The sequence below is a fragment of the Heptranchias perlo genome, chromosome 7 (genome assembly GCF_035084215.1).
Source record: "Heptranchias perlo isolate sHepPer1 chromosome 7, sHepPer1.hap1, whole genome shotgun sequence".
Classification (NCBI taxonomy): domain Eukaryota; kingdom Metazoa; phylum Chordata; class Chondrichthyes; order Hexanchiformes; family Hexanchidae; genus Heptranchias; species Heptranchias perlo.
The window spans coordinates 25,292,904-26,446,336 of record NC_090331.1 but is presented as its reverse complement, the minus strand read 5'-3'; the positions used below and the strand labels follow the sequence as shown (position 1 = coordinate 26,446,336).

General features: G+C 42.2%; 2 protein-coding genes and 1 long non-coding RNA gene across 3 annotated transcripts; 2 read left to right on the top strand and 1 right to left on the bottom strand.

Annotated features, from left to right (window-relative positions):
* Positions 1-57,629: 57,629 nt before the first annotated feature.
* kynu (kynureninase) lies at positions 57,630-234,367 on the top strand. The gene is made up of 14 exons (XM_067987195.1): positions 57,630-57,690; positions 101,917-102,106; positions 115,686-115,806; positions 123,432-123,514; positions 147,439-147,500; positions 152,288-152,359; positions 152,676-152,750; positions 156,705-156,851; positions 193,861-193,959; positions 194,135-194,208; positions 198,248-198,300; positions 206,463-206,548; positions 214,655-214,885; positions 228,767-234,367. Exons 2-14 carry the CDS (start codon positions 101,938-101,940, stop codon positions 228,902-228,904), a joined length of 1,410 nt encoding a protein of 469 aa, XP_067843296.1. The 5' UTR covers positions 57,630-57,690; positions 101,917-101,937; the 3' UTR covers positions 228,905-234,367.
* Positions 234,368-531,133: 296,766 nt separating this feature from the next.
* On the top strand, positions 531,134-1,107,500 carry arhgap15 (Rho GTPase activating protein 15). Its single transcript, XM_067987193.1, has 15 exons — positions 531,134-531,219; positions 572,125-572,359; positions 598,253-598,435; positions 636,595-636,663; positions 641,227-641,297; positions 669,307-669,394; positions 683,947-684,036; positions 849,116-849,211; positions 851,605-851,740; positions 891,187-891,309; positions 925,658-925,756; positions 967,207-967,284; positions 1,024,618-1,024,752; positions 1,064,663-1,064,768; positions 1,103,740-1,107,500. The coding sequence occupies exons 2-15, from the start codon at positions 572,240-572,242 to the stop codon at positions 1,103,921-1,103,923; spliced, it is 1,578 nt and encodes a 525-aa protein (XP_067843294.1). The 5' UTR covers positions 531,134-531,219; positions 572,125-572,239; the 3' UTR covers positions 1,103,924-1,107,500.
* On the bottom strand, positions 796,348-812,356 carry LOC137323574 (uncharacterized). Its single transcript, XR_010963399.1, has 3 exons — positions 811,795-812,356; positions 811,567-811,653; positions 796,348-796,545 (listed from the first exon to the last, which is right to left on the bottom strand). It is a non-coding gene; the product is annotated as an uncharacterized lncRNA (long non-coding RNA).
* Positions 1,107,501-1,153,433: the final 45,933 nt, after the last annotated feature.

Genomic DNA, 1,153,433 nt, shown 5'->3' with positions numbered 1-1,153,433 from the left:
TTTTCAGATATCACGTGATCAGATGTCACATGATCAAACCCCCAGACATACCTCCAGCCAGAGGCTGCAAGATTAGGGCGTCATCAGCGTACACGTGGAAGCTGACCCCATGTCACCAGGAGCAGCATGTCGATGAGGAAGGATAGAATTGAGGAACTCTGGTGTTAACAGTGCAGGGCAGAAGTGTGAAGGGAAGCTATTGTTAGAGATGTTTTGGCTATGATTGGATAGTTAAGAGTGGAGCCAAGTGAAGGCATTCCCACTGAGCTGGACAATGGAGGTGGAGCGTTGGAGGAGAATGGCGTCGTCAACCATGCCAAATTCTATTGGGAAGTTAAGGAGAAAGAGGATGAGTACTGCACCAAGGTCACAGTAACACAGGATATAATTTATGACTTTGGTTAGGGTCATTTCGGTGCTGTGACTGGGGTGGAAATCTGATTGGAGAGATTCAAATAGGACGCGTGGGAAAAATGGCCACAGATTTGGGAGGTGACAACATTGTCAAGGGCTTTGGAGAGGAAAGGAAGGATGGAGATATGGTGGAGGTTTGCGAGGATAGAGGGGACAAGGGTGGGTATTTTGAGAAGGATGATGATGAAGATTTTCAAAAGGGGCACCATTTAGCATGTTAGCTAACAAGGGGATAAGGAAAGGAAGTTGGGCAGTTAGCAGTTTAGTGGGAATCGGGTCAAGGGAGCTGGAAGTGGGTGCCATGGACAAGATGAGCTCAGAATTGGGCATAAGATGATATCTCGGAATACTACAGAAAGAAATACAGAGAGAGACATAAGTTCTAGGTTAGGGCAAGGAGGACCCTGGGGACATGCATGGTGGGCATAAGGGGGCAAGTAACAGAGGCAGATGAATGGATGGAAGTCCATGAGGCTTCTCGCACTAATTGTCGAAGGTAAGGGTGGTGGATGTAGGGGAGAGGGATTTAAGAAGCCTTTTAGTGGTAGAGAAAAGAAGCTGGGAATTATCTTTGCTCTCCAGGATTATCCTGAAGTAGTATATGGTTTTTGCAGAGGTGATTGAAGCCCAGTAGTGCTTGATATGATCCAGCCAGATCTGGTGATGGATGACTAAACCAGTTGTGCACCAAATACAGTCAAGTACTTGAGGGAACGAAAGTGGGAGCCATACCAGGGGAATGACCAAGATGGGAGAGAGTAAAGGTTTTGCTGGAAACAAGTCCATCAAAGGTGGAGGTGAGGGAGTGGTTGAGCAAAGCAATGGCTACAGAAGTATCGTGAAGAAAGGAGAGACGAAAGGTTAGGCAGTTGCAAGTGCAGTTGTAAATGACTTGGGGGAGAATTTTTTCTAAGGGCAGATGCAAAATCAAGTTGGTTAGAAGAGGGTGGGAGATGTGGGTAATGAGGGATAAAAGGAAGTGGGTGGAGATGGTCTTGCCAGTGATCGAGACCATACGGGTAGAGAAGACATGGGAGATGGTAATGTTGACGAGGTAGCAATGAATAAGGCTAGGAGAGTTTATTTGGAGCAAGGGGTTTAGGGACGATTGGAGGATTGAGTATTCAGAGAAGAGGGTGGGTGAGATGGAGATTAAAATTAATAAGAATGAGGTGTCGCTCAGTGCAGAGTCTGAAGGAGGAAAGGAGGGAGGATATCTTGGGAAGAAACTTATAGTGGGGTTTGGGGGGGGGGGGAAGTGCGAGCCAATTAAGATTTTAAAGGAGAGGCAAGAGGGTTGCTCAAAGGAGGAGAAATTATCAGAGGAATACAGGAGAGGCCAAGATGTGATTTGTTTAGTAGGGCCACACCACCACCACTGCAGTTTGAGCAGGGCAGGTGGTGCAAAATATGGCCAGGTGAGCATGCTTCAGTGCAAGGTGTCACCACCCATGAGCCAAGTTTCAGTCAAAGCCAGGATGTCAATGCAATCATCCACAATAAGATTATGGATGGCTAAGACCTTGTTCACCAGTGAACGAACATTCTGCAGCAAAATGCAGACAAGGGCAGACTCGAAGGGGCAGTGGTCGGTGCAGCCCATATTTCCAAGTGGATAGTTTCACAGATACCTTCATCTTTGCGCTGAAAAATTATGAATTCCTCTTTAATGGCAAGCAATAACACTTTAAGAACTGCAAACTCTCCCAATTTTCTCATTCTCAGTCAACCAAAATGCAGACCTACCTTTCCTGCACACATTTTCCATATGCAGGGGCCATATTGAAAGTTACCCTGAGCTTCGCTCTAAAATTCGGCTCGGCCAGCCTTCCCTGCTGCCGGTCTGGGTTTGCCTGCACCACAGAAAGTGCATACCCTGATTTGCTGTTCTCCCAAAGTCAGGGCTAATATGTGAGAAAAATTCAAAAAATTTACAAAGGTTTTATTGTGGTGTACAATCTGTCTATGAAGACAAAAGTATCACAATCCTGAGAATGTCAACAGTCCTTATTGCATGGTGCACCAGAATGTTGTTTTTACCCGCAGGAGTCTGAGAATGAAGTGGCTATTAGCCAGGAGTTGATTTCTGACCAATTATCTACTGTTTAAAAAGTGAAACGGAAATCACTTTAGGAAAATCGCTGCCCGCAAACATGTGGGAACGCATGAATCCACTTCAAAATGAACACGTTCACCTAACTGGCAGCCGAGGAAGCTGCCATCCGTATCAAAACCCTTGGGAAGGGACAACCGGGACAGAATTAGTGAGTCAGGCTAAGACCGAGAAAAATTAGTACATATGTGATGACGTGCGCATCAACTAGTTGCAAAAGAAAGCACTTTCTGATTGTTGAATAGAATTGCATTTTTTAGATTTGTAAGTATTTCAACATACCGATTATTATGAAAATTTTGGGAAAGACTTGAATGGCATAGCAATTTAACAGAGATTTATTTTGAACTGAGAAAACAGAGGTAAGAAGCTGCCACTGTGAGTAAAAGCCGCTGTTACCTGCTTTATCCAATTTGATGCTGTCGACTAAGATCTCCCGTGTTACCTCCAGGGACCTGAAAGGTATCAGAAATATAGAAAGCTGCTTACCTTGATTGCCATTGGCAAGGCTTTGTTCACTGCAGAATCTCTTTCTTTATCAGCCTTCAGCACAGATAAAGACCAAGAATTGTTTGCTTAGAAAAATGAAATCTCTAGATTTTTTTGTCAGGCCAAGAAGTGGCACATGGAAATATTGGTTTCTAATCGCAAGTGACATGGGTAAAAGCATCTTCCATTTCAATTTCATAAGTGATAACCACATATTTTGATTCTATTTTTGGATTTTATAAGTATAATATGGGTTATATACTGCTTGTAACACCTACTGCTTCATTACCCAAGAATGAACTTTAATTCCATCCTCAGCAAAACATTCAGTAGTTCATCATTGTAGTCATGCTGTTTTCCACAACAGATAACCTTGAGAATATAAGAAAATATGAAATGAGATGAAGCCATTTGGCTGAACACAGCTTTTCCTTGCATGAAACTGTAAGGAAAGGGTTAATCAGACCATTTTGCAGTCTGCTAATGTTAGACTGTGATTGATTTCTCTTTATATTGTTGCAATTGTAATCTTTAGTCACCTGTTAAGTGACAAAGTATAAGCCAGCTTCGATGCAGTGACCATTGAACTGTTGAATTAAGGCTGACCTTCAAGCAGTGGTCAATTTAGTGCATACTGCAGAGAACTTTAATTAGTTGATATCAAGTTCTGCAGAAGGGAACATATGCATCTACATCACCTTTTCAGACACAGGAGATTGGAATAGAATAGTACATTTTTATAATTACAAATTTCACTTGATAGAATAGTAATGAGTGCAACTATCGATAAGATAACAAAGTAGGGAAGTATCATCATAGAATCATAGAAAGTTATGGCACAGAAGGAGGCCATTCAGCCCATCATGTCCGTGCCATCCAAAAAAGAGCTATCCAGCTTAATCCCACTTTCCAGCACTTGTTCCCTAGCCCTGTAGGTTACAGCACTTCAAGTGCACATCCAAGTACTTTTTAAATGAGTTAAGGGTTTCCGCCTCTATCACCCTTTCAGGTAATGAGTTCCAGACCCCCACTGCCCTCCGGGTGAAAAAAATTCTCCTCAGCTTTCCTCTAATCCCTCTACCAATTACTTTCAATCTATGCCCCCTGGTCACTGACCCCTCTGCTAAGGGAAATAGGTCCTCCCTATCCACTCTGTCCAGTCCCGTCATAATTTTAAATACCTCAATTAAATCTCCCCTCAGCCTCCTTTGTTCCAAAGAAAATAACCCCAGCCTATCCAATCTTTTCTCAAAGCTAAAATTCTCCAGCCCTGGCAACATCCTCGTAAATCTCCTCTGTACCCTCTCTAGTGCAATCACATCTTTCCTGTAATGTGGTGACTAGAACTGTACACAGTACTCAAGCTGTGGCCTAACCAATGTTTTATACAGTTCTTTCATAACCTCCTTGCTCTTATATTCTATGCCTTGTCTAATAAAGGAAAGTATCCCCTATGCCTTTTTATCTACCTGTCCTGCTACCTTCAGGGATCTGTGGACATGCACTCCAAGGTCTCTTTGTTCCTCTGCACCTCTCAGTATCCTCCCATTTATTGTGTACTCCCTGGCCTTGTTTGCCCTCCCCATATGCATTACCTCACACTTCTCTGGATTGAATTCCATTTGCCACTTTTCTGCCCAACTGTCCAGTCCATTGATATCTTCCTGCAGTGTCAGGCTTCCCTCCTCACCATCAACCGCACAGCCAATTTTTGTATCATCTGCAAACTTCTTGATCAAGCCCCCCACATTCAAGTCCAAATCATTAATATATACCACAAAAAGCAAGGGACCTAGTACTGAGGCTTGGGGGACCCCACTGGAAACAACCTTCCAGTCACAAAAACACCTGTTAACCAGTACCCTTTGCTTCCTGCCACTGAGCCAATTTCCCTTGGATCCGATGGGCTTTTATTTTTTGACCCGTCTGCCATGTGGGACCTTGTCAAAAGCCTTGCTAAAATCCATGTACACTACTCAAACACTTTACCCTCATCGACCCTCCTTGTTACCTGCTCAAAAAATTCAATCTAGTTAGTAAGACACGACCTTCCCTTAACAAATCCATGCTGACTGTGTGATTCTTAAATTATAATATCTTAAAATGGTTAGAAATCACAGACAAAAAAATTCCCTTTGTTTATTCATCAGAAAGGAGACATTGAAGAAAGCACCTGCCTGAGAAAGACCGCAGATGTGGAAAGTTAGGACGTGTCGTCAAGTTAGGGAGTTCTGGATCTATGGATGCACAGACAGAACATGATCAAATCAGTGTTGAATGATAACTATGTATTTTCACTTAGAAGGGGTGAGGAAAAGATATGAAAGGTTGGTCTTGGAACAGATACATTAGAATTCGATTAAGCTCTGATCAACTTGTATACCAAGCTCGGAACTGTAATGCTTTTGAATTCTCTAGTTAAAACTCGCAAGGTTTTGTCGTAAGTATTGGTTGTTATGTGTATGTTTAATTATTGTATGCTTAATAAATCTGTGACATCTGACATTCAATGCTGCGAATCCTATTAATTTGAGGAGTAAATTATACCCAATATCTAACAAAACCATTTATAATTTAGAGTATAAGAGACTCCATTCAATTTATTTACTTATAGTCCACTCTTCTATTCTGACCAATTGGTTTGCACTTTCCTTTGGTCCCAGCAGCAAAGAGTCATTTTGCTCCATCTGGACATAGCCAGCAAATTTAAAATGGTGCACACTTATTCCAAATACTGCCCTGCCCCTCCACCAATCGTGCACATATTTCTGGGAGAGATCGTCAGGAGCCCCACCAGATTCTTAACTTTAAAAAGGTGGATTCTGTTTCATTTTAAACACTTTTATTTATTTCACAATTGATAGATTTTTAATCTTAAAAAAAAAATAGGAAACATAAGCAGCAGCTCCTTGCTGCCAGTCCTGTCGACAGCTCTCACCCGATAGAGTCATAGAGTTATACAGCACGGATAGAGGCCCTTCGGCCCATCGTGTCCGCGCCGGCCATCAAGCCCAGTCTAATCTAATCCCATATTCCAGCATTTGGTCCGTAGCCTTGTATGCTATGGCATTTCAAGTGCTCATCCAAATGCTTCTTGAATGTTGTGAGGGTTCCTGCCTCCACAGCCCTCTCAGGCAGTGAGTTCCAGACTCCAACCACCCTCTGGGTGAAAAAGTTCTTTCTCAAATCCCCTCTAAACCTCCCGCCTTTTACCTTGAATCTATGCCCCCTTGTTATAGAACCCTCAACGAAGGGAAAAAGCTCCTCAGTATCCATCCTACCTATGCCCCTCATAATTTTGTACACCTCAATCATGTCCCCCCTCAGCCTCCTCTGCTCCAAGGAAAACAAACCCAATCTTCCCAGTCTCTCTTCATAGCTGAAGCGCTCCAGCCCTGGTAACATCCTGGTGAATCTCCTCTGCACCCTCTCCAAAGCGATCACATCCTTCCTGTAGTGCAGCGACCAGAACTGCACACAGTACTCCAGCTGTGGCCTAACCAGTGTTTTATACAGCTCCATCATAACCTCCTTGCTCTTATATTCTATGCCTCGGCTAATAAAGGCAAGTATCCCATATGCCTTCTTTACCACCTTATCTACCTGTTCCGCCACCTTCAGGGATCTGTGAACTTGCACACCAAGATCTCTCTGACCCTCTGTCTTGCCTAGGGTCCTCCCATTCATTGTGTATTCCCTTGCCTTGTTAGTCCCTCCAAAGTGCATCACCTCGCACTTTTCCGGGTTAAATTCCATTTGCCACTGTTCCGCCCATCTGACCATCCCATCTATATCGTCCTGCAGACTGAGGCTATCCTCCTCGCTATTTACCACCCTACCAATTTTTGTATCATCAGCGAACTTACTGATCATACCTTTTACATTCATATCCAAGTCATTAATGTAGACCACAAACAGCAAGGGACCCAGCACCGATCCCTGTGGTACCCCACTGGCCACAGGCTTCCAGTCACAAAAACAACCTTCGACCATCACCCTCTGCCTTCTGCCACTAAGCCAGTTTTGTATCCAAAGTGCCAAGGCACCCTGGATTCCATGGGCTCGTACCTTCTTGACCAGTCTTCTGTGGGGGACTTTATCGAAGGCCTTACTGAAATCCATGTATACCACATCCACTGCGTTACCCTCATCCACACGCCTAGTCACCCCCTCAAAAAATTCAATCAAATTAGTCAGACATGATCTTCCCTTGACAAAGCCATGTTGACTATCCCTGATTAATCCTTGCTTCTCCAAGTGGAGACTAATTTTGTCCTTCAGAATTTTTTCCAATAATTTTCCTACCACTGATGTTAGGCTCACTGGCCTGTAGTTCCCCGGTTTTTCCCTACTCCCCTTCTTGATGTTGCTGCTTCATTCTAAGATTGGACCCTGTTGCTTTTGAGAATTGCTGCTTTATTGTGAGAGCAGAATTTCCCACTTGCAGCACAGTGTGAGGCTCCTGGGTGAAGCAGCAGTGTCAGGTATGACCCACAGCAAGGCAAGCAGTATACATGCCAATCCAGAAAGCTGGCAAAATCTGACTAATAGTTTCAAAAAAGGTAACACCTGCCTCAAAAAAGTTCATGCAGGTACTCCTCTCCTCATCCTCTCAATTCATGCTGGCAGTCATCTCCCCTCACCAGCTCCCCACCCCCCACCCCACTTCCACCAGACCCACCTCAGTTCATACTGGCATTTTCTTCCCTGTTCCCTCCTTCAATTCATGCTAGCATTTTCCACCCCTCCCCCATCAGGTCATGCTGTCTCCTTCCTAATTCCTGTCCATCCTCTCTCAGTTCATGCCAAAAGGTTTAACCCCCCTCTAATGTCAGCTCCTGCTGGTGTTGTCCCACCTCCCCCCACCCCTCAGCATCACATCCAGCTCCTACCTGCTGCTTCAGGGGATGATACTGTGGGCAGAAATTCTCATGCAAGTTTTGCAACATCGGGAATACCAATATCACAAAACAATCACCCCTGGACAAACAGCAAGGGATAGGCATGGGTGCAGCGTGTATTTTCATTGCCTCAGTAGTTTAAAAAGTGTACATCATTGCATTACCCCTGGTTATATGCCTGTGCTCTACAGAGAATTTGATTATCCTATGTATGGGTGTCATTATACTCAGATATCAGTCTCAGTATCTGTAGAGTATGGCATGCATTCAGATGACTCAAGTTATACTACTGACTGTGCATCACACTGAGTTTGGTGACAAAGAAAAGCACGCATAAAATTGCTCTGCTCCCCAGCAACTTAATTTTTAATGTTGTGAGAGCACATAAGAGAGCAGTGACTCCCTCCTAACATTAAAAAGATTCTACTATATGATTCAAGGAGATTAACATCGCCAGATATAAAATATGGTTTTGCACTAAACTGAAGTTATAATACATAATATGAACCCCCAGCAGTGTGACACAAGCTAATAAAGAGAGAAGTCTGATACCTAATGGCTTCAGTGCAACAGGGAATCAAGGCAAGATCTCAGTTACATTGCTGCTTTCATGTCAATGCATACTGAAAAATGCTTCACGTAGACAGTGATAATATAATGACACAGTTAAATTACCCTTATAATCTGGAATCTAGTTATGATCATCAAATGATATTGTTAAATTATCCCAATAACCTACAATCTCATATTAATTGCACACTTTTTTGAACAGAGTTAAACAACATGACATTAATTTCTTTTAATGGAATTCTATTCCAGAAATGTACTACTCTATGGGGAAAAGCCTGTAGTCTTGCTTGAGGTTTTTAAATTTTGTACCTATAACTGTTTAAAGTGGAACCGCACAAACATGACCACCTAACGGTGTGGTTAAAAATAGTTGACATTGAGGAGTGCTTGGGTTTGAATGGTGAAAATGAAAGGAATATTATTTGTGTCAACTTGATTCAGTTGGTAGCACACAAGTATAAACTGGCATGACACTCCAATGCAGCACTAAAGGAGTGTTACATTGTTCAAGGGTCTCCTTCAGGTGAAATGTTAAACTTCTTCAGGTGGAAGTTAAAGATTTTAGTTCAGAGAAGAGCAGGGATTTCTCCAAATGTCCTCATTAAAATTCCTCCTTAAACAGTTACTGCAAAAAAAAACGGATTAACTTTTCCTTTATCTCATTACCACTTGTGAAACAATGGAGCAGGATGGCTGCCTTGTTTTGCTTATGCAACAATAATCACGGTATTCTAAAGATTAATTTAATGTGTGAATTGTTTTGAAATGTTTCAACATAATACGGCAATATATAAATGGAAGTATTTCTTTTTTCTTGATATTATGTATTACACCAACTATAAAATAACAAATACAATATAAAATGTAAAATCATAATTAAGATCATGATCAAAGTTACACATATGATACTAAATCTCTGAAGAGTTGATTGCTAGCTCCCTTGTTTTGCTTCTCCTGTATCCGGTCCTCAAAAATGAGCTAAATCCATTCATAAGTCATCACTGTGCTCGAAACAGCAGTCCTCCAGTTGATTTGTTTGGCAAGGTATAAATCAGAAGGCCAGATTCATCTATATTCCATATATCTTTAGATGAGAATGCAATGAAGATGCTGTAAAGTTGGTGCTTGCTCCAATCATCATCAACAGCAGCATCCACAGTATCACTCTCATCACACATAGTAGAAAACAAAATGTTGTGCCTTTTCTTGAACCATGAAAGCCAACCATTGCAGTCCTTGAAGTTACCCTTCTGATGTAGTTTGGCAAACACCCTAACCTTTTCATGCAACTAATACCCACTGACTGGCACACTTGTCATTCAGGCTTATCAAACACGCTGCCAGCACAACTTGACAATATCATCAAAACTAGCCATATAAAAGTATTAAATCCAGGTTATATGCACTATCCTTTGTAAGCTTATCTCATTTAGTAGCACTCTCACTTCTGAATCAGAAGTGATGTGGAGATGCCGGTGATGGACTGGGGTTGACAATTGTAAACAATTTTACAACACCAAGTTATAGTCCAACAAATTTATTTAAAATTCCACAAGCTTTCAGAGGCTTCCTCCTTCCTCAGGTGGTGTGGAAATGAAATTTCCGAATCCTTCGCATTTGAAAATCACAGAACAATGCCCGGTGATTACTGCCCGTTGCCAAGGCAATCACAGTGAGCAGACAGAAAGGTGTCACCTAAAAGGCCACCGAATATACAAACCCCCCCAAAAAAAAGAGAGAGAAGGAAGACAGTCAATGACCCATTATATTAAAAACAGATAACATTTGTTCACTGGTGGGGTTACGTGTAGTGTGACATGAACCCAAAATCCCGGTTGAGGCCGTCCTCATGGGTGCGGAACTTGGCTATCAATTTCTGCTCGACGATTTTGCGTTGTCGTGTGTCTCGAAGGCCGCCTTGGAGTATGCTTACCCGAAGGTCGGTGGCTGAACGTCCATGACTGCTGAATCAGAAGGTTATGAGTTCAAGCTCCATTATGACCTTGAGCACAGAATCTATGCTGATACTTCAGTACAGCAGTGAGGAAGTCCTTTATTGTTTGATGTGCTGTCTTTTAGATGAGATACTAAACTTAGACCCTGGGGGCGAATGTTAACCCCCACGACAGGTGGGAGAAGGTCGGGGGTGGGGGGGATTAAATTGTTATAAATGTGAAACCCGACCACAAACCACCGCGGACGCGCCTACTTCTGGTTTAGTGGGTTGGGGGGCGGGTTGGGGGGCAGCCGAGTAACCCACTCTGGAGGGGCGGGTCAGTCATTATAATATGTTAATGAGGCTGCATTCCTCAGATTTAGACAACCATTTGAATTTAATGGCTGCGGACCGGGTTTCTCAGGGCTTGGAAAAACGGCAGCTGAAGTGAGGTGAGAACTGCTGGATCCAGCAGGTAAGTGCTTTTCCAGCATTGCGTGTGGGCCTGGAGGAGCAGGAGTGCTTCTCCCAGCCTCTCAAGCAAATCATCTGTCACGATCTGTCCCCCCCGCAACCAGCCAACCCTCCCATTATCGATCCCACCCCCCCACAACGATCTGCTGACCCCCTCGCGATCTGCTGAGCCCCCCATGATCTTCCGAGCTCCCGCAATCCCTATCTCACCCCCTGAAATCTCACCCCCCACCCCACGATCTCTCCCTCCCTCGCTCTTCATTGCTATACTCTGAGCCCTCCCTCCCTCCACCATCCCCCAATCAACTCGATTGCCGGGGACCGTGCGCAGCGATCCCCAGCTGCTGCCTTCTACAGCAGGCTTTCGCAGTCTGCCAACCTTCAATCCTTCAAAAAAAAATTCTCATAGCAGGACCTCCGCCTTCCCGGCATTTCTGAGTTTCCCGGCCGCTGACACGCACCCTCGCTCCCTCCCCATAAATATCAGGTTCCCCGTCTCTCAACATAGGTTTGCAAAAGAGATCCCATGGAGATATTTGAAGAAGAGAAGGGAGTTCTCCTGATGTCCTGGATAACATTATTCTCTCAAATACCATTACCAAACACAGATTATGAGGTAATTTATTCGTTTACTGTGGGACCAAGCTGTGCATAATTTGCCTGCAGCATTTGCCTGCTTAACAACTACACTTCAAAAAAGAATTAATTGGCTGTAAAGCATTTTGGGAGGACCTGAGAATGTGATAATGCACACTATTAATGCAAGATCTTTTTTTCTTCCTTATATTCTGCCATGCACTCTGCTTTGTGTTTCATTCTAGCTTGAAAAGCTGATTTACTGATTTTGAAGTCTTTAGCTAATTATCTCTGACTTTTGCCAGCACTACTCTTTATCATTTCAATCTAAGCAATAATTTCAGTTCGTTTGATTGTTTTATGGATTTAGGAGACATCTTGTCTTTTTGTTGTTGAGAATGAAGTAAATTTCCCCAAATTCCCAGAAGTATTGACACGAGAGAATACAAGTGCAGCTGCAATTGAGCATTTAACTGATGGATTGTTTGTAGCAATCAAGCAATCAATGAGTCATCGTTGAACAAGAGGAGGTGAGGGTCAATTAAGTTTGAAGCAGTTGATACGTCGGGGTACAAAAATGTTAGTGTGGGACCAAAATAAGGGGTCAACTTCCTGAGTTGGGTGGTAATTGGGTTAACAAAATAAAACCTATAGAATAACATTGATTTTTAAATGGACCTTTAAAAATATGGCTAACTGTGGCAGCCATGGCTCAATGGTAGCATTCTCACCCCTGAGTCGAGGAGAAGCGAGATAAACACATGAGGGATAAAGGAATAGAAGGATATGCTGAATCAAAAGCAAAATAACAGAGGTGCTGGAAATCTGAAATAGAAACAGAAAATGCTGGAAATACTCAGCAAGTCAGACAGCATCTGTGGAGAAAGAAACAGAGTTAACGTTTCAGGTGGAGGACCTTTCGTCAGAACTGGAAGAAGTTGAAGATTAAACCGTTTTTAAGCAAGTACAAAGCCAGGGAAAGAGGTGGAGGAAGGGAAGGGGAGGAAAGAACAAAAGGGAAAGTCTCTGATAGGGTGGAGGGCAGGAGTGATTAAATAACAAAAGGGATGATGGTGCAAGGCAAGGAGGGTGGTAATGGGACAAGTAAAGAAACAAAAGATGGGTCTAGAGGAGCTGTAAATGGCAACATCAGAAACATTACCAGCACCTGCTGTCTGGAAAAAATGAGAGCAGTAGTTATGATCTGAAGTAATTGAAATCAATGTTGGGTCCAGAAGGTTGTAAAGTGCCTAATTGAAAGCTGAGATGCTGTTCCTAGAGCTTCCAATTCTTCCCTCCCCTTCCTCAACTTCTCTATCTCCATTTCTGGGGATAGGCTGTCAACCAATATCTACTATAAGCCCACTGACTCCCACAACTACCTCGATTACATTTCCCACCACCCCGCCTTCTGTAAGGGCTCTATTCTCCCAGTTTCTCCGTCTCCATCACATCTGTTCAGACGATGCCACCTTCCACACCAGTGCTTCCGATATGTCTTCCTTTTACCTCAACCGAGCATTCTCCTCCACTGTAGTTGACAGGGCCCTCGACCGTGTCCGTCCCATTTCCCGCACTTCTGTCCTCACCCCTTCCACTCCCTCCCAGAACCATGATAGGTTCCCCCATTGTCCTCACCTTCCACCCCACCAGCCTCCACATTCAATGTATCATTCTCCGCCATTTCCACCTCTGACAGCATGATGCCACCGCAAAACGCACCTTCTCCTCTCCCCTTTCAGCATTCTGAAGGGACCGCTCCCTCCATGACACCCTCGTCCAATCTTCCATCACCCCCAACACCCGTTATCCTCCCCACAGCACCTTCCAGCGAGAGCAGGAGATGCAATACCTGCCTTTCCACATCCTCCCTTCCCACCATCCAGGGCCCCAAACACTCCTTCCAGGTGAAACAGTGATTTACTTGTCCTTCTTTCAATTTAGTGTACTGTATTCGCTGCTCACGATGTGGTCTCCTCTACATTGGGGAGACCAAACGCAGACTGGGTGATCACTTTGCTGAACACCTCCACTCAGTCCTCAAGCGTGACCCTGACCTGCCGGTCGCTTGCCATTTTAATTTTCTGTCCCTCTCCCACTCTGACCTCTCTGTCCTTGGCCTCTAACATTATTCCACTGAAGCTCAATGGAAGCTTGAGGAACAGCACCTCATCTTTCGATTAGGCATTTTACAACTTTCTGGATTCAACACAATAACTTCAGGTCATAACCACTGCTCCCATTTTTTCGGACAGCAGGTGCTGGTCATGGTTCTGCTGTTGCCATTTACAACTCCTCTAGACCCATCTTTTGTTTCTTTACTTGTCCCATTTCCACCCTCCATGCCTTGCACCATCATCCCTTTTGTCATTTAATCACTCCTGCCCTCGACCCTATCAGAGACCTTCCCTTTTGTTCTTTCCTCCCCTCCCCTCCCCCCTTTCTCTGGCTTTGTACTTGCTTAAAAACTGTTTTAATCTTCAACTTCTTCCAGTTCTGACGAAAGGTCATCGACCTGAAACGTTAACTTTGTTTCTTTCTCCACAGATGCTGTCTGACTTTTTGAGTATTCCAGCATTTTCTGTTTATATTATAGAAGGATATGTCGATAGGATTAGATGAAGAGGGGTGGAAGGAGGCTTGTGTGGAGCATAAATGCCAGCATGGACCAGTTTGGCCAAATACCCTGTTTCTGTACTATAGACTCCATGAAACTCTATGGGCGTGATTTTAACATGGAACCAGGGAGAGAGCGAGTGGGTAGATTTTCGAATGGGAAACCCGGAAGTGAAATGAGCGTGTCTGAATCTGCAATCACAACTCAATTAGAATCATAGATTGAAGGCAATTATTTTTGCTTCCGGCTTTCATGTCTCCAAGCTGTGCAGCGGACCTACTGCACACCCGCAAGATGCGATCTGAAGTCCACGGTTTAAAGGGCCAATTCAAAAATTGATTTTGGAGGAGAAAGGAGGAAATAAAGGTATAGATTCCAAGAGAGCAAAGGCAGCACCCAGGTTCAAGGATGCTTCATTTGAAGTACTGCTGGGTGCAGTGAGAACGAGGAGGGAGGTAATCTCCCAAAGTGATGTGAGGAAGAAACCTGGTTCGGCTATCAAGAAGGTGTGGTTGGAGGTGGCAGAAGAAGTGATCAGAAGGAGCAAGGTCCCCAGGTCTCAGCTGCAGTGCAGGAAGCGGTTTAATGATCTATCCAGGTCAGGAAAAGTGAGTACAATTACTGATTCACCCACATCCTGTGGTGTACAACACCCCTCCTCTCACTCTGTGTTGGCAAACCTAATCCATCACATCACTCCTCACACCCGCTTAATTTTCAGCAGCAACCATCCTTCACTTTCTATGCACTTGCTCACCTCCCCATTTATGCACCTACCACTGACAGTCATCCCAATACTTATGAAATGTGAAGCATCTCTCTGATAGTCACCCTCTGATGTATCTGCATGATAGTCAGCCGCACCCAATGCAATGCATCCATCGGGTGAATACGCCACCTTCAGTCTAAATAGTTAACAGTTAACTTTTGCTTTTGGTCTACGATCTCTGGGTTTTGCAGCCTGTGAGGGCCTCGCCAAAGACAGGTCCACCTGCACCTGGAGCAGACTCGGCCATTGGGAGAGGAGGCATAATTTCGGGCATTGGTTGAGGGTGGGCAACTGGTGAAACATGGGAGCACTTTGAGGGGAGCTCCAACTTCCATGTCCTCTTTCATCATCATCCCTCTCCTGGGCCAGCATCACATCACTCCCACTACAATGTAAATTTATAATTTACCTATTAACAACAAATAAAATAAGCTAGCAGAGTATACATTTTAATACATATGGGTGTATTTTTTTTAAATCTCAGGCGGTCTGAGTATCTCAATGTCTCCCTTTTGCCACTGTTATTAAGAGAACCTTTGAGAGATGAGGGCATCCCTGGCACCTGGCAGCAATGTGCGTGGCTAGTCTGATGCTGGGTGCCCCTTCTTCATTTTCCTCCTCCTCCTTCTTGTCCTCCTCATCCTCTTCATCAGATGATGATTGATGAGCCACTTCAACCTCCTCCAATGCTAAACTTCTTTGCTGCGCTCACTACGTCTTCCCTCAGCTGATGATTCAGTCGTCCTCCATGTTGAACACCACTTGGAGGAAACACTGAGGGTTGCAAGAGCACAGAATGTACTCTGGGTGGGGGAATTCAATGTCCATCACCAAGAGTGGCTTGGTAGCAGCACTACTGACCGAGCTGGCCGAGTCCTGAAGGACATAACTGCCAGACTGGGCCTGCGGCAGGTGGTGAGCGAACCAACACATGGGAAAAACTTACTTGACCTCGTCCTCACCAATCTACCTGTCGCAAATGCATCTGTCCATGACAGTATTGGTAGGAGTGACCATCGCACAGTCCTCGTGGAGACGAAGTCCCGTCTTCGAACTGAGGATACCATCCAATGTGTTGTGTGGCACTACCACTGTGCTAAATGGGATAGATTCAGAACAGATCTAGCAGCTCAAAACTGGGCATCCATGAGGTGCTGTGGGCCATCAGCACAGCAGAATTGTATTCCAGCACAATCTGTAACCTCATGGCCCGGCATATTCCTCACTCTACCATTACCAACAAGCCAGGGGATCAACCCTGGTTCAATGAGGATTGTAGAAGAACATGCCAGGAGCAGCACCAGGCGTACCTAAAAATGAGGTGCCAACCTGGTGAAGCTACAACTCAGGACTACATGTATGCTAAACAGCGGAAGCAACATGCTACAGACAGAGCTAAGTGATTCCACAACCAACGGATCAGATCAAAGCTTTGCAGTCCTGCCACATCCAGTCGTGAATGGTGGTGGATAATTAAACAACTAATGGGAGGAGGAGGCTCTATAAACATCCCCATCCTCAATGATGGGGGAGTCCAGCACTTGAGTGCAAAAGACAAGGCTGAAGTACCTCCACCTCGGCCTCCTCCCGATATCCCCACCATCACAGAAGCCAGTCTTCAGCCAATTCGATTCACTCCACATGATATCAAGAAATGGCTGAGTGCACTGGATACAGCAAAGGCTATGGGCCCTGACAACATCCTGGCTGTAGTGCTGAAGACTTGAGCTCCAGAACTAGCTGCGCCTCTAGCCAAGCTGTTCCAGTACAGCTACAACACTGGCATTTACCCGACAATGTGGAAAATTGCCCAGGTATGTCCTGTCCACAAAAAGCAGGACAAATCCAATCCCGCCAATTACCGCCCCATCAGTCTACTCTCAATCATCAGCAAAGTGATGGAAGGTGTCGTCGACAGTGTTATCAAGCGGCACTTACTCACCAATAACCTGCTCACCGATGCTCAGTTTGGGTTCCGCCAGGACCACTCAGCTCCAGATCTCATTACAGCCTTGGTCCAAACGTGGACAAAAGAGCTGAATTCCAGAGATGAGGTGAGAGTGACTGCCCTTGACATCACGGCAGCATTGGACTGAGTGTGGCACCAAGGAGCCCTCGTAAATTTGAAGTCAATGGGAATCAGAGGGAAAACTCTCCAGTGGCTGGAGTCATACCTAGCGCAAAGGAAGATGGTAGTGGTTGTTGGAGGCCAATCATCTCAGCCCCAGGACATTTCTGCAGGAGTTCCTCAGGGCAGTGTCTGAGGCCCAACCATCTTCAGCTGCTTCATCAATGACCTTCCGTCCATCATAAGGTCAGAAAAGGGGATGTTCGCTGATGATTGCACAGTGTTCAGTTCCATTTGCAACCCCTCAGATAAAGAAGCAGTGCGAGCCCGCATGCAGCAAGACCTGGACAACATCCAGGATTAGGCTGATAAGTGGCAAGTAACATTCGCTCCAGAAAAGTGCGAGGCAATGACCATCTCCAATAAGAGAGAGTTTAACCACCTCCCCTTGACATTCAATGGCATTACCATCGCTGAATTCCCCACCATCAACATCCTGGGGGTCACCATTGACCAGAAACATAACTAGACCAGCCATATAAATACTGTGGCTACGAGAGCAGGTCAGAAGCTGGGTATTCTGCGGCGAATGACTCACGCCCTGACTCCCCAAAGCCTTTCCACCATCTACAAGGCACAAGTCAGGAGGGAGATGGAATACTCTCCACTTGCCTGGATGAGTGCAGCTCCAACAACACTCAAGAAGCTCAACACCATCCAGGACAAAGCAGCCCGCTTGATTGGCACCCCATCCACCACCCTAAACATTCACTCCCTCCACCACCGGCGCACTGTGGCTGCAGTGTGTACCATCCAAAGGATACACTGCAGCAACTTGCCAAGGCTTCTTCGACAGCACCTCCCAAACCCACGACCTCTACCACCTAGAAGGACAAGATCAGCAGGCACATGGGAACAACACCACCTGCACGTTCCCCTCCAAGTCACACGCCATCCCGACTTGGAAATATATCGCCGTTCCTTCATTGTCGCTGGGTCAAAATCCTGGAACTCCCTTCCTAACAGCACTGTGGGAGAACCTTCACCACACGGACTGCAGTGGTTCAACAAGGCGGCTCACCACCACCTTCTCAAGGGCAATTAGGGATGGGCAATAAATACTGGCCTTGCCAGCGATGCCCACATCCCATGAATGAATAAAAACAAAAGGTTGTGCAGGAATCAGCATGTCACGAGTACTGAACAGTGCCTCCAGACCCATCCAGGCACCTGAAGCGTATCTTCAACATGCCTGTGGCTTGTTCAGTGACACATCTGGTGGTCATATGGCTCTGATTGTATCACTCATTGGTGAGGTTCCTCATATGTTTCATGAGCCAAGTTTGTCGGGGGTATTCCTTATCCCTTGTCTCCAAAGCCAGCCTTTAAATTTGTCTCTTGTTTGTAAGAGGTCTGGAATGCTGGATTGGCACAAAATGAATGCATCATGACAGCTGCCAGGGAATCTGCCACACACCTACATAAATCTGTTCTTGTGAATGCATACTAGCTGGGCATTGATAGACTGAAATCCCTTTCGGTCTATGAAGACTCCTGACTCATGTGGTGGTCCTCGGATTGCCATGTGTGTGCAGTCGATTGCGCTCTGCACCCATGGGAAGCGAGCCAGAGGGGCAAAACTCACTGCCCACTCATCTGGCTGTTGTCGTCATGGAGGAAGTTCTTATAATCGGACGCCCTGACAAACAACCCATCCATTACCTGCTATGTACATTGATGTGCAGACGATTGACACACCCTGGATATGTCACCGGTGGTGCCCTGGAAGGATCCAGAGACAAAGAAACTGAGGGCAGTGGTTACTTTTACTACGACAGGCAATGCATGGCCACCAGGTCCAGCACGGAGCTTCTCTTCTTGAAGGAGGCTGCAGATATCTGCAACCACCTGCTGACTCAATCTGAGCCAGCATAGGCATTGTTCCTCAGCGAGGTCCAAGAAGCTTGTCCTCTGCCTGTACACACTCTCACGTGGGTAGTGCCACCTGCGACCTCATACCCTCTGTTGCTCCCCTCTCTGCTGTTCTCCACTCAGCTCATCTCTCTGCAGTTCTCCAGATCTTTGTTGTGTCCCTCTTTCTTGTTCATGATGTGGCTGTCGTGGATGGTCATTTTCCTCCTCCTCTGGAATACATCCATTGCACCCCATCTGATCTTGTCAGTTTGAGAGGCTCTAAAGTTTTGCTAAAGATGTCTCAACACAAGAACTCTCAGTCTCAACACAAGAAGTCTCAGCCAAATGTTTGCCTGAGAGAACTGAGAGACCAGCTGCAATACCTGAACTTTTATTGAGACGTGTAAATCACAGGTTTTAAAGCCCAAATCAACTTCGGCTGAATCTTGCCTCTGTTTCAATGGCGAGATTCAGAAGCCCCGGGAAAACCGTGCAGGAGACGTTAATTTGTTTCTGTGTAAGAATCAATTAAAAAATAACTATCTCACCGATTTTAATTGATGCGCTAAGTACCCGCCTGCCAGCAGTAATTGGGGACATGACTTTTGGGTTTTGGCTCTGCGCGTGCATTCACACACGCCCACTTTTGGCCGGGTTGCGGTCGCGTTACAAAAATCAAGGCTTTTCACTACCCACCCACCTCTATCCCTCCAGTTCTTGGGGGTTAAAATTCCCCCTATGAGTCAGAACACTGCGGGTTCAAATCCCACTCCAGAGACTTGAGCGTGAAATCTAGGCTGGCACTTCAGTGCAGGACTATGGTAGTACTGTCTTTCGGATGAGTCGTTAAACCCAGGACCCATCTGCCCTCTAAGGTGGATGTAGAAGATCCCATGGCACTATTTTGAAGAAAAGCTGGGGAGTTATACCCACTGTCCTGGGCAATATTTATCCCTCAATCCAGCATCATTAAAATAACATATGATCTGGACATTATTACATTTCTGTTTGTGGGACCTTGTGCACAAATTGGCTGCCATGTTTCCAAAGTACTTCAGTGGCTGTAAAGTGTTCTGTGATATCCTGAGGTTGTAAAATACCCCAATCCTTTTCCTTTTCCACCCTTGCTAATGGACACCATTTCAATGTTAGCAATCTTCATATTTATCCACTTTAAATGAGCACATCCAGTTAATTTAGTCCAATATCTTTGAGTACAATCAATTTCCTCTACACAGGTCACTTGACATCATCAGCACATTTTATAATCTCTCCTCTTTCCTGCTGTCTTTTTTTAAGGTTGGCCAATCCCTCTGGATTTTTAAGGTCAGCCCTCGTTAAATATGCAAGTGAGATCCGGGCTCATATTGAGCCTGCAAAATGAGACCCCATCAAAGAGGGAGTGGAGTAAATCACAGGCTGGTGGTGGGCAATTTTGTGATACGCCCTCCTGACAGGTGGCAGGAGCAGTACTGTGAAATTTTTATCCCTTCACAAGCGCCAAATATATTGAATAATGTAATAATGCATCCTGACTCCAAATGAATTCTAAAATTGCAAGCCTCTACTCCCAGAGTGGAATCTCACTTACCTGCAAAATGGGTTGGAGGATTGGGGATGGAAGTCAGCAGTTGCAAATTGGCTCACACCCGATTGTCTGACCATTGAAATAAATGGCCGGAATATTGGGAGTACCGTGAATATGGCCTGCTGATCTCTGTGCTCAATTCTCTGATTTATGCTCTGGGTGAGTGAGATTCTGCACTAGAACAACGGGCCAGCAGTTTCAGGACTATCGAATATTATATGACTGAGACGTCTGTAAAATTCAAATAGTGTCTTTGATCTTAGATAAGATTGGTACATTCCTTTAATTAGCATATCGTTCCTTTGATGTCGGGAACTGTTCTATTGTAGAACCTTGTATATTCAACGGAGATGTGCAGAGTATTTTGAAGAAAGAAAGATGAAAGAACTTGCATTTATACAGCGCCTTTCACATCCTCAAGATGTCCCAAAGCCCTTCACAGCCAATGAAGTGCTTTTGAAGTGTAGTTGCTGTTGGAATGTAGGCAAAGGAGTCTGTTTATTTTTAATTGGAATTATACATTAAGTAATTTTTTGATTTGTTCTAGCAATGCTATATTTGGATCAAAAAGTTGTAAAACCTGGGAAAGAGAACACCAGAGATTTGCCGAAGTGTTGCTTTTGACACACGCGGAGTTAAAAGCAGGAGTTTTGAAACACCAAAGGAGTTCTTCATTACCTGAATCTGTTGTGGATTTTTCAGCTTTAAACTATGTTTAGGAGAGAAATAGATTCATGAGAAGCAAGAGCAAAGGTTGAACTCACCTTTTTACCTCAGGGCAAACCAATCTTGCAGTGGGGGCTGGAGCTGCGGGTGGACTCACTGTGGAGCATCCGCGATGCAGAGAAACTCGTGGATAGCACGTTTAGCGAGTTGGTCACACCGCAGGTAAAGGGTATACAGGCAGGAAGTGAATGGGTGACCACCAGGAAGAGTAAGAGATGCAGGCAGGTAGTGCAGGGGTCCCCTGTGTCCATCCCCCTCTCAAACAGATATGCCACTTTGGATGCTGTTGGGGGGGATGACTTATCAGGGGAAGGCAGCAGCAGCCAACTTCCTGGCACCACGGGTAGCTCTGCTGCACAGGCTGGGAGGAAAAAGAGTGGCAGAGCTATAGTGATAGGGGACTCAATTGTAAGGGGAATAGACAGGCGTTTCTGCGGCCGCAACCGAGACTCCAGGATGGTGTGTTGCCTCCCTGGTGCAAGGATCAAGGATGTCTCGGAGCGGCTACAGAACATTTTGGAGGGGGAGGGCGAACAGCCAGCTGTCGTGGTGCACATAGGCACCAACGATATAGGTAAAAAAGGGGATGAGGTCCTAAAAGCAGAATATAGGGAGTTAGGAGGTAAATTAAAAAATAGGACCTCAAAGGTAGTAATCTCAGGATTGCTGCCAGTGCCACGTGCTAGTCAGAGTAGAAATAGGAGGATATTTCAAATGAATACGTGGCTAGAGGAATGGTGCAAGGGGGAGGGATTCAAATTCCTGGGACACTGGAAACGGTTCTGGGGGAGGTGGGACCAGTACAAACCGGACGGTCTGCACCTGGGCAGGGCCGGGACCGCTGTCCTAGGAGGAGTGTTTGCTAGTGCTGTTGGGGAGGGTTTAAACTAAAGTGGCAGGGGGTTGGGAACCTGAGCAGGGAGAGAGAGGAAAGCGTAACAGGAAGGGACAGAAGGTATGGAGTAATAGGTAAAGTGTTAAAAAAGGAAAAAGCAGGAACTAAGCATCACAAAACAGATTTGAAAGTTCTTTATCTGAATGCACGTAGCATTCGTAATAAAATGGACGAGTTAACGGCACAAATAACTACGTATGGGTATGATCTTGTGGCCATTACAGAAACATGGCTGCAGGGTGACAACGACTGGGAATTAAATATGCCAGGGTATTTAACAATCAGGAAGGACAGGCAGGAAGGAAGGGGAGGTGGGGTGGCTATGTTAATAAAGGAAGGAATCACTGTAATACAGAGAAATGATATTGGGACAAAGCATCAAGATAATGAAACAGTTTGGGTGGAGATAAGGAATAATAAGGGAAAAAAAACATTAGTGGGCGTAGTATATAGGCCTCCTAATAGTTGCAACTCTGCTGGAAGAAGTATTAATCAGGAGATAGTCGGGGCATGTAATAAGGAACAGCCATAATTATGGGGGATTTTAATTATCATATTAACTGGACAAATCAAATTGGGCAGAGCAGCCTTGAGGACGAGTTCATTGAGTGCATCAGGGATGGATTTCTTGAGCAGTATGTAACTGATCCTACAAGGGGGCAGGCAACCTTGGACCTGGTCCTGTGTAATGAGTCAGGATTAATTAATAATGTCCTAGTTAAGGATCCCCTTGGAACGAGCGACCACAACATGGTTGAATTCCATATCCAATTAGAGGGTGAGAAGGTTGATTCTCAAACAAGCGTACTGAGCTTGAATAAAGGAGACTATGATGGTATGAGAGCGGAATTGATTAAAGTGGACTGGGAAAATAGATTAAAGGGTAAGACGGTACATGAGCAGTGGTGTTCATTTAGGGAGTTATTTTACAACTTTCAAAATAAATATATTCCACTGAGGAAAAAAGGGTGTAAAAGAAATGACAGCCACCCGTGGCTAAGTAAAGAAATCAAGGATAGTATCCGACTAAAAACAAGGACATATAAGGTAGCCAAACTTAGTGGGAGGACAGAAGATTGGGAATTCTTCAAAAGACAGCAAAAAGTAACTAAAGGATTGATTAAGAAAGGGAAGTTAGATTATGAAAAGAAATTAGCAAAAAATATAAAAACAGATAGCAAGAGTTTCTATAGTTATATAAAAAGAAAAAGGGTGGCTAAGGCAAACATAGGTCCCTTAGAGGATGAGACCGGGAAATTAATGGTGGGAAACATGGAGATGGCAAAAATGCTGAACAAATATTTTGTTTCAGTCTTTACAGTAGAGGACACTAAGAATATCCCAACACTGGACAAACAGGGGACTCTCGGGGGGGGGGGGGAGCTAAATACGATTAAAATCACTCAAGAGATGGTACTCAGTAAAATAATGGGACTCAAGGCGGATAAATCCCCTGGACCTGATGGCTTCCATCCTAGGGTCTTGAGGGAAGTGGCAGTAGGGATTGTGGATGCTTTGGTGATAGTTTTCCAAAATTCCCTGGACTCAGGAGAGGTCCCGGCAGATTGGAAAACTGCTAATGTAACACCGTTATTTAAAAAGGGTAGTAGGCAGAAGGCTGGAAATTATAGGCCAGTTAGCTTAACATCTGTGGTGGGTAAAATTTTGGAGTCTATTATTAAGGAGACAGTAACGGAACATTTAGATAAGCATAATTTAATAGGACAAAGTCAGCATGGCTTTATGAAGGGGAAGTCATGTCTGACAAATTTGCTTGAGTTCTTCGAGGATATAACGTATAGGGTGGATAAAGGGGAACCAGTGGACGTGGTGTATTTAGACTTCCAGAAGGCATTCGACAAGGTGCCACATAAAAGATTATTACTTAAGATAAAAAATCACGGGATTGGGGGTAATATTCTGGCATGGGTGGAGGATTGGTTATCGAACAGGAAGCAGAGAGTTGGGATAAATGGTTCATTTTCGGACTGGCAACCAGTAACCAGTGGTGTTCCACAGGGGTCGGTGCTGGGTCCCCAACTCTTTACAATCTATATTAACGATTTGGAGGAGGGGACCGAGTGCAACATATCAAAATTTGCAGATGATACAAAGATGGGAGGGAAAGTAGAGAGTGAGGAGGACATAAAAAACCTGCAAGGGGATATAGACAGGCTGGGTGAGTGGGCGGAGATTTGGCAGATGCAATATAATATTGGAAAATGTGAGGTTATGCACTTTGGCAGGAAAAATCAGAGAGCAAGTTATTTTCTTAATGGCGAGAGACTGGAAAGTACTGCAGTACAAAGGGATCTGGGGGTCCTAGTGCAAGAAAATCAAAAAGTTGGTATGCAGGTGCAGCAGGTGATCAAGAAAGCCAACGGAATGTTGGCTTTTATTGCTAGGGGGATAGAATATAAAAACAAGGAGGTATTGCTGCAGTTATATAAGGTATTGGTGAGACCGCACCTGGAATACTGCATACAGTTTTGGTCTCCATACTTAAGAAAAGACATACTTGCTCTCGAGGCAGTACAAAGAAGGTTCACTCGGTTAATCCCGGGGATGAGGGGGCGGACATATGAGGAGAGGTTGAGTAGATTGGGACTCTACTCATTGGAGTTCAGAAGAATGAGAGGCGATCTTATTGAAACATATAAGATTGTGAAGGGTCTTGATCGGGTGGATGCGGTAAGGATGTTCCCAAAGATGGGTGAAACTAGAACTAGGGGGCATAATCTTAGAATAAGGGGCTGCTCTTTCAAAACTGAGATGAGGAGAAACTTCTTCACTCAGAGGGTGGTAGGTCTGTGGAATTTGCTGCCCCAGGAAGCTGTGGAAGCTACATCATTAGATAAATTTAAAACAGAAATAGACAGTTTCCTAGAAGTAAAGGGAATTAGGGGTTATGGGGAGCGGGCAGGAAATTGGACATGAAGCTGAGTTCGGATCGGTCAATGCCCTGTGGGTGGCGGAGAGGGCCCAGGGGCTATGTGGCCGGGTCCTGCTCCGACTTCTTGTGTTCTTTAGATTTGTGGTTGGGATCAGATCAGCCATGATCTTATTGAATGGCGGAGCAGGCACGAGGGGCCGATTGGCCTACTCCTGCTCCAATTTCTTATGTTCTTATGTTCTTATGTAACAAGCATACGCAAAGGGGCTAACACCTGTTTCAGTCATGAGCACTGCAAAAAGATTTTTTTTGTCCTTTCCCAATATGTCTGATCGTGCACTTCCGGCCGGAAATTTGCCTGCGCTTCCTGCCCACCATATTGGAGGCTTAGTAGGCCGGTTACGAAAAGTGGGTGCTGGACAGCCGAATTTATAGACCAGTGACTCCCACATATGGTTCCCCAACTACCAGGCCAGAGTTAAAGTCAATGATTGCCCCTGCTTCCCTTTTCATGCGGTATTAAATGCCGGTTTTACACACTTGCTGTCTTTTCCTGCATGAGGAATGCACTGCATTCACTGGCTGCTGGTGTGTCCAGGTCCTGAAGTCACAATCTGTCATGATTGATGGACTGGATAATGCTAATAGCGGGTGTACAGGAGCAAGGACCTAGGATGAGAGACTTCAATGTGTTAGCATGCATAACAGGTTGTGAGACAATTGGCAGGAGTGCTACCAAGTGACTTTGCTTCTGGGACAAGACTCATGGTGCCATGTCATACCCCAAGGGGCAATGCTTGACGACTGTGTCAGGGAATTCATTTCCATCCTTCTCTGAAATTCAGTTATTGCTACTTACCTGAAAACACTCTTGCCTTTGCTGACCTTGTGAGGTTATTAAACTTTTTCCGACACTGTAAGGGGGTCCTTGGGGTTACGGAGGTGCTACTCAGAACCACAGCCACCTCCTTCCACAAGCCCATGCTGCTACATCTGATGGTTTCTTCCCTGATATTCCAACAGCGACTTCCCTTTGTTCTTTAATTTGGGACAGCAGCACTTCCACATTAGCCTCAGAAAAGTTAGATGCTTGAGTTTCCCTTCTGTTGCAGTAGCCATTTCAGTCGCACTTGCAAGAGCCTGTTCAGCCCTTCAACTACACGTAGTCCTTTAAATAAGGAAGTTGTGCCGTTGTTCTGCCTCTTTCCCAAATTTTCTGCCCAGCTGGTGTATTTGTCCACCTGCTGGTGGGGCTCTCACCCTTGTTCTGTCAGCATTATGGAATTTACCTGACCCGAGATTTCTGATTGGGTCAACCTCCTCGGATTTCAATGGGCAGAAGTCCTCCCCATCCACACTTATGCTGCTGCATTGAGGACCCATGAATTTCCAGGCCTATATCAGAATCAAATGTTTAACAAGGGGAATTAACCCCTGATGGACATTCTCTTTGTACTTGTATCCTCATTTTGTACTTTTGGGATTTTTAATTTGATATGCTCCCTGATACTAGGGATCAATATTGCAATCCCAGCTGAGCAGTACCAGGACTGGCTGCCCATGACTACATCTAAATGAACAAAGCTTGCCCCATAATGTAACCTCAGCTCATGTGCATCATTTTAAGGTGTCCCAAGAATGCTGTGCAGGACATGCTGAGGGTATATCAAGTTGGGTCGTGGGATTTCCTATGCCAGCAGCTCTTACCAGGCTGTCCTTAAAGATGCTATCTGATTTTTTTGCTGGAAAAATGGTTGGGGCAAAAGGGCCTTATTATCAAACAGTTCTGGAGGTCCTGCTGCAGGAAGTCTTTCAGTGAATGGTGTTGGGCAAGCGGGCTATTCTGTAATTAAAACTATAGCCACAGCAGCGTGGATGGTGGTGACACAGTGCGTCAACACAGTGTTGCCTGGGAGCTGAACCTAGGAGTGGATGAAGAAGAAATCTTTGGGCTTACACAAGCCTGCCAAGGTAAGTGTGCAGACAAGTGCCAATATCTTTAATAGCTTATTTTTGCCAAGGTTCTTTCTTGCTCCCCGCTGTAAACTTAATGCACTATCACAGGGAGGGAGAAGAGTGTAGGGAACTTTGTCAACAGCTGATCTTTGCCAATTAACATAACATGCTCATTTCTTTCCCTTCCACTACAGCATGTTGCCAAATCACTGTGTGCACCATTAAATGGGACAACTATCAAGCACTAAGTACAGTGTCATGACAAGGTTGTTTACGTCTGGATGTTTACACACTCACATAAGTTGGCTGCTATTCTGGGCTCTTGGGTGCAACTTATCCTCTCTCACAGTCATTTATCCAACAGGCGTCCCTTTTGTATCTGTCTGCGGAAGAAAACCGCACATTACAGGAGGCAAGTGCTTGCAGACAGGAGAGGGGAGGGGCATTAAATCTATGACCCTTGATTCCTTGTGAGGAAAGGGTCAGCAAGATTATGGGCATGGAAGCAAAGAATTGGGGAAGGGTGAAGCCAGAGACCTCCCCGAAGATCACGGCTAATATTCTTTGCTTTTAATTCCTCATTTCATTGACTCACTGCTTCATTCCCTCACACTAGTCCCAAATTGCAGCATTTCCATGTGACACAATCTCTTGCTGTGTGCAGCTATATGTCAAAGGGTGTCTTACTGCTAACACTGTAAAGCATGCTCTCTTCTATTCTTCCAGGCAAAAGGAAAAGGTGGCCAGGCCAAAAGTACAGCCTTAACCTACCAACATACAACATCCCGCATCACCCTCTGCCACAATGGCAAGCACCAGCACAAATATATCTACTCTGGTGGGATGGAGGGTGAAGTTAACCAGATGCAGGAGGGTGCAATTGGTGAAGATCACAGCATGAGTATGAGAGATGAAGAGAAAGTGCAGTTAGAACTTCAAGATATGCAATCTGTTGGATAGAGGCTTCAGCAGGTTCTGATCCAAGGAGTCAGGCCTCACAGGGCTTGTCTACAAATGCAGCTTGGTAGTTCATTATCAGAACTTCATTGAATCATTTCACAATATGCTATGCGGCTTGTACAATTTGGGAGCAACCCTGATGAGTCCAAAACTTGCATCTGCACAGTACTGCATTAAAGGAAAGGACTTTCATTTATATAGCACCTCTCACGACCTCAAGACATCCCAAAGCACTTTACAGTCAATTAAGTACTTTTGAAGTGTAGTCACTGTTGTAACGTAGAGAAACATGGAAACCAGTTTGTGCACAGCAAGGTCCCACAAACAGCAATGAGATAATGAATAGAGGATCTGTTTTAGTGATGTTGGTTGAGGGATAAATATTGACCAGGACGCCGAGGAAAACTTTCCTGCTCTTCTTTGAATTCTGACAGTTTCGCTATAGATCAGTTTCCTGAGACTGGCCTTTTTTAATTTTTAAATTCCTCCTTGATGCCTTTAGCAACTCTTGTCTCCAGTGATGTACCGATGTCTCTTGTGCCCAGCACTCCTAAAGGCTAAGGGCTCAAATTAGCAAAATATATCATATGATGTATTTCTCTAATTAGCATAATATGCCTATCCATGTGTGGGTGTGTGCATTATGTGCCTGTCCCCAAATCAAAAGAAAATTCTGGCATACACAAAAAGGGTCAGTGACCCAGCTCAGCTGGGTTTGCCCAATTTCAGCTACCATTCAAACAGATTATATAACAGTTTCACACTGATTTCTTGGAGGAAATTTGAAGCTATTTTGTCTGGTCAGATGTTCGAGGGAGGAACTAAGCCATTCAATTCAAATATAAAGCTGGTCGTGGGATTCATTTGAATATGTTTTTGATTTGCAGATCTTTTTGAATAAAAATAAAAGTTTCTTTGTCCTGGTCATTTTTTGAAAAATATCTCTCAGCTTGTGTTCTTGAAATTGAGATGGAACCAGTCCGGGTATATATAGAACAATTTGCTTAACACCGGTGGGAAGAAAGATACTGGAACCCTTACTCAAGGATGTAATAGAAAAACATCTAGAAGCCGAAAATCTAATAAAGAATAGTCAGCACAGATTTCAAAAAGGAAGGTCAGGCTTGACCAACCTTTTGAATTCTTTGAAGAAGTAACAGAAAGTATAGACAAGGGTAATGTAGTAGATGTAATATATTTGGATTTTCAAAAGGCCTTCGATAAGGTACTACATAGTAGACTCATTACTAAGGTTTGAGCATGTGGAGTCAGGGGCCAAGTAGCAGAATGGATAGTAAGCTGGATACAAAACAGAAAACAGAGAGTAGAGGTTAAAGGTAGTTACTCAGATTGGCAAAAGGTGGGAAGTGGAGTTCCAGAAGGATTGGTGCTGGGACCACTGTTGTTCACCATTCACATAAATGCTTTCAACTTGGGAATCGGAAGTACAATTTCAAAATTTGCCAATGACACCAAATTGGGGGGTATAGTTAATAACGAGGAGAACGGCTACAAAATACAGGAGCAACGACAAAATACAGGAGCAACGACAAAAACAAGTTGCATTTATATAGCGCCTTTAACATAGTAAAATGTCCCAAGGTACTTCACAGGAGTGATTATCAAACAAAATTTGACACCGAGCCACATAAGGAGATATTAGGACAGGTGACCAAAAGCTTGGTCAAAGAGGTAGGTTTTAAGGAGCATCTTAAAGGAGGAGTAGAGGTAGAGGCGGAGAGTTTTAGGGAGAGAATTCCAGAACATAGGGTCTCGGCAGCTGAAGGCACAGCCACCAATGGCGGAGCTATTAAAATCAGGGATTCGCAAGAGACAAGAATTGGAGGAGCGCAGAGATCTCGGAGGGTTGTAGGGCTGGAGGAGGTTACAGAGATAGAGAGGGGCGAGGCCATGGAGGGATTTGAAAATAAGAATGAGAATTTTTAATCGAGGCGTTCCTGAACCGGGACCCAATGTAGGTCAGTGAGCATAGGGGTGATGGGTGTACAGGACTTGGTGCGAATTAGGATGCAGACAGCAAAGTTTTGGATGAGCTCAAGTTTCTGGAGGATGGAAGATGGGAAGCTGGCCAGGTGAGCATTGGAACAGTCAAGTCTAGAGGTAACAAAGGCATGGAGGAGGGATTCAGTAGCAGATGAGCTGAGGCACGATGTTACGGAGGTGGAAGTAGGCGGTCTTAGTGATGGAGCGGATATGTGGTCAGAAGCTCATCTCAAGGTCAAACAGGACACCAAGGTTGCAAACGGTCTGGTTCAACCTCAGACATTGGTCCGAGAGAGGGATAGAGTCGATGGCTAGGGAACGGAGATATTAATAAACTTGCAGAATGGGCATGTAATTCGCAAATGAATTTCAATATAGGTAAGTGTGAGGTATTACATTTTGGTAGGAAGAATAAGGGGACCGCATCCTGTTTGGATAATAAGAGTTTAAATGGGGTAGAGGAGCAGAAGGATCTGGGGGTACAGATACACAAATCACTAAAAGTAGCGATGCAGGTTAATAAGGCCATAAAAAAGCAAACAAAGCACTCGGGTTCATTTCTAGGGGGATGGAATGCAAAAGCAGAGATGTTTTGTTAACCTTGAATAGAACCTTGGTTAGACCACACTTGGATTACTGTGAACAGTTCTGGTCTCCATATTATAAAAAGGATATAGAGGCACTGTAGAAGGTGGAAAAAAGATTTACTAGGATGACACCAGACTGAGAGGTTATACCTATCAGGAAAGATTGAGCAGGCTGAGGCTCTTTTCTCTAGAAAAGAGAAGACTGGGGTGGGGTGGGGGGGGCCCGATGGAGGTCTTTAAGATTATTAAAAGGTTTGATAGGGTAGACGTAGAGAAGATGTTTCTTCTTGCGGAGGAAACTAGAAAAAGAGGCCATACATATGAGATAGTCAGCAGTAAATCCAATAGGGAATTCAGGAGAAACTTTTTTACCCAGAGCGTGGTTAGAATGTGGAACTCGTTACCATAAGGGGTAACTGAGGCGACTAGCATAGATGCATTTAAGGAGAAGCTAGATAAACACGTGAGAGAGAAAGGAATAGAAGGATATGCTGATAGGGTTGGATGAAGTAGGGAGGGAGGAGGCTCATGTGGAGCATAAACACCAGCATGGACCCTGTTGGGATGAATATCCTATTTCTGTGCTGTATATTCTTTGTAATCTATGTAATCTATGTAGTCTCCCCAAATCCATTGCATAGATGCAGATGGAACAGAGAGGCTTTGTGGATGGTCAGCAACAATCTGTCACTTGAGAGTTAATATCCACGGAGTCACGGAAGCAGTAGAGGTGCAATGTTTGACCAAAGCACCCCTGTGTTAGGGAGGGGAAAAGGCAGCCTGTGATCCCACTTCTAATTGCTACCCTGAAAGAAAGTACATGTATGTTGGTATCTGCTGGTGACAGGATTGAGCTTACTTGTAATTGAATAGTCCTGCACTCACACATGAAAAACGGTTGCTTGGGTGAAATATCAATGGACTGCATGCACGGATCGGACCAGACTGCAACGAGTCAAAAGAGAAGAAATAATTGGGGGAAAAGTACTACATAAACATCCTGTGAGTGTATAATGGGATGAAAGCGTGCCTCTGGAGTCAACATCACATATTTAATTTTTGTACCTGACATAACCCTCTCTCAGGGTTTGGATGGAGAGCGGTCTGCACCCTTCTCGCATGCGTCAACTCTTTTCACATCTTCAAGTTCTGACAAAAGGTCTTCGACCTGGAACTTAACTCGATTTCTTTCTCCACAGATGCTGCCTCACTTGCTGAGCTTCTCCAGCATTTTCTGTTTTTATTTCAAAGCAGTTTATTGAACACAAGCACATGGTTTAGTAGGTAATTTACTGTGTGCACAGAATACACATCAAACCTGCTGGACACTTACTTCTTTACACGACACAGTATAACAGGATATCAATAGAGTTGCCAACCAAGCCTGAGGCATTATGTTTATCCTCAGCAGTGCTACTGTCAGGCCATATTAATGACTGTTTAGAGTTAGTATTATAGCATTTGAAAACTCGGCTCTGAGATACTATGTTTGCAGACCACTAGTGAGGAATTTGTGTTGACAACTCTAATTTACTTAATGGTAGCAGCAGGTGATGGGCAAAGTGCCACTCTTTCATTCTTCCAGGAAAATCTGCTGTCATTTCAGGCTGTTGGTTACCATAGGAATTAAACCACCACTTTGGTGAATTTTGATTTACAGTCTCTCTGGGGAGCAGTTGCCTTTACCTTCACACAATGCCTGTTGGGAAAACAAGATTGTTTTATTCAACTACAGTTCGACATATAAATGTACATATTTGCGTACATCCTTTTCTCTCTTTGCTGTTTTCAATGACCTGGTTGGAATGACTTTATTTTCATTTTCTGTTTCTCGCTTTCTCTTTATAGCAGCACATGGAGTATTAGCTGAGCTTAATGAAGCCAGGTCTGAGGCTCAGGCCTTTGGCATAGCCTGTGACTGTGTAAACAAAAAAAAAGAATTGCATTTATATTTGGTCACCTGTCCTAATATCGCCTTCTTTGGCTCGGTGTCAATTTGTACCTGATTACACTCCTGTGAATCGCCTTGGAACATTTTACCACATTATATAAATGCAAGTAAAGCATCCCAAGGCTGTTCACAGGAACATAACCAGACAAAATTTGACACTGAGCCACATAAGGGCAGGAGACCAAAACCTTGGTCAAAGAGGTAGGTTTTAAGGAGTGACTTAAAGGAGGAGAGGTAGCGAGGCGGAGAGGTTTAGGGAGAGAATTCCAGCGCTCAGGGCCTAGTCAGCTGAAGGCACGGCTGCCAATGGTGGAGCGAAGGAAATCAAGGGTTCATAAGAAGCCAGAATTGGAGAAGAGCAGAGATCTTGGAGGTTTTTGGGCTGGAGGAGGTTACAGAGATAGGGAGGGGCGAGGCCATGGATGGATTTGAACACAAGGACGAGAATTTTAAAACTGAGGCATTGCCGGACCGGGAGCCACTGCAAGTCAGCAAGCGCAGGGGTGATGGGTGAGCAGGACTTGGTGCGAGTTAGGATACGGCAGCAGAGTTTTGGATAAGCGAAAGTTTACAGAGGGTGGGAGGTGGGAGGCCAGCCAGAAGAGCTTTGGAATAGTCGAGTCTAGAGGTAACAAAGGCATGGATGAGGGTTTCAGCAGCAGATGGGCTGAGGCAGGGATGGAGATGGGCGATGTTACAGAGGTGGAAGTAGGTGGTCTTGGTGATGGACCAAATATTTGGTTGGAAGGTCATCTCAGGGTCAAATAGGACGCCAAGGCTGCGAACAGTCCGGTTCAGCCTCAGACAGCAGCCAGGGAGAGGGATGGAGTCGGTGGCTAAGGAATAGAGTTTGTGGCAGGATCCGAAGACAATGGCTTCGGTTCTCCCAATATTTAATTGGAGAAAATTGCTGCTCACCCATTACTGGATGTCGGACAAGCAGCATAACAAATCAAAGGCAGTGGTGAGATCGAGAGATGTGGTGGTGAGGTAGAGCTGGGTATCGCCAGGGATGATGTCGCTGAGGGGCAGCATACAGATGAGAAATAGGAGTGAGCCAAAGGAAAGATCATCCAGACAGGACCTTGATTCATGGTATCTGAAACCTCACAGTAGTTCTGCAGTTTGACCCCACGGAAATGGCAAAATATTCATCTGATGAATCAGTCCACCGCCATGTTGAACACCACTTGGAGGAAGCACTGAGGGTAGCAAGGGCACAGAATGTACTCTGGGTGGGGAACTTTAATGTCCATCAACAAGAGTGGCTCAGTAGCACCACGACTGACCGAGCCCTGAAGGACATAGCTGCCAGACTGGGCCTGCGGCAGGTGGTGAGCGAACCAACACAAGGGAAAAACCTACTTGACCTCGTCCTCACCAATCTACCAGTTGCAAATGCATCTGTCCATCACAGTATTGGTAGCAGAGACCATCGCACAGTCCTCATGGAGACAAAGTCCCGTCTTTGCACTGTGGATACCATGTGTTGTGTGGCACTACCACCGTGCTAAATGGGATAGATTCAGAACAGATCTAGCAGCTCAAAACTGGGCATCCATGAGGTACTGTGGGCCATCAGCAGCAGCAGAATTGTATTCCAGCACAATCTGTAACCTCATGGCCCGGCATATTCCTCACTCTACCATTACCAACAAGCCAGGGGATCAACCCTGGTTCAATGAGGAGTACAGAAGAGCATCCCAGGAGCAGCACCAGGTGTACCTAAAAATGAGGTGCCAAACTGGTGAAGCTACAACTCAGGACTACATGCATGCTAAACAGCGGAACCAACATGCTACAGACAGAGCTAAGCGATTCCACAACCAACGGATCAGATCAAAGCTCTGCAGTCAGGTCACATCCAGTCATGAATGGTGGTGGACAATTAAACAACTAACGGGAGGAGGAGGCTCTGTAAACATCCCCATCCTCAATGATGGCGGAGTCCAGCACGCGAGTGCAAAAGACAAGGCTGAAGCATTTGCAACCATCTTCAGCCAGAAGTGCCGAGTGGATGATCTATCTCGGCCTCCTCCCGATATCCCCACTATCACAGAAGCCAGTCTTCAGCCAATTCGATTCACTCCACGTGATATCAAGAAACGGCTGACTGCACTGGATACAACAAAGGCTATGGGCCCCGACAACATCCCAGCTGTAGTGCTGAAGACTTGTGCCCCAGATCTACCTGCGCCTCTAGCCAAGCTGTTCCAGTACAGCTACAACACTGGCATCTACCCGACAATGTGGAAAATTGCCCAGGTATGTCCTGTCCACAAAAAGCAGGACAAATCCAATCCCGCCAATTACCGCCCCATCAGTCTATACTCAATCATCAGCAAAGTGATGGAAGGTGTCGTCGACAGTGCTATCAAGCGGCACTTACTCACCAATAACCTGCTCACCAATGCTCAGTTTGGGTTCGGCCAGGACCACTCGGCTCCAGACCTCATTGCAGCCTTGGTCCAAACACGGACAGAAGAGCTGAATTCCAGAGGTGAGGTGAGAGTGACTGCCCTTGACATCAAGGCAGCATTTGACCGAGTGTGGCACCAAGGAGCCCGAGTAAAATTGAAGTCAATGGGAATCAGGGGGAAAATTCTGCAGTGGCTGGAGTCATACCTAGCACAAAAGAAGATGGTAGTGGTTGTTGGAGGCCAACCATCTCAGCCCCAGAACATAGCTGCAGGAGTTCCTCAGGGCAGTGTCCTAGGCCCAACCATCTTCAGCTGCTTCATCAATGACCTTCCCTCCATCATAAGGTCAGAAATGGGGATGTTCGCTGATGATTGCACAGTGTTCAGTTCTATTCACAACCCCTCAAATAATGAAGCAGTCCGAGCCCGCATGCAGCAAGACCTGGACAACTTCCAGGCTTGGGCTTATGAGTGGCAAGTAACATTCGCGCCGGACAAGTGCCAGGCAATGACCATCTCCAACAAGAGTGAGTATAACCACCTCCACTTGACATTCAATGCCATTACCATCGCCGAATCCCTCACCATCAACATCCTGGGGGTCACCATTGACCAGAAACTTAACTGGACCAGCCATATAAATAGTGTGGCTGCAAGAGCAGGTCAGAGGCTGGGTATTCTGTGGCAAGTTACTCACCTCCTAACTCCCCAAAGCTTTTTCACCATCTACAAGGCACAAGTCAGGAGTGTGATGGAATATTCTCCAATTGCCTGGATGAGAGCAGCTCCAACAACACTCAAGAAGCTCGACACCATCCAGGACAAAGCAGCCCGCTTAATTGGCATCCCATCCACCACCCGAAACATTCACTTCCTTCACCACCGGCGCACAGTGGCTGCAGTGTGTACCATCCACAGGATGCACTGCAGCAACTCACCTTGGCTTCTTCAATAGCACCTCCAAAACCCGTGACCTCTACCACCTGGAAGGACAAGAGCAGCAGGCACATGGGAACAACACCACCTGCACGTTCCCCTCGAAGTCACACACCACCCCGACTTGGAAATATATCGCCGTTCCTTCATCGTCGCTGGGTCAAAATCCTGGAATTCCCTTCCTAACAGCACTGTGGGAGAACCTTCACCACACGGACTGCAGCGGTTCAAGAAGGCGGCTCACCATCACCTTCTCAATGGCAATTAGGGATGGGCAAAAGATGCTGGCCTTCCGTGAACGAATAAAAAAAATCAATGTGGCCAACATTTTCATTCCTTTCACACTGAGTAACACAACATGGCTGTCCCTGCATTGCACCCATTTTCCAAACTGCAAGGATACATTGATGGTAGCGCTCTGTTATCATCCAGACATGTTCTTGCTGCTCTTCTAGGGTCACCACTTGTTCTTCCTTATCTGTACTCTCTGCCTAATTCAGTGTTACCTTCTGAAGCTCACTATCTGCACCTTTATGATTTTGGTGAGAGGCATTCAGGATGCTGTGTGATCATGTCTGCTTCTGATCACTGGCAATTATGACTGGCTGCTTTTCCATGTCTACAATAACATAAAAAGCACAAAGGGACAAAGCTTAGTATACTCGCTCCCACAATATGTGTGTGTATGCCTGTACAGCAGTGAGTAAGAAGGAACATAAAACGTAAGAGCCACATGGGAGTTGGCCTGTATTTGAGGAAGGCTTACTGCTTCATTCTTCCTTATACCTTTTATACTCTGATGTGCCAGGCTATTGAAAGGGAGTCAAGCACCTGCGATTTGTGCTTGTTTCTCCATTTGAACCCATTCCCTTGAATTTTGTGCCCTCTTGCCGAGTCAGCAGAAAAGTAGTCTTGCGACACTGAAAGTTGAGCAAGCACATGCACAGTGACAGACATGTACACAACCTGCAGCTTACCTTGTATGTCAGTAGGTGACCATGTGTCATGCAAAAAGGTTGTGTTTTGATTTGATGTGTACAGCAAGTGGAAAATAAGAGTGTGCCAAGGTTGCCAATTGTACATTGCACCTTGACCTTGCACCCTGTTTAAGTACGGTTATGCGTGAGATGCAATGGAAGAGCATTAAAGTTGTTTGAGAGCTTGCCATGCTGAGCAGCAAACATCTGAACCTCTGGTTAATATGCTGATCATGACTTCACCAATTATTGTGAAGGCATGTGCCTTATATCAGATGCTTAGACTAATGTGGTGCCCCGCAGTTTAACCAAGGTCTCCAAAATCATGCTATTGTGTTGCATCTAGTTACAAAAATGGCTTACTATGCAGCAGGAAGATGAGGGGGCTCAGCTACTACAATTGGCAAAGGAAAACAGTAAAGAACAGGCTTCAGAAATAGGAAATGAATCTGAGTTACAGCCAGGAGAATGAGTATGACAGTCTCTCATTTCAGCACATTTACTTGAGTGCCGAAGTAGGCCAATGCACAAACTGTCCTGTCAAATTATTCACAATGCATTGGCGTTCTGTTCATGGCTGTCTCAAGGGGTCATCAGCCAGGGAATGCTTAGTCTCCAAGAAGCCATCCGTCCAGTCTCCCATCTCTTTCAAATAATGGTGGCATGGTAAATTGGTGTAAAGTGAAGACATTTGAAGGATTTATGGACTTTTGATACTTGTTTTAAAGAAGACTAAAATAATGGACTTGGAATGAAACCCTCGGTTTCTTGGTGAAGGAAACAGCTGTCAGCTTGACTGAAATCAAGATATTATAGTCCAGCAATTTTATTTTAAATTCACAAGCTTTCGGAGGCTTCCTCCTTCCTCAGGTGAACGTTGTTGGAAATGAAATCCTTGAAGGAGGAAGCCTCCGAAAGCTTGTGAATTTAAAATAAAATTGCTGGACTATAACTTGGTGTTGTAAAATTGTTTACAATTGTCAACTCCAGTCCATCACCAGCATCTCCACATCATGAAATCAGGATGCATATTGACCAGGCTGCTGAGAGAGAGAAACGTCTGTGTCAGCCAGACGAAATGGAGCCTTCGTAAGATTAGACCTGAAGTAACTGATGAGAAGAAACCATGTGAACAGTTGCAGAGATAAGGAAGCAAGGCCTTCAAACTGTTAAGAGATTCTTTGATGTTTGATTATTAAACAGCAGATTTTGGGGAGGAAACAAAATAAAGCAGCTCATTCTACAAGGGTTTTCATGAAAAGAACAGATGACATCAGAACAAGACGTCGTAGGAAAGGAACCTTTGTTTTCTCCCCAAGACAAAGGATCTGATCAGTTCTTTGCCTTGAGTTGCACTCGCTAGAAAGAAAAAGATTGTATGAAAAGTTGTTACTTTCTTTCGGGTACAAACTGTCACGTTGTATGTCAAATTAATTCTTTAAAATTAGAAAATAACTACAGTATCTCACTTGATTTCCTAGCCTTTTGCATTCTGAACAAGAGAGAAAATAAATCTTACATATTGTGAATGCTGTGTGAGTATCTACCATTGACTTGCATTATTTGGTGCTTTGGTTACAGACCATATGAACATTAATTAAATGAAATATCTTTTTGTTCAAACACAATACTGAGTTGTGATGGAGGTCTCGATGGCCACATGTATGCCATCCATGATGTTCTGAACTTTTGTAAAATCTGCCACCTGATGATAGTTATGTAAAGTCTGATGCTGGGGGTAAGTGATGATAGAATTCAACTTGGCAAACAATGGGCCCGATAATAACGCAAAGGCCAGTTCTGAGCAGGAAACGATAGCGGGTGCGAAACCCGGAAGATGTTTGGGCATGTGGGACTGTCCGATTTCAACATGGATACCTCAATATCATTTTGCTTCTGGGTTTCACGTCTCCAATGCACCTGAGCGGGCGTGATGCAAACCCGCATGACGTGATCTCAACCCGATTATTTAAAGGGGCAATTCAAAGATGGAATTTGAAGGAGTTGGGAGCACTTGAAAGACACGGAAAAGTTAAAAGATGGAGTCAGGATGTTCCATTTCAATAATGCCTCACTTGATGTCGTGCTGGATACATTAAGGAGCAAAAAGGAGGTATTGTTCCCCTGCATTGGCAAGAAGTAACTTGCTGGGGTCACCAAGAAGGCATGGTTAGAGTTGGCTGAGAAGGTCAGCAGCAGGAGTATAGTGCTCCAGACCTGGATCCAGTGCAGGAAGAGCTTTAATGACCTAACCAGGTCAGGAAAAGTGAGTCCAATTACAGATTCACCGACATCCTGTAGTGCAACACTCCCCCTCACTCTGTGTTGTCAAGTCTACTTTATCAAATCACCCCTTACAGCCATTTAAGTTTCAAGAACACCTTTCATCCATTTTCTATGCATTTCCTCACGTCCCCATTTATTCATCCATCACTGCTACTCACCCCAATCCTTATGTAATGTGATGTCACCTCAGTCAACTCACCGGATTGTAAACACACATCCTCAAATGCATGCAAGTGGCAATTGTAATGTATCTGCCTGATAAGTCACCCTCACCAAATGCACTGCATCCATCGGGTGAACACATGCCTTATCGACATTCATAGGTCTGTCGTTCCCCCTTGCAGAAGAAAAGTGTACAAAATACAAGGGAGAGGGAGAGGACCAGAGGTGACCCACCACAGGTAGTGCAGCTGACATCTTAAGAGGAAGAGGCCATGGAGATCAGTGGCATATCTGTGTCCCTGACAATCAAATATGGAGAGACTGGGACTTCGCAGCTGTCTGTGACAACATTAAATATCTCCGATCCACATCTCATTCAAGATTCAGTCAGATTGACTTGATTTCAGCACCAAATTAAATATGATCATTTTAATTTTTCTAAGTAGCAAAAATTTTTACATTACCATTACTAATTCATCGCCATCTCTTCTCCCTTCCAGGGCCATCATACGAAGAACAGCAGTCCGTGGACCTTCTGGGCGACGATTCCTCAGAGGAGCTGATTCCTAGGCACCAGCGCAGATACGAGCACTTCAGTGGGTCCTGTTAGACAGTTAGGTGGGTTCTCACCTAGTGACTCACAGTTCACAAGTGAGCACGAGCAAAGAGTGGTGGTAGGGACAGCTGTGTAGAGTCCACATCTGAGGGCGCATTCCTCTCCAAGCTCTGCTCAGCTAGACACAGGTGCTGAAGCCGGGGGGCTGTTGATGAAAAGGATAATCATAGTAGCCATGCAGTCAATGAAAAACATGGGTAGCGCTGGTTGCACACCTGACTCATGATAATGAGCTTGCAGCTTGAATATTTTGTGGTGTGTAAGACAACGCTAACAGGCGCTTGTGAATTTCTAGGCCACTACCTTTCAATCAGATATACCATGAGTAAATACAGCAATCAGGTGGGCTAAAGTTGGAGTATAGGGCATGTGGGCCATAGGGCTGTTTCCAGATGTGGCAGATACTGCTTTCTGAAATTTAAGTTTTAACAATCAAATATCTTAGGAGTGTGAGGAGTTACAATAGGATCTCGAGTGACATCATGACATGAATTATGCCCTGCATGTGCCAGGTAAAATGACATTTTATGCTCATAGCACCTTTCAGAACCCAACTAGTGCAATCATAAGCATCCGTTAAAAATATCCAAAGTAATTTCTCATGTCACTGATGCTTTGCTTAGTACTTCATATTGTTTCAGTGTAGTGACATGATCAGAGCAACAGCAAATAGCTAAGAAGGGATTCTTTGTCACTGTTGACTTGCTCTTGGGTTTTGATAGATTGATTCCACACGCCCATCTGTGCACCTGTAGAGAGTTCATATATTAATGTTACAGGCAAATCTTCAATTCTAATAATGTGCAGGTGGTATGTGAAACAGGGATTATCACAGATGTATGTGTCATCTACCCTGGCAGTCCTGTGACTCATTTAACCTTCCCGATTCTGGACAAATTGAGGGACTAAGTAAACAGATCTGTCTAGCACTGATTCAGTCCTGGAAACAATAATGCTCGCTGCTCCTCTGGGGGAGTGTGTCTAACCCCATCACTCACAACTGCCTTTTTCTTGATGCAGTGCAGTTTCTTTGTTTCTCTACTTCAGATCATTTTATATTCTCTGGATAGCTTTAAATTCCCTTTTAATTGTCAGTTCGCATTTTCAGCCTGTGTATTATGCCAGGGCACAATTTTGTGGTCAAATTTGATTTTGACCTGTTCTTCACAGTTTCTTTATGTTTAGAACTATTACATAGAATTACATAGAATGTACAGCACAGAAACAGGCCATTCGGCCTAACAGGTCCATGTCAGTGCTTATGCTCCACACAAGCCTCCATGGCTTGCCATCCATTCTACCACCTATTTTCTATTTATGAATTACCCTGGAATATTTTTTACATTAAAGGCGCTATGTAAGTAGACGTTGTTGTTGTTTTTATACAGGTCATAGGTTGAGATTAGGAACCTTGATGCCCACCCGTGTGCCATTTATGACACAATGCATTCAAGGGAAATCTAACACCCCGTGCAAGCTCTGTCCAGCTTTTAAAATTCTCATCCTTGTGTTCAAATCCCTCCATGGCCTCGCCCCTCTCTATCTCTGTAACCTCCTCCAGCCCTACAACCCTCTGAGATCTCTGCACTCCTTCAATTCTGGCTCTTGCGCATTCCCGATTTTTTATTGCTCCACCATTGGCCGCTGTGCCTTCAGCTGCCTAGGCCCTAAGCTCTGGAATTCCCTCCCTAAACCCCTCTGTCTCTCTACATCTCTCTCCTCCTTTAAGTTGCTCCTTAAAACCTAACTCTTATGTGGCTCGGTCTCACATTCTGCCTGATAATGCTGCATTGAAGCACCTTGGGACAGTTTACTACGTTAAAGGTGCTGTGTAAATGCAAGTTGTTGTTGCTCTTATCCACGGGAAAAGGGATGAACGTGTTGTCCCTTGTAAACACAACGGGACCCTTTTGGTACAATCCCATCATAACTTCAGAGGAAGGGCTGCAAATTAGGCCAAGACCCGAAAGCACCTGTCCTGGCCTTTTGTCACAGTTCCCACTTGAATTTGTGGGGTCAGAGCCTCTGTTCGACCCAAACAAGGACAGCTACTTAATCCTGGTTTGTGATCTGGAGCCCCGAAGGCAACAGGTAATTTTGTATTGGTATTTACCCCCTTATAAAAGGGGCCAAGGGAGCTCTGGTAGCTACTTTTCAAGGGAACCATTCCCAACACCCCCTGGCCCAGCACAGTTTGCAGCCTCTCTGATCAGGCAGGCGCCCAAGATATGCCCCTAGTGGTGCAGGTGCCCATCTGAGGTATCTAAATTAAGAGATCTTCCCTCTGATCCCATGAGCTATGGCAAGATCTTCAGCAGAAGTCCAGCTTTGGCTGTCGATTTTTAGTCCTAGCATCTTTCACTTGCTTGATACAGGTGTGCACATAAAGGATCCAGTAGCGTAATAGCTTCATGCTGCAGTGCCCTTCAGTTCTACAGGAAGAGCAGTCCTTACTTCAGATGTTTATCGCAGATTATCTGGCAGCAGATGGTACAACTGTGTGGCAGTCTGTCTTGTGAAGTGAAGCTGACGAAGACAGCACTCCAAGACATGTACACGTCCATGTGAAGGGACTGATAATCGTGGGCATCAGGCTCATGACAGGTATGGACAGAATGCCTTAGGTTTTTTTTCACCTCCATTCGGTGGTCCCTCGTGAACTTGTCTTCCTCATCTGCAGCATCCAGGTCGTTTGCTAACTGCCAAGGAATATCCATGATCACCACTTTGTGCCACACCATTTAAATGCCCACAGCAAACATGAATACTGAAGGAAAACATAGACGGTTACAAAAAAATACAAAAGCAAAAATGGCAGAGATCCCAGCAAAAGTGACCAATTCATGAAAGAAAAAAAGAAAGAATTGTATTTATATGGCGCCTTTCATGACCTCAGGATGTCCCAAACAGCTTTACAGCCATTGAAGTGCATTTGAAATGTAGTCACTTTTGTAATGTAGGAAATGAGGCAGCAAATTTGCCCACAGCAAGGTCCTACAAAAAGGAATGAGATAATGACCATATAATCTGTTTTAGTGAACATAGTTGAAGGATAAATGTTGGCCTTTAAATATTCTTCCTTGAGTAGTGCCATGGGATCCAAATCTCTGGAGTTGGACTTGAACCCACAGCTATCTGACTCAGAAGTGAGAGTGCTCCCACTGAGCCAAGACTGACACCTCCTGAGGTAAAATGGAACAACTTTAGTCTGGGATGTTAATGTACAGACCATGCAGAAACAAATTTTGGCTTGTTAAAAGCTTGTTGTGCACAAATTAAAACCAAAATGTACGTTTGCTTCCTTTCCAGCAATAAATTTCATCTGTCAAGTATCCGCCCATTTCACGAGCCTGTCTATGTCCTCTTGAAGTCTATCACTACTGTTCCAAGTTTTGTGTCATCTGCAAATTTCGAAATTGTGCCCTGTATACCCAGGCCAAGTCATTAATATGTATCAAGAAAAGCAATGGTCCTCGTACTGACTCCTGGGGAACACCACTGTACACTTCCCTCAGTCTGAAAAACAAACCTTGACTCTCTTTTTCATTTGTAAACAATTTTACAACACCAAGTTATAGTCCAACAATTTTATTTGATAATCACAAGCTTTCGGAGGCTTCCTCCTTCCTCATTCACCTTCCTCCACATTCACCTGAGGAAGGAGGAAGCCTCCGAAAGCTTGTGATTTTCAAATAAAATTGTTGGACTATAACTTGGTGTTATAAAATTGTTTACAATTGTCAACCCCAGTCCATCACCAGCATCTCCACATCATCTCTTTTTCATGTTACTGAGCCAATTTCGTATCCATGCTGCCACTGCCCCTTTTATTCCATGGGCTTCAACTTTGATGACAAGCCTATTATGCGGCACTTTATCAAACGTCTTTTTAAAGTCCATATACACCACATCAACTGCATTACCCTCATCGAACCTCTCTGTTATCTCATCCAAAAACTCAATCAAGTTAGTTAAACACGATTTGCCTTTAACAAATCCGTGCTAGCTTTCCTTAATTCATCCAAGTGACTGTTAATTTTGTCCCGGATAATTGTAATTGCTGGGTTTATCCTTACAAAATTTTTGAACAACGGTGTAACATTTGCAATTCTCCAGTCCTCTGGCACCATCCTCGTATCTAAGGATGATTGGAAAATTACAGCCAGTACCTCTGCAATTTCCACCCTTACTTCCCTCAGCAACCGAGAATGCATCCTATCCGGACTGGGTGACTTATCTACTTTAAATACAGCTAGCCTTTCTAGTACCTTCTCTTTATCAATTTTTAGCCTATCCAGTATCTCAACTACCTCCTCTTTTACGCTGACTTTGGCAGCATCTTCTTCCTTAGTAAAGACAGTTGCAAAATACTCATTTAGTACCACAGCAATGCTCACTGCCTCCAAGCATAGATCTTTTTGGGGCCTAATCGGTCCACCCCGCCTCTTACTAACCGTTTGCTGTTTATACGCCTATGGAAGACTTTTGGATTCCCTTCTCTGTTAGCCACCAGTCTATTCTCATACTCTCTCTTTGCCCCTCTTATTTGCTTTATCATTTCCCTCTGAACTTTCTATATTCAGCTTGCTTCTCACTTGTATTATTAACCTGACATCTGTCATACGCCCCTTTATTCTGCTTCATCTTACTCTCTATCTCTTTTGTCATCCAGGGAGCTCTGACTTTAGTTGCCCTGCCTTTCTCCCTCGTGGGAATGTACCTAGACTGTTCCCCGAACCATCTCCTCTTCAAAGGCCGCCCATTGTTCAATTACAGTTTTGCCTGCCATGAGGAACAAGTCGACACTTTCAATCCACACAGTGCCATGTGTGCATCAGGGTGCCTCACTACGCTGAATACATTGGAGATGGAGGAGCAGGAAGAACAGAGGACAATCATGGAAGTCTGACATTACAGAAGGAGGATCATCAGAATCTGCCAGTACCCAAGGCAGCAGAGAAATTTCAGCCTCACTGAGCAGCAAAGTGTGAAGAGACTATTTCTCACCAAGAAAACCATTGATGAATGATAGCACAGACGGAGCTGTCCAGGCAGATGACCGTGGCTGGAGATCCTCGTGCAGAAACTAGCACAGCTCCCCTGCAGCCTCTTTAGTGAAGCATGTTTTTCTAATACAGATTTCCTCACTGAGGTCTTCATAGGACCTGTGTTGCCTGTATATTTTTTGGGGAGGGGGGTAAATGTTATGTGGCGCGTCCTCCTTAAATGTTGCCTCTAACTTCTCCTCCTGCTCCTCCTCTTCCATGATAATGACATACAAAGGTATGCCCATACGGAATGCCATACCTGCTTCTGCTCTCATGGGAGAAGGGGGAACGTCCAAAAGCAAGTCCAAATTTGTGTCAGCTCATAGCAAAAAATAAAATTCTCCAAAAAGTAATTCCCAGCTGCAGTAATTGCTGCCCATACTTTCAGCAGTATTCAGTCTCAAAAAGTCCTCACTTCTGCCAGTCTCAGCTGATCCTGACAACAGCTGAACCTTCTACGTTTCATTCCAACTTACTCCTAGTGCATTGCAAATGTAAATATTACAGTGCCACTTGCTCTCATTTTAATATATGTTAATTAGGTGCACAGTGACTTGCGGACGAATTGTGAAAAGGGCCAATTTGCATATGGAAATTCATGTGTTTTGTTTTTGGGTCGTAAACCAGCAGGAACAGTTCTGCCCAAATTTGCTGACCAGTCAGATGAGTTGCTTTGATATTAAACCCCAGAAATGCCATAAATAAGTGTGGAATTTTGGGGACTATAGCTTTGGGGAGTACTGAAATCATTTTGATTTTTGGTTTTAATTTGTGAAGTATAGGTACTGCTGAATCATTGGGACTTCTGAGAAGGCTGTTTGAAGAAAGCTTGAATTTTGAGACTGCATATAAATTATTTTTGTGAAAATAAAATGGAAGCTGCAACCATATTTTCTTCTGCAAAAGCTATACCTAGCTTAATTGAGATCGAGGATCAGCCATGATCATATTGAATAGCGCAGCAGACTCGAAGGGCCGAATGGCCTACTGCTGCTCCTATTTTTTATGTTTCTACATTTCTTAATGGTACTCCTTGATGCTGTTGAAGTTGAAGAGATCACCGTTGATATTAATTTTGTCCTAGCAACCTGCAAGTGTTGTGGTGATACAGAAATAGAGGAACCCACAGGTAGAAGATGTGCTGTGGAATTGTATGAATTAAAAGCATCTTTACACAAATGAGTCTGCCCTTGTGTTGTTTGTCAAGGATTAGGTAATTGTTATAAATGATTTATGCCAATCATAGCCTACATGTAATGCACAGAATACCTTATGATGATATCGTTCTAGATCTATAAGTGATTTTATGCAGTAAATTTCCAAGCTCGCGTCAGTGGCGAGTACCTTGTTTGCCGCTCGCGCAAACTGGAAAATAGTGCACTACCCATGATACACGCTGGTGGTGGTCAAAGTACCTCGACGCTGGCATGGACTTGGAAAATTTAGGGTTATTTGATCCCCTAATCCAGCCTGTCCTGCATCCCTATATAGTATCTGCAGGTTCTGCTGAAATGACAGCTGCAATAATCAATCCACAATGTTAATCTGTTCCAGGTGCTGCCTGACAAATGGAGCAGACAGCAGGTGGGCAGGAACGCACAGCTGCAATCTGGTCAGCAAGATCACAATATAAATGACAGCCCTGGTGGAGTAGTATGAACATTATTCTGCTCCCAATTAATTACATTTTAAATTTAAAAATTCCGTAAGATATTGTTATTTGTCAGCTTGGTGGTAAAATTATTTTATTGTCAAGTCTAGCAATAATAATGCCAAATTAAAGCAAGGCAGTTTCTTCCATCTTATAAGCAGTTTATAACCTTATTATTAAAAACAGAATGCATTGTATACTGTAACTTTACTGAGATTTGAGGTCATTTGGACAGAATCAATCCTGCAACTAAATAAGTAAAGGTAAACAGTTGCTTAACTTGTTTGCTGAATTATTGACCTTGTAATGCAAAACATTTGCTAAGCAAATTGTATTGATTTTCTGTCCTGTTAATGTTTGAATCAATAGGAATGGTAGCAATCATGTGGATTTTAATAAGGTTGTGAAACCAGTCAACTGTTACTTTTCCTTTCTGCAAAGTGATAACGGGGAATTCAAATTCGTGTTTCTATTTTGTTCATTTTTTTAAACATGTATTTAATAACTGTCAGCATAGAATTGGAAAATACAAAAGACTCTACTTAACAATGGACAGCATTTCATAAAATTCACAGGCCATTTCACCAATCATTTCACACGATAGGGCCGAGTTTCCTGCCTTTACTGTGCCATATGTGTCAGTTTATGAGAGACTTGTAATGCAAGACCACCACCTTGGGCCTATCCTCTCTGGAGTTTAGAAGAATGAGAGCTGATCTCATTGAAACATATCAGATTCTGAGAGGCCTTGACAGGGTAGATGCTGAGAGGCTATTTCCCATGGCTAGAGAGTCTAGAACTAGGGGCATAGTCGCAGGATAAGGGGTCAGCCATTTAAGACTGAGATGAGGAGCGATTTCTTCACTCAGAGGGTTGTGAATCTTTGGAATTCTCTACCCCAGAGGGCTGTGGATGCTGAGTCGTTGAATATATTCAAGTAAGGAATCTTACAACACCATGTTATAGTCCAACAGTTGGACTATAACCTGGTGTTGTAAGATTCCTTACATGTGTACATCCCAGTCCATCACCGGCATCTCCACATCATGAATATATTCAAGGCTGAGCTAGATAGATTTTTGGACTTTAGGGGAATCCAAGGATATGGGGATTGGGCAGGAAAGTGGAGTTGAGGTCGAAGATCAGCCATGATCTGATTGAATCGCGGAGCAGGCTCGAGAGGCCGTATGGCCTACTCCTGCTCCTATTTCTAATGTTATTATGTTCTTAAGTTCTGCATATGATGCACATTTGCTGCGAGCAAATGGATGGAGCTTTCAAATTACAAGGAAGTCTAGCAGAAGTGATGCAACAGTGCCTTTCAAGTTGCTTCCTAGCCTTTGTGTTGGGTACATCACTTCTCATTACTACCCCTATAAATATAAATCCAGGGCTAGACTATCAAAAAGTCAGATGCAGAGCTATTGTATCTGCTGTCAGGACACCTGCTGCTTCCATGCACCAGAGTGCACAATCAGTGGCAGTACTGCTTAGCTGCAGCCACAAGCCTTTTTCCACCTATTTCCAAGCATGTGTAATGCACATGAATGGAGACTGTGCCATGGGGTTGTGCAAAATCTTCACAACCATCTTATGGAGCATCACCTCCACTTCAGCAGCCTTTAAGTAGGGATTGTGTGCTGGGCTACACTATTACTTGCCTGGAGACACATACCTTTTCCTTTCATTTTTGTCTGTCACTTGTTAATTCCCTATGTCTTAAAGAATTGGCAAAGACTGATCATGAGTTAAGGTGCCTTTGGAACTTTTCTTCAGGCTTTCAGGAGTTTGCCACCCTGCTGTGACAATTCTCTTTAATTGTCCCCATTCCTTTAAACTTCACTAACATACAATTTTGTCCTGACCCAGAGTGTTAATTGTAAACAATTTTACAACACCAAGTTATAGTCCAGCAATGTTATTTTAAATTCACAAGCTTTCGGAGGCTTCCTCCTTCCTCAGAGTGTTAATAGCATTTTACCATTCAGGTGGGATTATCATAAATTGGTAGCCATTTAGAACTGATTCACACCAGTAGATGAAACTCAGCCCCATATATCCAGAATGAAACTTAGTTCAGTGGGTTCCATTTCTCTTTTCTATTTTTCTTTTTTCATCGGTTCATTGTTTACTGCAGTTATACAGGGCCTTGGTGAGACCACATCTGGAGTATTGTGTGCAGTTTTGGTCTCCTTATCTGAGGAAGGATGTCCTTGCCATGGAGGGAGCGCAACAAAGGTTTACCAGACTGATTCCTGGGATGGCAGGACTGACGTATGAGGAGAGATTGGGTTGACTAGGCCGATATCCACTAGAGTTTAGAAGAATGAGAGGTGATCTCATCGAAACATATAAAATTCTAACAGGACGAGACAGACTAGATGCAGGGAGGATGTTCCCGATGGCTGGGGAATCCAGAACCAGGGGTCACAGTCTCAGGATACAGGGTACGCCACTTAGAACCAAGATGAGGAGAAATTTTTTCACTCAGAGGGTGGTGAACCTATGGAATTCTCTACTATAGAAGGCAGTGGAGGCCAAGTCATTAGATTTATTCAAGAAGGAGTTAGATATATTTCTTAATGCTAAAGGGATCAAGGGATATGAGGAAAAAGCGGGAACAGGGTACTGAGTTAGACGATCAGCCATGATCATTTTGAATGGCGGAGCAGGCTCGAAGGGCCGAATGGCCTGTTCTTGCTCCTATTTTCTATGTTTCTATGTTTCTATGTTTCAAGCTGAGAGTTCATCGCAGAACGAGTTGGTAATGGAGTGAGGTTGGGAACCAGGTGAAAAATAATGCTTGCATAACAGGAATTTGACTAGAGTGGGAATTCAGAGCAATCGGGGAAAGAGAAGCTGAGTAGTTTAGTTGAAATTTAAGTAGATAAGAATGTAAACTTAATTAACATTTATAGAAAGAATGGCAGCACAGGGAGGACAGTGATGTGCAGCTTCTGCAGAATGTGGGAGTTTCAAGTAGCAGATGTTAACTCAGTCAAACATATCTGGGGGAAGAGTCTTCAACTGAGATTGCTTAAGCTCAGACTTGGAGTGGAGTTGGAGACAATACACCAACGAGGGAGCAAAGTTTCTGGAGCAAGGGTTTCAGAGGGTTGTCACCCCACTGAGAGATAGAGAGCTGGCCGTGGCAGAGGAAGGACTGGCGATTGGAAGAAGGACAGGTCAGGGAAAGTGAGGAGGGACGGGCTAGATCAAGAATCCCTGGAACAATTTCCCTCCATAACAAGTTTAAAGCATTGGCTTCTTGTGGGCAAGATGAGGACTCTGGGCAGGATCATCAAATGGATTGCATTGGCACCAAAAAACATGAGATTGCTCGGAGAGGAGAAGATTAGATAGGAATGCAGTAGTAAGAGACTCGATAGAGTCTAGGGTTGATGCGATAGTGCAGTTGGTTATGTGTATATGAACTTTCAAATGGCGTTTGATAAAGTGCCACATAATAGACATGTTAGCAAAATTGAAGCCCATGGGATTAAAGGGGCAGTGGCAGCGTGGATACAAAATTGGCTGTGAGATAGAAAGCAGAGAGTTGTAGTGAACGGTTGTTTATCGGACTGGAGGGAAGTATACAGTAGTGTTCCCCACGGGTCGGTATTAGGACCACTGCTCTTTTTGATATTTTAATGATCTGCACTTCGGTATGAGGGCATAATTTCAAAGTTTGTAGATAACATAAAGCTTGGAAATGTAGTAAACAGTGAGGAGGATAGTAGCAGATTTCAGGAGGACATTGACAGACTGGTGAAATGGGCAGACACATGGCAGATGAAATTTTATGCAGAGAAGTATAAAGTGATACATTTCAGAAGGAAAAATGATGAGGGGCAATATAAACTAAATGGTACAATTTTAAAGAAGGTGCAGGAACAGAGAAACCTGGGAGTTCACATACACAAATCTTTGAAGGTGGCAGGACAAGTTGATGATGCTGTTAAAAAAGCATATGGGATCCTTGGCTTTATAAATATATGGTAGCCATGATGTGGAGATGCCGGTGATGGACTGGGGTTGACAATTGTAAACAATTTTACAACACCAAGTTATAGTCCAACAATTTTATTTGAAATTCACAAGCTTTCGGAGGCTTCCTCCTTCCTCAGGTGAATGTTGTGGAAATTCACCTGAGGATGCGTCCAATTGGAGTAATGCGTCCAATTCTGGGCACAACACTTTAGGAAGGACGTCAAGGCCTTGGAAAGGATACGGAGGAGATTTACTAAAATGGTACCGGGAACGAAGGGTTTCAGTAGCTGGAGAGATCCGAGAATCTGTGATTGTTCTCCTTAAAGCAGAGAAAGTTAAGAGGAGATTTAATAGAGGTGTTCAAAATTACAAGGGGTTTTGATAGAGTAGATAGGGAGAAACTCTTTCCGCTGGCAGGAGGGCCAGTAACCAAAGGGCATAGATTTAAGATATTTGGCAAAAAAGCCAGAAGAGATGAGGAGAAATGTTTTTACTCACGGCATTGTTATGATCTGAAATGTATTGGTTGAAAGGGTGTTGGAAGCAGATTCAATAGTAACTTTCAAAAGGAAATTAGACTCTACTTAAAATGGAAAGATTTGCCGGGCGAAAGGAAAGAAGCAGGGGAGTGGGACTAAATGGTAGATCTTTCAGAGAACCTCCTTCTATGCTGTATGATTCTATGATGCTGACAGTGGTGGACACTAACGTTTGCAGTCCAGAGTGAGAGTCTCAGATGCTTTGCTGCCTCCCATGTGCTAGGGTGAGAGACATTTTGTTTTATGGGGCATCTGTACCAGTTCTGGGGAAGCTGGGAGCTATTCTGCAAGATGGGCTACATCTGAATAGGAAGGGAGCTAATGAACTGGCAAAACAGATAAATAGGGAGGTGAAGAGTTATTTAAACTTAGAAGGAAGGGGAGCAGGAAAATAAAAACAATCAGAAAGAGCAAGTAGAGAAGGTAGAAATAGATGAGATAAATATACAGAATAGTTTAGATGTGGTCGAAGGAAAGGGGAATAAAGGGATACCAGAACAGAGCAGGCACATGGGATTACTACTGTTCATATGGAGGATAAACACCAACGTGGACTGGTTGGACAAAATGGCCTGTTTTCTTAGTATAATTTATATGTAATTCTTATTTAATTTCTGTCCTCTTTATTTCTGCTTATTTTAATTTCTCTGTCACAATCAATCCATGTAAACTTTGCCCTCATCACTCTTTTTTCCTTTTTACAACTCCCGATCTACTTTAGACTTAATATTCTGTCCCTTCTCATCGCCTAACTGTATCGCTATGGTCTCCTACTTATGTGCTCTTGCCATTGCCATGCACATCATTGTTAATACTGTCACACTACAACAATAACTGCTCCTATACTTAACAGTGATGCAATATTATTTACACGTTTTTAAATTGTTACTGATTTTTTTAACTGCTTTAGAAATGGCTGAGAAATACCAAAATCAATGGCAATTTGCATTATCATCAAATGTCTAATTCTTAAACTAATTTTTTAATTAAATCCGTGATCTGTTAAATTGTGGCAAGAACAGAGATGCACAGATGATTATGAGCAGTATACTGTTAAGTAATTTTAGGCTTCACCGACAAAATTAGTGGTAGGTACCGTTAAACAGTTAAAAAATACACCTTTGTATAATTTGAAATATGGTTTAAAACCAAAGGTGATGAACTCCACTACAGCTTAGGATTCTCAAGCAGTATTGATGTCACTTTCCATTATTATTCATCAATGTACCTGACTGTGACGAATTTATACAAATTACGTTTAATGGAAGACGGAAACATTTGTCAGTTTGAATCATGACATAAATATCCTCTAATTACTTAAAGTCAATTACTGTTATATACATTTCTTTTTGTTAATGGTCTAAATGAGAAAAGGAACTAAATCTGAGGACGCTGCATATCGGTACTATAGAAATCATGATAAACTAAATTGAAAGCCATTCAGTGGAACAGCTTTCAATTCAGAGTGCAACTCAAGAATGTGTGGCACTGAAATAAATGATTGCAATCAACGTGGACAGTCCCAAGGCTCCAAAACCTATGCCTAGAAGCCAGCCCATCATATATATGATTAGATGTTCCCATTTTAAAAAATAGCAGTGAAAAAAACACATGCAAATGAAGTAACTGAAAATACTGCAAATCATAGAATCATGGAATGGGTACAGCACTGAAAGAAGCCATTTGGCCCATCAAGCCCGTGCCGGCTCTTTGTAAGAGCAATCGAGTTAGTCCCATTCCCCTACTCTTTCCCCGTAGCGCTGCAAATTTTTTCGTTGAAGTATTTATCCAATTCATTTTAGAAAGCCATGATTGAATCTGCTTCCACCACCCTTTCAGGCAGCGCATTCCAGATCATAACTACTTGCTGCGTAAAAAAGTTTTTCCTCATGCCGCCTTTGGCTCTTTTGCCAATCACTTTAAATCTGTATCCTTTGGTTCTCGACCCTTCCGCCAATAGGAACAGTTTCTCTTTATTTACTTTATCTGAACCCTTCATGGTTTTGAACACTTCTATCAAATCTCCTCTCAACCTGCTCTGCTCTAAGGATAATAACCCCAGTTTGTCCAGTCTATCCACGTAACTGAAGTCCCTCATCCCTGGAACCATTCTAGTAAACACACAGGAGGTCAGTTTGCATCTGTGGAAAGAACAGGAAAGTTAATGTTTCAAGCATACAGCTCTTCATCAGAGCTGAAAGGAATGAAAGATGAAGTATCATTTTAATAGAATAAGAACAAAGGGGAGCAGTAGGGTGAACAAAGAGAAGGCGAGTCAGTGGAATGGTCTGCTGCTTAACAGATAAAACAGGAGATGGATCGATGATTGAAATGATCCTTACATCACACATGGAAAAAAAATAAAGATATTAGAGAAACAAAGAATGTGTGACTAACTAAGGCAGTGGGAGGGAATATAAAGTGGAACATTAAGTGACAGGAGAGGTTCACATCTAAAATGTCCCACTGACAAGTTTTTGAATTTCGTCAGACTGATCAACAGGAGTCTCTAAATAAAGACCAGTGTTTCTCCACAGGTAGGGGAAATCAGACAACGAACTGCAAATGCAAATTTGAAATAAAAATGGGAAATGCTGGAAGCACTCAGCAGGTCAGTCAGTATCTGTGGAGAGAATAATTAACATTTCAGGTTTAACCCTTCATCAGAGAACAACTACAGGCCAGTCAGTTTAACATCGGTGGTGGGGAAACTTTTAGAAACAATAATCCAGGACAAAATTAATAATCACTTGGACAAGTGTGAATTAATAAAGGAAAGCCAGCACAGATTTGTTAAAGGCAAATCGTGTTTGACTAACTTGATTGAGTTTTTTGATGAGGTAACAGAGAGGGTTGATGAGGGCAATGCGGTTGATGTTGTCTATATGGACTTCCAAAAGGCATTTGACAAAGCGCCACATAATAGGCTTGTCAATAAAATTGAAGCCCACAGAATAAAAGGGGCAGTGGCAGCATGGATACGAAATTGGCTAAGTAACAGGAAACAGAGGGTAGTAGTGAATGGCTGTTTTTCAGAATGGAGGGAGGTGTATAGTAGTGTTCCCCAGGGGTCTGTACTGGGGCCACTGCTTTTCTTGATATATATGTTAATGACTTGGACTTGGGTGTTCAGGGCACAATTTCAAAATTTGTAGATGACACAAAACTTGGAAGTGTAGTAAACAGTGAGGAAGATAGTGATAGACTTCAAGAGGACATAGAAAGGCTGGTGGAATGGGCAGACACGTGGCAGATGAAATTTAATGCTGAGAAGTGTGAGGTGATACATTTTGGTGGGGAGAATAAGGAGTGGCAGTTTAAACTAAAGGGTACAACTCTAAAAGGGGTGCAGGAACAGAGAGACCTGGGGGTAAATGTACACAGGTCATTGAAGGTGGCAGGACAGGATGAGAAAATGGTTAAAAAAGCATACAGGATCCTGGGCTTTATTAATAGAGGGTAGAGTGCAAAAGCGAGGATGTTATGTTGAATCTTTATAAAACACTGGTTCAGCCACAACTGGAGTATTGTGTCCAATTCTGGGCACCGCACTTTAGGAAGGATGTGAAGGCCTTAGAGAGGGTGCAGAAAAGATTTACTAGAATGGTTCCAGGGATAAGGGACCTCAGTTATGTGGATAGACTGGAAAAGCTGGGATTGTTCTTCTTAGAGCAGAGAAGGTTGAGAGGAGATTTGATAGAGGTGTTCAAAGTCATGAAGGGTCTGAACAAAGCAAATAAAGAAAAACTGTTCCCACTGGCGAAAGGATCGCGTACCCCAGAGGACACAGGTTAAGGTGATTGGCAAAAGAACCAAAGGCCTCATGAAGAAAAACTTTTTTACGCAGTGAGTGGTTAGGATCTGGAATGCACTGCCTGAAAGGGTGGTGGAAGCAGGGTCAATTGTGGCTTTCAAAAAGGAATTAAATAAGTACCTGAAGGAGAAAAATTTGCAGGGCTTCGGGGAAAGAACGGGGGACTGAGACTCGCTAGATTGCTATTGCAGAGAGCCGGCGCAGGCTCTCTGGGCTGAATGGCCTCCTTCTGTGCCGTAACCATTCTATGATTCTATGATTCTCTGTGTCACCTGGGCTTTCTCACATACCACCCAGTAGACAGTTAACGCACAATGGGGTGGATTTTGATTTTGTGCGATAGTGTAAAACGGGTAATAGCGAGTCGGCAGCCCGTTTTATATCTCTCCAGATTTTTATTTCCATTGAAGTAAATTTTAAACTATCGCACAAAGTCAAGATCTACCCCAATATTTGTAGAGATCTGCAGGCAAGGATACATTTGGGAATGTTGCTTGATACAACCTAAAAGAGAGGAAAATAAATTAAAAATGGGAGGGAAAAATAACTCTGGGGATATATTTTCACTGTCTGTGAAGCTAAAGAAAAACTTTTTTGCTAAACTGTCGTTGGTTTACAGTGATATTTTAATAAAAGGACTTTAATTTTACACACAAAGGAAAGACACTTGTACGTCTATACTCATTAAAATGAAGTACATCAATCACATAACTTTTGCTATCATGTCAATGAAAACACATGGCCTTCCATTAAATATTTTATGTTTTTTTTTGATATGCACAATGAACTTTTTAAAAGCACTCCAAGGATTTCTGATCCATAGATAGATCAAAATAATCTATATATTGTTATGGTTTCAGGAGAAGATTCTTTACCCTGCATTCTTCTAAACCACTTAGTTAAAGATCTCCAAGAAGATTTATTCCTGTCTAGAAAGTGGCATTGAGCAGCAGTTATCTGCAAGTGCTTTAAATCATGTGCTGCTGTGTTGTGTTGTGGTGTGCAAATATCTGGCATGCATTTATTGGAAAGCATTTTTACAGCATATCTTATTAAATCCAAACACTTTGTTGCAGCAGGTTGTTGCCTGAAGGAAGTAGAGTGAAAAAGGTTATTAAAAATGCATAGCTATCATGAGTGTTTGACTTCAGAGTTTTGTTTTTCTTTGGCTGGAATGCCACAAAGCTGTGCAACCATCTATTTAAATACTACCAGATTGAAAACTGCTGGAAGATTGTTGAGTTGTATAACGTTGTACCAGTGTACATATAAAAAGTGTACAGCATACAATCAGTATTAAGATTTCCGCTGACATTACTCCTAGGTAATCAATATGAGCATCTTTCAGAGGCTGAACTTTCTGTATCCTTGTCTCATTTTTAATAAATATAAGATTGCAGATTTGAACGCAACTCCAGGACTTGACCAAATAACCTATGCTGATACTTCAGTGCAGTAATGGTGTGGTGCATTTACAGAGTTGCTGCTCTTTGATTAAGATTTTGAAATGAGTCCCTATCTGTTAAAGCCCCATGGCACTATCTGGAGAAGAGCAGGGAGTTCTCCTGATGTCCTGGCCATCCTTTGCTCCTAATCAGTCATCCCATTGCTGTCTGTGGGATCTTGCTTTCCAAAGATGGCTGCTGCATTCACTTATTTTAAATGTTTGACATTAAATATTTGACTTAATATGATTTAATTAAGGAGATAAATCTTGCATTTGAGTCCCGGGACCACAGTTAACAACAACAACAAGAACTTGCATTTATACAATGCTTTTGATATAGAACAGAGGTATAATCAGATAAAAATGAACGCTGAATCAAAGGTAATATTAGGAGGGGTGAGCAAAAACTTGTTCAAAGAGGTGAGTTTTAAGGACGGCCTTAAAAGAGGAGGGAGGTGGACATGTGCAGGGCTATGGGCACTAGAGTTTTGGACGAGCTGAAGTTTATGGTGTGTGAAGGATTGAAGGCCGCCCAAGAGTGCATTGGAATAGTCGAGTCTGGAGGTGATAAAGGCATGGATGAGGTTTTCAGCAGTGGATGGGCTTAGGCAGACAATGTTACAAAGTTTGAAGTGGGTGGTCTTTGTGATGGAGAAAATATGGATTCAGAAGCTCACCCAGAAGTCGAATAGGACGCTAAGATTATGAACAGTTGGTTCAACCTGAGACAGTGGCCAGGGAGGAGAACAGTGGCCAGGGAGGAGAATGGTATCAGTAACAAACATACAGAATTTGTGGTGGAGGTGAATATTATGGATCTGGTCTTTTCAATTTTTAACAGGAGGAAATTGCCACTTATCCAACATAGATGTCACACAAGCATTCTGACAACACAGAGGTGGAGGGGTACATGATCGTGGTTCTCTCCATCATTCCCTCAGATGAGATCAGCTAATCTGCAGCCTTCGTGAGCTCTGTGGCATACCATGCAGTGCATTTAACCTTCAGGGGAGCCCAAAAGGATCTCAAATATAGTCAGAAACGCGACAGTACATGGGATCCGTCACAGGACTACACACAAATTTACAAAGCCGAACCATTCTAAAAATCTAATCCGTTGGGGTTGAATTGTTTGCAGACCTTTCCACCTGTAATCTTTCAGACACAAGCTCTTTCCTAGCCAGCTCTTTCTATTGAAAAAAAATAATCTTTTTGGACTTTTCCAGCTTCAACTGATATTTAAAATTCCACTGGCAATGGATTGATTGATTTTGTAAATAGAGCGGTCGGGGCGTACGCGACAGTATTCAACTGGGGATTGGCTGTACTAAACTGTGATCTGTATGATTGACAATGCCAGCTAATGCTAAGTTCCGGAAGGTTGAGGACTGCACGTTTCACAAGTGAGTGTCTCATTTCTCACCCTTCAGTGCTAGATGTCTATGGACTTGGTTTATGTTGTTGGGGGTAAATTGTGTTGTGGACGGACAACTTTTTTTTTCTTAGTGGAGAGCGGTAACACGTTTTGGGAAGTTAGAAGTTAATCCCGATTTCAGTATTGCAAGGGCCCGCGGTAAAGGGTTTGAAGGGATTCCTGAGTTGCGTGTTCCCTGTTTTATATTCCTATTGGGAATAGGGCCGATTGGGCCACAGCTGTGTTTTATATTGTGAAAGTGTTGAGACATCCACTTGTAAAAACTTTTATATTTTACACTCGTGAAATAGTTTCATACCACCTGGATAGGCAAAATAAGAAATCTGAGAACGCACTCCTTTGAGTTAACTGTTGCCATACATTGCAGTTATCAATATGGAGTGGACGAAATGGTCAGCGAGATTTCGGAACCATTTAAACATTTCTTCATGTTTATTTTTTCAGATTGGGAAATAACAAAGTAGGTCGCATTTTCAAGCCACAATGAGTCGTTTCTAAAGCTGGAGATTTTCAACATCTGCAGTATTTTGCTTTTTGTTGTATTTTCTTGTTTTCTTTCATTTGTTTAAAATGTGTAGCATTTATGATTGTTGAATTGTAACTTAGAAATAGGGTGGAGGGAGCAGGAGGTAGGTCTCATGGTCAAGGTGAGCTCGGCGAGGGCATGAGGGGAGATAGGAGAGAAACTAGAGAAAGATACAAGTTCAGGCAGGGCTAGGGCACTGGGGAACAGTAGGGGATGTTTGGGCGAGGGGAAAGAAGGGAAGCGGCAGAGGCAGCTGAACGGATGGTCTTAATCTTAGTGATAAAGTCGTCCATGAGCTCCTCACATTTGTTGTTGGAGGTGAGGGTGGAGGAGACAGGGGAAAGGGGTTTAAGAAGACGGTTTGTAGTGAAGAGAAGCCGGGGGTTATCTTTGCATTCCAGGATGATCCTGGAATAGTGAGCAGTTTTGGCAGAGGAGAGCAGGACCCGATAATGCTTTATGTGGTCCAGCCAGATCTGGCGATGAATGGCTAAACCTGTTGTCCGCCATAAACGTTCAAGTCTGCGTCCTTTGGAACTAAGGGAGCGGAGATGAGGGCTGTATCATGGAGAACAACCAGGGTGAGAGAGAGTAATTATTTTAATGGGGACAAGATTGAGTTTTTTGATGAGGCAACAGAAAGGGTTGAGGAGGGCAATGCGGTTGATGTAGTGTATATAGACTTCCAAAAGGCGTTTGATAAAGTGCCACATAATAGGCTTGTCATCACAGTTGAAGCCCATGGAATAAAAGGGGCAGTGGCAGTATGGATACGAAATTGGCTAAGTAACAGGAAACGGAAAGCAGTGGTGAATGGTTGATTTTCAGACTGGAGGGAGGTATACAGTGATATTCCCCAAGGGACAGTACGAGGACCACTGCTTTTCTTGATATATATTAATGACTTGGACATGGGTGTACAGGGCACAATTTCAAAATCTGCAGATGACACAAAACTTGGAAGTGTAGTGAACAGTGAGGAGGATTGTGATGGACTTCAAGAGGACATAGTCAGGCAGGTGGAATGGGCGGACAGGTAGCAGATGAAATTTAACGCTGAGAAGTGCCAAGTGATACATTTTGATAGGAAGAATGAGGAGAGACAATATAAATTAAAGGGTTCAATTCTAAAAGGGGTGCAGGAACAGAGAGATCTGGGGGTATATGTGCACAAATCATTGAAGGTGGCAGGGCAGGTTGAGAAAGCGGTTAACAAAGCATACGGGATCCTGGGCTTTATAAATAGAGGCACAGAGTACAAAATCAAGGAAGTTATGATGAACCTTTATGAAACACTGGGGTTGTTTGCCTTAAAGCAGAGAAGGTTGAGAGGAGATTTGATCGAGGTATTCAATATCATGAAGGGTCTAGACAGAGTAGATAGAGAGAAACTATTCCCATTGGCAGAAGGGTTAAGAGCCAGAGGACATAGATTTAAGGTGATTGGCAAAAGACCAAAGGTGACATGAGGAAAAACTTTTTTACACAGCGAGTGGTTATGATCTGGAATGCACTGCTCGAGGGGGTGGTGGCGGTAGATTCATTCGTGGCTTTCAAAAGGGAATTGGCTAAGTCCTTGAAAGGAAAAGATTTGCAGGGCTACGGGGAAAGGGCGGGAGAGTGGGACTAGCTGAATTGCTCTTGCAAGGAGCTGGCACAGACTCGATGGGACGAATGGCCTCCTTCCTAACTGCTGTAACTACTCTATGATTCTATAATTCTAAGAGCATCAAAGGTGGAGATTGGTAGCTGCACAAATGTCATGGTGAATGGAGAACTATAGGCTAGACTGTTGGGAATTTGAAAGTGCTGTTGTAAGTGACTTGGGAGAGTTTTTTCCAGGGGCGAACACAGAAGGAAGTGGGGTTGGGATAGGAAGGGGGATGTGGGTGGAGAGGGATATAAGGAAGTGATCAGAGATGGCTTTATCCGTGATTGACACGATGGGAGCAGAGAGGCCACGTGAGATGGCAAGGCTGAGGGGGTGGCCATGAATATGGGTAGGGGAGTTTAATTGAAGGCAGAGATTAAGGGAGGACTGGAGGGCAATCAGAGGAGAGAGGGCATGATAAGTTGAGATGGAGGTTGAAATCATTGAGGATGAGAAGTCGTTCGTTGCAGAGACTGTGGGAGGAAAACAATGAAGATATTTTGGTGATAAACTTGGCTTGGTACTTGGGTGGGCAGTAGAGAACGAGAATTTTAAGGGAGAGGTGAGAGGGGTGGAACAAGGTGAGATGCTCAAAGGAGGAGAAGGTACCAGAGGTGTAGGGGGACAGACCAAGGTGTGATTTGGTGATAAGGTCCACACAGTCACTGCGGCGATCTGGGAATGGCAAGCGGTGGAAGATATAGCCAGGCGGGGAGGTTTTATTAAGGGGGTATCTTCGCCCATCAGCCACGTTTCTGTGAAGGCCATGAGGCTGATGCAACATCCACAATAAGGTCATGGATGGCAACGGTCTTATTCACAAGTGAACGGATATTCTGGAGGGAGATGCGGAGAGGGGTGGTGATAGCTGATCCGCAGGTAGAGTCCACAGGGTCAATGCTGGGTCGGGTGAGTGGGGCAGGAAAAAGATAGGCAAGATTAGCCCCTATTGGGTGAATTGGGCGGGAAGGTTGGTGAGAGTAGAAGGGGCAGTTGGGGTTGCTACTTGTAAGGAGGCAGTGACGAGTGCCTCGACGGGCTCTTCGGAGGATGCCAAGAGAGGCACAGAGGGAAGCTGTAGCCTTATCTAAGAGGAGTTAAGCCTGGGACAGCAGCAGGAGAGTAGGAAGGTGGAGGAGTGCTGAAGGGTTGGGGTAGGGATTTGGGGGGGCAGAGTACTCGAGAGGGGAGAAATGAAAGGCAGCGTAACGACAGGAGCGAGGGGCCTTGTCAGGGTAAAGAGAAAAGAAGAAAAAAGGGGAAATAGAAGCGATGGGCTCGGGTGCGGAGCTGCAAGGTTGGTTTAGTGAGGGCGCATTTCATTCAACAAGAATGGGTGAGAGTGACGTCATTGTAAATTAAGTCACCAGCGGAGCCGTAGCTTTTTAGCATGCGTTGAGAGTGATGTCATCGGGTGGCCTGGCGCATGCGCAGAAAGATGAGGTCGTGCGGCGATTGAAAACCGGAAGTACCCACACTGTCACTCATCACTCCTGTCAAACTAAACACTGTGGGAGAGAGTTGCGGGGACTGATGGGGCATTGTGTGCGGGCTATGGATTGTTTTCAGGTTTATTGGGTAGAAAGTGGGGGCGGTTTGGGAGGGGGGGTCACCTTTTACATTACAAAGTTAATAGTGACACTGCATTCGATGACGCCACTTGTCGCACATGTGCAGGGCTTTCCGAGAAATCAACTCTCAGCCGTTCATGCTCAAGTGTGTGATCCAGATCTAACGAGGGGGAGGAGGAGAACGTGATCCATCTGGACCATGTTCTCCCTCTTACCCCGCCTTAGACCTGGATCACATTCTCTCCTCTTTCCCCCCCCCCCCCCCCCCCCCCCGTGCTCTGCTTCCTCCGGGCTCCCCCGTTCCCTCCGTTGCTTCTGCTCTCCCCTTCTTGCACTGCTTCTGCTCCTCCTCCTCCCCCTGCTTCTCCCCTTCTGCCCTTCTTCTGCTTCCCCCCACTTCTCCCCTTCTTCTGCTCTCCCCCCTTCCCCCCTGCTCCTTCCATTCCCCTCTGCTTCTGCTTCCCTCACGGTTTCATAGAAACAACGAAAATAGGAGCAGGAGCAGGCCATTCGGCCTTTCGCGCTTGCTCCGCCATTCAATATGATATGGCTGATCCTCTATTTCAATACCATATTCCCGCTCTCTCCCCATACCCCTTGATGCCTTCTGTGTCTAGAAATCTATCCATCTGCTTCTTAAATATATTCAGTGACTTGGCCTCCACAGCCTTCTATGGTAGAGAATTCCACAGGTTCACCACCCTCCGAGTGAAGAAATTTCTCCTCATCTCAGTTCTAAATGTCCTACCCCGTATCCTGAGACTGTGACTCCTTCTCCCCTTCCCCTGTGTTTCTGCTTCGCCCGCTTCTTCTCCCCTTCCCCTGCTTCTGCTTCCCCTTCTCACCTGCTTCTTCCCTTCCCCCCAGCTTCCCCTTCCTGCGTTGTTTCTGCTCCTCCTCTTTCCCCCTTCTCCCCTTCCAGTGCTGTTTCTGCTTCCCCCCTTCTCCCTTTCTGCTCCGCTTCGCCCTGCTTCTCCCCATCGTCTGGGCTCTGCTCTCCTCCCCTCTTATGGCTACCTGCATCGGCTGCATTTTTGGTGCTCGGCCACAGGTCCCCGCTTTCAGTGAACAGCAGCGAGGGCAGTTGGTGACCTACAATGCGCATGTGCGGCCCAACATGCTCTGGGCCCGAGTGCGCATGTGCTGGTCCCTGATGCTAGTCATAGCTTGTTTCTTTTTACTTTGCTTGATTATTTTTCGTGATTGCTTTAGGTAGGAATTTTCCAGAGGTTTTTTTATCCCTGACATTAGCCATTTTTTTTCTTTTTTCACCTCCCCAACTAGCGGTTGACGAGGTTGTTGCACGAGGGAGGTGGGGGTGAGCCTTCTTGAACTGCTGCAGCCCATGTGGTGAAGCCACACTGCTGTTAAGTGGAAAGTTTAAGGATTTTGACCTGGCAACGGGGAAGGAACAGCGATATATGTCCAAGTCAGAGTGGTGTGTGACTGGAGGGGAACTTGGAAGTGATGGTGTTCCCATACACCTGCTGCCCTTGTCCTTCTAGGTGGTGGAGGTCGCGGGTTTGGGAGGTGCTGCCGACGTAGCCTTGGCGACTTGCTGTCGTGCATCCTGTAGATAGTACGCACTGCAGCCACAGTGTGCCGGTGGTGGAGGGAGTGGATATTTAAGCTGGTGGAGGGGCTGCCGATCAAGTGGACTGCTTTCTCCTGGACGGTGTCGAGCTTCTTGAGTGCTGCAGCTGCACCCATCCAGGCAAGTGTTTTGTATCCATAACAAAGTGTGAAATGTTGAAGAGTATTCCATCACACTCCTGACTCGTGCCTTGGAGGTGATGGCCTACATTTGGTCTTCCTCATTTATGCTGTTTGTTTTAATAGAGTGCTCTCTGATGTGATGCAAAATCAGAATTCAGAGTGGATATGTCTGTGCTCATGCTTGCTGTAGGTATAATTAGGGGTGGAGTAATGCATGGGCCTTTGGGGCCCATGTCCAGGGACCCCAGCCAAATACGGGGCCCCTGATAAAGCTCACTATGATGCAGAAAAACTGCATACAACTGCTGGATCATTTCATTTAATAGCAGTGTATTGTAATATGATTTATTGAATTATTAATGCAGGGTGTAAACATTCCGCGGACCTAATTCTTCATGCATTTTACTGTGCATTTGCGTTTTAATGGATTGGGAGGGGATTGTGCAGAGGGCCCGATTTTCTTTGAAGAAAACTGGGCGAAGTGTAAAACAGTTGGCTAATTTGCTGTTGCCTGTTTTTTGCCTGGCGATAAAAGTTAAAATGACTCCCTCTGTTATTTCAAACCACTGTTTAAAATCCTCCCACCCCATCAGTTGTGGCATGATTTTTTTTTAATCGTATCTACCTTGCGTGTGTCTGTGATGCTTCAGACTTCAACATGTCAGACTTTGTTACGGATGTAAAAGAAAGCATTAATGAAAGAGAAGGAAAGCTAGTCATCTGCTGCAGACTCTTCTGACGCTGGGGAGGAGCCAGAGATTTACAAGCAGTGACTATCGACAGAGAAACAATTACCCTGTGTTTAACCTCAGGATGTGACTGACAGCAATTAGATTCATATCCATTGAACCATGTGGTTTTAAAGTGGAAAGTAAGATGCATTTGACCTACCTTAGCAGAAAAGTAACGAATTATGTATCACATGGTGGAATGCTCCTGCCCTTATAAAACAGTGTATCCTCTGACTTATCTCGACCGATGCTGCAGAAGAGCTGCTTTTATTTTTTTTAAATCTTACCATTTCCTATAATAATGATGGTGAGATGTACATTCTAATGGCAAAAACTAAACAGCACTGTGCAGCAATAGGGAAGATGAAAGCTTGCTTCATAGTTTCCAATCATCTGCACTCTTCATGTAATTCAGAGTAAACCCTTGTTTTATATTGTTGTATAATATTTTTGTTCTCTGCTGGCTCAACTTCTAGAATGAAATTGTTTGTTCGTTATTTCACATAAAACAGTTGCAACCCTTAATATAAATTATAGGCGCTGCTAAGCTTTTACACTTGCAATTTATAATTAAACTGTAGTACGCCTTGCTTTAAAATTAGTTTAGTCATTAGATTATTTCATTATGGATCAATAGTTTCCTCTGAAGGAAAAGAAATTCTTCATTAGGGCAAGCAGCCAAGGGTGATCTGACCATAATCATTCATGGGCAGAGATGTCATGGTTTTTGACATTGATATGTGAACTCTCCAGAATATCACAACTTCAATCGGTTGCTAGCAGCTGAAATGACAGAAGTGATAGAAAAGGCCAATCCTACTTTCCCCTAATGTGGGCCACTGCCACCATTATGGATCAGATGTGCAATCATGATGTCAAAAAAATAACTCAGTTGAATTTGAATGAAAGGGAGTTGGCTCTTTCTCAGGGGCACACATAATTTTAGTGCAGTATAATTCTTTAAGGCCTGGAGCAAAGATAAATTTGAAAAAACCATTTGCTGCTGAAACCCTCATCCATGCTTCATGTCACCTCCAGACTTGACTATTCAAATGCTGTCCTGGCTGGCAACTGGCTTCGTCTCCACGCTCCATAAACTTCAGCTCATCCAAAACTCTGCTGCCTGTAATCTATCCACTCACCCAACACCCCTGTCCTTACTGACCTACTACATTGGTTCCTGATCCCTCAATTCATCAAATTTAAAATTCTCATCCTTGTGTTTAAATCCCTTCATGTCCTTACCCCTCCCTGTCTCTGTAAACTTCTCCAGCTATACAACCCTTTGTGAGCTCTGCATTCCTTCAACTCAGAGTTCTTCTGCATCCCCAATTCCCTTGGTGGCCGTGCCTTCAGCCACCTAGGCCCTAAGTTCTGGAATTCCCTCTCTACATCATATCTGATTGTTACTCTCTGAAGCATCTTGGAATTTTTTCTATGTTAAAGGCACAACATAAATGTAAGTTGTTCTTGTTGATGAAAAAATACGACGTGATGCAATGACTGTAATACTTTGAGAAAGCACATGAAGCTGAAACTAATTATGATGACCCTTGCCCAGCCATCTCCTACAGTTTGCTTCATGTTGCCCTCTCCTGCAGGCAGTCCTTTGCATCCGCCGATTAAGTTTAACACCTCTTCTTCCCATGGACGTGGGGGTTTCAGTGATAGTGGTCCTCTCCTTGTTGTCATTTTGTGGCAACGACTGTATGGCATTTTTGCCTTTGGCGGGAAAGAAGACAATGTTACAGGCCTGTGAATGTCATGGCGACTTCCTCCAAATAAGGTCATGTGTGCAATGATGATGAGAGGCGATGGTGCATTGTTCCCTTCAATGAAGTATCCTTGAAAACTAACAGAAGCCCTTGTGGCAAGCAAAGTGAGTTGATGGAGTGGTTTTGAAGTGTAGAATTATTATTAATTTGACCCTATGTTTAGGGAAGTAACCCTATTACTAGTTCTAGAAAACAAAAATATAATAAAGAGTAGTCAACATGGATTTCAGAAGGGAAAGTCATACTTGTCCAACTTTATTGAATTCTTTGAAGACGTAACAGAAAGAGTAGACAAGGGTAATGTAGTAGATGTAATATATTTGAATTTTCAAAAGGCCTTCGATAAGGTTCCATATTGTAGACTCATCACTAAGGTCAGGGGACAGGTAGCAGAATGGATAGCAAGCCGACTACAAAACAAAAAACAGAGAGTATGGGTCAAGGGTAGCTATTCAGACTGACAAAGAGTGGGCAGTGGTATTCCACAGTGCTGGGACCACTGTTGTTCACAATTTACATTGACAATTTGGACTCAGGAATCGGAAGTACAATTTTAAAAATTTGAGGACGATACCAAATTGGGGGGTGTGGTTAATACAAAGGAAGAATGGTTTGAAATGCAAGAAGACATTAATAAACTTGCAGGATGGGCGTGTAATTGGCAAATGAATTTCAATATAGACAAGTGTGAGGTGGTGCATTTTGGTAGGAAGAATAAGGAGGCCACATATTGCTTGGATAATGAGAGTTTAAATGGGGTAGAGGAGCAGAGGAATCTGGGGGTACAGACATACAAATCACTAAAAGTAGCGACGGAGATTAATAAGGCCATAAAAAAAGGCAAACCAAGCATTACGGTTCATTTCTAGAGGGATAGATTTGAAGAGCAGAGAAGTTATGTTAAACTTGTATTGGATCTTGGTTAGACCACACTTGGAGTACTGTGCACAGTTCTGGTCTCCATATTATAGAAAGGATATAGTGGCATGGATAAGGTGCAAAAAAGATTCACAAGGATGATACCAGAATTGAAAGGATGTATTTATCAGGAAAGGCCGAACAGGCTCTAGGCTGAGGAGTGACCTGATTGATGTCTTTAAGATAATGAAAGGGTTTGATAGGGTAGACGTAGAGAAAATGTTTCCACTTGTGAGGGAATCCAAAACTAAAGGCCATAAATATAAAATAATCACTAATAAATCTAATAGGGAATTCAGGAGGAACATCTTTACCCAAAGAGTGGTAAGAATGTGGAGCGAGCTACCACAGGGAGCAGTTGAGGCAAATAGCATAGATGCATTTAAAGGGAAGCTAGTTCGCACACGAGGGATAAAGGAATAGAAAGATATGCTGATAGGGTCAGATGAAGTCGGGAGCGAGGAGGCTCATGTGGAGCATAAATGCCAGCATAGACCAGTTGGGCCGAATGGCCTGTTTCCGTGCTGTAGACTCGATGTAACCCGATGTAACCTTGAGCGGAGACAACACCACAGAAACTGGTAGTAAGATTACTACGCACTTCATTCCATAAGTTGAGAGTATTATTTAGAGCAGTTGCTTAAGCAACAGCTCTAAATAATACTCGCAACTTATGGAACATGATTCAAAACACGGATTGACCAGGCCGTTGTTCTGGGGAGGGCCAGGAGTGTCTGCCGAAGCTATTCTTCCTTGTCTTCTTCATGTTGCCTCTCCTCCTGATAGCACAGTTCATTCTCTTTCTATACAATTTTGAGGTTTTGTCTTCTGGTTTCCGGCACCCATAAAAGGGGCCTCTCTATCACCGTTAGCTTTTTTGCAGTGTTCAAAGTTGAGATTTTCCTGTTCTGTGTCTGTGTTCTGTTGTTTTCCTTAGCAGTAGACAAAAGTCTGTGGTTTGTTGCTGTTACAGTATACCTCTTCGTGTTTTCTGTCTTTTTTAGCAGTAGATAAAAGTTTGTTGTTTGTGGTTAACTTAGGCTGGGTTTTCCATTGTGCAAAAATTGTCCCAAAACAATCCTGTACTGTACAGAAGGTGCTTGCATGTTTGGAGAGGTTGTCCTTTATCGTAGGTGGTTTTCTTGACATCCAAGTGCTGAGAGGGAACAAATATGACAGGTAAGGAGGTGAGTGATAGAGGAAAGTGCATTGACACCAGTACCATGAATTATCTTTGTGAAGTCATTGAACCCCTTTCTGCACTGTAGCAGTTCTTGGGTGGTGGAGGTTGCACTAACAGCCTCTGGCACCCCCTCTAGAAGCTTGCACCGCTCTCGTATGGGGTCTCCTGCCCTGCCTTCTGCCAGCATCAGAAAATCTGTGGCCCTTCCAGCTGTTGTCACCCTCGCGGCTGCTGTTTCTTCTGCCATCTTGTAAAATGTGATGTTGCCGTTTAACTGGCTGCACCAGAACTGTTTTACCCTCCTTCCCAGACATGGTAAGCCAATGAAGGATGGTTTTCTGGCCTCCAACCCAATGGACATAGCTAATTAGGGTTTCAGAAGGAAATAGCAGCGGACTCGTGGCAGTTTTACCTTGAAGGGCATTAGGACCAATCCGCCGCAAACCCACCAACCAGAGGAGAATCCAGGCACGAGTGTCAATTACAGAAACTGAATTCTGAAGGTTGACACTGAATGGAACCTAGTGAGAGTCTACAACATGTACTCTAGTCCAAAATGTCTCACAATAAAAACTGTTAATCATTCAAAGACACAGCATTCCGTACATAGAATCACTCAATCTGTTCACACTTTGTCTAGCCCTTGTGTAGCCGTTAATGCTTTGACCAAATATAATTAGATCAATACCTAGAAGCTGCATCCTTGCTTATTTACAGATCAAAGAGCCTTCCTGCATTCTCATACAGTTTGGGGATGATTTTGAACTGCGGCGGACAATTGAAAAATCAGAGGGCATCTCAGCTCCCCTATTGATGATGCCCAAGGCCATCCTGGTGCAATTTTTAAACATTTCTGTAAATGGACGAGCAGCTGGCCACCTAAAATAGGTGGGATGCTGCTTAGATATGCAAATTGGTGTCCTCTGTTGGTTACACAATCTTAATTGCAATATTGAGGAACAAATGGGTGGAGTGTGCATCGTGTGTGCTCCATCTAGTTGTACCAGGCATCGAGTAGCCTAACCAATGGACCTTAAAGGGGTTCCTAGAGGCCGCTCAAAAAAACAGGCCAGAAATTTTAAATTTTTTTTTGGTGGGGCCAGCAGGAGCAGGACTGCCCCTCCCAGGCCCACAAAAAAATTCCGGCCTGCTGCCGACCCCTTTGAGGCCCCCCTACCCCCTGGGATCAGTCTCCCTCCTCCCTGACCAGACCTACTGGCCGGCTCAATGTCAGAGCCGGCTGATTTCCCCATCTCCCACGACCGTTGAGCTGCAGTTGGCCACTTCCCTGACTTTGCGTCCATTTTAGGTGGTAGCTGAAGATCGGCCCTTGTCTCTCATGGATGCTGTGTTTATTCTTGGGATAGTTTTGCGTATTGGACAAAATAAACCACTTAAACATGCAGCTGGTGAAAAGCCAATTTTTAAAAAAGGTCTAACAAGAAACTTTCCCTATTTAGTGTTTGACAAAGCTCTGCTTTCATCACATGCTTAGTATTTGGCTTCTTTATTGACGAGAATAAAGGTGGTTGTTACTGGCAACACATTTATTTTATATAAGAAGGGAAAACCATATGTTTCTCGAAGACTTCAGGGTTCCAGCTCTGAGTACCATAGCTGGCTTGAATGTGAAGTCGTAAAAGCCTTCATTTGAAGAATGAATACTGTACCTAAAAGGGAGAAGCAACATTTTGGTTTGTAACCAAATGGAAGGGCTAATGCTTTAAAGGTCTGTTTCCTAAAATGGGACCACGCTGAAATTTTTTAGAATGGGGTTAGTCTTTCTACCTTATTGACGACTGAGAAAAATTATGCCAGTTCTGCATTTTTAATGATTCTGTAATTATTGGCAACCTTTGCTTCCTTGAATTGTTTAACTGCTGAGCTGTGAGAAATACCTTTGGACTCCAGTGATGTATGAAAGATATTGGAAAGTAAGCAGATGCTGGATTCTTTTTTGTGACCCCCTAGAGCTATTACTGTGATCATAGTGCAATTTTCTTGAACTGTAGTGTGCAGTCCATGAAGTTTTGTGGAGCTGAATTGCAACTGAAGGTCTTTTTTTAACTGTAAATCTCCAATTCAATTTGACTGATGGTTATATCACTGAGGATGTGATCTTGACCTCCGTAAACTATATTAAAATGTTATAATTTATTTTGCTTTTAACATCAGATGGTGCAAGCTTCCGTGTACTTGACACACAACTGGCTTAGCCATTCATCTCCAAATCTAGTTCAATCGCATCAAGCTCCATTTGGCATTGCCCTTGTTTGCCAAAATGACCTACTAATTTGGGACATCTAGAAAGGCAAAGGTATCCTCAGGCTCCTATTCTCCATTACCTTCTATCTCCTTAAATCCTTCGTCCTTTCCCCTCGACCCTCACCTCTAATGCTAATTGCAAGGTGTTCATGGATTTCTTTATCATCGGGATGGAGATCATCCATTAAGCTGCCTTTGATACTTTCCCCCTTCCCCTTGCCCATTAAACCAAATATCTCCCCAGTTCCCCACCTACCGTAGCTCTGAATCCATGTCTTTCTGCCTCTCTCTAGTTTATACCCTACCTCTTCCTCCATGGCCTCTCCAAGCTTAGGTCTCTCCACTCGCCACTTGCTCCCTCGACCCTATTCCCAAAGGAGGGTAAATGGAATTGAGGTACATATCAGCCATGATCTGATTGAATGGCGGAACAGACTCGAGGGGCTGAATGATCTACTCCTGTTCCTATGTTCCAGAGCGGGACACTTCCTAGTGTGTCTACTCCTGGGCCTGCCAAATTCTTCCATGCACAAGTCTAGGTTGCATGAAATTGCCAGGAAGGGTTCCAGTAACTGCTTCCCTATGTTTCAGGCCCAGGCTCATACTTGGGTGATTCTGGAACACCAAAATGCAATGTCCACTAGCTCACTGGTGGCCTCCATGACCAGTGGGCACTGTATGGTAACTTTGTTTTGATATCCCCTGATTGTATCATTTGACTTTAACTTTTTTTTGTCACTGACAAGTTTGGTGTGCCAAACTCTCTCTCAATTTTTAGAGGTCCTCTTTAAGCCTATCTTAAAATAGGCATCTGGATTCATTTAAGAAACATTTAAAAAGCAGTTGAATGCTGTGATGGGAGCAGGATCTTTCTGGATGGGTGGGCTGAATGGTTTCCTCAACTTGTGATTATAGAAAATATCTTTCCTCCGCCTTACTTCCCACAGTGCATTTGTAGTTCTTGCTGATGCTGCACTCGGGAGGTTTTTCCATTGTTGAATCTCCAATGACTAGAACCTTGAACAGCTAGTGAAGGTCAATGGAAATAGAAATCAGGAGAGATGTAAAATGGATTGCCGACTCGCTATCACCCGTTCAACACTATTTCACAAAGTCAAGATCTACTCTCTTGTCCTTATGAATGATGTGATGTGGTTAAGTTAATCTCCCTCCTTTTCTGGGATGCAAGAGCGTTGAATCAATGAGCCCCCTTTTAGCAATGGGGTTATCCATTCCACTTGGGCTTTCGGTTCAGGCTGAACCTACCTTATGAGTGACAATATCTCAGCTAGCTTCACTCTCACTTTTCTTGGTCACAGACACATGTACAGTTGGTGAAATACTTATCCTTGACTGACATAGCCTTATAATATAACTTTTTCCTTTTTGCCTTGATATATTTTGTACTTGTAAAAATCTTTCCATTACATCGAGTTGTATTGAAATTACAGCAATGAACAGGCCATTTGGCCAACTGGTCTATGCCGACGTTTATGCTCCGCACAAACCTCCTCCCTCCCTACTTCTTCTGACCCTATCAGCATACCCTTTTATTCCTTCTTCATGTGCTTCCCTTTAAATATATCTAAGCTATTTGCTTCAACTACTCCTTGTGGTAGCGTGTTCCACATTCTTACCACTCTCTGGGTAAAGAAGTTTCTCCTGAATTCCCTATTGGATTTATTAGCGACTATTTTATATTTATGACCTCTAGTTTTGGACTCCCCAACAAGTGAGGGATGAGGAGAAATTTCTTCACTCAGAGGGTGGTGAACTAGTGGAATTCTCCACCACAGAAGGCTGTGGAGGCCAAGTCACTGAATATATTTAAGAAAGAGCTAGATAAATTCCTACACACAAAAGGCATCAAGAGGTATGGGGAGAGAGCGGGAATATGGTATTGAGCTAGAGGATCAGCCATGATCATATTGAACGGCGGAGCAGGTTCGAAGGGCTGAATGGCCTACTCCTGCTCCTATTTTCTTTGTTTCTATGTTTTAACTACTCCTTGTGGTTGCGCGTTCCACATTCTTACCACTGTTTAGGTAAAGAAGTTTCTCCTGAATTCCCTATTGGATTTATTAGCGACTATTTTATATTTATGACCTCTAGTTTTGGACTCCCCCACAAGTCAATCCTGTCATTATCTTAAAGAACTCTGTCAGGTCCCCTCAGCCTTCTCTTTTCTATAAAAAAGAACCCCAACCTGTTCAGCCTTTCCTGATAAGGATATCCTCTCAGCTCTGGTATCATCGTTGTGAATCTTTTGCGCACCTTCTCCATGCCTCTATATCCTTTCTATAATATGGAGACAAGTCCTGTGCACAGTACTCCAAGTGTGGTCTAACCAAGGTTCTATGCAAATTTAACATACTTCTCTGCTTTTCAATTCTATCCCCCTGGGGAGAGAGCAGGAATATGGTATTGAGATCGAGGATCAGCCATGATCATATTGAACGGCAGAGCCGATTCGCCTTTTTTATGGCCTTATTAAGCTGAATCGCTACTTTTAGTGATTTGTGTATCTGTACCCCTAGATCCCTTTGCTCCTCTATCCCATTTAGTCTCTTAGGCCCCTCTTAGCCTATTGGGCACGTGGGTAACCCGCCCAATAGAATCTGTCCGTTCCCCACATGATCGCGGGTAAATTGGAGCCACTTAACGTGGCTTCCGGGTTTGCCGTCCGAAAGCTGCGCAGCGGGCGGACTGCGCACCCGCATCACAGGCTGTCAGCTGGAGGAGCTCTATTTAAAGGGGCAGTCCTCCAATGGCTGACCCTGGAGCAAAATTCCAAACAGCACAATGGAGCAGCAGAGGGGAAAGGCTACTTCTAGATTTAGCGATAGCTCACTCCAGGTGCTACTGGATGGGGTGAGGAGGAGGAGGGATGTCTTCTACCCGGCAGACGGAAGGAAGTGGCCTGTCTCTGCCACCAAGAAGACCTGGCTCGAGGTGGCAGAGGAAGTCTCCCGCACCTGGATCCAGTGCAGGAAGCGCTTCAATGACCTAACTAGATCAGCCAAAGTGAGTACACTTACTCGTTCTCCTACATTCCGTCTTCCACATCACCGCCCCCATCCCCAACTCATTCTGCACTGCCAACACTACCCTTTCACATCACTCCTCAAACCCACTCAAACCTCATCCTCAACTTACCTGCACTCACACAGCACTTCCTCACCTCCCCATTACTCACCTCACCACTACCATTCAACCCAATCCTCATACAACGTCATGGCTCTGTCTCATACTCACCCTCTGATGCATCCCTTTCATGGTCAGCCGCACCCAAACCAAAGCATTGATCGGTTGGCCACGTCACCATCACTCACTCACACGTCTGTACTTTCTCCTCTTATAGGAGAAGAGAGCCCAGAATGCACGGGAGAGGGCGAGGACTCGGAGGGGGTCCGCAACAGATAGTTGCCCTCACAGACGCTGGAGCTGAGCCGCACCCTCGAGTGCCTGTCCGTTGGGGACGTCGACAAACAGCTGGTGACGGAACTTTAACATTCAGCACACACAATATGAATTGATATTAACATGCCTTGCCATCTTCAGTACCTCAGTATGCTCATCGCAACATGACACATCTGTGATCATGCTTAATATTGCCTTCTGTTCTCTTATAGGGCCTTCAGCGACCATTGTGACGGCGGAGGGCGATTCCTCAGAGGACCTGCCGGCCTCTGAGGATGCACTATTATATCAGAGCGAGCGAGCCATCCACCAGCGCACCTACACACACATTGGTGGGTCCCAGTCTGCAGTTAGTTGGGGTCGCACATGGTGAGTTACCACACACACGTGAGCACGAGCAGACACTGATGGCAGGGGCAGCTGTGGAGAGTCTGCGCCGGTGGGAGCACTCCTCTCCAGGTTCTGCTCAGCTGGACACAAGAATGATCGAGCGGCAGCAGCACATTTGCGAGGTGCTGGAACAGATGCCACGCGCACAATTGCACAGAGATGGAGGAGTCCAACTCCTGCATGATTGGAATGGTGGCATAGGTACGGGGAGGGAATCTGTGAGATATTGTCACAGGGACGTGAGGGCATCTCTAAGATAGTGTCGCGGGTAAGTGCGGGAATGTCTGCGATGGAGGGAAGGCTAGCCTCCATGGAGCTTCAAGCATGGCTCACAAATGAGTCCATTCAGGCCCTGACGACGACCGTTCGGACTCAGGGTGAACAACATTCTGCTGTCTTAAACAGGCAGGCAGATACACTGGCATTGGCCTTACAAGGCTTCACACATGTCCTCCAAACTTTAGGAAGGATGTGAAGGTCTTAGAGAGGGTGCAGAGGAGATTTACCAGAATGATTCTCGGGATGAGGGACTTAAATTATGTGGATAGACTGGAGAGGCTGGGATTGTTCTTCTAGGAACAGAGAAGGTTGAGAGGAGATTTGATAGACGTATTCAAAATCATGAAGGGTCTAGACAGAGTGGATAGAGAGAAACTGTTCCCATTGGCGGAAGGGTCAAGAACCAGAGAGCATAGATTTAAGGTGATTGGCAAAAGAACCAAAGGTGATATGAGGAAAATCTTTTTTACACAGCGAGTGGTTAGTATCTGGAATGCACTGCCTGAGGGAGTGGTGGAGGCAGATTCAATCATGGCCTTCAAAAGGGAACTGGATCAGTACTTGAAATGAAAAAATGTGCAGGGCTATGGGGATAGGGCAGGGCAGTGGGACTAGCTGGATTGCTCATGCATGGAGCCGATGCAGACTCGATGGGCCAAATGGCCTGCTTCTGTGCTGTAACCTTCTATGATTCTATGAAACTGTCGTCCAGCAGAGTGGTAGGAGTGATGTGGGTAAAAGGGGACATGGCCACTCGAAGCGCCCCCACATCTCACCCCTTGCCCCATCTCAACCAGTACCCACAATGCTGACTCCTCTCCAGGTGACTGAGTCTACCCCTGCACAGGTGCAGGTGCAGCAGTCTTTGGAGGGGCCCTCACGGGCACCAAAACCCAGAGGGCGTAGACCCAAAGCATCTAATCGGTCAGGGCATGAAGAAGAGCAACCTGCCACGACCTCTGCTGCAGTCACAGTGATGCACCACGTAGAAGTAGTCGGAAGCGAAAGGCGAAGGTTTTGTTAGCACAAAGGGGATGCACAAGGGTGTTTGACGGTCGTTCATGTTTTTTATTTATGTTTGCTTTTTGTTAAACTCACATTAAATATTATTATTGTCACCACCTCTGCCACGTCTTGGCCATGCTTGACTGGCTTCTGCAGTAAGGCCCTTTTGTGAGGTTCACCATGAACTCCCACACTTGATGCCACCCATTGGGTCACTACAGTGGCCGTAATGTGTAGTTGCAGGACTGTTTTGTGCAGGGAGGAGGGAGGGGGGCAGGCTGGTTTTTGGCACTGCTCTATCCAAGCGGTGAGGACTGGATTCTTCACACTGTCTGATGTTAGAAAAGCCATTCACATATCAGTGACTCCTGGTCTCATGAGCAGCAAGGTGAGCCGCTGTTCTGCCCATGGGTTGTTCCTGCTCCTCCTTCTCCTCCTCCGCCTCTTTCTCCTCCTCCTCCTCCCCCTCCTCCTCCTCAATGTGGGTGGCAGATGTGGATGGGGCCTCCTCAAGCGTTGTGCCATGTTGTGCACACGAATATAATGCGTCCCACTCTGTCTGGTGCGTATTGAAGCGCTCCCCCAGAACGATCAAGGCACCTGAAGCGCATCTTGAGCAGCCCTATAACATGCTCAGTTGTAGACCTGGTAGCGATGTGGCTGTTGTTATATCAGTACTGTTGGTCGGTGGTGGGGTTCCTCAGAGATGTCATGAGCCACGTGTGCAGGGGGTATCCCTTGTCCCCGAGGAACCAGCCCTTACGCGTGTTGGGTGCGTGGAAGAGGGGCGGGATGTTGGATTCCCGCAGGATGAAGGAATCGTGGCAGCTGCCTGGGTATCTGCTGCACAAGTGAAGGAATCTCTTGTGGTGGTCACAAACTAGCTGAGTGTTGATGAAGTGATAGCCCTTCCTGTTGATGAACAGTCCTGGCTCGTGTGGAGGTGCTCGTATTGCTATATGGGTGCAATCGATTACACCCTTCACCCTTGGGAAGCCAGCCACAGCGTGGAATCCCACTGCCCTCTCCGTCTGGCTGAGGTCATCCATGGGGAAGTTGGTGTCGTGCAAGGCCCTGCGAAACAAGCCGTCGGTGACCTGCCTTATGCACTTGTGTGCAGACGACTGAGAGACCCCGGCGATGTCCCTGGTGGCACCCTGGAAGGATCCGGAGGCGAAGAAGTTGAGGGCAGTGGCGACTTTGACAGCGACAGGTAATGAGATGCTGCTCGGCCCAACTGGGAGCAGCTCGGCATGAAGGAGGTTGCAGATGTTTGGGACTACCTGGCAACTGACTCTGAGCCTCCGTGTGCACTGCTCCTCAGAGAGGTCCAGGAAGCTGAGCCTCGGTCTGTAGACCCAGTTGCGAGGGTAGTGCCTCCTGCGACATCGCTCTCTCTGTTTTTGCCCTCCGTGCTCTTATGCAGGTGCCTGTGGCGCAGCACTGTGTTGTGGAGCTCCACGTGGTAGAGGTGGACGCCATGCCTGGCGAGGCTGGTGATTTTGCTCGTCCTCGGATGAAGTGATGAATGCAGCCATGGCACCCCCCCACCCTGACGGTATGAGTTTGAGGGGGTCCACAAAGTAGGTAAATATGTTTGCACAGCAGAATTTTGGGTGGAAAGTAAGAATTTTGAGTGAAAGCTTTGTCTGAAGTGACAAAGTGCCCTGCTGCAATAAATGAGGATTTCTCCCCACCTGTCAAATAATTATTTGCATCTCCCACTGGCTGCTGGCTGAAACACATCTGTTGCAGCAGGGAGTGTTTACCACAGCACGGGAAACACGCTGAGGATACTTCAAAATTGCACCCCTGCCAAAATGTCTAGTCAATCAATTAGTTCAAGTACTTCAACTATCTGACAGACTATGCAACTTATCATCCCGCCGGCTTTAATTGCCAGTGGGATTCCCGCATTCTGGAGGCGCCCGCGCACCCGGACGCGTCACTGGGGAACCCGGAAGTCAGCGGGCTGGAGCCGGGCTCTGAACCCGCTCCGGATTTCTACGATTTTAGGAACCCCCCCGCTCCCAATGCACCCGCTCCGTCACCTGAAAATCGGCCCTTATTATCCGAGCAGTATTTGGCCTCCTTATTCTTTCTACCAAAATGCACCACCTCTCACTTGTCTACATTGAAATTCATTTGCCAATTAAACTCCCACTCTGCAAGTTTATTAATCTCCTCTTGCATTTTGACACATTCTTCCTTTGTAATAAATACACCCCCAGACTCCAAATTGATAATTGTGAACAACGGTGGTCCCAGCACGGATCTCTGTGGAATACCACTTCCCACTTTACATCTGCTATGTGCACGTTACAGAAGAAAACAAAAAGAATCTCCTTCTAACTAACACAGAGGAGCTAAGAGAGTTTGAGAAAGACCGCGTCTCATACTGCTTCCACAAGAGACAAATAGATGCATTACTCCTGATTGTGTGGAGGGGTGAAAAGCTCTCTTTTTATATCTTAATTTCAAAGGGAAATCTCCTACATTCCCTGGACCAATCTGAAGGGTTGCTCGAAGGGTTCACCCCTTCTCCTGTCAATTACCTTTGATAAATGTGGAGACCTGTGAATATCATTGAACTATTGAAGCATGGCATTGCCCGGAGCGTGAAAGACTTTGTGTTTCATTTCCAGCTTATCTATTAAGGTTTCTCAAGAGTTTTTTCCACACAAATGGAGAGACATGACATCTTTATGTCCCATTAGATGTTAGTCTAATGGTTTGAGTATTCCAAATGGTTTTATGACACCATTATGGAATCCCTTGCATATACATAAATCTTCCTGGTGTAATTAACTTAGAGGTTTTATGGCTTGATTACCTGGGAATTGCTGTGGTTTGAACTTGCTTCAATTTGCAGCCGCTTCCCAGCATTCAGTTAGTTCCACTACCTTCTTCCATTTTGTGGAGATGCCGGTGATGGACTGGGGTTGACAATTGTAAACAATTTTACAACACCAAGTTATAGTCCAGCAATTTTATTTTAAATTCACAAGCTTTTGGAGATTTTCTCCTTCCTGAGGAAGGAGAAAATCTCCGAAAGCTTGTGAATTTAAAATAAAATTGCTGGACTATAACTTGGTGTTGTAAAATTGTTTACAATTCTTCCATTTTGTGTGTGCAGCTTTCAAGCTAAACGCCATTTCAGGCAGCTAAGGGGGCATTTCCCCAACGAATTTCAGAGACATCCTCTTGGCAATTTCCAGGACACTGTTCCTACAAAGTCCTAGGACCTGTAAAGGTAGAACTGCGGGAAAACTTCTTGCTAGAATTTCCAAAGCTAAATAATTTAATGTGCATGTTTAAAAATTGTCATTAAATTACGTTTTAATGTGTTATCTCAATACTGTGGGGGTTAAATTGGACAAGGCCAATAATCGGGCGCAGGTAGGGCGATCCGCTGCTAACCTGCGCCCGGTGATTCCTGCGCAGCCGTGAACTTTGTGCTGCCTGCGAATTAGAATGTTTCCTCCGTGCAGCCTCTCAGCAGCGCGGGTAACGCTGGAGAATCAGGAAGCCTGAAATGGGGTGTGGCCAGCGCACGTCACAGGCAGCCTGCACCTCTTAAAGGTGCAGTTGCACATTTTAAATGGCAGGTGCACAGTCCACTAGGAGGAGGGAAAGATGGCGGGAAGGATCCCGAGACCGGTATGAGACGCGCCCCACACTTCTCCGACGATGCACTGGAGGCCCTGGTGGAGGGGGTGGACAAAAGGAGGACCAACCTGTACCCGCAAAGTGGCAGGAGACCCTCCGGACTCCAGTTCCACAGGCATTGGAAGGCTGTGGCCTAAGAAGTTAACACCAGGAGCATGGCACCTCGCATGTGGATGCAGCACCGAAAGAATTTCAACGATTTGACATGAGTGGTCAAAGTGAGTGAATGCAAGTGTCAAGTGGCACATCTGACCAACGGCACCATGCTCCACGCATCACCCCCCTCCGTCACCCACCCACCAACAAACACTGCCCATCCATAGGCAATGCTGCACTCGGCATGCTGCATCTCACCCGCACATAGTACCACACTTGCAGGCCACACAACCACCACTCATAGGTCACATTGGCACTTATTCAATCATGACAGGCACATCACCCAGGCACCTTGCAGGAGACTCACTGAGACACTGCCCTCTGTCTTGCAGGAGAAGGTGGCGCATAACAGCTGGCAGCAGGAGAGACCTGAGGGAGGACAGGCACGCCTACGTCCTCACCCCCTTCGAGGAGAATGTGCTTCAGATCATTGGGCGGGCCGTCGCTGAACCCGTGACCACTTGCCGCACTGGAGGTCCCGATGAAGGGAGTCTCTGCATATCTAATGCACCTTCTCGTTTCCTATATCCCCCTCCTTCCACAATCTTTTCTGAATCACGTGCTGCAGATGCTGTCGACACGCACGTCTTACTTGCTCCTCTCCCCACTCCACAACTCAAACTGTTTCCCTTTGTCATTGCGGATACCCAAGAAAAGGTGCCGCACCGTCCGAGGAGGTGGAGGAGGAGGACACCGAAGCCACACCGTCACTCGATCTGACATTCACATCCACCAGCTCAGAGTGTGACACTGCACGTCCTTTAGAGACTAGGTTAGAGGAAGGATCTGCATGTGGTGAGACACCGGGCACAAGTGCGCAGGAGCCGGGGCAGGGGCAACGGGATACCACAGGTTCCAGCTCGCCGGAGGGTGAGGTCACTTACTAGTTCTGCTGCAGAGGAGTCAGATGAGGACTTCAATAGGCCAGGCTACAGAAGACGGCTGATGGGCGTACACCACCAAATGCTTGGTGCACTGGAAAGCCCGCCAGAAAGCCTGTGCACAATGACATGGGGCACGGAGGAGTCCATCTCGAACTGGACACAGGGCTTTGCACAGAGCTTGGAGCCCATCCTTACCCACATGGAATGGGTGGTCACCTCCATCAGCACACCTGTGGAACCCACCATGACGCAGCGCCTGATGGCCGATGTCGCGGCTTCCATTGCAGCACAAACAGCTGCCATTGCAGCACAAACCGATGTCACCAAAGGTCTGCCAGCTACGGTTGAAGCTCAGGCTGCTGCAATGGCAGCTCAGACTGCTGCTATCGTGGCTCTGGGGACCACTGTGGAACGGGGCTTCCAGGGTGTCTCAGCAATCCAGATCACCAGGATTACTGAGACGCCGCCCCAGGAGTGGCAGTGGCGCCATGGCAGTCGGATCTGCTGTCCTCTCTCCAGACGACAGCATTCCTGCACCCACCCCTGCCACTCCTCCAGTGCCCTTGTTGTTGCCTTTCAGCCGGTCAGGCCAGACTGCTGCAGCCCATGCTGAGATGGTGCAGTCTGAAGCCGGGCCCTCCCAGCCGAGAGCTGCTCAAGGTTGTCCTCTGAGGCCATCTGCACACTTGAAGGCCAGCAGCCTCCCCCATCCATGCTCTAGTCACTGAGGATGCACCTCGTAGGAGCACCAGGATAGGTAAAGTCACTAAGGGAATGCACAAGGATGAATAGTACCATTTTGTTTGCATAATTTAATTTGTTAATTGATAAATGTGACTTTGAATTTGCATTTGGTGGTGGTTTTTATTTGTCGGATGAGCTGAGGGGGAAAGCAATATGTAATGAGATGGAGGGTGATTTGATGGTCATGTGGAGGAGATAGGTGGGGAGTGTAAGACTGTTGGTGAATTGGGGGATGTCGTTCACATTTTGATACCGGGCATGGATCAGGCGAGCACGCAGAGGCCTTACAGACAAGGCGTGTGTTCCTTGTTGCCCCTTGCGTCTTCCTCCACTTCCTCCTCCGGTTCCTCCTCACCCTCTGGCTCAGGGTCTTGTCGGATCGTCAGTGGCAAGGGCTGGTCCCTCATGATGGCGAGGTTGTGCAGCATGCAGCATACCACCACGAATCTTCCCACCCGTTCAGTGGAGTACTGCAGGGCTCCTCCAGAACGGCCCACATAGCAGAAGTGTTGCTTCAGGAGGCCTATGGTGTGCTTCACGATGTTGCATGTGGCAGCCTGGCTCTCATTGTAGGCCTGCAGTGCACGTGTGCGTGAGTTCCTGACTGGAGTCATGAGCCACCGCATGAGGGGATAGCCCTTGTTGCCCAGTAGCCAGCCTTTGACTTGCCAAGCCGAGTGAAAGATAGCTGGCACGTTGGACTGCCGCATAACGAAGGCGTCGTGACTGCTCCCAGGGTAGTGGGCATCGACCTCCATGATTCACACACCAGTTGCACGTTCAGGGAGTGGAAGCCCTTTTGGTTCACGAAGATGGCCGAGTTGATATGTGGAGCACGCAAGGCAATGTGCATGCATTCAGTGGCGCCCTGCACCATCAGGAAGCTGGCAATGTGAGCAAACCCTAGTGCTCGCTCATTCTGCTTGTCGCTATCAAGAGGGAAAGTGATGAACCTGTTCCTCATCTCGTACAGTGAGTCTGTGACCTCCCTTATGCAGCAGTCCACTGCATACTGCGAGATGTTGCACCTATTGCCAGCAGAGGCCTGAAATGATCCTGAGCCGTAGAAGTTCAGCGCCACGGTTACCTTCGCAGCCACAGGCAATGCTGTCCTTGCCCTGCTCTGAGGCTGTAGTTGTGGTTGCAGCAATTGACAGATCTCCGCCACGATCTTCTCGGTGAACCTCAGATGCAATGCTTTTTGTTCATGTTGAGGTAAGAGAATTGGTCCCTGAAGGCCCTCATTGGATATGGCCTCCTGCTCAGTACCCTGCGCCTCCTCCTCCTCCCTCTCTTCACAGCTTGACCTGCTCTACGCGGCCTTTCTGCATGCTCCCAGTCGTGTTCAATGCCCAACAGGAGCCCTAGCAGACCACCCATGGTTGCCAGGAAGTTACAACCACAGTTGTAACTTTCCGAACCTTAAGGCAGTACCTGCCAAACCACTCTCAAATGTACTCTAGCAACTCTCAGTAAGTATAGGAAGCTTCAAAAAACACTTCCTATTGCACCAGCAGCCAGAAGCAATAATCCAGCAACTAACCTGCAACAGCTGCGTGGTCCCCTTAAATAGCGGTGTAAGGGGGTCCTCCAGGCACTCTAAGATATGTTCAGGTGTGCATGATCAAGACTGTGCGTTGAGTTGAGCATTAAGTTCCAAAATGTTGTCTATCACTTTAAATCAGCGTTGCACGCTAATTGTATGCATTTTCTCCCTACTTTACACACTGCCGGCGTTCGCTATCTACGGATGCGCTAATACCTATACCAAGATGGTGTCGGGTGCATGTCATGCTAGAACTGTGCGTGCACATCCGAGACACCATCTTGGCACTCTGGGAGGCCGCTTAGCACCGAAACAACGGGCACTAGATGGCCCAATTTCTCGCCCTATATATACTCTACTTGCTGAGAAAGCAAGATGGCGGCTGAAAGCATTTTCATAAAATATTTTGAATAATTTCATGGTTCCCCTTTCTTCTCCTTGGTAGTTGTTTATTGGTAGCTGCTTGCTAATTCTTCATTGGTCGTTTTTCTACCTGATTGTTCATAGGTAGACTTCCTACCTGTTCAGTAATATTTAAGACAATCTGCATTGTTCAGTTAACACTGACTTGATGGGATTTGTTCCATTTTTATAAATAGTATTTCAATCAACCAAGCAATTGTGACATAAACTTTGTATGTTCTGAGATGTGCAGATCCACACTACATGTAAGACTTTTTGCTGGAGTGTCTCAGACTATTACATGTTAGAATTTGTAATGCACCATATTGTATTTCCTATTAATGTTTATCCTAGTTCTTATACTTATTTGATACAGTATCTCTGGTACATGCCATGTCGCAGTTGGCTGGCCAAGAGAATCTGACGATGCCAGAAAGAGGCAGAATCGTGCAATGCTTGAACACCTAGCCTGCTAAAAGGAAGTGGTTGTATGTTTTGTGTTTGTATTTCAGAGGAATAACAGCATGGTGAAAAGATGTCAATGACACATTGAATATAAATTGTTAACTGAGCCTTGCTAACCTGTACTGCAATCTTTAACATTGAATATTAACAATGTCATTAAGCAATACCAGCTAAGGTTCAGATCTTGTGATACACTTAAGGTATAGTTGTGCTTTGATGATCTAGTCTGTTGCAATTGATAAAATAGGACCAAATACTTACTGTAATTCTCCATGCTTAACTTTATGATGGTATTCGTGTGATCATAAGTGCTGTTAAATAAAGTAATGTTAGTTACTGCATCTATCACCATTAATTTCCACAGGGGTTCCCCCCAAAACCATGAAGAAATGGCGTAAGTGGCTATTTACGCTGCTTCTCCAGGGTTTCTGCTGATCTACCAACAAAGTTACAGCAGTCGATCGGGAGGGCCCCCAAGGAAATTCTACCTCTACAAGTTGGACTTCATCTGTGCCGACTGGCAAGTAGTAATTTGTTCAGTATTGCCCGGCATTTCAGTTATTATAGGGTTGGCTTGTTACAATTAATAAAATTTAAGATTGGGTCGTGTAGGTGGTCAACAAGCCAGTCAATAAACTTAGGCTTCTTACAAATCTGAGTCATGAATGGGAGACTCTAGTCCAGTTTTACCATACGTAAGTATTAAAAAAGGAGAAAAGATTAGTCTGATACCCTTTAATGTACACAGACAAAATAATGTCCACCTTGACCACTAGGCAAATGGTTTAATGTCTCACCTGAAGGACGACATCTCCAATAATGCAGCACTCTCTCAATACTGCACTGGAATGCCAACTGAGATTAGTTCCTTGCAGGCTACCAGTATGTTATTTCTTCATGTTCACTTGTGATGGTTCTTTAAAGTTTATCATTTGTATTACTTTTTGGAGTTGAAAAAATATAGTGGGAGACAGAAAACAGCAGGAAAATTTAATCAACTATGGGACAGTAGAAATGCTGCTTTCTACTTAGGAACTATATTTTAAACAATCAACTAACCTTGCACTCTCATCATTTTTAATTAAATGTAATTTTTTGTAGTCACGATCTGAACTTTCTCAGTTTTTCCAAACAATTGCCATGGATCTCCATCTAAATTATATGAGCATAATTGGAGTAAGTAGGTTGAGATTACTGTATTAACAACTATTCAAATCCAGATGCTATGGTTAACAGAATTCCTGAAGTGTAAATTGGGTGCAAGTAAAATAAGACGAGGTAGCACCTGAGGGAGTGTGCGGACTGAATATAACTTCTGTAAAAAAATATAAATTCCAAGTTGAAATATGGTGGGATAGTTATATGATATACTTCAGGATCTGTGTGCTGCACCACAATTGATATGATTTGGGTTTTATCGCCCATTTGATCCCTGTGTGTGCAGGAGGGCACGATGTAGAGTAGAAGCAAGATTTCCCCCATGGAGAGGGAGGGAGACTCGTGCACATTCCAGTGGTCAATTACATAGCAAAATTGATAGATCTCGAACAGGATATTGAGCTGTATGCTTGCTATGTGTGAGGAGATGTGTTTCCTAAATATTTCCTAAATATATTGCCCAGTTAGAGTGGTTAGAATTTGGAACTTGCTACCACAAAGAGTAGTTGAGGCGAATAGCTTGGATGCATTTAAGGGGAAGCTGGATAAACACATGAGGGAGAAAGGAATAGAAGGTGGGGTGGGAGGAGGCTCGTGTGGAGCATAAACACAGGCTTGAACCAATTGGGCCAAATGGCCTGTTTCTGTGCTGTGCATGCTATGTAATTCTATGTATTATGCTAGTATCAATGCTATGTACAATAAGGTTGGTGTGTTTATTTTTAACTTCAGTTCAGAATAGTGCCGAATATTTTTAAATTGTTGACTGTTCTAGAATTCGAATTCAGAAGCATAAAGGTTGCTGATCTGTATTACCAACAAGCAGCTGCTTGTTGATGGATGTGCCGCATGCACCAGTGAAGCATTTGTCTTGTTGCTCTGAGACCTGTAGTGGCAGGACTCCAACAGGCTGCTGGAAAGTAAAAGAAATGAGTAGTTTCTCTTCACTGGAAACAGGACTATTTAAGCAGAACCATCAACATCCTGGGGGTCATCAGTGACCAGAAACTGAACTGGACCAGCCACATAAATGCTGTGGCTACGAGAGCAGGTCAGAGGCTGGGTGTTCTGTGGCGAATACAGAAAAAAGCCTAGGCCAATTTCGGGTAAAAAAAACTCTGGGAGATTCCTCTCCAGGCACTAAAGACAATCAGACAAATTCCAGGAGACCACAGCCACTGAGAGACACATCTCCCAATACCCCACCTACCTTTTATACAAAGTAATGTCAGCCAGTTAGGAACTCGTCCAACTCCTTTTGGCAAACCCGTAATCAGTGCACGAGCCAGAAACTTGTTCTGTAGGTCGATGACTCTGTGAAAAGAAATAGCTGCTGATCTGTAACCTCGTTCTACGTGTAAAATATTTTGTTTTAACTCTCCTAAGTCTTCAGGGTAATCAGAGGTGAGATCAACCAAGACTTTAACCTTTTCTAACTAATTGGTTTTATTAATATTAAAATACAACGGGCGCTAAATTGGGCCTTGCAGCTCCCATTATTTCGGTGTTACACGGCCTCTCCGAGATCCAAGATGGCATCTTGGATGCGCACACACGTTTCCTGCATGACGTGAGCCAGACGCCATCTTGGTATAGGAGTTAGCGCAGGTGCAGATAACGAAAGCTGGAATCATGTAAAGTAGGGAGAAAACGGCTTCAATCAGTTTGCAATGCTGATTTAAAGTGATAGATACCATTTTGGGACTTAACGCTGAACTCAACGCACAGTCTTAACCCCGACCATCTGAATGTGTCTTAGAGTGCCTGGAGAACCCCCCACCAGTGCTATTTAAAGGGACCATGCAGGATTTACAGGTTAGTGGCTGGATTATTGCTTCTGGCTGCCGAAACATTTGTAACTGTTCTTGGAGGTCTCCTAGACTTGAATACTGGGATGCGGGGACATAGCCTAACATTTAGAGCCAGGACGTTCAGGAGTGAAGTTATGAAATGCTTCTACACGCAAAGGATGGGAGACGTTTGGAATGCTCTTCTGCAGATGGCAGTTGATGCTAGCTCACTTGTGAATGTTAAATCTGAGATTGATAGATTCCTGTGAACCAAGGGTATTAAGGGATATGGGGTTAAGATGGGTACATGGAGTTAGGTCACAGGTCCACCATGATCTCATTGAATGGCGGAACAGGCACGACGGGCTAAATGCCACTGCCACTTGCTGCCTCTTGATATGCGCTACCTTCTCCGCCAAGGAAGCGGGACGTGTGTCTGGGTGATGTGCCTGTCGTGGTTGAATAGCTGCCAGTGTGTGTGGCCTGTGAGTTGTGGGTGGGCGGCTTGAAACAGTGGTAATGTTTAAGGGTGAGAGGAAGCATCTGATTGGAAGAGTTGAGTACTGATGGAAAGAGTTTATTGGTATGTGGGTGATGGGGGGTGTAGCGCGCGGTGCAGTTGGTAGGAGACGCCACTTGACAGTTGACCTCACTCACCTTGACCACTCATGTCAAAGCATTGAACTTCTTCCTGCACGGCATCCATGTTCATGATGCTGTGCACCTGGCATTGACTTCGTTCCTCGCTGCCTCTCACTGCCTTTTGAGTATATGTCTGGAGGGCCTCTTGCACCACCCCCCCTCCCACCCCCCCCACCCCGTCCCTGCAGATATAGGATGTCCCTCTTTTTGTCCACCTCTTGCACCCAAGGTCTCGATTGCATCAGCAGAGAACTTTGGTGCATGCACTCTCGCAAGTCTGGTACTAACTCAGATCGGCAGATTAGTGAGGTCTGGTGTGCAGATTGGAGGATGTGGGATTTAGTCGTGCACAACCTTTATTCAATGTTTTAACATAACTCATCAGTGTGTAAACATAGGGATGGGACCTGCATCTGTGTTTTACATGTGCGATATCCGATCTCTGTTCCGACTCCGTGCAGACAATAGACTGTTATTTTCAGCAAATAACAGGTACCAGCTACTTTTAAGCGATTTCTAAGAAACATCCTCCCTTTAAGAGATTGAGCTCCGTCTGGTGGTGGAAAGTGCAATTTGCATTGATTCCACGTGCAAGGCCTGGAAAGGAAGGCTGATTGCAGGTGAGTCCTTGGGTGGGTCCAAACTTGCGTCCTGCCTGCGTAAGGTCCATCGGTGCGGGGTACTAGAGCATCGCGCTACCCCCGCCCGAAACAGACCCTTATTCAATTTCTCCCCCAACAAGTTTTACCGTTGGAGATTCATGCAACCTTTAAGTCAGTAGTACAAATCGAAACTCAATGACCAATTCTGCTGCTTTGGGAGACTGAGGGGTTAATAATCCCATCGATATCCTGCATGGTGTTCTTCTGGACTGTCTCGTGGACTGTCTCCTGGTCGGTCTCGTGGACTTGTCTCCTGGTCGGTCTCGTGGACTTGTCTCCTGGTCGGTCTCGTGGACTTGTCTCCTGGTCGGTCTCGTGGACTTGTCTCCTGGTCGGTCTCGTGGACTTGTCTCCTGGTCGGTCTCGTGGACTGTCTCCTGGACTGTCTCGTGCACTGACTCTGGACTTTCTCCTGCACTGTCTCCTGATCTGTCTCCTGGTTGGTCCCCTGGACTGTCTCTGGTTGGTCCCCTGGACTGTCTCTGAATTGTCTCCTGATCTGTGTCGTGGACTGTCTCTGGTTGATCTCCTGGACTGTCTCTGAACTGTCTCCTGATCTGTGTCGTGGAATGTCTCTGGTTGGTCTCCTGGGCTGTCTCTGGACTGTCTCTGGTTGGTCTCCTGGACTGTCTCTGGTTGGTCTCCTGGATTGTCTCTGGTTGGTCTCCTGGTCAGTCTCTGGACTGTCTCCTGGTCAGTCTCTGGACTGTCTCTGGTCAGTCTCTGGACTGTCTCTGGTCGGTCTTGTGGACTGTGTCTGGACTGTCTCCTGGTCAGTCTCTGGACTTTCTTTGGTCGGTCTTATGGACTATCTCTTCTTTCACTTTAGAATGGCTGCTCTGATACCATTCTCACTGACAAAACAACCTTTATCAGTAACTTTCCACTCTCTCCCTCCCATGGTGACACAGACTGATGCGACCAAACGGCACCTGGCGTTTATGATGGTTTCCCACAGTCTCTCAAGTCCTTCTTATCTGTAGCCTTCTGGACAGTCTGCACATGAGGTTCCCAACCCTCCCGGAATAACCGGGAGTTTCCCGGAAACAAGGATAGCTCCCCGAGCGCAGTCTGGGACATTAGCGATTTAAATTTCCCACCGTAGTGCGCTCGCCCCCACTTTGTGGCATCACTGGCTTTTGGAGAAGCCTCTGGTTTGGTGACGTCACCCGCAGAGCCGGGACTACGTGGAGTGCAGTCGGTGAGGGGGCTGAAGGGTCGGGAATGGACTGAAATGCGGGGAGGTGGGGCTCTGAAATATGGGGGGGCTCAAGAGTGGAGGGGAAGAGAGGGAGACTGGAGGATCAGGGGGAGAGTTGGAGACTCAGGATGGGGGATTAGGGGATGGGAGGGGAGAGAAGTGGACTAGGGGTCGGGGAATTGGGGCTCAAGCTGGGGGCGGGGATGGACGTGAAGACCAGCATTTCCCTCAGAGCCAGGAGCAGGAGCAGCAGCAGCAAGGTGGTGAATAGGAGCGGCAGTGAGAGTGATGCAGCCAGTAAAGGGGTGAGTGTAATCTGGCGATCTTACTGTGAGTAAATAGTGAAAGATTATTTCCACTGGTGGGCAAGTGGGGAACGAGGAAACGGAAACCAAGGATTCTTACTGGAAAAAACAAGGAGGAAAGGAGGAGGAAAGAGCTTGAACTGAGGACTATTAGACCATGTGATACTTCACCAGATGTGGCTATTCAGAAAGCGAGTAGAACTTTATTTCAAAGGGAATGGGATAAATATTTGAAAAGGAGGAACATAAAAAGATCTTTGAGGGGTAATGGGTTACAGGAGAGAGGGCCTGAACCAGAACCTGAGTGGCCACCTCCTGTGCTGTAATTTCTATAATTCTATGAAAACTTTTCTTTATTGAGTCCAAGCTCAGGGAGTGGTTTGGTGCTGAGCTGAGTTTAGGACAATGTGCCCAATGAGAAGTGCCCCAAACACTGAGCCCATTGCCCTTTGTGAGATCTCTTGGTTTGGTTCAGGTAGGTCTGCGTCACCCGGTTTTGATATGTGAAGTCTGAGTACAGATCAGCTCTGACTGAGGTTCCCGGTTCCCGGTTGTCACCTTCACATGGAACCAGAGACCAAACCAGAGATAGGGAGAGAGATCGGGCCAGTTAAAAGTGGCATCGACTGAGGAGCCTGACCGCACCTTGTGCAGTGCAGGGGGATTCTGGCTATGGTTTCAGGGTGAATATCACTGGGATTACTATTAGTTACAGGTAGGATATCGGGTCATTACACCTATTACTATCGATGAGTTATTGGGGCAGAAACTACTCACCTGACTATGGAGTACCTCAGTGGTGCCCTCTGTCTCTGATGGCGAATCGAAGGAGCAAGTTCCCGCATTTGCACACTAAAACCTGGAAATCGTGAACTTGCTCCTATTGGTTCGCCGGCGATTTGACAGCTACGAATTAAAGGGGCATCGCACACTGCAATCAGAGAAATCAATGAAAAATCACAAACTTGCTCATCTGCTCAGCTGGAATCATAGAATCATAGACAGGTTACAGCATGGAAGGAGGCCATTCGGCCCTTTGAGTCCGTGCCGGCTCAATGCAACAGCAATCCAGTTGGTCCCACTCCCCCACCTTATCCCCGTAGCCGTGCAAATGTTTTCCTTTCAAGTACTTATCCAGTTCCCTTTTGAAGGCCATGATTGAATCTGCCTCCGCTATCTCCTTGGGCAGTGCATTCCAGATCCTAACCACTCGCTGCGTAAAAATGTTTTTCCTCATGTCTCCTTTGGTTCTTTTGTCAATCACCTTAAATCTATGTCCTCTGGTTCTTGAACCTTCCGCCAATGGGAATGGTTTCTCTCCATCTATTCTGTCTGGACCCTTCCTGATTTTAAATACCTCTATCAAATCTCCTCTCAACCTTCTGTTCCAAGGAGAACAACCCGAGCTTCTCCAGTCTTTCCACGGAATTAAAGTCCCTCATACCTGGAATCATTCTAGTAAATCTTTTCTGCACCCTCTTGAAGGTCTTCACATCTTTCCTAAAGTGCGGCGCCCAGAACTGGACACAATACTCCAGTTGTGGTCGAACCAGTGTTTTATAAAGGTCCATCATGACTTCCTTGCTTTTGTACTCTATGCCTCTATTTATAAAGCCCAGAATCCCGTATGCTTTTTTAACTGCTTTCTCAACCTGCCCTGCTACTTTCAACGATTTGTGCACATATACCCCCAGATCTCTCTGTACCTGTACCCCTTTTAGAATTGTGCCCTCTAATTGATACTGCCTTTCCTCGTTCTTCCTACCGAAATGTATCACTTTGCACTTCTCTGTGATAATTTCATCTGCCACATGTCCGCCGACTTCACCAGCCTGTTTATATCCTCTTGAAGTCTATCACTATCCTCCTCACTGTTCACTACACTTCCAAGTATTGTGTCATCTGCAAATTTAGAAATTGTGCCCTGTACACCTAAGTCCAAGTCATTAATATATATCAAGAAAAGCAGTGGTCCTAGTACCGACCCCTGGGGAACACCACTGTACACCTCCCTCCGAAAAACAACCGTTCACCACTACTCTCTGTTTCCTGTTACTTAGCCAATTTTGTATCCCTGCTGCTAATACCCACTTTATTCCATGGGCTTCAATCTTGATGGCAAGCCTATTATGCGGCACTTTATCAAACGCCTTTTGAAAGTCCATATACACCACATCATTCGCATTGGCTTCATCGTCCCTCTCTGTCACCTCATCAAAAAACTCTTATCAAGTTAGTTAAACACAATTTGCCTTTAACAAATCCCTGCTGGCTTTCCCTAATCCACATTTGTCCAAGTGACTGGTAATTCTGTCCTGGATTAATGTTTCTCAAAGTTTTTCCACTACCGAGGTTAAACTGACTGGCCTGTAGTTGTTAGGTTTATCCTCACACCCTTTTTTAAACAAGGGTGTAACATTTGCAATTCTCCAGTCCTTTGGCATCACCCCTGTATTTAAAGATGTTTGGAAGATTTTTTTTATTCGTTCATGGGATGTGGGCGTTGCTGGCAAGGCCAGCATTTATTGCCCATCCCTAATATGTCCCTAATACCTCCGCAATTTCCACCCTTACTTCCCTCAGCAACCTAGGATGCATTCCATCCGGACCGAGTTACTTATTAAGTAGACCTAGCCTTTCTAATACCTCCTCTTTGTCAATTTTTAGTCCATTCAGTATCTCAACTACATCTTCCTTTACTGAGACTCTGGCAGCACCTTCTTCCTTGGTAAAGACAGATGCAAAGTACTCATTTAGTACCTCGGCCATACCCTCTGCCTCCATGCGTAGATCACATTTTTGGTCCATAATCGACCCCACCCCTCTTACTACCTGTTTACTATTTATGTGCCTAGAGAACACCTTTGGATTCCCTTTTATGTTGGCCGCCAGTCTATTCTCAAACTCCCTTTTTGCTCCTCGTATTTCCTTTTTCACTTTTCCTCAGTGCTTTCTATGTTCAGCCTGGTTCTCACTTGTGTTATCAATCTGACATCTGTCATATGAACATACGAACATACAAATTAAAAGCAGGAGTAGGCCATTCGGCCCCTTGAGCCTGCTCTGCCATTTGATAAGATCATGGCTGATCTGATTGTGACCTCAACCCTACTTTCCCGTCTACCTACTATAACCTTTGACTTCCTTGTTAATCAGGAATCTATCTAACTCAGCCTTAAAAATATTCACTGACCCTGCCTCCCCGCTCTCTGGGGAAGGGAGTTCCACAGACTCATGACCCTCTGAGAGAAAATTTTTTTTCTCATCTCTGTCTTAAATGGGAGACCCCTTGTTTTCAAATTGTGTCGCCTAGTTCTAGTCTCTCCCATGAGGGGAAACATTCTCTCAGCATTTACCCCTTCACGTCCCCTCAGGATCTTATATGTTTCAGTAAGATCTCATTCTTTTAAACTCCAGGCCCAACTTGTCCAACCTTTCCTCATAAGATAACCCCCTCATCCCAGGAATCAGTCGAATGAACCTTCTCTGAACTGCCTCTAAAGCAATTATGTCCTTTCTTAAATAAGGAGACCAAAACGGCACACAGTATTCCAGATGTGGTCTCACCAATGCCCTGTACAACTGTAGCAAAACATCTTTGCTTTTATATTCCATTCCCCTTGCAATAAATGACAACATTCAATTTGCCTTCCTGATCACTTGCTGTACCTGCATACTAATTTTTTGTGATACATGTACTAGGACACCCAGATCCCTCTGTACTCAGAGTTCTGCAATCTCTCTCCATTTAAATATACTGCTTTTCTATTCCTCCTGCCAAAGTGAACAAGTTCACATTTTCCCACATTATACTCCATCTGCCAAATTTTTGCCCACTCACTTAATCTATCTATATCCCTTTGCAGACTCCTTATGTCCTCTTCACAACTTACTTTCCTACCTACCTTTATGTCATCAGCAAATTTAGCAACCTTACATTCGGTCCCTTCATCCAAGTCATTGATTAGATTGTAAATAATTGAGGCCCAAGCATTGATCCCTGTGGCACTCCACTCATTACATCTTGCCAAACTGAAAATGACCCATTTATGCCTACTCTCTTTCCTGTTAGGTAACCAATCCTTTATCCATGCGAATATGTTACCCACTACACCATGAGCTCTTATTTTGTGCAGTAGCCTTTCATGTGGCACCTTCTCAAATGCTTTCTGGAAATCCAAGTACACCACATCCACAGGATCCCCTTTATCCACATTGCTTGTTACTGCCTCAAAGAACTCTAATAAATTAGTCAAACACGATTTCCCTTTCACAAAGCCGTGTTGACTCTGCCTGATTGCATTGAGATTTTCTAAGTGCCCTGCTATAACCTCCTTACTAACAGATTCTATCATTTTCCCTATGATAGATGATAAGCTAACTGGCCTGTAGTTTCCTGCTTTCTGTCTCCTTTCTTGAATAGAGGAGTTACATTCGCTATTTTTCTGCGCTGCTTCTATCCCCGCTGTGGTCCAGCTCTTCCCCGCCGCTCGCCGACTGAGCTCTCTCTTTCTCCGCCTTGTTTCTTGTCTCGCTCTGGTCCAGCTCTTCCCCGCCGCTCGCCGACTGAGCTCTCTCTCCGCCCTGTTTCTATCCTCGCTCTGGTCTCGCTCTTTCTCGCCGCTCGCCGATTGAGCTCTCTCTCCGCCCTGTTTCTATCCTCGCTCTGGTCTCGGGCTTTCCCTCCGCTCGCTGACTGATCTCTCGCTTTCTCCACGCTGTTTATATATCCCCCCTTTTCTGTTTCATCTTACTCTCTATCTCTTTCGTCATCCAGGGAGCTCTAGCTTTAGTTGCCCTACCTTTCCCCCTCGTGGGAATGTATCTAGTCTGTACCCAAAACATTTCCTCTTTAAAGGCCGCCCATTGTTCATTTACAGTTTTGCCTGCCAATCTTTGATTCGAGTTTACCCGGGCCAGATCCGTTCTCAACCCTTTGAAATTGGCCCTCCTCCAATTAAGTATTTTTACTCCAGACTGCTCCTTGTTCTTTTCCATAAATAATCTAAACCTTATGATACTATGATCACTGTTCCCTAAATATTCCTCCACTGATAAACCTGATTGCATTTTTTGAAGAGGTGACTAAAGTAGTGGACAGGGGAATGTCAATGGATGTTATTTATATGGACTTCCAGAAGGCATTTGTTATGGTCCCACATAAGAGACTGTTAGCTAAGATAGAAGCCCATGGAATCGAGGGAAAAGTACGGACTTGGTTAGGAAGTTGGCTGAGCGAAAGGCGTCAGAGAGTAGGGATAATGGGAAGGTACTCACATTGGCAGGATGTGACTCGTGGAGTCCCGCAGGGATCTGTCTTGGGGCCTCAATTATTCACACTATTTATTGACGACTTAGATGAAGGCATAGAAAGTCTCATATCTAAGTTTGCCGAAGACACAAAGATTGGTGGCATTGTAAGCAGTGTAGATGAAAACATAAAATTACAAAGCGATATTGATAGATTAGGTGAATGGGCAAAACTGTGGCAAATGGAATTCAATGTAGAGAAATGTGAGGTCATCCACTTTGGATCAAAAAAGGATAGAACAGGGTACTTTCTAAATGGTAAAAAGTTAAAAACAGTGGATGTGCAAAGGGACTTAGGGGTTCAGGTACATAGATCATTGAAGTGTCATGAACAGGTGCAGAAAATAATCAAGAAGGCAAATGGAATGTTGGCCTTTATATCTGGAGGACTGGAGTACAAGGGGGCAGATGTTATGCTGCAGCTATACAAAACCCTGGTTAGACCGCACCTGGAGTACTGTGAGCAGTTCTGGGCACCGCACCTTCGGAAGGGGGTGCAGCGTAGGTTTACTAGAATGATACCCGGACTTCAAGGGTTAAGTTACGAGGAGAGATTACACAAATTGGGGTTGTATTCTCTGGAGTTTCGAAGGTTAACGGATGATCTGATCGAAGTTTATAAGATATTAAGGGGAACAGATAAGGTGGATAGAGAGAAACTATTTCCGCTGGTTGGGGATTCTAGGAGTAGGGGGCACAGTCTAAAAATTAGAGCCAGACCTTTCAGGAGCGAGATTAGAAAACATTTCTACACACAAAGGGTTGTAGAAGTTTGGAACTCTCTTCCGTAAATGGCAAATGATACCAGCTCAATTGCTAAATTTAAATGTGAGATAGATAGCTTTTTGGCAACCAAAGGTATTAAGGGATATGGGCCAAAGGCAGGTATATGGAGTTAGATCACAGATCAGCCATGATCTTATCAAATGGCGGAGCAGGCACGAGGGGCTGAATGGCCTACTCCTGTTCCTATGTTCCTATGACACTTGCTCCACTTGACCCACCTCATTCCCCAGAACCAGATCCAGCAATGTCTCCTTCCTTGTTGGGTCAGAAACATACTGGTCAAAAAATTTCTCCTGAACACACTTCAGAAATTCCTCCCCCTCTTTGCCCTTTACTCTATTACTATCCCAGTCTGTATTCGGATAGTTGAAGTCCCCCATTATTACTATGCTGTAGTTCTTGCACCTCTCTGTAATTTTCCTGCAAATTTGCTCCTCTATCCTTCCCACCAGTTGGCGGCCTATAGAATGCACCCAGTAGTGTAATGGCGCCTCTATTGTTTCTTAACTCCAACCAAATAGATTCTGTCTTTGACCCCTTGAGGACATCCTCTCTCTCAAGCATCGCAATATTCTCCTTAATCAATACTGCCATCCCCCCGTCGTTTTTTCCCTTCCCTATCCTTCCTGAACATTTTTATTCAGTTAAATATGGCATGACCTCCGCATTACCCGCATTTCCGAGTTTTCCGGCTGCAACGAAGCCCGCCCTCCCCTCCACCTCAGGATTTCTGTGCCACTGTATTTTTGCATGCCAAATGGGGAATTAATGACAAGTCTCGCATGGATGAGGACATTTTTGGACAGCAATTTGCTCAGCAGCGTGACATGCAAAACGTTCAATTCAGACGTATTATTCCACAAAAGTACTTTGTGACTTCTTGCTGCTTAGGTGTTGTTCTCTTCAATTTGCTCAGCTTGATTGAAGCAAATTGACAAGGTATGAGATGTCTCCATACTTTAATACTTTCAAAGATGTTGATGATCCACCTGGACTAACTTTATGTCAGTAAGCAGTCAGTTTCCAATTGGATGTCCTGATATCAGCCAGCAAAAAATGTTGTGTGTTTGAGGTTGTGCCAGCCCGCAGATAATCTACACCAGTTTTGAAACACTGTACATTTCAAAGCATAAGAAGTGACTTTTGTTTTGAAGTCTATGAACTGGAAAGTGAGTGCCATCATTATTATTTTTATGCATCGAGGAGAATAGAGAAGTGTTTGGTTCACCAATGTCCTTTAGGGAAGGAAACCTGCCGTCCTTACCCGGTCTGGCCAAATGTGACTCCAGACCCACAGCAATGTGGTTGATTCTTAATCGCCCTCTGAAGCCACTCAGTTGTAAAATCTCAGTATGAAAAGTCATAATAAGAATAAAACCGGACTGATCACCTGGCATCGGACAACTAGGCACCGGACACGCCAAAGGCAATCCAAGCCCAGTTGACTCTGCAAAGTCCTCCTCACTAACATCTGGGGACTTGTGCCAAAATTGGGAGAGCTGTTCCACAGATCAGTCAAGCAACAGCCTGACAGAGCCATACTCACAGAATCATACCTTTCAGCCAACTTCCCAGACTCTTCCATCACCATCCTTGGGTATGTCCTGTCCCACCGGCATGCCGGACCTATCATAGGTGGCAGTACAGTGCTATACAGTCAGGAGGGAGTGGCCCTGGGAGTCCTCAACATTGACTGTGGACCCCATGAAATCTCATGGAATCAGATCAAACAAGGAAACCTCCTGCTGATTATCACCTGCCGCCCTCCCTAAGCTGATGAATCAGTCCTCCTGCATGTTGAGCACCACTTGGAGGAAGCACTGAGGGTGGTGAGGGCACAGAATCTACTCTGGGTGGGGAACGTCAATGTCCATCAGCAAGAGTGGCTCAGTAGCACTACTACTGACCGAGCTGGCCAACTCCTGAAGGATATAGCTGCCAGACTGGGCCTGCGGCAGGTGGTGAGCGAACCAATACGAAGGAAAAACCTACTTGACCTCGTCCTCACCAATCTACCTGTCGCAGATGCATCTGTCCATGTCAGTATTGGTAGGAGTGACCACCGCACAGTCCTCGTGGAGACGAAGTCCCGTCTTCGCACTGAGAACAGCATCCAACGTGTCGTGTGGCACTACCACCGTGCTAAATGGGATATATTCAGAACAGATCGAGCAGCTCAAAACTGGGCATCCATGAGGCGCTGTGGGCCATCAGCAGCAGCAGATTTGTATTCCAGCACAATCTGTAACCTCATGGCCCCGCATATTCCTCACTCTACCATTACCAACAAGCCAGGGGATCAACCCTGGTTCAATGAGGAGTGTAGAAGAGCATGCCAGGAGCAGCACCAGGCGTACCTAAAAATGAGGTGCCAACCTGGTGAAGCTACAACACAGGACTACATGCATGCTAAACAACGGAAGCAACGTGCTATAGACAGAGCTAAGCGATTCCACAACCAACGGATCAGATCAAAGCTCTGCAGTCCTGCCCTATCCAGTTGTTAATGGTGGTGGACAATTAAACAACTAACAGGAGGAGGGGGCTCTGTAAACATACCCATCCTCAATGATGGCAGAGTCCAGGACGTGAGTGCAAAAGACAAGTCTGAAGCGTTTGCAACCATCTTCAGCCAGAAGTGCCGAGTGGATGATCCATCTCGGCCTGTGGGAGAACTTTTACCACACGGACTGCAGTGGTTCAAGAAGGCGGCTCATCACCACCTTCTCAAGGACAATTAGGGATGGGCAATAAATGCTGGCCTTGCCAGCGACGCCCACATCCCATGAACGAATATAAAAAAAAAATTTATAGTGTGTAAAGTTCATTTTACTTGTTTTATTGAGATAAGATTGAAGGAGAGGGCCAACCATCACTTTCTCGGGGCAGCAAACAACAACTAATTGCATTTAAATAGCGCCTTTAATTTAGTAAAGCATCCCAAGACGCTTCACGGGAGCGATTGTCAAACAAATTGTGACACTGAGCCGCATAACGAAATATTTAGACAGGTGCCCAAAAGCTTGGTCAAAGAGGTAGGTTTCAAGAAGCGTCTTAAAGGAGGAGGGAGAGGTCGAGAGGTGAAGAGGTTTTGGGAGGGAATACCAGAGCTTTGGGCCTAGGCAGCAGAAGGCACGGCCGCCAATGGTGGAACGATTAAACTAAGGATTTGAAATAAATGTTACTTTGCCAGCATTGCCCACATTGCAAGAACAAATGAAAAAAAGCCTGTGTCGTGGTCTGATTCTGATAAGAGTATATATTGGGGTCAAAATTAAAACCTGCAGGGTTCGACCTCTGCCCTGGAACAAGTGGGCCTGAGACCTTGATCAAAATCAAGGCCTCGGGCCTCATTTAATTTAGACCGGCTTGCTGCGCATTCCCAAGTCGCTCGCCGGCAAAGCGGATATCAATGTCGGCCCACTTAGACGTCAGCAGCGGCCCTCAAGTTGGTCCTGAGAGGGGAGAAGATGATTGGCAGACGAGTGATCAGGAGCAGAAGGGAGGCGATCAGGAAGGGGAAGGTGCATTCGGGAAGGGGGCCGAGCGCGGTCAGCAACGATCACTGGGGATTGCTGTGGAGCCGGAAGGAGCGCTCCTGTTGGCTCCCCAGGAAGGGTTTCTTCTGAGAAAAAAATGTTAATAACTTACCTCCTGTTGGTGGCCGCGGACGCTGCTGAAGAATCCTGAACTGGGCAACACCTGCTCCGTTCATTTCTGAGGAATTATCAAAAGAGATCCTTTAACAGGTGTTTGGCTCTTAGTTTACATATTTAAGGGGCCTAATGCAGATTGGGCATCGGCTGTCCCACTGCTAAATTGGTATGTTTTGCCCTTTTTAATGCCCATAAATGCAACATGTACCAATTTCTATCCCATTCACTCCACTTTTTGAAGAGAAAAGTTACATGGCAGCATGTGATGCTGTCATTTGCTGGTCTACAGAGGAATGATTCTCTGTTGCAATACCAGAGCCTTGCTACAATTTGCCTTGACTTTTGGGCAGTTTAAAGCCTGCTCTGTATTGTACGGGATGCAAGGTCTGCTGATGGGAGCAGTGACGCTGAACCAGAAAAATGTAGCAAAAACACTAAAACGTGATATTAAGATAAAGTGGGGCTGAAGGACACTGGATCTATCCTGTGAACTTACTGCCTACTTCTCTCCCATTCTCTAAATCTTTCGGTGCCTCGTTCTCTATCTTTCTGTTCAGGTTTTACTCTTTTTATCTCTGTCTCTATTTGTAGCTCTCACACACTTGTTGTAGTCTGTTTGTTCCTCACTCTCTTTGCAGACTGCATCCTTCCAAAAAATCCATGTTCCTCCAACTCTGGCCTCTTGTGCATTCCGAAATCCCTTCGCCCCACCATTGGAGGTTGTGCCTTCAGCCATCTCGGCCCTCAGCTCTGGAATTCGATCCTTACACTTTTCCACCTCTCCACTTATATCTCCTCCTTAAAGACAACTCCTTAAAACCCGCCGCTTTGACCAAGCTTCTAGTCACCTGTCCTAATATCTCCTTCTTTGGTTTGGTGCCAATTTTATGTCCGTTACTCTTCTGTGAAGCATTATGGGAGGTTTTTTCTATGTTGAAAGCACTATATAAATGCAAGTTGTTGTTGTTGCAATGCAGTTAGGATTGACTGCAGTTAGGTTTTCAGGCCTACTCTTGCATGCTTTATTAAGATTTGAGTTTTGGTGACAATTCTTGTCATTGGAAAAATACAGCTATGGGGAGGGCATTTTATTACAATCTCTCATAGCAAAAGCATAGTTGAGCAAAAGACTACAATTGCAAGTATCAATTTGTTCAAGGAACACTCTCAGAAACCTATCATCAGGCACCTGCAAATGATTATTTTTTAACAGTAGCATGCTATTTACATGCTTCAAAAGCAAGTATCAATGGATAGCCAGAGGAACAAAATTATGACCACAGTTTTTACTTAGCATTGAATATAATATATTAATTGTGTTTTAACTAAATTTTCTGAAGCACATTATTGTTTGTTTCCACAAACTAGGTTGTCAAATGGTTGATTGTCGATCCGATCCTGCGAGTCTCATTCGTCATAATTTCCTTCCACTGTAAAGATTTACCCTTATTTCAAAAATGATATTTTCCCGGAGTGGGCTGGGGAATTGGAACAGCAGCAGCAGTAGGATGGGATCAGGCAACAGGAGGATTGGATCAAAGTCTGCAACAAAGACTTGGTACTCCTGATGTGGAGCTACTTATATATATACTCTGCAGTGCGTCTTTGGTGTTAGTGTTGTGATAAAGTAACTGCTATAATTCAGGGCAGAGGTTCCCAAACTTTTTTTGCTGAGCACCGCCCCCCTCCATGGAGATTCATGTCCCATATGCACCCCCCTCTTTCTGAGAAACAGTGAGGGTGAAATTGATCTTAGCCAGCAGTGGCAGCCCGTTTTGAAGTCAATGGTAAAGAAATCGGGCGAGGTGTAAAATGGGCTGTCAATTCACTATTGCCTGTTTTGCGCGATCGCCCGAGATCAATTTTACCCGCGGTATTTTTACAAAGAGCAATTGAGTTAAACATAACATATTGCTTAAGACAGAAAACAACATAAATGCACAGTGCCACTGCTATATTACTGAATAAAGTTGAACACACAAGAACTTAACAGAGAGTTTACCAATAATAGTGCATCAGCAAATAATGTCAAAGCAGGAAAAATGGTAAAAAGTCAAAATTAAAGGCTCTTTATCCGAATGCACGGAGCACTCGTAACAAGATAGACAAATTAGTTGCACAAGTAGAGATAAATGAGTTTGATCTCATAGCCATTACAGAGACATGGTTGTAAAGTGACCAAGGTTGGGAACTAAATATTCCAGGGTACATGACGTTTAGAAAAGACAGGCAGAATGGAAACTCTGACTCATTCACCTGACGAAGGAGATAATCTCCGAAAGCTTGTGATTTTAAAATAAAATTGTTGGACTATAACCTGGTGTTGTAAGATTCCTTACATAAAAGGTTGTTATACAAGATAAGGGCTCATGGGGTTGGAGGTAACCAATTAGCATGGATCGAGGATTGGTTCACGGACAGAAAACAGAGAGTAGGGATAAACGGGTCATTTTCAGGCTGGCAGGCTGTAACTAGTGGGGTGCCGCAAGGATCGGTGCTTGGGCCTCAGCTATTTACAATCTATGTTAATGACTTAGCTGAAGGGACCGAGTGTAATGCTGACGTTACAAAGTAAGCTGTGAGGAAGACACAAAGAGTCTGCAAAGGGATATGGACAGACTAAGTGAGTGGGCAAGAAGGTGGCAGATGGAGTATAATGTGGAGAAATGTGAGGTTATTCACTTTGGTAGGAAGAATAGAAAAACAGAATATTTTTTAAATGGTGAGAAACTATTAAATGTTGGTGTTCAGAGAAACTTGGGTGTCCTCGTACTAGAAACACAAAAAGTTAGCATGCAAATACAGCAAGCAATTAGGTAAGCAAATGGAATGTTGGCCTTTATTGCAAGGGGGTTGGAGTACAAAAGTAAGGACGTCAAATATTATCTTCCAGCAAGCTCTCCATGGAAGTAAGCTGAATACTAGGAAGGTTAATAGGCTTAAGCCACTAATCTCCTTATTGGTTTAAGTTTATATTTAAAGCAAAATGCACAACATAGATTTAGCAAACAGGAAATTCTACCCACAACATCTTATGCAGAAGTTTTGATGCTGATAAAGTTGTTTATCTTTGAACAGGGCCAGCTCCTGTGTTACGGTGGCGTTGGCTGTGGGCTGCTCACAGCATCGATAAAGGAAGCGTCCTGGGGATGTGCTGCTGGAGAAGGCGGAGCGGATGGACTTTGATGCTTTGATTTTATCCCAGCCTGTCCTTCTCACACTTAACCCCGCCCGCCCCCTCCTCCACCCCCACCCCCACCCCGCCGGCTCTGTTTGAGAACCTCTGCTTTAGGACTATTTGAGAGGACTTCTTTTAGTTACAAAGAGCATTTTATTTTAAATTACTGCTTACTTTGTATTAGTAACCAATTTACTCTTCACTTTTTAGATTGATTGCAGTTTAACAGCCATGGATGGGCATGCTGGCAATTCCCCAGGACAGATTTTGGAACATACTGCCTCCATTTTAGGGTGCAGCATTACAGATGAGAAGCTTGCAATTTATTTAGATCAACAAGATGAACTGCAACATCTTAGAGACCAATTCCATATTCCCAAAATCAAAGACCTCCCTTCCAGTAAGTTTGTAACTGTTCTGATAGCTTGCATTGCAGCATAACTCCGAGCCTTCATATCAGGTCAAAGAACATAGAATTTTAGAGTGTTAAGAAATATTACTGCATTAGGTAATGATTTCAAATAAAAGGATATTGGTTTATAAAATATTATAGTGCCTTGGGTTAGTGCCATTCATTTTTCCTTTACAGCACTTTCCTCATAGAGAGGTACTTTAATCAGTTTTAGCAAACTCATTTAAAGACATGTTGGTATTAAAAAAAGCTTTGTAGGTAGTTTTCAATAAAAATGTACGATGATGGAATTGATTTTAAATCATAAATTTAGGTTTAATTACCCAATTACAATGAACTTTCCAGAATTTTTTGAGGGAATTAACACTCAAACATCATCCAGAGTTAGATCTAGTGTCAAGCATACAATCTAGTATAATCGCTCAGTGGTATATTTTTATTGAGAACTGTTTTAAAACTGTATTAAAATGTAGAAGTATTGCACTGAGCTTATTCTACTTTAAGTGTGTAGTGTCTATCCTTTAAAATTGAATATTGACACAGCAAACTGACAGTAGGTGCTAGTGCACATGCAGACCCCAAACCAGCACAGACTGATGTAAACAGGAGGCATTTTTGGTTTTTAACAAAGCAAGCAACTTACTAAAATAAATAAGTTGGGAAATATATATGGCCATTTTATGGCAGCCATTTCCGAACTTATTTATTTTAGTAAGTTGCTTGCTTTGTTAAAAACCAAAAATGCCTCCTGCTTATGTCACAGTCTGTGCTCCGTGAGTCTATCTGCAAAGCTATAAATGCAGCAATACTGAGCAGGAGAAAAACAATCATGAATGTGAGTGTACAGGCATAATGATTTAAGGCTGTGCCACTGATGCTGGAACAGAGGACATGCATTTGGATCAGAAAAGCTTAATGTGCAAGTTGGGACCCTTGAGACTGCAGAATTCGGGTAAATAATGAGGATTTTGACAACAGCATTGGAGAATAGGGAGCTACAGGAGGTCAGTGAGGACAGAGATAATAGATGAGCTGGACTTAGTACAAGATGTGCAGGCAGGGGTTAGAGAATGATTGATCTGTATTTTTTTAAAACAGGCTTTTCTATTATTAAATACTTTCCTTTACACTTTTGGCACCAATTTTCTTTCCTCTCCTTCTCTCCTTTCCTGCATGTGTTAGTTTCTTGATGGGGTATCGTTTCACAGGTGCCTGTCCCTCTCCATTACTTTGCCCAAGTGACTATTACTCATATGTGACCTAGATTATATGAATAGGTTATTTGAAAGTGGTGGTTATATGCCTCACCTTCTCACTTCTGAAGAATCCTTGGAAATGACATTTGCAAATTTTTATTGGTCTAATCAACTCCTTTTTTGGAATATAGAGAGGTACTCAATAAGAGATTGGAAGTACTCAAAGTAGAAAAGTCACCCAGTCCAGATGGGATGCATCCTAGGGAAGTAAGGGTGAAAATTGCAGAAGCTCTGACTGCAGTCTTCCAATCCTCCTTAGATATGGGGTTGGTGCCAGAGGACTGGAGGATTGCAAATGTCACACCCCTGTTCAAGAAAGGAAAGAGGGATAAATCCAGCAATTACAGGCCAATCAGCCTGTGGTGAGGAAACTTTTGTGGACAATTCCCCAAGAAAAGATTAATTGGCACTTGGAAAAGTATGGGCTAATAAATGAAAGTCAGCATGGATTTGTTAAAATTGTTAAGATTAAGTTCTTTGATGAAGTAACGGAGAGGGTTGATTATTAAGATTGAGTTCTTTGATGAACTAACGGAGAGGGTTGATGAGGGTAGTGCGGTTGATGTTGTGTATATGGGCTTTCAAAAGGCATTTGATAAAGTACTACATACTTGTTAGCAAAATTAAAGTCCATTGGATTAAAGGGACACTGGCTGCGTGGATTCAAAATTGGCTAGGGGACAGAAAGCAGAGAGTAGTGGTAAACGGTTGTTTTTCAGACTGGAGGGAAGTATGCATTGGTGTTCCCCAGAGGTCGGTATTAGGACCACCATTTTTGATATATATTAATGACCTGGACATGGGTATGGAGGGTATAATTTCGAAGTGTGCAGATGACACGAAACTTGGAAATGTAGTGAACAATGTGGAAGGTAGTAACAGACCTCAGGAGGACATAGACAGATTGGTGAAATGGGCAGACACATGGCAGATGAAATTTAACCCAGAGAAGTGTGAAGTGATGCATTTTAGTAGGAGGAATGAGGAGAGTCAATATAAACGAAATGGTACAATTTTAAAGGAAGGGCAGGAACAGAGAGACCTGGGGATGCACATACACAAATCTTTGAAGGTGGCAGGACAAGTTGAGAAAGGCTGTTAAAAAAGCATATAGGATCCTGGGCATTATTAATAGGGGCATAGAGAACAAAAGCAAAGATGTTATGCTAAACCTTTAGAAAACACTGGTTAGGTTTCAGCTGGAGTATTGTGTTCAATTCTGGGCACCACACTTTAGGAAGGATGTTAAGGCCTTGGGCAGGGTGCAGAAGAGGTTTACTAGAATGGTGCCAGGAATGAGGGACTTCAGTTATGAGAGACTGGAGAAGCTGGGGTTGTTCTCCTTAGAACAGAGAAGGTTAAGGGGAGATTTAATAGACGTGTTCAAAAGCATGAATGGTTTTGACAGAGTAAATAAGGAGAAATTGTTTTCAGAGGCAGAAGGATTGGTAAGCAGAGGACACAGATTTCAGGTGATCGGCAAAAGAGCCAGAGGCGACATGAGGAAACATTTTTTTGCACAGCGAGTTGTAATGATCCGGAATGCACTGCCTGAAAGGGTGGTGGAAGCAGTAAATTTCAAAAGGGAATTGGATAAATACTTAAAGGGAAAACATTTACAGGGCTCTGGGGAAAAAGCAGGGGATGCAACTAATTGGATAGCTCTTTCAAAGAGCTGGCACAGACACAATGGGCTGAATGACCTCCTCCTGTGCTGTACCCACTATGATACTCTGATATTATGTTTATTGTGCTGAAAAGGAAGTACATAATCAGAGAATACAAGTCCTAAGTTAGACTTAAATAGACTTTACGATTCAGCTTAAGGATTGTGAATGCATGTTTATTCAAGAAAATGGTTAGCATTATGTTGTCGTGTGGATTGAATACTTTTCACTAGTGGTGTTTGAAAAAGGCTGCTCTATCTGAGAAATGTTGAGCAATGTTTTACATTATGGGTAGCCAAGCAATCTCTCGTAGGCCACATGCAGCTTTTCAAGATCATCCCTGGACATCGTGGAATGCATTTGAGACTGTTTCCTCGAACAATACGTCGTGGAACCAACCACGGAACAGACTATTTTAGATCTTGTCTCGTGTGATGAGACAAGGTTAATTAATAATCTCATAATAAGGGGTGCTTTGGGGCAGAGTGATCATAATATGATAGATTTTCACATTGAGTGTGAGAGTGACGTACTGAAGTCCGAAACTAGAGTGTTCATCTTAAACAAAGCCAATTACATTGATATGAGGGGTGAGCTGGCTATGATTGATTGGGAAATTAGATTTAAAAATATGACGGTAGATAAGCAATGGCGAACATTTAAAGAAATATCTCATAATTCTCAACGAATGTACATTCCATTGAGGAATAAAATCGCCACGGAAAAAGTGGTCCATCCATGGCTAACTAAAGAAGTTAAGGATAGTATTAGATTAAAAGAAGAGGCTTATAATGTTGTCAAGAAGGGTAGTAAGCCTGAGGATTGGGAGAGTTTTATAAACCGGCAAAGGATGACCAAAAAATTGATAAAGAAGGAGAAAATAGAATATGAGAGCAAACTAGCAGGAAATATAAAAACAGATTATAAGAGCTTCTAGAAGTAGGTAAAAAGGAGGAGAGTAGTGAAAGTAAACGTGGATCCCTTAGAAGCTGAGACAGGAGAAATTGTAATGGGGAATAAGGAAATGGCAGAGACTTTAAACAAATATTTTGTATCTGTCTTCACAGTAGAAGACACAAAACAATACCAGAAATAGTGGAGAACCAAGGGTCTAATTAGAGTGAGGAACTTAAAGTAGCTAATATTAGTCAACAAAAAGTACTGGAGATATTAATGGGACCAAAAACTGACAAATGCCCTGGACCTGATGGCCGACATCCTAGGGTTCTAAAAGAGGTGGCTGCAGAAATAGTGGATGCATTGGTTACGGTCTTTCAAAATTCCCTAGATTCTAGAACGGTCCCAGTGGATTGGAAGGTGACCCCGCTATTCAAGAAAGGAGGGAGAGAGAAAACAGGGAACTATAGGCCAGTTAGCCTGATATCAGTAATCGGGAAAATGCTGGAATTCATTATTAAGGATGTGGTAACGGGGCACTTAGAAAATCATTAGGCAGAGGATGTAACTTGCGGTGTAGATAAAGGGGAACCAGTAGACGTATGTTTTGATTTTCAAAAGACATTCGATAAGGTGCCACACAAAAGGTTGTTACACAAGATAAGGGCTCATGGGGTTGGGGGTAATATATTTGCATGGATAGAGCATTGATTAATGGACAGAAAACAGAGGAATAAATGGGTTATTTTCGGGTTGGCAGGCCTAGTGGGGTACCACAAGTATCAATGGTTGGGCCTCAGCTATTTATATTAATGACTTAGATGAAGGGATCGAGTGTAATGTATCCAACTTTGCTGACGATACAAAGCTAGGTGGGGAAAGTAAGCTGTGAGGAGGACATAGAGGTTATTCACTTTGGTAGGAAGAATAGAAAAACAGAATTTTCTTTAAATGGTGAGAAACTATTAAATGTTGATGTTCAGAGGGATTTGGGTGTCCTTGTACATGAAACACAAAAAGTAAACATGCAGGTACAGCAAGCAATTAGTAAGGCAAATGGTATGGCCTTTATTGCAAGGGGATTGGAGTACAAGAGTAAGGAAGTCTTGCTACAGTTGTGCAGGGCTTTGGTGAGACCACACCTGGAGTACCATGTACAGTTTTGGTCTCCTTACCTAAGGATGGATATACTTGCCTTCGAGGCGGTGCAACGATGGTTCACTAGATTGTTTCCTGGGATGAGAGGGTTGTCCTATGAGGATAGATTGAGTAGAATGGGCCTATACTCTCTGGAGTTTAGAAGAATGAGAGGTGATCTCATTGAAACATATAAGATTCTGAGAGGGGCTTGACAGGGTAAATGCTGAGTGACTGTTTCCCCTGGCTGGAGAGTCTAGAACTAGGGGGGCTAGTCTCAGGATAAGGGGTCGGCCATTTAGGACTGAGAAGAGGAGAAATTTCTTCACTCACAGGATTGTGAATCTTTGGAATTCTCCACCCCAGAGGGCTATGGATGCTCAGTCATTGAATATATTCAAGACTGAGATAGATGGATTTTTGGACTCTAGTGGAATCAAGGGATATGGGGATCGGGCAGAAGAGTGGAGTTGAGGTTGAAGATCTGCCATGATCTGATTGAATGGCGGAGCAGGCACAAGGGGCTGTATGGCCTACTTCTGCTCCTATTTTATGTTCTTAAAATAGATTGCCTGGCCTTGGGCACATGCACACAATTGTCTGTCCTTATGGTAGCTGATGGAAATGGCTTTGCATCCCCCCCCTCCCCCAGGGTATGGCATTCCATCGCATTGGAGGTATGAGAACAATTGGCTGTGAGCGGAGGCATCGTGTAGGCTGGGAGAATTCATTTATTGGCTCTCTGAGCAGATAGGCAAATGTGATTGCCTGTTAAGAAGCTCAGTAACCAATAGAATCCTTTCACACTGCACCATGCAAGCGAGCTTGCTGAACTGTTTCATGAACAAACAAATGAACTCTCCTACACTGTGCCCTGTGTTTCATCTCCATTCCGCTGCCACGAGGACATTGCGGGATGACAATTACAGAATATTGAACAGTGATTTGCCTCGATCCTCTCTGAATAAATTTGTTTGCCTCCTTCATAATTTGCTTAACAGGTTGCCAAAAAATTAAACTTGTTCATTCAGTATTCAGTTCAACATTGCAATTTGGTTTAGAGACTAGTTTCGTAGGCTTTGGATAGATTAATCGTGCTGAATATTGTCTTGTTTTCGTACTTAAAGTGCTCAATCAGGGGAATAGATTCTTATCCTTTTGACTTCTGTTATTAATAGTGGATTTGAAATAGGTATCCTTGGTGAGGTTAAGTGACTCAGAGTTTTGTGATTCATGTACAGCACACTTGGGTATTAAAGAAATGTAATTGTTATGTTCCCTGAGCTTGAATTTCATCCTAATTTTTTTCAGAAGATGCAAAAGCCAGATATTTATTCAGCATCATTTGATACAGGTTTCAAAATACTATCAATTGGCAGGATACCGATGCATATGGGGAAATTGGACCACCTTTGGTGTGACTACAATCTTCTGGTTGTTTATTCCAATATGATTGCAAAACTTAAGAACCAGAAAAACATTGGCCACCTCTGCTTTAGATGGAAAGGCCTAAAGAGACTGATTAGAAATTGCATTTGAAAATAAGGAATAGATAAAAAGGGACAGATTTGCTCGCTTATACTTACATTATTATTTCAGCGATTATTGTTCAGTTTAACATTGAATTTGAGAAGGGTCCATAGGTTTAAGAAAGTTGAACATAACTGTTTCATTCGGGTCATTTTTAATTCCCAGAGGGTTTCCTGCAGTAAATTGTGGGAGTCAGTTTGTTTCTAAACTGCCCAGCGACAGCATGAGACCAAGGTGGAATGGGTGGGAAGGGGCAGAATGTGGGCAGGCAGCCATTGGCTGGCCTCTGGAAAATCGGGTAGCCCATGGCTGCTCGCTGGCACTTAGTTAAATGTGGGGAAGGGGGTTTTGAGAAGGTCAACGTGGGATGGTAGGTGGGGGAGGAGAATCCAGGGCAGGAGAGGCCTAAACTTTCCTTGTAGGGTGGGGAGGAGTCCCCCTGCTCCTCCTTGCCCCACAAAGAAAAGTAAAAAAAACTTACCTTAAAAGCCCAGATCACGTCCAGAACCTCTTCCGATCTGGTTCAGCCTGACGGGTGACATATTAGCACGGATAGAAGATTGGTTAATGGACATAAAACAGACAGTAGAGATTAACTGATCATTTTCAGTTTGGTGGGCTGTAACTAGTGGGGTACTGCAAGGATCAGTGCTTGGGCCTCAGCTATTTACAATCTATATTAATGATTTGGATGAAGGGACTGAGTGAAATGTATCCAAGTTTGCTGACAATACAAAGCTAGTTGGGAAAGTAAGCTGTGAGGAGGACACAAAGAGTCTGCAAAGGGATATAGACAGAGTCAGTGAGTGGGCAAGAAGGTGTCAGATGGAGTATAATGTGGGGAAATGTGAGGTTATTGGTAGGAAGAATAGAAAAACAGAATATTTTTTAAATGGTGAGAAACTATTAAATGTTGGTGTCCAGAGAGATTTGGGTGTCCTGGTACAAGCAACACAAAAAGTTAGCATTCAGGTACAGCAAGCAATTTGGAAGGCAAATGGCAGGTTGGACTTTATTGCAAGGGGGTTGGCGTACAAGAGTATGGAAGTCTTACTACAATTGTACAGGGCTTTGGTGAGACCTCACCTGGACTACTGCGTACAGTTTTGGTCTCCTGATCTAAGGAAGGATATACTTGCATTAGAGGCGGTGTAACAAAGATTCGTTAGATTAATTCCTGGGATGAGAAGGTTGTCCTATGAGGAGAGGTTGAGTAGAATAGGCCTATACTCTGTGGAGTTCAGAAGAATGAGAAATGATCTCATTGAAACATATAAGATTCTGAGAGGGTTTGACAGGGTAGAGGCTAAGAGGTTGTTTCCACTGGCTGGAGAGTCTAGAACTAGAGGGCATAATCGCAGGATAAGGGGTCAACCATTTACAATTGAGATGAGGAGGCATTTCTTCACTCAGAGGCTTGTGAATCTTTGGAATTCTCTACCCCAAAGGGCTGTGGAGGCTGAGCCATTGAGTATATTCAAGGCTGAGATAGATAAAGGGATATGGGGATCGGGCAGGACATGGGGAACGGGCAAGAAAGTGGAGTTGAGGTTGAAGATCAGCCACGATCTTATTGAATGTTGAAGCAGGCTTGAGGGGCCGTATGGCCTACTCCTGCTCCTATTTCTTATGTTCTTATGATGGGAGAGCCACAGTGGCTCCACTGCTCAAGCATGAGTTAAAATCGCAGTCGGGGCCCGATGATGTCGTCAGACCCTGATCTGCATATTTAAAGAAGGACCCCATTGGCTTCAGGCGGGTGCCTTTAGCGCCTGCTCAGATGAGCAGGTTAAAATCAAGATCATTGGGATCCAGGTGGGAAATTGTAGGGTATGTCACCCGGTTAAAGTCCCTCCCATCATTTTGAATTTAAGGAGATAACATAATCCAGACCCAAAAACCGCAACCATGTTTCCACTGCTGTAACTGTGGTGGAGCAGGAGTCCTCACTTGTTGTATTGATGTGTTCCAAGCCATGAATCTGGCCTGGAACTCTCTCGTGGGCCCCACTTCCACAGTTCCATGTAAAGTATGTTGGAGGCACAGAGATGGAACTGCTTGATTCTGATACAGCAGGCTGCAAGGGGATACTTGGAACTATTGGCTGCTCACAGAGGAAATCAGTGCGGCCATTTCTTCGGGGCAGAAACCAGGTGTTAATCTGTCCCGATCCATTTCCCATCCCTGCCCGTCTTTGCTTGCCTTTTTTACTTCAGCATTCCCCCCCAGGCCTTGAACGAATTTAGAGCCTACATGACTTTGACCCTTATTATGCAACTACTGTTTTGTTTGTAATATCTCCATGTTAAGGCATCTATAGTTTTTCAGTTCACTTGATTGCAAACAAAAATTATGTCAATAAATCTGCTGCTCATTTTTGCCTCACGATGCTTCATCTTAATGAGCAAATGTTAGCCATTTGCTTTGAACATGCTTCAACACTGAGGTGTTACTTAGCTTTACCTTTCTCTTACTTTGGTGCTGTAACCCCTGACAACAGCAACTTGAATTCCTAAAGTGCTCCTTACGCATAGATAGATGTCTTAAAGTGCTTTACATTAAGGAGGAGAAAAGAGTGCCACTGCTTATGCTGTGCATAATAAATGGAGAGGAAGTATTATAAAGAGTAGCTGCAGCTAAGTGTACCTTTGCTTTGCTGATCATAAATTGCCCTGTGGCAATTATGTTTAGTTTTCATTTGTGTGAATCTGTGATGTCGGCACGAAGGAAAGGTTCGGGATGGATGTTGATGATTGTTTTTACGGATCTTGTACAGGCGTAAATTCAGACAAAACTGAAACGTAGAAGCAAAGGGAAGAAGCAGAAAGCAACTCACATGGTCACAAAGCAATGGAAACGGAGTGGGGTAGAAATGAGTCGTAGGCAGTAGCGCAAGACGAGTGGCTCTTCCACGCTCCGCCCGATATTCAGTCCATAGATGTCAGGCCGGCCATATAACAAGTGGCCGTTGTGGTACTGCTCGTCTTGCGCTGTCGTCCAGGATGCATTTCTACCTATTGGGTCTATTGGAAGCTAAGCTCTGGCAACTCAGTGTAACCAAATTGATAAAGGGGAAAGAACCAGAATTTGGAAGGAGCAGATTGCTAAGAAAGAACAGAAACAAATGAGCAGAGAGTAAGTGGCTAGATTTTGTGCATTTGTGTTTGCTTGACTATGTGGGTGGAAATGAAAGGCAAAGTCACTTCTGCTATATCCGTGTCACTCATCATGATGACTGAACGGTTGGTATGTTTTATTAATTATTGGGGGATACAGTCTGCTGTTGTAAATTATCTATATAAAAAAACTGAAAGGCATCTTTAACCAGGCAATAATGAATGACACAGATTGGGGATTCTGGTAGTCAGCTTTTCTGAGCACCATAAACCACTGATGTTAAAAGAACAATATGGATGCTGCAGCCTTTATTCGTGCAACTGGATACTAGTAGCCTGTAAAATTATTTTGTAAGAATTTTGTCTGATCCTCAAATTACAGAGCTGAACAGTGTTCAAAGAGAGTTTGAACATATTCACACAGCGGCAGGCAGAATCCTCCCGCAGAGCACACGAAAGACTCAAATAAATATCTAAAATTAACATCCTCAGCAAGTCCACCCAGGGTTTTAGAATGCTGTGATAGCTAATACATGGTGGGGACATTGATTCCGCAGTGTTCTGATGCCTATTCACTGTTGGATCAAAGGAGCTGCGTGCCTTAAATGCCATTGGTGGTAGATTCTAGCAGCATCAATCTGGGAATTAATTTCACAAGAGGTTTTTAATTACCAGTGCTATTTAATATGTTCTGATGGAGGATCATCGACCTGAAACATTAACTCTGATTCTTCCTCCATGGATGCAGCCTGACTTGCTGAGTATTTCCAGCATTTTTTGTTTTTATTTCAGATTTCCAACACCTGCAGTATTTTGCATTTGTTCTATTTAGTATGTTGTTGGATTTAGCAGGCTAGCTGCATGTTGCTGGCCAGCTACAGGATGTCTGCATTTTGTGGGAAGTGCATGGTGGGCTCACTATTGCATCTGTGCACACGTGTCCTGCCCACCAACTTGGGGCTTTAGGTGCTTTGTAGCACCTGAAAAATGGGCACTACATGGCCCAATTTAACTCCCAAAGTTTTTACAAATCAACGATTATTAATAAAAGACTTTCCTGCGCTTCAGTGATTTTAACACCACTGTTTTTGGCGGCAGATGAGGTGCCTGCATAAATCAGATAGGAGTCTCAATCATGTATGCAAATCAGGGTGCCATTATGTCAGTAGACATAATGACCTTTTAACAGCGTCTGTGTAGGATGCCTGCTGCGACTGCCTCGCTTCTCTGAAGACTGATGAGACCATAAAAGGTAAGTGTTAAACTTTCCTTTGTGAGGCCAGGAGGAGCAGCTCTGGGTTCCCCCTTGCCTTCGCACCCACAAGACCCTGCTGAAACTGAAACATAAGCCATCAAGCAGGATAGTCCATGGGAGGTTTATTAACGTCTTCCACACATGAGCAAAACCTCCAAGTCAGGATTCCCCAATTGATCAGCAAGTGAATTCACTGAATACAGTCATACAGATCAAGAAGATCTCATGTTGGATTTCTGCTGTGGGTTGTTAACTGATCTCCACCGGGGATATAGAAGGGATAATAAAGTTTGGCCTCAGCTTTTTCAGGCAGGCAGTGAACACTGGGGAGCGGAAAAATTCTGTTTGTTAACCAGTGACCACTGCTGGAAAGTTGTGGATAAGGACACAAAGTGAGGACTAAGGTCAGGCTCAATTGTCATACCCTTGGGGTTGAATAGAACTAGCTATCTAGACTGATGAATGAAGAATAGCCACTTGGATGAGGTTACCAGCGGCTTCTGATGTGATGTCACATTTACTAGATTGTTAGAGTTCCTAATAATTCAGCATTCAGTGGGATTAGGCTGGGAGGCTCATTTTTGGCCAGCGTGGACACGATGGGCTGAATGGCCTCCTGTGCCGTAAATTTACTATGATTCTATGATTGAATAATAAACTAGATTTATAATGATTGAAAATAACTTTACATTCAGCAACTCAAGCTGACTTAAACCTCTCATCTTACAGACTGACTTACTTCCCCTGATCATTTCTAACTTGTGCTTTATTGAAACACTGGGGAAACAACTTGAAGTCCTCATACTCAAACCAATGAATCATTACAGCTGGCATCCATGGAATAGTACACCCGAATGAGATTCTTCCTTCGGGGAAAAGATGAGAGAATATCTGTGTAATTCACCTGTAACTAGTTTTTTTCTCACTAGTTGTTGGGTCTCCTTCATTTGTGCAATAGTCATTGGAGGGTAACTTTGACTTTGGGTTATAGTGTAAAATGGCCGATATCGGGTCAACCACCCATTATACATTGCTCCTGATTTTCATTGCCTGAAGTCAAAATGTCCCTCATTATGTTTAGGTACTTCTTATGCAATATCAGACTTTTGCTCAGTGTTACAGAAAAGTACTTCCACCCTTTACAAGGGTATACAGGTCACTGGTTAACAAGCTTTGTGACTTTTGGTCAGGGTTTATCGTACTCAAAGAATTCCACGTCTATCTTTCGCCATATATTTGCTATTTCTAAGTAGATTAAAGATAAGGGACGAGGATCATAATCTGAACGTTCTTACTTGGAGAAGAAAGATCAAATCCTAACCCAATCAGCATGATTTATCACACCTCTTTTAATGTGGGAGAGGTATGAGTAAAATGATTATGGCAGTACTTTCAGCAATATCAGAATAATTGATATATACAGAAATATTGAAGCAAATGTCATAACACTGCATCCGAAAACCCTTTTAATGATATTGATTTCACTGTGATATCGATTCAGCTGACATAATGATTTATAATTGAGAAAACAATGAAAGATTGAATAAGGCAGTGATATTAAATATGCAGGCCATACGCAAGTGTAATGTGAAATTTCGAAAACATTTGGTTTCAATCCTGTTGTAGCCATATCTGATAAGAGTGTTTAATATCCTTATTGTCTTTGAAAGAAAATGAAACTTTTTTAATATAATAGAAATGTGAGAACTGAAGGATGCAAAATAAACATCTTGTCATTTGACCGAGAGGGGTCGAATTTAACTTGGGGCGTGTTTGGGGCGGGCGGGGGTGTGAGGCGGGAGGAATTCCCCCGATGGGGAGCTCAACGTGATGCCTGGGCCATTTTAACTCCTGGGCCTCATTATGACACTATGAGGCCTCATCTTTTAAATGTAAAGTAGATTAAAATCTAACCCATAACTTCTTAATAATGTTGAGCAGGACCAAAATAAGTACAAAATAATGGAGACTTGGAGCACATCTCTAATTGTACAGGAATAGAGTAAAATATTCTCCATTTGTACTTGTGAAGATTGTGCAAAAACCTTGCCATCTTTAAAGGGTTAACTGTAGTATGTGATCAGAAAAAGTGGCCATTCTCAAAATAGTTTCCTGTTTAAACAACTATCCTTTAGCTCCCTTGACGGCCTCTTGGCTAGTGCAGCAAGAGCCGAACATGTATATTGCTGCTCTGGCACTGTGAAACTAGAGGAAAATGACCTCTTTACGTCTTCAAGTATGTTGTATGTCTTCTGAGACAGTACCACCTGCTCACTTACCCTTACAGTGCAGTTGACGAACTTGGAGCTGCCATTGCTGGCAGCAATGTCGAGTAAATGGAGCAGTAATTACACTTTCAAATAATTATGAAAAGAGCTTTGGGGAGTATGGTTAACAGAACAGTAGACATTCTTGTCAAATCATCTTTATGTTGATATCTACGCAAACAGTGATAATTATTGGGTTAGAGTGATGTGTACAGAAAAAAATTGTGACATTTTCTTTTGTGACTCTCATGAATTAACTGCAGGAACTGCAGCAGAGAAATTGGCAAATATGTATTGTTCACATGTCTCTTGTGTTCCACAAAATAAGCATTCTTTTACTTCATAAATTGCAGTTTGTTCTTACTAAATGTAAGGCAGTGTATTTGGCAACAAATGCATAAATGTTGCCTGGTTAATGATATATTTTTTTCATATTTTGAAGTTGACCCAACTTTGGTAAAGGCAGAAGACGACTGTGTTTACTTTTGTGGAAATTCCCTTGGTTTGCAACCAAAGAAAACTAAGGCTTATATAGATGAAGAACTTGACAAATGGGCCAAAATGTAAGTAAAGTGAACTTTGACAAATATTTGTGTTGCTTTCTGTGAAAACTCTCTTCGGTGGTGCCCTCCTAGAATATGCAAATTAGGAAGGTCAAAGTTTAGAGAACTCAGGTTCCAAATATTCGTGAATCAATTACTCACATTGAGCAATCTCTATGTTACAGTCAGTTAACCTCTCTAACGTAATCTTTGGGGTCACAAATGTACGAAAATCTGTCAGTTACCCCAAACATGTAACGTATGAACCAATGCTTACTCTGCACCTACCCAAGTACAATCATGTTGTGTGACATATGGCTTTAACCATCCACCTATTCCCTGAGTTAAGAATCCTATTATCCAAAAATATCTGTTCACTCAATAGAAAGAAAGAGATAAAACTCTAATTTTTTAGTTGTCTCTACTTCTGTAATGGTTCTTGCTCACAGGGAGAATCTCAGCTCACTTACAAAAGGGTGGAACTCCACTTCTAAGATAGCCGAGTACATTCATTCTTGTGAGATCATGAAATCCTGTATACGATCAAAGAAAGAAAGGACTTGCATTTGTATAGCGCCTTTCACGACCTCAGGACGTCCCAATGAAATACTTTTGAAGTGTAGTCACTCTTATAATATAGGAAACACAGTAGCCAATTTACGCACAGCAAAGTCCCACAAACAGCAATGTGATAATGACCAGATTATTTATTTAATGGTGTTGGTTGAGGGATAAATATTGTCCAGGACACCAGGGAGAACTCCCCTGCTCTTCTTCGAAATATTGCCAATGGATCTTTAACATCCACCTGAGAGGGCAAACGGGACCTCAGTTTAATGTCTCATCCAAAAGGCAGCACCTCCAACAATGCAGCACTCCCTCAGTAATTCACTGGCGTGTCAGCCTAAATTATGTGCTCATGTCTCATAAAGAGTGGGGAGAAAGAAAGGACATGATACGATTCTTTGTGATGGAGACTGGCCAGTGTGTCAAGTCCACATAATTTTGTAAATTCTGAGAAATGATTGGTAAATTCTAAGGAGTAGTTGATTGTGCCTCTCCTCACCCCTCCTCACCTGCCCCCAAATGCACAGCATATGATTTTAACCATACCTGTCCAGTGGAAACCCCCATTGGAAACTGGGTGGGTGGGCAGTTAAAATCCTCCAAGTTACTCACCTGCCCCGAAAGTTTCAATTTTAACCTGCTCTCCTCATTAGGTGGCAAGGACACCCACCTAAACCATGAATGAGAGGGAAGAGAAAGATATGAGCTGGAATGTAACTGAATTGGGTCCAACTTTTCTAATAGAGACTAATCAACTTCCTCACTGCAAACAAATGATCTCCATGACCACTATTCATTGCACTATGAATTAAATGGTAGCAGAATAAAGCTCTAAATTAACATCATGTACTCCCACGTGCAGTGGTAGAGATTGGATCGTTTAGGCTGTTAGGGTCTTCAGGGTTGTTGTCAATGGTACATAGTATTGGCCAAGAAAAGGAATAAATGGTTTGCAGATCAGAGTAGATCACTTTTGTATAGTTACAGAGCTTTCAAAGCAACCACAGATTAAATACGCTTTGCCAGTTGAAGAGGCAGTTTGTATTGTTGGTGAGCATTGTATCCTTTAGCTTAATTTTACAAGCTGGGAAGGAAAACTTTGAACTCTGTCTTAAAAGTTCATTTCAAACACATGCATTGTGGAATTAAAATATAAAACTACAGTAGACTGCCATGTGTCTACTGGTAACTACAATCAGATGCACACTAGAATGCAGGTGCACACCGAAATGCAGGTACATATTGGAATGCAGGTATGCACCAAAATGCAGGTACGTACTGGAATGCAGGTACATACTGGAATGTAGCTACACACTGGAATGCAGGTACATACTGGAATGTAGATACACACTGGAATGCAGGTCCATACTGGAATGTAGATACACACTGGAATGCAGGTCCATACTGGAATGTAGATACACACTGGAATGCAGGTCCATACTGGAATGTAGATACACACTGGAATGCAAATTCGCACCAGAATGCAGATGCACACTGGAATGCTGGTACACACCAAAATGTAGGTACACACTGAAATGCAGGTGCACACTGGAATACAGGTACACACCAGAATGCAGGTACACGCTGGAACGCATGCACATACTATTCTCGGTGTTGCCACAAAATCTAACATAGACCTTGTCAACGAAAGGGTGAAGGAGATAGGTTGACAGAAGAAAGATCATTATAGATTTATTACTATATTCAGAATAAATGTCGACACTCAGTAACAAGGATCAAGCAGGCACATTTTTCTCCAGTGAAAGCCTAATGTCCAGCTCCTTTCTCGAAACAGCTACTATGTAATCCCGACTTCAACGCCGTAGTTAACTTGAGATCTCAATTCTCTAAGACCTCAGTTCTTCACTCACCGCTGGCCCCGGGATAGATCTCTTTAGATTTGAATGCTCTTGCACCGCTTGAAGTTTCCCTTCCGCAGCACTTAACAGAACAAATACAGAACACAGTTGCTATGGTAACCTATCGTTAAAATCTACCACAGATCAGCTTGTTGACATAGAATCATAGAATCATAGAATCATAGAAGTTACAACATGGAAACAGGCCCTTCGGCCCAACATGTCCATGTCGCCCAGTTTATACCACTAAGCTAGTCCCAATTGCCTGCACTTGGCCCATATCCCTCGATACCCATCTTCCCCATGTAACTGTCCAAATGCTTTTTAAAAGACAAAATTGTACCCGCCTCTACTACTGCCTCTGGCAGCTCGTTCCAGACACTCACCACCCTTTGAGTGAAAAAATTGCCCCTCTGGATCCTTTTGTATCTCTCCCCTCTCACCTTAAATCTGTGCCCCCTCGTTATAGACTCCCCTACCTTTGGGAAAAGATTTTGACTATCGACCTTATCTATGCCCCTCATTATTTTATAGACTTCTATAAGATCACCCCTTAACCTCCTACTCTCCAGGGAATAAAGTCCCAGTCTGTCTAACCTCTCCCTGTAAGTCAAACCATCAAGTCCCGGTAGCATCCTAGTAAATCTTTTCTGCACTCTTTCTAGTTTAATAATATCCTTTCTATAATAGGGTGACCAGAACTGTACACAGTACTCCAAGTGTGGCCTCACCAATGCCCTGTACAACTTCAACAAGACATCCCAACTCCTGCATTCAATGTTCTGACCAATGAAACCAAGCATGCTGAATGCCTTCTTCACCACCCTATCCACCTGTGACTCCACTTTCAAGGAGCTATGAATCTGTACTCCTAGATCTCTTTGTTCTATAACTCTCCCCAACGCCCTACCATTAACGGAGTAGGTCCTGGCCCGATTCGATCTACCAAAATGCATCACCTCACATTTATCTAAATTAAACTCCATCTGCCATTCATCGGCCCACTGGCCCAATTTATCAAGATCCCGTTGCAATCCTAGATAACCTTCTTCACTGTCCACAATGCCACCAATCTTGGTGTCATCTGCAAACTTACTAACCATGCCTCCTAAATTCTCATCCAAATCATTAATATAAATAACAAATAACAGCGGACCCAGCACCGATCCCTGAGGCACACCGCTGGACACAGGCATCCAGTTTGAAAAACAACCCTCGACAACCACCCTCTGTCTTCTGTCGTCAAGCCAATTTTGTATCCAATTGGCTACCTCACCTTGGATCCCATGAGATTTAACCTTATGTAACAACCTACCATGCGGTACCTTGTCAAATGCTTTGCTGAAGTCCATGTAGACCACGTCTACTGCACAGCCCTCATCTATCTTCTTGGTTACCCCTTCAAAAAACTCAATCAAATTCGTGAGACATGATTTTCCTCTCACAAAACCATGCGGACTGTTCCTAATTAGTCCCTGCCTCTCCAAATGCCTGTAGATTCTGTCCCTCAGAATACCCTCTAACAACTTACCCACTACAGATGTCAGGCTCACTGGTCTGTAGTTCCCAGGCTTTTCCCTGCCGCCCTTCTTAAACAAAGGCACAACATTTGCTACCCTCCAATCTTCAGGCACCTCACCTGTAGCGGTGGATGATTCAAATATCTCTGCTAGGGGACCCGCAATTTCCTCCCTAACCTCCCATAACGTCCTGGGATACATTTCATCAGGTCCCGGAGATTTATCTACCTTGATGCGCGTTAAGACTTCCAGCACCTCCCTCTCTGTAATATGTACACTCCTCAAGACATCAGAAGGGAGGATTTTAACTGCAGTGGTGTTCTGTCGAAACTTAACACTATACCAATGCACTAACACACTCAGACCAGTATCACAAAGGGAAAAGTTTTACTTTAATTGACTTGTATACAAGTCAATTAGTATTCTGAACAATGGTCAGAATAACCTCTTCACTGAACAAATGAAAACAGTTCACATTTATACAGTTTAATTAATAACACCTACCTGTGTAGAATATGGGCGTACATGTACATTCTTAATTGGTTCAGGTAGTTGGTCAATCAAGCAGTGAGCCTGCCCCCTCTGGACATCCATAGCTTATTCCTGTTTTGGCACGTAGGCCTCATAGGCCTGAGAACACTACCCTCCCTAAATTCTAAAGCTGGCTTATCAGTAGGGCTGAAGTCAGTCTCAAGGCCACATGGCCTCTCAAGAAACTGTATTCTCATTATATTTTATAGTCAGCAATACCCTTATCTGCTCGGGGTGGGGGGGTGGGGGGCAGACAGTACCAAGCACCTGGACAGCCAACTTAATTATCAACATACCAAGGCTTAAACGTAATTACACAATTGTGTCTTTCTGTGTGCGTGTGCTGTAGCTACCCCATTATGGGAGTCAAGGAGTTAACATTGGTCAAATATCCATCATGCTTTTCTTCTTTACTATGGTCAAGTAACTGTTCATGCATTTCTACATTAACATGGTCAAGTAACTCTTTATGCATTTCTACAGTTCCCCAGGGGTCGATGCTGGGTCCACTGCTTTTTTTGATATATATTAATGACTTGGACTTGGGTGTACAGGGCACAATTTCAAAATTTGTGGATGAAACAAAAGTTGGAAGGGTAGTGAACAATGAGGAGGATAGTAATCGACTTCAAGAGGATATGGACATAATGGTGGCATGGGCAGAAACGTGGCTACAAGAGCAGATCAGAGGCTGGGTATTCTGCGGCGAGTGACTCACCTCCTGACTCCCCAAAGCCTTTCCACCATCTACAAGGCACAAGTCAGGAGTGTGATGGAATACTCTCCACTTGCCTGGATGAGTGCAGCTCCAACAACTCTCAAGAAGCTCGACACCATCCAGGACAAAGCAGCCCGCTTGATTGGCACCCCATCCACCATCCTAAACATTCACTCCCTTCACCACCGGTGCACAGTGGCTGCAGTGTGTACCATCCACAGGATGCACTGCAGCAACTCGCCAAGGCTTCTTCGACAGCACCTCCCAAACCCGCGACCTCTACCACCTAGAAGGACAAGAACAGCAGGTACATGGGAACAACACCACCTACACGTTCCCCTTCAAGTCACACACCATCCCGACTTGGAAATATATCGCCGTTCCTTCATCGTCACTGGGTCAAAATCCTGGAACTCCCTTCCAAACAGCACTGTGGGAGAACCTTCACCACACTGACTGCAGCGGTTCAAAAAGGCGGCTCACCACCACTTTCTCAAGGGCAATTAGGGATGGGCAATAAATGCCTGCCTCGCCAGCGACAACCACATCCCATGAACGAATAAACAATAAACGTGACAGATGAAGTTTAATGCGGAAAAATGCGAGGTGATGCATTTCAGTAGGAAAAATGAGGAGAGGCAATATAAACTAGAGGGCACAATTCTGAAAGGGGTAGAGGAACAGAGGGATCTGGGGGTATATGTGCACAAATTGTTGAAGGTGTCAGGGCAGGTTGAGAAAGTGGTTAACAAAACATACGGGGCCCTGTGCTTTATAAATAGAGGCATAGAGTACAAAAGCAAGGAAGTCATGATGAACCTTTATAAAGCACGGATTCAACCGCAACAGGAGTATTGTGTCCAGTTCTGGGCACTGCACTTTAGGAAGAATGTGAAGGCCTTAGAGAGGGTGCAGAGATTTACTAGAATGATTCAAGGGATGAGGGACTTAAATTATGTGGATAGACTGGAGAAGCTGGGATTGTTCTCCTTGGAACAGAGAAGGTTGCGAGGAGATTTGATAGAGGTATTCAAAATCATGAAGGGTCTAGATAGAGAGAAACTATTCCCATTGGCGGAAGGGTCAAGAACCAGAGGGCATAGATTTAAGATGATTGGCAAAAGAACCAAAGGTGAAAAACTTCTTTACTCAGCGAGTGTTTGGGATCTGGAATGCACTGCCCAAGGGTGCGGTAGAGGCAGATTCAATCATGGCCTTCAAAAGGGAACTGGATAAGTACTTGAAACGAAAAAATGTGCATGGGGATAGGGCGAGGGAGTGGGACTAGCTGGATTGCTCGTGCATAGAGCCGGCGCGGACTCGATGGGCCGAATTGCCTCCATCCGTGCTGTAACCTTTCTATGTTTCTATGACTCAAAACAAGCAGAGGCCTAATTTAAAGGACAAACTTGCCGATAGCTATTTTAACCGCAGGCCCGACAAAGGGCAGCACAGTCTCGGACCCACCAGCAAAAGCTGATGTTAATGAGCATCCAGGTCACAGGAAGCCCAGGAATGCTCCTCCTGGCCTTGAGCATATCCTGCCTGTGAGTCCCCGGAATCTAGTGCTGCAAGGGCCATGAAGGGGGGATTTAAAGGTCAATTTTGCAGTAACATTGACTGTTGAAACTACCAGAAGGCAGAAGCACTTTAAAAAAAAATTTTCAGAATAGTTCTGTGATCACCGGCACCGTTTCAAGATGACGCGGCAAAATTCTTCCCTCCCTCTGGTAAAGTGGATGCCCCAATTGCACCGGAAACAGTGTAAGCAGCCATCCAAAATATTTAAAGCAGCCTGACCCTAGGATTCCTGCACCTCAACGGTTAGGCCCAAGGCACACCCGAAATTGCGCCTCAGGCCTCATTTAAAGGAGACCGACGAGCTGCGGACATCTCCTGTGTATCATCAGGCAGCTGGCCGGTGAAGAGGCTTGTAATTTCAGGCTGGCGGCCCTCAGTTAAGTGCTTAAAGGGGAAGTGAAGGCGGTTGGGGGGGTGAGACTGGGAGAGGAGGGCGATCGGGAAGAGGCGAGCGATGGCCAGCAGCGGCCCGTGATTTTAATGTGGAGCCGGGAGGCGCACTCCTGTACCTCCCAGCTCCATATTCAGCTAAGTACTTTTTTAAATACTTACCTTTTTGATGATGGCCTGCAGCGGTCGATTTAGGCTGAATGTAGACTTGATTTTCCTGAACACAGCGGGCCCGGCGCCAGACGCGTTCAGGGCAACCGAATTTTAGACATAGGGTGTCAAACAAACGTTCATCGCATCGCTGTTTGTTGGACTTTGCTGTGTGTAAATTGGCTGCTGCGCTTGCCTACAAAAACAACAGTGACTGCACTTCAAAAGTAATTTATTGGCTACTAAGTGCATTGGGACATCTTGATATTATGAAAGGTGCTACTTAAATGCAAGTTAATTGTTTCTTCTTTCTATGTGTTTATCTTGCAGAGGTGTTCATGGGCATTTTGGTGGTTCCTTACCTTGGGCTTTTGCAGATGAATGCATTGTTGACCTAATGGCGAATGTAGTTGGTAAGGTACAATTCTTCCTAGTGACACTAACACTGGCACTAATCATTTTTACCGAGTTGCTGTTTGATTTGATCACTAAAGGTTACCTGATTAATAAGTGAAATCCATTTTAAAGTCCATTTTGAACTGAATTGAAAAAACTCCACTGATTTTCCGTCACTTAGCTGTTAATGTGAAGATTTGCCTTTTGGTATATGTCATTTATTTTCAGGTGCTGCAGATAAATTATGCGATATTGGAGTAGTAACATCGAATTGGTGTAGTATTTAACTTGGACTATAAACTAATGCAGAAGACTGAACACAAATACTTTATAAATGAAACCCAGCAGTGAATGAACTGTTTCCACTATAGTCAATGTTACGAATTTCCTTTAAATGAGTAAATTCTCTCTAAATCCAACTCGTATTAACTGTGGCGATTCTGCTCTGTTTATTGATAAAGTGTTGTAATGCGTTTGGAAATCACATTTCTTCTCAAGCCCCAAGAAAACCTTCCAAAAAATTGAAAAGTTGGGATTGTTTCCATTGTCCCAGTCGAAGTGGGGGGGGGAGGCTGGGGTGGGAGGGGATCAATTTTCAGCCGCTGGCTGTCCATTTCTGCCCTGAAAGACAGATGGCCGGCAGGCTGTTGAAAATCAGAAGGGGGGAACGCCATTGACGCCCAAGTCCTACCTGATGAAATTTTCAGGTGGGCCTGCAAATTGCCAAGCAGCACCTGAAGAGACTGCAAGATACAAGAGTGAAGAGCCTTGAAAATGGCTGGAGCTGCAGCTTTGCAGGCCTCGGCAGAGATTGAGGCCTACAAAGATAAGTGCCTGGGTGACAAATTGGAGGGAATGAAGGTCCCTACTAGGCCCTCTCACTCCATTTGTGGAGATTGGGGTCGTTACATATGCAAATTAAGGCCCTACACTAATTGCAGGACCCCGATTGCAATTTTCAGTGACAAATAGATAGAGGTTGCTTTTGTACCATACGGCGAGCGACCAAGACAGCTGGTGATTGCTCCAGAAAAGACTCAAAAATGTTTTGGGAGAATTTTTTGTGGGGCCAGGAGGAGCAAGAGTAGTCCCCCTGGCTCTACAAAAGTACTACGGCCCACTGCTGACCCGTGCTCAACCCACTCCGGGATCGGCTGCTCTTCACCCCCGCCCCCCAGCCGCCCTAAGCCCGACCTGCCGGCAGCTCGATGAGGGAGCGGCCCATTTCCCGTCTTCCCATAACCGGCAAGCTGCAGTGGATCGCCTGTTTAGCACCTGGAGCTCGCCGGCGACATTCAAATCAGACCCGAAACTGAAAATGGATCGAGCTTTCCGACACTAGCTTCGGGTGGGCGATGCCGCAGCCGCACCACCAACTTCACCCCCTGTTTCGTGCGAATGTGGAAAATCTCCGCTGTGTTGCCTTACAAATACATAATTTGGGGAAGTCTGTAGCCTGCAATTCCTGTTCATTGCATCCTGTTTTCCAACAGCCTGATATCCTGACTACTGCTCAATGTCATGGCTCTCCTGCTATCTGTGGCTCATAGAAATATTAAGACTATGACCCCTAAAGGACCAATGGCATCGCAAACCCAGATTTTCATTGGTCTTGCAAGATGCCATCAGACCAGTTATCTCCTGTAGCGACTGCCAAAACCAGAGAGCCTATTCCACATGTCTGTATACTTGCATCATGGTGCTATTTTGAAGAATAGAGTAAATACTCAGACTGTGTCAATGAGCTACTCGGCTATAATTCAATTTACCTCGAGACTGAGGGAGCAATAGAGGATTTTTCATTGAATCAGTAAACACCAAAGTTTATATATGGCCAGAACATCTGGAGGCTATCGATCCGGCAGAGGTTCTGGGATCTGGCTGCTGGGAACATTCGCTGCAGCCCTAGACACAAGGTAAGTCCCTCGCAGGAGGGGTGGGTGAGGGGGGCGAAGGTCGAGTAGGCCTGGCCCAAGTCCTCCTTGTGGGGCCTGGAGGAGCACTCCTGCTTCTCCTGACCCACAATGAAATGTAGAAAAACATAAAAAGCTTGGAAGGTTTGGCCTGGTAGGGAACCCGCCACTGCTCAGACCTCAGGTTAAAATGGCAGATCGGGTCCTAATGACATAATTGGAGCCCAACCTGCATATTTAAAGATGACCCAGTCGGCTTGGAGCGGGTATACTTTTGCCACCTGCAATTTACAATTGGAGTTGGCCAGATCGGGACGGGAAGGGAGTGAGTCGGTCCCCCACTCCATTTCAACTACCCCCTCCACTCCTGCCCCATCCCCCGCCTAGTTTTCACCACGCGGGGGGAGTTAAAATCGAGGCTAATCTAAGCTGAATTCAGTAATCCAGAGAGAGGCAGTAAAGCTGAGTGATTTTCCACAGAGATGAACAGCGAGAACATTGAATAAGAAATCATCTCCTAAATCATGCAAGGGTGGGCAGTTCAGAATGTTAAGGCAAAGCTTGGGAGCAGGACACCTACTTGGCATCTCAATAACAGATAGTATGTGGCCTGAAGAGATGAAAAATAAAGCGATAAATACCCTCATAAAATACATTTTGCCGCACAGCACTAAAAAATGTTTTAAATTGGGTGTCAAGTAGGCTTTCAGTTTTTTTGAAATTGGGTAACTTTGCTTTCACTAACCAAAAGCTTATTGAATTCTAACCAGAGGAAATTGATAACAAGAAGAATAATTTTGTTAGAGTTAAAGCACTAGGTGCTAAAGTAAAATAGAAAAAAAATTGAAACATTAACATTGTAGGGATTAACCTAACAGTGTACACAGAAGTGACTTGGTTGTTTTTTCAGCTGGTCACAATTGAAAATTCACCTGTTTCTGGAATTTTCCTGCTCTTGTAATCTATTGCAGTAGTGACATTTATTGTAAACGAGTACATATTTTATGAATTACAAGTTACACTGCAGAAATGTGAAGCATTGTGCACTATTTACCATTCAATTCACTGTTTAACTTCTCCCATCAGACAAGATGGTACAGCTCATTGTGTAGACTGAGAACACAATGAAAAGTGAAATATAAATTTTCATTCTGCGGTTTAAAAAGTAATGTCTTAGCCTTCGTTACTTATTCTGTTTAATACTGTACTTGCATATTGACATTTTAAATTGACTTTATAAAAACTTACTTTTGATTGATTCATTATAAAAGGTTAACATAAAGTGTAAGCTTATTTTCCTGAGTCATTAAATGCTACTCAGATGCTTGCTTAATGTGCAAACTGACACTTTCACTGAACTGAAATATTTTTCGGTGTAAGATCTAGATCTTACTAATATAATGTTCACATCTATGTAGTGTAGTAAGATGCTGTTATCGATTAGACTGCAGTGAAGTGTCCGTGGTTCAATTAAATCGATTTCCATTATGGTGCAATAGCAATCCTTCTTTCTGACTGTGATGTCGGTGTTCTTTGTGACACACAGAAGTAGAAAATATCATGTTTCCTGAAGGTGATTCCAGAGTGGAAGGTCAAATTGTGCTGCTGGCTCATACTAGTGGTGACGAAAATGCCGATTACAGCCACATGTTAACTGAAATCCTGTAATTGCTAACTCAAACAACCGGGGCGATTTCCGTCTTCCTATCGCCCATTTACGCTGGAAATCAGGGCGGTAGGCAGGCGGAAATTTACCTACCGCCCGGGCCCCACTCGTCTCAATTTTCGAGAGGGGCTCAAAAGGGGCAGCCAGTGGTCCCGCCCAAAATAGGCTGGAGCCTTTTTAAAATACTTGTAGCAGGGTCCTACACTAGTTGGAGGGCCCCAATTAAATTCTCATGTTCCACTGGGTAGCCCGCTGTGCACTCCCCCCCAACTCCCCCCCCCCCCCCCCCCCCCGCTACGAAATTGTCTCCTCCCCCTCAAGCTGAACATCAGGAAGAGCGAAGCCATCGGTCCCGGTGGCTACTACAAAGTGCGAAACCTTGCTGTCCTGTTAACCCTGAGCTGAGCTGCAACCTGCACACCCTTTCCATCACCATGACTGCTTATTTCCATCTCTGCGTCATTGTTTGCCTCCATCCTTATGACAACCCCTCTGCCGTTGAAACCTTTATCTTTGCTTTTGTCACATCCAGACTCGGTTATTCCAGTAGTCTCTCCTTGCTGGCCTTCCTTTGTCCACATTGCATAAACTCCAACTTATCCAGAATGCAACTTTCCATACTCTGTCCCGCTCACCTTCAATCCTGTCCTCGTGGACTGACAGTGGTTCCTTGTCCCTCTAGACTGTCGCCATTGATTCAGAAAGTTGCGGGTTGAAGCCCCACCCCAAACCTTAATGCATAATCTAGTCTGATATTTCAGTGCAGCACTGAGGGAGTACTGCATTGTTGGAGGTACCGTCTGCCTGTTTAATTGGATGCAAAACAGATTAACTGGTCATTCACCTCATTGTTTGTGGAACCTCGCTGTGTGCAATTTAGCTGTTATGTTTGGATAAAAAACAACAGTAAGTACATTTCTAAAGCTTTGGAACATCCTGTGAAAGTGAAAAGCACTATATAAATCCAGGTTCTATCTTCTTTTCTTTTGCATTCTTTATATTTCTCATAGTTTTCTTCTGTATTCTAGAATCATAGAATGGTTACAGCACAGAAGGAGGCAATTTGGCCCATCGAGCCCTTGCCGGCTCTCTGCAAGAGCAGTCCAGTTAGTCTCATTCCCCTGCCCTTTCCCCATAGTCCTGCAAATTTTTTCCCTTCAGGTACTTATCCAATTCCCTTTTAAAGCCACGATTGAATCTGTCTCCACCACCCTTTCAGGCAGTGTATCCCAGATCATAACCACTCACTGCGTAAAAAATTTTTCCTCCTGTTGCCTTTGGTTCTTTTGCCAATCACCTTAAATCTGTGCCCTCTGGTTCTCAACCCTTATGCCAATGGAAAGAGTTTGTCTCTATCTACTCTGTCGAGACCCCACATTATTTTGTACACCTCTATCAAATCTCCTCTGAACCTTTTCTGCTCTAAGCTTCTCCAGTCTCTCCACGTAGCTGAAGTCCCTCTTCCCTGGAACCATTCGAGTAAATCTTTTCTGCACACTCTCTAAGGCCTTCACATCCTTCCTAAAGTGCAGTGCCTAGAATTGGACACAATACTCCAGTTGCGGCTGAAACAGTATTTTATAAAGGTTCACCATAACCTCCTTGCTTTTATACTTTATACTGTACTGTATTTCAGGGAATTATGTAGAATGTTCAGCACAGAAATAGGCCATTCGGCCCAACAGGTCCATGCCAGTGTTTATGCTCCACACGAGATTTCTCCCTCCCTACTTCATCTAACCCTATCAGCATTCCTTTCTTCCTCATGTGTTTATCTAGCTACCCCTTAAATGCATCTTTGCTAGTTGCCTCAACTAATCCTTGTGGTAGCGAGTTCCACATTCTTACCACTTCCTGGGTAAAGAAGTTTCTCCCGAATTCCCAATTGGTTTTATTAGCGACTGTCTTATATTTATGGCCCCTAGTTCTTGTCTCCCCTACAAATGGAAACATCTCCTCTACGTCTACCTTATCAAACCCTTTCATAATATTGAAGACCTCTATCAGGTCACCCCTCAGCCCGTTCTTTTCTCGAGAAAAGAGCCCTGGCCTGCTCAATCTTTCCTGATAGGTATAACCTCTCAGTTCTGGTATCATCCAAGTAAATCTTTTTTGCACCTTCTCCAGTGCCTCTTTGTCTTATAATTTGGAGACCAGAACTGTTCACAGTACTCCAAGTGTGGTCCAACCAAGGTTCTATACAAATTTAACATAACTTCTGTGCTTTTCAATTCTATCCCTCGAGAAATGAACCCCAGCGCTTGATTTGCTTATTTATGGCCTATTAACCTGCGTTGCTACTTTTAGTGATTTGTGTATCTATACCCTTGACCCCTCTGCTCCTCTACCTCATTTAGACTCTTACTATCCAAGCAGTTTGTGGCCCTTATTCTTCCTACCAAAATGTAATACCTCACACTTATCTATATTGAAATTCATTTGCCAATTACATGCCCATTCTGCAAGTTTATTAATGACTTCCTGTATTTTGTCACAATGCTCCTCGGTATTAGTGATACCGCCCAATTTGGTGTCGTCTGCAAATTTTGAAATTGAACCTTGATTCCCGAGGCCAAATCATTTATGTAAATAGTGTACAGCAGTGGTCCCAGCACCGATCCTTGTGGAACACCACTTTCCACCTTTTGCCAGTCTGAGTAACTACGTTTAACCCCTACTCTCTGTTTTCTGTTTTATATCCAGCTTGCTATCCATTCTGCTACTTGTCCCCTGGCTCCACATGCTCTGACCTTAGTTACGTGTCTACAACGCAGTACGTTATCGAAGGCTTTTTGAAAATCTAAATATATTACATCTAGTGCATTACACTTGTCTACTCTTTCTGTTACTTCTTCAAAGAATTCAATAAGGTTGGTCAAGCCTGACCTTCCCTTTTGAAATCCGTGCTGACTACTCTTTATTATATTTTCAGTTTCTAGATGTTTTTCTATTACATCTTTGAGTAAGGATTCAATTATTTTTCCTACCACCAATGTTAAACTAATTGGTCCATAGTTCCCTGGACTGGTTCTATCACCCTTTTAAAATATAGGAATCACATTAGCTGTCCGCCGGTCCTCTGGCACTATTCCCTTTTCTAATGAATTTTTATATATATGTAATAGTGCCTCTGCTATCTCTTCCCTAACTTCGTCTAATATGCGCGAATGCAATCCACCCAGTCGAGGGGTTTTATCCTCTCTCGGTTTGATGAGTTTACCAATTATCTCCCCCTTTCTATCTTAAATGTCTTTATATCTTTTTGATCTCTTCTTCTAATGTCCTGCCCACCATGTTAGTCTCCCTGGTAAATACTAAGGCAAAGTAATTATTTAATATTTCTGCCATTTCGCTGTCATTACCTGTGAGTTTATCGTGCGTATCCCTTAGTTGCCCTCTCCTGATTTTTCTTTTGTTATTTATGTGTCTGTAGAATACTTCACTATTTCTTTTTATATTCCTTCATAATTTAAGTTTGTAGTTTCTCTTTGCCTTCTTAATTGTTTTTTTGTCTTTTTTCCTAACCTTTTCATATTCCCTTTTGTCATCCTCTCCTTTGTTGTCTATGTCCTTGGTGTATGCCTTTATCTTTAGTTTCAGTTTTGCCCTTATTTTTTTATTCATCCACGGTGTATCAGTATTGGCTAGTTCTTGATTTTTAGTGGGATATATTTCTCCTGGGTTCTATTGATCACCGTTTTAAATGTTTCCCACTGCTATTCTAATTCATTGTTTATCTGTAAATTTTTCCAGTTTATTTTCTCTAGTTCCATTTTCATCCCCTGAAAATCAGTTTTTTTCTGATTTATTACTTTAGTCTTTGTCTTACTTATGCCCTTCTCAATCTTTATCGTAAACTTTAGAATGTTGTGATCACTATAGACAAGATGTTCCCCTATGCTTTAATTCTCTTATCTGTTCTGGTTCATTTCCCATTTCTAGATCCAGCAGTGCTTCCTGTCTTGTTGAGCTTTTTACATAGTGGGTAAGAAAGGAGTCCTGCACACATTGTAAAAACTCCATTCCCTGTACCCCTTTACCTACCTCTTCTTGCCATTTTATTTGGGGATAGTTTAAATCTCCCATGATTATTATTCTATGTCCTTTACTCATTTCACATATTTGCTTATATATTTCTTCCGCCACTTCCTTTCCACTATAAGGTGGTCGATTCCTTATCTTTTATTTCAATCTATCCTTCTGTCAGTTATGTCTCTTTTTCTACTGCCATTATGTTATCTCTAATTCGTACAGCTACTCCACCTCCCGCCTCCTTCTTTCCCTACCCTTTCTGATTATTTTATAGCCTACAATATTTTGTTGCCAGTCCTGTTCTTTATGTAGCCAGTATTTAGTTGCCAGTCCTTCCTTTATTGATCATATATATCTTTTTAAAACCTTATTTTTATTCTGCCCTCTATATTTATCCAAGGAGCCGTTGATGCTGCCATATTCTTCCAGTTGGAATGTATTTAATCTGTACCTTATCCATCTTGTATTTAAATATCTCTACAGCTGATTTGCTGTTTGCTCTGCTAATTTTCTAAGCAATTAATCTGAGCTAGGTGCCCTTTCTTCCCTCTGAAATCAGCTCATTTCTGGTTCAACACCTTTATTTTTGACTTTTTTGGAAAAAAAACGGTTATCAATGTGAACCAGTTTAGCTGACAGTCTCTATTTCCTAACTAGTCTACCTGTAGCTTGATTATTTCTCCAAGCACCTTTGGTGGAATTTACTAACTTTAGAACAAAGCAAGCAGCCTGTCTTCACAGAGTCCACTGGAGGGCTTTCTTTTTCAGTAACAAGTATCGAAAGGTTACTGGGGCTATATTTTGGACAGGGTTAAATTTGGATTCTGTTTGCAATAAATATATCAAAGTGAGCAAAGCAGTATACTTCTCCAAGGCTTGAATCAGTGATTCCAAGAAAGGGAAAACCAGGGGGAGAAAGCAACAAGACAAAGGAAAAAAAGAGTATTGATATTACCAATGGGAAATCAGTCTCTAAAGTGAGCCTAATACATCATAAGTAAATGACCGCATTTTTATTTGCATCTGTGTAAGTGCTAAATCTAGCCGAATTTGCTATGAAACTGTGTTGGGAGAGATCAGTGTAGGACCATGCCGTTCACTGCTGTTTGCACCTACAGTGCTAAGTGGCACAAAATAATGGCTAATTCTGATAATATGATAATGTTTTGGTTGCATTTGTGTGAACATAGGCTCACCCTGGATTATTTCCCTTCCTAGTCATAGCGCTGACATGTACAGGAGAAATAGAACATGGGTTCATGACTACTTTTTGAAACATTTCCTTTCTGCAAGGATTGCTCAAGACAGTGGAATGAAAGTGACTCCTTAAAGTATTTGCTCTGTATGAAACCGTTCCTCACACCTGTTCTGGCAACATCTTAGAGAGAAATTGAAGAGAGGATTTTATAATAACTTCCAAATATTTTATCTTTTTAATCAAAATCATCCTTTATTTTCCTTTTTTTCTTAATTTACTTTGAGGGGAGATGGGAAAAGAATGAAAATGCCAGGAAAAAAAAAATGAAGGGCAAAGGGCACCAACGGATATAGAAAAACAGATGCTGAAACTGGTAGCATATAGAGAGATCTGCAATGAAACCATCCTCGCACCAATCAATTTTGGCACTTTAAGTGCTTTCCAGTGCAATGGTTTCCCAGTTGCTCAGTGGGGGTTCTATCTTTTGCACTTTACGACAAACCTAGTGGAGCAAAGCTGCCTTCGTCCTATCACTTTCAGTACCTCGGTTGTAACATCTTGAATTCTAATGTCTTTTCATTTTTTTCGTACAATACTGTTTCAGTTTCAAAGGTTAATAGATAGTCCAGCGTGAATTCAATGAAATATGCATATGGATAAGAAGTTAACGGAAAGAAAGACAGCAGCAGATACTTGTTACAGGAATGAATTGAAGTGGCGGGGGAGGCGGTGAACTGAAGTACTACTGCAGTGCCTTCAGGATCAATACTGGGGCCCCTTACAGTTTCTAATTTACATTGAAAGCAAAATACTGCGGATGCTGGAAATCTGAAATAAAAACAGAAAATGCTGGAAAGACTCAGCAAGTCAGGTAGCATCTGTGGAGAAAGAAACAGAGTTAACGTTTCAGGTCGATGACCCTTCGTCAGAACTGGAAGAAGTTGAAGATTACACAGTTTTTAAGCAAGTACAGAGCCAGGGAAAGGGTGGAGGGAGGAAAGGGAGGGCAGGAAAGAACAAAAAGGAAGGTCTCTGATAGGATGGAGGGCAGGAGTGATTAAATGACAAAAGAGATGATGGTGCAAGGCAAGGAGGGTGGTAATGGGACAAGATAAGAAACAGAAGATGGGTCTAGAGGAGCTGTAAATGGCAACATCAGAGCCATCACACCAGTGCTTCCGATATGTCTTCCTTTTTCCTCAACCGAGGATTCCCCTCCATTGTAGTTGACAGGACCCTCAACAGTGTCCGTCCTATTTCCCGTACTTCTGCCCTCACCCCTTTCCCTCCCTCCCGGAACCATGATAGGGTCCCCCATGTTTTCACCTTCCACCCCAACAGCCTCCAGATTCAACGTATCATCCTCCACCATTTCTGCTACCTCCAGCATGATACCACCACCAAACACATCTTCCCTTCCCCATCTCTTTCAGCATTCCAAAGGGACCGCTCCCTCCGTGACACCCTTGTCCACTTTTCCATCACCCACAACGCCCGCTCCTCTCCACGTCACCTTCCCATGCGAGCGCAGGAGTTACAATACCTGCCCTTTCACCTCCTCCCTTCTCACCGTCCAGAGCCCCAAACATTCCTTCCAGGTGAAACAGTGATTTACTTGTACTTCTTTCAACTTAGTATACTGTATTCACTGCTCACAATGCGGTCTGCTCGACATTGAGGAGACCAAACGCAGTTTGGATGATCACTTTGCTGAACACCTCTGCTCAGTCCGCAAGCATGACCCTGACCTGCCAGTCACTTGCCATTTTAATTCCCCATCCCACTCCCACTCTGACCTTCCTGTCCTCGGCCTCTTACACTGTTCCAATGAAACTCAACGTAAGCTCGAGGAACAGCACCTCATCTTTCGATTAGGCACTTTATAACCTTCCAGACTCAACGTTGATTTCAGTAACTTCAGATAATAACCACTGCTCCCATTTTTTCAGACGGCACAAGTGCTGGCAATGATTTTGCTGTTGCCATTTACAGCTCCTCTTGACCCAACTTTTGTTTCTTTACTTGTCCCATTACCACCCTTCATGCCTTGCACCATCGTCCCTTTTGTCAATTAATCACTTCTGCCCTCCACCCTATCAGAGACCTTCTCTTATGTTCTTTCCTCCCCTCCCCTTCCTCCCCCCCACCTTTCTCTGCCTCTGTACTTGCTTAAAAACTGTTTTAATCTTCAACTTCTTCCAGTTCATCGATCTGAAACATTAACTCTGTTTCTTTCTCCGTAGATGCTGCCTAACTTGCTGAGTATTTCTAACATTTTCTGTTTTTATTTCTAATTTAGATTAATGGCTTGGAATCAGAAACTCAATGCTGAAATTGACAATGAAATTATTTAGGGCAGGAGGAGGTTGGTGGCTGCGGTAGCAGCAGTTAAGTCTGATGACGCTTTGGATAACCCAGAAAGAGAACCAGATAAAATCTGTAATTGGGCAGCAAAATGGCAGATGAAATTCAATATTGATAATTGTCAGCTACTTCACATTAGAAGAAAAAAAATGAATGACATGTGTGCTCCATAAATGGTGTTGAACTAGCTAGGGATGAATTTGAAAGGGATCTTAGAGTGTCAGTACACTCGCATGTAACATGTCGAGTCACTGTAGTGCACCAATCAACAAAGTTGCATTATATTGATACATCAGTAGAATACAAGTCGGAGGACATTTTACTGAAACTGTACAGTGCAGGGTGTATTGGGGTTGTTCTCACCCAATTGATCGGTGCAGATATCTGGTCCCCGGTCCAGCCAAGGAACACTTATACCTCACGGATCGGGGGTTCAGGAAAACGGGACTTATGCTAACGCACCCGCTGATGGATCACGTAGCCTAATAGCACAGAGAACACACAAACTCGGTGTTTGAATTGAATTGGAATGCTGGTTTTATTATACCGTCAACACAAAGAAAATAACGATAAAAACGGCCCTACACAGTACATTGAGTTACACACACCCACTACAGTACTTTATCCCGCTAAACTAAGAGGTTGGTGGGGACCCTGGAGACACCTATCACACACACACACGTATGTTCGAGGCTCACCAATCCTTTGCACTTGCAGGTCTGGCTGACCGGTTCTCTCACGTAGGGTTTGTTGGTTTCGCTGGAAGCTGTTCTCCTCCTTGGAGAGTTCGGGTGAAAAAAAGAAACGAGCAGGAACTAAGAGGAAGAAAGAGAGAGAGGGAGAGAGAGAGCTGGAAAAGAGATAAGAGCTAAGAAGCAAGAGAGCAAGAACCAGAGACAGCAAACGAGCAAAAAAACAAGAGACCAAAAGCAAGAGAGCAAACAAGAGAAAGAGGGGTTTCGAGCTTCTACTTATATACCCCTCTCTGACAATAGTTTTTGTCGTTAAATGAGGCACTTCCATGTCTGTTCAAACAGTTCTTACAAAGTCCTTAAGAGTCCTTGATGGCTTTTGATGGCCTCTCATCATGTTGCAATTGCTTCTCTCGATGGGCCTTTGTTCTTCGAATTCATTCTGATCGTCGAGCACTTGCCACACATCCCACGTCCTGGGTGTCGATTGGTTTTGCATCAGAACCGAGGCATGTCTGGAGCAGTCGCCTCTCTCAATGGCCGACTGCCTCTCGAATTAGTGCTGATCATTGACCATTTGCTGTAGGTTTTGCATTAAAACAGAGACATGCCTGAAGCAGTAATTCTCCCACCTTCCACTGTGTATGTTGTTGATTCGTCTGGTGACCTCTCACCTATCCTTCCATCTTAGGATTTTGGTTAATGGCCAAAGTTTTGCATACTCAGGGAAAAGGTGGAATTCCCAGAATTCTTACAACAGTTCGATGGTTAGCCCACATCTTGAATAAAATGTGCAGTTTTACTGATTGAGTTACAGCAGAAACATTCAGACCAGAAGACAGTATAGTGAAGAGCCATGAAGTTGATCCCTGAGATTGGGGGAATAAATTATATGAAAGACTAGAGAAATTTAGGCTCTTCAACCTTGAAAAAAGCAACTAGGAAGAATCTGTGTTGGAATATACAAAACAATAAATGACAGAAAGGTAAACATGGAACAAACGGTTGGACTTGAAAATCCAGAGTCATTTCAGAGACAGTTAAGTAATGTGATAGGGAGCACTATGGGCGTTTCTTAATGGATAAGCTAAAGTGGGTGCAATGATTTTCCTCATCATATTTATCTTTGTGATTTTGTGCTTCCCAACTGGAGATTATTATCTGATTCTTCAATATTAGTTGATGGTGGAAGGGAGACTGTTCAGTTTGATACCTCTGAGAAACATTTTGCTCATTTGGTTTCCCACCTCAACTACTGCATCTGATTTTATACTTTGAACGTGAGTTCTTTCAGATTATCCTTTCTGAATATTCCCTTTAGGTCAGGACTGTTCCATTCCATCCATTTCTTTCCATTGTCATTGAATGTCATCATGACAATGTTTTTTATGCTATACTGCAATGCCACCTTCTTTGACTTAATTTTCTTTGATTTCACCCCTTTTTACATCTGCTGCTATGTTTGCTAAGGTGTCAAAATGCCCTGTTATTTTTGCATTAAATTTTCAATATATGCTATAGCCTGTTTTTGAAAGTGATTTCTACCCAATTTCAGTTTTGCTGTGAGCTCCCATTTACTTACATCATTGTGATAGATTCTTAAATCTAGCACAGAATATGGCCATTTTTCACTAATTACTGTGCGATGAACTTATTTTGGTGGCCGCGTATAACTAGGGGTTATCCACTGGATGTGCTATGTCTCATTTGTGGACAGTCAGTCAACCAGATTCTGTAATTCTCATTTTGAGTCATAGCTCCCTCACCGTTACCTCTGGAGTCCCCGAAGGGTCTATCCTTGGCCCACTCCTATTTCTCATATACATGCTACCCCTTGGCTACATCATCTGAAAAAACAGTGTCAGATTCCACATGTATGCTGACAACACCCAGCCTTACCTCACCACCACCTCCCTAGACACCCCCACTGTCACTGATTTGCCATGCTACTTGTCCGACATCCAGTATTGGATGAGCAGAAATTTCCTCCAATTATATATTGGGAAAACTGAAGCCATTGTCTTCGGTCCCCGCCACAAACTGCGTTCCCTAGCCACCGACTCCATCCCTGTCCCTGGTCACAGTCTGAGGTTGAACCAGACTGTTCGCAACCTTGGCGTCTTATTTCACCCTGAGATGATCTTCCGACCCCATACCCTCTCCATCACTGTCTCTGCCCCTGCCTCAGCTCATCTGCTGCTGAAACCCTCATCCATGACTTTGTTACCTCCAGACTCGACTATTCCAATGCTCCTTGCTGGCCTCTCACCTTACATGCTCTGTAAACTTGGGCTCATCCAAAACTCTGCTGCCTGTATCCTAACTTGCACCAAATCCTGTTCACCCATCACCCCTGTGCTCACTGACCTACATTGGCTCCCGGTCCGGCAACGCCTCGATTTTAAAATTCTCATCCTTTTTTGCCAATCCCTCCATTGCCTCGCTCTTCCCTATCTCTGTAATGTCCTCCAGCTCTACAACCCTCCGAGATCTCTGAGCTCCTTCAATTCTTGCCTCTTGCGCATCCCCGATTTTAATCGCTCCATCGTTGGCGGCCGTGCCTTCAGCTACCTAGCCGCTAAGCTCTGGAATTTCTTCCCTAAATTCCTCTGCCTTTCTACCACTCTCTCCTCCTTTAAAGAAAGTCCTTAAAACCTACCACTGTAACCAAGCTTTTGGTCACCAGTCCTACTTTCTCCTTATGTGGCTCGGTGTCAAATGTTGTTTGGTAATGCTCCTGTGATGCTCCTTGGGACATTTTACTATGTAAAATGTGCTGTTTAAATGCAAGTGGTTGTTGTTGTTATGATACCATTTTTGTTTAGTTTTACAGGGTGTGCTGATATTCACATCTTTGATTGGGAAGAATAAAACTTGCTGATGGCGCCACTCTGACATTGCGACTACTACAGTAAAAAGATTTCACTCCTCATGATCTCTCAGCCAAAGCTTTTTCTTCATTCTATTTCTATACAGATACAGCTTGTGCGGCTGTTTGTAATCTTCTTGACTTCACAGTACCTGCAGAGAATTAACTTGTGCTGCCAGCAGACTAGCTGATCTATAAGCCGTTTCATTGGGACATATTTTATGTGGCTTAAAAACACATTCTGGTATGGAGGAGAGATGACAGCAGCTATGCGAACCTGCTGCTACAAATTCAAATGTGGTGCTTGCTAGCATCACTGGTAGCAATCCAAATTATTTGAAATTCAGAACAAACCAAATGGATAATATCTAATACAGCAAATACTATAACCATCACACGATGGAGTACTAAGATATCAGTAGAAAATATATGCTAGATGGAGTTCACCCATTGTGGCAGGGTGTCAGTCTTCTACCACATTGTGGCCTAGAAATTTATTTTACAGGCATAAAACGGGCACCTAAGTGTCAAAGATGGTGGGTGGCTTGCGGGCACAAATTTTGTGCGCAGCCCACCATATCGGTAAAGGCTCCAGTATACGGGTCTAGGTAGGGCCCGTGCCTGATACAGGCTTTAGGCCCTTCGCATTTGCAAATAAGAACATAGGCATATAGAAACAGGAGGAGGCCATTTAGCCCATTGAGCCTGGTCCGCCATTCAATGAGATCGTGATTCATCTGTGACCTATACCCACCTTAGCCCCATATCCCTTAATACCTTTGGTAAACAAAAATCTATCAATCTCATATTTAAAAATTAACAATTGAGCTAGCATCAACTGATGTTTGCGAAAGAGAGTTCCAAACTTATACCATCCTTTGCTTGTAGAAGTGTTTCCTAACTTCACTCCTGAAAGTCCTGGCTCTAATTTGTAGGCTATGTCCCCTAGTCCTCGACTCGCCAACCAGCGGAAATAGTTTCTCTCTATCTACCCTATCAATTCCCCTTAATATCTTAGTTTGTGTAATCACTCCTCGTAATTTAATCCTTGGAGTACAGGTATCATTCTAGAAAATCTATGCTGCGCTTCCTCCAAGGCCCACATATCCTTCCTATGCTGTGGCCCCCAGAACTGAACCAGTACTCCAGGTGTGGTCTAACCAGATCTTTGTATAGCTTTGTATTCTCGTCCTCCAGCTATAAAGGCCAGCATTCCATGAGCCTTTTTGATTATTGTGTACCTGTCCATGACATTTTAATGATCCATGAACTTAAGTCTCTTTGGACCTCCACTGTTTTGAGCTTTTAATCATTTAGAAAGTACCCGAATCTATCTTTTTAGGTCCAAAGTGGATGACCTCACACTTGCCTACATTGAAATCCACATGCCTCAGTTTTGTCCATTCAAGTAATCTATTAATACCTCTCTGTAATTTTATGCTTCCATCCACACTGCTTATAATGCTGCCTATCTTTATGTCATTAGCAAATTTGGATATGGGGCTTTCTATCCCATCATCTAAGTCGTTAATAAATACAGTGAGTAGTTGAGGCCCCAACACAGATCCCTGTGGGACACCACTAGTCACATCCTGCCAATTCGAGTACCTGCTCATTATCCCTAATCTTTGTCTCCTGCTGCTCAACCAAATTCCGAACCAGGTTAATAAAATTTGCCCTCAATTCTATGAGCTTCAACTTTAGCTAACAGTCTCTTATAAACAACATAGACGTTCCCCTGTCCACTACTTTAGTCACCTCTTCAAAAAATTCAATCAGGTTTGCCAGGCATGATCTACCCTTTATAAACTCATGCCGGCTCTCTCTGATCAAAAAGGGGGCCTAACGCCTGTTTGAGGCTACTTCCAGAAATTGGGCTCCCATCAATGCAGCCGGCGCCAGGCCTGCAGCGTTTAGCATAACCACTTCTACATGCAGCCTAACCAGCCATCCTTAACTGGACCGTTGGAGGCTGCCACCAAAAAGTTAGATTTAAAAAACAATACTTACCTGAATGTGGAGCAAGTGTGCTCCTCCCGATTTCACAGCCATCCCAAGGACTGTTGCCAACCCCAGCTTGGCCCCAACAAAGGAACATAGAAATTGCTAGACAAAGAAAGACCAAAGTCCATCTAGTTCACCTTCTACCATCCTTGGAGCCGCTTGATACAACGATAACGGAGTTGTGGACTAATCATAGCAATCAATCTCAATCAATTAGTCGACAACATGACTATTTAACGGCAGGATCTGATTTAAATATTTTGACTCCCGTTTTCCGGCCGGCAGCCAGCCAGATTGAGAGGTGGGCTGGCGAGCTGGTGGGAAGGCTTGCGGCACCAGGTCGCAGCTAGGGAGCTTAGAGGAGGGAGGGAGGGAGAGATCGTGGGCCTGGTGGACATCCGGGGTGGGGGGGGGTGGCGTTTTTTTTTATTCGTTCACGGGATGTGGGCGTCGCTGGTGAGGCCAGCATTTATTGCCCATCCCTAGTTGCCCTCGAGAAGGTGGTGGTGAGCCGCCTTCTTGAACCGCTGCAGTCCGTGTGGTGACGGTTCTCCAACAGTGCTGTTAGGAAGGGAGTTCCAGGATTTTGACCCAGCGACAATGAAGGAACGGCGATATATTTCCAAGTCGGGATGGTGTGTGACTTGGAGGGGAACGTGCAGGTGGTGTTGCTCCCATGTGCCTGCTGCTCTTGTCCTTCTAGGTGGTAGAGGTCGTGGGTTTGGGAGGTGCTATCAAAGAAGCCTTGGCGAGTTGCTGCAGTGCATCCTGTGGATGGTACACACTGCAGCCACAGTGTGCCGGTGGTGAAGGGAGTGAATGTTTAGGGTGGTGGATGGGGTGCCAATCAAGCGGGCTGCTTTATCTTGGATGGTGTCGAGCTTCTTGAGTGTTGTTGGAGCTGCACTCATCCAGGCAAGTGGAGAGTATTCCATCACACTCCTGACTTGTGCCTTGTAGATGGTGGAAAGGCTTTGGGGAGTCAGGAGGTGAGTCACTTGCCGCAGAATACCCAGCCTCTGACCTGCTCTCGTAGCCACAGTATTTATATGGCTGGTCCAGTTAAGTTTCTGGTCAATGGTGACCCCCAGGATGTTGATGGTGGGGGATTCGGTGATGGTAATGCCGTTGAATGTCATGGGGAGGTGGTTAGACTCTCTCTTGTTGGGGATGGTCATTGCCTGGCACTTATCTGGCGCGAATGTTACTTGCCACTTATGAGCCCAAGCCTGGATGTTGTCCAGGTCTTGCTGCATGCGGGCTCGGACTGCTTCATTATTTGAGGGGTTGCGAATGGAACTGAACACTGTGCAGTCATCAGCGAACATCCCCATTTCTGACCTTATGATGGAGGGAAGGTCATTGATGAAGCAGCTGAAGATGGTTGGGCCTAAGACACTGCCCTGAGGAATTCCTGCAGCAATGTCCTGGGGCTGAGATGATTGGCCTCCAACAACCACTACCATCTTCCTTTGTGCAAGGTATGACTCCAGCCACTGGAGAGTTTTCCCCCTGATTCCCATTGACTTCAATTTTACTAGGGCTCCTTGGTGCCACACTCGGTCAAATGCTGCCTTGATGTCAAGGGCAGTCACTCTCACCTCACCTCTGGAATTCAGCTCTTTTGTCCATGTTTGGACCAAGGCTGTAATGAGGTCTGGAGCCGTGTGGTCCTGGCGGAACCCAAAGTGAGCATCGGTGAGCAGGTTATTGATGAGTAAGTGCCGTTTGATAGCACTGTCGACGACACCTTCCATCACTTTGCTGATGATTGAGAGTAGACTGATGGGGCGGTAATTGGCCGGATTGGATTTGTCCTGCTTGGATAGATCGGAGGGGGCCAGAGCGATTGGGGGAGAAGCAGAGAGTTCGGGGTGGGGGGGCCAGAGAAATCAGAGGAGGGGGTGTGGATAGATCGGCGGGAGCCGTGGATAGATCAAGGCAGGGCATGAAGAGATTGGGGGGCCCTGAGAGATTGGGGGGATGGGGAGAAGATCACGGGCCATGGATAGATCGTAGTGGGGGTAGTAGGTGATCGGGTGGGAGAGTCCGATCATCGGGGGGTCCAATCGCAGGGAGGGAAACAGGTTTGCTTGGGGGCCCGGGGGGACCCACTCCTGCTTCTCCTGGCTCTTAAGCGGTGCTGTAAAGGCACTTATCTGCTGGATCCGGTCTTTCTTGCCTCCCTTCAGTTGCTGGGTTTCCTGAGCCCTGGGAAATCGGGCTGCAGCTGTTAAACCTGAAAGTCTACAAAAATCTGAGGCGCGCAGCCTCATTATAATATTTAAATGATGGGCCTGCTTCAGGAGAGCAGGTTAGTCGCACGCCCCCCAACCCGCCTCCGTTAAAACCAGAAGTGGGCGCGTTGGATTTTCAGTTCTTTTGATATTAACCCCCCCACTGCCCCACTCCCGCTCATCCTGGGGGGTTAAAATTCCCCCCCATAGGTCCAACGTCCACATTTTTTCTCCCAAGCATGCTACACTTACCACAAGTCATGTCTCAAATTACTCATGTACTGCATCCCAAAATGTTATTTTCTGAATGAAATCTATCTCATTTGCATTTGAATGAATCAATTCTACCTGCTTCCGCCATCTCCCATGGAGCTTGTTTCAACATTTTGTATCAATCCTAAAGGTATTATTCTATAATTATGAAGACTAACACTTATATTCGTAGTCATACAATAGTAGTTAAAAGAACAGATTGTCAAAGAGATCATCTCATTGCTCGTCTTATCTCCTCTCCACTTATAAGATATATTTTTGAAGGGGTAACCAAGAAGATAGATGAGGGCTGTGCAGTAGACGTGGTCTACATGGACTTCAGCAAAGCATTTGACAAGGTACCGCATGGTAGGTTGTTACATAAGGTTAAATCTCATGGGATCCAAGGTGAGGTAGCCAATTGGATACAAAATTGGCTTGACGACAGAAGACAGAGGGTGGTTGTAGAGGGTTGTTTTTCAAACTGGATGCCTGTGTCCAGCGGTGTGCCTCAGGGATCGGTGCTGGGTCCGCTGTTATTTGTTATTTATATTAATGATTTGGATGAGAATTTAGGAGGCATGGTTAGTAAGTTTGCAGATGACACCAAGATTGGTGGCATTGTGGACAGTGAAGAAGGTTATCTGGGATTGCAACGGGATCTTGATCAATTGGGCCAGTGGGCCGATGAATGGCAGATGGAGTTTAATTTAGATAAATGTGAGGTGATGCATTTTGGTAGATCGAATCGGGCCAGGACCTACTCCGTTAATGGTAGGGCGTTGGGGAGAGTTATAGAACAAAGAGATCTAGGAGTACAGGTTCATAGCTCCTTGAAAGTGGAGTCACAGGTGGATAGGGTGGTGAAGAAGGCATTCGGCATGCTTGGTTTCATTGGTCAGAACATTGAATGCAGGAGTTGGGATGTCTTGTTGAAGTTGTACAGGGCATTGGTGAGGCCACACTTGGAGTACTGTGTACAGTTCTGGTCACCCTATTATAGAAAGGATATTATTAAACTAGAAAGAGTGCAGAAAAGATTTACTAGGATGCTACCGGGACTTGATGGTTTGACTTACAGGGAGAGGTTAGACAGACTGGGACTTTTTTCCCTGGAGAGTAGGAGGTTAAGGGGTGATCTTATAGAAGTCTATAAAATAATGAGGGGCATAGATAAGGTAGATAGTCAAAATCTTTTCCCAAAGGTAGGGGAGTCTATAACGAGGGGGCATAGATTTATGGTGAGAGGGGAGAGATACAAAAGGGTCCAGAGGGGCAATTTTTTCACTCAAAGGGTGGTGAGTGTCTGGAACGAGCTGCCAGAGGCAGTAGTGGAGGCGGGTACAATTTTGTCTTTTAAAAAGCATTTGGACAGTTACATGGGTAAGATGGGTATAGAGGGATATGGGCCAAGTGCAGGCAATTGGGACTAGCTTAGTGGTATAAACTGAGCGACATGGACATGTTGGGCCGAAGGGCCTGTTTCCATGTTGTAACTTCTATGATTCTATTCTATGATTCCCAAAGGAAGGATATACTTGCTTTCGAGGCTATGCAATGAAGGTTCACTAGATTGATTCCTGGGATGAGAGGGTCGTCTAATGAGGAGAGATTGAGTAGAATGGGCCTATGTTTTCTGGAGCTTAGAAGAATGAGAGGTGATCTCATTGAAATGTATAAAATTCTTAGAGGGCTTGGCAGGGTAGATGCTGAAAGGCTTTTTTCCCTGGCTGGAGAGTCTAGAACTAAGGGTCATAATCTCAAGATAAGGGGTCGGCTATTTACGACCAATGGCTGAGCAGGCTGGAGGAGCCGTTTGGCCTACTTTGGCTCCTATTTCTAAAAAAAAAGTGCTGTAGGTGTGGAAATAGGGTGCTGCATGCTCTAGAAAGTGTTGTACTTTCAGACTTCCAGAACTTTTTGTTTTCCAGAACTGCCGACTCTTGTATCTCAAGGCTTACTATTTTAATTTATATTACTAATTCCATCAATGTTCTTTAATGCAACCTTATTCATCCAATGGCATCATTTAGCTACAGTACACATCAGTAGAAGCTGACTATTCACTCACTTATGGTGCTTTGTGGCACAAATTATAGGACAACATTGCTGGTATGGAACTTCACCAAATACAGAGTGCAAGTTGCAGAATCAGGACGACAGAGTTGTAGCCTTATCTCTAACCCACAGTCACATCAACAGCAAAGGCTTGCACTTTCTGCCCTTATTTCTTATAGAACCAGAGAATCTCATAGTATAGAAGGAGGCCATTCAGCCCGTGGTGCCTATGCCGGCTCTTTGAAAGAGCTGTCCAATTTAGTCCCACACCCTAGCTCCTAGCTTTTTCCCCATAACCCTGCGAATTCGTACTCTTCAAGTACATGTCCAATTGCCTTTTGAAAGTTCCTACGGAATCTGCTTCCACCACCCTTTCAGCATAATCCTTGTACACGGATAACAATAACTAGCTTATGCTGAGCAGATAACTTTCCAAGCAACTGATGTTTGCCAGCTGTGTTGAATTCAGTATTTAATGTCTATATGTTGAATGTAGTAGCCAAGATAAATGTGTTCAAGCAAAACATACTAGATACACAATGTCAGTGGTATGGTATGATATGAAAGAACAAATAAATTCCCTCAAAGAAAAAGGGTGGAACTCCCAAATCTAGAGCCCCCTGGATGTCAAGGAGCATACAGGGTAGGATAAGGTAAAAAAAGGGAAGCTTATGTGAGATACCGAGAGCTTAATACTGCAGAAAGCCTAGAGGAGCATAGAAAGTGCAGGGGTGAAATTAAGAAGGAAATTAGGAAAGCAAAGAGACGGCATGAAAAAATATTGGCAAGTAAAATCAAGGAAAACCCAAATAGATGTTTAATAAATACATAAAGAGCAAGAGGATAACTAAGGAAAGAGTAAGGCCTATTAGAGACCAAAAAGGTCATCTGTGTATGGAGGTGGAAGATGTGGGTATGGTTCTTAATGAATACTTTGCATCTGTCTTCACAAAAGAGGGGGACAATGCAGACTTTGTAGTTAAGGAGGAGGAGTGCAAAATATTGGATTTAATAAACATAGTGAGAGAGGAAATATTAAGGGGTTTAGCATCTTTGAAAGTAGATAAATCGCCAGGCCCAGATGAAATGTATCCCAGACTGTTAAGAGAAGTAAAGGATGAAATAGCGGAGGCTCTGACCATCATTTTCTAATCCGCTGTAGCTACAAGCGTGGTACTGGAGGACTGCTAACATTGTACAGTTGTTTAAAAAGGGAGAAAGGGATAGAGTGAGTAATTACAAGCCAGTCAGCCTAACCTTGGTGGTGGGAAAATTATTGGGAACAATTCTGAGGGACAGTATAAATTGTCATTTAGAAAGGCACGGATTAATCAAGGACAGTCAGTCGGTATTTGTTAAGGGAAGGTCATGTCTGACTAACTTGCTTGAATTTTTTGAGGAGGGTTGATGAGGATAATGTGTTTGATGTAGTCTACATGGATTTTAGCAAGGCTTTTGACAAGGTCCTACGTGGTAGATTGGTCAAAAAAGTAAAAGCCCATGGGTTCCAAGGGAAAGTGGCAAGTTGGATCCAAAATTGGCTCAGTGGTAAGAAGCAAAGGGTAATGGTCGATGGGTGTTTTTGTGACTAGAAGGCTGTTTCCAATGGGGTTCCGCAGGGCTCAATACTAGGTCCCTTGCTTTTCAAGGTATATCTCAAAGATTTAGACTTAAGTGTAGGGGGCATGATTAAGAAGTTTGCAAATGACACAAAAATCGGCCTTGTGGTTAATAGTGAGGAAGATATCAATGGACTGGTCAGGTGAGCAGAAAAGTGGCAAATGGAATTCAGTCCAGATAAATGTGAGGTAATACATTTGGGAAGGGCAAATAAGGCCAGGGAATACACAATAAATGGTAGGATACTGAGAAGTGTAGAGGAACAGAGGGACATTGGCATGCATGTCCACAGATCCCTGAAGGTAGCAGGACGGGTAGATAAGGTGGTTAAAAAGGCATACGAGATACTTTCCTTTATTAGCTGAGGCAAAGAATATAAGAGCAGGGAGTTTATGCTAGAACTGTATAAAACACTAGTTAGGCCACAGCTAGAGTACTGCATACATTTCTGATCACCACATTACAGGAAAGATATGATTGCACCAGAGAGGGTACAGAGGAGATTTACGAGGATGTTGCCAGGACTGGAGAATTTTAGCTATGAGGAAAGATTGGATAGGCCGGGGTTGTTTTCTTTGGAACAGAGGAGGCTGAGGGGAGATTTAATTGAGGTATATAACATTATGAGGGGCTTAGATAGAGTGGATAGGAAGGACCTATTTCCCTTAGCAGAGAGGGCAATAACCAGGGAGCATAGATTTAAAGTAATTGGTAGAAAGATTAGAGAGCAGTTGAGGGGAGATTTTTTCACCCAGAGAATGGTGGGAGTCTGGAACTCACTGCCTGAAAGGGTGGTATAGGCAGAAACCCTCGTCATATTTAAAATGTATTTGGATGTGCACTTGAAGTACTGTAACCTACAGGGCTACGGACCAAGAGCTGGAAAGTGGGATAATGCTGGATTGCTCTTTTCCGGCTGGCACAGACACGATGGGCCGAAAGGCCTCCTTCTGTGCCGTAAATTTCTATGATTTTATGAAAGCAGAAGTCAGGTTTTACATGGTACATACAATACTAACAGCTTCCTATTTTACAGGTGCTAAAAAGGAAGAAACTGCATTGATGAATGGACTGACTGTGAACTTGCATCTCCTGCTGGTGAGAAGTCATTTTTACTGCACTTCATTTTGAAAAATCATGCAATTAAACTCCAATACTTTGAAAAACTGGTACACCGTAACTACTTGCATTACAATCATTTTGCCTTCTTTTGTTACACTGTGCATCATGTGGAGGTCACCTACCCAATTGGGAAAAATTACTCGAGTGCTTGTCTCAGTTACCTTTTTGTAATTCAATTTTGGTAAGATTAAAAACAGTCCAATGAAAATATGAACGATACAGAAAGACTACTGTTTCATTGTGCCATAGCAGTATGTACCCCGTTCACAGTTAAAGTCCAGATATGACCTGCTGTTACCTGTTGCATGGGTACATATCCATCAGAACTAAAAATAACCACAAAGACCACCCTCCCAAAAAAAATTATCTTCTAAAAGCAATTTAGTTCTTTTTTTAACCAATGTTCTCCTCCTCTTACACTTTTTATTATTCTTTTCCTTCCTTTGTTGTGCTGTTTTCCTCTCTCTTTCTTTCTCTTTTTCTCCCTATTACAATTATGGTAACTGTACAACAGCAAGGATAACCAGGCAATGGAAGCAATGCAGAAAAGGGCAACCAAACTTACATGTAGCTTAAGGCATCGGAGCTGTGAGGAGATGCTGAAGAGCCCGGGATTGTTTATTCTGGAAAGGCTCATGGGAGATATTATTTAAGAATGCAAGATCCTTATGGGAATAGATATATTGAACCAAGTAATATGTTTGAGATTGCCACAAACTGTAGAATCAAGTCACATCGGCTCAAGCTTGGAAGAGGGAAGGTTCGTAGATGATCCAGTTAACTACTTTACACGGAGGGTAGTGAACCTGTGGAACAGACTGCCTCGAGAGGCAGTGAAGAATGATAGTGTAGAGAAATATAAAAGCAGAATTTGATAAATAATTAAGGAAATAGGCATTTGAAGGTTAATAGTTTTTGTGATCATTTAGGTGGACCACTGTCTTTTCGAGTCCTGTGTTTTCTCTCCTTTCATTCTTTCTTTTCCTCTCTCGTTTTCTCTGCCCTTAGGACACAGGTGCTGGTTGCCTTCTGGTACCTCATCCAAATGGTCAATCTTAGACAATGGGGTAGATCGTGACTTTGAGCGATAGTGTAAAACTTTCCTCCAACTAAATATTGGGAAGACCGAAGCCATTGTCTTTGGTCCCTGCTGCAAACTCTGATCCCTAGCCACTGGCTCCATCCCTCTCCGTGGCCACTGTCTGAGGTTGAACCAGACCGTTCGCAACCTTGGCTTTCTATTAGACCCTGAGATGAGCTTCCAACCACATATCTGCTCCATCACGAAGACTGCCTACTTCTACCTCTAACGTCGCCCATCTCAGCCCCTGCCTCAGCTCATCTGCTGCTGAAACCCTCATCCATGCCTTTGTTACCTCTAGATGCGACTATTCCAATGCTCTCCTGGCTGGCCTCCCACCTCCATAAACTTGAGCTCATGCAAAACTCTACTGCCTCTGTATCCTAACTTGCACCAAGTCCCTTTTTCCCATCATCCCTGTGCTCGCTGACCTACATTGGCTCCTGATCCAGGGATGCCTCGATTTTTAAAATTTTCATCCTTGTTTGCAAATCCTTCCATGGCCTCGCCCCTCCCTATCTCTGTAACCTCCTCCAGCCCTACAACCCTCCGAGATCTTTGCGATCCTCCAATTCTTGCCTCTTGCGCATCCCTGATTTTAATTGCACCACCATTGCTGGCCATGCCTTCAGCTGCCTAGGCCCTAAGCACTGGAATTCCCTCCCTAAACCTCTCCACCTCTTGACCTGTCTCACCTCCTTTATGATGCTCCTTAAAACCTATCTCTTTGACCAAGCTTTTGGTCACCTGTCCTAATACCTCCTTATGTGGCTCGGTGTCAAATTTTGTTTGATAGCTCTCAAGTGAAGCGCCTTGGGACGTTTTACTATGTTAAAGACGCTATATAAATGCAAGTTGTTGTTATTGTTGAGATGTAAAATGGACTGCTGATTCGTTATCACCCATTTTACACTATCGCACAAAGTCAAGATCTACCCCATTGTCTAAGTTCTATGAAGATTGGCCATTTGGATGAGGTACCTGAAGACAACCAGCATCTGTGCCCTAAGGACAAAGAAAAAGAGAAAGAAAGAAATGAGTTGAAGCAAATGTTCAAGAGGCAACAAATCTTTCTTGAGAGAGAATGGATTCAGGGATATGGTGAGAAGAGAGGTAGGTGGAGCTGAGATCAATCAAAAGGGGACAATTGTGTTGGGCCTTTTGGCTTTTTTCTATTCTTAAGATGTCTCGGAGGTGGAGAATTCTATTTTTAATGAAAATGGGAGAATGCTTTTTTTTTCTTAATTACAACCTGCTAATAGAATAGTAGAAATTTCAACGCAGAAGGACATCATTCAGCATAATATTCCTGTACTGCTGATCGCTTGCCCTACTGAAGCTATCCATGTTCATCCCATTTCTCTGTTCATTCACCATATCCTTCAATGTCCTTTTCAAGTAATTTCCCTCATAAATGTTATGATTGACTTTGCTTTAACATCCATGGGCAATATGGCTTTCAATAATCTAACAACACTTTTAATGAAAAAATATCCTTTGTTCTCACCCTTTATGCTTTTAGTACTGATACCAAATGTATACCCCCTTGTTACTGATTCACTGATCAGTGGAAATAACCTTTCACTAACTTACCCTCTCTAACCTTTTCAAAATTTGGATCACTTCTACTAGGTCTTACTTTAACCTCATTTGCTCCAGTGAATGCAACTCGTTTTTCAAATCTCTCATCATCATATTCTCAAATGATGATGAGAGACTTGAAAAACAGATTTTACTCACTGGAACAAATCATATCCTTGGTGTCACCTTGATGAATCTACATGATGCCTTTTCTGTAGCTCCAATATCCATCTTATAATGAGGTGCCCTACTCCGACTGTGGATAGCAAGTGTCTTGTACTGAATTCTGAAAATCTCTTTGCATTTGTATTTAGTGCCCCCATTCGTAAAACCGATGTGGCATTTTCATGGCTTTTTCCACTTGTTATTCTGCTTTTAAAGATCTTTGTATCTACAAACTCTGTGCCTTCACAAAAATTCCTTTCTCTGTTCTATTTTCTCATATCCATTCTCATGTCATTTTTCCTATGTTCATACTACAAGGCCAGAATAAGTTCTAAACAAACTTATCCTTCAAACATCCTTATCCTTCATTTAATACAGGGCTATTTTTCAGCTATTGGCAGGAAGCCTGGCCTGCAGATCTCGCATGTTGGGAGCTTGCGAGCACGCTGTCCACAATTTTCTATTTATTAAAATGAATATACAGAAAATTATGGGCAGCCCGCCCTTATAAACACAGCCAGCAGGCCAAGCACCCTGTTGGTAACATACATTTGTAAAATAGGCCCAACTGAATCAATTAGTGTTTAGAAAGTCGAGCTGCAAGAGAAGTGCTAGATTCCATTGGAGCTATGTTGTTTTTTCCTAAACTGTATTCGTGACAGGGATGGTGTATTTTATCTAGGTGTTGATTTGATGGCTATGCCTTTAAAACTCAGTCGTTGTGCATGGCAGGTTTAACAACCAACTAAAGGTAAAATCTTGTCCCCAGCATATTCAGGTACAATGTTATAAAGTTTGTTGTTATCGTCTCCTTAGTAACAGCCTACAGAGGAGGTGAAACACACAGGCCCAGAAATTTGGCTGTGCAGCGCCCGTGTTTCAGGCACTAAACTGCTATAAATTGGATAGCCAAGTGCTGGAGGATAAAATACTAGAGCCTGGTCTCCAGTTGTTTCCAAGCCTTTATTCACAGTGATCCTCCTTACACACACACCACACCCTCAATAAGCTCTCATATAAAAAGAATACAAGAGAATCCCCAAATGATAAACACCACCTGAACACAATTAATACTAATTGATATAAATCACATGATACAATTAACATAAATGACCTCCAATATGGCGGGCAGGAAGTGCAAGCTCATTACGAGCTGGGAGTGCACCACCCGCCATATTGTTAAAGGCCAAAAAAATCAGTATCAGACCTTTTGCATTTGCAAATAAGGGGCCTAACGCCTGTCTGAGACCCCCACTGCAAGGTAAGTTTGCCCTGATGTAGCCAGCACCGGCAGCACTCAGGATAACTAGGCCTACGCCCCACCTAACAGGTGGTCCTCAAAGGGACTGCCTGTTAGGCCGTAACCAACAAGGTAAGTTTTTAAAATATATTTACCTGAATGTGGAGCCGGAAGGTGCAGGAATGCCCCTCTCGACCCCACATTAGAATAAGGGCTTCTACCGCTGCTCCCCCCCCCCACCTCCGATGGACATCAATCCCCACCCCCGATCGGTGCTGATCCCCCCCACCCGTCCGATCGTTGCCGATCTCCCCTGCCCGATTTCGGGCAAGACAGCTGGCTAGTGGCACGTAAATGAGTACCAGGAGTTAAAGTAGCCCAGGCCTCAAATTGATGCCATCAAGCGAGAGGGGTGTTGATGCTTGTTACCCCCCCACCCCGGCCCTAAACCTGATCCCAGTTAAAATCCCTCCCGTATGTTTCAACGTCATGCATTCAGACAATTTTTTAATCATGATTATGCAGAAAAACAGGCATGCTTCCATTTTTCATCAACAAGAGATGTCACTTGTCTTTTACTTCAAAAGTGTTTGTTTCCTTGGTTGGATAACAAAACTACTCATGGTGCATGTAATACAGCTTTATTTAAATATTGAGTGTTCAGCTCTTATATGTGGTAACCTTTTTGTTTTACAGCTCTCCTTCTACAAACCAACATCAGATAGACATAAGATTCTCATGGAAGCAAAAGCATTTCCTTCTGATCATGTAAGAACTACTTTTACAGCATTAGAATTAATCAAGCCCTTGTATAGGTTATACAGTGATTTATTCATTGTCACTACGTTATGTTGGTGAAATATTTACTACTTGGGTCTCTGCCAATATCTCAGCAAGCTTTATTACAAGATCACCGAGTATGCATCTCATTACCAATGCTGTTTTTTGGGAAGAACATGCACTATGATTGATATAACGGTTCAGTAAGAGACTATGGAAGTAGCTGAAAACTGGCATTATTGATTTTTATGTAGTAAAAGTTAAAGTCTGCAAATCATTCATTGTAACCTTCATTTTTTTAAAGTATGCAGTGGAGTCTCAAATCCGGCTTCATGGTCTGGATCCTAAAGAAAGCATGCTTTTGCTGTCTCCAAGAGAGGTTTGTGTCAGTTTTGTATTGATAAGATAATATACCAGTTATCTTTTTATGGTACATCATTAGAGTTGATCATTCTAACAACACTCCCAAGGCATGTATATTTATAATACCATTATCGAGTTATTTCTTTTCCTTTGTTTAAATTGTTATCAGAAAGAGTTATTTGGGTCAATCTGGATTCTGTCTATAATATGTCGATCTTGTGAAAGTTCCAGAATATTAAATCTTAACCTAGGCGAGCTGGCTAGGTTATTGTGGATATCGAGAAAATAAAGATAAAATGTGACCTTATTGATATTGTTGTATTGCTGAGTGAATAAATCACACTGCTTGACTGAGGGTTGTAAAACCGAGGTCTGCAGGCCATTAAATGGTACTCAAGCTGTAATATTTAAGCAGCACAAAGGAAAGAGAAATCTCCCCCCAACAAGAGTGGTGCACACACAGCGACCTCCCCTGTCAAGCACTGAGTTAGACAGCTTCCAAGGATCTGCCCACAATTTCCATTAGTTACATTTCCAGGAATGACTAATACAGTTCCCCAGTGCATAGGCAAACTACGCTCCAGAAGATTCTGTGTACTTATTCATTTGGAACATCTTACAAGTAACAGTTCACACTAAAATTGAGATGAAGTTTGACAGACAACGATATGATTCAGTGTAACAAAATGCAGTACATTGTTTCTATGTAAAAGGATAATTACTAAGTATATAGATATATTGAATTGTATATCTGTCTGCATAAATAAAGGTTGTGATTGAATTGAAAATTAAACCAAGTTTCTACTTGTCTGTCCTGTTCTGTAAGAGCTGCTTTGATAACCTGTCTGTTCTTGCAAGTGATAGATGCCATGATACAATTTTCAAAAGATCAAAAGGGAGTTAACCCTAATATGGCAATGTTCTGACAAGAAAGCTCTCCCTGTACCTTGCTTCCCTCGTACAAATGAGTTGGGCAACTTTATTGGGCTAACCTAGTAAAAATAATTTTCTCTTGCTACTGTTACTGGTTCAAACCCCACTACAGGATTTGAGCATATAATCTAGCCTGATACTTCAGTGCAGTACTGAGTGCGTGCTGCATTGTCAGTGGTGCCATCTTTCAGATGAAGTGTTAAACCAAAGCCCCATTTGCTTGTTCAGGTGGTTGTAAAAGTTCCCAGGGCACTATTCGAAAACAAGCAGGAGAGTTTTTCTAGTCAACATTTAACCTTCAACAACACTACCAAAACAGATCAACTGTTTTTTTGTCTCATTGCTTTTTGTGCTACCTTGTTCTGCAAAAATTAGCTGCTATGTTTGCCTACATAACGACAGTGACTACACTTCAAAAGTAATTGGCTGCTGTAAAGGGATCATGGTGTGTGTTTGGAATGAGAATTAGAAATGGTTTAATGTGTAATTGTGATGTGTGTTGAAGAATATGATTTACGGGAGGGAATAGTTCAGAGTACTGGGGGATGGGGGTGGGAATGACTATTGCCACGTGTTATTGAGGGAGATGGAGAAATGAAGAGCTATACTCACCCTCGCTACTCTTGTGAGGTCATTGAAGCATTTCCTTCATTGAATCCAGGCCCTGGAGGTGATGGTCTAGGAGCTGACGATCTCAGCCACCTTTCTGCAGGTCTGGTGGGTGTCACGCTCATGAATCTTCCTCTCACTAGTCGTAAAGAGAACTTTCCTCCTAGCCTTCACCTCTTAGGCCAGTGCCTTCAGGGAGGCTTCAGAGAACATAGGAGCTTGCTTTTGACTCATTTGTCTATAAATAAACCTTCTTGCAGCAATCTTTCAGAAGGGAATGCAGCCCTTAAGAGTGTATTCCAACTTTAAATAGGCCTCTGGAGGCCCACTGGAAATTACGCACTACAAGTAGGGGGGATTCCTGTCCCTGACAGGATTTGGTGGGAAACCCTGCAATCAAATTTAAATGACGTCCAGGTATTAAAATACCCCGGGCTTGTAATAGAGGCCAGTGAGTGCATTTCACACTGGCTCCGCACCCCACCCACCCAAACCCTGCTCCAGATTAAATCATGGTGATAATAGCATCAGCAGCATTCATGTGAGGAAAATGATGCAAATTTTTTCCCACTTCTGAAACAAATGAAAATTTGTCAAACATGCTTTCATGATGATAATGCATCTCCCTCTCCCCCAAAAATATCAACCGTCACATTTGGCAAGGCCTGATGGGAATAGGGCTACCACAAACAAAACTCCCTTGCCTCTGATTAATCTTCCTCCCTGGCCATTCCCTCGGCCTGAAGCAGACTGTTGACAGCCTCAGAGGAATTTTCAACCTTGAACTTTAGGCCCGATCTCTTCTACATCACAAAGACCGTATACTTCCACCTATGCAATGTTGCCCACCTCTGCCCCTACCTTAGCCCCTCTGCCACTGAAACCCTCAAACACACTTTTTCACTTCCAATCTTGACTACTCCAACACTATCCTTGCTTGCCTCCCATCCAGTATCTTCCATAAACTCCAACCTGTCCGAACTCTGCTGCACGTATTCTGTCCTGTAATATTCCTGCTCGCCCATCATTCTTGTCCTCATTATCCTCCAATAACTTCCAGTTCCCCAACACCTCAAATTTAAAATTGTGTTCCTTGTTCCCAAATCCACACCCTATCTTATCTCCATAACCTCCCCCCACCCCCCATACTCTCTGTTTTTCTGACTCTGCGCATTACTATTGGCAGTAGTGCCTTCAGAGGCCTACGTCCTACTCTCTGAAATTCACCTCTTAATCCTCCTTGCCTTTCCAGCCCTCTCCCCACCTTTAAAAAAATCTTTTCAAAACCCACCTTTTTCAACAAGCTTTTGATTACCCTCAATCTCTCCTTCCCTGGCTCATCCATCTTCCAGACGCTTCTCTGTGAAGTGTCTTGGTACGTTATTCATGGGTTGCTGCTAAAGATTTTCCTTTCAGTGTTAAAATGAGCAAGGTGGTCATATAAAATATAGGAACAATAGTTTTGTTTAACATTTCAAATGCAGTGTGAAAATAAACAGCATTATGTTAGATTACAGTAGAAATTTGTATAGCATTATGTTGAATCTACTGATATATATCCAATCTGGTGCCGCCAACTGATGCTGTTATTTGTATTCTATTGTACATCAAATTTCTTTCTGGTAATCTGCTCATTGTAAGTTCACAGTGATTATTACCCTTTAGACGGTTGGGCTCCTAATAAATTCAGGAAAACTGTTGCCTCCCTGGTCTGATCAATTCTGTTCAACTCTTAGCTCTTGCATTGTGATACTGAAGCGAAACACCAATGTTACAGTCATAAAACTATTCAAACAACTGTATAATTTTGCTCAATAACACAATTTTACAAGAAAATTAAACTTCATCAGTGTTGGTACAGTAACCCATGGACGACATGAGCTTGGTAAGGGCATGGGAGGAGATGGGGCATATGATGTTGAAACACATTTTTCATGGTACCTTTTTACAATATGGGAAGGAAAAATCACATGATTGTCCTGTCATTCTTGACATCAAACATTAAAATCTCCACTGTCTTCCTGTTGATATCTTCTCTTTGTCAAACTGGTCTCACTCCTTTTATTTGGATTTTTTTTTAACATAAGACTGTATAACCTTTTTGTGAAATACTTTTTTTTAAGAGTTAAGTGAGATGTAGTATGTTTTATTCTGACTGGTGTGAAATGTTTCTCTCAAACACAGCATAAATGCCAGCAATGTATTTAGAGTAGATAGATATTTCATTCAAAAGCCAAAGACTAATTTAAAAATCATGAAAGGTGTGAGATTTTTTAAGTGCTTGGGAGTTTTACAAGTACCATCATTTTTGAAATCTGATCAGATTGAACTGTAAAATATTCTGTTCACAAATGTTCCCTAATCGTATTAACTATAATTCTGTTTATTATATTTTGTATCAAAAACATGATCAACTGTTTGTTTCTAGGGAGAAGAGACCCTGAGAACAGAAGACATTTTAGCTATAATAGAAAAGGAAGGTGACTGTATTGCTGTGATTATGTTCAGCGGAGTACAGTATTACACTGGGCAGCTGTTTGACATGGCTTCGATAACAAAGGCAGGACATGCTAAGGTGAGTTGAACGGATCAACACAAGTTTGAAATTGAAAATACACAATAGGTTCATCAGCATCTGAACAGAGATAAGGTAGGGTAATGTTTTGGGTGGAAACTGGAACGTCGTCAAGTACAAAAAGCGGGAAGAAGGTCGCAGACAAACACTAAGATCAGGCATGCTGACTCCTAACACAGAAAGTCAGCTAATGGGTTTAACAGACTGCAAACAAGTTTTTTGAAAAGCTGGATAGAAGTGTAAGACTGGTGGATGATACACAAAGGAAATCTCAGTAAGTCAGTGAAAAGTCTTTAAAAGGAGAAAAGGGCATGAAAATAGCCAATTAAGACATCGTAAAGGCACTTGGATAAGTACCTGCATTCACAAAATAACTAAATATCTTGAAGCTTTGTACTTGGAAAACATAGGGAGCGATTTTCAATTGCAGCCTCCTGTTTCTCATCTGAAAAACGGACAGGCATGAATTGAACCTCGGCCGCTCCCTTGCAAATCAAGGCTCACTTGATGCAATTTTCAGGCAGGCCTGTAAATGGGCGAGCAGCCTGGACGCCTGTAACAGGCAGGAGGCTGCTTAAATATGCAAATTTGGGCTCCTATGCCAGTTGTACAGTTACAAATGGATGGAGTGTGTGCCGTGCGCGTTCCACCTAGTTGGAATAGGCGTTGAACGGCCTAAGCAGTGATTCTTAAAGGGATCGCTGCAGGCTGTTCAAAAAACGACACAGGAAATTTATAATTTTTTTAAACTCTGGCTGGAAGCTGACCCATTCGAGGCCCCCCCAAGATCTAACTTGCTGGCCCGCTTAACGTGGGAGCCAGCCGGTATCCTGCCCTCCCACAACTGAGAAGCTGCAGTCGGGTGCTTGTTTGAAAATGAAGCCCAAAACAAAAATGCCACTGATTCCATGCCCATTTGGAGCAGAAGTTGAAGATTGGCCCCATAATTTCAATAATTAATTTCAAAAGACCTACATTGGCTCCCGGTCTGGGAACACCTCGATTTTAAAATTCTCATCCTTGTGTTCAAATCCCTCCATGGCCTTGCCCCTCCCTATCTCTGTAACCTCCTCCAGCCCTACAACCCTCCGAGATCTCTGCGCTCCTCCAATTCTGGCCTCTTGCGCATTCCCAATTTTAATTGCTGTACCATTGGTGCCGTGCCTTCAGCTGCCTAGGCCCGAAGCTCTGGAATTACCCCCCTAAACCTCTCTGCCTCTCTACCTCTCTCTCCTCCTTTAAGACGTTCCTTAAAACTTACCTCTTTGACCAAGCTTTTGGTCATCTGACCTAATACCTCGTTATGTGGCTTGGTGTGAAATTTTGTTTGATAATCGCTCCTGTGAAGCGCCTTGGGACGTTTTACTACGTTAAAGTCCCTATATAAATGCAAGTTGTTGTAAATACACAGCATAATGCTAGAATTTGGATTATCTTTCTCACCGGCTATGTTTTTTGAACCTTTTCAACATCTTTTGCTATTCTTTTCACTGCACAAAAAATATCTTAGTTATCTTAGGAGCCAACATTCATTTTAGGAAGAGATGTTTCATTTAACCCTATAGGATATAAGATGCAATTCATACACAAATTACATATTCTGCTGAAATTAATCTAATATCTTGCAAGAATGGAGTAGTCAAAGTAATGATTGTCTGAGATTTTTGCCCCATGCAACAAATACTTCATTCTCATAGCTTTCTTGTTCTTTTGCTTAATGAAGACCTTCTTCTCATTCAAGATGTTTGTGTAATCCATCAACTTCATTTTCAGGGTCCTGCTTTCATTGAGTGTCATTGCTAACTGTTTGGGAGTAATTTTAACCCCAAAGAACAGGTGGGTTGGGGCGGGTGGGAGGTAAAAATTACAGTTTTTTGAAATGGGACTGCAACCCAGCTCCAATGCACCCACTTCTGGGTTTAACCCAGGCGTGTTTGGATGTGCGGTGCATTGGAAAGTCGGAAGTTCCGTCCCCATTTAATGACGGCGAGCAGATTGTTAAAGGGGCAATGTCCCCCATTGCAATAGTTGGGGCACTTAATTTTTTGTGTATTACAAAGGTGAAACAAATTTAACCTTGCCTGCTTGGGTCTCCCATCGTTTCTGATTCTTGTCAGCTGAAAGCAGGCTAGAAACATGTAAAAATAGAAAATAGGAGCAGGAGTAGGCCATTCGGCCCTTTGAGCCTGCTCCGCCATTCAATATGATCATGGCTGATCGCCTATCTCAATATCATATTCCCACTCTCTCCCCATATCCCTTGATGTCTTTTGTGTCTAGAAATCTATCTAGCTCCTTCTTAAATATATTCAGTGACTTGGTCTCCACAGCCTTCTGTGGTAGAGAATTCCACAAGTTCACCACCCTCTGGGTGAAGAAATTTCTCCTCATCTCAGTCCTAAATGTCCTACCCGTATCCTGGGACTGTGACCCCTCGTTCTGGACCCCCCCCCCAGCCAGGGGAAACATCCTCCCTGCATCCAATCCGTCTAGCCCTGTCAGAATTTTATACATTTCAATGAGATCCCCTCTCATTCTTCTAAACGCTAGTGAATACAGGCCAAGTCGACCCAATCTCTCTTCATACAACAGTCCTGCCATCCCAGGAATCAGTCTGGTGAACCTTCGCTGCACTCCCTCTATGGCAGGAATATCCTTTCTTAGGCAGGGAGACCAAAACTGCACACAATTCTCCAGGTGTGGTCTCACCAAGGCCCTGTGTAACTGCAGTAAGACATCCTTGCTCCTGTACTCAAATCCTCTTGGAAGGGCTGGATCATTGAGGTGAGTGCCATTATTGCACTAGTTGTGGGCGCGGAGGAGCAGGAGTGCTTCGTCTATAGCCAACAAGCTTACCTGGCGCGGTTGGACCCCGCATGCAGCAGCCCCACCGACCCCCCACCACCAATGGCGGACCCCCCTCCCCACCGTTGGTAGATCCCATCCCCACCTCCGACGCTTCACCCACCTCCAGTCTCTTCTCCTGAACTGCCACCTCCTCACCTGACCTCTGATCTCTTCACTCAACCTGCGACCTCCGATCTCATCTCCCGCACCGTGACCTCTTCGCCTGCCCACCGATCTCTTCTGAACTGCTAGCTCCAACTCTTCTGAAGATTTGGCAGCAGGTTTGACTGGGAGGATTTGTATTGATTATGGGATGGAACTATCATATAGGAAGATGTCATTTGATAGCCGCTCTGGAGAGAGCTAGACAAATATCTTCGTCAGGTCTCAAGAGGCCTTATAGTAGTTGCTCTTCATCTGCCTTTGATCTCCTCCCGACATCAGCTCCCCACCCCCACCCTGATCTCCACCTCTGGCATCAGACCGCCCCCCCCTCACCCAAAGCCCTCCATGGCCCACGATCCCTCTGTCCCTCTTCTCCGATCCTCGGCCCTCCCGCCTGACTGCCAGCCAGCCTGTCAATCTGTCTGGCTGCTCCGCACAAAAACCGGAAGCAAAGATGATTGACTGCAGTCGAGATCCGATTGCAGATTTAAACGGACTCACTTTGCTTCCGGGTTCCCCATGCTCAAATCCACCCACCCGCTGAGTTCCCATTTCAGTGTTAAAATCCAGTTGGTTATGTGCTCTGAAAGGGCGTTGCAGCTGAAGGTGACTAGCCTGCAATTTTGTCAGTGTTTTTTAAAATTAGACCTAACAAATATCTATCCTGATTTGTAATAATGCCACAAAAGGATAGAGAGCACTTTGAGCTGTGCCACTAAAATAACATTTTCAAAAAATTAAATGGTTCCTATTCGGTACGAACAATACCACAAACTAAAATGTTTATTGATTTTTGAAAAAGTAAGATGGTCCCTTAACCGCTGAAATGAGGAAATACTTTAACCTAAATCAACACCATCAAAAATAGATTAACTGATCGTTTATCTAAAGTGCTGTTTGAGGAATCTTGCTGTGTTCAACTTGACTGTCATGTTTGTCTACATAATAACAATGATTACACTTTAAAAGTGATTCATTGGGTGTGAAGTGTTTGGGACTCCGGAGGGCATTGGAAGGTGCTGAAGAAATGAAAGTATGTTGTTTTATTAAAGGCAACAATAGAATGCTCCAGAAAAAAAGTCAAGTCATATTTACATATCATTTAAATGTAATGCAGTCACAACTTTTTGCCCTACACATACAAGATAGGTCCAATGTGCAGAAAAGGATAGGATTACTCAATGTTATTACTGAATGTCATGATGTGGAAATGCCGGTGATGGACTGGGGTAGACAAATGTAAGGAATCTTACAACACCAGGTTATAGTCCAACAGTTTTATTTAAAAATCACAAGCTTTCGGAGCTTACCTCCTTCGTGAGTGAAAGGTTCTAAAATCGCATAACATATATTAGGCTGGGAGACGATCACACCAATCAAAGGTGTCGTTGGTATTCAGACAGGTTAGCCACGGAAAAAATTACATCCCAGTATACTGAATACACAATGGGTCAGATTAAAAAGCCAGAGAGAGAAAGAGACCCGAAAGGCAGAGAGAGAATATCCAGTTGCATTAAAAACAGATAACTTTTTTTTCCTGCTGGTGGGGTTACGTGTAGCGTGACATGAACCCAAGATCCCAGTTGAGGCCATCCTCATGGGTGCGGAACTTGGCTATCAATTTCTGCTCGACGATTTTGCGTTGTCGTGTGTCTCGAGGGCCGCCTTGGAGAACGCTTACCCGAAGATCGGTGGCTGAATGTCCTTGACTGCTAAAGTGTTCCCCGACTGGGAGGGAACACTTCTGTCTGGCGATTGTTGCGCGGTGTCCGTTCATCCGTTGTCGCAGTGCCTGCACGGTCTCGCCAATGTACCATGCTCTGGGGCATCCTTTCCTGCAACATATGAGGTAGACAACGTTGGCCGAGTCACAGGAGTATGAACCATGTACCTGGTGGGTGGTGTCCTCTCGTGTGATGGTGGTATCTGTGTCGATGATCTGGCATGTCTTGCAGAGGTTGCCGTGGCAGGGTTGTGTGGTGTCGTGGACGCTGTTCTCCTGAAAGTTGGGTAATTTGCTGCAAACGATGGTCTGTTTGAGGTTGGGTGGCTGTTTGAAGGCAAGTAGTGGAGGCGTGGGGATGGCCTTAGTGAGGTGCTCGTCGTCATCGATGACATGTTGAAGGCTGCGGAGAACATGGCGTAGTTTCTCCGCTCCAGGGAAGTACTGGACGACGAAGGGTACTCTGTTGGTTGCGTCCCGTGTTTGTCTTCTGAGGAGGTCTATGCGATTCTTCGCTGTGGCCCGTCGGAACTGTCGATCGACAAGTCAAGTGTCATATCCCGTTCTTACGAGGGCGCCTTTCAGTGTCTGTCTGTGTCCATCGCGTTCCTCCTTGTCTGAGCAGATCCTGTGTATTCGCAGGGCCTGTCCATAGGGGATGGCCTCTTTGACGTGGTTAGGGTGGAAGCTGGACAAGTGGAGCATCGTGAGGTTGTCCGTGGGCTTGCGGTAGAGTGAGGTGCTGAGGTGCCCGTCTTTGATGGAGATTCGTGTGTCCAAGAAAGAAACCGATTCTGAGGAGTAGTCCATGGTGAGTTTGATGGTGGGATGGAACTTGTTGATGATATCGTGTAGTCTCTTCAGTGATTCTTCGCCGTGGGTCCATAGGAAGAAAATATCGTCTATGTATCTGGTGTATAGCGTTGGTTGGAGGTCCTGTGCAGTGAAGAAGTCATGCTCGAACTTGTGCATGAAAATGTTGGCGTATTGGGGTGAGAATTTGGTTCCCATGGCTGTTCCGTGTGTTTGGGTAAAGAACTGGTTATCGAAGGTGAAGACATTGTGAACCAGGATGTCAGCCTCGGTTCAGTGGTAGCATTCTCACCTCTGAATTGGAAGGTCATGGGTTCAAGCCCCACTCTGGAGATTTGAGCACACAATCTAAGCTGCCACTTCAGTGCACCACTGAGGAAGTGCTGCACTGTTGGAGGTGCTGTCTTTTGGATGATATGTTAAACTGAGGTCCCATCTGCCCTCTCAGGTGGATGTAAAACATCCCATGGCACTCTTTGAATAAGAGCAGCGGAGTTCTCCTAGTGTCCTGGCCCTCAACTACCACCAAAACAGATCAGCTGGTCATTTATCTCATTACTGCTTATGGAACCTATGTTCCAGCAACATTTTTTCACTCCTGCCAGAACTGCAAAATGTAATCACTGATAGATAAAGGCTTTTAGAGCACAAGTTGTTCTTACACAGGGGCCAATTTTTCTTGAGTGTTCCACACTTCAGTTAGCTCTGGCAACCATCTTGTTTGATCCAACTCAATGAGCAGCCAGCCCTGGTGCTGAATAATTATAACTAAGGAGAACTTAGAACCTTTAAAAGCACATGATTGAATGGGTAACATCATGACTTTTTCAGTGCCATCTTACATCTTAGAAATGTACCAAATACTTCACACACAATGAGTTATTTTGAGATGGAGTCACTGTTGTTATGTAAGTAAATGCAGCAGCATGCTATGCACAGCAAGATCCCACAAACCACAATGAGACGAACATCCAGTTCTGATGAAGGGCCCTACCTTCCTCTCTCCACGGATGCTGCCTGACCTGCTGAGAATTTCTATAATTTTCTGTTCTTATTTCAGATTTCCAGCATCTGCAGTATTTTGCTCTTTTTACAGTATTCTATAGGCCTTATACAGAGACAGTATAGTATCTTTTTGTATTGTATTTAATCATCCTGCCAATGCATCCTAGCACTCTATTTGCTTTTGTAATAGCCTTGTAGCACTGGTTGAGAACTTCAGAGACTCACATACTATAACACCTAGATGTTGAACATGGAGCAGACGTGTGTTCTCCCATTCTGCAGTGTTATGCATGTGGGCAGGGCCAATAACAAGCATGTGTGCACCATGCAGGGTTGCATGTTCAAGTGTGTTGAGTGGGAGAAAGACCTCGGTCTCCTCGGTGCGTTCTCACATGCTTTGTTGATATTAAATAAAATTACTATTCTGAGCATGGAAGTGGCAACTTTCAGGCATTTACCATTTTTGAAATAAAAACAGAAAATGCTGGAGAAGCTCAGCAAGTCAGGCAGCATCTGTGGAGAAAGAAACAGAGTTAAAATTTCAGGTCAAAGACCTTTTGTCAGAACTGGAAGATGTTAAAAGCTATTGTTGATTTATTATTTTTGAACTGGTTTCAAATGAAGTGCGAGAACAGCGTAGGTAGGGTGATTCATTTCCTCCTTCTCAAAGTGCCCATCATTTTCTTGGCATGGCTATTAATCCAGTCTGACTGAGGCCAGCATCTTGCAACGTGAGGACTCATGGAGGATACATGGCTTCTCCCATTCTGTGATGGATAACAAATGCACGAGCAAATTTGATGCAAGGTCAGTGCTTCCTTCAATAAATACTCTTGAGACTACTTGCGTTCAATGAAAAGTACTGTTCTAATTTGAGTTTAGTATTTCGATAGAGCAGGAAGGTCATTGGAAATAAAAGCAAGTATTAGAGGCCTAGTTAACAAATGGGGCTGCTTAACTATTCATGGGGAACGTTACAGGTACCATATTATAGGCTTACATTTGATAGCATATAAGTTTTGTGAAAAGAGTGAGAACAATTTGACACAATTTAAAAAGAAATGGAATTGTGCTGCAAATTACATTGAAAGGAGACTACGGAGGGGTTGATTCAACTCTTCGGGGTGAAGTTTCGATGGGGCGGGACTTCTGTCCGCCCCTCTGTATCTTCTGCAGCCCTGATCATTTCCCTGGGTTGGAGCTCATTAAGTATACACAATGGACTTCATGTGGGATTCCTGCTGTCAAAAGAGAGTCCGTAATTGTAAAGGAGAAAACCTCCTGCAGTGGCTGGAGCAGAAACCAGAATCCAGAATAGCCAACAAGAGACTTTTTAGGGGCAGAAGCACCTCGAAGATCTGAAATGAAACCCAGTGAAGGCTTTGGCAGAGATGGGGGCCGACAACAGGTAAGTCATTGGAGACAAAGTGAAGGGAGAAGAGGCTGCTACAAGACCATTTCCCTCCATGGGGACACATCAGGGCAGTTACTGCCACTTCCCAGGGCCGACAGCCACCTTCCCCATGGCAACCCTGGGAAAGACGGAAAATCCACCAGGACCTAGGTTTCACCCACCTGCCACTACTTGTGGGAAGGAGCGAGCAGTGAGGGGTGGGACGTTCCGGCTGGGAAGGTGATAAGTCTCACTGGTGCATGTGCCATGAACCTGCCTAATTTTGGACAGGATCGTGGAGGAAAATCCCCTCTACAATTCTATATGTTGACAGTGTGCTAACTTTAATAATGTTCTTTCAGTTCCAAGTTGCACATCAATGTTGATAAATTCTACTTGCATCTCTCCAATGTGGGATGTAAGGGCAAATTCCTCAATTGGATGCCCCCAGTAAGAAGTGGTGCTTACCAGGAGCATTGCTCGGGAAATTATGGGTCCACAGTCTCTGATTTTCATCCTTTTCAATTAATAGATGGAAAATCGGGGCCTATGGGCCCAAGATTTCTCAACCAGCACCCGCTGTAAGTACCGCTCCTCACTGGGAGCACCTGATGGGGAAATCAGCTCTACAAGGAATACAAGTCGGGGATGTCCAGGGCTAATTGAGTGCAATATCTATCTCTTGAGTGAATTTGATTGTTGTATCCTGAAGTCTAATTGTTGGATAAATAAAATATCCAGCAGATAGATGCTTGACATATTCTCTTTAGGTTTCAAAGTAAACAATATTTTTTTTAAATCAGCAAATCAGAAAAAATGAGGTTACCATAGCATCTGTGAAAGTGAAAAAATACTTTGTTACAATATAGCTTGGAAGACGTGACATCATTTAAAATCAGCACAAACATTGCTGAATTGTTTAATTATGTTTAGACAAGTCAAGTTATGATCTACTTTTCAGATAATTTCCAGCAAGACTATAAAGTATGCAAAGTGTTTAAAAAGTGGTGTTGCAGAGTTCCCAGTCATGTTCCTTAAAGTTCTTTGTTTTATTTAAAGAAAAAAATGTTTAAAAGAAAAAAATTTTTAAATTCCATTCATAAGATTCAGAAAATCACAATTTTGTTTTACCGGCTTACTTGGGGGCGATTTTAGCCTTACTTACCCGGTGGGAAACTGACACGATCAGATGGGCCACCCATTTTGCCCTTGGCCTGTTCTTACTTTCCAGTGTGGACAAATTGGGTTAAAACATCTCCATACTATGCTGCTGCTGTTTGTCCCTCATTCAGTGTCATTTCTGCGGCCATGAACAGTTAGCATGATCTACTAGGTGCCAAAAATAATTCTGCGAATCACTTATTCCATTGAACAATGCAACCCGTGGTAGAAAGTAATTTGTGAAGGTTTTCCTCTCAAATACATGATTATGATTCCCTAACTCATGGCATAAATTGGTGTTCCACATTGTGTAAACTCATTATCAAGTTTCTTGAGGCAAGATTTGACATTGAGGTTTCAGAAGATATATTCTAATCTGTATACATTAACTTTGCACAGAATCCACCCTTGCATCTTTCGTAAAATCCAGCATATAGATTGCACTTGGTCATAGGTAACCTATGTATTTTGCAGTTGCCATTTTGGTATAAAAGCAAAACTAATTCAATCTGTGCATAAGTTACCACTTATAATAGAGAACCTTAAAATGTGTAAGTAATTTTTGGTGACTTTTAGCTGTGTATTTTAAAATAAAACTCTCTTTCACTTCTGGGAAACTTGATCAGCTATAAACTTGAGGCGATCCAGTAACCTTAAATACCAATTTCAAAAACCTGAAGGAAAAGTACTCAACAGTATTGCTCTCAGTAGGTTTAAGTGAAAAAGGTACCACAGAGAGCAGTAAATACTTGAGACACTCAGGCAAGTGAATAGGGGTTTCTGTGTAACAACAAAAATAGCTATTTTTAAAAAAAAGCTCTATATGGCACTTAGTACCTGAGTATAGTCTTTTGGCCCCAAATTCAATATAAAAACATAGATGAGTTCCTTGGACACTGATTCTTACAAAGAGAGTTAATGAAGAGAGCACAGTACTTTGTCTAAATTCCTGGGTGCAGAAACAACCATCCCTCGAATGCCTTACTGGCCACAGCTTACAAGTTCTACAGGACCTGCCCTCGTAGATGGAGATGATATACAATTTTTATCAAGATTCTTTGGAACCCTCAGATTACATTTTAGTGGCAGATTCCACAATCATTTTCCATAATTTATTTCTGTACAGGAAGCTCTGTACTCAAGATTTCCGTGAAGTGCTTGAAGTGTCGTCATCATCATCAAATCCTCAGCAGCAGAACTAGTGTGTGACCTTGCCCTCCAGCGAGCTGGCACCTATGGTTTCCTTTCCCCCCGCCCTGGCTCTTGCGCTCTTGTGCCCGGTGTCTCACCACATGCAAATCCCTCCTTTATCCTAGCCTCTAAACTACGTGCAGTATCAGTCTCCGAGCTGGTGGCTGCGATTGTAAAATCGAGTGATGGTTTGCCTTCATCATCACTATCATCTTCCTCTGCTTCCTCTTACGGTGCAGGTTCCAGTTCTTGCATATCTGAAATGACAAAGGGACGCAGGTTGAGTTAGGGTGAAGGGAGAGGAGAAAGTAAGACGTGTGTGCTTACACCATCTGCAGCACGTGAGTCAGAAAAGATGATGGGTTGAGGGAGAAGTGGGAAGCAAGAAGGAGGTTTTGGTATGCAGAGACCCTCATCATCGATACCTCCAGCACCGCCAGTGGCCATGGCTGCAGTGATGACCCTTCCAATGATGGCCAACACTCTCTTCCATAAGGGTGAGGACGTGCAGACGCGCCTGTCCTCCTCTAATTCTTTCTTGCTGCCTCTTGATATGTGCCACCTTCTCCTGCAAGAAAGAGGGAGGTTTGTTAGTGAGTGTCCCACAACATGTTTGGGAGCTGTGGCTGTCATGATTGAATAGCCGCCAGTGTGTGTGACCTGCGAGTTGTGGGTGTGCGGCTTGCAATAGTGGTAATGTGTGAGGGTGAGATGTAGCATCTGATTTGAAGAGTTGCTTATTGATTGAAAGAGTTTGTTGGTAGGTGGGTGATGTGGGGTGTAGTGCATGGAGCAGTGGATGAGGCTAGTGGTGCAGTTGGTAGGATATGCCACTTGACAGTTGAACTCGCACACCTTGCCCACTCGTGTCAAATCATTGAACTTCTTCCTGCACTGCATCCATGTTCTTGGCGCAAAGCTCTAGGCATTGATCTCGTCCATTACTTCCTCCCACTGCCTTTTGAGCATATGTCTGGAGGGCCTCTTGCCCCCCCCTCCCCCCCCACAGATATAGGATGCCCGTCCTCTGTTCACCTCTTCCACTAAGGCCTCTAGTCCATTATCCTTGGTGCATGCTCTCTTGCAGGCGCAGCCATTCTTCAATATATACCAGCACAGATTTAGTTCCCAATGGATTTCAAGCACTTCCTGCAGCCACAGTGCACCTCCCCTTTAAGAGATGTAAACAATTTTACAACACCAACGATTTTATTTGAAATCTACAAGCTTTCGGAGGCTTCCTCCTTCCTCAGGTAAATGTCAGGAACTCCTCGAAGCCTACGCAATATAAACAATACATGGTGATTACAGACTGCCTTTGCAACTGCCCGTTGCCAAGGCAATCACCGTGTTCAGACAGAGAGGTGTCACCTACAGAACCCCCTACAGAAACCTACAGAACAACGCAAAATCGTCGAGCAGAAATTGATAGCCAAGTTCCGCACCCATGAGGACGGCCTCAACCGGGATCTTGGGTTCATGTCACGCTACACGTAAGCCCACCAGCGAACAAAAGCTATCTGTTTTTAATATAACGGGTCATTTGCTGGCTTTCTCTGCCTTCCGGATGTTTCTGCCTCTTTTTTTTTTCCTGTTTGTTTTTTTTGTTGAATGTATATTCGGGGGTTCTGTAGGTAACACCTCTCTGTCTGAACACGGTGATTGCCTTGGCAACGGGCAGTTGCAAAGGCAGTCTGTAATCACCATGTATTGTTTATATTGCGTAGGCTTCGAGGAGTTCCTGACATTTACCTGAGGAAGGAGGAAGCCTCCGAAAGCTTGTAGATTTCAAATAAAATCGTTGGACTATAACTTGGTGTTGTAAAATTGTTTACAATTGTCAACCCCAGTCCATCACCGGCATCTCCACATCATTAAGAGATGTAGGCTGCCTTTAAGTAGCGCTAGCCACTCCCGATATCGGAGCCCCCTGCTGATGCGTGCAGCCAATCTACAGCGCAGGTAGTGCTGGCTGCATGCAGCAATCACTGAAATCATCAGGCAGCATGAAAATTAAGATCCCAGCATTGTAACCCCCATCATTTAAATGTAAGGAGTCTTACAACACTAGGTTATAGTCCAACAGCTTTATTTGAAATCACAAGCTTTCGGAGCTTTCCTCCTTCGTCAGGTGAGTGTAGGGTTATTGCACTCACCTAACGAAGGAGGAAAGCTCCGAAAGCTTGTGATTTCGAATAAAGCTGTTGGACTATAACCTGGTGTTGTAAGACTCCTTACATTTGTCCACCCCAGTTCATTACCGGCATCTCCAGATCATCATTTAAATGGTATTCTGCTCCACTGCATGTCATCACTGATCTATTACAGCAGGAACTACCGCTTCTCCATTTGCCTGTTAAGGGGAAGCCAGGTGTTGGAGATCTCAAGCCATTTAAAAAGTAAGTCACATGATGTGCATGCACCATATTGTGCGTCAATCCTTGGGCAATATTTATCCATTGACAAAATCTAATACAACAACCCATCCAGAGTACCTTAGGGCTTCAAATGCTGTTCACTGGTTTCAGAGGACTGCAGTAAGCATTGTTTCCAGAGGGATACACCACAGATATTCCTTGGGCGATAGTTCGAAATGGGCCGTATCGAATTAGCCACCCATGATGCTCCCCGTCCGATATTTTATTTTTATTCGTTCATGGGATGTGGGCGTCGCTGGCGAGGCCAGCATTTATTGCCCATCCCTAATTGCCCTTGAGAAGGTGGTGGTGAGCCAGTTCAGTTGACTTCAACGGTACTGACTGTCAAGCAGGCTGTATAACGGGCGGTAGATACAATACCGCCCCTTTAGCGCAGGCGCCAAAGTTGAATTTCTACCACTCTATCTGTTTACAGTCAGCCATTGTAGATATTAGACTTCTGTGGTGATTTAAATTTGGCAGCCAAATAGTGTCCAGCAGTGTGAAATTACAGTTTTACTCAGTGACAAAAATATGATAAAATACTGAAAATTTGCAATGGCACTGCATTTTTGTGGAAGCTTGTGTGCAGTTTCTATTTAGAGGGCTCTGCAAACACCTGCATCTGATTAATGTCAGATTAATCTATTTGTACAGAATTTTGTTAAGACAAGAGTAGAGAATTCATGCTGTCAGATTTAATTGTCAATTGCAAAAAAAACCCAAAAATCTGCAGAATGTGATTGGTACTTGAACTGACAGAAAGGTAATCTGAAATGTATGTGAAGTAATTTTCATTGCAAACAGAATATGTGCACTGCATTGCAGAAGAACTAATATTGGAGAGGCAAACTGAGCAGTGGGGATCACAAGGTACGAGCTGACTTGTTGTCTGATTTTGGTGTTCCCAGTCTTCTAAATGGAAATTTCTATAAATAATAAAGTGATCTATATAGACTTTGGTTCACATCCTTTTTTTAAGTACTTAAGCAACTGATGTGGAAGACTAAAATGCAGAGGCAACCACTGGACAAAATGCACAAATATTGCTTACTGAAATTAATGTCTTGGAAATTCCTGGTTACATAGTTGCTTGATGCAGTAAAGCCTGAAAACTATTAAGGCCCCGATTTTAACCCAACCACTTGGCAGCAATGGGGTAGGTGATTGGTTCAAATGGGGAAACTCCCCGGTCGCGAATTGAGCTGCTACTGACCGAGGACAGAAACGCACCCACCGGTAACGTACGGGCGTCCGATGAATATATTCAAATTGGGGTCCGATGGCGTCATTTGGACCCTGACGTGGACCCAGCAGCCAACCCACTCAGTAAAATTTAGCGGCACTGACCTCACAAAGAGGCATCATCAGCCGAGAAAGAATTGGATGAAGGCGAGGGGAACCACAAGAAGGAGGGCCAGAAAAAAAACCTTGCAGCTCGAGAGGCCAGGGAGCAGTTGATAGAGTAGTACTTTCGGTGACCTCCTCAATCCCCTTGCTGGAAAAGTCAGAAAAAGCCTCTGAACATTAACTGTCTTGTTACACCTTCACCACTCCCTTGATTCTGCATTAAAGAACTTTGGAACCATTCAGCCAACCTCTATGTCAATGACATTATGGCAGTGCAGACTAACAAGCTGCAATGAGAAGAAACTATGGACCAAAGTGCCAAATGGATAAAGGTGATGATTTTAATTTCAAACACAAGATTATAGTAAATTCTTTTGTTGCCCAAGTGTTCAACCCATAGTGCCTTTCGTATGAGAATTCTACTACTCCTACAAGGTGCTGCCCCAGTGGCTTCAACAGAGCTGATGGATGGCTGTTGTCGCTCATGTGAGAACCCCGGAGATGCTCATGGCGGATGACTTCTGGGAGCCTGAACATCTGAGGACCCGGCTGCACACTACAGCACTTCAGCTGCTGTGTGGGCAGTCTGGCCCAGCTGGCTTTCTGGAACCGTGGTTGGAACTGGTTGAGGGAGTGGCCAGAAAGCAGATGTGGTGACATCTTGGAAGAGTGCAACACGTGCCCTCCTGCTGCGTCACTGCAACTCCGTTGGGGCTGGGGCTCAGTCCTTCTAGTCATCTGCAGGAGAGCAGACTGCAGAAGATAAGTGACCGTCTCGAAAGTCCCTATCCATTTGCTCCATCAGTCTGTCCAAGATGGATGTCTGCCTCTCCAAGGTGGACGTCTATCTCTCCAAAGTGGATGGCAGCCATTTAGGCTTCCACCAAAGCTGCAAAGTCTGTGAACATTGACTCCTGTTGTAAGACTCTCCAAGGTAGACTGCTGAATGTGGATACCATGGGAAATGGCAGCATTGGAAGGAAACTCCTACACACTTTCCACCATGGTGGTGAAACTTCTTGGCAAGTCTTCCAATACATGATATAACTACCTGTGTAAAGCAAACAGTTTTTTTTTCTCATTGCTGGGCCCCTGAAGTACGCATCTCTGCATTCCTCAGCAGAGCTAGGAGAGCACCCGCCCCCGGCGAGCTGTTCATTGGGCTGTCCCTGCCACTAAACCTACTGCTGCTCACTCGTGCTGCTTGTTCCACCACATGCACAACCTCTACCTCACTCTTCAACCCAGCTGGGGTGTCAATATCTGTGCTGTGCTTGTGGATGGAGCATGTGATGGTGCCTTAATAATGAAGGATGACATAAGGACAGTGGTGAGAAAGGATCTTGGCTCAGAGGATCAGAAAGTAGAATCACTATGGGTGGAAATAAGAAATTACAAGGGGCAGAAAACACTTGTGGGAGTAGTTTATAGGCCCCCTAATAGTAGCTACACCATTGGACAGAGTATAATCATGAAATAATAGGAGCTTGTAACAAAGGTTAAGCAGTAATCATGGGGGACTTTAATCTGCATATAGACTGGGCAAATCAAATTGGCAAAGATAGTTTGGAAGACGAGTTTATGGAATGTATTAGAGACGGTTTCCATAGCAATATCTGATGGAATCAAACAGGGAACAGGCTATTTTAGATCTTGTAATGTTTAATGAGATAGGGTCAATTAGTAATCTCACAGTAAAAGAACCTCTGGGGAAGAATGATCATAATATGATAGAATTTCACATTGGACTCGAAAGTAATGTACTTAGTCAGAAACGAGAGTCTTAAACTTAAATAAAGCCAATTACATAGGTATGAGGGGCGAGTTATCAAAGGTGGATTGGGAAATTAAATTAAAGGGTTTGACAGTTGAAAAGCAATGGCAAACATTTAAAGAAATATTTCAATATTCTCAACAAATATACATTCCATTGTGAAATAAAAACTCCACAGGAAGAGCGATCCACCCGTGGCTAACTAAAGAAGTTAAGGAGAGTATTAAATTGAAAGAAGAGACCTATAATGTTGCCAAGAACAGTAATAAGCCTGGGGATTGGGAGAGTTTTAGAAACCAACAAAGGACGACCAAAAAATTGATATAAAGGGAGAAAATAGAATATGAAAGTAAACTAACAAGAAATATAAAAATGGATTCTAAGAGCTTCTACAAGTATGTCAAAAGGAAGAGAGTAGCATTAGTAAACGTTAGTCCCTTAGAGGCTGAGACAGAAGAAATTATAATTGGGAATCAGGAAATTGCAGATGTGTTAAACAAATATTTTGTATCTGTCTTCACAGTAGAAGACACAAAAAGCATACCAGAAATAGCGGGGAACCAAGGAGTAAATGAGAAGGAGAAACTTAAAACAATTAATATCACTGGAGAAAAAGTAGTGAACAAACTAATGGGACTGAAAACCAACAAATCCCTTGGACCTGATGGCCTACATCTGAGAGTTCTAAAAGAGGTGGCTGCAGAGATAGTGAATGCATTGGTTATGATGTTCCAAATTCTCTAGATTCTGGAACGGTCCCAGCGAATTGGAAGATAGCAAATGTTACCCCGCTATTAAAGAAGGGAGGGAGAGAGAAAATAGGGAACTACAGGCCAGTTAGCCTGACATCTGTCATTGGGAAAATGTTGGAATCCATTATAATGGAAGTGGTAACAGGGCACTTAGAAAATGATAATATGATTAGGCAGAGTCAACATAGTTTTATGAAAGGGAAATGGTGTTTGACAATTTTATTAGAGTTTTTTGAGAATATAACTAGCAGGGTAGATAAAGGAGAACCAGTGGATGTAGTATATTTGGATTTTCAAAAGGCATTCGATAAGGTGCCACATAAAAGGCTGTTACACCAGGTAAGGGCTCATGGGGTTGGGGGTAATATATTAGCATGGATAGAGGATTGGTTAAAGGGCAGAAAACAGAGAATAGGGATAAATGGGTTATCCTCGAGTTGGTGGGCTGTAACTAGTGGGGTGCCGCAAGGTTCGGTGTTTGGGCCTCAGCTATTTACAATCTATATTAATGACTTAGTCGAAGGGACCAAGTGTAATGTATTCAAGATTGCTGATGATACAAAGCTAAGCGGGAAAGCAAGCTGTGAGGAGGACACAAAGAGTCTGCAAAGGGATATAGACAGGTTAAGTGAGTGGGCAAGAAGGTGGCAGATGGAGTATAATGTGGGGAAATATGAGGTTATTCACTTTGGTAGGAAGAACAAAAAAACAGAATATTTTTTAAATGGTGAGAAACTATTAAATGTTGGTGTTCAGAGAGACCTAGCCGTCCTCGACAAGAAACACAAAAAGTTAGGATGCAGTTACAGCAAGCAATTAGGAAGGCAGATGGCATGTTGGCCTTTATTGCAAGGGGGTTGGAGTACAAGAGAAAGGAAGTCTTACTACAGGCTTGGTGAGACCTCACCTGGAATACTGTGTACAGTTTTGGTCTTCTTAGAGGCAGTGCAATGAACGTTCACTAGATTAATTCCTGGGATGAGAGGGTTGTCCTATGAAGAGAGATTGAGTAGAATGGGCCTATACTCTCTGGAGTTTAGAAGAATGAGAGGTGATCTCATTGAAACATATAAGATTCTGAGGGGGCTTGAGCAGGTAGATGCTGAGAGATTGTTTCCCCTGGCTAGAGAGTCTAGAAGTAGGTGGCATAATCGCAGGATAAGGGGTCGACCATTCAAGAGTAAGATGAGGAAGAATTTCTTCATGCAGAGGGTTGAGAATCTTTGGAATTCTCCAAACCAGAGGGCTGTGGATGCTGAGTCATTGAATATATTCAAGACTGAGATGGATAGATTTTTTTACTCAAGGGGAATCAAGGGATATGGGGATCGGGCGGGAAAGTGGAATTGAGGTCGAAGATCAGCCATGATCTGATTGAATGGCGGAACAGGCTCAAGGGGCCGTATATCCTACTGCTCCTATTTCTTATGTTCTTATGTTCTCAGAAGAATTCTCCTCTTCTGAGGTGTCTTCTGCAGGGGGTAGGGTGCTCTAGACCTAGAGGAGAAGAAAAAAGGGCCAAGTGTTCGGATGGCACTGAGAGGCTGGATAGTAGCAGATGGCAGGCATCACAATGCAGCTTGATGTCATGAATCTGCGTGCTTATGTGTTTCTCAGAGGTTTATGAAGGGGGCTAAGTAATAGTCAGGTACCCTGTTCACAGAAGACCCTAGCCTTAAAATCCTGGCAGCTCTTGCAGGGCCACTGATATCAAGTGCTTGCTGCTCCAGCTCCGAGTGCACCTTGATGTTGGGTGTTTCTTCTCTGGTCTTAGTCTTGTTGTGCGACGCCTTATCCTGCAGCGAGAGAGGGTGAGAGTTAGTGAATGCCTTCTAAAAGGGTGAGTGCATACGTGTGGGGCTTGTGCTTGTTGTGCAGCTACGAAAGTTGGGGGGGGGTGCGGTGGTGTTGAATTGAAAGCAGGTGCGCACATGTGTGAAGTGAGGAATGTGCCATGTGAGAAGGTGATTGTGCAAAGGTAAGCAAGCTTGAAGAGAATGGTGCTAGTGGGTGTTGTGAAAGGAGAAAGGAAGAGGTGAGTGGGTGTTTGTGATGAGAATGAGAAGTGGTATAGAAAGAAGAACTTGCATTTATATAGCGCCTTTCGTGACCTCAGAACATTCCAATGTGCTTTCCAGCCAATGAAGCACTTTTTGCAGTGTAGTCACTAATATAGGAAATGCAGCAGCCAATTTGCACAGCAAGGTCCCACAACCAACAATGTGATAATGACCATATAATGGTTTTTTTTCGTGATGGTGGTTAAGGAATAAATATTGGCCAGAGAATATTGAGATCTCCCTACTCTTCTTCAAATAATGCCATGGGAACCTTTACAAACACCTGAGAGGTCAGATGGGGCCTCGGTTTAGTGTTGCATCTGAGAGACAGCACTTCTGACAATGCAGTATTCCCTCAGTATTGTACTAGCCTGGATTTTGTGCTTCAATGTCTTTATAGTGGGACTTGAACCCACAACCTTCTGATTTAGAGTCAAGAGTGCTACCAACTGAGCAACAGCTGACACTAGTGTGGCCTTGTGCTGGGTGATGAAGGATGTGATGGAGAGAAAATGAAGTGAATTAGTGAAACAGTTGTATATCATCTTGGTTCTTCTAGCTACAGGAAGGGAGAAAGAGATAAATATCACCGTTTTCTCACAATCATATCTCTGGTTAGTGTAGAAAGTAAGAAAGACTTGCATTTATATCGCTCTTTTCACAACCTCAGGACATCCCAAAGCACTTTACAACCAGTGAAGCATTTTTGAAGTGCAGTCATTGTTGTAATGTAGGAAACAGGGCAGCCGGTTTGCCCACCGCAAGGTCTCACAAACGTCAATTTGATAATGACCTGATAATCTGTTTTAATGATGTTGGTTGAGGGATAAATATTAGCCAGGACACGAGTGATGCATTTCATAGTCATGAGTTTTATACACTGGGCCCCTTGAAAAGGCATTGGCCAAAATTTTGCTGTGAAAATAACAGCGCTCACCATTACTTCTGTGCAAGTTGGACAGTGAGCAGAGATGGGCGGTTAAACACAAAAATCCGGAAGTTGCTGTCTGAGATGCACCGCTCCTCCTTAAGCTGCGCTAAGATGTCATCTGGCTCCCCATTCAAATGTATTAAACAACATGAAGTTCCTGTACTGATGCCGTAGATACAGACTAAACTCGCCACAAAAAGTTTGAGCTTGTCCATTCCAGTGTAAGCACCCTGAAAAGGCGTGATAGGTCTTAATTACTGCCAAACATCACCTCTGGCACTGAAAATTAACTTTTACAAGTGTGGAGTCTCATTCCTTCAGCTTTTAATTGTTGTTGGAGGTATTTTTTAAATTTAAATAGTTTTTTTTTTACTTTTTCTTTCTGTCCCTTTTATCTCTCTCAATCCAATCTTTCTTTCCCTCTCTTTATTTCGCTTTCTGTACCTGATTTGACACTATTCTAACTGTGCGGCTCATTAACGACTCTTCAATTTTATTGGTTAAGGAGATACACAGTTGCTTGCCCTGTTCACACAGGTCCCAGGTGCCCTGTGGATGGTGCCATGCTGTTTGCATCTCCCACTGCCAGTAACTTGCTGTGCAAAACCCCATGGAAAGTCTATGGGCAGGTGCAAGTCTACCGAATGACTGGCGCCATTTGTTTGCCGTCACAGAAAAATCTGGCCCACCAAATACATCACTGCTGTGATATCTCTGTGGAAGATAATGATTTCCATGGCAATGGTAAATCAAAGCAGGGTCTCTGGCCATTGAAATAGTGGCTCATGAATCAGAAAATTCTGTTAAATTGTACTTATTGAACATATGTGATTGCTGGTAGTTAGTGAAAGGTCAAACTTTGAGGATCTGAAAATTTTCCATGAGTGAATATGCTTCAAGGCACAAAACCATAAGGTATAATTTAAATTAAAGACACTTCATACTACACAGTCCAATACCAAGGAACAGTATTTATAATGGAGCTTGTTTTAAAGTGAACATCAAAAATCACCTATGGCACTGGTGGTTTTACATTACATGGGCTCTTAAGACACACGGATCAAATGGAAAAATATGCATAGGAAGAGAGAACAGATCATTAAAACACACAATTTGAATGTATTACTAAGATAGACATTATTATGGTCATTTGTGAAATATATTCTCCAAATGTGAATTGGAATTAATGAGATTTCATTACACTTGTCACTACGTGAGATCAGCTTCTTCTATGTAAAATTAATGGAAATGAGACTATCATTTCAGTAAGGTTTTGGTTAAAAGTTGGAGATTTAGAATATTATGATTTAAACCTCAATTTGTGGAGGGTTTTTTTTTGCTTAAAAGACCATTAGTTGACTTGCTGGAATATATCCATTTCAAATTCAAAGGAGGAATGAGGCAGTTATGGAACTTATTTTGTACTCTGAAAATGTTTTTATATTATTGATATATTAAGAAATATTCCACAAGAATTGCTGATTGCTTTGGAAATTCTGAATCCCATGGGTGATTTTGGTTGTTTGATAAAAAAAATCAGCAGGAGGCAGTCAACTGACTTATATTGACAGAGGTGTTTGACTTCTTCCACAATTCTATCCAACTGAAAGAATTGAAAATGTTGGCGTATTGGGGTGCGAATTTCATTCTAAATCTCCAACTTTTAACCAAAACCTTACTGAAATGATAGTCTCATTTCCATTAATTTTACATAGAAGAAGCTGATCTCACGTAGTGACAAGTGTAATGAAATCTCATTAATTCCAATTCACATAGACTTCCTACAAAAACTCAGCACCCACGGACCAGTTGAACCAGGAACACTTCTCACCACGATGGACGTCTCGGCACTATACACCAGTATCCCCCACGATGACGGCATCGCTGCGACAGCATCAATACTCAACACCAACAACAGCCAATCTCCGGAAGCCATCCTACAACTCATCCGCTTCATCCTGGATCACAATGTCTTCACCTTCGATAACCAGTTCTTTACCCAAACACACGGAACAGCCATGGGGACCAAATTCGCACCCCAATACGCCAACATTTTCATGCACAAGTTCGAGCATGACTTCTTCACTGCACAAGACCTCCAACCAACACTATACACCAGATACATCGATGACATTTTCTTTCTATGGACCCACGGCAAGGAATCACTAAAGAGACTACACGATAACATCAACAAGTTCCATCCCACCATCAAGCTCACCATGGACTACTCCTCAGAATCAGTTTCTTTCTTGGACACACGAATCTCCATCAAAGACGGGCACCTCAGCACCTCACTCTACCGCAAACCCACGGACAACCTCACGATGCTCCACTTTTCCAGCTTCCACCCTAACCACGTCAAAGAGGCCATCCCCTATGGACAGGCCCTGTGAATACACAGGGTCTGCTCAGACGAGGAGGAACGCGATGGACACCTACAGACGCTGAAAGACGCCCTAGTAAGAACGGGATATGACGCTCGACTCATCGATCGACAGTTCCGACGGGCCACAGCAAAAAATCGCATAGACCTCCTCAGGAGACTAACACGGGACGCAACCAACAGAGTACCCTTTGTCGTCCAGTACTTCCCCGGAGCGGAGAAACTACGCCATGTTCTCCGCAGCCTTCAACATGTCATCAATGAGGACAAACACCTCGCTATGGCCATCCCCACGCCTCCACTACTCGCCTTTAAACAGCCACCCAACCTCAAACAGACCATCGTTCGCAGCAAATTACCTAGCTTTCAAGAGAACAGCGTCCACGACACCACACAACCCTGCCACGGTAACCTCTGCAAGACATGCCAGATCATCGACACAGATACCACCATCACACGAGAGGACACCACCCACCAGGTGCATGGTTCATACTCCTGTGACTCGGCCAACGTTGTCTACCTCATACGTTGCAGGAAAGGATGCCCCAGAGCATGGTACATTGGCGAGACCATGCAGACGCTGCGACAACGGATGAACGGACACCGCGCAACAATCGCCAAACAGGAGGGTTCCCTCCCAGTCGGGGAACACTTCAGCAGTCATGGACATTCATCCACCGACCTTCGGGTAAGCGTACTCCAAGGCGGCCTTCGAGACACACGACAACGCAAAATCGTCGAGCAGAAATTGATAGCCAAGTTCCGCACCCATGAGGACGGCCTCAACCGGGATCTTGGGTTCATGTCACGCTACACGTTACCCCACCAGCGAACAAATGTTATCTGTTTTTAATATAATGGGTCATTTGCTGGCTTTCTCTGCCTTCCGGATGTTTCTGCCTCTCTCTGTTTTTTTCCCTGTTTGTTTTTTTGTTGAATGTGTATTCGGGGGTTCTGCAGGTGACACCTCTCTGTCTGAACACGGTGATTGCCTTGGCAACGGGCAGTTGGAGGGGCATTCTGTAAACACCATGTATTGTTCTATATGTATAAATGCGTAGGCTTCAAGGAGCTCCTGAACATTTACCTGAGGAAGGAGGAAGCCTCCGAAAGCTTGTGAATTTAAAATAAAATTGCTGGACTATAACTTGGTGTTGTAAAATTGTTTACAATTGTAAACTGAAAGTAAGCATGGCCCTTTAATGGTGGAGCAGCACATCGGCCATATTTCGTTGTAGCAGAGTTGCAGCTAGAAAGTGAGGTGAACTGTGTGTGCACCTTCTTATGAAAGAAAGAAACAACCAATAGGTTTAATAATGGCCATAATAATAGCAAGTGAAGTTAATGGGAAATCTCCATCTCCACAGATCACACTCCTGTTGTGTAACTAAGGGTATGAGGAGCCTTTCATCATCGCTCCCTTTTCAACACTGCGGGATATAAACCCTGGACTTAATTAGCTAAACTGAGTTTAAATTGAAGTCTTATTAATTTCCTAGAATAATTTTAAGTTAAAGCGGCTGTGTTCAGAATGTATAAATGATTTTAATTTTATTTTACTGCCTTGAAATCAATTACAACCTATAACAAATAACAATTAGTTGCTTGTCGCTATGTGATTGTTCTTTGACTAAAGTATTAATTGCACATTAGAAATTGTTTACAAGAAGAATATAATTTAGATAACTCAGGGTTCTGTAATATGGTTGACTGCTGAAGGTCTGAGACATGCTCTCGATTGGCCTCATTTGCTAAACACCTGTCTCTGAAACAGACCAGCTGCTCAGCTACCTCTGTAAGTAAAGGTAGTTGTTTTATGCTGATTGCTACAAACCTTTTGTGCTGCTTTCAAAACATCTTTTGTACTTCTCTTTTTACCATATCTCAACTGTTCTACACTGACAACCTCACTTTATGCAAATTTGTGTACAATCGCATTCCAATAATAGTAGACCTGCGGCTACAACAGATGGTTTATGATTCCAGTAACAGTAAAATATTATTTATTTCCAGAATGTGCAGCAGTGTCTGAGGGGTAAGCAGGCAATCTCCTTCCAGTACTGTGACAACAACATTTGAGTAGTCTGTTGGGAACTACATAAAAACAGTACATGTTTTTATAAGAGAAATACTTTGCATGATACTTCAGCAAGATGGCCTGACGGTATTACTGTAATAATGGAGTCAAGCCTTATGCTCTTTGCAGAAAGTTGACGCATTAAATGTCATTACCCACTAAACAAGCAAATCTTTTCAAGGGCCACTTCCAATCACAAAAGATATCTTGCGTCAGCTATTTTGAAGTGTTATTGATATCACTATGATGAGGTCAGGCTCAGATACTCAAATGCTCTGTCTACGTAGCTAACCCTTCCAGACCCCAAATAAACCATAATTTGAAAAAATACACAGTACACATGGGCATTTTCCCACATCCCCATGGAAATTATGCCTAATTATACATTGTATGCTCTATTGTTTACCCATAGCGAGTGGATAAGGACCTGTTGTATTGAAATATTTAATAGAGACTACTGCAAGGATGATTGACACAATATCGTTAAAGTAAGGAATTAACTGCCTCTATGACATCCAATATTCATTATAAAGAAGGGAACAGAAGACCTCTGATCTCTGTTTCAGGTCTATCTCTGTATTCTATAAAAGGTGACCCCAATGAATTAACATTGTTCATCCAGTATATAATGTATAATAATACTGATGTATTTAATGCAAAGAATTGTAGAAATTGCATTTGTGCCTGCCCACTCATCTACTTCCTGCTCTTTCCTGGCATTCTTTAATATTTTCCTCATCAATTGCTTAACTCTCTCAAACATTGTGATTGATTCGGTTTCAAATGCCACTTTTGGTATTGTATTCCATATTTAATAACACGATGAGTGAAAAAAAATCTTCTAACCTCCCTCTTTATGCTTCTAGTACTAATTCAAATCTTTTCCCCCCTTTGTTGCCAAATCATAGGCACTGGTAGGGATAGGCTGTTCAGTCTGAAGATCTGCTCTGGACCCTATTTGACCCAGAGCTGAACATCGGCATCTGCTTGAAATAGGCACCAAGTCGCTGGCGCAGCCGCACTGCCCGCCCAATGGTACCGGCGTGAGACCGAGCCGTTCTGAGGCCCGAACCTTATTAGCATGCCATCAGTGAGCTGCGTGTGCCAAGCTCGCCAGTTCCGGGAGAGTGATAAATCAGCCTGCTCCTCAGCTAAGCCAGTTGGCAGTTCAGGTCCGGGGGAGGAGGCCTTGAATGAGCCGGCAGTACCGGCGTTTTTTGTTCCTCCTCCTCCTGGCCCACCAAAACAAATTAAAATTTAAAATTTCCTGGTCCCTTCACTAAGCTGATTCCACCATTCAATACCTGGTACAAATGGCATGGCATGTGCTCCGTCCATTGAAATTGGGGTCCCACGACCAGCGTAGCTCCCCAATTTGCATATTTAAGCGGCCTGTTTCAGGCAGATGGGCTGCTTGCCCATCCATAGGCCAGGCTGAAAATTGCATTGATTTTTTAATTGCTGGCTGCCTGTGTTTCAGGTGAAGATGGGTGGTTGGCAGTTGAAAATCGTCCCCCAAAGCTCACATGCTATCCCTCAGCAAAACCATTTACTTTTACTTTCAGCTTGGCAGCAATACTGACCTCAGCTCCACTACTGTTGAAATCCTTTCCCACACAACTTCTCCAATGCTCTCCTTGCCTGTTTCCCTTCCTCCACCCTCCATAAACTCCAACTGTACAAAATGCAGTGTTACAGATTTTGGGTCTGCCTTAGACATTCTCTCAGGTTCAATGGTGCCAGTCACTCCATGCACTTTATGTTTAGAAATTTGCCTGTATTGCCCAATATGTATTCATGTGATAGCATAACCCGAGGGGACGGGGTGCAACAGGAGGATAACCTTGTGATGTGAACTGGATATTGTTTCTTTCATATGTGTCCTTGTGTGCACTTCTCCAATCTTTCAGTGGAGAGATTGAAAACACTTCTGTGAGACAAGGTCAGATACAAATCGTTAAGCTGCTTTATTTTGCAGAAAACAAGTGAATGTACAGGGTAACAGTTGTAATGAAAACTTATTTATTTCACTAAACTTCAAACCTCTCCACGTGGATAAGAAAAATAATAGACCATGCTGCCTTACTCTGGGTTAATGGGCTGACTAATACTTGCTTTAGTCACTCTAACATTCAAATAGGTAAGGCTTACATTGGCTTGGTTGGCAGTCTTCTTACAATAAATTGCCTAAGTCTTCCTTGCCTTTCAATAGGCCATCCTGACTTACTGACTTTTATTATGGAGTTTTCTCTTTTTTGGGTTACTCCTGGAAGTAGGTGGGCTTTCCCTCCAACTTCTTTCCCTTTCAGTAATTTGGCAGTGGGCCAGTAATTAAGACCGGCTGCTTCCCCCTCACCCCACACAAGAGTTGATTCTCATCAGACACCCCATGTTGGCCTCAATGGAATAGGTCTTTACAACAATAATTGAGGTGGATGTTTGTAAGAAACCTGAAATAAGATAAATGAATTATTAGCCTCAGTCATTGTGTAAACATATTTTCAAAGCCTGAATTGTTAGCTTATTGTAGTGTAGTAGTTTAAGTATTAATTTAAAACACACTACCTAAATGTAACTCATTTCCAAATCCTCTGTGTGGAAAAATAGTCAAAATAATCCCAAAACTTGACGTACAGTCGCTTGTAGCCTCTCTTGCATTAACTCCCACTTATCTATCAAAAGACCATAAGAGATAGGAGCAGGAGTAGGCCACTCGGCCCCTCGACCCTGCTCCGCCATTTAATGAGATCATGGCTGATCTGATTTTTACCTCAACTCCACTTTCCCGCCTTTTCCCCCATATCCTTTGACTCCCTTGCTGATCAAAAATTTGTCCAACTCAGCCTTGAATGTATTCAATGACTCAGCTTCCACAGTTTTTTGGGGTAAAGAATTCCAAAGATTCACGTCCCTCTGGGAGAAGAAATTCCTCCTAATTTCCATCTTAAACGGGTGACCCCTTATTCTGAGACTATGCCCCCTAATTTTATATTCCCCCATGAGGGGTAACATCCTCTCAGCATCTACCCTATCGAGTCCCCTCAGAATCTTGATTGTTTCAATAAGGTCTCCTCTCATTCTTCTAAACTCCAATGAGTATAGACCCAACCTGTTCAATCTTTCCTCATAAAACAAGCCTTCCATATCCAGAATCAACCTAGTGAATCTTCTCTGAACTGTCTCCAATGCAAGTATATCCTTCCTTAGATAAGGGCACCAGAACTGTACGCAGTACTCTAGGTGTGTAGTCTCACCAGCACCCTGTACAGTTGTAGCGTGACTTCCCTGCTTTTCTAACATTGAAATAGGTAAGGCTTACATTGGCTTGGTTGACACTCTTCTTACAATAAATTGCCTAAGTCTTCCTTGCCTTTCAGTAGGCTTTTATTATGGGGTTTTCTCCTCTTTTGGTTACTCCTGGAAGTAGGTGGGCTTTCCCTCCAACTTCTTTCCCTTTCAGTAATTTGGCAGTAGGCCAGTAATTAAGACCGGCTGCTTCCCCCTCACCCCACACAAGAGTTGATTCTCGCCTTGTCTTACCTTGTGCAGTAACCTTTTATGTGGCACCCTATCAAATGCCTTTCGGAAATCCAAATATACTGCATCCGTTGGTTCCCCTTTATCCACCCTGCACCTTACTTCCTCAAAGGACTCTAATAAATTTGTCAGACATGATTTCCCCTTCATAAAACCATGTTGACTCTCCTTGATTGTATTATGAGTCTTCAAATGTCTTGCTACCACTTACTTAATAATGGGTTCTAGCATTTTCCCAATGACGGATGTTAACTTTTTGTGTTTCATGTATGATGACACCCAGATCCCTCTGCACAGCAGCATTTTGTAGCATTTCTCCATTCAAATAATATTTTGCTTTCTTATTTTTCCTCCCAAAGTGGATAACTTCACATTTTCCCACATTATATTCCATCTGCCAAATTTTTGTCCATTCGCTTAACCTGTCAATATCCCTTTGCAGACACTTTGTGTCCTCATTGCAACTTGCTTTTCCATCTATCTTTGTATCATCAACAAATTTGGCCACAGTACACTCTGTTCCTTCATCCAAGGCATTGCTATAGATTGTAAATAGTTGAGGCCCCAGCATTGATACCTGTGGAACCCCACTACTTACAGATTGCATTTTGAAAATGACCCTTTTATCACGACTTTTTTTTCTGTTAGTTAGCCAATCCTCTATCCATGCCAGTATATTACCCCCAACACCATGAGCTCTTACCTTGTGCAGTCACCTTTTATGTGGCACCTTGTCAATTGCCTTTTGGAAATCCAAATATACTGCATCCATTGGTTCCCCTTTATCCACCCTGCCCGTTACTTCCTCAAAGGACTCTAATAAATTTGTCAGACACAATTTCCCCTTCATAAAACCATGTTGACTCTCGTTGATTGTATTATGAGTCTCCAAATGACCTGCTACTACTTCCTTAATAATGGATTCTAACATTTTCCCAATGACAGATGTTAGACTAACTGGTCTATAGTTACCTGCTTTCTGTCTCACTCCCTTCTTGAATAGGGGTGTTACGTTTGCAGTTTTCCAATCTGCTGGGATCTTTCCAGAATCTAGTGAAGATTACAACCTATTCTGGAAGATTAGAACCACTCACCCCTGTTCTTGCTGATGTACAATGGCTCCCTGCCCTCCACTGCATTGAATTTAAAATCCTTGTCCTACATTCCCTCTATAGCCTTGCCCTAGCCTACCTCTGCAACCTCCTCCAGCCTTGTATCACTTCCCGCATCCTTTGTCCTCTGAAATTGCCTTTTCCGCATTCTCCATCCCTCCACTTCATCATTGGTGGACAGAACCTTCAGCTGTCTTAGACCTAGTCTCTGGAGTTCCCTCCCTCGATCCTTCACCTCTCTATTTCTCTTTCCACCTTTAAATAACCTTCTCAAAACCCATCTTTTTGACCAAGCTTTTCGCCATCTGACCTAACTATGCCTATTTGTTTTCTCTTATTATCTCCTCTTCCTTTCCATCGGTTCACCCTGAATAGGGCGGGCCTTTTCCTTATTTCCCCTCCCCCTCTGTTGAGTACATTGGGAAGTTTTCTACTTTAAAGGCACTTTATAAATGGAAATTTGTGTTGGCTCACTGATCAGCAAGAGTAGTGATATATATTTACGCTCTCAAACCATTTCAAAATGTTGAACGCTTGTATTAGATTTCCATTATTCTTCTCTGCTGCAGTGAATACATCCATGATTTTTAAAGTCTGTCATCATAACTGTATCTTTTCATCCCTGGTTTCATTCTGGTACATCTATGTTGCACCTTTTCCATGGTTGTAATATCCTTTTTGCAATGGGGTGCCTGTTCCGCCATTCAGCTAGTTCATGGCTGATCTGCATCTTAACTCCATTTACCCACCTCGCTTACATATCCCTTAATACAATCGCAGTTTTGAAATTTTCAACTGACCCAGCCTCAGCAGCTTTTTGGAGGGAGAGCCTATTTAAAGGGAAGTTCTTTCTGTAGACCATTAAAATATGCTCGCAAAAAAAAACTATTACCAGCTTTGGGGAGTTAAAATTAGTTATTCCTGCCATCTAGAGGCCATCAGGATATGTACTTTACAAAGCATTCCACGGACAACAAAAGCTTTAATTGTTACTTAGTTTTTCTGAAATACCCCGAATTCATAAAATGTATAACAGCTATGACGTCCTTCAGTTATTTTAAAATATGTTTAATACCAATTCAAAATAAATGCGTCAAAATAGAGTTTTCCCTTAATTTGAATTATCTATTAATTTGAATTAAAATCATGCAAAAAAAAAGCTTCCTTGTGCTGTTTTACTTAAATTCTTCAATTCACTGAATGGAAATTCTTTTTTTTTGCAAAAGGACAAAAAACCAGTTTGAATTAAGAGGAGTAAACTGCAAAACCTACTGCATTGTACTGTACCATAACCTATCACTGAACCATTTTCACAGTAAAAGGTTCTTTTTATTTGAGGCCATGTGTTTTTTGTTCTATCCATGGTTATTGAGGATACTTTTTTCTTGTGTGGCAATTCAAAAAGATCAATTCTAAAAGCAAATTAAAGTTTGTTACAGAGAGAGGGGAACAAAAGAATAAAAAATCAAACTGAAGAAATATATTAATTAGAAATGTGTTCTCAGAACAGATCAAAGTGAACTTGATAACCTTCAAATTAAAAGAATTGTTTATATTTTTAGAACTTTTATTGGATACCCCACTGACTCTCGACATGTTTTTACTGACTACAAAGTAAATGAAACAAATCAAAAATCATTGCCTGACTCTTGTAAAGTGTTTCATGTCAAAAGCTGTAGCATTTTTTTCTGCATTCAAACAATGTGTTTTATGAGACTGATTTTTGTAAAATTAGTTCCATCTTCTATACAGTGCTCATTGAGTGGAAGCATGACATTGCTTCAACTTTGCATGAGCGACAGTGTGATGTTCTCTGTGCCAGGCTTGGTTTCAGCATAATTCTGATGAACCCTACTGATTGATTTTATCCTTCTTCAATACATAATCCCTATGCACCATAGGAGTTTGTCTCTCTTACAATTGGTTAATGATGAAAATGTGTTTGTCACACATAGGGGTAGCAATTGGACATCGTTGCAACCGTTTTACAGCCGTAAAATGGGCACAACGAGGCACAATTTAAGGTAAGGAACCAACATCCTTTGCCCCAAGGACACCTGAAAACGTCCAACCCAAAATTTAGTCAGGCCATCTCTGGCGGATGCCTAAAACAAGCATTAGATCCCATACGTATGTAAATGAGGGGCCTAGTTCCTGCCTTAAATCCCTTCAGAATGAGCAAGGCAGGCATCGGGCTTGCCCCACTCAGGATTCTTCAGCAGCTACTGCAGCCAACTAAAGGTAAGTTTATTTAAAAACAAAAATTTGAATAATCCTTCCTGTGGAGCCAGGAGGAGCAAGATTTTCTTTCAGGCACATTCCACTTAACAGCTTCATTAGGAGTGTCTACTTGTACAAGAGGGCCTTCCATCCTAGGTGGTGAATACCTTATTACATCCACTATCAAAGTGTATACTACAAAACGGAGGATGCTTGTGTGTTGTTCTATGGGGCCTGATTTTAAAAGGGAAAAACGGGTGGGTTGGAGGCGGGAGGGTCAATCAAAATCGCTGTTTTTGGGAGCAGGCAGACATCCCGACTGGAACCTGCATATTTTTGAATGAGACTCAGGCAAATCTGTGTGCATGCGTACAGCAGTCACCAGGAAGTCCTGCCCACAATTAAATCCGAAGGACTGATAGTTAAAGGAGAAAATGTACCTAATTGAGGTATTTAAGGTAGTTTGTTTTTTGTGTATTGGATAGTTAAAAAGATTTTAACGTTACCTGGGCAGCTTTCCCACGGCCTCCCATTCATGCCTGGTGGGAAGGTTGAGATTAGTGAAAAATCAACTAAAAATAAATTAAATAAAATTACATTTCCCATTGCAAACAAATTAAATAAACATACCTTAAAAACGATGTAGCATGGACTACCCCCCCCCAACCCCCGACTCTGATCCCAATGTCCGTTGTCTGTCCTCTGATCCCGATGTCCAATGTCTCCACTCTAATCTTTGTTCCCTCCCCCCCACCCCATCTCTATCCTAACTGCTGATAAGGTCTCTCTCTCTCCGCAGCCCCCCCGCCTTTGGATGTGCAGCTCCTGTCCACAGCCAGCCTGTCAATCAGCCGGAAGAGGTTTTGGTTGGCCTCATTAGGGTTGAGATCAAACCCGCCTACTTCCCTTCCGGGTTTGGCACCCGCAAATCACCCCCCCCCCCCCGCAACCGGACTCTTCCCGCCGGCATATTAAAATTGTGCTCGTGGAATCTGCCAACCCAGTGCAACATTCTTTACATTTTAGGGAACTTCCAACATTTGACTGAAGTTGGTTTAAAACCCAAGCTCTATTCAGGTCCATAATGTAACCATTTCAGCCTTTTTTGACCCATTGGTGTCATCTGGGCCTAGTTGCTACCATTTCACCTCTGGGTTTAAGCCCCAGACCAGGAATTTGAGCTCATAATCTAGGCTTACACTCCAGTTCAGTACTGAGGAAATACTGCATTGTCATAGGTGATGTGCTTCAGATGAAGAAATTAAACCAAGGCTGTATCTGCGTGTTCTGATGTTAAAGTAGACATTAAAGATTTCATGGCACTATTCAAAGAAGAACAGGGAGTTCTTGCAGTGTCTCTCAACCAGTGCTAACAAAAAACAGATTAACTGGCCATTCATCTCATGGGAACTTGCTGTTCAAAAAATGGTTTACATAATAGCCTCTGCACTTTAGATTCATTCAATGCATGTGAAGTGCTTTGTGACAATTTTTGATAGACCAGATAAGGTACTAAATAAATGCAAGTCTTTCTTTCTTTGGTGCCTCGCTTCAGCAGTCATCATAATTTGATGCCCCATAATTTAATACTGCTCCATTTGAGCCTATGCTAATGTACAATTTCAATTTTCTTTCATAGAAACCACTACATTAGTAGCCTTGTTCTCAGCACATTGTGTTGAGTTGCAGGCTCTTAATGTGGATTGACTATATTTTGTTCGCTTCTCATCCAAGGATTGCTTAGAACTCATCTGAAATTCCTCCGTGAAGTTGCTTCCCAATTACAGCTGGCAGAAGAGATTGCTGTCTCATCATTTTGTTTGCCATCCCACTGGTCACAATTGGAGCACCAATTTAATAGTGTTGTAACTTGCAGAGCTCTGAGAGTAAAATTTCCTCAAAGGTCTCACAATCTCCTGCCATAACATCAGCATAAACAGCCACTTGGTCATTTCTCTGGGGTTTTCATCAAAGTTACAGTGGGGGTTTGGGAGAATCCCTATGAAAATTCCAGGCGCTGTTATTTTATGTTAACTGTACAGAATAGAGTTGCTCGTCCAGTTTGTTTGCAGTGGTTTTCATATTGGGGGTCTACAAGGTATTTTTGGAATCCAAGAGGTAATCAGTGCTGGGATCACTGATATGAATTCAACATGAATTGAAAATGTTGGCCAGGCTCACTACTACCTGCAGGTTAGGGCTTTAGCTTGAAATGAAAACACAAAGGGTACAGTGGTGGCATATGCATGCTCTCAATGATTGCTTCACTAGGGCAGGCTTTTGCTTATCGTGTCCTGACCTCAAGGTCATCATGACAGAGCCCACTTTTGCAATGTCTGCTGATTGCAATCACTAGGAGTGTTTTGTTTATATTTTGTCTCACGAACATGTAATATAATATTTTCATGGCCACATTTCTGGAGATTGTGATCAGCCACCCTCCCATGACTCAAGGGGCTCCATTTTAGCATCCGCTATCGGGTGCGTTCGTGGTGGGGGGGGGGCTCCGAAAATCGGGGAATCCCGGAGCGGGTCCGGAGCCCGGCTCCAACCCGCCCACTTCCGGGTTCCCCACAGACGCGCCGGCGTGCGCGCGCAGCCCCCGCAGGTGGGAATCCCGCAGGCAATTAAAGCCAACGGGATGCCACTTCTCCTCTGCATCCTTCCAGGGTGCCACCGGGGACATCGCCGACATCTCCACAAAAGAGCCCTGCAAATACACCTACACCACTCTGCAGTGACACAATGGGTGTCATCAGTTGTTGGTCTTCATTGTGATCCTCAGGAAAGGGCATTATTGCACAAACCAGACAAGATTCGCAAAGACGTGGCAGTAGTGGTGCCAATATAATATGTAATGTGAGTTGGTCAGAAATTCAATATAAGTAAAAACCATGACAAACCCTCAGACACCCTTCTGCATCCCCTTCATGCTCACGACACGTTTGCCTTACGCTGCCTACTGCACATATGCGATGCATGCCCTGTGGCTGCAGCACAGGTAGTGGCAGGTTGAGTGAGGCTGACTGTGAAAGAGATGCATGAGAGGGTGAGTATGAGATAGAGCCATGAGATTGTATGAGGATTGGGTTGAGTGGTAGTGGCGGGATGAGTACTGGCGAGGTGAGTAAGTGCAGGTAAGATGAGGATGAGCTTTGAGTGGGTATGACGGGTGATGTGACAGAGTAGTGTTGGCAGTGCAGAAGGAGATGTGGGGTGGGGGCAGTGATGTGGCAGATGGAGTGTAGGGGAATGAGTAAGTGTACTCACTTTGGCTGACCTACTTAGGTCATTGGAGCACCTCCTGCACTGTATGCAGGTGGGCGATATGTTGGTGGTGCAGGTGACCTCCTCTGCCACCTCGAGCCAGGCCTTCCTGGTGGCAGAGGCAGGCCGCTTCCTCCCGCCCGCCGGGGGGAAGATCTCTGTCCTCCCTCTCCTCCTCACCCCATCTAATGATACCTGGAGTGAGGCATCATTAAACTGGGAGCAGCCTTCCCCCTGGGCTGCTCCATGCTGTAATTTTTTCTGTTTGTTGCAGCATCTGTCAGTGGAGGACTGCCCCTTTAAATAGAGCTCCTCCAGCTGACAGAGTTTACTGCGCATGCGCAGCCCGACCGACGCGCAGATCAGCAGTGGGGAACCCGGAAGACAAGGTAAGTGGATCCAATTAGGCTGCGATCGAGCGGGGGGCAGACTAATTTCACTGGGCGCGTTACCCTGCGCCCAATAGCCCCCCCCCCCGCCACGAACCCGCAGCCCTGGTAATATCGAGCCCAAGGTCTCCAATTAAGTAGGGTGTAGATTTGTACTGTGCAGAGCAGCAGAGTAAAGGCACCACTTGTTATAGGTTGCCCCATGGGTGAACTCTTTTTTTGCATATGCGCATGATGATTTTGCCCGCTGGGTGCTTGTCCACATAACAGTCTTTCTGGTGGTTGCAGCACCTGCGAGTGTGCTAGGCCGAGCTGGTCCTGAGCATCGTTTTGTCTGTGGAAAGGCAAGAGTATGAAGGTGCCTTCACAAGAAAATTTGAAAACCATTGCTTTAACTAAACCAGTAACCAAACAAAGTATTTCCAAATGGATGGTCGAGTGCATTTTACATTGTCATCATCTTGCAAGCCAGGGGCCAGGTGAACTATCATTCTGCTTGTTCCACAGCTGCTGCCTGGGTATTTCTGTCAGGTTTCAATTAATAACATTTGTAAGGCTGCAATATTGAGTTATCTTCACATGTTCACTGAACATTGTTCATTCAATCTACCAACTGTACAGATAAATATCCTTTTTCGAGCTGTCCTGTCAGCTTCTGTTATAACTCCATTTCAGGGACCTCTCTCCTGAGTTGTACTGCTTTGGTACACTTCAACAGTGGAGAATGTGGACTGAAGAAAGAAAGATTGCCTTCCTTGATGGTTTTCTTCATTCATCAAATAGAAATATTTTGCGTACACCAATGATACCACCCATCACTCCTCACTGGCCCTGCTGAGTGTTTAAATCATCAACGTTAGGGAAATATCAAATAGTTAGTTGTTGCCGTCTAAGTCAAATGTGATCCCTGCCTTCACAGGGAACGGGAACAACAGATCCTGTCAACATCATTTTAGGTGATGTGATATTTTCTGTTTGCTCAGCTTAAGTTCCCAAGGGACCAATTTGAAGACATGCTCCTATGGTGCATGGGCAATACCTTCACTTGAAGAGTGAAAAAAACCCAACTAATATATCGTTTCAGTCAAAAGGGCAAAGATAGGAGAATCAGATGGCAAACTTGGAGCAGCTTTGCACTGTGAGCTGATTCACTAAAAGCTGTACTTCACTGACTAGATGTCATATTGTTCTCCTCAAATAACCAGCATACTCACAGGAAGGCATTTTAAGTGCAAAGCACATCCACCTTTTATAGTTCTATATAATTAATGAGAATCTCCTCATTGTTAAAAATCTAGCTTCACAGACACAAGCTGCACTGCCTCCTCATAAAGTCATAAAGACCCAATATTTCACGCCAGGTGTATAACCTTTCATCACTTCAGCTGACATTTGTTGCAGACTCTGTCAGTGAGTGCTTCAATTATCTCAGCAAAGCTCAGTGTGCCTTTCATTCCTGGGTACTATTCTGAAATGAACAGTTATTAAAGTAAAATACTAGCTGAGTAGTGCTTCATACTTTTTCAGTACTGAGCTGTTAAATGACTGTCTGCTTCAGATAGGCATTTCAGAATGAAAAAGATGCCAACCCCTGCTGAATTAATAACATTCATTTCCAACATCCATGGTTGACATAAGCTAACCTTGTGTGAAATACCAAGGGTATTAAGGGATATGGAGCCATGGCAGGTGGATGGAGTTAGGATACAGATCAGCCACAATCTCATTGAATGGCGGAACAGGCTTGAGGGGCTGAATGGCCTTCACCTGTTCCTATGAGATCTGCCATCCAACCTTAACTACCTGGTTCCTTTGCAGATAGAATGCAGGGCAGCATCAAGGAAGGAAGATTTCTACCAAAAGGAGATTTTTCATCAATTATGTTGCTGAAACATAAAAGAAGAAAGTACATAGCCATAGATTATCCTTTTCCTTCACTGAGGTATTAGCAACCTAGTAGTAAATTAGTATCCTAAGTCCCGAGAGCTGAAGTGCATTTTTAAAAACTATATAATTAAGAGGCAGCCACGTACCTTGGCCTGATGGTGCTTTAGAACATTGTCATTGAAAGAAACAACCTAATATGGGACATCCTAATAGCCATCTCAAGGACAGTATTCTTACACACCTGAGAGCAGACCTCTTGCCCATCTGCTTGGCATGGCTGAGGACAAATTTTTCAAAAATGTTGTACTTCAGCACTTTTCGTTAAGTGCCTTCTCCATTTGCTGGTTTAAATATTTTACTTCTCCACAGTATTAAATAAAGCAATTTAAGAAAGGCATTTTAATGGTAGCAACTTTTTATAAAATGTACACATAATTCAAAATAGGAAGTTAGCATGTATAACCACTTTTAACAGTCTGATCACTCCTGTTTGTTTTAATTCATGTTTTGTTTGTGTACTTTCAACTGAAATGGCATGCAACTTGTTTTGTACAGGGGTGTTTTGTTGGTTTTGACCTTGCCCACGCTGTTGGGAATGTAGAACTGTATCTGCATGACTGGGAAGTGGACTTTGCCTGCTGGTGTAATTACAAGGTAAAATTGTTTCTTCAGTTGTACTCCATTGATTACAATTGTTGGTGAATCTTTTCATCCATTCATTTTAAAGTGAATGTCATGAAAGTTTTTTCCAGTTTCATAAAGGAATTGAGAAAATCTGTGAAATGAATATCAAACTGTAGAAATGACCATATTTTTATTTATATTACAGTATTTGAATTCTGGTGCTGGAGCCATAGCAGGGGCATATATACATGAAAAACACACATTTACAATAAAACCAACGTAAGTATCAACTGCAGTCATGCAGAAGCACAAACAGAATTTAGCCGGTAGCATTTTGGGTTTTATAGATAGGAGCATAGAGGACAAGATAAAGAAGGTAATGATAGTAACAGTACTATGTGCAATTTTGGAGGTCTCATTATAAAGCCTTTCTGCCATAAGCTCAAGTTAAAAGTGTTGGGAGAAAGCTCAAACTGGAACTCAAATCCTAACTCAGATCAAGTCCCATTCACCCATTGCCTCTGTGCTCACTGACTGACCTACATTGGCTCCCGATCCGACAACGCCTCGATTTTAAAATTCTCATCCTTGTTTTCAAATCCATCCGTGGCCTCGCCCCTCCCTATCTCTGTAACCTCTGCTAGCTCTACAACCCTCCGAAATCTCTGCGCTTCTCCAATTCTGGCCTCTTGCACATCCCTGATTTTCATCATCCCACCATTGGCGGCCATGCCTTCAGCTGCATAGGTCCTAAGCTTTGCAGTTCCCTCCTTAAAACTCTCTGCATCGCTACGCTCCTTTAAGACGCTCATTAAAACTATCTTTTTGATCACCTGTCCTAATATCTCCTTATGTGGCTCAGTGTCAAATTTTGGTTGGTAACGCTCCTGTGAACATAAAAACATAAGAAATAGGAGCGGGAGTTGGCCATACGGCCCCTCGAGCCTGCTCCACCATTCAATAAGATCATGGCTAATCTTTGACCTCAACTCCACTTACCTGCCCGATCCCCATATCGCTTGATTCCCCTAGAGTCCAAAAATCTATCGCTCTCAGCGTTGAACATACTCAATGACTCAGCATCCATAGCCCTCTGGGGTAGAGAATTCCAAAGTTCTGAGTGAAGAAATTCCTCTTCAATTCAGTCTTAAATGGCCGACCCCTTATCCTGAGACTATGCCCCCTAGTTCTAGACTCTTCAGCCAGGGAAACAACCCCTCAGCATCTACCCTGTCAAGCCCCCTCAGAATATTGTTTGTTTCAATGAGATCACCTCTCATTCTTCTAAACTCCAGAGAGGATTGGCCCATTCTACTCAATCTCCCCTCATAGGACAACCCTCTAATCCCAGGAATCAATCTAGTGAATCTTCGTCGCACCACTTCAGAGGCAAGTATATCCTTCCTTAGAAAAGAAGATCAAAACTGTACACAGTACTCCAGATGAGGTCTCACCAAAGCCCCGTACAATTGTAGTAAGACTTCCTTACTCTTCTACTCCAACCACCTTGCAATAAATGCTAACATGCCATTTGCCTCCTTAATTGCTTGCTGTACCTGCATGCTAACTTTTTCTGTTTCTTGTACGAGGAGACCCAGATCTCCCTGAACACCAACATTTAATAGTTTCTCACCATTTAAAAATGTGAAGTAAGGTGCCTTGGGACGTTTTACTACATCAAAAATTTGACACTGAGCCACATAAGGAGATATTAGGACAGGTGGTCAAAGAGATAGTTTTAATGAGCGTCTTAAAGGAGGGTAGCTATGCTACATAAATGCAAGATGTTGTTTTTGAGCCAAAAGCAAAAATTACCCTTTCTGGGATGCTTGCAACTCTTCCTTCTCTTTGATGTCACCAGAGGAGCATAGAAGGAAGACCCAAAATCGTGGATCTCTGTTAGAGGAAGAAATCTGACATTTCTGAAAAGAATATTGAGGAATATTTTTTATAAAAGCATATTTACAAACTTATTAGGGAAGTAAATTGAACAAAAACTACTCCCTGTTGGCCTAAAGAATTGTATTACAATACCAGAAGAGACACTGTCTATCCAGTAATAGTTTGATACTCTGTTAGACATAATCCATATGGATAAAATACAACACAAAATGAATGAAAGAGGAAAGTGAAATGTAGAGGTAGGTTGTAAAATGAAATAGCTATCAACAAGCACTTGAATGCTAAGCATGACAATAAGGTTGACGTTGAAAAGGAAGCATAAAGTGTTTGTTGAGCAGGATCTACAGTCTTTTTGTAATTCAAATTATCTGTTAATTTAAATTGGAATCATGCACAAACATTCCTGCTTTATTAATTTTCTTTTCAATTGAAAAATAACTTTAACAGGTGTGGACCATGTCGGGACATGGGGATGGTGGGGGGGCGGGAGGGTGAACTGCTTTATAGAAGCTTTGTGAAAGCTCGGGTCTGATGGAATTCAAATAGCAGCTGCTCTTGCTCTGTGGTGTCTTCCTTGCAGCTTCCCCTCCTCCCGCAGCCCTGTTCCTTTTTTATTGTGAATCAAAATCACGTCACAAAAGTTAGCTGTAAATGGTCACAATAATGAAGAATGTAAACTGAAATTGGAAAGCTTGTCAATGGAAAAAAATGAACACTGAATATTTATATCAGAAAAATTGAAGAACATTAAGAATATCTTATAGGCTGTAGCACAATTCCATCTAACTATTTTGGCCTCCATTAACATTTTACAGTTGAGTACAAATGTCTTGCCATATTTGAAACCTGTAATTGCAAGCACTTCTAATCTCGCTTGTATTGTGGCATCAAGAATCAATTAAAACACAGCTGTACGACTGCTGATATATCTCTGAATATTTGCCTGAAAGATATAATCTGGCCAGTATCTGATGCAGAAGTTTGTTATAAAAGTGAAAGTTAAAATCCTTTAATGTAGTTGGAGTCTTGCATTGCTAAATTGAGCTTAGCTCTCATCCTTCATTTATCCATCCACTCTGCATTTTGGCAAGACAGTAGACAGACATGCCTATTACCTAAATATTCTACTCGCCAGGTCTGTTAGCACTTGAACCTTTTTAACACCAAATTATCTTGAAATTGGCCTCCTGAAAAATGGCAGTAAAAATTGATTGTGACTGTGTTAATACTAATAAACATCTGTTTCAGCATCAAAAAAAAATTCTTCATAAATTGTTACACATCTTACATTTCAATAAACTACTGTTTGATGTTTGAAGACTGTATGAAATAGCTGTGAACTACAGCAGTCGCTGGCTAAACAACAACCATTCATTCATACTGGGTATTAAATGTATGCCTGTCAACAGCATTATAGATAAGGTGTATGTTAGTAACCACCAAAGGACAGAAATAGGATCCATGGAGAGGGCAGAAAGCTGCTCCATCTCTGCCCAATGGAAAATGACAGGAATTTGGGGTGGAACTCAGTTATGCCAGAAATCTGCCCCATTTGTGCTGGACCTTTAAATTCCAGTGGGGGTAGGCTGTGAGCGAATAATGTCGCCCCCTCCCACATCAAAAACAGTTTCTGGCGGAGTTCCCGGGCTACCCCAGATATTCCACCCTGTTCACCCTCTATAGGCCTCACTGAAATTCATGTCAGCTAAAAGCTGGTGTGAGTCCTGCTCAGGGCCTTAAGAGGCGCCAAACCTTTGCTAGAGAAAGGTACTCAATTCCAGAGGGGATCGATTACCTTCCCAAAGAAGCCCACGTGCCCCATGGAGAGCAGGAGATCTGAGTTTTCTTCAGGAACTCGCTACGCCTTTTCTCTGCCAGCAGAGCAGCATGGCACCACTCTGACATTCCGGGTGGCAGTTCAGAGTAGGTGCTGCTTATGCACCCTTGCATGTGCAATTCACCTGTCATGGCCATGCAAATGATTCTCTGTAATTTGAGATGGGGTCTTCTACTTGGGGCTAATATGGATGGGGAGTCCACTCCACAGTTCTTATGCCAGCAGAGCTGACCCTGAGGAATTACAGGGCCTAGGTGTTTAAAAGCAGTTTGAACTGTTGTTGAATGGACTGGTATTCATTTTGCCAACTTCTCAGAGAATGGAACAAAGAAAGGAATAAAGAACTTGTATTTATATAGTGCCTTACATTATCTCAGTACATCCCAATGCATTTTACAACAAATGAAGTACTTTTGAAATGTAGTCACTATTGTAATGTACAGAAAAGCAAATTTGCATATAATAATGTTTCACAAAAAGAGATAATGAACAGATAATCTGTTTTTTGTGATGTTGATTAAATATTGACCAGCGCACCGTATAATATTCCTAAAGAGTCTTGTATTACTTAACTTTCAGATTACTTGGTTGGTGGAGCCATGATATCAAATCCAGATTTCAGATGGACAATCGTAAGTACCAATATACTGAACTTGATTTATTATTTGTATTTTATAGGAATGATGTACACAGATTGATACCAGAAGTGTGAGAATAATGTCAGCAAGGTATATCTTTATTGTCTCACGTTCTGGACTGAAAGAAAGTTACTTCATTTGCATATGGTCAGAATCTATAATAATGATGAGCATGTGCTTGCCTGTGGTGAAGCTGTTTGTAGAACCAAAAATGTTTTACCTTTCAAATTATATTTTCCGCACCATTAATTGTACAATATAATGATCAGTTTTTAAATATGAAACTTTTTTTTAATGTTGTACTCAGGCGACACTGGTAAGGCTGCATATATTGCCCATCGTTAGTTGCCCTGAGAAAATGGTGGGCCTTCTTCTTGAACTGCTGCAGTCCTTGTGATAATGGTGCTCCCACAATGGTATTAAGTAGGGAATTCCAAAATATTGATTCAACAACGATGATGGAATGGCGATATATGTCCCAGCCGGGATAATAAGTGACTTGGAGGGGAACTTGGAGATGATGGTGCTCCCACAAGTGAAAGAACACATAACTCTCAATTTTGTTTCTTCTTTTTTGAAATGTTAAAGAAATCATCTGCAAATCTACTTTTTCAAAATATTATTATTGTGGGATATCACAGAAAAAATGTAGACGAGGACACAGCAAAATATAAGTCAGATTATTGTAACTATGATTGTATACACCTATGGAGGTTGGAGAAAGCAAAGACGAGGGCTCTTGCCTTCCTGTGTACAATAATTTGGGCTACACTTTACAATCTTATTTTTTATTTCCAACAAACCAACATTGTAAATGAACTGTTTCGAGCTCAATCTAACTAGTTGTTGTAAAGATATTGGGATAGAATATCTGTGGAGGTGATACCAATCTCCCACTGTAACTTCGGCAGAAACTCCAGAGAAATGGCATAAAAGAAAGACAGAAAGAGTTTATATAGCGCCTTTCATGACCTCAAGACATCCCAAAGCAATTTACAGTCAATGAAGTACTTTTGAGGTGTAGTCACTGTTGTAATGTAGGAAACACGGCTGCCAATTTGCACACAGCAAAGTTCCACAAACAGCAATGTGATAGTGACCCAATAAACTGTATTAGTGATGTTGGTTGAGGGATAAATATTGGCCAGGACACCAACCGGGAGAACTCCCTTGCTCTTCTTTGAATAGTGCCTTGGGATCTTTTACATCTACCTGAGAGAGCAGATGGGGTCTCGGTTTAATATCTCATCCGAAAGATGGCACCGCTGACAGTGCAGTGCTCCCTCAGTTCTGCAGTGGAGTGTCAGCCTGCATTTTGTGCTCAAGTCTCCGTTGTGGGACTTGAACCCACAACCTGCTGACTCAGAGACGCGGGTACTACCACTGAGCCATGGCTGATAAAAGGCCATTTACACAGTTTCTCTGGGGTTTCCACCAATCTCTCAAAGTTACAGTAGGAGATTGAAAGAACCCTCACAGAAATTCTACCCCTTTAAGTACACAAAAAAGTTAATCTCTATGAAGTTCCTTTTTTCTACACTTGGGAGCAGATTTACTTATTTCAGCAAAGTATGTGATCCATATGGTTTTATATCCTAACAGAGAATTCACTTTGATGTTCTTTCCCCTGTCCTTGAATATTCAATTTCAGCAAATTTGCTGACATAAATATTTTTTACAAAACCTTTAGTTAATATAGCTACTGTTCAGCAAATTTCTCACAATGTGCTTTGTTTTTTGGGGACTTCTTAAAAAACAGTAAATATTAGTAAATAGAGTCCACTGTCTGGTTTTCCACATTGAATTCAACATTGTTATCACATCTAAAGTAATTTTTAATAAGTAATGTACTTACTCCCAACTTCCCAGGTCTTTTCCCTCCCCCCACCCCCCCTCGATAGCTGGAACTTATCAACATGCACTCCCCCAAAAGACTGTGGATGCTGCGTCAATTGAAAGTTTCCTGACTGAGATCAATAGGTTATTGTTCGGTAAGGGTATCAAGAGACATGGAACAAAGGCGGGTAAATGGAGTTGAGATACAGATTAGCCATGATCTAATTGAACAGCAGAAAAGGCTCGAGGGGCTGAATCACCTACTCCTGTTCTTATGTTCCCATTCGCCTTTAACTGGGAGGGTGAGATCATTTTGGTCAGACTTCTTCATAGTCACCATCAATGCTTTTCCATAGTCAAAAGTTCTCCAATGGAGTTCAAGAAAGGCCAAGCCACATTGTGCCAGCTTTCTTTGTCTATGGGGTGCTAAAACTTAGTGGCACGCAGCATTTGGGTTCAGAGGCCAAGTATTAGCAAAGGTTGCACAGCAAATCTTAGTGAGATTCATGTGACTGGAATCCTGAGGACTTGTCAAATGCTCAGTTTCTGGAACAAAAATTCTAACAATACAATGCTACTATCCAACAGTGAAAATTTCTTTCTTCAGCCTGGAGATCATAATGTGACTGCCTTCAGTGCAGCTTACGGTCAGCTAACAAGAGATCGAATTATATGTAGTTTAAAAAATTAAAGAAAATGCACTTTCAAAGGATTTTCTTCACCGTCATGATTCAACGTGGTATATTTTAACGTATGAGTGAAATTTCGATTTTTGGATGAGCTAAGCCCAAATGTCAGCCAACATTGATATTCAGATCCAGAATCCAGTGTTAATTACTTCAGTAAACAGAAAAGCAAAAGAACATGGCGAAATGGACTGTTTGATTCTTGCTTCATTTTAAGTTTGTCATCCTGGGCTTAAATCAAGTTTCCATTTTCTGATATGCACCCAGAGAACCAGTGGAATTTAGATCAATTTGATTAAATTAAGGGTCAGTCAGCAGGATTCTTCTTGTGCACTTTTACCCATACATCTTGTGAATTAATGTTAGATATTGCTATAAAGTTTAAATTCAGCTTATAAAGAGTTAATTCCCAGATGTGCCATTTAGAACATTGATTATGATGGTTCCTGGATGGGGACACCAGGCATCATACTATTTATTTCTGCATTTTAGCTTGGCCTCCAAACACTCGGAAGTTCCACAGGGGTCAATCCGCAAATGGTCATACCATTAAGGAAATGTCTCCAGCCATAAATATAGATGGTCTCCTTTATTATCAGTTGATAGATGCGGAATATCTATTGTTGATTAATTAAATCAACTTAGGCTTTTTGTAGACTTCTCTTCCCAGTCAGTCTAAGTCTGTTGGTGACACACAAAGGATGGCACATTGGACACACTGGTTGTAACCTAGACGTAGGATCAGTTACCTTAGGAATGCTCAGCTTGTGAGTTTTGTTTGAACCAGTCCTACTGGCTTCACCTTCAAGTGGCTGGCAAATGCCTCGTTTTGCTGCCTCTTCTCCCTCTACACCCTCCCCAGCAGATGCCTAAGGTGCACTGATACACTGACACTGGCCAGGCATCTGCCTGTTTTATGCAAATGGCCTGACCCCAGGACGTCTTGTGGGGGTCAATCCTGAGTTTTTTTTATTCGTTCATGTGGGCGTGGCTGGCAAGGCCAGCATTTATTGCCCATCCCTAATTGCCCTTGAGAAGGTGGTGGTGAGCCGCCTTCATGAACCGCTGCAGTCCATGTGGTGAAGGTTCTCCCACAGTGCTGTTGGGTAGGGAGTTCCAGAATTTTGACCCAGCGAAGATGAAGGAACGGCGATATATTTCCAAGTCGGGATGGTGTGTGACTTGGAGGGGAACATGCAGGTGGTGTTGTTCCCATGTGCCTGCTGCCATTGTCCTTCTAGGTGGTAGAGGTCGCGGGTTTGGGAGGTGCTGTCGAAGAAGCCTTGGCGAGTTGCTGCAGTGCATCCTGTAGATGGTAAACACTGCAGCCATGGTGTGCCGGTGGTGAAGGTAGTGAATGGTTAGGGTGGTGGATGGGGTGCCAATCAAGCGGGCTGCCTTGTCCTGGATGGTGTTGAGCTTCTTGAGTGTTGTTGGAGCTGCACTCATCCAGGCAAGTGGAGAGTATTCCATCACACCCCTGACTTGTGCCTTGGATATGGTGGAAAGGCTTTGGGGAGTCAGGAGGTGAGTCAGTCGCCGTAAAATACCCAGCCTCTGACCTGCTCTTGTAGCCGCAGTATTTATGTGGCTGGTCCAGTTAAGTTTCTGGTCAATGGTCAGCCCCAGGATGTTGATGATGGGGGATTCAGCGATGGTAATGCCGTTGAATGTCATGGGGAGGTAGTTAGATTTCCTCTTGTTGGAGATGGTCATTGCCTGGCACTTGTCTGGCGCAAATGTTACTTGCCACTTATGAGCCCAAGCCTGGATATTGTCCAGGTCTTACTGCATGCGGCACGGACTGCTTCATTATCTGAGGGGTTGCGAATGGAACTGAACACTGTGCAATCATCAGCGAACATCCCCATTTCTGACCTTGTGATGGAGCAGCTGAAGATGGTTGGGCCTAGGACACTGCCTGAGGAACTCCTGCAGCAATGTCCTGGGGCTGAGATGATTGGCCTCCAACAACCACAACCATCTTCCTTTGTGCTGGGTATGACTCCAGCCACTGAAGAGATTTTCCCCTGATTCCCATTGACTTCAATTTTACTGGGGCTCCCTGGTGCCACACTTGGTCAAAGGCTGCCTTGATGTCAAGGGCAGTTACTCTCATCTCACCTCTGGAATTCAGCTCTTTTGTCCATGTTTGGACCAAGGCAGTAATGAGGTCTGATGCCAAGTGGTCCTGGCGGAACCCAAACTGATCATCGGTGAGCAGGTTATTGGTCATGATGTGGAGATGGTTATTGGTGAGTAAGTGCCGCTTGATAGCGCTGTCGATGACACCTTCCATCACTTTGCTGATGATTGAGAGTAGACTGTTGGGGTGGTAATTGGCCGGATTGGATTTGTCCTGCTTTTTGTGGACAGGACATACCTTGGCAATTTTCCACATTGTCGGGTAGAGGCCACTGTTGTAGCTGTACTGGAACAGGTTGGCTAGAGGCACAGCTAGTTCTGGAGCACAAGTCTTCAGCACTATAGCCTGGATGTTGTCGGGGCCCATAGCCTTTGCTGTATCCAGTGCACTCAGCCATTTCTTGATGTCACATGAAGTGAATCGAATTGGCTGAAGACTGGCTTCTGTGATGGTGGGGATATCGGGAGGAGGCTGAGATGGATTATTTACTTGGCAATTCTGGCTGAAGATGTTTGCAAACACTTCAGCCTTGTCTTTTGCACCCACATTCTGGACTTTGCCATCATTGAGGATGGGGATGTTCACGGAGCCTCTTTGCACCTGTTAGTTGTTTAATTGTCCACCACCATTCATGACTGGATGTGGCAGGACTGCAGTGCTTGGATCTGATCCGTTGGTTGTGGAATCACTTAGCTCTGTCTATAGCAAGTTGCTTCTGCTGTTTAGCGTGCATGTAGTCCTGTGTTGTAGCTTCATCGGGTTGGCACCTCATTTTTAGGTACACCTGGTGCTGCTCCTGCCATGCTCTTCTACACTCCTCATTGAACCAGGGTTGATCCCCTGGCTTGTTGCTAATGGTGGAATGAGGAATATGCCAGGCCATGAAGTTACAGATTGTGGTGGAATACAATTCTGCTGCTGCTGATGGCCCACAGCACCTCATGGATGCCCAGTTTTGAGCTGCTAGATCTGTTCTGAATCTATCCCATTTAGCACGGTGGTAGTGCCACACAACACGTTGGACGGTGTCCTCAGTGTGAAGACAGGACTTCGTCTCCACAAGGACTGTGCGGTGGTCACTCCTACCAATACTGTCAAGGACAGATGCGTCTGCGACAGGTAGATTGGTGAGGACATGGTGAAGTAGGTTTTTCCGTCGTGTTGGTTAGCTCACCTCCTGCCGCAGGCCCAGTCTGGTAGATATGTCCTTCAGGTCTTGGCCAGCAGTGGTGCTACCCGGCCACTCTTGGTGATGGACGTTGAAGTCCCCCACCTAGATGTACATTCTGTGCCCTTGCTATCCTCAGTGCTTCCTCCAAGGGGTGCTCAACATGGAGGAGGATTGATTCATGAGCTGAGGGAGGGCGGTAGGTGGTAATCAGCAGGAGGTTTCCTTGCTCATGGTTTGACCTGATGCCATAGATTTCATGGGGTTCGGAGTCAATGTTGAGGACTCCCAGGGCCACTCTCTCCTGACTGTATGCCACCACCTCAGGTGGGTCTGTCTTGCCGGTGGGATAGGATGGTGATGGAAGAGTCTGGGATGTTGGCTGAAAGGTATGATTCTGTGAGTATGGCTATATAAGGCTGTTGCTTAACTAGTTTGTGGGATAGCTGTCCCAATTTTGGCACAACTCCCCAGATGTTAGTGAGGAGGACTTTGCAGGGTCGACTGGGCTTGGTTTGCCTTTGTTGTGTCCAGTGGTCCATCCGGTTTTATTCTTATTGTGACTTTCTGTGTTGAGATTGTATAACTGAGTGGCTTGCTCAGCTATTTGAGAGAGCAATTAAGAATCAACCACATTGCTGTGGGTTTGGAGTCACGTATAGGCCAGACCTGGTCAAGACAGCAGGTTTCCTTCCCTAAAGGATATTAATGAACCAGATGGGTTTTAATGAGAATCCGGTAGGCCACCATTACTAATACTAGTTTTTCTTTTATTCTAAATTTATATTTGATGGAATTTAAATTCCCCAGCTGCTGTGGCAGGATTTGAACTCATGACTCCTGAATTATTCATCCGAGCCTCTGGACTATTAATCCAGTAACATAACCACTATGTCATTGCTACCTAAGCATAAAGTATAGAAGAAAAGTGGGATGGTATCTGTTATGAGTGCGATCCGCCCTGCCTGATTTTTCTCTCTGTGTACCCCCAAATCAATACTTCACACTCAGACACTATAGACAAAATTCTATTCAATCACTCACTGTTTGCCTTCTCAAAACCTTTTTTAATTTTGAAAACTTCTTATATGCCACCTGGAAGAAACCCCAGATTTTCAAGCCTTTTTTTTATATCTTTAACCTCTCATTCTCGGTGTCACTCGAGTGGATATATTTCCATGGCTCTAACATCCTTCCTATAATGGAGTGCCCAGAATTACAAGCAGTATACCAACTGTGGCCAAATCAATGTCACTTCCTTGTTTCTTTATTCAATAGCCCCATGTATAGAATTCAAAATTCAGCTGCCTTTTTATGTCCTTTTCTTCCTGCACTCCAACCTTTGAATCTGTCAGCTCTGTTTCTCAACTCCATTAAGGGTCTTACCAGCTAAAGTAGACTTTCACTGTTATTTTTCCCAAAAATACTGCTTCACATTTTTCCACATAGAAGTGCAGCTGCCAATGATCTGCACATTCCACTATAATGTCTATATCCTCCTGCCATTCTTCATCAGATTTTGCCATGTTCCTAATTTGGTACCATCAGTGAACTTTGATATCTTTCCTTTTGTATCTATGCCCAAATAATTTGTATAAATGGAAAACAAAATAGGGTCCCAGCACAGATCCTTGAGGCACACAACAACACACTTTCTGTCAATCAAAAACATCCATTTACCCTTTTATTTTATGTCCCACAGCCATCCCTCTCCATGTGGCACATTCTCTTCAATTCCTTGTCCTTCATTTTTGTAACAAGTCTGTTATGTGGCCCTTACTAAACGCTCTCTGAAAATCTTTCTACGCTCTGCGATTTCCTCAAAAAAGTCAATTAAATCCATCAAGCACAACCTGCCCTTTACAAATCCATTATGAACCCTGGTTAACTTATGCCTTTCTATCACTAATTTTATCCGGGACTGTGGACTCTAGAAATGTTCTCAAATCAACGCAAGACTAATTGGCCTTTTCCGTTTTTTTGAAGAAGGTTATGAAATTTGCTATTCACCAGCCCTTCGGCAGAATTCCCATTTTCAAAGATTTTTAGAAAATTATGTGGTGAGTGCCTTCACTATTTTTCCTCAGTATCTGGAATCACCTTGACTCCATAGAGAACCTGGATGTCTTCTACTGCCACCTCCCAGGAGGATAGTCACCAATTGGTCAATAGACAACTAACAAGTGAGGGTTTGAATAATCCTGAGATGGATAGGTGTGAGAAGATTCTCACAAGCAGCTCTTTGTAAGAAACATAGCTCACCATAAAATCATTGCAAATAAACTAAAATCCACATATTCTTTTTTTCTCTGTTTATTAGAAATTGATCTAAGTCCTGGGGTGAATGGATTTCGAATATCAAATCCACCCATATTATTGATTTGTTCACTACAGGCTAGCTTAGAGGTAAGTGCATTGATCTGGCTTGGAGATTTTACTTTTCAATAAAACTGTAAACAATTCTATGCGTAGGAATAATAGAATAGAATTTAACTTAAGTTTTTATTTGCGATGCCTTACTTGGCATAAGTTATACTGCATAAACTGACCCAATTAAAAAGATTTGGCCACCAACAAGAAATAAGTATGATGCTGGTTAAAAACTATTTAACATTTAGCCCATCTCAAAAATATCAAGGATTGAACAAGACACAATTTGACGTGTTACCACCAACTGCTTCCTTTCACTAATACATAGTCAAGGATGACATGATTAATATAACATCACAAACTGAGCAATAATATTGTTTCAAAATTGCACACAACACATTATCTGAATTCATCTTAACATTGCAAACTGTATCATTCAATTTTGAAAGCTACAGTATATGCTTGTAAAGTTATTCTTTGTCAGTTTATATGGTATAAAGATGGCCTTTGTGCACTCCCTGTTTGTCTATATCTTGGACAGTGTTAAATAGAAACAGATGGAAGGTGAAATTAGTCTTCGGCGGCAGTGCGAAATGGGTGATAGCGAATCAGCAGCCCATTTTACACCCGGCCCGATTTTCTTTTCCAATGGCCTCTTTGATCTGGTTGCAGTTAATTCCTAAATCAAAACTGTTCTTTCATCCGTTGTAATTTTCTGGTTCTGGAGTTCAGGATATGGCTACAGCAAGTTATCTAGTCTTTTTTCCTGGTTTTTTAATAGTCTTTTTTCCCTAACTTCCAGCATAAGTACATAAGAAATAGGAGCAGGAGTAGGCCATTCAGCCCCTCGAGCCTGCTCTACCATTCAATCAGATCATGGCTGATCTTCAGCCTCAACTCCACTTTCCTGCCTGATCCCCATATTCCTTGATTCCCCTGGAGTCCAAAAATGTATCTGTCTGAGCCTTGAATATACTCAATAACTCAGCATCCACAGCCCCCTGGGGTAGAGAATTCCAAAAATTAATAACCCTCTGAGTGAAGAAATGCCTCCTCATCTCAGTTTTAAATGGCCGACCCCATATCCTGCCCTCTAGTTGTTGACTCTCCAGCCAGGGAAACAACCTCTCAGCCTCTACCCAGTTAAGCCCCCACAGAATCTTAGATGTTTCAATGAGATCACCACTCATTCTTCTGAACTCCAGAGAATATAGGCCCATTCTACTCAACCTCTCCTCATAGGACAACCCTCTCATCCCAGGAATTAATCTAGTGAACCTTCATTGCAACACCTCTAAGGCAAGTATATCCTCCCTTAGATAAGGGGACCAATTGTGGTAAGACTTCCTTACTCTTGTACTCCAACCCTCTTGCAATAAAGGCCAACATGCCATTTGCCTTCCTAATTGCTTGCCGTACCTGCACGCTAACTTCTTGTGTTTCTTGTACCAGGACACCCAAGTCTCTCTGGACACCAACATTTAATAGTTTCTCACCATTTAAAAAATATTCTGTTTTTCTGTTCTTCCTACCAAAGTGAATAACCTCACATTTCCCCACATTATACTCCATCTGCCACTTTCTTGCCCACTCACTTAACCTGTCTTTATCTCTTTGCTGGGTCTTTGTGTCCTCTTCACAGCTTACTTTCCCACCTAGCTTTGTATCATCAGCAAACTTGGATACACTACACTCGGTCCCTTCATCCAAGTTGTTAATATGGATTGTAAATAGCTGAGGCCCAAGCACCAATCCATGCGGTGCCACATTAGTTACAGCCTGTCAACCTGAAAATGAATCCATTTATCTCTACTCTCTGTCCTTTAACCAATCCTCTATCCATGCTAATATGTTACCCCCAACCCCATGAGCCCTTATCTTGTGTAACAACCTTTTATGTGGCACCTTATCGAATGTCTTTTGAAAATCCAAATATACTACTTCCAATGGTTCCCCTTTATCTACGCTACTAGTTACATCCTCAAAAAACTCTGATAAAATTGTCAAACACGATTTCCCTTCATCAAACCATGTTGACTCTGCCTAATCATATTATGATATTCTAAGTGCCCTGTTACCACTTCCTTCATAATGGATTCCAGCATTTTCCCGACGAGAATCCAAAGGGCTTCTACAAATACGTAAAGGGCAAAAGAGTAACTAGGGAGAGAGTAGGGCCTCTTAAGGATCAACAAGGTCATCTATGTGCGGAACCACAAGAGATGGGTGAGATCCTGAATGAATATTTCACATCGGTATTTATGGTTGAGAAAGGCATGGATGTTAGGGAACTTGGGGAAATAAATAGTGATGTCTTGAGGAGTGTACATATTACAGAAAGGGAGGTGCTGGACGTCTTAACGCGCATCAAGGTAGATAAATCTCCGGGACCTGATGAAATGTATCCCAGGACGTTATGGGAGGTTAGGGAGGAAATTGCGGGTCCCCTAGCAAAGATTTTTGAATCATCGACAGCTACAGGTGAGGTGCCTGAAGATTGGAGGATAGCAAATGTTGTGCCTTTGTTTAAGAAGGGCGGCAGGGAAAAGCCTGGGAACGACAGACCGGTGAGCCTGACATCTGTAGTGGGTAAGTTGTTAGAGGGTATTCTGAGAGACAGGATCGACAGGCATTTGGAGAGGCAGGGACTGATTAGGAACAGTCAGCATGGTTTTGTGAGAGGAAAATCATGTCTCACGAATTTGATTGAGTTTTTTGAAGGGATAACCAAGAAGATAGATGAGGGCTGTGCAGTAGACGTGGTCTACATGGACTTTAGCAAAGCCTTTGACAAGGTACCGCATGGCAGGTTGTTACATAAGGTTAAATCTCATGGGATCCAAGGTGAGGTAGCCAATTGGATACAAAATTGGCTTGACGACAGAAGACAGAGGGTGGTTGTAGAGGGTTGTTTTTCAAACTGGAGGCCTGTGACCAGCGGTGTGCCTCAGGGATCGGTGCTGGGTCCGCTGTTGTTTGTTATTTATATTAATGATTTGGATGAGAATTTAGGAGGCATGGTGAGTAAGTTTGCAGATGACACCAAGATTGGTGGCATTGTGGACAGTGAAGAAGGTTATCTAGGATTGCAACGGGATCTTGATAAATTGGGCCAGTGGACCGATGAATGGCAGATGGAGTTTAATTTAGATAAATGTGAGGTGATGCATTTTGGTAGATCGAATCGGGCCAGAACCTACTCCGTTAATGGTAGGGCGTTGGGGAGAGTTATAGAACAAAGAAATCTAGGAGTACAGGTTCATAGCTCCTTGAAAGTGGAGTCACAGGTGGATAGGGTGGTGAAGAAGGCATTCGGCATGCTTGGGTTCATTGGTCAGAACATTGAATACAGGAGTTGGGAGGTTTTGTTGAAGTTGTACAAGACATTAGTAAGGCCACACTTGGAATACTGTGTACAGTTCTGGTCACCCTATTATAGAAAGGATATTATTAAACTAGAAAGAGTGCAGAAAAGATTTACTAGGATGCGACCGGGACTTGATGGTTTGACTTACAGGGAGAGGTTGGATAGACTGGGACTTTTTTCCCTGGAGAGTAGGAGGTTAAGGGGTGATCTTATAGAAGTCTATAAAATAATGAGGGACATAGATAAGGTAGATAGTCAAAATCTTTTCCCAAAGGTAGGGGTGTCTATAACGAGGGGACATAGATTTAAGGTGAGAGGGGAGAGATACAAAAGGGTCCAGAGGGGCAATTTTTTCACTCAAAGGGTGGTGAGTGTCTGGAACGAGCTGCCAGAGGCAGTAGTAGAGGCGGGTACAATTTTGTCTTTTAAAAAGCATTTGGACAGTTACATGGGTAAGATGGGTATAGAGGGATATGGGCCAAGTGCAGGCAATTAGGACTAGCTTATTGGTATAAACTGGGCGACATGGACATGTTGGGCCGAAGGGCCTGTTTCCATGTTGTAAACCTCTATGACTCTATGACTCTAAGACTGAAGTCAGGCTAACTAGCCTATAGTTCCCTGTTTTCTCTCTCCCTCCTTTCTTGAATAGCGGGGTTACATTTGCTACCTTCCAATCCACTGGGACCATTCTAGAATATATGGAATTTTGGAAGATCATAACCAATGCATCCGCTATCTCTGCAGCCACCTCTTTTAGAACCCTTGGATGTAGGCCATCAGGCCCAGGGGATTTATCAGCTTTTAGTCCCATTAGTTTCTCAAGTACTTTTTCTCCACTGATAATAATTACTTTCAGTTCCTCACTCTTATTAGCCCCTTGGTTCCCTACTATTTCTGGTATGCTTTTTGTGTCTTCTGCTGTGAAGACAGATACAAAATATTTGTTTAACGCATCTGCAATTTCCTGATTCCCCATTATAATTTCTTATGTCTCAGCCTCGAGGGGACCAATACTTACTTTTTCTACTCTCTTCCTTTTTACATACTTGTAGAAGCTCTTACAATCTGTTTTTATATTTCTTGCTAGTTTACTTTCATGTTCTATTTTCTCCCTTTTTATCAATTTTTTGGTCGTCCTTTGCTGATTTCTCAAATTCTCCCAATCCTCAGCCTTACTATTTTCTCAGCAACATTGCAGGCCTCTTCTTTTAATCTAATACTATCCTTAACTTCTTTAGTTAGCCACAGGTGGAGCACTTTCCCCATAGAGTTTTAATTTCTCAATGAAATGTATATTTGTTGAGAATATTGAAATATTCCTTTAAATGTTTGCCATTGCTTTTCAACCGTCATACCCTTTAATTTAATTTCCCAATCTACCTTTGCCAACTCGCCCCACATACCTATATAAATTGCTTTATTTAAGTTTAAGACTCTAGTTTCGGACTTAAGTACGTCACACTCAAACTCAATGTGAAATTCTATCATATTATGATCGCTCTTCCCCAGAGGATCCTCTACTGTGAGATTATTAATTAACCCTGTCTCATTATGCAATACAAGATCTAAAATAGCCTGTTCCCTGGTTGGTTCCATTACCTGTTGTTCTAGGAAACAGTCTCAAATGCATTCCCTGAACTCGCCCTCCAAACTACCTTTGCCAATTTGATTTGCCCAGTCTATACGAAGATTAAAGCCCCCCATGATTACTGCATTACCTTTGTTAGAAGCAACTATTATTTCATGATTACTACTCAGTCCAACAGTACAGCTACTATTAGGGGGTCTATAAACTACTCCTACTGTTTTCTACCCCGTATTATTTCTTATTTCCATCCATACTGATTCTACTTCCTGATCTTCCGAGCTAAGATCCTTTCTCACCACTGTCCTTATGTCATCCTATATAATTAGGGCTACACCCCTTTTCCATTCTGCCTGTCAGCAAAAATCTTGCACATACTTACACCATTAAACTATATTATATTGCTGCATTAACTACGAGAATATACTATTTCAAACTCAACCATGAGATTTCACAATTATTGTTGGCCTGATCTCTGAAATATAATTGAATGCATTCTAACACTTCAGCCTACAAAATTTCACTTCCTTTTTTCAGACTTCCTCCTGTTCAAGCTTCTAAAAGCTAAAATAAAAACTTGCCCTGAAAATGTTTTAGCTGATCAAGATTGAACTGTTCCTATAGGGCCATATCTGCAATTTAGTCAGAACTTTTCGACATTTTCTAAAATGATGTAATTTGATTTTGTTTCGTTGAGAGGGTGAAGTGTCTGTTAGAATGTTAACAATGCCGTTCCAAGTTTCATCACCAGAGACAAATATTTTGCCTTGCTAGTTTACAGTATTGCTGATTTCACTGCTCATTTTACTAAGAAAAGCTTTGATCGCTTGACAGAGAACCTCTGATGATTCTCTTGACGCTGAGATCATACATTTAGGAACGCCGTCAAGAAAGTCAAATCTCAAGGAATTTAAGTTTGCAGTCAAGCCCTTGGCAAAATTTATTGTCCAAGAAAATAGTCACAAAAGTGAGACTAATCTGGGTATAAAGGATTACCTACTGTGTACAGTCCTGGAATGTCCATTAGTTAAGTCGGGTCAGATAACATGTAATCTGACTCTGTTGACCTCCTGTCAAATCCTTGGTGCAGAGAGTTATGGCACACAACTTCACTTTCACACTAACTACTGATAACAACACCACCTGCACGTTCCCCTCCAAGTCACACACCATCCCGACTTGGAAATATATCACCGTTCCTTCATCGTCACTGGGTCAAAATCCTGGAACTCCCTAACAGCACTGTGGGAGAACCTTCACCACACAGACTGCAGCAGTTCAAGAAGGCGGCTCATCACCACTTTCTCAAGGGCAATTAATGCTGGCCTTGCCAGCGACGCCCACATCCCATGAACGAATAAAATAAAAAGAAATTGTGGACACTTCAACATCAAAGATGTAAAAATTAATGCTTTGCTGATATCATTTGTTCTTAATCAACAGCTTCCTTGGAATTTTGCTCCAGATTGTCCTTCAGAGCAGAATGTTCTCCAGGACAAATGGAACTATCATATCTGTAATCTACTAAATGTTAAAAATAGAAGGTCTCTGTTAGCAATGTAACTTAATGTATGCAAAGAGAAGGTGGCTGACTTTTGACAGGGTAATTCATCAAAATAGCTGGGTAGACTGCAGTTACCATTTTGTAGTATTACTGTCCTTTTAAATAAACTACAAATGCATTCTGCTTGGCTAATGCAAAAATCATACATTGCTTAAAACGTTTGTATTCATCTGAATTTCAAAAAGAATGTTCCCTACATCAAAGGGTCACGGTGTAGAAGGTAATGGAAGTTGAAGGAGTATTTTACCCTTTCCTCTTCCAGATAAGGGCCTCGAAAGGCCCATTTTTCAGGCGCTAAATGGCCCCATAAGCCTCCTGTATGGTGGGCAGGAAGCAAGCACACATTTCTGGCTGGAAGTGTGCTGCCTGCCATATTGGATAAGGTAGTTCCGCTGGTGTCAGGAACGCACATCAGGAACATTCAAAGGTAGAAATGATTTATTGCAGGATCTGTTTTCGATTTTTGAATGTCCCAGTGCTTCCTTCACTCGCCATGTGCAAACGTCACAGCGGGTAAATGGAGTTGAGATACAGATCAGCCATGATCTAATTGAATGGTGGAATCGAGTGGCTGAATGACCTCCTCCTGTTTCTATGTAACTGGGAGGGATTCGGGATCTGGTACTCCAAGGACTTCATTGACCTGCAATGCATCCTCTCTAAACCTGGAGTATTTCCTTCAGTATAAAAATTGTAAATAATTTACTTATTGTCTGGATGTAAGGGTGGAATGGATGGGGAGGAGATTGTATAAAAGTATATCAGAGTGGTAATAAATCTGACCCTGACATCTTATGAGTGGTGAAGAGTTCTTTATCGAGGTGATCAAACCAAGCACAAACTAAAACAATTACAACGCTCAAGCCATAATTATAGGAACAGAACAAAATTATCCCATTCTCTACTGACTAGAGATGCTCGACTTGCTCGGGTGTTTCCTTCTTCTTTGTGGCTTCTTCCTCTCCTACTGACCTCTTTCAATCGCCGGTACTTATACTGATCTTGTAATCGGTACAAGCCCGACACTTTTACCTGGAGCCTCAAAATGTGACATTTTTCCAACATAACAAGGTGAGGGAAGGTAAGGTTCATTGGTTATTGTCGGCTTGATGAGTTTAGACTGGAGGGAGATGAGGCCGTCAAGCCATGAGCAGCTTATCTCAACAGGCTAATTTCTTTAAGAGACAAGTGTTGTCCAGAGCCACAGTGATTAAGTTAAGACTGGTCGACCATCTCAACAAAGCATTCCTACTAAACTCTTCCAAAGACACTACCCAAGACCACAGTAGCCACGCCAAGCACAGGCCACTTCAGTATTTTAGTTTTAACTTTCATTGTCAGGCAGCATAATTAAAATTATATGTACACCATACCTTCATGGGCTCTTACTCGAATCTTTCTTGACCTGTCCATCCTTACAGATTTTATTGAGATTCTCTTCCAGTGGTGAACGTTATAGCTTGTTCCTCTTCGATTGTTGTATTGCAAGAAAACAAGGAAAGTTGATCACTGTAGTATTTTTATATAGACAAAATTGATGTTTAATCCAAAAATGTTGGCATGGTTGTATTACTGCAAAATGTGATGTATTTGTTGTGTGACATTACATTACAATTTTTTCAGATCTTCAATCAAACTGACAAGCAAGCACTGCGGAGAAAATCTATTTTACTTACTGGTTACTTGGAGTGCCTGATCAAGCATTACCATTCAAAGGTTCCAGATAATCCACAGAAACCATATGTCAATATCATTACTCCCTCTAATATTGAAGAGCGAGGCTGCCAGCTCTCATTGGATTTTTCAGACCCTATCAACTTGATTTTCATGGAACTAATGAAAAGAGGAATTGTAGTAAGTAGATCTTAGGCATGTGTTGTTTACTGCTGTTACCAATTCAGGTCTGCCAAAGATACTTTCTCAAGTTCAAAAGCAGTCTGAGGGCCTTACTTTTGGGGGAGTTGACTTGTACCATCCTATACATAGGAACAGGAGTAGGCCATTCAGCCCCTCAAGCCTGTTCCGCCATTCACCCTTCACCCCAGCATTTGCAGTTTTTTTTGTTTTTAAAAAGCCTGACCATTAGTCAAACTATGACCCCCTCCCCCCCCCCCCAAATGGAATCCACTAACCGAACTTAACAATGATCCCCGCGGAGTTTAAATGAATAGACTTGATGCACTCGCAATGACTGTGAACTAGAATGTCAAACCACCGCTCATTATCTCCAGCATGCTGGTTCAGATGCCCCATCTGAAATCTAATTTACACCTGCCAGCCCTGCTGTCCTGTCAATTTGAGAGAGAGGTTTAGCTCAGTAGTAGCATTTTTAACATATATTCTGGGATATGTTATGTAATTTTATGGCAGTAATTGACCTGTTTTATGTTCAGTATGAAGGATTCTGTGGATTTTATCAAGTTATACTATTCCAGTAATAGTAGTGCACAGTAAAAGTGATCATAACTAAGGAGATTGAGGCCATGAATTTCTTCAGAGCATAAGTTGCCAGAGTGTAGTGGGAACGCATGAAAATGTGGCTTCCACCACACATCTGGCAAAGTTATGGCAGTGGAATTGGAGCAACTCTGAGGAAATTCCTGATCTGAATCTTTATTATGGACAGATGATTGTGATGTAATTTGTTGGTATGAATTGAGAAGTGAATTTTAGTATGATTAAACTGTATAGTTATCATAGTTAATGCAGATCGGTACAGTCAATAGGTACGTACTTGGTTTTTCTTCAAGATATTTTTAGAAGTAAAGGATATTTTTGTGAAATTATGGCCCTGATTTGAACCTAACCTGCCCGGCAAGAAATTGACACATTCCGATCAACCGACCCTCTGGAGGAGATCATCTCAGATCATTTTGGTTTGACATCACATAGAGTATCAGCAACTTCAGTGCAATGTCAAGTCTAATTTAAGAAGTGCTTATTTAAGTGTTTTGCACATGAATGCTCCTACCCACATCTCAATTCACTTAAATGATTATTATTATTAATTCATCATTATATAATAATTATCAATCATTATTAATTCATTTAAAGCCCCCTGGATGTCAAGGAGCATACAGGGTAAAATAAGGCAAAAAAGGGAAGCTTATGTCAGACACTGAAAACTCAATATTACAGAAAGCCTAGAGGAGTATAGAAAGTGCAGGGGTGAAATTAAAGAGAAAATTAGGAAACCAAAGAGAGGGCATAAAAAAATATTGGCAAGAAAAATCAAGGAAAACCCAAAGATGTTTTATAAATACATTAAGAGCTAGAGGATAACTAAGGAAAGAGTTGTGCCAATTAGACTCCAAAAAGGTAACCTGTGTGTGGAGGTGGAAGATGTTGGTATGGCTCTTAATGAATGCTTTGCGTCTGTCTTTACAAAAGAGAGAGATGATGCAGACATTGTAATTCGGGAGAAGGAGTGTGAAATATTGGATGGGATAAACATAGTGAGAGAGGAAGTATTAAGAGAATTAGCATCTTTGAAAGTAGATAATTCACCAGGCCCAGATTAAATGTATCCCAGACTGTTAAAAGAAGCAAGGGAGGAAATAGCAGAGGCTCTGACCATCATTTTCCAATCCTCCCTGGATACAGACATGGTGCTAGAGGATTGGAGGACTGCTAACATTGTACCATTGTTTAAAAAGGGAGCGAGAGATAGACTGAGTAATTACAGGCCAGTCAGTCTAACCTCGGTGGTGGGCATATTATTGGAATCAATTCTGAGGGACAGGATAAACCATCACTTACAAAGGCACGGATTGATGAAGGACAGTCAGCATGGTTTTGTTAAGGGAAGGTCGTGTCTGACTAACTTGATTGAATTTTTTGAGGCGATAACAAGGAGGGTCGATGAGAGTAGTGCGTTCGATGTGGTCTACATGGATTTTAGAAAGACTTTTAACAAGGTCCCACATGGCAGACTGGTCAAAATAAGTACAAGCCCATGGGATCCAATGGAAAGTGGCAAGCTGGATCCAGTGGCAGGAAGCAAAGGGTAATGGTTGACGGGTGTTTTTGTGACTGGAAGGCTGTTTCCAGTGGGGTTCCGCAGGGCTCAGTAATAGGTCCCTTGCTTTTTGTGGTATATATTAATGAATTGGACTTAAATGCAGGGGCATGATTAAGAAGTTTGCAGATGATACAAAAATTGATAGAGAGGAGGAAAGCTGTAGACTGCAGGAAGATATTAATGGACTGGTCAGGTGGGCAGGAAAGTGGCAAATGGAATTCAATCGGGAGAAGTGTGAGTTAATGCATTTGGGCAGGGCAAACAAGGCAAGGCAGTACACAATAAATGGGAGGATACTGAGAGGTGTAGAGGAACAGAGGGACCTTGGAATGCATGTCCACAGATCCTTGAAGGTAGCAGGACAGGTAGATAAGATGGTTAAAAAGGCATACGGGATACTTTCCTTTATTAGCTGAGGCATAGAATATAAGAGCAGGGAGGTTCTGCTACAACTGTATAAAACATTGGTTTGGCCACAGCTTGAGTACTGCGTACAGTTCTGGGTCACCACATTACAGAAAGGATGTAATTGCACCAGAGAGGGTACAGAGGAGATCATAGAGTCATAGAGTTATACAGCACGGATAGAGGCCCTTCGGCCCATCGTGTCCGCGCCGGCCATCAAGCCCTGTCTACTCTAATCCCATATTCCAGCATTTGGTCGTAGCCTTGTATGCTATGGCGTTTCAAGTGCTCATCCAAATGCTTCTTGAATGTTGTGAGGGTTCCTGCCTCCACAACCCTTTCAGGCAGTGAGTTCCAGACTCCAACCACCCTCTGGGTGAAAAAGTTCTTTCTCAAATCCCCTCTAAACCTCCCGCCTTTTACCTTGAATCTATGTCCCCTTGTTATAGAACCCTCAACGAAGGGAAAAAGCTCCATAGTATCCATCCTATCTGTGCCCCTCATAATTTTGTACACCTCAATCATGTCCCCCCTCAGCCTCCTCTGCTCCAAGGAAAACAAACCCAATCTTCCCAGTCTCTCTTCATAGCTGAAGCGCTCCAGCCCTGGTAACATCCTGGTGAATCTCCTCTGCACCCTCTCCAAAGCGATCACATCCTTCCTGTAGTGTGGCGACCAGAACTGCACACAGTACTCCAGCTGTGGCCTAACCAGTGTTTTATACAGCTCCATCATAACCTCCTTGCTCTTATATTCTATGCCTCGGCTAATAAAGGCAAGTATCCGAGATTGACGAGGGTGTTGCCAGGAATGGAGAATTTTAGCTGTGAGGAAAGATTGGATAGGCTGGGGTTGTTTTATTTAGAATAGAGGAGGCTGAGGGGTGATTTAATTGTGGTGTATAAAATGATGAGGGGCCTAGTGAGAGTGGATAGGAAGGACCTATTTCCCTTAGCAGAGAGCTCAATAACCAGGGGGCATAGATTTGAAGTGATTGGAAGTAAGATTAGAGGGGAGCTGAGGAATAAATTTTTCACCCAGAGGGTGGTGGGGGTCTGGAATTCACTGCCTGAAAGGGTGGTAGAGGCAGAAACCCTCATATTTAAAAAGTAGAATCACAGAATCATAGAAGTTTACAACATGGAAACAGGCCCTTCGGCCCAACATGTCCATGTCGCCCAGTTTATACCACTAAGCTAGTCCCAATTGCCTGCACTTGGCCCATATCCCTCTATACCCATCTTACCCATGTAACTGTCCAAATGCTTTTTAAAAGACAAAATTGTACCCGCCTCTACTACTGCCACTGGCAGCTCGTTCCAGACTCACCACCCTTTGAGTGAAAAAATTGCCGCTCTGGACCCTTTTGTATCTCTCCCCTCTCACCTTAAATCTATGCCCCCTCGTTATAGACTCCCCTACCTTTGGGAAAAGATTTTGACTATCTACCTTATCTATGCCCCTCATTATTTTATAGACTTCTATAAGATCACCCCTTAACCTCCTACTCTCCAGGGAAAAAAGTCTTGGATATGGACTTGAAGTGCCATAACCTACAAGGCTACAGACCAAGTGTTGGAAAGTGGGATTAGGCTGGGTGGCACATTTTCGGCCAGCACAGACACGATGGGCTGAATGGCCTCCTTCTGTTCCCTAAATTTTCCGTGATTCTATGATTCTAAATGTGCCATCCAGAGAGCTCGTTTTGCACTAACTGCCTCAGCCTTAAAGGAATTTTCCAAGATAAGACTTGATGAAGTTCTTACCCTAGAGTTTTTGTTCCAAAACACAAGCTTTCATTTTTTTAAAAATAATTTGTCAATTTTTCTGCCTAAAACTAGAGTTTGAAAATCTGTATGCATGTGGCTACCTCCGAACCAAATCAAACATTCTTGTTTTTTCTCAGATCTAGGTTGGTTGAGAGAATGAAAGCAAAACATTTCAGTACTTGGTCTGCACTCACAGCATACTAAAACACAAAAACACAGTTTGCAACATAATTTTCAAGACATCCCAATCTGTGATTCCCTTCATAATTACTGTTATTAAAAAAATTCACCTAGTAATTTAAAAATCTTAAATTGACCTAGCTGTGAATCAGCATTAAAAATGGGTCAGTTTATTTGTTAATTCATTATGCTCTGTACCTTGGATCTATTCTCCATCTAAACAAACTTACAGAGACCACACGGTATTGTCCTTTTTTGAGACTTATAAGTTAGAACAATGCGGTTTTCCCAATTCCACGTTAGATAAAAATTCAATTAGTTGGCCAAACCAACACCTAAAACACATGATCTGATCATTTATTTTGTTGCTGCTTTGTGAGACCTCGCTGTGCGTAAATTGGCTGTTGTGTTTCCTACATTACAAAACTTCAAAAAAAAGTACTTCATTGGCTGTAAAGCACTTTGGGGCATCCTAAGGCTGTGAAAAGCACTATATAAATGCAAGTTCTCTCTTTCTTTCAATCTGCAGATGATGTTCTTTTGCTGTTATCATTAATTATATTGCAGGTGCAAGAGAATGCTCATCTAACAAAGTAGTGCAGTTTTGCTTTTTTTAGACTCATTTTATTTTTCTGAAAGATTTAAATAAGTGTATATAGGATTTTAATTTTGCAACATAGATATCATACCATCATCGTTATTGGGTCAAAATCCTAGAATCCCCTACCGAATACCATAGGGGGAATACCATCACAACTGCGGCAGTTCAAGAAAGCTTGCCACCGCCACCTTTTCAGGCAACTAGGGGCTGGCAATAAATGCGGCCTTGCCATTATCACTCACATTTTGGGAACAAAAGACATAAAAATAAGTAACAGCCATATAATAGTTAAATATTTACAGTAGAAATTCGATTACCTAACTCCTCAAATGGACAAAATAATAAAAAGATTGCAATTCTAAGAACTTAAAGCTAATCACTTGCAAATGACTTTCAAATACACACCATGTTTCTTTTTATAAATTTGTTGTCATTGTGAGAGCTTATATTAACTTAAACTGCTTCTTAGCAATTTCAAAATGATTTTTCTTGTAGACATTTCAACATGAGGACGTGAGGAAAAACTATTTTTACGCAGTGAGTGGTCATGATCTGGAATGCACTGCCTGAAAGGGTAGTGGAGGCAGATTCAACTGTGGCTTTCAAAAGGGAATTGGATAAGTACTTGAAGGGAAAAATTCTGCAGGGCGACAGGGAAAGGGCGGGGGAGTGGGACTAACTGGATTGCTCTCGCAGAGAGCCGGCACGGAATCGATGGGCCGAATGGCCTCCTTCTGTGCTGTAACCATTCTATGATTCTAAACAGTCTTCAAATTGACTCTTCATTTCAACAGGACACCCTTTTTTTTAATATCCCACAAAAGAATTACCAGGACTTCTTGGATTTTGACCATTTAAAAAGGAATTGTCATTCATATATAAACTGAACCAATCATGCAGCATTTTTAAAGTTTGAATTATTCCTCTCTCCAGCCTGTATGTGATGAAACTTGCAACACATATCAAAATAAGCTTGGTACAGGGATTTGAATTGCAGTCAGTTTGTAAACTGCTTGTGCACTGTGACTGGGCTTTAAGGAACAGCCACCGATTCAAAACAAGGGTAAAATATCTCATTTTTGGCACAGTGAACACTGATGCATCTGCACAAGGGTACACATTTATAGACTCAGGAATATGGGGCATCATTTTAGCACCCGCTATCGGGTGCGTTCCTGGCGGGGGGGCTCCGAAAATCGGAGAATCCCGGAGCGGGTCCGGAGCCCGGCTCCAACCCGCCCACTTCCGGGTTCCCCACTGACGTGCCGACGTGCGCGCGCAGCCCCCGCATATAGGAATCCCGCAAGCAATTAAAGCCAGCGGGATGCCACTTGAAAGTATTTATTGTGCTGACCTGATTAAGGAGGGGTGGGATTTTATAGACAACTGGGACTGTTTCCCATACTGGGGGAAACACTCCCAGTTGAAATGGACGTGTTGCAGCTGTCAGCCTGTGGCAGCTGCAAAGGTCCATTTGACAGGTGGTGGGGGGAGACCCTCACTCATTGCAGGAGGCCACTCTGTCACTTGGGACAAAGTTTGGCCTCCACCACCCTCCTCCTGACAAGAAAATTCACCAACTTGCACACTTACCCCGGGGTCCAGAGACATGTACCTACCTTGCGGACCCCCGCAGACGTACATCTTCCGGATGGGGGCCGCCGTAGCTGCAGTCATGACCTCCTCGGAAGGCGAACAGCATCACCAGCCTCGCTGGCCACGCCGTCCACCTCTGACACGTGGAGCTCCACAACAGAGTGCTGTGACACATCCACCTGCACAGCAGGAGGGAGGGCAACCGCAGAGAGAGATGCGTCGCAGAGGGCACTACCCTCGCCACAGGGTCCACAGACCGAGGCTCAGCTTCATGGACCTTTCTGAGCAGCAGTGCACACGGAGGCTCAGAGTCACTCGACATGTAGTCGTGGACATCTGCAGCCTCCTTCATGCCGAGCTGCTCCCGGCTGGCCCGAGCACCATCTTCTTACCTGTCACTGTCAAAGTCACCACTGCCCTCAACAACTTCTCCTCCACATCCTTCCAGGGTGCCACCGGGGACATCGCCGACGTCTCTCAGTCGTCTGCACAAAAGAGCCCTGCAAATACACCTACACCACTCTGCAGTGACACAATGGGTGGCATCAGTTGTAGGTCCTCATAGTGATCCTCAGGAGAGGGCATTATTGCACAAACCAGACAGGATTCACAAAGACATGGCAGTAGTGGTGCCAATATAATATGTGATGTGAGTTGGTCAGAAATTCAATATAAGTAAAAACCATGACAAACCCTCAAACACCCTTGTGCATCCCCTTCATGCTCACGACACGTTTGCCTTACGCTGCCGACTGCACATATGTGATGCATGCCCTGTGGCAGGTTGAGTGAGGCTGACTCTGCAAAAGATGCACGAGAGGGTGAGTATGAGATAGAGCCATGAGATTGTATGAGGATTGGGTTGAGTGGTAGTGGCGGGATGAGTACTGGCGAGGTGAGTAAGTGCAGGTAAGATGAGGATGAGCTTTGAGTGGGTGTGAGGAGTGATGTGACAGAGGAGTGTTGGCAGTGCAGAAGGAGATGTGGGGTGGGGGCGGTGATGTGGCAGACGGAGTGTAGGGGAATGAGTAAGTGTACTCATTTTGGCTGACCTACTTAGGTCATTGGAGCACCTCCTGCACTGTATGCAGGTGGGCGATATGTTGGTGGTGCAGGTGACCTCCTCTGCCACCTTGAGCCAGGCCTTCCTGGTGGCAGAGGCAGGCCGCTTCCTCCCGCCCGCCGAGGGGAAGATCTCTGTCCTCCCCCTCCTCCTCACCCCATGTATTGATACCTGGAGTGAGGCATCATTAAACTGGGAGCAGCCTTCCCCCTGGGCTGCTCCATGCTGTAATTTTTTCTATTTGTTGCAGCATCTGTCAGTGGAGGACTGCCCCTTTAAATAGAGCTCCTCCAGCTGACAGAGCTTACTGCGCATGCCCGACGCGCAGATCAGCAGTGGGGAACCCGAAGGAGAAGGTAAGTGAATCCAATTATGCTACGATCGCGCGGGGGAAGCTGACTAATTTCACCGGACGCGTTACCCACACGCCCAATAGCCCCCCCCCCCACCGCGAACCCGCAGCCCTGCTAACATCGAGCCCATGAAGTCAAATACTCTCTGTGGCACATAAACAGGTTCCAACCTTGTGGGGATTCTGATTTGCTCTACTATTCTTTCAAGAGCAAATTTAAATTCTCAAAATTCAGTGAGAGTTTGGATAGACAACACAATTAAATGGGCCAGTGCCATTACTGCTTTTTAAAATTTGAAATATGACAAACGTGGCATTGGGACTGAAAGTTTTGAATGGCACTATCTGTTCGGAGCTGTGCAGGAATGCAGAATGTTGTAGCTGACACCCTCAGCATGGCCAGGGGCCAATGTCCCAGTGATCTTTCTACATGAAAAAATAGGCAGAAAATCCAGCACAGAGTATCTTCAACAAATGGGGTACCCATATACTGATTTCATGGCCTTCTTTCAGAACAGAAGGTTTTATTGCAGGATCCAGGACAACAAGTCTCTTAATTCCTGGGATAAGAATCCCTTTTTGTTCCTTCCTTTTGTTTCCACTCATTTCCCATCCCTTACAGCTTCTCTAATGATTTCCTATTTTGTGAGGAAACTCTAGTTCTGAGGCCTTCAGATCCCAAACAAATGGGACCTCTCATTGTAATAGAAGGCAACATAAGACACAACAACCAGCAGAACCTCCATTTAATGACATGGCTCTTAAGAGTCTATGCCTGACTGAACATAGTTTCCTTGCTTCTGTCATAGAATCCTTTTAGCAACTTGAAAAATATCACCTTGAAGTACTACGTTATTTAGTGAAAAAACATGGGGCTATAAATCGGGTCGTCGTGTAGCGCTCGTTTCTTTGGTGCTACGTGACCTCCTAAGGTCCCAACATGGCATCCGGAATGCGTGCATATGCTTCTAGCATGACGTGCGCCGGACACCATCTTGGTAAAGGCATTTGCACACGCGCAGATAACAAACAACAGTACCATTGTAAGGAGAATATGCATTAGATCAGTGTGCAACACTGATTTAAAGGGATAGATACCATTTTGGCACTCAACACTCCAGCCAATGCACTGTCTTAACCACAAACAGCTGAACATGTCATAGATGGCCTGGAGGACCCCCTGCTAGCGCTATTTAAAGGGATCATGCAGGATTTACTGGTTAGTTGCTGGATTATTGTTTCTGGCTGCTGATGCATTTGTACCTGTTTTTGGAGATATCCTATACTTGAATACCAGGACTAGGGGACATAGCCTAAAATTTAGGCTTAGGAAATGTTACTACATGATAGTAGTTTGGAACACTCTTCTGCAAACGACAATTGATGCTAGCTCAATTGTGAATTTTAAATCTGAGGTTGATAGATTTTTGTTAACCAAGGGTATTAAGGAATATGGGGCTAAGGCGGGTATTTGGAGTTAGGCACAGATCAGCCATGATCTCACTGAATGATGGAACAGGCTCGAGGGTCTAAATGCCATTATCATTTGCTGCCTCCTGTTATGCACTACTTTCCCCTGCAAGAAAGCGGGACGTGTGTCAGTGAGTGTCCTGCAGGATGTTTGGGTGATGTGTCAATCATGGTTGAATAGTTGCCAGTGTGTGTGACCTTTGAGTTGTGGGTGTGCGGCTTGCAACAGTGATAATGTGTGAGGGTGAGAGGAAGCATCTGATTGAGTACTGATTGAGTTTGTTTGTAGGTGGGTGATGGGGGCTGTAGTGCATGGAGCAGTGAATGCGGCTAGTGGTGCAGTTGATAGGAGATGCTACTTGACAATTGACCTCACTCACCTTGACCACTCATATCAAAGCATTGAACGTCTTCCTGCATTGCATCCATGTTCGTGGTGCTATGCGCCTGGCATTGACTTTGTTCCCTACTGCCTCCCACTGCCTCGGGAGCACATGTCTGGAGGCCCTCTTGCCCCCTGCGGATATAGGATGCCTCTCCTTCTGTCCACCTCTTGCACCAAGGTCTCTAGTGCATCATCAGAGAACCTTGCTGCATGCTCCCTCGCAGGCCCGGTACAAACTCAGATCGGCAAATTGGTGAGGTCTGGCGTGCAGATTGGAGGATGTGGGATTTAGTAGTGCGCAACCTTTATTCAATGTTTTAAGGTAACTTAGCAGTTTGTAAACATAGGGACGGGACCTGCATCTGTGTTTTACGTGTGTGATGTCTGATCTCCGTTCAGACTCCATGCGGACCCGTTTCTTATTTTTTGCATATAAGAGGTGCAGGCCGCCTTGAAGAGGTGCAGGCTGCTTTAAACAGGTGCGAGCAACTCACGATATCGGGGTCCCCATGCCCCATGCTGGTGAGAAGTCACTGAACAACGCAACTAGGCCTGGCTGCTCAAGCTGGAATCAGCTAAGCGTGCAGGCAGCACGAATCTCAAGTGCTGCCTGCATCAGAATGACCGGTAGCGGGTTGATCGCGCACCGAGACCCCCGTGCCCGGATTCGGGGATTATCGAAATTAACCCCCATGGTGCCTTATCCATGATTACAACCTCCTGCAATGTGACATTTTGGTTATCTTGTCATGTTGACAGATCTTACTTAAATCACGATCTGTCTCTAACTCATTGAAAGTCCCTGTTATAGTTTACCATCTGCCTTTGGCAGGAAATTCACTTTGTGAGAAACTAATTGTCTTCAAATTCATTAAGGATGACTGGCAAAGTCAAACCAATTATGTGACAGCTCCTGCCCTCCTGAGATTAGAATTTTGTTTTTAATCAAGCTTATGTATATTTGAAACTTTTATTTTCATTTTTGGTATTTGTTCCCAGGATGTGGGCAACACTGGAAAGGTTCCCATGACCTTAAATGTTTAGCTTAAAACTCATTCCTTGCTTGCAACTATTTTGGTGTGCAAGGTTAATCAACTCCAAGGATTGGTTGATCCATGTTTTTTGACACTCAGGTAGAACAGTATGATGACCACATCTGTCCTTTTGCCTAAAATTGTGTGAGTTTCAGCAAATCTTGATCTTGACATTTTACCAACTCACTCTTGTTTCCTCTCATGAAAAGAAGAATCACTTCCATTAATGTGCATAGTTTTCACATTCTATATTGGTGAAACAGGGATATTTGTCAGTCTATGCAACTGTTTGTTTCTGAGGAAAGCAACACTTCTTGTAGATACACCACCGAACTGAAGTTAGCAAATCTGTGTTATGTCGCTCATGACTGATGTAGGGAATTCCTTATTGTGTGCAATTCTTGGACATTGGACAAATAGTCAAGCAAAGAAAGTCACCCTCACTCACGGTGGTTTCACTGCTCAAAAGTAATTATTTAATGATGTTATCATACATACGAGCATTCATGAAGCAAAATCAAACCATACATATGACTTTCCTCTATAAAATCCCGTTATACACTTAATAATTCGCAACGTTAATATGTAATGACTTAACAATTCATACACACATCATGCAAATCATTAATACACATACACCCTTTAAACCAAGGATTTTGCTCATCGGGCCTGAAGGTTGATCAGCTCTTCAGAACTCGAGGTCCTCTTCTTCTTGCATGATGTTCAACTGCAGTGTGCATTCCTTGTGACTGCCGGGTGGTGAAGAAGAGAACAGCCTGTTCTTCTCTCAAAGTCTTTTTATATTGTTTTTTACCAATAAGACTTGGACTGGGGAGGGTCATTCTTTTTGTCCAATCGCTCCCTGTTGCTATGCCTCAATCATTAACGTACTTCAATGATTGACAGTTTAGGCTTTGATCATGTGACTGGAGACCCTTTGATGCAGAAAAGACCATGTGCTCGAACGATGGGTTGTAAAAGGCCCCTTTACTGTCTGTTTATGGCCTTTCATGTACATTTCTACACCTCGATATTCTTGATGGTCCTTACGTCTCCAATGTTTTACAAATCCCAGTTCTTTTGAACAGATGACCAGCTAGGAATGAGAGGCCTATGCTTTTTTCACGCCTATCATTGCTTTCCTGATCCGAAGCCTTTGATGTCTTTCCTTGTTGCCATTTCTTACATTACCCCCTTCTGTGTTGAAAAGCTTGTGCTCCCCAAAGCTTATGTGTTTTGAAAGCCTGACAACACTTTAAGCTCAATATTATCCATCTGGCTTATTTATTTCTAATCCAGATATCAATCCCGAAATTCATACTTCTCCAATGTCATCAGCATCAGTGAGGGAAAAACAGGATTTGCGAGAACACAGTTTACCACATTACTGTGTTTGCAGGTTTTCAAATGTCTTTGTTTAAAAGGGGTACAGTTAACCCTTTCCTTCAAATATCTTTTGTTAAAGGGGTTTTGAACCCCACACTGGTCATCAAGAAAAGTGAAAGCCAATTCTTCCTGTGCCAATTCATGGGACAATATATGAAGTATTTCTCTTGATGGAATTTGTAAAGCATTCATAATGTAGCTTGCATTCATTAATTGACCATGTTGTCTTGGTATGGTGGGTCAAGATGGTAAGTGCTTTACTGAAACCGAAGGGGTCGATTTGAACCCTACTCACCTGGCAGAAACCGGGCAGGTGGGCAGCTAAAAACGAGCAGGTTACTAACTCCCATGGGCACTGACCATTTCCGATATTAACCTGCAGGGTTTTGCAGGTGGATGAGAAGCTCGTCTAAAGCAGACGGGAGCTTCATAAATTAATGCAAATTTGGCGTTCCACTATGCCAAGAACCCCAGTGCAGCTTTAACTGAGGCCTGAGCCGGGAAGCTGGAGTCGCTTTCACGTTAGGCACAAGCTGGTCTTGTAACCTGTCTGAAGACAAAAGAGGCCCTACAGGTAAGTGTAAAACATTTCTTTATGGGGCCTGGAGGAGCAGGAGTGCTCCTCTGGGCTTCACAAGGAAAGCTGTGGCTTCTCTGCCCTGGACTCCCACCACCGCCCCCCTGCCCCCCAACCCTTCCCTCTCACAAGGACCTCCCAAAACCCTCTCCCTGCCACTTCCTTGGAAGCTGGCGGGCGACCAAGGACCACCCAATCTTTGCCTGCTAGCAGCCGTTCCAGACGGAAATTGGACCGGTGGCATTTAATTGAGGTCTGGCAGTTGAAATCGCTGGGGCCTCCCGCTGTCTCTGCCGGGTGGGAAATGATCTCGCCGGAGTGATTTACCACCTGCTCTGAGTTAAAATCGGCCCTCTGGTCTTAATATTTAAGTCAGGGAGAATGACCTCATTATTTTGTACTATTCAATTGTTTAACCAATAAGGAAAATTTTTAATTGCCTGTGTGGTATTTCTCATTCGTCGACATCCGCGCATTATGGTTCCTCTCTCCCCTAATTTTTGTTTTCTTTTTGACTTGTGGAACTTGGAGTTTTCTGTAAAAATGATCTGAGAAATCTTATGTGAAATACATTGTAATGCATTCTGTAACTTCCCTCGTGGTCTCTGCTATGCCCTTCAGCAAGACGCTAAGGTATGGCTCAAGATGAGATATACAACCAAGAAAGGGAAAAGTATCTTGCTAACATAGTGACGTGTCACAAAGTTCCCAATTGACACTTTTCCCTGGATGTTTTTATTTGTATACATTGGGCAAAGGAGTGTACAGTCATGTCTGGAAGTTGAATGACAATCAATGATAATATCTAACAATTTTGTGAACTATTCATTCCTTTTAACTCATCAGCTTTATTTATTCATGTAATATAATGTATTGTATTTCCCCCTTTCCCACAGTCTGACAAGCGGGACCCAAAAATTCTACGAGTCGCTCCTGTACCTCTTTACAACTCCTTTTATGATGTGTATAAATTCATCAAAATGTTGAATGAATCATTCACAGCTGTAAGTCACCAAGTCAAGGATGTGATGTAGGACAGGCTGGGACGGATTCCTTAATGCAATCAATACTACACCGTTACAAAATATATATTTCACATTGGATGGTGATATGTCTAAATTCTTTCTGCTGCTTACTGTCCATGTAACCTTTTTGGGATGATTTTCCTGGTGTCAGAAATTAGGTTTTTAATGAAGAAATTATTTGTGGAAAATAAACAATTTACAAATGTAGAAACACTGCAGGGTTCTCTTAGCAGTCCCATGATAGCAATGATTAGTTTATCATGCTAAACAAACAGGAAGAAAAGTTTTTGGATCCTGATCAGAAACAAACCAGCTATCAATCCATATCTGTAGCTGGTCTGAAGACAAAAGAGGCCCTTCAGGTAAGTCTAAAACTTTCCTTTGTGGGGCCTGGAGGAGCAGGAGTCTTCCTCCAAGCTTCACAAGATGTGACTTCCCTGCCCTGGACTCCCACCCCACCCCCCTCCCTCTCGCGAGACCCTCCCAAACCCTTCTCTCTGCCGCTTACTTGGAAGCTGGTGGGGGCAACCAAGGACCACCCAACTTTTGCCTGCCAGTAGCTGTTCCAGATGGGAAGTGGACCGGTGGCATTTAAATCAAGAAATTTCAGAGCTTTGGCTCAGAAACCAACCGGAAAAGTGCATTTCACTGCCGCTGAGGTGCCAATCATTGTGAAAGAAATTGTAGTCAGGAAGGCAGCAATATTTGACGCAGATATACGTCTCTCTAGTCTACATGGCAGATAACAAACCAAGGACGACATCAACAACAGGATCAACACTACATTCACCACTCATAGAATTTGACTGGAAATTTAAAACAATTCTATTGTGAAAAGAAAACTAATTAGAACCTACTTTTTATTGCCAAGTATCCAAAGCCATGGTTGAACTTTGTTGAGTACACATGATAGATCCATAAAACTGATACTGATACAATGCAAAAAATACATGGATGAAACAATCACCTTTCCCTTCATCCCCTCTGTTATCTGTACTTCTGATTAGGCAAAGGGCAACAGCAAGTTTAGATAACAGGAATAAAAAGTAAAAAAATGGGAATACTGCATTTGAAAAGAGAAAAGCAGGTTAAAATTTCAGGGTGAGATCCTTCATTAGAGCGTTCATCTTTTCAGATGTCGGCAGACCTACTGTCCAAATTCAGCATTTATTTTAAATTTTAGGTAGAATGAATTGTTACTGGTCCAAGAGAAGAGCTAAAGCAAGCTTTTGTGTTGTAGATAATTTATTGTGTCTAGCAATTCCACTGGGCATAAGGTTGGCCTGATGAGTTGAAAATGTCTGTATGTATGTGTGTGGTCTCAGCCAGAGAGATGAATAAAACACTGGATTGATCCCTAAGTGAAATGTGTGGCAATGAGTCTGACCCTAAACTCTTGTAGTAATACAAATTCATGTTCTACTGGTGCCAGCAGTTGGGAGTTCTTTATCTTTTATGACCATGGCACTGGTACATTCTTCATTCAGTTCAACATTTAGCTCCTTCTCATTGACAAAATTATACATCAAACCACATTTTTGTGCAGTAATTTCATTTAACCCCACCATGAGCTGCCAAGGCAGCAGAAAAGAATGCTTGATCATAGAGCATGTTCTTTATTGTGCCGAGTTGCCCTTTATTCTACCAAAATTTGTTGATTCTGTACTGGGATCATGAACTACATTTTCAGGGTTTAATGTATATCCCCCAACCACTGACTATGCAATCAGTCATCATATTCAAATGTCACAGCCTAAAATAACTGGCTGAGAATGAAAGAGTTATGTGCTGATCCCTAATACACTGCATTCATATGCAAGATCCTTCATTGTGTAGGATGCCTCTAGCATATTGATTTTAACAAAAGTAGTTGCAGTTAATCATAATGAGATTGACCTCATGTGCTCTTATCTCCATGTGAGATGATCAAATATTCAATGGAACATGATGGTTTCTGTGTGGTTGGGGTCAGAGGTTGAAGTGCATGGGGTGGGGCATTATCAGGGTAGAAATTGGTTCGCACCCAACTATAGGCACGAAACAGGTGGCACGACTGAAGAGATCAACCCGGGACTATCTGATATCCTGAGGCTGCTCGTCACTTTGTTTCATGCCAATTTGGGCTGGTTGCCTCACCGACAGCGGCCATCAGGTAAGCCCTGGGTGGGGATGGGGAGGAGAATGGGAAGGGGGCTCACACAGGCAAACAGCAACTCTCAGGAGTGCTGTGGTGCTGGGAGGAGCACTCCTGTTCCCCCCAGTTCCACATAAAGGTCAGTTTAAAAAGATTGACTTACCTATTAGTTGGCAGCCTCCAGTGGACCCTTTAAGGACCACTGGTTAGGCCGCATTACAATCCAAAAAATTGAGCAAAGCAGGCCCAGCGCCAGCTCCGCTCGGTGTCCACCAATATAATTGTGAGGTCTCCAAGCATACGTTAGGCATCTCATTAACATATTCAGCGGGCCTACCACCTGTTTTAGATGGCTGCCAGGGATGCCTGAACATCACCCGACCAAACATGGCATCAGACGTATTTCAGGCACCATTGGAGATCAGGATGATTCACCCCAAATTGGTGCTCTTTGATCCTGTTTTCTGCTTCAAAAATGGGTGCAATGAGGACTAATTTCTTCCCCATTGTCTGTTAAAGTCAGCAAGTGGGGTTGAAGTTTGAGGTGGATAAATATTCTGGAATTTTGCTCAATTACTTTTAGAGATCAGACAGAACTTTACCTTCAAGTTTAATAGAGTATCAACCATGTTACAGTAGATTGCATGTGGCCTCTTAAGCAACAGGCTTGGTAGTTTAATAAACTTTTCCGATTCCATGCTATATGTTCATGCATTCAATGATACGGAATATCTTGAGAAAAGGCAACAATTGCATAGAAGTGTTGCTGTCTCTCCAAAATTGCTTCCCACCGCTGTAAATGATGAGTCCATGACCCCGCGAACAGCACATCAGTCACATCTTTACTGCAAGGTGGGCATTATTAGCTGCCTCAGAACTTAACATCTACAACAGCTGCTACCATTTGACATTATTCAGTAAATGCCCCTGAGAGAGTCTTAACCTAATTATGTTGACATTAGTCCCAGTTATGAGTTTATGGTCTTTCTCACAAAAGTAGTCTTCTGAGACTTCTATAAAATCATCTGAAAGGATGTTGGCAGCCATGTTAGGAGTAAAAGCCATCTTGCTGTTCTCCAGTCCATCTAGATAGTATTGCCATCTGAGCTGAACTAATGGCAAGATTTGCACAGGCTCGTTAAGTAGCTAAGCACTGCAGTGTGGTGCACTTCAATTGGATTTATGCACACACACAAAATTTCATTCGTATTTTCTCAGAAATTCAAAAATCCTGTTTCCAGCATTGTAAACTGGCTCAACAGTGAACAACTTACTGGGGGTAATTTTTAGAATTCACACTGTCAGCAGTGGTTCTTGCCGACTGGCAGCAAATATTGGAACATCATGGGCAGAATGCCACCGGTGGGCGAGGTGCCCCTCTGATGACATGAACCTGGGAATTACCCTCAGTCAGTCTGCGCAGCACAGAGATCAGTAGATTCAAAAATGTTATCAACACCTGGAAAATCATTCTGATTTTTGGAAGTGTCTGTGTTTCAGTATATTTTTAGCAATCTGACAATGAATTGTCACATAGAAAACTGTTTTAAAGCAACATTTGTAATGTCCTGATTCATGAAATAATAGAATTCTTTAATCTGTAACATCTTTTTAATTACAATTTCTTGTGCTTGTTTTCTCCCTTGTGATGTAATTGCTTATCTTTGAGTAACTTGTAACTCTCTTTTAATTCTGTTTGTGTTGTAAAACTAACTTGATAGGATATGATTACCCTACAACTCAATCATCTTTATTTTTTCAATAATACCTATGTGTTTTAGGAATTTTCATTACAGGAAACATGTCATTAGCAGTCTCATCAACCTGAAAGTTTCTTGCCAGACCACAGATTGCATGGGATGAAACATTTTGGAAAATACAAGCAGAAGAACAGATTGTTATAGCATGTGGATACACACAACATGTTTTTTAATCTTTGTGTTTTTGCATTTTGATTGGAAAATAATTTCTTGCATTCTTGCTCCAAATGTGGGCTTTACTGGAATATATTCCAACTTAATATTGTAATAAATATTATGTTACTACATATGGTACAAATCAAGTATGTGTGAATATGGCACTTTTTATAGTGCATGGGGAAATCCAGTGATAGTATTTTGCCAAAATTGTTTCAGTGATGTTTTGTTTACTACTATTCTCCAGTGTCCACAGAAATTGTGCTGGGCTTTGGTAACTTTCCAAATTACTTTTATTGTTATTATGCAATAACTAGCTAGAAATTATGAAATTGGTCTATTTTCTGTACAGAAATTATTTAAAACAACTCCCATTTCTATCCATCACTGAGATACAGTTCTGTAATGTGAAGTTCTTTACATCTCATCACTTATAGCAAACCATTTCAAAACAAACACATAGAATGGACACAATTCTCATTTGTGATAGACCCAAAAGCATTCCACAATATGAAGAGCACAGCAGCATCTCTACAGTGCAAACACCCCAGTCCTCAAAGGAAAACGACTTTGCATTCCAGTAGCTTTACAAATCCCTTTTTTCCCCTTCCCCCTACCCCTCCCCTCACATTGAGGCCCAGTGCCCATTTTAACTGGCTGAGTATGCAGTGATGTCCCCGGTGTGTTTCATCACTAAACTGGCAGTCATGATGTTGAAATATATATGAATATTTATATATCCATCTGGCAGTCTGCTGAACAGAATTACATTTTATGCCATGACTTACCATCTGCACCAACACTGATAATAATTGACTAACTGCAGTCAACATGTTTTGCATCAGACAGGTGCTAATTTTATATTTCCATTTTTCCCTCCAATTTGTATTTGATTTTCTCTCATCTCTCTTACTGTTCTGGGGTACAGTTTCATGATAGCATGTAGGCTGCAGCCCTCTGGTACTATGCCCAACTGACCTTTCTTCATATACAAGCATAAGTTGTCGTTGGTCTGTTTGACTATTTGGAGGGTATTACAGCCACATTCCATTCTATTCTTGCGTGATGTCTGCACTTTCTAGCAGGATTCACTGGTTAGTGATCAGGAGACCTTCCACCCCAAAAGCCCTGGGGCACCCAGCAAAGAGCAAGCATTCAAACAGGGGCCTTCCAGTTCTGCATAGCTCGGTAATTTACATATTCAGCCAGGGAGGGGGCCTGGAATTCCACTTTTTAGCCAGTAAGCATAATTACTTTATGATGTACTGAAACCAAATAAAGTCTAAATATCAAAGATAAAGTCATCCAGCAGGCTCAATGTGCATCATTCCTGTGTATAATTCATTGACATAAGAAATTTGAGTATGAAGAATGAAAAAAAAATCAAATCCTCTTAAATAAATATTTTCTTAATTAAATTTATTTCCTGCAAAGGTTTCTTATGTAATTCATTATTCAATTTATAAAGCTATGTAATGCTTTTTTAAAAATACTTAACCTCCATCTTCTGGCTGACATGCAAGAGCACTTATGTCGAAATGACTGCTTTATCTGCAAGGAAATTCTGTAGCTGTACAAGGATACTTGCATATTTTTCAGCAGTTTTAACTTTAAAATACTCTCACTCTATTTTATTTAAGCATTGTAGATAATGTGTCATGTGCATGTTAATTCCAATACTCAGCCAAAGTTTCAGAAGTAATATGAAGAAACTAAATATCAAATTATGGGTAGTTTGTATATTCCTAAAGTTATGTATAAAAACATGGAAGCACAAAGAGATGAAAAAATGTAATTTTTCATTCACTGAAAATAATTCCAGCTTATCTTTGATCTAAAATGGAAATTTGCCATCAAAACCCTTTTATTTGATTGTAATACTGAGATTATCCTGATATGTGTAATGCTTTGGAGCAGGTGCCTCTCTATGTTATGCACTATAAAATAGGGTTGCAATAGATGCTGAGGACCAATGAAGATATTTTTGCGGGGTGTGGGGGGGAAATAATAACTTGGTTAGGAATATGGGATGAATTTCTGTGCAGTCATTTCAAAAATCTCAAATTTAGCCACTGCCTGTAATTATTTTGTTGCCCACTACGTTCAACGTCAAATTGTTCATTAAAGAGGTGATGACTGATTTGAATAGCCTTGTGAGAAATGTGGATGGATTTCTCTGCAGGCAGAGGGTTAAAGTAAATAAACTTACTTTAAAGGAAAGGAAAGTAAAATAGATGTTTTTTAAAAAAAATGTAAATAATTTCTTACAAAACCCATCTCATTGCAAAACACTGATTAGCATTTTGTTAAATATTTAGTTTTTTGGGGGGACTAATTACAAATGACTAATTTGTCCGTAGCTATCTTGAAACTGACTGACTTCCTGTTGTTTCTTTTTACTTTGAGCTGAAATAAATTTGGGTCCAATAATGACTATTCTGACTTCAAGCAGCATGCAAATTTCCACCTTCCATTACTCAACATGCTCTTGATGTTTTCAGTAGGTGCCAAGGACATTTTGTTCTTCTTCTCAAACACATGTTCTACTGCCCAAAGGGATATCCAATATTATTGCATCTGTTTCTAATCATCCCTGCAGTTTCAAACAGAAAATCCCAAAGTTCATTGGAACAAAATGATAAGTTCTACAAATCTTCAGGCACCCAACAAAAACAGTTCAGGTATCCAATAAAGGAATATCCTTCAGGCAAGATCCCAAGGATACTTATTGACATTCCACTCATCGACCAGACTCAGAGTAAGATGCCCGCTTCTGTTTCTGAACTATCATAACTTTGTATTGTTGAATGGAAATGTAAGATGCTTACCATTTTTCAGATCCTGTTCAACCTCCCCCAATGCCGTTTACTTAAAAAGTTTATCCAATATGTGGATCAGCCAAACAGACCAAGGAAGTCCTAGATTTTAATCCTGGTATGTACTGAGTTAGCTGATTGCTGTCAAGGATGGCAATCGGGTTATTGCAATTGGCTTTACTGCCCCTGGGATAGAGGGGCAAGAATCAGGTCTGGACATCTGCTCCTAATCACGAAGCAGTGACCCCCTACTGGAAATGTGTGATGAAGTCACATGAGGATAAAATTGGACTTTACTGTGATGCTTAATGGACTTGCGAACACATACATGAATGATGGCCAGTTGTGTGAGATACCAGATACCCATGGAACCATACTCTAGCTAAGACTTAAGGCATGTGGGAGGACAGGAGAACAATTGGTGGGGGAAAAAACTCCATTTTGTTTGAGGAAGGTCCCAATCAGAGGAATTGAATGATGCTGCATCAATGTCAGGTTTCCCATACTATTACACTCTCAGACAAATCAGTTTATTTCATTGGTGGAATTTTCAAAGGCTTGCCATGCTCTCATCCAGAACATTCTAAATTCTCTCCCCACTCTGATCCAGTGAAACAGCCAAACTTATATTGAGTTCTCGGATATCACAGGATAATATTCGTTTCTTCCTTTTTTCCCCCATTTAACCTCACAAATTCCTTACCTATCAATTTCTTCTTTGAAAAGTGTGCATTTTCCTCAGGATCTTTCAAGATTCTTGAGACTTGCAAGGATTTGGGTTTTTCAGGATTTCCCGTTGATCATTCTCTCTGAAAAGGGCTACATGATACAGAAGATGATTGCAACAAGAATTTATTGCCAAAATTATGTTGGATTTTTACATCTCTCAAAATTTTATGTTTTCTCCTTTCCGATACTGCATACTTGAACTTTCAAATAACACTGCACCATGTTTAGTTCCAGAGGCCTTTATGTTGCCGCCAACTTTACTTACATTGCTCAGGTTCATTAGGGAAGCCAGTATCGTGACTTGCTTCCTCTCTGGATGGTGAATTACTTTATAAATTTACTTTATATTATTTACAATCTCATTGTGGAAGTAGGATTATTTCATCTTGGTTCTTCTTTTCTGACATCTTTATTGCAATAATATGACAGGATATCCAAAAATAAGTTTTAACCAGTATTGTGTCTATTTGGCGATCACATTATGATATTCTGCTCTCGCTAGGATCTCAGGATAGCATACGACTTAGTTCATTTAGAATCAGAGAATGATTACAACACAGGTGGAGGCCATTCGGCCCGTCGAGTCTGTGCCGGCTCTCTGCAAGAGCAATCCAGTTAGTCCCACTTCCCTGCCCTTTCCCCGTAGCCCTGCAAATTCTTTTCTTTCAAGTATTTATCCAATTCCCTTTTGAAAGCCACAATCGAATCTGCCTCCACCACCATTCTATATCATAACCACTCGCTGCGTAAAAAAGTTTTTCCTCATGTCACCTTTGGTTCTTCTGCCAATCATCTTAAATCTGTGTCTTCTGGTTCTCGACCCTTCCGCCAAATCTCCTCACAACCGTCTCTGCTCGAAGGAGAACACCCCAGCTTCTCCAGTCTATCCACATAACTGAAGTCCCTCATCACTGGAACAATTCTAGTAAATCTTTACTGCACCCTCGCCAAAGCTTTCACATCCTTCCTAAAGTGTGGTGCCCAGAATTGGACATAATACTCCAGTTGTCGCCAAACCAGTGTTTTATAAAGGTTCATCATAACCCCCTTGTTTTGGTACTCTATGCCTCTATTTATAAAGCCCAGGATCCCGTATGCTTTATTAACTGTTCTCAACCTGTCCTGCCACCTTCAAGAATTTGTGCACAGATACCCCCAGGTCTGTCTGCCCCTGAACGCCCTTTAGAATTGTACCCTTTAGTTTATACTGCCTCTTGACATTCATCCTCCCAAAATGTATCAGTTTGCATATCTCTGCGTTAAATTTCTTTTTTTTATTCATTCATGGGATGTGGGCGTCGCTGGCGAGGCCGGCACTTATTACCCCATCCCTAATTGCCCTTGAGGAGGTGGTGGTGAGCTGCCTTCTTGAACCGCTACAGTCCGTGTGGTGAAGGTTCTCGCACAGTGCTGTTAGGAAGGGAGTTCCAGGATTTTGACCCAGTGACAATGAAGGAACAGCGATGTATTTCCAAGTCAGGATAGTGTGTGACTTGGAAGGGAATGTGCAGGTGGTGTTCTTCCCATGTGCCTGCTGCTCTTGTCCTTCTAGGTGGTAGAGGTCGCAGGTTTGGGAGGTGCTGTCGAAGAAGCCTTGGCGAGTTACTGCAGTGCATCCTGTGGATGGTACACACTGCAGCTACTGTGCTCCGGTGGTGAAGGGAGTGAATGTTTAGGGTGGTGGATGGGGTGCCAATCAAGCGGGCTGCTTTGTCCTGGATGGTGTCGAGCTTCTTGAGTGTTGTTGGAGCTGCACTCATCCAGGCAAGTGGAGAGTATTCCATCACACTCCTGACTTGTGCCTTGTAAATGGTGGAAAGGCTTTGGGGAGTCAGGAGGTGAGTCACTCACTGCAGAATACCCAGCCTCTGACCTGCTCTTGTAGCCACAGTATTTATATGGCTGGTCCAGTTCAGTTTCTGGTCAATGGTGACCCCCAGGATGTTGATGGTGGGGGATTTGGCGATGGTAATGCTGTTGAATGCCAAGGGGAGGTGGTTAGACTTTTTTTTTGGAGATGGTCATTGCCTGGCATTTGTCTGGTAAGAATATTACTTGCCACTTACGACCCAAGCTTGGATGTTGTCCAGGTCTTGCTGCATGTGGGTTCAGACTGCTTCATTATTTGAGGGGTTGCGAATGGAACTGAACACTGTGCAATCATCAGCGAACATCCCCATTTCTGACCTTATGATGGAGGGAAGGTCATTGATGAAGCAGCTGAAGATGGTTGGGCCCAGGACACTGCCCTGAGGAACTCCTGCAGCAATGTCCTGGGGCTGAGATGATTGGCCTCCAACAACCACTAGCACCTTCCTTTGCGCTAGGTATGACTCCAGCCACTGGAAAGTTTTCTCTCCAATTCCCATCGACTTCAATTTTACTTGGGCTCCTTGGTGCCACACTCGGTCAAATGCTGCCTTGATGTCAAGGGCAGTCACTCTCACCTCACCTTTAGAATTCAGCTCTTTTGTCCATGTTTGGACCAAGGCTATAATGAGGTCTGGAGCCGAGAGGTCCTGGCGGAACCCAAACTGAGCATCGGTGAGCAGGTTATTGGTGAGTAAGTGCTGTTTGATAGCACTGTTGACAACACCTTCCATCACTTTGCTGATGATTGAGAGTTGACTAATGGGGCGGTAATTGGCCAGATTGGATTTGTCCTGCTTTTTGTGGACAGGACATACCTGGGCAATTTTCCACATTGCCGGGTAGATGCCAGTGTTGTAGCTGTACTGGAACAGTTTGGCTGGAGGCGCAGCTAGTTCTGGAGCACAAGTCTTCAGCACTGCAGCCAAGATGTTGTCGGGGCCCATAGCCTTTGCTGTATCCAGTGCATTCAGCCATTTCTTGATATCACGTGGAGTGAATCGAATTGACTGAAGACTGGCTTCTATGAAGGTGGGGATATTGGGAGGAGGCCGAGGTGGATCATCCACTCGGCACTTCTGGCTGAAGATGGTTGCAAACGCTTCAGCCTTGTCTTTTGCACTCACGTGCTGGACTCCGCGATCATTGAGGATGGGGATATTAACAGAGCCTCCTCCTCCCATTAGTTGTTTAATTGTCCACCACCATTCACGACTGGATGTGGCAGGACTGCAGAGCTTTGATCTGATCCGTTGGTTGTGGAATCGCTTAGCTCTGTCTATAGCATGTTGATTCCGCTGTTTAGCATGCATGTAGTCCTGAGTTGTAGCTTCACCAGGTTGGCACCTCATTTTTAGGTACACCTGGTGCTGCTCCTGGAATGCAATTCTGCTGTTGCTGATGGCCCACAGCACCTCATGGATGCCCAGTTTTGAGCTGCTAGATCTGTTCTGAATCTATCCCATTTAGCACTGTGGTAGTGCCACACAACACGTTGGATGGTATCCTCAGTGCGAAGACAGGACTTCTTCACCATGAGGACTATGCGATGGTCAATCCTACCAATACTGTCAAGGACAGATGCATTTACGACAGGTAGATTGGTGAGGACGAGGTCAAGGAAGTTTTTCCCTCATGTTGGTTTGCTCACCACCTGCCGCAGGCCCAATCTGGCAGCTATGTCCTTCAGGACTCGGCCAGCTCGGTCAGTAGTGGTGCTACCGAGCCAGTCTTGGTGATGGACATTGAAGTCCCCCACCCAGAATACATTCTGTGCCCTTGCTACCCTCACTGCTTCCTCCAAGTGGTGTTCAACATGGAGGAGGACTGATTCATCAGCTGAGGGAGGGCGATAGGTGGTAATCAGTAGGAGGTATACTTGCCCATGTTTGACCTGATGCCATGAGATTTCATGGGGTCCAGAGTCAATGTTGAGGACTCCCAGGGCCACTCCCTCCTGACTGTATATCACTGTACCGCCTCCTCTGGTCGGTCTGTCCTGCCGGTGGGACAGGACATACCCAGGGATGGTGATGGAAGCGTCTGGGACTTTGGCTGAAAGGTATGTTTCTGTGAGTATGGCTATGTCAGGCTGTTGCTTGACTAGTCTGGAGGACAGCTCTCCCAATTTTGGCACATGTCCCCAGATGTTAGTGAGGAGGACTTTGCAGAGTCAACTGGGCTTGGTTTAGCCTTTGTCGTGTCCAGTGCCTAGTGGTCCAATGCCGAATGGTCCATCCGGTTTTATTCTTATTACTTTTTTTAAGTGAGATTTTACAACTGACTGACTTGCTGGGCAATTTCAGAGGGCAATTAAGAATCAACCACATTGCTGTGGGTCTGGAGTCAAATATAGGCCAGACCGGGTAAGGACGTTAGTGAAATTTCATCTGCCACGTGCCCGCCCATTCCACCAGCCTGTCTCTGTCCTCTTGAAGTCTATTACTATCCTCCTCACTGTTCACCACACTTCCAAGTTTTGTGACATCTCCAAATTTTGAAATTGTGCCCTGTGCACCCAAGTCAAATTCATTAATATATATCAAGAAAAGCAGTGGTCTGAGTACCTAGGGTACACCCCTGAATGCCTTCCTCCAGTCCGAAAAACAACTGTTCACCACTTCTCTCTTTTTCCTGTTACTTAGCCAATTTTGTATCCATACTGCCACTACCCCTTTTATTCCATGGGCTTCAACTTTGCTGACAAGCCTATTACGTGGCACTTTATCAAATGCCTTCTTGAAGTCCATATACATCACATCAACCACATTGCCCTCATCAATCCTCTCTGTTCACTCATCAAAAACTCAAATTGGGTTCGTTAAACACGATTTGCCTTTAACAAATCCGTGCTGGCTTTCCTTAATTAATCCACACTTGTCCAAGTGAATGTTAATTAGGTCCCAGATTATTGTTTCTAAAAGCTTCCCCACCACCGAGGTTAAACTGACTGGCCGATAGTTGCTTGGTTTATCCTTACTCCCTTTTTTGAACAAGGGTGCAACATTGGCAATTCTCCAGTTCTCTGGCACCACTCCTGTAAGGATGATTGGAAGATTATGGCCAGTACCTCTGCAATTTACACCCTTACTTCCCTTAGCAACCTAGGATGCATCCCATCCAGACCGGGTGACTTATCTAATTTAAGAACAGCCAGCCTTTCTAGGACCTCCTCTTTATCAATTTTTAGCCCATCCAGTATCTCAACTGACTCCTCTTTTACTGTGACATTGGTAGCATCTTCTTTCTTGGTAAAGATAGATGCAAAGTACTTATTTAGTACCTCAGCCGTGCCCTCTGCCTCCATGAGTAGGTCTCCATTTTGGTCCCTAATTGGCCCCACCCCTCCTGTTACTACCCGTTTACTATTTATATGCCAATCGAAGACTTTTGGTTTCCCTTTTATGTTCGTTGCCAGTCTATTCTCATATTCTCTTATTTCCTTTTTCACTTCCCCTCTGAACTTTCTGTATTCTGCCTCATTCTCACTTGTATTATCAACCTGACATCTGTCACATACCCTCTTACACAGAAACATGGAAAATAGGAGCAGGAGTCAGCCATTCGGCCCTTCGGGCCCGCTCTGCCATTCAATATGATCATGGCTGATCCTCAATCTCAATACCATATTCCCGCTCTCGCCCCATACACCTTGATGCCTTTTATGTCTAGAAACTATCTAGCTCCTTCTTAAATATATTCTTTTTCTGCTTCATCTTATCTCTTTCATAAGACCATAAGAGATAGGAGCAGGAGTAGGCCACTCGGCCCCTCGAGCCTGCTCCGCCATTCAATGAGATCATGGCTGATCTGATTTTTCCTCAACTCCACTTTCCCACCCTTTCCCCATATCCTTTGACTCCCTTGCTAATCAAAAATTTGTCTAACTCAGCCTTGAATGTATTCAATGACTCAGCCTCCACAGTTTTTTGGGGTAAAAAATTCCAAAGATTCACGACCCTCTGGGAGAAGAAATTCCTCCTCATTTCCATCTTAAATGGGCGACCCCTTATTCTGAGACTATGCTCCCTAGTTTTAGATTCCCCCATGAGGGGTAACATCCTCTCAGCATCTACCCTACCCTATGTTTCAATAAGATCTCCTCTCATTCTTCTAAACTCCAATGAGTATAGACCCAACCTGTTCAATCTTTCCTCATAAGAAAATGCTTCCATACCCAGAATCAACCTAGTGAACCTTGTCTGAACTGCCTCCAATGCAAGTATGTCCTTCATTAAATAAGGGCACCAGAAATGTACGCAGTACTCCAGGTGTGGTCTCACCAGCACCCTGTACAGTTGTAGCATGACTTCCCTGCTTTTATACTCGATCCCCCGGGAAATAAAGGCCAATATTCCATTTGCCTTCCGGATTACCTGCTGCACCTGTATGCTGACATTTTGTGTTTCATGTACGAGGACACCCAGATCCCTCTGTACCGCAGCATTTTGTAGTATTTCTCCATTCAAATAATATTTTGCTTTTTTATTTTTCCTCCCAAAGTGGATGACTTCACATTTTTCCACATTATATTCCATCTGCCAAATTTTTGCCCATTTACTTAACCTGTCAATATCCCTTTGCAGACACTTTGTGTCCTCATCGCAACTTGCTTTTCCACCTATCTTTGTATCATCAGTAAATTTGGCCACAAGACTCTCTGTTCCTTCATCCAAGTCATTGATATATATTGTAAATAGTTGAGGCCCCAGCACTGAGCCCTGCGGCACCCCACTAATTAAAGATTGCCATTTTGAAAATGACCCTTTTATCCCACCTCTTTGTTTTCTGTTAGTTATCCAATCCTCTATCCATGCCAGTATATTACCCCCAACACCATGAGCTCTTATCTTGTGCAGTAATCTTTTATGTGGCACCTTATCGAATACCTTTTGGAAATCCAAATATACTGTATCCATTGGTTCCCCTTTATCCACCCTGCCCGTACTTCCTCAAAGGACTCTAATAAATGTGTCAGACATTATTTCCCCTCCATAAACCATGTTGACTCTCGTTGATTGTATTATGAGTCTCCAAATGCCCTGCTACTACTTCCTTAATAATACATTCTAACATTTTCCCAATGGTCTATTTAACTGGTCTATAGTTACCTGCTTTCTGTCTCACTCCCTTCTTGAATAGGGGTGTTACGTTTGCAGTTTTCCAATCCGCTGGGACCTAGTGAATTCTGGAAGATTACAACCAATGCATCCACTATCTCTGTAGCCACTTCCTTTAAGACCCTCGGATGCAAGCCATCAGGACCAGAGAACTTGTCAGCCTTTAGACCCATTAGTTTACCTAATACTTTTTCCTCTAGTGATCGTGATTGTTTTTAGTTCCTCCCTCCCCTTTGCCCCTTGATTTTCCACTATTATTGGTATATTATTCGTGTCTTCTCCTGTGAAGACAGATACAAAATATCTGTTCAATTCCTCTGCCATTTCCTTGTTTTCCATTATTATTTCCCCAGTTTCATCCTCTAAGGGACCAATGTTTACTTTAGCTACCCTTTTCCTTTTTATATACTTGTAGAAGCTTTTACTGTCAGTTTTTATATTTCTTGCTAGTTTACTCTCATAATTTATTTTCTCCCTCTTTATTATTCTTTTAGTCATCCTTTGCTGGTTTTTAAAGTTTTCCCAATCTTCGGGCTTACCAGTAATCTTTGCCATGTTGTATGCTTTTTCTTTTGACCTGATACCATCCTTGACTTCCTTAGTTCGCCATGGTTGGTTCACTCTTTTTGTGGAGTCTTTCCTCCTCACAGGGATATATTTTTGTTGCGAGTCATAAAATATCTTTTTAAATGTTTGCCACTGCTTATCCACCATCATATCATCTAATCTGTTTATCCAGCCCACTTTAGCCAATTCCGCCCTCATTCCTTTATAATTGCCCTTATTTAAGTTAAATACAATAGTTTCAGACCCAAAATCCTCGCTCTCAAACTGGATGTGAAATTCTATCATGTTATGATCACTACTTCCCAAGGGATACTTTACTTTGAGATCATTAATTAATCCTGTTTCATTACCCATTACCAGATCCAAAATGGCCTGTTCCCTGGTTGGTTCCCCGATGTATTGGTCGAAGAAACAGTCCCTAATACACTCTATGAACTCCTCCTCAGGGCTATTTTTGCCAATTTGATTTGTCCAATCAATGTGAAAATTAAAATTGCCCATGATTATTGCATTAAATTTTTGACAAGCCCCCCTTATTTCCTGATTAATATTTTGCCCTACGGTGTAGCTACTGTTCGGGGGCCTATATATTACTCCCACCAGTGATTTCTTTCCTTTGTTATTTCTTACTTCCACCCAAATTGATTCGACATCTTGATCTTCTGAGTCAAGATCATTTCTCACTATTATACCAATTTAATCCTTTATTAACAGAGCTACCCCACCACCTTTACCTTTTTTCCTATCCTTCCGAAATGTTAAATACCCCTGAATATTTAGCTCCCAACCTTGGTCACCTTGCAACCATGTCTCTGTAATGGCCATGAGATCATACCCATTTGTTTCTATTTGTGCCGTCAATTCATCTATCTTATTACGAATGCTGCGCACATTCGGATAAAGAACCTTTAATTTTGTCTTTTTACCATTCTTTCTTATCCCAGCCCCATTTGCTAGTGCACTCTTATGTTTGTACGCTCCGTCCCTTCCTGACACACTCTGTTTATCATTACGCCCATCACTTTCCTGTACTACTTCCTTCTCTTTTCTATTTATCAATCTAAATTTCGCCCCATCTGAGCCTCCCCCCCTCTATTTTGTTTAAAGCCTTCTCTACCGCCCTAGTTATTCGGTTTGCCAGAACACTGGTCCCAGCATGGTTCAAGTGAAGCCCATCCAACTGGACCAGCTCTTTCTTTCCCCAGTACTGGTGCCAGTGCCCCATGAATCGAAACCCACTTCTCCCACACCAATCTTTGAGCCACGCATTCATCTCTCTGATCTGATTTACCCTGTGCCAATTTGCTCGTGGCTCAGGAAATAATCGGGAGATTATCACCTTTGAGGTTCTGCTTTTTAATTTAGTCCCTAGCTGCTCAAACTCCCTCAGCAGAACCTCTTTCTTAGTCCTACCTATGTCGTTGATACCTACGTGGACCACGTCAACTGGATCCTTCCCCTCCCACTCCAGGTTTCTCTCCAGCCCTGAGGAGATGTCCTTAACCCTGGCACCAGGTAGGCAACACAGCCTTCAGGACTCTCGCTCTTGGCTGCAGAGAACAGTATCTATTCCTCAAACTATACTGTCGCCTACTACAAACACATTCCTTTTTACTCCCCCCACTTGAATGGCCCCCTGAACCACGGTGCCGTGGCCAGTTTGCTCATCCTCCCTGCAGTCCCTGCACTCGTCCACAAGGGCTGCAAGAACCTCATATCTATTGGACAAGTGCAGAGGCTGAGGCTCCTGCAATGCTACCTCCTGGATCCCTGTACCTGCCTCACTTGCAGTCACACCCTCCTGTCCCTGACCACGTGCCAATTTTACAGTATTTAGTCTAAGGGGTGTGACTGCCTCCTGGATCAAAGTGTCCAGGTAACTTTCTCCCTCCCTGATGCCTCGCAATGTCTGCAGCTCGGACTCCAGCTCCTCAACTCAGAGCCGAAGTTCTCGAGCTGCAGACACTTACCACAGATGTCGTCGCCCTGGACAAAACTGTCCAGTAGCTCCCATATATTGCAGCTGCAACTCATCTCCTGCCCTGTCATAACTATTTTATTTATTTAATTGATTACTACAATGCCAATCAAATTATTTTTAGGTTGAACCAAGTACTGACCTTGTTTAATTTATTAAATTAAGTTTAGTTTTTTTCAAAAATAATTTAGTTTTATTCTGTAAGTTACTTAGCCCACAGTCCTAAGAAAGAAGAAAACAGAAGAGATACTCACCGCCAACCATCGACCTGCCTTACCTGTGACGTCACACTGCAATTTTGTTTTGTTGTTGCTGTGACCCGCTCCCCCCCGGTCTGCTGACTAATCAAATGCACCTCACCACTTACTGCACTGAATCCCCTCATTCACCAAATTCCCAATTATAGACTCTGTCGAAACCAGACACCGTCGATAGCTGCTACTCCGTGCTCCCTCACTTCATCACCCAGGGAGCTCTGGCTTTGGTTGCCCTACCTTTCCCCCTCATGGGAATGTCCCTACACTGTACCTGAACCATCTCCTCTTTAAAGGCCACCCATTGTTCGATTACAGTTTTGCCTGTCAATCTTTTATTCCAACTTACCTGGGCCAGATCCGTCCTCAAACCCATTGAAATTGGCCATCCTCCAATGAAGTATTTTTACTCTTGATTGCTCTTTGTCCTTTTCCATAGCTAATCTAAACCTTATGATACTATGATCACTGTTCCCTAAATGTTCCTCTTCCGACACTTGCTCCACTTGACCCACTTCATTCCCCTGAACCAGATCCATCAATGCCTCCTTCCTCATTAAGCCAGAAACATACTGATCAAGAAAGTTCTCTTGAAGACACTTCAGAGATTCTTCCACCTCTCTGCCCTTTATACTATTACTATCCCAGTTTATATTATGTATAGCTTAGCTTTATTGATCATCAGTATCACTTTCCATGTGAAAGGGTTAGGATAAGGTTTAAAAGTTAGATTGGTTACCTGTAATCATTATTGTGAATAATGTCTTAGTCTGAGGTTAACTGATGATGTACATCATTTTATGTTTGACCAGACAGCTGAAATCACTTCAGAATTGAATTTAGGAAGTAAAGTATATTTAAATTGCTGAAGAAATATTTTTTCCCATGAGTAAGAAGATAGTGAATATCATGACATGATCAGTGAGCAGTGAGTCCCTTAATACTGGAATTCTAGTGATCCTCCCAGAATTTCCTCGATCCTATTTATGCCAAATTGATGCCAAAATTTATGCTGGTTTCTATCTTGCCAACAGGAACTTACTCCCAATTATCCTATGGAGAGAATTTACCTATGCTGGAACATAAAAATCAGCGTAAATATTCGCCAAAAATCTCCAGGAAATTCTGGGCCATTATCTTATAATTTTCTAATGTTTACCTTCCTGTCAAGAACTAAGCTAAATTTGCATTAAGCTGGATTTTCTTTGTATTTGTTAGAATATGCATCAAATCATAGAATGTTACAGCACAGAAGCAGGCCATTCACCATAACAAGTCTTTGCTGGTGCTTTTCCCCCATGAGCTTTTAGCCTCATACTCCTACTCCCTGTATCTTTTAATATTCCTTTTTTTAAAGCATTTATTTAATTCCCTTTTAAAAGAGTTGATTGACTCTGCTTCAACAATGGTTTGAAGCAGAGAATTCTTCATTCCAATCACCCTCTTTTTAAAGAAATGTTTTCTAATCTTCCCTTTAATTATTTTGGTAATTACCTTAAATCTTGGGAGGTAGATTTTTCTGTTCCTGTGCTTGGGCATATTGGATGCCTAGGAGTTGCGAATAGAGAAAAATTGAGCAGGAAGGATCACACACCCATAATGAAGCCCATCTAATTTTCCATCCAAAATATATGCATACATTATCTATATCCTCCCACCAACCCATCCCTCACCCCCCACCTCCCCCCACAGGCTTTAATTTTACATCTCCTGATTACCACATCATCCAAATAATAGCTGCATCCAATTCCCCACAGAAACTTAAACAACACAAACATAGTTGAAATACTACCCACCCCCCAAATTCTTCACCAGATCTCTCCCACTATCCTCCCTCCAACTACTAACTATTCCCTCTCCAAATGCTTTCCACAATTACCAACCCAAATTCTCACTACTCCACACTCATCATCGCACAATTATTTGCTACCTCAGTCTTCCAAATATTCACTACACATATAACTCCCTACCCCCTCAACTGCTCACTACACTTTCCTACTCCTTCATTCCTCTATACTCTTCTTCAACTTTTCATCATCCCACCAAATCTTCACAGCTTTTCTTCCAAACTATTCACCACTCTCTCCAAGCTACTCAGTGTCCCCCACTACTCATGTCCTTTAAACTACTTGAACACCACTTCCCAAATCTTCCCAAACCAAACACAACTTTTCCCAAATACCGTAACAATGCCATACCAGTTCCTCCAACTTGATACAAGCAATGTCTCAGAAGATCAATTAGTAATCTATTAAAAACACTGACCCCAAAAATTCCAGTGGGATGGGAGTAGAAAAGCAGGGTCGATCGATTGCAGCTTGATCTGCCCATTTTGTACTAGATGAGTTTTTCTGTCAGAAATGGTGATGGAATAAAACGTGCCCGCCTTCGGCCTTCTAATAAGTACAGCCATGCAAATGACTAGATTAAGACAAGATGATGTCAATCACCCCAAATTCCTAGAGTCCATCCCTGTACTGAATACCTGGTGCTGATGATGCAGATGGAAGTAATCTATTAAAGGGGAACTGCAATGGCTAAGGTCACCCAAAAGTTCTTGTTGCTATAACCTCTTTTTTTTAGTCTTTATAATTTTTTTTACACACTGACCAATTTTTGGGAAACATCATCCAAGGCTTCAATATGGGATCCCCTATGAGCATTGTAAGGGGTTTTGTTTCCGGGGCTTATTGTAGGTCAGCCCGTTATGTTTTCCTGAGCTGCCCTGCCCACTGTGCAGTTTTGAATCGCTTTCCCCTTCCTGATTCTAAGCTCAGGACTTATCGAGCGGTAATAAGGACAGACAAACAGACCAGTGGATTGGTGCAAGGAAAACCAATGATAATTAATAAGAAAACTAAAACTACAAGGTAAACAGTATTATACAGAAGATAAAAGGAATCGCTAGGGATGCAATACAGTCTTACACTTAACGGGGTGGAAGAAACGGACACATTGAGGGAAAATTCTAAAATCACAATTTTAGCAATACCCCTTTAACTCCCACCCTTACACCTAGCCAGGTTGTCTTGTGACGGCCAGAAAAAAAATAATGCTCACCGGTGAAACAGATGAAAAGGCCTGGCCCCTGTGTCCTGCTGCTGCCGTCGACATGTGGTTGCGATGTTTACTGGACGGCCTTCCTTCTTGGTTGCTCGCAGACAAGCAGGACACCGGGCTGAAAGAGAAAGAGAAAGAGAGAGAGAGGTTCTGGGACGCCCCAGTTATACCCTCCCGGTAATAGGTTATTTTCGCGCCTCATCAGTTTGCTCCATTGTCTGATTTGGGCGTGAAAACGTAAGACAAGAGGGGCCCGATCTTGGCCCATTGACATTAATGGCCGGTACCTGTACTGGTCTGTTCTATAACTGCTTTCCATTGTTCCGAATGTTCCTTAATGGGTTACCTTTAGTCCTGGGATTATTCCTGCTCGAATTTTGATGTGTTGGCCGGCAACGTTGATGGCTTGCCTCAGAGCGTGAATGCAACTTCATTGTTCAAAGAGCCCTGTCTGAAACACGGAGCCTGCCAACCTGTCAGAGAATCCAATTTCAAATGCTGCAGGCCCTTGGCCATGTGTCTGACGGCAGCCATTTTTAGAGGCCCTGGATTTTTTAAAACACAGTCACATCAGGGTTTCTTTAATAACTCCAATAAATCTTCGGGGGGGGGGGGACATGTGAAATTTTGCGAATCCCTTCAGCATTCCTTTATATTTGTTTTATAGAAGGAAGAAGAAGATGTCATAGAAGCCAGGTGAGTCAGGAGGCACCAGAAAGACAGACCTTCATGGAGATACTCTGCAAGCAGAGTTTACAGGCCACAACTCTTTTCCACGAGTTGCTGCATAACGGAGGTAACAAATGCCTTGTATGCCAGAACAACTCAGATTATCTCATTTGACAAAGGTGCCAGGTAGATGGGCTATCAATTTTATAAAATGGCAGATTTCTCTTGGCCATTTGATTGCACACATGTGGGGATACTTACCCCCACAGTCAACCCTCCCCATTTCATTAACTGTAAGGGACTTAATTCATTGAATGTGTAACTGGTGTGTAACGACAGGAACAGCTTCCTTCACGTTGATGCCAATTATGCAGGAAGCTGCCATGATGCTTTTATCCTGAGGCAGTCTAGTGTCCCTGCTCTCCTGATTAAGGACAAGTCACAGGATGGCTACTCAATGACAAGCCTTACCCAGCACGGCCACGGTTCATAGTCTCATTACAGTAGACCACCATGCAGCAGATGAGCTTTACAGTGAAGGTCATATCCGAACTAGAATTGGAATAGAGCAAGCTATTGGTATGCAAAAAGGAAGATTAAGGTGCCTGGATAGGTCAAGAGGCTCTTTGCAGTATGGTCCAGAATTGTCATAGCTTGCTGTCTGCTCCACAATTATGCTTTGCCAAATGGCTTGTCAATAGACATCCCGAGGAGGAAGTAGAGGCAGAGGCTAAAACTATAGAGGTAGAAGAGGCATGACATGAAGAAGTTGCAGCAGCATCATAATCAGCTGTAGATCGAGTGCAAAATTGACTTGTTAGAGAAAACTTCAGTCTTGTGTAATCCATGTTTTGCCATTACACCTCAGCAAACATCAAGGTCACCATTATCCAAACCTCGGAATCCCTCTTTAGTCGGTCCATTTATATTGACATGTATGAATGTCTGAAAGAATGAATCCCAAAAATCCTTGTCAGCAATAGCACTTCCAGTTTGTATTGCAGTGATAAAATGCAGATAAAATAATGGTGCCCAACACATCATTATGCATTTCTGGTGGGCGAGGCTCTATGCCCAAAGCGCACAATCAGAAAATTCACCATATTATCCCTTTCAGAACTGCAGAAAGACATTGGGCTGGATTTTTAAATGGCAGCGTGATGGCAGCGGGGGAGAGGGGGTCAATGGGAGCGCGGGTAATCTGCCTAATAAAATCCTGTTTCCCACATGTTCGCAAGATTCCATGTTTGCTGTCTGAAAGCTGCGCAGTGGGCAGACTGCGCACGCGCATGATAGGCTGTCAGCTGGAGCGGCTCTATTTAAAGGGCCATTGCTCCAAAGGCTTTTCCTGCAGCAAACACCAGAAAACACACAATATGGAGCAGCACAGGGGCAAGGCTGCTCCGAGATTTAGTGATGCCTCACTGCAGCAGCTACTGGATAAGGCGAGGAGGAGAGGGAAGTCTTCTACCCCGCAGACGGGAGCAAGTGCCCTGCCTCTGCCACCAAGAAGTCCTGGCTCGAGGTGGCAGAGGAGGTCACCAGCAGCAGCAACATATCCCGCACCTGGGTTCAGTGCAGGAAGCGCATCAATGACCTAATGAGGTCAGCCAAAGTGAGCACAATTACTGATTCGCCTGCATCCCGTGTTCCACATCACCGCACCCCCCTGCACCACCCAACTCATTCTGCACTGCCAAGACTGCTCCATCACATCATTCCTCACACCCACTTAAGGCTCATCCTCATCTTACCTGCACTTCCTCAGCACTTCCTCACTTCCCCATTAGTCACCCCACCACTACCACTCACCCCAATCCTCATCCAATGTGATGTCTCTGTCTCATACTCACGCTCTGATGCATTTCTTTCACTGTCAGCCTCACCCAAACCAATGCATTCATCAGTTGGCTTCTTCACCATCACTCACTCACACGTCTGTTCTTTCTCCCCTTCTTGGAGAAGAGAGCGCAAAATGCACGCGAGAGGGCGAGGACTGGAGGGGGGCCACAACAAGCAGTGGTCCTCACAGACCCGGAGCAGGAGGCGCTGGAGATCAGCCTCACCCTCGAGTGCCTGTCTGTCAGGGACGGCGAGACTGGCACCCCACAAACGTCTGGTGACACAACTTTAACACTCAACAGACACAATATGAATTGATATTAACAATGATTGGCATGTTGAACACCTCGGTATGCTCATTGCAGCAGGACACACCTGAGATGATGCTTAATATTGCCTTCTGTTCTCTTACAGGTCCTTCAATGACCACAGTGACAGCAGAGGGCGATTCCTCAGAGGACCTCCCGGCCTCTGAGGGCACACCGTCACATCTTAGCGAGCCATCCACCAGAGCAAATACTCAGACGGTGGATCTTAGTAGTGAGTTAGTTGGGTTGGCACCTGGTGAGTCACCACAGACAAGTGAGCACGAGCAGACATTAGTGGCTGGGGCAGCTGTGGAGAGTCCACGTAGGTGGGTGCACTCCACTCCAGGCTTTTCTCAGCTGGACACATATGCTGAACCCTGGGGGCCATCCTTTAAAAGGAGAATGATCGAGGGACAGCAACACATTTGTGAGGTACTGGAACAGGTGCCACACGCACTCTCCACAATAGCACAGAGGTTGGAGGAGTCCAACTCCTGCATCAGTAGAATGGTGGCACAGGTACGGGAGGGAATCTCTAAGACAGTGTCGCAGGGATGCAAGGAACTGTCTGAGATAGTGTCGCACATAACTGCTGAAATGTCTGAGATAGTGTCGCAACTAAGTGCAGGAATGTCTGCGATGGAGAGAAGGCTAGCCCCCGTTGAGCTTCAAGCAAGGCTCACAAATGAGTCCATTCAGGCCCGAACACTGGTCGTTCGGACTCAGGGTGAACAACATTCTGCAGCCTTAAACAGGCAGACAGAGACACTAGCACTGGCCTTACAAGACATCACACATGTCCACCAAACTGTTGTCCAGCAGAGTGATAGGAGTGGTTTGGGCCTGGTCCAGGGAAGGGATGATGGCGAAAGGGGACACAGAAATGGGGACGCCACTCAAAGTGCTCCCACGGCTCACCCGTTGCCCCCCTCTCAACCAGTACCCGCAATGCTGCCTCCTCTCCAGGTGGCCAAGTCTGCCCCTGCACAGGTGCAGGTGGAGCAGTCTTTGGATGGGCCCACACGGGGTCCAAAACCAAGAGGGCGTAGGTCCAAAGCAACTAAGCAGTCAGGGCATGAACAAGAGCAATCTGCCACTACCTCTGCTGCGGCCACAGGGGTTGCACCACCTAGAAGCAGTAGGAAGAGGAAGGCTAAGGATTTGTGATCACGAAGGGTATGCACAAGAGTGTCTGCAGACTGTCATATTTTTCATTTATATTGCATTTTTGTTAAAGTCTCATTAAATGTTATCGTTCTCGCCACTACTGCCATGTCTTGCCCATTCTTGACTGGCTTTTGTGATAGCGCCCTTTCACCAGGAACGGCAACACTTGATGCCACACATAGGGTCACTTTAAAATGGGTGTATGTGTAGTTGCAGGACTGATTTGTGTAGGGGCGGAGGGGGCTGCTGGTGTGGGCGCTGCTCTTTCCAGGTGGTCTGAGGACTGGACTCTTCACACTTTCTGATGTTAGGAGAACCGCTCACATTTATCAGTGACTCCCTGGCCTCACGAGCAACCAGGTGGGTCGCTGCTCTGCCCATGGGTTCCTCTTCCTCCTCGTCCTCCACCTCTTCAATGTGGATGGCAGATGTGGATGGGGCCTCCTCAAGCGGCACCCCTCTCTGTTGTGGCTTGAGGGGTGCCGCTCAACAAACAAACTACCATAATGCATCCCACTTTGTCTGGTGTGCATTGAAGCGCTCCCCCAGAATGATCAAAACGTCTAAATCGCATCTTGGGCAATCCGATAGCACGCTGAGCTGTAGACCTGGTGGCGATGTGGCTATCGTTATATTGATGCTGTTGCTCGGTGATGTGGTTCCTCAGAGGTGTCATGAGCCATGTGCAGGGGTATCCCTTGTCCCTGAGGAGCCAGCCCTTAAGGGTATTAAGTGCATGGAAGAGGGGCGGGATGTTAGATTCCCTCAGAATGGAGGAATCGTGGCAGCTGCCAGGGAATCCAGTGCAAAAATGAAGGAATCTTTTGCGGTGGTCATAAATGAGCTGAGTGTTGATGAAGAAGTGAATCAAGATCCCTAGTGTAGTTAACATTCTCTAAATTAAAAGTAATTTAAATGAGGAAAGCTCCTTAAAGGGAGTAAATAACAAGCTTAATCGAAGGGATAGGGCAGGTAGAGATAGGACAAATTCAGACTAGGAAACGGCAAGTAGAAAAGCAGTTCGTGACGTAGTTAGTGACTCAGAAAGGCAAAAGAAGCAAAGGTTAAATAGTGTTCATCACAGGAATTTGACGGGATTAAAGGGTATATACTTCAATGCAAGGAGTATTACAAACAAAGCAGATGAGCTAAGGGCACAGATAGACACATGGCAGCATGATATCATTGCTGTAATGGAAACCTGGCTTAAAGAGGGGGATAATTGGCAGCTCAATATCCCTGGATATAGAGTTTTCAGGCAGCTTAGAGTGGGTGATAAAAAAGGAGGGGGGATAACATTATTGGTTAAAGAATCAATTACAGTTGTGAGAAGGGTGAAATGCTAAATGGATCATCAATCGAGGCCATATGGGTTGAGCTAAGAAATAAAAAAGGGGCAGTTACACTACTAGGAGTGTACTATAGACCTCCGAATAGCAAAAGGGAGATAGAAGAACAAATATGTAGGCAAATTTCTGAGTGCAAAAATAAGGGGGCAATAATAGCAGGGGACTTCAACTACCCTAACATCAACTGGGATTCAAACAGTATGAGGGGCACAGAGGGCGCAAAATTCTTGATCGGTGTCCAGGAGAACTTTTTTAGCCAGTACGTGACAAGCCCAACAAGAGGGGATGCAATTCTAGATTTAGTCCTGGGAAATGAAGATGGGCAAGTGGGTGAAATGACAGTGGGTGACCATATTGGGGATTGTGGCCACAATTCAGTTAGTTTTAGCATCATTATGGAAAAGGACAGAATTAAATCAAGAGTAAACGTTTTAAATGGGGTAATTTGGCAGAAGTGGACTGGACACAACAACTTGAGGAGAAAGCAGTGGCAAGCCAGTGGGAGGCACTAAAAAGTGAAATTCTACGGGTACAATGCAGACACGTCCCCTCAAAGAAAAAGGGTGGCACTGCCAAATTTAGAGCCCGCTGGTTGTCCAGAAGTATACAGGGCAAGATAAGGCAGAAAAAGAAAGCTTATGACTGTCACAGAAAACTAAATACTGCAGAAAGCCTAGAGGAGTATAGAAAGTACAGGGATGACATAGAAAGGAAATATGGAAAGCAAAGAGAGGGCATGAAAAAATATTAGCTAGTAAGGTTAAAGAAAACCCAAAGATGTTTTATCAGTACATTAAGAACAAAAGGATAGCTAAGGAAAAGATGGGACCTATCAGGGATGATAAGGGTAACTTGTGTGTAGAAACAGAGGATGTGGGTAGGGTTTTAAATGAATATTTTGTCTCGGTATTCACAAAGGAAAGGGATGATCCGGACATAATAGTTAAAGAGGAGAGGTGTGAAATATTGGATAAGGTAAACATAACGAGAGAGGAAGTACTAGACGGATTTGGAATCTTTGATAGTTGATAAGTTACCAGGGTCGGATGGATTGTTTCCTAGGCTATTGAAGGAAGCCAGGGAGGAAATAGCGGATGCTCTGAGGATCATTTTCCAATCCTCATTAGATACAGGGGAGGTACTGGAAGACTGCAAATGAAGTACCATTGTTAAAAAGGGTACGAGGGAAAGGCCGCACAATTATAGGCCTGTCAGTTTTACCTCGGTGGTGGGCAAACTATTAGAATCAATACTGAGAGATAGGTTAAACTGTCACTTGGAAAGACATGGTTTAATCAGGGATAGTCAGCATGGATTTCTTCAGGGAAGGTCATGCCTTACATATCTGATTGAATTATTTGAGAAAGTGACAAGGAGGATTGATGAGGGTAGTGCAGTGGATGTTGTCTACATGGATTTTAGTAAGGCATTTGACAAGGTCCCACATGGCAGACTGGTCAGAAAGGTAAAAGCCCATGGGATACAGGGAAATGTGGCGAATTGGATCCAAAATTGGCTCAGTAACAGGAAACAAAGGGTAAAAGTCGATGGATGTCTTTGTGAATGGAAATCCATTTCCAGGGCTCAGTGTTGGGTCCCTTGCTGTTTTTGGTATATATTAATGGTTTGGACTTGAATGTAGGGGGCATGATTGGCAAATTTGCAGACGACTCAAAAATTGGCCGTGTAGTTGATAGTGAAGAGGATAGCTGTAGACTCCGAGAAGATATCAATGGGTTGGTGGAGTAGGCAGAAAAGTGGCAAATGGAGTTCAACCCGGAGAAGTGTGAGGTAATGCATTTAGGGAGGCCAAACAGTAAAAGGGAATATGCAGTAAATGGGAATATATTGAGAGGGGTAGAAGAAGTGAGAGGCCTTGGAGTGCATGTGCACAGGTCCCTGAAGGTGGCAGTACGGGTAGATAAGGTTGTGAAGAAGGCACACGGAACGCTCTCCGTTATTAGCCGAGGTATAAAATACAAAAGCAGGGATGTAATGATGGAACTGTATAAAACACTGGTAAGGCTACAGCAGGAGTATTGTGCACAGTTCTGGTCACCACATTACAGGAAGGATGTAATTGCTCTGGAGATTGTGCAGAGAAGATTTACAAGAATGTTGCCAGGGCTTGAAAATTGCAGCTACGAGGAGAGATTGGATAGGCTGGGGTTGTTTTCCTTGGAGCAGAGAAGGCTGAAGGGAGACTTGATTGAGGTATACAAAATTATGAGGGGCCCAGATAGAGTAGACAGGGAGTACCTGCTCCCCTAGCGGAGAGTTCAAGAACTAGAGGACATAGATTTAAGCTGATTGGCGGAAGGATTAGAGGGGACATGAGGAAAAACTTTATTACCCAGAGGATGGTGGGTGTATAGAATTCCCTGCCCGAATTGGTGGTAGAGGCAGGGACCCTCAACTCTTTTAAAAAGTACCTGGACCTGTACCTAAAGTGCTGTAAGCTGCAGGGCTACGGACCAGGTGCTGGAAGGTGGGATTAGAATGGGCACCCGGGTTGTTCTTCGAGCCGGCGCGGACACGATGGGCCGAATGGCCCACTTCTGTGCTGTTTCTTTTCTATGCTTCTATAGTTCTAAGTGATACCCCTTTCTGTTGATAAGCAGTCCTGGCTCGTGTGGAGGTGCTCGGATTGCTGTATGGGTGCAATTGATTGCACCCTGCACCCGTGGGAAGCCAGCCACAGTGGAATCCCACTGCCCTCTCCGTCTGGCTGAGGTCGTCCATGGGGAAGTTGATGTACTGCGAGGCTCTGTGAAACAAGCCGTCAGTGACCTGCCTTATGCATTTGTGTGCAGATGACTGAACGACCCCGGCAATGTCCCCGGTGGCACCCTGGAATGATCCGGAGGCAAAGAAGTTGATGGCAGTGGTCACTTTAACTGCAACGGGTCATAAGATGCTGCTCGGCCCAGCCGGGAGCAGCTCGGCATGAAGGAGGCTGCAGATGCCTGCGACCACCTGGCGACTCACTCTCAGCCTCCGTATGCGCTGCTCCTCAGAGAGGTCCAGGAAGTTGAGCCTTGGTCTGTAGACCCTATGGCGAGGGTAGTGCTTCCTGCGACTTCGCTCTCTCCGTTGTTGCCCTCTGTACTCTTGTGCAGGTGCCTGTGGCGCAGCACTGTGTTGTGGAGCTCCAAGTGGCGGAAGTGCAGACCATGCCTGGCGAGGCTGGTGATGTTTCTCGTCCTCGGATACAGTGGTGAATGCAGCCATGGTGCCCCCTATCCTGATGGTGTCAGTTTGAGTGGGTCCGAAAAGTTGGTAAATATGTGTGAACAGAACAATTCTGAGTGGAAACTAAGAATTTTCAATGTAAACACAAAAATCTCCCAGCCAAATGTTTATCTGAGAGAACTGAGTGCCCTGGTGCAATAACTCACATTTTATCCCCATCTATCAAACAAGGATTTGAATGTCCAACTGGCTGCTGGCTGAAACCCATCTCCTGCAACATGGAGTATTTCCCACAGCACGGGAAACACGCTGAAGCTGAATGAAAATCGGTCCCCTGCCTCAATGACCATGAAATTAATTAGTTCAAATACTTCAAGCATTTAACCAACTGTCTTAACTGTCATCTCGCCAGCTTTAATTTCCAGTGATAATTACGCATTCGTGAGGCACGCGCGCACACAGACGCGTCTGTGGGGAACCCGGAAGTCGGCGGGTTGGAGCTGGCTTCCGAACCCGCTTGGGATTTCCCCGATTTTTGATGCCCCCAACGCACCCGCACTTGGATTCGAAAATTGGGGCCATTATTTTACTACACGGTTTTACAGCTTGTTAAGTTCCAAGTATTGCATGTAAAACATCAAACTGTTTTTTCAAGGTAAAACTCTTCATACGCTGGGCACGTTCATTGTCCTTGAACATTTTCTTTAGTAAGGAATCACTGGCAGGTAATTGATAATGGTAATTGGGTCTATCTTTAATGTTAGCAAGTTGTAATTAAGACAAATTACATGAATGTTACTGATCAACAAAACCTGTTCTGACATGATCAAGGTCTGGAAAGATTGGGTCGGGGTGACATAAGCCTTAAAACCCTTGATCAAGTTACAATTCATCATATGTGGCTCATTGCGCATAACATATCAATTCAGTGGACAGTACAATATGTTTGCGGACAGTATGTAGCATTACATGAATATTCATTAATTCTGACAGATTACTGATTGCTTTTAATTTTACAATTACAAACCCAAACTAATTATCACTTCCAATAAGTTTGCAATTGCATACGTGGTTAATCAGGAAAATTAATTTCTTTATTAATTTCCAACTCCCTCCCCAAGCAAGAATTTCTGATTTTATGTAATTTAACACTTTGGTGCTAGATTGGATTAGGGACTACATGCAGAAAGGTAGTAGACGCAGTTTGATGTAAAAAAATGTCAAGTAATATATTTTGGGACGAAACAGAAGTAAACCCTAAACAGCTAGAAGAAGGGATATAGGCCAACAATTATCATGAAGGGTTAAGTTTGAAGAAATATTTTCACACGGAGAACATGGAATGCTTTTCCACAAATGATTGTTGAGGCAGAGATAATAACATCATTTAGCATGGAATTGGATAAATATTGGATAAGGGAGAATATAAAAGGATCTGGGCAGAAGGCAGAGAAATGGGAGTGGAGTAGGCAGCTCCAGTTGAAGAGCTAACACTGGCTCAGGTTCATCATCCCAAGTGACCACCGTTTACCATCATTTCTATGATTCTATGGATTGATACCGTTTTGCATTATTATTAAATGTATTTGCAAAGCGTGGCAGCTTTGACTTTCCTCCGAACAACATTGGGATAGAATGTACCTCGGGGGAGTTCTCCCAATCGCTCACTGTAACTTCAGCAGTAGGTCCACCGACACCCCAGCCGTTTCCGCCATTTCTCCGGGGTTCCTGCCAATTTTCCGCCAATGTTCTGGTGGATATTCAGGCGAGTCCCTGCAGAAACTATTGGTGATTGTTTTCAAACTTAATTTTAATTACTTATAATAATAAGGGGCAAGCTCACTGAGAGCACATAAAGCAATATCATGGCTAGATGAGTAAACATTGGGATTAAAACATTGGGACTAAAAGTAATTTTATTAAATATCTTCTGAAAAGCCAAGTAATTTGTTGCATCTCATCCACTGGTTCATTTACTTTCTCAAAGAAAGGAGTTACTGGCAATAATAAATGATGATCCGTTCAAATCAACACATTAAAGAGCTATTTAGATAAATAAAAGCGACTGCAGAAAATTATATTGTGGTAATCATGAGGATTTCAATATCTCAGAAATAAAGTGATCAGATCAAGGTCAACCAGGAGGTTGGAATGAAGATACATGTGATTACAGGGGCAATCAAGAACTGCACATGTAAATCAGGGCATAGGAAATATACCACATGCAACGGAGCACAGAGTGAACAGCTGCGAGTTTGGTGAGTATGGGAGTTCGGTGAAGTGGGGGAAGGAGGTGCTGCTTTGCCTTGCTTTTCCTAACTTTTTCCGCAGAGGGGCGGCAGACCTGAGCGGCAGAAGACTGAGAGTGGGGAATAAAAGCAGCAGCAGACCTGCAACAAGAGAAAACTACTGTGCGACGTCACAGGTGAGGCAGGAGAGTCCGAGAGGTGAGCACAGTATAAAAGGAGAGACCAAGAGCGGGAGGAGAGTCTGAGAGATGAACGCAGGGTAAATCTAAGGCAAGTCATGGCAGCACAGCTTGCACCCGTGATATGCTCCTCCTGCACTATGTGGGAAGTCATGGACACTGCCAGTGTCCCTGGCGACCATGTGTGTCCAGCTGCAGGAAGTGTGTCCAGCTGCAGCTACTGGCTAATCGCATTTCAGAGCTGGAGCTACGGGTGGATTCAATGTGGAGCATCCGTGATGCTGAGACTATCATGGATAGCACGTTCAGTGAGGTGGTCACACCGCAGGTAAAGATTACACAGGCAGAAAGGAAATGGGTGACCGCCAGACAGAGTAAAAGGACTAGGCAGGTAGAGCAGGAGTCCCCTGGGGCCATCTCCCTCTCAAACAGATATAATACTTTGGATACTGTTGGGGGAGATGGCTTATCAGGGGAAAGCAGCAAGAGCCAAGTTTGTGGCACCACGGGTGACTCAGCTGCACAGGAGGGGAGGAAGAAGAGTGGCAGGGCTATAGTGATAGGGGATTCAATTGTAACGGGAACAGATAGGTGTTTCTGTGGCCGCAAACGTGACTCCAGGCTGGTATGTTGCCTCCCTGGTGCTAGGGTCAAGGATGTTGCGGAGTGGCTGCAGGACATTCTGGAGGGGGAGGGTGAACAGCCAGTAGTCGTGGTCCATATCGGTACCAATGTCATAGGTAAAAAAAGGGATGAGGTCCTGCAAGGTGAATTTAAAGAGTTAGGAGATAAATTAAAAAGCAGGATCTCAAAGGTAGTGATCTCAGGATTACGACCAGTGCCATGTGCTAGTGAGTATAGGAACAGGAAAATAGACCGGATGAATGCGTGGCTGTAGGGATGGTTAGGAGGGAGGGATTTAGATTCCTGGGACATTGGGACCAGTTCTGGGGAAGGTGGGACCTGTACAAGCGGGACGGGTTACACCCGAGCAGGACCGGGACCAATGGCCTCACGGGGGTGTTTGATAGTGCTGTTGGGGAAGGTTTAAACGAGAGTGGCAGGGGGATGGGAACCTGAGAGGGGAGTCAGAAGGGAATAAAGTTGAGAGCAGCAAGAGAGGGGAGGACCCAGGGGAAATTTACAGTACAAACAGTTGTTCAAGAACAAGTGAAAGGGAAAAGCATATAGCAGCAGAAAGAAAGTGTACTTCAGACACTACAGATAAAGTGAAAACTAGAAGGCGTAAGGCGATTAACCCAGCATCAAAGCTGAAGGTCAGGCTAGGGTGTGTGGCCCAACTAAGAGTTCTATATACAAATGCACAGAGTATAAGGAATAAATTAAATGAAATACAGGTTCAAATTCAAATTGGAGGTTATGACATGATAGCTATCACTGAGACATGGCTGCAGGATGGTCAGGATTGGGAACTAAATATACTGGGTTCTTAGGTCTACAGGAGAGTCAGTGAAAATGGAAGAGGGGGAGGAGTAGCCTCAATGATTAGAGATGAAATCACTTCAATGATAAAGGAGGATATAACGAGAGGTAAGCAGCCAACAGAGACCTTATGGAATGAATTGAGAAATAGGAAAGGATCTAAGACTATAGTGGGAGTTGATCTTTGTATCTTTCCCTGGCAGCAGCTCTGAAGTGCTGGATTGTTTAAATGCAGAGATTAGACAAGAGTGTAAGAAAGGCATAGTTGTCTTAATGGGGGACTTTAACCTTCACATAGATTGGGAAAAGCAGACTAGCAACTGTCAGAAAGGTAGTGAATTTCTTGAGTGTGTTCAGGATAGTTTTCTACAGCAATATGTCCAAGAGGCAACAAGGGGGCAAGCCATACTAGTTTTAGTAATGAGTAATGAACCTGATTTAGTTAACGGCTTAACTGTACGTGAACATCTATCCAATGATCATAACATGATCGAGTTCAATGTAGTGTTTGAAAGGGAAAAAAGTGAGACAGCTGCTAAGATTCTAGACTTGGGTAAGGCCGACTTCAATGGGATGAGACAGAGACTGTCCACAGTAAACTGGGCAAATCTGTTAATGGGTAAAACGACTGATGATCAGTGGGAAATGTTTAAAGAAACATTTAACGTGATACAGAATCGGTTTATATCCCTGAGGGGCAAGAACTCTACTTGCCAAAAAAAGCAGCCATGGACAATTAAAGAGGTAAGGGACAGTATAAGACATAAGGAAAGGGCACACAAAAAGGCAAAAAATGGCACAGATCCTGGCGAATGGGAAAGATACAAAGATCAACAAAGGGTCACAAAACAGGTAGTAAGAGCTACAAAAAGAGAGTATGAAAAGAAACTTGCAAGGGATATCAAAACCAATACGAAGAACTTTTATAGTTATATTAGGAAAAAGAGGGTTGTCAGGAGCAGTTTTGGCCCCTTAAAAACTGAAAGTGGGGATATTGTCATTGACATTGGGGAAATGGCGGACATGTTGAACGATTACATTGCGTCAGTATTTACAGTAGAAAAAGAGGATAGCATGCCGGAAATCCCAAGAAAACTAATATTGAATTGGGGACAGGGACTTGATAAAATTAACATAAGTAAAGCAACAGTAATGAAGAAAATAATAGCACTAACGAGTGACAAATCCCCAGGACCAGATGGTTTCCATCCCAGGGTTTTAAAGCAAGTAGGTGAGCACATTGCAGATGCCCTAACTATAATCTTTCAAAGTTCTCTAGATTCAGGAATTGTCCCTCTGGATTGGAAAATTGCACATGTCACTCCGCTTTTTAAGAAAGGAGAGAGAGGGAAACCAGGGAATTATCGACCAGTTAGCCTCACATCTGTTGTGGGGAAAATGCTGGAGTCTATAATTAAGGATAGGGTGACTGAACACCTCGAGAATTTTCAGTTAATCCGAGAGAGCCAGCATGGATTTGTGAAAGGTAGGTCGTGCCTGACAAACCTGATTGAATTTTTTGAAGAGATGACGAAAGAAGTGGACAGGGGAATGTCAATGGATGTTATTTATATGGACTTCCAGAAGGCATTTGATAAGGTCCCACATTAGAGACAATTAGCTAAGATAGAAGCCCATGGAATCGAGGGAAAAGTACGAACTTGGTTAGGAAGTTGGCTGACCAAAAGGCGACAGAGAGTAGGGATAATAGGTAGGTACTCACATTGGCAGGATGTGACTAGTGGAGTCCCGCAGGGATCTGCCTTGGGGTCTCAATTATTCACAATATTTATTGACGACTTAGATGAAGGCATAGAAAGTCTCATATCTAAGTTTGCCGATGACACAAAGATTGGTGGCATTGTAAGCAGTGTAGATGAAAACATAAAATTACAAAGGGATATTGATAGATTAGGTGAATGGACAAAACTGTGGCAAATGGAATTCAATGTAGACAAATGTGAGGTCATCCACTTTGGATCAAAAAAGGATAGAACAGGGTACTTTCTAAATGGTAAAAAGTTAAAAACAGTGGATGTCCAAAGGGACTTCGGGGTTCAGGTACATAGATCATTGAAGTGTCATGAACAGGTGCAGAAAATAATCAATAAGGCTAATGGAATGCTGACCTTTATATCTAGAGGACAAGAGTACAAGGGGGCAGAAGTTATGCTGCAGCTATACAAAACCCTGGTTAGACCGCACCTGGAGTACTGTGAGCAGTTCTGGGCACTGCACCGTCGGAAGGACATATTGGCTTTGGAGGGAGTGCAGCGTAGGTTTACTAGAATGATACCCGGACTTCAAGGGTTAAGTTACGAGGAGAGATTACACAAATTGGGGTTGTATTCTCTGGAGTTTCGAAGGTTAAGGGGTGATCTGATCGAAGTTTATAAGATATTAAGGGGAACGGATAGGGTGGATAGAGAGAAACTATTTCCTCTGGTTGGGGATTCTCGGAGTCGGGGACACAATCTAAAAATTAGAGCCAGACCTTTCAGGAGCGAGATTAGAAAACATTTCTACACACAAAGGGTGATAGAAGTTTGGAACTCTCTTCCGCAAAAGGCAATTGATACTCGCTCAATTGCTAAATTTAAATGTGAGATAGATAGCTTTTTGGCAATCAAAGGTATTAAGGGATATGGGCCAAAGGCAGGTATATGGATTTAGATCACAGATCAGCCATGATCTTATCAAATGGCAGAGCAAGCACGAGGGGCTAAATGGCCTACTTCTGTTCCTATGTTCCTCTGTCCCTATATTGTGCCTAGCAGTCCTGAAACTGAAGTTTTAGGGATGGAATTTCCTGTGCATTTGCGCCCATAGTCACATGTAATCTGGGTGCATAGCAAATACGGACGTAAAGGATAGCGGAAAATTGGGCTTAAGTGTGTCGAATGTAATTATGATACGCACAACTCTCCTTCATCTTTTACACTCATCTATTGATCCCTCCACCAAACGCATCTTGGCTTATAATAATGTTTCCACACTCAAGCTACAGAGCCTTTACGTCAATATCCTGCAATTGCACTGGTTCACAAGCTCTTTTAGAGTTACAGCCAGATTTACAGATGCGCAGGCAACCATAGTCATATGGACCAGGTGCAAATCAGAGTACTAGGAATTTAGGAACCATTGAAGTCATTCTCAACCTGTAACTCCTGACAGCCATATTCCGGTCATTTTGAGAAATAAAAATGGCTCTTTTGCTGGCTGTACGCTTGTTTGTCATTATCATAGAGGAGGAACAGCTGGAGGAAACCCAGAGACGGGAGGCCTGAAGAGTGCAGCACCACCAGCGAAGGCTGCACCATGCTCACAATTACCCACCCCGGAGAGTGTATAGACTTGACTGAGATTTGAGGAGATGTCCGAGGAGCTGACTGTGTAACGGCTACGCTTTGGAAAGGACACCATTGACCAACTCTGTGACTTGCTCTGTGATGACTTAAAGCCCCAGTCCACATGCAACGGAGCCTTAACCGCTTAAAGAAAAGAAAGAAAACTTGCATTTACATCGGGCCTTTCACAACCTCAGGATGTCCCGAAGCACTTTACAGCTAATTAAGTACTTTCTGATGTGTAGTCATGGTTGTAATGTGGGAAACACGGCAGCCAATTTGTGCACAACAAGACCCCACAAACAGATCATCTGTTTCAGTGATGTTGGTTGTGGGATAAATATTGGCCTTCACCATGGTGTACTCCCCTGCTCTTCTTCAAAATAGTGCTATGAGATCATTTACGTCCACCTGAGAGGGCGGATGTTTCACCTGAAAGGCAGCAACTCTGACAGTGTTGACTGACTCCATCACAACAGCACTGTAGTGTTCGCATGGATTTTGAGCTCAAATCTCTGGAGTGGGACTTGAACCCATAACTTTGTGACTCAGAGGCAGGTGCACTACCACTGAGCCACAGCCCTCAACTTTACAGGCCTGGATCCTTCCAGGCATTCCAGGGAGAGCTGTGCAGGATTAACCAAGGGGCAGTGAGGGCCTGCATTCGGCAGATACCTAATGCCCTTTTCCTTAGGGCTGAGGAATTCATCAGATTTGGAATGTCCTCGATAATGCAAAGGCAGAGGGCTTAAGTTTCTATAGGATTTCTGGCTTTGCCAGTGTTGGGTGGGGGGTGGGGGGAATGCAATTGATGGAACACACGTCACACTGAAGGATTCCCATCAGAACCCATAAAGCTACATGAACAGAAAGGGCTACCACTCCCTCACTGTCCATATAATCTGTGATGCCTGGCCGCATATCTTGCACGTGAACATAAAGCATGCGGGGGCCTATCACGATGCATTCATTGTGCACAAATTGGTTATTGCATACATGCTCGGAAGCAGGGAGCAGGTGGAAGGATGGATCCTAGGTGATAAGGTTTACTCCTTGCTGCTGTGGGCAATGACACCTTTTCACGTCCCACAGACTGAAGCTGAGGAGAAATAAAGCCAAATACATGCGTCCATCAGACAGGTGGTTGAGAGGACCATTGGGGTGCTTCAGGTGTTTGGATCGGTCTGGGAGTGTCCCCTAATACTCCCCAGAGAGAGTAGTGAGGATAGTCATCGTGTACTGTGCCCTGCATAACTATGTCATGATAGAATGCCTGGACCTTGACATACCAGGAGAGAAGCTGTAATTTATACTTTCCCTGTGTAAAGATGTTCAGTATTATATATATATCATTCTATTAAAATATAGAAGTATTGTTTGGAATTACCGTAACTACATTAACTGCATAAATTAATCAATGGTGTTCTACAAAACATGAGTGTGTAACATTGAAAATTAGCCAAGTGTCAGTGAAAACCTGTTTTGCTCATTGGAAAAGAATGTTTTGCTCCCCTACTGGCTAATTGATAAATGCATGGTGTGGCACTGAGCCACACAGACAAGAAAAGCTCCAATTGATCTAATGTTGATTGTATTTAGTTAACCCATCTTTCACTGAAATTGCTACAATTGGCCTCATCATCCTATGACTAGGAAGGGTAAAAAAGGGTAAAAAAAAAAGCCAAGATTCCCAATTCTGATTCATAACTCTAGCTTGGCCAGAATTGAGTCTGTTTGGTCCTGAACAAATTTTGAAAAGTATGTCTCGGCTTGTCTTTTTCCAGTTGAGAAGTTCTGAAGCCATCGCGAAGATAGGCCAGAAGAACTCCAGTTAGCAACAGCCATCATGTAAAGATTAATACTCTGGGACTTTGCGTCTGGTCTAATTTACACTGCAGTTTATCACAGCAAAGTCGATAATCTAAAGAGGGATAGATAAGCTTGTAACTATTGAAAATTCTACAGTTTGTCATTCCTTCTGTTCACTTGTCCATTTACCGTTTAATAGATCTGTGTAATAGTTTACAGCCTATGCCTATGGTCTAGTGTAATGTTTCTTTTACTGTCTTCTGAAGTTGAGGAAGTTGATGGAGGGGTGCATGACATATCCAGTAACTGAAATACAGTAACAAGGGTTTCAGTTCAATCCCTGGGCTCATTATAAATTATCTAAATACTGAGCGGATAAAAGTATACTCCAGAGAGCGGGGGCTTGTCTATGAGTGTGGCCTGAGATGCTGAACCTGAGAAAATTATCCAGACTAAATATCCCAAAACATAACAGTGATGGCAGCAATGGGATTAAGATATTACTCACAAATGAACAGTTGACCCAAACTTTTCAAATTTAAAATAAGCAACAAACAGCAGTCATTAAAAATGTCTACAGTGGTGAAGAAAGATATAGAGATCTAGAATTAAGCTGTTTAGCTGTAGAGGAAAAAGCAAAGGAAAATGAATACTATCTAGAAGTATTGAAACTGGAGGCTGCAAAGGAACAATGTGAGGAGGAGATCATAGGATGTAGGTGAGTAATTTGCTCCGGGTTTAGAGTAGTTATGGAAAGGGACAAGGAACAATTAACTAAAAGAGGGCTAATTTCAGTGATCTGAAAAGGGATCTGGCCCAGGTGGATTGGAAACAAAGATTAGAAGGTAAAACAGTAAATTAGCAATGATAGGCCTTCAAAGAGGAAATAGTTCAGGTACAGACTGGACACATTCCCATGAGGGAGAAAGAAAGGGCATCTCAAGCTAGAGCTCCCTGGATGACGAAAGATATTGGGCTCAATTTTGAAATGGTGGCGGGTTGGCAGCAGGGGGGCTGAAGGGCCTTCACCAGGCGTGAATCAGAAGCCATGGGAAAGCCGCCCAGGTAAGTTAAAAATCATAGAATCATAGAATCATAGAAGTTTACAACATGGAAACAGGCCCTTCGGCCCAACATGTCCATGTCGCCCAGTTTATACCAATAAGCTAGTCCCAATTGCCTGCACTTGGCCCATATCCCTCTATACCCATCTTACCCATGTAACTGTCCAAATGCTTTTTAAAAGACAAAATTGTACCCGCCTCTACTACTGCCTCTGGCAGCTCGTTCCAGACACTCACCACCCTTCGAGTGAAAAAATTGCCCCTCTGGACCCTTTTGTATCTCTCCCCTCTCACCTTAAATCTATGCCCCCTCGTTATAGACTCCCCTACCTTTGGGAAAAGATTTTGACTATCGACCTTATCTATGTCCCTCATTATTTTATAGACTTCTATAAGATCACCCCTTAACCTCCTACTCTCCAGGGAAAAAAGTCCCAGTCTGTCTAACCTCTCCCTATAAGTCAAACCATCAAGTCCCGGTAGCATCCTAGTAAATCTTTTCTGCACTCTTTCTAGTTTAATAATATCCTTTCTATAATAGGGTGACCAGAACTGTACACAGTACTCCAAGTGTGGCCTCACCAATGCCCTGTACAACTTCAACAAGACATCCCAACTCCTGCATTCAATGTTCTGACCAATGAAACCAAGCATGCCGAATGCCTTCTTCACCACCCTATCCACCTGTGACTCCACTTTCAAGGAGCTATGAATCTGTACTCCTAGATCTCTTTGTTCTATAACTCTCCCCAATGCCCTACCATTAACGGAGTAGGTCCTGGCCCGATTCGATCTACCAAAATGCATCACCTCACATTTATCTAAATTAAACTCCATCTGCCATTCATCGGCCCACTGGCCCAATTGATCAAGATCCCGTTGCAATCCTAGATAACCTTCTTCACTGTCCACAATGCCACCAATCTTGGTGTCATCTGCAAACTTACTAACCATGCCTCCTAAATTCTCATCCAAATCATTAATATAAATAACAAATAACAGCGGACCCAGCACCGATCCCTGAGGCACACCGCTGGACACAGGCATCCAGTTTGAAAAACAACCCTCTACAACCACCCTCTGTCTTCTGTCGTCAAGCCAATTTTGTATCCAATTGGCTACCTCACCTTGGATCCCATGAGATTTAACCTTATGTAACAACCTACCATGCGCTACCTTGTCAAATGCTTTGCTGAAGTCCATGTAGACCACGTCTACTGCACAGCCCTCATCTATCTTCTTGGTTACCCCTTCAAAAAACTCAATCAAATTCGTGAGACATGATTTTCCTCTCACAAAACCATGCTGACTGTTCCTAATTAGTCCCTGCCTCTCCAAATGCCTGTAGATCCTGTCCCTCAGAATACCCTCAAACAACTTACCCACTACAGATGTCAGGCTCACTGGTCTGTAGTTCCCAGGCTTTTCCCTGCCGCCCTTCTTAAACAAGGGCACAACATTTGCTACCCTCCAATCTTCAGGCACCTCACCTGTAGCGGTGGATGATTCAAATATCTCTGCTAGGGGACCCGCAATTTCCTCCCTAACCTCCCATAACGTCCTGGGATACATTTCATCAGGTCCCGGAGATTTATCTACCTTGATGCGCGTTAAGACTTCCAGCACCTCCCTCTCTGTAATATGTACACTCCTCAAGACATCACTATTTATTTCCCCAAGTTCCCTAACATCCATGCCTTTCTCAACCGTAAATACCGATGTGAAATATTCATTCAGGATCTCACCCATTTCTTGTGGTTCCGCACATAGATGACCTTGTTGATCCTTAAGAGGCCCTACTCTCTCCCTAGTTACCCTTTTGCCCTTTATGTATTTGTAGAAGCTCTTTGGATTCACCTTTGCCTGATCTGCCAAAGCAATCTCATATCCCCTTTTTGCCCTCCTGATTTCTCTCTTAACTCTACTCCGGCAATCTCTATACTCTTCAAGGGATCCACTTGATCCCAGCTGCCTATGCATGTCATATGCCTCCTTCTTCTTTTTGACTAGTGCCTCAATCTCCCGAGTCATCCAAGTTTCCCTACTTCTACCAGCCTTGCCCTTCACTTTATAAGGAATGTGCTTACCCTGAACCCTGGTTAACACACTTTTGAAAGCCTCCCACTTACCAGACGTCCCTTTGCCTGCCAACAGACTCTCCCAATCAACTTCTGAAAGTTCCTGTCTAATACCAGCAAAATTGGCCTTTCCCCAATTTAGAATTTTAACTTTTGGGCCAGACCTATCCTTCTCCATAGCTATCTTAAAACTAATGGAATTATGATCACTGGTCCCAAAGTGATCCCTCACTAACACTTCTGTCACCTGCCCTTCCTTATTTCCCAAGAGGAGGTCAAGTTTTGCCCCCTCTCTAGTCGGGCCATCCACATACTGAATGAGAAATTCCTCCTGAATACACTCAACAAATTTCTCTCCATCCAAGCCCCTAATGCTGTGGCTGTCCCAGTCAATGTTGGGAAAGTTAAAGTCCCCGACTATTACCACCCTATTTTTCTTGCAGCTGTCTGTAATCTCCTTACATATTTGCTCCTCAATTTCCCGTTGACTATTTGGGGGTCTGTAGTACAATCCTATCAAAGTGATCTCTCCCTTCTTATTTTTCAGTTCTACCCATATAGACTCAGTGGGCGAACCCTCGGATATATCCCCTCTCACTACTGCCGTGATGTTCTCCCTAATCAAGAACGCAACTCCCCCTCCTCTCTTACCTCCTGCTCTATCTTTCCTATAGCATCTGTACCCTGGAACATTGAGCTGCCAGTCCTGCCCCTCCCTTATCCATGTTTCAGTAATAGCTGTAACATCCCAGTCCCATGTACCCATCCATGCCCTGAGTTCATCTGCCTTGCCCATCAGACTTCTTGCATTGAAATAAATGCAGTTTAATCTAGACTTCCCTTGGTCTTTGCCCTGCTTTCTCAGACCATCTGTCCGGTCATGTTCTGTACACTCTCCCTTACTGCCTTTTGTTTCTGTCACCATTTTATTTCCCACTGACTTCCTGCATCGGTTCCCATCCCCCTGCCACATTAGTTTAAACCCTCCCCAACAGCACTGGCAAACACTCCCCCTAGGACATTGGTTCCAGTCCTGCCCAGATGCAGACCGTCCAATTTGTACTGGTCCCACCTCCCCCAGAACCGGTTCCAATGGCCCAGGAATTTGAATCCCTCCCTCTTGCACCATCTCTCAAGCCACGTATTCATCTTAGCTATCCTGTCATTCCTACTCTGACTTGCCCGTGGCACTGGTAGCAATCCTGAGATTACTACCTTTGAGGTCCTACTCTTTAGTTTAACTCCTAACTCCCTAAATTCAGCTTGTAGGACCTCATCCTGTTTTTTACCTATATCGTTGGTGCCTATATGCACCACGACAACTGGCTGTTCACCCTCCCCCTCCAGAATGTCCTGCAGCCTAATATGTCACAAGTAAAGTGCCTTAAGTATCTCAATGAGGTACATTTGGTTCTTTAACTATCATCCCGCCGGCTTTAATTGTCGGCGGGACTTCTGGATTCGGACGCCCGCGCGCACAGAGGCATGTCTGTGGGGAACTCGGACGTCAGCGGGTTGGAGCCGGCTTCCGAACCCGCTGTGTATTTTTGCAATTTTCGCAGCACCCTGCCCCCAATGCACCCGCAAGTCAAGTTTAAAACTGAGCCCATAGAGATAAAATTAAATGGAAAATGGAGGCTTACGATAAATGTCAAAATCGTAATACAGTAGAGAGTCAAGCAGAATACAGAAAGTGCAGGGGAGAACTGAAATGGAAATAAGAGGGACAAAGTGAGTGTATGAGAAAAAAATAGTGGGTAACATAAAAGGGAACATTAAAATCTTTTATAAACACATGAATAGTAAAAGGATAGTCAAAGGAAGGGTGGGAAAATTAGGGACCAAAAAGGAGATCTTCTTGTGGAGGCAGAGGGCATGGCTGAGGTACTAAATGAGTACTTTGCATCTGTCTTCACAAAACAAGAGGATGCTGCCAATGTCACAGTAAAGGAGGAGCTAGTAGAGAAATTGGATCGGATAAAAATAGATGAAGATGAGAAACCTAAAAGGTTTGTCGTACTCAAAAAGTAGAAAAGTCACCCGATCCGGATGGTTTGCATCCTAGGTTGTTGAGGGAAGTAAGGGTGGAAATAGTGGAGGCTCTAGCCACAATCTTTCAATGCCCTTAGATATGGGAGTGGTGCCAGAGGACTGGAAGGTTGCAAATGTTGCAACCCTGTTCAAAAAAGGGGAGAGGAATAAATCTGGTAACTACAGGCCAGTCAGCCTAACATCGGTGGTGGGTAAACTTTTAGAGACAGCAGTCAGGACAAAATTAGTTGTCACTTGGAAAGATATGGGCTGATAAATGACAGCCAGCACAGATTTGTTAAAGGTAAATCCTGTCTGATGAACTGGATTGAGTTTTTTGATGAAGTTACAGAGGGTTGATGAGGGTAGTGATGTTGATGTTGTGCATCTGGACTTTCAAAAGGCGTTTGATAAAGTACCACGTAATAGACTTGTTAGCAAAATTAAAGCCCAGGGGATTAAACGATAGTGGCAGCGTGGATACAAAATTGGCTAAAGAACAGAAAGCAGAGAGTAGTGGTGAACAGTTGGTACAGTGGTGTCCCCCAGGGGTCGGGATTAGGACTACTCTTCTGCAGGGCATAATTTCAAAGTTTGCAGATGATGTGAAACTCGGAAATGTAGTTAACAGTGAGGAGGATAGTAATAGACTTCAGGAGGACATAGACAGACTGGTGAAATGGGTAGACACTTGGCAGATGAAATTTAATGCAGAGAAGTGTGAAGTGATGCATTTTGGAAGGAAAATTGAGGACAGGCAATATAAACTAAATGGTACAATTTTAAAGGGGGTGCAGGAACAGAGAGACCTGGGAGTTTACGTTTACAAATCTTAGAAGGTGGCAGGATAAGTTGAGAAGGCTGTTAACAAAGCATACGTGATCCTTGGCTTCATAGACAGAAACATAGAAAATAGGAGCAAGAGTAGGCCATTTGGCCCTTCGGGCCTGCGCTGCCATTCAAAATGATCATGGCTGATCGTCTAACTCAGTACCATGTTCCCGCTTTTTCCCCATATCCCTTGATCCCTTTAGCATTAAGAAATATATCTATCTCCTTCTTGAATACATCAAATGACTTGGCCTCCACTGCCTTCTGTGGTAGAGAATTCCACAGGTTCACCACCCTCTGAGTGAAGAAATTTCTCCTCATCTCGCTTCTAAATGGTATACCCTGTATCCTGAGACTGTGGCCCCTGGTTCTGGACTCCCCAGCCATCGGGAAAATCCTCTCTGCATCTAGTCTGTCTAGTCCTGTTAGAATTTTATATGTTTCGATGAGATCACCTCTCATTCTTCTAAACTCTAGTGAATATAGGCCTAGTCGACCCAATCTCTCCTCATACGTCAGTCCTGCCATCCCAGGAATCAGTCTGGTAAACCTTCGTTGTCCATTCCCTCCATGGCAAGGACATCCTTCCTCAGATAAGGAGACCAAAACTGCACACAATACTCCAGATGTGGTCTCACCAAGGCCCTGTATAACTGCAGTAAGACATCCCTGTTCCTGTACTCAAATCCTCTTGCAATGAAGGCCAACATACTATTCGCCTTCCTAACTGCTTGCTGCACCTGAATGCTCGCATTCAGCGACTGGTGTACAAGGACACCCAGGTCTCATTGCACCTCCCCTTTTCCCAATCTATCGCCATTCAGATAATAATCTGTCTTTCTGTTTTTACAACCAAAGTGGATAATCTTACATTTATCCACGTTATACTGCATCTGCCATGTTCTTGCCCACTCACCCAACTTGTCTAAATCAAAATGGAGCCTCTTTGCATCCTCCTCACAGCTCACATTCCACCCTAGCTTTGTGTCATCTGCAAACTTCGAAATGTTACATTCTGTTCCCTCATCCAAATCATTGATATATATTGTGAATAGCTGGGACCCAAGCACTGATCCCTGCGGTACCCCACTAGTCACTGCCTGCCACCCGGAAAAAGATCCGTTTATTCCTACTCTCTGTTTCCTGTCTGTCAACCAATTCTCAATCCATGCCAGTATATTCCCCCCAATCCCATGTGCTTTAAATTTGCACACTAACTTCTTGTGAGGGACCTTATCAAAAGCCTTCTGAACATCCAAGTACACCACATCCACTGGTTCTCCCCTATCTATTCTACTAGTTACCTCCTCAAAAAACTCCAGTAGATTTGTTAAGCATGATTTTCCTTTCATAAACCCATGCTAACATTGTCCAATCCCGTTAATGCCCTCTAAGTGTTCTGTTATCACATCCTTTATAATAGACTCGAGCATTTTCCCCACTACTGGCTAACTGGTCTGTAATTCTCTGGGTTTTTTTCTCCCTCCTTTTTTAAATAGTGGGGTTACATTTGCCACCCTCAAATCTGTCGGAACTGTTCCAGAGTTTATAGAATTTTGGAAGATGATCACCAATGCATCCACTATTTCCAGGGCCACTTCCTTTAGTACTCTGGGATGTAGATTATCAGGCCCTGGGCATTTGTCAGCCTTTAGCCCCATTAATTTTCCTAGCACTATTTTGTTACTAATACTGATTTCCTTCAGTTCCTCCCTCTCACTAGATCCTCGGTTCCCAAACATTAGAGGCATAGAGTACAAAAGCAAGGAAATTATGCTAAACCTTTATAAATCGCTGGGCTTTTGCACGGCATGTTCCTCTCATCGGGCACTCAATCCATTGTGGCGCCCTCTACAGGGCATCTGAGACCTGTGAGAATTGGGCAAGCATCTGTGTGTCCCCTTAACTAATCAGATTGAAACATGTTAATAAGCAACGCAGTCAGAACCAGGAAGTGCAAGTTAGAATAGTGAATTCAATGTCAAATCAGGTACAGGAAGCGAAATAAAGAGAGGGTAAGACATATTGAACTAAAGGACTGAGATGAAAGAGACAGAAAGAAAAAGTTAAAAAATAAATTGTTTTCTTTCTTTAAATGTCCAACAACAATTAAAATCTGAAGGAATGATGCTCCAACTTGTAAAAGTTAATTTTCAGAGCCAGTGAGGTTGTTTGGCAGTAATTAAGATTTACCATGCTGTTAAAAGTGTGCTTAGAATTGAAATAATTTGATGTACCTTTTTTTGGTGAGATTAGTTCATGTTCATCAGGTCACGCCATTCCATTAATTTGACTGGTGAGTCAGCCATTGACATGTCGTTCTTGCAGAGTTTATGGAGTAGCAGGGCATCTAGTAGAGCAATTTCCAGATTTCCGCATTTGACTGCACATGTGAGGTACCAGATGCACAGAAATAACGGTGAGCCCTGTTAACTTTGCTGTTATTCTCACAGGAAAATCCAGCCCATCTGCTTTTCTTACTGCTTATGACTTAACACCTGAATTGCACAAGCAAAAGTTAAGAAGTTGTGGAAAACGCCACATTGTGATTACAGAGAATTTATCATCAGATTTTGAAATTCTACACAATAAATTGGTTTGTACTAAATTATCACCAAATTATCAACCAATAAAGTGCACAATGCACTTTTCAGCATGCACAATTGAAAAATACTATTGTTTTAAAATAGAAGTAATGACTTTTGGTTTTGGGATTTGGCAAAAATCTGTTGTGTCATAATTGCCATGTGTTAAACATAAACAGCAATATAATAGTGCTGCCATTGTTTTTATTAATTCTGATGATATTTGTGGCAATCCTAAGCCTAGTAAACCTAAACACTGTTACCGATTTACCTCACCTTCTCTCCTTTTTTGTTGCCCATCTTGACCCTAGGCCTAAGTTTAACAATTTTAAAAAGTTTTAAGGAATGTGGTAGTAGGCTTGGAAAGAGTATCAACAGCATCAGAAAGCATTTGGCAGCTTGATGACTTGGGAAGTGTAAAAGTGGGAAGTGTAATAGTGGATGCCTTTAGGATAGCAATAGTAATATTGGATATCTGGTGTATCTCCAATTTTGACTTATCTAGGATAACACTCTAGTGCAGTTCTGAGGGAGTGCTGCACTGTTGGAGGTGCCATCTTTTGGATGAGAGGTTAAACTGAGGCCCCTTTGAAGAAGAGCAGGGAGTTATCCTTGTAATAAACTGGATAGCCAGGCAGTGAAGGATAGAATACTAGAGCCTGGTCTTCAGTTGCTTCCAAGCCTTTATTCACAGAGATCCGCATTACACCCACACCACACCCTAGGTAAGCTCTCTTATAAATGGATACAAGAGAGTTCCCAATTGAGACGCACCATCTGAATACAATTAACACTAATTGATATAAATCACATGGATACAATTAACAATCCCCGCTATCCTGGCCAATATTTATCTCTCAATCAACACTACTAAAATCAGATTGTTTGGTCATTATCACATTGCATTTTGTGGGGCCTTGCTGCGCCCAAAATAGTTGCCACATTTCATAAATTACAACAGTGCCCACATTTCAAAAGTACTTAATTGGCTGTAAAGCGCTTTGGGACATTCTGAGGTTGCGAAAGGCATTATATAAATGTAAGTCTTTCTTTCTTTCTTTCTTTCATGCCCTCTCTGAGCTCATCTTATCCATGAGACTAACCTTCTGTTCCTTTCACCCCATTCCCAATATACTGCTGACCACGCAACTTCCCTTCTTGGCCCCTTTGCTAGCTGACATTATAAATAGTTCCCTCTCCTCAGGTACTGTCCCTCTCCATTTCAAAATCACCACCATCATTCCCTTCCTCAAAAAAAACCCCAAGCATCCCCATTCCCTTCACTCCACTATTGGCGGCAGTGCCTTCAGCCATCTTGGCCTACAATATGTAACTCCCTCCCTCAACCTCTCCACCTCTCAATCCCTCTGTCCTCCTTTAAGACTCTCCTCAAAACCCACCTCTTTGACCAAGCTTTTGGTCACACCCAAATATCTCTTTCTTAAGCTTAGTATCTTTTTTTATCTGCTTACGCTTCTGTGAGGCGCCTTGGGACATTTTTCTATGTTAAAGGTGCTATATAAATGCAAGTTATTGTTGTACTGGATATAGTTCAGGTGGCTTGTGGGCTGGCAGTAGTGGCGAAGAGGGTATTAGTAGCTAGGAGAAGGTAAACATAGTGATGTTAAGATGCATGTGACAGCCTCAGTGAAGGTGGATAGGACTGGTATTGAGCAAATATGTTGAAAGTCTCTATGATTTGCTCAAATTAGAATTTGTTCCTTTTTCTTGTTTTGTTAAGTTCCAGGTAATGTTAAAACTCTACATTGTCCAATCATATTCACATCACGTACGTCTGGTAACTTTAAGCAGTCCAAGTATAGCATTGTATGAATATTTTTTTTTTAATTCAGTTTTTTAAAAATAGACATTTACATTGAAATGGGAAAAAACTACTTACTGCTTTTATTAGGCGATCAATCACTACTTAACAAATCAGAAAATTTATAAGGCAAGTAAGGGGAAATATCTGAATCTTTATGCTTTTTTTGGACAGCTCCATGGTTAAATAAGTGGACTATCCCATAAAGTGCTCATGTAGATACCACCACCACAACATCAGCAACAACTTGCATTTATATGGTGCCTTTAATGTAGTAAAACATTCCAACGTGCTTCTCAGTGGCATAATCAGACAAAAATGGACACTGAGCCTAAGAAGGAGATATTGGGGGAATGACTAAATGCCCCCTGCTGCATCCCCACCCACATTTGCCCAATTTTAATTTTTGGGCCTAACAGACATACGCGGCAAGAAGTATCCACCACTTTGCAACTTCAAAAATTTAAATGAGGGTGTAATGATGGATTGATGTCATATGTCTTAATTTCCAGCGTTACGTGCTTTGATGCGACTAACCTAATGTCCACCTATATAAAACAGGCACAGAGCAGTGCTGGAGGCTTTCATCAAAGCTGAAGTGACTTCCATTTGTCACAGTAATTGCTGCAAATAGATATTCAATTCCATTACTTTTTCTCCTTTTCTTTTTTCCTATTCAGTGATTCTTATAGATCATTTAACAGCTATAAAAGATTTACATTGCTGACTATCTTGACATCTGCAAGTCCCCCCACCCATGCTCCAACTCCCACTCCACTCTATCTGAATGCCACTGAGGATGAAGCCTGAGACAATGCAGAGGAAACACGATTCATGCCAGACAGATCAAAAGGAGTCTCATCAAGGACAGCTTCTGCTGAAGAGCATTTATCAGGCCCTGAAGCACAACATGAACTTTTCACCATCCAAAAAACCCAATTGATCTTTATCAGGGTCACTTCATAATAAAAATCTGACACAGACATTCTGTGCTCAAACTCTGTTAAAGGCATGTTTGCAGCAGCATTTTTTTAAAGACACCAAAGTGTCAACACGGTTAGCATGCAAAGGCGCCATCACACTTTATAAGGGGAAGCAAACAGGGCTGTTTGTCAAATGATGGCTATGTCATGGAGAACTGTAAGAGTGATTATGTTGCAGGCATATATGACAAGCACTGTGGCATTGTAGGACGGGATGCTAAGGTTATGGGCAAGCGGTGCCATATAGGCTTTTGGGGAGCTTCAAGTGAGTTTTCATACTTTACTCATTCTCATGAGGTTACTGTACATTTTCCTATATTGCACTGAAGTACATATGATCATGGATCTGGCACTTACAACCAAAGCCACCTCCCTCCACTTGGCTGCTGCTGCTCCTTGGAATGGATGTCTTCCTGCAGAACCAAACATTCCATCACTCCTTCTGATTTCTTGCAAAAACACCTCTCAGTTCGCCCTCAGAGAATATTTGCTGATCTTTTTCCCTCAACGGATCCTGGTTGCCATAATAACTTTCTATCTGTCTTTAGATGCTACGCCCCTTTAAACTGCTGCAGGACTTTAAATTCAGTTGCAGCATGGAAATTTCTGCGCCCCCTTCCGTGGAAGAGTGCAAAAGCAACACCTGGAAAACGAGTACAATCAGGATCAATTTCAACCCGTTCAAAGCTTAACTCTGAAAGGTGTTTATGAACTATAGAAAATTTAAGTTTAAAGCAAACAAATCTGTTTTCTCCCATGTCTCAATTCACGGTTATAAATTATTTTTGTGCTGGAGCTAACCTGACATATCAGGTCCACGTGCAACTCTGGTGACCATATTTGAATAATAATGCTTATAGAATTATTCTTATCATAGAATCATAAAATCATAGAATCATAGAAAATTTACAGCACAGAAGGAGGCCATTCAGCCCATCGTGTCTGCGCCGGCCGAAAATGAGCCACCCAGCCGAATCCCACTTTCTAGCACTTGGTCCGTAGCCATGTAGGTCACGGCACTTCAGGTGCACATCCAGGTACTTTTTAATTGAGTCGAGGGTTTCTGCCTCTACCACCCTTTCAGGCAGTGAGTTCCAGACCCCCACCACCCTCTGGGTGAAAAGATTTCTCCTTAGCTCCCCTCTAATCCTTCTAACAATCACTTTAAATCTATGCACCCTGGTTATTGACCTCTCTGCTAAGGGAAATAGGTCCTTCCTATCCACTCTATCTAGGCCCCTCATAATTTTATACACCTCAATTAAATCACCTCTCAGCCTCCTCTGTTCCAAGGAAAACAACCCCAGCCTATCCAATCTTTTCTCAGAACCAAAATTCTCCAGTCCTGGCAACAGCCTCGTCAATCTCCTCTGTACCCTCTCTCGTGCAATCACATCTTTCCTGTAATGTGGTGACCAGTACACAGTACTCAAGCTGTGGCCTAACCAGTGTTTATACAGTTCTGTCATAACCTCCCTGCTCTCATATTCTATGCTTCAACTAATAAAGGAAAGTATTCCACATATCTTCACAACCACCTTATCTACCTGTCCTGCTACTTTCAGGGATCTGTGGATATGTACTCCAAGGTCCCTCACTTCCTCTACACCTCTCAGTATCCTCCCATTTATTGTGTATTCCCTTGAATTGTTTGACGTCCCCAAATGCTTTACCTCACATTTCATAGGAACATAGGAACAGGAGTAGACCATTCAGCCCCTCGTGCCCGCTCCGCCATTTGATAAGATCATGGCTGATCTGTGATCTAACTCTATATACCTGCCTTTGGCCCATATCCCTTAATACCTTTGGGTGCCAAAAAGCTATCTATCTCAGATTTAAATTTAGCAATTGGGCTAGTATCAATTGCCGTTTGCGGAAGAGAGTTCCAAACTTCTACCACTCTTTGTGCGTAGAAATGTCTTCTAATCTTGTTCCTGAAAGGTCTGGCTCTAATTTTTAGACTGTGCCCCCTACTCCTAGAATCCCCAACCAGCGGAAATAGTTTCTCTCTATTCACCCTATCCATTCCCCTTAATATCTTATAAACTTCGATCAGATCACCCCTTAACCTTCCAAACTCCAGAGAATACAACCCCAATTTGTGTCATCTCTCCTTGTAACTTAACCCTTGAAGTCCGGGTATCATTCTAGTAAACCTACGCTGCACTCCCTCCAAAGCCAATATGTCCTTCTGAAGGTGCGGTGCCCAGAACTGCTCACAGTACTCCAGGTGCGGTCTAACCAGGGTTTTGTATAGCTGCAGCATAACTTCTGCCCCCTTGTACTCTAGTTCACTAGATATAAAGGCCAGCATTCCATTAGCCTTCTTGATTATTTTCTGCACCTGTTCATGACACTTCAATGATCTATGTACCTGAACCCCTAGGTCCCTTTGGACATCCACTGTTTTCAGGTAGTGCATTTTAAATCATAACAATCGCTGTGTAAAAAAAAAATGTTTTCCTCACATCGCCACTGGCTCTTTTGCTAATTACCTTCTGCATTAATTCATCAAAGAACTTATAGTGAAATCACTTATAGTGAATGTTTGAATGATGATGGTTCAACATCACTGTACTTCCACGTAAAGAGAACAGTGAAGAAACTCCTCATCACAGTTCTTGAAACAGACAATAAGCTATAACTTAGAATTATCTGGGAATTCTAAAAAAATATTTTAGTATTGTGTGGCATTATAACAGGGTGTAGCATAAGACAATGTTATCAAGGGCCGATGCCTCACATGATTGATCTCCTTGGTGGCTGGGAGCACAGAAATTTTACGTGGGTACCAACAGGAGAGCCACAGATCTTCCATAGCCAGATTCAACCCTGCTTCAGCAAGTGCATACATGAGGGAGAAGGGAATATAGGGATAAGGGGTTGGGTGGGAATAGCTAATTAGAGTGGGAGTAGGCTTGTGTGGAATATAAACCACTTAGGCTGAATGAACCGTTTCTGTAATTCTATGTAAGTTGATGGTTAGTTCTGCATTTAGATTTTCGTATACAAAGAACAGATCTCCAAATGACAACACTGTTTTGAGAGAAACTTGCACAGACAGTAGAAGCAGTGTGGGCACTTTGCTAGTATTCTGTAAAGAGTTTAGATATGTTTCTGTGACAAGCTGTGAAATTGAAAAATATATGAAATGTAATACATATTAAAAAGCAATATTGGGCCAGAATTTGCTGGCAATATAATGGTGAGTTTAATGCGCATGCCGTTATTAATGTGTAAATCATTCAGCAACTTGTGGTGAGGAAGAGATACCCCGTGAACTGTGAATTACCATTGGTTGCTGGATGATTTGTGCCGTTCTGCCGTTAGCCTTGCAAAAATGGCAGCTCACCCTCAACCTCTCCATGGGTTTCAAGGAATTGCCAATTAAACTTGCTGCAGAAAATGGGACTAGTACTGAACAGCGTAATTACCTTTCTAATTACAAGATTTACGTTCATACAATGTCATTCAACCTCTCTGTCCCAGAAAGGGAACAATTGAAACTGTGGAGTCTCACTGTAGGTTGTAAATTGTTGTTAGAGACTTTTTAAATTTAAAATTAAAAAAAAAATGTTTTACTTTTCCTTTCAGACTCTTTTTTCTCCCTCTTTTAATCAATCATTCTTTCCCTCCCTTTATTTCTCTTTCTGTACCTAATTTGACTTGAATTCACCCTATTGCCTTCTCGGTCATTCCTGTTTCTTTCTCAATCCTTGAATCACATTCGTTAAGGAGATAGACTGTTGGTCCCATCATTCACCAAGATCCCAGATGCCCTGTTTCCCTCGCTGTATCGTTATCAGCTTGCACTTCCAGCAACTTGCAGAGCAAAAGATTTTTGAGCTGAAGGGTGAGGGAAAAAGTCTAACTAATGGGTCACAGATACCCCGCCGCAGCAAATCTGGGCTGTTATGTTTATGTGAAGTCTTACCTTTGCTGCTAATGTATAGAGACCTCACATCGATTATGTCACACATTTTACGATTTTGTTCAAAGTAACCTATTTCCCCAGGACTGGATGGAAAGTAAGACATGGCTACAGATATCAAAACATTTTATTAATGCTAAAACATAGCCATCTGTAGCCAATTTATTGTTTACACAATGGAACACATATCTTGATAAGTTATAAGTTCACATTATGTGAGAATGGATATGCAGTCCATCTTTAAGTAGGTTACTTCTTAATACTTACAAGAGGTGATTCTGCATGCTTGAAGCTAGTGCATGTCAGAGATAGGGCAACAACACCGTAACCACTGTTCCCTGACCCATACATCCATTTCACATTATATTAAAAACATTCTATATTCAGTTTATGAAGTACATGTGGAGACCAATGAATTGCCTGGGCACTTTTAAAAAATGCCTTCACCTTGGGCTGGAATTATGCTACAACCAGTGTGAAGTCCAAGCAGTGTGAACCTAGCTATTTGAGGTAGTGGCATTTCTCAGCTTCAGCACACGTCCTGTCTCCCTTCTTGTTAAGGGAAAGTCACGTCTGACTAACTTGATTGAATTTTTTGAGGAGGTAACAAGGAGGGTTGATGAGAGTAGCGCTTTTGATGTAGTGTACATGTATTTTAGCAAGGCTTTTGACAAAGTCCCACATGGCAGACTGGTCAAAAAAGTAAAAGCCCATGGGATCCTAGGGGAAGTGGCTACTTGGATCCAAAATTGGCTCAGTGGCAGGAAGCAAAGGGTAATGGTTGACGGGTGTTTTTGTGACTGGAAGGCTGTTTCCAGTGCGGTTCCGCAAGGCTCAGTACTAGGTCCCTTGCTTTTTGTGGTATATATTAATGATTTGGATTTGAATGTGGGGGTTTGATCAAGAAGTTTGCAGATGATACAAAAATTGGCCATGTGGTTGATAGTAAGGAGGAAAGCTATACACTGCAGGAAGATGTCAATGGACTGGTCAGGTGGGCAGAAAAGTGGCAAATGGAATTCAGTCTGGAGAAGTGTGAGGTAATGCATTTGGGGAGGGCAAACAAGGCAAGGGAGTACACAATAAATGGGAGGATACTGAGAGGTATAGAGGAACAAAGGGACCTTGGAGTGCATGTCCACAGATCCCTGAAGGTAGCAGGAGAGGTAGATAAGGTGGTTAAGAAGGCATACGGAATACTTTCCTTTATTAGCCGATGCATAGAATATAAGAGCAGGGAGGTTATGCTCGAACTGAATAAAACATTGGTTTGGCCACAGCTTGAGTACTGTGTACAGTTCTGGTCACTACATTACAGGAAAGATGTGATTGCACTAGAGAGGTACAGAGGAGATTTACAAGGATGTTGCCAGGGCTGGAGAATTTTAGCTATGAGAAAAGATTGGATAGGCTGGGGTTGTTTTCTTTGGAACAAAGAAGGCTGAGGGCAGATTTAATTGAGATATATAAAATTGTGAGGGGCTTAGATGGAGTGAATAGGGAGGACCTATTTCTCTTCGCAGAGGGGTCAGTGACCAGGGGGCATAGATTGAAAGTAATTGGTAGAAGGATTAGAGAGGAGCTGAGGAGAATTTTTTTCACCCAGAGGGTAGTGGGCATCTAGAACTCACTGCCTGAAAGGGTGGTAGAGGCAGAAACCCTCAACTCATTTAAAAAGTACTTGGATGAGCATTTGAAGTGCCGTAACCTACAGGGCTAGGGACCAAGTGCTTGAAAGTGGGATTAAGGCGGATAGCTCTTTTTCGGCCGGCACGGACACAATGGGCCAAATGGCCTCCTTCCATGCCGTAACTTTCTATGATTCTATGATTTTTATACTGCTGCTCTTGCTTCGTGCACATCAGAAACCACATTGCATTGATAAAAAATAGGAGTATAAAGGTAGAGAAAAATCAATTTACTGAACATGTTGTCGATTTTGTTCCAAGGTATGGATATATATGCAATTAAAGTATTCTTAATATGGATCAGATTTTATCAATAGTCAATTAATCTAATATTAAAAATTATTTACAGATTTAATTTAAGTAATTCTCAGAGATAACCCGAAGCAATCTTCTGTGCACACAGTAGCACTAAATTCACACTTGTTATCGGGAACACGTAAGCAAGTTAAAGTTTCTAAAAGTATGAATAACAATGTGTTCTTTGATGCAGTTCGCAGGTTGGTAGTAATCAGCATATTTAAATATTCATAATTTCAAATTTCAGCAGATTTCCATTCATAACTTTGCTCTAGATTTGACAGACTACCGTCCCTCAGCAACTGAAAACTTTCTGTTCTCATTAGCTTTTCCACAGTGAAGATGATCTCAAAGGATGACTCAGGTTTTGCTTGACTCTACATTCACACATCACTTCTTGAGAGTGGAGTTGACTCTCCGTTTAGAATTCTGATCATATGCAATTGTGAAGCTGTCCTTCAGAACTTATTTTGCTTTTTGAATATTTCAGGAACCATAACCACATTTTGAGCAGTGTGTCTGATGAAGTTGTTGGCTAATTGATTTCGATCAGTTGTCAGTCAATTAATTTACATACAATTCATATAACCTGTACATCACTAGCTTTTTAAAACATCGGTGTAATTAATGGCGCTCCAATGCAGTTAAACTACAATCTAAAGTTTTAATGGAAAAGTGTTAATTCCTCCAGACATAAATAATCAGTTTTTATTTAAGTTAATATATTGCCTGGAAGGTTAGCTGAAGCAGATTCAGTAGTAACTTTTAAAAGGGAATTAGATAAATTCCTGAAGAGGAGAATATTGCAGGGTATGGGGAAAGAGCAGGAAATTGGGACTAATTGGATAGCTCTTTCAAAGAGCCGGCACAGGCATAGGCATGATAGGCCGAATGGCCCCCTTTTGTGCTGTTAGATGCAATGGTCTGGATTTTAACATGGAACCAGGAATAGAACGGAGGTGGGAGCGGGGGGGGGGGAAAGTTTATCAGACACGACACCCGGAAATAAAGTTGGCGGGTCAGAATCTAGGATCGCAACTTAATTGAAGGATAAAAATTTTACTTCCTGGTTTCGTGCCCAGTAGCCAGCCTGTTTGAAAGCCTGTTGAGAGCCTGTTTGACAGGCTGGCTGCCTGTTGGGGGGGAAATCAGTCGGGGAGAGACCAGAGTCTTCAGGGTTTGTATGGGGGAGGTCAGGGAGAGATTGGGACCTTTGGGGTTGGAGGGGGTTTAGGGAGAGATCAGGATCTTTGGGAGTTGGATGGAGAGGGTCAGGGATAGATTGGGACCTATGGGGGTTGGATGGGGGTTGGGCGATCGCAGAGGGTGGAGGAGAGAAGTCAGAGATCGTTGGGGAGGTGAGTAGTCGGCCATCGTTAGCGAGGTGAGTAGTCAGAGATCGGGGGGGTCATGGACATCGCACTAGGGGTCTCGGACATCGCACTGGGGGTCTCGGACATCGGGGTGTTCTCGGATATCGGGGGGAGGGTCGGACGATTGCGGGGGTCCTGCTTCTCCTGACCCACAAGCAGTGCAATAAAGGCACTTAACTCATGGTCCTGCCCTTCTTGCCTCCTTTTCACTGACGAGATTCACGAGCCCCAGGAAATCCATGCTGGATGCGTTAAATTTAAAGATTGGTGAAAATCAATTTTAAAAGACCTAATTAACGTCTCATAAGGACGTTGATTGCTGCAATAACTACCCACCCATCTGAATTAAGGTCCCAACTGCGGTGAGTAGGTTACTCACACGCATCCAAACGTGCCTGGGTTAAACCCGGAAGTGGGCGCCTTGGAGCTGGCTTGCGGTCGTGCTCCAAATGTCAAATATTTTAACTACTCACCCGCCCCCAACCCACCCGTTCTTGGGGGGTTAAAATTCCCTCCTATGATTCTATGAAAATAAACAATGTAAACAGAAGAATATTAAAGTATTAAAATAGGGGGAAAACTGCAAATGCCGGAAATCTGAAATAAGAATAGAAATTGCTGAAAAAGCACAGAGGGTCAGTGAACATTTGTAAAAAGAAAAGTTAAGTTTGTGGTTCAGTTAGCTTTCATTAGAACTGAAAACTTAAAGCAAGCGGAAACCAATGATGGCGAATAGCATGCAAGAGATAAATGAAAATCACAATGAAGAGGCAAACAAAACTTTTTTAAGGCTGGCATTCCTGGAAGGAAATATTAAAAGATACAAGGAAAGGGCAGGGAGATGATGAGGGCAATGCAGTTGATGTTGTGTATATGTACTTTCAAAAGGCATTTGATAAAGTGCCATATAATTGACTTGTCAGCAAAAGTGAAACCTATGGAATATAAGGGGCATTGGCAGCATGGATACGAAATTGGCTAAGCAACATGAAACAGAGAGTAGTGGTGAACGGTTGTTTTTCAGACTGGAGGAAGGAATATTGTGTTCCCCAGGGGTCGGTGTGGGGACCACTGCTTTTTTTGATATATATTAATGACTTGGACTTGGGTGTACAGGGCACAATTTCAAAATTTGCAGATAACACAAAACTTGGAAGTGTAGTAAACAGTGAGGAGGATAGTAATAGACTTCAAGAGGACATAGACAGGCTGGTGGATTGGGCGGATACATGGCAGATGAAATTTAATGCAGAGAAGTGTGAAGTGATACATTTTGGCAGGAAGAACGAGGAGAGGCAATATAAACTAAAATGGTACAATTCTAAAGTGGGTGCAGGAAGGGATATATGGGTATATGTGCACAAATCTTTGAAGGAGGCAGGACAGGTTGAGAAAGCAGTTAAAAAAGCATATGGGATCCTGAGCTTTATAAATAGAGGCATGGGGGAAAAATTCGATAAGGACCATTTTCAGGTGGAGGTAGCGTGATGCGCTCGTACCCCCGTGCCTGATGGCCCCTACGCAGGCAGCATGTGAACTTCGTGCTGCCTGCTACTTACCATGATATCTCCGTGCAGCCAGCGCTACCTGCACTGCTGAGAGGCTGCACGGAGAATGAGGAAGTTGGAAATGGGGCGTGCGCAGCGCATGTCATCAGCAGTCTGCACCTCTTAAAGATGCAGGTGCACATTTCAAATGGCAGGTACACAGCTTAATGGGAGAAGGGAAAAATGGCCACGAGGATAGCAGGACCGGCACAGGACAGGGCTCCACGCTTCTCCAATGATGCACTGGAGGCCCCGGTGGAAGGAGTGGACGAAAGGAGGGTCAACATGTACCCGCAGGGTGGCAGAAGACCCCCCAGACTGCAGTTCCACAAGCATTGGCAAGCTGTGGCACAGGAAGTCAATACCAGGACCATTGCACCACACACGCGAGTACAGTGCCGAAAGAAGTTCAATGATTTGACATGAGTGGTCAAGATAACTGAATGCAAGTGTCAAGTGGCACATCCTACCAACCGCAACACTGCTCCATGCATCACATTCCCCATCATCCACCCACCAACAAACACTGCCAATCCATACGCAATGCTGCACTCGGCATGCTGCATCTCACCCGCACATAGTACCACATTTGCAGGCCACAGAACCACCACTCACAGATCACACAAACTGGTAGTTATTCTACCACAACAGGCACATTACCCACACACCTTTCAGGAGGTGCAAAACACCCGGCAGCAGGAGAGATCTGAGGGTGGACGGGCACATTTACACCTCCTCACCCCCCTAGAGGAGACAGTGCTTCGGATCATTGGGCGGGCCGTCGCTGCAGCCATGACAACATGTCGCGCTGGAGGTCCCGATGAAGGGGGTCTCTGCATATCTAATGCTCCTTCTCCTTTCCCATATCTCCCTCCTCCCATAACCTTTTCTGACTCATGTGCTGCAGATGTTGTCAGCACGTCTTACTTGCTCCTCTCCCCACTCCACAACTCAACCTGTTTCCCTTTGTCATTGCAGATACCAAAGAATACGTGGCGGCACCGTCCGAGGAGGAGGAGGAAGAGGAGGGGGACACTGAAGCCACACCGTCACTCGATCTGACACTCAAATCCACCAGCTCAGAGACTGACACTGCACGTCCTTTAGAGGTTAAGTTAGAGGAGGGATCTGCACGTGGTGAGACACCGAGCACAAGAGCGCAGGAGCCGGGGGTGGGGGTGGGAACGGTTACCCCAGGTGCCAACTCACCGGAGGGCGAGATCACTCACTAGTTCTGCTACAGAGGAGTCAGATGAGGACTTCGAGGGGCCAGGCTACAGAAGACAGCTGATGGGCGTACACCAATAAATGCTTGCGGCACTGGAAGACCTGCCAGAAAGCCTGTGCACAATGACAAGGGGCATGGAGGAGTCCAGCTTCAACTTGGCACAAGGCTTTATACAGAGCTTGGAGCCCATCCTTTCCCACATGGAATGTGTGGTCACCTCCATTAGTGCACCTGTGGAACCCACCATGATGCAGCGTCTGATGACTGATGTCACAGCTTCCATTGCGGCACAAACATCTGCCATCCAAAGTTCGACTGCTGCATTTGGAGCTCAGACTGCTGCCTTGGAAGCTCAGACTGCTGCTATCGTGGGTCTGGGGACCACTGTGGAATGGGGCTTCCAGGGCGTCACAGTACTCCAGCAATCCGTTTTCCAGCTGACCACCAGGATTGGGAGCAGGGGGGGAGCAGGATGACAGCATTCCTGCTCCCCCCCCCTGCACTCCACCAGTACCCTTGTTGTTGTCTATCGGCCAGCCAGGCCAGACTGCTGCAGCCCATGCTGAGATGGTGCAGTCCGAAGCCGGGCCCTCCCGGCCCAGAGCTGCTCGAGGTCGTCCTCCAAGGTCATCTGCACGCTCCTCCATTAAAGGCCAGCAGCCTTCCATCACCCATGCTCCAGCCACTGGGGAAGCACCTCGTAGGAGCACCAGGATAGGTAAAGGCACACGAACAGAAGGCACTAAGGGAATGCACAAGGGTGAATAGTTCTGTTATGTGTGCATAATTTCATTTATTCATTGATAAATGAGACTTTGATTTTGCATTTGGTGATGGTTTTTATTCATGCAATGAGCTGAGAGGGAAACCAATGTATAATTAGATGGAAGGCGATTTGATTGTCTTGTAGGAGCAGAAAGGTGGGGAGTGTAGAACTGTTGGTGAGTTGGGGGATGTAGTTCACATTATTGATAGTGGGCACGGATCAGGCGAGCACGCGGAGCCCTTGCAGACAAGGCGTGTGGTTCCTGTTGCACCTTTGCGTTTTCCTCCACTTCCTCTTCCGGCTCCACCACCTCCTCTTCCTCCTCCTTCTCAGCCTCTTCCTCCTCGTCCTCTTCAGACTCTTCCTCCTCAGCCTCCTCCTCCTCCACCTTTGGCTCAGGGTCTTCTCCAATCATTGGTGGCAAAGGCTGGTCCCTCATGATGGCGAGGTTGTGCAGCATGCAGCATACCACCACGAATCTGCCCACCCGCTCAGGGGAGTATATGCGTACAGGAGGGATCTGCTATGCGTGGCCTCTATGCATGCTCCCAGTCATGCTCAATGCCCAGCGGACCGCCCATGTTTGCCAGGAATGTTGTTCAACCACGGTTGTAACTTTCCGAACTGTAAGGCAGTACCTGCCAAACCACTCTCAAATGTAGTCTAGGAACTCTCAGTAAGAATAGGGAGCTTCAAAAAACACTTCCTACTCAACCAGCAGCCAGAAGCAATAATCCAACATCTCACCTGCAACACCTGCATGGCCCCTTTAAATAGCACTGGTGGGGGGTCCTTCAGGCACTGTAAGACACGTTCAGTAGGTCGGAGTTAAGACTGTGCGTTGAGCTGCAGCTATACAAAACCCTGGTTAGACCGCACCTGGAGTACTGTGAACAGTTGTGGGCACTGCACCTTCAGAAGGACATATTGGCCTTGGAGGGAGTGCAGCGTAGGTTTACTAGAATGATACCCGGACTTCAAGGGTTAAGTTACGAGGAGAGATTACGCAAATTGGGGTTGTATTCTCTGGAGTTTCGAAGGTTAAGGGGTGATCTGATCGAAATTTATAAGATATTAAGGGGAACAGATCGAGTGGATGGAGAGAAACTATTTCCGCTGGTTGGGAATTTTAGGAGTAGGGGGCACAGTCTAAAAGTTAGAGCCAGACCTTTCAGGAGCGAGATTAGAAAACATTTCTACACACAAAGGGTGGTAGAAGTTTGGAACTCTCTTCCGCAAACGGCAATTGATACTAGCTCAATTGCTAAATTTAAATGTGAGATAGATAGCTTTTTGGCAACCAAAGGTATTAAGGGATATGGGCCTCAGGCAGGTATATGGAGTTAGATCACAGATCAGCCATGATCTTATCAAATGGCGGAGCAGGCACGAGGGGCTGAATGGCATACTCCTGTTCCTATGTTCCTATGAGTTGATCGTTAATGTGCAATATGGTGTCTATCACTTTAAATCAACGTTGCACACTGATTGCATGCATTTTCTCTCTACTTTACATGCTTCCAGCGTTCGGTATTTGCGCATGTGCTAACTCCTATACCAAGGTGGCGTCCGGCGCACATCACACTGGAAACATACGTGCCCTTCCAAGATTCCATCTTGGATGTCAGAGAGGCTGTGTAGCGCCGAAACAATGGGCGATACACAACCCAATTTAACGTCCATAGAGTACAAAAGCAAGGAAGTTATGTTGAACCTTTATAAAACATTGGTTTGACCACAACTAGAGTATTGTGTCCCATTCTGGGCACCACACTTTCGGAAGGATGTGAAGGCCTTAGAGAGGATGCAGAAAAGATTTACTAGAATGGTTCGAGGGATGAGGAACTTCAGTTATCAGGTGGATAGACTGGAAAAGTTGGGGTTGATCTCCTTAGAGCAGATCAGGTTGAGCGGAGATTTGATAGAAGTGTTTGAAATCATGAAGGGTTTAGATAATGTAAATAATGAGAAACTGTCCCCATTGGCTGAAGGGTCGAGAACCAGAAGACACAGATTTAATGTGATTGGCAAAAGAACCAAAGGCGACGTGAGGAAAAACTTTTTTACACAGTGAGTAGTAATGATCTGGAATGCGCTGCCTGAAAGGGTGGTGGAAGCAGATTCAATCATAGCTTTCAAAAAGGAATTGGATAAATACTTGAAGGGAAAAAATTGAAGGGCTAGGGGAAAGAGCGGGGGAACAGGACTAACTGGATTGCTCTTGGCCGAATGGCCTCCTTCTGTGCTGTAACCATTCTATGATCCTAAAATGGGATTACTGCAAATAGCTCCAGTTGAAGAGCTCGAGCCAGCAAAGACAAGGTGCTGTCATTTCTATGATTTCAGAATAGGTCTCCAACTGAAACATTCATTTATGTTGTGTCTTTAGATATACGGATGGTGTTCACAGTATTCCCAGTATTTTCATAGAATCATAGAACCATAACAGCACAGGAGGCCATTCCAACAGCAAGAGGACATGAAAGACAACCCTATAAAATAAACATAGTGATGCCAATACTATCGGAAGTACCAAGATATCAATGAGAAGATATTTTTCCTTCAACTGCTGGGTTGCTAACAAATATCAAATATAAAATGTAGCTGTTGGCATCACCAAAGTCATCAGTCATTTTTGGGCTGACCATAGGTGAGCCAGCAATGCATGATGGGCAATGTTGGTCTGTCCAGATTTTCATCTGGCGCTTAGCAAGTCCTAGCCAGACTGGCAGCTCCTGGATGCCCACTGAAGCCTCAAAACACAGTTGCCTGGGAGCAGAAAATGCTCAGAAGTCTTGCCCTGCCTAAAGCTGCGGCCTCACACAATTGCTGTAGGTACAGCCAATGGCAGAGAAAGTGCTGTCTTAAACAAGCAAGGATTTCATTTAGAAATTAATTTGAGGGCATGTTGGATGCACTCCGTTTCCACGGAGTTGCTCCCACTCTGTCACGGTAACTTCACTGGAATTGCAGCGGAAACCCGTTTTCAAGTGTAAACAGATTTTCTGTTGCATTTCTGGCAACATTAGAGTGGCGAAGCAGGAGCAGCTCCGAGGAAATTCCAGGCCTTAGGTCCTCATGAGCCTTTGTGCCAATTATTGGAAAAAAGTGGATGACCTACAAAGGGTTTTCCCAACAAGTCAAACTGCATGAGTGATGCTCAGTACCCACCTGAGGCGAGCTGCCTCTGGAGGCGTGGCAGGCGCCAGCAGCTTGCCTCTATTATTAAAATGAGGCCCAATCTCGGGTGAGCCTCGGGCTTCCAGCTTCTGGTGCACGCTTGGAATGTGTTGGCTATTTTGGGCCCAGAAATGGGCCCAAACAAATTTCTACCCCAAAGTGCTTGGAATAATCCAGTAAGCAGCATAACCGGGGCACATTTAATACATAGTTCAATGCTATAATGGAAGAATTAGTGCAGTGGAAGTGTTAGTTCCAGTAAACTGATGCTGTTTTCTCTTATGTGAGATTGGCAGCACACAGGCTACAACGGAAACTGGAATGTGTATTTTTTATAAAATTGAGCTCACGTAGCTCATTATTGTTTTCCGTGAACCCAGAAATGCTTGAGCACTCCCAGAATCAGTGCAATATAGTTGAGGATATTAGATGCATATGTTTCATTTGGTTGGGGGGGAAAATACATACAGTTGAAAATCTTGCATTTATATAATCAAAATCTTGGAATTCCGTAAGACTTTTGCGAAGGGATCCATAAACATTTTTCTGTCTCACGGGGGTAAAATCAACCGCCAGACTCCAAATAACTCTTGTGTCCAGAATACAAAATCGGTAGCATTTTGCAATAAACCTGTGAGTGTGTGCAGTGATCTCTAAGAGCCTGTCCAAAATGACACCAAGGAGTAGATTTTCCAACTGGCAGAATTTGAATGTGCGGGGGCTGAGAAATAGCACAGTGACATATTTCGCCAGCTGCCCATTCTACTTGCAGCAGGTTTTATGTGGGCAGACAGTGCTTTTGTGCAAATGGTGTGAGAGCTTCATTTCCATAATCAATAAGATGCTAATGAACGTCCATAAAATTTTGAGATGTGCCTCATACGCAGTGTACTTACCCCACTCGTACGACATAGTTATTAAAGACCAGCCACATTCTGTCATTGCAGGAGGTCTTGTCTTAAAGGGGAACTCCTATAATTTTGATTACTACACCCAAAACTGTGAACATGGGTGTATCTTTCAGTCCTTCTCTATTGCTGAGTTTTTCAGAGGTACGTGAGGAGGATAAACAAAGGAATGCATTTATATAGGGCCTTTCACGACCTGAGGACATCCCAAAATACTTTACAGCCAATTAAGTACTTTTGAAGTGTAGTCACTATTGTAATATAGGAAATGCGGCAATCAATTTGCGCAGAGCAAGATCCCACAAACTGCAATGAGGTAATGACCAGATAATCTGTTGTTAGTGATTTTGGTTGAGGGATAAATATTGGCCAGGACACCAGGGAAAACACCACTGCTCTTTTTCAAAATAGTGCCATAGGATCATTTATGTCCACCTAAGAGGGCAGACGGGGTCTCGCTTTAATATTTTATCCAAAAGATGGCACCTCTGACAGTGCAGCGCTCCCTCAGTATGACACTGGAGTCTAGATTTTGTGCAGGACAAAGAAATTGATATGCACCAAAAGAGACCTGTCCAAACTCATCTTTATTCCTATCTGGGACCAAAGAGAACTGTCTTCCCAGGCTAAGGTTCACCACGGAGGCAATCGTGGAGCTGTGCCATCTGCTGCAAACTGACCTGTAGAGCCTCAGTTACAAGCACAGCACTGCCGGTGGCAGTCAAGATCACCACTGCTCTCAATACCATGTATCCAGCTTCTTCCAGGTTCCTTTAGCGGACACACATAAAATCAGTCTGCCAGCAGTGCATAAATGTGTCAAGCAGGTCACTGATTTATTTAACAGGACAAACATCTTTATCAGTTACCCCATGGATAAGTGATCGCAGATAGAAATGGCAGTAGAATTTTAGTCCTATAGCTTACAAGATTCTTAAATATCCCGGTGGTAATTGATAAGCCCAGAAACAATGCCACACCATTCACGAACCGTAAGGCTTTGACTCTATCAATGTATAATTGAGAAATGACCAGCAGCGCAGAATCATGCTGGTGAATGTTAGCTTCCCAAGCAGCAGTCTACAATTCTTTCATTACAAATCTATCCTCTGTACCCTATTTGAAAGTGATGCAAAACTGATAGATGTCTGTAGGAGACCAAGGTTACACTCTGCAGCTCTGGCTAATGACACCACTTCAATTATTACTTATATGACAACGCACTGTGTGCCACAATGTTGCTCTTGAGTGTATGAGTGAGTGACAGTGAGTGAATGAAATGAAAAGAGGACATGGTACTATGAGCTTCGGGAGTACTTTGGCTTCACGCTCCCCAGTCCCCCTGTGCTGCCAGGTGAATAATTTTCATGGCAGCCTTCTCAACGGGGCATTACAGTCTTCCTCTGGTGTGTGACTGCTCCCTTTTGTTATGCCCAGCCTTGTCCTACAGGCAGAGAAATAGTGTTGAGGTGTTGGAATTGTCAGGTGCCATGAAGTGACACCCAAGTGCCCATCCTGCAACCCTAGTGGGTGCAAATACATGAACATGCATGATGTAGCTAGGTTTCACTGCAAGTAATTCTGTGTGTTGCCCTAAGAAGGCAATAGTAAGTCAAGAGTGCCAGTTATAAATTGCAGCTGCAATTTGTGCCCCGCTGCTGTCTGGCCACTCATGGCAACCATCCAAAGGGCTGTAAGGTCGTCGGAATGCTTAATATGTGGCTGCAGTGAATGTGTGCAAGAAACACTTTGTGCAATTCTTTGGCATTCATTTGGTATAAGATTCTAAGAGCTGGCTGTAGCTTGATTAATTTCTTCAGGTTGATAAAAGCTGCCAGTTCCTCTGAGTGCTTAATACAGTATTTACCCATTGTGCCACCTTCTCCCAGGCACTCTGCGCTCCTATGAAAAGGGTAGCATGGAATGCCAAACAGGACATCTCTCCTGTGACAAAAATGAAGCACGTTTGTCTAAGATTCAGCTTGGCTTTGCCCACTTTAATTCTGTCACAGTATATAAGGAACCATCTTCACTCATATAAGAATGTCCCAGCTCATTTTGGTGCAATAATTCGTTGGTTTGTCTGAAAACGGGTCGGCGGGAGGGATCAAGCCATTCAGAGAATATACAAACATTCTATGTAATTTGTTCAAAGATGTGATTAATTGGTACCTTCTTTTAAAATTAACAGACACCTTTTTCAATTCAGAGGTCATGGCAATTCTTTTGAAGGTATTCAAATTAGTGAGTCTACCTTTAACCTTCAAAGAGAGTTAGCTAAGTCAGATAACTACATTGTTGGCGAGAAAAGAAGGACCATCCATGTATGAAAATTAATTATAACACAATTTAGCATAGAAGTTGCAAACTCGTTAATATTTTCTATTACAACAAAAAGTTAGCTGAGCTTAGCAATTACTGCAAAAATACATTGCTATTTGTTTGTTCTATTACTGTCGAATAAACTTGTTTGGCAATTAAAGTCTAAAAGAAGGTCCAGTCAATGTTATTTTCTGTCACTTTCCAGAGACAAGAAGCATCTCATGAAGGCATAGAGTAGGACCAGAGACTGAAATAATCTGGAAAAGAGTTCTCTGTTCATAACTTTTGAATTTGAAGTAATACTTGAAGAGCTATGGAGATAGTCAGTATGTATTTATCTATGTCAATTAATTGAGGAGTTACCTGCCAAATGTGACAAACCATTGTACCCCATAGTGTTATGACCCTACACAGCCTGCCTCAACAAAGATATTAATTTGAAAACCAAACTCTAGATGCAATCTTTCCGAAGTGAGAGGAATAGTAACTCTGGAAAATGCCAAAAGAGGGGGAAGACACACCCTCTAGTTCCATAATAAGAGAACTGATGGGTGGACAACTGGAGAAAATGAGCCTGTAATGGGAAAGAAAGACCATAAAATGTGAACTTATCAGATAAAAAGTAGATCTCCAGACCTGAACTAAGAAAAGCTTGATAACATCATTTCACAAACTCTAATTGTTTTAGAATCAAACATGGTCAAAATACATATCTTCTGAAATCATTCTGTGATAAATCCAACCATTCAACCAGACTGATACAAACATAATGCTTTGCACATTATTCCTATTTAACATGTAACCTTAATACAGAATAATATTCCCAAAAGCAATATTACAAATTATTGCATTAACATACTTTAAAGAGCAGTAATTGTCTGCACAGAGCAGAACAGGGAAATGCTGCCTATCTGGTACTAAAAATCTAATCATGTTTTAATGGCAGGCTATTTAAGTTGTTTCTGAGGAGCCTGTGGCTGTACCACCCTCCAATGATTGTATTTTTCTCCTGAAGATTCACATTGTTATATCACATAGCTACAGGTCACTCAATCAAAAATGTCTTCATCATGTGAAGTAATTTAAGAATTACCTCCATTTTCATTTTATCAGAATATAATAAGGTAAAAAACTATCCACATTCCTTTAGACATTATTTTGTGCCATTATACTTGCCCCTCTGGACTGGAATTGGAATATATGGGAAGAAAAACATAGAATTCTCTACCCATTTTATTGGGCTTTTACAAAGATCGGCTTCAAACATAGCAGTCAGGTATCTCAGATACTTAAATTTGAGTACCTGAGGTCTCTTCCCAAGAGACTGAATGGAAACTAATAGTTGATTTGATAATTCAATCTCAGTCTCCATGTTTAGGCACAAAGTAGTTGCAATAACCATTTTGACTTGGTGTACAGGTTTGCCCTTCTCATGTTCTTCAGGTATACCAATTAACTTGTCAAAACCATCTACTTTGTTTTACAGTGTGAAATTGTCAGCTCAGGGTTTGCAGTCCCTTGAAAAAGGTCCAACATTTATTCTTTAGAGTTTGCTTGCTGACACACCAGGGCTCACAAATTACATATTATGTTGTCCAACCATATGTTAATTTTATATAGTGAAGTATAAATTAACTCAAGTTTTATTATGCATTTTGTTTGAGCATTCTGATCTATAGGGAAAACTTGGTCATCATAACACTGGATTTTTTTTCTCCATTCCAAAGGAGGGTGAAAATGATATACACATCTTCACCTCTCCATTGCAATTCACTTGTCTTTTGTGAAATTGACAACTGTTAAAATGGGGGTCATCCTAATTCCATTCCTAATTCTCCAAAAGTAGCCTTGCCAGCCCTGACTCTCAATGCCATTTGCTTTATTGAAAACAGAGTTGCAAGCTGTACATGACATTTCCTTTATAAAGCTCTTCTTTGTAAAGCACAGACTTGATTAATAAGACAACTCTCTTTCATCGGGAAGGGAAGATATGACATTTAGTCCTATCCTAATTCTGTCAACAGCAGAAATTGAAATTAGGCTGTGTGAGAAGAGGTAAAGGATATAATCAAAGCATTAAGAAAAACTGCAACAGATACCATTTGCAAAGGTAAGTGGGCTTACTCTTTGAACCAAGGCCCCATTACATCCATTATATCTATATCCTGATTCTCAATTATCCAGCAGATGTTTTTGAAGTCAAGTTTTAAGTCACATTTTATCAATATTAATATAGTTGCTGTGTTAGCTTTTCATTCATGGGATATCTTTAGCAGAGGACATTTCTTAAGGTTTCAAAGTTAATGGATAGAAAATTATAGGGTGCAGGCACATACACTTCCAGCATGCTCTCCTGGTGGGCAAGGCACCTCACTGAGTGCATGACTTTGTAAAATTAGGGGGGACTTTAGCTACCAACAGGTTTCCATCAGAAAGTTATATTCCTGCCCGTGGCAGAATGAGACACAGTGATTTTAACCGCCGGGTTCATTAACATACCGCCGGCCAACTTCCCGCCTGCTCCTCCGGACCCCACAAAGGAAAGTAAAAACTTACCTTGAATGGCATCTTCTGCTTTCGATTCTCTTCTGACCTGTGTTCACTTGGCGGGAAAGCCACAGCAGCTTCCCTGCCCAGGATCGGAGTTAAAATAGCGATTGGGTCCCAATGACATCATCGGACCCTGATCTGCATGTTTAAAGGCGGTGCCTTTGCCACCTGCTCAGATGAGCAGTATAAAATGGAAGACAGAAGGATTCAGGCCAGACATTGTCGGGTAAATCATCCCGTCGATTTTAATTGTCAACCAGTCCAGTTTCTGCCAGACCCTACTATCTCTCATAAGTCATGAAAAGTATCTGGCATTTAGGTTTCCTTGTCATGCCGTAGTTTTCCAATCATAGAAAAAAAAGCAAATTACTTTATAAATGTTTCTTAAAGAAAAAGCATTGCTGTTAACCACAGATCATATTATTCATAATTGTGCAAAAATGCATGCTATCTCAGTTAAATTTTAAAATTCACCACAATTTTCTGAAAACCAAAAGATATTAGTGACTGCTGTGTATGTTTTGCTACAGTGACATGGAGAAGCAAAGGCTTCAATATATAGAATGTACATCTCAGGTGAGGTACCATGCTGTTGGGAGTGGGGCTGTTGCAAAAGGTTTACAAAAACTCATGTTTTATACAGTAATAAGAGTAACATGATTGGATTATTCCCATCACAATTCCCAATATTAGCTCAACTGAATGTTTGTAGGAAAGGCACAGGAGCAGCACAGTCAAATAACAAACATATGAACATATCAAAATGACAGACAGGAAAAGACTTACTGGTCCATCTAGCCTGTCCCATTCATAAATACTTTCCCTACCCAGCCAGAGCCATGTAATTTCCTGGGAGAGGCAAAAAAACAGATTAAAAAAACCCGGGCCAATTAGAGGGGAAAAAAATGGAAATTCCCTCCCTGACTACTTTAGGTGATTGAATCTAGTCCAGGAGATCACATTTGCCCTGCTTTACATTACAGAATACCTACCTTTTGTACGAGGTGACCTCTGCCCCAGCCAGAAACAGGTCCAACTCACCCTTGAAGAAATATAGCGAATCAGCATTCACTGGAAGAGCCGGCAACCTGTTCTACTGGTCCACTATTCTCTGGCAAAGCCTGGAAAACCTTTGTCTAAACCTCCCTCGCAGAGCTGTTAAGAACCTAAAACAACAGAAAACCCAATTTTTCACGAACTTTCCTTTCAAGGTACCTTCAACCTAACTAGTTGTGCTTAAGAAAACTAAACCGCAGCCTTTCCTAAATGATTCAAAATATAGCATTAAAGATAAAATGACAATACATAAATGGTAAATCTGTTTGGAGCAATAATGTCATAATTTACACTATAACAAGTAACTTATATAAATGAGTGCACTCCCTTAAACGTTATACTATATTAATCAGAATAACATGCTTATTCAAATACAGATGACATGATATCTGTTACATTTGAAGCAAAGTAGATTTAATAGGCACAAGAAAGATGTTTTGCTAAGATACTGGAGGCAATAGAATGCATAAATATTTAGATCTGACAGCCTGCACCCAGTGATTCCAAAGAAATTTGGCAAGCTGTGCCAATTGCATTAGTGGGTTGTTAAGATTAGGAAGATGGCTCATGTCCTTTAATTTTTCAAGAGAGTCAGAACTGCCTACATTGATGTTTAGTTTCACCGAAAATTATTCAGATGGTAGGAGAGAAACTGATAAGCTAAACATGAAGGCATTCAATGCATCCCTTTTAGAATTAGTTACTGAAGGTTGATGATACTTTTGTATCCTACACTAAAATTGGTACATCTGGACCAGCCACAAAAAAAGTTACTTGCTGAATGCACAGCAGTGTCCAGCTGCTACTACCTTTCTTAATCCGATTACCTCCAGATTGATATCTGGCTTAGTCAATGGAGTTGTTTTAGATGTATCCATAGTCTATAACAAAGTGGCCCCATAGTCGAGAGGAAAACTGAAATAATTTGACTTGGATGTTTCCAAAAGTACCCATCAAAGTTACCTTGGAATTCCATTAGTTACTAATCCTGAAACAAATCTGTTATAACTAGTCTCTGATTCCTGTTATCTAGTCAATATTCAAATTAATTCTGTTGAATGAATCTATTTTTACCACTAGTTTTCCATAAGGTACTTTATCAAATGACTTTTGGAAATCGGTGCATTACTGCAGATTGGATTGCATCATCTACCAGTTTATTCAAATCCTCCAAATATATGGTAAACCTGCTCTGCCATTCATAAATTCATGCTAAATAATCTTGTACTGTGTCCTTTAGAATGCTCTGGATATTTAAGGTTCAGTTCATGTCCAGCTAGTCTACAAATACCAAGTCATACCTCATAAACATATCATACTTCTCAGTGTAGCGGACCAAACCAATTGTGAATCTGCAATTGTGTAAAGTTCAGCTTATCTCATAGCCCATTGTTTGAATTTTACAATGGGGATAACTGTATGGGGATGTTTAGTGACCTCACTTGTACCATAGGAATTAGAAGTGTTCAACTGGTGAAAATAAAGTCATCATAAAGCCCAGTTACTTTGAATAAAGATAGGAGTCAAAATAATGTATAATTTATTCATTTCTATGCTTGTACGTTTTTTCCAAGATGTCATATGGGGGAGAGAAATGCAATCACAGATGGTCTTGACACTTGTCAGGCCTGGCTGCAATATGAGAACATTCCTTTCAGCAACCCCTTCTTGACATTGACAGTGTTGAATTAATTTTTGCAAGGGTGAAATTCCTATTTTTATGCAGAAAATGTGCTGAAGTTTTTATTTGCTTAGAGATGTAACGCATTATTTTGCAAAGTAGAATTCCTGTAGATCGATGTTGCAGGAACACATACTAAGCTGATAAGACAGAATGTACCTGCAATAAAAATGCTGATCCACTCATTAAACATCAAATGAGCCATTTGACCTGTATGAAATATACATAGTTTAGTGTCAACCCTGGCTTAGTTGTTTCTTCCTGTTTCTAAGTGAGAAGGTCATAAGTTCAAGACACACTCCAGGACATGTGTGCGTAATATAAGCTAACACTTCAGTGCAGTGAGGAGTATTGCATTGATGAAGGTGCTGTTAGGAAATCATCTGAGGAGAGTGATGGAGCAATGGGTGGGTGGCAGGATTCCAACAAAGTGGAAAATCCTGTCTATAGACCATACCACTCCCTATTATGCTGGAGTGCTGAAGGTCCTACTCTCGGAGGACTCCAACATCCAAAGTAGGATGGCCCTATTTGGCACAGCTGCCAGCTGAATGGAGGATAGTTACAGGCTAAGTCAATATAGACACCTAGCTGCAAATGAGGAAAAAGTGTTTCAAAGAAAGGACTTGCATTTATATAGCACCTTACTTTTGAACTGTAGCCACTGTTTTGTAGGCAGCCAAATTACGCTCAGTTAGGTCCCAGAAACAGCAATGAGATAATCAGCTTTTGGTAGCGTTGGATGAGGGATAAATGTTGGACAGAACACCAGGAGAACTTCCTGTTCTTTCTTCAAATACTGCCATATGATCTTTTACACCCACTTGCACAGGCAGATGGAGCCTTGATTTAACATCTCATCTGAAAGATGGTACCTCTGACAATGCAACACTGTCTCAGTACAGCACTGAAAGTGTCCGCCTAGATTGTTGACATCAGGAGCAAGATGAATGTTCGCTTGCTGCTCACTTTTTCACACGTTTCTTGTTGGGCCCATCAACCATGGCACAAATCTAAGTTTCAAACTTCCACACCCTCTAGGAGGTACCATTTCACGTATTATGCACAGCTATTGGTCTTTTGGGCACACACTTTCATTGTCCCTAACCTCCATCGCACACATTTCTTAAAAAGTGGAGGTGGCAGCGAAGGAATGGTGAACCAATGCCGAGGCATCGAGGCTGAAGTGCTCCTCAGTGGGCTGACAAAAGTGGATGGGAGACACAAATGATACTCATATATTTGGAGGAGGAAGAGCAGTTCTTGATTGGACAAGGAAGGAAGTTGCGCCTATACCTCACACATTATGTAGTGATCTGCATTACTATCCCAGACAATCCTTCCTGGGCGTCTCAGAAGATACCTGACTTAAGTGTCTTCATTTCACAAAGGAAGCTAGCATTTGCTATACCATCTTCTGCAGATTGACCTGCAGAGAACCTGTACCATAGGGATTGCTCTTCCTGTAGACATGAAGATCACAACTTTATTAAATTTTAAGCCACTAGATCCTTCTAAGCCACCCTCTGGCGACATGCCAAATCAGTCAGTTGGAGATCCACAGAAGCGTCAAGCAAGTAATAAGTGGTCTTGTTTGGAACGAACAATATGTTCATCACTTTTCCTGTGGAAAGAAGGCATCACTTTGATAGGGCACAGAACTTTTTTCTGGGTGGCAGGATTCCTAAGAACACAGAACTTCATAGATTGCACCCATGTACTATATGGACCAATGAGCCTGGCTGCCACCTCCTAACAGGCAAAGTGCACTACTGTCCTCAGGGGAGGGTGACCTGGAGTGACAATTAGGGCAACCTTTCTTGTACCCACCTCATGCCGCAGCCCGTCCATTTTGCCAGCCATCAAGCAGGGGTTTGGGTGCTCTATACATTGTTACATGACCACAGACTCATTAAAGCTCATTTTTGAGATATTTGAGTTCTAAGAGCCGCACTAAGCACAGATGAATAATCCGTTAACAATTTGCAGTGGCATTACACCGGTTCTTACTCACCTCTGTCTTTTTGCTAAAATTATTGAACATACGAAAACATAACCCTTTTTTAAGTATATATTTCTAACAGACTATCACACTTAGATTCCTAGATTGCCAACCTTATTTCTACTCCTTGGAGGAATTTAGAAATTCACATAATGGGGTAGAAATTGGACCTTGTTGCAACAAGCACAACAAGGCCCAAGCTCAGGGACCAATGTCCTGCACCCCAAGGATGCCTGAAAAATGTTCAACTCGAAATTGAGTCAGGCCATTTTTTAGGTGTCTGGACAGCTGCCTAAAACAGGTGTTAGGCCCCTTCCATATGCTGATGAGGGGCCTAATTCCTCTACCCAATTGGACTGCCCTGAGCAGGGAAGACCAGGTGTTGGGCCTGCTCTGCTGGGGTTTTCCAGGCATGGATGCAGCCTAGCCAGTGGCCACCTCCGAAAAGGTAAGAACATCTTTAAAAAAAATTCATGTGGAGATGGGAGAACTGCCTGTCGAGACACGACAGGTACCGGCTGCTCGACCAAACTATAGAAATAAGGCTCGCGGCCCAATTTCATGCCAGCCTCGGGCTTCCCGGTTCTGGGCCCAGATAAATTTTTCCCCCAGTAAGTACAAACGTTACCTTGATTTATTTTTGATAAAGTTTTGCCCCCTGTAATTGTACGTGTTGTAAGTTTGTTGAAATGCAGTTAACAGGTTAAATTCTACTCTCCTATGCCCTCAGCAGGGAAGCTGCACTCAAAGAGAGGTGCAGGTTACAGATAGGGTTATAACACTGTGGCCCTGATTCTCCTTGGGAGTGCAGCTCCCAATGAGTGTGGGATCATGGAATTTACCCTTTAGGTTCTTTGGAAATGGGAAAAACAATAACACAATTAGAGCAATATGGGTGAGATTTTTCAGAGCCAATGGTTGGAGAATCATGTAAATTATGGGTGAATCACAAAGTGAATCCTCGTAATTTAACTTTGATAAATTGTAGAATAAGCCCACAGAGCTAATGAATATATCTAAGATAAATTCACTATCACTGCTTAAATATTGCAGAACCTTTTCTGTGAAATCCATTTCAGTGAGAAAACGGCAGAGGATTCCCCACTGATAATAAGGTGAATAATTTCAAAATTATAATTACACACCAATGTCACCCTTATCATATGATCTGGAAAACTCATATTGTATTTCAGAGCTGCAATTCAAATGAAAGAAATGTCTGCTGATTGAGGAAATTATTGTGTTATGACCTTGGACCTATTGATCCTTCTGTTTGTTGTAAACAAGTGCTAAGTATCTGAAAACTCTTGCCATCGTTACATTTTCCTGGATATAATGTACCTTATAACACTTTTTGGCTGACCTTTAAAATGCATTTATAAAGTAAATTGTATAAACAAACCCTTCAATTATGCTCATTTAAACTTTAAAGTTAATAATTGGCAGGGGATACCGGCAGTTTACTGCAACAAAGAGGAAATATGTTACATTGAAACTACGGCACAGAAACAGGCCATTTGGCCCAACTGGTCTATGAGCATTTATGCTCCACATGAGCCTCCTCCCTCCCTACTTCATCTAACCCTATCAGGATACCCTTCTATTCCTTTTTCCCTCTTGTGCTTATCTAGCTTCCCCTTAAATGTAACAATGCTATTTGCCTCAACTACTCCTTGTTCCACATTCTTACCACTCTTTGGGTAAAGAAGTTTCTCCTGAACTCACTATTGGATTTATTAGAGACTATTTTATATTTATGACCTCTAGTATTGGATTCCCCCACAATTGGAAACATTTTCTCTTCATCTATCCTATCAAACTCTTTCATTATCTTAAAGACCTCTTCCAGTTTACCCCTTAGCTTTCTCTTCTGGAGAAATGAGTCCCAGCCTGTTCAGCCTTTCCTGATGTGGATATCCTCTCAGTTCTGGTATCATCCTTGTGAATCTTTAGTGCACCCCCTTCAATACTTCTATATCCTTTCTAGAATATGGAGACCAGAACTGTGCACAATAGTCCAAGTGTGGTCTGACTAAGGTTCTATACAAGTTTAACATAACGTCTCTGCTTTTCAATTCTATCCCTCTAGAAATAACCCCAGTGATTGGTTTACTTTTTTTATGGCCTTCTGAAACTGCGTTGTTACTTCTAGTGATTTGTGTATCTGTACCCCGAGATCCCTCTGCTGCTCAGCCCCATTTACACTCTTATAATCCAAACATTATGTAGCCCCCTTATTCTTCCTACCAAAATGTAATACCTCATACTTTTCTATATTGAAATTCATTTGCCAATTACACGCCCATTCTGCAAGTTTATTAATGTCTTCCTGTATTTTGTCGCAGTCCTCCTCGGTATTAACGATACCCCCAATTTGTTGTCGTCTGCAAATTTTGAAATTGTACTTCCGATTCCCGAATCCAAATCGTTAATGTAAATTGTGAACAACATTGGTCCCAGCACTAATCACCACTTCCCACCTTTTGTCAGTCTGAATAGCTACTCTTAACCCCTACTCTCTGTTTTCGGTTTTGTAGCGAATTTGCTATCCATTCTACTACCTGTCCCCTGACTCCACATGCTCTGACCTTAGCCATGAGTCTGTGATGCAGTACCTTATCGAAGGCCTTTTGAAAATCCAAATATATTACATCTGCTATATTACCCTTGTCGACTCTTTCTGTTACTTCTTCAAGAATTCAATAAGGTTGGTCAAGCATGAATTTCCCTTCTGAAATCCGTGTTGACTATTCTTTATTATATTTTCGTTCTCTAGATGTCTTTCTATTATATCTTTGAATAAGGATTCCATTGTCTTGCCTATCATCGACGTTAAGCTAACTGGTCTATTGTTCCTTACTAACTGATCTATAGTTCCCTGTTCTTTGTTTTTTTTCTGATAGGCACAAGTATGTTGATCAGCCTTCTCTCCCACAAGTACCAACACATTTGCACCATGTGGTATGGTCTAAATGCAGTCATATATTACTTTGTTATTTAGAGACAATTTAAGGTTGTCATATTTGGGGATTTTTAATCTTTCTTTCTTAACAGAATGTTTTTTGGGATTGAGTTATTTTTCCGGCTTGTGTTTTAAAACAAAGTGAATTTGCACAGGTTTAATAAAAAAAGGTAACAGGCTGGAGATTGTGCAGTGAAGCCAAACATGGCAGTTTGGAGGATGTCACAACTCTGTCTATTTCAAATTGATGCAACAAAGATCTATTGCTTCATTCCAAGCCCAATAGCCAGGATGACAGGAGACAGTAAGCAATTCATCATCTTGTCTCGGATGGGCAACAAATGTTCCCACCATTGTGGTGTGGATATTTCTACTCGTGAGCATGCTGTGAGGTATCTGCAGAGAATCTACTCATGGGAGTAAAGGTTGTTTGGTTTGGATGGTAGGCCTACTGGTGAATCCCTGCATGAGAAGGGGTTTGATTTTAAAACAAAAATCCGGGTGCATTGGGGGCAGGGGGGCAAAGAGAATTGGCTTTTCAAGGAGCTGGCAGGAATCCCAGCTCAACACGCCGAAGAACACGCACGACCCAGAGTCATCTGGGTGCGCGCGCCATTCCCAAACCCAGAGGTCTTGCAGCAATTAAAGCCAGCGGGACAATATTTAAAGCACTAAATCAACTAGTTAAAGTCGTTAAAAAATTAATAAATATAACTTAGAATGAAGGCAAGCAATTTTAACGCTGCCTCAACGTGTTTCCCGTGCTGTGTGAAACACGACGTAGGGAAGTCGTCAGGTTTCAGCCGGCAGCCATTTGGACATTTAAATCCCTGTTTGACAGATGGGGATAAAAGGTCAGTTATTGCAGCAGGGCACTCAGTTCTCTCAGACAAATTTTGGCTGGGTGATCTTTGTGTTTAGACTGAAAATTCTTGGTTTCCACTCAATTGTTCTGTTTACACATATTTACCAACTTTTTGGTCCCCCTCAAACTGACACCATCAGGATTGGGGGGCACGATGGCTGCATTCACCACTACATCCGAGGACGAGGATCATCACCATCCTCACCAGGCAAGGCCTGCACTTCCGCCACTTTTAGCTTCACAGAATGCTGCACCACAGGCACCCGCACAAGAGCACAGAGGGGAACAACAGAGGGACCGACGTTGCAGGAGGCATTATCCTCATCAGAGGGCCTACAGACCGAGGCTCAGCCTCCTGGATTTCTCTGAGCAGCAGTGCATACGGAGGCTGAGAGTGAGTCGCCAGGTGGTCGCAGACATCTGCAGCCTCCTTGATGCTGAGCTGCTCCCGGCTGGGCCTGGCGGCATCTCATTACCCATCGCTGTTAAAGTCACCACTGCCCTCAACTTCTTCGCCTCCGGATCATTCCAGGGTGCAACAGGTGACATCGCCGAGGTCTGTCAATCATCTGCACACAAGTGCATAAGACAGGTCATCGACGGTTTTGTTTTGCAGGGTCTCACAATACGTCAACTTCCCCATGGACGACTGCAGCCAGATGGAAAGGGCAGTGGAATTCCACGCTGTGGCTGGCTTCTCACGTGTAGAGGGTGCAATTGATTGCACGCGTATAGCAATCCGAACACCTCCACACGAGCCAGGACTGTTCATCAACAGAAAGGGGTATCACTCCATCAACTCGTTTGTGACCATTGGAAAAGATTTCTTCACGTGTGCACTAGATTCCCTGGCAGCTGCCACGATTCCTTCATTCTGAGGGAATCCAACATCCCGAACCTCTTCAATGCACCAAACAGCCTTAAGTGCTAGCTCCTCAGGGACAAGGGATGCCCCCTGCACATGTGGATCATGACACCTCTGAGGAACCCCATCAGCGAGCAACAGGGTCGATACAACGACAGCCACATCGTCACCAAGTCTGCAATTGAACATATGATAGGATTGCTGAAGATGCGATTTCAGTGCCTCCATTATCCTGGGGGAGCGCTTCAATACCCACCAGCAAGAGTGGGTCGCATTATTGTAGTGTGTTGTGTCCTGCACAACATGACGCAACAGAGAGGGGTACCGGTTGATGAGGCCCCATGCCATCATCCAGTATCCACATCTGCAATCAACATTGAGGAGCAGCAGGAGGAGGATGAGGAGGATGAACCTATGGGCAGAGCAGCGTCTCACCTGGCTGCTCATGAGGCCAGGGAGTCACTTATATGTGACTGGTTCTCATAAGATCACAAAGTGAGAATCGTCCAGTCCTCACACCAGCTGGAAAGAGCAGCGCCAACACCAGACCCCCCCCCCCCCCACCGCCCACCCCCCACCTACTGTGCATAAAACGGTCCTGCAACTACACATACACGCACTGGCATCAAATGTCACCTTTCATAGTGCCCTTTCATGTGCTTCATTATCACAAAAGCAAGTCAAGAATGGGCAAGACGTGGCAGTAGTGGTGAGAATGATAACATTTAATGTGACCAAATATAAATGAAACCAAATATAAATGAAAAACATGACAGTCTGTCAGTCACCCTTGTGCATACCCTTCGTGATCACAAAACCTTAGCCTTTCTCTTCCTACCGCTTCTCCGTGGTGCATCCCCTGTGGCTGCAGCAGCAGTTTGCTCATGTCCATGGCCGGACTGCTTAGATGCTTTCGGCCTATGCTTTCTGGGTTTTGGAGGCCGTAAGGGCCCCTCCAAAGGCTGCTCCACCTGCACCTGTGAGGAGGCAGCATTGCAGGTACTGATTGAGAGGGGGGCAATGGGTGAGACGTGGGAGCGCTTTGATTGGTGTCCCCACTTCCATGTCCCTTTCCGCCATCATCCCTTCCCTGGACCAGGCCCACATCACTCCTACCAACCTGCTGGAGAACAGTTTGGAGGACATGTATGATGCCTAGGAAGCCCAGTTGTAAAGTTTCTGTCTGCCTGTTTAAGGCGGCAGAATGTTGTTCACCGTGAGTCCGAACAGCTGTTGTCAGGCCTTGAAAGGCGACACTTGATGCCAGTGCGTGTATGTGTAGTTGCAGGACCGTTTTGTGCACGGTAGGTGTGGGAGGCTGGGGCGGGGGGGTGCGGGGCTGGTGTTGGCGCTGCTCTTTCCAGCAGGTGTGAGGACTCATTTGTGAGCCATGCTTGAAGCTGAATGGAGGCTGGCCTTCTTTCCATCGCAGACATTCCCACACTTACCTGCGACTCTATCTCAGACATTTCCGCAGTTATGTGCGACACTATCTCAGACAGTTCGTCACATCCCTGTGACACTATCTCAGAGATTCCCTCCCGTACCTGTGCCACCATTCCACTAATGCAGGAATTGGACTTCTCCATCCTCCGCACTATTGTGGAGAGTGTGTGTGGCACCCGTTCCAGCACTTTGCAAATGTGCTGCTGTCCCTCAATCATTCTCCTTTTAAAGGGGCCCCCGGGGTTCAGCATCTGCATCCAGCTGAGCAGAGCCTGGAGAGGAGTACACCCACCAACACGGACTCTGTACAGCTGCCCCTGCCAACAGTGTCTGTTCGTGCTCACGTGTGTGGTGACTCACCAGATGCCAACCCAACTAACTGACTACTAGGACCCACCGAGGTGTGAGTATCTGCGTTGGTGGATGGCTCACTAAGATGTGACGGTGCGCACTCAGAGGCTGGGAGATCTTCTGAGGAGTCACTCTCTCCCATCACTGCAGTCATTGAAGGGCCTGCAAGAGAACAGAAGGCAATATTAAGCATCATCACAGGTGTGTCATGCTGCGATGAGTATACTGAGGTGTTCAACATGCCAAGCATTGTTAACATCAATTCATGTTGTGTGTGATGAATGTTAAAGTTGTGTCACCAGATGTTTGTGGGGTGCCAGTCTCGGGATCCCCGACGGACAGGCACTCGAGGGTGCGACTGATCTCTAGGGCCTCCTCCTCCGCATCTGTGACGACCACTATTTGTTGTGGCCCCCCTCCGGTCCTCGCCCTCTCGCGTGCATTTTGCGCTTTCTTCTCCTAGAAGGGGAGAAAGTACAGACATGTGAGTGAGTGATGGTGAAATGGTCAGCCAATGAATGCATTGGTTTGGGTGAGGCTGACCTTGAAAGAGATGCATCAGAGGGTGAGTATGAGACAGAGATATCACATTGGATCAGGATTGGGGTGAGTAGTAGTGGTGGGGTCACAAATGGGGAGGTGAGGAAGTGCAGGTAAGTTGAGGATGAGCCTTAAGTGGGTGTGAGGAGTGATGTGATGGAGTCGTCTTGGCAGTTCAGAATGAGTCTGGTGGGGTTGGGGGGACGGTGATGTGTGCCATGGGATGCAGGAGAATCAGTAAGTGTACTCACTTTTGCTGACCTAGTTAGGTCATTGAAACACTTCCTGCACAGGACCCAGATGCGGAATATGTTGCTTCTCCTCGTGACCTCCTCTGCCACCTCGAGCCAGGCCTCCTTGGTGGCAGAGGCAGGGCGCTTCCTCCTGTCGGCCAGGTAAAATAGCTCCCTCCTCCTCCTCACCCCGGCCAGTAGCACCTGAAGTGAGGCATCGTTGAATCTTGGAGCAGCCTTGCCCCTATGCTGCTCCTTTGAGTCTTCTTGCTCTTTGTTCCAGCAAAATCCATTGGAGCAATGGCCCTTTAACTCTAGACATTCCAGCTGACATCCTGTCATGTGGGTGCGCAGTCTGTGCACTGCGCAGCTTTCGGACGGCAAACCCAGAAACAAGATTAATGGCCAATAATTAAGTCGCGATCGCGTGGGGAAGGGGAAGCTTTTATTATTTACATTTGCCGCGTGCCCGTTGACCCCCCACCCCCAGCCCCCACTGCCATCCCGCCACCTTATTAAAATCATGCCCAAGGAGTCAGAGAAATTGTCCCTCTACTTCCTGGGGTCAGAATTAACAGAAAAGAAGGGACAACATCTGTTTGGAAGCAGTCATGTTTTAGCTCTGAACTAAAAATGCCGGGGATCAGGTTTCAAGTTGGAAGTTGGCTAGAAAGAAAGGTATGCCAAAAACAAATAAATTAGCTCATGAAAGGATAGGACACATGGTTTATTATTTTTTCTATCCCTATAAAAGGGGGTCTTTACTACAGAAACAACCCAAAGGGTGACCTACTGACTAAAAAGCAGTGGATGAAGTCGGTTGCCTCATGTGCGAATAGGCACGCAAGAAAAAGTAGAAAAGGAATTTGGTGAGTAGGCCATTCAGCCCCTCGAATCTGTTCAGCCATTCAATTTGATTGTAGCTGATCTATACCTCAACTTCATTTACCTGCCTTTGTTCCATATCCTTTGATACCCTTGTCTAACAAAAATTTATCAATCTCAGTCTTGAAAATTTCAATTGACTCAACATCCACAGCCTTTTGGGGGAGGGAGTTCAAGGTTTCCACTGCCTTTTGTGTGGAAAAAGTGATTTCACCCCTAAATGACCTAGCTGTTATTTTAAGATTATGCCCTCTTTTTCTGGATTCTTGACCAGAGGAAATAGTTTTTCTGTACCTATGCTATCAAATCCTTAATAATTTTAAATACCTTGATTAGATCACTCCTCAACCTTCTAAACTCAAGGGAATACAAGCCAAGTTTATGCCACCTCAATTTCACGAGCCTTTTGTTGAGCAGGAGGAGCTAACCACTTCCTGCTGTCCTCATCCTCAGGTGGCACTTAGAGCACTAGAATAGGCATTAGAAAGGTACATGTAGGCACCCAGGGGAAGCACACTGTTAGGAAAGAGTAGGAGGCTTATTTGTTGGCACTTTGTAATTATAGACTGTGCACTGATGTGGTGTTTTATGATTCATGGAGGTTATAGTCATACAGAAAAGGGTGCATTTATTTGGTGCTGAATTATTCACTCAGGTGTTGTTCACTGGCATGGTCATGTCAAGGCAACGAGAACTGATGTGTTGCTAAGTGGCAACAACCCCATAAAACTGTATGCCCTTTCTCTCTGCTGCCTTGCTGAAATTCCAAAGTTTATGAATTGGCTGGTCTGCTGTAAAGGGTGTCAGTGACCCATACTTCTCCCTGGCTGATGTTGCAGAGATCCTCTTGGCTGCCTAAAATAACCCGTAGAAGTTGAAGGTGATAGTAACCTTCATAGCCACTGAGAGAGGAGTACGAGCAGTTGAGCATGGCATCAGATCTTCCTGTGGCAGGTCTCAGAGATGTCCTAGTGCATCTTTGGCGAAGCACACTCTTTTTGTAGGGAGCTCCTCAGCGAGATCCTGATATGACCTGTGCTGCCTGGAAATTCTTTGGGGCTGGGGTAATATTGGGTAGGCTGCATTCTCCTTGAAAGGTGCCTGACCCTTCTTCCCTTCATTGTGTCCTGCTCCTCTTGCTCCGTTATAATGGCAAATAGTTGTCAAAGAATGATCCCATAGGGAAAGGCATTCCTTTTCCTGAAGATGCCTGCTTGTAGGTCGGAGGAGTCTGAAAATCTTAAGTGTGGGCTGACCCTGTGAGAGGCAGTCAGAATCAGGTCCTTGCAGAAAAAAATGCAAACAAAAAGGGTTCAAAGAGCATTTCCAAGCTGCATAAATCATGAGACAGATTTTTCTGTACTCTTCAACCTCATAAACTCCTCACTTCTGCCTGTTTCAGGTGACCCTGGCACCTGCAGTGCCTCATTTATCTCTGTCTGATTTACCCAGAGTACAAAAGCAGTTCAAACCCAGGAAATTCAGAGCTGCTACACCATAAACTCTCACTTTGACATATGCAAATTAGGCTCGTGGGGACTTGGTGGGTGCATCGTGGGAAGGCTCTAAAAGTGTGAGGAAACTCAAGGAAAGCATTTAATAGGCACACAAATAGCGGGAAAGCCTTCTACCTAAATTTCCTCGCTAAAAAAATTGCTGCAGTATTCCTGTAGAGTGAATACATCAAACAGCAAGGAAAATCACTCCCGTAGTCTGTGTATTTTTAACCAAATTTAGACCACTTTTTATTCACATCTATTTTTTTACTAAACAAAGAAAGTAAAATATTGCCTGTAATATTTTCTGTAAGCATTATATAATATGGAACCTTAGTCAGCTTATGTAAAATTATGTTTTCAGAGTGCCATCTATTGGAAGTCTCAAAGAAAAAAATAAATATTGAAGATGAAGGGGTGTAGGAACAGAGAGACCTGGGGATACAGGTGCGCAAATCTTTGAAGGTGGCAGGACAGGTTGAGAAAGCAAATAAAAAAGCATATGGGATCCTGGGCTTTATAAATAGAGGCATAGAGTACAAAAGCATGGAAGTTTTGTTGAACCTTAAAAAACATTGGTTCGGCCACAGCTGGAGTATTGTGTCCAGTTCTGGGTACCGCACTTTAGGAAGGATGTGAAGGCCGTAGAGAGGATGCAGAAGAGATTTACTGGAATGGTTCCAGGGATGAGGGACTTCAATTACGTGGAAGTTAAGTGGATAGATTGGAAAAGCTGAGGTTCTCCTCCTTGGAGCAGAGAAGGTTAAGAGGAGATCTGATAGCAATGTTCAAATCATGAAGGGTTTAGATAAAGTAAATAAAGAGAAACTGTTCCCATTGGCCGAAGGGTTGAGAACCAGAGATTTAAGGTGATTGGCAAAAGAACCAAAGGCGACATGAGGAAAAACTTTTTTATGCAGCGAGTAGTTATGATCTGGAATGCGCCGCCTGAAAGGGTGGTGGAAAAAGATTCAATCATGGCTTTCAAAAAGGAATTGGATAAATACTTGAAGAGAAAGAATTTGCAGGGCTAGAGGCAAAGAGTGGGGGAATGGGACTAACTGGATTGCTCATACAAAAACCTGGCACGGGCTCAATGGGCTAAATGGCTTCCTTCTGTGCTGTAACCATTCTATGAATGCAACTATGTGCGTGTATGTGTATTTTATATACAAGTGAATGCTGATTACTTTAAAACCAGAAGTTAACGTGAAAGCTTGGATAGTAGATTCTTTTCTCAATGCGCTATTGATTTGTCCACCCCTTTATTGGCTGAACAATCATGGTATAATTACTTTTGCCACACTCATTCAGATCACAGGCAATGCGACGAGAGGATGACTATTGATTAATTTTGAGAAAATTCTGCCAACCACACTATACTGTATCATCCAAAATGATGACAATAAAAGTTCTGCTTGAAGATCAAGGGGGAGAGTTTCCATGAGGTTCTCCTGACCTTCCACCATCCTAGAGAAACAGCATAAACACCCATTTTGGCCATTTCTCTGAGGGTTCAGCTGATCTACCGTCCAAGAACCCCTGCGAAAGATTAAAGACAGAACAAACAAGTCATTCAGTCAGATGAAGTTACAATTAATGAATACACCACGCTGGAAAAAGCAGCTCATTCCTCCAGTTACCCCTATCAAGATGGGTTAGGATATACTTCAATTAGCAGACACTACAATGGAAATCAAAATTGGGAGAGATTTTTCCAAAAGCTGATTCATCGTGCACATTTTACACTATCACCCAAAGTCAAAATTACCCCCATTGATCATTGCCATTGTTCAACCAACTGAAATATTTTGTTTAGCTCATTCTGCCATTTCTGAGCTGACTCTTTTAATTTCACTGTCTCTCCAAGTTTGCTATCATTTGCAAATTTGATCAATTTTCATTGAGTTTCAGAATACAAGTCATTGATCTAAATTAGGAACAGAAGTTAAAACATTTTAATCTATTCTACAGGCCCCCACCGCCCACATAAACTAACTTCAAAATCATTTATGTGTTCTATTCTTCTTCCACTTTTCAAGTAGAAACAACTTAGAAGATGTGGGCACCAAAGGCCATTTTTTTCTCAGCTAGTCAAAAGTCTGAACAATGACATGGCCACATCCTGGATAATGGCAGTAAACTGGGCAGTAACCAGCACAGCCCAATTGTGCTCAGACAAGTAAACTCACCTGTGGTACAGTTAGAGTTTAGAGATGAAGGTCAAGGCAAGCAGGAGATAGATAGCAAAACCCCATAGTGTTATCAGCAACAGAGGAAGAGGGAAACTCCTCGACAGAATTAAAGTTTATGGCCTTCTATATGCAATCATTACAGCACAGACAAAAGTATTACTTTGTGTAAATTATTACTTGTTCAGAAATAAAAGAAAAAGACGTGTAAATGGTCAATTGCATGCATCAACAAAGAGAAAGATAATAAAAGCTTAAAGATTTCTTCCCAACTACATATTTTCTGACCACACAGTGGTAACACTTGGAAATTATGGCTTCCGAATGAGTTAAAATCCATTTCCATTGTTAAAATTCATCCTTCATCAGCGCTGGGTCAAAATCCTAGAACTCCCTACCGAACAGCATTGTGAGAGCACCTTCACCACATGGAATGCAACAGTTCAACAAGAAGGCCCACCACCATCTTTTCAAGGGCAACTAGGGATGGGCAATAAATGCCGGCCTTGCAAATAACGCCCGCATCCCGAGAATGAATTTTTAAAAATAATAATTTGGATTAATAATTCTTAGGATCAAATACACTTTTGATACATTGAGCCTTGTGGTATTCTTTGTCTCCTGTTGTGAGGAGGTGGGTGAAAGGCAAATCTTGATACTCTGGCCTTGATAATGTGTCCTTTCAAGTTTTTAAAGTGCATTAAAGGACAGTCATATACTTTTATGAGGTGTCCCTTTAGAAGTTCTTGGCTAGCTACATTATGTCCATAAAACTCTTGTGATTACATCAAAATTATCATTGATTAATTCTGATAATTCTGCAAATCACATCAATTTAATATGCAGTGGAATAGATATTGAAGATCTGTGATCAAGCAAGTAACCGTCGAATAGGAAATGTATTAAACCTATGTCAAACGCACTTTAATTGCATCCAAAAATGATCAGAAATGATATTGAACCATTACTGGCTTATTTTAGTGATTCTGATCCTTATGCATTCGTTTGGATGATGATTCACTATTTGAGCGTAAAGCTTAATGGCGGTGGTTAACTAATGATGCTAAATGCAGTTTATTGATAATAATGTCATACGTAGTTTTAACAGCTAGAGTCATAGAGTCATAGCAGTTTACAACATGGAAACAGGCCCTTCGGCCCAACATGTCCATGTCGCCCAGTTTATACCACTAAGCTAGTCCCAGTTGCCTGCATTTGGCCCATATCTCTCCAAACCCATCTTACCCATGTAACTGTCCAAATGCTTTTTAAAAGACAAAATTGTACCCGCCTCTACTACTGCCTCTGGCAGCTCGTTCCAGACACTCACCACCCTTTGAGTGAAAAAATTGCCCCTCTGGACCCTTTTGTATCTCTCCCCTCTCACCTTAAATCTATGCCCCCTCGTTATAGACTCCCCTACCTTTGGGAAAAGATTTTGACTATCTACCGTATCTATGCCCCTCATTATTTTATAGACTTCTATAAGATCACCCCTTAACCTCCTACTCTCCAGGGAAAAAAGTCTCAGTCTATCCAACCTCTCCCTATAAGTCAAACCATCAAGTCCCGGTAGCATCCCAGTAAATCTTTTCTGCACTCTTTCTAGTTTAATAATATCCTTTCTACAAATACATAAAGGGCAAAAGGGTAACTAGGGAGAGAGTAGGGCCTCTTAAGGATCAACAAGGTCATCTATGTGCGGAACCACAAGAGATGGGTGAGATCCTGAATGAATATTTCACATCGGTATTTACGGTTGAGAAAGGCATGGATGTTAGGGAACTTGGGGAAATAAATAGTGATATCTTGAGGAGTGTACATATTACAGAGAGGGAGGTGCTGGAAGTCTTAACACGCATCTAGGTAGATAAATCTCCGGGACCTGATGAAATGTATTCCAGGACATGATGGGAGGAAATTGCGGGTCCCCTAGCAGAGATATTTGAATCATCCACCGCTACAGGTGAGGTGCCTGAAGATTGGAGGGTAGCAAATGTTGTGCCTTTGTTTAAGAAGGGCGGCAGGGAAAAGCCTGGGAACTACAGACCGGTGAGCCTGACATCTGTAGTGGGTAAGTTGTTAGAGGGTATTCTGAGGGACAGGATCTACAGGCATTTGGAGAGGCAGGGACTAATTAGGAGCAGTCAGCATGGTTTTGTGAGAGGAAAATCATGTCTCACGAATTTGATTGAGTTTTTTGAAGGGGTAACCAAAAAGATAGATGAGGGCTGTGCAGTAGACGTGGTCTACATGGACTTTAGCAAAGCCTTTGACAAGGTACCGCATGGTAGGTTGTTACATAAGGTTAGATCTCACGGGATCCAAGGTGAGGTAGCCAATTGGATACAAAATTGGATTGATGACAGAAGACAGAGGGTGGTTGCAGAGGGTTGTTTTTCAAACTGGATGCCTGTGTCCAGCGGTGTGCCTCAGGGATCGGTGCTGGGTCCGCTGTTATTTGTTATTTATATTAATGATTTGGATGAGAATTTAGGAGGCATGGTGAGTAAGTTTGCAGATGACACCAAGATTGGTGGCATTGTGGACAGTGAAGAAGGTTATCTAGGATTGCAACAGGATCTTGATAAATTGGGCCAGTGGGCCGATGAATGGCAGATGGAGTTTAATTTAGATAAATGTGAGGTGATGCATTTTGGTAGATCGAATCGGGCCAGGACCTACTCCGTTAATGGTAGGGCGTTGGGGAGAGTTATAGAACAAAGAGATCTAGGAGTACAGGTTCATAGCTCCTTGAAAGTGGAGTCACAGGTGGATAGGGTGGTGACGAAGGCATTTGGCATGCTTGGTTTCATTGGTCAGAACATTGAATGCAGGAGTTGGGATGTCTTGTTGAAGTTGTACAGGGCATTGGTGAGGCCACACTTGGAGTACTGTGTACAGTTCTGGTCACCCTATTATAGAAAGGATATTATTAAACTAGAAAGAGTGCAGAAAAGATTTACTAGGATGCTACCGGGACTTGATGGTTTGACTTATAGGGAGAGGTTAGACAGACTGGGACTTTTTTCCCTGGAGAGTAGGAGGTTTAGGGGTGATCTTATAGAAGTCTATAAAATAATGAGGGGCATAAATAAGGTAGATAGTCAAAATCTTTTCCCAAAGGTAGGGGAGTCTATAACGAGGGGGCACAGATTTAAGGTGAGAGGGGAGAGATACAAAAGGGTCCAGAGGGGCAATTGTTTCACTCAAAGGGTGGTGAGTGTCTGGAACGAGCTGCCAGAGGCAGTAGTAGAGGCGGGTACAATTTTGTCTTTTAAAAAGCATTTGGACAGTTACATGGGTAAGATGGGTATAGAGGGATATGGGCCAAGTGCAGGCAATTGGAACTAGCTTAGTGGTATAAACTGGGCGACATGGACATGTTGGGCCGAAGGGCCTGTTTCCATGTTGTAACTTCTATAAATCTATGATTCTTTCTATAATCGGGTGACCAGAACTGTACACAGTATTCCAAGTGTGGACTTACTAATGTCTTGTACAACTTCAACAAGACATCCCAACTCCTGTATTCAATGTTCTGACCAATGAAACCAAGCATGCTGAATGCTTTCTTCACCACCCTATCCACCTGTGACTCCACTTTCAAGGAGCTATGAACCTGTACTCCTCGATCACTTTGCTCTATAACTCTCCCCAATGCCCTACCATTAACGGAGTAGGTCCTGGCCCGATTCGATCTGCCAAAATGCATCATCTCACATTTATCTAAATTAAACTCCATCTGCCATTCATCGGCCCACTGGCCCAATTTATCAAGATCCTGTTGCAATCCTAGATAACCTTCTTCACTGTCCACAATGCCACCAATCTTGGTGTCATCTGCAAACTTACTAACCATGCCTCCTAAATTCTCATCCAAATCATTAATATAAATAACAAATAACGGCGGACCCAGCACCGATCCGTGAGGCACACCGCTGGTCACGGGCCTCCAGTTTGAAAAACAACCCTCTACAACCACCCTCTGTCTTCTGCCGTCAATCCAAATTTGTATCCAATTGGCTACCTCACCTTGGATCCCGTGAGATCTAACGTAATGTAACAACCTACCATGCGGTACCTTGTCAAAGGCTTTGCTAAAGTCCATGTAGACCACGTCTACTGCACAGCCCTCATCTATCTTTTTGGTTACCCCTTCAAAAAACTCAATCAAATTTGTGAGACATGATTTTCCTCTCACAAAACCATGCTGACTGTTCCTAATCAGTCCCCACCTCTCCAAATGCCTGTCGATCCTGTCTCTCAGAATACCCTCTTACAACTTACCCACTACAGATGTCAGGCTCACCGGTCTGTAGTTCCCAGGCTTTTCCCTGCCGCCCTTCTTAAACAAAGGCACAACATTTGCTACCCTCCAATCTTCAGGCACCTTACCTGTAGCTGTCGATGATTCAAATATCTCTGCTAGGGGACCCGAAATTTCCTCCCTAACCTCCCATAACATTTCATCCGGTCCCGGAGATTTATCTACCTTGATGCGCATTAAGACTTCCAACACCTCCCTCTCTGTAATATGTACACTCCTCAAAACATCACTATTTATTTCCCCAAGTTCCCTAACATCCATGCCTTTCTCAACCGTAAATACCGATGCGAAATATTCATTTAGGATCTCACCCATCTCTTGTGGTTCCGCACATAGATGACCTTGTTGATCCTTAAGAGGCCCTATTCTCTCCCTAGTTACTCTTTTGCCCTTTATGTATTTGTAGAAGCTCTTTGGATTCTCCTTTGCCTTATCTGCCAAAGCAATCTCATGTCCCCTTTTTGCCCTCCTGATTTCTCTCTTAACTCTACTCCGGCAATCTCTATACTCTTCAAGGGATCCACTTGATCCCAGCTGTCTATGCATGTCATATGCCTCCTTCTTCTTTTTGACTAGGGCCTCAATCTCCCGAGTCATCCAAGTTTCCCTCCTTCTACCAGCCTTGCCCTTCACTTTATAAGGAATGTGCTTACCCTGAACCCTGGTTAACACACTTTTGAAGGCCTCCCACTTACCAGACGTCCCTTTGCCTGCCAACAGACTCTCCCAATCAACTTCTGAAAGTTCCTGTCTAATACCATCAAAATTGGCCTTTCCCCAATTTAGAATTTTAACTTTTGGGCCAGACCTATCATTCTCCATAGCTATCTTAAAACTAATGGAATTATGATCACTTGTCCCAAAGTGATCCCTCACTAACACTTCTGTCATCTGCCCTTCCTTATTTCCCAAGAGGAGGTCAAGTTTTGCCCCCTCTCTAGTCGGGCCATCCACATACTGAATGAGAAATTCCTCCTGAATACATTCAACAAATTTCTCTCCATCCAAGCCCCTAATGCTATGGCTGTCCCAGTCAATGTTGGGAAAGTTAAAGTCCCCTTGTATTACCACCGTATTTTTCTTGCAGCTGTCTGTAATCTCCTTACATATTTGCTCCTCAATTTCCCGTTGACTATTTGGGAGTCTGTAGTACAATCCTATCAAGGTGATCTCTCCCTTCTTATTTTTCAGTTCTACCCATATAGACTCCGTGGGCGAACCCTCGGATATATCCCCTCTCGCTACTGCCGTGATGTTCTCCCTAATCAAGAACGCAACTCCCCCTCCTCTCTTACCTCCTGCTCTATCTTTCCTATAGCATCTGTACCCTGGAACATTGAGCTGCCAGTCCTGCCCCTCCCTTAGCCATGTTTCAGTAATAGCTATAACATCCCAGTCCCATGTACCTATTCATGCCCTGAGTTCATCTACCTTGTCCATCAGACTTCTTGCATTGAAGTAAATGCAATTTAATCTAGACTTCCCTTGGTCTTTGCCCTGCTTTCTCAGACCATCTGTCCGGTCATGTTTTGTACACTCTCCCTTACTGCCTTTTGTTTCTGTCACCACTTTACTTCCCACTGACTTCCTGCATCGGTTCCCATCCCCCTGCCACATTAGTTTAAACCCTCCCCAACAGCACTAGCAAACACTTCCCCTAGGACATTGGTTCCAGTCCTTCCCAGATGCAGACCATCCAATTTGTACTGGTCCCACCTCCCCCAGAACCGGTTCCAATGTCCCAGGAATTTGAATCCCTCCCTCTTGCACCATCTCTCAAGCCACGTATTCATCCTCGCTATCCTGTCGTTCCTACTCTGACTAGCCTGTGGCACTGGTAGCAATCCTGAGATTACTACCTTTGAGGTCCTACTTTTTAGTTTAACTCCTAACTCCCTAAATTCAGCTTGTAAGACCTCATCCCGTTTTTTACCTATATCGTTGGTACCTATATGCACCACGACAACTGGCTGTTCACCCTCCCCCTCCAGAATGTCCTGCGGCCGCTCCGAGACATCCCTGACCTTTGCACCAGGGAGGCAACATACCATCCTGGAGTCTCGGTTGCGTCCGCAGAAACGCCTGTCTATTCCCCTTACAATCGAGTCCCCTATCACTATAGCTCTGCCACTCTTTTTCCTGCCCTCCTGTGCAGCAGAGCCAGCCACGGTGCCATGAACCTGGCCGCTGCCACCTTCCCCTGGTGAGCCATCACCCCCAACAGTATCCAAAACGGTATACCTGTTTGAGAGGGGGATGGCCACAGGGGACCCCTGCACTACCTGCCTGCACCTCTTACTCTGCCTGGTGGTCACCCATTCACTTCCTGCCTGTACTCCCTTTACCTGCGGTGTGACCAACTCGCTAAACGTGCTATCCACGAGTTTCTCTGCATCGCGGATGCTCCACAGTGAGTCCACCCGCAGCTCCAGCTCCGAGACACGATCGGTCAGTCGTTGCAGGTGGACACACTTCCTGCACACATGGTCGGCAGGGACACTGGTAGTGTCCATGACTTCCCACATCTTGCAGCAGGGGCAAATCACGGGTGCGAGGTCTGCTGCCATGACTTGCCTTAGCTTAGTTACCCCTTTTAAATTACGTTGAAATTAGAAAATGTTAACGATACTAGGGACCTCGGTTCACTCAAAAAAACACTACCTGCTATAAAACCTGCAGACATTCCCTTTCTTATTACTTTACTTACAGTAAAATGGTAGAAATACTCACCTGAACCTACTCACCAATCAGCTGCCTCCCCTGTGCCGCATCACTTTCTGACTGGTGACGTCACCCCGAACTCTGCTGCTGGTCTCAGAGTGTCGGTCCCGCTCTTTATCTGCTCCTCTCAGCCGCTTCTCCCGCTCTTTATCTGCTCCTCTCAGCCGCTTCTCCCGCTCTTTATCTGCTCCTCTCAGCCGCTTCTCCCGCTCTTTATCTGCTCCTCTCAGCCGCTTCTCCCGCTCTTTATCTGCTCCTCTCAGCCGCTTCTCCCGCTCTTTATCTGCTCCTCTCAGCCGCTTCTCCCGCTCTTTATCTGCTCCTCTCAGCCGCTTCTCCTGCTCTTTATCTGCTCCTCTCAGCCGCTTCTCCCGCTCTTTATCTGCTCCTCTCAGCCGCTTCTCCCGCTCTTTATCTGCTCCTCTCAGCCGCTTCTCCCGCTCTTTATCTGCTCCTCTCAGCCGCTTCTCCCGCTCTTTATGTGCTCCTCTCAGCCGCTTCTCCCGCTCTTTATCTGCTCCTCTCAGCCGCTTCTCCCGCTCTTTAGCTAAAAGAAGTAATATTACACTGAGTACTCAGTGTTAAAGGCTTTCTTTTCAGTCAGCACTGCTTTACTCTCAGTCTTCATGTAAAGTAATAGATATTCATGTAGAGTAATAAATATGAAAAACTCACTACCATTTTTAGGTAATGCTGGTGGCATAGGAAGGGTTAAGCCATTCGTGGGAGCAGCATCACCATAAGTGGATCATATCGAAGACCCACCACCAGCAACTAGGAATGGTCAATAAATGTAGCCTGATCAGTGTCATCTACGTCACAAGAATATATATATTTTTTAATTACTGCCGCAAACAAGTATTATTGTTTCCAGGCATTTGTAACTGAGCACCATGTCAGAATAAGGCTATGTTTACGTGTGTGTATGCGCTTGCATTGTTGCGTGTATGGGTGTATGTGCGCATATCTGCATTAAATGTGTGTGCATGCATCTGTGTGCTCGTGCGTGTGTGTATATGTATTCATGTACAGCCAAACTATCAGCCATTGTTTCACTTTTCCTGCTTTTTTCAAACATGGTTTTGATTTGATGTGAGAGGACAGTGCAGATTCTTAAGGAGCATTTTAAGGGTTATTATTGCAGAAACTGGTGCAAACATATGATTCAAACATTCACAAACATTTGAGAAGAGTGAGAACAATTATCTGAAAGCTGTGGAGTCATGAATCAATTGTTTTTTCCTAAACCACACAGAAAACACAAAACATATTCTGGAGATTACCAGATGATTCACATCAGAAATACTTGAGAAAGCAGGAACGGAACACAAATGAAACAAAGGGGTCTGTAGACAGTGATAATCAGCAGCAAAGTCTATGTATTAATGCCCTATTCTATTTAAGACAACCAGAATGAGTAAACATTTCCTTAATTTGAGCTGTTAGCAATCAATTGGAGTTTTGTCAACCTGTCCCAGAAATCCATTAGCAGCTGCCTTCATTTATCAAAGAGATTCATACAGTTAACAACAACAATTTGCATTTCTGTATAAAGTGACAATATATATAATTGACTTCAATGGAAATAAAAATTGAGAGAGATGTAAAACAGGCTGTCGACTCGCTATCACCTGTTTTACACTATCGCACAAAGTCAAGATCTACCCTCAAGTATTTCTGGTAAGGAAGATGTTTTCTTATCTCAAAGTCTTCCAAATTATATAAAAATTTAACAGCAAAATCTCAGTAAACTTCATCCAACAACATCATCTGCACCACAGTTCACCTGCTGGATTTTGCTGATGGGGGGAGGGGTGTGGAAACAATTAGATTTCCCTGTGTATTATCGTTTTTATATAAGTTCCTTGTTCCTAGAGTCCTAACATAGCTGAGACCATCACGATGATGAGTTTAGCATTACTATTCAGCAGATACGCTATTAGAAAATGTGCTGTGATTTTTAACTGAGAATAATGTTATTTCTCTTCATGAGAAGTTCAATTGAACACTGTTATAATTTCAACTTGTAAAATATACACACTGTAACTCTAAGGTGAAGTCAACCCACTTTCAGCGCTGATAGTGACAATGAGTGTTTTAACAAGTTTGATTGTGAGTGAGAATAGAGATACCAAAATCTCATAAAAGATTGATAGAAATGGAGAGATATCAGCACAATATTAAATTGATTCTAAAATCATCATATTGCAGACAGTGAGCTGCTGTGCTGCAGGCATGTACATTTCAATTTTAATGAATAATAAATACAGTATCCTTTTGTACCTGGAACAAATGCTAATTTAATATTGTCTTGTGAATTTTATACATTTAGAATCTCATTTGCAGTGTTCTAAGGATCTCGTGACATTTAAAATTCAATAACGTAACCTTTGTCCCTTCGTTATTTGGCAGCCGACAAATTACACAAATCCTGTTCATGCAAAACTGTACTTGGATGCAACAAACTGCTGAAATTCCTTAGCCAGCACAGAGGAAAAGAAAGTGCTTCTTCCAAAAAAATTAGAAAATGACCTAAGACAGGCTGTTGCTTATATTTGTTCTTGTATCTTTTTTAAAAAAACACTGTATAAACGTATAAAGAAAGGATTAATTTTTCTATGTTAATGACAGTGTTCTGATTATAATTTCCTCACCCATGCTTTTGTGTTGAGGCTTTTGATTGACTCCTTGTCCAACATTTCTGTTGTTTAATGGGAAGGGAAAGCTACCTACATTGAGCCATGTCACAAGACCACAAGATAAGTATGGATGAGGGAAGGCACTTAACTCATCCATACAAAAAAACCTTACAGTTCTCATCATGGGGTAGAATTTCCATGGAGTTTTCCTGATCTCTCACCGTAACTTTGGCAGACGATTGGCAGAAACCCTGGAAAAAATTGTGCAAATGGTTGTTAATGCCATTTCTCCAAGGTTTCTGCCAAAGTTACCAAAGAAGATTAGGGGAACGCCCATGGAAATTCCAGCTGTAGAACATTTAACTAGCCCTCGAATGAATCCAAGGTAATACCTTTACTACCTTGCCTGGAAGACCATTCTAAATGATGATTGGTCTTTGCATGAAAACATTTTCCTGACATCTGTTTAAATTGTACTTTCACCAGTTTTAGCCCATGTCTCTTTGCTCTAGTGTCTTGGTTTGCTTTGAAGTAGTGCTGTAGGTTTCTCTTATCTATGCTATTTAGTAACTTGTAATCTCTATAAGGTCTCCTCTCAGTTAACAACAACAATAACTTAAATTTATATAACACCTTTAACATAGTAAAACATACCAAGGTGCTCAGTCACCACCATCCAAGACTAAATAGCCTCAGATTTCCCTCATAGCTCATTTCCTTTAGCCAGGAGTCAATTGAGTGGTCTTTCTCTGCATTGCCTGCACAGCTTGAATGTTTATCTCTTGTTGATTAAACCAAGCACGGTATTTAAGGGGAGTCTGAAAAGGGCACTTTACAGTTTTAGAATGACATCCTTCCACTTTTACTCTACTGATCGAGGAATATAATTCAAAGTTTTATTTAAGTGCAAATCTACTTCTTGCATCCCTTTCGACTTCATCTTCAGCTATTTCTACACCATCCAAAGTTAACGTATGACACCTCGATTTTTCGAGGCAGATTTTTTGAATCAACATACAATACAAACTTATCATGGACGTGCAGACTAAGTGTACTGCATAGCACTGATTTTCTTTTACAGTGATTACACAACCACTCAGAGAACAGGAATCATATCCGTTCATCCTGCTAAACCACCCATGACATAGTTTGTTTAGAAGTTATGTTGCTTTATTGTAAAAATAACTTTTAACTGCTTGAACCAGTGTCATTTACACAATAGATATAAATGGCATAACATTATATTCAATGTAATTATTAATATGACAACTTTAATAAAGCAATTGAAATTCAGAACATGTTACTTAAGGATGCAGTGTCACACATTGTAGAGCATTTGAGTAGCACTAATCAACACACTTGTTACAGTTTTCTGTTTTCCTTAAATTGATATAATGCAAAATTATGGATGATATTTAAAGAATAGGTGTTCTTTTTTAAGTGGTAATGAGTCTGACATTGAGATCTACTGTATTGTTTTCTTGAGACTACAATACATTTTATCAAAGCAGTTTCCTGCAATGCATATATATTGGCCCCGATATTTCAAGAGAGGTGTCGGCCTCGAGATTAGGGGGGGCTTTGGATCGCAGGTCAGCCTGGGTCACGGGAGAGGGGAGTCGGCGGAACACGGTGGAGGGGAGTCGGCAGATCATAGGGAGGGAGAGGACGATCATGGCAGGTTAGCTTGAGGCTCCGAGGGAAGCACACCTGCTCCTCCTGACCCACAAGCAGTGCTGGAAAGGCACTTACCTACTGGATCTGTCCTGAGCCCTGGGAAACCCGGCCCACAACCGTTAAATGTAAAAGTCCACGAAAATTTGAAGCACGCAGCCTCATTAACATATTTAAATAACCAACCTCCCTCTCGACAGCAGGTTACTCGCCGGCCCCCCAACCTGCCTCCGCTAAAACCAGAAATGGACGCATTCGAGGCGGATTGGGGTCGGGTTTCAGATTTTTGAAATTTTAACCTATCCCCACCCGTCACTGTCTGCCCATCGTGGGGACTTAAAGTTCCCCCCATCTCTGGATTGGTCCATTAAATAGTCGAATGAGATTGCGTTATGCAGGTGCTCATCACGACTGATGTCGTGCATTAGAGATGCGAAACCCGGAAGTAAAATTCTGATAAGGCAGCCATGTTGAAATCGGACATTCTGACGCGCCAAAACGTCTTCTGGTTTCACACCTGCTATCGCCCTCCCCCACCCACCATCCTCACCTCCCCCCTCCGTTCAGAACCCACCTCTGTGTTATTATCGGGCCCATTGTGTCCATCATTCATTTTGTTGTAGCTTTGAATTAAAATCTAGAACATTCTAAAAAGTAAACATAAATATGTTCCATTATGTTGTGAGTCTTTTTAAATATCCAACTGCAAATCTTATTATAATTGCTAAATAAGATTCCTCTTGCTTGAAATCCTTCAAACATGACTGAATTTATTACATGATGCCATTAAATTTAAGTTATTAAAGGACTGTATTTTGAACTGTGGTATGATTTATAAAACTGGACTTTATTTTGAATTTAAACATACAATGAAATCAAAATCAGGATTAAAAGAATAATGACAGTCTCATTTCTGCAGATTATAAACTCTTTTTAACCAAATGAATCTGGACAGCCTTAATCCAGTTCTCAGTAGATATGACTGTTTTAAATAACCGTAGTATTCTGCGGGGAATGCTAGCACCAATTAGGAACTATTATAGCTCAGGACTAATTTGTAAGGAGCCAGTTGAAGATTCATATTAGTGCTAAGGCTTTTTGATGAATACAGCCTCTGGCCAATGTTCCTAATCATATCTTCAAGTTAACTGAGCAGTGCAAAGGCAGATAAATCCAAAGCTGCTTTCACTGTGAACTTCAACATACAATGAAGTCAAATTCAGGCATTTAGATTAAAAGAATAATGACAGTCTCATTTCTGCGGATTGTAAACTTTTCTAAATCAAATGAGTCTGGATAGCCTTAATCCAGTTCTCAGTAGATATGGATAAATAGCAGAAAACTGTCCATATCTTGGCAGCAAGAATAGTCCTAATCACAAAATATTCAGTAGCCTCTTTGTTACCTGGTGAGTTCTTTATTTCTGTATTTCAAAACATATCACCTCTACGCTGTCTGAAAACTGGTTCAATCCATTTATATATTTCACTAATATATGCAGTGCTCTTGAACACCACCAGCTACACAGAACATAATGATCCAAAGTAATAACCAGAAAATGCTGGAAATATTCAGCAAGTCAGGCAGCATCTATGGAGAAAGAAACAGAGTTAATGTTTCAGATCTATGTCATCGCTCTGAAACGTTAACTCTGTTTCTTTCTCCATAGATGCTGCCTGACTTGCTGAGTATTTCCAGCATTTTCTGGTTTTATTTCAGATTTCCAGCATCTGCAGTATTTTGCTCTTGATGTAATGATCCAAAGCATTGGCCTGAGATGAGCATTGTGCGGATATTATCACCGACTGGATGAGGGTTTGGATAATCTGATAGTCATTTATTTTTGGATAAGGAGCTCTTCCCTCCATGTCAGAGCAAGAAATTCACACACCAATCTGACTGATGCCAGGTAAACAGCAAGATCAGTGTGGATAAATTGAATGGGACATTTTAACTGTCCGCCTAACTAACTAACCAGCCTTCGGAATGCAGATGATGAGTGAATCTCCATTAGTTTCTAATGGGATGAGCATTACACCATCTCAGAGGATGAGAAAACTGAACATAATACTCTTGCATGACTTATGGTGTGATGTGTGTAAACATGCTGTCGTAATATAATCATTTGTGTCAAGTGTCTCTTTCATGATAGCCCAAAACGCTACACTCTGTTTTCTGCAGGTAATCATTAAAAATATTAAAACAATTGAATCTAAGAAACAAATTACAATTAAGGCTAGATATGCCACCATCCCCTAAAAAAAATTAATTGCTTGGAATCAATGCATTGATAATGTACATCGGTGTCTATTTCAAAAGATTTCCCATATTACAAGGCTAATTGCAGCTGGCAAATTAGGTGCAAAGCAGCCTTATGAGGCTATCTGGACTGCATTTGAAGGGCTTACTAATGGATGACAAATGCTTAGTGGCATTATAGATTTTTTTGTGGGGGGGTGGTGGAGGGTGGGAGGGTGATAATACATCGAATTCCACAATATTCAGTATCATGAAAGCCTCTAAACAAATGACAATGCAACAAGTTCCCCAGAAACCAGTCCCAAGAACCTTTTTAGAAGACAGAACAAACTTGCATTTATTTAGCACCTTATCATGTCCTCAGGCTCAAAGCATTTCACAATCAATGGACATGGCAGCTGACTTGTTCAGAGTAAGGTCCCACAAACAGCCGAGGAGGGTATGTAGGATAGAAATTAGGTGGCTGACATGGAGTACTGAAGAAATCAACCATAGAGGTGATGAAGGCATGGATGGTGCAGGTGAGTAAGAGATTTAGGCAGGAAATGTTACAAATGTGGAAGTAGGCAATCTTAAATGACAGAACAAATGTGGACTTTGAAGCTCAGCTCAGGCTGAACGAGGCAACCAGACTGTACGCTTTAGGTTCAGCCCGAGCAAGCAGCTGGGAAGGGGGAGTTAGCACCTGAGACACAAAATGTGCAGCGTCTGAACAGGATGGTTTCAGCCTTTCTGATGTTGAACTGGAGAAAGTTCGGACTCAACCAGAACTTGATATCCAATAGGCATTCGTACAGCGCAATAGCAGTGGTGGAGTAAGATAGAATAGCGTAGCCATAAAATCATTGGCATACATATGGAAACTATCCCAGTGTTTAGAGATGATCTCACTGAGGGACAGCACATACATAAGGAAATGGTAGGGGCTGAGGTTGGAGCCTCTCATGCGAAAGATGACTGTGTCGGATTGGGAGAAGAATCCTTTGGAGGAGATGCACTGGTTACATTAGAACAGGTAGGAATAGAACTGAGATAGGAATCGACAATAAAAACAGAAAATGCTGGAAACACTCAGTAGGTCAGGCAGCATCTGAGAAACAGAGTTAACGTTTCAGGTCGATGACCTATCGTCAGAACTGGAAGAAGTAAAGATTTAACAGTTTTTAAGCAAGTACAGAGCCAGGGGATGGGGCCGGGGGGAAAAAAAGCTGGGGGGTGGAAAGAACAAAAAGGAAGGTCTGTGATTGGGTGGAGGGCAGGAGTGATTAAATGACAAAAGGGATGATGATGCAAGGTAAGGAGGGTGGTAATGGGACAAGTAAAGAAGCAGAAGATAGAACTAGAGGAGCTGCAAATGGCAACAGCAGAACCATTACCAGCACCTGCTGTCTGAAAAAACATTTTCCACACCGCCTGAGGAAGGGGAAAGCCCCCGAAAGCTTGTGGGATTAAAAATAAAATTGTTGGACTATAACTTGGTGTTGTAAAATTGTTTACAATTGTCAACCCCAGTCCATCACCGGCATCTCCACATCATGAAAAAATAGGAGCAGTGGTTATGATCTGAAGTTATTGAAATCAATGTTGAGCCCAGAAGTTTGTAAAGTGCCGAATCGAAATATGAGGCGCTGTTCCTCGAAAACGTAGAAAGCCCTGGAAAGGTGAAGAAGGATGAGGAGAGATGATGCGAGAGAGTCGTTGAGTATATTCAAAGTTGAGATCGATAGATTTTTGGACTCTTGGGGTATCAAGGGATATGGGGATCAGGCAGGAAAGTGAAGTTGAGGTTGAAGATTCGCCACAATCTGATTGAATGCAGGAGCAGGCTCGAGGGGCCGTATGGCCAACTCCTGCTCCTATTCCTTATGTTCTTATGTATTGTAGTCGCAGTCACATCGGAAATCACTGATGAGTTTGACCAAAGTGGTCAACGAATGAGATCAATTCTCATTCTTCTAAACTCCAGAGAGTATAGGCTCAATCTGCTCAATCTTTCCTCAGAGGACAACCCTCTCATCGCAAGAATCTATTTAGTGAACCTTTGTCACACCCCCTCGAAGGCAAGTATATCCTTCCTTAGGTAAGGAGACCAAAACTGTACACAGTACCCCAAGTGTTGACTCACCAAAGCCCTGTACAGTTGAAGCAAGACTTCCTCACTCTTGTACTCAAACCCCCTTGCAATAAAGGCCAACATACCATTTGCCTTCCTAATTGCTTGCAGTACCTGCATGTTAACTTTCTGTGTTTCATGTACAAGGACACCCAAATCCCTCTGAGCACCAACATTTAATAGTTTCTCACCATTTAAGAAATAGTCTGTTTTTCTATTCTTCCTACCAAAGTGAATAACCTCATATTTCTCCACATTATACTCCATCTTGCCCACTCACTTAACCTGTCGATATCCCTTTGCAGATTCTTTGCATCCTCCTCACTGCTTACTTTCCCACCTAGCTTTGTATCATTTGCAAATTTGGATACATTACACTCGGTCCCTTCATCTAATTCATTAATATAGATCATAAAGAGCTGAGGCCCAAGCACTGATCCTTGCGGATCAGTGTAACCCCACTAGTTACAACCTGCCAACCCGAAAATGACCTGTTTATTCCTACTCTCTGTTTTCTGACCGTTAACCAATCCTCAATCTATGTTAATATATTACCCCCAATCCCATGAGCCCTAATCTTGTGTAACAACCTCTTGTGTGGCACCTTATTGAATGCCTTTTCAAAATCCAAATATACTACAGCCACTGGTTCCACCTTATCTACCCTGCTAGTTATACCTTCAAAAAATTCTAATAGATTTGTCAAACATGATTTCCCTTTCATAAAATCGTGTTGACTCTGCCTAATCATATTATGATTTTCTAAGTATCCTGTTACTATGTCCTTAATAATAGATTTTAGCATTTTCCCCTACTATTGAAGTCAAGCTAACTGGCCCATATTTCCCTGTTTTCTCTCTCCCTCCTTTCGTGATAGCGGGGTTGCATTTGCTACCTTCCAATCCACAGAGGCCGATCTAGGATCCAGGGAATTCTGGAAGATCAAAACCAATGCATCCACTATCTCTGCAGCCACCTCTTTTAAAACCATAGGATGTAGGCCATCAGGTCCAAGGGATTTGTCGGCTTTTAGTCCCATTAATTTTTCTAAAACTTTTTCTTTGCTAATCTTAATTACTTTAAGATCCTCCCTCTCATTAGACCCTTAGTTCTCCACTATTTCCAGTATGTTTTTTGTGTCTTCTACTGTGAAGACAGATATAAAATATTTGTTTAACGTCTCTGCCATTTCCTTATTCTCCATTATAATTTCTTCTGCTCTGCCTCTAGGGGACCCACGTTTACTTTCGCTAATCTCTTCCTTTTTACATACTTGTAGATGCTCTTACAATCTATTTTTATATTTCTTGCTAGTTTACTCTCCTATTCAATTTTCTTTGAAAACTGTAAGTTATAATTATGAAGAAGAGAAAACAAAATCAACCTTGTGTAATGCTTTGATTCCCATGTTTGAAGAAAATGATGACTTGATGAATTAAGCCTGGGAGGAAAACATTGAAGGCAAATATAGATGACAAATGAAAGGATATGTGGGAGGCAGATTACATTTCTTTGACCTGCAATACATTGAATGAAGGACAATTTAAAAACTCCCACACATCCTTACACTTAAGCTACATACTCTCAAAGATCCCAAAGGCATGTTGGTAAAACTGTGATGCTTCATATATTTTGACATTGCAGCAGAATATGCAGTCAATGAGATTCAATCAGGTTTGAAATTAAATAATTGTCAGCGTAGATATGCCAGATGACCAAGGCATTTGTGTGCTAAGCCTCCCAGCAACCAAATTGATTAGCTTTGCTGATGCAAAGTATAATGTGGAGATGCACAAATCCCCCAGCACAAATCAGTGGACTCTGTTCCTTGGGGATTTGGTCTTTTAGCAAAATATATGTGCTAGCTGTCTTAAGTTAGTAAAAAAAAAATACTCATATTGTATGTACAAGAGTGTTACAACTCTGCAAAAGAATATTGTTTCTCAGTGATGTCTGCCTCTGCTCCTTGTCAGCTGAAAAAGAGAAAATGGTGTTAAACATGTATACTTAATTATTAGCTCATCAATTTAGTTCTTATATGAAATAAAAATAGAAAATGCTGGAAACACTCAGCCGGTCAGACAGCATCTGTAGAGAAAAAGAGAGAGAGAATTCCAGCATCCGCAGTATTTTGCTTTAACTTCATTCTTATTCTTGGTATAGTGTCAAAATTCTAAACCACGGCCCTCAGATGACTCCTGGGAGGGGGCGGCAAATGGGAGTTGGCTGGCAGCGGCCCATAGTATTACTGTGGAGGCAGGAGGAACACAGCTGCACTTCCTGGCTCCAAATTAAATTAAGTAAGACAATCTTTAGTTATGATCTCTTAGGCAGTCTCCAGTAGTCCCTTTTAAAACTCCGACTCGTCTTCACAAATTTAAAAAACGGGTCCAGAAACGGGCGCAGGACCCTCATTTCAATGTTGACTTCGAATCATAGAATCATAGAATGGTTGCAGCATAGAAGGAGGTCTTTTGGCCCATTGAGTCCATGCCGGCTCTCTGCAAGAGCAATCCAGATAGTTCCACTCCCCCTCCCTTTCCCCGTAGCCCTGCAGATTTTTTTCTCGTCAAGTACTTATCCAATTCCCTTTTTGAAAGCCATGATTGAATCTGCCTCCATCACCCTTTCAGGCAGTGCATTCCAGGTCATAACCACTTGCTGGGTAAAAAAGTATTTCCTCATGTTGCCTTTGCATCTTTTGACAATTACCTTAAATCTGTGTCCTCTGGTTCTCAATGCTTCTGCCAATGGGAGCAGCTTCTCTCTATCTATTCTGTCCAGACCCCTCTTGATTTTGAACACCTCTATCAAATCTCCTCTCAACTTTGTGTGCTGCAAGGAGAACAACCCTTGCTTCTCCAGTCTATCCACGTAACCAAAGTCCCTCATCCCTGGAACCATTCTAGGAAATCTTTTCTGTACCCTCTCTAAGGCCTTCACATCCTTCCTAAAGTGCGGAGCCCAGAATTGGACACAATACTCTAGTTGTGGCCGAACCAGTGTTTCATAAAGTTTCATCATAACTTCCTTGCTTTTGAACTCAATGCCCAGGATCCCGTATGCTTTTTTAACTGCTTTCTCAACCTGCCCTGCCCCCTTCAGCGATTTGTGCACATACACCCCCAGGTCTCTCTGTTCTTTTACCCCGTCTAGAATTGTACCATTTAGTTTATATTGCCTCTCCTTGTTCTTCCAACAAAAATGTATCACTTTGCACTTCTCTGCATTAAATTTCATCTGCCGCGTGTCCGCCCATTCCACCAGTCTGTCCATGTCCTCTTGCTGTCTATTACTATCCTCCTCACTGTTCACTACACTTCCGAGTTTTGTGTCATCTGCAAATTTTGAAATTGTGCCCTCTTAATATATATTTGATATATATTTTCTTAATATATATCAAGAAAAGCAGTGGTCCTAGTACCGACCACTGGGGAACACCACTGTATACCTTCCTCCAGTCCAAAAAACAACCGTTCACCACTACTCTCTGTTTCCTGTCACTTAGCCAATTTTGTATCCATGCTGCCACTGTCCATTTTATTCCATGGGCTTGAACTTTGATGACAGGCCTATTATGTGGCACTTTATCAAAAGCCTTAAGGAAGTCCATATACACTACATCAACCGCATTGCCCTCATCAACCCTCTCTGTTACCTCATCAAAAAACTCAATCAAGTTAGTTAAACACGATTTGCCTTTAACAAATCTGTGCTGGTTTTCCTTAATTAAACCACAATTGTCCAAGTGACTGTTAATTTTGTCCCGGATTATCGTTTCTAAAAGTTTCCCCACCACCGAGGTTAAACTAACTGGCCTATAGTTGCTGGGTTTATCCTTACACCCTTTTTTGAACAAGGGTGTAACATTTGCAATTCTCCAGTTCTCTGGCACAACCCCCATACCTCAGGATGATTGGAAGATTATGGTCGGTACCCCCGCAATTTTCACCCTTATTTCCCTCAGCAACCTTGGATGCATCCCATCCGGACCTGGTGACTTATCTACTTTCAGTACAGCCAGCCTTTCTAGTACCTCCTCTTTATCAATTTTTAGCCCATCGAGTATCTCAACTACCTTCTCTTTTACTCCTCTGTGACTTTGGCAGCATCTTCTTTCTTGGTAAAGACAGATGCAAAGTACTCATTTTTAGTACCTCAGCAATGCCCTCTGCCTCCATGCGTACGTCTCTTTTTTGGTCCTTAATCGGCCCCACCCCTCCTCTTACTACCCGTTTACTATTTATGTGCCTATTGAAGACTTATGGATTCCCTTTTATGTTAGTTGCCAGTCCAGTCTCATACTCTCTTTGCCCCTTTTATTTCCTTTTTCACTTTCCCTCTGAACTTTCTATATTCAGCCTGGTTCTCACTTGTGTTATTAACCTGACATCTGTCATACGTCCCCTTTTTCTGCTTCACCTTACTCTCTATCTCTTTCGTCATCCAGGGAGTTCTGGCCTCGGATGCCTCATCTTTTCCCCTCATGGGAATGTACCAAGACTGCACCCAAACCTTCTTCTCTTTAAAGGCCGCCCACTGTTCATTTACTGTTTTGCCTGCCAATCTTTGATTCCAATTTACCCGGGCCAGATCCATTCTTAACCCACTGAAATTGGCCCTCCTCCAATTAAGTATTTTTACTCTAGATTGCTCCTTTTCCTTTTCCATAGCTAATCAAAACCTTATGATATTATGATCACTGTTCCCTAAGTGTTCCTCTACTGATACTTGCTCCATTTGACCCACTTCATTCCTCAGAATCAGATCCAGCAATGCCCCCTTCCTCGTTGGGCCGGAAATGCACTGATCAAGAAAGTTTTCCTGAACACACTTCAGAAATTCTTCCCCCTCTCTGCCTTTTACATTATTACTATCCCAGTCTATATTAGGATAATTGAAGTCTCCCATTATCACTATTCTGGCTCTTGCATCTCTCTGTAATTTCCCTGCAAATTTGCTCCTCTCTATCCTTCCCACTAGAATCATAGAAATCATAGAAAATTTACGGCACAGAAGGAGGCCAATTGTCCCATCGTGTCTGCGCCGGCAGAAAATAAGCTACCCTTCCCAATCCCACTTTCCAGCACTTGGTTCGTACTAGTTGGTGGTCTAAAGAATACACCCAGTGCTCTACCGACACTTGCTCCAATAGAGGTAATAGCACCTCTATTGTTTCTTAACTCTAACCAAATAGATTCTGTCCTTGACCCCTCCAGGACATCCTCTCTCTTCAGCACTGCAATATTCTCCTTCATCAATCTGCCACCACCCACCCCCCCCCAACTCCTTTCTTTCCTACCCTATCCTTCCTGAACACCTTGTATCCAGCAATATTTAGTACCCAATCATGCCCTTTTTTGAGCCAGGTCTCTGTTATCGCCACAACACCATATTCCCATGTGACTATTTGCGCCAGCAGCTCACCAACCTTATTTACCATGCTTTGTGCGTTTACACACATGCACTGGAAACCTCTTAGACCTTCTTGTATTCTCTCTTAGTCTGATCCCACCTATTATTGTACTATTACTTACTCTAGTGCTATCTGTCTCTCCCAATCCTCTCTGCACCTTGTTTCTCCTCTCCAATGCTACATCCTGGTGCCCATCCCCCTGCCACCTCCCCCAGAACTGGTCCCAATGCCCCAGAAATCTAAAGCCCTCCCTCCTGCATCATCTCTCCAGCCACGCATTTATCTGCTCTATCCTCCTATTTCTATACTCACTAGCGCATGGTACCGAGAGTAATCCGGAGATTACTACCTTTGAGGTCCTGCTTGTTAATCTCTTTCCTAGCTCCCCAAAATCTGCCTGCCGGACCTCATCCCTCTTTCTACCTATGTCGTTGGTATCGATGTGGACCACGACCTCTGGCTGTTCACCCTCCCCCTTCAGAATGTTCTGCAGCCGCTCAGTGACCCTGGCACCAGGAAGGCAACATACCATCTTGGAGTCATGTCTGCAGCTGAAGAAACACCTGTCAGTTCCCCTAACTATTGAATCCCCTATCACTATTGCTTTCCAGGTCTTCCTGCTCCCCCTCCTGTGCAGCTGAGTCACCCGCAGTGCCATGGACTTGACACTTGCTGTACCCCCCCCCCAGAGGAACCATCGCCCTCACCAGACCGGTTAGATAGCGAGATGCACTCAGGGGAATCCTGCACTACCTGCCTGATCCTCCTTGTCTGTCTGGCAGACACCCAATCACTCTCTGCCTGCATTCTCTTAAGCTGTGGGGTGACCACCTCCTGTAACGTGCTATCCACGCAGCTCTCAGCCTCGCGGATGCACTGCAGTGATGCCAGCTGCTGCTCAAGCTCTGAAACCCGGAGCTCGAGCTCCTCCAGCTGACGACACTTCCTGCAACTGTGGTTGTCCAAGACATGGGAAGCGTCCTGGAGTTCCGACATGGCACAAGATGTGCATTCGAAGGGACTGAGGTGCCATGTCATGCCTCTATTTATTAGATTATTAACTCACTTAACAGAAATAAACTAAAGACTTATAAGAAACACTCACCAGCTACTCACCAATTAGCTCCTTCCCTTCTGCTGCTCTGCCCCCGAACTCCAGCCAATCACCTACCTGTTGTCCTCTGACATCACTCCTTGGTTTTCTTTCATTCCCGCCACCTCCGCTGCTCCGGGTGAGTTTAGGCCTTCGAGCCTCTACCTTTATTTGCTTCCCTCTGCCGCTCTGGTTCTCCACTATGTCCGTTCCCGCAGCCTCCGCTGCTCTTGGGGACATGTTTTGGGCACCTGCCAAAGCTGCCTAAAACAAGGCTCTGATGAATTTAGCAGTGGCCTGAATGCACGTGCAGATCAGGCGTGGGCCATTACACTGCAAAATTCATCATCGTTGTGACCATTTTACAACTGTAAATCAGGCACAACAATCTTGAATTTATGTTGAACTGCTTTCTTCTTCCTCAATCTAGGCTGCACCAACCAAGCTCCCACTGACATCTCTGCCCCAGCAGTCACCCTAACTGCCCTATTTCCTTTCCTCAGTGTCTCTCCCTCCTGTCTCATTTCCCTGGAACCAATCTCATCAACCTCGTCCTTACCGTCTTACTGCTCCCCACTCACTCCCTCCCTCACTAACACAGTGGGGGTAATTTTAACTTTTATCGCTGAGCAAAATATAGATTCAATGGAAAAGAAAATTTGGAAGGTGAAAATGGGCTTCCGATTTGCTATCACTGGTTTGTCGCTCTGCGATAAAAGTTAAAATGACCCCAAGAAAGCTTCCCCTATTTCTCCCATGGGCCCCGACCAACTATCCATTTGCACTGCTCTTCAATGTGTCTGATTTATTTTGAATAGGGTCTATCCCATCCATGCCCTCATCCTTGGACAACGTCTCGACATATTAGGCATAACAAAAATCTGGCTCTTAGCAACTCTTTCCCCCTCTCAAAAGTTGCCTCACCTGACTTCATGTTCACCATGTCTGCTCCCTTTACTCATATCCAATTCCTACCTTGAGTACTTTCCCACTCCTCTGCCTTCTTCTTCACATTTAAACATTTCACTCTCCTCCCTCTTTCCCATCTCTTCATCAAAATCCTCATCATCTACTGTGTCCCCGGAACCCTAGCTGTCTTACTCAACAAACTCTCCTCCCTCCTGTCTGCTCAGTCTCTCCACCAAAAAACTTCACATCCCAGGTGATTTCAACCTCCACTTGAATTTACTCTCTAGCACCACAGCTGAATTTCTTACCTCCTTGCCTCCTTTAACCTCACTTTCCAAATTAACTTTGCCACTTATACACATGGCCACCCCTTGACCTTGTCATAACATATGACCTCAAACCTCTGTGATCCCTATTACCAACATGGCTCTCTCCAATAACTTCCTCCCCACCTTTAACCTTTGTATCCCCTGGCCTGTCCCTAGTCCTTTGATCATTACCTTAGAAAAAGTCACCCTTTTTCTTGCACAAGCTCTTTCAAGGTTTTGTTGGTCTCAAGAGTTGCTTCATCCTCCTTTGAGACCCTTGTCCCCATCTAATCCGTGACACTCACCCTTCACTACTGCTTCTCCGATACGATAACCACCACTGTGGCTTCAAATCTGTAAAATGGAGCCTATCGTAAGAGCAAACAGACTAAATAAGCCATGGCCTATGTTCTCACCCGCAATAAGACCTGCTTATCACCTTTGTCCTCATCAAGCTCTTCTGGCTATCTGTGTCCCAGAGAATCAGATTCTCATCTTAACCTTCAATTCCCTCCATGCTTTTGCACCTCACTACTTCTGTAATCCCCTCCAATCCTATATCCTTGGGCGCAACCTCCAGTCATCCAACGACAACCCCTCAGTCTTCTCTTTTCTAGAGGAAAGAACCCCAGCCTGTTCAGTTCTGGTATCATCATTGTGAAACTTTTTTGCACCTTCTCCAGTGCTTCTATATCCTTTTTTATAATATGGAAACTAGAATTGTTCACACGACTCCAAATGTGGTCTAACCAAGTTTCTGTACAAGTTTAACGTAACTTCCCTGCTTTTCATAGGAATCATAAGGAAATTTATGGCACAGAAGGAGGCCATTCGGCCCATCGTGTCTGCGCTTTCAATTCTATCCCTCTCGAAATGAATCCCAGTGCTTGGTTTACTTTTTTATGGCCTTATTAACATGCATCACTACTTTTTAGTGATTTGTTTTATCTGTACCCTCAGATTTCTCTGATCCTCTACCCCATTTAGACTCTTATTTTCCAAGGATGTGTTGCCTCCTTATTCTTCCTACCAAAATGTACCACCTCACACTTACCTATGTTAAAATTTATTTGCCAATTACACGCCCATTCTGCAAGTTTATTCATGTGTTCCCGTATTTTGTCACAGTCCTCCTCAGTAATGAAGATACCCTCCAATTTGGAGTCGTCCGCAAATTTTGAAATTGTATTCTGATTCCCAAGGTCAAAAATCGTTTATGTAAATGGTGAACAATAGTGGTCCCAGCACCAATCCTTGTGGAACATCACTTCCCACCTTTTGTCAGTCTGAGTAACTACCTTTAACCCTTACTCACTGTATTCTGTTTTGTAGCCAGCTTGCTATCCAATCTGCTACTTATACCCTGACTCCACATGCATTGACCTTAGTCATGAGTCTACTATGTGGTACTTTATTGAAGGCCTTTTGAAAATCCAAATATACATCGATTACATTACCCTTGTCCAACCTTTTTGTTACTTCTTCAAAGAATTCAATAAGGTTTGCTAAGCCTGACCTTCTCTTTTGAAATCTGTGCTGACTATTCTTTATTATATTTTCAGTTTCTAGATATTTTTCTATTACATCTTTGAGTAAAGATTCCATTACCTTTCCTACTACCGACATTCAGCTAATTGGTCTATAGTTCCCTGAACTTGTTCTATCACCCTTTTTAAATATAGGAATCACATAAGCTGTCCGCCAGTCCTCTGGCACTATCCCCTTTCCTAATGAATTTTTATATATATGTAATAGTGCCTCTGCTATCTCTTCCCTAACTTCATCTAATATGCATGGAAGCAATCCATCGGACCAGGGATTTTATCCCCTCTAATTTGATTAGTTTATTAATTATCTCCCCCCTTTCTATCTTAAATGTCTTCATATCTTTTTTGATCTCTTCTTCTAATGTCATGCCCACCATATTCATCTCCCTGTTAGATACTGAGGCAAAGTAATTATTTAATATTTTTGCCATTTAGCTGTTGTTACCTGTGAGTTTATCAAGTGCATCCCTTAGTGGCCCTACCCATATCCTGATTTATTTTTTTGTTATTGATGTGTCTGTAGAATACTTTACTATTTCTTTTTATATTCCTTCATAATTTAGTTTTATAGTTTCTCTTTGCCTTCCTAATTGTTTTCTTTGACTTCTGTCCTAACCTTTTCATTTTTGCACTTATTTCTTTTTTCATCCATGGTGTGTCATTACTGGCAAACTTGGTCTTGCTTTTTAGTGAGATATATTTCTCCTGGACTCTATTGATCACCGTTTTAAATGTTTCCCACTGCTGTTCTATTTCTTTGTTTGTCAGTAAATTTTTCCAATTTATTTTCCCTAGTTCCATTCTCATCCCATTAAAATCAGCTTTTTTCCAATTTATTACTTTGGTCTTTTTCTTACTTATGTCCTTCTCAATCTTTTCCTTAGAACATAAGAACATAAGAAACATTCACTAAACATTCACTCCCTTCACCACCAGTGCACGGTGGCTGCAGTGTGTACCATCCACAGGATGCACTGCAGCAACTCGCCAAGGTTTCTTCGACAGCACCTCCCAAACCCGTGACCTCTACCACCTAGAAGGACAAGAGCAGCAGGCACATGGGAACAACACCACCTGCATGTTCCCCTCCAAGTCACACACCATCCCGGCTTGGAAATATATTGCCTTTCCTTCATCGTCGCTGGGTCAAGATCCTGGAACTCTGTTCCTAGCAGCATCGTGGGAGAACCTTTACCACACGGACTGCAGCGGTTCAAGAAGGCAGCTCACCGCCACCTTCTCAAAGGCAATTAGGGATGGGCAATAAGTGCTGGCCTTGCCAGTGATGCCCACAACCCATGAATGAATAAAAAAGAATAGGAGCAGGAGTCGGCCATCCGGCCCTTCGAGCCTGCTCAACCATTCAACAAGATCATAGCTGATCTTCTACCTCAACACCATTTTCCTGCACTATATCCGTTGATGCCTTTAATATCTAGAAATCTATCGATCTTTGTTTTGAATGTACTCAGTGACTGAGCCTACACAGCCCTCTGGGGTAGAGAATTCCAAAGATTCACCACCCTCTGAGTGAAGAAATTTTTCCTCATCTCAGTCTAAATGGTCTACCCCTTATTCTGAGACTGTGACCCCTGGTTCTAGACCCTCCAGCCAGGGGAAACATCCACCCTGCATCTATCCTGTCGAGCCCTGTAAGAATTTTGTATGTTTCAATGAGATTACCTTTCATTCGTCTAAACTCTGGAGAATATAGGCCTAGTCTACTCAATCTCTACTCATACGACAATCCTGCCATTCCAGGAATCAGTCTGGTGAACCTCTAGGGCAAGTATATCCTTTCTTAGGTAAGGAGACCAAAATTGTACACAATACTCCAGGTGCGGTCTCACCAAGGCCCTATATAATTGCACTAAGACATCTTTACTCCTGCACTCAAATCCTCTTGTAATAAAGGCCAACATACCATTTGCCTTCCTAATTGCTTGCTGCACCTGCATGTTAGCTTTCAGTGACTCATGTAGAAGGACACCCAGGTCCGTTTGAACATCAACATTTCCCAATCTCTCACCATTTAAAAAAATACTCTGCATTTCTGTTTTTCCTACCAAAATGGATAACTTCACATTTTTCCACATTATATTCCATCTGCCATGTTCTTGTCCACTCAGTTAGCCTGTCCATATCCCCTTGAAGCCTCTTTGCATCCTCCTCACAACTCACATTCCCATCTAGTTTTGCGTCATCAGCAAACTTGGAAATTGATACAGATTGTGACTAGCTGGGGCCCAAGCACCGATCCCTGCAGTACCCCACTAGTCACAGTCTGCCAACCTGAAAAAGACCCGTTTATTCCTACTCTCTGTTTTCTGTCCGTTAACCAATTCTCAATCCATGCCAGTATATTACCCCAATTCCATGTACTCTAACTTTGTTCAACAACCTCCTGTGTGGGACCTTATTGAAAGCCTTCTGAAAATCCAAATACACCACATCCACTGGTTCCCCCTTATCTATTCTACTAGTTACATCCTCAAAGAGCTCCAATAGGTTTGTCAAACATGATTTCCCTTTCATAAATCCATGTTGACTCTGCCAAAACCTATTATTATTTTCTAAGTGTCCTGTTATCACTTCCTTTATAATAGATTCTATCATTTTCCCTACTACTGATGTCAGGCTAACAGGTCTGTAGTTCCCTGTTTTCTCTCTCCCTCCTATCTTAAATAGTGGGGTTACATTTGCTACCCTCCAATCTGCAGGAACCATTCCAGAATCTATAGAATTTTGGAAGATGACAACCAATGTATCCACTATCTCTATAGCCACCTCTTTCAAAACCCTGGGATGTAGATCATCGGGTCCTTGGGATCTTTTTAAACCTTATTATATTGTGATCGCTATTGCCTAGATGTTCCCTTATGCTTACTTCTCTTATCTGTTCTGGTTCATTTCCCATTACTAGATCCAGCAGTACTTCCTCTCTTATTGGATGTTTTACATACTGGGTAAGGAAAGAGTCCTGCGCACATTGTAAAAACTCCATTCACTGTACCCCTTTATCTGCCTCTTCTTGCTAATTTATTTGGTGGCAGTTCAAATCTCCCATGATTATTATTCTATGTCCTTTGCCAATGCCTTCCAGAACTCTCTCCCTCAGCATTTCGGCTTTGCCATCTCCCTCCATGCATTCAAAAACCTTCTTAGGACCCTCCTCTTCGACTATGCTTTTCACGTTATTCCCTCCTCTACCCCCCACCCCCACAGTATCCACTTATTATTCATTTCCCTGTAAAATTCTCTGAGAGACCTTTCTGTACTTAATGAACACTATCGAAATGTATGGAGTAGGTGGAACAAATTCTTGAGTTTGGACAATTGCTCTCAAAGTTTACATCTTCACTAAATCCCACTCTCTGTGTTACTGCCTTGTTAAACACTCCCAGTTCCCACCATCATTTATTTTACACAAACATATCCATAGAGTATCATATATGCTTTTCTGTCATAAATGTCCTTTATTTTAAATACACTTTCTGTGTTATCTGACATATTACTCGATTCTAACATAACTGGACACTGGGGAATCTTCTGGAATTTCATTCCCCATGGTATAAATGACAATTTGACATTTTGAAAATGTTTTTTTTTTACTTGTCATTTTAAAACACTTGATAGACACTTTTCGGAATTTCAGCTGAAAAAGTATTTGTTGGGATCATGAAATCAAAAATTTAGGGCACTGTGAAAGAGCTTAGTGTTTTACTGTGAGCCACTGAAAAAACAAAGTTACAGATGCAAGAACTTAACGTACAGAATGTAATCTCTGGTGCTTCTGTGCTATGGTGAATGTTTGCTGAAATAATGAATGCTAAAGATATCATTAGTGAAAATTGGCACAGAGAAGTTTCTGTGTTTGATCATACAGGAATGCAATTAACATCAGCAGAGCCACACTCATTAACTTAGATTGCTTCATCTTTAGCTCTGCACATTAATTCAGTTGCTTCATAGTGTCAGGCTTAGTAACACGTCCAAGCCAGCTCTCCTGATGATATCATTAACACGTGTTTAAAATTGAAAGACAGAAATAAACAAAATATTAATGGTAATTCTTTGGTTGTTGAATAGGCTCGGTGATAATACTCTTTCCTTTAATGTTACATTTTCCAGTCAGCAATTAACACTGAAAGTAAAGCTTTACTCCAACTAAATTAATAAGTCAGTGTCTAATGAGCCAGTGATCCTTCTACTGTGCATAACCTTGTTCTTTTTTACTATTGTGTTCAAGGTGACACACTGCACATTAAATGGTAGGACACAAGTTTGTACTTGCAATTTCCATCTGAATGAGTTCCCAATTATCAACCATCCATCTGGGAGAGTGCCTGGCTGGATGCAAGGTGCTTCACCACAGTGAATGGGATTGTGGGGGGGGGGGTGCACAGGGGGGTGGTGAGGGCTGGTAGTTGAAGGGGACGGATACCTCTTACTCTACTACTAAGTAACAGAAAGTGGCCACATCAGTCAATGGGGCAGAAATTGCTTGCAAAATAACCGTGAGCTCAACAGCGCTCCCCATTGTTAATGGTGAAATGGAAGAGCAAGTTCCGGAGCTCGCGCATGCGCAGTGAAAGGTGGAAATCTGGAATTTGCTCCTGCTGCTTCGCTGGCAGTATGACAGCTTCAAATTAAAAGAATATCACCTGCTCCAATCAGGAAAATCATTGAAAAAGCGGCAACTTGCTTATCTGCCCAGCTGGAAAGTAACTAATTACGCCACAAAACAGGCACGTTTAAAAATACCAGGTCTGACCAGAAACTTAACTGGACGAGCCACATAAATACTATGGCTACAAGAGTGGGTCAGAGGGTGGGTATTCTGCGGCGAGTGACTCACCTCCTCATCTCCCCAAAGCCTTTCCACCAACTACAAGATACAAGTCAGGAGTGCGATGGAATACTCTCCACTTGCCTGGATGAGTGCAGCTCCAACAACACTCAAAGCTCGACACCATCCAGGACAAAGCAACCCGCTTGATTGGCACCCCATCCGCCACACTAAACATTCACTCCCTTCACCACCGGCGCACCGTGACTGCAGTGTGTACCATCCACAGGATGCAATGCAGCAACTCGCCCAGGCTTCTTCGACAGCACCTCCCAAACCCACGACCTCTACCACCTAGAAGGACAAGGGCAGCAGGCACATGGGAATAACATCACCTACATGTTGCCCTTCAGTCACACACCATCCCAACTTGGAAATATATCGCCATTCCTTCATCGTCGCTGGGTCAAAATCCTGGAATTCCCTACCTAACAGCACTGTGGGAGAACTTTCACCACATGGACTGCAGCGGTTCAAGAAGGCGGCTCACCAGCACCTTCTCAAGGGCAATTAGGGATGGGCAATAAATGCTGGCCTTGCCAGTGACACCTACATCCCATGAACAAATAAAAAAAATACCAGGTCTAATCTAAGTTTTAACAGTGCGATCGGTCTTAATGACTGCCAAACAATTAAAAATTAACTTTCAGTCTCATTAGCATCCTTTAGGGTTCCCATCTCTTTTTTGTCTTCCTTCTATTATAATGAAAGAATTATTTTACCACTATATTTTTCATTGCCTGACTCCTCTTCACCCCTCTGACCACCATTTTATTGTATTTCTAAACATGCAAACATAGTAGAGGGTTAAAGATGGCAAAGGTACTAAAACAATTCTTCATAAATGAAGATTGTGGACAAATTCTAAAATTATGATATTAACTCTGGAGCAATAACCGCCAACTTGGTAGCACTCCCACCTCTGAGTCAGATGGTTGTGAATTGAACACCCACTGTAGGACTTGAGGCCACAATCTAAGCCAACACCTCAGTGCAGTGGGGTACTCATTTTTGCAGATGCCATCTTTTGGATGAGTCATTAAATCAAGGCCCTGTTCAGCTGCTTAGGTGGGTGTAAAAGATCCCAGAGTACGATTGGAAGAAGGGCATGGGAGTTCTACTGATAAACTGGACATCATTTCTCCCTCAACTAACACCACCAAAACAGATTAACTGGTTTCGTTGATGTTTGTGGGCATTGCTGTGTGCAAATTGGCTGCTGAGGATTACCTACAAAACAGCAGTGACTACACTTCAAAAGTAATTCATTGGCTGTGAAGTGCTTTGGGATGTCCTGTGAATGTATTAAGTGCTTTATGAATACAAATTCCTTCCTTCCTAATAGATTTTTTTTTGTCAAACAGTATTTCCAAAATATCACAACTCTGATTTGATTATTAATAAAATATGTTCTTCGAAAAATTCATCTGCAGTTTGTACACCTTAAAGCCTTCCACTTTTAAGATGCAAATACAACACAAAATGCAGTAAATAACTTTCCTTCCAATGCAGACATCAGTGGAAATATGAAGTCAAATGCATGCTGTTCTTCTCAGTAAGTTGCTGTATAACACTGGTGCCTCAATTTTCAAATACTGTAGAGGTTGAAATCCCAGCAGTTATCAGTCCTACAGTTCAATACAAGAAATAAAGAAAATACTTGCATTTAAATAGTGCCCTTCATGACCTCAGGATGTCCCAAAGCGCTTTACAGCCGATGAAGTATTTTTGAAGTGTTGTCACTGTCGTAATGTAGGAAAAGCAATGTTAATGTAAAATAGATCCAACTGTGTGTGTGTGTATTATTATCTTGATATATCCGATTGCTTCTGCCAGTTCTAAATAATGCTGCATTTAAGTATGTGCCCGTTGGCAGCCTGAGTAATACAATGGGTTAGCACCCCACCTACATCTAGAACCTGGATTGAATCCAGTGGAGTCTGGACTGAAGAGGTGAAAGAAGAGACTGGAAAAACTGGAGCTCTTTTTATCAAAGTAGAAGAAGTTAAAAGGGAATCTGATAGAAATATTCAAAATTCTGAAGGGTTTTGATAAAGTAAATAGGGAAAAATTATGTCCATTGATTGGTGTGTCATAACTGGTAGGCATAAATTTAAGATCATCACCAAAAGAATAAAAGAAAAGGTTTGTTACAATATAGAATGCCTGATCAAAAATAGTGTTGGAAGCAGAATCCATAATAACTTTTTTTAAAAGTGAAGTTAATAAATATTTGGAAAAGAAAAAAATAAAAAGGTGCGGGGAAAGGACAGGGGAATGGGACTAAGTGTGTTCCTCATTCAGAGAGTAGATGGGCCAAATCACCTCCTTCTGTGCTGCAAAATTCAATGGGGTAGTTTTTTGTCTGTACTGTCTTGGCAGAGCACAGAAAGGAAAATTGGCCAGGGAGAATTACACATCCATAACAGGGCCCCTCCAATTTGTCTTCCTTTTAAATTAGATCAATTCCATCTTGGTGCATTAAAAGGTGCTCTTCTGAGATTGGTGTTAAGATATGTTTGTTGGCACAGATTAGAAGGATCTTAATCTATGTAATTTATAAGTGAGGTAGGATGCTGACACTGAATGACCATAACGGAAAAGTGTTTTGTTCTTGACCACTCACATATTAGCTGGATGAGCACAATATATAACTTTGTTAAAGTTCTCTTTTCTTTGCTTTACAGTTCCGTAATTTTGAAATATCCCTCTCTCAATCTCGCTTGTTATTTAACAGTCCAAAGTATCACTACATTGTATTGAACATGGTCTTATATATATGTTACCTGGGATATCTTTAAAGACCATATTCGTTAACCCAGCAAAAACACTAAAATATTATGCAAATGACTGGCAATTTGTAACGTTCGCATATAATGAATGCGTTGTTCAGAGCTGCACAGCAAAGCGAAAATAGACCACTCATTCAGCAACTTTTAAATCATAAAATGCTTTGGTTCTGAATCTGCTGATTGGTAAAGTTTGAACCTTATTATTTCCATGCACAAAAAATGGCTTTTCTCTTTTATAATGCAGTTCAGTAGTCAGAGCCTGAGGCAGACTGCATAATAATATTTTTCAACACTTTGAAACTATACAGTTGATACATTTTATCTGGAGGGTATATATATCTAAACTGCTTTTGTAACTTCCAAATCTGGCAATGCAAATAATGGATTTTGAGAGTACAATTTGAAATTAATTTGCATTACATAACGTGAGACAGATTGTTTCTTTCCCTCTCTTTCCACTTTTTTTAAAATTCATTCTTGAGATGTGGGTATCACTGGCAAGGCTGGCATTTATTGCCCATGGGAAGATAATGGTGGGTCTTCTTCTTAAACTACAGCAGTCTGTGAGGTGAAAGTGATCCCACAATGCTGTTAAGAAGGGAGTTCAAGAATTTTGACCCAGCGACAATGAAGGAACGGCGATATAGGTCCAAGTCAGGATGATGTGTGACTTAGAAGGATCTTAATCTATGTAATTAATAAGTGACCTCGGATACTGAGACTGAATGATCATAATGAAAAAATGTTTTGTTTTTGAGCACTCACATATTAGCTGAATGAGCACAAAATATAACTTCTTAAAAGTTTCCTTTTCTTTGGTATTCAGTTCTGTGATTTTGTAATATCCCTCTCTCAATCTCACTTGTTATTTAACAGTCTTAAGTATCACTACATAGAGTCGGATTTTGCTCTGAGCGCCACCTGCCATTTGTTAGATTTAGACTTGCCCATAGACTTTTTATGGGCTTTTGCTCTGCAAGTTCCTCTCAAGGGATCCACAATCCAGCTCAGCGCCCTCTCCCGGGCATCTAGGACCTGTGTGAATGGGGCAAGCAACAGTGTATCCCCTTAACCAATCAAATTGAAGCATGTTAATAAGCAGCGCAGACACAGATCCTCCTTTTCTTTCTTTCTTTCTTTCTTTCTTTCTTTCTTTCTGTCATTGGTGAAGTAGCTGAAGATAGTTGGACTTGGGATGCTCCTGCAGCAATGTCTTAGGGCTGAGATGATTGTTCTCCAACAACTGCAAGCATTTTCCTTTGAATCAGGTATGACTTCAGACACTGTAAAGTCTTACCTCTGATCCCCATTGACTTCAGTTTTACTAAGGCTCATTGGTGCCACACTTCATTGAATGCTGCCTTCATGGACAGTCACACTCAACTTAACTCTGAAATTCAGGTCTTGTGTCCATATTTGGACCAAGACTGTAATGAGGTCTGGAGCTGAATGGTCCTGGCGGAACTTTTCTCCTCTACTCTTCTTCTGTTATTCATGTGTGAGCCTTGAGCACAAATGTTGGCAGGATATTCAAATATGAGGAACATCGTAGTCATCATCAATCCTGTCCGTACCTGCAGAGGTCACTGGAAAGCACTCAAGAGCAGAAACCTTGTCTAGTTGATTTTTCAACTGCATTTTGAGTTATTGGTCAATCATGTAGGCTTGGAACAGACCACAATGCAATTAGACTGCAGGAATCTGCAGTTTTAATGCAGAACAGAAATATAGAGGGCCAGGATGAAGACATATATAACTTGGCTGAGAGATAAGAAAACTGCACTTCTTGTAATAAGTATTACTAATTACATTGCCCTCATCCCTCTGTGGCATCACAAGAATTGGGAATGAAATAGATTTAATAGATGTTATTTCATATTGCTGAAGTGTTCTTCTATTATGCATTGTGCCACACTTTTGTTTACCACTAACTCAGAAAGAATAGACTTCTTCCTGAAGCTTGAAGATTTTCATATAGAGATGTTAGGAACAAATTCTACAATTTGAATTCAATTTCTATCTTAAGTCCTTTCATATCAACATCTAAAATTCAATTTTACTCTTCTGCAGGTGCATTCGATTTGTCACATAAAACACATCACAAACCCTTCTGTCAGAAAGGGTAATGGCAATCCAATAAGCAGATGTTATAACTGATTGCTTTCCTATCAAAGAGTATCTAAGTTTCTCCCATTAGCATAGCATTGGTAAATAATCTCCTGGGGTAGTTTGTAATACATGTCTCATTAGTAGGACTGTGAAGGAAATTTTTGATCATATATCAATACATGTATTGATCCCATGTAAAGGAAGACCACTTCAGAAAGAAGCTTTTATTGATAATGTGGGAGAGAAAAAAACTTTTCATGTTATGTTGGAATGCAATAGCTATAAATGTTTGCTTATGTCACTCCATTTTATATTTTTGAAGCATGCTTGCTGAGTATGGGTCTTAAATTTGATTAGAAATGTTATCAGCTCTCAGGGCTACAGCTAAGAGTTTGATTAGTTTATGATAACTGAGAAACACTAAATCAACATCTCTGCCTGAAAATTTAAAATCAATGTTGCTACGGAATGACCACAACACACAATAAATTACAAATGATAGGCTGTCAGTGTGCGGGATGCTTAGTGATCACTCATACGTTCCCTGAGAACTCAGTTGTGTGACACTGATTGAGGATGTTCAGGCTAATTCTGCCATTCTGCACACCCAGTGGGGAGCTTCACTCGCAGGGAGCGAGGGCCAGAGAATTGAGCTACAGTACTTTTGTACTGTTTCCGATCCAGGCACCCCTCAAGGGTGGCTTCTCATTGGGAATCCGTGACCCCGGAAGTAACCCTATTAGCAACAAAACAAGTGGCCTTCTACATACAGTTTAATTTCTTTAACAAATATCTTCACCCAATTGACTATTGTAATGCACTAAGTATTTTTTTAAAAATTGATATGAAATCTAGAATCCAAGAGGGAAAATAATGGAAAATGAAATTGGGTGGTGTGTAAAACGGGTGGCAGATCTGATTCTATCAGTTTCCCACCAGGCAGGTTAAAATTACCCCCCAAGTTTATTCCTGACATATATTTTGTTGCTGCTATATTTGGGGCATCTTGCACAATGTGTAGACATTGAGCAGGATAAGAATAGTGACTGTTACATTTGAGCTTGGAGATTGCATATTCCTGTTCTTTTTATTGCCTTACACACCCTGAATAAGCGCTCACAGCTTATCATGGGTGTCATTGCTGCGACATTGTTTTGGACGGAGGTAGAAAGAAAGAACTTACATTTATATAGTGCCTTTCATGACCTCAGGGCATCCAAAAGTGCTTCACAGCCAATGAAGTACTTTTGAAGTGCAGTCACTGTTGTAATGTAGGGAAACACGGCAGCCAATTTGTGCATAGCAAGGTCCCACAAACAGCAATGAGATAATGACCAGATAATGATGTTGGTTGAGGGACAAATTGTGGCAAGGACACTGGGGAGGAGGAGGAGGAAGAGGAGCAATAACAGCAACCAGAAGGAGCAGCAGGTGAGCCTGTTAAAAGGTAGCAGGTGAGGAGGGAGCTGCTCATGGAAGGCTATACTCTGCCCACAAGGTCTATATATATAGGGAACCAAGGGACTAGTGAGGAGGAGGAATTAAAGTAAATTAGTGTTGGTAAAAAAAATAGTGCTGGAAAAATTAATGGGACTGAAAGCCAATGAAAAAAGTTTTTCCTCATGTTGCCTTTGGTTCTTTTGCCAATCAACTTAGATCTATGTCCTCTAGTTCTCAATCCTTCCGCCAATGGGAACAGTTTCTCTCGATCTACTCTGTCTAGACCTTTCATGATTTTAAATATCTCTATCAAATCTCCACGCAACCTTCTCTGCTCTGAGGAGAACAACCCCAGTTTCTCCAGTCTATTCATGTACCTGAAGTCCTTCATCCCTGGAACCATTCTAGTAAATCTTTTCCTTCACATCCTTCCTAAAGAGTGTTGCCCAGAACTGGACACAATAATCCCATTGTGGCCGAACCAATGTTTTATAAAGGTTCATCATAACTTCCTTGCTTTTGTACTCTATGCCTCTATTTATAAAGCCTCTTGAAGTTTATCACTATCCTCCTCATCATTCACCATACTTCCAAATTTTGTGTCATCTGCAAATTTTAAAATTGTGCCCTGTACACCCAAGTCCAAGTCATTAACATATATCAAAAAAAGCAGTGGTCGTAGTACCGACCACTGGGGAACAATACTGTATACCTCCCTCCAGTCTGAAAAGCAAGCATTCACCACTATTCTCTGTTTCCTGTTACTTAGCCAATTTCGTATCCATGCTGCCACTCCCTCTTTTATTCCAAGGATGTACCACTTGCAATTCTCCAGTCCTCTGGCACCACTCCTATATCTAAGGAAGATTGGAAGATTATGGCCAGCACTTCTGCAATTTCCACCCTTGCTTCCCTCGGATGCATCCCATCCAGACCGGGTGACATATCTACTTTAACTACAGCCAGCATTCCTAGTACCTCCTCTTCATCAACTTTTAGCCCATCCAGTATCTCAACTATCTCCTCTTTTACTGTTTTTCAGACTGGAGGGAGGTATATATATCAAAAAAACCACTGGTCGTAGTACCGACCACTGGGGAACACCAGAAACATTTGAGTATGGCTGCTTGGGGGTAAGGGCGACCCCCTTCACTCATGGCTGATGACACCCCTCCACGTCCCCACCATGCCCGGATAGCTCAGGTACAAGCACAACCATGGGACCACCAGGAACATCATTGAGCACACTATAGGGCTCTTTAAGCAAAGGTGCAGGTGCCTGGATAGGTATGGGGGCTCCCTACCACGTGCCCCAGATAAAGTCTTCCGCATCATTATTGTGTGCCGCATGTTGCACAACATGGCAATCCAGAGAGGATTGTATTTCGAGGAGGCAAAGGAACAGCGAGACTCATCATCTGATGAGGAAGACTTGAGCGAAGGCAAGAAAGAAGCAGAGGAAGGAGGGTCATCTGATGCTTTGCAGTCAGAGATGACAGGGATGAGTTAATAGCACAGCACTTTAGCTGACCTGCTCGTTCTCCTCCCTTGACAATTTGCACAAAACCCCTCTGCATTAGCAATCCTTGTTACCTCAATCACCACTCCCTTAATCCTGCATTAAAGCACATTGAAACCATTCAGCCAACTTTTATGTGAATGACATGCTGACAAAGCAGACTCAGAAGATGCCATGAAAAGGTATTTGGGACCAAAGTGTTAAAAGTGATAAAGGTGATTAATTTGATGACAAACACAATAATTGCCTTAAATTCATCTCTCACCCAATTGTCAATCCTTGGTGACTTCCCTAAAAGAAGGTTTGTTAACTTGAATACTCCCATGAGATGCTCCCCCAATGGTTTCAGCAAAGCTAGTGGAAGGTTGCTGTTGTTCACGCTTGGGCCATTGAGATGGTCATGGCCAGCAGCTTTTGGGAGCTCGAGTCTGTGAGGGTCCAAATGTAGGCTGTAGTACTTCAGCTGCTGTTGGGGAGGCTGGTCCAGCTAGCTTTCTGACACCATGCGGGTATTGGTTAAGGGACGACAAGGGAGTAGATATACTCACATCCTGAGAGAGTGCAATGTATGGTACTCCCATTGCACCACTGCCACTCCCCTACGGTGGCAGCTCATTACTGCCACTGATCTGGGTGAGAACAGACTCTGGGGGATAAGTGAGGACTTGAAAGTTCCTATCCATGTGGTCTACCAGTTGCTCTAAGGTGGAACATATGTTGGAGCCCAGAGTCTGGATGCCAGCCGTTTGAGCTTCCATCAATGCTACAAAGGCTGGTAACACAAACTCCTGGCGTGAGCGCCTGGTTGTAGCATTCCTGGAGGTGACCAGATGCTCCAAGGTAGACTGCATACTGCTGATGCCATGAGACAGAACACCTCACATGCTGGAAGCGTGCGTACTCCATACTTTCAGCCTGGAAACTCCTTGGCAGGCCTTCCAATAGCTTGCAGGTTCTAAATCCTACTGTGTCTGATTGCATTGCTCCTCGTTGTTTTGGTATCTTCTGTAAATGGAGATTTTGTTTACTCTACCATCGTCCAAGCCACCTATTTATATTCAAAATAGCAAGGCTTCCAAGACAGAAAATCCTAGTACATAATATCAACAGCATTTCTCTGTCCATGGTAATCACAATATTCAAAAAGCAGCAGTGGTTATTTAAACAGAATCTACAGTGCTAAACATATTGTTCTATATGTATAAATGCGTAGGCTTCAAGGAGCTCCTGAAACATTTACCTGAGGAAGGAGGAAGTCTCCGAAAGCTTGTGAATTTAAAATAAAATTGCTGGACTATAACTTGGTGTTGTAAAATTGTTTACAATTGTCAACCCCAGTCCATCACCGGCATCTCCACATCATGACTACCATCGACACCACAAACTGCCGGCTCACAGTGGAAAGGATATCCAAGAAGATCGCGCATTTAGACACAGACATCAAGTTTTTACAGAGCTGCAAGAAAGCAGACAAGATCCCGAAAGGACTCCAGATCACGAACCCACTCAAGTCCACATACAACTCGGATTACGCTGAGAGACTCTGCCGCCGTACCTCTCGCACACTCCGCAACCATCTCATACACCAACTCTACAGCAGACGCCACAACCTCGAAACCAAGATAGAGTCCATACTCTCAACCTGTACTCAGGACACAGCAGACCGGCTACGTTATACCGCCAAACAGACGAGGCAACGGAACTACGCTGCCTACATGAAAACCAAGAGCAGGAAGCTTGAGAAACTCGGCATCACCACCAGCAACGACCAAGCTTCCCCTGGTACCACGGTTGCAACCACAGGGAAGTCTATTGTCAATTTATCCGACCACACCCTTCAACCAGACGAAATCGAAGTTCTCAGCCGAGGGCTCAATTTCTGCCCCACTACCAAAATGGACCCCACTAGTCTCGCGGCGGACACAGAGGAATTCATCAGGAGAATGAGGCTCCGGGAATTCTACCACAAACCCCAAGATTTCAGCAGCGAACCCAATGAGACAATCGACGATCCGGAACAGCAGACAGAGGGATCCGCGGTACAGCAACCGAAGAGGAAAGAGTCAAACTTGACTCCTCCGGAGGGTCGCTGCCCTCAGCTGGACATGTATGCTCAAGCTGTCAGGAAATGCGTCAATGCCAGATTCATCAGCCGCACTCAGAAGACAGTCCAGAATGTCACCCGAGCACAACGCAACGCCATCAACGCTCTCAAGACCAACCGCAACATCGTCATCAAACCAGCGGACAAAGGAGGAGCCATAGTCATACAGAACAGAACAGACTATTGCAAAGAAGCATACCGACAACTGGACAACCAGGAACACTACAGACGGTTGCCCGCAGATCCGACCAAAGAACACACCCACCAGCTCAACAAACTGATCAAGACCTTCGATCCAGACCTTCAAAGCATCCTACGCACTCTCATCCCACGTAATCCCCGCGTGGGAGACTTCTACTGCCTCCCAAAGATACACAAAGCCAACACACCCGGACGTCCCATCGTATCAGGCAACGGAACCCTGTGTGAGAACCTCTCTGGATACATCGAGGGCATCCTGAAACCCATCGTACAGGGAACCCCCAGCTTCTGTCGCGACACTACAGACTTCCTACAAAAACTCAGTACCCACGGACCAGTTGAACCAGGAACACTTCTCACCACGATGGACGTCTCGGCACTATACACCAGTATCCCCCACGATGACGGCATCGCTGCGACAGCATCAATACTCAACACCAACAACAGCCAATCTCCGGAAGCCATCCTACAACTCATCCGCTTCATCCTGGATCACAATGTCTTCACCTTCGATAACCAGTTCTTTACCCAAACACACGGAACAGCCATGGGGACCAAATTCGCACCCCAATACGCCAACATTTTCATGCACAAGTTCGAGCAGGACTTCTTCACTGCACAAGACCTCCAACCAACACTATACACCAGATACATCGACGACATTTTCTTTCTATGGACCCACGGCAAGGAATCACTAAAGAGACTACACGATAACATCAACAAGTTCCATCCCACCATCAAGCTCACCATGGACTACTCCTCAGAATCAGTTTTTTCTTGGACACACGAATCTCCATCAAAGACGGGCACCTCAGCACCTCACTCTACCGCAAGCCCACGGACAACCTCACGATGCTCCACTTTTCCAGCTTCCACCCTAACCACGTCAAAGAGGCCATCCCCTATGGACAGGCCCTGCGAATACACAGGGTCTGCTCAGACGAGGAGGAACGCGATGGACACCTACAGACGCTGAAAGACGCCCTAGTAAGAACGGGATATGACGCTCGACTCATCGATCGACAGTTCCGACGGGCCACAGCAAAAAATCGCATAGACCTCCTCAGGAGACTAACACGGGACGCAACCAACAGAGTACCCTTTGTCGTCCAGTACTTCCCCGGAGCGGAGAAACTACGCCATGTTCTCCGCAGCCTTCAACATGTCATCAATGAGGACAAACACCTCGCTATGGCCATCCCCACACCTCCACTACTCGCCTTTAAACAGCCACCCAACCTCAAATAGACCATCGTTCGCAGCAAATTACCTAGCTTTCAAGAGAACAGCGTCCACGACGCCACACAACCCTGCCACGGTAACCTCTGCAAGACATGCCAGATCATCGACACAGATACCACCATCACACGAGAGGACACCACCCACCAGGTGCATGGTTCATACTCCTGTGACTCGGCCAACGTTGTCTACCTCATACGTTGCAGGAAAGGATGCCCCAGAGCATGGTACATTGGCGAGACCATGCAGACGCTGCGACAACGGATGAACGGACACCGCGCAACAATCGCCAAACAGGAGGGTTCCCTCCCAGTCGGGGAACACTTCAGCAGTCATGGACATTCATCTACCGACCTTCGGGTAAGCGTACTCCAAGGCGGCCTTCGAGACACACGACAACGCAAAATCGTCGAGCAGAAATTGATAGCCAAGTTCCGCACCCATGAGGACGGCCTCAACCGGGATCTTGGGTTCATGTCACGCTACACGTTACCCCACCAGCGAACAAATGTTATCTGTTTTTAATATAATGGGTCATTTGCTGGCTCTCTCTGCCTTCCGGATGTTTCTGCCTCTCTCTGTTTTTTTTTCTCTGTTTTTTTTCCCTGTTTGTTTTTTTGTTGAATGTGTATTCGGGGGTTCTGCAGGTGACACCTCTCTGTCTGAACACGGTGATTGCCTTGGCAACGGGCAGTTGCAGGGGCAGTCTGTAAACACCATGTATTGTTCTATATGTATAAATGCGTAGGCTTCAAGGAGCTCCTGAAACATTTACCTGAGGAAGGAGGAAGTCTCCGAAAGCTTGTGAATTTAAAATAAAATTGCTGGACTATAACTTGGTGTTGTAAAATAGTTTACAAACTTCAAAGAGTAAGTTTTGTTTTTATTTTCATTTTATTGCCAATTTTCTTCCTTACTTCTCCCCCCCCCCACCCCCCCCCCACTCCTAAAGATGTAGATTCTTTCTGGGGTATGGGCCCAAGAGCCCATTATTCATGTGTATTTTTTAACAGTGAGTGCCTGCCAGATATTCTACTGAGGAGTGAATTATAACTGAGCCCGATTCTGTTCTCGCACAATGTTTACATGTGCAACTTTCCAGAAGAACAGATTTCTTCTGGAGGGGGGAATAAGCTCTTTTCTTCATTTGGCGTTGCCTTTATACGTAATATAAAATAGGTAGGAATGTTTTTACAGAGCACATAGGAGCAACAAATCTGTATGGCATAGAAAATAAATCAAGCACTGGCTTCTGAAGTTCCCCCACTCATTATGAAGCCCAAACCATATTAATGAGCATAATAACTGTATGCTGATTATAAGATTAAGTGGTAAAGTGAGATACTTGGCTTTTAGTACAAAAACAAGAAAATCATGCTAAAGCTTTAATATATCTCTGGTTAGGCCTCAGCTGGAGTATTGTGTACAATTCTGGGCACCACACTTTAGGAAGGATGTCAAAGCCTTGGAGAGGGTACAGAGGAAGTTTACCAGGATAATGCAGGGATAAGGGACTTCAGTTATGTGGAGAGATTGGAGAAGCTGGGATTGTTCTCCTTAGAGTAAAGAAGGTTAAGGGGAGACCTAATAGAAGTATTCAAAGTTATGAGGGGTTTTGTTCGAACAAATAGGGAGAATCTGGTTCCTCTGGCAAGTGGGTCGGTAACCAAAGGTCATAGATTTAAAATCATTGGCAAAAGAACTAGAGGAGAAATGAAGATAATTTTTTTTTCACACAGAGTATTGTTAAGATCTGGAATGCACTACCTAAAAGGGTGGTGGAAGCAGATTCCATTGGAACTTTCAAAAGGCAATTGGACATGTTCTTGAAGAGGACTAATTTGCAGGGTTATGGGGAAAAAGCTGGGGTGTGGGACTAAATTGGACTGCTCTTTCAAACAGCCAGCACAGGCACGACGGGCCGAACGGACTCCTTCTGCATTGTAAGATTTTATGATTCTATGATTCCAAGTGCCCATTATTCATAAGTTATTTGTTCCTTGCCAGATGCAGATGTATTTTTTAAAGTAAGCTCATCATCAGTCCTCCTCATTTAAAATCAAACAAAACTCCAATTGCCTTCATACCCTTTTATTTATTTCTGTCCTTCTGTTGATTTTCATTTTGAGTAATTGTGGTTAGACAATAAGTGCACATGGCATCAGTATGAAGCTGGTTTGGAAGACTAACTACGCCTGACAGTTTGAAGGAACTGAATTAATGGGCCAAGTTTTGCTGCAGCAGGGCATCGAACAGCATCTGGCATTCGTTCGACTTGCCTCTTCACTCTTCAGCTCAAAACATTTTTGCCCACTACATTGCTGAAAATGTGAGCTGATAATGGTGCAGTGAGGGAAACAGGGCATCTGGGACCTGAGCAAACAGGGCATCTGGGACCTTAGTGAACAGGGCAACCAACTGTGCATCTACTTAAATAATCAGATTGAAGGATTGAGAAATAAATAGCGGAAGGGCTGAGAAGGAAGTGTAAATTAGAGTGGGTGAATTCAATGTTAAATCAAGTACAGAAAGAGAAATGAAGGGAGAGAAAGAAAGATTAGAGTAAGAGAGCCTGAAAAAAGAGGCAAAGGAAAAGAAAAAGATTTTTTATAAATTTAAAAATTGAAAGAGGTTGATTAGCAGTAATTAAGGGTACATACATTTGTAATGACTAGAATTAACTTTCTGCGGTGTGTTTAGTTCATTTCTACCGCGTAAATACAGCAGCTTCATGACATTCAATGCATGTCAATGGTGAGGCAGCCAGTGAAATGCTATTTTTGCGAAGCTAATGGCGGAGTAGCGCAACTCGGACAGCAACTTCTGGATATTGGCATTGAACTGCGGAATGGCCCCTTGTCTGAAGTTGCTGCAGCATTTGCACATAAATAAAGGCGAGTGCCATTAACCTCACCGTTATTTTGACAGTAAAACCTGGCCCCATGTAAATAATTGAAGCCTAATCAACCCAAGTTCATGACTCTATTTTTTCTTTTCTTAATTCAGAACCCTTATTCTGTTAGCTAAAATCCTCCAAGGCAGTTCACCCCATTATATGAATAAAAGGTAAGCTGCAAATTTGAAAACATGCTGGGAATATAGAGCAGGTCTGTCAGTATCTGAAAAGAGGAAAAACAACTTAATAGGATAAATTTTCTGAAATCATGCTCCTGGCTTCAGCCACTGGAAGTCCATCCTGGGAATTCTGGCATGGAGATTAGCAGGTCCTGCAGGAAGTTAATGGACAGGAATTCCTGCTGGACATACTAACTTTGGTGCCCAAATTCCCAGAGGTGGGGGCAGGGTTATCCAAACTTATATGCACAATTTTCAACAGCTATCAGAGAATGATACTGCACTGATGCCCCCCCAGCTCTTGGAGGAGAATTTGAATTTGCAGAAGTGGGGCCTTGTCCCAAATAGCTTGGGGCATTATGAGAGTCACGCCAACTGTCCAACCCCAACTGTTCACTGTAACAGGGAGATGATACATTCAGGCCAGCTGAAGGTGAAAACTGTGTTTAATCATCTTAATCATATAATGTCTTTACTATGTGTACATTACTTATGTTGCAGATTGTCATCAGGTTTTTTTAAGTTATTCTTTTGGTGCAGGAAGTATTTCAGCAAATAGGGCGCGATGAGAGAAGAGCAAGGATGTGTCTAATGGAAAATAAGAAAGGATGGTTATGCGGTTTTTATATATGCGGTAAAAAGTTAAAAACAGTGGATGTCCAAAGGGACTTAGGGGTTCAGGTACATCGATCATTGAAGTGTCATGAACAGGTGCAGAAAATAATCAAGAAGGCTAATGAATGCTGGCCTTTATATCTAGAGGACTGGAGTACAAGGGGGCAGAAGTTATGCTGCAGCTATACAAAATCCTGGTTAGACCGCACCTGGAGTACTGTGAGCAGTTCTGGGCACCGCACCTTCGGAAGGACATATTGGCCTTGGAGGGAGTGCAGCATAGGTTTACTTGAATGACACCCGGACTTCAAGGGTTAAGTTACGAGGCGAGATTACACAAATTGGGGCTGTATTCTCCAGAGTTTAGAAGGTTAAAGGGTGATCTGATCGAAGTTTAAACTAACTTGGCAGGGGGATGGGATACAGAGTGGAGCTACAATAGGGGGTGATGTGCAGCCAAATATAGAGAAAAAAACAAGTCAGCTTGGAAGACAGGGCAAATATGTGAGGGCAAGGCTGGATGGCATCTATTTTAATGCAAGGAGTCTTGCGAATAAGGTGGATGAACTGAAGGTGTTGATAAACACATGGGAGTATGATATTGTTGCTGTCACAGAGACATGGTTGAGGGAGGGGCAAGACTGGCAGCTCAATATTCTGGGGTACAGAATCTTCAGGCGAGACAGAGGGGGAGGTATAAGAGGAGGGGGGGTCGCAATATTAATTAAAGAATCAATTACTGCCATAGGGAGTGATGATATATTAGCAGGTTCCTCTAATGAGGCCATATGGGTGGAGCTTAAAAACAAAAAGGGGGCAAGCACTTTGATGGGAGTGTACGAAAGGCCCCCAAACAGTCAGGGGGAGATGGAGGAACAGATATGTAGGCAAATCTCAGAAAATTGTGCAAATAATAGGGTAATAATAGTGGGGGATTTCAACTTCCCCAATATTAACTGGGATACTCAGAGTGTAAAAGGCTTAGAGGGTACAAAATTCTTAACGTGCATCCAGGAGAGCTTTTTGAGCCAGCATGTAGAAAGTCCTACAAGAGAGGGGGCGGTACTGGACCTAATTCTAGGGAATGTGGCCGGCCAAGTGGAAGAAGTGCTCGTAGGTGAGCACTTTGGTGACAGTGACCATAATTCGGTGAGATTTAAGGTGGTCATGGAAAAGGACAGGGAGGGGCCGGAAATAAAGGTTCTAAATTGGGGGAAGGCCGATTTTAATAGGATAAGGCAGGATCTGGCCAAAATGGACTGGGATCAGCTGCTTGTAGGAAAATCCGCATCGGAGCAATGGGAGTCTTTCAGAAGGGAGATTGAGACCATACAATGGCAACATGTTCCCGTAAAGGTCAAGGGTGGTTCCAAGAACTCCAGGGAACCTTGGATGTCAGGGGATATACGAGAATGGATTAGGAAAAAAAGGAGGGCTTTTGGCAGATACAAAAGGCTAAAGACGGAGGAAGCCCTAGAGGAGTACAAAAAGTGCAGGGGGATACTTAAAAAAGAAATTAGGAGATCAAGGAGGGGCCATGAAATAACACTGGCGAGCAAAATAAAGGAAAATCCTAAGATGTTTTATAAGTATATTAAGGGTAAGAGGATGACTAGGGAAAAAATAGGGCCCATTAGGGACAAAAATGGCAATCTATGTGTGGAGCCGGCAGATGTAGGAGGGGTTCTAAATGAATTTTTTGCATCTGTTTTCACTATGGAGAAGGACGACGTAGACATAGAAATACGGCAGGGGGACTGTGATATACTCGAACATATTAACATCGAGCGGGAGGAGGTATTGGCGGTTTTAGCAGGCCTAAAAATGGATAAAGCCCCAGGCCCGGACGAAATGTATCCCAGGCTACTGTGTGAGGCAAAGGAGGAGATTGCGGGGGCTCTGACACATATATTCAGAACCTCTCTGGCCACAGGGGATGTGCCAGAGGACTGGAGAACCGCTAATGTAATACCATTATTCAAGAAGGGGAGTAGGGAAAAACCGGGGAACTACAGGCCAGTGAGCCTAACATCAGTGGTAGGAAAATTATTGGAAAAAATTCTGAAGGACAAAATTAGTCTCCACTTGGAGAAGCAAGGATTAATCAGGGATAGTCAACATGGCTTTGTCAAGGGAAGATCATGTCTGACTAATTTGATTGAATTTTTTGAGGGGGTGACTAGGCGTGTGGATGAGAGTAACGCAGTGGATGTGGTATACATGGATTTCAGTAAGGCCTTCGATAAAGTCCCCCACAGGAGACTGGTCAAGAAGGTACGAGCCCATGGAATCCAGGGTGCCTTGGCACTTTGGATACAAAACTGGCTTAGTGGCAGAAGGCAGAGGGTGATGGTCGAAGGTTGTTTTTGTGACTGGAAGCCTGTGGCCAGTGGGGTACCACAGGGATCGATGCTGGGTCCCTTGCTGTTTGTGGTCTACATTAATGACTTGGATATGAATGTAAAAGGTATGATCAGTAAGTTCGCTGATGATACAAAGATTGGTAGGGTGGTAAATAGCGAGGAGGATAGCCTCAGTCTGCAGGACGATATAGATGGGTTGGTCAGATGGGCGGAACAGTGGCAAATGGAATTTAACCCGGAAAAGTGCGAGGTGATGCACTTTGGAGGGACTAACAAGGCAAGGGAATACACAATGAATGGGAGGACCCTAGGCAAGACAGAGGGTCAGAGGGATCTTGGTGTGCAAGTTCACAGATCCCTGAAGGCGGCGGAACAGGTAGATAAGGTGGTAAAGAAGGCATATGGGATACTTGCCTTTATTAGCCGAGGCATAGAATATAAGAGCAAGGAGGTTATGATGGAGCTGTATAAAACACTGGTTAGGCCACAGCTGGAGTACTGTGTGCAGTTCTGGTCGCCACACTACAGGAAGGATGTGATCGCTTTGGAGAGGGTGCAGAGGAGATTCACCAGGATGTTACCAGGGCTGGAGCGCTTCAGCTATGAAGAGAGACTGGGAAGATTGGGTTTGTTTTCCTTGGAGCAGAGGAGGCTGAGGGGGGACATGATTGAGGTGTACAAAATTATGAGGGGCACAGATAGGATGGATACTAAGGAGCTTTTTCCCTTCGTTGAGGGTACTATAACAAGGGGACATAGATTCAAGGTAAAAGGCGGGAGGTTTAGAGGGGATTTGAGAAAGAACTTTTTCACCCAGAGGGTGGTTGGAGTCTGGAACTCACTGTCTGAAAGGGTTGTGGAGGCAGGAACCCTCACAACATTCAAGAAGCATTTGGATGAGCACTTGAAATGCCATAGCATACAAGGCTACGAACCAAATGCTGGAATATGGGATTAGAGTAGACAGGGCTGATGGCCGGCGCGGACACGATGGGCCGAAGGGCCTCTATCCGTGCTGTATAACTCTATGACTCTATATTAAGGGGAACGGATAGGGTGGATAGAGAGAAATTATTTCCTCTGGTTGGGGATTTTAGGAGTAGGGGGCACAGTCTAAAAATTAGAGCCAGACCTTTCAGGAGTGAGATTAGAGAACATTTCTACACACAAAGGGTGGTAGAAGTTTGGAACTCTCTTCTGCAAATGGCAATTGATACTAGCTCAATTGCTAAATTTAAATCTGAGATAGATAGCTTTTTGGCAAACAAAGGTATTAAGGGATATGGGCCAAAGGCAGGTATATGGAGTTCCATCACAGATCAGCCATGATCTTATCAAATGGCGGAGCAGGCACGAGGGGCTGAATGGCCTACTCCTGTTCCTATGTTCCTATACTAGAAATCAGGTACATCATGGGGGACCGGGGGAGAGGGTGAGAAGCCCAATGAAATGGAAATAAGCATGGAACAGAGGCATGGAGATCTCTTTCCCCATGCCCTCCGAGAAACAGTACCATTGAATATTAGGTTGACTAATCATTCACCTCATTGCAACCTGTGGACTTGTGCGCAAAATGGCTGACGTGTTTACCTATATAACAGTGGCGGCACTTCAAAGTAATTCGTTGTCTGTGAAGTATTTTGAGACATTTCTGAGAGATGCGATAAGGTGCTTTACAAATGCAGTCTTTCTTTTGTCCTTAGTCTTTTAATCTCTGCAATGGTCAGTTTTGGTTTCATTCACTTATGAGTGCTGCAGATGAAAGTGAGTTTCCATTGTTTCTCACATGAGTAACTGGTTCTTTTGATTTGTGAAGGAGCATTGATGACATACTGTTGTTGGTGAGGCCTCCATTAATATATTAAGGATGTTAGTTTTTTATACTCCAGTCTTGTAGGATCATGTTGCTTCCCTCAAATTACACCTATCTCAGCTAAGATCAGCTAGCTAAACACTGACTGGCATTGAATCTTGGATCTTCTTGGTCTATAATAGTTCAGCCAAAATTGGGAGAACTGTCCCACAGACTTAGTCAAGCAACAGCCTGACGTAGCCATACTCATAGAATCATACCTTTCAGCCAATGTCCCAGACTCTTCCATCACCATCCTGGGTATGTCCTGTCCCACCGGCAGGACAGAACCACCAGAGGTGGCGGTACAGTGATATACAGTCAGGAGGGAGTGGCCCTGGGAGTCCTCAACATTGACTCTGGACCCCATGAAATCTCATGGCATCAGGTCAAACATGGGCAAGGAAACCTCCTGCTGATTAGCACATACCACCCTCCCTCAGCTGACGAATCAGTCCTCCTCCATGTTGAACACCACTTGGAGGAAGCACTGAGAGTGGCAAGGGCACAGAATGTACTCTGGATGGGGGACTTCAATGTCCATCACCAAGAGTGGCTCGGTAGCACCACTACTGACCGAGCTGGCCGAGTCCTAAAGGACATAGCTGCCAGACTGGGCCTGCGGCAGGTGGTGAGCAAACCAACAGGAGAGAAAAACTTACTTGACCTCGTCCTCACCAATCTACCTGTCGCAAATGCATCTGTCCATGACAGTATTGGGAGGAGTCACCACCGCACAGTCCTCGTGAAGACGAAGTCCCGTCTTCGCACTGAGGACACCATCCAACGTGTTGTGTGGCACTACCACTGTGCTAAATGAGATAGATTCAGAACAGATCTAGCAGCTCAAAACTGGGCATCCATGAGGCACCGTGGGCCATCAGCAGCAGCAGAATTGTATTCCAGCACAATCTGTAACCTCATGGCCCCGCATATTCCTCACTCTACCATTACCAACAAGCCAGGGGATCAACTCTGGTTCAATGAGGAGTGTAGAAGAGCATGCCCGGAGCAGCACCAGGCATACCTAAAAATGAGGTGCCAACCTGGTGAAGCTACAACTCAGGACTACATGCATGCTAAACAGCGGAAGCAACATGCTATAGACAGAGCTAAGTGATTCCACAACCAACGGATCAGATCAAAGCTCTGAAGTCCTGCCACATCCAGTCGTGAATGGTGGTGGACAATTAAACAACTAACGGGAGGAGGAGGCTCTGTAAACATCCCTATCCTCAACAAGGGTGGAGTCCAGCATGTGAGTGCAAAAGACAAGGCTAAAGCATTTGCAAACATCTTCAGCCAGAAGTGCCGAGTGGATGATCCATCTCGGCCGCCTCCCGATATCCCCACCATCACAGAAGCCAGTCTTCAGCAATTCGATTCACTCCACGTGATATCAAGAAACAGCTGAGTGCACTGGACACAGCAAAGGCTATGGGCCCCGACAACATCCCAGCTGTAGTGCTGACGACTTGTGCTCCAGAACTAGCTGCGCCACGAGCCAAGCTGTTCCAGTACAGCTACACTGGCATCTACCCGACAATGTGGAAAATTGCCCAGGTATGTCCTGTCCACAAAAAGCAGGACAAATCCAATCCGGCCAATTACCGCCCCATCAGTCTACTCTCGATTATCAGAAAAGTGATGGAAGGTATCGTCGACAGCGCTATCAAGCGGCACTTACTCACCAATAACCTGCTCACTGATGCTCGGTTTGGGTTCCGCCAGGACCACTCGGCTCCAGTCCTCATTACAGCCTTGGTCCAAACATGGACAATGGAGCTGAATTCCAGAGGTGAGGTGAGAGTGACTGCCCTTGACGTCAAGGCAGCATTTGACCGAGTGTGGCACCAAGGAGCCCTAGTAAAATTGAAGTCAATGGGAATCGGGGAAAAACTCTCCAGTGGCTGGAGTCATACCTAGCACAAAGGAAGATGGTAGTGGTTGTCGGTGGCCAATCATCTCAGCCCCAGGACATTGCTGCAGGAGTTCCTCAGGGCAGTGTCCTTGGCCCAACCATCTTCAGCTGCTTCATCAATGACCTTCCCTCCATCATAAGGTCAGAAATGGGGATGTTCACTGATGATTGCACAGTGTTCAGTTCCATTCGCAACCCCTCAGATAATGAAGCAGTCCGAGCCCGTATGCAGCAAGACCTGTACAACATCCAGGCTTGGGCTGATAAGTGGCAAGTAACATTTGCGCCAGAAAAGTGCCAGGCAATGACCATCTCCAACAAGAGAGAGTCTAACCACCTCCCCTTGACATTCAACGGCATTACCATCACCGAATCCCCCACCATCAACATCCTGGGGGTCACCATTGACCAGAAACTTAACTGGACCAGCCATATAAATACTGTAACCACAAGAGCAGGCCAGAGGCTGGGTATTCTGCAGTGAGTGACTCACCTCCTGACTCCCCAAAGCCTTTCCACCATCTACAAGGCACAAGTCAGGAGTGTGATGGAATACTCTCCACTTGCCTGGATGAGTGCAGCTCCAACAACACTCAAGAAGCTCAACACCATCCAGGACAAAGCAGCCCGCTTGATTGGCACCCCATCCACCACCCTAAACATTCACCCCTTCATCACGGGCGCACAGTGGCTGCAGTGTGTACTATCCACAGGATGCACTGCAGCAACTCGCCAAGGCTTCTTCGACAGCACCTCCCAAACCCGCGACCTCTACCACCTAGAAGGACAAGAGCAGCAGGCACATGGGAACAACGCCACCTGCACGTTCCCCTCCAAGTCACACACCATCCCGACTTGGAAATATATCGCCGTTCCTTCATCGTCGCTGGATCAAAATCCTGGAACTCCCTTCCTAACAGCACTGTGGGAGAACCTTCACCACACGGACTGCGGCGGTTCAAGAAGGCGGCTCACCACCACCTTCTCAAGGGCAATTAGGGATGGGCAATAAATGCCGGCCTCGCTGGTGACGCCCACACCCCATGAACGAATAAAAAACAAGTGGGCAATGGAGGATGGGATTTTAGGAAGTATTCATGGAATCAGCTTGTACAACAACTTTATGTTAGTATGGCGTCTTTAATGTACAAATGTCTCAGGACATTTCACAGAGGTGCAACAGACTACCTTGGGTCCCGATATTTACAGGAACAGTACGGGGGAGACACAGAGGTCCTGCCGAACTTAACGGTGTGCCAATTTCAGCAATTTACCCTGATGACCGTCAATGCAGTTTCCAGGGAATACTGAATGTTATCATTCAATGTAAACCCAATGAGTTACGGAGTAAGCAATGAGTATGTTCTTAATGATCAACAAGAATTCCAGTGGCAGTACAGAAGGGAAAAGAAACTGTGCAGCCGCAGGTGGTGGTGAAGTGTAGTCATACTGCATTTTCTCTTGCAAACAGCAGGGTACAAGAGTTAGGAAGTGTGTCTACTTTTTTTCTCTGTCTCTGAAGCAGCTATAAGTTAAAGACATGAATATTTCCAGTTGTTCCATAATTGGAATATTTTTCTTTTCCAAAGGATATTTCATTTTTTTTCTGATAGGCTTTATTTTCAAGATGTGTCACCCTGGAGGCTACTTACCGTTCTTGTTTGTTCTGCAGGTGGTTCCTGTGGAGTTCTTGAAATTGGCCCTTTTAATATTTGGGTATATTTTCTTCCTTTAGAAATAAGTATTAAAGGTCACCCCTTTCGATTTGTGAGTGGGGTCTGTCCATCAAATGGATGGATGCAAATGGGTTTCCTTCAGTCAAATTTGTGCCTCACAGATTCAATAATGTTGCCTACTGGAAATCGACCAATCAGAACATACTTGCACAAATGCTTATTCTCACACTTCTCTCGCAATTAACAACCTGCTTAATCACCAAAACCTCCAAACAAGCTTTAACCATAGCTGTGGAAGAAGGAAATTTGAATTGTTTGACTAGAATATCATCGTCCTTATTGGTGGCATATCTGAGAAATGACGTGACCTTATTGGAAGCAGAGAATCACAGAATTATAGAATGGTTACAGCACAGAAGGAGGCCATTCGGCCCGTCAAGCCCGTGCCGAATGGTCTCCAATCAAAATTGGGTTCAGTTTGCTTGGACGTAGATTACTGAGTGTATCAAAACTGACCGAGAAACCCAAAAGGGTGTGTAATGGTGTGAGAAAGTAGGCTAGCAAGCAAGATAATGCCACCAATCCCTGCCAAATGACTTCCATGAAGCAGCAACTCAAGAACAGAAGTCTCTTGGCACTAAGGGGTGATCACAAGTCTGGTCTTTGAGACAAGATGTTAAACTAAGGCTCTGTCTACCAACTCAGATGGACGTGAAAGATCCTGAGATAGAATTTCCATGGGGTTTCCTGATCTTCGGCTTTTTATGCCATTTCTCTGAGGTTTCCACTGACTTTCCGTTGAAGCTACAGCAGGAGGTCAGGAAGACCCCTGCAAAAATTACTGTCACCTAGGTGTTATTTGAAGAAGAGAGGGAGTTCGTCTGCGTTTTTTGCAAAATTCTTCCCTCAACCAAAAAAAATAGTATCGAGTCATTTACCGTTTGTGGGGCCTTGCTGTTCACAAATTGACTGCCAAATTTGCCTACATAATATTCGTGACTGCACTTTGAAATAATTCATTGGCTGTAAAGCATTTTGTAACAGTCAAAGGATGCACAATATAAATGCAAGTGCTTTCCTTCTTTAGTCAACTTAAGCACAGATACACGACACAATATTAGTGTACTTGGGGATGCAAGCATTCAGACTCTATTCATAAAAAGATCAATAAAAATATGTCCTTTCATTAAATGCTGCATCCTGTGGTTTTATTACAAAGAAATGAAGCTGACCTTAACTATTCCAAAAGGGGAAAAAATGCTGCTGTTAAGAAACAAAAGAAGATATTTGGTTTGAAACAAAAAAAACCTACCTGAAAAGAAGCAGCTCTGATGCTCCCCTGCTCCTCACTGTCAGCCTGCAGTGGCTAGTATTATGTTGTTGACTCTTTGCCATATTCTTTGTCCTTTCTTTCTGCTGTCCCTCATGGCGCTGCAATGTCAGGCCTCTCTCAATGATAGGATATGGCATGCTGCACAACATTAACAATTTCTCCAAGTTCCACAAGGGACTATGACAAGGCTTCAGCTGAGCACCCTGAAAGTTTCCTCAGTGAGATCCTCGGTTCTTGCATGGGTATCACTCCATCTTTACTGTGGTTAAGTATTATGCATATCTCAATTTGAAATATGGCTTGCAAATCACAGTCATAGGAAAAATGGAAATTTATTTTCAGATTATTTTAACAGATATAAAAAAATGAGAAAGATTACAAGAATGAAATGGCAGTGGATGGATAAGAATGTTTAAATAATCTAAAATTTAAGAAAGTATAGTTTTTTTTATTCGTTCATGGGATGTGGGCGTCGCTGGCGAGGCCGGCATTTTTTGCTCATCCCTAATTGCCCTTGAGAAGGTGGTGGTGAGCCGCCTTCTTGAACCGCTGCAGTCTGTGTGGTGACGGTTCTCCGACTGTTCTGTTAGGAAGGGAGTTCCAGGATTTTGACCCAGCGACGATGAAGGAACTGCGATATATTTCCAAGTCAGGATGGTGTGTGACTTGGAGGGGAACGTGCAGGTGGTGTTGTTCCCATGTGCCTGCTGCTCTTGTCCTTCTAGGTGATAGAGGTCGCGGGTTTGGGAGGTGCTGTCGAAGAAGCCTTGGCGAGTTGCTGCAGTGCATCCTGTGGATGGTACACACTGCATCCACTGTGCGCCGGTGTGAAGGGAGTGAATGTTTCGGGTGGTGGATGGGGTGCCAATCAAGCGGGCTGCTTTATCTTGGATGGTGTCGAACTTCTTGAGTGTTATTGGAGCTGCACTCATCCAAGCAAGTGGAGAGTATTCCATCACACTCCTGACTTGTGCATTGTAGATGGTGGAAAGGCTTTGGGGAGTCAGGAGGTGAGTCACTCGCTGCAGAATACCCAACCTCTGACCTGCTCTCATAGCCATAGTATTTATATGGCTGGTCCAGTTAAGTTTCTGGTCAATGGTGACCCCCAGGATGCTGATGGTGGGGGATTCAGTGATGGTAATGCCGTTGAATGTCAAGGGGAGGTGGTTAGACTCTCTCTTGTTGGAGATGGTCATTGCCTGGCACTTATCTGGTGCGAATGTGACTTGCCACTTATGAGCCCAAGCCTGGATGTTGTCCAGGTCTTGCTGCATGCAGGCTCGGACTGCTTCATTATTTGAGGGGTTGCGAATGGAACTGAACACTGTGCAATCATCAGCAAACATCTCCATTTCTGACCTTATGATGGAGGGAAGGTCATTGATGAGGCAGCTGAAGATGGTTGGGCCGAGGACACTGCCCTGAGGAACTCCTGCAGCAATGTCCTGGGGCTGAGACGATTGGCCTCCAACAACCACTACCATCTTCCTTTGTGCCAGGTATGACTCCAGCCACTGGAGAGTTTTCCCCCTGATTCCCATTGACTTCAATTTTACTAGGGCTCCTTGGTGCCACACTTGGTCAAATGCTGCCTTGATGTCAAGGGCAGTCACTCTCACCTCACCTCTGGAATTCAGCTCTTTTGTCCATGTTCGGACCAAGGCTGTAATGAGATCTGGAGCCGAGTGGTCCTGGCGGAACCCAAATTGAGCATCAGTGAGCAGGTTATTGGTAAGTAAGTGCTGCTTGATAGCACTGTCGACGACACCTTCCATCACTTTGCTGATGATTGAGAGTAGACTGATGGGGCGGTAATTGGTGGGATTGGATTTGTCCTGCTTTTTGTGGACAGGACATACCTGGGCAATTTTCCATGTTGTAGGGTAGATGCCAGTGTTGTAGCTGTACTGGAACAGCTTGGCTCGAGGCGCAGCTAGTTCTGGAGCACAAGTCTTCAGCACTACAGCTGGTATGTTGTCGGGGCCCATAGTCGTTGCTGTTTTCAGTGCACTCAGCCGTTTCTTGATATCACGTGGAGTGAATTGAATTGGCTTCTGTGATGGTGGGGATATTGGGAGGAGGCCGAGATGGATCATCCACTCGGCACTTCTGGCTGAAGATGTTTGCAAACGCTTCAGCCTTGTCTTTTGCACTCACGTGCTGGACTCCGCCATCATTGAGGATGGGGATGTTTGCAGAGCCTCCTCCTTCCATTAGTTGTTTACTTGTCCACCGCCATTCACGACTGGATGTGGCAGGACTGCAGAGCTTTGATCTGATCCGTTGGGTTGTGGAATCGCTTAGCTCTGTCTATAGCGTGTTGCTTCTGCTGTTTAGCATGCATGTAGTCCTGAGTTGTAGCTTCACCAGGTTGGCACCTCATTTTTAGGTATGCCTGGTGCTGCTCCGGGCATGCTCTTCTACACTCCTCATTGAACCAGGGTTGATCCCCTGGCTTGTTGGTAATGGTAGAGTGAGGAATATGCGGGGCCATGAGGTTACAGATTGTGCTGGAATACAATTCTGCTGCTGCTGATGGCCCACAGTGCCTCGTGGATGCCCAGTTTTGAGCTGCTAGATCTGTTCTGAATCTATCCCATTTCGCACGGTGGTAGTGCCACACAACACGTTGGATGGTGTCCTCAGTGCGAAGACGGGACTTCGTCTCCACGAGGACTGTGCGGTGGTCACTCCTACCAATACTGTCATGGACAGATGCATTTGCGACAGGTAGATTGGTGAGGACAAGGTCAAGTAAGTTTTTCCCTCGTGTTGGTTCGCTCACCAGCTGCCACAGGCCCAGTCTGGCAGCTGCTTCCTTCAGGACTCGGCCAGCTCGGTCAGTAGTGGTGCTACCGAGCCACTCTTGGTGATGGACATTGAAGTCCCCCACCCAGAGTACATTTTGTGCCCTTGCTACCCTCAGTGCTTCCTCCAAGTTGTGTTCAACATGGAGGAGGACTGATTCATCAGCTGAGGGAGGACGGTAGTTTAAAAGATAAAATGAATCAGGAGGTATTGAGGACTGAGTGCCATATAAAATTAAGCTGAGGAGTAGCAAACAAGTTACAGAAGGAGAATAGAAAGATGGATTGTTGACAGCATGTGCCGTTTTTTTTCTTTTATTTATTCTTCCATATTATTTTGATCTAAATTTAACCTATGGAGAACTTGACCGCCCTCTTAACATGGTTATTTATAGTTGCATGGAAATTAATTTAATGTAGCAGCAAAAGGATTAAAATTCCATTGTTCATCAAAGATCTACAATTTACATATGTATTCTTTAACTCTTGTTTGGCCAGAAGCTTCAAAAATGTATTATTACAGTTTGAGATGGTGCTTTGTCTGAGTTTGACCTCTGTTACATAAGACATAGTAAATATTTCAATGCAGACTTGATGGGTATTTTTTAAATCAGTCCTCCAGAGATAACAGTTTCCAGACTTTTGAATGCTGCAAATTCAAATTTATCATCAATCTACCACTGTAGCTTTCTATTTTGAACAATCTAAGTTGCTTTTATGCTATGCACTCTGTGTTTGAAATATAAATGTCTCACAGACTCATCAAAAATTTACAATCCTTGAGTTTAGAGCTTTTGAGGTTAGTGAAACGTACTAGCTGACCTATAAAAAAAAATGCCATCTGATGACCGAGCTGAGAATGGCAACCCAGCATGTGAGGGACTGTGAGTTAGCTTCACTCTGAGACTGTCCCAATGGCATGCCAAAGTATCAAGCCTTTCTGCAGTAGATTAGTTCAATTATTTTTAAGTCACTGATTTTGTTTTTAATTTTACATTACCTGTGAGTCACATATTTGTAATTAATTTTAGTTAAAAAAATACTCCAATTTAAATGCCCGTGGCATTTTGGAAATAAGCAGATTTACATACTGCATTTAGAAATGCAGACCTTGCATTAATGCAATGATGAAAATTAATTTAAGCCGCATTCTACCTCTTGTTTTTACTTTTCTATAGAAATATTGCAGTGAATAAACACACTTTATACTGCATCTAAAAAGTCTTTTAATAGCACTGATTTTGCTGTGTTATTGATTCAGCTGACATAATGATTTATAATTTAGGAAAGCAATGAAAAATTGAATAAGGCAGTTGTATCAAATATGCAGACCATACACAAGCATGTTGCATTGCAAGCTTAATGTTTCTGGCATCTAAAGTTTATAACATTCAGGTTCAAGTTTGGTACAGCCACATTTGTTAACAGAAGTGCTTCATATTCAGTGACTTAAATTAATATTAAACCTCTTTTAATATAATAAAAATGCGAGCCAAAGAAGATGCTGCTATTATTTAATCGTCATCTGTAATAGTGTTCAGTAGTTCAAACACAATAGACTCAAATAATGTCGATGTGAAACAAATCTTTCAGAGGTTTAATTAGCCTTTAACAGATAAACTGCCATGCTTGGAAAGAACTGTGGAAAAAGGTGTCTGATTAGATGCAAAACACTAAGGTAAGCAAGGAGTACTGTTCATCATGTTGCATTGCTGCATATACTATGACTGTCAATTACTTTATATTGCTATATATGGGTGAGTGCCAATTATGTTACATTGGTAGAAATGTCTATTACCAGAGGTTGTATGTATTAATAATGTTTGTTTGAAAAGTTTCATGGAAGAGTGATGTATTGACTTAAAATTAACTGCTACCTTAGTATGTTTCCTACATTCCAACAATGACTACCCTTCAAAAGTACTTCATTGGATGTAAAACGCTTTGGGGAATCCTGAGGTCGTGGAAGGTGCTATATAAATAAGTTCTTTCTTTTCTTTCTATAAGTTGAACACAAAAGAGAGTTGAGCATACTGTATTTCAGAAGCGTTACAAATGGCAGACCTGCTTATTAGTAATTCAGAAAGATTGTTCACTTAAAATGTTCATGCATAGCTGGAACTGACCAGAAAAGTACTCATTCTACTTTTTATATTCAGTTAGCAAAATACTTTGCAAATCTTTCTATTAGAATAGATGATAGGCCATTGTTGTGCAGCCTTTACATCTCTCTTAAAAATTACATGCTAAGCAATAAATTCTATTCTTTTCTTTGCAGTAGAAGATAGCCTTCAACAGGTGCCACTGTACTAGGACTGGCAATGGTACCAAAAACTTAAAACCACTTGCTCACTACAAGACCAGTATGGTTGACTTGGGTTGGGACCAGTATGGATGTCATAGGTTTGGTGAACATTCGGGGTAGAAATTGATATGCACATGCCTGATTTCTGAGCACAAAATCAGGGTTGGGGAACCAATTTCAGGCGGCAGCATCCCACTCCTGAACCTCTGCAGAAGGTGCCAGGGTAAGCAGCATAATGGAGCAGATGCAGAGCTCTCGGAAATAGAGGAGGATCATCCAGAAGTTATGGTTCATGATGGTACCAATGACTTAGGGAAGAATATGATTCAGATGCTTTCAAGAAAGTTCCAGGAGTTAGGAAGTAGTTAAAGATCTCAAAAGTAGCAATCTCAGGATTTCTATTAGTGCCAGTATAAGAACATAAGAAATAGGAGCAGGAGTAAGAACAGATTAAGGAGGAAAATGTGTAGTTAAAAGCTTGATGTCGGAGGGAAAGATTCATATTCTTGGGGCATTGGAAACAGAGCTGGAACCAATATCCTCATGAGGAGGTTAACCTGAGCTGTGGGGAATGGTTTAAACTAATATAATTAGAGGAAGAGGGATAAAATAAGAGATGCTGTTTTAAAGGAAAACTAAGCTTTACATATACAGAAAATAAGTTACGTGGAAAACTAAATAGGACAAGACACTGGGAAAAAAATATCAGGATAAAAAGGAACAATTACAAAATCAATGGAATCCAAACTAAAATGTATCTTTATTAATGTGCTGAGCATAAGAAACAAGATTGAGTACCTCCAGTCATTGATTAAAATAGAAAATCATGACATAATAGCAATAACTGAAATGTAGGATTGCCAATTAAATATTCTTGGATATAACATTTTCAGGATGGAAAGGGAAGAAATGTAGGAAGGGTATCAGTGTTAGTTCGTGACAAAATCATAGCACTAGTGTGTAAGGATTTAAATAGAGAAAGAGTCCAAACAATGTCCCTTTAGATTGAGCTGAGGAATAACAAGGTGTTGGTCACACTAGGAGGAGCATATTGTAGACTGTTGATCTGTGGAAAGGAAATCAAGGAGTAGTTTTGTAGACAGAGAAGCATGTAGTAAAAATAGAGTTATAATTATAGTAGATCTTAGTCATCCAAAAATAGACTGAGATAAGTGATTTGTTTCTATTGAAATATTTTGCAATGTGTTCAGGACAGTTTTCTCTATTACAATAGGTGAATTAGAGTCAAATCAGGCACAGAAAGAGAAATAAAGAGAGGGAAAGAACGTTTGGATTAAGAGAGAGAGAAAAAAGACAGAAAGGAAAAGTAAGAAAAAAAATTTAAAATGCAATATTTGACATTTTTTAAAATCTCCCAACAATTCATTACCTAAAGGAATGAGACTCCACCATTTAAATTGTTTACTTTCTGGGTCAGAGAGGTTGATTGGCAGTCATTAACAACTTTTACATCATTAAAAAGGAATTTAACGCTATTAATTACTAGACTTAACTTTCTGTGGCAAATCTAATGGGCAATTAACCTACAAATCCAGCTAGTTCTTAAAAATGACTGGGAGGCTCTGGGCGAGTGGCCTAAATCAACCAGAAAGTTTTGGAGATTCACAACTCATGGCATATCACTTAATCCCCTACATTTGCTGGCCAATTTACACATTAATAACGGTGTGTGTCGTTCACACACCATTATTTTTTCAGGAAGTTCTGGCCCATTATCACCCTACTCCATTAGGCTGAACTTATTTTCATTCTGAACAGCTTCTCTTAACTGCACTCATGTTCTCTAGATAAAAGATGTCACTATGTGAACCGACATGAATCCCTGTAGTGCTGTCTTTTTTTAAATGCTTCTTGCTCTAAAGCTATTCTGATCCCCTCCCTGACCACTCCCTCCATTACGTTGATGGTTGTGTAAGTGCTGCTTCTTGCACTCTCTCTAATTTCCATTTTGACCTATTCTCATACCTTTATATGGTTTATCTCTGACTTTTTTCCTTCCCTTCCTGGGTTTCTCTCTCAATCTCTGGCAATGGGATTTTCACTTATATTTATTACAAGCTCAGCACTCGCACAGCTACACGGCTACCCTTCTTCCTACAAAGATTCCATCCTTTTCTCTCAGCTTCTCTAGTGTATCTTCTCTGATGACTGAATTTTTTGCACCAAGCTTTTGAAATGTCTTCCTTCCTTCCGAGCTAAGCTTTTCCCTTAACAGTGGTCGACAGGACCCTTGCAATAAGGGTTGCCACGCCTAAGGGACCATGAAGAGTTAAGAGGAGAAAATTAGGAAGAAAAGAGACTCCACTTCTATCAGAAATTGTCTTCCTTGATGAGATTAGAGTGTAATCTACAATACTGATGCATAAAACGAAAGGGGTCAGCTAAGCCATTCTTTTCATGAGCACCAGGGCAACAGATTACACTGCCTTCCCAGAAAAGTATTTCAGCACAAGTTAAGATTATAAAATCCTATTGATCGGACGATTTTCCATTTGCTTGCCATTTTGAAGATTAATACCGAGTCCATTCATCATAAATCCAATGAATGAATGTAACCACAAGTTCCACATTTTCCATTCTTCAAAAGAAAAATATTTTGTATTGAGATTGATTTACTGTTTTATAAGTAAGGTGCATGAATTTTGTAATTGTCAGTGCCATAATGAATGTCATAAGATGCATTATTGTAAGTTTTTTAATTGGAATTGTTTTCAACTTGTTACAAAGGTACCTTTTGGGAAATGTAAGGTATACTTTCTGTTCCTAGTGCTAAAGTGTCAGCATTTTCTGGGTCAGCACTATGAATTATTCACGATGAGCTCTCAATCCACATAGCCAAACATTGGGAGGGATGGAAGGAAATTATGCGTCCAACAGTCCTCAAAACCCAAAGGTATGTGGCCAAAAACGGGGATAAATTATGGCTGTAAATATTTGAAAAGTACATTTCAGTCTTCACAAAGACTGAATAGGGCAAGAAAAGTGGCTGGCAAAATAACCATGATGGTAGGAAACAGAGTCTGTGGGAAAGTGATGTAGGAGAAGCCAAACCCCATGTTTGAAGACTGGTGCATGAGGCGTGTGAGAGGACGGATGCCCTGCTTCACACTCCAGAACACTCTTCCCCAAAGGACAGCAGTGCAGTATGCCTGGCAGGAACTGGTGGCCAGGTTGAGTGCTCTATTCGATATCCCCACGACCTATAAACAGATGCAAGAGTTGATGGCACACCTTAATGAAGCAAGCTATCTCCACAACATAACTTTATTTACGTGTTTTCCAGGGCCCTTTAGTTTCCAGATAGGCTTGGAAAACTCTGCAACTGCACAGCACCCTGGATTATCCCCACTTTCTCTATTATCACAGTTACTCAGCACTCCATCACTGTTCTTTATTTACACTGAATATATGTAACTTAGTACTAAATCCTACACCACCCCGTCTAAGAAATATTTCATATAATTCAGATTCTCTGTCATAAACTTTAAAGGAAATAGTACCTTCTGGGTTTAATTGATGTTGGTACATTTGCCTGAATCAATTCAAACAGCTGTATTCCCATAAATGTTCACCCTCTAAGAACTACAATTCTAAGTCCTTTTTTTTGGAGGGATGGATGTTCTCTCAGATCTTGTCCTGGTAACTTGTCTTCCTGTTCCTTAGGATTATGCAGTAGCCTGTGATCCAGCTCCAGAACATTTTGTCTCCTTTGCTTCAGTTTTTCATATCCTCCAGAATGCTAGGTTGAGGCTCTCAGGTGGGTCCTTTTCTATTGGTTTGGGATATGCAACCACTTGGTGTTGATACAACGTGTATTCGAGGTATTGAGGCTTTTTGATGGACTATTCCCCCGGTCTTTGAATCTTTCACCCATACTTGGTCATCTCTACTCAATAACACTCTGACACTGTGTCTGAAATTATAGTTTCCCACCTGGCAGGACTTAGACTCCTGCATCTTTTTCTGGTAGTTGGCAAAACATAGCCTCTGAGGAATGAGATCACTGCCCATACTGACAATGTTGTTGTCAGTTTTCTTCCCATTAATATTTCCACTAGATAATAACCATTTGTTGATGGTGTAGCATAGAAAAATGGAAACTATGGGTCTGTTGATTTCTTCAGCAGGTCCTTTGAGTTTGTAAACTGCATTTATGGTAAAGTTACAACATTGGTAAAAATGTGGGAACAATATAGGTAACAACGCTAGAAATGTTATGAACTTTGTCTCCACCATACCCACAGAGCTATCCAGTATTTTGTTTTTGTCGGTTAGACATTAAACTGGTACTTTCACCTTACCTTGTGAATGGATACATGCATGGCAACCATCAGCATTTAATTGGTGCTCTAAGTGTTTGAGATGAGGGGCAAAATGGCAATTATCTTGGTGAACTTCCTTTTGAGCTGCCCTTTCGAAACTGTTGAATCGAATTCTGTTTGAGTTGCAATGATGGTCCAAACTGCAACTGTCAGTTCTGCTACAATAAGGAGAATCTCAGTGATTCAAAAAACTATTAAGGAATCTTGCTGATATTAGTGGCTATTAAGGTAACTATTTGGCTTATAATGGCACCTCATAGGCCTTTGGAGTAATTACTAAGGAAGTGGCAGGATTTTGGTTTCATCTACAAATGTGTAAAGTATGTTTTGGTTTTATATGAGAGCATGAAGTGTCATAAGGTTCAAGGCAAGCCCTTGCTGTTAACAATTTTGAACTAGTGTCTCACGTAGCCCTTGTGAAGAAATACAACAAAGTTACAACACGGAAACTGGCCATTCGGCCTAACTAGTCCATGTCGGGGTTTACCCTCCACATGAGCGATTAGTTTTAATCACATTTACCCCGCACTGTTCCCATATCCCTTCAACCCTTTTTTCTATGTCCAACTATCCAATGTAATCTTGAATGTTGACAAAGTTTCTGCCTTGGCCACTGACCCTTGAAATGAATACCACAGTCTCCCAAATCTGTGTAAAGAATCTGGAAATTTTAGGAACTTATGGTCAAATCTTGTGATATGTACTCTGGCTCCATGATTTGTGTAACGATAGATGGGAAACTCTGAACTGGCCTCAAATCAGAATGAGACAATATTATCAATGATTACACATCCTATTGAATGCCTTAATGATGAACTGGATGCAAACGCATGATGGGTGTTTGGGCATTTTGCAAAGAATTACACTGATCTTTTTCACAGAGGGAGCATTATGCCCTGGGCCATATAGAATGTTACTTGGTTCCATTTGATTTTCTATATAATAGGAGCTAATTCTTACCAGAGACATTTACCCTGTGTCAATGGGACTTTGATGAAGGAATAGGTTTACAATCCATGGGTTTTCTCCCTATCTTTTTATCATTTGTTCTGGGCCATATTTGAAGTACCAGCAACTGCTTTTTCTTTCCAGTACACAGCCTGAAAATGTCCATTTTGGTGATAATTACAGCACTTTGCTTTTCTAGCCAGACAAGTCCTGAGAATCTGTAGCATCAATCACTGGATCTCTATTCTTCTGGGTCCTTCACTTTCTATAATGCTATCTGTGAGTATACTTTTAAGCTGTATTTCTCGAGTCAGCTGTGGTCTTCCCCATTTTTCTAACTTGTTGATATTTGTTCAGCCTCATGGCCTGATTACTACTTGTTATCATTAATAGCGTCACTCTGTCTTGCTTGAGTTTTGAAGTGTTAACCCAGGTGCTAACCAAAATCTCTGAGCAAGTCTCTCACCTCATAGTCCCATTATAACATGGTCACGAATCATTTTGTCATGCAGAACATGGGAACAGTGTTTGGCCAGACAGTATCAGATTGTTATAGTTTATTCTTGTCTCCTTTGATTAAATGTAGCTCTTTCAAAAACCGGGTTTCTGCAGACTAAATGTTTTTTTGAAGCAATCTCAACCTGTTTCGTGAATACCCCCTGTTATTCTCAAACAGTTGAAAGAGCACCAAATATCTTTTGCTTCCTCTCCTGAGTATATCTGTATTTTAATCTGATTCAGTTCATCTTTCTTTTCTAAGCCTGAAGCAATTTTATTTTCAAATCACTTTATCCATCTTGCCCATTCTGTTGGCTTACTGAAGTCAAACCCATTTGGTGTGCTAATGTGGAAAGAAGCTGTTACTTAGTGCTTTTAAACCTCTTCGATTAATTGGCATTATCTTTCCAAAACCTTTCTCCTGTCTGGTATCTGGCAGCTTATTCTGTTTTTCAGTTTCCAGATGATTCTTTTAAGAACAACAACATTGGTTTCTTTTCAAATAGACACAGACACTTAAGATCTCCAGGAAATAACTTTATTTACATATTTTCCAGGAGCTTTCTGGCTTTCAGCTAGGATCGGAAAACTCTATAACTACACAGCGCTCCATATCTGACTATACCCACTTTATTTTTACAATGATTCAGTACTCCCTCTGCTGGTCTTTATTTACATTGCACATGCATAACACAGTGGGCTGGAACTTGCTCCAACTAGAGTGGCAAGGCTGTCCGCACAACCTGCGGACGAAGACTACGAAAATACTTACCTCGTGGTCTCCGGCATCCACTTGCTCCATTTTAAATTTTTTCTCAGTTCTGCGCTGTGATATCAACGCACCTTTCTTCATATCGATAGACTCTGTGGAAGTGGAAGCCCACCGAATCTGTCAAGAAGAGAAGTCACGCCCACAAGCAGGCAAGTAAAACTCATTCATTTAAAGTGAACTTGTCTATGTTAGCGTAAATAAAAATTTAACATAGCTTATTATAAAAAGCCAAGCAAATGATTTAATTTAATTAAACTTACAGAAGTTAAAAGTTTAAAAAAATTTACATTTTTAATTTTTAAAGTTTTTTTTAATGATCAAAAAATATTAAAGTAAGAGTAAGTTGACATTCCACATTTTTAAAGTTTTTTTTTTGTTGTTTCACAGTCATTAACAGTCGCCACACTTTTATAAAGTTGAGTAGGGCTGGTATTTTCCAGCATACCTTTTGGTGACGTATCTTCATTCCAGCTGGTCAGATGGATAAATATACGAATGTTTCCTGATTTTATTGATTGTAGTGTAGGTGGCCCTTTAATTCGTAACTGTCAATCCGCTGGAAAACCAATGGGAGCAAGTTTGCGATTTCGGGGTTTTACTGTGCATGTGTGCATTCGCGAACTTGCATAATCGATTTGCCGGCGGTTGGAGAGGACGCCATTATGGAGCGGCATCCTCGGGTGAGTAATTTCTGGCCCGCTCTCTATCCTTATCACCTCACACAAATTAAAAGGAGTTTTCTTAACTGTAATTTGATATGGTGAAAGTGAAACTGAAAATGAATTGAAATATGCGCCTCTCAGTAAGTTGAATTCTGGTGCTCAAAACTATTTCAGATCACCTAAGGTGAAGATAATGTATTTATTAATACACAAAAAATAAACGTCAAAAAATGTAATAAACAATTTAAAAAGTCATTTCACAGTTTTATCAGCTCTGCAAGTGACTTCAAGGCAACCTTCACCTGCAGCATTTTAAGGACACCCGCTATTCAAACTCTATCCATACCTCCACAGCTAACTTCACATCTCACTTCTATCCTTTTGCAGCATTTCCCTTGTGTCACTTTTCAGTCACTGCCAGACCCTGCTCTATTTACTTCAGATCTTACTGCTACAGGAGCACTGAAGATCTTCCTTCTTCTGCATTCATGAGTTCTAGTTCCACTTCAATCAAAGGAATACGGGGCTGTGAACTATGTCTTATCATGCCCGTGTCTTATACTCTTATATATAGCAATATTCCCCTAAAATCTTGCACAGAAACATTTGCTAAGGGTGAATCCAATGAAACTGAACTGCTCACAGTTTATCAGGGAATGCTTCAGGCATAAGTCTAATTCCTGTTAACCATTTCCTATTTGGACAGAATTAAAGTAAAGAATACAGAGAAATGATAAATAAGGGAAAGATCACTTGATTCAGATAAAAGCTTATCTAAACCTGCTAATGTAAAAGAATATTACTCAGTTCGCTGTAAATTATTAAAAGCAGTGAAGCATACTTTCTGGAAGAATAGAATATTGGGTGTGGAAAAGGCAGTGAGGTCTTAGCTGAGCCAATGTGAGCTGACACGTTTATCACCAGTAGGAGTCAAGAACTTTGAAATTCAACCGAACTGCCTTGTTCTATAATCGAGCCTTTGCAGTTTACAAATGAATATCAAATTGAAAAATATCTTTATCCACCTTTTAAAATATAAGCATTTGTTAAACATTTCTCAAAAAATACAAATCAACGATCATTATCATTATCAACACTCACTATCTTATACTGAGCACATGTTATCAGAAGCCCATTAAGGGAAGATTAGTACTCTGAAGTTGAGAAATATTCTATGAAGTGCAACTTAGTGCTGCATTTTTGGTGCTGTCTAACCTCATTTTAAATATCCCCTTGACAGGCATTAGATAGAAAAGATTTTAATGTTTCATATATCTGTGTACACTGTAGTCCCAGAGGTGAAGGGATAATATTCTAGTCCAATGTACGACCCAGTGCCTTGTGTGAAGTAATCGAGACAATCTAATAATAGCAGCTGTCTATTATTTCACAGAGAACTGGGCAGTACAGTGAGTTTGAATACTATCCATTCACCTCTGGGAACAGAGTTTAAATTCAGCCCAGACGGAGGAGATTAAAGTCTCTTCTCTTTGATGGCTGTTAAGAGCTTTAAGTAGAATAAGTTTGGACAACCTCAATCTAATTTAATGCAAATTCAATAACCATGCTGAACAAGGCCATTAAGTATGGATTTTGTGGGAAATGTAAGTGTCACAGTGATTTTCAAAAGAAAAATATTTGTGCAGCTCTTTTCTCAAAAACTCACAAGTGCTGAGCTCATCAATTGAAACCAGAAAGATATGAACTCATTTATTTAAATGTTAAAATATAATTGAATAAAGAATCAAATCTGAATGAGGTTGGATCCACTAAACCAATATGGATAGATAAAGGGGAACCCGTGGATGTAGTATATTTGAATTTTCAAAAGGCATTTGATAAGGTGCCACATTAAAGGTTGTTATGCAAGATAAGGGCTCATGGAATTGGGGGTAATATATTAGCATGGATAGAGGATTGGTTATTGAACAGAAAATGGAGAGGAGGGATAAACTGGTCATTTTCAGGTTGGTGGGCTGTAACTAGTGGGGTACCGCAAGGATCAGTGCTTGGGCCTCAGCTATTTACAATCTATATTAATGACTTAGGTGAAGGGACCGAGTGTAATGTATGCAAGTTTGCAAACAATAAAAAGCTAGGTGGGAAAGTAAGCTGTGAGGAGGACACAGAGTCTGCAAAGGGATATAGACATAGTAAGTGAGTGGGCAAGAAGGTGGCAGATGGAGTGTAATGTGGGGAAATGTGAGGTTATTCACTTTGGTAGGAAGAATAGAAAAACAGAATATTTTTTAAATGGTGAGAAACTATTAAATGTTGGTGTCCAGAGAGACTTGGGTGTCCTGGTACAAGAAACACAAAAGGTTAGCATGCAGGTACAGCAGGCAGTTAAGAAAGCAAATGGTATGTTGGCCTTTATTTCAAGGGGGTTGGACTACAAGAGTAAGTAAGTCTTATTACAATTGTACAGGGCTTTGTTGAGACCTCACCTGGAGAACTGCGGACAGTTTTGGTCTCCTCATCTAAGGAAGGATATACTTGCCTTAGAAGCGGTGGAATGAAGATTCACTGGATTAATTCCTGGGATGAGAGGGTTGTCCTGTGAGTAGAGGTTGAGTAGAATGGGCCTATACATGGACTCGATGGGCCAAATGGCCTCCTTCCATGCTGTAACACTTCTATGATTCTATGAGAGATGGAGTAAAATGGACCTATAGTCTCTGGAGTTCAGAAGAATGAGAGGTGATCTCATTGAAACATATAAAATTCTTAGAGGGCTTGTCAAGGTAGATGCTGAGAGGCTTTTTCCCCTGGCTGGAGAGTCTAGAACTAGGGAGCATAGCCTCAGGATAAGGGATCGACCATTTAGGACTGAGATGAGGTGGAATTTCTTCACTCAGAGGGTTGTGAAGATTTGGAATTCTCTATCCCAGAGGGCTGTGGATGTTCAGTCATTGAGTACATTCAAGACTGAGATCGATAGATTCTAAGGGAATCAAGGGATATGGGGATAGGACGGGAAAGTGGGGCTGTGGGCAAAGATCAGCTATGATCTTACTAAATGGCAGAGCAGGCTCGATAAGAACATAAGAACATAAGATGTTGCTTAAGAAGACTAAATGAGTACTTCAGGATATAGTGTATCTGTGTGATAGTTTACTGGTGGAGATGTATACCTTCAATCTGAATATTTAGTAATATTTTTTATAAAAGAAGAGTTCATGGTTATTTTGCAGGTTGCATGACCTTGAACTTTAGGAGCTGACTGCATTGTTGATGTTTTAATTAATGTGACTGGCACATAAATTTTTTAAGTGACCTAAAACAAGTTTTAATCATTTTTACCTGCTCGTTCCTGATTGATTTAATCCCTTAAAGACATCTGAGTAATATATGTGAAGTCTGTACTGCAATATTTGAAACCCCATTTTACCTGAATTGGATTGACTCCACTGATGCTCAAAGCCATTTAGCAGTTAATACAAAGATTTGACTTTTGGTACACGTAGTCATTTATTCTCAGCAATTCTTGCCGATAAATTATTACATATTCGAATAGTAACACTAAATTGCTGTAGAACAATCACTTCTGCTATAAATCAACTTCCAGGATTCAACAGGAGTATTTCATGAGTCAATAAATGAAAACTGCTACTGTTAGAATAGTGTTTCACTGTAGTGACATTTCTTTTAAAGGAACAATCCCATCTAAATCACAACGATTCACGCAGAGGAGGGAAGCCAGTTGACTCATCTCAAGCATCCCTCCATAAAAACCTAGAATTCAAACCGCCCACACCCATCACAGCATCTAAATGTCTCTTTAGTGACTCGAGTGTTTTACAGGCTCAGTACTGATCATCTCCATTCATCACAAAGCAGCAAATTGACAAAGCAAATAGAATGTTGCCAATTTGTGATGGCTGGAGATGGTCAATAATGAGCCTATCATTTCTCCCAGATCACTTTCAGTCCCTTGACACCATTCATTAAATAAATATGTCTCTCATTTTTTTCTTTCAATGGTTAAGACCTTGCACTTATATCTATATTGAATTTCATCTGCCATAATTCTGCCCAATTGCAAATATTGCTCAGGTTATAGAATCATAGAAGCATAGAATGATACTGCACAGAAGGTGCTCATTCGGCCCATTGTGCGTGTGCTGGCTCTTTGAAACATAGAAACATAAAAAATTGGAGCAGGAGTAGGCCATTCAGCCCTTCGGGCCTGCTCTGCCATTCAAATTGATCATGGCTGATCGTCAAACTCAGTACCCTGTTCCCGCTTTTTCCCCATATCCCTTGAGCCCTTTAGCATTAAGAAATATATCTATCTCCTTCTTGAATACATCAAATGACTTGGCCTCCACTGCCTTCTGTGGTATAAAGAATTCCACAGGTTCACTACCCTCTGAGTGAAGAAATTTCTTCTCAGCTCGGTTCCAAATGGCATATCCCATATCCTGAGACTGTGACCCCTGGTTCTGGACTCCCCAGCCATCAGGAACATCCCCCTGCATCTAGTCTGTCTAGTCCTGTTAGAATTTTATTTTCGATGAGATCACCTCTCATTCTTCTAAACTCGAGTGAATATAGGTCTAGTCGATCCAATCTCTCCTTATACGTCAGTCCTACCATCCCAGGAATCAGTCTGGTAAACCTTCGTTGCACTCCCTCAATGGCAAGGACATCCTTCCTCAGATAAGGAGACCAAAACTGCACGCAATACTCCAGATGTGGTCTCACCAAGGCCCTGTATAACTGCAGTAAGAAATCCCTGCTTCTGTCCTCAAATCCTCTTGCAATGAACGCCAACATACCATTCGCCTTCCTAACTGCTTGCTGCACCTGAATGCTCGCTTTCAGCGACTGGTGTACAAGGACACCCAGGTCTCATTGCATCTCCCCTTTTCACAATCTATCACCATTCAATTAATAATCTGCCTTTCTGTTTTTACAACCAAAGTGGATAACCTCACATTTATCCACATTATACTGCATCTGCCATGTTCTTGCCCACTCACCCAACTTGTCTAAATCACATTGGAGCCTTTTTGCATCCTCCTCACAGCTCACATTCCACCCTAGCTTTGTGTTGTCTGCAAACTTTTAAATGTTACATTTAGTTCCCTCATCCAAATCATTGATATATATTGTGAATAACTGGGGCCCAAGCACTGATCCCTGCGGTACCCCACTAGTCACTGCCTGCCATCCGGAAAAAGACCCGTTTATTCCTACTCTCTGTTTCTTGTCTGTCAACCAATTCTCAATCCATGCCAGTACTTTTCCCCCAATCCCATGTGCTTTAATTTTGCACACTAACCTCTTCAGTGGGACCTTATCAAAAGCCTTCCGAAAATCCAAATACACCACATCCACTGGTTCTCCCCTATCTATTCTACTGGTTACATCCTCAAAAAAACTCCAGTAGATTTGTTAAGCATGATTTCCCTTTCATAAACCCATGCTGACTTTGTCCAATCCCATTAATGCCCTCCAAGTGTTCTGTTATCACATCCTTTATAATAGACTCTAGCATTTTGACCACTACTCATGTTAGGCTAACTGGTCTGTAATTTCCTGTTTTTTCTCTCCCTCCTTTTTTAAATAGTGGGGTTACATTTGCCACCCTCCAATCTGTAGGAACTGTTCCAGAGTCTATAGGATTTTGGAAGATGACCACCAATGCATCCACTATTTCCAGGGCTACTTCCTTTAGTACTCTGGGATGTAGATTATCAGGCCCTGGGGATTTGTCAGCCTTTAGCCCCATTAATTTCCCGAGCACTATTTTTCTACTAATACTGGTTTCCTTCAGTTCCTCCCTCTCACAAAACCCTTGGTTCCCTAACATTTCTGGGAGGTTATTTGTGTCCTCCTTTGTGAAGACAGAACCAAAGTATGTGTTTAATTGTTCTGCCATTTCTTTGTTCCCCATTATAATTTCCCCCATTTCTGACTGTAAGGGACCTACATTTGTCTTCACTAATCTTTTTCTCTTGACTTATTTATAGAAGCTTTTACAGTCAGTTTTTATGTTCCCTGCTAGTTTACTCTCATACTCCTATTTTCCCCCTCTTAATCAATCTCTTTGTCCTCCTTTGCTGAATTCTGAACTGTTTCCAATCCTAAGGTTTGCCGCTTTTTCTGGCAATTTTATATGCCTCCTCTTTGGATCGAATACTATCCCTAATTTATTTTGTATGCCACGGTTGAGCCACCTTTCTTGTTTTATTTTTGCACCAGACAGGAATGAATAATTGTTGTAATTCCTGCACAGGTTCTTTAAATATTAGCCATTGCCGATCCACCGTCATCCCTTTTAGTAAAGTTCCCCAATCTATCATAACCAACTCGCACCTCATACTTTCGTAATTTCCTTTATTTAGATTCAGGACCCTAGTTTTGGATTCAACTACTTCACTCTCCATCTTAATGAGGAATTCTATCATGTTATGGTTAATCTTCCCTAAGGGACCCCGCAAAACAAAATAGTTAATTAATCCTTTCTCATTGCACAATACCCAGTCTAGGATCGCCTGTTCTCTAGTTGGTTCCTCAACGTACTGGTCTCGAAAACCATCACGTACACACTCCAGGAATTCCTCCCCCACTATATTATTGCTAATTTGGTTTGACCAATCTGTATGTAGATTAAAGTCACCCATGATTATAGTTGTACCCTTCTTGCATGTGTCTCTAATTTCCTGTTGAATGTCCTCCCCGACATCTCCACTACTGTTTGGGGGCCTATAGACAACCCCCACCAATGTTTTCTGCCGCTTGGTGTTTCTTAGCTCCACCCATATAGATTCCACATCGTGATTTCCTGAGCCAATATCCTTCCTCACTATTGCATTGATTTCCTCCTTTACTAACAACGCTATACATTTCACCAGTCTGTCTTTGTCTTCCTGAAGTCTCTTACTACCCTCCTCACTGTTTACTACATTTCTGAGTTTCATATCATCTGCAAACTTTGAAATTATGTCCCGTATTCCGATGTCAAGCTCATTAATATATCAAAAAGAGCAGTGGTCCCAACACCTGGGGGGCACCATTTTAGACATGCCTCCGATCTGAAAAACAACTGTTCACCACTACTTTCTGCTTTCTGTCCCTTAGCCAATTTCGTATCCTCTCAGCAACTGCCCCTTTAATCCTTATAACTTCTTGCTGCTTCATCAGATGTTACTGCCCACCCCCCAGGTTCACTATGATCTGAAAATTGGAACAACTTACATTGTGTTTCTGAATCCAAGTAGGTTGAAATTATTTGAAAACAGTAGATGCCCCAGCATTGATCCCTTCACTCTACATTTTCCCCGCCCAATATCACTCCCGTAACTAGTACAGATGCATCTGTTCATGGCTGATATTACAGTTGTATGCTGAGAACTGGGGCCCGATGTTAGCAGGGCTGCGGGTTCTCGGCGGGGGGGCTATCGGGCGCGTGGGTAACGCGCCCGGTGAAATTAGTCAGTTTCCCGCGCGATTGTAGGATCCAATCCACTAATTGGATCCACTTACCTGCTCCTCCGGGTTCCCCACTGCTGACCTGTGCGTCGGGCGGGCTGTGCATGCGCAGTAAGATCTGTCAGCTGGAGGCGCTCTATTTAAAGGGGCAGTCCTCCACTGACAGATGCTGCAACAAATAGCAAAAATTACAGCATGGAGCAGCCCAGGGGGAAGGCTGCTCCCAGTTTAATGATGCCTCACTCCAGGTACCAATACATGGGGTGAGGAGGAGGGGGAGGACAGAGATCTTCCTCCCGGCGGGCGGGAGGAAGCGGCCTGCCTCTGCCACGAGGAAGGCCTGGCTCGAGGTGGCAGAGGAGGTCACCAGCGCAACCAACATATCGCCCACCTGCATACAGTGCAGGAGGCGCTCCAACGACCTCAGTAGGTCAGCCAAAGTGAGTACACGTAGTCTTTCCCCTACACTCCATCTGCCACATCACTGCCCCCACCCCACATCTCCTTCAGCACTGCCAACACAACTCTGTCACATCACCCCTCATACCCACTCAAACCTCATCCTCATCTTACCTGCACCTACTCACCTCGCCAGTACTCATCCCGCCACTACCACTCAACCCAATCCTCATACAATCTCATGGCTTTCTCTCATACTCACCCTCTCGTGCATCTCTTTCACGGCCAGCCTCACTCAACCTGCCACTACCTGTGCTGCAGCCACAGGGCATGCATCACATATGTGCAGTAGGCAGCATAAGGCAAACGTGTCGTGAGCATGAAGGGGATGCACAAGGGTGTCTGAGGGTTTGTCATGGGTGTTACTTATATTTAATTTCTGACCAACTCACATTACATATTATATTATCACCACTATTGCCATGTCTTCGCGAATCCTGTCTGGTTTGTGCAATAATGCCCTCTCCTGAGGATCACTATGAGGACCCACAACTGATGCCACCCATTGTGTCACTGCAGAGTGGGTGTAGGTGTATTTGCAGGGCTCTTTTGTGCAGACAACTGAGAGACGTCGGCGATGACCCCGGTGGCACCCTGGAAGGATGCGGAGGAGAAGTTGTTGAGGGCAGTGGTAACTTTGACAGCGACAGGTAAGAAGATGGTGCTCGGGCCAGCCAGGAGCAGCTCGGCATGAAAGAGGCTGCAGATGTCCACGACTACATGTCGAGTGACTCTGAGCCTCCGTGTGCACTGCTGCTCAGAGAGGTCCAGGTAGCTGAGCCTCAGTCTGTGGACCCTGTGGTGAGGGTAGTGCCCTCTGCGACGCATCTCTCTCTGCGGTACCCCTCCCTCCTGCTGTACAGGTGGATGTGTCACAGCACTCTGTTGTGGAGCTCCACGTGTCAGAGATGGACGGCGAGGCTGGTGAGGCTGGTGATGCTGTTTCCCCTCCGAGGAGGTCATGACTGCAGCTACGGCGGCCCCCATCCGCAAGATGTACATCTGAGGGGGTCAGCAAGGTTGGTACATGTCTCCGGACCCTGGAGTAAGTGTGCAAGTTGGTGACTTTGACTGTCAGGAGGAGGGTGGTGGAGGCCAAACTTTGTCCCAAGTGACAGAGTGGCCTCCTGCAATGGGTGAGGGTCTCCCCCCCACCCCCCCCCCCCCCAACCTGTCAAATGGACCTTTGCAGCTGCCACAGGCTGACAGCTGCAACATGTCCATTTGACCTGGGAGTGTTTCGGTCCCAGGTTGCTCTAAAATCCCACATAATCCTTTAATCACGTCAGTTAATGACCTGAACAAGCAAAATAAATACCTTCAAGTGGAACCCCGCTGGCTTTAATTGCCTGCGGGATTCCCACCAGCGGGGGCTGCGCGCGCACGCCGGCGCGTCAGCGGGGAACCCGGAAGTGCGCGGGTTCGGGGCGGGCTCCGGTACCGCGCCGGGATTCTCCGATTTTCGGAGCCCCCCCTGCCAGGAACACACCCGATAGCGGGTGCTAAAATAGAGCCCCTGGTAAAACAGCCAATAAAAATATACACCTTTCCTCCAAAAATGTAGTCTGCCCTTATAGAATCACACTACAATTTTCTTTCGCTACATCTTCCTTCCAATACCACAGGGACGATTTTAACTCTGCCTGCCTGGCAGAAACCGGGCGAGAGGACAGTTAAAATCGCACATATGACTCACCCGTCGATGTCCCGCACCAATTCTATAGGCTACAATTTTAACCTGCTGCTCTGCGTAGGAAAGTTTAAGCCTCCTTTGCACTGGGCTCTCCCATCCCACCCCTCACCGATCACTGAGACATCACAAAACTACATCCTGCAGTTCACCTTTAGTACCGGGGACTGTTCCTCCGCTTCTTCGGCAGTGGACCCTGACCGCCCGACATTGCACTCCCTCCCACCGCTCAGCTGCTGCTAAGTTCAAATCCCCCGGAGCCTCATGTTGCCGAGGTCAGGATGGTTTGCCGCCCAACTGGCCAACAGGCTGCATGCCTGATTCCCGTCCCTGGTTAAAATCAGGACTCGTGTTAAATTTCCTGACTCCGTTCAATGCAGTGACAAACCTGAAATCCTCTCCCTTGCATTTGTTGCTGTATCTCACTCAGGATTATATGAAAGGACTGATCAGCTTTTAGTGTACGTGCCCTTAACAGACACACAAAATAAGGTCACAAACAAAAGAAAAGGAGAACTCAGTGATAAAGCAGAAAGTGAGCTTTTATTAAGTATACAGTGCATGTGGGCTGAGCTGAGCGGTGGTTCTGTGGGATAGTGTGGGCGTCTGACCTCCCACCCATGTGACAGTCTACCACAGCGGACAATGCCGTAAAATTATCGTCAGGAAAGTCACAACGGCTTCCCTAATCAGACCACCAGTAAAAATTAAAATGCCTAATCACATCATCGGATCTCGATCTGTATATTTAAAGAACCACCCCATTGGCATCAGAGGCGGGTGTCCTTGCTGCAGATTAAAATAGAAGACGGCGGAAACGGTGTGGTACATCAGTCGGTGCGTCTCCCAGGCGATTTTAACTGCCTAGCTTCCAATGGACAGATAGCATTAAAATTGTACCCAATGTTTCAACTGGGAATTGTGCTCAACAGCAAATATTACAGGGATAATAAAGAAATACACTGAGCAGTGCACCAACGCTGGCACTTTATGACTAGAGAGAGACCTGCAACTCTGAACATGCTTCATTTTAAGGCCTTGATGAAGCTTTGCTGAAAAAATCACAAGCAGGACATTGATGATCAGTAGATGATTCTGCATGAATTCTGAGGAATATAGAGTGAAGATATGTACAAATAGATAGAGAAATGATAGCCTGGTAATTTCCCATTTTAATGAGGACCCTGCCTACCTGGGGCGGGCAGTCTCCATGCCGCCAGAATCCTGGTAGTTCAAATAGCGTGGGGCGGGAATGCAGCACAAACTCCCCACCCCGTCCACTACTGCCATTTTAACTACTCCCACTGGATGAGCTGGGTTAAAATCAGTGCTGCAGTCTCACCACCAAGTAGCCGGCTGAGAGCCACCTGAAGACATCAGGGGATAATTGTTGCTTTTTGGACTAACATTAGAAAAGTAGCTCTCCGGCATTGAGTAGCCCACACACCTTCTCAGTAAGCATCACTACCTAACCTTAAATGTAAAAAAAGTGTCCCTCAGGTCTTAGTTTGAAATATTTCTACTTCAACCACAATTGCAAATATTTTAACTTTCCTGCTGACTTTGATCTTCAGTCCTACTGTGTATAATAAGCTATTGAATCATAGAATCATAGAAAATTATGGCACAGAAGGAGGCCATTCAGCCCATCGTGTACATTCCAGCCGAAAAAGAGCTATCCAGCTTAATTCAGCACTTGGTCCGTAGCCCTGTAGGTTACGGCACTTCAAGTGCTCATCCAAGTACTTTTTAAATGAGCCGAGGGTTTCTGCCTCCACCACCCTTTCAGGCAGTGAGTTCCAGACCCCCACCACCCTCTGGGTGAAAAAATTTCTCCTCAGCTCCTGTCTAATCCTTCTATCAATTACTTTAAATCTATGCCCCCTGGTTTTTGACCCCTTTCCTGAGGGAAATAGGTCCTCCCTATCCACTCTGTCTAGTCCCGTCATAATTTTATATACCTTAATTAAATCTCCCCTCAGCCTCCTTTGTTCCAAAGAAATAAACCCCAACCTATCCAATCTTTTCTCATAGCTAAAATTCTCCAGCCTGGCAACATCCTCGTAAATCTCCTCTGTTCCCTCTCTAGTGCAATCACATCGTTCCTGTAATGTGGTGACTAGAACTGTACACAGTACTCGAGCAGTGGCCTAACCAATGTTTTATACAGTTCTATCATAACCTCCCTTTTCTTATATTCTATGCCTTGGCTAATAAAGGAAAGTATCCCATATACCTTTTTAACCATCTTATCTACCTGTCCTGCTACCTTCAGGGATCTGTGGACATGCACTCCAAGGTCCCTTTGTTCAACCAAACCCCTCAGTATCCTCCCATTTATTGTGTATTCCCTTGCCTTGTTTGCCCTCCCCAAATGCATTACCTCACACTTCTCTGGATTGAATTCCATTTGCCACTTTTCTCCCCTCCTATCTTCCTGCAGTCTCCAGCTTTCCTCCTCACTATCAACCACACGGCCAATTTTTGTATCATCTGCAAACTTCTTGATCAAGCCCCCCACATTCAAGTCTAAATCATTAATATATACCACAAAAAGCAAGGGACCTAGTACTGAGCCTTGCGGAACCGCACTGGAAACAGTCTTCCAGTCGCAAAAACACCCGTCAACCATTACCCTCTGCTTCCTGCCACTGAGCCAATTTTGGATCCAACTAGCCACTTTCCCTTGTATCCCATGGGCTTTTACTTTTTTGACCAGTCTGCCATGTGGGACCTTGTCAAAAGCCTTGCTAAAGTCCATGTACGCGACATCAAACGCGTTGCCCTCATCGACCCTGCTTGTTTCCTGCTCAAAAAATTCAATCAAGTTAGTCAGACACGATCTTCCCTTAACACATCAATGCTGACTGTCTTTGATTAACCCATGCCTTTCTAAGTGATTGTTTATGCTGTCCCTCGGAATCGATTCCAATAATATGCCCACCATCGAGGTTAGACTGACTGACCTGTAATTACTCAGTCTATCTCTTTCTCCCTTTTTAAACAACGGTACAATGTTAGCAGTCCTCCAATCCTCCGGCACCATGCCTATAGCCAGAGAGGATTGGAAAATGATGGTCAGAGCCTCCGCTATTTCCTCCCTTGCTTCTCTTAATAGCCTGGGATACATTTCATCTGGGCCTGGTGATTTATCTATTTATCTACTTTCAAAGATGCTAATTCCCTTAATACTTCCTCTCTCACTATGTTTATCCCATTCAATATTTCACAATCCTCCTCCTTAATTACAATCTCTGGATCGTCCCCCTCTTTTGTGAAGACAGATTCAAGTATTCATTAAGAACCATACCCACATCTTCTGCCTCCAGACATATGTTACCTTTTTGGTCTCTAATAGGCCCTACTCTTTCCTTAGTTATCCTCTTGCTCTTAATGTATTTCTAAAGCATTTTGGGTTTTCCTTAATTTTATTTACCAATATTTTTTCATGCCCTCTCTTTGCTTTCCTAATTTCCTTTCTAATTTCACCCCTGCACTTTCTATACTCCTCTAGGTTTTCTGCAGTATTGAGCTCTTGTTGTCTGACATAAGCGTTCCTTTTTTGCCTTATCTTATCCTGTATGCTCCTTGTCATCCAGGGAGCTCTAGATTTAGCTGTCTCACCCTTTTTCTCTGTGGGAACATGTTTACTCTGAATCCCTTGAATCTTCCCCTTGAATGCTTCCACTGCTCTGACACTGATTTACCTTCTTTTGCTAAATCACTTCTCATCTTAGTAAAATTGGCCTTTCCCCAATTTAGAACTTTTACTCCTGTTCTATCTTTGTCCTTTTCCATAACTATGCTAAATCTAACTGAATTATGATCACTACCAGCAAACTGCTCTCCCAATGATACTCCTTCCACCTGCCCATCTTCATTCCCTATAACTAAATCTAGAACTGCCATCCCCCCTCTTTTTGGGCTTGCTACGTACTAGCTAAAAAAGTTCTCCTGAATGCAATTTAAGAATTCTGCGCCCTCTATACCTTTTTTGTTCTTTAGCTCAATCCATTTGGCCCCATTTGATGATCCTTCTGACATATCATCCCTCCTCACAGCCGTAATTGTTTCTTTAACCAATAAATGAGTAGAATTTTTTTCTCAGCTCGGTTAAATTTTGTTTGAGGCTGCTGCAAGTCTTGTAATTTATCAGCAGATGCTCTTCAGGGGGTGTTAGAGTAGCTGCCCTTCCTTTATCCACGATTGAGTAGTATACTACCTTTGTTCGTAAAACTTAAAAGCCTAAAAATTATAGTTCCTGGGTGCTCATTTTAACAGTGCAGGGGCCATACATGATAATGTCGTTTATCAGTTTAAACTGATAAAAATTCAGGTAAACTCAGGAACAGATGCAACATTTTTCCTGCCCTCTGTTGCTTGCGGCAGCCTGATTATTTGCAAATTATTCTTGCATGAGAGATTTTCAAGGTCATTCCACTTCTCAACATTTGTCAGTGTGGTTTCCAGGGAAACAATTTTTTTAAGTGTCATCCCAAGGCTCTCTTCTGTTTCTACTTGGCAGGCATTAAGCTCTGGGAGATGGTTTTAGTTTTTTTTAACAAAGCTGGCCAATATCCTCCTTTGCTTCACCTACTCTTTTATTAATACTGAGCTTCATATTTGTGAGCTCCTGAATTCAGACTCCCTAGTGAAGCATCATTTTTGTTGTAGGACAAATAGCTTTCCTCCCTTCAGGCTATTTTTTTTTCAATTAATTTTTTTTCTATGTGAAGTTACAATTTCAAAACTTGAAGCAGGTAAATGTCCAGGAATGCCACTGTAATCTGCATTAATTTAGAATGCTGTAAAAGTGATGTTTTTTACACTAATGCTAATGGATAGATGCCCACATCCTGGAACCTTTGCATCATCTTGGAGTAACCCGCACAATTATTCGGTAAGCGTTACTACCTGGACTTAAATGTAAAGAAAGTGTGTCTCAAGTATTAAGTTTGAACTATTTATGCTTGAGCCACTGAAGAGATAAGGCCATATCTTGATCCGATAGGCCATGAGAGTCCCACTGCTTGGCTGTTTGATAATGTTATCAAGATCATTATATGTACTTCAACAAATAATGCCCAATTGGTATCTCTGTCTTACTAAGCCAGTAATGTCATAAAAGCTTTTAATGTTGACGATTGCAGTAGAGACTTCACTGGGATGAAATTGTGCCATGCAATATTAGTAATGAGCACATTAACATGACATTCCCTTGTCTGGTATTTTAACAAACGTATGAACTTGTACTTTAAATGACTTAACAGCTTAATTAAAATAACATACAAAGGAATTTCATATGAATGCGCTAACATGTTTGTTTCTAATTTTGCACAGCATAATTTCAAATAATGGACTAAAAACCAATGCAAGTATATGCAAACTGTCTTAGCATGTTATAGAATCAGAATTATCTGAATTAAGCTTTTTTAATACTTTAATAAAGTTTCTGATGATGTATTATCATATTACAAATGTAATTTCTCATTATTACTGTCAGGACCAAGTTAGCGGTGAGTTATTTTAGATATCACTTTGAAAGCCAAAGAGATTAATTGTTTCGATAGCAGCTCTTTGAACATCAGACTGTCACCCACTGTGATGTTCTCATTCTATCACCTCTGATGGGCTGGGAATCAAAGGAATTTAGATTATTGTACAAGGACCAAGCTGTTAGGTCATATTTCATGTGTGTAATGTGATCTTGATAGTGATATGAGACATCACTGACAGGGACAATAAAAAAATGCAAACAATGTTTATGGAAAAAGCATGTGAAGTTTGTTAAATTGTATAAAAAAGAATTGAAAACTCATGGGTCTATTGATGTTTTTAAGATAATAATGTTTCCTCAAAATGGTCAGTCTGTTAGAAGTTTGATGCAGTTGAAAAGGGAGCTGCTTATCCAATAACAGTAAAAGGGGGAGAAATTGTAATGTGTTTCTCACTTTTTGGGGCCTGAAAGGGGCTATTGGATGACAAATTTTGCAGTATGACATCCTGCACTGGAACGGCACTGAAAGTGCGCTCAACGCCATAATGGCATTTCATCAAAAATATACAGAATCCCAATTTTTGTCAAATAGTAAGTTAGTAAATGTAATTGTTTCTGACAGTCCATTCATTTCTGCTCATCTTAATTGCTGGTTTGCAAACATGGTAACAATTTCCAATCAAAACTGGATAGTTAAGCAGAGAAATGTTTAGGCTGCATTTACACTGCATCTACTGGTCTGGGATTGGATTCAGCCAGGCAGTAAAGTGTTCACAATGTTTGGATTTTATCTGCCTGGAACTCCAACTATCCTGCCCAGGAGAAAGCTCTGTGCATGTCTGCAAGGGATAATCTCTACTCTATAAACATTTAAATTGAGGTTTTTTAGGTTTAAAAATTGGCCAGAAAGTCCAATGGATTCCCACGCATTTTGTTAGCCAGATTAAACACTGCACAGGATTTTAAACAAAGAAAAAACTTTCATTTCTTTAATCCCTACATTGGCCTCAAGTCCTTCAGAGCCAATTAATGACTTTTGGTGTGTAAGCACTGTTGTTACATAGGCAAACCTGACAGTCAATTTTGCACACAGCAAGGTCCTTCAAACTGCAATGAGAAGACAAATTAATCTGTTTTTGTTGGTGCTGGTTCATAGCATCATAGTAGGTACAGCACAGGAGGAGGCCATTTGGCCCATCTTGCCTGTGCTGGCTCTTTGAAATTAGTCCCATTCCCCTGCTCTTTCCCCATAGCCCTGTAAATTTTTTCCCTTCAAGTATTTATCCAATTCCCTTTTGAAAGTTACTATTGAATCTGCTCCCACCACCCTTTCAGGCAGTGCATTCCAGATCATTACAACTCGCTGCGTAAAAAATGTTTCCTCATGTCGCATTTGGCTTTTTCGCCAATCACCTTAAATCTGTCCTTTGGTTACCAACCCATCTGCCGTTGGAAATAGTTTCTCCTTATTTACCCTATAAAAACCGTTCATGATTTTGAACACCTATATCAAATATCCCCTTAACCTTCTCTGTTCTAAAGAGAACAGCCCCAGCTTCTCCAATCTTTCCACATAACTGAAGTCCATCATCCCTGGTACCATTCTAGTAAATCGCTTTTGCACCCTCTCTAAGGCCTTGACATCCTTCCTAAATTGTGGTGCCCAGAATTGAACACAATACTCCAGCTGAGGCCTAACCAGTGTTTGATAAAGGTTTGGCATAACATCCTTGCTTTTGTATTCTATGCCTCTAATAATAAAGCTCAGGATCCCATATGCCTTTTTAACAGCCTTCTCAACTTGTCCTGCCACCTTCAAAGATTTGTGTGTGCGCACCCCATGTCTCTCTGTTCTTGCACACCCTTTAGAATTGTACCATTTAGTTTATATTGCCTCTCCTCATTCTTCCTACCAAAATGTATCACCGCACTTCTCTGCCTTAAATTTCATCTGCCATGTGTCTGCCCATTTCACCAGTCTGTCTATGTCCTCCTGAAGTCTGTTACTAGCCTCCACATTGTTCACTACATTTCCGAGTTTTGCGTCATCTGCAAACTTTGAAATTATACCCTCTATACACAAGCCAAGTCATTAATATATATCAAAAAAAGCAGTGGTCCTAATACTGACCCCTGGGGAACACCACTGTATACTTCCCTCCAGTCTGAAAACAAACCATTCACCACTACTCTCTGCTTTGTGTCCCTTAGCCAATTTTGTATCCATGCTGCCACTGTTTCTTTAATCCCATGGGCTTTAATTTTGCTAACAAGTCCATTATGTGGTACTTTATCAAATGCCTTTTGAAAGTCCATACCAACCACATTACCCTCATCGACCCTCTCTGTTACTTTATCAAAGAACTCAATCAAGTTAGTCAAATACCATTTTCCTTTTACAAATCTGTGATGATTTTCATTTATTAGCCCATACTTTTCCAAATGCCAATTAATTTTGTCCTGGATTATTGTCTCTAAAAGTTTCCCCACCACCGACGTTAGGCTGACTGGCCTGTAATTATTTATCCCTCTCCCCTTTTTGAACAGGGGTGTGGCATTTGCAATCTTCCAGTCCTCTGGCACCGTCCCCATATCTAAGGAGGATTGGAAGATTGGGGCCAGATCCTCCACAATTTCCACCCTTACTTCTCTCATTAACCGAGGATGCAACCCATCTGGACTGGGTGACTTTTCTACTTTGAGTACTGCCAATCTATTAAATGCCTCCTATTTATCTATTTTTATCCAGTGCAATATTACTACAACCTCCTCCTTTACTGCTGCAATGTCAGCACTCTCTTCTCTAGTGAAAACGGATGCAAAGTTTTCATTTAGTACCTCAGCCATGCCCTCTGCCTCCACAAGAGATCCCCTTTTTTGTCCCTAATTGGTCCCACCCTTCCCTTGAAGACCTTTTTAATATTTATATGAGCCTTACATTCGTCATAAGCCTTCTTTTTCTGTTTCATTTTAATCTCTATATCTTTAGTCATCCAGTGAACTATAGCTTTGGATGCCCTTCCTTTCCCCCTTGTAGGAGTGTGTCTACTCTGTACCTGAACCAACTCCTCCTTGAAGGCCTCCCAATGTTCAATTACTGTTTTGTCTGTCAATTTTTGATTCCAATCCACCTGGGCAAGATCCTTTTTTAACTCACTGAAATTGGCCCTTCTCTAGTTAAGTATTTTCACATTTGTTTGTTCCTTGTCCTTTTCCATAACTAGTCTAAATATTATGATCACTGTTCCCCAAATGCTCCCCCACTGAAACATGCTCCACCTGCTCCACTTCATTCCCCAGAACTAGGTCCAGCACTGTTTCCTTCCTCGTTAGGCTGGAAACACACTGTTCCAGAAAGTTCTCTTGTACACATTTCAGGAATTCGACCCCTCTTTGCCCTTTACACTGTCACTGTCCCAGTCTATATTGGGATAATTAAAGTCCCTCATTATCACTACTCAATAGTTCTTTTATCTTTCTGTAGTTTACCGGCAAATTTGCTCCTCTATCTCCTTCCCACTATTTGGTGGCCTATAGTATACACCCGATAGCATAATAGCTCCTCTATTGTTCCTTAATCCTGACCAAATAGATTCTGTCTTTGACCCCTCAATGGAAGAATATTGGTCAGGACACATAGAGAATTTCCTGCTTTACCTCAAATAGGGTCATGGAATCTTTTATATTCAGCTGAACAGGCAGATGGGGCCAGGCGGAAAATGAGTGTAAGCAGGTCCAACTTAGGTGCCAACCTCCCGTGCCTGAACAGTATCAGAAACACTTGAAAGGCTAGCTGTACTTAAAGTAGATAAGTCACCCAGTCCGAATGGGATGCATCCTAGGTTGCTGAGGGAAGTGAGGGTGGACATTACGGAGATACTGGTCATAATCTTCCAAACATCTGATGATACGGGGGTGGTGCCAGAGGACTGGAGAATTGCAAATGTTATATCCTTGTTCAAAAAAAGATGTAAGGATAAACCCAGTAATTATAGGCCAGTCAGTTTAACCTCAATGGTTGGGAAACTTTTAGAAACGATAATCTGGGACAGAATTAAGAGTCACTTGGACGAGGGTGAATTGGTTAGGAAAAGCCAGCACGTGTTTGTTGAAGGCAAATCGCGTTTAACTAACCTGATAGAGTTTTTTGATGAGGTAACAACGAGGGTAGATGAGAGCAATGCAGTTGATGTGGTGTATATGGACTTTCAAAAGCCATTTGATAAAGTGCCCCACGGTAGGCTTATCATCAAGATTGCGGCCCATGGAATAAAGGCGGCAGTAGCAACATGGATACAGAATTGGCTAAGGGACAGGAAACAGAGAGTAGTAGTAAACGGTTGTTTTTCGGACTGGAGGGAGGTGTACAGTGGTGTTCCCCAGGGGTCAGTGCTGGGGCCACTGCTTTTCTTGATATGTATTAATGACTTGGACTTGGGTGTACAGGGCACAATTTCAAAATTTGCAGATGACACAAAACATGGAAGGGTAGTAAACAATGAGGAGGATCGTGATAGACTTCAAGAGGATAGAGACAGGCTGGTGGCATGGGTGGACACATGGCAGATGAAATTTAACGCAGAAAAATGCGAAGTGATACATTTCAGTAGGAAGAACAAGGAGAGGCAATATAAACTGGAGGGCACAACTCTAAAAGTTGTACAGGAACGGAGAGATCTGGGGGTATATGTGCACAAATCATTGAAGGTGGCAGGGCAGGTTGAGAAAGCGGTTATAAAAGAATACGGAATCCTTGGTTTTATAAATAGGGGCATAGAGTACAAAGGTATGGAAATCATAATGAACCTTTACAAAACACTGGTTCGGCCACAACTGGAGTATTGTGTCCAGTTCTGGGCACTGCATTTCAGGAAAGATGTGAAGGTCTTGGAGAGGGTGTAGAAGAGATTTACTAGAATGATTCCAGGGATGAGGGATTTTAGTTACGTGGATAGACTGGAGAAGCTGAGGTTGTTCTCCTTGCAACAGAGATGGTTGTGAGGGGATTTGATGGAGGTATTCAAAATCATGAAGGGTCTAGACAGAGTAGATAGAGAGAAACTGTTCCCATTGGCAGAAGGGTCAAAAACCAGAGGACATAGATTTAAGGTGATTGGCAAAAGAACCAAAGGTGACATGAGGAAAAACTTTTTTTCACAGCGAGTGGTTAGGATCTGGAAGGCACTGCTCGAGGGAGCAGTGGAGGCAGATTCAATCATGGCTTTCAAAAGGGAATTGGATAAGTACTTGAAAGGAATAAATTTGTAGGGCTACGGGGAAAGGGCGGAGGGGTGGGACTAGCTGGATTGCTCTTGCATTGAGTCGGCATGGACTCGATGGGCCAAATGACCTCCTTCCATGCTGTAACCTTTCTACGATTCTGAGTCTAACTTTTCCAATGCCATATTGGTTCGAACGCTGCAGATGCTTCCCTAGCAGCTGCCTAAAACAGGCGTTAAGCCCCTTGAATATGCAAATAAGAGGCCTAATGCCTGTTTTTGGGACCAGTCTGGAAATTGGTTTATCCGGAATGCTGCAGGCGTTGGGACTGCTGTGATCAGGATCACCAGGTCTACACGCAGATTAATTAGCAGTCCTTAAAGGGATCACTGGAGGCCTCACGAAAAAGGTAGTTTAAAAAAAAAGTACCCATGTGAATGTGGAGCGGGGAGGTGCAGGAGTGCTCCTCCCAGGTCCGCATTAAAACCATGGGCTGCTCGCCTTCCTCCCAATTGCCTCCCTCACCAGACTCACCCTATTGCCCATCTCTAGTTGCCCTTGCCTTCTTCTTGAACTCTGTACTTTGTAGCAGTTTGCTAGGCCACTTCAGAGGGTAGTTAAGAGTCAATCACTGGAGTCACATGTAGGCCAGACTGAGTAAGGACGGAAGGTTTCCTTCCCTAACGGACATTAGTGAACCAGTTGGGTTTTTACAACAATCTGACAACTTCATGGTTATTTTATTTCCAGCTTTTTAACAAAATTGGAATCACATTCTCAAACTGCCATGGACTTGAACTCACTCTACTGATACTGAGAATTTGAACTCACTCTACTGATACTGAGAATTTGAACTCACTATACTCATACTGAGAAGTGTAGAGAAAGAGAGGGATCTTTGAGTGCATGTCCACAGATCCCTGAAGGTAGCAGGACAGATAGATGAGGTGGATAAAAAGGCATACGGGATACTTTCCTTTATTAGCTGAGGCACAGAATATAAGAGCAGGGAGATTATGCTAGAACTGCATAAAACACTAGTTAGGCCACAGCATACAGTTCTGGTCACCACATTACAGGAAAGATGTGATTGCACTAGAGAGGGTACAAAGGAGATTTACGAGAATGTTGCCAGGACTGAAGAATTTTAGCTATGAGGAAAGATTGGATAGGCTGGGGTTATTTTCTTTGGAACAGAGGAAGCTGAGGATTTAATTGAGGTTTATAATATTATGAGGGACCTAGATAGAGTGGATAGGAAGGACCTATTTCCTTTAGCAGAGAGATCAATAACCAGGGGGCATTAGATTTAAAGTGATTGATAGAAGGATTAGAGGGGAGTTGAGGAGAAATTTTTTCACCCAGAGGGTGGTGGGGGTCTGGAACTCACCGCCTGAAAGGCGGTAGAGGCAGAAACCCTCATCGCATTTAAAGGGTACTTGAGGTGCCGTAACCTACAAGGCTATGGACCAAGAGCTGGAAAGTAAAATTAAGCTGGATAGCTCTTTCTCGGCTGTCACAGACACGATGGGCCGAATGGCCTCCTTCTGTGCTGTAAATTTCTATGATTCTACTGTATTATTAGTTGAGGCCACTGGATTACTAGTCCAGTAACATAACAACTAAACTACTGTATCCTGTGGGTTCCTTTGTGAAATAAGTCTGGGCAGCCTCAATCACTGCCTCTAAATTGGTACTATGCAAGCAATCTCACTCGGAGGAGCCATAAGATAAACTATATGGGAAGGTGAACAACTGGTGAATGAGTGGGTGCTCCACCAAGCTATGGACTGGGGCAGAATAGAGGTAGCTTTGCTCAGCATCTAACTGCATTCTACCTGACCTGGAAGTTCTTGCTGCTAACACTGAGTGCCTGAAATGAAAATGTTCTATTCCCTAGCACCAATCTCATTGAGCACATAAACTCACACAAGTCCGTTAAAGAATAGTTAGTAATGTTTTACAGGCTGTAATAACTGCCCTAATCTTTTGTTCTCCCATAAAACTGTGTGACAGGCAGTTAAATTTGTTATAATTCTTTCTATTTTGTCTATATTACAGATAACACATCTGCACACTGATTATGGCTGTCAAGGTGTCCAAATAATTGCCCAAAAGTTCAAACAAATATGGAATTTAAATTTAAAAGTCCTTAATTTACTTTTGTGTTTATTGCTTTGCTAAATTGAGACACTCAAGCTTAGTCCTGCCTTTTACTTGTCAACCTGAATGTCAGTTGGCAAAACAGAGGGTACGTAATTATTACTATTGAAATATTTCAATCATACTCCAGGTCTGTCAATCACTCTATGTTTTTGAGCACAAGTTGTCCTGGAGAGTTGTCTTCACAACATTGGCATTGCAACTGAGAATTGATCGCAGCTGTGTTAATACTAATGAACATCTGTTTCCACTTCAGTAAATAATTCTTCATCAATTGTTACACATCTCGCACATCAATAAACAACCATGAGAAGTTATTTGAAGGCTCTTCTGCATGAATGAAAGATAACCATTAACTCAGATCCGATATCTGATGGCAAGTGTATGCCTCTGATCTTTTACCTTTACAGTATGTGCATCAAAACAGAGGAGCAAATATTTGATGGTAGGTCAAGATGCATTAGTGGGTCCAAATGGGTCCAACAATTCATATAAATGGTGTACGTTCATCATACGAATGGTGCATATTTCCTGGCCAAATTCCATATGGTATGCTTGCAGCATATATAGTAGGACATGTGTTTATGCTATGCAACCTGTCCAGTTTGACACGTCTTTCTCTATTCTTAACATCAACACAATTTTGTGTAATTGTGAACAGAAAGGGGGTTGGAGTATAAGAGTAAGGAAGTCTTGCTGCAATTGTGCATGGTTTTGGTGAGACCATACCTGGAGTACTGTGTACAGTTTTGGTCTCCTTATCTAAGAAAAGATATACTTGCCTTGGAGGCAGTGCAACGAAGGTTCACTAGATTGATTCCTGGGATGAGAGGGTTGTCCTATGAGGAGAGATTGAGTAGATTGGGCCTATACTCTCTGGAGTTTAGAAGAATGAGAGGTGATCTCATTGAAACATATAAGATTCTGACATGGCTTGATAGGGTAGATGCTGAGAGGATGTTTCCCCTGGCTGGAGAGTCTAGAACTAGGGGACATAGTCTCAGGATAAGGGGTGGGACATTTAGGACTGAGATGAGGAGGAATTTCTTCACTCAGAGGTTCATGAATCTTTGGAATTCTCTCCCCCAGAGGGGTGTGGATGCTCAGTTGATGAGTATATTCAAGACTGAGATCAATAGATTTTTGGACACTAAGGGAATCAAGGGATATGGGGACCAGGCAGGAAAGTGGAGTTGAGGTAAAAGATCAGCCATGATCTTATTGAATGGTGGAACAGGCTCAAGGGGCCGTATGGCCTATTCCTGCTCCTATTTCTTATGTTCTTATATTCTTAAAGCTGAGAGAAAGATTCATTCCCTGAGGGAAAAAAAATATAGCTTCGAAAATACTGGGCAATGCTGCCACTAAAGTCCACAAGGAATTCTGAAATACATTTGAATTTTGATTACTGTACAATATTTCTCAGTTAGAGTTAAAGCTCTGCTAGGTTTTCGTCTTCATGCAGCACGAATTTGCAATGTACCGCCTGCAGGCAGTTAACAGGCCAATTTTGTCTTGTGGTGGTTCCGTGTTTGATCCAGCCAAAACACAGTCGCCCCAATTTTAAACCTACCCACCCAGCACGAATGGGGTTGGTGGGTAGTTAAAATGGGGGTCAGGGTGCCTGCACCACATTGCAGACGTATTCCCGCCCTCTGCTCCCTCACCACCCCGATTTTAACTCTCTGGTTTTGGGGAATATGGAGGTTGTCTGCCACAGGCAGACATGGGTCTCATAAATATTGAAATGTCTGGGTATAATGATGTACTATGGGCCCCCATGTCATTTTAATCTTGAAAGGCACGAATTGAGCAGTCTCGGATCCTCCTGCAAAAGCTGGCGGCAAGCAGCATCAGGCCAGGAAATGCCCAGTTAAGTGTTTAATTTTAAATTTTTTGAAAGCTTTGAAACCTTGGATCTTCTCTGTCCCGGGCTTTTCCCCCCAACCTTCTCTGACCACGATCGGCCTGGACCCCCCTCCCCCCACCCCACCCACCTCACCATCACTATTTGACTTACCTTGATGGGCACTGTTTCCTTCGGTCTCCGGCAGCATCTAGCTCCCACCTCAATTACTGCTCCCACCACCGGCCGTGACGTCATTCCCACCAGTTTTGGGCGGGAGACAGAGATGGACTATTTCAATGAGGCCCAGCAGTTAAAGTAGCCCGATCCTCATGCCTAGGAGTCCATGGGGGTTTTCCTATCTGCCCCGCACCCTGCCTGCCCTGTATGTACCCTGTGTTAAAAATGGGGCTAGTCCTCCAAGGAGAACAAGTTGCCAATGACCAACATCCTCAGGCCTTAGAAATCACCGCTTATAGAGCTACTAACCTGAAAACCCCAAGTTCGGACAGTCTGGGAATTTTCGCAAGATATCCCAATGTTATAGCAAGAATAAGAGCTGTTGCCTCATAGTGATTACTTGTTGTAGTTCTAAGTGATTGTCTTCATATGCAGCCACTTTAAATGTTGCTGATAACTTGCTGGCATTCTTAGTTTTAATGCGTCAGCATCACAATAAAACATTTATGGATCGTACTTTCTAATGTTACTTAAAATGGCAAACAGATCCTGGTAGGTGATTAGGAACTGATTGAAACACTGATTGTCAAGTGAATTAAGATTTAGGTAGGGTGTGATCTATGCAAGGAAACTATTAAATATTGAGCAGCTATCTCTAATTCTGACCATAATTTTATTAAGGATCTAATTTGGTTATGTAAATTTCAAGGCATTTAGCATTGTCTTGTTATATACGTATCTTATTTTTATTTAGCTCATAAGTTCTCAGAAATAATGATGTCTTCATAAGTAGGGTGCAGTCTTGTCAGATCTTCCAGTTATCGGAGCAGTAAATAATCTGTATTTGAGACACCTGTCAAAGTTACAGAATATGATGATGAATAATCTCTTATAATTCACTCAAAAGTGTACTGTATGACATTAAAGCTACAACATTATAAATCAGGGCCAAATTATAAATTCTAGGTTACCTTGATTTAGGTTAATGAGCTGCTTAACTTTCCATGGATTCTACGTATATCTTGTGAACTGACGAATTAAAGCAAGAGATTAACAATCACTCAACCTGCTGTAATTTAATGTAGTCTCAGGCCACTCTACTGTGAAATGGCAGATATTACCACACAGCCCTTGAAGTTTACAGACTAAAGCAACTAATAGCTATATCTATATCTACAGAAGACTTTTAATATATTATAGATGGATAGAAACAGATGGAATGTTATAAATATTAATTGCTAATCTCAAGCTTTCATTTGTCAATTCACAAGATATAAGTATAACGCTTACTTCCATCACACTTTTCCAACATATTACTGTATACCTATTGTTTATCTTTGCCTCCACATTTGGTCTCCAAGGTTGGTAGTGCTTGTTGTCTATTTACATCTGAGACCTCCAAGGTCCATCTCCAACTTAAGTGGTGCAAAGCACACCTGCCTGAAAGTTTTACAGCTTTCAGGTCAGTTTTTGAGCTTAGATCTCAAGTTTTAAATATTGTAATTTTTTTGATGGCCCCAGCCTATTGCAGGCACTGTTGGGGACCTCCCATCTTTTCCCACTTCCGCGATCTGTTCCACCTATGCTCTTAATTCCCAAACATTCCCATTGTCTTCCATCCACTGCCCCTCCCGCAACTTCCATCTCCGAGCCTGCTGCCATCTTTTTTGCTAGTTTTCCAGCACCGAGAAAATTGGCTGTTTATATTTTAAATTACTCGGCACCAGGCATCAGTAAGCAGCACAAAAGGACAATAGCAGGAGGTCCAGTGGTGAATGGGATGGTTGGGAGATCAAATTGGGAGAGGTGGAGAGAATCTGGGGTCTGGCTGCATGCAATGGGTTACGAAGGTCCACTGGGTGAGTAAATGAGATTGGGATTGGAACACTACTATCCCTCTCAGGATTTTAAATCTCTCAGTGCTGCGAAAATCTATTCACCTCCACCACCAAACCCCTCCCCCACCCATACTATGAACCTGCAAGATTCCACCCTGTGCTCCTAAATGCCAGGTAGCCATGTATCTATCTCTCACATGGTAACATCTTGAATACCATCTTGCCGCATGTCCTGAGCTTCAAAAAAGAATAAAAATTGAGCACATAGGCAAAGTAACAAGCATATCCCCTGACACATGGTGATTCACGCAACACCATTCAAAAACCACTAGTGATCTATTTATTATATATTAAAATTAGTATGTGGGGTATGCATTTCATTGAAGACTCGAAATAAGTACTCGCTGTACCTGTTGCTCGTGTAGGTGCAATGTAATAGGTATTTCAAGGTACTCTCATAGCTTCTATTGTGTGACACACAATAGAAGCTATGAGAGTACCTTACCCTGTCATTGCACAATTTGGCCACCTGTTTCCTGCAAATCACTCAAAAACGATTTTTGAAAATTGTTCTCACCTGCTATTTTATCTCAGCAACTGAAATTTCTAATGAACTAAATAAGGGTTTAAACAAATCAACATAATTCAAAAAATTACATATTTCACAATAACACGATTAAAGTTATGTATTGAATTGCCTTTCAATGTCTTTTCATTAACATTTTTACTTGAAGGCCTCAGCCTCTCCCAAAAGCCTTGGCTTTGACTGGATATTTTTTATCTCACAACAGTTAAGACAGAGCTTTCAACCACATGTGCTTTCTGAGCATGTGCAAATTTCAGAAATTCTCAGAATGCAATCTGTACATCAAAAAGAGTTGAAACGTAGAAGGATGTGTCCTCTTATCCTATGATGATTTGAGAGTTCCTTTGCATTTCCCAAAGACTTTAAAAGAAACTGGAGATCGAATTCTGAAAGCATTTATTTTCAACCAAGTGATGAATTTATATATTATACATGATACATGACATATTGTGCCATTCCAGTTCACATAAATGGGGTCAAAGGTGCATTGCTAACCCCTCCGACCCATTTTCCTACAAAGCTGCCCCAAACCCAGCCCAAATAATTATCACCACTATATAAGTGGAGCTACGGAAAGCTATCACTGATGTGGATATCACTTTGAGGAGACCATTTTGTGTGATGCTAATAAAGGTTGTTGTCACTTTGCCTGTATATAGTTCTCTTTAGTATTTTGGAGGTTCAGTCAGAACTTCTGCTGCTCGTTTTACTCAGTTCTGCTCAAAGTACTGCTTTGCACTGGGGATATGCATTCCCAAATGAGAATCTCTCTATTCTTATGCCGAAGAGAAGGCGGATGACGATATGATTCCTTAGATATGAGGGTGGTGCCAGAGGGCCGGAGAATTAGTTTCGAAGGTTAAGGGGTGATCTGATCGAAGTTTATAAGATATTAAGGGGAACAGATAGGGTGGATAGAGAGAAACTATTTCAGCTGGTTGGGGATTTTAGGAGTGGGGGGAACAGTCTAAAAATTAGAGCCAGACCTTTCAGGAGCGAGATTAGAAAACATTTCTACACACAAAGGGTTGTAGAAGTTTGGAACTCTCTTCCGCAAACGACAGTTGATACTAGCTCAAGTGCTAAATTTAAATGTGAGATAGATAGCTTTTTGGCAATCAAAGGTATTAAGGGATAAGGGCCAAAGGCAGGTATATGGAGTTAGATCACAGATCAGCCATGATCTTATCAAATGGCAGAGCAGGCACGAGGGGCTGAATGGCCTACTCCTGTTCCTATGTTCCTATAATTGCAAATGTTACACCCTTGTTCAAAAAACGGTGTAAGGATAAACCCAGCAATGCAGGCCAGTCAGTTTAACCTCAGCAGTGGGGAAACTTCTAGAAATGATAATCGGGGACAAAATTAACAGTCACTTGGACAAGTGTGGATTAATAAAGGAAAACTAGCACGGATTTGTTAAAGGCAAATCGTGTTTAACCAACTTGATTGAGTTTTTTGACGAGGTAACAGAGAGAGTCCATGAGGGCAATGCGGTTGAAGTGATGTATATGGGCTTACAAAAGGTGTTTGATAAGGTGTTGCATAATTGGCTTGTCATCAAAGTTGAAGCCCATGGAATAAAGGGGGCAGTGGCAGCATGGATACAAAATTGGCCAAGTAATGGGAAACAGATAGTAGCGGTGAACGGTTGTTTTTCAGACTGGAGGGAGGTATACAGTGGTGTTCCCCGGGGTCAGTACTGGGACCATTGCTTTTTTTTGGTATATATTAATAACTTGGACTTGGGTGTACAGGACACAATTTCTAAATTTGCAGATGACACAAAACTTGGATGGGTAGTGAACAGTGAGGAGGATAGTGGTAGACTTCAATAGGATATAGACAGGCTAGTGGAATGGGCGGACACATGGCAGATGAAATTCAACGCAGAAAAGTGTGAAGTGATAGATTGTGAAGTGATAGAAGTGAGGAGAGGCAATATAAACTGAAGGGTACAATTCTAAAAGGGGTGCAGGAAGAGAGAGATCTGGGGGTATATGTGCACAAAAAGGTTGAAGGTGGCAGGGCAGGTTAAGAAAGCAGTTAAGAAAGTATACGGTATCCTGGGCTTTATAAATGAACGGACACCACGCAACAATCGCCAGACAGGAGGGTTCCCTCCCAGTCGGGGAACACTTCAGCAGTCAAGGACATTCAGCCACCGACCTTCGGGTAAGCATACTCCAAGGCGGCCTTCGAGACACACGACAACGCAAAATCGTCGAGCAGAAACTGATAGCCAAGTTCCGCACCCATGAAGACGGCCTCAACCGGGATCTTGGGTTCATGTCACGCTACACGTAACCCCACCAGCGAACAAATGTTCTCTGTTTTTAATATAACGGGTCATTTGCTGTCTTTCTTTTCCTTCCGGATGTTTCTATGTTTCTGCCTCTCTCTCTCTCTTTTTTTTTTGGTTGTTTGTATATTCGGTGGCCTTGTAGGTAACACCTCTCTGTCTGCACACTGTGATTGCCTTGGCAACGGGCAGTTGGAAAGACTATCTGTAATCACCAGGTATTGTTCTGTGATTTATAAATGCGAAGGGTTCGAGGATTTCATTTCCACAACATTCACCTGAGGAAGGAGGAAGCCTCCGAAAGCTTGTGACTTTCAAATAAAATTGTTGGACTATAACTTGGTGTTGTAAAATTGTTTACAATTGTCAACCCCAGTCCATCACCGGCATCTCCACATCATTTATAAATAGAGGCATAGAGTACAAAAGCAAGGAGGTTATGATGAACCTTTATAAAACACTGGTTTGGCCACAACTGGAGTATTGTGTCCAGTTCGGGGCACCGTACTTTAGGAAGGATGTGAAGGTTTTAGAGACGGTGCAGAAGAGATTTACTGGAACGATTCCAGGGATGAGGGACTTCAGTTGCATGGATAGACTGGAGAAGCTGGGCTCGTTCTCCTTGGAGCAGAGAAAGTTGAGAGGAAATTTGATAGAGGTATTCAAAATCATGAAGGGTCTAGACAGAGTAGATAGAGAGAAACTGTTCCCTTTGGCGGAAGGGTCAAGAACCAGAGGACATAAATTTAAAGTGATTGGCAAAAGAACCAAAGGTGCCATGAGAAATAACTTTTTTACACAGCGAGTGGTTATGATCTGGAATGCACTCCTGAAGGGGTGATGTAGGCAGGTTCAATCGTGGATTTCAAAAGGGAATTGGATAAGTACATGAAGGGAAAAAATTTGCAGTGCTATGGGGATAGGGCAGGGGGGTGGGACTAGCTGGATTGCTCTTGCAGAAGCTAGCACAGACTCGACGGGCCAAATGGCCTCCTTCTGTGCTGTAACCTTTCTATGATTCAATGATTCTATGATAGAGGGTATATTAGAGGGTCTTAGAGTCATGCATTATAGAAATTGTTTCATCCCTACAAACTTATTCCCACTCACTAGGGTCTATAGAGCAAGAGGTCTTGATGAATATTTTTTTGCTGGCTTTTCTGAATATCAGTGTCTCAGAAGGCTGCGCTTTCCCTTGAAGGTTATTGGAGAAATTTGTAAACTAATGGCTGTGGACCTAAATCCCACTTCCACCAGGTGATAGCATCATCTGTACCGTCAAGGTCACCACTGTCTTGAATTTCTTTGTGTCTTTGATTCTTCCAGGCAGCACCAGTTACTTAAAATGCTCACAAATGCACCAAGAAGGTCAATGATGCTCTATTCAGGAGGGCTGAGCAATTCATAGACTTCTGAATGGAACTATACAAAGCAAGCTGTCCAATTCTACAGACTGGCAGGATTCCCATTGGTCTCAAAGCCCCATATGACAACTCTCACAATTTTATGAACAAGAAAGGCTTTTATTTTATTAATGTCAAGCTAGTATGCGATGCCAATCACCTTATCCTAATCTTATCAATTTCAGATCCCTGGAAACTGCCATAACATTTTCAAAAATGTTATAACCCACCATTGAACCGTAAGGACCTGAAGCCATATAGCTAGATGATTGATTGGTGAACAAGGCTATGCTTTGCAGTCATGGCTAATGATTCCAATAAGGCTTCTCCAGACAGATGGGGACAATAGATACAATGAAGCCCATGCCACTACAAGAAGTGTCATAGAGCAGACTATAGGATTTCTCAAGTCCCATTTTAGTTTTTTTTTATTCGTTCATGGGATGTGGGCATCGCTGGCAAGGCCAGCATTTATTGCCCATCCCTAATTGCCCTTGAGAAGGTGGTGGTGAGCCGCCTTCTTGAACCTCTGCAGTCCATGTGGTGAAGGTTCTCCCACAGTGCTGTTAGGAAGGGAGTTCCAGGATTTGACCCAGCGATAACGAAGGAACAACAATATATTTCCAGTCGGGATGGTGTGTGACTTGGAGGGGAATGTGCAGGTGGTGGTGTTCCCATGTGCCTGCTGCCCTTGTCCAGTTGCCTGGATAAATCTGGTGGAGGCATAGAATATAGCCCAGCAAGAGTCTCAAGAATCATTGTAGCTTCTCTCCATGCCTTTGTCACCTCCAAACTTAACTAATGCTCTCCTGCTAGGCTTCCCATAGCCCAGCCCTATAACCCACCAACCACGCCCCCTCCCAACCCCCAACTCTCTGTTCCTTTGTCTTTCGCCTTTTGTGCATCCTCACCTCTCTATGCCCCAATACTGGTGGCTGTGTCTTCAGCCGCCTAGGCCTCAAACTCTGGAAAATCCCTCCCTAACATCCTCTGCCTCTCCATCTCCCTCTCCCCCTTTAAGGCCCTTGTCAAAACCCACCTCTTCAACCAAGCTTTTGGTCATCCATTCTAATATAACCTTTTTTGGTTTGGCGTTCAATTTCTCCTTATGCTACTGTGAAGTATCTTGGAATGGTTTTCTACATTAAAGGTGCTATATAAATGCAAGTTGTTTTGTGACTAGCTTTAATTTCTGTCTTCTTGTTACTGCCTTGCCAATCAGTGGAAATAATCTATCGCCACTTACCTAATCATAGCCCTTACTAATGTTGAATACTTCTATCAGGTCACCTCTTAACCTTATTAGCACTCATGCCCAGTTGCCCCATGGCGATGTCATTACATGGGGAAGGAGCATAGCAGATTCTGGTGTCCTTAACTTCTACAGTCACTGGAATTACTGGAAGAAAGGTTGTACAGTCAGGACACACAGCCAGGGAAACATTACCACTTTTAAAAGATTGTCTTAGCCAGTTTTCATTAAAAATGCATTTTAATATGGTTTTCTGGGTCTTTTGCCCTGTAGCTCTACTGCTTTGCTGCATCACTATTAAAATGGCTCTCTGTTACCTGATGGCTGTTACCTTTTGCCTAGTAATGGTACTCTAAGCCTTTTTCAGTTGAATACACTATGGTTTTAAATAGGCCTTTTGATAGTTCCCTTTAATCTGCGACCACACTGTAAAAATGGCATGTGCTTGCTATTGCCATTATCCATTAATGGCTCCCTCAGCTTCTTTTTATTTCAGTGTACCACTATTTTAAATAACTCCCTGAGGTATTTTGGCCAACTGGCACCCCTTGCTTTGCTGATCCACGATTACAAATGGAGCCCTGAAGCCCCGCAGACCATTACCATTGCCCAATAATGGCTCCCACTGTGCTATAGCGGATGGAACTTTTGTCCTCTGCTGACTTAAGGAAAGATGGCATGATATTATTAAGTAGTATCCAGATCATACATTTTAAACCAGTACAACTCTTGGAATCAGAGAAGATATTCAAGTATTTAATAGTTCAACTCCAAAAATATGATCAAAATTTCTGCGAACTCCAGAAGCAAGGGAGATGGTTAGAAGAAGGAAAATGCACAAGTAGCTTAGAATACTTTATGCAGAGGTTGTTGAACGTATGGATTGGACTGCCCATAGAACAAACGAAGGCAGATAGTGTGGAAAAATTTAAGGGAAAATTAGATAGACATTTGAGGTAATGAAAAACTGAAAGGTAGTGGTTTTTGGGATCGGTCAGATGAACTGCAGAGTCTTTTCCAGTCCTATATTATATGTACCAGGGGTTAAGCAGGTCTCAAACTTCAGGGTCCATAATCCAGGGTATTGATGCTTGATGTACAGCAACTCTTGCACTGCTTCCCCCTTTATCGAAATCAGTTTGCCACCTACTCCCCTTCTTCTTACTAACCCTTGCACACATTTTCAATTCATCTGCAAACTTAACTGTCTATTTATGCACTGCTCAAGATCACCGATTAAAAAAAACATTAACAGTGAAGGAGCCAGCACAGAACTCTGGGGTATGCCACTTTTCATTGGTTCCCACTTTGTTTCATTGAGAGATTACAATTGTCTTGCTTGCAAATTTCTCAGCAGCTATTATCAACATTACATCATAACCTGCCAATTTAATCTGCTAATTTGCCAATTTAAAGTTCTGGCATATTTTTCTCCATGAGGTGCGGCACCTCTCTTCCTTTGTGCACGTGCTGCCACTTTAATTGTTGTTGATAACGTGCTGGCACTCAGTTTTAATCTGACAGCTTCACAATAAAGCATTTATGGATCATGTTTTCTAAGGTTGCCTAGAATGGAAAACAAATTCAGATAGGTGATTAGGAATTGATTAAAACACTGATTGTCAAGTGAATTGAGGTTCAATTAGGGAGTGATTCTGTGTGATTTGTGCAATAAACCATCATTTAATGTGCTGCTGTCTCTAACTTTGTCCATAATTTTAGGAGGAATCAAATGTGGCTATGCATAGTAAATTGTATTTAGCATTATCTTATAAGTACCTTTATCTTTATTTAGGTCGTTGGTGCTTATAAATAATCATGTCCTCATGAATAGGGTGCCATCTTGTGAGAGTTATGTGTAATTTTCAATCTTTTGTGGCTTGAAGACACAGAGCAGCAAGTTATGAATAATATTCTCATCATTCACTCAAAAAATATCAGTTTTACATACTTTCAGGGCATAAAATTGTAAATGAGAGGTAACAGAACTATTCTAATGCCAGATCAAAACAAAATTAAAAATCCAGTAATTGATAAAAACTAAGAAAGTCATTCCTTAAGTCAGCAGAGAACTAAAGTTTCATTTGATATAATCAACATCACTAAAAAAACAGCTTATCTGGTCATTAGCACATTCCTGTTTGTGGGGCCTTGCTGTGTGCAACTTGACTGCTGTGTTTCCTACATTGCAACAGTGACTACACTTCAAAGGTACTTCATTGTCTGTAAAGCGCTTTGTGACGTCCTGAGGTTGTAAAAGGCTCTATACAATGCAAGCCTTTATTTTTATATAATTTCTCTTCATGAAATACTCTATTTTATATTACTTTCTTTATTTTAACCAATATTGCTTTTATTCCCAACAAACCTAAACTAAACCAGCACAATAATATATTTTTCATTACACGATATAATCCTCTCCTTATCAAACAATACATTATATGCAAATATCACTCAAACCTAGAATGTGAAGATGAAAATACAATTACAATATCCCACAATACATTCCATATAAAAATATATTTCAACTCATTCAATCAGCAAAATCAGTTGACCTTATAATATATTGTGAGTTACATGGGATAAAAGAGCATGTTCTCTTCACTTACCATAAGCAACGCCACATATATTAGCTCTGCTACATATATTGGGGTAAAGTTTTCACTTTGGGCGCAATCGGGAAATTGTGCCCAAAATGCGCCTAAAATTGAGCTGGTTAGGTTACAGTTCAAGTTTCTTCGCTAAAATGTATTTACATAATCACAAACGTAAAATCGTCCATGAACCAGTGCAATCAGCCAGCGTAATAGAACAGAATTATTTTTTTCTCTTTGCATTAAAAAATATTCATTGATGCATTCAAGAGTGGTAACCTGTTGCAGTTTTATTAATACAGCTGAAAATGGGTTTATCACAAAAAAATAAGTATTTTTAATGAGTGTCTAGTTCTCTATCTGTGAGTAACCTGATTTTAAATCACTGAAAATGACTTTAAAAAATGATATTGAACCATTTACTAGTTTCATTGGTGTACACTAGTCAGTTTCTTTGTAAATTAAATATTTTTTAATATGTATAAGCTTTTAAAAGGTGCCCACTACTGTCTGTGCACCTAAGAAAATTAATGCAATTCAAAGAGCTTTCCCTAACTAGCGCAATCAACAGAAACTCGCAATGTTGACCTGGGGACTTGGCCAGTTTTGTGGGCGGTGCCTGATCCGGGCGAATTGAATCTTAAACCAACGTAAAAGATCGTGGAAAATTCAGAAGTAAGTGGTTTTGAGCATAACTCACTTGCGTTTAAAATTCCCTGATCTTTTGCGCTGGTTTGGCCGATTGTGTTGGAATCTGGGCACAAAACTAGTGGAAACAAGCGGAAACACCCGACCCCATTATACATATAGACACACACAAGTGTGAGTACAATGGGTGAGTACTCTTCTGTGTTTATTAACACATCTTTCTTCATTCTTAGCATCCACAGAACTTTATACTTTTTTCACTAGAAAGCTTTGAAAAAGTTTCGGGTGCAATACAAAAGTCTTGATAGGTGCAATAAACAAATTTTGGGTTCTGCCACGAGGAACTCAGATGATTTTGTCTTCTCATAACACAACATATGCCCTATTTATCATCATATCATAACCCTCATCCAGGGAAAGGAATGGGACCATCATTCACCAGGTCTGCCAATCTCTACTTTTTTGATCAAAAGTTGTCCTGGAAATTTGATTCCAACAGATTGGCATTGCAGCTAAGTAACAATTGAACACAGCTGTGTTAACGCTAATGAACATCTGTTTCAGCTTCAGTAAATAATTATTTAATTGTTACACATCTTGCACATCAATAAACAACCGTTAGATGTTACTTGAAGTTTCTGCAGCCTGGATGGAAGGTAACAATTAACTGAGATCTGATATTTGATGGCAAGTGTGTGCCTCTGTTCTAATACCTTTACATGTGTGCTGCAAGCAGGGCAAGTTGCATATCCATCAAAGCAGAGGAGTAAGTATTTGATAGTAGGTCAAGATGTGTCGGTGATGGAGGAGGTTTTTTTTTCTAGCAGCTCAAATGGGTGTAGCAAATCCTATAAATAGTGTACATTCATCATATGAATGCTTCCTGCCCAAATTCCATATGGTATGCACGTGATACGTATATTAGAGCACAGTTAATGCTGTGCAACCTGTACACTTTGACACTTTCTTTTTTCTGTTAACATCAACACAACTTTTATGTAATTTTGAGCAGAAAGCTGAGAAAAAGGGCCACTCCTCAAGGGAAAAAATATAGCTTAGAATATACTGGACAATGCTACTATTACATTCTGTAAGAAAATTCCAAGATCTATTTTAATTTTGATTTTTTAAAATAATATTTCTGACTGTTTATTGTGTTGTTAACATGCTTAAATTGTTTCATCTTGGAAGACGAAATATGGCCACTAACAAAGTATTCTAACAGCCATAGGATGGTACGTCTAGGGTTACACCTCAAATCTGTGTGCATAGCCAAAAGGACACAATTTTGTTATTCAGTATCTATATTGGATAAAATTGATATTACAGTTCATTATTTTCATATTATTCTGTATTCAACAACCATGAGTTATCTGTAGTTGCTTAATGTGCAAATGCTTCTAATAGCTAAAATAAAAACATTTTAGACAAAATTAATTAGTGAAAGGATGCCCAAGTGTTCAATTACTGAATATGGAATTTTGATCACGTGGCTTAATCTGCACAATGTTCCAACGTTGCCATTTATGAGTGTACTTTCCCCTCAGAACAAATGAATTCTTGATAAGAAAAATCATCGGAATAAAGCAAGCTTTTTCTTGGCTGTCTCAGTGCACTGGAACGCTAACACGTGGCATGATGGAGTGCTGGGACACAAGTTCAGCCCCTAACTCTAATGAGTTTCTGATTACAGCAATGCTGCTGTGGGGAAGCATTGAGCAGAGGCCAGCTGCTTCCCCACAGGGAGGGAGGAAGGATATTAAATGATGATTGACCCAATTTATCTCATAAGAGATGCAGTAATAAGAAAACAAGAAAATATTAAAAATGTATGTACCCTCTGCTGTCTTTGAAATGGCAGATGTTATTATTAAATGGTAATATAAAACACAAAATTGGTATCATATTTATAAATAATACTAGTCATGGCCTTGCACATGAGGAGTTAAGACCCAGTGCAACCTTCAAGTCAAGGAAGATTAGATGGTGGAAAATAATTAGAGTAGTGCTGAGGTAGGTCTGTGAAGATAGGGGATGAGAATGGGGCAGAAGGGGAAGGTAGAGTGGGAGAAGTGGGTTAGAGGCTGAAAGGAAGGTAGAGCAGAGTTTGAGGGTGAGGAAGGGAGAGAATAGAGTATAATGAGAGGCTAGAGAAGGAGATTTAGAGGTCTGTAGGGGTGTGGTGGGGGGGCGGGTGAAACAGAAGAAATGAAGGTCGCCAGAGTACGCCAGGGAGGGATTGGAGGCTAAAGGAAGCGGTTGCATTGTTGAAACCAGTGACATAATACCTTAAGGAAGGGGATGGAGGGGTAGGGGAAAGGAGAAGAGATGGAAGGAACATCAAGGAAAAGGTGGGGAAGAAGAGGGGGGAAGAGAATGGGGAGGGGAAAGAGTTCAGGAGAGGCGGAAGAGGTCAGGGAGAAGTGGAAGAAAGTGGGGAAGAGGTCCTTTTTCTCCTTTACCTAAATGTCCGTCAATCTCTGGGAAATGCACTGCTATAGTGCCACCATGTATTACACTTAGAACTGACATAAAGGGCTTCAGTTGAGTTGATTGATGGTCACATAACATTAAGTGGCATATGCTTTGCTCACAGCACCACCAACAAACTTACTACCATTAAAATGTTGCCAGCATTCAATATTTTTAATATATAACAGATATACACCTATAATGGGTCAATTTCTCATTATAAGACATTTCTTTGGATGCAATGTAAAGTTTTGGTAACTGCAATTAACAAAGTTCTGGTATCTGACCTGGTGAGCTTAGCCAGTAAGTCTTCTCTTAACAGTTTTGTGTTATTTTATTGTCTTGTATACCGGCACTTTTTGTAACCCTCAAGCAAGGAGAGAAATGAAGCTTTATGTCTGATGAAACAATAGCATTTGAAAAAAACTTCAGTCCAGTTTCAAACTCCGGCTTACAACCTCTTGGGTGTCAAATTCGACACTTCTGCTAATCCCTTCAAAGTAAAGAATCTCAAATGAATTTAATCAAATTTTAGACACACGCACACATGCACACGCATACATAAAATATCAATTACAATGAAGAACAGATATCCCAAATATAATAATTCCTAAAGATATGAACATTTTGCATGAAAGCATCACATACAAAAGAACAATCCATTTCGTCTACATTGAAATGAAGGAATTAACCTTTTTGATCTTTTGATGAAACAAAATTCGAATCTTACATGCATGTACTTATGTAGTGGCTAAGGAAGCTGAGTTCTACATTGTGTTTATGCCTATTCCTATATAATAGCATTTTTAAAAGTCTTGCATTGTGCTGAAGCAGCTTGCAGAGCTGACCTTGTATCATTTCATGAGGTCAGTTCCTTATTCTCATTTTGAATATATTCTAACTTGTTTGAAGAGGACTTTGGAAGGAAAAAAATATACAATCTCTCAGAGCAGCTGGGAATGGGAGGTTTTGCTTAATATCATCGCCAAAACTGGACTAAAACCATATGATAAGGAATAGTGACAGGATGGGCCTGGCCTCACTTCTCAGTTGTGAACTCCACTAAAAAGAGAGAATGGCTCCAGTGCAGTGACTGTGGTATGTATACCTTTAAAGTTCCATGAGTTGGTTGAAAGGACATATTTTAGTCTCTTTGTTTAAAAATTGCCTCCCCAGTAATCTTTGCTAAACTTTGTAAGGAGGTGGAAGACCTAAAATATTTGGTTGCCTTCTATACTTTCCTTGCAGGTCTGTGGCTATTTCGCTGCCTCCTGCAGCTATATCGAAATCACACAATATTTCTGTTATTACAAATAACTGCTCTCCTGATTTGAGCCAGATTGACTGCTTTCAGGTTCCTGAGGCTAATTCTTAACTTCTCAACAGTTCACCTGACATCTCTACCTCTACCAGTCAAAAAACCATTCACAAAACCAAAAAGGAATGGAAGGACAGAGTTACAACAAGTACAACCTCAAACAGACTAAGGTAAATCCAAAGTTAAATAACGGAGCCTTGGTAGCTGGAGACTCTATTGTGAGACATGTAAGATGTTCAGAGGGAAATCTTTCAATAGGGCAGTTTTGTAATTTCTGGCAGTGACTGGTTAAGGAGATAGATGTTAGGGTGAATGGTTTGGTGAAGGGGAAGTAAGGGATTGGTAATTCCCTTACACTTGGTACAAGTAATATAATGGATAGGAAATCCGACCTCTAAAAGGATAATTACAGGAGAATGGTAAGCAAATTTAAGAATAGAGGAACTAAGCTAGTGGCCCATGGATTGTTGCCAGCCATGGAAAAGGAAAGGAGGACCATTGACTTAAATGATTGATTTGAGGTTTAGGAACGATTTTCAAGTGACCAATTCCTTCAAGTGGGAGGCGGGTGGTGTGAGCCAGCTGCCTGCCCAATGGAATTGGTCCAAGACCTGACCAATTAGCATAGTTGAACCTCATTTCCATATCATCAGTGAGCTGTTCTTGCATTTCGAGCAGCTCGCTAGCTGCAATGGGATGAAAATCTGACAGCTCAAACGTGGAGCCCAGCCAGTGCTGGTAGGTTAAAGGGAAGAGGGGAGGTGATCCAAGGGTTGGGCCGCAGAGGGTCGATTTTACCCCTTGTGTGCATTAAGCAAGAAACAGGCCTGAAACTTGCTTATCTGATAATATACCCCCACTCACCCAAAGGGTACAGTCAATCCCATCACACTCAATCACGAATGTGTTTTATGTGTCAGTGGTAATTACATAGAATTACGAATGCTAATTGCCTCTACTACTCCTTGTGGCAGTGAGTTCCACATTCTAACCACTCTGGGTAAAGAAGTTTCTCCTGAATTCCTTATTGGATTTATTAGTGACTATATTATATTTATGGCCCCTAGTTCGGGTCTCCCCTGTAAGTGGAAACATCTTCTCTGCATCTACCCGATCAAAACCTTCCATAATCTTAAAGACCTCTATCAGGTCACCCCTCAGTCTTCTCTTTTCTAAAGAAAGGAGCCCTAGCCTGCCCAATTTTTTCCTGATAGGTATAACCTCTCAGTTCTGGTATCATCCAAGTAAATCTTTTTTGCACCTTCTCCAGTGCCTCTATATCCTTTTTATAATATGGAGACGAGAACTGTTCACAGTACTCCAAGTGTGGTCTTAACAAGGTTCTGTACAAGTTTAACATAACTTCTCCGCTTTTCAATTCTGTCCCTCCAGAAAGGAACCCAAGTGCTTGGTTTGCTTTTTTGTCATGGCCTCATTAACCTGTGCTGCTACTTTTAGTGATTTGTGTATCTGTACCCCCGGATCCCTCTGCTCCTCTATCCCATTTAGACCCTTATAATCCAAGCAGAATGTGGCCCCCTTATTCTTCCTACCAAAATGTAATACCTCATCTATAACTAGAGGGCATAGTCACAGGATAAGCGGTCGGCCATTTAAAACTGAGATGAGGAGGAATTTCTTCACTCAGAGGGTTGTGAACCTTTGGAATTCTCTACCCCAGAGGGCTGTGGATGCTGAGTCATTGAGTATATTCAAGGCTGAGATAGATAGATTTTTGGACTCTAGGGGAATCAAGGGTTATGGAGATCAGGCAGGAAGGTGAAGTTGAGGTTGAAGATCAGCCATGATCAGATTGAATGGCGGAGCAGGCTCGAGGGGGCTACTCCTGCTCCTATTTCTTATGTTTTCACACTTACCTATATTGAAACTCATTTGCCAATTACACACCCATTCTGCAAGTTTATTAATGTCGTCTTGTATTTTGTCACAGTCCTCCTCTGTATAAACTATACCCCCCAATTTGGTGTCATCAGCAAATTTTGAAATTGTACTTCCGATTCCTGAGTCCAAATCGTTTACATAAACGGTGAACAACAGTGGTCCCAGCACCGATCCTTGTGGAGCACCATTTCCCTTTTGCCAGTAACTATCTTTAACCCCTACTCTCTGTTTTCTATTTTGTAGCCAGCTTGCTATCCATTCTGCTACTTATACCCTGACTCAACATACTCTGACCTTAGTCATGAGTCTACCATGTGGTACTTTATTGAAGATCTTTTGAAAATCCAAATATATAATATCTACTGCATTACCCATGTCTACTCTTTCTGTTACTTCTTCAAAGAATTCAATAAGGTTGGTCAAGCATGACCTTCCCTTTTGAAATCCGTGCTGACAATTCTTCATTATATTTTCAGTTTCTAGATGTTTTTCTATTACATTTTTGAGTAAGGATTCCATTATCTTTCCTACTACCGATATTAAGCTAATTGGTCCATAGTTCCCTTGACTGATTCTATCTCCCTTTTTAAATATAGGAATCACATTAGCTGTCCACCAGTCCTCTGGCACTATTCCCTTTTCTAATTAATTTTTATATATATGTAATCATGCCTCTGCTATCTCTCCTCTAACTTCTTTTAACATACGCGGATGCAATCCATTCGGACCAGGGGTTTTATCCTCTCCAAGTTTGATTAGTTTATCAATTAGCTCCCCTCTTTCTATCTTAAATGTCTTTATATCTTTTTTGATCTCTTCTTCTAATGTCATGCCCACCATGTTAGTCTCCCTGGTAAATACTGAGGCAAAGTAATTATTTAATATTTCTGCCATTTCGCTGTCATTGCCTGAGTTTATCATGCGTATCCTTTAGTTTCCCTATCCTTATCCTGATTTTTCTTTTTTTATTTTGTTCTTTTGTGTCTGTAGAATACTTAACTATTTCTTTTTATATTCCTTGAAAATTTAATTTTGTAGTTTCTCTTTGCCTTCCAAATTGTTTTTTAACCGTCTTTCCTAACATTTTCGTATTCCCTTTTTCCCTTTATATTAATTATATTAATGTCGATTTACCTTTTTAGGTGTCAGCCATGGTTCAGTGGTAGCTCTCTCACCTCTGAGTCAGAAGGTTTTGGGTTCAAATCACACTCCAGAGACGTAAACACATAACCTATGGTAACACTTCAGAGGGTGCACTGCACTGTCAGAGGTTCTGTCTTTCAGGTGAGACATTAAACTGAGGCCCCATCTGCCCTCTCAGGTGGACATAAAACGTCCCATGGCACCATTTCAAAGAAGAGCAGAAGAGTTCTCCCCGATGTCCTGGCCAATATTTATCCCTCGATCGACATTCACTAAAATTGATTATCTAGTCATTATTTCATTGCTGTTTGTGAGGCCTTGCCATGTGCAATTTGGCTGCTGTTCTTTCCTAATTTACAACAGTGACTACACTTGAATCGTACTTCATTGGCTGCAAAGTGCTTTGGAATGTTCTGAGGTTGTGAAAGTTGCTATATAAATGCAAGTTCTTTCTTTTTTTTATATTTCAAGAGAGATCAAAAGTTACTGAGAAAGGTATATGGCCAACTTGCTGATGACTTGCAACATCTGATTTAGCGTCCTATTCAAACCTGGCAGATTAATCCACAGAAGGCAAATGTAACTATAATCACTATCTCCAAATTGGAAGGGTGGGAATGCTATTCCTTGGCAACTTCTTCCGTGCTGTTAAGTTTGTCTTCAGTGAGTTGGAGAGAACAATGCTAGTGAGTTGATCATTGAGATTTTGCTGCTGTTAAGGGTATACTAGCTTAATAACATGAAAGTACCTGTGTGATATGTATTTAGTGAAGGTTATTTGAAGGAAGATTACATATTTTTTCAGGTCAATCTACATTTATTTTCCTTAGTTAATAATAAGTCCAAGTTAGAATGGTGTTAGGTAAGAAAGCTAAATCGGCATATATAAACAGATAATTAGGAGTTAGCTTGTAAATGTGAATGGACAGATTAGTCTGGGTATGATTGAACTATACATTTACCATTTCCAATTGTGTGCCAGGCAATATGGATGTGTTTTGAATAGCCTGGATAAATATCACTGTGCTAAGGTTTAAAGATTTTTCGTGTAGGAATTGATAAAAAATGGAGATGAGGATTTTTATTTGAAATGCTATTCCTCTTTAATTTAGATTAGATACATTTATTGATTAATTAAAATTCAGTTTCACTCTAAAGTAAATAATGATTGAGGGTCAGAGGCCATACCCTTAACTTAAATAAATTAATCTCATTGCATTATTCAGTTGCACCTTCATCAATTTTTGGAGGGGAAGTGCTATGTCAGTATGAATTAAACAGATTAATGCTTAGCAATAGAGGATAATGAATGAAGTTTAGAAGGTAAAATTTATACAGCACTTTAGGAGCAATGTGATTTCTGTCTGTACGAATGTGAATTTGGCCAAGCTCAACTCATTTTCTAGTGGATGGGCATCACAAATTAGCAATCTCACTCAGAAGACATGCAGAAAAGCTAATGTGAGAAAGGGTAAAATTCATACCATTACAGTGGAGGTACTCTTCTGAAGTTGGGGAATTCCAATTTGGGAGTTGTGTGTCAAAGAAATCCTTATCTAGATGATAGATGGGTTGGAAAAAATAAGCACAAGACAAGGTAATAGTTGCATTTGAATCATTCCAACATTGGAAACTAAGACCAAATACTTGAATGATACAAAGCTAAGAATGGTAGTTAGGTGTCAGTTTTGATATTATACTTGAAATTACAGAATCAGCACTTCTATAACCTACAAAAACTTGCTTGAGATAACAACAACTTGAAGAAGTAGGTTTTGCTTTTCTAGCATAAGTAAAATAAACAATTGATGACAACCAACTGGCCCCTTAGTTTGTGTTGATAGCATCAGAGAATTTTACAGTATAGAAGAAGTGATTTGACTTACTGTACAAGCTCCATGAAGGAGCTATCCACATAGTTCAATTTTTTAATACCCATTTATGTTTTGCTTTTTCATATATTTATTTGCTTTCCTTTTACAGCTAATATGGATTTTTCTTCCACCACTGTTTCTGGTATGTCATTCTCTACGTTTTAAGAATGTTCTGTGTAAAATAAAAACATCTTAACCATTCCTTTCATTCTTTTGGTGATGATCTTAAATATTTGCCTCCTACTTACTGACTCACTGACCAGTTGACATAAGTTTTCCCCATTTACCTTTATCAAAACCCCTGTATCAGATTTCCTCTTAACCGTCTCTGTTCTAGTGAAGAATCACAGTTTCTCTAATCTCTAAAGTCTCTAAGCATTGGTGTCATCTTAGCAAATCTATTCTGTACCCTTTCCATACCCATACTATCCTTCCCAAAGTAAGTCATTCAGAACTGGACACAATATTCTAAGTATGCCCTAACCAAATTGTAACAAAGCTTTAAAAATAGATATGGAACCATAGACTGTTAAGCAACATCTCAGGTTATTTCTGAAACCCATTCTATCATATATTGATGTCACTACAGGAGTTTGGTTTCGAAGAACATCTTGAGTGCAGACTGGGAATACAAGCGTGGAAATAACATTTTGATGTCTCTTTGAAGTTCCATTTGAAGTCTGATATCAAGTTATTCCAAAGTTTGATTTATGAAGCTACAATTGAATAAACATCTATCTTCCCCCCAACCTTGTGATCATGGATAAGGGGAGAAAAACAAATTCAGTAAGCCAAAGGAAAAACTAAAGACTCTTAGTTGTACCATGTCTATCACCTGCATAGATTGATCTATGCTATAAGAAGACAGAAAAGAAATTGAATCAGCATGAATTTGGATGGCAAATCAGTCCATCATTGCTGCAAAAGTATTGCCAGAATATCACTTCAAAGTAAAACATCTTAGTAAGACCAGAGTACATAAATTTAAATTAGTGAAAAAGAAATTTAGAACAGACATTAGCAAAAACTTTATTTAAAGGGTAATATTTGTTTGGAGCAGGTCAGATAGTTGAGGAAAAATTGTTTGGATGTATTAGGAGAACTAAGGTACTAGAGGGAAGTGCTTCAGTGGCCTTGATAGTTCTTATTTTCTATATAGAGCTTCATTGAATTATTCTACACTGTCTTTAACACCAATCATATTAAAAAGGTTGTATGATTTGGTGTAACACAATTTAACCACCTTGGCTGATTTCTCCGATAGACAGAGAAACATTAAACTGACAGACCACACATTTCAGGCTAATCCATGAATTGTAATTTCAAGAAGGAAGTAAAGAAAGAACTTCCATTTATGTAGCGCCTTTCACAACCTTAGGACGTTCTAAAGCACATTACAGCCAATAAAGTACTTTTGAGGTGTAGTTACTGCTGTAATGTAGGAAATGCAGCAGTCAATTTGCACAAAGCAAGGTGCCACAAGCAGCAATGAAAAAAAAATGACCAGATCATCTGTTTTAGATGTTGGTTGAGGGATAGATGTTAGCCAGGACACATGGGAGAACTCCCCTGCTCTTCTTCAAATGGTGCCGTCAGATCTTTTACATCCACCTGAAAGGACAGACACCTTCGCTTCACATCTCTTCTGACAGTATAGCACTCCCTCAGTACTGCACTGAAGGGTCAGCTTAGATTATGTGCTCAAGTCTCTGGCGTGTGCCTTGAATCCATGATCTTTTGACTCAGAGGCGAGAGTATACAAAGTTAAATCAACAGATAAAAGTAGCAATATGGTACTTAACTTTCATGTACGAACAAATAGTGGAAAAAATTCTCCCAGAAAGACGATTCAAATTTCGAACTGGTTGTGTAACATCCAACATGATTTTCTCAGCCTGCCAAATCCAGGAAAATTGTTGAGAAGAGCACCAGAACCTCTACATGTTATTTGTTGACTTGACAAAGTAATTTGATTCCGTGAAGGGTGACGTACTGTGGGAGATTCTTCTAAAGTGGATCTGCTATCACTGTCACATCAAGTGACTTGACCATTTCCACTTGCGCTGTCTATGACGTATTGTTGGCATCAAATGGCAGGACAGGGTGCCTGACACTGATGTCCTCTAGCGTTGCATCATAATTGGAATTGAGGCCATGATCATTAAGGTCCAGTTGCCTTCGTCTGGACACAATCTTCATTCACATGCCCAATTGTAGAATTCCCAAAGCCGTCTTCTATGGCAAGCTGCACTCCAGATATTGTAACAAAAGTGGGCAGGTGAAACACTATAAAGACACATCAAAGGCCCTCTTAAAATCTTGCAATATTAACACTGGCATCTGGGAAGACACAGTGTGTCTGCCAGGTCGGTTTGAATGAATTTGCAGCTGCAAGATTGCGAGTGCTTTTAGATGCCAGCAGTCCAGTGTCATGACAAACCTCATCTCATTTGATAAAGTACATTGGATAACATCAATATTTGCTCTACCGCAGCTGGTTGAAACAGTCATGTTGCAAGATAAATTACTTAATTTTAGAATAATCTCTACTCAGTACCTATTTCTGATCTCTGCACAGCAGTAATGTGGTGAAATATATAGGGGGCGAAATTGGACCGCATAGTGCCTGTTTTGTAGGCGTTACATACGAACATACGAATTAAGAGCAGGAGTAGGCCATTCGGCCCCTCGAGCCTGCTCTGCCGTTTGATAAGATTAAGGCTGATCTGATTGTGACTTCAACTCGACTTTCCCTTGTACCTACTATAACCTTTGACTCCCTTGTTAATCAGGAATCTACCTAACTCAGCCTTAAAAAATATTCAATGCTCTCCGGGGAAGGGAGTTCCACAGACCCACGACCCTCTGAGAGAAAAAAATTTCTCCTCATCTCCGTCTTAAAAGGGAGGCCACTTGTTTTAAAACTGTGTCCCCTAGTTCTACTAGTCTCTCCCACAAGGGGAAACATCCTCTCAGCATTGACCCCTTCAAGTCCCCTCAGGATCTTATATGTTTCAATAAAATCACCTCTCATTCTTCTAAACTCCAGTGTATACAGGCCCAACTTGTCCAACCTTTCCTCATAAGATAACCCCCTCATCCCAGGAATCAGTCGAGTAAACCTTCTCTGAACCGCCTCTAAAGCAATTATGTCCTTTCTTAAATAAGGAGACCAAAACTGCACACAGTATTCTAGATGTGGTCTCACCAATGCCCTGTACAACTGTAGCAAAAATTTCTACTTTTATATTCCATTCCCCTTGCAATAAATGACAACATTCCATTTGCCTTCCTAATCACTTGCTGCACCTGCATACTAACCTTTTGTGATTCATGTACTCGGACACCCAGTTCCCTCTGTAACTCAGAGTTCTGCAATCTCTCTCCATTTAAATAATATACTGCTTTTCTATTCCTCCTGCCAAAGTGGACAAGTTCACATTTTCCCACATTATACTCCATCTGCCAAATTTTTGCCCACTGACTTAACCTATCTATATCCCTTTGCAGAGTTACATGGACATCAACGCCCCAAAAATAGCGTGAAGTTCGCAGGACACCATCTTTGTAAAGGCATTTGCGCACACGCACCTAACGACCGCTGGCAGCATGTAGAGTAGTGACATTTTGGAACTCCACACTCCTGGACCTCCACGCTCCATTGTCTTAACCTCACATAGATGAACAGGACTTAAACGGCATGAAGGACCTCCCACCAGCGATATTTAAAGGGATCATGCAGGAGTTACAGGTTATTTGCTGGATTATTTATTCTGGCTGCTGGTGCAATTGTACGTGTTTTTGGAAGTTTCCAATACTTGGCTAAAGTTGCAATATTCTATAGAGAGTAGTCTGGCTGTTCTTGTAGTACTGTTAGTGGCATTTAAAATAGTGTGCTGAAAAAAATTGCTTTCAGACATGCGTGGCCTGCTAAGGCTTCCCTTGGGAATTGAGCATAACTGGGAGAATGAAGAGAGGCCATGTAGAGCAGGACAAGCTGCTGGAAGAGGGAGGAGGAGCATATCCAAGGACCAATTCAGGGACTAATTCTCTTACCGCAACTTCAGCAACGACCAGTTTATCAGATGACGACGGTTCACTAAAGAGGTTGTGACTGAAGCTTTTCAGCTGCTGCAGCCACAATTGCGGCCTCAGAGCAGGGCAAGGACAGCATTGCCTGTGGCTGTCAAAGTATCCGCGGCGGTTAATTTTTACGGATCTGTTTCCTTTCAGGCTGCTGCTGGCGATAAAAACAACATTTCACAGTTATCAGTGCTCTGCTGTATAAGGGAGGTCACCCAGACTCTGTACGCACCCAGAAACAGATACATCTCATTGCCAGAGACAAGCAGTCGGAGTGATCACCAGGGTTTGCTCACCTTGCAGGCTTCCTTATGGTGTAGGGTGCCATTGACTGCACGTATATTGCCATGCGTGCTCCACATTTCAACTCGGCCATGTTCATGAACAGAAAGGGGTTCCACTCCCTCAATGTGCAGCTGATGTGCGACTACACGCAGCGCATCATGCAGGTCAAAGCCCGATATTCTGGCAGCAGTCATCACTCCTTCATTCTGCGGCAGTCCTACCTGCCACCTATATTTCAACCAGAACGGGCAAGTCAAAGGCTGGCTACTGGGCGACAAGGGTTATCCCATCATGAAATAGCTCATGACTCTGGTCCGGAATGCACGCACCCATTGCACAGCAGGCCTATAATGGGAGCCATGCTGCCACAGGGAACTTCATAGAGCACACCATAGGCATCCTCAAGCAATCATTCTGGAGGAGCCCTGCAGTACTCAGCTGAGCGGGTATCACGATTTGTCATTGTATACTGCATGCTGCACAACATCGCCATTATGAGGGAACTGCCCTTGCCACCGCCTATCAGGCGAGAACCTGAGTCAGAGGTATTGGAGGAGGAGGAAAAGATGGAGGAGACAGTGGAGGAAGAGGAGGAGGAGGAGGATGAAGTGCAGCTGGAAGTGGAGGAAGAGGCAGGAAGGCTGCAAGATAGACAGGCCCTGTCTGCCAGGGCCCTGCATTATCAGATTATTAATGATCGATTCCAATAACCTCAACGACAACCCTCCATTCACCAACAGTCCCACACTCCTTACCTCTACTCTCTCACATGACCATCAAATCGTCCTCCTTATTGCTTCCTCCCTCAGCTCATCGCTGAAATAAAAGCCACCCCAAATAAAAATTCAAATCCAAATTTATAAATTAAGACATGAAATTATGCAAACAAACTGATACTATTCACCCTTGTGCAGTCCCTTTGTGCCTGTCGTTCGTATGCCTTTACCATTCCTAGTGCTCCTATGAGATGCTAGAATATGGGTGGTGGAAGGCTGGTAACCTTCAATTGAGGAGACTGTAGATGGTCTTGGAGGACGACCTCACGCAACTCTGGGCCTGGAGGGCCCAGCTTCAGGCTGCACCATCTCGGCCTGGGCTGCAGCAGTCTGGCCTGGCTGGTTGACAGGCAACAGCAAGAGCACTGGCAGAGTGGCAGGGGTGGGAGCAGGAATGCTGTCATCCTGAGAGAGGATGGCAGGTTTGTCTTCCATGGAGCCATTGCCACTCACCTGGGGCAGCACCTCAGCAATCCTGGTGATCTGCTGGAGAACAGATTGCTGGACTGCTGTGACGCCCTGGAATCCCATTTCAACAGTAGTACCTAGAGCTGCGCTAGAAGAGCTTGTAAAGCAGCAGTCTGAGCTTCCAAGGCAGCAGTCTGAGCTTCCAAGGCAGCAGTCTGAGCTCCAAATGCAGCAGTCGGACCTCTGATGGAAGCTGTTTGTGCTGCAATGGAAGCTGAGACAGCGGTCATCAGACGCTGCATCATGATGGATTCCACAGGTGTGCTGATGGAGGTGACCACCCGTTCCATGTGAGAAAGGTTGGGCTCCAAGCTCTGTGCAAAACCCTGTGCCAAGTTGGAGATGGACTCCTCCATGCCCCTTGACATTGTGCACAAGCTTTCTAGCAGGCTTTCCAGTGCACCAAGCATTTGGTTGTCTATGCCCTTCAGCCTTCTTCTGTAGCCTGGCTCATCGAAGTCATCATCTGAGTCCTCGGCAGCAAAACTAGTGTGTGACCTCGCCCTCCAGCGAGCTGGCACCTGTATTATCCGTCCACCCCACCCTGGCTCCTGCGCACTTGTGCCCAGTGTCTCACCATGTGCAGATCCCTCCTCTATCCTAGTCTCTAAACTATGCTCAGTGTCAGTCTCTAAACTGGTGGCTGTGAGTGTAAGATTGAGTGATGGTGTATCTGCATCATCACTGTCATCTGCCTCTGCCTCCTCTGACTGGGGAGGTTCCAGTTCTTGGGTATCTGAAATGACAAAGGCACATGGGTTGAGTTGTGGTGAGGGGAGAGGAGACAGTAAGACGTGTGTGCTCACACCATCTGCAGCACATAAGTCAGAAAAGGTGATAGGATGACGGAGAAGTGGGAAGCAAGAAGTAGGATTCGGTATGCAAAGGCCCTCATCATTGATACCTCCAACATTAGAAGGGCCTCAATGATGGCCCTTCTAATGTTGACCAGCACTGTCTCCTCCATGGGAGTTGGGATGTGTAGGCGCGCCTGTCCTCCTCCAGTTCTTTATTGCTGCCTACTGTTATGGTGCCACCTTCTCCTGCAAGAAAGAGGAAAATGTGTTAGTGAGTGTCCTGCAAGATGTTTGGGTCATGTGGCTGTCATGGTTGAATAGCTGCCAGTGTGTGTGACCTGTGAGCTGTGGGTGTGCGGCTTGCAACAGTGGTAATGTGTGAGGGTGAGATGAAGCATCTGATTTGAAGAGTTAAATACTGATTGAAAGAGTTTGTTGGTAGGTGGGTGATGGGGGATGTAGTGCTTGCAGCAGTGGATGAGTTAGTGGTGCAGTTGGTAGGATATGCCACTTGACAGTTGAACTCACACACCTTGACCATTCGTATCAAATCATTGAACTTCTTCCTGCACTACATCCATGTTCTTGGCACTATGCTCCTGAAATTGACCTTGTCCGCTACTTCCTCCCACTGCTTCTTGAGTATAATTCTGGAGGGCCTTCTGCCACACCTGCGGATATAGGATGCCCCTCCTTCTGTCCGCCTCTTTCACCAAGGCCTCTAGTGCATCATCAGAGAACCTTGGTGCACGCACTCTCGCCGGTGCAGCCATTCTTCAATATATTGCAGCACAGATTCACTTCCCAATTGACCTCCATCACTTCCTGCAGCAAAAGTGCACCTCCCCTTCAAGAGGTGCAGGCTGCCTTTAAGTAGCGCTAGCCACTCCTTATATCTTAGCCCTGATGATGCGTGCAGCCAATCAACAGTCCAAATAGCGCTGACTGCGCACAGCAATCATTTAAATCATTAGGCAGCACCAATGTTACGCGCTGCCTGCAGCTGTGGGGGTTCAAAACCCCTTTAACAAAAGACATTTGAAGGAAAGGGTTAACTGTACCCCTTTTAAACAAAGACATTTGAAAATCTGGAAACACAGTAATGTGGTAAACTGTGTTCTCGAAAATCCTGTTTTTCTCTCACTGACGCTGATGACGTTGGAGAAGTATGAGTTTCGGGATCGAGGACATTGTACTGTGGATAGATATCTAGATTATTAAATAAATAAGCTAGATGGATAATATGGAGCTTAAAGCATTGTCAGGTTTTCAAAACACATCGGCTTTTGGAAGCAGAAGCTTTTCAACACAGAAGGGGGTAATGTAAGAAAAGGCAACAGGACATACATCAAAGGCTTCGGATCAGGAAGGCAATGATAGGTGTGAAAAAAACATAGGCCTCTCATTCGTATCTGGTAATCTGTTCAAAAGACCTGTGATTTGTAAACATCAAACAGTGGTGCACCCAGCATATGGTCAAATGGTATAAGGAATGGAACTGAAGCCAATGAAGCAATCAAAATTGGAGATGTAAGGACCATTAAGAATGTTTGTGCGTAGAAATGTGAGGGTTCTATCTCTACATGAATGTCCATAAACAGAGACAGTAAAAGGCTCTTTAAAACCCATCGTTCGAGCACATGGTCTTTTCTACATCAAAGGGAATCCAGTCACATGATCAAAGCCTAAACTGTCAATCATTTAAGTATGTTAATGATTGAGTCATAGCAACAGGGAGCGATTCGTTAAAAAAATGATCCTCCCCAATCCTACGTCCTATTGGTAAAAAAACATAAAAAGACAACTTTGAGAGAAGAACCCGGCAGTTACAAGGAACACACACTGCAGTTGAACATCACGCAAGAAGAAGAGGACCTCGGGTTCTGTAGAGCTGATTAAACTTCAGGCCTGTTGAGCAAAATCCTTGGTATAAAGGTTGTATATGTATTAATGATTTACCTGATGTGTGTATGAAGTAAGGCATTACATAATAACGTTGCAAATAATTCAGTGTATAACAGGATTTTATAGAGGAAATGCCTATGTATGGTTTGATTTTGCTTCATGAATGCTTGTATGAATATCATTAAATAATTACTTTTGATTAACAAAACTACTGTGAAGGTGCCTTTCTTTGCTTGACTATTTGTCCAGTGTCCAAGAATCACACAAAATAAGGAATTCCCTACACATCGCAATGAACGGGCACGGGTTAATCGCACACCGCCGTCCCTGCGTCCATTTTCGGGGGTTATCCAATATAACCCCTATGCTTTCTTTCCTGGATTAGTTTGGCCATTACATCACAGTAAGGCAGAGTGCTTATTATCTTCTGCATGACTGCCAGGACACTTCCAAGATCAAGGTAGTTTATTATTTTCTGTCATTACCAATTTATTAAGGCTACTTTGCCATACTTTCCAAGTGGTATTTTAAGGGTAAGCCAAGAAATTTGAATTGATTATCCATTATTCTCATTTATGTGACTGACGACTACTCAGTGCATAACTCATATCTTTGCTCTCGTATTTGTCATTAGTGAAGGTTGAATTGGGATTACCTGATCATTAGATCATTTTATATACGATTGGATATCATATGATGATTTCAGAATGAGATTTGGGAATTATTTAAAGAATGAATGCCAAAATCAATACTCCTTAAAAAAATACAAAAAATAAATTAGCATTAATATTCTAACTTTACTTTTGTGAATCTATTTTTCTTGAATTTCTGAACTTTGGTGATGTGACATTAAAATGCATGGATGAAGCTTAAGCTTAATGAGCTTATCTCTGCCGATGTGAATTCTGTTGCTTGACATTGTCAGATTTAATGGCCCCAATATTTACTCGGAGCTAGGAAGAGAGCAGGGTGGAGGGGTGATGGGTGGAGGAGGAATTTTGGACAGGAAACCCGAAACTAAAGGTTTCCTGCACATCCTGTTGAATTTAATGGCAGGACGACTTTTAAATTTTTTCAACAGGTTTCGCGCCCGACAGCTAGCCAGACTGCCTGTTGGGTGGGAAAGCAGCCGGGGAGCGATTCGGGTTTTTGGGGTTTTGTTGGGGGGCGGGGGGCAAGGGGGTTGGGGAGAGATCAAGGCCTTTGGGGTTTTGATGGGAGGGGGGTTTGGGGAGAGATCTGGGTCTTTGGAGTTTTGATGGGAGGGGGGTTTGGGGAGAGATCTGGGTCTTTGGGGTTTGATAGGGTGGTTCGGGGAGAGATCGGGGTCTTCGGGGTTTTGATGGAGGGGTCGGGGTGAGGTCGAGTTCTTTGGCGATTAGATTGGGTGGGTGATCGCAGGGAAAGTTGTGAGGAATCAGACATCGTGTGAGGGAGTCGGACATCGCGGGGGGAGTCGGACATCGCGGGGGGAGTCGGACACTACGGGAGGGAGTCGGACACTATGGGAGGATTGAGGCACATGGAGGTTAGCTAGGTGGGCTGGGGCGAAGCGTTCCTGCTCCTCCTGGCAACAAATAGTGCAATAAATGGGTTTGGCCTTTCTTGCCTCCTTTTACCAGCCGGGATTCCTGCAGCCTGGGAATCTCGGCCTCCGCGTGTTAAAAATTAAAATTGAGTTGAAATGGAGGCATATAGACTTCTTAAAGATTTTAATAACCAACCCGCCTCCTGAGAGCGGATTGTTTGCCCTCCGCCCCCCCGCCCCGCCTACCCCTACCCGCCTCCGCTAAAATTGGAAGTGGGCGGGTTGGGATCGGGTTTGAGAATTTTAAGACTTTTACCTTCCCACCCGCCCGCATCCCACCCATCCTTGGGGGCTAAAATTCCCCCCCCCCCCCATTACTTCTCCGACCCATTTCCTCTGACATAATCAACATTCATTGTTTAAATGGGGATATTGAAAAAGCAGAAGAAATAAATCTAAAGAAACAAAGGCCTGCTTCTATTTTTTTTTTGGAATTGGTTTTCAAAAGCTTTTTAAGGCATCTTCAAACTGTGATAAGATTATCTTCTGCGTGTAAGGAGAACATAAGAATTCTGAGGCTACGTGCAGAGAAGGGAACATTCAGTAGAACGACAATTGAAAGTAACCAATCTGTTCTTTTTGAAATAGCAGTGTAGTGCAACGCTGGGAAATGATCTCCACATTTCTGCTTTTCGATTTATTTTTAATAAACTAATTTACGTTTCTATTAAGCTGAATTTTCTTTGTAGCTTTCATAATAGACATAAGGGTAAAATTTAATTGGCATATCGGCCAGCTTTCGGGCGCTAAATGGGCGGTCAGCGTACCAATTTCTCAGTCGGACGTCCCGCGCCAGATGTGTGCATGAAAAGTGGCCACCGCCATTTTGGTTAAGGCACTCCTTAGGCGTCCGTGGCGGCTGCCTGAAATGAATGCCGGGCTCATTTAAATACAAGCCTCTCAAACAGCCGGACAGCAGATTTCAACAGAAACATATGGAGCGGGGTTTTAAAACAAACATGGGGCGTGGGAATTTAAAAAGGACATGGGAAGCAGGAACTTGACAATGTGGGTTGAGACTATCCTGACAGTCCAGCGTTTCAGTCGTGTTGCTTGACAAGAGCTCGAAAACATTCTTGTTATTCCCATGTATTTTCTGAAACGACCACTAGAGGGAAGGAAAAGTAAAAAAGAGCATGATGGATACGAGCAGTGACACTTCTCCCTCAACAATGAAAGTCGACACTGGGAACAGAATCAGCAGATCTGTGTCCTCAATAGAAATGCTACAATTAGCTTCACCAGAGTAGGGAAGGAAATATCAGCCAGGATTCCAACTCCTGATCGCAGTCCAGGGACCCCTGATAGCAAGTGCGCATGAGGAGCAAACAGGTCAGGTGTTGGCCTTTGATGTCCCCTAAAATAGTGTAGCCTGTTGACATTTACTGGAGCAGATTTGAAACTCGCTGCCCAGGCGTAACAAAATGAAAATTGGCGCTTTTTACAACAGGCAGTCAATCGGCAATGCCAGTGTTAAGCCAGGGCGGAAAGTTGAAGATCTGCTCCGCTGTATTGGTTCACAGGTGAAGAATGGCCATTTGAGCAGGATTCCAAGAGGATGCCAGTGCTTGCTGAACTATGTCTCAGTGAGGATCAGCATCTTCAGGGCAGAGCAGAGAAAACTGAGAGGAAGAAAATATTTAAAAAGAGAATCATCAGGAAACCTCAGCCTATGTGTTTAACCATTTGTGAAATTAGTCTTTGTGTTGCATAACAAGTGGATACCATGGGTAAAATAGTTTGTTCCAGCTATGGAATTTCGTATGTCAGATGAGTAATTCATTAACTGCTTTCAGAAACATATGTTGCTTCAATTTTCTGGTAGAACAATTGTTTTTGGAACTCTGAAATGAAAGGATATGAAAATAGTTTGGCACAGTGGCGTAGAACTGGCAGCAAGCCTGACTGATAATGAGCAGGTGGCACGGATATTACGTGCTGCCTGGGACAACACTTTGGGGTGTTCAGCGCGCACCCTGCCTCCTGTGCACCCATATGCAGGCGCGATTGAGTTTCTAAGCCAGTTAGTCAGACAGCAAAGTGCAACTGGAATTTGACACAGGTAGAAAGCTTTCTTAGAAAAGGAGGGCCTTCCTCAAATGTCTGAGCAGTGTGTAATGCATACACCAATAACAAATGTGGAATGGACCAAAGCAAACAACAAAAGCCCCTTCTGTGGCTAAATTTTCCATCAGTCTAAATATGAAATTATAGGAAACAAAAAACTAATATGTACTGCTTAGTTCGATCTTTGTAACATTAGCATCCCCTGCCTCATCCATGCTTTTTACAGCTCCAGATGCAACTATTCCAATGCTCTGCTGGCCAGCCACCCATCCTCCACCCTCCATAAACTTCAGCTCATCCAAATCTCTGCTGCCTCACCCACATCAAATCCTGCTCAGCCATCAGCCCTGTGCTCGCTGACCTGCATTGGCTCATAGGTCCACCAAGGCCTCAAATTTAAAATTCTCATCCTCATGTTCAAATCCCTCCATGGCCTTGCTCCTCCCTATCTCTGTAACCTCCCCCAGCCCTACAACCCATGAGAACCCTGCGTTCCTCCATCTCTGGCATCCTCCACTCCCTTTACCCCACTACTTCTGTAATAGTATAATAGAATGAATTGTCAGGAGAAAACTCGAGGGTTATCTGTACAACAACAACCTATTAAACAGCAGTCAACACAGCTTTAGACAGGGAAGATCTTGAGGGAGTGCTAACTCAAGTTGACTGATAAACCCTATGATGTTTTGTACTTAGACTTCCAAAAGGAATTTGATAAAGTTCCACACAAAAGGTCACCATTGAAGCTCAAAGCTGTGGGGATTCAGGGCAAAACTTGGATACAGATAAGACATAACCTGAAGGTTAGAAAACAAAAGGCAATGGTTAGAAGAGTAATGTCATTATGAGGGGAAGGACTGAGTGAGGTGAAAAGCAAATACTGCGTATGCTGGAAATCTGAAATAAAAACAGAAAATGCTGGAAATACTCAGCAAGTCAGGCAGCACGTCAGTGAAAAATTGCCCAGGTATGTCCTGTCCAAAAGAAGCAGGACAAGTCTAATCTGGCCAATTATCGCCCCATCAGTCGACTCTCAATCATAAGCAAAATGGTAGAAGGTGTCGTCGACAGTGCTATCAAGCGGCACTTACTCACCAATAACCTGCTCACCGATGCTTAGTTTGGGTTCTGCCAGGACCAGTCGGCTCCAGATCTCATTACAACCTTGGTCCAAACATGGACAAAAGAGCTGAATTCCAGCGGTGAGGTGAGAATGACTGCTCTTGACATCATGTCGGCATTTGACCGAGTGTGGCACCAAGGAGCCCTAGTCAAATTGAAGTTAATGGAAATCAGGGGGAAAACTCTCCAGTGACTTGTGTCATACCTAGCACAAAGGGAGATGGTAGTGGTTGTTGGAGGCCAATCATCTCAGCCCCAGGACATCGCTACAGGAGTTCCTCAGGGCAGTGTCCTAGGCCCCACCTTCTTCAGCTGCTTCATCACTGACCTTCCCTCCATCATAAGGTCAGAAGTAGGGATGTTTGCTTATGATTGCACTGTGTTCAGTTCCATTCGCATCCCCTCAGGTAATGAAGCAGTCCATGCCCGCATGCAGCAAGACCTGGACAACATCCATGCTTGGGCTGATAAGTGGCAAGTTACATTCGTGCCAGACAAGTGCCAGGCAATGACCATCTCCAACAAGAGAGTCTAACCACCTCCCCTTGACATTCAATAGCATTACCATCGCCGAATCCCCCATCATCAACATCCTGGGGGTCACCATTGACCAGAAACTTAACTGGACCAGCCACATAAATACTGTGGCTACAAGAGAAGGTCAGAGGCTGAGTATTCCATGGAGAGTGACTCACCTCCTGACTCCCCAAAGCCTTTCCGCCATCTACAAGGCACAAGTCAGGAGTGTGATGGAATACTCTCCACTTGCCTGGATGGGTGCAGCTCCAACAACACTCAAGAAGCTCGACACCATCCAGGACAAAGCAACCGGCTTGATTGGCACCCTATCCACCAACTTAAACATTCAAACCCTTCACCACCGGCGCACTGTGGCTGCAGTGTGTACCATCTACAGGATGCACTGCAGCAACTCACCAAGGCTTCTTCGACAGCACCTCCCAAACCCACATTCTCCACCATCTAGAAGGACAAGGGCAGCAGGCACATGGGAACAACACGACCTGCACGTTCCCCTCCAAGTCACACACCATCCCAACTTGGAAATATATCGCCATTCCTTCATCGTCGCTGGGTCAAAATCCTGTGTCAAAATCCCTACCTAACAGCACTGTGGGAGAACCTTCACCACAAGGACTGCAACAGTTCAAGAAGGCGGCTCACCACCACCTTCTCAAGGGCAATTAGGGATGGGCAACAAATGCTGGCCTTGCCAGCGACGCCCACATCCCATGAATTAATTAATTTTAAAAAAAGCATCCATGGAGAAAGAAAAAGAGCTAATGCTTCAGGTCGATGACCTTTCGTCAGAACTGGAAGAAGTTAAATATTTAACAGTTTTTAAAGAAGTACAGAGCGAGGCAAATGGGGGAGGAAGGGGAGGGGAGGAAAGAACAAAAAGGCAGGTCTCTGATAGGGTGGAGGGCAGGAGTGATTAAATGACAAAAGGGATGATGGTGCAAGGGAAGGAGAGTGATCATGGGACAAGTATAGAAACAAAAGATGGGTCTAGAGGAGCTGTAAATGGGCAACAGTAGAACCATTACCAGCATCTGCTGTCCAAAAAACAAAAAAAAAATGGGACCAGTGGTTATGATCTGAAGTTATTGAAATCGACGTTGAGTCCGTAAGGTTGTAAAGTGCCTAATCGAAAGATGAGGTGCTGTTCCTCAAGTTTCCATTGAGCATCATTGGAACAGTGTAGGAGGCCAAGGTCAGAGTGGGAGCGGGATGGAGAATTAAAATGTCAAGCGACCGGAAGGTCAGAGTCACGCTTGCGGACTGAGTGGAGACCCATCTTTTGTTTCTTTATAATTGCTGCCATGCCACCAAATTTTATTATGAGATTCTTGTACAGGTTTTGTGACACATTAAGAAGTGGACTTAGCATGATTTTTCTGGAATGACTGTTAAGAATCTTACTTGCTGTTATAGAAGTAACTTTTCAGCTCAGCAATTCATGGTCAGGTAGAATTTCAGAACTTGCACCCTCAACAGAAGAAGTCAGAGTAACCTTGGATGTTTTGGAATTCTGTTGCCATAATGTATATTTTACAAATTTGTTGATTCCATGAAGTGTGGGATTTGGATGCCACAATGAATTCCTCAGTAATTTCTTGCAAAAGGCAATCTCCACAACCTTTCGAGAATAGTTTACAGTTAGGCTGTCACTGTTAAGGATTGGTTGTAACAGATAATAGCATTATTAAGTAGCTGACAAACTTACCAGGTAATGTAATGGTCTTAATGCTTTTAAAATAAAATAATGTTTTTTCCTTTTCCCTGGGTCATGCACCAATTGTAGCCAAGAAGGCGACTTGCTCGTAGGCCTGTATCAATGGCATTCCGAATTGATTGCCACATTGACTTTTTCTCCTGATTTTTTTTCTGTTTCCCTTCAGCTGGTAAAGCACCTTCCTTCATCTAAGTGCTTCCCACAGCAGCAAAACTTAAGTAAAAAATTCTGTGCTGTAGGGGATGAAACGTGCATCATAATGCTCTATAGGTCAATGCATTGGTGTTCCAGTGCACTGAGCCACCATGATGTTTGATGTTTAAATCTCCTTCCCCTGCAACCATCTCCTTCCCCAGAATCCATCATTCTGAATTTTGAACGGATTAACTTTTGTTTCTTAAAGTAATATATTACACCTCGTGTCCCCTTAAGATAAAAGTATTACAGTTGTAATACATTCAGCTCTGTGTTTACACACTGGAGTTAAGATTACAATCTGAAATTATGAACAGTCTGTCAGCTCTAACCACTTACTTGAAGGAAAGGTGGCAGTGGAGTTCAGTACATGCTTTTGTAGTGGATAGTAAGTGCCTGCTGTTCACCAATCCATGGGTTACCCTCAGGGGAAATTGGAATTGTGCAGCCTGCTACCCTTGTAAGGGAAAATCGGTATGAATGTTCAGTTGTTTGAAATGTCACAATATTGAGAGCTGACTAGATGGTGACCTTAAAAAAAGTGGTACATGGTGACATTCACATCAGGAGCTAGTATGTCCTAATTTTTTTTTTAAATCTTTAAAGCCATTTTTAGATGATTTCAGTACATGGAGCTTGTGCTTTTCCATTTAAATTATTTTATGGACACCATGGAGTAGATCTTAACTATCGAGCAGGATTTTGAAGGCCAGGCCTTATTATCATGCCAGCAGCGAGCAGTAAGCACGAAATGCCCCACTGCGCTCTGGGCCGGCGGAATATCGGGAGGCCCAAAGGCTGACCCAGCCAGCAGAAAGGTAAGTGTTGGGATGTTCCTCTCTCAGAGGAGGGAGCCTGGGACATCAGCAGCCCACATTATTCTTGTGGAGCTTGGAGGAGCACTCCTGCTTTTCCTGGTCCCTCCTCCCAAAAATTTAATTTTAAACTTACTTTTTTTGTGCTATTTGGCTGTACCGCCGGCTAAAGCTTGGCGGAGAGTGTGTGGTACATGTTCCACCCAGTTGGTCTCCCAGAATGGAAATCAGGATCCTATCAATGTCATAGGACCCCAATTTGCATGTTAAAAGGGCCTACCACCTAAAGCAAGCAGGCACTCGAGCTACCCAGCAATAGGCCCCTTTCAGGATGTTGTCGGCCAGTTTGGGAACGGGAACAGGGCAATACGTTTCGCCCTCACAGTTTTCAGGGCGCACTGTGCCATTTCTGCCCGATGGAGCCACTGAAGATCACTCCCTACATTTCAATACAACAATTTGTTGATCATTTCAATTAACTTTCTGGTTAAAATATTTAGCAACAACAGATAAAATGAATCATAAACAGTACTTCAGTGGTTCCTATTAGCTTGTTCTATCTATATAAGTAATCCTTAGGTGCATGTAGGTAGAATCATTCTTCACACCACCTGTTCACTGATGGGCTCAAATAACTTTTGGAAAGTGGGTGGAAACAAAGGGAAGTCCCAGTGCCCCATAGGCGGGAAGAGGTCGGGAAAGTGAAAGGTCACACAGGAGTGCAAAAATGTGCCTCACTCTCTTGGCTGGGAGTCACTTCCAAGACTTAGAAGCAGCAATGGCACTTTGTAAAACTTGCTGAGATTTTAAAGACAGCCGTCAAGTCTCTCACACCACACGAGAAGATGGCACTCCCTCCGTTCCGGAGGCCATTGGTGACACTGAGTTTGGAGGCATGACGCCATGATTCAGCAAGTATTATTTTTTGGACATCCTCTTCATTCTCCCTGTCTTTCTCCTCCCTTGAGCCTACGCTTACTAAACAGCTGTATCACTCACAAAGTGTCTCATGTTCTTACCTCTCTTTGAAGGCATTATCTTGGGGATACATTATAACAGGCTGTCCTTTTCTCTCAGAACCCCGGTGGAACTAGGTTCTGCCCATTTTTTGGTCCTCATTCTAGAAATTCATCAGGCTTCTGCCTTGGCCTGGACCAGAATTTCAGGCCTTTGTCATTTGTTTGGAAAGAATACTGATGGTGGTTTTACCCACACTGGAGACACCCTACATTACAATAATGACTATACTTCAAAGGTGCTTAATTGACTGTGAAGTGCTTTGGGATGTCCTGAAGTCATGAAAGATGACATATAAATGCAAGTTCTTCTTCTTCATAAGCTGTGGACTATCCTCAAGCAGTCCCCCTCCATCTACTTTGCCCAGTACCAGTGATGTGGCTGTAGAAAGGGTGGTTAGAGAGAAACTATTTCCTCTGGTGAGGGAGTCCAGAACAAGGGGTCATAGCCTTAAAATTAGAGCTAGGCCATTCTAGGATGATGTCCGAAAGCACTTCTTCACACAAAGGGTAGTGGAATGGAACTCTCTTCCCAAAAAGCAGTTGAGGCTAGGTCAATTGAAAATGTCAAAACTGAGGTTGATAGATTTTTGTTACTTAAGGAACCAAGGTGGGTAGATGGAGTTAAGATACTGATCAGCCATGATCTAAATGAATGGCAGAACAGACTCAAGGGGCAGAATGGCTACTCCTGTTCCTATGTTCCCATATTCCCACAGCCAATTAAGTACTTTTGAAATGATGTAATGTAGGAAACACGGCCACCAATTTGCGCACAGCAAGTTCCCACAAACAGCAATGAAATAATGACCAGGTAATTTGTTTTAGTGATGTTGGTTGAGGGATAAATATTGGCCAGGAGACCGGGGAGAACTTCCCAACTCTTCTTCGAATAGTGCCACGAGATCTTTTACCCAAGAGGGCAAATGGGATCTTGGTTGAACATCTCATCCAAAAGGGGACACCTCCAACAGTGCAGCACTACTTCACTACTGCACTAAAGTGTCAGCCTATATTATGTGCTCAAGTCTCTGGAGTGGGACTTGAACCTGCAACCTTCTGACCCAGAGGTGAGAGTCCTACTGCTGAGCCATAACGGGCACATCATGACCAACTTTTGATTCTCTGCTAATATTGAGTTTTCTTCTGCTCATTTGATTTTTTGACAAGCTGCTGATTGTGCTTCTCTGCCAACAATGCATTGCAGACATAAAACATTATAGTTGGATTTTTAAAGGCTTGACATCCTGTGAAGGCCTATTTGAATCTCCTGACAGGAAGTGATGCTGCATTGTGGAATATTGATAGGCAGCTTTCCTCTCAGTTGTAGACCTGGATGGAAAGTAAACTTAGCACGCAGCCACTGGAAATGAGAATGTCAACAGTTATTGGACTACAAGGCAAGGTTCAATTTTTGCCCAACTCAATATCATGAGAATCAATCTGCAAAGGTGAAAATTGCTGATCTGGACCTGACCATACTGAACTGGACATCTTCTGTGATGAAGATCTTCACCTTGGTTAGATGACAGAAATTTAGAAGTTAAGGTACGAACCTAATTGCTGATAAAATTGTATCCTTAGTGTTCTCAAGTTCAACTTGGGGGAGGATGTAGGTGCATGGCAACATGCAACTTTAATGGATTAACCAACCATCGGTAAATCACTGGGCTGTTATATGTTCTTGAAGAAGCATTGTAGCTTGGGTTTGACTGTAGACAAGTGTGTAGTAAAGAATTCTATACACTTGACAAAGCATATCTCTTCTCGAGAACATAATGATAGTCCTTGGAGACCAACCAAACAGCAGGCTAGAAATTGGGCCGTGTATTGCTCATTGTTTTGGCGGTACACGGTTGCCCAAAGTTCCAAAATGGCATCCGGAATGCGCGTGCGCGCTTCTAGCGTTACGTGCACCGGACGCCATCTTGGTAAAGGGTATTGCGCACGCGCAGATAATGAACGCCGACAGCTTGTAAAGTAAGGAGAATATGCATTAGATCAGTGTGCAACACTGATAGACACCATTTTGGCACTTCACGCTGCACTCGACACATTGCCTCAACCACGAACACCTGTACATGCCTTAGTGTGCCTGGAGGACCCCCTCGCCAATGCCATTTAAAAAGATCATGCAGGTGTTGCAGGTTAGTTGCTGGATTATTGATTCTGGCTGCTGGTAGAATAGGACATGTTTGTTGAAGCTCCCTATCCTTACAGAGTGTTGCTATAGTATATTTGAGAGTGGTTTGGCAGGTACTGCCTTATGGTTGGTGTAATTTACAACAGTGTTTGAACAAGATTCCTGGCAACCATGGATGGTCTCCTAGGGCTCTTGTTGGGTATAGAACATGACTGGGAGCATGCAGAGAGGCCACACAGAGCAGGTCAAGCTGTGAGGAGAGGGAGGAGGAGGAGGCGCAGGGCACTGAGCAGGAGGCCATATCACATGAGGGCCTTCAGGCCTCCAGATGAGCGAGGATCAGTGCATCCGATGGCTGTGGTTACTGATTCACCGACCGCTAATCTTGCATAATTTTGAATATTTCTATTACATCTCCCTTAACCTTTTCAAGTGTGGGGTTCAAAACCCCTTGAACAAAAGATAGTTGAAGGAAAGGGTTAACTGTACCCCTTTTAGACAAAGAATTGGAAACCCATCCACATCTGCCACCCATATTGAGGACGAGGAGGAGGACGAGGAGGAGGAGGGGGGCGAGGAGGGGGCCGAGGAGGAACGACCCATGGGCAGAACAGTGGCTCACCTGGCTGCTTGTGAGGCCAGGGAGGCACTGATATGTGAACGGTTCTCCTAACATCAGACTGTCTGAAGAGTCCAGTCCTCATCACCTGGACAGAGGAGCGGCCATACCAGCCCCCTCCCCTGCCTCCTGCACAGAACAGTGGTGCAACTACACCTGCACCCACTGTAGTATGACCCAATGGGTGGGACCAGGTGTTCGTCTTCATGGTGAGCCCCACGAAAGGGACCTATTGCACAAGCCAGTTAAGAATGGGCAAGACGTGGCAGTAGTGGTGACAACAATGGGGTTTATTGTGGATGTGAACTAAACAAATATAAATAAAAAACATGACAAATCGTCATACACCCTCGTGCATTCCCTTTGTGCTCACAACACCTTCACCTTGTGCTTCCGGGAACCCCTACTTGGTGCTACCCCTGTGGCTTCAGCAGAGGTAGTGGCAGGTTGCTCTTGTCCATGCCCTGACCGATTAGATGCTTTGGGCCGACGCCCTCTGGGTTTCGGTGCCCGTGAGTGCCCCTCCAAAGACTACTCCTCCTGCACCTGTGCAGGGGCAGACTTGGCCACCTGGAGAGGGAGCAGCATTGCGGGTACTGGTTGAGAGGGGGGCAATGGGTGAGACGTGGGAGCACTTTGAGTGGCGTCCCCACTTCCATGTCCCCTTTCACCATCATCCCTCTCGTGGCCCAGGCCCACATCACTCCTTCCACCCTGCTGGATGGCAGTTTGGAGGACCTGTGTGAGGCCTTGGAAGGCCACCTGTAATGTATCTGTCAGCCTGTTTAAGGCGGCAGAATGTTGCTCACCCTGAGTCCGAACGGCCGTTGTCAGGGCGTGGATAGACTCATTGATGAGCCATGCTTGACGCTCGAGGGAGGCTAGCCTTTCCTCCATCGCAGACATTCCCGCACCTACCCGCGACACTATCTCGCAGATACCCTCCTGTACCTGTGCCATCATTCCCCTCATGCAGGAGTTGGACTCCTCCATCACCTGCGCGATTGTGGAGAGTGCGCGTGGCACCTGTTCCAGCACCTCGGCAATGTGCTGCTGCCCCTCGACGACTCTCCTTTTCACGGCTGGCCCCCAGGGTTCAGCATCTGGGTCCAGCTGAGTAGAGCCTAGAGGAGAGTGCTCCCACCGACACGGACTCTCCACGTCTGCTCGTGCTCACATGTGCATGGTGACTCACCATATGCAAGCCCAACTAAGTGAGGTCGGGGACTCACCGAGGTGTGTTTATCTGCGCTGGCTCGGATGTGACGATGGACCCTCAGAGACCGGCAGGTCCTCTGAGAAATCGCCCTCCACGGTCACGGCGCTCACAGACGGCCCTGCAAGAGAACAGAAAGCAATATTAGGCATGTGGACAGATGTTGAGGTGTGGCAGATGCCAAGTGATGCTAAGATCATTCGCTATCATGTGTGCTGAGTGTTAGCTTTCTGTCACCAGCTGTTTGTGCAGTCCCAGCCTCGGCATCAGCCACGGACAGGCACTCCAGCGTGCGGCTTATCTCTAATGCCTGCTGCTCCGCGTCCGTTAGCACCACCTGGTGTGGCGGGCCCCTTCCGGTCCGTGCCCTCTCCCAGGCCTTCTGGCATCTCTTCTCCTATCAAGGCAGAACACAGAGGCATGATTGAGTGACGGTTGCATGGTGAGACGCTGCATGCATTGGTGTGGGTGGGTTAAGCGTGAGGGAGATGGATGGGAGGGTGCGTTGCAACATGGCCATGACATTGTATGAGGATTGGGTTGCATAGTAGTGCGCCTCTAGCCAAGCTGTTCCAGTACAGCTACAACACTGGCATCCACCCGACAATGTGGAAAATTGCCCAGGTATGTCCTGTCCACAAAAAGCAGGACAAATCCAATCCGGTCAATTACCGCCCCATCAGTCTACTCTCAATCATCAGCAAAGTGATGGAAGGTGTCGTCGACAGTGCTATCAAGCGGCACTTACTCACCAATAACCTGCTCACCGATGCTCAGTTTGGGTTCCGCCAGGACCACTCGGCTCCAGACCTCATTACAGCCTTGGTCCAAACATGGACAAAAGAGCTGAATTCCAGAGGTGAGGTGAGAGTGACTGCCCTTGACATCAAGGCAGCATTTGACCGAGTGTGGCACCAAGGAGCCCGAGTAAAATTGAAGTCAATGGGAATCAGGGGGAAAACTCTCCAGTGGCTGGAGTCATACCTAGCACAAAGGAAGATGGTAGTGGTTGTTGGAGGCCAAGCATCTCAGCCCCAGGGCATTGCTGCAGGAGTTCCTCAGGGCAGTGTCCTAGGCCCAACCATCTTCAGCTGCTTCATCAATGACCTTCCCTCCATCATAAGGTCAGAAATGGGGATGTTCGCTGATGACTGCACAGTGTTCAGTTCCATTCGCAACCCCTCAGATAATGAAGCAGTCCGAGCCCGCATGCAGCAAGACCTGGACAACATCCAGGCTTGGGCTGATAAGTGGCAAGTAACATTCGCGCCAGATAAGTGCCAGGCAATGACCATCTCCAACAAGAGAGAGTCTAACCACCTCCCCTTGACATTCAACGGCATTACCATCGCCGTATCCCCCACCATCAACATCCTGGGGGTCACCATTGACCAGAAACTTAACTGGACCAGCCATATAAATACTGTGGCTACGAGAGCAGGTCAGAGGCTGGGTATTCTGCGGCGAGTGACTCACCTCCTGACTCCCCAAAGCCTTTCCACCATCTACAAGGCACAAGTCAGGAGTGTGATGGAATACTCTCCACTTGCCTGGATTAGTGCAGCTCCAACAACACTCAAGAAGCTCGACACCATCCAAGATAAAGCAGCCCGCTTGATTGGCACCCCATCCACCACCCTAAACATTCACTCCCTTCAGCACCGGCGCACCGTGGCTGCAGTGTGTACCATCCACAGGATGCACTGCAGCAACTCGCCAAGGCTTCTTCGACAGCACCTCCCAAACCCGCGACCTCTACCACCTAGAAGGACAAGGGCAGCAGGCGCATGGGGACAACACCACCTGCACGTTCCCCTCCAAGTCACACACCATCCCGACTTGGAAATATATCGCCGTTCCTTCATTGTCGCTGGGTCAAAATCCTGGAACTCCCTTCCTAACAGCACTGTGGGAGAACCGTCACCACACGGACTGCAGCGGTTCAAGAAGGCGGCTCACCACCACCTTCTCAAGGGCAATTATGGATGGGCAATAAATGCCGGCCTTGCCAGCGACGCCCACATCCCGTGAACGAATAAAAAAAAAGAATGGGGACAGGGGCGGTGAGTACGTGCAGGCACAGTGAGGATGATAGTTGAGTGGATGTGAGGAGTGATGCGAGAGCGTTGTGGTGGCAGTGCAGAAGGGGTTGTGTGGTGGTGGAGGTGATGTGGAAGACGGAGTGTGGGAGAATGTGTAAGTATACTCACTTTGCCTGACCTGGTTAGATCATTAAATCTCTTGCGGCACTGGACCCAGGTTCGTGCAACGTTGCCGCAGTTGCTAACCTCCTCTGCCACCTCCAACCATGCCTTCCTCGTGGTGGAGGGAGGGCACTTCCTCCCATCCGATGGGAACAATGTTTCCCTCCTCCTCCTCACCCCAACCTGCAGCAGCTGGAGTGAGGAGTCTGAGAATCTTGGGGCAGCCTTCCCCCTGGAGTGCTCCATGATGTCACATTCATTGTTTGCAGCAGGAGGAGCATTGGTGGACTGCCCCTTTAAATAGAGCTCCTCCAGCTGTCAGACGTTACTGCGCATGCGCAGTCCGCCCGATGCGCAGCTCAGCAGCGGGAAACCCGGAACCAAAGGTAAGTGGCTCCAATTATCCTGTAATTGCGCGCGGAGCTGACTGATTTCACCGGGCGCGTTACGCACGCGCCCGATAGATCCCCCAGCTGCCATGGTAATATCGGGCCCATTGTTCTGCGGATAGATATCTGGATTATTAAATACATAAGCTAGATGGATAATATTGAGCATTGTCAGGTTTTCAAAACACATAGGCGTTTGGAAGCACAAGCTTTTCAACACAGAAGGGGGTAATGTAAGAAAAGGCAACAAGGACATACATCAAAGGCTTCAGATCAGGAAGGCAATGATAGGTGTGAAAAAAGCAGGGGCCTCTCATTCCTATCTCGTAATCTGTTCAAAACAACTGGGATTTGTAAAACATCAAACAGTGTTGCACCCGCATATGGTCAAATGGTATAAGGAATGGATTTGACGCCATTGAAGCAATCAAAATTGGAGACACAAGGACCATTAAGAATGTCTGGGCATAGAAATGATGTGGAGATGCCGGTGATGGACTGGGGTTGACAAATGTAAAGAATCTTACAACACCAGGTTATAGTCCAACAATTTAATTTGAAAATCACAAGCTTTCGGAGGCTTTCTCCTTCGTTGTTCACCTGACGAAGGAGAAAGCCTCCGAAAGCTTGTGATTTTCAAATAAAATTGTTGGACTATAACCTGGTGTTGTATGATTCTGGGCATAGAAATGTAAGGAGCCTTTTACAACCCATCATTCGAACACATGTGCCCCGATTTTCAAAGGTAATTGCAGGTGCGTTGGGGGCGGGATGATAGTTAAAGAACTAAATGTACCTCATCGAGGTACTTAAGGTATTTTATTTCTGACATAGTAGATAGTTAAAATGATTTTAAACTTACCTGGGCGGCTTTACCACGGCTTCCGATTCACACCTGGTGAAACCAGGAGCGAAGGACCAAGTCAGGTAAAAATAAATAAATAAAATTAAAAAACCATTGCACAAAGATAAAAAAATAAACCTACCTTTCCACCCTGCTCCGATGTCTGATGTCCCCCTCTCCCCTCGATGACTCCCTCTCCCACCGGTGTCTCCCTCTCCTATCTCCCCCTCTCCTCCCCTCGATGACTCCCTCTCCCCCCCGATGTCTCCCTCTCCTATGCCCCCCTCTCCTCCCCCGATGTCCCAATCTGATCTCCCCCTCTCCTCCCGATGTCTTCCTCTCTGTTCTCCCCCCCCCCGATGTCCCACACCGATCTTCAGCAGCCTCCACTCTCTGTTCCTGTGCCGGACGACGTTTCTCTCTCTCTTTGTCTCCCCCCAACCCCCACCTCAGCGTTGCAGCTCCTGTCGGCAGCCAACCTGTCAACCAAGCTGGCTGCCGGACGCACCATCACCCCACCACTGCCAACCCGCCATCATTTCAAAATTGAGCCCCTGGCCTTTTCTACATCAAAGGGTCTCCAGTCATTTGCTCAAAGCCTAAACTGTCAATCACTGAAGTATGTTAATAATTGAGGCATAGCAACAGGGACCGATTGGACAAAAAGAATGACCCTCCCCAATCCTACATCCTATTGGTAAAAAACAATATAAAAAGAAGACTTTGAGAGACGAACAGGAGGTCTCTTCTCTTCTTCACCACCCGGCAGTCACAAGGAATGCACACTGCAGTTGAACATTGAGTTCTGTAGAGAGCTGATCAACCCTTAGGACCCGATGAGCAAAATCCTTGGTTTAAAGGTTGTACATGTATTAATGATTTGCCTGATGTGTGTATGAATTGTTAAGTCATTACATAATAATGTTGCGAATTATTAAGTATATAGCAGGAATTTATAGAGGAAAGTCATTTGTATGGTTTGATTTTGCTTCAGGAATGCTCATATGAATGATAACATCATTAAATAATTACTTTTGATTAATGAAACTATCGTCAGTGAGGGTGACTTTCTTTGCTTGACTCTTCGTCCAGTGTCTAAGAATCACACAAAATAAGGAATTCCCTACATCAGTCTCATAATAATTGTACACTTCCCACACTAGTGAATCTATGTTGCACCTCTTTCCATGGCCCCAATATCCTTTCTATAATGTGGGGCCCAACTGTGGCCAAGCCATCATCACTTCCTTGTTTTTATATTCGATGCTTTTATATAAAATCCAGAATCTCAGTCACCCCTTTTATAACATTTTTAACTGCAAGCCAGCTTTTAAACATCTGTATATCTAGATTGCTCTGCTCTTCCATTCCATTAGGGTATATTTCTCTTTATTCTATTCCTGAAAATATGTCACTTTTCTTTGTTGCACTGGATTTGCCACCTATGTCTTCAGCAGGGAATACTCCAATAGATTCAGCCAATATCAATGCCATGAAAACATGATGTCAGTATTTGCAGCCCTGCATGATATCCTTTATGGTGGCAGACAAATCAACTGCTATAATTTTGCTTTCAATACCACTGGCCAAGCACTTATGCTTGAGTATCTGTGAAAATAGTCCCTATATTTAACGAAAGCTATTTAAAATGCATCATATTGCTGGCCATCTTGCTGTCAGATTTGAGGCTAGCCAAGAAATGAGGGGAGTGTCGGGAGTACAGGATAGGGCACGCAACTTAACTTCTGCACCACGTAATTGGGGAGCACTGCACATAAACAACTAAATAGTCCGATTATTGCTGGAGGCCATGTGATACTCTTTATACACAGCCAGCAAAAAAAGGGAAGCACTCTTTGTACCAACCTTCAATTCTTTGTTTATGCAAGGACCTGATTATTGTTCAGTGGCTCCTGCTGAAAAGTGTGTTTGTGTGAACGTCAAGGTGAGGACAAGTTCAGGCTTTGCTGTGATGCCACAGTCAAATAATCTGCTGACACTCTGATCTTTCATGACAGGAGGGGAGAAAATCGGGGATGAGAAAATAAATAGGCAGAAAAAAACCTCTAGGTTGCTAATAGTTAAAGAGCCTGGAACCTACAATGTTCTGTGTACCTGGAAATAGTACATTGTAGAGAGTGAAATGTTAGACTATAAACAGTTTCATGTGGAAATAAATATTATAGGCTTCTTTTAAATTGCTTTTTATACTGAGGTATGACAAGTGTGAAATAACAAATACCTTTGAGGTTACTTCACTTACAAAAAAAATGTTAGAGGTCATTTAATTTTACTTCATATGAGTGCATTAGTTATGAACGTTCCTTTTCGACTTACAGGGGGTGAATTTCCTTGGGGCATCTCCCACTCCATCACAGTAACTACAGCGAAACTCCCTTTACAAGCGTAAACAGGGTTTCTGCTATACTTCTGCTGAAGTTACGGCAGTGGAGAGGGAGAAACCTTGAGGGAATTCGCCCCAATAATTTCATTTGGGAACTCTCAAAAATAGTTTCATGGCAACTCTGAAAATCATAAAATAGGCTGAATGAAATGAAAGGGGGCAAGAGACTCTGAAGAGGACCAGGTTAACTTGCTTCCATACTTCAGAGATGTAAAACAACATTTGCTTTCTCCACCTCTAGCTGAAAACCAGCAAACAGATTAGAGGGTAGATTTTCCTCTTTTTTTACGCCCGGGAAACACTCAGTTCCGAGACTCAGCAAAGAGGAAATGGGGCCGGAGACCCATTACATCAGGTCTCTGCCCGTATTATGCTGTCCCATGATTTCTGGGAATTATCAGAATGGGTGTAAGTGGGCCTGCACCTGTAGGGGTGGGTGGGGGGCGCTGGGTGGCATTACCAGAACTCCTGTCTCATTTTTCTGAGTGCGCCCATGGGGCACCCAAATGAGGGGCATCTTAAAAGCTGGCGGTGGGACTTGTACTGGGTCTCCCTGCAGTCCGGCGGATCTGTGGGGGTCCCTCAAGCATCCTGCAGGTCCATGGAGGCAGAAGGTATTTCAATTATTTCCTCCTTTGCACCATCTTTGGACCTTGGAATCTTCTGGCTGCTGATTACCAGCAGCACCTGGAAGGCTCCGTTGACATGGGCAGGAACACAGCTGCAGGCCTCCCTTGCTTCCATCTCCCTGACGTTGACCTCAGCACACAGCCCTGCTAGGGGTAGGATAGAGCCAGGAGGGCACTGAAGCCATGCAAGTGCAGTACATCTCTGGTATGCTGCACCTATCTGGCAGCTAGGGGTGGGGGCAGCAAAAGGAAAATTGGCCCATAAATATCCACACATATTAATCTTCACATATTAATCCACACATATTACTTCTGTTTATTATTGTTACTGTAAAAGAATAAAGATACAAATTTCATATGTTGAATGTTGCTTCAGTGACTGAAAATTATAAAAGAACGAACTTGGTTTATAGAGTGCCTTTCATACCTTAAGGACACACTCAAGTGCTTTACAGCCAATTGAAGTTTTGTCACAATTTGTTATTGTGAAAATGGCACCGGATTTTCATGCTGAGTGACTATGAGCAAAACCATTCACGTCCTTCGCTGTGGGGTTCTAAACCCCTTTAACAGAAGATATTTGAAGGAAAGGGTTAACTGTACCCCTTTTAAACAAAAACATTTGAAAACCTGCAAACACAGTAATGTGGTAAACTGTGTTCTCACAAATCCTGTTTTTCCCTCACTGACGCTGATGGTATTGGAGAAGTATGAGTTTTGGGATCGAGGACATTGTACTGCGGCTAGATATCTAGAGTATTAAATAAATAAGCTAGATGGATAATATGGAGCTTAAAGCATTATCAGGCTTTCAAAACACATAGGCTTTTAGAAGCACAAGCTTTTCAAGACAGCAGGGGGTAAGAAAAGGCAGCAAGGACATACATCAAAGGCTTCAGATCAGGAAGGCAATGATTGGTGTGAAAAAAACATGGGCCCCTCATTCCTATCTGGTAATCTGTTCAAAAGAACTGGGATTTGTAAAACATCAAATAGTGTTACAACCAGCATATGGTATGAGGAATGGATTTGAAGCCAATGAAGCAATCAAAATTGGAGATGTAAGGACCATTAAGAATGTTTGTGCATAGAAATGTGAGGGTTCTATCTCTACATGAAAGGCCATAAACAGAGACATGGGGCTCGAATTTAGCAGGCCTGCGGGTTCCCAGCGGGTGGTCCTCCGGGAGCGTGGAAAACGCGGACGGCTAATCGTGTGCGTCCCCCACGCGATCGCGGGATAATTGGACCCATTAAGCCCAGCTTCCGGGTTCTGCGCTCCCCAGCTGCGTGCCGGCCGGCTGCGCATGCGCAGTACCGTCGACGCGATGTAGGAGCTCCAGTTAAAGGGGCAGTCTCCCAAAGCCCCTCCTGCTGCAAGCAAGAGGTCTGAGAGAATGGCTCAACAAAGGGGAAAGGCTGCGCCCCGTTTTTCAGATCTGGCACTGCAGCTGATGCTGGAGGGCGTGAGGAGGAGGAGGGAAACACTCTTCCCAGAAGATGGGCGCAAGTTCCCTGCCGCCGCAACCAGGAAGGCATGGGCAGAGGTGGCGGCGGAGGTGAGCAGCAGGGGCAACACCCCAAGGACTTGGGAGCAGTGCCGCAAGCGCTTCAATGACCTGACTAGGTCTGGCAAGGTGAGTACACCAACGCACCCTCCCACATCCCGTCCCCACCATCACGCCAAGCAGATCACAACCCCCTCCTGCACAGCCACCACTGCGCTCCATCAGCAATCCTCACAGCCACTCATTCACCATCCTCGCCGTGCACGCAAGTACCCACCGTCCCTGACCCCACCCGAACACTACCACACACCCCAATCCCCATGCAATGGGATGGCCACGTGGCCCACGCTTCCCCCCATCCGTTCCGCGCCACGCTCAACCCAACCACACCGATGCTCGATGCGTCTCACGATGCAATACGCACCCACTCACACATCTGTGTTTTGCCTTCACAGGAGAAGAGAAGCAAGAACAATAGGGAAAGGGCACGCACCGGAGGTGGGCCGCCGCAAGTGGTGGAGCTCACCGACGCAGAGGTGGAGGCGCTCGACCTCGCCCGCACGCGACATTGCCTGTCGGTGGCCGATGGCGAGTGTGTCGCTGCCGAAACGGCCGGTAAGGGAAAGCTGACACTCAACACCCATGATCGCGAGTTACCGTCTCATCACCTGCCATCAGGCGCACTGTCAAGTTGGTCCACATGCCTCAAAGTGCCCTCTGTTCTCTTGCAGGTCCGTCTTTGGGTCAAGCGAGCGTGGAGGGCGATTCCTCAGAGGACATGGCGGTCTCTGAGGGTGCATCGTCACATCAGAGCCAACCATCCACCAGCGCAGAGACACGCACCGCGGTGGGTCCCCCTCGCCAACTAGTTGGGGTAGCACTTGGTGAGTCACTGCGCACGAGTGAGCATGAGCAGACCCTGGTGGCAGGGGCAGCCGCGGAGGGTCCGCGACGGAGGGAGCACTCATCTCCAGGCTCTGCTCAGCCGGACCCAGATGCTGAACCCAGGGGGCCACCAGTGAAAAGGAGAGTCGTCGAGGGCCACCAGCTAATTGCTGAGGTATTGGCAGAGGTGCCGCGCGCATTGTCCACAATAGCGCAGGCGATGGAGGAGTCCACCTCCTGCATGTGGGCATTGGTGGCGCAGGCACAGGAGGGTACCGGCGACACAGTGTCGCGTGTAGGTGCGGGACTGTTTGCGGTGGAGGACAGGCTGGCCTCCCTCGAGCGTCACGCACAGCTCCACTTCGAGTCCTTGCAGGCCCTGACAACGTCTGTACGGATTCAGGGTGAGCAACATTCCGACGCCACCAACAGGCTGAGGGATACACGAGGGGTGGCCTTGCAAGGCCTCACACATGCCATCCAAACTGCCGTCCAGCAGGGTGGAAGGGGTGATGTGGGCCGAGGCCAAGAGAGGGATGATGGTGACCGGGGACATGGAAGCGGGGACGCCTCTCAAGGCGTCCCCACGTCCCACCCGTCGCCCACCTCTCAACCAGTACCCGCAATGGTGCCTCCTCTCCAGGTGGCCGAGTCTGCCCCTGCCCCGGTGCAGGAGGAGCAGTCTGTGGAGGTGCCCTCACGGGCACCGAGACCCAGGGGCCGTCCGCCAAAAGCATCTACCCGGTCAAGGCAAGAAGACGAGCAACCTGCCACTACCTCTGCTGGAGCCACAGGGGTAGCACCACGTAGGGGTTCCCGGAGAAGAATTGCAAAGGCCTTATAATCACAAAGGGAATACACCAGGGTGTTTATTATTTTGTACTTTGTTTCTTATATAATGTCCCATTCCAGATATTAAATAGTCTATTCTCACCACTCCTGCCACCTCTCGTCCATTCTTCCGCAGCTTGTGCAATAGTTGCGTTCCGTGGAGGCCATTATGACGGCGAACACCTGCTGCCACCCATTGGGCACACTGCTGTGGGTGCAGGATTACTGGCAGCACTCTTCAGTGGAGGGGGCTGGTATGGCCGCTCGCATATGCAGGTGAGGAGATGCGAGCGCCTCGCAGTGTCTGACTCTAGGAGAACCGTTGACGTATGAATGGGTCCCTGGCCCGGCGACCATCCCGGTGAGTCGCGGCTCGGCGCATGGGTCGTCCAACATCCTCTGGCGCGTCCTCCTCCTCCGCCTCCTCCTCCTCCGCCTCCTCCTCCTCCTCCTCCTCCTCGCCCTCGCCTTCCTCAATGTGGGTGGCGGGTGTGGATGGGGCCTCCTCCAGCGGCACCCCTCTCTGTTGGGCCATGTTGTGCAGGGCACAGCAGACAACTATGATTCGTCCCACTCTGAATGGTGTGTATTGGAGCGCTCCCCCAGAACGATCAAGGCATCTGAAGCGCATCTTGAGAAGCCCGATGGTCTGCTCAATTGTAGACCTGGTAGCAGTGTGGCTGTCATTGTACCGACGCTCCGGCTCGGTGATGGGGTTCCTCAGAGGTGTCATGAGCCACGTGTGTAGGGGATACCCCTTGTCGCCGAGGAGCCAGCCGTTGCCGGCGTTGGGTGCCTGCAGGATGGGCGGGACGGCGGACTCCCTGAGGACGAAGGCATCGTGGCAGCTGCCGGGGTATCTGGCGCACACGTGTAGGAATCTCTGGCGGTGGTCACAGATGAGCTGGGTGTTCATGGAGTGATACCCCTTCCTGTTGATGAACAGCCCTGGCTCATGCGGAGGTGCCCTTATTGCGATGTGGGTGCAGTCGATTACACCCTGCACCCGTGGGAAGCCGGCCATGGCATGGAATCCAACCGCCCTCTCCATCTGGCTGCGCTCGTCCATGGCGAAGTTGATGTAGTGGGAGGCCCTGCGGAACAACCCATCGGTGACCTGCCTTATGCACTTGTGTGCAGAGGACTGACAGACCCCGGTGATGTCCCCGGTGGCACCCTGGAAGGAACCGGATGCGAAGAAGTTGAGGGCAGTGGTGACTTTGACGGCGACAGGTAAGAAGATGCTGCTTGGTCCATCAGGGAGCAGCTCGTCGTTAAGGAGGCTGCAGATGTCGGCGACTACCTGGCGATTGACACTGAGCCTCCGTATGCACTGCTCCTCGGAGAGGTCAATGAAGCTAAGCCTCGCTCTGTACACCCTGTGCGGAGGGTAGTGCCTCCTGCGACGCATCTCTCTCTGCGGTTGCCCTCCCTCCTGCTGTGCAGGTGGGTGTGCCGCAGCACCGTGTTGGGGGGCCCCACCTCTCCGAGGCGGACGGCGTGGACTGCGAGGCTGCTGGGGCTGGTCATCCTGTTCGTCCTCCGACGATGTCAACGCACCACCCATCTGGCAGGTGTTGGTGTGAGGGGTTGTGCAGGGTAGGTGGGTGGGTCCTCGGACTGGGGCTGCGGTTTCGTGTCGGTCTGTCCTCTGGCTTGGCGGGGGTTGGTGGAGGGCAGGGGTTGCCCTATGTGATGCGGTGGCCTCCTGCGTGGGTGAGGGCTCTCCCCCGTGGAGCGCACCTTGGCACCTGCCACAGGCTGCTGGCTGCAACACGCCTGGTTTGAAAGGTACTGTTTCCCCCAGTGTGGGAAACTGACTGCGTTGAACCTAAAATCCCACACTTCCTCCTTTGACAGCTGCTTCAGCTCATTAACTGACCACAACGAGCAAGTTAAGTACTCTCAAGTGGAACCCCGCTGGCTTTAATTGCCTGCGGGATTCCCACCAGCGGGGCTTGCGCGCGCAGCCCCGCACGTCAGCGCGGTACCCAGAAGTGGCCGGGATTTCGTCCGAATCCGGTCACGTGACCGGAGATCGGGATTTTCGGGGCCCCCCCGCTGGAAACCCGCAGGTAACCCGACCCTAAAATCGAGCCCATGATGTGGAGATGCCGGTGATGGACTGGGGTTAACAATTGTAAACAATTTTACAACACCAAGTTATAGTCCAACGATTTTATTTTTAATCCCACCAGCTTTTGGGGGCTTTCCCCTTCCTCAGGCGGTGTGGAAGTGACAATTTCGAATCCTTCGCATTTTAAGATCACATAACAAAGCCTGGTGATTACTGCCCGTTGCCAAGGCAATCACAGTGAGCAGACAGAAAGGTGTCATCTAAAAGGCCATTGAATATACAACCCCCCAAAAAAAAAGGAAAAAAAAGGAGAAAAAAAAGAAAAAAAGAGAGACAGAACGAAGACAGTCAATGATCCGTTATATTAAAAACAGATAACATTTGTTCGCTGGTGGGGTTACGTGTCGTGTGACATGAACCCAAGATCCCGGTTGAGGCCGTCCTCATGGGTGCGGAACTTGGCTATTAATTTCTGCTCGACGATTTTGCGTTGTCGTGTGTCTCGAAGGCCGCCTTGGAGTATGTTTACCCGAAGGTCGGTGGCTGAATGTCCATGACTGCTGAAGTGTTCCCCGACTGGGAGAGAACCCTCCTGTTTGGCGATTGTTGCGCGGTGTCCGTTCATCCGTTGTCGCAGCGTCTGCATGGTCTCGCCAATGTACCATGCTCTGGGGCATCCTTTCCTGCAACGTATGAGGTAGACAACGTTGGCCGAGTCACAGGAGTATGAACCGTGCACCTGGTGGGTGGTGTCCTCTCGTGTGATGGTGGTATCTGTGTCGATGATCTGGCATGTCTTGCAGAGGTTACCGTGGCAGGGTTGTGTGGTGTCGTGGACGCTGTTCTCCTGAAGGCTGGGTAATTTGCTGCGAACGATCGTTTGTTTGAGGTTGGGTGGCTGTTTAACGGCGAGTAGTGGAGGTGTGGGGATGGCCATAGCGAGGTGTTCGTCATCATTGATGACATGTTGAAGGCTGCGGAGAACATGACGTAGTTTCTCCGCTCCGGGGAAGTACTGGACGACGAAGGGTACTCTGTTGGTTGCGTCCCGTGTTAGTCTTCTGAGGAGGTCCACGCGATTTTTCGCTGTGGCCCGTCGGAACTGTCGATCGATGAGTCGAGCATCATATCCCGTTCTTACTCGGGCGTCTTTCAGCGTCTGTAGGTGTCCATCGCGTTCCTCCTCGTCTGAGCAGACCCTGTGTATGCGCAGGGCCTGTCCATAGGGGATGGCCTCTTTGACGTGGTTAGGGTGGAAGCTGGAAAAGTGGAGCATTGTGAGATTGTCCGTGGGCTTGCGGTAGAGTGAGGTGCTGAGGTGCCCGTCTTTGATGGAGATTCGTGTGTCCAAGAAAGAAACTGATTCTGAGGAGTAGTCCATGGTGAGCTTGATGGTGGGATGGAACTTGTTGATGTTGTCATGTAGTCTCTTTAGTGATTCCTCACCGTGGGTCCATATAAAGAAAATGTCGTCAATGTATCTGGTGTATAGTGTTGGTTGGAGGTCCTGTGCAGTGAAGAAGTCCTGCTCGAACTTGTGCATGAAAAAGTTGGCGTATTGGGGTGCGAATTTGGTCCCCATGGCTGTTCCGTGTGTTTGGGTAAAGAACTGGTTATTGAAGGTGAAGACATTGTGATCCAGGATGAAGCGGATGAGTTGTACGATGGCGTCTGGAGATTGGCTGTTGTTGGTGTTGAGTACTGAGGCTGTTGCAGCGATGCCGTCATCGTGGGGGATACTGGTGTAGAGTGCCGAGACGTCCATCGTGGTGAGAAGTGTTCCTGGTTCAACAGGTCCGTGGGTACTGAGTTTTTGTAGAAAGTCTGTCGTGTCGCGACAGAAGCTGGGGGTTCCCTGCACGATGGGTTTCAGGATGCCCTCGATGTATCCAGAGAGGTTCTCACACAGGGTTCCATTGCCTGATACGATAGGACGTCCGGGTGTGTTGGCTTTGTGTATCTTTGGGAGGCAGTAGAAGTCTCCCACGCGGGGAGTACGTGGGATGAGAGTGCGTAGGATGTTTTGAAGGTCTGGATCGAAGGTCTTGATCAGTTTGTTGAGCTGATGGGTGTGTTCTTTGGTCGGGTCTGCGGGTCTCCGTCAAAGACGGGCACCTCAGCACCTCACTCTACCGCAAGCCCACGGAAAATCTCACAATGCTCCACTTTTCCAGCTTCCACCCTAACCACGTCAAAGAGGCCATCCCCTATGGACAGGCCCTGCGAATACACAGGGTCTGCTCAGACGAGGAGGAACGCAATGTACACCTACAGACGCTGAAAGACGCCCTAGTAAGAACGGGATATGATGCTCGACTCATCGATCGACAGTTCCGACGGGCCACAGCGAAAAATCGCGTAGACCTCCTCAGAAGACTAACATGGGACGCAACCAACAGAGTACCCTTCGTCGTCCAGTACTTCCCCGGAGCGGAGAAACTACGTCATGTTCTCCGCAGCCTTCAACATGTCATCAATGATGACGAACACCTCGCTATGGCCATCCCCACACCTCCACTACTCGCCTTTAAACAGCCACCCAACCTCAAACAAACGATCGTTCGCAGCAAATTACCCAGCCTTCAGGAGAACAGCGTCCACGACACCACACAACCCTGCCACGGCAACCTCTGCAAGACATGCCAGATCATCGACACAGATACCACCATCACACGAGAGGACACCACCCACCAGGTGCACAGTTCATACTCCTGTGACTCGGCCAACGTTGTCTACCTCATACGTTGCAGGAAAGGATGCCCCAGAGCATGGTACATTGGCGAGACCATGCAGATGCTGCGACAACGGATGAACGGACACCGCGCAACAATTGCCAAACAGGAGGGTTCTCTCCCTGTCGGGGTACACTTCAGCAGTCATAGACATTCAGCCACCGACCTTCGGGTAAGCGTACTCCAAGGCGGCCTTCGAGACACATGACAACGCAAAATCGTCGAGCAGAAATTGATAGCCAAGTTCCGCACCCATGAGGACGGCCTCAACCGGGATCTTGGGTTCATGTCACACTACACGTAACCCCACCAGCGAACAAATGTTATCTGTTTTTAATATAACGGGTCATTGACTGTCTTCGTTCTGTCTCTTTTTTTTCTTTTTTTTTCTTTTTTTTTTCTTTTTTTTTGGGGGGTTGTATATTCAATGGCCTTTTAGATGACACCTTTCTGTCTGCTCACTGTGATTGCCTTGGCAACGGGCAGTAATCACCAGGCTTTGTTATGTGATCTTAAAATGCGAAGGATTCGAAATTGTCACTTCCACACCGCCTGAGGAAGGGGAAAGCCCCCGAAAGCTGATGGGATTAAAAATAAAATCGTTGGACTATAACTTGGTGTTGTAAAATTGTTTACAATTGTAAACAGAGATAGTAAAGGAGCCTTTTACAAACCATCGTTCGAGCACATGGTCTTTTCTGCATCAAAGGGTCTCCAGTCACATGATCAAAGCCTAAACTGTCAATCATTGAAGTATGTTAATGATTGAGTCATAGCAATAGGGAGCGATTCGTCAAAAAGAATGATCCTCCCCAATTCTACATCCTATTGGTAAAAAAACAACATAAAAAGACGACTTTGAGAGAAGAACAGTCTCTTCTCTTCAACACCCGGCAGTTACAAGGAACACACACTCCAGTTGAACATCATGCAAGAAGAAGAGGACCTCGAGTTCTGTAGAACAGATCAACCTTCAGGCCCGATGAGCAAAATTCTTGGTTTAAAGGTTGTATATGTATTAATGGTTTGCCTGATGTGTGTATGAATTAAGGCATTACATAATAACGTTGCAAATAATTCAGTGTATAACAGGATTTTATAAAGGAAAGTCATTTGTATGGTTTGATTTTGCTTCATGAATGCTCGTATGAATGATAACATCATTAAATAATTACTTTTGATTAACAAAACTACCGTGAGTGAGGGTGACTTTCTTTGCTTGACTCTTCGTCCAGTGTCCAAGAATCACACAAAATAAGGAATTTCCCACGTCGCCCATAAAAAGTGACATTTCTGGTTTGTTGTTTTTGTTAATAAACTAACAGACAGTCAATGATGTAGTATAACAATGAATTTGTCTTGAAACTTCCAGCTGAGTGTAATTTAAAGCAGCTGGATTACGCATATCAGAAGGTCACTGAGTCAACCAAGACATCAGTCGAAATGTACAAATGGCCTCAGTGAAAAATCAGAAAGAATAACTGCTCTCGATGGCTATGTTAGAACGTTTGCCTTAATGTCAAGCGGGGAACATTATCTGGCTCAGCTGTGATGCCTCATTATCAAACAGCCTGCTAAAACATGCTGAAGACTTGGGCACAAAAAATGGCCACTTCGAAAGTATTGGAGGGCTGCCAGGACCAATGGAACCATAAGAAGGTCTTGCTCAATTATATACGGCTCTGGTGAGACCACACCTGGAGTACTGTGTACAGTTTTGGTCTCCTTACCTAAAGACCATACTTGTCTTGGAGGGGGTGCAATGATTGTTCATTAGATTGGTTCCTGGGATGAGAGGGTTGTCCTATGAGGAGAGATTGAGTAGAATAGGCCTATATTCTCTGGAGTTTAGAAGAATGAGAGGTGATCTCATTGAAACATAAAATTCTTAGAGGGCTTGACAGGGTAGATGCTGAGAGGCTGTTTCCCCTGGTGGGACAGTCTAGAACTAGGGGGTCATGGACTCAAGATAAGGGGTCGGCCATTTAGGACCGAGATAAGGAAAAATTTCTTCACTCAGAGGGTTGCGAATCTTTGGAATTCTCTACCCCAAAGGGCTGTGGATGCTCAGTCATTGCGTATATTCAAGACTGAGATCGATAGATTTTTGGACACTAAGGGAATCAAGGATATATGGGGATAGGGTGGGAAAGTGATCGGGTGGAAAGTGGAGTTGAGATAGAAGATCAGCTATGATCTTCTACCTCAACAGGAAAAATATATGTATGGGATACACAAGATAAAATATAACAGTTGAAACTTATAAACAGGAAAGCAAAAATTTCTTCATCCTTGAATATACTTAATTTCTCATTAAATTAATATATATCCAATAATTGAAAACATGACTTTTCCTGTATATTCCTGATAATTCTGCAATATAAAAAGGAGCCAGTACATCTGACAATCATGAAACAAATGCAGTTGTTTTCTTTAATTTGTTGACAATTAGCTGGTGTCACTAACTATGTGCTGTTACTCAGGACAGTCATTGATCGATCGGACTTCCCAGCTTACCTTATGCCCTCTCCAGTGAATGCAAATCTATAGAGCTCATTTATTTTCAGTAATTGCTACTAACACTTTTTTCAAGTTAATGCAACATGGGGCTCCTTTAGTATTTCATTTTCAAATGATAGCACAATTAAAATCATGCACAAAAAAAAAAATCAGAAGGTGTCTTAAGTATAAATTAGTGGAATATTACTTACTCAACTAAAATTGTAACAAATGAAACCGAATCTTTATTAAATAATTGGTATACTTTAATTTGATTTGGTAGATCATAGATTTGTTTTAGGTGTCTTGGCTCAGTAGTAGCACTCTCGCCTCTAGTGAGAAGATTTTGGGTTCATAGTGCCATTCTAGAGACTTGAGCACATAATCTGGGCTGACACTCCAGTGCAGTACTGAGGAAAAGCTGCACTGTTGGAGGTGCAGTCTTTCGGATGAGGCATTAAACCAAGTCTCATTTGCCCTCAGGTGGACGTGAAAGATCCCATGGCACTATTCAAAGAACAGCAGTGGAGTTCTACTGGCCTATGACCTCTGGGTTTTGGAGCCTGAGAGGGCTCCGCCAAAGACTGCTCCACCTGCACAGGGGCAGACTCGGCCACCTGGAGAGGAGGCAGCATTTCGGATACTGGTCGAGGCCAAGGTTAGGAGGGGGGGCGTGGCAACAGGTGAGACATGAGAGCAGTTTAAGTGGAGTTCCCCTCTCTCCATCATCCCTCTCCCAGGCCAGTGCAACATCACTCCTACCACTCTGCTTGACAGCAGCATGGTGCAGAACAGTGATGCCTTGTAAGGCCATGGATCAGGTGTTTGTCAGCCTGTTTACGGTGGCAGGCATGTTGGCATCCAAAGTCTGCATGGCCATGTTCATGGCTTGCATAGATAGACTCATTTGAGAGCCATGTTTGAAGCCCCATGAAGGCAGCCATTCTCTCCATGGCAGACATTCTTGCACTTACCTGTGACAACAACCCATTAGTGTTGGAGTTGGACTCCTCCATCATTTCCGCTATTGTGGAGAGTGTACGTGGCACTTTTTCCAGCACATTGTAAAAGTGCAGCTGTACCTAAATCATTCTTATTCTCAATGGTGACACCCGGGGCTCAGCATCTGTGTCCAGCTGAGCAAAGCTTGGAGAGGAGTGTGCCTCCAATGCGGACTCTCCACAGCTGCCCTTGCCACCAGTATCTGCTCGTGCACACTTGTGAGTGATGAATCACCAGGTGACAACCCAAGTATCTGGCTATCAGGGCCCACCAAAGTGCCAGTGTCAGTGCTGGTGCATGGCTGTATGTCATGTGATGGTGCACCCTCAGAAGGATGAACTCCTCTGAGGAATTGATCTCTTCCAGCTCACCACTTTCTTCTTCAGTGCGTGAAGGCCCTGGAAGACAACAGAAAGCGATATTAATTATTCACCGACGAAGTGACAATCTTGCCAATCATCATACTAAGGTCTATCAGAGTTCAGCGATTGATGAAATAAAGTCATCATCAGAGAGAGATGTTAAAGTTCTGTCACCAGGCATTTGCAGATGCCCAGTCTTTCCATCTCCAATGGATAGGGATGTAGCTGTCCCACTTATCTCCATGGCCTCCTCCTCCGCATCTGTCAGCTGGACTATCTGTGGTGGTTCACCTCTCATCCTCATCCTTGCATTTTGCACTCTCTTCTCCTACTAGGGGAGAAAGAACAGACCTGTGAGTGACTGAAGGTGCCGTATTTACCCGATGCATGCATTGCTTTGGGTGAAGCTGAATATAAAACAGATGTATCACTTTCCATCAGGATTGGGGTGAGTGGCAGTGGTGGGTGCATAAATGAGGAGGTGAGGAAGTGCATAGAAAGTGAATAATGGTTGATGCTGAAACTTAAATGGGTGTGAGGAGAGATGGAGTAGGTGCGCCAACACAGAGTGAGAGGGGGAGGATGCTGCACAACACAGGATGTGGGTGAATCAGAAAATGTACTCATTTTTCCTGACCTGGTTAGATTATTAAAACGTTTCCTGCACTGCAGCCAAGACCTGGGCACCAAACTCCTGCTGCTGATTTCTTCTGCCAACTCCAGCCATATCTTCTTGGTGGCAGAACCAGGTTTCCTTCTCCGATCACTTAAGTAGATGACCTCCTTTCTGTTTCTCACAGCACCCAGCAGTACTTCAAGAGACACATCCGTGAACCTGAGAGTTGCCTTTCCTCTATGTCCATCCATAGCTTTATTTTCTCCTTTCTCCTCCAAAATCCATTTTTGCATTGGCCCTTTAAATAGTGGACTTCATATGGGTGCGCAGTACGCCTGCTGCGCAGCTTAGAGATGTGAAACCCGGAAGTAAAATTAAATGCCTTCAATTGAGTTGCGATCGCAGATTCCGACACGCTCTCTTTACTTCCAGGTTTCTCATGGGATAATCTACCCACCCGCTCAGTTCCTGGCTCCAAGCTAAAATCATGTCCCTAATGTCTGCTCATGTATGTTTTACTATTTCAAGCTGGATCACTTGCAGAAAATAGAGCAATATACAGAACATGAAATATTCCAGAAAAAAGTCCATTACACTACTAAAAATGAAATATATCTAAACTGGCTATCACTTATTTTAATAGTTGCTGATACATTTCCTTTACACAGTCCCGATTTGATTAACACTTAAGCAGATGTGATAATTTTGGTGTTCTTCTATTGCAGATTGATCAATTCATTTTCTCAGTTGAATGCAGCCCAAAAGCAGAATCCTTTATGTCTTAATGGATTGATCTCTCAATCCAAGGCCATTTTGTCTGCTTTTTGTGAACATTTGTGTTGTTCTGAGAATTTCATTAATATTCCTTTAATCAACCATCAATTTTAAAAAGTAAGAAACTTTGATCTTGCAATTTTCTTTTTTTCATTAGCCCTCCGAATCCTTCGCTGTCAGACCCACTAACTCTATTGCAGATAAAACAAACAATTCCATAAAACAGAAATTTGCAGGGCTATGGGCAAAGAACAGGGGAGTGGGACTAATTGGGTAGCACTTTCATAGAGCTGGCACAGACACGATGGGCCGAATGGCCACCTTCTGAGCTATATAATTCTATGATTCTATGAAGACAGACATTTTGTTTTCTTTGGGTTTCCCCCCTATCTAGTTTTATGCTGAGTCTAACCATTAAGCATGAAAGCCTAAAAGTCAGAGTCTGAGTTGAAGTGAAGAATTTAATCTTATCCTTAAGAAAACCTTCTCTATCTGCCACTTCTAATATCAAGTGGCTTTACTGTCTGAAGCCACGGCCATGGGTTACATCCCAGTACATGCAGGCTAGGCTACTAATAATCATGGATTACTCGGAGGTCTTGGAGTTCAGTTTTAGGTCAGGTTTCAACAAAATTTATACCTCTGCTATTACAGCTATTCATTCTTGATCGAAGATGTCTCATTAGAGACACTTCATGCAATGTATTTCGTATCTGAACTTCCTTTCACAGAACTTCAATCACAGGAAGTGTCACCACTATGAAATTAGACATGAATTTTTTCATCTTACAAATTATTTATTTCTCATGTAGATTTTGCTACCGATATCGAAATCACGTTCTTTGTCATAAATATATTTAACTGGATTTGTCATTTTTTAAAGTTTATATTTGTGCCTTTTTAGGGGTACGTGGTTGTTAGATATTGGTTGGAGTTAAATTATCTGGCGTTGTCTAGGTCTATTAGTTCGAGCTTAAGAAAGACTAGTTGTCCCTTTTATTACCACTTTCCATGTAGTCACTTTCATCTACAGTATTTCTTTTCAATAGATCCTAATCCGTTTGTTGTCTCCTAAGGAAACAAATTACCACTGCTTTCCTCAGACAGACAAGCTCAGATGTGGCATTATGCTTACCCACATATACAAGGTTCCTGCAAAGGCTTCTCTTCCTGCTCCCGCACCGTTACCTCTGGAGTCCCCCAAGGATCTATCCTTGGCCTCCTCCTATTTCTCATCTACATACTGTCCCTCGGCGACATTATCCGAAAACACAATGTCAAGTTCCACATGTACGCTGATGATACCCAGCTCTACCTCACCACTACTTCCCCTGACTGTCTCTGATTTGTCACACTACTTGTCCGACATCGAGCACAAATTTCCTCCAACTAAATAATGGGAAGACCAAAGCCATTGTCTTCGATTCCCGCCACAAACTCCATTCGCTAGCCACCAACTCCATCCCTCTCCCTGCCAATTGACTAAGGCTGAAACAGACTGTTTGCAGCCTTGGCGTTCTATATGACCCCAAGATGAGCTTCCGACCACATATCCGCTCCATCACCAAGACCTCCTATTTCCAGCTCCGTAACAATGCCCGTCTCTGCCCCTGCCTCAGCTCATCTGCTGTTGAAACCCTCATCCATGCCTTTGTTACCTCTAGACTTGACTATTCCAATGTTCTCCTGGCCAGTCTCCCATCTTACATCCTCCATAAACTTTAAGCTCATCCATTCCTGTTCACCCATCACCCCTGTGCTCGCTGACCTACATTGGCTCCCATTCTGGGAACGCCTCGATTTTAAAATTCTCATCCTTGTGTTCAAATCCCTCCATGGCCTCGCCCCCTCCCTATCTCTGTTACCTCCTCCAGCCCTACAACGCTCCAAGATCTCTGTGCTCCTCCAATTCTGGCCTCTTGCGCATCTCTGATTTTAATCGCTTCACCATTGGCGGTCGTGCCTTCAGCTGCCTAGACCCTACGCTCTGGAATTCACTCCCTAAACCTCTCCGCTTCTCTCTCCTCCTTTAAAACGCTCCTTAAAACCTACCTCTTTCATCAAGCTTTTGGTCACCTGTCCTAATATCTCCTTATGTGGCTCAGTGTCAAATTTTGATTGAAAATCGCTCCTGTGAAGCACCTTGAGACGTTTCACTACGTTAAAGGCACTATATAAATATGTTGTTATTTTTCCACTTACCATCATGGAGGTTCCCCAATGAGAGACAGCATGTGTGGCTTACAACAAAGCCTCGTATTGTAACCTCACACTTGCTGTCACTTTTTGACGACCAAGGTGAAAGGAACAATAAGAGGAATCCATTCTACAGCTTGCTGTTCTCTTGTCAGACTAGGTTTCTTGCACACCAAGAGACACAATAAAGAGGCTGGAATGACGTCAAAATAGCCCATCAAAGTGTCACTTAGGGATTATTGCAGTTTATTGATTGCTTAAGATCTGCAGCACTTGTGAGGAAACAGGCTTTAGAACGAAAACAGATTTACAGTTGACACAAACCAACTAGTCTTTACTACAAATTTGTTATCATACTAATGCAAGTTAAGTGTCATAATATAATATCACTGGATTGCAAATCAATATCGGACCACCTCCAGCCTGTGTGGATTTAAGCTGTGTTCGTTAAAAGGAGTCACCACAACATCCCAGATGTTGATTTACATTACAACAATAGAAAATGGCTTATTTATCAATACAAGTCTGCTGGTCTAGTAGATTTGAGCCCTGAAGTATATTTCAATGTTTGTGTCTGATTGAAATGGGCCTCACATGCTGGGTACTTTCAGTTACCTCTGGAAAACACCTTGAAATTCCATTCCACATGAGCTAGCATAGTGAGCTCAATCTGGAAAAAATAAGAATAAATATATTTATTGTGGTGAATTCTTGTAAGTTTCAGGTCTGCCTTGGATATTCTCTTGGGTTCAGCGATAGTGGCCACTCCAGTAAGTGGACACTGCATCCTTTACCTTCAAGGGTTCACCCATACAGCCCAGTATCTAATAATATTATATTGTAACCTGGGGGTGTAACAATGAGACCCCCTTGTTATATGAACTGGATATCATAACCCTCCCACTCCCTCACACAGTTCTTCAATCCTCTAAAAGGCAGAACTGGTAAGATAACGTTAATGTAAAGTCAAGAAGCTGGTTCATTTTACATAATTTGACTAAACAAAATAGCAATTCCAGACATTCTTATACATTAAATTACTTTGAAATGTAGTCATTGTTGCTATGTAGGCAAACACAAAAGCCATTCTTCACAGTGCAAGGTCCCAGAAACAGCAATGAAATACATAAGCCCTAATTTTAACCCGTTGCAGCTTCCTTTGGTCTTCTAAATAATTAACTATACCTCCTATTCTGGTATCATCTGCAAATTTCAACAGCACTCCCTCCAAACTTATACAGTTCCCACCATTTATAGTGGGCACGTTCATGCTATGCGATTTGCCTGGTATAACAGCTGAAGTGAAGCCAGAACTACTTCCCCAATATCAAAATTAAATTTAAATGGAAAATTATCTGAATACAGGGACATGTTTTGATCGAGGCACTGAGTTGCAAAAGTGGAAATATGTTCCATTCCCCAACAATGATTTTCCTCAATTAATGAACAATGAGTCATCTCCACCAAGATGTGAAATGAACTAGATAGAAAAGTTAAAAATGTAAGATTGCAAAATTACTTGGTAAAACTTAAAGCAGAAGGACTTTCAAAATGTGCAAAAGACCTATATTAAACTTAACCTTAAGTTAAGATTAAGGAAGAACGTGCATTTATATAATGTCTTATCAAGTTCTCAGGATGTCCCAAAGTATTACATATTTCAATCAATTATTTTTGCAGCAACACTTGTCATTCAACCATTAGCCTATTAACCGTTGAAAATTAGCAGACCTAGTCTCTCTCTAAGTGCACAGATAATAAAAATGTGTAGAACTGTTAGTAAGCAGTCAAAGAAGTATTATTGTGAATTTATTATCTGGTATAAAAAGGCTTTATTGGTAGCATCTTGCCTCTGCATCAGAAAGTTGTGGGTTCAAGTCCCACTCCTAGCTGCGAGTACGTAACCTAGGTTGACATTTCAATGTAGTACTGAGGGAGTGATACATTGTTGGCTGCCCTATCTTTTGGATGAAATGTTAAGTGGAGGCCCTGTGTGTTCAGGTGGATCCTTCACAACCAACATCAATAAAAACAGATTATCAGGCCATTATCAGTGTGGGAACTTGCTGTATGCAATCTGGCTGCCGCCTTTCCTACATTACAACAATGATCACACTTCAAAAGTACTTCATTGGCTGTCCTGAGGTTGTGAAAGGCACTATATAAATATTAATTCTTTCTTTCTTGTTATAGTGTGGTCAGATACACAGAAAAGCTGAGTCTCCTCAATCCCAGTAAAATGTGGCTCAACTCAAAGCTCAAAAGAGCACCTCCTACTGCACCAGTGTAAACATTTTTATTTCTTAGCCTGCTTTACTTGTGGTCTGAATAAAATTTCTAATTTTATGATGCGCATCCATAGCCATTAGGAATTGTATTGAGGTTGCTCAAAACCCATTTACATAGGACATTTAGAGCCAACATTGAGAATTCTTTTTGATCCATCCATTTCACAGGTGAAAAAGTTGTGCTAACCCACTGCTTCATCCAATCTGGCCAGGTAGCTCATATAAGAAGTCACACAGAGGCTACAGGGGCGATTTTAAGCTTGCCTGCCCAGAGGGCAGGTGTGCAGTTAAAATTGCCCATGTGACTCACCCACCAACGTCACCCATCGATCCCACAAACTGCATCTTTAACCCTCTCCTCTGAGTAGAGGAGAAGGACACCCACTGGAAACTGGCAGGGTTCTTCTTTAACTATGCAGATCGGGCTATGATGATGTAATCGGGGTCCAACTGATTTTTTAAACCAGAGGCCTGCATGAGGAAATCATTGTGTCTTTCCCGCCAGGCCAACTTAACAGGAAGAGGAGTCAGGGCCAGAAAAAGCCTAAAAAGATAAGTCATTTTACTTTTTTTGACTTTCCTTGTAGGACCAGAAGGAGAAGGAGTACTTCACCGGGCCCCACAAGGAAAGTTTAGGCCTTCCCTTCCAGGGGCTTCCCCCTCCCCATGACTTATCTGAGTGCATTGTGTGGAAGCTCCTGCCGCCCGACATTGCTCTGTCACCTGCTGGTCAGCTGCTGCTCCCCACCAGTTTCGAACTGGAATCTGACTAGGGCTATGTAGGTGAGGCCCATGAGTTAAAATCTCCTGGGCCTCATGTTGCCAAGGTCGGGATGGTTTTCCGCCTGCCTCAGACCCACTTGCCGGCACCTGCCCCAAGTTAAAATCGCGTGCTTCTAATTTATCAGCATGCCAACATGAGAGCAATATTCCTTTGATTCACTAAAACTAGGTAGAAACTTTTTTATAGCATACACATTTACAGGGCATCTGACACTAAATGATACACTGCGATTAGAACCTTTTAGAAAGGAGGATGAGGCCTGGAATTGCTCCATGTCAGATCTCACTAAATCATCAGGTAGAAAAATAAATAATTCTATGACAGACTAAAACGATAATCCATTTTTTAACAGAAATGCTGGAAAGAGTGCTTTATCCTCCTGCCATGTGGACTGACAGACATTGATGCATGCACCATTGATTTAGATGCTTAAGTAATGCTAATTGAGCAAACACAGCAGCAACATGGAAGGCAGAAGCCTGTGCCATCCGCAGTTCTTTCATACCGATGCATTTGCTGTGATGTAATACACACATAGTTTGTCTACGATATCACAGCCTGACTGTTTTTACTTTTCATTTAGGAAATGCATTTTGTATAGCCTTTCCCTATACTGCATACTGTTCCCCAGTCCAAGAAATAGATGGTTGACCTTGTTTTGTTCTTTCCTGGTGCTATTCTGTAACTGATTGTCAGGAGATGAATGTGAGACCCAGTGACCCCCTTTGATTTTTCCCTTACTCCGTGTGGGAAACATCTGAGCTTGTTCTGATGCCTTGCCCAAAAGCACTATTGGGATTGGGAATTCACGGTTTGAGCAATTATGGGTATGAGCCTGCATTCTATCATATTGTGGTTTTCGTACAAAATTTCATCTTTTGTTTCACCTTTCCTTATGGAATATACTAAAACAAAAGTCAAGGAAAGTATCTTCCATGACTTTCAATAACTTTTTACCATTTTTCCAAAGAATTACTTTTTAAATGTTGTATTTCAAAGTATAGTCTTTTCATGCAAGTTTTAAAAAAGGCTCTGAGATGATAGGTAGTTAAGATGCTAATGAGATAATTTTGTTGTAATTTCCCCATAGACTATAAATGATAAGCAATTTGTTAATGTGTCTTGGCAATTGCTAAACACCTGACATCAATTGTGTTGAAAAGTCTCTCATCCATTTATGGCTGTGAATAGAGGGGATAAAACACAGACACAGGGATGTAGGCAGTCATGTTTGTGAAATAGAAAGCTGTGAGGTAGTCAGGCCCAGTGAAGGTTGTTGGAAGGTCAGAAGGTAGTTAAGAAGCATTTTGCTTGGGTGCCCTGCCTATATAGGTGAGTGTAACATGTTCATTATTTTGTGTTATAACATGAATGCCATTTGTGCTAATTGAAATGTGAATATGATCATGACAGTTGCTCTGTATGTTCACTTGCTGTAAAATAAAGTAGCTTAACAATTCATATCTAGCCCCATCTTGCCAAGGGTTTGCTTGGTCTGCCTTTAGAGAGATTTGTCTTGTGTAAAAGACATGAATTCCCAGTTCAGGTCACAAGGAGATATTTTTGTTACACCTGTTGGTTACGCTATTGTATAGGTGGATATTGGACATTATGGGCACACCCCAAAATGTGAGACACTGACTGCTTATGGGTTTGACTAGCACCACTATATCTGAGGGGAAATATAAGGCAAGACCCTAGAATTATAACACTAGCAAGCATTGCTATGACTGAGTGACAAAACCATACACCACAGGACAGGGTTGTCACTTGCACACAGCCAGGTCCTAATGAGGATCATCATATCACTCTATAGAATAATGGGCTTCCTAAACCACACAGTTGAATTCTAGAACATCCATACTAGAATTCTGAGATGTTCAGATCACACTTTCAGAGCAACAAGACAAATAGATGGCTCTTAGAAAGGAAACCAGGTGGAGTTGTTCCTGGAAGTCATATAAGGCTGAGAACAGTATCTGGCATGTATCTGTGTAAGATGAACAATACCTAACAATGACTTGATATGGAGGGTTAAAACACCTTGATTGGTCACATAGTAAATAGGTGGAAAAAAGAGGAACCTTATTTTGTGTAATCAAGAGTATAAAGTTTTGTGCTTTTGACACCCAATCCCAGAGGATTGGGGAAATTTCAGAAGTTATCAGAGTTTACGAAGTAAGTCTTCAAAACTGAGAATCATAAGCATAGAACTAGGCTAGGTATCAAGATTTATTTTTATATATGCCAGAAAATCATTGATCTTTGGAATAAGTTGCAGGATTGTGCAGTGAATGCAAATTTTCTGCAAATGTTTAAAAGGGAGCTGGACAAGTTAATAGAACAGGCTGATATTGCTGCATACAAAAAGTAGGTGAAATGTTGGGTAATGTACTTTGTGGTCATTGTTATCTCCTAGAACTCATTTGATTGTTTTTGGGAGCTGGAGAAGAATTTCCCAGATTATTTTTTTCTCTGAATTGACCTAGGAATTTTTTTAATCTGTTTTTTTTTGCCTCTCCCAGGAGAGTACATGTCTACTGCAACATGGCTGAATGGAACGCTCGATGGACCAGCGGGTCTTTATCGGTCTGTCTTTTTCATATATTTTGTACGAAGGAATGACAGTCAGATGGTTAAGCATTTAGTCTGATAGAATCAAAACTTGTGAATTATGTCAGTGTTGGATAACAGTTTCAATCTCTTTGAGCAAAGAGAGATATGAAGTATAAAGATACAGTGAGCTAGCATAGAAACAAGGATAAGAAAACAACTGAAGGAAGAATGTGACTATGACCATGTGCAGAGGTGAATCCAAGTGTCCCAGATGAAGACTATACCAGCACAACTGAACTTGTAAAGACAAGGTTGTATATCACTGAGGAACAATCTTGTTCAAAGCTTGCAGTTTACCAGTCAGACAGTGAAATATACTTTGAAAATAAGCTTACAAATTCAATTTTTATACTATTTAAAAGAAGACCAGCTAATGCTGATATATTGTAATATATGCAAACAATATTTGTGCTTGTAATGGTTTTAGTTTCTGTCAAATAACAATATCTACCCAAATACTAGGGGGTAAATTTTAACATACTGTTGGGAACTCAGCAGGGGGTGGGTCCAATGAGTGTGTGGGAAACCCAGAAATTTTTTTGTGCGTTCTCTCAAGTGACTCGATTGAAGGCCCTTAATGTGACTTCTGGGTTTCTCATCTGCAAGCTGCACAGCGGGTGCACTATGCACTCTAATGACCTGCTGGGAGCTGGATTGTTTAAAGGGCCTTTGCAACCATGGATTTTGAAGGAGAAAGGAGGAATTGAGCCAAAAGGAGCAGCAAAGGATGAGGCCAGCATCCTAGTTCAGTAACTCTTCTCGAGTTGCTACTAGCTGGTGTGAGGAGCAGGAGGGATACATTGTACCCGGCTGACAGGAGGAAGTGCCCTGCCTCTGCCACCAAGAAAGTCTGGCTCAAGGTGGCAGAGGAAGTGAGCAGCAGGACCACTGTCTGAAGGACATGGGTGCAATGCAGGAAGCTTCAATGACCTAACCAGGTCAGGAAAAGTGAATGCAATTGCTGATTCACCTACATCATGTGGTGCACATCACTCCTGCCTCACTCTGTCCTTCCAAGCCTACTCCATCACATCACTCCTCACATCCACTTAAGGCTCAGTATTAACTTACCTTCACTTTCTATACACTTCCTCACCTCCCCATTTGTGAACCGACCACTCCCACTCACCCGAATCCTGCTGCAAAGTCATGAATATGGCTGATATTCACCTTTTGATGCATCTCTTTCATTGGCAGCCTCACCCACAGCAACCCATTCAGTGGGTGAACACGTCATCTTCATGTACTCACAGATCTGTTCTTTCTCCTTGTAGTGAGAGCACAAAATGCGAGGACGAAGATTAGAGGTGGACCTCCACAAAATGTGGCCCTGACTGAGGTGTGGAGTGTTAATTGTATCCATACAATTTATATCAATTAGTATTAATTGTATTCAGGTGATGTGCCTCAAATGGGGACTGTCTCGTATCCATTTACATGGGAGCTTACCTAGGGTGTGGACTGGGTAATGTGTATCTCTGTGAATAAAGGCTTAGAATTAACTGAAGATCAGAATTTAGTATTCTATCCTTCACCAGTGGACTATCCAATTTATTACATGGAGGAGGAAGCCTTGGAGCTCAGCCGAACAGTCCAATGCCTGGCTGTCTGAGATGCCGAGACTGGCGCCTCTCAAACGTCTGGTGACAGAACTTTAACATCCCTCCCACACATCATGAATTGATGTTATCAATGATTGACCTGTTGCACACCTCTGTATGCTAATCACAAGATAAATTCTGCAATGCTTCTTAATATTGTTGTATGTTCTCTTCCCGGGCCTTCAAGGATTGCTGAAGCAGCAGATGAGGACGATTCCTCAGAGGAGCTCCATGCCTCTGAGGGTGCACCGTCCTATCACATCGAGCCATGCACCAGTGCAGATACTCACACCTTGGTGCGTCCTATTAAACAGTTAGTTGGGCTGTCACCTGGTGATTCACCACTCAAGTGAGCCCGAGCAGACACTGGGGGCAGGGGCGTGTGTGTGTGTGTGTGTGGGGGGGGGGGGGGCACACTCCTCTCCAGGCTTTGCTCAGCTGGACGCAGAGGCTGAACCCCGGGGGCCATCGTTGAGCAGGAGAATGATCAAGGTACAGATCCACCTTTTGCGAGGAACTGGAAGATGTGCCACGCACACTCTCCACAATAGCGGAGAGGATGGAGGAGTCCACCTCCAGCATTGGTGGAATGGTGGTGCAGGTAAGTGCAGGAATGTCTGTGATGGAGAGAATGGCAGCTTCCATTGAGCTTCAAGCACGGCTCAGATGAGTCCCTTCAAACCCTGATAATGGCTGTGCGGACTCGGGGTGCCAACTATTCTGCTGCCCTAAACAGGCAGACAGGTATTTGCAGTGGCCTTACAACGTGTCACAGATATCCTCCAAGCTGTTGTTCGGCAGACCAGTAGGAGTGTTGCGGCCGTGGCCCTGGAGAGTAATGATGGCAAAAGGGGACTCGAGGCAGTCCCACGTCTCTCCTGTTGCCCTCCCCTCTTAACCAGTACCCTCAATGTTGCCTCCTCTCCCGATGCCCCTACACAGGTGCAGGTGGAGCAGTCTTCGGCAGGGCACTCATGGGCTCCAAAACCCAGAGGGCGTAAGCCGAGAGCATCGCAGCAGTCAGGACAGGGACCTGAGCAACCTGCCACTACCTCTTCTGAAACCACAGGGGTTGCACGACATAGAAGCAGTAGGAAGACGAAGGCTAAGGTTTTGTGATCAACAAGGTTATGCACAAGGGTGTCTGACTAAATGTCATGATTTTCATTTTTTTTTGTTACATTCACATTAAATGTCATACTTGTCACCACCACCGCCACGTCTTGTCCATTCTTGAGTCCCTTTTGTGAAAACGCCCTAGCATGTGTTTCATCATGGATGCCAAGACTCCATACCATCCATTGGGTGCATTTACAATGGGCATACATGTGGTTGAAGGAATTTTTGTGCAAGTGGAGGGGGTGTGGGAGGAAGCTGGTGACAGTGGTTGTTCCAGGTACTTCCCTATCTTCACTTTTCAGATCTCCTTATGAGAATCTATCAGATATGAGTGACTCGCTGGCATCATGAGCAGCCATGTCTGCCACTGCTGTGCCGATGGGGCGTCGTTGTCCGCTGCCGCCTCCTCCTTCTCATCATCTTCAATGTTGCCGGCAGATGAGGATACTTAAGTGCATGGGAGCTCCTCCACCTGTAACCCACTCTGTTGCCTGATATTCTTCTACACACACTCGTCGGTGAGTACTGAAGTGATCCCTCAGATCGACCCGAAGCGCTTCTTGAGCATTTAATTGGTTTGTTCAATGACAGACCCGGTGGTGATGTGACGATCGTTGTACTGATGCTGTGCCTTGTTGATGGGGTTTCTCAGAGGTGACATGAGCCATGTCTGCAGGGGGTATCCCTTGTCTCCAAGCAGCCAGCCCTTAAGTCTGTCTTGTGCATGGAAGAGGGCTAGGATGTTGGACTCATGCAAAATGAAGGAATCATGGCAGCTGCCAGGGAATTTGGCACACACCTGCAGAAACCTCCTCTGCTGGCTACAAACCAGCTACACATTGAGCGATATCCCTCTCGGTTGATGAACAGTCCTGGCTCACGTGCAGGTCCTCTGATTGCTACGTGTCTGAAATCAATTGCGCCCTGTACCCATGGAAAGCCAGCTAGAGAGTGGAAACCCACTGCTCTCTGTCTGGCTGATATCATCGCAGGGAAATTTGACGTAGTTGCCCTGGCAAACAAGCCATTCGTGATCTGTTGTATACACTTATGTGCAGACGACTGAGAGATCCTGGTGATGTCACCGGTGACACCCTGGAAGGATCTGGAGGTGAAGAAATTGAAGGCAGTGGTGACTTTAACTGCGACGGGCAATGCGTGGCCACCAGGAGCAGCTCTGCATGAAGGAGCTCGCAGATGTCTGCGTCCACCTGGTGACGCAATCATAAGCACTGCTCCTCAGAGGTCCAGGAAGCTGAGCCTCTGCCTGCACACCCTCTTGTGGGTAGTGTCTCCTGCGACGTCTCCCCTCCTTTGGTCCTCTCTGTTTTCTGCAGGTCCTTGTGGCACACCTTTGTCTTGTGGAACTGCAACTCCCAAAACTGCACGCTGTGCCTGGCACGGATGGTGTACTTCCTCCTCAGATGTACTTTAGAGTAAATCCATTGCCCCCCCCCATCCTGATGTCAGTTTGAGGGGGTCCAAAATGTAGGTAAATATGTCTGAGCACAAGAATTCTGAGTATGACAAAGAAATCTCAGTCTAAACATGAACTCCTGGCCAAAGGTTTTCTGAGAGAATTGACTGCCCTTCTGCAAAAACTCAGTCTTTCTTCACACATCAATCACTAGTTTAAAGATCCAAATGAGGGTCGGCTGCAACTCCCCTCCATTTCCATGGCATGTTTCAGAGGTCACAGGAGACACATTCATAAGTAGTTAAAATGGCTTGTGTAGGTCAATACTCAGTTTACAGTTTTAAGGACTTTAAATAGCTCAGCTGGCCATTTAAATATCGTCCAGCCGGCTTTAAGTGCTGGTGGGACTTCTGGGTTTCAGAAGGGCACGCACACCTAATCGCGTCTGGGTCAAACTTGGAACTTGGAGCCGGCATGCGGCCCCACTCAAATCAGAGAATTTTGACTGCCCACCCGCCCGTAACCTACCCATTCTTGGGGGTTAAAATTTACCCCAAGGTGTTAATTCAATACATAACATTATAATGGCATTAATCATGTTATCATGGATGTGTTAAGAATAATGTTTATTTATATAAACCTTCCATAGACGCAGGATGTCTCAAAAGTTCTTTATAGATGGACTATTGAAGTGTAGTCATTGTTTTATTATGTAGATGCAACAACTACTTTGCACACAGCAGGGTCCAACAAACAGCAATGAAATGAATGACCAGTTAATCACTTTTTTTTGGTGTTGGTTGAGGGTTAAATGTTGGACTGGACAGTGGAAGAACTTCCTTGCTCTTCATGCCATGGGATCTATTATATCCACCTGAGAGGGCAGAGGGGGCCTCCGTTTTAATGTCTCATCTGATAGTGCAGTACTCCCAGTGTCAACGTCGGCCTAGATAAAAACAGAAAATGCTGAAAACGCTCGGGGTTAATGTTTCATGTCGATGACCCTTCCTCAGAACCGGAAGATGTTACAGATGAACAGCTTATAAGGAGGAGCAGAGTCAGAGGAAAAAGGGTTGGGGAGAAAGAAAAAAGCTAACACATGATCAAACACAAGAAGGGAGACAGATAGCAATGAAGATGAACAGGGTAAAAGAGACAAATTAAAGTCACATCAAAGAAAAGTGAAGAACTTCTTCAAGGTGGGAATTCCTGGCAGAGTAGAGGCAGTGAATTAAGTAATAAATCAAAAAAGCAAAATACTGCCGCTGCTGTCAGCCTAGACTATGTGCTCAAGTCCTAAAGTGGAGGTGGAACTCACGATTGCAGGGGGAACAATGGGCATAGCTATGAAGTCTCTGATGCAAGCTCAGACAGCATTTCTGGGAGCTCAGACTGCTGACATTTCATCTGCCTTTCAAGCCATGGGGATACAATGGAAAGAGGTTTTGAGAGCCTCCCTTCACTCCTGCACTGCTCTCAGGCAGAGCAGTGGGTGTGCTGAGGATCAGCCACACGAGGGTGCCAGTGGCACAAAGAGAAAGGGACGTGCTTGTCCCCTCTTAGGATGGCAATATGCCTGCTACCGCACCAGCCTCTCACCCAGTGCCCTTGTTGGTGACAAGCAGCCAGATGGGAGGCTGACCCGTCCACCGATAAAGTGCAGCAGTCTGCAACAGGACCCTCTGTGCCCATAGCTCCTCGAGGTTGCTCTCCACGACCATTTCAAGTGCCCTCAGTGGAAGTTCAGCAGCTTTTTGCCTCCCAAGCTCCAGCTACAGGCTAACCACCTCATAGGAGTACAAGAATAGTAAAAATAGCACAGGAGTCAAGCACCAGGGTTTTACACAAGGGTGATTTGTTGCCTATTGTTAATTTTGTAGAATAATGAAATGAAGAATGACTTCTTAGTGTTGGTCTTTTGTTAACGATGGTTTAACTTTCATACTGATGGTAAGGGGTGACTGAAGAATGTTTGTACTTTGAGGGAATTAATGTGGTGGGTGTAGGGACTTCATGAAATTGGAGCCGGGAGGGTTGGTTCACTGTGGAGGGAAGCGGTTGTTCAGGTGAACCTCTCCTCAATTAATTGCTATATGGTAGCAATGGTCGCTGGCTTGATTAGTCACCCCCTCGCCACCATTTTCCTCATCTTCAGGTTTCTGTACTTTTTCCTCCCTAGATGGGTCCAAGAGTTGGTTCCTTTTTGAAGGGCAAATTTTTGGAGCATGCCGTACTCAGCCACAAATTTGGATACTTGATTTGAGTTGCACTGCAGAACTCTTCATGAATGGTCGAGGCAGCGGAACCTCTGCTTGAGAAGGCTGATAGGGTGCTCGATCAAAGTTCTGGTGGACGCAATTATAGCACTCCTCCGGTTCTGTGCTCGGGTTCTTGACAGTCATGATCTACGTGCTCAGAGCATGTCCCCTAGCAGCCAGCTTGACACCCGTTGGTCTGGATAAAATAGAGAGGGTATTGAAGACTGGTGCAGGATGAAGGCCGCATGATTACTGCCAGGAAACTGGGCACAGACCTACATGCTGTCGTTATACACCATCTTCAAATTGAGGGAGTGGAACCCCTTCCTGTTGGCATACATGCCAGGGACTTGACGCGGAGCACCCAAGGCCATCTGCGTGCAGTCAATTATTCTTTGCACTTGTGGGACGTCTGGAATCCTGGTGAAGCCCTTAGCTCTCTCTCATCCTGCCTCACCTTCTCCTTGGAGAAGGGGGTCAAGTTGTTCCTCCTTGAGTAGAGAGCCTCGGTGACATCCATGATGCAGCAGTGCATAGCATACTGAGTGATGTCACCTGTTACAGCGTGGAACGACCCTGTGGCATAGAAATTCAGGGCCACGGTGACCTTGACAGCTGCAGGCAGTGCTGTTCATGCCCTGGTTTGAGACTCCAATTCATGCTGCAACAGGTGACACAGCTCCGTGACCACTTCACCAGCCTTAAAAGTACCCAAGCAGCCTGAAATGACTAACCAGAACCTTACCTTAATATAGGTGAGGATCTCTTTCAATGCACTTGTGAAAGCTACTTCTTGGCAGTTCCCTCAATGATTTACAAGGTGGGCTTAAAAACTGACAAATCAGACGCTGGCACAAACTAATTTCCTAAATGGGTCCAAAATCATTACAAGGATCCTTAATATAATATTTTAATTGGCTCTGCGCTTCAGTTAGGCAGGCGCCTAGGACACCAAAGCGCGCTCACACCAATATGGCAACCGACACACTTCCTGTGCATTTTGGTCACTTGTGATCTCTGGTAGAAATTGGTATGTTGTGGACCCATTTTGCGCCTGAAAAACTGATGAAGCGAGGTCCAATTTCGGCCCTAGTAACTCTTTAGATATGGGTGGTACATCGCAGACCAGTTCTCTGATGTGGAATTGAGATAGAGGAGTTGAAGATTCATCTGATACCCTTTGATTAAAATTTCCTTTACATGGTTTATAAATTTCCTAGCTCCCAGTATTATTACAACTGACCAAGTTGAGGTTTCTCATAACTTGCACGACTATATAAAGCATAGCTCCCAAATGAGCAACACAAGGTAAGATTGTGGAAAGATGCAAGCACACATTTCCTCCTTTCCTATCAGCCAAGCAATACTGTAAGGTGGATAATTTTCTCTAATTAGCTATGCTAAAAGCTCCTTCATCAAAAGAGACTGTTTGTTTCTTTTTGATGCACTTTAATAGACAGCAGCATCCTGCGAGCATGGTGGATTTTTTTTAACATATATCTTTGATGCACATAGACTGGCAAGCTTTGACAACATTACAAAAAGCAACACCATAGAGAACGTATTGATACAGAAACACTTATAAATATATGTCCTATAGAACAAAATTCAATAAGAACAAAAGAAGAATCAATTTTAAAACTATGAATTTACATATAAACACAAAGGCAATTTTTTAAAAAAAACGGCATTTCATAAAAACTATTGAACGCAGCATTGCCTAACAATTACCTTTTTGTAGACCACTCGCGATTTAATTGGCCTCTTCAGCTAGCAGGTTCTGCTTCTGTAGTCCATGGATAAGAACCCAAAGGGATTTGCCTGGTCATCTCGTAGTCAGAGTGCACAGTCAGGCCAGAGATCAAGCTATTTTCCAGCTTTCACTGTTGCTGCAATTTAAAGCTAGCCAGATATGAATGTGTGTAGGCCCGAGCTTCTTATGAATGGGTGCAATAATGCAAAACAAGACAAAAGATCGCACTAAGAGTCATTAAAAAGCGATTTATTTGACAGTTGTTTATCCTGAGTTATTTGATGGAATACTAGATTGCTTTGCTGTGAAATTTGATTTACAAATTCTAGGTGACCAGATGATTAATGCCTCCTCTGTAACCACACCTCACCTGGAAAAATCACCTTGTAATGCTCAATATATAAATTGTGACTTAGACTCCAGTATCGCAGAAGTGGTACTTTGCATGTATTTGTCACACAATAACTACTATGCTGTATTTATTGGTGACCATTTATTCAAGAGGTTTCCAGGAAATTTAAAATCATTTATTGTATGTATTTAAAAAATTCAGAATCATTGCCTCATATATATCATTATATTCTGCACTTTTTCAAATGATTTCATTGTGATGTAGAGGATTTTTATCTGGATTACAGGCCTGTGAGATACCACATTTCACTGATGTTACACGACCTAATAAAGCAAGTAGATTTAAAGAGCTCCCACACAAACTGCTACAAATTAGAACTATTTTAGTGTGTGATCTCAAACAACACACCTTTGAATGAAATGGTTTAAAACATGTGTATTAACTCTCACCAGGGAACATTGAGTAGGTAGATCTATCACTAGTGTGAAAGAACTACATAACTTACATGTGCACTCATTGCTTGAGATTTATGTCTCTCTTGTGCTTGTGAAGGATTGCTTGTATTTTCTGCTCATCCATGCTAATAATCCTGTATATAGCACAGGTGTGATAATAAAAGCCATCAAGTAATGCCAGCTGAGCAACAGCTGTTCAGTACCAATTTCTTCATGGCAACTGTGCATAGATAAACAACACTTTAATAAATTTATGAGTTTACAGGAATAACATTCGTCCCATTTAATGCAGTAGTGTTCGAAATAAAACAGAAGTTTATCTGGCAGCACAACCTAAGTTTATAAGTCACTGATATCATCAGTCTGTTTCAGTGAATTGCCACACACCTTCTTAATAATTAAAGAGGCTTTGCTCAGTGTAAATTAATCACGAAACTCTCTGAGCATCATATGGATGCTGTTTGGCACCCTTGCAGACAGAGATGGAGTCTATAACATCTTTCCCTTGAACCAAGAATAAAGATTCTGTAGCCACATGACTATGCTGCTAAACTAAGCTCTATGTGCCACCCCAAATAATTTAAATGTCATTTTGTCTCTTCCACGTCCTTAATGAGGTCCAAACATATGTTAGCACCAATAATTGGAAGGAGTGGAGGATGTGTTTAGTCTACCTCAGTGTTTGCAAACTCTTAAGTATTGCCACTACCATGCAATAGGGCTCAAATTTCTATACTTTCCTATTTCTGTGGGTTACCGTTGAATCGTCTATATTCTCGAGAAATTAATGTTATAAATCTATAATAGCATCTACACAATTTTCCTTGTTTCCTTTGTATTGTTCTCTAATCCAGTTGCATCATTGGAAGTGAACTGGCCAATGACAACTCATCTTTAATAAATTAATATTCCCATTCTTTATGCTGCTAAAGTACAATTTTAATTGCACAAATAGTGAAGAGTTAATCACTGCCTTTTAGTTTACTGCTGCTTTGAGCCGATTAAAGGGATAAACCTTTGTGGCAATGGGTGAGAAAGGAGCAGCTTTGTGGGCAGGGGGTCAACAGCAGGAAAGGCTCCCAGATTTACCAATGTATGTCCTTCTGGCAGAAATAAGCTTTGGAAGATTATTACTGGAGGCAGGAAGCACCCTGAGATAGTTATCCACAATTTATGAAGGGAGGTGATAGAGGCAGTGACTTCAGCCTCCACCACCCCATGAACCTCCACACACTGCAGGAAGAGGTTTAATTACTTCACAAGGTAAGTGAAGGCATTGTTTCCCATGCACATTTTGTAGGAATGATAGAGGCAGGAAGCCTCATACCTCGTTTACCCTCTCATTACCTGGGTGATCGAATAACTGATCTATTCACGAGGAAACATGGAGGAGAGATGTTTAAATTGAGTTTGCACCTACAAGTCTGATAACAATGATGTTCATGGAAACATGTGGATGATAAGAAGTGTCCTTGACAATCATATTCTCCCATCATAACTCTAGGAGAAAACTGGTAGAATCCCAGGGAATTTCATAGTGTTTCACAAGGCTTCCAAGACACGATGGGGCCTAGTCGATCTCTAATCACACCAACCAGAAACATATCTGAGCCTGTGCCCTGCAGCAGTGGGCTGCAGGAGTTGGCACAGATGTTGATGTCTCTCATGATCGGGACAATACCAGATCTCAGCCCAGCTCCCCTTGTTACTGCATGAGAATGGCAAATTGGAAGTGATCTCCTTGGGGACTGCAGCTTCACTGAAATGAGAGTCACCTTAGTCCATGAAGGCCCCAGTGGAATCTTTCCTGCCACCCACCTCTCAACCACACATCATTCAGAGATTACCTCATAGAAGTGGTAGATTAGGAACTGGAGCAACAAGTAGCTGACACAACGGGGAGATACGCTGGTAATAATTGTTGCACTTGCAGTGTAGGAAATTATTGGAATCTTTAGTTGAACTTTGCCCTGTAAAGTAAAAATTGCTTAACCACATAGACTTCAGAGTTCATTTCTGGGAATGTTTGCAACTTAGTGGACTTAGATCAGGACATGTGAGAGTGTGACATCTGTACTATGGAGGCAAGAAATCCAAGTTTTTGTGAGGCAGTTGTGGATGGAGGGAAGGACAGGCAAGGGGAAATGTTATTTGGTTTCACTACTTTCATTCCATGAAAGCAGTCAACGACATGTTTCTGCCTTCTTTCTGTGACTGCAGGCAGATGGCTAGCTTGCCCCACCTCCTCTCCTTCCAGTGTGGCCTCCCCCTGATGTCTTAATGTTTATATCATGACTTTTAATATCAGGAATGGCATTTTGCTAAGAATAAATAAAAACGTTCTACAGAAATTAGCAGCCAAGGCGGTTCCACGCCATTGGTTTTTTCAATATATGTACTGTAGTTGACACTAAAGGACGAGGAGTTCTGATTTGACATACCCTCTTTAATGAGTGTTTGGGTGAGATTCCCCCTCCCCCTTCATACGAACAGTGCTTCTATTAAAAATTACATTGCTTTATGAGTTACATTTTAAAATATGAAGTCTCGTCACCCAGGATACAGATAAAAAGCTAGGAGTGACGTTAACTTTTAATACCTAAACTCCCTCTCGCTCTTCTTCACCGTCATAATCTCCTTCAGCTTCAGGAAGTACTAATCTTTTCTGCGTGGCAATGGCAATGTTGCTCAGCCTACCATTTAGTGTACGGCCAGTGGTAAATACTCTGTCATAAAGTAGCCATACAGGATCATTTGTGGGCCCTACATTGCCATGTTCAAATGGCAATTGATTCAAGAAAGATTGATTGTCATTGGGTTATCAGCAAAGCGTATAGAGAGCAGCAGACCAAGAAATTTGAGGTTTGTGGATTCATGGCCCAGACCAGCAAGATGCTTTTTTTTTTATTCGTTCATGGGATGTGGGCATCGCTGGCAAGGCCAGCATTTATTGCCCATCCCTAATTGCCCTTGAGAAGGTGGTGGTGAGCCGCCTTCTTGAACCGCTGCAGTCTGTGTGGTGAAGGTTCTCCCATAGTGCTGTTAGGAAGGGAGTTCCAGGATTTTGACCCAGCGACGATGAAGGAATGGCGATATATTTCCCAGTCGGGATGGTGTGTGACTTGGAGGGGAACATGCAGGTGGTGGTGTTCCCATGTACCTGCTGCTCTTGTCCTTCTAGGTGGTGGAGGTCGCGGGTTTGGGAGGTGCTATCGAAGAAGCCTTGGCGAGTTGCTGCAGTGCATTCTGTGGAAGGTACACACTGCAGCCACTGTGCGCCGGTGGTGAAGGGAGTGAATGTTTAGGGTGGTGGATGGGGTGCCAATCAAACAGGCTGCTTTGTCCTGGATGGTGTCGAGCTTCTTGAGTGTTATTGGAGCTGCACTCATCCAGGCAAGTGGAGAGTATTCCATCACACTCCTGACTTGTGCCTTGTGGATGGTGGAAAGGCTTTGGGGAGTCAGGAGGTGAGTCACTCGCCGCAGGATACCCAGCCTCTGGCCTGCTCTTGTAGCCACAGTATTTATATGGCTGGTCCAGTTAAGTTTCTGGTCAATGGTGACCCCCAAGATGTTGATGGTGGGGGATTCTGCGATGGTAATGCCGTTGAATGTCAAGGGAGGTGATTAGACTCTCTCATGTTGGAGATGGTCATTGCCTGGCACTTGTCTGGCGCGAATGTTACTTGCCACTTATCAGCCCAAGCCTGGATGTTGTCCAGGTCTTGCTGCATGTGGGCTCGGACTGCTTCATTATCTGAGGGGTTGCGAATGGAATTGAACACTGTGCAATCATCAGCGAACATCCCCATCTCTGACCTTATGATGGAGGGAAGGTCATTGATGAAGCAGCTGAAGATGGTTGGGCCTAGGACACTGCCCTGAGGAACTCCTGCAGCAATTTCCTGGGGCTGAGATGATTGGCCACCAACAACCACTACCATCTTCCTTTGTGCTAGGTATGACTCCAGCCACTGGAGAGCTTTCCCCCTGATTCCCATTGACTTCAATTTTACTAGGGCTTCTTGGTGCCACACTCAATCAAATGCTGCCTTGATGTCAAGGACAGTCACTCTCTCCTCACCTCTGGAATTCAGCTCTTTTGTCCACGTTTGTACCAAGGCTGTAATGAGGTCTGGAGCCGAGTGGTCTTGGCGGAACCCAAACTGAGCATCGGTGAGCAGGTTATTGGTGAGTAAGTGCCGCTTGATAGCACTGTCGACGACACCTTCCATCACTTTGCTGATGATCGAGAGTAGACTGATGGGGCGGTAATTGGCCGGATTGGATTTGTCCTGCTCTGCAATTCTGCTCGCTCCATAGGGTAGGTGCCCCAGCAGTGCAGTTAATGATGTGGGTGCTTACCTTAATATTTAATTAACTCCATCTCCATAATTTGGGATGGGTTCATGCCAAGAACACATAGCTGGATAAAATCCCACCCTGCTAGAATTGCTAATCTAAAATTAACAAGCTCCAAGCAATATCTAAAATGAGAAAGATATGAAGTAGGAGCTCAGCTAAAGCAATGAATACTATTTCAATTAACACCTTCAAAAAAGAACTGGATGAATATCTAGTCAAGAGCATCACTGCTGGTTATAAGCATGAGTACAGATAGAGATGATGAATGCTATGTGGAAAGATTTAGTCCTCGGTTTGCAGTGGGTCACGGGACTGTAATGTCCAGGAAGGCAATCAATCAGGGATATTATAGAATATAAAATTGGGTAAGCTGTAGTTTTGCTTGATTATGATTGGTTTTGGGTTGGGTAGAATCCATGAAAGGACAGATTGTATATGGTGTGCAGTAGGAATGGGAATGATGAGCTGAATGTCCATATGTTCTTAAGTCCTCACAATAATGACCTCCCACTGTAGGGCTGAACTCTGCTCTCGGTACTTCATTTCCCCATTTTCTTTTATTTCACTATTTACCATTGACTTCAATAGCACTGAATATTGGACAAGATGCATAATGAATGGGTGGTCGATGCGATATTGAATTTCTACCCCTTTCTCTCACCTGGTTCCCTATGTCTATAGATTTTGTATTTGTTCCAATAGTAGCTGATATTGTGATATGATAAACCCCTCCAAATGAACTTTGTATTTTGTTGTCAAATAATTAATATTTCTTCAGCTCTCATGAATTTCTATGTCAGCAGCTCTTTCAGACAAACTTACGAATGCACAGTCTGAAGTTACACCGCACCAAGAGTATCTCGTAAACATTTTGAATTGCATCTTGTATTGCATTTTGCCTTCAATCCTATGACTAAAAATAAATTATAAATGACTGGTTACAGGTAATTAATTTTAAATGCACTTAGAGAACATGGTAGTTACCTTGGCACAGAATTATTTGTCCAATAATAGTGTACAGTAATTGTAACTTCAACAACAATTGTCTGTCACTGATGTATTCTTACCTTCTATTACTGTCATGGTTTTGTAGGCAACTCTTTGCAGCGAAATGCAGAATACATTTTATTTTAGAAATAGAGAAAAAGAAGCGAATCCTGGTAATTTAATTTTTCGATCAACAGTAGAATACTGCTGTGGCTGAAATACTGCATGTAAACCTGAACAATTCTCCTTGGACAAGTCTGCTTGCATTAGAAAATTATTTTAAAAATTCCCCAATGAAATCAAGATGAATAATTTTTAAAAATGAAAATTAATTGATAAATTATTATGCAACAATGTCAATTTTCTAATTTGACCTCTAAAAGATTGTTTTCAATGCTGGTTAGTCAAACAAAAGAAAATGTCTCCTCTATTAGGATTAATAAAATGATCAAATATTAGGGTTTTGAGCCTGTCAATTCTTCTTTACGTGTACAAGCAGACTTCAAGGATGTGTGAACTTTACATTATTACTTTCGTTGCTCGATTTCATTTCTGGACACAGTGAGGCTATTTTTAGTTTTAACATAGATTGATTTAAAAAAAAACTCTTCAATACTGCAAGCTTTAGATTGTAAAAGATATACATTCTCCCAAAGGTGCTGACAGTTTCCGAATACAAACTGGATTTCATTGCAGCAATACTTTGCTTGCAATCGGGGCAGTTCAAGATATTTCTACCAAGAGATAAACTATCATATTGCAATTTATGAACTGACATAATAGTATATACAGTTGTGAAGATTTGAGTAAATGTAATATCTTTTAGTGGTTATAGGATGCGCTTGTATGCTTGGCTTTAAAAAAAATGGTTTAACTAAAGAGGATAGACTCCAAATATTCCAACATTTTTTGATGTGTGATCATCTTTGCTGCACGGTTTACTTATGCAAACCTGTTTTGCCACAAAATAAATTGATTTAGAGTGCCACCTACTGGATATTTTAGAGACAAATTTATGCTGCTTACTCCAAGAAAACGGACCAGAATTTGTTGTCAAAATAATGGTGAGGCTAATGGCGCTCACCGTTATTTATGCAAAAATCACACACCAACCAAGGCAGGTGCTCAGTTAAACGAGAAAATCTGGAAGTTGCTGTCCAAGATGCGCTGCACAGTCATTGGCTTCGCAAAAACGGCATCTCGTCATCTCACTCACCAATCAAAAGCATTGAATCATAGAAAGGTTACAGCACGGAAGGAGGCTATTCGGCCCATCGAGTCCGCGCCGGCTCTATGAGGGAGCAATCCAGTTAGTCCCACTCCCCCACCCTTTCCCCGTAGCCCTGCAATTTTTTCCTTTCAAGCACTTATCCAGTTCCCTTTTGAAGGCCACCACCCCCTCGGGCAGTGCATTCCAGATCCTAACTACTCGCTGTGTAAAAAAGTTTTTCCTCATGTCACCTTTGGTTCTTTTGCCAATCACCTTAAATCTATGCCCTCTGGTCTGCCAATGTGAACAGTTTCTCTCTATCTACACTGACGAGAACAGCGTGAAGTTCCTCTACTTGCAAGGTAGATATATACAAACTTGCTGCAGAAAGTTAGGACTCGTCCATTTGAGTCTAAGTACCCTTTTAATGGCAAGATAGAATCATAGACTGGTTACAGCATGGAAGCAAGACATTCGGCCCGTTGAGCCCGTGCTGGCTCCCTGCAAGAGCAATCTAGCGAGTCCCACTCCCCCACCCTTTCCCTGTAGCCCTGAAATTTTTTTCCCTTCAAGTACTTATCCAATTCCCTTTTGAAAGCCACAATCAAATCTGTCTCCACCATCCCCTCAGGCAGTGCATTCCAGATCATAACCACTCGCTGCGTAAAAATGTTTTTCCTCATGTCACCTTTGGCAAAAAAATCAATCCCCTTAAATCTATGCCCTCTGGTTCTCAACCCTTCTGCCAATAGTTTCTCTCTATCTACTGTCTAGACCCCTTATGACTTTGAATACCTCTATCATATCTCCCCTCAACCTTCTCTGCTGTAAGGAGAACAACCCTAGCTTCTCCCGTCTATCCACGTAACTGAAGTCCTGGAACCATCCCAGTTAATCAGTAAATCTCTTCTGCACCCCCTGTAAGGCCTTCACATTCTTAAAGTGCACAGCCCAGAATTGGACATAATGGGCTCGATTTTACAATTGGCAGCGGTGGGTGAAGGTGCGCCTGGCAAACCTGCACGAACAAAACTTACCGTTTCCACGTGATCGCATGTTGATTGCTGATGATTAACATCCTCTCCGGGTTTCGGGCCCGGCAGCCAGCCTGATTGACAGGCTGGCTGCCGTCAGGAGCTGCAACACGAGGGGGGAGGAGGCAAGAAAGACAGAGCGAGAGGTCATCTGGCACTGGATTGGAAGACGGGGGGTGGGGGGTTGGGAAAAGGGAAGATTGGGGGGGAGGGGGGGGAGAAGATGGGGGTGGGGGAAGAGAAGGGGACACAGTGCGGGAGACATCGAACATCGGAGTAAGTTTCAAAGGTAGATTCAATTAGTGTTTTCACTTCCTTCCATGGTTTTTTATTTAATTTATTTAGTTTCTTGTTCCCTGATCCGGCCGTTCACACCTGGTTTCACCAGGCGTGAATCAGAGGTGGTGGGCAAGCCGCCCAGGTAAGTTTAAAAATTGTTCCAATGACTTACTCTGTCACAGGTAAAGTGCCTTAAGTACCTCAATATGGTCCATTTGGCTCTTTAACTGTCATCCCGCTGGCTTTAATTGCCGGCGGGACTTCCGTTTTCGGGTTGCCCGCACGCACACAGGTGGGACCCTGGGAAACTCGGAAGTCGGCGGGTTGGTGCCGGCTTCCGAACATGAATGGGATTTCCGCGGATTTCGGAGGCTCCCGCCCCCAACGTACCCGCAATTGCCTCCTAAAATCACCCCCAATACTTCAGTTGTGGCCAAATCAGTGTTTTATAAAGGTTCTTCATAACTTCTTCACTTTTGTTCTCTATGGGCCGACATTACCATGGCGGCGGGTTCGCGGCAAGGGGTAGATTGGGTGCGTGGGTAACGCGCCCGGTGAAATCAATCTGCTCCGCACGCAATAGCAGGCTGATTGGATCCACATCCCTGTTCTTCCGGGTTCCCCGCTGCTAAGCTGCGTGGCGGGCAGGCGCACTGCACATGCGCAGTAAGGTCTGTCAGCTGGAGGAGCCCTATTTAAAGGGGCAGTCCTCCACTGACTGATGCTGCAAGAAATAGGAAAAATTACAGCATGGAGCAGACCAGGGGGAAGGCTGCTCCCAGGTTAATGATGCCTCACTCCAGCTCCTATTGGATGGGGTGAGGAGGAGGGGGAGGACAGAGATCTTCCCCCCGGCGGGCAGGAGGAAGCGGCCTGACTCTACCACCAAGAAGGCCTGGCTCGAGGTGGCCGAGGAGGTCACCTGCACCACAAACATATCGCCCACCTGCATACAGTGCAGGAGGCGCTGCAATGACCTAAGTAGGTCAGCCAAAGTGAGTACACTTACTCATTCCCCTACACTCCATCTGCCCCCACCCCACACCACCTCCTGCACTGCCAACACTGCTCTGTCACATCACCCCTCACACCCACTCAAACCTCATCCTCATCTTACCTACACCTACTCACCTTGCCAGTACTCATCCCGCCACTACCACTCAACCCAATCCTCATACAATCTCATGGCTCTATCTCATACTCACCCTCTCGTGCATCTCTTTCACGGTCAGCCTCACTCAACCTGCCACTACCTGTGCTGCAGCCACAGGTCATGCATCACATATGCGCAGTAGGCAGCGTAAGGCAAACGTGTCGTGAGCATGAAGGGGATGCACAAGGGTGTTTGAGGGTTTGTCATGGTTTTTACTTCTATTTAATTTCTGATCAACTCACATTAAATATTATATTGGCACCACTACTGCCACGTCTTTGCGAATCTTGTCTGGTTTGTGCAATAATGCCCTTTCCTGAGGATCACTATGAAGACCCACAACTGATGCCACCCATTGTGTCACTGCAGAGTGGGTGTAGGTGTATTTGCAGGGCTCTTTTGTGCAGACGACTGAGAGACGTCGGTGATGTCCCCAGTGGCACCCTGGAAGGATGCGGAGGAGAAGTTGTTGAGGGCAGTGGTGACTTTGACAGCGACAGGTAAGAAGATGGTGCTCGGGCCAGCCGGGAGCAGCTCGGCATGAAGGAGGCTGCAGATGTCCACGACTACATGTCGAGTGACTCTGAGCCTCCGTGTGCACTGCTGCTCAGAGAGGTCCAGGAAGCTGAGCCTCAGTCTGTGGACCCTGTGGTGAGGGTAGTGCCCTCTGCGACGCATCTCTCTCTGCAGTTGCCCTCCCTCCTGCTGTGCAGGTGGATGTGTCACAGCACTCTGTTGTGGAGCTCCACGTGTCAGAGGTCGACGACGTGGCCGGCGAGGCTGGTGATGCTGTTCGCCCTCCGAGGAGGTCATGACTGCAGCTACGGCGGCCCCCATCCGGAAGATGTACATCTGAGGCGGTCCGCAAGGTAGGTACATGTGTCTGGACACCGGGGTAAGTGTGCAAGTTGGTGAATTTTGTTGTTAGGATGAGGGTGGTGGAGGCCAAACTTTGTCCAAAGTGACAGAGTGGCCTCCTGCAATGAGTGAGGGTCTCCCCCCACCACCTGTCAAATGGACCTTTGCAGCTGCCACAGGCTGATGGCTGCAACACGTCCATTTGAACTGGGAGTGTTTCCCCCAGTACGGGAAACAGTCCCAGTCAGTTGCAAAATCCCATCCCTGCTAAAATAACATGTCAATCAGGTCTGTAAATAACCTGAAGTACCCGTTCAAGTACTTTAAGTGGCATCCCGCTGGCTTTAATTGCCGGCCAGAGCCCCACATGCGGGGGCTGCGCACGCATGTGAGCACGTCAGTGGGGAACCCGGAAATGGGGCGGGTTGGAGCCGGGCTCCCTACCCGCCCCGGGAATCCCCGATTTTCGCAGCCCCCCCCCCCGCCACCAATGTACCCGATCGCGGGTGCGAAAATCGAGCCCTATTCCTCTATTTATATAGCTCTGGGTCCCACATGCTTTTTTAACTACTGTCTCAACCTGTCCTGCCACCTTCAACAAGTGTGCACATACACCCCCAGGTCTCTCTGTTCCTGCACCCTCTTTAGAATTGTGCCCTTTAGTTTATATTGCCTCTTCTCGTTCTTCCTACCAAAATGTATCACTTCACACTTCTCTGCGTTAAATTTCATCTGCCACGTATCCGCCCATTCCACCAGCCTGTCGATGTCCTTTTTAAAGTCTATTACTATCCTCCTCACTGTTCACTACACTTCCAAGTTTTGTGTCATCTGCAAATTTTGGAATTGTGCCCTGTACACCTAAGTCCAAGTCATTAATATGTATCAAGAAAAGCAGTGGTCCTAGTACCAACCCCTGGGGAACACCACTGTACACCTTCCTCCAGTCCAAAAATTTCATCACTACTCTCTGTTTCCTGTTTCCTCTGATAAGTGTTACTTACTGCCAAACAACCTCTCTGGCACTGAGATTTAACTATTACAAGCATGGAGTCTCATTCCTTCAGGTTTTGATTGTTGTTGGAGATTTTTTAATTTAAATTATTTTTTTTTTACTTTTTCTCTTTGTCTCATGCTTCTCTCTCTCTTAATCCAATCTTTCTTTTCCTCTCTTTATTTCTCATTCTGTACCTGATTTGACATTGAATTCACCCACTCTAATTTACACCTCCTGGTTCAGACTCTGCCCTGTTCATTTCACAATCCTTCAATCTGAATGGTCATGGAGATACACAGTTGCTTGCCCTGTTCGCTCAGATCCGAGATGCCCTGTAGAGGGTGCTGTGCCATTTCAGTCTCCCACTTCCAGCAACTTGCAGTGCAAAATCTCATGGAAATTAAATGGACAAGGAGAAGTCTAACTAACGACAGAGACCATTCGTTGGCCGGTAACAGCAAATTCTGAGCCATTGAACTATACCAACAACTAATTTAGATGGTTGAAGTTACATTTTTAGAATTATCTATTTATTATTCATTGCAAGTTTTGCTTTAAAATAGGTAAAAGAGAATTTTGATTTTCTTTACATTTGAACCTTGTACGTTACCTGAATGTGTTATAACCATAAACATGGCAGTTATAGGAGATAAGAATACATCAGTCACAGACAATTGTTGTACAGAACACTTCTGAAAATAATGGAATATTATCGGCCCTCAGTGTCACTAATAGCACCAGTCACTCACCTTCACCTCTTTCTTGATTGAATACCAGATCCTGCTGGTATAAATGGAAAATTGTCACAATATCACCCACACAAATGTTTGAGAGTGTACAGACATGACTCATCAAAGATCATTTTGAGTATGGCAAACCTGCTGTGCACATTGTTGGGGAAATTTCAGCACAGAAGGAAGCCTGTCTCTACCAGCAGAGTTCTCGGCCTAGAAATTAGTCCCGGCAGGCCAATGTGAACTGGACACAGGGAATGATCTCTGTGCTGGAACGGGTAGGCCTGAGGGCCACTCAATATTGAGTCTTGGGTATCATTTACATGAGAGGGTGATTGGGAGAGAGGGGACAATCTGGAGAGGGAGGGGGCGATTACGATAGAGAGGGATGATCTGGAGGGGGCTGAGAGGGTGCCGACAACAGTCTTTAACACAGCAGTGGATCCAGGAGGATCAATGTTGCAACTCTGGGCTCCAGTTTCAGGTAAGTATATTTAAGAAAACTTAACTTTTATGGTGACAGCGTCCAGCTGGGTAGGCCGCATGTAGACCATGCACCCAAGGTCTCTAGTGCACCAGTGGAGAACCTTGGTGCATGCACTCTCGCAGGCCTGGTACCAACTCAAATTGACAGATTGGTGAGGTCTGCTGTGCAGATTGGAGGATGTGGGATTCGTAGTGTGCAACCTTTATTCAATGTTTTAACATAACTCATCAGTGTGTAAACATAGGGATGGGACCTGCATCTGTGTTTTACGTGTGTGATGTCTGATCTTCGTGCAGAGATTAGACTGTTATTTTCAGCAAATAACAGGTATCAGCTACCTTTAAGAGATTTCTAAGAAACATCCTGCCTTTAAGAGATTGAACTCCCTCTGGTGGTGGGAAGTATGAATTGCATTGATTCCATGTGCAAGGCCTGAAAAAGAAGGCTGATTGCAGGTAAGTCCTCAGGTTGGTCGAAACTTGCACCTTGCCTGCGCAGGGCCATTGGGCGCGGGGTAATAGCATATCACGCTACCTATGTCCAAAAGTGGCTCCTGTTGAATTTTTCTCCCAATCTGTCTTGTGGTTATTACATTATAAGCTATTTATTGCAGGCTTGTCTTTCCAGATCTTGAATTTGGTAAGGATGATGATGGTATTGGACAAATCAGATCTAACAGACTGGGAAGAATTGAGGATGGTCTAGAGAGCAGAAAGGTAGAATATTAAACAGGGAATAAGGTTGCATATAAGATACAGTTTGTCTAGATAAACTGATCATTCTTTTTGGACAAACCAATGAATGTTGTACCCGTTACGTTTGGTTTGGGCAGATACAATAGCCCAGATTTTCCCGCAGTGACGAGATAGGTGATGTACCCCATAACTTTTGTTGTCTGGCATGCTGATCTGGGCATTGATAACTTACTTCATATTTTCCTGCATTTCTAATTAGAATTTGCTGCAGCTGGCATATTGTCAAATCTGAAGCGGCACAGCCAATGGCCATTGTAAAGGTGCCAAGTGGAGTGTGTGCACACTGAGGTGTGTATGTGTAATTGAGTGGGATGTGGACCCTGGCTCTGAATTCTGCTTCCAGTAAGGAGACCGGGTCCGGAGCGGGTCTGGGAAACTGTGAGGAGATTGTAACGAGCTCACAGGATAATGGGAAGTGTTGTTTTTTAACATAACATTCAACAGGTAATGGAACAGACTATTGATATATGGGATCATCCCCTTCCATTTCCCATCTAATGAATTTCCACTTTCAATTGTGTTGTTGTCTGGTAACACCAAATGGAGACCAGATGCTTCCCTAACAGGGACTGAAGAAATATCAGAGGACGGACCACTCAGACCATTCTCCTGCACCTCCAGCTACAAAGTCCAATTGACAGGGGATAGGAGCAGATTTCCATCATGTACCCTAAGCCCAAGAAAGATTCAAAAAGTCTATACAACCTGAAAAGCAGTGAAAATAAAATGAAAACAAAATGAATACTTCAAAATGTTGTATAGTTATTAAATTTAAGTTAAGAAATGAAAGTAGCAATAATACACATCAATATTATTTCTAAGTGCAATTAAATTTATTCAAAGCTAAAAATAAATGTGGGCTGATAAAAAGATTCATCTTTCTGTACATTGACAAATCTCTTCATTGCAATTTAGAATTCATTAATTTCACATAAGCTTCAGAGAATGTGCAGTCTTGGAATCTTACATTTTTCTATATTTTAATATATATGATTTTGGTTCAAGCTGACAACATGACGTTTTCTGCTTCTTCACATGAAGATCAATTGCAGTTCAGGAAACAGTCCCAGGATAGCAAATTTTTTTCCGTACGCTGCTGTTATATGGCCGGTTTCAGGCACACAATTTGTTCCTTTCTTAGCTTAATTAAACTGTCAGTCAGTAACACTCACCCAAAAGCTGCAGTTCTGATGTGGTTAGAAATTGTCATGGACACAATTCATTATGAAAGTGTCCATGACACTCTATGACCCCCAATTTTCATTGCCTCCGCCAGGATCAAATGGGGTGGTAACGCTCCGAAAATCATGGCGATGAACTTACCGCCTCATTCCCGCTCCTGATCCGCCCACTGCCATTTTGCTGGGGGCCTCGAGAAGGGTAGCCAGAACATCCGCCTTTTTCAGGCTGGTGCCTCATTTAAGGTAAGTAATTCAGGGTATTCAGATACCAATGGGCAAAGCGTCATCATGCATACTTCGCCCACTGGTACTAGGCATAGAGCGGCCTAACCAGTGGCCCTTAAAGGGGCCACTGCAGGCTGCTCACAGACGCCCAGAAAAAAAGCTGTGCCACTGATTTTTGTAGGGACCGGGAGCAACGTGCACGAATGTATAAAATTCATTCTGTCCACTGCTGGTCTTTTTGTGCCACCCTCTGCCTCCACCCCATTTAACCTCCAGGGAGGAGCCACTGGATTTCCCCCCCAAAATTGGCAAGTTGCCTGTGAGTGCTGGTTTAGTGCCCTTGTAAATAAGGCCCAACCACTAAATGGCTTGTACCTCTCGCAGAGGACACTGTATGGACAGTGCAATCACTCCACCTGACGTCCTCAGCAAGAGGTCTGAGTCATTGTCCGCTGAAAATTAATATTGGCCGATATATCTTTTCTATAATCTGTCACCATGAAGATATATTTTATAATTATTTTAACTTGTGGCAGTTACAGCCATATTTCTAAAACTGACTTCCTAATTTCTTGTTAACCATGCAGTTACAAGAATCTGTAGCAATGAAATTAAACCCACTGTGTATCATTGCAGAAAAAAATTATCTGTGAGACATTGGTTTGTTGAGTAATGGTGCATTAAATTCTCCATGTCTGTAGTTACCTTTCTAAGCTATTACACTGGGAAAGATGTTAACAGCATGAAAGGTTGGACAATTTTCACCCAAAGGAACTTCAAATTTAGATCTGAAAAATCATTTACATGCCACATACAATTAGGAAAACCAACTGATGCGTAGCAGAGGTCCAGAATGCTGCGTGTCCTCTTTCCTTAGTTTTATGGAGCTGCAAACTTTATAGGGCCTACTTTGAAACAAAAGTTGTACAACAGATAGTATTGAGCAATCACTTGCCTGATTCCATGTGACAGTGGAAATCTGGTAGAGTGATGTAGTGGAATCCAACAGCCAAGTATACAATGCAATGTCCCAGATGAGTAATGCCATGGGAATAGTGGCTGTCTGCATTGCAGTCCATTACTGAAGACAATGCAACACCAGTGGCATCTGCAGTGAAGACCTCAGCCACAGTACGATCTTCTCTCATGGAGGTTCTCGCTGCTGCTGTTGAAGTAGCTCTGATATCCTAACTCTAAGAAGCAGTCATGGCTGGCTTCAACTTTCAGAGACTGCTATGGGCAACATTGAAGAGGGTTTCTGAAAAACCCGTAGGTGTCTGTTCCGTCTTCACACAATGCGCATCTTCATATGTTCTCCAGTAGTAGCACATGTGATCTAGCACTGGAGCATATCTTTGGCATCTTGTTCCTCACACTTCATTATCATCTTTCTATTTAAATCCCTCCATGGATCACTGTGTCTGTCTGTTTTGAGCCCACGATCTTTCATTGTTAACAATCAACTGTTCTGAACTAGAATCCCACCCATAGCTCAGTTACCAGTAACTGCTGCAGAGATTTCATAAATCCACCTGCATTTCCTGCAATTTACCACCATCAGTTGGTAATTTGGGAATATTGGAAACCCTTTGGTTTAAATCTCAGATAAACCATCTGTTGATCCTTCTCTATGTTAAATTTTGTTAATAATACAACAGCAACTTGCATTTATATAGCACCTTTAACGTAGCAAAACATCCCAAGGTGCTTCACAATAGTGTTTTAAAAAAAATTTGACACCGAGCCACATAAAGAGATATTAGGACAGGTTGGTCTCAGAGGTAGGTTTTAAAGGAGGAGAGAGAAGTGGAGCGGTTTGGAGAGGGAATTCCAGAGCTTAGGGCCTAGGCAGCTGGGGAATGCGCCCACTGTGAGCGGTGGGGATCAGTATTACAGATACAAGTGTATCTATTACAGATAGTGTTCTGTGCCATCGGCAGCTTAGTAGTTGGCTATGGGCAGCTATTCACCAGTGTTACTCCCTTAACTGGGGAGCAGTTAGCAATAGTGCTCATCAATAAACACACAAAAGTTCACAACATCCATGGGCAAACACACCAACAAAACATACAGTCACAAGCACTGAAACACAATTAACTTTTAGAAGCCTGTCAATTCTTTCATTGTACAGAATGAACAATGTTGTCCAAAAGTAAACCTTTCTCTGCAAAAAAAACAGGTAAAGCAAATAGCAGTTACGTAAATATATCTGCAGAAAATATAATGCCCAACTGCAAGGTTCAGTGGAAGAATTGGGCAACGAGACCTTCAGGCACACGATTCTCTGTCTGCAGTGACTGGTCTGTGCTGTACACCATAATGGCTTAGTCTTTTATGGCTCGCAGCTGCTTACCATCCAAGTCCATGGTGAACCCTCTCTCTGTTGCAATATTGTGCAGCATGTAACTATCATCGTGCAATCATTCTCTGGAGCATATAGCAAACCCTTTTGAAAAGCCCAAAAATCTAAAGCATTGCTTTCACACACCAAATGTCTGGTCATTTAAGGTCCTTGTTAGCCTATGTGCCTCATATCTATTCTCTATTGGGAAATGGTGGTTGTGCAGAAGTGTCATCATCTATTGTGTACTGTACAGCTCTCTGAGAAGCTATTGTATTTTGTCTTTTGAAGAGCTGTTTCATTTTTAATTACCTAGAAATGCATCATGCATGGCCCTGAGAATCTTGGAGTGAGGTACATTATTTTTTGACACAGGCTGCATACCATTTGCACATTTGTTGAATAATAGCCCTAACTATTTAAGTATACTGTAGGATTATTATTTGATGGATGAATAGGTACAAGGAGAAACTCTCAAAGAAATAGCTGCCTCTGGTGTTGTACCTCTTTGCTTAAATAGCTGGAGATATGGCGCTTCTGTTATCCTTAAGGGGTCAATGCATGGAAAAGTGGGCAACTTCTGTGAGTGCCTGGAATGAAAGTGAGGCCAATAGTAACTGCCATTGCCACTGGTAATACAGTGTGGATGGTACATTGTCCATGCAGGTCATCTCGGATCAGTCGCCAGACTTCAGTTACAATCAGCCTGTTGAGTTTGAACTGGCCAATGTCCTATTCGCCCTTCCTGCCCAGAGGGACCCATTGCCTTGGATACTACCTGCTATAAGTTGTGCACCTTCTGTGCTCCCCAGTGTCCTCTGCTGCTGCACTACAAAATACCACCAATGGCCGCTGCACACATGTTCTTGAGCAGAAAACTCTGCTGTACTATTTACTTTATAACCATCAGCCTTGGCTCTGTGGTAGCACTTTTGCCTCTGAGTCAGAGAGTTGTGAGTTTAAGCTTAATTCCAGAGACATAAGCATATAATCTAGGCTGACAGATCAATATGGTACTGAGGGACTGCTACACTGTCAGAAGCGCTGCCTTTTGAATGGGATATTAAACTGAGGCCCCATCTGGCGCTATTTGAAGAAAAGCAAGTGAATTCTCCCAGTGGCCTGGTCAACATTTATCCCTCAACCACAGCACCTAAAGTAGATTATCTGGTCATTTATCTCATTACTCTTTCTGGGAACTTCCTGTGCGTAGATTGGCTGCTGTGTTTCCCAACATCACCACGGTGACTATACTTCAAAAGTACTTCATTGGTTGTGAAGTGTTTTGAAACATTCTGAGGTCAGGAAAGGCGCTAAATAAATGCAAGTTCTTTCTTCCTTACTTTTCACTGCTGCAGCAATACTTCAGATTCTCTGCCTTTCATTAAGCTCACTAATGTTAGGTCTGCTTGTAGTGAAATACTCATGTTTTTAATTATCCTCCGTGGCTGCATAATTCTGCATAATGTTTTTCATGATTGGGCTTTAATGAGGTTTTAAGTAAAAATTATGTCTCTCACCCCTCCCGTGTTTGCTAATGTTCATGAAGGAGTGAGAAGAATCCTCAGAGAAATGCTAAAGATGGATAAGTAGTACATTAGCACTTTCTACCAGCATTGTACCACTCTTCACTCACATCACATTGCCAAAAGTATTCCAAAGATTAAAAAAAATATGGCCCTTTATCATTTAAAATTCAGTACAGCCCTTGCAGTATATTATAACTTGTAACCTGGGGAAAAGATTTCCTTTGTTCACTACTTGTAGCAAAATCATGTCCTTTATACTTGAAGACAAAATGAGTTTTCTTTTCTCTCTTTCTCCCCCACCCCCCGACCAACCATTTATTTCTCTAGCTGGTGACAGGTGGCGAGCTACTTATTTAATTGATCAACTAAATGTCTGCCACATGCAAAAACCCATCACCTCAAAGTAGCTCCTGAGAAATCCATGCAAGTTTTTTTTATTCGTTCATGGGATGTGGGCGTAGCTGGCAAGGCCGGCATTTATTGCCCATCCCTAATTGCTCTTGAGAAGGTGGTGGTGAGCCACCTTCTTGAACCGCTGCAGTCCATGTGGTGAAGGTTCTCCCACAGTGCTGTTAGGAAGGGAGTTCCAGGATTTTGAACCAGCGAGAATGAAGGAACGGCGATATATTTCCAAGTCGGGATGGTGTGTGACTTGAAGGGGAATGTGCAGGTGGTGTTGTTCCCATGTGCCTGCTGCCCTTGTCCTTCTAGGTGGTAGAGGTCACGGGTTTGGGAGGTGCTGTCGAAGAAGCCTTGGCGAGTTGCTTCAATGCATCCTGTAGTTGATACACACTGCAGCCATGGTGCGCCGGTGGTGAAGGCAGTGAATATTTAGGGTGGTGGATGGGGTGCCAATCAAATGGGCTGCTTTGTGCTGGATGGTGTCGAGCTTCTTGAATGTGTGGAGCTGCACTCATCCAGGCAAGTCCATCACACTCCTGACTTGTGCCTTGTAGATGGCGGAAAGGCTTTGGGGAGTCAGAAGGTGAATCACTCGCCGCAGAATACCCAGCCTCTGACCTGCTCTTGTAGCCACAGTATTTATGTGGCTGGTCCACTTAGGTTTATGGTCAATGGTGACCCCCTAGGATGTTGATGGTAGGGGATTCGGCGATGGTAATGCCGTTGAATGCCAAGGGGAGGTGGCTAGACTCTCTCTTTTGTTGGAGATGGTCATTGCCTGGCACTTGTCTGGCGCGAATGTTACTTGCCACTTATCAGCCCAAGCCTGGATGTTGTCCAGGTCTTGCTGCATGCGGGCACGGACTGCTTCATTATCTGAGGGGTTGCGAATGGAACTGAACACTGTGCATTCATCAGCGAACATCCCCATTTCTGACCTTATGATGGAGGGAAGGTCATTGATGAAGCAGCTGAAGATGGTTGGGCCTAGGACACTGCCCTGAGGAACTCCTGCAGCAGTTTCCTAGGGCTGAGATGATTGGCCTCCTACCATCTTCCTTTGTGCTAGGTATGACTCCAGCCACTGGAGAGTTTTCCCCCTGATTCCCATTAACTTCAATTTTACTAGGGATCCTTGGTGCCACACTCGGCCAAATGCTGCCTTGATGTCAAGTGCAGTTACTCTCACGTTACCTCTGGAATTCAGCTCTTTTTGTCCATGTTTGGACCAAGGCTGTAATGAGATCTGGAGCCGAGTGGTCCTGGCGGAAGCCAAACTGAGCATCGGTGAGCAGGTTATTGGTGAGTAAGTGCCGCTTGATAGCACTGTCGACGACACCTTCCATCACTTTGCTGATGATTGAGAGTAGATTGATTGGGCGGTAATTGGCCGGATTGGATTTGTCCTGCTTTTTGTGGACAGGACATACCTGGGCAATTTTCCACATTGTCGGGTAGATGCCAGTGTTGTAGCTGTACTGGAACAATTTGGCTAGAGGCGCGGCTCGTTCTGGAGCACATTATCACTATTTGTATCATTGCTGAGTTCCCATTCTCTTCCCTATAAGATTGCGCCCCACTTGAGATGCTACAATTGGGCTTTCTGCCCCTGGGTGGGAAGGTGTAACAGATTCGGACGTGATGCCAAATGGAAATCAATGTCTTATTTATTACTAGTCAAATAAAACATGCAATATTGGAAGACAATAATAATAGAGTGAAGACAATTATAATACAGAGATTAAAATAATATTACCCCATTTGATCTCGGGGCACAGTTCGTAATTATTTTGGTGGCGTACTCATTCCAAGTCTTCTGACATCTTGGTTGACCACTGGACAGAGGTTGTAGTTTTCTGACAGCTGGGTGTGCTTTGCTGATTCCTCTGCCCCGTCCTCTGCTCTGAGCTCAAGGGACGTTGTTGTCCCTGTGCTGTCATAGTTTTTGCCACCAACTGCGAATTCTCCAGCATTGTCAAGACATCAGTCAGATTTTCTTTCAACCTTTCCTTTTCACCTGTCTGTCTCTTAATTTCCTCTAACTGATTCCCATGTTCCTCTTTTAATTGTTTAATATGTTCCTCGCTCTTAAGTGCACACAATTTTGCCCCCCACATAAGGTCCTTTTGCCAACTCTCTCCTTCATCCTTTTATTTCTATGGCCATCTCAAAAGCCTCATCCTTCTCCACAATTTTGGAGATTAATTCTAAAGATTCCTCGGACCCCTTTAGTTTATTTTTCAGTTTCTTTTTTGACATTTCGTGGACACCTGTCATGATCACTTATACTAAAACAAAACCTTACTTCCGAAATTTGAATAATTTGTGTCCTTTGTGATCACATGAAGTCTGTCAACTTCTAAACATTTTCTTGAAGATGCTTGATTTTACGTCAACATAAGACGTTGATTAATCACGTCCTGCTCCAGTCGCCAGTTTGTAATAGATTCGGACGAAACACCAAATTGTAAGCAATGTCTTATTTATTAATAGTCAAATAAAACATGTAAAAGTATCCAATATTATAAAACACTAATAATAGAGTGAAGACAATTACAATACAAAGATTAAAACAGTATTACCCCATTTGATCTCTGGGCAGAGTTCGTAACTAAGTTGGCGGTGTAGTCGTTTCAAGTCTTCTGACATCCTGATAGTCTTCTGACATCTTGGTTGATCTCTGCACAAAGGTTGTAGTCTTCTGACAGCTGGAAGGTCTTCGCTGATTCTTCTGCGCCATGCACTGCACTGTCCTGCACTGGCAGGAATCCCATACCATATACAACATTGTTATTCATAAAACTCTTATATTTACGAGGTGGCTTTCCCACAAAATACAATGTTGTCAGCTTGACACATCCAGTCACAAGATCCCTTGCAAGGTTGTTTTCTTACAGAATTCAAGTGGTCAGCTTGACTCATCTTGTCACAAAACCCTCTGCAAAGTGATTTCTCACAGTGATCAAGTGACCATCTGGTTGTCCCTTATTCATCTAGCTGCCTGCCCATATCCTGTTCTTGTCACCATCCTTGCCATTTTTCCTGAGTCTTTGTCCATAGCTGTCATGCCACACAATGGAAATGACCAAGGTCAGCCATTAGTCAATGGTCAGCATTTAAAATTACTTAAGAACTTAAGAAATAAGAGCAGGAGTAGGCCATACAGCCCCTCGAGCCTGCTCCGCAATTCAATAAGATCATGGCTGATCTTCTACCTCAACTTTACTTTCTCATCCTATCCCCATATCCTTTTTTTTATTATTCATTCATGGGATGTGGGTATTTCTGGCGAGGCCAGCATTTATTGCCCATCCCTAATTGCCCTTGAGAAGGTGGTGGTGAGTCACCTTCTTGAACCGCTGCAGTCCGTGTGGTGAAGGTTCTCCCACAGTGCTGTTAGGTAGGGAGTTCCAGGATTTTGACCCAGCAACGATGAAGGAATGGCGATATATTTCCATGTCAGAATGGTGTGTGACTTGGAGGGGAACGTGCAGGTGGTGGCGTTCCCATGCGCCTGCTGCCCGTGTCCTTCTAGGTGGTAGAGGTCGTGGGTTTGGGAGGTGCTGTCGAAAAAGCCTTGGCGAGTTGCTGCAGTGCATCTTGTAGATGGTACACGCTGCAGCCATAGTGTGCCAGTGGTGGAGGGAGTGAATGTTTAAGGTGGTGGATGGGGTGCCAATCAACTGTCCTGGATGGTGTCGAGCTTCTTGAGTGTTGTTGGAGCTGCACTCATTCAGGCAAGTGGAGAGTATTCCATCACACTCCTGACTTGTGTCTTGTAGATGGTGGAAAGGTTTTGGGAGTCAGGAGGTGTGTCACTTGCACAGAATACTCAGCCTCTGACCTGCTCTTGTAGCCACAGTATTTATATGGCTGGTCTAGTTAAGTTTCTGGTCAATGGTGACCCCCAGGATGTTAATGGTGGCAAATTCAGCGATGGTAATGCTGTTGAATGTCAAGGGGAGGTGGTTAGACTCTCTCTTGTTGGAGTTGGTCATTGCCTGGCACTTGTCTGGCGTGAATGTTGCTTGCCACTTATCAGCCCAAGCCTGGATGTTGTCCAGGTCTTGCTGCATGCAGGCACGGACTGCTTCATTATCTGACGGGTTGTGAATAGGACTGAACACTGTGCAATCATCAGCAAACATCCCCACTTCTGACCTTACGATGGAGGGAAGGTCATCGATGAAGCAGCTGAAGATTGTTGGGCCGAGGACACTGCCCTGAGGAACTCCTGCAGTGATGTCCTGGGGCTGAGGTGATTGGCCTCCAACAACCACTACCATCTTCATTTGTGCTAGGTATGACTCCAGCCACTGGAGAGTTTTCCCCAATTCTCATTGACTTCAATTTTACTGGGGCTCCTTGATGCCACACTCAGTCAAATGCTGCCTTGATGTCAAGGGCAGTCACTCTCACCTCACCTTGATTCCCTTAGTGTCCAAAAATCTATTGATCTCAGTCTTGAATATACGCAATGACAGAGCATCCACAACCCTCTGGGGTAGAGAATTTCAAAGATTCACAACCCTCTGAGCGAAGAAATTTTTCCTCATCTCAGCGATAAATGGCCGACCCCTTATCTTGAGACTATGACCACTAGTTCTAGACTCTCCAGCCAGGGGAAATAGCCTCTCAGCATCTGCCCTGTCAAGCTCTCTCAGTATTTTATACGTTTCAATGAAATCACCTCTTCTTCTAAGCTCCAGATAATATCGGCCTATTCTACTCAATCTCTTCTCATAGAACAACCTTATCATCCCAGGAATCAATCTAGTGAACCTTCATTGCACCCCTTCTAAGACAAGTATATTCTTCCTTCCGTAAGGAAACCAAAAATGTTCACATTATGTACACAGTACTCCAGGTGTGGTCTCACCAAAGCCCTATATAATTGCAGCAAGACTTCCTTACTCTTATACTCCAACCCCCTGCAATAAAGGTTAACATACCAGCAAAACTAGCCAATGGTCAGTAATATACAATTCAGCAAATCAAAAAAACACAACTTGCAAATTAAAGTAGCACAGTTTGCAAAGCATGATGATTAGTAGTGTTAAGAAAAAGATGTCAATTTGTATCTATCCCCAATATTCTTACAAAAGGGAAAGTCAGTTGGGTTTCGTACTCCTGATTTTCTCAGTGTCCTGACTAATATTTTCCCTCAACCAACATCGCTAAAACTGGTCATTATCTCATTGCTGTCCATGGGACCTCGCTGTGCACAAATTGGCTGCCTCGTTTCCTGCATCACAACAGTGATTACACTTCAAAAGTACTTCATAGGTTGTCCCAAAGCGTATTACAGCCAGAGGTCATGAAAGGCGCTACAGAAATGCAAGTTCGTTCTTTCTTTACACAGTGTTTAGGATTTTGCTAAAATAGCAAATAAGAGAAACCATCCCCCTATTGATAAAGGGGATGAATGTTCCATTGAACAGAGTTCACTCTGCTAGTCCAAATCAGCGGGTAAATGCTGCTCTTTACTTTCCACATAGTTTACAAACAGAATGTAAACCCAAACTCTGAGCACTAGAATAGCAATTAATTGTGGCTAATATGAAATTATATTAGAAATTTGTTTTTGTTAGTTGGCTGAATATGTAAAGCAATTATGATAAATATATAATAGGGAAATATTATCAATAGGAAGTCCACTTCTCAAGTTATAAATATCCAACCCACTTCACCCTATTAAACATGCTGCTAAGTTGTAATTCTACAGTAAATTTTCCAATTAATTTAACAGTTCAGACTTCATAAAAGAAAGCGATTACACAAAGATCTCACTGTCCAATTTACCAACCAGCAAGCTTCTTTAACCCATTTTAATTAATATATATTTTTGAAACATTACATTTTAGATTTGAATTTTTTGCATGCTGAAATACTTTTTGCATAGCTCCTAATGTCTATGTCGTAGAAATGCTCCCACTGTACATACTGGAAATTTAAATTTGATCACATAGCTATGAGTATATATGTTGCTGGTTTAGCATTGTAGTTATATCAGTTATTAAAATCTCATCTGATGGATCTGCTTCAATACTTAATTAAAGCAAAAAGCTTTGGTTTACTTTTCGTCATTTGTGCAAAATTCTTCTTAAAACATATGATAGTCTGCATCTGAACCAGGAAAGATCTTCCTCAGGCTGGACATCAAAAAGTCGGCCCTACTTCAAAAGCAAACTAATTTTGAGCACAGAGTAAAACAGAGTATGAACAGATTCAGTCTCGGAAGTAACTTGAATGGAAATTATATTCTTTCATAGTTTCTTATTTCCTTGGTTTCCAAACCTTACTTAGGTGAAGTACTACCTCACGCCATTTCCTGTTTTCAGTGAGACATATTGTGATGGCATTCATTGTCCAGTCTGAAATCAACTGATATTTAACATGCTCTGCTTTAGCTCAGACAAAACATCTTAAACTCCAGTTCACAATCACTGTAAAGATACTGTTAAGTTATCCGTATAAATCTAGCAATAACCACTCACAGATACAGTTTTATCATTCTTTTTTGCCAATGTAATGACTGTGCAATTTTTCACAAACTAGTATAGGCCTTAAATGTAAAAAAAAACATATTTTACATCATTTTCTGGACTGGCTTTTAATCCCAACCAAATTGACACATGCATTTGGGTTGACATACTCAGTATTCTGTTAATACGTATACTATGATCATCCTAGGTATGAGATTTTCAGTCTTGAGGCATATACCAGAAACAAGCATGGTTAAAAATGGCATGCTGTACTTGTCACATGGACTGCATGGGCCATCCTAGTGATGCTAAAGTAATCTTCTTCCCTTCTCTTTTTTAATCTCGTCACAACCCGTCTGTGAGGTTTTCTCGCACTGGAGAGTTTAAAGTTTTAGCAAGGTCATCACTATCGTTGTGAATGCTAGCATAGTCCTGCCACTCCAGTATTCTCCTACTTTTTATCTCTTGCTTTCCATGGAGAAGGAAAAAAAGAGAAATTCCAGGACGTACCAGCACATGAAATGCATTCATGAGTCAGGAGGGTAGAAAATATTAATCTCCTGCATTGGATTCCTATTGAATGTCAGAGTTGCTAGATCTGTTACCATACAGATAACTGGACACCTAATTTCAAGGGAAACCTCAAAGCATGTCATCTTGGAGTTTAGAACATATGATGACAAAATAGAAGCCTAAAATTTTCCATTTTGAATGAGATTCCTAAGAGTTGAATGATGATTCTGCTACTACTGAGCTAAAAAGTCTAAAGCAATTGAATCATAGAATCATAGAATCATAGAAGTTACAACATGGAAACAGGCCCTTCGGCCCAACATGTCCATGTCGCCCAGTTTATACCACTAAGCTAGTCCCAATTGCCTGCACTTGGCCCATATCCCTCGATACCCATCTTCCCCATGTAACTGTCCAAATGCTTTTTAAAAGACAAAATTGTACCCGCCTCTACTACTGCCTCTGGCAGCTCGTTCCAGACACTCACCACCCTTTGAGTGAAAAAATTGCCCCTCTGGATCCTTTTGTATCTCTCCCCTCTCACCTTAAATCTGTGCCCCCTCGTTATAGACTCCCCTACCTTTGGGAAAAGATTTTGACTATCGACCTTATCTATGCCCCTCATTATTTTATAGACTTCTATAAGATCACCCCTTAACCTCCTACTCTCCAGGGAATAAAGTCCCAGTCTGTCTAACCTCTCCCTGTAAGTCAAACCATCAAGTCCCGGTAGCATCCTAGTAAATCTTTTCTGCACTCTTTCTAGTTTAATAATATCCTTTCTATAATAGGGTGACCAGAACTGTACACAGTACTCCAAGTGTGGCCTCACCAATGCCCTGTACAACTTCAACAAGACATCCCAACTCCTGCATTCAATGTTCTGACCAATGAAACCAAGCATGCTGAATGCCTTCTTCACCACCCTATCCACCTGTGACTCCACTTTCAAGGAGCTATGAATCTGTACTCCTAGATCTCTTTGTTCTATAACTCTCCCCAACGCCCTACCATTAACGGAGTAGGTCCTGGCCCGATTCGATCTACCAAAATGCATCACCTCACATTTATCTAAATTAAACTCCATCTGCCATTCATCGGCCCACTGGCCCAATTTATCAAGATCCCGTTGCAATCCTAGATAACCTTCTTCACTGTCCACAATGCCACCAATCTTGGTGTCATCTGCAAACTTACTAACCATGCCTCCTAAATTCTCATCCAAATCATTAATATAAATAACAAATAACAGCGGACCCAGCACCGATCCCTGAGGCACACCGCTGGACACAGGCATCCAGTTTGAAAAACAACCCTCGACAACCACCCTCTGTCTTCTGTCGTCAAGCCAATTTTGTATCCAATTGGCTACCTCACCTTGGATCCCATGAGATTTAACCTTATGTAACAACCTACCATGCGGTACCTTGTCAAATGCTTTGCTGAAGTCCATGTAGACCACGTCTACTGCACAGCCCTCATCTATCTTCTTGGTTACCCCTTCAAAAAACTCAATCAAATTCGTGAGACATGATTTTCCTCTCACAAAACCATGCTGACTGTTCCTAATTAGTCCCTGCCTCTCCAAATGCCTGTAGATCCTGTCCCTCAGAATACCCTCTAACAACTTACCCACTACAGATGTCAGGCTCACTGGTCTGTAGTTCCCAGGCTTTTCCCTGCCGCCCTTCTTAAACAAAGGCACAACATTTGCTACCCTCCAATCTTCAGGCACCTCACCTTGAGAGTGCACAGCGAATGTAATTTAATTTTTGGGCTTTTTTTATTGAAGAGGAATCCAGATTCTGGATATTGCATTGTGTTTCCTGATTTCAAGATCCAAGAAGAATCGGCTTTGGCCAAAGATACAATTCGATAAAGTCTCCAAGATTTATTTTAATTACACAAAGGGCACAAATTTCTGTAACTGTGTATGAAGACAAACTGCAATAAATTGAAAAATGTGCCCTCACCTTATACATCTGTAATTTCACTGTCCTGATAATGCATTGTTTGGTTTGCTGTTGTCCTCCAGCTGCCATCTGCTACTGTGTTGTAATCTATCTACTGTTCCCCAATTTCCACAAACCTGCTTGGAACTGTTATTTCAAGTAAAAGGTAAAAAAAAAATGCAAATGCTTGAAATCTGAAACAAAAATAAAAAAATGACAAATACAGTAGCTCAGTCAGCATCTGTGAAAAGAGCAGGCAAGTTTTTTTGGGGGCGTAACCCAGCATCAGAACTGATAAAATGAACTGCATTTTAAACAGGATCAGAACAAAGGGAAAGCGGAGGGAGGGAAAACACAAACATAATGGTCTGACAGAGGTTCTCCACTTCAACTGCCAACCAGAGAATGCCGACACACTCATCCCACAATGCCAGCTTCCCTTGCAATAAAGAATGCGGAGGCTATAGTTAAGATTCAAAGTAATTAAATTTGATGTTAAGGCCAGAGGGCTGCAGAGCGCCCAAGAGTAAGATACGGTGCTGTTCCTTGAGTTTCATTGTAGAACATTGTAGAAGGCCAAACATGGGAAAGTCAGAGTGAGAATGGGGCAGGAAATTAAAATGGCAAGTGACAAGGAGTTCTGAATTGCACTTGTGGAAATGTATAGCAATGGGGTCACCTAATCTGCATTTGTTTTCCCAGTGAACAGGAGACTGCACTATGAGCAACAGATACACTAGATTGGAGGAATTACATGCAAATTGCTGTCTCACATGAAAGGGGTGTTTGGAGCCCTGGACAATAGTGTGGGTGGAGGTGAATGGTCAGATGTTGCATTTCATGCACTTGCATGGTTAGGTGCCATCTCACCATTTCCTGTATTTCTTTTAAACACGTTGCAGCTCACTCCACCCATACTTCTTCTCATGTTTTTTCCTCCCTCTTCCCCTTATTCTGATGTTTAAATGCTATTCATTGTTTATTATTTATCAGTTCTAATGATGGGTTGCTCTTGAAATATTGGGCTAGATTTTGTTGAAAAAATAACGACGTCTGAACCACGCACGCCATTACTAATGCACAAATCGGCCAGCAACTGGTGGCGAGCGAGAGATACCCCGTGAATTTTGAATTGCCACGAGTTACTGGCCGATTTGTGCCGCTTTGCCGTTAACTTCGCGAAAACTGCATCTCGCGCTTAACCACCCTGTAATTTTCATGAAGTTGCTGCATTTGCACATTGATTGCCTATTAAACTCGCCACAGAAAGTTAAGTCCAGTAATTATCAGCGTAAGTACCCCTTTAACAACATGATAATTGTTAATGACTGCCGATCAACCTCTCTTGTCCAGAAAGTAAACAATTATAAATCTAGAGTCTTTAAAAATGTCAAATTTAAAATTTAAGAAAAAAATTTCTTGCTTTTCCTTTCAGTCTCTTTTCTCTCTCTTAATCCAATCTTTCTTACGCTCTATTTATTTCTTTTTCTGTACCTGATTTGTAATTGAATTCATTCACTCTAATTTACCCTCCTTCTCAGTCCTTCTCAATCCTTAAATCTCATTAGTTAAGGAGATACACTGTTTGTCCCGTCGTCCACCAAGGTCCCAGATGCCCCGTTGCCCTCGCTGCGCCATTATCAGCTCGCACTTTCAGCAACTCTGTGGGCAAAGAATTTTAAAACCTAAACGTGAAATTGTAAGTCTCACTAACGGGCCATGCCGTGAGATGCCCCGCTCCAGCAAAATTTGGCACCTTAACTTGTGTGTTCTCTCCACAGATACTGACTGACCTCCTGCATGTTTCCAGCATTTTTTTCTTTTTATTTCCATTCTTTCGATAGTGTATGGGCTGTGCAAACTTCAACCAATTAAAATAATCTTTGTTGGGTTATGCAGTACCCATTCAGTACGGCTGAGATCTGTTGGACCAACGGTGCAAGTTACCGGGCATCATTTAACGTGTAAATAACATCATCTATCCAAATTCTTATCTGATTAAATAACAACTTCAAGGCAAGTTAGCAGGACAAAGGCAGAATAAGGTGTTGACTTTATTTCCTTTACATTCAAGATGGTGCTGTGATACAGCTGAAAACATAATAAACCCATTTCTTGAAGTCTTGTTTTAAATGTAACAGTGAAGATTCCAAGTTAAATGTTGACTTTTTTATATATTTATTCAATATCCTGATCCTACTTCTCCCATTGACAATCAGCAAAAATCTTGTCAAACTTGCAGGTTTCCAAATGCATGTTTAAGACTCTGTTTTCTCACCTGAATTCATTTACACATTATTTGCTGATTGCAAAGCAGACTATTTCTAGATAAAAAGATCAATGAGGAGCTATGTGTTCAGAGGGACCAAATTAAGACAAAGCTATAGAATAACGCTGCTGCCCATTTAGATCATCAAGTGGAAAATGGTAACCTTGGCAGTAAGGATACTTTGGAAGTATTACTGCCACAACAAGGTTTACAATAACAGTCATAGATTGTTGCTCAGTAACACAAAAACACTACTTGAGCCATTAAGATATGAGATTGGATGCCACACAATATCCTGTGACCAATCTGTGAATTTCTGCACTGAGCGCATGTTGTGCAAATTGCAGTCTGAGCACGGCCACTTGCATCAAAAGGCCTTCAGACAATAATAATGGGCCCGATGTTACCAGGGCTGCGGGTTCTCGGCGGGGGGCGATCGGGCGCGTGGGTAACGCGCCCGGCGTAATCAGTCAGCCACCCGCGCGATCATGGCCTAATTGGATCCACTTACCTGGTCCTCCGGGTTCCCCACTGCTGATCTGCGCGTCGGGCGGGCTGCGCATGCGCAGTAAGATCTGTCAGCTGCAGGAGCTCTATTTAAAGGGGCAGTCCTCCACTGACAGATGCTGCAACAAACAGAAAAAATTACAGCATGGAGCAGCCCAGGGGGAGGGCTGCTCCCAGTTGAATGATGCCTCACTCCAGGTATCAATACATGGGGTGAGGAGGAGGGGGAGGACAGATATCTTCCCCCCGGCGGGCGGGAGGAAGCGGCCTGCCTCTGCCACCAGGAAGGCCTGGCTTGAGGTGGCAGAGGAGGTCACCAGCACCACCAACATATCGCCCACCTGCATACAGTGCAGGAGGCGCTCCAATGACCTCAGTAGGTCAGCCGAAGTGAGTACACTTACTCTTTCCCCTACACTCCGTCTACCACATCACCGCCCCCACCCCACATCTCCTTCTGCACTGCCAACACTACTCTGTCACATCACCCCTCATACCCACTCAAACCTCATCCTCATCTTACCTGCACTTACTCACCTTGCCAGTACTCATCCCACCACTACCACTCAACCCAATCCTCATACAATCTCATGGCTCTATCTCATACTCACCCTCTCGTGCATCTCTTTCACGGCCAGCCTCACTCAACCTGCCACCACCTGTGTTGCAACCACAGGGCATGCATCACATATGTGCAGTAGGCAGCATAAGGCAAACGTGTCGTGAGCATGAAGGGGATGCACAAGGGTGTTTGAGGGTTTGTCATGGTTGTTACTTATATTGAATTTCTGACCAACTCACATTACATATTATATTGGCACCACTACTGCCATGTCTTCGCGAATCTTATCTGGTTTGTGCAATAATGCCCTTTCCTGAGGATCACTATGAAGACCCACAACCGATGCCACCCATTGTATCACTGCAGAGTGGGTGTAGGTGTATTTGCAGGGCTCTTTTGTGCAGACGGCTGAGAGACGTCGGCGATGTCTCCGGTTGCACCCTGGAAGGATGCGGAGGAGAAGTTGTTGAGGGCAGTGGTGACTTTGACAGCGACAGGTAAGAAGATGGTGCTCGGGCCAGCCGGGAGCAGCTTGGCATGAAGGAGGCTGCAGATGTCCACAACTACATGTCGAGTGAGTCTGAGCCTCCGTGTGCACTGCTGCTCAGAGAGGTCCAGGAAGCTGAGCCTCAGTCTGTGGACCCTGTGGCGAGGGTAGTGCCCTCTGCGACGCATCTCTCTCTGCGGTAGCCCTCCCTCCTGCTGTACAGGTGGATGTGTCACAGCACTCTGTTGTGGAGCTCCACGTGTCAAAGGTGGATGGGGTGGATGGTGAGGCTGGTGATGCTGTTCGCCCTCCGAGGAGGTCATGACTGCAGCTACGGCGGCCCCCATCCGCAAGATGTACATCTGAGGGGGTCCGCAAGTTAGGTACATGTCTCTGGACCCCGGGGTAAGTGTGCAATTTGGTGACTTTGATTGTCAGGAGGAGGGTGGTGGAGGCCAAACTTTGTCCCAAGTGACAGAGTGGCCTCCTGCAATGAGTGAGGGTCTCCCCCCTCCCCCCCATGTCAAATGGACCTTTGCAGCAGCCACAGGCTGATGGCTGCAACAGGTCCATTTGAACTGGGAGTGTTTCCCCCAGTGTGTGAAACGGTCCCAGTTGTCTATAAAATCCCACCCCTGCTCACATAATCCCTTAATCAGGTCAGTTAATGACCTGAACAAGCAAAATAAATAGCTTCAAGTGGCATCCCACTGGCTTTAATTGCCTGCGGGATTCCCACCAGCGGGGGCTGCGCGCGCACGCCGGCGCGTCAGTGGGGAACCCGGAAGTGGGCGGGTTGGAGTTGGGCTCCCGACCCACTCCGGAATTCCCCGATTTTCGGAGCCCCCCCCGCCAGGAACGCACCCGATAGCGGGTGCTAAAATGACGCCCAATGCCTCCCTCACACTAACTATAAACGACTGGTCTCATTTCAATTAACCAAACTGCATTTTCTCATTCTTGAAAAATATATTTCACATGTGCTATAAATCCAATTTGGAATTGGTTTAAAAACCATGCAGTGACTTTGTGCAATTTCTTCTTGGACTCGCTGCAAAATTTCCTGGAAAGTTTTGGCGAGGAGATTTGCGCGTAACTGATTTACATTGGTTTTATGCTGCAACGTTGCTACGTGCAAATTTCCTGAATTGTTTGTGCTGCTTCCAAGGTATGTCCGCCAAAGCCCTCTGCTGCTCAATTACATAGCTCCACCATCATGCAGAAGACCAGTTCACAGAAGTTTCCTGGATCTAAATGGGTAATGGGCCTACATTTTGTGCAATACAGTGTGATGTGGCCATGGTAAAAGAAAGTATTTTGGTTCACAATGCGACAACTTTTTCCCATGTATGATTACTGAAAACTATGTAACACTTAAATTATGTGAAAGCGTCAGCTTCAATTAGCATCTCTAAACTTGAAATACAATTGGATTTAAGATTTATCTGGTACAAAGCAAGTCACCTTTGACACGAATATAGTAATTAAATCATGACAGGTTTTTAACTAAGTCATCACGTTCCTGAGGTGGCAAAAGAAAGCACCATGTTTAATTTATTCTTAATTAAATGATGATCAGCTACCTGTGGTGAGGGAAATGAGTACTGGGCTCAAAAGTCATGAATTAAATCTTTAAAAATTTTAAAAGGCAAATGAATAATATTTCTCATTTAAAGTGAATATCATTATCATAAAATATAGTTTAAAAGGTGCTACCCTAGAATCATAGAATGGTTACAGCAGAGAAGGAGGCCATTCGGCCCATCGAGTCCATGCCAGCTCTCTGCAAGACCAATCCAGCTAGTCCCACTTCCCCGCCCTATCCCTGTAGCCCTGCAAATCTTTTCCCTTCAAGTACTCATCCAATTCCCTTTTTGAAAGCCATGATTGAATCCGCCTCCACCACCCCCTCAGACAGTGCATTCCAGATCACAACCACTCGCTGCATAAAAAGTTCTTTCTCATGTCGCCTTTGGTTCTTTTGCCAATCACCTTAAATCTATGCCCTCTGGTTCTTGGCTCTTCCGCCAATTGGAATAGTTTCTCTCTATCTACTTTGTCTGGACCCTTCATGATTTTGAATACCTCTATCAAATCTCCTCTCAACCTTCTCAGCTCTAAGCAGAACAACCCTAACTTCTCCAGTCTATCCATGTAACTGAAGTCCTTCATCCTTGAAATCATTCCAGTAAATCTCTTCTGCACCCTCTATAAGGCCTTCACATCCTTCCTAAAGTGCGGTGCCCAGAACGGGACACAATACAGTTGTGGCTGAACCAGTGTTTTATAAAGGTTCATCATAACCTCCTTGCTTTTGTACTCGATGCATCTATTTATAAAGCCCAGGATCCCGTATGCTTTTTTAACCGCTTTCTCAAATGGCCCTGCCACCTTCAACGATTTGTGCATATAGACCCCCAGATCTCTCTGTTCCTGCATCCTTTTTAGAATAGTACCCTTTACTTAGATTGCCTCTCCTCGTTCTTCCTACTGAAATGCATCACTTCACACTTTTCTGTGTTGAATTTCATCTGGCACGTGTCCACCCATTCCATTAGCCTGTCTATGTTCTCTTGAAGTCTATCACTATCCTCCGCACTGTTCACTACCCTTCCAAGTTTTGAGTCATTGGCAAATTTTGAAATTGTGTCCAGTATACCCATGTCCAAGTCATTAATATATATCAAAAAAAGCAATGGTCCCATACCGGCCCCTGGGGAACACCACTGAAAATCTCCCTCCAGTCCAAGAAACAATCGTTCACCACTATTCTCTGTTTCTTATTACCTAGCCAATTTAGTATCCATGCTGCCACTGCCCCCTTTATTCCATGGGCTTGAACTTTGATGACAAATCTGAAGTACATAAGGCAGATGCTGGGTCAATCTTTTTCAAAGAGATGATCATTAATCATAATAGCATTCGAGGCTTTCGCACTTATCTCACTAAGCTGGTCTTCAGAGGACTGATAGGGAAAACTAAGGATTTCCATAAACTACAAGGACAGTGTTTTGGTTCCTGGCCAGTGTCGTGAGCAGATTGACCAGGCAGCCAAATTAAGAAGCCAACTGTGCAGGGGCTTACTTGCTCACATCAATTTGTCACATTATAGTCAAGGTGGTGGAAACCAGATGAAAAATTTGGAAGTCTGTATTTCCCTGCTAACACCCTAGCAGAGTCTGCCTTTCGTTGTATTCAGAAAAGCAGAGATACAGAACCCCCCACCCCCCACCCCCCACCATAAGAGCGTTAACCCTGCTGAAAAGCCTTCAGACATACAGTAATTCACCATAATAGCGCTAACCTTGCAGAGAGGCCTGCATATCACTACAGATACCCTTGATAGCCTCACGCTGGCACAATAGGGAATTCCCAGAATGCACACAGTATGAGGATTTAGAATTTGCTGTCAATGGGGATCGTCACTTTAGGCCAACTCCTCCATGAGAATTGGAACATGATCTTTCAACAACTGGCTGTCTAGTTCCAACTTGTATAGTTTGACCTGTGCCTCAGGCACTACTTCCAGGACCTAGAAATCTTCTATAAAACTGGGAAAAAATATCAACGAGCAATTTTACAACATTTTGTATTCAAAGATTCAGTCAGCAACAGCTATGAATGTAGGGACCAGAAAGGAGGCCAATCAAGTGATTCCAAATATTTTTCGAAAAGCCTTTCAGCTGCAATCTTGCTTTCTTCATTGAGCCGAGGACATAACCGGATACAAGATTTAAAATGGTAAGTACAAAATTTACAAGAAAATCATTAAACCTGTACATTTTCTGTGTTCAGAATCATAGAATGTTACAACAGAGAAAGAGGCCCTTTGGCCCATCAGGTCTGTGCCAATGCTGTTTCCTTCATAAGCCACCTAGCTTAATCTCTGCTTGCATGTTGTTAAACTGCTTTCTCCCCATACGCTTTAACATTCCCCTTTATAGGAATATAGGAACAGGAGTAGGCCATTCAGCCCCTCGTGCCTGCTCCGCCATTTGATAAGATCATGGCTGATCTGTGATCCATATACCTGCCTTTGGCCCATTTCCCTTAATACCTTTGATTGCCAAAAAGCTATCTATCTCACATTTAAATTTAGCAATTGAGCTAGTATCAATTGCCGTTTGCGGAAGAGAGTTCCAAACTTCTCCCACCCTTTGTGTGTAGAAATGTTTTCTAATCTCGCTCCTGAAAGGTCTGGCTCTAATTTTTACACTGTGCCCCCTACTCCTAGAATCCCCAACCAGCGGAAATAGTTTCTCTCTATCCACCCTATCCGTTCCCCTTAATATCTTATAAACTTCGATCAGATCACCCCTTAACCTTCGAAACTCCAGAGAATACAACCCCAATTTGTGTAATCTCTCCTCGTAACTTAACCCTTGAAATCCGGGTATTAACCTTCGCTGCACTCCCTCCAAGGCCAATATGTCCTTCCGAAGGTGCGGTGCCCAGAACTGCTCACAGTACTCCAGGTGCGGTCTAACCAGGGTTTTGTATAGCTGCAGCATAACTTCTGCCCCCTTGTACTCTAGTCCTCTAGATATAAAGGCCAGCATTCCATTTGCCTTCTTGATTATTTTCTGCACCTGTTCATGACACTTCAATGATCTATGTACCTGAACCTCTAAGTCCCTTTGGACATCCACTGTTTTTAACTATTTACCATTTAGAAAGTACCCTGTTCTATCCTTTTTTGATCCAAAGTGGATGACCTCACATTTGTCTACATTGAATTCCGTTTGCCACAATTTTGCCCATTCACCTAATCTATCAATATCCCTTTGTAATTTTATGTTTTCATCTACACTGCTTACAATGCCACCAATCTTTGTGTCATCGGCAAACTTAGATATGAGACTTTCTATGCCTTCATCTAAGTAGTTAATAAATATTGTGAATAATTGAGGCCCCAAGACAGATCCCTGTGGGACTCCACTAGTCACATCCTGCCAATGTAAGTACCTACCCATTATCCCTACTCTCTGTCGCCTTTCGCTCAGCCAACTTCCTAACCAAGTCCGTACTTTTCCCTCGATTCCATGGGCTTCTATCTTAGCTAACAGTCTCTTATGTGGGACCTTATCAAATGCCTTCTGGAAGTCTATATAAATAACATCCATTGACATTCCCCTGTCCACTACTTTAGTCACCTCTTCAAAAAATTCAATCAGGTTTGTCAGGCACGACCTACCTTTCACAAATCCATGCTGGCTCTCTCTGATTAACTGAAAATTCTTGGTGTTCAGTCACCCTATCCTTAATTATAGACTCCAGCATTTTCCCCACAACAGATGTTAGGCTAACTGGTCTATAATTCCCCGGTTTCCCTCACTCTCCTTTCTTAAAAAGCGGAGTGACATGTGCAATTTTCCAATCTAGAGGGACAGTTCCTGAATCTAGAGAACTTTGAAAGATTAAAGTTAGGGCATCTGCAATGTGCTCACCTACTTCCTTTAAAACCCTGGGATGGAAACCATCTGGTCCTGGGGATTTGTCACTCTTTAATGCTGTTATTTTATTCATTACTGTTGCTTTACTTATATTAATTTTATCGAGTCCCTGTCCCCGATTCAATATTAGTTTTCTTGGGATTTCCAGCATGCTATCCGCTTTCTTGACTGTAAAAACTGACGCAAAGTAATTATTCAACATGTCCGCCATTTCCCCATTGTCAATGACAATATCCCCACTTTCAGTTTTTAAGGGGCCAACACTACTCCTGACCACCCTCTTTTTCCTAATATAACTATAAAAGTTCTTCGTATCGGTTTTGATATCCCTTGCAAGTTTCTTTTCATACTCTCTTTTTGTAGCTCTTACTATCTGTTTTGTGACCCTTTGTTGATCTTTGTATCTTTCCCATTCGCCAGGATCTGTGCCATTTTTTGCCTTTTTGTATGCCCTTTCCTTATGTCTTATACTGTCCCTTACCTCTTTAGTTGACCATGGCTGCTCTTTTTGGCAAGTAGAGTTCTTGCCCCTCAGGGGTATAAACCGATTCTGTATCACGTTAAATGTTTCTTTAAACATTTCCCACTGACCATCAGTCGTTTTACCCATTAACAGATTTGCCCAGTTTACTGTCGACAGTCTCTGTCTCATACCCAAGTCTAGAATCTTAGCAGTTGACTCACTTTTTTCCCTTTCAAACACTACATTGAACTTGATCATGTTATGATCGCTATTGGATAAATGTTCGCGTACAGTTAAGCCGTTAACTAAATCAGGTTCATTACTCATTACTAAATCTAGTATGGCTTGCCCCCTTGTTGCCTCTTGGACATACTGCTGTAGAAAACTATCCCGGACACACAAGAAATTCACAACCTTTCTGACAGTTGCTAGTTTGCTTTTCCCAATCTATGTGAAGGTTAAAGTCCCCCATTAAGACCACTACGCCTTTCTTACACGCTTGTCTAATCTTTGCATTTATACAATCTAGCACTTCAGAGCTGCTGCCAGGGGTCCTATACACAATTCCCACTATAGTCTTAGATCCTTTCCTATTTCTCAATTCAACCCATAAGGTCTCTGTTGGCTGCTTACCTCTCATTATATCCTCCTTTATCATTGAGGTGATTTCATTTCTAATCATTAAGGCTACTCCTCCCCCGCTTCCATTTTCCCTGTCTCTCCTGTAGACCTTATAACCCGGTATATTCAGTTCCCAATCCTGACTATCCTGCAGCCATGTCTCAGTAATAGCTATCATGTCATACACTCCAATTTGAATTTGAACCTGTAGTTCATTTAATTTATTCCTAAAACTCCATGCATTTGTATATAGAACTCTTAGTTGGGCCACACACCCTAGCCTGACCTTCAGCTTTGATGCTGGGTTAATCGCCTTACGCCTTCTAGTTTTCACTTTATCTGTAGTGTCTAAAGTACACTTTCTTTCTGCTGCTCTACGCTTTTCCCTTTCACTTGTTCTTAAACACTTGTTTGTGCTATTTGTATTGTAAATTTCCCCTGGGTCTTCCCCTCTCTTGCTGCTCTCAACTTTACTCCCTTCTGTCTCCCCGCTCAGGTTCCCATCCCCCTGCCACTCTAGTTTAAACCTTCCCCAACAGCACTTGCAAACACCCCCGCGAGGACATTGGTCCCCGGTCCTGCTCGGGTGTAACCCGTCCCGCTTGTCCAGGTCCCACCTTCCCCAGAACTGGTCCCAATGTCCCAAAAATCTAAATCGCTCCCTCTTATACCTCCCTGTAGCCACGCATTCATCCGGTCTATTCCCCTGTTCCTATACTCACTAGCACGTGACACTGGTAGTAATCCTGAGATCACTACCTTTTGAAGTCCTGCTTTTTAATTTATCTCCTAACTCCTTAAATTCACCTTGCAGGACCTCATCCCTTTTTTTTACCTATGTCGTTGGTACCGATATGGACCACGACTGCTGGCTGTTCACCCTCCCCCTCCAGAATGTCCTGCAGCCGCTCCGCAACATCCTTGACCCTAGCACCAGGGAGGCCACATACCATCCTGGAGTCACGTTTGCGGCCACAGAAACGCCTATCTGTACCCCTTACAATTGAATCCCCTATCAATATAGCCCTGCCACTCTTCTTCCTCCCCTCCTGTGCAGCAGAGCCACCCGTGGTGCCACGAATTTGGCTCTTGCTGCTTTCCCCTGATAAGCCATCTCCCCCAACAGTATCCAAAGCGGTATATGTGTTTGAGAGGGAGATAGCCCCAGGGGACTCCTGCTCTACCTGCCTAGTCCTTTTACTCTACCTGGCGGTCACCCATTTCCTTTCTGTCTGTAATTTTTACCTGCGGTGTGAGCACCTCACTGAATGTGCTATCCACGATAGTCTCAGCATCACGGATGCTCCACAGTGAATCCACCCGCAGCTCCAGCTCCGAAATGCGGTTAGCCAGTAGCTGCAGCTGGACACACTATCTAATATAATTTTTTTTAAAATTTAGTCTCTTGCACCAATAGATTCTGACAGAGATATGCACATACTAACCATTCTCTATGTAAAGATTATTTATCTAAGCACCCTTTAATTCTTTTTGTGATCATATTAAATTTGTGCCTTCGTCTTGCTCACCAGTGGAAACAAATTATTGTTATGTATCCTATCATAGAAGACTTCTATTAGACCTTCTGAGTACCAGTGAAAAAAAGCAACTTCTTAAATAGCTCATCTGTGAAACCGTGCTGCATTTTTTCTATTTCTTTTATATCCTAACTCTAACCCTTTCATAGATGTCAAAAAACTGTACATGATACTCCAAGCACGGCCTAACTAAGATCTTGTACAAGTTCAACATTACATCCAAATTTTTGTACACTATGCCTCTGGGTACAAAACTAAGGATTCCGCTTGCAAACCAAGTTGGTGGTCTAGTTTTTGTACATTAGTAGGGGAGGTTTGAAAAGCCTGCAAAATGTGGGAAGGAAATAAAAGCGGAAATCTGCAGTCAGATTAGAGAGAACAGTAGGATTAACGGCCTAGAGTTTGCGCTAATTTGCGCTAGCTTTATCAGCGCAATCTGGGCACAATCGGCCGAACCAATGAAAAAAGATCGCAGAATTTTAAGCGTAAGTTACATCCAAAACTCACTTACGCTTGAGTTTCCGCGATCTTTAACCCTGGTTTAAAAATCATTGTGCCTGAAGCCGGCCCTGCCCACAAAACTGACCACGCCCCCAGATTGAAATAATGAGGATGGCGAGTTTCTGCCGATAGCGACCGTTCAAGGAAGGTCTTCAAATTGCGTTCATTTTCTTAGGCGCACAGGCACTAGTGGGCATGTTTTAAAAGTTTTTACATATCAAAAAATATTTAATTTACTAAGAATCTGACTAGTGTACACCAACGAAACTAGTAAATGGTTCAGTATAGTTTTTTAAAGTCATTTTCAGTGATTTAAAATTAGGTTACTCGCAAGTGATGGACTGGACACTCTTATTAAAAATGCTTATTTTTTTGCGATAAACCCATTTTCAGCTGTATTAATAAAACTGCACCCTTAAATACATTTTGTAACGCAAAAAAAATATATAATTCTTTTCTATTACACTGATTGATTGCGCTGGTTCATGGAAAATTTTACGTTTGTGATTATGCAAATACATTTTAGCGGAAACTTGAACTGTAACCCAACCAATGAAATTTCAAACGTAATTTGGACCCAATTTCCCGATTGCGCCCAAAGTGGAAACTCTACCCCAACAATATTATTGTTCTTGGAGATTTTAATTATCCCATTTATCAATTGGGACAGAGAGCGAGTAAATTGAAGAAAGGAAATGGAATTCCTAAAACTAAGAGTATGAGGAAAACATTTAAAAAAACATCAAAAGGAACAGTAAATTATTTTCCAAATCTCTAAATGAAAAGAGAATTGTTAAAAGTGAGTTCAGACCCATCAGAGAAGAGGATTGTCACTCTGTAGCGGTTGATCAAAAAATCAGTGTTATTGTAGGAACATAGGAACAGGAGTAGGCCATTTAGCCCCTCGAGCCTGTTCTGCAATTCAATTGGATCGTGGCTGATCTGTGACCTAACTCTGTATACCAGACGTAGCCCCATGTCCCTTAATACCTTTGGTTAACAATAATCTATCAATCTCAGATTTATAATTAACAATTGAGCTAGCATTAACTGTTGTTTGTGGAAGGGAGTTTCAAACTTCTGCCACCCTTTGCCTGTAGAAGTGTTTCCTAACTTCACTCCCGGAAGTCCTGGCTCTAATTTTTAGGCTATGTCCCCTCGTCCTAGACTCCCCAACCAGCAGAAATAGTTTCTCTCTATCTACTCTATCAGTTCCCCTTAATATCTTGAAAACTTCGATCACATCACCCCTTAATCTTCTAAATTCCAGGGAATACAACCCTAGTTTGTGTAATCTCTCCTTGTAATTTAACCCTTGGAGTCCAGTTATCATTCTAGTAAATCTATGATGCACTCCCTCCAAGGCCAGTATATAATTCCTAAGGTGCGGTGCCCAAAACTGAACACAGTACTCCAGGTGTGGTCTAACCGGGGCTTTGTGTAGCTGTATCATAACTTTTACCCCCTTATATTCTAGTCCTCTAGATATAAAGGTCAGCATTCTATTAAGACTTTTTGATTATTTTCTGTACTTGTCCCTGACATTTTAATGATCTATGTACATGGACCCCTAAGTCTCTTTGTACCTCCACTGTTTCGAGCTTTTCACCATTTAGAAAGTACTCTGATCTATCCTTTTTAGGTCCAAAGTGGAGCCTACATTGAAATCCATTTGCCACAGTTTTGCTCATTCATTAATCTATTAATATCTCTCTGTAATTTTATGCTTCCATCTACACTGCTTACAATGCTGCCTATCTTCGTGTCATCGGCAAACTTGGATATGTGGCTCTCTATCCCGTCATCTAAATCATTAATAAATACAGTGAATAGTTGAGGCCCCAACACAGATCCCTTTGGGACACCACTAGTGTCCTACCAATTTGAGTGCCTGCCCATTACTACTCACTGTCTCCTGCCGCTCAGCCAATTTGCCCTCAATTCCATGAGCTTCAACTTTAGCTAACAGTCTCTTATGAGGGACTTTATCGAATGCCTCTGGAAGTCCATATAAATAACATCCATAGACATTCCCCTGTCCACTACTTTAGTCGCCTCTTCCAGAAATTCAATCAGGTTCGTCAGGCATGACCTACCCTTTATAAACCATGCTGGCTCTCTCTGATCAGCTGAAAATTTTCAAGGCGTTCAGTCACTCTACCCTTAATTATAGACTCTAGTAATGTCCCAACAACAGATGTTAGGCTAACTGGTCTATAATTCCCTGGTTTCCTTCTGTGATGGATAAAAGGAAAACTTTAGTTAAGTTATTTAAGCTAAGGGAAGACAAAGTTCCAGGACTCTCCAGGATACAACCTACAGTTCTGAAGAAGTTCATGGAAAAAATTGTAGAGGCCCTAGAAATAATATATATATTTTATTCATTCTGGAATATGGGCAAAGCCAGCATTTATTGCCCATCCCTAGTTGCCATTGTGAAGGTGGTGGTGATGAGCTCTCTTCTCGAATCGCAGCAGTACATGTAGTGAAGATACTGTCACAGTGCTGTTCGGTTGGTAGTTCCAGGATTTTGACCCAGCAACCATGAAGGAACAGTAATATAAGTCCAAGTTGGAATGATGTATGACTTGGAGGGGAACTTAGAGGCCATGGTGTTCCCATGCACTTAATGCCGTTGTCCTTCTCGGTGGAAGCCTTGGCGAACCACTGCAGTACAATCTGTGAATAGTACAAACTGCATCACACTATGCCGGTGGCGGAGGGAGTGGATGTTTAAGGTGATGGATGGGCTACCGATCAAGCGGACTGCTTTGACCAGGATGGTGTCCAGCTTCTTGAGTATTGTTGAAGCTCCACCCATCAAGGCAAGTGGAAAGTATTCCATCACACTCCTGACTTGTGCCTTGTAGGTGCTGGAGAGGCCTAGGGGAGACAGGAGATGAGCCACTCGCTGCAGAATACCCGGCCTCTGACCTGCTCTAGTAGCCATGGCATTTATGTCGCTGCTCCACTTCAGTAGCTGGTTAATGGTGATTCGGTGGGTGACTCAGCGATGGTAATGCCATTGAATTTCAAAGGGAGGTGGTTATACTCTCTCTTGGAGATGGTCATTGTCTGGCACTTGTGCGGTGCGATTGTTACTTGCCACTTATCAGCCCAAGCCTGGATATTGTCCAGATCTTGCTGCATGTGGGCATGGACTGCTTCATTATCTGAGAAATTACAAATAGAGCTGAACACTGCGATCATTAGCGAACAGCCCCACTTCTGACCTTATGATGGAGGAAAGGTTATTGATGAAGCAGCTGAAGATGATTGGGCCTAGGATGCTGCCCTGAGGAACTTCTGCAGCGATGTCCTGGGGCCGAGATGATTGGCCTCCAACAACCACTACCATCTTCCTTTGCGCCAAGTATGACTCCAGCCACTGGAGAGATTTCCCCTTGATCTCCATTGTCTTCAGTTTTACCAGGGCTCCTTGGTGCCACACTCGGTCAACTGCTGCCTTGATATCAAGGGTAGTCATTCTCATCTCACCTCACCTATCGAGTTCTTTTATCCATGTTTGGACCATGGCTGCAATGAGGTCTGGAGCTGAGTGGTCGTGGCGGAACCCAAACTGATAATCAGTGAGCAGGTTCTTAGTAAGTAAGTGCCGCTTGATAGTACTGTCGACGACTCCATCCATTACTTTGCTGATGACTGAGAGTAGGCTGATAGGATGGTAATTACCTGGGTTGGATTTGTCCTGCCTTTTGTGGGCAGGACACACCTGGGCACTTTTCCACATTGTTGGGTAGATTCCAGTGTTGTAGCTGTACTGGAACAGGTTAGCTAGAAGTGCGGCTAGTCCTGGAGCACGGGTCTTCAGCACTACAGCCGGGATATTGTCGGGACCTGAAGCCTTTGCTGTGCCCAGTGCACTCAGCCATTAAGTGATATCACGTGGAGTGAATCGAATTGGCTAAAGACTGGCTTCTGTGATGTGGGGACCTCAGGAGGAGGCTTCTATTGAGTGTGGATTTGTGCCAGAGGACTGGAGAGTGGCCAATGTAGTACCCATTTTTGAAAAGGGAGACAGAGCTAGTCTAAGTAATTACAGGCTAGTTAGCCTAACATCTCTGGTGGGGAAAATGTTGGAGTCTTTAATTCTTGAGAACACAATATAAAAGAAGCTGAAGGAAAACCTAGACTTTCATGAAAAGTTTTTAAAAATAGCTATTGGCAATCTCATTTTACTGTAACACATGCATTTGACAATAGTACTTCACTTTGGGCGACCTTGCCAGCTTTTTCTCAGTGATACCAGAAGGTTGTGGGTTCAAGCTCCACTCCAGAGACTTGAGCACGTAATCCAGGCTGACATTTCAGTGCAGTACTGTCAGAGGTGCCGTCTTTCAGTAGAGCCGTTAAACTGAGGCCCCATCTGCCCTGTCAGGTGGACATAAAAGATCCCATGGCACAATTCGAAGAAAGGAGTTCTCCCAGTGTTCTGGACAATATTTACCCTTAGCCAACATCAATAAAACAGATTATCTGGTCATGTATCTCATTGTTGTTGTGGGATCGTACTGTGTGCAAATTGGCTGCCACGTTTCCCTACATTGCAACAGTGACTACACTTCAAAAGTACTTCATTGGCTGTAAAGTGCTTTGCGACTTTCTGAGGTTGCGATAGGAACTATGTAAATGCAAGTTCTTTACCTTTTACTAAAACTTTCCTTTTTCTCTTAAATTCCAGACCACCACTTTAAAAATTAGTCTACTAAAAAATATGATTAGAAGAGCAATTTAGCCTTAGCAGCAACAGAAAAGTGGATTCCTCAGAAAAGTAATTATGGTTCAGATCAGTTCTTTTTGCCAGAAAGGGGGGGAGGGAGGAGCTAACAGTATATTTAGAAGTTACATCACTGCACATTTGTGCCATTCGGCCCAACAGGTCCATGCCAGTGTTTATGCTCCACATGAGCCTCCTCCCTCTCTACTTCATCTAACCCTATCAGCATATCCTTCTATTCCTTTCGCCCTCATGTGTTTATCTAGCTTCCCTTAAATGCATCCATGCTAGTCACCTCAATTACTCCTTGTGGTAGCAAGTTCCACATTCTAACCACTCTCTGGGTAAAGAAGTTTCTCCTGAATTCCCTATTGGATTTATTAGTGACTATCTTATATTTATGGCTCCTAGTTCTGGTCCTACAGCAAATGAAAATATCTTCTCTACGTCTACCCTGTCAAACTCTTTCATAATCTTAAAGACCACTATCAGGTCACCCCTCAGTCTTTTCTTTTCCAGAGAAAAGAGCCCTGGCCTGCTCAATCTTTCCTGATAGGTATAACCACTCACTTCTGGTATCATCCTGGTAAATATTTTTTGTACCTTCTCCAGTGCCTCTATATCATTTTTATAATATGGAGACCAGAACTATTCACAGTATTCCAAGTGTGGTTTAACTAGTTTGAACCAGTAGCATCATTGGCATGTATAATTAACTTTAATGAAGTTCAATCTTAAGGAGGACATAACAAGACAGAACAATAATAATAAGGTATATTTAAAACAAAAAACTGCAGATGCTGGAAATCTGAAGCAAAAACAAAATATGTTGGAGACGCTCAGTAAGATAGTCAGCATGTGTGTAGAGAATAGATTAGTTAAGGTTTCAGGAAAAGAAGGAAGGGAAAAGGGAAGGGAAAAATACACACGCAAGGGAAGCACACATTGTTGTAAATGTCTTTAATTTCTCTCATTACGCCTCCTATTGTCTCGTGTTAATATTTCTTCTCTTCCACCTGAACACTTTGCAGGTAGTTCTATTCTCTTGTGTGTATGTGTGCGTGAGTGTGCACATGGGGCGCTAAATTGGCCCGATAGCGCCCGTTGTTTCGGCGCTGCACGGCCTCTCCGACATCCAAAATGGTGTCTTGGATGCGCACGCACGTTTCCTGCGTGACATGCGCCAGATGCCATCTTGGTATAGGAGTTAGCGCAGGCATAGATAACGAACGCTGGAATCATGCAAAGTCGGGAGAAAATGGCTTCTATCAGTATGCAATGCTGATTTAAAGCATTTTGGGACTTAACGCTCAACTCAATGCACATTCTTAACCCCAACCATCTGAACGTGTCTTAGAGTGTCTGGAGGACCCACCACCAGAGCTATTTAAAGGGACCATGCAGGATTTACAGGTTAGTGGCTGGATTATTGCCTCTGGCTGCCAAGACATTTGTAACTATTTTTGGAGGTGTCCTAGACTTGAATACTAGGACGCGGGGACACAGCCTAACATTTAGAGCCAGGACGTGCAGGAGTGAAGTTAGGAAATGCTTCTACACGCAAAGAGTGGGAGACGTTTGGAATGCTCTTCTGTAGACGGCAGTTGATGCTAGCTCAATTGTGAATGTTAAATCTGAGATTGATAGATTTCTGTGAACCAAGGGTATTAAGGGATATGCGGCTAAGGCAGGTACATGGAGTTAGGTCACAGGTCCACCATGATCTCATTGAATGGTGGAACAGGCTCGAGGGGCTAAATGCCACTACCACTTGCTGCCTCTTGATATGAAAGAAAGAAAGCGGGACGTGTGCCTGGGTGATGTGCCTGTCATGGTTGAATAGCTGCCAGTGTGTGTGTGGCCTGCGAGTTGTGGGTGGGCGGCTTGAAACAGTGGTAATGTTTAAGGGTGAGAGGAAGCATCTGATTGGAAGAGTTGAGTACTGATGGAAAGAGTTTATTGGTATGTGGGTGATGGGGGGTGTAGTGCGCGGTGTAGCTGGTAGGAGACGCCACTTGACAGTTGACCTCACTTACCTTGACCACTCATGTCAAAGCATTGAACTTCTTCCTGCATGGCATCCATGTTCATGATGCTGTGCACCTGGCATTGACTTTGTTCCCCACTGCCTCTCACTGCCTTTTGAGTATATGTCTGGAGGGCCTCTTGCCCCCCCCCCCCCCGCCCCCCCACGGATATAGGATCTCCCTCCTTCTGTCCACCTCTTACACTAGAGAGCAGAGAACCTTGGTGCATGCACTCTCTCAGGCCTGGTACCAACTCATAGCGGCAGATTGGTGAGGTCTGGCGTGCAGATTGGAGGATGTAGGATTTAGTAGTGCGCAACCTTTATTCAATGTTTTAACATAACTCATCAGTGTGTAAACATAGGGATGGGACCTGCATCTGTGTTTTACATGTGCGATGTCTGATCTCTGTTCAGACTCCGTGCAGAGAGCAGACTGTTATTTTCAGCAAATAACAGGTACCAACTACCTTTAAGAGCTTTTGAAGAAACATCCTCCCTTTAAGAGATTGAGCTCCTTCTGGTGGTGGAAAGTGCAAATTGCATTGATTCCCCATGCAAGGCCTGGAAAGGAACACTGATTGCAGGTAAGTGCTCCAGTGGCCCAAATTTGCGTCCTGCCTGCGCAGGGGCCATTTGGCGCAGGGTACTCGCGCATCGCGCTACCTACGTCCAAAAATGGTTCTTATCGAATTTTTCCCCCATGTTTTTCTCTCTGCTTGCCTTTGTTCTGTTCCCTTTTAAATGTTTATCAGCCACACATAAATTTTAATTTATTTGTTCTCTCCACAGCTGTTGGCTGACCTGCTGAGTGTTTTCAGCATTTTCTGATAGTGTTAAAATTGTCATAGGGGCCTATAAGAGTATGAGGTGACTGATGTTCATGTGGCAATTTAACTCAATGTCTGGAAAGCTTCTGTTTATCAAATCTGGTATTTTCTGGGATGAAATTAAAAACTTTGCATCATTTATTTGATAAGCACTCAAAAAAAAAGTTAGAACTAACAGCTCCCCGAGATTATATCGAATCACATAGAATTACATAGAATATACAGTACAGAAACAGGCCATTTGGCCCAACAGGTCCATGCCGGTGTTTATGCTCCACATGAGCCTCTTCCCACCCTTCTTCATCTCATCCCATCAGACTTACATTTAACTGCAACAGAAAGCAAAATTAGCATTTATGCAAATAAGTGCCATTACATTATTAAAATGAAGAGTTGAAACCTTCAAATGCTTGTGAAATGTTTTAGTCAGCAGTTACTAAATATGACCAGAAAAAGGAGAAGTTGCCACAGGTGGTATTGGGTTGAAGGAAGATTTAAATTAACAGTGGGGTTGTAACCCTTCTTTCCACATAAATTGCTAAATATCTAAGGTCATCAGAAAACGTTTTTATTCATCACAAAAGTATTTTATTTTTTTAAATTTCTAAATATAACACAGCGTTTCAAGCAGTCTAGCAGAAGTTTTATTGTGCTTCGCAGATATTTATTCCACAATGTTAGAACTAACAGGATGTGGTTTAACTTTGCAGATTGTGTGTAGGCACTGTATCTCTCATCCTCAACTGCAAGATTAGCTGAAAAGATTATTGCGTTTCATACATGTGACCACTGGTGGGTTCCTTTATTTGGTAAAGCGCTCCCAACAAACCATTACGTCCTAATGGCAGTTTGAATAGACAGAAGCGAGCTGAGCACTGGGTAAGAACATGCTGGTGTAATCCAACTTTAACTAGCAGTAATTAGCTGTTTCATTTTGCAGTTGTTTCTATATGGCATTGGTTCTGGTCATTGTTCTGTAACGTCTTGTTTTTGCTTCTCTGATTTGACGACATAGTCATCTTCAGACATGTTGCTCAATGCTTGTGCCACAGATACAAAACCTTTTGCGTTTTTGCTTCAAAAATATGTTCCTGTGACCAAAGTGCAGTTGTGGGAAAAATATATGATATGTAACATGTAATCATAGTTTAAACTTTACAGTATGAAGTTATAACGCTGCTCATCAACATAGTAGTCTGTGCAAGGTTATACTTCAAGGAAGTGATCTATAAAACTGTGCATTTAAGGAGTGCTAAATTAAAAATTTAGCAGACTTTTTTTGCACTTGAATTTAAATTGCATTTACATTTCAATATAAAGATCAAGTTTAAATATGAGTATGGTTGAGAAATGGAGGACTCTCTATTTTTGTCCCAAAGGCATTTATTAGTTGCACAACTGCAAATTTACATCTGTGCCCATTTTACTTACAACCTGAAAATGTGCTGACCTGCAGCCTGTGATCAATTCCCCCCTTGCTGTAACGGCACATGTGCAAAGCAAATGCGCATAGACCCAAACTGCGTCCATTTTAAACATGTAACCTTTATTCGCATGTTCTCGATAAACCTCCCTCTACAGGCTATCTGCATTCACAGTTAAGAACTAGTTTCATCCAGGCCTATTGACACACTGGCTGTGATAAGATGATTCTATTTTTAAAAATAAATCAAAAATAGTTGCATGCTTAGAATCCAGGACAGGAGTTAGGTCGAGGTTTTCTGGTAAAACAAAAAAGGCTCCATATGACTTAAAATTATTTTTTCCAATGTTAAGCTTCCAAAACTAGCTGCTAAACATTCGACCTTCAAACTGCTCACTGAAATGTATTTTGTACATCACTAATATACTTCCTTCTCCTGCATACAGTTTAAAAGTAGCCTTTTTGCATTTAGAAGCCATGTCTACTTACTGTATGCAGAAACCCACTTGACATCTGTCTGTCATGGAACATATGACACCAAGCTGTTTGCTTTTCCACAACCTATTTATACACCATTATTCAATACATAAAAGGATTCTATATCATGGAACCAGCCAGTCAAAATGAATATTATGGAGCACAAATTTCAATAGCTATTCTTGAAGTTCATTGAATTACTTTAAAAGGACAGTGAGAATTTTTCCTCAAGAGATTAAATTATTTGAATATTATTTATGGACTGTGGAAGGAATGGGCTTAATAGGTCAAGTGACCTTTTCTAGTTTCATGTTTTCTTATGCTTTTAAGTATGTTGCAGTAGGAAAACTAATTTATTTAGAAAATAGTGGTTTATACTTCCATATGTGTCTTCCCCTTTTTCTCTCCTGAAGTCTCCCAGTTTCATGCACTTTCCTCGGCCAACAAGACTAACTCTTTAGCAATTCACCAGCTGCCAAAGCAAATGTTATGGGAAATTCCTCCTGCTTTCCCTCTCTCTCTTTCTTACCTCCCTCCAACAAAAGACAGGGATCTGGATACAGGTCGCTGTGCTGATTTGTTTCTGAACTGTTAGGGTGAAAACTCCAGAAGCAGTTCTTGGAAAATCCTGTCAGAGAGATTCAGTAATTTGCATCTGGCTGTGTTTTTAAGTGCATAGGAACAGCTGTAAAAGCTGGACACCTATAGCATCTCTTAATGGTGGAAAGATACTCCACTGCTTTTACTAAAGCGGTTAGGAAGAAATTAATTTAATTAGAAAATAGAGGTTGTGGAAATGTGGAAGGCTGAATGCTAAAGTATCATGTAGCGTTGGTCGAGATAAGATTACAAGGCAATGCCAACCAAGAGGGCAGTCAACAGTAAGTGAGACTTCAAAATATATATTTCCCTAATGGGCAAGAAAAAACTTGCATTTATATAGCACCTTTCACGATCTCAGGACGTCCCAAAACCCTTCACAGCCAATGAAGTATTTTTGAAGTGCAGTCACTGTTGCAATGTAGGAAACATAGCAATCAATTTGCACACAGCAAGGACACCGTACACCAATGTGACAATGACCAGATAAACTGTTTCTTTTACTGATGTTGGTTGAAGGATAAATATTGGCCAGGAGACCGGGCAAAAACTCCCCTGCTCTTCTTCGAAATAATGCCACAGGATCTTTTACATCCAACTGACAGGGCAGATGGGGCCTCGGTTCAACGCCTCATCCCAATGAAGGCACCTCCGACAGTGCAGCACTCCCTCAGTCAGCCTAGATTTTGTGCTCAAGTCTTTGGAGTGGGACTTGAACCCACAATCTTCTGACTCACGAGGGAGAGTGCTCCCACTGAGTCAAAGCTGGCACAATATTGTAAGAAGGAACTTGTGGTCTATGGTTAATTTAAATTAAATTCTCCATCCTTTTCATATCACAGATCACTGTGGATAAAATACCTTCCTGGTTACAGATTGTGATTATGGGGCTAACCTTTCGTAACATTGTCACCTAATGCTTTCCTAATTCTCCAATGGAGAAGTATGATGTCACACTGAAGTGTACACTAGCACTTGTGAGCTTGCACTGATTTGCTTTCAATATATCTTGTAAATGCTCCACAACATATTTGTGATGTGTACTAGCACCAACAGATCAAAAATAATTAATTGTGCACAGACCTTTTCTCTTTTTCTCACTTTTAATAAAATCCATGGGACACCTTTTGAAGTTATATCAACTTAAAAGCTATTTATTATTTTCTCTAAACTATAAAAAAAATCCTTCTTTCTTAATCTTATTTTTTCTCGCTCTTCTTTTTGACCTCCTAATTCCCTGATTGACAGTTTATGGAGGTAACCTCCTCTAAATGCAGCTCTATAACCAGCCACTAGGAGACATGTATGAGCATAATGAACTGACTAACCTTTCAACTTTGCCTTCCTCCTGGTACATCTTCCTCTTTCTGGTGAGTCAGCCCAGCTAAATTGAGGAGCCTACTGTGGGGATAACCCCATATCCAATTACTCCATGCTGCAGTGCTAATTGCAAGTATACTGAGAATAGTAGTTCTTTGATCAATAGATTAAAGCTGTACTTAAGTGAATTGCCTTGTGTCTCGGATTTATATCTTGCAGTAACCAAATGCCTGTGTTTTTGCAGAATTCAAACTAGCAATGTTAGCAACATAGGAACAGGAGTCGGCCATTCAGCGCCTTGAGCCTGTCCCACCTTTCAATTAGATCATGGCTGATCTGTAATGTTGGGCAGATTAGTCTGAATATTAGGTTATTAAGTCTTTCTTTTCCTCATTCTTTCCTACACCCATTGCAGGAAGTTTAACTGGTCAGTTTAAACAGGGCCTGGGAGGTACCAGCACCACAGAACCATCCCCTGATTTGCTTCTTTTTAAAGTGATGTTACGAGCAGCAGGGATAAAATTAGCTCGATCTATAACCACCACTATATGTTTATAATATTTTATATTAGGCTGATATCTAAAAAGACTGGTTGATGAAATAGATTGGTGCACAATTGTTTGACGTTTGGGGCCAAAGTTTGAATCCACCTAGACTGACAGGGTGAAAGTTACCTCTTTTTGAAGGTGGAAAGATCCGAACTGTAATAAATTGTGGGCGTGTACAATCTAGTTACTAGTGACTATAAATCAACAACATCATGTTGCCCTTATTTGGCAATCTCACTGAAGCTACAAAAATATCGAGTATGGTAGAAATTTTGCTTATGTGTGTAAATAAGCAGAGGTACTTAAAAGATTGGCAGTACTCAAAGTAGAAAAGTCACTCGGTCCAGATGGGATGCATTCTAGGTTACTGAGGGAAGTAAGGGTGGAAATTGTCACAATTTTCCAATCCTCCTTAGATATGGGGATGGTGCTGGTTGACTGGAGGATTGCAAATGCCACACCCCTGTTCAAAAAAGGGGAGAGGGATAAATCCGGCAATTACAGGCCAGTCAGCCTAACGTTGGTGGTGGGGAAACTTCTGGAGACAATAATCTGGGACAAAATTAATTGGCACTTGGAAAAGTATGGGCTAATAAATGAAAGTCAGCATGGATTTTTTTCAAGGGAAAACCGTATTTGACTAACTTGATTCCATTCTCTGATGAAGTAATGGAGAGGGTTGATGGGGGTGATGCATTGATGTTGTGTATATGGACTTTCAAAAGGCATTTGATAAAGTACCACGTAATAGACTTGTTAGCAAAATTAAAGCCCATAGGGTTAATGGGACAGTGGCAGTGTGGATACAAAATTGGCTAAGGGACAGAAAGCAGAGAGTAGTGGTGAACGGTTGTTTTTCAGACTGGTGGGAAGTATACAGTGGTGTTCCCCAGGGGTTAGTATTAGGACCACTGCTCTTTTTTATAGATGTTAATGATCTGGACTTGGGTATAGAGGGTATAATTTCAAAGTTTGCAGATCACATGAAATTTATAAATATAGTAAACAATGTGGAGGATGGTAACAGACTTCAGGAGGACATAGACAGACTGGTGAAATGGGCAGACACATGGCAGATGATGTTTAAAGCAGAGAAGTGTGAAGTGATACATTTTGGTGGGAAGAATGAGGAGAGGCAATATAAACTAAATGGTACAGTTTTAAAGGGGTGCAAAAACAGAAAGACCTGGGGGTGCACAAACGCAAATCTTTGAAGGTGGCAGGATAGTTTGAGAAGGCTGTTAAAGCATATGGGATCCGGGGCTTTATTAATGGAGGCATAGGGCCCGAAGTTAGCAGAGCTGCGGGTTCTCGGCCTCACTCAACCTGCCACTACCTGTGCTGCAGCCACAGGGCATGCATCACATATGTGCAGTAGGCAGCGTAAGGCAAACGTGTCGTGAGCATGAAGGGGATGCACAAGGGTGTTTGATGGTTTGTCATGGTTGTTACTTATATTGAATTTCTGACCAACTCACATCACATATTATATTGGCACCACTACTGGCATGTCTTCGCGAATCTTGTCTGGTCTGTGCAATAATGCCCTCTCCTGAGGATCACTATGAAGACCCACAACAGATGCCACCCATTGTGTCACTGCAGAGTGGGTGTAGGTGTATTTGCAGGGCTCTTTTGTGCAGACGGCTGAGAGACGTTGGCGATGTCCCCGGTTGCACCCTGGAAGGATACGGAGGAGAGGTTGTTGAGGGCAGTGGTGACTTTGACAGCGACAGGTAAGAAGATGGTGCTCGGGCCAGCCGGGAGCAGCTTGGCATGAAGGAGGCTGCAGATGTCCACGACTACATGTCGAGTGAGTCTGAGCCTCCGTGTGCACTGCTGCTCAGAGAGGTCCAGGAAGCTGAGCCTCGGTCTGTGGACCCTGCGGCGAGGGTAGTGCCCTCTGCGACGCATCTCTCTCTGCGGTACCCCTCCCTCCTGCTGTGCAGGTGGATGTGTCACAGCACTCTGTTGTGGAGCTCCACGTGTCAGAGGTGGACGGCGTGGATGGTGAGGCTGGTGATGCTGTTCGCCCTCTGAGGAGGTCATGACTGCAGCTACGGCGGCCCCCATCCGGAAGATGTACATCTGAGGGGGTCCGCAAGGTAGGTACATGTCTCTGGACCCCGGGGTAAGTGTGCAAGTTGGTGAATTTGATTGTCAGGAGGAGGGTGGTGGAGGCCGAACTTTGTCCCAAGTGACAGAGTGGCCTCCTGCAATGAGTGAGGGTCTCTTTCCCCTACCCCCCCCCCCCCCCCACCTGTCAAATGGACCTTTGCAGCTGCCACAGGTTGATGGCTGCAACACGTCCATTTGACCTGGGAGTGTTTCCCCCAGTGTGGGAAACAGTCCCAGGTTGCTGTAAAATCCCACCCCTCCTCACATAATCCCTTAATCAGGTCCGTTAATGACCTGAAATGCCTAAATAAATACTTTCAAGTGGAATTCCGCTGGCTTTAATTGCCTGCGGGATTCCCACCAGCGGGGGCTCAGAGCCCCCCCTGCCAGGAACGCACCCGATAGCGGGTGCTAAAATGACGCCCATAGAGTACAAAAGCAAGGAAGTTATGCTAAAACTTTATCAAACACTGGCTAGGCCTCAGCTGGAGTATTGTGTTCAATTCTGGGTGCCACACTTTAGGAAGGATGTCAAGGCCTTGGAGAGTGTGCAAAAGTGATTTACTAGAGTGGTACCAGAGATGAGGGACTTCAGTTATGTGGAGAGACTGGAGAAGCTGTGGATGTTCTCCTTAGAACAGAGAAGGTTAAGGGGAGATTTGATAGAGGTGTTCAAAATCATGAATGGCTTTCTTAAAATAAATAAGGAGAAACTGTTTCCAGTGGCAGAAGGGTTGGTAACCAGAGAACTCAAATTTAAGGTGATTGGCAAAAGAGCCAGAGGCAACATTTTTTTACCCAGTGAGTTTTAACGATCTAGAATGCACTGCCGTTCTAGCCTCAGTTGAATCTGACCGGTGAGCTGAGGATGCCAAACAGTCCCCCCAAGGCAGCTGGCTGGTTTTAAGCCACAAGAATGTCGGCTGGCAGCAGCTGCAAGTAGGTCCTGCAGGAGGTTAGGCACAGCTGAGGGGCTCGAGCCCGGGTAGGCCGTATCCCGCAGTATCCATCTCTTCTGTCACACTTCTGGCAAGTGTGGAGTGGGAGCAGATCTGAGGAATTTCTTGGCAAAATGTATTCGCCAGCATATGGCTTAAGAATTATGCCATTGTTCAATTGAAGATCGGAACCAGTGAAGCCAATGTATCCGCCCTAACCCTCTCTTGTTTGTGCAAGATCTGTTATTCAGCTATCTGATTTATGCCTCTAACTGTTTACCTTGATTTCCAACTCTGTTTTGTCCTGTGTACTTCTGTCTGTAGTAATAAGTGGCAAGGGATAAAGGAACAGGAGTTAGCTTTTACATTAATGTTGCAGAGTATCTTATCCCATCCAAGCCACTTAATAAAGGAATTGGTTCCACAACACTGGTTTAAGAAAAGACAGGCAGCAGAGTTAGCTAAAAATTGGAAACATTTTGGAAAATGAGATGGGGAGTATCAGGCAGCCAAAGGTACAAACAAACAAGCCTATTTCTATACCAAGCCCCAATAAAGATGTGGCGTTGCACTAATACTGGGGGTTAGATTGACTCTGTGCACATTATGTGATGACATTGTAACCCTCCTTACAAAAAGTGTGTTTATGATTTAATTATACATAGTTCATGGAAGATATCTTCTTCAATGGTAGTATAACAACAAGGTTCAGCAAAGTCCTGTAAGAAGGACAAATAACTTTCAAGTTTGACCTTGGGGGATGCTGGGAACCCAGAAAGACTTGGAGAAATTGTACTCTGTTTATAGTAGTGGCTTCAGGAAAGAAAACATTGTTATCTTTAATGATGACCACAACATGGTTGATGGAGGACAAGAAGAATTATTGGAGCCAAGCACTTCATTGAACTGAGTGAACTTCAATGGGAACTTCAATGGGAACTTAACTGATGCAGCCTGAATTTTATAAATACCCATTGCTGATTTCAACTTGTGATTAAAAGCACTATTGTAGTGATGGTACCTTGAAACTCTGCACATTCTCCGTTTTCAAAATTGAGCCCAATAAGATGCAAATTAAAATAGTAATTTAAAATAATTTAAAATAAAAATAGTAAGTTAAAATAATTTGTGACCTATAACAGTGGAAAATTTGAGGTTTTGATTTAAAAATAACCAAAATGGAAATGAAGTCCAATATCTGTGTTCAAATGCATCTGCATTTCATCCCAACCTGAATTTGGATTCCTAGTCTGAATAAATTTGAATGCTCATGCTTAAAGATCTCTTGCCTCTTGCTTCTATATTTAGCATACATTCATTTGCTGGAGATACTAATATAAAGGAATGGAGCGCAAAACTTCCATGTATTGTCACTGCAATTTTATTAAAATATGTTACTTTTAGCTTTCAGAGCGTAACAACTTAATGTTGCGGTCTTGAATTGTCTTTAAATTGCTTTTTTCAACAGAAGCATATATCTTCTAGAAGTGTTTAAGATGTATCATAAATCATGTGCCTTTTGATTAATTAGGAGAGGCAATGAGTTTACAAGAATGCACTATGTAGAGGGATTCTGTATAGTGTGCTCCTGTAAATGCACTGAAAGAACCCACAAAAGTGTCAGTTGGAACAATCCACTTTTCTGATGAGCTTTGGTTCCCCAAATAATGGGGAAACATGCAGTATTAAAATATATATTTATATCTATCCACATAAATCTATGGAATAATTCAAACATCAACCAAATTTCCATTCTCTCTGCAGTGCTACTGGAGATATCTAGTGTTTATCGCTACTAAATGCAATTCTTGTACCTGCCATTCTTAGAAATAAGTATTCCCTAGATGACAGCAGGCATGAGACAGGAGAGCAGCTTTGAATGTTTAAACTGATCATTTTTTAAGCAACAACAACTTGCATTTATATAGTGCCTTTAACATAGTAAAGCGTCCCAAGGTGTTTCAAAGGAGCGATTATCAAACAAAATTTGATTTTGCACATAAAAAACATGATTGATTTACATTATGGGTAACCCTAACCGTAACTATTCACTTATCTAGCAGCAATGTAGAATATTGAAGTTAATTTGAAACTAACAGCAAATTAGAAATTTGGTATAAGTGCAAGAGACAAGGCTGAAGTGTTGGCAAAAGTCTTCTATCAAAAGTGCCAAGCGCATGATCCCACTCGGCCCTCTCTTGAGGTCACCACCATCATAGGCGCCAGCGTCCAGCCAACACGGTTGGCTATGGGTCCTGAAAACATTTAGGCTGTAGTGCTGAAGATCTAAACACCCGATCTAGCCACCTCCACCCCCAGCCAACTTATTTTGGTGTAGATATGATTCTGGCTTTCAGTGGCATTACCATTGCCAAGTCCTCCACCATTAATATCCTGACCAGATGCTTAACTGGACTAGGTCTTTCAACAAAGTGGTTACAGGAGCAGTCAGAGGTTGGATACTCTTCAACGACTGGCTCTCCTCCTGAACCTTCAAAGCTTCCCTACCATCTACAAGACTCAAGTCAGGAATCTGATGGAATACTGACCATTCATTTGGATGGGTGCAGTTGCAACAACAATCAAGAAGCTCAACATCATCCAGGAAGAACAGTCAACTTAATATCGACCACCGGTGCACCATGGCTGCTGTATATACTATCTTCAGGATGCATGGCAGCAACTCACCTAAGCTTACTTTGATAGCACCTTCTAGCCTGTACCACCAAGAAGGACAGGAACAGCAAGATAATGGGAACACCATCACCTCCAAGTGACACCATCCAGACTTGGACATCTATCACCATTCCTTCATCATTACTGGGTCAAAATCCTGTAATTCGCTACCTCTACCATTGTGGAAGGACCATCACCACAAGGACTGTAGTGTTTCAAGGAGAAGGACCATCACCTCCTTCTCAGGGCAAGTAGGGATAGGCAATAAAAGTGCAGTTTTGCCAGCGTTGTCCACATCCTGAGAACAAAGAAAAATAGATTTACCATCATCAAAACTGTCCTCTCCTGTGAAAATGGTGCAGATATTAATGTACAGAGTTACTGGACAATTCTTAGTATGTAAACTATCATTTCTATAATGTAATGTATTGCTCTCTTTTAATATATAGATTATGGAATAACAAACTGTCTCCTCTCATTTAAAGCAATAGCAGTGCTACAGGACAGGTGAATGACATCTTGCTCTCTCATTTATTGTCCTGTTGCATTTCCATTGTTTCAATGGAGAGAAAAGTCCTGGCAGAATTTTTATGAAGCCAGTTCCCATTGGTGTGGGGAAAGGTCACATGTAAATTGATTTTTCTTAATATGTATACTGTTGAAATGAATGTTAAGTTAAAAAGATCAGAACTTTATTTTTATTGTAAAAAGCAAAATACAGTAGATGAGAAACAAAAGCAGAAAATGATGGAAACATTCAGCTGTTTATGCAACATCTGTGGAGGGAATAAACAAGTTTATGTTTTGGGTGTTGACCCTTCATCAGAACTAAAAAAAAATGGAGAGCACAGCCATTTTAATAGAGTTAGAAAAAAGGGAGAGGGAAATATAAAACCCAGAGAGGATTCATGAATGGAATGAGACAACATTAACTTGTAAGCATAAGTCAAATCTGAAACTGTGAATTAACATAGGTAGTGGGGAGCTTGATGGGAAACTCAAATTATCCATCTTACAAATTATTTGTATGATCATCTTCTCTGTTACACAGTTGTTTTATTATTCATAGATCAAGATACATGTAACCAAACTTTCTTCATGCACTGCTAAAATTGTTCCTGAGCCAAAAAGTGAATGTTAGTACTTTAACAATATGTGATAAAGAACAAAATATTAACAACAGAGTTATTTTAATTAATATAGGAAACAATATTTGTACTGGCATTAACACAATGCTATATGCCTGATAACCTTTAGTCAAAGGCAGCAGCACCAAAACTATGAATACATCATAGGAGGCAATAAATAAGGTCTAGTGTGTTCTGGAATATTGTGCTGCAGTTGGGAAAATATTAATGCTCTGGTTAGTAACTAACTAGTGAAAAGAACATAAGAAAAATCAAGGATGAAACGACCTTATGGCCCATCAAAGGTCATCTTTCTAATACTCCAATTCTCCCATTATAGGATCCTCCTGCATTTTGAGCATCCCTAATGTTTTTGCCTCCACTATCCTGTTTGGCAGGTATTCAAAATATTTATCACTCTTTGACTAAAGGAATTGTTCCTTATGCTTGAAGTTGAATTTACTTTTCATCAAATGTGTCCTCTTGGCTTCCTTGTATTAATATTCTTGGCTTTACCATATCTGTAAAATTTAGTATTTTATATACCTCAATGAGGTCCTTCCTTTGTACTAGTTAGCTACAACCTAGCATTTTAATAGTCTGGGCACACAATTTGTTTTACTTGATATAGTAATTTGTGATGGGGGGAAATAAGGACTTAGATGTTCCTGGGGACGCGCGCCATTGTAATGCCACATCCACAGTGTAGAGACTCTTGAACGGCACAACAGAAAGAAGAAATTATCGAGTGAGCGCCATTAATTATGCCACTCCATATTTTCCTGGGACTTTTGTGCTGATCTGCAATTATTCTCTTGGAAATACAGTTGTTATTATAGTTTCATCCCCATTAAAATCAATGGTGATTGTGATATCCTGCATTACGCCAGTTTTCACGGAGCTGCTACCTAGATTGAAAAATAATGTTCTGGTGACCTGGCAGCAATGTGATTTATTGATTTTTAAATGCATTTTCTGATTGCATTTAAATGACGGGCTAATTTTTATACCGGACAATGCTAAGCATTATACTTGCAATATTGCACGAAGCAGTATCTGTACAACACATTAAATGTTAAATGTACAGCAGTACATTAAACATTAAATATTATAGCAAGTACTACATATATTAGCACTATAAATGCAGCATTACACTATGCATTACATATATGCAGCACTTCACTAAACATTAAACACAGTACAATACTTAAACAGTACTACACTGGATAGTTTCTATATATCTGTGCAATTTATATTACTGCATAACATCTAATGGGTATGTATATCTCTTTCCTCATTTTACTTAATTTTGACATGGTGATGCATTGAATTAAATTATGCAATACCGCGTCAGCAATAGGAACCAATAATGAGACTGACTTGAGAACAATCGTAGTCCTGCATTTTGTTCATTTTGGTCCAATTCCATTAGGATTGCCCAACGCCATCATAAAATAGTTATCTTTTTATGGGTAACACCTAGAGCTCATCTGCAACCACAAGCCCTGCCATTCACCTTCTAATAATACTTTCGTAAGAATCTGAAGCAGCAACTTGTAGAAGTTGCATATGCTTAAAGCTGCAATTCTAGGCTTCAAAGAAAATTATCTGCCGAGACTTCATTTAATAAGCTCCTGAAATGTATGAGGTAATATTTGGGCCTGATCATGCCGTAGCAGGGCATCTCACGGCCGGCATCTCACGGCTTACACATTTTTCTGCACCCTTCAGCTCATAAATTTTTTTGTGCCGTAACTTGCTGGAAGTGTGAGCTGATAACAGTGTGGCGAGGACAACAGGGCACCTGGGGCCTTAATAAAGGAGTCTACCTCCTTAATCAATGAGATTTAAAGATTGAGAAAGAAACAGAGGAACGACTGAGAAGGAGGATGAATTAGAGTCAAATCAGGTACAGAAAGAGAAATAAAGAGAGGGAAAGAACGTTTAGATTGAGAGAGAAAAAAGGGACAGAAAGGAAAAGTAAGAAAAAAATTAAAAATGTAAAATTTGACATTTTTAAAATCTCCAACAACAATTGACTACATAACTTGTTCGCATTCTGGGCTAATGAGGTTGATTGGCATTGCATTAACAATTATCACATCGTTAAAAAGGTACTTGCGCTCTTAATAACCAGACTTAACTTTTTATGGCGAGTTTAATCTGCAATTGATGCGCAAATCCAACAAGTTCTTAAAAAAAAATAATGGGGTGTCTGTGCGAAGCAAACAGCGGAACGATGTAAATCGACCAGCAGGTTCTGGAGATTCGCACCTCATGGCGTATTGTCTTTACAAAAACAAAACAAAACCCAGCCTTCCCATTTTATTGCCATGTTAATCATATGTTTTTCAGATGTTTAAATATTGTCTAAAAGATTCTAAAATAAAACAATTCAATGCTATTGGCTATTCAGCACAATGCTCATTGCAGTGGATTCTAACTAGATATCCAGAAAAATAAGGAGTGAGTTATTAATGGCGAAATTGGCACTAGATAGTGAAATTATGGTGTATGTCGTCGATCTCGCCATTGCAGCAAACTCTGGGCCAAGGACTTGTGCATTTGTCCTTGTGACTGAATACTGGAAACTCCTTTATCAAACTATATTCAACCTATTGTAGGCAGCCTAGAATCATAGAATGATTACAGCACAGAAGGAGGCCGCTCAGCCTGCCGAGCCCGTGCAGGCTCTCTGCAAGAGCAATCCAGCTAGTCCCACTCCCCCACCCTTTCCCCTTAGCCCTGCAAATTTTTTCCCTTCAAGTTCTTATCCAATTCCCTTTTGAAAGCCATGCTTGAATCTGCCTCCACCATCCCCTCTGGCAGTGCGTTCCAGATCATAACCGCTCGCTGCGTAAAAAAGTTTTTCCTCATGTTGCCTTTGGTTCTTTTGCCAATCACATTAAATCTATGTCCTCTGGTTCTTGACCCTTCTGCCAATGGGAACAATCTCTCTCTATCTACTCTTTCTGGACCCTTCATGATTTTGTACACTTCTATCAAATCTCCTCTCAACCTTCTCTGCTCTAAGCTTCTCCAGTCTATCTACGTAACTGAAGTTCTTCACCCCCGGAATCATTCTAATAAATCTCTTCTGCACCCTCTCTAAGACCTTCACATCCTTCCTAAAGCGCGGTGCCCAGAGTTGGACACAATTCTCCAGTTGTGGCCAAGCCAGTATTTTATAAAGGTTCATTGTAACTTCCTTGCTTTTGTACTCCATGCCTCTATTTATAAAGCATAGGATCCTGTATGCTTTTTTAACCACTTTCTTATTCTGCCCTGCCACCTTCAACAATTTGTGCACATACACCTCCAGGTCTCTCTGTTCCTGCACCCACTTTGGAATTGTACCCTTTAGTTTATATTGCCTCTCGTTCTTCCTACCAAAGTGTATCACTTTGCACTTCTCTGCGTTAAATTTCATCTGCCACGTGTCCGCCCATTCCACCAGCCTATCTATGTCCTCTTGAAGTCTGTCACTATCCTCTTCACTACACTTCCAAGTTTTGTGTTATCTGCATAGATATGTGTAAAAGAAAGACTTTCATTTATATAGCACCCTTCATGACTTCAGGACGTCCCAAAGCGCTTTAAAGCCATAGGAAGACTTTCTGGAAAGTCTCAAAGCTCAATTGCAGTGAACCTAAAATGGCGTTGTACAGTAAAGTACATTTTAATTGTAACAATAGAAATATTATTACTCTTTGTGGACTTCCTGAATCAGTCTCTACCCCACTTTACCACTAACTGCACTGTATAAAAATCAAGCCATTTTATGTCTGTGCATAGTTCAGTTTCAGTTTTAGTCATTCTTCAACAAATCTGTTTGCTTTTGCATGTACATTTCACACATATTACTGCAATAATACTGTGTAGAATAGGTATAGCAGGGTTTAGGCAATTTCCCATAAAGGACAGCTAACAGATTAGATCAAGTACCACAAAAGACTATTCTACCAAATAACATAAATGGTCAAGCGACAACTAAATGTTTTTCTAAAGAGGGAAGAGAGGGCGATGTAGGGGTTGAGATCAACAAAAAATTGTTTGAACAAGTGGCCACTTCCTGTTCTCAAAATTTGCAATGTTTCCAACTCCAAGATAATTAACTTTTTCCTTTATAGTAACATCTCTCCTAAATGTCTGTGCTGTGACCATCAAGTTGGTATGTGACTGTTCATCATCATTGGTTTTAAGTTTCTGGGCTCAAATTTCCATGGACCCTTTCCGGGGGAGGGGACTGGAATTCCACTTGCAGCTTTAGAAGGCCAGTGACCCTGAGCTTGAAACAGTTATCATTCCAAAAATTAATGTATTTCTCTCCGGGAGAACATCTGGGTGGCAGGCTTAAAGAATTCCTGGGGTAATCTGGGAAAGCCACCTCGTCATTCCCCAAAGTGTGTGTTGGATATAAATGAAGCTTGTGTGCATGTGTGTAACTTCTGTTGCACTAGCATATCGTCGTATATTTTTTTCGATGTTTAAATTTTAAATTGCACAGATCAACATGTAAGAACGTTTATTTTGTTTAATGATGCCCTGATTTTGGGGAGGCATAATATGATTCTAAATTCGTTTCAAAAATGTCACGAGGGAAAACCCTCATGCTTCTAAACTGGGACTCTGGGGAATCTGTTCACTTGGTGCAAAAACAACGAATTGCAGCAAACCCAGCTCTGCAAAACCACATTTATTATTCAAAAACACTTCTCAGAAGCTAATCCTGCCTCACTTGCTGAAGGAAATAAAATCATGTCCAAAAACTACTATAGAACCCTATGTTTTATAATCCAAAAGTTTACTATTTTGTTTCACCATACCTGATTTCTTTTTGTAAGGGTTTTGTAATCTGCAAAGTTTACGGGGTTACAGGGTTACATTCGTGCTGCCTGTTGTTTTAAATGATTGATGCGTGCAGCCAGTGCTACCTGCGCTGTTGATTGGTTTCCCGCATCAGCAGGGGACCCTGATATCGCGAGTGGCTTGCGCTTCTTAAAGATAGCCTGCACCTCTTAAAGGACAAGTGCACTGTGGCTGCAAGATGCGGTGGGAGTCATTTGTGAAGTGATTCTTTGAAGATAACACTGTAGTGCTTTGAAAAATGGCTGCGCCTGCAAGAGAGCATGCACCAAGGTTCTCCGATGATGCACTGGAGGCCTTGGTGCAAGGTGTGGACAGAAGGAGGAGCATCCTGTATCTGTGGACGGGCAGGAGGCCCTCCAGATACATGCTCAAGAGGCAGTGGGAGGAAGTAGTGGGGTAGGTAAATGCTCGGAGCATAGCTCCAAGAACATGGATTCAGCACAAGAAGAATTTCAATGATTTAACAAGAGTTGTCAAGGTGAGTGAGTTCAAGCTTCAAGTGGCATATCACACCAACTGCATCGCTTGCCTCATCCACTGCTTAATTCGCTACACTCCCATCACCCACCGACCAACAATCTCTTTCAGTTAGCACTTAACCATTCAAATCATATGCTTTATCTCACTCTCACACGCTTAGCACTGTTGCAAGCCTCACACCCACAGCTCACAGTTCAGACACACTGGCAGCTATTCAACTGTGACAGCCATATCATCCAAACACCTTGCAGGATAATCAGTGATCCACCTCTTTCTTGCAGGAGATGGTGGTGCGTAACTGAAGGCAGCAAGTGGCAGTGGCTCGATAGAACACGAACCTGCTGTCCTCTCCCAGGATGACCATATTCCTGCTCTTGCCAACCTGCCAGTGCCCTTGCTGTTGCCTGTCAGCCCGCCAGCCCATTCCATGTAGAGTATTGAAACTTTACCCAAGTATAGGAAACCTCCAAAAACATGTACAAATGCACCAGCAGCCAGAAGAAATAATCCAGCAAATAGCCTGTAACTCCTGCATGATCCCTTTAAATACCATTGGTGGGAGGTCCTTCATGCCCTTTAAGTTATGTTCAGCTTAGCGAGGTTAAGATAGTGTGTTGGATGGAGTGTGGAATTCCAAAATAGCAGCGGTCCCTTTAAATCAATGTTGCACACTGATTTGTGTCATAATCTCCCTACTCTGCATGCTGCTGGCGATTGTTAGGTGTGCGCAAACCTCTTTACCAAGATGGTGTCCTGCGCACTTCCCATCGGATGTGTGTGTGTGCATCTCGGACCCCATTTTTGAGGCTTAGTTGGCCTAAAAAAACGGACGCTAAATGACCCAATTTCACCCCCTACATGTTTTATTTCTAAATACAAAAGGAATAACTTCAGTATTCATTACTAATTTAAAATACTCTTTCAAACTAAAAATCGGTACTATTACAAATTGCGTTGTTTTTACTTAACTATAGTTCAAAAGATCCATATCAAATTTCCAAAGCTGCCATTGTCCGGGACCTTCCTGAATAGTTTATAACCCAAGAGAGTTCAGATTGTGTAGATCAATGTCAGGTTTAATCCAAATTCAAGATTCCTAAAAAAGCTAATATGCTTAAGCGTAGGCCTGCCTAGATGCAATAGCATAATAATGTAATCAAATAATTGTTAATTCTGACTGATTTTCCCTGATGGTTAAGAGTCACAAGACATTTTATTTTCCATCTCTATCTAATTCTAGTGGGTGTTTGTACACAGACCAAACTTCCTCGAATTTGACAATCCTATTTTTCATAAGCTGTGAGTGAGCACGTTATTAAGAATGGGAATGTGGATCTAGCAGAACAACTTGTATGTCTGTGGTTGATATACCTCATGGATAATAATTTATCTAGCAATAAATCATCAGTCACAAAAGGTTATTTCCGCATAACAATCGAAGACAAATTGGAAAAGTTGTTCATTTATAATCTGAATAACTGGAGTCTGAAACCCAAAGCCATATTTTACAACAAATGAAACAACTTGGTTGGAAAATCTGCAGCCCTTCCACTGGTTTACCGATGAAAGTATGGCAGGCATGCAGCAGAAGAGTACCTGGACTGGCATGTTCTGGAGGCCTTGTTTGGGGTGGATTCTCTGTCCATCTCATACATAGTTCCCTGCATCAGATGGGGTGTGGCTGGGGTAGGGCACACCAATGTCAGGACCTGGAGGAACAGCTGAGTGAGAATGTAGGGCTCACCTGGGTTTCAGGCCTGGGTCATGGCTTCGACCCCTGAAGAATTTTTTCCTCACATTATTTTGTCAGCCGCCTTACAAAGGAGGCTGGTGTGTATTACTACAGAATGTTTCTGGGGAGGAGGGCAAGTGCTTTTTGGCCCTGCATGAAATTTGAATATTTGAAATACTGCCTCATTGACTACTGAATCTTAGTTTTGTTGAAGAGAAGCTTTTCTTTCTGCCCTCATCTCCTTTAACATTTTAAACATTGGAGACGTAAATAAATCCGCCAACACATTCTGAGTTACTCTATTCCACCTTTTTGTCAAAAACACTCTAATGGTTGCATTAGTCCCCTGGGAGAACACATTTTATATGGTTGTTGATGACGCCAGACCCTAAAAATAAGACATTCAGTTTACCATTCAGTGAAAAGCTAAGTAAATGTGATTTGGAAATGTGTGAAAAACTGGCTGAAGAACATTGTGATGTAACTTTTTTTTGATTAATGGTAAAATGTGTGTTACACTTGCCATATATATCTCTACTTACAAACTGCAAAGATCTAATTAAATATCAAATAGTGGGTTTTCCTAATGAATAAGAAAGAACTTGCACTTATATAGTGCCGTTCACGACCTCAGGACATCACAAAGCGTTTTACAGCCAATGAAGTACTTATTGAAGTGTAGTTACTGTTGTAATATAGGAAATGCGGCAGTCAATTTGCGCACAGCAAGGTCCCAAAACAATAATGTAATAATGACCAGATAATCTGTTTTAGTGATGTTGGTTGCACGATAAATATTGGCCAGAACACTGGGGAGAACTTTCCTGCTCTTTGAAATAGTGTCATGGACTCATTTATGTCCACCTGAGAGAGCCGGCAGAGCCTTCGTTTAACATCTCATCCGAAAGTCGGCACCTCCGATAATGCAGCACTCCCTCAGTACTGCATTGGAGTGTCAGCCTAGATTTTGTGCTCAAGTCTCTGACTCAGAGCTGAGTGCTACCACTGAGCCACGGCTGACACTTAATGCCTCGTGTATCTGATAAATAGCTGAGTCATAAGAACAGTAAGTTCCCAAATCCAATCCTTGGTCTCTGTGGAGTTAACTGATCTCAACTACAATGATTGTAGGGTTGCTACAAATTATCCTCAGTGGATAATGGATTAGCAGAGGGAAAATAAGCCAACAATAATGGATGAGGAGGACAGGATCAGGTTTGGCTGTGGTGCCTCAATCAGTTAATATCCTGCTGACCTCATTGCCCAGTCTCACATTGAATAGTGGCTACTTGGAGGAGTGACTAACACCAATAGATTCATACACCAGCAAGACGTCAACACCTTCAGGAGGGGAGAGGAGAAAATTAATGAAAAATAAATCACACCTGTGTACAATTTGCTTCTCTATTCACTTTTTCCAGTTGTTTTTGTAATTTAAAAATGGCTCATGCAACACTTCCCTTTCACTTCTGTGTATAGATCTGTTCTGGGCTGATAGGATGGAAGACTCCTCTTTCAGTTGACTTTAAGTTTGCTAAGTAAATTGAATAAGCAATTAAGCAACTTTCTAATGAATACAAGTCCATAGAACACAATTGTCCAGAAACGAGCACTTAAAATGATCATATGAATCACGGGGACCTTGAGAACGGCTAATTCAGGAGAAATTCATACTTATTATGGTTAAGGCATATTGAATGCAGAGAGTTCTCTGCAACTAACCTATATTGTGAAAACAGAAAATGCTGGGAACACACAGCATCTGGGGAGAGAAAGGATCGATTAACATTTCAAGTATTGAAAAATAAGAGGTGGACAGGCATACTATTACAATCAGAGAAAGGGGCTAGGAACATACGTAAATATATAAGAAATGAGACAAACCCAAATGGGTGCGATAATGTAACTTCAGTCAAGTAATGGACAGAAACATAAAGTCCAGGAAGTGGGAGGCTTGGGGAAATATGAGAAAGTAGGACCAATGGAAAACATGGGCATTAGATTTTGAATTAAAACAGGTTTGAAAAGAGGATACAGCTAAACTTTGAGGTTATTGGAGTTAGTGTTCAGACCAGAGGATTCTAAGGAGCCCAGAAGAAAGATGAGATATTGTTCATGAAGCTTGTGCTGAGCTTTGTTGGAACAGTGTGTTTTTGTTTCATATTTTCAGCATCTGCAATGTTACACCTCCGTAGGAAATTCTTCATGCTGGAACTAGGGCCAGAATTCTCCTCTTTGGTGCAGAGTTCCAGTGGTGCATGACTTCTGCCTGCTCCTCTGAATCTGCCCCAACCTCAACCCATTTGTCTGGGTCAGGGTTGATTTTCAGTGCATGATAGGCTCCCAGTGGGATTCCCACCATCAAAAAGGAGCCTGCCTTTGGCCCCAAGAGAAACAAGAGTGGGACTGCCACTGTAGCACCACAGGAACCAGGGAGAGATTTAAAGGGGCAGAACACCGAAAGATGACAGGAGTTTCAGCCTTGTCGGTCTCAGCTGGTAAGTCATTGGGGACACAATGGAATGAAAGGTGGGGCCGCTACAAGGCATTCTCCATCTGCTGGGGAACCTCAGGACCATTACTACTGCCATCCCCATGGCGGCTGTGTGAGGGGACGATAACAAAGGCAGAAAGGAGAAATATGCCGGGGACCCTGTCTGCACCACCACCACCACCAACCCCCCCGCCCTCTGCAGCCATGTATATGGAGGAGAGACTATAAGAGATAGGAACAGGAGTAAGTCATTCGGCCCCTCGACCCTGCTCCGCCATTTAATGAGATCATGGCTGATCTGATTTTTACCTCAACTCCACTTTCCTGCCCTTTCCCCATATCCTTTGACTCCCTTGCTGATCAAAAATGTGTCTAACTTAGCCTTGAATGTATTCAATGACTCAGCCTCCACAGCTTTACAGCTTTTTGGGGTAAAGAATTCCAAAGATTCACGACCCTCTGGGAGAAGAAATTCCTCCTCATTTCTGTCTTAAATTGGCGACCCCTTATTCTGAGACTATGCCCCTTAGTTTTAGATTCCCCCATGAGGGGTAACATCCTCTCAGCATCTACCCTATCGAGTCCCTTCAGAATTTTGTATGTTTTAATAAGATCTCCTCTCATTCTTCTAAACTCCAATGAGTATAGACCCAACCTGTTCAATCTTTCCTCATAAGACAATGCTTCCATACCCGGAATCAACCTAGTGAACCTTCTCTGAACTGCCTCCAATGCAAGTATGTCCTTCATTAAATAAGGGCACCAGAACTGTACACAGTACTCCAGGTGTGGTCTCACCAGCACCCTGTACAGTTGTAGCATGACTTCCCTGCTTTTATACTCCATCCCCCTAGAAATAAAAGCCAATATTCCGTTTGCCTTCCGGATTACCTGCTGCACCTGTATGCTGACATTTTGTGTTTCATGGATGAGGATACCCAGATCCCTCTGTACCGCAGCATTTTGTAGTATTTCTCCATTCAAATAATATTTTGCTTTTTTATTTTTCCTCCCAAAGTGAATGACTTCACATTTTCCCACATTATATTCCATCTGCCAAATTTTTGCCTATTTGCTTAACCTGTCAATATCTCTTTGCAGACACTTTGTGTCCTCATCACAACTTGCTTTTCCACCTATCCACAACTTGCTTTTTCACCTATCTTTGTATCATCAGCAAATTTGGCCACAAGACACTCTGTTCCTTCATCCAAGTCATTGATATATATTGTAAATAGTTGAGGCCCCAGCACTGATCCCTGCGGCACCCCACTAATTACAGATTGCCAGTTTGAAAATTACCCTTTTATCCCAACTCTTTGTTTTCTGTTAATTAGCCAATCCTCTATCCATGCCAGTATATTACTCCCAACACCATGAGCTCTTATCTTGTGCAGTAATCTTTTATGTGGCACCTTATTGAATGCCTTTTGGAAATCTAAATATACTGCATCTGTTAGTTCCCCTTTATCCACCCTGCCCATTACTTCCTCAAAGAACTCTAATAAATTTGTCAGACATGATTTCCCCTTCATAAAACCACGTTGAGTCTCCAAATGTCCTGCAGCTACTTCCTTAATAATGGATTCTAGCATTTTCCCAATGTCAGATGTTAGGCTAACTGGTCTATAGTTACCTTCTTTCTGTCTCACTCCCTTCTTGAATAGGGGTGTTAAGTTTGTGGTTTTCCAATCCGCTAGGACCTTTCCAGAATCTAGTGAATTCTGGAAGATTACAACCAATGCATCCGCTGTCTCTGTAGCCACTTCCTTTAAGACCCTCGGATACAAGCCATCAGGTCCAGGGACTTGTCAGCCTTTAGACCCATTAGTTTACCATGGATATAGGTCAGCAGCAGTCCCGGTGATAGGCCTCACTGTCTGCATTTTGCTTCATTCTTTTCTGGGAATCTGCCCCAATTTAGGTAGGATCATGGTGTAGAATCTCAGCCTAGATCTGCAAAGTAGATAAATATTCTGTTTTCCACCACTGATATCTCTTACTTCGAAGACCATAAAAATATCCACTAGAGGAGGGGGAAAAAATTAAAAATTGCACTTTTCTGTGCATTTCCATTTTGCCCACTGAGATTTGTTGTGTAGCTTCACCTCATATTCTAGGAAGAATTGTTTCGTTTTACAAGATTATGAAGAATTTGTGTGGTCTTTTCACACGACAGAAAGAGGCTGTTTTACTGAAAAAGAATAGGCTAATTAGGATTTTTCCAGCGGCAGCAATTAAATTGCCTCATTTTTCTATCTGAGTTACCTGTGAGAAATATATTATTGTGACAAATCAGATAATTGAAAAATGAATCAGCAGAATTACTGGCCTGTAATTTCTTCAGAATAGTGATATTTCTTTGTACAAAATGAACAGTCTCTCTCCCCTTCACTTGTGGCCCTGGGTAGAATTGATGCTCCTTGTGCCTCAGGGCCTTCATTCACTGCCTGTTAACTGAGCTGAGACTCAATGCTCTTCCCTCTCTTTTTTTCTTGCTGTGCAGCAAAACAATTGCAGGGAAATGCTATCAAAAGCCAAGATTCAACAGCTTCCATGAAAGGATCTTATTAAAATACAAATAATGGTCCTATTGTTCCCCCCCCCCCCCCCCCCACTTTTGTGGTTAAGTACCTTGCCTCCACTTGACAACCACCCTCAGTGATATGATTGAAGTCAGGGGCTCACCATTTGGGGAGGTGCTGGCCTATACTTGCATCCCATCACTCCATGGAGCAGCATGTTGCTGAACATGAGAGTGGACCTGAAGCAAGCAGGTTCACAATCACAGGACTTCCCCTACCCCCTGGGTGATTCTAAATGTATTGCTGTGCCCTTTCTTCCTCTCCATTAAAATTAAATTGGAGGCCAGAAAAGCATCGCAGCCAACAAAACATGAAAAAAAAAGGTGACTGCCTTAAGTAAAGCAGCTCCCTGCTAGGCTGTATTTTTTTTATTCGTTCATGGGATGTGGGTGTCGCTGGCGAGGCCAGCATTTATTGCCCATTCCTAATTGCCCTTGAGAAGGTGGTGGTGAGCCGCCTTCTTGAACCGCTGCAGTCTGTGTGAATGCAGAAGTAATGTTATTGAGATAAAGTGGACAGGAAATAACATAACGTAGTCCAGGAGTGTACATGTATGATCTCCTGACCTCCTTGAGCTTCCCAGCAACAGGTCAAGTTGCCATTCTTATTGTGTGAGGAGGTAGCAGAGTACATAAATGCAAACAACACTGTGCAATGGTCTTGGCTGTTCCACCGGACAAATCTTTCTGTCTACTGTATCTGCATGATGCATCTTCCTATTGTCACAGCCCTTCACAGCCATTGGCTGTGCCATGCCTGCCCTGGAGCTTGAGTCCGAGTCAGCTTGCAACATTTTCGGGATCTGGACGTCGCTGGCAAGGCCGGCATTTATTGCCCATCCCTTGTTGCCCTTGAGAAGTCCACGTAAATCTACCATAGTCTGGGAGGGTACCAGCAGATTGGTTCTATCCTCCCATAAAGTAATCTGGAATGCCTTGTATCCCTCCATTATTCCTCATTCTCTTCTTTCAAGTAGCACAAATAAAGAAAGGCAACCATTGTGCCAAAGGATAGAGTGTTAACAGAATTGGTTGCCACTTTTTCTTGTGCAAAAGCTGGAAAATCGTGTGGCGGTCTAAATGATATAATTGCTACCATATTACAATAATACATATTAATTGTGGTGGAAGCTTCTGACCCTGGGCTAAATCCTGTTGTTCACTGTTCTCCGTCCATTTTTCTGCTCCATTATGCTTGGCGTAAGTCTGTTTATGGAGTGTAGCGGAGACTAAAATCTGGGCCTTAATGACCAGTTTATGTATTTTAAAAATTATAAGTCTTCTCACTTAAAAGCTGAAATATCTTATTGAAAACCAGATATATGCTAGCCTTGGTCAGTAAAGGGACTCTGTTGAGCTGATTTGTTATAATATCTGAGAATATGTATGTAAATTAATTAGAATTATGGATTAATAGGAAGGAACAATGCTTTCTATAGTGTGTATTTTTAAAATGTTGTATTCCTGCTGAGACTGCCTTCATGTTGTGCAGATACAGTGTGTACCTCCTGTTTCTACAGAGATACTGGCCTCGATATTTATGAGGGGGGGAGGGGGGGTTGTAACGGCTGGGAAACCGGGAAATGCAGGTAACCCGGAGGTTGGAGGTGGGTTGGGATCGGGTTTCCGATTTTTAACATTTTAATCCTACCCCCGCTCCTCTCCCGCCCGTCCTGAGGGGTTAAAATTCTCTCCACTGACTTATAATTAGCTAAAGAAGCAATGAGTGGAAGCCTACTTGTTCGCTTGGTTAAAGGTTCGACTAAAATGAGAAGATTGTGTTGAGGCTTAGGGCTACCTGTCATTAAAACTCAATTTCCTCAGTGGATGAGTTGTGTTAGTTCCAGTTAGGTTGAGTGCAATGTAAAGGCAAAGCATTTTGTCTAAAAGGAAAAGACAAAGTGACATTGTTTGACATGCCTTCTTCCAGTGGTACCTGATACTAGATGATTAGACACTGTGGAGAAAATTGTGGCTTGCATTGTCCTGTCTTCTGACTGAAAGAGGACAAACGATGAAGAGAATTCTGCAGGGAAGAAAATGGAAGGATATGCATCTTTAATAGGGAAATGTTATGTTTGATAAAATCTGTTGTATTGAAGGGTTTATCCTTTTTTTTTGTAAATGATTCCAATTGGTGTTTGTCAAAATTTGAGCTTTTCCCGACACCTTTCTAATGTTCATGGATAGATTAGCAGGCTATGAACTGAATCTAAGGGGGGAATTTTTACACCCGGGTGTAAAGTTGGCAGAATGTACAGGTAGCCCGCCCGGAAGCTGCAGTGGGAAGCCTGCTCCACTTTAATGGCCGGCCCTCATTAACATTCCACCAGCCAGTTGCCTGCCCAAAACAGGCATTCAGAGGAAATCCGCGAAGATCAAGCGGCTAGGGCAGCCTGATATTGCTAGGCCTCAAATTTGACGAGCTGTGTTGGCCCCAATCTGACAAGCTTCATTGGCCCTAATCTGACGAGCTGCATTGGGATGCTCATTTGGTGCCCTGCCTGATGTAAATGTGGCCAAAGCCTCAAAAATTGTGGTCGCCTCTTCGCTTCAGTGTGGGCAACAGGCTCTCCGCTGGTTGGTCACCCAAAAATCAAAATCAACCCCACTATGTCTACAACAGGGCATAGGAACCCATATTCAGGCATCCTAGGATACCTTTGTATTGTGCAAAACCTGCACTACTGCCACCGGGTTTCTGAAACACAAACCCTATTCAGCTGGCTGACAATTGAATGTAAAACTGCTCGAACTTGTAAGACTGGCTGCTGGGAGGATCCACCATAGTGGGTCTTCATGCGATCAGTCTTAGCGAAAACCGTTAGTTTTACACTTTGCGAACACAGTTAGCAAGGTCCCACAAACTGCAAATGAGACGATTAGCTAATTAATCTGTTTTTTTTGTTTGAGGGAAGAATGTTGGCTAAGACAACACAGAGCTTCCTGCTCTTCTTCAAGAGGTATGATTGGACCTTTTACATCCACCTGAACCAGCCCACCTGGCCGTCTCCTCAGGGAGGCAGCACCTTTGACTGGAGCACTCCTTCCACACTGCATTGCAGTGTCAGCCTAGATTACGTGTTCAAGTTCTGCACTGTAGCTTGAACACACATTTGTCTGATTCTGAGGCAAGAATGTTACTAACTGAGCTAAAGTCAAATGATAAATGGAGTTAAAGGTGAATGTTTAGTCACCAGACAGCTATAAAACTACAAAGAAATTCTACCATTTTCAGGATTAGCAAGTAAGAATATGATAGGTCATTGGCTTTATGTACTCCCCAGCCAGTGCTATCACAGTGGTATGTACTAACTAGATAAAATGTGAAGGTTAAAGCGTACTTCACTGTTTCAATACAAGACTAGAATACATTTATGTTCATGATTTCAGAATTGGAAAATATTCATCGCTGGAAGTTTATCACACTGGAAAGGATTTTCTCTCCGCATTCAATAATAAATTTGTAGGTGTGACAGAAAGAATGATAAATTGAAATATAGTGAGTATGACTGAGAGGATGAACAAGAAATAAGTCGAACAAGAAATAAGTCTCCCCACAGGGAGATTAAATAAGCTATAGTTAAAAGTACAGATGATAAAAGTGAAGTTTAAATAGAGATGGGAATGGGAAGAAATGCCATCAAGTAAAAGAATAAGTAACGGATACATAATTTAACAAGGTTTGTATTAATTGTAGGCAAGTGTCAGGTCATCTACTTTGGACCTGAAAAGGATAGATCCGAATACTTTCTAAACGGTGAAAAGCTCGAAACAGTGGAGGTCCAAAGAGATTTAGGGGTTCCTGTACATAGATCATTAAAATGTCAGGGACAGGTACAGAAAATAATCAAAAAGGCTAATAGAATGCTGACCTTTATATCTAGAGGACTAGAATACAAGGGGGTAGAAGTTATGCTGCAGCTATACAAAACCCTGGTTAGACCACACCTGGAATACTGTGTTCAGTTCTGGGCACCGCACCTTAGGAAGGATACATTGGCCTTGGAGGGAGTGCAGCGTAGATTTACTAGAATGATACCAGGTGCTCAATTTTAAAAGCCAAGTCCGGGTGTGTTGGGGGCAAAGAAAATCGGAGAAATCCGGAGCAGGAACAAATCCCGGCTCCAACCCGCTGACTTCCGCGTTTGACCCAGACGCATCCGGATATCCCGCCAGCAATTAAAGCCGGTGGGCTGATTTTTAAACCGGTAATTAAGGGAGTTGAACTTTTTAAAGTGCTTAATTTTATGTTTATAGAGGCGAGGAAAGGATTTTAACTCTGCCTTAGTGTGTTTCCCGTGGCCTCTGAAACATGCCATGGTGAAAGAGTCGTGTTTCAGCCGACAGTCATTTGGACATTTAAATCCCTGTTTGACAGATGGGGATAAAAGGTGAGTTATTGCAGCAAGGCACTCAGTTCTCTCAGACAAATTTTGGCTTGAAGATCTTTGTGTTTGCACTGAAAATTCTTAGTTTCCAGTCAGAATTGTTCTGTTTACGCATATTCACCAACTTTTCGGACCCCCTCAAACTGACACTATTAGGATTGGGGGGTGCGATGGCTGCATTCACCACTACATCCGAGGACAAGGAATATCACCATCCTCGCCAGGCACGGTGTGCAATTCCGCCACTTGGAGCTCCACAACGCAGTTCTGCGCCACAGGCATCTGCACAAGAGCACAGAAGGAGCAACGTCGCAGGAGGCACTACCCTCATCAGAGGGTCTACAGACTGAGGTTCAGCTTCCTGGACCTCTGTGAGGAGCAGCGCATACGGAGGCTGAGAGTGAGTTGCCAGGTGGTCGCAGACATCTGCAGCCTCCTTCACGCCGAGCTGCTCCCGGCTGGGCCTGGCAGCATCTCATTACCCGTTGCAGTTAAAGCCACCACTGCCCTCTATTTCTTCGCCTCCGGATCATTCTAAAGTGCCACCGGTGACATTGCCGGGGTCTCTCAGTCGTCTGCACACAAGTGCATAAGGCAGGTCACCAACAGCTTGTTTCGCAGGGCCTCGCAATCCGTCAACTTCCCCATGGATGACCTCAGCCAGACGGAGAGGGTAGTGGGATTCCACTCTGTGGCTGGCTCCCACATGTACAGGGTGCAATCGATTGCACCCATATAGTAATACGAGCACCTCCACATGAGCCAGGACTATTCATCAACAGAAAGGGGTATCACTCCATCAACACTTAGCTTGTTTGTGACCATCGCAAAAGATTTCTTCATGTGTGCACCAGAATCCCTGGCAGCTGCCACAATTCATTCATTCTGAGGGAATCCAATATTCCGGGCCTCTTCCACGCACTGAACACCCTTAAGGGCTGGCTCCTTAGGAACAAGGGATACCCCCTGCACACGTGGCTCACGACACCTCTGAGGAACCCCATCAGCGAGCAACAACATCGATACAACGACAGCCACATTGCCACCAGGTCTGTAATTGAACATGCGATAGGGCTGTCAAGATGCGATTTTGGTACCTCGATCATTCTGGGGGAGCGCTTCAATACGCACCCGTGGGAAGGGTCACATTATAGTAGTGTGTTGTGTCCTGCACAATGTGGCGCAACAGAAAGGGGTACCGGTTGAGGAGGCCCCATCCCCCTCATCCACCATCCACATTTGCCATCCACATTGAGGAGGAGCAGGAGGAAGAGGACGAACCCATGGGCAGAGCAGCGGCTCACCTGGCTGTCGTGGGGCCATGGAGTCACTCATATGTGAACGGTTCTCGTAAGATCAGAAAGTGAGAAGAGTCCAGTCCTCACACCACCTGGAAAGACCAGTGCCAACACCAGCAACCCCCCTCACTCCCTGCACAAAACAATCCTGCAACTACACATACACCCACTGTAAAGTGACCCATTGGGTGGCATCAAGTGTCCCCGTTCATGGTGAAGCACATGAAAGGGCACTATCACAAAAGCCAGTCAAGAATGGGCAAGGCGTGGCAGTAGTGATGAGAATGATAACGTTTAATGTGACTTTAACTTAAAGCAAATATAAATGAAAAACATGACAGTCTGTCAGACACCCTCATGCATACCCTTCGTGGTCACAAATCCTTAGCCTTTCTCTTCCTACCGCTTCTACATGGTGTATCGCCTGTGGCTGCAGCAGAGGTAGTGGCAGGTACTCATTTCCATGGCCGGACTCCTTAGATGTTTTGGAGCCCACAAGGGCCCCTCCAAAGACTGCTCCACCTGCAGCTGTGCGGCGGCAGACTCGGCCACCTGGAAAGGAGGCAGCATTGCGCATGCTGGTTGAGAGGGGGGCAACGGGTGAGATGTGGGAGCACTTTGACTGGCGTCCCCACTTCCATGTCCCCTTTCGCCATCATCCTTCTCCTGGACCAGGCCCAAACCACTTCTACCACCCTGCTAGACAAGAGTTTGGAGGACATGTGTGATGACTTGAAAGGCCACTTCTAAAGTATCTGTCTGCCTGTTTAAGGTGGCAGAATGTTGTTCACTCTGAGTTCGCACGGCCCTTGTCTGTTGTCAGGGCCTGAATGGACTCATTTGTGAGCCTTGCTTGAAGCTCAACAGATGCTAGCCTTCTCTCCATCACAGACATTCCCGCACTTACCTGTGACACTATCTCAGACATTTCAGCAATTATGTGTGACAATATCTCAGACAGTTGCTCACGTCCCTGTGACACTTTCTCAGAGATTCCCTCACGTACCTATGCCACCATTCCACTTGCACAGGAGTTTTTCTTTTTTATTCGTTCACGGGATGTGGGCGTCGCTGGCAAGGCCGGCATTTATTGCCCATCCCTAATTGCCCTCGAGAAGGTGGTGGTGAGCCGCCTTCTTGAACCGCTGCAGTCCGTGTGGTGACGGTTCTCCCACAATGCTGTTAGGAAGGGAGTTCCAGGATTTTGACCCAGCGACAATGAAGGAACGGCGATATATTTCCAAGTCGGGATTGCACAGGAGTTGGACTCCTCCATCCTCTGCGCTATTGTGAAGAGTGTGCGTGACACCTGTTCCAGTACCTCGCAAATGTGCTGCTGACCCTCGATCATTCTCCTTTTAAAGGATGGCCCCCGAGGTTCAGCATTTGTGTCCAGCTGAGCAGAGCCTGGAGAGGAGTACGCTCACCGACGTGGACTCTCTACAGCTGCCCCTGCCACCACTTTCTGCTCGTGCTCACTTGTGTGTGGTGACTCACCAGGTGCCAACCCAACTAACTGACTACTAGGATCCACCAAGGTGAGGATCTATACTGGTGGATGGCTCACTAAGATGTGACGGTGCGCCCTCAGAGGCTTGGAGCTCCTCTGAGGAATCGCCCTCTGCCATCACTGCGGTCGTTGAAGAGAACAGAAAGCAATATTAAGCATCATCACAGATGTGTCATGTTGCGATGAGCATATTGAGGTGTTCAGCATGCCAAGCATTGTTAATATCAATTTGTGTTGTGTGTGATGAACGTTAAAGTTGTGTCACCAGATGTCCCCGAAGAAAAAGCACTCGAGGGTGCGGCTGACCTCCAGGGTCTCGTCTGTGAGGACCACTATTTGTTGTGGCCCCCCTCCAGTCCTCGCCCTCTCGTGTGCATTTTGTGCTCTCTTCTACTACAAGTGGAGAAAGTACAGACATGTGAGTGAGTGATAGTGAAGTGGTCAGCTGATGAATGCATTGGTTTGGGTGAGGCTGACCGTGAAAGAGGTGCATTAGACGGTGAGTATGAGACAGAGATATCACATTGGATGAGGATTGGGGTGAGTGGTAGGGGTGGCTCACAAATGGGGAGGTGAGGAAGTGCAGGTAAGTTGAGGCTGAGCCTTAAGTGGGTGTGAGGAGTGATGTGATGGAGTCGTCTTGGCAGTGCCGAATGAGTTGATGGGGGGGTGGGGGGGTAGTGGTGACGTGGAACACGGAATGCAGGAGAATCAGTAAGTGTACTCACTTTTGCTGACCTAGTTAGGTCACTGAAATGTTTCCCGCACAGGACCCAGATGCGGAATATGTTGCTGCTGCTGCTGGTGACCTCCTCTGCCACCTCGAGCCAGGCCTTCTTGGTGGCAGAAGCAGGGCACTTCCTCCTGTCGACCAGGTAAAACAGTTCCCTCCTCTTCCTCACCCCTGCCAGTAGCACCTGAAGTGACGTATCGTTAAATCTTGGAGCAGCCTTGCCCCTGTGCTGCTCCATTGGGCCTCCTTGCTCTTTGCTCCAGCAAAATCCATTGGAGCAATGGCCCTTTAAATCTAGATGCTCCAGCTGACAGCCTGTCACGCGGGTGTGCAGTCCGCCCACTGCACAGCTTTCGGACGGAAAACCCGGAAACCACGTTAAGGGCCACCAGTTAAGTCGCGATCATGTGGGGAAAGGTAAGTTTTTATTATCCGGGTTTGCCGCGCCCATTGGCCCCCACTGCTATCCCGCCGTCCTTTTAAAATTGAGCCCCTGGACTCCAAGGTTTAAATTACGAGGAGCGGTTACATAAACTAGAACTATATTCACTGGAATTTAAAAGATTAAGGGGTGATTTGATCGAAGCTTTCAAGATATTGAAGAGAACTGATAGGGTATATAGAGAGAAACTATTTTTGCTGGTTGGGGAGTCTTGGACGAGGGACATAGCCTAAAAATTAGAGCCAGAACTTTCAGGAGTGAAATTAGGAAACACTTCTACACACAAAGGGTGGTAGAAGTTCGGAACTCCCTTCCGCAAACAGCAGTTGATGCCAGCTCAGTTGTTAATTTTAAATCTGAGATTGATAGATTATTGTTAACCAAAGGTATTCGGGATATGGGGCTAAGGCAGGTATATGGAGTTAGGTCTCAGATCAGCCATGATTTTACTGAATGGCGGAACAGACTCGAGAGGCTAAATGGCCTGCTCCTGTTCCTATGTTCCTAATTTAGGATACTTATAGCCAAATCAGGTTAAAGGAATTAGTGCCATCAAATCGTGAGCATTAATTTATTTACAATTGTTTGGTATAATGAAAACCAGTGACAAAGCTAACAATTTGTATTGCTAGCACGTACATGACTGGAGCCTTGAACTATAAATAATGCTTCACTTCATTTGAGTCACAGGTCCATATTCAGGACACCGTACTGGAAATGTGATACTTACTGTTTCACGAAACGATCCCGTTTTCACACAGATTGAAGAATCGTTTTGTGGAGCAGCTTTAGTTTCCATTTGCTCACAAGAAGAGAAGGTGCAAAGCAAGAAATGATAGTAAGGGATAATCAGGGGCTAGGTGGCCACAATAGAGTCCAGCTGCCGTTTTCTATTGTTGGACTCCATGGGGGTGAATAGGTGGGTTGGGGGTGGGTGGGAGTTGAAAATAGTTGTTTTTTGGGTCGCGACTGCAACCCGGCTATATTTCTGGGTTTAACGTCGGCGCATAAAAGTACAGGCTTCCTGCTGGGAATGCCAAGTCCCAAAATGTTGTGGTTGCGACCCAAAAAAACAACTAATTTCAACTCCCAGCCGCCCCCAACCCACCCGTTCTTGGGGTTTAAAATCACCCCCCATTTACCTAAGTATCTTCTGGTAGATTTTACTTTCCCCGAAACATTTAGAAAATGGCAAAGTTCAGTGATTTATCTTAACAAGAGTTTATTCTTCACAAATTTGACTCCCATTTGCCACTATTCATTAACAGAATATTAATAAACAAGGTTTAAAATAAGCATGCTATATTTTGTCTTTCCAAATTTTATCCATGTGACAATTGTGTTGCTTTTACAAACGCCATTCTTCCCTTGCATCTCATCTAGTCTTCCCACCTTACCCGAACAAATTAAATCACTGCATGAGATGTACAACTGCCACCACACAATGAAGGCCCTGCAGCTCTTAATGGACCAATCTGTACAAATTAACAGTGACAAAAATTAATATTCACCCAGGTGCTACTCAATAGTATCTCTCTTAAGTGTGCTTTTCCTAACTCTAGTGCTCTTACGTTGTGTAGCCCCTGTGGCTTCAGCATGTCTGGTGGAAGGATGGTATTGTTGTAATGAGGGCAATGGGGACATTTGTGGTGGGCGACCTCTAGCAATGCAGCCTCAAGAGGGACCGGCTGCAGACTGGCGCATCTCGGCTGCTGCCTGAGCTGTCTGGTCCAGCTAAGATGGTGGCAGGTGTGTGGGCAGCATCTAAAGCTCCCATAGAGCTAGGACCACTCCCAAGGGGCTGCAAATCATCTGGTCTCCCAATCACCTGCATGAGAGCAGATTGTAGGAGGTCAGTGACTCGATTAAAGCCTCTTGCTATTCAATTTCCCCAGTCTGTCAACAGTGCTGCACAGCCTTTTCAGGTTGGAGGAGACATTACAAGCCAAAACCCCATTAGCAGCAGTTTAGCCTTCGATCAAAGCTTCCACTGGTGGGGACAAGGGCTCTTGCTTAGACTAGAGGTTGGCTCCTCCATACTGTCAGCCATGATATGGCAGCTGTTTGGCAGGTTGTCCAATGCAGTTGGTACAGTTCCAAGATCCTTCTCTTAAAGGCTGCGGGCATTTATCCCCACCCTCTTCAGAAATGCTCGGACCCAGGGTCACCCTCTCTTTCCTCTGCTGTCCTTTCCATCACAGTCAGATCCTGCTCACTTGTGGTGTGAACGTCACCCTGTGCAGACCCCTTTATCTCACTATCATTCTCACCCGGGGTGCTGATCTCTGAGCTGAAGAGGGGATGACGGTGCAGGCTGATGAGGCAACCTCGGCTCTGCTTCTTCTGAAAGGTTCGATTCTGCCGAGGGACCTGTAAATAGGAGAAAGGATGAATGAATAGCAAGTATTGGGCAGGTTAGGGAGTATCAACAATTTGGGAAGCTCCCTGAAAGAGATGCACATTAAGGACATGATCCAATTTCCTTGGAACAGAGGAAGCTGAGGGGTGATTTGATTGAGGTGTGAAAAATTATGAGGTGCCTAGATAGAGTGGATAGGAAGGACCTTTTTCCCTTAGCGGAGGGGTCAATAACCAGGGGGCATAGACGTAAAGTGATTGGTAGAAGGATTAGAGCGGAAATGTGGAAAAGTGTTTTCACCCAGAGGGTGGTGGGGGTCTGGAACTCACTACCTGAGAGGGTGGGAGAGGCAGAAACCCTCAACTCATTTAAAAAATACCTGGATGTGCACCTGAATAGCCGTGACCTGCAGGGCTACGGACCAAATGCGGGAAAATGGGATTAGGCTGGGTGGCTCGTTTCTCAGCCGACACGGACATGATGGGCCGAATGGCATCCTTCTGTGCCGTAAATTTTCTGTGATTCTATGACAAATAAAAGAGAAGAGAACAAATCACAGACCCTGATGCACCCCCTACTCTCCCCTCCTGTGCCCTGAATGTCCAGGACTTCCAGCTCCATTATACTGAAGACTTGGATGTGAGTGGACACTTTGTCTGTGCCTGCCCCTCCTTGGCATTGTTTGCCAACTTGTCCCACAGAAAGAATGGAAGCTTATTAGTGAGTGGCTCTGTGTGATTTGTTGTGATGCATGCTGATGTGTGACATTAAAAAAACAGTGGGCAGAATGGGAAGGTGTTACAGAGTGGGAAAGAGGCAGGAACGTGATATTTGGTGGTAAGGGCAAGAAAAGAGTGCATAGTTCAGCTGCAAGTAGGAGGAGGGAAGGCTTGTTTCCCCTTGCTGATTATAGAATAAGCAGGTCCAGAGGGGGATGGGAATGCTTGCGATGGCGTGGGGGCGGGGTTACGTGAAGTGGCAAGATGTGATACCAAGAAGGAGTAATTCCTACCTTGGTCGAACATGTAAGATTGTTAAATTTCTTGCGACGTTGAAGCCATGTCCTGGAGATAATGCTGGCCCCGTCGACCTGCTCTGAGATGTTCTTCCAGGCCTGCCGCAGGTTCTGCTTAGGAATGCGAGTTGAGGGGAACAGGAGGTCCTTGCGTGCCCTCACCTCCTGCACTAAAATCTCCAGGGCTGCATCTGAAAACCGTGGCACCCTTTCTTGGGATATTGCTGATGCTCAATGTGACCTCACAGTGCTGCAATGCTAACCTGACCTTCTCGCTTTAAGAGATGCTGCCTCTCTTTTTATGACACTGGGCCTGCCTCATTGGCCAGCTGCCCGTAAACATCGGAAAACTTGTGCGCAGCTCACCTGTGATAGGATCATGAGGCCCCACCATCAAAATGGTTCGAGCATCTCCTGATTTCTCATGGGCAAATGGCACGGTTGCCTCACCCATCTGGCACCGATTCAATGCTCGAAGTGAAAATCAAGCCCACTGTGTTTTCTATGAATTGTGATTTCCCTAATAATAAGCCAGATGACGTTATTGAGGCAATGATTTCCAGTTTGAAATGACAATGATTTTTATGGCACACATAAGCCGAAATGAATCTTGCCTGCTGAGTATTATTGGATTGGAAATGTACATTTCATTAACTAGTAATCATGAGTAGATTGCTTTAATGGCATTTGTGTGAAGGAGCAGTGGAAGTACATATGAAGATTGTGTGTACTGTACAGATTATTTCTCTCAAGATATTAACTTAGTGCCAAAACATGAATTGGAATGAACAAAAAATGCTTTGCATTGAAGGGCCCCAACTGTAACTTTTGTGTGCATCTTTGATTAAAAATAATGGCAGATATTAGCTAATTTTTTAAAATACAAGGTAAATTATAATATTTCTGTAGCAATCTTAGAATTGCTTGCAGCATTATTAATTAAAGAGCAGAAGATGGTATATGTTAATCCAAAGGTCAGAATGTTTCATTTCATTGATTGATGGGGATCTGTTAATTGTGATTGCAACTCTGCAGATAGATATGTATTTTCCTTCTCTATATATAGTGAAAGCCCTGTCTAGCTCCACATGGAATGTATACATTTGTATATAGCATTGTTAATTGTATGCATGCATGTAATATTTTTGTTTGAAAACTTCTATTCAAAAGTAGCAGAGATATTGAGATTTACATCCCTGCACACACCTTCTGCTCTTCTAACACTGTACTTCTGCTCACCCTTCACTCCTTCTGCTCCACCATCAATGGCTGCTCCTTCAGCCACTATGCTGTCTCTGGAATTCTCTCCCCATTCCCTCAATCTTGCCACCTCCTCAATACCCTACTCTTCGACCATGCCATTGGTTGATTATCGTAGCCTCTCCATTTCTCTCCCCTTTCGCCGTGCCCTTTTCCTCCCATTGTAAAGTCCTTTGAGACATCCTCCTGTGTTTGAGGAGCACCATCTTGTTTTTGTACTCTTTTTAAGAGGTTAAAAGTTGGAGTTTGATTTGCTTCAGGAATTCATTCTGAAATTTGGAATGTAATAAGATATAGGCACTTGAAGATGGTGCACTGCGATATATTATGATGCACTGAGACTGAAAGTAGTAAGTGATCAAACCTACGAAATTGCCAGAAGCCAGCACCAAGAATTTCCTGGGGGTTTCTCCTGCTTTGCCGCCATAACTTCGCGGAAACCTCGTTTGCGTGCGTAAACGTGGTTTCCGCTGAACTTCGCTGACGTTACAGTGGGGGAACGGGAGAAGCCACAAGGAAACTCAAACCCCAGGTGTGTAATGAACTATCAGAAACTGTTTCTATTTGTCCCGTAATCATTCTATGGACTTGAGCATGCATACCAATAATTATACTCCTCGTATTTGTCAGTTTTTATTTCAATTCATTGTCACTGTTTAACCATAAATAAATAAATATTACTTGCTTCAGTCTGTGAAAACTGTGTCTAATATCTACCAGATAAAAGAGTCTTTGGTAACATTGTGCGAGATTATGCTCAGTCCAATAAACAGATTACTGCATGTAAGGCTACACAATTGAGTAGTTAATGACATTTGTATAGGCTCAAACATAAGACACGGCCACTTTGGTAAGGAGCAGAGAGCAGGTGGCACTTATAGAATGGCACCTCTGGAAAAGTTAATGCCATCTGGAGAGGAGCCTATAAAAACTGGGGAAAAAAATAAAAAGGGGAAAATAGGTGAAATAATACATAAGTCTATTTCACCTGTCTTGAAGATAATCAATGGGCATGATTTTGAAAGAAATGTTTGGGGGCGGGGGGTAAATAAAATTGCGTTTTTGAGGAGCAGGCAGAAATCCCGGCTCCAACACGCCAAAGAACATGCACGACCCAGAGCCATCTGGGTGCGTGCGCTGTTCCCAAACCTGGAAGTCCCGCCAGCTTAAAGCAGCAATTCAACTATTAAAAGTAATTATAAAATCCATCAGTGCAATTAACTATGAAGGCAAACAATTTCAACGCTGCCTCAACGTGTTTCCCGTGCTGTGGGAAACATGGTCTGGAAAAGTCGGCGGATTGCTGGTGGCAGCCATTTGGACAATTAAATCTCTGTTTGACAGATGGGGATAAAAGGTGAGTTATTGCAGCAGGGCACTCAGTTCTCTCAGGCAAACTTTTGGCTGGGAGATCTTTGTGTTTTCACTGAAAATTCTTGGTTTCTACTCAGAATTGTTCTGTTTACACATATTTACCAACTTTTTGGACCCCCTCAAACTGACACCAAAGGGATGGGGGGCACGATGGCTGCATTCACCACTACATCTGAGGACGAGGAACATCACCATCCTCGCCAGGCACGACGTGCCCTTCTGCCACTTATAGTTCCACAAAACAGTGCTGCGCCACAGGCACCTGCACAAGAGCACAGAGGGGAGCAACAGAGGGACCGACGTTGCTGGTAGCACTACCCTCGTCAGAGGGTCTACAGACCGAGGCTCAGCTTCCTGGACCTCTCTGAGGGGCAGTGCATACAGAGGCTGAGAGTGAGTCGCCAGGTGGTCACAGACATCTGCGGCCTCCTTCATGCTGAGCTGCTCTCGGCATCTCATTACCTATCGCTGTTAAAGTGACCATTGCCCTCAACTTCTTCGCCTCCGGATCATTTCAGGGTGCCACCAGTGACACCGCCGAGGTCTCTCAGTCATCTGCCCACAAGTGCAAAAGGCAGGTCACCGACAGCTTGTTTCGCAGGGCCTTGCAATATGCCAACTTCCCAATGGATGACCTCAGCCAGATGGATAGTCCAATGGGGTTCCACTCTATGGCTGGCTTCCTATGGGGACAGGGTGCAATCGATTGCACAAATATAGTAATCTGAGCACCTCCACACGAGCCAGGACTGTTCATCAACAGAAAGGGGTATCACTCCATCAACACTCAGCTCATTTGTTACCTCCGTAAAAGATTTTTTCACGTGTGCGAGATTCCCTGGCAGCTGCCATGATTTGTTCATTCTGAGGGAATCCAACATCCATGCACCAAACAGTCTTAAGGGCTGGCTCCTTGGGGACAAGGGCTACCCCCTGCACACGTGGCTGATGACACCTCTGAGGAAATCCATCAACGAGCAACAGCGTCATTACAACAACAGCCACATCGCCACTAGGTCTGTAATTGAACATGCGATAGGATTGCTGGAGATGCGATTTTGGTGCCTCGATCATTCTGGGGGAGCACTTCAATACACACCAGTGAGAGTGGGTCGCATTATAGTAGTGTGTTGTGTTCTGCACAATGTGGCTCAACAGAGAGGGGTACCGGTTAATGAGCCCTCATCCAGCACCCACATCTGCAATGAGCATGGAGGAGGAGGAGAAGGAGGATGAATCCATGGGCAGAGCAGCAGCTCACCTGGCTGCTCGTGAGGCCAGGGAGTCACTCAAATGCGAATGGTTCTTGTAAGATCACAAAGTGAGAATAGTCCAGTTTTCACACTACCTGGAAAGAGCAACGCCAACACCAGCAACCCCCACTCCCCGCACAAAACAGTCCTGCAACTACACATACACCCACTGTAAAGTGACGCACTGGGTGGCATCAAGTGTCGCCTTTCATGTTGAAGCACATGAAAGGGCGCTATCACAAAAGCCAGTCAAGAACGGGGAAGACGTGGCAGTAGTGGTGAGAATGATAACATTTAATGTGACTTTAACATAAACCAAATATAAATGAAAAACATGACAGTCTGTCAGACACCCTTGTGCATACCCTTCGTGACTGCAGCAGAGATAGTGGCAGGTTGCTCATGTCCATGCCCGGACTGCTTAGACGCTTTTGGCCTATGCCCTCTGGGTTTTGGAGACCATGAGGACCCCACCAAAGACTGCTCCACCTGCACCTATGCAGGGGCAAACTCGCTCACCTGGAGAGGAGGCAGCATTGCAGGCACTGGTTGAGAGGGGGATAACGGGTGAGACATGGGAGCGCTTTGAGTGGCGTCCCCACTTCCATGTCCCCTTTCGTCATCATCTCTCTCCTGGACCAGGCCCACATCACTCCTACCACCCTGCAGGAGAACAGTTTGGAGGACATTTATGAAGCCTTGGAAGCCCAGTTGTAAAGTTTCTGTCTGCCTGTTTAAGGCGGGAGAATGTTGTTCACCGTGAGTCTGAATGGCCGATGTCAGGGCCTGAATGGACTCATTTGTGAGCCGTGCTTGAAGCTCAACAGAGGCTAGCCTTCTCTCCATCGCAGATGTTCCTGCACTTACCTGTGACACTATCTCAGACATTTCCGCAGTTACATGCGACACTATCTCAGACAGTTGCTCACGTCCCTGTGACACTATCTCAGAGATTCCCTTACGTACCTGTGCCACCATTCCAGCCTTGCAGGAGTTGGACTCCTGCATCCTCTGTGCTATTGTGGAGAATGTGCAGCACCTGTTCCAGTACCTCACAAATGTGCTGCTGTCCCTCAATCATCCTTTTAAAGGATACCCCCCCAAGGTTCAGCATCTGCGTCCAGCTGAGCACAGCCTGTAGAAGAGTGCGCCCGTCGACATGGACTCTCCACAGCTGCCCCTGCCACCAGTGTTTGCTTGTGCTCATTTGTCTGTGGTGACTCACCAGGTGCCAACCCAACTAACTGACTACTAGGACACATCGAGGTTGAGTATCTGTGCTGGCTCGCTATGATGTGATGGTGCACCCTCTGAGGCCAGGAGCTCCTCTGAGGATTCGCCCTCTCCCGTCACTGCGGTTATTGAAGGGCCTGTAAGAGAACAAAGGCAATATTAAGCATCATCACCGATGTGTCATGTAGTGATGGCCTGTTGAACACCACGGTATGCTCAAGCATTGTTAACATCAACTCATATTGTGTGTGATGAATGTTAAAGTTGTGTCACCAGACGTTTTGGGGTGCCAGTCTTGGCATCCATGATGGGCAGGCACTCGAGGGTTCAGCTGATCTCCAGGACCACCTCCTCTGCATCTGTGAGGACCACTATTTGTTATGGACCCCTCCAGTCCTCGCCCTCTCGTGTGCATTTTGTACTCTCTTCTACTACAAGGGGAGAAAGTACAGACGTGTGAGCGAGTGAGTGAGGGTGAAGTGGTCAGCCAATGAATGCATTGCTTTGGGTGAAGCTGACCATGAAAGAGGTGCATCATAGGGTGAGTATCAGACGGAGACATCACATTGGATCAGGATTGGGGTGAGTGGTAGTGATGGGGTCGCAAATGGGGAGGCAAGGAAGTGCTCAGGAAGTGAAGGTAAGTTGAGGATAGCCCTTAAGTGAATGTGAGGAGTAGTCTTGGTAGTGCAGGATAATGTGAGGGTGGTGGGGGGTGGTGTTAGCGGTGATGTGGAACACGACATGCAGGAGAATCAATAAGTGTACTCACTTTTGATTACCTAGTTGGGTCATTGAAACGCTTCCTGCACTGGACCCAAGTGCGGCATATGTTGCCCTGGCTGGCGACCTCCTCTGCCACCTCGAGCCAGGCCTTCTTGGTGGCAGAGACAGGGCGGTACCTCCTGATGGCCGGGTAAAATAGTTCCCTCTTCCTCCCCACCCCGGCCAGCAGCACCTCATCGTTGAATCTTGGAGCAGCCTTGCCCCTGTGCTGCTCCATTTGTCTTCTTGCTCTTTGCTCCAGCAAAATCCATTGGAGCAACGGCCCTTTAAATCCAGATGCTCCAGCTGACAGCCTGTCATGCGGGTGTGCAGTCCGCCCACTGTGCAGCTTTCGGATGGCAAACCTGGAAAGAAGATTAATGGCTACCAATTAAGTAGCGATCGGGTGGGGAACGGTAAGTTTTTATAATTCGGGTTTGCTGTGTGCCCATTGATTTTCCCCCCCTCTCCCCCCCCCCCCCCCCCCCCGGCCGGTGCCATCCCACCGCATTATTTAAATTGTGCCCAATGTTTCAGCTGTATTGTGTACTGTAGAATAAATCTTTAATGAATGACTGTCAAATATTAAGCCAAAATGTGAGTAATAACGAATGAAGTTAATTTATATTTATCTGAATTAATCAAATGCATTGTCTAGTAGATAATTTTAACTGATTGAATTTAGCGAACAGGAAACCATAAGTCTAGGCTTGTGTGGGTTTAGTCAAAGCAACTAAAAAGTACTACCATCTGTTTTATTTATAGGTCTTGTCGCCCGAAACCTGCTGCAAAATCCAAAAGCCTAATTTTAATTCTTAGTGAAGGCTCTAAATAGGTGAGACTGGAGCCTCCAAATCCTATTAGACCTCCCATCCAGCTAATGGACCTTTGGGAGGTTCACTTGGATGAAAATACAGATCGCAAATTCTACATTAACACGGTCACAAAAGAGAAGACATGGAAACCACCAAGGCTCTTTCTGGGAATCCGAGACATGAAGGTAAATGGATAAATTTTCAAAGGAAAAGGAAGTAGTCATGTGATCCTTATTGGCCCATTCAGGGTAGGGTTTCTGCAATATAACCAATATTACAAAACTGGAAGTTCCATTTAGGCAGAGATAATCATGCTGGAGATGTATTACCGCAGTCAGCAAAGTCTATGCCCAAAATTTTGAAAACAAATAATTGATGCTATACATGTCTGGTTTTAATTGAAATGTTGTTCAGTCCTCAGATATTCTTGTTTTCACCCCCAACACATAAATTTGAGGACTAACTAAATTCTAGAAGTGAAAAATAATTGACTGTCTTGTGTCTTAAATTTCTTCATATTTATTGGGTTCCACTAGTCCAAATCATTCCCCAATGATAGTGACTTGTTGAAATTCTTAACAGTAAAAAAAAGTTTATTGTACAATTGCCAAATAATTGGTAATCTATCCCTTTACTAATTATGAATGTAGCATTATTCTGGAATTTTCCTTTTGCATTTTAATTCTTTTATGTGAAGGTGATTTCCTCATTTATACATATAATAGTATTGCATCCAGTTATTCTGATTGGCGGGATATGACAAGTGGTGTTCCCCAGGGATCTGTTCTGGGGCCTCAACTTTTCACCATATTTATTAATGATTGGATGAAGGAATAGAGATATATCCTAGTTTGCACATGACACTAAGTTAGGAGCGACAGTAAGTAGTGCAGTTGGGAGCAGGAAATTGCAAAGGGACATGGACAGATTAAGTATGTGGGCAAAGCTATGCCAAATGGAGTTCAATGTGAGCAAGTGTGAGATCATCTAATTTGGATCGAAGAAAGATAAATCGGAGTATTTTCTAAATGGTGAGAAATCACTGTAGAGGAGCAAAGAGATTTGGATGTCCAAGTACATTAATCATTAAAAGCCAGTAGACAGGTACAAAAAGCAATCAAAAAAGCTAATGGAATGTTGGCCTTTATCTCAAGGGGTCTGGAATACAAAGGGGAGGAAGTGATGCTTCAGTTGTACAGAGCCTTGATCAGATGTCATCTGGAGTACTGCGTTCAGTTTTGGGCACTGCACCTCAGGAAGGATATATTGGCCTTGGAGGGGGTGCAGCGCAGATTCACCAGAATGATACCAGGACTTAGAGGGTTAAATTACGAGGACAGGTTGCATAAACTTGGCTTGTGTTCCCTTGAGTATAGGAGATTGAGGGCTGATCTGATCGAGGTGTATAAAATGTTAAAGGGATTTGATAGGGTGGATACGGAGGAACGATTTCCTCTGGTGGGGGAATCAAGAACAAGGGGACATAATCTTAAAATTAGAGCCTGGCCATTCAGGAACGATATCAGGAAGCACTTTTTCGCACAAAGGATAGTAGAAATTTGAAGCACTCTCCCCCAAAAGGCTGTGGATTCTTGGACAATTGGAGCTTTCAAGACTGAGATAGATAGATTTTTGTTAGATAAGGGTATCAAGGGAAAGGGACCAAAGGCGAGAAAATGGAGTTGAGGTACAGATTAGCCATGATCTAATTGAATGGCAAAGCAGGCCCGAGAGGCTGAATTGCTGACTCCTGTTCCTAATGTTACTCTGTTAGTATGTCTGTCACATCTCAGAAGTTGCAAATGTAAAGTGGATATCACACATGCAGCTAATTGTCTCAAGTATTCATTAAACAGCAACAAATCACAACTTAACAGATAGAGAACCTACCAATGAGCAATGAGCACCATTTAAAATAATTTACAGGCAAACATCCCTAAGCAACAAGTAGTGTTTAATTGACTTCAGAATGCTTCTTTCTACAGCAGTTGAGCAGATAGAAGATTAGATTTCAGCTCTGGTCCAGTTAGACTTGAGGGCCTTAAAGGAATATGTTACATGAAACATAACTTTACCTTAGCAGCAGACATCTTTCCTCAAAGCTGTCGCTTTATGTCTAAAATGGAAAGGGTTATCAAGATGTAAACACTCCCCTATTTACTATGTAATACGTCTCATGTTATATGGTATAATGCTTTGTGGTAAGTCAAATGATGCAACATTACAAAAAACGTATCGGTTAACTTACCATGAGTAATGTGGATCCGCTAGTATTTTTATAAAAAAAAGGAACTTGTTGAAGCAAATTAAATGAAAATTGCATTGAAAAGGTGGCATGACAAGCTTTAAAAAGATCTCACAAAGACATTTTGCAGAAGTTTGTCTAATAGTGATTCTGGTAAACCTTTTACAAAGCTGGTGTTGTTTAAAGATTCAAGGGAAGAAACACCATAGCATTATTGTGCCCAAAGAAATGCGGCAGTATGGAACTTCCACCTGCTACTGATCATGTGCCAAATTCCAAGGACGGAGTTAATTAAATAGTTGGGTCGGGCATCCTGCATCTGTAATGGTGCAACAGAGGCCCATATGGAAGCAGGAGGAATTCAAGGACTCCAGATTAGAGCTAAGGTAAAGAAGCCAGTCAGTTTTTCGGAATACCAATGAGGGCTCTATGGCCCTTTTTAGCAACAGCAGTCAAGCAGCTTCAGACCCCAATTTAAGCCTACAATGGGCCCAACACCTGCTCTCGGTAGCTGAAGGTCCAGCTGGGCCTATTGGGCATTTTGTGTGAAATATTGGGAAAGCTTCAGAATGCCCCCTTCTATGCTACGTATGTCACCCAACCCACCACCCCCCCACCCAACAAAATTGCCTGTGGAACAGGGGCAGGCAGAAGAAGCACCTGTTTCCCCCCCCCCCACACACCCGCCACTCCTTCTGTGCAATTTGTCGGACAAGTTAAGAGGGACAGAAACCCATGGATCCGGATCCCGGCCAAAATGTGCCCCACTCCCCACCGGGATTATGGCTGCTCTACACTTTCCCGATTCACGCTATTTCTTCCCTTCTGTATGGAATAATTCAAATCACTAAACCATTAGTTATTAGTCCACACCCTGACTGAACAATCTATGTTAATATATTATTTTAATATATGTAAAATAACCCAGAATAATTTGGCATAATTGTGCTCAAAGTTCCCACTGTAAGTTAAACTTTGCATGGTGAAGGCAAAGAGTGTTCTTTCACATGTTATAGAACAGACGTTACCATTAATTCATGAATTCATTTACTGTTGTCTTTTTGATAATGTGAAGTTAATTGTTATGGTGACAGTTTGCTTTTATCAGCGACCTACTTTTTGGCAAACCTGCAAGTATAACAAGTTCTCAATAGCTCTTAGTCACTTAACCCTGGCATATCTGTGCCCTCAGCTCAACTTTATCAAATAGAGATCCTTTCCTGGCATGTGACAAGGAAGAGAGTTTCTCCAAAAGATTTGCAATACTGAGGAGTGCTTAGAAATAGGAAATATAAGCCTATGTTGGTTATCGATGATCCTGGATTTTCTAATGAATGTTATTTTAATGCCAGCAGTAACGCATTTAAAAACAATCAATTACTGCTGACATTAAAAAAAGACTTGCATTTATATAGCGCCTTTCATGACCTCCAAAAGTGCTTTACAGCCAATGAAGTACTTTTGAAGTTTAATCACTGTTGTAATGTAGGAAATGGGGCAGCCAATTTGAGTACAGCAAGGTCCCACAAACAGCAATGAGATAAATGACCAGATAATTTGTTTTAGTGGTGTTTGATTGAGGGATGGATATTGGCCAGGACATCAGGGAAACTCCCATGCTCTTCTTTGCATAGTACCATGGGATCTTTATATCTCATCCAAAAGACGGCACCTCCGACAGTGCAGCTTTCCTCTAACCACATTGAACAATGGCCTTGAAAGGACAGGTCACGTTAATAACTTCGCAGCTAAACATGACAATTCTTCTCCAGACTCAAACTTCTGACAAGCTCACCATTGGAGATCTGCTAACAAACAGTAAATTATATATATTTTTTAAAGTTGCACTATTCTCTCACATTTCTTAGGAATTTAAAATATTCCTATCACTCATATAAAACTAATTTCATTTAGTTCTGACCAGCTGTTTCCCTTAAATAATAGAATCTTTAAAACATTCACTTCAGGAAGAAAATCAGATAATTTGTTATATGATTAGTAACACTATAGGCCAGCAAATTTAGGGTTTTGCCATCAAACAAAATTTTAATTGAAATCAAATAAATCTTGTGAGGTGACACCCAAACCGTCCCATAAATATTATAGGAAAGTAAGAATTCAGAGTTTAAAATTTGAATTAAGTCACTTTGAATTAAGAGTAGATAGTACGATAAAAATATATATTTTTATGCAATAGGAGGGGTTTTGATAGAGTAGATACAGAGAAACTAATTCCACTTGCAGGAGGGTCGGTAACCAGAGGACACAGGTTTAAGATAATTGGCAAAAAATCCAGGTGGGAAATGAGGAGAATTTTTTTGACGCAGCAAGTTGATACGATCTGGAATGCACTACCTGAAAGGATGGCGGTAGCAGATTCAATAGTAACTTTCAAAAGGGTTATATACTTGAAAAGGAGAAATTTGTAGGGCAATGAGGAAAGAGCAGAGGAGTGGGACTAATTGGATAGCTCTTTTCAAAGAGCCGGCACAGACACGATGGGCTGAATGGCCTCCTTCTGTACTGTATGATTCTAGGAGCGAATGCTTCAAAACTCAAGAGTATTAATAATTAGCAATAGACTTTCGAGATTCAGTTACACTGCCACTGTCATATCGCTGGTCTTGATCTGACCCCCTGAGCACACAAAAGTGAAGCAGTATGAGATCCCTTCCAAGACTGCATCGTACACATATTGGTTGCAGGATAACTTCAGACACATTTCAAAAGTGCCCAGGGGCTTCATTGGATCTCCTGCGATTTTTTAAACTTTTAATCAAATTTTTAATATTAGGAAAGTATGGAAGCTCCCATATGCAGGCATAGAACTCAGCAGTTGCTGTGCCTTGTTTCCTGTCAGCCCGAGGGTATCTTGTACTAAAACAAGGTATTATAGCTAGTAGATACCAGTGTAAGAATGTTAGCAACATTATTTCTACAACTAGTTGTCTGAATCATATGGTTTTATTGGTGCTGGAGAAGGTTTGCTGCAAAGAGCGGTAACATTCTGAAAAAGATTCACACATAGAAAACAAGAATAATGTAGTGAAATATCAGCCGTGGCTCAGTGGCAGCACTTCCGCCTCTGAGTCAGAAGTTTGTTGGTTCAAGTCCCATCCCAGAGATTTGAGCACGTAATCTAGGCTGACACTCCAGTGCAGTACGAAGAGAGTGCTACACTGTCGGAGGTGTCGTCTATCAGATGAGACATTAAACCAAGGCCCCATCTATCCCTCTCAAGTAGATACAAAAGATCCCAGGGCACTGTTTGAAGAAGTGCAGGTAAGCTGTCCCCAGTTACCTGGCCAATATTTATCCCTTAACCAACATCACTGGTCATTACCTCATTGCTGTTTGTGAGACCTTGCAGTGCACAAATTGGCTGCCATGTTTTTCTACATTACAACAGTGACTACACTTCAAAAATGTACTTAATTGACTGTGAAGCGCTTTGGGACAACCTGAGGTTGTGAAAGACGCTATATAAATGCAAGTTATTTTTTTCTTTCTAGAAATCCCATTAATTCTGTGCAGGCCACTGCTTAATTTCAAGTTTGCTAAGAATAAGTCAGCTTGATGTTTATGAATTTAAATTCCTAATAGAAGACAGTTCCAATTATAACAATTACTTTGCTTTGGATACAGTACACCCGAGACAGCTAAGGTGACCTTGCATCTTTTTCTTCTGTGTGTAAAATATGTAAACTAAATTGTCTAGTCAAGGTTACATTTATGTTTAAGGGTGCATTTACATCACAACTAGTGCTAAGGTTGCAGCATAAGTCCCCTGATTCCAGAAAGAAGTGGTGCGATACTCCTTTCACACCGGTTTGGTTTGACACTATGAGGAATGTAGTCTAGTGCAGTGTCAAAATGGATTCAACAAGTATTCACAGGCTCCCTTAGACCTCCAGTGCAATTTTTAAACCTATTTAATATTAAATGACTTGAGAATGAATTACGATTATATAACAAGTTGAATCAATATTGGAAATGTAAATTCCTGATGCAAGTAATTCTTGTTTAAAAACAAGAGCCCTGAAATTATGTGATGAGACATTGGCTTAATGCTATTTTTAATAGATTAATGCCTCTGCTAAAATAGCACATAGAGGAATTTAAGATAACTACATTAAGAGTTTATATTTTAGTATCCCATAGTGTAATTTCAAGCCAAGACTTTATTTTTTTGGAAATCCTTATTTACTCAAAACAAATCTATGCATATGTTAACATATGTTATCATTACATATGTTAACATATGTTTGAGCTACTTTCTATAATTCAATTTTCTATAGTACAATTTGGCCTTGTGTATATAGACCCATTTTTGTAACACATTCCAGATCCTTTATATAGTTCCAGTACATCTCTTGTGGCACAATCTGGGTCCTTGAGGACTTTCCTGATTTTAATTGTAGCCCTGCACTGTGGTCATGGAATTCCTGTACCAGCAGCACCCCTACTCAAACTCAAATTCAAACTTTGGCAAAAACTCCTGAAGTTGCAACTAATGAATAAAGCACCTTAACCACACTTAACCAATGATGAAGAGAAAACTGACGGATGTTCAAAGAAGACAATTAACAAACATTCATGACAGACACTACAGGACGCTGGAGTTATACTCCACTTGATTGCAAGCACAAACAATGTGAGATGGCCATTCCAGGATCCAGTTGATGTTGTTTTGCATTGAGATGAAAGTGGCAGCGTGTATAGTTTTTTAGTCATCGTTCTAGTCCACTGATCATTATTATTACTATTCCTCAATTATTTTGTTTCCTACTTTTCTTATTTTTGGCTCTCAATCCCCAGCATTGTATCCCCTTCCTGCCTGTCACTAAATTGTCCTTTAATTCTTTTAAAATCTCCTATTTACTGCTTTCTTCCTCTACCTTTCTGTTCTAGAAAAATGACTTGATTTTAACTCCCAGGCGAGAAAGGAGTGTGTAAGTCCCCTGCTCCATTTTAACTGCCCCCTTGCCTAATTTCCTCCAGCCGGGGGAAGTTAAAATCGACCTCCATACATGTACATAGCACAGAAAGATCACATATTGAGCAGTATACTCCAAAAACATTCTGAGAGAAGGCCTACATCAACAACAGGAGCTGCAGCAAGGGAACAAATGTAAAAGCACAACTTATAAGAGGAAGGTAGTCTGCATGAAGGGTTTAGGCAGAGTAGATAGAGAGAAACTGTCCCCATTGGCAGAAGGGTCAAGAACCAGAGGACACAGATTTAAGGTGAATGGCAAAAGAACCAAAGGTGACATGAGGAAAAACCTTTTTACACGGTGAGTGGTTAGGATCTGGAATGCACTGCCTTGGGGGGGGGGGGGGGGGTGGAGGCAGATTCAATCATGGCTTTCAAAAGGGAACTGGATAAGTACTTGAAAGAAAAAAAAATGCAGGGCTATGGGAATAGGGTGGGGGAGTGGGACTAGCTGGATTGCTCTTGCATAGCGCCGGCACGGACTCGATGGGCTGAATGGCCTCCTTCCATGCTGTAACCTTTCTATGATTCTATTCTATGATGGTGGTAGGAGGACCACTGAGGGCTTCCGAAGAAAAATATATGAGAGAGGTGAGGGGGGAACGCAGGAAATCAACATTTCCATGCTTCGAAGGGGCAGTGGAAGAGAGAATTGAAAGAGGGGGAAATGGAGAACTGATGTGGCATCCAAAGGTTCTCTCATTTCTTTTGAAAGATGTAACTTTTTTTTTGTGAATGGGAATTTTTTGCAAGTGACGTGCAGTGCATGTTTTTGGAGAGAGGTTTGAACTACACATTCATTGGTAATCAACAATCAGTATGCTTTACACAGTATGGACCTCCGAGACTTTCCCATGCCTTACCGACACTTTGGACATGTGCAAAACATAAAACTTTTAATTATACCAAATGCAGCAGTTTATTTGCTGATAAGCCACTGCTGAAAGAAACTTGTGATATCACAGTATGTTTTCAGGTCAAAAGTCACTACTAATTTTTTAATACACTATTACCTATATAACCTACACTATGTGACTTCTCCACCACAGTCACACACAGACATGATAGGCACAGTCCTCTATACATTAGTAAGAAATGTAGAAAACTCATTTTATATATGAAAGATAAAAGGAAACTATTGAGTAATGTTATAAAAAATTAACATTGGAGTAGTCAGTTTAATACTGTAAGTCAATCTCTGAATTCTATTTACATTCATAAACTACTTGAGTTTTATTATACAAATGTTGTTAAATATTAGTAATTAGATGAAAACAAAAATTTTATTTCACAGGTTGCTTCACATTACATCTCTTGTGAATCTGAACATTTAAAAAAAAATCAGTTATAGATCCAGGGATTTTGGTGTTAACAATTTTTATGAAAATTCTGAATGTCATTGCAACATAAATTTATTGCCAACATGCGTCACATCTCTATAGATAGAATAAACTGAATCATTTTATAAATATTGTTAACCATTGACCAGGAGTCAATTTAAAATAAAACAATTTAACCAATTTTTGACATCAGATTTTGATCTTGAAAGTCTTGCATTATTACTGATTATTTTATAAAACAAAAATGAGCTGGATTGGTGTTAGTCTGCAGTGAGACTTCTTGGGAGAGCTCCTGTTACTGTTTTTTTTTGTTGTCCTTTTTCATCTCCAGGTTGTAAAAGGCCTTAAGTTAAACCAACAGGGTGCAGAACTCTGCTTGTAACAAAACACATCTGTCTTTTTTTCCTCGTAGTTAATAGCCTGCTAATGAAATTGCAGGAAGCGAGGCTTTGAAATGTGTGACTTCTGAGAATACAATTCTCAATTAATTATAAAGAAAATAAGCATTCTTGTTTTTTTTTTGTTCATTTAAAGAAGAAATGAATTCCCCAATACAAGAGGCCCTGCTATGGCTTCCCGCCCTACTACAGTCAAATTCCATTTGAGTTATAAATCTATTCGTAATTGTTTTAGAAGCAACTTAGAATTGCCAAAATCAATACATACATTTTATTTTGTATTAGCTACAATGAGGCAAGTTTTCAAGATAATTCTTCAGTTAATATATAGGTATGTTTGAAACTATTAACATGATGAGGCATTCCCAGATCAACAGGGGCAATTTAGCAATTCCAGAGGATGCTATCAGGCCTCACTAATAAAAATAGAATGAAGGTGTTAAAAGAATACTCTAAAGTAGCCTTCTCAGCATGCATTTGTGTAAAAGTCACTCCCCAAAGTACTTATTACAAAATGTTTTGAGAGAACAAATAGTAAAAGATTATTTCTGTTGATTGATGACTTGGCAACTGGAGGGCAATAATTCAGGATTTTCACTGGGATTATGAAAGGAAAAGTTAAAAGAAATGTTTTTCATTTGTAGGGTTATTTGGGCATGAAATTCTTTACCATAAGCAGCTAATGTGCCAGAAAGCATAACATCATTTAAAAGGGGATTGATAACTATTCAAAAAAGAAGAATTATAAAAGGATACATGAAAAAGGCAGGGAAATGGGATTAAAATAGATAGCTCCAGTTCAAGAAGTAGCAACAGCACAAGTATGATGGGCTGAATGGCCTCCTGCTGTGCTGTAATTTCTGAGATTTTATGATTCACTGTTTGTGGCTTAAGGGTCCTAAATAAACACCTATAACTTGAAACAAATTAGCAGTACGAAGAGAGTAGTGGGGGAAATTAGATCTCCTAGCACCCACTTTTCAGGCTGAAAATGGCTGTAAATAGGTCCAATTTAGGGGGCCAACCTCCCATGCTTGAATAGCATCGGGAACATGTCCAATGCCATATTGATTTGGGCGCTGTAGCGATGTCCCTGGTAGCTACCTAAAACGTTGGCCCCATTGAATATGCTCCTCCAGCCCTACAACCCTGCGAGATCTCTGCGCTCCTCCAATTCTTGGCTCTTGCGCATCCCTGATTTTAATCTCTCACAGGCTTCTTCGACAGCACCTCCCAAACCCACGACCTCTACCACCTAGAAGGACAAGGGCAGCAGGCACATGGGAACAACACCACCTGCACGTTCCCCTCCAAGTCACACACAAGGCAGTGTCCTAGGCCCAACCATCTTCAGCTGCTTCGTCAATGACCTTCCCTCCATCATAAGGTCAGAAATGGGGATGACATCGTCACTGGGTCAAAATCCTGGAACTCCCTACCTAACAGCACTGAGGGAGAACCTTTACCACACGGACTGCAGCGGTTCAAGGAGGCGGCTCACCGCCACCTTCTCAAGGGCAATTAGGGATAGGCAATAAATGCCGGCCTCGCCAGCGACGCCCACACCCCATGAACGAATGAAAAAAAACATTGGCCACCACGCCTTCAGCTGCCTAGGCCCTAAGCTCTGGAATTCTCTCCCTAAAGCTCTCCGCCTCTCTACCTCTCTCTCCTCCTTTAAGACGCTCCTTAAAACCGACCTCTTTCACCTGTCCTAATATCTCCTTATGTGGCTCGGTGTCAAATTTTGTTTGATGATCGTGCCTGTGAATCGTCTTGGGACGTTTTGCTATGTTAAAGGCGCTATATAAATGCAAGTAGTTGTTGTTGTGGTGAGGTGAGAGTGACTGCCCTTGACATCAAGGCAGCATTTGACCGAGTGTGGCACCAAGGAGCCCTAGTAAAATTGGAGTCAATGGGAATCAAGGGGAAAACTCTCCAGTGGCTGGAGTCATACCTAGCACAAAGGAAGATGGTAGTGGTTGTTGGTGGCCAATCATCTCAGCCCCAGGACATTGCTGCAGGAGTTCCTCAAGGCAGTGTCCTAGGCCCAACCATCTTCAGCTGCTTCATCAATGACCTTCCCTCCATCATAAGGCTAGAAATGGGGATGTTCACTGATGATTGCACAGTGTTCAGTTCCATTCGCAACCCCTCAGATAATGAAGCAGTCCGAGCCCGCATGCAGCAAGACCTGGACAACATCCAGGCTTGGGTTCATAACTGGCAATTCGCGCCAGAAAAGTGCCAGGCAATGACCATCTCCAACAAGAGAGAGTCTAACCACCTCCCCTTGACATTCAACGGCATTACCATTGCCGAATTCCCCACCATCAACATCCTGGGGGTCACCATTGACCAGAAACTTAACTGGACCAGCCATATAAATACTGTGGATACAAGAGCAGGCCGGAGGCTGGGTATTCTGCGGCGAGTGACTCACCTACTGACTCCCCAAAGCCTTTCCACCATCCACAAGGCACAAGTCAGGAGTGTAATGGAATACTCTCCACTTGCCTGGATGAGTGCAGCTCCAACAACACTCAAGAAGCTCAACACCATCCAGGACAAAGTAGCCCGCTTGATTGGCACCCCATCCACCACCGTAAACATTCATTCCCTTCACCACCGGCGCACAGTGGCTGCAGTGTGTATCATTCACAGGATGCACTGCAGCAACTCGCCAAGGCTTCTTCGACAGCACCTCCCAAACCCGCGACCTCTACCACCTAGAAGGACAAGAGCAGCAGGTACATGGGACCAACACCAACTGCACGTTCCCCTCCAAGTCACACACCACCCCGACTTGGAAATATATCGCCGTTCCTTCATCGTCGCTGGGTCAAATCCTGGAACTCTCTTCCTAACAGCACTGTGGGAGAACCTTCACCACATGGACTGCAGCGGTTCAAGAAGGCGGCTCACCACCACCTTCTCAATGGCAATTAGGGATGGGCAATAAATGCCGGCCTCGCCAGTGACGCCCACATCCCATGAACAAATAAAAAAAATAAGAGGCCAAATGCCTGTTTTAAGAGCCAAACCAGAAATTGTTAGCACTGAATGCAGCAAGCAAATCCAAACCCAGAGTTTTGAGAGAGGCTGAAGCCTTCAAGTAAAAACATTAATGAAGCTGCTTAAAAACAATTTTGTACATATGTTCAATCTGTTATTGTGAAATAAAAACTGTATCAATTTTTTAATCAGTATAGAAACCTTATTTTAAGCCTGTAGTCGATGGACTGATGATAAAAATTTACAGGCAATTTTTTTTTTAAACATTTGGAGCGATTTGATTTGGTTACCTTCTTGCTAAGAACTTTGCATATTATAAAATATAATTAATACATTTAAAAGACAATATACATTTGTGTATCAGTCAATTGGGTGGAAGAAATTTGAATTGAGATGGTTTTGCACTTTGCAGGCCTTTCTGAGGGTATTTCATTAAAATCTTTTGAGCAAATATAATGTGGCCACAGCCTGCAGATTTGACAATGCTGTGGAGATTTAGAGCTAAGACAGCTGTCACATTCTGGGTTGTTGTCTTTGCTGGAAATACCAAGGTTAGGCCTGGGAATATTATATCCTGCTATATCCAATAATGTTATAAACCAGATTTATACACAATACAAAGTAAGTCTATCTAAAATGTTTCAGACATAGGTCTGGGAGAGGAGACCTCTGTGTGGAATGGAATTACATTTGGGCCTTGGCATTTTCAATTTTTATCTGTGCCTCTGTGATATACTAAAACTGTTTTGGCACTGGGAGCTACTCGGAGATAGTGGGACTGTCATGTCAGATAACCCAGTATTTCATTTATTTCTATGCAATGACACTGGGATTGAGCAGTAAAAATAAAATTGGTGTATCAGCTGATCTCCCATGGCATTGCGCAGGGGTAGTCTAGGGTCTGGAGCACGGTTACCATATTTAACTGCTAAAGTGAAACAGTGTTTAACATGGCCTCTGCTCCTTGTGGGGAAGTGATCTAAACAGTGAGGTCAATTAGAGGCTGATTGCTATTGGAAGTTTCTTTAGATTGGCAGGTGCTTCTTGTTTGGGAGAATCAAAGTCAGAAGAATCCATGCAAAATGACTGACTATCTTTCTTTCTCTTTCTGTACATGTTTTTTTTAAATTGTTCAGTTGGGATTTGTCAGTGTTTCACAAAAATCTGACGTTTAGCAAATGCCGGGATCTACCTGAAATGCATCAGACACATCTGGCTAATATCTGCATTTAAATGCTGGCCAGAGCAGGTATCGGGGATGGAGCAGCTGACAAATTTCTTCCGATTCCAGTAATCACCTCTTTAAAAATATGTGGCATCTCATGATTAATTACTTTAAGAACACTGATTCAGCACAGTAGGTGAGGAATGCAGCTAAAATAATTGAATTGCGTTTTCCTCAGTAAAGCACAGGGAACAGAAAGAAAGAAGGTCAAATCATGAAACAGGATGGAGATTAGTAATTTAATCTACATTGTTTTCTGTAGCCTGAATGAATGAATCTGAATTAGTTCAGATTATGCTATTGGAAATCCACATGACATTTTATGATTAGTGTGCAGTCCCTATTTATTTTGTCAATTAGCTAGTCTTCGCTTGAGATTTTGTATTTGTATTAGCTGGACTTCACGTGGGGTTTTCTACCTATTTGCCATGCAAAATTAATTGGGTGTTCATTAAAGGTTACATAACCCTTGTTGGCTACGTTTATGAATCCCTTTACCTGCATCGCAAAATTTTTTAATAAAATGATACTGGATACAAATGCTGCGAAGAAAAGTTTAGAGTTCAAGTTCGGAAAATGTTCCTTTTTTGTAGTCCACTACTCCCTCTGCTGGTTATTTAGAGTTAAGTCTTTAGTTTGCAGCTGTTGTCCAACACAGCCACCTCCTGGTAACGCTTAATACAGCAAATAAAAAAGATACGTTGGGGTAGAAATTGATATGTGCTGATCTTGATTTTCAGGCATAAAGCAGGCACAACGCTGACAAATTTAGCAGTAGACGGCCCATGCCCAATCTGCGCGGGCATTCGGGCCAGTGTTAAATTCGTTGGGCCCATTTTTTAGGGGTCCCGGGCTCTTGCATATATTAATTAGGGACCTAACTATTGTTTAAGGACCCCTCTGGGAAATGTATTTTTTATAAGCCGAGGAAAGGTAATTTTTTTTTAGATAACATCTTTTTCAAACCTTCCTGCGGAGTCAGGAATGCTCCTCAAATTCCACAGTCATCTCGATCTGCCCCAGGGCTTGCCTCATCGCCAGCTTCAATATGTGCGACAAGCTCTGGCGACTCGTGCATAAAATGTTAACGAGGCACAATTTCAGTTGGGGCTCGTGCTGCCTGCACAGCTCCGAGTATGGGCCCGAAAATATTTGGAATTTACACACCATCATTTTAGCGCATTTGGGAGCCATTCCAACTGCTAGCTGCCCGTTTCTCACCTGAAAAACAGAAAACTGGCAGAGGAAAAGCTGGTGGGGCCCTTGGACACCCATTTACCACAATTGTTATGTGAGGCCTTTAAATGGGGCCAGCAATCCCATCCAAAACAGGCAGGAGGCTGTTTAATTATGCAAATTGGGAGCCTATCCGGAGTCCAGCACGTAAGTGCAAAAGACAAGGCTGAAGCGTTTGCAACCATCTTTAGCCAGAAGTGCCGAGTGGATGATCCAATTCGATTCACTCCACGTGATATCAAGAAACGGCTGTGTGCACTGGATACAGCAAAGGCTATGGGCCCTGACAACATCCGGCTGTGGTGCTGAAGACTTGTGCTCCAGAACTAGCCGCACCTCCAGCCAAGCTGTTCCAGTACAGCTACAACACTGGCATCTACCCGACAATGTGGAAAATTGCCAAGGTATGTCCTGTCCATAAAAAGCAGGACAAATCCATACCGGCCAATTACCGCCCCATCAGTCTACTCTCAATCATCAGCAAGGTGATGGAAGGTATCGTCGACTGTGCTATCAAGCGGCACTTACTCACCAATAACCTGCTCACCGATGCTCAGTTTGGGTTCCGCCAGGACCACTCTGCTCCAGACCTCATTACAGCTTTGGTCCAAACATGGACAAATGAGCTGAATTCCAGAGGTGAGGTGAGAGTGACTGCCCTTGACATCGAGGCAGCATTTGACCAAGTGTGGCACCAAGGAGCCCGAGTAAAAATGGAGTCAACGGGAATCATGGGGAAAATTGTCCAGTGGCTGGAGTCATACCTAGCACAAAGGAAGATGGTAGTGGTTGTTGGAGGCCAATCATCACAGCCCCAGGACATTGCTGCAGGAGTTCCTCAGGGCAGTGTCCTAGGCCCAACCATCTTCAGCTGCTTCATCAATGACTTTCCCTCCATCATAAGGTCAGAAATGGGGATGTTCGCTGATGATTACACAGTGTTCAGTTCCATTCGCAACCCCTCAGATAATGAAGGCGTCCGTGCCCGCATGCAGCAAGTCCTGGACAACATCCAGGCTTGGGCTGATAAGTGGCAAGTATCATTCGCACCAGACAAGTGCCAGGCAATGACCATCTTCAACAAGAGAGAGTCTAACCACCTCCCTTTGACATTCAACAGCATTACCATCAACATCCTGGGGGTCACCATTGACCAGAAACTTAACTGGACCAGCCATATAAATACCGTGGCTACAAGAGTAGGTCAGAGTTTGGGTATTCTGTGGCGAGTGAGTCACCTCCATCCTCCCCAAAGCCTTTCCACCATCTACAAGGCACAAGTCAGGAGTGTGATGGAATACTCTCCACTTGACTGGATGAGTACAGCTCCAACAACACTCAAGAAGCTCGATACCATCCAGGACAAAGCAACCTGTTTGGCACCCCATCCACCACCCTAAACATTCACTCCCTTCACCACTGGCGCACCGTGGCTGCAGTGTGTACCATCCACAGGATGCATTGCAGCAACTTGCCAAGGCTGCTTCTTCACCAGGACTTCCCAAACCCGCGACCTCTACCACCTAGAAGGACAAGAGCAGCAGGCACATGGGAACAACACCACCTGCACGTTCCCTTCCAAGTCACACACCATCCCGACTTGGAAATATATCGCCGTTCCTTCATCATCACTGGTCAAAATCCTGGAACTCTCTACCTAACAGCACTGTGGGAGAACCTTCACCAGACGAACTGCAGCAGTTCAAGAAGGCGGCTCACCACCACCTTTAGGGATGGGCAATAAATGCTGGCCTTGCCAGCAACGCCCACATCCCATGAACGAATACAAAAAAATGTTGGACCCTGATGGCAATTTTAATTTACAAATGAGCAGATCATCCACTGTGCATGCTAACCTCATTTGTACCAGACATTGAGCAGTGTAGTCAGTTGTCCTTAAAAGGAAAGCTGGAGGCCACTCTGGAGAAGGTAAGGTTTAGGGTGGGGGTGATGGGGGCGGTTTAAGATTTCTGTGGGGCTGAGAGGAGCATTCATGCTTCTTTGTAAGGCTAGCTCCAAAAAAAATCTTCTAGCCTGTTATCACCAGCAACCCCCCCCCCTCACCCTCGGACCTGTGCCCACCCCAAGAGAGCCAACAAGCCAGCTGGTTCCTTGCAGAAGCCAGCCAATTTCACGCCCTCTGAAATGGGTGTGCAGCAACAGAGTGCCAGACGATCACAACCGACTACAGTATAGTGTTCGCAGCTGACCAATAAGATTCAAATGAGGCCCGAACTTGAAAATGTTTTGGGCCTCCTGACAGGCACTGTGGGCACACACACAACATTTGGGTATTTTGGGCCAATGTTGAAAATCGCCACCCCACCCCACATTATGTTGCTAATTAATCGTTATTGAGTAATAAAAGATTTTAACCGTACATTTCTCATCAGGATGACAAATTAACCATACTATAGAGGCAGCACTTTTGTCTTCTGCATTAAAAAAAATATATATTTCTTGTTAGAAGATATTCTGATTCATACCACTATGCTGTACTGTTGAACATAGCCAGCATTTCATATTAGATAGAAATTTGCACTCAGGTATCCAAAATTATTTTCTGAAAGAAATCTATCTAATCTGCATTTCCGAGTGTCGAATTGAGTAGAATGGGCCTATACTTTCTGGAGTTTAGGAGAATGAGAGGCGATCTCATTGAAACATATAAGATTGTGAGAGGACTTGACAGGGTGGATGCTGAGAGGCTGTTTCCACTGGTTGGAGGAAATAAGAATGTAAGAACATAAGAAATAGGAGCAGGAGTAGGCCATCCGGCCCCTCGAGCCTGCTCCGCCATTCAACAAAATCGTGGCTGACCTTCTACCTCAACGCCATTTTCCTGCACTATCCCCATATCCCTTGATGCCTTTAATATCTAGAAATCTATCGATCTTTGTTTTGAATGTACTCAATGACTGAGCCTCCACAGCCCTCTGGGGTAGAGAATTCAGAAGAGTTCTAGAGAGTCTAGAACTCGGGGGCATAGTCCCAGGATAAGGAGTTTGACATTTAGGACTGAGATGAGGAGGAAATTCTTCACTCAGATGGTTGTGGATGCTCAGTCGTTGAGTACATTCAAGAATGAGATCGATAAATTTTTGGACTCTAGGGGAATCAAGGAATATGGGGATCGGGCGGGAAAGTAGAGTTGAGGTCAAAGATCAGCCATGAAAACCCATTTGCCTCAATTTTTATGTAAGGCCTTTAAATGGGGCCAAAACAGGCGGGAGGCTGTTTAATTATGCAAATTGGGACCCTATGCTGGATGTAGGACCCTGATTGCAATTTTAGTTTACAAATGAGCAGATCATCCACTGTGCATGCTGGTCCCATTTGTACCAGACATTGAGCAGCATAGTCAGTTGTCCTTAAAAGGAAAGCTGGAGGCCACTCGGAAAAAGGTAGGGTTTAGGGTGGGGGTGATGAGAGCGGAGCAGGTTCGAGGGGCCATATGACCTACTTCTGCTCCTATTTCTTATGTTCTTAAAACAGTTTTGCATCCAGAAAATTATTGCTTTCCAACATTGACGGGAGTGTGGATGGCAAGACTGGCACAAAAGTACTGCCAAAATAGATTTTTAAAACCTCTAGGAACAATTTACTACCTGCGGGAGTGAGACTCCACAATTTCATTTATTTCCTTTCCGGGTCTCCAAGGTTGAACTTCATGTCAGGACCATAAATCATGTCATTAACTGGGTCCTTACGACATGAATTACCAACCCTAAATGGCAGCGGTGACATTAATTCACATATACGGCGCAAATCCAGCAATTATATGACATAAAATTAATTTCAATGAAAAGGCTCACGGCAAGATTGCAATTTTTCCGGTTTTGTCGAGGCTAACGGCAGCGTGGAGCAAATCATTCAGCAATTTGTGGAGAATCCGAACTCACGGTGTATCTTCTTTGCCACAAATTGCAGGATTTTTTGCGAACTTATAATGGCAGGCGCCATTAATTCGCCATTATATTTTGTGTGTGTGCATCTATTCGGGTGTAAAGGGATAAAAAGTAATGAGGCCAATAGAGATGCATAATTAGTGGTGAGTTTGTGACTGTTTCCGTTTTTGCCACATTTAGTTCATTCACATTGAAGGAAAAATGTTTTCACAAGTAATAAAACTTTTTTTTAAGAAAAGAAATATTTTTCAATTAATGTGCACAGATTCCTCCTTTACCCTAAAAAAAAATTCCCAAGAAAATCAAGCAGTAGAATTATCTTACGTTTATCACTGGTCGCTAAGGTAACAAAACTGACTCAATGATTGTGGAGGTCAAATATAATGCAAACAGACCAGCAAAATGGGAGTGGATTTTGCAGTTTTGCTGGTCATTAATCCAGTCACTAGCAAAATGATTTGAGAAAATGTTCAGAATCCTATGTTTCACAATAAAAGTCTTTATTGTCATCCAGGTCGTCAATCTTTAATTCTGATTAGTTTTGTTGGAGGAAAAAAGAACATTTTTTTTAGTGACAGTTACAGCCAGTAGCAAAATATACAGCCTCTGAAAATTATTAAATTTGAGTCCTGTCACAATACATAGGTATTTGCGATCATTATTAGTACAAAGGTTCAACTTCTGACCTCTGATTTGAACTACAATATGAAGCATGTGCTTTGAAATGTTTTTATCTTTTCCTGTGCTTCATTTGTCCCTGGCAAATGATTGTGTAGGAAAGAAAGGAAGAACCTGCATTTATATAGTGCTTTTCACAACCTCAGGACATCCCAAAGTGCTTTACAGCCAATTAAGTACTTATGACGTGTAGTTACTGTTGTAATGTAGGAAACACGGCAGCCAATTTGCGCACAGCAAGGTCGCACAAGCAGCAATGTGATAATGACCAGATAATCTGTTTTAGTGATGTTGGTTGATGAATAAATATTGACCAGGAAACCAGGGAGAACCCCTCTGCCCTTCTTCAAAATAGTGCCATGGGATCTTTTACGTCCACCTCAGAGGGCAGATGGGGCCTCGGTTTAACATCTCATCTGAAAGACGGCACTTCTGACAGTGCAGTACTCCCATCAGTATTTCTCTGAGGTGTCAGCCTGAATTTTATGCTCAAGTCTCTGTAGGGGGACTTAAACCCACAATCTTCTGACTCAGAGGCGAGAGTGCTACCACTGAACCATGTACTATAAATTATACTCATCTACCATAATCTTGTTGATTCACTGCACAGAACTACAATATTTATTAATTAGCTGTTTGGTGCCAGTTAGGATTCTTCTGGTCTATTCTCTTATTGAAAAGAGCAACCTAAAAGTTCTAAAATTTATCTGTGTTTTTGGAAGAAAATGTATACTAAGTTTTTGAGACAAGCTGAATTCCTGGAGATGCTACTCCCAAGACCTTGCTGCAGACCTGCCAGATTTTAAACACTGCAGCAAGTTTGCACTGTAGCAAATGTTATAGCAGCTACAGTGTGAATTTTCTCAATGTGATTTTCATCTTTTTATCTTATTTTAAATTCAAACTAAGATAAAAATGATAAATTTGGCGACATGATGAGTCCTGTTGTGTACTTAGAATCATAGAAGGTTACAGCACAGAAGGAAGCCATTTGGGCCATCGAGTTTGCGCCAGTTCTATGCATGAGCAATCCAGCTAGTCCCACTGCCCCACCCTATCCCCGTAGCCCTGCACATTTTTTTGTTTCAAGTACTTATTCAGTTCCCTTTTGAAGGCCATGATTGAATCTACCTCCATCATTCCCTCGAGCAGTGCATTCCAGATCCTAACCACTCACTGTATAAAAAAGTTTTTCCTCATATCACCTTTGGTTCTTTTGCCAATTACCTTAAATCTACACTCTCTGGTTCTTGACCCTTCTGCCAATGGGAACAGTTTCTCTCAATCTACTCTGTCTAGACCCTTCATGATTTTGAATACCTCTATCAAATCTCCCCTCAACCTTCTCTGTTCCAAGGAGAACATATCCATCTTCTCAAGTCTATCCACGTAATTTAAGTCCCTCATCCCTGGAATCATTCTAGTAAAGCTCCTCTGCACCCTCTCTAAAGCTTTCACATCCTTCTTAAAATGCTGTGCCCAGAACTGGACACAATACTCCAGTTGTGTCCGAACCAGTGTTTTATAAAAGTTCATCATGACTTCCTTGCTTTTGTACTCTATGCCTCTATTTATAAAGCCCAGGACACTGTATGCTTTTTTAACCGCTTTCTCAACCTGCCCTGCCACCTTCAATGATTTGTGCACATATATCCCCAGATCCCTCTATTCCTCTACCCCTATTAGAATTGTGCCCTTTAGTTTATATTGCCTCTCCTCGTTCTTCCTACTGAAATGCATCACCTCGCATTTTTCCGTGTTAAACTTCATCTGCCACTTGTTCGCCCGTATCACCAGAGTGTCTATATCCTCTTGAAGTCTATCACTATCCTCCTCACTGTTCACTACCCTTCCAAGTTTTGTGTCATTTGCATATTTTGAAATTGTGCCTTGTACTCCCAAGTCCAAGTCATTAATATATATCAAGAAAAGCAGTGGTCCCAGGACTGACCCCACTGAGGAACACCGCTGCACACCTCCCTCCAATCCAAAAAACAACCATTCACCACTACTTTCTGTTTCCTTTCATTTAGCCAATTCTGTATCAATGTTGCTACTGCCCCCTTTATTCAGTGGGCCGCAATCTTAATAGAAAGCCTACCGTGTAGCACTTTATCAAACGCTTTTTGAAAATCTATATACACCACACCAACTGCATTGCCCTCATCTATCCTCTCTGTTATCTCATCAAAAAACTCTATCAAGTTGGTTAAGCACGATTTTCCTTTAACAAATCTGTGCTGGCTTTCCCTAATCAATCCACCCTCATCCAAGTGACTGTTAATTCTCTCCCGGATTATTGTTTCCAAAAGTTTCCTCACCACAGAGGTTAAACTGACTGGCCTATAGTTGCTGGGTTTATCTTTACACACTTTTTTGAACAAGAGTGTAACATTTGCAATTCTCCAGTCCTCTGGCACCACTCCCATATCTAAGGATGTTTGGAAGATTATGGCCAGTATCGCCGCAACTTCCCCCCTTTACTTCCCTCAGCATCCTAGGGTGCATCCCATCCGGACCAGGTGACTTATCTATTTTAAGTACAGCTTGCCTTTCTAGTACCTCTTCATTCTCAATTTTTAGCCCATCCAGTATCTCAACTATATCTTCCTTTACCGAGACTCTGGCAGCATCTTCTTCCTTGGTAAAGACCGATGCAAAGTACTCATTTAGTACCTCAGCCATGCCCACTGCCTCCATGAGTAGATCTCCTTTATGGTCCCTAATCGGCTCCACCCTCCTCTTACAACCTGTTTAATGTTAACATGTCTGTAGAAGACTTTTGGATTCCTTTTTATATGTTGGCTGCTAGTCTATTCTCATACTCTCTCTTAGCCCCTTTTATTTCCTTTTTCACTTCCCCTCTGAACTTTCTATATTCTATCTGGTTCTCACTTGTGTTATCAACCTGACATCTATCATACGGCACTTTTTTCCACTTCATCTTATTCTCTTTCTCCTTTGTCATCCAAGGAGCTCTGGCTTTAGTTGCCCTACCTTTCTCTCTTGTTGGAATGTACCTTGTCTGTATCCGAATCATCTCTTTAAAGGTCTCCCACTGTTCAATTATAGTTTTGCCTGCCAATCTTTGATTCCAATTTACCCAAGCCAGATCTGTTCTCATCCCACCGAAATTGGCCCTCCTCCAATTGAGTATTTTTACTTTAGAGTGGTCAGAGTCCTTTTCCATAGCTATTCTAAATCTTATGACACTATGATCGCTGCTCCCTAAATGCTCTCCCACTGACACTTGCTCCACTTGACCCGTCTCATTCCTTAGAACCAAGTCCAGCAATGTGTCCTTCCTCGTTGGGCCAGAAACATACTGGTTGAGAAAGTTATCCTGAACACATTTCAAAAACTCCTCCCCTTCTTTGGCCCTTATATTATTGTTATCCCAGTCTATATTCGGATAGTTGAAATCCCCCGATATCACTACTCTATGGCTTTTGCACCTCTCTGTAATTTCCCTGCAAATTTGCTCCTCTACATCCTTCCCACTAGTTGGTGGCCTATAGAATTCTCAGTCGTGTAATGGCACCTCTATTGTTCTTTAACTCTAACCAAATAGATTCTGTCCTTGACCCTTCCAGGACATCCTCTCTCTCCAGCACTGCAATATTCTCCTTAATCAACACTGCCATCCCACCCCCTCCTTTCTTTCTTTCCTTCCCTAGCTTTCCTGAACACCTTGTATCCAGGAATATTTAGTACCCAATCCTGCCCTTTTTTGAGCCAGGTCTCCGTTATCGCCACAAAATCGTATTCCCATGTGGCTATTTGCGCCTGCAGCTCACCAATCTTGTTTACCACATTTTGTGCGTTCACACACATGCATTGCAAACCCGTCTTAGACTTTCTTGTACTCTCTCTTGGTCTGACCCCACCTAATACCTTACTACTTTTTACTCTTGGGCTATCCTGCTCTCTTGATCCTTTGTGCCCATTGTTTCCCCTTTCCAATGCTACATCCTGGTACCCATCCTCCTGCCAAATTAGTTTAAACCCCCCCCCTCCCCAGAGCACTAGCAAACCTCCCCACGAGGACATTGGTCCCAGCTCTGTTGAGGTGCAACCCATCCGTCCTGTACAGGTCCCACCTCCCCCAGAACTGGTCCCAATGCCCCAGGAATCTGAAGCCCTCCCTCCTGCACCATCTCTCCAGCCATGCATTCATCTGCTCTATCCTTCTATTTCTATACGCGCTGGCGCGTGGCACCGGGAGTAATCTGGAGATTACTACCTTTTGCAGTCCTGCTTGTTAATCTCTTTCCTTAAACTCTGCCTACAGAACCTCATCCCTCTTCCTACCTATGTCGTTGGTACTGATAAGGACCATGACCTCTGGTTGTTCACTCTTCCCCTCCAGAATTTTCTGCAGCCGCTCAGTGATATCCTTGACTTATGCCTACATGGCAACAATTGCTGTGCTTTGAGATGTGATAATGTGCTATATAAATGCTATATTATTTATTTTTAAACATGCTTGCAAGCTATACTCAAATTTTGTATGAAAGCAAAGTAGTTTCTGCTTTGCAGTGATGCAAACTGTAGTGTAACTTGGATGTGAAGTTGCCCAAATCTAACATTATAGTCTAACGGCATGCAATAGAAATACAAGTGAAGCAAGGTTTAAAATGTTACCTTTTAAACTTCATTATTAATGTCTGTTGTCAGCTCTTTGTTAATATCAAAATTTAACCAGCAAGCATTGCCCGAGCCCTGTTTTTCTTGGTCAGAAAGTGGTGTGAATTCTATAATATAATTTTGGTCTGCCTGCTCTGGGTCAAAATCTGGAACTCGCTCCCCAAGAAGCTGTGGATGCTGTCAATTGAAATTTTCAAGACTGACGCCAATAGATTTTTGTTAGGTAGGGGTATCTAGGGTAATGGAGCAAAGGTGGGTAAATGGACTGGAGGTACAGATCAGCCATAATCTAATAGAATGGCAGAATAGGTTCGAGGGGCTGAATGGCGTACTCCTGATCTTGTGTTCATATGTAATAGGTACCCATGCACAAGCCAGTATCTGTAATGTAATGGCACATAACCTAAGTGTCTCTCAAAATATTTTACCATGGCCACTCTGCGTCTTTGATTACCACTTAATATGAATTACAGATGTTTAACTTGCTGCCAATTGGCTTACAATGACAGTTTAAAATAAAATAATTTTTCATAAACTTTACACACAGAAGAAAATAGCACTTATGGCACGCCATACCTCCCCACCTCAGGAAAGCATTGCTGAAATCACCTTGCTCTTTTTGTGACCTATTTGATAAAATAAAAAATTAGACTCAATCTGAATCTGTCCCAAATTAATTTCATTTACGACTATTAAAACGATCAGAGAAAGGAATAAACTAGATGGAATTTGATCCAAATCCTAGACGTGAAAGTACAGTGTCCTTACCTCTCTGCCACCCGGTCCCATTAATTAATTATTTATAAAACACAAGTGTAAACCAATTCATTTTAGATTTATTATCCCCTTATATACCCTTCAAATAAACTAATTTAGTTTCTGATTTTCATCCCAAGGTTAATGTACTCAGATGTTTCTTATCTGTTTCTATCATATAACCTCTTCAGAATTTTTGTATGTACATTACTCTTTGTAAATGATAAATTGTACGCAACTGTAGTGTATTTCTTAATTGACAATAACTCCTAAATAACTGAAGCTTTTTGTGTTATTTTGTAACACCATTCCATTATAGGACCTAAGAACCATTACCCCATTTAAAAGCCAACAATTAATTTGAGTTCGCTTTAGCCTTATGTACAACCTCAGGAGGTCCCAAAGTGCTTCACACCCAATGAAATACTCTGAAGTGTTGTGAAAAAGGGAAATGCGGCAGCCAATTTGCTGACAGAAAGGTCCCACAAGCTGCAGTGCGATAAATGGTTGGATAATTTGTTTTATTGATGGTGATTGAGGGATAAATGTTAGTCAGAACACTTGGAGAATTCCTCTGCTGTTCTATTAATAGTGTTATGGGATCTTTTACATCCATCTGAGAGGGCAGATATGGTCCCGGTTTAATATCTTATCCAAAAAACGGCACCTCTGACAGTGTAGATTCTCTCAATACTGCACCGGCTTGTCATCCTCGATTATGTGCTCAAGCCTCTGGAGTGGGGTTTGAACACATAACCTTCTGACTTAGTGGCGAACAAACTACAACTGAGCCAAGGCCCCAATGTCCCAAAGCTTGACAAGTTTGCAGCCGGGTCTCATTTTTCCACCCCTTCTGCCAACACTAGGTCCTGCCAGGGGCTCGGCTTGCACTTGAGATGCCCCTGGCCATATGAATTACCCACACCAGGAAATCCCTGTTGTCCTGGAGTGTGCAGGAGCAATGCACTTAGGGCACAGGCAGGAAAATTTGCGCTGTACATTAGTTTCACTTATTATCAGAAGTATTGGTAATAACTAACTAACCATTTTCAATTTTGTTTTGGCATCAGATTCTAGTTTGAAAATATATTGTATCAGATTTTCCTGTTCCTGCATCTGGGGTTATTGGATTGCTTGAGCGCAGTGAATACAAGAAAATTGGATGGGGAGGAGCACACGCCTATAAGGGAGCCTGCCTGAATTTCCAACCATTTAAATTAATGGACACAAAATAGGGTGGGCACACTTAATGGCTTGTGCTCCTCTCTGCTTGAATTTCCTTTATTCTCTGCACCTACGCAAACCAATAACTCCAGGCGCAGGAACAGGAAAATCTGCCCCATCATCTTTTGACCTGAAGTAGACTATGAACAGGAATTCTGAAAGAAATAAAAATGTTCACCCTACTGTGCAGTTATCAAGTTCGCTGTGATATCTCAATTCTGACATATTGATCAAATCGAATGCAAAAAAGGATATTGATATAATTTTCAAATTATTACCTGCCAGTAACTATGACTGCAAAGTATGAATTAGCATTAAGTGCACTGATTCATTACAGATATTCAGATAATTAATGCTCAAGGTGAATTCATTTAAGTTTCTAAACATTAGTTCCTTATTTTTTTCTATAGGATGGATCTTCAGATCAACCAAAAGCAAATGCCCAGCCAACATCCACCACTGAACATCCTCCCTCATCCCAGTTCAGTCCTGCTGTTGTGCAGCGGAGACTGAAGAGTGGAGCTGCTAACTGTGACCGTCTCAGCCAGACAAAGTCAATGGTCCTGACTGATGCCAGCCCACTCAAATTACCGGTGAGTAGATACAGTACTGCCATATTTTGTTCTGTTGTGAAGCCAGTAGTTGCTGGACAGTTACTTTGGATATTTGTTTTTATAAAGTGCAGATGAAATGTATTTTAAAGAAAGTCTCTGAATTATATTCAAATAAATGGCAATAATAAATTCAAAGCTGAAATCAATGGCAGTACGGAGTTCTAAATACTACGCACTTAATTTATTAACTGAAGGTAAGGAACAACACTTTGAACTATAACAATGCTTGAGAGCCATTTTATTACACACTCTTACTGAAACTTGGAATTTATATATTAAAAAAAATACTAGAGAAAGCATTCAAGACAAGAATGACTGTTCAGTGGATAGTGGGGATTTCTCCTGATACCCCATTACTTGGCTCTCCCAGGTTGCATGCAAGTGTTGTGGGGGCCAAGACTGTGATGTTGCCTGGCAACACCTGATAACCTGCAAGTTTGGGAAGCAGCAAGTTTTGTTGTTCATATGATATGCATATTCCTACTGAAATTTGGAATTTATCTTGAAGTTTGCATTCTTTTTCGTAAACAAGTGAATAACTTATGCATTAAAGGTTCTTTAGAAAATGCCTGCCACATAAGTTATTGGATGTTATGCATAATAAATATGTTCTGATTATTTTCAGAGATGTAGAGCCCTGAAGGGTTAAAACTGGCTGCTGTCAATATATTTGACCACATTACATTCACCCAGGAACTGTTGTTTACAATTGGTTTCTGCACTTCGTACCGACCTAGAAAACTAGCAAAAGCCAACAAGCAGCTTAAAAAAGCGAAAAGAGCCCGAAAAAATCTTACTGCTCAAAAATGGCTCTGAATATACATCTTGGGACATTTGATGACAAAGATACTGGAAGTGTTGTGGGACATGGGATTGTCATAACTTAAATGCAGGCATACCCGAATTCAATCACTTTTATTGCAGGGGGAAAACCTTAAAGTACACAAAAGTGCAGTTTGTAGCAGTGGGTGAATTTAGGAATTACTGAGGGGGGATGTGAGATCCGAAGGTATGTGGTTAATTTTCCAGGGTGGCCTGGGGCATGTTCCCCAAGAAAGTTTTTACATTTGACACATTATTTTGTGTACTTTCCAGAATCTTGGAGCCTAACATATCTGTGACTTTCAAGTCCAAAAATACTTTCTGCTGGAAGGGTTACAAAAATTTCAATCGAAAGGATTGAAACTATTTCTCTATGAAAAATAAAAGTTGTAGGGACATCAATACAACTTTATAGGGTCCAGTTCCTTTCATCAGGAATCTAACCCCAGTTTTATCACGTTAATTTGTGAATGGAACTCTTCTGCAATATCTACCTACAATAATCCCAACTAGCCATGCATTCTACGTTCACAAGACAAACCTGACTCACAGTCACATCTGTCTGTGTCCTGGACCCAGTGGCAGGCAGAGGAGAGCTGTGTTACCTAGAGTGAGAGCATACTGATTTGGCTATCTTCAATAGGTTATTTTTATTTTTAAGTTGCCTCATGAGAGATAATACTCTCAAAATAAAACCTTAGAACTGAGTTCTTTTAAAGGGGCACATTGAAACTTCACCTGTCTTTTCTGCTAATAGATTTCAAACATTTTCTGTTTATAGAAGCTTAACTGTAGCAAGTTGTTTTTTGTGCTTTCAGATGGCCCTGGCTGGCTAATCTAGGATGTAGAATTTATTATACTCTTAACAAAAATATCGTTGATATTTCTCTGTTCCAATTCATTAACGGGGAGAGAAATATGCAATAAAGGGACCTCCACTCTGAGCATAAAACCACATTGAAAAATTACTTTCAAAGTTATAGAACACAACTGGATTCTGCACTCATACACAACCAGACTATCTGTCTGCATCACATATCACAGTTGTATGTGATAATAAAATCTTAAATATGATAAAACTCATTATTCCTTTAACTCCACTTCTGATTTTCTAGAGGTAGTATCAATCATTTGATATTGTAAGCATTACAATGTGGGCCCAATGGAACAGCCACCTCCCATAAGAAAGACCATGCCTGTTAAAAACTGAATTGAAATCTTGCAGCAAAGTAATCTCTGCTATCATGCCCTGGACAAAAACCTATTTATTGTCTCTGGATTTACCTGTAGGATTTCTGCTACGTGCGCACATCACTTCAGAACATGATTAATAGCTGTTATACCAGATACTTTTGACACAGGCTAACCTACCTAGCCAGCATATTCACAAATACTCATTTACATAAGCAGTCAGTAACCGTAAATCAGTGTACATAACCATTTTGAATCACGTTACAAAGTTTTAATGAAACTTACCTTCCCTATTCCAACCCAATAAAACATCTCAAAATTCTCCTAGATTTTAGAGGTAACAGTCTTAGTTTAGATCTATACGCATGATGCAAAGTCAACTGCCTAGAAATTCTCTCAAGAGCCTAGATATGAGGCAATGCTTATACCCACTCTCTGTCTTAAAATCCTAAGTGACACAAATGAATAGCTAAAGGTATGTTTCATCATAAACCACCTTCAAAACTACAATGCAAAGACACAGAAATTACCTAATGTAAGGTTAGCACTTGTTAAGCAAAGACAGTCTGATACAAAGCATGCATTACTTTTCGCCTGGTGAATGACCAGTACCATTAATTGCAACCTATAATATTTGTTGAACAATTTCTCAGCAGATATTACTCATCCCTTTCAGAAGTGGTGATTGCACCTAAGCTGGGGAATGCCATTTCACCAGCTGCAAACAAACCTACCAGAATATAAAGTATACATTTAAACTTGTCATAATCCTGCCAAGCTGTGAAATATTAAATATATAGAAGCAGATTTTTCTGCTATCATGCTTGGATATATTGGATCACCTGGGTAAACACAGCTAGACATTGAAATGGGAATTTTAAACTCCCAGGTAGGAAGCCAGTTGGGCGAACGAGTGGCCTGCCCATGAGTGGCAGTGGGAGGCTTGACCGATTTTAACAGCCGGGCCTCATTTACATCCTGCCAGTCAGCTGCTTGCCTAAAACGGGTAATCTATCTACAATCAGGTCATTCCAGCAAAAAGTAACTAAAGTAACTAAAGGATTGATTAAGAAAGGGAAGTTAGATTATGAAAAGAAATTAGCAAAAAATATAAAAACAGATAGCAAGAGTTTCTATAGTTATATAAAAAGAAAAAGGGTGGCTAAGGCAAACATAGGTCCCTTAGAGGATGAGACCGGGACATTAATGGTGGGAAACATGGAGATGGCAAAAATGCTGAACAAATATTTTGTTTCAGTCTTTACAGTAGAGGACACTAAGAATATCCCAACACTGGACAAACAGGGGACTCTCGGGGGGGAGGAGCTAAATACGATTAAAATCACTCAGGAGATGGTACTCAGTAAAATAATGGGACTCAAGGCGGATAAATCCCCTGGACCTGATGGCTTCCATCCTAGGGTCTTGAGGGAAGTGGCAGTAGGGATTGTGGATGCTTTGGTGATAGTTTTCCAAAATTCCCTGGACTCAGGAGAGGTCCCGGCAGATTGGAAAACTGCTAATGTAACACCGTTATTTAAAAAGGGTAGTAGGCAGAAGGCTGGAAATTATAGGCCAGTTAGCTTAACATCTGTGGTGGGTAAAATTTTGGAGTCTATTATTAAGGAGACAGTAACGGAACATTTAGATAAGCATAATTTAATAGGACAAAGTCAGCATGGCTTTATGAAGGGGAAGTCATGTCTGACAAATTTGCTTGAGTTCTTCGAGGATATAACGTATAGGGTGGATAAAGGGGAACCAGTGGACATAGTGTATTTAGACTTCCAGAAGGCATTCGACAAGGTGCCACATAAAAGATTATTACTTAAGATAAAAAATCACGGGATTGGGGGTAATATTCTGGCATGGGTGGAGGATTGGTTATCGAACAGGAAGCAGAGAGTTGGGATAAATGGTTCATTTTCGGACTGGCAACCAGTAACCAGTGGTGTTCCACAGGGGTCGGTGCTGGGTCCCCAACTCTTTACAATCTATATTAACGATTTGGAGGAGGGGACCGAGTGCAACATATCAAAATTTGCAGATGATACAAAGATGGGAGGGAAAGTAGAGAGTGAGGAGGACATAAAAAACCTGCAAGGGGATATAGACAGGCTGGGTGAGTGGGCGGAGATTTGGCAGATGCAATATAATATTGGAAAATGTGAGGTTATGCACTTTGGCAGGAAAAATCAGAGAGCAAGTTATTTTCTTAATGGCGAGAGACTGGAAAGTACTGCAGTACAAAGGGATCTGGGGGTCCTAGTGCAAGAAAATCAAAAAGTTGGTATGCAGGTGCAGCAGGTGATCAAGAAAGCCAACGGAATGTTGGCTTTTATTGCTAGGGGGATAGAATATAAAAACAAGGAGGTATTGCTGCAGTTATATAAGGTATTGGTGAGACCGCACCTGGAATACTGCATACAGTTTTGGTCTCCATACTTAAGAAAAGACATACTTGCTCTCGAGGCAGTACAAAGAAGGTTCACTCGGTTAATCCCGGGGATGAGGGGGCGGACATATGAGGAGAGGTTGAGTAGATTGGGACTCTACTCATTGGAGTTCAGAAGAATGAGAGGCGATCTTATTGAAACATATAAGATTGTGAAGGGTCTTGATCGGGTGGATGCAGTAAGGATGTTCCCAAAGATGGGTGAAACTAGAACTAGGGGGCATAATCTTAGAATAAGGGGCTGCTCTTTCAAAACTGAGATGAGGAGAAACTTCTTCACTCAGAGGGTGGTAGGTCTGTGGAATTTGCTGCCCCAGGAAGCTGTGGAAGCTACATCATTAGATAAATTTAAAACAGAAATAGACAGTTTCCTAGAAGTAAAGGGAATTAGGGGTTATGGGGAGCGGGCAGGAAATTGGACATGAAGCTGAGTTCGGATCGGTCAATGCCCTGTGGGTGGCGGAGAGGGCCCAGGGGCTATGTGGCCGGGTCCTGCTCCGACTTCTTGTGTTCTTTAGATTTGTGGTTGGGATCAGATCAGCCATGATCTTATTGAATGGCGGAGCAGGCTCGAGGGGCCGATTGGCCTACTCCTGCTCCAATTTCTTATGTTCTTATGTTCTTATGTTCCAGCATAAACAGTGGAAGTTTTCAACAGAAACACATAGTTGTAGATATGTAAATATAATATTCTCTCTGCTGTAATTGATTCCTACCATTTAAAATTTGAAAGTAGGAGGAGCCCCAGATGTAGTGCAGTGCGATATAAAATCAGCAATTAGTATATTACTTTTCAGTCTCACTATTATAATGAAGTTCAATCTCATGAAAACAGTTTTGAGGGCAAACCATATGAGCTTTTAAGGAGCTATTTTCTTTACAAAGAATATTAGATTTACAGACAAAAAAAACCCATTTCATGGAGGCAAAGAGAGCATAAGCTTACTGATCAATTTTGAAGAACTTTATTAAAGTTAAATGTTTTACTCATCTGTATGAATGCCACTCAGCCATACACAAGGAAACAATGAGCGAGATAGCAGTCTAGTAGTTTTATAAACACCATCAATTCTTTTCAATAATTGTCACATCATTGAACCTTCTGTCATTCCAACCAGAGTACTGTGAAGAAAATTGAAAAATAAGCTATCCAAATGAAAGATCAGGAGCACACGGAAATTGAATTCGAAAACGAATATAAGAATGATCTCAAGTAGGAGCAAGAATTGGACAATATTTTCTGCATATAACATGTTACATTTGAAAGACAAGCCTGGAACCCAGGCGTGTATTAGATTTACATGTGAGTTATTTTACAAAAGTGGACTTCACACATAGGAACATAGGAAGAGGAGTAGGCCATTTAGCCCCTCGAACCTTTTCTGCCATTCATTGAAATCATGGCTGATCTGTGGCATGAACTAACTCCATTTACCTGCCTTAGCCCCAAATCCCTTAATACCTTTGGCTAACAAAAATGTATCAATCTCAGGTTTAAAATTAACAATTGAGCTCGCATCAACTGCCGTTTGCGGAAGAGAGTTCCAAACTTCTACCACCCTCTGCATGTAGAAGTGTTTCCTAACTTCACTCCTGAAAGTTTAGGCTATGTCCTCTAGTCCTAGACTCCCCAACCAGCTGAAATAGTTTCTCTCTATCTACCCTAACCCTACCCTATCTTGAAAACGTCGATCAAATCAGCCCTTAGTCTTCTAAATTCCAGGGAATACAACCCTAGTTTGTGTAATCTCTCCTCGTAATTTAACCCTTGGAGTCCAGGTATCATTCTAGTAAATCTATGATGCACTTTCCTACCAAGGCCAATATATCCTTCCTAAGGTGTGGTGCCCAGAACTGAACACAGTACTCCAGGTATGGTCTAACCAGGGCTTTGTATAGCTGTAGCATAACTTCTATCCCATTGTATTCTAGTCCTCTAGATATAAAGGTCAGCATTCCATTAGTCTTTTTGATTATTTTCTGTACCTGTCCATAACATTTTAATGATCTACATACATGGACCCCTTAGTCTCTTTGGACCTCCTCTGTTTCAAGCTTTTCACCATTTAGAAAGTACTCTGATCTATCCTTTTTAGGTCCAAAGTGGATGACCTCACACTTGCCTACATTGAAATCCATTTGCCACAGTTTTGCCCATTCACTTAATCTATTAATATCTCTCTGTAATTTTATGCTTCCATCCACACTGCCTACAATGCTTTGTGTTATCAGCAAACTTGGATATGTGAATCTCTATCTTGTCATCTGAGTCATTGATAATAAGTGTTTTTTGTATATATAAGCACAGTAATACTACAGGTACTGGCTGGAGACTGGCCCTTGCTTAAAGTGAAACAGACCTAAAGGATGGTGTTGGCTCTGTGCTGGTCTTTAGTCAGGGAACACATGCATGTGCGGAGCTCCATTTAGCAGTGTCCACATGCTGGTGAAATTTAATGTTACCAAAGAGGCGATAGGGCAGTTGCTTCTCTGTTAACATTGAACACGTTAAAAAATTAAGTTTCCAAAAAGTATCCAGCAGTCCATGAGAGCTATACTCCACATATTGCATCAACTATGAAACCAAAACCATTTGTATCTGTGTAAAATGGTGATATAAGTGGTCCATAACATGAACAATTTTACACTGGAAAATTGGTTGCAAAATCCAGATGCATTTTCAGGTGAAAATGTTTGCAGAGCTAAGGAAAAGTTATTGTAAATACCTCTTTATCAGGTTATTGTAAATACCTCTTTTTTTAGGTAAATTAGATCTATCATAGTGAGAAAATATGATTATTAACTATACTCCTTGTTCTCCTTCAGTTAAAACTCTGTAATACTTAGTTTTTGTATTAAGATGCAGGTCTACCTGCAATATATTTGTCATCTATGTTACCTCAGATGTATTTCATATTTTTAAAAGTTTATCTTAGTTGATTAGAAAAGAGTTTTTATTGCGAGAGTCTGAAATATGTTACCTGGAATTGATAGGTTAGTTATTATTGGTGATAATTAGATGCACATGCAGATTTAGGATAGAACTGCCTTAAAAGCTTGATGTGATTTTTGTACAATGAATGTTAATGATATTTTGCTAATGATATCTTAGTGACATCATTCCTTCATTGACATTTTTGATGAACAGTAATAGCAAATGTGGAGTTTAAATAGAAATAAATGCAGAAGCTTTGCAATTTTGGGTAGGAAGAGGAACATTTCAGTCATGGAGCACAACATCTTTGGTTGAGAAGCATCATTAGTTAGGTAGCTTATAGCATATTGAGTACCAGTGGGGGATTGGATTAGGTCATGGATGGGAAGAAATGCTGCACCCTGTGTCTTGGATTCTAATCCAAATTTAATTGGAGTTTGGATTGTTACAGAAAGTTTAGAGTCATAGAGTCATAGAGTTAGACAGCACGGATAGAGGCCCTTCGGCCCATCGTGTCCGCGCCGGCCATCAGCCCTGTCTACCCTAATCCCATATTCCAGCATTTGGTCCGTAGCCTTGTATGCTATGGCATTTCAAGTGCTCATCCAAATGCTTCTTGAATGTTGTGAGGGTTCCTGCCTCCACAACCCTTTCAGGCAGTGAGTTCCAGACTCCAACCACCCTCTGGGTGAAAAAGTTCTTTCTCAAATCCCCTCTAAACCTCCCGCCTTTTACCTTGAATCTATGTCCCCTTGTTATAGAACCCTCAACGAAGGGAAAAAGCTCCTTAGTATCCATCCTATCTGTGCCCCTCATAATTTTGTACACGTTGGAGACTAGTGTAGATTCAATCCCTTGATATGTTGCAGTAGTACTAGCAGTAAATACCAACACACAGGATCTAACTCATGTAGAAAGGTTAACAACCAGGTGAGGACCCTGCTCCTCCTGGCCCCTAAGGAAACCTTTAAAAAATAAAAATAACTAACCTTATCGTCCCTCTTCTCAGCCTGCTGATCCTTGCCGAGGGTTTCCCGATCGAGGCCGACCTCGCTGCTGCTGGTTAAAATGTGATCGGGGTCTGGATGACATCATCAGATTCCCACTTTTGAATCTCAGTGAGGCCCTCACCCCAGGCAGGGCCTCACATGCTGCCTGAAAACACGCCTGTTAAAATAGGGCAGGGCGCGTGAGCAGCGTGGCTCTGGTGAGTGCCATATTTTAAGCTCTCACACGGCCCATTCTCCTCGGGCGCAGGGGGATGGTTAAAATTGGAACTTTTGTCTTTGTCTTTCACTCTCGCGCTCACTTTCATTTACCAGTGAATAAACCCAGATCTTCATAGAAATCCAATTGTTCTGGGATCCAACATCCTTATAATTTGGACTCAATTCTATCACTGCAGTTTACAGAAGTTCACCACACAATAGCATAAATCAAATCCCAAAGGAAGTTTTGATTTCTACTGAACATTCCTCTTCTAGAATTCAATTTAGAACTGTTCTGCTCCATAAATAACTGCATGTTGTTGAAAGTATCTGATCAAAGAGGCATGTGCACCAAATCTCATGATTTTTACTATATTTGGTTTTAACGATAAAAATGGATTTTTTTTTATTCGTTCATGGGATGTGGGCATCACTGGCAAGGCCAGCATTTATCGCCCATCCCTAATTGCCCTTGAGAAGGTGTTGGTGAGCTGCCTTCTTGACAACTGAGTGGCTTGCTATGCCATTTCAGAGGGCAGTTAAGAATCACCCACATTGCTGTGGGTCTGGAGTCACATATAGGCCAGACCGGGTAAGAGCAGCAGGTTTCCTTCCCTAAAGGACATTAGTGAACCAGATGGGTTTTTACGACAATCCGGTAGCTTCATGGTCACCATTACTGATACGAGCTTTTTATCCAGATTTTATTTTAATTAACTGAATTTAAATTCCCCAACTGCAGTGGCGGGATTTGAACTCATGTCTCCAGGTTATTAGTCCCGGCCTCTGGATTACTAGTCCAGTAACATATCCAATATGTTACTGTACCCATAGTTTTTCCCACAAAGTTCATATTTCTCTCATGCAACTGTGACACTGTAAAGCATTTTGATGATTTAGCACTGTTACAGAAAATTGTGTTTATATCACGCTTTGTTTTAAATAATTTTCTTTTTGCCCATGAGATTCGTGGGTTAGAAACATCCATCTGAGTTTTATTTCAAGTATCTATAAAATGAGACTTCATATAACAATGATTCATGTTAGGGATACAATTTTGATCAAAGTGCAACCGCCTCCAGAATGGCTTTAATTTAAAAAAATTATAAGGGATCCAAAAACATTGGGCCAGATTTTGATGTGAGTGGCAAACGAATAGCGTTAGCCATTCGTTAGACTTGCACTTGCCCATAGACTTTCTATGGGGCTTTGCATGGCAAGTTACTGTCAATGGGACAGCCATTCAGCACGGCACCCTCTACAGGGCGTCTGGGACCTGCGCGAACAGGGCAAGCAGCTGTGTATCTCCTTAACCAATCAGATTGAAGAATCATTAATAACAGTGCAGGGTCAGAACCAGGAAGTGTAAGTTAGAATAGTGAATTCAATGTCAAATCAGGTACGGAAAGCGAAATAAAGAGAGGGAAAGTAAGATTGAGTTAAGAGACAGAGATAAAAGAGACAGAAAGAAAAAGTAAAAAAAAAATTTTTTTTAAAGTCCAATACTAATTAAAATCTGAAGGAATGAGACTCCACACTTGTAAAGGTTAATTTTCAGTGCCAGAGAGGTTGTTTGACAGTAATTAAGACTTACCACACCATTAAAATGGTACTTAGATTTGAAATTACTTCACTTCACCTTTTTTTGGCGAGTTTAGTCCATATCTGCGACGTGAGTACAAGAACGTCACGTCGTTCAGGGCCAGACAGTGAGATGCTGTTTTCGTGCAGCTTTTGGAGGAGCATCGCATCTCAGAGAGCAACTTCCGGATTTCCACGTTAAATGGCGTACGTGCAGTCGCTAGAAGTTGCTTTCTGATTTGCACATAAACAATGATGAGTGCTGTTAGCCTCGCTGTTATTTTTACAGCAAAATCTGGCCCATTATATTCACATAGTTGAATAAAACTAATTCAGTAGTTTTTATTGCTTATTGTAGAAGTTGTAACAGCCAAAATATTAGTTTAAATTAAATTGATATCCATAACAATGGTGTATCTCATTGAGGTATCAGCAAAGAAAAGTTAACAATGGATTCTTAGCCACTTCGCTTAATTTGACCTTGAGTATCAAGAAGTGAAAGGCAAAACCAGGCACCTTCCGACAGCAATTTGCATCAGTTGTCATATTATAACACACTGATTTCTTACAGTCATGTCTCTTTGTAACTTTTAATTGGGAGTAGAGTATGATAAAATCTTACTTTGTTTTCTAATGATGTTTTTATGCCTTTATGGAACGCATATGGCAAAAGGTATTAGACTGTAGATGGTTTTGACAAGCATGAAAGCTGCACAGCATGTGCCTGCAAATGGAATTATGTGCAAAAAAATTCTAGTGATCCATCTCTCGCCAGATTATCCACCTCAATACCCTGAAGAACTCGGCTACCAATTAACACCTACTTTATTACATGTTGGGATATACTTAATAACTTTCATATGTTTATGCACTATTACCTTGAGTGATGGCTTTTATACAATTAGACATAATTGGGATATCAATATGCAACAGCTAAATATATTAACCCTCTTAAAACTAATGAGCATTTCTGCATCCAGCTGCTAAATATGACAAGGTAAGCATCTTTCATTTTTGACAGGACATCATTCATCAAACCTTTTTCTGATTGTTGGTGCTTTTTTATGACAATTGTATTTTTATTTGAAATTCTATTGAACGCAAACATGTACTTCAGATTAATATGAGTTCACAGACTAACATACAGAATCACACAAAGTCATTTTACAATTGGTGTCCCTATTCCTTTGTCATTTTGTTGCGCTAAAAATATAATTCTGGTATATATTTTACATTGAGGTTATTATCATTCCGAAGCACGGTGATGTTCAAAGTGTGAAATCTATTCTCAGTAATTTGATATATTCAGAGAATATACATTCTGTGCCAACTAGGACAAAAAGATAGAAAAGGAAAGTCTTTATAATGAGATGAGATTTCTCTGCAAAATTGTACAGCCTGCACAAGATGGTGTTAATCTCCATGTTGTAAATGGAGAATTCCTATCTGTGCACACAGATAAATGTCAGTGAGAGATTGAGGTATTTGTTATATGTTCAGGTATAATGCCAAATATAATCATCCCACCATTCTTAGACATCATCAAAATAACAAAAGAAAATGACTTATTTTAACATATGTTAACATATTTATCTCAAAGATATAGCAATAAAAGGCTGTTAAAGATGAAACTTAATGGCCCAGATTTTCCTGAGGACCCGACAGTGTAGAGATCCTTGAATGACGCAAAAGAAAGGAAATTATGGAGTAATTGACTTACTCCTTTAATTATGCCACTCCACATTTTCCTGGGACCTTTGTGTCACTCCGCCATTACCCTCACCAAAAACAATTAGAAGGTAATTATTATAGCTCCGCCCCACATTAAAATTAATGGTGATCACAATTTTCCTGCATTTAAGCCAGTTTTCATGCCACTGCCACTGTTTGTGCTGGTCGTCAAGCAGCAGCGTGATTGACTTTAAATACATTCTCTGGTTGCATTCAAATAACATGCTAATGTGAACCAGACTGTTCACAACCATGGCTTCCTATTTGACCCTGAGATGAGCTTCTGACCCCATATCTGCTCCATTACCAAGACCGCCTACTTCCATCTCTGTAACATTGCCTATCTCCGCCAATGCCTCAGCTCATCTGCTGCTGAAACGCTCATCCACGCATTTGTTACTGCTAGATTTGACTATTTCAATGTTCTTCTGAACGGCCTCCCATCTTCCACCCTCCATAAACTTAAGCTCATCCAAAACTCTGCTGCCCATATCTTAACCCAAGTCCTGTTCCCCCCTCACCCCTGTGCTCGCTGATCTACATTGGTTCCCGGTCTGGGAATGCCTCGATTTTAAAATTCTCATTCTTGTTTTCAAATCCCTCCATGGCCTCACCATTCCCTATCTCTGTAACCTCCTCCAGCCCTACAACCCTTTGAGATCTCTGCGCTCCTCCAATTCTGGCCTCTTGCGCATCCCCGGTTTTAATCGCTCCAATATTGGTGACGGTGCCTTCAGCTGCCTAGGCCCTAAGCTCTGCAATTCCCTCCTTTAACCGCTCCATCTCTCCAGCTCGCTCTCCTCCTTTAAGACACTCCTTAAAACCTAACTCTTGGACCAAGCTTTTGGTTATCCGCCCTAGTATCTTCTTAGGTGGCTCGGTGTCAAATGTTGTTTGATAACACTCCTGTGAAGCGCCTTGCGATGTTTTACTACGTTAAAGCCGCTTTATAAATGCATAGCCTTGTTGTTGTTTGCTGACTGGGACTTGTTGAAAGGCAGGTTTTTAAACCATTGCGTTGTCATGTCAATAAAATCATATTAACAATTATTATTTTTTAAATCTTTCTTTTAACCTATTTTTTTAAAACATTGATTGTTGCTATGAAGAGTATAATTATTTTGAAACAGCATGGAATCATTCAGCACAGAAGGAGGCCATTTGGCCCATCGTGCCTGTGCCGGCTCTTTGAAAGGACTATCCAATCCCCTGCTCTTTCCCCATAGTCCTGCAAAATTTTCCATTTCAAATATGTATAGAATTCCCTTTTGAATTGCTATGGTCTGCTAAGGGAATATGGTCCTGCTAAGGGAATATCAGAACTAGAAACTAAATTAAAAAGCAGGATCTCACGGGTGGTAATCTCAGGTTTACTACCTGAGCCACGTGCTAATTGGCATAGGGATAGGCAGATCAGAAAGGTGAAGGAGGGGTTCCATTTCATAGGACACTGGCACCAGTACTGGGACGGGAATAAAGGTAAGGAATAAAGATAACAAAAACAGTCAAGGAACAAATACAGGTATAAAACAGAAGTATAAAAGTAGTGTTAAATATAAAGTAAAAGAAACAACTATTAAAGATGAATTAAACTGCCTGTACTGCAATGTACACAGCATCCAAAATAAAATGGAGGAACTGGAGGCAATAATCCGTAGTGAGGAGCCAGATGTAGTAGTAATAACTGAAACAGGGCTACATAAAGAACAGGACTGGCAACTAAATATTGCAGGTCATAACATAATCAGAAAGGGTTGGGAAGGAAGAAGTGGGATGGAATAGCTGTACTAATTAGAGATAACATAATGACAGTAGAGATTTGGGACATAACTAACAGGAGGATGGAAACGGAATCCATATCGATTAAAATAAAAGAGAAGAAGGGATCGATCACACTAATAGGGGTATACTACAGACCACTTAATAGTGGAAAGGAGATGGAGGAAGAAATATGTAAGCAAATATGTGAGATGAGTGAAGGACATAGAATAATAATCATGGGAGATATTAACTATCCCCCAAATAAACTGACAAGAAGAGGTAGGTAAAGGGGTACAGGGAATGGCGTTTCTACCATGTGTGCAGAAATCCTTTCTTATCCAGTATGTAAAAAGCCCAACAAGAGAAGAATCGCTGCTGGATCTAATAATGGGAAATGAACCATGACAGATAAGAGAATTAAGTGTAGAGGAATATCTAGGCAATAGCTACCACAACATAATAAGGTTTAAGATAAAGATTGAGAAGAACATAAGTAAGACAAAGACCAAAGTAATGAATTGGGAAAAAAATGATTTTCAAGGGATGAGAAAATGGAACTAGGAAAAATTAGGTGAAAACATTTACTGATAAACTAAGAAATAGAACAGCAGTGGGAAACATTTAAAACAGTGATCAATAAAGTCCAGGAAAAATACAGCCCACTAAAAAGCAAGATCAAACTAGCCAGTAATGACACACCATGGATGAATAAAGAAATAAGGGCAAAATTGAAACTAAGGAACAAGGCATATACTAAGTACATAGACAACAAAGGAGACGATGACAAAAAGGAATATGAAAAGGTTAGGAAAGAAGTTATAAAAACTCATGAGGAAGGCAAAGAGAAACTACAAAATTAAATTATCGAGGAACATAAAAATAAATAGTAAAGTATTCTACAGACACATAAATATCAAAAGAAAAATCAGGGTAGGGATAGGGCCACCGGGGGATACATATGATAAACTCATAGGTAATGATAGTGAAATGATAGAAATATTAAATAATTACTTTGCGTCAGTATTACCAGGGAGACTAACATGGTGGGCATGACATTAGAAGAAGAGATCAAAAAAGACATTTAAGATAGAAAGTTCTATACAAATTTAACAAAACTTCTCTGCTTTTTAATTCTATCTCTCTAGATATAATTGATAAACTTATGAAACTTAGAGAGGATAAAACCTCTGGTCCGGATGGATTGCATCCACGCTTATTAAAAGAAGATAGGGAAGAGATAGCAGAGGCACTATTACATATGTATAAAAATTCATTAGAAAAGGGGATAGTGCCAGAGGACTGGCAGACAGATAATGTTATTCCTATATTTAAAAAGGGAACTATAGACCAATTAGCTTAATGTCAGTGGTAGGAAAGATAATGGAATCCTTACTCAAAGATGTAATAGAAAAACATGTAGAAACTGAAAATGTATTAAAGAACAGTCAGCACGGATTTCAAAAGAGAAGGTCAGGCTTGACCAACCTTATTGAATTCTTCGAAGAAGTAACAGAAAGTATAGACAAGGGTAATGTAATAGATGTAATAGATGTAATATATTTGGATTTTCAAAAGGCCTTCATTAAGGTACCGCATAATAGACTCATGACCAATGTCAGAGCATGTGGAGTCAGGGGACAAGTAGCAGAATGGATATCAAGCTGGTTACAAATCAGAAAACAGAGAGTAGGGGTTAAAGGTAGTTACTCAGACTGGAAAATGGTGGGAAGTGGTGTTCCACAAGGATCGGCGCTAGGACCACTGCCGTTCACTACTTACATAAACAATTTGGACTTAAGAATCAGAAGTAGAATTTCAAAATTTGCGGATGACACCAAATTGGGGGGTATCGTTAATACTGAAGAGGACTGCAACAAAATACAGGAAAACATTAATAAACTTGCAGAATGGGTGTTAAATTGGCAAATGAATTTCAGTATAGATAAATGTGAGGTATTACATTTTGGTAGGAAGAATAAGGAGGCCACATACTGCTTGGAAGATAAGATTCTAAATGGGGTAGAGGAGCAGAGGAATCTGGGGGTACAGATACTCAAATCACTAAAAGATTAATAAGGCCATAAAAAAGTAAGCCAAGCACTGGGATTCATTTCTCAAGGGATAGAATTGAAAAGCAGAGAAGTTATGTTAAACTTGTATAGAACCTTGGTTAGGCCACACTTGGAGTACTGTGAACAGTTATGGTCTCCATATTATAAAAAGGATAAAGTGGCACTGGAGAAGGTACAAAAATGATTTACTAGGATGAGACCAGAACTGAGAGGTTATACCTATCAGGAAAGATCGAGCAGACTGAGGCTCTTTTCTTTAGAAAAGAGAAGACTGAGGGGTGACCTGATGGAGGTCTTTAAGATTGTGAAAGGGTTTGATAGGGTAGAAGTAAAGAAGATGTTTCCGCTTGCAGGGGAGACCAGAATTAGGGGGCATAAATATAAGATAGTCACTAATAAATCCCATAGAGAATTCAGGAGAAATTTCTTTACCCAGAGAGTGGTTGGAATGTGGAACTCGCTACCGCAAGGAGTAGTTGAGGCAAATAGTATAGATGCATTTAAGGGGAAGCTAGAGAAACACATGAGGAAGAAAGGAATAGAAGGATATGCTGACCAAGGTTGGATCAGGTAGGGAGGGAGGAGACTCATGTGGAGCATGAACACCGGCATGGACCTGTTGGACCGAATGGCCTATTTCTGTGCAGCATACTCTATGTAATTCTATGAAAGTTCCTATTGAATCTCCTTCCACTACTCTTTCAGGTAGTGCATTCTAGATCATAAGAACTCGCTGTGTAAAAAAAATTCTCCTCATCTCATTTTGCCAATTATCTTTAATCTGTGTCCTTTGGTTACTGATTCTCCTGCAGTGGAAACAGTTTCTCCTCATAATCTTGAACACCTCTATTAAATTTCCTCTTAACCTTCTCTGCTCGAAGGAGAACAATCTCAGCTTCTCTATTCTCTCCACATAAATGAAGTCTCTCATTCCTGTATAATTTTGGTAAATCTCCTCTGCACTCTCTCCTTGATATCCTTTTGAACAAATTGGACAAAATATTCCCACTGAAGCCTAACCAGTGTTTTATAAAAGTTTAACATAACTTCCTTGCTTTTGTACTCTATGCCTCTATTTATAAAGCCACGGATCCCATATGTTTTCTTAGCAGCCTTATCGACTTATCCTGCCAGCTTGAAAGACTTATGTATGTGCACCCCCAGGTCTTTCTGTTCCCGCACCCCCTTTAAAATTGTACCATTTTGTTTATATTGCCTCTCCTCATTCTTCCTCCCAAAATAAGAACATAAGAAATAGGAGCGGGAGTAGGCCACATGGCCCCTCGAGCCTGCTCTGTCATTCAATAAGATCACGGCTGATCATCTACCTCAACTCCACTTTCTGCCCGATCTCTATATCCCTTGATTCCCTTAGTGTCCAAATATCCATCGATCTCAGTCTTGAATATACTCAACGACCGAGCATCCACAGCCCTCTGAAGTAGAGAATTCCAAAGATTCACAACCCTCTGAGTGAAGAAATTTTTCCTCATCTCTGTTCTAAATGGCCGACCCCTTATTTTGAGACTATGACCCCTAGTTCTAGACTCTCCAAACAAGGGATACAGCCTCTCAGCATCTACCTTGTCAAGCTTTCTAAGAATTTTATACGTTTCAATGAGATCACCTCTCATTCTTCTAAACTCCAGAGAATATAGCCCATTTTACTCAATCTCTCCTCATAGGATAACCCTCTCATGCCAGCAATCGATCTGGTGAACCTTTGTTGCACCCCCTTTAAGGCAAGTATACCCTTCCTTAGATAAGGAGACCAAAACTGTACACAATACTCCAGGTGTGGTCTCACCAGAGCCCTATATAATTGCAGCAAGACTTCCTTACTCTTATACTCCAACCACCTTGCAATAAAGCCGAACATACCATTTCCTTCCTAATTGCTTGCTGTACCTGCATGTTAACTTCTGTGATTCATGTACAAGGACACCCAGATCATTCTGACTACCAACATTTCTTAGTCTGTCTGCTTTTTAAAAATATTCTGCTTTTCTATTCTTCCTACCAAAGTGGATAATTTCACATTTCTCCACATTATACTCTCTCTGCCACCTTCTCGCGCACTCACTTAACCTGCATCACTTCTCTGCATTAAATTTCATCTGCCATGTGTCTGCTCATTTCACCAGTCTATGTTCTCCTGAAGTCTGCTACTATCCTCCTCACTTTACTACATTTCCAAGTTTTGTATCATCTGCAAACTTTGAAAAATGATGTCCCCTAAAATGAATTCCAGGTCATTAATGTATATCAAAAAGAGCAATGGGCCTAATACCGATCCCTGGGGGACATCACCGTAAATTCCCTCCAGTCTGAAAAACTACCGTTCACCACTACTGTCTGCTTTCTGTCTCTTAGCAGCAGAAACATTTGCACAAATAAACTTGGCTGGATGGTGCAGCTAAAGCTGTTACACAAAGTATCGGTCCCTAAAGTGAAGAATTTGAATGACTCTTAGGTGATGCTGGCTCCAGCTTCTCCCTCATATTTAGATTAAAATACTCTGTATCTGTATGAAATGCCAGTTTTATGGGCCTGTTAATATAATAAAATTAGTTTTACTTTTACTCAAAGTTAGAAAAAAATCTGGAATTAATTGGAGCCCCAACATGCTTCAGTCCAAGAATTTTTTTTCCTCAATCATTAATTGTAACGATGAAGATGCTGTGGGAAATTTCTGTTACCATTTGTAGCAGCTATTCCCTGTCCCCATAAAGGTGAAATACTTTTCATCGAATGTATTCGTTGTATTGCTGAGAAAATGGCTCTGCGGCTTCTGATTCGCCACCATATTCTCTACGGCGTATTCTAATTAGAAATGCAGGAAAATATGGAGTAAGTTATCAACGGTGAGATCAGTGTATGAGAGGACGAAATTTACGGTGAACGTTGCCGATCTCGCCAAAGCAGGAAAATTTGGACTAATATTTCTCAAACAGCATTGTGATTAAAGTGCTCACTTTACAATTCAGGAACTATTGATTGTAATCCCAGAGCGCACCATTATAGCAACATACCAAAATGAGCAGGGTGATTTTACTTCTGAGTTCAAACTTTTGAGAGGGAAGTGTTTGGCCTTTCTTGTGATCTTCTCTAATCGCTAAAATGAGATTGGAAGCACACAATGTTGGCAATGCCTTGTGATAATCTGTCCCAATGTGTCTCTGTATATCGTTCTATTGGGGGTATTTACATTTTTGTGCTTTAATTAGGTGACAATTGATTTGGGGCTAGTTATTCTCCAGGATTTTAAGATGCCTTTATATTGATGCTTGTTTGGTTTCAATCGCAGGAGGCAAGTGCCCCATATACTAGCACTCCACATTTACACTGTTAGATCTGGTTTTCTTATCACAATAACAGAACTGTAGACCTATTTTTTCATAGGTCCACAACTAGGCTGGATCTAACAATGTAAACACGGGGAGGCAGCACGCAGACACTAGTTTCCTGTGACCTGAAATAAACAAGCGCCAATGTTAAAGCTTCTTTAGTGAATAATTGTCAGACACATTGGGGGTAATTTTAATCCCCCAGATCAGGGGGGTGGGTGGCTAAAAATTAAAAATTGGAAATTCGCCACCAACTTCCGGTTTAGGGTGACTAAACTGCTCTCCAGAGGCGGGTCCCTCCTTGAAATATTTGAGAGACTGCAAATTTAACCTCTCCCATTTAACTTCTGGGGGCTGTGTTTTCTGGGACTCGGGACACCCAGCAGCTAAAGGGAGGTGAGAATGGCTGGATGGAACAGGTAACTGCCTTTCCAGTACTGCTTGTGGAAGTGCCTTTCCAGTACTGCTTGTGGTCCAGGAGGAGCAGGAGCGCTTCCCCCCGGACTACCAAGTTTACCTGCTTCCATTCCCACCATCGGACCTCCTCGATTGGCCGCCCCATCCCTCATTGATCAGATCCTCTCCCCCCGCGATCGGATTCCCCGATATCCGACCCCCCTCCACATGCCCGATGTCCGACTTACCTCCCAACCTCCACTGTCCAATTCCACCCCCCCATCCCGATCTCCTCCTCATGGCATCAGACCCCTTGGATCTCCTCCTCGTGGCATCGGACCCCCCTGATCTCCTCCACATGGCATTAGACGCCATGGTTCTCCTCCTCACGGCAACCCGCCCCCCCGCCACCAATATCTTCCTCCTGGCATCGGACCCGCCGATCTCCTCCTTCTGGCATCGGACCCCCCCATTCTCTTCCTCCCAGTGTCACACACTCTCCCCCCGGACCTGATCTCCTTCTTCCAGCATTGGACCCCCCTCGATCTCCTCCTCCTGGCCGGCGATCTTCTCCTCAGCCCCCTCCGATGTCCTCCATGGCCCAAGACCTCTCTTCCCTCCTCTCCGCTCCCCGGTTGCAGTCTGGTGCAGCAGGCCTTCCCGCTCCATAGCCAGCCAGCCTCTCAATCTGGCTGGATTTGCCAGCCACTAAATCTCTCCACATTCCCTTCCTGCCTCCCCATCATTTCCACCACTATATTGTGATTGACCGATGATTAGATCAAATGGAATCATGTGCAATAACAGCTTCAGTTTTTAACTTCAGATTCTGTAATAATTAGTCATTAGTAGATCTCTAAAGGAAATAACTTTATTACTATTGCTATTCGGAGCAGCTGCTTTATTATTTTTGATAAATCGGTGGTTAAAATTAGCCTTTGTTTTATTGTAAAAAGCTGTAGGGGAAGAAATCTCTCGGAGCAGCGAACCAACAATCCTCGCCGCTCCATAGATTAAAACTAATCCACTAACTTACGGTGGTCTTTTCATCGGGTACTTCCTCGAATAGGAAGCGGAGAAGAGCCCAGCGTCAGTTCAGGTGAAGCTAGGACCCGTGGGAGAAGCAAGAGGAGCGAGCTCTACCCTCGACCAGTCAGATCGCAGCATTTTTGACAAGCTGCGTTCACTATCTCTGCCGGCTTGAATTGTTAAATCAGGAAGTGAAAGGTACAACATTAAAATCAATGTAAAAACAGTTATAGACAGTGAAAAAAAGGTAAGAAATAATTGGATTAAATAAAAGAGACAGAAGGGAAAAGTTAAAAAAAATATTTTTTTAATTATCAAAAGCTATTAAAATAAGGAGTAATGTGACTCCACGTTTTTAAAAGTTAATTTTTAGTTGTTTGGCAGTCATTAAGATTCACCGTGCTGTTAAAACTTAGTTTAGACCTGTATTTTTAACCGTACCTTATTGGTGGTGTAATTAGTTACTTTCCAGCTGGGCAGATAAGCGAGTTTGCACTTTTTCAATCACTTCTCTGATTGCTCCTTGCGATGTCCCTTTAATTTGAAGCTGCTATATCGCCGCTGAACCACTAGGACCGAGTTCCAGATTTCCGCGTTTCATTGAGCATGTGCGAACGCTGGAACTTGCTCCTCCATTTCTCCACTAACAACGGAGAGCGCTGTTGATCTCTCCGTTATTTCGCGAGTGATTTTTGCCCCATTGTTTTTGCAGATCATGAAGAACAGTTAATTGTGTTTCAATTATTTACTTCCCTGCATTACTCAGAACTATAATTGTTGTTCATTGGCAGTAGTTAATTTTCAATACTAAAATTGAATCTTCATTCAGATTTTACTGAAACTTTTTAATTGAATCTCAGAGCATTGTATTTAATTTATTATTTCTATTTTCCGTCCATTTAACTTTGCCATAAATGCACACAAGGCATTGCCTATGTCTCCTTCTTTACCGTGTGAGTCACGTAGTCACAGATTTGGACATGGGTAAGTGTCTTATCAGTTGAATGCTGTTTGTGATAAATCTGCTGATTTTAAAATGTGGATGTGGGTGAATGTCTTATCGATTGAAAAATGTTTGTGAAGATGCTGCTGATTTAAAAAAACGATAGTATCCATTTAATCCAACTCCTATGAGAGCTGATGATCTGCCTGGTCAGGTCTGCCTGAAGCATTTTTTTCTCAAAACCTGGCAGTGCATTATGGTTAAAGAGTTCTCTGCCACACAGATGTCGCTGTGTTAGACGTCAACAAGCTAGGATTTAGCAGATAGCTCTCTAGTCTGTCAATGCCTTTGTCCCGAAAATGAATTTCATAATGAAGTTTTTGAAGAAGCTTGGAGGGACATTCTACAAAGAAAGGGTACTTGCCAGTCTCGTGCGGTATATGAAATGTATTTAATGAGTAAACCAGCTACATAACCATTGCTTGTGGTTATGATAGTCAGGATCATAAGCCGAGGCCAGCATGTGTTCCATTAGTACCATGTGCCCACCTTGTTAAAGGTCCACTATCATCAGGACTATTTGGGAGAAGGCAAGACTTCTTATTAGAAGAAATATTTTAAACCCCCCTAGAATGTTTCAAAAGTACTAGATTTGAAGATTTTGAATACTGCATTTGTTAGATAGAAGCATCTTGCACTGTTTAAATTCTTCAGTTCTATCCATTGTGAAAAGACTGAGACTTATAGTTGATCTAAATCAGATAGCTGTGGAATTTATTTCCTCACTTATTTAGTCAGAAGGTGATGCATTTCCATACAGAACGCATGGTGATGGTAATGCATCTTGAAAGGTTTTATCCGACTGTTCCCCTACATTTTACGTACGGTTTTGATTTCTCCATTACTAAGATCAGTCCCAGGACCATTAAAAAGCTCAGATTGTTCCAGAGTGGTGGGATATAGCTTCCATTCCTCACTTTAGTGCGTTTTTAATCTTAGTAGTGTTTCTGTAAGGAAATACTAATAGAGTATCCCACTTGGGAAAGGGGAAGTCAAAGACTTTGGCTCGGAATTTCCTGGAGATTTGTGCCATTGTGTCAACATTGCAGGGCCCGACTTACAGCAAAGAAGTCCCAGGGATTTATGGGGTAAGTAACTTCATCCATTATCTACACAACTCCATCATTTCCTGAGACTTTGCGCCGTTCCGTTGTTTCCCTCTCCGAAACAGTTGAATAGCTACTTATCATAGCTCCGCGTCCCCATTAAAATCAATGGCAAGATCGAATTTCTTGAATTAAAGCCACTGAGATTGCCAGTGTCACTTAGATAGTTGCAGAATGGGACTGGTGGGCTGAATCTTCAAGAATCAGAACAGGAATTCATTTAAAAGAGGCAACAACAACAACTTGCATTTTTATAGTGCCTTTAACAGAGTAAAATGTCCCAAGGCGCTTCACAGGAGCATTTTCAAACAAAATTCGATACTGAGCACATAAGGAGATATTAGGACAGGTGACCAAAACCTTTGTCAAAGAGGTGGGTTTTAAGGAGCGTCTTAAAGGAGGAGAGAGAAGTAGAGAGGTGGAAAGGTTTAGGGAGGGAATTCCAGAGCTTAGGGCCTAGGCGGCTAAAGGCACGGCCGCCAAAGGTGGAGCGATGAAAATCGGGGTTGCGCAAATGGACGGAATTGGAGGAAGGCAGAGTTCTTGGAGGGTTGTAGGGCTGGAGGAGGTTACAGAGATAGAGAGGGGTGAGGTTATTTTTTTTTATTCGTTCATGGGTTGTGGGCATCGCTGGTGAGGCCAGCATTTATTGCCCATCCCTAATTGCCCTTGAGTAGGTGGTGGTGAGCCGCCTTCTTGAACCGCTGCAGTCCGTGTGGTGAAGGTTCTCCCACAGTGCTGTTAGGAAGAGAGTTGCAGGATTTTGACCCAGCGACGATGAAGGAACGGCGATATATTTCCAAGTCGGGATGGTGTGTGACTTGGAGGGGAACATGCGGGTGGTGTTGTTCCCATGTACCTGCTGCTCTTGTCCTTCTAGGTGGTAGAGGTCGCGGGTTTGGGAGGTGCTGTCGAAGAAGCCTTGGCGAGTTGCTGCAGTGCATCCTGTGGATGGTATACACTGCAGCAACAGTGCGCCGGTGGTGATGGGAGTGAATGTTTAGGGTGGTGGATGGGGTACCAATCAAGCGGGCTGCTTTGTCCTGGATGGTGTCGAGCTTCTTGAGTGTTGTTGGAGCTGCATTCATCCAGGCAAGTGGAGAGTATTCCATCACACTCCTGACTTGTGCCTTGTAGATGGTGGAAAGGCTTTGGGGAGTCAGGAGGTGAGTCACCTGCTGCAGAATACCCAGCCTCTGACCTGCTCTTGTAGCCACATAGTAGCCATATAGTTATGGAGGGATTTGAAAACAAGAATGAGAATTTTAAAATCAAGGTGTTGCCGGACTGGGAGCCAATATAGGTCAGCGAGCACAGGGATGATGGGTGAGCGGCAAGATCGCTTCTGGGCATTATAATACAGTTACTATCTAAATTCAAAATGTTCTTGATCAGCCACATTTTTTGAAGATTTAACGTAATGCAAATGTTATTTATTCTACTTTCTCATGATGATATTGTAAATGAGAAAACTAAGATAATCTTTGAAACACTGCGAAATTGCCTCTTGGGGTGATTGTTTTCTGCGTGGCTTCTTAAACCAATTTCTGATGTCAATCAGTGGTAAAGAACATCACTCTTCTTAAAATCCACAGCTCCCAGCCATAGCCTCATGATACAATGTGAGAGTTACAGAAAAACTGTTATTTTCTTAACAATCTTTGTTCTTGTGCCAATATTTATTCCTGTTTATACCTTTTAGTAAGTTGCTGCCGGATATAAATAAATAAACCAATAAATTAGGTTGAAATTCTGGCAGAAATCAACAAGCAAAATTTATTCGTAACTGTCTATAGGTTTACGACCTGTCGCTATTCTCGCTGCAGGGTATTCTAATTATTTTTCCAGTAAATTGTGACGTAAATTTGCCACTGGAGGATCAGGGAGCACAATTGTCTAACTTATGGCGTTCATCACCAATATCACCTTTGCAACAAATTCCAGGCCATTGTTGTCACGTGGCTGATTGTAGTTACTTGCCCATGCATCATCTTTAGAATGGCCTTGATGAAGGCCTGGAAGTTAGGTTGCCCACATGCATATGTGATTTGTGAAATGGGAGACTAATGGGAACAAAAACAAGTGGGGAAATAATGACAGGATAAATGTGTTAAAATACTTTGAATATTTTATTCTGAAACTAAAACTACATATATACTGGATACATATATACATATTAGATCAAACATGGTATAAAAGCTATTGGGATAGAAATCGCCCGGAGCGATGAACCAATGCACCTCACCGCTCCATAGATTTATACAAACCCAGTAACTTGCCGCGGTCTTTTCATCAACCACTTCCTCGAATAGGAAGCGGAGAAGAGCCCAGTGTAAGTTCAGGCCGAGCTAGGACCCTGGGAGAGGGAGAGGAGCAATCTCTCCCTTCAACCAACCAGCTCACAGCATTTTTGACAAGCTGCGTTCACTGTCTCTGCCAGCTTGAATTGTTAAATCAGGAAGTGAAAGGTACAACATTTTAAATCAACGTAAAAACAGTTAAAGCCAGTGAAAAAAAGAGAGGGTAAGAAATAATTGAATTAAATAAAAGAGACAGAAGGGAAAAGTAAGAAAAAGTTTAATTTTTTAATTTTAAACATATTTTAATGACCAAAAACTATTAAAATAAGGAGTAATGCGACTACACATTTTTAAAAGTTAATTTTTAGTTGTTTGGCAGCTGTTAAGACTTACCACACTGTTAAAACTTAGTTTAGACCTGTATTTTTAAGCGTACCTGTTTGCTGGCATAATTATTTATTTTCTAGCTAGGCAGATAAGCAGGTTTGCACTTTTTCAATGATTTCCCCGATTCCAGCTGGCGATAGTCCTTTAATTCGAAGCTGTCATATTGCCGCCGAACCACTCGGAGCAAGTTCCGGATTTCCGCGTTTCACTGCGCATGTACGAACGCGGGAACTTGCTCCTCCATTTCGCCACTAATAATGGAGAGCGCTGTTGAGCTCTCCGTTATTTCGGGAGCAATTTCTGCCCCATTAACTTTCAAGCCAGCAGCAGCACATGAATTCAGTCTTGCTATTTCAAACTTATCTTTGAAAATTGTCATTGGTAATGCAGCCTGTTTTTAAGCTATTTGCTTTCTGTGTGCACAGTCAGTGTATCCATACAATGATTATAAATGATACTGACTTCAAGTGTGCAATCAGGAAACCTGAAGCTAGCTTCATAGGATCAGCTTCAATGCATTTTATAAACACTGCCAGAGTGTAAGATCTTTCACTCATGTAGAAAATTAAAATATCTTGAACAGAGGATACATGGCTAAGCATCAGTGATTTACCCAAAAATAAGCCATCAATGACATCAGGCCATACAAGCCAAAGGTGATCTGTAAGATCCAAATTATAAGTGGTTTATTTTTTGGCAGACCAATAACACCCCCCCACCCCAAGCTCTGCATTTGTTTTCTCACATCTAGAAGCTATGATATTCCCAGGTATCAGCTGATAAAATAATGTAATTTCACGTCTGGTCTCATCACGTGATACAGTGATCTCTGGGCTAATTGAGTGGCACACACATAGGAGCCCACAATCCATCACTGCCCACCATGTTGCCTGAGTCATTGTAAAAGAAACAGAATAAAAATGCACTGTTCTGACCTCTTGCAATTCACAGAGGGACTCCTGATACATTGTCCGAATCGGAATCCTGAGGCAGGGACCCTTGAGACATCCCAATTGGATGCTGTGTTGGGATTTTTTTTAAAATGTCGACAATACTGAAAATGCAAACTGGTTAATGGTAATTCCAATAACCCAGAAACCTCTTGCACGTTTCACCTGAGAGAGAGTATGACAAGCATAACATTAGCATTGTTGGCATTTCATATTTAAAACAGTCACACAGCTACAATTAAATTACTGATTACAAAATTACAGGATAATTACTGATAAAGAAAGAACCAGAGGGGGGTTGAGGAGAACTTTTTTTACGCAGCAAGTTGTTAAGATCAGGAAAGTGCTGTCTGAAGGGATGGTGGAAGTAGATTCAGTAGTAACTTTAAGAAGGGAATTGGATATATACTTGAAAAGCAAAAATTAGCCGGGCTACAGGGAAAGAGCGGAGAGTGAGACTAATTGGATATCTCTTTCAAAGAGCCGGCACAAGCATGATGGGCCAAATGGTTTCCTTCTGTGATCTAAGATTCTATGATTCTAAAGAAGGCTGTTGGTCCATCTTAGTTAATCCATAGAGAAGGATCCTGTGCTCCCCCTATTGTGGCATCCAGTTATTTCTCATATAATTCTGGGATGTTTTCTTCCACTACTCTATATGGAAGTCCATTCCTTGCATTGGTCACTCTGTGTGAAATCAGACTTAAATTTGCCTTTTACTACTTTGAAATTGTCTTACTCTCATAATTTAGTTGGAAGTAATTTTTTGGATATAGATTTCCTGTACTATTTACTATCTTTATATATCTAAATAAGATCGCTCCTCAGATGTCTTCTTTCAAGGCTGAAAAGCCTAAGTTTTGCCGTCTTTTCTCATAACTCAGACTCAAACACTAGAAATCAGCCTAGTTGTCCTGGAATTAATCTCTTTAATCTTTACTCAAGATATCCTTAAAACCGTCCAACAATCCAAGTGCCAAAAACTACTGCTGAAAATAAAACCAGTAAACATTTCCATGGAAATATTCCTTGCTCCAAATATTCCAAGTTCCTGATGATCTCAGTAAAAATTCACCTCATTAAAACAAAACTGGCTGACTATGCTGAGGTTGTGCATTATTAATGACTTTTTAGTGCTGTAAAAATTACTATATTTTGATCTTTATAAATTAATTGCTGGGTGAATGAGGAATATATGATTTTTTTCCTCTTCCTGGGATCATATTCCCTTTTTTTGGCCCCAGATAACTCAACTTGCAACAAACAAGAACCAAATAAACTCAGTGACTGAATGTTGACTGGTTTCAAAGCTTGAATTTGTAACTGCAAGGATTTGATTATTTTGTAGCCACTGTATTACCAAGTCAGTCACTCCCAATATAATTATTAGAGCTTTTAAAATGCACCTTAATAGGTTTTCCGAATCTACTATATATTGTATTGTTAAGAGTAACAGATTACTCTTATAACTCCAAATTATAGGGGAAAATTATTTGTGCAATCAACTTCTATTTCATATAGCAAAAGCAGAACATTCTTTAGAATTTCTGCTGCAATTCAGCCAGCGTGGGTTGTGATCCTATTTATGACACATCAAGCTTACAGCACAGTTTGGGGCTTTAGTTTTGTTCAGATGCTCCTGCTCTAGATCCCGATGTTCCACTTAAATGACATTGAGTCTGTACAGATTGATCAGATTTGGCACCTAACAGGGAGATAATTGCCTGCATTCTAGTCAGCGATTTTTTTTTTACTTGCAAGTAGTGATGTTTCCTAAATATACTGCCAATGAATGCTGTCAAACTTCATTTGAGGATCAATAGGAGAGAAGCATTGATCATCAGGCCTCGTTTTTCGGTTGATGAAGAGATTAGTGTAGCATTATCAGACTCTGAGCTGTTCAATCTGATTCTCTGTTCACTGTTTCAAATCATAAGTGTGACCTTGTTAGCATCTGGACTTATTTACATATTAAAAACCCCTTCAGAGCCTACAAGTGATGAATTATTGACAACAAATGAAATGTTTTGATAGTTAACGACACAAAGCGCGCTTAATGTTTTATGTGTTGTTTCCTAGCTAATTATGTAGATGACACATTTGTCAGACCTAGACTGCCATTATAAAACTGTTTCCAGAGGGTGGAAAAGTAGGTTATTCGTGGAGTAATTAACTAGAATGCTCAATGACCTGTGAGAGCTTAGAATGTCTGCCAATTCATGCATTGTTTTGCCACAGAAGCAGAGGGGTAATTAAATCCTGAATCATTCTGTTGCACTCAAGAGTTGTTTGTTAATAAATAGAGATGACATCGCTGATCTGGTGTTTGATATCGGGGACATGACAGCAGCATGGAGTGAGCTCTGATTATCCTGAAGAACGTGTCAGCTGGGATTGATTTCCACTTTTTCTCGTTTTATGTAACAGTTCCTATAATGTAGCTGACCCCAGCTAGCATTACCTTGTCATTTTACTTCACGGATTGGGGAAGATGAGCTGAAAATAGCTGGGCTCTGACCTTGAACCTGCCATGGAAGTGAGGAAGCGCCAGTGATCAGTGTTTTATGTACTAAAACCTCTACATGTCACTATTACAGAAAGAAATTGGCATTGCAGTAATAAACCCTTGTCATTTCACTTTTATTTAAGTTTTTTGTGGGTATATGTAGTAGAAGTGGCCATTCTGACCATAGCTAAAATGTGACTAGTGGGAAAGTGGTGCCACATTAGCTCTTAAAAACCTCAGATTCGCATTTCCAAAGATAATATTGTGAAGTCAGTTGCTATTGATGAATTTATACTGGATATCAGATTGGCCTGAAAGGGCAGAAAGCAAAATACATTCATTTAAGTATTTAATAGTGAGATTGTGAGTGCATGCAACGTGTTCTGTTTTCTTATGGAAAAATATGAGGGACGTTGTTATGCTGGATGTTTTGAGGGTTTTCTGATTAACAGTGAAGACAGCAGATTACTGTTTGGTCTCAGAGAGTAGATGCTGTCATATGGGTAAGAACTTTGCAATTAAAACAATGTGTAAGTGAATGAATAGCGTTGCATACATCTGACCCAGGAGTGCTCAGTTGCCATGAGATGCTAAATAGCAAAATCTTCAGGTTTTTTTTATATTGCCTTCCTCTGATCATACCTTATTGTTTATTGTTCATATTCTTTTTATATAGTACAGCACAAAAATAGCTAGAGAGTGTTGCTTTTCTTTGATTTTTTTTTTGTGGCCAGTCAGTAGTAAACATAGCTAAAGTGCCTCAGTAATTACAGGATCTTTCGAATGTGGATTTTTAAAAATATATATAAAATGTAAGCTAGCAGCCTTTCATTATCAAATATGGGTCAGTTGATCTAGACAAGAAACAGTTTAAAAGTGACAGCCCTCCCTTTTCGGGTAATTTATTCTCCATTCAAAATGACGACTTCAATCCTACCCGGGTTAAGATTAGTTACAAATCCAGTTGCTTCAAATTTTTGAAATCTGTTGAGACATAAAAGAATGGGAGCTTGGAAAGAAAAAAAAATCTTGCATCTTATCATGGCCATAGGATGTCCCAAAGCGCTTAAAATCATGGCATTACTTTTGAAGTGCAGTCACTGTTGTTATTTAGGCAAACACAAGCTAATTTGCACTTAGCAAGGTCCCACACGCAACAAATGACATGCCCTGAAGGAAGCAAACAAGAAATGACACTGCTGCTACCACCACAAGCAATAAATTCTCGGGCAACTGGGTGGTGGAAGCCGATTCAATAGTAACTTTCGAAAGGGAATGGGATAAATACTTGAAAAGGAAAAAAATTGCAGGGCTATGGGGAAAGAGCAAGGCAGTGAAACTAATTGGATAGCTCTTTCAAGAGCTGGCATAGGCACGATGGGCTGAATGGCCTCCTTTTCTGCTGTCTGATTCCATGACTGGACTCTGCAGCAAAGATGGAGTAGAACAGCCGCTGCTGATTTAAAATGAGATCATTTGTGAAATCTTTTCAATAAAATGGTGGAGCATCATGGGCCCAGCAGATTCTGAGCATTGCATGTATCCTAGTCTATAGAGCCCAGACATTGATTAAGAGCAAGTGACAAGACTGAGGAAGAACTGAAGACAAGCCAGGGTTGAGCTTCTCCTCAACATGTTCAGGCTCCTGTTCCCCTGCACTCAAGAATAATAATTCTAGAGAACAAATTATTCACATCTTCCAAACATTACAAATGAGAGACATGGAATGAAAGGAAATGGGAGAATGACCATGGAGGGAAAGAGTGAATGAAAAAGACCAGGAAAAAAAAATGCAATAATGGAATGAAAAAAGGAGAAAAGAGGGAATGAGAAAAATGAAAGAAAGGGAATCAGTGGGGAAGGAGGAAATATGAGCGACAGAGGGGAGAAAATGAATTGGAGTGAGAAAGGGGGCTGGAAATGAGAAAAGTAATGAGATAGGAGGTTGAGAGAGAGAGGGGTTATGAGAGAGTACAGTCCAGATTTGAGGTAAATGGTTAGAAACAAAGCATGGTAAAAGTCCCATTGATGGGTTAGGTTTCAAAATTACTTGCATGGCTGTAATGAGAATATCAGTGAGTATACTCGCATACATTCTAGGGTTAAAAATACAAATACATGCTCCTCGTACAGGGCCTTGCCGTCGAAAGCACAATTTTGTAAAATCTGCCCTTGCGTTTAAAACTTGTGGCTCTCTGTTGGAATACAATTTCTTTTTCTGGGTCTTGAAATTCAAAAGTTTGGTCACCCCAGGCTTACAAGGACAGCTTTTCAGGTCTCATCATACACGTCTTTAACTTTAATGTTTCCTGTTGAGCTTTGCACACTCAGCACAAAGGCTTTTTTAAAAACAGATATAATGTTATTTCTTGGAGTGTTGTATGGCATAATAAACAATTAATTCTGTCAAAGACTCTGTAGATCTGTGTTTCTCCTGCAACTTTCAAATCAATTTAACTCAATGGAGTGAAATCCTTTTGTGTGATCTTAGCACATCAATATTTAATGCATTAGTATGAAATTCCACTGTCCATTATTTTGACAAAAGCATTAACCTTTAAATAAATGGGTTAATAACTCATTAAAATAGCAGCAAAAGAAATCCATATGAACGTATTAAGCATTCACATACAAATATCACACACCACGATTTCATAGTGCAAGGGTATAAATAAAACAAATGACTGCATTTTTGGAGATCTAAAGTAAATTATTGCCATCAAGTGTAGTAAATATTTGTTATTTAGATAGACTGGGTAGTGCAATAGATTAGCAAACTGTTGTTTTGATGCTGGGACCTGGATTTGAATCCAGTTTGGTCTAATCTCTCTTAGCCACTGTAATGATCCTAAATTAAATGAACTTGAGAAATCTTAACAAAGTCTTAATCTGCAGTACAAATTGCTCATAATTTAGCACCAGTTGGTAATCAATTGGCATTTCCCAAATGGTTGATGTGGGAAATATTAATGTCACACTAATAAAGTTGGGGGTGCTCTTCTGACATTAGGATTTAAGGTGAGTAGGGAAGTATGAAGAGAATCCTATGTCCAACTCCTATTGAGGTGACGTTACTAACATTTGGTAAAAACAAAAATTGTTGATGTTCCCAATTAAATGGTATTAATGAACTCAAAAAATTGAATTGTTAAAATTTCAATAAATTGAACATGTATAAACTATTTAACAGGACAAGGGTCAAACTGGTAAAAACATTACATTTAGATGTCAAGACGTTCTTCTTCATACAAAGAGTGATCAACACATGGAATGAACTATTGGGTGGAATATTGGAGTAGACAGTTTTAAGAAACAGCTGGTTCAGTGATAGGCAGACTGTAGGGTCCTTCTGGATGGATGAATTAAGATGAGCTAACTGACCTTCCTTGTTTGTAGCTACAGTCTATCCTGATAATAGGAGCATAGGAATTGCTAGATGAATAAAGACCATTCTTTTTTCTGACACAGATCCAAACATATTTGCCTTAATTGGAAGAGTCTGACCACTTCTGGGCTGAGCTGGTAAATGGGGCTGTGTGTGACAGTGGAGCATTTGGTTAGGGAAATGAATAAGCAAGCTGACTGTGGAGGAGTCTTCAATTCAAAATTAGCTTAAGTTCTTGACTGATAGAGAAAGGAAGCATGGCAAATGTAAAAATGATGAGAGGCAACCTAGAAACTAGACAAATAATAAAAAAAACTTCACGAAAACCAGGCAACTAGTACAAGATGTGAACTGGTAGGAGTTAATGGAAGGACAAATATGTAGTACATAGTAACATGCATCAAAGTACAGTCGATAACATATTTCATATTTATCTGTGCAAATTATGTAGTGAATATGGTATTAAGACAGTGAGGTGACACTTCAGTAAAATGGTTTAGTATGTATAAAATTTAAACTGACACTTTTGGAATTCCCTGAAGGAGCAGCTGCCAGAAACTACACTATTTCTTTTGGAAGCTGTCTTGCTGAAGATACAAAAGAATAATAGGAGTAAGAAAACACTTGGGGGACAAAGCTATGCCGCATAACAAACTATAGCTGAAATATTATGGTTGAATAATATTCAGCAAAATGGGTTGTCAGGGAAAGGTTTTTTAAAGGGAGAAATGAATTGAAAATACTTCATAAGAAATTATCTTTACTGAAAGTCTAAGTTGCTATATTTTCTTATACTGCCATTGCATTAATTTGTTTAATAATTAGAACTGTAATATACCGAATAATTATATACTATATCTCACATAAGCAGTGTAATTGTTTTTGTAATGGCTATTGAACAAGTAAATGAGGTGGTAAAGTGTATACATTTTGTAAAATAACAAGGCATCCATCTATGGGTATCATTAAATTACCATTCATGAATGACACTAAAGTTTGTTTGAAATAGCAGAAAGACCTGAAATTATTTCCAAAGTATATAGTCAACTCCAATAGTGGCAATTTTTGAAGGTGTCAAATGAAAATAAAACCGGCTGTCCGAAGAAGAGAATATCCAATGCTGGGACCCTGATAGTGCCATACCATGTCTAGGATCAGGAACTCACTGTGAGGAACTTAAAGGTGGGGGAACCAATTCTGAAACACATATATATATATATATATATATAATTATTATTATAACACATTAATATAGCACGATACGCAACTGGTCTACCAGATATATTGATTTTCCTACATCAAACTTAATAAATGAGCTATGATATGTGAAACAAAATCATACTTAACTCAGTTTGTCATGAAGAATCAATGGGACTTATTTGTACAGTAACTAAATTAGGGGACAGTATGTACAAATCAGTCTAAAAAAATGTACAAATATGAACTGTACTTTACTTATTTGATACTAGCTTGGTTTTACTGCTAGACCATATGGTATCAGTATTAAATACTTTTTAAAAACACCAAGATGTTTGGAAATGTTTTCTTTAAAATGTAATTGAGGTTTTTTTAAAAATTGATTGGAGTTTTGCTTGGCAATTATTTTACAAGCTACAAATCTTTGTAATGAGACTTACTCGTTTTTACTTTCTTCTATAACTCGATTAAAATAAAGTTAACAAAAACATAAATGCTATTCCAGCTGCTTACTAGACCCATGATAGTTTTGTTTTAGTTTATTGCAGCTTTAAAACATTTTAAAATATACATATTCCTTTTATTTGGTAAATTCACTAATAACCTGGTGTTGTAAGATTCCTTACATTTGTCCACCCCAGTCCATCACCGGCATCTCCACATCATTATATTTCTAGTTTACTTATGGTTATATTTATATTCAATATGATGTAATTACATTTTTAAACCTGAATCACTGCACAATCTAAACTTATTTACATTGGAATTGAATGCAATTGCCTGCTTATTTAATGCAGAAGCATTAATCTGATGTAATTTAAGTTTAGCTCCAGAGTTTATACACATATTGCACAATAAAAAATTTCAATACTTTCAAAATGGACCGTTCTGGCATTCCCGTGCTGTTATCGGTTTTGTGATTTAAAAACTGCTAACGATACCTCATTAAATGATTTTAAATGTTAACATGTTTAAATGCTAACAGAGTCAACATGGTTTTATGAAAGGGAAATCATGTTTGACAAATCTATTAGAGTTGTTGAGGATGTAACTAGCAGGGTAGATAAAGGGGAACCAGTGAATGTGATATATTTGGATTTTCAAAGGATTCGGTAAGGTGCCACATGAAAGGCTGTTACACAAGATAAGAGCTCATGGGGTTGGGGGTAACATATTAGCATGGATAGAGGATTGGTTAACAGAGACAAAATAAAGAGTAGGAATAAATGGGTCATTTTCAGGTTGGCAAGCTGTTACGAGTGGGGTACCGCAAGGATCGATGCTTGGGCCTCAACTATTTACAATTTATATTAACAACTTAGATGAAGGGACCGAGTGTAACATATCCAAGTTCGCTGATGATACAAAACTAAGTGGGAAAGTAAGCTGTGAGGAGAACACAAAGGGCTCGATTTTAGGGTCGGGTTACCTGCGGGTTTCCAGCGGGGGGGCCCCGAAAATCCCGATCTCCGATCACGTGACCGGATTCGGACGAAATCCCGGCCACTTCCGGGTACCGCGCTGACGTGCGGGGCTGCGCGCGCAAGCCCCGCTGGTGGGAATCCCGCAGGCAATTAAAGCCAGCGGGGTTCCACTTGAGAGTACTTAACTTGCTCGTTGTGGTCAGTTAATGAGCTGAAGCAGCTGTCAAAAGAGGAAGTGTGGGATTTTACGTTCAAAGCAGTCAGTTTCCCACACTGGGGGAAACAGGACCCTTCAAACCAGGCGTGTTGCAGCCAGCAGCCTGTGGCAGGTGCCAAGGTGCGCTCCACGGGGGAGAGCCCTCACCCACGCAGGAGGCCACCGCGTCACATAGGGCAACCCCTGCCCTCCACCACCCCCCGGCCAAGCCAGAGGACAGACCGACACGAAACCGCAGCCCCAGTCCGAGGACCCACACACCTACCCTGCACAACCCCTCAGACCAACACCTGCCAGTTGGGTGGTGTGTGGACACCCTCGGAGGACGAAGAGCATGACCACCACCAGCAGCCTCGCAGTCCACGCCGTCCGCCGCAGAGACGTGGATCCCCCCAACACGGTGTGGTTGCACGCCCACCTGCACAGCAGGAGGGAGGGCTACCGCAGAGAGAGACGCGTCGCAGAGGGCACTACCCCCGCCACAGGGTCCACAGACCGAGGCGCAGCTCCCCGGACCTCTCCCAGCAGCAGTGCACAGGGAGGCGCAGATTCGCTCGGCATGTCGTCGTGGAGATCTGCAGCCTCTTTCATGCCGAGCTGCTCCTGGCTGGCCCCAGCACCAACTGCTTACCTGTCGCTGGCAAAGTCACCACTGTCCTCCACACCTTCTCCTCCGCATCCTTCCAGGGTGCAGCCGGCAACACCGCCGATGTCTCTCAGTTGTCTGCGCGGACGAGCCCTGCAAATACACCTGCACCTACTCTGCAGTAACACGATGGGTGGCATCAGTGGTGGGTCCTCATAGTGATACCCAGGAGCGGGCATTATTGGACACAATGGACAGGATTCGCGGAGACATGGCAGTGGTGGTGTCAATATAATGTGTGCTGTTTGTGGCTCTGAAATTCAATATGGGTAACACCCATGACAAACCCTCAGACACCCTTGTGCACCCCCTTCATGCTGACGAGACGTTTGCCTTACCCTGCCTACTGCACACATGTGATGCATGCCCTGTGGCTGCAGCACAGGTGGTGGCAGGTTGAGTGAGGCTGGCCGTGAGGGAGATGCACGAGAGGGTGAGTATGGGATGGAGCCATGAGATTGTATGAGGATTGGGTCGCGTGTTAGTGGCAGGATGAGTACTGGCGAGGTGAGTAGGTGGAGGTAAGATGAGGATGGGGTGTGAGTGGGCATGAAGGGTGATGTGACAGAATAGTGTTGGCGGTGCTGAAGGAGATTGGGGGTGGGGGCAGTGTTGTGGCAGACGGAGTGTAGGGGAAAGACTTTGTGTTCTCACTGTGGCTGACCGACTGCGGTCATTGCAGCGCCTCCTGCACTGTATGCAGGTGGGCGATATGTTGGTGGCGCAGGTGACCCCCTCTGCCACCTCGAGCCAGGCCTTCTTGGTGGCAGAGGCAGGCCGCTTCCTCCCGCCCGCCGGGGGGAAGATCTGTGTCCTCCCCCTCCTCCTCACCCCATCTGATGATATCTGGGGTGAGGCATCATTAAACTGGGAGCAGCCTTCCCCCTGGGCTGCTCCATGCTGCAATTTGTCCCATTGGTTGCAGCATCTGTCAGTGGAGGACTGCCCCTTTAACTCGAGAGCCTCCAGCTGACAGATCGTACTGCGCATGCGCAGCACGCCCGACGCGCAGGCCAGTGCCGTGGACCCCGGAGGAGCAGGTAATTGGATCCTATTAGTGGATTGCCTGCTACGATCGCGCGGGCAACCCACTAATTTCGCCGTTCGCGTTTTCGACGCTCCCGGAGGACCACCCGCTGGGAACCCGCAGGCCTGCTAAATTCGAGCCCAAAGAGTCTGCAAAGGGATATGGACAGATTAAGTGAGTGAGCAAGAAGGTGGCAGATGGAGTCTTATGTGGGGAAATGTGAGGTTATTCACTTTGTTAGGAAGAATAGAAAAACAGAATATTTTTTAAATGGTGAGAAACTATTAAATGTTGGTGTACACGAAACACAGAAAGTTAACATGCAGGTACAGCAAGCAATAAAGAAGGCAAATGGTATGTTGGCCTTTATTGCAATGGGGTTGGAGTACAAGAGTAAGGAAGTCCTGCTGCAATTGAACGGGGCTTTGGTGAGTACTGTGTACAGTTTTGGTCTTCTTACCTAAGAAAGGATATACTTGCTTTCGAGGCCGTGTAATGAAGGTTCACTAGATTGATTCCTGGGATGAGAGGGTTGTCCTATGAGGACAGATTGAGTAGAATGGGCCTATACTCTCTGCAGTTTATAAGAATGAGAGATGATCGCATTGAAACATACAAGATTTTGAGAGGGCTTGACAGGGTAGATGCTGAGAGGCTGTTTCCCCTGGCTGGAGAGTCTAGAACTAGCGGGCATAGTCTCAGGATAAGGGGTCGGACATTTAGAACTGAGATGAGGAGAAATTTCTTAATTCAGAGGCTTGTGAATCTTTGGAATTCTTTACTTCAGAGGGCTGTGGATGCTCAGTCGTTGAGTATATTCAAGGCTGAGATTGATGGACATTTGGACACTAAGGGAATCAAGGGATATGGAAATCGGGCAGGAATCTTTGGAATTCTCTACCGCAGAGGGCTGTGGATGCTCAGACGTTGACTATATTCAAGGCTGAGATCGATACATTTTTGGACTCTAGGGGAATCAAGGGATATGGGGATCGGGCGGGAAAGTGAAGTTGAGGTCAAAGATCAGCCATGATCTGATTGAATGACGGAGCAGGCTCGAGGGGCTGTATGACCTACTACTGCTCCTATTTCTTATGTTCTTAAATAATCTTGTGCATAAAACAGAAGAGTAGTTTGCCTCACTCAGACCAGGCTACTATCTTACTCCATACTCAGGATCTTGTGTATAGATCTTTATTGATACTCTTATAGACTATCTAATGATTTTGATGGATGTGGTGATGAATATATTTACCAACACAATGCTATCTACCATGGCAAATGCTTATTTATTATTTAATTTTTTCTTACAGATTTTTTAGCTCCCCTTCTTGAGTTTGAATTTTCCTTGGTGCACATTTATTGTGTGCATAAGCAAGTGTCTGAGATAATAACCCTAAAAAAATATATATTGAGGACTAATACTTATGTTTTAAAATGTCTTTTTGGTTTTGTCTTGCAGATATCCCGTCACAGGCGAAACTACTCTCAGCACAACCTTTCAGAAATTACTGGGATGGTGGATCAGTCTGTAAGTGTTCTGCGCTGGAAGAGTTAGCTTACATGTCTTCTGGTTAAACATAAGAACATAACAAATAGGAGCAGGAGTAGGCCATATGGCCCCTCAAGCTTGCTTTGCCATTTAATAAGATCATGGCTGATCTTCGACCTCAACTCCACTTTCCCGCCCAATCCCCATATCCCTCGATTCCCTTAGAGTCCAAAAATCTATCAACCTCAGTCTTGAATATACCCAACCACTGAGCATCCACAGCCTTCTGGGGTAGAGAATTCCAAAGACTCACCCCACTCTGAGTGAAGAAATTCCTGCTCATCTCGTTCCTAAATCGCCCACCCTTATCCTGAGACCATGCTCCCTAGTTCTTCACAGTTGAGTGTATTTCCTAACACATATGGGGAAACCAGAGGCTTACATTTGTTAAAGAAAAAAATTGAAAGACTATAACTTGTGCTGGCATGTGTAAGTGTGGTTTGCTGGATAGAGATATATTTCCAGGCTACTGCCCATGTCTGGAAGTAGGTAGAGTATAACACAAACTAATCATGTTGTCAAGATTGTTCCAGCATCAATTTCTTCTACCTGGAACTTGCTCTTAGAAAGCTGTTGACCTCAAAATACCACCAGTACGTTGCAAGTGACAATGCCCCATGTCACTTTGATTACAGTGGGAAATGGTCTTTCAAAGGTAAACTTATTCATGCTTTCGGGGGTTTGTTTTTGACATGTTGATTCCATAAAGGATACATACTGTGACACGAAGTTTAGTATGTGGACATGATTAACTAAAAAAGAGGAGCGTACGCTAGTTGACTGGACTGGAGTCTCTTCCTTCATGTCCCCAATTAATGGCTTCCTAGTGCCTCATCCCACACTGCTGTCCTCTAATTGACATCTCATATCCTGTCTTTCTGTGACTGCCTCATTTTTTTCATTTGCCTGACTGTACTATTCTCCCTAAAAGCAGTGATCAACATCAAAATGCCAAAAGTGATCAGCTGTAGCATGCCAATATAATGTTTATGCTGCCCGTGGGTACAGAAGCTTGCAGGATACTCCTGGTTCCAAATTTGTTCTGTCTCAAGTGGTTAACACAATTCAAAGTAGCTATATTGCTGTGTACTTGCTTTAAACAATCTATAAAATCACTCATGACACCATTATTTTTGCAGTACTGAGTAAAAACAGCTTCAAATACAAATGTACTTTCTAATTCTACAGTGTAACAGAGTAAAAGAAAGAGAGAAGAAAGAACTTTCATTCATATAGCGCCTTTCATGACCTTAGGACGTCCCAAAGTGCTTTACAGCCACTAAAATACTTTTGAAGTGTAGTCACTGTTGTAATGTAAGAAACACGACAGCCAATTTACAAACAGCAAGTTTCCACAAACAGCAAAGTGATAATAACCCAATAATCTGTTTCAGTGATGTTGGTCGAGGATAAATATTGGTCAGGACATTGGCTTTGGAGAGGGGGGATGGCGGTTGGCCATGATCGTTGGAGGGGGGCAGGCTGCAAATCAGGGATTGTGGGGCCCTGGGAAACCTGTGTGGCAACAGTCAAATTTAAATCAGGCTCCCAGTTGCACTGTGGCAGCCTGATTTAAATATGTTAATGAAGTGTCCAGCCTCTCCAAGATGGGACCCTTGCTCGCCTCGCTACCCACCGCTGTTAAAATTGCGGCAGGCACGTACACATCGGGTTGGGGTCGCGTTTCACGTTTTTTAGAGTTTAACCCTCCCCCCAACTGTCTCTCACCTATCTTGGGGGGTTAATATTGAGGCTTTTGTCCCTCACTTTCCATCTTCACTTCTGTTTCTCTCTTTCCCTCACATTTTTCTTTCTCACTCTCCTTTCCCTTATGTTTTTTTCTCTCCTTCTTCACTTTCTCTCTCTCTCTTCTGAGTCTCTCCCCCTCTGCTTCTGTTTCTTTAATTTCCTCCTGTCTCTGAAACTTCATTTATTTCGCTACTCTCTATTATCACTTTCTTTTTTCTGCTTCCATTTTCCCTTTTCACATCCCCTGTTCTTTCTTTTCTGTCGCTACCTTTCTTTCCTATTTATGTTTGCGACCTGTTTTTCCTCTATTTCTTGAAGTATTTACGCTGCTTACATGGGGAGGCTGCAGGGGTGGGGGGCAGGCCAGCTGAACTAAGGAGCCAGGAGAGCTGGAGGGAGTTTGCTGAAACTATTGACGTATCATAGAAAGTAGAATGAAAAGGGGTGGGACTTTGGGACTACAGGGATCAGGCTGAGACTTCGGGTACACAGAGATAATTGTATGAAAAAAGAAATGCATTTCCTGGAGCATGCATTGGAGCCCCAGTGGCTTGTAGAAATTGCAGTCTTTTACCTTGGAAATAGACTCGTATGCATGTCAATTTTGTTTCTTTAATTTAAGGCTCTTACATTGCATCTTTGAATGTGAGGAGTCAGTCAGGGAGGGATTATGAACTTTGAGGTTGGGGGGTGCGGTTAGAGAATACCTGTGCTCTTTGTGAAAGAAGGAAAAAGTTATTGGTAAGTTTGTGTTTGTTTTAGAAACATAGAAACATAGAAACATAGAAAATAGGAGCAGGAGTAAGCCATTCAGCCCTTTGAGCCTGCTCCGGCATTCAATATGATCATGGCTGATCCTCTATCTCAATACCATATTCCCACTCTCTCCCCATACCCCTTGATGCCTTTTGCGTCTAGAAATCTATCTAGCTCCTTATTCAGTGACTTGGCCTCCATAGCCTTCTGTGGTAGAGAATTCCACAGGTTCACCACCCTCTGAGTGAAGAAACTTCTCCTCATCTCAGTCCTAAATGCCCTACCCCATATCCTGAGACTGTGACCCCTCGTTCTAGAAAACCCCGGCCAGGGGAAACATCCTCCCTGCATCCAGTTTGTCTAGCCCTATCAGAATTTTATATGTTTCAATGAGATCCCCTCTCATTCTTCTAAACTCGAGTGAATACAGGCCGAGTTGACCCAATCTCTCCTCATACAACAGTCCTGCCATCCCAGGAATCAGTCTGGTGAACCTTTGCTGCACTCCCTCCATGGCATGCATATCCTTTCTTAGGTAAGGAGACCAAAACTGCACACAATACTCCAGGTGTGGTCTCACCAAGGCCCTGTATAACTGCAGTAAGATATCCTTGCTCCTGTGCTCAAATCCTCTTGCAATGAAAGCAAACATACCATTTGCCTTCCTAACTGCTTGCTGCACTGCATGTTTGCTTTCAGTGACTGGTGTACAAGGACACCCAGGTCCCTTTGTACATCAACATTTCCTAATCTATCACCATTTAAATAATACTCTGCCTTTCTGTTTTTCCTTCTGAAGTAGATAACTTCACATTTATCCACATTATACTGCATCTGCCATGTATTTGCCCACTCACTCAACTTGTCTAAATCACCTTGAAGCCTCTTTGCATCCTCCTCCTTTTGTGTTTTTTTAATGTTTGTCATGTAGTCAATTATATTTTTAGGGATACATAGTGAGAGCAGATGAGGAACTATCATGGTGGCTGTATCTCAGAGAATGTTGGGAAAAAAATCATTGGTTAAAAAAAATTCAATAGAATTTGATTGTGTCGAACTTTTTGGTGGAATGTGTATGGGGAGAAAATTGCAATGGAGGAAAAGATGTTGGGCCAGAAATCGTGCAGAGCGGCAAGGCAACGCTCACCGCAGCTCCTGCGAATTTAATTAACGAAAATACTTACTACGGGCTCTGTGGCACAAATTGCTTGAATTTGAATTTTAAAAAAATATGCACAATCAACCCAGCCTCTGAGCAGCGTGAGTTGCCGCACGGCTGAAAAAGTCTGTGAGGAGAAGACACGCCTACAAAATCTGTCAGGAAGAGAAGTCATGCCCACAGATTCAGGCTGCATTGCTCAAGCAGGCAAGCAGACTTCATTCATTTTAAAGTTAGTATTCTGTATGTCATTGTAAATAAAAATAGAATTTTTTAAATAAAAAAAACAAAGAAGTAATTGAATTAAATTGAAGGGACAGAAGAATTTTAATGACCAAAAACTATTAAAATAAGGAGTAATATGAGACTCCATATATTTAAAAGTTAATTTTTAGTTGTTTGGCAATCATTAAGACTAACCACGCTGTTAAAACTGAGTTTAGACCTGGTATTTTTAAGCGTACCTGTTTGGTGGCATAATTAGTTTCTTTCCAGCTGGGCAGATAAGCAAGTTGGTGCTTTTTCAATGCTTTCTCCTATTGCAATGCGCATGTGCAAACGCGGGAACTTGTTCCTTCAATTTGCCACTAAAAACTGAGAGTGCTGTTGAGCTCCTCCATTATTTTGGGAGTGATTTCTGGCCCCTAGAGTAGCTTGATTGGAAACTTAACCAGTGAGGAAGAAAAAGACACTTCACCGATAAGAAAGGTGACATAGATTTAACAATCATAATGTAGATGATAGACACCAGAAATGTTTCTGTAAGATTTATAAAGCTGTTTAATACGAGTGATCCTAAGTTCATTGTTCTATTTCATGGTTGTTTTCTATTTACCTGTGTTTTTTTTTTCATCTGTGTCCTATCCTGTTGATTTCAGTGTTTAGAACCACTGGCAAAAAATGGATTCCTTAATAAAGCAAAGATTACAGAGGGTGGCAAAAAACTGAGGTATGTTTGAACAGCTTCTGCTCTTTCTGTTCTGCATTGGCAGCCATCCAGTACTAGTTTGGCTGCTACTAGGTTTGTTAAGACAATGCCTATTTTTATGTTAAATGTTTTACTTTATTCTGCTTTGTTTCAATTTTCATAGAGAATATCACCAATACAATTAGCAGTATGAATGTTCAATCCTAAGAGACCTCTGGTGTATTGTACTATTCTGTTCATTAAGCTCTCTTGTGTAATGCAGTACACAATCTATGTCTGCCTGTAACTAGCAGTGACAATATTTGTGTAGAAAGATAATGGATTTGAAGGGAATAAAGGCAAGCATTTTACCATGAAGAGACTTTAGGGTAGTAATTGGACCTCATTGCGCCCATTTTATGAACTCAAAATGGGCTCAATGAGGGCCAATTTTGGAGACCAACATCATGTGCCCCAACGACAGCTGACAGATGTCCAACCCGATATTGGGTTGGGCCATTTTTCAGGCAAATGGGCCTAAAGCAGACATTAAGCCCTTTACATATAGTAATGAGGGGTTAACACGTGTTTTTGGGCCCCCTCAGGGAAATTGGGTTGCCCTGAACGGAATAGGTGTTGGCCTACTCCACTCAGGTTTTCCAGGCATGGATGTGGTCTAGCAAGTGACTGCCACCACAAAGATAACTCTTTTTTTTTAGGTTTAACATGGTGCCAGGAGGAGCAGGAGACCCCCATCTTTCCAAGGATCGCTGCTAGTCGCGATCAGCCTCCACCCATTCTCCTCCCTCCTAGGGACCCACCTCTGGACTGCTGCCGGCGAGGCCAGCGGACCAGATATATTGAGATTCTGTGGAGTAGTAAGATTGAAACTCAGAAGAAGATTAATAACTTTAATATCTCTTATGATTCCCTAAAGGTTGCTGTGCTGTCTAGATCTACATATATTACAAGTTAATGAGTGAACTGAATGTAATCCAGAACTGCTTTGTCTGCTACATTTCCAAATTCTAATTTCACCAAAATAGTATTGTGCAATAACTGTATGGGATATAAGAGATAAGTGTATAAATAGAAAGCAATTATCCAATTGTAAGGTAGCTCTTTCTACTTCCCTTGAAGGTAAGTGTTCTTAGAATGTCTGCTTATGTTCCCGGTCAAGTCTGCTGTTGGTGTGAGTGAAGTACATGGAACTAAGTGCAATTCAGAATGGGACAGATGATGGTACTGTGTAAAAACTAGCAAAAGAGGCAGGCATGCAATTTAAAATGTTCCATTATTAGAACTTTATTCATTAATATTATGATTTCCTCCCTTCCTTTTTACAGCAGGTTCTTAATTGATTTCTGTCATTTGGATCAATTATTGAATGAATCTTTATCTTCTTTTCTACAATAATGTATTTGCTCTAGAGTAAGCTATAATCCCATTACTGTGACATGGATCTCCTCTTCTGCTACTCACCACTTTTCCCCTTAAATTAAAGGGTTACTCTTTATATTGGCCCCAACCACAAGTGTTGAAGAATGAATACTGAGTACTCTGAATGTTGCTACCACTGAGTTTTATTCAAAAGTCATATTCTATGCTGCCAATTAAATTGTGGTTTCTTTCTAGATAACCTACCAAGAGCACTGATGCCAATTAAAAAGCTTTAGTCCATCACTCAATTGCGTGTTCTATTATATGTAAGAACTGAAAATGGAATATTACAAAATTCTATCATTCAATCATTTCAGTCCTTACACACATATAATAAAAAATTTTAAATGGCATCTCTGAGCTGACATAAACAATTAATTTTCTTCCATTCATGCAAGCTGTGTTCATTAATCAACGGCTTCCTGACTTTAAAACTGCAAGGCAGGACGTTTAAAGTGAATAAAAATGACATTGAAATCAGTATCATTTATAATTTAGAGGATGGACTTAAATTGAGCAAGATGTTCAAGAGTATTGCAAAGGTATCTGTATTTCTTTCCTTTTCAAAAATGAAGGGGAAAAAATTCAGATAAGGAATTGAAGGTCATTTTAGAAGAAGTAGAGATGGACATCTGTATCGTTCAGTTCTCAATGATGCTTTGTCCCTCTTTATTTCCTTTAAGAATTTCAGAGTTCATTCAGCAGGAGATTGATTAATGTTGCCAAAAGTAACTGGCAGAACATCACTCAGAAACTGAGCATAGCTATCTCATGCAGGATGGGAGTGGTTGAAGTGCACAACAAGTGGTCTGATTGGAAGATTCAGGTCAAAAAAAAGGCAGCCAAGATCAAGACTTCTACCAGTACCAGAGGGGCAACAACTCTCCTCTCCTTTCACTCCTACAGTGAAGGGTTTGTAGTATGATAGGAGATAGCAGTACTATGGAATCTCTAGCTACAAATATTTCAAAATATTATTGTCTATCCTTTTAATTAATGCTTTCACATTTCCATCGTTTACTCCTGCCTTCTGTCTGGCCTTGCTGCTGTTGGTGGGGTGGGATGCATTTATTGAAAATTTTGAAAGAATTTGATGGCATATTTTATATTTCTAAATTTGTAAATGTATTCCCTGTACCCTGTTTACAATAAGATCTAAGGCAGAATCCTTTTCTCACAAACTATAACCATGTGTTGCAAATAATTTTGTTGCAATCATAATTCCCCCACATTCTTTGGAATTGGAACTTGTGCCAAAGACATGGAGTGAGGCAGATGTTACACCTCTAATCAAGAAATGGAAAAGGGACAAACCAAGAAATTATAAGTTGTGGGCAAACCTCCAGGGAGTAATTTTAACTTGCGGTGCAGGCAGAAATCTGGCGGTAGCAGATCAGCCGTTAGTTATATACCCCTCACAATTATCCTTTCCACTGAAGCCAACGCAAAGGAAAATTGGACAGAATGCGTTAACATGGCCAATCTACTACCGCCAGATTTCTATCTGCTGAAAATGAACATGAACCCCCATGGAGTCCATAATACGCGAGGAAATAAGTCAACACTTAGAAAAGCAAGGGCTGATCAGGGACAGTCGACAAGAAATTGTAAAGGGCAACAAATTTTTTATTTTCCCAGTGGAAAGGAAGGATCATGTAGAGAGAACCTGGCACTTCTGTCAAGTAACCAGGTTCCCAAAAGTGCAAGGCCCCATTGATGGCAACTGTCAAGGCACAAAACAACAAACCCATGACTTGATGCAAGCTCAATTGCTAATTTTAAATCTGAGATAGATAGCTTTTTGCCAACCAAAGGTATTAAGGGATATGGGCCAAAGGCAGGTATATGGAGTTAGATCACAGATCAGCCATGATCTTATCAAACGGCGGAGCGGGCTCGGGGGACTGAATGGCCGACTCCTGTTCCTATGTTCCTATGTTCGTATACCCCAGCACCAGCCACAATGCAATCATCTTGTGAGAGCTTCTGTCCTTGCCTGCAAAGAAGGAGGAGATCAGGAGGAAGTGGAAGTGATGCACTGCCAGGCAGATTGGTGCATCAAGAACTGATTGACCAGCCTTTTATTTCAAAGCAGTCCTGCCACCCCCACTAAAGCAGTCACCTCTGTACTTCACTTGCTCCATAACAACATGCTTGGTTAAATCCAGTGCATGACCAGTGTTCATGTAGTTGGATTGCATCCTGGTCATCCCTGGTCCCAGCTTCCTCACCTTGGAAGGCTCCTACATATAAAGTGACTACGTGTTAGTATAGGTATGCAGTTAATGGCTGTACACGAAGTATCAAGGTCACTGTGGTGTCTTGCAGCAGAGAGAGAGATTGGATTCTATTCTTGGGGAAGGGAATATTCAGTTTGACTAAAAGATAACACCAGAGTCAGGCTTTTAAGAAATAAATAAAACTGTGGAAACAAGGGGAAGTCTGACCACAAAGGCCTGTAAGTAGGATGGAACACAGGAGGGAGGAGTTAATAAATCAGCTTTAAGTCAAGCAAGATAACCCTCTGAAGCGGGATAATGTATCATATTCATTGTTTTTATATTATTATGTGAAGACAAGTTGTATTTTTGAAAATAAGTGAAACCAATTGTAACTGTTCCTTCACCGTACTGTGGAATAAAGCAGCTTATTGTTTTGTGTCAAGTCTCTCTTCACCCAATGGTAACTTAGTCCACTGTTGGGAACATTGAGAAAATAAATTTGTGAAAGATACAAATTTAGATTGGTTTAAGAAATGCTATTATTACATCAGTTTAAGAAATGCTATTTTTACACCCTTACATTATGCTATTGTTCAAGTTGATATAGGGCAGAATGAGTCAACTCCTATAATAGTAAGACTCTCAACAGCTGAAGAGAGCATCTGATGCCACTGAATCTATAGATCCTTAAAGGTGGAAGTGAATTGGAAACAGCTTTAAAAAGGCAAATGAGTTTTATGTAAGGAGCATTAGATACAAAAGCAAGGAAGTGATGTTGAATTTGAACAAAACATTGGTTAGATCATAGAGGAAGCAGTTCTTGGTGTCCCATTATAGGAAAGATATTAGAGCCATGGAAACAGGACTCAGGAGGATCAGCAAAGAATGGTTCCAGGAATGAAAGGTTATAGTATCAGTATGTGAAGAGAACGGATGAGAAATGTTTCAGGTGTAGATTCTTTACATTGGCAGAACTTTTCAGTGCAAAATCCATAGCTTATTATGCTATCTTCTTCAAAAAAATAAAATTGTGATGGTGTGGATTTATTTTATTTCCCAGAGTATAGTATATCATGATATTTGATTCCTCAGGTTCAGTATCCACTCATTGCTGAGAGATGTGAAAGAGGCATTAAGCAGAGCCCGTGGTAGACTACGATTGAATCTGCAGCATCTAGACAGTGGAAGATGCTGTTCTCAACTTACCTTTAGCTGGCAGGAAGCTTTAAAGACAACGATTTCCTAGGCTCACAGGTTAATTTTCCATAGCATTTTCAATCACAATGTGTATTTCTGGCACATCAGTAAGAAGTGATCAATTTGGATTTGTGACGTAATTCAATCTTATTTGTTCAAATGCTATTTTCACAATTTGTCCAAATGGCATTTTCAAAGTTCCAAGAGAATTTTTTTTAGGACCTGCCGATTTCCACTCCCCATATTATATTCAAATCAAATTTCTCTAGTAAATAAGAGATAAGGAAATAGGAATTGCATCAGTTTCCCAATATCTTAAAGTTGTAAGAAAGGCGAATGAAGACTAGAATTTCACAGATTTAGGGTATTTCCAGCTTCTGATGAAATTCGGTGCCACAATGTTATTGCGGAATAAATGATTGACATTGTTCCTGCCGTTAGGAGGGAGTATGGCAATTTCTCTCGCTGTTTCCTAGGACTGACATCTGTTATGTGATGGCAGCAAGAATGGCATTATGCAGTGTTAGAATTCCTGTTCCAGCTGATGTTCGCTTCAGAGAAATTGTTAATAACATGGAATCTTTTGAAGTGGTCTTTAGTGATCTAACTATAAGATTAGAAGCCATAAAAATTCTTACTGTCCGTGAGGCTTGGGCAGAATTCATTATGAACAGGGAAATGGTGACCACCTCATTTGGGTGCGCATGAAATAGCAGCGCATGTGTTACACAGGAATAAAATGATCACCCTGTAACTGAATGATGCTTATTGAAACATCTTGTCCCTTGAAGAGTTAGTTTTCATTAGCTTTGTTGGCTGTTTTAGGAACCAGACCGCACGCAACCTTGGCATCCTATTTGACCCCAAGATGAACTTCTGACCACATATCCGCTCCATCACCAAGACTGTCTACTTCCACCTTTGAAACATTGCCCGTCTTCGCCCCTGCCTCAGCTCATCTGCTGCTGAAACCCTCATCTGTACCTTTGTTACCTCTAGACTTGACTATTCCAATGCTCTCCTGGCTGGCCTCCATTCTTCCACCCTCCATAAACTTGAGCTCATCCAAAACTCTGCTGCTCATATCCTAACTCGCACCAAGTCCCGTTCACCCATCACCCCTTTGCTCGCTAACCTACATCGGCTTCCGGTCCAGGAACGCCTCGATTTTAAAATTCTCATTCTTGTTTTCAAACCCCTCCACGGCCTCGCCCTTCCCTACCTCTGTAATCTCCTCCAGCACTCTAACACTCCGAGATCACTGCACTCCTCCAATTCTTGCCTCTTGCGCATCTCCGATTTTAATCACTCCACCATTGCTGGCTATGCCTTCAACTGCCTGAGCCTTAAGCTCTGGAATTTCCTCCCTAAACCTCTGTACCTCTCTATCCTTCTTTAAGGCGCTCCTTAAAACCTACCTCCTTGACCAAGCTTTTGGTCACCTGTCCTAAAACCTCCTTATGTGGCTCGGTGTCAAATTTCGCTTGATGATCGCCCCTGTGCAGCGCCTTGGGATGTTTTACTACATTAAAGGTGTTTTATAAATGCAAGTTGTTGTTATTTTATTACATGCCCAGTACTATTTATTGTCATTCATGCAGAGATGATTCCCTTTTCTTTGAAGTTTAGATGGCATATTTTATTTCTCTTTTATCCCAGAACATTTTGTGATTAGGCTTGTATTCAAAGCAGCCACTGCAACTTTTAAACATGGCAGTGAACATCATTAGCATTGGTTGTCCGTGTTTATCATACATTGTTATTTGTTGTTCAACTGCTACTCACATCCTTCATGCATCAATCTGAATTTTGCCCATTCATCACATCTTCCATGAAAAAGCAGCCAATACAAAGAAATGTCACTTTTTAATTATTTTTTGCGTCTGATGAAGCAAGACATTTAAATTTTTTTTTTAAAAGAACATATTTTGAAATTCAGGCCCCAGTGACCAAGAAAAGCTCTTTGGAAATGTTAACCTAATAGTAGAATGCCCAGATGTCTGAAATGACATTCTCAACAAGATAATTTAGGCCCTTCAAGATACTGCAGAGACCAAATGGGCCGAGCTCCAAATGCCTAGAGAGTGCTTGTTCAAAATTTGGTTAGTGATGAGAGAACTCTTAAATATTCCAGCATCTCTCTCTCTCAGGGCAAGGAGAGCAATACTTGGCTAAGGACAATGAAACAAATCGATAGGCAGTAGGGTTGAACTCAGCTCAAAATGTAAATCTGGATGAAATTCTCTAAAATGAACCTTAAAAGTTTCATTCTAGCCCCTTTAAGAGTACAGAAGCATGACGATGATGTGATTGAAGTAATACTTCCAAAATCAAAATGACAGAGTGTACGAAGAAGAGAGGTTGTGTCGGGAGTGTCTGTGGGAAGGCTGGAGTCAACAACTGGGACCTGTGGAGCAGCTATCAAGGGAAACTTGGTATAATTTTCTCACAGCCTGGAGGATGCAATCTCTGGAGGTGCCTGCTGGGGAAATTAAACAGATTTTTAGGGAAGCCATTAGGATATTTATTTTATTCGAAGGAACATCTGTTGTTATAGTGGATAAGAGCTTAGTGTACATAAATGGTAAATGTCTCAATATATTGTGCTAGAATAGCTATTAGGTCTTAGTATGTTGCAGGAAGTCTTTTTGATGGGGCTAGCATTTGAAATTAACAATAATTTGATATCTGACTTCTGGTTCAATAGGTTTGACCTTGACTTTAACTGAAATCTGTAATCTGAGCTGTTTGCTCAGTGGATGAAGTGGTCAGAATAAGCTGGTGGGCTGTACTTAATTTTAGTTTGATTCTTCACCTCCTTCCATTTTCCTGCCTCTGATTTTCCTTTTCTCTTTTCATGCCAAAGTAACTAATAATGTTTGGTAAGAAAACAAAAGTACATTGGCCCAGGAATTGTTGGAATGGCGCATCTCGCGGCAAACGACGTGAACTGGACTTCTTACCTTACCCTTCAGACCGAGTGTCGAAACAGCTTTGCATCCTGAAAATGATTGCCTTCCAACATTAATAGGAGTGCGGATGGCAAGACTGGCACAAAAATACTGCCAAGATAGACTAAAAAGCTTTTTAAAACCCACTAGGAACAATTTACTACCTATGGGAATGAGAGTCCACAGTTTCATTGTTTCCTTTCTGGGCCTCCAAGGTTGAGTGGCATGTCAAGACCATAAATCACGTCAATAACAGGGTCCATACGACATGAATTACCAGCCCTAAATGGCTGCGGCGAAATTAATTTGCATTAACGGTGTAAATCCAGCAACTTCATTACATGCAATTTATTTCAATGGGGAAGCTCATGGCGAGGATGCAATTTTTTTCGGTTTTGTTGAGGCTAAATGCTGGATTTTTTTACGAAATAATAATGCCGAGCGCTATGAACTTGCCATTATTTTTCCAGCAATTTCTGGGCCATTATACTGTTCCATGCTAAGCATAGAATGTTTTGCTCTACACAACACCTCCCTCCCCCCAAAATTATCCAAATATGAAGAATATGGGAGTGAAATTGGTCAATGCCAGTAGCACAAAGCGTGTATGAAAGCAAATCAACAGCCCGTTGACTTCAATGGAAAAGAAAATCAGGTGTGATGTAAAATGAGCTGCTGATGCACTTTGAGCCTGTTTTGTGCTGCTGGTGATGACGAATTTCTCCCCCACATGTCTTAATTATTATCAAAGTTTATTTTCATAATCACCAAAGTGTGGGCATTTGTGTTATATTTATTCTCTGCCAACAATTGTGGAACTGCACAGAAGTCATTAAGAAATTCTGCACGACTGATTCTTCGCTATTCCCTTAAAAGATTGATTATGTTTGAATTACTTACTATGGAACATAAATGTTCTGTAATGGGCTGCAGTGAAAGTTATGTTTCTGGTGATGATCATTGTGAATCGGAACTATATAACGACATTTGGCGGTGTGTGATAGTAATCTGAGGAAACCATCACCAGAAAACAAATGAGAGCCATTTTAAATCAACTACATCTGCAATAACTACAAGGTTTTTATTTTCTTTGTTTTATCAAAACAGTATTTTGTGCTGGGTTATTTCTAACATTTAAGAACTATTTTTCAGTAAGTATTAATTGCTGCAAAATTACCTTTGGCTCGCATAAAAGTAGATCAGCTAAGATCAGTAGACTCCTGATTCATGCAGGATACAACTTTATATGTGGCATGCTGTAAATTTATTTTATTATTATTATTATTTTATGAATGTCCCATGTGGATATAGAATAATTTGTTCCTTATGAACCGTATAAAAGTTGAATGATCACACATGATTGTTTGAGCTAAACTAGATTGGAGGCACTAATTTCACATCTGAGGTGAATTAGACCCATAATTCAGCAAATTGGACTTAGTATCTTATCTGGAAGTGTATGGGGTTGAACTGTAATTCATTATACCCAATTTAAGTAGTCCAATATGTGTTAAAATAATGTTACAAACAAATGGAAAATGGTCACAACAGAAGCACAAAACTTTATTTTACAGATTGATTGCTGACTGGTACAACCATGTCCTCCTACCTGAATCTTTAAGATTCCAGTAATGCAACAGCTCAGAAAAGCCATTACTTGAACTCCAAGAAGTTCTACCTCATCTTGTTAATGTACAAATCTGACCTCATAAGGGACAGTACAAATTTGAAGTAATTTTTTCACAATATGTTTCATTGTTAACGTTTCTCTTTTGACACTTTGGGCTCTATTTCAAACGTAAATTGCGGGCGCATTGGGGGCGGTGGGGGGGGGGGCTGCAAAAATTGCAGAAATGCAGAGCGGGTTCGGAAGCCGGCTCCAACCTGCCGACTTCTGAGTTCCCCACAGAAGCACCTGTGTGCGCACGGGCATCCCGAATCTGAAAGTCCCACCGGCAATTAAAGCCGGCGGGATGATAGTTAAAGAACCAACTGTACCTCGTTGAGGTACTTAAGGCACTTTACTTGTGTCATATTAGGTAGTTGGAACAATTTTTAACTTACCTGGGCGGCTTTCCCACAGCTTCTGATTCATGCCTGGTGAAACCAGACGTGAAGGGCCGGATCAAGCAAAAACAAACAAAATAAATTAAATAAAAAACCATTGCACAAAGTTAAAACACAACATCAACCTACCTTTCCACCCTGCTCCGATGTCCGATCTCCCCCTCTTCACCCCCCGAATCCCCCCCGATCTTCCACTCTTCCCTCCCTGATCTTCCACTCTCCCCCCACCCCCCCCCGCCCCCCCAACGATCTTCCATTCCAGCGCTGGATGATGTCTCGCTCTCTCTTTTTCCCCCAACCCTCACGTTGCAGCTCCTGTCGGCAGCCAGCCTGTCAGGCCCGAAACCCGGAAAGAACTTTATTCACCATCAAATACGTTGTGATTGCGTCAGAAATGGTAAGTTTTGTCTTTTCGTGTTTGCCACGCGGACCTTCACCCCCTCCCCTCTGCCAACCCGCCACCATTTCAAAATTGAGCCCTTTGACTCACTGTCCAAACTATCAGAAGTTGTATAAGATTACCTTGTAGGCTAATGAAGAACTAACTGTTCACGTAAATAACAGTTGTTAATGCTTTCCTCATTTTAAGGGCTATTAACCACATTCCAATGCTTAAGTAAGGACATTTCTAAAACTTCGAGTCTTATTTTCTCTCAACCCTGCATGGTAAACTCTGCAGGCTTACTGTAGTGCAAACTTGCTATTTATCCTGCCAGTGCTAACAACAAATGCTAATTATATGTAAATTAGCATGTGACACAGTAGGAGGGCAATGACACTGCATCAACGGGCATCTTGTTCTTTCCGCTGTGGAGGATTGGACACAGTAAGTACCAAACAAGGAAGTGCCTGAGCATCCTGAAATCTCTGTGTCTTTTGTTTTATAATTATTCATGTAGAAATACTTTTTCTATATTTGATTTGTGTTTCAAATAGTGCAGACATCCAAGTGGTAAGTACGTTTGATGAAATATTGTCTAAGTTCTGAGATGAAAGCAGCCTTTTCATTTATTGATTTGATCCTTGTCGGCAAGAGGCAAAAACAAATGACACTGTGCTCAAAGCATTGTCCTCCCCTAGTGTTAAGCTACATCTCAGTTTTTCAAGCTACAATGCAAGTTATCTAACATTGGCACTGGACAGCGGGGCAGATTTGGCATCTTAACACATTATTGAATTTTACACAGTTCTAAGAACTGGCCCTCTTTGCATTACTGTTGTGTATGCTTGGAACTGAGTTTGAAAAATATTGAGAAGAAACTGGATTCTTGTTCCTCCTTTTGCCCAAAAGATGTAGAAAGTGCAGACAGGGGTTTATAACTGTAGAAGATCACCAGATTCTCCTGGCAACAAATCTAATCATCTAGGGGGTGAATGTCCATGGTTTCTCCCAATCATTTACCATAATGTCTGTGGAAAAGCCGTGGAAACCCAGAAAAAGCGATATAAGTATTATTTAGGCCAGTTTTCCCAGGTTTCTTCAGCTCTTCCTCTGAAGTTACGAAAGATGAACAGGAGAACCCCTGTAGAAATTCACCCCCCATAGAAACTGATTAAAATGAAATGTTGGCTGCCAATTATAAGGGATTTCATTTTTCTTACAGTACCTTTGAGTCTTTTATGATTCTTTCCCCCACATTTTAGTTTGCCACTGTGCCTCCAGCCAGAAATGGTAGTTATTGGCTCAGCAAGAATACTAACACCTCAAATTATCAATCTACCGACATAACTTCAGCGGAAGATTGGTGGAGACCCTGGAGAAAATGGCTTGCAAACAATCGTTTCTCCGGGGTTTCTGCTGATCTTCTGCTGAAGTTATGGTGGGAATTCGGGAGAACTCTTCGATAATGTTTGGAACACCAATTGTGTGCCAACCAAACGGCAAAGAGCTTGTGCAGTGGAGTCTTTTGTCTCCCTGTGGAGACGAAAAGACCAGCCAGCATCTGCAGAGTGAAAAGACAAGTTTTTGATTCAAGTAGAACCCTCCTTGAGACCATTAGCCAATCTATAGGTGCTGACTGACTTGCTATGTATTTCTAGAATTTTCTGTATTTTCTTGTATTTGTGGCCATTTGTTTCAAGAGACAAGTATATTCAGATCCAGAGAAGGCGAAATTTGACTTGTGTCCAAAACGGGTGGCAAGTCAGTGGACGAACACTAGAGCGCCAGTCCATGCCATCTTGATGCCCGAACCAAAGGCATTGGGCCTTATTTGAATGGAAGTGGCAAGCTGTGGGTTCCAAACGGGCCTTCAGGTACAGCTCGCCAGTTGGAGCCTAATAAATTGCGGCTGGCTCTGAAGCCGATCCATCCGCAGGTGGGTCCTGGGAGGGGATGGGGATGGGGGTGGGTGGTGGAGAGGGGGAGGATGAAACCATGCGGGGTGAGTCTGGGGCCACTAGCAGCTCACATTATTTTTGTGGAACCAGGAGGAACAACCCTACTCTGTTTGGCTCCCTGAAAGTATAACTTTGAAACAATCCTGTGGCCGTTTTTTGAGCAGCCTCCAGCAGTTCGTTTAAGGACCATTGGTTAGGCCATTCAAGACTAGGCGGAGCTTGCGCAGCACAAGATCATGCCATTTGTACCTGAATATTGCATTGGGGCCCCAAACTGGTGTAAGGGCCTCAATTTGCATTGTAAAGCAGGCTGATGCCAGTTTTCGGCTAGTGAACTGTTTGCCCCATTATGGGCCCACCTGAATATGGCATTAGGTGAGCCTTGAGTGTCAATGGGGTGATTGAATTGCCCCACTGCCCACTCAATTTTGAACAAATTTCTCCCCAGTGTGTTTAAAGTGAACTAAATTCAGCTGTTTAGCAGATGATCTGAAATTGGCCAAATTCGAGAGGCTTGGGAGCTAATTTTCATCTACAGGTCAAAGTCAGTTCTAAATGGTTAATGGAAAATCCCACCCAAATTGTCAAGTGCAAAATAGTACTCAATTCTCGATTGGAAGCTTATTTGAATTATTATGAAGAGCACCAGGTGCAGGCTCTGTCAGGTGTAGGGAGGATGCTTGTGGTGTACAAGAAAAAAATGCATTTAAGACAAATGTAATGGGAATAATTAAAAAGAGAGTGTTTTAATAAGAGTACAAAAATTGGAGTGCTTTAGAAAGCATTACAAACTATTAATGGCCCTTGTCAAGGTTGCTGGGGCAGGGGGTTTAATAAATGGCAGAGGAAAATTAAGGGAAACAGTTCCCTAGGTGCAGGGATGAGTCTGCAGACAAGTGATAGAGTAGCCCAACAACCAACAGCTGCTGAAATGGCTCTTTGTGCCACTCCACAGTACCATCCCCATAGGTCAGCATTTCATTATGCCTGCAAGGAGCTGTAGCCAGGTTTTGGGCCCCAGCTGCCTGTTACTGCCTCTGTATATGTCAGCCCTCTGCTGCATGGCAGCGACAGGTGTCCTTTCATCAGATGGCACAACACTACATATGAATCTGTGCTGACCAAGACCCTGAGAGGACAGGTCTCCACAGTCCTTGACAAGAAGCTGTGCCAGGGACTGTAGATTGGTGGCATCTCGACAATTGCAGCTAGTCAGGCGGTGCTGACTGTCGATCACCCTTTGAGTACTCTTTTTCAAGCAGTTTAAGGCATAATATATTGTTGGGGTATTTCTGAACAACCAACAAGCATTAAAGTTAGGCATTCACATATTGTAGTGATACCACAAGACAGCTTTCTTCGGGAAGAGGATCCTCCACCAGCACCATGTTTACTAAAATGAGGTAATCTCACCTCTCCTTGCAGATGCAGGCGTGCTGGTGGGAGGGCATGGGGCATACCTTGGGCAGCCTGACCTGTCTGGCATCTCTCAGTGTGTCCACAAATTAAGCCTTTTTTTAAGGCTTAATTTATTTTTGTTAAGTTTAGTAAACAATCAAATAAATCGAAGCATGGCAGGGCAGCTCACACCCGTCGAATGCACGGCCTGTGCCATGTGGAAGCTCCAGGATGCTTCCCGTGTCCTGGACAACCACAGGTGCAGGAAGTGTCGTCAGCTGGAGGAGCTTGAGCTCCGTATTTTGGAACTTGAGCAGCAGCTGGCATCACTGCAGTGCATCCGTGAGGTTGAGAGCTATGTGGATAGCACGTCTCAGGAGGTGGTCACCCCTCAGCTTAAGAAAGTGCATGATGTGGAGATGCCGGTGATGGACTGGGGTTGACAATTGTAAACAATTTTGCAACACCAAGTTATAGTCCAACGATTTTTATTTGAAATCTACAAGCTTTCGGAGGCTTCCTCCTTCCTCAGGTAAATGACATTTACCTGAGGAAGGAGGAAGCCTCCGAAAGCTTGTAGATTTCAAATAAAAATCGTTGGACTATAACTTGGTGTTGCAAAATTGTTTACAATTAGGAAAGTGCAGGCAGAGAGGGACTGGGTGACTGCCAGACAGACAAGGAGAACCAGGCAGGTAGTGCAGGAGTTCCCTGGGGGCATCTCACTCTCCAACCAGTATTCGGTTCTGAATACGGTGGAGGAGAGGGTTCCTCTGGGGAGTGCAGCCAGAGCCAAGTCCACAACACCATGCTGGGTGGCTCAGCTGTACGGAGATGGAGGGAGGGAGCAGAAAGTTTAAGAAAGCAATAGTGATAGGGGATTCCATAGTTAGGGGAGCAGACAGGCGTTTCTGCAGCCGCAAACGTGATTCCAGGATGGTATGTTGCCTCCCTGGTGCCAGGGTCATGAATGTCACTGAGCGGCTGCAGAACATTCTTGGGGGGAGGGTGAACAGCCAGAGGTTGTGGTCCATATCGGTACCAACGACATTGGTAGAAAGAGGGATGAGATACTGCAGGCAGAGTTTAAGGAGTCAAGAAAGAGATTAACAAGCAGGACCTCAAGGGTAGTAATCTCCGGATTACTCCCAGTGCCACGCGCTAGTGAGTATAGAAATGGGAGGATAGAGCAGATGAATGATTGGCTGGAGAGATGATGCAGAAGGGAGAGCTTTAGATTCCTTGGTCATTGGGACCGGTTCTGGGGGAGGTGGGACCTGTACAAGCTGGACGGGTTGCACCTCAACAGGGCCGGGACCAATATCCTTGCAGGGAGGTTTGCCAGTGCAGTTGGGGAGGGTTTAAACTAACTTGGCAGAGGGTTGGGAACCTGAGAGGAGATTCAGAAGGGAGAGTAACAAAGCTGAAAGTGGAAGGCAGAAAAGTAATAAGTGAAATTGGAAGGCAGTGGAAACAAAGGCCAGTATCAAATAAGGTCAAAATAGGAAAAAAATGTTAAAAAGGCAAATTAAAGGCACTTTATCTGAATGCATGCAGCATTCACAACAAGGTAAACGAATTGACGGCACAAATAGAAGTAAATGGGTATGATCTAATTGCCATTACGGAGACATGGCTTCAGGGTGACCAAGGCTGAGAACCGAATATTCAAGGATATTCAACATTTAGAAAGGACAGGCAAAAAGGAAAAGGAGATGGGGTAGCGCTGTTAATAAAGGATGAGATCAGTATAATAGTGACAAAGGATCTTGGCTCAGAAGATCAAGATGTAGAATCAGATTGGGTGGAGCTAAGAAATAGCAAGCGGCAGAAAACGTTGGTGGGAGTTGTTTATAGGTCATCAAACAGTAGTGGTAATGTAGGACACGGTATAAAGCAGGAAATTAGAAGTGCATGTAACAAGGGTAATACAGTAATCATGGGGGACTTTAATCTACATATAGATTGGGCAAACCAAATTAGCACTAATACTGTGGAGGATGAATTCCTGGAATGTATATGAGATGGTTTTCTAGATCAGTATGTTGAGGAACCAACCAGGGAACAGGCTATTTTAGATCTAGTATTGTGCAATGAGAAAGGGTTAATTAATAATCTTGTTGTAAAGGAGCCCTTAGGGAAGAGTGACCATAATATGATAGAATTCTTCATTAAGTTTGAAAGTGATGTAGTTCAATCCAAAACTAGGGTCTTAAATCTAAAGGAAACTATGAAGGTATGAGGCGCAAGTTAGCTGTGGTTGATTGGGGAACTACATTAAAAGGTATGATGGTAGACAGGCAATGGCTAGCATTTAAAGAATTAATACATAATTTACAACAAATATATATTCCTTTAAGGCACAAGAATCCAACATGAAAAGTGGTCCAACCGTGGCTAACAAGAGAAATTAATAGATTGTATTAGTTAAAGTAAGAGGCATATAAAGTTGCCAGAAAAAGCGGTAAGGCTGAGGATTGGGACCATTATAGAATTCAGCAAAGGAGGACCAAGAATTTGATGATGAAACGGAAAATAGAATATGAGAGTAAGCTATCGAGAAACACAAAAACGGACTGTGAAAGCTTCTATAGGTATGTAAAAAGGAAAAGACTGGTGAAGGCAAATGTGGGTCCCTTACAGATAGGTGGGAGTATTTATGATGGGGAATAAGGAAACGGCAGAGAAATTAAACAAGTACTTTGTGTCTGTCTTCACGGAAGAAGACACGAAAAACCTCCCAGAAATACTAGAGAACCAAAGATCTGGCGAGAATGAGGAACTGAAGGAAATTAGTATTAGTAAAAAAATAGTATTAGAGAAATTAATGGGACTGAAAGTCAGTAAATCCCAAGGACCTGATGATCTACATCCCAGGGTTTCGAAAAAGGTGGCTATAGAGATACTGGATGCATTGGTTGTCATCTTCCAAAATTCTATAGATTCTGGAACGGTTCCTGCAAATTGGAGGGCAGCAAATGTAACCCCATTATTTAAGTAAGGAGGGAGAGAGAAAACAGGGAACTACAGACCTGTTAGCCTGACATCAGTAGTAGGGAAAATGCTAGAATCTATTATAAAGGATGTGATAACAGGACACTTAGAAAATAATAATAGGATTTGGCAGAGTCATCATGGATTTATGAAAGGGAAATCATATTTGACAAACCTATTGGAGTTCTTTGAGGATGTCACTAGTAGAATAGACAAGGGGGAACTAGTGGATGTGGTGTATTTGGATTTTCAGAAGGCTTTCGATAAGGTCCCACACAGGAGGTTGGTGAACAAAGTTAGAGCACATGGAATTGGGGGTAATATACTGACATGGATTGAGAATTGGTTAACAGATACAAAACAGAGAGTAGGAATAAACGGGTCTTTTTCAGGTTGGCAGGTTGTGACTAGTGGGGTACCGTAGGGATTGGTGCTTGGGCCCCAGCTATTCATAGTCCTTGGATGAGGGAAGCAAATGTAATTTTCCAAGTTTGCTGATGACACAAAACTAGGTGGGAATGTGAGTTTTGAGGTGGATGCAAAGAGGCTTCAAGGGGATATAGACAGGCTAAGTGAGTGGGCAAGAACATGGCAGATAGAATATAATGTGGAAAAATGTGAAGTTATCCACTTTGGTAGGAAAAATGGAAATGTAGAGTTTTTTAAATAATGAGATATTGGGAAATGTTGATGTTCAAAGGGACCTGGGTGTCCTTATATTGTACACGAGCCACTGAAAGCTAACATGCAGGTGCAGCAAACAATTAGGAAGGCAAATGGTACGTTGGTCTTTATTACAAGAGGATTTGAACACAGGAGTAAAGATGTCTTACTGCAATTGTGTAGGGCCTTGGTGAGACCACACCTGGAGTATTGTGTCCCAATTTTGGTCTCCTTACCTAAAAAAGGATATACTTGCTATAGAGGGAGTGCAACGAAGGTTCACCAGACTGATTCCTGGGATGACGGGATTGTCGTATGAGGAGAGATTGAGTAGACTAGGTCGGTTTCTCTAGAATTTGAAGAATGAGAGGTGATCTCATTGAAACATACAAAATTCTTACAAGGCTTAATGCAAGGAGGATGTTTCCCCTGGCTAGGGAGTCTAGAACCAGGGGTCACAGTCTCAGAATAAAGGGTAGGCCATTTAGGACAGAAATGAGAAAGAATTTCTTCACTCAGAGGGTGGTGAATCTTTGGAATTCTCTACCCCAGAGGGCTGTGGAGACTCAGTCATTGAGTACATTCAAAACAGAGATCGATAGATTTCTAGATATTAAAGGCATCAAGGGATATGGGGATGGTGCAGGAAAATGGCGTTGAGGTAGAAGATCAGCCATAATCTTGTTGAATGGCGGAGCAGGTTCGAGGGGTCGGATGGCCTATTCCTGCTCCTATTTCTTATGTTCTTATGTTCTTATTTGGACCCTTCAATGCCATTTTGCTCCATGAGAAAAGGTGCTGAGTGATCCAATTTCTCGTCTGATATGTTTTGTTTTATAAGAAATAGTCCTGAGAATGCAACCCAGTACCGTATTTACGTTAGCTATTGCTTTATGTGCACCTTTAGAGAGTTATGAACTATGATACCAAGATCTTTTTCTTTCATCACAGGTTTCAGTTATGTTCCCCCTAAGGTGTGCTGCCCACATGTGTAACACACATGTCTAAGTTTCGAGCACTGGGCTTTGACATTGCACATCTGTACCGTTAACTCACACTGCTCAAGCTCATTGTCTGCCTGAAGTTAAAATTGCTCTCTTTTTCTTTTGACTGGGGAATCAGTGACAGGGATTATCAATTTAAAATGATTACCAAAATGTTAGTACAAAAAAAATTCTTTATGCAGAGAAGATCTTTAAGTTAAAATCTCTATAGATTTAAATTGGCACAAAAGAAGAACACAGGACATGCATTTAATATAGTACTGTTCACAACCTCAAAACGTCCCAAAGAGCTGCACAGCCAATGAATTGCCAATTTGTGCACAGCAAGCTCCCACAATGAGATATATAACCATTAATCTGCTTTGGTGCTATTGTTGGGGTGATCTGTTTCTGCTGGTCCCCATCCTCCTCTGGATTCTGCTCCACTGCTGCTGAATGACTTTTGCTCTGCCATTTTCTGCCTGTTTCCCATTGTCGTTGATTCCATTCATCTTAAACCCTTCTGCCTCTTCACCTCTCACTCTTCCTTAAAGATCCTCTTTAAAGGGGTTGGGATATAAGAGTTAGGACTTCTTGCTGCAATTGTATTGGGGTCCACACCTGGAGCACTGTGTACAGTTTTGTTCTCCTTACCGAAGGAAGGATATACTTACCTTCGAGGGGGTGCAATGAAGGTTCACTAGATTAATTCCTGGGATGAGAGGGTTGTCCAATGAGGAGAGATTGAATAGAATGGGTCTATATTTGCTGGGGTTTAGAAGAATGAGAGGTGATTTCATTGAAACGTGTAAAATCCTTAGAGGGCTTGATAGGGTAGATGCTGATTGCCTGTTTCCCCTGGCTGGAGAGTCTGGAACTAGGGGTCATTGTCTCAAGATAAGGGGTTGGCCATTTAGGACAGAGATGAGGAAAAACATCTTCACTCAGAGGGTTGTGAATCTTTGGAATTCCCTACCCCAGAGGGCTATGGATGCTCAGTCGTTGAGTATATTCAGGAGTGGGGTTGATAGATTTTTGGATACTGAGGGAATCAAGGGGTATGGGGATAGTGCAGGAAAGTGGAGTTGAGCTTGAAGATCAGCCATAATCTTACTGAATGGAGGAGCTGGCTGAGGAGCCGTATGGCCTACTCCTGCTCCTAATTCTTATGTTTCTTATGTTAACACCCACCTCTTCAACAAAGATTTTGGTTCCCCCCCTCCTAATATCTCCTTCTTAGCATCCATTATTTTGATCACACCTCTGCATATTTAACTGGAGGAATTTGTGGCTCATCCAAAACTAGATGACGGACCAGCAGTCTGAGAACACAGAGGCAGTGGAGGCATCAAGAGATGTGGCCGAGAAGTAGAGCTGGGTGTCATCAGCGTTCATGTGGAAGCTAGACTCATGTCGCAAAGGAGCAGCATGTAGCTGAGGAAGAGAATGGGCTAAAGATAGGTCCTTGGAGAACTCTGGCGGTATGGTGTGGGGGCTATGATCGAATGGATAAAGCAAGAAGGAGGAAAAGAGAAAAACAGCCGTATCTAATGTAGGGCTGTGTAATCTGTTTCCTGTATCTATTTTTACAGATTTTTTTAAAGCCACATTGTAGTTGTGTGATACATTTATCTTCCCCCCGAAGTTATGAACTTGCAATTATAAAAACCCAGTGTTTTGTAAAAATTTTCATAGCAGCAGATATAGCAATAGTTATAGCTCACCCGACCAATCAACATGGTGGACTTTGAATGGAATGTGTAGACTCCTTTTTCTTTCAGGAATATATATTCATTCATGTGATGGCAATGCTCAATAAATTCTTTTTGATTAAGGTATCTTTAAATTCTGCCCTTCTGAGGAGTAGCCTTTAGCTGTAAATGGTGATAGGGATTTCCTTCCAAGGCAACAGTTGTTAATGTCACAGAATCATAGAATCATAGAAAGTTATGGCATAGAAGGAGGCCATTCAGCCCATTGTGTCCGTGCCAGCTGAAAAAGAGCTATCCAGTTTAATCCCACTTTCCAGAACTTGGTCCATAGCCCTGTAGGTTACGGCACTTCAAGTGCACATCCAAGTACTTTTTAAATGAGTTGAGGGTTTCTGCCTCCACCACCCTTTCAGGCAATGAGTTCCAGATGCCCACTACCCTCTTGGTGAAAAAATTTCTCCTCAGCTCCCCTCTAATCCTTCTATCAATTACTTTAAATCTATGCCCCCTGGTCAATGACCCCTTTGCTAATGGAAATAGGTCCTCCCTATCCATTCTATCTAGTCCTGTCATAATTTTATATACCTCAATTAGATCTCCCCTCAGCCTCCTTTGTTCCAAAGAAAACATACCCAGCCTATCCAGTCTTTTCTGATAACTAAAATTCTCCAGTCCTGGCAACATCCTCGTAAATCTCTTCTGAGGTGCAATCACATCTTTCCTGTAATGTAGTGACCAGAACTGTACATAGTACTCAAGCTGTGGCCTAACCAATATTTTATACAGTTCTAGCATAACCTCCCTTCTCTTATGTTCTATGCCTCGGCTAATAAAGGATATTATCCCGTATGCCTTTTTAACCAGCTTATCTACCTGTCGTGCTACCTTCAGGGATCGGTGGACATGCACTTCAAGGTCCTTTTGTTCCTCTACACCACTCAGTATTCTCCCATTTATTGCGTACTCCCTTGCTTTGTTTGCCCTCCCCAAATGCATTACTTCATATTTCTTTGGATTGAATTCCATTTGCTACTTTTCTGCCCACCTGACCAGTCCATTGATATCTTCCTGCAGTCTACAGCTTTCCTCCTCACTATCAACCACACGGCCAATTTTTGTATCACCCACAAACTTCTTGATCAAGCCCCTCACATTCAAGTCCAAATCATTAATATATACCACAAAAAGTAAGGGACCTAGTACCGAGCCTTGTGGGACCCCACTGGAAACAGCCTTCCAGTTGCACCCGTCAATTTTTACCCTTTGCTTCCTGCCACCGAACCAATTTTGGATCCAACTAGCCAATTTCCCTTGGATCCCAAGGGCTTTTACTTTTTTGACCAGTGGGACTTTGTCAGAAGCCTTGCTAAAATCCATGTACACTACATCAAATGCATTACCCTCATTGACCCTCCTGGTTACCTCCTCAAAAAATTCAATCAAGTTATTAAGACACGACCTTCTCTTAACAAATCCATGCTGACTATCCTTGATTAGCCAGTGCCTTTCTAAATGACTATTTATGCTGCTCCTCAGAATTGATTCCAATAATTTGCCCACCATCGAGGTTAGACTGACTGGCCTAAAATTATTCAGTTTATGTCTTCCTCCCTTTTTAAACAACGTACAACGTTAGCAATCCTCCAGCACCACGCCTGTAGCCAGGGAGGATCGGAAAATGATTTAACCCGGGAAACATTATGGCATTCAAATCTCCCCGGTACAGCAAAATGAAGAAAGTTAAAAGGTGGGTCATAGCACAATTTCAAAATAAAAATCTCTTTAATCCATTGCTGTCTAGTAACACAATGTTGTGTTCTGTGTTTTTTTGAAGCATTTTGCTGCCTAAATATTAAACAGTTGTGTCCAGAGTAATTTTCTTGTTCAGGATCCCATGAAAAGAGAGCTGATAATTTTATGCTGTGGTGATCACTAAGCTAGTAATGTGGAACTTGCTACCATATGGAGTAGTTGAGGCGAATAGCATAGATGCCTTTAAGGGGAAGCTAGATAAGTACATGAGGGAGAAAGGAATAGAAGGATATTCAGATAGGGTTAGATGAAATAGGGTGGGAGGAGGTTCGTGTGGAGCATAAGCGCTGCCAAAGACCAGTTGGGCTGAATGGCCTGTTTCTGTGCTGTAAATTCTATGTAATTTATGTAGTAGAAGGTTAGATAGCTATAAATGAGTTTGTCAAACATTCAAAAATCGTCACTGTTTTCATGAGTGATTCTTTAATTCTGTGCAAGATATTACATATATAGGAAAATAAATACCTTTTCATGAGTCTGTAAAATATATTCTGTAGAAGTAAATCCGTGTGCCTAAGGAACAGACTGCACTATTTGAAAACAGTACCACGGAACTGCTTTTAAATGTTGCAGTCTGTTCCAATGAATATTGATTCTACTTACATGACGTTGGGCTCATTGGGATTTGCATACGAATCCAATATATTTTTTCCAGTTAATTCATGAACCAGCAGGTGCTACACACTTACCCTCTCCTTGACTTGAAATCAAGATTCATTGCACAGTCTTCTACTCTAACTAATTCTTTTCTAGGACCTTAAAACTGTGGAACTTATTGGTTCCCTCATTCTTTCCCTCCTCCATCAAGACACGAGCTTTTAAAACCCATGTTCGACATCACTTAAACACTACTCCTTGATATATTCTGTCTTCATTCCTAATCTTTTCAATGTTGGTGGAACCTTAACCCATGCCATGCTTTCTCAATTTGAACAAAGATTTTAAACACAAATGGCTGCTGCTTCCCAATTGCTGGAACCCTCCTGTAGTTGGTTTATTGTCCAGATTTTTCCCTAGCTTACTTTGTCCATTGTTTTGTCACTGGTAGATGGGTTTTAAACTCAAACCAACAGATTCTTTTTTAATGTGCCGTTCAAATGTGTGTGTGTGTGTGTGTGTGTGTGTGTGTGTGCATACAAAAATATATATTTTTTAAATCTCTCTGTATCAAAATAAATATCAATTTAAATCAGTAGACAAATGCTGCATAAACAGGCAGAGGTTATCAACAGGATTGTTTTGGTGTATACAAAATTCAGAAGCGGAGGTCATGCTAGCTGTATACACCACAGTGTCATACAAAGGCTGAGGCAAAATTAAACTAGTTCAGAATCTGAGAGGTTGGCTGGTGTCAGATACAGTTGAATAAATTTCCACATTAAGTGTCCTTTGCGTGCACTAAACAAGATATTGTAACCCAGCGATGTGGTTTGATTCAAACTTAGATCCCAAAGGTGTTAACCCACTGTATTACCCATTCTTATTGATAGCTACACTTTCTTCACCAATGGACTTTTATGATGACTGGTGAATATATTCTACTGGCTGTGATCCCTTTTTTGTTTTCTTTATTGGCTGATTTTAGTGATCAGCCAATACTATACCACTGAATTGAAAAAAAAATGTGCTAACTCATTTTAAGGGCACAGTAACTTCATTAACAATGTGCAAAACTCCAGAACCTTGCACAAATTCTAATGTATATTTACAAGTATGCAGCAATTATCTCACTTTAATGTAAATAGAACAAAAAATTAACTCAAAAGGTCAGTACCATTCAACTGATGTGTCCATGGGAGCTAGAAATTAACACTTCATAACTGGGAAAAACTTTAAGTATTTGTAAGTTAAATTCAAGTCAACTGAAGTCCTTTAACCTGAAAATAAGTATGAACATTAAACAAGCTACATTAAGATAGAAAACACAAAATAAGCAGGAATAAATAGGAGAATATTTTGAATTCTTTAATAAATAAATGTATGATTTAAAAAAAAAACACTCTCTTCATCTCCATTCTGTGGAATTGCTGATCCAAACATAATCCGAATACACTGGCAAAGCACTGGATTTCTCAGCAGACCTCAGTATTTACTGATTGATCAGGATTTAACTGTGCTAAAATGAATATCAGTACCAGTCATTTCTGTCAGGAGCTACAATTATTATACCTGAAGTCATTTGAAATTGTGTTTAAAAAAAAAATAGGTTGTCTGCCTTTTATTTCACCTACTCTCTGGTTTTCAGTTCCAGTGATGATTACTTTGATCTAGCCGTTTCAGAATAGATTAATGTGTTAACAGGAACAGGCAGGAAGAGTAAGAAAAAAAGACAAATGTAATAAATTCAACCTGGCTCACACCACCTTTGCTTCCATTTGATTCTCAGCAGACCTGTTCATAAATCTCTTCTGTACATATCAGTCATCTGTGAAATCCTAGAGGAGTTCACGTTCTGGGCATCCTAATTATACAGATGTTACTTACTGCACAATAAACTGGGCTTTTAAGAAATAATAAAACTAGCATTTGGTATTTTCCTTGCATCTCCGTTTCACGAGTGCTGCTGATTTTGCTACCATCTGGTGGCTATTTGAAGAAATGTCACACAGAAAAGCGGCTTTTTCTGCCCCCTATAGACACATAACATTATGTTAAACTGGTTAACTATGCTTCTCAAGTACATTGTATATAGGCATTGATATTAATGTACACCTAAAAAGTGCATCCCAGTCATATAGTTTCAAAACATTACAGAGATTCCTGCCATCTATATTTGTGTCACTGATGCCTGTTTATGATCTCTGACCTCCAAATGTTAGCTGTGCTTGGTTAGTGATTCTGGCTTTTATATATAGCGGTATCCTTTATAGTAATATTCTGCTCAATTTTACAGCTAGATTTGTGATATTAAGTACACTTATAAAAGGAAGTAGAAAATATAAACCAATCCATAAACAAAATAAAAAATATATATGATCAAAGATGATGGGGGTGATTTTGACTATCAGGCGGTCGACTGGTGGGGGAGTTCTGTTGGGGGGTGGGGACTCGATGCGTGGCGGTCCATGGTGTTTTTATGGAGCCTGTAGGAACACTCCTGCACCTCCAGGCGCCACAAAAATAATTTAAAACTTATGTTTTTGGGCTGTTACACTGCCAGTAAAGCTGGTTGGAGAGTGCACAGCACATGGTCTGCCAAGTTGTCTCCCCATATGCCAGTCAGGGTCCTATGTATGTCCGAGGACATCCCAAAACAATGTACCGTCTTAAACAGGCAGGTGCTTCAGGCGCCCTGTGGTGCACCCCTTTAAAAATAGCAGCAGCAGCAGCACAGCGTTAAGGGGGCGGTAAGTCTACGAACATTGTTTTGAGGCATTTAATGCCTCGTTAATTCCGATTTGAGCAAGTTAAAATCAGCCCCACCTTCTGGACTTCTCTTCAGCTAAAAGTGGGCAGAGTGTGCATGGAGCACACTCCATCTAGTTCTGCCCTAAAATGGTAATTGGGGTCCTAAGTACATCACAGGCCCCCAATTTGAAAATTAGAAGGGCCTACTGCCTGATCCAGGCAGACGCTCCGACTGCCCAATGATAGTCCCTTGGAAGAATAGCATTGCCACATTGTCAACGAGAATGGGCAGTAAGTCCATTTTCGGGGCACTTTTTCTACATTTCCACCGAGCAGGTGGCCTGAATAGCTCCTCCGATGAGTTCAAGTGAAGTATCATGAAAGGATGGTAGAAATGTTGCGCGAACAACCAAATCAAAGATGAGAGGTAGCAACAGTTGGATCTTTACACAGAGCTAATGCTTGGAGAATCATACCTAGGCAAAGTGCAAGAAAATAAGGTGTGTTTACACATATTGATGAGTAAGCAAGAATCGTGTTAAATATGCTCATATCATTTTATAGAAATGAGCAGGAAATGGAAAAGGTTTGTCGTTTTGGAATGCTGAATTGTTAGATTATGAAGTCATGAGAAGAACTGGGTGTCATGGTTTATAATACTTCTATTGTCAGCATTGAATTTTATAAAATCTGGAAAGATTTTTATTGGTTGTATTAAAGTAACTCGGTACTTGTCAGCCTTTAATGATATGAAGGGCAGAATTTTGATGAATTCTAGCTTATGTTATCTGACTGATAATAACGTAATCATATGCTTATGAGATGATGCATTTTGATATACACATGTTAGTAATGGCATAGTAGCTCTGTTAATACTGCAGATAAGCTCTACGTGGTGTATTTTTAACCCCGATTTTAACTCGGAACGAGAATTGAGCAGACGGGGGGCCAAAGTGAGTGGCAAACTGTCCTGATCCCAGCTGCTTTTAACTTCCTGGCCTCATCTGCATGGGCCCAGTCAGCTGCCTGCCTAAAACTGGCTGAAACTGAATTGTCAAACTGCCATTTGATTTGAACTCACATCCTCCACATTAGATTATTAGTCTAGGCCTCTAGATTATTAGTCCAGTAACATTACCATTACGTTACTGTCCCCAGATGCACCACACTGCCGCCTGCACTGTCTTAAGCATGGAAAATCTGACTGCTGGGATAGAAGCTTTATGCATGCTGAATTGCCGCTAATGGTCTTATGGTCACCCAAAGGCAATGTCTCTCAGCTGATGTGGAGCTGACTTTCTTTTTGTAAAGAAGTACCAACTGCACCTGAGTGTTGCTTAATGAAGAATGCAGTCGAACAAATCAAAGATATTTCCTGAAAATGTTGCTCAATGATACATGGTGACCTCTATCTGCGATATTAGTGGAACACTTACTCTTTCAGTAACTATACAATTAAGGGATTCATTAAAGGCTAGTACCTGAAGTGTGAAGAATGTGAACATATATGTGAGGGACAGACTGAGGGGAAGAATATTGGTGTACAAGATGGATTTCTGCTGTTGGAACTGTCTACTGTTGTGACTACACATAATATACCTTTCTAAAGATATGTCTTTTTATAGCTGTTGTAACATCCTGTTCTCAAACTGGTGATATTTCCAGGATGGAGCATCTGTTTTGCAATGTGTATCTCTACCTTATGCTTGAACCAGAGCTAAGGAATAGATCCAGATGTGACATGTCCTTTACTTCCTGTTCTTTCTTTTTCTTTCACTACTAGTCCTGCCAGGTCTAGTGCTAATTTTAGTAAGATAGCATTGGCATTACCTTGTGGTTGCATTACTTTTATAATTCTTCCACATGAAAGCAATCCATGCTCATATGAAGGAACAGAAACAGGAATTTTCATCTAAAATGCCTTCAAGCACTTGGCTCAGTTGGGAAACGTACTACATTGTTTGGAACTGAGCAGTGCCGACTACGAAGATCCTGGTCTGTGCTGAGTTAGCTGGTCTCAACCAGGGCAATTCTAGGAGCCTCAGTATCCCTGGAGTGAGTAAAAAAAAAACTCTCTCTCTCAATCATTATTTAAGTCGACTACTAGACTGTGCTCATATACGGACATAAGTTGAGGACAGAATTGGTTTGCCTGTGATGCCATCACAGTCAAATAGCCTGCCAATACTCACTGTCTAAGCTCAGATGTGAAGAATGGCAGTTTGATCCAAGTACTGAAGGGTAACTAGCATCCATGGAACCATACCCCAGCTTGAATCAGCATTTTTCAAGAGAGAGGAGGAGAAAATTAGGGGAAATTTATTTTAAAATCTTCAAGTATATCCTGGTTGAAGTATAAGGGCTATGATATAACTAAAGGTCCTTTTGGCAAGAGGATTGGTTGTGTTAAAAGCACATTTTCTGTGATTTATATCTGGTTAAAAGATAATGAAGGAAGTCCCTAACACTAGAGTGAACTTAATGGAGCTGCTCTGTTTCAAAAGTAGCAGAATTTCAAAGCAAATTGGTGTAAGCTGGATATAAGTTTTTGTAGCACTAAAGTACTTCCAGGAAATCAGTGGGGAATGATGAGGATCATAAAAATGAGATGAAAGCACATTTTTTCTGTAATGATGGCATGTTAGTTCTGAATTTCTGCTAATCTCTAGTCTGAACCCTAACCCTAAACTTCAGGGGGAAGAGGTTTCAGCGTTAAAGTTACAGCAGTTTGTTTTGTGTTCTAGGTGTAGCAGAAGAAAAGCAAATGAAATTCAAGTATATAATTATCTGGTTCCAAATATAACAACAAACCTCTTGAGACTGATTATTAACAGATTAATTGATGAGGCATTGCACTAAGATTGATAATTATGAATATTCTGCACATTTGGTCCGAGAGTATCAAGATCTTATTTCTTTTTCAGGAAAAACTGGACCAATTCTTGGGTTTGCCTCGAGGGAAACAAAATTGAATTCTACAAAGAACGCAAGCAACAAACTTTAGCCAGTTTGGTAAGCTCTTATAAAGATATCTATTGTGACATCTTGTTAAAGTGAGACCTGCACTTGACGTGCAGCCTTTGATCTGCAGCTAAATGTCTCATGCTGTCTGTTAGTCAGTTTGAAGGTGGGATACGAATAACTGCAGTGTTGAATAAAGCCGAGCCCTAAGGAAGACACAAGACCACCGATTTTCTTTCCCATGCAGTTGGCATTAATTAACTGTGACAGACATGGGTAAAAAAAAAATCAAGGATTTTGAGTGTGTGGCAGCAGTTGTTACCTTGCAGCTGAGAGATGCTCAGGGAAAAGAAAGGCACTCACCTCCATGTGGGATCAAGGCCAGGGAGCAGTCAGTGACACAGTGTGGGTAGAAGAGAGCTGCCTTTGACGATAGCCCACTGCTAAGAGCTCTCAGGGGTGGGCAGGACCTGCCAGACCTTATTGAAGTGATGTGCGGCTGGGAAGGTGCACTCTGTGCAGGAGTCAAAATGAATAAACTCTTTTGATGTAGCAGTTGACTAAAATCCATTACATCCAATTGTCATGCAGGCATTTTGGCAGCTTATAACATGCAGCTCCCATATTAATTCTGACAAAATGACCAAGATATCTATCAAAGAAACTGAAATGTTAAGCGCTACAGGAAATGCACACTGTATATCATAGCCTCCCACATGGAGTTAATAGCCGAAAGAAGAGGCTTCCTCCCCAACTGGGTTGACAAATGTGAACAAAGGGAAGAAGCAACCATAAAATTACAAGCAAGCAACTCTATTAAAATTTAGTAAATTAAAAGAAACCGGCAAGCACCCAGAAATAAACATTTTATTTTATTTGTATTTATTAATGTAGAGTTCAGGTAAAAATTTTTGTAAAGAATAAAACATACCACATAGAAAAACCTATATTTGTACAACCATTTGGATCTGTTAAACTGATCCTTTTAAAGAAGCCAGAGACAATTATTATATATGTGAAAAACTAGTTAGCACATTCTGTACATGTGTCGCTGATGGCTGTCATATCAATACTTTAACAGTGATGTGTTTATATTTTACCGTTATTTGTTTTGCTGTGATCTGTGGTTTGAATAAATAAATTCTTCTGAAGAATCTATTCTGAGAAGACATTGCCCATAATAACACCTTATTAAAGGTATTCAGTGAAAAAAATAAGAAAGTTCAAAACTTTGAAAGCTTAACAGTTCTTTTATAATGGTGGAGAGGGATTTGGTAGAAGTGTATTAAGCATTTATACAATAACATTTGTATCCTTAGATGTTTTTTGCAGTTTTTTTAAAAATTGCAGTTAGAAAAAAAAAATCACCTTTTTCAAACATTAAAGAACTTTTCAAGAAAATAATTATTTGTCCTTTCCTATTAGTAATGTTACCACAGCTACACTAGAAAGGAGTGAGCCTCTCACTTAGTGGTAGAATTTCCGCCTCTAAGTCAGAAGATGCAGGGTTTGAATCCCGCTCCAGCCAGTCCTGGCGAGTGGAGACTGGAGCTCCAGCTCTGAATTCTGGGTTGAAATCCAGTGGGATACATAAGAACAAAAGGAATAGAAGCAGGGGTAGGCTATACGGCCCCTCGAGCCTGCTCCGCCATTCAATAAGATCGTGGCTGATTTTTGGCCTCAACTCCACTTTCCCCTTATCCCTTGATTCCCCTAGAGACCAAAAATCTCTCTAGCTCTGCCTTGAATACACTCAATGACTCAGCATTCACAACCTTCTGGGGTAGAGAATTCCAAAGATTCCCAACCTTCTGAGTGAAGAAATTCCTCCTCATCTCAATCTTAAATGGCCGACCCCTTATCCCGAGGCTATGCCCCCTAGTTCTAGACTCTTCAGCCAGGGGAAACAACCTCTTCACATCTACCCTGTCAAGCCCCCTCAGAATCTAGTATGAATCAATGAAATCACCTCACATTCTTCTAAACTCCAGAGAGTATAGGCCCATTCGACTTAACCTTTCCTCTTGGGCAACCCTCTCATCCCAGAATTCAATCTAGTGAACCTTGCATCACAGTCTTGCGTCCAGTGGGTGTGGGTGGCTCTCCCTCATCAAATAGGTTGTGGGAGTCCATAAAATCATTCCGCCATTTAGGACGAACCATTCTATCGGCTGGTGTAAAGGCGGTTACTGCCATGGAGGAGTGTTCATGTTGCGGCCAGTCAGACTGTCAATCAGTCTGTGAATCTTCCCACTACTTCCCACTATTCTCCAAGGGAAAAGTGTGATGATATGTGAACAACAACAACTACAATAAGAGATTCACAGAGTTAGCCAGGAAAATACTATCTATTTAAAATGTGACGGTTACTGCAGAATGCAGCACATTCCTCTCAGAATGAGTATCAAGACTTAAACTCGTAGCCACAGATGTGTGAAACAAATATTTTACCACTCTACCATTGGGCTCCTCTTAGGCAAATTTTTATTCAGATTGATATATTCTGTGTCATTTACACTTCATCAATTTTGAGAATTTTCAATATAAAATGAAAAAACTAAAGTCGGAGAATGACAAAAACTTTCATATTTTGAAATGTGCAAATGCTATGAAAAAAATCAGGATAATACACACATTCAGTCTTTTTAATTTAATGCACTTTCATCATTCAAATCAAACCTGGCATATTAAAATTAGAGATCACCTTTGCTAAAAAAAAATGTAAAGTTTGAAAAGATTTCCTTTACATCAAACATCACTTCTACATCAGTAATTATGATGACAATAATTGAAATAAAATTGGACAAACAATTGAGATTTTAAGTTAAATATTTCATAAATTCCATCTCCAGTTTTCTAAATTGGGAGATCACAAGACCATTTGGCTTGATACAAGATGCTTTGGTCAGGAGATATGAATACATATCCAGATTTTAAACATCTCCATAACCACCATCATTTTTGCCCCAGGGAAGCCCTGTAGCACTGACAATAGAACAGCTGTCTCAAAACCATATAGTCACAAGGATCTGAGTCCTAGGTCTCAATTTTGAAAGCCAAGTCCGGGGGGGGGGGTGGGGGGGCAAGAAAATCGGAGAAATCCGGAGCGGGAATGAATCCCGGCTCCAACCCGCCGACTTCCGCATTTGACCCAGATGCATCTGGGTGCGCGAGCGCTTCAGGAAGCCAGACGTCCTGCCGGCAATTAAAACCGACGGGCTGATATTTAAAGCAGTAATTAAGGGAGTTGAACTTGTTAAACTACTAAATTTTATGCTGATTGAGGCAGTGAAAAGATTTTAACTCTGCCTCAGCGTATTTCCCATGGCATCTGAAGCACGCCATGGTGAAGGAGCCGTGTTTCAGCCGGCAGCCATTTGGACATTTAAATGCCTGTTTGACAGATGGGGAGAAAAGGTCAGTTATTGCAGCAGGGCAATTTCTCTTAAGCAAACTTTTGGCAGAGAGATCTTTGTGATTTAGACTGAAAATTCTTGGTTTCCACTCAGAATTCTTCTGCTTACACATATGGAAACATAGAAAATAGGAGCAGGAGTAGGCCATTCAATATGATCATGGCTGATCCTCTATCTCAATACCATATTCCCACTCTCTCCCCATACCCCTTGATGCCTTTTGTGTCTAGAAATCTCCTTCTTAAATATATTCAGTGACTTGGCCTCCACAGCCTTCTGGGTAGAGAATTCCACAGGTTCACCACCTTCTGAGTGAAGAAATTTCTCCTCATCTCAGTCCTAAATGTCGTACCTCGTATCCTGAGACTGTGACCCCTTGTTCTGGACCCCACAGCCAGGGGAAACATCCTCCCTGCATCCAGTCTGTCTAGCCCTGTCAGAATTTTATATGTTTCAATGAGATTTACCAACTTTTCAGACCACCTCAAACTGACACCATCAGGATTGGGGGGCACGATGGCTGCATTCACCACTACATCCGTGGACGAGGAACATCACCATCCTCGCCAGGCATGGGGGCACTTCTGCCACTTGGAGCTCCACAACACGGTGCTGTGCCACAGGCACCTGCACAAGAGCACAGTGGGCAACAACAGAGTGAGTGACATCGCAGGAGGCACTACCCTCGGCAGAGGGTCTACAGACCGAGGCTCAGCTTCCTGGATCTCTCTGAGGAGCAGTGCACATGGAGGCTGAGAGTGAGTCGCCAGGTGGTCGCAGACGTCTGCAACCTCCTTCATGCTGAGCTGCTCCCGGCTGGACCTGGCGGCATCTCATTACCCGTCGCAGTTAAATTCACCACTGCCCTCAACTTTGCCTCCGGATCATTCCAGAGTGCCACTGGTGACATCACCAGGGTCTCTCAGTCATTTGAACAAAAGTGCATAAGGCAGATCACCGACGGCTTGTTTCACAGGGCCTCGCAATACGTCAAATTCCCCATGGACGACCTCAGCCAGACGGAGAAGGCAGAGGGATTTCACTCTGTGGCTGGCTTCCCATGGGTACAGGGTGCAAACGATTGCACCCATATAGCAATCTGAGCACCTCCACATGAGCCAGGACTATTCATCAACAGAAAGGGGTATCACTCCATCAACACTCAGCTTGTTTGTGACCACCGCAAAAGATTCCTCTACATGTGCGCCAGATTCCCTGGCAGCTGCCACGATTCTTTCATTCTGAGGGAATCCAACATCCCGGGCCTCTTCCGTGCACCGAACATCTTTAAGGGCTGGCTCCTCGGTGACAAGGGTTACCCCCTGCACGCGTAGCTCATGACACCTCTGAGGAACTCCATCAGCGAACAACAGCGTCAATACAACGACAGCCACATCACCAACAGGTCTATAATTGAATATGTGATATGGCTGCTCAAGATGCGATTTTGGTGCCTTGATCATTCTGGGGAAGCACTTCAATATGCACCAGATCGCATTATAGTAGTGTGTTGTTTCCTGCACAACATGGCGCAACAGAGAGGGGTACTGGTTGAGGAGGCCCCGTCCCCTCATCCACCATCCACATCTACCATCCACATTGAGGAGGAGCAGGAGAAGGAGGAGGAGGAGGACGAACCCATGGGCAGAACAGCGGCTCACCTGGCTGCTCGTGAGGCTAGGGGATCACTCATATGTGAACGGTTCTCGTAAGGTCAGAAAGAGAGAAGGGTCCAGTCCTCACACCACCTGGAAAGACCAGCCTCCCTCCCCCACTTCCCCCCTGTACAAAACAATCCTGCAACTACACATACACCCACTGTAAAGTGAGCCACTGGGTGGCATCAAGTGTCCCCGTTCATGGTGAAGCACATGAAAGGGCGCTATCACAAAAGCCAGTCAAGAATGGGCAAGACTTGGCAGTAGTGGTGAGAATGATAACGTTTAATGTGACTTTACCAAAAACCAAATATAAATGAAAAACATGACAGTCTGTCACTCACCCTTGTGCATACCCTTCGTGATCACAAAACCTTAGCCTTTCTCTTCCTACTACTTCTACGTGGTGCATCCCCTGTGGCTACAGCAGAGGTAGTGGCAGGTTGCTCATGTTCACGCCCTGACTGCTTAGATGCTTTCGGCCTACACCTTCTGGGTTTTGGAGCCTGTGAGGGCCCCTCCAAAGACTGCTCCACCTGCACCTGTGCAGGAGCTGACTTGGCCACCTGGAGAGGTGGCAGCATCGCACGTACTGTTTGAGAGGGGGGCAACAGGTGAGACGTGGGAGAGCTTTGAGTGGCGTCCCCACCTCCATGTCCGCTTTCGCTATCATCCCTCTCCTGAGTCAGGCCCACATCACTCCTACCACCCTGCTGGACAACAGTTTAGTGGACATGTGTGATGCCTTGGAAGGCCACTTCTAAAGTATCTGTCAGCGGCAGAATGTTGTTCACCCTGAGTCCAAACGGCCGTTGTCAGGACCTGAATGGACTCATTTGTGAGCCGTGCTTGAAGCTCAATGGAGGCTAGCCTGATCTCCATCGCAGACATTCCCGTACCTATCTGCGACACTATCTCAGACATTTCCGCAGTTACCTGCAACACTATCTCAGACTTTTCGGCAGTTACGTGCGACGCTATCTCAGACAGTTGATCATGTCCCTGTGACGCTATCTCAGAGATTCCCTTACTGTCCCTGAGACTCTATCTCAGAGATTCCCTCACATACCAGTGCCACCATTCCACTCATGCAGGAATTGGACTCCTCCATCCTCTGCGCTATTGTGGAGAGTGTGCGTGGCACCTGTTCCAGTACCTCGCAAATGCGTTGCTGTCCCTCGATCATTCTCCTTTTAAAAGATGGCCCCCGGGGTTCATCTGCGTCCGGCTGAGCAGATCCTGGAGAGGAGTGTGCCCACTGATGCAGACTCTCCATAGCTGCCCCTGCCACCAGTGTCTGCTCGTGCTCACTCGTGTGTGGTGACTCACCAGGTGCCAACCCAGCTAACTCACTACTCGGACCCACCGAGTGTGAGTATCTGCGCTGGTGGATGGCTCGCTAAGATGTGACAGTGCGCCCTCAGAGGCCTGGAGCTCCTCTGAGGAATGGCCCTCTGCTGTCACTGCAGTCGTTGAGGGGCCTGTGAGAGAGCAGAAGGCAATATTAAGCATCATCACTGGTGTGTCATGTTGCGATGAACATTCTGAGGTGTTCAATATGCCAAGCATTGTTAAAATCAATTCATGTTGTGTGTGATGAATGTTAAAGTTGTGTCACCAGATGTTTGTGGGGTGCCAGTCTCGGCGTCCCCAATGGACAGGCACTCGAGGATGCGGCTGAGCTCCAGCACCTCCTTCTCTGCATCTGTGAGGACCACTACTTGTTGTGGCCCCCCTCCAGTCCTCGTCCTCTCGCGTGCATTTTGCACTCTCTTCTCCTAGAAGGGGAGAAAGTACAGATGTTTGAGTGAGTGATGGTGAAGTGGCCGACCGATGAATGCATTGCCTTGGGTGAGGCTGACCATGAAAGAGGTGCATCAGAGGGTGAGTATGAGACAGAGACACCATGATGGATCAGGATTGGGGTGAGTGGTAGTGGTGGGGTCACAAATGGGGAGGTAAGTTGAGGATGAGCCTTAAGTGGGTGTGAGGAGTGATGGGGTTGGGGGGCTGATGTGCAACACAGAATGCAGGAGTGTCAGTAAGTGTACTCACTTTTGCTGACCTAGTTAGGTCATGGAAACGCTTCCTTCACTGGACTCAGGCGCAGGATATGTTGCTCCTGCTGGCCGCCTCCTCTGCCACCTCGAGCCAGGCCTTCTTGGTGGCAGAGACAGGGAACTTCATCCCGTCGGCTGGGTAAAACAGTTCCCTCCTCCTCTTCCTCACCCCGGCCAGTAGCACCTGAAGTGAGGCATCATTAAATCTTGGAGCAGCCTTGCCCCTGCGCTGCCCTATTTTGTCTTTTTGGTCTTTGCTCCAGCAAAAGCCATTGGAGCAATGGCCCTTTAAATCTAGACTCTCCAGCTGACAGCCTCTCATGCGGGTGCGCAGTCCGCCCACTGCGCAGCTTTCGGATGGCAAACTCGAAAGCCACGTTAATGGCCGCCAATTAAGTCGCAATCGCGTGGGGAAAGGTAAGTTTTATTATCCGGGTTTGCTGCGCGCCCATTGACCGCCCCCCCCCCCCCCCCCACTACTGCTGCCATCCCGACGCCCTTTCAAAATTGAGCCCCTAGTCTCACGCTGGTCAGCACAAGTTCACCAAGTACTCAGTAATTCAATGGACGTTTCACATTATTGAAGGATGCCTCAGCTCCTGGAGAGAGAGAAACCAACACCACTTGTAGTTCTGTGAGTTTAGATTCTGTTATTATTGGCAGATTGGATAACCCCCTACTGTCGTAATCTCTGAGCTGAAGGAGGAAACATGGAGGTGAGCTGTATTTTCGACCGAAAAAGGGGATCAAGTCAGTGAGTGCAGAAAATAAAACTGCTCCACCATTGACCAGCAGAACATACACTTGTAAATGACAAGTTGGACACTATCAATTTTTTCTTCTCTCCTCAAGTATAATGGAACCACACTCAGAGAGCCTCCATTTTGTAATCCAGCTGACAAATTTGATCATGATTGAGCCAGGCTGAGATGTTTGAATTAATATCTTGTTGAAATTCCAGTTGGGACCAGTGAAGGCCAGTTTAGACTACTGAACCCAATTCAATTGCTATGAATTGGAATTTAGAGCAGGGTAGTTTATTGAGAATTTTTTTTAAGTAAATAGCAAACTTGACATGCTCCAAGTCTGTAACCAATAAAACTGACAAGTACAAGATGGATAAATTTTGCTATATCTGCTGTGAAAGAGTGTACATGACTGTGATCTCAGGCGTATATCATCTCAGAGTTACTGTACAATCAGAGCAATTGGACTTATCAGACTTTGTAGCTTATGGGGTGGAAAGGCTGGCAGATTCGGTTATGAAGCAGTCACGGAACTCAAACCTGCGACATTGAGATTGTGAAACAAGTGCTCTTACTGCTACACCACCATCATGCCTCAGGTCAAATGTTTCTTTTAAATACAAGAAAATACAGATAAGGTATAACAAAAAGTGTATTGTATTTTGAAAAAGTTAACAGGAACTGTCAGGGTCAACGAAAAGTCATCATCACTAAAACGTTGTCAAAAACAAATGCTGAGAATTAAAATTAACTGCAATACTGGACCAGTACTGTGATGTGGAACATTATTTCCAGTTAGTAATGTCAGAACACAGAATTAGAATATGTATTCAAATGAAGTTTACCTTACACTGAGTATAATTTAACTAATCAGTCCAAGCTTCAGTGACAGCAAAGAGAAAGCTATAACAGAGACATATAAACAAATTAGACAGTAAACCTTAATTTATGTGATAAGTGGAATTTACTCAATCACTTAGGCTGTTCTAGTGTTTACTAAAACACAGTAAAAAAAGAGCCTAAGTACTGCATTTAATGGATCTAACCCCATTATAGATGCTTTAGTTTACATACATTGAGGGAGTTATAGTCAAGTACCACAAGCCATAAAACATGGACTGATAAACAAATTTAACCAATCAGTAAATTAGTGAATCCATGAACGGAATGTGTGATATCTAGCTGGTAATTATCTAGAACTGGTTTACAACTGTATCTACTATTCAAGTTTGAGCGATAACAACTTCATACATTTAGATAGGTGCTTTAACTCTCCTATTTTTTAAAGAAGCTCAGCATGATTATAATAATGATTATTCATTGTCATTTGCTTCAAACCATATCAATTTGTTTTCTTCTTTTGGATAATTATTTGATTGTTCAGGTGTTAGGTTTAGAATTAGTGTCCCTGTTCCATTCAGACCATTGTGTGGCTTGTTTTCATTTATACCTAGATCCAGATTACCAACATTTTACATAATTAATGTGGATTGTGCTCTGTCACTTTACATTGACCAAATTGCAATAAGGGAGGGAAATTTTTTAATGCAATAAAATAAAATCTTTAAAGTGCTCTCACTCCTTATGGAATCAATGGAACGAAAACCAGACAGGTTCTGTAAAGAGTGGGCCATGTACTCCACAGATTACCGGCAAGGGGTTGAAGACGAAAATCTACCCCAGTGCATACCTTGACAATCTAGGCTGACACTCCAGTGCAGTACTGAGGGCGTGCTGCACTGTCGGAGGTGCCGTCCTTTGGATGAGACATTAAACCGAGGCTCCGTCTGCCCTCTCAAGTGGACGTAAAAGATCCCAAGGACCTTGCTGTGTGCATTTTGGCAGCCACGCTCCCTACATTACAATAGTGTCTTCACTTCAAAAATACTTCATTGGCTGTAAAGCGCTTTGAGACGTCCTGAGGTCATGAAAGACACTATATAAATGCAAGTTCTTTCTTTTTCCTGTGTGCAAGCAATGAGAGATCCACCAGTTTGCAAAAATTCATTTAGAAATGAACGATGAATATGTGTAAGCCATTGCACCTCACAAATATTTTCTTGTCACTGATCTGATCCCTTTGTTATTGAACTGCACGGTTAGTTATTGGCTTGACGGCAAGATGAAGCACTGGCAGCATAGGTAATGGCAAAGTAGACTGGTGGAGAGAGATACAGTAACATCAGCAGTGCTGGTGGTTCAGCCTCAAGCTGATATCATAAGATATATCAGCCCTGTTTCAGATCTCTCCACCTTGACAGGGTAGATGCTAAGAGGTAGTTTCCCATGGCTGGAGAGTCTAGAACTAGGCGGCATAGTCTCAGGATAAGGAGTTGGCCATTTAAGACTGAGATGTAGAGGAATTTATTCACACAGAGGGCTGTGAATCTTTGGAATTCTCTACCCCAGAGGGCTGTGGATATTTGTTGATTATGTTCAAGGTTGGGATAGATAGATTTCTGACTCTAGGGTAATCAAGGGATATTGGGATTGGGCGGGAAAGTGGAGTTGAGGTTGAAGATCAGCCATGATCTTATTGAATGGCGGAGCAGGCTCGAGGGGCCTTATGGCCTACGCCTGCTCCTATTTCTTATGGCCTTATGTGCCCTGCCCGCACTGCTCTTGCCCCATTGAATCCATATAGTGCAGCACCTCCCCTTTTCAAATAAATTCACTGCTGAAAAACATTCACTCTAACCCTAAGATTAAGCCCAACCTTAACCCTGGCCCTCATGCCAAAACCTCAGTCTAAGCCCTACCTCTAAGCCTCAATTTACGCATATATTTTCCTTTCAGCCTGTTCAATTTGTGAAGGTAGATGAAATTGGAATTCAGGAGCTTTCCACCATTTGCTTGAGACCTGGGATTCAGGAATTGTCCATAACAAACTGTTAAAACATCCACACCAGAAGATGATTCCTGTTTCAAATGGGTTACCTAAGCTGCTGAGTCAACAGCAACAATAGAGTTCTCTCTGCATTCTTTGTTTAATGTTGTTACATGTCCATGTCAGGCAGCCTACTCCATTCATAAGTTTTCAGATGTTCTATAAACATTAGCATCGATAACTTGACCCCGTATTTTTCAACTTCTAACTGCTAATGTATCCTCTTTGCTGGAGGTAACTGCTATCACAATGGGAGCGACCACTGAGTTGTTTTAAAAGCTTCACTGTTTACAAAGCTTGTCGAATCTGTCATTATATTGATGAAACATTCATTCCTCCTCAATCCTAGTCCTTGCTCATTCAGAATAAAACCAATTTACCAGATTTGATCAGCCTACCTCGAAGAAACAGCACAGTAGACAGTCAAAGCTCAGCCCTAACTCTAACCCACTTCCATCTTTGTGGAAGTGGTAGCAAAATGAAAAGAAGCAGTGGCGAGGTGATGAGGAGTGACGGCCATGGGGGTGGGGGGGGGGGGGTGGAATGGTGACTAGGTGAAATGGCTCAGAAAAGGCAGCAACAAAATCCAAGATAAACTTACCAGCATCGGTACACTAGTAAGAGGTTGGTATGGGACCATGTGGTAGGAAGTCTTCATAATTGTCATGAATTCCAATAGTCAGTTCATAATGTCATGGGATCCAACAGTGGAAGAACAGCACCTTCTTTTGAAAAGCTGGCACAATAAGTTCCCAATCAGACAAGATCCAGTTGACCTATTTGACCTGGTTATGGCTTAATGTAAAATTAGTTGATTCTTCCAGTAGTCCTTTGTGTTCCTTTGGTTTCTGCACGTTCATTTTAAAATGAAGACCAGCTGTATCGATATATTAATAAAACTCCATTAACAATGTTTTACGAGGCCTAAAAATAGCATTTGCTGGCAGTTTTATTTTTCTACAAAATTAGGCAAATGACTAATGCAAGAAACTGTGGTTTATGGATCTGAAGAGCTTTGAGAATAACAGCTTCTTCTGAGATGAATTAAAGTCACAGGAGATATAATTATTTACAATTAGCCTAATGTAGATAACTGGACTAAATACCAACTGTGATCACAAGACTTACTATCCACTAAGTTTTGCATACTCCTAGGTGTGTATATATGTGTGGCTATATATAAAAACCAAGATATTAATGTAAGCTGAGCTATCTGCCATCCCTTTTTCAGCTGTTTTGTTAGTAACTATGATTGACAGCTAAGTAGGCTAAGAGCCCAGTTCTTAAAGATTGGCTTTTCATCCACATATTTGGATATGCAGTCAATATTCCTGGCATCTACATCTACATCTAAAGCTGGCACTTTGAAATCCTTTTGCATAACTGGGTGTCTGGTGTAAAGATTTAAGGAAATTGTATATGGGCATGTCATTCCTATTGCTACCAGGGGCTCTGTTTACATTATACATCTTGCAACATGCTGGGCTAAGGGGAACCAATTTTTTTTTAAATTGTGACCGCTATGATCATTGCATCACTATAGAGAGAAACTATAAACTTTTTTTCCACTTGTTTTGGACTACGAATGTGTTTCTCCACTGTGCACCTTTTGATACTATTTTGAGGGAACTATCCATGTTGATGAATGGGTTTGATTACCCACAGAAGGTCAATCTCTATTATGCGTGGGATGCCTTTTGAATGTGGTTCTGTTTGTCATTTTATTGCTGAACAGCTGGGGGATATTATAACACTGTGGCAACCACTGCTCAATCCCCATATTTCTCTTTTCTCCCCGTAAGTTGGTGTTCACTTTTAGACTTGTCAGAAGGATGAAAGGCTGATTGAGCCCTGCATTATTTGAACCCAACAGCTTCTGGCTCTGACTCTGAAATTCAATAAAGAAAGAAAGACTTGCATTTATATAGAGCCTTTCACAACTCGAGGATGTCGCAAAGTGCTTTATTATCCACCCTTCCCAAATAGGTTGTTGGTCCAACACCTTTGTATCAGTATATTGCAATCACAATTCTGTTTTGGACCAAGTATGCTCCTGCAATAACACTCTTTAAAGGTCTTTACACAGAAGGATTAGCTTTGCAAAATATGTTTGCACCTTCAGCTCCAGATAAATAGAACACTTCTCTAAAAATCAGATAGACTCATGTGCAGTGAGTGGGGAGGGGATAAGTGATTTGTATAGTACCTGCTACTCAGCAACTAATCAGAGGTAAGATGAGAAGTTCTTTTACAACAGAAGGTAAAGAATAATCTGGAACCGTGATAAAGAGCTGGGTTCCAGAAATCAAAGTATTGCTTATAATTTAGCAGTTTTTTTAAAGCTGGCTTTTCCTTTCTATACTTAAAAGAGAAAAATAAAACCTGTTATTATGTGTGACTACCTTCAAAACCTTATTTCTTCAAGAAGACCAGAAGTAGACTGTACCAGATTACTGGTGAGACGCAGTCACTAAACATTATACTAATTCCTGAAACTGGGCAATGAAGAAAAGGTGCAGATTTAGTGATTTTTGGTCTTTAATGACTTGTACATAGGATGGAGGTCAGATGATGGTGCTAGAGGACTTGAAACACATGGCAGAAAATAAAATGCACTACAGCAGAGTCCTCATATGGTGTGCATCCAGGCTGTGGTAGATGATAATTGTGCCATGCTTTCCATGTACAGTGTGAGATTTTCTGGAACTCCTCAGTCCAGCATCCACAGAAATTGGTTGGGGACTAAGCACACAGGATGCATTTGGCAAGGACCTCAGGCACCATGGCTGGCTGCCACCAGTCTGTTTTTGGGCTATGAACAAAGAAAAATTATTTATAAAGCACTTTAATTATGAAGTGGTTTCACAATTTCCTTTAACCCTTTAAAGTATCATTTCTACACTGAAAAGGTAATAGCATTATTGTTTTTGTTACTCTGCATACACTATGACCTAAGAGATTTTCCGCCATTCTGTACTTTTCCCTGATTCTACTTTATATTGTGGATGTTAACGAAAAGCCGTTGGGTTAGAATAAGGAATAGGAAAAGGGGGACTGAGTGACGTAGTGGGTAAACAGCTGTCTGGGACTTGGGTTCCATAGTGCCCCAGAATGATAGCATGTTAAAAAAAGGCCCCATTCTCCTTCAGCTGTCAGGTCACTAAGTGAAATCAGTTGGTTTATTCTCACTAGTGGTGGCAGGCCCACAGGGCACCAAACTACCAATACATGATCACTAAACTGTCAGCCTCACTCAGAGAGGTCACAGTGAAGAATTGTGGTGAACATGAAAAAATTGAGAGAGGCAGTAGAGGGTGCTATTCCTTGTTTTGAGTTGACACATTGCTGAGGCAGAGCAGAGGGTGCTTTACCCTGCAGCTACCTGCTTTAACTGACTTGAGAGTATCTGATGTTGGTGCTGGGTAACGATAGCAAATAAAATATTCTAATCCCCAGCACTGACATCCATAATCTCGATGAGCTCAAAATGTCACCAAAAACAAGTGTATGTGTTTAAAGTACAGATTTTTAAAATTATGATGATCAAGTGATGTTGTTGACAATGATTTTGTTTTAAAAAATCATTCCAATATGAGACAGAAATAAATTATGTTGCTTTATCTGTCTAGAATTAAAATTCTTGATGTGAAATGTCTTATCTTATACAACCACTGGCACTGGAGTGTGCTATTAAATACTGAACTCAATTTCCATTTAACCTGTCAAAACAGTTCTTTTCCATTTTGAATAATCTTCACATTTTTCAATATGTGTCCTCATTACACAGTTTTGAGATTTGGTGATTACATCTTTTCCGCCCCCCCATCTCTGTACAGAAAACAGGCTGTAAGCCAGAAAGCGTGGACCTGTGTGGTGCTCAGATTGAGTGGGCAAAAGACAAATCCAGCAGAAAGAATGTGCTTCAGGTAGGATATTTTTCTTGGTTGCATGATTAACTTTACGGTCACTTCATCCTATTAATCCTTGTGTGGGTGCAAGCTGTTTAGTACCAAAGCTTTAGCTAAACTGCTAACATATTTTGAAAATGAAGAATATAAGAAACCAAATAAAACTCACTGGGGAGAAACAATTGTGCCTAAATACAGGAACCCAAGTGCACTATACACATTGCAGTTCCCTAGCAAAAATCTGGCTTGAAAAGCCCTTTCTAACAACATTAGGCCATGTTGCTATCCCATACTTGGCTAGTATAATCCATAGATATTAAAAGGACAATGATGAGCTGATATTAACTCCCTTTGCCCAGTGGAAACGGAGCAGCGGTGGAGTTAAAATCGCAGCGGTGGACGTACTACCCCCCATTCCCACTTGCTTTCCGCCCGCTGCTCTATTGCCTCTCCAGTTTTCATGGGTGGTCAAGGTATCCACCTGAATCCAGCTAGAGCCTCATGAATACATGCAAATGTGGGTCCAATGATGTACATGGGCCTACTGGGATGAGTGTGTGCCATGGCCAGTCAGCTTAATAAAACCAGGCAGGCAAGAGGAAAAGACCCTGAGAACGTAAGTGTCAAAATGATTTTTGTAGGACCAGGAGGAGCCAAAGTGCTCCTCCAGGGTCCACAAGAATAACATGGGTTACTGCCGTCTCGGGCTCTTTCCCCCTCCACGATCGCATCTCCCCCCGGACCAATCTTTCTGTTGGCCGGATTGGCCTCCAGGCCGTCTGATATTGCGCCAGCCCAGAGCCGGCTAGCAACTGCGGGATCTCCACTCAGGGTGTGCAGCTTGTCAGAAGTATGCTAATGAGGCCCGGCCCTCAAGATGGACCCAACCTCCTGCCGCAGGTATTGAGCGGCCAGCCCCAGTGTTCTGCCAGTCAGCCACCTGGATGGTAAAATCCACCCCTCCTTGCCTTTTTCTTTTCCATTCTTATCCATGGTTACAGCTGTTCTGTAGATGATTAATCAGCCAACTGCTTAATTTAAGGTCATCATTGCCAATGCAAAATTGTTCAGTAAGATTTCAGTAATGTTTGTGTAAACACAATAGGGTTGAAATTGCCCTGTGTGATATTAGTAAGGAGCACATTAAGGTTTTCATATGAAATTTCTTTGCCCATTTGGAGAGAACAGACAAGCTAACATTTTAGATGTGGACCCTTCATTAAGATATTCAAACAAAGGGTCCACACTTAGAAACATTAACTTTCCTGTTCTCTCCACAGATGTTGACTGACCTACGGAGTGTTTCCAATGTCTTTAAAACTTTGATATAGTTGGCTGAAATAGCACATGCAAGATCATACAAAAAGGTCAATTATTGAGGAAAAGTAGTACAGGTCAAAAATAAGCCACCAGGAATAAACCTCTGTAGTGGTATAATTATTTCACAGTTTATAATTCTCTTCAATTGTCACTATCTTTCATCATATACACTTCACAGTCTTCTATTGGGTTAAATTACTTTGTGTTTGAATTTTTTTTTGCAAGAAATCTGTTTCATGCTTATCCATTAACTATATCCTTCAGAAATGTTGAGAGATCTTTGGAGCTCAATGTGAAAGGGTTTTTCTTCTCCTCCATCCAACTTCAATCACATTTATATGCAGCCTATTTATAAAACCACTCAGTACTTCATTTTGTAGATATATACATTTTGATAGTCTCTTCTGCCATCTCAAGTCTGAAGAGTTTAATAAAAACTACTTTTCTAAAATGCTTACACAAGATCCTAGTCCAAATGTTGGTGACCGCACTGTTTATTTGCACTGCTGCCTGTGGCTAAGTACGCACATGTTCCAAGATTCCAGCCAATGATTATCTAATGAGACTGGCTGTGAGAAGTTTATTTTACATTAAAACAGGTTGCATCAGCTTTGCGAAGGACGGACAATTTTTTTTCCTCAAATAACACGGGTTTTCTGGCTAACTGACATGCTTAAAATGTTTTCAGTGTTAGATGGTAGTTCAATGCTCGTTATTTGGTCTGAAACTTGAGGCGATGAGGATTGGAAAGGATTACTCTATAAGCCCAAATAATCCAAAGTGTCATCAACATAACAGTGTATGTAATGACTAAATAAAACCATCTTGAAGGTGGACAATAATGTCAATCAACAGCAGGGGGTTAAGTGCTTCAGAAAAGTGCCACGGCCTTACATTCATTTATCATGCATCATTTTTGTGTGTATGTGTGTGTGTGGTGGCTTGCTTCTAATGTTCTGAAATTCCTGCACCTTTTCACATTTTAAATGGAGCTTTGAAGTCATTTTTTGGGTTCGTGATCAGAATAGATTTTACATTTAAAATTGTGCTGCATTTTCTTACGTTGCAATGTATTTATTTTTTCCCATTAAAAGCTGATGCAGCATATCTTGGTTGTGCTGCTGGCAAAAAAAAAGAGGTTATGTAAACCTATCATTTACAAAATGTTTCAAATGATGTTGTCGAGCCAGGATTCACTTTAAAATCAAGTGCTATTTTGCTGAAGGGTGTCAATTTTCTTAATTCCATCTGTGGGATGATTACTACTGATTTGAGTTTCAGTGTGGAAAAGGACTGCTGGGACAGTAGATTTAAATTTACTACTTGGTAAAATTGTAGAATGAAGGACAAGGACCAAATTTTAATATTAGCTGCATTTCAAACTGCTTTCTTCTGGGGGAATTTGTGAACATATCCTTATAGTGCTGTTTAGTGTGCATCCATACTATTCTCAAAATATATTTAAAATTCTACATGCAATTTGCAACACGCTTTACACTGACAAAGAGTGTACAAAAAATTGATTATTTTTACACATGTTTTACTTTATCTTTCTCTGTTTTTATCCTTATTGTAACTGTGCACCTCCACACATTCTCCTTCCGAGGGGAAGCTGGGCAAATAGGTCACAGTCTTCTCCATGGCTTTTCACTGCTTTCCCTGCTTGTTTGACAGGAGTCATGCTTGATGGGAAACAATTCAGACAAAGGTGTCCTTTTATTTTCCTGAAGTGAAGCCATCAATCTCAGAACACATTTTATTTTTGGGTCGATTGATTATGTCTATGCTGACTGAATGCCAGATAAGTTTTACACTGAGGATATAGGATTCATAGCCAACAGAGGGGGTTCATGGTGCCTAGCTCATATTTTTAGTGATGAAAACGAATAGCCTTTGCATTTTGTACAGTGTCACCCATTCAGCTTCATAGCATCACAAAACATTTTGAAATGTTGTGTACTTTGTTGAACATTTGTGCTCGAAGTTTATGCTTTCCACACTTCAATGGGGGGAAGGCATAGGTCATTTAAATTCAGGCAGAATGATGATTAAAATGCAGATCTTTACAAAAGTTCCTCATCCTTTTTTTTTTAAAACAGATGTTTTCTGCCAGCACCATTGTTAACAAAGATTTGTTTCTATAAACACAACATTACGCCAGTAAAAAAAGAAACATCAACACCTTTTGATCTCTGTCCCTATTGAGGATAAGTGCTTAAAATACTTACATTTTGTTTTTGAAGAAGCTTTTGCATTTTTTGAAATGGTGGGGAATAGCCCAGAATTCTCTACCCCAAGGTAGCCATTCTCCCTACATTCCTCACTACCTTGGCTGTTACACAGAAGTGGTTGGAGGTCCCATCACAACCTAACCTAAATATTTATATGAAAATACAAAACTTTGCAGTGCAAAGCTATTAAGAATGCAGCACAAAGAGAAGAAGCAGTTTATTTAAAATGTGGTCCTTTCTGTCAGATAATTCATCAATATAGGCACTTTCAATTGAATAAATCAGTGGAAGGCTATGGACTTGAGAAAGCAAGGAGGTACGACTAAATGCAATTAGCACAGGTGTGAAAGTTTAGAATATGAACCATTGTCTCATCTGTACTACATGGAAAGTTAATCTTTTTTATAATGACCAGAGAGAGGCAGGTTCATCGATCCATGAATATAACAGAAATACTTATTATCGTGCAACTCAATCGTTCATCTTTTTTTTCCCCATCAGTTCTTTATTTTAAATAATGTGATTAGAATGAAGGTTGTGGGGCTATACAGCTCTCATGCTACATACTTAGACAATTTTCTTTTGAGGAACTAAGCTGTCATCTCAGATGATAATTTGAGATAGCTCCAGAATTTAACAGTGTAACGTAACATTTTGTTGCTACAGAAAGATCAATTAGAAATGGTAAGTAGTTTAGTTGATGTAATTTCAGAAATCTCATTAAGTCTCAACATGAAAAGCGGCTTAATCCAAGATTAAATAAGAACAACAATAAATATGACACAGGTTCTGATGAGTCATTATTGCTGAAATATTGCAACTGGCTGGCAGTGGACATTAAGTGATGCTTATTTGTATGACTACAATGTTTTAAATGGGGTAGTAGTTTTTAGCAAGGACCATCCCTACTCCCAAAGATCAAAGTGCACATCTTGGCAATAAAAATTCACATTTAAACCACACCTGACTCACAGATATATCCTAATGCACAGAATTAAGCAGAAATCCCATTTTTACCTTGTTGCATTGTGCCGTGTTCAGGGGTGTCCCATTTACAATTTGTCACTCCAAATGGAGGCGATCCCAAGGAAAAGGAGTCCATACTTCAATTGGTTTTGTTAAGTATTTATGTAATGTTGAAATTTTTAACATACTCACTTGACGGAGCTCCAAACAAATGTGGTGTCTTCGTGGATTCACCATTTCATTCATTGAATTTACAACACAGAAACAGGCCATTCGGCCCAACTGGTCTGTACCGATGTTTATGCTCCACATGAGCCTCCCCCCATCCTACTACATCTAACCCTATACGTACAATGTCCACATTCACTGGTGATTGGTAATGGGGGGAGGGGGGGTTGATTACAGGCGTAAACCTGCTGAGACGACTTCCCCTTTAAACTTTTTTTAACCTTACAAATAGTAACAAAAATGATTTTTCAGTGATGGATTTTAAGAAATACAGAATGATTCTGTGCTAATGAGAAAATCCCTCTAGTTCATGGTGTCCTTGGAATAAACTAAAAGAACCATAAAAAATGGATACAATTTTGCTTCTCAAAAGGAGTAAAGATCAGCTGAGAAATTTAGTGAAATTAAAGAAATGTTCAAAGTTTTTTTTATAAAATTCTGATGACAACAGTTTTGATGATTCTCACACATTGAATACAATAACCCTTATCAAAATGTAATTAAAGTAGTACCATAAAATATGATTCAAAAATGTAATTATAAAGCTTAAAGAAGGAAAATATAAGGGAAGTACTTTTTGTCCAGAAAAAAATGTGATTTTTTTTTAAATCATCAAATTTATTGCTGACATGGAGACTCTTGAGTAGGGGTATGTTCCCTGCAAGATTGCCATAGTGGTATCAATTATGGGAAAAGTCATGGACTTGGGGAAGGGGGTGATGACTCAACCTGATCTGAGAGCCACTCCAGAGTGCTCTAATCCTGTGAAACCATGCCACTGGCTAGGTATGCAGATTTCCCAGCCTGTAGTGTGGTTTCTCGGTTAAGCAGGCCACAGAGCAGCCTTCAGGCCATTTAGAAGTTGCATTAACTGCTGTTTGCAATGGAGTCACTTCGGAGCATTCTCTGTCACCAAAAGGAGCCCAGCAGGGAGTGAGACCTGACTTGAAGATTAATGGCAGGCAGGAGTAATATGTTCTAATGGTATTTTGAACAAAAACAAGATTAACTAAGTAGCCCTGGATTTCCACTCCTTTCAGAGTAGGGTACCCCAAGGTTTTTGGCATTCTGCACTGTCAATTTATATGTTTTCATTAACTTCAATGCAATAAATTGTACGATACAATGATAATGGAGTTGTTGAACAGAAGAAAACATTTATATTATGGCCCCAAAGAGTTTCTCTATGCGGCCCCCTCCCCACTAAGGTTAGTGTTACAGTACATGGGTACACCAATGTACCTTATAGATTGAACATCTGTAAGTATGGATTTTCTGATTGGGTTCAAACGATTTGAATGTGCAAATTGAGCGAACCAATTGCAATGTGGGGCTGAGGTCCATTATGCCAGATCTCTGTTCACTTTTGTGCTCTCCTCATTTTCCACCATCATATTCACTGAGTGGAGGAAGCACCTGCCCATTTTTGTGCACCTGTAAACAAATTAGGTGAGAATACCACAATGGTATCGTGCATGCTATTTTTATTGTCATTTCTACCTCATTTGCATTATTCCATCATCTAGCCTATAGAATATGGATGTCCAAGATTGCTCGGTGATAGGAGAATGCAGAAGTCTATATAAAGAGTGCAGCAAGGAAATTGTTACTAAAAAGGTTATTTCTGCATCATTTTTATGTTTTATTTTCTCTGTCTTTCTACTTGGCTTTTCATCTGGCCTTGTGGCATTTGCTGTGATGCCTTTTTCATCCTACTAGAGTATAGTGGGCACATTGAGTTTCCCAATGGGAATCTTCCTGTAACTATACTAGCTGTTGAACTAGAGGAGGAGCAACAGAGGGATGCCCCAGGACTTTTTTTATTCGTTCATGGGATGTGGGCGTCGCTGGCGAGGCCGGCATTTATTGGCCATCCCTAATTGTCCTTGAGAAGGTGGTGGTGAGGCGCCTTTGTGAACCACTGCAGTCCGTGTGATGAAGGTTCTCCCACAGTGCCGTTAGGAAGGGAGTTCCTGGATTTTGCACCAGCGACGACGAAGGAACAGCGATATATTTCCAAGTCGGGATGGTGTGTGACTTGGAGGGGAACGTGCAGGTGGTGTTGTTCCCATGTGCCTGCTGCTCTTGTCCTTCTAGGTGGTAGAGATCGCGGGTTTGGGAGGCGCTGTCAAAGAAGCCTTTGCAAGTTGCTGCAGTGCATCCTGTGGATGGTACACTCTTCAGCCACAGTGCGTCGGTGGTGAAGGGAGTGAATGTTTAGGGTGGTGGATGGGGTGCCAATCAAGCGGGCTGCTTTGTCCTGGATGGTGTCGAGCTTCTTGAGTGCTGTTGGAGCTGCACTCATCCGGGCAAGTGGAGAGTATTCCATCACACTCCTGACTTGTGCCTTGTAGATGGTGGAAAGGCTTTGGGGAGTCAGGAGGGGAGTCACTCGCTGCAGAATACCTAGCCTCTGACCTGCTCTTGTAGCCACAGTATTTATGTGGCCGGTCCAGTTAAGTTTCTGGTCAATGGTGACCCCCAGGATGTTGATGGTGGGGGATTCAGCGATGGCAATGCCGTTGAATGTCATGGAGAGATGGTTAGACTTCTCTTGTTGGAGATGGTCATTGCCTGGCACTTGTCTGGCGCAAATGTTACTTGCCACTTATAAGCCCAAGCCTGGATGTTGTCCAGGTCTTGCTGCATGTGAGCACGGACTGCTTCATTATCTGAGGGGTTGCGAATGGAACTGAACACTGTGCAATCATCAGCGAACATCCCCATTTCTGACCTTATGATGGAGGGAAGGTCATTGATGAAGCAGCTGAAGATGGTTGGGCCTAGGACACTGCCTTGAGGCTGAGATGATTGGCCTCCAACAACCACTACCATCTTCCTTTGTGCTAGGTATGACTCCAGCCACTGGATAGTTTTCCCCCTGATTCCCATTGACTTCAATTTTACTGGGGCTCCTTGGTGCCACACTTGGTCAAATGCTGCCTTGATGTCAAGGGCAGTCACTCTCACCTCACCTCTGTAATTCAGCTCTTTTGTCCATGGCTGTAATAAGGTCTGGAGCCGAGTGGTCCTGGCGGAACCCAAACTGAGCATCGGTGAGCAGGTTATTGGTGAGTAAGTGCCGCTTGATAGCACTGTCGATGACACCTTCCATCACTTTGCTGATGATTGAGAGTCGACTGATGGGGCGGTAATTGGCCGGATTGGATTTGTCCTGCTTTTTGTGGAGAGGATATACCTGGGCAATTTTCCACATTGTCGGGTGGATGCCAGTGTTGTAGCTGTACTGGAACAGCTTGGCTCGAGGCGCGGCTAGTTCTGGAGCACAAGTCTTCAGCACTACAGCCGGGGTGTTGTCAGGGCCCATAGCCTTTGCTGTATCCAGTGCACTCAGCTGTTTCTTGATATCACATGGAGTGAATCGAATTGGCTGAAGACTGGCTTCTGTGATGGTGGGGATATTGGGAGGAGGCCGAGATGGATCATCCACTCGGAACTTCTGGCTGAAGATGGTTGCAAACGCTTCAGCCTTGTCTTTTGCACTCACGTGCTGGACTCCGCCATCATTGAGGATGGGGATGTTTGCAGAGCCTCCTCTTCCCGTTAGTTGTTTAATTGTCCACCACCATTCACGACTGGATGTGGCAGGACTGCAGAGCTTTGATCTGATCCGTTGGTTGTGGAATTGCTTAGCTCTGTCTATAGCATGTTGCTTCTGCTGTTTAGCATGCATATAGTCCTGAGTTGTAGCTTCACCAGGTTGGCACCTCATTTTTAGGTACACCTGGTACTGCTCCTGGCATGCTCTTCTACACTCCTCATTGAACCAGGGTTGATCCCCTGGCTTGTTGGTAATGGTAGAGTGAGGAATATGCCGGGCCATGAGGTTACAGATTGTGCTGGAATACAATTCTGCTGCTGCTGATGGTCCACAGCGCCTCATGGATGCCCAGTTTTGAGCTGCTTGATCTGTTCTGAATCTACCCCATTTAGCACGGTGGTAGTGCCACACAACACGTTGGATGGTGTCCTCAGTGCGAAGACGGGACTTCGTCTCCACAAGGACTGTGCAATGGTCACTCCGACCAATACTGTCATGGACAGATGCATTTGCGACAGGTAGATTGGTGAGGACGAGGTCAAGTAAGTTTTTCCCTCGTGTTGGTTCGCTCACCACCTGCCACAGGCCCAGTCTGGCAGCTGTGTTCTTCAGGATTCGGCCAGCTCGGTCAGTAGTGGTGTTACCGAGCCACTCTTGGTGATGGACATTGAAGTCCCTCACCCAGCGTAGATTCTGTGCCCTTGCTACCCTCAGTGCTTCCTCCAAGTGGTGTTCAACATGGAGGAGGACTGATTCATCAGCTGAGGGAGGGCAGTTGGTGGTAATCAGCAGGAGGTTTCCTTGTCCATGTTTGACCTGATGCCATGAGATTTCGTGGGGTCTAGAGTCGATGTTGAGGACCCCCAGGGCCACTCCCTCCTAACTGTATATCACTGTACCGCCATCTCTGGTTAGTCTGTCCTGCCAGAGGGACAGGACATACCCAGGGATGGTGATGGAAGAGTGGGACGTTGGCTGAAAGGTATGATGGGTTTTTACGTCAATCGGTGGTTTCATGGCCACTATTACTGATACCAGTATTTTAATTCCGGATTTTTAAATTTAATTGCTAGCGATGCCCACATCCCATGAATGAATAAAAAAAGAACATGGGTACTCTGTGCCTACCCATCAGTACTTGCATACCCACATCTATAGACATAGGCACACATATCTTTCCATGACATGCAGAGCCTCCTATTTTCAAAGGAAGATGGGACAACTGATTGAATGGCAGAAGTCGGATATATGAATGCCTGATTGACTGTAATACTGGATGCTTTTTTCAGAAGCACTTCAATCTCAGTGTGTCATGTTTTCAGCGCTACATCATGGAAGGAGACATGCCAGGGTGATCAATGGGCAGCATAGCCTGATTCGTCATACTCAGCTCGATGTCACCAATCATATGTGCAGGCATTGTTTCACCTATCGGGCAACAGCCTTGAAGAACTATCCTCACAGAATTTTGCTCATTAGAGGGACAAATGCAGAGCTGCAGCTACCATGCAACATAGGGCTGGCACAGGCCATATTAGTCAGCCGCAGTCCTGACCTATGAGGATGATGCTTGGGAATGGCAAATATTGCCACCTTCCTCACTACCACATCCTGCAGCATCACCTCCACTTCTGCTGCAATGAGTCTTGAGCTGTGCCGTCATTTGCCTTTGAACTCATGCCTACACTTTGGGTTCTTTTCACTTCATTTTGTCTGTCATTTCTTTACCCTCTCCCCCTTCGGCCTTGGCAAAGGTTGCCAATGGATTTAAATGCTGAGCCGTTCCGAAACCTGTAAAACAAAATTCTGTGACTTCTCTTCAATTGTTCGCATATCTTCACATTTCACCTACACGTAATTTTCCACTCTCATCACTAGTGTACTCCCTGTTCGTGTCCAAATCTGCACCTAAACAATGCATAATTATTGTAATGAGCTGGCGATGGAACTTGTACACAAACACCACTTCAATTCAGGTGAGCTTTGCACCCATTTCTCCATCCATTCTGATATAAACTACACCCATATCAGGAATCTACCCTGTAGTGTTTCAAATGACAGAGCTTTGCAATTTGATATTTTTCAACATTTGCACTAACGCGCATTTCAGTGTTATAATTGAATTGCAACCAAATTTTCAACAAAACTATTTGGTGGCTTTTCACAAAAACGAGCAAACAAATCCAAACCTGAATCTAACTTTAATATTGAATCATTCAAACTTAATTTGAGTTTTAATCTACATAAATCGTTTTGAAACATCTGTTTCCTGTTGTTCTGTTTTAATAACCTCTTTCACTGTAGTCTCCTGTCAAACAAAATTCACACATGGAGTACAGAACTAATGGTATTAAAATGGCAATTCCAAATTATACAGCCAAATAATAAATTCCTTTTGAATTGCATAAAATAAAAAAACTTGAATTTTAATCAACTACATTTGTCTGAGGAATACTAGATTTGTGTGAAGAGGCAAAGAATGCTTCAGAGATGAGAATTTTTTCTTAACTTCAACGAATACTGACATTTAGGAAAATACTGACATGTGGTAATGTCAAAACCCCTACCCCAGTAATTTCTCCTGATCAGGTTCGCCTGATCATCTGCTGACGTTCCAGCACGGTTATGGTGGGAAATAGGGAACCGCTGCAGAAATTCTCCCCTCGCGTTGTCTTGGTGTACCCACCTTTGCTGTGCTTATGCTAAATGTGTGTGCAATCTTTTCTACCACAGTGATGCCAAATGTGCAATATAAATGCCAATTTTGGCGTGAGAAGACAGATGGAAGGAAGAAGAAAGAAAGAAGGAACTTGCATTTATATAGCACCTTTCATGACCTCAGTACCTGCCAAAATGCTTTACAGCCAATTAAGTACTTTTGAAGTGTAGTCACTCGTAATGTAGGAAACGCTCCAGCCAAAATGTGCAAGCTCCCTCAAACAGCAATATGATAGTGACCAGTTAATCTATTTTAATGATGTTGGTTGAGGGAGAAATATTGGCCAGGACACCAGGGAGAACTCCCCTGCTCTCCTTTGATAAATAGTGTCATGGGATCTTTTACATCCTCCTGAAAGGGCAGACGGGGCTTCGGTTTAATATCTCATCCGAAAGAGGGCACTTTGACTTTGCAGCACTCCCTTAGTTCTGCAGTGCAGCAAGTTAACACACGATCCTTCACCTCTGAGAGCAAAGTTTGAATCCAGCTCAGAATAATGCGACAATATTTCCTCTGACTTGGAAGGGTTTGGGCAGTCCTAGTTCCTAATGGCATGTCATCATAAGAAGAACATAAGAAATAGGAGCAGGAGTAGGCCATACGGCCCCTCGAGCCTGCTCCTCCATTCAATCAGATCATGGCTGATCTTCGACCTCAACTCCACTTTCCTGCCCGATCCCCATATCCCTTGATTCCCCTAGAGTCCAAAAATCTATCTATCTCAGCCTTGAATATACTCAACGACTCAGCATCTGGGGCAGAGAATTCCAAAGATTCACAACCCTCTGAGTGAAGAAATTTCTCCTCATCTCAGTCTTAAATGGCCGACCCCTTATCCTGAGACTATGCCCCCTAGTTCTAGACTCTCCAGCCAGGGGAAACCTCTCAGCATCTCAGAATCTTGTATGTTTCAATGAGATCACCTCTCATTCTTCTAAACTCCAGAGAGTGTAGGCCCGTTCTACTCAATCTCTCCTCATAGGACAACCCTCTCATCCCAGGAATCAATCCAGTGAACCTTCATTGCACTGCCTCTAAAACAAGTATATCCTTCCTTAGATAAGGAGCCCAAAACTGTACACAGTACTCCAGGTAAGGTCTCACCAAAGGTCTGTACAATTGTGGTAAGACTTCCTTACTCTTGTACTCCAACCCCTTTACAATAAAGGCCAACTTTCCATTTGCCTTCCTAATTGCTTGCTGTACCTGCATGCTAACTTTTTCTGTTTCTTGTGTGAGGACACTCAAATCTCTCTGAACACGAACATTTAATAGTTTATCACCATTTAAAAAATATTGTTTTTCTATTCTTCCTACCAAAGTGAATAACCTACATTTCCCCACATTATACACCTTCTTGCCAACTCACTCAACCTGCAGACTTAGAACAAAACTGACTCTAATTTGGTATTAATAGGCACAAAAATTAGCAAACTCTCACATGGGTGGTTGGTTTGGGAAATAGAAATATCATTTTGATACAGTAGAGTTTGTCTTCTCACCTTGGAGCTAAGGCACATTTTTGGGACAGAATACAGGTGAACTTGATATTGCAGCTGGTTATTCTATGCCTACACTGGGAAGTGCTTGGTGCTGACACTGGGTGCCTGGAAGTAACAGCCCTCTGCTGTGGTTTGAAGAATAACACAAGTGCATAAAATAAACATGTCTGTCTATTTGCAACTCTCTTAGAAATGCACCTCTTGGTGCAATAAAACTGGGGGAATATAGAAATTATCCGGTCCGGTGGCAATCTATCATGTAAGAGACTAATATGTTGAAAACCAAATGATAGAGAGTTCCAGAACACTTTCCCTTTAAATCCTTTTCAAGTAATGTCATTGTCTGGTGAATCCATTTAAAAAAAACCTTCTCTCTTAAGCACTTTTAGAATTTGATTATCATCCAATACCCTTGGACTCTTGGTATTTTATATCCACACATCTTATTTGCGCCTTTAAGCTTTTAAGTCTATTTTTAATCCCAATTTAAATCTGATGTGGATGTCTAATGTAATTTCTCTCATGTTTTCCTCATTTCACCTTTCTGCTTTAAAACCTCTGTTTGGCAGCTAGTTTGGTTCAGTCCTGTTGTCCTTTGACATTACTGGGATGTCTGATAACAGTATGTTCTATAGCTGTGGTGTTGAAGTTAACTCTACATGGTTTGCTGCTTCTGCAGATTGCATTATACAGATACTATGATATTAACGAAGACCCAAGGAGAGTGCGGGGGAGTGCGTAGTTGGTCGGGGAACCCAGCAAGGCCGGGGACATGGATGACCGGAAGGGCCTCGTTAAGATATTGTTGGGCCAAATCCTGCCCGGCAGTCGGCCAAATGGACAGTGATCGGGTAGAAGGTGGGGTGGGGGTGGGGGGGTGTCTGCCCATGATCGGGGGGAGGAGGGATGACTCAGCTCAAGGGCAGTGCACGGCTTCCTTGTGAGGCCTGGACCACAAGAATATCTGAAAAATAAATTTAAACTTCTGGCCCAGGATCAAGCTACTGACGGGGGAGCTGACACGATTTCACTCCTCCCTGTGCTCAGACCTCTGGTGGATATTGGAGATCAAGTCCTGATGACATCATCAGACCCGATCTGCATATTTAAAACAGGACCCCACTTCCTGTGGGGGTCCTGCTCGCCTGCTCAAAAGAGCAGGTTAAAATGGGTACATGGTGGGAAGGAAGCAAAATTGTTGGGGGGGGTAGGGGTAACTAACACCCGTTATTTTAACTGTGGCCCCCTGCCTGGTTTCCGCCAGATAGGGGCAGTTAAAATCCGGGCCTATGTCATTTATAAGCCAACAAAGTGTTGCTAAGCCGAATCATGTAGTACTACAGGTTGCAACCATGTCCTTGAACATTGAGTTTCTCGAGGACCTATATCACAATTGACAATTATACCAATGCCCTCTATCATGCTACCTCAAATTACAACTGCCAACTGAACAGTCACCCCATATTTTGAGGATATTTTTATTTTCATGAATTGTTTTACTATTTAACATGAATAAAATAAATCTGGTAGTGACTTAAGGTTGTAATTCCACTTTAGGGTTCAGATGTCAAACATATACTGCTTGAACTATACTTTTAATATACTTAATTTACCAAAGAACTCAATTTGAATTATACCCCTCTACTCACTCTCAAGTATTTATTATTTATTTGTAATTGGCCAGAATGTTGAGATTGAGTTGCAAATGTGTATTTTTTTTCTATAAATTTTCCATTTCAAGGATAATATGGGGTAAATTTCCGTCTTCACCCCCTGGGTGGTAATCTGGCAGAGTGGTTCGCCCACCCATTATAGAACGTGTCCAATATTCATTCCATTGAAATTTATGGAAGGGTTTTTTTGCTGTTCAAAGATGAAGAGAGATTTGGCTCAGTTTGAAGTTCTGGCCTTGGACAGATTAGAGAAGGTTCTGACTCGAGGCATCCTAACCCCTGCTTTTAACTTACAGTAAAAGTTATTGGGAAAAAATGAAAAAGGTATGTATCCTAGATTTAGTCACGCCAGAAATACCAAATGTGATGTGTAACTTTAATCGGTTCTGCATGTATAAGTTCAGAGCAGTACTGTCTGAAACAGATGGGTTAACAATTATCATTTCCTTCCTTACCTTTTTCTTGGACTCGCACCAAGAGTTACTGGAAAAAAACTTGCTATTTTTATACATGTCTTGTCTACTCATACTTGAAGTTTAGAGGAAATGAAAATAATAAAATGTATCATATCACCGTGAACACTGCTGGTTTAAATTGTAATTTTCTATCTAAACTCCATTTCAATTTCAAACTTAAAAAACATATACATAATTGTCAAGTTGTTGCTTTGTTAGCAATTCAAAAAAAGAATTGAATAAAACATTAACATTTCCATCACAAAGTGATTTCTGTGATGTTACCGCAACTTGTAATACTTTTGTTCTCAAGTCACATTAAGGAGAGGCATAAATGGAGGATTCTCTATGGAAAACTGTAGAATATTGAATTTATTTCATGAGTGAGGAAGACCTTGATAACTGATGAGTGGCAAAGTCATGAATACGTTATTCAGATCTTTCTTTTGACTGCTCCACGGTTCCCCATTGAAATTTCTGTTTATACAACGCGTAATTTTTTTTTGAAAATACTCATTTACCTAATTATGATGAGGATGGTTATAAACATGAAGATAGTTTTAATGCTGCTCCCAGTTTATCTGAACTGCCTTTCATTTCTTTCCTATAGTCAGTTACTGCCATCTTGAAAATCTCCTTTCAGGATGAGAAATGACATTTGTGCAGCAGTTTCAACCCAAAATGGAACATATTTCATGTACTCAGTCATTGAGCTAAGGTTTCAGCTCCATGGCTCTACATGAAGGAAAATTAGTTAAATCTTCTTTAAACCTCAAATTTGTCTGCTGTATTGAATTAAAGTGCTGCATTATCATAGAATCATAGAAAGGTTACAGCACGGAAGGAGGCCATTCAACCCATTGAATCCATGCCGGCTCTATGCAAGAGCAATCCAGCTAGTCCCATTCCCTGCCCTATCCCCATAGCCCTGCAAATTTCTTCCTTTCAAGTACTTATCTAGTTCCCTTTAAAAGCCACGATTGAATCTGCCTCCACCATCCCCTCGAGCAGTGCATTCCAGATCATAACCACTCGCTGCGTAAAAAATGTTTTCCTCATGTCACCTTTGGTTCTTTTGCCAATTACCTTAAATCTATGACCTCTGGTTCTTGACCCTCCTGCCATTGGGAACAATTTCTCTCTATCTATTCTGCCTAGACCCTTCATGATTTTAAATACCTCTATCAAATCTCCTCTCAATCTTCTCTGTTCCAAGGAGAACCCGAGCTTCTCCAGTCTATCCACGTAACTAAAGTCCCTCATCCCTGGAATCATTCTAGTAAATCTCTTCTGCACCCTCTCTAAGGCCTTCATATCTTTACTAAAGTCTGGTGCCCAGAACTGGAGACAATACTCCGGTTGTGGTCAAACCAATGTTTTATAAAGGTTCATCATGACTTCCTTGCTTTTGTACTCTCTGCCTCTATTTATAAAGCCCAGGATCTCGTATGCTTTTTTAACCGCTTTCTCAACCTGCCCTGCCACCTTCAATGATTTGTGCACATATACCCATCTGTCTGTTCCTGCACCCCTTTTAGAATTGTGCCCTTTAGTTTATATTGCCTCTCCTCATTCTTCCTACTGAAATGTATCACTTCGTATTTTTCTGCGTTATATTTCATCTGCCACGTATCTGCCCATTTCACCAGTCTATATCCTCTTGAAGTCTATCACTATACTCCACACTGTTCCCTACACTTCCAAGTTTACCACTTCGATTCCATACAGTGGCTGAATTCAGATTTTTTTAAAGAATATTTTATTTTCTTCATTTATTTTTCTTGTTTTGCTTCACATCACTGAGCTAACACATTGCCCTTGCCTGTGAAGTGTAATAATGTGTTGACTTTTAAGCAGCATCTGTGGAGAGAGAAACTAAGTTAACATTTCAGGTTGATGATCTTTCATCAGAACTGGAAGATCTCTGATACCTTCCTGTTCTGATGAAAGGTCATCGACCTGAAACGTTAACTCTGTTTTTCTCTCTCCACTGATGCTGCCTGACCTGCTGAGTGCTTCCAGCATTTTCTGTTTTTATTTCAGATGTCCAGCATCCGCAGTATTTTGCTTTTGTTGACCAACATAACCCATGTGAATTAGTTTTATTTTTTAGAATTTTCAAAATGACAACAAATGCGGTAATAGTTAGAGTCCTCATTAGTGAGCAATGCTGCAAACTGTTTTGGTAGTTCAGACCCAGTCAGTGAGGATCTTTTTTTAAATGTGGCTAATTTTATTTTTTAAATCACCAAAGGAAGCAAAAAAATGAAAGAATAAGAGATTCATACCAGAGTTCATTATTTCTCAGTTTGCCGTCATTGGAAAGTATCTCACCCCTTTTTAGTTGGTGAATGGAATTTACCAATCCTGCATTTGAGATAACAAATATTTATCATGTAGTCTTAAAGCCTATGAGCAGTATAAGCAGCTGGAAACAAAGGGCTGATAACTTGCTTAACCGCTGGACTTGTGGACTACATACAGTGGAGATGTGTTAAAGTAACACCACATTAATACTAATTCATGGAGGCTCGCACATTAAGCTTCTTATTAAGAGTTAGTCATATTGATTTTTCAACTCTTCTACTAACTCTTATGGAGATTTAACCACACAGTACACTTACAATAATGAGGTTTATTCAATTAATTTTATTTCAAATGATGTCCTGGGGTTGGATTGCATACAATAGATATGGATAGTCAAAATAATTGGTTATGATTCCGGCAAGAGGAAAAAAACATTAATGCATCTTGCCCACAAATACTTCATTTTTTATGGTAACTTTTCTACATATTTCCAACAAAAAAATAAAGTGAGAAAACTCTGCTTACTATTCTCAGGAGGGAGAAGGAGAAGGGGAGGAGGAAATTTCCTCTCTGCTAAATGCAAGTGTGAAAAATGTGAACAGAGGACGGGTTCGATTTTAACAGGTGGGGAGGAGGGGCAGTTGAAATGGAGCGAGGGGCTTACCCACTCCTTTCCTGCCCCGATCTGGCCGACTGCAATTTTAAGTTGCAGGTGGCAAGGACAACTCACCCCCAGCTGGCAGGACCCTCTTTAAATATGCAGATAAGGCTCTGATGTTATCATTGAGGCCTGATCTGCTATTTTAAGCTGAGGTCTGAACAGTCTTAATGCTACGTGCTCATGCCTTTGTTGATGGTATGCACTTACGTTTCTACCAGCCTACTGCAAACATTTCTGTTCAAGCTTGCCTGTTCTAAATTCAGGCTTCATGTTTTGAGTCATGTGCTCTAAGTTTTGACACTTGGAATGTGAATCCAGTCCCTGTGCTGTAACTGTTAGAAAACAGCCTGGGACAAAAAGGCATTGAATCAAATCTGCTGCCATCTAGTGGTTAAGTGCATTGTTTGATCGATTGGCTGGATATCAAACTTGTACTTGTGAATTACATTTAGCTTCCTTGCCACAGGTAATGAAACAGTGAAAATTATATATTCAGGTTTTAACACTCTGCCTGTGAATAGAATTTATGAAAAAAAGTTAGAGTGTAAAAAGTACAAACCAAAAAAGTAAATGTAACAGGGTTCTATTCAAAGCGTCACATTTTTTTAACAACATTTTGAATCATAGAATAATACAGCACAGAAGGAGGCCATTCAACCCTTCGTGCCTGTGCCAGCTCTTTAAAAGAGCTATTCAATTAGTCCCACTCCCCTGCTCTTTCCCCATAGCCATGCAATTTTTTTCCGTTTCAAGTATATATCCAACTCCCTTTTGAAAGTTACTATTGAATTTGCATCCACCACCCTGATCGTGCTTGTAAAAAAAAATCTCCTCACCTCTCCTCTGCTTCTTTTGCCAATTATCTTAAATCTGAGTCCTCTGGTTACCGACCCTCCTGCCAGTGGAAACAGTTTTTCCTTATTTACTCTATTAAAATCCTTCATAATTTTGAACACCTTTATTAAATCACCCCTTAACCTTCTCTGTTCTATGGAGAACATTCCCAGCTTCTCTATTCTCTCCATGTAACTGAAGCCCCTCATCCATGGTACCATTTTAGTAAATCTCCTCTGCACCCTCTCCAATGTCTTGACATCCTTTCTAAAGTGTGGTGCCCAGAATTGGGCACAGTACTCCAGCTGAGGCCTAACCAGTCCTCTCCAAATAAATGTGCACAAAGTATTTTGATTCTCCACACTCTCCCATGCAGAAAGAGAGACTGCAAGTAGGTATGAAAAATCTTTGAAGGTCTGGGCATCTTCCTACTACAAAGCTTTCTCTTAAAAAAAAGAATAGATTACTAATCAGACATACATAAGAAACTATCTTAAAACATATTTCACTAGCTTCACCAGTTTTGTTGACTTAGAGGGGAACTTGGAGGTGATAACATTCCCATGATCTTGCTTCTCCTGCCCTTCTTTGTCTCCGCCCCTTCTTGATCTCCAGCCCTTTATTCTGGCTTAGGATTTCTGGAGCTTACATGGGGAATGGGTGGAAGTGGGGAGTGGGGGGTGGTGAATGACTATGTTTGCAGTAGGTGCAGGCCAGTGGTAGTCATTTAAGTGAGAAAGGACAGGATGTTCTTTCCTGATCCTTCATCAGAAAAAGCAGACCTATGGTCCTGTGTCCAGCCCCAGGCCGATTGAGGGATCAGAGAGATGCAGACAGAGGTCTCTTTTCTTATTTACAGGACTTCAGGTCAGAGATGGACTAGAGGCCTTCTGGCTTGTTGTTTTTAGCTAGCAACCAGAAGACCCTCAACAACACCTGCCATTGCTGCTACTGCAAACCTCTCAGACCTGCAGCAATGGTAGACTTTCCTCCTCCATTTCCAGGTGCTAGGCTCTCCTCAGGGACAGGCCTAAACCGGGATAGTGTCTGGACCATTTAAATATCCAAAACCCACAAATACAGGCAAAAAGCACTTTAGGTGTTCTCCACCTGCCTAACGCTTAGGTGACGGGCCCAGAGGAAAATCAGCCCTGTTGGTACACAGAATTCACAAGTACAGTCTACAGTAACTTTGCAGCTATCCTGCAACAACTGATCGCAATATGTTAGCATGTGTCACTTACACTAAAAACCCATTAACTACTAGTAGGACTTCATGTGTCACATTCATCTGTTCCTGCCTAAAGCTATAAATGTTTCATAACCATCATTAATGTTTCCTGCATCTCCACTTTTTAACAATGAGAATCAAACTAGATTATAGAATACATGCACAGTTGACAGTTTTGGAAATACATACCATATTTCTTATTTAACTCTTTGAATACAGGAAATCTTGGCACAATTCGTGGCCTAATTAAATGTAAGTTTTAAGGTCTAACCATGTTGAAAGTAGCGTTATTATTTTACTTAGTAAAATATTTATATATGTAAATTAATATCAGAGTGGAGCCTTAGGATTACAAACTTTGTGTTGTAACAGAATTTTTCCCAGTTCCGGAGAAAGCTCCACTATTATTGGTAACAATGACTTTGATGGGACTTAACACCAGGCGGGGCATATAACCAATGGTTGATGTCATGTCGCCCATTTTGCATCACCGGCCAAGACAAATTTCTACTCCTTTATTTCTGTTAATGTTCTGGGATTGAAATGTCAGCTCATTACTATTTTATAGCACAGTTTTCAAAAGAATAAGTAGCAGAACCTAAATGAAGTCTATAGCCCCGATTTTAACTGGGGGTGGGGAGGCGCGGCAAGCATGGAGCCTGATACTTGCCCTGCCTATCCAGGGCTATTTTAATTTCCAGGCCACATATAAATATACCAGGCAAGGCTCCTGCCTAAACCCAGTGTCAATGACATCAGGCTGGCGGGCAAGAATCATGCAAGTGCAGCAGGAGACCCACGGGAATGGTCCCCAGCAATCGGGTAAATGGAGTGGGATGGAGTGGGATGGGGTGGGGGAGATAGGTGATCGCAGTCAGAGGATGAAAGCTCTCTTGCTCTTCCTGGCCCACTGTGAAACCTTTTCTAAAAAAAAATGTACTTAACCATTTGGCCCTCTCCTGGGCTGCTGCTCCTTCGTGCCTGGTGCTCCTGGCAAGGCCGGGTCGATATTAACTTTTGGGTAACCAATCGGCAGAGTGCGCCAACTGGTCGACAGTAGTCGCGGGAGAAGAGACGGTCAGGAATTTGAGGCACCGGCCGGCGAGTTACGGGGCACCAAACAGACGTCCCGATGCAGCTCATTCGATTAAGGCTGCCTTGGTCAAGATCAAGATCAATGCGGGATTGGGGGAGGTGGGGCGGGGGGGAGGGGGGGTGATGGTCCCGATCGGGGAAGGGATGGTCCTGGAGGATAGCGGTTCAGATTATTATTGTGGGGCCCGGAGGAACCCTCCTGCTCCTCCGAGCCCCACAAAAATAACATCAAACTTGCCTTGACTGGGCCTCTTCAGCTCTATCACCTGCGGAAATCATTGGCGGGTGCATGACGCACGCACTGACCCCGATCTGGAACCCCGATTTACCACCTGAAACTGGCGGACGTTTTGGGCGCCCAGTGATATAACCCTTCCAAAATGGCGCCAGCCGCGCGTCGATGTTGGGGGGAGGGGATGGGTATGGCTACCGACCCCATTTGGAGGCCGTCTGTTTCAGGAGTGGGTGTACTACTCTGGGCCCCGTAAAAGTGATCTTGGCTGCTGCCACCCCAGGACCCACCCCCCCCACCCTCCTCTCTGTCATCGCGAACACGCCCACACTTACCCTAATGACGGCCCGGTATTGTCCAGCCATAACCTGGCGAGATGCATCAGGATGCCTGTTTGACTTGCCGGCCTGATGTAAATTGAGTCCGGTGCGTCAAAATCGCAGCGGCCTCTTCGCCGCGGTACAGGCAATCAACCGGCACACTCTGCCAGTTGGGCGCCCAACAATCTACATTGATCCCGTGGTGTGTTAGATAAGGAGATCCAGAAAAAAGTCCTAATTTAGCTCTCCTATTGCTTGAGTAAAGTGGTACTGAACCATACAGATGGAAAGCTCCTTGGTTGGACCCTGGTCTGTGTTGAGTTAACTGATCTGATCTGGGACATCAAAAGAGGTGCCACAGCTGGACTGTTTTTTGAGATTGTCGGCCAAAAAAAAAAATCAGCCAGTAGCCCTGTTTCTAATCACTATCTAGTGACCGCCACTGGAACCCTATGTTTGGATGTTGGGTGAGTACGGAATTGATTAAACGATTCAATAGACTGCCTTGTGTCACACATAATGGGCTGAGGTACTGGAAGGCCACCAGCCCTCCATATAGTTTACATGAATGCAGGTTAAGGTGGGTGGAGGTTGCGTTTGAGTTGAGAATGGCCCTTAGGAATATTAATTGTGTTGCCAGTTAATCCTATGAGGTGATTTGGAAACAACGTCGTGGAAGTGTGTAAGCATGCTGGCTGTCGTCGTAAATAAAAAATGACACGTAAATACACTGGTAAGGCTCCTGATAAAATATTGCTTTTCTACCATGGCACCTTCGGATAATGTTGCCAGGAATTCATTGCTGTGGTTCATGTATTTACAATGGAATATGTGGAACATCATTTGTTTTTGTGAAGTGTTACACAAATTGTACTGGACAATAGTCTCTGGGAGGAGCTCTTATGGAATGTTCCTGGTGCTTTAGAAAAAAATAAGGAAAAACATGTCAAAGGTTTCACTAATGTGCATTCCCCAGATAGGAAAATATAACAGTGGAAATCTAGGAAAATCTAAGATTCACATTAGGATGTGAAGGGTGGGAAAAAGAGCATGAGTCATGACCCAATTTGTGGTGTGGTTTGTGTGCTGTTGTATGGGTGAAAGGTGACTTTCTCATGCATTGTAAGAATGGTACGTGGCTCATCTGTGGACGCTAGCCACATATTTTGGAATGCACACAAACATTTAGCTGTAAGTATATCCAAAATGTGAGACTCGATATGGTTTCATTCTGCTCTTTTCCTTCTTGCCAATTTTTTTTCACTCCTTCCTTTTTGTGAAAGCATTGATTCTTTCCTTGGGTACAGTTCCACAAGTGCAAATTGCTTTCCAGTACCTTATCTAAGTGTTTATTAATAATGCATGAGCCTTGAGTGTCACCAGGATATTCCACCACAATAGCATCACAGCAGAGCCCAATCCTGTCTTAACGTGATGTTTATATAAATACACACATGTATAACGCGTACACACTTACAAGCACATTTTCACATGCACATCATTACACACTTGCAGCAGCGATAGCTGCATACCATTCACGATCAAGGTAACTCTTAAAATTTTACATAGAAGGTTGTGAGGCTGTGGAATGCACTACAAGAATTAGTGCGGCCAATTTTAAGTGCCCTGCCTGGGGTAAACGTGCCAGTGGTGGTCTGAAGATGGAGGCAAACCCATGTCAGAGAAGCACAAGGAGCCTTAGATCCATTGCCTCCACCCCACTGCTCCCCAATGGAACTCGGATGTAACTGTGTCTCCTCTGAGGACTTCCTGTTGAAACCTCTACCAACATATCAGAGAAACGGACATCTGATTTGGATAATCCAAGACCATCAGGGAAATGGACTCTTCATACAATTCACTCCTGCCCCAGATAATTGGGGAATCTCATTAACGTATGTCAGAACATTAAAAACTGGCACAAAACAAATAAAAATCAGCATAGGAACGAGCAGGGTCTGAGGAAAGGGCAGAACTTACACCATGGGCTCGAATTTAGCAGGCCTGCGGGTTCCCAGCGGGTGGTCCTCCGGGAGCGTCGAAAACGCGAACGGCGAAATTAGTGGGTTGCCCACGCGATCGTAGCAGGCAATCCACTAATAGGATCCAATTACCTGCTCCTCCGGGGTCCACGGCGCTGGCCTGCGCGTCGGGCGGGCTGCGCATGCGCAGTACGATCTGTCAGCTGGAGGCTCTCTAGTTAAAGGGGCAGTCCTCCACTGACAGATGCTGCAACCAATGGGACAAATTGCAGCATGGAGCAGCCCAGGGGGAAGGCTGCTCCCAGTTTAATGATGCCTCACCCCAGGTATCATCAGATGGGGTGAGGAGGAGGGGGAGGACACAGATCTTCCCCCCGGCGGGCGGGAGGAAGCGGCCTGCCTCTGCCACCAAGAAGGCCTGGCTCGAGGTGGCAGAGGGGGTCACCTGCGCCACCAACATATCGCCCACCTGCATACAGTGCAGGAGGCGCTGCAATGACCGCAGTAGGTCAGCCACAGTGAGAACACGAAGTCTTTCCCCTACACTCCGTCTGCCACAACACTGCCCCCACCCCAAATCTCCTTCGGCACCGCCAACACTATTCTGTCACATCACCCTTCATGCCCACTCACACCCCATCCTCATCTTACCTCCACCTACTCACCTCGCCAGTACTCATCCTGCCACTAACACGCGACCCAATCCTCATACAATCTCATGGCTCCATCCCATACTCACCCTCTCGTGCATCTCCCTCACGGCCAGCCTCACTCAACCTGCCACCACCTGTGCTGCAGCCACAGGGCATGCATCACATATGTGCAGTAGGCAGGGTAAGGCAAACGTCTCGTCAGCATGAAGGGGGTGCACAAGGGTGTCTGAGGGTTTGTCATGGGTGTTACCCATATTGAATTTCAGAGCCACAAACAGCACACATTATATTGACACCACCACTGCCATGTCTCCGCGAATCCTGTCCATTGTGTCCAATAATGCCCGCTCCTGGGTATCACTATGAGGATCCACCACTGATGCCACCCATCGTGTTACTGCAGAGTAGGTGCAGGTGTATTTGCAGGGCTCGTCCGCGCAGACAACTGAGAGACATCGGCGGTGTTGCCGGCTGCACCCTGGAAGGATGCGGAGGAGAAGGTGTGGAGGACAGTGGTGACTTTGCCAGCGACAGGTAAGCAGTTGGTGCTGGGGCCAGCCAGGAGCAGCTCGGCATGAAAGAGGCTGCAGATCTCCACGACTACATGTCGAGCGAATCTGCGCCTCCCTGTGCACTGCTGCTCGGAGAGGTCCGGGGAGCTGCGCCTCGGTCTGTGGACCCTGTGGCGAGGGTAGTGCCCTCTGCGACGCGTCTCTCTCTGCGGTAGCCCTCCCTCCTGCTGTGCAGGTGGGCGTGCAACCACACCGTGTTGGGGGGATCCACGTCTCTGCGGCGGACGGCGTGGACTGCGAGGCTGCTGGTGGTGGTCATGCTCTTCGTCCTCCGAGGGTGTCCACACACCACCCAACTGGCAGGTGTTGATCTGAGGGGTTGTGCAGGGTAGGTGTGTGGGTCCTCGGACTGGGGCTGCGGTTTCGTGTCGGTCTGTCCTCTGGCTTGGCCGGGGGGTGGTGGGGGGCAGGGGTTGCCCTATGTGACGCGGTGGCCTCCTGCGTGGGTGAGGGCGCTCCCCCGTGGAGCGCACCTTGGCACCTGCCACAGGCTGCTGGCTGCAACACGCCTGGTTTGAAGGGTCCTGTTTCCCCCAGTGTGGGAAACTGACTGCTTTGAACGTAAAATCCCACACTTCCTCTTTTGACAGCTGCTTCAGCTCATTAACTGACCACAACGAGCAAGTTAAGTGCTCTCAAGTGGAACCCCGCTGGCTTTAATTGCCTGCGGGATTCCCACCAGCGGGGCTTGCGCGCGCAGCCCCGCACGTCAGCGCGGTACCCGGAAGTGGCCGGGATTTCGTCCGAATCCGGTCACGTGATCGGAGATCGGGATTTTCGGGGCCCCCCCGCTTGAAACCCGCAGGTAACCCGACCCTAAAATCGAGCCCCATATTCCTTCTTTTATGTATGAAAAAAGTTTGAAGCCATCAAACCATCTTTTCAGCATATTAGGCACAACATGCTTTAACAAAATCCAATCATGGAAGCTTTTTGATTTTTAATATAACTCATTCTGATGTCGTAAAAATGCATTCAAAGATACACAAAATACAGTGTAGGTCTCAGTGAGGAGAAATTAAAAAATTTGCTTTGAAAAAAAATCACCATAGAACACCAGAAATATGATTTTGAGTTTTGCTGCACCTAAAATTTTAGATGACAATTTACGCATGTTCAGAGCTGGGGTAAATACGTTAAACTCATGCTTTCTGGTCTTTTTCATGGAGGTGGGGCTATGTTAATGAGTGACAGAGGGTTTTGACGGGATTTCACTGAATCAGCACAAAAGATCGAGGAAACTTGGGTGGAGGAAAAAACAGGCGTAAGTTACCGATGCCTGAATATCCTCAATAATTTTCACTGAATATCAGAATTACCCTGTGCTTGTGCCGTTGTTTCGGTGCAAGTTTTCACAGACTTGCGGGCCATTGAGTGTCGATTGCAGGGATATCACAACTGAGCCCAATCCTATCCTTACGCAACACACACACATATCTTTCCAGCTGGAGAATTGGAAACTTCATACACACATCCACTCTGGTCCATAAGAGAATGGACAGTTCATACAGATGGAGCTCACCCCTGTGCCCGACTGAATTTAATTCCCCAGGGTTAACAATAAATTCGAGAGTTGGATTTTCGGCTGGAAAATTGCCATAAATAACAAAAAAATTGGGTGAAACAGATTTCTGCCATGTAATCTGATTTTACTTTTGGCCTTTCCAAAAACAAATAGAGGGAAATGCTCAATGCAGAATCTTCTGAGATCCTAGAGGAAAATGCATTAAAATCATATGCCTAAATGGTGCTCAGAAAAAAGAAAAAGAAACGGGCATATTATTCCAGGAAATAATTTGGCATCATTTAGCCATTGTGCTGAAACACAATAGATAATTTGAAGAATTGAAACCCCTCAAAGAAAAAAGGAGGTTCAAGAAGGGACAGCAAATTCTTTTTTTTTTGCTTCTTTTAACTACAGTAGAGAAACAAAATTCAAAAAAGAAGTAACAGCTTCCTCTTAGCTGCTGCAGCAAGGTCACCAGCAGAAGCAAAATGGGTGCGTGAAAGGGTCATTGTAGAGACTGTGTGAGAAAATATCAAAACTTTTCACAGCTTACAGCTTTGATGGCTCAGCCAAGTTATAGGAGGGAGTTCGGATGGAAAGGGGGGAGGGTCATCTGATACACATTTTTTTGTGTGTGTCTGTTGTTTAATCTGGCACTAGATAGAAAGTGAGATGAGTTTCTTCTGTCCAAATGATAGGAAGTGAAATTTAAGGAAACGGGGAGTGTAAAAGGAGCCATACTTAGCGTACTTAAGTAAAAATACACCACAAAGCAGTGAGAGACATTGCTTCATCGTTTCTTTGCCATGGCAATGGAAATCTGGCCCACAGCCTTTCAGAGGTTGGGAGGCTCAGCAGAAAGGTTATATTATTACACTGATCCTTCTGTTTGTAGAACTTTTTGAAGAAGGACATTTGTTGCAGTAGCTAATTCCTTGGATCTTCAGATCAGTCGAGAATTTCTGTAAAATGAACAGAAATCAAAACAGAAATTTTCAATATGCACCCACCTTATTTAAGCCTGTTAGGATCCTGTTCAGCATTTATTGGACATACCATTTAAAGGTGCGGGTCTCAGGTGGCAATATTGAGTCCACAGTAAACTGAAACATGTTAGATAAGATTCTGCAATTTATTAAAAACAACAATAGCAGGACAATAAATATTCACATATAGGTGTTCCATAGTAATATTTGTAACATATATGAACCAGCTTTGAATAACCACTTTTCTGGCTTGCAATGGTTATGTCCCCTTGTTAATGCTTCACTGTGGATATCACCATGCATGAATTACACACAATTTGTGCGCTGCATGTATCCGCCATAAAACCCATCTCTAGTGCAATAAAACTTTATTCATAAACTCTGCAAAATATAAAAAATAATGGATGCAAAACAATGCTCACAGGGGCATCATCTCATCTTAAGACTCAAATGACTGTTTCAAATTCCTCAACTTCACATTTGGAGTTTAAGATTTGTGTTAAATTTTCTTGCATTCTTACTGCACAATCACCCTCATAGTATCAGTTACAAGGTGCATTTTACCTTCATGTCTGACATCACCCTTTTCTTTATTGCCTCTTCTGCATGATTACTTTGATCTTGCTATGTAACAGAAATCGCACATGTTCCCATTTGGGCAACACACTGTGTAACACGATACTGGGAGAATTAAACTGTGCAAACATGACGTGCAAGTTCATTGAGTAAATTTGTCCACTGTCTATTCCCTTTAAAAAATTAACAAAACAAATAAATTGATGGGAGAAAGCCAACATATGACAAATGACAACGTGGGCTGGCAAACGTGAGATAGATGTGAACAAGGAATGAACAGTTACAGATATTCAGTTAGCAGGAAAGAATATCTGCTTCCTCAGTGGGCTACATGTAACAAAATCATAAACCCATTTGTAAAAGAAAATGGCTTTAAAGATCTTGTTATACTTAGCAGAGAGAGGCAATCTTCCCCTGCAGTAAAAGTAGATGTTAAATTATTTTGAGTTTACAATATTTACCTCCGTTCCAGAAATATTAGGCTATCAGGTATTCACTTAAATTCAGTCAAAATATGAAGATATTTCTGATTTAAACTGGTCTGTTACTAAGTCTCATTTTTTCTTCCAAACACAGTATTAGCAAAGCCATTCCCAGTAGATGTAAGTCTAGCACTGTTCTAGGATCAGTCATGAGCTACTGCGTATAAGAGTCTACTACATGTTAATTATTTTTGTACATTGTGAAAAAATATACCAAAATCGCTGCATTTGCCGGTATTTTATTATTGATTAGAGAACTCTAAATATGCTTTTTTTTCATGAGCAGTAACAAAGTGCCAAGAAACACAAACCCCTATGTATAATGCATCAGTGACTCCTGCAAGTAGACTTTGTTCACTCACATTGATTTTTGAAAAGCAACACTAAAGTGGTTAGAAATATTGTATCTGTGGTGGTTTCAGTGCAGCTCAGCAAAAAGCCAACGGGACTGGTCAGCAGTTATCAGTAATAACCGTATAATTCAACCATCCTGCAGAGGCATGTAACAGACATCTATAGGTATAGTTTTTCTGATTAATTAGACTTTTAAAAACTGCAACCTTATTCTCTAATATACACAAGCTGTACACTTTTAAGAGATATCAGTTTTAATAGAGTTTTTAGAGAACTATTTTATCATAATTTTATTTTTGGTTTTTTTTGTGCGTCCAACACACGCAGTTCAAATTTCATCTACTGAGTTCATATAAAAGGGAGGTACAATTTCAGCATTGCAAAACTTGAAAGACAGCTACTGTTCAGAGAGCTATGAGCAGGCAGCATAGATTACAGAGGTCATTTCTGAGGAGAGGTGAGGTGACATCACTGAGACTGTGTATATCAGTAGCTCATGTGAAAGAGAGTGCAAGAAGTTACAGAATCCATCTCATGTGGAGCATAAACACTGGCATAGACCAATTGGGCCAAATGGACTGTTACTGTGCTGTAAATTCTAAGTAATTCTATGTAATCTCAGCTTTAGCCAGGGCAAGTTCATGTAGATGCATGTTTAGACATCTATCAACAACAACATCAACAACTTGCATTTATATAGCGCTTTTAACATAGTAAAACGTCCCAAGGTGCTTCACAGCAGCGTTATCAAACAAAATTTGACACTGAGCCACATGAGGAGATATTAGGACAGATGACCAAAAGCTTGGTCAAAGAGATAGGTTTTAAGGAGCATCTTAAAGGAGGAGAGAGAGTTAGAGAGGTGGAGAGATTTAGGGAGGGAATTCCAGAGCTCAGGGCCTTGGCAGCTGAAGGCATGGTCGCCAATGGTGGAGTGATTAAAATCGGGGATGCGCAAGAGGCCAGAATTGGAGGAGCGCAGAGATCTCGGAGTTCTGTAGGGTTGGAGGAGGTTACAGAGATAGGGAGGAGCAAGGCTATGGAGGGATTTGAAAACAAGGATGAGAATTTTAAAATCGAGGCGTTGCCGGACCGGAGGCCAATGTAGGTCAGCAAGCACAGGGGTGATGGGTGAACGGGACTTGGTGCGAGTTAGAGAATGGGCAGCAGAGTTTTGGATGAGTTTATGGAGTTTATTGACGGTGTAAGATGGGAGGCTGGTCAGGAGAGCATTAGAATAGTCAAATCTAGAGGTAATAAAGGCATGGATGAGGGTTTCAGAAGTGCTGAGGCAGGGCAGAGACGGGTGATGTTACGGAGGTGGAAGTAGGCGGTCTTGGTGATGGAGCGGATATGTGGTCGGAAACTCATCTCTGGGTCAAATAAAATGCCACAGTTGCGAGCGGTCTGGTTCAGCCTCAGACAGTGGCCAGGGAGAGGGATGGAGTCGGTGGCTAGGGAACGGAGTTTGTGGCAGGGTCTGAAGACAATGGCTTCGGTCTTCCCAATATTTAGTTGGAGAAAATTTTTGCTCATCCAGTACTGGATGTCGGGCAAGCAGTGTGACCAATCAGAGACAGTGGAGCAGTTGAGAGAGGTGGTGGTGAGGTAGAGCTGGGTGTCGTCAGCGTACATGTGGAACCTAATGTTGTGTTTTCGGATGATGTTGCCAAGGGGCAGTACGTAGATGAGAAATAGGAGGGGATCAAGGATAGACCCTTGGGGAACTCCAGAGGTAATGGTGCGGGAGCAGGAAGAGAAGCCATCTGTACGACTGGATAGATATGAATGGAATCAGGCGAGTGCAGTCCCACCCAGCTAGACGACAAAGGAGAGGAGGTGGAGGAGGAGGAGGATGGTGTGGTCAACCATGTCAAAGGCTGCAGACAGGTCGAGAAGGATGATGAGGGATAGTTACCATGGTCACAGTCACATAGGATGTTATTTGTGACTTTGATAAGGGCGATTTCAGTACTGTGGCAGGGGCAGAAACCTGATTGGAGGGATTCAAACATGGAGTTGCAGGAAAGATGGGCGGATTTGGGAGGCGACAACATGTTCACTGATTTTGGAGAGGAAAGGGAGGTTGGAGATGGGATGGTAGTTTGCAAGGACAGAAGGGTCAAGGGTGGGTTTTTTGAGGAGTGGGTGATGATGGCAGATTTGAATGGGAGGGGGGCAGTATCTGAGGAGAGGGAACCATTAACAATATCAGCTAATATGGGGGGCAGGAAGGGAAGTTGGGTGGTCAGCAGTTTGGTGGGAAGGCCGAGGGAGCTGGAGGTGGGTCTCATGGTCAAGATGAGCTCGGAGAGGACCTGAAGGGAGATAAGAGAGAAACTAGAGAAAGATGAGAGTTCAGGGCTGGGGCAGGGGGGATCCTGAGGGGAATTTTGGCTCGGTGGATTAGGGGGTGGAAGGGAAGCAACAGAGGCAGCTGAACGGATGGCCTCAATCATCATGACAAAGAAGTCCATAAGCTCCTCGTACTTGTTGTTGGGGGTGAAGGTGGAGGAAGCAGGTGAGAGGGGTTTAAGAAGATGGTTTGAGGTGGAGGAGAAGTCAGGGGTTATTTTTGCATTCCAGATGGTCCCGGAGTAGTGAGCAGTTTTAGAAGGGGAGAGCATAACCCGATAGTGCCTTATGTAGAATCATAGAATCATAGAAAGGTTACAGCACGGAAGGAGGCCATTTGGCCTATCGAGTCCACGCCAGCTCTATGCAAGAGCAATCCAGCTCGTCCCACTCCCCGCCCTATCCCCGTAGCCCTGTATTTTTTTTCCTTTCAAGTACTTATCCAGTTCCCTTTTGAAGGCCATGATTGAATCTGCCTCCACTACCCACCCTGACAGTGCATTCCAGATCCTAACCACTCGCTGTGTAAAAAAGTTTTTCCTCATGTCACTTTTAGTTCTTTTGCCAATCACCTTAAATCTGTGTCCTCTGGTTCTTGACCCTTCCGCCAATGGGAACAGTTTCTCTCTATCTACTCTGTCTAGACCCTTCATGATGAGTTGAGATGGAGGTTGAAATCACTGAGGATGAGATGTCACTCGGTGCAGAGGCTGAGGGAGGAAACATCAGGTTCCACATGTACGCTGAAGACATCCAGCTCTACCTCACCACTACCTCTTTCGACCCCTCCACTGTCTCTGGTCGCATCTTGGTCCAGTAAGATCTGGCGATGAATGGCTAAACCAGCTGTCCAGACCCGAGCCCATCACTTCTATTTCCCCTTTTCTCTTTACCCCTCCTGGACCCCTCTCTTCTGTCGTCGTGCCTCCTTTCCTTTCTCCCCTCTTGGGTACCCTGCCCCCTCAAATCCATACTTCAACCCTTCAGCACCCCTCGACCTTCCTACTCTCTTGCCATTGTCCCAGGCTTGACTCCCTCTTAGGCCTACAGCTTCCCTCTATGTCTCTCTTAGCATCCTCCGAAGGGCTCATCTAGGCACTCGTTGCGACCTCCTTACAAACAGCAACCACAACTGCCCCATCCTACTCTCTCGCCAACTTTCCTACCCAATGCGTCCACTGGGGCTAATCTTGCCAATCTCCTTCCCGTCCCACTCACCCCTCCCAGCGCTGACCCTGTGGACTCTGCCAGCGGGTTAGCTATTACCGTCCCTCTCCGCATCTCCCTCCAGAAAGTCTGTTCACTTATGAACAAGGCCCTTGCCATCCTTAAGCTTATTGTGGATGATATCATGGCCTTGACGGAAACCTGGCTGACGGGTGATGACACCTACCACTTTAATGAAGCCTCCCCGCCTAGCTATGTTTTCCACCACTTGCCCCGCCCAGATCACCTAGGTGGTGTGTGGCCCTTATCACCAAATCACACCTTGGTCTGTCCCCCTTCTCCTCCTTTGAACATCTCACCTTGTTCCACCCCACTCACCTCCTTTAAAATCCTCGTTCTCTACTGCCCACCCAAGTGCCACGCCAAGTTTCTCACCGAGATACCTTCACTGCTTTCCTTCCTCAGCCTCTGCACAGAGTGACTTCTCATCCTTAGTGATTTCAACCTCCATCTCAACTCATCATACCCTCGCTCCTTTGTCCTCCTATCCTCCCTTAATCTCTCCTTCCATATAAACTCCCAGATCCATATTCACAATCACCCCCTCGACCTTGCCATCTCATGTGGCCTCTCTACTCCCATCATGTCAATCACAGATAAGGCCAACTTTGATCACTTCTTTGTATCCTTCTCCACTTACATTCCCTTCCCCCTCCCAACCCCACTTCCTTCTGGTGTCTGCCCCTGGAAAAAACTTTCCCCCAAGTCACTTACAACGACACTTTCAAATTCTCGATTGTCTAACCTTTGGCCCTCCATTCACCGTTGCATTTCTGCTACTACCGATGTGCTCAATCACACCCTCACCTCCATCCTTGATGCCGTTATCCCCATTAAAACCATTATCTCTCTCTCTCACCTTGGTCGTTCCCCCAGGTATGGCCCCCATCTTCACTCCCTTCAGTCTAGGGACGCAGACTTGAACGTTTATGGCAAATACTAAACATTTTGCATTTAGTCTGCACTTGCTGATTCCTACACTTATTTCCTATATTATGATTTTCTCAAATTCAGTTGTCACAACATTTTCACTCCTATTATGCCTGGATAATATTTGGGTATTGTTACATACGTGCCATTCAGTCCTCCTAATGTGCTAGGTGGCACTATCACTCTTCTCCGATCCATTTCTCTTTATTTAAATTTATTCTGTGGGCTAAGTAACTTTACGTATGTATTTTAAATTTAACCCACATGGCCCATTTTCCCTTCTCGAGCTACTTGTCTGTCCATTCTCCCTGTGTTTCTTGCTGCATTCCTGCCTGACCTGAGCAGGTTGCCCACCCATTCCCTTCTGCCCCTACTCCACTCTAATGGAACTTAGCTTTGCAGACTTGTTTGCAGTGTTTGCCCACCCACTGCGAAGCTCATCTGCCTTCTTTTATCTCCATTCCCATCCCATGTCCTCCTCTTTGCTGGTTATATTTAATCTATAGATAAGTTGCATTATTATAAGTGCTTTAAAAAATAAATTGCTATTTCCCAGCTTAATATTGGGAAACAAAATTTAAGTTCACACTGGTGATGGATTAAGAGAGGGGCACTGTGAGGATAGAAAGGTCCTGAGGTAGGGAAGTCAATGAATTGATTTATTTTCCCAAGTGTAGTCACTGTGGTTCTGTAGGCAAATGTGGCAGCTAATTTTTATGCAACAAGGTCCCACAAACAGCAATGAGATAAATAACCAATTAATCTGTTTTGGTTGTGTTGGCTGAGGGATAAATGTCCAGGACAACAGGGGAATTACCCTACTCTTCTTTGAATAGTGCCATGGGATCTTTTACATCCACCTGGTTAGGAGTGACCCCAGGATGTTGATGGTGGGGGACTCAATAGTGCCATTGAAAGTCATGGGAAGGTGGTTGGGCCGTTTCTTGTTGGAGATGGTCCATCTGCCTGAAACTTATGTGAAACATCTCAGCTGAAAGACTGCACCTCTGACAATGCAGCACTCCTTCACTGAAGTGTCAGCTTAGATCATGTACTCAATTCCTGAAGTGGGACTTGAGCTCACAACGTTGTGACTCAGAGATGAGAGTAGCATCTTATGTTTAGCCACGGGCTGCTATAAAAGTTAAGATGCCATGTTCCAAGCAATGGCTAGAGCCACACTCTGCCACTACCACTCCTTAGCTTTCTGCTTAGAACTGGACAAAAGCAGCCGTTTCCCTCCATTCAAATGGGAAATTTCTCACCATGTCAAAACTTCATCATATAGGGAATTAAAGGTATGACCCCACATTCTACCACTCCAACCTCCCCTCTCCGTTTTTTCCCCCCTCTCCCTACAATGAGATGAGGAACTCACTGTGTATTGAATCAGTGAGCGTACAGCCACATCCTAACACTCCGCTGCCCAGTTGGTCAGCTCTGTTCGTATGTAAGGGCTGTCTGCCATAATACTTCAGTTGCCACACACAACAGCAGAAGGACTTGAGATTGTCAGGAAGCGTCTGGTCTGTTTGCAGCCATTTTTTTTGGCTGCTGCTGACTTCGTTATTGCAGTCACAATGAAAACAAGGAGTTACACCTTAAAGTATACTGGTCAGAAACTGTTACATCCATTTATAAAATATGTGTTTGCAAAAATGAGTGATAAACTGTTAAAAAGCCAATATTAATAGGAAAATCAGTACTGACTTCTAGTAGCTCCAAGAAAAGAAGGATTCTGTCACATTGGGGGTGATTTTAGGAGGCAATTGCGGGTGCGTTGGGGGCGGGGGCTCCGAAAATCACGGAAATCCCGTTTGGGTTCGGAAGCCGGCTTCAACCCGCCGACTTCGAAGTTTCCCAGGGACCCACCTGTATGCGTGCGGGCGACCTGAAAATGGAAGTCCCGCCAGCAATTAAAGCCGGCAGGATGACAGTTAAAGAGCCAAATGTAGGTACTTAAGGCACTTCACCTGTGACAGATGAAGGGATTAGAATGATTTTTAACTTACCCGGCGGCTTGCCCACCGCTTCTGATTCATTCCTGGTGAAGCCAGGTGTGAACGGCCGGATCAGGGAAAAAGAAACTAAATAAATTAAATAAAAAACCATGGAAGGAAGTGAAAACACTAAATGAACCTACCTTTGAAACCTGCTCCGACGTCCGATGTCTCCCCCTCCAATGTCTCCCTCTTCACCCCCTCCGATGTCCCCCTCTTCACCCCCTCCGATGTCCCCCTCTTCACCCCCCCCGATCTTCCCCTCTCCCCCCCAGTCTTCCAGTCCAGCACCAGATCTTCCATTCTTCCCCCGCCCAGTCTTCCGTTCCAGTGCTGGATGACATCTCGGTCTCTCTCTCTCGCCCCCCCCCCCCCCCCGCCTCATGTTGCAGCTCCTGACGGCAGCCAGCCTGTCAATCAGGCTAGCTGCCGGGCGCAAAACCCGGAGAGGATGTTAATCATCAGCAATCAATGTGCGATCGCGTCGGAAACGGTAAGTTTTGTTCATGCGGGTTTGCCACACGCACCTCCCACCCCCCCACTGCTGCCAACCTGCCACCATTGTAAAATCAAGCCCATTAACACAGTTTTTCCATGTTTCATACAATATTCAAAAATTGCTGTTCATGAACTCTCTGGCAACGGGTCAGGGTTATTAATTCTCATCACTTGTAAATATAACTTGAATAGTTTAGAATGTAATACAAGAGCTGTCAAAGGGGAGTACAGCTTTGAGCACTTGAGTTCTTTGAGGTGAATATTTTAAAAAAAATCTGTGGGAACAATCAATGCAAAGATTTGGTCAACAGAAGTTAAAGCCAGCTGTACAAATATAGCCTTTCCCAGAGAAAAAATGATAAGGAAGTCAGGAACTAGTCTATGAATTCAGCGGTCTTTTCTTGTCACTTCCTGCTTTACCTCTTTCGTGTCATTGCCGACATGGATGTGGTGGCTATTGTGTTTATGTGAAACTTCTGTGTGGCTTGAACAGCAGTCTGCAGTGTACCCATGGACACGATGAATCATACTTGACTACCAGTTGGGTGGCATAGTGCAGGTACTTACGTTTGAATCAAAAAATGAAACAAAAAAGCCTGCATCTGTCAACTTTTAACTAATATGTCTATATTTATTAACAAGCTCCAGCAGAACTATAAAAATCATTCAAAAATATCTTTGAACCGACTATTGTATTTGAGAAGCTCATCATTTAGCATATTCTGACCAAAAACACTAGGATAAGGAATATGCATGCAGTAGAATATTAAGTACCCAGTTATTACTTTTAAAAATAAATCTTATTCTAATTCTTAGTTTTAAAATGGTAATTATTTCAGGTAAGGAACTGTTTTGCCAACCCCATGTGCAAGGTTTACCTATCTGACCGTAAGTGGTATTAGCATGTGGATCCAATTAGCAGTGTCTCTGGGGCTTTAGCGGTGAAAGTGTTAACGAATGTGAACAAACAAAAGCGATGTTCTACCTAGCTCCACTGAAGCTTGTTAAAAAAGTCTCAAAGGTTCATTTTTAAAAATATATATATTTTTTCACAATTTGTTTGCAGAATGTAGCTCCTAGGTTTTAGCTGCAGGAATTATATTAATCCATGTGCAATGTGAAAGAGATCCAGGTCCTGCAGGTGCTGAACCCGAACATTATTACTATATTTCTCTGACCTTTACAACAAAGAGAGCTTCGATATACGTGTGTGCACCTAATGCAGACATGTTGGTTTAAATATGGTTCTCTTATATTTTTGTTGGTGTATAATAGCTTCAGACCAAAAGTGGGTCAGTCTAGCTTTCCAATTAAGCCTGTTCATAGGGACAGAGTTTGTCGTTTCTGGGTGAAGACATATTGGCAGGTTTTGTAATTCCAGCTTCAGTGGTTAACAAAGTCTTATGTTTAGCCATGGGCTGCTATAAAAGTTAAGATGCCATGTTCCAAACGGGTAGAGCCACATTCTGCCTCTGCCACTCCTTAGCTCGCTGCTTAGAAATGCACAAAAGCAGCCTTTTCCCTCTATTAATACGGAGAATGTCTCTGCTTATCAGATCGTCATCTTATAGGGAATTGAAGGTATGAACCTATATTCTATCATTCCATGACTTTGCGTCTTATAGCATCAACTTTCTGCATTGCCTTACCATCTGTGAGACGGATTTCAAAATAAAACAACAACTACTTGCATTTATATAGTGCCTTTAACATAGTAAAACGTCCCAAGGCAACAGCGTTATCAAACAAAATTTGACACTGAGCCACATGAGGAGATATTAAGACAAGTGATCAAAACCTTGGTCAAAGAGGTAGGTTTTAAGGAGCGCCTAAAGGAGGAGAGCGAGGAAGAGAGGCAGAGAGGTTAGGAAGGGAATTCCAGAGCCTAGGTCCTGGCAGCTGAAGGCATGGCCGCCAAAGTTGGGTGATGGAAATTGGGGATGCACCAGAGGCCATATGTGGCCCAAAATATGAATAGGGACTTGTAAAAGTTGTAATTCTTTAACCCAATCAAAGAGTTCAAATGAAGGCATGAACTGTTAGAGGAAAACTCAAACTGGTTATAAACATCGAAATGCTAAACTATCTTGCAACATGAACTTCCTCACACACTGCCCTTATCCTGTACACTGTGAATGGAGAAAGTTACCTACTCTCATTTCCTCGTGAGCTTGTTGGTACTTTGTAGAAAGTGTCATCGGTAAGAAGTATTCTGACCACATGGTGGAAGATTTCCTTTGTGCACGATGTGTATCAAAATCATAAACTCATTTATAAAGAACAAGTTTATGATTTCACAACACATAGTCCGCAGGAGAAATACTAACCCATTGAATCAATTTGTTGAACTGCATTTCTTATCTCTGCACATTTAGGTGGTGAAACATTCACAAAATTCAAAACACACAAATATAGCTGCAATTGTACTATTTTACACAAATTTGTACTATAAACAACTCAACAGAATGAATGGAATGGATTAGCCTATTGGTCAGTACCAAACACTTTGAAAGATCTATGAAACAGGTCTCTATCTGAGGGCAATTACAGCAATCGATCCACACAGATCAAGGCCTTCACTATATAAGACCATCATTTTTATTCTCCTGCAGAAACAACTAATAATAACCAGTGTTAACCTCGTGTGTGCTGTGACCTTTAAGAGGTAATAAGTAAAGTTTGGAATTACTGTAAATATACTGCTTGTATTAACTATTGGTCATTTATTTGTTTTAATGTTCAATAAATTTGTCTCATTGATTATAACCACAGTCTGACAAAGTGTATATTTTTCGGCCTATCAAAGATGAGATCACATGATTGCACATGACAGATTCCAGTAAGTTGGATTACAGTAATGAGGGTCCTGTGTTTGACCCCTGGGTCTTGTTACATTTACCTAACTATTGGACAAGAAAAGGGACAATCTAATTCATAGGGGATACAAGGACCACTTGTGAAGAGCCACTCAGCTGATATCAGTGATTGGTCTATCAGTGAACGGCTTTCATAACCAGTGTAAATCAGCACCTTTTTGATCCCGGATGCAATTGGGACAAATAGTTTAAAATTCAGTATTGGAAAAGTACATAGCAGTGCCAAGGAATACTGAATTTCAAAATCCCTTGCATGCCCTGATAGATATCCTTTTTGGGCTTGGATACTAATCAGATAACCAATGCCTTACTGTAATCAGCTGAACAGCTCTTTGTCAATTGTCAGTTCCAAAATCTCAGGTGGCAATAATGCTGCAGGGAGAAGATAAGAAGTACAATATCTCCTATCAGATATCAAGATTTGTGGGTTTGTTTAAAGAAGAGTGCATTGAAAGTGTTCCCCTACAGTAACATTTCCCTTTAATGAAGAGTAAACAAAAATAACTACAAGAAGATTTTCATTTATGAAAGATTATAGTTCCAATATGTTAATGGGTTTCTGGAAATGAAATGATAGATTGACAATATTCAGTATGCTGAGACTAAATAGCTGAAACTAATGGGTCTGGGGGCTGCATCAAAAAGTACCCAGATAAGAAAGCCTAAATGATTTGATACAGACTGTATGCTCTGATTAAGAATACATTTATACATACCTCTGGATTCAACTATATTAAGTCAAGTCTCAAGAACATATGGGACATTCTGTACAGTACCTATTTATGGTGCTAATTCCTTTGGCTACTGTTTGACTGCACCTATATGCCTTGCCTTGTGGCTTCATCCTCTTGCTGTCTTTTATCACTATCCTGTATCATTGTGCCATCCAATTTGTTCCAAAGTGGCTAAATATCCAGTCAGCATTTAAGCATCCCTTCAGTTTTCTCAACATTGCACTAAATAGCTTTTAGCCTGTCACAGATGACAGGAACGCCCAGTGGTCACTCACCTTCCACACTGATAGAGACAAAGAAAAATAGAGCTCTGGCTCTAGAGACTCTCAGTGAGAAGTGAACACGTGCCTTCGCTGTACTCGCAAAAGAGCATTTTTATCCGTTTTCTTGTGACAGCAGAGTTCAATAGAAAATAGTTGGAGCATGCAAAAACAGAGTGGTAGTAAGTTAGGCTTGCATGACATGATGGATCTCAGCTATGACAAACAAAATTGGAAGAGCTTCCCTTGGGTCTAGCTACCAGCTATATACTGTGTGTTTCTTGATTTCTTACTGTGCAAGAGTGCTTTTTAGTATCAACGTACTACTTTTCAGAATTATTATTGAAACTGTACAAGCCAAAAGCCATGTTGCTAGTAAATGAAAGATAGAAAATCTTTAGGAGTTAGACATATCAAAAGATGTTTTATATTCCCACACGCATTGTTCCAGGTTAACTCCGTCCATATCGTCAATTCAGCTTGTTAGGTCTATAAAAATCTACTCTAATAAAATTTGTTAGGGTTCATTGAAGTTATTTACTATATGTGCCTACATGCTTGTTTGGGGCGGTTAGCTCAATTCTGGTACTACTACTGCTAAATTCCTATTTGCCAGCTCAGCAGCAACGATGGGGCTGCAAGAATTCATTCCACTGTTGTCAGTTCTGAACTAGCTTGGCCGCTTTAGTCATCTGTATCCCTTTCTATGACAAGTCACATTGGCTATTCAGCGATTCCTCAGCTTCTTCTTCCATATACCTCTGTATGTAGGGCCATGAAAGGTATTTTAGCTGTTCCCATTCTTGAAACGTGCCCAAAACATTGCAGTTGTCTTTCTTGGATCTTCTAATTAGGTGTTGTTTCTTGTCCAAGCCATGTTCTTATTATATCATTCCTGGTTCTTTGTTTCCTGGCTACTCCCATTATTCCTCTCAACCAACTCACCATCAACTTTTCTCATGTTCCAGCAATCGGATATGTACAATAATATGGGTATAACCATCACTTCATAAACTCTTACCTTCATTTTTACCTAAATATCTCTAGTCTTCTATGTCCATATTAATCTTCCAAAAACAGGAGAAGCAAGTCCATGCCTTCTTTTGGTGTCTTCTTCACAATTCCCATTGTCTGACACTAACCCACCAACTTTTCAACATGTTCAACTACGTCCACTCCGACGGTAACGTGTACATCTTCCTGATGCTTCCCAAATTTCTCCTTCGTGTTAATCTGTAATCCAAATTTTCTGCTCTACACATACACCTCATCAGTTAGTCTCTGCAAATCTCTTTTAGATGTTGCTATAAGGTAAATATCATCAGCAAACCTGAGATTGTTTAAAGTCTTGCCACATAAGGAGACTCCTCCAATATCATCTTTTAGTGCAAGATTCATTACTGTTTCCAGTACCAGATTAAATAAATCAGGTGACAGTGTGCATCCTTGTCTCACCCCAACTGTTGATTTGAATCATTCCGTCAGAAATGACAGCCATCCGTGGCTAAGTAATGAAATTAAGGATAGTATCCGACTAAAAACAAGGACATATATGGTAGCCAAACTTAGTGGGAGGACAGAAGATTGGGAAGTCTTCAAAAGACAGCAAAAAGTAACTAAAGGATTGATTAAGAAAGGGAAGATAGATTATGAAAATAAATTAGCAAAAAATATAAAAACAGATAGCAAGAGTTTCTATAGTTATATAAAAAGAAAAAGGGTGGCTAAGGAAAACGTAGGTCCCTTAGAGGATGAGACCGGGAAATTAATGGTGGGAAACATGGAGATGGCAAAAATGCTGAACAAATATTTTGTTTCAGTCTTTACGGTAGAGGACACTAAGAATATCCCAACACTGGACAAACAGGGGGCTCTAGGGGGGGAGGAGCTAAATACGATTAAAATCACTAAGGAATTGGTACTCAGTAAATTAATGGGACTCAAGGCGGATAAAACCCCTGGACCTGATGGCTTACATCCTAGGGTCTTGAGGGAAGTGGCAGTGGGGATTGTGGATGCTTTGGTAATAATTTTCCAAAATTCTCTGGACTCGGCAAAGGTCCCAGCAGATTGGAAAACTGCTAATGTAACACCCTTATTTAAAACGGGTAGTAGGCAGAAGGCTGGAAATTATAGACCAGTTAGCCTAACATCTGTGGTGGGTAAAATTTTGGAGTCTATTATTAAGGAGACAGTAGCAGAACATTTGGATAAACATAATTTAATAGGACAAAGTCAGCATGGCTTTACGAAGGGGAAGTCATGTCTGACAAATTTGCTTGAGTTCTTTGAGGACATAACGTACAGGGTGGATAAAGGGGAACCAGTGGACGTAGTGTATTTAGACTTCCAGAAGGCATTCGACAAGGTGCCACATAAAAGATTATTGCTCAAGATAAAGAATCACTGGATTGGGGGTAATATTCTGGCATGGGTGGAGGATTGGTTATCTAACAGGAAGCAGAGAGTTGGGATAAATGGTTCATTCTCGGACTGGCAACCAGTGGCCAGTGGTGTTCCGCAGGGGTCGGTGCTGGGTCCCCAACTCTTTACAATCTATATTAACGATTTGGAGGAGGGGACCGAGTGTAACATATCAAAGTTTGCAGATGATACAAAGATGGGAGGGAAAGTAGAGAGTGAGGAGGACATAAAAAACCTGCAGGGGGATATAGACAGGCTGGGTGAGTGGGCGGAGATTTGGCAGATGCAATACAATGTTGGAAAATGTGAGGTTATGCACTTTGGCAGGGAAAACCAGAGAGCAAGTTATTATCTTGATGGCAAGAGACTGGAAAGTACTGCAGTACAAAGGGATCTGGGGGTCCTAGTGCAAGAAAATCAAAAAGTTAGTATGCAGGTGCAGCAGGTGATCAAGAAGGCCAACGGTTAATCCCGGGGATGAGGGGCGGACATATGAGGAGAGGTTGAGTAGATTGGGACTCTACTCATTGGAGTTCAGAAGAATGAGAGGCGATCTTATTGAAACATATAAGATTGTGAAGGGGCTTGATCGGGTGGATGCGGTGAGGATGTTCCCAAGGATGGGTGAAACCAGAACTAGGGGGCATAATCTTAGAATAAGGGGCTGCTCCTTCAAAACTGAGATGAGGGGAAACTTCTTCATTCAGAGGGTGGTAGGTCTGTGGAATTTGCTGCCCCAGGAAGCTGTGGAAGCTACATCATTGAATAAATTCAAAGCAGAAATAGACAGTTTCCTAGAAGTAAAGGGAATTAGGGGTTACGGGGAGCGGGCAGGAAATTGGACATGAATTTAGATTTGAGGTTAGGATCAGATCAGCCATGATCTTATTGAATGGCGGAGCAGGCTCGAAGGGCCGATTGGCCTACTCCTGCTCCTATTTCTTATGTTCTTATGTTCTTATGTCAGTTTCCTATCCACTCTAACAGGGACCTGTTATAGATACTGCACGAAGAACAAGCTGGTTTTAGACCAGGGCGAATTACAATAGGTCAACTATTTGTGCTAAGACAGACCTTGGAGAAATTTATAGAACACAAAATCCATTGTTGCAACAACTTCATAGATATTAAGCAGGCCTTTGATAGTGTAATGCATGGCATGTCTTGAGGATAATTGATCAATTCTGGTAAATGGCTCTAATTTAGGTAGGAAATGTAGGAATGTCTATCTCGGCAGTGCTGAGTGCAGCTACCACCAGCCAACTTGCTATCATTCCCATTTCTTTAAATGGGAGACTGAATGGGTGAAAATATTTGATGGCTGATATTTGCTACACTTCAGAAATTTGACACAAGAGATGGGGAATATCCATTTACACTGTTCACATTTTACATGATCTTTAAGGTACAAACTCTGTGATTTTGTCATTTCATGCTTGTTTCTTTTGATCTGAAGCTGGAAATTTACAATCTGCAACCTTCACTAGCCATCAGGAATTGACCTCTAATTCATCTCTAGATATGCAGCAACTGAACGTTGTAACCTTAAAATGACAATCCACCTTAAACACAGCTCCATTTTAATAGAAGCATAATACATTCTGCAATCAATGGTATAATGCTCCCGTTATTATAAAATAGCACAATATGAGCAATGCCACAGGGTATCCACTAATTAATTAAATAAATAATACAGCTGCATGTTTTCTTTAGAAAATCCTGAGAAGACTTACTTGTTTGTCAGGGAATGGGTGCGTAGCTGTGTGTGTTTGTGAGTGTTCATATACTTGCTTGCACGTGTCAGTAGCTGAGATCGATGACAACCCATGATATCACATATGCATAAGTAAAACCCAGTGAATTGATAGAGGAGTACAAGTAAACACCTGGTCTTGGATAAATTGGAACACCCTCAATTTTAACCAGTCAAGATAAAACATTAAAACCAATAAATACCTCTCATTTACTTACATTAAAATCATAGCTGTATGTTCATCATAGGTACAGTAAGAATGACTCATTGAGAGGAGAAGCTTTTGCGGCATTATTAGCTTAGCAACAAGAAATGCATTATTATAATCCAGCATCAGCATAGCAATGGGCCTCATTGTAGCTGAGAATATCTGGAAGTAGGGGTATTTGTAGGAATATTGTTCATCTTCTGGTTTATTGCAACTGATGAGAAATATGGAAAAATGCATTAAGGAGCCTGCAAAATGGTTCATTCATCCTTCATTTCTTTATTTCCGTAGTTATACAGCAAACAGTGAAAATCATTACTGGCCAGCTTTGGCATGATGCCTAAGTTGTAGTGTTGTTGATGGTATGGTGACATCAGCAGCACATTGCAGCTGTATTTGGGAACTGCTGCCAGGACAACCATGCCTTGGCACTTGGCAACATAGCCCCAAACTTATAAAAGTGCATCTGTTTAAGCTAGACCAGGTGTCAAGATCTTTTCTCCATATTATAGAAATCTCAGGTTTCCAATCGTAACTGTATCTTTGAAATTCCACAGTCATAGGTGTTAATTGACTCTAAATGCATTTTTCCCCTGATGGGCCTACATATTGTAGCCAAACATTCTAGATTGCATCACAGTTATTGTTAAAGCTATATTTAATGTATAATTTATCAGCAACATATTGCTGAAAACAAAATTGCATTATTATAATTCCAGTCATACATATACTTTCACACATATATACCACATACCTTCAAGTCCAATGTCACTGTTAACTTTATTATAATTCATTATAACATGACAACAGTCTCTTTACTGTCATAAATTAATTCATTACGTAAAGCCTTTGGAGATGTTTTGGCACGAAAGGTGCTGTATAAGTGCAAGTATTTCTTTCTTACCTATGCCATATTACCTATATCCTGGTGGACAATTGAAAACTGATATTCTGAAATATGAAGGCTCCATTATGGAAAGGAGAGCAAATGTTTGCTTCTGATTTTTAGATAAGTAATCCAGTCTTGATTATTTATGGATTCACACGAACAGTACAACTAAATTTTTTCCCTTCAAGTATTATCCAATTTCCTTTTGAAAACCATGATTGAATCTGCCTCCGCCACCCCCTTAAGCAGTGCATTCCAGATCATAACTACTTGCTGGGTAAAAAAGTTTTTCCTCATATCGCCTTTGGTTCTTTTGCCAATCACCTTAAATCTATGTCCTCTGATTCTTGACCCTTCCGCCAATGGGAACAGTTTCTCTCCATCTACTCTGACTAGACCATTCAAGATTTTGAATACCTCTATCAAATCTCATCTTAACCTTATCTGCTCTAAGGAGAACAGCCCCAGCTTCTCCAGTCTATCCACGTAACTGAAATCCTTCATTCCTGGAACCATTCTAATAAATCTCTTCTGCACTCTCTCAAAGGCCTTCACATCCTTCCTAAAGTGCGGTGCCCAGAATTGGACACAATACTCCAGTTGTGGCTGAACCAGTGTTTTGTAAAGGTTCATCATAACTTCCTTGTTTTTGTACTCTATGCCACTATTTATGAAGTCCAGGAACCCGTCTGCTTTTTTAACTGCTTTCTTAACCTGCCATGCTACCTTCAATGATTTGTGCACATATAACCCCAGATCTCTCTGTTCCTGCAACCTTTTAGAATTGTACCCCTTAGTTTATATTGCTTCTCCTCATCCTTCCTACCAAAATGTATCGCTTCGCACTTCGCTGCATTAAATTTTATCTGCTACGTGTCTGTCCGTTCCACCAGCCTGGCTATGTCCCCTTGAAGACTATCACTATCCTCCTCACTGTTCTCTACACTTCCAAGTTTTGTGTCATCTGCAGATTTTGAAATTGTGCCCTGTACACCCAAGCCCAAGTCATTAATATATATCAAGAAAAGCAGTGGTCCTAGTACCGACCCCTGGGGAACACCACTGTACACCTCCCTCCAGTCTGAAAAACAACCGTTCACCACTACTTTCTGTTTCCTGTCACTTAGCCAATTTCGTATCCATACTGCCACTGCCCCTTTTATTCCGTGGGCTTCAATTTTGATGACAAGCCTATTATGTGGTACTTTATCAAACGCCTTTCGGAAGTCCATATACAATACATCAACAGCATTGCCCTCCTCAACCCTTCCTGTTACCCCATCAAAAAACTCTATCTTGTCCACATTAAAATTGCAGATGGCTGTGCATATGGTCTCTGTGCCCCCACCCTCCCCCACCATTCCAGTGTTGAAAGAGTTAAAGGTATACTCCGTTTATGCTACCAGTCCCACAGAGATCACGTTCAGATCAGGTCAGGATGATTTAAGCTGATTGTGATTTCCCCAGGGTTTGTATCGAGGGCATCCCTCAGTCAAGTTCATATAGGGAGAGGTGTTTAATTACCTGCCCTACACGTACGTACAATGACATTTTTCCAAGTTAAGAGCAGCCTGATATGAATCTCTGCTAACAGCCCTGATCCACACTGATAGCAAGATGCAAGAGTGTTCACTGTGACCTGCCTGAATAACTTCTAACTATTTTTAGACTAGGCTTTTTATTAAAGGAGAAGGGCATTTGCTTCAAACTGCAGACAAATATAAATTTATAGCTGTAGTATAAATGGGACATGGTCTCACTTCCTTTTACTTAAATAATGGACCTCTACAAAGATTTTACTCACTATCAAAAACTCATAGTAAAGATTTTGTCTGTGATTTAGATCATCTTTTTTAGAAAACGGTTATCTCCAGGCAGGAGGATTTGAAGATTTACAGGCTGTGGATGTTCTTGCATTCTGCAAAAGATACTTAGCTTTGTGCAGACATCAGCATTTGGGCTTCATTTTAGTGTGGACCCTCTCCATTTATTAGAAGACTATCTCCTTTCTAAGCTGTAGCAGGAAACTCCTCTTTCTTCTTTTTAGTATACATGCAGGGACATGCATACAAACTGCTGCTGATCATTTCAAATAGATAGTCAACAATCTAACTGGAACTGTGGAAAGAGAATTAGGTGTTGATCAAGAGAAGGGTAGTAAGTGTGCTTAGTTCTGCAACATAAATAATAGAGGCACTGTTGCGGCCATGTTGCCTCTGCGTGTGCCTGCAGTTCACCTTGCATGCTTGCAACCTTCTTCATGTGCAAAACCCAAGAAAACTTGTTCAAATAAAATTGCAGAGAAAACATTTTTTTTCTGGAAAAGTAACCAAAGCATTGTTTTAGAAATAGGATACAGGAAGAAAGTTTTTAAAGACATAAAAATAATGGAATGAGAAAAGGCCTAGGACCCCATCAAGCACACTCCTTCCACGGACCGTGTGCAATCTGCCATAGTGTGATTTCTTCCCAGGGCCTTCAGAATTCTGTGGCACCTCAAGGCCAATTTCAGTAGCATTCTGCCGTATGGGAATGTAGATTCTGTGGCAAGCCTGTCTAGAATTGGGTGACATCTAAATATAGGATAAATAAGAACATAAGAAATAGGAGCAGGAGTAGGCCATACGGCCCCTTGAGCCTGCTCCGCCATTCAATCAGATCATGGCTGATCGTCGACCTCAACTCCACTTTCCCGCCTGATCCCCATATCCCTTGATTCACTTAGAGTCCAAAAATCTATCCATCTCAGCCTTGAATATATTCAATGACTCAGCATCCACAGCCCTCTGGGGTAGAGAATTCCAAAGATTCACAACCCTCTGCATGAAGAAATTCCTCCTCATCTCAGTCTTGAATGGCCGACCCCTTATCCTGCGACTATGCCTCCTAATTCTAGACTCTCTAGCCAGGGGAAACAATCTCTCAGCATCTACCCTGTCAAGCCCTTAATAATCTTTTATGTTTCAATAAGATCATCTCTCATTCTTCTAAACTCCAGAGAGAATAGGCCCATTCTACTCAACCTCTCCTCATAGGACAACCCTCTCATCCCAGGAATTAATCTAGTGAACCTTGATTGCACCACCTCCAAGGCAAGTATATCCTTCCTTAGATAAGGAGACCAAAATGTAGTACTCCAGGTGAGGTCTCACTAAAGCCCTGTACAACTGTAGTAAGGCTTCCTTACTCTTTCTCCAACCCCCTTGCAATAAATGCCAACATGCCATTTGCTTTCCTAATTGCCTGCTGTACCTGCATACTAACTTTTTGTATTTCTTGTACAAGGACATCCAAGTCTTTCTGAACACCAACATTTAATAGTTTCTCACTATTTAAAAAATATTCTTCTGTTTTTTCTATTCTTCCTACCAAAGTGAATAATTTCACATTTCCCCACATTATACTCCATCTGCCACCTTGTTGTCCACTCTATATCCCTTTGCAGACTCTTGTGTCCTCCTCACATCTTCCTTTCCCACCTAGCTTTGTATCGTCAGCAAACTTGGATACATTACACTCAGTCCCTTCATCTAAGTCATTAACATAGATTGTAAATAGCTGAGACCCAAGCATCGATCCTTGCTGCACCCCACCAGTTACTGCCTGCCAATCTGAGAATGACCTGTTTATCCCTACTCTCTGTTTTCTGTTATAAAACATCTCCTGAATATGATCGCTTTTTAAAATCAAACGTGTTAAACTATTAATTGGAAGTAGCTTATTGTGTTCAACCTCTTAGTCACCAATGTGCTGCTCAGCTATTAATAGGAATAGCTGCAGCTTACCTGGCTGTCTCACTTGACTTTCACCCAGCCAGTTGAGACAACAACTTGCATTTATATAGCGTCTTTAACATAGTAAAATGTCCCAGAGTGCTTCACAGGAACATTATCACCAATTCTCACCAAGCCATGTGGGGAGACATTAGAACAGGTGACCATAAGTTTGGTCAAAGAGGTAGGTTTTAAGGAGCACCTTAAAGGTGAAGAGAGTGGTAGAGAGGTGGAGAGGTTTAGGGAGGGAATTCCAGAGCTTAGGGCCTGGGCAGCTGAAGGCACAGCCGCAAATGGTGGAGGCAGCTCGACGTTAAGTGACAGCTAGCTAATTTGTTTTTGTTTCAAAGTCACTATCACTATTTGCAATATTATGAGTGCAATTTTCACCTTGACCACGTGGGCGGTAAACTGGTGGACCAGATCGCCCGGCCATTATAGAGTCCACCCGAGATTCGCTTCCATGAATTTTAATGGAAATGAAAATTGGCCCATTTCTATAATGGGCAGTCGATTCGCATGGCCAGTTTTACCTCCAAGCAGCAAGATGAAATTCTACCCCATGTCTCTTAGTGTCAGAGCAGACTCTAAGCATTAAAGAGTTTTCCCTTTTTCAAATTATAGTTTTAACAAACTAGGCAATGCCATGGTGGCATTTCAAAGTATTGATGAGTACAGCATGTGTGAGAGTCCCCAACATGTTGGGCTATGGAGTAGTGGGTTGTGTATGTGCAGCATTGATATTACACAAACCCAGTTCCTGATCTCAGCTACACTAAGAAAACATTATGTGTAGGCCAGAAGGAGAGATGGGTGAGGAATATCTTGACAGTAGTGAGTCTTGCCCTCAAAAGTGTTTATACTTCCTGGTTGGACTTTTCTACAGGGCCAGATATTCTTTTGGTTGCTTTTCAGCTGGTACTTTTTTTATTTGTTCCTGGGATTTGGGCATCGCTGGCAAGGCTAGCATTTATTGCCCATCCCTAATTGTCCTTGAGAAGGTGGTGGTGAGCTGCCTTCTTGAACCGCTGCAGTACGTGTGGTGAAGGTTCTCCCACAGTGCTCGTAGGTAGGAAGTTCCAGGATTTTGAGCCAGTGATGATGAAGAAACGGTGATATATTTCCAAGTTGGGATGGTGTTGTTCCCATGTGCTTGCTGTCCTTGTCCTTCTAGGTGGTAGAGGCCATGGATTTTGGAGGTCCTGTCGAAGAAGCCTTGGCGAGTTGCTACAGTGCATCCTGTAGATGGTACACACTGCAGCCACAGTGCACCGGTGCTGAAGGGAGTAAATGTTTAGGCTGGTGGATTGGGTGCCAATCAAGCGGGCTGCTTTGTCCTGGATGGTGTCGAGCTTCTTGAGTGTTGTTGGAGCTGCACTCATCCAGGCAAGTGAAGAGTATTCCATCTCCCTCCTGACTTGTGCCTTGTAGATGGTGGAAAGGCTTTGGGGAGTCAGGGCATGAGTCATTCGCCGCAGAATACCAAGCCCCGGACCTGCTCTTGTAGCCACAATATTTATGTCGCTTATCCAGTTAAGTTTCTGGTCAATGGTGACCCCCAGGATGTTGATGGTGGGGGATTTGGCGATGGTAATGCCGTTGAATGTCAAGGGGAGGTGGTTAGACTCTCTCTTGTTGGAGATGATGTGGAGATGCCGGTGATGGACTGGGGTTGACAATTGTAAACAATTTTACAACACCAAGTTATAGTCCAGCAATTTTATTTTAAATTCACAAGCTTTCCGAGGCTACCTCCTTCCACATCGATCACCTGAGGAAGGAGGTAGCCTCCGAAAGCTTGTGAATTTAAAATAAAATTGCTGGACTATAACTTGGTGTTGTAAAATTGTTTACAATTGTTGGAGATGGTCATTGCCTGACAATTGTCTGGCATGAATGTTACTTGCCACTTATCAGCCCAAGCCTGGATATTGTCCATGTCTTGCTGCATGCAGGCACGGATTGCTTCATTATCTGAGGGGTTGCGAATGGAACTGAACACTGTGCAATCATCAGCAAACATCCCCATTTCTGACCTTATGATGGAGGGAAGGTCATTGAAGAAGCAGCTGAAGATGGTTGGGCCTAGGACACTGCCCTGAGGAACTCCTGCAGCAATGTCCTGGGGCTGAGATGATTGGCCTCCAACAACCACTACCATCTTCCTTTGTGCTAGGTATCACTCCAGCTACTGGAGAGATTTCCCCCTGATTCCCATTGACTTCAATTTTACTTGGGCTCCTTGGTGCCACACTCGGTCAAATGCTCCCTTGATGTCAAGGGCAGTCACTCTCACCTCACCTCTGGAATTCAGCTCTTTTGTCCGTGTTTGGACCAAGGTTGTAATGAGGTCTGGAGCCGAGTGATCCTGGTGGAACCCAAACTGAGCATTGGTGAGTAAATGCCGCTTGATAGCACTGTCGACGACACCTTCCATCACTTTGCTGATGATTGAGGGTAGATTGATGGGGTGGTAATTGGCCGGATTGGATTTGTCCTGCTTTTTGTGGACAGGACATATCTGGGCAATTTTCCACATTGTCGGGTAGATGCCAGTGTTGTAGCTGTACTGGAACAGTTTGGCTAGAGGTGCGGCTAGTTCTGGAGTACAAGTCTTCATCACTAGAGCTGGGATGTTGTCGGGGCCCATCGCCTTTGCTGTATCCAGTGCACTCAGCCGTTTCTTGATATCACGTGGAGTGAATCGAATTGGCTGAAGACTGGCTTCTGTGATGATGGGGATATCGGGAGGAGGCCGAGATGGATCATCCACTCGGCACTTCTGGCTGAAGATGGTTGCAAACGCTTCAGCCTTGTCTTTTGCACTCACGTGCTGGACTCCGCGATCATTGAGGATGGGGATGTTTACAGAGCCTCCTCCTCCTGTTAGTTGTCTTAATTGTCCACCAACTTTCACGACTGGATGTGGCAGGACTGCAGAGCTTTGATCTGATCCGTTGGTTGTGGAATCGCTTAGCTCTGTCTATAGCATGTTGCTTCCGCTGTTTAACATGCATGTAGTCCTGTGTTGTAGTTTCACCAGGTTGGCACCTCATTTTTAGGTACGCCTGGTCCTGCTCCTGGCATGCTCTTCTACACTCCTCATTGAACCAGGGTTGATCCCCTGGCTTGTTGGTAATGGTAGAGTGAGGAATATGCCGGGCCATGAGGTTACAGATTTTGCTGGAATACAATTCTGCTGCTGCTGATGGCCCATTGCGCCTCATGGATGCCCAGTTTTGAGCTGTTAGATCTGTTCTGAATCTATCTCATTTAGCACCGTGATAGTGCCACACAACACGTTGAATGGTGTCCTCAGTACGAAGACGGGACTTCGTCTCCACAAGGACAGTGCGGTGGTCATTCCTACCAATACTGTCATGGACAGATGCTTCTGCAACAAGTAGATTGTGAGGATGAGATCAAGTAGGTTTGTTAAGTCTCAAAATGGAACAATATTACTAACAATGAAATAAATATATTGGCCCGGAATTTACGTTGAGCGGCGAACGAACAGCGCCCGCAGCTCATTAGATTTAAACTTACCCACAAACTATCCATAGGTGCCAACTTCCTGCAATGGGGAGCTGAAAAAAGTGCAGCCCCCTCTCCTGGGCATCTGTGAGCCATGTGAGCGGGGCAAGGAACCGCCTGTCCCCTCAACCAATCAGATTGAAGCATCATTGACCAGCCGCGCACAGTGAGAACCAGGAAATGAAAGCCAATGTAAAATCAGTTAGTGAAAGCAAAATAAAGAGAGGGCAAGAAATATTTAATTAAAAGACAGAGATGAAAGAGACAGTCGAAAAATAAAAGATGTTTTTTAAATGTCGAACAACAATTAAAATTGAAAGGAATGTGACTCCACATTTTTAAAAGTTAATTTTCAGTGCCACAGAGGTTGTTTGGCAGTCATTAAGACTTACCATGCCATTAAAAGTTAGCTTAGACCTTAAAATCCCAGCGTTCCTTTTTCTGTGTCGATTAGTTCATTTACAGGTGGGCAGAAGAGCAACTTTGCACTGATCCATTCATTCCAATGGGGATCCAGCCAGCGAGCTGTCCTTCCCACGCAGCTTTCGGAGGCGCAGGACATCTCCTCGAGCAACTTCCGGATTTCCATGTTTGACTGCGCATGTGAGCTCGCCAGAAGTTGCTCTTCCATTTGCCCTGAAATAACGGTGAGCGCTGTTCGGCTCTCTGTTATTTTTGGAGCAAATTCCGGGCCATTATTCAAGTTAGGAGCTTCCCAATGGCAGTACAAGATGCTTGCTATACCTGCAAAGTGCCATCCATTGACAGGAAAACTTAAGTCAACGATGTTTTATCTATTTATAGTAATAGGTCTGCTCGGAACTGTTTGAATAGCTCAGTTTGATACTTACACTGTTTACACTGTTTAACTTTTAGCAGATGTTTAACTTCTAGCAGATATTAAAAGAATTAATGCAGTAGTATTTACAGTGTGAAAAAATGACTAGGGGAGAGGGTTAACCAATGTAGACTTTAAACAAAATTGGCATAATTATTTTACATTCGGAATATTTTCCCATGTAAATGAAAAGGGCAAATTTTGACTTTTAAAAAAGCCTAAACACAAAAAAAAATGGAGTTGCGTGCATTCAGATGCTCACGTGCACAGCTCCTGCCTAATTTGTAGGTATAGGTTGATCTTATTTATTTAGCTATTGCCATTTAGCTGCTCCTCCACAATTGGTGGAGGTGATCACTCAGCACCATTGAGTCAATATGGTCCATAAATTCTAATCTCCTGAGCCACATGCTAAACTCAAAATAATTCAGAAATGGGGAAATGCGACTGGCCAACGGATGTCACTGCACATTCCTTGCATTATTGTAGTCTGCTCTGCTGTTTTTGTAGCTGGGAAATCCTAAAGTAAAATAGTAATGCGAGAGGGACAGTAACGGCTAAAGCCTCAGGAAACAGCTTCCTCTGCTGTTTGAATGGGACATTTGTATTCACAGTAAACAAGTTAAGTGCAATTTTAAAAATATCAGCACCACTAAGTGCTGCGATTATGTCAGTCGTCTTACAGCAGTTGCCCTAATGCATAATACACTGTCTAAATCAGTACACTAAGTGCCTCATTCGTATACTAGGCACATGGGGACGAAGAGCTGTTTGTGGGGTTACCTTGATCAAATTTCAACTATAGCAGCTGGTCTTGAGGGCAGGAGACATTTTTCATAACCACCTGTTTTCCTCCATTGTTCTCCTTGGCAAGCTGGCCCAGCCTGCACATGTGAGGCATTCAGGCAGGGGTGCTACATGTTGTCGACAAGGCTGTACTTGTCTGAATATTTTAATATTTGTTCAAGTGATTCAACAGGAGACCCCAGGAGGATTGGGCACGGCAGCTGCTTTTCCAGGAGCTCTGGACCTGACTGAATGGCTGCTCTGTCCAGGCTGATCATTGTGAGCTTTGCACTGCTCTTGGACTGAGGGGGGAGGGGGGGTAGGGCAGAGTTAATCCTCCCTCGCGCAGGCAGCTGCAGTTGTTCCAGAAATGTTTAGAAAGGGCAGAGCCACGATTGACAGTTTCAGCTGTGTTAGAATCTTAATCAGTACCTTTCTCTCTCTTTTTTCCCCACTCAGCTGTGGAAAACAATGTGAGCTTCAGACGTACAGTTCATAGGCTGTAACACATATCACTCAGCAATAGCATGATAGGTCGTCATAGTTCCCTGTGTTTGTTGACATAGATAATTCCAGCTGTGGAAAAAAAATGTTGAAAAGGCGATCGTGTTCCACTGTTCTATGGCAAGTGAAGATGCAGTTAGTCAGTGAAACAAGAGGTTAACAAATTTTAGCATGTTTTAGAAAGGAGCTCAGTTGCATCATGTTAGGGGTGAGCAAAGCTGTTTCTGCAGTTGTATTGCTCGATCAGCACCTGTTCACACTTCCAACCACTACAGCCACCTGCTTGGATTAACATTCCATTACTAGGATGGCTAATTATGACATGGGAAATTCACTTTCAAGAAAATTTCTTGTGGGAATTTTTTCTTTTCTTTGTTAGCAATTTTTTTTAAGATCAGGAGACTGTGAATATCTCATTGGAGTGAAGTTTTATTTCTAATCTGCTATTCTTTGCAGGCAATTTGAGATTTTATGATCTCTGATTTTTTAATGAATAAAACTTCTTTTATTTTAGACTGGACCACAAACTGTAAGAAAAAACAGTTAACAGTCTAACATATTTTTACTATTAATTAACAATGCTACACACTTCTGGTCCATTCCAGTCACTGTTTATAACTGAAGTCCTTTGATTTTTGTGAGTACAGCTTGTTAATAAGGCCATGTTGCTTTATTAATTAAGATCATTAAAGTTTGTGTCATCTACATCTTTATAAATGGTCTGGATCCCATAAGACTAATGAGATCATCTGAGAAATGGATGAAGTCTGAAGCAAAGTGAAAGATGGGACATTTTTCAAGGATTTCATAACCATAAATACAAAGAACATTAAGAGTACAGCAATTACAGAATCTCCAATACTTATTACACTAGTTTTTGGAGATGGAATGACAATGATACTGAAACATATCATTTGATAAAAACTGTAAAACTAACTAAGATCTAAACATGTAACACTGTAATAAAGTAATATAAAGCATTACATGGTCATAAAAGAAGTTAATTAAACATGTTTAAGCTTTTCTTTTCACTTATTATGTGCTTCACACAGTTAAATATTAATTAATTATTCATGTTATAGATTACTTAGAATGCTGTGATAGAAAGAACTCAGTTCTTTCTTCTTGCTAAACATAAAACATTTAAAGCAACAATAATGCAGGCATACTTCATGAATTGTACAATGTGCAGTATGTATTGTTTAAATAGAAGAAATTAACGTAAACTACTGCAAGTGACATTGACTGCAATTTCATACAATTTCATGTACATTTGCTTCATCAAAGATGACAATGAAGTTAAGAACCTGGCTCACTGCTGCCATATATTATAAGGATCAGAATGCCATCAGTCCACATTTGAAATCATGTTTTGATATTGTTTCATACAGAAATCAAATGAAGAACCTGGAATATGTGAGAATAGTGGAAATTGTGAGGTGCTTTTTTAACTTTGAAATCATAGTTAGTGTAGATTATTAAATACAAGGGAAGATACTGTGGACAGAGTAATTCAATTGTGATGTTCTGATGATGTCAACCTGTGCTTATATTTTTAAATTATGTACTTAGCTCTTAACAGCATAAATTGTGATGAAATCTCTGTTGAGGTCAAGTTACATTGTGTGACAATAGTAACAAAAATGTTGGCATGTTCACATAAAATTACTGGGGGAGATTCTGCTGGGTACCCGTTTCTCACCTGAGAAAAGAGCGATCGGCAGAGGAAAATGTGGTGGGTACCTTGGACAGGTGGGAGGCTGTCTAAATTTGCAAATCGGGGTCCTATGCCAATTGTAAGACCCCAATTTGCAATGTTGACAGAGAAATGTGCAAGAGCATGCGAAGTGCACGCTGGTCCAAGTTTTTCCAGGAGTAGAGCAGCCTAACCAGGAGACTTTAAAGGGAGAACTGGAGGCTGCTCAGGAAAGGTAAGTTTTTGCTTTTTTTAAGAAGACTTTTCAGGGGCCAAGACAAAAATCTTCTGGCCTGCTGCCTGCTCGTTCTCCCCACTCCCCCAACATCTACTTCCCCCCAACAGGTCCTACTTACCAACTGGCTCCATTGCAGATGCCAACCGATTTTTTGCCACACAAACTGAAGAGCTGTGGTGGAGCATTTCTTTGATGCCTGTAGATTGCCGGTAAATTAAATGAGGCCCAAAGCTGAAAATGGTTTGGACCTGCAACTGTGGCCTTTGGCAGTGCCGCAGGTCGATATTGCACTAATTTTGGGCCTGACCTGAAAATCTCCCCCATTTTGCCTGATATTTTAATAGGGGTGTCAATCTATTTATGGTGTTACCAACTGGTAATGCCATTGTTAAAATGGTTGGCAGAGGAATTTCACTAAAACACATTTATGCGATCATTACTATTATCGCACACTAAGATTTTATCCCTTTTTCTAATTAAAGCAATTACCATGTCAAATGTATTTTTTTTAAAAAAGAAGGAAAAGAAGGGAGATAACATCGATATTTAGGGTGTGTGTGGGGCCAGTAGGAAAGGGAATGATCAAACTGGAACAGGGAGTGGTGCTGAGGTAGAGACAGCAGGCGCCTCTGGATTGAGGATAGAGCAAAATCTGGAAAGGAAGCAGTGGGAGAATTGATTATATTAGAAGAGAGTACAGTGGGGTTCGTGTCACCAGATAAAACAGATTGAGCGGATAGTGTAAATCAGTCGTACGGATTTGGCACCAGGAGGCAGGCAGGTCAAGTATTGAGGTCAATGATTGAAAACGGAAATGTAAGGCTTGGGTTATGTTGTATTAGCCTTACCATATAATTTCTCTCTTTATACATGTGTTGTAAGAACATAAGAAATAGGAGCAGGAGTAGGCTATACGGCCCCTCGAGCCTGCTCCGCCATTCAATAAGATCATGGCTGATCTTCCACTCAACTCCACTTTCCCGCCTGATCCCCATATCCCTTGATTCCCTTAGAGTCCAAAAATCTATCTATCCCAGCCTTGAATATACTCAACGACTGAGCATCCAGAGATCCCTGGGGTAGAGAATTCCAAAGATTCACAACCCTCGGAGTGAAGAAATTTCTCTTCATCTCAGTCTTTAATGGTCAACCCCTTATCCTGAGACCATGTTCCCTAGTTCTAGACTCTCCAGCCAGGGGAAACAATCTCTGAGCATCTACCCTGTTGAGCCCCATCAGAACCTTGTATGTTTCAATGAGATCACCTCTCATTATCCTAAACCCCAGAGAGGATAGGCACATCCTACTCAATTGTAATGGAAGCTGGTCTGTGCATTGTCTCATGAGAGCTTTAGTTTATTTGTTTGATTTAAAGCATTGGGCTTCAGCTGGTTAGGTTGGGCCATGAAGCTACATGGGAGGGTATATCTAATGGGGCCTGTCAGCCTGCACCAGGGACACATAGAGTGTTGGGCTGTATCTTGGACTTTTTTTTTGCTAGGAAGTGTTGAGTAGATCTTTTTGGTAGAACGTAATTAGGAAAAAAAATTTAAATTGGTCATGAAAAATATAATTAAAGGACAAAATAACTAATTAAAAAGAAAAACACAAAGAATTAAACATTTAACCAATAAGCAAGAAAAGTAATAGACGCTCAACAGCAAGAACAGACTCAGTGTACATGACAGACATAAGAAATGTTGTTATAAAGATCACCTCTACAGTTCTCCGAGACTAGATGTGAGTCATTCCTTTGTAATGTTTCATGTATTGGTTCAACATTATCAGTGAAGGAAGACCAGCATGAAATAGTTTTCTTGTACCATCTCTCAGTGAATTGTTAACTTGATTATAGCTCTTTTTGCCTGAAAGAATCCTTGAGGCTATACAGGATTGCAAAATGCTGCAAGATTTCATCTGGTTTAAGATAGCGCTGAAGCTTGTAGTGCTATTCTTAGATAGGAAGAAAGAAAACTTTCCTTAATGTATGCTGAGAATATTTTTTTCTATTCTATATTCTCCTTTCCACTGCAATAACAATAATGCAGCAATTTTAGCAGATACAATTTAGCTAATCTTGTAGCTCAAGGTGGAAATATATAATCATTTACTTCTGAACTAATCCTAGTATCTAACCTTATAGTCTTAATTTTTGTTGTATTTTGTAGGGTGCAAAGCAGTATCCCAAAATGACATCCACTTAAAATGGCAGACATCAACTGTCGTTCAGGCTATATGGAGTCATATCCCTGGATGACATCAGGATCTCTGTAGTCTAGGTTTTATATAAACAATGCAGTTAAAATGGGGATTTGTCATATAACCCAACTTGTGTGTGTGTGTATATTATTATGTCAATATGACAACAGGCTAGGGATCAGCACTGCCATTAATTATTGCAAAGAAATGAACATAATTTGCCAAAGAGATGAAAACATTTGGCAACCATACCAAGCACAGGAAAATGCCTAAAGGTGAGCAGAAGTAGGAGAGGGAAGGAAGCAACGATGGGAAAATAACAATGTAAACAAAATAGTTGTGAAGCAGTCATTGTATTATTTATCTCTTCTGTTGCCGTTGAGTTACAATCCATTCTCAACGACACTTTTTGTGACACACCTGGAATAATTTTGCCGAAATGCATCAGTACTGTCAAATGCAGTTTCGAGATCTGTGAGATTGCCTTGCTAAAGTCACTGCACACAATCAGAACCTGGCAACACTGATTACAGCTGAACATGAAATATTCGTAAAATTAACAGGGTGCAGCAGAAAGCATTCTCCTTTCCGTATTACTTTTGGTAGCAAATAAGAAATGCAAGAAATAATTAAAACCGATGTATGATTAAACCTGAAGTTTTCCTCTTCACTATGAGCTAGTCAATTTCAGGCCAATTTCATAAATTTAAGATTAACCAACCGATGATCTCTGCACATTCAACTTGATTTACAAGTGGAACATCAGTAAATAGATTACGGGTAATGCAATTTAAATAGCTTTTAAAAGGAACAAAAATCTAAGAAATTATCAAGGTAAAATCATTGCAAGAATGCAATAGACAGTGTATTACCATTTACTCATATATATTTATTTATTGATTTCAGTACAAGCCTGCCAAAGTGATATTGCACTTTTCATTTACATATAATAACAGCTTTGGTGTTGAATTGCTAATTATAAATGTAGAAATGTGCCAGTACTATTCAGTAATAATGTTATGGGCATCATGAGCAAATAGTATGAGAACCTATTACCGTATAAAATCAATAGCTGTCATATTGCCTTTTCCTTACTGTGTTAGAAGGATGCAATTGATTATTGTGATACACCAACAAAGGGGCTCATTTGGATCAAGGACTAGATTTTTTTTACCTCATTGAAACTATTTAATGTTCAATTTTGCCATTATTATTTAGAACCTGCTATCTATTTCCTGAGTTACTTAAGCTGTGTTTAGACCAATGCAAAAAAGTTACAGTGTAAATCTGGAGTTAGAGCCTGACCTGCCTCCAGAATAAAACAAGGTTAGACTCCATCCTAAGGAAATATCATGTCGCTTCATCCTGGAGTTCAGTAGGGCACTGATGCTATAGTTGTGATGCAAATGCACCCTTGAAGGAGCCCATTCTACATGAAAACTATTCGACAAGCCTCTTCCCATTGGGCTTCAAACACACAATACAATGAATTGTGTTGGAACACAAAGAATTACATAAAATATGCAGCACAGAAACAGGCCATTCGGCCCAACAGGTCCATGCCAGTGTTTATGCTCCACACAAGTCTCCTCTCTCCTTACTTCATCTAATCCTATCAGCATATCCTTCTATTCCTATCTCCCTCATGTGCTTATCTAGCTTTACCTTAAATGCATCCATGCTAGTCACCTCAACAACTCCTTGTGGTAGCGTTCCACATTCTAGCCACTCTCTGGGTAAAGAAGTTTCTCCTGAATTCCCTATTGGATTTATTAGTGATTATCTTATATTTAAGGCCCCTAATTCTGGTCTCCCCCACAAGTGGAAACATCTTCTCTAGGTTTACCCTATCAAGCCCTTTCATAATCTTAAAGACCTCCATCAGGTCACCCCTCAGTGTTCTCTTTTCTGGAGAAAAGAGCCCCAGCCTACTCAATCTTTCCTGATAGGTATAACCTCTCAGTTCTGGTATCATCCTAGTAAATCTTTTTTGCACCTTCTACAGTGCCTCTATATCATTTTTATAATATGGAGACCAGAACTGTTCATAGTACTCCAAGTGTGGTCTAACCAAGGTTGTGTACAAGTTTAACATAACTTCTCTGCTTTTCAATTCTATCCCTCTAGAAATGAACGCCATTGCTTGGTTTGCTTTTTTTATGGCCTTTTTAAAATGTGTCGCTACTTTTAGTGATTTGCGTATCTATACCCCCAGATCTATCTGCTCCTCTACATCATTTAGACTCTTATTATCCAAGCAATATGTGGTCCCCTTATTCTTCCTACTAAAATGTAATACCTCACATTTACCTATATTGAAATTCATTTGCCAATTACATGTTCATTTTGCAAGATTATTACCGTCTTCCTGTATTTTGCCACAATGCTACTCGGTATTAACGATACCCCCCAATTTGGTGTCGTCCCCAAATTTTGAAATTGTACTTCTAATCCCTGAGTCCAAATCATTTATGTAAATGGTGAACAACAGGAGTCCCAGCACCAATCGTTGTGGAACATCACTTCCCACCTTTTGCTAGTTTGAGTGTCTACCTTTAACCCCACCCTCTGTTTTCTGTTGTGTAGCCAGCTTGCTATTCATTCTGCTACTTGTCCTCTGGCTTCCCACGCTCTGACCTTAATCATGAGTCTACTATGCGGTACCTTATTAAAGGTCTTTTGAAAATCCAAATATATTACATCTACTACATTACCCTTGTCTATCCTTTCTGTTACTTTTGTGTCCTTTGCACATGATGTCAATGTAATAAAAACGATGTGAGCTTCTGGCTCTTCTCCTTTTGCAAGTAAAGTTCTGCTCATGTCGAGCTTACTGTATGGATAATTAACAAAACTTAAACGTGTCTTCACAAAACCGTACACTTTAAACAAGCTGGCAACTATGAGCAAGCTTTATATAGTACAAAATAAAGTCCTGAAATAGATTGAGTTGAAGGAGGCACGGTACAGATCCCATAGAACTGTTCACTCATATCGTCTGCTTGTTGCAGACCTCTCTCAAGTCTCAGTATCCATGTGTACTGTACACTGGGTGAATTGTGTGCCAACCATAGCTGAGAAACTAATATTTGGAAGTAGAAAGATCTGCAAAGGTGTTGATGACAGAGGAGCAATCAGCATTAACTTATCCAACTTCTCTGACAGATTTAAATTGTACACTTTTCCATTATAAATGGCATTCAGCTCCCGGATGACACATGTTCCATTGATGTTCCCTGTATAATGAGTGCTGTTCTTCATGATTTATTTTTATAGTGTACTGTATGGTATGAATGCTACAATGGCAGTAGAAATATGTATCTTTCTTTTTAAGATGAACCATCTGATCTTTTACCATCTGATATGACTGCCCACTTATCAGATACTCTTAGCTCATTCAGAAGGAAGTGATGGGATTTGTGCTGGCTGTTAATGGTGTGAAAATGAAAATTATCTGAATAAATATATTAGCAATAATGGTGCACCTACCTGTAATAGATACTGCACATACTTCAAAATGATGTTTGTAGAATCATAGAATGCCACAGCATAGAAGGATGCCATTTAGCCCATCATGCCTGTGTATCCCTGTCCCTGTCTTTGAAAGAGCTATCCAATTAGGCCCACACCCCTGCTCTTTTCCCATAATGTTGCAAATTTTTCCCTTTCAAACGTTTATCCCAATTCTCTTCTGAAAATTATTATTGAATCTGCTTCCACCACCATTTCAGGCAGTGAGTTCCAGATCATAACAACTCGCTGCGTAAAATAATTTTTCCTCATGTCGCCTCCTTTTTTTGTCAATTAACTTAAATCTGTGTCCTCTGATTAACGACCCTTCTGCCACTGGAAATAGCTTCTTCTTATTTATTCTATCAAAACTGTTCATGATTTTGAACATCTCTGACAAATCTCCCCTTAACCTTCTCTGGTCCAAGGAGAGCAACCCTCGGTTCTCTAGCCTTTCCACGTAGCTGAGGTCTTTCATACCTGATATCATTCTAGTAAACCTCCTCTGCACCCTCTCTAAGGCCTTGATATCCTTCCTAAAGTGTGGTGCCCAGAATTGGTAGCAATCGCGGGTGTGTTGGGGGCAGGGGGTCTCTGAAAATCACGGAAATCCCGTTCAGGTTCAGAAGCCGGCTCCAACCTGACGACTTCTGAATTTCCCAGGGACCTGTATGCACGCGGGCGACCTGAAATGACAGTTAAGGAGCCAAATGTACCTCATTGAGGTACTTAAGGCACTTTACCTGTAAGAGATGAAGTGATTAGAACGATTTTTAACTTACCTGGGTGGCTTGTCCACCGCTTCTGATTCATGCCTGTTGAAACCAGGCATGAAGGGCCGAATCAGGGAAAAAGAAACTAAATAAATTACATAGAACACCATAGAAGGAAGTTAAAACATAAAATGAACCTTCCTTTGCACCCTGCTCCGATGTCCGATGTCTCCCTCTCCAATCTCCCCCTATTCACCCCCCCGATGTTCTCCCGATGTCCCTCTCTTCACCCCCCCCGATGTCCCCCTCTTCACCCCCCCCCCGATGTCCCCCTCTTCACCCCCCCTGATGTCCCCTCTTCACCCCCCCCCCCGATGTCCCCCTCTTCACCCCCCTCGATGTCCCCCTCTTCACCCCCCCCGATGTCCTTCCAATCTTCCCCTCACCCCCCCTGATCTTCCCCTCTTCCCCCCCCCCATCCCGGTCTTCCAGTCCAGCGCCGGATGACATCTTGCTCTCTCTTTCTCTTACCCCCCCACCCTCCCACCTCGCGTTGCAGCTCCTGACGGCAGCCAGCCTGTCAATCAGGCTGGCTGCCGGGCTCAAAACCCAGAGAGGAGGTTAATCACCAGCAATCAACATGTGATCGTGTCGGAAACAGTAAGTTTTGTTCATGCGGGTTTGCCACACGCACCTTCACTCCCCCGCTGCCAACCCACCACCATTGCAAAATCGACCCCATGGATTTTCACTATCATAAGCAATAGGAGCAGTTGTAGGCCACACAGCTCCTCGATCCTGCTCCGCCATTCCATAAGATCATGGCTGATCTTCTACTTCAACTCCACTTTCCTGCCCTAATCCCATATCCCTTGATTCCCTCGGTGTGCTAAAATCTATCGATCTCAGTCTTGAATATATTCAACGACTGAGCACCCACAGCCCTCTGGGGTAGAGAATTCCAAAGATTCACAACCCTCTGAGTGAACCTACCTTTGCACCCTGCTCCGATGTCCGATGTCTCCCTCTCCGATGTCCCCCTTTTCATCCCCCCCCCCCGATATCCCACTCTTCACCCCCCAATGTCCTCCCGATCTTCCCGCAATCTTCCACTCTCCCCCCTGATCTTCACTCTCCCCCCCCCGATCTTCCCCTCTCCCCCCCACCCCGGTCTTCCAGTCCAGCGCCGGATGACATCTCGCTGTCTCTCTTACTCGCCCCCCACCCCCCCCCCGCCCCTCGCATTGCAGCTCCTGACGGCAGCCAACCTGTCAATCAGGCTAGCTGCCGGGCTCGAAACCCGGAGAGGACATTATTCATCAGCAATCAACATGTGTTCGCGTCAGAAACGGTAAGTTTTTTGTTCATGCATGTTTGCCACGTGCACCTTCACCCCCCACCCCAGCCAACCCACCACCATTGCAAAACCGAGCCCAATATTCCAGCTGGGGCCTAACCAGTGTTTTATAAAGGTTTAGAGTAACTTCCTTGCTTTTGCACTCTATGCCTCTATTTATTTATTTATTTATTTATTTATTTTTATTCGTTCACGGGATGTGGGCGTCGCTGGCAAGGCCGGCATTTATTGCCCATCCCTAATTGCCCTCGAGAAGGTGGTGGTGAGCCGCCTTCTTGAACCGCTGCAGTCCGTGTGGTGACGGTTCTCCCACAATGCTGTTAGGAAGGGAGTTCCAGGATTTTGACCCAGCGACAATTAAGGAATGGCAATATATTTCCAAGTCGGGATGGTGTGTGACTTGGAGGGGAACGTGCAGGTGGTGTTGTTCCCATGCGCCTGCTGCCCTTGTCCTTCTAGGTGGTAGAGGTCGCGGGTTTGGGAGGTGCTCTCGAAGAAGCCTTGGCGAGTTGCTGCAGTGCATCCTGTGGATGGTGCACACTGCAGCCACAGTGCGCCGGTGGTGAAGGGAGTGGATGTTTAGGGTGGTGGATGGGGTGCCAATCAAGCAGGCTGCTTTATCTTGGATAGTGTTGAGCTTCTTGAGTGTTGTTGGAGCTGCACTCATCCAGGCAAGTGGAGAGTATTCCATCACACTCCTGACTTGTGCATTGTAGATAGTGGAAAGGCTTTGGGGAGTCAGGAGGTGAGTCACTCGCCACAGAATACCCAGCCTCTGACCTGCTCTCGTAGCCACTGTATTTATATGGCTGGTCCAGTTAAGTTTCTGGTCAATGGTGACCCCCAGGATGTTGATGGTGGGGGATTCGGCGATGGTAATGCCGTTGAATGTCAAGGGGAGGTGGTTAGACTCTCTCTTGTTGGAGATGGTCATTGCCTGGCACTTATCTGGCGCGAATGTTACTTGCCACTTATGAGCCCAAGCCTGGATGTTGTCCAGGTCTTGCTGCATGCAGGCTCGGACTGCTTCATTATCTGAGGGGTTGCAAATGGAACTGAACACTGTGCAGTCATCAGCGAACATCCCCATTTCTGACCTTATGATGGAGGGAAGGTCATTGATGAAGCAGCTGAAGATGGTTGGGCCAAGGACACTGCCCTAAGGAACTCCTGCAGCAATGCCCTGGGGCTGAGATGACTGGCCTCCAACAACCACTACCATCTTCCTTTGTGCCAGGTATGACTCCAGCCACTGGAGAGTTTTCCCCCTGATTCCCATTGACTTCAATTTTACTAGGGCTCCTTGGTGCCACACTCGGTCAAATGCTGCCTTGATGTCAAGGGCAGTCACTCTCACCTCACCTCTGGAATTCAGCTCTTTTGGACCAAGGCTGTAATGAGGTCTGGAGCCGAGTGGTCCTGGCGGAACCCAAACTGAGCATCGGTGAGCAGGTTATTGGTGAGTAAGTGCCGCTTGATAGCACTGTCGACGACACCTTCCATCACTTTGCTGATGATTGAGAGTAGACTGATGGGGCGGTAATTGGCCGGATTGGATTTGTCCTGCTTTTTGTGGACAGGACATACCTGGGCAATTTTCCACATTGTCGGGTGGATGCCAGTGTTGTAGCTGTACTGGAACAGCTTGGCTCGAGGCGCAGCTAGTTCTGGAGCACAAGCCTTCAGCACTACAGCTGGGATGTTGTCGGGGCCCATAGCCTTTGCTGTATCCAGTGCACTCAGCCGTTTCTTGATATCACGTGGAGTGAATCGAATTGGCCGAAGACTGGCTTCCGTGATGGTGGGGATATCGGGAGGAGGCTGAGATGGGTTATCCACTCGGCACTTCTGGCTGAAGATGGTTGCAAACGCTTCAGCCTTGTCTTTTGCACTCACGTGCTGGACTCCGCCATCATTGAGAATGGGGATGTTTGCAGAGCCTCCTCCATCCCGTTAGTTGTTTAATTGTCCACCACCATTCACGACTGGATGTGGCAGGACTGCAGAGCTTTGATCTGATCCGTTGGTTGTGGAATCGCTTAGCTCTGTCTATAGCATGTTGCTTCCGCTGTTTAACATGCATGTAGTCCTGAGTTGTAGCTTCACCAGGTTGGCACCTCATTTTTAGGTACGCCTGGTGCTGCTCCTGGCATGCTCTTCTACACTCCTCATTGAACCAGGGTTGATCCCCTGGCTTGTTGGTAATGGTAGAGTGAGGAATATGCCGGGCCATGAGGTTACAGATTGTGCTGGAATACAATTCTGCTGCTGCTGATGGCCCACAGCGCCTCATGGATGCCCAGTTTTGAGCTGCTAGATCTGTTCTGAATCTATCCCATTTAGCACGGTGGTAGTGCCACACAACACGTTGGATGGTGTCCTCAGTGTGAAGACGGGATTTCATCTCCACGAGGACTGTGCGGTGGTCACTCCTACCAATACTGTCATGGACAGATGCATTTGCGACAGGTAGATTGGTGAGGACGAGGTCAAGTAAGTTTTTCCCTCGTGTTGGTTCGCTCACCACCTGCCGCAGGCCCAGTCTGGCAGCTATGTCCTTCAGGACTCGGCCAGCTCGGTCAGTAGTGGTGCTACCGAGCCACTCTTGGTGATGGACATTGAAGTCCCCCACCCAGAGTACATTTTGTGCCCTTGCTACCCTTAGTGCTTCCTCCAAGTGGTGTTCAACATGGAGGAGGACTGATTCATCAGCTGAGGGAGGACGGTAGGTGGTAATCAGCAGGAGGTTTCCTTGCCCATGTTTGACCTGATGCCATGAGATTTCATGGGGTCCAGAGTCAATGTTGAGGACTCCCAGGGCCACTCCCTCCTGACTGTATATCACTGTACCACCACCTCTGGTGGGTCTGTCCTGCCGGTGGGACAGGACATACCCAGGGATGGTGATGGAAGAGTCTGGGACGTTGGCTGAAAGATATGATTCTGTGAGTATAGCTATGTCAGGCTGTTGCTTGACTAGTCTGTGGGACAGCTCTCCCAATTTTGGCACAAGTCCCCAGATGTTAGTAAGGAGGACCTTGCAGGGTCGACTGGGCTTGGTGTTTTGCCGTTGTCGTGTCCGGTGCCTAGTGGTCCGATGCCGGGTGGTCCGTCCGGTTTTATTCTTATTATGACTTTTCGTAGCGAGATTTTACAACTGAGTGGCTTGCTAGGCCATTTCAGAGGGCAATTAAGAATCAACCACATTGCTGTGGGTCTGGAGTCACATGTAGGCCAGACCGGGTAAGGGCGGCAGGCTTCCTTCCCTGAAGGACATTAGTGAACCAGATGGGTTTTTACGACAATCCGGTAGTTTCATGGCCATCATTACTGATACTAGTATTTTAATTCCAGATTTTTATTTTAATTAATTGAATTTAAATTCGCCAGCTGCCGTGGCGGGATTTGAACTCATGACTCTGGATTTTTAGTCCAGGCCTCTGGATTACTAGCCCAGTAACATAACCACTATGCTACCGTACCCTATTTATAAAGCCAATGATCCCGTCTGCCTTTTTAACAGCCTTCTCAACTTGCCCTGCCACCTTTGAACGCTTGGGTACGTACACCCACAGGTGTCTCTGTTCCTGCACACCCTTTAAAATTATACCCTTTAGTCTATATTGCCTCTCCTCATTCTTCCTATCAAAGTGAATCACATCGCACATCTCTGCGTTAAATTTCATCTGCCATGTGTCTGCCCATTTCACCAGCCTGTCTATGCCTTCCTGAAGTCTATTACTATCCTCCACACTGTTTACTACATTTCCGAGTTTCATATCATCTGCAAACTTTGAAATTATGTCCTGTATACCCAAGTCCAGGTCATTAATATATATAAAAAAGAGCAGTGGTCCTAATACTGACCCCTGGGGAACACCACTGTATACTTCCCTCCGGTCTGATAAACAACCGTTCACCACTACTCTCTGCTTTCTGTCCCTTAGCCAATTTCATATCCACGCAGGCACTGCCGCTTTAATCCCATGGGCTTCAATTTTGCTAACAAGTTAATTGTATGGTACTTTATTAAACACCTTTTGAAAGTCCATATACACAACATCAACCGTACTACCCTCATCAACCCTCTCGGTTACTTCATCAAAGAACTCAATCAAGTTAGTCAAACACGATTTGCCATTAACAAATCCGTGCTGGCTTTCATTTATTTATCCATATTTTTCCAAGTGCCAATTAATTTTGTCCCGCATTATTGTCTCTAAAAGTTCCCCCAGCACCGACGTTAGGCTGACTGGCCTGTAATTGTCGGGTTTATCCCTCTCCCATTTTTTGAACAGGGGTGTAACATTTGCAATCCTCCCGTAGACAAAACAATTTGATTGTCCTTGATCAGATCGCTTCTGAAAACTATCTGGGAATTAATAAGAAATTTAATAAAATATATTTATTTGATTTTGTAAGCATCATGCATGGTGCAGTAAATCTCTGAAATGAAAAAATGTGTTTTAAAAATCAAAAATGCTACATCTTTAATATTGTGAAAGGAATCGATATATTATGCACATGTCCTCATTTGAACACAAATTGGTGCTTTTTGAGAAGAATAAAAAAACATTTGTTTAGACACAAATTAAGGACATATGGGACCAATTGTTTGAGTACAATTGGCCACAATTTCCCGAGATGCGCGTTGTGTGTGCAAGGCTCCCCACCGGTAAAGTGTACTCGGACCATTTTATTTCTATCCTTTTAACTGATTTTTGAGCAACTTGATTCAAAGCAATTTGTTTGTAAATTGGCAACATTTTGTTTTAACAAAATTACCAGCAAGTGCAATTCCCAGATTCCTGAAATTGGCAACCTATTTGTCCAATCAGAAAAGGACATTTTGTCAGTACACAATACAATAACTTGGCACAACTTTGAATTAGGTTGGCAGTGTCACTCATGAAGAGCATAACCGTATCTGTTGTGAAAAATAGAATTATCATACTGGTGCTGCAGGGTGTGCTTTTGTTGGATTGGAGTTGAGACGCATTGTGCAGGAAGTTTTGTCCACATCTAGACATGGTATCCTGGACCTGGATGTACTTGATGCCGACACTAGATGCAAAAATGTAAAAGTGTGTAATTTCCCAGTGAAGACATCTTCCAACCTATGCAAAAACAGAAATACAAAAAAAAACTTGTTTGTTGAACTATACATCTAATCAGGTTCCTGAAGCGTAAAGAGTCACAAATGTTTCCAAAGTAATCTTGGATAGTTAACTCTACAGATACATTTTTGCTTTGGATTCTTTTTTAATTGACATTATCATAGAATCATACAGCACAGAAGGAGGCCATTCAGCCCATCATGCCTGTGTCGGAATTCTGTATGATTATGAAACAGAGGATGATATAACTCATTAGGTGTGCTTGCTGAAAAATCAAGCTGAAAAAAATTTCCAGAATTGAGAGTGAATGTTGCTGTTTATTTTGTAGCAGTTATCATAGACCAGTTAGATGTCGTTTTAGATTGTAGTATGTACTTTTCCATCATAAAAAAACAGGGTAAAGACAATATCACAGGAGAAAGAACTAAGCAAACAGGGTTCCTGTTCTCCTTTTGTTTCTGGAAAGAAAACAGGCTAGTGCTAACCATGTCACTGTTCTAGCAGCAGGGTGCAGAAATGCCTCTGTTACTGCAGGGCTCCTAGTTCAATAATTTATCAGAGTTTGTATATCACCTGCTGTTGGCAAAAATCAGTGTGGTGCTTTGAACAAACTGCTGCTACATTATAGCATTAGGCACGTTTACAAGAACAAGATTCTGGAAATATAGATACAAAAAAACAAGAAGATGGATATGTTAGAGCAGTAAATACTGCCTGAGGCTATAAAGTAATGAGCATTTTTCCACAGAGAATTTTGACCTGTTATTTGAACAAAAGAAGGCAGATGAAAAGAGAAATTACTGAATCTAAAGCCTGAGCAAGAAAAGACAATTCAACTTTAATAAATGTTTCTTGTGTTAATAATTTACTATTAGTGTAATACCTCTGAAAATAGAACAAAAAAACATGCTTATTCAGTGTCTTTTGATAACAGGTTTGACTATTTATTTGATATTTTGTTCAGAAAGTATGGCTAAAATTCTTTGCTTTATTTATTTTTGTAACGATTGCATAGATTTATAGCAGCAAGTTATTAAAACCAGCCTGTAATTGCTATTGATGTCTTTGATCACATCACCTTGAATTTTTCTTCTGTACAATATCCTCTCTCAGTTGGGAGACAATATATTATGTTGGGCTGTTTACCCGTTTTTATTTGTTAACATCAAATCTTCTTTCTAAATCTGAAATAGGTTGCAGCTTTCTCACAAAGTTAAAAGTAATTAATAAAATAAAGAGGCACAGCTACCACAATTTTCCTTTAACTCTCCGAGTATCAAAAATGTCTTTTGATTTCTAAAACTTGTTCCCTGTTACACAGTAAATGTAAAGGATTGAGAAACCCTTCAATGTTTTAGGGAAAAAAATTACAAACTGTAACCCTCAGTATTTTTGTCACTTTACTTTGATGCTACTGCAATTCTCTGTTTTAATTGTTACAGTATCACTGTAATCTATTTTGAGAATTTAGGATCATGAAACAAACATTGGGTGAAGATTTCCGCTGTGCAATAGATGTAGCAAAATCGTAAACCTACATTTACGTTTATTTACTAAACACCTAGGGCGCTAAATTGGGCTGTGTAGCGCCCATTGTTACGGCGCTATGCGGCCTCTCGAACATCCAAGGTGGCGTCTTGGCTGCGCACGCACGTTTCCAGCGTGATGTGCGCCGGACGCCATCTTGGTATAGGTAGTAGCGCATGTGTAAATACCGAACGCTGGCAGCATGTAAAGTAAGAAGAAAATGGATACAATTGAAAGTGATAGACACCATTTTGGTCCTTAAAGCTCAACTCAATGCACAGTCTTAACCACAACCATCTGAACGTGTCTTAGAGTGCTGGAGGACCCCAACCATCGCTATTTAAAGGGACCATGCAGGATTTGCAGGTTGGTGGCTGGATTATTGCTTCTGGCTGCCGATACATTTGTAACTGTATTTGGAGGTCTCCGATACTTGAATACTAGGTCTAGGGGACATAACATAATAAGAACATAAGAAATAGGATTAGGAGTAGGCCAATCGGTCCTTCGAGCCTGCTCCGCCATTCAATAAGATCATGGCTGATCTGATCCTAACCTTAAATCTAAATTCATGTCCAATTTCCTGCCCGTTCCCCGTCACCCCTAATTCCCTTTACTTCTAGGAAACTGTCTATTTCTGTTTTAAATTTATTCATAGCCTAACATTTAGAGCCATGGCGTGCAGGAGTGAAGTTAGGAAACGCTTCTACATGCAAAAGGTGGGAGAAGTTTGGAACGTTCTTCTACAGTCGGCAGTTGATGCTAGCTCAATTGTGAATTCTAAATCAGAGATTGATAGATTTCTGTGAACCAAGGGTATTAAGGGATATGGGGCTAAGGTGGGTATATGGAGTTAGGTCACAGGTCCAGCATGATCTCATTCAATGGCGGAACAGGCTCGAGGGGCTAAATGCCCCTGCTACTTGGTGCCTCCTGATATGCGCCACCTTCTTCTGCAAGAAAGCAGGACATGTTTCTGGGTGATGTGCCTGTCATGGTTGAATAGCTGCCAGTGTGTGTGGCCTGTGAGTTGTGGGTGAGCAGCTTGCAACAGTGGTAATGTGTAAGGGTGAGAGGAAGCATCTGATTGGAAGCGTTGAGTCCTGATTGAAAGGGTTTGTTGGTATGTGGGTGATGGGGGGTGTAGTGTGTGGAGCAGTGGATGTAGCTAGTGGTGCAGTTGGTAGGAGATGGCACTTGACAGTTGACCTCACTCACCTTGACCACTCGTGTCAAAGCACTGAACGTCTTCCTGCACTGCGTCCTTGTTCTTGATGCTATGCTCCTGGCATTGACTTCATCCCCTGTTGCCTCCCACTGCCTTTTGGCCATATGCCTGGAGGTCCTTTTGCCCCCCCCACCCCCTGCAGATATAGGATGCCCCTCCTTCTGTCCACCTCTTGCACCAAGGCCTCTAGTGCATCTGTCGAGAACCTTGGTGCACGCACTCTCACAGGCCTGGTAACAACTCAGATCGGCAGATTGGTGAGGTCTGGCATGCAGATTGGAGGATGTGGGATTTAGTAGTGCGCAACCTTTATTCAATATTTTAACATAACTCATCAGTGTGTAAACATAGGGACGGGACCTGCATCTGTGTTTTACGTGTGCGATGTCTGACCTGCGTTCGGACTCCGTGCAGAGAGCAGACTGTTATTTTTAGCAAATAATAGGTACAGGCTACTTATAACTGTGTGGTGTAAGCTTATTTAACTCTACTAATACCCAATACTCTCTTGAGGGTCACTAAGCATTGACTCCTGGCAACCTGCACCTAATTTCGCTGGACTTAAGTAATGGGGTGTGTTCCGAACAGAAATCACTTTTGTGAATTTCTCAGTAGTTTGCTTTAGAAACTCTTAAGCACAGTGATAGGTTTCTGTGTATATGAGATGACTTACTAAAATATTTTATGAGATACTTTAATACCTAGGCAGCTCTCTAAATGCATCAGTGTAGTCTAGTTGCAGTGTTTATTACCAGAAGCTATTTTCCTCCGGTCACTAAAGTGAGCAAAAAATCAGTACAAGTATAAAACAGTTTTTAGATAAAATTAGTAATTGGAAGAAATGTACCCAAAGAAGACTTTTACATCAAGTTTATGAATAGATAAATATACTGGGTCAAAATCAATGCATCTGGTCAGGTAATGTATCGTGCTGATTACGTAAACTGAGGCATAAATCCATATGTGGAAGCCAGTCTACCTCTCATATTAGAATTTCTAGGCCATTGTCTCATGTACTACGCAGCCCATGCAAATAGTCTTTCCCTATTTTTTTTTCCTCTTAATATATGCATCACAAGCAAGGCCAGCATTTATTGCCCATCCCTAGTTGCCCTTGGAACGGTGGTGGTGAGCCGCCTTCTTGAACCGCTACAGTCCATGTGACGAAGTTACTCCCATAATGCTGTTCGGTAGGGAGTTCCAGGATTTAGACCCAGCAACGATGAAGGAACGGCAATTATATATCCAAGTCAGGATGGTGTGTAATTTGGAAGGGATCTTGAAGGTGATGGTGTCCCCATGCACCTGCTGCCCTTGTGCTTCTAGTTGGTGGAGGTTGTGGGTTTGGGAGGTGCTGCCGAACAAGCCTCCTTTAAACCCTTCGTAATTTCAAAAACCTCTATTAAAAACCTTCTTTTAACCTTGGTGCTCCAATAGACTTAGTCCAACTAAAGTTTCCATCCCTGGCATCATACTGGTGAATATGCACTTTGTAGCCACATTATTCGAACTGTGGCCAAACTAATGTTTTGTACAAAGTTATAATTTCTTTTTTTACTCTTATACTAAATAATGTTATAGGATCTCCAGAACATGCAGATGGACCTTTGAAAGAAAGGAAGAAAGAAAGATTTGAATTTCTATAGCGCCTTTCATGACCTCAGGATGTCCCAAAATGCTTCACAGTCAATGAAGTACTTTTGAAATGTAGTTAATGGTGCAATGTAGGATTTAATGACTTATCTGAAGGATGGTATTTTTGATAATTTAACATTCCTTCAGTGCTGCACTAGAGTGATAGGGGGGATTATGCACTCCTGGTGTGGGGCTTGAAACTACCAACTGAGCCAAACTGACATTTGATTAATTCACAATAGTTGCTAAACTCATCTCTCAGAAAATTATTCAAAAGTGTTTGGTTATTAGTATGTATAAATTGATGATTATGGAACAAATTATGTACTTGATTATTGATGTAGGTGACTAATAAGGGGTTTAACGCCTAGCCATGAGCAAAGAGTTAATTGGATATTCAGTACTGGGTGCATGTCCAAAAGAACAACCCAACTGAGCATCGATTGAACTACACCATAAATAATAACCATAAAAACTGGCATTCTTTCTGAATTAGCCCTTGTAGTACACAAATGTAAAAAACAGTTGTATATTAGTTTATGCCAGTTAAAAATAAAACTTCAATGCCTATTAGTGCAGTTTGACAGCAGTGAATGAATAATAAGTTGGACCATAACTATTAAATAAGTATGTGCATCACTTGAACAACAATGCTAACATTTTGCTTGCATCATTTTGAAACAGCTCAGTTGATCCACCACAAAAATTAAAGAGTGTTCACTCTGTTTTTGGGATCTCCTGACTGTGATATATTGTCAGGGCAAAGGTTGTTTGTCAGAATGTAGGGCCATCAACTGATTTAAAAAAAAATTGTAATTAATCTTGCAATTAAAAATTTTAATCTCGGTTAATCTTAGTTTTAATGGCTATTAAATTGATACTGTTGTCATTGGCATTGTTAAGTATTGACATGTCAGCTTTACTATTATAGAATCATAGAATCATAGAAGTTTACAACATGGAAACAGGCCCTTCGGCCCAACATGTCCATGTCGCCCAGTTTATACCACTAAGCTAGCCCCAATTGCCTGCACTTGGCCCATATCCCTCTATACCCATCTTACCCATGTAACTGTCCAATTGCTTTTTAAAAGACAAAATTGTACCCGCCTCCACTACTGCCTCTGGCAGCTCGTTCCAGACACTCACCACCCTTTGAGTGAAAAAATTGCCCCTCTGGACCCTTTTGTATCTCTCCCCTCTCACCTTAAATCTATGCCCCCTCGTTATAGACTCCCCTACCTTTGGGAAAAGATTTTGACTATCTACCTTATCTATGCCCCTCATTATTTTATAGACTTCTATAAGATCACCCCTAAACCTCCTACTCTCCAGGGAAAAAAGTCTCATTCTATCCAACCTCTCCCTTTAAGTCAAACCATCAAGTCCCGGCAGCATCCTAGTAAATCTTTTCTGCACTCTTTCTAGTTTAATAATATCTTTTCTATAATAGGGTGACCAGAACTGTACACAGTATTCCAAGTGTGGCCTTACTAATGTCTTGTACAACTTCAACAAGACATCCCAACTCCTGTATTCAATGTTCTGACCAATGAAACCAAGCATGCCGAATGCCTTCTTCACCACCCTATCCACCTGTGACTCCACTTTCAAGGAGCTATGAACCTGTACTCCTAGATCTCTTTGTTCTATAACTCTCCCCAACGCCCTACCATTAACGGAGTAGGTCCTGGCCCGATTCGATCTACCAAAATGCATCACCTCACATTTATCTAAATTAAACTCCATCTGCCATTCATCGGCCCACTGGCCCAATTTACCAAGATCCCGTTGCAATCCTAGATAACCTTCTTCACTGTCCACAATGCCACCAATCTTGGTGTCATCTGCAAACTTACTAACCATGCCTCCTAAATTCTCATCCAAATCATTAATATAAATAACAAATAACAGCGGACCCAGCACCGATCCCTGAGGCACACCGCTGGTCACAGGCCTCCAGTTTGAAAAACAACCCTCTACAACCACCCTCTGTCTTCTGTCGTCAATCCAATTTTGTATCCAATTGGCTACCTCACCTTGGATCCCGTGAGATTTAACCTTATGTAACAACCTACCATGCGGTACCTTGTCAAAGGCTTTGCTAAAGTCCATGTAGACCACGTCTACTGCACAGCCCTCATCTATCTTCTTGGTTACCCCTTCAAAAAACTCAGTCAAATTCGTGAGACATGATTTTCCTCTCACAAAACCATGCTGACTGTTCCTAATCAGTCCCTGCCTCTCCAAATGCCTGTAGATCCTGTCTCTCAGAATACCCTCTAACAACTTACCCACTACAGATGTCAGGCTCACCGGTCTGTAGTTCCCAGGCTTTTCCCTGCCGCCCTTCTTAAACAAAGGCACAACATTTGCTACCCTCCAATCTTCAGGCACCTCACCTGTAGCTGTCGATGATTCAAATATCTCTGCTAGGGGACCCGCAATTTCCTCCCTAACCTCCCATAACGTCCTGGGATACATTTCATCAGGTCCCGGAGATTTATCTATCTTGATGCGTGTTAAGACTTCCAGCACCTCCCTCTCTGTAATATGTACACTCCTCAAGACATCACTATTTATTTCCCCAAGTTCCCTAACATCCATGCCTTTCTCAACCGTAAATACCGATGTGAAATATTCATTTAGGATCTCACCCATCTCTTATGGTTCCGCACATAGATGACCTTGTTGATCCTTAAGAGGCCCTACTCTCTCCCTAGTTACTCTTTTGCCCTTTATGTATTTGTAGAAGCTCTTTGGATTCTCCTTTGCCTTATCTGCCAAAGCAATCTCATGTCCCCTTTTTGCCCTCCTGATTTCTCTCTTAACTCTACTCCGGCAATCTCAATACTCTTCAAGGGAGCCACTTGATCCCAGCTGCCTATGCATGTCATATGCGTCCTTCTTCTTTTTGACTAGGGCCTCAATCTCCCGAATCATCCAAGGTTCCCTACTTCTATCATTTCTGGCTGCCATTTTGGTTATATTGGTGTCTGCCTTGGCCCCTGACACAATGGGGGTGATTTTAAAACAGAGCCAGGAAAGGGGCGGAGGGTCAAATTGAGGTCGGGAAACCCATTAGTACAGGTTTTCTGGACATCCTTATGATTTTAACGTAAGGACGTCTTTTATTTTAAATTTGTTTTTGTCGGTTTCCCATCCAACTGACCGGCTGATTGACAGGCTGGTCTTAGTCGAACGGGACACCAGCCAGGGAGAGGACGTCTTCAGGTAAGTCTTTGTTCGTATGGATGGGGTGGGCATGGGTGGGCAATGGACATGGGCATAGGTTGGCAAAGGTGGGCACACATGGGCATAGGTGAGCACGGGAATCGCGAGTCATGGGGATGGGATCGGGGGTCAGTCACGGGGGGCTGTAGGGATTGTAGGGAGAGAGTCAGGGGTCAGAGGATTGGGGTGGGGGAGGATCGGGGTCCGGGGTGGGAGGATCGGGGTCGGGGGTCACGGGATCGGGGCTGGGGGTCGGAGGGGGATTGCGGGATCGAGGTGAGGGTCAGAGGGGAGAATCGGGGTCGGGTGATCGGGGTCAGGGGTCTGAGGGGGAGGATCGAGGTCGGGAGATCATTGTTGACGATCGGGGGGTGGGGGAGTCTGCGATCGGAGGTCGGAGGTCCGCGATTGTTGGGGAGGTCAGAACAGGTAGGCCTGTTGGGCCTGGGAGACGCACTCATCCTCCACTGGGCCCACAAGCTGTGTCTTTGTAGGCACCTACCTGCTAGCCTTAGGCCTTTTTGCCTCCTTTCACAAGGTGTAAAACGGGAATCCCGGCCCCCTGGGGTTGAAATCGGGAATTGGCGAAAAATCGGGGCCTGAGCCTCCTTGAAAGGTTTTAAGGCCCGACCCGCCTCCTGGGAACGGAATGGTCGCCCGCCCCTCAACCCGCCCCGGTGACAACTGGAAATGGGCAGGTTGGAGGCGGGTCTGAAATGGTGGCAATTTTCAATGCCCTCCCGCCCCCACCCATTTTTTAATTTGAAGATTGAGCCCAATGTGTAAGCCTTGTCTTTACTGTTAGGGAACAAAGGTTGGTTATAAGCTCAATTAGTACAAGGAGCATTGGTGGTTATACAGTTCGAATTTACAGCATAATACAGAGACAATCAGAAGTAGTCAAAATCTCTTATCTGCAAACTAAAGGAAAAGTAATGGAAAGTTACTTTTCAAGTAATTCCCAGACTTCGGTAAAGGTAATTAGTTCCTGAGTAGATTGTTCAGTGTAACTGATTGGATGGCAACCTGCTCGACCCTGAGCTCGACTTCCAAATGGCTCAGACATTCCTGTTCCTGCCCTTCCCCTCAGGCTTTCCCTCCCAGTATTCAGTTGTCACCTTGTTACCTCCTCTCCATGTAACTTCCATGATTAAAGCGTTAAATTAATCGCCAAAAAAATGAATGCGTTATTTGCAGAAGTTAACTGTGATTAATTGACAGCTCTATCTAGAAAGTAATAATCGTATGCTTAGCCACTACAATGGTGCTCTCTTGCAAAAATAATTTCAGCTGCTTTACCAAAGACCAGTTTTATTTCTGATTATGTTTACTGATCATCATGGCTAGTTGCTAGTCCATTACAGCCGAGCTGGCCAAGTGGTTTAACTAGCTTCTGTAGATTTCTAGACGTCTTTGGGTTGACAAAATGAGGTTCAGTTCACTCCCAGCTCCTTTATCCTTTTCCAACTGGCTTCTTATGGATTGCTTTCTTTCAAGGATTCAAACATTTCTATGCCTCGAGAATACTTTCACCTCCCTCTTCACACATTGAATGTCCACATTGTAAGTCTAGCAAAACCTTAACAGCAACTCCTTCTCCACCACCTGCAAAATGTAAACCAGATTCTTTCAAAACTTGTTTTCTCCATAGCTTCTGGATCATTAGTATCCCTTAGCTCAGGATTTTAAGACTATCTTAATTTTTGCAAAGGGGATGTGGAAAAGGACACGGTAGATATTGGCTCTGCACTCTCCATAACTGGACGTTCATCTTATTGCTATTTGATCAACCTTGCAGTAGACAAAATGGCTACTGCACTTGCCTACATAATAATCATTACGGCACTACGTAGTAATTCATATTATATGAAGTACTTTGAGGCATTTTTGAGAGATTTTTTTTAAGCTTCAATGGGAGTCAAAATCCAAGGTATTCCTTTTAGCTCTCAGTTGGATTATAGGAAGAACTGTTGTAAAACCCACTATAAACATATGGGTTCACTCAAGCTCTGAACGACGGGGTAGAAATCGCTCAGAGCAGCGAACCCAACACTCCTCACCGCTCCATAGATTTATACTAACCCACAAACTTACTGCGCTCTTTTCTTCAGCCACTTCCTCAAATCGGAAGCGGAGAAAAGCCCAGCGTCAGTTCAGGTAAAGCTAGGACACTGGGAGAAGGGAGAGGAGCGATCTCTCCCCTCGACTAATCAGATCGCAGCATTTTTGACCAGCTGCGTTCGCTGTCTCTGTCGGCCTGCCGCCTTAAACCAGGAAGTGAAAGGTGCAACATTTTAAATCAATGTAAGAACAGTTGTAGACAGCGAAGAAAGAGAGGGTAAGAAATAATTGAATTAAATAAAAGAGACAGAAGGGAAAAGTAAAAACAAATGTTAATTTTTTAATTTTAATTTTTTTTTAATGACCAAAAACTATTAAAATTAGGAGTAATATGAGACTCCACATTTTTAGAAGTTGATTTTTTAGTTGTTTGGCAGTCGTTAAAACTAACCACGCTGTTAAAACTTAGTTTAGACCTGGTATTTTGGTGGCGTAATTAGTTACTTTCCAGCTGGGCAGATAAGCAAGTTTGCACTTTTTCAATTATTTCCCTGATTGCAGCGTGCAATGTCCCTTTAATTCAAAGCTGTCATATCACCAGCGAACCACCAGGAGCAAGTTCCGGATTCTGTGTTTCACTGCACATGTGCGAACGCGGGAACTTGCTCCTCCATTTCGCCACTAACAACGGAGAGTGCTGTTGAGCTCTCCGTTACTTTTGGGAACGATTTCTGCCACATTGTCTCATTACATTAGAGCTGCTACTGTGAGGTCAGTTTATTCCTGAACCTGAGATTAATGGTCTAACTCCACAAAGGGCAATAATATCATACTGCCCGTGGAGAGGAAATCCCAACCCTCAAATTTAGACTGATAGCCACAGCACCTAAAAGGTTCAGCGCACCACTTTAATTATAAACTCAACATGCAGATTTTTCCAGGAACCTGTGCTACAGGTCATGAAGACATTTCCAAATTATACAAGAAGTTTGCAATACCTTCAGCTGGCTTATTACCAGGATCCTTGCCCAGTTTCATTTCTTAAGTATAAAGAAAGCTATTTTGGACTCTCAGTAATTGACAGGATGTGTTTGACCTGTTTACGTATAAATTGGTTAAGTATTCTCTCAGCACTCACATTGTGAATAAGTTCCGGCACGACCATTTCTTAGTCAGGCATTGGATACCAAAATGTTTGGTAGCAACAACATTTTTTAACTATTGTCATTTAGACTTTATATTACAATATTTTTAAATTCAAGAAATGTAGATTAAAATAATGAAATCTTTTCTAGAACACCATATTCAGTTTAGAGTAGTGAAAAATGGAACTGCTGTAACGTTAATATGGATTGGATTGAATTATTGTAATGTATCACTGTACCTGGATAATTTTTCTGCATTGCTTATTTTGATTGAAAACTAGAATGTAATTTTCTTTATAATTGTTCTGAAAGGATTGTTAGTAACTTTATTTTATAGTGCGCTTGAAAGTGCCATTTTAATCAAACTTAGTTCCTAAACTGGCTCAATGTCCTATAAAACCAAAGCCAACTAAATTGTTTATAATTGCCCTACCAGAGCCAATGTGAAATAGAAGCTAGTTTTAAATCCCAGGATTTGGAAGCATAAACATGCCAAACAGTAGGTGCAAAAGCAGTTATGTGTCATCACTCTTCTGCTGTACTATTGGTTATTATTAAGTTTTACAGTGTCTTGCTTCTTCAGGTCTCCAATGATTTATCTTATAAACAGACTGGCTAAAGGCAAATTAGCAGATTTGAAAAAATAATCTTAAGTTAAATGTTCAGACAATTCAGCTGTCACAATACAGTAGCCATAACTAACCTGATCTAGCTTCAGATGGTTTAATACAACGATTGGAAGGTCAGTGATGAGTTGGGTTTCTAAAAAGAACACAAGAAGACCTCACTTTTGCTATTAACACAGAGGTGGCACTTTAAAGCGCACTAGAAATTAAAGTTACTGAAAATCCTTTCAGAACAATTATAAAGGAAATTACATTCCAGTTTTCTACTTGGCAATTCAATCAAAATAAGGCAATGCAGAAAAAATTGTCCAGGTACAGTGATACATTACAATAATTGAATCCAATCCAATACTAATTCTTTAACACAGCAGCAAAACAAACTCCTTATTGCATTTTAACATATAAAGGTAGTGAAAAACAAAAGGTACAATAAGTTTGCTAAGTGCAATCTTTTGGTCAAATGCCTATTTACAAAAAAAATGACTTTCTCTACGTTATTCAAGTTTATCTCTAGATTTCCCGATGTAGTGAGTAGGAAAACAACAAACCATAAGAAAGGCACAGTTCTGTGTTGCTCATTAATGTAAAATTATGTATTAAAAATCATGTATAATAGATGCAAACAAGAGACTATTTGTTGTGAGTGTCCTTTTTACCTCAGGAAGTGCTGTGGTGAGCAGTGACTTGTGTTTAATTTTTTCAGACATTTCTGGAGTGAGAAGCATGTTCCTGCAGCCAGCATGTTCACACATGTGGTACTTTGAGCCCCCCATCCCACCACTGCACTATCACGTGCTATACACTTCACCTTCAGGCCTTTCATAGTCTCATCCTCTTTATAATAGCAGATGGGTGCTAAATTTGCCTAACCATCAAGCTCCTGTTTGACACCATAAAATACAAATTCCAAACTGGGTCTGGATCAACAAACCACAGCAGAAAAGCTGGCTATAGACACAGGCCAACTGAGGGGTAAGCAGAATATGGTAAACAGCTTGTGGAGACATGCATAGATATTAAAATCTTTAATATTTACTTTTTTGGTGAATTTGATGCTCATCAAGGTGATGAATGTTATTTCTGGGAGATGGATACTACTTTCATACCTCCAATCAACAACAGCTTGCATTTATGTAGAGCTCCTTGCTTAACAAAATTATCCAAGTGCTTTAGAAAGAGAAAATTTAATGGAGGGGATTTGGGGGGGGCGGTGGGGGATAGAGACCAAAGGCAAGGTGGGTTTCTAGGAGGCCCTTTAAACCAGGAAATTGTTATTCAGGCTAAATAGTTTTGAGAGAGAATTCTTCACAGTGGGAATATATTGGCCAATCAGTCACCAATAGTGGAGTGGAGGGAACAAGGAACAAATAGTCTAAAGTCAGAGTTGTGGACAGGGTTAGAATCAAAGAATCATACATCACAGAAGGAGGCCATTCAGCCCATTGTGCTTGTGCGGCTCTTTGAAAGAGCTGTCCAATTAGTCCCACTCTGCCGCTCTTTCCCCATATCTCTGCAATTTTTTCCTTTTCAAGTATATATCCAATTCCCTTTTGAAAATTACCATTGAATCTGCTTCCACCACTCTTTCAGGCAGTGCATTCCAGATCGTAACAACTCGCTGTGTAAAAAAAAAATCTCCTCATCTCCCCTCTGCTTCTTTTGCCAATTATCTTAAATCTGTGTCCTGTGGTTACCGACCCTTCTGCCAGTGGAAACAGTTTCTCCTTATTTACTCTATCAAAACCCCTAATAATTTTGAACATCTCTATTAAGTCTCCTCTTAACCTTCTCTGCTCTAAGGGGAACACTCCCAGCTTCTCGAGTCTGTCCACATAACTGAAGTCTCTCATCCCTGGTATCATTCCAGTTAGTTAAATATTGAAGGCTACAATATATTTAGAAATGATAGGAAAGGAAGAAGGGTAGTGGGGTAGCTGTGTCAATCAGAAATCAGTACAAAAGCAAGAAAGTTATGGTCAACCTTTATAAATCAGGGGCACAGATAGGATGGATACTAAGGAGCTTTTTCCCTTCGTTGAGGGTTCTATAACAAGGGGACATAGATTCAAGGTAAAAGGCGGGAGGTTTAGAGGGGATTTTAGAAAGAACTTTTTCACCCAGAGGGTGGTTGGAGTCTGGAACTCACTGTCTGAAAGGGTTGTGGAGGCAGGAACCCTCACAACATTCAAGAAGCATTTGGATGAGCACTTGAAATGCCATAGCATACAAGGCTACGGACCAAATGCTGGAATATGGGATTAGAGTAGACAGGGCTGATGGCCGGCGCGGACACGATGGGCTGAAGGGCCTCTATCCGTGCTGTATAACTCTATGACTAAATCACTGGTTGGGCCTCAGCTGGAGCATTGTGTTCAATTGTGGGGATTGCATTTTAGGAAGGATGTCAAGGCCTTGGAAAGAGTGCAAAGGAGATTTATTGGAATGGTACCAGGGACGAGGGACTTCAGTTATGTGGAGAGACTGGAGAATCAAAAATCAAAAAATCTCCATAACAAAGCTTACTAGCATGTGCATGGCCTCGATAGTAACAGTGTCTTTCAAAACCTAACATTGAGCAATTTTCCTCTAAAATTGCATACTACACATTTGGAACATTTTTTTCACATTTATACTAGTATATTGGCTTGCTAATGGCTTGATGAGGTTGCAAATATCATTTTTGATATGTATTGTGATTCTGTGATTTTTTTTTGTTAGAGCTAATGAAACTGCATGCTCTAATTTCCAAATCATATATATCTGTAATTGTGTTCGGGAGTTATAAATTATAAGAAGGAATGGGCATTTCCCTTGTTTATGTAAAAAGAAAATCTAGCCTGCTATAATTGACCAGGGACTGTTGATGTCAGCTCTGGGTGGTAAATGTGAAAAAAGTGTTTTATCTCTGGCAATGACATCCATCACCATTATGACCAAAAAATTACCCCTCTGCCCAAAAAACATGTAGTTACATATTTAAAAATTGGACTTTGGAAACTAGGGATTTTCAGCTGCATTTCTTTCCTGGTTATCTTGTTTCTTCCCAATTGGTTTCTGTCACCTCAAAATTCTTATCAACCATTATTTGCCAAACAGTTCAAGTACTTATCTTCCCCTTTTTTTGATTGATTCTTTACCAGCAGTTGAGTAGGTGGCTTCATCTGCTGCATTCAGTGTTTGTGCTGAATTATCTTAATCTCCTTTTTCTGTTACTTACCGGTTGAGCCTCCATTTCTCATCTTACTTCTACACTTGACACTTGAAGTAAAATGGACAATTTATCAGTCCATCGCAATTTTATCATCTTCTCAAGCATCTCATACCTCAATATCACTTGTACCTCAATTGCAAGAAAAATCTCTCTGTGTGTCTGAGTCGCACAGCAATATATACGATTTATCTCGATGTGAACAGATTAAGTGTGTTGTGTTTCTGTTGTTGGTTTCTATAGCCCAGAGGTTTCCAAACTTTTTCTTTTTCCTGAGCCCCCCTTCAGACATTCATGTCAGCAGTTTTGTCACTTTAGCTGTTTTAATTCTGCTGTTTTGGGTGTTAATATGAAGGCCAATCATGCCATTAGAATTCACTGGCTGGTAAAACTAGAACTCTCTCCTCAAGCTGTTGAGGCTAGGTCAATTGAAAATTTAAAAACTGAGATTGATAAGATTTTTGTTAGATAAGAATATTAAGGGATATGGAACCAAGGCAGGTAAATGGAGTTAAGATACAGAACAGCCATGATCTAATTGAAGGGCTGAATGGCCTACTCCTGTTCCTATGTTTTGGAGGGAGCAGAGTTGGGAATAGACCTGAGTTGAGAGGAGTGCTACAGTGCCACTAATAGAGAAAATGCACATTGCAGGCACCACCCATTAATGAGTCATAAAAACTGAAAATGCTGGAAACACTCAGCAGGTCAGGCAGCTTCTGTGGAGAAAGAAATAGAGTTAATGTTTCAGGTGGATAACCTGTCATGAGAACTCCGATGTCGATGAAAAGGTCAGCGACCTGAAATGTTAACTCCGTTTTTCTCTCCACAGGTGCAGCCTGACCAGCTGAGTGTTTCCAGCATTTTCTGGTTTTTATTTCAGATGTCCAGCATCGCAGTATTTTGCTTTTGACCCATTAATGAGTTATAGCTAGACTACCCCCCTCCCCCCCAAGCTGGGGAACTTCTGCCAAAGCCATTTAAGATTTCATTACCTGGGTTGCTAACTCTTTCTACCTGTGCCACAGCTCCTTCAGCAACTTTCCTGCTGAACCTTCATTGCTCGTTTGTTCACCACCAGACTAACAGAATGTTTTTTCTCTTCTTGCACGCAAGCAAGCACTCTGACTCCAAGTGCTGCCACTTCTGGTTTGTTTGTTTATTACCTTCTTCTATTGGAGTACACATTTTTTTGTCTGGGCTGTAGCCACGTTAAATGAAACACAGTCACCATGTCTGCTATCTTTGGCCATTATATACCTTCAAATAGAGGCTGAGACTGTAAATAGGTAAATGCGATGGGAGTATTTTTTACATTTTGCTGGAAGAAGGCAGGCCTGCTTCTTGCAATATCATCGACATGCTATCTATTTCCATAGTAATTGCAAATTAAAAAATCACGGTTTTACAGGTGAGCATAGATACTTTTCACTACGTTTTTATTGCAGCACATTGAATGCCGATTAATGATGCATCATTAATGGGACATTCCTTCATAAGATGCATTTTCTCAGCCTCCAGTTGATTTACTCTATATTTAAACCAGTGCTGATAGCTTTTGCTGAAATTCGAAAGAATAAATTAATTTCCTCTAGCCGCTCCCAATTAAAAGGCAGCAGCTATAATAATCATTTTACAATTATTTTTAAATAAGTAATAGTGCAATTATTGTTTGGTTATCAATCAATCAAACACAAAAAAATCAAAGTTAAGATTGTAAAATTGCTGAAACAGATGTGGAAGGGTTAATTGATGAACAATAAGATTATAGGCCATGATTAATGGAGCTTCAATTTCCGTCATTTGAGCTCCTCTTAACAATATAATAAGGACAAAAAACAAAGCAACACTTAGAGTATTACTTTGTTGAGTAATTTGTTAATAGTCTAAAAAATGCCTACAGCTGGATGCACACATGTTCTTTTAGTATTCAGACAGTAAATGTGGAGCCTTTGCTTAATGTATAGAATCAGACTTTGCTTAACCACTGAAATTACAGGTGATATACAGATTTAAATCATAGGGCTGGCTTGTAGAAGAAAATTGTTCTAATGATGGGTCTGGGATCTAGATGCAGCTTTCTGTGTGATGGGTAGTTAAGGCATCGGAAGGCAGCTGCACCTGCCTCTGTGCAGCTACACAGCACTTAATGATATCTGATGATATCATTAGGCAAAGTGTTCATAAACAGATGTTGAGATGGTGCTTAAATGCTGTCAGCTGAGCTGATGTCTGCCTGAAACAGTATTATTTATATAGAACATTTACGTTTGTTATGTTAATAACCCTGCTATTAGCTGTTGTGATGTTGTGGTAGGAATATAAATGCAGTCAATGGGAACAGGAACATCTTTATTCCTGTTGGTGAAGTTTACTGTGCCATTAGGAGACAAATTAACAACTAACTAATTAGAATAAGCCTTTAAATGATGTCAGGGTTTGAAGTTAACTTTTGGGACTATTAGCAGTTAGCTATTTTCCTAAAATTTCACCAGTAGTTCAATTTGTGAAAACACAAACATCGATTACCATTTTTCATCCTATTATTTTTACATGAATCTCTTTGATTTGCTGTGCTTACCATCAAATTTTTATTACAGGATTCTTAATTATTTAATGCTCGTTAGTATGTAATTTGAAATAGATCATAATCTTGCCATGCACAATGTTCCCACACCTTTCTTCCCATAGTGAGCACCTATACATAAATCCACTGGTTTACTGCAGTTTATTAGTTAAATAATACTGGTCAATAATTTCAATTACAAGTTGCAAACCACAGCTTCCATTCAAGTGGACAGCTTTATGGTGAAACAAAACTCTCCCAATATAGAAACCCTTGCTTTTTATACAGAAGTGTTCCTGTCAGCTGGGTTGGATAAGGCTGGTTACTTTATACCTTTAGTGTGATTGTTACACTGTGATTCCCCTCACATCATCTCAAAATATAATGCTGTTGGAGGTCACCAGAACCTTGACTTTAGTGACTAAGTGAGACCACCTCAAAGAAATTGTCTCACTTTAGCTTTTCTGCCAGTTATATTATAAATACATAATGCCTACTTTTAATTTGCTTTTTGTAAATGACTCAGTGACATCCTGCAAGGCATTCCGTTTTTTTCAACTAAATGGAGCTAAAAATGCACCAGAAGTATTAGAGTCTGGTAAATGGTATTCTAAGCAAGTGTGCTTTTCATTCATCCATTATGGTGTGACTGGCCAGTATAATTAGGTAGTTCTCATTTGCATTGCTGTACAGATTACAGCTATACTATACAACCAATGTAACAGGAGTATAAATGTGTATAATATAATTGGTTGTTGTATGGAACGTTCTTGAATGCTTCTACAATATCCTCCTCTTATACTGTGCTTTTGCCCCCTCCTTCCTTTCGTCCCCCATCTACCTGGGCTCAGAGTTGACCCACTATCTGCCACCTGGTAAAGTGCTTTGAGTCGTTTCTCTGTACACTGTTTGAACACTATAGAAATGTAAGTTGTTTTACAATGGACTATTTTGAAGCACTACTAACAGGGGCCATCATTCTGAGGAAAACCTGCAGATAATTTAAAGCTTGACCATTCAGAAAAAGATAGTGTGCATTATTTTTATTCGTTTGAGAAATTTACTCCTGGCACCATATTCTGGAGATATATTTCATATCAATCACACTTTTAAATTTGATCCAGATTGGATGCTGCTAGTCAGACAAAAGCTATACATTTTTAAAGCTTATTGTCACTGCAAACGGGAGTTTTTTTAAAACAGCCTATATTCCTGGAACAGCAAGTTCACCATGTTAGTCATTAAGATAAGTTTACACTGCAGCAGATGCTTTATCTGAGGGGGAGAGGTGTTGTTTTAACTTAAAAGTTTTTAAAATTGAAATTTTAAAAAAATGTCAGTGCAGACATGATCAATTAAGCAAAACAACACAATTTACTTTTTTATTTATCTTTTAAGTCAGGTTCTGGCAGCAGATTTGTAGACCCAGGTAAAATTGCATTCACAAAGGGACTTATGCATTGCACTAGTGTCGCTGGGTTCCTGAGTCACAAGCCTTGAGCAACTGGCTTGCAAGCCAAATGAAAAAACTGCCAGGTCTCACTAAAGCTGGTGGCCTAGAATACCCACTAAAAACAAGATGATGTCAACACAAAGATAATAAATACATTCGTACTGGAAGACATCATGACAAAACGAGATAACATTGCCACTGAAATGTGCCATTGTCAATGCAGCAGCTGATATACTAGTCCACTAAAGCTGGTCCAGCCAGAACCAGGAAAACCCAGTGAGAAACAGATTTTCCTTATCATTGGTTTGAACAATTCTGGTAGGTTTACCAAATATAATTTAAATCTGTAAAACGGTGATCAGTAGAGTTCAGGACAAATATATTCCTCTAAAAAACAAGAAGAAACTAGCCAATAATGAAACACCATCGATGAATAAAGAGATAAGGGTAAAATTGAAACTAAAGAAAAAGGCACTACTCTAAATACATAGACAATAAAGGAGAGGATGACAAAAGGGAATACGAAGAGGTTAGGAAAGAAGTAAAAAAAACTATTAGGAAAGCAAAGAGGAACTACGAGATTAAATTATCAAGGAATTGTAAAGTATTCCACGGACACATAAATAACAAAAGAAAAATTAGGATAGGGATAGGGCCATTAAGGGATGTACAGGATAAATGCACAGGTAATGAGAGCGAAATGGCAGAAATATTGAATAGTTACTTTGCCTCAGTATTTACCAGGGAGACTAACAAGATGAACATAACATTAGAAGAAGAGATCAAAAAAGATATAAAGACATTTAAGATAGAAAGGGGGGAGATAATTGATAAACTAATCAAACTGAGAGAGGATAAAACCCCTGGTCCAGATGGATTGCATCCGCGCATATTAAAAGAAGTTAGGGAAGAGATAGCAGAGGCACTATTACATATATATAAAAACACATTAAAAAAGGGAATAGTGTCAGAGGACTGGTGGATGGCTAATGTTATTCCTATATTTAAAAAGGGAGATAGAATAATCCAGGAAATTTTGACCAGTTAGCTTAACGTCGTGGCAGGAAAGATAATGGAATCTTTACTCAAAGATGTAATAGAAAAACATTTAGAAAATGAAAATATAATAAAGAATAGTCAGCACGAATTTCAAAAGGGAAAGTCATGCTTGGCCAACCTTATTGAATTCTTTGAAGAAGTAACAGAAAGAGTAGACAAGGGTAATGAAATAGATGTAATATATTTGGACTTTCAAAAGGCCTTCGATAAGGTACAGCATTGTAGACTCATGACTAAGGTCAGAGTATATGGAGTCAAGCGACAGGTAGCAGAATGGATAGCAAGCTGGCTACAAAACAGAAAACAGAGAGTAGTGGTTAAGGGTAGCTACTCAGACTGGCAAAAGGTGGGAAGTGGTATTCCACAGGGACCAATGCTGGGACCAGTGTTTTTCACAATTTACATTAACAATTTGGATTCAGAAATCGGAAGTACATTTTCAAAATTTGAGGACAACACCAAATTGGGGGGTGTAGTTCATACAGAGGAGGAATGCATCAAAATGCAAGAAGAAGTCCTATGTTCCTAATAAACTTGCAGAATGGGCGTGTAATTGGCAAAAGAATTTCAATATAGATAAGTATGGTAGGAAGAATAAGGAGGCCGCATACTGCTTGGATAATAAGAGTCTAAATGGGATAGAGGAGCAAAGGGATCTGGGGGTACAGATACTCAAATCACTAAAAGTAGCGAGGCAGGTTAATAAGGCCATAAAAAAGGCAAACCAAGCACTGGAGTTAGTTTCCAGAGGGATAGATTTGAAAAGCAGAGACATTGGGCCCGATGTTAGCAGGGCTGCGGGTTCTCGGCGGGGGGGCTATCGGGCGCGTGGGTAACGCGCCCGGTGAAATTAGTCTGCTTCCCGCGCGATCGTAGCAGACAAACCACTAATTGGAGCCACTTACCTGCTCCTCCGGGTTCCCCACTGCTGATCTGCGCGTCGGGCGGGCTGCGCATGCGCAGTAAGATCTGTCAGCTGGAGGCGCTCTAGTTAAAGGGGCAGTCCTCCACTGACTGATGCTGCAACAAATAGAAAGAATTACAGCATGGAGCAGCCCAGGGGGAAGGCTGCTCCCAGTTTAATGATGCCTCACTCCAGGTATCAATACATGGGGTGAGGAGGAGGGGGAGGACAGAGATCTTCCTCCCGGCGGGCGGGAGGAAGCGGCCTGCCTCTGCCACCAGGAAGGCCTGGCTCGAGGTGGCAGAGGAGGTCACCAGCACCACCAACATATCGCCCACCTGCATACAGTGCAGGAGGCGCTCCAATGACCTCAGTAGGTCAGCCAAAGTGAGTACACGTAGTCTTTCCCCTACACTCCGTCTGCCACATCACCGCCCCCACCCCACATCTCCTTCAGCACTGCCAACACAACTCTGTCACATCACCCCTCATACCCACTCAAACCTCATCCTCATCTTACCTGCACCTACTCACCTCACCAGTACTCATCCCGCCACTACCACTCAACCCAATCCTCATACAATCTCATGGCTCTATCTCATACTCACCCTCTCGTGCATCTCTTTCACGGCCAGCCTCACTCAACCTGCCACTACCTGTGCTGCAGCCACAGGGCATGCATCACATATGTGCAGTAGGCAGCGTAAGGCAAACGTGTCGTGAGCATGAAGGGGATGCACAAGGGTGTTTGAGGGTTTGTCACGGGTGTTACTTATATTGAATTTCTGACCAACTCACATTACATATTATATTGACACCACTACTGCCATGTCTTCGCGAATCCTGTCTGGTTTGTGCAATAATGCCCTCTCCTGAGGATCACTATGAGGACCCACAACTGATGCCACCCATTGTGTCACTGCAGAGTGGGTGTAGGTGTATTTGCACATCGGCGATGTCCTCTGTGGCACCCTGGAAGGATGCGGAGGAGAAGTTGTTGAGGACAGTGGTGACTTTGACAGCGACAGGTAAGAAGATGGTCCTCGGGCCAGCCAGGAGCAGCTCGGCATGAAAGAGGCTGCAGATGTCCACGACTACATGTCGAGTGACTCTGAGCCTCCGTGTGCACTGCTGCTCAGAGAGGTCCAGGAAGCTGAGCCTCGGTCTGTGGACCCTGTGGCGAGGGTAGTGCTCTCTGCGACGCATCTCTCTCTGCGGTAGCCCTCCCTCCTGCTGTGCAGGTGGATGTGTCACAGCACTCTGTTGTGGAGCTCCACGTGTCAGAGGTGGACGGCGTGGATGGCGAGGCTGGTGAGGCTGGTGATGCTGTTCGCCCTCCGAGGAGGTCATGACTCCAGCTACGGCGGCCCCCATCCGCAAGATGTACATCTGAGGGGGTCCGCAAGGTAGGTACATGTCTCTGGACCCCGGGGTAAGTTGGTGACTTTGACTGTCAGGAGGAGGGTGGTGGAGGCCAAACTTTGTCCCAAGTGACAGAGTGGCCTCCTGCAATGGCTGAGGGTCTCCCCCCCCCCCCCCACCTGTCAAATGGACCTTTGCAGCTGCCACAGGCTGACAGCTGCAACACGTCCATTTCAACTAGGACTGTTTCCCCCAGTGTGGGAAACAGTCCCACTTTGTTCTAAAATCCCACATAATCCCTTAATCAGGTCAGTTAATGACCTGAAATACCTAAATAAACACTGTCAAGTGGCATCCCGCTGGCTTTAATTGCCTGCGGGATTCCTACCAGCGGGGGCTGCACGCGCACGCCGGCGCGTCCGTGAGGAACCCGGAAGTGGGCGGGATCGAGACGCGATCCGGTCCTGCTCCGGGATGCCTCGATTTTCGGGGTTCCCCCCGCCGAGAACGCACCCGATAGCGGGTGGTAAAATTATCCCCATTATGTCAAACCTTTATAGAATCTTGGTTAGACCATTCTTGGAGTGCCGTGCACAGTTCTGGTCTCCATATTATAAAAAGGATATAGGGGCATTGGAGAAGGTGCAAAAAAGATTCACAAGGATGATACCAGAACTGAGAGGATATACTTATAATGAAGGGTGAACAGGCTGGGGCTCTTTTCTCTAGAAAAGAGAAAGCTGAGGGGTGACCTGATCTTAACACAATGAAAGAGTTTGATCGGGTAGTCAGAGAGAAAACGTATCCACTTGTGGGGGAATACAAAACTAGAGGTCATCAATATAAGATAGTCACTAATAGATCCAATAAGGAATTCAGGAGAAACTTCTTTACCCAAAGAATGGTAAGAATGTGGAACACGCTACCACAAGGTGTAGTTGAGGCAAATATCATAGATGCATTTAAGGGGAAGCTAGATAAGCACATGAGGGAGAAAGGAATAGAAGGGTATGCTGATAGGGTTGGATGAAGGAGGTAGGCAGAAGGCTCGTGTGGAACATAAATGCCGGCATAGACCAGTTGGGCTGAATGGCCTGTTTCTGTAATGTAGCCTCGATGTAACTCAATGTAACGTGAAGCCTATTGTGTCACTCACTTAAAAGGCATTGCTTTATGCTTGGATATGCTCCTCCAAAAGTTGTCCTGCAAGAGAATCCACCATTTCAAGTGGCAAATTGTGAGTTGAAATCAGAATTTTAAAATAAAAAAAGATTCAGACCTCACCTGCCACTTAACTTAAAACTCCATAAGTGTTTTATATCATAATTAGCTTGCATAGAATGAAAATAAGGACTTATTAGTAACTTTTACAGTAAATCATAATATTAATGAATAAAGCATAGTAAAATATATTTTAAGGAGATTGTGATTTCAGTATTAAAAACTGAAGAAGTGTTAAACAATCTTGAGCAAGGCAATTAATATAACATTGAGTGGTTAAGATTGGATTTGGGATTTCAGTTTGATGCATGTAGTCAAAAATTGTCACTTTCAATTAATATTCTACCATTATATCCTTGGAGAATCATTTACTATAAATGAAGAGGGTTGCATTATGTTGGCTTTTTAAAAATTGTGGTAAGAGTTAAAATGTCACACTACTTTTCTCACATCCCCTATCGAACTGGAGCTGAATATATCAGTTATCAATACATCCTATTTATATTCGCTGGCCTTTCAACCATTGCTTACTTCAATTAACAAATATATCCACCTCTTCCATGTACACAAGTCCCTAGGTTCTTCAAGTCCATATCATTTAACTGCTTAGAAAATAACTCTTAAAGTCTTGCAATATTATCATGCTACCTTATCAATATATATATTACATCCTGCCAAAGCCAATCAGTTCATTTATGTCTTCCTGAGCTTACTATAGTTGATGATTTCTATTTCCAAATCTTCATTTAAGTGCTTCTAAAAAGGAAATTATGCTTTTAACAGAATTCCAACTAAATTGGAGTAATTGTATTTATCTGTGGTGGTTGCATGTTTTAATCGTCCATCTCCATACAAATATAGATCTAGAGAGACAAAAGTATCCGAATGCTGATAAGTCCATTTCCTGCATGCAAGCTGTGCCCGGACTTTCAGCAGATGGCTGATAGTCTAAACACTGAATTTTTACATTTTACATTTTCTGTAAAAGTAGACAGGTAAACCACCTATAGATTAAAGCGCGCTACTCTAAGCATTTTAGTTCATTGCTAGTAATGGGTTTTACATTGTCGGCAACAGTTCAGTTGTACTAAATTAAGGCTGTTAATGAAAAATAAGGTTTTACTTTACTTATTCTAGGGTTGGAAAATAAATTTCCACAGATGATGAGCATTCCACTGTCTCAAACAACTGTGTCATTTAGCCTTTGTTCTATGTTAATTACTTCAGCTTGTAACAGTGACAACACCATAAGTTTGATAAATTTGTCTGAACTGCACTTAAACTGTGGCTATTAAAAGAAGTACAAGGGCGTTATGAGAAGTATAAGGGAAATGTTAAAGGAGCACTAAAAGGTTGATAGATGAAATACATAGTATCTAAAATTCAAAGCAGAAAAATTTGGAGAATAGTATTTTATCTTTTTAATAAAATGGTGGTACCTTTCCAATTAGGAGGCATTAGACTATATCTTGTATAATATATTAATATATTATCTAAAGTGAATGGCATTGTTAATCACAGTCGCACCCAGAATGACTTAGCTTCTGTGCACTGAATGTTAATTTTGCAAAACATTAATTTCAAAGATTTTGCAGCAGTGAAATTGTAATTAAATATTAATGTCACATGTTATTGCAGTACCACATTTATGAGACCTTGCCATACTTGCGCTCAACTAATCTGTTTTCATATTTGTGAGCACATCACAAATCCGAAAGACCTTAGATTCTGAAACGTACACCTTCTCCTGTAGCTGCCTCACAGCAGAAAGGCTATTATTCTGGTGCAGCTGTATTTGAGAAATTTATTGTGGAGAGTTTTTAAAAAAATAACAAGTGTGGACTTATGTGGTTGAAGAGACAGAAATGCTATTCTTAGCCCCGGTAAATTGCTGCTGGTATGTTACTGGTTTAGTACTACAGTTTCAAAGTAGCTTAGCTGAAAAAGTTGTGTTTTTTCATTTCTTTTATAAATCTGCTGTTCAGTTTTAATGTGGCTGTGTGAGAATGGTCAGCTTCACTTAAGTTCATACCCTATTTAAATACATTGATTTTTATAAGCTCTTAATTTCTCTGCAAGGTTCTGTTAACTTTGTAATAACAAAAGTAATTTTCTCTTCAGTGTGTCATTTTGTCATAAACAATTCACACACAAGCAGGAAATCAATGGCCCTATTCTCACATACACAAAGGTTAATTCAACTGTTCCTCTGAATTAATACCTCATTATTCACTATCCGGGATCACTAAGTACATCATACTTATGTGGTCCTGTTAGACTACAGGTATGAAACTGGTACCTGCTTTAGAGTGATATGAGCCACGTTACTATACTTTTGGATTTGCACCAATCTCTTATGCTAGAAAAGTAGAGCTCTGTCAATGTGTGTTTGCATGAATGTGCAACACTCTGTTTTCAAATACAGATTTTTTTTTGTAGTTTTAACAATGAGTTGACTATACAATTTGCTCTATGCTAACCTTAAGAAAATTTAAAATAAAGTTTAAAAATTGAAATTGTATTAGCTTGAGGTACTCTTGAATTTTTCTATTGAGTCAGTGTAGATTCTATGCCCCTTCACATTGAACTAACACAAATTCTGCAGAATCATTATGAAATTGAGCTGAAAAGCCTTGTTCTGGAAATATAAAACAACATTTTAAAACATACTTAACACTGTTCCCCAACCATTGGCGACCGTGCTTTCAGCTGCCAGTCTCGAATTCCATCCCTGAACCTCTCCACTTCTCTACCTCTCTCTCCTCCTTTAATACGCTCCTTAAAACCTACCTCTTTGACCAAACCTGACCTAATATCTCATTATGTGGCTCGGTGTCGAATTTTGGTATAATAACGCTCCCTGTGAAGCGCATTGGAACGTTTTACTACTTTAAATGCGCTATATAAATGCAAGTTGTTGTTATTGTTGTTAAGTGAAAACCTTAGAAAATCTATTTTAAAATTGTGGAGAATCCATCATGCGCTTAACAGCAGTTGCTCCATGTTTGTGTTATTATTATAAGTTGACATTTTTTTTCATACAGTTTACATTTTGGAGTGCAAATTATTATTTCACTTTGCGGTTGAGAAATTTAGTTTAAACAAAATAATATTGTTTTTTGACAATAATGTGTGTGGCGTTAAATTAGAACTTGTGACATACTAGTAATTGTATGAGTCTATTCATTGCAAACACAGCTAGCAGAACCTATAATAGATAATAAACGGAAAGGCATGCCCAGAGGAGTCAGCTTAAAGACTTAACTTTTTTTAATCACTCATATTTAAAAAAAAATCTTTCTCTGCATCTGTTTCAATTGGATTTCAAACAATGAACAGATGTGGCTCTTCTGTCTTCTACAGAATAAGATACCAGCAAGACACAGACCAATCCTCTTAGGAACAAGAAAGATTTTTCATCCATAAATACTTGTTATAAATGGCAATTGCTATTATAAGGGTTTTATCTTTCTCCTGTTGCTGTTTGATACAGAAAGTTGGTCCTGGAGACAAATTACTCATTGGTGTTAAATAATTTGCTGTTAACCCTAGCCTATCAGAATGGAAGCTTCCATGGAGGATTAGGGTGGGTGATGAAATCTGAATTGAAATTAATTTGATGGTGCCAAAATCCTGGTCCTTGGGAAAACATGAATTTTGGGTGCAAATTGGGTCATTCAAAATCAGATGTGTCCGTCTGTCCCTTTAAGAAAATGATAGCCCTATTTGCTGGATTTGTGCATCTTATTTGCTCCCATGTAACACCAACTGTGAAAATCTCAGAAAATGTTTTTCTCCATGCTTAGTGAATATCAGCTATTGAGGTAAAGTTTTTTTTGTCTGTATCCTCTTTTCTGTCTTTTCTGTGTATATCCAATGGTTTTAAATTTCTGTCTTCTACTCAGTGATCATTTGTGTCTTTTCATGGTGGTCTTGTGGCTAAGTGTCTATTATTCATGATGATCTTAGGGTTATGGTGGTTCAGTTATAATGTGGCTATTTTTCACAGTGGTCTCATGGTTAATATGTGGTTTCTTTGTCATCATTATGTTGGTGCAGTGGCTACACTTGTCTTTTTCCCGGTGGTCCCAAATAGATGATTCACTGGTAGTCTAACAGGTTGGAGAATGCATTCACCTGGTGATCGAGTGAGTCTGATGCATTGAACCAACGCACATTCTGCAGTATTGCCAGCCCATGAAACTGAGCTGAAATATTCTGGAAATATGAAAACATTTTAAAGCATAAAACATAAACAATAGCACAAGTTCCCTGGTGGTCTGATGGAATCTCAGTTCCCTTACAATGTAGTGACTGAGATACATCCGAGTTCTCGGGTAGTGTTGTGGGGCATATATCCAAGTATCCTGGTGTCGTGAGGTATGCACCTGAGTTTTCTGGCAGCCTAGTGGAGTAGCAGTTGGTACTGTCAAAAAAAAATGATACCATGGGACTTAGAAAGAGCAGTAATTATTTATATTTGCCATCCCCCTCCCTTATTATATTCCCACTGCTGTCCCACTGTCAAAATGGCATGATCTGGGCTGCACACTTCACAGCTGCTGTCAATGGCACACTGTGTTTGGTTAACAAGCGATGTGTTTCTGCGAGATGCCTCTGCGAGATGGGGTTCGCCAGGCAAATGTGCCCTCTCTGCAAAGTGCTCCATCTAGTGGTTGAGCAGAGAATTAGTAAAAATTGCACGTTGATGGTAGAGATTGGAATGGCACTCAAATACAGACCCTCTGGTAGGGAATTGAACACTGTCCACTTGAGAAAACAGGCTGCTAAACAGTACTCAGATTTAAATAACTATGTGTAATCAAAGGGGAATATACATTGAAAGCAAATCCTGCACAGATATTCTCTAAATAGTAATGTCATCAACAACAACTTGCATTCATATAGCGCCTTTAATGTAGAAGAATGTCCCAAGGCACTTCACAGATGCATAATGTCAACATTGCAAAAGGCAGAATGAAGCTTAAATCTCTGGGGCTCCCAATAATATTTCTGCATCTAACTAAGAAACATAAATCAACTTTACAAGTTTGTAGTTTATTCAGTAAATATTGCTACTAATTAAATGGCCTGTGGTTCTGTGTATTTCCTTAATTTTACTTTGTAATACAGTATTTTGCATTCAAAATGCAGACATAATAAACTTCATTAATTCTGTGTAATGATAAAGTCACTTTGTACAATGTATGTGGGTTTAGTCTTCACCTGTACTACCCTTATCAGCACAGGAACGTCTTCCTACTAATGCTATACATTCACATCCCAGACATCATAAAGTTCTGAGGGTAAAGCATGCAATTTTCAAGCACCTTAACTTGATCTTACTCTGCTCCCTAAACAGTCATTTTTGAAAATGTTAGGATTTCTTTTATCCCTTTTGCTTGTACTGCCCTATGATTGTTAGCTGCAAAGATCTGGAGTGAACCCTGGATCCTAGCAGGCAACTGTGGGTAGGCCATATTGCAAAGCAATATTTAGATATTGATATTGGTGAATAATTGTTTTAAGAAATAAAATGCATTATAAAATCATATTCTAATTTGGCATCTTCAAATATTGGTATGAATGTGTTTTACATATACTGTGTTATATGTCAGCCCTGGCTCAGCGGTAGCACTTTCGCCTCTGAGTCAGTAAGTTATGGATTCAAGCTCCACTCCAGAGACTTGAGCACATAATCTAGGCTGATACTTCAGTGCAGTACTGAAGGAGTGCTACACTGTGGGAGTTGTCACTTTTGGATGCGATCTTAAAGCAAGGCCCCATCTGCCCTCTCAGGTAGATATGAAAGATCCCATGGCACTATTTAAGGAAGAGCAGGGGAGTTCTCCCGGTGGCTTGGCCAACATTTATCTCTCAACCAAGACCTAAAACAGATAATCTGGTCATTAATTTAATTGCTGTTTGTGGGAGTTTGCTGTGTGCAAATTTGCTGTCGTACTTCATTGGTTGTAAAGCATTTTGCGATGTCCTGACATCATGAAAGGCGTTATATAAATGCAAGTCTATCTGTCTTGCTTTCTTGTTTTCTTTCTTTCCTTCTTAAAATGCACATGCTTTATAAATTGGGTACAGAAGCCAGACATGCTACTTTATAAAATTACACCAATTTATGAATTAGACACATTACTCATTCCTCTGGCATATTCCCCTGTAGACCACTATTCCCTATCATGTACATATACAAATTTAAAAAAGTAGTTAAAACACTAGCTCAATTTTGATAGCCCAGTATCCCTCAGGTTTTGGGTTTAGGCTAGTCCAATAATCTTCAGTCAGTGTCCTTAGTAATTGTGTATAAGTGATGTATGATTTATTCTTCATGGTGTCTGTTTGTAAAGCTTTTTATTACTTGCAGAGGAAAAGGAAAATCTTGTAGATGGAAGATAGAATCATAGAAAGTTACGGCACAGAAGGAAGCCATTCAGCCCCTCGTGCCTGTGCCGGCCGAAAAAGAGCTATCCAGCTTAATCCCACTTTCCAGCACTTGGTCCGTAGCCCTGTAGGTTACAGCACTTCAAGTGCACACCTGAGTACTTTTAAAATGAGTTGAGTTTCTGCCTCTCTACCATCCTTTCAGGCAGTGAGTTCCAGACCCCCACCACCCTCTGGGTGAAAAAATTTCTCCTCAGCTTCCCTCTAATCCTTCTACCAATTACTTTAAATCGATGTCCCCTGGTCACTGACCCCTCTGTTAAGGGAAATAGGTCCTTCCTATCCACTCTATCTATTCCCCTCATAATTTTATACACTCAATTAAATCACCCCTCAGCCTCCTCTATTCCAATGAAAACAACCCAGCCTCAGATAGGATAGGATGGAATAGAAGATAGGATACCTACCAATCTTAAAAGCTGTACTAAGAAAACCAGTAGCAAAAGGGTTAAGGATAGTAAAATGTCAGATTTTGTCTTCTATTTAAAAATATTTGTTTCTGTGACTTCTGTGCAATGAATCCTGTCTCTTCAAGCTGTGCCATTCTGCTCATCTGTCCTGATGGTGCAGACCCTGCAGACAGGCAGCATGACTCATGCAGAGAAATGGTCATTAGGTACCAAGACATCATCTTATTTGAAAACAGGGATGCATTCTGGTGTCTCTAAAAGCCTGTAATTATTGTCATCAGAAGAGACAGTGTTGCCTTGCAAGGTAATTTAATAACCTTTAGCTTGCACCTGGGAAATCCCTCTCCAGAGAACCAAGGTGCCTCTGTGCCATACATTTGTCAAGACCTGACCTTTAATGGTTTCGGAGAGAACAATTGGCACAGAGTAGTGTGCAGGGGGGCATTGTTAATGTTGTCTCTTTGTTAATTGATACTGCACTTAGTACTTTAACAGTGATGCATTGCAAGACTGGAATATGGAGGGCTTACTAAGAGAAATATAAGAGGGATAGCCGTGGCAGAGCAGAGATGCTTTATGTGCCCTGTAGCCGAAAACAGGATATACAGGATGTAACAGCTGTAAACTAAATTTAAAATGTTGCTGGCATCCAACACCTGCTATATGATTAGCCTTAGATTTCCTTTTAGTTTGGTGACTTTGTGTTTTAGGTTGTTTGTGGGTGGTAGGGGTAGAAGGGGAAATTTAACTACTAAGATATTAGAATAGTGCTTAATTATTTATCTTAACTACAAGCATATTTTAATATAAAAGATGTGATAATCTGTCATCCCCAAAATATGGCCATATGTTATGGACAAATCATTATTTGCTGATTAATCAGTTAATGGGATATTTTATGCAACTAAAGTTAACCTTTTGAATCCCCAAAGAGTTTTCAGCTTTGCAGATTTGCTGTACTGGGTAATCCAGTAGCATTTGGCTAAAATAAAGTCCAATTTCAAAATCCAATTATTATAAAGTAAATTTAGGAAAACCACACAACATTTCTTAATTTGCATTATCCCTGGAAGAAGTGGGAAAAAAATTGGGAACCATTCCTAATTTTGATGATAGTGCTAAATTTTTTTAATATAAAATGAGCAGAGGCCAGGCCATTATTGTGCACCTAACCCCTTCTGGGGGATTGCAAACAAGTCACACACCACCCCGAAAGCCAGGATGCGATGTATGATGTAGGGAAACCCCGAAGCGAAGAAAAGATGAAAAATAAAATTTAATTTTGTAATAAAGGGTGCCCTTTAAATATATTGCCACACCAGGGAACGCTATTTGCTGAAGTATCCTGTTTAAATACTGTTGTCACAAAACTAGGTGAGCCGCTATCAACTCAGTGATTTTGATGTCCTTTGTTTTGGTACATGTAATATATAAAATGTATGGGAGAGGGCATGGCAGGGATAGCTGAAGCCCATTAAAAGAGTGCACCATAAGAATGCACAAATGGTGGTACCATACCAGAGTAAAGCCCATGCATTGATGACTATGTGCTTGTTTTGTGTACTCAGCTGTGCATTTTACCAGAATACAACCCCAGATCATTAAGAGCTTGCATTAATATAATGCACAAAATAACCAAGTAAACATTCATGAACATACTGGAGAAATTCTTTTAAAACAGCCTTTTTAGTCTATTAGCTTTTCTCAATTTGCTGATGAAGTGCCTTGATTAGGAGTTCCTCACTCAGTAATTCCTGGAAGAAGCGATGTCCAAGTATAACTGCAAAGTTAATGTTTTGGAATACCAAGATCATTTTACGACTATGACATTTGCCTTAGCTCTTGGAAATTGCTTATGAAAATTAAATTTTACATTAATAGCCTACAATATTATTATTTACCAGGTAACAGTTTTATAATAAAGGTACATCCATGCATTGCACAAATTTTATGAAAATTATTTTAATGTCTTCATTACCAGTTTCAGGCAATTTCTGAGTTCCCTAAGATGCATTCCAAAACATAATAGATCAATGTTTCAAGGAACTCAACAGACAACTTTTAATTAAAGTTAAAATTAAAATTAATACATTGTTCAGCCCATGAGATAACACCCAGGAGATCTTATTTTTATCATTCATTCATTCATTTCATTTTTAACCCTTGACTAATTTTGGTGCTCTCAGCATGATGTTAAAATGTGAATTTTATTTCTTGTCTTTGTTTACTTCTGGCCATTAATTTACAATTTTAATAAAATTGATATGGAAGAGCAGATTGTTTTTGGTATGGTGGATTTTATTAACAGAATACCATGAATTTGAATGATTGAATGAAATATGTGGATTTCTTTCAATTGAGTCTTGGACCTCAGCAGGGATGGCAATAGGGGCATGGAACTTTAGCACTCTGGTATAGGGAGGAGAAAAATCAGACAGGGCTTCTGTTATCCAATGATCCCTGTTGGAAAGGGCACAAGCATCAGATGAGGCCAAGATCGGGCTTAGCTTTGACACCACTCCACTCCCTCACCATGATAAAATAGGCTATAAACACTTGCTATCAAGATCAAGCAAAAAGAATGGACGAGGGACTGCTAGTCTGTCAGCACCCGTAAACTGTACCTCAACATGAGTCAGCACCTTGAGAAAAGAGGGAAAGAAACTGTAACATCAAAACAGGAATATAAATGCATCTGATATTATTGTAACTGTTGTGATTGCAGGATCCATTTTAATTGGTTAGTTTAGGTTGATCAAATTCAATTGTCTTAAAGTCTATGAGTATCTCAGCATCTAATGATATAATAAAATCCATAAACTTTGCTCAGTTCAACATACGTTTTATGTCATTTAAATAAAAGATTTGCATTTTTATTGTGCCTTCCATGTCCTCAAGAAGTCCAAAAGTGCTTCACAACTAAGTAATTTTGAAGTATAGTCACTACTATAATATAGGCAAATGCAGCAATTTGCCCACAGACAACAATGAGATACATTATCACATAATCTCTTTTAGTGGTGTTTGTTAAGGGATAAATGCTGGTGGGACACTGGGAGAACTCCCCTGTTCTTCTTCAAGTACTGTCATGGAACCTTTTATGTCTGCCTGAATGGCAGTCAGGGCCTCAATTTAACATTTCATCTGAAAGACTGCACCTCTGACAATGTAGCACTCTCTCAGTGTCAACCTAGACAATTTGCTGAAATACTGGAGTGGGACTTGAACTCATAACCTCTGACTAAGAAGCAGTGAGATACCAGTGACCTAAACTGCCACATATTCATCAAAATATTGCATTAGATTCTTGAAACCTACTCCTTCCCATCCAATATTTTACCGTATTGTCATAATATTTTAAGTGACAAGCTATTGGTTGTTATAGAGCTCCAAAACACCAAATCATTTCCTAATCATTGCTTATGAAGTATTATGCTTATGAAGTATTATGAAGGAAGCCTCCTGCTGATTACCACCTATCGTCCTCCCTCAGCTGATGAATCAGTCCTCCTCCATGTTGAGCACCACTTGGAGGAAGCACTGAGGGTAGCAATGGCTCAGAATGTACTCTGGGTGGGGGACTTCAATGTCCATCACCAAAAGTGGCTCAGTAATACCACTACTGACCAAGCTGGCCGAGTCCTGAAGGACATAGCTGCCAGACTGGGCCTGCGGCAGGTAGTCAGCGAACCAACACGAGGGAAAAACCTACTTGACTTCATCCTCACCAATCTACCTGTCGCAGATGCATCTGTCCATGACAGTATTTGTAGGAGTGATCACCGCACAGTCCTCGTGGAGATGAAGTCCCATCTTCGCACTGAGGACACCATCCAACGTGTTATGTGGCACTATCACCGTGCTAAATGGGATAGATTCAGAACAGATCTAGCAGCTCAAAACTGGGCATCCATGAGGCACTGTGGGCCATCAGCAGCAGCAGAATTGTATTCCAGCACAATCTGTAACCTCATGGCCCGGCATATTCCTCACTCTACCATTACCAACAAGCCAGGGGATCAACCCTGGTTCAATGAAGAGTGTAGAAGAGCATGCCAGGAGCAGCACCAGGTGTATCTAAAAATGAGGTGCCAACACAGCACTACATGCATGCTAAACAGCGGAAGCAACATGCTATAGGCAGAGCTAAGCGATTCCACAACCAACGGATTAGATCAAAGCTCTGCAGTCCTGCCACATCCAGTCGTGAATGGTGGTGGACAATTAAACAACTCACGGGAGGAGGAGGCTCTGCAAACATCCCCATCCTCAATGATGACGGAGTCCAGCATGTGAGTGCAAAAGACAAGGCTGAAGCGTTTGCAACCATCTTCAACCAGAAGTGTTGAGTGGGTGATCCATCTCGGTCTCCTCCCGATATCCCCACCATCACAGAAGCCAGTCTTCAGCCAATTCGATTCACTCCACGTGATATCAAGAAACGGCTGAGTGCACTGGATACAGCAAAGGTTGTGGGCCCCGACAATATCCCGGCTGTCGTACTGAAGACTTGTGCTCCAGAACTAGCCGTGCCACTAGCCAAACTGTTCCAGTACAGCTACAACACTGGATTCTACCCGACAATATGGAAAATTGCCCAGGTATATCCTGTCCACAAAAAAGCAGGACAAATCCAATCCGGCCAATTACCGCCCCATCAGTCTACTCTCAATCATCAGCAACGTGATGGAAGGTGTGGTCGACAGTGCTATCAAGCGGCACTTACTCACCAATAACCTGCTCACCGATGCTCAGTTTGGGTTCCGCCAGGACCACTCGGCTCCAGACCTCATTACAGCCTTGGTTCAAACATGGACAGAAGAGCTGAATTCCAGAGGTGAGGTGAGAGTGACTGCCCTTGACACCAAGGCAGCAGTGTGGCACCAAGGAGCCCTAGTAAAATTGAAGTCAACGGGAATCAGGGGGAAAACTCTCCAGTGGCTAGATTCATACCTAGCACAAAGGAAGATGGTAGTGGTTGTTGGAGGCCAATCATCTCAGCCCCAGGACATTGCTGCAGGAGTTCCTCAGGGCAGTGTCCTCGGCCCAACCATCTTAAGCTGCTTCATCAATGACCTTCCCTCCATCATAAGGTCAGAAATGGGGATGTTTGCTGATGATTGCACAGTGTTCAGTTCCATTCGCAACCCCTCAGATAATGAAGCAGTCTGTGCCCGCATGCAGCAATACCTGGACAACATCCAGGCTTGGGCTGATAAGTGGCAAGTAACATTCGTGCCAGACAAGTGCCAGGCAATGACCATCTCCAACAAGAGAGTGTCTAACCACTTCCCCTTGACATTCAACGGCATTACCATCGCCAAATCCCCCACAATCAACATCCTGGGAGCTACCATTGATGAGAAACTTAACTGGACCAGCCACATAAATACTGTGGCTACAAGAGTAGGTCAGAGGCTGTGTATTCTGTGGCTCACCTCCTGACTCCCCAAAGCCTTTCCACCATCTACAAGGCACAAGTCAGGAGTGTAATGGAATATTCTCCACTTGCCTGGATGAGTGCAGCTCCAACAACACTCAAGAAGCTCGACACCATCCAGGACAAAGCAGCCCGTTTGATTGGCACCCCATCCACCACCCTAAACATTCACTCTCTTCACCACCGGCGCACAGTGGCTACAGTGTGTACCATCCACAGGATGCACTGCAGCAACTCGCCAAGGCTTCTTCGACAGCACCTCCCAAACCCATGACCTCTACCACCTAGAAGGACAAGGGCAGCAGGCACATCGGAACAACACCACCTGCACGTTCCCTTCCAAGTCACACACCGTCCTGACTTGGAAATATATCGCCGTTCCTTCATCGTCACTGGGTCAAAATCCTGGAACTCCCTTCCTAACAGCACCGTGGGAGAACCTTCACCACACGGACTGCAGCGGTTCAAGAAGGCAACTCACTGCCACCTTCTCAAGGGCAATTAGGGATGGGCAATAAATGCTGGCCTCACCAGTGACGCCCACATCCCATGAACGAATTTAAAAAAAGATGTTATGTTACATCTGATCCATTGAATGTGGTACATTGTTCCAAGTTAATACTGCATTTATGTTATTATTTTGTTCCTGAAGTTGTTCAGCAATACTAATTGCAGCGCCTGTTGAGAAACTAAACTGAGGCAGTTTAAACAACAATATGGACAATTGTTTTAAATTTGTAAATGGGGATCATTTCCTACCTTTCTCATTAGGGAAGGTCCATTCAGACCAGTAACAGCAAATCAAATTTGCTGTCTTTAAAAGGCGAACAGGAGCATAAGGTGCTCAGCCCGTAGGCAGCAAGAGAAGCATGCCGCCTCAGTCAGCATTTATTTATGTTGCCGTAGAAGACAGCAACATTGCTGGAAGTGCAGGCCTGCACCATCATTTTTGGTGATGACCACTACCTATAAAGGCACTAGTGCTGTGATTTACATTGCTGGTTTGCTATTGACTTTAAATTTGCAGTCTGTGGCAACCCAGCAATGTAAATACACTGTCAAGCAGATCAGTTAAAAGAAGTAACCTTATTTAATATGCAAACAGACTCAATAACCGTAACACACTTAAATCCTTTCCCAACTCGCAAAGGTGTGAATATCACTATCAGCCGTGTGGCATATTAGATTGTGAATATTGAACTGACAATTGTGCTAATCCCTTAATCCTTCTTGTCTGTTCTGCAGCACTTCTACAAACCTCTCTTTCCCACTTTACATCACCTCCTGTCATTAAATCTTGCAAACTTAATTTTCTTGTTATTTCACTTTTACTTTGGTTTCAATTTATTTTGTTGGTAATCTACTTTTAGGGAGTCTCATCACCAGTACCCATTAAAGAGGCAGTCTCACAAAGCACGGTGATGATGATTAATAAAGAGGTACACTTGAATTATTTTGAAATAACTAGAAAGCAGATCACCCATGGCATTGCTTACAGTGAGCCAAAGGCTCCACTGTTGCAAGGGGTTGCTGGGGCATGGAAGCAGGACAGTAGTGCACATCTGCACTAAAAAGATTCTGAGAGGAGTCTGTAAGAGAATTCCACAGAGGCAATGAAGTAAGTGCTTTTTGATTCATTTCTGGAAAATGAGTAGCATTTTCCTTACTCATAACATGTAAATAAGAAATTAGCTTGTTATCCTCACATATCACACTTACATAAATAAATCTTTGCAAGTATTATGGGAAGCAGCTCTATACATTTACTGCTTATCTGTTTAGGATGTTAATTTTTATAACAAAAGACAAGAAATATATAAAACCTAAAACAAGATTTGTACTTCTGCTTCTTTATCAGTGCTTTGCGTTATCAAAATGTTCTATTTAAATAAATATGTTAGAATTCAAGAGTTTAATTTGGAACCTCCATCCAAACTTGAATAAAGGTAGAGTCCTCTCAGAAATTGCCATTAAAAATTATTTTCTTTGCTTTTGAGTCCTGAAATAAACATAAAAGAAATAAAGCTGGTGTAGCCATTTAATAAACATTGCCAAATATAAAGTCCTGCTCTGAATCATTCCTACTCAAGTCATTGTCCTCAGATCTATCTCAGTTTGGCTGTCTTAACGGTACTTGCCACACTAGTTGCAGGTGATTAGTGTATACTATACATTGTTTATGCTTTCAAAGTTATCTCAGAAAAAAGTTGCAGAGTTTAGGATTTTTTTGTTACATTATTTTAAAAAGAATACATTCCTAGTGCTTTATCTGGTGTAGTATACTTCATCATCGCTGGATCAAAATCCTGGAACTCCCTACCGAACAGCACTGTGGGAGAACCTTCACCACACGGACTGCAGCGGTTCAAGAAGGCGGCTCACCACCACCTTCTCAAGGGCAATTTAGGGATGGGCAATAAATGCCGGCCTCGCCAGCGACGCCCACATCCCATGAACGAATAAAAAAAAGTATACCATTTTTATGATATTATTAGTGGATCTCTTGTGGTGCAGTACACTGTAAATCAAAGGATGCATTGTTTTACTAACTTCATGTTTGACTAACTTGATTGAATTCTTTGATGAAGTAATGGAAAGGGTTGATGAGGGTAGTGCGGTTGATGTTGTGTATATGTACTTTCAAAAGGAATTTGATAAAATACCACATAATAGCCTTGTTAGCAAAATTAAAGCCCATGGGATTAAAGGGACAGTGGCAGCGTGGATACAAAATTGGCTAAATGTCAGAAAGCAGAGAGTAGCAGTGAATGGTTGTTTTTCAGACTGGAGGGAGGTATACAGTGGTGTTCCCCAGGATTCAGTATTAGGACCACTTTTTTTATGTATATATTAATGACCTGGAATTGGGAATACAGGGTATAATTTCAAAGTTTGCAGATGACACGAAATTCAGAAATGTAGTAAACAATGTGGAGGCTAGTAACAGACTTCGGGAGGACATAGACAGACTGGTGAAATGGACAGACACATGGTAGATGAAATTTAACGCAGAGAAGTGTGAAGTGATACATTTTGGTAGGAAGAATGAGGAGAGGCAATATAAAATAAATGGTACAGTGTTAAAGGGAGTGCAGGAACAGAGAGACCTGGGGATGTATGTACACAAATCTTCAAAGGTAGCAGGACAAGTTGAGAAGGCTGTTAAAAAAACCATATGGGGTGCTTGGTTTTATTAATAGAGGCATAGAGTACAAAAGCAAGGAAGTTATGCTAAACATTTATAAAACACTGGTTAGGCCTCAGCTGGAGTATTGTGTTCAATTCTGGGCACCATAGGGTGTCAATGTCTTAGAGTGGGTGCAGAAGAAATTTACTAGAATGGTACCAGGGTTGAGGGACTTCAGTTATGTGAAGAGACTGGAGAAACTGGGGTTGTTCTCCTTAGAGCAGAGAAGGTTAAGAGGAGATTTGATCGAGGTGTTCAAAATCATGAATGGTTTTGATAGAGTAAATAAGGAAAAACTGATCCAAGTGGCAGAAGGGTCAGAAACCAGAGGACACAGATTTAAGGTGATTGGCAAAAGAACCAGAGGTGATGTGGGAAAATATATTTTTCTGCAGCGAGTTGTTATGATCTGGAATACACTGCCTGAAAGAGTGGTGGAAACAGATTCAATAGTAACTTTTAAAAGGGAATTGGATAAATACTTGAAGGGAAAAAAAATTGCAGGGCTCTGGGGAAAAAGCAGGATAGTGGGACAAATTGGATAGCTCTTTCAAAGAGCCGGCACAGGCACAATGGGCTGAATGGCCTCTTTCTGTGCTGTACCATACTATGATGCTATGACAGGAACATTACATCAAGTAATTCACAGTACATTATTATACTGCTAAGCTGAAGCTATATCCTTTAAGGTCATAAAATCTAGTTGTTGGGTAAACACAGCCTTGGGTCATTCAGAGTGTAATTGTTGTTCAATTATGGAATTGTGGAATGTATTTATCAGTTTCAAGCTTCAGCTCCAAAGCACTGGGGCTGAAATTCCATGGGGATTCCATCAGGCTCCTACTATAACTCTGGTAGGAGGCTATCAAATCTCCACAGAAACAGTGGAACTGGCTGTTTCTGTCGATTTCCCAGAGGTTCCACTAGCCTCCCATTGGAGTTATGGCTAGAGACCAGTGGAACCCCAGTGGAATGTCAGCCCCACAGTATTATGAGATTGTTTTACATCTGTATCAAAGTGTGATATCTGTGCCAGTTTTAATATAATGCAACTGGCTCTTCTGTGGCATTGCTTACAGTGCTTTTGGATCATGCACTGTGTTATAAGCACAGGAGCACTGTACCATGTAACACACAGTGTATATTGCTGCTAAAGTGAAGCTGGGTTCCTTTGAAGCCACAGAGTCTAATGGCTATTCACATTAGGTGAGTTCATACAGAGTTTAATTACTATTCAGTATCCGGGTCAATTAAGAGGAGTCAGACATTCTGACTGTGGTCTTTTCTGTTCCTGGACAGTTTCTCTATACACTCTAAATGATTGTCTGTTTTTTTTTTAACTGTGACACTGAAATTTTAGTAACACAGTGTAACACAAAAAGAGAGTGATATAGAAAGTTGAGTATGGTATTTGAAGTAATAGACAATCTCATAGTTTATATAATCTAGATCGATAGCTAAATAGATGTATTTGCTGTAGTGCACCGTAAGTTAGGAATTTACCATTTTGTGCGTCAGGCAAATCGGAAACGACATGGTAGCTGAAATAAAGCTCTCGGTAGGCACCTGTCCATGGTAGACTGGGTGTGATGATGTCTCGTAATCTGCTGCTCCTGGCTCTCCGCACAGCTGTTATACTTGAAGTGGTGGGCCTTGAAGTATGAGGTAATTTCCAAAATTTTGTTATAAATAAAAGAGACGCCATGTAAATAATGACTGCTGAATTAAGGGTGACATTTTCGACAAAATGATTCTTTAATATAGTAGTCCATTGTATGCTGAGCTGCACATAATGAATTAAATTAGTACTTTAAAAAAAAATCTGAGGCACATAATGTACAGCAGATCACATGGGAATGTGCATGTCATAAATGTGACATACATACAGAGTGCATGTGATAGATTTTGCACAGTTGTGCTGCCTTCCTTGATGACGAACAGTGAGGTTTTGTTGAAAAAGTACATTGAAAACAGCATTTAAAAAATTCAAATCATCAGGATCACACTTTGTGTAATGAAAAATGCAAGTTTTTAAAACTTATTCGAATGTCCCGATTTTTATATTATACAGATTTTTATTTATTAAGTACAGTATTCACCCCTACCACTATTGTAAATTGGGAAATAAAAGCACAAGGAATATGTTGCACATTTTGAGACTGCCTGCACTCTCATGCAAAATTAATTTAAATTTGTGGTGAATTTCAATGAAGTTGTACATTATTTGACAGTGAAAACTGCCTGATTTCCAGTATATGACACACATAGCAGAACCATGCTAATAATCTGTATAATGGGCATTTATGGTTTTTTAATTATAAAGGAAAGTCTCTGTTAGTCTCATTTTTGCACATTACTTATGTGCAAATATGTGTCAGCTTGGCTTAGTCGTAGCTCTCTTACCTCTGAGTCAGAAGGTCATGGGTTCAAGCCTCACTCCAAGAATTGGGTATCTAATCTAGGCTGACATTTCAGTGCAGTATTCAGGAAGTACTATAGTCTCAGAGGTACCATCCTTCAGATGAGACATTAAACCTGTCCAGGTGGATGTAAAAGACCCTTTTGCACTGTTTGAAGAAGAGCAGGGGAGTTCTTCTCATGTCCCTCAAACAACAACATCAAAAACAGAATAACTGGTCTCATGCTATTTCTGTGATCTTGCTGTCTACAGATTAGCTGCTGTGTTTGTTTACTAACTAAAAGAAAGTACTTGCATTCATATAGTGGCTTTCACATCCTCAGCGTGACCCAAAGTTCTTCACAGCCAATGGATTACTTTTGAAGTGAGTCACTGTTGTTATGTAGGCAATCATGATAGCCAATTTGCATTCATCAAGATTTCACAAACAGCAATGAGAAAAATGACAAGTTATTCTGTTTTGGTGGCGTTGGTTGAGGGATAAATGTTGACCAAGTCAGTGATAGGAGTGACATAAATGCAATTTTTTTTCTGATTAGCATTACTTATTCATATGCTGCTGCTAACAGCATAACTGAATTGCATCCAAGTTTCACAAGCGTATAACTTATGGTTCGTGAGTTAGGGCAGTGTTTAAAATAGGTTGGAATGTTTTAGAACAGAATTCTGACTGCTAAAAGAAAATCCTCTGTACCCAAAGGAACTTGCTGTTATCTGTTTCTACTGCTATTGTTACAGGTTGAGATAAATTTGGATTTCATACTAATGGAGGCAGAGTTTACCAACGTTACTTAGCACATGTGAAACTGCTGTATAACTGTGATTTTAGAGACATTTTATTCTTGCTTAGAAGTATAGATAAACTCTGCCTCCATTAGAATGAAAGCATTATTCAAAAGAGATTGAATGTGCCATTCTAATAAATTCAACTTTAATTGTTGAATTAGAAAGAAAAGTTGATTGTGTAATTGAATCAGTGTAAGATGTAACTCAGGCACATTAACAAGTTCTATTAAAGCTCTTCCCTTTTAACAGAAGGATCACATACTCAAGTTCCATAAAGACGGAAGTTGTAGGTTATTTTTTGCCGCCATCAGTGCTTTCTGTCTCCCACCCCTACATGGTCAAAACAGAATCTCTTCCCTCACTCATGTCAATGATCCTAACAAGACACTAGCCTTGGAAATGTTTGTCTAGATTTTAATAGAGACCTAACTCACATTAGAAAACAAACAGCTCATATAAATTGATAAATCAGATAATATTTCCTTTGTGCACTATTTATAGCAAAATCATAAATGGATTTGTAAAGAACATAATTATAACTTCAATATAAATAGTGAATAGAAGAAATTTTCCCCAAATATATATTTGTGTTTTCGATAATCTCGAGTGTGTGACAGGTAAAAATGATTTGTTTCTGAGCAAAACAAGAAATATATTAACTACTGTGATTCTACCCCTGTGGACTCAAGAATGAATAAAGTATAACAAACAGCACGGAGTAAAACACAGTCTTTTATAGAAAGACTGTATTAGTCATGACTACAGCAGGTGCTTGCCGTCTGACTATTTATTTTGTTTATTATATGTGCGCGACTCAGAAAAAAACAAATATATTAGCCTCTCATTATAATGCTTTATGATATACTACAGTCTCTAACCTCTGACATAACATGCATTGTTTACGACTCTCAATAAACACCCACATAAAACTCCACTCTAAAGCATTTTGCTCATTACAGCTTTCTGTATGCTTTGCATTTTAGCTAGAATCTACTGCATTCATTTTTTAAACTTTTACATTTTATTTTCTGTTTATAAACTGGTGAAACACTTTTTAGTGTTGATAGTTTAATGGGTTAGAAAACGTCATTGAAACTGGGTGGTGCAGGTGATTAGACATTGACCTTCCATTTCACCTCTGGGACCTGGGTCCAAATCAGCCTTGGTTGGTGGTCCCAGGTTTCCTTTGCCTGTTGAAGACCTGCATGCTGTAACAGTCCTATTGAGAAATGGGTGTGGGAAGTGTCAAATCAAATTCCAAGTGGGAATGGTCCGATAGCACAAAACCTTAACTAATTTGTCATTGGGTTGACAGTCTTACTTGGGGGTGCCACATCTGGGGAAAAAACGTCACACTGATGCACATGAAAAACTGAGTTGGTAGTAGATAGAGCATCTCTGAAAAAGTAAGAATGCGGGAACTCGGAAGGTACAGAGAGGATGGATTATAAAGACCATTCTAAGCATAAAATAAATTATCTCAGGATGAGCATTAGAAACACCACAGAATGTTTTCTTAACTTTCAAATGTTTATTAGAGAAATTTAATTGAATTTAAAATATATTTATTGGTTACCATTATTACAATGTTGGTATTTTGTTGCTGTTAAAGATGTTCTCTCTCCAGTCATTCGTAATCATAGGTCCACAATCCATTCAATCTCAGGGGCAAGATAATTTGCATGGTATACCTGTAGGGTGTGCTCTATTCAGACTCCACTTGGCACCTCCACCTGAAGGCATACCCAAGATCAAGAATTAGCTCTGCGGAAAGCGATGGAATAAGCATGTATCTTATAATTGCATGAGACAATATAATTAGAGCATGAATGTATTGCATGACTGTGCCACATTACTTTATTTTTAAAAATTCTTCATCTTTCTTTCTGGTTCTTTTGTCTATTCCTTTCCCTCCTTTTTCTCAGTCTGGTCTCACTTTTATTTCTCTGCACAACTCTGTGTCTATTTGTCTCTCTACCCCCCTCTCTATTTATTTCTCTCTATCTCACTCTGTAGATCACTCTATTTCTTTCTCCTGCTCATGCTATATGGGAGCATATGAATGTTAAAAGTAACAACCATAGAGACCACAGACCATGTATTAAAAGGAGCAGGAAACCAAATAAATAGAAGCAAATCCCATGTTTGCTGTTATTACTGCTATTCAGAGCTTTTCACTGTTCTACAAAAATATGTGCCACCAAAAACTGGAAAAAATGTGCTTGTTAAGGTCTATTAAGAACTTGTTAATGAGAAAATGCTACAATTTCCTGCTGGGGGAAATAAACAGTCAGGAAGCTTTGTGCTTACAAGGAGGGTTGAAGTTATTATAATGATGGAATGGCAAGAGTTAGAAGTATTGGCAGAGTATTTACAGAAAGATTTTTTAAGCCTCATAGAATGGGTGAGTGATCATTCTCAGCTATCTCAAAGTGTCACTGCAGCAGCAAGAGAGGGCAACTTGGACCATAGAATACACAGAAGACTCTCAATTCACTAATAAACTACCCCAGGAGTGGATGTAACAGAACAGAAGCAACAACTTGGACCTCATAGTAGTAGAGATTTGTGATGGCACTGAACTGCTGACAACATGAATACCAAGCAGAACATTCACCACTACTCCACACATGTCACTCTTGGAAGCAATGTCTTCATGATGCCTACCGATCTGAGAAAACAGGGAACCCTGGATATCTATAAGCTATCTAAATCTATACCTCTAGGTTATTTTTAATCTTTCCCCAAAAGATGACTGCTTCTTGGTGTTTAGACCCCAAAGTATCCAGAACAACAGTATGAACATTCTTGAGGAATGGTCCTACAATGTTTTTGATCTGTGTAATGGACAGTGCCACTGTTGATGCAACAACTGCCACCATTCGTTCTTTGCACTCTGCTGACAGGTTATGGTAGTTGTTGTTCCAAAAATATAATTCCTTCTCTTCACTATGGAATTGAGCAGGAAAGAGTACAACACCCAAATATACATTGCTATTTCCCACAGGACAGAAGTTATGGATTAGAACATCTTCCGTGTATTATGAAACCAAGCAACTCGTCAACATCAAACTTGTGTTTAAGTGTCCTCTGACCAAAAGTTGGCTCATTTAGGTTTGCATCCTAGGCTACTGAGAATAAGCACTCAATAGGTTGAAATTAAACGTTCTCTCCATGCACACTCAATATCTCCATATCTACCCTTTGTTGTGAAGTTAAAGTTATTTCATTGGCTTAGCTTGGTGGTCTTGAGGTCATAGAAGTTTTTTTTATGGGCCTTCTGACAAATCTGGCCTATTGTCAAGGTTGACTTTATCTGGTCTCTGACATCTTATCATGCACTTTGCTGACAGGCTGTGGTAGTTGTTGTTCCAAAAATATTATTCCTTCTCTCCACTACAGAATTGATCGGACTTCAACAACCATGAACTGGGCTTTGCAAGTTCACTACTGGTCCTGTCATTGCTACTGTTTTAATGGAATTTTCCATTATTTATACCAGTTAAGGAGGAATGTACTTGCAAGTATATAGTACTTTAATCATAGTCTCAAGATGTCCCAAGCTGCTTCAGAACCAATTAATTATTTTTGAAGTGCAGTCACTGTTGGTATGTAGGCAAACACAGCAGCCAATTTATGAATGTTCCCATAAACAGCTAAGGGAATGTATCAGAGATTGAAACGTTTCTCTGGTTCCTTGCATGACAAATTTAAAAAGTCACAACCAAACACAAAAGAATTTGCTCTCACGGGAGTGGAGTAGTGCAATGGGAGCGTTACGTGTTGCCCTCTCTTAGAATGTCAGTAGATCTGCTCCCTTGCCACCTACTTAACCAATAGCAACCACGATTGCAGCCCCGGCAGCAACCGAGTTGCAGCAGCCTCCAGCTGAGCCCTCACAGGCTCGGGGACCCGGAAGTCACTGTCCCGGAGCATTTCAAGGTCCCCAACATGACAACAACAGTCTTCCACCGGTTAGGGGAGCACCTCGTGTGAGTAGCTGACTTCACAAACTTTTTAAGAAAACCATCATGGGTTATCACTTGGGTGAGAAATGAATTCAAAGGAATTATTGTGTTTTTGCACAAAATTAATTACCTTTATCACATTTGGCACTTTGGTCTACAGTCTTTTCATTGCAGCTTCTGAGTCTGCATTGTCAGTGTGTCATTGATATAGAAGTTGGCTGAATGGTTTCATTGTTCTTTAAGGAAATGGTGAAGGTGGTAACAAGGATTGTTAATGCAGAAAGGTGCTGTGTTACATTTCAGGGGAGGGGAATGAGCAGGTCACCATAAGCGCTGTTTTATCAACTGAACCCTTGCCTCCATAGCTGCAATGCGTGTGCTCACCACCCTACTTCTGCTTCTTCTTTGTAATCATCCAGTTCTTCCTTATCAGATAATGACTCTTCCTGTTGCTCTACCTCTTCCAACTGCAATCTTCTCTGTATTGCCACGTAGTGCTACATGCTGCACACTATAATGATGCAACAGACCTTGCGTGAGGCATATTGTAGCAAGCCCCCTATCTAAGTATCTGAACCTTTGCTTCAACGGTCCTATTGTGTGCTCAGTGATGTTCCTGATGATGCCATGGCTGTGATTATACCTCAGCTGTTCAGGCGTGGTGAATTTGTGAATGGGTGTCATCAGTCATGTGTGCAGGGGGTAGCCCTTGTCCCTGAGCAGCCATCCTGTTACATTTCTGGAATGGCAGAATAGTGGAGGAATGGATGAATTTTGCAGGATAAATGTGTCAACTGCCTGCGAAACTGGCATAGACTTCCGTGATCTTTCTGTGGTGATCACAGAACAGCTGGACATTAATTGAGTATTAGCCCTTCCGCTTAACAAAAGCTGCTGCCTCATCTTCTGATGCCTTGATGGCTACATGTCTATAACACCTTGGACATGAGGAAAACTAGTGACTGCTGCAAATCCCAGAGCTTTCTCATTGTGAGTGTTGGCATCCGTGGGAAAGGTGATATATTGTTTGGCCCTGGCAAAGAGGGCATTGGTGACCTGCTTGATGCAGCTGTGTACTGCAGACTGAGAGATGTGGGTGATGTTCCCTTCAATAGCCTGGAAGGAGCCTCATGCAAAGAAGTTAAGGGCAGTGATGACTTTGTCAGCCATCGGCAAAGCATGACTAGCTGGATCAGCAGGTAGCAGGAAGCTGCATAGGTCAGCAAAAGCCTGGCTGGTGAAGTGCAGGCTCCTGAGTCATATCAAGGAAAGAGTCACTTGGCCTATAAATCATGTGGGCTGGGTAAGGCCTTCTATGAGCAGCCCCTTTCACTTGCTGGCTTCTAGCAAGCCCACCAGCTGCTCATTCTGGTTGCTGAGGGTGCTGCTGCTGCTCCTTTTCCTCCAACTGTTCCTCTACCCAAAGCAATGAAGCAAAAAGGTGTGATATGCTGTGAGAGCTTAATCAGGGTAAATAGCGCAAAAAAAACCCAGAAAGAAACAATCACCAGTTGGAAAATGCCTTGGAAATCCACTAAACACAATAACAAACACATCTGTATGATCTGAGGGCCCCTTTAACTGGTGCTTGCGGTTAGTGAGCCAGACAGTGCCTCAAGCCAATCCTGCAAGGTTTTACTCACCGGGTTGGCCACTGGGCAGGACCCCAGTTAAAATCACATCATGGTCCTGAGGCACCCGCCTGCTTCCATCAGGCGCTTCAGCAACCTAAATGAGGTCAGGAGTTAAAATGGTTGCCAGCGTGACTAGGGGGGTAACTCGAATTGATCAATTTTAATGACCCCAGCCATGTTCCTGCTGAGCGGCGGGGGTTAGAATGAACCCCTCTGCATTTTCGTCTGCTTCAAATGTTTATCTGCTCTTCCTTTAAAATGGTCTCTGCCTCAATTATTCCCCATGGCAAACATCATGATTGGTCAGATTTTGGCATTTAATCCTAACACAAGCATGTTTCACAAAGTCAATCAAGAGACAACATAGGAAGCCATTTTAATTTGTTGCCATTTAATTCTCCAAAAATTGAGAAGATTAAAATCTTCAGAAACATTTTGTAATTATGTAGTGCTTCTCATCGAGAAAAATATTTCAAAGAGTTTTAAAACAAAGCAGGAAATGTGAAAGAATGGGGGAGGGGCTGGATTGAAAGCACAGTTGAAGAGATAGGTTTTGAAGAGGCCTTTGGAGGAGGAAGATGGATGGGAAGGAGATGCATTTTGAAAAAAGTTCCGAAGAGCAGAGGCAGAGTGATTAAAACTGGAATGGAGAGAGCAGGGCAAGATCAGTGATCCGAGTCAGAGAAGCAGAAGGTGTGGGCTGAGACAGGCAACCAGTGGAGCTTGAGTAGAATGGGTTTGCAGGAATTTGCACGAGAGAGTGCCCGATGTAGCACCTAGAGCAACACATGCTCATGATTAATGGCCTTAAACAAATATGTTTTCGGCCCAAATTTTAAGCAGAATCTTTTGATATTCTGGTGCCAGATGACTGCATTGAACAGCCTTCCAGTGACTCCTGCCTCATCCTCTATATATTCAACTCCCTTATATTTAATTAAGCAGTAGAAGTATACTTATGATGATCACACAAAGTGGGTCTGCCTCTTGTGTATGCTCTTATATGATGGTTATTGCACACTTCCATAACTCCTAAGGTGGGTAGAGGGATATGGTAGTTTAATGGTTATGGTACTGGACTAGCAACCAATAGGGGCCTCTGTTCAAATCCCACCATGAAAAGTTGTGAAATTGAATTCAATAAATCTGGTAATTTGTAGAGTAGCGTCAGGAATAAATGACCACGATGCTGAAGCAGCATTTTGGTGCCTTGATAGATCTGGGGGCAACTTTCAATGTAAGTCATTGTGGTCTTCTGCATTCTCCATAACATAGCAATGCAAAGAGACATTCGCATGAAGCAGCTGCAATAGAGTCCTCAGAAGAGTAACTGGAGGCATAAGTACCTTCAGCAGCTACAAGAATTATTTGCCAGACCTTAATTCTAGACACTTCCTCCAGAAGACCTCAAGAACCCTTCCCATTACCTCTTTGCTGCACATTTGTTACTCCAGTCTCATAAATGAAACTCTGTGCAAACACAATATTATTTATTAGCACGTGTATAAAACTAGTGTCTGCTACCACAATGCTTCCTTTTCCTTTGGATATATGTTGTGCTTGACTATCTAATATGGTGCTGCTTCTCATTGCAATTCCTCTGGTGGAACTTATGAGGTAGGAGGTGGCTGGCAGCTGTGAGTCTATGAGAGGCTCCCGGGATCAATGAAGGTGTTGATCTCTGTGAGCATGGCCCCGAGATGGACCGGCTTCAGGCAGCTGCCCTTCTGCTGGGGCAGGGGCAGCATGGCCCTGCCCACTTTGTAGCACCCGTGATGTCATTGGATGAGATGGCAGACTAGTGTGGATGTGTTTGTTGTAGTCAGGATGGACAGCAACATCATCCATCACCAGTCCATGCCTGCCCCTGCTCCTGGGCTCTGTGTGACTATGTCTGCTGATCTGTGGGCGAGAGGACCTCTCGCTTAGACACCAATAACATTATCAAAGCCCTATCAATGGCTCTCTCTATTCGATCAAAAAACCTAAGGAGGAGGTGACATTACAGTTCATGGCCTGCGTGGCAGCAGTAAATACATTCAGGAGGGATGCAAAGCTGGCACTGCAGCCTCACCCTCTGTACAACTGCTGGCATTGATGCAGTCAGCCAGATTCTGCCATTGTCATCACTCCACAGTCTTAGTGACCTGACAGCCTCTTGTGTAAATATTACATCCCTCCTGAGCTGAACTTCTTGTAGCAGAACATCAATTGCCTCTTCATCAAAGCAGGGGGCCCTGCTTCTTCCTACACTGCTGCCAGGCATGTCTTCAGCACAGTTTCAAAAGAAGCATTGCATCTTTGAAGTCCCTCCTATTGGCCATGTGCCCAATCCCAAACGATACATGCTGCTGACACACGCCCACTAAATGCAAATTACCTGATTCCTGATATACAGGCAGATTTAGGTGTGTTTGAGGCAGGCAGATTTTGGCAGCACTCTTTCCGACTCACGTGTGGGGGATGGGGGGAGGGGATGGGAGAGAAGAATTGTTCCCTACATTTCCTTGCCACATGACCAGGTGGGATCATAACATTATAATGCTTGACCTGGGGTAAAATAGCGTCAGCTGACAGAAGGAAAGTCTTTTACTGCAAACTAATACAATCTGTACCGCAGAGATTTAACACTCCTGTGCATGTTATAGAGAGAATAATGGATACCTCTCAGTAAATTACAAGGCACTAATCCAATCAAGAGCTTCAGATTGCATTATAAATCACTCCAGGACATCTTTCTTTTTTAATATATAAAGTATACTGTTGATTTTATGTGGGGATTATTGCCTTGTAATTCACTTAGCGATATATAATATTTTGAATTTTCTTTTTTTTCTTCCTTGTCCCTCCTATCCTGAAGACAGCAACTCATAATGGGGTACAGATCCTTAGCTAACAGAGGTCCTCCAGTACTTTGTCCAATTGCATTCTTTATATGTGAGGCTGAACAATGAGGGTTGCCAAACTCTTTGTCTATGTGGTGGGGGGGCCGGGGGGGAAACATCATCATCGAGCCGGGCCCTATGAGCACCTTACATCCGTCCAAACTCGCATGTAGCAGGGGTTGTTGGTAAGCAATCAGAAGTTTTCTCTTCTCTATATCTAATTTCCTTTTAAAATATATATTTTTTCTAATATTGCTTTCTTATTATACCTTGTTTCCAAGTCTATTACTGTTGCCAAATAAAGATGAAAATTGTGCCATGTTTCACAGGATCACGGGTATTATTAGGAACTGAAGGTGTATTGGAATTACTTTTTTGACACCTTATTATGGGAATACTCTTCTAATTTTACCTGCTTTTGACAAAACCTTTCTGAAGGCTAAGTCTGTATTCTGATTTTAAGCTAACTCGAAGACCTGGAAGAATTGCACGAGCAGGAAATATGTTACAGGCAATCATTGAAATGATAAGGTTACCTTTTCTTTTCTTTTGACTGTGCTGCCAGAGAACAAGTCATAAATCTCAGTTATGAGTTTAACTCTTTAACCCGCAGAAGTACCATTTGACACTTTGCCAGTGTTTCCATAGAAACATTTGTAGACATACTGTTAATATTTTCACTGAAGTCACCCAGGACCTCTTTGTCTTGTTCTTACATTTATTCATTTTGCAGTTGAAGTAAAGAATGTGTACTTTAAAATAATCTTTATAAGACTTTTCTTTAAAATTAAAAAGACTGTGCCATTTAGAAGTGTTATCATCTGTCGTTATCTATATGGAAATAGTGACAGCTCAGAGTGACTGCAGGCTGGTGTGGGCTGAGCAGAGCAGTACTGAAGGAACATACACGGTCGGAGGAGAATCTATTTATAAGAAGCCCCTTTTCATAAAATACTTAGTACCCTTTTTCTGAAACTATTATTTAATTAATTTGATGTAATCGACTGTGAATTGTTTCTCAGTGAACCATACAGTGATGATTGTGGCATTATTTTTAGTTGATTTTTTGTGAATTGAGGATGAAGATCGACACTGACAGATGCCGCCAGCACCCAAACTGACGAAAAACTGAAGAAACTCCGCCATGTGAGAGTAAATGTTATAAATAAGTCCTTCAAATCGCAGTTATGAACCATTCGAGTTTTGTACTCAAGTTATATGACATCATCTGAACCCCTTGCTTAGATTATAACCTTGTAATCCCTCCCACATATCAATTCCTCTCTGTTTATTTAAGCTGGCTGAAATGCAGTTCCAAACAGGAAAGCACAACAGAAACACGACATTCAGATTTTTTTTTAGTGCAATCTGTTTTCCATATTTATTTCTTACTTTTAATCTCTCACCCTGATTCTCTTCTCTCCCCCCCCCCCCCCCCACCAGCAGTTAAATTCTATGTCAGCATTAAATGGTAACACATTCTATCATACTCAGTCCCACCCGAACATGGATTACAGAAATGGGCTTATGAATAATTGATGCCTGGGAAGATGATCTTAACATTAACCACTGTTGCAATTTAATCAGGAGAATTATATTTTTGTATTTTCCCAGTTGCTCATTGTTCCTCCACCCAAACGCACAGGCGTTACAGGAGAATTGACGGAGTGTTGTTTGTAATTTGCTGCCTGAGCCAGGTTGGAAAGGGTTTCTGGGGAGAATGGCGCCCTGGTCCTTGCTGCAGGCTATGCAGGTTGGCCCAGGCTCTGCTGGGGAGCAGATGGTGAGCCAAAGCTTGTAGTCACACTTACCTTATTCACTAAATCCTAAATCCCTCAGTGGCTGCTCAGCCAAGACAAGCTTTGTGGGGGGAAAAAAAACACACACACACAAAAAAGAGGCCACAATCTGGGCTTTTATGCTATCGCCAGCAAGTAGAGAGCACTTGGAGGGTGCAAATGCAAAATAAACTTGTCGGATGAGGTGCAAAATTTTGTGAACTTGCTTGTCAGAGATTTAAACATGTATATATATTTTTAAAATGTATAAAAACCTGGCAGCTATGAATGATTCTTATCAAGTGGTGATGGCAGTGTTAAGAAGCATAGCACTGATGCCCTAAAGCACACCTCTTGGTTCCTTATAAAAATTTGAATATAAATTGATGCAGTGTAATTAGTGGCAGCAGCCGTACCTGGTGGTGCTTTGCAGCTTGACAGTACCAGATTCGTCTCAGGAGACAAAGCCTGAAGAATATGTCACTGTCGTATGTTTTTCAGCCAAGTTTGTGAGAGAGGAGAAATACACAAGTAGTAATAGAATTTGGGGAGGTTTATATCAGGAGTGATTATGTTTTACAATACTAATAGACTATAAAATAAACTTGTTAATCATTATTTCTTTTTGTTTTTTGTTTTCTGACACTTTCTGTGAATGATGTCTCAAGATTACACAACATGTATGGATACACAGCTACAACAGCATCACAATGCTTTCTTTCGAACATCCATATCTATCCAGTGTTAATTTCACGCAGACTACTGAATTCACAACTCAGCCATATTTATTAAAGGGAACCTCTATTTTTTCCTAAATGATAAATGTTAATAGTTTTCGCTCAAATAAAATCATCTGCCAAGTACTCTGCATCAGACATTACTTTGTGAAGAAATTCATCTTGTAAATTTTATTTTAACCAGCAGAGTGATATCACTGATACCGCTCCCTGCATTGCATTCTCGGTAAAACGACATCCTTGTGTACTATATAACTTTTCACAGAATTTGGGCTCCTAAATAAAACAGTTATTTATGTATATTTTTGTCATCTAAACTCTGTAGGCAGTTATGCATTGCAACGACAAAGCAGAGGTACAACTAGGTATAAAGAGCTGGGCATGCACATCAATTCCTATTCTGGCATTTGGAGCGGTAGTAAGGGACATAAGCAATGCCAAAAAAAATTTGGGTGGATATATCCTACTCGCATTCACTTCTCCCCATCCCTGGGTAATTGCACCTATGCTACGAAGATAACAGACTGGATGAAATAATAAACAGCGCAGTAATAGGCCATTCTACCCAACTGGCCTATGCCGGTGTTCATATTCCACATGAGCTGCCCCCGACTCTAATTATTTCTTCCCACCCTGTTCCCATATCTCTCTATTCACTTTTCTCTCGTGTATGCATCAAGCCTCCCCTTAAATGTGATAATGATATCTGCTTCAACCACTCCATGTGGTAGTGAGTTCCATATTCTCACCACGCCCTGTATCAAGAAATTCTTCCTGAAATCTTTATTTGATCTACTAGTTGCTATCCTTATATTTATGCCCCTGTGTTCTGGACTCATCTACAAGTGGAAACAATTTCTCCACATCCATCCTATCGAACACTTCCATAGTTTTAAAGACCTCTATCAGGTCTCTTCTTAGTCATTGCTTTTCCAGAGAAAAGAGCTCTCATCTGCTCAATCTATCCAGATAGTTGCATCCTCTCAATTCTGGTAACATCCTTGTAAATCTTTGCTGCCCTCTCTCCAGTGCTTCAATATACTTCTTATTGTTTGGAGACCAGAACCGAGCACGGTATTCCAAATGTGGTCTAACCAAGGTTCTGTATAAGTTTGACATTATCTCCCTGCTTTTATATTCTATTCCTCTAGAAATTAATCCCAGTACTTTGATTGCACTCTTTACTGCCTTATCAACAAGCATTGCTATTTTTAGCGATTTAGGTCCAGCAAAGGCTGGACCTAAATCGCCCTTGTGTTCAAATCCCTCCATCGTTTCGCCCCTCCCTACCTCTGTAACCTCTTCCAACCCTACAACCCTCTGAAATCTCTGCGTTCCTCCAATTCTGGCCTCTTGTTCATCCCTGATTTCCATCACCTCTCCACTGGCGGCCGTGCCTTCAGCTGACCAGGCCCTAAGCTCTGGAATTCCCTCCTTAAATCTCTCTACCTCTTTCTCAGCCTTTAAGATGCTCCTCAAAACCTACCTCATTGACTAAAATTTTGGTCACCCGTCCTAATATCTCCTTGCGTGATTCAGTGTCAAATTTTGTCTGCTAACACAAGCGCCATGGGACGTTTTACTACGTTAAAGGTGCTATATAAATGCAAGTTGTTATTGTTATGTATGCATGTTCCCATATGTCTTTGTTCCTCTACCCCATTTAGTTTCTTGCCTTCCAAGGAATAAGTGGCTTCCTTATTCCTTCTACCAAAATGAACCACTTCATGCTTTGCTATATTGAATTTCATTTGCATTTTATCCACCCACTCTGCAAGCTTATTTTTGTCATCCTGTACAATGGTGCAGTCTTCCTCACTATTAGCTATACCCCCCAATTTGGTACAATCTGCAAATTTCAACACCATACCTCCAATTCCTGAATCCAAATCATTTACGTATATGGTAAACAATAGTGGTCGCAGTACGGATCTTTGCGCTACACTATATCCCACTTTATGCCAGTCTGAAAAATTTCCTTTAACTCCTAGCCCCGTTTTCTATTTTGTAACCATCTTTCAATCCCCTGGCCCCTGACTCCACATGCCCTGTCCTTTGTCATGAGTCTTTTTTGTGGCACCTTAACAAAAACCTTCTGAAAGTCCATGTATGCCATATCAATGACATTGTCCTTGTCTACTCTGTTACTTCTTCAAAGAATTCAATATGGTTGGTTAAACATGACCTTCATTTTAGAAATCCATTCTGGCAATTTTTTATTATATTTTCACAGTCTCTCGATGTTTTGTTATCTCATCTTTTGGTAAAAATTCTAGTATCTTTCCTGCCAATGATGTTACCCAGAATGCACAGTAGGAAAATTTAAACACTGTTGGAAATCTCGACACAAAACAAATCCTTGAGCAAGAATCCTGAGGCAAGGTTTCCATGTTGTTAATAAAACATTTACATTTAGTTGCATTGCTTTTTTTCAACCATCAACAGGCAGTCAACATTGTATCCTAAAGTATTTTATTTTAGGAGAGGTACAGTTCTATTTTGTAGGAAAATTCTGCTAGATGGTGGAGTACTCTGCAAACGTGAATTCATCAAAATTTCTAGATTGATAGGCAATTTGATAGCCCTGCAGTTATAGCATTGGATTCCCAGTCAGTTGCCTAGATGTATGACATTCACCTTTCTTTTTGTCTAATCATAGTAAAGCGTTTGGTGAAGTACGTTAACTTGGCAATGCTGTCAGCCAACCATATTTTAGTGATTCAATTTGAAGTCATTACATCAGTAGAATGTGCAGAATATGACGATTGATATCAGACTGCATAACAGACAAGGATTAAAAGTGGATTGCAAGTGATCCACTAATCCAAAGCCATTCTTTCTATTTCTATCCTTGTAGAAAGGCAGAAACAATATTCTTAACTAAAATATATCTTCAAGGATATATTGTGCTGAATCAGCTGATCTTAACCAAGTTCGCAGTAGGAGAGCTATATTTGGCCTCAGCACACAGGGTTAGGAAAGGAAAATCAACCAAGTCCTGATTGCTATCCACTAACGCCTACTTAAAAATGCATGTGCTTTTGTATAAACATTGGATGAGAAGAGGATTAGGCTTAGCAATGGTGCTCTGTAGTGGTTGAATAGCCTGCCAGCACTCACAGTCTGTGCTTACAATGAAGCATGGTGGTGGGGTAGCAGAGGGCACCTGTGAACCATGATCTAGCAGAAGTTAATGCCTCCAGGGGTGGAAGCATAGGAACGTGAGTAGGCCATTCAGCCCCTCGAGCCTGTCCCGCCATTCACTGAGATCATGGCTGATCTGTATCCTAACTCCATCCACCCGCCTTGGCTCCATATCCCTTAATACCCTTGGCTAGCAAAAATCTATCGATCTCAGATTTAAAGCAGAAGAAAAATTTGACAAATAAATAAAATACCTTTGAAATGACTTCCCCAATGGCTCAGCTGGTTAAGTTGGTGATTCACTAATCCATAAATACCAATAAAGTCTAATGTTTAACTCCCAGTATGTACTTTGTTGGCCTCAGTGCCCCAGATTTCAGGAGTAGAAAATCAACCAGAGTTACTGTTCCTAGTGACTGTCCAGAGACCCAGTACTGGAAAATGCATGTGTGTGGACATCAGGTAAAGGACAGGATCAGGCTCAGTATATTGCTCCAGTGGTTGCATAGCTTGCTGACACTCACATTAGCTAACCTCACACAGGAAAATGATCACTTGGGGAAAGTACTCAACAGCAGCCATAAGGAGCCGAGACCTTCAGGAGAGGAGAAAATTTGTTGGATGAAGGAGGGGAGAAAATGTTTCATTATGGGTTGCTCAGTTATGTCTTCTGAGCAGAGTAAAATAAGGTCCAGTACTAGCACTTCCACTTGGCACATGCAGCTCAACCTCCTTGATGAAGTTTGGTTAATTTTCTATATGAATATTTTTCAAAGAGAGGTTATCTGGCTGAACAAGTGGCAGAGTCTGTGATTAGCTATCATGGTGTTTGAAGATCCCTGGTACATACGTTCAGAGTGACTGATTGTAAAACTTAATTGTGTCTTCTGCAGACCTCTTGCTGCTCGCTGCTGATGTAATTGTTATTTGAAGTTGAAACTTGGTTTAAAAACCATTTACCTTTGCAATTAGGGGTTTAGAAGGCAAGTGACTTCTAGTGACTTTTACCGCATTCCAGTTTTAGCTTCAGTGTTAGAAAATGCTTAAGGTGTCCACACCCTCTCCACCTCTTTTAAAGAAGTTTTAATATAAATGTAAGTTGTTGTTGTGTTGCCCCGTTCTTTATTCTACTAAAGATTAGAGTATGAACTTCTTTTTGGGCACCCTATTTAATAAGGATATTACATTTAGAGGAAACACTTCCTCTGCATGTGTTATTTTCCATATATTCCACAATGGTTGCCTGATGGGAATGATTGGATATGGAGAATGTTTTGTTTGTTCTGATGAAAACTTGCATAGATACTTAAAATAATAAATGATCTGGTATTTGAAAAGAAAGTGATAAAGAATTGGGGAGAAGGGAGGATTTGAAAATCAGTATAAACTGAAGGCATCAAGACGAGTTCAGATTTCAGGGAATGGCAGTTATAGGATTAAATAGCTGTAGAGTCACAAAATACATCACTGATGATGTTTAAAAATATGCAAAAATTTCCCTTCCCTCATCAGCAATAGTAAAACACTTACATTCTGAGGAAAGGCAGGACCAAGCAAATTGTGAATTGTATAGTAAATACTGATAATGGAATTTTATTGAAATTGCAAAACCATTAGCAAGTATAAACAAAAAATCCTAAACAATGTAACAATCTCCTCTCCTGGACAAGGCAAATGTTCTGAATGGTATTTGTGCTCCCTCCTTAATTCTAAAACTTTACATTGAAGGGAATGTCCTCTTTAAATCCCTGTTGGGTTTTTGAATGTTCTTCTCAGATGCTCTAACACATCCATACTCGTGTAATGGCTGAAGCTGGATATTGCAATTGCTCTTGGTCTCAACAACAACAACTTGCATTTATATAGTGCCTTTAATGTAGTGAAAGATCCCAAGATACTTCATAGGGGAGTTATCAAACAAAATTTTACACCGAGCCACATAAGGAGATATTAGGACAAGTGACCAAAAGCTTGGTCAAAGAGGTAAGTTTTAAGGAGCATCTTAAAGGAGGAGAGAGGGGTAGAGAGGCGGAGAGATTTAGGGAGGGAATTCCAGAGCATAGGGCCTAAGCAGCTGAAGGCACTGCCGCTAATGGTGGAGTGATGAAAATCAGGGATGCAAAAGAGGCAAGAATTGGAGGAGCGCAGAGTTCTTGGAGGTTTGTAGGGCTGAAGGAGATTACAGAGATAGGGACGGGTGAAGCCATGGAGATATTTGAAAAAAAGGATGAGAATGTTAAAATCGAGGCGTTGCCGGACCGGGAGCCAATGTAGGTCATAGAACTCAGGATTGATGGGTGAACGGGACTTGCTGCGAGTTTTGGGTGAGCTCAGGTTTACGGAGGGTGGAAGATGGGAGGCCGGCCAGGAGAGCGTTGGAATAGTCGTGTCTAGAGGTAACAAAAGCATGGATGAGGGGTTCAGCAACAAACTTTTCTCCTCCCTCGGTGAGGAGAAAAATAATCCCGTCCTGATCTCCACTGTTAAAGTGAGTGTACGTGGGTGCATGGATGCGTGTGTGCGTAGGTTCGTGGGTGCATGTGTGTGTGTAAGTGCGTGCGTGCGTTCCTATGATATCCCCACCATCAAAAAGCCCGCTGATACTCACCATGCTCACACATGAAGAGTGGCTACTTGAACGATGTACAGAGGGCTGCCAGCATCTGTGGAACCATACCTCAGCAACAGTCAGGGCCTTGAGAAGGAGATATTAGAGATTAAGATTGAGAAATAGTAAGGAAAACCGTCTGGGGTGCCAAGTCTTAGGAATGTGAATGAATTCAACACGCAGTTAAACGCTTAGTTATTAATGATTAAATGTTACATATATACTCACAACAAACACTGAGATCACAAAGGATGCTTTGTCGCAGAAGATACAGTCGGGTGAGTTCAGCCCTCCAGATAGCTCCCCTCTTCATCTTCTAACTCACAGTACAATGGTCTTGCTTTTAAACATCACTTCCTCCATTACCCTTCTCCCACTCTCAAACTCAATTTTGACATCTCGAGTTGTACAGAAAAGCATTGGTGTTTTAGGGTCACCATGACACGAAAGGAGCCGTACCATCAAAACAACAATATTGAGTCTTTATAAAGCAAAGAGTGATAAAGAAAATCTGTAAACACGTACAGATATTGTACTTGTTAGTTGCTTTTGCAGATTTAGCTACAGAAGAGAAAATGGAACCGAACATATGTGATTACTTTGTGTAAAATGGTTTCCCTTACTATTTCTCAATCTTAATCTGTGACAGAGAGACAAAAGGGGGATTAAAAACTGGTGGGGAGGGGGTGGAAGCAAATTTAGATGTGGAATTAAATATTCAACCAGCAGTATGTAGTTCCTCATTACAAAACTGAGCCTAACATTCTGTGGTCCATGTAATTGCCATTTGTGGCAGCACTGATACTAACAGTAATAAAGATGGTGAAATCCAGCCATGTCTGTAACCCGTACGAGCTTTGGTCTTGCAGCTTAAGATGCTATCTGACCCCCTCCAGTATGTACTGTTCAAGGGATTGCGATCTCAATTCTGTCCACGGTCACAGAGGATTAATATCAGGATCACAACACTGCAGCATCATGCACCAATGTTAATTCAAGGCTGCCAATAAAAAACAACATAGTAGCCGTGTTACAAGGTAATATCCTATCACTTAGTTTTAGTTTAATCAGGTGTCTGTTTCATTTGAAAATTATCTCCAAGTAGCTCACTCTTTTCTAAATTCAGCAGTTAAGATGTTTCTCAAATTCCAACCTGCCTGATGATTCAATTAAGGAAGACAGTAATCTCATTGTGTTTCCAGGTCTGGTTTATATGTTCAACAATAACAAGCAGAGATTTTATTCAAAATGTTTATGCTGAATGTTTTAAGATGTCATTTTAAAAAAACTAAATTCAAGGAATAAAACAAAATCCAAGATATTTTGGCAGTATATATTTACATTTTCAGCAGAGTTCCAGATGAGTTTATTTCTGAGAAGAATAAACCAATTAATATATTTATAAACCTCATGTTAAAGAAGAATCAAATCTACTCCTCACACCTGCAGAAACATTAACTTTGGAAAGAAATTAACTGTAATGCACTTTCTCTTTATAAAGCAAAGGCAGATTGGTCCTGACATGAAAGTTACATGGCTGGTTGCAGCCTCAGATTAATGCGAGGGCCCCAGTGATTCCTTTTAGACTTTATTTTATGAAATAATACCTGTCAGCTGCTGTCTGATCCCAGAAAAGGGGGCAGGTTTTCCAGGTCATTCTGCCATCTGTCAGATAAAGCTCATCTGTCCTTCCATATTACCACCTGATCCGCGCTAACAGGCCTCAGAGGGAGGCCTGTTTTATAGGCCTACTGGGAGCCCCTGGAAGAGTCTGTGCTAGGACATCACCTGTGATTCTGAGATTTAATTATCACTGAGTAGATGAAGATGTTCAACACAGTCTGGAAAATGTTGTTAACCCACACTGTGACACAATTTTTCTGACTTGCTTGTTTAGCAGCTGAATGCAAAAAAAAACCTGACATAAAATACACTAGAAAAAGGTACAGATTTTTTTCCCCTTCAAAGCTGCTTACACTGCATGCATCAGTAATCAAATCAAAAATTTAGTTGCTAGTCGCCAGTCTGAGGAAAGGATTTAGGCAAGGAACAGCAGATTTCCTTGTTGATTACAGTCTAAAAACTAGTTTCTCAGGCTAAATCAGGATAGTTAACCTTTTTCAAATCTGTTAAGTGTATATAAACCTAACCAACACGATTAGTACAGTGATGAGGTGAACTGATTTAATCAGTGGTCCATTTGTCATCTGTGGTCCACCTGTAAACTATTGAGAAGCAACGTTTGCTGTGCAGATAAACATTTGGCTACAGTTTTTACTGAACAATGCAAAATCCCACTCAATTTTACATCAGATGTATCATAAATTCCTAAAATGATAACACACAGTGCATCACTGCCTGCAAGTCATATCGGAAACAATTTATGACTATTGCATTGTGCAGTATTTGAAAAGGGGCCAACAACAGGATAGTGAAAAGTACAAAATGTTATTATTCATCCATTAACTGATTATTAGTTACAATTCACTGATCACAAAACATGTAATTGTTGCACACATAATAAAACATGTAATCATTTAGGCAGTGAGGGCATTTTTCTCCTGTAACTTTATGACATTAGGTAGAGGAAGTTTTCTCATTGTCGAGAGTGTCTGTTATCCTTCAGTTGCTATTGAACTACAAGACACTATTTGGTTGTTTTACAGCGCATGAAGGAGTTCAGGGATCACACTTTGAAGATGGACGGCCTCCCTCTGATTAGTATTATAATGCTTTTTACATGTTAGAACTTTGGAATAACATTGTCATCAAATTAAATAATGCAAATAAATATAATCAATTCATTATTAATCATTGCAGTAATGTTCCCAGATCATGGTAAGATTTTTCCTGTATGCATTGGATGTTTTATCCCATTGATTTTTCATAAGAAAGCACTCCCACCAAGAAAAATTAGGACATACTGGGGTTAGAATATTGTATGAAGCAAGTGATGATGGTTGCACCTGGATATCCTGGTTATGCCTCATTAACCCATGTGTCACTTTTTTCATAATGGGCCCAATGTTAGTTTGATGAAACCTGGTTACATCTTCATGGGGGGACCTAGCAATCGTCACACATCTTTCAGGAAAGGAGGCTCTAGTACTTTGAATTAAGCTCCTGTTCCCAGCCTGTAATCTTCAAGATAACTTGTTGGAATTTTGAAGCCAGTTGCTGCTGAGAGTGTTCAGCTACATAATTCAGCCATTAGAACTACTCAAACTCTCTCTGATTCATGGAGAGTTTCTTGAAACTGACTTCACAGATTCTTTGACCAATAACATAACCCATGAGTCTCTGCTCACCTCTTTTGGAGTACTGTAAACTGCGCTCAATGGGACAGTGGTGAGGTGACTAACCAGAGTTATGCATGTGACCCTGAGCTGTACTATTATATTTGGGCTCAGTACAAAACAAAGAAACAAACTCACCCAGCATTGCTTGTTCAAACGGCAAGAGTGTACAGGCCATTTAAGAATTTGCAATTTAAAAAAAACTCTTACAGTCATTTTCAGAGTGCATGCTGCAATGTTCAAGGATAATGCAGTAGAATTAGCATTAAAGGAATCTGCATATATTCTGGGACAGCTTCACCCATACCCTTAAATATCCTGCAACTTGCACTGTCACTTACAGATGTGCTAGAAAGGGATTGAAGATATACAGTACACATACTTACTATCTTGTAAATGCAGGCCCTGCAAAGTATCTACTGTATTGTGCTGCATAGTTACGGTATTCAAGGGCTAAAGAAGCAATATAGAGAGAATTAGTTCTGCTGATTTAATACCACAGGTGCAGAGAAACCAAGCATAACGAACTGGTTTTAAAAGTTGGAACATTGTTGGCACACTTGCCAAGGTCAGACCATTGTATACAGTGAGAATTTTGTTTTCAGAAGAAACAGTTACTGACCGTACAGCCATTCAATTGAATACAATTGGCTTTTATCTCTTCAGAGTGAGAAAGATTACAAACCTCATGCAGTGAATAAAGCCGGGGTATGGGTTATTTTCCTTCCACCCCTCTCCTGCACAAAAACACAAAAGGCAGTCAGTAAGTCTCCCTGAGAGTTGTCAAAGTTTATATCAAAATGTTGATGCATTGAATGTCATAAATCACAAGTGGCACAGGTGCAAATGAATTCAGGCCTTTCTCACAGGTGAAATAAGCCCAGTAAAGCAATGCTACTGGTGTAACATTTAATTTATTCTGCAGCTGTTTCTATTTGAAGGGGCAGTGCCTTTCTGAAGAAGTGCTTAGCAAACCGTTTCTTCCAGCTGGGGAGAGAGAAGAGCTATGTGTCATTTTCCTCTCCAGATGTTACATGCAATCAACAGAATAATAAATTTCAATGTGATTTTCAACAACAACAACAACTTGCATTTATTTAGCGCCTTTAACGTAGTAAAACATCCCAAGGAGCTTCTCAGGAGCGTTATCAAACAAAATTTGACACTGAGCCACATAAGGAGATATTAGGACAGGTGACCAAAAGCTTGATTAAAGAGGTAGGTTTTAAGGAATGTCTTAAAAGAGAAGAGAGAGGTAGAGAGGCGGAGGGAATTTGAGAACTTAGACCTAGGCAGCTGAAGGCATGGCCACCAATGGTAGAGTGATTAAAATCAGGGGTGTGCAAGAGGCAAGAATTTGAAAAGTGCAGAGATCTCAGAGGGTTGTAGGGCTAGAGAAAGTTACAGAGATAGGGAGGGGGTGAGGCCATGGAGAGATTTGAAAACAAGGATGAGAATTTGAAAATCGAGGCGTTCCTGGACCGGGAGCCAATGTAGGTCAGCGAGCACAGGGGTGATGGGTAAACGGGACTTGGTGCGAGTTAGAATATGGGCAGCAGAGTTTTGGATGAGCTCAAGTTTATGGAGGGTGGAAGATGGGAGACCAGACAGGAGAGCATTGAAATAATCAAGTCCAGAGGTAACAAAGGCATGGATGGGGGTTTCAGCAGCAGATGAGCTGAGGCAGGGGCTGAGACAGGCGATGTTATGGAGTCGGAAACAGGTGGTCTTCGTGATGGAGCGGATATGTGGTCGGAAGCTCATCTCAGGGTTAAATAGGATGCCAAGGTTGTGAACAGTTAAGCCACTGTGTTGTCACTTTGTAAACAAACAAAACTTTGTCAAATACTTTTTTTTCCTGAAGGTGGTAGCTCTTTAAATGAGAAGGGTGGGCTAACTTTGTGGAAAACTTTTTTTTTTAATATCAAATCTTCAGTATAAAATAGCCAGTGTTGGAGATTCTCTCAGTCATGAGACTTCGAGGAACTGTTATGCTATTTTTGTGACATCAGTGCTACTGGGAGGCACAGCTTTATAATGTGAACTGATGGAAGCACTGTGATGTGGCATGAAGACAGAAGAAGGAGTTCATCTGGGCTGGAAAGGGTGACGTTATTTATGGAGAAGAGTGTTCATTTTAAAATAATTGTGAAAACTGAGCGCTTTACATTTAATATTGGTCCTCAGTTTCTAACAACATTGTGCCATCACCACTTCCTTCCCTCTCCCCAATCTTTATATTCCCCTCCAGAATTTTCTTCCTAAAATGTTGGCAATAAATTAAAAACACTCTTTGATGTCCCAACTTTAAAAACATTATGACATGTGGGCTCAGATATATCACTCAATTTGACATTGTCATTCTGTAACAGGATTCGGTGTCACTAATATCATCAATGGCAATGTCCGCAGTTGTGCTACAGTCTATGATGTCCTGCTCCATACCTTTTCAATTGCTACTTGTCCAAAATAAGAATAGTGCAGGCTAATAACTGCCACAAGAATACTTTAATTTCAATTCAAAGTTGTTGCAAGTGATATTTACACAGTTCATTCTCAAAGAAGGAATTGGTTTTGTGCTTTTTTTGCCAACTAAGTATGTCTACCTTTCTTTAGGCTTGCTAAATCCACATGTTTAAATTTTCACCCAAGAATAGGGATAAATATCCCATAGTTCTATTTGAAAAAAGGAGAAAGTGTGCCTGATATCTTGGCCAATAACCTTCACTTGACCAAAAAAAGATTAACTGAGAATCCATCTCATTGTTGTTTGTGAGATGGTGCTGATGCACATTGGCTGATGTGATTGCCCACATAACAAAATCATTAATTCTCTGAAACATTTTGAGACATTGACATGTTGAGATGTTGTATGAATGCAAGGATATTATTATGGATTCCAAGATAAAGTTTGGATCTCACTCAATCCAAATGCGGTTAATTCTGATTCTTTTAAGGGAGATTAGATAACATTGTGTGCCAGCTCAAGCTTTTCAAATTTGGAAGAGTTTGTCAATTTAAAGAAATGTTCCACGAGTGCTCAGTGGGACTTTTATAGATGCATGTTCTGACCATGTGTGTGATGCCATGTTCAGTTCAAATACATACAGCATTTGTCCACTTCCAGGACTCAGATTTCTGGTGCTTGAGGCTGGCAGGTAGATAGGTTTCTTAAATCACTAAAAGCATTTCTTTTTTTAAAAAAAAGCTTTTGTGGTTTGTGACATTTTGTGTTGTAACCTGAAGGCTATGTACCTGACATTTCTATTTCCTGACCGTCTTTGGGGAGTGGGGGTATATATGTCAGGATTGTGCATTTGTCTGATGTTTGGAGTACTATTCACCTAAACCATTTACTTCACTGGTAAGCTGGGAGCTTGTCTGACGAGGAATCCCATTTCCACGGCTGGCTGTGGGCGCTACCTAAGGTATCTGTTTCTCTATCAGACGTATACACCTGGATTAATCTTAATACTGATCCCTACCTGATTCATACAGAATCAATCTAAATCCATGCAACTAAAATGATCTGAATTTACATGATTGCAGATTACTAATTCCCTGCTACTGTGCCCACTCATCTCTTTTATCTGTTCAAGTGCCCAAATAATGCTTAGTCAATACCAGGGCTGGGTTTGGACTTCTGGGTTCTAAAAATTAAATGGGACCAGTTCATCACTATCACTACATGAAAGTAGTTACCACACAATATAAAATGCATTTTAATTCTGTTTTATAAATGGGATGGTTTGCAACTGTTTTATCCAAAGGCAGAATGAAAAAGGTAAACTTGTTACTTGGGTGGTGTCTTAATCAGTGCCTTCAGAAGCTGTAAAATAGCTGCAGTTACAGAGTTCAACTTTCAGTTGTTCTTCAGTCCATGGTCTCATAATCGTTATTCAGATTACAAACCACAAAGGTCTTTCTGAATAGTATAGTTCAGGAGATCTGTAAACAGGAAGAACTCTGCTGCTGTTTTCCTAGATATTAATTATTAAAACGCAATATTCAAACAATCATGTGCACCCTAATAATTTCTGGTTATTTTGTAGAATTTGTGTATTGTAAAAAAAACAAATAAAGCAACAACATAGTTTGAAAATGGTTCTTCTCTAATATTAGTATGAGGTGGTAAAAATGTAAAGAATAAGATTTTTTTTTAAATGTGCACATGCCAACATGTAGCATGGGTACAGGGTGTCTGAGGCACATGCAGCTTTTTATTTAACTGTTTTAATCAGAACCGTTTTAACCAGGACCATTTTCACTAATATACAAAAGAGCCAGGACACAGCCAACTGGACACCTTATTATGCACAGGAGTAACAAGATCTAAAAATGGTGGGTTGCAGTTTGGATGGTGGCAGCCCGGTTTCTCTCTCTCCTGGGCAATAAATTAAACTTTTGACAGTTCTAGTGACATGCCACAGATCCTGTCATCTCACTCCTCTCCATAGCTGTAATGTCATTATGAGCTAGCAATAGCACTATCCACTGGCCACATCAACAACTGGCCCATAAGTACATTGTGCCTGGCCTCCTGTTGACTCCTCCTCCTATGACATAGCATAAACAAGCAGTAACAGTAGTGCCACAAGAGGGCAATTGGACCCAGAAAGTTTTTTTTCACTGTGAAATTGTGGAAAATTCAAGTTAGGAAAATGCATCCAGGCAACAGCAATGTAAAACTTCTTTGAAAGCCTGACAAGATATTATGCAACGTGAATACGATAACAAACAGTGGTCGCTCAGAACTGAAAGAACATTTTATACATGCATAGACAGATTCAGGGAGCCAAAGGGTTTGATCCTTCTCCCCTGCTCTTGTACACTAGAACGTTTACATACTTTAGTGCTGATTTGTAATCCTTGGGTATTATGAATTCTTTAGGAATCTCTATTTCTAGCTGATGGTTTCAATTGAAACTATTGTGAACAAATGTAAAAATGCCTTTTGAGATATAAAGCCTCTATTTAGTATGAGATCATTTTATAAACTTGCATAGTTCACAGTGCATCCTTGAAGGTGCTTAGAGACTATAGCCTAGAATTACTGTTACCAATACTAATGGTCAAACACTTAGAATGTTCCTATGGTATTCCTTTGTCCACTGTTTTAATGAAGACATTAACCCTTTTATTTTATATATGGGTTAACATCTCTTTTAAAATTGCAGAGGCAGAAATTTAATACAAGCATGTTAAGAGTTTCTACTGTAACACCATTCACCAATTGCCATGTTTAGAACCATAAAAATTAAACTGTGTTCTTTGGAATTACAAGGTTTGTTTTACAGGTAAAAAATCACAACACTGATCAACTGGCTCTTTAGCATTCAGTTTTATTGTCTAATATTTGAGTTTTATTACAACAACTTGCATTTATATAGCACTTTTAACATAGGAAAATGTCCCAGTGTAATCAGCCAAAAATTGATACCAAACCAAAGAATGAGATATTGGGAGGGGTGACCAAAAGCTTGTTCAAAGAGGTAGGTTTTAAGGAGGGACTTAAAGGAGAAGCGAGAGGTGAAGAGGTTTAGGGAGGGAATTCCAGAGCTTAGGCCAAGACAGCTAAAGGCATGGCTGCTAATGGTTGGGTGAAGAGAGTGGGGAATACATTGGAGGCCAGATTTGGTGGAGCGCAGAGTTTAAGGGCTGGAGGAGGTTATAGAGATAGAATCATAGAATCATAGAATCATAGAAGTTACAACATGGAAACAGGCCCTTCGGCCCAACATGTCCATGTCGCCCAGTTTATACCACTAAGCTAGTCCCAATTGCCTGCACTTGGCCCATATCCCTCGATACCCATCTTCCCCATGTAACTGTCCAAATGCTTTTTAAAAGACAAAATTGTACCCGCCTCTACTACTGCCTCTGGCAGCTCGTTCCAGACACTCACCACCCTTTGAGTGAAAAAATTGCCCCTCTGGATCCTTTTGTATCTCTCCCCTCTCACCTTAAATCTGTGCCCCCTCGTTATAGACTCCCCTACCTTTGGGAAAAGATTTTGACTATCGACCTTATCTATGCCCCTCATTATTTTATAGACTTCTATAAGATCACCCCTTAACCTCCTACTCTCCAGGGAATAAAGTCCCAGTCTGTCTAACCTCTCCCTGTAAGTCAAACCATCAAGTCCCGGTAGCATCCTAGTAAATCTTTTCTGCACTCTTTCTAGTTTAATAATATCCTTTCTATAATAGGGTGACCAGAACTGTACACAGTACTCCAAGTGTGGCCTCACCAATGCCCTGTACAACTTCAACAAGACATCCCAACTCCTGCATTCAATGTTCTGACCAATGAAACCAAGCATGCTGAATGCCTTCTTCACCACCCTATCCACCTGTGACTCCACTTTCAAGGAGCTATGAATCTGTACTCCTAGATCTCTTTGTTCTATAACTCTCCCCAACGCCCTACCATTAACGGAGTAGGTCCTGGCCCGATTCGATCTACCAAAATGCATCACCTCACATTTATCTAAATTAAACTCCATCTGCCATTCATCGGCCCACTGGCCCAATTTATCAAGATCCCGTTGCAATCCTAGATAACCTTCTTCACTGTCCACAATGCCACCAATCTTGGTGTCATCTGCAAACTTACTAACCATGCCTCCTAAATTCTCATCCAAATCATTAATATAAATAACAAATAACAGCGGACCCAGCACCGATCCCTGAGGCACACCGCTGGACACAGGCATCCAGTTTGAAAAACAACCCTCGACAACCACCCTCTGTCTTCTGTCGTCAAGCCAATTTTGTATCCAATTGGCTACCTCACCTTGGATCCCATGAGATTTAACCTTATGTAACAACCTACCATGCGGTACCTTGTCAAATGCTTTGCTGAAGTCCATGTAGACCACGTCTACTGCACAGCCCTCATCTATCTTCTTGGTTACCCCTTCAAAAAACTCAATCAAATTCGTGAGACATGATTTTCCTCTCACAAAACCATGCTGACTGTTCCTAATTAGTCCCTGCCTCTCCAAATGCCTGTAGATCCTGTCCCTCAGAATACCCTCTAACAACTTACCCACTCCAGATGTCAGGCTCACTGGTCTGTAGTTCCCAGGCTTTTCCCTGCCGCCCTTCTTAAACAAAGGCACAACATTTGCTACCCTCCAATCTTCAGGCACCTCACCTGTAGCGGTGGATGATTCAAATATCTCTGCTAGGGGACCCGCAATTTCCTCCCTAACCTCCCATAACGTCCTGGGATACATTTCATCAGGTCCCGGAGATTTATCTACCTTGATGCGCGTTAAGACTTCCAGCACCTCCCTCTCTGTAATATGTACACTCCTCAAGACATCACTATTTATTTCCCCAAGTTCCCTAACATCCATGCCTTTCTCAACCGTAAATACCGATGTGAAATATTCATTCAGGATCTCACCCATCTCTTGTGGTTCCGCACATAGATGACCTTGTTGATCCTTAAGAGGCCCTACTCTCTCCCTAGTTACCCTTTTGCCCTTTATGTATTTGTAGAAGCTCTTTGGATTCACCTTTGCCTGATCTGCCAAAGCAATCTCATATCCCCTTTTTGCCCTCCTGATTTCTCTCTTAACTCTACTCCGGCAATCTCTATACTCTTCAAGGGATCCACTTGATCCCAGCTGCCTATGCATGTCATATGCCTCCTTCTTATTTTTGACTAGTGCCTCAATCTCCCGAGTCATCCAAGGTTCCCTACTTCTACCAGCCTTGCCCTTCACTTTATAAGGAATGTGCTTACACTGAACCCTGGTTAACACACTTTTGAAAGCCTCCCACTTACCAGACGTCCCTTTGCCTGCCAACAGACTCTCCCAATCAACTTCTGAAAGTTCCTGTCTAATACCATCAAAATTGGCCTTTCCCCAATTTAGAATTTTAACTTTTGGGCCAGACCTATCCTTCTCCATAGCTATCTTAAAACTAATGGAATTATGATCACTGGTCCCAAAGTGATCCCTCACTAACACTTCTGTCACCTGCCCTTCCTTATTTCCCAAGAGGAGGTCAAGTTTTGCCCCCTCTCTAGTCGGGCCATCCACATACTGAATGAGAAATTCCTCCTGAATACACTCAACAAATTTCTCTCCATCCAAGCCGCTAATGCTATGGCTGTCCCAGTCAATGTTGGGAAAGTTAAAGTCCCCTACTATTACCACCCTATTTTTCTTGCAGCTGTCTGTAATCTCCTTACATATTTGCTCCTCAATTTCCCGTTGACTATTTGGGGGTCTGTAGTACAATCCTATCAAAGTGATCTCTCCCTTCTTATTTTTCAGTTCTACCCATATGGACTCAGTGGGCGAACCCTCGGATATATCCCCTCTCACTACTGCCGTGATGTTCTCCCTAATCAAGAACGCAACTCCCCCTCCTCTCTTACCTCCTGCTCTATCTTTCCTATAGCATCTGTACCCTGGAACATTGAGCTGCCAGTCCTGCCCCTCCCTTAGCCATGTTTCAGTAATAGCTATAACATCCCAGTCCCATGTACCCATCCATGCCCTGAGGGGCAAGGCCATGAAAGGATTTGAACATGAGGATGAGAAATTTAAATTTGTGGCATCTGCGGACAGAAGCCAATGTAGCTCAGCGAGCAAAGGGGTGACGGCTGAGCGGGAATTGGTGTGGGTTATGATACGGGCAGCAGAGTTTTGGATGAGCTCTGCAATAGTTTCTTCTGTAACACGGAAGGTGGAAGATGGGAGGCCGACCAGGACAGCATTGAAATAGTCAAGTCTAGAGGTGTCAAAAGCATGGATCAGGTTTCAGGAGAAAATTACCTAAGGCAGGGATGGAGACAGGCAATATTACAGAGGTGGAAGTGGGCAGTTTTTGTGTTAGACGGGATATGAGGTCAGAAGGTCAGCTTGGGATCAAATAGGACGCCAAAATTGCGAACAGTCTGATTCAGCCTGAGACAGGAGCACTCCACATTCAGGTAAAACTTTTTGATGGCATCCTGCAGAGGTCCCTTAAAGGACCACTGGTTAGGCCACTTGTAGACTTGATTTTCCTAAAAACTGCCAAAGTGGCGCCAGCTGCATTCAGGGTAAACCAATTTGGTAAAGGAGACATGAAATAAGCATTAGGCCCCTTATTTGCATATGCAAAGGGCCTAGCGCCAATTTCAGGCATGTGCCCTGGACGAGTCTTTTGATGCCCATACCAATATGGCGGGCAGCGCACTACCGACTCAGAATACGTGCGTGCGCTGCCCGCTATATTGGACACTTTGGCACCCGTTTTACGCCTGTCACCGACTTTCTAGGACAGTATTTCAGTTTTTTCAGATGTTATGTTTGTGAAATGAAATGATAGAACAGATTTAGTCGACATGGTGTGCTAAAATAAAGTCTGCAAGCCAAACAATACATTTTTAAGATCTGTAAGTAGGTCAAATTAACAGATAATGCAGTCAAATAACTTAAAAATTTGGTAACAATTTGATTCGTATTCATGCAAATAGGCCAATATTTTAAAAAAGGAATTCATTCTGAGTTCATAATGGACAATTTCACTTTTGTGCACTTGTATTATTTAGTGCACGTTCAGGTTAGCGTATCTATTAGAAACTTTTACATACTTAATAATCTTTTGCTAGCAATAACCACGTCCTCAAGCACTTGACTGAAATATACTACACTGTGTTTTAATTTATAAAAAAAACTATGATTTATAAATTATTATCTCTTTAAATTGCCACACGTTGGCTGGCCTCCATTTTATTAGTGTGTTGGAAGCTAGGCAAGAAAACTTGACACTCTTGTTACTGGGCGTGAGGTCCCAGTACCTCCTGTTGTTCATAATGTACATTGGATGATACTGCAAGCTGAAATATCATGCTTCCAAAACTAGTCTAGAAAACATGGCAAAGATGGCAGTTCATGCCAGATACCAAGAGCCCTGTGATCGGCTTGAAAAAGTATACTCATAAAAATTCCACGTTTTCTCTTGTACTGTGATGAGAACATTGGTACACAAGCTACATCCAAACATATCTTAGGACTGAAGGGAACAAGCAAATGTTACAGAATTATACACGAACATACGAGCATATGAAATTGAAGGGCAGGAAAAGACAAGCTGGTCCATCAAGCTTGCGCACACCATGATGGCTGGACCATCATGGCTAAACACTTCTTCCCATCCCTCTATCTCCCACCCACTCCCGCAGCCATGTAATTTCCTGGGAGAGGCGAAAAAAGAGAAAAAACCCAGGGCCAATAAGGGAAAAAAAATACTCTGGAGAATTTCTCTCCAACCCCCTCAGGCGATCGAAACTAATCCAAGAGATCACATTGACCGAGTCCTACAAAACTCTTATTCTTGAGTATTTAAGTCAGAAGATGCAGGTCTGATTTGAATAAAAGTAATCAATTCACACAAAAGCAAAAGTTGTGCCCAACAGTAGCTATCAAGGGAGAAATCAAGCACCTTATGATCTAAGAAGTTTACCTCACTGTGTATATTGGACATCCTTTCTGCTGAGTATATATTCTTAGACCTGCTGCTATCTCACTTTTTTTTTATTTCTGTTAATTGTTCACATAAAATTCTTAGTCTTAAAGGTGATTTATCATGGTGTTGAGCAGTTTTCAAGCAGACCTCACTTCCTGGGAAAACAGGAACAGCCTGTTCTGAAACCTCAGTTTAATGATGTAAGTGTTCCATTAGAGTTTCTATTCCAGCAGCTGCTGCAGCATGAACTATTGCAAACTGTTTTTTTTGTGTTTTGGTTATATTTTATATGAACTAACATGTAAAAATAAATTACAGCAGACGCAATTGGTGGAATAATCCTGCCAGCGTGTCATTGTGCATTTCTGTTTTTACAAACTTGATAATGTGACTTGTAAGTCACTCTACCAGGATGATTGCGACCGAACAACCATAACCATTCTTTTAAGTAATAGCCGACAACAAGCCTTTTGGTGTATTTTGGTAGGATTTAACTTACATTATTTTGGATTAACTGTTCCATTATAACAGGCTCATTTCTATTGACTAATTTTCTACAGGGAGAGACATTCTTTATCTTAAATTCTGTAAGCCAAGCAGTTCTAAAATCTGAATCTTTGACCACTGTGAGCCTCAATATTGGGTCAGAAATTGCTCCCGAAATAACGGTGGAGCTCAACAGCGCTCTCAGTTTTTAGTGGTGAATTGAAGGAGCAAGTTCCCGCATTTGCACATGCAGAGTAAAACGTGGAAATCATGAACTTGCTCCTAGTGGTCCGCCGGTGATATGACAGCTTCGAATTAAAGGGCCATCACATGCTGCAGTCAGAGAAATTATTGAAAAAGCGCAAACTTGCTCATCTGCTCAGCTGGTAAGTAACTAATTACGCCATCAAATAGGTAAGCTTAAAAATACCAGGTCTAAACTAAGTTTTAACAGCGCGGTTAGTCTTAATGACTGGCAAGCAACTGAAAATTAACTTTTAAAAATGTGGAGTCTCATATTACTCCTTATTTTAATGGTTTTTGGTCATTAAAAAAAAATTAAAATTAAATTTTTTTTAAAAATTCTTTACTTTTCCCTTCTGTCTCTTTAATTTAATTCAATTATTTCTTTGGCTTTTAATTTTAAAAAATTTAAATTTGATTTACATTGACATACAGAATACTTACTTTAAATGAATGAAGTCTGCTTGCCTGCTTGAGCAATGCAGCCTGAATCTGTGGGCGTGACTTCTCTTCCTGACAGATTTTGTGGGTGTGTCCTCTTCTCACAGACTTTTCCAGCCGAGCGGCAACTCACGCTGCTCAGAGGCTGGGTTGATAGTGCACATTTTATTTAAAATTCAAATTCAAGCAATTCGACGCCACTGAGCCTGCAGTAAGTAATTTTGTTAATTAAATTCGCAGGAGCGGCGGTGAGCATTGCCGCGTCGCTCCGAGCGATTTCTGGCCTAATATGTTGTAGAACAATTTTGTTTCTGTAAATCACATGATGTGCTTTGTTTCTGATGCTGCACCAGATTTTAAAAGTTTAATCAGTGGTGCATCATCCTGCCCTTGTGTAATAATGTCTGTCTAATGCTTTTCCTAGTTCTGAGGTAAATTTCAAGAAGCAGTGCAGATGTTGTAACTATGGAACCAATTATTCAGGTTTGTCTCCAAACTGCCTTTGAGAGAAACAGGAAGCAGATCAGTCATAGGCAGCATGTGGCTCAAAGATCAGAGGATCTCAATCTTAGGCCTACAGGGGAAATAATAGGAGGAAGGACTTTACTTGACACAACACCTTCATTAAACTTGTGGGTTAACAAGGAGCAATGTCGATGCCAGTCTAACACCGACAAGCTACCTTGATAAATGGCTTACTGAATTTCCCCTTTGTGTCAAAGTATGAGGATGAACATACCTTCTTTGATTTACCATTAGCTCTGGTTTTAGACTCTATGTTGTGGGTATGTGTCTGGAATGGGGGGAGCTGGAACTCTTCAATAGGAAAGGTGCAGTGATAGTGTGCAGGGCTTCCCTTCCCATGCTGAGTCAAGTTAATAGTCCTTGACAGCTGTTGCAGTGATGGTTTGCATCTGGAGCCCTTTTATCCTAATCAGAGATGTTTACTTTCCAGCCTGACCTCCTATCACATCAATAGCCATTTTTAAACATTGCTCACCTAATAAAGTATTCTCTACTAGGCTTACCTCTAATTACTTATAGCTTTATTACCTCAAAGGTTAAAACTTTAGCTTTTGGTATTGCTTCACTGTGGTTAACTACATTATTTGAACCTCTCAACATTTACGAGAATATATTATATTGAAGAAAGTATGTAGATTTACATTTTAGAAAGCTATATCTGAAAGTTGCCATTGATTAAGGTGTTTTTATACTTACCATGTTTTTTTGTTCCTGTTTTGTTGGTGACCTTTCTTCCGCCTTTTACGCATTGCATCAGAAGCCAATCTTGTAATGCATTGGGCTCCGCTGGGTTTCTGAGCAAACATGAAACTAAAAGAGTCCTTGTAACTTGCCCTTCACTGTACTGTTTTAGAGATGAATAGGCTTTGCATCTCTCTCTTATCTCCAGCACATTATTATCCAGATTGCTGCAAAATAGTTTTCAGTCCTGATAATTAGACCCAATACACTTATTGTACAACTTGCTTGTGGGTGAAAAGGAGGAGGATATATCAATATTCTAATTGTCTAGAAAGTAAAGCATTTTAATCAGAATAAATTAGATATTAGGTGACTAACTAATCATTTGCCAGTGTGCAAATGTGTGGAATTGATTCCCTACGTTTATTTTCCTTAAACAGAGGTCTTAACCTGATCGCAGATTTGTAGACCCGCGTTTACGATCTAAAATGCCGTTGGTTCTCAGAACGCAATGGCTGTTTACACTAAAGAGCACAGCCGATGGAGAATGAACCACGTGCCTGAAGTTGACTACATTCCTCTAGTGTAAAAGTACCTTGTAAGGGGCAGCGTTGCTATTGTAAAGTGTCTTTCAAGACCTTTAGCCATGTTTAGAAATGGAGCCCACAGTAAAAACACAAAACCTGCTTTGTGAAAGTATAACATCTTGCCGCAGTGCAAATGTTCCCTGGCAGCCAACATGGTAGCACAGCAACTGAGTTTTTGGACCAAGCTGTTCCTGGCCGCTACAGGAACTGAGCCTGCCCAAACTTTCCTGTACTGTAACCGATCCACTAAATACAACAGCTAATTTGAAGTTATAAATGCTGCACGCTTCAACAAATTGTGCATGGAATGGGATATGAATATGAGAGTGTTATGAAGTTGGAGGACATTCGAGGAGTTGGCTAGAGAGCATCAAAGAGCATCAAACCTTGAAACTGTGTTGCAATCAATAACAAAAGCAAAATACTGCAGATGCTGGAAATCTGAAATAAAAACAGAAAATGCTGGAAATACTCAGCAAGTCAGGCAGCATCTATGGAGAACGAAACAGAAGGGTCATCAACCTGAAACATTAATTCAGTTTCTTTCTCCACAGATGCTGCCTGACTTGCTAAGTATCTCCAGCATTTTCTGTTTTTATTACAATCAATAAGATTGGCTTACTCTTGTTGCATTTTATATATAAAGTTTTGATACTTATCTATCACATTTCAGATGTCACGTTGTATTAAACACAAACAAATCAAAAATGTGCAAAAGGAGAAAGAAAGCCATTATTTAGCCTCTGACTGACTCAAAATGTGTCTAATTGTACTTACACTCTATTTAACCTCAGGATTTACAACAATTAGACCTTGTGGTGTTAAAGGGACAGGGCTGGTTAAACACAGTTTTACTTTAACAGCAGAATAATGCATTTTACATTAAATGGTATAACTCCTCTCCTTATAAAACAACATATCCTCTAAGTTACCATGAGTTTTGCTGGCGAGTTATGCCACTTGTCACAATTTGCATTTATACTTCGCGACCTGCAAGTTTTCTGGCTATTGCTTCTACATATTAAAGGCACATGTATTTGAGCACTCTCTGTGCAGCACGTGACCAGAAGGATTGTTTTACAGAATCACAATGAAAATGATCTTAGTAATGTGATAGGAAGGGGGCTTGCACAAGGAAATGTTTCACTGCAAAGATTTTCCATATAACATTTAAATTACACTGTTATGTGGGTCTGTGTGTTCCACAATGAGATTCTTAATCTGCACTAATAAAAACAAGATTGTTTGAAATGGTTAGCTTCTTTTGGAAGATAATCAAAATACAAAACAGCCTTTCACAGCATGACACAGAGTAGGATTTTGTGTGTGATTGTAGTTTGAAGATGATTAGATGCCTGACCTAGACACTAATTAAAAGTATACAGTTAACAAAATGAATTGATGAAGGTTGTAACTAGTTTTATTTGCAATGTAGTTATGTTTTTATTATTGTAGGTTAAACCAATCAATGCATCTCCTCCGGTAACTTTCTAAAGTTTATCCATTTTTGAGATGAATACATTTAAAAATTAAAAATGATGATTGAATTTCAAAGGATACTAATTTTGTATTGGAGGTTTTGCCACATCACAGATTATTTTGGAAAAGCTCAACGCTACAAGAATAATTGGACCTGCTATTCCTACCCTGTGCAAATACCCCACCCTGGTCCTGCCCTCAATCTCCATCTAGAGCATCAGCTAGTTTTCAAGTATGTGATGTTTTAAATCTGTCAAGTCAATTGACAGTAATAGATAGTAAAATTATTTGAAAAGGACAGCAATGAAATCACCATGCCAAACCATTAGGAATGAGTTTAAATAGTAATATAGAATAGTTGAAAATGTGTTTCAAACCATTTACACCATTCCTATATCCCTATTTAAACAAATTTATGCCTGGTGCATAAATGAGTTTCAACAGGATTATAGAGCAAGTATAAATGTGTTTAAATGAGAATATACAGCAGGTATTATTGTGCTTTAAAAGGCACAAATGTATTTATATAGGTGCAACTGTAACAGTGTATTTAAAAATGGATATATTTCACATATTACGTTTAAATATGGGTACACAGAAGGTACACACATGCTTAAATACTGATAGTCAATAGATATAAATGTATTTAAATAGCTATATATAATAATGCACACATGTGTTTTCGATGGGATGCACTTTAGGTGTAAATTTATTGTGGTATTGACACTGAAGTCAGCATCTACTAAACAGTCCACAGGAACTTGTAAACCACCAAGGTCTTTCTACTTTAATAAGCTTTGTGTCTGTTAAAGACTCTCTGGTGCTATAAATGCAATCTGACTAAGGCCTTTTTAACTTAAGGAATTGCTAAATATCTATCCTCATAATGTTTCAGTAGAAACGATTTTTTAAGAACAATTTTCATAAATTGTGATTTTGAGTACATATGGATGAGGGTGCGTGGTGCGGTATTCAGAGTCCTGATTCTGAATTGAAGATCCGAGAATTTTTGAAAGAGATCAGTTCAATAAAATCATTTTTTGTTTAAAAAAACCTATTGTAGGTTAAATAAACATAAACACCCCCAATGTTGATGCGCTTTTATTAGCGATTTTAATTTCTGCTACTACTTCATGTAAAATATGTTTTTACAGTCATTTCATCAATTAAAATGGCAGTTTTGCGCCCAGAAGCAATTTTTCTCAGTAAGCATACTAAAAGTTTTTGAGACATAATGTGAGGCACTACAGGGAGCTCGGCTGCAATTTTGAATCAAAGCAGTGCATGCCAAGTAGGTTGGGACATTACAAAAACAAATTTTTACTCCACTTGTTCTGAATCCAAGCATGTGGTATAAAAAGCAGAACAACCTTCTGGCACGGTCTTCTGTTTCTCAGGCTGGCATCACTCAGGTTGGCAAGCAAAATTCTCCTGAGAGGATTCAAATGTGACTGACAAAGCCCTCAGTATGACAGGTGTTGAAAAATTGAAAACACAGATAAGGTCCTGAACCATTTCCCTCCTTTCATTCGTGTTGTTAAGCTGCCACCTGACACTGGAGGGCTACAGGTGCTGGCCATATAGTATTACAGGTAAATAAATGGATAATTTGGCTGATTGATATGGGAGCACCAGCTGTCTCTGCATTTTTTAAAAATATGGAATATTTTTCACATGCGTGACGAAAATGCTTACAGTACTGTGTAATGGCCTTTTGAGTCGAGGTTTCTGTGGGGGTCCTTCTTTCTTTTGTACAATAGAGAGATTTGTCAAAGTATTGCTGCATTTTTGGTGTTACTGTGTCTGTTTTCAAACTTGGGAAAATATTGTGATTTTTGTTTTGCAATTGCTTCATGGCCTTGAGTTTCTCTATTTTAAAGGGCTACTGGCTTCATGTAAAAGAGTTTGGAAAAACACAAAATGTGATGACATGTATTTCATTGATTTACATTGTCATAACATTTATGAAACATCTTCTTAATGGCACACTGTTCTTTTAGCTCTTCTCTCTCCCAAACAGAAAAAGAAGTTTCCCCAATTACTTTTAACCTGATGATGTTGCCCCTTTAAAGTACAATTTTCACTGTGTCCTAAATCCATCCCTCACAATGTAATTGGCACCACATTTTCATCACAGGGTTTCCAGTGCTTTTTTATGGACATGTTCTCTGGAATAGGGGAGGCTAGATTTTAAAAATGTTGAAGTATTTTCTTGCATACTTCTCTCCTGACTGGATAGTGCTTGCCTGTGTCAACAGCTGACAAAATAGTCCAAAGAATGAAAGACAGTTTGTGGAGCAGTTCCAGTCCAAATACAATGCGGTTTTGTATCCCTAGTCTTGTATACTTATACAATATCTTATGAACATTTCTTTCCCCATTTTCCTCCATGCATGTCAATTGTCCTCATAAATAGGTAACAAGCCAAAATGCATACTGGTGATGGCCCACTGGCCTCTTTTGATGCTGTTCCAAGTTTATCTGAAAACAGGATGAGTTGACTGGAGCAAGTCGATTCCTAGTCTTCCACCCTTTTTTCCCCAGAAAGGAGATGAAATGTTTCCATGCAATGTGATGCTCTGTCTCCCACTCTGGTTGAAAACTAGTGCACAAGCCATTTTAGGTAATTTTCCTGACATCATTTGAAAACAATAGCAAAACTTTGAACATTTGATAGTTCCAGATTTGGTATTTGTTCTATTGATCGCACACATTGCATTAGTTAAATCTTTTCGTATCTTTTAATTTTACACAGATATTTCAACCCGAGGTGTTTATAGGTGGTTTTATTGACATGAAGAAAATTAAACTGCACTGGCACATACAGCAATGCAACAGCAGTAAAATTGGAATCAACATCCACTACAAGAGATACTACCCAATTGAAATGTCACTGCTGTTGATGTGCTTGTTGAAATACCAGCAGAGAACACCAACAAATTAACAAAATATCCACTTCATGATTCCATTTTATAAATTTTCTGACACGTTGATATGGCTCACAGTTTGTTGGAGACATCAAGCTCTTAATAGTGTTGTGTGAATACCCTGCTTGTTAAATGTTTGACAATCTGAGAAAGTTCATTTTTACAATTGTTTGCCAAATTGGTTCTAAATGAAGGATTTATCTTGAATGTAACAGGGTGACATTTGCTATTATCAAAACATTGCACTGCTGTTAAATAAAATTAACTGTAAGAACTACAATTACCATGATGCCATGCTTGCTGCTGCAGGCAGGGATCAACATTCAGAATAGACTCACCATCATGGTAACTGTAATCACTGATGCTCATTTTACCTAGTGTGCTTTCAAGACTTTTATCTTGGAATACCATTTGCTAGCACATGCAGTGTAATGTATGTACACCAGAGAGGCGTGACAATCCATTACATTTATTCACATCCTTCTGGTTGTTATCTTTTCCAGCTCTTATAACACAGTGACAATAGCTTTCTGCATAAGTAACTCAGCCAACCTTCATGCTCTTAATATTGTGACTGAAAATTGCTTATTATCTTGCCTACTGAACTACATGTGTGGTATCTCATTTGTCAATGCCCGTAAGATATATTAATGATGGAATATCATTTGTAATGTATTGTGCCCTATAAGATCCATAGTAAAATTGTTGACCTGTGTCCAACAACTTATGGTCACCAATTTTGTCTTCTCCTAATTATAATATACGGAATATTAAAATTTCCATGTAATCATCGGTAAATTATTTCTTGAAAACCTGCACCTAACCTCCATTTTTAGATGACTTTTCAGCAGACATAACCTTCACAACTTGGCCTTATTCATACAGGTGTAGCACATGATTCTGTTCTGCAGAAGAAAGGTAGTAGAGTTGTACCCAATGTTGGTTTCTTTCTCAGTTTCTGTTTTTTTATTCTCTTACCTGAAAATACCTTTGATTTCTTTCTAATTCTTTTCTCTTTCAATTTCTCATATTTCTCAATCCTTTTGTTTTCATCACTTTCTGTTTCTCTTTCTTTTAGCTTTGTTTTTCACGTGCTTATTTTGTGTTCTTCATCTTTACTTTGCCCAAATTACTTTATTGCACAGCCCCACAGCCTGTGGCCAAGTTTAAGCATACCATCAGCTTTCTGGAAAACAAAAAGCCCTATGGAGTTTCATGTGTTCTTTGCCAGTAGAACTGCATGGATCTGACTTGCCCAGTGAATCTGTAAGTTCCCATATGCCTGAATCGAATGCTGTGGCAGTTGACACCTATACTGCCAACCATTGTCAACAAAACTGTTCAAATCCAAGTAAAATACTATCGGTATATACTATAACCAATAATAGGTATCAGGGATTTAGTTCAAGTCTGTAATATAATCTGAGGGTTCAGAAGATTGATACAAACTTCTCATGGCCATTGACACTCATTACTGATGAGCTTAACACGTAACCAGCGCATCCAGTTATGCTCTCAGATACAAATATTTTTCATTATTCAGGAAAGAAAATGGTGAGGTGGGAGAGATAACAGTACCTTGTATTTATTACACATAACAACAAATGTTGAGTAATACAGATTCTTTATGGGATCCCTCAATGAGTTTTGAAACTTGTACGTGCCCCAAATAGAGTAACATGAGATATGTCTGTTATCCACCTTTTGATTACTCCTTATTTTATATTTATTCATTTTAACAACAAACTTAAAAATACCTTTGCTTAGATGATAAAAAGCTTTCGTGTACAATGGATATCACAAAGGAAATATTATGTCAAAGAAATCTTTAAATAAAAATGAAGAGCATAGTATAATTGACAGTCCGTATGTAGTATTTCTTAAAACACTCTTTGACAGTCGGAAGATTAAATGATTATTTTATGGTTATCCAATGATCGTGATGCCAGAAGACCTTTTATGTATGAATTTGATATGTGCAACCAGCACTTAAGGGGTTATCTGCAGTGTAAACACATATTATTGCAGTGAATCAGAAGCTGTAAACTCTCCAACATGCAACAGCTGGGGACAGACATGCTTATGTTGAATTTCAAACTATGGCCAAAACCTGGCTTTTTTAACAGGACTGCTGAGCTTTCAGTGCATGCAGTATCAGCATGTTAGGTGATGTCATTAACCCTTGTTTGTTCCAGGGTTACCACTCCCATGACAATCTAGTTTCTTTTTTCTTAGTTTGAGCCGCTATACATTTGTGTGATTCAGTTTGTCATTTGCAATGCCATTTGGGTTCCTTTCTGGGAGTTGGGACCCTTTTGTCCCCATAACTGTACAGCAATTCTTCTGTTTTTTAAAAAAAATTATTAGAATGAGTCTTACCATCAGTAGGCTCTTGTAGACATTAAACAGTCATAAAGAATCAGCTTTAAGCTTTTTTTCCCCCAGTTGATTTCTTCATGAATGCTTTTGTTTAAACGGTGTTAGTGTTCCCAGCGTAACTGGCCCGGAGGAGTTACTGAGTTTGACAGTGTGAGGAAGTTGAAGTAATATGTGCAATTAAAGTTAAAACAGCTTGATGTGTTAGTTCAGTTACTTCACAGTATCAAGGGGCAGTAACTCCTCTGAGTCAGTTCCCTCCTCCCCACAATAATGTCATCAGCACTCACTGTTTAAATATAAAAATTAAATGGATGATAACTTTGATTTTTTTTTAAAGGGTATGACTGTGATGTTATTTGAAAAAATCCGTTTTCTTATCAAAACTCCTTTTTTTAAAAAATTGTTACAGTAAATTAAGATTATATTTAACATCTTTCTTTTCCTGTTATTCGTTTATGTTCATTCTCCCAGTACTTTTCTTTTAATTGTCATTGGGGAACTGGCTGGTAAGAGTTGCTAAAACTCAACAGTGCGAAGGAGCTCAATGTCAGGCACAATTGAAATGACACAATCCCTAAAGTGCCCTGTGTTAATAATTGCATTTCTGCTTGGGTTAATTCAGCCCCCTTCTGCTGTCAGGCAGGTATAGATCAGTGGAAATATAAGACGCCTCCTCATCCTTTACACTGTCCCATTGTCTGCAAGTACAATTCCAGGCTAAAGGGAACAGCCTTTTTAGCCCTAGTTCATACTTACTTTCTCTGATCCCATCATCAAGGACTCTCCAAGCTAGGATTGAAGAAAATAAGTGCCTATAATTATCTCATAGTGGAGGCTACTCAGCATAAACACTTTTACTTTTATCATATTAATCAAAATGGCTATTTTATTTACTTTTATATATAGTAGTACAGCTGCGCAACTTAGATTTGCTAGATTATACACTGTTAAGTGATGACAAACTGCTCACAGAGAAAAAAAGCTTCTTTTTGAAATATTAACACTAGCTGAATCAATAATTACACAAAACAACATCTACAATATAATATATAAAACATAATGAAAAATTCTGCATTTCAGTCCATAAAGTAACTTTATAACACCCCGCTACTTATGATGGGATGCTATATCAAGTTATTTGCTTTGGCCGCAATTATGGTACTGTTCCTGTGAGCTTTGCTAATGAGAGGAACAATCATTTTTGTTTATCTAAAGCATGAAAATGGTGCAACAATCAACTCCTATAGCAATGTAACACAAAAAGACTTTATGCAACTTTGTAAAAGTCGCAAAAAAAATCACAACTGTAGATATTGGACAAAGCAGTATGTGGCTCAGAGGTGTCAGAAGTTGAGCTCCCAACCAGAAAGTTAGTCATGTAAGTCCCATGAATATGTTCTGTCAAATTGTCCCATCTAAATCAGATAGGAATGATCAATTCCTGAAGAAGGGCATGGGAGAGGTAAACTGGCATTGCAGGGTGTTCTCTTCATGAATCTTATTTCCTGTTTGCACTCAAGAACACCTGCCTCATCCCTCAGAAGGTCATGGCCCCAATCCAGAGACTTGAGCACGTAATTTAAGCTGCCTGTTCAGTGCAGTACTGAGCGAATGCTGCACAGTCGGGGCTGCCCTTTCTTGGATGAGTTGTTAAATTGAGGCCCCGTCTGCCATGTCAGGTGTTTTTAATAGATTCCATAGAATTGAAGAAGTGCGGGGAGTTTTCCCACTGTCCAGGCCAACATTTGTCCCTCAACTAACACAGATTACGAGGTCATTTATCTCATTACTGATAATGGAACCTTGCTGTGTGCAAATTGGCTGTTATGGTTCATTGGCTGCGAAGCATATTGGGTCTTCCTGAGGTTATGAAAGGTAATGTATTAATGTACGTTCTTTCTTTCCCAACTTGGCAAGTGAGAGTACCATAGCAAACAGTCTGCAAGATACTTTTCTAAGGTTTTAACATGAAGAAACATCTTTGGAATCAGTGAAAATAAAATGTTGTAGTACCCAATACTAGAGGGTGCCAGCATGTTTGGATAACTCCCTTGCCTATAAGTGGCAGAAATTCAGCACTACTACAGCACACTAATGGATGGAACAGTTTGGGCACTGACCACAGCATAGTGCAGTAATCCCACCAGTAAACATTCTGTTGAACCCAGAAGGGTGATTAGGCAAAATGAAAGAAAATTTTTACTGATTGTAAATGATTTCCACAGCAGTATTTGTGTTTGTTAAAATAAATCATCTTTACAATGCTGCCGCTAAATTATTTTGCTTGTGTTGTAAACAACAGTTTTTTGGTACATATCACTGGCACATATGAAATACTGGACCAGAGCACTGGGAGCAAATGCTGTGACAATGCATAGGTAATTTTTGGATGTAAGTGAGATATGGTGGTACAAGGCAGTGACTTTTCCAATCTAGGAAGTAATTTTTCCTTAATGCTCCAACAAAAAAATCACTATGGAGATAAGCTAGGGACAAATTGATCTCACCTCAGTAAAAAGAAGAAATGGAAAATAAATAATTATCAAAGAAACATAGAGTTCTTGCTCGCCAATGAGAAAGAATCCTTTTTTTTAATGAGGAGAAATCAATGTGATTATTTTAAAATACAAAATAAAAGGCTATTGCCCTTAACTTATCAACATGGTTGCTCTCTCATCATCACACTGATGCTCCCCAGAAAATGCCACCTCAGTGCATATAATTAAAATTGACACCTATGGCTGCTGGGTTGGTCTTTATCTCAAGAGGGTTGGAATTCAAAAGTGAGCAAGTTATGCTTCAGCTGCACAGATCCTTGGTCAGACCCCATCTAGAGTGCTGTGTTCAGTTTTGGGCACCGCACCTCAGGAAAGATACATTGGCCTTAGAAGGTGTACAGCGCAGATTCGGCAGAATGATACCAGGGCTTAAAGGGTTAAATTATGTGCCCCGTGATTGCTTAAACTTGGCTCGTATTCCCTTGAACTTAGAAGGTTGAGGGGTGATATATGCAATGCCACAGAAACTCGACTAGTAACTTCAGAAATGTCACAGAGATTGTATAGCCAAGCAGTATGAGACCACCTCAACAATCTCAAACCATTTCATCATTAACACAAAACTTTCACTGGCATTTAGAGGCCGGTGAGCAGAGCATAATGCATGTGTGTAAGCTCATGATTGCAAAGCTCCATTTCCTCCATTAGAGAATGGTGTGGAGTCAGAAGTATAACTTGGTTCTTTCAGCTCATGCATCTTTTGAGCTATGGTTACACTGCACCAACAGTCTCAAGCTAATATTTGAGGAATGTGATGCACACCCAGTAGATGGGAACTATCCTGCCAACTACTTATTGCTGTCTCTCGCACTGAGGGCATTGACAATGAAGGATGCATGCACAGAGTTCTTCTCCCTAGCAGCTAATGTTTAATGTAATAGAGAGCATTGACTATTATTTTTTTTGCCGGTAGTCTCATACCCTCTAATCATACAAAGACCAGCAACCCCTTCTGTTAATAAAGGGGAGGGCACTAACTGCAGCTATATGAAAGGCAACAAGAGTACAGTCAGTATTGCTTTTTACATGGGAATAACACATGACTGGAAAAATTGAGTTTACCTTTCCAGGTTGTGCTGCATGCTTGTTTTGTGTATGATGTATGCTGCACATGGCAAAACAAGGCACCTGTTACCTCAGTGATGTAGAGGTGAGCCCCATGCTGGCTGATCTGAGTGATATCTCCAGTTGACAGGGAGAACCACCCATTGGCATAAAGCTTTTGTATGGTGATCATTTTGACTTCTACTGATAGTATCATCTTGATGCCTTTAGGGCTGATACGTGTCTGAGATCACGTTTGTTGAATTGCAACTCCCTTACACACTGCAATTGGGAATAGAAAATCATGTAAGTTTGCTTCCTATGGCCTCGAATCTGCCAGGACATGTTCTCCAGCTGCTGTTGCTTCTCCGAAATATCTAGCACTGCCAAATTTAATGCAACACCCATGCTGCAGAATTTACCAAAAGGCTTCTGGTTTGGGCAATATATGATGTACTGGAACTTTGCTGGTTCCCTCTAGTGCTTTAATACCAGTTTTAAATGGGAAAAAGTAACCCAAGTGAATGAGGTCAATGCTGAGTTAATTTGGATGTTCCACATAGATTGCCTCTTAACAATCAAAGAAAGGGCTGATGCTGGATCAACATGTTAACATGAATTTGAATATTTACTAACATGAGCAAGTTTAGGAGCATAGGCAAAGATGTGCTTGCACTCCAGTACTGTTCACAGAGAAAATTACTTTTCATATGTATACTAGCTCTAAAACACAGCGGAAATTATACCCTTTGGATGTTTTGATTGAAGTGTATCAATATTATGTAAAATTAAAATCAAAGTAAGTTATGAAGGACACTGACCAAGCTTGTGTAAGTTGAAACTTTTGATGTTTACATTTCCATCATCCATTCCCTTTTAAAGTGGTGGCATTAGTAATCTAATGAGGTTAGAAGACTTCCAGCTTTTCTGTTGGATAAGGTACACTGGTCTTCATCATACTTTCAATGCAAAAATGAAGATTGAAATTGCAGTCATTTGTGCTTTCATGAATTAGCAGTGATAATTGTAGCCCATAAATGTTCTGGGGCCAAATAACGGTTCTGATTTTGTTTTGGTTTTTATTGCTTAATAAACCTACTACCCGTTGCTTAGGTGCAGCTTATGAACCAAGTATTTAAACACAATCTGTGACTCATATTCAGTTGTGGGTTCTTTTCTGTTAAATGCTATATTTTAAGTGCTCTGGGAACATCAAGTAGTTAAAAGACTGAGAGGATCAATTTTTGTCTGGTTTTGGAGCCCCTTGTAAGTGTAATGTGGACATTAAATTATTCCAGTTTGGTGGTATTTTAGAAACGAATGACCCAACCCTAAGCAGCTAAATAGTATTTGTGTTCCATATGCCATATAGTTACTAAATGAGTATGATAATCACAAACATGTCACAGATTGAGCTTGAGTGAGCCAAGAAGCTGAGTGACATGGCAATAATGAATGATAGCACCAGATTCAGTGTCAATCTTCACAATCTGTGCAGTATTATAGTTTACAAGGGAACTATACTGAGGCATATCTCCAACACTTATTTTTACATTTTGGCTGAAAATGCTGTGTTTCCTTTTAATTATTATGCTTGCCTGCATTTTTTGACTAGTGGGTATATCTTGCAGCAATATGTTCTTTCTAAGATCTTGTCAGCTAGGAGTTTTTGCACCAGTTTTGCACCATATTCTACTTTCTTGGGCATCATTGGTAGAACCAAAGTGCAGCAATATTAGGGTGGAGCAGTGCTCAATACAAGTGTTATTAGTAATTCATAAATATCTATATCATTTTCCGTAATATTCAATTCAATACTTAAATGTTTTTCACAATTATACTGACACAGTAAAAGCTTTCAACAACTTTATTTCAAAATATTGCAGTTGTGTTCAATCCTAATTTTACACCATTCAAAAATAAGCCCAAACCTTTAGAAAATTATAGACTTCAAAATAAATTCCTCCAACATTTTTATTTTATATTTCTCTCCTTTAACAGCCTCACTCTCCCTTTCTCACTCACAGACACACATATCTTTTTATTGCCTGCAGTATGTTTGACTTTCACTTGGCTCCATCGCCTTTTAGCATGGCCGAGATTGTTAACTTGTTAAATGGACAATCACAGACATGAACCAATTCCTTACTAACCTGTTACATCAATACCCTTGATGCATAAATCCATTGGACCACTGGTACATCCTTTAGCTATTCTTTCTTAAGCATAACTATTTTTATAGGCAGTATTACAAATAAAAGTTATTACACCATTGTATCATCAGTATTATGTGACTTTTCAGAAATTGACACTAGTAGATTTTTACTGCTTATATGAAAACAGAACTAAACTTGACTTAGTAATATACAGGTATTATACCACATTCTCCTTCAATATAGAACTTCTGTGAAACAAAATGCTTCAAGCTCTCACACTTCGGTTTTGATCATTTTAGTAAAAGATCTGAATAACTTAAATTTTAGAATGCAGGTAAACAAAGGAGCGCCCAGTAGAATGTTAGATCCCTCTACAAATCTCGTGTTGGCGAATCCCAGTTTATATTGATACTTCTGCTATAGCTTCCTCTAGAGGGCGATTTTCACCAGTCTCAACTATTTTGTACATGGAGGTAAGAAAAACTGGCCAGAGGGAGAGGTGGGTCCCTTCTTTCATCATACAAATAAGCCTCCTGCAGGTCACCAAGGAGGCATAGATGACTATGGATGGGACTATTGTGCACTCCTGGCTGGAGATGATAATCTGGGTGCCAGTGGAGAACCGAGTAGGCAAAATTAAGCTAAAAACTATCAAATTGGGTTAATAAATGAAGGTGCTATTTCACTAGATCAGGAACTTTGTTCCAAAATATATAAAAGTATTCTTCAGAATAGCATCAATCACTACTTTTGACCTTTTATATATAAAAATATAAGCTTGTCCTTCTAAGAGTAGCTGTTCACATGCACTGGTTAATTCAAAGGTCATCCTAAAGTTCTGCCATCATCAAAGAACTGGAGAGATTATGACATTTCATTACACTATAATAATACAAAAACTACATTGTTTGCAGAGCAATTTAACTGTGGGGTTAAACTGTATAAGACTGCACTCCAAAATAAACATGTTTGCTCGAGAATGTTTGAAACAGATAAAGACAGTGAATTCCTCTGATGTTACCTGTGCCAAAAACCACTGAAAAATTTTGTAATAGTGAACATTCAGTCATTAATTTTACAATATACAAAGCAGTCGGCCCCCAAATCCATGAGCATCTTGATCGAAACTACTCATTTGAGCCTCACCAGTCAAATCTCTGCCCCTGCCACAGCACTGAAACGGCCCTAGTCAAAATCACAAATGACATCCTTTGTGAATGTGACCATGGTAAACTCTCCCTCCTTATTCTTCTTGACCTCTCTGCAGCCTTTGACACAGGGTGGTGAACCTGTGGAATTCTCTACCACAGAAGGCAGTGGAGGCCAAGTCATCAGATGTATTCAAGAAGGAGATAGATATATTTCTTAATACGAAAGGGATCAAGGGAAATGGGGAAAAAGCGGGAACAGGGTACTGAGTTAGACGATCAGCCATGATCTTTTTGAATGGCGGAGCAGGCCCAAAGGGCCGAATGGCCTACTCTTGCTCCTATTTTCTATGTTTCTATGTTTCTATGACACGGTCACCCACACCATCCTCCTCCAACACCTCTCCTCCGTGTCCAGCTGAGTGGGACTGCCCTCACTTGGTTCCACCCTTACCTACGCAATCATAACCAGAGAATCTCCTGAAATGGCATCTTTTCCCACCCCCACACCATTACCTCTGGAGTTCCCCAAGGACCTATTCTTGGCCCCCTCCTATTTTTCATCTACATGCTGCCCCTTGGCGACATCATCTGGAAAACAATGTCAGGTTCCACATGTACACTGCGACACCCAGCAATACCTCTCAACCACCGCTCTCAACCCCTCTGCTACCTCTGTGTCCTCAGCATGGTTGTCCAACATCTAGTCCTGGATGAGATGGAATTTCCTCCAATTAATCATTGGGAAGTCTGAAGTCATTGTCTTTGGCCCCTGCCACAAACTCCATTCCCTCGGTACCAATTCCATTCCCCTCCCTGGCATCTGTCACAGGCTGAACCAGACTGTTCGCAACCTCGGCATCCTATTTGACCCTGAGCTGAGCTTCCGACCCCATATCCTCTCCATCTCAAAGACCACCTACTTCCACCTCTGTAACATCAACCACCTCTGCCCTGACTCACCCATGTCGGAACATAGGAACATAGGAACAGGAGTAGCCCATTCAGCCCCTCGTGCCTGCTCCGCCATTTGATAAGATCATGGCTGATCTGTGATCCAGCTCCATATACCCGCCTTTGGCCCTTATCCCTTAATACCTTTGGTTGACAAAAAGCTATCTATCTCACGTTTAAATTTAGCAATTGAGCTAGTATCAATTGCCATTTGCGGAAGAGAGTTCCAAACTTCTACCACCCTTTGTGTGTAGAAATGTTTTCTAATCTCGCTCCTGAAAGGTCTGGCTCTAATTTTTAGACTGTGCCCCCTATTCCGAGAATCCCCAACCAGCGGAAATAGTTTCTCTCTATCCACCCTATCCGTTCCCCTTAATATCTTATAAACTTCGATCAGATCACCCCTTAACCTTCTAAACTCTAGAGAATACAACCCCAATTTGTGTAATCTCTCCTCGTAATTTAATCCTTGAAGTCCGGGTATCATTCTAGTAAACGTACGCTGCACTCCCTCCAAGGCCAATATGTCCTTCCGAAGGTGCGGTGCCCAGAACTGCTCACAGTACTCCAGGTGCGGTCTAACCAGGGTTTTGTATACCTGCAGCATAACTTCTACCCCCTTGTACTCCAGTCCTCTCGATATAAAGGCCAGCATTCCATTAGCCTTATTGATTATTTTCTGCACCTGTTCATGACACTTCAATGATCTGTGTACCTGAACCCCTAAGTCCCTTTGCACATCCACTGTTTTTAACTTTTTACCATTTAGAAAGTACCCTGTTCTATCCTTTTTTGATCCAAAGTGGATAACCTCACATTTGTCTACATTGAATTCCATTTGCCAGAGTTTTGCCCATTCACCTAATCTATCAATATCCCTTTGTAATTTTATGTTTCCATCTACACTGCTTACAATGCCATCAATCTTTGTTTCATCGGCAAACTTAGATATGAGACTTTCTATGCCTTCATCTAAGTCGTTAATAAATATTGTGAATAATTGAGGTCCCAAGACAGATCCCTGTGGGACTCCACTAGTCACATCCTGCCAATGTGAATACTTACCCATTATCCCTACTCTCTGTCGCCTTTCGCTCAGCCAATTTCCTAACCAAGTCTGTAATTTTCCCTCGATTCCATGGGCTTCTAACTTAGCTAACAGTCTCTTATGTGGGACCTTATCAAATGTCTTCTGGAAGTCGATATAAATAACATCCATTGACATTCCTCTGTCCACTACTTTAGTCACCTCTTCAAAAAATTCAATCAGGTTTGTCAGGCATGACCTACCTTTCACAAATCCATGCTGGCTCTCTCTGATTAACTGAAAATTCTTGAGGTGTTCAGTCACCCTATCCTTAATTATAGACTCCAGCAATTTCCCCACAACAGATGTTAGGCTAACTGGTCTGTAATTCCCCGGTTTCCCTCTCTCTTCTTTCTTAAAAAGCGGAGTGACATGTGCAATTTTCCAATCTAGAGGGACAGTTCCTGAATCTAGAGAACTTTAAAAGATTATAGTTCGGGCATTTGCAATCTGCTCACCTACTTCCTTTAAAACCCTGGGATGGAAACCATCTGGTCCTGGGGATTTGTCACTCTTTAGTGCTATTATTTTCTTCATTACTGTTGCTTTACTTATGTTAATTTTATCGAGTCGCTGTCTCCGATTCAATATTAGTTTTCTTGGGATTTCCGGCATGCTATCCTCTTTTACTACTCTAACTACTGACGCAAAATAATTATTCAACATGTCCGCCATTTCCCCATTGTCAATGACAATATCCCAACTTTCAGTTTTTAAGGGGCCAACACTGCTCCTGACCACCCTCTTTTTCCTAATATAACTATAAAAGTTCTTTGTATTGGTTTTGATATCCCTTGCAAGTTTCTTTTCATACTCTCTTTTTGTAGCTCTTACTATCTGTTTTGTGACAACTTTGTTGATCTTTGTATCTTTCCCATTCGCCAGGATCTGTGCCATTTTTTGCCTTTTTGTATGCCCTTTCCTTATGTCTTATACTGTCCCTTACCTCTTTAGTTGTCCATGGCTGTTTTTTTTGGCAAGTAGAGTTCTTGCCCCTCAGGGGTATAAACTGATTCTGTATCACGTTAAATGTTTCTTTAAACATTTCCCACTGATCATCAGTCGTTTTACCCATTAACAGATTTGCCCAGTTTACTGTGGACAGTCTCTGTCTCATCCCATTGAAGTTGGCCTTACCCAAGACTAGAATCTTAGCAGCTGATTCACTTTTTTCCCTTTCAAACACTACATTGAACTCGATCATGTTATGATCGCTATTGGATAGATGTTCACGCACAGTTAAGCTGTTAACTAAATCTGGTTCATTACTCATTACTAAATCTAGTATGGCTTGCCCCCTTGTTGCCTCAAGGACATACTGCTGTCAAAAACTATCCCGGGCACACTCAAGAAATTCACTACCTTTCTGACGGTTGCTAGTCTGCTTTCCCCAATCTATGTGAAGGTTAAAGTCCCCCATTAAGACCACTATGCCTTTGTTACACGCTTGTCTAATCTCTGCATTTATACAATCTCGCACTTCAGAGCTGCTGCCAGGGGTCCTATACACAACTCCCACTATAGTCTTGGATCCTTTCCTATTTCTCAATTCAACCCATAAGGTCTCTGTTGGCTGCTTACCTCTCGTTATATCCTCTTTTATCATTGAATTGATTTAATCTCTAATCACTAAGGCTACTCCTCCCCCTCTTCCATTTTTCCTATCTCTCCTGTAGACCTTATAACCCGGTATATTTAGTTCCCAATCCTGACCATCCTGCAGCCATGTCTCAGTAATAGCTATCATGTCATACCCTCCAATTTGAATTTGAACCTGTAGTTCATTTAATTTATTCCTTATACTCCATGCATTTGTATATAGAACTCTTAGTTGGGCCACACACCCTAGCCTGACCTTCAGCTTTGAAGATGGGTTAATCGCCTTATGCCTTCTTGTTTTCACTTTATCTGTCATGTCTAAAGTACACTTTCTTTCTGCTGCTCTATGCTTTTCCCTTTCACTTGTTCTTGAACAACTATTTGTATTATTTGTATTGTAAATTCCCCCTGGGTCTTCCCCTCTATTGCTGATCCCAACTTTACTCCCTTCTGACTCCCCGCTAAGGTTCCCATCCCCCTGCCACTCTAGTTTAAACCTTCCCAAACAGCACTAGCAAACACCCCCGCGAGGACATTGGTCCCGGTCTTGCTCGGGTGTAACCCGTCCCGCTTGTACAGGTCCTACCTTCCCCAGAACCGGTCCCAATGTCCCAGGAATCTAAATCCCTCCCTTCTACACCATCCCTGCAGCCACGCATTCATTCTGTCTATTCTCCTGTTCCTATACTCACTAGCACATGGCACTGGTAGTAACCCTGAGATCACTACCTTTTGAGGTCCTGCTTTTTAATTTAACTCCTAACTCCTTGAATTCACCTTGCAGGACCTCATCCCCTTTTGCTGCTGAAACCCCCATATATGCTTTTGTCACTCCCAGACTTGATTATTCCAGTGCTCTCCTGGCTGGCCTCCCATCTTCCACCCTCCTTGAACATGAGCTAATTTCAAAACTCTGCTGCCCGTATCCGATCCCGCATCAATTCCTGCTCACCCATCATCCCTGTGCTCGCTGACCTACTTTGGGTTCTGGTCCAGCAATGCCTCGAATTTAAAATTATCACGCTCATGTTCAAATTCCTCCATGGCCTTGTCCTTCCCGCTCTCTGTAACCTCCTCTAGCCCGACAGCCCTACGAGAACTCTGCCTTCCTCCAACTTTAGCTTGTTACGCATCTCTCAATCCCTTCACCCCATCATTGGCAGGCGCGCCTTTAACTATTGAGGCCTAAACTCTGGAATTCCATCCCTTTCTCTCTCCACCTCTGCACCTCACTCTCCTCCTTTAATACCCACCCTAACTCTTTGACCACGCTTTTAGTCACCCCTCCTAATATCTCCTCCTTTGGCTCGGCGTCACTTTTTGCATGAATACGCTCTTGTGAAGCCTTGAGATGTTTTCCTACGTTAAAGACGCTATATAAATGCAGGTTGTCGTTTTGTGCTTGCGTCTTAGCACTGACCACAAAAGTTTCTATTCATCAATGATTAATGATTAACCTGTTAAGGCAGTGTTCACGAACATTTTCTTGTGGGAGTATTTATGGAGCATACATTCCCAACAATGATAGTGCAATTATACATTTAAAACCCTTTGTAAAAATTGTGTGACTAAGAAGAGTATGAAAGATAGGGATTCTGCCTTGATGAAGGGGTGAAGTAGTGAACTCTGCAGAATATCAGGTGATGTTCAGAGATACCTGATTTACTGAAACATATTGTAGCTAACTGCAAGTTATAGTGGACAGTAGTAGCATTATTATTACGCTATAAGTTCTGAGAAGAAATATATGTTGTGCTCATAGTCTTTCTGTTTTTAAAATTGTTGTTATAAACTTTAGTGGACAAATGAAATACTTATTTCTAAAAGTTCCACAATATCAGTTCACTTCTTCACACAAATTAACTCATTGGCCATCTTTACCTCTGCTTTTTCCAATTCCATTATTGTAATATATTTTACAAGGATGACCATTTGGATTTTGGAACTAAATTTTGGAAATTGGAGCAGATTATTTCTTTCGAGTAATATAATAATCATAGTATCCATAAAATTGAGAAAGATGAGAAAGACCGTGATGCAGCCTAATGGTGTAAGAAAGATCATGGCATAGCAGGACTAACAGAAGACAATATTAAAACAATACAATTAAAATAGGGAGTGGAGAAAATAAAAGACAATGGGGCGATTTTTATTTTCCACCCAGAACGAGCGTGAAGTCGGGAGCCCAAAAAATGTTCAGGTTCGGGCTCAATCAGTATAATTCAGGTGAGTTCCCAAGTGTTCAATAAGGGCAAGTCGACAACGCACCACACTGTGGGGAGGGGGGTGGGTGGACAGGAAATTGGGTTGCTCCATGAGCGAGCAGAGCAAGAAGAAAGCAGTAAAATGGGAGGAGGAGGTGCAGTGTGATGGGGGCAGCCAGTAAATGGCCACAGTTGTGGGGCTTGGAGGAGCATTCCACCCGAAAAAAAGTTGCAGGCCATTTCTGGAGTGATCTCCAGCGGTCCCTTTAAGGACTGCTGGTTAGGCAGCTCACTGCCTGGTACAAATAGGCGGAGTATGCGCAACACACATTCCACCCATTTGTATCTGAAAATTGCAAATGGGTCCTACAACCAGTGTGAGCAGCCTCTCGCCTGGTTCGGGTGGGCATGCTGTGTGCCCACGTACAAGTCTGCCTGAAAATTGCGTCAGGTGGGTCTTGGGTGACTGATAAGTAATCAAGGTTTTCCCCCCGCACCTCCCACGATTTTCCACTGTCAGCCATCCATTTATCTCGTGAGAAATGAGGTTGAAAATAGCCCCCAATACATAGTAGACATAAAAGATATATACCTTATTTGCTTCTTCCTGTACTCATGTTCCTGCTTAGGACTTTCTATAGTTTCCTTAGAAGATACTTCAGGGAGGTCTGTCTGTGTAATGTGGTTTTTATTTTCATTGATGAGTTGTAATTAACCTGGCCCTTCTTCAATTATGCTGGCATGTATTATGTGTTTCATTAGTTTAAACATCACATTTAAAAGAACAGTAAATGATGGAAATACATTCTGGTCCATCTACATCGCAAGTGAGAAAAAATGAGTTAATATTTCAGATGGAAACTTTTCGTCAGAATTCATTTATTTCAGATTTCCAGCATTTGTATTTTGTTTTCCTTTTATCTCAATTAATTTTGAATGATTTCTTTAAGGTCAGGAAGTGGACTAAAGCATCTGGTTTAATGAAATAGTCCCTTCATAGTTTTGGGCAGATGTGAATGTAATAAATAATATAGGATAGGCTGAAGGAGGGGCACTGATTGGTCTCCTATTATCATTGTATCATGCGACTACCAGGATGATAGAAGGCGAACTAGATGGACCTTGGTCACTTTTCGTCTATGTTCCTATGTTACTGTCGAGTGATATCGATTTTGGATCATAATGAACTAAGTGCTGACAAGTTAGGTTACTGGGCTTTTCTTATGTTGTTTATTCCATTAAATAAAATCACACTCCGCTTTCTTTTTCTCTTGACGCAGCTCACAACTGTCTCAGGCAATGAATTTCTTCTCCATTCTGACGATGACAGTATACATGACTGGTACCAGGCCATCAAACATGTGATTGATAAACTGGTACGTATAATGCTCTTAACCCTATTAACTAAAATAACTTCTCTTGGAAGCAAATAAAAGGGTTTGTATATTTGTTCAATCTGTCCTCAAAGTTGCACAATAAACATTTTTAGATTTTTTGCCAAAAAAATACTTTCCCATATATTTCCTGAGCTTCTCAAGCTCTGATCAGACCCTTTAGACCTTGTTTCTTTTGTTTATAGCTCCCTGTGGCATTGTTAATCCCTCTTTGCATATTTTCTATAAAATGTTTTGGCATGATGTTTTTAAATTTAAAACAGACCTGAAATGACTCAAATAGGACATAATGTGCATTTATAAGAAATTGAGTTAAACTATACTAACATGTAGCACATAAATTTATACTCACAGTGACTTTTCACTAACATTAGCAAAATAACCCTAGTCGAAATTCATTCATATCAAATTATTTGCAAAGGAGCTTGACTGCTTTGTATTTGACACAAACATACATGCTGATTCTTATGTGTATACCACATTGTTGCATTTTGACTCAACGAAATCTTATGTCATTTTTAAGTGGTGCTATTTAGTACCCTTAACTTTTGCAGAAACATTTTCATTGGAAGAGGATCTACACTTCAATCATGCGCCGCATTTATATTCCAGTGCCTCCATTTTATTTATTTAGTTTGTTCTCTTCCAACTCACCCACAAACAATAGAGTGTAAGGAAGATCTAAATTAGTTAAGTTGGGCAATAGGTCGAAATAAATGCCCCCTTACAAGATTTCAAGTTAGAAAGAAAGAAAAACTTGCACTTGTATAGCGCCTTTCGTGACATCAGGACGTTCCAAAGCACTTTACAGCCAATGAAGTGTTGTAATGTAGGCAATGTGGCAGCGAATTTGGGCACAGCAAGGTCCCACAAACAGCAATGAAATAATGACCAGATAATCAATTTTAGTGAATGTTAATTGAGGACACTGGGGAGAACTCCCCTACTCTTCTTCGAAATAGTACCATGGGATCTTTTACGTCCACCTGAGTGGACAGATGGGGCCTTGGTTTAACATCCCGTCTGAAAGACAGCACCCTCAGTATTGCACTGGAGTGTCAGCCTAGGTTTTGTGCTCAAGTCTCTGGATTGGGACTTGAACCCACAACTTTCTGACTCAGAGGCATGAGTGCTACCAAAAATTGGATGTTTTTGGCCTCTACAAGCCCATTTCAGGACACTGCTGTACTTTGTAGAAGTGTGGGCTTACTAGGATCAACTGGTTGTTCTGCCCTAGTTGTTTTGTAAGTCTAACTATTTTACAAAGGTACTGCACAACAGTTGCCAATGATGACAATGTAAAGCATGATATTGTAATATTCATTTGCATGGTTGCTGACTTCTATATTGGTAAAAGAAACTCATTACAAAAAAGAGCATATACATATTGGAGAAGAGGGGTTTATGAAAATTAGGCCACTGACTAGCGCAGGGTATACAACTCCTGAGTGCCTCAGACACAGCAGAAAAATAAATTTATTTTTGATCAACTATCTGATTCCCAAGACATATCCTGTTGATACGATACATTGTTACATGAAAATAATTGAACTGTTGCAGCCATGGAGCACTATCAGCACTAGGGCTGCAGAGGTATCAAGCGGGAGGCCCATCTCTCAGGGCAACCAAGGATGGGCAATAAATGCAGCCTTGCTAATGTTACCCACATCCTAAGAACAAATTAAAAGTATTTTCTTTTTGTAATTTCACGTTGTGTGGACATGATGGGAAACTCCAGTGACACCAATTGTCACATCATGTGAAGTGTTTGGCTTTATTATTGTAACACAGGTGATGTTACGACACTATTGAAAAAATAGATTCCAGCGATAGCTCAGTGGACTTATTTACTATATCTACTTTCTGAATGTAATCATGTGAATTATACATAGAGGTAAAAGAAAATAAACTTCATCTCTGTGCAGAAGCTCAGCAGTTCACATTGCTGACTACCTTCTTACATTCTGGGAAATATTCCTCTTCTTCCTCTCTCCCTTTCATCACATACCATCCCCCAATCAAGAGATTTAGAGGAAGTCCTGATCAAATGCCTCTGTCGGTGGTGCTTAGAACTAGCCGGTAGGTGGTGTGAAAGGCATGTCTGGTTAAATTTGGATGTTGGTTTTCCCTCTCTTGCTGTGGAGGCATTCCTTTGCTTGGCACCCATCTCTTATGATCTGGCACAGTTTGGGAATTTGCTGTGTAAGGAATCAGAGGCAACACACTTGAGTCACTCCATGTCACTCTAACCACATTTACTCTTCTCTATTTGAGATTGGCTATTGGTACACGTACTTTGATCATATTTTTCCAAATGTGGTAAAGAGAATATCTCCTAATATTTCTCTTATTGGTATCCACTTGTGACATTGCAGTCAAAGGAGGGAGCCTCAACATCAGCAATCAGTATCTGGAAAAGCTCAAGTAGTGAAGAACTGAACAGGTGTGAGGGGGGGAGCAACAGCAAGTCAAATCCAAAAGAACCAAAATCTGAGCACAGAAAATCATTAAGTAAGTCACTTAGTATTACCATATCTTGTATGTAAGCTCCTTTTTTGAATGTCACGTTAAATTATATTCTGCAAATATACCAACTAACTAGGAACTCTGGGGAAATTCACTTACCATAGAAAGTGAACACAAAAGGAGGCCATTTAGCCCATTTTGCCTTTGGTAGTGCCAGTTCCACATTGGAGCTGTTTACTCAAATCCCATTTCCCTGCGCTTTCCCTGTACTGTGTAATATTTTTTCTTCAAGTGTTTATCTAATTTCTTCTTAAAGGTTGCAGTCCGTGTTTTAATAACCCGTTGCGTGAAAAGAAATCTTGTAACTTGGATGGGTGTAAGGTCTCATGACATCAAAAAATAATCCAACCCCTCCCACACACTATTTCTGATTACAACTGTAAGGCCTTAATTTAAATTGTTTATTTTATTGCCTATGGCATCCAGGGGTTCGATGCTAGAAAAATTAATATTGCTGGCATATCAATGGAGGTAAAACATTGGTAAAATTTGTGTCAAAATCATTTTTAATGTATATAGCAATCTGTCCATCCCTCCTTCCCCACCCCTTCCCCCTATGCTGTTTCCTTTTCTAAACAAAAAAATCTGGAGCAGATAATGATATCCACTGACCCTTCCTGATTCACATAAAACAGCTATGGCATTGGTCATCCATTTCTGTTTTTAGAGGTGCACATTGGAAAATCACAGCTGAGACAACCAAAAAAAGAGGGCAGTGGTATAAGCAAACTAATCATCTGAAAGAAATGTGTAAAGCTTTGCTCGACAATGCGGTCCTCTGCATCTGTTACATTCTGTTGTATTGTATAGAAATGTTTAACATTATGATTCCTTACTACTGGAAGTTGAAAGTATTCCTAATTCCCTAAAGTGTCTGCTGGGACTGTGGGTAAACATATAAGTACTCCTAAACTGTCAGTGTTTATTCTCATTTAGTTTACCAAAGATACTTGCATCTGTACTCAAGGTTTGTTCCTATTATTTAGCAGATTCTACAAGGGTGTTTTTATAAATCCAGGTCACTAGACAGACAATTTATTGGTTAGATGAAGCCATTACAAATAAATGATATCAGACTTTGAGATTCTACCACAGATCCCAATGTCTAAATCTTAGCTGGTACTGTAACCTCCTACCAGAACGTACCTGAAAGCAGAATTGCCTAGGAGCTGCGTGAATAAGATGTAGATGTTATTTTATAAAATGAGCAAAAAGAGTATTGCTGTAAAGACTATATTTAAATGTATTTGTTACAAGCTTACAGGTAGGAAAAACAAAGTCTGGTCTCGCAATGCTTGGTATAGTGACTGAATGAAGAAATAAATAATGGTAAATTCCCTGGCACTGTCATCAATCTCCTTAAAGGACAATTCTATCCCAACTGGAATTGGGAATAAGCTAGGAGGCCATTCATCATTACGCAAAGTCCATTTTGCATTTTGTCTGATACCAAGCTGCTTTTGGCTCTCTAGATTTTGTAAGATGAGGTTACTCCAACATGTTTTACTTTCTGAGAGCTATGGCCATATGCCGTTCCATCACTTCTTGCTCTTTCTTGGTGGTAACTGCATTGATGAAAAACTGTTATTGACAGAAAATTGTATGAACTTGTTACTTTGGACAATGCTGCTAATCATTTAAAGTAATACACTTCTTAAAGAGAGTTCTAAACAAAAAATGTAAACTAGCAACTACATGCTGAATTAATAATCTTTTGTACTTTTATTACATCGGCAGCTGTCTTCAATTGAATGCAAATTAATATAATCTGTGATGATGGATTAACTTTTAGCTTTTTCACTTTTTTAGATATTTATTAGTATATACTGGCCATTTTATATTTCCTGGTAATCAAGTGCAAATTATTTCTGAATGAAATTGCAGTGATTATATTAGAATCATTAGTCATGCAGTGTGGGTGTCAGTTTATTGGCTGTCACTGCTTGCTCTAGTAGCCACTGTTGGCAAAAATAAAGCAGCCCCAAGAAATGAATAAAGCCATCCTTTTATTAGAACAACAAATAGATATATTGGTGTGATTGCAAGACTCTTATTGCACCTTGTGGTTTAAGATTCCAATCATGAGCCCGTTAAACTTCACTCTAGTGGTGTTTGATGTCAAATGACTCCCTTACAGTCACAAACACACATACATAAAATATAGCTGTGGACATGGGCAGCATTGCTTGATACTGTCTAGCTTCTGATGTATTTGAAAATGTGATCTTGGAGGATTACCTACCTTTTTCTGCCACTTTCATGTGTCTACATTTTTTAATCAAATGTTGACATTTTCAGATTCTTTGAAAAATACTGTGACATAAGGTTGCTCACATGAGGGATGGCAAATATGCCAATGTTTAAAACACAGCTATAGCGTTGCCAAAGTATGGTGAAAAACTCACTGCTGACACTGATCAATCTAAAATAGTGCCCTCTTTGGAATACTTTGAAAGACACTGGCACATGCAAACCTGACCAATCTTTCTTTCTATTGAATTATACATAAGTGAATTTGCAGAATATGCTGAAGTGTTACTAAATTATCAATTATCAACCCTCAACCTCAGGATTTCAAAACGTCAATGTTCCTTTGGCAGATGTCATTAATTATGTTTCCTAATACTTGATAGGGAGTATATTGATATATAGAACAATCATTTAAACAGCTTCTTTGACTCATGATTTTCCAGTAAGACGAATGATTCAAATAGGGCAAGCTAGTTTTTTTTTCTGTTCCTTATACTATGGTATACTTCACTATTGTTAGTGCCAAGTCTGACTCAGAACTGAGGAACCTGAGGTGAATTTGAGCAGCAGCCAACCTTCAGCCTTCAACTCATGACCTTCTGGTTATGAGTAAATTCAGGATTTTCTAAGCTAAGCAGCTCCTGTAGTACAGCACCTTAGTGCAGTGGTACATTGGAGGTAATTTTAACCTATCTCACCAGGCGGGAAACCCACGGGATTGGGTGAAAAATCTGTTTTACACCCCGCCCAATATTACTCTCCGTTAACTTCAGTGGAGAGGAAAATCGAGTGAGGTGTAAAACCAGCATTGCACCCTATCCCATCAGTTTGCCAATGGGCAGGTTAGGTTAAAATTGCCCCCAATATCATAAATGGGAGGCCACATCTCCTATCTCTGTTTTTCTCCACATGGAGGGAATCTTCTTCTGTGCGCTATGTGCAACAAAATCTCAAACATGTGTGCCTTATAAATAGATTTACTATTTTGTTACACCTAGTGCACAAAAGAAATCTTTTCCAATAGTGAGTTCTTTAACTCAGCTGCTGCCACCTTCTAAGTGAGGAGCATCCCTTGAAGATGGGAGGAAATCAGGGATCGTAAGTCAACCTATACTGATCTCACACACCTCTCAGCTTACAGGCCAGCAATGGGGGAGGCTGGGAGCAGGTTGCCTTCGACCTTTTTGGGCCATAGAGTGTGCCTGGAACAGGAGGATACACAGATGGTCAGAAAATATAACTAAAAAAAGGTTTGAGTTACAGGACCAATCCTCACTTTAACAACAATTATAAACAGGCTGGACAGGAGATTGGATTTCAGTGAGCACTAATTAATAATTCCCAACAGGTTAAAAAACAAATGCAGTGGCCTGATATGTCAATGAAACCTGGCATGTGTCTATTAACTGACTTCAAACATTGCTAAGTACAAGATCCATTATTATTTTTCTCAAGGTCACCTTGACAATATTTCAAAATATTTGGTTTATATTCTGTCCATACGTCTAAATCATTCTTGCTATGGTTTTATGGTGGCTAAAAATGTTGAGAAAGGTGTCAGTAAGAAGGTGTAGTTAAGCACTGTTATATAGAGTTTAGTTCAGAAGTTTTTATGATACAATTTTGATGTATTGGAAATTTGCCATATAAGGCAAACAAAAAGGAATAATGAAGCTTTCAAGTGAGTCCCCTTGTGGTTATATCAAGATTGAGCACTTGGTTCAATAACTCTAACTTAAGACACTCATAAAAGAAAGAAAAACCTGTAATTGTCAGCCACATAGTTAATCCTTAGCCTTGTGTCACTTTTCTATACACGGAATTTAAAAGGCTTCCTCTGATACACAGGGGATCAGACTTTACAGACAGGTAGGCTACTCGGTAAATGCTGCCGATTGCAGTTATGTGGTACTGATGTTTGCTTTGAGCAAGGTTTCATCAAAGAAATCCTTTTGCAGCTCAAATCAGAAGTACTCCCTGTGGTGCTCTGTACTGTTCCTGCCCTCTTTGTTGTTGCCTTTTTCTCCCGTCAGCTTATATTGAAACCTGGTATTTGAAATCAGACTGATATTTGATGATTAATCCTCTTTTCATCACGCTGAGAAAGCCATGTTTAAATGCTGGAATAATTTGCACATCATTTAATGAATGTTTGCTTTGAAACACTTACCTTGGTCGTTTTATTCTTTCTTCTTTTCCCCTGTAGATTTGTACTGTTTGTTTTTGTTCTGCTGAAAACAAATCGGCAAACATTGCTGTTGTCTTTGGATCATCAATAGTGTTCAAAGCAAATCTGTGCTGAAATCTGCATTTGTTTGAATTAACAGTCAACTTCTTTTAAAGATGAAGCCTATAGTCAAACCTGCCACTCTTAAATATACTAGTTACCTGACTTCTGTAACTTCTGAGTCTTGGTCATTTTTCAGTAACTGGTTGTGGGAGTGAAAACATTTCAGAAGCACCATTTGATTGTTTGTATGTATGTATTGCTCACCTCAACACGCAACAGTTTGTAGCAATTGACCGTTATACGTCAAGTAGAGCATTTTCAATAGAGCTTGACCATGTATTGGCTTCGGGAATGAGAGTTACAGTAGCTTTTCATTGGTGCAAAAGACCTCAGTGCATTATAGAAGTATCCCCCATGTAGCTGTTGCTATAGAGGAAGCATATTCTCATAATGCATTCCAATTAAGCATGCTCAGTTGACTAGTGAGAGAGACCCATTGAGGATAGGCTGAATGATTGAAGGATGAGACAAAAGCTTTTCAATCGTTTTGACTGTCTTCAATTCAGCAAGACAGTATTCTTGCAAGTTTTGCTATTCAGTCAAACTTCAAATATTATATTTTTCAGTATTTCTTTTGATCTTGTTTACCAAACACTAAGCTCTTTAAACCATAGATTAATACCTTTTATTTTCTAGAACACTGACTTTGACATGGGATCTCAAATCATTGGAGAGCACCATATTAGCAAATCCTGTAGTATGCCAGGGAGATTGTTTGCACAAAGGATTTAATGGAAGAAAAGCAGTATGCCCCCAAAAATGTCACTCTGACTTTGAAGACTTTTGATGTTTCTAACAAACTCCACTGAGAAAATAGCAATTTGAATGTTTATTTAAAACTATTGTCATCAACCAGTGAAACTATTCTCATTTACTTTACACATATTTACACATAGCAATGGGCAATGTTTACAGCTTTTAATTAAAAGATTCAACATTGTTATTTGCTATCGCCAGAGCAATAATATCAGAAAGGAAGACCTTTCGCCACCATTAAATTCAAAAGAATGTTTCAGGTGTATATCTAGTTCTACGGCACTCCCCAGCTATTATGCAAAATTCTGAACATATTTAGATCAGTCTGTATTCTAGAGTATTAGGTATATTAATCTTTGGTGTAAACATTTTACTGCTTGTTTGGTAAATTGCATCGTGACAACTCAACATTCTGTCCTCAGGCAACATAAGTGTAAGGCATTTTAGTCCCATCATCTTTTAGAGGTGAGATGTAACCCAAACACATATTTGATACATTCTGGACATAACAGGCTTACTTTGTTACCAGTGACATTATATGAAATTTCTGTTTACTTATCATAATGAGCACAGCTTTTTAACCATATACTAATGTGAAAAGTATAGTAGACATCACCGCTAGTTTTAGTTTCACCTCTTCTGCCCAAATTAGCTTCTATTACAAGCCAGAAGTTCCAGATAACTCTGTTACTTCAAAATGTGAAAGGGCCCTATTAGAATATTAGTTTGCCAAATGTATCTAATCTATTACATGAAAAATATGCCAAAATATTCCACTATCTAGATCAAAAATATGTGACCGGGTCTCCAGAATTTTTACAGCACACTTTAATCACTGCTTCAAAGGCATAACAATAAAATAAAACCACAAAACGGCAACAACAAAAAGGATTATTGGTGCAGAATAGAAACATAACACCAACACAAAGAAATGAAACAAATACTAATCAGACATAGACATTGTTTACCACATATTTCACTAGCCTGAGACCAGTGTCAGTAGACTGCAGCTATACTTCTGACTGTGCCTGAAGCTGAGCTCAGCCGTAAAGGAGCTCTTTGGTTAATTTTTAATGTTACGAGAGAGCAGGCAGGAGTGTTGCTTCTCTCATCATTAAAAAAGGGTTAAAAGTCAGTTTAAAAAGTTCCTAAGAGGCCTAACGGATCCTTTGGACACATTTAAAATTCAACTTTGAGCTGGGCCAAGTTAAACTATTTCTCCAATAAGTAGTAGGGAGCTAATGTAGGTCAGCAAGCACAGGGGTGTTGGTTAACCGGGAGCACAGATATCTAAATTACTGTTTTTATAGGAACATAAAAACTTACAGGACTGAAAGAGATGATTGTGGTGCATCTCAGTAGTCCCAAAGATTAAAAAAATAATATGTCTTTCATAAGCATTAATCACTTGCTCTGCCAAATATCTATCCAGTTCCCTCTTGAATTTACTAATACTATCTACCTCCACTATTTTCCCACATGCTCTTTTCTATATATTTACCACCCCCTGTGTAAAGCAATTAAGTCTATACCATTTGTTTAGCTTCCCTCTTCTGAACTTGATTCTATGCCTCCTTGTATAGTTTGAGATTATGTCAAACATATTCATAGAATCATAGAATCATGGAAAGGTTACAGAGCGGAAGGAGGCCATTCGACCCATCAAGTCCGGGCCTGCTCTCTGTGAGAGCAATCCAGCTAGTCCCACTCCCCCGTCTTAAATCCATAGCCCTGTAATTTTTTTTCCATTCAATTACTTATCCAGTTCCCTTTTGAAGACCATGATTGAATCTGCCTCCACCACCCTCACTGGCAGTGCATTCCAGACCCTAACCACTCACTGTGTAAAATATTATTAGGGTTCAATTTATTTATAGCCTTTAGAATCTTGAATATCTCCTACAAGATCAATAAAAGATGCCTTAATAAAAGATTGCACAGCACTATTTGAAAAAGAGCAAGAAGTCCGCCTGGTGTCCTGAACAATATTTATCCTTCAACCAACACTACCAAAATAGCTGTTTGTGAGATCTTGCTGTGTGCAAATTGGCTGCTGTATTTGCCTACCAAACAACAGTGACTATACTTCAAAAGTAATTTGTTGGCTGTGAAGTGCTTTGGGCTGTCCAGAGGACATGAAAGGCACTGTATACATGCAAGTTCTTTCTTTACTTACAATCTCTTCTGAGCTGCTTTTTCTTCAGTGCAAACACTCAAAGTTTTCAGAGCCTCTTCTCAAAATTCAGATGCCTAATCCAAGATAACAGTATAGTTGCTCGTCAGTGTTCCCCCTCTAATTTCAAGATTTCCCCACTGTAGCACAGTGACCAGAATTGCATAAAGTACTCTGGGATGGTGGGGGAGCAAATGAACCAATGCCTTATACAAACTGATTATCAGTTATGCTCTATCCTTCTGGTTTTGCACATTATTATGTCATGGCAGTTAATATATTTTATGCTCTGCTTCTTTAGTAGATTCTATCGCTTAGATACACAGAAGCTTGTTTTTTGTACCAGGCCAAGTGGAGAAGTGGATGAAAGTAAGACCTGGCCTGCATAGATAAATCCTCAATTTAAATCCAAAGTAAGAGAAGGTTGAATGTAAAGAAAGGAGCACTTCTTTAGATACAGGTCAAATTGAGAATAGAGATTGACTGACCTGTTGGACAAGGCATTCATGTGACAGGTCTAAAAATTAAATCTATGGCAAGGAGTTAGTTGATTATTTATACTTGGGTTTCATGTCTCTGATACATTCAACCTTCAGTACCAGATGCATGCTGAGATCAGTGAAATTCTAAAAAACTTCATTGTTGCCCCAAATTTCTCTGTGGCAGCACAAAAGTGACCACACTAAGTGGCATCTTCATCATTGCTTTCCATTGTTCTGGCTACAGTATAACTGTTGGCTGATACCTCCCCATCAAATTGCCCATTTAGGATTGAGCAACCTCTCTAGATCACCAATATGCTCTTAGTAAGTTCTAATGAGTATTACCATGCCAGTCATAAGGTAATAGCTTTGTTAAGGCCTTGTTTTCCTTTTTTCTTAGAGGCATGACAGGGTAGATGCTGAGGGGCTGTTTCCCCTGGCTGGAGAGTCTATAACTAGGGGTCATAATCTCAAGATAAGGGGTCGGCCATTTAGGACTGAGATGAGGAAAAATTTCTTCACTCAGAGGGTTGTGAATCTTTGGAATTCTCTATACCCCAGAGGGCTGTGGATGCTCAGCCGTTGATTATATTCTAGACTGAGATTGATACATTTTTGGACACTAAGGGAAACAAGGGATATGGGGATAGGGCAGGAAAATGGAATTGAGGTAGAAGATCAGCCATGACCTTATTGAATGGCGGAGCAGGCTCGAGGGGCCCAAAAGCATCCTCCTGCTCGTATTTCTTATGTTGTTATCTTTGTGACAGCCCATACATGTATCAGTGTCCACTTTGTCTTTACTGCACAGGGGCAGAGATCAGCTCACAACAAGTCCTTCTAAATTCTGAACTAAACGATTCCAGTTTTTCTGTGCAGGACTGTTCTGCAGATTGGTTATTAAATTTCATCAGGACAAGCTATATCCAATCATTGCCCTTACACTTCTGCCGTCCCTGATGACATTGGTGATGGGAGAAGATCAGGCATAAGTCTAGAAAAGAATGCTACCAATATAATGGGAAGCCACCTGACATCCTGTCTGCCAATAATTATGCTGTAAGACATTGTTAGCAGGCATTATATAAAATAATATAGTTAACACCTTATTTTTAGACATTTCTTCTCAGATCATTAATCCTGAACTTGTCTTGAACCTTAAAATGAAAAAAAAAACACTTTTCTTGTAGTCTGACATTATAAGATGGGCCATTAGATATGCATGCTCGCTTGTGTGCATGAGTGACACAGCATTACACACAGACTTCAGCAGGTTTCAATAAATCCAGATTCTGTGGATTTGTCTGGCAGGAATCAGTAAAGCAGTGATTCCCAAGGGGCATAGGAAAGACTTGGTATTTCCACAGTGGCCCCCAAATATTGTTAAGCCAGGTTAATTTACTTCTGAGTTCCTGCCACTCTTTCAAAAGATATTGTGGTGATTAAGTCTTGGAACCACTCATGGACGTTAGAGGTAGATTGACTTCATAATTCAATATATATATTGACTAAAGGATCATTTCAATTTAGTTTACTGGTTGCCACTGTTGTTGACAAAGGGAGAGGACATAATTTTGTTTAATAAGTATCAGGAGTAAAATCCAGCAGGAAATTTCCAAGCTTAACATGATTGTAGTCCATCATATTAATCATTATGTTGGAGAATTTGAAATAGTCAGCATATGTAGGCATATTTTGATAAAAATACTGATATAAGAAAAAACGCTGGATAATCCTGAATGATTGAATTTTTGAATCGTTTTGGTATTTAATCCTGTATCTTATAAAGTCTAGTAACTAGCCTGAATAATGAAAATTTATGAGGAAATACTATTCAGCCTTTTTTCAACCCATAAAAAATGTTTCATCATTTGAAATGCAGGTTGTTGAAAGTGTTCTGTCAAGAACTCTTCATGTGTTCTTAACTGTACATCTTTTTCTTTTTTTAAAAAAAAGTTAATTTTGTGTTGATGAAGTTGTGCTGCTACAGCCTTGTTTGTTGCATGGAACTGTAGCCTTGGAGTCCATCAGGAATCTATTATAACCTAATAAAAAACATGCTTGGCTCATAATTGACTTCTTTAAGTCACTGAACTTACTTCTTCAGGTCACTGAAATTATTATTGATTTTAATCAGCGCTGCAGTGGCAGCCAAAGTAATATACAGAAGTTTTGCTGTGATGAATGTAATACCTTTTATTCAGCTATTAGATGACAGATTTTTCTTTTCTCCTCAACCTTTTGAGACTACACGGCTCTCTTCATAAGGTGAGGAATGGAATGCTAATGATGGGTATTATATGAAACAAAGTTTGTAAATGAAAAAAAAAGGTCAAGAAACGAATCAAACTGATCACATTCACTACAACAAAACTTTTGAACTTAAATACGTTTTATTGCATCAGGAAAATATGATTTGCCACTGTATTGTATTTCAGATTCGGTTAGTGTACCGTAATGAACACTTTAGTGCCTGCTAATTTTTTATATAAAAGAAACAAACTGCCCTTTTTAAAATAAATGAATATTTTTAAAAGTATATCTGTTAAACAGAATAAACAGTGCATTTGGTCCCTAAAGAGTGAGACAAACATATTAGGGGCAGAGGATTGGGGCATGGCTGTGGTTCTCAATGTGTTTGTCACTACAGTTTTCATAAAGGAGGATTGTAGCCCTGATCCTGCAATTAAGGTGACGAAAGCATTGAGAGAGTGTGCAGAGGAGATAGCTATTAATAGAGGAAGAGTTATTAAAATAAACTGGAGGCACGGAACATAGATAAGGAGCGGGACCAGACAGTATACATCTAGGGATTCCCAATTAAATAATAAAGGAAATAAGAACATTTTATAGGTAATATTTAGTAGTTCCTTGAAAACAAGGGTGGTGCCTTGGAAGTAGAAAATGGCTAACATAGATAATGATAAGATTACGGTTTTGAGGAAAGAGGCAAATAAATCAAAGAATAATAACAGAAAAAGATTGCAAGGCAGGTTTCACATAATATCAGTTCTTTAGGTACAGCAAGATTGATGAAATGAATGGCCTTTTTTCTTAGTCAGAAGATTATTATATTCATAAGGGTATACCCCATATAAGTGTGCAAATTTTTAAAAGATAAAGGGCTGATTCTCCTCTGCCTGGTGGGATAACTGATAGACAGAACTGTTTAAAAGTGCCAGAAGATGCAGGAGGGACGTGAGAGTTTTTAGATGTCAGTCTGAGCCTCAGCCAAAGAAGGTATGAGTCTAAGGCTTAATGGGAAGGAGAGATGCCCACGACAAGGTCATCTCACTGTCCCAGGGACTATTATCACCCCAGTCCTGGGATCAGTCATAGTAGTAAAGAAATTCAGAGAAATGGGGCAAAATGCCATCGCCTACCTCCTGACCATAACATATATGTGGCAGGCAGCAAAGGGGGCAGCCGACAGCCATCCCAAAGGGGGCAGTGGGACAGAAATTGAGGTCAGGCAGCAACACAGCAGTGGGTCTCCCGCCAAAAATTTGCCATTTTCCACTGCTCTTCCGCCCGATCCAGCCCAAAATTTCTCTTCCCTAGTTGTTTATATAGGAGACTGGGTTAGTGTACAACAATAAAAATATCACCTTTATTTAAGTGTATAGTTTATAGTCCATGTATAAAATTTAACCATATTTCAGATTTACAAATGCCAATTGTTACTTGAAATATACAAATTTAACATATCATATTTCACTGACAAATGCCGTCCAATGTAAATGTTACTGAGATAATTTGCATGGACTTTATCTGAGTGTGTGCCTGAATATGCATGCATGAATAATTATATCAAGTATCTTCTACTTAAAGCCAACAGTGAATCACTGAGAGAGAGAGAGAGAGAGAGGAATTCATCCCACCAGTTTAGGCTGCATTTGAATCCAGATAACCAACTGTGCCACACAGTTCCTCCCCATCACACAAAATAGCTTCTTTCAAAGAAATCTGAATCACGCTCCATTGCTATGTAACCTCGAGAGATGATAATTTATTCAACAGTCTTCCCATCATCCAGTACTGGCTTTTACCAACTTTTAAGACATAACTCCAAATCTCAGAGACACAGTTAAAGTTATGCAGTATAATAGTTACATAAATCATGGTTGTTGCCTTCACTTAGCTAAAACATCTCCTATACATTCACAAACATATTGGCCTGTGACCCTATTGTTTATACAGCACATGGGACATGTTTATTGACTCTTAAGCTGGGTAGCTCTGATGTATATTGCCTAATAAGACAATCTCAATGAAGCAATTTGTAGTCTAGAAAAAAAATCACTTCATTGTATCCATATTGTGATATTGGGAAAACATTTTAATTGAATATAAGTTGGCTTGTTCAGGCTCTGCAAAATAAATTCTTCCCTATATTAATAAAAATTGACTCTGAAAACAAATATTTGAAATTCTATATTCACAAGTGCTGTATAAGCAATGAGACATAAATTGGCTTATTCAGTGAAGATCAACAAAATAATTTGAAAATATATTAGTCTGTTGTGAAGTCACACACCCTCAGGTCCACTGGATCTTTCTTTATAGCCCTATAAGTGTATGTATTTCAGTTTATTTTTGTGTGCTGGGATTTTTTTGCTTGTTGAAATTCTGTGTTGGTTTTTGCCCCTCCCCCTCCTCTCCTGAAAGTATTGACTCAGTCATGTGTGAACTTTGATACTGAGTGTCAGCAGCCTATCCAGTTGCTGGGGGTGTCATACATGTTCCTTACCCTCTTCTCCACCAACATTCACATACTGACTTTAATAAAGATTACAGGATTGCGATCAGGAGTGGGGGGCCTTGGCTTGTTTTCCCTTCCCATAAATGTTTTAGTCTCCTACCATTGTGCTGGCCGAGATCAGTCAACTCAGCACAGATTGGGGATTGGACTTGGGCCCTTCCTGCTTTCTGTGGCTTGGTTACTCAGTTGATAAGCTCGCTGCATCATTGGGAAATGCACATTTTTCATGTTGCCTCTAATCATTAAACAACACAAATCTGGAATGCTTCAAAATAAGAAAGGTCATCAATAACACTGAGTGTCACATAGAATGGTAATAATTTGAACATAGCAATACTGAACACTTGAACTGTTACTCCTTGCTTTTTGATAAAATATAATTCATTTCAGCTAAATAAGGTCATAAACAAAATATGGTGAGGATCAAACCCTTTGTTTTGTACAGTTCTTCCTAAGGGACTTATGCATGTCAATCATCACTATTCCACATTAATTGTCAGCATATTAGGGACCTGGACAGGATGTCAGCATTTGTTAATAAAAATTAGTGCAGAACAAGCCCTTCTCCCTGCAATCCCTTGCCTATCCAAGTCCTGCTGCTAATGGACTAGACTAGACCCCCTTCTCCTCAACACTCTTACTACCACTAACGAAATGGATTCTGATCACTGCATCCTGTAGGCGCAAATTCTTGCAAAAACAGGAATTGTTTCCTTTAAACGCTAGGAGTAGCATTGAGGGGAGAGGAGCTCAATCCAGTTCAGTTCATTAGCAACAACACTGTTTGGAGCAGAACTGAGGGGAGAGGGGCACGAATGGAAGGCAATAAAGGGGTAAGGGAAGGGGAAAAGGGAATGGCAATGAAGAGGAAAAGAAGGGGAAAAATGGATTATAATGAAGAGAAAGAGGACCGAAACTGGAAGAGGCATTTGGAATGTGGGAGAAAGTAGAGTGTCAACATTAACTGAGAGGGATTGGGGAGGGATCATAAACCGGGCAGGGGGAATGCCAGCTTGAAATGGAGGGGGAAGAGTGCCACTAAATGGGAAGAAGTGCTGGTTTGAATTGGGGGTGAAGACAAGTTTTTTTTTATTGGTTCAAGAGATGTGGGCGTCGCTGGCAAGGCCAGCATTTATTACCCATCCCTAATAGCCCTTGAGAAGGTGGTGGTGAGCCGCCTTCTTGAACCGCTGCAGTCCATGTGGTGAAGGTTCTCCCACAGTGCTGTTAGGTAGGGAGTTCCAGGATTTTGAACCAGCGACGACGAAGTGACTGTTTGAAAGGGCAGTGGAAAAAGAGTAACATCTTGAACTGGGGGAGAGAAGAACGCCAGGTTGAATTGAAAGGAGAGCATGAGAAGAGTGTAGTATAAATTGGACTGCTCCAGTATAGGAGTCCAGGGCCCACACCTGTAACAGATGTTAGTCTCTGTATTTGCCTATGCAAAGGGTCCAATGTCTGTTTGAGGCCACCTTCCCAAAATTCAGCTGCCATGAATGCAACCAGCATCGGGCCTACTGCATTCAAGATAAGCAGTTCTTCCTGGCTCCACAGCAGTCCCGAAGAACACTGCCGGCCCCCACCTGGCCCTCTCCCGATCGCCCCCTCCCTCCCAACCGCCTAATCCCCCCCACTAGAAATATTTAATAGTTACTTTGCTCTGTATTTACCAGGGAGACTAACAAGCTGGGCAGGACATTAGAAATGGAGGTCGAAAAAGATATTAAAACATTTAAGAGAGAAAGGGGGAACATAATAGATAAACCAATCAAACTAAGGGAGGATAAGACCCGGAGTCTGGATGGATTGCACCCGCGAATATTAAACGAGGTTAGGGAGGAGATAGCAGAGGCATTATTACTATATATAATAATTCATTAGAAAAGGGAATAGCGCCAGAGGACTGGTGGTCAGCTAATGTTATTCCTATATATAAAAAAGGAGACAGAACAAGTCCAGGGAACTATAGACTAGTTTGCTTAACGTCGGTGGTGGGAAAGATAATGGAATCCTTGCTCAAAGATGTAATAGAAAAACATGTAGAAACCGAAAATATGATAAAGAATAGTCAGCACGGATTTCAAAAGGGAAGGTTGGGCTTGACCAACCTTATTGAATTCTTTGAAGAAGTAACAGAAAGAGTAGACAAGGGAATTGTAGTAGATGTAATATATTTGGATTTTCAAAAGGCCTTCAATAAGGTACCACATTGTAGACTCATGGCTAAGGTCAGAGCACGTGGAGTCGGGAGACAAGTAGCAGAATGGATGGCAAGTTGGCTACAAAACAGAAAACAGAGAATAGGGGTTAAGCATAGCTACTCAGACTGGCAAAAGGTGGAAAGTGGTGTACCACAGGGATTGATGCTGGGACCAATGTTGTTCACAATTTACATTAATGATTTTGATTCGGGAATCGGAAATACAATTTCAAAATTTGCGCACAACACCAAATTGGGGGGTATAGTTAATACAAAGGAAGAATGCATCAAAATGCAAGAGGACATTAATAAACTTGCAGAATGGACGTGTAATTGGCAAATGAATTTCAAAATAGATAAGTGTGAGTTGGTGCATTTTGGTAGGAAGAATAAGGAGGCCACATACTGCTTGGACAATAAGAGTCTAAACGGGATAGAGGAGCAAAGGGATCTAGGGGTACAGATGCACAAATCACTAAAAGTAGCGACGCAGGTTAATAAGGCCATAAAAAAGGCAAATCAAGCACTGGGGTTAATTTCCAGAAGGATAGAGTTGAAAAGCAAAGAAGTTATGTTAAACTTGTATAGAACCTTGGTTAGACCATTCTTGGAGTATTGTGCACAGTTCTGGTCTCCATAGTATAGAAAGGATGTAGAGGCATTGGAGAAGGTGCAAAAAAGATTCACAAGGATGATACCAGAACTAAGAGGATATCCTTACCAGGAAAGGCTGAACAAGCTGGGGCTCTTTTCACCAGAAAAGAGAAGGCTGCGGGGTGACCTGATAGTAATCTTTAAGATAACGATAGGGTTTGATAGCGTAGATGTAGAGAAAATGTTTCCACTTGTGGGGGAGTCCAAAACTAGATGTCATAAATGTAAAATAGTCGCTAATAAATCCAATAGGGAATTCAGGAAAAACTTCTTTATCCAAAGAGTGTTAAGAATATGGAATGCATTACCACAAGGAGTAGTTAAGACAAATAGCATAGATGCATTTAAACGGAAGCTAGATAAGCACATGAGGGAGAAAGGAATAGAAGGATATCCTGATAGGGTTAGATGAAGTAGGGAGGAGGCTCGTGTGGAGCATAAATGCTGGCATAGACCAGTTGGGCCAAATGACCTGTTTCTGTGCTGTAGTTTTGATGTAACTCGATGTACCAGGACCGACCTGAGGGCCGCTGGTGGGGAATCAGCCAGCCCAACTTCGTCCTTGTGAAACGGGCGAGCTGCCTCTGAACACTCGGTTGGCATCTGCAGCTTGCTGGCAATAAAAGGCCCGACGCCCAATTTTGCATGAGCTTCTGGCTTCTGGCGTCTGACATCCAGTCCCAGCGCGCTGCCTATTTCAGGCCCAAAAACAGGCCAAAATGAATTTCCACCCCAGTTTCTAGTTCGTATAAGTTATTCAACAAGTACCGAAGCTGGCTGGTATAAGAAATGGAAATGTCTCACTTCTGCACTAGGGGGTGCTCTACGAGAGTGGTTAAGGTGCATTGTTAAAAGAGTAAAGAGAGACTTTTTTTCTTTCCTATAATCTACATCGTACCTGATTTGGGAGTATTTGAAGCTTGTACTGGAAAAATATTACATTCCACAATGCCATGCCCTTTGAAAGGATCCTAAAAATCCATCTCTCTAATTGCATCTTTTGGTCTCTTCCTCTGCCCACTATATTCCAGCTTTTCCTGCTCAGTGACCATCGCTACACTTATAGAGCACTCTGGGACATGAAGAGAACAATATAAGTAGGCATTGTTGCTATGTTACATAGACGCGCAAATAGGGTCTCGAAAGGGGCTGGGGTGGGGGGGTAGAAATTGCGTCCGTTTTACTCCCAAAACACCTGAGCAAAATTGGGATCCATACCGGGGGGAATGACCAGGATGGGAGAAAGTAAAGGCTTTCTTCTATCTCGGTTTCTGTTTTGAATCCATTTTGGGTTTGAAATGTTCCTGCAGATTATTGCTAAATTTGAGTTCCTAGACACTTATCTTTTGATATATAAATGCAAGTTGTTGCGCTCGTTAAATATAATTGATAATAAATATTTTGTTGGAGGAAGAGGCATTGGCCCCGATTTTCGAAACAAAGTGCGGGTGCATTGGGGGCGGAAGGATCTGAAAATCGGGGAAATCCCGAGCGGATTCGGAAGCCGGCTCCAACCCGCCGACTTCCGGGTTCCCCACAGACGCATCTGTGTGCGTGGACGCCTCACGAATGCGGAAGTCCCACTGGCAATTAAAGCCGGCGGGATGGCAGTTAAGGCAGTTAGTTAGATACTTGAAGGATTTGAACTAGTTAATTTCATGGTCATTGAGGCAGGGGACCGATTTTTATTCAGCCTCAGCGTGTTTCCCATGCTGTGGGAAATACTCCATGTTACAGGAGACGTGTTTCAGCCAGCAGCCAGTTGGACATTCAAATGCTTGTTTGACAGATGGGGATAAAAGGTGAGTTATTGCAGCAGGGCACTCAATTCTCTCAGACAAGTCATAATAAGAATAAAACCGGACGGATCACCCGGCATCGGACCACTAGGCACCGGACATGACAACGGCAAACCAAGCCCAGTCGACCCTGCAAGGTCCTCCTTACTAACATCTGGGGACTTGTGCCAAAATTGGGAGAGCTGTCCCACAGACTAGTCAAGCAACAGCCTGACATAGCCATACTCACAGAATCATACCTTTCAGCCAACGTCCCAGACTCTTCCATCACCATCCCTGGGTATGTCCTGTCCCACCGGCAGGACAGACCCACCAGAGGTGGCGGTTACAGTGATATACAGTCAGGAGGGAGTGGCCCTGGGAGTCCTCAACATTGACTCTGGACCCCATGAAATCTCATGGCATCAGGTCAAACATGGGCAAGGAAACCTCCTGCTGATTACCACCTACCGTCCTCCCTCAGCTGATGAATCAGTCCTCCTCCATGTTGAGCACCATGGAGGAAGCACTGAGGGTAGCAAGGGCACAAAATGTACTCTGGGTGGGGGACTTCAATGTCCATCACCAAGAGTGGCTCGGTAGTACCACTACTGACCGAGCTGGCCGAGTCCTGAAGGACATAGCTGCCAGACTGGGCCTGCGGCAGGTGGTGAGCGAACCAACACGAGGGAAAAACTTACTTGACCTCGTCCTCACCAATCTACCTGTTGCAAATGCATCTGTCCATGACAGTATTGGTAGGAGTGACCACCGCACAGTCCTCGTGGAGATGAAGTCCCGTCTTCGCACTGAGGACACCATCCAACGTGTTGTGTGGCACTACCACCGTGCTAAATGGGATAGATTCAGAACAGATCTAGCAGCTCAAAACTGGGCATCCATGAGGCGCTGTGGGCCATCAGCAGCAGCAGAATTGTATTCCAGCACAATCTGTAACCTCATGGCCCGGCATATTCCTCACTCTACCATTACCAACAAGCCAGGGGATCAACCCTGGTTCAATGAGGAGTGTAGAAGAGCATGCCAGGAGCAGCACCAGGGGTACCTAAAAATGAGGTGCCAACCTGGTGAAGCTACAACTCAGGACTATATGCATGCTAAACAGCGGAAGCAACATGCTATAGACAGAGCTAAGCGATTCCACAACCAACGGATCAGATCAAAGCTCTGCAGTCCTGCCACATCCAGTCGTGAATGGTGGTGGACAATTAAACAACTAACGGGAGGAGGAGGCTCTGCAAACATCCCCATCCTCAATGATGGCGGAGTACAGCACGTGAGTGCAAAAGACAAGGCTGAAGTGTTTGCAACCATCTTCAGCCAGAAGTGTCGAGTGGATGATCCATCTCGGCCTCCTCCCGATATCCCCACCATCACGGAAGCCAGTCTTCAGCCAATTCGATTCACTCCACGTGATATCAAGAAATGGCTGAGTGCACTGGATACAGCAAAGGCTATGGGCCCCGACAACATCCCAGCTGTGGTGCTGAAGACTTGTGCTCCAGAACTAGCTGCGCCTCTAGCCAAGCTGTTCCAGTACAGCTACAACACTGGCATCTACCCGACAATGTGGAAAATTGCCCAGGTATGTCCTGTCCACAAAAAGCAGGACAAATCCAATCCGGCCAATTACCGCCCCATCAGTCTACTCTCAATCATCAGCAAAGTGATGGAAGGTGTCGTCGACAGTGCTATCAAGCGGCACTTACTCACCAATAACCTGCTCACCGATGCTCAGTTTGGGTTCTGCCAGGACCACTCAGCTCCAGACCTCATTACAGCCTTGGTCCAAACATGGACAAAAGAGCTGAATTCCAGAGGTGAGGTGAGAGTGACTGCCCTTGACATCAAGGCAGCATTTGACCGAGTGTGGCACCAAGGAGCCCTAGTAAAATTGAAGTCAATGGGAATCAGGGGGAAAACTCTCCAGTGGCTGGAGTCATACCTAGCACAAAGGAAGATGGTAGTGGTTGTTGGAGGCCAAGCATCTCAGCCCCAGGACATTGCTGCAGGAGTTCTTCAGGGCAGTGTCCTAGGCCCAACCATCTTCAGCTGCTTCATCAATGACCTTCCCTCCATCATAAGGTCAGAAATGGGGATGTTCGCTGATGACTGCACAGTGTTCAGTTCCATTCGCAACCCCTCAAATAATGAAGCAGTCCAAGCCCGCATGCAGCAAGACCTGGACAACATCCAGGCTTGGGCTGATAAGTGGCAAGTAACATTCGCGCCAGATAAGTGCCAGGCAATGACCATCTCCAACAAGAGAGAGTCTAACCACCTCCCCTTGACATTCAACGGCATTACCATCGCAGAATCTCCTACCATCAACATCCTGGGGGTCACCATTGACCAGAAACTTAACTGGACCTGCCATATAAATACTGTGGCTATGAGAGCAGGTCAGAGGCTGGGTATTCTGCAGCGAGTGACTCACCTCCTGACTCCCCAAGCCTTTCCACCATCTACAAGGCACAAGTCAGGAGTGTGATGGAATACTCTCCACTTGCTTGGATGAGTGCAGCTCCAACAACACTCAAGAAGCTCGACACCATCCAAGATAAAGCAGCCCGCTTGATTGGCACCCCATCCACCACCCTAAACATTCACTCCCTTCACCACCGGTGCACAGTGGCTGCAGTGTGTACCATCCACAGGATGCACTGCAGCAACTCGCCAAGGCTTCTTCGACAGCACCTCCCAAACCCATGACCTCTACCACCTAGAAGGACAAGAGCAGCAGGTACATGGGAACAACACCACCTGCACGTTCCCCTCCAAGTCACACACCATCCCGACTTGGAAATATATCGCCGTTCCTTCATCGTCGCTGGGTCAAAATCCTGGAACTCCCTTCCTAACAGCACTGTGGAAGAACCTTCACCATACGGACTGCAGCGGTTCAAGAAGGCAGCTCACCACCACCTTCTCAAGGGCAATTAGGGATGGGCAATAAATGCTGGCCTCGCCAGCGACGCCCGTGAACGAATTTTAAAAAAAACTTTTGGCTGGGCGATCTTTGTGTTTTCACTGAAAATTCTAGTTTTCACTCAGATTTCTTCTGTTCACACATATTTACCAACTTTTCGGACCCCCTCAAACTGACACTATCAGGATGGGGGGAGCGCCATGGCTGCATTCACCACTACATTCAAGGAGGAGCAGCATCACCAGCCTTGCCAGGCACGGCGTGCACTTCCGCCACTTGCAGCTCCACAACAATGTGCTGCGCCACAGGCACCTGCACAAGAACACAGAGGGCAACAACAGAGAGAGTGACATCGCAGGAGGCACTACCCTCGCCACAGGGTCTACAGACCGAGGCTCAGCTTCCTGGACCTCTCTGAGGAGCAGTGCATATGGAGGCTCAAAGTGAGTCACCAGGTGGTCGTAGACATCTGCAGCCTCCTTCGTGCTGAGCTGCTCCTGGCTGTGTCGAGTGGCATCTCATTACCTGTTGCAGTTAAAGTGACCACTGCCCTCAACTTCTTCACCTCCGGATCACTCCAGGGTGCCGACGGGGTCTCTCAGTCATCTGCACATAAGGCAGGTCAGCGACGGCTTGTTTTGCTGAGCCTCGCAGTACATCAACTTCCCCATGGATTGCCTCGCAATATGTCAACTTCCCAATCGATTACAACCATATAGCAATACGAGCTCCTCCACACGAGCCAGGACTGTTCATCAACAGAAAGGGGTATCATTCCATCAACACTCAGCTCGTTTGTGACCACCGCAAAAGATTTCTTCATGTGTGCGCTGGATTCCCTGGCAGCTGCCACGATTCCTTCATTCTGAAGGAATCCAACATCCCGCCCCTCTTCCACGCACCGGACATCCTTAAGGGCTGGTTCCTCGGGGACAAGGGATACCCCTTGCACATGTGGATCATGACACCTCTTAGGAATCTCATCACCGAGCAATAGCATCGATATAATGATAGCCACATCGCTACCGGGTCTACAATTGAGTATGCTATATGGCTACTCGAGATGCGATTTAGGTGCCTTGATCTTTCTGGGGGAGCGCTTCAATACGCAGCAGACAGGGTGGGACGAATTATAGTAGTGTGTTGTGACCTACACAACATGGCACAACAGAGAGGGGTGCCGCATGAGGAGACCTCATCCACATCTGCCATCCACATTGAGGAGGAGGAGGAGGAAGAGGAACCCATGGGCAGAGCAGCGGCCCACCTGTTCTCCTAACATCAGAAAGTGTGAAGTGTCCAGTCTTCGCACCACTGGGAAGGAGCAGCGCCAACACTAGCACCCTCCCTCCCCTCCATTCCCTGCACAAACCAGTCCTGCAACTATACATACACCCACTTTAAAGTGACCCAATGGATGGCATCAAGTGTCACCGTTCATGGTGAAGCTCATTAAAAGGCCCTAGCACAAAAGCCAGTCAAGAATGGGCAAGACGTAGCAGTAGTGGTGAGAATGATAACATTTAATGTGAATATAACAAAAAACAAATATTATTGAAAAACTTGATAGTCTGTCAGACACTCTTGTGCATACCCTTCGTGATCACAAATCCTTAGCCTTCCTCTTCCTACTGCTTCTAGGTCGTGCATCCCCTGTGGCTGCAGCAGAGGTCGTGGCAGGTTGATCATGTTCATGCCTTGACTGCTTAGATGCTTTGGGCCTACGCCCTCTGGGTTTTGGAGACTGTGAGGGCTCCTCCAAAGACTGCTCCACCTGCACCTGTGCAGGGGCAGACTCGGACGCCTGGAAAGGAAGCAGCATTGCGGGTACTGGTTGAGAGCGGGGCAAAGGGTGAGATGTGGGAGCGCTTTCAGTGGCGTCCCCACTTCCATGTACCCTTTCGCCATCATCCCTCCCCTGGGCCAAGCCCACATCACTCCTACCACTCTGCTGGACAACAGTTTGAAGGACATGTGTTTGCCTTGAAAGGCCAGTGCTAGTGTATTTGTCTGCCCGTTTAAGGCGGCAGAATGTTGTTCACCCTGAGTCCAAACAATCATTGTTAGGGCCTGAATGGACTCATTTGTGAGCTGTTCTTGAAGCTCAACGGAGGCTTTCCGTCTCTCTATCGCAGACGTTCCCGCACTTAACTGTGACACTATCTCAGACATTTCCGCAGTTATGTGCAACACTATCTCAGACAGTTGCTCACGTCCCTGCGACACTATCTCAGAGATTCCCTCCTGTACCTGTGCCACCATTCCACTCGTGCAGGAGTTGGACTCCTCCAACCTCTGCGCTATTGTGGAGAAAATGCGTGGCACCTGTTCCAGTACCTCGCAAACGTGCTGCTATCCCTCGGTCATTCTCCTTTTAAAGGATGGCCCCCGGGGTTCAGCATCTGCGTCCAGCTGAGCAGAGCCTGGAGAGGAGTGTGCCCACCGACGCGGACTCTCCACAGCTGCCCCTGCCACCAGTGTCTGCTCGTGCTCACTTGTGTGTGGTGACTCACTAGGTGCCAACCCAACTAACTGACTACTAGAACCGACCGAAGTGTGAGTATCTGCGCTGGTGGATGGCTCGCTCAGATGTGACAGTGCACACTCAGAGGCGGACAGGTCCTCTGAGGAATCGCCCTCTGCCGTCTCTGCGGTCGTTGAAGAACCTGTAAGAGAACCGAAGGCAATATTAAGTATCATCGCAGATGTGTCATGTTGCGATGAGCATACTGAGGTGTTCCACATGCCAAGCATTGTTAACATCAATTTGTGTGTGATGAATGTTAAAGTTGTGTCACCAGACGAATGTGGGGTGCCAGTCTCGGGATCCCCGACGGACAGGCACTCGAGGATGCGACTGATCTCCAGCGCCTCCTGCTCCGCATGTGTGAGGACCACGACTTGTTGTGGCCCCCCTCCGGTCCTCGCCCTCTCGCGTGCATTTTGCGCTCTCTTCTCCATGAAGGGGAGAAAGAACAGACGTGTGAGTGAGTGATGGTGAAGTGGCCAACTGATGAATGCATTGCTTTGGGTGAGGCTGACCGTGAAAGAGATGCATCAGAGGGTGAGTATGAGACAGAGCCATCACATTGGATGAGGATTGGGGTGAATGGTAGTGGTGGGGTCACAAATGGGGAGGTGAGGAAGTGCAGGTAAGTTGAGAATGAGCCTTAAGTGGGTGTGAAGAGTGATGTGATGTAGTCGTCTTGGCAGTGCCGAATGAGTTGGTGGGGGGGGGGGGGCGGAGACGCAGTGATGTGGAACACGGAAAGCAGGAGAATTAATAAGTCTACTCACTTTTGCTGACCTAGTTAGGTCATTGAAGCACTTCCTGTACTGGACCCAGATGCGGGAGATGTTGCTGCTGCTGGTGACCTCCTCTGCCACCTCGAGCCAGGACTTCTTGGTGGCAGAGGTAGGGCACTTCCTCCCGTCCACAGGGTAAAAGACTTCCCTCTTCCTCCTCGCCCCGTCCAGTAGCTGCTGCAGTGAGGCATCGCTAAATCTCGGAGCAGCCTTGCCCATGTGCTGCTCCATATTGTGTGTTTGCTGCAGCAAAAGGCTTGGGAGCAGTGGCCCTTTAAATAGAGCTGCTCCAGCTGACAGCCTGTCATGCGGGTGCGCAGTCTGCCCCACTGCGCAGCTTTCAGACAGCAAACCCGGAAGCCTCGTAAAGGGCCACCAATTAACTTGTGTGGGAAATGGTAGGATTTTATTTGTCGGGTTACCCGCCCGCCCACTGATCCTCCCCCCCTCTCCCCCCCGCTGCCATCCCGCCACCATTTAAAAATCGAGCCCATTGTTTTTGTATTTGTAGTAAAAGTAATACTTTTAAAAAGTTGTTATTTTGAAGAATCATTTCAATCATTCATACAGGCAACAAACATTTTGGCTAGGATAGTGAATGTAATTAATCGTGTCTTCGTGAATGATATTTAAAATTGGAACAGGTATTCTAATAATAATATGTAATGACCATAATAATTCCTCTGATAAGTGGAACATAATTTTAAGGTATTTCTGGGGTTGAATGAGTCAATAATCTGGGTATGGAAAGCAAAACCACTTACCTCTCACTTGCTCAGGAGGTAAACACAGGAAGTAATTGAACCATACAGGCCAGGTAGGCCATAGGTTCTACTCCTGGTGCGTACTGAGTGGGCTGCAACAATTAGCCTTAGCTTGCCCTGGACTAGGAAGGGAAAAAATGAAATAAAGCCCCTTTGTCTGATTGTTATCCAGTGATCCTCCATTGGTCATCAGGTGATGGCAGGATGAGGGACATCTGTAAAGTCACCATAGTCAAATAGATTATCAATATTAGGCTCACATATGAAGATTGTCCCTGGGGTTAAGTATCAGAGGGCATCATTGTAACTATAGCCCAGCAGGAGTTGGCATCTCCAGGAGGAAGGAGAAAAAAGGCAGAATAGGCTAAATGAGTTCAAAATTGTTTGAAAATGAAAGTGATTAATTTATGTTGTCACACATATATACGAGAACAAAAATGTGTCAGATAGATTGTATAATTAGAATTTGCTTTTAATTCCCTTCGGTTTGATGTGGTCACTGACGTATTTACTCCGAAAGGATGTAACTCATCATTCAGTACATTGCTTGCTGCAACTGTGAGTCAGAACTAAGGCCTGCTTCTGACATTTTCACACTGCACTTCCCAGCAGCATTCTTAAGTGGTGCGAGGGCCAGTGAGAAGGTTTCCTGCTTCCTGTTGTGAGGTTGCCACAGACTTATATTGTACTGTTGGCATATTGTAAATTAGAGTAAGGTCAGAGAGGGAAATCCCATCATGGAATCCCCACTCATCACACCTTCAGAATGCTAATGGATGAAAACCACAAGTTGAAGATTGTGTGAAAGGGTTCACTTTCAGATTACCCTGCGAGTGGGCTTCCCCATCAAACAAGTACTTGGAAATTCACAATTACACTATTGAACTTGAATTCTGGTGTGATTTAAACTAGTTTCAAAATCTGTTAAACTACATTTTGCATTTATATAGTACCTTTCACACCCTCAGGACATCCTAAAACACATCACAGGCAGTTAAGTATTTTTGAAGTGTAGTGACTTTTATTTTGTAGGCAAATATGGCAGCCAACTTGTGCACAACAAAGTCCCAAAACAGCAAATGAAATAAATAAGCAGTAAATATGATTTTGATGGTGTTGGTCGAGGGACAAATATTGGCCAGGACAACAACTCCTGCTCTTTTACAAATAGTGTCATGGGATCTTTGATGTCCACGTGTAATCAGACAAAAATGAATTCATTTTGAAGGTAAAGAAGGAGATATTAGGAGGGGTGACCAAAGCTTGATCAAAGAGATGGGTTTTAACGAGGGCCTTAAAGGAGGAGAGGTAGGTGGAGAGGTGGAGGGATTTAGGGCTGGAATTCCAGTGCCAGGGGCCTAGACAGCTGAAGGTACAGCCCCTCACTTTAGTTTCTCTCTTTCTTCTCACTTTCCCTTTTTTCTCTTTATTATCTTTCTCTTTTTTGTCTCTGCAGCAGTTTTCTGGGGCTGATGAGCATTTCAGGTTGACCTCAGTCTCTCTCTCTGCCCTCTGTAGTGAGGCACTCGGAGCTCTCTGCTGGTACTTTCCTTTCTCTGCAGGCTTCTTTGCACTTTGATTGCACTCAAGGCTCATGGTCTCTTGCACTTAAGATTCCTTGCTTTGCTCTCTTCCCGGCACCCAGGGCTCTTGCAGGCACTTTCCCCTGTTGTGTGTGTGTCACAATTATGTTTCTCAACCTCTAATGTTCTCTCTATCTTCCCTAGTTCCTACTCTCCTGCATTTAGTTTGGTGTTTCTCCCTTTACACTCTCCTGGGTCCTCTTTGGCAAGACATTTTCCTTCTCCCTTTGCTGCTGCTCCATTTATCATTTTTGTTTTCCCATGCTGATTTTCCAGCTCTTGATTTCCCAAACTCTAACACCAGCAGTCTCCACCCACCCAGTTAACTCCCACACTGCTTTCTCCTCCAGCCTTAGCGGGTACTAGCTTTTTACTTGCTGGCCTTTCCTGCACTAAAAGCTGCTGCCACTTGGAACCACTGTTAACATGTAAGCACCAGAACATTGTACTGGCTCACGTTAAACCCTATGCTAAATGTTGGCCAGCACTTTCCCCATTACCCTGTGCATTGGTTGTTCCACCATTTGCAATGACATCTGGATTTTACTGAACAGCATCATTTGCAAAGGTGACATTATTATTTCAGGCGAGATGCAGCTCAATGATATGCAATGTTTTTACACCAGTTCCTATAGTAGATATCTTTTTATCGCACTGAATGAAATCTACTGTAACATTGGTGAAGAAAAAAATGAAATGAGGCCCATAGCCTTTTAAGTGCGAAAAACAGGCCCGTAACAATCTGTCTTCAGACATTCTCATATTTGTCATGTTGAATCGTTGGATGCCAAAAAACACTACATAGAGCAAACAACAAAAGCCTTTAGGGAGACTTACCATATTTGGTATAAAAGATGCTGGAAGGCTCTTATTTTCAAGAACCATGAGCATGTTTGGGAGATCTATAATTAATTGTGCATTTTAGCTACCACATTAATTCAGTGTTTCTGGAAAAGATAACTTTTTTTTTCTTATATCCAAAATGCTTGAAAAAGATTTATTCCTTATTGGTTTGGGCATTACAAAGGCTTAGAGGTTGAAAGTACTTTTTTATTCTGGAATTAATTTAAAGAGCTGAGTAGCCCAGCAAGATTGTGGGAACCTTACCATGGCTGTTTGCACATACCAAGAACAAACAAAAGAAATACCTACCTAAATAATGGGAATTCTTGGACTAATAACTAAAGCAAACATTTTGTGTAAGTACCCTTGGGCAATATTTTCTGATTTGTGATTGATAGGAGGATAAAATAGTAATTTTGTTTCTAATTAACTTTATACAAGAACAAGATAATTGAGGCAGTTGAATGCTTTATTCTGAACCAGAAGGTTGCTTGTTTGAGACCCAGTATAGCTTATTGCTTGAACTCACTTTCTTCAGCTGAGCATTTTCTATTCCCTCTTGTTGAGCAACCAAATGAAGCACTGCATGGAAACTAAACATCCTGGGTCAAAGCCCTGGAACTTCCTATCTAACAGCACAGTGGGAGCACCTTCACCGCAGTGGGAGCACCTTCACCACACAGATTGCAGAGGTTCAACAAGAAGGCCCACCACCACCTTCTCAAGGGAAACGAAGTATGGGCAATAAATGCCAGCCTTGCCAGCAATGGCCACATCCTGAGGATGAATATAAATTTCAGCTCATGGAGAATGAAAAAGCAAAAAATGGACGTTGCCCAGTTCAATGTGGTTGATCCATGCTTCTTGTCAGCCAGAGAGCAGCTTTATCATAGAATGATGCAGCACAGAAGGAGGCCATGAGGCCTGTGCCAGCTCTTTGAAAGAGCTATCCAATTCGCCCCACTCCTTTCCTCTTTCCCCATAGCCCTGTAATTTTTCCCCCTTCAATTATGTATCCAGTTCTCTTTTGAAAGTTACTATTGAATCTGCATCCACTACCCTTTCAGGCAGTGCATTCCAGATAATTACAACTTGTTGCGTAAAAACATTTCTCTTTATCTCCCCTTTGGTTCTTTTGCCAATTATCTTCAATCTGCGTCCTCTGGTTACCGACCCTCCTGCCAGTGGAACAGTCTCTCCCTATTTACTCTATCAAAGCCCCTCATAATTTTCAACACCACTATTAAATCTCCCCTTAACTTTCTCTGCTCTAAGGAGAACAATCCCAGCTTCTCTAGTTTCTCCACATAACTGCACAACTTAGTAAATGCTATGGAGTAGCCAGCAGCCTCCAAGATCCTAAGCTCACAAATGCATGATGATGAATGGATGATTTGTGTGTGGTGATGGGGAATGAGGCCTAAGGGAACTAAACTGCAAGTGGTGTGGGCACAATGCAACAGCTCTTATACCTTGCATTGTGAAAGTTTCGCTTCTAAGTTGAAGCCAAATATACCGTATCCTTAAATATTTAAACCTATTCAGTTTGCAGTAACTTTAAAAGAATTTAGTGTCTGGTTCATTCTGTATATGATGCTTAACCTCTTTATTAACCCTTCATGAATCACAGTAGCACTAACATCAACAATGTTTGAAGAGCATTGAATTAAGAAATGTTGAATTGTCTTTTATAGCATTCAGCATTTACAATTCAGTGAAAATATTTCCTGCTCCAATTATTTGGAGATGAGATGGAAAGCTCTTTGACAACTGAGAAATTGGGCACTGTCCATTCTCTGAGCAGGTTGATAAAGAGCACCCTCAGGACAATCATACTTTGCCTTCTTCAGCTAATGGCCCTAGCAGATCAGCAAGCCACCCAAAGTTGCAGCATGTGCAGGTTCTAAATTTCTTGCTTTTAGCTCAGCTTTTAGAACATTATAAGATTTTTCATGTTTTTTTTTGCCAATTTCCTTCTTACTATTCCTGAAAGCATTGACTTATTAGCGTACAATTCAGCAGGTACAAGTCACCCTCTGGTACCTCACACCAGCCACCATTATTGACCTGTATCAGCAAACTATTGGATCACAGGGGTTTCACACCTGAGCCTGATTCTGATCCTCTCCTCATTCAACATCTGCAAGTGTCTGATCAAGACTAAGAGACTGACAGATTTTTCCCATCTCCAACTCCAAAGGCAAATGTGGCACCTTTATCACCATTCCCTTTGAAATCAGCTAAGGCAACCCAGATTGGGATCGAACCTGAGACTTCCTAGTGTATATGGCTCAACTATTCACTAAAATAAGCTCACTGAGTCATCACGGAGATTGGCTAAATCAGCTATAAAACAGAACTTCAGTACTCTTTTTTTGTGTGTGATTCAGGACTCCTGCCTCATCAATGTCAATGACATTGTTTATAAATGTGACAGGCCATGTGTGCGCTGACAAATACTCTACAGAGAGTATTATCAGTTTTTAGAACCCTCCAGGGCATCATTGCAAAATTATTCAACGATGATGTGTGGGTAATAATATGAAAATTTAGTAATTATTGTTTTTGCTAGACAAATATTTTGGGAAATATAGTCCCAACTGTACAAGATATAACTTCAATTCTGCTTAAGACACACACATGTGTAATAATATTGTCTACGTTTTGCCTACAGGGTGGAAATGACATTTTACTGTCTCCATGCCAGATTTGTGTCTAATTTTTTCAGTTAAGTAATGGATATGTATGAGCAAGTGAACTCAAACAGTCAGTTGCAATTATTGGACAACCAGATTATAAAGTCCATGGGATGTAATCATAAAAATTATTTTAAAAATCCATATTGAAATTATATCAATATTATTATGAGACAAATAAAAAATGCTAAAATACTACTTCTCAACCACCTCCTTAATTCTGTAGTAAAAGCTTTTGCTCAAAGTGAGAAAGTGTGGGCGTTACAAATGTTACCACTAGTATCAATATCTGATTAGTATGGACACCACAACAAAACAAATCTCCAGTGCTGGAGTCAAAACTGCTGTTTTTATTAACTTTTTCAATTTTATTAACTTTTATTATGAATCCCCCCATTTCAGTCATTTTTGGGCCCACATTTTAGCATCAGTTCTCAGCCAAGACGATATGAGGGCAATGTCTTCACAAGCTTCTCTCAGTGCTGCTCTTGACTAACCGTTGGCGAGACAAAAATGACGTTGGTTGACTTGCTCTGAGATTTTCCATCCTTCCCTCAGTGGAAGCACATTATTCTGTAGTAACGGTATATTCTATACCACATGGTTTATGATGGACATTCATTCCTTTGTATTTTCCATTCCATATTTTATGATAATTGTAAACAATTTTACAACACCAAGTTATAGTCCAGCAATTTTATTTGAAATTCACAAGCTTTCGGAGGCTTCCTCCTTCCTCAGGTGAACGTGGAAATCACGTTTCCACGTTCACCTGAGGAAGGAGGAAGCCTCCGAAAGCTTGTGAATTTCAAATAAAATTGCTGGACTATAACTTGGTGTTGTAAAATTGTTTACAATTGTCAACCCCAGTCCATCACCGGTATCTCCACATCATATTTTATGATAGATGCATCAATTAGGTAATTGAGGTAATATGCAGGTTCCTGAATAAGTTGCAAATTGGGAGAGGATGCTTACGGAAAATGGTGTAATGATTGGCATCCACTGAATGTTTAAGTTCTTTTTGTCTTAAGGTAGAACAGAAATGTGTCATGTATTCATTATTAGCCATTTCTTCTGCATGCTTCAAATGGATTGGGAATGCAGTTTTTAGAAAGTCACAAAGCAGCAGTTATGTCTGGAGCAGGAAAAGAAAAAGAAGTTGAAAGAAAAGAGGGAAAAAGAACAGGAAGGTCGTAGGATACGCCATTTGGATGCACCAGCCAACCTATTTAAAGAAGAAAAGGACAAGGACCTGCTGTTTGACGAATGTTGCTGAGTGGCTTTGGTTGCCTGCTATTCATTGAAGTAGCAGGCATTTTGAGCTTGACAAATATTAACACCTGTGACGTATTTGTGTATTTGTTATATTTAATGTAAGATGTTTGACCTGCCATTATAACTTACAAAAGTGTTATTTATCCTACATGGGCAAAACTTCAATTTGATTCTTTTATTTGACATTATGGGGGTAACTTTAACCTAACTCGCCAGGCGAGAAACCTTCAGGGCAGGGTGTAAAAGTAGCAATGCACCCAATCTCGTCCATTTCCTGACCAGGAGTTAGGTTAAAATTGCCCATCATGTGTCAGACGTGACTCAGTAGTAGCAATCTCACCTTTGAGTCAGAAGTTCATGGGTTCAAGACCCACTCCAAAGACTTGAGCACATAATCTAGGCTGACACTTCAGTGCAGTACTGGAGGAGTGCTGCACTATCAGAGGTGCTGTCTTTCAGATGAGACTTTAAAACGAGGCCTCATCTGCACATAAAGGTGGACGGAAAAGACACCATGGTACTTTTTGAAGAAGAGCAGAGGAGCTCTCCCTAGTGTCCTGACCAATACTTATCCCTCAACCAACGTCACTAAAACAGATTGTCTGGTCATTTATCTCATTGCTGCTTGTGGGACCTTGTTGTGCACAAATTGGCTGCCGCGTTTCCGACGTTACAAAAGTGACTACACTTGAAAGGTACTTCATCAGCTGTAAAGCATTTGGGACATCCTGAGGTCATGAAAGACGCTATATAAATGCAAGTTATTTCTTTTCTTCTTTGATTCCTTCAGAATGAGGATAAGTAATGAAGATGCATTCCATAACTGCCAAATGTTAGGAATTTTAAATGCTCACTAACATCAAGACTTGTTGATTTACATAACAATAGCCTTTGCTGTTCTGCATGTGGTATATCCACCCAAAACAATTGGTGAAATGACACTGTCCCTTTAAATCATAACTGTGTCATTAGATGGTGTCCAGTAGGAGCAGAAAATACAAACGAAAACATAAACGAAACTATAAAGTATTAACCATGTTTTACAGTCGAAGCAATAAACCTTCTAGTTAATTGTGGTGTTATTAAACGAATGAAAAATTGGCCTGGATGACAAATAATGCCTTTTTGGTACACATCCAGGTTGAGTTTCAGCCATTGCAGTGTTTGCAGTATTTGAGCACAGCTGAGCTTTTCCATTGGTTATAAAGAATGTGCACTGAAGAGAGGCAGATATTAAAGGGATATCCTGTTGTTCAGTGACATTTGCGTATAATCGTGGATTAGTCTAGACAGATTACACAAATAAACAGAGGTAATGTTGCTTGTCAGTTTGATTAATCTCCTTTCAGTCTGGTGTATAAAAAGGTAGTATGACTGGCATTTGGTAGTTAATTTCAAATGCTCATCTGGAAATTTAGCAAATACAGATGTTTTAATCAGAAGCCATTATCACTCGTTGGTACAACTTACAAAATTCTGAGTACCGTTTCCTCTGACCTACCAACTTTAAAGAAAATAAAATGTTTTAGTTCGGACAGTGATGGACTTTTTCACATCCTGTGTCTGTACAGTAGAAACATGAACAAAATTGGGTTATGAGCCAGGAGTTTAATCACCCCACTTGTACTAGCAATCAATTTATCCTGTAGGTTTCTGTAGATTTTTTCTGAGAATCTGTATGAATGCGACAGAATTTTTCAATAACACATCCTTTTGGAAATATTAATCTCCAGCTAGTTTGTGTGACAAGTAAGCATTTTTCTTGCTTGTACAAATAACATCTTTTTCAGTTTGTTTTAATTCTTCATTTAAAAAGTTCAGTCTTGTAATTTGACAGAATATTACCTTCAGAAATGCTAAACGATGGAAAACAAGTTTATGTTCCCCACGCTGCAGTAGAAAGTTCAGCACTCAGCGCCAAAATAACCTATCCTCTTTGTCATAAATTATTGCACAGTCTATGAAAATCCCTTGAACCCAGTCCAAACTGGCATGTATCAGAGTTAATCACTGAGTCTGCATTTTATGTGGAGAATTTTGTTCTCTTTTAGTTGGGAATACGAAGTGTCCTTATGCTTCTCAAGCTCAGCCATTGCAACATTTAGTCAGTACATTGTGTTTGCCATGTCAAGGCAGACAATGGCACTGTACTTCAGAAAAGTGCAGACATTATTTCTGCACTTCAGATTAATAGATTTTGTCATACTCATGAAGAGCAGCAATCAATAGCACTTTACTCTGACATCTACTGTCAATAGACCTTGTACCCATTACTAGGGGTGGTTAATAGATAGTTCTCCAAAATCCTTTTTGTTGCTCATAATATGTTGGAAGTAATTGCTTAAGAAATCCTTGTGTGAATGAACAATCATAAATATTTGTTCTTTTAGCAGGTGTTTTATTGCATCGGTTTTGTTGCTCTGTTACTTATATCGTTATAGTAAGATATTTACCTTATTTGCATCATGAGCTAATTGTAATACAACTATTAAATCAGCTCTTACTGGTTCTAAAAAAAACACAATTGTTTGTGCGCTTCCACCCAAAGTCAGATAGCTTAAAAGTAAATTAATAAATGAAAGATTAAAACAAAAACATTAAATGTTATTCTAGTACAAATATATCAGACAGTTTTGATATCCTGTAGTATAGATCAACAGAGTATTGATATCATATTATGGTAAAGTTAACAATACAAAATTTAGGACTGCTTTGTGAAGAAATTGAACATTCAGGCTAGTGCACTGATGACCACAAGTGTTGGTTCAGATCTCGTATTGGTGAAATAGTAAGTCATTACATGCTTCTACCTTCTTACCTCTTATTTGAACTTAAATTCTCTTTTAATTAGAATTGAAGTGAGATTTCAAGATGTATCAGCACCAAAATGTACTCCTACTGTGTAATATATAAGCTATACAAAACCCTGGTTAGACCGCACCTGGAGTACTGTGAGCAGTTCTAGGCACCGCACCTTCGGAAGGACATTTTGGCCTTGGAGGGAGTGCAGCGTAGGTTTACTAGAATGATACCCGGACTTCAAGGGTTAAGTTACGAGGAGAGATTACACAAATTGGGGTTGTATTCTCTGGAGTTTTGAAGGTTATGGGGTGATCTGATCGAAGTTTATAAGATATTAAGGGGAACGGATAGGGTGGATAGAGAGAAACTATTTCCGCTGGTTAGGGATTCTAGGAGTAGGGGGCACAGTCTAAAAATTAGAGCCAGACCTTTCAGGAGGGAGATTAGAAAACATTTCTACACACAAAGGGTGGTAGAAGTTTGGAACTCTCTTCCGCAAACGGCAATTGATACTAGCTCAATTGCTAAATTTAAATCTAAGATAGATAGATTTTTGGCACCCATAGGTATTAAGGGATATGGGCCAAAGGCAGGTATATGGAGTTAGATCACAGATCGGCCATGATCTTATCAAATGGCGGAGCAGGCACGAGGGGCTGAATGGCCTACTCCTGTTCCTATGTTCCTATAGGTCCCCAGAACAAGTAATAAAGAAAGAACTTGGTATTTATATAGTGCCTTTCATGTCCTCAGGACCTCCCAAAGCACTTTGAAGCCAATGAAGTATTTTTGAAGTGAAGTCACTGTTGTAATGTAGGCAAACATGGCAGCCAACCTGCACACCGCAAGGTCTCACAAACAGTAATAAGATAAATGACCACGTAACCTGGTTTAGTGATGTTGAGGGATAATAGTTGGCCAGGACACCAGGAGAACTCCCCTGCTCTTCTTCAAATAGTACCATGGGATCTTTTATATCTTTTTCGGTTTAATGTCTCATCTGAAAGACAGCACCTTGGATAATGCAGTGCTCCCTTAGTGCTGCATTGAAGTGTCAGCCCGGATTATGTGCTGAAGTTTCTGGAGTGAATGCGACTTGAACCCATGACTCAGAGGTGAGAGTGTTACCACTGAGTCATGGCTGACACCTAAGAAACTACCTTGGTATTTGAACATTACAGAAATAAACAGGAGGAATGGCCAGTTAAAAATAAAGCAGTTAGTAAAGGGGGGTGCAATAACGCAGAATGCTGGTGCACCATTTATATGGCAGTACGCTGGTAGTGAGGGGGCGGGGGGCATTATGATTCAGTCTTCAATGTGAGTGAATGCTGATTTCAGCTATACCCCTGTGATGTATTCAGGACAGGGTGGGAGGGAAGTCACAGGAAGAGTCATCCTGGACCACCGTCACGTGACAGGATATCTATGTAAACACTGTACATCTAGGACATTTGTACAAGCCCAGACAGATTTTTATGATTAATATCTTCAAACACTGGCACATAAAAAAACTTAAAAGAAAAACTTAAACTTTGCTAGTTCCAGCCACTGTAGACGTATGCTACATGTCTTTATGCTGTGTGCTGGCTTATTGGCAATTTTTGGCATTAATAATGTGCCAAGTTTTGTACTGTTAGAAGGGCAATACTGCTTTAAATGCCCCAGCGATCACTTCAATTACAGAATAAGTAGAAGTAGAAGGGCTGCAGTTGGGCTGGCAGCAGCCATGTTTTTTGGCTGCTTTTTATTTTGGCAGGATAGCAAAGTCATATTTTATGCCATTGATTTTGGAACCCCACGTTTAAGTCCTTGTACAGTTGTCCCATTTTTACAGTGGCAAATCAGACCTGAATAATGCAATTAATTGGCTTCTGTTTGCTACAAAAAATTAGATGTAAGTGACCAAAATCTGCCTCCTCTATTACTGTACCCCATCATAAAAGGTCTGCCAAAATGTCACTGCAGTCTCCCAAGAAGAGTCCAGTGTATACATCAAAACAAAGTTGGAATGACCTGAAATGGTCCATGAAGCAGCCTTCCAGACTGCCAGATCACTGTAGGCTAAAGGAGGAGATTCAGACACTCAGGAGGAGGATTACCAGTATGAGAAGTAAGGGCCGCCTTAAGTAATAATTTTACATATGGCATGTCAGACCACATGCATGTTCATGGCCTGGTACCATATTTCTGAAAGATGATTTTGTTATGATCATATGGCCTGAGAACTACATGTGATCAGCTGGACTCCAGGAGGTGGCTGTCATTTTCATATTCATGAAAGAAGAAATTAAATCAGTGCAGTACAGTGCAGATATAACAAAGTAGCAACGTTTTAATTTGTATGGGATTCTTCCCTTTGAAAACTTCCACAACTGGACAGCACTTCAACAATTCCACAAGTTGTGGATAGTCCACATCCGCAAATGGATTTGTGGAGAAATTCAGAAAAGTTTTTGGAAAAACCACATTTTAACAGAACCATAAAAGATGAATTATTATGGACCACATCCTGACTGTAACACCCTCCTAACTGGAAGAAACTGTGTGATTATTGCAAATGAATCAAAAAGGAGACGGAGCGGGAGGTAAAATCAGATGTTAAAATAAAGTAGTAGACAATTAACTACATAATTTCAGTGATTAGCATGCAAGTGTTAATCTCTTCTACATCTTTAAGAACCTATTTGTCATTTCAAAATTGTACTGTGCCCATTCTTAAAGAAAAAGTATGTCAAATTATTCACTGTCAAGCACAGTGTTCAAATGAGCAGGTTCCATAGTTAAAGTCAGGAACCTAATAGCATGTGGTTATCATTGTGTTTTAATCGTCTCTGCCCCCAATTCAGATATAAACACCTGCAATGTTCACAAATTATAGCCAAGAAATGCAAGTCATTTGAGTTTGTTGTTGTCACTTATTTATAGGTTCACGCATTTATAATCAAATTTTCCAGTTGCCTGTTGTTCTTCAGAATTTCTCATAGCAACTCTTAATCACAAAAATGAAAGTTTCTGAGGTCTAGTCAATTATGAAATCATCATGTATTTTAATGCAGCTTTGAATCAATCAAAATATATTTTGGGCAACTGCAATTACATAGGGGCACAGTGTGTGAGAACCCTAATTCTTGTCAATCTTAGGTCTTAAAAAGCCATTTTAGCATCATGTAAAATTGAGTGTTAAAACTTTTTTTCTGGATGGTATTTGGGTGAAATCTGAATTAACCAGATTTAATTTAGTTTAATTAGATTTGTAGATATCATTGACTTGGATGGAGGAATAAAGAGTTGTATTTCAAAGTTTGCTAAGTTGGGAGGCACAGTAACCAGTGCAGATGGGACCAGGAAGTTAGAATCATAGAATCATAAAAAATTTACGGCACAGAAGGGGGCCATTCGGCCCATCATATCCATGCCAGCCAAAAATGAGCCGCCCAGCCTAATCCCACTTTCCAGCACTTGGTCCGTAGCCTTGTAGGTCACGGCACTTCAAGTGCACATCCAGATACTTTTTAAATGAGTTGAGGGTTTCTGCCTCTACCACCCTTTCAGGCAGTGAGCTCCAGACCCCTACCACCCTCTGGTTGAAAAAAATTTTCCTCAGCTCATCTCTAATCCTTCTACCAATCACTTTAAATCTATGCCCCCTGGTTATTGACCTCTCCGATAATGGAAATAGGTCCTTTCTATCCACTCTATCTAGGCCCCTCATAATTTTATACACCTCAATTAAATCACCCCTCAAGTTACAAAGGGACATCGATAAATTATGTAAGTGGGTAAAACTGTGGCAAATGGAGTTCACTGTGGGGAAGAATAAGGTCATCCACTTTGGATCCAAGAAAGACAAATCAGAGTAGTTTCTAAATGGTGAGAAACATGGAACTGTGGAGGAGCAAAGAGATTTAGGTGTCCATGTACGCAAGTCACTAAAAGCTAGTGGATAGGCACAAAAAGCAATCAAAAATGCTAATGGAATGTTGGCCTTTATCTCAAGGGGGCTGGAATACAAAGGGGAGGAAGTTGTGCTTCAGTTATATAGAACCTTGGTCAGACCCCATCTGAGTACAGCATTAATTTCTGGGCACTGCATCTCAGGAAGGACATAATGGCCTTGGAGGGGGTGCAGCGCAATTTCACTAGAATGATACTGGGGCTAAAAGAGGTTAAATTATAAGGATAGGTTGAATAAACTTGATTTATATTCACTTGAGTATAGAAGATCAAGGGATGATCTAATCAGGTGTTTAAACTGATGAAAGGATTCAATAGGGTAGACAAAGAGAAACTATTTCCTCTGGTAGGAGAATCCAAAATATGGGGGCATAATTTTAAAATTAGAACCATGCCATTCAGGAGCGAAATCAGGAAGCATTTCTTCACATGCACAGTAGTAGAAATCTAGAACTCTCTCCCCCAAAAGGCTGTGGATGCTGGGTGAATTGAAGCTTTCAAAACTGAGATCGATAGATTTTTGTTGGGAAAGGGTATCCAGGGATATGGAGCAAAGGCAGGTAAATAGGGTGGCGGTACAGATCAGCCATGATCTAATTGAATGGTGGAACAGACTCAAGGGGCTGAATGGCCTACACCTGTACGTATGTAATCTGTTCATTGTGATAGCTATTTTGTGTCACTAGATGTCACTACTTGATAGCTACCATACCAATGGTAGGTAATGTAGAATGGAAACTATTTTCTATTTGTGATTGAAAACAGACTTGGTTCTCTTGGCCACATTACATTTTATTCGAAGATTGACAAATGTGGCAAATGCTAGTCTGCACTCAGCTTCTCTTTCTGAACTCCTTAAAACTGTTAGATTGCAGGTACCCTTCCTGTTTCAATAACATTTTGCGGTTTTCATTTGGTTGAGGCCAAATCGCTATTTATCATGAGTTTTATCTCAGCTTTCAAGTTATCAAGATACTGGATTCTGAACATAGTACCCATACTGCACTGGAATTTTTCCATTCTGTATTTCTTTTAAAGAAGAGGCTAAGGTATTAATTATAGCTAATGCAGGCCAAGAAAAATAGGATACCATCTGTTTCAAAATATATGACCTTGAAGTTACATTGTGTAATATTAGTATTTGAACACTTAGCACGTTTGTATAAAATTCCTCTGCGCTCTGTTTTCGAGGGCAAGCTAACCATTTATATTGCTATCACTTGCAATTTCAAGGCTTATGTATTTTCAGCACAATCGTGTTTTAAACCAGACATTTCTCTTTACAAAGCATTGGTTATATAATTATTGGTGACACAGTAAACCAGTATAGTAATATGAAGGATGATACAGACCAGGTGGGGTTTTCTTTGACTTTCCCATCAAAGATATCTATGCAATTGGCCACAACATCTCTGACTTAGGGTGGAGATACAAATCAACCAAGGTTTCTATTCCTGACTGCTGGAAAATGTGTGTGTGTGTGTGTGTGTTGGATCAGCCTTGGCCATGACCAAATAGCCTGTTGGTGCCCGATGTCTATGCTGACACATAAAGAACAGCTTTTTGTGTTTGTTTCTGGTGAAAGTGGAACTGTATCCTAGCAAGAGTCAGAGCTTTCAGGAGACAAAAGAAGAAAATTGGGATGGAAGGAAACTTCAACCTAGATTATTTCAAAAGGAGGGACTTTGTGAAGATCAACTCTTCTCAGTGTCTGCTACCATTTTGATATTTTTTTGTCAACAGAAGCAGATTTTTGGAAATGAGAATTATTTTATATTACAAGCCAGAAATTCCTGATAAAGTTCTTAAATCCTTATTTTACTTTTCAAAATGATAATGTGCATAAGCTACCTGTGCAAGGAGTTGCTTTAGTGAAATGACATCTGTTGTATTCTTTCATCCCCTAGTACTACGACTGAACCACAGCTCATCAGACACCTCTGAGAAGAAAAGAGTTAAGAGCAGACTAAAAAAATTTATATCAAGACGACCTTCATTGAAAACTTTACAAGAGAAAGGACTGATTAAAGGTAATGGGCATGATTTTAACTCAGAAAAACGGCTGGGTTGGTGACAAGGGGGAAGTAAAAATTTTAAAAATCTAAAACCCGCCTCCAACCCGCCCATTTCCAGTTCTAACGGAGGCGGGACGAGGGGCGGGCGACCAACCCGCTTTCAGGAGGCAGGTCGGTCACTAAAAGCTTTCAAGGAGGCTGCAAGCCTCCATTTTAACAACATTTTTGTTTTTAATCCCTGGGGGCCGGGACTCCTGGGCCTTCTACTTCACATCGCATGAGAGGAGACGAGTAGGCCTGGAACAGCAGGTAAGTTCCTTTATAGCACAGTTTGTGGGCCCAGAGGAGCAGGAGTACTTCCCTCAGGCCCAACAAGCCTACCTGCAGCAACCCCCACCCCCCGCGATCTCCGAACCCCCCCCATGATCTCCAACCCCCTTCTCGCGACCTCTGATTCCCCCATCATGATCTCCGACCCCTGACTCCCATGCCCCCCGACCCCCTTGAATGTTCAACCCCCTGATGACTGAGCTCCCCCCGATGACTGACCCCCCTCAGTGACCCCGACTCTCCCCGATGACTGAGACCCCCCCCCGGTGACCCCGACCCTCCAGATGACCCCAATGACTGTTCCTTCCCTCCCATGACTGAACCCCCGATGACTGAGCCCCCTCAATGACTGAGCCCCCCTGTGACTGAGCGCCCCCCCCACCGATGACTGAACCTGCCCAATGACCCCCGACCCCCACCTCCCTCCCTCCCTCCCCCATCTAACATTTACCTGTTCACGTCCTCTTCCTTCTTCTCCCGTCCGACTGAGACCAGCCTGTCAATCAGGCTTGCCTGTTGGGCGGGAAACGGTTTCCGGGTTTCTCGTCAGGAATTCCACCCCCCGGCTCCCCGATAAGATCATGCCCAATGTATTTGATTCCTAAGTGAAGTGGCCCATCACTAAAATTCTCTGATGTACCACAGCCTCTGATATAACATGCATTGTTTATGCATCGAGTATTTCACGAATGGACAAGCCATCGACAACTTATATAAAAACAGGCAAAGTTTTATGACATTTGTCTTATGAACACAAAGCATTTGCCTTTCTGTTTCTTCTGCTCTTTCCATTTGTGACAGTGTGTCACTATCACTAAAGGAAGGGAAGGAGACTAATTTAATGGAATATTCAGACACTGCTACATTGATTTTATTCCTTTGAAGACAGCATGTTTATCGTGACCATCGCACCATACTCACCTCTGGGGGATGGTTGTAACTGAGTGATGCAGTGCGTTAGAACTCTATCCCTTCAACTTTGGGATCTGGGTTCAAATTCTACTTAGACTGATGAAGATCTCTTGAATATGATAGTTGACCCATGTGGCCATGAATTCAAAGCATAAGGTAGCTCATAATTCAATATTAATTCCCACTAAATTGGCCAAATGAGTGGATGTTTAAGCTGATAGATGAGGTACTGATCAAGTGGACTGCTTCATCCTGGATAGTGTCGAGCTTCTTGAGTGTTGTTCCAGTTGCACCCATCAAGGCAAGTGGAAAGTATTCTATCACATTCCTGACTTGTACCTTATAAGCGGCGGAGAGGCTTTGGGGAGTTTGGAAATGAGCCACTCGCCACAGAAAACCCAGCCTCTGACCTGCTGTGGTAGCCGTGGCATTTACGTGGCTGGTCCAGTTGAGATTCTGTTCAATGGTGACCCCCAGGATGTTGTTGGTGGGGGACGTGGCGTTGAAATGCCATTGAAGCTAGATTCAAAAATAGCGAAATCCTTATTTAGAACGCATCTCTGCCTATGTTCCCATTAATAAATAATAGGAGCATAAGAGTGTAGGAAAATATCATTGCCCTGGGCATGATGAGGGCCAATTTCAATGAGATAAGAACAGATCTGGCCCAGGTAAATTGGATTCAAAGATTGGCAGGTAAAACTGTAATTGAACAGTGGGTGGCCTTTAAAGAGGAGATGGTTTGGGTACAGTCCAGGTACATTCCCACGAGGGAGAAAGGTAGGGCAACTAAAGCCAGAGCTCCCTGGATGTCAAAAGAGGTAGTGAATAAGATGAAATGGAAAACAGGGGCGTATGATAGATGTCAGGTTGATAACACAAGTGAGAACCAGGCAGAATATAGAAAGTTCAGAGGGGAAGTGAAAAAGGAAATAAGAGGGGCAAAGAGAGAGTACGAGAATAGACTGGCAGCCAACATAAAAGGGAATCCAAAAGTCTTCTACAGGCATGTAAACAGTAAATGGGTAGAAAGAAGAGGGGTGGGGCCGATTAGGGACCATAAAGGAGATCTGCTCATGGAGGCAGAGAGGATGGCCAAGGTACTAAATGAATACTTTGCATCTGTCTTTACCGAGGAAGAAGATGCTGCCAGAGTCTCAGTAAAGGATGATATAGTTGAGATACTGGATGGGCTAAAAATTGATAAAGAAGAGGTACTAGAAAGGCTAGCTGTACTTAAAGTAGATAAGTCACCCGGTCCGGATGGGATGCATCCTAGGTTGCTGAGGGAAGTAAGGGTGGAAATTGCAGAGGTACTGGCCATAATCTTCCAAACATCCGTAGTAACAGGGGGTGGTGCCAGAGGACTGGAGAATTGCAAATGTTACACCCTTGTTCAAAAAAGGTGTAAAGATAAACCCAGCAACTATAGGCCAGTCAGTTTAACCTCAGTGGTGGGGAAACTTTCAGATAATCCGGGACAGAATTAACAGTCACTTGACGAGTGAGGATTGATTGGGGAAAGCCAGCATGAATTTGTTAAAGGCAAATCCGCCCTGTTTAACTGACCTGATAGAGTTTTTTGATGAGATAACAGAGAGGGTAGATGAGGGCAATGCAGTTGATGTGGTGTATATGGACTTTCAAAAGACGTTAGATAAAGTGCCGCATGTTGGCTTGTCAACAAGATTGCGGCCCATGAAATATAGGAAACAGTAGCAACATTGATACAGAATTGGCTAAGTGACAGGAAGCAGAGAGTAGTGGTGAACAGTTGTTTTTCGGACTGGAGGGAGGTGTGCAGTGGTGTTCCCCAAGGGTCGGTGCTGGGACCACTACTTTTCTTGATATATATTAACGACTTGGACTTGGGTGTACAGGACACAATTTCAAAATTTGCAGATGACACAAAACTTGGAAGGGTAGTAAATAGTGAGGAGGATAGTGATAGACTTCAAGAGGATATGGACAGGCTGGTGGCATGGGCGGAAACGTGACAGATCAAATTTAACGCAGAAAAATGCGAAGTGATACATTTCGGTAGGAAGAACGAGGAGAGGCAATATAAACTAGAGGGCACAACTCTAAAAGGGGTAGTGGAACAGAGAGATCCGGGGCTACTTGTGCACAAATCGTTGAAGATGGCAGGGCAGGTTGAGAAAGTGGTTATAAAAACATACGGGATCCTGAGCTTTATAAATAGAGCCATAGAGTACAAAAGCATGGAAGTCATGATGAACCTTTATAAAACACTGGTTCGGCCACAACTGGAGTATTGTGTCCAGTTCTGGGCACCGCACTTTAGGAAAGATGTGAAGGCCGTAGAGAGGGTGTGGAAGAGATTTACTAGAATGATTCCAGGGAGGAGAGATTTCAGTTACGTGGATAGACTGGAGAAGCTGGGGTTGTTCTCCTTGGAACAGAGAATGTTGCGAGGAGATCTAATAGAGGTATTCAAAATCATGAAGGGTCTAGACAGAGTGGATGGAGAGAAACAGTTCCCATTGGTGGAAGGGTCAAGAACCAGAGTGGTTAGGATCTGGAATGCACTGCCTGAGGAGGTGGTGGAGGCAGATTCAATTATGGCCATCAAAAGGGAACTGGATAAGTACTTGAAAGGAAAAAATTTGCAGCGCTACGGGGGTCGGGCGGGGGAATGGGACTATCTGGATTGGTCTTGCATAGAGCCGGCGCAGACTTGATGGGCCGAATGGCCTACTTCCCAGCTGTAACCTTTCTATGATTCTATGATGACTTTCGCATGTACACTCAGTGCTCTCATTGTTCTCACTATAAAAAAAGTATTGATGTGACTTCCCTCTGCCACTATTTTACCTTATGGACTGAACAGTTCTGCTTAGTTTCGATATGTGTGACATTAATTTTATAGAGAGAAATGTCATATGCCATGTAAAATTAAGTAGAAGATGTTGCAGCATCATGTAGTACTTTTTGAGTCACAGTTGGACTTCTGCACACTCAGCTTTGTACCTACAATCCGCTCTTATTTCCAAATTCCCTTGCAGCCCAGTAAGTTTTAATATTCACCTACAATCTTTAGAGGAAATATTTTGTTCATCAGCATATGTAGCAATAATACAAAACAGATCTGACTTTCTATTCACTTTAAATTGTACCACCCAAAGAGAGAGCCCGTACATGTTCTGCATTTTGACTCTGTCTTGCTGCTGTGGCACTCAACATAAGGGCCCTGATATTTACGGGGAGGTGGGGAGGATGCAGGGGAGCACACTAGCGTGGGGAAAACCCGGCAAGACCTGGGACCCGGAGGTCCTGCCGAATTTAATGGCAGGACCTCATTATAATTGTTTTCTTCCGTTTCTGGCCTGGCAGCCGGCCAAATTGACAGGCTGGCCGGCTGGCAGGCGGGATAACCTGCAGCAGATCCTTTGTTAGAATCAGGAAAGCGAAAGATAAGCAAAACAAGAGGAAGGGGGGAGAGACAATGAAGAAAAGTCAAAATTCAGGTATGCAAACTATTACCGCATAATGGCTTTAGTAATCTACAATCGAGTTCATCAGAAAGTTTGAAAGAGATGAAAAACTGTTGGATGATATATATGGAAAGGTCATCTCAGTCAGGCATGAAGATCAAAAAATGTGTGAAAAAAGCTCAGTAAAGCAGGAGGCATGAGAAAAGACCAAAAAAGAATGAAAATAGCTCCAACTGGAGGGGAATGAAGTGGAAGGTGGATGGGACAAACAACCAAGAAAAGTGGCTAGAGAGATAGTCTGAAGTCGCTAAAGTCAGTGTTTAGACCAGTCACATCCCGAAATAAACAGCAGCTGTGTTCCTTCAATGATTTATTAGTTAATATTGTATCATTTTCAAGCACTTTGTCAAAGTACAACACATTAAAGAATATTCAGACTATGTTAAGTAAATTGAGACATGTTAAAGGATAAACTATAACTCAATTTTTGACAATCAACACAGGTGAGGACGTTTTAACTTTATTTCACAAATAGCTTCAAAATTACTTTTTTGTTCAATGACGTACCTGATACTTTGAGGTCAGTTTTATGAGTTCAAAATCAACAGGTTCAATAATCTCTTCATTCTCTGATAATAATTTAAAAGTAGAACTGACAGTAACTAGGTTACACCAATAAATGTCCTGAGCTTCTGAAACTGAAATAATCTGAATACTTTATTACAGAAATACAAATGGAAGCAATATACTCTTTTTATAGATTTAAATATAAGCCTATAAAGGTCCACCAATGTGAGAACTCCATCTTTAGAAATCTGGTTATAAATACTACTACAGTAAAAGCAATCTGTTGCCAATCTGGTCCGCAGTAGCTTGTGAATGATGTCAGGTGACATTTATGTACAGCTATTAGTGACAGGTCAGATAGCATCTCTGCACGGTAAGATATATTAGCGTAAAATCTGAGATGATTTAGTTTAGTTTGTCCATGGTTTTGTATTAATGCTATAACCATATCAATCATCTCATCCTCCCCTAATGAATAACAGCCACAAAATAAACTGCTGCAGGATTATTTCCCTTAAAATGCCTGTTGATTTTCCATACTCAAATATTGACTAACTGTCTGTGCTTGATGTATGATTTACTGGGTTGATGTAGCCTACTGTTAGTCCTTAAGTATGAATTTTACTTTTTCAGCCAATTCAGAATAACTGCACATTTCATGATATATTAAAATTGACTGCTTAAATGGACTCAGTGTGGGAGTTTCATTGGGTTTAAATTGATAACAGCTGGGTAGCCAAACAGATTAAGCATGTATGAACTGAGAATAAAATCCGTTCCCTCTGCAAACAGCATTCTGTTCCACACAAAGATGAAGAAGAACTGCTGAATAAAGCTGGGATTGAGAGAGTTTTTGATGAATCAGGATCACTAATTGATTATTCAAGTTATAAAATACTAGTATTGAAGGAATAATTCAGTGACTGAAATTTTCATTACCAGGTAGGGGTTTTGTAAGGCCTTCACTCATTCACTCCAATCTCCAATCTCTCTCTTCCCCATTACAGCCTTTAATATATTTCCCTGATAGAACTATGGGCTATCCTTTCCAGTTCCTTATTAACAGCAAATACACTTTCCTACAAACACTTTATCTTCCCTGTATCCTCACTGTTTTAAAATCAAAACTTATCAAATAGTCACTTAATCCCATTTGTCGTGGAAGGAGAGTTACTCAGTTTATGTGTAAAAAGTGATGAAGCAGGTTTATCCCAACACTGGCATCTCCTCCAAGGCCATGAGCATCATGAGCTCCTTTGTGAACAATATTTTCGAGCACATTGCGTGTGAAGCTTCCCATCTGACCCATTACAACAAGCCCTCAACCATTAATGCCAGGGAGACCCAGACCATCGTGCGTCTCCTGTTGTCTGATGAGCTGGCCAAGCATGTTGTGTCGGTAGAGACAAAAGCTGTGACCAAGTACACCAGCTTCAAGTAAAAATCCACAGATTTCAAAGCTGTGTAACCCCTTATCCCTCTTAGTCTTCTCTTTCTCCAACAATCGACAGGCTTTTAAAACCTAAGCCTGTTAACACTGAATCATAGAATGATACTGCATAGAAGGGGGCCATTTGGCCCATCGTTCCTGTCCCAGCTCTTTGAAAGAGCTATCAAATTAGTCCCACTCCCCTGCCCTTTCCCCGTAGCCTTGCAAATTTTTCCCCTTCAAGTATTTATCCAATTCCCTTTTGAAAGTTATTATTGAATCTGCTTCCACCACCCTTTCAGGCAATGCATTCCAGATCGTACCAACTCACTGCTTAAAAAAAATTCTCGCATCTGGTTCTTTTGCCAATAGTTCTTTTCTGCCTTTTTCAACTTTGGTGGACTCCAATCCTATAGGTCTTGTCTCTTCACCTCGGTTTCTCAATTAAAAAACATGTTCATGCCTTAGCTATCACTTTTAATGCTTGTTTGGTGTAAATATACGATCAGAATAAATAAAATATATATTAGTTTCTAATACAAAGTTCCAGTAACCTGACCATACAGTTATTCAAATGAAGGATTACAGTTCAAGTTTTGTGTTCTGTGCATATTATGAGATGACTGGTAAATTTATGGAAGGTCTGTAATTCACCCTTTGTAGAGCAGATTTTGAAAGAGAAGCCATCAGCTAACAATATACTTAAATGACAAGTAATTCTACTAAAACTTTAAAATCTTTAATCTTCATCTTGAGCTTTATAGCGTAAATTACATTGCTATACTCTCATAAAATGAACTGTACCGCTAATTGATATAATAAGTTAAAAAATAATGTGAGGGGCCTGGCTGAGCTTCAGCTTCTGATGTCATTAATGGAATAGTCGGTTGCCATTGAGAGAGCAACTTAAAGTGAAACTGTACTCTAGCAATGCTTTCATCAGAAGGGCTGCCCCTGCCACAAAGAAAGCAAAGGAGAATGGAGTAAATTTTCACCATCACCACACGGGCTGTAATCTGGCCAAGCGGAACGTCTGCCCATTATAGAAACCATCTGATTATCAGTTTTAAAATGCCAGCCGTAGTTCAGTGCCAGTCTTGCCTCTGAGTCAGAAGGTTGTGGGTTCAAGTCCCAATCCAGAGACTTGAGCACTCCAGTGCAGCATTGAGGGAGTGCTGCACTGTCGGAGGTGCCGTCTTTTGGATGAAACGTTAAACTGAGGTTCACCTGCCCTCTTAGGTGGACGTAAAAGATCCCATGGCACTATTTGAAGAAGAGCAGGTGAGTACTCCCATTGTCCTAGCCAATATTTATCCCTTAACCAAGATCACTAAAATAGATTTTCTGGTCATTATCTCATTGCTGTTTGTAGGACCTTGCTGTTCCAAATTGGCTGCCGTGTTTCCGCATTACAACTGTGACTACTTTCAAAAATACTTAATTGGCTGTAAAGCACTTTGGGACATCATGAGGTCATAAAGGACGCTATATAAATGCAAGTTCTTTCTTTCTTTCAAATTCGGGCATTCTATACTGGGTAGGCAATCCACTCCACCAGATTACCCCACGCGTTGAAGACAAAAATTTATCCCTGAGAGCAGAAATACTTTGTTTGTCCTAAAGCAACCTTATGGAGAAAAAGTTTGTTGGGTGTCATGACTGAAAATATCTGCTCAGATGATGTGTGTGATAGGTGTATCTCTGGCTGCCTGGCATTGACCTGGATTCCAATACTAGCTTTCAAATACAACTCAGATGCTCAATATTGCCTGAAAGTTATCTGTGGCCAAAACTAAAGTTTGGTTCTGAGCACTTAGATTCAGGATCAAGGAGCAGGGAAAAATGCTGATCCACTCTCAGTTTAACAGCGGCCAGTCAGAGACAGACTCTTTGCATGAATCAATTAAGGAGATCTTTGCGAGTCAGGACTTTTCAGGTCTCTATATAACTGATTTTTTTTTACTAGCAGAAACCCTCAGGAGGATGCAGTCTCCATTAACTTTTTGCATTTTATTAAGTTAAAGGTGCTTCCCCCAGAATCCACTTCCCTTTAAAATGAACATTTAAGGATAAGAGATATGTTGAAAACTTTTAACATCATATTTTGAGGTTTATGTTGGAATTTTTTCATGTCATATTTTAACCAATAAGCCCATTAATCATCAGTATTTTAGAAGTTTGCTGCTTACACATATACACCTACTAATGAATAAGCTTGATTAGGTACTTTTCTCTGCCATACATGTATTACTGAACCAAACACTTACTTTGTCAAGATAGAATGTTGGACATAGTGGAGATACAAAAAAATGCAGTCCGTTGTAATGCTACAAATCATCCAAATGGATTAAACCACAATAGACCTGTTTCCGCAGGTCACTTTATACTGTTATAATTTAGGCTATTTGAAGCATTATGATCTCTCTCAGCAAATCCACAGACTTTCCATCAACAGTTCTTGTCCCTATGATCCAGAAAGTATATTTTTATTGTCTATCTGCCCTTTATAGAATTGCATGACACAAGGATTAACAATTACCCTTACTTATAGTAATTGTTACAGAATTTACTGTAGTTTTGTGCTACAAATACCACACTCTTGGAAATGGCAGAAAATTAAACATGTGTCACAAGAAGAAGATTTGGCATCCCAACCAAACAGCTTGAGTTTGAACATGACTTGCATTATTACGAAGGTGTTTGCACCACTTAGTTAGGATGCTGTGGGGAGGAAAGGAATAAGACTAGTTCCATTGCTTTCTGCTGTCATTAAATTATATAACAACATTGGTGGCAGCTGCAGAGAAGTGCATGGTCCAGCTTTTCTCACCCACATGGTTGAAAGAACCAATGGGCTGGGAGAACATACATTTTTGAAGGGGGAAGGAGGACAGAAGACAAACCAAAGCCCAGGATAAAAAAAATCAAGGAAGTTGCATTGCCACTGTAATGTCACTGACACTTACCTCTGAACTGTTAGCTAGAATTCACTGCTTACATATATTTTATCACTTAGTCAAACAATATGAATGCAAATCTAAACAAAATTTGGATTTAGAAATTTGGACACGTGTAAACAGCAGAAACAGCTTGTTCTTTTCTGCAGTATGGCAGATATGTTATTTTGAGCTGATATACTCCAGCAGTGCACAGAGCCACCTTTTTTGTTGCATATTTTTCCTTTACAATAGTTTTCATCTAAGGAGATTAGGTTTAATAAGAAACAATATGAGATCTCAGAAGCTGTTTTGACCGTGATATACCTGCTTCCTGGTTCTTCACTGTAAAGATTGTCTGTTCAAGCAAAAAAGTATCATTGAGCTGCTTACAACTATTATTTAATCTAATCTTTTCCTTTTAATCTTTAAACTATGAAATTCTTCTGGTCAAAGCGTTCATTGACAATCTAAGTCCAATATTTGAAAAAATATTTAAGTGAATATGTTTCAATAGGTTTACAACAATAGAAGGTGAGTGTGGATTTTGAGGGTAGGAGTATTCTAGACAGGCTGCAGTGTTGTAATACACTGGAGCTTAAATACAATTGTTTGCTCCCATGTTACCTGGACTGTAAGTTTCTGGTCTAAACCATCCTCCTGCAGGGAGGTGCTAAGTAGAGGCCATGCTATTCCCTACGCAAAGGCAGAGAAAATAAAGTCAAGCGCTGAGTCAGTCCTGCCATTCTCACGGCACCTCCTTCTGTCTGGTTACAGGGTGGGATTTCCATAGGCTTGCAAGTGGGCCATCTTAATACCCCACCTGATAAGTAAAGAGTGGCTAATATTCATATCACATTATTTTCCTATTATGTTTTCTAATTTATACAATGTATGCTTTTGAGGTAGATTTCATATTACATTACTGATTTCAAATCAATTGTTTGACCATTTTGCATGGAACTCCCATTGCAGATGTCTTTAGAAGTTGTGGAGTGATCTCAGATTGTGATGCTGCAGTTCCAACAGCAGTTTACTGGCGGCATAAACCACTGACTGCTGTGAATGCAACATATATCATATAAAAGAATCTCAGAGCCAATACGGAGAGTATTTATGTCATAACCATGCTCCTGTAAACCATTGAGCAACATTCATTAAAAATGAACTTACACAGGGGTCCTTGAGCGAAATCCTCAATAGCACTGTGACATGTTTGACTAAAGAGTCCAGCAATACACCAAAATAATGATGCATGGCTGAATGCACCAGATATTAGTCTTTTGCTGCAGAATCCAGGAGCCATTTAAAAAACTGTTAACAAAATTAAAGTTAATGGTCCAAAGTGTCAGTATTTGCAAGTATATTTATAGTATAAATGGAATATCATGTTTGTGTATAGCTTAAGGAAAATTTTCCAATCATGACTTGACCTATACAAAACATTTGTGACTTCATGCCTCATGGGTTATTAGACAGCTCAGTTGGGGTATACCCTGGACAGCCATGCAATATCATTTGTACATCTCTTGGATTACTAGATGTAGTTGATTTTGAAGCTGGACACTAAATCATCCAGAAAGCTAAAGTTTAAATCACTGCCTTCTTGATTGTGCTCACTGGGCACATTTCATGAGTTATCAGCCATGTGGCTCAATGGAACAGTTTACGGAGAGAAACTGCTCCATCTCTGAAGAGAGAGAAAAAACTATCAGAATCAGCTTCATTTTGTATATGCCCCCCTGTCGGCCAATTATGAGGCTATAATAGCCAAAACCTGAAACCATCTCAATTGAAGAAAAAGCATAACTGCAAGTGAGCAGGCGTGCATAGTCAATCACTTAAGTTAAAAGTAAAAGGACAATACAACACCAGAATTTGTTATGTATACTCTGCCTTTATCAAAAGACCTAATAAAATTGCTATTATTTTATCAATGTGTTTCTTCTTTGTTGTATTCAAACTAAACCTTTGAATGAAATGCCATAGTACTTTTTCCCCCAATGGGTCATTAAACAGAGAATCTGAAAAAAAGTCTGTCTTTTGACAGCTTCAAATATCAGACATATTTTATATATATAAATAATATGAGCCTACCTTTAAGTATGTCTAAGTTATTTGAAGCATCCTTTATTTAACTCTAACCACTTCAACAGCTGAGAATTAAGTACCTAAATGAGGGGGTGAGGATACAAAACTATAACTTTTGTGTAGGCCATTTATCAATTAAAACTGGTTATTAGTCAATTAGCAATTTTATTATTGCCTTTTTCTATCTGAAAGCTTCACTGTTTTGGCACCATTTCTTGTTCTCTTTTGCCAGTTTCTTATTTAAGTAATTTAACAAGATTATAGCATTTATGTTGCAAAATGTCAGCTATTCTTATAACATAAATTGAGTAAAGTGTTGTGTCAGCAGGAAAATGGCATGAGTATGCAGGTTTTTTAAGAGTCCGAGCTGGTCCATAATATATGTTTCATGATTAATATACCATAAAAATATTAAACAGCTGTGGTTGTTTAAATGATTCATCAGCATAACGCTACCCTAAAACTTTTCAATCAAGTTTTTTCTGCTTTAGGAGCTTTCACTACTGGGTGTTTAAATAGTACAATGTTTAATGGATATTAAATTGATCACAGCTATGACCGAATATCATTATTATATTAATAATTGATTCTTAATTGTGATTGGCTGGAAGGTCACGAACCATTTGACAATTTTTTTGTGGCACAGTACTTAGTCATACTTCAAATGGGAATATATTCACTGTTGCAAGTAATTAAAAATGGTGGTAACCATGACGATTGAGCATTGCATTATGGTTTCAAGACATTCTAAGTTACACTTGACTTACTAATATTAGATGGAATTATAATGAAAAATATGTTTGGTGATGTTGATCACCTTGTCGTGTTAGTGATTCAGTGGCTTCTTACCATCTTAAAAATGTGCTAGTACCTCGACTGCTGGTGAAGCCATTAGAAGCAAAATTTTCCACTTGGCATTAATAGCTGAGCAATATTTGGACTGGTGTTTTTGTTTTCTTCATGCTGTTTTTAGCATTAATATTGTAGATGTAAAATTTAATAGCCAATTAGATTTTCTAGTCAGGTCCGAAGCAAAATGTTTTGCCTGCCAGGATTTAAAGAGCCATTGGCCCTGATTTTCAAAGGAAATTGCGGGTGCATTGGGGGCGGGGGGGGGGGGGGTTGCAAAAATCTGGGAGATCCCGAGCGGGTGAGAAAGCCGGCCCCAACCTGCTGACTTCCGGGTTTCCCATAGACGCGCCTGTGTGCGCATGCGCTTCCCAAATGCGAAAGCCCCACCAGCGATTAAAGCGGCGGGATGATAGTTAAAGAACTGAATGTATCTCATTGAGGTATTTAAGGTACTTTATTTCTGACATAGTAGACAGTTAAAATGATTTTAAACTTACCTGGGCGGCTTGCCCACGGTTTCCGATTCATGCCTGGTTCAAAGGGCCGGATTAGGCAAAAATAAACGAAATAAATTAAATAAAAAACCATTGCACAAAGTTAAAAAACAAAATAAACCTACCTTTCCACCCAGTTCCGATGTCCGATGTCCCCCTCTCTGATGCCCCCCTCTGCCCCCGATGTCTCCCTCTCCGATGTCCCTGTCAGCCCCCGATGTCTTCCTCTCTGATCTCCCCCTCTTCTCCCCCAATATCTCCCCCCGATCTTCAGCACGCTCCACTCTCTGTTCCAGCGCTGGATGACGTCACTGTCTCTCTCTCTTTCTCTCCCCACCGCCCCCCCTCCATCCCTTCGGCATTGCAGCTCCTGTCGGCAGCCAGCCTATCAATCACATTGCAATCGCGACGGAAAACTTAAGTTTTTTTTATTCGGGTTTGCCATGCGGACCTTCACCCCCCCCCCACCCCCCGACTCCCCGTCCCCATTGCCAACCCACCACTATTTCAAAATTGAGCCCATTGTCTTCTTGAAAAAGTGTTTTTCGAGACTCCTTTTCTATTTGAGAAGGGAGAAGAGACAGAAGATCCATACAATATGATGGCGTTATAGGTAAACGACAGCTAAACATGCTAGAAAGCAATAAGTATCATTGCATCATTTATTTGTGTTAAGCCCCATTTAATACAGTATTTTTGATTAGATTTTAATCAGAGGGATGTATCAGCACTAATAAAACAATATGAAAACTCACTGAACAATTTTTGCTTCGTCATTCACCTGGTCTTCATAACGTTAAAGAACTTTAAGAAAGGAAATCTAAGTACACATCTGAATGAGCCATGCACTAACAGATGCAGTAGAAGAGAAGAGACAACAGGGAGAAGGCCTTACCACTAAAAGTGTACACAATATTGATTTGGATCTGGAGGAACAGAGTAGTATTTTTGACTTAACAGATGAGCTTTCACTGATGCATCCCATGAGCTGCACAAGTATTTTAAATTGTCATGTGTAATTTATATAGCTTTGCCAGGAGGCTGGCAGTTTCACTGCAGTTGTATCCAGCAGATCGCAGCTATTCCAGCATATGGTATGGACAATACAATCATAATTTTTGAGTTTCTCAAAACATTGTCATAATTACCAACATAAGTTCAATGTGCGGGAAGGAAAATCACAGGAACAGTGGAGCCAAAAGCATAACCTTTATTGCGAATGTTTCACCTCCAACTGCCTCAGAGTTCAGTTCTACAGCCAAGCATTATTTCTTCTCAGCAGCATTAAACATATCAGAATTTGTTGCCAAAATAACAGTGAGTTTAATGGTGCTTGCCGTTATTAATGTGTAAATTGTCCAGCGACTTGTGCCGAGGAAGAGATGCCCCGTGAATTGCGAATCTCTACAAGTTGCTGGACGAATTGCATCACTCCGTTGTTAGCCTTGCAAAAACGGCAGCTTGCACTCAACCTCCTCTCTGTGAGTTTCATGTTGCTGTATTTGCACATTAATTGCCCATTAAACACACCACAAAAAGTTAGGGCTAGTACTTAACAACGTAAGTACCTTTTTAATGAGGCGATTAAATCCTTACAAACTATTGATATCAGTTTTGAACATTTTGAATTGCAGATTATATTCATAACAATATTGACTTGTGACCAACTGGGGTGTCGTGGTTCTTGTAAAGTTCCTTTTGTTTGCATTGCAAAGTGTAGTGAGTCAGATTGAGCAGTCACTCCACTGGAGACAATGCAACATTATGTTCATCAATAAAAGTTAGGTTTAAGTTTTCTGCATATTTGTTGGCTTGTGGGTCAATTTCAAAGAAAGCGTTTAAGTGTTATAACACATCTGCTACATTAAAACATAGAAGCAGTAAAGCAATACAGATCTATACCTCTGATGAATTCCCACTGATTGAGATCATTTTTACAAATTGAAATTGGATTCAAATTCAAAGGCTATGCAGGTAATTTGTGATGTCAGTGCTATCATCTTGTATCCATTTGCTAGCTATTCAACAATCCTCCTATGACTTATTCGTCATGTTCCAGCCCACAAAGGTTTTAGAGGGTCCTGAAGCTCTGGGTCTAGCTGATGGGTAAATCTTAGTTAAAATATCTTCATTCAGTTCAAACACTTTTGGTGTCCTTAACCACTGGTGGATCCACTTTTTAATTCGTGAGCCACTTTTTCATTACCTAGCAGCCTCTGCTTGCTTTTCTGTGCCATTCTGACCCACTGATTACTAGCAGTGGGTTTAAAAATCAATTGCCTAATCAGGCTGCCATTTCAATGCTCTCTCTGTTTTATTGTAGTTTACCTGTGATTAGTTTGACCAATAGCAATGTTACCACTAAACAATACTCGAAATCCTGAATTTTCTGTAGAGCCTCCCCATCCAAAACAAATTTGGACCCAGAATTCTTTCACCATCTCCTCCCCAATCTGATAGAATTCAGTTAAATGCATTGCCACCCACAATGTAGTTTGAATTTTCCATGAGAAACATTTCTACATTTAAATAAGACTTAGTAATGTCAATAATGATGCATAATAGTCAAACACCTAGAAGCAGCAAATCAATTCATTATTACACAACACTGACAGTACTGGAGTTAAACAGTGGCTCATGCACATATAGGCTAGTTAAACAACTGTTTCTGCATTGATGTAATATGGTTTTAGTGTTGCATCAGTGCACAATGTGCAGTATTACTGTGATTTGAATTTTGGCAAGCAAGAGACAGTCTCATAAATGATCAAGAAAGACTTTGCATTGATAGAGTGCATTTCACGCCCTTAGGACATCCCAAAATGCTTCACAGCCAATTACCGTTTGAAGTATAGTCACTCTTGTTTGTCGGCAAATGTGGCAGACAACTGCAAGATCCCACAAACAGCAAACAAGATAAATGACAGTCCATCTGTTTTGATGGAGAAGTGAATGTTGGCCAGGACACCTGGAGAATTTCCTGCTTTTCTTAGAATAGTGCCATGGGGTCATGACACTAATAGGTGGATAGGTCTTGGTTTCATGAAAGACAGCACCTTCAACAATGCTGCACTCCCTCAGTATTGCACTGAAGCATCAGCTTAGATTAATGGCTTAAGTTCTGGAGAGAGGCTAGAATTCCTGACCTCGGACTCAGTCAAAAGTGCTACCACTGTGCCAAGGTGATCAGAATGTAGTTCATGGTATTCTCTTTCTATTAGTTAATTAGGGAAAGGTGAAGATTTTAATTTAATCTGGATATGTATCTTAAACTAGTTCCAGTTCTCTAAACAATGTAACAAAATAAAGTACAGTTGCACAAAATAAAATACTTTAACTAATCCATTTGAAAATTAAACACTTTTCCTAAGGGGTCAGCAATTAAGTTCAGATGCTACTTTTTTTCTGCTTGCAAAGGGGTTAATTAAAAAAAAATCACTCACATTGATGCCTTTGGCCTAGTTTCCATTTTAGGAACACTTTTTGATAATTGTTAATGAATTCCGTTTAGAATCTAATGCATTGACCATGAAACATAAAGTTTCGAGTTAATATTCCATACAGGTTTTTGAGGTCATATTGATGATTAAAGTTAGTTGTTTATGGGTCTGTTCGAATATTAAACTATCTCCATTGAAATTATTTCCTTGTAATATTTATATACTTTTTTCCAAGAAATGCCACTTTGTAAGATACTAAAATTGTTTTGTGATTGATTAAATATGTTTAATGTTTAGTTCAGTTTATTTGAGAAAAACATGGTTTCATTTTTTGAATACTGAAATAAATATTTGACATATTGGAGCTGAGACATTTTTCTTTGAAGGGAAAATTCTTCAGTTTAGTCAACATCTGTGTTACCAAGTCAACGGTGATAATTATCTTTCATAATTGGCTGGAAAATGTTCATGCTTACCAAATGTGATTTCAATGGGCTGCCTTACATGTGTGTGTTTCAGTGACCTTGACCATCATGTAACACTCCTCAAGGGGCTCTTCCCAGATGGAAATACCTCAGAAATGCAGTGGGTGCTCCAAGCAATAATTACTAGTATAAAATGTGCAGTACTGTGGCACAGAGATTCAAAACAGAATGAATGATACTGGAACTCATTCTGAATTTACACATGGATTTAAAGTAAATAACAATATGGAAGGACATCAGGGATGTAATGTTATGAGTGAATCAGGCAACACTCAAGTCACATTAATTTACATGCAATTCCATTTGTTAAAAAAAAACTTACAGAAATGTGCTTGTTTTCGAGACTGTGAACAACTTGGCTACAGTTGAAAAGAAGTAATAATCTTGTGAAAGTAAAAGAAATAATCTTGGTAGTGTCTGACACAAAAAGGACTGATGAATAAATAGGATGAGTTTGATAGTTCTTGACAGATCTGTTTGATGGTATTGACAGTGGTTACTAAGAAGCTGGTGACCAATGCCATCCCACATTCCTAGCTGATAAAGGTTTGTGTGGTGGTGGGAAAGAAAGAACTTGCATTTATATAGTATCTTTCATGTCCTCAATACGTCCCAAAATGCTTTACAGCAAATTAGTTAATTAAAAGGTTAATGGTGATATTCGGCACCCTCCAAACAACAAGTGGATCCTCACCCTGTGCTCATGTGATTTGTGTTGGCTGAGCAAAGGAAAAAAGAAACTTGGGTATTTGAAGCATTGAAAACTATTTGATGCTTTTGTCTAGCTGTAAAGTTTGTGTGGAGTAAATCACTGTGGAAAAAGAGACGGATACAGAATAAAAAATAGGGATCAACTACGACCCACACTTTAAATTTTATTCAGCCCAACTCCATACCTCCAACAACTGATAGGTGGGGGAAATAGTCATCTTTGACTGAAAGCCATAACATAATCAGTTGATTGAAGCATGCCAGCTAAACAATGAGATCAAGAGTGTTACTAGTTCCAGTGGTGAGACAAGCTACCAGACTAGTGTAGAATTCATAATCCCAACAGTGCTTCAGTTACTATTGAACCTGTGACTGTAACAAAAATGCATTCACTGTGGGTCAAAGTGCCCATGTGCGAGCCAGAAGCTTGCTTTTAATGCACTTAGAAATGGCACTGACTCTGTACATGGTCAACAGAAACTAATTAATAGTGTTATAGTAAGTATGATAGTTGAGTTATGAGCCGAACAATTAAGCTTTATAATGGTTTAAATATCAGTGCATTTTTATTCTCCTCTCCCCCAGCTATATCTTTCATATCTAAGTAATTCCCTCCTGACCAAGAGAACCATGAACTAGTTTCACGTGTGAATATGAAATCTATTTAAACTAAGCTGACAACAATCACTTAGAGATAAATGTTAACAAGTTCCAATACCCCAATTATTTTGAAATGACTGCTTTTAGTGTCTTTGTTATCACAATCAAATTGTAAGCACAAGCTTGAAGATTTATCCATGGGACTATACTATTTAGAGATCTGGCAGTACGGTATTCTTTTGGAAATCACCCAAAGATATTGATTGTAGTCTCAATTGACTAAGAACTGATGTATTGTACATTTGAAACCATCTCTCTCTCTCTCACTCACTCACTCTCTCTCACACACACACACACACACACACACACACATTCCCTATTAAATCCCCAGCTTCATGCATTTCAGAATAGTTGACTGTCCTGCATTACCTTGTTTCACGGCTGGAGACCCCACCCTCCTGGATCAATCGGTACCTGATGTGTGACACCGACCCTTAGAAACCAGAACAGTCACAGCTTCAACCCATAGTGTGTGCTGCATTAGATGGTCAGCAGTGGGAATGATACAATGCCCTCAGTGTCTCCAAGCTTAGGAGCAGAAAATTCAATGAAATTTAACTCTACAAATCACAATCCACACAACCACTGCTGAAAGTGTTTGTGTGGATACTGAGTGAAGACAGGGCTGTCTTCCACAGCTAATTAGCCCGTGAACACCCACAGAATGGCCATGTGGGTGAGATTTTGGGGGGTCAGTGGCACCTTTGGAACCTCAACATGTGAAGCGAATTTCAAGGAGAGAAAATTTTGGGGAAAATTTTTTCAAAGAATTGGTGTACTAAATCACAAATGGAATATTGATTCAAAAATATTAACAAAAGGTACAGCCGCCTATAATCTAATGGCAATAATGAACTGTGGGATTTGTGTCTGTTTTCCACCTGTGCATCACCTTAGCCAAAAACATTTGCTGGTGTGGCAAACTATAGGCAATTGTCATTTGGGTACCAATTGGAACAATTGCACTTGAGCCAATATTATTTTGAGGCTGTGATAAGCTTCTTTGTTAACATTCTTAAGTCATAATATCAAACTGCTATCACCATCTGCACCACCACAGACAGGCCTATAACCACCAATATCTTACCCTAGCATTATATAATTCAATATGATCTCTCAAGACAACCCACATTTGTTTATCACAGTTCAAATGAATCTAGTGTGAAAATTGCACAAAACAAGCATTATGCTACATTGAATGGTGAAAACAAATTCTATAATACCATAAAAATTAGCATCTCAATAGCATGCAGCAAGATGCCTTGGAGAACTTTACTTCAAAGAGGAAAAAAACAATTGGCACTGAGCAGGAGAGGAGAAAAGGGAAAAATGGAGAGGGATTGGGGAGGGGACAAAACTGTGGTAGAAAAGCAGGATTTTCAGGAGGTTTTGGAAAGCAGGGAGGGAGATTTTATATCATATGCTTATTGATTCATTAAGTGTCTTGGTTTCCATTATTCTGTATCAGAGCCCTGCTGTGGAGTCCAATTAATCACAGGCAATAATAAATCCAAAACAATTTTTTAAAAATAGAAAAAATTATAGACACCCAGAATCAAGTGCTAGCAATGAATTCCAGGCAGAGTTAGAGTCATAGAGTCATACAGCACGGATAGAGGCCCTTCGGCCCATCGTGTCCACGCCGGCCATCAAGCCCAGTCTAATCTAATCCCATATTCCAGCATTTGGTCCGTAGCCTTGTATGCTATGGCATTTCAAGTGCTCATCCAAATGCTTCTTGAATGTTGTGAGGGTTCCTGCCTCCACAACCCTCTCAGGCAGTGAGTTCCAGACTCCAACCACCCTCTGGGTGAAAAAGTTCTTTCTCAAATCCCCTCTAAACCTCCCGCCTTTTACCTTGAATCTATGCCCCCTTGTTATAGAACCCTCAACGAAGGGAAAAAGCTCCTTAGTATCCATCCTATCTATGCCCCTCATAATTTTGTACACCTCAATCATGTCCCCCCTCAGCCTCCTCTGCTCCAAGGAAAACAAACCCAATCTTCCCAGTCTCTCTTCATAGCTGAAGCGCTCCAGCCCTGGTAACATCCTGGTGAATCTCCTCTGCACCCTCTCCAAAGCGATCACATCCTTCCTGTAGTGCGGCGACCAGAACTGCACACAGTACTCCAGCTGTGGCCTAACCAGTGTTTTATACAGCTCCATCATAACCTCCTTGCTCTTACATTCTATGCCTCGGCTAATAAAGGCAAGTATCCCATATGCCTTCTTTACCACCTTATCTACCTGTTCCGCCGCCTTCAGGGATCTGTGAACTTGCACACCAAGATCCCTCTGACCCTCTGTCTTGCCTAGGGTCTTCCCATTCAATGTGTATTCCCTTGCCTTGTTAGTCCCTCCAAAGTGCATCACCTCGCACTTTTCCGGGTTAAATTCCATTTGCCACTGTTCCGCCCATCTGACCAACCCATCTATATCGTCCTGCAGACTGAGGCTATCCTCCTCGCTATTTACCACCCTACCAATCTTTGTATCATCAGCGAACTTACTGATCATACCTTTTACATTCATATCCAAGTCGTTAATGTAGACCACAAACAGTAAGGGACCCAGCACAGATCCCTGTGGTACCCCACTGGCCACAGGCTTCCAGTCACAAAAACAACCTTCGACCATCACCCTCTGCCTTCTGCCACTAAGCCAGTTTTGTATCCAAAGTGCCAAGGCACCCTGGACTCCATGGGCTCGTACCTTCTTGACCAGTCTCCTGTGCGGGACTTTATCGAAGGCCTTACTGAAATCCATGTATACCACATCTACTGCGTTACCCTCATCCACACGCCTAGTCACCCCCTCAAAAAATTCAATCAAATTAGTCAGACATGATCTTCCCTTGACAAAGCCATGTTGACTATCCCTGATTAATCCTTGCTTCTCCAAGTGGAGACTAATTTTGTCCTTCAGAATTTTTTTCAATAATTTTCCTACCACTGATGTTAGGCTCACTGGCCTGTAGTTCCCCGGTTTTTCCCTACTCCCCTTCTTGAATAATGCTACTACATTAGCAGTTCTCCAGTCCTCTGGCACATCCCCTGTGGCCAGAGAGGTTCTGAATATATGTGTTAGAGCCCCCGCAATCTCCTCCTTTGCCTCACACAGTAGCCTGGGATACATTTCGTCCGGGCCTGGGGATTTATCCATTTTTAGGCCTGCTAAAACCGCCAATACCTCCTCCCGCTCGATGTTAATATGTTCGAGTATATCACAGTCCCCCTGTTGTATTTATATGTCTACGTCGTCCTTCTCCATAGTGAAAACAGATGCAAAAAATTCATTTAGAACCCCTCCTACATCTTCCGGCTCCACACACAGATTGCCATTTTTGTCCCTAATGGGCCCTATTTTTTCCCTAGTTATCCTCTTACCCTTAATATACTTATAAAACATCTTAGGATTTTCCTTTATTTTGCTCGCCAGTGTTTTTTCGTGGCCCCTCCTTGATCTCCTAATTTCCTTTTTAAGTATCCCCCTGCACTTTTTGTACTCCTCTAGGGCTTCCTCCGTCCTTAGCCTTTTGTATCTGCCAAAAGCCCTCCTTTTTTTCCTAATCCATTCTCGTATATCCCCTGACATCCAAGGTTCCCTGGAGTTCTTGGAACCACCCTTGACCTTTACGGGAACATGTTGCCATTGTATGGTCTCAATCTCCCTTCTGAAAGACTCCCATTGCTCCGATGCGGATTTTCCTACAAGCAGCTGATCCCAGTCCATTTTGGCCAGATCCTGCCTTATCCTATTAAAATCGGCCTTCCCCCAATTTAGAACCTTTATTTCCGGCCCCTCCCTGTCCTTTTCCATGACCACCTTAAATCTCACTGAATTATGGTCACTGTCACCAAAGTGCTCACCTACTAGCACTTCTTCCACTTGGCCGGCCACATTCCCTAGAATTAGGTCCAGTACCGCCCCCTCTCTTGTAGGACTTTCTACATGCTGGCTCAAAAAGCTCTCCTGGATGCACGTTAAGAATTTTGTACCCTCGAAGCATTTTACACTCTGAGTATCCCAGTTAATATTGGGGAAGTTGAAATCCCCCACTATTATTACCCTATTATTTGCACAATTTTCTGAGATTTGCCTACATATCTGTTCCTCTATCTCCCCCTGACTGTTTGGGGGTCTATAGTACACTCCCATCAAAGTGCTTGCCCCCTTTTTGTTTTTAAGCTCCACCCATATGGCCTCATTTGAGGAACCTGCTAATATATCATCCCTCCTTATGGCAGTAATTGATTCTTTAATTAATATTGCGACCCCCCCTCCTCTTATACCTCCCCCTCTGTCTCGCCTGAAGATTCTGTACCCCGGAATATTGAGCTGCCAGTCTTGCCCCTCCCTCAACCATGTCTCTGTGACAGCAACAATATCGTACTCCCATGTGTTTATCAACACCTTCAGTTCATCCACCTTATTTGCAAGACTCCTTGCATTAAAATAGATGCCATCCAGCCTTGCTCTTACATATTTGCCCTGTCTTCCAAGCTGACTTGTTTTTTTCTCAATATTTGGCTGCACATCACCCCCTATTGTCGCTCCACTCTGTATCCCATCCCCCTGCCAAGTTAGTTTAAACCCCCCCCAACAGATGCAACCCGTCCGACTTGTACAAGTCCCACCTTCCCCAGAAGCAGGCCCAGTGATCCAGGAAACTGAAACCCTCCCTCCTGCACCAACTCTTTAGCCACGCATTCATCTGTTCTATCCTCCTATTTCTATACTCACTAGCCCGTGGCACTGGGAGTAATCCAGAGATTACAACCTTTGAGGTCCTGCTCTTTAATCTGCTACCTAGCTCCCTAAATTCTTGATGCAGGACCTCATCTCCCTTCCTACCTATGTCGTTGGTCCCAATGTGGACCACGACCTCTGCCTGCTCACCCTCCCCCTTGAGAATGCCCTGAAGCCGCTCAGTGACATCCATGACCCTGGCACCAGGGAGGCAACAAACCATCCTGGAGTCACGTTTACGGCCACAGAAACGCCTGTCTGTTCCCCTTACGATAGAATCCCCTACCACTATAGCTCTTCCACTCTTTTTCCTCCCAGCCTGTGCAGCAGAGCTACTCCTGGTGCCAGGAAGTTGGCTGCTGCTGCCTTCCCCTGATAAGTCATCCAAAGCGGTATATTTGTTTGAGAGGGGGATGGCCACAGGGGACCCCTGCACTGCCTGCCTGCTCCTCTTACTCTGCCTGGAGGTCACCCACTTACTTCCTGCCTGTACAACCTTTACCTGCGGTGTGACCATCTCACTAAACGTGCTATCCACGACGTTTTCAGCATCGCGAATGCTCCATAATGAATCCATCCGCAGCTCCAGTGCCGCAATGCGGTTTGTCAGTAGCTGCAGCTGAATACATTTCCCGCACACATGGTCGTCAGGGACACCGGAAGGGTCCCTGATTTCCCACATAGAGCAGGAAGAGCATAACACGAGGCTGGGCTGTCCTGACATGACTTACCCTTTAACTAATTAATTCAAATTAAATGAATCCCACCAATTTCACTTCAATTAAAAGGTATACTCAAGGGCCCTTGCTGAACAGCAGTCCCCCACTACACAACAGAGACCCGAGAATCCACAAACTCTAACCTTAGACAAATTTAGCAGGAAAATACTCACCAACCAATCACTTACCTCTTCCTTGGTGACGTCCCACTTTGGATTACTTTTTGCTTCTTATTTATCTTAGGTCCAGGAGTTAAGTCCCTGAAAACAAAATATATAAACGAACCTACCCTTAAAATTCCCTCTACCCCCCAAAAGGTTAGAGGAGGTGGGAGGGTGGGAGTCACTACTAGTGTAGTGTCTCGGGTTTAGCAACCACTCCACCTATATACGGGTACCAATGAATTGGCCCCGCCCCCTGCCTTTGAAAAAGCCCGCAAAGCTCCTTCCCCGCTGGGGAAAAAGACTCACGTAGGTGAGTTTAATTACTCACCTCAGGCCTCCGCTGCTCCCTTTATCGACTCGCCAATCACCTACCCGCTGTCCTGTGACGTCAATCCTTGTTTTTTTCACCGATTGCCTCTCTGCGGGTAGGCCCTCGAGCCTGGGCCTTTAGTCGTCTCCGAGTCCCGCGCTCTCTCCTAGGTCCGCTCCCGCCTGTAGCTCCGCTCCGAGTGCGGGTAGGCCCTCGAGCCTGGGCCTTTAGTAGTCTCCGAGTCCTGCGCTCTCTCCTAGGTCCGCTCCCGCCTGTAGCTCCGCTCCGAGTGCGGGTAGGCCCTCGAGCCTGGGCCTTTAGTAGTCTCCGAGTCCCGCGCTCTCTCCTAGGCTCTACCACCAAGAGCCTTTAATTCCTGTTGTTGCAAGTTAACGCATTTGCTTTAAGCTCAAAGTGTCACCTTGGCTCTGTTGGTACCATTTTTGTATCTGAGTCGGAAGATTGTGCATTCAAGCTTCACTCCAGCACTTAAGCACATAATCTAGGCTGACACTGCAGTGCAGTTACTGAATGAGTGCTGCATTGCTGGAAGTGCTGTCTTTTGGATGAGATATTAAAGTGGAGCCTTGCCTGCCCATTGAGGTGGATGTAAACAATCCCACGTCACCATTTGAAGAAGAGCCAAGAGTTCTTCTGAAGTCCTAGCTAACATTCCCCCCTTAACCAACACCACCAAAAGCAAATTAACTGGTTATTGAACTAATTTCCTGTTTGTGGGACCTTGTGTATACAAATGAGCTGCTGCAGCGACTGAACTTCAAAAGTAGTTCATAGGTTATGAAGTTCTTTGAGACGTACTGAAGTTGTGATAAGGTGGTCTATAAAATTAAAACCCCAAATGTTTTTATTGACATTCAGCTTCATGTCATATCAAAATGAACTCTGATAAGATATTTACCCCTTTGCTCTTATATTCTCACACTTTCGCAGTCAATATTTCCTAATCTAGTCAAGCTTATGAGCAAGAACGCAATGGAAAGTCACAAAGTTTAGCTATAGAACCACACAGTGCTGTTATTTTACCCACTTTGCACTTCAGGAAAGAAAAGCAATGGAGTTTGCCCACTGTGGCAAAAACATGAAATGTGTTGGATTTCTCCATAACAAAGAAACACATGGTTCAGAATATTTGCTAAAGGATTGTGTTTAGGAATAAGCTATTGATTATTTTTTAAAAGATAGGGAATTTTATTTAAAACCTATTTGCTTGAAAGCTATCGTAAACACATGGTTCAAATAGTAAGTCAAGGGATATCAGAAAAGAATAGACATATCATTTTCACAGATTCCTTTCATTTTCAGATCATTAAATCAGTAGATGAAATGTGCAGCTATGATTAATTTTAGCTAATCAAGGTCATTTTAAGGAATCAGCTTCACATCCTGCCAAAATAACCATGGCTTGCTAAAACCTACCATAACCATTATAGTACGCTATACCATTATCACATTTATTATTGCTCAATTAGAGTGGTCCTTAAAATTCCATAAAAGATAGAACTTCCTCACTTAACATATTTATTATGATCCTGATTCACATTCAACAGAGCATCATGTTCATCTCCCACTCATTCTAATCCTGATTCAACTGAAATACTGCTTAATGGAGTTTCTCTTTAATTTCGTTCATAGAATGGGAAATTTTCATTAAAACAGAATGTCCTGAGCATCAGTAACCAAATATTATATTATGTCTTAATGTAATTTCTAATTTTCTGAGGGTATAAAGTAAATGCAGTGAATGGGAAAAGAACTGCCATGATATCAGGATTGATAGTTTCAAGATTATTGCTGACAAATCATTTTCCTTTTAAAGGTACATTACTTGGCATTAATGGAATTTACTGTGACAGTGACTATGTTGTACAGTAGCTTTGACCACTATTTCAAAAGTGGAAAATAAAACTGTGATGGTTCATGGTTCCTGAAATGGTGGCAATCTGACCGCTTGAGTGAATCTGTTGTGTTGGAGAAATGGTGTGGGGTGGCCCTGTTATTTCATACAACAATAATAAGGTTAAGTGTCATGATCTAGCACAACATTCTACAGAATTTTACTTAATTTGAGGATTCAAGGCTGTAGTGGTTTCTTTCAAAGCAAAATTATAGAAATGCTCAAATCTATATGAATAAAGTCACATAGGAACAGGATTAGGCCATTCAACCACTTCAAGTCTAAATAAAATCACAGGGATTTTTATTTCACACTATTTATACAGAGGTTACATAGCTGATTCTAACATTTGTAATTGAATTACCTTGAGAAGCTAAATTTAGTTAAGGACAAGTGAACAGGGGCCTAAATTCCTGTTTTTGATAACTTTAGTTAAAAAGTAGATGTGAATAAAAAGTGAAGTAGAGGAAGAAAACATTAACAATGTATTCATCAGTTTTTAAGCATTGCTTTAATTCCTACACCTCCAAAATGGATAAATGAATGCAGCAAAAAGAAAGGAAATAGTCGAATTATGCTTGAAAAGTTCAACACTGATGAACTCATACAGCTCTCTGCAGCAGCGCAGCCTAACTGAAAATTGACTATCTTGCTCCAGCTCCATTAGTAAGCTGAACAGACGGGTGAATTTTAAAGTATTACCATAGCAGTCATAGAAGTGAATGGTTCTTGAGAGGGGCTTTTTTTGTCAGCATGATGGCAGCTGCCATTTGTGGGTAAATTGCAGAGAATAGGAGGAGGAAAGGGTTGTCCAAGAACACAGAGGGCACAGGAGCTGGTCCTGCGCATTTTTTTAGGAGGGAAACTCCTTCTGCTGGTGACAATGTAATTATTATACATTGATAAAATAGTCCTTTTGAGCTTTTAGCCATTGCTTTATCATGGTAGATCTAAAGATTCAGGACTTGAACTGTTAGGAGGCATGTTCCACTGGCAGAAATATGGGAAAGTGGAAATCCTAGCCACCCATATGTTGCTGCAAGCTGGATGAGCTTTATACTTAACATGCAAGAGAAGCTGATATTTGGACAGAGCACAACAGGGTGTATGTGATTTATTTTTTAAAAGCATTTTTGTCTAATATTTAGCTTGGTGTTGGTTTCTTTAATTCTGTCATGGTTACATAAAAGAATTAAAAAGAATCTTTAGAAGTATGTGTCAGCAGAGTGTGTTACATGTTGCTACAATAATCTATCTGAAATAAAATTGTCCAAGGGAGGGAGCTAAATCATTCAATTCGAATATAAACATCCAGTGTGATTTATTCAAATATGTGTTTGATGGACAAGCTTCTTTTGAATTTAACAGCTATTTAAATTAATAAAAGCCCCAATCACTATTTTAAGGTGTCTATCAGCCTGTACTTTGCAAATCAATGAGTCTGATTAGGAATGGGTTAAAGAACAGTTATGTAATAAAGTAATTAGAGCATAATTTTAGCTCAAGAATTGCAAACTATTTATTATTTTCTAATATACACAGAGGTAGTAAAGTTTAAGAACTACAGTCAAAATATGTTTTATGATTACTAAAATTTGCTTGTTCCATTACTGTTTAATATGTTTTTTTGGCAATTAAAGCCTAAAATAAGGTTCATTGTGAGTGTTACTTTGCAGCTTTCAAAGACAAGGAGAATCCTATGGAGGCACAAAACAGAACCAGCAGTTGGAGTACCTAAAGTCGATTCTCTATTCATTATTCCCAGCACACTATGTTATTTTATCTAGGGTATCAGGGCAAGTGGAAACATTCTTGAGGACATTGGGAGCTAGGAGTCACCTACGGGAATAATCTGAAGCACAAAAGCCAAAAATATCTAGAGTAAAATTTGGTAGAAAGAACCCAAAAATTATAACAGTGTGGTGGAACAGGCAGCATTAATTTGCCAACTGGTATCTCAAATCAGTTCAACTATATAAAGGGTGCACATCTCCCATATGTCTTCTGTACAAATGCCATCCTGCTCTAGTGTGACATACATGTGATACTTGCTGCTATCAGCTTTTGAAGCATGTGCTGTTTGCATATGCAAGAATTTTCATTACTTTAGTTCTCATCTTTTTTTTAACTGACATTTCTTTTTCCTGCTTCATGGAATAGATCCAAATTCACATACTTTTGAAAGTTAAAATGAATTAGTAAAAATGTCAGTAAATTCCTTAAAATTCCATGCTAATGAGAACCCTGGAAACAGCAACTAAACACAAACTAAACAAATACCCCTGGCTCATAGCATCTGTGTCAGCAACAAGATTATAGCATAACAAACCACGTTAACTGTTTGGCCTCTCCTGTCAACTTGTTTGCCCACACTAACAAACTCTTTCTTTCATGTAGCAGCAGCTCTGGGATGGGATAGGGAAGAGTTAATAATGTTTTAAAAGGAAGAAAGATTGCCCATATAACTTATTTTGAACTTTCTTTTCTGGGCTGAGATCACTCGTGGGGGGTGTAACCTGGTAGAAGTGCTAGAATGTGCTTACCGGGAACATCAGCTGCTGACCCCAGCAGACTTTGACATCATGGGAAGGTTACTTACTTTACATTCCAATGGCAGGTCCCTGCAGACCATTAGGGGTGCAACTTGGGCACTTGTCTACCATAGAGGCTGCATGCTACAATGCTAGTCGCCGGGTCCTGGGGGGCGGGGGGAAATGTTAGGGCTGGTGTACGTCCCCACCCTGGAAAGAAGAGCTCCTCGGCCTCTTTGTAAGGAGACCACTTTAAATATTACAAAAAATTCTCCTCTCAAATCTTCAAGTGAGTTTCACGTCCACCATTTGGAGGTTTTGTATGCCTGGCACCAAGGATATGCTGGGATAACGCGCCCAGTGAAATCGGTGGGTTTGGCACGCGATCGTAAGTAAATTGAAGCCACTTACATTGGTTTCGCGCTGGAAAGCTGCGCAGCGGGCGGACTGCGCACCCGCATCATAGGCTGTCAGCTCGAGGAGCCCTATTTAAAGGGGCAGTCCTCCACTGACTGATGCTGCAGAAAATAGGCAAAATTACAGCATGGAGCAGCCCAGGGGGAAGGCTGCTCCCAGGTTTAATGATGCCTCACTCCAGGTATGTGTAGTAGGAAGCGTAAGGCAAACGTGTCATGAGCATGAAGGGGATGCACAAGGGTGTTTGAGGGTTTGTCATGGTTTTTACTTATATTTGATTTCTGATCAATTCACATTACATATTACTGGATGTGGCCTGCCTCTGCCACCACGAAGGCCTGGCTCAAGGCGGCAGAGGAGGTCACCAGCACCACCAACATATCGCACACCTGCATACAGTGCAGTAGGCGCTTCAATGACCTAACCAGGTCAGCTGAAGTGAGTACTCTTACTCATTCCCCTGCACTCCGTCTGCCACATCACCGCCCCTACCCCACATCTCCTTCTGCACTGCCAACACTACTCTATCACATCACTCCTCACACCCACTGAACCCTCATCCTCATTTTACTTGCACTTCATCACCTCCTCAGTAATCTTCCCACCACTACCACACAATCCAATCGTCATACAATCTCATGGCTCTGTCTCATACTCACCCTCTCATGCATCTCTTTCACGGTCAGCCTCACCCAACCTGCCACCACCTGTGCTGCAGCCACAGGGCATGCATCACGCATGTGTAGTAGGAAGTGTAAGGCAAACGTGTCGTGAGCATGAAGGGGATGCACAAGGGTGTTTGAGGGTTTGTCATGGTTTTTACTTATATTTGATTTCTGATCAACTCACATTACATATTATATTGTCACCAGTACTGCCACATCTTGGCCATTCTTGACTGGCTTGTGCAATAAGGCCCTTTCATGAGGTTCTCCATGAACACCCTTGATGCCACCCATTGGGTCAACCTACAGTGGACGTATATGTAGTTGCACGATTACTTTGTGCAGGTGCTTGTTGCGCAGCACTGTGTTGTGTAGCTCCACGTGGCGGAGGTGGACGGCGTGCTTGGTGAGGCTGGTGATGTTGCTCGTCCTCCAATGGAGTGATGAATGCAGCTATGGAACCCTTCCCCCTCCCCCCTCCCCCCTCCCCCCTCCTGACGGTGTGAGTGTGAGGGGGTCCGCAAAGTAGGTAAATGTGTTTGGACAGCAGAGTTTAGGGTATGATGTAATAATTTTGAGTGTGGCAAAACTTTGTCTGAGGTGACAGAGTGCCCTGCAATGAATGAGGTATTCCCCCCAACTGTCAAGGAATCCTCAGCATCTCCCAATGGCTGCTGACTGAAACACACCTACAATAACAGGGAGTGGAAACATGCTGAGGAGAGTCCAAAATCACATCCCTGCTAAAATCTCTTCCCAATGAGGTCTGTCAACGACTTCAAGTACCTCCCTAACTATCTAAACTGTCATTCCACCGGTTTTAATTGCCGATGGGAGTCCCGCATGCGGGGGCTGCGCGCACACCGATTTGCGTCATTGGGGAACCCGGAAGTGGGCGAGTTGGAGCCGGGCTCCGGACCCGCTCCAGGATTCCCCAATTTTAGGAAACCCCCCCCCCCGGCACGAACGCACCCGCTCGGCCATCCTAAAATTGACCCCTGGGTCTTTCTGAGGTCAGGGACACAAGAAATCTTGGCATGGGGAATCCTTGCCCAGCCCTGCAACTTCTCCGATGACATTGGCCTTGTTTGGGGTAGGCTGAAGTACTGCTTCCAGCGAATTCCGAAGTTAGGTTGGGACTGGATTCTGGCCTAATTTGCAGCCCTTCTGGCAGAGTTACTGCAGAAGTGTGCCAGAAGAGCCGCAGATTTTTGGCCTTTGTCTTATAAGACGCAGTCTCCATCAGAAAATGTTTGCTGAACCTATAACTTTTCAAATTTACTTTGAAATTCCATCAGCTTTCTTCTACAGATTGTGGGGAAAAAAATGGAGGCGCCAGTGTAGATAATTTTTTATAAATCTAAATACTATCAGCTGCGTTTGGCCATTTACATTGTTCAGATGTAATATTCAGTTGCCCTGAGCTGTCAGATGAATGAATTTTTCCAGTCTGTTGTGCATAAGTTAAGTAGATAGCGATGTGCATCTGGAAGAAGACTGATCAAGGTTCCCCAGACGTGCATGTTATCACTTTTCAAGCCCATTACACACTGCTCCATTCGGTACTCTTGAGCAGTAAACAATGATGCCCAGGGAAGATATCAAGGAATAACTCAAGACAACTAGAAAAACACTGAGACTAGTTGGTTGGACATTGTTGACCTTACATTGATTTGTGACAGCAATCTGCTTTCTTCAAATCCAGATTCTTTAACAGCATGATAGATGTTATTTACTACTCAGTTGTTAGGTATGGTCATTAAGCAGTTTCCATGAATTCCCCACAATAATGTCTTCAAATGTTATAAATAAGACTGATTTACCAACTACCTTATTTTGCTCAGAGACTGATAAACTCATGGCTATTTATATAAGTTCCTGTCATCCAACTTTCTAATTAGTGGAATTCATGCCACACAAATTAAGTATAGAAGGACAAGAAGACCTAGCACCTAAATTGATGTCTTATACTTCAATGTACTTATATGTCGAATACTTCAAAAATAAATTAAAAATGACAAATTTCAGGCAGGCATTATAGATGTTAAGTTTTCAGCAGAAACTTGGTAATTGACCCTTCCAGTTCACTTTAAATAAAGATCAATTTTTGGTGCCATATTCAATAAAATTATTTTATTTAAAAATGCAAGATATTATTTTCGTAGAGCTCAGTCATACTTTTCAAGAATCATGACTTCATAAAGAATCGTTTCTGATCAGTGTGAATTCAATGGAATTAAAATGACTGTAGATACGAAAAAATTTGCATCTGATGCTCATTCTTTATAAACAGAAAAACAATTTTTGGAACTTGCTATTACATTGTTACAGAATTCAGACATACCATTTTATTTTCTCTGCTTTGCCGTAAGCACTAAGATGTTCCATAGAAACTGAATTCAGTGATATTTGTGCTGTAAGATCAGCCATATCCTTGTTAATAGTCCATTCAAAATCACTTTATAGTATGTAAGTAGATAAATTGCTAGCATCTCCTTCCAGCCAAGCCAGAAATCCCTAATCTGAAACAAACCAACTGGGTAAAGGTATTAAACAAATTAAGTGCATTTACTTAATTTTGTAACCATTTAAGCCAGATCATAGGTATATCTCCCAAAGTGACACAGTGGAAGTGATTTTTAACTTCTGCTCAAAACTTCGGCAAAGCGGGTGCCCTGCCCGGCCTAGGCTCATCCCAAACATTTTGACGTCCGGGCCTCATCATCTTAATTCAGGCTTGCTGCCCAGCACTCAATGAGCACTAGCAGGTAGCTCACCACATGGGGGGGCAGGAAATCTGGCGGCGCTGTGGACAAGCATAGCAGGAAGACAATAGTAAAAGGAGGGGAAAGGTATAATGGAGGGGGGAGGGCCAAGGTACCTCCAATTTTCCACTGCCAGTCGCCCATTTTTCAGGCGACAAACAGGTGGGCAGCAGTTGAAAATCGCCCCCAAGCTCAATATCAACTTGTATTTATATAGTGCTGTTTGGCCTCTTGCGCATCCCCGATTTTCATTGCCCCACTATTGGCAGCCCTGCCTAGGCCCTAAGCTCCGGAATTCCCTGCCTAAACATCTCTCACTCTCTCCCCTCCGTTAGACGCTCCTTAAAACCTACCTCTTTGACCAAGCTTTGAAAGAAAAATAACTTCCTAACCTCGTGCCCTGTGTTTATTTTTGATTATTTATAAAATTGTTTTATTTTTATTTATGTCCTAATATCTCCTTATGTGGCTCGGCGCCAAATTTTGTTTGATGATGCTCCTGTGAAGTGCCTTGGGATGTTTCGCTATGTTAAAGGTGCTATATTAATGCAAGTTGTTATTGTTACTGCTCATATGCAGAGAGACTAAATAAAGCTTTGCCCTTGTCTATTCCATTGTCTATTTTAATTGGGATCTGTTTGAAGTCCATTGTATATATTGATTGTAAATGCGTGTAATAGAGTACTCAGTCACTTTAATCAAATATCAAACAATTACTCCATGCCATAAACAATGCTTTCTAATTCTATTTATGCCCTGCTTCCACTGCATTTTTTCTTCCCTGACATAAAATTATGGTTTTATGTTGCACGGCTTTAAGTTTCTTTGGTCACACGGGGTGATGTCACTAATGGGCTTTCAGTGGGTTTGATAATCCCATTGAAGTTGACCCTGTTGTCTTCTAACAGAACGGCAATAAATGGTGACAATATTGATTAAGCTGTTGACAAATAAATTTGTAGGAATATTTAAATTCTGCATTAATGATAATACAAGTGATTCCTGGGCAAGGCATTGCTTTTTCTTCATATCTTGTGTCATTAACTCTGAGCTCTGTCCAGGTCAACGTTTCAGTGTGTATGCATCAGATTTTGGAATTAATTTTCTCAGTTTTCATTTGTCCAAAGATGAGGAAATTCCCAACTGTGATAAAACTGCCAGACTTTGATTTTTAGAATCACTATCTACCCTACTGAATTGAAGGACCCCTATAATTCCTTTGCATTTGAGTTTGTTAGAATTATCGTTTTACATTGTAATGCATGCGGATTCAGATCTTAAGTTGTTCAATTCATTAAATCATTTAGGTTCATGTAAACACTGAAGGTTTAGTATAAATGTATTCTTTACCATACTATTATACATTTTTTGGACACACTTCTAACATCTCTCATTATTTCCTCACTACTAAAGTATGCCTTACTGAGGTGTCCAAGCATTTACTTGAGACAACCTCCATAATCGTAGAGGCAGTAATAAGCGGAGCAGAAGAAGACAAAAACAGATTGAAAAAGACTATAAATAATAAAGTTTTCTTGTATCAGCTATTTTTTAGCTCCATTACTTAGTACTTCAGCAGTCATTATTTTACCTGTCCAAAAATTTGTTAAAATGTGAGATATCCAATGAAAAAAATAATTGATTCAGAGACAGGATTGCAATATAAATGGACCAAATTACTTTTAGAATCAGAGAAAAAAACAGCATTCTTATTTATGCAATAGCCTTTTGATTAACCCGAGTCGTGTGTTTGTATTATATTGTAGATCAAGTATTTGGCTGTCACTTGGCTACACTGTGCAAGCGCGAGGGAACCACAGTTCCAAGATTTGTGACGCTTTGCATTGAGGCTGTGGAAAAAAGAGGTAGGTGGCAGTTTGGTAATACTTCTTTGCATCTTTCAGTAGAATTGCTTACTGTCGACACCATCAGATAACATATAAGCCTTACCTAAGTGTAAAGTGTTCCTGAGGTGACTCAACTGTTGACAGGAAATACCATTACGAGGCTTCATTTAGCTGCATCGCAATTTACTCTGATGTCACTCAAAGGCATTTTCACTGCAGCAGGATTCAAAACCTTCGCCAAAAAAAAAATGTGAGGGGAAGGGTGCTAGCAATGACATGATGACAGTTTATATCAAGTATAAACATTTGTCCACTATAAACACAGAACAGGCACCATCGAAATGTTAGACAAGCACTGCAGATGCGGTGGGGGTGGGGGATATTTTCTGGCATTGTCCATCAGCTCATCTGCCTGTGAACTCTAACTTAAAAAATAACAATAACTTTAAAATGTTTCATCAGGTTTTAACTAAACTTCATTAGTGACTTGTCCTTGCTTCAGTCTGGCGACTACATTATCACAATCAGTTTATGTTAGTACGGCACATTGTGAATGCATTCACTTGGAGGTGGTACTCGGAGCTGCCTCTGAGTCAATTCATGTGGTAGGAGTAATAGGTTACTTACCCAGCATGTGTGCTAGTAGTTTTCTAAGGTGAATTAGAGATTCACAATAGGCTATATACACAGCAAGAGCAGGATATTTTACTCTTTTTTGCAATTGAAGTAAATGACTACTAAATGTTTATAGTAAACATCAGGCATTATATTTTTTTCATGAATCACCATGCTGGGAAAACTGTGTTGAGTGTACATGTAGGTAAGTATTAGTAGCTTTAGTTTTATCTGCTCGATCTGTAACAAAATGTGTAGGCCGTTCGCAAGATTCTACTGGAATTACACCTGTAGGTGGTGAAGTGAGGTAATCTTACGTGACAGTTTAAGAGATAATGCTAAATTATTTCCTAACTATTTATTGAGCTCTTAAAAGCTAACAGGGCAGAATTTCCTTTAGGCCCATTTTTGGGCCTGAAATGGGCGACGCACACAGTGTGCGTGTCCCAGCCGGGAATAAAGCGCAGGTCTCAGCCGGGAGGTCCATGGGCGGCCCGAGACCCAATCTCAACAGTACAAAACTGCTCATAATTAAGTATTAATTGGCGCCAAACTGGCGGTTTCAACGGTCACAAGATTATCTACATGTACAAGGAAAATGTCACTCTGATGCAGCAGAGGATGCTCTGCTCAGATTGGAGTCAAAGCCTGTTGTTAGATCAGTACAAATTTACTTTGCATCTAATCTATTCCATATGTGACTTGGGGCTGATGTTAAGTGAAAAAAAAAGTTCTGACTGATGTCCTTCATTCAGTTCGGCTGATTTGGTAGCATTCTCGCCTCTTGAATCAGAAATTTGCTGATGCAAGCCCCACTCTAGGATTTGAGCACATATTCCAGGCAGACTCGAGGACTGATTTGAACCCCCCCCCCCACCCCACTCGGCAGGAAGGGGGGGGCGGGGTTAAGACGGCCACGTACCTACATCCTCCAGAGGAGGGGGGAGGGCTAATTTAAATGGCAGTGTCGCATTCCGATGACGTCATCAAGATGCGCAAGCTGTTTTAACTGTAGGCCTGACTAAGGGCCACACAGTCTCGAACCCGCCAGCGAAAGCTGGATGCAGCAAGGATCCTGGCCCCAGTTAAAATCGGCCCTTCCGTGTTGCATTGTGGGAGGTGCCATCCTTCAGATGAGACATTAAACCAAGACCCTGCGGATATAAAAGATCCCATGGTATTGGTAAAACAAGACCAGGGAGTTCTCCTGATGTCCCAGCCAATATTCCTGACCAAAAACAGATTAACTCGTCAATCATCTCATTTTGCATCTTGACTGCTGTATTTGCCTACGTAACAAGAGTGATCATACTTCAGTAGTAATTCATTGACAGTGAAGCCCTTTAAAATGTCCTGAAAATTTGAAGACTTGTCAGATCCCAGATTCTTTTCTTTTGACAGATGGGAAAGCTGTGAAATGTACAATGCTTTTTTTTTAATACACAAGGACTTACCATTTCCGGTGCAGGTGAAGTGATGGTAGGTGAATGTTTTGCTCAACTCAAGGTCCTCTGCTCCATAATAAAACCTGAACTGTAGTCATTAACAAACACAACAACAATAACTTGCAGTTGTATAGCACCTTAACGTAGAAAACTTCCCAAAACACTTTACAACTGTAGGGGGGGGAGAGAAAAAATAGATAAAAAGAACAATGGAATGGACAACAAGCTATCATGCAAAAGTTGAGAGAAATGAATGAAAGCTTGACACTTGACAAAAAGATGGATTTTGAGAAAACTTTTAAAGGTAGAGCGAGAAATAGAGAAGCAGAAATTGGGTTTAGGAGAGAATTCCGAAGAGTAGGCAGCTAAAACTCTAAACTAGCTTGGATGATGGTTCCACTTTTCAAAATCAAACAGAGTCTAAATAACTCTTAGAATGAGACAGTATTGAATAGGATATGTTCATCAATTCTATGCTACTGGGATGGAGCCACAATCAACAGGAGTACAGATTGTAAAATCAGGCACAGAGATTTAATGAGCTCAGTCTATGGCACTCCTAATTTTTGGATGATAGATTTTAATCACCAGAATCAGGAATATCACCAGGGGTATTGACCTCTGTACTCGATTCACTAGTCTGTGGTACTGTTCAGTGAACCACTGTGCTGAGGGCGTAGCCTTTCTGAATTTACTCTTGAATGTATCAGCTTTTTTTTATTATTCATTCATGGGATGTGGGCGTCGCTGGCGAGGCCAGCATTTATTGCCCATCCCTAATTGCCCTTGAGAAGATGGTGGTGAGCCGCCTTCTTGAACCACTGCATTTACCAACTTTTGCAAGCCATGCCTTCTGTCGGACAGTGAGGTCCTTTGTGATCTAGGGATTGTGTATTGCATTAAAGAAAGTGTGTGTGTATATGTGTGTATATATATATATATGTATAATATATATCAATAAGGACTGGGCCATTTAAGGTCACCATCATGTACAGGATCTTTTCACAAATGTGACCACTGGGAACTTTCTGTATTTCTGGCTTTCAAAAACTCAGTGGGGAATTTATCAAAACACTTCTGGGTCAGAATTCAAAAGCCTCATCTCTGTGTGGGGTTAGAAATGCTTCATTTTCAGTTCCCTTGCACTAGCTTCATGGAATTATAATGAAAATGTCACAGGAGCCTGACATTCCCACCACGATTGAGAAACTTGCAAACGATTCACAAGTTATGAATGCAGCTTCTTGGACAATCTGAAAAATATAGACATTCTTCGTCATCATCCTGGTGACTCAAAATTGCCCCGGCACCACTGGAGTGTAGAGACGGTTTGTTTTGATATGCAATTTTTTAACAAGGAAAGGTCTGTTATTTGGGCAGTGCCGTTTTCTGCCGCAGATTAAAAGTGCTGCAATAAACAGAAACATTTTGATGGAACAAGTTTTGAAAGTCAAGATATAAATTATTCCATTAGCTTAAAGCCACTACAAGAAGGGTAAAGACCCATTACTTTTGAAAACATGAAGTAAGGTACAAAAGTCATCTGGATAGGCTTAAGGAAAAAACTGAAGAGATGTTTCTTCCCCTTAATAGTTTCAGAAATGACTTGAGTTAAACGTCTGATTATTGCTAACAGCCCCATAAAATTAAGAAAGCATTTATAGTTGGCAGTCATGTAAGACAGCTTTCCTTAAGCTCAGGCACTAATTTAATGCATTCTAGTATCATGGAGAACTCAACAATTTGGAAAAAAATTACAAAGCAAAGAAATACTTACATGCCTCATCCCTACTGTAACAACAAAATCTCTTTTTCTATACTTTTTATAATGTGGGGGAAATGTGCTTGGCCCATTTAACTTTTTTTAATTGGACACCTCGCACCTTAATTTCTTTTTCGTTTTTTTTATGCACTCGAAAAGTTTGCAAAAATGAAAGCTTTCAACAAGTTCTGCAGTTATTTCAATATAATGCTGTAATCGAATGGTTGTTGCAAATGTTATATTTAAAATTACTTTTTCAATTATTTTTCCAACCATCTGTGTCATCGTTCTTCACATGCAGAGGAGGAAGGTTTCTAATTTGGGCAAACCGATGAGGCTAGAGCTACAATGTTATAGCGAACTGGTCAGAAACAGTCTCACAACAGATGGTTTAAAACAACTTTCTGTATTATCAGACATGGGCCCAGAACATAGTTGGTTCACCAAGTTCAAACTAAACTGCTTCAGCTTAATCATTCAAGCTTTGTTGCTCTGAGCATGGTGGCTATCTACAACATCTGACAAATTGATAGTCTTTAAAATTCCATTTACACTGATGATTGGATGTTACAGTGAATCCAGCATGGACCTCACCTCCAATGTGTATCTTGAACCTCACACTGTAACAGCCCTTTCCCCCTCCTCCATGAAGGGACGAGTATTGAACATGAATTTGACTTTGGCTTAATTTCATAAAATAAAAGTAGATAAGTCACCCGGTCCGGATGGGATGCATCCTAGGTTGCTGAGGGAAGTAAGGGTGAAAATTGCAGAGGCGCTGGCCATAATCTTCCAATCCTCCTTAGACATGGAGCTGGTGCCAGAGGACTGGAGAATTGCAAATGTCATACCCTTGATCAAAAAAGGATGTAATGGTAAACCTGGCAACTACAGGCCAGTCAGTTTAACCTCGATGGACAAAATTAATAGTCACTTGGACAAGTGTGGATTAATAAAGGAAAGCCAGCATTGATTTGTTAAAGTCAAATTGTGTTTAACTAACTTGATTGAGTTTTTTGATGCGGAAACAGAGAGCATTGATGAGGGCAATGAGGCTGATGTTGTGCATATGGACTTTCAAAAGGCGTTTGATAAAGTGCCACAAAATAGGCTTGTCAGCAAAATTGAAGCCCATGGAATAAAAGGGGCAGTGGCAGCATGGATACGAAATTCGCTAAGTGACAGGAAACAGAGAATAGTGGTGAACAGTTGTTTTTCAGACTGAAGGAAGGTGTACAGTGGTGTTCCCCGGGGGTCGGTACTAGGACCACTGCTTTTTTTGATTATATATTAATGATTTGGATTTGGGCGTACAGCGCACAATTTCAAAATTTGCAGATGACACAAAACTTGGAAGTGTAGTAAACAGCGAGGAGGATAGTAATAAACTTCAAGAGGACATAGACAGGCTGGTGGAATGGGCGGACAGATGGCAGATGAAATTTAATGCAGAGAAGTGCGAAGTGATACATTTTGGCAGGAAGAATGAGGAGAGACAATACAAAATAAATGGTACGATTCTAAAGGGGGTGCAGGAACAGAAAGACCTGGGGGTATATGTGCACAAATCTTTGAAGGTGGCAAGACAGGTTGAGAAAGCGGTTAAGAAAGCATACGGGAACCTGGGATTTATAAATAGAGGCATAGAGCACAAAAGCAAGGACATTATGTTGAACCTTTATAAAACACTGGTTCGGCCACAACTGGAGTATATGTCCAATTCTGGGCACCGCACTTTAGGAAAGATGTAAAGGCCTTAGAGAGGGTGCAGAAAATATTTACTAGAATGGTTCTGGGGATGTGGGACTTTAGTTACGTGGATAGACTGGAGAAGCTGGGATTGTTCTCCTTGGAGCAGAGAAGGTTAAGAGGAGATTTGATAGAAGTGTTCAAAATCATTACAGGTTTAGATAAAATAAATGAAGAGAAACTCTTCCCGTTGGCAGAAGGGTCGAGAACCAGAGGACACAGATTTAAGGTGATTGGCAAAAGAACCAAAGGCGATGTGAGGAATTACTTTTTTAAGCAACGAGTAGTTATGATCTGGAATGCGCTGCCTGAAAGGGTGGTGGATGCAGATTCAATTGTGGCTTTCAAAAAGGAATTGGATAAATATTTGAAGAGAAAATATTTGCAGGGCTACGGGGAAAGAGCAGGGGACTGGGACCAACTGGATTGCTCTTAGGAAGAGCCGGCACAGAGCATCTCTGTGCTGTAACAATGCTATGATTCTAACAATGTCTTGAGTTAAACCAGTTTGAATTCAAATTCCCCATTTATACTAATTCCATTGGAAAAAATGGCAACAACACATGGGCCCGGTGGATTACAAATACGTAACATTTTTTTGTGTCATGCTAACACAGCCACCCATGTACATACACAATTGTGCTCCAAGCCCTGCCAATAGTTTCCCTTCTGTTATGGCCAGTGACATGTATGTACCAAGCAACTGCAACAAATGATAGGGACCCTATCAGCATCATCTAATTTATGATTCTTTGGTGAACTGGTGTAGTTTCTGGTGCTTGGTTTGTTTCAAAGCCTTGGTGCTCTGGCAGAGTGATACATTCAATGTTGATATCCAGTAATAAATCTGCTTCTGAATGTCGGTGGTCTGAGGGAATAGTATTCATCTGATTCTCAGCTGATTGGTACCAACACAACTTACATTTATATAGCATCTTTAACGTAGTAAAACATCCTAAGGCACTTCACAGGAGCATAATTAGACCAAAAAACACAGAGCCAAAGAAGGAGACATTAGGACAGGTGACAAAAAGCTGGGTCAAAGATGTAGGTTTTAAGGAGTGACTTAAAGGAAGAGAGAGAGATGGAGATTGGGAGAGGTTTAGGGAGGGAATTCCAGAGCTTAGGGCCTAGACATCTGAAGGCACAGCCACCAGTGGTGGGGCTAAGGAAGTTGGGGATGCACAAGAGGCCAGAATTGGAGGGACGCAGAGTTCTCAGAGGATTCAGAACAATGGGCAGTTGGAAAGATTATCTGTAATCACCAGGTATTGTTCTCTGACTATATATGCGGTACCTTTCATGGAATCCCACACTCACCTGGCGAAGGAGAAAGCCTCCGAAAGCTTGTGATTTTCAAATAAAACTGTTGGACTATAACCTGGTGTTGTAAGATTCCTTACATTAATTTCTACCAGACATGGACAAGGTAGAGAAGGTACATGTCCAAGATCTGCCAGCATGTATCTCAGTTCCTAGTAATTCAGAGCAGGGTCCTCCCAGTGATAAGCCATCACATTTTGGATTAACTTACTGAATGTTTAACTATACTCTCTGGTTATGGTTTTGTAACAGAGCAGTGCCACTATCAGCACAACAATTCAATGTAAACCTTTTCGCTCCTGGACGTGCAGTGAGTCACAATAAATGCTAACCTTAATGGAATGTTATAAATCAAAATTAGAGACCACAGCATATTGTCGATTGCCTAAAGAGACTGAAAATGCATATTTATTTTACTTAGAAACTAGTCTTCAGTAAGTTCAGTTAGCAAATTTGAATGCAGGTGCTGAATCATCTACACTCACATTTATGTTACCATAAATGACCCTATATTTTCTGGAACCGATACCATGCACTGTTCCTCCCAGAAAGGTCTGAGTTAGATTTGACGTTTAGTGAACTTCCTAATGTTTTACTGAGAGGGTCAGTGAACTGAAATTCAAGAGCTCTGCAAACCTCTGGTAGCAAAACGTTCATCCTGTGTACCTCTGTAACAACGGCTTTCCTTCTAAACAAAGGCAGTCAGTAAATCAATTCAGGGATCCTGTATCCTGCTTTCTGTTGTCACACAGTGCGTTCCTGCTGGCTGTATTTTTTTTCATAGTGGGGGAAATAGGGTATTTGGACAATTCTCATGAAAGAGTCCAGACAAAAAAAACACTAAAGGAAGAGGAAGGGGGCATGACCTGGTGCAGTTAGGCATCACTCTAATGTACTTTGCAGTCCCTTTATCCTGTTTTGAAATGCAGCTGTACCTTCCTGTAGGTGTTTAGTGTAATACCAGCCTTTGACCACCTTATTTGTGACACATATAGCCAATTAATTAGTCAAACATTAGTCAGAATCCCTCAGACTTCACTAGGGGCTGTGAACCATTCTGCTTAGCTTTCAACAAGCTGATGACTTGCACAATAAATCGTTATAACCACAATGCCAACCAAATTATTCTATTTCCTCATTCATATCCTATATTTACAAGCAGATCTTCTGTGATGTTACTCAACATAGGTAAGAAGTTTTACAAGGACGTGGGTGTTGTACGAAGATGTTTTACCATGGTGCCTGACTAATCAGCATTGGGGGGTGGCCCTAAGATTGGAAGGTGGGCTCAGGGTCTGACAATACTGATATGGAGTCTCAGGGTGTAGCAATATTTTATGGGGGGGGAGGGGGCGGGAGTGGGAGTTGAGTACCAGAGTCAGAAATACTGGAGAGAGAGGCTGGTTCTGGGATCTGGAATCACTGGCAAAGGGATTCTGGAAAATGGAAGCATTGGGGCGGATGGTCTTAGAGTTGGGGAGAATAGGGGGTGATTCTGAGAGCAGGGATTTTTGGGAATACTAACTAAGAGCTTGGAGGACCGAAAAAGGGATATTCACTCTTGCGAATCCTTTAGCCCTGCAGTCTGCAACATTCCCTGCCAAGTGACGGGCCTGCACCTAGGGCTTAGGGTAATAATCTGGACCCATAAATATGGCTGGATTCAGATCAGATCAGGCAGAGCACATTTTCTGTGCTCTTCACATGGTTACACCCAGGTTGGGTCAGAAAGGGGAATCAGCCCTCATATATCAGATATGGCACTTTTCAAAGCCAGTTATTACTTTTATTTTTATTGGTTGATCCTTCTTCATTGTGAACCAGACTATTGAAAGGAAATTCCCATTCCTAATTTTTATTCAGCAACCCCTGCTGGAAGTGCACATGTGTAGATGTCAGGTGATGGCAGGATTGAGTTCACCCTTTATACTCCATGGTCAAATAGCTTGCTGATGTTATCAAGGTTCATACATGAACAGTAGCTATTGGGCAAGATACTGGAGGTTATCCAACACCCATGGATCCATCCCCAGCTAGGAGTCAATACTTTCAGGAGAGGAGTGAAGAAAACTGGTGCGTGAAATATTACTATTAATTATCAATCTACATGTAATGTCCATTTGCTGGGACTTTCTAAACCTAATTATAATTAACTGTGCATTAATAAATAAAACTACATTTTAGAAAAATTAATTGAATAAGTTAGCTTAGTTTGCCTCTTGAAAATGGATGTTATACTTGAGCAGAAACAATTAATGGTAATTGCACACTTTAGCACAGAAAGGCTGGCTCAGCTACATCCTAAATGGTCAATAGCACTCATTTCTACTTTAATTTGCTTTTATTCCAGTAAGAGTACAAATGTTTCAGATTAATTATTGTTAAATAATAAATGCAATAAATTGCACTCAACTTCCTTTAATAAAATTGCATCGTGACATTGGCCATTATTTGCATTTCATGTGCTTTACAATTAGAAGGGAGGAACAAAAAAGGTGTTCAGCTTATTACATCATCCAGTTCAATCTGACCACTGAAGTAAAAGCATGAGATGCTGCAAATATAAAATGTACCCATCAATATCTGAAAAGAAAAAAGCTTGACATTTTGAATATAGAACCTTCACCAGAATTGGGAGACAAGCAAACTACTTTGGAAGACTGAAGTGGGTGAGGAGACTATCAGGTAAAAGTCAATAATTTATTAAGCACATTTTCTGTGACAGGAGTCAGCATACAGGACTTTTGGTTTTTACCTGTTATCCTCGGTTCCCCCCTCCCCCACTTTGTTATTTTAAGCTCTGTGAAGGGGTTTGATTATCTTCAGTTTTATGTTCTGAAAAAGGACATGCACTAAAACTTTTGGCCAGAAATTGTTTACAAAAGAACAGTGAGCTCAATAGCGCTTACCATTGTTAGTGGCGAAATCGAGGAGCACCTTTCAATGTTCGCACATGCTCAATCAAACGTAGAAATCTGGCACTTGTTTGCTGGCGATATTACAGCTTTGAATTGAAGCGATATCGTCGGCTGGAATCAATGGCATCAATGAACCAGCGCCAACTTGCTCTTCTGTCCAACTGGAAAGTAACTAATAGCGCCACAAAACAGGTACGCTTAAAAATACCAGGTCTAAACTGTGTTTTAAAAGTGCGATAAGTCTTAATGACTGCCAAACAGCTAAAAATTAACTTTTAAAAATATGGAGTCATATTACTCCTTATTTTAATTTTTGGTTTGAATTTTTAAAAACTTTTTCTCCTGTCTCTTTTATTATTTCTTTCTCTTTTTCTCACTGTCCACAACTGTTTTTACAAATGATTTCAGTGTTGTACCTTTCACTTCCTGGATTTTACATTCCAGCTTGCAGAAAATGTTCGCAGCGTGTCAAAAATGCTGCAGTCTGATTGGTCGAGGGGAGAGAGTGATCCTCTTGCTCCTCCCATGGGTCCTAGCTTTGCTGGAGCTAACGCTGGGCTCTTCTCCGCTTCCTATTAGAGGAAGTGCACCCAGTAAAGACCACGGTAAGTTAGTGGGTTAGTATAAATCTATGGAGCGGCGAGCACCGTTGGTTTGCCGCTCGGAGCAATTTAAGAACATAAGAACATAAGAAATAGGAGCAGGAGTAGGCCAATCGGCCCCTCGAGCCTGCTCCGCCATTTAATAAGATCATGGCTGATCTGATCCTAACCTCAAATCTAAATTCATGTCCAATTTCCTGCCCGCTCCCCGTAATCCCTAATTCCCTTCACTTCTAGGAAACTGTCTATTTCCGCTTTAAATTTATTCAATGATGTAGCTTCCACAGCTTCCTGGGGCAGCAAATTCCACAGACCTACCACCCTCTGAGTGAAGAAGTTTCCCCTCATCTCAGTTTTGAAGGAGCAGCCCCTTATTCTAAGATTATGCCCCCTAGTTCTAGTTTCACCCAACCTTGGGAACATCCTCACCGCATCCACCCGATCAAGACCCTTCACAATCTTATATGTTTCAATAAGATCGCCTCTCATTCTTCTGAACTCCAATGAGTAGAGTCCCAATCTACTCAACCTCTCCTCATATGTCCGCCCCCTCATCCCCGGGATTAACCGAGTGAACCTTCTTTGTACTGCCTCGAGAGCAAGTATGTCTTTTCTTAAGTATGGAGACCAAAACTGTATGCAGTATTCCAGGTGCGGTCTCACCAATACCTTATATAACTGCAGCAATACCTCCCTGTTTTTATATTCTATCCCCCTAGCAATAAAAGCCAACATTCCGTTGGCCTTCTTGATCACCTGCTGCACCTGCATACTAACTTTTTGATTTTCTTGTACTAGGACCCCCAGATCCCTTAGCACTGCAGTACTTTCCAGTCTCTTGCCATCAAGAAAATAACTTGCTCTCTGGTTTTTCCTGCCAAAGTGCATAACCTCACATTTTCCAATATTGTATTTCATCTGCCAAATCTCCGCCCACTCACCCAGCCTGTCTTTATCCCCCTGCAGGTTTTTTATGTCCTCACTCTCTACTCTCTACTTTCCCTCCCATCTTTTGGACCATTAACATGTCTTTTTAAATGCTTATAGACCTGCTTTGCATTTCCAGCATTTTCATTTATTATTTCAGATTTTCAGCACTTGTAGTGTTTTACTTATTTTTTTAATATGACTACTTTTTTTAAAAATAATTTTTCTATTATAAGTCCATAACCCTCTATTTTTCTAGTAGCTGTCACAAATTTGACTTGTCAATACAAAAGCCCAGCACCAAAACCAAGTACATCCATAATAAATATATAAATAATACAAATGAATCAGCTTTATATAATTGTTGTAAAAAGCAGTTGCGTACATCTAAAGAAATGATTATTCAATTACCGAACCACTCATTAAGTGGAGCGGAAATGAACTGATGAAGTAACAGCAGCTATGTTTGAAAACATAATTGTACTCTTTGCTGCATTTTTCAATTCCGTTTGCTGGAATTTACCACTGTAGGACTGTGTTAGCCATTGTTGCAACCTTCTGGCATTTCATTATACTTTGTAACATCAGTAATGCAAAAACATAAAAAGCATGTGAGCTTCATCAAAGTTAGCATAAGTGGAAACCTCATATCACTGAATTTTAATCAATAGAATTATAGACGTTATTAACTCAACATTAGATTGGGAACACTCCAATTGCCTGCAGACAGTGGTGAAGATATAACTTGTCCCTATCTTAGGGCACATTTATCATTCAAGCCAATTCAGAACTCAGAGCCAGCATGGATTTGTGAAAGGTAGGTCGTGCCTGACAAACCTGATTGAATTTTTTGAAGAGGTGACTAAAGTAGTGGACAGGGGAATGTCAATGGATGTTATTTATATGGACTTCCAGAAGGCATTTGGTAAGGTCCCACATAAGAGACTGTTGGCTAAGATAGAAGCCCATCGAATCCAGGGAAAAGTACGGACTTGGTTAGGAAATTGGCTGAGCGAAAGGCGACAGAGAGTAGGGATAATGGGAAGGTACTCACATTGGCAGGATGTGACTAGTGGAGTCCCGCAGGGATCTGTCTTGGGGCCTCAATTATTCACAATATTTATTAACGACTTAGATGAAGGCATAGAAAGTCGCATATCTAAGTTTGCAGATGACTCAAAGATTGGTGGCATTGTAAGCAGTGTGGATGAAAACATAAAATTACAAAGGGATATTGATAGATTAGGTGAATGGGCAAAACTGTGGCAAATGGAATTCAATGTAGACAAATGTGAGGTCATCCACTTTGGATCAAGAAAGGATAGAACAGGATACTTTCTAAATGGTAAAAAGTTAAAAACAGTGGATGTCCAAAGGGACTTAGGGGTTCAGGTACACAGATCATTGAAGTGTCATGAACAGGTGCAGAAAATAATCAATAAGGCTAATGGAATGCTGACCTTTATATCTAGAGGACAAGAGTACAAGGGGGCAGAAGTTATGCTGCAGCTATACAAAACCCTGGTTAGACCGCACCTGGAGCACTGTGAGCAGTTCTGGGCACCGCACCTTTGGAAGGACATATTGGCCTTGGAGGGAGTGCAGAGTAGGTTTACTAGAATGATACCCGGACTTCAAGGGTTAAGTTACGAGGAGAGATTACACAAATTGGGGTTGTATTCTCTGGAGTTTCGAAGGTTAAGGGGTGATCTGATCGAAGTTTATAAGATATTAAGGGGAACGGATAGGGTGGATAGAGAGAAACTATTTCCGCTGGTTGGGGATTCTAGGAGTAGGAGGCACAGTCTAAAAATTAGAGCCAGACCTTTCAGGAGCGAGATTAGAAAACATTTCTACACACAAAGGGTGGTAGAAGTTTGGAATTCTCTTCCGCAAACGGCAATTGATACTAGCTCAATTGCTAAATTTAAATCTGAGATAGATGGCTTTTTGGCAATCAAAGTTATTGAGGGATATTGGCCAAAGGCAGGTATATGGAGTTAAATCACAGATCAGCCATGATCTTATCAAATGGAGGAGCAGGCACTAAGGGCTGAATGGCCTACTCCTGTTCCTATGTTCCTAAATATAACTCTTGTAATCCAGCAGCAATAATGAATTCAAAGATTTTTTATATATATATAACTGACTTGCTTACTCCAGGTAAAGAGATACTTGTTCCATGTTTTTGGAATTGCTTAATGACTAACTGAAAAGGAGGCAGTATCTAAGGATTGTAAATTGAAACAAGGCTCTATGGCACAATATGCCAGTTGCTCCAACATGTCAGTTTGTGGGCTGTTAGAACACAGTGCTTGCAATTCCCTACACACCAATTCAACAACCTTGACAGTGCTATCAGTGGAAAAAGCGAGCAGGGTGATGGGAGGAAAAATCAGACGAGTCACTTCTCCCATGACCCCATTTTGCACCTCATCATCCTACATTTAAGAGTAGCATAAGCACAGGTCAAAAAGCAGGCTACTTGCCCATTCTCTTGGCCAGGATGTATGGTGTAGCATAGGGAAAGCTTAGTGAGCAAAAGAAGAAAAAACTTTTTAAAATGTTGAATGGGGTGGGAGGGGGCGGAGGGGGAATGGGGGAGAAGAGTTATTCCCTTTCTGGAAGACAAACTTGAAAATGAAAAGAAACAAAATTCACAACTCAACTATTTTTATCTTGAGTTTATAGGAATCCTCATCTAAGTCTTGATCCAAGCATGAATATTTCTTGGCACTCTAGTCGTGTGTTTATCAATATTCAACCACATCTATTGTGGAACTTAGCTCCTTGTTCCAAACCAAACAGTCGAGTTATTTACTTATTTGTTTGTGTCGTTGCTCAGGTCATGCACAGACAACATATAATGCAATACCAAACTAACATGCAATTCCGCCTCAAGTAAAATACAGTAGAACTGAAATTTATACCAGGGGCATGTACCCATGTCATCCACGAAGAGTTCTGCCAGCTCCTTCATGATGACTATTCCTGACAGTATCTCATTCACTAGTACTACAGACCACATGTTTCGGTCTGATATCAGATAATATATCAAAAGCAAAATACTGCAGATGCTGGAAATCTGAAATAAAAACAGAAAATGCTGGAAATACTCAGCAAATCAGGCAGCGTCTGCGGAGAAAGAAACAGAGTTAACGGTTCAGGTCGATGACCTTTCATCAGAACTGGAAGAAGTTCAAGATTTAACAGTTTTTAAGCAATGGTTCTGCTGTTGCCATTTGCAGCTCCTCTAGACTCTGGACCCACCTTTTGTTTCTTTACTTGTCCCATTACCACCCTCCTTGCCTTGCACCATCATCCCTTTTATTATTTAATCACTCCAGCCCTCCACCCTATCACAGACTTTCTCTCTTGTTCGCTCCTCCCTCCCCTTCCCCCCCTTCCCCCCCCCACCCCGCCACCTTTGCCTGGCTCTGTACTTGCTTAAAATCTGTTAAACCTTTAACTTCTTTCAGATAATATGTATTATACGACTGAACTCAGGTGAGCTAAATGTTGATTATGAGCCAGTTGAGAAATCAAAACAAATTTAATCAGTAAAATATTAAACTCAGAAATAAACAAAAATATTTTTGATTCAGCAACTGATTCATTTTTTTTAAACTAGACTTATGTTGAAGATGAGGTTGTATATGTTCGGTTGTTAACTGTTTGCTCTTCAACAAAAAGCTTATATTGCTAATGAAATGGCACTAACTTTTTTGTCCTTACAGTGAAAAACATTCCTCACACAAAATGGGTTAACAATTATAACTGCAGTGACAGCTTGCACATCAGTAAACAGTTTCCTGACAGTATGAAAAATTAATAGAACATTTTAGTGAACTGTAAATGTTTAGCTAATCACACTAAATGCCTCATTTTGAGGAACATAAGGTGCTTTGACAGTAAGGGTATACAAAAGAGTTCACATTTGTGTTTGATGCCAGAAAGCCACATTAGGGTTCAGAAATCCACCCCATCTCTATTTTGGCCCTTGGCAGGGAGCTCAAACTCTTTAATGATTATCCAGTCATAGGCAAGTATTATCTCTCAGCTCCATTTACCCAGCAGCTGTTATGCTTTTGCTGTCTTTGTTTGACAGGATCCAGTGGTAGTTTTAGATGTGTGTTTAAAGAAATGGGGAGGTTATTGGCTTTAAATATGTTGGCTGTATGTGTGATCAGCATTTTCCCAGGCTTTTTCACAGAGTTTGCCAGGCAAGGAACTGACCTTTGTAACAAACACTTTTCATCATATAACTTTCACTTTGATTCTTCTCCCGCTGATTCATGTTCCAAACAGTTAAGAAACCACTAAGATGATTATTAATTATACCTTTGGGTCCTGACTTCTTTTCCTGTGGCTTTGGAGATGTTTATTTGTTATAACAATTACATTTTTTGTCACTGATGAATTGAGTTTCATAATTGCTTATTAGCCAGATGATCTTAATTATTGTTCTTTGTTTCATTTTGAACATTTTATGTAATCCAAATATGGATCGAACTGAGTTAGAATATTGGCACAAGTTAATCATATGTTGCATACAAAATATGTTCCCTTGGACTCGATCTAAGTTGGGATAGGGTGCGAATTGGCTCACTTGAAAATGTTTGATTCAATTCAAACTGGAATAGATTAAAGGACAGTTGGTGTCCTGGAGCTCAACGGACATGATGTAATTTCCATGACTGGCACACAACTTAGTATAGATATCTTTCTAGATCAGTAATCTGCATGTCATGTTACTAATCACCTGAGCACTGTCAACCTGTCCAGAGTAGTCTCTTGAACATTTTTCTACATTATAGGCACTATATAAATGCAAGTTGCTGTTGTTGTCCCCACGTGCAATCAGATCATTTATAGAGGCAGTTCTGAATACAACATTGCACAACTTCATGTCGACTAACCAGTTTCGTCAAAAATCATAGTCATACTTTGCTCAGGTCATTTTTTAAAATTTTATTTTTATTTCAAGGATAAATGCATAATTTCAGATTGCACACAAAATGTTGTGTCTTTTATGGTATATGCTGTGTTATTTATGTTATGATATGGTATGTATTAGTCTATAATAAATATGTATTATGCTCTTTGAAAAGAGCCACTAGCACTAAAAACAAAAAGCAGTATTATGTTTTTTAGACAAATCCGTATGTAGCTTTTTTAATGTCAAATCATTGTTTTAAAGTCCTGATTTTAATGTGGGGTGAGAATCAGGCGAGCGGGAGCAAGGCGGGTGACAAACCACCCTGACCTCGGCAGTGTGAGGCCCGGGCGGTTTAAACATCCGGACCTCAATTGCATGCCTCTAGTCAGTTGCCTGCCCAAAACCGGTAAGAAGTGGCAGCTGGCCAGTGGGCAGGAGCAGAATGTCAGACGGTAGGAGGCTACCGGCGGTGACCAAAGGAACAGTCTCTGGCACTTGGGTAAGTTGTGGGGAGGGGGGTTTCATGAGGCCCTGTGGAGCCCAAAGCAAGGGAGGCCTAAATTTCCCTTGTGAGGCCTGGAGGAGCACTTACCTGTTTGGGCCTCTTCTGGTCCTGACTCTTTTTCCCACTAGATTCACCTGGCAGCAAAGCCACAACGATTTCCTCACTCAAGCCACTGTTTAAAATAGCGGTTGGGCCTCGATGACATTATTGGAGCCCAATCTACATATTTATAGAAAGATCCCACTGATTTCCGACAGGTGTTCTTCCCGCTTGTTCAGAAGAGCAGGTTAAAATGAAAGACTGCAGGAAGGGAGCGAGATGTCGGTGGAAATGACTCCCGGGCGATTTTAACTGCCGTCCGCCCGGTTTTCACAAATGTTGCTTCAGAGCCATCTTTAACTACAACCAATTTATGTGTCAGGATCCTTTTGGGTATGTAGGAGCACTTGGCCTTATTTTGACATTGGTGAGGTATTGCACGTTGCCAACATCAATTTACCAAATAAAAATTTAGAAGCATAGGAGAACTTCTGCTGTCATGCTAAGGCCACAGTGGTGCAATTGCCACTATGCATTCTTGCCCACCTGCAGCTGCACTGATCCAATCTTCCAGTCAATGCAACAAAAAGGCTTCCTATCACTTCAGTCATTCCTGCTAACCTGGAGCCAGGGTAAAGTAACTAGCTGAATTAGGGAGTTGATTCACTAATTGGGAAAACATCTAAAATTAAAAATGATATTAAATATATTTAATCTAACAGTACCCTAATGCGGAATGAAGATGCATGAACTTATTTTAATAAAATAATTTATGCATATGATTCTTTTAAATTAAACTAAACCTCATAATAAGCATACTGTAGTTGCTCTACTTTGCAAGAATCACTTTTGCTCTGGATAATCCGTGTGTGAGCTGGACCTCACAGATCCCCATTGTGGTGGGGTTCAAGACGATAACCAAACCTTACTGAACCACTGACATCAGATTACGAAACTAACCCATAGGATCCTGGCAGATGATGGAAAACACAAAAATAACCTTGAAAGATCCCATAGGATTCCATTGAAAGTTTGAGTAAGATGTTTATGGATTTTTTAAAAAGCAGAATCCACTAATATAAACCTCCCACGGCTCCAATGCTACTTCAGCTCTCGCAACAGCCTCCAAAGGTTAAAGTCATGCATCTTACTGCTGGTTTAAAGCTAACTCAGTGGGTATGAGTACATTGAACTCAGCTGTGCCCCATTAAGTAATCTATCCCTGTACATTAAAGGTAGGATTAAGGCAGCATCATTAATGTCCTCGGACTATTTGTAGCCACTATTTGGTGCAACAACCAACATCAACAACAACTTGCATTTATATGGTGCCTTTAATGTATTAAAATGTCCCAAGGCACTTCACAGGAGCGTTATCAAACAAAATATGACACCGAGCCACATAGGAAGATATTAGGACAGGTGACCAAAAGCTTGGTCAAAGAGGTAAGTTTTGCAAAAGCTTCATCAAAATGGTAGGTTTTACTATAGATACAAAGTAAAGTACAACCCATCTCCACCTCCTCCCAGTTCCACAGTTTCTTTTCAACAAAACTGGACTGAATATTCTTGAAATAAAATGCTTACTATTGTTATATTTGAGTTGTTTTTGGCATTGAAATGCTTACTGTGGTAACTGGAAGCAGAACTACAAATGCTAAAAATAGATTTTAACTCATGGTGCACAGATGACAGGAAGTGCCATCATGTGGGAAAACTTCCCTCATTGCTGAATAGGATTGTTATTTTTTCACAGGAAATCTATCTCTTGTGATTTGGAAAACATTTGTAAGTGCGTTGCTGAAAGACTTGCCATTCGGGTCCTGTGTGACTTACTGATGATCCAGTGATGGCTGGGAAACATTTAAGAATGATCATTTTACAGAGCGTTTGAGCTGAAATGTGAAGTTCAGGTTTCAAGTCTTGCCAAGAAATTACAGCCCAGAATTAAGTGAGTTGGACATGGTTTCAGAATAGAGTTTCCCACATTCCAACATCTAAGTTTCCTTCCTTTCCTGAATTCTCAAAAAGATTGAAGTACTATGAAATGGTGAGGTCACCATACATGACTGAATGTGTATAACTTTATTCAAATCAAATAAACTGAAATTATAATTTTTACATTATGAATAACTGCTGCTGCTAGAACGATTCTCTGCTACGTGCATATTCCTGATGTAAGAAAACTCCATTCAGTTCTGTAAAACAAAATGCAGTAAAACCAACTGTTACTTCAAAATATGACATCACCGTACAGGTATCTTTGCAAATAATCCCAGAACAACATGAGCACACAGCTGCTATCCATGGTTCATCAGCTAGTTATTTTCCAACTATGAGTAGTTAATACGTTGTAAAGTGGCAGTACTGATTTATCTGATAGGTTCTATAACCTGTGACATTATATCCTGAGAGTTTAACCTAATAGTGAAGAAACTGCGTTTTTAATTAAAAATTTCCACCATCTGGCGACTGGATTTTCATGCATTTACTGCTAGGGTCAAATATAATTGTGTATAGTGTCCATCTCGAACTGGTCAAATTACACTGGCACTAGCACACTGGTTTGGACAATTTTAAAACAAACTACAAAAGGATCTAAGACTGTTTTTTCTTAGGAACATAGGAATTGCTGATGAAAAAAGACCACGGTCCATCTAGTTCTGTAAGATTCAGCGATTCTAGTTCACCTTCCACCAACCTGGTAGTCGCTTGGTAGGATAATGGAGTTGTTGACTAATCATAGCAATCAATCGCTGACAATTAGTCTATAACAAAACCAGAATTGACATGTGAGAAACCCCAGTGGTCGAGAGCTTTGGGAACCATAGGTCCAAAGTCACCTTATTCCTCGCAAACATGCTACACTTTCCACATGTCATGTGTCAAATTACTCATATGCTACATCCTAAAAAGTTATTTTCTGAAAGAAATCTATCTAATTTGCATTTCAATGAATCATGGTACCATGGTATCGTCAATTGTCGCTTTAATCAAATTTCCATTTTCATTTGAAAAATTTGTCATATTTATAAATGAATGCAAAATGATGAAGACAAAGTTGCTGGATGTAAACCGTTTCCTTTCACCCAGTTATCACTGCTATCTAGTAGGATTCCACAAAGCCCCTGTGAAAATTGAACCAAACTGTGAGGCTTATCTGTAGATTTGCATAGGTAAGAATTGCCGTGCCATTGCCACCATTTGTCATGCTGTAATGATGACTTACTTTTACCTTCCTACATATCATTTTACTTTACAAATTCTTTGTGTCTAATCCTGACTTGTGGAGACAGTATTTGTTGTCATTAAAACAGTTTGCCTTTGGCATAATTCTGCTCTCAGGAAGTGCAAGGAAGATATCTCAGTTTGTATGCAGCAAATGTCTTCAAGAGAGTGCATTCCTTTTGATGGTTTATGTGGGCTAGTTAAAAAACTAAGACAGTAAATCCAATTAGCTAGCATATTGCTATCTACTTTAAAAAATAAGTAAAGTACATGATAGCAGTACTGGAAAGAACATCTGGCATTTTACAGATATAGAATCAGTTAACATTTAAACGCATTAAAAACAAATCAGAGGATTCTAGGAATATGCAGTAGGTCTATCAGCATCTGGAAAGAAAAATGATAAGATAATGTTTAGAATGGAGACCCTTTATCATAAAATTTAAAAGGATTGTCACCTGATTCACTAGTGGAGTTTTCTTTAATGCATTCTCAGATGTGGGCGTCTCTAGCAAAGCCAGCATTTATTGCCCATCCCTAGTTGCCCTTGGGAAGGTGATGGTGGGCCTTCTACTTGAACCGCAGCAGTCAATGTGGTGAAGGTGCTCCCACAGTGCAGTTAGATAGGGAGTTCCAGGACTTTGACCTAGCGACTGTGGAGGTACAGCGATAGATGCCCAAGTGAGGATAGTGTGTAACTTGGAGGGGAACCTGAAGGTGATGGTGTTCCCATGCACCTGTTGCCCTTCTCCTTCTAGGGGATGGAGGTTGCTGGTTTGGGAGGTGCTGTCAAAGAAGCATGATGTATATTGTTACGGCAGTCATAAGCAACTCAATAGCCTAGAATTTCATTGAGGCCGTGCATGTTTTACAGGCGTTACACGGGCACCTAAGCATCCAATATGGCAGGCATCTGCGCATACATTCTGTACTGGAAGCGCGCCAACCACCATATTGGTGAAGGGTAAAGTAAAGGCGTCCAGGACCTGCGCCTGAAACAGGTGTTTGGTCCTTTGCATGTCCAGGTAGAGCGCCTAACAACTATTTCCAAACCCCTTCACAAAATTGGGCTGCCCTGAATGCAGCCGATGCTGGGCCCGCTGTGCTTAGGATAACTAAGTCTACATCTGGCCTAATCAGCAGCCTTTAAAGGGATGGTTGAAGGCTGCCACCAAAAAGATACATTTTAAAAACAATACTTCCTTGAATGTGGATCCTGGAGGAACATGTGCTCAGCCTAGCAGTGCCGAAGACTGATTGCCTCCGCCCTCCCGATCACCTCCTCCCCTTTCCAATTGTCCCCTCCCTCTCCAACGCCCCCTCCCTCTCGATTATCCCCTTCCCTCTCGATCGCCCCCTCCCTCTCGATCGCCCCCTCCCTCTCGAACGCCCCCTCCCTCTCGAACGCCCCCTCCCTCTCGATCGCCCCCTCCCTCTCGATCACCGCCTCCCTCTCAATCGTCCCCTCCCTGCCGATCGCCCCCTCCCTCTCAAACACCCCCTCCCTCTCGATCGCCGCCTCCCTCTCAATCGTCCCCTCCCTGCCGATCGCCGCCTCCCTCTCGATCGCCCCCTCCCTCTCGATCGCCCCCTCCCTCTCGAACGCCCCCTCCATCTCGATTGCCCTCTCCCTCTCGATCACCCCCTCCCTATCAAACGCCCCCTCTCTCTTGACCGCCCCATCTCTCTTGACCGCCCCCTCCCTCTCGATTGCTTCCCACCCCCTCCCAGGACTGACCTGAGGGCCGCTGCCAGTGACGCAGTGGCCCAAAATTTACATCCGTTTCGCCAGTGAGCTGCCGAGGAAATCGCAGCAGGCACCCACAGCTCACCAGTCTAATTTAAATGAGGCCCGAGGCCCAATATCGTGTGCGGTTTGGGCCTATCTGTGCCGGCCCAGGGATCAATTCCTGCACTCAGTTCACAATGGCAGGCTGGCGCAATGCAATTTCACCCCCTGTCTTTTTAGAAATCCGAATTTGAGAAAAAGCTCAGTGTTATTCACGTTGAAAAAAACACTATAAAGTGTTCTTGACAATTCATTTTACAGCTGGCTGGCTTCAGCACAATAACGTCACAAATATAAACATGATTGAGTTGCTGTGTTTTTTGGATTACTGAGTTTGAGCCCACAATAAGGTTTGGTGAAACATTTTAAAAGTGACATGATTTTTCTCAACTGAAACATATTTGTGAAATAAAAATTGTTATTCACATGAAAATTTTATAGGAGCCCACCTCACCCAACAATAAGGCTGTTTTTACTTAAATTACTGTTCTATTATAACTCATTCACTCATTCTTTACGCCCTCAGCCTTGCTCTTTCTCCAGCAAATTGTGAGTGACCTATGTATTTATGGAAAGAAAGAACTTGCATTTATAAAGCGCCTTTCATGACCTCAGGATGCCCCAAAGCACTTTACAGCCAATGAAGTACTTTTTGAAGTGTAGCCACTGTTGTAATTTAGGGAAACACAGCAGCCAATCTTAAGCACAGCAAGGTCCCACAAATAGCAATGAGATAAACAACCAGATAATCTGTTTTTAGTGATGTTGGTTGAGGAATAAATATTGACCAGGACACAGGGGAGAACTCACCTACTGTTCTTCGAAATAGTATCCATGGGATAAATAATCCATGGGATCTTTTACGTCCACCTGAGAGGGCAGACGGGGCCTCGGTTTAACTTCTCATCTGAAAGACGGCACCTCCAACAGTGCAGCACTCCCTCAGTACTGCACTGGGTGTGTCAGCCTAGATAGTGCAACCTAGATATAGGTTGATCTATGCACTTGTGAAGTGTTCAGATAATGCATTAGCAGCCTATACTCGGGCATAACACTCAAAATCGTCACTTCGACTCTTTGTTGGTTGATTCCATACAATTTTTTGACATATTTGGTTTACTTACCATCTAGTTTCCAGATGACTGCACAAGACTTCCATTCAGGAGAACATTTTCTGATGTGCCACCACAGGAAGGGTAATGACTTACCTGTCGTTCCTGTAGGCAATTTTATGTTAATATGGGGAGATTTATTTGCATTTGCCAATTCTGTTTTTAATTATATTAAAAATTAAGCTTTTGTAAGCACACCGCTCAACATAAAAAGAGTCCAGGATAAGTAAGACCATTTGGCAAACCAAAGCTCATCCCATTGTTAATCAAGCTTGTCCAGCCTGTTGTCCAGCTGTGATCTGAATGCTTCTAATGACTGAATCTCTGCTATAAACCTTTCAGGTTACTCCACACATTTATCACAATTTGTGTGAATAAGTTCCTGCTGATATCTGTTCCAAACTTTGTTTTCATCAGTTTGTTTATGTCCTCTTGTCCTATCATCCTGCCTTATTTTAAATTTACTTTCAAGATATCTAAGCCACTTAATATTTTACATACTTCTCAACACTTAGAATCACTCTTGTTGCTTTTCAGTGCACCCTTTCCATTCTTGCACATCTCTTTGAGAGTGTGGCAACCAGAACAGCACACAACATTCCAAATGTGGTCTGACCAGTGGAATGTACAGCCGCAACGTAACTTTAGTAGACTTGTATTCCACTGTTCTGGCTGGCTATGTATTCCACATTTTAGATATTTATATGTCCCATTATCGTGTGAGCTGAAACATGGAATGATAAAAAGGTATGCAGCTAATCAAGTCTGTTCCTCCATAGATTATGTGCAGACGTGCATTTTAACTAACATTTCATCTCCTTAAGAAAAGCTTAGCAAGGTTTCTCCCTGGTAAGGTAAATCAAGTAAATTCCAGACTACCTATGCAATCTTGCATTTTACTTTTATACATCCCAAATCAGGTGCCTTTCTTGGTGCATCGTTTCCATGGTTCCAGAATCTCAGGAATCATCAGATTGTCTGTGACTGCACTCGTAAAAGATAATTTTATGAGTCCGCACTGCAGATGAGGAACCTTGCCTGCACATATTGGAAATTTGAGGTTGTGCTGGCCATAATTCCCAGAATGGTCAGAAAATCGTGCGTGGCGTGTGGATGAATTTCTGATGTGGACTGCCAGCAAGCAGGCTCCTACTGGCAGCATGGACTCTTAAACCGACCCCTTATAAATACATGTAGTGATATCCTACTGGTAGTACAGACTTATAAAATTACCTCCATACTTATAACCCTCAATTCTATTTCTACACAGCTATTTGTCCAACTCTTTTTAATGTGCTAATTGACATAGTATCAATTACTTTAAATTAGTTTGTTGCACAGATCTCCAACTCTGGTAGGGGGAATTCCTTTTAATTCCAAGAGTTGCCTGAGGTTTGTTCATTTCAGGCTCAGTATTTCAGATTTGTGGGAGGGTGGGAAATTGCCTAATGCTCTAATGTTTAACTTCCACTGGATAAATGGCTCTGTAACAGCACATAAGTCATAAAAGGTTGCCTCCTTGTACAAAGAGTTATCCTCTCAGTTCAGATTTCAACGCAGTTTTACACACTCCAGCTGATGCTAACTGGAAAACTATCTTGAAGTTTGCACTGCTACAGATAAGTTGATAGTCCTCATATTTGCAGATATTCTTGTGCAAAATAACCCTTTAGTCATGTTTTACACAAAAAAGGTTTATCTTTCTACAGCAATGTAGGAAAAATGTAGAATATAAACACATAAAATGCAACAATCAAAAAGATTTTAAAAAATTTACAGTAATAAGTCTAGAAATTACTGTTTGCTGTATTATGTACAAACGCTTAACCCCGTTTGTAAGATAAATGAGATAATGCATCCATTAAAATAGCAGAAATTCGAATGTCATACAACTATGTTCTGCATTTGTATGTTAATATAGCAAACAATAATCTCTGAACTACAGTCTTGGTGCAGTAGCAGAAAAGCGGTGCATGCAAGTTGGTGCGTTTTCAGAGCCAGCATTGGGGAGGGAGAATGCATGGGAGGAAACTAACTAATCTGGAAATGTAATAAAAGTTAATGAAGCCATCTTAAATTATTGTGTGCAGCCAGAGATAGATTGATAGATATGATCTTCTAAGTGGAGAATAACCATCTATACTTCCTATCAAAACACTTATCCGGGTCCTTTTAGATACTTAACAGAGACTAATAGATTAGGATACAAGAGATCAAAGTGACCTTAACCAGTCATAAGAACTATCGTAATACTCCCCATCATTTTTGCTTCTTTTTTATAATATTATATACATTATAATTTTTCAACTATCTTCATAACCACGGCCCACTGTAACCAGGCACTTGGGTAGCCCCTCTAATTTGTTTTACCATCCATTTATGTATAACTGTTTCAGTGATTCTACTCGACGTTTATTTACAATTATCCGTCTAAAGGGCACTCGTGTTTCTTGTGAATACTCAAAAAAAAACAACTTACAAAAGATTAGGTTATAAATTGGTTTAAAATTTTAAGGTATTTGTGCAAACTGAAATATCAGACTGAAGGGAAGTGTTGAATGGAGAAGTCCCGCAAGGGTCAGTACTTGGATGCTTCTTGTTTCAATTTACATTAATGACCTCAATATCAAAACCAAATGAGGACTTGTCAAATCTTCTAGAGAGCAGTAGAGACAAAAGATGTGAAAAAAAAACAGAAGGATTTTGACAGGCTAAGCAATTGGACAAACTGGCAGTTTAAGTTCAACACTGATTAAAGTAGAATACCGACCCTTTGTTGAAAAATGGACATTATGAATATGCAATGAATGGGAATTGAATTGGCAGAGGGAGATTTAGAACGGGACCTGGGAGTGTTGGTAGACCTCACCACTTTCAGTATCTGAACAATGTGATAAAGCAATTAAGAAAGCAAATATAATTGTTCATTTGTGTCCATTCTCTATCTTATCCTATTTTTTCTTCATGTGGAGATGCCGGTGATGGACTGGGGTTGACAATTGTAAACAATTTTACAACACCAAGTTATAGTCCAGCAATTTTATTTTAAATTCACAAGCTTTCGGAGGCTACCTCCTTCCTCAGGTGAACGATATGGATTTCCACATCGTTCACCTGAGGAAGGAGGTAGCCTCCGAAAGCTTGTGAATTTAAAATAAAATTGCTGGACTATAACTTGGTGTTGTAAAATTGTTTACAATTATTTTTTCTTCACCCATTGTGTAGAGCCTTGGGATGTTTTCCATGTTAAAGGTGCTACACAAATACAAGTTGTCATTGTCGGGAATTTCCTGCAACAATTTGGCAACAAATGCCAAAAGGTAGACCAGTGTGCATCCTGATCCTTCTTCAGTGGTGAAGTTACACCAAAATGTGCTGGAAAAGTGATTAGAATAGGCTGCAGTGAGCACAACGGCCAATGGTGTATCTGCAAGGAGACCAGCATTTCCCACCACATGCATTTTGGTGTCAGGAGTCAGTACCTAATTTAGAGAGAGGGGGTTCTCCCCGTTATTAATAAATGAGGCTACTACTGTTGGAGGCAAAAAATGCAACAGTTTGATTAGTTTCGATTTGAAATGTCCCAATTCGAAAGCGAGAACCAGGATTTAACACTGAAACTGAATGGACTCGATATTTGTCAAGTTACAGTAATTTGTTCAGATAAGAATTTCTGTGCATTACCTATACTCAAGCACTGCCATATAAGGACACATGAGCATAAGAATTAGGAGCAGGAGTAGGCCATACGGTCACTCAAGGCTGTTCCGCCATTCAGTAAGATCATGGCTGATCTTCGAACTTAACTCCACATTCCCGGCCAATCCCCATATCCCTTGATTCCCTTAGTGTCCAAAAATCTATCTATCTCAGCCTTGAATATACTCAATGACTGAGCATCCATAGCCCTTTGGGGTAGAGAATTCCAAAGATTCACAACCCTCTGAGTTGATTAGTTTAATGCATAATACAGTAATTTATTCACTAGTCCCTTCTTGCCGATAATGCATTTACTATACAATATGTTAAACTGTTCATTTCAAAAATACTAAGCATTTGAAATTCCTTAACATATTAATGATGAAACATTACGACAATTCAATGTATGAAAGTGTCCAAAAATTTTCATTGTATTGAACCTTGAAGCACTAATAAATGGGACAATGTTATAAGGAAATCAGGAATACTGTATAAGGTGAATGAATTGTGTGCACTAAAACTGCATGTTTGGGTTAGAATTATAGTAGAATAAGGAATCTGTTTATTTCTAACCGCCTGTATTTAAAATGCTCTTGTTTACCAGGTATTGTGAAAATGCAATGTTAGCTTTTTTTTGAATAATAATTAACTTTGATGTGTTGAAGTGTTAATAGTACGGCAATATCCAAGGTGTATTATGGAAGGAATTCTGCCATAATATCCTGGGACTTTTGCACCAATGCAGATGCACCACAATCGTAATTGAGCATAGCACTGCCGCTTTGAAGCATTAAGTTAACAGATCGAGGGTGATTTACGGTACAGCCACCTACCCCAAGGTATTGTGGTTTGCTGCACGTTCCACAGTTTCACTATACAAAGAGATCGAATCATGGGACAGGAGGAGGCCAACCTGTAATCAAGGTCAGAGCAGAATTTAGTCACTGACCAAGAGGATAGCTCCAGAAACACAAGTGCAGCTAGGCAAAGTGGTGTACCAGGAAGTTATCCAAGGCCCTCTGTATGTTATAGTACCCCAATTAGCAGATATTAATGAATCTCCTGCCTGAAGCAAAAACAGCAGGGCTGGACCGGCAAATTTTAACACCCGCTCTGCCCATTTTCCACTTTTCTAAATTGCGGAAGGTGAAATCAGATCATAACCTAACTTGTATCACCTTTAGGCACCTCCTAGAGGCTAGCTAAAAAGTGCCATTGGCAAAGCCATGAAAAGGTGGTTTTCATGATTAAATAGGATATTTAGTGTGGGTGGTAAAAGAAGGGGGGGAAAGAATTAACCTTGAAGATGGATTTGAACTAAATAATAAATAATTGTATAAGTAAGTAAAGGAGTAGACACATTTTGGGGCTAATCCACCATGGCCAACACTCATGCTCTCAAAGTGATTCCTGATGCATTGTTTACATCAGAATCTTGAACCTGTATCGAAGGATAATGGAGAGAGTCATTCCTGATAACTCCTTTGGTGCTATCTCACGATTCCTGCTTGGACACTGAATTGTGACTCACTACGAGAATCACAAGTGTTGGCAACACTGTTTATAACCAAAAACAAACTAAGTATTCTTAATGCGTTGGCTTTTTGTTTGGGAGGAGGGAGAGGAGCCAGAAGAGCCATGCATTATTTTCATTCCAATTCCATCATTTACAAATAATAGTGATGTCTCAATGCTATTTACATCAACCTATCATCTGCTCGCAAAGAAACAAAAAATGGATTTACTAAGCGCTTTATAAGGCTACACTCCTTTAAACCATAGCATTTTACATTTAGTTAACAATGCAGTTTTCAATTCTCAGCACAGAAGTGGACATTAAAATATCAAGCAAATTTATTTCACCAAAAATGAGCAAGCGCATAAGTAAGTCATGTAATATAGTTACATACTTTCGAGACATTCTTCCACCTAAATCCTCAACTCGAAGAATTAGGTGGAAGAATGACTCCTGCAAATATGTAACCATATTACATGACTGTTTATTTTCCTAGATTTCCAAGGAATCTAAACTGTTCCTTGGAAATTCAGGGAGATTTTCTCTCTTTCGGTAGTTTCAGTTCCTTTGAGATTTCCAAACAAATCTTTGATTTAAACAGAACAGCTCTCTTTTATATCATGAAAATCAGTCACTGGGACTTCTTGGATTTTCAATATCCCACCATCAAATATTTAAAAAAGAAAGATTAGTCATATACAAACTGAACCAATCGCACAGCGATGTTTAAGTTTGAATTATTCCTACTTCCAGTCTGTAACTGATGAAACTTGCAACATTGTTTCGTGATAGGTTTCGAAGAAGATTCTGGGTTAGCTGGCTGCGAAATACCGAAATTCCTTAAGTTAGTGGCATGAAAACGCAATAATCTGTCTTACTGGATCACCATCCCTTTTTCCACTCATCACAAATACTGCTGGAAGTGGGGTCAGCTGCATCATACGCCTACCCACATAAGAGCAAGCATATTGTGATGACATACAACATATTCCCCATCATTAGCTTCTTAGCAACACTAGGCGCAAGAAATGTTTGTGCAAAACCTGGCGTCTAGCATTGCTATGAATTTCTGGTCTTATGTAAAATGACTGGATTTAAAGAGAGCCACCAAACCAAAGCAAGACCAAAAATACCTCATTTGCCACAGTCATAAAGGAACATTCTATTAATCACTGCATTTCTCTTCAAATACCAGAAACTAGTTTGCATCAAAGTTGCATTTCTGGTGCCAACTTTGATACAAACTTAAGAAAAGATCGCAACTGAATAATCCTTCAACTCACACACAATTTGAATTCAGAATTGTGTTTCTCACCTATATATATATCCAGCAGAGTGCTTAAATTGCTCTCAAGAGATAAGAATACACTATGAATTCCTTATGTCATATGTATCTGTACCCAGTAACATTTTTAAAAAGTTTATGAACACTTGCAAATTTTCAGGGAGAACTTTCAGTACGAAATCTTTTAAAATTCATAAATTTCATGGATGAATAATGGAAATTCTTCCACAGAACAAGTAAAAACCTGAACAATTAAGCTGTGCTGTGCTTTACTTTTCAATGGTTGATAGTTACTCACTTTTTTAAACCATTAAAATGTATGGGGTTTTGAAAATATCACATAAAAGGTGTGCATAGGGCAGAGAACTGAACCGTCTCTGCTCAAGATCCAGATTTAAACTATATATTTTCTCCAAGTACTTATGTTAAGAATATTCAGCCATTTCTGACAATTTTTCCTTCAAAGTGAGTTACAATGATTATTATTTTTGTATGGAGTTTGGAAGAAGCACTTCACCTTAATGCAGCCAAATTAAATGTAGCCAAGACAAATAGGAAGAGCTTTGGGGAAGCTGACTAAAGGGGCTTTTTATCTTGGAGGACATCATGGTTACGAGAGTGATTGTGCACTAATTAATCCTCCACCTGAGAAAACACAATAATTAATTTTGAGATATTAAAGAATAATTTCACATAGCATAAACAGGGCTAGTGCCTGACTTTACAAATTAGATGAACTTTGGTTCATTCAAGCTGAGAAACTCATTTTTTTTTCACATTACTTATCCATCTTTTTTTCCATGTTTATACATTTATAACATAAATTTATCTGCCATGCAGAAGCATTTCTTGGCTGTATAGGAATGTTTTGTACAGTATTGATGTTATTGACCAGTATGAAAGATGACATTCTTAAATTGTAAAGGATTGCCTCTAAGTGTCTATATAAATCCTTTGTAGATCATATAAATTACATTTTTTAAACCTTGCGGGTGAAATTCAACTTCAGCGGTGCAGCAAAATGGATAGCAGCAGATCGGTCGGCCATCATACACCTCGCCCAATTTTCCTTTCCATTAAAGTTAATGGAGAGGGTATAACACACTGTGTGTGTGTGCTGGAAGTTATTTCCCTTCCTCCCTGCATTGTCACAATAGGCTAATCAACGGGTTGCATCTCTTAATGATATTAAAAATTTATGAAGTGTGTTTGTTATATGAATTTTTATGTACTTAGCAAGGTGCCAAGGAATGGAGCACTTATCTATTTAAGTCACCATGAGATCAGGTATATCACAATAAAGTGCATAGTTAAGCTCCTCTACTCAACCCCAACAATGTGCCTAAACCTCAAAAAAGCACCCCCATGTACGAGTATGACATTTTTCCATTTTCCATACCAGCAATCCTGTAATCTTTATGAGCGAGACTAACAACTTAATGCCAGTAAAAGGCTATTTTGCGCTGTTGACCCATGTCTTTGAGGAATTGGGTTAATACTGACCAAGTTCATTTTGTATAGGATACTGACAGTAAAGAAACAGAAGAGACCTTCAGTGCATCAGCCTGGTTGCAACTGAACTCAGGAGCCAGATGTGAAATGCCAGTGTTACGCATGACATTAAAAAAATCCCCGATGAAGCTGTCTTAAAAAAAAATGAGAATGGACACAGATGGCAAGACCCAGTCTTAACCACAGCACGAGTTCACAGGTGTTCAGAGCACCAGATTAGTTTTGGAAATTAGACAAGGTTAGACTAGCACTGCCAGCACTAAGATCCTGGCACTTAACATCATAGAATCATAGAAATTTATGGCACAGAAGGAGGCCATTCATGTCTGTGCCGGCCAAAAAAGTGCTATCCAGCCAAATCCAACTTTCCAGCCCTTGGTCCGTAGCCTTGTAGGTTGTGGCACTTCAAGTGCACATCCAAGTACTTTTTAAATGCGATGAGGGTTTCTGCCTCTATCACCCTTTCAGTTAGTGAATTCCAGACCCCCACCACACTCTAATCTTTCTACCAATTACTTTAAATCTATGCCCCCTGGTTATTGACCTCTCTGCTAAGGGAAATAGTTCCTTTCTATCCACTCTATCTAGGCCCCTCATAATTTTATACACCTCAATTAAATTTCCCCTCAGCCTCCTCTGTTGCAAAGAATACAACCCCAGTCTATCCAATCTTTCTTCATAGCTAAAATTCTCCAGTCCTGGCAACATTCTCGTAATCTCCTCTGTACCCTCTTTAGTACAATCACATCTTTCCTGTAATGTGGTGACCAGAAGTGTACACAGTACTCTAGCTGTGGCCTAACTAGTGTTTTACACAGTTCTAGCATAACCTCCCTGCTTTTATATTCTATCCCGTATGCCTTCTTAACCACTTTATCTACCTGTCCTGCTGCCTTCAGATATCTGTGGACATGCACTCCAAGGTCTCCCTGTTCCTCTACACAATTTTAGATCCAACTTGTCACTTTCCCTTGGATCCCATGGGCTTTTAGAAACATAGAAACATAGAAAATAGGAGCAAGAGTAGGCCATTCGGCCCTTTGGACCGCTCCGCCATTCAAAATGTTCATGGCTGATCATCTAACTCAGTACCCTGTTCCGGCTTTTTCCCCATACCCCTTGATCCCTTGAGCATTAAGAAATATATCTATCCCCTTCTTGAATACATCTAATGACTTGGCCTCCACTGCCTCTGAGTGAAGAAATTTCTCCTCATCTCGGTTCTAAATGGCATACCCTGTATCCTGAGACAGTGACCCCTGGTTCTGGACTCCCCAGCCATCAGGAACATCCTCCCTGAATCTAGTCCTGTTAGAATTTTATATGTTTCGATGAGATCACCTCTCATTCTTCTAAACTCTAGTGAATATGGGCCTAGTCCACCCAATCTCTCCTCATACGTCAGTCCTGCCATCCCAGGAATCAGTCTGGTAAACCTTCGTTGCACTCCTTCCATGGCAAGGACATCCTTCCTCAGATAAGGAGACCAAAACTACACACAATACTCCGGATGTGGTCTCACCAAGGCCCTGTATAACTGCAGTAAGACATCCCTGCTCCTGTACTCAAATCCTCTTGCAATGAAAGCCAACATACCATTCGCTTTCCTAACTGCTTGCTGCACCTGAATGCTCGCTTTCAGCGACTGGTGTACAAGGACACCCAGGTCTCATTGCACCTCCCCTTTTCCCAATCTATCACCATTCAGATAATAATCTGCCTTTCTGTTTTTACAACCAAAGTGGATAACCTCACATTTATCCTCGTTATACTGCATCTGCCACGTTCTTGCCCACTCACCCAACTTGTCTAAATCACATTGGAGCCTCTTTGCATCCTCACAGCTCACATTCCACCCCAGCTTTGTGTCGTCTGCAAACTTGGAAATGTTACATTTAGTTCCCTCATCCAAATCATTGATATATATTGTGAATAGCTGGGGCCCAAGCACTGATCCCTGCGGTACCCCACTAGTCACTGCCTTCCACCCGGAAAAAGACCCGTTTATTCCTACTCTCTGTTTCCTGTCTGTCAACCAATTCTCAATCCATGCCAGTATATTCCCCCCAATCTCAAGTGCTTTAATTTTGCACACTAACCTCTTATGTGGGAACTTATCAAAAACCTTCTGAAAATCCAAGTTCACCACATCCACTGGTTCTCCCCTATCTATTCCACTGGTTACATCCTCAAAAAACTCCAGTAGATTTGTTAAGCATGAATTCCCTTTCATAAACCCATGCTGACTTTGTCCAATCCCGTTAATGCCTTCCAAGTGTTCTGTTATCACATCTTTTATGATAGACTCTAGCATTTTCCCCACTACTCATGTTAGGCAAACTGGTCTGTAATTCCCTGTTTTTTTCTCTCCCTCCTTTTTTAAATAGTGGGGTTACATTCACAGATTTAAGGAGATTGGCAAAAGAACCAAAGGTGATGTGAGGAAATACTTTTTTAAGCAGCGAGTAGTTATGATCTGGAATGTGCTGCCTGAAAGGGTGATGGATACAGATTCAATCGTGGCTTTCAAAAAGGAATTGGATAAATATTTGAAGAGAAAATATTTGCAGGGCTACGGGGAAAGAGCGGGGGACTGGGACCAACTGGATTGCTCTTAGGAAGAGCCGGCACAGGCTCGATGGGCCGAATGGCCTCCTTCTGTGCTGTAACAATGCTATGCTATTTGCCACCCTCCAATCTGTAGGAACTGTTCCAGAGTCTATAGGATTTTGGAAGATGATCACCAATGCATCCATTATTTCCAGGGCTACTTCCTTTAGTACTCTGGGATGTGGATTATCAGGCCCTGGGGATTTGTCAGCCTTTAGCCCCATTAATTTCCCTAGCGCTTTTTTTTTACTAATATTGGTTTCTTTCAGTTCCTCCCTCTCACTAGACCCTTGGTTCCCAAACATTTCTGGGAGGTTATTTGTGTCCTCCTTTGTGAAGGCAGAACCAAAGTATGTGTTTAATTGTTCTGCCATTTCTTTGTTCCCCATTATAATTTCCCCCATTTCTGAATGTAAGGGACCTACATTTGTCTTCACTAATCTTTTTCTCTTGACATATTTATAGAAGCTTTTACTGTCAGTTTTTATGTTCCCTGCTAGTTTACTCTCATACTGTATTTTTCCCCTCTTAATCAATCTCTTTGTCCTCCTTTGCTGAATTCTGAACTGCTCCCAATCCTCAGGCTTGCTGCTTTTTCTGGAAATTTTATATGTCTCCTCTTTGGATCTAATACTATCCCTAATTTCTTTTGTGAGCCACCTTTCCTGTTTTATTTTTGTGCCAGACAGGAATGAATAATTGTTGTAATTCCTGCACACGTTCTTTAAATATTAACCATTGCCTATCCACTGTCATCCCTTTTAGTAAAGTTCCCCACTCTATCATAGCCAACTCGTACCTTATAGTTTCGTAATTTCCTTTATTTAGATTCAGGACCCTAGTTTCGGATTCAACTACTTCACTCTCCATCTTAATGAGGAATTCTATCATGTTATGGTCGCTTTTCCCTAAGGGACCCCGCACAACAAGATTGTTAATTAATCCTTTTTTCTTTGCACAATACCCAGTCTAGGATCGCCTGTTCTCTAGTTAGTTCCCCAACGTATTGGTCTAGAAAACCATCACGTACACACTCCAGGAATTCCTCCCCCACAGTATTATTGCTAAGTTGGTTTGACCAATCTATATGTAGATTAAAGTCACCCATGATTATAGTTGTACCCTTCTTGCATTCATCTCTAATTTCCTGTTTAATGCCCTCCCCTACATCTCCACTACTGTTTGGGGCCTATAGACAACCCCCACCAACGTTTTCTGCCCCTTGGTGTTTCTTAGCTCCACCCATACAGATTCCACATCGTGATTTTCCGAGCCAATATCCTTCCTCACTTTTGCATTGATTTCCTCCTTTACTAACAATGCTACCCCACCTCCTTTCCCTTTTTGCCTGTCCTTCCTAAATATTGAATACCCCTGGATGTTCAGTTCCCATCCTTTGGTCACCCTGCAGCCATGTCTCCGTAATTGCAACTATATCATAACCGTTAATATCTATCTGTGCTGTTAGTTCATCTAGCTTATTGTGAATGCTCCGCGCATTAAGACACAATGCCTTTAGACTTGTCTTTTTAAGATTGCTAGTCATCTTACTTTTATTTTGCACTATGGCCCTATTGGTTTTTCGCCCTTGTTTTCTCTGCCTTCCACGATTGCTTCTTCCCCTTCTGTCTTTTGTTTCTATCCTTGTTTCCCCATCCTCTGTCTCCCTGCTCAGGTTCCCATCCCCCTGCCATTCTGGTTTAAACTTTCCCCAACAGCACTAGCAAACACCCCCGCGAGTACATCAGTCCCGGTCCTGCTCGGGTGTAAACCGTCCCGCTTGTACAGGTCCCACCTTCCCCAGAACCGGTCCCAATGTCCCAGGAATCTAAATCCCTCCCTCCTACGCCAACCCTGCAGCCATGCATTCACCTGGTCTATTCTCCTGTTCCTATACTCACTAGCATGTGGCACTGGTAGTAATCCTGAGATCACTGCCTTTGAGGTCCTGCTTTCTAATTTATCTCCTAACTCCTTAAATTCACCTTGCAGGACCTCATCCCTTTTTTTACCTATGTCGTTGGTACCAATATGGACCATGACTACTGGCTGTTCACCCTTCCCCTCCAGAATGCCCTGCAGCCGCTCCGTGACATCCTTGACCCTAGCACCAGGGAGGCAACATACCATCCTGGAGTCACGTTTGCGGCCGCAGAAAAGCCTATCTGTTCCCCTTACAATTGAATCCCCTATCAATATAGCCCTACCACTCTTATTCCTCCCCTCCTGTGCAGCAGAGCCACCTGTGGTGCCACGAACTTGGCTCTTGCTGCTTACCCCAATAAGCCATCTCCCCCAACAGTATCCAAAGCGGTATATCTGTTTGAGAGGGAGATGGCCCCAGGGGACTCCTGCTCTACCTACCTTTTCTGACCAGTCTGCCATGATCTATATGAGATCTAGGTGCCTTTTTCTGCTGTGCTTAATTTACTATGATGCAGTGTCATTCTCTCCTGATGCAGCAGAAAAGATCACAATTCCAAATGCGAAGTAGCATTGATTCATCCATTAATTCTTAGCAACATGAGCCCTGCTCATGTGAGTGCTTAGTAGAGTGAGTATTAGTTTGTCAAGTGTTTTAAAATGGCTGAACTAAAACGGACAGGGTGAAAAAATTCACTCTTTCATCTAATTAGCATAGCCCTTCACAACAAGTCAAAGCAGCCTGCTTGATTGGCACCCCATCCATCACCCTAAACATTCACTCCCTTGACCATCGGCGCACCGTGGCTGCAGTGTGCACCATCCACAGGATGCACTACAGCAACTCGTCAAGGCTTCTTCGACAGCACCTCCCAAACCCGCGACCTCTACTACCTAGAAGGAGAAGAGCAGCAGGCACATGGGAACAACACCACCTGCACGTTCCCCTCCAAGTCACACACCATCCCGACTTGGAAATATATCACCCTTCCTTCATCGTCGCAGGGTCAAAACCCTGGAACTCCCTACCTAACAGCAATGTGGGAGAACCTTCACCACACGGACTGCAGCGGTTCAAGAAGGTGGCTCACTACCACCTTCTCAAGGGCAATAAATGCTGGCCTTGCCAGCGACGCCCACATCCCATGAACGAATAAAAAAGAACAATTTGGGCATGCAATGTATTCTATACTTTTAAGGGCACCGGAAAGGAGACATATCCCTCTGCTTCTATGGCAACCAAATGATTCGATATACAGGAACCCAGATTTATGATCCTGTCTAATTCCACCAATAAAGAGTTAAACAAATTGCCTGGTTTTGTCTTCAAACTATCAGTTCCAATCTTAAATTCACTGCCTGTTTGCAGAGACATCTTTTCGTCTTCACTTCTGCTGACTCTACGGCTTTCATGCCTTGAGTAATTCACTATAACAGCGACAGTGCAGTGACCAAGTTATAGCTTCTTCTAATGTATTGAACCAGGTGAAAAATGAAGATCTGCAGCTTCCAAACCTTGTTGTGCATATTAGCCTGAAAACAGCATTGTACTTTCCACTCTTTGATATTATCTGATAAACATACAAACTGGAGATTTTATTCTTTTTAGTTACCTGCATTGCTTTCAAAATAGAATTCTATTACATTCATAATATATTCAACATATATGTATAATTTCAATAGTTTTGTTGAGGACTTGTCTAACTGGAAGAAATCTAAATAAGCAGATTGATACTGTAAATGAAAATCGCTGCAGATAAAAATGATGCTTCGTGTAGAATAAATCTTTCCTTTTTCAATCAAATAAAAACAAATGATGGCAAGAGCTACACCAGGAAAGTGCAGGGGCTGTTCATCAGGAAATGGCTAATTCGAGTGTTAGCTTGCCAGCTGGGCTTGGTTAGTAAGAAAGAAAGAAATTGCATTTCTATCATATCTTGCATGATCTCAGGACATCCCAAAGTGCTTCACAATCAATACTAAGCCCCCAATATGGCAGGCAGGAACCAGATGCCGCCTGCCATATTGGGAAAGGAAACAAATTGCTGTGCAGTGTCCACACCTGAACAGGCGTTAAGGCCTTTGCATATGCCAATAAGGTTCCTAATACCTGTTTAAGGCCTCAGCTGCAAGACTGGTTTGCCCTGAGCGAGCTGAGGTGAACACTGGCTGTACTCAATGAATCCAGATCTTGAGACCACCTGCTACCAAAAAGGTAAGTTTTTGAAATCTACTTACCTGAATGTGGAGCCAGGAGAGGAAGCAGTGCTCCTCCTGACCCCACATTTAAAGAACGGCTCCCCCCTCATCAATCACTGCTGCTCCCCACGACCCGGCCTCTGAACTCCCGACCCGACAAAGCCCCCGATCCCCTGGCTGTTCGCGCCACACCGGTTTGATGTCAATGAGGCCTGAGGCCCAATATTGGGGGCAGCTCCAGCCTTGCCATTCAGCCCTAATCGTAATCTTTCATTGATAGTGATTCAAGTAGCTAAAGCTTATGTTTCGTTGTGACAAACATCGTGAGATACATTACTTATTACTTACACATCAGTGAATTTGGTGCAGGATCCAATGGTAATAATGGAAGTTCCATGCCAGTGACTGTTTCAGCTCTGTGGTGAGCATCATATCACAACAATCCCTGGTTTGGGTAAACCCCTGGTTTCTCATTCACTGTCACCTCAGTATCTCATTGCAGACCATAACTTTATAATGCCCTTATTCTTCTTTGGCTTGGCATCGATTTTTGTCTGATTACACTTCTGTGGAGGGCCTTGAGACATTTTCCGACCTTAAAGATGCTACTTAAATGCAAATTGTTGTTGTTGGACTATGGCGATGATATCATCTTATTTGTAATTCCTGCAAACAGGTGCAACAAAAAGAATAATCACTTGGTGCTCTCAACACAATAAGAGCACAGCAAAAACTCATAGTGAGGTTGGATGGAAAAATTAAGCATGGTGTTCAAAACGTCCTGACTGCATTGGACTCGTAAATATAAGAAATTCGTGTTAGCAGGCCTTTACAAAATCATGGATTTCTAATGACATTTTAAATCTTTGTATTCAAGGTTTCATGAAATCATGGTCATGTCACAGCTTATAAAATACTTTCAGGCATGATTTTTTAAGTCAAAGCATCAAATCCCACTTTTTCACCATGGTTCCCTTGATCCTCCCGTACCTTATGTGATTGAGTGGGCAGGCATGCTGGCTCTCCCAGATGACCACCACTACCACTCCTACATCAACAATAAAGAGACATCCAGGATGATTTTCCTGCCAATTTTCTCTCCCTATTTGGAAAAGCATCCAGTCTGCTTTCCATGCCTCCCTAGTAGCAGCATGACTGAGATTGGGCACTCCGTAAAAAGAGTTCAACCTGACACTGCCATGTCAATGTTGGTCTTTAGACATTTATTAATCTGTGTGCATCACATAGATAGCTAGTTGTTACTTATAGTATATTTTATTTATTTTAGTAAATAAACTACATGTAACAAAAATGACAGGAAATCAGCATTTTCACTTTAAAGAATTCACAACATATGCTGCTCACAACTTCCAGATTTATGCGCTAACATCAAAAATTTATGTCACTTAAGATCTTCACTTAACTCACTAATCAACACAGACCTACATTCTAAAGTTGAGGTGTTAAATAATTAATATTTTCCTGTGTAATTACATTTCAAAAGATTGTATATGTCAGTGAAAGGAATATATTAAATGAATGACCTCTGAACTCAAAAAGTCGTAGCGTGTTGAGAAATGGGAAACTGAGGACTAGAACAGCAGAAATCAAAACAAACTAATGTACAAAAAATGTACCTGCTTTATGAAGTAAAATCTGACTGTCATCTCTGCTCCATTAGTTTATCTTCATTAAATTATACTTTGATGTTACTTCAATTGCTTAATTACTTTGGTGCCTTCCTGTTTTCACAGTTGGTGCTGGAAATATTTAGCCTCAGAAATGCCCAATACTCAGATCTAATACAGATGCTCGCAACAGTTCCTGAGTTTTAATGCTGGCTGACACCAGGATTTGACACTTATAATTGGGATCTTTCTGTAGCCCTAGTGCTGTCCAACACTCAGATGTGACAGATGTCCTTGGGATACATCCTCAGACCTTGGATTCAAAACATACATTTGGGATATTTCCTCAATCCCTGTGCACCTTGAAACTTAGATCTGAACATATTGGAGTGTTTCAATCAAAAAGCTCTTTGTCTTCTCAGTTAGCTCTCCTGTTTCCAAACAAGATCAGGTATAAAGAGGAGATTCTTTAGCCCTGAATAAAAACAAGAGCAACGTTTTGAGGAGATGATGATTGGTAGTAAAGAAAGAACACTTATATAGCAATTTAAAAAAAAAAATCTACACTGAAAGTATCAGCTCCTTCATTTTATGCAATGATGACAGTCATCAGGCAAACTGCTCTGAAAACCATTACAAATTCATGCCATTGGTACACCGGCAATGCAAAGTTTCCAATTACTCGCTTTAGGATAATACTCAAGCTTCTTTTTAAAGCTTTTTCCAACAAACCTTTCTCCAAATGATTACAATGAAGCAAGTGACTGTAGTTAACTGATCTTTCTCTGCCCAACTAGAGATCATGAGGACCTCAAGACTCAGTTTTATCCTCACTTTCTAAACTCCTCCATCAGATGACAGCACCTTTAGACCAACAGACCACCTCAGATGTAGAAGATGCAACAGCTCGGTGTACCACAGCACTGTGCACAGTGTAGGAAAAAACATGTTTCCAAATCTCCATGCATTGCCATCTCGATCTCAGCTGTGTCATTGGAGAAAGGTGACAAACAAAGGCTAGGTTGTTCCCCGCAGGGAAACAAGGCAGGAAAGTCACTGCACACTCTCTGGCAGGAGTTCACAGCATGGTATTGGTAAAGGCCTGGGAATAGTCGGCAACATACCATTTCAAGCTGGGCAATAGTACAGAAACAGGAGAGAGCTAAAGAAGGGAGAAGAAAAACTTATTTAAAAATTGCAAGTTGTTGGGGGGGGGGGGGGGGGAACATTTTTTTCCCCAAAAAATTCATCTCTAACTTAGAATGCCCCTGAAAACTAAACACAGCAGCCAAGTGTGTCCATAACCCGAACAATATTCTGCAAGCGCCCAAATTCAGCAGTGAAAGGATTTGAAATTCAGAATTCTATGACTCAGGTCACACCAATATTGATGTACTTAATTAGTTTATTGATGCAGATGGTGTAAGCCATTGGCTGGCCCGCTCCTGAGGTCCCCAATTCACCATTATGCTCGCTGCAGTATATTCAAACTACTTTTCCAGGAAATTTTAGTGTAAGTTCGCAATGGGAAGAACGGGGCATAGAACAGCATAATTCACGGTGTAAGTCGCAGATCGCGCTGGTGCAGGAAATTCTTTGCCTTTAGTATTAGTTGCTTGATGCCTAGTAGCTGCGCATTGAAAATATTTGATGTGGTAAATTCCCTTCCTAACGCTATCATGAGAGCACCATTACAATAAACACTGCAGCAGTTCAAGAAATAGGCCCACCACATACCTTCTCGGGGCAACTAGGAACGGGCAATAAATGTGGCCTTAACAGTGTTGCTCATATGACATGAACAAACCAAAAAAAAATTATTATAGTGCAGAACCTTGTATTTTATAAGGACTTGCTTCAAATAAATTTTGAATTTATACCTATGCTACCTGATAATGGACCTGCTTTTTATAAGCCTGAAGACCTTGGTCAGGTAAAATTAACAGTATGAGACTGATCTGGTGTAAACAGACTATGAGATATGCATTTACAGATGACTGAACTGCTAGAAATGTATATGCAGTGTCAGCCAGCAAGTTTGGGCAGACATAATTGCTCTAATAAGGCCATAAGTTCAAGGAGCGTATAGGAGAAAATATTGTAAAATTTTAATTTAATCACAGATTAATGCTTGTTTTGTCAGGTTTGGATGCTGATGGCATTTACAGAGTAAGCGGCAATCTGGCTACGATACAGAAATTACGATTTGTAGTGGACCATGGTGAGTACTGCCTAATGCATATGTGCAACTTTATTCTCATCAACCTGTCCAAATGGAAATGGGAAGACTTGCTTCTTTGACATTTCTCCAGCTGCAGAGAGTGTGTTGAGTTTAATCATTATAAATGGTTTTGAAATTGTTTCAAACTTCAAAACGATCTTTTATTGCCGCCTGAGAATATATGCTTCTTTCTAACATTGAGGCAAAGTGCTGTGTGCTAATTGAATCTTTATAGCAGTAGCTGTCCATTTCTTAATGCGGATTCCACCCTATTGCATATTCAGATGCTTGTGTGAATAGAGTGATCTTCAGAATATTCGGGGTTTGTTTTTCAAATATTGCAGTTGCTCTCATTCAAAATGTCATGTACATACACCTACAATATATTTGAGTCTTTGAAAAATGTTTAAAGCTAGAAGGTTGGGTCTTAACCAAAACATATGCAGGTCCCGTCCAGCTAGCAATCCCCTCGTGGACTGCATTCGGATCAGCACAATATTCTGTTTGATTTTGCTACTCTAGCTGCATGAAGCCATGTTTAGAAAGCTTGATTTGTACAATGTGGATTTGTCATTTTGTCATGTCTATAATTATGTAGAAATTGCCAGGCCCGGATTAAATGTATCCCAGGCTGTTAAGAAAAGCAAGGGAAGAAATAGCGGAAATAGCGGAGGCTCTGACCATCATTTTCCAATCCTCCCTGGCTACAGGCATGGTGCCGGAGGATTGGAGGACTGCTAATGTTGTACCGTTATTTAAAAAGCGAGAACAGAATAGACCAAATAATTATAGGCCAGTCAGTCTAACCTCAGTGGTGGGCAAATTATTGGAATCAATTCTGAGGGACAGGATAAACCATCATTTAGAAAGGCACGGGCTATCAAGGACAGTCAGCATGGATTTGTTAAGGGACGGTCGTTTTGAGGAGGTAACAAGGAGGGTCGATGAGGATAACGTGTTTCACGTAGTCTACATGAATTTTAGCAAGGCTTTTGACAAGGTCCCACATGGCAGACTGGTCAAAAAAGTAAAAGCCCATGGGATCCAAGGGGAAGTGACAAGTTGGATCCAAAATTGGCACAGTGGCAGGAACAAAGGGTAATGGTTGACGGGTGTTTTTGTGACTGGAAGGCTGTTTCCAGTGGGGTTCCGCAGGGCTCAGGACTAGGTCCCTCGTTTTTTGTGGTATATATTAGTGATTTCGACTTGAATGTAGGGGGCATGATCAAGAAGTTTGCAGATGATACAAAAATTGGCCGTGTGGTTGCTAGTGAGGAAGAAATCTGTAGACTGCAGGAAGATATAAATCAACTGGTCAGGTGGGCAGGAAAATGGCAAATGAAATTCAATCTGGAGAAGTGTGAGGTGATACATTTGGGGAGAGCAAACAAGGCAAGGGAATAAACAATAAATGGGAGGATACTGAGAAGTGTAGAGGTACAGAGGGACCTTGGAGTGCATGTCCACAGATCCCTGAAGGTAGCAGGACAGGTAGATAAGGTGGTTAAGAAGGCATACGGAATACTTTCCTTTATTAGCTGAGGCATAGAATGTAAGAGCAGGGAGGTAATGCTAGAACTGTATAAAACACTATTTAGGCCACATCTTGAGTACTGTGTACAGTTCTGGTCACCACATTACAGGAAAGATGTGATTGTACGAAAGTGGGTACAGAGGAGATTTACAAGGATGTTGCCAGATCTGGAGAATTTTAGCTATGAGAAAAGATTGAATAGGCTGGGGTTGTTTTCTTTGGAACAAAAGAGGCTGAGGGGAAATTTCATTGAAGTGTGTAAAATTATGAGGGGCCTAGATAGATTGGATAGGGAGGATCTATTTCCTTTAGCAGACAGGTCAGTGATCAGGGGGCATAGATTTAAAGTAATTGGCAGAAGGATTAGAGGGGAGCTGAGGAGAATTTTTTTCACCCAGAGGGTGGTGGGAGTCTGGAACTCACTGCCTGAAAGGGTGGTAGAGACAGAAACCCTCAAATTATTTTTAAAAGTACTTGGATGTGCACTTGAAGTGCTAAAACTTACAGGGCTATGGACCAAGTGCTGGAAAGTTGGATTAAGATGGATAGCTCTTTTTCGGCCGGCGTGGACACAATGGGCCGAATGGCCTCATTCTGTGCTGTAACCTTCTATGATTCTATGATTATGTCTTGTGCAAGGTAAAATCCAACTAAAACCATTCATTTTAAAACACTGATCTGCCAGAGTCCATCTCTTAGTCCTATTTGTTTTTATTACACCATTATTCAGTTTTACGTGGCAGTTTGTGTGACATCACTGGGATTAAATTTTCTGTAGCCATTTGGCTAACATGGTGAAATTCCTGATTTTGCTAATTTTAATGAAAATGTAGTCATAAGCATAAGCGTAAACCGGTGAAATACCACTACTTTTTCAGTAAAATTAGTGAGGACAGAAATTCCACTCCCATGAATGTTCGCTGTGCCATTTCTTTGAAGCTATTTTAAATTGACAAACTCTGGAGAGTGCACAGTACATATAAACAGACCATGTGACATGCTTCTCGGTAGCATTCAATAGTCCAGTACTTTGTATCTTTCCCAACTGAAGGGTATTTAAAGTTATGTTCAAGCTAAATGAAAAGAAAAAAATAGTATGATGCTACAGATTAGGCAGTTCATCAGAGAATTCATTTTGTATATTCAGGATTCAGATAAATTGTTTGCACACTGGCTTCATCCAGGTGGTAAACCATTTCAATTTGGACTCGTTACGTGAGACATGCATTTGTAATCCTGCATACTGTGCTTAGAAGTTTAGTAAAACATACCATTTAAAGGTACTCTTCAAAACACAGTGCAGCACATTTAATTTACAATTTGCTGGATTATGAAGCGATTTTTCCAATTGAATTAATTGTTTCACAATTAAATTACTTATTGACTTATTCAAAGCTATCTGAGGGGGCAGTGTACTCAATCGAGATGCATCTTTTGACAGTATGAGGGGAAAGTATAAGAGCAGTTCAATGCTTGTCCAGTTTTGGTCCCCACACATTACAGGGGATATTATAGTATCATAGACATTTACAGCGCAGAAGGCACCCAGGGCTTTGCTGGACTAATACAAAATTAAACTGCCTCGCATTCTCCTATACCTGCATCTTTCTCTGCTTCAAATATTTATCAGCTTTTGCCTTAAAAGATGCAGAGGTCTTGAGGATCTGGAGAAGGTACAGAGGAAAGTGTGTAAAATGATTCCCAGTCTTAGGGCACTTAGTCATCAGTATAGGTTCAAGGAGGTGGGGTTATTTTCATTAGTAAGAAGTAGGCTTCAAGAGATATGATTACAATTTTATATAAGTGAAGGGATTAGATTCTCTCCAGTCATATAGGTTATTTGAGATGGATAGGGATGAGACATCTAGGGGACATGTGTGTAAAATACATCGACAAAGAATTAGGTTGGATGTTAGGAAATATTTCTTTTCACAGAGTCATCACCCTCTGGAACAGATTACCGAAGCATGCAGTGGATATAAATTCCCTGCCGTCCTTCAATAAAGGAGCTAGATAAGTTTCTGATACAAAAGGATATTTCCAGTTGTAAAGGGTAACTTGCAGGGTAGCTAGGAATAGTAGGATTTATGAATGAACAGTCTCTTGAAGTGCTGCTTGATTGCACTAGAAAGGTGGAGAGGAATTTTCGCTCATTTTTCCTAAACTGGCCTCAGGTTTTTCTGTTGTTTGCCCATCCCAGGAGATTGAGTGACTTAAGCGGGTGGGTAAATGGTGTACCTGGCTGCACAGTGGCTGGATGAGGTAGGTATGATGGATCAGATAGTCTTTGTTTGTCCTTTTCTCATATGTTTCAATCATTGCTACACACATACAACCATCCTTGACAATGCTACTTACAGTGGCGGATGGTAATACAATGGTATTAATTGAAAAACTTGTAAGAATATAAATATTACCGCTTGTTTCTTGAAGCACTACCACAAACCTGTCTTGAAAATGAAAAATGTCGGCAGGCATTTAAACTGATGTAACAATATTCATGGAACATAAATATGGTGGCTTTCATATTTACCCCTCGCTCCATCTTGTCTCTGGATTTGTTTTTGGATATCGCATCTCCTTTAATTTTTTAGCTGGGACCGATTCCATCATTTGTGAAGGTACTGATCTTCATTCATATGGCACATGTGGTATGCCGTAATATGTTCTTTTACCATTCACAGACCATTTCTGCATATTTCATTGTTGATCCCTCTGTCTTTCCAACTGATACTCAATGTGGTTCTCAAATTGTGTGCTTCATAAGCATCTAGCCTTTGCTTCTATGTTTTCATCAGGGGCCCAACTTTCACCACTATGTAGGAATGACATGATATGGGTCATTAAATCAGACTAAGTTTGAATAGGCTATAGTGAAAGAACTTGTGTTCACGAAGTGCCTTTCACATCCTCAGGATGTCCCACTTCATTGCCAATCAATTTCTTTAGAAATGTTGTTCTGTAGTCAAATGCATCAGTCAATTTGCACACACAAATGTTCCACAAACAGCAAATCAAATAAATGACCAGGTAATGTGTTTTGGCAGTGCTGGTTGAAGGATAAATGTTGGCCAGGACACTGGAAAATATTTTACATCCACCTCAACATTGGTTTAATGTCTCATCCAAGACACATGCTTGACACTAAACGAAGCATTAGCCTAGATTATATGGTCAAGTTCTGGACTTAGGCTTAAACTCACGATCTTCTGTCTCAAAGTGAGAGTGCAAGATGACATATAAGTAAGAGTGTAACAGTGCCTGAGTGAAGTAGCATTAAATAATGCCACTCCACTGACACCCATCATTTTATGCTTACTTATGTCTCCATTTTCCTCTGCATTATACTTCACCTTCATGCCAGATTTACATGAATACCAGCATATATCCAGCACAAAATTGGTAGAAGAAAATAGAAACATGCTGTGGTATGCTTTTGTAGGTGAATAACTGGAGGTATTCCAGTTACAATGAAGTATATCTCACCTAAGATAGGGATCAGCAAAACCATCAGTGTTCGAGGCTTCATTTCCTCTGTTTCCTGCAGTAAATATCTGCTCTGTTTTGTTGCAATGTCAAGCATAGCTACACAAAGCATGATTAATGCTAGATCTAAATCTAAATGAATTCCATCTACCTGTACAGTTGCCTCAAATGGATCTGGGGAGGACTGGGAGACTATGACCTCCCCCATGTCACTATATACTAAGAGGTAATCTCTTCAAAGACTACTTATTTTTTTACTGTTATGTAATATTTGCCAGATATCCTGCTCCTCTCCCACTGTCAACTCCAGGGACCAAGAGGCTCTGCTATCTACCTAAATGGGACTGCATGTTTCCTTTCTGACAGACTCATGTTAAAAGCTTAGATGGATGCAAGAATATTGCACCTTTTAATGGTCTCACTTTCAAACTGTGTTTATATGAAGCTTGGCGTGACGGTCTCCAGACCACACTACAAATCTCATTGTTTGCTAAACCAATCAGTAGGTAATATTTCATCAGAAAAGGAAGTAGTCTTAAATTGTCTATATATGCGACTGGTTCCAACCAGACTATCTAATTAACCTGTGACAGGCAAGTAAATTTTTAAAATATATATACTGAAACCATTATGTACTTTTAAAGTGTTTACTTTGAATGCTAATTTATTTCCTGATGTGCAGCATAGTACATCAATTATTTCATCATCTGTTTCCACAGCCCCATGTGCAGAAACACTTAGAATGTGGAACTGTGGAACTGAACTACCTGATAATTGCAGTGTTCAAGGGTGTATGACACAAGAAAACCTACTTATGCTGACTTATTGGGAATCGGACAGCTGGGTAGCATAAAGAAGGGGGTTATTATTAAGGTTAATCTATATATTTTTCTCTTACACTAATATCTTAATGACTGCCTGAGCTACATAAGCAGCACAACATCCACACTTGAAAAGAACTTTATTCTGTGAAAGTGAATAAAATGCTGGGGTGAAAATCACAGCACGTATAATCAAAAATACATGATAGTGAGAGAGCGTTTTACTGCATAACAATGTAATAATTCACTTCAGTGAATTTAATAGAAAATAACTGATACCTTAGAGTAAGGTACAAGGTTGCAATCTAATCTTGCAATCAGATGATATCATAAACTGTGAGACTAAAGCTTGAATATAACTGCCATTTAAATAAAATGATCGGATTCCAGTCTTCAGTTCACCTTTGCTTATAATACCTACTATTGAATTTGTTTGTGACATCTTATGTTTCAGTTTTCAGTATTGTTTTATGCTGCTGCCTTTAATGAGTACTTCATGTCATTTTATGGAATGACACAAAAACATTGGGCCTGAAATTTCACTGTGAGCCTCCTGCTGTAACTTCAGTGGGAAATTGGTGGAACTCTATGAAAATAGGAGCGAGCTGGTTACGGTGAGTCCTGGCCATTTCTGGGAGTTTCTGTATTGAATTGTAATATGGAACTTCCATCCACCCCTTACAAGGCAAATGATTTGCTGGAGGTTGGGGCCAGGTCTGGGGATTCCCTAAGCCAGGAATTCTCAGTCCTAGCCATGGAAAGAGATATCATAGAATTGGCCTAATTATTTTGGGGCAACCAATTGCTGATTAGTGCTTGATAATCTTGTAGTGATTATGTCACAATCATGACTTTTTTGGTATGGGCATTATCACACAATCTGTGCTCACTGCAAGAGCTACTGTTAGCAACAAAACAGGCCCCAAACAAAATTAAACCACTTCTCAGATATTCAGAAGTGATTATTTCTCTCTGATTCCAGCCATAAAGGTAGATATTTATCCACTATCTGCCATCATGAGTAAACCTATACTGTGATGCAGAAAATGGTAGTTCGTACATTTATAGATGCATTTTGTGCCTCTGTGTATTTGTACTGCCATTTTTGTAAAAAGACAAGGTGGCCTATACCTAACAGAATCAAAATTGTGGTTTTGATGCGTAAAACTTAGCTCCGTTGGTAACACTATTGCCTCTGCATCAGAATATTGTGGGTTTCAGCCCCATGTTAAAGTCTGAGCTCACAATGTAGCTGACATTTAAGTTCAGAAGCGAAGTAATGCTGTATTTTTCAAGGTGGTGTCCTCTGAGTGCAATTTTGAACTGAAGTCCTGTCTGCTTGTTCAGATGGACATTAAAGGTCCCAAATCACTATTGAAATAATATGGAGTTGTCCCATCTGACCAACATTCATTCCTCCCTTAATCAATACCACCAAAATAAAATGCATTAACAGGTCGTTCCTCTCATTGTATTTTGTGTCATGTTGCTGGTGCATAATGGCTGTCATGCTTGCCTACACAACAACAGTCTCTGTATTTAAAGTTAATTAATTGTGTGAAGTGCTTTTAGGCATTTCAACATAATAAGAGGCTTTATAAATACAAATAGTAGTATTTATAATTTGGGCAACATTATTCACAAATGAATTCTAAAAGGATCAATTCAGATCACTTTGAATTTCAAGTTGGTTTCAACCTCAGCTCTACATTACCTTTAGTTGTCACTTTTTCACTTGTGCTTCCACTGGAATTCTCAAAAAAGTCATGTTGAGAGATTATGAGGAGAGAAATCATAAGGGAAAACGTTTTACACATAATTACTTATATTCTTATACTGTATTCAATTTTACATTATTTCTGTAGTCTAAAAAACCTAAAGTTGAAAGACTGCAAAAAGGCTGAAAATGTGTCTGTACAGAGGTCGGTGCAGCCTGCTTCTGGGCCAGGTCACACATTGATTACATTTAGATCTGCTTTATCACCCCAACTGGAGACTCCATTCTCTTTTTATACCTTGCTAACCCAAACATGTTTTCTGTGCAACTCCGGGATCATAATATTTAGCAGGCCTAGGAACATCTTGACAGGAACTGGTATGGAAGGTGGGTAAAGGGTTATGGAATTTAGGTGCCTATGGAATAGTACAGTTGTACTACAGTATAAATGGGGTCAAATCGTAGGCATAGGTTGGGAGACGAAGAAGGAAGGCATCTGGAGGGCTGAGCTCAACTGACTGTAATATGCGTATCTTCCTGAACCGCATTTTATGTTATCTCGATGTTGGCCACGAGTGTGTTCTGGTTCATTTAACCTTTAATAAGCCTTCAAGTGTTGAACTCAGCCTTGGCATACAGGCGTAGGACTGCAGCCTTTGCCTATAATAGTACAACATTTATATTCGTAACAGAAAAGCAGTACAGTTACTCTACCACTAGAAATTTACTCCAGTTGTTATACTATTCTTCACAGGTGGCAACTATCATCCCATCAACCCTGTATACCATCATTTAATTGAAATCATACTCGTTCTGTAATAAAAACTTCAGTCTGCTTTAAACTTGTGGATCTGAATACATGATTGATCATTGAATATTTTATTGAAGTATTGAATACTTCCAAATACACCTGTTGATCTTAGTGTGATCCTTACGATTTAATCAACTTCTAAAAATGATTCCTCAACCATCACTATCACTAGAGAAAAAGTACTAGGCAAACTAATGGGTCTGCAGGTTGACAAGTCCCCTGGACCTGATGGCTTGCATCCGAGAGGCTTAAGAGATAGTGGATGCATTGGTTGTAATCTTCCAAAACTCTCTAGATTCTGGAAAGGTCCCAGTGGATTGGAAAACCACAAATGTAACTCCCCTATTCAAGAAAGGAAGGAGACAGAAAGCAGGTAACTATAGGCCAATTAGCCTAACATCTGTCATTGGGAAAATGCTAGAATCGATTATTAAGGAAGTAGTAGCAGGACATTTAGAGATTCAAAATAAAATCAAGGAGAGTCAACATGGTTTTATGAAAGGGAAATCATGTTTAACAAATTTATTAGAGTTCTTTGAAGAAGTAACGAGCAGGGTGGATAAAGGGGAACCAGTAGAGTAATGTATTTGGATTTCCAAAAGGCATTCGATAAGGTGCCACATAAAAGGTTACTGCACAAGGTAAGAGCTCATGGTGTTGGGGGTAATATATTAGCATGGATAGAAGATTGGCTAACTAACAGAAAACAGAGAGTCAGGATAAAGGGGTCACTTTCAGGATAGCAATCTGTAACTAGCGGGGTGCAGCAGGGATCAGTGCTGGGGCCTCAACTATTTACAATCTATATCAATGACTTGGATGAAGGAAGCAAGTGTACTGTGGCCAAATTTGCTGATGATACAAAGATAGGTGGAAATGTAAGTTGTGAGGAGGACACAAAGTGTCTGCAAAGGGATATAGATAGATTAAGCGAATGGGCAAAAATTTAGCAGATGGAATATAGTGTGGGAAAATGTGAAGTCATCCACTTTGGTAGGAAGAATAAAAAAGCAAAACATTATATAAATGGAGAAAGACTACAGAATGCTGTGGTACAGAAGGATTTGGGTGTCCTCATACATGAAACACAAAAAGTTATCATACAAGTGCAGCAGGTAATTGGGAAGGCAAATGGAATATTGGTCTTTATTTCAAGGGGGAATGGAGTATAAAAACAGGGAAGTCTTGCTACAACTGTATCGGGTGCTGGTGAGACCACACCTACAGTACTGCATACAGCTTTGGTCCCCTTATTTAAGGAAGGACATACTTGCATTGGAGGTGGTTCAGAGAAGGTTCACTAGGTTGATTCTGCATATGGAAGAATTTTCTTATGAGGAAACATTGAGCAGGTAGAGCCTATGCTCACTGGAGTTTAGAAGAATGAGAGGAGATCTTATTGAAACATATAAGATTCTGAGGGGGCTTGACAGGGTAAACGCTAGGAGGATGTTTCCCCTCATAGGGGAATCTAGAACTAGGGGGCGTGGTCTCAGAATAAGGGGTCACCCATCTAAGACGGGGATGAGGAGAAATTTCTTCTCTGAGGGTTGTGAACCTTTGGAATCCTTTGCCCCAAAGAGCGGTGGAGGCTGAGTTATTGAATATATTCAAGGCTGAGTTAGACAAATTTTTGATCAGCAAGGGAGTCAAAAGATGTGGGGAACAAGTGGGAAAGTGGATTTGAGGCCAGAATCAGATCAGCCATGATCTCATTGAATGGCGGAGCAGGCTCGAAGGGTCAAATGTCCTACTCCTGCTCCAATCTCTTATGTTCTTTGCTATCTGAGGGCAAATGAAAGAGCACCAGTCTGCACAACGCATTGAATAAAAGATGGAAACAGGTTGGTAGCCAAAACCCTAAGTCTACACTGGTTGCATATTGCTGGATAGTTAGCAAAGTGGCATGCAGCTGTAGTAATATAAAAGAGGCACAGGCTTACAATCTTGATAGGGGCTTAAACAATACAATCTGAATACTAGCTAGAGCTGCTGATTTGGCGGCAGTGAATCTGGAACAACATTTACACAAATGTAATCCTAAATATCACATCACTGTGATAGGTAGTTCAAAAATGTCAAAGGCCAACTCTGGAAAGAGAGATTGGCTTCTGAAACAATCGATGACAGAGAACTAAACTTACTAGGAGGTCCTAGTTGTGAAAATGTGATGAATTGCAAAACAAAATGACTAATTGGTTAAATATAACAAAAACAGATAAAATTGATTGTAGAATAAGCAGATAAATATATAGCTAATCCAGTCAGTTCTGCAGAGTGACTAATTAGTTCACAAATGACAGTGACAAGATGACTACAATAGCTAAATTGCAATCAAACCCAATCAATTCTAGAGTGATAACGAAGAGTATAAAAAAGTGACTTAAATCAGAATTTGTTATTTACAACTGGCGATTTCCTTTGTCATTACTGGTAAAAATCTCATTTATAATCAAAATGAATCAGAAAACCAATGTTAAATACATATTGGCTGTTAATATAGATAAGTGGGTCAACCAAATGCCAATCAATTTCCAACCAACTAACCAAATTGACTAGTAATATAGGTAATGAGAGTGACTAGCATTCAGTTTAATTCTAAATTTAACCACCTCAAAACTTGAATGGTCTGAGTCTGATATTCAAATCGCAACTTGCTGGAAAAATGGGTTAATGCATAAGTGAGAAGAACCCCAACAGACTGGCCAGAAACATGACCCTGAGGCTCCATTAACCATCAAACAACCTGAAAACAGATCCCATTGGGCGGCAAAGGAATTTGAATCCAGAAACTCTCATAGAACCAAAATGGACACATTCTTAGTCAATAGACCACAAGGAAATGGATGGAAAAAAGAGAGAAAGAAACAAACTCCCTGCTGCCATTCATTCTCTTCCTGTAGGCAAGACCAGATCACAAAAGTTGAAAACGTGCAAATCGTTGGTGGGGCTTCTAACATGGCACTACGTGCAAAGGACAAACTCTCCATAGATTTGACAACTTTTTCTTAAATAAAAGGTTATTTTCAATCTGAATGGCAAAGTTCATTTTTGAAAAAAAATCTTCATTTTGTCCCAATTTAGATCAACTGGGATTCAGAAACCACTCTTTCTGAAAATAAAACTCAAAACTGTGAACAAATGATTACATTGAAGCAACGAGATGCCAACATGAAGATGTTGCAAATGAGTCCATCAAATCTCATCTCACTTATTGCGAAAATGGTAGATTAATTAGGTAGGAGCCAATTGCATTGTTTGAAAAACCTTAATTACACAATGTTTAATTATTCATTTAAATAACGATTTAAAGTTGATTAAATAATTTACTGAATAAAATGTTTTAACTCAATTAATTGTTTTAGAGGGGGGAAAAATAACAACTTCAACAAGTCTCTTAAGCACCATTACAACCCATGTGGTGTGTTTAACAAGGATTTAATTACACAGATAAGTGAATACACATGCAAAAGTATTGTTAATTTAACTGATAATGATGCCATCTTTCAAACTAAAGACAGTAGTAGACTAAAATTCATTTCTTTCATTTTCCTTTGGTGCAATATTTTACATTTATAATACTGTGAAAAAGTGAGAAGTAATGAATTAATTAAACAATAATGAATGAGAGAATTTATGGATTCCAGAATTAGTTGTTGGGGCTAAAATCCTAGATATCAGCATTAATTTAGGTTAATTGTTTTGATGAGATTACACCTACTCTTAATTAACTAGAATTTTCTTTCCCTATCCACTCGGATATGTTAACACCTAAACACTCCCTCAAAGTAGAAATGTCTTAATTTTTAAAAAAGGATAAGAAATTCCCAATCAATGAAATATTGTCTAGATATCCTAAATAGTATCTAAACCAGTAACCTGATCACTGCCTTATTATTGTATTATTTGTTATAATATATAGAAAAAATAAACCTTGTAGTAACCTTTCCACCAGTCACATGATTAATAAACATGCACTTTGCATATTTCAGTGCTGCAATCTACAGACAGCTACAGTCATTGACATCAACGTTTTCACTTCATAAAAGCTCAAGCAACTTTTAAATACCAACATGTCCCAAAAATATGTAGGCTGAATGAAGAAACTATGAGACTCTACATATTGCAGTAACATTTTAAAAATAGGCAAGTATTGGCAGAATTTCCCCTGGCTTCTTTGGCAACACCTCCCAAACACATGACCTCCACCACCTGGAAGGACAAGGACAGCATGTCCATAACCTTCAAGTTCCCCTCAAAGTCATACAGCATCTGGACTTGGACACGTATCACCGTTCCTTCATTGTCGCTGCGTCAAAATCCTGCAACTCCTTACCTAACAGCATTGTAGGAGCACCTTCAGCACACGGATTGCAGCAGTTCAAGAAGGTGGCTCACCACCACCTTCTCAGTCCAACTAGGAATGGGTAATAACTGCTGGCCTTGCCGGGAATGCCCACATTATGAGAATAAATTTAAAAAAAAATAAAACCAGGTAGACAGGGAAATGACAAATCACTGAATTCATTTCTCACTCCCATAAGCAAACATTACTATGGACACGAATTAAACCTATCCTACATAGAGCGTGTTTCAATATTGTTTCTACTTATGATTTTATATTTGAATTCAATATCGATTGGGCTTAGTGCGGATTAAGTAACAGGGAGATGATAGTCTAAGCACAGGTGAATGGTTGCCATAAAGGGTTTAGTACCAATGCATTTAGAAATGGGAAATACATTGGTAATGTTAATTATAATATTTCAATGTGTGGCTACGTCAAATTAATTTTGAATTTGGCTTATCTAAAATGTACAACAGTACAAAATAACCAGGTCTTTTTAAATCAGTAGAACAAAAGAAGTCTTAGAATAGGGTAGTAATTTCATAAGCCCCGCTATGCCATCAAGGAGTGGACTTCTTGTCTGTTTGCCCTTGCCCTGACCATGTCCCAAATCATGGGGTCTGGGTCATTAGAATAATAGGGGCTGGCACCACACCAGTAACATTGCTATTGGTGCACATGCCTTGCGGAGTCTGCAGGATTTTGGAGCAGGGCCTTGCTTCCTTGTCTGGGTTGCAGGTGGCCTGACTTACTTGCTGCATGATAAAAACTTTGGATGGTCCTTGGTCCTTTGTTGGTCTGCCTTTCTCCAAATGGTAATCAATTTTTTGTTAAATTAATTGCTCTTTGAACACAGCATTGTTGAGCCCATTTATGGCACTTGTACGGCAAGTGCACCTGCCTCATGCAAGCGTAAAGCGTACTTGCCACTGGCCGTGGCTAGGTGAAACTGGTGGAATTTCCAGGGAGCCCATAGTCTCGCCTTTACGTGTGATGTAATGACGGGGGAGCAGCAGAAGCAGTGCCTGCGCCCCCGATTGGAATTTATCAATGGGACCAGAAAGAGAAGGAAACCTGACAGAAATAGGTTTCGCCCCAAATTCCTGCCTAGGCTACACTAATTCCATGACAAAAATGGCTCATATCTTTAAATGCTTGTATTTATACACAGCAGGGTACAGGGTAAATTCTTCCACTTTAATGACATGAGCAGTAAAGTTGGCACAAACACATAGCAGTTTCAGTGAAGCTCAAAAATAATATCCCCCCATGGTAGCTGACATTTTTAATTGAGCTAATGTAATGGGCATATACAAGCAGCCTTTGTTCTGATCTGCCAGCATGTTGGACTTTATGAAAAATGGAACTTTACATAAAGCAAAATGTAACAGTCTAAACATTCATTTTTTTTTAAAGAGAGATTTATTTTTATGTAAAAAAAAATCTCATCCTGATCTCTTATCCTGCTGGTAGTTGAACTTCAAGCTGCTTTTAAGAAAAACACAAAGAGGCCACTACATTGTGCCAGCTCCCAGCTGGTATTAGACCAACAAAATTATCAGCCTTTACTGTTGAGAAAGAATCAAGAAGTCCAACATCAAGGGACCAGCGTACCCCTCTCCCAAATGCCCAGATCCCAGTACAACACAAACAGTACCTGTCTAACATTGCTGCAAATGGGGAAGCACAAATATTGTCTCGGCCTGCAATGGAGTGCACCTTCTTTTTGTGCCAGTTGCAGGCATGAAGATATACTTCAGCTAATGGAAAAAGCACCAATATTGCTGCCTCAGGGTGAACATTTGCTTCTGGTGTCCAAGGCACAAAAACATGTTTACATTGAGTACCGAAATCATGGTTAATTGTGGACTCACTCCATTTATACAAAGCTGAGTAAAATATGGCTGAGAAAAGTCAACATGGAGCATTTGGGAATCTTTAAATGCAGCACTGATACACTGATGTGAGAATTACATTGAACCGTGCGCATACATATATACACACATGGTTAAATAGATTATGCACATCACATACACAGAGAATAATAGTCATGAATGGATTCCCAATGTTTATTTCATGAGTGTGAAGATCATAATGCTCACCCATGTTAACAGCTCTTATGAGCTTCCAGATGTTTTTCTGAATGAAACTGAGAAGAGAATTCCCGGTTTCTCAGTGTGAAGTCCAAAACTAGGGCCCAAAGATTCAGGGCTGGAGAGGGTATAGAACAGGCCACAACTTGCGGCTGATCTGGATCAACAGAGTTTTCTGCCCTGTGAAAAAATATCACAAATTCTGGTTTGGGGGAACAGGTGAGTCTTCTGCTTGCCCCCGCCATGTCCTATGACTGCTTTGGGGAAGCGTGTCTGGGGGAGTTCCCAGACTACCCCAGGAATTTAGCTCATTATATTCACCTTTGGCCTAATAGAACTCATGCCATCTGAGAATTATATTGGATCCACAGACTGCCTAAAGGGAAGGTGATTGATAACAGAAGCGATCGATTACCTTTGAGGTTTGCCCTGCTGTCCTTTCAATATACAAATTGAGTGGCGGAATTATTAGAGAGATAACACAGTGTACATCCACTCCTGAAAGGAGAGCATGCATCTTCTCCTCATTCCTCATGCATCCACTCCTCAATCCTCATACATTCACTCCTCAATCCTCATACATTGACTCCTCAATCTCCATACATCCACTCTCAATCCTCTATGGATCTACTCCTCTATGGGTCTTTTGATTAGGGTAATGGAGGCCAAGATTCAGTAATCATTCAAGAGACAGGTGTGATAGGGAAATTGTAGGTTTCGATGGAAGGATGACCAAATGGCCTGAATTACTTCTCTCATCCTTCAACTTATTTGTGGATCTTTTTGAAGGTTTCAACGTGACAAAGACATAAATTGCAGCGTGGCCTTATATAGTAAGCATTCAAAGTCTTGTAAGGTTTTATGAATATTTTAGATGGGGAGGCAATGAAAGAGTAGCAAGTTATGAGGACACAGTTTGTGGCATGATGGCAATTGATATTAGCTCAATTGTTAAATTTAAATATGAGATAGATAGCTTTTTGGCAACCAAAGGTATTAAGGGATATGGGCCAAAGGCGGGTATGGAGTTAGATCACAGATCAGCCATGATCTTATCAAATGGCGGAGCAGGCACGAGGGGCTGAATGGCCTACTCCTGTTCCTATGTTCCTATGTGCATGTGATGCAGCTGCATAGCATAAAAGGCTGCTTGATAGCGTATCTTGTATTTTTCTTCAGGTTGACCATTTTCTTGCACATTTGGATCCAGGTACTTTTAGTGTTACTGACACCATTCACCCTATTAGCTATCTCCTGCCAGGCTTGCTGCACCACTCATTTCTATGCAAATACCTTTTAGTGTCAAAGAGGGCAACTTTCCTTTCCCTTACTTTGTGCACTATGAGCTTCGTGCATCGCATCAGTAAATCTGGTGATGGTTGGTCAAGAAGCCTCTATTTTCCAGGAATTTTTCACCACAAACAACTTCCATTCTGTTCCATTTAGCCGTCTAAATGGTTGCAGGGGTCCTTTTAATCAACTCGGCTGTTGGCCTGCTGGCCTGCTGTATATGCAAGAGCTTGCATGGAATTGGCAATTATGCAAATCCCAAATATTGGGGTAAATGACTATGTAAGTGCAGTTATGAAAAATACTTGCAATACATTCTTTCCCCCCCAATTTGTGCAGGAAGGCAAATTGACAAGCTATGGCAGTATAACAATATTCAGTAGTATGTGGCCATGTAAATTTAAGTCCACTGGATATGCCAATTGGTCTTAAAGACATAGGAGTCTATTGGAGCTGAAATGGGGTCCAGTGTTGGTATAGATATTGCAGATTTCCAGATAAAATACAGTAGCTGTATGTGAAGTACATTGTGCATGTGAAATAATGATTATAGCCTGTGGGTGCAAGAGGTGCTGACCAACCATCAGTATTAGTAGAATTGTGGCTGAGGAAATAACCACGAGTTCAAACCACACAATGAGCATCAGATAGATTACAGCTGATGCAGACGATTCAGAGCATATATGTAGTTCAGTTAAAGGGAGACTGTAACTGGAAATATCTTCTTTTCAAGGCTGCTTTTTTGCTTGAAAATATGGACTGATTGAAAGGGTTAAACAAAATGGTGGTGGCTGTGAAAGTCAGCCATCTCTTATTGGTGACAAGCAGAGTCTTTAACTTTTAAGACTTGAAGTAGAGGGCATAGTTGCAGGATAAGGGGTCGGCCATTTAAGATTGAGATGAGGAGGAATTTCTTCATTCAGAGAGTTGTGAATCTTTGGAATTCTCTACCCCAGAGGGCTGTGGATGCTGAGTTGTTGAGTATATTCAAGGCTGAGATAGATGGATTTTTGGACTCTAGGGGAACGTGGAGTTGAGGTTGAAGATCAGCCATAGTCTGATTGAATGGTGGAGCAGTGCTAGAGGGGCCATATGGCCTACTCCTGCTCCTATTTCTTATATTCTTATGTTCTTATAAGTACTTTGACCACTTGCAACAGAAAGTGCTACATGAGTTCTTAAGAGGATACCTTGGGGGGAAATAAAGAACGAAAAAAAGTGATAACATGCAGCTAAAGATATTGTTATCCTTGCAATTGATGTTACTTACATGCTTGAATTTTTAGTTTGCATGTCATAAATACTTGAAGACAATTCCACAATCCAAGAAGAAATGAACAATGTGGCTTTATATAATTTTTTTTGTTTTTAATAATGTTGTTTTCTTCTTATATTGTCCCATTTTTGAAGGTTGCCAGCACTGCTGCTTTCCACCATCATGATTTCTTCTCCAGCTGAATAACGGGGCAGTCTGGGCCATTTTGCAACTGCCTGACAGAAGGCACTTACCGTGGATGAAACATAATATGACTGGGTATTACCATGTAATATCACACCGTAATACACAGTCACATTATGCTTCATCCATTGAACTGACTAAGGAGTTAAGAAACCTATCTGGTGAGAAAAAGACACTCTGTCAAGGACAGTGTTTCAAGTAGACTTTGAGTTGGACACGCCACACTCGCCTACTAGATCTAATCACACTTTTTTACTTTGTTAGTTTTGTTTCCCCCAGATATCCTCTTAAGAACTCTCATGTTGCACCTTCTGATAGAATGACAGGCAAGTCTTCAAAGTTAATAAATCTATTTATCACCAATAAGAGATGCACGTGCAACAGGGTTAGATGTTCTGTTGCCTGGCAAACAGGTAACAATAATTTTTTTAACAAAGGACAAACATGTAACTGTCAGATTCACATGACAACTAATCAATTCATAAATCAGCCATTTTGAAACAGCTTCTAATCCATTACACTTCTTGTGTAACCTAGTGATTTCATATATTTATATATTTCAGAATTTATATAAAACACCAACAAATCACAATCAAACAATCTTCTTAAAAAAAGAAAGTCAACACCAGTAATTTCTGTGGGAGTTCTCCTGATCTCCTGTGTAACTCCAGTGGAAAACCCGGAGAAACATTGTATATGGCTGTTCAGTGTCATTTCTCCAGAGTTTCTGCTGATCTTCCACTGAAATTAAGGTGGGAGATTGGGAGAACACTGTGGATATTCTACCCCTAAGTTATTTTACACTGAGGTCAGAGATTATTATCTGTTGGCAGGAAAGTTTGCAAAGAGATCTGGAGCTGGAAAAGTACAAGCACTTGTCAATCTGCAAGTTTCCCTCAGCAACCACAATTTAAGTCTAACTGACTTCAGGTTTCTGCTTAATTACAGCAACAAACCTTCCCTTCAGGGGACAGGCTAGTATTAAACACATCTCCGCCTTAAAAGAAGAATACATTGTGCTTTCCATAATGTTTATGTCACTATAAAACCATATACATCTCATGGCATATAGAAAAGACAATTCATGGGTAAATGTAATCACATTATTGTGAAATATGTATTTTTTTAAATCTTCTTTTGGACAATAGAAATTTCAGTTACTGAGCAAAAAAAGGCAGACAAAAGTGTTTTCAAAAAAACTTTTTAATCAGTCAGTTAGATCATCACTAAAATAAAATGTTGACATAGGATTTTCTAAATATAAAAGGGTGACTCAGGATTTTCCATTATGAACACTGACTCAAAAATTGTGATACAGGAAGTAAGGTTAATATGGACAGGGAGTATACACCATATGCAAATCTATAAATATATTAGACAGAATGTCATTATGTAAGTCCAAACCAAATGGACACAGTTTTTATTCAGTTGATGAGACATTATATTGGCCAAGAAATTAAACTGTGCAATATTGTTGTATGACCACTTATTGTTAGAAATTAATCATTTTATTTTAAATGAGTTAACACCTGCGATAAAATAAAATCCATTAAGTGCCCTTACAGTAATATCACACAGTGCCATCAGTCTGTACCTTCAGATAAATGCATGCACTAGATTCCAAATGAAGGCTTTATGAATGCAAACAGATGCCAGTTGGCATACATTCTTGGGAGACTTTACTGTTATTTTCTTGCTCTCATCAAAGAAAATAATATATAGGAAAGATTTTTTTTCTTCTGTCTTTTTAAATGCTTTATAACAAGTTCATATCACCCATGGGAACATCTTACTTGTGGATTTAATGGTATCTTCTCTAAGTTCCTTCCTGCATTCTAAAGCTGCTCTAGTAATGCTTTGCAGTTCTGAAGAGCAGGAGGGAGTCTGAGAGAAGACATTGTTAAATTAGAGGTAAGAACTTCCACTGTGATGCAGTTAATCAGTTTACATTCCGATTTAAAAAGAGACAGAATTCTCATGAAAGGTGAATTTTCTGTCCAATTGATCCTTCCTAAGCCATCCCTTGTTAAGCCTATAATAAGCTGAAAGTAACTGTGATAGAAATCATCCACCACAAAGTATAAGTCCACAAAGCTGTATCTGAATTAAATAGTAGGCACTCAGACTCCAATCACAGGGAAAGTAACTTTGTCCCCTTAAGTTACCATGGAGGAATTTCACTTTTTTAATTGCAACCTTTTAAGACTTCTGCAGTCTGTTTTTACTTTTTGTTATATGTTCATTGACATATTTTTGTCGCAATTTTAAATTTACAGCATCTGTTAAAGTTGGCGTTACTTTTCTCGCCTCGGTGAACTTCCCCACCAGCTCTATTCCCACTTTTATGGTCTGCTACTATTTTAAACAAGGCTATGCCGGTTCATAGCAATGAAAATTCAAATCTGAAAGTAGTAGCTTCATAGTGTCCTTAGGCATTATTTTGTCACATGATTTGTATATTCTGTGAATTTCTGCTTCTACCCTATGCATCACTTTTCCATCCCTTACCATCTGAATTCCCTGACATCATCCCTGAATTCTTTCATGTTCCATCTCCATCCTTCAGTTTCTCTTCTCATTTCTCTGTGGAGTCTACAGCTTCTCATCTTTAGCTCTCGGTGTTTCTTCACCATCCCCAATCTATTTTTGATGTCTATTCTGAATATCTTATGTAATCCTAGAACAACTTCTGAATCTCCCAGTTTCTATTCTCTGTACTCTTGTCATTAGTGACATTCTTGGCTACTTTTGCTAGCATCACAAATGGTCCATGCAGATCTATGAATTTTTCCATGTGATTTTCCTAGTAAATACCATGAGAAAATTATAACCATCATCAGAAATCATTGGAAATGGGTCACCTTATCATGTCTCTCACTTTCTAAAGTATTCCTCCAAGTCTAAATGTTGGGCCACTTTTTCTGAACATTGCATCTAGTATTATTTTTCAAATGAAATCAAATATGTGGCTCATCTGCGAAGCATTTGTGTCAGAATTATTAGAATCCACAGACTATTTGTTTAATTTTCCCACATCAAGCGAGTTGGATGGAGGTGAATAGTCATGAAAGAAGCCTTTTCACTTTGTTACTGTTCATTAACTCTCTAGATTCCTATGTCAGCAATTTCGGAAGTCTGCTTATAACTGCAGATAGAGATGTGAATCATCCCAGTTTTTGTTAAAGTAAACAGCAGTAAAGGCTTTGAAATGTCACTGTGCCATTGGCACTGTAATGATATCATCTTATGTCAAAATTATGATTCTCCATTGACTGTAAGGCTAAGATGCATAGTTAAGATATCTATGTCACTTGAAATTAGATTTTCTTAAGTTAAGCAAAAGGCTAACAACGGACAGCATGTGTAAAACATGTCTTCCATACCATGTAGATGTCTAATAGGTGCAGAAATGTTTGTATATGGAGGTAGGATCTGGAGCCTTTGAGTGTTAACCATAACTGTGATGATATCACTTAGTTTCCTTTGCTAGAAAACAGATGTTAAGATGCAATTTGAAGTAGAAGCAATTTGATTGAAGGAACCTGCAACCAATCATTAGATGAATCTCCTATAGCAGCTAAATGGTGAGACAGTAATTGTACAGTACTGATCTGTAAATTATGTTTGTTATTTTGATTAGTATAATAATAAAGTAGCAGATTACTATGAATTCATATTCATAATTTGCAGCAATGACTGGGAATTGCTAAATCATCCAACCACTGATTTGAAATAATTTCACCAAACATTACATGTAAGGTGAATAGGTGTCATCACACTGTTTGTAGAGTTTGCAACCAGCTACAGTTTCTGGAATAATCAGCAGGTGAAGTCGCATTATAGTATATTCACACACAAACGTATTGTGTGAAATTCCTCCAGCCATTAATTTAATGAATGCACTCACCTGATAATGGGTTAACAACTTAATTAAAATGGTGGTCGAAGGAATTTTGCACAAACACATTAAAACATTTGCATTCCAATATCGCATAGCACGATCTCACACCAAAGGTTGTATTGGCACAAGCAAAGTTTGCACTACAGGACATGTGACACATACCTGCTACAGAACAAACTGTTACTTATAAAATTTTTCACTTGGATCTTCTCATTTTTTTTTCTAAACTTTCATTAATATAAAAACAGTAGTCAATAAACAATTGGTAATGTGATGACATGATGAAAGACTTAAAAAAACTAGAGCTACATTCACTGGGGCAGAAAAGGCTGAGATATGCCACAAGTGCTCAAAACTAAAAAAGGGTATGATAGGGTAAAAAAAAATGAAAAATTATTTCCACTAGTCAGTGAATTGTAAATAAAGGAACATACATTTAGGATTAGTACTAGAAGCATAAAAAGGAAATCAGAAGAATTTTTTTTCAAACAAAGATTATTGAAATATGGAATGCATTACCATAGGTGTAGAGTACAAGTCAATCACAACATTTAAGAAGGAATTGTATAAACACTTGAAGAAAAATATTTAAGGTTCCAGGGAGAGAGCAGGGAAATGTAATTATAGCTATGATCTGGAGCTCACGCAGCACAGAGATGATGGGCTGATTGCCCCCCTTTTGTGCCAAGATTGCTATGATATTATGACATCATTGTAAGATCAATTTATTTATTCAAACAGAACATGATTCCTTTTAACAACTTGACTGTTCTGCTGGGATAATTAATGCATGACAAAGCCCAAAATTTACATTAATACCTACATGGGTGGGAATTCCACATTACCTGGAAAGTTAGTGAGATTTTACTTTGACTGTAGCTATACTGCCACTTTTATGTTGATACAAAGCTGTTTCAGGTGCACATTTACACAGTATAACTCAGGTGTCAGGTTGACAATCTGACTCTTAAGCACATTAAAGCAAAATTTGTGACACAGTTTTATACCATTTGGTCTTCACAGTGAGCGCTCTTCTAGCCTGAAGTCCATTGGGCCTCCTGGGAACTTTATATACTTGTTTTTCAATGTTTTTAATATTAGGAGAAAGTGGTCACTTTCTCATAACTTTAAAAATTAGGTATCCAGGGAGCAAAGCTCTGCACATGTGTCCAAGCACACATGCACAGAACAATATCACTATTCTCACTACCAGGTGCAGTTGGCAGTGTAACTCAGGTCTGCCAGCTGTACATCGCACTATGCAGATGTCAGAGAGACAGCTGTAGTATAACTGCCACCTTTGATGCTTTGCCAATATGGGGCAAGAGGATACGTGCCGTGGAGCATTGTGTTGGTAGCTATCCAGGAATGAAAGCTGACATTTTAGGGCATTCATCTGTCCAGCTTTATGCGCCTTACTGGAAATATGCTTTTCAATATTTGTACACACTTAACTTCATTAACGTGTTCCAGAATGTATTCTTCGAGAAAGGTCATGTAAGTTGTAAGATGGGAATTGTTACAAATGGAATATCTTTTTAGAAGGGAGTACTTCCAACAAAAGTTTTAAAGATCAATATTGAACAAAAATGGAATCAAGCTCAGGAGTTAGAAAAAAACAATCTCTTTCCATGTCAATCATCTCCTTAAAATACCCAGGAAACAGCCACAAACATTTGCGGTGACCTATTACTTTTGTTGCTTTGAAGCTCATTGCCTCTCTAGGCAAATGAGAAAAGAATAGCCATTTATAAAGGCAATAAAATATGTCGAAAAAAGATATTTTACAACGTAAAGCTTAACCAGTACAATAAAAAATCAAGCTGTTGCTGCCGAACTGTCACCTTAAAAATAGGCATTTATTATCATATAAATATAATTGTTTTTCGTAATCTAATCTTATCGGTAAAACTGAATTCATATGTTAACTGTCAGAGCGGATCTTTTGTGTAAGATATATTAATTCTGCTGTAGAAATAATTCCCATTTTTACTATAACAGCACAGCTGCAATTTAGTCCATCACTCTGTCATTTCTTTATTCTGCCTGTTCCCAATGGTAGTTTTAATAGTTTTTCAGTTACTCTTACAAAAAAAGCTGTGACAACTGATGGACACTATTTGTTTCCAAAAGAAAAGTGCCAAGACTGAGGGGAAAAAAGTGCTATAAGTACAGTTCTGTGTGTTCAACCCTCTGCTAAGGCTATCTCCTTCATTTGTGTTCAAGCAAATATGTTGGTTAGACTTCATATCAGTTTAGCTTTCAAGTTAAGCATCATTCCCGTACCATAGACTGGGATCCTATCTTTATCATAATTCAGTGGAATGGGCTACTGCAAATAAGCAACACACCATAATTAGCAATTGGCAGCGCGCACTGTAAATCTGTGTGAGTGTAGAACAATTTGCTTACATTGTTGCTTTGTTGACAAATGACGCTGTACATGTTAATGTTCTTGAAATGTCCCCATTGCACCTGATGTGACAATAAATGTCAGCCAGCTGTATGAATTATGGAAATAAGATTTTTGTTTATGAATGTATCTGGGAAATTTATTTTACTGCACGTCTGCTGATGGATTTAATGTTTGGAGCTGAATTGAAAGGATTTGTAGTCATTTTTGTGACAGATAGAAACATTTAATGAAAACTTCTTAGACTTTTTTTTAAAATGTAATCCTTTTAACTCTTATAATACTGAATTTGCTTTTTTATTCTGAACATGTCTGGAATGGGTTTCCTGTCAGTTAATATTGACAATGACCTGGACCAGATCATAGCAAAGGGGGGTCTGAATACATGGTGCTACTGTGGCTTCAGATACTGTGAGTAGCACATGTGGAGTGCCGAGGTATCGTTTAAAATCTACAAACTTGGGCAGTGCCACTGTACAACAGCCAATGAACCCTTTTGCTGTTTAAGAAAAAAAAATAAACTTCAAACATGAATAATAAACTTCAAACATGAATATGACAAGTTCGTTTATGTATAAGTGTTACACTTTTGCCAAATTTCAGCTGCAGAGGTGCGATATTCCAGCTGTTACTGGTCCCAGTGATTCCTGTGGGCTGGCTGTGTGTGAAGTCTCATTAATTAAAGGCCTGCCCATTCTTTTTGCTTGCTCTGCTGCGGCAACTGAATTAACTAGCTGCACAGGTTTAACCATTCTTATCCACCATATATAGTACAAAGCACTGGATACAGCAAAGGCTTTGGGCCCTGACAACATCCCGGCTGTAGTGCTGAAGACTTGTGCTCCAGAACTAGCTGCGCCTCTAGCCAAGCTGTTCCAGTACAGCTACAACACTGGCATCTACCCAACAATGTGGAAAATTGCCCAGGTATGTCCTGTCCACAAAAAGCAGGAAAAATCCAATCCGGCCAATTACCCCCCATCAGTCTACTCTCAATCACCAGCAAAGTGATGGAAGGTGTTGTCGACAGTGCTATCAAGCGGCACTTACTCACCAATAACCTGCTCACCGATGCTCAGTTTGAGGTCCGCCAGGACCATTCGGCTCCATACCTCATTACAGCCTTGGTCCAAACATGGACAAAAGAGCTGAATTCCAGAGGTGAGGTGAGAGTGACTGCCCTTGACATCAAGGCAGCATTTGACCGAGTGTGGCACCAAGGAGACTTAGTAAAATTGAAGTCAATGGGAATCAGGGGGAAAACTCTCCAGTGGCTGGAGTCATACCTAGCGCAAAGGAAGATGGTAGTGGTTGTTGGAGGCCAATCATCTCAGTCCCAGGACGTTGCTGCAGGAGTTCCTCAGGGCAGTGCCCGAGGGCCAACCATCTTCAGCTGCTTCATCAATGACCTTCCCTCCATCATAAGGTCAGAAGTGGGGATGTTCGCTGATGATTGCACAGTGTTCAGTTCCACTCGCAACCCCTCAGATAATGAAGCAGTCCGAGCCCGCATGCAGCAAGACCTGGACAACATCCAGGCTTAGGCTGATAAGTGGCAAGTAACATTCGCGCCAGACAAGTGCCAGGCAATGACCATCTCCAACAAGAGAGAGTCTAACCACCTCCCCATGACATTCAATGGCATTACCATCGCCGAATCCCCCACCATCAACATCCTGGGGGTCACCATTGACCATAAACTTAAGTGGACCAGCCACATAAATACTGTGGCTACAAGAGCAGGTCGGAGGCTGGATATTCTGCGGCGAGTGACTCACCTCCTCACTCCCCAAAGCCTTTCCACCATCTGCAAGGCACAAGTCAGGAGTGTGATGGAACAAGATGGAATACTCTCCACTTGCCTGGATGAGTGCAGTTCCAACAACACTCAAGAAGCTCGACACCATCCAGGATAAAGCAGCCCGCTTGATTGGCACCCCATCCACCACCCTAAACATTCACTCCCTCCACCACCAGCGCACCGTGGCTGTAGTGTGTACCATCTACAGGATGCACTGCAGCAACTCACCAAGGCTTCTTCGACAGCACCTCCCAAACCCGCGACCTCTATCACCTAGAAGGACAAGAGCAGTAGGCACATGGGAACAACACCACCTGCACGTTCCCCTCCAAGTCACACACCATCCCGACTTGGAAATATATCACCGTTCCTTCATCACAACCACCTTGTCTAGGGCAATTAGGGATGGGCAATAAATGAATAAATGCTGGCCTTGCCAGTGACACCCACATCCCATGAACGAATTTTAAAAAAAATTGAGATTAACCTTTAAGCTTTAAAGTCCATACTGCATCTCCTTCACATCAATTTATAACACAGTGCATTCTTTCACAATGTGATCCTAGAATTGTAGAATGGTTACAGCAAGGAAGGCGGCCATTCGGCCCATCAAGTCTATGTCGGCTCTATTCAAGAGCAATCCAGCTAGTCCCACTGACCCGCCCTATCCCCGTAGCCCTGCAAGTATTTTACTTTCAAGTACTTATCCAGTTCCCTTTTGAAGGCCATGATTGAATCTGCCTCCACCACCCCCTCAGGCAGTGCATCCCAGATGCTAACCACTCGCTGTGTAAAAAAGTTTTTCCTCATGTCACCTTTGTTTCTTTTTCCAATCACCTTAAATCTATTCCCTCTGGTCCTTGACCCTTTCGTCAATGGGAACAGTTTCTCTCTATCTACTCTGTTCAAACCCTTCATGATTTTGAATACCTCTATCAAATCTCCTCTCAACCTTCTCTGTTCCAGGGAGAACAACCTCTGCTTCTCCTGTCTATCCACATCACTAAAGTCCCTCCATTCCTGGAACCATTCTAGTGAATCTCTTCTGCACCCTCTCTAAGGCCTTCACATCTTTCCCAAAGCACGGTGCCCAGAACTGGACACAATACTCCAGTTGTGGTTGAACCAGTTTTTTTATAGAGGTCCATCATGACTTCCTTGCTTTTGTACTCTATGCCTCTATTTATAAAGCTCAGAATTCCAAATGCTTTTTTAACCACTTTCTCCACCTGTCCTGCCACCTTCAATGATTTGTGTACAGAAACCCCCAGATCTCTCTGTTCTTATACCCCTTTTAGAATTGTGCCCTTTAGTTTATATTGCCTCTCCTCATTCTTCCTACCATAATTTGACAGAACCAAACAGATTTCTATCATCAAAATATATTTGCAAAGATAAAATTAATTTATATCTGTGTTCAAATCTCTGATGTATATAAAGTCATACAGCATGGCAAATATCATACTTGTTTGTTCAACAGGGTAATAACTAACCTTGCTAAGCTTGCCAGTTATGATTTGCAATCAAATAAATAAACAAAGTTATTATTATTATTATAGTATTAAGCAAATGTAAAATTATTTTAGATCTACAAATGGGAACAATACTGGATACTTTACAGTAATAGGATAGAGAAATCACTAGAATTGCAAATCATTCTCTGTGGTTGCTATAAAATGTTTATTGTAACTTTGAACTGGAATGTCAATAGTGAAAGAATGAAGTAAAATCATGTGTCTGTAAATAGTTTTCACTTGTTCACAAGGTGATTTCCCAATCTCAGTCATGCCATTGTGGAGGCACTGAGGTAGAAATTGATATGTGTTGGGCCCATTTTTCGGGTGTAAAATGGATGCAATAATGACAAATTTAGCAGAAGGGTGGCCCACGCTTAATTTGTGCGTGCATTCGGGCCACTCCTAAATTTGTTGGCCGCATTTTTCAGGCAACCCTGGCGGCTGCCTAAATCAGGTGTTAGTCCCGTTTCATATGTAAATAAGGGACCTAACGCCTCTTTTAAGTCCGCTTGCTGGAATTGGTTGGCGATGAGCGGAGCAGGAGCCGGGTCTGGTCCGCTGAGGATTCTTCAGCGAACCCTGCGGCCGCCAATGAAAGGTAAGTTTTTTTTAAATTTGGAAATCATTGCTGCAGAGCCAGGAGGGGCAGGAGTGCTCTCCTGATGCCACAGCATTCATGGTCACCTCCCTCAAATGCCGATCCATCCCCCTCCAAGGACACGTCGGCAGCGGCCTGATAATCATCTTTTTAAAAGGGGCTATCAGTAGTTCACCCAAATAATGAGAAAGAAGCCCAAGGACCAATTTCAGGCCGGCCTTGGGGCTCCCAGTTGTGGTGCTCGCTGTTGGCGCGCTGTTTGTTATGGACCCAAAAATGGGCAGTAACCAATTTCTACCCGACTGACTGAAGGGAAGAAAGATTAGATTAGACAAGATGGGCCACTTTCACAAACTTCCTAGTTCAAACATGGCATTGGGAGAGGTTTAATAGCAGGTTGCTGAACAATCCTCTCGGCTCACAATGGGTGAGTAGCTTGAAGAAAAGCTTTACAGGTGGAAAAATACATTTACAAAACAAAACTCAATATAGATAATTATTTCCACAATGGCCTGCTAATTGGCATCACTGTGTGTATTAGTAAATGATGTCTGACATCAAAAAAACACAGGTCACCCGTGTCAAATGGGGAAGAGTTTCACTAGGCCTTAAATCCAAGAATATAATAAAACAAATATTTATTATTGTATAATGGGTAAACTATTGTCCTTCGGGTTGCAAGAAATGGTCTTTAATGTGCAATAAATGTTATTGCAAATCATTGATTTCTTTGCGCATTCTTAGTCACTTCTGTAACTCTTGGATCAGTAGTTTACCACTACGGTCCTCAACTGCAATCAATACTTGTATAATACAGTTCAGGATTATGACTGCAGAAGTTAACTGACTTTAAAAAAAAATAAACTCTAAATGAATGCACGAATGTTAAATGAATCTAAAAAAAAACAGATTATCAGGTCATTTAACTCATTGTTGTTTGTGTACAGATTGGCTGCTACGTTTCCCTACATTACGACAGTGACTACACTTCAAAAAGTACTTCATTGGCTGCGAAGTGCTTTGGGTCATCCTGAGGTCATGAAAGGCACTATATAAATGCAAGTTCTTCCTTTTCCTCTAGGAAAGACTCTAACTTCTATGCCCCGAAACTCCTGGGAGTCGGGTCTGCCCTAGTTTGAAGCTGGAATATCTGTCCCAAATCCCGATTGGTATCTTCTGCTCCCAATAAAGTAAATAAGCCTCCTGAGGAAGATAATCGATTCCCTCCAGGATCAAATACCTTCCTCTAGAAAATATCTGAGGCCTCTTGAAGCCCTTGGCGGGACTCACGCTAGCTCTCAGTTGGTGTGAGTTCCGCTAAGGTCGACGGAGGGAGTAAAGGATGGAATTTCCAAGAATAGTCTGGGACCTCCACCAGACAGACTCCCTTGATGTAGGGGCACAGGCAGAAGATTCACCAATGACACCCTGCACGCCAGAATTTAAAGCCCCACAATAAATAGGGCAGAATCCTGACATAACAGGTTCGACCTGAAATTCTTGGCCCACCCTTGGCTTTCCGCCTTCTCCGGCCTCACGAATTTTGAAGCCTTGCTTTGCAGCTTTAGTTTAGTTTCGATCGCAACATCAACTATAAAGAGCTGATTTGGCCCAACCTGGATTTGAATAAAGAAGCTATATTATGCACAATCATAATAATGCTAACACTTCAATACCACATTCTAGCAATTAATAAACAATATTGTTTTCCTCTGCTATCCAACGTTTACTGTTTGACTTGTTCAACTTCTGCTGGAAGGTGCTTTGCCTTTCATGTAGTGTGCACACAAGACACCTTGTCAGCTCATCACTAATCTAGTAACTCAATTTTCTTAGTAGTATGTAAAAGATTAATTATTTTGTTTGCTGATTTGGAGAATCAGTTGCATCATTGAAAGGATATCACTGCCTCATATAAAGGCATTTTGGGAAGGGAGCTGCAAAAAGTGAACATGTATTTTGATTTAGAGAGAAAAATGAAAATACAGGAACTCTAACTTATCAGAACTGTGATTTATGTGCTACGGTATCCTTACAATTTATCAGATCCTCATGTATCACAATGATACAGTACAAAGTAATGTAACTTATGCATAAAGGCGACAGATGCTTTTTCACAGATAATGCAAATACAAAGTGAAATATTTGAAACACATGGGAGTATGGAACAGAACTTTTTTTAATGTATTCAGAATATTCATCAACCTTGTGCATGAGCCAATCCTCTCGCTGACTGGCCTTCCTCCCTGTTCCAGACTATTTTTGGGTTGATTGTCAAAATTATTCAGTGTCAATTTAAACTCCCGCAATGACCTGTTAATGCACTACCTTTTTAAATATTATTGTCAGACAATCAAACAAGATGGCAATAGCAATGAGGCATACCGAAAGATGGTACAGCTGCTTGGGAGGCACAGTCATTAAAGATCAGTCATTAATGCCATTTATGATCTAGCAATGAGTCATTGACTTCAATGGGCAAATTTTGCCAGCTCTCAGTTTGGCCAATAACATGCATTTGGTAATGTAATGCTCTATTCTGAGGACAGCAGAGATAAGAAAAACTTGCAGGACAGATGATGCCTCTGTAGTAGCACATCTCCTGATGATCAGTCATGAAGCAGCATTTGCAGTGGTTTTGACTAAGCCAGCCTACCCTGCCTACTTAATTGGCAGCAAAATGCAGTGTTGAAGTATCTTAAGTGTCTCCTGCACCATAGCTAAGAGTGAATGGCCTTAAATTATATTGGTCAGATCCTACCTTGAGGTGTCTGCACAGTTCTGGACACCAAAGCAGATGAAAAATATTATTGTCATTTTCCTTTCCTGGGTAATTCCTATATTCTTAAGAAATTTTCGATCAACAAATGGTGTTTATAAAATCAATGCAAAGCACTATGGAAGTGACATCAGTCATCTTACTCAATATGTGGTAGTGCTTAGAAAAACTTCCGCCCAATACACCATTTCTGATTTCATCACTGACTTAGGGTGTGTTTACACTGCAACTTTAGCGATCCATTTAGCATCGCTATTGAGGTTTTTGTGTAAATCAAGAATCGGGGCTCAACTTAACTCCAGAGTGAAGTGGTGTTATACTCCCTGCTGGGTGTCGTCTCACAACACTTTAGTTTGGACCACAAGGAATGTAACTCCAATCTAAATGCACTTTGATATCACTGACAACGCCTTTTTAGTTAGGAAATCACTGTAATTTGCATCTACCATAATCAAGCCTGCTCCAGAACATTTCAGCTCAACTCTTCTGTAATATTTCAGAAGTAGAAGTCAGGCTCACTTGCTTTTACAGTCTGTTTTTTTTTTCATAAAATTTGCAGCAATACATACAATACAGTTGTCATATCACATTCCAAATGTACACAATACATATTATACAATTTGCAGGTTACATCAAGTGCAGTTCAATGAACACATTGTACATAATTACAGTTCATGACACTCTGGGGTGCCTCATTGCATTACACTCAATACAGATTATTGATTACAGATTCATTACAGGTACATTACAGATTCATTACAGGTACATTACATCAATTTGAATTTTACATTCTGCCCGGGGTGGGGGGGGGGGCTTCCCTGATTGCAGGCCCTCGGTATACGATGGCGGGAAGGCTTAAATGGTTGTCTGGTTGGAGGCACAGTGCATAACCCTATCCTTGATGCTCTGAATAACTCCTACCATTACAGCTATGGCATCTCCTACTCAGGGGACCTCTATTCAGTTTCAGGTTGAAAAAGACACCATTATAATATCAATAAAAGAGACATTAATTCAGTTACTACTGAGGGGTAATAATTTTACCTAGATTTTAAAAATCTGAACCATAAAGGCTAGTGAATTTGACTTGAGCCTTCCATCGGCACGCTCTGTCTCTCCTCTTTTCATTCATTATTTTTTCTATTACATGGAATTTAATTCATGATCTTGATTTTCATCAAATTTGTTTTACTTCTTCACATGAAGGGTGATTCCCCTTCATGTGAAGAAATGAATAATCACAATCAATACCAGCAGTTTTAAAAACAAAACAACAAATCAGAGAAAATGATCAAAAAAAGCATGATGTGGGGACTTTCCCTTTAAAGGAGTACGTCAGATCCAAACTAGTCACTCATTGTCAGAACTCACTGTTTAGCTGTTGTGAAAGTAATGTATAAGTTTCTGAGTGGATCAGTACTGCAGGGCACGAGACCAGCCAATGTACAAATGCAAAAAGACTCGATGCATAAACGGGCAATACTTTAATATTATTTCGGGATTTATATTCAATAATGTTTTAAAATCAACCTCACTTTCATTACAGATACTTTGGTAAATGAAAAGCTTTTTCTGCTCCCACACAGTGATGGTACCAAATACTATTTCTATTGACAATTTAGAGCTCCGTCTACTTGACCCCATCCTCAGCTTCAGTAATATAACCCTTCTGCTTACACATATTTCTATCTCCAACACCTGCCAACTCCGTTGCCTATTTGAGCAACATTGCTCATTCGTCCCATCTTATGCATGCCATGCTGCATATATATCTATTAAGAAACTGGGTTGAAACAGTTCAAACTAATTCCATTTAGAGCTCTCAGCAATGATTTGGGAAAGGGAACGGAGGGAGAATCGATTTGCCCTATTTATTATTTGTAGAGAAATCATGAATTAATTGGCAATATTTCCTCTGTTCGCCATTTGCAGCAAAATGGAAAACTTTAAAAACACATTTGCAATTTCACCACAGATAGCCAACAAAGAAAAATCTTTCCCCAGAGTTACAAGACTTCTTTCCCATCACGGTGGACAGCACAGGTATCTGAGATGAAAGGTCAATTTTCGGACTGAATGTACTGCACAATCCCACTAAACTCTTAAGGGGATGAAATCAAGTTGTGTGATATTAGTGTTGAATGCTTAACATGTTTATAAAATTTCTTTGTGCACTAAAACAGAGATGTTAACCTTTAAAATAAACAGACAAAGGAGTTTCATATAAATCCATTGTGTTCAAATGCACAGATCAATTTTTTTTTTAAATGAGAAGTTTTTTAACACCTGTTGCGCCAAGACAATTCATTTTGTAACACTGCACTGCAATAATTTAGACCTTCAATAGTTTAGAAATTGAACAAGCTTCTGTGTAAGAATTCTGCACTTCGAAATTCTAGCAAATCATCACCATCTTGGACAACCTAAGCCTCACATGGTTATTATTGATAACAGTTTTCTAAACTATTATTGTAATTATTCCATCCTTCTTGACTGGATAATCTTTAAAATTATATTGAAGCTTGAATGAACTGGGGTCGGTTTAGATGTTAAGTTGGATCACTTAAAGTGAGCTAATTGCATTTGGAGGTAAAAAATAGGTTTAAAAAAGATTGTAGCTGTACATGATCAAAGTCCTGCATTGGGATTAATCAAGAATCTTCCATGAGATCCAAGAGGCAATGTGTCACCGAGGGGATGTTAAACACCGCTGCTAAATAACCTCATTGATAGAAAGTGGCAGTGAGAACGTCACACACCATCAGGTTATAAAAATTCAATCTGGTAGGATGAAAATTTGGTTTAGTAGCTCAGTTCATTTGTTGAATGCAAATAATGTTTAGTCACAGGAGCTGCTGTAGAGAATGAGAAGTTTGATCCCCCTTACTGGTATGTAGCAAGCTATAAGAGAAGGGTGAAGCTGGAATTGTTCTCCATAGAGCAGAGAAGATTAAGGGCAGATTTAATAGAGGTGTTCAAAATCATGAAGGGTTTTGATAGAGTAAATAAGGAGAAACTGTTTCCACTGGCAGAAGGGTAGGTAACCAGAGAATACAAATTTAAGGTAATTGGCAAAAGAGCCAGAGGTGAGATGAGGAGAAAAAATTTGCGCAGCGAGTTATTATGATTTGGAATGCACTACCTAAAAGGGTGGTGGAAGCAGATTCAATGATAACTTTCAAAAGGGAATTGGATACATACTTGAAAATTGCAGGGCAATGGGGAAAGAGCAGGGGAGTGGGCCTAATTGGATAGCTCATTCAAAGAACCACCACAGACATGATGGGCCGAATGTCCCCCTTCTGTGTTGTAAGTTTCTTTGATTCTATGATAAGAGCTATCTACTTCAGTGTTACTAAGGTCTAAGGCATTGTGCTTCTCAAAGAAGTAGAATTCCAACTAGCCAACTAGAACCAGGTTTTTCTTCCAGAATCATAAGCTTTTTTCTTAAGATTTGCTTCATAATTACTAGAATGGTTGATCAGAAGACTCATCCCGAGACTCTTCAAAGTTTCCTAAAGCTCAGCATAGTATAATATGCTATTATAGGAGATAAAGGGGTAGAAATTGGTTACGGCTTGTTTATGGATGCATAACAAATGGTGCACAGACTGCATGCGCCCGAACCGGGAGGCCCAAGGCTCACCTGAGATTAGGCCTCGGGCCTCGTTTCAGTACTTTAGGTGAGTGTCACCACCTGATGCATCTCCAGAGACAGCCCGGGCATGATTTTATCGGGGAGCCAGGAAGGGGGTGGAATTCCTGGCAGGATACCCGGAAGTACAGGTTTCCCGGACATCCTTACGTTTTTGACGTAAGGATGTCTTTTTTTTTTATGGTTTCCCACCCGACAGGCCAGCCTGATTGACAGGAGAAGAGGAAGAAAGAGGATGCCAGCAGATAAGTCTTAGATGGGGTGGGGGAGTGTCATCGGCGGGAGGGGGCTCGGTCATCGGGGTGGTCAGTTGTCTGGGGGCATCAGGGGGTTCAGTCTTCAGAGGGCTCAATCATCAGGGGGCTCAGTCATCAGTGGTCATGGGGGGGCTCAGTCATCGGGGGGCTCAGTCATCGGGGGGATCGGTCATCGGGGGTCATTGGAGGGCTCAGTCATTGGGGACGGGGTCGGGGGTCATCGCGGGGCCCAGAGATTGTGGGGGGGGTCATAGATCGTGGGGGTGGTCGGAGATCATGGGGGGTGTGGAAGATCGTGTTGGGGAGGTGGTAGATCACGTGGGGAAATCGTAGATCGTAGGGGGTCAGAAATCTTGGAGGGTGTCGGAGATCATGGAGGTGGTGGGGGGAGGTCGCTGCAGGAGGCTTGTTGGGCCTGGAGGAAGCACTCCTGCACCTCCGGGCCCACAAGATGTGCTACAAAGGCACTTACCTGCTTTGTTGGGCCTTCTCGCTTCCTCTCACATGGTGTGAAGTAGAAGGCCCAGGAATCCCGGCCCCCAGGGGTTAAAAACAAAAAATCTGTTACATTGGAGGCCCACAGCCTCCTTGAAAGCTTTCACTGACTAACCCACCTCCTAAGATCGGATTGGTCGCCCGCCCCTCGTCCCACCTCCGGGGCGAGTTGAAGGTGGGTTGGAGGCGAATTTTAGATTTTAAAAATTTTTACTGCCCTCAACCCACCCGTTTTTCCAAGTTAAAATCATGCCTCCCATTTCAAGGAGGTCAATTTCTCTGCCATTATAACTACTCGCCCGCCCCATTCTCTCCAGGTGGGCAGAGTTAAAATCAAATGGTGGTACCTCGGGAATGCTGTTAATCATAGAAAGGTTACAGCATGGAAGGAGGCCATTCAGCCCATCGAGTCCGTGCCGGCTCTATGCAAGAGCAATCCAGCTAGTCCCACTCACCCGCCCTATCCCCGTAGCCCTGCAAATTTTTTCCCTTCAAGTACTTATCCAGTTCCCTTTTGAAGCCCATGACTGAATCTGCCTCCACCACGCCCTCAGGCCGTGCATGCCAGATCCTAACCACTCGCCGTGTAAAAAAGTTTTACCTCATGTCACCTTTGGTTCTTTTGCCAATCACCTTAAACCTATGTCCTCTGGATCTTGACCCTTCCACCAATGGGAACAGTTTCTCTCTATCTACTCTGTCTAGACCCTTCATGATTTTGAATACCTCTATCAAATCTCCTCATAACCTTCTCTGTTCCAAGGAGAACAACCCCAGCTTCTCCAGTCTATCCACATAACTAGACTCCCTCATCCCTGGAATCATTCTAGTAAATCTCTTCTGCACCCTTTCTAAGGTCTTCACATCTTTCCTGAAGTGCGGTGCACAGAACTGGACACAATACTCCAGCTGTGGCCAAACCAGTGTTTTATAAAGGTTCAACATGACTTCCTTACCTCTGTACTCTATGCTTCTATTTATAAATCCCAGGATCCCATATGCTTATTTAACTGCTTTCTCAACCTGCCCTGCCACCTTCAACGATTTGTGCACATATACACCCAGATCTCTCTGTTCCTGTACCCCTTTTAGAATTGTGCCCTCTAGTTTATATTGCCTCTCCTCGTTCTTCCTACCGAAATGTATCACTTCGCATTTTTCTGTGTTAAATTTCATCTGCCACGTGTCCGCCCGTGCCACCAGCCTGTCTATATCCTCCTGAAGTCTATCACTATCCTCCTCACTGTTCACTACCCTTCTAAGTTTTGTGTCATCTGCAAATTTTGAAATTGTGCCCTGTACACCCAAGTCCAAGTCATTAATATATATCAAGATAAGCAGTGGTCCCAGCACCAAACCTTGGGGAACACCACTGTACACCTCCCTCCTGTCCAAAAAACAACTGTTCACCACTACTCTCTGTTTCCTGTCACCTAGACAATTCTGTATCCATGTTGCTACTGCCCCCTTTATGAAATCTGTAAGCTGACATTTTGCCTTGAAGTACTGGTCAGTCCATGATGATGGCAGACATGCGATGTTACCGTTTCTGTGCAGCTTCATTCTTCTCCATGGTGGTCTATTGAACTATATGTAAAAGGTACCCATGAGTAGATAGTACAGCAGATGCCACATATCTGAGGCACTCATTTTCCTTGTGTTTGAGGGGTGTGGGAAGCAGGTATCCAAGGATTCAGTGTCTAAGGCTGAGGTACCTGCCTCCCTGTCTACAGAGGCTTTCTTTATCATTTCCTTTTAAACCAGACAAATTGAGAACTTCCATGATGCAAAGTCATTTGTTTCGCAGGCGCTGGATAGGTGTCAGCCTTAACTCAGTGGTAGCACTTTTGTCTCTGAGTAAAAACGTCGAGGGCTCAAGTCCCAATCCAGGACTTGTGCAGATAATCATAAAAATCTACGGCACAGAAGGAGGCCATTCAGCCCATCGTGTCCATGCCAGCTGAAAAAGAGCCATCCAGCCTAATCCTACTTTCCAGCTGTTAGTCCGTAGCCTTGTAGGTTGCAGCACTTCAAGTGCAAAACCAAGCACCTTTTAATCTTGGCTGACACTCCAGTGCGGTACTGAGGGAGTGCCGCTCTGTTGGAGGTGCCTTCCTTCAGATGAGATGTTAAACCGAGGACCTATCTGTCCTCTTGTATGGGCGTAAAAGATCCCATGGCACTATTTGAAGAGGAGTAGCGGAATTCTCCTGGAGTCTTGGCCAACATTTATCTTTCAACCAACACCACTAAGACAATTTAATTGGTTATTTATCTCATTGCTGTTTGTGGGACCATGCTGTGTGCAAATCCGCGGCTGCGTTTCCCTACATTACAACAGTGACCATACTTCAAAAGTAATTCATTGGCTGTGAAGCTCATTCAGAGGTGCTGAGGTCGTGAAAGATGCTGGACAAATGCAAGTTATTTCTTTCGTTGGGTTCAGACAATTAGCTTTTTGAGGAATCCAATCTAATTAAAAAATATGAATGCCTGTACTGAAGCTGGGAAAATCATGATGCTAAAATCACAGAGGGCTCAATCCACTCATCCACATTCATTGAACAGCCTTCTATTTCACCAAGACCTTATATGCAGCAATGTTTGTCAGCTGAAAATTCTAGATATAAGCAAGAAACTCCTGATGACAAAGCTTTCAGATTTGCATTGTCCACATGTACTGTCTGCCTATGTGCAGTCAGTGACGGGAGGGATAATTTATGTACAACAGATCCTTCCTAATGGTCCCAATTTTTACTTGCATCTGCAGACATGAAATGGAACGTTTGCAAAGAATGATGCACAATAATCCTATTATTGAGGGTTTGTAGGAATTTCAGGGAGAAGTGCAATGTGGGGCATTTCTGCTATTTATGCCTTGCTTATACTGGAAGGTTAGAGTGGGCTGGAAGACCCTTAACGTGTCCTCCAATTACTGGTGCAAATGCAGTAAATTATGTATTTCTAATTAGTTTAGGGCTAAAGTAAAGTCTGCCTCTAGAATAGGTTTCATGTTGAGATGATTCAGAGGCAGTACATTATAAAAACTCACAACCACATCATGGAGAATTCTCATTTAGTTTTAGAGCAGTTGAGGCATTAACCCACTACCTGCAAATGTATCTCTATATCTCTGCAAGAACAGTTCACTTCAAATCAGTAAAATAAAGAGCAACATGCACTGATACAACACCTGATATACACAACTGTAGATATAATTGAGGCAATGACCTGTATGACATTAATCAGTTATGTTCCTCATAACATGATTGCAAGTTTGGTAGGAGTCTGAACAAAATATTGCAAACTTGAAGTGTAAAATGGGCAGAATTAGAGCAACAATGAAAGGATTGACCTAGGACCTGGGTAATTCATCTGGCGTTCCAATACATGTAAGTTCATTTCCCACCTCCTCTACTCCTAAGCATGGTTACATTTGTAAAGTTACACGATGAGCAAAAGTGACTGAAATTACTACCTGTAGACTATGTTACATTATTGCTTTGCAGCACATGGGATTAAGACGACTGCTCATGTGGATGATAAACACCAACATAGATTGGTTGGACAAAATGGTCTGTTTCCATGTTGTCATTTCTATGTAATTATTGCTTTTATATTACTTTTTTCTGCTGTTTGCTGTTGCATTTTTGCAATACAGAACTCCTTTTATACAGACCCCGAGCCACAGCAGTCTAGCTGTCAGCTGCACTACTCAGTACGGGCCTTCCAATGTCCTGGATTTTGAGGGAAGAAAGGAAAGAGAAGCGGCACCTCCGGTACCTAGTGCCGACTCAGACTCGTCTTCAGATACAGGCACACCTATTTGGGCATGTCTGTCCCTACCTAACAGCACTGTGGGAGAACCTTCACCACACGGACTGCAGCAGGTCAAGAAGGTGGCTCACCACCACTTTCTCGAGGGCAATTAGGGATGGGCAATAAATGCTGGCCTTGCCGGCGACACCCATATCCTATAAACAAATAAAAAAAAGAAATGATCTCCACCTATGACTCAAGGGAGTGTGTCACTGAATTGGTTCTACAGAGCCTGACTTACAGACAAAATCTAAAACAGAGGCAGACCTGATTGTTCAAAACTGGTAACATTTGCCAGGTTAGTCAGACTTTGGTTGACTGATTCATCAAGCAGATAACAGAAAACTTCTTTGACACAGCACTTTTACCAGGTGGCAGGCTTCCCTAAAGTGTAAGGCCCAATTAATGACACATCTATAACCATCAAGGCTGGTAACACCAAACTCATCACATATATGAATAGGAAAGGCTTTCAGTCTATCAGTGGTGTCTGACCACAGGAACAGAATAATACAAGTTGATGCGTGATACCACAACAGCAGCCATAATGCCTTCAATCTGCTGCAGTCCACTATTTCAAGGAGCAGCTAGATGCTAGGGGACCAAGGCTATCCCCTGGAGCCTGGTTGTTAACACCAGTGAGGAACCCTCAAATGGAGACCAACAGAATATCCAATGAGGTTCATGCCTCCATTGAAATTCTGGTGGAACAGTACAATTGGCACATTGAAATTGATAATCCAGTGTCTGTACAGAACAGTAGGGTACTGCTCTCCAACCCCAAGAAAGAGTCAAAAACCATCAGCGTCCACTGCGTTCTGCATAATTTTATAATCCAGAGAGGGGAAGTCCTTCAGCTAAGGACCAGGAGGTACAGCCTGAAGCCTTGGCAAAGAAAGAAGAAAAAGCAAAATATGCAACACTGTTGCCAAAAAGACAGGGACAATTATCCTTTATTACAGAACCTTCTCTTAAAATCCAGTAACTGTACCTCTGAATGAGAAATTCTGTGGTCTTCTTCAAAATATACTGACCTCATGAACAAAGCACTCCATCTCGCCACCACTGTCTCTGCTAACATCCTTGCCTTTATCCCATGACATTCAACATTTGTATATCCCTTTCGACAATAAATCTTCACAATACTTGTGAAAGAAATACAACCAGTTTATTTCCATATTCCAGTGTTCTGTATATGTGTGTCCCTCTTTGCTATCTCAGTGCTTCCCCTTAATGGGAATGTATGGTCTGTGTTATCCACTACCTAATCTTGTGCTCCTTCTAACTGCTACCTCTAGTTGGAGAAGTTGGAGTGGTGGCAGCCAACTGCTCCCCAATGGAGCTTCTCACTACAGCTGTGGAGGTGTACCTCTTTGTCCTGGATCATGAAATGCCCTTCCAACTTTTGCCAGTACTTAGCCCCTGCACTGGCTGGCTGCTCTACAACTGTCACTTCATCAGTCCTCTGAGGGCGAGTGCTGAATTACACACCCCGAGAAATACCAGCCTCATGCATGTCTCTTCCAATCATGCCCCAACTGCTAAGTGTTCGTTGCAGATGATCAGGGAATGAGTGATTTTGAAGGGCAAGCGAGAAGATGGCATGATGCCACCAAGCCCTCCCTCAGCAACACCCTCAGTTGTCTCCACGATGATAATTTGCATTGCCAGCTCTTGATGAAGGATAAGGCAGGGAGACAATTAGTGGGAATGCTCTCTTCATAGTTCTGGGTAGCTTTGTCCTTTAAAATCGTACAAAACATATACTTTCAACATTTGGATGCAACATGAGCTGCACTCAAGTGCCCAGCCTACATTCCATCCTGTGAGAAGGGAGGACTACAGTGAATTCTATTAGCTTGGGGTGGTATTTGGATTTGGTTACTAAACAAACAAGTGATGTGTGAAAGTAGAACCCTTTCCTTTTCCAGCCACAATGTTCCAGCTGAAGCACTACAGACATGGTAATTTGAAGGTTTAAGATATAACTGATTTTGCCAGTGCTCTGCAACTGACTGGTTAATGACGCATTGTGTTGGGGGCTCTGGTTTCTGCATGTTTACTATGAACATTAATTTCATTTAAGTTGTTAAACTATAGACAATCTTATCTTGGCATTCTCTCTTGGCCCAGAGAATTTCTTTCTCATCTGTTCCCATGACCAATGGAGGTAGGTGATGGCATTGATTCTATGGGCAATCTCCTGCTATGCTTGTTGCATATTTGCTCTGAGAGAAGGGCTCCCATCTGCCCCATAAAATGGAAGCTTCTCTGACTCATCATTTCCAACAAGACATCCTTGGACTTATCATCAAAGGGGGTAGTTCTAGAATATGGCCCTTGATAAAATTCAATTTCTACCAATCAGGTAGAATAGTCAGCAAAAGTTACAAATAGCAGCAGCCTTTAATGAGCACCAGCCCCTATTGTAGTCCCTATTCCCCACCCATTTGCAGCCATAGCTCCCACTGTGCACATGAAAAAATGCACAAGGATCACATCAAATTATATATAAATAAGCTGATCTTACCAAATCCCTAGGACTTTGGAATCAGCCCTGTGTCCTCTAGTAAACAGACTTTTGTAAAAGTTCAAAATGTTCAATGACACGACTCTTTAAGTAGGGAATATGTAGACTTTTACACAAGGGCAACTACAGTCTTTTGGAAAAAGCAAGTCCCCAAAAACTCCACATACAAAGCTCTTTGCATATAGAGCTTTCTTAATCCACAATTGTCTATATGCAAAGTTCAATCCAGGTGCAATTATTTTATGTGACCAAATCAAATCTAATTCAATCTCCGAAAAGATGGGAATGACACAGTTCAGTCGAACCACATGAAATTTAGGTAAACTGAGAAGGCTTCATGCTTGTCCCTAGCAATGAGTTCACGATGCCTACTGGGATGCTCCTCTATAGCAGAACCATTAAAAAGGGAAATTTTCTTTTTAACTTTCATGGACTCCTACGAAGCGTCTCTGCTTCACTTTCAGTTCCTCAGTCACTTTATTCATTTTCAATGATTTAAGAATTGTTTGCCAGCCAGTCATAAGCTAGGCACAAAAAAAAAGTTCCAATGGGTCATGTGCACCAGCATTTCCTGACAGCCTTTATCTCTGTACGCAGATGCTGAAACAAGAGCATTACTGTCCATGGCCAGCGTAGGGAGTCTCCTTGGGCAATGCCAAAAAATGCTTTTCTTATTATAGACCTAACTCGTTGCGCATCACTAAATATATTCTGTCGAGCACAGGCAGCACTTTGTTACAGCACAACTGACCGGCAGTGAAATAACCTGCTCTGATGCAGCTGCGTACCACCTGTAGGGAAAGTCAAATTAGGGAGAAGTCCTGCTGTTCTGGCACTAATGCTTTTTGTATTGTTGTTTGACTTTTTTTCCTTCCCTCTTTGTATCTTTGTTGGCTGCAGAGGAGTATGAGGGTGCAATGCTTGGCCTTTTTTTTTACATATAAGAAAGGCGAAAGAATGCTCAGGTTGAAAGACATTTAAACCAACCCCCAGTTTGAAACTAAACACATTATGGAGTCAGTGTGGAAAGCATAGCCTAGTTTTTCTGATTGGTGTTATATTAACATCAGCAGCAACCTTCTTGTTTTACCTGGTGTACCACCAGCGTTAAAATAACATCGGAGAATCTAGGCTTATATATAGATTGGCTTATTCGAAATGGAAGCCTCGCCATTGGTTTAAATGAATGTAAGGAGTCTTACAACACCAGGTTATAGTCCAACAGCTTTATTTGAAATCACAAGCTTTCAGAGCTACCTGACGAAGGAGGAAAGCTCTGAAAGCTTGGGATTTCAAATAAAGCTGTTGGACTATAACCTGGTGTTGTAAGACTCCTTACATTTGTCCACTCCAGTCCATCACCGGCATCTCCACATCATGGTTTAAATGAAGCAGTGTCAATCTTAAAGGGGCACTGCCTACTTGCTCTGACAGAAGCTAGATGTCGCTGCTATAAAAAAAATGCAGTCCTCTCCATAACTCTGTTCTAAAATTTGTAGTTCTTTAAATAGATATAGTTTCCACGTTTTATTAATGATGCGTTAATTCTTTTCTTGGGAATGAGAAGCCAATCTAATTTGCTAGCTCTGTTATGACTGTCTTTTATACAAATGGAAATGTATCAATAATAAATAATCATTTTATTGATTCCATTCAATATTAAGTTTGAACGCAAATGATCCTCTTCAGCCGTGGCTCAACAGTAGCACTCTCGCCTCTGAGTCAGAAAGTTGTGGGTTCAAGTCCCACTCCAGAGACTCGAGCACAAGATCTAGGCTGACATTCCAGTGCTGCTCTGTCGGAAGTGCCATCTTTCAGAAGCGACATTAAACTGAGGCCCCCTCAGGTGAACTTAAAAGATCCTATGGCACTATTTCGAAGAAGAGCAGGTGAGTTCGCCCCAGTGCCCTGGCCAATATTTGTCCCTCAACCAACATCACTAAAAACAGATAATCTGGTCATCATCACATTGTTTTTTGTGGGACCTGACTGTGCGCAAATTGGCCGTCACGTTTCCTGCATTACAACAGTGACTACAGTTCAAAACTACTTCATTGGCTGTAAAGCACTTTGGGATGTCCTGAGGTCGTGAAAGGCGCTATATAAATGCAAGTTTTTTTTATTTCTCTTTCTTTCTTTCAGTGATAATTCATTGAGTAAATTAAAGACAAGGAAGGCCATTCGGTCCTTCTAGCCCATCACTCCATAGAAACCTATTGACCTTCATCACAGCATCTAACTATCTCTTGAATGATTCAAGAGTTTATGGCTACCCTGACTGGAAGACCATTCCAGGTGCTAATCACTTTTTGTGTGACATCAGTCCTGAACTTGTGTATGCCTGTTTGTAACCATGTTCTCTGGTCCTGCAGTTGTGATTTAACATGGAATTATGCCCAGTGTTAATCTTTTCTATTCCACTTAGTTTCTTATATACGTCGATAAGTTCCACTCTCATTTGCCTCCTTTCATAACCCAGTTCTCTGACACTAGGGATCAGACTTATGGCCATTTCTGCACCTCTTCCAAGGCTTGAATGTTTTCCTTGTACATTGATGGACAGAACTGAATGCAGTATTCAAGGTGCAGCCTGACCAGAGCACCATAAAGCTTCAGCACAATGGTCTAAGACTTAAAACTCTTCTGATTTGGCAATATTGCTTCTTATTCTGTTTGTTTTGTTGATTGCTGCTATGCGATGAGTTGACATGGTTAGTGTAGAATTTATTATCATTTCCAGATATCCTTCAGCTTTCCCTAGCTAGTTTAATGCCATTCATTAAATATATCCCTCATTATTACTTCCAAGTTACTAAGTTCAACTCACCAGTTAATGGCAGACAGTTCATGTGGCATGCATGCCAGTTAGCATTTCAGCAGATGCAGGGTGTGTGTGACCAGTATAACTATCTTCTCCTCCTCCCTTCATTCAGTAAATCATATTCTGCTGAATCAATGGCAGAAATCAGTACTATGATAATGTGTATGCAACAACGGCAAAAGTAATATCTTCCTACATGTGCAATATAATTTTTATTTTCACAGCTGTGTGACAGTCAACTCCAGGTTAATACCTGACCCAAGCAAGCAATCGTAATGGAATGAACCATATCTTGTTCTCTCCTAGCATAAAATGTTCCCACAATCCCCTGCATTTTTTAGTGCTCATCCCACTAAATGTTGTCAAATCCCCGCTAAATGTTGCCTAGAGACAGCAGTGCAGTTTAGAAGTCTGTTCACTTTTGTGTAATATTCATGGTCTTGAAATTATGCTATATAATATTAGTATACAAATGTTTAACTTATTCACGAGAAATCCCTTTGTCCACCACTTTAACTGAGGCATTTCGGTAATGTCTCTTTTGAAGAACTGGCAAAAGAATGTAACACAAGTACGTTAAACATTCGGACGCTAATATTGCACAGCGTAATTTCAAGGCCCATGTTTCAGTCAAATATTTTCTGTGTATTTTCTGTTGCATTTGTTGAAGTTGAATAACAATAACAACAGCATGCATATAGTTGAATGAATGATTGAATCAAAGAGATTGGAATGCAAAGATTTGCTGATTGATTACTTTATCCATAGTGGATAAAAATAACAAAGTAAAGGTACCATTTCTTGATAAAATAGTTGCACATCTATCAGGATCGATTGTGTCTGTATGTCTTTGTAGTGAACTTAACGGAGCATTTAAACTGGACTTCCAATGAAAATTAATAGGAGAGTTTAAAAGCTGTAGTATAATGCATTTTGTGTAAATGTAAGATAATATAAAATGGTACTCTCATTTTAACGTAGTATACTTTTAGTTATTCAATTCCTGCTTTTGCATGTTGGTTCTGAAATGTTTCAGCATGTTTTGTTGTGTTGTACTATTCAATGTTAAATACACGCCAGTTCCATTTTAACATGTATCATTATTTCGCTTTTAAAGTACTGTGGTTATGTCTGGTATTTATAAAGCATTAAGATGTGATGTCCTCCTTCTAAAATATGTTGCTCCTTCATGCTGTTCCTTTAATATAATGTCAGAATTGCCTTTGAAGAAAAATGATGTTTAAACATCCACTTGTGAGCTCTGTAATACATTTTTGAGAAAACTTGGAATACTTTTTTTTCCATTTGCTCCAGACAAATTATTTGATTTGGCCCCTCTGTTGCCTCGAGGGTACCATGTGAATAAGTGGTGCTCTTGTTGACAGTAGTAGCACTGGAAAGTTGCAACAAACAAGATAACAGCCCAACATAAATCATGATTAAGGAGCACAAAAACCTGCTTTCAGTCAAGCAGTAATTCATTTATAACCAGAATGGATATGACTTATCCGCTCATTTTATGAGCTTAGGAATGCAGTGGTCTTGTGATTCTCTGGGTTATGGCAGCTGACATCACCAAATTTGCACGCACTAGAATTCTGACACTGGGGCACCTTGTTTTTTTGTGGTTCATTCCTCATAGAGAGCGAATTGTATTCCTTGCCTTGTGCTGTTAAAGAATACCTTTTTCTTCCGAGCAGCTGCTTTATGAAGTGGAGAAAATGCCACTTTAGCTAATGATGAATGATGCTTGACCTCAGACCTGTGGCGCTGAATTTCATGCAATGCTAAATTAACATGAAAGGCCCAAGACGTGCTATTTCCATTATGCATGCAGCAAAATAGAATCTTGTTTTGCTATCCGATAGTGCTAAAGTCTGTTCATTTCATTTACTGCTCGAGGTAATGCACTGGAAAGCTGTGATACAGTAGGTCATGCGCTGGATTTCTATTTAGTCACTGAATGATAACTATTTTTTTTCTATGGTGATCTGTATGGTAACATCTCCCTTTCAAAAAACCTGTTGCTGTTGGAACATTCTGAATTGGGCAATTTGCCCTGTGCCTGACATCTTTTTTTGTTGTTCATGAAAAATGATGAATTATACAAAGCGACAGTAACTCGAGGTGCCAACATTATTGTAATCTGTATTCAAATAGTCAGGATTATAATCGCTTACTAATTGATTTGCTGGTTCCCTCTTATATTGAATAGAATGATTATTTTATCCCTTGATTACTCTGTGCTTTCTGTTGTCGATGGTATAACAGGAAAAATGAAGAATTTAAAGGAGCGTGAAAGAAAGCTAAGACCTCTGTATTTTCAATAGGCTGTGAAAAACAAGCACCTCTTACTTTGTAAAACAGCACAGTCTGTTCAGGAGTTGAATAACCCTCCAAGGACCCCAGTAGTATTTCTAAACCAAAATTTAAAACAGAAATAGATTGATTTTGCTTACTATATGATTATGAATTAAGAATCATAGGAACTACAACAGAGTTGAACATTCAGCCCATCATGCCTGTTCATTGGTTCTGTATATTTCCCTTAGTCTTGCGTTTTAACACACATCTTCAGAAATTGATGGAGAACTCATTTTACAAATGTGTGAACAATTATTTCATTTTTCAAAGTGCTCAAGGTACTCAGTCCCCAAATCAGCATTTTTTTTAATATACAGTAGCTTGTCTACTTAAAAAAAATGATTAAGAATCTAATTTTAAACAAATCCATAGCGAACTATTTATATTTTTGGAGATCGAGATCAAAAGATCAGAAATATCCTGGTTTATCGATGCCAGGAGCTGACCTCCATTATTCTCTCCTCGTGCACTGGTACAACGATCAGTGGAAACCAGGAGTAATCCATGGAAATCAATGGCATATGAGTGTATATCATGTGATAGAAGATTTCTGTTGCTGCTTCGAAAAATGCATATAACCTTCTATAATTATGGGGGTAGAAATTCGGCTGGACCTGTTTTCGGGCCTCATTTTTGCTTCAGTGCGCCCATTTTACGCCCATTAAAGAGATGCAACAAGGTCCAATTTCTATCCCCAGAACTTTACACGGAAAAAAGTTATAGGTAATGCCAGTTTTAAACATGAAATATTAAATTACTAAAATGATTTGCACCCAAATCTCCACATGCTAAATTACTCATCTTCGCTGTTGCTGCAGTGGAAGGATATTGAACAGAGGGGCTGGTGTTTCTCTAAAGGAAATTGCAATTTTGGAAGGAGAATCATCTTCAAACTTTTGCATATCTAGTGGTTGGTTTCAAAGTGATGTTGGTAAAGAACTGAGAGCAGGTAACTCAATGCCCCTCCACCATACGCTTAGATGATGCATGGTTAGGGTGACCAAGAAAGATAGTGGAGAAAATGCATTGAAGTGGAAGTCTTACCCTCAATAACCACCACAACAAAAAATAACAAGATCATCAATCAAAAATATTAATAACAGCCAACATTATAAATTAATCTGAAAATAGCAAATGGCGGTCTCGTCTTTTAATTCAAAAGCGTTATTAATGTTAAAGATGTAGAATTTTAAAAGTTGGTTAAAGATTATATGAACTGTTATTTTTAAAAAATCAAACACTGTACAATTCTGACAACCTCTGTTAAACTCTGCCCACCTTCCACTTGCCAAGGGACAAGCTATAAAATTTGACACATGATCTGCTCAAAGGTCAAGCAAATTTGAGATGATCTGAAGTGCCACACACAAAACAAAAAGATTAACATCTTCAGTGGAACATTTACCCAGGAGAAGCTGTGTGGTTAAGGGAACTACTCCTTCAGATTTAAAGCAATGTTTGAAGACTGATTTTACATAAGGAATCACAGACCGTACATATTGCTGGCAAGGCAGAACCTTCCAAAGGATGTCCTCATTGTGAGCAATTGGTTTGGGAGCTGTATGTGTGCAACTAATTGGACTGTGGACATTTGAAAAGCCCGTTATTTGGTAGAAGGCATGTTTGACTTTCTGTTGCTGCTGCACTGACCCAGGAAACCAGATATCAGGACATGTTCACCTGACAAGAATATCTGTCACCTGAGTCACACAACTTGGCTGGATGAGGCCAGTTAAATCCCCAGCTAGCGTCTAAAGATGAACCAGACGTAAAACAGATTAATGTTACTGTAACCTTTACATGGACAAGCAGTGCATAATTTCTAGCAGTGCTCAACTCAAGGTCTCATTGAGCCTCTGACAGAAGTCTGGCACTGTGTGGTTATTGAACCTCTACCTCCCAATGACTTTGAATCTGAAGTGCTCATTCTTTTACTTTTCACATAGTGGTAACCTGCAGATCTTTATGATTTCTTTATTTTATTATGTAACCAAGGTGAAAAGCCAAGGTCAATAATACAGGACACCACCAAGTTAGTTATGCATTTTAGTAATTAAAATATTTATTTTATTAGCATGCAATTAATTAATTAACTGCCAAGGTTGCAAAGAGTAATAGAAATTCAAGGTTTTAAAAGCCTGAAGATTGTGGGAGGAAGGAAAGACCAAAGGAGGTAAGGAAATTGACAGGTTTAAAGTCCTGGGAAAGATTGGGCCAGATTTTGCCTTAAAAGTAATGGTGAGGCTAACAGCGCTCACAGTTACTCGTGTGCAAATCGGACAGTAACTAATGGCGACCGCACATGCACAGTTAAATGCGGAAATCTGGAAGTTGCTGTGCGAGATGCAGTGCTCCTCCAAAAGCTGCACGAAAACGGCAACTCTCTGTCTGGCTCCCTGGCGTGAAGTTCCTGTGCTTACCTGATAGATACGAACTAAACTTGCCAAAAAAGTAAGGGCTTGTCTGTTCCAGTGTAAGTACCATTTTAACGATGCGGTAAGTCTTAATTATTGACAAACAACCTCTTTGGCACTGAAAATTAAGTTTTACAAGTGTGAAGTCTCATTCCTTCAGGTATTAGTTATGGTTGAACATTAAAAAAATGTATATATAAAAAAAATGTCTTACTTTTTCTTTCTGTCTTCTTTAACTCTGTCTCTTAATCCAATATTTCTTTCCCTCTCTTTATTTTGCTTACTGTACCTGATTTGACATTGAATTCACTATTCTAACTGACAGTTCCTGGTTCAGTCTCTGCACTGCTCATTAACGATGCTTCAATCTGATTGGTTAAGGAGATACACAGCTGCTTCCCCTGTTCACACAGGTCCCAGATGCCCTGTAGAGGGCGCCTCGCTTTTTGGATCTCTAATTTACAGGAACTTGCTATACAAAAGCTCATACTAAGTCTATGGGCAAGTGTAAGTGCTAGCATTGTTCGTTTGCCCCTCACAGCAAAATCCGGCCCAATAAGTTACAGTAAGAGAACGTGCAATTAGTCTTGATTGCAATAATTCTTGATTTCAATATATTGAAGATGCAAGGTAGAGTAAGAATGAGTGGGATGGTAAATTTATCGATTCAAAAAGTTTAGTGATGAGCACAGATGTATAAATTTACAGATCAATCAGCTAAAGACACATTATATCTGCAATACCACTAACTCATGTTCACAAAGCATCCGCAGATATCTTTAGCAGAAAATTTACTGTCAAGTGAGGTTTACAAATCCAAAACAGCTTAGTGACTAAGAAGTCATTAAGCTTGCTCAACACATCCAGGTAAGTGATTACTTCCTTTGATATAAAAATCTACTTTAAAAAATAAAGAGGCCTTAATTTAAATTGAAACAGCAGACATGAGCTTGTAATAGTGAAAAGACATTCAAAGATATGTTAGTAATCAACTTCATGCTTATCTTTTCATCAGTATGAACTTGTTCAGTATTAGGACTACCATTGACTGGAAAGTGTTTACTTTGAGAGACTTGTTTTACTGTGTGGTCTGTGAAAACACTCAATGAAATGTTTCAAATGAGCAATAATCCTTTCTTCAACCTTGGTAAAAAAAATTTTTACAAAGCAGCTGTACAATGATACTAAACTAATGAGAAAGAAAATACTTAATGACATAAAAAATAATAATGCATTTTATGTTAGAATAACTAAGTAATTTTCAGGTAGTTTAAAGAGAATGATATAAATTAGCATATGTACACTTTATTTAAGACTTTAAAGAAGCAATAAGGAATGAATGTACTGCACTGTAATGTGAAACGTAGGTGGGAGTTATGGAAAGGGATCAACTGATTGAAAAAGAGCAGACAATATGGAAAGTGAGTTGGGGTAGTGGGGCTAAGGGGTAAGATTTGAATTGACTGAAGAGAAAATGAAACAGATTGTATCAAAAGAGACATGTAGGGGGTGTGACACCATGGTGAGAATAAACAGCTCAAAGTAGTTGACAGACTTCAACAAACTGAAAACCTCTGTTCTTTAAAGTGACTGTACGCCACATTAGGCCTCAGGCTCTTGATGTCATTGTTCAGCACTGACTGTTCTGAACAGACCCACTAGGCTATAGTCAATTTAAATTAAAACCATGTAATGTAATAAAGGGATACTCCTGAAGTGTTTTCAATCAAACAGATGGGGATCTGGAGCAGGACAGCGTGTGAATGGGTTAGTTCAATGATTAAAAGCTAAATTTACACAAGGATGTGTTCAGGTCCAGCAGTTTTGTAACTTACTGTTTTATACAACTTCCATATAACATTTAAAAAACTCCAGTGTATCGGATTATTTTGGAGTGATTTTTACTCTTGTATGTAATTTTATAAAATATGAACTACAATGTTTACTTATGAAAAAGAGCTTTGGTGATTGTAGTAGCAGTACATATATACAGTGAAAATGGTACCATTGGTTTGAAGGTTCAATACACATTACTTGTGTTTTTATAATTCCATTCAACATGTCAGTACTGCAGTAAAACATACCTATCATAGAAGACAATCAGCCAAACACATTATCAAATTTTAATAAAAGTGATGCATGTCATAGCTCTGCAATAAACTGAAAAGAAAAAGTCTATTTTATTTATTCATAAACAGTTGAGGCCTTAGAAAAGATTAGAAGATACTTTGACATCAGGGGAAAAAAATAAATAACATTTTCTTCTCTGAAAGAAATTGGGTTTCATGAAAATATGAGAAAAAGATACATTGTTGTTTGCATTTCTGCAATAATTTGATCATATGATATAACCAAGTAATGGTTAATTAATCAAGGTGCATTCTCCATTGTGTTCTCATTCCTGCAACGGTCTACTTTTCTCATATAGTACTAGAGGAGTATTTTGTGTTGCTTTTCGAAAGGATTAAGCACATCAGTGAATGCATGAATATGAGATAAAGCACTCTAGTTTTTGGAAGCTATGAATCTAAAGTTTGGATTTCACTTCCTTCACTACCTTTCTACAAGTCTTTGGATCTGCTATAACTCTGCTCAAAAAATCTGTTGTAAGTTGTACTTACCTCAACTGGCCACGTGTGTCATCCAAATCCAAAGAGATGATTTTCTCAAAAGTCTGACTAGATCTCAAATTTGACTTCATCTGATTGAATTCAGGCCAAGATTCATTCTCTGTTCTGGACTTTCTTTATCACTTCATCACTGTGCCCTAGCAATAGAACTAAAAGCAGAGATTATTCAAATGGGGTACAAAAACAGAAAATGCTGGAGATATTCAGCAGGCCAGGCAGCATCCATCAAGAAAGCACAAGACAGTTGGTCTTTCAGGTATAAAACCTTTCCTCAGAACGGAAAGATTTTACAGATAAACAGCATCTAAGAAGGAACAGAACAAGGGAAAGAGGAAAGGAGAAAAAATATACACACACAGACACAAAGACCACACACACACAGGAAAAGACAGAATGACCTGTAACGTGCTAAGGTGGGAATCAGGAAATGGTTGAAGGGCAGTAATAATATTTGTAGGAGACATAAAAGGAAGTGTAATGACAGAAATAAAAGACATACACAAGACACTGAGGGGGTATTTTAACCCCCCCCCCTCCCCCCGCCCCAGGCAAGAACAAGATGTGGAAGCGGTAAAAATCGGTAAAGAAAACTTACCATCCCGTTCTAATTATCATCGCACCCACTGCATTTTATTGGGCTGTGCTTAGCAGTCGGTCGAGGCCCCCGCCACAGGTAGGCGAGAGCCTCATGAATGTGATGCAAAATAGGGTCATATAATGCAGTTATATGACCCCAATACCATTTTGCCACTGAAATGTGGAAGTCCAGCCCATCAGCAAATCTACTAGGCAACAGATTCATCAAGCTTCAGGATTTAAACAGTCAGATCATTGGCATCTGTGTGCTGGGGAGGTTTTTGTACTCAGAGTGAATTGTGAGTTGCAATATTGCTTATTTCTGATGGTCTGTTTGGTTTACTGACTCTGAAGAGGCTGTAAAACTTTATAATGGGTGCTGTTGGCTACCTTGTACTGGGTGCAGGAAGAGGAGGAGGAGGAATGGGAGCAGCAGCAACAACAGCTGCAGCAGAGGCCTCAGCATCCAACAGAAGCAGGAGGGTGGCCTCTGAGAGTACGGCAGGTGAGAGGGGCCTACTCATATAGGGCCTTACCCTCCCAACAGGGTAATAGGCCAAGGGCCACCTTACTCGGCATCTCTGAGGAGAAGTGTATGAGGAGGCTAGGCATATCGAGACAGGTAGTTGCTGACCTCTGCGGCCTCCTACAACAAGACCTGCAGCCTGCCACGCCAGAGGGCCAGGTCATGCCAGTCTCTGTGAAGGTGACCACGGCCCTGAATTTGTTTCAGAATCCTTCTAGGCTGCTACGGTAGACATCACTCGCATCTCCTTCCCAATTGATGAAAGCAGCCAAACTGAGAGACCCCTGGGGTTTGCAGCAATGCTGGCTTCGCTAGAGTGCAGGGCACAATTGACTGCACTCATGTTACTACCAGGGCACAGCAGGACCAACCAGGAGTTTTTGTTAAACGCAAGGAGTTCCAGTCTATCAATGTCCAGTTAGTATCTGCTCACACCAAAAGAATCATGCAGATCTGTGCCAGGTACCCAGTCAGCTGCATGATTCATTCATCCAACATCTCCCCACTTTTCCACCATGGCAGGAATGTCAGACAATGGCTGCTTGGGGACAAGGTTAACTTGGCTCATGACAACCCTTCGAAACTCCACAATGCCTAACCAGAGTCATGACACCATGAGGAAGATCATTACATTGACTGTAGGGCTCCTAAAGTGAAGATTTAGATGTCTTGATAGGTCCAGGAGCTCCCCGCAATATGTACCGGAGAGAGTCTCCTGCATTGTGGCCTGCTGTGTCCTCCACAATAAAGCTGTCCACAGGATTGTAGCTGGAGGAGACAGGTGAACAGGATAATTGTTGTTGTGGCTGCACCCATCCAGGTGAGTGGTGAGTATTCCATGACAAACCTGACTTGAGCCTTTTAGATGGTAAAGGGATACTAAGGGATCAGGAGGTGAGCCACTCATCACAAAGTACCCAGCCTCTGCCCTGCCCTTTTAGCCACAATGTTAATATGGCTGGTCCAGTTAAGTACTAGTGACACCAAGGATGTTGATGGTAGGGAACTTGATGATGATGGTACGGTTCAGGATCAGGGGACGATGACTGGTACTTTTCTTGTTAGAGATGGCCATTGCCCTCCACTTAGGTGGTGTGAATGTTTTCTACCATTTGTCAGCCCAAGCTGAGTGTCCAGGTACTGCTGTAGACTTGCATGGGCTGTTCCGTTACCAGAGGAGTTGTGAATAGAGCTGAACACTAGAATCGTCAGTGAAAAACCCCACTCCTGACTTAATTGTAGCATACCTCATGCTGTCCCAACTGAGATCAGTTTAATTCAACAAAGACCAGGGATGGAACCCGGGACCTTCCTGGTGTATATGGCTCAGTACTACACGGCAGTGCACTCATTGACTGAGCCATCATGACACTGGCACCAAATATCTAAGCGCTTCATTGCCTTCAGATGTAAAAGTGAAGAAACATAGTAAAATACTGCAAGTTTTTATGTTTGTAAACTTAAACACAAATATGACTGTATATCTATAGGCCTGAAATTGGAGAGAAAATTAAATAAACCATCTTACAGTAAATGCCTCTTAAAAGGCATTAGCTAATTTTCACTACTGTGTTGTAAAATATGTGAAACAGATCTGTTCAATTATTACATAACATATAAAGATCTGTTACTCAAAGCAGCGAACAAACAGCACCCGCCGTGCCCCCTATAGGGCATCTGGGACCTGTGTGAACGAGTCGAGCAACTGTTTATCCCCATAACCAATCAATCTGAAGCATCGTTAATAAGCTGCACAGTCAGAACCAGGAAGTGTAAGTTAGAATAGTGAATTCAATGTTAAATCAGGTGTGGAATGCGAAATAACAAGAGGGTAAGAAATATTGAATTAAGAGACAGAGATAAAAGTGACGAAAAGAAAATGTAAAAAAAAATTAAAACATTTTTTACATGTCCAACAACAATTCAAATCTAAAGGAATGAGACTCCACACTTGTAAAAGTTAATTTTCAGTGCCAGAGAGGTTGTTTGGCAGTAATTAAGACTTACCACACAGTTGAAAGGGTGCTTAGACTTAAATGACTTAACATACTATTTTTTTGGCGAGATTGCTTCGTATCCATCAGGTCAGTGCAGGAATTTCACACTGTTCCATTCATCTGAACGGTGAGTCAGCCAGCGAGATGTCCTTCCCGTGAAGTTTACGAAAGAGCAGGGCATCTGGTAGAGCAACTTCTGGATTTCCGTGTCTAACAGCGCATGTGCGGTCGTCGAAGTTGCTCTACCATTTGCACTGAAATAACGGTGATCGCTGTTAGGCTCGCCATTATTTTCAGAGCAAAGTCCAAGCCATTAGATATATAGAGCTTCACAGTAACAATAAGTGAATGCTAAAGGGTGTTTGCATTAATACAAAGAGAGCTTGAAACCACAGTGTATGACATGTGGACTTTGACATTAGACCGTTTACGGCATCTTTTCTTAACGTTTAGAGAAGTGTGTAGGTTACCCACACATGTTGCCAATCAGGCCTTTCTCACATTATGAAGCCCCACAGCGACTGCACAGAAGTGACGACTATTGCAGTAAAACTGTCTGTGTTGAGAATTTGAACTTTTGTGTCATTGAGCCCTTCTGGATAAAAACATGAATTTAAGAAACCCCTGGAGAATAATTTAGCACAATATTATAATCATTTACCCTCAATCACGTAAGCAATGCAGTTGTGTGAAAATCTGATGATCAGATTGAGTAGTTTAAATTAGCATAGTCAATCACGTAGTAAGAACCAAACATTTTTTTAAGTTCAAAAAGGAAGTAACACTAAATGAAATGCCAGTTCCAGAACCCCCTCCAGTCTTTCCTGGGTCATTCCCTCCTCCCTCCAAAGAAAGACATGAATCCCTGTTTTATATCAGAGATTTCCTAAATAAGTGTACGTTCTAATGAAACAAGAACTGGCTCTGGTTATTTGTCAGCCTGACTGAGTTGGTAGTATTGTCACTTCTGAGTTAGAAAGTTGTGAGTTCAAGATCCACTCTGAGGATTTCACACATAATCTGGGTTGACACTTTGGTGCAGTACTGACGGGGTGCTGAATTGTTGAAGATGCAATTCTTCTAATAAGACATTAAAGATCCCATTGTACTTTTCAAAGAAGAGCACAGGATTCTCCCAGTGTTCTTGCAATGTTCTTCTCTCAACCAACAGCACCAAAAATAGATTAACCGATCATTAATCTCATTGTGTAAAATAGCTGCCATGTTTCAGTATGTAATAACAGTGACTGCACTTCAAAGTAATTAATTGCATGTAAAGCACTTTGGAACATTTATGAGAGACAAAGTAAGGTTCTTTATTTAATAGTTGAAGGTGTAATATTGTAAGACTATAATCCTATAAATACAGGTGGCAAATGTACTTAATCTAGAACTGTAACAGAGACACTCTTTTTACATCAAGACTGTTGGTAGTGATGATTTTATAGATCTGGCAATACAGCATTGCTACTGAAGAGGTACATTAGTGCACTTCTACCCTAGACTAGATGCAGCTACAAGTTTCATTCAGGCTTTTAGCCATGGATAGACTGTTTCTAAACTAGAGGAGTGCAGTTGATCTGAAATTGGACAGATACTGGGACAATTCAGTATTTATATTAACTAAAGCTAATGATTTTTATATCACGAGCCTAATAATCCTATATAAGTGTACATTCCTCTGTTTAGTGTTTTTTAATGCATGTTTCTTCATGCACATATTATATTCTCAACCTATCAGCTACTATTCAAAACCATTCTTCCATTGGAAATTTCATTCAGTTGACAACTAGATAATGATAATCCGTGCCAATAGATACCGTCTGACACATTTTTACACCAATTGCAGTAGCAGGATTCTATTGTAAGTAATAGGTCAACAAGAATTTTTCTTAAAAATCTGTGGTGTGTAGCCAGATTTGTTTTTAATAGAAATAGTTATATGCATACAGATTAAGCCATGATCAAACTGGGATTTGAAAAAATGTGCTTATCCAGTCTGTACATTAATACTGATGTTACTGCTATTTGAGTGCAGGTATGGCTCTTCCTACCTGTTCTTTTTTAAGTCTGGAAAAAATTATTACAAAGAAGCAAGATTTTGGTTAGGAGGGGGAGTGTAATGAGGTAACTCCTCTCCCTCCCACACATTCCGAACTGGCACCAAATTCAAGCAAAAAAAGGGGAGTTATCTTTAATTCCCTTGTACGTGGCAGAGTTGACACATGTAAAGTAATAGCTCATTTTCAATTGCCATGTTTAGCATATGTCTCATGTTGGCTCTGCAAGGCCTGCAGGCCGGTCCCATGAGTTCAGCTCAGCCAGCAGTTGCTGCCACTGCACAGCCCCCCTTAGCCTTGAATGCTAATAGCTTTGAATCATGTTCAGTGGTGATGTTAATTTTCCAGCAAAAGCATTATGGGTATAAGTGTACCTGACATCTCCAGTCAATGAGCATGAGTCTTTGTGTCTTTTTTGTGTGTGTGTGTGCGCGCTACATTCCTGCAGATGGTATTCCACTGAATATGTTCTTCTGTGGAAAATTGCACAGTTCTAAACCTCTAGGTGCAGGAGGCTGTTAACGGTTGCTGATGATAGTAGGCAAACATTAACATAATAATTAGTGTCTTGTAATTGTTTCATTAAAACCAGTTGTTCCATTTCTCCTCATGTTTTCCCAGAAGAGAAGCTGAATTTGGATGACAGCCAGTGGGAGGACATCCACGTCGTCACCGGAGCACTAAAGATGTTTTTCAGAGAGCTGCCTGAGCCACTTTTTCCATACAGCTTTTTTGATCAATTTGTGGACGCCATAAGTAAGTACAATACAATGTTAATTTAACCCTCAGAGCACTAAAGGAGCAATTCGCGATTCTGCACTCAACCACTTAGCAGGATGAGGTTAATATATTTTTTTTTAATTTGCTAGCTGAATGGCATCCATAAATCAGTGCCCTGAATATAGTTGTGTTTATTCAGTTCCAGTTTCTTAATATTCATGACAGCAATTTATTTTGATAGTACACTTTTGTACTTACTTCAAGCAATGTTGTAATACTGAAAAATACAAGCTGTCCCACTTAAATTTACAACCAATATTTAGTTCTACCTGATTGTTTGTCACTAATTCTGTAAGCAGATTTGCAACCAGAAGGTTCAGAGGAATGATAAACTATTGGTTTAATTACTACACGTTCCCATGCTTCATTATTCAGTTGCATTGTGGGATTTTATTGCTAAAATTCTCACTGGCACCAATCAGAAGTGGTTTTAACAGTTTTGTTTTGTTTGTTGAAGCATCTTCCTTTCAATGCTTTGAAAGAAAACACTCTGAATGAATGGCAAGGAGGGAGGGAGTTACAAATACATTAAACTTAAATAACAGGATAAATTCATCCTATTTATTTTCGAATTGAGAAGAACCATTAACTTGTAAAATGGAAACAAATTGGATTTTTGGCCAATGAGGTAGAATGCCAAAATGCACATGATTTAGATCACTTTTTGGGGCAGAGATACAGCTTGAAGAAATCATCACAGTTTTGATTTACTTCACACAATTTTTTTTTAAATTCTGCTGATAACGTTTTATCATAACACAAATGTCTGATACCTAAATTGGCTTATAAGATCCTCAGGTCATGATATTGATTTCAATCATCTGAATAACATTTATTAAAACATTTAGAGTTTCCAACTTACATACCTTTGCGATAAACAAGGGCATTGTACACACCACTATTTTATTCATACTTTGGCAGCATTGACTATTTTTAGGACTCTGTGAATAATAATTTATTAAATTTATATTCTGAAGATATATACCTGTTGTGCTACATACTACAGGAATGAAATCCCCATGCTCTTCCTCACTATGTTACAATAATCTTCATTTTGGAGTGCAGTGCAACTTTCAAATCTATCCAATTCCTTGTAATAGAAGCATAGAATCATAGAATCTTACAGCATAAAAGGAAGTCTTTTAGCCCATCATGCCAGTGCCAACTCTTTGAAAGAGCCATCCAATTAGGCCCGCTCCCCTGTTCTTTCCGCATAGCCCTGCAACTTTTTCCTATTCAAATATTTATCCAATTGTCTTTTGAAAGTTACTATTGAATCTGCTTGCACCGCCTTTTCATGCACTGCATACCAAATCATAACAGCTCGCTGCATTAAAAAAAATTCTCCTCATCTCACCTCTGGTTCTTTTGCCAATTACCTTAAATCTATGTCCTGTGGTTACCGACTCACCAGCCAATGGAAACAGTTTCTCCTCATTTACTCTATCAAAACCCCTCATAATTTTGAACACCTCTATTATATCTCCCCATAACTTTCCTTGCTCTAAGGAGAACAATCCCAGCTTCTCTAATCTGTCCACATAACTGAAGTCTCTCATTCCTGGTATTATTCTAATAAATCTCCTCTGCAACCTCTCTAAGACACTCTTGACATCCTTCCTAAAGCGTGGTGCCCAGAATTGGACACAATTGGACACTCTAGCTGAAGCCTAACCAGTAAAGCAGGGATTCCCAGTTATAAAGAAATTCTCACCCAATTACTGTTTGATTTTTCTATGTACTATAAATTACACGAGTCAACAGGTCAACAAATAAGGATTTTTCCTAAATGACAAACTTAAACTGTTTCAAGTATGATGAGAAAATAAATAGAAATGAGGCCTGAATGCAGTTATAGTTTAATATGTTTCAGTTTGGATTCATTTTGAAAAATTCAAGATTTTTGATTTAATTTGGCTCTATTGGATTCACTGTCATTTTAAAAAATATATATATAACAGATTCAAAATTTACTGGTTTTAGCCCGCTGTTGAGTTGAAATTGCTTTGTGCCAAATTGGTTACATAGGCATTAACCCATTCAAAGTAAATGGATTAACATCTTCATTAAAATAGGAGAGAGAAGAATCCCATATGATTGCACTCATTACTAATATCACAGTGTGCAGTTTCAAGACATTTGCACTAATTTCTGTCATGGCCACACCTCCTTAATGTACCTGATCTTGACAAAATGGTTACAGACCCATTAAATATGACTTTACCATTTCTACATTTCGTATCTGACAAGCAGTTTAAAATAAAGTCTGGTGATTAAATTGACAACTACAATGACAACAAATGAAACAAGTACAGTCTGTCTTTGTGGCTTCCCGTGCTGTCTGTGGACGTGTCTGATTAATCAGAGGATTGGAGACTCATTTTAGTTTAAATGGTTCTACCAGCTGTTTTAGATGGACTTCAATTACGTTGCATTTCAGGTATAGTCTATACAATGTTAGTACAATAAATTATATCTGGCCTGCTCTTACCCATCCTTTTTTTCAAGAGTACTTCATTTTTGACTCTGTTACTTCAGAAAGATTTTAGATTATTATTCAATGGCCCTGCTCCATGAAGCAGTGATAACATTAGTGTAATAATACAATTTCATGGAAGTATGTGATATACATAGAGCCCAAAATTATTGTTGGATTTGCATGCAGATTGCACTGCTCCAATGAACACAACTAACTACTTCTCTCTCCTCCTTGGCACAATGGAGTCCTACATCCAACAGAATTAAGTGATAATAAAATGAAGAAAAATAAACAAACTTACGTACCTGCCTACTAATTCCTTTCAATTCTGGTCTTTTCCATTTGTTAATAAGCTACATGCAACATAGACCTAGGTTCACTTCCAAACTACAGTTGAAGGTTCACCACTGATGGCTGGTCACCAAATTGCTTCGGATCTCTTTTCCTAATGATGTCTCTAAACTGAAAATGGTGCACAGACATACAAACATATGAAGAGAAGAGTGAGAAAAGGCCATCAGGTCCAACCAGTCCTCCCATCCGGTCAATGATGCAACCCCGTACACCATCCACCCACCCCTAATCATGCTATCTCTGGGAGAGGGAAAAAAAGAGAAAAAAAGGTTTTAGCCAATTCAGGAAAAAATCTAGCAAACTGCTCTCTGGCTTCCTAACTCATTCTAGCAAGCTCCAAGATAGGCCATGACTCATCACAATCACTATTAACTAGCAACTTATCCTCTATAACTGGGAATACCCTCTTCTGTCATGAACTTGTCAAGCTCCCTTTTTGAGGGTTGTCGTAACTCCATACTCACCACATGTCATAGCAGTCTGGTCCAGAAAGCAATGGCTCTCTTCCTGCTCCTTCTTCATACTTAATTGAATCTAATTTGGTCACTGTGCTTTTTAGCCATAACACTTAAGAGGCACATTAGCTGCACCCAAGTTGTCATTTCGGCCTCTGTGCACAATGCTATGCCCTCTATGACCCAAAAGCAATTTTTAAATCTCAGGATGGAGATGGTACACAACCACCAACATAGAATCATGTAGGACAATGAAGCCCTCATGGTACCTTTATTCTAAGACACTAGTTTGTGCCTTTATTTGAAGGACAATACAGAATGTTAAGATAGTACCAGGAAGACAGAGACTACTCAATGCAATCATGACTTAAGACATCCGTGCACCAGCCATAGTCAAAAGTTAAGTGTTGGTGCATTAAAGCTCAAGCTACAGAATTATTATCAACCATACAATTGGTGTTTTGAAGCAGTGAACAGAGACAGCCTTCTAGTATAAATCTCTCTCCTAATCTAGGGTTTTCAAAATAATTGTCATCTGCTGCATGCTCCATAACCTCACCTTGAAAAGAGACTCATTATGCATTTTTAATAACTGGGAAAGCCAAGACATGGCAAAATGAGAAGGAGAAAATGCCAATAATGAATTAGCAGAAGTACCAACAGTATAGGAAGGAAGATGGTGTGCCAAGCACTATTTCAAAATGGCTTCCAAGGAGTGCTACAGCTATATCATTTCTTATCGGGGCAATCACAATCTGCCAAGTAAACATGCCCAAGCAACCTTGTCCGACACTTGCATACTCAGTTCTTATCCATTGGTATCTTATGCTGGGCTCTTTCTGTATTATAACCAATGATGAATAAATACTCAGCACAACAGTTCAAGTCAAGTGCGAGGCATTTATTTCCTCTGTTTGTGGCTTGGGGTGGCATCATATTCCTTATTGGCACTTGTGCTTTATTTCCGATCTGTGACATCTAACTTACCACACCTTAAGGGCTTCCCTTGTGTAAGCAGTGCAGGGGTTGACTGGGTGCAAGATTTCACTGAAAGCCTTTTGAGATTCTGGTGGCTCTAAACCTCCCTGGGCTGTTTTTTTCTTATTCGTTCATGGGATGTGGGTGTCGCTGGCAAAGCCATCATTTATTGCCCTTGAGAAGGTGGTGGTGAGCCACCTTCTTGAACCACTGCAGTCCGTGTGGTGAAAGTACTCCCACAGTGCTGTTAGGTAGGGAGTTCCAGGATTTTGACCCAGCGATGATGAAGAAACAGCGATATATTTCCAAGCCAGGATGGTGTGTGACTTGGAGGGGAACGTGCAGGTGGTGTTGTTCCCATGTGCCTGCTGCCCTTGTCTTTCTAGGTGGTAGAGGTCGCGGGTTTGGGAGGTGCTGTTGAAGGAGCCTTGGCGAGTTGCTGCAGTGCATCTTGAAGATGCTTACTTAAATAATATAATATCCCTTAACAAGCAAAACTGTAGAATCATTTACATTCATGGCGACTGTAGTCTGAGAAGAACTAACCTCAAGCTTGTAATGTTTTCTAATGTGTTAAAGAACTGGATTTGGGTCATTGAAGTCACAAAATGTTTTTATTAGAACCAATTATTGGTGGAAATGTAAGAATAGATGTCCTCCATTATTAATGCAAATGTAAGAAAATATTTCTACACTTTAGTTTAAACAATAATTTATACATAATTTATCTTTCTCATTTAAAGAGAAAAGTTTGGCTTTTAGGAACAGTGGTGAAAGACTGTGATCATTAGACAGAAACTTATTCATCAATGTCAACCATTTCATGAGGGTTGTATTACACAAGGTTCTCTAGGTCAAATTTGAGGGAGTTCAGCAACTGTTTTATAGCAGGATTCAAGACAGTGGCAATGTCTGAAAAGCCTGTATCTCACAAGATCTCTATGTATGAAATGTTATCTGTAGGTCTGCATTTGATTTTTTTTTACTCTTATGTGAAAAGCAACAATGACAAATGCCTTAGTGAAACTTTTTCTTCTCAAAATAGTCTGTAGATTACAGTGATCAACTTGTATAATTTTGTCAAAAATGAGAAGAGTTAAAGGTTAATTTCCCCATTTGGTAACTGCTTAATATGATCAGTTGTCACTAGTCTCAACATTCCTTTGTACGTTATTTTAATTCAGTTGTTAGCCAATTTAAAACAAATAGATTAGCAACTCTATTAAAATATTTGTGTAAAAGAGCTTTACACAACTATGTTAATCAATGTGCTAGAGAAAATTAAACCCATTAGAGTAGTATGGAAAAATAGGCTTTGAAGGGTTAAATGACTATTGCAGAGATATATCTTTGGCTGCAGTCATAAGAAACCCTTGGAAAGGATGACTAATTAATGTAACTTTAAGCAGATATTTTATTGACTTGCATTCTTTAATTAAGTAGATGTATTTCAGCCCAGGTGAAAATTATCTTTTGAATTCACAGTTTATGGATGTATCACAGTTTGTGGATACCACATTTTAATTGGTTTTCCTTATACAGTTGCTTAACAAATGTTAACTGTGCATTTTTAATCATTTCCTATATTTTCCATGCACGTAACAATTTACTATGCAAGGTTGAATAATCTCCTCTGTTACATAGCTTTTCCTTGTTGCAGGTATAAAGTGTAGCTGGTAACCAGTATAGAATATGCCTCATGAATATTTGCTGTTGAACCCTTCTCAACGCTGTCAGGATGAACCAAAGAATCAAACTATAGGGTGATGGACAGCGACTTTAGATACTTTAAGAAAAAAATCACTCTTTACACAGAGTAGTAACCACATTTAGAACCATTTAGAAGGCTAAACTCTCAGATTCCTTTTATAATCTTTGCTGTTCCCTTTCCAACCTAGGAAGAATCCACAAAGAATATTATTTGGTAAATTTAAATTTTATTTATACATCTTCAGTCCCTAAGTGTAGGTCTGTCACATTGTACTGTAGGGGAATAACACATTTATAGTCTTGGATGGAAGAATAGTTCTGTTCATTCTTTGATGTCAGCACTAGACTGTTTAGGGCAGGAATATATCAAAAGCTATACCTTAAGCAGAGCATGTCCCATCATATCAAATAATTTTTTTTCATTCTCCAGATGTTTTTCCCTGATCTGGTGTTGCCAAACTAGCAGTATTTTATGCTGAAGACTCCCATTTCTGAAAGACTATATTTCGATTGCCAAAATTCATTTTATTTACAGTCGCTGATCACTGTCAGCAAGAAATATTTTGTCATTCATCCCACGGTTGGATTGAAACCATGATTTTTCTAAGCGAAGGACTGGGTCTTTGACCAATGTCTTAGTCCACCAAATTATGTAGCCGTCAACAAGCTGCCATTATTTTGTTTATAGGCCGGGTCCTCAGGTGGATTTAGAGAACTCCTCCATGTCTTTCCAAGCTGTTATTCTGGAAGAGAATCAAGGCAGCTGTGTTTACTGCCTGGAACTTGGCATAAATTTACAAAAAAACTAGAATTTATATCATTCGGTATCACTGAGAGATCTCAAACCACCTGCCTATGTGACAAATTCACCCTATTGTGAGCTCGTTGTTAATGACATCATGCAATAAAGTCAACAATTCATGTTGATGAATTGAGTTTTTATGAGCAATGCTAAAAGATATACCCATAAAGGAAACATCACGGTGCAGTGCTTTCACCAATGAATCAGTTTTTCAGAAAATAGAATATGTGAATTCTGACCTGCAAACCTGGAAATGCATCTTATGGAACGTAAGCCTCATTTTTATTAACCCTTGCCTGGTGAAACCACATAAGGATATCACAAAATCTTCTTGGAGAAAAACTAAAGGAAACAGACCAGCCCATTTTGCTAACTGGTCTGGTTCAGTTCCATTACTTCTTGTTGCTACTGGTACAGGTCTGACTGCCACTGAATAAATCAGAAGAATTGGTGCTTTGCTAGATTGTTCTCTCTACCTCTCTGTGGTATCAGATACAAAAGCAATATTGAAACAACATTTGAACTGCCGAGCAAAATTGAAGATTGGCTGGGCAATCGAAAGATAAAACTGAGTTATCAATAATTTGGTCCATTTTCAGTTTGCTAAGAAGATAGAAAGTCCAGTTTGATATGTAATCATACCTTAAAGATTTGTTTGTTGTAGTTCCACATTGTTTTTAACATTCTCAAAATGTTTATTAAATCAAATCATATGCTGTTATATCCCTACTCTGTGTCTGGCTGAATCTACTAAGATACCATTTTGTCATAGCATTGTTAGGCATACTCAATCTTATCAACTGTCCTTAGTCAAAGGAGTTTATTTCCGCTGTTAACATTAAATAAGCTGTAACTGTTGTTCTTTGCATTCTCCAAGTTTGGGCAGGAACAACAACAACAATAGGCATTTATATAGCACCTTGATGTAGAAAAATGTCCCAAGGCATATCACATCGACATAAGGAAGAATAGCAGACATTCAGCCAAAGAATGAGATATTAGAATAAGTGACCAAAAACTTAGTTAAAGAGGTGGCTTTATAGAAGGTGTTAAAGGAGGAGAGGCAGGTGGAGATATGGAGGGACTGAGGGAGGGAATTCCAGAGCATGGTGCCTAGGGGGCTGAAGACACAGTTGCCAATGGCAGGGTGAAAGGAGGGAGAATTCAACAAGAGTCCAGAGTCCGAGGAACAGAGAGTTTGAAGGTGGGTTGTAGAGCTGGAGAACGTTACAGAGGTGGGAGGTGCGAATCGCTGGAGAAATTTAAACACAAGGACATTAAATTTAAATTTGAGGCATTGGAGGACCGGGAGCCAAAGTAGGTCAACAAGGGCAGGGATGATGGGTGAGCAGGACTTGGTACAGGATAGAATATGGGCAGCAGGACTTTGGATGAGCTGAAGTTTATGGAGAGTGGATGATGGGAGGCTGGCCTGGAAAGCATAGGAATAGTCAAGTATGGAGGCTTGGATGAAGGCTTCAGTGGCAGACTGGTTGAGGTGGAGGCGGCTAATATTATGGAGGTGGAAGGAAGGAGTCTTTGTGATAAGAGAGCACATACGGTCAAAAACTCAGCTCGGGATTGAATAGGATGCTGAGGTTCCAAACAGTTTCTTCAGTTTGAGACAGTGGCCGGGGAGTGGGTGGTTATGGTACTGAGTTTGTAGCAAGGCTAGAGATGATTATTTTAGTCTTCCCAATGTTTAGCTAGAGGAAACTACAGCTCATCCAAGACCGGATGTCAGACAGCTCAGAGGCAGTGGAGGAGTGGGAAAGGTGTCAAAGAAGCAGAGGATGAGTCTCTTGCATGAGATGAATTGGAGGGGAAGATGGGAAAGAAACTATAAAGAGATGGGTTTCAGATCTCAGGTGGGAGGGAGGGAACAGGACTGAGGGGAAGATTTGGCTTGGTGGATAAGGGGAAGGGGGAAGCGGCAGAGGAAGCTGGACAGATGGTTAGTATCTTGGTGACAAATAAATCCATGAGCTCCTCGCACTTATGATTAGAGGAAAGGGGAGAAAGGTTTAAAGACACTATTGGTAGTAGAGAAAAGATGCTGGGGGTTATTCTTCTCTCCAACATGATCCTAGAGTAGTGGACCGTTTTGAAAGTGAAAAGTAAAACCTGGAAAGTTGTTGTCTGGCCTGATCTAACAATGGATGGCTAAGCCAGTTGTGCACCAAATCCACTCAATCTTTCCCCCCTTGGACTTGAGGGATCTAAGATGGAGAACATACCAAGGCAAATGGCAGGGTTAGGAGGTAATGAAAGTTTTCCTCAGGATTTAGGCATCAGAGGTGGAGGTGAGGGAGTAGTTGAGGAAATCAACAGATTTGGAGGTATCGTGGAGGATAGAGGACCAAAGGATAGGCAGTTGGGAGTTTGAAAGTGCAAATGTGACTTAGCGGAGGCAGTAGAAAGTGCGGTTGGAAGTTGGGTAGAGGGGTGTGGGAAATGAGGGTCAGAAGGAAGCGGTCAGAGATTGCTTTGTTAGTGATTGAGACCATGGCAGTAAGAGAGGCCATGGGAGATGGTAAGGTCAAGGGGTTGGCCATGAAAATGGATGAGGATGTTTAGATGGCGGGAGAGGTTTAGGGAGGACAGTGAATTCAGAGGAGAGAAGGCAAGGGCAGATTGAAATCACAGAGGTTATTCTCTGGTGAATATGTTTCCAAATTGCAGGGTTGACCTTTGCCAATGGCGATCCAATATAGTATCTCACTTCTTATACTGATAAGTTGTAATGTCTTAGTCATACTATTTAGAGTGATCATTAATGCAAGCGTTTTCATGAGAATGGATAGATATATCAGGAATATCGAAAACTGCAGTTAAGTTTTACTCAACAAACCTTCTCAAAAAACTACAGATATCATGAGCCACTTCTGAGTTTTCTCATTGCTTTTGATCCCTGATCCCTATCACCTAACATACAGTAGCTTCACACAAATATATTCAGACCATTATTCCTCCCATGAGAACTATAGCATCTTCTGGGATTTAAAAAAAATTGAAGTAAATGACCATCACAAGAAAAGAATGTAGAAAGAAAAGTGCTGGACTTATTAAAATATGAAAAGTACAATACCAGGAGCTTAGTGATAAAGTGGTTAATGTTTTTATTCTGTATCCTCATATTTACTTTATTTGCTGAAAAAGTAACACATTATTGCTCCCATTGGGAGCAACTTATATAAATCTGGCACTTAAAATGGGAAACAGCTGTTCTCCAACTAATGGCAGGTGTGCTATACTGGTGCAGTTTGTTATTACCTACACACTGTTCATCTGTAATAATCTGTTTTCCTATAACAAGACAGTTTCATTTTCACAGCCAGTATCAACTATATTTTAAAACTGTCACAATGTGAACATCCATTTATAAACTGTATCCCTTTTTATTATCCTTGGCTACACTACATATAATAAATATAGTAAAGTGTATGTACAGTAAGGCTGCTTGCATTGAATAAGAAAGCTGTTGTCCCATACTTTACATTCTTTATGTAATATGTAAGTCACATCATTATGCACAGAATAGAGAACAGTTAATCAGAAGTCCGCTGCAGAATTGTTTCCTCTTCAATTCAGGCAGTTTGCTGCACAGAAAAGGGATAAAAATTGTGAGGAAATGATATTTAAAACATCAAAAAAAATCCTTGGAGAACTCAATACTCCCATTTTGTCACATGACCCATGAAGAACCATTTATTCAACTAATAATGATGATGACACTACACAACTGGGTTGAACCCCTTCTTTGATTGTAGAATGACTATAAATGACACTTGAAATACATTCAATTTGGAACCTTCTTTCAGATGTAAATCTACTGTATCAGGAACAGGCTGTTTCAAACATTGTTACCATGGTTTATATATATCGTGATGCTCTATTTTTCTTCCCCAACACACTGTGGTCACATGACTACATTGCACGGTCAGTATTGGTTGGTACCTTATATCAAAGAATCTTGTTTAATGTGAAGATAGTGTAGTATAGGGATAACAAATAATACCAATTTATATTTCATGCTGATGGAAGATCCATATAACTTACTCATATCTTGACCTTTCATATGTTATGTGGATTATTGACACAAGTGTATTATAAATTGGCATTTCATGCTCCTCCATACCATATCATTCTAAATCAGGGGAAACAGATGTAGGACTGAGGTCCAAATCTGGACCGCCAACGCATTTCGTGTGGCTCCAAAAGTTTAATGAGATTGGATGCGCATAAACATTCAGTATTTAAAAACAAAATTACAGGCATTAATATTACCCAAAATGTACTGTTTTGCACCAACACTAATGGACAAATTTGGCTTTTTTTGGTGTTGATTACCTAAAAAAAACATTAAGTATGCATAATTGTTGAAAGTAAGCGAGTGTGTCATTTCTAAACAGGAATACTGTAATGTGCATAGAGATAGATTTTAACAACCTATCCATAATTTATAACAATTTTTCTTTCATGTTCATCTTAGTTTGCATAAAACTAATGAGTGAATAAATGTTATTCATCTTTAAAACATGCAATGATCAGCATGAAAATTCAAACTAAAGTCTAATCTTAACGAGACTGACTTCAAATTGTAAGTATAAAGATCATGAAGCATTTTAATTGAAGGCAGAGTTGTGGATTTGATACACCAGCCAGGTGTCATTCTGAGAAAAAATCTGTTGAAAAAGCAACGATACTGAATAAAACAAAGTTAATTTGAAAAGGTGTAAAATGTGTTGAATTTTCATGGAGACAGGATGAACAAATATTTATTGCATCATTGCACTATCTATTTCCATTAATAACAATACTATAATAACAAACCTGATACATATAAAATGCAATATAATGTGTACTATACTGGTAAAATATGTTACACTGTTCATATGATGCTTTACCAGTATGATACTAGTTTACTATTTAGCCAGTACATTTGATTCAAATATTTAAAGTACTCTGAAAAACCGTATGACCAGTATATTTTTTATGTGCATGTAATAAGATGGGCAGGGATCTGGATTTATGTTATGGGTATACAAATACAGCAGCAATTGTACTTCAGACTTTCAATTCATACAATGCTCACTTAAAATGCCATTGTTATTCTAAATAAATTACAAATTGTAGTAATGGTGAAGAGCATAGTATCTGATCTGAAAAGTATAAACAATTCAGAAAACAGAACCCAATGAGGAGCCATTTAGAATGGAGTAGAACTGTCCAGAGCCATTGAATAAATTTCTTGCTGTATTATAAACATTGGCGTAATCAAGTAACAAAAGGTTGAAAGGTTGTAAATCAATTTGGATAGGTGACCTTTGTTGCTCATGTTTCTGACCCTACTGATATGTCAACCATGGCAACCTTAAACAGATTTTGATAGAGCCAGTCACATTCTTCATTTAAATTGCAGTTTAAAAGCACTTAGATTGGTCTTATTTGCATTCGACAAATGGGAATGTGATGAGCAAAATGATAAAATATATGTAATATAGCATATCTGATTTTGCTAGCAAATAAAGAGCTCTTGAATGTGTTGAACTGAAGGAATTTTAAGCGAGACTGCATTGAATTAAATAGAAATGATCAAAAGTTGCATTAACAAGCCTACTTTTGAAAACATACTGGGAAAACAACAGAGTTGCACTACTTAAATATGTAATTAACAAATTTATTACAAATTCTTTGCATTTCTTGCGTATTCAGCTTTCTGGCAGATGAACATTAATTCACAATGGCAGAATGAAGCTAATTTCAACACTTTGGAGAAATGAATGCCGTTTTGTGTAGCATGTTACACTTATCTACATGCCGCATTATTGTAATAAGTACATTCAAGAATCATTTCTTTTCAAATATTTTTACAAATCTCTCCCTCATTTGCATGCAAGTAAGTTGTCAGCTTAAATCTTTGAAATGCAAAATGTATCTCATTTCTATATTTCATCAAGGGGTCTTTCATGTTTAATAAATTACAACTTAGATCCACAAAGACTTTGTTTTTCCTCAACTAAAAGCAAAAGGATACGGTTAAAATCTTAATCAGAACCTGCAAGGTTATTTGCATGTTGCTGATATTTGGCTAGATGAGGTTTAATTCCAGCAAGCATTTCCTAATGGCAAGGTTATACTGTTAAATTGCCTAAAAGAAAACGAGTAATTTTATTGTACATTGTAAAAAAATAACATGCATTACTGCTCCTGTTGGCATTATAGTATTCTGATTTACTCTTAGTTCCAAACAAAATACAATAACTGTACACGTAATGTTTGTCAGGCTAACAGGTTTTCAATTGTGTATAATATTGGTTACATGGGGAGGAATGAGATATTAACCCAGTTACATTTGAGAAAATGTTTCTGAATGAACAAAGCGTATTTCCATAAAACAGTGACAAGTATTGGGTGTAAACGAGAGTAGATTAGGCCATAAAAAACAAATACGCTTGTCTTCTGTCAGCATTCAGGATATCCTCTAAAAGGCTGGAGGTCAGATCTTTTTTTCAGGACTCTGACATGACTCATACACATTTGGCTCTGTAAAACTTATTTAGTTAACCTGTTTAGCCACTATGTGTCAATGCAGATTAAAATAATTAAAACATTTTTAAAGGGAGTTTAGTCTTCTATACATTTTAAGGAGGTTACTCTAATAAATGTTAAGTTTTACATGGCTTTACAAAGTCTTAGAATAGCAAAAAACATATCAAAACATAGAATGAGCGAATACCAGGCTATTAAAAAGTATTTGGTACACTCATAAATTATTTTAGTGGCTAACTTAAGGATAATTGAGGTAGAGAGATATTGTTTGCCTAAAGCATTTACTTTGTACAAAATCGGAATAATAAAAACAATCTGCTCTGCTTAGTATTTCTTGTTGTGCTGGTACAATATTGCCAATGTTCATACTCATACTGAAAATAACAGTTCCTACAATGGGCAGGAGGTGTAGGGTGTGTGAGGTAGAAAGAAATAAATCATTGTAGTCACAGAAACAGTAATCCTTGTTGAGCATTTTGAACTGATTGATATAAATAACATCTTTGCAGCCATCTGTCCAAAGAGGGACCTTTCCAGGCAGTGTTAAGCTGCAACGGCAGAATAATTAATGAATGGTGTCCTTTGTGCTGGTAATAAAGACAAGACAAATTATGTTATAATCCAACGGCTGGTCATTTTTCAAAGCCAAATAAAATGTCAAATAAAAGTTTGGAGTACTGTATCTGCTTAATACACTGCATTCTACCTTTTTTTTTAACCATACCAGTAATTTTTGTATGAGGCTGATTGTTCATAAAATGGCTGGCACTAAGTTTGTTAAAAAAAAATGTAATTACGAAAGAAAGTACTTTGATGCTTGTGTATATTAAATCATCCGGAGCACGCAGTCTGTAGTCAGCACACTGTAGTCTACATTGTGCTGAGGGACCAATGTTGGCACACTGAAGGGAGATGTCATCCAGCCCTAGAGCATGTTCAGCAAGTCCCAGTGCGCACAGGTTTATGAGGGCAGAGTGTTGCCGTGTGCCTAGAGAGTACACTAACCTCTTGGGTAGACGGGTAGGGTTGCTTTATGTCAGTCTGAGCTGGAATGAACCACATGTTGAAAAATGGGCTGAAATTACTGACTGAACTGTATTCAGTCAGTTCCTTTTATTACTGGACCTGCTTTAAAGCTGTACCATATTATAGGAAAACATGTTTTCAGCTCAAATTTGGAATTGCACATATGCCAAGATGTCATTTAAGGATCCTGTAGCAATAGCTTTTGATGATGTCATTACTGATGGTTGATGTCATCCTGTCATCTTGCATTTGGCCAACTCTGAGAGGGGGAATTGTGCGGCTAGCTTACTAGTACTGCATGTAAAATCACACAGACCCCTTTGCCAACTGAACAGTCTCTGCTCTTCCAGGTTATTCTAATAATTATGTCGAAATGCCACTGATAAACAGCCAGCAAAAGTGAGCATAAAAATGAATTCTAAACTCAAACTGCCTCAAATCGGGCGAGTTCAGATCACAACTCCAATCCCTGAATTTTATTCAATTCAGATCATTGCAGATTTTAAATCAGCTGCCGCTTTTAAAAATGGGACTACACATTCTGAGAGGAATAGAGGGATAAACCTCTTTGCACACATATATGTTCCTATCATATAGATTTTATCAAACATTTGTCATCATTATTTGGATTGGTGGATGGATACATGGGTGTTGTTGGAGGCACAGTATCATTGAAAAATATTTAGTTTTAGCACCTGCTTTTCGATTGTGGGAAGGTCAGAATGGGAAAGGATTCTTCCAGTGGTTGTTGGCAGGCAGGAGGAGGAGAATAAGGTCTTTATTTGACTCTTAGTGGCAAAAATGGAATCTGCATTCATTTTTTTGCAAGATCATTGGGAGCAGAAATGTTTTGTATGAATCTAGAAGACCCACATGTTAGCTGGCAAGACTAAGATTAGATCTTTAGATTCACTTCCATAAATATCAAAATTACAAATCTCAAGAAGCCAAATACTAAAATAAAATCAAAATCAAATATCTAACACCAAGTTTCCAAGTCTGCTGTGGCATCCATAGTCCCCTAGTACCCTACACACAACTTGACATTGTAGATATATTTGTAGGAGCCAATTCTTAAGAAGTGACAATGCTGACATTCAAAGAATGTCATGGAGAAAAAAAGTCATGGAAGATGCATAATGGCATAAATAAATCAAATCCATACTGTAGACCTTGTTCTGCACCTACTTTCCTGCATTAAATGTCAAAGTAGCTTATTCCATAACTTCATTTTATATAAATAAGCCAAAATGTTAATTCCTTTGAAGCTACAACATTCTTTTAGAAGACATTTTTAAAATTAGATTAAGATCTGTTCCCCACCATCTACTTTTCTGTGGGAGTAACCTATCTCCATATAGTCCTCTTTACCATCAAGGAGGTACCGATCGGCTGCACTACAGGTATATGTCTGCTGCCAATCATTATATCAGCCAATGGGAGGTATGGTTTGAGCACAATAAATTGGACTATGACATCTTCCCTGGTGATGCTTTGCGTAGCTAAGATATAACAAAACTTGAACGAATTAATTCCAACAACAGGTAGCATTGCAACTTGAACCCATGACCTGGAAGTATATCCTTAGCTAGTTGAGCTGCTGCATGACTACATTATGTCACAAAATTGACCGACCAGAGAATCCATTTCAGATTAACTAAAGTCAATGCCATGTGAATCAAACATCTTTCAAAGCTTTGAGAGTAGATCATGTTTACAGTTTGTTAACAAGGAAGTCATGTTGTAGGGAGCTGCAGGTTTTGACATGAAATTTCACTTGAAAAGACCATAACAGCAGTGCTCTTTGGGAGGTGTTGCCAATGCAGTGGCTCTTTATGCCCATGTGGGATTGAGCCAGTAGGCACAACAGCTGCACCCAAAGCTGGCAGCAGGCAGTCATGAGCCCGGCTGTCACTGCTGGAGGAAATAGGGGACCAGAGTTGGTAGGTGTGCTATAAATGTCCTTTGAAGTTTCATGTTATTTCAAGGTATACGATGTTTCACATCATTTTCCAGAGGTTCCGTTTAATAGCAAATGCTTGCTACATCAACATTATTATGAACTGCATCCCTGATCTGCACATTTTGCCAGCAAGCTGAACAAATTCATTGACAAACTGAACAGCTGCTATCATCAGCTGTTATTATTCTACATTAAGCTGCCTTTTTTGCTATTTTAGTCAATTTTAATTGTACATTGTTTGAGATGGTGCCTGGAAGTAGCAGCATAACTAGGTAAATTTGTTTGCATGCAAGTATATTAAGAATCATTAGCATTTTTAAAGTGAAGATATCAAAATGTGCAAAAGCAGGAATAAGATAGGTCCATTCATCCCATCCAGCTTCTCTATCATTTCAGACCATGTTATGATCTCACTTGAATCATTTTATCTCCCTCCCCGCTCAATGCCAACTTCATCTCTTCTACTCCCTGTTGAATCAAAGATCTGTTTGTTTCCTATGAAAGCCTCAACTAAATTTCTATTCACTGCCCTTGTTTGCACTCTATTCCACAAATTTGCCAAGATGTTCCTCTGTGGCGCGATTGCCATAAAATTGTGAGAGGGCAGGATTTCCACCTGCTAAATGGACTTAACACCAATCACAGCAAATTTGCTGGGGTCCGCATATTTTTTGCAGACTGCGAGCGGTATTTCCTCCTGTGCTTAGGACATGCCACTGTAAGAGGGGATGGGGAATGGCCTGCAGCAGCTTAAATGGCCAGTCCCAGATGTGACCATTAAATCAAAAGCAAAATACTGTAGGTACTGGAAACCTGAAATAAAAACAGAAAATGCGGAAACATTCAGTGGGTCAGGCAGCATCTATGGAGAGAGAATCAGAGTCAATGTTTCAGGTCGATGACCTGTCATCAGAAGCTTTTAAGCAAGTGAGATGAACAGGGTAAAAGAGACAAAAAAAAGTGTCATCGGAGGGAAGAGCAGAACTTCTTCAAGGTGGGCATTCCTGGAAGAAAAGTGGCCGTGAATTAAACACTGAATCAAAAGCAAAATACTACGGATGCTGAAAATCTGAAATAAAATCAGAAAATGCTGGAAACACTCAGTGGGTCAGGCAGCATCTGCGGAGAGGTCGTTTCAGGTCGATGACCTTCCATCAGAACTGGAAGAATCTTTACATTGTCCTAAATTAGCATGGATAAATGAGTCGTGAGTGCCATCAGGATAACTGGTAAACTCATCCATGATGATCTTCTTGGCATCAAGTTTTACCTGTAAATTCATAAACTGGAAACCTCTGCTGTCAGTGCATACTTGCATAGTCTCAGCAGTTCAAAGTCATTAGGGAAGTCAACAATAGCAAACAATTCCTCTTTGACTTTCTGTTACTGCTGCAGGCCACTTGGAAGCTGAGATAACAATTTATCATCCACCGCATAGCAACAGTGAGTTGAGAAATTGTTTCAGACATTGCTGACTGGGTGATGCCCATGGTTGCTAAGGCAGGGGTCTGAAAGGTGCCAGTGGCACAGAAGATAAGTGCAGTAGACGCCTTTCACTGGCACAGACAGAGCCAAAGCTCATGTGAGTCTACCATTCTAATTTCATTTTAAACTCTTCATAGGACAGAGCTTTATTTATTAATAAGTCTGTCCAATCATTTAAGTAAACTAGTGCCACACCTGTAAATATTAAGGGGTACACTACTTTACTAAATTCTAATATATGTGTATCACAAATAGCATCCATCTATTTGAAATTGGCAATAACATCTGAATTAGCAGCCATTTTATACTCCACCTCATCAATTATTTGTCTACAGAAAAGTAAAAGAATGAAATAAAGTCTGAAGTAACGAATGAGGCATAATGCAAAGACTTTAACATAGGATTTTGTGAACAGACTCACATTTTGTGCCAAAATGCCTAATATACACAGATATAAAATGTGTCAACACACAAAAAAGTCAAGAGTATAGAGCATGTCTCAAATAACACTTGGAGCAAAATGTATGCACATTGGTACAGAATTTACATGTAAATGTGAAAAATTAAGTTGCATTTAGCTCATCCTTTTCTCAGCTAACATTTCTGCTGCTAAGAGATGCACACCCTACTCACAGACCTCCAGCAATGCCATTTTTTGTCCAATTGCTAAGCAGTCTGGGATATCACCTAGGCAGGGCAGCGCCATCTGCTTTTATCTCTGTACTCACCCCCATGGGAGTACACACCCCTCCCTCCATCCCCACCATTACAATGTTTTAAGTGCTTAATTTTACACACTCAATTGTGACAATGATCCTAGCCTACACTGTAGCCACTTGCCCATCATAGCAGGAGGGAAACCCATGGAAAAGTAAAATGATGGCACGCACACACACACACACACACGTACGTTAATTTGTCCTTCTACATATATTTTATATATTTTCAAAGTGCCAAATTTAGCCAATTCCAAAAATTCCAACCAAGGCCAAATTTAGGTATTCACCAAATTAATCTAAATTAGATCAATTCTGGGTACTTAGTTCAGAATACATATTAACGGATATCAGCTTAATGTCCTCCTCACAGTTTATACGTGCTACAATATCCTTGCTTCAGTTCTTTTTCTCGTGTAGTCCTACAATATCTATCCTACTGCACTAGTTCTCATTCAAGTGAGGTCCTGAAACTTTGGTTCAGCAGTTTCAGTGTTAGTACGTACAGGCATAATTCCAGTCAGTAACTTATTACCTATTAAGTTTTCACTTGTTTATTTGGCTGAGTCTTTAAATACAAAATTAACATCAAACAAACCCTTTTCTGTCTTAATGTTAAACACAAATAGTAAACAAAATGAAGCCTGATGAGAAGTATCATGACATTTTAACTTCACTTGTATGGAAGAAAGAAATTCTCGCTTTTGAAATATACATCTACATCCCTCTTCTCTTTTTTCTGTCTATTTAAAGGTCATCCCCACCCTAATTATAGTTACAGGCAACTGAAAAGGTCAGTTACCATTAGAATTAATTTGGTTATTGTCCAACTAAACAAAGCTGCTGGTGTGAGTTCTTATCCACCTAGGGCAATACTAATGGTCCCTGCTACCTTAGAGATGTTCCTCTGCATCACTTCCTTTTTTTTAAGTATTTGTTGATCTAACAGTGAAGAGCTTTTAAAATGTACTTTTTCCTTTCTCTGTTTATGTGTGGCTATGATTGCAGAGGTAGTTCAGTTGCGAGCGGACTTTGTTTACCGCATGAAGTGATACAAAATAATTCCTTCGGCACAGCTCTGAAAGAAAAGGGCTCTGTTAGTAAGCTCTGTACAGTTTCTGACACCAGCTGCTTTGTTCAGCTGCAGACTAACAAAAACGTAACTAGAACTCTGTGACTTGTGATCCACAATAACGAATAGCATGAAGCTATCTTCTATTGTTTTCGTTTCAAACCTCCACAGTCTTGCGCCATTCTGTTAACTGCTTAGAGCAAAAATACAATGGGGTAGATTTTCAGCTTGCCACCCGGGCATAAAGCTAGTGTTACAGATCAGCCGCTTGTTGTAGGAACCGGCTGCTTTTCACTTCCACTAATGGAAATGGAAATCGAACGGTTTTCAATAAAGAGCAGCCGATCCGCAATGGCGATTTTACGCCCTGGCGGGAAGTTGAAAATCTACCACAATGGCTCTGATTTCACTCAGTGATGGTGCAATATCAGATTCAGGTACAATAATAAAATAAGTTATTTTAATCTTGCAAGAACACAGCGCAGAATAACTCTGAAGCCAACAGCAAATTGGATATCATACCCGCTATCATTTAGTGGTTGGTGTTGCGAGCAATGACAACAAGCATTGAGCTGGGTCCTCTGGGATTGTAACAGCACTTATGGACCTAGTGATCTTCTGGACTGCTATTCAAAGTGGCTGGATGTAGGGGCGTGATCATAATATGTGGTAGAGGGTGCCCTTCTTGTCATAGCCCCCCAATAGTCATCAGGTATAGAAGGGTGGAACTTGTGGTGCTTGTGGTAATGTCTGATTTTGAGCCAGCCTTCCTGCATTTTGGTGGTAGTGTTGAGGATCCGTCTACATGCCTCTCTCTACTCCTTCCTTAAAAGGTGGCCTAGATCTCATTTGCAGGTTTTCTGTCTCAACCTGGTCATGGAGATGAGAATGGTGATCAGTGGAGATGTATTTACAGGAGGCTATTGGGGAATGGAGGAAGAATCCCAAGAGGATTGGCTCACACTGATATCTGCGAAGTATTGCAGGGTTATCGACTTATATGTAGCACTGTCCAAGGTCTCTATTGTTCTATATGTGCTATTCTCTTTATATTCTTTGATCTTATAAACGGTACATATATCTCTTATCTTATCCTACGTGTGATATACTCCGTAATATCTATTACTACAATTTCACAATAATAATCTTTGGAAAAAATATATAACATAAACATAATGATAATGTTTTCATGCCTTGATGTTGTAGTGATCTTAACTTGTGACAATTGCCCACAAAATATTTGCACTTCGCTGACATTATAGAGTTGTTTTTAGAGATACTGTATATTACATGAGAATATAGGAATGGACATGACTAGAAAAGATCACTGCGGCCCATTCTGACTAGTCCCAAAGTTCAAAAAATACCTTACAACTCTATCTCTTATATCATTCAATTGCTTCTTTCATCAAAACACTGACCGCTTCCCTCTTAAATTTATCAACACTATCGACCTCCACTGTTTTACTGTGTAGGCTATATCACACAAATTAAATTTTAATTGTTTTTTTCCAACAAAAATAGTTTTTTTTACCACTGTTTATTTAATTTTAGTGGACAAGCACTCTCAAAAATAGTTCTTACTGAGACTAAAGATTACTGAAACTCTAAGCTTAAAAATGACTGTTGCCGATGTTAGTGGATAAACACTATTTATGCGAGATAGTAACCTATTTATTTTAAATAGGTTAATGCCTCCCTTAAAATAGCAGACAGAAGAATGTCATACAAGTGAGTTAAGTGTTCCTTTACTAATATTCCAAACAATAATTTCTAGGTTATATGCGTGTGTGAATGGTGATTTGAAGGTAATCTGAGTCTGAAAGAGAATGAGTGACTCTATGTAAGTCTGTTTATAGTGTAGCTTCATTAAATCGTTATGGGGTGCATTTATAAACAGAGTGTACAAGAGATTACTTCAACACAAATTAATTGAGAACAGGGAGAAGAAATGCACTCAGATATTTTTCATGAAATAAGGTCCGTTTAACCCCCTGAGCCTTGCTGCCTATGAGTATATCTGTAGATCTGTAGGCAGAGTTTTTGCGTACAAAAAATGTCTCAAAGATTCACGTCAGTCTTTCAATTCTAGACTTCCAGTTGACTGGAAAAATAGCCCAATTTTTTTAAAACTTGTTGTCACCTCCAAAAATGTAGGGTGGTGGCCAGGAAAAAGATGAAACAAGGAAAGAGAAAGATTTTAAACTTAATTGGTCAGGGGCCAAATTTGAGAAAAGGGGAAGAATAAATGAACAGGGGAAAATAGGAATGGTAAGAATTACAGGCCCTGTAATTGTGTCAGGGGAGAATGTTTACTGTGTTCATCTATAATTCCTTACAAGCGAACTGATTAAATTAAATGATTAACACCTCCGCTAAAATATCAAAGCATGGAATTTCAGAAAACATGTTAAGCATTTGTGGTGTAATTTCAAAGGCAAAATGATTTTTTTTAATTCATAATTAAAGTTGTGTTTTATGTATTTGTTTTACTAGTTGAGAGTTAATATTACAATAATGAAACTACTAACAGTTGAGTAGCTTTATTACAATATTATGTATGTTTCACTGTTAACAAGACATTACTAGCTGCAGTTAATGATCCTATTTGCTTGGAGTCATGTGGCAGGAAACTTGCTGTCACCTAGTTTGTCAATAAGTTTGGTTGTTTTAGTGGCTAGTTCACTGGACTATGGGTGTGATGACAGAGGGTGGTTTAATCGCTATTTTAGTCATCAAGATGGGGGAAGATACTGTCAGTAAATTCTGAAAACTAGTCAAAAGAATATTCACTTAACTTTGTCAACAGATTGCCTCCTTGTGCTGGTGTTTGCACAATTTCAACAAATCATGGAAACCAAGCAACTTGTAGCATTAGGTTTTCCAGCTTCATTTATGAACCAAATGTTGCAAAATTACATAATCAGTTGATGTTCTGATAAATACTTACTGATTCTGTAATCTTATGCCAACAAATTGCATACAATATGGTAGAATGCTGATTGTTCATATTATGCAGTGTTCAGTGAAATTGTAGTAGTTTGGACACACACACAAACACACACATACAATTTGTAGTTATACAGTGATTGGTATAGTAAATTTCTCTGTGATTAAGAAAATCTTAGTGAATGACTCTTGCTGAATTTTCAGTGTATTTTGGCAATAGCTTGCTCAGAATATGAAGCCATTTTGCTTTTTTTTATACAAAAACTTGTCAGAGATAAAACAAACCAAATTGAAATGTAGTTTAAATTCAACTGGAACTTGTCAAACCTCATAGAGGTGCAATGGGCCATTGCAGGGATTAGAAACAAAGGCAGGAGGGGGAGTGGGTTGAAGCGCATAATGAGTGGAGTGGAGTTTGGGCACATAACCAAGCTTGCAGCTAATGCCTCAGGTGTGTGCCTAGGTGTATTAGAGCGTTTATAATGAAAAATGGAGTTCTGATTCAGGAAATAAAAATGCCTTTTGAGAATCAGCAAAGTTTGAACAGAGAAGTCCCTGCCCAGAACACCACATGCTCATTTCATAAAATCTAAAAACTTGGCACCCTCACAGGCATCTGCCACTCGATCTAATGCCAGTCTATAGTATACTTAGAAACATCTGCTTCCCTGCACAAAAGGGACAGAGTGCGCTTGACAGGTCTGTGTTAGCAAGACGTGCTCTGCCAGTTTTTTTTATGAAAAATTCTAATGCTTCCCGTCAAACCATTAGCAATGATACAATCAGCACAGACCCATTAGAGCATCAGTGTCCACCTGTGATAAAGAAAGCCATTTGTTTTCTTAAAGCTCACTTAATGCCGGTTTAACTCAATTTGTCAGGAAATGTGGAACAATTTCCTCCCAGCCTGTAATTTTGTAGCATTTTTCAAGTCGGAGGGACAGTAGAACTTGAAGTCAAAGTGTTTGAAAGTCAGGGCTGCGCAAGGGCTGTGTGGGATTGTTGTCATCTGCTGAGGTGGGAGAGATCAGTAAGCAGGAAATGGGGTGTCACTCCTAGTGGTACTTTGCCATTATCTTGGCATTCTAATGAAGTGTCTGCAGCACAGAGCCTCTGGATGGCATCTTAACGCACGGATAAGCAAAAGCACTTCTCCCCCTTGTCACTGTCATCCATCTGCATGCACCCCTACTGCAGCCAATGGGATGGAACCGTGCTACAACATTCAGTAAGCCATTTAGACTTTATGCATCACATGATTGGTCACACCAAATATGAAAAAAATTGTCTTTTATCGGTCATTCTGTTGTAACACTGGCACATAGAGTTTGATATGCTGATGCTGGCCTCAATAGTGCTTCTGCTAATGATTCTGAATAAATTCTGTATTAAACCACTGACAGAGAGCTTTAGTAACTGCTGGCAAACACACAAATTGACGACTGTAATTTTACAAAACATGACAACTGTCTCATTTGTAGACAGAGTATTAAATTATTCAATTAATAATGTACTATAACAAAAAATACCTTAATATTCTGTTTGAATAATTTAATATTCTAATTTTTTTCTCCTATTTTTCCTTTGTTTTGGCAAATCACAATAAATAAAAATTATTGGCTAGGTGGCGCAGATGACTAAGATCTGGGTTCAAATCCAGCCCAGGGTAAGTAAATGGAGGGCAGCCCTCCTGAGTAGCTGTTGTTGTTCACAAGATAACAGAGTTTTGCTACATAGTATTCAAACTGGATTCAGGGTCAGGTTCATGTGGGACTGTTGGATTCCCTGCAGACAAGTGAATATTATCTTGGTAACATGGAAGACGGCAACTAGCAATTTAATGGATAGATGCCGTTACTTTTGTGGCACATAACAGCATGTGCCCAGATGCTCATACATGGTAGCACAATGACCCCTGCCAGTACCCAACAGCAATACTCCTCTGAGTTTATTTATTCAAATGAATCCAAACTGATACTCTGTCATCTTCAGCGCCCACTGGAACACTGCTTCGGGAGTATAATCAGATCACATGTAGGAGCCCATTTAAATATAGATTCAGTGTGAAATTAATGTGTAGTGAGCAAAAATCCAAAGCACTAAGTCATTGAGAATTTTGCAGTTATACTGTACACCAGGTTAAGTAAGTCTGATTAACTGGGTGAGGCCGATCATAGTCTCTATTATGCCCTGAAAACAAATGCAGAGCTCCCAACGGAACTGTGCCCATTTTGTGTGTCATTCTATTTTCCAATAGCTTGTGGCTACTCCCTAATCTAGTGCTTCTTCAATGTGTTCCTCCATTGACTGGAGTATGGGAGGTGGCATACTGTTTTGTCTCATTCAAAGGCTATTGAGATGGTGGTGGCTACAAACTTCAGTGAGCAGGAGATGACCCAACTGGATGCTGCACCACTTTGGTGGCTGCAGGGGAAGCCTGACCCTGATGCTCTCTGGCATGTGTGCGGTCATTGGAAAAGGCAGAAGGATACCAATATGTTGTCATCCAGAGAAATAGCAACATCATCCATGCCCATTCCATGTCTGCCCTGCAACTGGGCTCTGTCTCAACTCGCCCACTGATCTGCGTGAGAGCAGATCCAACAAGAGCATTGAAATTACTGATGGATATCTTAATGGATATCTTAATACAATCTCTTGACCTGTCCAAGAAGGAGGAGACAGTAGAGCTGAAAGCCTGCGTGGCTACAATATGGGCATTCCTGAGACAACTGCTGTAGGCTCTACTGTGTGGGATTTTGCTAAAGATTGCCCTCCATGGTGAACTGCAGAGTTTTTAATCCCTTGCATCAGAACTTCACACATGTAGGTTAAGGTATCCTTCACATTAGCTACCAAGTGCTGAAAGCTTGTAAACATGCTTTCAAATGACTATAGTAATCTTTTATGTAAATAAAGCATCCTTCTTTTAAAAGCAAGACCCCTGAACTCTGCAGACTGAAGAAGCCACCAAGTTCCTTTTCCCCGTTTCCCTATTACCTCTCCTGCTCATTTATCCACTTTGTATCACCTAATGCCCTCCCCTCAAAGGTACTGTATAAATACTGCAAGGTGGGTATAATTGAGCTGGGTTAGAATGGGGGCTTTGCAGGGCTAGAATAATGATTCCTGTTTAGATACTGTTTCTTCAAGTATGTCACTGGACCCCAATTCCTATTTATATTTACCTAGAGAAAGCAAAGAGGAACAAAGCATTCGAACCATTTTAATAGTACCTTGGTCCGAGTTTGCATTCCGCACAATGATACGATGATGTCTTGGGCAAGCTCCTCAAAATGTGTCAGAGATTGGAAGTTGGGTGGTTCTCCTCCTTTGCAGCTTCTCTCCCTCTTTGTTATGGTTTTTTTTTTCTTTTAGTAGAGTAGAAAGGATTGAATATAGCTATTGGAAAGAGGGTATTCAGGTATAATATCAGCATCATGCTGTTACATAAATATAAGGAGTTCTCAGGAGGAACAGTATTTCAGGATGGAGGTGCACTAAAGTCTTCCCTGATATATAGCAGGCAAACATGGAAGATTTTGAGGTACCATTAGACCTTTCACAGTTGAAACATTACATCAGCATGGAGATCTGAGTGGGCTTTCCTACCTTTGCATACTTGGTGTGAACATTGAACTTTCCCCTGCACTATAGCCATGTCCTTGGAACAACACTATTAGTATTGACCTCTTTGTTCCTCTTTGCTTTCTCTAGGTAAAAATAAATAGAAATTGGGGTCCAGTGACATACTTGAAGAAACAGCATCTAAACAGTTTTCTACCTCCTGTCGAGCATCCTGACCAAGTATCTGAGACATAGCACCTATTGAGAGGGAAGAGAGCATCCCTCTGTTGCCTCACTTGGTCCAAAAAAAAATCCACTGGCCCATGTGAAAAGTGAGGTGCCCTGTCACTCGCATGATAGCTTGTAGAAACTGCAATTTTATTCTAACCTTGTATTCTCCTTTAGCGAGAAAAACATCAATGCCCCTTTAAGCCCTTGGCAGCCTTTAAGGCCTGCAGCAGCATGCAATTTTGTATCCCTAGCGAACAAACTGCCAATCTCAGGCATGACATGCACTTGCAGTTTGCCCACTATGTGGAAAATAGGTTGAACGAAACCAGGTTCAGCATTTGTGGACTTAGACATGTCCCCTTAGCCCACCTCCCATCAGACTCTAAGATAGGCCCTGATATGTTTGCTCAATCAGATAGTTGGACTTACGTTTCTTTCTGATTTGATATGTCAAGCCAGACCATCCAATATGATTGCAGCATTTTTGGTTCCCACCAAATGTTAGGTTAACCATTTTCAGAGAATAGTTTATCAGTTTTAAGAAGCTAAATGAATCATGTTCTGTGCATCTGTGCTTCCACCTACTTCAGATTCAAACTGAAAACTGCCTGTTAGAACATAGTTCCAGTTAAGAATCAATCATTGATTTATTTGTCTTTTAACTGATTATGATGAACAAATAGCTAATTATGTTAGCCTGAAAGTTTTCTTTAGCCTAATTGTATATTAGAGGATGTCACTGATACTTGGCAGTGGTAAATATAGTTAACCAGACTAGGAAACATGAAATTGCTGTATCCATCAGCCCTGAGTCAGGTTATGGGTTATAAGAGAGTGATGAGTGATGGGATTGTGACAAGCTCCATATCCTGCAAAACTGTGCTCTGTCAGATAAACGTTTTCCTGTTTTTCTATCTTCAAGCACAGGAAATGCAGAATTTCATAAAAAGTTATTAGATAAATAATGTTTCCAAATATGCAAAATCCATGATCTGGTTAAAAAAAAATTGTTCACGGTATGTTACTTTTTAGTCACACATTCTCTTCCTGTCACGTATAAGATTGATATCAGCTTTTCCTCTCACAATGCATCACATATCCAAACCCCTCAATAAGATTTCTACCTTCTAATCATTTCTATATATCCATTATTATTTCAGTAACATGCTCCAGGATTTGTATTATCCTATAACAACCATCCATTAATCTCCATGTTATAATGTGGCACTAATATTAATGATTGCATGGAAACACCTCACTTGTAAATTTCAGAAAAGTTATTTTGCAATATGTAAATACAGATCTATTAATAAACTTTTATTATTCTTTTCCAGTGCATCAGCTTAAAGGTTAACAAGCTGCTTCCTCGAGAAAATATTAATGAGCAATGGTAACTTATTGCTGTGACCTTGGCCAGTCACTTTGGTCACCCAGCAGAATTTAACACAATATTGATGTCATTTTCTTTTTTCATCAAGCAGCTTTGTTAATCCGGTAGAATCTGCCTTTCAAAATTGACTTCTGATTATCAAGTCAACAATGTATTAAGGTCAGATTAACCCTTTCAGTCCCAAATGCCCTGGGATTAACATTGCATTGTTATTCTGGAGTGGAGTGAACCTGATTCTGTGGTAGCATTCTCACCTCTGAGTCAGAAGTTTGTGGGTTCAAGCCCCACTCCAGACTGTCCCAGCAAGTGGAGACTTGAGTTCCAGTCTCTGAATACTAGGTTGACATCCAGTGGCATATTTGTGCTTGAAGGGAGTGGAGTCCCAATCCCACCCATCACATCTAGCCAGTCCTTCTGGTAGAGAGTTGTGATTCAATCTAATGACCTGCCTACGTAATAAAGGGTCTTAGTTATGTAAACAACAAAGCATGATCTGCTGACTGTTAAAGTAGTGGAAGAAATAGGTTGCCTCATGTACCACTTGGCAAAGAGGGGAAAGGAGATGATTCTAAAGTGGGAGTACCTTGTTTGATTTTACCTCGTGCAACTGAACGTGCCACTGCCTGTAGTACCAGCTTCCCAAGGACCATTTAATCTCCATTCAACCAGATTAAACCAAATCATATATTCATAATGGGATGCCACTTTCCATTATCCATTGTTGTAAATGATTACATTGCTCAATGTCTCTCTTCTGGAGTTTGAATGCAGCAATCACACAAAAAACCATTCCTTACAACTGTGAAAAATAGCTTGGCAACAGTAGTGTTCAGTGGTGGTAACCAAGTTATTATTATTTCCAGTTGTGAGCAGTCAACTTTTGGAATTGAAAATGGATCAAAGGAAATACCACAAAGTCCAGATTATAAATCACACGTGTCTATGAATCATAGCCCTACTTTTAGAATTGTCATTTTAGTTAAAAAAATTATTATCTAATACTGGTGTATTATATTTTTATGTTCAGCATATACATATCAAGGTGCAGTTTCTCAGTGAATCATATGGTTCATTGTTTATGTTTTTTCAGGTTATTTACAGGATATTGTTGTGACATATAACCATAGACATTCCAATCAGATATAAGGCCACCTGCAAGAACTGCACCGATATAATTCATTGCGGGTGAAATTCAGCAGCGGTGTCATGAGCCATAGCTTCAGATGATAGCCTTGATCGCTCAGGAGTCAGCTTGATAGTTGCCTCCATGGGTCAGATATTGGTGGACTGCCTTAAAATGAAGGCATTGTAGCAACTTCCTAGGAAGTGAGCATTGTCTTGCATAATCTACTGTTGATACTTGCCAATGAGCTGAACATTCAGAGAGCACAATCCTTTTTGATTTCTATAGATAGTAGCATTCTGCAATCGAACATGCAAAACTATGTAGGTGCAATCTATAACTGCTGGATCTTCAGAAATGCAGACGTTTGCTAAAGTTGCAAAGCTCTCAAATTGCTTCCTATTGTGCACGAGGAAGAAGATGGAATTTGTTGCTCAAGCAAATAAGGCATCCATCACTTGCTTTATATATCTGTGGACTGCAGATTGTCTGATGTGTGTGATGTTGCCAGTGGCCCGTTGGAATGATCAAGATACATAGAATTTAAGGGCTGTTGTGACCTTCACAATCATTGGCAGTTCCATACGCGGATGCGTTCGGCTGCGGTCACTTTGCAGCATGTGGCATAACTCACTCATAGCGCCCCTTATGAATCAAAGCCTTCACAAGCATTACTGTTTGATGGTTGTGATTTTCAGCATCTCAGTCTGTAAATACAGGCTTAAGGGTACTGGTGGATGGGTGCACAGCACTTCTCATGCAACCTGACCTGCTATACATCTCCTTTGGTCCTCTTCTTCATCATCCAAAACGCTCCGAGGGGGAGTCCCACGGTGAAATCTTTTGTGGTATTATTGCTGCTGTTGGGGGAGAAAATGGCTGAATGACAACAGCAAAAAAAAAACAAAAGTGGTAGAGAAAAAGACTGAAAAATTGTGCCTCTTCTAAAAGAACTCCTTACATGAACTTCCATACAGAGCTCAGTCCCCAGTAAACCTGGGCGTCCATTTTACATGGGAGCGTAGATGAATCAGCATTAGGCATAAATGTACATCAGGAAAGTGTATGAACATCTACTGGGACAACATTAACATATTCAACTGAAGCTCCCGCCTGCCCCCATCAAATACTCCACTAGAAATTCAGAGTTGCACTAAAAAGTAAGGTATCCGGCATTACAAATCTCCACGCCTTTTCCCAATCAGTTGTGCTCACTTTACACCCAAAAGGCATAAGTGATCAGAAAAACTAGGTTGAAGCATTTCCGGAAGATAAGTACTGATCTGAATTTGTAATCCAAAATAACCTGAACAGATTGATCATATTTGTATTAGACACTAATTAAACTGGATCATGGCTATATTTGCCTGTCACTTTAAAAAAAATGGCCGAACATATGTAAAGACAGCCAAAATGTACTTCTGTACATTTGCATTGATGTTTTTCATATCCCTCCAGTAGGATTTTGTCTTCAGAGAGGACAGTGTCTGCTGTTATTAGTGGAGCCATCCATCGGTATCTTTTTTTTGAAGAAAAATACTTCATTTTAGATCCAGCAGGTTAGGAGATGTCTATTTTCCTGGAATTTACTGGGGAAATCTGATCTCTTTTTCATTTTTTAAGAAACTGTAATTTTCCCAGGAGATCTAGTTGTTGGGATCTGGCTTGGAAGAATTGTTGAATGGTCTAAAGTTGCAGGATGTATCTGAGCCCTGATTTTAACTTCCCGTGTCCAACTAGAATGGGTCGTGTACGGGTGGAGGGGGGGGGTAGTTGAAATATTGGCAGCATGGCCCTCGCCAAAGCTGTGCTGCGCACGTGCCCCATGCCATTTTAACAGGCGCATTTCGGGCAGCGTGTGAGGCCTTTGTCCCAGGCAGGTGAGGGCCACATTGAAATTCAAAAATGGGGGTTTGATAACATTATTTAGACCCTGACCACATTTTAACCGGCAGTAGCGAGATCAGTGCCTGGTACTAGCTTCGCCAGGGAAACCCGGCGCCAAGGATCAGCAGGTCCAGAAAAGACCGAAAAGGTTTATTATTTTTATTTTTACAGGAATCCATATGGGACCCAGAGGAACATTTCTGCTTGGGCATCCCCTACCCCGGGCTTCCCATTCCTATGGGTCCCCGGCTGCGGCCTCCTGCTGCACTCGCCCGACTCCAGCCCATTAGCCTGACATCATTGATGCCGAGTTCAGGTGGGAGTCAGGCCTGATCTATTTAAATAAGGTCCGGGAATTAAAATGTCCTGGGCCTCACATTGATGAGCCGGGGTGTACTTGGCACATGCCACTCACCCTGAGTTAAAATTGGGGCTCTAATCTCTGGTGGTGTAGTGGTCCAGTATGTATCTGTTCACAGGCACTCTGCTGTATTTTATTTGTGGCAATCCTATGATAAAGCCTATATCCAAACTCTGGAAGTGTAATGGTGAAGTAAACATTTGATCTGTGGTGGTCTAATGATCCAAATTAAGGCAATCTAGTAATGAAGTATGCATCTAGTCTAATGATGGAATATGTGCCTGATTCCTAGCAGTCTCATGACAGAACCTATGCCCAATCTCTGGTGATCCATTGCTGGAATATACAACTGATCTCTGGTGGTCTACTAATGAAGTATGACGTGCAAACTCATCTTGAGCTGTATCGGGTCAGCCGCCCATTATACTCCCCGCCTGATATTCAATTCCATAAGAAGAAAGATAGACTTGTGATTGTATAGTGCCTTTCACAACCTCAGGATGTCCCAAGGCGCTTTACAGCCAATGAAGTATTTTTGAAGTATAGTCACTGTTGTAATGCAGGAAACATTACAAAAACATTGACAGCGTGTAACTGAATATTGGGCGGCAGGAATAACAGGCGGTGGATGCAATCCTGCCCGTTCTGTGCTACGTCCCAGGACCAATTTCTACCCCTGTAAATCTAACTTTTGCCTGTCGAGCAGTGGATTTTGTGTCTTGATCTCTGGCCTTCCAATGTTACAGCTTGTGTCTAATTTCTGGACGTGTACTGATGAATCATGGATCAAAACTTTTGTGCCCTTGTCCTATCACAAAAAATCTTACTTGGCTTCAAGTCTTCAGGCTGCCCCATGAGCCCAGCAATCTTTTGGTTGGCAGGGGTCCAGAAGTAGGCCATGGTACCAGGATTTAATGAGCACTCCTGCACTGGGTCACCCAACAAACAATTCAAAGGAAAATGAAGTGAGAGGCAAGCAGTACCCCTTTCAATAGCTATACTGAGTCTGCACCCGCTATAACCACAGCTCAGGAAATCTGGGTTAGTGCAATGGGGCAGAGACCTGACAGAACGAGGCCCTCCCTCTTTTTCCTCTATGGCCACCGTTCCCCAGGCACAGGGTAGAAGAAAACTTACCCTTGAGGCCCTGTGATAGTATTTGAAGATGATAAGGGAGTTCCTCTGCTGTCCTAGCCAACATTACTCTGTCAACCAGTACCACCAAAAAAAGCACATTAACTGGTCATTCATCTCACTACTGTTTGTGGGATGTTGCTAGGACAGAATGACTCTGTGTTTGCCATTATAACAACAGTTACAGGACTTCAAAAATAATTAATTGTTGTGTGAAGTACTTTGTGGTGTTTCAACATGATAAAGCACTTTATAAATGTTTTTTCTAGAACTGTTTCTCTGATTCTTTTGTACTCTAATTCCATGTGTGTGTGTCTGTCTTGCTGTTTGTTTTCTACTCTTTCTCTCTCTGTCCTCATATGCCTAGTTATTGGCACCCCTATTTGTGTGTTTTTTTGATTGTGTATTTAGTGCATGTACTTCAGACATCAAGATGCCAATGTGTACTTTACTAATTCCTCATGAATCCCAACATAACTATTTCCACTTCGTATGGGCAAAGATACTATACACTGATTGTGGACTGATTGAACAGCACATGAGAAGATAGAAACAATAGGGAGGTAATTAAGTCATACAGAGCACTAGAAGATCAATTTTGTAGCAGCAAAGGATTTCAACCCAAACCTACAAAGAAGTTGAATGTTCTCAAAAGAAACTAGTGAGCCACTTTTCTAATTCTCCCTTCCCTCTTTTTCCTGTTCAGTGTCCTCTGCCCTTTTAAAGCACTCTGAGCTGTTCTTTTTACATGAGGAACATTATATGAACGCAAGTTGTTATTGTGTGTAAATGCACTGTCTACAGTGGTACAAAGCCATGCAGATCAGGAGGATGCTATGTTCAATCCCTGGTTTGTACTGAGTTAATGAACCTCAGCCTGAATGGCATTGGGTTACTACAGTGACCAACAGCGTCTGCTCTTGATCACTATTCAGGTGTCCTTATGGGAAATGCACATATGGTGAGGACTGGATTAAGTTTGGTTATGGTGACTAACAGACTGTCTAGGCACACGGATGAAGAAGAGAGAAATACCAGGAGGTCACAATTAAACATGTATCATGCCCCAGCTGCGCTCACCACCTTCTGGAAGGGTTAAAGGAGAAAATCTGAGGCAAAATTAGAAAAGGAAAACACGAACGAGCCAAATGTGTACTGCACAGATTTACAATCAGAATGACCTCATTGTGCAATTGCTAATTCAGCAACACGGCCTACAAAATTGCAATTGTTTTAGTTACTATGCTAGACCAAAAAGCCAGAACTGATTGCATTTGACTTTATATTGTCTAGGGTAAGGCCTGTCAAATACTAATTCACAATTACAAGCACGTGAGCATCACATTCATCCCATGAACAATGATGTCCACTTGAGTCATTTAAATGGCAACCTGCAATAACAGAACTCAGAGCTATAATTAACTAGAGCATTCCGTAACTGAAATAAATAATAAGGTTTTAAAAAAACGCACAATTGCTGTTACTCATTCTCACAACTGCAGTACACAACAAACACCATAATGCATTACCATTGTAACAACTTCAGCATTAGGATATTCTAGTACCAAATCTTATGTTTAACAACTCAAAGTTACTGAATGTCACATAACTTACAAGCCTGTCTTTTCATATCTCAGACCATTTGGGTTCTAGCTCAACTCAGCCAATCCAATACCGCCCGTTTTGCACAACAGCCCAAGCTGAATTTCTACCCCATTCTTGGTTAGTAGACCACCAGAGATCAAAAGCTTAATCTCTCTGAAGGCTGTTAATGAGCGTAAGCATAAAGTGCTTTGACAGTCTCAGTCCACTTCTCAATAGATTTGAGTCCACAAGATAGCTTTTAAATTTTACAGCAGATCTCCCATGGTGTTGTGCATAGTAAGTCACATAATATGTTATTTTTAAGAGGGCAGGAGCATTATACTATTCTGTTGCAAAGTCGGAACTATATGTAACCTGGACTGCCTCTTTAGGGCCACAAGGTCCAATTGTTGTAAGTAGGCACATACTAAGGTCACTTAAAGGCTAATTGCTGTTATGCATATTCTGTGGTTAATTAGACACAAATGGCTGGTTTATATACTTTTTAAAAATATGGCACAGAGATTTGCATGCATGACAAAATGTGACACCTCCAAATGTTGATATTTATATAGATTTTATATACTATAATGCGATCACTTTGAAATCATGCTGCTGGATTGAGCAGCATTAATCCTTAATACCATAGGGTTTAACTCCTGCCCCACTCAGTTACCTAATCTAAGCCATATTGAATGGGATGATGCTGAGTGGAAGCTCCAATGTCTCTCACTTCGAGGGGGACGGAACATCAGAGCACAGAATCACAACTGGGCAATCCTTTGACAGATTGCCCAGGGGTTATTGGTCTGGGAGTAAGCCACGTGCCCACCTTCTCAGCTGTAACAGTGTCAGGCAAGGCAATTAAAGAAAGGGGTTAAATTACAGAGGGCAACAGGATGATTCTTACTCGAAAGTCCCCCCCCCCTTTCCCCGATAAAAAGAATGTTTTAAAACAATCTGTAGTATCTCCTGTCAATTTCACATCATCACAATTATTTGAGTAACAGCTTCACGGAATGCCAGCTAACTGCTCTGAAAAGAAAACGTATTGAAATTTAAAATACAAGAAATTAAAATAGGATATTGTTCTTTCCTTTGTTACAGAGTTCAAAGAAGGTTGTTAAAAGCCAAAAAAAAGAGGGATAACGTGCTTGAAGGAAAGGATGTAGATTTAAACTGTGAAAGCTTCCTTCTTCTCATTCTGAAAAGGAAGCCCAAAGTGCTCTCCCCCTTTAACACAAACACTTCATTATATTCAGCGGTGAGCTGCTGATGTAACATCTTCAAAATAATGGTCTACTTATCATTAGCTGCAGTAGTTGAAAGTTTTCCAGGAAGCATGAAAATAGTGCAGAGTTGTGGCAGAAAAACTAGTCTCAGCAGGTTTGTGTGGAAGAACAGAGCGATGTGACTGGGTGATTTATAACTGAAAAGGTATCTAGAAAGTACAATTTTCTACCTAGCTGCAAACCATAATTCATACTGATCTCTTATCAAGATAAAGCACCTTTTCTGTGAATGATCTGTGTGGTTAAATGATCTTGATAAATGCCAGTACATAACAGGTAACTGCTTTACAAACAACCAAGATAAACTAGGCTTACTGTGAGATGAATGGTAAATTGCTTTCCCTGAGTATGTTTAAGCTCTACAACCTTCTTATCACACATATTCTGTTGACTTCAGGTAGAGCTCTTGTAAGATCAGAGGAGCCCTGTTTATATTACACTCAAAATGTGGCATCTGCAGTGAGAAACAGAATTTCAGCTGGACAGACATTCCAAAATTTCTACATATGCAGCATTTTGTAGGTTGCTGGTAGGTATTGAAAGTACTAACTATGATAGTCATTAGCAAGGAAACTTAAAAAGTTGCCAATGATAGTAACACTAGTTTTATCCCAACTAAGCTTTTACAGCAGGAAGGGGCCAACAGTAAAAATGACATGAAATGCATGGACTTGGGGGCCATGAAAACCCACAGCCACTCCAGCAGATTCCCCCTGTAACTTCAGCGGGAATCCATTAGAATGGTTGAAAAATATGCTGAGACCCAGTTATGCCAGGTCCCAGCCTAATGTTGAAGTTAGCAGGATAGATTTGTGGGGGCAGAGTGAACCATTTGTGTCCTATTCCTATTCAAACTACTAAGCAGCCAGTAATGTTAACATCAAACAACTATCAAGCAAATATGTAGTGTGGCTCCTTTCATTTTGATTGGAAAGTGATGGATGAGAAAACAATAATTTAATAGGATAAAAGAATGAATTAAAAAGCAGTAATCCAATTAAGGGATCTAAAAGGCATCATGGACCATTAGAGTTCCAGCCCTTTTAGTTTATATGCATCACCTGAACCCCAAGATTGGATTACCAAATTAAATACACTCACATTACATTGAGTTACATTACATTGAAGCTACAGCACAGATACAGGCCATTCGGCCCAACTGGTCTATGTCGGCATTTATGCTCCACACGAGCCTCCTCCCTCCCTACTTCATCTACCCCTATCAACATACCCTTCAATTCCTTTCTGCTTTGTATGGCCTTATTAACCTGCATTGCTACTTTTAGTGATTTGTGTATCTGTACCCAGAGATCCCTTTGGCTCCTCTACACATTTACACTCTTATTATCCAAACAATATGTGGCCTCCTTATTCTTCCTACCAAAATGAACCACCTCACACTTATCTATATTGAAATTCATTGGCCAATTACATGCCCATTCTGCAAGATTATTAATGTCTTCTTGCATTTTAACTTTCTTCCTTATTAACTACACCCCCCTAATTTTTGTTGTCCACAAATTTTGAAATTGTATTTCCGATTCTCGAGTCCAAATCGTTGATGTAAATTGTGAACAACAGTGGTCCCATTACCGATCCTTTTGGAACACCACATCCCACTTTTTGCCAGTATGAGTAGCTACCCTTAACCTCTACTCTGTTTTCTGTTTTGTAGCCAGCTTGCTATCCATTCTGCTACCTGTCCCCTGACTCCATGTGCTCTGACCTTAGTCATATATTACATCTATTGCATTACCCTTGCCTACTCTTTCTGTTACTTCGTCAAAGAATTCAATAAGGTTGGTCAAGCATAACTTTCCTTTCTGAAATCCATGCTGACTACTCCTTATTATATTTTAGTTTTCTAGATGTCAGCTATAGTGTACACCAGATAGCAAGTATTTGCTTATAACACCTTCAAGGACTTTGGAGCTGAAACAAAGGTTGGAGATGGCGTGGTAGTTTCCAAGGACAGATGGGTCAAGTGGTTTTTGAGGAGGGGGTGATGATGACAGTTTTGAAAGGGATGGAAACAGTGCCTGATTAAAGGGAACGATTTACAATGTCAGCTAGCATGGAGGCTGGAAGATAAGTTGGGTGGTTAGGATTTTAATGAGAATAGGTTTGAAGGAGCAGGGGTTGGGTCTAATAGACAAGATGAGCTCACAGAGGGTATGGGAGGTTTGGGAGAGAAACTGGAGTATAGGGGTTTAGGGCAGGTTGGAGGTTTGACTGTTGGCAAGGGGAAGGGGGGAAACAGCAAAGACAGATGAACGGATGGTCTCCACCTTAGTGAGAAAGAAGTTAATGAGCTCCTCGCACACGTTGTTAGAAGTTAGTTCTTTCAATGCCTCTTTACTGAACAGTCATCTCCATAATCAGACCTCTTCTGAGACATTATCAAGGGAACACTGTGTCCTTTAGACTCTGTTGGAAGGGTACCTCTTAGTTGGTTGTCTTCTCGTTTGGTGTGGCCTTATCCTGTGTGCCTCCATCATTTCCTCTTCTTCTTGCTCTTGTGCTATCTTGATTATAAGGACATATATGGGAATGCCCATTGTGTACAGCATGGTAAAGGCTCCATGATAGAAGGCTGGGAAGCGTAAGATTTTTCTGCATGACACAGCTGAAAGGCAGCTTGCAGAATTCTTTCTTAGCTACATGGCTGAGAAAAGATTTTTCTAGTTGCTTCAGTTAAAAGCTGATGCATCAGACAAAGCTTGTGGACATTTGAAGCCTGTGAACTCAATCACTTCCTGGTTTGACAAGACATGCAGGTAACTTAAAAGTGCTATATAAATGCAAGTTGTTGTTGTTGTTTTCTATAAGCTTAACTTAATTAACTTGCAATACGCGTGTAAATGGCAGAATTTCTGAGACAACAGCTTCTGCCCTCATTATCCTGTCATGCACCATTTTGGGGGCTGCCACAGCTTTTGCCGGCAGAAAATTGTACCAGAATTTAGTATGTATTGTAGAATGGGTGTGACTCTGGTATATCTGATTTATGCAGGCCGGGAATTTCCTTGATTCCAATTATGATGAAAGCGCAACAAAATCTATGGCAGTTTCAACGCTGATCTTGCTGACAGGAACCTTCACCCAAATTTCCAGTGGAGCTAATTTGCCTATGTTGGAAAGTAAAAACCACCATAATTGCAGCACCAGCAATAAGGATGATAACGAATGGGCTGTTGTCTTCTGCCATGACACTTCACCGCTGCAGCCTCTTCCCTCTGTTGCTCCTCTTCCTCTTCCTTTATTTTGCTAAACAGCGGTATACCCATTGGGAAGGTCATTCCAGCTGCTTAGTCCTTCTGAACGTATGGGGGAAGAGTGGGGGTCCGTAACACTTCAGGTGCACAGAGAATGACAGCACTTTGGTTAAGTATAGTGCAGGTGTCAATAAGAAAAATTCAAAAATACTCGTGAAGAAAATTGCTATCAAACTCCAGAAATCTCAGGTATGCCGATATCGGGAGATATCGAGCTATGCTGAGCCTAAATTTTTGGGTGTACATCCATGTCAGCACATTATTCATGTAAATCCAGGGAACTCACGTGAGTTGGTCTTTTGCATGGGGCAGAGTTCCCACATCTGACTGGAGTGGCAAGAAAATGATAATAAAACAAATTGTTTCTGGAGGAAATCTCAGAGCAAAATAGAAGCAGTAGGTTTATAATGGAAAAAAGTTGAAAGTGTGTGCAGATGTAAGATCCTTAATATATTACTAATCAATCTCCCATGGTGTGGGCGTATAGTCAAGACCAAGTATAGCCTTCAGGTGAAGCAGGATTAGAGGGTAGGAATATTTGGACCAGGGCATGCAGACATAATTCAGTCCCCATTTTAGAGTGATACACTCTGTCCTAATTTTTATATTACTATTATAAATTCCTATGCCCCAATTTATATTGGAAACTTGCTATGTAAATATTCACACTGTAATTACATGCACCCACCAATATAGATTATAGATAGTCATATATAAAATATGAACGTATTAGTAAATGCAAAGTAAATTTAATTGGATTAACAGAAATTGCACTATGCTACTTTCAGCGTAAAACTGGCATAAATCAATTACACGCAAATGTCCTCACAAAAAAAACCACACTATAATGCTCTTGCAGTGCAATTATGCCAAAAAGTTCTAGGAAACTCCAGGCTTATCATTCAAATGTTTAAGGTACTTGTATCTAATTCTGTTATTTTAATGGAAGCATGAACTCATAAAATAAGTGGTTTTATCTCTCCGTTAAAATAATGGACAGAGGAACTTAGTGCTAGTGTGTTAGGCCTACGTACAATAATGCTGCTAACAGTAATTTCTACCTTTAAGACTCAGAGCTGTGGTTATTTAACAGGTTAACATCTTATGAAATCTTGCATCTAATAAACCAATTAAAATGAATTATCCCTGTTGACCATGATCTCAAAACCTCTGTGTTTTAGATTTTTCTTTTATGTCGATGTGATACAATAGACTTACTGTTTTGATTTTAAAGGTTCAGAAACATAACTGTGGAAAACTCAGATGGCAATCTGGGTCATGCATGCCTTCCATCACTGTCATGAATGTCTGGTATTAAGTGAACAATTGTTTAGTTAAAAGAACTAGAAGTGCATTCCGTTTCCCTCTTATTGTAGTATCTTTACTCAGCTGTCACTGCAGTATATGTATCAGAATGCAATAAATGTGTCACAAGGGACCAGCTGAGAAAAGATAACAGTATTCAACCAGTATCCTAACTGTGGTCATTTTTCTCCCACAGAAAATCAGAATTACATTCAACGTGCTCAGTGTGTGAAGAGACTGGTGAAGAAGCTTCCTAAACCTAACCATGATACCTTGAGAGCTCTCGTTAAACATTTACAGAAGTAAGCACCGAAAGACTTCTTTTTTCTTATGTATCTTAACATGCAGGATTCATTCAACAAGTTTAATTTGCATTACAGAAATTGTAAAATTCATGTATTTTGTGCCTCTTGTAACCACAGGGGTCGATTTCATCTGGTCACTATGCATCAGCAATATCCTAAATGGACTCTTAGAATGCATTGCTAGAAATAGTGAACATAGGAATTGTTCCTGCTATGGTTATGATGTTGCTAATACAGAGTAACCAGAGGAAGTATTCCTTCCGGTCGGTATTACAAAACAGAAAGACTTATGTTGTATTCTCAGGAGTTCAGGAATAACAACAAACATCAACAACTTGCATTTACATTGCACCTTCAATGCAAAAAAAATCCCACGGCGCTTCATAGACGTGTGAGGAAAAATGGACGTAAAGAAAGAAATATTAGGAGGGGTTGTCAAAGAGGTGTTTTTTAAGGAGGGTCTTAAAGAAGGAGATGGAGACAGAGAGATATAGGGAGGGAATTCCGGAGTATGGGGCCTAGACGGCTGAATGCACAACCACAAACGGTGGAGCAAAGGGAGGAGGGCATGCACAAGGGGCCGGAGTTAAAGTAACAGAGAGTTTGGGCTGGGTATTGTAGGGCTAGAGGGGTTTACAGAGATAGGGAGGGGTGAGATCATGGAGGGATTTGAACACAAGGATGAGAATTGTAAATTTGAGGCATTGAAGTGTGTAAACCAGCGAGAGCAGGGTTGATGAGTGAGCAGGTGTGGGATTGGGTACAGACAGGAGAGCTTTGAATGAGCTGAAATTTATGGAGACCAGCCAGGAGAAAATTGGAATAATCGAGTCTGGAGGAGACAAAGACATGAATGAGAATTTCAGTGGCAAATGGGGTGAGGTAGGAGTTCAGGTTGGCGAGGGATTCAGTGCAACAATGCCTGAAACCAATGGACAGCAGTAATTACTGCAAGCTACCAGTTAACATTAAATTCAGAAAGCAAATATTCTATGGTTACTTTCAAAAAAGAAAGAACTTGCGTTTATATGGCACCTTTCACATACTCGGGACTTTCCAAAACACTTCATAACCAATGCAGAACTTTTGACATGTAGCCACTGGAGGTAACCATGAGGGTAAATTCAGCAGCCAATTTCTGCACAACAAGGTCCCACAAACAGCAAAGAAATAAATGACCAGATCATGTGTTTCGGTGATGTTAGCTGAGGGATAAATGTTGGCCAAGACACAGGGAGAATTCCCCTGCTCTTCTTCAAATAGTGCCACAGGATCTGTGAAGGCATGGTTTAATGCCTCATCCAGCAAAAAATATATGATTAATTTCATTAAATGTTGAGACACACTGAATCCTCTGCTAGAAAGCATGGTAAGACTATTAAATCTTGTGGGCTTCTGTAAGAAAATACTAAATTTTTCAATTGTGATTCCTTTTTAAATCAATAATTCACAGCAATTGCAAATCTAGAATATGGCAAATTCATATTGCTCCTCCCACTTTCAATGGATTGTTTCAATGACAAGATCTGGATTCAGTTGTGCTGTTAGTATTATCTGTTCAACATCGTGCAGTGGAATAGTTCATACAGAAAGAGGAATGCATCATTACTGAGGTAATAATATTGAAGGCCTACATTTCAAATACAGAAACTGCATCTAATGAGGATCCCATTAACTTCAGCATTTATTAAGTATTTTCTCAGGATAGGCATTTAGTTTCAGATCTCTTTTTCTTCCTTTCCCAGGATTTCACTCCACTGATGGCTATTACCATAACACTGATAAGAAATATTATAATAGATTTAGTAACCAAAGAAAAAGCAATAAGCAGGAAGTGGCAATAACTATGTTTCATATTAATATAATGTAGTTTTCCTCAGAGAAACATTCACGATCAACCACTTAACAATAAAACCACTAACAGTAGTTTTGTGGACCAGTCATGAGGCATGATTTTTTTTTGCTAAATTGTTTGTCTACTATATTGATTGTCTGGACTGCAGTAAGGGATCAGTTTGGTTCTGTAGCTTGAGTCTACTCCTTTAATGAATCCTTTAAATTGATGGTTGCTCAATTTTCATCTTTTGCATATTGCTGTGTTTTTGTGGAAAGTTGAACTTCATTGGCCATTTAAGGAAAACTGCGAACTCCCACATCTGACTGGAGTGGCAAAAAAATGATAACAAATGTGTGGAGGAAATCTCAGAGCAAAATAGAAACAGTAGATTTATAATGGAAAAGGTTAAAAGGAAGTGTGTGCAGATGCAAGATTCTTAATATATTACTAATCAGTCTCCCATGGTGTGAATGGATAGTCAAGACCAAGTATAGCCTTCAGGTGAAGCAGGATTAGAGGGTAGGAATATTTGGACCAGGGCATGCAGACATAATTCAGTCCCCATTTTAGAGTGATACACTCTGTCCTAATTTTTATATTACTATTATAAATTCCTATGCCCCAATTTATATTGGAAACTTGCTATGTAAATATTCACACTGTAATTACACTCTCCCACCAGTGGTGGTGCTGTAGCCTCTCCACAGGAGAGAGTGTTATTAATGGATGACCGTTTTATATAGGCAATTTCCATTATAAATGTAAACAATTTAAAATGGAAAAAGTTGACAGGAAACATATGCAGACGCAATTTTTAAAATATATTGTAGATAGTCATATGTAAAATATGGTCATATTAGTAAATGCGAAGTAAATTTAATTGGATTAACAGAAATTGCACTATGCTACTTTAGTTTACAGTTGATTAGCAACTTTGCATTAGGGTATATGTAACAAATTAAAACAAATAAATCATTTTAAACTTGGCAAAAAGAGAAATATGTAGAACATTACAGAATTTGGCATTTTATGAAGTTAATCCTAAAGAGATGGCCAATACAAACAATTGTATGTAAAAGTGAAGGTCATTGCCTAACCTATTGTGATAGAAATGCAAAGGCACAGACACATTGCTGATGCATTTAATAGTATTTCCTGATAATCTTGGAAAGCCATCAAACTGATGTTATCAAGCAGTATACCTAGCAATATCTGGACTTTATTTAATTTCCTTCTCAGATAAAGCTGTTTGTCATAGTTGTCCAACCAAGAATGTAGGTGGGGAGAGTACAAGTTAAATGGCCTTGAAGGATGAAAGTATTCAAACAACATCATACTCATTTGAACATCCGTTTCTTTTAATAATCCTTCAGCGTGTGAAAGAAAGTCTGTCAAAAATATACAAGATGCTATTGAGAACTCAGTGAGGTGATGATTCAAATCAGTTCTTCTATGTACTATGCAAAACAGACAACTCAGCTCCTACCTTTCCCAACCATTCTTTTACATTAGCGTAATTGCCACTCATTATTTTATAGTGTAGCCAATGCACGATTGCTGTTTCTTGTAGACTGACTCAGTCTTTCTTTCATGTGTCATGTATTAACTGTATTAGCAGTATGCGCAAGGACCAAGAGAACCGAGGAGCGATTAATTTCCTCAGTAAATTCCCGGGGTGGGGGCCGTTGGAGTGAGCTCTGGGAGGGGGCCTATCGCGACAACTTTGGAGTCAGAAGAATGGGATCCTGCCCTTGGTTCCAGAGGAAGGGTTTTTAAAAAATGTTTTTAAAACTTAGCTTTAGTTGGCGGCTGTGGGGTCCTGAAGTCTGCCCCGCTTATCTATAACTAATTTTGTGAAGGGGTCCTTCACAAAACATGTGGCTACTTAGGCATTAGGCCCCTCATTAACATTTTCAAGGAGCCTAACGCCTGTTTTAGGTGTCCACTCAGGACGTCTAAATAATGGGCTCCACGAATTTAGCAACGGGACCAACACCTATGCAGATTGGGCTGAGGTTGCTAAATTGGTAAACTTTGTGTCCGTTTCATCCCCGAAAAACAGGTGCAACACATAGTAATTTCTACATCAATATGTTAATTAGGTGCCTAACAGATTGGTGAAATTAGTCAGTGATGAGAGGGGTAGATGCAAGACCTGCCCCGCTCAGGATTCTTCAGCGGCCCTCGTGGCTGCCAACGAAAGATAAGTTTCAAATTTTTTTTTGTAAAAGAACCATTTTTGTGGAGCCGGTAGGAGCAGGAGTGCTTCCCTGACTCCATAGATGTCACACTAGCCCCCATCATGGGACTTACCAGAGGACCACTGCCAGCGAGGCAGGCGGCCCGTAATTGAAGTGTTCCATCAGGCGAGCTGACTGTGAAGGCGCGACCAATACCAGCAGCTTGCCCATAGAATGTTAATGAAAGCCAAGGGCCAATTTCCATCGATCCTCGGGCCCCTTGGTTTCGGTACGCGCTGAAAACGGGCCCAGACTAAATTTCTACCCCACTATTTTCCAGTTCTGTTTATTCTTGCTGAGTAGCCACATGTTTTGTTTATTTGGTTTTTGGTTGAATTACAAACTCGCGGATTGTGTGTTTTGCTGGCCTTTTGTCCCCTTTTGTGTCATGAAACTCTCCATGTTGGTTAGGTACTTATGCTATTACTAAGTCCTCCACCTGGTTGACGGAGTAGTACTGGTGTATAATTGCACAGTCAACTAGTCAGCTGCAGGGGATACAGAAGATTACTCACTTACTATATTGATGACTAAACGTCATGAACCTGCATCAGCACTGGGGTTTTTCCAGTTGTAGTCATTGTGTGATCAGCACTTTTGGAGGTGGCATTTACTATTACTTATACATGTTGGCACAGAGTTGCTGGTGGTATGAATGCCAATCAGCCGCTCCTGTTTTGCTCTTAGCCACCGTTTCAGGGCGTGTCCCCATGATGACAACTGATCTGTGTGATCATGGATCAGTGGGAACTTATGAGGTTTCAGAATCCCTCCCTCATACTGTAATCCAGTGTCAAGTAAGTCAAAGCTGGCCATGAGTGAATCTTGAACTTTGGCCCCAAAGTCTCCATTGCAGCAGTGGGAGCACTCATGACAGTTCTTATGCTGGTCTTTCCAGCATTTTCAGCCCGCTAAAACCATTGAAATTATTGGATGCCCCCCATGACCAGGGGAATTTTGGTACGATCAGCAGCAGACGTCAGGGGCAGCCGATCTCAGCGCTTACACCAAGATCTGCTGCCCTGTGGATTTTCAGGGTCACGATGTTATAAGTGACTACGCTATCGGTAAAATGATGATTACATTATGATTATGGTGGATAGATCTGTTGATAAAATGGCAAATTAGTTGATGAATGGGAGGTAGAGGAACCTTTTGAATTCAAAATATAATATCAGACTTTCTTATCATTAATAATTTGATTATTTAACTGATAAATCACAACATTTTTCCAAATGTAGTTAACAAATCTCAATTTGGTAAGAGAGGCTGTTCACAGAAATGAAAAATATCTGTATGAACCCAAAAGTGGCTAGGAATAACTGAACATGAAATACACTGACATCAATGAAAATGGCCTGCACATTGAAAGCCTGGACTTACCAGAAAATACCATGAGACTCGCAATCATAAGCAGCAGGACAGCTGATATGGACGGTAGTTTTTCTATCTTAACCGCCACCTTTATCTGCAGAGTTGCACCAGACACAGAAAAGTGGGCTACACTGGATTCATTGAGTTTCATTTCCTTTCAATCCAGTGCTTTCACATTACACCGTGTACCTTTAACACAAAAATAGAGCATCTAAGACAACACATTCTTTATAACCACTCTTTGACTTTATAAGGACAGATGTATGTCTGCCCCAAATGACTCTGAGATACTTTTTTGGGAGTGCTTCCAGTATTGTGGGCGTCACACCCACACCTACTGATGTGGTTCAACTTTACCCTGGAGAGGCATGAAATTAAGCAACTCTGAATCGTTTACATGGATACGTTTGATCTAAATTGCATTGAAAACCACTCCAAATTAAAAGCATCTGTATAAATGTGAAATGTTTGTTTCCTATGTCTGGTAGAAATGGGACCAGCTCTGACAGGCACATGTTCATGTGATGAGAAAGTACACATTTATACAGATCCCTAGGGACATTCCCTTTATATCCTACATTTATGAGCATCATTTAGTTATTTTAATATTCTTCATGTAGAACTTGTTTCAAATTTCAGAGTACCATTCTCTCAAGAAACAATATTATGATGAATAAAGAATCTCTTTTCTATAGTATAATCAAAGCCATTTGAAAGGTTATGCAATTAAAACTGATGTAATTCTTATTTAACATAAATATGTAACAGTGCCAGTTTATTTCATGTGATGTGGAAAATGGTAACATATAGTTGAATAGTCCTTGAAAAAACCTAACGTTTAATTGGTTTGGTCAGAAGGTAACTTAGATTTTTAGGCTTTCTGTATCGGGGATTGCTTGCACTTTGTAAATTTGGCTATTTTAAACAAATGCTGGCTGGACACTAAATATGTGCACAGCAAGTCCACATTGTCCATTGTGCATCGGCCACAGTATCCTGATCATCAGGGTTTGCCAGAGGCAGTGAAAAGGGTGAGGGAGATCTTCTGTGGAAAAAAAAATCCTGTGTCAAAGCGATCTCAAATTTATCTACTGACCTTCAACATAGATGCTGTACTTCTGACCCTAATGAGATGTGCCTAAGGGAGAAAAAGCATCAGTAGCCAACTGCTATATCCTGTTGTACTATGGTTCAAATTAGATAGTAATTAATTACTCACAGAATCTTCAGTAGTGCCTGTTGACATATATTGGATTATTGCCATTTCTGTTGGTTTCCATACCACCTCAGTGCCCTTTGTTGGGCTACTACTTTTACTTGCTCCTCTGCATCAGGCTTCCTAATTCTTAATATCAATTTTGTTTCACATTGTGGCTTCCATGTTTGTCCTTTTTAACTATTGTCATTCTTGATTAATGAACCTTCATTAATAAACATCCTGCTTTTTGGTTTCCACCTACAATTGCTGGTGATGCATGGAATCAATTAGTCTGTACAATGTGATTTATTCTGCTAAGATCTTTGGAGCAGGTCAGAGTTCATTGATGCTAATTGTAGCAGTTGTGGTTTCATACTAGGAACGGTGGTTTATCTTTTAAGTTTAGATTGGTGGATTTTTGAATATTCTAAAAACTAACATTTTATCATTAAATGAACTGAAATCGTAAGTCATTTGATTTTTTTAAACTACTTTCAGCGTTGTAAAATAATTTATCCTCAACAGACAAAAATGGCTAATTTTCTGGAGGGAACTATAACTAAACTCTTTGTGAATGTAATTTAATATGAAAGAACCTCAGGATGTCCCAAAGCACTTCACAGACAATTTTTGAAGTGTAGTCTCTATTGCAACTTAGGGAAAACATGGTGGCCAATTTGCATACAGCGAGGTTCCACACATAACAATGAGTTAAATGACCTGATAATCTGTTTTTTTTTGGTGATATTGGTTGAGGGATAAATATTGGCCAGGACAACTTTCCTGCTCTGAATAGAGACATGAGATCTTTTACGTCCACCTGAGAGAGGGTAGACAGGGCCTCGATTTAAAATCTTATCTGAAAGACAGCACCTCCGACAGTTCAGCACTCCCTCATTAACTGCACTGAAGTGTCAGCCTAGATTTATGTCTCTGGAGTAGGGTGTCAATACACAACCTTCTGACTCAGAGGCAAGAGTGCTACCATTGACCCAAGGCTGACATCTTGTTAGATTACTTTCCAGTTGGATTTAATTGCATTCTCTAAAGGAAGGTCCAGCATCTATTCCACAATGCTTTTGTGATCAGAATCATAGATATTTTCAAAACCTTAAGCATCAGCAGTTTTATCTGTTCCACTCAAGTTATATGTAACATTATCTGCAAATAACGGAGGTAATTTTACGACTACACACTACCAGTGGGGATCCTTGCCCACCATCAATACAAATTAAAAATCCGGGTGACTTTCTGGCCATTGGCTGGAAAATCATGGTCTGTGAATTCCTGAATTTCTGATTTGTGCTGCCAGCAGGTGAGGGTGTGTGTCAGCAGCGTGTACTTGTAAATCTACCCCCAATGTATAATTAAGAACTACTGAAAATAAATGAAGCTGCAATACAGCCCATTAATGCCTCCCTTCTTGGCACCTAATGTAGAATGACATTGGCAGTTCCCTGGACCACACAAGATACTCAAACTAAAGCCAACTAACATGCTGTACAGATTCATCATCATCTCGTTCCTTTTGTATTCAATGCCCTGCATGTAAAATCCAAAATCCCATTTGTCCGTTATACAGTTTTTTCACTTACGGTTATGCTTTTAAAGATCTGTATGTTTGCAACCCAGATCTCCAGGAATCTAAATCTATATCAAGAAATGAGGGCTAATTTTAACTCTACTCACCCAGCAGAAACAGGGAGTAGTGGAGTTAAAATCACTGTGCACCAATTACTGTCCCATTACCGCTAAACCGCCATATTTACTGGAGCTTTTCACTGGATTCAGTTGGGAACCTTGTTACTACATGCAAATCAGAGCCATATAATGTACAGTATCACCGCACAAGTGCCAGACAATGACATCTCCGACAAGACAGAGTCTAACTATTCTCTCCCCCCCTCCACCTTTGATACTCAATGGCATTACCATTGCCAAATTACCATTGAGCAGAAACTCAACTGGACCAGCCACATACCGTGGCTACTAGAGCAGAGCAGGCTGGGTATGAGTGCCTCACCTTCTGACTCCCCAAAGCCTCTCCTCCACCTTCAAGGCACAAGTCAGAAGTTTGGTGGAATGCTCTCCATATGCCTGGATGGGTGTAGCTGCAACAACACGCAAGAAAATCAACACCATCCAGGACAAAGCAGTCGGCACCCCATCCGCCAACTTAAATATCCACTTCCTCCACCACCGGCGTACTATGGCTGCAGACAAGGGCAGAAGGTGCATGGGGACACCATCACTTCCACATTCCCCTCCAAGTCACATACAATCCCAACTTGGACATACATCGCCATTCCTTCATCGCCGCTAGGTCAAGATCCTGGAACTCCCTACCTAATAGCATTGTAGGAGTACCTTCACCACACGGACTGCAGCAGTTCAAGTAGAAGGTCCACCACCACCTTCTCAAGGGCAACCAGGGATGGGCAATAAATGCTGGTTTTACCAGCGAAAAAAATGGGCCAGGATTCAAAATGTGTTTACACAGTGACCAGGGACAATAGCTAATTTGTTATCCCAACTCAGGCTTCCTACAAAGATCCGCACCTATTTTCATTGGGATGACTTATTCATTTGAGCCTAGCATAGGGTGTCTGTCAAGAAACTCTTATGGGGGGAAGTAGCCAGTTTTATTGACTGGCCTAATGGTGAATCACTGACTAGCGAAGAAGTCAGAGGGACAGACCACCCACTTCCTGTGGTCAGAAGTAACAAAAGAAGAGAAAAACTCATTTTCAAGGTCAGTCTATCTGGTTATACCTAGGAAGGGAGCCCAGCCTAGTGAGGGAAAACTCACTCATCTTAATCACAGAGCAGATCAGAATCAAAAGACTAACCAAAGAAAGTTAGGTTAGTCCATTAACTAGGGATAATGTGGTTTATTATTTTTCTTATTCACAAGCAGAGGTTTGAAGTTAAGTGAAGTGAGTCTTGACTTTAACTGTTCCTCTGTACATTCACTTGCTGTTTGTAAAATAAACCGGTTTAACGATTCATATCTGGCCTTGTCTCACTAAAGTGTTTTCAGTCCAGCTACTGACAGATTGGAGAAGCGCACGTGATGGCACGTGTGAAAGACACAATATCCAATTCAGACCACAAGGGGGTACTATTGTTATGCCCTCGGGTTACGCTATTGTATGATTAGATATTGGGCAGTGCGGGCACACTCCTTAATGTAAGATGTAGGGATCACTTATGAGAGTGATCCAGCCCCGCTGAACCCAGAAGAATATTTAAGACAGACGCAAAATTTGCAACAAAGCAATACCCCATTGTTAAAGTTGCATCTGTAACTTTTAATGTTGGACAAGCAAACATTAAAAGATCTCTACCAGTTAATAATACACACCCCTTTTATGCATTAGATTTTATGGTAGTAACTTCTAGGCATCCAATAGATTAATGAATTCTAATAATTTCTGCACTAATCACTAATATTAAGTATTAAATTAAAACACTTTTTCATTTTTTCCTCCACCTCCCCTCCTTTTGATTCATTTTCTTTGTTGTTTAACAGCCAGGTGAGTTGATCAATGAAACTAAACATGAAGGGCACCAATTTAGGTACCACTGCTTTGCAGTTTGGCCAGTAAGATGCACAAATCACCTCAGGACTGATTCTGTCTACATTGCAGCTGCTAATTCAGTCTTGTACAGAATTTACAGCTGGTCCGTATCAAAAGGCACCATGTGGATGGTGCAAATATGATTACTCTGCTTTTCCTGCAAAGTAAAAATGTTGCACTGCTGGTCTTAATCTATCTGAGAATCAAAATGATTCAAATCAGACTCATCAAAACAGCCTGATTCAACTAACCACTGGACTTCCACCCCCATGTTCAATATAGCACATGCAGCAAACTGTAATGTAATAGCTTGTGACATATGTTCTGCTTTTGAGGGCAAGGTGTTTTGTAAATTAATGAAAAAGTTCAATGAGAGAAAGATGCCATTAGAGAATAGTAGTGAGCTTCATTTTTACCACCAAGGTGGGACTTGGAATATCAAAGAGGGGAGAAAAAACATTTCCCTGATTCACCAGAGAATCATACAGCTCAAGTGAAATCCTGTAGACCATTAAAGCAGTCAAAGCAAGTTTTGACCACCAGAAGGATCAGGTATATCAAATATGCAGATCACTATGGAGGTTCTACAGATTGTCTCTCAAAGATGACTTTGGAGACTGGATAGATCAGACACAGAATTTCTCCCTATACTGTAGAGATCATAAATGTAATGCTTAGGGCATTATCCCAGATCACTATGGAGACGGTTAAACCACCATGATGTTTGGATATATTAGGCACATAAACTCCTAGACCACCGTGGAGCTCTTGTGCTTTTGCCGTATATGCTTGAGACCATCATCGAGATTAGATATTTAACATCTCTGTAGAATGACACAGAGATTAGAAGTTTAATCATCTGTGAGATCGCATGCTTGGGAAATCTGAGGAATACGTCTGTAGAAAACAGTGGTGGTCATTTTCAACTTCGGCGGGGTCAAAACACTGGCAGTAGTGGATCGGTTGCCGTTATACAGCCCGCCCAATTACCCCGTCACAGTTGAAAACTATCCACAGTGTCTGGAGAAAAGCCTTATTTTCTGTGTACATGGGAGTTTCCCTTTCTTCCAACTCCTGTAATAGAAAAGCCCACAGAGACCCATGAGAGTACACCAACTTTCCTGCTGTCTGCAGAAATGTGATATAATGTGTGAGCAGAATGAGACAATACGGTGGTTCACATGCACAGAGGAGAGAGATCAGAATTGACGAGTTGGCATTACACATGGTGGTATTTTTTTCTGAAAAAAAAGGGCCGTTAAAATCCAAATCAGTCAAATCAGGTTAAGAGATATATGTATCTTAATAAAAAAAATAATTAGGATCTATCTATAATGATTCAAATTGAACTTTACCCTGACCTTTTAACCTGCCTACATATTAACTCACTGTGTGGCTTTAAGTAGGTACGATGTGGGATGGTAATTACATTTTATGCTGATACTAGTTCGCTTCTTGACTGTGGGATAGAATGAGATATATGAAAATAACTGGGTTGGACACTAAATGTGATCAATTTTGGCTGATGTAGCTGAACCAAGGCTGACTAAACATGAAGACCTATTATGCACAGATGTAGCACAGAAGCACATCAAAGGCTTTGAGTTTAAATTTAGTCCACTGGAAGTGATGTCATATGTACTATTTCAGTTATGACTAGAGTTAGGTTTGGCGCTTGTGTACTTCTTAATATTCCACCAGAATCCGGTCTGTGATCCAAATGTTAAGAGAACTTTCCTAGAAGAAAGGAATTTTACATAAAGGATCACATTCATTGCTGCATCTACTTTGTAACACCACCTGAAATTGCAGCTTTACTGATCCACATGACTTAAATTGGCCATTTAGTCAATACATGAGCTTTGAAATTACTAATTTGTTCCATGTGATACCAATAAAAATAATGACTGTAGATAAACACTAGCTTTTTGAGGCATTACCTGGCACCAAAGGTATGTCAAGGTCGAGATTTATGATTGCACAAAATGCCACATTTATTACAGTACTCTACCGTTTATTGTGTAAAGGAGGGATGCCCGAGGACATTTTGGAGGGGTTCCGATGAACGAAAGAGGGGATCGTAATGCCTGAGCAGAAAGCAGGGGGAAGGTGCCAGACTTCATGCCTGGGAGTTGACATTCCGTCGGTCAGCAGCCCGCCTGAAACAGGCATAGAGAGGCATCTGGCCTTGGGGTCCTATCTGAGCGATAGGACCCTGATTTATACATATTTATGAGGTGCCCGCCTGAGACAGGTGGATGCCTCAACTGCCCAGTGTTCAAACAGCTGCAGGATGGTATAAGAGAGAGGCATCTGGCCTGCTGCCCCACAAAGATTAGACAACTCGGAGGCCACCCATTGGGTTTGGGAAGGGTGGGTTTCAGGAGGGTTTTGCAGGTGGGAAGGGGGTGAGCGTGGGGCAGGGGGGGCAGAAGTTCAAAACCTTCCTTGAGAGCCCCAGTGGAGCACTCCTGTTCCTCCTGGCCCGGCAATGATAAGTTTTGTACTTACTTTTTGGGCAATCCACTTCTACCGGCAGGTTTTACTTGTCAGTGTCCATAGCGGACGCCTTTAAAATGGCCTTGGGGTCCTATCTGAGCGATAGGACCCTGATTTATACATATTTATGAGGTGCCCGCCTGAGACAGGTGGATGCCTCAACTGCCCAGTGTTCAAACAGCTGCAGGATGGTATAAAAGCGGAAAAAAGCACCGCAAGGTTTGTTAACTCCTGCTCTGCTTGGTTTCCACCGGGTGGAGGAAGTTAAAATCTCCTCTTGAAGGGTGCAATTACTCACAAGTTTAGCATCACTGTGAAGAGGTTAGTTCAAAGTTAGGGCCCGTCCTATCTCCGGAGCCAAGTGGAGTAAGACTCCACCCTCAGGTCATGAATCCAAATTTAGATTGCACTTAAACTGTAAATGTAGCATTAGTGCTAAGCAAAACCTTCACATCAACACTACTGCATTGGTATTAATACACCCAAATAGAGTCTTGTTTGAGGTTTATAACTGCTCAGTATTACAATTGTAGAGTAGTTATCTATTAATGAAGTTGCTTAAACATAGCACAGTGATCCACTTTTAGGATCAGTTCATGAGGTTAATTTCCCAGGCTCCTCATAGGCCAGGTAATTGTGGCCTTAGTGTTATCTAATCTGCATTTGTATCTAGTGAGGCTTCGAACCAGCAGTGGATCCTCACAAAATTACCCCAAAATGTGTCCTGAAACCTGCAACTGTCTGACATGAATAGAACAAATGCACTGCTTTGAAATCTCCAGGGTTTCCAGGAATGGGTATGAGGCGTAACATAGGGAAAATTTGGTGGCGCTCCATTTTACCAGATCTCTAAGGTGTTAGTGCTGCACCTGCATTTCTGGGTAAAAAACTAATTAGAGGTAGGAAGCTCCCACCTGCAAAAAATTCTTAGGCTTTCAGGAGCCTTTGTGGCAGTTATTCAGCTACTTTTTGGATCCGTTGATCTGTTCCATTTGTGCCACCAATGGGTTTCCCAGTGAAAATCCCCATAGATGTAAACTTTTTGGAGGAAAAAGAGGAGGACGAATGAAGGGATATCAGAAATGTCTGGCTGTATCAGAGGTGCCCTGTATCCATTCATCGGTATCCTCAAACCTGCTTCTACCAACAGAGGTTCACATATCTCGTTTTGGCAGAGAACTAGTACACGGAAAGTCTTCAATTCCCAAAGGAGGCTGTGATAACAGACACAGTGACACAAATACGCCATATGAGGGTCTAACTAACTATCATGTAGGATAGTCGATCACAGTATGTCATGCTTTAAGTGATATTGTAAGCATGAAGGTATGCCAGAGTGATCAACAGCCAGCATAAACTGATTAGCCAGGTCCGCACGATGCAACCAACCAGATCTGCAAGTACTGGCACACCTACCTGGCAACAATTGTGTGGTATTGCCTTCGTAGGTTCTGGGTCAGCAGAAGGCCAGATGCACAGCTGTGCCATTTTCTGCAAGGACCTGCAGCTACCATGCTCATTAAAAAATAAACTTAAAAATTCCTCAGAATTGCTAAATGAAATTTTCCGCCATTTTGTAAAAAAATTAAAATGGTAGGAAGAAGAATGATGCAAACAGCAGAAGAGAAGGGAACAAACAACAAGTACGGCAAACTAAAACAAGATAAACAGAAGGAGAGAACTAGTTCAACAGCAGAGAGAAGGAAAGAAACAACTTTCACTGCATTCGCACTCGTGTGTGTACAAGGAAACATGCAGAGAGAGCAGGATAAAACTACAACAGAAAGAAACGTGAGTGACAGCAAAAATCCAAATAGACCAGGTGGCCGAGGTTTTCTGTTTTTGCAATTGTCAACCTGCAATTTTCTGCCCACTGAAATAAATGAGCAGAAAATAATGCGAGTGCAGGAATAGAAAACCCAAGCTCATAGTTAAAAGGCATATGTCCAAAATGCTATTGAAGCGTTTGAGTGTCTAGGATAAAGTACAGGTGGGACACATGAACCTAATACTATTGTTTGTAAATTTCTGGCATAAATCTGTGACTGGAAACTTGAATGCTGTTAAGTAGGTTATGCAGTTCTGGGCCATACGTACCTTTGTTTCCTCTTAGTAAAGAGGATAATATCAGTGCACTATTATTTGATATTTAGCACTTATCTCCAAAAACGAGTGTATGAAAATGAGTGAAAAGTCAGAAAAATAATTAATTTTTGATTGTCAAGTTCATTAAAGCTGAATTTGTGCAACTTCTGAGCTGCTGAGTCAAATTGGAACATGAATATTTTATTTTGGTCAGATGTGGCATTATTCCGCTTAACGAATGGCAAAAGTTCAAAGTATCAGCACAACTGCAACAGTAGCGAAAAGTACAAAGCCAATTTACTGTGACTCCTTCCCCGATTAACTCTTTGCACCATGTTCAGCACCTGTGCCAGTGTGGACACATCTTGGGCAATCACTAGACAGGGGTAGAACAAAATGCAGTGCTCGAAATTTGTTTTAAGTTCGAAGTGGGTAGCACCATCTATTAACTTGTAGCAGAGGGCCGATTTCACTGGTTTAAATATTCTAGAGTGTTCCACGGCAATACCAAGACCTGGTAACCCCTGTGGCCCCACATCCACTGTTCCATTAACCTGGACACCAGTATCTTGCTGACATCCAGGTTGCTTGGGGCAAAAGGAAGCGGGAGTAATAGGAATTCCAGCGGCTGATGCAATCTCACCAGCCCCACCTCCTTCTTCATCTCAGGCCATTAATGGAGTGGATGGAACTTCTGCACGTCCCCATCCCGAGCAAGAATTCCCAGCCTGCGATCGCTGGGACAGAGCATTTCTTGGTCACGCCCAATTTCCTGCTCCCACCTGTACTATCCCATTCTTTTTAAACCAGAAGTCCGCCCCAGGCCCTGAGGAAGTTTGAAGCTATTAATTTTATTCTATCTGAATTAATATCGTATCGTAGTTCCATATTATGTTAAAATATAATTTTATAAACTGGAACCAATACTATGAGTAGTCTTTAATTTGTTTTAGTTCTTTTATATTGCAAAATAATAATTACAAGCTTAAATATGAGGTTAAAAAGAATTACCATCTAAGATGATACAGTTTATTTTATTTTACTTAAACTAAAAACTGATATCATAATTTTGTAAGAACCATATTGAACAACTTGATCTCATTCTTTCAGATCTAAAGTTAATGAAATCCCTGATTTGGGATAAGCCCTATTACATAGACATCAAGGAGTATACTCTGAAATGTAAAAGGCAAGCGGAAATTTTAATAATATACAAAGAGGAAGGAAGTTTGGACAAGAACGACTGTGTGGAGCCAAGATGGGCTTGTCAGATATAGTGGAGGAATAACAACACAAAATTGGCAGAAACTTAGAAAAGTGATTCTCAGCTATAATGCCCCATTTATTATATCAAGGATTTCATTGACTCTCAAATACCATGATATAACTATGACTAATAGTACTTCAAACTATTCTTGCACAGAAAAGACTGTACTGCAATTACGTTCCTTAGCACATGCAGGGCCTTGTGGGAAAATTAGGATTAACTCAATTTTTGTTAAATCCGTTACCACAAAAATTGCACACTCCACAGATAGAGAAATGGATGTTTCAACATTTATACTGGTGGCTCATTAGCTGCTTTAGAAGCATCAAATGATCATTATTGTGATTGTGTCTTGATTGGTGGTATTTCATTGCCGCTAAAAAAATTGAGTTCTCACAAAGTGTAAATTTCAAAATCACACAATCCCATGATTTTGTTAATGGCTTATGTTGAAAATCAAACACTTAACCCATTATTCAACAAGAGCGGGAGAAAATGGTCCTAAGGGAATGAGATCTTGGCGTGGAATCGCTGTACCGTAATAATGTCAGATTTTCCTCCATTCAGAAAGGAAATACAAAGAAATGAGTGCCCAGTTTATCAACAAGAATTTAGTCCTGCTTCTCTGTTATTCTGGGGATGTTGATCTTTGTTGGTTGATTAGGGGACGGTTGGCAGTGTTTAGCTAACAGCATGGAACTCTTAAGGTCAACTTCAGCTTGCCAGGAAGTGCTTAAGCTTAAGTAAGAATGTGGTCACAACAGGAATCAATGATTAGAATGGCTAAAACCATCAAGGTGGCAAATGTTTTATAATAATGTAGATTAACTACAAATAAAAGCTTGCAGGAATTCAGTATGTAAGATAATATTATCTAGACCTGGGTGGTATATGAATTATCACTTATGCATTAGCTTTTTTAAAATTTGAGGCAAAATGTTCACACCTGTCACTACCCGAGACCTATCACACGTACCTGCATGTGTTACTGGAGACCTGTTGTCACTACATCTGTTTCACAAAGAGGCTGCTACTTAGCCTGCCGACAGCTTGAACCATGAGTACTGCCCTTCCTTTTGGTGTCCATCAAATTTTTATATCAGTGAAATATTCCAAATCACTTGGTTGGTTGTCCATAGAAGTGAAAAATTGGGACTTGTATGTACAGACAGTACTAATAGTCCAACAAAGATTGTTACTGGGGAGCTTCTGAAGCCAACAGCATGAGGGAGTTGAATTAACACAGTATTTGTCACCATTAACCTGAGGTACTTTAGACCCATTATTTCAGTGGTGCATGTTAATTCATTTCTTTCTCACTTTCAGGCTCTGTAACTCCTCCCAGTCAGCAGTGATGTCAAAATGCACCTTACTGTTTAACAATATTGACAAAAATTCACAGAAACAAAACTTACATTTTACATGTTGGGATTACTAAACTGAAATTAAATCAAATTGAATGCTCACTGATGGAAATCAAGTATTTAAACAGCTATGCTGTACAGTGGTTTGGCGACCTTAGGATAATTATAAATCTCTGTTGTGCCTGCAATCTCAGTCCCAGTATCAGCAACCAGGAAAACTGTAATAGAAACAGGAAAAAAGTTATTCTTGACAAGGACAAGGCTTCAGCCAAGTCTGCTTGGCCAACTCACCCTCTGTTAATTGGCACTATACTACTTTAGCTGGGCCAATATGGCATTTTCGCTACTTGCCTTTTGTATTGTTATATACGTTTGCTGCAAACCATTCAAATTTATTCTGAAAATCACACAGAGCAGTTTATATATGTAGGGTTGCATTGCAAATATTAGGCAAGTACAGCATAAAACATTCAGGTCTCTCATTATCAGTACATACAACCCTACAATCTGAATTCCAGAAATTAGATTTCAAGACCTTCTCAGTTCACAAATCTAGTGGAACAACTTAACCTCACCTACATTATAAAAATACGTTTGACTTTACTCATGCTTTCAAGTTTTTTTAAAATTCGTTCATGGGATGTGGGCGGCGCTGGCGAGGCCGGCATTTATTGCCCATCCCTAATTGCCCTTCAGAAGGTGGTGGTGAGCCGCCTTCTTGAACCGCTGCAGTCCGTGTGGTGAAGGTTCTCCCACAGTGCTGTTAGGAAGGGAGTTCCAGGATTTTGCCCCAGCGACGATGAAGGAACGGCGATATATTTCCAAGTCAGGATGGTGTGTGACTTGGAGGGGAACATGCAGGTGGTGTTGTTCCCATGTGCCTGCTGCTCTTGTCCTTCTAGGTGGTAGAGGTCGCAGGTTTGGGAGGTGCTGTCAAAGAAGCCTTGGCGAGTTGCTGCAGTGCATCCTGTGGATGGTACATGCTGCAGCCACTATGCGCCAGTGGTGAAAGGAGTGAATGTTTAGGGTGGTGGATGGGGTGCCAATCAAGCGGGCTGCTTTGTCCTGGATGGTGTCGAGCTTCTTGAGTGTTGTCGAAGCTGCACTCATCCAGGCAAGTGGAGAGTATTCCATCACACTCCTGACTTGTGCCTTGTAGATGGTGGAAAGGCTTTGGGGAGTCAGGAGGTGAGTCACTCGCCGCAGAATACCCAGCCTCTGACCTGCTCTTGTAGCCACATTATTTATATGGCTGGTCCAGTTAAGTTTCTGGTCAATGGTGACCCCCAGGATGTTGATGGTAGGGGATTCGGCGATGGTAATGCTGTTGAATGTCAAGGGGAGGTGGTTAGACTCTCTCTTATTGGAGATGGTCATTGCCTGGCACTTGCCTGGCGCGAATGTTACTTGCCACTTACCAGCCCAAGCCTGGATGTTGTCCAGGTCTTGCTGCATGCGGGCTCGGACTGCTTCATTATCTGAGGGGTTGTGAATGGAACTGAACACTGTGATATATTTTGAGAATTCTAGAATCATGTGCAGTATTCTATGTTCTAGATTCACGTCATTAGTAAAGTCAGACTACAAGTTCTACTTGCTACATATCTGTTACACATTTGCGAATCACTATGTTGCTGGATCTTAAAGTGAATGCAACCGAGTTCAATAGTCAAGTAAATACAAGTCCTAATTAGTAGCCACAGAAAGCCAACTAAACAGCATAGATGTAAATTCTCCGTAGAGCTGCCGACTGCCTAGATCAAACTGGACAATTGTGTGCATAGAAGGATGAGTTGCCCACATAGATACGATGATGGACCAGTGTCTTAGTAGCTGTGAAGTGGTTGAATGGCACAATTGGAAAATTAATGCAAATGTAGTGATCCTCATGATCCTCATAAGTATAGTCAAGGGTTTTCTACATCAACATTTCAAGATTGCTGTTGTCCTCTGAATGCTATAATGAGAGAATTAGGATACTAGAGGGATACTTCAATGGGGCAAATGGCCTTTTCTTCTCCATAACTTTTCTAATGGTCTTATATTTGTGCTGCCGCTGCTTAAATTGGATTAAAATGAGTAAAAATACAGTGTGAATGGTTACTTCATCAAAGGTACAACCATTCCACATTCAATGCAACTGTGTGAGAGGGAATTATCAAAGCAGCCTTGAAAGGGTCGAGAGTTCATGCTGTCATACATGAACAGAGATTAGACAACAACATGTGTTGGTCTAGTCTTTCTGGTACAACTTATTTAAATTTTATGATTATCTTAATAGATCATGGGGGTGAAATTGGACTGAGTAGGGCCCGTTTTGTAGGCGCTACAAGGACTCCTAAGCCCCGAAAATGATGTCCAAGATGCGCACGCACACTTCCAACGTGAAGTGCGCAGGACGCCATCTTGGTAAAGATGGTCCCTACGAGCGCCGGCAACATGTAGAGTAGGGAGATTATGACCTAAATCAGTAAGCAACACTGATTTGGAGCAGCAGGTGACCTTTTGGCATTCCACGTTCCAGCCAACGCACTGTCTTAACCTCAAACAGCTGAACAGGACTTAAACGGCATGAACGACCCCCCAACAGCGCTATTTAAAGGGATTAAGAAGAGTTACAGGTTTGTTGCTGGATTAGATATTCTGGCTACTGGTGCAATTGTATGTGTTTTTGGAAGTTTCCTATACTTGGAGAAAGTTGCAATATTCTATAGAGAGTGGTCTGGCTGGTCTTGCAGTACTGTTAGTGATATTTAAAATAGTGTGCTGACCAAAGCTGTTTCCAGACACAGGTGGCCTGCTACGGCTTCCTCTGGGAATTGAACATGACTGGGAGCAGGCAGAGAGGCCATGCAGAGCAGGACGTGCTTCCAGAAGAGGGAGGAGGAAGAGACAGAGGAGGAAGTGGAGGAGGAAGAGGCAGGGAAGCAACAAGGTAGACAGGCCCTGTCTGCCAGGGCTCTGCATGATCAGATTATTAATGAGCGATACCAGTAACCTCAACGACACCTCCCCATTTACTAACAGTCCCACGCTCCTTACCTTTCCTCTCTCACATGACCGTCAAATCGTCCACCTTATGATTACACATTGGTTCCTCCCTCAGCTCATCGCAGAAATGAAAACCAACCCCAAATAAAAATTCATAACCACATTTATAGATTTACATGTGAAATGATTCAAACAAACTGAGACTATTCACCCTTGTGCATTCCTTTATTGCCTGTCGTTCGTGTGCCTTTACCTTTCCTAGTGCTCCTACGAGGTGCATCCCCAGTGGCTGGAGCATGGATGGCAGAAGGCTGCTCCTTCAATGGAAGAGAGTGCAGATGACCTTGGAGGACGACCTCGAGCAGCTCTGGGCTGGAAGGGACTGGCTTCAAACTGTACCATCTCAGTCTGGGCTGCAGCTGTCTGGCCTGGCTGGCTGACAGGCAACAGCATAGGCACTGGCAAAGTGGCAGGGGTGGGAGCAAGAATGCTGTCATCCTGAGAGAGGACGGCAGCTTCGTCTTCCATGGCGCCATTGCCACTCTCCCGAGGCGGCGTCTCAGCAATCCTGGTGATCTGCTGGAGAACAAATTGCTGGACTGCTGTGTCGCCCTGGAAGCCCCTTTCTACAGTGGAACCCAGAGCAACGATAGCAGCTGTCTGAACTTCCAAAGCAGCAGTCTGAGCTCCAAATGCAGCAGTCAGACCTTGGATGGCAGGTTTTTGTGCTGAAATGGAAGCTGTGACATCGGTCATCAGATGTTGCATTATGGTGGGTTCCACAGGTGTGCTGATGGAGGTCACCACCTGTTCCATGTGGGAAAGGATGGGCTCCAAGCTCTGCGCAAAGCCCTGTGCCAACTTGGAGCTGACCTCCTCCATGCTCCTTGACATTGCGCGCAAGCTTTCTGGCAGGCTTTCCAGTGCACCAAGCATCTGGTTGTGTACGTCTTTCAGCCTTCTTCTGTAGCCTGGCCCTTCAAAGTCACCATCTGATTCCTCTACAGTAGAAGTAGTGTGCAACCTTGCCCTCCGGCAAGCTGGCATCTGCAATATCCATTCTACCCCGCCCCGACTCCTGCGCACTTATGCCCGGTGTCTCGCCACGTGCAGGTCCCTCCTTTATCGTAGCCTCTAAAGTACGTACAGTGTCTGTATCTGAGCTGGTGGCTGCGAGAGTAAGATCGAGTGACGGTGTGTCTGCATCATCACTGTCATCTGCCTCTACCTCCTTTGACTGAGCAGGTTCCAGTTCTTGGGTATCTGAAGTGACAAAGTGACAAAGGGACATGGGTTGAGTCTTGGTGAGCGGAGAGGAGAAAGTAAGACATGCATGCTTACACCATCTGCAGCACGTGAGTCAGAAAAGTTTGTGGGCTGATGGAGAAGTGGGAAGCGAGAAGGAGGTTTAGATATGCAGAGACCCTCATCATCGATACCTCCAGCACCACCAGTGGCCACGGCCTCAGCGATGGCCCTTCCAATGATGGAGAGTACTGCCTCCTCCATGGAGGTGAGGACACGTGGGCGTGCTTGTCCTCCCCCAGTTCTTTCCTGCTACCTAGCGTTGTGTGCCACCTTCTCTTAGAAGAAAGAGGGAAGTTTGTCAGTGAGTGTCCTACAAGGTGTTTAGGTGATGTGGCTGCCATGGTTGAATAGCTGCCAGTGTGGGTGATCTGTGAGTTGTGAGTGTGCAGCTTGCAAGAGTGGTAATGTGTGAGGGTGAGATGCAGCATCTGATTCGCAGGGTTGCGTACTAATTGTTGGTAGGTGGGTGACAGGGGGTGTAGTGCATGGAGCAATGGATGAGGCTAGTGGTGCAGTAGATAGGATATGCCACGTGACAGTTGAACGCACTCACCTTGACCACTCGTGTCAATCATTGAACTTCTTCCTGCACTGCATCCATGTGCATGGAGCGATGCTCCTGCCCCTCTGCAGATATAGGATGGCCCTCCGTCTGTCCACCTCTTCCACCAAGGCCTTTAATGCACCGTCCGAGAACCTTGGTGCATGCTCTCTCCCAGGCGCAGCCATTCTTCAATATCTTCCAGTGTTTCCCAAATGACTTCCTGCAGCCACAGTGCAGCTCCCCTTTAAGAGGTACAGGCTGCCTTTAAGTACAGCTAGATGCTTCGGATGTCAGGGCCCCCTGCTGGGGCGTGCAACCAATCAACATCGCAGGCAGCACTGGCTGCATGCAGCAATCACTAAAATCATCAGGCAGCACAAATTTACGTGCCGCCTGCATCGCTACGACCGGGCACTGCGACCCCAGCGCCCATTTTTTGGGGCTATCCAATATAGCCCCTATGATCTCAGTGCTGACAAAGTTATTGTGAGATAGGGAAAGACATTTCAGTCATATCTATACCACACCTACACTTTCTGGTCAACCTAATATTTCCACCATGCAGAGATAATTGCAGGCTTTAGAAGTTGAATAAGCAGTTTGATTTTGGCTACAACATTTTTGTCAGATTATTAAACATAATAATGAAGCAGCCCAATAAAAATAAAATAAAGGGACGATTCCACAATTGGGCACTTCCAGCAAGGAGTGGCACTTGCTCATCAGGAATTCGCAGGCCCATGGTGCCTGATTTATGTCCATTAACTTACTTTAGCACCAGCTAAAATTAAAGAAGTGATGTTGCTTTGTTTGGCTTTGATTGCAACAGAACATAGAGATTTTACCACCAACAGCAGCAACTGATCTTTTTAAGTAAACAAATTTCAATTGATTTACAGTCACCTAGTCTTCTGCTACTACAACACCAGGTCCCCCATTCAAATGTGGGTGGACCAAGCAATTGAATAATAGCTTGATTTTCAGTTTGAAAGTTTTGCTTTTGTTTCGTCCCAATCAACTCATCAATGGAACTTGGTATTTAATGACATAATTTTGGTAAGATGCTGTTCCACATGTACATATGTGTAGGACTGACGGTTTAGATTTAGGGACTGTTTAGTCCCCATGAAAAAAATTACTTCAGGTCTTTCTATAACTGGGGTTTTGTAAACATCCTATAATATAAAAGAAGTGCCCTAATCAAAAGATGTTCTGAAGCTGAGGTTTTGTTCCCTTATCAAAACACGGAGGTGTAATTCTTCCACCATATCCCATCAGCAGTTAAAATTCGATTTTCATTTTCATTCCAAAATTAGATATTTTTAGATCTTTAAAATTAATCCTTTAGTTAAATGAGAAAGAAATATTGCCTGTATCTAACTGCTTATTGCTTCTTAAATACAGTTTCTAACAGGCACGGCTGTAATTGCTTCTTATTGGTACAGCTCTTGACTTTCAATAGCACAAATAATCCATGATGTGGAGATGTCGGTGATGGACTGGAGTGGACAAATGTAAGGAATCTTACAACACCAGGTTATAGTCCAACAGTTTTATTTGAAAATCACAAGCTTTCGGAGGCTTTCTCCTTCATCAGGTGAGTGTGGGATTCCTTGAAGGTTACCGCATATATAATCAGAGAACAATGCCTGGTGATTACAGATAATCTTTCCAACTGCCCGTTGTCAAGGCAATCAGACAGAGAGACAGTACATACAGGACTACTGAATATACAAATGGTCCGAACCCAAAGACAGAGAGAGAGAGCGAGAGAAACATCCGAAAGGAAGAGAGAGAGAATGACCAGTTGTATTAAAAACAGATAACTCTTTTTTCGCTGGTGGGGTTACGTGTAGCGTGACATGAACCCAAGATCCTGGTTGAGGCCGTCCTCATGGGTGCGGAACTTGGCTTTCAATTTCTGCTCGACGATTTTGCGTTGTCGTGTGTCTCGAAGGCCGCCTTGGAGAACGCTTACCCGAAGATCGGTGGCTGAATGTCCTTGACTGCTGAAGTGTTCCCCGACTGGGAGGGAACCCTCCTGTCTGGCGATTGTTGCGCGGTGTCCGTTCATCCGTTGTCGCAGTGTCTGCATGGTCTTGCCAATGTACCATGCTCCGGGGCATCCTTTCCTGCAACGTATGAGGTAGACAATGTTGGCCAAGTCACAGGAGTATGAACCATGTACCTGGTGGCTGGTGTAAGAACGGGATATGACGCCCAACTCGTCAATCGACAGTTCCGACGGGCCACAGCAAAAAATCTCATAGACCTCCTCAGAAGACAAACACGGGACGCAACCAACAGAGTACCCTTCGTCATCCAGTACTTCCCCGGAGCGGAGAAACTACGCCATGTTCTCCGCAGCCTTCAACATGTCATCGATGACGACGAACACCTCCCTAAGGCCATCCCCACGCCTCCACTACTCACCTTCAAACAGCCACCCAACCTCAAACAGACCATCGTTCGCAGCAAATTACCCAGCTTTCAGGAGAACAGCGTCCACGACACCACACAACCCTGCCACAGCAACCTCTGCAAGACATGCCAGATCATCGACACAGATACCACCATCACATGAGAGGACACCACCCACCAGGTACATGGTTCATACTCCTGTGACTCAGCCAACGTTGTCTACCTCATACGTTGCAGGAAAGGATGCCCCGGAGCGTGGTACATTGGAGAGACCATGCAGACACTGCGACAACGGATGAACGGACACCGCGCAACAATCGCCAGACAGGAGGGTTCCCTCCCAGTCGGGGAACACTTCAGCAGTCAAGGACATTCAGCCACCGATCTTTGGGTAAGCGTTCTCCAAGGCGGCCTTCGAGACACACGACAACGCAAAATCGTCGAGCAGAAATTGATAGCCAAGTTCCGCACCCATGAGGACGGCCTCAACCAGGATCTTGGGTTCATGTCACGCTACACGTAACCCCACCAGCGAAAAAAGAGTTATCTGTTTTTAATACAACTGGTCATTCTCTCTCTTTCTCTTCCTTTCGGATGTTTCTCTCGCTCTCTCTCTGTCTTTGGGTTTGGACCGTTTGTATATTCAGTAGTCCTGTATGTACTGTCTCTCTGTCTGATTGCCTTGACAACGGGCAGTTGGAAAGATTATCTGTAATCATCAGGCATTGTTCTCTGACTATATATGCGGTAACCTTCAAGGAATCCCACACTCACCTGATGAAGGAGAAAGCCTCCGAAAGCTTGTGATTTTCAAATAAAACTGTTGGACTATAACCTGGTGTTGTAAGATTCCTTACAAATAATCCAAGAGCTGCTGAACCCTGGAAAAATGGCGTAAATGGTGTTTACATACTTTCTCTGGGGTTTACGCAGCTTTTCTGCCAGTGTTACTGTGAATGAGCGGGGCAACCTCTGCAGAAACTTACCTTCCAGGTAACCAAATGTTCCCACTTTGTAAAGTTAACAATGGGAGCTTGTTTTCCGGCACCATGCTGTTAAGCCTCTCAAATTCTCTTCCAAAACCACTTTCTTTGATCTTGTGTTCGGTCTCCTAAACCTCACATCCTGCTTGATAGTATCAGCTTGACTCAGGTGGTGGAACTCTCACCTATAGGTCAGACGCTTGTGGCTTAAGTCCTATCAGGAACTTGAGCACATAATCTATGGCTGACAATTCAGTGCTGCACTGAGGAAGTGCTGCGTTGTCAGAGGTGGCATCATTTGGATGAAATGTTAAACTGGGGCCCTGTCTGCCTGCCAAGGTAGATTTCGAAGATCCTATGTCACTATTTGAGAAATAGCAGAGAATTCTCCCAGAGTCCTGGTAAACATTCATCCCTCAACCAACACCACCAAAAACAGATTAACTGGTTATCACAGAGCTTGAGCATAGGGGTTGGTAAGGACAGAGAGTGGACTTCTAACGGAGTGAATTGCTAACAATGTGAGGACTTTCAACTGGGAATTTGATGAGCGTGGGAATTAGGTGCAGAGGGGGAAGGAAGTGCTCAGTGATTTCAACCAAAAGACCATAAACTAATCTATCAATTTTTAAAATTTAAATTAAAATAAAGATGTAAAATGAAAAAAAGACTACTCCCTAATTATTCCAAAATCAAGCTAAATCCATTTATTAAATATAATCTAGATCTCAAGTGATTCTATTAATCCTAGAAATAAACTACACATAAATAAAAACTAGAAATGGCAGTGCAGGGTGTGAGTCGGGACTGTAATAGTGGGAGTTTCTGACAGCAAGACTGTCCTGGATTGCCACATCTGCAGTAAATGTCTTTGGATTGAGACAGTCTGGCTGGAGTGCGAGTTAGAGACACTCCGACACAAAAGGGAAGGGGATGTTAGTCAGCAGGGTATGAGAACCTAGGGAGGTAGGGAAGGACACTGATCCTATCCAACAGGTATGAAGTAGTTGATACCTGTAAGGATAAGGATGAAGGCTGCAGGGAGGATGTCCAGAATGTTAACCGTGGCACCATGGAGCATGAGGCAGTCCAAGGAGGAGAGGATCAGAATGGAAAGGTTGTAGTAATAGGGGATTCTATTATCAGGGGGATAGTGTCCTCTGCATTTGCGACCAAGAGTCCAGGAGGGTGTGTTGCCTACCTGGTGCAAGGGTAAAGGACATCTCGAAGCAACTGGAGAGGAACTTGGAAAGGGAGCAGGAGGATCCAGTTGTCATGGTGAATGTCGGCACCAATGACATAAGAAAGGAGGAGGTGGTCCCGCTAAGGGACTATCTAGGAACTAAATTAGCATAGGGATAGGCAGATCAGAATGGTGAATGTGTGGCTGAAAGAGTGGTGTGGGAAGGAGGAGTTCCATTTCATACCATAGGAAGGCAAAATGGCAGAAATATTAAATAATTACTTTGCCTTAGTATTTACCAGGGAGACGAACATGGTGGACATAACATTAGAAGAAGAGATCAAAAAAGATATAAAGACATTTAAGATAAAAAGGGGGAGATAATTGATAAACGAATCAAACTTAGAGAGGCTTAAACCCCTGGTCCGGGTAGATTGCATCTGTGCATATTAAAAGAAATTAGGGAAGAGATAGCAGAGGCGCGATTACATATGTATAAAAATTCATTAGAAAAGGGAATAGTGCCAGAGGACTGGCGGACAGCTAATGTGATTCCTATATTTAAAAGGGAGATAGAACAAGTCCAATAGACCAATTGGATTAACGTCGGTGGCAGGAAAGATAATTGAATCCTTACTCAAAGATGTAATAGAAAAACATCTGGAAACTGAAAATATAATAAAGAATAGTCAGCAAGAATTTCAAAAGCGAAGGTCATGCTTGAGCAGCCTTGTTGAAATCTTTTAAGAAGTAACAGAAAGGATAGACAAGGGTAATGCAGTAGATGTAATATATTTGGATTTTCAAAAGGCCTCCGATAAGGTACCGCAAAGTAGACTCATGACTAAGGTCAGAGCGTGTGGAGTCAGGGGACAAGTTGCAGAATGGATAGCAAGCTGGCTACAAAACAGAAATCAGAGAGTAGGGGTTAAAGGTAGTTACTTAGACTGGCAAAAGGTAGGAAGTGGTGTTCCACAAGGATTGGTGCTTGGACCACTGTTGTTCACAATTTACATCAACGATTTGGACTCGGGAATTGGAAGTGCAATTTCATAATTTGTGGACACCACCAAATTTGGTGGCGGGGGTATAGTTAATACTGAGGATGACTGCGACAAAATACAGGAAGACATTAATAGACTTGCAGAATGGGCATGTAATTGGCAAATTAATTTCAATATAGATATGTGTTGGAAATATATCGCCGTTCCTTCATCGTCGCTGGGTCAAAATCCTGGAACTCCCTGCCTAACAGCACTGTGGGAGAATCTTCACCACACAGACTGCAGCGGTTCTAGAAGGCGGCTCACCACCACCTTCTCAAGGGCAATTAGGGATGGGCAATAAATGCTGGCCTCACCAGCGACACCCACATCCCATGAACGAACAAAAAAAAGGTGTGAGATGGTACATTTTGGTAGGAAGAATAGGGAGGCCACATACTCCTTGGAAAATAAGGGTCTAAATGGGGTAGAGGAGCAGAGGGATTTGGGGGTACAGAGACACAAATCACTGAAAGTTGCAATGCAGGTTAATAAGGCCATTAAAAAAGCAAACAAAGCACTGGGGTTCATTTCTAGAGGGATAGAATTGAAAAGCAGGGAAGTTATGTTAAACTTGTATACAACCTTGGTTAGACCACACTTGGAGTACTGTGCACAGTTCTGGTCTCCATATTATAAAAAGGATAAAGAGGCATGGAGAAGGTGCAAAAAAGATTTACTAGGATGATACCAGAATTGAAAGGTTATACACATCAGGAAAGATTGAACACGCTGGGGCTCTTTTCTCTAGAAAAGAGAAGACTGAGGGGTGATCTGATAGAGGTCTTTAAGATTATGAAAGGGTTTGATAGGGTAGATGTAGAGAAGATGTTTCCACTTGTGGGGGAGACCAGAACTAGGGGCCCTAAATATAAGATAGTCACTAATAAATCCAATAGGGAATTCAGAAGAAACTTCTTTACCCAGAGAGTGGTTAGAATGTGGAACTCGCTAGTACACGGAGTAATTGAGGTGACTACTATAGATGCATTTATAGGGAAGCTAGATAAGCACGAGGGAGAAAGGAATAGAACGATATGTTGATGGGTTAGATGAAGAAGGGTGGGAGGAGGTTCGTGTGGAACATAAACACCGGCATGAACCTGTTGGACCGAATGGCCTGTTTCTGTGCTGCACATTCTATGTAATTCATTCATTTGTTTTTTGTGGCGCCTTGCTGTGCATAAATTGGCTATGTCCTGTGCCTACATAATCGTGACAGTACTTCAAAAATTATCTATTGGTTATAAAGCACTTTCGGATGTCCTGAGAACATGATAGGAGACACTATATAAATTCAGATTGATGTTTTCATGCCCACTATTTCCTCTTGTTGAGACTCTTACCCAAAAACCATTTTATAAGTATACGTTGTTGTTGATAGCTGGCTTTTAGCAAAGTTCAATTGCAACACTTTTGTTGCAAATTACAAGGTATGTTGGTGTGCACAATGCAATGTTCAAATAGTTTTTGCAGTCACAGGATTACGTGAGGGACTGCTGCCTCTCAACAGGAAACCTGTGGATTAATAAAAAAATCACCCATCCCATCAAGTAATAATGTACATCTAAAAGCAGCAGCCTTTAATCATGCAACAGGGTGTTTGATTTGCTATAAAATGAGCACATGACTTATGCATGCAATGGCTTCTCTGAATTAGCAACGCTTTTTCAGCTGGCCTTTGGAAAATATTACACACTGCGAGCAACTATGGTTCATAATTCTACGTTCCAGCATCTTTAGCCTAGGATTATAGATTGTCTCTATAATAATCTTAAATTGATGGATCACTGCTCTTTCCAGTTGTGCTTGACAAGGAATAGCTTTGGCATTTCCTTTCCCCCTCTTTTATGTTATTAAATTTATATTACTTTTCTGTCTGTTGCCAAAAGACTAATGGGTGTACAAAGCCTTTCTCCGTAAAGATGAATTCTTGCTTAGTGCTATTAGGCTATAATTTTTAAGAAGCAGTATCCTGTTTGTGTTTAATTTGGCATGTATTTTTTTGGGATTCATATACAGTTCATAACAGAACACCCCACATATTTTATCTTTGACAAATTATTTTGTTTCTGCCTTGTATATTTATCTCCTTCCAATGTTGCAAACATGCCAGTAATATAATCCAATTGATTTGTGCAAGTTTTTTTCAGTTACCTTGGACTTTATTTAAATGCACACTGAAGCACTAGTTAGTTTCTTTCTTGTTAGCTTGTTTTAACTCTATAAGTACTGCTAAAATATGCAGCTAATATTTATCAAATATCCAATTAGATTCATTTTCCCTATAGAATGCCAAAGAATATGTTACTATACCGTCCAAGGATTCTACAGTTATACTAAATGCTGTAGCTGAGCTGTTAATTCTGCCTCAGTGTTGTCACAATTTCCTGTTTCAAGGTTATCAGCCACACATGTGCTGAGGCTTGGCAATATTTGAACAAGAGAGTAACATGATATGTATGATCAGTAGAACTCTTTAGAAAAGCAGCCTGAGTTTGCTGAGCTCAGCCTGAGTGCCAGTACAATTGCCCTCAGCGCTCCTGGGCTAGGGAAAGAGGTAAAATCAGCCAAGGCCCTCACTCCTGATCACAAACCAGTGGCTCCTGCTAGAAAGTGCTTGTGGGTAGATGTTGGGTGAGGACTCAGCTGTGATGCCCCTCGTGGTCAAATATCATGCAGGCACCAATGTTTAGACTCAGACATGACCAATGGCCACTTGGGAGAGGTGCTGGCAGGCAGTCAGCACCTGTGGAATTGTCAGCATATTTGGGAAAGGAGAGGGAAAAAACTGAGGGAGAAAAAAAATAGCATTTGAAGTAATAAGTAGAAACAAAAGAAAATTACTTTTTTTTCATTTAAATAAAATTACAGGAGAACAGATCGAAATGCCGTATTAATATAGTTCCTCCAATGGCTCAGCTAGTAAAGGCAGTGAGTAGTAAAGTCATACAAACCCGAAAGTTTGTATGTTTGATCCCTGGTTATTGCAGAGTCAGCTGATCTCAGCCAGTACAGAGGTATAACTGGGCCTACTGGGATTAGGGAATGGAAAATCGGTCATTGTTCTAGTGACCCCAGTTGCTGCTGCTCAGGCTAAGTTATCATGTACTCTTATCGAATATCATATCACATGAATATAAGTGACTTGGCCGATGTACCGGAAGCTTGTCAGCACCGATGGAACTGTAATCCCAGCAAAGCTTCTCGAGAGCATAAGGGAAGTGACGAAATGAAAGTATAATTTTAAACTTCTCTCCCAACCCAACCTAACTGCAAATTGAGTCAACTGATATTTCAAATACAAAATTGACATTTTTTCTTTCTAAGTAAACCCCTACTGCAAGTTGGAATGAGACATTTTTTGATATAATTAGAATTAGCAATTCTAATTATCATCACTGAGTGAGATAAAATGACAATGTCCCACTTTACACTACACAAGTAGGATGGCTTTACAATCCATCTATACCAAAAATCAGTTGAGGCCAACAAGATGAATTCCTTTAACAAACAATACTTTGTCATTCTGTGCATTCATAAGATCTTATACATTCACCAGGTCAGTTACTGATGATATTATCATGCTGGGAAATAACTTAAAATGTCTGTCCCCATAGTATTTAATATTCTTCCTCCTTCACCTCATTTTTCACTTAAGCAGCACTACGAACGGAAGTATAGCGTTGGTTTACTGAGTAGTAGCCAAATAATGTATTGGTAGAATCACAAGTTTCCCTTTGATCCTGCTTCCTCCTGAACAAATACTGACATGTAGCATTGAAGAGTGCAACAGGCCACTGTATGTATTTTCACAGGTCTTTGTTCCATATGAAGCACAGGCCGATTACCCCTTGGTGTCTGGAACAGCAAAGCGCATGGAGTACAGTGTAGGAAAGGCGCATGTGATTGCTTAAAAGAGATATATAGTGCAATCAACAAGCTTTCCCCTCAGTGAGCTTGGCCATCAACTGTTGTAATCAGTAAGCCTATATACTCAACTCTAGTCACAATTGGTGACACTACGCCTGTTCAGTGCAGCTACCAAAGGCAATAAGATGTTTAGCACTTAGGCAGTGCAATTACAAACACAATTCTGGTTCTTCTTTTTATCATCGAAACACCTTCTAAACTTGTCAGGTTTAGGTTTTCCTCCTTTGTGTTTGGTTCAAGTATTGTTTTATTCTTTTCAAAGTTCTGAAGTCTTGTTTTCGTTATCATTTGCCAATAAATGCCACATGGAACATTTTGTGCAGCTAACAACAGCTTGTTATTCTATTCTTTAAAAAGCACATCTGGTCCCCTTCAGACTTGTTTATAACTCAAAATAGCTAACGTGTTTGCTTTATTGATGTTTTGTTTTCTTATTATAAATGTTTGTTATAATGTCTTCATCCAATGCATCATCTTATGAAGTTTTTTTGAAAGGATTTGGTTATGGTTATGTTTTATTTATGTCTTAACCCATTTCCTCCCATTCCCGTACATTTTCCTCCATTTGAGAAGGTGAGGGTGGTCCTGGCAGGAGTTGTCTCACGACCACTGCCAGCACATCATCGTGAAAGTTTCCTACAATACCAAGATGGACACCAAGAAAGGAGTCCAACAATGTTTACATTTGACCCAAACAGCTATGGTCACTGAAGCAGTCTGTCCAGCTAATTTGACTCATTTAAATACGACTTTAGTGTACAATACCTGCCATCTCAATATTTTTGTCTTATCAAATTTAGAACACATGCTCTCAGCTCTCACATTTATTTGATATTGGAGTGCTAAGTCCTTAGTGCCAGTGGATTCTGGACTGTTACGATCAAGTGGTAGTTAAACCTGGGAAAAGGAAGAGAAAGAGATTTTTGTGTTCATCAAAGTGAACAAAAACTGAAAAATGGAACATTTTTTCACGTCTTGCACTTTTCACATCTTGCACTTACACACAGCATTAGGTCTGACATATAGCACAGATTAGATACAAGATAAATATCCCTCTGCACTATCCAACAACACGTAACTAATTTTAGAAGAGCACATGGATACCTTGTGCTTTAATGTGGCATTTCCACTAGCCATCCTTGAGGCCTCTTTGAGCAAGACTGCCAATTTAGTGCCAATTAACACTGAATTATAGGCTGCTTTGTGCCATGGACTCAAACCCACTAGGAACTAGCCTGAGATTGTTCGCTCATTAATTAACGTTACTTTAACCGTGTTCTGTGCCCAAGAGCATTTTGCATACAAATCCAAGGCAGGTGTAAGAATGTCCAATTTTGCAACCAATATTCTGCCTATGTGCAAAATAGTGAGGTTATTGGGGCTAGGCCCCGTAATATAAGCAGTTATTTGAATAAGGGGGTGTCTAGCCAGTTTTAGTGATTTTTCGCTTGTTCAGGCTGGTTCACATAATGCCAGATGGGGCCACATCTGAAAATTCCAAATATCAGTACCCATCAGGAGGCATTCACTTAGCTTTGAACATTTCCCTGGTGTTGTAATTAATGGTCTTGCTTAATATGCATAATAGGGACTAATAACCCCAGCCTGTTCTATGTGCATAAATGCACACATTATTTGAGAGACTGGTTTCCTTTTTTCCCCAGTCTGAGCCATAGTTGAAATCTAACATGAAAATGTTTTTGCAACATTCTGAAAGCTGTTCTGTGTGCCATCCTCTGAAGAAATTGATAAAATATATAAATTTATAAATATTTTATAATATATATAAAATTATGACGGGGCAGATAGAGTGGATAAGGAGGGCCTATTTCCCTTAGCAGAGGGGTCAGTGACCAGGGGGCATAGATTTAAAGTAATTGGTAGAAAGATTAGAGGGGAGCTGAGGAGAATTTTTTTCACCCAGAGGGTGGTGGGGGTCTGGAACTCACTGCCTGAAAGGGTGGCAGAGGCAAAAAGCTTCAACTAATTTAAAAAGTACTTGGACAAGCACTTGAAGTGCCGTAACCTACAGGGCTACGAATCAAGTGCTGGAAAGTGGGATTAAGCTGGATAGCTCTTTTGCAGCCGGTATGGACACGATGAACCGAATGGCCTCCTCTGTGCCGTAACTTTCTGTGATTCTATGAAAATGCCACAAATATAGGAGTAAAAATTGTGTCAGATTATAGCAAGAATGCTGCTGTCAGATTCTTTGACTAAAATTAACTTAAAGTAAGTGTGCTGTGAATAGGATGGGATGTGCAGAAGATAACTTAAAATAAGTGCTCTGAATAGGATGGGATGTGCAGAAGATATTGCTATGCAGCCTCCAGCATGATGCTTTAAAGAGCCATTGGTTTGATGATCCATTTGCCTTTTTTTCAACTTTTACTTTTATTATATTGTCTGGAAAATTGTCTTTTTACAAATTAATTGCATTTATTTATTTTTAATTTAACAAAAAACTTAAAAATGCAGTCACAAAATTTGCAATACAGTAGATATAGCATCAGCTGAAGCGTAAATACATCAAAGTAGCCAATATACTGGTTACTTTCTCACAGCAGCATGTTGCAGGAACGGAGCCTGCATGAACACTCCCTACTGAGGTGTTAAGTCTCCTTTAAGGTCACTTCAGTTTGCTACAGGAAGAAAGCAATTTTCTTAAGCTGAATTTTATTTTAAGAGAGTTTGTGCCATTATCGGTTGTTGGCGCCAGATGTGAATTTATAAATGCAGAGTAATTACAATACATGCTAGAGACATGCAGTACTTTATAGCACTTTAGAGTGTCAGCTTGGCTCACTTGGTAGCACTCTCACCTCTGACTGCTGAAATGCTCTTGGTTTACGACCTCTGGGTTTTGGAGCAACAAAGACTGCTCCACCTGCACCTGCAGGGGCAGACTCAGCCATCGGGAGAGGAGGCAGCATTTCGGGTACTGGCTGGGGGGTGGGGGGGCCGCAGAGGGTGAGACGTGGGAACGCTTTTGAGTGGTGTCCCCACTTCCATGTCCCCTTTTGCCATCATCTCTCTCTCGAGCCAGCGCAACATCACTCCCGCCACTTTGTTGGCCAGCAGGTTGGTGACCAGATGTGCCCCGTTCTAAGGCCACGGATAAGGTATCTGTCTGCCTGTTTAAGGCGGCAGACATGTTGGCATCCAGCGTCCGCCTGGCCGTTGTCCTGGCCTGCATGAACTCATTAGAGAGCCGTGCTTGAATCAATGGAGGCTATCATTCTCTCCATCGCAGACATTCCCGCACTTACCTGCGCCACCAGTCCACTAACAATGGAGTTGGACTCCTCCACCTTGTCCACTATTGTGAAGTGTGTGGGGCACATTTTCCAGCACCTCGCAAAGGTGTGGTTGTACCTCTATCATTTTCATTCTCAACGATGGCCCCCAGGGTTCAGCATCTATGTCCAGCTGAGCAGAGCTTAGAGAGGAGTGTGCCCCCCGACGCAGACTCCCCACAGCTGCCCCTGCCACCAGTGTCTGCTCGTGCTCACTTGTGAGTGGTAAATCACCGGATGACAATCCAACCAACTATCCAACATGATCCACCGAAGTACCAGTATCTGCACTGGTGCATAGCTGTATGTCATGTGACGGTGAACCCTCAGAAGGAATGAAATCCTCCGGAATTGCTTTCTTCCATCGCGGCTCTTTCCTCTTGAAGGCGTGAAGGCCCTGGAAGACAACAGAAGCCGATATTAATTATTCATCGGAAAAGTGACAATCTTTCCGCTGACCATACTGAGGCACGGAACAACAACAACAACAACAACTTGCATTTATATATCGTCTTTAACGTAGTAAAACGTCCCAAGGCGCTTCACAGGAGCGTTATCAAACAAAATTTGACACTGAGCCACATAAGGAGATAAGGAGACAGGTGACTAAAAGCTTGATCAAAGAGGTAGGTTTGAAGGAGTGTCTTAAAGGAGACAGCGGTAGAGAGGTTAAGGGTGGAAATTCCTGAGCTTAGGGCCGAGGCAGCTGAAGGCACAGCCGCCAATGGTGGAATGATTAAAGTCAGCGATGCACAAGAGGCAAGAACTGGGTGAGCACAGAGACCTACGAGGGTTGCAGGGCTGTAGGAGGTTACAGAGCTAGGGAAGGCGAGACCATGGAGAGATTTAAAAACAAGGATGAGAATCTTAAAATCGAGGCATTCCCAGACCGGGTGCCAATATAAGTCAGCGAGCACAGGGGTGTTGGAAGAATGGGACATGGTGTGAGTTAGGATACGGGCAGCAGGGTTTTTGATGAGCTCAAGTTTATAGAGGGTGGAAGATGGGAGGCCAGCCAAGAGAGCATTGGAATAGTCGAGTCTAGAGGTAACAAAGGCATAGATGAGGGTTTCAGCAGTAGATGAGCTGAGGCAGGGGAGGAGACGGGTGATGTTACAGAGGTGGAAGTAGGCGGTCTTGGTTATGGAGTAGATATGTGGTCGGAAGCTCAGCTCAAGGTCAAATAGGATGCCAAAGTTGCGAACAGTCTGGTTCAGCCTCAGACAGTGGCCAAGGAGAGAGATGGAATCAGTGGCAAGGGAACGGAGGTTGTGGCGGTCTTCCCAATATTTAGTTGGAGAACAATTCATACGAACATAGGAACATACGAATTAAGAGCAGGAGCAGGCCATTCGGCCCCTCGAGCCTGCTCTGCCATTTGATAAGATCATGGCTGATCTGATGGTGACCTCAACCCTACTTTCCCGTCTACCTACTATAACCTTTGACTTTTTTGTTAATCAGGAATCTATTTTAGCAACCATACATTCAGTCTCTTCATCCAAGTCATTGATATAGATTGTAAATAGTTGAGGCCCCAGCACTGTTCCCTGTAGCACTCCACTCATTACATCTTGCCAACTTGAAAATGACCCATTTATGCCTACTCTCTGTTTCCTGTTAGCTAACCAATCCTTTATCCATGCTAATATGTTGCCCCCTACACCATGAGCTCTTATTTTGTGTAGTAGCCTTTGATGTGGCACCTTGTCAAAAGCCTTCTGGAAATCCAAGTACACCACACCCACAGGATCCCCTTTATCCATGTTGCTTGTTACTTTCTCAAAGAACTCTAATAAAATAGTCAAACACGATTTCCCTTTCACAAAGCCTGATTGCATTGAGATTTTCTAAGTGCCCTGCTATAACCTCCTTAGTAATAGATTCTAGCATTTTCCCTATGACAGATGTTAAGCTAACTGGCTTGTAGTTTCTTGCTTTCTGTTTCCCTCCTTTCTTGAATAGAGGAGTTACATTCGCTATTTTCCAATCTGATGGGACCCTTCCGGAATCTAGAGAATTTTGGAAAATTAATACCAATGCACCTACTATCTCTGCAGCCACTTATTTTAAGACCCTGGGATGAAGTCCGTCAGGACCTGGGGACTTGTCAGGTTTTAGTTCTAATAATTTTTTCAGAAACCTTTTTTTCAGACTATTGTAAATGTTTTAAGTTCCTCCCTCCCTTTCACCTCTTGATTCACAATTATTTCTGGCATGTTATTTGCATCCTCTACAGTGAAGACGGACACAAAATATCTGTTCAATTCATCCGCCATTTCCTGTCCGCTTTTTCCTTGTTCTCCATTATTAATTCCCCAGACTCATTGTCTAGAGGACCAACACTCACTTTATTTACTCTTTTCCTTTTTAAATACCTGAAATACTATAAAATCAAATCATCATGTGTGTGAAAGATGTTAAAGTTCTGTCACCAGCCATCTGCGGGTTACCAGTCTCTCCATCTCCAACGGATAGGCATGCAACGGTACGACTGATCTCCATGGCCGCCTCCTCTGCATCTGTCAGCTGGACTATTTGTGGTGGTTCACCTCCAGTTCTGCTCCTCTTCCTTGCTTTTTGCACTCTTTTCTCCTACAAGGAGAGAAAGAACAGACCTGTAAGTGACTGAAGGTGACGTATTCACCCGATGGATGCATTGTTTTGGGTGAGGCTGACAATGAAACCGATACATCAGAGGGTGACTATCAGACAAAAGCATCACATTGCATCAGGATTGGAGTGAGTGGGAGTGGTGGGTGCACAAATGGGGAGGTGAGGAAGTGCACAGAAAGAGAAGGTTAGTTGATGCTGAAACTTAAGTGGGTGTAAGGAGTGATGTGATGGAGTAGGCTTGCCAAGACAGAGTGAGAGGGGGGCGTTGCATTTCACAGGATGTGGGTGAATCAGCAAGTGTACTCACTTTTCCTAACCTGGTTAGGTCATTAAACCGCTTCCTGTACTGCAGGCAAGACCTGGGCACTATGCTCCTGCTGCTCACCTCTTCTGCCACCTCCAGCCACGCCTTCTTGGTGACAGAACTGGGTTTCTTCCTCCCATCACTGGGATAAATTACCTCCTTCCTGACTCTCTCTACAGCTAGTTGTACATCTAGGGAGACATCAGTAAATCTTGGCGCTGTCTTTACTCTCCTGGACTCCATTTCTCTTTTCTCCTTCAAAATCCATTCTTGGACTGGCCCTTTAAATAGTGCGCTTTAAATCGAATCATTCGGATGCACAGTCGGCCCGCTGGGCAGCTTGGATACCCGAAACCTGGAAGCAAAGGTAATTGACTGCAATCGAGATACGATCGCAGATTTAAACGTGCTCACTTTGCTTCCGGGTTCCCCACGTGCAAATCCACCCACCCACAGATTTTTTTGCCGCTGTGCTAAAATTTATGGCCCATATCTCTAACATGCATTGTAAGTACATAGCCTTTATTAGTTCAAACCTGGTGGCAACAACTGAGTAAGGTACCAACTTTCTTTAAAATAAAATTCAGCTTAAAATCGCTTTCTTCCTTCAGTAAACTGAAGGGGAGCTCTTCCTAGATTGAGCTTGAAGAGCATTGTTGAGAGTGTATAGAGACTTATTCTGGATTTTGATCATTCTGTACTTGAACTAGGCTGATACAAGTTTCAGAAAGATTGAAAGTGGTCTATCCCCCAGCATTGAAATCTTTCACCTTTATGGGCACAGGCTTCACCCAAATACTGGAATATAGTTTATTCATGTTGCTGACTAAAACAGACTACTGGATACAATCTGTAGTTTAATCATTTTGTTTTTTTTTCCCTTTGTCTTTTTTATTTCCAGGATTATAACCAAAGCATCGGTGAATCTAATGTCATCGCAGAGTTTAGGCATCGTATTTGGACCAACTCTTCTGTGGCCTGAACAGGAGACCACAAACATAGCAGTATACATGATGTACCAGAACCAGATAGTCGATCTGATACTCTCAGAGCACACTGAAATCTTCGACCCTGAGGGGAAGTGAGGATGCCTCTCCTTCAGTAGGATAGTGGCATACTCAGATGACTTGCGTTTTGTGAATATTTGGATAAGACCGTGGTCCTGCTGCTTGGGGTAAATTTTAACCCCATGAACGAGTGGGTTGGGGGCGGATGGACAGCTAAAACTCGTAAAAAAGTAAAACCCGATCCCAACTCACCTCCAACCCGCCCACTTCCGGTTTTAACGGAGATGGGTTGAGGGGCGGGCGACCAACCCGCTCTCAGGAGCCGGGTTGGTCAGTAAAATCTTTTAAGGAAGCCTCGGGACTCCATTTTAATAGGTTTTTTATTTTTAATTCCTGGGGGCCGGGATTCCCGGGCCTTCTACTTCACGTCACACAAGAGGGGGTGAGAAGGCCCGGCTCAGCAGGTATGTGCCTTTATTGCACTGCTTGTGGGCCAGGAGGAGCAGGAGTGTTTCCTCCAGGCCCAACAAGCCCACCTTCCGCGATCCCACACATGCGATTGGCAAACCCCCCTCCCCTTGTCTGACACCCCTCACAATCTCTGACCACCCCACGATCTTCGATCCAGCCCCACGAAGTCCAACCCCCCGCCGATGTCAGCCCCCATGACTGAGCCCCTGATGACCCCCTCCCACCAATGACCACCAGGCCTGATAACTCCCCCCGGTGACCGAACCCACTCCCAATGACCCCCGACCCGGAACCCCCAATGACTGACCCCACCCGAAGACCGACACCCCGATGACTGCCCCCCAACGACCCCCAGCCCCTTCCGTGACCCCCGACCCCGACCCCCAAGATCGACCCCCCCCCCCGTTGACGGACTACCCCCCGATGACCCCCGACTCCCCCGATGATCCTCCCCCCCCCCCAATCTAAGACTTACCTGCTGCCGACTGCTCCCTGGCTCCTCTCCCATCCGACTGACAGCCGGCCTGTCAATCTGGTTGGCCTGTTGGGCGGGAAACCTACAGAAAAAAAATTAAAGACATCCTTATGTCAAAATCGTAAGGACGTCCGGGAAACCCGTAATTTGGGGTTTCCTGTCAGGAACACCCCCCCCCCCCCCCCCGGCCCTCTGCCAGGCTCCCTGTTAAAATTTACCCCCTTGTCTTTGTTTACTTTTTGTATTCTCCCTCACTGTGTTTTCATTTGTCTCATCCTATCTAGGTGATGTTTGCCTGAGGCTAGATTATTGTTACTCCATTTTATCATCACTAATTTATAGTTACTTTATATAATTTTAAATTACTTTCCCAAAAAAATACAACTTGGGAAAAAAAAGCCTCTATTTTCATGGAATCGTTAAAGTCCAGTAAAGTTTTTTGTATCTGTTGGTCAGCCATACTGCAGTCAAATTCACAGTGGCATGGTTAATTGACCAAACAATGACTAAAAGCAATAACAAACTTTAATTTGCTACATCTTAGTAATTAAAAGATATTAAATCTGTTTTTTGAAGGGCAAGATTTTTTTAATTATACTTTTTTAAAGGAACAGTCCAGGGAATATCTCATACCAATTCTATTGGCAAGACTTTGCTGGGTGTTCTTTGAATTCAAAAATATCAAGTTATTTTATTTCTTCTTCCACAAATTTCTCACCATTAGTACTGGGCTAAGCATTAGCTAAAAATGGAATTTTTCTTATTAGAAACATACTAGCCTCCCAGCAAACTGGCCTTTTAGATTTTTCATGGAATGTAATATGTAAAAGAGCTGCTCATGGGGTTGCTCTTAGGTTATAAACCCTTACAACTCATCCAAAACTCTGCTGCCCCTATCCTATCCTGCACCATGTCCCATTCGGCCATCATTCCTGTCCTTGCTAATCTACATTGGCTCCTGGTACCCCAACACCTCGAATTTAACATTTCTCCATAGCCTCACCCCTCCCTTTCTCTGTAACATCCTCCAGTGCTCTAACTATCTGAACTTTCCCTTTTTCCTTTGTCCTTATAACTGGCAGCTGCGCCCTCAACCACTTAGGTTAACGCTAACGCTCTGGAATTTTCTCTCTACACCCCTCCCTAAACCTTTGACCAAGTTTAATCCCTAGTATTTGTTGAGCTATAGGATCTCATTCAGAATATTATAACTGGCTTCAGTACTTGAGGGAGGAGAGCAACTTAACAAAGGTTCCTACTTCACTAACCCATAGTCCTTGCTGGAAAGTGCATTGGCCTAGAAATTTTGGGATTAAGTGGCCTCCTAAGCCCCTAATATGACGGGTAGAAAGCCGCAAGTGTGGTAAAGGCCAAAAAATCAGCATGAAGTGCATATAGAGGCCTAATGCCTGTTTGAGACCCCACTGCAAGATTGGTTTGTCCTGAGGCAGCCAACGCCTTAAAGGGATTGCCTGTTAGACCTTAACCAACAAAGTACGTTTTTAAAATATACTTACCTGAATGTAGAGCCAGAGTGCTCCCCCCCACCCCCACAGTAAAAAAAATGAGTGCCACTGCACCAGCTACCGATTTGCTCCCCCTGGCCACCGCTACCTCGTGACCTGGTTATCTCCCCCTCCTCACTTACCTGTGGGCCACTCCTAGCTTCACAGCAGCCCAATCTTCAAACACGCTTCACTGGGCGAGTAGCCTCTTTCTCTCTGCAGAGCATCTGCTTCATAAAAATGAGGCCCAAGGCCCAATAGCAGGGGTGCAATATGGGTGCGCCTAAATTTCTAGGCCCCTGTATGTTGACATCAGCTAATGATAAGATCAAGATTGTCTATTATACCCCAAATGGTTGAATAGCCCATCAACACACACTGCCTAAGGTTACACATGAAGAATTAGTCACTTGATGAAGTACCAGAGGGTAGCCAGCACCTATGGGACCATACCCCTGTATTTACCTAATTTACTTATTTTTGTTATTAAAATTAGGTATAATTAGTGTATTTCTCCCCCAGACTTAAAAATACAACTTTTATGAGACATTTTCTGATGTTTTCTTTTAATTATGGGCACATAGCCTTATTCTTGAGTAATGAAAGTAGCCTCACAAACAGAAAAGTTGTTATACATTACCTTTGAAATTGGATTTTTGATGTACTATTTTGCTTTTCGCCCTCGCCAAGTTGCCTTTTCACTTTAGCAGCCTGTCACATTCAGCCGGTGGGAGGTTTGTCTCGTGCCAGACAGTTTGCTTTATGTTAGACAAAATTCTGACTGTTTCCTCTCACTGAGGTGAGAAGCTTCATCTTCCCACCTAGCAATCTGGCTTTGAACTGATGTGGAGATGCCGGTGATGGACTGGGGTTGACAATTGTAAACAATTTTACAACACCAAGTTATAGTCCAGCAATTTTATTTTAAATTCACAAGCTTTCGGAGATTTTCTCCTTCCTCAGGCAAATGTTTCAAGATCTCCTTGAAGCCTACGCATTTATACATATTGAACAATAATACATGGTGTTTACAGACTGCCCCTGCAACTGCCCGTTGCCAAGGCAATCACCGTGTTCAGACAGAGAGGTGTTACCTGCAGAACCTCCGAATACACATTCAACAAAAAAACAAACAGGGAAAAAAAACAGAGAAAAAAAAACACAGAGAGAGGCAGAAACATCCGGAAGGCAGAGAGAGCCAGCAAATGACCCATTATATTAAAAACAGATAACATTTGTTCGCTGGTGGGGTAACGTGTAGCGTGACATGAACCCAAGATCCCGGTTGAGGCCGTCCTCATGGGTGCGGAACTTGGCTATCAATTTCTGCTCGACAATTTTGCGTTGTCGTGTGTCTCGAAGGCCGCCTTGGAGTACGCTTACCCGAAGGTCGGTGGATGAATGTCCATGACTGCTGAAGTGTTCCCCGACTGGGAGGGAACCCTCCTGTTTGGCGATTGTTGCGCGGTGTCCGTTCATCCGTTGTCGCAGCGTCTGCATGGTCTTGCCAATGTACCATGCTCTGGGGCATCCTTTCCTGCAACGTATGAGGTAGACAACGTTGGCTGAGTCACAGGAGTATGAACCATGCACCTGGTGGGTGGTGTCATCTCGTGTGATGGTGGTATCTGTGTCGATGATCTGGCATGTCTTGCAGAGGTTACCGTGGCAGGGTTGTGTGGCGTCGTGGACGCTGTTCTCTTGAAAGCTAGGTAGTTTGCTGCGAACGATGGTCTGTTTGAGGTTGGGTGGCTGTTTAAAGGCGAGTAGTGGAGGTGTGGGGATGGCCATAGCGAGGTGTTTGTCCTCATTGATGACATGTTGAAGGCTGCGGAGAACATGGCGTAGTTTCTCCGCTCCGGGGAAGTACTGGATAACTTCTCCGCTCCGGGGAAGTACTGGAAGTACTGGATAACTGATAACACTGATCACACATGGTTGGTGGACTTAAGGGTGTGAGCCAGTATGGTCTGATTCCCAGCCGATGCTAATGTTCTTGTCAATAAACCACTTGCAATGGGGTGTGAACTAAGTTTAGCACTAATATCTGGTTCCCATGCATCATTTCCAACTTATTATTGTGTTTATGGATTAACAAAGAGCTGAATGAGCTCTGCATAATGGTTCAAAGGGCAATGCCAGCAGGAATTTATATGTGGCAAGACCAGAATTCTCATAAGATGGTAGCACAGAAGTACAACTCTTTAGAGCAGCAATAAACTGATTTGATTTCCAAACTTTTGCTGTGGAGAGGGGCTGAATGAAAAGGCAGGTAACTCCCCGAGAGGCAACAGCAAATGAGAGGGAGGGTTATCCATTGGCTTCTCTTCGTGCCTCCGAGCTGCCAGTAAACATCAGCAGCTAGGAGGCACCTTGATGTGCAATGCCCACCTGCCTATCCTCTCGTCTATTAAGAGGATACTGGGGCTAGGTTATTACTGCAGCTACTGAGAATAAAATAAATACCCCTGCAAACTTTATTTTAAAAAACACACAAAAACACACATCAGGTTTGGATGTATTCAGTAATATCTAGGCACTTGTTGCAAAATCAAAAATGGCCAAATTTGGTGAGCGGATTCCTCAATACCTCTGAATTAGATTCATTTTTGAACATGTCTTGCAAGACACAAAATTCCGATGACGGTGTAATTTTAAAATAAAAATGTGGTCATTATGCACCCCCACAGCTTTAACGAGCTTTGACATCGTCAAGTTGATTTGACAATACTGATTTCATTATGCTGGAGCACAGAAGAGAAAATATGCTGTTTGTGTTGTACAGTATCTGCCTTTTCCTGGAAAAAGCAGGTTTAGAATAACATCGGAAATTGGAAAAAAAAGTGTAACTCAACTGTGTAGCATATTGCATTCTTTAGGAACCAGATGTTCAGATGGACCATTTTCAGCCAGTTGTTTTTTTTTTGTTTGTTTATGTGGCAATGTGAGCACAGTGAGGATTAAAGAGATTCCAGGTCTATTTCCAATGGCTCTTCAGCACTGAGTGTGCTCTGTGCAGTCAAACTGACTACAGGAAACAGTTTGTTTTTGATTAATTCTAATATTACTAGATTGGGCCTTGCATGGTTCAATCCTATTTTAATATTCAACGACAAATGGGAACAAAGGCCTTTTAAATAAAATAAATGTTCCAGAATGACCAAAAGATGCCTTACTTGTTTCAGCTGGCCTTCGACTTCATGTAACAATCACAAATAAAATGTACATTGGTTTCACCAACATTTGCTATCTTACCTACAAAGTATTTTATATTTGAATTGTAAAACTAAACTGTATAGCTACCAAACCAGTATTGCTATTCCAGAAAACAATGACAGTCCAAGCTTTGCCATATTTCTCCAGCATGTTATCTCTGTTTTGAAAACAAAAATAAAAGCAGAACTGCTTAAGCCATCTGTTATCTAATCTGATTTTTTTTCATGTTTTCTTTTAAAGGTAAGATATTCCCAACTCATGTGATCCCTTGCACCATGCATCATTTTTAGCCCAGATAATGGACTGATGACCTGTTCCTCAGCCTCTACCAATGTTACATAGGAACATAGGAATTGCTAGATGATAAAAGGTCCATCTAGTTTTCCTTCTACCATCCTGGTACATCGCATGATACAATGATAATGGAGTTGTTGACTCATCATAGCAATCAATCTCTTATCAATTAGTCTACAACTGACCCGGAAATAACACAAGGAAAAGCCCAGTAGTGGAGAGCTTTATGAACCATAAAAGTTACCTTTTTCACCCTAAGCATGCTACATTTACCACATGTCATGTCTCAAATTACTCATATACTGTATCCCAAAATATTATTTTTTTAAAAGAAATCTATCTGATTTGCATTTGAATGAATCAACGCTAACTGCTTCTATCGTCTCCCTAGGGAGTCTGTTCCATTGATTGACCACTCGTTCCCTGAAATATAATTTCTGCAGATTAGTTTTGAATTTACTCCCCTTCAAGCCCTCTGGTTCTACTGTTCTGGACACAGTGAAATAGTTTGTCATTGTCTACATTATCGAACCCCTTTACAATTCTAAAAACAGCAAACATATCACATCTCAAACTTCTCCTTTTCAGTGAGAACATACATTTAAACTGGTCATCTGGAGACATGTAAGACAAGAGGAAGTGAGCACCTGACCGATTCTCCCTTCCTAGCTCTGGGGAAACACCTTGGGGTCAATATTAACTCTACCAACCGCCCCCCCCCCCCCCCCCGAAGCTGGGCGGGAGCGGGTCGGGCGGAGGGTTCAAAATGAAAAATAGCACAACACTACTCCAACCCGCCGCCTACGGCCTCCTGCCATTTTTACGGCGGCGAATTCCGTGTCGTGTCTGTGTTCTGCTCTTGAGAGGCGGGATATTTCATTATAATATTTAAATCAGGCTCCCACATTGCAGTTGGGAGCCTGATTTAAATTTAATATTGGCCAGCCAGGTTTCCCAGGGCTCGGGACACCTGGCAGCTAAGTGGAGACGGGAGCAGCTGCATCAAGCAGGTAAGTGCTTTTTATAGCACCGCTTGTGAACTAGGAGGAGCAGGAGTGCTCCCCTCAGCCCCTCAAGCAAACCTTCTGCCGATTGCGGCCTCTCCTTGATGCTGCAATCGGCCGATTTCCCCCCCCCGCCCAACCCAGATCTTTGCCTCCCCCCTTCCCAATTGCCAGGCTCCAAGCCTCCCACCTGCCCCCCCACCACCACCAAGCTACGATATTTTCCGATTGCCGGGGACCATCCCTAACGGTCCCTGGCTGCAGCCTTCTACCACGGTCTTTTCCGCCCGGCAGCTGGCCAGCCTGTCAATCTGGCCGGATGCCAGACAGGAAATGGAATTTTAAAAATGATAGAGATCCTGCCGTTGAATTCGCACGGCCTCTGCGTTCCCGGGATTTTCGAGATTCCCCCCACCTCCCGCAACCGCCCTCCCCACGCTCCCTCGCCACCTCCCCATAAATATCAGGGCCATTGTCTCCCTCCAATAAACTCTAATCACAGAACTAGAGAACAAGAATAGAAAAACTCACATCTAAGGCAGTTAATGCTGTGGTGTTTAACTCCTTCATAAGTATAAGCATAGGTTATCAAGAAATGTAAAATGGAACTGGCCGGAGTTGAATCTGTACATTGTAGTATTAGAATGGTATGTGCAAGTTTTGATCAATTAACTTCAGGGGCCAAGGAGCTATTATATTGAATTTCTTCTGGGTCACCTGTCATTGGTTCAGTAATTTTTTTAAAAATTGTGCATGGGTCTAGCCCTCAATCCTGGCCTTGGACCCCACCACCACCAATGGTCAGGTAGGTATACCTGGTCTGAGCACGTGTACCTCCATGAACCATACACCAGCTCCGCATCAAGGCCTGTGGTATGGGAATTCACAACCGAGGTAGTCCCCATCACAGCCCCGTGCCCGCCACCTTATGATGATGGCCAAGTTTTTAGTTGGCGGTAGTTCTTCTGTCAACAGGCCATTGCGGATACTTTCGTGCAAGGCTGGGACCCCACCTATCTGGGCCTTACCCTAGTTTCCAGCCTATCCAGTGGAGCCCTGCCAAAATGACAACGGGACTATGCTGAAACAGCCATGGATTTTCGGGACCAAGTGAAATATTCAGCATAAAATATCCTGCTATCAGACTTTTAAAAAATAATCTCTTTTAATACTTTCCACTGACTTTTCTGGCTGTAAAAGCATTCTCCTGTAATACACCATCACCAGTCAGGTGATTAATATCTCGCACTTTTTCACGTCTTAAAGATTGTAGCAAACACTCACTGACATCACCCCACCGGGATCTCAGCTCGCTCTGAATACTGGTAAACCTTTAAGGATTTGCAACGTCCATGAATTATAAATCAAAGCAATATCTATTATAAAAAGTAACACTATACAGGAGGAAGTTAAAGGCAGTAACACAAGCTCAAGGTTCAGATTGCACGCATAAACAACTTGAGCTTACTTTTGCAGTTTACAGTATCATCTTGCCAGCCTTGTAGTCCCCCACCCCACCATTCCCGCACCCCCCCTGCCAATCTTTTGCTCTATATTTACCTTGCTCAGATATCTGTTTCAGCTTGGGTTCTGCAGATCTCTTTCTCAGAAGCTATGCTACAGCACCTGACTATGACAGGAAAGCACATCAATTCTGCAAACATGCAATCTCACTAGGTACAAACTAATCTTTTCTTTCTTCATATGAACTGAAACCTCATAAATTAATATCTCCTAAACAGAGGTCTTTTCAATTTTGCATATTTTCAAAAGCCTTTGGTTGAATCGAGCCAGCATATAGGGAGAATCTGTGATTTGTTTTATGAGCAGTGCATAGGAAAATTAAAGATACTTTAATGTAGACATTCCTAAAGGGCCTAATTAGTGGAAAGAGCATATTGTTAGTTTAATGCAATTAAAACAGGCATTGCTGAACATGATTTAAGATTCATAGTGATATGATAAACCTTATTAACATGACACTCTTTAGTCTGATTTGATCCTTTTAACCAGTCCACCGTGTAAAAGGTACAGAATATTTTTTAGATGGTTTGAATCTGGATTTAACCCTTGCTTGCTCAGAGAGGTTAAAAGCATGCTTAAAATCATTTGCACGATAGATTTGTCTGACCAAAACAAAATGAACTTCAGTTAGAATCAGATGTGAAGATGCTGAATATTTCGCTAATAGCCACTGGAACTACATGCTCAGATACCTCAAGCCTGCCACACTGAATGGAAGAATGACCTCTTTTTCTTGCCCAGCTCACACCCGCAAGGCTAGTACTTAAAGGGGCATTATTATTAGGACAAGTGACTTATTGCGGCAAGTGATATGCTGTCACTGAGATGTGCTCAGAAATTAGCGGTTCCACTACCTCTGGGACGTTAACACAAAACTGTTACATTTGAACAGCAAATTGCACTAAATACAGTAAGTACGGAAGTTCACCGGAGTTTTTCTACTGGACATCACATCACACAATGCTAAATCACTTGCTCCAATCATCACCTTACCAGGGAGTTTCTTGGCTGCCTCATTCCCTATAATGGCCTGCTCCAAAAAAATTGATTTCCCACTGTATAAGGAAAGTTCCACCTGCAGTGGATGCTGCAGGATGAACTAGCTTTCACAGAAACTATTTATTAATCTATTCTTAATACAGGCATAATCATGGTAACAGCATCAACTCCATCGCTGCATAAACTTGACAAACACCACTCCAATCATTTTACCAGGGCAACAATACTCCCAGGAGACTCGAGTCAAACAGAACATGATTTAGCTCTTTCTTTGAATTGCATGTTTTGCCTATAGATAGGTAAAAAAAAAATCACTGTAAACCAATCCCAATTTCTCTACCTCAATATAAGATTCTTGACCAACCTTAATGATCACTAAAACTCAAGTTCCCTGAAACGGAACTTGAGGCTTCAGAATGTGAAACAGACCATAAGATCCAAGAGGTCCCATGTTCAAGGGTGGTTCAGTGAAAAATAAAGCAAGATGTTTTGTTTATTTAACGTTTTTTCACCCCAATTCATCTTTTCATTAACCACCTCCTAATCACATTCAATTACCCATTTGATAATGTAGACTAGTAACGTTCTCTCAGGCCATTGCCATACTTTGCTATAACTGGCCACTGGATGCACAAGAACAACCTGAGCTTACTCATCACCGCCATCTTCCCCTCCCACCCTAGGGTAAAACGCCTCCTTTGAGATTAGGAAATTCACCACGCAGTGAATCACAGGTAGATAGCAATTTCCTGTTTCACTGTTGTGGGAAAACCATTGTACTGTGCTGAATAACCAGTCCGTTGGCTCAATGTCACTTCTGATTTTATCAGTGAAATGAGCACACCATGTTTTATACAATGAACTGTTAGAGATGTGCCTAATACTCTCAGTAACAGCACCACCCAGTTACCATTCTGTTATGGTGTTCAACAAGCATTCATTTTGTTGCCAGTCACCCATATGCACTTTGTTACTGCAAGTAAATTAGATCAGAGTGGTTACTTTCAGTCATGCAAACAAGTCATCCACTATATGTTCCTGAACCTCGGTATCATCAATGACAGCAGGGTGGAATTTTCATCTACAGCTATCTTGTTAACACTGAACAGTACTGACTTTCTGTAGGATTTTGCAAAGAAGGAATATTCTTCTCATAGCATACCTACAAGAATCTGTAAAGCTGCAATCCTAATTTTTAAGTTGCAGAATTCATTCTGCTGGAACTTTAATAGGTTTCTGCCAGAAAAACGTCAAAGTGCTGTGAATTTTATACACTATAATATCCAAATCATTTTGTTTCAGAATTTATTTCCATTCTATTCCACCTAATTAATGATCTAGTCTCTGAATCAGTCAAAGAGTGCTGCTTGGTTGATTGTGATTTCTTGAAACTGATCTAAAATTGACATAAAGTGCATTGTAAAGTAAAATATATTATGCTCAAAATGAAAGACATACTTCTGACCCTAAATATTCCACTTGTTCTGGAACCCCTTAACCTACAAAAGTGGTTATTTATCATCTAGAACTTTCTGCAAAGGGTAACACAAAAACAGAGAATTTCCTTTTGACTATTCCTTACTTGTTTTAACATAATAAATTCTATCTGCTGTTACATAGGTTGAGAATTACAGCACACTGAGATACTGGGCTGAACAGAGAAGCATTCAGAGGAATCCTATGCAAAAAGACGTTTTAAGATGAGTATCACCTAGGGAAGGCCTAGTCCTCAAAAGGTTAATTGAGTAAGGGGGGGAAATGCAGTTTTTAAATATAAATGTCAAAGCGCTACAACAGTATTGATCTGCACAAGTGTACATCAGGCAAAACCAGCACCTATAGTGGCGGAGGTGATAATCCCCTTTCAAAGAGTTTGTTCCTGTAAAGGGAAGATTTAAAATTAGCATGATAATGCCCTTCAGACAAAATACTTGACAGAAAGCAATCAGTGACCAAAATGAGTAGTTAAATTAGTAATCTTGTGAAATACCAGCACATTTGAAACAAATCTGTGATTTTACCACATGTTCTTGTCCAGACCTCAGCGTGCTTCTCAAGGACAGTTTGCAAAGAGGGAAAAAAGTGGAAAATTGCTTATGTTTGTAAATGTTGTAATCTAAAGTCTGAAGCCTAGAACCTATTGATGGAGATACAGTATCAGCAGGCAAACCCTTAATACACTTGTCTGACTTTCCTCTGTCCAGTATTTTAGAGGACTGTTAAAGCCATTTAAAATAAATTTGGTAATGCCTAAGGTAAAGTAGGTGACAGAGGAATATCGTATGAATGAGTTAGGTATTTGTCTGCTAATATGACTAATTTGGCATCTCAGTCAAGCTTATTTTGCTGTTCAGTGGGAAAAGAATTTAAAGTGTTGGCCCTGCTGCATAATATACCTGTGGACAGCAAATTTACTGATTCTGCAGCTATCCTTTGTGCTGGCCTGGAAGGAACTAGATGCATAAGAGTTGAGGGCTCTGATCACCTTGCGGAACGTGGCTGCAATTCTCCTTGTAATAGACGGCACAATTCTGTAACTGCCTTATTGGTGAACCAGAGCATGCAGAGGAGTTTCTCCTCGATCATTGCCAGGTAGTTGTTTGTGGGCCTATTGGTGGCATATTGGGAGCTATGACCAATTTGTCTCTGATACCACCTGAGACCTTGGCATTCTTTTTTTGTTCTCTTAGTCCCCTTCCATTAAATCCAGTGGATAGAATTCCCCATAGCTTGCACTTGAATGGTAGCAAAAAGAAATGAGGAGTGCAATTTTAAGGAATCCCTTCCCAACAGGCCAAAAAACTGGATCTCCTTTAACACCCAGGAAGAGAAATCATCAAACTAGCAGGCTTCCCCATTATTTGCTCTGAATTTTAACTTGAAATAAAACTCCTAGGATGAGGGGGTTATCTTATGAGGAAAGGTTGGATAAGTTGGGCCTGTATACATTGGAGTTTAGAAGAATAAGAGGTGATCTTATTGAAACATATAAGATCCTGAGGGGATTTGAAGGGGTAGATGCTGAGAGGATGTTTCCCCTTGTGGGAGAGACTAGAACTAGGGGACACAGTTTAAAAATAAGGGGACTCCCATTTAAGATGGAGATGAGGAGAAATTTATTCTCTCAGAAGGTCGTGAGTCTGTGGAACTCCCTTCCCCAGAGAGCGGTGGAGGCAGGGTCATTGAATATTTTTAAGGCTGAGTTAGATAGATTCCTGATTAACAAGGGAGTCAAAGGTTATAGTAGGTAGACGGGAAAGTGGGGTTGAGGTCACAATCAGATCAGCCATGATCTTATCAAATGGCACAGCAGACTCGAGGGGCCGAATGGCCTACTCCTGCTCTTAATTTGTATGTTCGTATGTTCTTTCACAAGTTGTGTGACAGTACACTGCCGGAAGTGACCAGGCGGGTGGAAAGGGAGAGAGTTCCTGAATTGCCGATTTTCCAGCACTCATTCACACAGTTCCTACTGGAGAAAGCACCTTTGCTGGCAGGAATTTTCAGGCTTAGCAGTCTATTTGATCGTTGCTTTTTGAGGTTGCTCAGGTATTAAGTAGTTCAGAAAAGGATGTCCACAGTGTATTCTTCACCTTCAGCTATTATATTACTTATCTGGGTAATTCCACGATCCCACACTTCCAATGCAGAGACTACGGGGTAAATTTTAACCCCCAAGAACGGGTGGGTTGGAGATGGGTGGGCTGTGAAAATGCTAAGTTTGCGGTGCGGGAGCGCATCCCGGCTCCAACAAGCCCACTTCTAGGTTTAACCCAGGCAGATTTGTGCACCTGCGGAGAACAAACAACAGGAAGTCTTAACCCCTCTTAAAGCCAGCGGGCCGATACTTAAAAGGGCAATGTACCTCATTGAGATACTTGAGGTACTTAATATTTTGTGTATTGGACAATTAAAACAAATTTAACCTTACCTGTTCAGGTTTCCCATCGCCTCCGAATCACGTCAGGTGAAAGCAGGCGGAAAGGGCAGGATCCGTGAAGTGAGTGCCTTTATTGCACTGCTTATGGGCCCGGAGGAGCAGGAGTATTTCATTCAGGCTCAACAAGCTCACCTGGCTGACAGGACCCCTGCGATCAGCTGACCCCCCCACCCCCAATCCACAACGCTGGCTGACCCCCTGGTGTCTTCCACGTCCCCCACCTCCAACCCCCCCCCAACTCCGATTTTTTCCAAGCCCGATGATCTCTCTCTCCCTCCCGCCCCCCTTTCTAATATGCAGCTCCTTTCACTGTCAACAGGCAGTCAGCCTGTCAATCAGGCTAGCTGCCTGGCGTGAAACCCAGAAGTGCCATTGATGGGCCTCGTTAAGGTCGCGATCCCCGCCCACTTACCTTCCAGGTTTGGCAATCGGAAGTCTTCCCCCCTGCTCCCTTCCTAGCTGGAAGTTAAAATTTACCCCCTTGGGCCAGAGATAGGGCTATCCCCAATTCACCAACGCACACTCCCTGGAAGCTTGCCATCCAATTGCAAGTGCAGAATTAGGCCTATTGTGTGTTACCAAGATTTGAAAAGTGGAACTTAGGAGATGAGTTCTGAACCAAATTGAAATTCCAAATTGAACTAAATCTGTCTAAAGTTTGCATGATTCAGATCTAACAAAAATGGCAAGATCAGACAGTTGCCTGTTTCTTGCCTGCTCTATATCTGTACTATCATGTTGGTCATAATGTAGCGAACATTTCCGTAATGTAGGTAATGTTTGAGCATTTCCCTAATTCAGGCTTTGGTGTCAGAAGGGAATGATTGACAGGCAGGGTCACCACCCCTTGTTTTTCTCTTATCATTTGCATCTGATCTGTCTGATTTCTCTAGTGGTCTAGTGGCTGTGCTTTTAAAGCATGCATTTCCCTGGGCGTCTGAGAAGGCTATTAGTTTGAACTGCCTACTTCCTTGACAATCTGATGGTGAGGGTCTCCAGCCTATCTGAAGCACTCCATTTCTCTGAGGTGCTCAGAATGGGAGCTGTCTTCCTCCCCGATAACTCCTTGCACACCATTTTCTTCTTGACTTTAAATATGGAACATTCTTATTTCAAGGGGTCCAAACCCACCTTCTGAACTAATCTGAATGCACATCCCTTTACAATCCTCCTGCAGAGAGGAAGCATCTATCATCACAAAGCGGGATTTAGAGACTGTCAGCGCTGTGAACTGGCATTATCAACTATATTATAATTTTTTTAATCTATTGCTTTGAATTCTTTGCCCTGTTTTACCTTAATTTTTAAAGTTGCCAGCTTTTTATTGATTGATTGCCAACAAAAATCCTTGTCCTTAAAATGTATCAAAACATGCACACTATCAAAAAGGTGGCAGGAAGGAGTAAGTCATTAGTGAGTTCATTAAGGTCACTCAGAAATATGAACTACAATAACACAGTACTTTTTAATGTAAGCATTTCACAAGACTAATCTATGAATACCCAGACTGTACTTTAATTGCCTGTGACCCAAGCAAAGATATTAAGGAATAGACTGCCGTAAAATTAAAGCTGCCAGAAGTTCAAAACAAATCTAGTGATCTTGATGGAACAACAAAGACCAACATTATTACTGTTGAAAGTACAAATATGCTGGATCATTATATTTTGGAAAATGACTTCAAGTATCTATTCTTTAACTGTCGGTCAGAATTGTAGCCAACCAAAAATGATAGTAATCTCCATGCATGATATCAATTTTAAGTGGCATGTCTGCTTTGGTGCAATTTAAATGTTGTAAGTTTTGATTTTAGGTAAAATATTCAATACAACAGTCATACTGAAGTGGTTTTGTTATATATTATATGTCAAACTATGGGATTAGACACAAAGACTTCATGAATTAAAATGAAAAGAGGACCAGTTTCATCGTTGTTCAAAAATAGATGGGACAATTCAGACCCCATCCTTATTTAAGATGCTGCCTGGGAAGAGACAAACACTGAAAAGGTTTGTGACTAGAACCTGTTATACAAGTTTCAGAGAAATCCATCAAAATATTCTTGAAATGTATTGCATAGAAAGTGCCATTTTTGAGATGAATAGCAGCAGACATGATGTTAGCACCACCATGAGCCAAAAATCCTAAAGCATGCTCTGTACAAGAGTCAGTACACACTCTGGTTCCAAAAATTAAAAGGTTGCAAAAAGAAATATTACGGTAAAATTGATGAGCATGTATTAGGTGTGACTCCGCAATCTGGTGATCCCAGTGAAGACCAATGCACATCTCAGGAAATCGTGTTTGTGCAGCTATGATTTTCCATCCACTTGCCTGAGACTTGCCCAAGATGCACTCCCGGCGAGTGCATTCTGTCCATTCTGTGATGCTCTTCACCTGGGATATCGCATCACAGAATCACCCCTCTTGTCCTCATACCATCTCTAGGTTTAGTAAAGATACATGCACCCAGGAAATAGTTGTTCTGGAACATAGCAGTCACTTTGTAAAACAGCTTTGATATGTTGGTGATACCATCGCACCATCAGCACAGCAAATTAGCAGGGCTTTAGCCATTGTGTTAAGTGAGCAATGAATAAATGGCATTGCCCAATATTGTGAGATCACTGTATCATGTAGTGGAAAATATACAATGATATACTGAGTATACTCGCTTTTTACTTTTTGTAGGCTAAAGTAGGAATGAGGATTAAATATAGCAGCTTAGATTTCATCTCTATAGGTTCAGTTTAGAGCAAATGGTTAGAAACAGCCTTTAGACAGGCTGAAATTGAAGTGTACAGTTTACATGTAATTTTCCACAGTCAGCTCATTAGAATAGCAGGTGTAGATTTGCACATATACAGGGAGCAAACTAGTGGTGGGAATGGAAAAAATGTTAATAGTGAAAGATAAAGGGATGGGAACAATTAGAGAAAAGTGCCTGCATGCACAGTTCATCTGCCAAAGTGAGGTATTTGTAAACAATTTTACAACACCAAGTTATAGTCCAGCAATTTTATTTTAAATTCACAAGCTTTCGGAGATTTTCTCCTTCCTCAGGCAAATGTTTCAAGATCTCCTTGAAGCCTACGCATTTATACATATTGAACAATACATGGTGTTTACAGACTGCCCCTGCAACTGCCCGTTGCCAAGGCAATCACCGTGTTCAGACAGAGAGGTGTTACCTGCAGAACCCCCGAATACACATTCAACAAAAAAACAAACAGGGAAAAAAAACAGAGAAAAAAAAAACACAGAGAGAGGCAGAAACATCCGGAAGGCAGAGAGAGCCAGCAAATGACCCATTATATTAAAAACAGATAACATTTGTTCGCTGGTGGGGTAACGTGTAGCGTGACATGAACCCAAGATCCCGGTTGAGGCCGTCCTCATGGGTGCGGAACTTGGCTATCAATTTCTGCTCGACGATTTTGCGTTGTCGTGTGTCTCGAAGGCCGCCTTGGAGTACGCTTACCCGAAGGTCGGTGGATGAATGTCCATGACTGCTGAAGTGTTCCCCGACTGGGAGGGAACCCTCCTGTTTGGCGATTGTTGCGCGGTGTCCGTTCATCCGTTGTCGCAGCGTCTGCATGGTCTCGCCAATGTACCATGCTCTGGGGCATCCTTTCCTGCAACGTATGAGGTAGACAACGTTGGCTGAGTCACAGGAGTATGAACCATGCACCTGGTGGGTGGTGTCATCTCGTGTGATGGTGGTATCTGTGTCGATGATCTGGCATGTCTTGCAGAGGTTACCGTGGCAGGGTTGTGTGGCGTCGTGGACGCTGTTCTCTTGAAAGCTAGGTAGTTTGCTGCGAACGATGGTCTGTTTGAGGTTGGGTGGCTGTTTAAAGGCGAGTAGTGGAGGTGTGGGGATGGCCATAGCGAGGTGTTTGTCCTCATTGATGACATGTTGAAGGCTGCGGAGAACATGGCGTAGTTTCTCCGCTCCGGGGAAGTACTGGACGACAAAGGGTACTCTGTTGGTTGCGTCCCGTGTTAGTCTCCTGAGGAGGTCTATGCGATTTTTTGCTGTGGCCCGTCGGAATTGTCGATCGATGAGTCGAGCGTCATATCCCGTTCTTACTAGGGCGTCTTTCAGCGTCTGTAGGTGTCCATCGCGTTCCTCCTCGTCTGAGCAGACCCTGTGTATTCGCAGGGCCTGTCCATAGGGGATGGCCTCTTTGACGTGGTTAGGGTGGAAGCTGGAAAAGTGGAGCATCGTGAGGTTGTCCGTGGGCTTGCGGTAGAGTGAGGTGCTGAGGTGCCCGTCTTTGATGGAGATTCGTGTGTCCAAGAAAGAAACTGATTCTGAGGAGTCAACCTCACGATGCTCCACTTTTCCAGCTTCCACCCTAACCACGTCAAAGAGGCCATCCCCTATGGACAGGCCCTGCGAATACACAGGGTCTGCTCAGACGAGGAGGAACGCGATGGACACCTACAGACGCTGAAAGACGCCCTAGTAAGAACGGGATATGACGCTCGACTCATCGATCGACAATTCCGACGGGCCACAGCAAAAAATCGCATAGACCTCCTCAGGAGACTAACACGGGACGCAACCAACAGAGTACCCTTTGTCGTCCAGTACTTCCCCGGAGCGGAGAAACTACGCCATGTTCTCCGCAGCCTTCAACATGTCATCAATGAGGACAAACACCTCGCTATGGCCATCCCCACACCTCCACTACTCGCCTTTAAACAGCCACCCAACCTCAAACAGACCATCGTTCGCAGCAAACTACCTAGCTTTCAAGAGAACAGCGTCCACGACGCCACACAACCCTGCCACGGTAACCTCTGCAAGACATGCCAGATCATCGACACAGATACCACCATCACACGAGATGACACCACCCACCAGGTGCATGGTTCATACTCCTGTGACTCAGCCAACGTTGTCTACCTCATACGTTGCAGGAAAGGATGCCCCAGAGCATGGTACATTGGCGAGACCATGCAGACGCTGCGACAACGGATGAACGGACACCGCGCAACAATCGCCAAACAGGAGGGTTCCCTCCCAGTCGGGGAACACTTCAGCAGTCATGGACATTCATCCACCGACCTTCGGGTAAGCGTACTCCAAGGCGGCCTTCGAGACACACGACAACGCAAAATCGTCGAGCAGAAATTGATAGCCAAGTTCCGCACCCATGAGGACGGCCTCAACCGGGATCTTGGGTTCATGTCACGCTACACGTTACCCCACCAGCGAACAAATGTTATCTGTTTTTAATATAATGGGTCATTTGCTGGCTCTCTCTGCCTTCCGGATGTTTCTGCCTCTCTCTGTGTTTTTTTTTTCTCTGTTTTTTTTCCCTGTTTGTTTTTTTGTAGAATGTGTATTCGGGGGTTCTGCAGGTAACACCTCTCTGTCTGAACACGGTGATTGCCTTGGCAACGGGCAGTTGCAGGGGCAGTCTGTAAACACCATGTATTGTTCAATATGTATAAATGCGTAGGCTTCAAGGAGATCTTGAAACATTTGCCTGAGGAAGGAGAAAATCTCCGAAAGCTTGTGAATTTAAAATAAAATTGCTGGACTATAACTTGGTGTTGTAAAATTGTTTACAATTGTCAACCCCAGTCCATCACCGGCATCTCCACAAAGTGAGGTATGTTTACCTTTCTCTGCAGCTGTGGAGGTGCTTGCAGACACATGCACATCTCATGCAGCCTGACCTGCCAGGCATATCCCTGTTGGTTCTCCTGTTCTTGTTCCAATTCCACTGGGGCCAGCAATGGTGCTGGAGAAAAAATATAGAACAATTAGCACAAAGTCTCATGAGAACCAATGAGCCTGCAGAAAAAAAGAAATGAAACAAAATTGTTAAGAGATGACTGGACTACAGTTATTTTAAAGAACTGCACCTAGCCATTAAAAGGGAAGCTGTGGGGACAAAAAACTGGAGAAATTGATCGCAATGGCACAACGGACATATGTGGACAATACTGGCCCCTTTGATGTTAAAGGGTCGGACATCCTGCTGCATGAGGTGCGCCAAAGGAGCTTATCTCTATTTGAGGTTGAAGACCACTCTGTCTTAAAAGCACAGGTGCAAGAGGCTTGGAGAGAGGGCACCCAAGAGGTCATTTTAACTTTTGGCAGTGGCAGTAAATAGGCGGTAGCAGATCGGGCGCTTATTATAAAATGAATCCATGCACCAAGTACAGTATACCCACTTTCACAATTGGCACTAACCCATTGATTGTATCTGGGACAACATCAATGTTATCCAAGGCATTCAAGGGGAGGTTTTCTGCCTGGGCACTCTTGGCGTAAGTCAGGACTGTACATCGGGAACTTATACACCCTCAACCCATAATTTTCCATTCATTTGACTTAATGGATGAAAGAAAATCACAGGCTATGGTGCACAACTTCTTGTCAGTGCTGAAGTGGAAAACCTCCCCTGCAAGCTTTGAACTCATCACCAAGGTTAGTTGATATGTCCCAACACAATTTTCAGTTACAATATCTTCAAACAGATGGAAATATCAGTTGCAGTACCTCCATCCCCGCTCGAGTGGACGAGACTCATAACTACCACAAAAACCATTAACTGTCTGAAATAATGTTCCAGCTGGATATTCCATAGGTACTGATTGGAGAAAATGTCTTAGGGGGAAGAAACTGCAGAAAATATTGGACTCAACAAAAACAATGGTGAATGGAAAACTCCAGACTCCAAATTATTTCTGGCTATAAACAGACAGACACTCATTATTCAGCTCATAACAGTAATTAATTTATTTAATGAAACTTCAAAGTGAATATTTTCCACTTCCTTGGTAAAAGAAGCTAATTGTTTTCAGGAGATGATCTGGAGCAGTTGGTGACCCCACTGCTTGCTGCCAGCTGGAGATCCAGGAGCTCTGTGTGGCTTTAAGCAGAAACCAGACCGACCATTAACATACTGAAAATTCAAACATTTAATCACAAGTAAAAACGAACATTTATGAAATGTTCTAATTAAAACATTCTCTTATGTTCTCATTTTCCATATACCTCAGAAAGCAATGTGACCTCATCAACCAGTGACAAAAAAAGCTAGTAGCTCCTCTCAGAAGGTGGAAGAGATCCACTTTGAGAATTGATTTTACTATTACAGTGCAATGATTAAAAAGAAATGAGTGCCAAAGACTAGATATTAGAGTAGTGTTCTGAAGAAACCACTGTCTGAGATATCAACCATATTCCATTTGGATTCTGAAATAAAAATAAAAGTACTGGATATGTACATCAGATATATCAGGTATAGGGTGACAACCATGGATCAGTGGTAGGACTCTCACTTCTGAGTCAGAAGTTTGTAGATTCAAGCCCGACTCCAGAGTCCTGAGCACAAAATCTAGGCTGATACTCCAGTGTAGGAATGAGGAATAAATATAGCTGCTTAGATTTTATCTCTATAGGTGCAATTTAGAGCAAATGGTTAGAAACAGCCTTTAGACAGACTGAAATTGAAGTGTACAGTTTACATGTAATTTTTCAGAGTCAGCTCATTAGAATAGCAGGTGCAGATTTGCACGTATGCAGGGAGCAGACTAGTGATGGGAGCGGAAAACTCTTCATAAGTGAAAGTTAAAGGGATGGGAACAATTAGAGAAAAGTGCCTGCATGCACAGTTCATCTGCCAAAGTGAGGTATGTTTACCTTTCTCTGCAACCGTGGGAGGTGCTTGCAGACACATACACATCTCATGCAGCCTGACCTGCCAGGCATTTCCTTGTTGGTTCTCCTCTTCTTGTTCCAAATCCACTGGGGCCAGCAATGGTGCTGGAGAAAAAATATAGAACAATTAGCACAAAGTCTCATGAGAACCTATGAGCCTGTAGAAAAAGGGAAATGAAACAAAATTGTTAAGAGATGACTGGACTACACTTACTTTAAAGAACTGCACCTAGCCATTAAAAGGGAAGCTGTGGGGACAGAAAACTGGAGAAATTGATCACAATGGCACAACGGACATATGTGGACAATACTGGCCCCTTTGATGTTAAAGAGTCGGACATCCTGCTGCATGAGGTGCGCCGAAGAACTATTTGACGTTGAAGACCACTCTGCATTAAAAACATAGGTGCAAGCTACTAGGAGAGAGGGCACCCAAGAGGTTATTTTAACTTTTAGCGGAGGCGGTAGTGGATCGGGCACCCGTGATTCAAACAGGAAGTTCAAGGAAAAATGGGCACAGATCTGGGAGGTGACAACATGTTCAAGTACCAAGTGTTTGCTCAGTCCACGAATGCAGAGTTTGAAAAAGCAAATATGCAAAAGCAATGAATAACCAGTTCAAGTTGCAAGGGAGTTGTATTATTATACTTCCCAGTTTATACTATTATGCAAGTAGATATTGGGCAGTGTAAGTCAACTCCCATAAAAGTAAGAAGCTCCCACTTATGGAATCGACTGATGCCACTGAACCCAAGAACCCAAGCATTTACAACAGACCCGAATTTCTAACAGTGACACTTCCCTTTAATTGTTCCCATCCCTTTAAATTTTACTTACACATAATTTTCCACCCACAGCCCTAGTGTGCTTCTTGCACACATTCAAATCTACATCTGGAGCTATTCATCATTTGATAATGAGCTGACCTCAGAAGATTGGGTGCAAATAGCACATTTCCATTTGTGTTAGTGCAATGCCTGTTTGTAATGATTTGGGAGTAAACTGGACCTATACTTGAAAATCTAGGCTATGGTCACCATTTGAAATCCTAGCCTACCTTTTCTCTTTTCAGATGCTGACAGCCCTGCTGTGTATTTCCAGCATGTTTTGTTTTATTTCTTATTTCCAGATTCAAAGTTTTTTCCCTTTTGTTTGATTTAGATTGGATTAATTTGGAGTGAACTGGATTCCCCCCATTGTGTTCGCACTATTGGAGTAATTTTACAAAATAACACTCCCTGTGTGGAGCCTCACCCACTGGGAGCACATAAGTGGAATGCAGGGGTTCATTCCCGAGGATTTCCCATCCAATCGAGCCAATGAGGGTCCGTAACAGGGTGTGATTTCTTAAAATTACCCCTTACACATTACATTTTTCAAATGGTGAAGCCCGGGGTAGACTCACCAGATATCAGGTCGGCTTTTAAAGTGAACCATGCACCCACTTTGAGCTAATTACTTTGGCTGTTCAGCTCTAAGGCATTTTGCCGGATGTCTCAGAAGGCTTGCCCTGTTGTCCCTCCTTTCTACCTCCAAGATCATAAGGTGAGGAAAACCATTTGATTCATGGATTCATCCGTCCATCACAACCTTACACTCCTCCCATTTCTGCATCAAATTGTTACTTAAATGATTCCAGGGATTTTGTCTCCACCATTCTGCCATTGGACGTGCATTTCAAATGTTGATCACTCTCTGCCTGAAGAAATCAGTCCTAATTTCTTCAACTTTGAATACCCTTGCTGAGAATTTCCAGCATTTTCTGTTTTTATTTCAGATTTCCAGCATCCGCAGTATTTTGCCTCTAATTTAAACCTGTGTCACCTTGTTCTACTTCCACAGTTTAATTTAAAGTAGTATTCCAGATTTGCCTTATATATCTCCATAAGTTCATGTCTGAAACGCCTCCTTTCCAGGCTGAAATATTAAAGTCTTTCCAGTCTTTCCTAATAACTCAGACTTCTGACACTAGGGATCAGCCTCGTGACTTTTCTCTGCAATGCCTCCAGTGCTTGTTTGTAGTTTCTGGGCTGACTCCTTCGATTGCACTGCCGCTCCAAGTTTGGTATCATCTGCAAATTTGATCAATTTCCATTGAGTTTCTGAATCTAAGTCATTGATGTAAATTAGAATTAGCAGTGGGCCAATACTGAGCCCTGGGGCAACCCACTAAGTACTTCCCCCCCCCACCACCCCAACATTAACCAATACCTGTTATTTTCTATCCTTCAGTCAATTTTTTATCCAGACCCAAGTTCTGCCTTGGAACCCCACAGTTTTGAGCTTTCATTTTAATTAGTAACCTTTCATGTGGAAGTTAAAGTATACAATATCATAGGGTTTACAACAGTCAATTTGAATTGTCACATTCAAAGCATTTTAATTTTGTGAGGTGGACCAAATTCAAAGTCTGACTTTGACATCCTAATGAGTGGGCACTAAAAGCCAATGATTTATACTAAATGGATTGAAATCCACCTACAGCAGAGCCTATTTTAAACCAGAAAAGGAGGTAGAAATGTTTACACTAACAATGAAGAAAGCTAATTTGCATAATTTAGGCTGTAGGCCATTACTTGGTACATCTATGCAGTGAAAATTTACATTTACGGTTGCAATGAAAATTAGGCGTTGAAGAACTAGAAAGGCTCACAATAACCAGCTTGAGTGACATCATTGGTCATCGCCAATTGTGCAAAACAGGCTGATAAAAAATCAGCAGCCCGTTTTACACCACAATCGATTTTATTAACCGATTAACCGAGTGCTGATTCGCTATTAGCACATTTCGCGCTACTGGCAATTTCACTCCATGACCTTTTCTTTGCATTGATTCCTTTGTAATTGACAGTCTGTTCTACAATGTTACTTGGATTCAAACCGACGCCCAGATTATTAATCTTTAAAGTAATGTAATGGCAAAAATATTGAATTTCTGTTTATTTGGCTCTGGAAGAGTTAATGATAGTCTGGACCCAGCTAGTGCATAGTTGGGGTAGCTTCTCATAGTCTACATGAATGTAACCTTGTGATTGTCCTATAATATGACATGTCAATTTTGTATCAAAGTATGAGCCTGGGTAACAATCAAAATATTTAGGTCCACAGAGTGTATTACTAATGTGTAGAAATAGCCTTATACACATGTTCTAAGGGACAAAGGTCTTTAATAAAGCATAATGCTTTGGGTTTAAAGTTCCATTAACAGATTATGATTACTGGAAGCATTCCGCGGGTTATGTTATTAACTTATTGATTTTATATGGATTAAAAAGACAAGGCACATAAGGTTATTTCAAAATGCCTGAGGTTTGCTTACTTTGTACACCAACAATAAATTATTTGTGATTGACCATCTACTTTCATACACAGTACTCATTTGGAACATACTTAATACCATTAATGCATTACCTTAGAAAATGGCTTAACTGCAGTTTATTGAGCTTTTGATGGGTAATAACACCAATGAGAAATTGCCATTTTGGCATGTAGAGGAATATTGATGAATACCAAGTTAGTCAAGAGGGGGAAAAAAATAGTCACTTAGCATTTAGCATATCAGTAAAATCTCAGAATTGACTAATTTACTTCTATTAGAGCCTAAAGGTTCCAATCAGTTTTGCCGAAAAAGCAGACATAAAATGAATGAAACCAGCTGGAAATCGGGGTAAAGAACTACCACGGCATTCACCCTGATTTAGTACTCCATGAACACCTCTCCTGGTATTTTCTTCTGGCAGCTGCCAGTTTGATAGCTTGTATTTTTAAATGAGGCCCTAATGAGGTGCTAACATTCTTCTTGCAATTTCTCAATGCTCTCTCCAAAATATTGGTGTTTTACCATTCCGTCCATATAAATTGAGCATCCAGAGTTGCTAGCGGCAGAGCTGGTAACGGAAATGCTTTTAAAGAGTCCTTATATTGTTAGGTGAGCTGCCTGGCCTTGTACCCTTTCTGACACATGCAGCCATTGGAGGGGCCGATAGGATGGTCTGCCTATCTTGAGAAATAGAACCATCATCAGTGTCCATTCCAGTCCTGTCTCTATTCATGGCCATTGATCAGTGTGGCAGCAGAGGTAATGGCATCCTTTTGATCAAGCCCTGCCTCGTCGTTACTTCTAGTCAATCCCCAAGCTTGTTGAAGCCGCCTGGTTCCCTCCTGTGACTTCATACCTCTATGGTAGCAGTCTATGCACTCATGAGAGAATCACTGGCTGGCTTTGGCAGTTCTCACATGGTGCGTTCTGCTCCAGATTGCAAGTCTGTACACATGTGGCTAGTGAACTCCTCCACGCAAACCACCCTCTACAATATGCTACTTGGCATTGTCCCCAAGCACAATGCTTAGAAAACAGCCTTATTCTGAAAGCAGGTCCCTTAAGGTCCAGAACTCCAGACATTACTCTTTGTAAAATAAGCAAAACAATCATAAAACGTCGGTTGCTTTTGACCTGCACTTCACAATCTGATAAGTTCCCTGACCAAACAACTACTAAAAATTTCTCAGTGCTGTTAGTCTGGATTAGGGGCCATTTTTGAGATATTTCCACACTAAGCACCTCCTTTAACTACTTACGACTTATTGTCCACCATTGCCAAAAAGACGTTCTTGAAAATTATTCCAATTTAAGTTAATGAATTATGGAATATTTTCACGGTTGATTGGTCACTTCTCTAGCAGCATTCATGATGCCTTTATTCTATGGCAATCCATTGTGCCCTTATTATTTGACTTGGAAAGAAAAGTGCAAGATTGGATCCAAGTAAGCCAGGAATACTCGCTGCAGCCTTGGCTCATGGCCCCTTTATGCCTACTGTGTACAACAGCCAAGTATAATGAACTGCATACACCCGCGAATTCCCTTATTGAGCCCACCATAGGCAGAGCAAAGCAAAGATTCCAATGGCTTGGCGGATTTGGGGAATCCTCCAATATAGCCTTGCCAAAGTGTTCTTTTTTTTGCTTTGCACATGGGTAGAGTTGGACTTGCCTCTGACAGCCTGAGGGTCAGTGAGGCCTATGGGATATTAATGCCCCTACCCACAATAAGAGGTTCTGAATAGCAGGCATAGGATTTCCAATGAGAAGTCCCCTGTTTGCGATATCATGGAGGAGCAGTACAAGATGGAGCAAAGGAGAATTTGAGGAGAATGCAGCCTATAAGATATACCCCACCTCCAAAAAAATGAGTTTACAGTGCACGCAGAGCATATGATGGTCTCAGAGAGATGCTCTGTGTGAAAAGAGTGTGCTTCAGCAAAGAGGCAGTAAGAGAGCTGTACCATCTACAATGTGAACACTTGTGGCCAAGATCATCTGCTCAGGCAGCCCTGCCTACGGCTGTGAAAGTGACAACCGCATTCAATTTTTACGCCACAAGCAGCCATGGGTGATCTGTGCAATATCACCCGGAGTGTTATTAATGCATGCATTGTCAGGAATCGTGCCCTCCCTGAGCTCTTCCAAGAAGGTAGTCAAGAAGATTGGATGGCTTGGGGATGACAATGCACAATCCTTCCTGTCATGGATAATGATCCTCACTAAAGAGTTTCAACTAAAGCAGCTGAGGAATGTTACAAGGAGGCTCTTGACATTAAGGGGGTTGTGGCAGAGGAACATTGGAGAGGTTATTGCTCTAGGAACTGCTCACCAGAAGCATTTTCATTGTCATTTTCGCAGTCAATGAAGAAGAAATTTCTGCCCTCTTCCTCCTCATCATCATCTTCCGCTCCCATCCCATTGCTGTGATAGATGTGCAGGAAAGGAGGGCATAAGCTAAGAATGGATGAGCATAACCACGTTCGGTTTAAGAAGACAGATTTCTGGTTGTGTGCTGCTGCACATGGATGCCATAGCGACTGTCTAGATGTGCACCCATTAATCCGCAACCTGCACTGTCCCTCCAATCTCACCATCTCCCAAGCTAGAGTTGAATGTCTCCCCAGCAGCTCATTGACTGCTTCTTGTGCGGGATTAGCTCTTTGATGTACAGAACGCCCTCCCTCTGCTGCATTGCCTTTTGCGGACATTGTGTACAGGTTTCACCTACAACAAGATTGAGTGAATTAAGTGAAGGTTAGCATTTGAAGGATGTCTCCCAGGTGGCATCAGACAGTTAATGTAATAGATATGCTGATATCATCCCTGCTAAAGTGGAGGAAGAGGTTTTAAATTTTCACATGCAAGTAGTTATTGTTGGGGAGATAGCGCAACATATATTGTCATATTAAGAGTTAGTGAAGCCCTTAACTACAGGGCAGTGTAAAGAGTTACTTGTGCACCTAATAATTTTATAGGGTGAACCATGTATTGGTGCCCATATTGCCCAAGTAAAAAAAGACACAGTGGCCAGTACATCATCTTGTCTGCCCTCATCAGATCATTGAACTGGTCTGCAGTTTTGGGTATAAGAGATGTGGCATTCAATGCCACTGTCACCTCCCTCCACATGGTATGTGCCACTTGGCTTTCTCCTGTTGGCCAGAGGCTGCAGAAGATAACCTGAGACGTCAGCTACTGATACACAGGAACGTATATGATCTAACGGCGTGAATAAAGTGAATTGAGAGTTAAGAGAGAATTGACTCTTCTCTGTATACTAAGCCAGTAACCGTAAACGGTTACACTCCCATGAACACTCAGCTGTCTTTTTCTCCTTTGCTGCATCTCATTCAGGAGGGTTCGTAGGTCAGAATCATTCTTTTCTGCCTGCTTGCAATGGCCAGTTTCCCTCGGGGTGTTTCTGTAAGGTCCTCTACTTACTTTAAAAGTAGGGATGGGCAATAAATGCTGGCCTCGCCAGTGACGCCCACATCCCATGAACGAATAAAAAAATAAATAAATAAATAAAACTCATGTGAGCCCTCTATTACGCATACTGGACAGTTAACTTAGTCTGGCAAAAAGTTCAGTATTTACCTGTTGCTCCCCCAGCCTGCTGCTGAAATCTTCAGCCATTTTGGGCTCTTTAAGAACCTGCATCTGCAATTTACATTCTCCCCAGCACAGTAGTCCCATGTTAACATGCCACCTCCAGGGTGCAAGACCAATGCAAGTGGCCTATGGATCTTTGGGCCCAATAAGTTTTGCCCAAACCCTGAGCTGGGTCCAGCCCTCCAACTTCATAATTTCCTGCTTCCTATATAATCTCTCTTCCCTAGATCTGCTGTGCTGCCTCCTCAATGAGGATGCAGATGGGTGATTCTCTTGTGCAGCTTCTCTCCTCTGGTTATATGTCGTCTTCTCCTGGAGAAACAGTAGAAGGGATTGACTAACTGGCTTTGGCAGGATGACATACATAGAAACCCATGTATCAAGAGTGCTGCTGACAGGAAGTATGATGACAGGAACATGCATCAGTCAGGTACAGTAGACAGAAGGATTTGTCAGGTGGAACTGTAGTTGTTGCAATGTGCACCCTGACCATCATGGAAAACTTTCAAAGTACTACAAGACTGTGTGAGTTGGATGAGACTATTTTTGCCATTCATAGTTAATACACTGCTTTACTATAAAGTTATGGTGGATTGTCGTACCTTAGCACACCTGGTGAGGTCATTAAACTTCTTGTAGCTATTACTTCCTCATAATGTTGTTTACATTTACTTGCTTTGCTACTTCCTGCCGCACACTGTGATTCATTCTTCTGGGCATCTAATAACCATCCAAGGAAATAGCAGCTCCCTCTTCTGCTGCTCCAGCTCTGGTAAAATCTCTTCCTCCCCATTTGAAAATTGAACTGCCTTGCTGATTGTGAAACATCAATGCTGATGTTTCACAATAGCAATTCATTTTTCTTTGTCCAGAACTGCAGCAATGTCCCTTTACTCATCACATGCTTTCCCATCCACGAATGGGCGAGACAGCTGGTTCTTGCCTGCAATATGCTAATTGTGTAGAACCTGAAAACAGAGGCGAGCTTTGCACTACAAATGAGAGAAAGAAAGCCAGTCATTGACCTGAAACTGGGAATGTACAGTTTTTAGATGGGACAGTGGAAATTGCCTATTTAAAGTAATAGCTGACCTTAAAGGAACAAGCAAGGTTAGCAACTAAACATTGCAATAATCATCCTTGAACCAGAGATCACCACGAGCATTGCTGATGGAGGTTTACTAGTATATATGTGTTATGTTTTGTTACAGATGCATAATAATCTGAAAAGAAAGCCAATCATTGACTTGGGACTTGAAAATTATGAGCAATACATTGATCTTTAATTGACCTTAGCAACAATTATAAGATGCTACGTGGAGTACAGGATCAGTAGCCTTAAAGAGACAGGCCAGATTAGCAGCTCAGCTTCAAAACCATGCTGCAGACTCCAGACTAATCGTAAGTAATGCTGCAGTATTATATAAGTAACAGTAATACTGTAGACAACATGGCTTACAACACAACTGTGGGGTCCTGCTAACTATTTAGACCACAAGGTGGCGGTTATAAAATCAGCAATACCCATCAGCAGTGTCACAACCTGTAAACCACAAAACTGCTCAGACTTTATATAATGTATGCAGCATTTATCATTTTTAATTTACAAGTGATTTCCCAGGGCTGCAGAGTCTGCCACTTAGCCGTGGAATCCCCACTGATGGTTTGTGGAACACAGCAGACTCTTCTACGTAATGTGACAGGAGGAGACTGCATATCAGGATCACACATATGGATCTGACTGTATGTAAGTGCAAAGTACCCTGGGTAATCCTGCATGCAGAGCAACAACGGGAAAAGTCTCACCAGACTCTCAATTAGACTGATAAACTGCTATGTATCCAATGTCGCTGTACAAGTTGCTTCTATATCTGGAACAGTGTTACAACTTACTCCGTTAGAGTTTTATCAGCATTGTATAGTGATTAACCTGGCCAGAATGGAGCTGATGTGTAGGCTATACCAGCACGTGTTATGAATCTTAGTAATGGTCAGCAATTTTTGCACCTTGAAAAGCACTGTGGTTTATATCTGTGTACGGTGATTCCCATTTTCTTTTAAATGGTACAGATATGGGCTAAGTTTTCCAAAATGGTCCATTTCTACTCACTCTTAGCAACATCTCAAATGGTAACAAGGACTGCTTAAGTTTTAAAATAGAGTTGGCAAGATTGGCAATTTGTGCTCTACATAGTACTTTATGGAGCATAAAGAACATATTTGGGATGATGAGAACGTTATGGTGTGTTGGAATAGGGTAGCGCAACTCTGGAACACTCCCCCGAAAGGCTGTGGATGCTGGGTCAATTGAAATTTTCAAGACTGAGATCAATACATTTTTGTTAGGTAAGGGTATCAAGGGATATGGAGCAAAGGCAGGTAAATGGAATTCAGGTATACATTAGCCATGATCAAATTGAATGGTGGAGCAGGCACGACAGGCTGAATGGCCTACTCCTGTTTCTATGTTCCTAATACTACGTGTCCCTAATCCTACTACTGTTAGGGTGTGGATTTTTTTTAACCTATTGTGTGAAAAATATCAAGATGGCAGTGATAACATATACTCTTGCAATATGGAGGGAGCTAATGTTTTACTGATATACGTAGCGAGATGATATGGCACCTGCCTACTTTTTTTTTGGGTGGGTGGGGGGGGCCCTCCCAGACCCCATGCAGTAGCCTTGTTGTTTTGGTACTGAACTAGCAATTCAGAGGTCATGAGTTCCAATCCCACCATGGCAAGTTGTGAAAATTAATTCAATAAATCTAATAATTTATGGGCTAGTACCAAAAAAAATAGCCATTAAAGCTTCCAGATTGTCGTGAAAACTGAACTGTTCGCTAACATCCCTACCTGGTCGGGCCTACATGTAAGTTCAGCCCCACACTACATAGTTGACTCTTAATGTCTTCTGAAGTGGCCCAACAAGCCACCCAATTGTAAACAATCACTTCGAGTTCAATAATAAGAAAAAAATGAGACGGACCTATTGGCAATGACCCAGGCATTATGTCAGGATAAGACTAAAGCAATCCCTGAAAAGTCCACTCATTAACATCTAAGGGCTAGTGCCTAAATTGGAAGAGCTGCCCCACACAGACTAGCCAAACAACAGCCTGATATATTTGTACTCACAGAATCATATTTATCTATGTATTGTGCTATTACCATTGTGCTAAGTGGGACAGACTAAGGACAGATCTAGCAGCTTAAAATTGAGCATCAGTGAGGCGTTATGGGCCATCAGCAGCAGCAGAATTGTGAACCACCACAATCTGTAACCTCATAACCTGGCACAGCCCTCAATCCTTGATCGCCATCAAGCCAGGTTCAATGTGCAGTGTAGAAGGGTGCTCCAGAAGCCAGCATCAGGCATATCTTAGAATGCGATACCAACCTAGTGAAGCTACTACACAGGGCCACCTGCCTGCTAAACACCAAAAGTAGCAGAATAGACAAAGCTATGCAGTCCCATAATCAACGGGTCAGAGGAAAGCACTGTAAGCCTATTTTTTCAGTTGAGAATAGTGGTTGACCACCAGGCAACTAACAGGAGTAGTTGATCCTACTTGGTTTCTTCCTGAGGTCCCCACCATTATAGATATTAGTGTCCATCCAATTTAGTTCACTCCTCATTAAAAAGCAACTGACCTTTCCTCCATCGCAAGATCAGGGGTGAGGCTGTTCTCTGACGATTCTACAGTGTTCCGCTCCATTCACAATTTAAGAAGCAGCCCATACAGCAGGACCTGGATAACATCATGGGCTGACAAGTGGCAAATAACATTTGTATCACGTAAGTGCCAAGCAATGACCACAACGAACAAGGGAAAGGTCAGACATCACCCTTTGACCTTCAATGGCACCACCATCGCTGAGTCCCCCACAATCAATGTCCTGGGGGTCACACTGACCAGAAGCTGAACTGGATTAGCTATATCAGCGCCATGGCTATAATAACAGGGCAGAGAATACGTATTCTGCAACAAGTGGCTCACCTTCTCATCCCTTAAAGCCTCTCCATCAAGAATCAAAGCTGGAGTGTGATGGAATACTCACCACTTGCTTGGATAGTCCAGCTGCAACAACACACAAGAAGCTTGACACCATTCAGGATATAGCAGTTTGCTTGATAAGTGCCTTTCCCACTGGATTCAATGTCCACCCTCTCCACCACCAGCACTCTGTAGTTATAGTCTGTACGATCTACAGGACGCAATGCAGAATCTCATCAAGGTCACTTCAATAGCACCTCCCTTCACTGCAACCTCTACCACAGAGGACAAAAGTATGATGGGAGCACCACCATCACTGAGTTCCCCTCCCAGTCACACACCATCCTGACAGGGACATATATCACCATTCCTTCATCATCGTTGGGTCAGAATCTTGGAATTCTCTACCTAACAGCATTGTAAACAATTTTACAACACCAAGTTATAGTCCAACAAATTGTGGAATTTAAAATAAATTTGTTGGACTATAACTTGGTGTTGTAAAATTGTTTACAATTGTCAACCCCAGTCCATCACCGGCATCTCCACATCATAACAGCATTGTGGTAGCACCATCACTGCAAGAACTGCAGCAGTTTATAGCAGAAGGCTCACCACTACTTTCCCTGGGCAACTAGGGATGGGCAATCAATGTGGTCTTGTCAACGTCGCCCACATTCTGGAAACAAATATATTAGATTAAAGCCTTCCCTTGGCTCCATGTGTAAAGAGGCCAATCTTGATTTTTTAAGAAAATTCTGGCCATTCTTCATGGCTCCAGGCTGCTTTGCTGGCTTGGACACCACCAGTGGGGCCAACTAACAGCCATTTGAAGGCAGGTATGCCTCATCTCACTTGGTGTACCTCCCTTCAGTCCAAAACCAGGTCCTGACTGTGTCAGTGAAGCAGGAAAGCCTGACTCTGCCTATGTGACCACCCCCTTGGCATTATTTTCCTTGTGAAGGTGGGCGGAAATTCCACACCTTACAAGATTGGCCAGAAAATCGCGTAAATGGCTGTGACCCAGTGGAACCAGGTCCCTACTTTTCCGGGGGAGTTCTACTGGACACACACCAGTTACAGCGGGAGTCCAGCGGGACCTCCCAGTGCAGTTTTAGGGCCCTGGTATTTTGCCATATCGTAAAGTCCTGTCACATAATAGGATTCCAGTTTTTGCAGTTATTTAGCAAGTCTCTTGGCTGTAAATATCTAAAGAGGGTGTCTGTGAACTTTTGGGCCACAGGGTTGGTGACAGACCAATTTTAATTCAAACCTGTTTACTGGGCAAAGAGCCACCGTCATGAAATGGAAGGGAACAGACTACCCCTCACTTCCGTTGATTGCATCAGATCTTTTGAAATCTCATTCCTTTGGGGAAACATAAAGATTCATTACAACAGCGACAGGAACAATTTCAAAGTATTTGGTAGTTTTTCGAGATCACTAAAAATAGTTTTTAAAGAAACTCTTGAGATACGTCTGCAAGTGGGTTCTATTAATTGAACTTGTCCTTGCTCATTCCCCCTCTGCAGCAATTCTTATAATTATTTTTTATATAGTTGCTGTGATCAGTGCTCTCTTCCTGTTTATCGGATAGAAAAAGTTCATTGTATTGGAATCAATACTGATGACATCGGCTGTGTTTCCTGTACCCGATAAAAGAAATTCCTGTTCTTGGATGCCCTGTGCTTTTCTACATCAATATACTTATAGCTAAAGGGGAAGAAAGTTTGGTACCCTAAATACAAAATAATTCCCATAGGCTTTTCTTCTGTTTTAAGGGGCAAGTAACATTTGCATCACATAAGTGCCAAGCAATTACCACTACGAACAAGGGAAAGGTCAGACATCGTCTCAGTAAAGGAAGATATAGTTGAGATACTGGATGGGCTAAAAATTGATAAAGAAGAGGTACTAGAAAGGCTACCTCTTCTTAAAGTAGATAAGTCACCTGGTCCGGATGGAATGCATCCTAGGTTGCTGAGGGAAGTAAGGGTGGAAATTGCGAAAGTACTGGCCATAATCTTCCAAACATCCGTAGATACGGGGGTGGTGCCAGATGACTGGAGAATTGCAAATGTTACATCCTTGTTCAAAAAAGGATGTAAGGATAAACCCAGCAACTATAGGCCAGTCAGTTTAACCTCAGTGATGGGGAAACATTTAGAAACGATAATCCGGGACAGAATTAACAGTCACTTGGACAAGTGTGGATTGATTAGAGAAAGCCAGAAAAATTTGTTAAAGGCAAATCATGTTTAACTAACCTGATAGAGTTTTTTGATGAGGTAACAGAGAGGGTAGATGAGGGCAATGCAGTTGATGTGGTGTATATGGACTTTCAAAAGGTGTTTGATAAAGTGCCGCCTGGTAGGCTCATCATCAAGATTGCGGCCCATGGAATAAAAGGGGCAGCAGCAACATGGATGCAGAATTGGCTAAGTGACAGGAAACAGAGAGTAGAGGTGAACGGACTGGAGGGAGGTGTACAGTGGTGTTCCCCAGGCGTCGGTGTGGGGACCACTGCTTTTCTTGATATATATTAATGACTTGGACTTGGGTGTACAGGGCACAATTTCAAAATTTGCAGATGACACAAAACTTGGAAGGGTAGTAAACAGTGAGGAGGATAGTAATAGACTTCAAGAGGATATAGACAGGCTGGTGGAATGGGCGGACAAGTGGCAGATGAAATTTAACGCAGAAAAATGTGAAATGATACATTTCGGTAGGAAGAACAAGGAGAGGCAATATAAACTAGAGGGCACGATTCTAAAAGGGATACAGGAACGGAGAGATCTGGGGGTATATGTGCACAAATCGTTGAAGGTGGCAGGGCAGGTTGAGAAAGCGGTTAAAAATGAATACAGGATCCTGGGCTTTATAAATAGAGGCATAGAGTACAAAAGTATGGAAGTCATGATGAACCTTGATAAAACACTGGTTCGACCACAACTGGAGTATTGTGTCCAGTTCTGAGCGCTGCACTTTAGGAAAGATGTGAAGACCTTAGAGAGGGTGCAGAAGAGATTTACTAGAATATTTCCAGGGATGAGGGACTTCAGTTATGTGGATAGACTGGAGAAGCTGGGGTTGTTCTCCTTGGAACAGAAAAGATTGAGAGGAGATTTGATAGAGGTAATCAAAATCATGACAGAGTAGATAGAGAAAAACTGTTCCCATTGGCGGAAGAGTCAGGAAACAGAGGACATAGATTTAAGCTGATTGGCAAAAGAACCAAAGGTGACATGAGGAAAATCTTTTTTACACAGCGAGTGGTTAGGTTCTGGAATGCACTGCCCGAGGGGGTGGAGGAGGCAGATTCAATCATGGCCTTCAAAAGGGAACTGGATAAGTGCTTGAAAGGAAAAAAATTGCAGGTCCACAGGGATAGGGCGGGGGAGTGGGACTAGCTGGATTGCTCTTGCATAGAGCCGGCACGGACTCGATGGGCCGAATGGCCTCCTTCCGTGCTGCAATCTTTCTATGCTTCTATCCCTTGGTAATGGATAACCATCTATGCTAGCTTGTGGAAATCAGATCAAGGACAAGGCCACAATTCAATTCCTCCATCAGCCTATTGGTCTCAGATCCCCTGTACTGTTCCATCATTATTAAATTTGATTACAGATTCCACTACTGTTGACTCAGTGCCTTTTTTTCCTGGTCATTTTCAGATTTCAAAAATCGTAACCCAGGGTCGAACAGTAATGGAAAATTTTGTAACGTCATTGAGATGCTAAAGGGGGTGTTTGGGTAATGCCATATCATGATTTAGAGCATCGCATTTGGCGCTCTCAACTGGGCCTGACAGCTCTTACTCAAGTTTCAATGTACAGTGTGTAGTCAACTAGAAGACTGTACTTTTGAAATCTGTGTTTGAATATTCTGTAAGCTTTCAAAACTATTATAAACCAAATAAACCTATTGGTGAAAAATAGGATATCCTCATTTGCTGTAATAACTGGTGCAATTGTGTGTGTCTGGTGATACTTTACGTTCACCAAAATGCGGGATGTCAATGATGGGGAATGGAACACTTTTTGCAACCAGTGTCAGCAACAAGCACTCCTACATCAGGTACAGCACAAGTGAGATGCAGAGTAAAGTTCACTCTCAAAGGAGCATTCCCTATGCACCACTATGGGTATAACTATTTTCCACACCAGCCATTGCACCAAGTAATGGTTTTGCACTGTGCCCACAACCACTTAGAACTGGGGTGAATCTGCCCAAACTCATTTAATTAGGCAACATGTTAATTTAAGTTCAAGATTTCATGTTGAATTACTAATTATTTGTTGACTTAGCTTTAGTTTTGAAGTAATTTTCAAAGAGTGCCGCATTGACAAGTTACAAGTACAAGAAATAGACAAGCTGCAACCCAAAGGATTAATGACAATACAATACAAGAATAGTAAAAACTAAAAACTAGATAACAGCAATGTAAGAATATATGAAAATTAGTATTTTTGTACTGAATGACTGGAGAGTTGTTTCTTACACATGCTTACATTTGGTGCCAATTTTATGTGGTTTGGTATGGAATTCCAAACTTGTGAGCAGTGAACGAGATAGATAATTGAACATAATTTGTATATACTTTTAGTAACTTTAAATAATGGTTACTATGGAAGCATGCTCTGGACATACATACAGAAGACATTTCAATGAACCTCACTGAATTAATCTGCAGTTAATTTTGTATAACCCTCTCTCATGCAAAATAGCTAAAATGGCAATCAAGCAATTACTTAAAATGAACACAGCATTTCAGAAGTTCCATGCCATTGTACAGCAATTCTTCCTTTGTGGCATTATCATACTGTGTCACATTTTATTGTTAAATTATATTTGCCTTGAAAAATTTTCATTATATCAAAAGTTTCACTATGTCATTATCTGGCAAAGGTTTTGATGGAATGGAGAAAGCAGTTCAAATTAGTGCAGCACACAATTCATCGTGAAATGGCTGTGTTCTTGATTATCTGATTCAAAGATTCTCAAATACAAATATATGTTACATTCCCTGTGTCCTTGACTTGAAACTGAGAGCATATTTAACAAAAATGAATGCAATCTTGGGGCTTTTGGACTTCTTCCTGAGAATTAATGCTTTTAAGAAGCATAATCAGTGTTATGGTTGTGCAGCGTTTTAGAGGTTAGATTAGATCATAAATTGAATAAAATCCGATCACCAAAATTCAGCATATTCAGGTTAATTTTACGATTTAAAGTTGGTAAAACCTAAAGAGTTGATGCAGATGAATATTCTGACAGTGGATTTGGGACTGAATACCACCCTCAATGTAACCAATGAATCTCCCTCTTCCATTTATTGCATGTCTTTCAAATACGACACATGACAGTTAACGCTATTATTGCCGTCCCTTCAACTTAAAAAAAAATGTAGAATTTTAAATTGTCTATGCAAGTGTACTTGGACACATGTAACAACAGCATAAGAGAGCCCTGAATGCCTGCAGTATAACATGGGATGTCCCACTCAATCAACCGTTTTGGATACTAAATATTGGGTTTGAACTAGCAAGAAATATAAAAAAAGAGCTTCTACAAGTATGTAAAAAGGAAGAGCATAGCAAAAAGTAAACATTGGTCCCTTAGAGGCTATGACAGGAGAAATTATAATGGAAAATAAGGAAATGGCAGAGACGTTAAACAAATATTTTGTATCTGGCTTCAAAGTAGAAGACACAAAAAGCGTACCAGAAATAGTGGGGAACCAAGGAGCTAATGAGAGTGAGGAACTTCAAGTAATTAATATCAGTAGAGAAAAAGTACTAGAGAAACTAATGGGACTAAAAGCCGATAAAGCCGATAAAGCCCCTGGGCCTGATGGCCTACATCCTAGAGTTCTAAAAGAGGTGACTGGAGAGATAGTGGATGCATTGGTTGTGATCTTCCAAAAGTCCCTAGATTCTATAACGGTCCCAGCGGTTTGGAAGGTAGCAAATGTAACACCGCTATTCAAGAAAGGAGGGAGAGAGAAAACAGGGAACTACAGAACAGTTAGCCTGACACCAGTAGTCGGGAAAATGCTGGAATCTATTAAGGAAGTGGTACAAGGCACTTAAAAATCATAATATGATTAGGCAGAGTCTACATGATTTTATGAAAGGGAAATCGTGTTTGAGGATGTAACTAGCAGGGTAGATAAAGAGGAACCAGTAGATGTAGTACATTTGGGTTTTCAAAAGGCATTTGATAAGATGCCACATAAAAGGTTGTTACGCAAGATGGGGTTGGGGGTAACATATTAGCATGGATAGAGGATTGGTTAACGGACAGAAAACAGAGAGTAGGGATAAACGGGTCATTCTCAGGTTGGCAGGTTGTAACTAGTTGGGGTACTGCAAGGATCAGTGCTTGGGCCTCAGCTATTTACAATCTGTATTAATGATTTAGATGAAGGGACCGAGTGTAATGTATCCAAGTTTGCTGACGATACAAAGCTAGGTGGAAAGTAAGCTGTGAGGAGGACACAAAAGGCTCAATATTAAAAGAGCGGGTGGGTTGAGAGCAGGGGGGCACTGAAAATTGCCACCCTTTCAGACCCGCTCCCAACCTGCCTCCAACCCCCCCCATTTCCGGTTTTCACTTGGGCAGGAAGAGGAGCGGGTGACCAACCCACTCCCAGGAGGTGGGTTGAGCCATAAAACCTTTCAAGAAGGCTTCGGGCCTCCATTTTTCTGGACTTCCCGATTTCAACCCCGAGGGTCCTGGATTCCCAGGTCTTCTGTTATATGCCTCATGAAAGGAGGCAAGAAGGCCTGAGACTAACAGGTGGATGCTTAGAGGGCTCGGAGGAGCACAAGTGCTTCCCCCAGGCCCAACATACCTACCTGCACCAACTCCCCATCGATCGCGGACACTCGACTCCCGATCCACGACCCCTCCCCGGACCCCGCCCCTCCCTCCCCCTGACCCCCAGCCCCCAACCTCGATCCTCCCCCCAACTCCCATCCTCCGATCCCCGACCCCGATCCTCCCCCCGACCCTCCCCCCACTCCACTGATCCTCCGATCCCGATCCTCCCTTCCCACTCCGATCCTCTGACCCCCGACCCCGATCCTCCCACCCCGACACCCCAATCCTCCCCCTCAACAATTGCGAACCCCCGCGATGACCTCCTATCCCATCACACACCACCTCCCGTGACTGACCCCAATCCCTCCCCCATGACTCACAACCCCTGTGCCAACCTATGCCCAGCCATGCCAACCCATGCCCGTGCCCACCCATGCCCCTCATACAAATGAAGACTTACCTGAACACGTCCTCTTGCTAGCTGGTCTCCCGTCCGACTGAGACCAGCCTGTCAATCAGGCCGGTCAGTCGGACGGGAAACGGACAAAAAAAAAGATGTCCTTACATCAAAATCGTAAGGACGTCCGGGTAACCTGTACTAATGGGTTTGACACCCTACCCCCCCGCCCCATCCCGGCTCAGTTTTAAAATTGAGCCCAAAGAGTCTGCAAAGGGATATAGACAGGTTAAGTGAGTGGGCAAGAAGGTGGCAGATGAAGTAAGTATAATGTAGGGAAATGTGAGGTTATTCACTTTGGAAGGAAGAATAGAAAAACAGAAGATTTTTTAAATGGTAAGAAACTATTAAATGTTGGTGTTCGGAGAGATTTGGGTGCCCTCGTACAAGAAACACACAAAGTTAGCATATAGGTACAGCAAGCAATTAGGAAGGCAAATGGCATGTTGGTCTTTATTGCAAGGGGGTTGGAGTACAAGAGTAAAGAAGTCTTGCTACAATTGTGCAGGGCTTTGGTGAGACTACACCTGGAGTACTGTGTACAGTTTTGGTCTCCTTACCTAGGGAAGGATATACTTGCCGTAGAGGCAGTGCAATGAAGGTTCACTAGATTGATTCCTGGGATGAGAGGGTTGTCCTATGAGGAGAGATTGAATAGAAAAGGCCTATACTCTCTGGAGTTTAGAAGAGAGAGAGGTGATCTCATTGAAACATATAAGATTCTGAGGGAGCTTGACAGGATAGATGCTGAGAGGTTGTTTCCCCTGGCTGGAGAGTCCAGAACCAGGGGGCATAGTCTTAGGATAAGGGGTCGACCATTTATGACTGAGATGAGGAGGAATTTCTTCAATCAGAGGGTTGTGTATCTTTGGAATTCTCTACCTCAGAGGGCTGTGGATGCTCATTCTTTGAGTATATTCAAGGCTGAGATAGATAGATTTTTGGACTCTAAGGTGAAGGACATGAAACAGTTAACCTCAATGCACGGGAGGTGCCAGTTAACTGAAACTCTGACTCTTGATCAGTTTCTGAAGACACGTTAACACTGAACAATAAAACTCCGACTCTTGATCAGTTTCTGACAAGAAAGACACATTAACACCTGAACAATGCCATGAGCTAAACGTCCATCATAGTGAGGGAAATCACATTGTCCTTTATGCGGTACGGATAGCAGGGGAGGAGATGAGAAGTTGTCTTCGACCTTGCAGGTCTGCATAGCTCAGGAGATTGCAAGACCAAGAATAAGAGGTGTGAAATGCCAGTGGCTCAGCAGGCTGATAACCGAAACTACGGTTGGGGCCCAGATGTGGGATAGTGTGACTGGAACACTATAAGAAGGGATGACATCGACATGTGAACACTGCAGTCAGGTGAAGAAGGACGGAGACCGGTCATCTCCAGATCCAGGCCTACAATCAACATTGGTAACGACAACCGCATGGGTGATTGTAAGTTTCAGTCAAATCGTAAAGGGGTTTGTACTGTGGTTTTATTGGTCTAATAAACTAACTAATTCGGGCTGAGTCAAAACCTATTTGTCGTGTATATTTTGTTCTTGTAATTTTGGCGTCCAAGAATCATTGTAAGGCGAAAGGGAACTGAGCGCCTTACAAAGGGAATCACGGGATATGGGGATTGGGCCGGAAAGTGGAGTTGAGGTAGAAGATCAGCCATGATCTTATTGAATGGCGGAGCAGGCTCAAGGGGCCGTATGGCCTACACCTGCTCCTATTTCTTATTTTCTTATGTTCTTATGAACTGCACACTAAGTCTTAGTATAACCATGCCATTAAAGGGTCAGCCAATGTGCAGAGGTTAAGTGATTTATGAGTGGAGACACCTATTTCCATTTAGCTATGAGTTTCATTCTGCTGCTTCTTACAGGCTAAACAATAAAAGATTAACATTCATATCTTCACTGTAAATGGGCAGTAATTTGATTTTAATAGGAATGTTAGTCCATTCAGTTAGATGTTAAGTCATTTGGGACATTGAATTTTTTCACTATACACAGAATTTCACTATGTCCAAGTTCAGTTTAAAAGTCAATGAATAGCATCAATCAAAAAGCTGGTAAAAAAATATATATTTTTCAGTGAAGTTGATCCTGTCTCACATCGTGCTGGATCAAGGGAGTGCTCACATCATTCTAACTGCCTCCTACTGTCCGCCTGAAATGATTGTTTCATTTCTTTGTTTTTAGTTTTGCCGTTGACTTCAGAGGCCCAGAGATTCATGCTTTGGATCGATATTATACGTTAAAGGTGCGATACAATTCCATGTGTTGTTGTAGTTGCTCATAAATCCGCACCTGAATTGGCAGCCTGGCTCAGTGGTAGTCCTCTTACCTCTAAGTCAGAGAGTCGTGGGTTGAAGTCCTACTCTAGAGACTTGAAAGCCAACTAGGATTATATTTCAGTGCAGTACTGAGCGGATGCTAAACTTTCGGATTTGCCGTTTTTCGGATGAGACGTTAAACCAAGAACTGCCTGTTAAAAATTTCATGGCTCTATTTGAAAAACAGCAAGGGAGTATTCTGTGTGTCATAGCCAACATTTATCCCTCAATCAACACCATCAATAATTAGATTTTCTGGTCATTCATCTCATTGCTGTTTGTGCTTGCTGTATGCAAATTGGCTGCCGCATTTACTGGCAAATCAACAATGACAATACTTCAAAAGTATTTAATTGGCTATGTCATGTTTTGGATATCACGAGGACACAAAAGGTGCTATATAAATGCAAGATCTTTCTTTCTTGATTCCAACAACACAGACATGAGACTTCCGAAGATCTCAAAGAACACGGACAGTATACTCTCACAGAATATGGACAAATACAACAAAGCAACAACCTGCATTCATATAAAAGATTGTCTCAGGGGGTTTTATAAAATAGGAGAGGTGAATGTCAATCACAAAATAAAACAACGTGGGGATGGGGTAAGAAAAACTGAAGGCACATTCAAATAGATTAGTGAGGGAGATGGGAAGGAAATGGCTTGGGCAGCCTACTTCCATGCAGCAATGGAGTGAGGGAAATCCAGCTTGGCTGTGCTAAGGGTGGGAATGTAGCAGTAGGCCCCCCCTTATAATTTTCCTTCATATTCCTCTGTTATACCTCCAAAATTGGGCAGAATAGCAGAGAAAAATCATGCCCAATGGTCTATTTTCTTTTGAAATTAAACACACAGCAAGGTGATAAAAGTTCTGACCCAATAATCTGTCTGCAAGTGGTGCTCCTTCAATGCTATCTTTGAGCAAAACTAACCCAAAAAAGTAATACATATTTGTGAGTGGGTTCAAGGTTGTAACACTGTATCAGGTTCTGTTAACTTTAGAACAGCTAGCATTGTTTGGGAGCACCTTTGTAACACACATCCTAGCCATCATATAGTTTCTGTGCACATTAGAGGCATGTTAAAAGCAGATATTTTGAAAATATTTTCTTATTAAATGTTGGAAAAGAATTGGACAACACAGGTCAATATGTATGTGTTGAAATAGGGATGCCATGATGGAAAGTAGTCAGGCACATATGTTTTGGTTTGCACAGTAATGTGAGGGCTGATTTTTGTCTTGTTAGTACACACTTTCTTGTAACATAGGAACAGTAGGCCGGCCAGTTCCACCATTCAATTAGATCATGCCTGATCTGTGCCTTAACTCCATTTACCCACCTAAACTCCATATCCCTTGATATCTTTACCTAACAAAAATCTATCGATCTCAGTATTGAAAGCTCCAATTGACTCAGCATCCACAGCTTCTTAGGGGAGAGAATTCCAAATTTCTCCTACCCTTTTTGTGAAATAGTGTTTCCTGGTTTCCCTCCTAAATGGCCAGGCTCTAATTTTAAGACTATATCCCCTCGTTCTTGATTCCCCACCTGAGGAAATAGTTTCTCTGTATCTATCCTTTCGAACTCTTTTAACATTTTAAACATCTCTATCAGATCACCCCTCAATCTTCTATGCTCAAGGGAATACAAGCCAAGTTTATGCAACCTGTCGTCATAATTTAACCCTCTAAGCCCCGATATCATTCTGATATTTATTGAAAGGCTGGCTAAATTTTAATTGATTTGGCAGAGCAAGATTTTTATTGAAAGCATGAGTGCAGCTCCAACAACACTCAAGAAGCTCGACACCATCCAGGACAAAGCAGCCCGCTTGATTGGCACCCCATCCACCACCCTAAACATTCACACCCTTCACCACCGGCGCACAGTGACTGCAGTGTATACCATCTACAGGATGCACTGCAGCAACTCACCAAGGCTTCTTCGACAGCACCTCCCAAACCCGCGACCTCTACCACCTAGAAGGACAAGAGCAGCAGGCACATGGGAACAACACCACCTGTACATTACCCTCCAAGTCACACGCCATCCCGACTTGGAAATATATCGCCGTTCCTTCATCGTCGCTGGGTCAAAATCCTGGAACTCCCTTCCTAACAGCACTGTGGGAGAACCTTCACCACACGGACTGCAGCGGTTCAAGAGGACGGCTCACCACCACCTTCTCAAGGGCAATTAGGGATGGGCAATAAATGCTGGCCTCGCCAGCGACGCCCACATCCCATGAACGAATAAAAAATGTACACAGAGTACACAGCAAATCAGTATACCAGTTTGTCACATGAACAAGTAAAAGGAAGGCTATGTGGTGCAGTGCAGTGATCTAGTCCAAATCGATAAAGGTGAAAGTCCGCTGTTAGCTATAATGGTCCAATGCAAAATTATGATGGGAAGTTTTAACCAAATTCCGAACGGGCATGAGCATTGTAGACAACTGCCTCTAATTGGCAATCTTGCTTGGATAAGCTACGGGATGATAATTTCCATGAAGAAACTCCGGTGAGCAAAAGAAGGTATTAACCGAACTATGAAAATCTAAAACCACTGCCAGCTTGTAACTCTGTGTGACTTTCAGAAACCGGTCTGTTGAGCTCTCCAGGGAGAAATTATGCATTACTACCATGTAAAGATGAATGAACTCACAGAAAGCCCGTTGAAAGTAGCCTTTTATGGGTTCAGTTTTCTGCTTATAGGACTAGCATTATTCCCACCACAAAGATATTGTAACCAGTTTCACTTCATTTGTTTCTAGTTAGCAGAGAAAAAATGTACATTGGGTGAAAAGGAAAACCCGAATGTTCATAAGATTTTTAAAAATACAAAAGAGTCTACCTGGACTTCTATCACAACAGGGACAAAATCATTAATGGAATTCGGGCTTTGCTCTCAATTAATATGAGCTGATAGTAGTCACAGCAACTCTGCACCAGGTATGGAGGAGAAAATCAGTCAACGACATGCAAAGGGGTCCATGCACCCTCTTCTCACCAACCTATCTTCCTCATACTTTCCTCATATTGCACATATACTAGCTCCTTACTGAGAAAGCATAAGTACACTGGGAACAGACAAACCATCCAACTGACTCCTTCCAATAGAGATTTTTACTGATATATAAAGGATTGACAAATGATTTCCCACCTGGTTTAAAAATCATACTGGGTACGATGCATACGCCAGTTTTACTGTGATAAACAAGTCAAAGTTTTATTCTTTGTAATATATTTTTTTACTTGTAATTCTAATATTTATGTAGAATATCGGACATGTGGGAGCGATTACAAGGCAGTAATCTAATTGAGATGTTCAGGTGCCCTCATAAACTGTCAGCTGAACTCCTCTATCAGATTACAGCCGCGGACTGGTTCTCTGGTATCTGTTATTACTGTTTTAATTTTATGTGGAAATTTTATTCCATTTTGGGACTGTTCTTGTGCTGACAGCAACTGTCAGTGCCAATGGCAACTGTCAGTGTACTCCATGTCATTGATGCATGATGACATTCACACAACAGAGACCAACAACTGTGATATTATTACTGTAAGTTGATCGAGAAATAATCAGCAATTGATTAATAGGAAATTCTATGCTCAATACATATTATCCAGTATAAAAATTATAGATAAGTAGGAGGGAGGTGAAAGCAGCAACAGAAGGGAGGTGTTTAAACAATTACCATAAATCACTCAAGCTTTGCCCTCTTGATCTCATCTAAGCCTCTCATTGGTATTAATACCTTATTATTCCGTCCCACCTATCTATTGTCTTATGGGAGGGGACGACATTTTGATCAATTTAGGAGCGGGTTTCAGCTGGTGAAATTTCAAAAACTATGAAAATATATAAAGACATCCCCTTAAAAATGAATAATTTTTTAAAATGCGTTCTCTCTCCAGCTCAAAGCGATTCTAATGTAATGAATGGTGACGTGAGTGTAATTGGCCTTCAAAAATATCGATCAGCTTGCTCACTCTCACATTGTTATTGGTGACTGATAACATTTTTGTTGCCTTCTTCATAGTTTTAATAATACCAGTGGGGTAATGGGAGAGGCACACATTATAATGCAATTACATCAGGCTAAAACATTGAGGCAATGGGCGTTTGAGGCTTGTACAAGTACACAGCAGATCTGCTTCTGCGCAGAGCACAGCCTTTAGAAACAGCAGTAATCATGCAGGGGATGAAAAGACTGATTTTAGAGGAATTAGCATGATAAGCGAGAACACAAAATCAATCCCCATCCTTGTGAGGATGGCTCTGATTGCTTTGAACTGTCAAAAAATGGCAGAATCAAATATAAAGTGCTTGAGGTTACAGGAGTGATTTGTTCAAGAAGAGATCGCTTGAGCAATTGACACAGCTCTTGAGACAATAATTGGGTTATCAAAGAGAAAACAGTTCAAGTACCACAGGGGTGAAGGCTTATTTGCATTACATTTTCATACAGCCAGTCACACCTCCATTTTTTAAGCATAAAATATATATATAGCAGGGCTTAGTGTGGCCACAGAATTACATCATTATCAGATAATGCTTTGCTGCGTGGCAATTTCACAGTTTGGTAATAGCACCAACAACATAAAAAGATTCAGAGGCCATTTTATTTGCTTCTGGTGGACAAACAAAGGGGACATAGATTTTTTCCCACCGTTTTACATAATGGGCAACTCAGCTCAAGATAATTGTCAATCGGCACGCAAAGAATAGCACCAGAAAAACAAGCAAAGCTCACATGATGATCTAATCCTCCCTCTCACCCTTCAACAGTAAGATTGTTATGATGTGGAGATGTTAACAGAGAGTGTCATGGAAGAGCAGTTCAAATATGATTAAAAGATAGGTACATACAGACATATAAAATGCCAATGAAAACTGAAAATCTAATAGTGCAATGTTTCTTCAAAACTTTGACAAAATGTATAGTTTCTTATAAATGGCGTCAGTGAGTTCAGACAAATAAAATGAGTCAGTGGACAACCATGGAAAATTGACTTGATCCAACTCAAAATTCTGCCCACTATTATTTGGCAGTATAGGAACAAGTGCTTCTCCACTCCAAATGTCACACTGTGTCAGCTGTAAGTATCTGTGTCAAGTTACTTTGTGTGCCTGAGGAGAACTCTGTGTTAGAGGATTACAATCAAGCTGTAAAACGCTTCACTGGTTTTATAGGCTTTTAACCAAAATCATGGAGCTGAAGAAATGTTTAAGTGTTGGTGCCTTTTGACATATGTTCCTACCTGATTTTGGGAGTTGATACACATGGATGATTTTCAGGACTGATTTTCAAAGAAAATACAGTATCTTGAGAGGAAATTTACTTATGTGGCTCAACTAAGTTGTCATAAAGCATTACTCATTTATTGACATGACAAGAAGGCAAAGATTCCAGTAAATCGATTTTCAAAAAGAACCAAAAGGTCTTTTGAGAGAAAGATCTTTTCCAAGTTTGCTGAAAATTTGATTTAAAAAAAATGTTTTAATTTGACAAGGGAACAACTGGCTGTTCAGGGGTAGAATATTTATGGATGCACATTGAAATTCAGCAATTGTTATACGTATCACTGAGGTGACACGTAAATATTGATAGATGCACAGATAGGACACACCATGAGTTTCCAAGGAGCTCAGTGATGATAGGAATTCATTTAAGAGCATTTGAGAAATCCTAAAGTGACTGAGGTTGCAAGTTGCTACTAGTGGATGGCCAGACGCTGTTCTAACACTCATTTTCCTCAGCCCCACCCCACTTCAAGCCATACATTAGGAACAAAGAGACAGTTCCAGGTGTTGATCTCGAAACCTCACAATAAAGGTTTCAGTACACAGAAGTGCTAACAGTGGATGGATTAAAGGTTATGTATATATATACCGAATGTCATCTTCAAAATAAATTACTATCAGAAAAGGCTAATGAACAATGTTCTCTGGTGGAAGCTGTAGGGTCACTGAATAATTGGTGGGGTAGGCCAAACCTTGCCAAATGCAGATATGCAGTCTATGCAGTTTTTAGATTATTAATTCTAGAAATGTCAGTCTGTGAAGAAATGGTTCAGATTAACTCCAACTGTACCCGACAATACTAAACAACATATCTGTAGTCTTTGCAACTGTGCAAAAACACACAATATTATTAGTGAACCTGCTACATATAATGTCTATTCATAAAGAGTAGTGGGATATTAACAGTGCAATCTCTGTGCTGCACTACACATGTTCTGATAACTGTTCGTCAGTTTGGTATAAGAGCTAGCAATAGGTAAATATCACTAATTAAGTGTCAACCTCGGTAGCACTCTCACCTCTGAGTTAGAAGATCATGGGTTCAAGCCTCACTTCAGTGACTTGGGCACATAATCTATGCTGATACTCCAGTGCAGTACTGAAGGAGTGCTGCACTGTTGGAGGTGATGCTTTTTAGATAAGGCATTAAACTGAGGTCCGTCTGCACTCTCAGGCCTATGTAAAAGATCCCATGGCACTATTCAAAGAAGAGCATGGGAGTTCTCTTGGTCAACCTTTATCCCTCATCCAACATCATTAAACAGGTTATCTGCCCATTTATTCATTTCTGATTGTGGGAGCATGCTGTTCATAAATTGGATGCCGTGTTTCCCTACAGTATTTAATTGGCTGTGGAACATTTGGGACATCCTGAAGATGTGAAAAGCTCTATATAAATACCACAACAATTCTGGAGACTCTCTCGGGGCTATACTGAAGGACGCCATTAGATCAATCCAGGCAGAGGAACCCCTGCTTTAGAAATCCACATGTTTGGTCATTCTGAGCTCTAGTTGAGGTGTGGCTTTCATTATAGTGCTCCTCACATCTAAGTTCGCGTTCATGATAGGAGTCATGAGCCAGGTGGTCAGGGATACCCTTCCTCCCCCCCAAACAGCCATCCTGACACTTGGGTGGGAAAGTGGAGTTGAGGTTGAAAATCAGCCATGATCTTATTAAATGGTGGAGCAGGCTCGAGGGGCCATTTGGCCTACTCCTGCTCCTATTTCTTATGTTCTTATGGGTGGAAGAGAGGGGGGATTAAGGACAGTTGCAGAATAAAGGCATCATGAATACTGCCAGGCAACTGGGCACATAACTGCATGATCCACTACTTGTGGTCAAACCAGATGCACATCCGAGGTCTTCTATGGAGCAATTGTAAACAATTTTACAACACCAAGTTATAGTCCAGCAATTTTATTTTAAATTCACAAGCTTTCGGAGGCTACCTCCTTCCTCAGGTGAACGATGTGGAAAATTTTTCCACATCGTTCACCTGAGGAAGGAGGTAGCCTCCGAAAGCTTGTGAATTTAAAATAAAATTGCTGGACTATAACTTGGTGTTGTAAAATTGTTTACAATTGTCAACCCCAGTCCATCACCGGCATCTCCACATCATGACTTCTATGGAGCAAGCAGGGCATTGCAGGTGAAATCAATGATGTCCTGGACCTGTGGGAAGCCTGAAATTCTGGCAAAGCCAAGAGCTCTTTCCTCTTGTTCAGCTGCATCCATCGGAAAGGTGATAAATTGGTTGTGCTTTTTGGAGGGGCACCTGTGACCCGACTGATTCAGCAGTGCACTGCAAATTAACTCAAGTTGCTTATGTCACCCTTTTGCAACCTGGAATGCCCCAGAGGCACAGAAATTCAGGACCACAATGACCTTTACAGCCACAGACGGTGATGTACGTGATCTGGTGCTGGACCACAAGAGGCGACATAGCTCTGTAACAGCCTTCCAGCAGAAGCGAAGCCACCGGACATACTGCTCTTCAGTTAAGTTGAGGTAGGACGTTGTATTGCAGAAGATCCATGTAGTGCAAGGCCTCCTGCGCCCACCCCTCCTTCTCCCTCTTCTGCCATCAGCTGCACTTCT

What these genes read in the sequence shown, in the direction of transcription:
- kynu (XM_067987195.1), top strand. Translation starts at nt 101,938, where the DNA reads ATGGATGGGCATGCTGGCAATTCCCCAGGACAGATTTTGGAACATACT. An exon ending in ACATTTACAATAAAACCAAC is followed by an intron (nt 194,209 to 198,247) that starts GTAAGTATCAAC and finishes CTTAACTTTCAG; the next exon opens with ATTACTTGGTTGGTGGAGCC. An exon ending in CAGATTTCAGATGGACAATC is followed by an intron (nt 198,301 to 206,462) that starts GTAAGTACCAAT and finishes TCTGTTTATTAG; the next exon opens with AAATTGATCTAAGTCCTGGG.
- arhgap15 (XM_067987193.1), top strand. Translation starts at nt 572,240, where the DNA reads ATGGACCTTTGGGAGGTTCACTTGGATGAAAATACAGATCGCAAATTC. An exon ending in AACATGTGATTGATAAACTG is followed by an intron (nt 849,212 to 851,604) that starts GTACGTATAATG and finishes GTGACATTGCAG; the next exon opens with TCAAAGGAGGGAGCCTCAAC. An exon ending in TGAGGCTGTGGAAAAAAGAG is followed by an intron (nt 925,757 to 967,206) that starts GTAGGTGGCAGT and finishes TTGTTTTGTCAG; the next exon opens with GTTTGGATGCTGATGGCATT.